Source organism: Cetorhinus maximus, chromosome 6, assembly GCF_964194155.1.
Source record: "Cetorhinus maximus chromosome 6, sCetMax3.hap1.1, whole genome shotgun sequence".
Lineage (NCBI taxonomy): Eukaryota > Metazoa > Chordata > Chondrichthyes > Lamniformes > Cetorhinidae > Cetorhinus > Cetorhinus maximus.
In genome coordinates, this window is record NC_135884.1 from 113,407,680 (window position 1) to 114,561,112 (window position 1,153,433).

At 43.6% G+C, this 1,153,433-nt stretch overlaps 3 protein-coding genes across 3 annotated transcripts; all 3 read left to right on the forward strand.

The window, feature by feature from the left end:
* The first annotated feature begins 137,808 nt into the window (after window positions 1-137,808).
* cbln1 (cerebellin 1 precursor) lies at window positions 137,809-281,427 on the forward strand. Its single transcript, XM_078544319.1, has 4 exons — window positions 137,809-137,815; window positions 277,037-277,540; window positions 278,247-278,366; window positions 280,329-281,427. Exons 2-4 carry the CDS (start codon window positions 277,289-277,291, stop codon window positions 280,524-280,526), a joined length of 570 nt encoding a protein of 189 aa, XP_078400445.1. The 5' UTR covers window positions 137,809-137,815; window positions 277,037-277,288; the 3' UTR covers window positions 280,527-281,427.
* Window positions 281,428-285,987: 4,560 nt separating this feature from the next.
* On the forward strand, window positions 285,988-906,832 carry LOC144682050 (uncharacterized). The gene is made up of 10 exons (XM_078544320.1): window positions 285,988-286,111; window positions 461,402-461,454; window positions 716,203-716,327; window positions 719,340-719,522; window positions 769,373-769,510; window positions 774,850-774,944; window positions 847,196-847,223; window positions 849,116-849,305; window positions 853,554-853,681; window positions 904,682-906,832. The coding sequence occupies exons 3-10, from the start codon at window positions 716,223-716,225 to the stop codon at window positions 904,712-904,714; spliced, it is 900 nt and encodes a 299-aa protein (XP_078400446.1). The 5' UTR covers window positions 285,988-286,111; window positions 461,402-461,454; window positions 716,203-716,222; the 3' UTR covers window positions 904,715-906,832.
* Window positions 906,833-1,077,976: 171,144 nt separating this feature from the next.
* n4bp1 (nedd4 binding protein 1) lies at window positions 1,077,977-1,106,784 on the forward strand. The gene is made up of 7 exons (XM_078544321.1): window positions 1,077,977-1,078,297; window positions 1,079,863-1,081,424; window positions 1,095,303-1,095,433; window positions 1,095,897-1,095,993; window positions 1,097,511-1,097,618; window positions 1,102,528-1,102,635; window positions 1,104,572-1,106,784. Exons 1-7 carry the CDS (start codon window positions 1,077,977-1,077,979, stop codon window positions 1,104,840-1,104,842), a joined length of 2,598 nt encoding a protein of 865 aa, XP_078400447.1. The 3' UTR covers window positions 1,104,843-1,106,784.
* The last annotated feature ends 46,649 nt before the right edge of the window (window positions 1,106,785-1,153,433 follow it).

Below are 1,153,433 nucleotides of genomic sequence, written 5' to 3' on the forward strand. Positions count from 1 at the left end.
AGCACCTCCTTTAGCCATATCACCACCATCAACACCCCTTCGATCTTTCATTTATGATATCTTTTGCAATCTCTCCTTTGCCTCCACCTATTACTGGCTTTTATCTAGCTTCACCTGTCCCACCCCTCTTAAACAGTATATATTTCACCACATTTCTACTCTTTAGTTTTGAAGAGTCAACTGGACTCGAAACGCCAGCTCTTTCTCTCCACAGATGCTGTCAGACCTGCTGAGATTTTCCAGCAATTTTCTTTTTGTTTCAGATTTCCAGCATCTGCAGTATTATGCTTTTTTCACTTTCACTAATGTCCTTTAGGGAAGGAAATCTGCTGTCTTTACCTGGTCTGGCCTACATGTGACTCCAACCCCACAGCAATCTGGTTGACTGTTTAATGACTTCTGAAATGTTCAGTTGCATAAAACCACTGTGAAATCTAAAAGGAATAAAACTGGACAGACTACCTGGCATTGATACAGGCACTGGAAACGGCAACTGCAAACCTAGCCCTGTTGACCCTACAAAGTCCTCCCTATGAATATCTGCCAAAATTGGGAGAGCTGTCCTACAAAATAGTTAAACAACAGCCTGACATAGTTATACTCACGGAATTATACCTTATAGGCGATGTCCGTACACCACCACCATCATCCCTGGGTATGTCCTGTCCCACTGGCAGACAGATCCACAGGAGGTGGCAGCATAGTGGTGTAAAGTTGGGAGGGAGTTGCCCTGGGCGTCCTCAAGATTGGCTTCGGATTCCATGAAGTCTCATGGCATCAGGTCAAACATAGGCAAGGAAACCACCTGCTGATTGCCACGTACAGCTCCCCACCCCCCCTCAGCTGATGAATCAGTACTCTTCCATGTTGAACACCAATTGGAAGAATCACTGAGGGTGATAAGGGCACAGAATGCATTCTGGGTGAGGGAATTCATTGCCCATCACCAAGAATGGCTTGGTAGTACCACTACAGACTGAGTTGGCCAAGTCCTAAAGGACATAGCTGCTGAACTGCATCTATGGCAAGTGGTGAGGGAACCAGCAAAAGGGAAAAACATACTTGACCTCATCCTCACCAACCTGCTTGCTGCAGATGCATCTGACCATGACAGTATCGGTAGGAGTGACCACTGCACATTCCTTGTGGAGACAAAGTCTTGTCTTCACATTGAGAATACCCTCCATCGTGTTGCGTGGTACTACCACTGTGCTAAATGGGCTAGATTTTGAACAGATCTAGAAACTCAAGACTGGGCAACCATGAGGTGCTGTGGGCCATCATGAGCAGCAAAATTGTACTTAACCACAATCTGTAACCTCATGGCCCGGCATATTCCCCCACTTTACTATTATCACCAAGCCAGGGGATCAACCCTACTTCAATGAAGAGTGCAGGAGGGCATGCCTGGAGCAGTACAAGGCAAATCTAATAATGAGGTATCAACCTAGTGAAGCTACAACACAGGACTACTTGCGTGCCAAACAGCATAAGCAGCAGGTGATAGAGCTAAGCAATTCCACAACCAATGGATCAGATCTAAGTTCTACAGTCCTGGCTCATTCAGTTGTGAATGGTGGTGGGCAATTAAACACCTCAATGGAGGAGGAGACTCCACAACTATCCCCATCCTCAATGATGGGGAAGCCCAGCACATCAGTGCAGAAGGCGCATTTGCAACAATCTTCAGCCAGAGGTACTGAGGGGATGATCCATCTTAGCTCCTCCTGATGTCACTAGCATCACAGATGTCAGTCTTCAGCCAATTCGATTCACTTCATGCGATATCAAGAAATGGTTGAAGGCACTGGATACTGCAAAGGCTATAGGCTCTGACAATATTCTGGCAATAGTACTGAAGACTTTTGCTTCAGAACTTGCCATGCTCCTAGCTAAGCTGTTGCAGTACAGCTACAACACTGGCATCTAACTGGCTATGTGGAAAATTGCCCAGGTATGTCCTGTACACAAAAAGCAGGACAAATCCAACCAGACCAATTACTGCCCCACCAGTCTACTCTCCATTATCAGTATAGTAATGGAACGGGTCATCAACAGTATGATCAAGTGGCACTTGCTTATCAATAACTTCACTGACATTCAGTTTGGATTCCACTGGGGCCACTCAGCTTTTGACCTCATTACAGCCTTGGTTCAAACCTGGATAAAAGAACTGAACTCCAGAGGTGAGGTGAGAGTGACTGCCCTTGACATCAAGTCAGGACTTGACCAAGTGTGGCATCAAGAAGCCCTAGCAAAATTGGGGTCAATGGGAATCGGGGGGAAGCTCTTTGCTGGTTGGAGTCATACCTAGTACAAAGGAAGATGGTTGTAGTTGTTGGAGGTCAATCATCTCAGCTCCAGGACATCACTGCAGGAGTTCCTCAGGGTAGTGTCCTAGACCCAACCATCTTCAAATGCTTCATTTGACCTTCCATCATAAGGTCAGAAGTGGGGATGTTTGCTGATGATTGCACAATGTTCAGCACCATTCGCAACTCCTCAGATACAGAAGCAGTCCATGTCCAAATGCAGCAAGACCTGTACAATATCCAGGCTTGGGCTGACAAGTGGCAAGTAATATTCACACCACGCAAGTGTCAGGCAATGACCATCTCCAACAAAAGAGAATCTAAACATTACCCCTTGACATTCAATGGCATTACCATCACTAAATCACTCACTATCAACATCCTCGGGGTTACCATTGACCGGAAACTGAACTGGGCTAGCCATATAAAAAAAATATGTGGCTACAAGAGCTGGTCAGAGGCTAGGAATCCTGCAGCAAGTAACTCACCTCCTGACTCCTCAAAGCCTGTCCACCATCTACAAAGCACAAGTCAGGGGTGCGATGAGTGCAGCTCCAACAACACTCAAGCAGCTCAACACCATCCAGGAAAAAGCAGCCCGCTTCATTGTGGATGGGGTGCCAAATATTCACTCTCTGCACCACAGATGCACAGTGGCAGCAATGTGTACCATCTACAAGATGCACTGCAGGACCTCACCGATGCTCCTTAGACAGCACCTTGCAAACCCATGACTGCTAGAAGGACAAGGGAAGCAGATAGATGGAAATACCACCAGCTACAAGTTCCCCTCGAAGCCTCTCACCATCCTGACTTGGAAATAAATTGCCATTCCTTCACCGTCGCTGGGTCAAAATCCTGGAACTCTCTCCCTAACAGCACTGTGGATGTACCTGTACCACATGGACTGCAGTGGTTCAAGAAGGTAGCTCACCCCACCTTCTCAAGGGCAATTAGGGATGGGCAAGAAATACTAACCTAGCAGTGAAGCCCACATCCCATGAATGAATAAAAAAAACCCAGAATTGATCAATGAAAAGCAATTTTGATAAATGGATGATACAACTGATTTTAAGAGTGCCTGATGATGTTAAACAATTTCAGAATATGCAACGTTTAATGGCTCCCGCCGAGCCCACCTGACGACTGGAAAATCCTGGCCCATATCTTATGAATTTGATGGAACTACCTTGTGCAGTAACTTAATTTTCCCTACTTGATTCATGAGGCAATGGGTTGCTGGTAGGAGACAGCCGAGACATTGAGCTGCATGGTGAATTGGATGACCTTGTTTAGTTCCCTTACTTGAAGGATTGGGGCAGGATTTTCCGGTCAGTGAGCGGGGGGTGGGGCCCGCTTGCTGACGTGTAAAATGATGCATTGAGGCCATTGAAAGAGTCATTTAAGTAATTAATGGACCTGCCCGTCCAACCTTAAGGTTGGCAGGCAGGACAGGAGCCCTGGCGGGCATTAGAAAAAGCATGAAACCTCATCCACGGGCGGGTTGAGGTTTCATGGAGGTTTTAAAAAATTTAATTAAAGTGTTTTTAAAAGTTATGGACATGTCCCACCTCATGTGACAGTGTCACATGAGGGGATATGTCAGGGAATTTTTTTTTCTATTTTTAATATTTTTTAATGTACAGCTGATCTCCCTGAGGTAGCACTTAGCCTCAGGGAGATGAGTGTGCTCTTTCGTGCGCATGCGCGAAAGAGTGCACTCTTGGCTGAGGGATTTCCCCGCCCACCCACACAGGGAGCGCATAGCACTTCCGTGTGAACGTCACGCTGGGTGAGCCTTAATTGGCTGGCCCACGTAAAATGACGGCGCACCCCCCGCTCTGGGGTGTCAATCAGAGGCACGCCTCCGCGCGCCCGCTCTTCAACTTCCCCCCTGATGGGGGGAAAGTTCTACCCTGTGTCTTCTCTCAAATTATCCTGGGAATTTGGAATTTCATTTGAGGGCAGGATATGCTTCTTGCAGTTATTTATCTAAATTGTCCCCTTTCTAGTTTGTACAGGATATAACGGTGGGGAATGGCTAAAAGATATGTAGTGATGCCAATTTGAGCCACTTTATTGCTCATGATTATTGTCCTTACACTGTGTTTTGTATGTTCCTTACATGCAGAGCAACATCTGAATGTTTGCATCTAACGTATTTTCAATGCTGAAAGGAGGAGCTTTGCCCGTTGGTGGGAAAGTTGTCAAGCAGTGACTTCAAAATCCAATTGGAAACAAAATGTATGAAAGCAAGGATAATTGTACAAACCTAAGTTTAGGTTTATGTTGGCCTGTGGTATTTTGCTGACACCTATTGCTGTAAGTGAATGAATGGGAGAAAGGTTTGCTTCAAACTTTGTTCACTGCAGTTCATAATTGCCTGTAAAATGTAGAATAAATGGATTTAATGCAAATTGCTTCACCACAATCTTTTGAACTAAACTTTTCCTCCACTAGCTGGTGCTAAAGCCATAGTAATGTGGTGAAACAAAAGTCCAGTATTTCTGAAACAATGCATTTGATGAAAGCAAAGTCTGATTATGCTCCTCTGAAGCACCTTGGGATATTTTACTGCTCTTAAAAACACTAGATAGTGCAAGTTGTCATTGACTTCATTGTTCTGTGCTGCAATTAAAAAATGTTTTAATTTGTTTCCCAGTCAGTCCTGTAAGAGAAAAGGAAAGACTTGCATTTAAATAGCACCTCTCATGACCACAGGGTATCACAAACCGCTTTATAGTCAAAGAAATACTTTTGAAGTGTAGACACTGTTGTAATGTAAGAAATGCGGCAGCCAATTTGCACACAGCAAGCACCCACAAACAGAAACATGGTAATGACCAGATAATCTTTTTTGTGATATTTATTGAGGGATAAATATTGACCAGGACACTGGGGATAACTCCCCAGCTCTTTTTCACAATAGTGCCAAAGAATCTTTTATGTTTACCTAAGAGGACAGGCAGGGTTCAGTTTATTGTCTTGTCTGAAAGACCGCACCTTCGAAGGTGTAGCACTCCCTCAGTACTGGAGTGTCAATCTTGATTTTTGTGCTCCAGTCCTGGAGTGGGACTCGAACCCACACCTTCTGACAGTTATGTCGAATGAAGGCATGTTCTATTCATAACTTCAAAGATGGATTGTATTCCTGTGGGAACCTCTGGAACTGTCTTTTAGTTTTTAAAATAGACACTCCCAAGGTGGCTAAAATGGCTGCCAAATGGTCAGGTGACCTTTGCATCTTCAGCAAAGGTGGGGGTGGGGGTGGGAGGCGTACCCTTGAATGGACATGCTTAGAAAGCATTCCTTTGTGGAATTCACACCTGCCATTGTTCGAAGTTTACTCCAAACAAAGATTCAATGGACTCCTGGGCTCTATGTCTCCAAGCTTTCAATTCCACAAAAGAGAGCTTACGAGAGCAGCTATCCACAGGTTACGTATGAAAGATCACTATCTATCTCCTTTGTGTAGTGATGTCTTTGGACTTCCAAACCATTCTGATTAGACCATTCCAGTATTGGTCATGTGACCAAACCTGGCTGGCGGTAATGAGTTTTGATCTAAAGATCCAGAAAAGAACTGGACAGTCTGCAGAAAACAACGAAAAAGACAGCATCTGCAGCAAATGACTGTGCCATCTTTGAGTTTTAAGAACCTGAAGGCTGTAAACTCTCAAAAAGCCTCCCATCCTGATTCCTAAATCCAAGTCCTCCTGAAAAGAAATTGAACCTCATGATACAAAAGCCACAAGTGCCTAACTTTATGACCTGCTACATTCATCTCTTCGAGGGAATCCTGCAATAATCATGAAATCCGACTCCAACTATCTGAACTCATCTAAAGTACAATTTGTGAGCAGAAAAGACTTCTGTTTTCACCACACCTACAAAGATTGTTTTCCTACAATGAGCTAGACACTTTGAACTCTGAACTGTTCTTTTGGTTACATTTGTATGGGTGCTTTATTCTCTTTAATTCGTGTGTGTACGTGAGTGATGAGTAATTGACGTAGCGTTTAGACTCGGGGTGAGTGTGAGTAAATAATTCTCTTTATTTTTAAACCCATGAAAGTCTGCTGCTGGTTCTTTAAATTGACCACATGCTAATGGAGACTTAGAAATGCACACACCTACCTTTCAAAAAAGCCACAGTGATTATAGGCGGTAAGGAAAGGATATTGGGAGTTTCAGTTTATCTCTCCTCCCCTGTCCGTAACAGGACCGAGGTGAAAAGGCATGGAATTGAAATGTTAATTCTGTTTATCTCACCACAGTTGCTACCTGACCTGCTAAGTGTTTCCAATATTTTGCTTTTATTTTGCTGTTGATATTTTGCATTGGTGGCAATAAAGCCATCATTTTAAATATTTAAACATTTTATTGGTAGCATTCTAATGCTAGAAGCGTCAGGCTGTTAGTAAGAAATGGGCAAAATCCTGCAAAAAATGCAGAAGACAATCTGGCCCAGTGGCATAGCATGATCTGTATGCAAAAAGGTTAATTTTTCTTTTCATCCTCCTCCAATTTGATGTGAACAGTTGGAGTCCTGTCCTCCAGGCAAACTGTGATATTCTGCATAATGGAGTGAAGCTCCTTTGTTGTTTTATTCTATGTCTAAGCAAAGTATACATAAAAGCAACCATGGCCATTAAAAAATACAGAAAGAAAACAAAATTATTGTTAGTGCAGTGATGAAAATTTATCTCCATTTTAAAATAGTTTCAAAAGTACAACTCTGCAATTTAACACCTCATGCCAAGTGAAATCACACATTTATTGTGTACATGATCACACCAGCCACAATCTTATTGAATGGTGGAGCAGGTTCAATGGGCTGAATGGCCTACTCCTCCTACTTTTTATCTTTTTATGTTTCAATGTGTCTTTAGCATCGTAAATCACCGCCACATTTTCCACATCCTCATTCTGTACTCCAAGACTGTTTTACTCTTAACTACTGTAAATACTGATACAAAATAAGCATTCCTGACAGTCCCTTATTCTCAAGCATAAATGATCCATTTCACCAAGTCGACCGAGTCTTTTTTAAATCTCTTTTTAACTTATTTTTGTCTTAAAGCACAACTAAGGTATCACAATTTAAGCTGAGGTTGGAAAGAATATCAATTCTAACAATGAAGCATACCTGAAATGTTAACCTCTCTCAAAATCTGATTAACATGCTGAGAATGTCTTGCATTTTCAATTTTTTAATATGGAGTCCGGGAGAGCTCCACATTCAGGTAAACATATTTCAAACATTTACCTTATTGGTGGTGGTTTGCAGCACTCCTTTTAAGGATTGCCTGTTGGGTCGCACGTAGACCTGGTTTTCTTGAATGCAGCAAGTCCCATATTGCAGAGGGTCCTCAAACAGGCACATGTAAAGGCACTAATGCCTGTGGCAAACATGGGCCCTGGATGCCTATTCTTTTTGCCTATGCTGACATGGCAGGTAGCAAGGTTATGGCTCACAATGAGTGTGGAATTCCTGGTTTAGGAGACCATTTAGTGCCCCAAAAAACAATACAGTGCAATTGAATTTCCAGGCCACCATCTATGAAGAGAACAAATGAGTTAACTTTTCAAGTTTTGATGAAGGGTCTAAAATGCTAACTCATCTGTTCATGCTGCTGAATTTGCAGGATTTTGTTTTGTTTCAGATCTCCAGCATCTGCTGTTATTTTACTTTTTGTTTATGAAGCCCATCAATCTCCTCAAATTGAGATTGGTGTAAAACAGGAGAATTCTGGTATGGAAGATAGCACGCTTTAAACACCAGCTGAGAATGCTAATTACTTGGACCTTTATTTTAATAGCGAGCCAGGTCCCCTCCCTTCCCTGTGTCAAATGTTAACACTAAATTGTCATCAGATCTTACCCCGTCACCACTATTGCAACTGCTCAGAAAAACGGTGCTTTTAAAATTGATAGTGTTTAGACATGGCTGTCGTTGTTTCCTATTTGCTTATTCTGGATTCCGCTACCTCCTGGGACACCCTACCCCATGTGCCCGAAGATCTGTGGGTTGAGAATCAGCCTGTTCAGTCACATGGAGACCCTTGGCAGAAACTCACAACCATGAGCAGATGTCACCCTCGAATCGAAGGACAGCTGACAACAATTTGCTTATGTCTTACAGCAGCATGAACTATTGTTAATATTAAAAAAAGACAATGATAACAAGTATATGCAATAAATAAATTTAATATTCCCAATTATCTTGGCTTTAAAAAATTGTTTAATAAATGGATTGAAATATTAATGAATCGTTAGCTGTCACATCTTAAATATTTACCCAATTATGGAGGCAAAAGTGCCTTATTATCTACTTTTGAATAGACAGTTGCTCAGTGTTTACAGCAAGAAACTGATTATCTAAAACCCAATTCTAGAAAATTTTATTTGAGACATAGCTACTCAGCAGAGCTTCTGCCATCACATGTGATTCTTACATGCAGGTTACACGGCAACTAAGGGATTGTATGAATATTAACTGAAGAAGAGCAATAAAATAGAAATTATCTCAAATTGGACAGTGACATCTCATCCCAGTTAATTCCTGTGGGCACTACATATGTAGATATGCCTCAAAATCATTAGGATGGAAGTTTGTGGTACTATTAAGTGAAAATAAGGGTGATTAAAAAGGTGACTCTTTTGCATTACAGTATATCAGAATTGTAGGAACGTGAAAATACCCCGTCGACATTGACTTCAGACTCTTGCATATGTGGATGGATATCGACTTGTAACCCAGATTCTTCACATTGTTTTAGCAAAGTTGAAATGTTGTTTTGAGACAGTCGCAAATATCTGGGGGAAGGAAATATGGTTAATAGAATGCAATGATAGCTTACAGCAGATAATCTGTTCTATAAATCAAACTCCTTGGGAGTGAATTTTCCAGGCCCCTGCTGTCGTATTTGAAGGCAGAGGGGAGGAGGCAGGTAAAATAAAGCAGGTGGCCGTGCCCACCGCCTTCCTGCCCATCCCTGACCTGTGCCCCATATTACAGATTGCAGTTTTCTTCCTATTTCCCTTAATCACCTGAAAGAGCCTCAATGACAACTCCCCGGTTATAAAATGTAAACAGCTCTTGCCTTGGTTTTTCTGTTTGCAATGGACACCAACACTTTTTATCAGAGCAAATATTTATTTGCCCATATTAAGGCATCAGGCAGCCCGCCTGCCCTTAGGCCTATCGATGCCCTTAAGTGGACAATTAAATGCCACATAAAGGCCTCGCTCTGTTGCTGCTGCAATTGTTTGGCCAGTGGAGGAAGGCAGCCACCCTGGCAGCTATGGCAGTGCAGGCTGCTTTCGGGGAGAAGGGAGGGGATGTGTCCTTTGGGAGCACCCCCCTTCAAGATGGTGGATGTGGCAGCAGGTGATTCGTTGTCCCAACATGCAAGTATATTTGTATTTTATATCTGTTTTTGGTTGAATAAAATATGACTTATTACCTGAACATTTGATAATTATCGTGCTGTGGTTGAGGTACTGGACTAATAAGTCAGAAGTTAATTCAAACCTCAACTTGGCAAGTTCTGAAACTTAATTTAATAAAATCTGGTCACTTGTGGCGAGCACCAGAGCAATGACACCTGGGCAATAACATCAAAAATATTTGCTCTGATAAAAAGTGTTGGTGTCCATTGCAAACATAAAAACCAAGGCAAAAGCTGTTTACATTTTATAACCTGGGACACCGGGGAGTTGTCATTGCGGCTTTTTCAGGTGATTAAGGGAATTAGGAAGAAAACTACGTTTTGCAAATATTTTTCAGGCACATGAAGAAAGTATGTTTGTGTGAAAATTGGAATAATTCTGACAATTCTGGCCTGTGGATGAAGCTGAGTGTCATGGGGTGAATCAGGATGTACTAAAATCATCAGATTTGTTTTAACTTTTATTTTGCTAACTATCATCAATTTTATTACCTGCATCTTAGAACCTCTTCGGGTTTGAGTGTTTCGTAACTTGTTGATTGACCTTTAATGTCCTCATTAGTGACCTTTGCAAGCATCTCATTTAGCTTTTTATCAAAGGAAAGAAATCCGTATACAGTTTCACGTGACACATTAAAAGGCTTGCTTCCAGGTGAAGAAAGAACCTTTGACAAAGAGGGCATCCTTGTGATTGTCCCGCGACTGCCAATACCGCTTGGGATCTGGCTAGAACGTGAATAGGAGGTGTTATATTTATTCAGTTTAGACAGATTGACACTTCCTGGCACACTGTTCATTTTCTTATTTGGGTTGTCCATATTCCTAGAGGCTGATGTGTTAATTGGCAAACTTAACCTACTAAATGGTACTGATGATTTTAAAGTTGACTGCCCTGTAAGAATAAAAATTTATAATATTAACTATTCTTTTAAATCGAACACTGCATCCCATAAGGAGCAATACTCTGTTGAAAACAGATGCTATAGCATTTTGCATTTTTTTTCAAAAAATGTGAACACACCATGAAATTACACTGGGCCCAAAATTCAACAAATACTTTCTCAAGAACATGAACCTTGGTCACCTCTAAAGTTTTATTGCAACTAAAAAGTAAACAGTATTTGTTTTTTTCTATTTCATTTCCTTGACCCTCTTTCTCCACTTAACTTGCCTCAGGTACAGTTTCACGTCTACCAGTGGTGCTCTTTGCACAGGTGAGCAATGGAAACTATTAGAATAAACATCGACACTAGCAGGCTGCAAATATAGACAATGAGTCTGATTTTAACCTCACCTGACATCATAAGAGCCTTCATGAATTCCTATAGTACATCTACAAGATGCACTGCAGGAGCTCACCAAGGCTCCTTCCAAACCCACAACCGCTACCATGTGGAAGAACAAGGGCAGCAGACACATGGGAACACCACCCCCTGGAAGTTCCCCTCCAAGCCACTCAACATCCTGACTTGGAGCTATATTGTCGTTCCTTCACTGTCGGTGGGTCAAAATCCTGGTACTCCCTGCCTAACAGCACAATGGATCAAGAAGGCAGCTCACCATGATATTCTCGGGGAAATTAGGGATGGACAATAAATGCTGGCCTAGCCCACAATGTCCAAATCCCATGAGTGAATAAAAAAAAACAAGGCAGACAATCTGTGTACACCAAGCTCCCCTAAATAACAACGCATTAAATAACCAAATAATTTGTATTTTCTTTGGTGATGTTAGTTGAGGGATATATATTGGCCGGGCACCAGCAGAACTCTCTTACACTTCTTCAAATACTACCACCAGCTCTTTTGCATCCACCTGAGAGAGTAGTGAGGGTCTTGTTTAAATCTCATCTGAAAAAGAGCGCCCCCGACAGTATAGACCCTCCTCACTACTGCACTGAAATGTCAGGCTAGATTACATGCTCAAGTCTTTGGAACGGGGCTTGAACCCATGATCCGCTGACTGCCACCAATAGTGCTAGCATTGAGCCAAGTTTGACACCGGTGTTAAATATTGACAATGGAAGGCTGCTAATCGGGCTGCAGCATTGTTGCTTTGATTCTGCACCTTGCACTCATGTCCAATGATCCGGAGTGGAAGCTTGTTATTTCTACCACTCCATAATTAGCAAAACTAAACCAATGAAAAGAAACTAACAAAGACACTCATAATAATGATGCAGTTCAATTTGTCTTCGAGATTCTGCACTAAAATTCCAAAAATCACAAATTTGGAATTCTGAATCTGATATTTTATATTGGTGGTCAGAGTGTGAATGTTCCTAGATTGCCAGGTTGATGGACCCTCTCCGTTCCCCCTCTTCCCCAACTATACAGCCAGAGAAAGTTGATGTACATTAATATGCACAATGTAAGTGATTACATTCAGATCCACTCATTCCTTTACTCAATAAACCTCTTAGCCTGGCGACAGTCCATCAGGCAAAATGAATTGGGAAAATTAAAAAATTGGTTGCCACTAACTAGGTCCTTGCCATGATTACAATTTTCTTTCTTACTAGACTAAGAAATAACATATAAAACATCCATCAGCTTTTGTTGCTAATGTTCCAGCTATAGACAGCAGATTCAGTCCCATCAACTGGATGAGCATGAAAACCAAATGTTGGAGTAGGCAGTAGAGAGAGACTGATAATGTTTTGCCTACATACGTATTTGTTGTCACTTTTCTTTTCAAGGTTAATCCAAACTGAAAATGTTACCCATTTGCACAAAATTTTTGTAGTTGCAAATTAACTGCAAACAATTCATGCAAATTTAGGTTTTGCATTTCAAGTTAAAAGGATGTTCAGAACGACAGAGAAACCGACAAAAAAGAGCATAGTCGCAGAGGCAGAATGTAACCGTGAAAATTTCTCCCAATAGTACCACAGCAGCAGGAAAATGTGGAAAATAGCAGAAGATGTAAATGAACTGGAAAGTGAGGATGAATTCAAAATAGTGAATATTCTGAATGATGACTTCCTTCAAAAATTCAGTAGGAAGGACGGAAAAATATGTTCTTCCCGAAAAAGAATGCCAAGGCATAATTCAGGACTTTGATATACATGGCACTAATGTCCTAGGCCAGCTGAAGGTACTTAACATAAATAATTCCCCAGGGGGATAAATGGTATTTATCCCAGAATGTTGAGAGATTCCACAAAGCCAATAGAATTTTGATGCAGGTCGAAGCAGTAAAATATAAATAAGAGGAGGTAACGATTAAACCTGAGAGTAAGATAAAAGCAGAAAATGCTGGAAATTTTTGCTATAGAACGATAGAGAGTTTTGGTCACACTATACCTTGAGTACATTGTCCATTTCTGGTTGCTGAGAAGGAAGGGAAACATTTGGGCACTGACATTAGGCTGATACTAATCTCAACTGTCTCAGTAATGAAGAGAGAATGGAGGGACTTGGGCTTCTCCACCTGAAAAGGAGGCATCTGAGAGGCAATATACAAGATAGTAAATGGTATGGAAAAGGTTAATGGAATACTTTAAATAGGACGAGTAAAACACGAGGACACAAGTTCAAATTCACAAAAAGTATCTTTGGGACTGATATCAAAGGTTCTTTATGCAGAAGGTGAACATCATGTGAAATGGACTTCTGGGTTCGAAAACCCAGAAATCATTTAAGAAACAATGAGAATGCAATAATTGGGTTGTTTTAGATGGATGAAGATGGATCAAATGCTCTTCCGATCTTAAAGTATTTTGAGTTATCCTGCAATTCAAAGATCATGCTAGCTGTAATACAACATTCAGAATAACAGGAAACCTTTGAGCAGCAAGATTTATGAATGATTATCCATTATTTTGTTGGCAATTTTTTTCTTTTCCTTTTATCCTTTCCCTTTATCCATTGTTCGCACCTTCTGTCTTCTTTCTTGAAGGCAGTAATCCTTGTGGCATATAATTCCATCAGCAACTCTCTCTTACCTCACCCAAATGGTGATTCATCCTGGGCAAGCCTAGGGAGTGAGAGTTGGCAGATTATTAGGGGCATGTCAATAGTCTAATCCTGTCCCCATGAGACAACCAAAGATGCAGTTTTAGTATGGGTCACCGGGTTATGATCAGTAATGTACATCCTTGTTTGATACTTCTTCTTCTTAGTCCAGGGACAATTAGGTCAAATTTATGACTACAGCCATTGCCCCAGTTGAGATCAGCTTGCTTAGTATGTGAACAAACCTACGACCCTCCTGGCCTACATGACTGAGCACAGTGCTGGTGTATTTACTCAAAGTGCCATCAGGATGCTTTTCAGCTATAATTGAAGAAGAGTTTAATTGCTTTAGAAACAGTAGAATTATCAACTAATATAAATATATGTACAACTACTATATTTATATGATGTAGCAATGCAAATCAAAAGATAATTTCTTTACATGATTCCTACCAATCTTTTTCGGGGAGCTCTGAAGATAGCTTGCAAATTTCGGTAGGTGATCTCCAAACTGACTTCTTAAGGTTTCTGAAGATGGTTTTACCGATACTTGCTGTTGATCTTCTGATGGGATTATCTTAGAAACTTTTTCTGGCAACTTTGAAAACAAAACGTTACTGTAATTTTACTAGATTTTATAATAACGTTAGCCTCTTTATGACCAAAATTCTGAGGGAGGTTGGGGTCAGTCAATTTTGTTGCATATATTTGGCCCAAAACAGGTGCAATAATAACAAATCTAGCAGTGGAAAGGCCTGTGCCCAATTTGAGTTGAGCACCTGGGCTACTGCCAAATTTAGTATAACTTTTTTTTTTGGTTACCACAGTGATAGCCTGAAATAGGCAGAGGCCTCACCTCAATATTAAAATGAGGCTCCTGGGCCCATTTCTCGATTAGTTCACAAAGCTTGTTTAAACTTTGCTGTGAAGGCTCTGAATATTTTTACAGGCTGCACAGCGGCCTAGCTAGCAGTCGTTAAAAGCCACGGAAGAACCCTGCAAGTAAGCTTCTCCTGTCTCCTCATTAAGTTTATAATCACGAAATTGGTCAGGCTTTGAGCGGGTAGCTGCACCATGTCATCTGATTGGCATCTGCAGCTCACAGTAATTATGATAAAGAGGCCTGAGGACCAAGTGAGAGGGGTCCTGGGTTTCTCCATTTTGGTGTGTGTTGAGTTTGCCCTGCACGAATTGTGCCCAGTTTCGGATTCTAGAGAATTCTGGAGCCAGAGTGTATCCTTATTGATTTTGTTACCTCAATTTCCAAAGAAAGGTAACACCAGATGAATATTGATGCCAGATAATTATCTCAGTTATGTTTTATTGACATTAAAGAACACTGCTAATTGTAAACACCTGTGAGATGGAGATTATATTTCTAATAGAAAGGCACTTAGGCAGTTCTGAATTGCTTAAAAAAAGATTAACTTTGAAAGCAAACAATGCCTCTTTGAGGAAAGCATTATAGGAAGGAAGAATGAGAGGGGAGAATAGAAACAGGTTGAGGGTAAAGGGACTTTTGCTCTCTTAGCATACCCTTGGGGAGTAAGCAGGAGTGAGAAGAGTGTAATGAGGATTAGGAGTGAGATATAGGATAATGGAGCAAGGGGGAGGAGTGGATATGCAGGCTGAGTTGGTAGTTCCAAGAGGAACAAGTAGTAGTATTAGAATTCAAATGGGCTGTAGAAATGGTCTTGGGACATAATGGGATTGAAGAGTTGCAGAGGAAGCCTGAGTGACTGGAGGGAGGAATGGGAAGAAAGGTGTTGAGATCCACATTGTTATGGCATGGCGGATGATAAATGCCGAGCTGCTCAAATCCCAGAGGGAAACTTGAAATAGCTGCCAAAACAGTTTTTACAATTTGTATAGCATGAGGAGCAGTTTTGAAATCAGGGAATGATGTCCCCAACTACTTGTGATGATTTTATAGTAAAGTAAATATTTATTAAAAGAATGAAGAAAAACAAATAAAACACAATTACACTTAAACACACAAATGGCTTCCCACAGTAAACAGTACTTTAAAACAGTTCCACAAATCTTAACTACCCTCAGAGCAAACCTTCCCCTTTTCTGTTCAGCAACTATACTTATAGATTTTAGAACCTAGTCCAGTAATTTTTACCACACAGTGCCTTTTCCTTGGGGTGTCCTCTGAGGCTGACAGCAACTACTTCTTTCAGTCTGGCCTTGTTCACACTGCCTTTGGGGATTTCTGACCTGCCACCCTGCTGTCTTGTGGGAGATCTAAGCAGCTACCTCCTCACATAAGCTTCAGTATTCCCTTAAATGCATTATTTTCCTTTGATCTCTCTGTTATCTCAACCAGTCTCTTTGGAAATGCTTTCTTCCCTGAATTGATTAAATTGTTCTTTACTTTAGCTCTTAGACTTGTAAAAACAAACTTACCCTATATTTGATTATTTCCTTACACATTTTTACAACCTGCATATTCCTCCTTTGAACTAAAACATCTCAATTCAAAACTATTCCTGTTATTGCTTTGTGTAAAACTCTGATTGAAGTTCCTCTTGGTTCATTAACATATCAAAACCACTGTTACTGTTGATTTTAGACCTTTGCCATCACTCTAACTCTTAATCCAATTACAGTCTGACATAAGAAAATATGCCAGAGTTATTACCAGAAGAAAGATATTACAATTCCTTGTTTTCTTGACAACATTTCCTCTACCAATCCCCACCACAAATACATCCTGTAGTCATTAATGACTTATTTTCCTGCCACATCACACCATCCTACCCATTTGGAAGAGGGGGGGTGAATTTCCTCACTGATTTAAGCACAGTAGCAGTGCTAAACAGTCAAACACATCTTCCCTTCACCCCCCCTGGCGGCATTCCGTAGGGATCGTTCCCTCTGGGACATCCTGGTCCACTCCTCCATCACCCCCTACTCCTCAACCCCCACCTATGGCACCTCCCCATGCCCACGCAGAAGATGCAACACCTGCCCCTTCACTTCCTCTCTCCTCACCGTCCAAGGGCCCAAACACTCCTTTCAAGTGAAGCAGCATTTCACTTGCATTTCCTCTAACTTAGTCTACTGCATTCGTTGCTCCCAATGCGGTCTCCTCTACATTGGAGAGACCAAACGCAAACTGGGCGACCGCTTTGCAGAACACCTGCGGTCTGTCCGCAAGAAAGACCCAAACCTCCCTGTCGCTTGCCATTTTAACACTCCACCCTGCTCTCTTGCCCACATGTCTGTCCTTGGCTTGCTGCATTGTTCCAGTGAAGCCCAACGCAAACTGGAGGAACAGCACCTCATCTTCCGACTAGGCACTTTACAGCCTTCCGGGCTGAATATTGAATTCAACAACTTTAGATCTTAAACTCCCTCCCCCATCCCCACCCCCTTCCCGTTTCTTCCCCCTCCCTTTTGTTTTTTCCAATAATTTATATAGATTTTTCTTTTCCCACCTATTTCCATTATTTTTAAATCTATAACTATAATACCCTGTCAGTCTTTCCACCCCACCCCAACTAGGGCTGTAGTTTGAGTGTCCTGCCATCCATTCTTAATTAGCACATTCTCTTAGATAATATCACCACCTTCAACATCTCCCTGTCCCTTTGTCTGTAACATCTTTTGATTACCTGCTCCTATCACTGCTTGCTTGTCCCTACAACCACGCCCCCCCCGCAACTTCTCTCCACCACCCCCCACCCCCCCCCCCCCACCCGACCTTAAACCAGCTTATATTTCACCCATCTCCTAATTTTACTCAGTTCTGCTGAAGGGTCATGAGGACTCGAAACGTCAACTCTTTTCTTCTCCGCTGATGCTGCCAGACCTGCTGAGTTTTTCCAGGTAATTCTGTTTTTGTTTAGGTATATAAGTACTGTGTTAAGTGATTGAAGGGTGTGCTGTTGCCCAGAGAGAACGGAAGAGAGGAAGAACATTGTGTATTAACTCGTGAGCCCTGCTCAGATTGTTTTAACTTCTGAAAGCACAGCTTTACAATCCTGGGAGGGTAGGAGATGGCGGGCAGTTCTAATGCCACCTCCCTGCCTCCAAGTAACACAGTGCTGGCAGGCTTGGCGGTCCATATACCTAGGAATCTGTGCCTCCTGACTTCAGTCCCCTACAATACAGCTTGGACATCAATATCGCTGAAGTTAGCATCATTGTGATTAGGATGTAGAACTCATGACCACAAGGTCCGGTTAGGGTGAAAAGCATAGATGTGTTTAAGGACAGCTAAATAAACACATTAGGGGGAAGAGAATAGGGTTTACCGATAGTGTTAGAAGAGAGTGCAAGAGGAGGGCCCAGAGCCAGAGCAGCACCTAGAGGAGAGTGCGAGAGGAGGACCCTGGGATAGACAGTCAGTAGCACCTAACATCATAGGGGAAACCTAAGTGCATTGGTTGGTGAAAAACTGCTGTTAGGGAGTGTCATCAAGTGGCTGAGAATTAGAAAAACACATTCTTTTTAAAAGGGCTATTTATATTTAAGTAAGAAACACAAGCAATAGGGAAACAATGTTAAGTCATGGCCAGGTAAAATAAAGTTGCATAACTAAACCAAAGTAAAATAAAGTTAACACAAGGGAAGTAAATTGAAGCCATGGCAGGACAGCTCGGCAATGTGGAATGTGTGTCCTGTAATATGTGGGAAGTTGTGGACACTATCAGTGTCCTAGATGACCACATATGCAGGAAGTGTCACCAGTTGCAGAACCTTGAGGTCTGGTTTCAGAGCTCGAGAGGCAGCTGGTGTCACTGTGGCGCATCCACGAGGCTGAGAGCTACATGGATAGCATGTTCAGAGAGGTGGTTACAGTGCAGCTTAGAAACCTGGAGGCAGAAAGGTGACCGCCAGGCAGTCCAAGAAAATTAGGCAGGTAGTGCAGGAGTCCCTTGGGGTCCTGCTCACCAGTTGGTTTTCCATTTTGGATACCGATGAGGGCGTTGGTTTCTTGGAGGAGTGCAGTCAGAGCCAAGTTTGTGGCACCACCGGCAGCTCTGGATTGGATTGGAGGATGAAGAGGGGAAGAGCAGTAGTAATAGAGGATTCATTATTTAAGGAAACGGACAGGTATTTTTGTGGCTGTAGATGTGACTCCAAGGTGGTATGTTGCCTCCCTGGCGCCAGGCTCAAGGATGTCATGGAATGGCTGCAGGAGGGTGATCAGCCAGAGGTCATGGTCCATGTTAGTACCAATGACTTAGGTAGGAAGGGGGTGAGGTCCTGAAAGCAGATTTTAGGGAGCTAGGAAAGCGATCGAAAAGCAGGACCCCTAAATCAGTAATCTCAGGATTATTCCCTGGCCCACGTGCAAGTGAGAATAGAAATAGGAGAATTGAGTGAATAAACACATGGCTGGAAAGCTGGTGTAGGAGAGAGGGCATCAGATTTCTGAGGCATTGGGACTGGTTCTGAGGAAGGTGGGACCTGTACAAGCTGGACGGTCTACACCTTAACAGGACTGGGACGAATATCCTCGCAGGTAGATTTGCTAGTGCTGTTGGGGGTGGAGGGGAGGTGGTGGGGATTGGGTTTAAACTAGATTGGCAGGGGAATGGGAACATGAGGACAAATTCAGAGCAAGGAACAGGAGATGGGGAATTAGTGAGTGAATCTGAAAGACAGAAGCAGCACAGGTTAAAAAGTGTACAGCACAGGAATTTGGCCGTGTCAAAAGGTATATATGTAAATGCAGGGAGCATAGTAAATAAAACCAACAAGCTGAGGGCACAGATAAACACATGGCAGTATGATATCACCACTATAATGTAATTTGGCTTAAGGAGGGGCAAAATGGCAGCTCAACATCCCTGGATATAGTTTTAAGGAAGGATAGAGAGAGGGATAAAGAAGATGGGTGTGTAGCATTATTGGTTAAAGAATCAATTGCAGCTGTGAGGAGGGATGATATTCTAAATGAATCATTGAATAAGGCCATATGGATTGAGTTCAGAAATAGAAAAGGGACAGAAACACTGCTAGGAGCATACCATAGACCCCCAAATAGTGGAAGGGAGTTAGAAGAGCAAATATGTAGACAGATTTCTGAGTACAAAACCAATAGGGCAGTAATCATTGGGGACTTCAACTCCCCTAATATTAATTGGGATACAAACAGTGTGAAGGGCACAGAGGATGCAAAATCCTTGAACTACTTTCAAGAGAACTTTCTTAGAAAGCACGTAACAAGCCTAATGAGAGAGGGCACAATTCTAGATTTAGTCGTAGGAAATGGAACTGGGCAAGTGGATGAAGTGGCAGTGGGAGATCATTTTGGAGACAGTGACCATAATATAGTTAGATTTAGCATCATTATGGAAAAGGATAAAGATAGAACAGGAGTGAAAGTTCTAAATTGGGGGAAGACAAATTTTACAAGGTTGAGAGGTGAGCTGGCAAGAGTGGACTGGATGCAGCAATTAGAAGGAAAAACTGTCAAATCAGTGGGAGGCATTCAAAGGTGAAATTCTACAGGCACAGTGTAGACATGTCCCCACAAAGAAAAAGGGTGCTACTGCCAAATCTAGAGCCCCCTGGTTATCCAGAAGCATACAAGCCAAGATAAAGCAGAAAAAGAAAGCTTATGTTAGTCACAAAAGACTTAATACCGTAGAAAGCCTAGAGGAGTACAGAAAGTACAGGGGTGAGGTAAAAATGGAAATTAGGAAAGCAAAGAGAAGATAAGAATAAATATTGGCAGGTAAAATCAAAGAAATTCCTAAGATGTTTTACCAGTATATTAAGAGCAAGAGAATAACTAAGGAAAAGGTAGGGCCTATCAGAGATGTACATGGTAACTTGTGGGTTAATGCAGAAGATGTGGGCAGGGTTCTCAATGAGTACTTTGTCTCTGTCTTCACTAAGGAGAGGGATGATGCAGACGTTCTAGTTAAAGAGGAGAAGTGTGAAATATTAGATACAATAAGCATAGTGAGAGAGGAAGGACTGGAGGGACTGGCATCCTTGAAGGTGGATAAATCACCAGGGCCAGATGGATTGTATCCCAGGCTGTTGAGGGAAGCCAGGGAGGAAATAGCAGATGCTCGGAGGGTCATTTTCCAATCCTCACTAGATACACGTGGGGTACCAGAGGATTGGAGGTCTACGAATGTTGTACCATTATTTAAAAAGGGCACGAGGGAAAGGCCAGAAAATTATGGGCTGGTTAATCTGACTTTGGTGGTGGGCAAATTATTGGAAACAATTCTGAGAGACAAGATAAATTTAGAAAGATGTGACTTAGGCTCGGATTGATCAGGGATAGTCAGCATGGTTTTGTTAGGGGATGATCGTGTTTTACAAACTTAATAGAATTTTTGAGGAAGTAACAAGAAGTGTTGATGAGGATAGTGCAGTGAGATGTTGTCTACGAGGATTTCAGTAAGGCATTTGACAAGGTCCCACATGGTAGAGTGGTCAGGAAAGTGAGATCTCATGGGATACAGGGGTAGGTGGCAGGTTGGATCCAAAATTCGTTCAGTGACAGGGAACAAAGGGTAATTGTCGATGGATGTATTTGTAAATGGAAAATGGTTTCTAGTGGTGTTCTACAGGAATCAGTATTGGGGCCCTTGTTGTTTGTTGTATATATTAATGATTTACACTTAAATGTGGGAGGCATGATTGGGAAATTTACAGATCACACAAAAATTGGCTGTGTAGTTGATAGTGAAGAGGATAGCTGCAAACTCCAGAGTGATATCAATGGTTTAGTTGAATTGGCAGAGAAGTGGCAAATGGAATTCAATCCGGAAAAGTGTAAGGTAATGCATTTGGGGAGGGCAAACAAAACAAGGGAATATTCAATAAATGGGAAGTCATTGTGAGGGGTTGAGGAAGTGAGAGACCTTGGAGTGCATGTCCACAGGTCCTTGAAGTTGGCAGGTCAGGTGGAGAAGATGGTCAAGAAAGCATGTCCTTTATTGGGCGAGGCGTTGAATACAAATGCAGGGATGTAATGATGGAACTGTATAAAACACTGGTAAGGCCCCAGCTGGAATTTTGTGTATATTTCTGGTCACCACATTACAGGAAATACATAATTGCTCTAGAGAGAGTGCAGAGGTTTAAAAGAATGTTGCCAGGGCTTGAAAATTGCAGCTATGAGGAGAGACTGGATAGACTAGGGTTGTTTTCCTTAGAATAGAGAAGGCTAAGGGGTGACCCAGTTGATGTGTACAAAATGATGAGGGGCCTAGATAGGATAGAGAGAAAAGGCTTGTTTCCCCTAGCTGAGGGGTCAATTATCAGGGGGCAGAGATTTAAGGTGATTGGTAGAAGGATTAGAAGGGACATGAGGAAAAGGTTTTTCACCTAGAAGGTGATGGGCGTCTGGAATTCACTGCCTAAGTTGGTGTTGAGACTGAAATGCTCAACTCATTTAAAAGGTACCTGGATCTGCATCTGAAGTGCTGTAACCTGCAAGGCTATGGACCAGGTGCTGGAAAATGGGATTAAAATGAGCGGCTAGTTTCTTTTTTCTCTTTTTGGCCGGTGCAGACATGATGGGCTGAATGGCCTCTTTCTACACAGTAACTTTTCTATGGTTCTATGCTTCTAGATGAGGAGTGGGAAGAGGCTGAAATGGAGTAGAAGCATGACATAGATAATTGGGGTAAATGACCTTTCCTATGCTGTACATTCTATGTAATTCAATGCAACTTCTATATTCTTCTGCTGGATGGAGTCCTACATTGCTGCCCCCTGGGTATCAATGGTATTTGTGTGATCAATATTTTGCCCAAATGTAATCAAAATGTTAATAGGAAGTGCAAAGAAATGATTTGAAAGATAAATGAAAGGAAGAAGCGTTGTTGCTATTTTAGCTGCTTGTCTGCCAGAGTGCAAGGTGGGCAGTGTTTTTTTAAGATGGTACAGAAGTGCCCTGGAGCCTCTGCTGCTTACTCCTATTTTACACCAATGAGCCTAGCCAGGAAACTTGCATTGAATTCCTCCTGGCCACCTGTGATTTTCTTAAAGGGGCAGCAATGAGGAAATCGAAGGGAGAGAGAAAATCAGAACAGCACAGATAGAGAAGTAAAAAGAGTTAAAGGGAGAGAAGTAGAAGAAAAAAGAGAGACAGAAGCAGAAGGGAGGCAGAGAGAAACGGCAACACAAAAACAATGAGACAGGCAAGAGTGTAACCATGTTCTCCCATTTCTTACGATGGGAGATTGACTCATGTAGCATAACTGACTGATAATATTTTCTCTGTTGATATTAAACATATAAGCGCATTTTGGTTGTTCAACCTAATATCTAATGATTTCCCCATAAACAATACAAATCCTATCCTATGTTTTGGTATAAACAACAACATTATGGGCGGAATTTTACACGGCAGGATTTTACGATCCTCCGAAGTCTTTTGAATGGCTCGCTGCATTTTTCGCACCCGCCCTCGCCACGACAGGGCTGTAAAATTCTGCCCTATAAAACTATGTACTTATTGCAAACTAGAATGATTATGCCCACCTTTCGCAGGTTAGTGATGAACTTCTGATTTGAAATGGTTTTTAATTTTTCCAAATTTTTTTCAATTTTTTCCTTCTCCATTCTCCTTGACTTTTCATTCAGGATATTCAAATGCTCTAAAGCTCGTGTTGTTTTCAATAGCTAAAGTGGGGATGAAGGGAAAGCAAGAAGTGCATTTATAATACATTATCCTCATTCGTGGATCTCCTGAGTTCATGGATAATGCCAAAAAGGGAGCTGTCACTCATGGATAAAAATATGATAAGGACAGAATAGTTGGCAAGCAATGCAGCATGTGTCCAGAGGTACAGGATTGGTTCTGTTTTGTTTTCTTAGCCTCTGTGATAGCTACTACTGTGCACAAGGCATTGACCACTCAAGACAGGATCAGTTGCACAATAATGTAGATTCTTTACTCAAGGATGGTTCTGCATGTGCACACAGGTCTTCACTGTACAGGTACCTTCTTCAGACTGCTAACATACAGAAGTCACATGGTATGTTACAGCACATTCCTTATATTGCTATACATGAGAAACTTAACCACACCTCTTAAAGGTGTGTAGTATAAGGATCTGGCACAAAAAAGGTCAATGTGGGACTGAGTACAGTACTACCCCACAGTGATGTAGGACAGCACATGAACCTCACCCAGGGTCAGTCTAGTGTTGGACAGAGCCGTGTGTACCGGCCAGCATGGAGACAGCTCCTAGCTTGTACCCTTTACTGTATATTTGTAAATAGTTCTAAGAGTCAATAAAGACTTACAGTTAATCTACATATCACTTTGAAGACTCCTTCAGACCGACTGAACTGTAACCAACACCCTACAGCATGGTGGCAGCTTGTGGACAAACCCAAAACCTCGCAGAAAATGCAGAGAAAAGTTAAAATGCTGGAAGACTGAGAAAAATTTCAGCAAAGCAGACTGAGCTGAAAAGAAGCTCCTGGAGTTGCAGAGGAAAAATTGCCAGAAAAAAACACCAAAGAAAGGCTTGAAAGCTGAGGGCAGAGATTTAAAATTCCTCACTGCAGCAGAAGACTCTGCTAAACCTCCTTTGTTAGTTCAACTTCTAATCCCAGAGTGCAGAGTCATCTTTTAAAACTCCAGGCTACAGCAAGTCTTGAGAAATCTTTAAATAATTCAGAGTCAGAACTGCAGTTTGAAAAAAATCCGTCTCTAAAACCCGATCCCTGAGTTTACTCTAAAACAGAAAAATAATTAATTAAATAACCGAGGAGAATCACGACTTCTAAACTCAGCTGAGACAAAGCAAAAGACAGGTTTTGACAAATTTGCAACTTTAAAATAAAATGTTGAGCAACAGGACACTGCGGGGAGTCGATCCAGGCAGCTATTGTTGAAAATTGTTTTTTTTCAAGCTGAGCATGATCGCCATTGTAGCAGAGGCCAGCAAAACCAGCAAGCACAAGTGAACGGCGACACCATCTTGAAATTCAAAAAGCTCTTAAAGCAGAACCTACAATTTTAAATTTTTAACCATGGATCAGAATTCCACTCATCCAGAACAATTTGGACTTATCCAAGGGCCAAACCTAATGGAAAATTGGACGACCTAGGGAAGACAATTTCTAAACTACCAGAGTACATCAGGTCTAAGTGGAAAATCAGAAGAGGTCCAGGTTAATACTTTTTTAATATAAAAGCAAAATACTGCAGATGCTGGAAACTTGAAACAAAAACAAAAATTGCTGGAAAAACTCAGCAGGTCTAACGGCATCTGTGGAGCAAAAGACAGAGTTAACGTTTCGAGTCCATATGACTCTTCTTCAGAACTGTTCTGAAGAAGAGTCATATGGACTCGAAACATTAACTGTCTTTCTCTCCGCAGACGCTGTCAGACCTGCTGAGTTTTTCCAGCAATTTTTGTTTTTGTTAATACTTTTTTATACTACTTTGGTGAACCTGCAGATGAAGTAATCCTAATGCAGTACACTGAAAAATCCTCAACCAGTTTTGATGAAACATTAAAAGCCTTTCATGTATACTTTAATCTTCAAATTGAGGAGAGCAAGCGCTTGAAAAGAGAGTAGAAAACCCCATAGTAAAGCTATGAAAGGGTGAAAGACATTACCTGAGCAAACCACACAAGGGCGCCAGAGAGGCAAAGAACTTCCACAAAGTCCAAAAATATATCTTTTTGGAAACTCCAATACATTACCCGAACTGCAATAGCAGGTGGCAGTGCATAGCGAGCAGCTGACTGTGAATGAAGGAAAGCTTTTTTTTTATTCATTACAGGGTGTGGGTGTTGCTGGCTAGGCCAGCATATATTGCCCATCCCTAATTGCCCTTGACAAGGTGGTGGTGGGCTGCCTTCTTGAACTGCTGCAGCCCCTGTGGTGTAGATACACCCACAGTGCTGTTAGGGAGGGAGTTCCAAGATTTTGACCCAGTGACAGTGAAGGAATGGCGATATGAGGATGGTGAGTGGCTTGGAGGGGAACTTTAAGGTGGTGGTGTTCCCATGTATCTGCTGCACTTGTCCTTCTAGATGGTAGTGATCGTGGGTTTGGAAGGTACTGCCTAAGGAGGCTTGGTGAGTTCCTGCAGTGCATCATGTAGATGGTACACACTGCTGCTACTGTTCGTCGTGTTGGGGGGTGAATGAATGTTTGTGAAAGGGGTGCCAATCAAGCGGGCTGCTTTGTCTTGGAATGTGTCAAGCCTCTTGAGTGTTGTGGGAGCTGCACTCATCCAGGCAAGTGGGGAATATTCCATCACACTCCTGACTTGTGTCTTGTAGATGGTGGACAGGCTTTGGGGAGTCAGGAGGTGAGTTACTTGCCACAGGATTCCTAGCCTCTTGTAGCCACAGTATTTATATGGTTAGTCCAGTTCAGTTTCTGGTCAATGGTAACCCTCAGGATGTTGATGAAACCCAAAATACACAAACCCTGCAAAAGAAAAATTAAATAAGCTTGGAAAATATTTGCATCAAAGCTGAATTGGAAGATTTGAAACAAAATTGAAGCTGAGCATATACCTTTGAAAATGCACAGTCGACTAAAGTTTTCAATGAACCAAACCGTTCGAGATTTGAACAAACAAATTTCTGAGGCGTCACAAAGGTATCAGGAGGAAATAACAACTCTGAGTTCCATCGTTGGCAAATCAAAGCAGAAGTTGAGAAAACTCAACTAGAAATTCACCCAGAAATACACAATAACGGGCAGAAAGTACCTTCAAAGAAGTTGCAGCCTTGAAAGAACTGAAGAACCAGTTTGCAGAGAAGACTCAGGAATGCACTATATTCCAGGAGGAAGCAAAGAGGTACAGGAAAGAGACTACAGAGCTGAAAAAAAATTGGTTGGACATTTGGAAGAAAACTTCGGAAAACATTACATTTCCAAAGTTATATATGAAGAGATGAAAATTAAGAACCTATAATGACAAGAGCAAGTAGAACTTCTCACAAAAGAGCGTGAAGAGTCTCAGAAACAATTGGCAGAAGTGCAATTACAGAATGTGAGCTTGAAGGATAGTGCAGAGGAATTTTGCTCTGCTAAAGAAAAACTGATCAGCGTGGAGAACCAACTTTCACATACGAAAGATGAGTTTGTAAAAGAAAAACAAGAACTGATGAGAAAACTGGAATGTCATTCATAGGAAGTAGAACACTTGAAAGAGGACTTGAAACACTTAAATGGCAAACTTGTAGAAGTACATTCAACAAAGATAGATCTTCAATTAAAACTTAATGAACTTCAAGCATCAGAAGTCTCTAGTAAGCATCATACAAGATGCATGGAACAGGAGAAAGAATTGCTGATGCATCAGAACAGTTGCTTGAAAGAAGAATTAGCAACCAAAACTGATGAACTTCTTGAACTTCGGTCCAATTTGAACAACATGAAGGTTGAGATACGCAATATGGAAGAGCAAATTCAGACTTTGAAAGCAGATAAGAGAAATGCTATGAAACAGATTGACGATCTAACGAGTGAATTGAAAGAGTCCAAGGAGCAGTCAGCGACCATGGAAGAAAGATTCCGAACAGAACTGAAAGCCCAGGTGAAGTTGTCAAACTTATATAAGAGTTCCACAGATAACTCTAAAACAAAGACAACTCAACTTATCTGAGCTGAATGAAAAGATTTATAAGCTCGAAAAACAAATCGAAACAAAGATAGTACTCAAATATTTAGGTAACATTGTGAAATGAGCGGGAACGAGGGTTCCATTTTTGAAACGTAAACTTCCACCTATGTCGTGGCAATTCACACGATGACGGAAGAAGTGAATAAAACAACAAGGAGACGAGCACAATGTTCGTCCATCCCGCAAGAAACAAGTTAGGGTAGCAATCATCGACCAGCACAATAGCCGAAACAACCAAGGGCAGTTCAGTACGAAAGAATGGAAGATAAGGATGAAAACATACCAGATGCCAGAACAACCTCCAAATCTACAGGAAGAACCAGCGGCGCCTACCGCTCCACTTGACAGTAGTGCGATCAAGATATAAAGGGTTATAAAGCCTCCAGACCACCTAAACCTTTGAATTCAAGGAGTTGAAGGGAGGAGATGGGGCAGTATAATGTAGCAATGACAATGTAAACGTATGCTAGTAATAACACCGTTAGACATAAGGTAAACTATAATCACTTAAAATACATTGGACAAAGACTTGGGTGAGGTTTGTATAAGGGTCTGGCACATATAGAGTTAATGTGGGACTGAGTAGAGTGCCACCAATACAGTGATGTAAGAGAACACATGACCCACATCCAGGGTCAGTGTAGTGTTGGACAGAGCTGTGTGTACCAGCAAGCCTAGAGACAGCTCCTAGCTTGCACCCTTTACTGTATATTTATAAATAGTTCTATAAGTCAATAAAGGCTTACAGTTAACCTACATATGCGTATGAAGACTTCTTCAGACGTACCAAACTGTAACCAACACCCTACAATGTGTTGCACTACATCCCCCTTTTTCCAAATAAAAACAATCTCCCACAAACAGAAAAAAGTTAACTATACACAATTCAATAACAGTCATAGGAGATAAATATACATGGTACAAAATAGAAACAGAAGCATGCAGACTCATCAGTCATGAAAACATAAGGGTGGCTTAATCCAATGGCCTGATCTGGAAACAGGATAACAGTTCTTGGAATCCAGAATAGATTTGCAAGGACTCTTCTCTGTGGCAGTAGAATGTGTAGACCCTACCCGAGATTTCATCTTTGATTTTGTCAAGTTTGCAATAGAGTCTTCCATCGAACTAGGATCATGGACTGTCCTGATCTGACATCAATTCCAATGCAATGTAGCAGCAGTAGAAGTAGTAAACTCGTACAAACGTGGTTCTAGTTGAATACTGGAGACCTGTGTAGTACTCCACGTACCAGTTACAGGATTCTGTATGTGGATCACCTTTTGCTGCCAGCAAATGCACTCTTGATCACCTATATCTTCCAGTTGTGAGAGTTGTATTTCCATAAAATTAACCTTTCTTTGAAACTTATCTACTGCAACATTGGTTTCATCACTTTTCTTCCTTAATTCTTCATAATCTTTTTCAGTCTCCTGTCTTAGTCGAATTTAATTTTCTAATCTCTTCTTGTACTTCTTCTTATCTGCCTTGAGGCAGTTGAGCTCCTGCTGCTCCTCCATCCTCGGCTCCCTCCCGTGTCAATGATCAACATCATGTATTGTTACCGGGTTCAAATCCCTGCAATGCCTGTAGTGCTGAAAAAGCTGGTCCAGCCATTTGAATGATGTAAAAGACTTGGGACTTCTATTATGATTGGTTGTATTTGCAAATAATCCTGATGGATCCTAAACATGGAATTGATGAACCATTATACGTGGTCAGTTGGGCGTTTGTCAGTGTTACCATGACTCGCCATTTACTTGGATACATATCCTTTAGTATGCGTAGTAGAAAAATGTTTTCACTGGCAGACATGTCGTCCACAGCACATGCATACCTTCCTTCTGCGGAAACAGAACACAAATAGACGGAAACGCTTCCAGTGGAGTAACCGAATCAATGTGTTCAGTGAAACTGACAACATGAAATGACTGTCCCACTTTCCTACTCGAACTTGGACTCTCACCATCATCATCACTGGGATTGGCTTCATTTGAAACCTCATGGATGTATCTGTTATGATGTGGAGCATGACTGCTAAGCTTGCCAGGGAGTGACTCCCTCTTACAGTCTGCCTGGCATTTGTCACGACTCTTATCAGTAGAATCTGGCTTGACTTTCTGCTATTGATGTTTCCAGTGACCCCTAACAACACATGCTCTTCAGATGTTGTTAAATCTTAAGCATCTGTAAAAGCCTGTGCCGTTTACACGGTTTCCTGGACCCAGAATCCCTACTCAATGCACCCATGGTATTTGCAGCACATAGGAATTGTAAACTCTGTTGGCCTGCAAGAATAGTCTCAAATTTCCAACTGTCTTTGAGCAAGGCATCCATGACATACACCTTGGGTTTCTCTAGTCTAACCCTTGTGTATGCCTCATTGTTGTGGATCCAATCACTAGCTCGATGATATGGTCTGCCAGTTCAGCCTCTGTGAAGTCACACTCATGACACTTTCCTCAACATTGACTGACAAACTGGTCAATAGAATCAGTCAGCTGCTGTCAAAAAGACAAAAATTCGAGCATATGGACACGAAAATTGAGCTTGACCTGAAGTTGATCCTCTAACGTGGACCAGATTTTTGCAGGATTCTCCTGCTCTTCTTCGATGAGATCAGAAATGTTAAGGCGACGTGAGCCTTCATTGCCAATGGCAATATATATCCTGTGTTATATATCCTTACCCTCTGCTTCTCCAGTCTTTGCTAGGTCTGCAAAAGAAAGCTGGAGTCCTTGCTTGAAAAGCTGAAATTCTGATAGCAGGTCCGCTGCTATCCAGCTGACAGTAGGAAACTCTCACTCTTGCAATGACTCACTGCCTTTAACTTTACTTGCTGTTAGAAGGAATCTCCTGCTGTCAGGTAAACAGAAATACTGCAGCAACAACTGCCAGCAGATCCACCTGTGACCACAGTATTGTGACTTTCACAGCCCTTTAGAGGGGTACTGACTGTTTGTTGCAGATCCAAGCAGGTGTAAGATGCTACAAGGTTAAACTAATCGTAAAAGAAAGAAGACAGTAATGGTACTTTTTTCTACACAGATCACCTTACCCTCTGTTCAACTTTCTGATTGCAGCACAACTAACACTATGGCTTGCCAGCTTTTTGCCAGCCGTTGATCTGGTAGCCCACTATCGTTATTTGACGCTGATTCTCTCAATGCATTTGAAAGATTCTGTTTAAAAATCACAGAATCGTTCTGCTCTTTGTCCTGCATGGTCAGATCTTCCCTAGTTGTTCCTGACGTGAGAAATCTGACTCTCAGAATCTCCATGGATATGGAGCCTAACTGGAGTCTGTAACTGCCCAAGCTTACCCAGCTGCCTACACTGCTGCTGTTGTGTGAAGCAATGGAAACATGATTCAGGGTCTTGAAGTTCCTGTAGAGTTGGCGATGGTGATGGAAGAGTACTTAATAAGAGTACTTAAAAAGGTGAGGCGTTGAAATTCCCACAAGCTGTCGCTATGGAGAAGGCACTGGGCACTCAAGACACGATCAACAACATGGATTCTTTCATCAATGATGGTTCTGCATGTACATACAAATCTTCACTGCTCAAGCACCTCCTTCAGACTGCTAACATACAGAGGTCACATGGCGTATTACAACAGCACATCCCTTATACTGCTGTACGAGAAACATAACCATGCTTCTTAAAGGTGTACCACAACAGGTTCTGTACCATGTATTTGCACTTTGATTATATTGTTAATTATTATATGTCCTTAATCAATTAATACATTACTTTTTTACCTGTGAAATCTTTTTACCCCCAAATCCATGACCTCTTCCAGTTAGAAGGATGAGAGCGACAGGTGGGTGGAAAAATCACCACCTGCAAATTCCCCCCCAAGTCACAAGCCTCCTGACTTGGAAATATATTAACTGTTCCTTCATCGTCACTTGGTCAAAATCCTGGAACTCTTTACTCAACCTACCTGTGGAATTACCACATGACTGTAGCAGTTCAAGGCAGCAGCTCATTATAACCTCTCAAGGGCAGTTAAAGATGGACGATAAACGCTGGCACTACCAGTGATGCCTATATTCCATGAATGAATTAAAATGGCAACATTTCCACGGGCAGAGAATGGAAACTACAGGGAGAGGGCTTTAAAAAGTCTAGAAAGGCTGATATTTCAACAATGAGATGGGGGCGGGGAAAGGTAGGTGGCTGCAACCAGTGAATATTTTGATAGACCAAGTTAACTGTCAGTATAAAGTATATGGCATTGATGTGAAAACTTGTGACACTTTTAAAGCATACCTTTCAGTGGAGAATCTGACTGAGACATCAATAGGAAGGGAGGTGGGCGTTGAAAGGACACGAGGTTGTAGTAAGTCTGACCTATAAATGCTCCTGGATGAGACACAGCAAAAAGACAAAAACTGCTGAGTTTCCATGGGAGGAGACAGCAAAACAATCTCTGCTATGCTGTACGAAGGGGGATGTAATTGGTGCTAAGTGCCCCCATTCTTACCCCCACAACTGCAAAAGTGCTGGGGAAAAAAATACTTGTGGAGGATAAATGCTGACAACACTTGTTCAGTTTGAATGTCCTATTTCTATGTTGTAACGTTTATGTATTTCAACGTATCAGAGTAGGCTGCTCTGTATTTTCTTCTTTGGGCACCATGGGCATCTGTGACCGTTCACCTTCTAAAATTAATAGCTGAATAAGTAACCCTTCATACTGCACTAAGGGGTTTGCTAACTTTGTATGTGACAATATATGCATCAAAATCTCCTCTAACAGTAATTATATGGGTGCAGAACTTTAATGCCCCTTTCTCCACTTTAACAGGATATTACCATCAGATCTATTACAGCAGCAGCCTGATGCCTTCTGGGAGACATCCCTCAGCCACTAACCTAATTTACTTAATCTAGTTACAGGGGAAATTGTACGCAGTGTTTGTGAAAACCAGAAAGTGTATCTCCAACATCAGAAAACTGAAACTTCTCTGAAGATCAAGCAACAGAGCCACCGGGCAGGTACCCTGTTCTAGCCGCAGGAGATGAAGAGATTGGTGGGACTGTGCAGGTGGCAGATTATTGGGTGCACCCTTTAAGTATCAGAGAGCCAGAAGCTTCCAATCCTTCTTTGTCTCCTTAATTCCAAGGGGTTTATGCCCACCCATTTTTACCTTCCTGCAGATCCATCCAGCAACGTGGACCAGAAGAGTGAGGAAGGCAGACCATCCTCCATGACACGTCTCCAGTGTCCATTTGTTCAATCAGTTTCACAACCACACCTCTGATGCCTTCATATCCAACAAACGTTCACTGTCTTCCAACCCAGTTATTCCCCCTCTCTGATCCTCATTTTCACCCATTAAGTCCAACTCAATATGGGTTAATCATCCATCACTAGATCTGGCTGGACAGCATTAAGATCTCCTCTGCCTAAGCCTCTGCCTCCTTAAGTTTGTTCTTCTGCTCCTATCACCTCTAAGATCAGTTACAAGAAGCTTATGAATTTCTTTGACTCCCAAGATAGAGTACATCTATGCAGATGCCTCTTGTTGCTTCCCATCTCCCGTCCCTTTCCCACAAAGTTGAACCTTCCCATTCCACCGAGCCATGAATCCTTTTTGCCCCATCTCCTCCCGTGCCCTCTCTGAGCTCATCTGATCAATGAGGTCCATCAACTCTTCCCTCAATGCCTTGCCACTAAACAGCTGACTACCCAAATTCCCTTCAGGGCTGCCTGGTAACACATACTGTAAGAGATAACCCCTCATTTTCAAAAGTGAAAACAACAGCACACCCTAAAAAAACCATTCAACTCCTGCAACCTAAAACTCCACATTCAATTTATCTTGCCTCTCCAAGCTCTCTGAATGAATTGTTGTCTCTCGATCCTTGCCCATCTCTCCTACACAGGCACAGGCAAAAATGACTGAGCAAGTGATCTTAGCCTCAGCTCTTCATGGTGTAGCTAGCACAACAATTAGACTTAGGGAAACAGGAGTGTAACATGGAACTCTTTGGCTTACATTTAAGTTTACATTTCTCTTTGGAACATCCCAAGTTTGCCACATTGCCTTGGAGATGGGCTGTGGGGATTAGGAATGTTCTGTTGGTTTAATTTATCTATGTGTGTGTATTCTTACAGAGGCAGGCAGTCAGCAGTTCAGTTTAGGAACAGACAGAGACAGTTGCAGCTTATTGAGTCATGGGAGCAAAAGAGATAAATGTTGGTGGGGCCTGCACCTTAAGCAGAGAAAATACAAACTTTATCGTTCATCACACAGAATGCAGGTGGGAGCTCGAGTTCAGTTTGGAGCCAGAACTTGTGGGGGAAAAGAGACTGGAAGATCTACCTACCTATGAGCTAGAGGAAGACATCTATAGTAACATTCATAATGAAAACAAGCATTTAGCTTGGAGAATGCAGTGAAGGCTAAACTTGAACTGAGAAGTCCACAATCATGAGGTTTAGGAGAAAAGTTGGAGGATCGCTTAGACAAAAGTGAACGGAAGGACCCCCATGAAATCTCATATCTTGAAGAATAGCTGGAATACTTAGAATAAATTAAAGTGAATTCTGCAGAGCTGTGGCATACTTTGTGAATTCCAAAAAGGGGAAGTGATTAGACTCGATGGCCGAGATTTTCTGGCCCAATCACGGGCAGGACCTGCCGTGGGTGAGGTGGTGCCCCAGCCAGAAGCCCATTGACTTGTGGCAGGACTGGAAGATCCCGGCAGTGGGTGGATGCAGAAAATCCCACCCTAAGTCTTAACAAACTATATTGTTAAGTTAGTAGTGCGTGCTTTGTTTAATTTTTGTTAGCTACAGTAAAGTTTGTTTTTATTTAAAAATATGAAATCATGTGGCGTTTTTTTTCAGTTAATCACTGGATGTTTGAATTTCTCTTTAAACATTAACGGAGATTGTAACAAGTGATAAAGAGATATATTTGTAAAATGAGGTTGTGTTTATCGTGAAAAACTAAATAATGTTGGCATAGTAAAAGTATATATAATTCTTCTTCTTCTTAGCCAGTCCCCTGGGGTCGAGGATGACTTGCTTCCACACTAAAAATGAGATCTCAGGTGACTGAAGAGTCCAACACGTGACCTACAGTCTCTGTCAAAGGTGGGGCAGATGGTGGTAGGGGGAAAGGGTGTGGGTGGGGTGCCTGGATTGCCATGCGTTCCTTTCGCTGTCAATGCTTGGCTTCAGCTAGTCCTTGGCGATGAGACTGGAGGTGTTCAGCTCCTTCCCAGATTCTTCCCCTCCACTTCAGGCGGCCTTGGGCCAAAGATTCTCAGATGTTGGCGAGGATGTTGCGCTTTTTCAAGGAGGCTTTGAGGGCATCCTTGAAAAGTTTCCTCTGCCCTCCTGGGGCTCGCTTGCTGTGTCGAAGCTCCGAGTAGAGCGTTTGTTTTGGGAGTCTCATGTCAGGCATACAGACGATGTGGCCCGCCCAGCGGAGCTGATGGAGCATGGTCAATGCTTCGATGCTGGGGATGTTGGCCTGAGTGAGAACACTGACATTGGTGCGCCTATCCTGCTGATGGATTTGCAGGATCTTGCAGAGGCAGCGCTGGTGGTACTTCTCCACAGTTTTGAGGTGCCTGCTGTACATAGTCCACATCTCTGAGCCATATAGGGGGGTGGGTATCACTACTGCTCTGTAGACCATGAGCTTGGTGCTGAGTTTGAGGTCCTGGTCTTCAGCATATGCAATTATGTCTGAAGTGGAAGCAGCGGCCAGCCCAACTGTATATGGGCAATTTCTAAATGTAGTGTTTCTCAAATAAAAATATATACCTAAAATGAAGCAGATGACAGTTAGGCATCTAGACGTCTGCCTGCATGATTGCCAATATTGCTGTAATTATTTGAAAGGTATTTTTATTATCACAGGTTAAATCTTTTTGAGTAAATTGGGAGGTTAGAGAAAAAAAGCATGTGAAAATGTAGATTGATTCACAGAAAGGTCAAGAACCAGAGGGAGCAAATGTAATGTGACTGGCAAAGGACCTGGGGTGACAGAAGAAACTTTGTTGAGCAGCAAATGGTTAGAACCTGGAATGCACTGCCTGAGAGCGTGGTGGAGGTAGATTCCTTTGTGGCTTTCAAAAGGGAATTGAATAAATATCTGAAGGGAAAAGATTTTGCAGGGCTAAGGAGAAAAGAGTGGGACTAGCGGAGTTGCTCTGGCAGAGAGCTAGCAGAGACATGACAGGCTGAATGGCCTCCTTCCACATTGTAACTATTGCATGATTCTATAATGGAAGAGGAATGTTTATTTGTTGCCACACTTACTGTGATGTAATAAAGGACATGCAACACAGACAGTTGGCAGTTCATCGTTCCTCAGCTGATTTTGTATATCCTGCCTGACACTGTTTAAAAATAAAATCAAAATACTGCAGATACTGGATATCTGAAATAAAAGCACAAAGTTCTGGAAATACTCAGCGGGTCTGACAACAACAGCGGACAGAGAAACAGAGTTAACATTTTGAGTCCAATATGTCTTTTTCAGAAGCAGTCATATTCGACCCGAGACGTCTTTGTCCACTGAAGCTGTCAGACCTGCTGAGTATTTCCAGCACCTACTATTTTCAAGTAGGTTCTTTAAACAGGGCCCTTGGTAATACACACATTGGGATTTTCCCCAGAAGGGTGTTCTCGCAGTTACCATTGTTAATAATAGCAGGGGGTGTAGGTCTATGTATGTGTTCACACACTGTGGACACATACATCACCAGTGTCACACATACCCGGCACTTTTCTCTCTCGTTGCTGACTTTAAGAACTCGTGCGTTCCTGCCGTCGATCCAGTCTGGATAAGAGCTTTCCATTTCCATAACACATTGGCCGCTGCCTTCTCTTCTGAAATGTTATAGCTTTCCTCTGGTCAGCCCATTGTGACGTCCCCCGCCTCTGTCACCAGCGGCTGCGATGTGGCCGAGGTAAAGCACTGTTCCGTTGCACATTTGGTGCCTTGTCATTGGTATCTACATAATGGAAGGTGCACAGACTCGTGCAATTCCAACTGCTAACTCGCAGTTCTAAAATATGATATCCATCTCCCCGTGATGCTAGCCAGTTGTGTTAGACCCTGATGCTGTGCCTGGGCTTAAATTTACCACCAAAAAAAGGAGCAGTCAAATACCAACTGCAAAATTACAAGAGTGGAAAAGCAAACATAGCAACTGGTAAGAAATGCAACATAACTTATACAAATTAACACAATCTGCAATGTGAGAAGGCAATAACATTTTAGGGTAAATTATATGAACTTTTTACTCTTTATTGGGACGTGGGTGTCACTGGCTAGGCTAGCATTTCTTATCCATTCCTAATTGCCCTTGAGAAGGTGGTGGTGAGCTGCCTTCTTGAACTGCTGCAGTCCATGTGGTGTACACTCACAGTGCTCTTAGGAAGGGAGTTCCAGGATTTTGACCCAGCAACAGTGAAGGAACAGCGATATGTTTACAATTCAGGATGGTGGGTGGCTTGGAGGGAAACTTGCCGGTGGTGGTGTCCCCATCTATCTGCTACCCTTCTTCTAGATGGCAGTGGTCGTGGGTTTGGAAGGTGCTGTTGAAGGAGCCTTGGTGAGTTGCTGCAGTGCATCTTGTATATGGTACACACTGCTGCCACTGTGCGTCGGTGGTGGAGGGAATGAATGTTTAAGGTGGTGGATGGGGTGTCAATCATGCAGGCTGCTTTGTTCTGGAGAGTGTCAAGTTTCTTGAATGTTGTTAGAGCTGCACTCATCCAGGCAAGTGGAGAGTATTCCATTGCACTCGTAGATGGACTGGGTTGGGGAGTCAGGAGGTAAGTTACCCTCCGTAGAATTCCCGGCCTCTGACCTGCTCTTGTAGCCGCAGTATTTATATGGCTGGTCCAGTTCAGTTTCTGGTCTATGGTAACTCTCAGGATGTTGATGGTGGGGGGATTCAGCCATGGTAAGGCCATTGAATGTTTAGGGCTGATGGTTAGATTATCATTGCCAAAACTTGTATGGCATGAATGTTATTTGCCACTTATCAGCCCAAGCCTGAACATTGTCCAGGCCTTGCTGTATAGGGACATGGACTGTTTCAGTATCTGAGGAGTTGTGAATGGCACTGAACACTGTGCAGTCATCAGCGAATATCCGCACATTGATGAAGCAGCTGAAGATACTTGTGCCTAGGACACTATTGTGAGGAACTTCTGCAGCAAAGTCCTAGGACTGAGATGATTGGCCTCCAAAAACCGCCACGGCCATCATCCTTTGTGCTCAATATGACTCCAATCAGTGGAGAATTTTCCCCCTGATTCCCATTGACTTCAGTTTTGCTAGGGCTACTTGATGCCACACTTGGTCAAATGCTGCCTTGATGCCAACCCATTTTCTTGAGTTTAGCTCTTTTGTCCATGTTTGAACCAAGGCTGAAATGAGATCAGGAACTAAGTGGCCCTGGCAAAACCCAGACTGAGAATCGGTGAGCAGTTTATTGCTGCTTGTTAGCACTGTCGATGACACATTCCATCACTTTGCTGATGACTGAGAGTAGACTGATGGGATGCTAATTGGCCGGGTTGGATTTGTCCTGCTTTTTGTGGGCAGGACATACCTGAGCAATTTTCCACATTGTCAGTGTTGTAGCTGTACTGGGACAGCTTGGCCAGGAGTGTGGCTAGTTCTGGAGCACAAGTGTTCAGTATTACTGCCAGGATGTTGTCAGGGCCCATAGCCTTTGCACTATCCAGTGCCTTCAGCCATTTCTTGATATCACATGGGGTGAATCTAATTGGCTGAAGACTGGTATCTGTGATGCTGGGGACCCCAGGAAGAGGCTGAGGTGGATCATCCAATTGACACTTCTGGCTGAAGATGGTTGCAAATGCTTCAGCCCTGTCTTTTGCTCTGATATGTTGGGCTCCCCCCATCATTGAGTATGGAGATATTTGTGGAGCCTCCTCCTCAGGTTAGTTGTTTAATTTTCTACCAACATTCATGACTGGATGTGACAGGACTGCAGGGCTTAGATCTGATCCTTTGGTTGTGGAATTGCTTAGCTCTGTTTATTGCATGCTGCTTCTGCTGTTTGGCATGCAAGTAGTTCTGTGTTGTAGCTCTACTACATTACTCATTGAACCACGGTTGGTCCTCTAGCTTTATAGTTAGGGTAGAGTGAGGGATCTGCCAGCAATATATTCATTCACAGTTAATATATTCATACAACAATGTAACATACTTGGTTGCATGACATTTTAGAGTACTTTGGCCTTATGTTTTCAAAAAAATGTAGGTCTTATATTGAAATTACAGACCAGAAACAAGCTGATCAGCCCCGCCAATTCTAGTTGGACTTTATTCTCCACATGAGCTGTTCTCCATCCCTTGACTCTGACATTCTACCTCTCATAAGCTTTCTCTTCTAGCAATCAGAATCATGGTGTGATTGCTGTTCGCTAATGAGATTGCTGCAAATAGATGCCCCAAAAATGATCAGATTAGCCAATGAGGTTGTTAACCCGCATTCTATTGGCTAATCAACTGACTTAAAAACAGCACCAATGTTTTCTTAAGATGAAGGGTGAGAGAATCTTGCTTATCAACAATCATATTTCAGCATATCTTGCCCAAAATTGACATTAATTGAAAGAATGAATTTGTTTAATATTCTTCTGTAGTGTACTTTTCTGTACAATTAGGAGGTGGGTTTATATAACAGGAAAATAGAAAGTTAAATGAAAAACAAAACTGGTAAAATTATTACCTACAGACTGTGTATGATGTTAACTTTCCCCTTCAGGCACTGTGCCAGTGGGACATGGGACCTGAGACTAGATTGCCCAGGAGTACCATCCAGGGGTGGAGCCAGCAGGTATACTTCCTTGTCAGGAGCAGGCTACCATGAGACAAGGGCTACTATAATCCAATGAGCACTTTGTGGTGCATGAGTAGTCAACCAGCTCCCACAAGCTTCACTCTGCACCTAGGTCAAGGATAAGGATATATTAAAAAAAAAGTAGGCATCTGGGGAAGCATGGGGTTAAGAAAGAGTAGGTTGGCATGTGGTCTCTTTGGTATTCACTGTAGTAAAATAGATTATGCACTAACATTTTTGCTTTATTCATGATGGGGGTTAGAGTCATTCAATTCAATTTCACTTTATTGTCCTGCGGAAATTCATTTCAGGTATATTGCTTGTCTGTTAAAAAATTACATATAAATGAATAATAACAATAAAAAGAAAGAAGATCACCCTATTATAGAGGTATAACTTTAATTAAAATATGTATTAAAAACTATTTTAATACATTAAAAATATTCTGTCAGTGAGCCCCACCATAAGTGCATATCGTCATCCATATATCAAACTTCTGGTATAAGTTTTTATAGAGAAGGGCAAAAACGAATTCAGGAACCGATTTGTCCTGCAATCTGAGGGATTGTAGCCTTTTCCCTGAACACAACCAACAGTAAAACTGAGACGAGGGGTGATTCTCATTGTTCATGACACTCCTAACTTATGCCAAAATTCTTTGAGAGCACGTTTCGTAAAGAAAGACCTGTTCTTCAAATACCATTCCTGCCTGGTTCATTAATCTCTGTATCCTTAAAGAGTCTACCTTCCTAAGGCAACTGTACCAGGAGAGATATGCAAAAAGGGTATCACTCTCAACTGCAGCCATATAGAAGAGTTTCATGATTGTGGATCTACTCAAAGGGATTTGAATTTTCTGAAGTAGTGTAATGGTGTACATCCCTTGGCCACCACATCTGTACACTGTTCCCTCCAATTCAACTTATCATTTACTTTGATACCTAGATACTTATGGTAACTATTTCAATATCCACATCATGAATCTTCAAGGGAACAATATCATTAACTGGCTTTTTCTTAGTCTATAACTAGTCCGTAACTACTTCTTTTGTCTTGTTTTGTCCTCTCGTAAGACTTCCCTCGGGTAATAATTATCGGCATGTCGGGGCAAAGAGGACTCGTGCTTACACAGGATTCATAATGGTTTGAAGAAATGCCCCTTGTTTGAAAGTGGGGAAATAAGGTATATATGACTAGCATGAATGTAATTGTTGGTTTCGATATCACAATCTGGTTCATAAGAAATTAAGTGTGCCTGACCGGAAACTTTTACCTCCCTTCCAAATAGGAATTATTCTCAACTCACTTGTGTGCAATGGACTACTCAGCTAGTAGCTCACACTTCTAACTGTAACTTCTTTATGCCATGTTAAGGGCATTCTGCTACAGTCCTTTGTCTCCGTTCATGAAGTCACAGAAGGTTGGGGTCCTATACAATGTCAAGTTCCAAGGCTGCCTTCCGACCAGTAGTTGTAAAGTACAGTGCAGGTCATAAGAGCTGACTAAGGTGTTTGTTCCACCACCCGTCTGAAACTATTTATCATCTGTGGCTCAGGAAGTAGCACTCTTGCATCTGAGTCAGAAGGTTCTGAATTCAAATCTCACTCCAGAACTGAGCACAAAAATCAAGGCTCACACTTCATAAGAATATAAGAACTAGGAGCAGGAGTAGGCAATTCAGCCCCTCGAGCCTGCCCCACCATTCAATACGATCATGGCTGACCTTATTTTGACCTCAACTCCAATTTCCTGCCCTCTCCCCATAACCTTTCAACCTGTTACTAATTAAAAATCTGTCTATCTCCTCCTTCAATTTATTCAGCGTCCCAGCATCCACTGCACTCTGAGGTAGTGAATTCCACAGATTCACGACCCTTTGAGAAAAGTAAGTCCTCCTCATCTCTGATTTAAATCTACCACCCCTTAGCCTAAAATTGTGGCCTCTCATTCTAGAATGCCCCACAAGGGGAAACATCTGCTCCACGTCTACTTTGTCTGTCCCCTTTAACATCTTATATGCCTCAATTAGATCTCCTCTCATCCTAAACTATAGTGAGTATAGGCCTAAACTGCTCAATCTCTCTTCATAAGACAAGCCCCGCATCTCTGGAATCAATCTAGTGAACCTCCTCTGAACTGCTTCCAATGCAACTACATCCTTCCTCAAGTAAGGGGACCAAAACTGTGCACGGTACTGCAGGTACGATCTTACCAGTGCCTTGTACAGTTGCAACAACAATTCCCTATTTTTATACTCTATTCCTTTAGCAATAAATGCAAAATTCCATTTGCCGTCCTTATTACCTGCTGTACCTGCATACTGGCTTTTAGCGATTCATGCGCGAGGACACCCAGATCCCTCTGCACTGAAGCATTCTGAAGTTTCTCTCCATTTAATAATAAGTCACCTTTTTATTCTTCCGACCAAAATGGATAACCTCACACTTATCCACGTTAAAATCCATCTGCCAAATTTTGGCCCATTGACCTAACCTGTCCATATCCATTTGTAAATTTCTTATTTCTTCGTTGCAACTTACTTTCCCACCTATTTTGGTGTCATCTTCAAATTTAGCTATAGTATCTTCTATCCCTGAATCCAAGTCATTAATATAGATTGTAAATAGTTGGGGCCCAAGGACCGAACCCTGTGGCACCCCACTAGTTAAGCTTGCCATCCAGAAAAATACCCATTTATCCTGACTCTCTGCTTTCTGTTGGTTAGCCAATTTTCTATCCAAGTTAATATATTACCCCTAACTCCATGTGATCTTATCTTGTGTATTAATGTTTTGTGCGGCACCTTATCAAAGGCCTTCTGGAAGTCTAGATATACTACATCTACAGGATCCCCATTATCCACTTTGCTTGTCACATCTTCAAAGAACTCTAGCAAATTAGCCAAACACGATTTACTCTTCATAAAACCATGCTGACACTAATGGATTGCATTTTGACTTTACAAATGCCCCATTACTACTTCCTTAATAATGGATTCCAGCAATTTCCCAATGACAGACGTTAAACTAACTGGTCTATAGTTTCCTACTTTCTGCCTCCCCACCATTTTTGAATAAGGGCATTGTATTAGCATTTTTCCAATCCACTCGAACTTTTCCAGAATCCAGGGAATTTTAGAATATTATAGCCAATGCATCCACTACCTCCGCTGCCACTTCCTTTAAGACCCTGGGATGTAGGCCGTCGGGTTGTGGGGACTTGTCACCCTTTAATCCCAATAGTTTGCTCAGTAATTTTTCTCTAGTGATGGTGATTGTAACACTGAGGGGTTTCCGTACTGTTACAAGTGCCATTTGTTGGATGAGACTTTAAAATGAGGCCCTGTCAGCCCTCTCAGGTGAATGTAATGATCCCATGATGAATCGAGGATGACTCGCTTCCACTTCGATTTGATGGGTTCTGAAATTGTTGTTAAGTCCGATACACAATCTGCACGTGCTAACACATACACGACAGGTGGTGCTTGAAGGATTGGGTAGATGGGTTGTTTGGAGATTTGTGCATTACCTCCGATGGCTCAACTTTGCCCCTGCACATTCCCGATGAAGTCTCTCAATGTGTTTACTGCCATCTTGAATGAGCCTTCTCCATTTTGGTCTGTCACAAACTAGGGTCTCCCATGAGTCAGTGTATATTTGACCTCTTCAGGGATGATTTGAGGACATCCCTAAAGCTTTTCCAATGTCTTCCAGGAGGTCTTCTTTTGCAGTTGAGTTCTGAATAGAACAGTTGCTTTGGGACTCTGGCATCAGGCATATGAACAACATGGCCCACCCAGCAGAGCTTGTTTCGAATGATTAGTACCTTGATGCTAGGCAAGTTGGCTTGGGACGGATGTTTCTGTTAGACTGCCTTTCTTGCCACCAGATTTGGATTTTTGTGAAGACACCACTTTTGGTGTTTCTCCAGTGCTTTGAGGTGCCTATTGTGGTTGTCCAAGTCTCCAAAGTACATAGGAGTCTAGGAATCACTGCTGCTCGGTAAATATGACCTTAGTCTCACGTTTGAGATCCTGGCCCTCAAATATTCTTTTATTCAGTTGGCTGAAGGCTGAGCTGGTACATTAGAGGAGATGATGAATTTCATCATCCATGCCTGCCTTTGTCAAGAGGAGGCTCCCAAAATATGGAAAATGGCACACAATTTCCAGGATCTCACCGTTGATCTTAATTGATGCAGGGAAGTGTTTTGCATTGGGAGCTTTTTTTTAATTAATTCATGGGGTGTGGCCAGTGCTGGCTGGGCCAGCATTTATTGCCCATCCCTAATTGCACTTGAGAAGGTGGTGGTGAGCTGCCTTCTTGAACCGCTGCAGTCCATGTGGTATAGGTACACCCACAGTGCTGTTAGGAAGGCAATTCCGGAATTTTGACCCAGCGACGGTGAAGGAACGGTGATATATTGTCGTGAAAAGCCGATTACCATCACAAATTACTTACTGGCATATTGAACTTATGAAGGAAGACTTGTGTGTTTTTAAAGAAATACAAGCAAGGATATTGAGCAAGAGATGGCTAAAAATGTAAAATGGCTACTTTCTGGAAAATTCTTATGTGGATTATACTGACAGACCTGAACTGACAGAATGTGGAATATCGCACCTGAAAAGGTTTCATGGCCTTCTTCAAGCAGAGACACTTGCAAGGGAGATAGGAAAGATGCAGAAGACTGAATTTTTAACTCCTGTGGTGGCAGAATCAAAAGACTGATTTGCAAGTCTCTGCAGTCACCTAAAAATCCATCTCCCATTGATTTATATCTTAGAATGTGTAAATAGTTCTTATGTGAATACAAGTCGACTATTTCCTCCCCTGTAGTACACAGGAAAAAAATGGGTTAAAAAGCTGTGCAGTGCAGTGCAGTGTGTGCTGGTTGCTATGTGTGTGACAGGAGGAAGATTGACTCATTACCCCTGCAGTTGCAGGTGAGCTCTCTCTCTCTCTCTTTTTGTTGCTGGAGGAAAGGATCAGCAGAAGTCACAATCAAAAAGGAAATAGGATAGCCTCTTCAGCTACCCTCAGAATCAAGTGTCTCCAAACCAGCTGTGAAACTGCCAAAGTCAGCTCTACCAGTACCACCCAAGTTAACGGCTGCAACATACCGTCATCTATATCTCACGGACAAGCCAAAGACTGATTCGTATTTAAAAATAACTTTTATTTGGACTCTTAACATCTCATTTCTGATCTGTGTGTTGTTTTTAAAAAATTTTTTCTTGGGTTTTAGTAACTAATAAACTTATTCTTTCTTTGACTCAAGGAGGCCTAATTAAATTGACCCCTTCTAAAAGTAAATACATTTGGACTGGGAAAAGGTATCCACAGAGGTGGGGGTGTGGGTGGGGGAGGGGGGGGGCGGATAGTGTGGTGGGGTGGGGAAGGGATCCCTTTTAAATTAACCTTGTTGCGACCAACCAAGGTGTTGAATAAAGAAGGGGAGCCAGCTCATTCCTCCTCACCCGGGAGCACAACAAAATTGGGGTACCTCGCCTGGGGACTGGTCATAACAATATTTCCAATTCAAGATGGTGAGTGGCTTGGAGGGGAACATGCAGGTGGTGGTGTTCGCATGTATCTGCTGCCCTTGTCCTTTTAGATGGTAGTGGTCATAGACTTGGAAGGTGCTGTCTAAGGAGGCTTGGTGAGTGCCTGCAGTGCACTCTGTAAAGGGTACACAATGCTGCTACTGTGTGTTGTTGGTGGAGGGAGTGAATGTTTGTGGAAGGGGTGCCAATCAAACGGGCTGCTTTGTCCTGGATGGTGTCAATCTTCTTGAGTGGTGTGCAGCTGCACTCATCCAGGCAAGTGGGAAATATTCCATCACACTCCTGACTTGTGTCTTGTAGAGGATGGACAGGTTTTGGGGAGTCAGGAGGTGAGTTACTCGCCGCAGGATTCCTAGACTCTGATCTGCTCTTGTAGCCACAGCATTTATATGGTTAGTCCAGTATCTGGTTAATGGTAACCCCCAGGGTGTTGATAGTGCCACAGGGAAGATCATTGCAAAGATCCATCTGGTTGAAAGAGGAAATCCAAAACAAAAACAGAATTACCTGGAAAAACTCAGCAGGTCTGGCAGCATCAGCGGAGAAGAAAAGAGTTGACGTTTCGAGTCCTCATGACCCTTCAGCAGAACTGAGTGAAGTTAGGAGAGGGGTGAAATATAAGCTGGTTTAAGGTGGGGGGGAGGGGGAGAGAAGTTGGAGGGGTGGTAGTTGTAGGGACAAGCAAGCAGTGATAGGAGCAGATAATCAAAAGATGTCACAGACAAAAGGAACAAAGAGGTGTTGAAGGTGGTGATATTATCTAAGAGAATGTGCTAATTAAGAATGGATGGCAGGACACTCAAGGTACAGCTCTAGTGGGGGTGGGGTGGAAAGACTGACAGGGTATTACAGTTATAGATTTAAAAATAATGGAAATAGGTGGGAAAAGAAAAATCTATATAAATTATTGGAAAAAACAAAAGGGAGGGGGAAGAAACGGAAATGGGGGTGGGGATGGGGGAGGGAGTTTAAGATCTAAAGTTGATGAATTCAGTATTCAGCCCGGAAGGCTGTAAAGTGCCTAGTCGGAAGATGAGGTGCTGTTCCTCCAGTTTGCGTTGGGCTTCACTGGAACAATGCAGCAAGCCAAGGACAGACATGTGGGCAAGAGAGCAGGGTGGAGTGTTAAAATGGCAAGCGACAGGGAGGTTTGAGTCTTTCTTGCGGACAGACCACAGGTGTTCTGCAAAGCGGTCACCCAGTTTACGTTTGGTCTCTCCAATGTAGAGGAGACCGCATTGGGAGCAACGAATGCAGTAGACTAAGTTAGGGGAAATGCAAGTGAAATGCTGCTTCACTTGAAAGGAGTGTTTGGGCCCTTGGACAGTGAGGAGAGAGGAAGTGAAGGGGCAGGTGTTGCATCTTCTGCGTAGGCATGGAGAGGTGCCATAGGTGGGCGTTGAGAAGTAGGGGGTGATGGAGGAGTGGACCAGGGTGTCCCGGAGGGAACGATCCCTACGGACACGCCTTCTCCTCCCTCCCAGAAACATGATAGGGTCCCCCTTGTCCTCACTTATCACCCCACCAGCCTCTGCATTCAAAGGATCATCCTCCACCATTTCCGCCAACTCCAGCATGATGCCACCACCAAACACATCTTCCCTTCACCCCCCCCGGCGGCATTCTGTAGGGATCGTTCCCTCCGGGGCACCCTGGTCCACTCCTCCATCACCCCCTACTCCTCAACTCCCACCTATGGCACCTCCCCATGCCCACGCAGAAGATGCAACACCTGCCCCTTCACTTCCTCTCTCCTCACCGTCCAAGGGCCCAAACACTCCTTTCAAGTGAAGCAGCATTCCACTTGCATTTCCCCTAACTTAATCTACTGCATTCGTTGCTCCCAATGCGGTCTCCTCTACATTGGAGAGACCAAACGCAAACTGGGTGACCGCTTTGCAGAACACCTGCGGTCTGTCCGCAAGAAAGACCCAAACCTCCCTGTCGCTTGCCATTTTAACACTCCACCCTGCTCTCTTGCCCACATGTCTGTCCATGGCTTGCTGCATTGTTCCAATGATGCCCAACGCAAACTGGAGGAACAGCACCTCATCTTCCGACTAGGCACTTTACAGCCTTCCGGGCTGAATATTGAATTCATCAACTTTAGATCTTGAATCCCTTCCCCATCCCCACCCCCATTTCCATTTCTTCCCCCTCCCTTTTGTTTTTTCCAATAATTTATATAGATTTTTCTTTTCCCACCTATTTCCATTATTTTTAAATCTATAACTGTAATACCCTGTCAGTCTTTCCACCCCACCCCCACTAGAGCTGTACCTTGAGTGTCCTGCCATCCATTCTTAATTAGCACTTTTCTTAGATAATATCACCACCTTCAACACCTCTTTGTTCCTTTTGTCTGTGACATCTTTTGATTATCTGCTCCTATCACTGCTTGCTTGTCCCTACAACCACCCCCCCCCCAACTTCTCTCCCCCTCCCCCCCACCTTAAACCAGCTTATATTTCACCCCTCTCCTAACTTCACTCAGTTCTGCTGAAGGGTCATGAGGACTTGAAACGTTAACTCTTTTCTTCTCTTGTACAAATGTTGATGCTGTTCCTTGCACTTTTCTTGACTTGCCACACAGTGAAAATCATGTCTGTGGTGCCTCTCGATGGGCAAAAACTGCACTGCGACTCTGGAAGGAGTTCCTCATCCACTGGGAGGAGGCAATTTAGGTGGATCCTTGCAATAATCTTCCCTGTGGCAGACAGCAGGGAGATTCCTCTGAAGTTATCACAATTGGAATTGTTTCCCTTCTTGAATTTAATCACAATATATACGTTTTTTTTAATGGAAGTTTGTTGTCTCAAGTGATCTGGATTCTCTATATCTTTAATACATATCCTCTTGCCTTGCCATAAGTTTCTGTGGGGTAACTTTGGTCTCTAATGAGCCAAGCTTAATTGAATTGTAACACTTTAATACAAGTGATATGAAGATCCTTGCATGGCATAATAGTCAAACTCTTGAAATGCGAATTACTATTCCTGATATATATTAATGGCCTAGAACTTGGTGTATAGGGCACAGCTACAAAATTTGTGGATGATGCAAAACTTGGAAGCAGTGTGAACAGTGCAGGTTAGTGTATAACTTGTAAACGACATAGGAAGTTGGTGTAATGTGCAGACAAGTGGCAGATGAAATTCAATGCAGAGAAGTGTGAAGTAATTCATTTGGAATGAAGAATAAGGAGAGACAATAGAAAATAAAGGGTACAATTCTAAAAGGGGTGAAGGGTGCTGGAGCAGAGGGACCTGGATGTATATGTGGCAATGAAGGTGGAAATACAGGTTGAGAGAGCGGTTAATAAAACATACAGCACACTAGACTTTATTAACAGGGGCATAGAGCACAAGAGCAACAAGGTTATCTTAAACTTGTATAAAACACTGGTTCAGCCTCAACTGGAGTATTGCCTCCAGTTCTGGGCACCATATTTTAGGAAAGATCTGAAGGCATTAGAGAGAGTGCAGGGAAGATTCACGAGAATGGTTCCAGGGATGAGGAACTTCAGTAATGAAGATAGATTGGAGAATTTGGGACTGTTTTCCTTGGAGAAGAGAAAGTTGTGAGGAGATTTGATAGAGGTGTTCAAAATCATGAGGGGTCTGGATAGAGTAGATAAGGAAAAATTGTTCCCATTGGTGGGACGATCGAGAATGAAAGGGCACAGATTTAAGGTAATTGGCAAATGAAGCAATGGAGATACGTGGAGGAACTTTTTCACGCAGTGAGTGATTAGGATTTGGAATGCAGTGCCTGAGAATATGATGGAGGCAGGTTCAATTGAGACATTCAAAAGAGAATTGGATTATTACCTGAAAAGGAAGAATGTGCAGGGTCACAGGGAGAAGGCAGGGGAATGGCACTAGGGAAGTGTGATGATGTGTATAAGTGTATATATTCTGTGTAGGTAAGGGTAAACTGTGTCTGTGTGTGTCGAGGGTTAATCAAAGATGAGGCTGTTAGAGTCAGATTGTCTGTAGAATCTAAGGGATGAAAGGCTAAAGGTATTATAGAGTCATAGAGTTTTACAGCACGGAAAGAGGCCTTTTGGTCCATCATGTCTGTGCCGGTCGTCAAGCCCCCATCTACTCTAACCCATTTTCCAGCATTATCCTTTTGCATTTTGTAATGAGGCCTTATGATGGATCTTAATTTACAAGGAAACAGAGCAGATCTGAAATTAGCATTTGGGGGATAAGTTTGAAATTGATTTGTAGCTGTTGCATTTCAAAGGAGTCTCAAAGGTAAAAAAAAGAACACTTGCATTTTACAGGAGATTTGTGAGTAAACAGGGGCAGGCGTTTTAAATTTTATTGATCCAAAATAGAGGTAAGATAGGAACATGAAAGAAAGGTTTGACTATTTGGGAACCTGAGTTTCATAGGGATATTTGAAGACAGTGGAGAACTAAGATGAAAGGGGTGAGAAGGTATTAATGAAAACTGGCTTTTAGCTGTAAGGAGTTGCTGTGAAAGTCCCACTGAATATTAATTCCTGTGTTTCGGAGTGTGCTGAAAAGCTGTAAAGGTTTTTTTAACTGAAGAAAGCAACTCAGTTTTGGGCTAGGAGAATGTTTGTCCTGAGAAACTGTTTGTTTTATATCTCCCTTTGGGAAAACCACACCAGGGTGGATTTGTTCTGGGAAGTTGTGTATTGTACTTCTGTTTAAAGTGAAAACAATTTCTTGGTTTGGGTACTATTTCCTGATATTTACAGTTAAGAATCTATAAGGGCTGTTGCCAACAAGATGGTTTTATTGTGTACCTTTGATAAAGCATTTTTTTTTCTAACGGTGTATCTTTTATCTTGTGTATTTAACTTTTATTCTTATTTTCCTTTCCTTCTCATAAACATTTTGAATTCTTCAAATTTTAAAAGTTATCACTGGAGTCATGCACTTTTGTGTTAAGTAGCTTTCCCCTCTTGTTTCTACAATACAGGAAAAAAATTATGATCAGCCAAGATGGATTTCAATCTGAGATCTGGCTTGCTCAGCATTAACATCAGCTGTGGTCATAACAGTAAGCTGCTCATTCAGAGAGTCGGCACAGACACAGCGGGCCAAATGGCCTCCTCTGTGCTGTAATTATCCTGTGATTCTATAAAGTGAGTAGGCACTCTAACAGATATTTCTCTGATTCTGACCCAGCTGCAATTATACCTGGTGTAGTGCCGCAGTATCATGAGACGAGTTACAAAATGTGGTCCTGTATCTGTTAATGTCCATGTGCCTGTGGTTTCCGAGGTACACTCAAGCTTTCACAACAATGGCATCAGAAACAGCTATGAATTGACAGGTGGTTAACAACAGGTGGCCTGAGAACTATTGCTCCTTTATAAGATTTAGAATTGTGGGGTAGTTTGACAACATTTACTTTTACATTAAGTAATCTTGATGAGTACAGGACAATTTTCTTGTCCCTTTATTGTCCTTAACTTTCACAGTACACTTGCTCAAAGGAAGAAAGTAATGAGAGGCAGGTTATGTCAATGAATAAGCATTGGGAAGGACAAAGGACCAGTTTATGAATCTAGCACTCTTTCAGTAGAATCTTCCTGGGGTCTCAGAGACAGGTTTGGAGGCAGGACCTGGGGCAAAATCTGAAGATAGCGCTGGGCTCCTCGATGTGTTCCTGCCACCAAGTTGAAGCCTGGCAGGTACCTGGAGGTAGCATCCTCGCAGCAGGCCCTCCCAGGCCATCGACAACTTCTTTAAACCCCCCATCCTGAAGCCATGGGAATCAGAGGGCCACAGTTGTGGCCATAAGTGATCCACTGTGGATGTTTCCCCTCCAGGGCTTCAGAGAGTGCCTCCATCTTGAACTCCTTTTGCTGATGCCTATATGCTTCAGCAGTGCCCACCTCTCCTGTTGGCGCTTCTGGCCATCCACATCTTGGGCCCTTTTATTGGATCTCACACCTTGGGGACCAGCCTGGTGTCCTTAATTGGATGGCAAAAGTGGAGGTGGTCTCTTAATGGGATGCCTCCGGTAAGATTGCAGAGGGGGTCAGAATGCAGCCACCACTGAGGTTGTGTCCCAGGAATTGTCCCAATGCCTGAAAATTTTCTAAGACCAGGACATTCTACCTGGTATTTCCCTCAGTGTAAGTGCCGCTGGACAATACATATAAAAAGTAGGCTTTCAAGGCCAAAGGCAAAATCTAGCATAAAAACAGATAAATGAGTCTTAAATGAAGGTTCTGTGCATCTGAGATTGATTGCCATCATATTTACTTGATGCACTATTAAGCAGCATTAGAAAAATGTGAATAAAAGGTCAGGTTTGAATATCAGAGAATTCTGACTCAGAAACTGTCGCAATTATTCTTTTAAACTATACACACTGGTACGACCAGGTGAGGAGGAGTGAACTGGCTCCCCTCTATTCGGCCTCCTTGGTTGGTCACACCAAAAATTTTTAAATTTCTTTTCCTCGTGGATGCCTTTTTCAAATCCAAATGTATTTTTTACTATCTGTACAGTGAACAATAAGAAGCCAATCATGAGCTTTTCTTGAACCATAGAAAGAGCAAGTTTATTAGCTACTAAACCTGAAGGAAAAAATAATAATAGATGCGACGTTACATACACACAGATATCAGAAGTAAAGAAAATTAGAGTCCAAATAAAAGTTAAAAGAATATACAATTAGAAGTTCTTTGCTTGTATTTGAGGTGTAGATTATTAGACATTGTAGCTGATTGAAGTTATCTGGCTCCTTGGCACAGGTAAATGTAGAAGATGCTGCAATTCTTATAAGATTGTTGGGAGGTCTTGGGTACGCTGATTTCTTGAACTGAGTGCTGTGCTTATTCCCAGGGAGAGAGAGAGAAAGAGAGAGAGAGAGAGATTCCTTACTGTTCCATTAGCAGCTTCTCCAGGGACAGAATATTACGCTCGGTGTGCAGGCACGCGCCCAACACACCCAAGCGTAAAATGATGTGCAATGATGTCAGGCATGCATCCCGATGTCATCGTGTAGTCTCGCGATATTTCGTTTGGTGGGAGCGTGCCGGAATCGGCTGCACACCCGCCAATAATTAAAAGGCCTATCAGGGCCATTAACAATCTAATTAAATTCAAATTTATGCTGCCCATCCAACCTAACGGTTGGCGGGCAAGCGAAAAAGCCAAGCGGCCTTTACATTTTTTAGGAAACCTCATCCATGAGCGGGATGAGATTTCCTAAAGCAAGTAAATATTAAATCAAAACTTTATTTTTGAATTAAAACCATGTTCCAGCTCATGTGACCGAGTCACATGAGGGGACATGTTTTATTAACTTTTTATTCTCTTTGTTTTTTTACACACTGCGCACCAGGCCCGGCTCTCCCTCCTCCCCCCGCCTGCACAGTTAGCGCTCAGCACTGCAGCTCAGGCTCTACGCAGGGTGGGCCTTGATTGGCCCACCAGCATGGAATCGCGGTGTGGAGCCGATCATGAGCAGCGGTCAGCTTCCTGACTGCCCATGCCTGCCCCCGCTGAGCCCACACGCCAAGAGCAAAATCCTGCCCCAGATTCCTCTGCCTCTGCTTGGCAAGCCCAGTTCTTAGAGTCCTGCTGGCTGTATATTCCAAAGAAATTCGATTACCAAGTCTGCTATAGTCATTGCTGTAGAACAAGTAAGCACATTTCGATGTTTCATCTCAGAAACTTTTGACACATTTTAAAATAGTAGAAACCATCAGTAGATAGGGTTCTTTCATCCTCCATAGATTAATTCCTTCTCTGTCTTAAATGCTTATTTTGAAACTGTGCCCCCTAATTCTAGAATCCTACAGAGGGATAAACCTGGCAACTCTAAGCCAGTCAGTCTTATGTGGGTGGTGGGGAAGCTTATGGAGACAATAATCCGAGACACAACTAACTGTTTTGCAAAAATAAGGGTCAATAGATGACAGCCAGCATGGAATTGGTAACGGCAAATCATGTTTGACTAATCTGATTGTGATCTTTGATGAAGTAATGAAGAAAGTGATAGAAGGCTGTGCAGTTATATTGTGTACATGAATCTTCATGAGGTGTTTGATGAAGTACTATATATTAGACTTGTCAGTAAAATTGAAACCTGTGGAATTAATGGGGGAGTGATGGCATGGATACAAAATTGGTTAAGAGATAGATAGCAGAGAGTAGCAGTGAATGTTGTTTTTTAGACTGAAGGGAAGAATATAGCCATGTACCTTTAGGGTCAATATTAGGACCACTGTTCTTTTTGAGACATCTTAATGACATGTACTTGGGTATATGGGGCATAATTTCAAAATTTGCAGATGACACAAAACTCAAAAATGTAGTAAACAGTGAGGAGGATAGCAACAGACTTCAGAAGGAAATAGGCAAATTGTTGAAATGGGTAAGCACATGACATGCAATTTTATGCAGAGAAATATAAAGTGATGCATTTTGAGGGGAAGAATTAGGAGAGGCAATACAAACTAAATGGTACAATTTTAAAGAAGTATGAAGCCCAAAAGCAAGGATGTTATGCTAAACATTTATAAATCACTGGCTAGGCCCCAGCTGGATCCAATTGTGTGTACCACCCTTTAGAAAGGATGTCAAGATGAGGGTGAGAGCGTGAAAAGAAGATTTACGAGAATGGTACCAGTAATGTGCAACTTTGGGTATGTTAAGAGATTAGAGAAGCTGATCTTGTTCTCTTTGGAGCAGAGAAGGTTAAGAGGGGATTCAATGGAGATGTACAAAGATCTTGATGATTTGTGATAAAGTAAATATGGAGAAAGTGTTCCCAGTGGCAGATAGGTTGGTAAACAGAGGACACAGATTTAAGATAATTGTCAAAAGAACCAGATTTTCTTTTTCTGTAGCGAGCTGTTATGATCTGGAATGCTCTGCCTGAAAGGGCAGTAGAAGTAGATTCAATAATAACTATCAAAAGGAGATTGGATAAAAACTTCAAGGGGAAATGTTGCAGGGCAATGGGAAAAGGGCAAGCAAATGGGATTAATTGGATAGCTGTTTCAAAGAGCTGAACCAGAAACAAAGATACAATGAACCAATGGCCTCCACCTGTGCTCTAATCATTCTATGATTCTATGAAAGGCACCTCAAGGACTGTTGGTACTCCCACTAGAACCCCAAGTGTTGAGAATATAGACTAAGGTAACTGTACCCATTTTTGGCATGTTTGCTTCTGTGCTGTGATCATCCTATGACTCAGCAGAGAAATAGTGAGAGAAACATGCCACAAGCTGCAGAATACTTTTAAGATGAACTCCGAGAATACACCAGTGCTACCTGTAGATGTGAAGGTGACAATGGTCACAGTTTTTATGCTGTAGGATTATTCCAGGCCACTGGGGTTCATCACATAAAGTAAGTGACAGATGCTACATTTCCAGGGACAGCACCTTTGCAATTTTCCAAGTGGAAAGGACCAATTGTTTAAGAGGATTTCAAACTTTTCCCAGCCAGTGGAGCTTCCACAAATGCATGGCATCATTGTTGGAAGCCATGTGACCATCAGAGTTCAATGAGGACCCTCATCTTTTCATGAACAGGATGGAGTTCCACTTCATAAATGTACAAGTGATTAGTGACCACTTAAAACTTAAGTCTGAATGCCATGACTTGTTTATTCTACAGCGCAGTCCACAATGTTGCAACAATTTGAAAGGTTGCACAGAATTAGGAGACTAGGGGCTACCATTCAAACGTGTGCTCAAGACATCTCTGTTCAGTCCAGATGAGATGAACAAGACCATTACTGTGTGCCACATGTTTCAGAAGTGGTGACCATAAGTTAGTAAAGGAGGACCAGAGGCTCTTAGAAAGAGAAGGTCTACTTCAAGGGAGGTGATGCGCTTGCTGACTGAGTAGTGAAACTCCTTAATTATCAACTTTTTTAGTAAGGGACATCAACGTGCAACTGTGGTTTATCTGTGAAAGCATACATATTGTAACCCACATGAAGGTGGCATGCATTCCATATTTGTAAGTATGTATGTTTTAATAAATTGTAATTTAGGCAGAACTTGTTATTTTGTAATCTGTTGCAATATCCTGTATAATTTTCAACAGGACCCACTCCCTCATGATATTCTAATAGATGATAAAGCGTTCTCTTTTATTAGAAAAAGCAATTGTGTGTTCAGAAGACTGAAAAAGTATGTCTGGCAGCAGCATGGGATCAAACTCACAACAAAGCTGACAGTGTATTGAGCTCCTTGATACACATGCAAGTCCTGGACCTGTTCCCACCATCACATTTGGCAGTTTGACAAGTTCTATCACTAACACCTGAGGCCCATTATGGACATCAGGTAATCATTTAGTTTAATCAATGCAGACTCAAATCCATCAAGATCAAAGCCAAAAGTACGCCAGTGAAGTTGCTAAACCAGAAACAACTGCAAGATCCTTGAACGTGCCAAGACCACTGTGGTGAGGTTATGCTGATCAGAGCACACCCACACTGGTACGTTGTCTCTATATGGAAGATCCCAAATGTTGAGAAGTATTCCGCACAGCCAGCTCTAACAAGGCAAGTGGAAGCAGATAGACAGCAATAGAAATTCAAGGATACATTTGAGTATAACCTCAAGCTATGTAATATCAAAGGTGACAGCAGGGAGTATCTCTTGGCTGATCACATAAGCTAGTGAACAGCTATCTATGGCGGTGTTCGGCTGCTTCGTGGAGCAGCACATGGATCTTTTGAAGGTGAAACAACAACCGCATAATGTAACCAGCAGCAGCCTGTCACCTCAGACTGACTGTCTGGGAAACATGCGGGAGAGATTGCTTCTCTTGTTTTGGTCTCAGTAGTCATCAGCATGCTCTTCAGGAATGATCTCTTTCCAACAGAGGTTGTCATCTGAAAGTTCAAAGGGCTTTTGCTACATATACCCTCTAGGCTTCATAAAACTGGGAGTTAAAAATTTTGAGCTACAGGGAAAGTCTATTTTGCAATTAACCTAATTTATGTTTGTAAATTAGGTCAAATTAGCATAACTCATCCAAGCTTCTTAAAAATAGGGCTTAATATTTTGTGAGTTCTAGGGGAAGGCATGTTGTCTAATTACCTAATTTGCATGTGTTTTACATAATGACATCTCTACCAATTATACCCTTCAAATTCTGGAAGGGAAGCATCATTTATTTGATTAAATAGAAAAGTACATATTGACCTAGTTCTTCCCTCACCTACTCATTGCACCAACAAAGGATATTAACTCTGCCTTCAGTCTCAGACCACATAGCAGAAAATGTTCAATACACAGAGGAAACAGGTTTATTACTCTTGTTAAGAGTGATTTTAAGCATCAAACTTTACTTAAAGACTTCTATTTGATGACTGATTGATCTAAGGTTTGATGGCTGTGTGTGACAAAACTGGACACCTTTTTGTTAATATCATCCCCTATAGTCCTGATAATTAATTAATCGTTGGTGCCATGAATAAATTCCCAAACCTCACAGAGAAAATGTGCTGTTACCTGTCAGCTGTTGGAGACAAAGAAGTGTTTTTCCTTTTTGTGTAAACAATTTCATGCCTCTTTATACCTTCTCCAATAACAGTGTGTGCTGCTGCCATTCTGTCTTCCTCAGTGGGATGGCCTGAACTTACAGGTTGCTTTGCCTCTGGTACTATTATCATCTGACAAAAAATCTGCTTCTATGAACAAGGGTGATCCTGCCAGTTTTTCTTCACTTTTCTACTGCTGTTTGGTGCCCCATGTGAGTGCTTGTGAAAGATGATAAAAAGAATCAAGTTTCCACGAACGATCAGGATGGAGTGTGAATATGCAGCCTGTGAGACCATTGGAACCAACAGGCAGTAGTCCTACGGTATTATTTTGAATTTTTTTTTTGCTGTATTTCTTTTTGTTGGTCCTGCTTATGTGTTATAAGTTTTGCCATGTTTTTGATTGCTGTAAAGAAGTTGCACAATATAGCTCACATCTATATTTTGGCAAGTATTGAAATATTAGCGTCATAGGGATAGATAGGATTTAATGATCAATTGCACCCAAGCTAGGCATGTGACCTGTTTGTGGAGAAGCAGAATTCTTTGTTGGTGTCAAGAAATGGAAGCCTGAACTCCTACCTGATGACTTGAATTGTTTTCTGCTTTTTGGCAATTTCACTGGTTTATTTTTGCCTTCAAATTTATTTTGACTTGGGTCAATGTTGATTTAAACTATGTTATTGGCTGCAAAATTTGGCTCTATAGTGCTGGAACTACTGGCCATACGGGTGCCAGATTAGGTGAAAAATGGCCTCAGAGCCACCACCTCTGGTATGGCCTGTGACATGTACCATGTTGTTGAGGGTGTTAATGCAGGTGCTACATACGTGTGCCGGTAGTACGCAGAGCTTGTGAAGCCATTCCACGTCTAACATTGATTTGATGACTGATCTGTCATTTTTGACCTCATTGCTCCAAGTTAGCGTCCTTTCTTAAACACGCACAGCTGAGCATGTGTTCAGCAGCACGAGTGCCTCCTCCCCTCCCCGACAATCAGCACTATTTAAAGACATGATCATCCATCTTGCAGGTTAGCTGCTTGTGATTTTCTATTGGCTTTGCTTTAATTTGTGGAAGTGCTGGATGTTTGGAGGAGAGAGCAGTGCAGCATGTTGGAAAGGAGTTGGTTGCTGAAGCAAGAGCACTGAGCACATTTCTTGCTGCCAGTTATGGGGGCTACAGTTGCAGATCCCCTTGGCCTGCTGCATTTGAGGCAGCAAAGAAGGCAAGCTGCTTGCAGAGAGGGCAGGAGGAGGATGCGGAGAAAGATTCTCAGCAGGCGGTCTTATTCACATGGAGTTTTCAGAGAGAACGACTCCTACTTAGTCCTAAGACAGGAGCAATGTGTTTGGCAGCTGCACTGCATGAAGGAGGGATCACAAAATTGTTTCATCTCCTGGAACCAGATCTGCAACCTCAGAGCAGGGTGCGGACAACAATGCCAGTGGCTGTTAATGTGACCATGACTGAATTTTTTTTGGGAGCAGATCCTTCTAGATGATGTCGCAAACATAGTGCAGTTCGCTGTCCATTATTGCATCCAGGAGATTACAGAGTCTCTGCATGTCAAGAGAAGAGACTTTATTGCCTTCTCCCTAAATAGAAAGGAGCAGGAGGAGCATGGATGTGGCTTTGCTAGAATAGCAATGTTCTTCATGGTGCGAGGTGTCATTAACTGCACACATGTGGCTTTGTGACTACTGCATCTCAATGATGAGATGTGTTGAAACTGTAAAGGCTTCTACTCCACGAAGGTGCAGTTAATGTGTGACCACATCTAGCTGGTGAGTGCCTGCTTTCCTGACAGCAGATATGATTCAAAATTAATAATACTTGAAATAAAAGTGGAAACTTTAATCACATGCAGCTTCCTTTAGCTCAGGTGATGCCTGGAGCCCGTGTCTGTCGGGGACCTGGGGCTGGGTTGAACTGGCCCAGCAGTGGGGAGGTGGTGGTATTGTGCTATTGTCACTGGGCTGGTAATCCAGGGACCCAGGGTAATGCTCTGGGACCTGGGTTTGAATCCCGCCACGGCAGATGGTGGAATTAAAAATCTGATGATGACCATGAAACCACTGCTGATTGTTGTAAAAACCTTAAGATAAAAGCAAAATACTGTGGATGCTGGAAACCTGAAACAAAAACAAAAAATGTTGGAAAAACTCAGCAGGTCTGATAGCTTCTGTGGAGAGAAAGACAGAGTTAACATTTCGAGCCCGTATGGCTCTTCTTCAGGGCTGTTCCACACCTAACCATTACCGCCATGATGGACCATCACAGTGCCCTCTTGACCACAAAATGAAACGAAAGCCAGCACAAAGCAACCATTCCATACCCACCTGCTCTGAAGAAGAGCCATACGGACTCGAAACGTTAACTCTCTCTTTCTCTCCACAGATGCTGTCAGACCTCCTGAGTTTTTCCAGCATTTTTTGCTTTTGTATTGTAAAAACCTATTTAGTTCACCAGTGTCCTTTAGGGAAGGAAATCTGCTGTCCTTACCTCGTCAGGCCTACATTGTGACTCCATGTTGTTGACTCTCAAATGCCCCCTGAACAAGGACAATTAGGGAAGGGTAATAAATGCTGGCCTAGCCAGTGACATCCACATTCCATGAACAAATAAAAAAAATCTTTTAGTCACCAGGTCAAGCCAGGAAGTTGCTGTTCAATGACCACTATACACCTGGCTGCTGATACCCCTCCGCAATCCAACCACATGTGGGATCACTAATATAACAAGAGCAATGTTACAAAGATCATAATCGAGCAGACAACTAGGGTGCTGAAGCAACAGTTCCAGTTCCTCGGCAGCTCTGGGCAGCTCTCCAGTACTTGGAGTGGGTATCCCCATTCATGGTGCTCTGTTGCATTCTGCACAACCTGGCCGGCATGAAGGGGCAGCATTGCCATCAAGGAATTGGCTACCACCTCAGGAGGAGAGGACTGAAGGGAGGAGGCAGTTGGCACATCCATGTCCTGGACAGGCTGTCTGTTAGTGAATCATTAAACTCCTGTTTCCCTGAATGAAACCCCAGATCCACATTGCTCAACTGTTCCACACCTGACCATCACCCCCCTGAAGGACCATCACAGTGTTCTCTTGACCACAAAGTGAAATAAAAGCCAGCACAAAGCAAACATTCCATACCCACCTTATCCAACACAACATCTAATACTCCATACAATCCTCAACTAATCAAACCTGTGTGTTCCATAAGTGTCTGTCTTGTAAGTAGGTTCCTTTGCTTGGCCTAGTGCTACCCCAGTGACTGCAGCATGGCTAGTGGAAGGCTGCAGACTGTAGATGGCCTTACAGGACACCCTTGAGATACTCAGGGCCTTGAAGGCTCACTTTCAGACTGCACCACCTCAGTATAGGTGGCAAACATTTGAACTGGCTTACAGAGAGGCAGCGGTAGGGTCATAGGTGGAGTGGCACTGGTGGGAGCAAAAATGCTATCAATTTTTATTTATTATTTTATGGGATGAGGGCAGCATTTGTTGCCCATTCCTAATTGCTCTTGAACTGAGTAGCTTGTTAGGCCATTTCAGAGGGCCACAAGAGTCAACCACATTGCTGTGGTCCTGGAGACAGGTAGGCCAATCTCAGAAGGATAGCAAATTTCCTTCCCTAAAGGTTATTAGTGAATCAGGGTTTTTACAACAATCAATGATAGTTTCATAGTCACCATTTCTAAGACTTTCAATTCCAGATTTATTAATTGAATTTAAATTCCCCCAGCTGTCCTGGTGGGATTTGAAACGGTGTCACCAGTGAATTAGCTTGGGTCTCTGGATTACTAGTCCACCACTATATTACCACCATGTCACCAAGATAGCAGGTTCATGGTGCCAACACAATACTCCTGGGGCAGTGCCTCAGCAGCCCTAGTATTCTGCTGGAGCATAGATTGCTGGCCTGCAGCGAGACACTGAAAGCTGCTCTGAGCACTGGTATCTGCAGCCATGATGGTAGGAGTGTGGGGCTGATCTTGGATGCCAACAAGCTGAGATTTCATAAGCTCAGTCTGAGCTTCCACTGCAGTACTCGGACACTGTGTGCCTTCTGTTTGTGCTGCAATGGAAACTGAGACATTGATCAGCAGATGCTGTGTGTTGGTTAGGTGTTCTCCTAGAGTTGGCCATCACATCCACTCTGGAAAGATTGAGCTCCAAGCTCTTTGAAAAGTCCTTTGCCAAGTTGGAGCTGGACTCGTATGCTCCTCGATAGTGACAACAGGCTCTCTGGTAGGCCTGTCAATGCAGCAAGAATTTATGTGTGCATGCTTATTACTTGTTCCTTATAAGTCACCCTATAAAAATCCTCATCTGAATCCTCTGTAGCAGAACTTGTCTCTGACCAGTATGGAGCTGGTGGCCGTGAGCGTCAGATTGAGTGATGGCATTTCTTTCTCCTCGGTCTTTTTTCTATCAAGGCCTTCAGCATTCCACACCACTGGCTGTAAAGGCATAAAGATAGGGTTGGGCTTTGGTAAGGGCAAGGGAAACAAGAGGTGCATGGTTACACCATCTGCAGCTTGTGGATCATGGCATTTTGCGGGATCGGGGCACAGTGGGATTTGAGAAGGTGCATTCAGCAGGGACATCTCGTCACCCTCTGGCTTCAGCGACTCTGCAGGCTAGGGCCTCAGTAACCATCACTCCAATTATTCCCAGTGCCATCTCTTCCGTAGGGGTCAGCACATGCAGGCATGCTTGTTGCCTGCTGGTTTGCTGCTGCTGCTGCCACCTATTATAGACCACCTTGTCCTGCAAGAGGAAGGGAAGTGTGTCAGTGAGTGCAGTGTATCTAGGAGATGTACCTGTCACACTTGAGTAGCTGGCAATGTGCAAGCTGAGATGTGAGCACATGTTTTGCCTGCATCATTTTAGTAGGGCATTGCATAATTCATATTTGATTGCAGTGCTTTATAATTTTTTCATAGCAAATGGGAGATATTCAATCCTTACCAACTTAGTAATTGAAAGGTACAATGGAATCTATTAAGAAGTAAACATCCAGGCTTATATCAGGATTGAGCTTTATTACTTCAGGATATGAAGGCACCAGGCTCATCTACAGCCTAAGAGAAGCTTTTACTTTTATTGAAATTAAAATGTCTCAGAGGGACTTGTAATTACTTCCACCACTGAAGGGAGCAGAGGCCATTTTTTTTGCTCCTGTTTGTCTGTAAACAATGGGCGGAATCTTCTACTCCCACCATTGGCGGGAATTGTGCTGGCTGGGGACGGAAGTTATGGTGGGAGTCCAAAATTCAACTTCCTGATGTTGGGAAATCAGGTTGGAATCACGTTCTCCTGGCTTTCATGGCGGGTTAATGGTGGGTCGACTTTCCCGCTGAAGATCGTCAGGAATCCATTCTTATTCTCATGAATGCTCATTACCAGAACAATAGACCAGAATCTTGTGGCTCTGTCAAATCTTGCACCCCGCTAGCAGGAATTTACGCTGTTCAGTTACTCAATAAACATGGCCTGCACCCGGCGAGGGAGACTAATTGGACTTAGCGGTCAGTCCTGGGGGTTGAAGGCTTGAAGGAAGTGGGAGGGGGGCGGTGTTGGTGTTGAAGGCTCAAAGAGAGGTGGGGGGGGTTGAAGGTTTGAAGTGGGGGGGGTGTTGAATGTTTGAAAAGAGGAGGGTTGAATGTTCGAAGAAAGTGGGGTTTGAAGACTGGAAGAGAGGGGTGGTTGTGAGCAGGAATTATGGGTGTGAGCAGGGAGGGGGAGAGTGTTTTATAGCTAGGGGTCAATGGAGTCAATAGCAGAGTCATGCGGGGAGAACTGAGAGTATTGATGGAATGAAGTGACGGTGACATTGAGAGGGGAAGTGAGATGCGGTAGCGTGGGAAGGTCAGGGTGTGAGTATCGCAGGTGTAGTTCTCATTGTGAGGGTCATTAAGGAGGGCAAAAATGCTGGCATGGATAAAGTGAGTGGGCAGGATCAGGGTGGGCATATGCACTGTGACTGGTGTGGGCTCATTGAGGAGGGAAGGCATATCTAGATTAATGGTTATAGGATCCATGTTGATTGGGGGAGGCTCAAGTGTTCCAGAGGGTAGCATGAAGGTCACATTGAGGGAGTCTATCATGATGGGGGGGGGAATTGGTGGGTGATAGGGGGAGAGTATAAGGTGGTGGAGAGAGTTTGAAACGTGACGCAAATCTTCACGACAGGAAGGTAGCTCAGCAGCAGGGCAACACCCTCGATGTCCAACTACAAAACATCAAAGTGGGAGGAGGGTCTTCTCGGGTGGGTGGAGCTGAAAGTCAGCACAACTGGCTAACTAAAGGGGAACCCTAATATTTATGTGGAGAATGTCTGAGAGCTTTGTTTTTTGGAAATCTACACTATGGTAAAGCCCACATGGCAGCAAGTCTGGCCCAGAGGGTTCTCATTGCAACAGGACCCCAGCAAAATGCCTCGGAGGGACTTGTAATCACTTCCACCACTGAAGAAGGAGGGCCGTTCACTCTGAGCCATTTGCCATTGGCTCCAGATAGTGTTAGGGTTGAAGGGTGGGAGGGAGATAGATGTCTACAAGGGGCATCCAGGTGAATAGCAGACAACCTGTGACTGCAAAGCACTATCCCCCCAGGGGAATGCACCTGCCTGACAACATAGCAACATAGAAACTCGGAGCAGGAGTAGGCCATTCGGCCCTTTGAGCCTGCTCCACCATTCATTATGATCATGGCTGATCACCCAACTCAATAGCCTGTTCCCGCTTTCTCCCCAATAGAAACACTATGTACAGCATCTGAGAGCTCTGACTCAACTTCCCGTGTCTCTCTTTCAATCTCCAGAATATTTTCTGTGGCCGTATCCAGAGGCTCGTTATCTGTCTCTGACTTAGCCGGGGCCTCTTCTCCAGCAGTCCTCCAAGTGCCAGCGACCTTGGTTGTCACTGCCCCCGCCTGCTGTGGCCCATGTGTGTGGAGTGAGCACCAGAATGTGGCCCGAGTCTAAACTAGATCTATGGCCCGCTGTGGTGTGTGGAGGGTGCAGGTGAACGCTTTGTTGGCTCAACAGGTGTGAAATTGTCATTATCTCCTTCCTCTGAGGTATCCTGGGGACTGGGGCTTTCTTCTGGCCGCTAGCCTCCTTCTCTTCCTGCTGGCACCTAGAATAGAGATAAGAGAGAATGAGTGACTGTCTAGGCTGGCTCAAACACTGCACTCGTCAATCACCTTGATTTTTTTATGTTCTTGAAATAATTCATATTTCCTCACTAGATTCTAAAGGGAGGCCGGCCCCGCACTCGGGACAGGCATGGTCTCTATCCTGGCCCGCCAGTTCAGCAGCCTGCTGCTCAAATGGAGTGAGTGGTTAGAGCACAGACATCCCACCTCTTGTCTTCTCTCTCCCCCTCCTGTTGTGGGCTGCCTACTCCTGCATAAAGATAGATAGATGGATTGTGAGCACGTTTGATGAAAGAGCAGGTCATAGGCTGCTTAATTCTCTGGCGAGTAACTGACTCCCTGACTCCCCAAAGCTGGACCAGCATGTGCAAGGCACAAGTCAGCAGTGTGATGGAATACTCTGCACTTGCCTGGATGAGTGCAGCTCCATAAACATTCAAGAAGCTTGAAACCATCCAGGACAAAGAGCTTGCTTGATTGGCACCCCATCCACTACCTTCAACATTCACTTCCTCTGCCACCGACGCACAGTGGCAGCAATGTGTACCTTGTACAAGATGCATTGCAGCAACTCACCAAGGTTCCTTTGATATCACCTTCCAAACACGTGAGCTCTGCCAGCTGGATGGGCAAGGGCAGCAGGCACATGGGATCAGTACCACCTGCAAGTTTCCCACTACCCCACACCTCATGGCTGTGCCTTTACTGCGATTGGGTCAGTATCCTGCAGTGGCTTCCCAGCAGCACATGGACTGCGGGGGTTCAAGTAGGTAGCACCCCACAACCTTCTCAAGGGCATTCAGGGATGGGCAACACAAATGCTGGCCTTGATAGTGACGCCCACGTCCCATGACAGAATCTCAAAATGAGTGGTGATGTGAGTTTGGAGTGAGTAGGAAGCTAACTTACCCTAGTGGAACGGATTAGATCATTGACCCGTTTCCTGCACTGCAGGGCGGTCCTCCTTTGGACCCCACGGGCACTGACCATCCCTGCGACCTCCTCCCAGTCTGCTGTGGTCAGGCGAAAAGGGCCTCCTGCTTCCATCCTTTGGAAAGAGGACATCTCTCACCTTTTCTTGATGGCCCTGGAAGAGATTCTTCAGAGAGGTATTGCTGGATCATGGGGATGAAGGTTTTTGCCTTCTGCTGTACATCTATCTGCAAAGGTTCTTGTGCCATTAATGAAGGGCTGTTGGGTACTTTTTAAATGTGGCACCTGGACATGATGACAGGTCAGCTGACTTCCTGCCCATCCCGCCATGAGACTTGACATAAAGCATACGTATACATAAAATACTGAGGTGGCAGCGCATGATTGCATATAATCACTCGCCCTGTTCACTAGTGGGAGTCACTCTGACCTGCTCCGGCCACGGAACTTAGGCCCGAAGCCGAAAATTCTGCCCAATATATCTCAAAAGCTAATTGATGGATTTCAATAACACTTGGTACACATATAGGGTATGGCTCAAGGAAGAATTGATTAGTTTTTGGCGAAGATGCGGATCCAGATCCTGGAATTTTTAAACGATCCTTTAACATTGGGTGATAAGGTGAATTGATTTTTTTTCAGAATGTTTTGGGTTGTTTTATTTGGAATGTTGTTGATTATTTTGGAATGTTGTGAATTGTCTCAGCTGCTGTGGCACAATTTGTCACAGCAGTCAAAATATGGACAGAGTTTTCAGAGCAGGTTGTTGGACGTTTATTGGCCTGAAGTCTCCTCAGTGAGATGGAAGCTGTTAATAAAAATATTTTTTTTCAGCTTTGTAGTTACAGAGCATCAACCAAGCAGAAAAAAGCCTCAAGGAAGTGCCACGTAATTGTAATAATGTTGAGTGGCAGAGGTATGTGCTGTACTGAGTTCCCTCTTCACTTGTTGTATATTATGCAATAATTTGCTTTTCATAGTTATTGTTTCTGATTTTTATTTTCTAATCATATATTACCATGATAACATGACTTGTGCATGTGGAATATTGATCTTTAATTTCATCAGCTGGCCAAATATATATTGAACTTTAAAAGGACTTTTAAAGCAGGCAAAGACACTGACTAAAGATGGGGGCCACAGGTCATCTGACATATCTGGTATTACAAGTTGGTCAGTTTCTGGAAGTTTCCAGTGTGGACTACAATGAGAACATGCCAAAGCAAACCTCCTATGCAATTTCACACCTGCTGATGCCAAGAATTACTTCAAAGATGAACTGAAACATAACTGGCTCTTATCATTTGCATTTCTATAAAGCAACCTTACAGGCAGAGACAGAAAGTCTACTGGGACAATGGCTATATAGAAGGTGTTGATATGTTCTTCCTAGCTCATCCCAGGGAAGAATGGTCTATTCAGAAGTGATGGCTGGGACATTAAAGAAATTAATTATTTAGGCCATAAAACAACAACCAAGATCTGCTTACACATGAACTAATCAATTACCCTCTGTGGAATACTCATCAATAAGGGAAAGGTCATATGACCAGAATCACCATTTTAAGTGCTTTATATTACAACACCCTGGTTGCTTTTGGGCTGTCTAGAAGAAAAGGTCTGCAAATAGAGCAGTAACACAATCTCTCGCTCCCTGCTGTTCTCAGGTTTGGAACCCTATCTCGGTTACATTTTGGAACACATCACGGAGTTAGAGAATTTCAATTGAAATGAACCTCAGATGCAATGACATCCATTTCTGGAAAAGACAGGTTACAGTTTGAAAGAGACTGTCTCCAGAAATTGCAGTTTACAATGGCTGGAACCCCACTGGAATTTCAAGACCACTGAGGAAAATATCTGCCTCAGCCACGAACAACAGTGAAGGACTCATAAACACTATTTTTTTTGCCTTTTATCACTTAATTCCAATTCAGCCAATCGTTAACCTCCTCTACTATATAACTTGTAATTGTGTGTGTGTGTGTGTGTGTGTGTGTGTGGTTGGGGGGTGGGGGGGGGGGCGGGGTGGGGGGAAGAGGCGGAACCTGTGTTTAACTTTTTAAATATCTTTATACCTTTACCTGGGTGGGTTTTAAGCACAATAAAAACTAACTCCTTTGTGTTTAAATGCAAGAAAGCCTGACAGACTGAGTCCTTTGCAATCAGCATGTAAATGGTTAAGTACAGACAATTAATACTTTCATCCTTGTAAATTAGAAAAACTCTGTTATGATCAAGTGAGGCATGGGAAAGAAAGGCTGAGTTCTGATGTGCTCTCACCGGTAACAATATCAAATAATTGTGTGTCATGATAGCTCCCCAGAAATAGCAACCAGTCAGTTTTGATCATCAGGAGGTTGGTAACTTGTCCCATTATCAACCCTATTTGGACTTGCACTATCAAACCTTTTATCATTTAATCTCTCCTGCCCTCTGCCCTATCACAGATCTTCCCTTTTGTTCGTCCCACCTAGCCCCCCACCCTTTCACTTGCTTAAAACCCTTGCAACTTTTCCCGGTTCTGATGGAAGGTCACAGACTTGAAACATCAACTGTTTCTCTCTCCACAGATGCTGCTAGACCTGCTGAGTTCTTTCAGTGTATTCGATTTATTTATCGCCTTGAACCCATGTTTTGTGATGTGTATAGTAAGTGATAATATAAATATGAGTAAAAGGGCACTGAAGGGCATTGCAGTTGGAGTCTGTGTTTTGCATCCTATGGTTAAATGAATTGACTGAATATTAAATATCTGTCTATCCTATACCTATGCTTTTATTCTCCTATGCCTCTTGCTACCCCATTTACCCCACCCATGTGGTTCACAACCATGCACTGTTTACTCTTCGTCCACCTGTGGCTATGGTTGAGCCCTGTTTAAATGTTGAGAAAGTTTACATAATATCAAGATATTATGAAATTTTGCCCCATGGGCCTTCTAACTCAGTATTATCCAGCACAAATTGCTGATTTGCTACAGATGTGGCTATGATGACACGTTTTAGCTATTTACATGAATTTTAGTAGAAAGCGCCTTAGATGCACTTTCCCAACGCCGACTAATATCTTACGCTTGGATGTACGGGGCGCGATTTCAAAATTTGCAAATGGCACAAAACCTAGAAGTATTGTGCAGTGTAAGGAAGATGGAGATAAACTTCAAGAAGACATGGGCTGGCTGGTGGAATGGGCAGACACTGGCAGATGGATTTTAATGCAGAGAAGTTTGAAGTGATGAATGTTGGTAGGAAGAACAAGAAGAGGTAATTAAAAAAACAAAGGATGCAATTCTGTAGGGTGCAGAGAAACAGAGATACTGGGGTGTATAAGTGCAGAAATTGTTGAAAGGGACAGGGCAAGTTGAGAAAGTGGTTAAGAACACACAGGGGATCCTGGGCTTTATAAATAGCACTAGAGAGTATAAAAGGAAGGGAGTTATGATGAACCTCCTCAAGAGCAATTAGGGATGGACAATAAATGCTGGCCTAGCCTGCAACACCCATATCCGGTGAAAGAATTAGCAAAAACCTTTATAAAACACTGGTTTCACCTCAACTGAAGTATTCTGTACAATTCTGGATTTTAGAGAGGGGGTAGAACAAACTGATGAGAATGGTTCCAGGGATGAGGGACTTCAGTTAATAGATTGGAGAAGTTGAGGTTGTTCTCCTTAGCGACAGAAGGTTGAGAGGAGATTTGATAGAAATGTTCAAAATCATGAAAAGTCTAGACAGAGTAGATAGAGAGAAACTATTCACATTGACGGAAGGGGCCAATAACCAATAACTGATTTAAGAGAATTGGCAAAAGAGCCAATGGTGAGACGACGAAAATCTTTTTATGCAATGGGTGATTATGATCTGGAATGCATTTCCTGAGTGTGCGGTGGAGGGAGATTCAGTTGTGGCTTTGAAAAGGGAATCAGATAAGCACCTGGAGGAGGGAAAAAAAGTCTTGCAGGGCTATGGAGAAAAGATGAAGAGTGGGACTAGCTGAGTTACTCTTGCAGAGTGCTAGCACAGACGTGAAGGGCCAAATGGCCTCCTTCTGTGCTGCAATCATTCTATGACTGTAATTTTCTTAGCAAACATCTGCCACTAGTTAGGAACCAAGAAGTAAAGTAGCCACAATGATCAGAAAGCACTCATACACTGCTTTTTGTCTTACCATTTGCCAACAAATGCACAAAAAGTTAAAGTACACATGCATACAACAAGGAATGAATATTGAGATTACATACCAATGATGATGTATATTACTTTATTTTTATTTGCTAAAAGGAAATGTAATTGCTCAAGTCAGGATTCCGAATTAGCCATAACTGACTAGAGTCTAATGTACTGACCAACACTATACCAACTGGTGTTGGTTAAAGGTAAATGATGTGCACATTGATGGATAGGCTTGTGAATAATGATTTGTCATTCTTCAGAATCTTATATTAATAAACAGCATTGTTAAGAACATAGTTGGATCCAGAGTAATCACACCAGAATAGTTTGTTTGTCCTTTTTTACTCAGGCATAGAATTGATAAGCAGATTATTTTTAGTAAAGTTTCAAAGGGAGGAAGCAAAAAGTCAAGAGTTAGTATTTTATTCAGTCAAGTTCTTGTGTTGCATTATATAATGAGTTAAACTGCCATGTGTATGGGGGCTGGGGTTGGGAGGGGCAGGGAGAAGATCATAGTTTGTGGCCAAGATTGCAGAAATACACTAACTAGCCTGCTGGTCAATAATAATTTATCATTACAGACTGCCTATAGGAGGGTCCAGTCTAATTTTGAAGACTGATGTGTACTAAAATGGATTTGATTACCATGGGATGTAGTTGATTTCTCTAAGGGTGTAACTCTTGGAGTCACTTCATCTCGTGTTGGATATCACTTCCTTTTCACTTCCAACTTATCAGATAGAGGAGACAAGATATTTGTGCTTTGTATTTCAAGAGGAGGTTGTAATTAAAGGAATGCTGAGTAATGGTTGCACTGTCAGACCCATACTTATAAGGAATGCACTTTAATTACATTGAAAGGATTCAAAGCACTAGTTACTGTTGATATAATTTGCATCATCTAATAAATATCAAACCAGTGTAATTGCAAATCAACCTTTTCTTACTGAATGTTTATAATAGGTTTGAATTTTATGTGCACCATTAAAAGGATAAACCCTTTTGATACTTCAGTTAAGGACTTTTGTTTACTAAAATTAGCCGCATCACAGTACTTCAATCTATGCTTTTCCCATTTGAAGAATCAAAACTGTTGTATTAGTTGTTAAAAGCCTGGTCTATCCTGCCACTTTATGAAAAAAGGGCTGGCAAGATCAAATGATCGAGTTAAGTGGATTTCACCAACACTTCAATCACAAGAGTCATCTTTATTTGACGAAACACAAAAGCATGCTCTACAGTGTAAACCCAGTCAAATTCACGATAAAAAATTAAGGAGAGACATAAATAAACATTCTACTTGATGGGTTTTACCTATATTTATAATTATCAGAATCTTTCAAAATCCTAAGCTTGCCAAGTCCAGATGTTTGTAACAGCAGGGGGATATTTGTGATGCTTTGTGAGTGTGCTTCCAAGCAGTTATACGTCAAAATGTTAGGAGGTTCTTCCAGCTGACATATAATTTTTAAAATAGTTTCTTTGCTTTGCTTAAAGAAAGGATATACAATCCAACAATCTCATAATATTTTCCTAAGTTTAGAGGATGAATGTGTGACCTACTGCCAGACTTGCAGCAAAATCAATCTGTCCTGATACCAACAGATGTGCAACATTGCTTGGAGATGGTTCTTTTCCTCCCTTCGTGGAGAGGAACCCAGCCTCCCTTTGCACCTTTCTATAATAGTGCAGATGTGAAAAGGGACAGCAGGATAGGGAATTGTAACCGCATTGTTACATTCAGTAAGCAACTCCATTAATATTTTCCATCGTTGAAAAATCAATTCGACGCCCTTCAACTTCAAGTAACCCCTTCCTTTACAATAACTGCAAATAGAAGTAAAGGGTAATATTTTGCACTTTGCTAAAGTTCAAAGATCTTAATTCTTTTCGGTATAGGATTTATCCCATTTGTAAGTAGCAGTAAGTCCAGCTTGATGGAGTAGTGTTAAACAGAGTACTTACTTAGCTTGGGGTATTCGGTGAGTAAGGTAATTCGGTGAAGGGAGGGATGCGGTGATATTCTGCTCTTTTACAGAACAAGAAGTGATCTGAGAGTGGGTGCAGGAGACAATGAGACCTGAGAGCTGCAGTCCAAAGGCATTAATTAGGTAAGCAGATAAGTGATTGGTTGGTGAGTTAAGGTTTTTTGTCTCTCTGAACTTGGGCTGTAGTTTAAACTAGGACCAGGAAAGTATATGCACTGTATTAAATTTATAGCTTAACTAGACAAACTACTTGATGTAACTACAAATAATCATTGAATAAAGATTTTAATTAATTAAATAAATAAAATAAGGCTTTTCTAAGATATGGCAGAGCAGGGTGTGTGTCTGAACTGCAGAATGTAGGAGTTTGTGGATGGAGAGACTGCCTAAGCAAACACATCAGTAGGGGATTTTGAATCTCTGCAGCTCAGAGTCATTGAGCTTGAGAGACTTGGACACATTAGGGAGGGGGAGGAGTTTCTGGGCCACTTTACCCAGAATATAGTCACACCCCAGAGGAAAACACAGGTTCAGGAAAGGGAGGTTGTGACTGAAGAGAGATAGGAAGCGAGGATTTACAAGAGATTGAGAAGGAGGCCCCGAAGATACTGGTCCTGTCCAGTGCATAGGATGTACTCACTACCTGTGTTGTCTGGGAGAAAGACTTTGGGGAGGACCGCCACAATGCAGACCAAGGCACTGCGGCTCAGAAGGCTGACAGGAGTTGGGGGAAGAGCAGAATAGAAATGTGGAAGTAATAGTGGGATAGATAGCACATCTGCAGCCAAGAACAAGAATCTAGAAGGATGTGTTGTCTACTTGGTGCCGGAGTAAAGGATATCTCATGACACCTGGAGAGAAACTTAGAAATATAAGGGGCAAATCCAGTTGTTATGGCCCATGTTAGAACACACAACATAGTTAGGAACAGGGAGGAGGTCCTGCTGAAAGAGGATCAGGAGTTAGGCTGTAAATTAGAAGGCAGGACCTCAAGAGTAATAATCTTTGGATTATTGTCCAAGCCACATACAAATTGGCATTGGAGCAGATAGATCAGGTGAATTAACACTTCACTAAAGGGCTGGTGTGGGCAAAAGGGGTTCCTTTTTATGGAATACTGGCACCAGTTCTGGGCTAGGAAGGAACTGTACCAATGGAATGGACTCCACCTGAACTGGGATGGGACCCATGTCCCAGCAGAAAGGGTAAATAGGGTGGTGGCAAAGGCTTTAGACTAGTAAGGGCAGGTGGCATGGTGGAGGGGTCTACAAGAAATGTAAGCAGCCTAAATGTAAACAAAATAGTGCAGGAGAGCCTAGGAAAGGATAAAGTAAAAGAGAACATGGATGGCAAAGGAATAAATAAAGTTAAAGAATGGGAGTCTATAAAGATGGTTAAACAGACTGAGAGGAAATCCTATTAAAAATTAGTTAAAATGTCTATACAGCAATGCACAGTCTTTGTACTAAAACAGGAGAACTGGAGGCAATCATGCATTGGGAGGAACCAGGCATAGTGGGGATTACTGACTCATGGCTACAGAAAAAACTGGACTGGGAATTAAACATTACTTGGTGTAGCATAATTAGAAAAATTAGAGAGGGAAAATGGGGAGGTGGAGTAGCTGTACTTATTCAGGATAACATAATGGCAGTATGTAAAAGGGGCACAGCTATCTTCAAGACAAAACTAGAATTCACGTGGTTTAAGATAAAAAATAGGAAAGGATCAATCACACTAATAGGTGAAGTCTGCAGAGCACCTAATAGTGGAAGGGAGGTGGAAGAAGAAATGTGCAGTTAAATTAGGGAATTGAGTAAAAAAAATATAGATTAATAATCATGGAGAATTTCAGTTACCCTGATATTAATTGTACAGAAATGGTAGGTAAAGGGGATAAGGGAATGGAAAACAAAAACAAAATTACCTGGAAAAACTCAGCAGGTCTGGCAGCATCGGCGGAGAAGAAAAGAGTTGACGTTTCGAGTCCTCATGACCCTTCAGCAGAACTAAGGGAATGGAGTTCTTACAATGTGTAGGGGACTCATTTCTAACCCAATATGTAAAAATCCCAACGAGGAAAGATTCGCTATTGGATCTAGTAATGGGGAATGAACCAGAGGAGGTAAGGGAAGTAAAAGTAGGGGAACATCCAGTCAATAGTGACCATGATATAATATGCTTTAAAATAATGATAGAGAAGGACCTAAGTAAGACGAAAACCATGCTAATAGATTGGAGTAAAACTGATTTTGAGGTGCTGAGATTAGAACTTGGGAAACTAAAATGGGCAACAATATTGGCAAACAACAGTGTAGAATAACAACGGGAAACATTTCAACAGAGTGCAGGAAAAACATATTCCATTAAAACAAAAGAACAAACTAGGCACTAGTGGGACTCCATTGATGAATAAAGGCATGAGGAAAACAAATGCAGCTTTGGGGCAAACGAGTGCAGCTTTTGAATTGAGTGCATACCTGGGAGTTTGGTGAGTGAGGGAGCTAGGTGAGGAGGTGTTCTTTTACTTTTACTTTATCTAACTTTTTTACCCTGCAGGAATTGATTCTTACTCTACTACAGGGTAAGAGTTTGCTGTTTGGTGAGTACCTGGTAAGTGGTTAAGGTCTATTCCAGTCCTAAAGTTTGAAATAGTATATGAACTGGTGATAAGGTTAATAAATTATATAGAAAAAGAAAATAAATAATTGAATAATATAATTAAGTAATTAATTAAAACACATTAAAGATGGCAGGACAGATGATCTGTCAAGATTGCAGCATGTGGGAGCTCCTGGATGCCAGTGTGATCCAGGGCAAATATGTCTGCAGCATTTGCAGCTTGAGGAGCTTTAGTTCAGTCATTACGCTGGAGGCTGAGCTGCAGACACTGCAACACAGCAAGGAGGGGAAAAGTTACCTGGACGCTTTATTCCAGGAGGCAGTCACACCACTTAGGATAGGGTCTTCTGATTTGGTCAGTGGTCTGGGACAGGATCGTGTGACTCTGACTGATGCAGGTAGGGGGACCCAGAAGGCAGGAGTGCAGGAACCTCAGCCTTTGCAATTGTCCAATCAGTTTGAGGTTCCCTCAGCTTGGTTGGATATGAGTGGGGGCTGCAGGGTGGATGAATAAACTGACCATGGCACTGTGAAGCCATTCAAGTGGAGGGATCAAAAAGGAATTCAATGATAGTAGAGGACAGTATACTCAGGGGGATTGACACTGTTCTCTGTAGCAAAGAGCGAGAGCCTAGAAGGCTTTGTTGCCTGCCCGGTACCAGGGTGCAGGACATCTGCTCAGGCTGGAGAGGAACTTGCAGTGGCAGGGGGAAGATCTAGTTTTTGTGTTCCGAGTAGATACCAATGACATAGGTAGAACTAGGAAAGAGGTTTGGCATAGACAGTATGGGGGACTAGGCATTAAATTAAAAAGCAGAACCTCAAAGGTAACAATCTCTGGATTATTAACTGAGCCACTTGCAAATTGGCATAGGGTACATACAATTAAAGAAATGAATTTCTATAATAGTGCAAAGACTAGAGTGGGAGACGTGGGTCGCAGTTTGTGGGGCATTAGCATCAGTACTGGGGAAAGCAGGGGCTGTACTGTTGGGACGGTCTACACCTGCACCATGTTGGGACTAGTGTTCTAGTGAGCTGCTTAACTAGGGAAATAGAGAGAGTCTTAAACTAGATAATGGGGGCAAGGGATCAAATTTAGTAAGATGTGGTAAATCAAAGAGTAGAAACAAGGCAAGAGAGAAAGATGTTAATGTGGGAAATGATAAACAGACCATGACAGGAAGGGACAGAGAGTGCAAGGAGTACAAAGCAAACAGTAAATCAGCAGATAAGGCTAGAGGTTACAAAAATAACTAAAGGATAAAACTAAAGGTTCTGTATCTAAATGCATTTGAAGTAAAACAGATCTACTGATAATGCAAATAGAAATAAATAAGTATGATTTTATAGCCATGGCTGCAGGATGACATAGGTTGGAACCCAAATATTGAAGGGCACATGACATTTAGGGAGGACAGGAAGCTAGGAAAAGGTGCAGGGATGGCACTGTTAATTAATGATGGTATTAGCACAATGGAGAGGATGACCTAAGTGCAGAGAACCAGGATGTAGAAGCGGTTTGGTTAGAGATGAGAAATGATAAAGGCAAGGAGTCTTGTGGGAGTGGTGTACAGGCCCCCTGACAGTAACTATATTGGGTAGGACTGGGTATAAAGGAATAAATAATGGGAGCTTGTCAGAAAGGTATGGCGATACTCATTGGGGATTTTGATATACATATAGACTGGAAAAATCAGATGGGCAAAGATAGCCTAGATGAGGAATTCCTAGAATGTTTTTGGGATAGTTTCTTAGCACCAACCTGAGAGCAGGGTTTACTAGACCTGGTATTGTGCAACGAGATAGGATTAATTAATAACCTCATGGTGAAGGCACTCCTAGGTAGCAGCGATCATAACATGATTGAATTTTACATTTAGTTTGTGGGAGAGAAGAATGGGTCTAAGACTAGTATTTTAAACTTAGATAAGGGCAATTATGAGGACATGAAAGTAGAGCTAGCTAAAGTGAACAGGCAAATTTGGTGAAGGGATAGGTCAGTAGAGATGCACTGACAGACATTTAAGGAGATATTTTAGAATACACAGAATAGATACATTCCAACAAGAAAGAAAAATTCCAAGGAGAGGCCCACCATCCATAGTTAACTAGAAAGGTTAAAGATAGTATCAAACTTACAGAAAAAGCATATAATTGCGCAAAAATGGTGGCAGTTCAGAAGATTGGACAAAATATGAAAAACAGCAAAGAATGACCACAAGATTGATGAGGAAGGAAAAATTAGAGTATGAGAGAAAGCTAGAAATATAAAGATAGTGAGAGTTTCTTTGGTTATTTAAAAAAGAATTAACAAAGTGAGTGTTGGTCCTATGGAAAGTGAGTCTGAGGAATTAATAATGGAAAATAAGGAGATGGCAGATGAATTGAGCAGGCATTTTCCATTGGTCTTCACTATAGAGGATACAAATAACATTCCAGAAATAGTTGTAAATCAGGAAATGGAAGGGAGGGAGGAAATCTGGAAAATTACAATTACCAGGGAAATGGTACTGAGCAAATTGTTGGAGCTGCGGGCAAATCACTGGGTCCTGATGGAATTAATCCTAGAGTCTTAAAAGAAGTGGCTAGTGAGATAGTTGATGTGTTGGTTTTAATTGTCCAAAATTCCCTAGATTTGGAGAAGGTGCCATTAGTTTGGAAAATACCAAATGTAACTCTTTTGTTCCAAAAGGGAGGGAAACAAAAAGCAGGAAACTACAGGCCCCTCACACATTCACAGAATGACACTCCGCAAGGATCTCACACACTGCCAGCTCAAGAGAAATAATTAGCTCACACACACCTTCAGATCTCCATCTGGGCTCGTATTCTGTGTACCTCATATCCTCATCCTGTGCACAGCTCCACTCAGCATTCACACAAGGCTGGAATGCTTATCATTTTACTTGGCATACGTCCTGATCACACGCTTTCCATTTGTCTTTATGCAGGACAAGCTTGCCCAAAATAGGAGGGAGAGGTCCCAGACCGGTGGTTGGATGCCTGGGTTAAAGGCGCTCATTCCCTATGAGGAGGGTGTTGAACTGGCCGGAAAGGACCGAGACTGTGCCTGTGGCGACGGTTAGGTCAGCAGTGCATACCCAAGTGAGAACCCTTAACCAGCTGATCCTTCAGACAATGATACTGTGAGCACATTGTCTTGTTTTCAAGTCAGCTGCCATGTACAAATTACCTTTACTCTCTTTCATAGGCACCACAGCCAAATGTCCCAGGAGCCAGCCCCTCCTCTCCAGCCCTTCAGCATCTAAGATGAGGAGCATGAGGACACCACCATTGAAGACCCATCACAGCGCTCACCCACACCCTCCACCAGCACAGAGACACACACCTCGATGGTACCTAGATTTAGAGCAGGCTCATGTTCACAATCTGGTGAGCACAGCACAGAACCTGGGTCCATGGCAGGCAGAGGCAGGGACTGCTGGAGGCCAGGATTCTGCTGAGTTCCAGTCAGATGATAAGCCTGCAGACTTGCTCAAATGTTGGAGCTGTAGCGACAGACACGGGAATATCAGGCAGGGTTGTCAGCTGCATTCTGCAGATTACAACACATGACAGAGGAGTCTGTCCATGTTCAGCCTGTGTAATAGCGCCGGCGCACTGAGTTCAACACTGGTAGGATGGCGGTCGCCATGGAGATCTTGGTCCAGGACATAGGTCCTCCACTGCTCCAGGAGTTGTACTCCATCGCTGTAGGCATTGGTGGCATCCAACAGTGGCTATGCGAGAAGGGGCTAGGGCACTTTGATCTCACTCCAGCTGCTCCTTCTCCTCAAGGAGTCAGCTAGGCGCCCTCAGGCATCCATAGGCAGGAGGACCAGCAGCTGAACATCCAGTGGTCATCCACCTGTGTGACTCCTGGAATGTCCAGCCAATCCCAATGCCTTCAGCTTGCGACCCTATCACTTCCGGCTCCACAGTTCGAGGAGGGTGCACCTGCCCCATGGCAGGAGACTCAAAGCAGGCAAGGGCCCTCCAGGTCTCGGCCCTCCAGAGCATGCCCGCCAAAGTCATGACAGACAACAGGGTGTAGCAGTCAGCAGGCTGCCTCCACCTCCACTGTGGATATTGGGGCTGTACCAAGATGTAGTGGCAGGGTTAGGAAGATCAAGAAATACTAGGAGCACAACGGTGGCATGGGTGTTCACCAATGTTATTAAAACTACACCTATTCCACATCTCTTGTGTGTGCCTCCTCTGTATGTTGAGTTGTGTTGTGCTCAATCAGATGTCACACCATGTTCCCTCCCCGCACTTATCACTGATTTTGCATCATGTGCCTCTGGTTGATGTTGTGTGCAGCATCTCATCACAGTGTGTGTCCCTTCGCAGTTCATCACCGAAATCAGTGACGTCTCACCCTCAATGTTAAAAGTGCTTGTGTAAGGCATCACTTCTACATGCTTTGCAGGTTCAAGTGATGTTTATTCTTGTCTGTGTAAGATGGAGGCTCATGAAGTCCTCCGAATCGTCTGCATTGTGGAAAGGTGAAGGTTTCATGTAGAAGGAGAGATGTGGTTGGAGAAGGAGAGATGTTCTATGGTTCTATTTTTAAGAATAAATTGGATAGATACATGGATGGGAGAGGTCTGGAGGGTTATTGGCTAGGTGCAGGTCAATGGGACTAGCGGAATAATATTTCAGCACAGACTAGAAGGGCCAAATGGCCTGTTTTCTGTGCTGTAGTGTTCTATGGTTCTATGGATGCGCATGGAGACAGGTCATCTTTCCTTGAACTTCATGTACTCTTTGTCATCCATGAGGATTTGCAATCTATAAGCCCAAACTCCTGCCAACCTTGCACATTGTCGATGCTCCAAGTGTACATCTGCTAGGCTGACCAATAAGGGTGCGCACCTTCCCACCTCAGTATGCCAGTGCTCTGTCCCTATTTTGTCCTGGTGCTCAAAGCTACAGCTTTAATCATTTTGCACCTTGGAATTGTCTGCACTATGCCCAGAAGGCAATCGTCAAAAAGAAGGGATGCAGCACTGGCCCATTCATTCTGCTTAGCCTCCCCTCCCCCAAACACTCACTGAGCTCAGCAATGCTACATCTATATGGAGACATGTTGTGTTTAATGGAACCATTGAGCATGGTCTCGATGTTCTTATGTTAGCCTGATGGGAAGACAATGCTCAGGACAGAAATGGGCTAGGAGATAGGAGGTAATGCAGCTGATGTGTGCTCTTTATTATCAACGAAGAGGAACCTCGAGGGCTCCATGGTGTGTCTGCATTTCTGGGGTTGCAAGGGCCAAGGCTGACTATTATGGGATACTGATGGTGTGGAAAAGTAGACTTTTTCATGTCTGTCAGGCAAATGTCTGAAAATGGTCATCGTCAGGTGTTCTATGTCCATAGGCAGGTCAGGCTAACTGCTGCCCCCATCCCTAATTGAGAGTGGAGGGTCTCAGTGTGATGGGGATTAAGGTAATGCTGAGGATGAGTGCTTTGAACAAGTGTTAACAACTGTTGAATGTCCTTGCCTGCCTTGGTCAAGACTCTCCGAGCGATATCTCCATCAAAGTGGCACATAAGGTGTTTTTCTGTTGCTGGAGATGGAGATGAGGCGCTTTGGAGACAGAAGGTACACTGTCCTGAGCCTACTGAGGACTGCAATGCTACTCCTGCCTCTTGTAGGTTGCCTTAGTGACTGGGATGCTCTACAGGAGCATTGAAAGAAAGACATGAGTGAGTATCAGCCTCCAAAGGTTCTCTTTCTATCACTGACAAGTGAGTGACTGTGGGTTCAAGGGCTTGGTTACAGTCTAGGCAATTATTAACCAATACAATCCTGGCCATCGAAATGACCGCTCTTAGTGTCACAGTATGCTTCCCCTCTCTCCCCAACCCCATTTCAGTACACCTACTGCTATGAGAGGGACTTGGCCAGGCACTTAGATGTCCTGCATTTATTCAAGGCAATAGATTACTCATTGAGTGGACTCTATGACTGCATCCCTTGGAATATTCATGAGGGCACACACTCGCTGAGGGGATGAGATTCTTTTAGGGGGTCCTGGGAGTTCCAGTGTCTGAACTTGGCAGCTGCAAGGTTCTGAGGTGGGGTTTCCAAGAAGCTTCTCCTGTCTGTCCAGGTGCCCACTTGTTTTTGGAGTTATTATTACACTGGGGAATTATCACAATTGGTACAATGGGTTATTGCAGGGAGATCGATGATTGGAATGCATCGGAATTAATTTTGCATGAATGTGCTATTTCATTGAAGGCTCCAGATTGCCTCTATAGCTATTGAGTTGCTCCTAACATCTCTCAGCTGTGAATTCCTTCTCATTTGGTAATACAGATCCCAGATGGGTGCGCCCCCAGTGCGGTGATCCACTCCTCCCAGAAGCTCTAAACATCCCTCCCCAGCAGCACATTTTCTTAATGTTACTTTCTTCTGTGCCATTGCTTGAAATTCCAAGATGGTGGTCCTCAGGTTTTATTACTAGACCAGCTTTGACCCTCCCTGTGTGACTGTCATGAGAGTATAATAATTCTCATAATATTTCCCTTGTGTATTATAAAGCAGGTTTATGGGGGTAAGTAGTTGGGTTTGTCTATGTGTGTGATTTAATTATATTTTGTAGGCAAGCAGACTGCAAGTTGAAGTTATCAAAAGAAGTAAGGTACAGAAGGGCCTTTAAAATGCTAAGTAGGTAAACATAGTTGGGGCCTTAGCATGTGAGGTGTGAAGGGAATTTGCATTTTTAGATAGATGAAGGGAGGTTTGAAGGTTTGGATTTCAAAGAGGTTAATGAGAATATTGGCAACATGAAAAGATTTATATTATGAGAAAGGTAACATTCCAAAGACTTAGACAAACAATGGAATTTACATATTAAAAAGAGAGAAACATATATAAAGGAGAATGAGGCTATGTGTCAGGAAAAGGCATTGTAAGGTCTAACAGAAGTGTGTGAAATAGCCTTAATGAAGCCTCCAGTATTTTTGCTTAAGCCTGCTGTCTGCAGAAATTGAAGCTGGAGAAAGCCATTTTGAATTCCACTGTCCAGAGTATTGGGTTAATTTGCTGGATCTATTTAAAATCTAAAATCTATTTTTGGATTGTTGCCTTAAAGGGGGTGTAACTGGGAGTCAGGTTAATTAGGGATTTTAGGAGTTGTTATAGTAGTAATTTGTAGACTCATAGGCCAGAATTTTCCTGTTGGTGTGTGGGGCCTGCCCCCGCACACCTGCGAGTAAAATGACACAGGGTGGCATCGGGCAAGCATCCCGACATCATGGCAATTGCTGTGTTCCCCCGCCTCCAGGGTGCAATAGACTGCACACATGTGGTCATCAAGGCACCAGCAGGTGAGCCCAGTGCCTTCGTCAACAGGTACGGCTTTCACTTCATGAACGTGCAGATAGTGTGTGATCACAGGATGTTGATTTTACAAGTCTGTGCAAGGTACCCAGACAGCTCCCACGACGCCTACGTCCTCAGACACTCCCAGGTTCCGAGGCTCTTCAGTGCTCCAGCCCGGCTGGATGGATGGCTGCTGGGTGACAAGGGCTATCCCCTCAGAAGGTGACTCATGACGCCTCTCCGCCACCCAAGAACAGAAGCTGAGCAGCGGTACAATAGGAGCTATGGCACCACAAAGGCCGTGGTGGAGAGAGCCATCGGTCTTCTCAAGATGCACTTCTGATGCCTGGATCGCTCAGGGGCCATACTCCAGTACCCCCCAGATTGTGTGTCGCTGATGGGTGGCTGCATGCTGCACTCTCCACAATCTGTCACTGGAAAGGGGTGACGCAGTGGACGAGGAAGACATGGACGCAGTTGCTCCGGATGCACACGATGAGTCCGGCAGTGAGTCCGAGGATGAGCACGCACAGGAGAACGCTGAGGGGGTAGACACTAACCTGGACAACTTCCAGGGAGGCAGGGACACCAGGAGGCTTTAATCCAAAGAACCTTCAGCTAGTCCACCACAGATGGACGTGCAGCACACGCCAGGGCTGCAGGCTCCACACTCGATACCTGAGTGCAAAATCTGCCTGGATAATAACTTTAACTAAGGCCTTTGTCAATAAAGCTCAATGTTAAACAGTTCATTCATAACATCATGGCTTCCCGTACACATGCAGAAGTAAGGAATCACCCTGAGACATGGCAACATGTCTAAATTTATTGAGTAAATATAAGTAAATTCATAAAGCAAAACAAAAACAGTGTTGGACATCACACCAATCCTTCGACTAAGTACTATGGGCCAACATAATAACACCAGTGAGAAACCCGTCGTGTGCCTAAGGTGCTTTAAATTTACACTTACAGGTGCTACGTCCAGGAGCTGTCCCCTCACTGGCACTGGCATCTGAGACAGCCTGCTGACTGCTGTCCTGTTGGTCTCAATGACCTTGACAGATGTCCTCTGGCCCGTGGAGCCTGTGCTGGCCCCGCCTGGGAGGGAGCAGCCAGTTCCACAGCTGGCATCATCCCAGTCGCCGTAACCTCTCGGATGCCACGGTCACTGCCAGAGGGGCGGAGGAGCTGCTACCCTCATCCGGAGCGCCCTGAGATGAGCTCGCAGAGATGACAGGCAGTTGCTGCGCTGACGTGAGGTCCCTTTGGACCTCCCTGCTCACTGTAGATGTATGGGCATCGAGCTGGGATACTTGGTGCCCAGAACATCTCCCACACTGACACTGACCAGCTATGGCCAATGCCGCTGTGAGGACTTGCATGTCCGAGCACAACCCCAGGAGGCCCTGATTGGTCTCCTGGAGGAACCTCTCCACGAGAGTCACCACTCCCTCCAAGGAGGAAGCATGGCGCTCAGCCATGAGGCTTATTGCATTTGTGATGCTCTGCGTGGACTCCTCCAACACGGGCACCGTGCCATGCATAGCCTCATGTATCTCCGCCAGATTACCCCACATTCCCTGCTGCACCTCCAGCGTTCGCTGCCTCACAGTCTACTCCAGAGGCACATCATCAGCCACTGACCGAGCATGTGCCTGGCTCCCAGCAGTCCTCCGGCTGCCGGTGCCCTGGGCACTCTCTGCCTCTGCCTGCACTTCAAGCAAGTGTGAAGTGCCCTCACCGCTGTGCCACGGGACATTAGCCGAAGATCTAATTCCCACTGAGGTGCTAGTATCTGCGCTGGTGCCTGCCTGGCTGAGATGGTTTGGCGCTGGTGAGTGCATTTGCTCGGGGGCTTCAGGGGTGAGAGGTGGGCCCTCTGTCTCCTCCTCCCGGCCCTGCTCCGGTGATGCTGAAAGGAAAATAAAGGACATTTGATTAGTTACAGTGCAGACAATGTCAACTTGCATGCTGCTCCCCTGGATCATTATGCGCTCATCCCTCCATAATCAAGGGTAAACCCATGTTGCTAACTTCAATCACGGAGCATTCAGCAGTGCCAAGGCTTCTGTGGCGCACATGGTGACCTCAGTGCTTGCCAAACATACCTCCCTGTGGCACCCCAGCCTCATCGCCACCAGTGGACCTGGGGCATGGCGCCTCTCCAGATCCATGGCCTGCTGCTCATAAGCCGTTAGGATGGCCAACTGGGCCTGCCATCCACGAGTCCGCATTCGTTCCGACACATTGTGCACAGTCTTTTCCTGAAAAGGAGAGAGGAGCATTGATTAGTCCAGCCTGCACCTGAATTCCCATCGCATCCCTGCCAACCCAGCCAGAGTGGGGCATTGCAGGACTCCAGTTTTTCATCACTCCGCAGCTGCCGTTCACTCACACAAACAAGCCAGGGCTGACTGCCCCACACCCCCCATTGCCCAAATGCTGCCTCCTTCACATGTGGCACCACAAGGTGTCTCTTTGCTAAGCAAGGAGGCACAAGCACACGGAGCGCAAACACCAGAAGATGGATTGGTGCCCCGTCAACTGGAAGCTCCCCTCCCAGCATGTTAGCACCCTGACTTTGACATGCTTCCCAGTTCCAGCACTCTGCCTAGGCGCAGATCCTTGACTTTCACCCCCATTCTATACTCTGGGTGTCAGTGTCACACATGCTGCAGATGCAGAACACATCCTAGCTCAACCCTCTCAGGGTGAACTGGGCATGGGCAATCTCTGCTGGCCCACCCAGCGAGGGATACATGCCATGAGGAATTCAATGGCGTTACTGTATTCAGAGCTGGCAGGGGTGTGAGGGGGGAGGGGGTTTGGGGGAAAGGGTGACGGCTGCATTAAGTAACATGAGGCAACATGGTACTCTCCCTTCCCAAGCGCAGGAGATCATTGAACCTTTGGAGCCATGTCTGCCACACCACATCATGGGAGCTAACATTCTTGGCCACCTCCTCCCATGCACGTTTGATCAGATGGGGGGCCTCCGCTTCCTGTCCCTTGGAAGAAGGACCTCCCGCCACGCTACCACTTCCTCCAGGAGGGCAATTAGGCACTCGTATGAAAAAAGAAAGGCACACTGCCCTGCTGCCCTACCCTCTGGCCTGGCCTGCCCCAATGGCCTACCTTCTGGACTTGCGCCACCAACATTGCCCCTCTGCAGAGCCCTTCTCCCAGCTATTGCGAGCAGCCTTTCTAAGGCTGCCAGGTCTTCCTTTATACAGGCCGCCGGGTCGCCAATGGACCCGGTGGGCTGAGTGCGCCCGCCCACTCCCGCTGTGCACGGGAGTCGTGAACTACGCTGGGTGGGCCTTAATTGGCCTGTCCGGGTAAAATGGCGGCGTGGACCTGATCGCGAGTGGCGATTGGGTCCGCGCTCGCCTGCATCTGCCCCGACCTGCCCGCTCGACATGGGAAAAATTCTCCCTATAGACGTTTACAGCACAGAAGGAAGCAGTTTGGCGCATCATGTCCGTGCCAGTTATCAAAGACCTGACTACACTAATCCCTTTTTCCAGTGCTTGACCCATAGCCCTGGAGGCTATGGCAACTCAAGTGAATATCTAAATACTTCTTAAATGTTATGAGAGTTTCTGACTCAACCACCCTTTCAGGCAGTGAGTTCCAGACTCCCACCACTCTCTGGGTGAAATAATTTCTCCTCAACTCTCCCCTCAGCCTTCTACCTCTTACCTTAAATCTATGCTCCTGGCTATTGACCCCTCTACTAATGGAAAAAGTTCCTTCTTGTCCATCCTATCTATGCCCCTCTTAATCTTATACACCTCCATCAGGCCCCCTCTCAACCTTCGCTGCTCCAAGGAAACAACCCCAGCCTATCCACTCTTTCCAAATAGCTCAGACCCTCCAGCCCAGACAGATCTCCTCTGCACCCTCTTCAATACAATCAAATCCTTCCTATAATGTGGTGACCAGAACTGCACGCAATACTCCAGTTGTGGCCTAACCAGCTTTTTACACAGTTCCAGCATGACCTCCCTGCTCTTGTATTCTATGCCTTGGCTAATAAAGGCAAGTATCCCATATGCCTTCTTAACCACCTTATCTACCTGCCCTGTTAGCCTCAGGGATCTGTAGATGTGCACACCAAAGTCCTTCTGATTTTCAGTACTTTCCAGGGTCCTGCCATTCATAGCGTAATCCCTTGCCTCGTTAACCCTCCCAAGTGCATTACCTCACACTTTTCTGGGTTGAATTCCATTTACCACTGCTCTGCCCACCTGACCAGTCCACTGATATCCTCCTGCAGTTTATGGCTATCCTCCTCACTGTTTACCACCCTGCCAATTTTACTACCCTACCATTTAAGTCCAAATCATTTATGTACACCACAAACAGCAAGGGTCCCAGCACCGAGCCCTGCGGAACCCCACAGGAAACAGACTTCCAGTCACAGAAACATCCCTCTACCATCACCTTCTGCATCCTGCCTCTCAGCCAATTTTGGATCCAACGTGCCACTTTGCTTTGGATCCCATGGACTCTTACTTTCTTGACCAGTCTGCCATGAGGGAGCTTATCAAAAGCCTTGCTAAAGTCCATGTAGACCACATCAAATGCATTACCTTCATCAACACTCCTGGTTACCTCCTCAAAAATTCTATCAAATTTGTCAAACTCTACCTTCCCTTAACAAATCCATGCTGACTATCCCTGATTAATCCGCTTCTCTCCAAGTGCAGGTATATTCTGTCCCTCAGAATTCTTTCTAGTAACTTCCCCACCACTGAGGTTTGACTGACTGGCCTGTAATTTCCTGGTCTATCCCTTCCTCCCTTTTTAAATAATGGGACAAATTAGCAGCCCTCCCGTCCTTTGGCGCCTCACCTGTGGCCAGAGAGGATTTGAAAATTACTGTCAGGGCCCCTGATATTTCTTCCCTTGCCTCCCTCAACAGCCTGGGATACATCTCATCCGGGCCTGAGGATTTATCCACTATAAGGGCCGCTAAACCCGCTAGCACCTCCTCTCTCTCTATGTTAATTTCCTCTAATAGTTCACAGTCTTCCACCCTGATGTCTATACCTGCATCGTCCTTTTCCATTGTGAAGACTGACACAAAGTATTCATTGAGGACTGTACCCACGTCTTCTGGGTCCACACACATATTACCTCTGTGGTCCCTAATTGGTCCTACTCTTTCCCTAGTTATTCTCTTGCTCTTTATATATTTAAAAAACTCCTTTGGGTTTCCCTTTATTCTACCCACCAATGCTTCCTCATGCACTCTCTTAGCTTTCCTAATTTCCTCTTTAAGATCCCCCTGCACTTTATATACCCCTCTAGGGACTCTGCCATATTGAACGCTCGGTATCTATCATAAGCTTCTCTTTTTCTCTTAATCCTAACTTTTATGCTCCTTGACATCCAGGGTTCTATGGATGTGGTCCCCCCCTTGTCTTTATGGGGACATATTTGCCCTGTACTCTCGCTATTTCCTCCTTGAATATCTCCCAGTGCTCCGACACAGTTTTATCTGCAAATAGCTGCTCCCAGTCCACTTGGGCCAAATCGTATCTCATCTTAGTAAAATTAGCCTTTCCCCAGTTTAGAACTTTTATTCCCGGCCCACCCTTATCCTTTTCCATAACTATCCTAAATGCAACTGAGTTATGGTCACTATCTCCAAAATGCTTCCCTACTGATACTGCTCCCACCTGCCTGGGCTCATTTCTGAATATTAGGTCCAGAACTACCCCCTCTCTTGTTGGGCTTTCTACATACTGGCTAAAAAAGCTCTCCTGAATGCAACTTAAGAATTTTGCTCCCTCCCTACCTTGCACACTAAAACTATCCCAGTTAATATTTGGGTAGTTAAAATCATCTACTATTACTGTCTTAGTATTCTTACACTTCTCTGAAATTTGTTTACATACTTGATCCTCTATCTTTCCCTAACTATTTGGTGCCGATAGTACACACCCAACAGCGTGCTTGCTCCTTTTGTGTTTTTACTTCTACCTGTATGGCCTCATTTGATGATCCTTCCAAGATATCATCCCTCCTCACTGCTATAATTGATTCCTTGATCAATATTGCGACCACCCACCCCCCACCCCCCCCACCCTCCTCTTCTGTCCCCTATCTCATCTGAAAACCCTATAACCAGGAACGTTGAGCTGCCAATCCTGCCCTTTTAGCCAAGTCTCGGTCATAGCTATGTTATCATACTCCCATGTGCCTGTTTGTGCGCTCAGCTCGTCTGTCTTATTCCTCAGGCTCCTTGCATTAAAATATATTCCATTTAGCCTTGTGAAACTCACTTCTTTCTTATCTAGCTTATGTTTCCCCTGTTCCAGTCTCATTTACTATCCTTTTAACTTCTAATTCCATCTCAGCTTCTCTCCCCCTTTTCAGGATCCCATCTCACTGCCAATTTAGTTTAAATCCGTCTCAAAAGCATTAGCAAACCTCCCTGTGAGGATGTTGGTCCCGTTCCTGTTCAGATGTAACCCTTCCAACTAGTACAGGTCCCACCTCCCCAAGAAATGATCCCAATGCCCCAGGAATCTAAATCCCTCCCTCCTGCACCATCTCTCCAGCTATGTATTAATCTGCACTATCCTTCTGTTCCTATTGTTACTACTCGGTGGCACCGGGAGTAATCCGGAGATTACTACCTTTGAAGTCCTGCTTCTCAATTTCCTATCTAACTCCCTAAAGCCTGCTTGCAGGACCTCATTTCTCTTTCGTCCCATGTTATTGGTCCCAACATGGACAATGACCTCTAGCTGTTCACCCTCCCCCTTCAGAAAGCCCTGCAGCTGTTCCATGACATCCTTGAGCCTGGCACCTAGGAGGCAACATACCATCCTGGAGTCACGTCTACGGCAGCAGAAGCGCCTGTCTACTCCCCTCATTAATGAATCCCCTACCACTATTGCTCTTCCACACTTCTTCCTCTCCCCCTGAGCAGCTGGACCACCCACAGTGCCTTGGCCTTGGCTCTGGTTGTCCTCCACAGAGGAAGCGTCACTTTCACCATTTTCCAAGGCCGACAAATGGTTTGCGAGCAAGTTGCACTCGGGTGATGCCCTCACTACCTGCCTGGTCACCCATTCCCTCTCTGTTTGCACTTCTTTAAGCTGCAGGGTGACCATGTCTTGAAACGTGCTATCCACGGACCCCTCAGCCTCGTGAGTGCACCGTAGTGCCCCCAGCTGCTGCTCAAGCTCCAAAGCAGACCGCCATGAGCATCTAGGATTTCCTACATAGCACAGGATGTGCAAATCATGGGACTGAGCTCCCCAGATATACCTTAGCTAAATAGAATATGGACCCTTGCTTTTATTTTACCCTTACTCCTACTAGAGTCTCGCTATTTTAACCTTTCTCTCGGGAATTCTCGCAGTTCTAACCTCTCTGACCCAAAGTCTCGCTGTTTTAACCTCTCTCCCAAAGTCTCGCTGTTTTAACCTCTCCCAAAGTCTCACTGTTTTAACCTCTCTCTCCCAAAGTCTCACTGTTCTAACCTCTCTGACCCAAAGTCTCACTGTTTTAACCTCTCTCTCTCAAAGTCTCACTGTTTTAACCCCTCTCTCCCAAAGTCTCACTGTTTTAACCTCTCTCTCCCAAAGTCTCACTGTTTTAACCTCTCTCTCTCAAAGTCTCACTGTTTTAACCCCTCTCTCCCAAAGTCTCACTGTTCTAACCTCTCTGACCCAAAGTCTCACTGTTTTAACCTCTCTGACCCAAAGTCTCACTGTTTTAACCTCTCTCTCTCAAAGTCTCACTGTTTTAACCTCTCTCTCTCAAAGTCTCACTGTTTTAACCCCTCTCTCCCAAAGTCTCACTGTTCTAACCTCTCTGACCCAAAGTCTCACTGTTCTAACCTCTCTGACCCAAAGTCTCACTGTTTTAACCTCTCTCTCTCAAAGTCTCACTGTTTTAACCTCTCTCTCTCAAAGTCTCACTGTTTTAACCTCTCTCTCTCAAAGTCTCACTGTTTTAACCCCTCTCTCTCAAAGTCTCACTGTTTTAACCTCTCTCTCTCAAAGTCTCACTGTTTTAACCCCTCTCTCCCAAAGTCTCACTGTTTTAACCTCTCTCTCTCAAAGTCTCACTGTTTTAACCTCTCTCTCTCAAAGTCTCACTGTTTTAACCCCTCTCTCCCAAAGTCTCACTGTTCTAACCTCTCTGACCCAAAGTCTCACTGTTTTAACCTCTCTGACCCAAAGTCTCACTGTTTTAACCTCTCTCTCTCAAAGTCTCACTGTTTTAACCTCTCTCTCTCAAAGTCTCACTGTTTTAACCTCTCTCTCCCAAAGTCTCACTGTTTTAACCTCTCTCTCAAAGTCTCACTGTTTTAACCTCTCTCTCAAAGTCTCACTGTTTTAACCTCTCTCTCAAAGTCTCACTGTTTTAACCTCTCTCTCTCAAAGTCTCACTGTTTTAACCTCTCTCTCTCAAAGTCTCACCGTTTTAACCCCTCTCTCCCAAAGTCTCACTGTTTTAACCTCTCTGACCCAAAGTCTCACTGTTTTAACCTCTCTGACCCAAAGTCTCACTGTTCTAACCTCTCTGACCCAAAGTCTCGCTGTTTTAACCTCTCTCTCTCAAAGTCTCACTGTTTTAACCTCTCTCTCTCAAAGTCTCGCTGTTTTAACCTCTCTCTCTCAAAGTCTCACTGTTTTAACCTCTCTCTCTCAAAGTCTCACTGTTTTAACCTCTCTCTCCTGAAGTCTCACTGTTTTAACCTCTCTCTCCTGAAGTCTCACTGTTTTAACCTCTCTCTCCTGAAGTCTCACTGTTTTAACCTCTCTCTCTCAAAGTCTCACTGTTTTAACCTCTCTCTCCCAAAGTCTCACTGTTTTAACCTCTCTCTCCCAAGATCTCACTGTTTTAACCTCTCTCTCCCAAAGTCTCACTGTTTTAACCTCTCTCTCCCAAAGTCTCGCTGTTTTAACCTCTCCCTCCCAAAGTCTCACTGTTTTAACCTCTCTCTCCTGAAGTCTCACTGTTTTAACCTCTCTCTCCCAAAGTCTCGCTGTTTTAACCTCTCTCAAAGTCTCACTGTTTTAACCTCTCTGTCCTGAAGTCTCACTGTTTTAACCTCTCTCTCTCAAAGTCTCACTGTTTTAACCTCTCTGTCCTGAAGTCTCACTGTTTTAACCTCTCCCTCCCAAAGTCTCGCTGTTTTAACCTCTCTCTCCTGAAGTCTCACTGTTTTAACCTCTCTCTCCCAAAGCCATGCTCTTGTAGTCCTATGTATGTGCTTGAAGTATTTTCTTTTGTTAATAAATATTTAAATTTAGCTTTTTAAAAAAATCTCTAAAGTCTTGGTGGACTTATTACTTCTGAATTAAAAATACAAATTGCAAAACCGTTGTGATAGTGCAATCAAGTTTCTCTTGTGGATTTGATCTGCCTGGCACACATCACCTGCTACATCATAACAGTGACTGTGGAAATCCCTCCCATCATCCCGGAGGAGCATAATGTTTAGGTTTCTCTCCCTCCCATATTCTCAGTCCTCCCTCTGTAATCCTTGATCCCATTGTAATTGTGGTTGATATCCCTGTGTTACTCCCTGAGTTGTTTGAGGTGAATATGCCTATGCCCCATGTAGACCTTACCTCTTTCCATCTTGAGGCCTGCTGTACTGTCACATATAGAGACCCCTCCCCATGAGACCATTGTGTGCCTGCCCCTACACTACCTATTCCCCATCTACAGGCTGAAGGTGCCTCTCCTGACTGTGACTGTGCCATCTGCAGCTGAGTACTATGCCAGGAGCCCCCCAGGACCACTGTGCATGAGTTGATGACCACGGCCTGCGTACACTGTGCATAACTGACACTGGACTGACATACCCCCCACCCTCCCTGGACTGAGACAAGGATTGCCTTTGAAAGTTCAGCAATGTGAGCTGAAGTGCTTCTTCACTCTGGCCCTGACCCACTTCTGTAAAAGACAGTCTCCAAATTCTGGCCCTGACTTGCTTATGTCCTTCTGTAAGAGAGTCTCTCCCATTTCTGGCCCAGAGGATGCTCCCCACCCCTCCCACCCCACCCCTTCCTGGTCATGTGTCTGAGTGCACCCTTCCCGAGCCTTACCTCTTCCCTTGCCTCTGTCTTGTCTTCACGCCAATCCCCCTCAGTCAAGCGTTTGCCCTCCAGCCCCTTTTCTTCTCTCTGTCTTGTCTTCCTTCCCCCTCCCCCCCACCCCAACAAAGCCCTTGCCCTGCAGCACGTTACAACCCACCCTTGCCTTACCGTTAGTCTGGTAGAGAGAGCCTTGCCTCTGTAACCCCTCCTTGACAGTGATGTGGTACTGCCAGAAAACCCAGCTCAGAGTTGGAGGTACTGCACGATGCAAGATAGGTGAACAAAGCTCGAAGTCATGAGTGACGTGCAGGTCGCCAAGTGCTCATCGCTTATATGCGGTTGCGAATTACGTCGGTCTAATTAGATGCCGGCCTGGCCTTTTGACCCAGTGTGGGGGTGTGATTCTGGCAAGCTGCTTTGATAGTGAGCATTCATGATATTCTAATGTATTCAAATGGTGCTCCCAACATGGCGCAGTGGGAAAAGTGCATCATCATTGATGGTGAGAGCATAAGATTGCAACCTGTTTTCACGCCAACGGGAAGCCGACTTTTTGGCTCCCATGATATTTTCCCTTCCCACCTGCCATTACACCCATTGCTTGTGGGACCGGAAAATCCCGCTCGTTATAGCAGAGCACTTGGAAAAATTCAAGGCGATCAGGCAGAGTCAACATGGTTTTGTGAAAGGGAAATCATGTTTAACCCATTTATTGGAGATCTTCGAAGAAGTAACATGTGCTGTGGATAAAGGGGAACTGGTGGATGTACTGTATTTAGGTTTCCAGAAGGCATTTGATAAGGTGCCACATCAAAGGTTATTGCGGAAAATAAAAACTCATGGTGTAGGGGGTTACATATTGGCATGCATAGAAGATTGGCTGGCTAACAGGAAACAGAGGGTAGGCATAAATGAGTCTTTTTCTCGTTGGCAATATGTAATGAATGGTGTGCCACAGGGATCAGTGCTGGGGCCCCAACCTTTTACAATTTATATAAATGACTTGGATGAAGGGACCAAAGGTATGGTTGCTAAATTTTCTGATGACACAAAGATAGGATAGTAAGATGTGAAGAGGACACAAGGAGTCTATAAAGGGATATAGATAAGTTAAGTGAGTGGGCAAAGACCTGGCAAATGGAGTATAATGTTGGAAAGTGTGAAATTGTCTATTTTCGCAGGAAGAATGAAAAGAAGTATATTATCTAAATGGTGAAAGATAACAGAGCTCCGAGATGCAGAGGGATCTAGGTGTTCTAGAGCATGAATTGCAAAAAGCTAGTATGCAGTTACAGCAAGTAATTAAGAAAGCTAATAGAATGTTATAATTTATTGCAAGGGGAATTGAATGCATGAGTAGGGATGCTTCAGTTGTATAGGGCATTGCTGAGACCACATCTGGAGTACTGTGTGCAGTATTGGTCTCCTTATTTAAAGGAGGATGTAAATGCATTGGAAGCAGTTTAGAGAAGATTTACTAAACTAATATCTGGAATGGGCGGGTTGTCTTATGAGGAAAGGTTGGACAGGCTAGGCTTGTATCCACTGGAGTTTAGAAGAGGGGCGGCTTGATTGAGACATATAAGATCATGAGGGGTCTTAACATGGTTGAAATGGAGGGATGTTTCCTCTTGTGGGAGAATCTAGTACTTGGGCCACTGTTGAAAAATAAGAGGTCGCTCATTTAAGACAGAGATGAGGAGAAATTTTTTTTAGTAACGTTGTGAGTCTTTGGAACTCTCTTCCTCAAAAAGCGGTGGAAGTAGAGTCTTTGAATATTTTTAAGGCAGAGGTAAATAGATCCTTGATGAGCAAGGGGGTAAAAAGTTATTAGGGGTAGGCAGGAATGTGGAGTTGAGGTTGAAATCAGATCAGCCATGATCTTACTGAATGGCAGAGCGTGCTCGAGGGGCCGAGTGGCCTACTCCTGCTCCTAATTCATATGTATGTTTGTATGTGCAAAATAATTAAGGGTTTGGAAAGAGGCAAATATTAAGTATATAGACAGCAGAGGAATGCAGGATATGAGAGAATAAGATTAGGAGAGAAGTAAAAAAAATAGAAAGGCAAAGCAGAACTATGACTAAAACAAAGTAAAACATTTTACAGGCACATCAATAAAGAAAGGAAGGTGTGATGAGAATAGGACATACATGTGAATACCACAGCTAACATTGGAGGGATGGCAGAAATATTAAAGAATTATTTTGTTTCAGTGTTTACCAAGGAAAGAGAACAGGTAGACGTGACATTGAATGCTGCAATGATTAATGAGATATAAGAGGGAATATATGGTTACGATGGTAGATTTAGATGAGGAAAAATGGGAGGAGGCTTGAGTGGAACATAAAAGCACCAGCATTGACTGGTTGGGCTGAATGACCTGCTTCTCTGCTGTATATCCTGTGTATCTTATGTAATCCAATTTCATCCTCTTTAGGTCAGATGTACTCTTTTTCCCTTCTCTTCCGACACTTCTATGTGGTGCTAATTAAAGTGAAGTTTCATCTCATCTTAATTCGTTCCAGCTATGTGAAAGCAGGGAAGTGACCACAGTTGATTCCCGAAGACAGCTGAAGAACAGGTGGCCTCACATCTGGTGCTTGCTGCCAAGGACAGAAGATATGACCTTTAGCAAATTATTTTAAATAAGTTTCAATGAATATGAACCTTTTTAACAAAACTAGGTTTTATGAATGCATTCATTTGGGGTTAACATTAAAGATTTGATTTGTTTTTAAACACTGCCTTTCACTCTACATCTTGCTTTCTCTAGTTACCAGGGAGTTACTTTGCATTAATATAAAGGAATTAGAAATTCAGACATAGAAACACAATAAAAAAATTATTTTACACAGAAAGACATGGCTAACAAACATTCAGTTTTACTACTGCACTGAATTCTTCAGGTGAAAAGGCTCTGGCCCATATCCCTGCTGACTCTGGGGTTGAAAGAGTTGATGTGCGGATTAAAAGCTGGTGGGAATGCTGAGCAGAAGCTTGGCAAAATAAGCAGCTGTGGGGCATCCCCACACTGAGTGGATGACCATTGTTTTTACATAATTACCTGCATATCCTTGGCAAGGTTTGATGAACTTCATTAATAGCAAGGAGAGAATCTGCGTGGACATGAAAAAAAATCATTCTCACCACCTGGACTCCATATGGTGCGAATCCCTAGTGCTTCCATGTCCCGATGGAATGTCTCCCGTGCTACATAATCTTTTCAGCATCTTGTTATCAATTGAAGCTCTTTGCTTCAGATGTTGACCTGCAGGATTAAGGTAAATGATCATCTTTCTTCCATCTCTTCTGCTTATGTGCCAGTGGTAGCATCTTATACATTGAGATACCCAAGCTTTTGTGCAACTCCACCATGCTGCTGCTCTTATTTGCACATTTAAGTTGTTCCAAGATTCGCAAATACATTAATAGAAGAGATCTACTGTTGTTTTCCTCAGGTAAGTGACTCTCCCCTTAAAGTTTTATTGTGCATTTTGTTTTACTTATACGTATTAGGCAAGGGCTTCCACTTTAAATAGAAAACCTTAGGCCAGGGGTTCTCAAACTTCTGGCGTCTGATATCCCCCCACCCCCCGCTCACCCTGTTATAAGAATTCCACAGACCACCTCCTGTCCCCCCGTAAAATGTCGCAAATATTTTTCTGTCTAAAATTAGTTATACAATTAAACAGATCTATTTATTATTTTTGTTTTACTTAATGTGAAACTTGTTTCTGGTGCTGGCACCAGATGGAGGTTCAGGTGAGGGGTGTTGTGACATGTTGCAGCTGGGACATGTGAGTGGCAAAGCTCAGTTACTGGCCATTGGCTGAATTGAATGGTTGTGCTACTCAGGCACGGATTTAAAAATTCTTTAGACAGAGAGAAAGAGGCATAGACAGATTGCCCGAAGGCCTGCATTTTACACATTCTCTGGTTAGTTATGACAGACTCTTTGAACCCTTCTCATGGACCATGTGGAGGGCTGCAGACCCCCGTTGAGAACCCCTGCCTTAGACAGAAGCCTGTATGGTAAACGTTAGAGCAATAGAAATTGAACAAGTTATTTTTAAAAAGATAATGTCTACTCATTCCTTTTTGCCTGTGAAATTGCTCTATAATATTAAGAGAGTGGTTGAGACTCACATTAGGTATATTTTTAAAATAAATCTTCTAAACTCAAACGAAACAGAAACTTCCAAGCTATCCAGAAAAGTAAGGGTTAAAAATTAACAATAACGCAGTTAGTACTGGGAGGCATTGTCCAATTTCACCCTCCCAAATCTTCCAATGCTTGCTCAAACCCCCATCCTGAAAAAATTATACAGATATCATTGACACAGACTGGGGAGGTGAGAGAAATGTCTCTGTCATGGGCCTCTCACTAATCTGATGGATTTATGAATATAAGTGTAAGACCCTGAAGTCATGTGAACATTAGGAGCAAGGGTAGGCCATTCAGCTTCGCGAGTCTGCTCCATCATTCAATAAGATCATGGCTGATCTGATTGTGGCCTCAACTCCACATTCTGCCTACTCCCGATAACCTGTGACTCCTGTGACTTGTTAGTCAAAAATTGATCGATCTCTGCCTTAAAAATATCCAATGACCCTGCCTCCAATGCTTTCTGAGGAAGAGAGTTCCAAAGATTCACAACTCTGAGAGAATTTCTTTTTTCTCGTTTCTGTCTTAAGGAGACCCCTTATTTTTAAACCGTGTTCCCTAGTTCTTGTCTCTCTCACAAGCGGAAACATTCTTTCAGCATCCACCCTATCAAGTCCCCTCAGGATCCTGTATGTTTCAATAAGATCACCACTCATTCTTATAAACGCCAATGGATACAGGCCCAGCCTGTCCAACCTTCCCTCATAAGATAATCGCCCCCATCCCAGGTATCAGTCGAGTGAACCTTCTCTGAACTGCTTCTAGTGCATTTATATCTTTTCTTAAATGACCATGACTTCAGTACTTCAGATGTGGTCTCACCAACACCCTGTACAACTGTAACAAAATAAATGAGTCATAATAAAATTCTGCAATCACTTTGAAACTTGAAAATACAACAATAAGTGTACTTAGTCAGTAGTAACTAAACCAAAAAAAGGATTCTTATTTCAGTATGGTCTTGCTTATAATTTATTTTACTTTCCTTTTTATTAGTCCAGATGTTGCTGCAGAAATACCGGCATGTGAAAGATGTATGCAATTAGTGTGCAAATTGGCTAGCAACTTATGCTGAGGAGTAGATACCCTGTGAATTGTAATTGACCACAAGCTGCTGGCCAATTTGCTCCACTCTACTGCTATCTTCATAAAAATGGCACTTAATCTTCCCATGATTTTCATGAATTTGCTGCATTTACAAATTAATTGGCCATTAAATTAGCCATAGAAAGTTAAATCTAGTAATTAATAGTATAAATATCTTTTCGATGACATGCCAATTAACCTCTCTTGACAAGAAAGCAGACAATTAAAAATATTGGTTCTCATTCCTTCGCTTTGTGAATTGTTGTTAGAAATATAAAATTTGCCAAACTTTATTTTCTTACACTTCCTATCTATCGCCATGTCATTTTTTTCTCTCTTAATCCAATCTTCTTTTCTCTCTTTTTTAATATCACTTGTTGTACCTGATCTGACATTAAGTTCATCAACTCTAATTCACCCTCCTTCTCAGTCTACTTCTATTGTTTCTCAATTCTTTTATTTCTGTCCCATTGTTCACCAAGACCTGGATGCCTGTTGCCTACAATGTGCTGTTATCAGCTCACAGTTCCTGCAGCCTTGTGGTCAGTAGGTTTTAAAATCCAAGTGTGCATTAACAAGTCCAACTAACAGTACATGCTGCAAACAGCCTCGCTCCAACAAAATAACCACTATTGTTGGTGATATGGTACTATGGGGTTGGGAGTTTCCACTGAGAGAATGTGAGAGGTTTGTTCAGAGATAGTGAACTAAATGTTCTTGGATTGATTTGTGGAAAATAAATTAATTATGCTCATTGCAGGTAGTTAAGTAAACAAATTAATTTGTTGTCCCTCCCTCCCACTTATAATGTAAAAACCTTTTAAATCACTTTTTTGGTTCTCAGTGGATATGAATTGACTCCTCATGGTTGTTTGGTTTAATCTAGTTTCCGTAGTTGGGTAGAGTACAGATGAGCTCTGATGCAGGCAGTGCACCGAGTGAATCTGTGGGTGTGGAGGCCTGGCCAACACCAATAACTTTCATGGGAGTCCCTTCCCAAACCCAACTGGTAGGCTTTGCCCTTCTCCAAGTGAGAATTAATTTTGCCCTTGACAATGGTCTCTAATAGTTTTTACATCACTGACATTAGTGTGGTCAGTAGTTACCAGGTTTATCCCTCTCCCCATTTTTGTACAGGGATATAAAATTTCCAATCCTTTCATCCTTTAGCAACACTCCATTGAGGAGGATTGAAAGATTGTGGTCAATCTCCATCCTAGCTTCCCTTAGCAACCTAATGCCTAGACTGATGCCTAGTTGATTATTTTTTTGCATGCTCACAAAAAAAATTGTTTTCCTTTTATGTTACCTGTTAATCTTTTCTCATTTATTTCTTTGCTTTTCTATCCGTTTCTAATTTCTCTCTGTACTCTCTATATTTTGTCTCCTTTTGATTACATTTTGAATCTGACATTTGCCGTTCAATTTATATGTTTTATTTTACCTTCTTTTTCCTTTGTCATCCAGCTTTGGATGCCCTATTTTCTCTCTTATAGAAATATGTTTGGTTTGTACATGAACTATCACCAACTTGAACACCTGCCATTCCTCATTTTCTGTTTTCCTGGTCAAATTTTTATTCCAGCTTCACATGTATTAGATTTCTTCTTAGATCACAGAAATTGACTCTTCTAGTTGGATATTTTCACCTTTGATTTTTCTTTGTCCCTTTCCATAATTACTTTAAAGCTAATTACATTGTGATCACTATTACCCAAATGCTGCCCAAATGAAACATACTCCACTTGCCCTACTCCAGAATGGGATTCAGCACTACTTGATTCTTTGTTCGGATAGAAACATACTACTTAAGAAAATTCTCTTCTACATATTTTAAGAATTCTTTACCCTTCTTGTCCTTTAATTTGTTTATTTCCCCAGTCTGTTAAAGGGAAATTGAAGTCCTCTTTTTTTTAATTCTTTCATGAGGTGTGGATGTTGCTGGCTAGGCCAGCACTTATTGCCTATCCCTAATTGTCCTTGAGATGGTGGTGAGCTGCCTTCTTGAACCGCTGCAGTCCATGTGATGTAGATACACCTACAGTGCTGTTAGGAAGGAAGTTCCAGGATTTTGACCCAGTGACAGTGAAGGAACAGCAATATATTTCAAAGTCAGGATGGTGTGTGGCTTGGAGGGGAACTTACAGGTGCTGGTGTTCCCATGAATTTGCTGCCTTTGTCCTTCTAGATGGTAGACGTCATGGGTTTGGAAGGTACTATCTAAGGAGCCATGGTGGGTTGCTGCAGTGCATCTTGTAGATGGATCACACTGCTGCTACTGTGCATTGGTGGTGGAAGGAGTGAATGTTGAAGGTGGTGGATGGGTGCCAGTCAAGCGGGCTGCTTTGTCCTGGATGGTGTCAAGCTTTTTGAATATTGTTAGACCTGCACTCATCCAGGCAAGTGGAGAGTATTTCATCACACTCGTGACTTGCGCTTTGTAGATTGTGGACAGGCTTTGGGGACTCAGGAGGTGAGTTACTTGCCGCAGAATTCCCAGCCTCTAACTGCTCTTGTATTCCCAGCCTCTAACTGCTCTTGTAGTCTCAGTATTTATATGGCTAGTCCAGTTCAGTTTCTGGTCAATGGTAACCCCCAGGATGTTGATATTGAAGGATTCAGTGATGGTAATGCCATTGAATGTCAAGGGGAGATGGTTAGATTCTCTCTTGGTGGAGATGGTTATTTGTGTGGTGTGAATGTTATTTGCCACTTATCACCCCAAGCCTGAATGTTGTCCAGTTCTGGCTGCATATGAACATAGACTGCTTCAGACACTGAGGAGTCACAAATGGTGTTGAACATGGTGCAATCATCAGTGAACATCCCCACTTCTGACCTTATGATGGAGGGAAGGTCATTGATGAAGCAGCTGAAAATGGCTGGGCCTAGGAGTTTGACCTGAGGAACTCCAGCAGTGATGTCCCTGGGCTGAGATACCTGACCTCCAACAACCACAACCATCTTCCTTTGTGCTAGGTATGACTCGAACTAGTGGAGAGCTTTTCCCTGATTCCCAATGATTCCAGTTTTGCTAGGGCTCCTTGATGCCACACTCGATCAAATGCGACCTTGATGTCAAGGGCAGTCACTCTCACCTCACTTCTTGAGCTCTTTTCTCCATGTTTGGACCAAGGCTGTAATGAAGTCAGGAGCTGAGTGGCCCTGACAGTACCCAAACTGGGCATCTCTGAGCAGGTTATTGCTGTGTAAGTGCCGCTTGATAGCACTGTCGACGGCTCCTTCCATCATTTGCTGATGATTGAGGGTAGACTGATGGGACGATAATTGGCTGGGTTGAATTTGTCATGCTTTGTGTGGACAAGACACATCTGGGAAGTTTTCCATATTGCAGTGTAGGTGCCAGTGTTATAGCTAGTTCTGGAGCACAAGTCTTCAGCACGATTGAAGACTATTACTGCTCTATTAGTTTTACAGTTTTCTGAAAATTTCCTGCAGATTTGCTTCTTAATCTCCATATGAATATTTGGGGATCTTATTAAGCACCCAACAATGCAACAGCTCCTTTACTGCTCCTTAACTCCAATAAGTTCCAATCTTTGAACTCTTATCCCTCTGTAGAACTTTAATACTATCCTTGATCAGCACTGCTGCGTCCCCTTAGTTATTTTTCCCCCTGCAGTTGGAGAAATGACTGCTTCATTTACTCATCATCTGACGCCCTTGGTATAAATTAGTTAGCACCCTCTTTCTCCCTCTGCACTGAATTGCCATTCTTTCAGTTTTAGGGTTAGAAAGTTAGGCTTAGATTGATATTGCATTTACATTTTAACCCCACTTTGTTACAGCGATTTTTGCACTTTGATACATTTCTTTCTACATTACTGAATTTTACATTCAATTTAGTCTTCATGGGCCTGAATTTTACGCTCCCTCACTGATGGGTTTCTAGGCGGGGCTGAGCATGAAAGCGAAGGAACGGGGTTCCCTCCAGGTTCCCACCCGCCCCGACCGCACAATGGTTTTACACTGGGCCGGGCAAGGCCTCAGCTGGGAAGCCTGCCCTTACCCCAGTTGAGGCCCTTAAGTGGCCAATTAATGGTCGCTTAAGGGCTGTTTCCCACCCAGCCTCAATTTTTGGGCTGGCGGGAAGATTGAATCTCCGTGGGGGAAGCCCAAAATACACCAAAGTTACATCCCGGGCGGGAAGTGGGGGGCTGGGGGTCCCTCCATCAGAAACCCTCTCCTGCCCGCTTAAGGCGTGTTGGCCTCTGGACTGCTCTCCCCCCAGCCTCTCCCCTGAGACCCCGATTGGCCCCCTCACAGCCCCCCAGATTTTCCCTACCCTCCACGCCCTGGGACCCCCTGAACTTACCTGGGCCTCTGGTTCCAGGGACTGAATTTTCCCCCCGTTGGGGGGAATGTTGATGGGTGGGCGCTTACGGGCGCGTTTCCGATCACCGCCCCCGATCGGAGGTGCGCCGCCATTTTACGTGGGCAGGCCAGTTAAGGCCCACCCAGCGTGACGTCCGCACAGAAGCGCTGTGCGCTCCCTGTGCGGACGGGCGGGGGGAGGGGAATCCCAAAATTGAGAGTGCGTTCTTTCGCGCATGCGCATGAAAGAGCGCACTCATCTCCCTGAGGCAAAGTGCTGCCTCAGGGAAATCGGCTCTACATGTAAAAAAGACAAAAATAGAAAAATAAAATTCCCCTTACATGTCCCCTCATGTGACAATGTCGCATGAGTTGGGACATGTCCATAATTTTTACAAAATCTCTATTACAATTTTTAAAAACCTACATGAAACCTCATCCTGCCCCTGGATGGGGTTTCATGTTTTTTCTAGTTCCCGCCGGGGCTCCTGGCCTGCCCGCCAACCTTAAGGTTGGACGGGCAGGTCCTTTAATTACTTAATTGACCCTGTCAATGGCCTAAATTGGCCATTGATAGGTCGGCGGGTGCACAGCTGATTTCGCTGCGCTCCCGCCTCCCTAAAAATTTAAATCGGGCCCCCGCTCGCCGACTCGTAAAATTCTGCCCCAGGACTTAACTATTGCAGTGCTGTCGCTGCAGGGACTGGAGAGCTGCTGGCCAATCAGATTGACCAGTAGCTCTCGAAGGCGGGTCTTCCTCTAAGTGAGGGGCCGGACTCCCGCCTGCAGCCAATTAACACTCGTTGGAGCATCGGCAGTGTTCCCCGCTGACTCTGTGGAAGCAAGACTCCGCGTCGAAAAATTGAGGCCCATATCTTTGCAACAGTTAAACAGCAATTACATAAACAGAATTTGATATGGACATTGGTAATGGCAATTCAAAGTTTTAGGTTTGGTAAAAATCTAATAATACTTCTGAGGAAAATTTACAATTTACCTGTAGCTAGCAGTAATTGAACTGTGTGAAGAGTACTCCTCAGTATTTATCTGTTTGTAGCCTTTCCCAGTGGGGCAAGCAGAAGTCTTGCTCTTCAGGAGGAAGCAGGTGGCTGGTATCCATGGCAGCGAGGATGTAGATTGCCCTAAATTGAAGATTCAAGTTCAGATTCCTCAGGGATAAAAATAGTTGACTATGAATCAACAGGAAACTAACAATATGGACAGCAGCAGGAGGCAAAGCTTTCTGAGCAAATTGTCACAAAACTCAGGGGATTATCTGAGAACTTCAGCAGATAGTGATTGAAATGGCCACATGATGAGTGTGTATCTGTGATTCCTTGTGCAGCATTCATTCAATTTGATTTCTAGGAATATAGTGTGAATATAGCATGAATCGTTGGGGAAAGCATTAATTTATCGCACAAACAGTTTGTTTTTTGCATTGCACTTCTGGTTGGTTTGGAAAGCTCAGTATTTGTAAAATGAATGTCTGATTTTGTTTTTGTTACATTTCCTATTAAATGATGATGTTTTCTTACCAGACAAATGGTGATTCTGACTCTTTGATGCAGCTCCTTCAAGTGTTAACACTATCTTTTTCAGTGCAAAATATTGTGAAACGTTTGTATTGCATTTTTTTCCTTCTTTCACCTCTGTGGATCTTTTCATGCCATTGACCAGATGCCTTATTGACAGGATGGTCAGTCCACTTGCTTCCAGGTCTCTGCCATTCTATCCCGATTGCATGAGGCATGTAACTGTGGCTTGAAGTAATTGTCCCCTTTCCTCATCCTTATCATTTTTATGTCCTCATGCTTTATTATCACCCTTATGGGGGATCTGCTTATTGCTACCTTTCGTGATTGTGTGGTTTGGGTCAGAGACACAATGTGGTGTTATAGTTAACTCTGCTTAGATTGGTGATGATGTTTATTGATAAATAGGTACACATTTCCTGCACTTCTGCTTTCACTGCTTCCCCCCCCTCTCAGAACCGCAGTGGTGTTCCCCTTGTCTTCACCTTCCATCCCGCCAGTCTCCATATTCAACAGATCAGTTTCTATCATTTCTGCCATCATTGGTGTGAAGCCACCACCAAACACATCTTCCCCTTCCCTCCTCTCCCTTTCAGCATTTTGAAGGCACTGTTCCCTCCATGATACCCTGGTCCACTCCTCAGTCACCTTCAACATCCCGCCCCCTTCCCACAACACCTTTCCATGCAAATGCAGGATATGTAACATCTGCCTTTTTACCTTCCTTCACCATCCAAGGCCTCAAAAAACTCCTTCCAGATAGAGCAGCGATTTATGTGTATTTTTTGCAATCTAGCCTACTGTAATTGTTGCTCTCAATGTGGCCTCCTGTACACTGGGGAGACCACACACAGATTGGGCGACCTCTTTGTGGAACACCTCCGTTCAGTCTGCAAGCTTGATCCTGAGCTTCCTGTGGCCTGTCATTTTAAATCTTCACCTTGTCCTCACACTGACATTTCTGTCCTTGGTCTGCTGCATTGTTCCAGTGAAGCTCAACAATGAGTTCAACACTTTCAGAGCATAATCTCTCCCCCATTTCCTTTTTCTTGCTTTTTTCTTTTTTCCCCTTATTTTTGCCTGCAGACAGCAGCAGCATGACTGCTCTAGGCACATCTTTTATTCCCTTGTTAATTTTCTTGCCCCATCTCCATTTCCTTTGACTCTGGAAGACTGACTCTTCTGCCATCCAATCTCTCCTGTCTTCCACCCTATCACAGACCTTCCTTTGTCCTTCTCCCACCCACCCCTTGCTCAAAACCTATTACCTATCTAACCTTTCCCAGTTCTGATGAAAGGTCGCAGACCTGAAATGTTAACTCTTAAATGTTAACTGAAAGGTTTCTCTTTCCGCAGGTGCTGCCTTACCTGCTGAGTATTTCCAGCATTTTCTGTTTTTATTTTTGATGGATCTTCACTCTGTGTTCTAACTGTGCTATACCTGGCCTGGGCATGTTGAATGTTGAGATTGGATACTTAAAATGGAAAGTGTTCCAGTTCTAGGACTCACGTTTCTTGCTTTGCAGAAAATTAAATGCTCAATAAGAAAAAAATGAGCCCATTTTCTATTTAGTAGACCTATATTTCTTTATCACTACATTTTAAAAAATATTCATTCCTGGGCTGCTGACATCACTGGCATGGCCAGCATTTGTTGCCCATTCCTAATTTTCCTTGAACTGAATGGCTTGCTAGGCTATTTCAGAGGGTATTTAAGAGTCAACCACATTGCTGTGGATCTGGAGTCACAGGAAGGCCAGGCCAGGCAAAGACAGCAGATTTCCTTCCCTAAAGGGCATTAGTGAAGCAGATGGGCTTTTACAACAAATAATGCTAGTCTCATGGGGCAGAATATTAGGCTCCGAGTCCTGGCATGTGCCCGACACGCCTGAGTGTAAAATGATGCGCAATGACAGGCATGCATGACTTCATCATGTAGTCTCGTGGTATTTCATTCGGCAGGCACGCACCGGAGTCGGCTGAGCGCCCACCGATAATTAAAAGGCTGTTAAGGCCACGAGCGGGATGAGGCTTCCTAAAGCAAATAAACATGAAATAAAAACTTTATTTTTGAGTTAAGAACATGTCCCAGCTCATGTGACAGAGTCACATGAGGGGACATGTTTTATTAAATTTTTATTCTCTTCATTATCTTTTTTACACAGTGCTTCAATCTCCCTGTGGCACTGAGCTGCCTCGGGGGGATTGAAGTGCTCTTCCTCACGCCAGGCCCATTTCTCCCTCCTCTCTGCCACCCACACAGGCAGTGCTCAGTGCTGCCGCTCACGATCCATGCAGGGAGGCCTTAAATTGGCCTGCCTGCGTCAAATCGCGGAGCGGAGCTGATCGTGGGCAGCGCCTCTGCTGAGCACCCCTGCCAAGGGCAAAGTCCTACCCATGGTCACTATTAATGACGCTAGCTTTTATTTCAGATTTATTAATTGAATTTAAATTCCACCAGCTGCCACGGTCAGATTTGAACCTGTGTCCCCAGATCATTAGCCTGGGGCCTCTAGATTATTAACTCAGTGACATTACCACTCCACCACCATCTCCCCCATAGTTCCAGGAATTTGATACAGTGACAGTGAAGGAATGATAATATAGTTCCAGTTCAAGCTGGTGTGTGGCTTAGGGGAGATTGCATCTGCTGTCCTTGTCCTTCCAGGTGTTAGTGGTCGCAGATTTCAAAATTGCTGTTGAAGGAGGCTTGACGAGTTGCTACAGTGTATCTTGTAGATGGTACACACTGCTGCCACTGTGCATCGGTTATGGAGGGAGTGAATGTTTAAGGTGGTGGATGGGGTGCCGATCTAGTGGGCTGCTTTGTCCTGGATGGTGTCAAGTTTCTTGAGCGTTGTTGGTACTACCTCCAGGCAAGTGGAGAGTATACCATCACACTCCTGACTTGTGACTAATAGATGGAGGTGAGTTAGTCATCACAGAATTCCCAGCCTCTGACCTGCTCTTGTAGCCAGAGTATTTATATGGCTACAATCGTGTCAGATCGTGTCAGCCTGTTCCTGCCCCACGGAACTCATTTCTCGTTATCTTGACTCCCTTCTCTCTCCCCTTGTCCAGTCCCTTCCCACCTACATCTGTGATTCCTCTGACACCTTACATCACATCAACAATTTCCAGTTCCCTGGCCCCAACCGCTTCCTCTTCACCATGGACGTCCAATCCCTCTACACCTCCATCCCCCACCAGGATGGTCTGAGGGCCCTTAGCTTCTTACTTGAACAGAGGCCCAAACAATCCCCATCCACCACTACTCTCCTCCGTCTGGCTGAACTTGTTCTCACACTGAACAATTTCTCCTTTAACTCCTCCCACTTCCTCCAAATAAAAGGTGTGGCTATGGGTACCCACATGGGCCCCAGCTATGCCTGTCTCTTTATGGGGTATGTGGAACATTCCTTGTTCCAGTCCTACTCCGGCCCCCTCCCACAACTCTTTCTCCGGTACATCGATGATTACTTCGGTGCTGCTTCATGCTCTCGTCGGGACCTGGAAAAATTTATTAATTTTGCTTCCAATCTCCACCCCTCTATCATTTTCACATGGTCCATCTCTGACACTTCCCTTCCCTTCCTTGACCTCTCTGTCTCAATTTCTGGTGATAGACTGTCCACCAATATCCATTACAAGCCTACTGACTCCCACAGCTACCTTGACTACAGCTCCTTACACCCCGCTTCCTGTAAGAACTCCATCCCATTCTCTCAGTTCCTTCACCTCCGTCGCATCTGTTCTGATGATGCTACCTTCAAAAACAGTTCCTCTGACATGTCCTCCTTCTTCCTTAACCGAGGTTTTCCACCCACGGTCGTTGACAGGGCCCTCAATCATGTCCGGCCCATCTCCCGCGCATCCGCCCTCACGCCTTCTCCTCCCTCCCAGAAACATGATAGGGTCCCCTTTGTCCTCACTTATCACCCCACCAGCCTCCGCATTCAAAGGATCATCCTCCGCCATTTCCGCCAACTCCAGCATGATGCCACCACCAAACACATCTTCCCCTTCCCTCCTCTCCCTTTCAGCATTTTGAAGGCACTGTTCCCTCCATGATACCCTGATCCACTCCTCCATCACCCCCTACTCCTCAACCCCCACTATGACACCTCCCCATGCCCACGCAAAAGATGCAACACCTGCCCCTTCACTTCCTCTCTCCTCACTGTCCAAGGGCCCAAACAATCCTTTCAAGTGAAGCAGCAATTCACTTGCATTTCCCCTAACTTGGTCTACTGCATTAATTGCTCCCAATGCGGTCTCCTCTACATTGGAGAGACCAAACGTAAACTGGGCGACTGCTTTGCAGAACACCTGCGGTCTGTCCGCAAGAAAGACCCAAACCTCCCTGTTGCTTGCCATTTTATCACTCCACCCTGCTCTCTTGCCCACATGTCTGTCCTTGGCTTGCTGCATTGTTCCAGTGAAGCCCAACACAAACTGGAGGAACAGCACCTCATCTTCCGACTAGGCACTTTACAGCCTTCCGGACTGAATATTAAATTCAACAACTTTAGATCTTGAACTCCGTCCTCCATCCCCACCCCCTTTCTGTTTCTTCCCCCTCCCTTTTGTTTTTTCGAATAATTTATATAGATTTTTCTTTTCCCACCTATTTCCATTATTTTTAAATCTATACCTTTAATGCTCTGTTAGTCTTTCCACCCCACCCCCACTAGAGCTGTACCTTGAGTGTCCTGCCTTCCATTCTTAATTAGCACATTCGTTTAGATAATATCACCACCTTCAACACCTCTTTGTTCCTTTGTCTGTGACATCTTTTGATTATCTGCTCCTATCACTGCTTGCTTGTCCCTATAACCACCCCCCCCACAATTTCTCTCCCCCCACCCCCCCACCTTAAACCAGCTTATATTTCACCCCTCTCCTAATATTACTCAGTTCTGTTGAAGGGTCATGAGGACTCGAAACGTCAACTCTTTTCTTCTCCGCCGATGCTGCCAGACCTGCTGAGTTTTTCCAGGTAATTCTGTTTTTGTTATTTATATGGCTAGTCCAGTTCACTTCCTGGTCAATGGTAACTCCCAGGATTTTGATAGTGGATGATTCAGCAATGGTAATTGTAGTGACTGTAGTTTTAAGACTTATTGCGTTGTATTGTATTAAGTGACAATATGAACGAATCAGCTCCAAGTACAGGGAACCTTAGACCAGGAGTTCTTCTCCTGGTTATGGAGCTTGATGGAAGCATGTAACTGCTGTTGCAGCCTGTAAGTAAAGTTCGATATTTCTAATGAGAAACCTGTCTGGAAAATCAAGTCCATAACAAACTGGCAACGAGGATAAATCGGGACCGGCATTGTTCCTCGCCCAGTGACTGAGTATCTTGTTTAAACAGAAGAAAAGGAAGATATACTCACCAGATATGTCACATTTTGGAAGGATTGACCCGTTCAAACCATCCACAGAGGATTACTGTCAATATATAGAATGTCTGGGGTTCTATTTCCAGGCAAACAAAATAACAGGGGGAGGAAAAGAGGAGAGCAATTCTCCTAAGTGTTTGCAGGAGTAAAATCTATAATTTAATCTGAAGTTTGACGGCCCCGAATGCCCCCGATTTGAAGACCTTCCGTGAATTGGTAGACGTTGTTAAAAGACACTGTCAACCCACACTCTCAGTCACCATGCAGAGGTTCAGATTTAATTCAAGGGTTAGTGCCCCGGGGGAGACCATTGATACATATGTGGAGAAATTGAAACAACTGGTTTAACACTGTGATTTCGGGGAGACCCTAAGTGATATGCTCAGGCATCATTAGGCCTGCGGTGTGCAAAATGATGCCATTCAATGATGATTATTAGCTGAAGTAAACCTTGATTTTAAAAAAGCATCGGAAATAGCGCTTGCGATGGAAAGTGCCAAACAGGATTTGCAGGCTATGCAAGGTGCACAAAATGGTGCCGTTTTCCAGTTGGGGCGGGAATGGACAGCGGGTGTGGTGTGAAAAGCCGTGACTCTGCCACGAAGCGGGAGACAGTCTCTGCTACCTGAAAATTTAAAATAAATACAGGATACAGCTCAGCAGGAAATCTGAAAATGAATTGTTACTGAGATGGAAGCAATCATACTCCTTAAACTTGCTGTTTTTAAAGGGGTGGAGTGCTATTTTTGCCATAAAAGAGGGCACATACTGAAGCATTGTAAAGCAAGTTGAGACAGACTCCCAGGCAGCAAACTCAGCTAATCGAAGTACATAATGTGGAATGAACCAGAAACCATCAATTCTGATATTTGCTCCCTATTTAATGTAAAAGTAGGGAAGACAGCGCCAATCACTTACTCTGCAGGTAAATGGGAAACCTTTAATGATGGAAGTGGACACTGGTTCTTCAACCACTGTAGCAAGAGAGCACACCTTCAAATATTTAAACAAGGGCACTCAATAATTGGATTTGGAGCAGACTTTAGCCAAATTGAAAACTTGTACTGATGAAGCATCCAAGTGAAGGATGTTACTACTATACCTGTTTATTATAAGCGCCAAACAGCACAACTCCCAGTGATGGTAATAGAAGGTGAAGGACTAAGCCTTCTAGGTTGTGATTGATTGAAAGAAATTAAACTAAATTGGCCTGAAATTTTCCAGCTGCGAGTAGGAGGACTGCTAAAGAAATATGACAAGGTTTTTCGAGACGAACTGTGGAGAATCAAAGGCCTACAGGTTAAGATCTACGTCGACTCGGAAGCAACTCCTCATTTCTTTAAAGCAAGGCCGGTGCCATATGCTCTGAGGGAGAACGTTGAGATGAAATTGGACTTTTTAGAGAGGCTGGGTGTCATACAGCCAGTTCAATTCTCAGATTGTGCAGCCCCTATAGTCCCTGTCTTAAAACCGGATCAGACTACCCGGATCTGTGGGGACTATAAGCTAACAGCAAACAAAGCTGCCAATTTGGACAAGTACCCTATCCCTAAGATTGAGGATCTCTCTGCTAAATTAGCAGGAGGAACAACTTATACTAAACTAGATATGAGTCATGCGTATCAGCAGCTGGAACTGGATGATACCTCCAGAGAGTTTGTGACCATAAACACCCACAAAGGGTTATATCGATACATGTGTCTGCCCTTTGATGTTTCTTCAGCCTGCACGATTTTCCAGAGGATGATGGAGAGCTTGCTACAAGGACTACCTCAAGTTGTGGTCTACCTGCACGACGTCCTAATAATGGGTTTCACAGAAGCTGAACACTTGGCTAATTTGAAGGAAGGCTTGAGACGAATTTTGGAAGCAGGGGTCTGCTTAAAAAAAGAAAAGTGTACCTTTAAGGCAAGCAAAGTCATTTATTTGGGCCACCGGGTGGATGCCCAAGGATTACACCCAGTAGAAAAAAAAGTTTAAACTATAAAGGAGGCACCTTCGCCTAAAAATGTCTCAGAACTCAAGTCTTTCTTAAGTATGGTTAATTATTATGGTCAACTCCTACTCAATTTATCAATGGTCCTAGCCCCTCTACAGTTGTTATTAAAGAAAAACCAGCGTTAGGTTTGGGAGTCACCCCACGAAGAAGCCTTCACAAAAGTTAAACAACCCTTACACTCTTCAAACTCATTAGTACACTCCAGGAACTGGCACTAATCTGCAACACATTCCCCCTGTGGTGTGGGAGTGGTACTATCGCACAAGGTGGCTGATGGTTCTGAAAGGTCAATAGGCTACATGTCCAGGACCCTTTCCACAGCTGAAAAAATGTATTCGCAAATCGAGAAAGAAGGATTATTGATTATTTTTGGAGTTAAAAAATTCCATCAAGTACATGGCCGATACTTTATGATCGTGTCTGACCACAAACTGCTCTTGGGTCTGTTCAGTGAAGAAAAAGCTATCCCTCCCATAATTTCTGCATGAATTCAAAGATGGGCTCTAATTTTATCCGGGTATGAGTACACATTTGTGCATACACCAGGGGTGCATATAGCCAATATTGATGCCCTAAGTTGCCTTCCCTTGCAGGAGAGCAATGAACCTGCCCCAATTCCCCAACAGATCGTATTAGCGATGAATTTCCTGGATTCCTCACCAGTCTGCACAAGGCAGATAAGAAACTGGACAAATCGGTATCCTGTCCTGTATAGAGTGAGAGACCAGGTGTTGAAAGGATTGTCCCAGGAACCAGCCCCTGACGAATTGAAGTCATTCTTCACTCAAAGGAATGACTTGAGCAGTCAAGATGGCATCATGTTATGGGGTGCGCGAGTAGTTGTTCCTTCACAAGGAAGGGAACTGCTCTTAGCAGAGTTGCACAGCGCATATCCGGGAAACTCAAGAATGAAGGTGATCGCGCAAAGTTACATTTGGTGGGCATAGATGGTGATATTGGGAAGGTGGTTAAACATTGTATACAATGCCAACAACTGCAGAAGTTACCTGTTACGGCCCCACTGCACCCGTGGGAATAGCCTGGTAGGCTCTGGGTGAAACTGCACCTAAATTATGTTGGTCCTTTTCTACGCACCATGTTCCTACTAATAATTGATGCACATTCCAAGTGGCTGGACGTGTACGAGGTTAGGTCGCCAATGTCAGGTGTGATTACAGAAAAGTTACACCAAAGCTTTTCTATACATGGATTGCCAGAAATAATTGTCTCAGACAATGATATTGCATTTACTAGTGCTGAATTTCAAAGATTTGTGAGCCTAAATGGTATCAAACACGTAAAGACAGCATCATATCATCCGTCGTCTAATGGATTAGCTGAGAGAGCAGTACAGACTTTTAAAGCTGGGATGAAAAAATTATCAGGAGGATCATTGGAGACTAAACTTTCACGTTTCCGGTTTAACAATAGAACGACCCTCCACACTACTACAGATTCAACACCTTCAGAGTTTGGAGGGGAAGGTGGAGAAAGATCAAGGGAATCAAAAAGTGGCTCATGATTTGCATAGTCGTGAGTGAGAATTTACTGTTGGCGAGGCAGTATATGTACGAAACTTCGGTAGTGGATTGAGTTGGTTACCTGGCATAATAGTTTCTGTGACTGAACCCTTATAGAAGTGGAGGGCTGGATCACCAGCAAACACATGGATCATTTGAGAAGAAGGGAGATACCCCAAGAAAATGATGTTCTACCTGTAAACATTGAAGAACCTGTGGTCCCTGTTGAAATTGTTCAACCAAGGACAGACATACTAGATGTCTCTGTCGGAATAGATAACACTGAACTGCCTGTGCCTAAAGAGGTACCTGATGTTGCTGTAGTTCCAGAAAATATGGATCCTGTAAAAGATTCAAAAGTCATGGAGTTACGGATATTCCACCCTGATCAGGAAACTACCTGAGAGACTGAACTTATAATCCCATGATCCTTGTATATATTTGGAATGTCATGAAGGTAGATGTTCTTGTAAATACAAACTGTACAAAAATAATTTAAAGGGGGAGGAATGAAGTGACAGTAGCTTTAAGACTTATTGTATTGCATAGTATTAAATGACAATGTGAACAAGTTAGCTCTATGTGCAGGGAGCTTTAGAGTGAGAGTTCTTTTAGTTGTGGAGCTTGATGGAAGCATGTAACTGCTGCTACAGCCTATAAATAAAGTTTGATGTTTCTGATGAGAAACCTGTCTGGAAAATCAAGTCCATAACAGTAATGACATTGAATCATTGAATGTTAAAGGGAAATGGTTAGATTCTCTCTTGTTGGAGATGATCATTGAGTGGTACTTGTTGGTGTGAAGGTTACTTGCCACTTATCAGCCCACGCCTGAATGTTGTCCAGGTCTTTTTGCATACGGACTGCTTCAGTATTTGAGGAGTCGCGAATGGTGCTGGACATCATGCAAACATCCTCACTTCCGACCTTATGATGGAGAGAAGGTCATTGATGAAGCAGCTGAAGAAGGCTGAGCCTAGGACACTACCCTGAGGAACTCCTGCAGTGATATCGTGGGAGTGAGATTATTGGCCTCAGACAACCACAACCATCTTCCTTTGTGCTAGGTATGGCTCCAACTAGTGGCAAGTTTTCCCCCCTGATTCCCATTGACTCCGGTTTTGCTCAGGCTCCTTGATGCCACACTCAGTCAAATGCTGCCTTGATGTCAAGGGCAGTCACTCTCACCTCACTTCTTGAGTTCAGCTCTTTTGTCCATGTTTGTTTTGAGGTCAGGAACCAAGTGGCCCTGGTGGAACCAAACTGAGCATCAGTGAGCAGGTCGTTGCTGTATAAGTGCCGCTTAATTGCACAGCTGACAACACTTTCCATCACTTTGCTGATGATTGAGAATAGACTGATAGGGCCTAATTGGACTTGTCCTGCCTGTTGTGGACTGGACTGTCATGAAAGTATAATAATTCTTATAATATTATTGTGGTTTATTGTAAAAGTAGATTAACAACAAGGTTTGGATTGCGTGTGCGTGTGTGTGTGTGTGTGTGCGCGCGTGTGTGATTTAATTGAATTGGAAACAGTTGGTCTGAAGGCTTTGATTCATCAAAAGGAAGCTAGGTTTGAAATGCTAAATAGGTAAACATGTCTGAAATTTTAGAATGTGAGGTGAGGAGAATTTGCATTTTTAGATAAACCAGCGTAGTTTGAATTTCAAAGAGATGGTAGATTACACCTAGCCAGAGAAGCTAGGCCAAGCAGAGTGTTTATTTTTCCCAAAGGTTACTGATAGTATTAGCGTCATGAAAAGGTTTGTATTATGAGAAAGGTAAAGTTCCAAAGACATATGGGAACAATGGAATTTGTATTAAAAAGGGAGAAACATGTATAAAGGAGAAGAAGCTATGTGTCAGAGGAGAAGAATTTGCAAGATCGACGAGAAGTGTGAAAAGCCTCCAGTATTTGTGCATTAAGCTGAAACCGAAGCTAGGAAAATCCACTTTGAATTCTACTGTCAGGGTATTGTGATTGACTTGCCTGGATCTGTTTAAATCTATTTTTTACCATTGCCTTAACAGGGGTGTAACTGGAAGCCAGATTAATTAGGGGTTTTAGGAGTTATTATAGTAGTAATTTGTAGACTTATGTACGTGCTTGAAATCTTTTCTTTTGTTAATAAATGTTTAAATTAGTTTTGTAAACAAATCTCTAGAGTCTTGGTGGACTTCATACTACTGAATTCAGTGTGCACGTCTCAAAATAAAATACAAATTGCAAAATCGTTATAACTACATGATCAAGTTTCCCTCAAATGTTTGAAATGCCTGGCACACATTATCAGCTGTGTCATAACATGGACATATCCGGCCAATTTTCCACATTGCCAGGTAGATGCCAGGTAGATGCCAGTGTTGTAGCTATGTTGGAACAGCTTGGCTAAGGGTGCAGCTAGTTCTGAGCACAAGTCTTCAGTGCTACTTCCGGCACCCACCACAAAACAAACATTCCAAAACAACTTCATAAATCAAATCATTCAATATTTCATATACCAGTCAACTAATCAACCTTATGCATTCCATTAAAGCCTGACTTCCATGTACTTTATCTGGCTTAGTGTTCCTTGGCAGCAGGATTTCTGGCAGGACTGCCAACGCACTGAGTATTTTTGTGTGCATACCCACCAGGTTTCTTCTATAGGGCACGCCATTGAAGTCTTCATCTGATTCCATTGCAGCAGAACTCCTATGTACCCTCCCACTCTGGCAAGCTGGCACCTGCACTATCCTCTCTCCTGCCCTGCCTGCAGGTCACTTGTTCCCAGTTTTTCACCATGTGCAGACCCTGTCTGTAAGCTAGCCTCTAAAGTATATGCAGTGTCAGTACTTGGTATGGTGGCTGCAAATATGAGAGTGATGGTGTTTCTTCATTGTCAGTGTCTTGTTGCCTTTACATCTCATGCATCATTGCATGCACAGGTTACAGTTCTTGGATATTTGAAAGGACGAAGGCACAAGGGTAATGTTGCAGTGAGGGGAGTGGGGGTGGCGGTGGTGATGGGGAGTAGGTAAGAGGTGCATCCTTAAACTTTCTGCAGCTGGTAATTCAGAAGAGATTGTGGGGTGAGGGGGAAGTGGGATGTGAGAATGAAGATGAGGTATGAGCTTTGGTTTCAGCCCTGCCACTTGCCTTGGCCCCAGTCCTGGATGCTGCTATGATGACGAACACTCTCTCCTCTATGGGTGTAAGGACATACAGCTCTGCATGTTCCTCTTGCTTATGTGCTGCTAATTGTGGCATCTTCCTGGAAGAGAAAGGGAAGTGTGTCAGTGAGTCTGGTGCAATGTGTTTGAGTGATGTGCCTGTCATGTTTGAATAGCTGACAGTGCGTGCATGCTTTGAAACGTGGGTGTGAGTCTTGCAGCAGTGCTAAGTGTGTGAGGGTGAGGTGAAGCAATGAATGTGAGGTGTGTGTTGTGATTGGTAGTAATTATTGGTTGGTGAATGAAGGGGAGTTGGTGAATTGTGCAGTGTGTGAGACTGGTGATTAAGTTATAAGGATATGACATTTGAAAATGAATTCACTGGCCTTTACCACTCATGTGAGGTCATTAGATTACTTGTGGCATGGCATCCTGGTTTTTGGGGCTGTAATGCTGGCACTGAGTGTGATGGCTATCTGCTCCCATGGTTTTCATAATGTCCATCTTGAAGGTCTCCTGGTCCCTTGCTGATAGAAGACCCCCCTCCTCGCGTCCACCTCCAACGCTGTGGGTCAGGCACTTGGAGCCCAGCCTCTGCCCTGTTGCGCCATTAGTCACCCTCCTTCCTGCTCAGAATGCCCTGCACTTCCAGCACCTGCTCCAGTCAGAGTGCACCTACCCTGTTTGAGGTGCAGGCCGGCTTTAAGTGGTGCTATAGCCTCGCATGATCTTGGGTTCCCAGCTCATGGTGCCGCTCAACAATGTGTTTACCATTGGCATGCACGCTACTATCATGTAAACAAGCAGGCAGCTCACAGCCTGCATGCTGCCTGCATCGGAAGGAATGGGCACAAGTTAATCGCACAAGTCAATCCCTGTGTCCTTTTTCAGGAACGATTCAATTTTGTCCTTTATAGTTTTTAATGTTGGACTGAGCTTGTATGCAGTATGTAAAGGATGGCCTTTGAAGCAAGAATGGTGCAAACTGTGCATGTACTTAGAGTCAGTGTAGAGCACTGGTGTTGTAATGTTTAAAGCGCAAACTTGTCGTTGAGAAAAATGTAAAAGACGTTTATGTGTTTGTGTGCGTGTTTGTTCTGCCTTCTCCATTGTTAGCAGCTTTTATTACTTGGCCTTCTGTATTTTCTTTGAACTTCTACCTTGTGTAGCTCCTTTTCAGTGCCACCTGGCTTGTTTTATCTTTGTCTCTGCCTGTCTCCTGCCTTTTCATTGCTCCCATCGCTTTTGTTATCACTGTCGATTCCTCCTGTATGAAAAGCAGGAGGGAGAAAAATGTAATGATGAAAGATGAAAGTTTCAAAGTAAGTAATCAAAGCATGAAAAATGTACAATATCTGAAAGACTATCAGCAAGAACGGAGCGTAGGAAGAATAAATGTAAGGGGTGCGGTGCATGGGGAGGGGAACCCATTAAAGATAAAAACCATCAACACAAACAGGATAAGAAAGGAGGAAAAAAACAAAAGATAAACAATAGAGCAGCAAATAATGAAAATTGAACAAAAATATTGAAAAAATCAAGAAGGAAAAGCCAAACGAATGAGTAAAAATAGTATAAGAAATGATACCACTAGTGTCGGCATCTGAAAAATCACAGTTTTGCTCAGTTATTCACATTCACTAGAATATCTTGTTTTTCCTGAAATTTAGACAAAGGCAGAAATACAATTAAAGGCTGAAAGCTTACGGGAAACATCCTCATACTCTTGACCGTAAACATGTGGCCCCAGTACAGTAGAAAACTTAAAAATTCCTGAGTGGGATGTTAAGTGCCAAAGGCATAAAATAAAGTGTCAATTTTAAATTTGCAAGCTCGATGGAAACCGTCTGTGGGACTCACCCACAATTGTTTCCCACCAATCTCATAGAACTGCCATTTTAACCTGTCAGAAACAGGCACCTTCTTTAAATCTACAGATCAGACACCAAAGACATCACTAGGGCCCAATGGCTGTTTTAATTGAGCTGGAAGTGGTTGTAGCTTTTAGGTTTGTCCAACAGGAAGAGGAACCAAGGCCAGAGGAGATGACTAAAGGTAAGTTTTTAACTTTTATTTTTTGACTTTTCTTGTTGGATCAAGAGTAGAAGAAATGGTCTCAAGACACGCATGCCCTTCCCCTGACGATACTCAATTCTATCTCACCATCGCCTCCCTTGATCCCTCCACTATACCTGACCTGTCAGATTGCTTGTCTGACAACCAATATTGGATGAGCAAAAATTTTCTCCGCTGAAGTATTGGGGAGACTGAAGTTATTGGCCTGAACCTACCAAGGAGTGGCAATCATCGTCAGATTGCCCCTCCACCCCCTACTTTCCTGCACCAGGCCAGAGTTCCACATTTCTGGCCAGGTCTTCCGATCCCAGCATCTTCAGAAATGCGGAGCATACCTTCATTCCAACTGCTTCCTCATCGCACTGGATTGTTAGCAGGAAGACAAGTCATGCCTGCTTTTCACAGCACTGGCTGCCATATTCTGGTAAATGTTCACTAACACACTGAAAAGCTGGGACATTTAAACAGCTTTTCGGTGTGTTAGTGTATGATGTCTGAGTGAATGGGTGAGTGAATGGCTGAATAGGTGCATGTGTAGCTGGGTAAGGGGGTATGGTGGATGAGGTAAGAGAGAAGGGCGGCAGGTGGGCGAGGTGGGTAGGTGGCAGATGGGTAGCATGGTAGGATGGTAGGTGGGTAGGGTAGCAGGTGGGCAGGGGGGCAGGGTGTTGGGGTGATAGGTGTCTGAGGTGGTAGGTGGGTACGGTGGTGAAGCCGGGTCGGGGGTCGGGAGTGGAGTCAAGTGGTTGAGGGGGCAGTTGAGGGGTCGGCAGGGGGGAGTCTGGTGGTCGAAGTGTGAGTTGGGCAGGGTTGGGGGGTGGTCAGTTGTACAGTTATCCCGGAGTTAAATTAAGATTTTCTGTCTAACATTTCCCTGGGAAGCAAGTTGGAACTATCTAAAGTCTCCGACTCTAATGCAGAGTTGGAGAGTTTTTTGGAGTGTCCAGGGAGCAGGGGAATTGCCTGTTGGAAGTTGAAACTCCGGGGGCAATTCCCACGAAGTCAGTGCGTTGAGACTTCCACAGGGTCCCAATGCACATCTTGGGTCTTGCATCCGATCTCCGATGATCCGGAAACCGGGAGATCTGGGCCAATGTCTTTGGTTCCAGCTGAAATCTCTTTTCCCTGATCACAGTTTCCAGCCCCAGCCACTCTTTGAAACCGAGTCAGACTGTTTGCAACCTCGGTGTTGTGTTTGACTCTGAGTTAAGCTTCCAGCCACATGTCCACTCCGTCACTAAAACCGCCAACTTCCAACTCCATCACATCGCCCGACTCTGACCCTGGCCCTGCCTCAGCTCACCTTTTGCTGAAACCCTCATTCGTGCCTTTTGTTACCTTTAGATTTAACTATTCCAATGGTCTCCTGACCAGCCTCCCATCTTCCACCTGACATAAACTTGTGCATATCAAAGAGACAGCTGCTCAATATCTTAGCTGCCACAAGATCTCTTTCACCCATCACCATTGTGCTCATTGACTAACTCCTGGTCTGACAAAGCCTCAAGTTTTAAATCCTCATCCCTTGTTTTCCAACCCCCCCATGACCTCACCCCTCCCTATCCCTGTAGCCACCTCCAGCTGCAAAAGGCTTTGAGATCTCTGTGCTCCTCCAATTCTGGCCTCTTGTGCATCCCCTATTTTAATCACTCCACCATCAACTGTTGAGGCACGGAGCTCTGGAATTGTCTCCCTATACCTCTTCGCCTCTTTCCCCCTCTCTCCTCCTTTAAGATGCTCCTTAAACCTACCTCCTTTGCCAAGCTTTTAAGCATCTGAAATCTACTGTGGCTTGATGTCAGAAATGTTTTTACTGATCAAGAATTTGTTAAATGCCTTGAACCATTTTGCTACATTACATGTGCTATAAAAATGCAGGTCGTTGTTGCATTGTAGAAAAGAGGGATATTTGCCAAGGGGAGGATTCCTTACACTGCTTCACATTGCAGGGTTTATCTGAAAAAGGCAGATGGAATCTTGGTTTCATATCTCATCCAAAGACCTCGTTGATGCAGGTTCAACTTCATTAATTTAGAGAGTATAAATATTTCTCACTTAAGGAAAGACAATGATTCATTAAATAAGGCGTGAAGAGAGAAAATACAGAATGTTCAACTGCAAATTGGAAGTATTAAACCAGCTAATCTGCTTCATAACAATAAATATTGCTTTTTACTGCCTGCAGCCACTTGCTATACCTGTCTACGATCACCAGATGGTGCTATTGGTATAGGAACTGTTGGATGATGCACAGTCCTCACAAATTCACAGCCCTGAAATTCCAATGGGTTGATAGTCGTAATGCTGGAATTGGGAAGGAGTTTGAGCAGGAGAGAGGATCTGCCGGGGTTATGTGCCATTTAAATTCTGCCCTAAATTCCTCTGGAAATAAGGCAAGATAATATGTTCCCAATGCTAGTGTTATGGACAGGGGAGAGAGGCCAACTGAACTCCTTGTCTGTCTGTAAGCAGAGATGTTTTAATTTTTGGAATAGGCTGTGGCATGTTTCACCAACCCTATGTTTGTGAAGTCAGTTTTAAAATGACTCGCAGCAAACTCTCTTTAGGGTTAAATCAGAAGTATTGTTTATTCATATATTCAAACCTGGGGGGTGGTCTTTGCAGCTATATAGACAACACACAAGCCCACAAGAAGGAAATAGGAAAGAAGAGTTTTACAACCAGGAATAACTTAGAACAAAAAAAAACAAGGATAGGAATATTAATTCACGCTAATGTCAGAGTTCAGTGAGGGTCCCTTCATGTAGGAGTTAAAGTTCAGGCAGGTTCAGCTAGCTGAAAGCAGGAGTTGTGGAATTCCTTCGAAGTTGGTGATGATGCAGCAAGGTGAGGTTGGTATACAGATATGGTCTGCTCGACAGACAATGGCAGCAATCTTCCAGAGAACCAGGCTTTGAAGAGGCTCAGACTTGAGTCAGGTTTAGACTTTGTTGTCAGCCGAGAGTTCTGCTTTGGGTGTTGACAGGTTGGGTGTTGACAGCAGACTGCCCTGGGAGTCCAGGAATGTAAGACTAAAACTTTCCAAAGGCCCAAGGAGCTTAGGTCATGTGGCGTTGCCCATTGATGAGCCAGTTTCAGGTTAACAATCAGTTTCCATGGGCGGAATCGTCCCAGAACTGCACTAAGTGCGGTAGTGGGTGTGAACAAAGACATCATCTCTGCTGGGCGCAATGGTAGGATTTTGCGCCATATCATCCCCTTCCCGGTGAGTCCTGCCTCATTATAATGCATTCACAGGAAACACTCCGGGTCGCTGGTGGGTGGGCTCAGATTTACCCACCACACCGTGACCTCAACGCTTCCTCGCTCTGGGCTCCATATTTAAAGTGCACCAAAAAGCAGCTTACTTCGTGCTTACAGAGAAGAGGAGGTGATGGTATTGCTGCTAGACTAGTAACCCAGCGACCCAGGGTAATACCCCGGGGACCCGGGTTTGAATCCTGCCATGGTCGGTGGTAGATGGTGGAATTTGAATTCAATAAATATCCATCCATTAAAAGCCTAATAATGACCATGAAACCATTGTTGTAAAAACCCAAATGGTTCACTAATGCCCTTTAGGGAAGGAAACCTGCCATCCTTATCTGGTCTGGCCTACATGTGACTCCAGACCCGCAGCAATGTGGTTGGCTCTGAAATGGCCAGTGATGCCCATATCCCATGAACGAATTAAAAAAAAAGATCAGGACTGCTCCAGGCCACGGATGGCCCTGAAAGCAAAGAAGACAGCAGCCCCCAAATTTAGTGACACCTCTCTGGGGTGCCTGCTGGACACAGTGGAAGGCCACTGTGATGTCCTCTACCCTGTTCTGGCTACAGGAGGTCCACCAGAGTCACCAATCCAGCCTGGGAGGTAGTGCCAGCAGTGATCAGTGCCAACGGAACACAGAGGAGGTCAGCCATCCAGTGAAGGAAGAAGATAAATATTCTTATCCATTCACCCACCTCATTACTCTCAACACATGCTCACAAACCCATCACACACCCACAGGGATGTCACACCTTAAGGGACAACACCACTAACTCTCACACGCACCCTCACATTTCCATCAGGCTCATATCCTCTGGAGCTCACGTCCTCATCCTGTCCATGGCGTCACTCACCACACAAACATTCCACACAGTGCCATGTGTCCCGCTCACACTCTCTCCATTTGTTTCCATGCAGGAGAAGCTGGCTCACAACAGGAGGGAGAGGCCCCAGACCGGGGGGGGGGGGGGGGGGGGGGGGGGGTGGAGTGACCCACATTAGGCCCATCACTCACTTTGAGGTGTGTGGCATCGCGCAGACTGGTGAGGATGTGGACTGTGCCTGCAGCAATGATGATGTCGGCGGTGAACACCCTCGTGAGGATCCTGCACCATACCATCCCTACCTCAATACAACTGTGAGTGCTCTCTCTCCTGCTTTTGACTCTGCTGCCATGCACTAATTATCTCTACTTTGGTTCACAGGGAGCTCTGCCAAGCGACTGACACCCTGAGCCAGCCAGTCCCTCAGCTCCATCCATGTCCTGACCTCCTCCATTGAAGAGCTGGAAATAAGCAGCCTGGAAGACCTGTCACAGTGCTTACCCACACCCTCCACCAGCGCAGAGACACACACCTCGCTGGGCCCTAGATCTAGAGCAGGCTCGGATTCACAACCTGGTGGTCACCGCACGGACACATATCCGTAGCAGGAGGAGGCAGTTTCAGGCGAGCTCCCCGGTGCTTGGAGGACTGCTGGGGAAGAGGCATCTGTGAGGTCCGAGTCAGATGAGGAACCTCTGGATTTGGCCTCCCAACTCATCCTGTCAGCAGAAGGCGGGGGAACATCACGCAGAGCTGTTGGAAGCCCTCAGCAGAGTGGTGAATGAGCCAGAGTGTGTCCGCCTGCTCTCTGATTAAGTGGTGCCCACATGTGCTCGTATTTTTAAAAATTAATTCATGAGATGTGGGCTTTACTGGCTGGGCCAGTATTTATTGCCCATCCCTAGTTGCCCTTGAGAAGGTGGTGGTGAGCTGCCTTCTCAGCTCCATCCCTGAAGGTCTCCATAGGGAAGATGGCGGATACCATGGAGACCCTGGTGCAGCAAAACACGGAGATGTGTGCAGACCCGCACTCCATTGTGGGAGCCATGGGTGAATTCCTGCAGTGGCAACGTGAGAGGGAAACGGGGCACCTCAACATCCCTCCAGGCACTCCTTCCCCTCAAGGAGTCAGGCTTGGGCTCCTGGGCACCCGAAGGGAGGAGGAGCAGCAGCTGGACACCCCTGGGTCATCCACACAGGGATCTCAGAGGTTGTCCTCTCCCTCCGAGTCCCCTTTGCCTGTGACCCCCTCAACCTCATCCTCTGTCACCACAGAGGGAGCAGCTGGCCCACAGGAGGACAGCCAGAGCAAGTTGGGTGCCCCATGGCCTCAGCTCTCTAGAGGACCCAGGCCAAAGGCAACAGGGCCAACCATTGCACAGGCTGTCTCTGCCCCTGCTGTGGATGTCAGGGCAGCACCTAGATGAAGTGGTAGGGCTAGAAATGTTACGAAATTCTGATCACAAGTGGTTGCAGGGGCGAACACATTTTGTCACTTTATAATCTGAAAATATATTCACTTTTACTGAATAATGTGTGATATTGTCTTTCAGCTTCATTTACAGGCTTCATGAGTCCTCCGCCTGAATCTCCCCCACCGCCCCCCGCCCCCCCCATAGCATTCCAGCTGCATGCAGCTGTACCACAAGTGATTCTGGAGGGAGAAGTGTGTGTGTGGCAGGGCCTTTCGGAGCCTCGTTCAAGCACTCTCCCACACACAGGGAGTCTTCCTCCATCACACCCATCTCAATGTCCCGAGCATTTTCAATGCTGCCTGCTGGGGTTCTCTTTAAGTTGTCCATCTGAGCTGACCTGCATCTCCGCCCACCCACTGACCACACTCCCATGCTGCACCTGTGCCTGTCCAACATGAGGCTCCATCCACTTTCGATTTAAAAAACATGGCCGTGGTCAAGTTTCTTGCAAGCTCCCCCATCCTTTCCCCTCCCCCAGTCACCCATGTCATTTCCCCCATCACTGTTGACCCCCCCCCTGGCATCACCTCCCACCTCCCCACTGTTACCCTACATCCTGAACCCTTGTCATTCCAGGATGTTCAGGTGAACGTGCATATTCCCTACCTTCCTGAGAATCCCACCCCCATCCACACTGACCTCCTCCTTCCCACCCCAGGGCCTGTGCCTGCCTTTGAGCCCCCACCAACCACCCTCTCTGTTCTTTCTACTGGTACCTATGCACCCTCACCCTCCCACTCTACCGGTTCACTCTGCCTCCTCTCACACTCACCATTCCCTCCTACTACGCCCACCTTGAGTTTGCTCCCCAGGACACAGTCATGGACTCCACAGACTCTTCCCTTGCACATTCATCTGGATATCACTCCACCCCCTTCCACCCTTGCTCCCTCCTCACCCCGGACATCTTCCCCCTCCCGAACCCCCTCCTCCCCGCGGACACCTTTCCCCCTCCGAACTCCCACCACCCCGGACACCTTCCCTCCTCTGAACTTCCTCCCTTATACCTTCCTCCTCCCTCTACACCTACCTCCCTACTTGCAGCATTTTCCTCATTACAACCCCCTCCCCCTGTACTCCCTCCTCCCCCTCCCAGCCTCACCACCCCGACACTTTGTCCCCCTCTTCCAACTTCACCCCCACCTCCCAACCTCAACCCCTCGGTACACCTTCCTCTCCCACTCACACGTAGACCATTCTTTCCACCCTCCCACTTCACCGATCATCCGAAGCAGCCCATGGCCAAGACCATGAAGCTCCGAAGCAGACCCAAAGCATCAACGATGACCTCCCACCGTTCAAGAGCTGCTTCGCGGTGGAGCCATGTGCATGTGGATCCACCCAGCATGCTATGCATGTGTTCCTGCAGAGTCCTGTATCTGTCGGCCTTAAGCATCTTCTTCCTCTCAGATGTCTACCATCTGAGCAAGGCCCTAATGGTAAGTCCCGACTTCTGCACATCACACTTGTCCAGATGTGCTCCGGGCCAGCGTGTTTTCCTGTCAGCATAACGGTAAAACAGGCGTGGGCGGAACGATTGTGGCTGGGCCTTACTTTGTATCCCATTACCAGATGCCAATAGGGTTCATGCCGGCCTCCAGCGGGATTCGCGTTCCACCATGGTGGACACCAACGGATGATCCTGCTGTGATTTCACGTCAGCGTGAAACCAATTTCTGCCCCCCCATGCCGAATTGCTCCCCCCACGCCAGCTATGACACCCGCCGCCAATGGGACCGGACGATTCCGCTTTATGTCTTAGGAGGTGGATGGTGGCTATTAGTGCTCTGCAGGTATAACGAGTTTTACAAGTTCTCTTTGTTATAAGTCCAGGCAGCGATCACAGATCATCTGCTGCTCCCTTGTTTCATTAATTGTAATGGGTCCACACAATGATAGGTGTGAAGTTCCACAAGAACGAGCTTTGTCCTGTAATTACTGTTGGAGCTTTCCAGAACTGCAGCCAATTTGCAAATCATGTGACCTATAGCAGCCAGGTTTTTGGTTCAGCAAAGTCCATTTTTAAATAAGCAGAAATTAAGGTTTGATTTACACAGTTTATGATCTCTTTCATATCTTATGCACATGACACTAGCAAGAATCCACCCTAAGTTCTACTATTTTCACTTTAACAACTGACCATCGAACTTTATTTACGATAAGAGAGGGTATCTTAGAACAGCACCTGTGGAATCTGAAAGATGAAATGCTCATGATGGAGACTCTGAAATTTATTTTGGATTGATACTTTGTCAAAATTATTTTACACTATTTTTCAGGCTTCTGGCTAGATTCAGAAGTCTCCCTTGAGACATTTTTGTTCGGGGCATTTTCTTGAAATGCACTGTTAAGCTGCAGTATGAGCTGCTGAATTGGACTCTCCTCTTTACGATGTGTATGTTTGGAGGAAGAGGAGGCAGAGCAGCCGAGAAGCTGGGTGGGTAAGCTTGCACAACAGCACCACAACAGCTGGGGACCCTCCCCAGACAGCCAGTCAGTTGGGAGTATAAATCTTTGACTATATTCCTGGAGTTATGCATACAGGCACTGCGACTCAGCCCAGAAGGAGCTTTGCTCCATCTGCAAACTTTATTGAGCTTTATGCTTTCATAACATCTTTCTTTTCATGGCAGAATTCCTGAGATCATAGTTGGAGTGCTCTTTAGTTCGGGACTGACGCTTCCTTAGCCTTCACTCAGAAGTGTCCGCCTCACTTTCAAAGGCCCTTTGTGAAGCTTCCTTGGGCCATGCAGCACCCCATGTTCAGCCGTCACCTGAACCTCAGTATATTCCTGAGTGATTCTAGTTTGAGAGTGTGAGTGTGAGGGTGAATGACAGTGGTGGGGATGGGGTGGTGGGATCGGAGAATTTCTGATGGTTGTTGCTGTCCAAGGTCCTGCCATTATTCACATGCCCTCTGCCTCTTCCTTCCTGCTGCTACTTGCTTTGGAGAAAACAACACAATTCAAACGAGATTCCCGCTAACCACTTCTTTCCCCGCCTATTCTTCCCATGTAAGAATCCCCTCAGAGTATGATTGTCTGTCTGAAAACTGAAGGGCCTTGAGGGCTGTGTTGGCAACAACAGTCACGATTCCAAAACCCCTGAGCCTAATTTTGATGAGGTGAATATTTATATCACTCTCTGAGAAGTTTGCTGCTTTCCTTTTGCTTGTTCCTACTGGAGCTATTTCTAGAGGAAGGATAAGAAAATGAAGAAACAAAACTGGAATATGTTCTTTGAAAAAACTGATTTACATATCAAAGATTTCAGCCTTTTGTGCCTTTTGACTTACCCATGCTAAATGTTACAGTATAAACTTATTTATGGCAATGCTTCCATCATGAATTGTGGCCTGCACGTCATATTGCCATAGAGACAAAGAAATTTACTGCATAACTACCGGCTTTTGACAATGGTTATATTTTGGAAAAATGACAGCTTCTGACAACTATGTTTGAGGTAAATATTGGTTTTCTTCTCTGTGATAATAAGTCCTTTAAATACTTTCCTGTTTATAGAGAGAATTAAGAAGTATATATGGTAGAACTGATTCAAGTAAGGGCAAAGGAGGGGGTAGAAGAGATGAGAACCAAGCTCACATATAGCCTTCCCCCTGTGATCTCTTGTGATATGAATGTTGAAATATTTTGTCACTTCATGAATTTAAGCCATTCTGTTTTGTGAATTTAAGTAGTTTGGTTGAGGTTGCTTAAATTCAGAGATGAACCAGTACTTATGAGCTAGATCCTAACCTAACTCACAGGAGTAAACAAGAAGAAAATAAGTGTGAATGAGAAAAGACCATCTAACTTGTTGTGAATTGTCTCTTCCCATCGACTTAAGAGTCCTCTAGACGCATTGACTCTCTGAGGAAGGAGAAAAATGGGTTACAATTTTAAGACGATGAAATTTTGGAAATTCTGCCTGATCTAGAAAGCAAGCTTTGTAAAAGAAACTCAGTGTCATCAAGACAACATTCAACCATAAAAGTTGCTATATACATATGCAGATGTTCACCCCATTTCCATTTTATCAGATTTAATTAATGTAAGTACTTTGCTGCACATCTAGAATGATGTTTGAGAAAAAATGTGAAGAAATGGCAGTTCCTAATTGAATTTTATGACTTAATTAAATCACAGATTTGAAGGGGGTCAATTTCTAAGAATGAAAAATCATTAAAGCATTCCAAACAACCCCTGAACTACCAACAAATGTGCATGTCTGGAAATTAGTTAATCCAACTGTAAAATGAACGATTGCTCAATGACAATCAAGGGAAGCCTTATTCATTGACTAGGTTTTAGAAGTAGTAAATTGGTATGAATCACTGTGAGTGGATATCTGATGGAGGAGGACAACCCTCAGCAAAATATTCAAAGGAGCTAACAGTGTGGGAGGCAGCAGAATAGCAGCAGACTCACAGTTGTCAGGAGATCTGTAAGTACACTTTTAAAATATTACTATAGGGAAGCAGTATTGAATGTATATAGACATGAAAGAAATTTACACTTAAATAAATAATGGTACATGCAGAGAAAATGTTAGCAAAAGATATAATTCATTAGGTGAAGAAAGAGCTGAAATTTATCTACCACCAGTCATGACTTTAGGATATCCGAAAGTATTTCACAGTCAATGATAAAAGCAAAGTACTGCAGATGCTGGAAATATGAAATAAAAACAGGAAATGCTGGAAAAGCTCAGCAGTCCTGACAGCATCTGTGGAGAGAGAAACAGAGTCAACGTTTTGAGTCCATATGACTCTTCTGAGGAGTCATGCAGACTTGAAATGTTAACTCTGTTTCTCTCTCCACAGATGCTGTCAGGCCTGCTGAGATTTTCCAGCATTTCCTGTTTTTTCACAGCCAATGAAATGCTTTTAAAGCACGGTCACCGTTGTAATGTAGGATAATGCGACAGCCAATTGGCACACAGTAAGTTCTTGCAAATGTACAGCAATGAGAGGCATGACTGGATAATCTATTTTTACTGATATGGGTTGAGGGATAGATGTTGTCCAGACTCGCTGAGTAATCCCATGCTATTGAGTGCCATGGTATCGTTCACATCCACTGGGAAGGAACGATGAGGCATTGGCTTTAAATGTTTCATTTACAAGGTGGCGTCTCCGAACGTGAATCAGCTATGGCTTGATTTGATGCTGTAGGTACACAATGCTGCATGAATTCCTGATTAATAACTTAACACAAATCAGCTTTCTCTGCATTTGTCATTAATGTTTATTATTCCATTTCTGATGGAGCAGGAATATGCAAAGCAGAGCTAAAATTGGCTGAATATTCCATTGTTTACTTTTCTAACTAATTGCTACCATTGCTTACAGGTTTCTTTTTCACTGAAACTGGCAAACAGAAGATGACATGGCCCCCGGTAATGAAAATTATCTAACAACTTATCTTGGTTGAATTGCTAATTTTGTACAGATGCTTGAAAGGCCATATACTATAACTCCGTCCCCATAATCACAGATAATTAGTCATATAAACATGCTTTATGAAAGATTGATGGACTCAATTTGGAAGGCCAAGGGCTGTGCTGCGGCTATGAGGAAGGTTCATTGTTATCCTTTTCTGGCCCATTTGTATGTCTCACCCTTGACTCAGCTTTATCACTGAATAAGGGTTCAAATTTAAGCTTCTCAGGACTGGAGAGGCCCAGAGATTGGGACCTTCTACATGTTTTTAAACAGACATTGGCAGGGTATGGGGTATGGGACAGGGGCAAGGGGCAGAATTATAACGTGTGAAATGAATGCTTACCTTCCTAACTTTTCTCTGGCATCCCCTTAGGCAGGAAGGCACGCCATGGTGCCAGGTATAGATGATGGTCCACTCATCAACTGGATCCTAAGAAGAACAAGGTAGGAGGCCAGGATGTCTACCCCAGCGGTGGCCCTGTGCCTATTACAAGAGAGCGCTAGAAAATCCCAGGGTATTGATCCATTCACGGGTGATTTTACAGGTCTCTCTACCCTGTGTTCTCCCCCATTGCCTGGGAATTGCTGATCGTCTAAAGAAAATCTATCCCCGAGTCTTCCTCATTGATAATGTCTGCGAGATCTTGGATAAGTCACACTTGCACACCATTTTGGTCGGCGGCCACACACGCGAAAGTTGGCAGCACACCCGCCAACGATTAAGAGGCCTATTAAGGCCATTAAAGTATTGATTAACAGGGATTTTTCGCTGCCCATCCAACCTTAAGGTGAATCGGCCAGGCAGCCTTTGCATTTTTCAGGGAACCTCATCCAAGGGTGGGATGAGGTTTCCATAATTAAATTAAAAAAAAATAAAAATCTATGCACAGGATTTTTATAACGTGGATGCTCAGGTCGCATTCTGATGCAGGGTCATTTTTTTCCGGATTTTAAAATCTGCTTTTATTGATTTTAAATTTGTCAGCTTCCTGAGGCAGCTCTCTCTGTCTTCAGGGAACTTTCCTTCCATGCCCCCCCTGTGCCTGCGCTGACTTCAGCGCCCACCCTCCTCCCTGCACCCCCCCCTCCCCCCCCCCACCCACCCACCGGCAGCGCTGCCTTTCACGCTGACAGGCCGTTAATTGGCCAGCCAGCGTGGGCCAGCCGATGGTGGCCAGTCGCCGACTTGAAAATTCTACCCGCGGCACTCTGCTGGAGCTGGTGATTTCAGTTCCAGAACCATAGTGTAGGCTGATTATAGAACAAAATCAACCGCAGCTATAGAGAACGGGCCTTTCTCCCACAAACTAGACTGTTCTAGCTCCCAACTTGAAGGAGGAGGCGAGTTAGAAATTGGCCAGAGTGGAAATCTAATGCAAAGTACACAAAAGAAGATATCTTAGTGGTTTAAGGGTTCAAGATTATGAACAAACCTTATTTAGACATCTCATCATCAAAAGTATGATTTAAACCATTCATTATACAAGAATAACCTGTTTCACACTGGGAACCGTGCAATGCAGTGCTTAGTGGTGTGGTGATAAAAGTTATACTGCTGACTGCGTTTTCCTGTGGATTGCTGTGAAGTCAGTGACAAAGGAGCTTTTGCATGTTTGCATGTTTCCCAGCCCATGGAACAACATTTCAAAAGATTCTATGTTCAATGGCCTGCTGCATATCTTTTAAAATGTGTTTTCTTAACACCAGATTAACATTATATACACCAGGGTTCAGTAAAACCTGCTAAGTCAGATTTATAAAATAACTTTTATTACACGGATCTAAATTGCTTTGCTGAATGGTTGACTTTGTAATTTGCTTCATTTTAGAAATTTCCCCCTCTCAGTGTTTTAAATCAGTTATTAGAAAATATTGGGATATACCCTTCAAGTTATGGATGAAACGTTTTCAGGAGAAAAAAATCCACTGGACATTGAAATCTCTGCTGGCTGTCTTCTACTTGATAACTGTGGTTTTAAAATGAAAGGTCAGGATTTCACAGTAATCGTTGACGATTAGCATCTTATAATTTTGTAAAATATAAAGTGAATTCATAGGCCCAAAAATCCAAAGCCTGCTACTACTACATGCCGTTAATGTGCTGAATCAGCATTACCAGAAAACTTTCCAAAATAGTTTGAAAGCAAAAGCACTGGGCTCGGAGGTTGCGAATCTTTGGAATTCTCTACCCCAGAAGGCTGTGCATGTTCAGTCATTGAGTATTTTCAAGTCAGAAGTTGATAGGATTTTGGATACTAAAGGAATTAAGGGATGGGTATATGGGGATAGAGCAGGAAGGTGGTGTTGAGGTAGAATTACATATAATTACACAGAATGTACAGCACAGAAACAGGCCACTTGGCCCAACCAGTCCATACTGGAGTTTATGCTGCATTTGAGTCTTCTTCTAGCTTTCATTCTCTAACTCTAACAGCATTACCCTCTCCCTTCTTCCCCATATGCTTATCTAGCCTCCCCTAAATACATCTATAGTATTCACCTCACCCACTCCCTGTGGTAGCGAGTTTTGTATTCGCACCATTGTCTGGGTAAGGAAGGCTCTGAATTCCCTATTTAATTCCTTGGCGACTATCTTATACTCACCACTGTTAGTCATGATCTTCCCCACAAGTGGAAACACTCTATGTCTACTCTATCAAAACCTTGCATAGTTTTATAAACCTCTATAAGGTCACCTCTTCATGAGAAAAGTGACTTAGCTTGTTCATCCTTTCCTGATACCTCACATTATGATATCATCCCTGTAAATCTATATGACTTATTATAATGTTGTAATAAGACTTGTACACTGTACTCCAAGGTTTGATTCAACTTTTAGCTAACTTCTCTACTTTTCAATTCTATTCCTCTAGAAATACAGTTGAGTGCCTGGATTATTTTTTTATGGCCTTATCGACCTGCGTTGCTACTTTCAATGATTTGGTGTATTTATACTCCAAAATTCTTTTATTCATCTGCCCATTTAGATTCTTTTTTTCCAAGTAATGTGCGACCTAAATTTTCTTATCAAAATGGAATAGCTCCACTTGTCTGTGTTGACTACCCAAATTTCCTTCCTGGTCTCTATGTCAGCTGCAGTTGTTAACAGTTCCGTCTGTTAAAGAACAGTCCCCCTCCCCTTCAAATTCGCTGTCAACACCCCTCTCTTCAAATAAACAACACTTGGCCCCCTCTGTACTTACAAACTATGACCCCACCTCCAACCTCCCTTTCCTGCCCAAAGTCTTTGAAATTGTTGTACCTGCCAAACCTGTGCCCAAATGTTCTGCAATTCCATCTTTGAATCCCTCCAAACATGTTTCCAGCCCTGCCACTATACTGAAAACTCCCTTATCAAAATCAGAAATGACAGTCTACATGATCTTAGTAAACTATCCTTCCTTATCCTTCTCGACCTATCTGCACCGTTCAACACAGTTGACCACACCATCCTCCTCCCTCACCTCTCCTCTTCCTCCCGCTGGCTGGAACTGCTCTTGCCTGCTTCTATTCTTATCTATCAAATTGCAGTTAGGTTATTGCCTGCAATGGCTTCACTTCCCACACTTGCACAGTTACTCCTGGAGTCCCCAGTGATCTATCCTCGGCCCTCTTCTATTTCTATCATCCACATGTTAACCCTTGGTGATGTCATCTGAAAACAACATTAGGTTCCACATGTACATTGCCAACACTCAGCTCTAGCTCACCACCACCACTCTTAGCCCCTCCACTGTCTCTGAATTGTCTCTTTGCTTGTCTGACCACAAGTATTGGATGAGCAGAAATTTTCTCCAATTAAATATGGGAAGACCCAAACTTTTGTCTTTGGCCCTTGCCATAAGCTTCCCTGATTCCTATTTCCAGCCCTCTCCTTGGCAGCTGTCTGAAGTTGAGCCAGACCATTTGGAACACTGGTCTTGTGTTTGATCTCAAGGTGAGCTCCAATCATATACTCGCTTTATTGCTAAGACTACTTACTTACCCTTCTGTGTCATTGCCTGATTCCAATCCTGCTATAGCTCCTCTGCTCCTGAAATCCTCATCCATGGCTTTGTTATCTCCAGGCTTGGCTATTCCACTGGTCTCCTGGCAAGCATCCCACCTTCCAACCTACATAAATGCGGGCTCATGTAAAACTCTGCTGCAAGTATCTTAACTCGCACCAAGTCCCATTCACCCATTGCCCTGTGTTTGCATAAGTATACTGACTCCAGTCCACCAACACCTCAATTTTAAAATCCTCTTCCTTGTTTGCAAATCCATCCAGCACCTCACTACCTATCACTGCAACTTTCTCCAGCCCTTCAAGTCTTTGAATATCCACACTTATCCAAGTCTGCCAACTTGTGCATCTCCAATGTTAATCATTCCACAATTGGCAGTGTGCCTTTAACTACTTTGGGTCAAAGTTCTGGTATTATAAATTTACCAAAAGAGAGCTGCAGAAACCAGTTACTCATAAGTAGGCATGAATGGCCACCATCTATCTTCCATTGTGCAGCAAGATCTTCTAGTGTCAATCATTCTGGGTGGACAATGGAAGTATTGATCATGTGGTTATAACTGTCTTCAGGTAAGAAATCTTATTATTCCAAGAACCAGGGAGAAACCAAATCAGTCTGGGAACAACAACTGCAGAGATAGCAGCAGATAAGGCAGCAGCATCTTTGCCTTTTAAAATCTGGAGAGTGCAATATCTTAAAATCTCCCAGCCTGTACCTTTTCAAATCCACCAACATAAAGACTTGACCTCCTGGTAAGAAGGCTACAAATAATTAACTTTGTGACCTGCTGAACAATGCTTGTCTTCGAGGAGATCCAGCAATAATCCTGATATATGATTCCGGCTATTTGAATCCACCTTGACTACCCTTCAGAAGTGAAAATGCCTTCTTCACCAGGGGCAGTATTTTCCCATTGGCGTGCGGGGGCAGGACCCGCACGCTGATGCACAAAATGACACGCGGTGACTTCGGGGGAGACATTTAAGGCCCTTGAGGTGCCAATCGATGGCGCTTTTTCAGCGCCGGTGCAATCTTCGGGTTGGCACACGGGCGCAACAGGCAGGCGGGTAGGACACATTTGTATAAACCTCATCCACAGGCGGGATATCAGGGCTCAGTGGGGTCGTGAGTGTGCTCTGTCAAATATTTAATTTTCAAAGTTACTGATACTTGCCTGTGTGATCTGCAATACTTCAAAACACATACCAGCTGCATGGTCTGGACTCATAACCTTCAGGTCAGCACTCTGCAGTGAGGAATCTTTTTTGGGCCTGCAGGTTTCAGGAAATCTTCCCTTAGCCTGGGAATGGGAGCTGAACTGTCCACTGGAGGCAGCTCCTCTGAGGAGGAAGGGAGAGCCAGAAGGGGGAGGAAGCCAGGAGTGCACATTCAGCCTCCAGGGGAGCCACCTTTAGGAGGACAGGCGCAGGCACAGGCACAAGGGGCACAGGGCCAAGAGGTAGTCCAAGGTGGAAGGGGCCATTGAAGACGCCACTATCCTGATGCCAGGGTATACAGGCAGCGAAGCAGCTACCTCAATATGTCTGAGGTGCAGTGCCGAAGGAGGCTCCGTCTCTCAAGGGAGACAGTCAACACTATCTGTCATCAAGTGATTGGGCCTGAGACCTCCGCTAACTGTGTGGGTGGACACCCCATGCCAGTGGCTCTAAAGGTCACAGCTGCCCTCAACCTCTATGCCTCTGGCTCCTTCCAAGGGCTGGTGGGTGATCTTTGCGGTGTCTCCCAATCAGCTGTCCACACTTGTGTCAAGCAGGTTACAGATGCTCTGTTCGGGCATGCATTGACTTTGGGACCAGGCAAGCCAGACACAGCGAACCAGAGGCTTCGTGGCCATTGCTGGCTTCCCCCGCATCCAGGGTGCTATAGGCTGCACACATGTGGCCATCAAGGCGCCAGCAGGTGAGCCCGGTGCCTTCGCCAACAGGAAGGGCTTCCACTCCAGGAACGTGCAGATAGTGTGTGATCACAGGATGCTGATTTTACAAATCTGTGCAAGGTACCCAGGCAGCTCCCATGACGCCTACATCCTCAGACACTCCCAGGTGCCGGAGCTCTGGAGTGCCCCAGCCCAGTTGGATAGTTGGCTGCTGGGTGACAAGGGTTATCCCCTCAGAAGGTGGCTCATGACGCCTCTCCACCATCCAAGAACAGAAGCTGAGCGGCGGTACAATAGGAGCCACGACACCACAAGGGCTGTGGTGGAGAGAACCATCGGTCTTCTGAAAATGTGCTTCCAATGCCTGGACCGCTCAGGGGCCGCACTCCAGTAGCCCCCAGATCATGTGTCACTGATAGTGGTCGCATGCTGCGCTCTACACAATCTTGCACTGGAAAGGGGGGACACTGCAGATGATGAAGACGTAGACGCAGTGGCTGCGGATGCACATGATGAGTCCAGCAGCGAGTCCAAGGATGAACACGCACGGGGAAATGCTGAGGGGGCAGACACTGACCCAGGCATACTCCAGGGAGGCAGGGACATCCGGGAGGCTTTAATCCAACGAACCTTCAGCTAGCCCACCACATATGGACCTTCAAGAGAAACCTAGGCTGCAGGCTCCATACTTGATACCTAAGTGCAAAATCTGCCCAGATAGGAACATTAACTAAGGGCCTTGTAAATAAAGCTGAATGTCCCACAAATCACTCATAACATTATTGGTAACCGTCAACCTGCAGAAGAAAAGCCATGGTGCCATATCTGAATTTAATATTACAACAAAAGGAACTTAAGAAAACAAAATGACAAAGGTGTTCAACATCACACCAACTCATAAAGAACTCATTGCAGGCCAACACAAAAGCACCAGTGATAAACCCATGGTGTGCCTAACGTGCCTTACATTTACGTTTTCGGGTGCTATGTCTTGGTGCTGCCCCCTCACTGGGAGTGGCACCTGAGACAGCCTGCTGACTCTGCTGTCCTGTTGACCTCGATGACCTTGGCGACCGTCCTCTGGCCCGTGGAGCCTGTGTTGGCCCCGCCTGGGAGGGAGCTGCCAGTTCCACAGCTGGCATCTCCCCAGTCGTTGCAGCCTCATCGGATGCTACGGTCACTGGGAGAGGGGCGGAGGAGCTGCCGCCCTCATTTGGAGTGCCCTGAGAGGTGCCCGCAGAGACGACAGGCAGCTGCTGCGCCGACGTGAGGTCGCTTCGGAGCTCCCTGTTCACCGTGGATGTATGGGCACCGAGCTGGGAAACTTAGTGCCCAGACCATCTCCCACACTGGCACTGACCAGCTGAGGTCAATGCCGATGTGAGGGCTTGCTGGTTAGAGCGCATCTCCTGATTGGATTGGTCTCCTGGAGGAGCCTCTCCACGAGAGTCGCCACTCTCTCCATGGAGGATGCATGGCGCTCGGCCACGAGGCTCATTGCATCAGCAATAGTCCATGTAGACTCCTCCACCATGGAGACCAAGCCAAGCATAGCCTCATGTTTCTCCCCCAAATGCTCCCGCACACCCAGCCGCATTTCCTGCCCCTGCGGCGTCGCGGACGCAGACACATCCAGAGGTACATCATCATGCACCGACTGAGCATGTGCCTGGTCCCCTGCAGTCCTCCGACTGCCGGCGCCATGGGTACTCTCTGTCTCTGCCAGCTCCTCCAGCGACTGTGAAGTGCCCTCACCGCTGTGCCCCGGGACACTAGCCAATGTTCTAATTCCCACCGAGGTGCTAGTACCTGCGCTGGTGCCTGCCTGGCAGAGATGGTGTGACACTGGTGAGCCCGAGACTTCTGTGCCCTCAGGTGTGAGAGGGGGCTTCTGCTGTTCCTCCTCCCGGCCCTGCTCCGCTGATGCTGAAAGGAAGAACAAGGACATTGGATCAGTTAACGTGGAGAAAAGGTCAATGTGCATCCCTGTCCCCCCAGGTCATTATGCGCTCATCCTTCCACAAGCAATGGTCAAGCCATGTTGCAAACTTCAATTAATGAACATTCAGCACTGCCATGGCTGCTGGGAGAACAATGGTGACCTCACTGCTGGGCAAACATACCTGCCCGTGGCACCCCAGCCTCACTGACACTGGTGGACCTGGGCGCATGGCGCCTCTCCAAATCTAGGGCCTCCTGCTCGAAGCGGCTGAGAATCGCTAACTGTGCCGGGCCGCCGCCAGTCCTCACCCACTCGGCGGCATTATGTGCATTCTTCTCCTGAAAAGGAGAGAAGAGCATTGATTAGTGCTAATTGTACCTGGACTCTCTTGGCGGACGGCCCACCCCAACCAGAGTGGGACATTGCAGGGCTCCAGTGCCTCCTCACCCCGCTGCTGCCAAACACTCACACAAAGATGCTAGGCCTGTCCCCACCACCCACCCCATTGGCCAAATGCTGCCTACATCATATTAGGCACCACACGGTCTAACCTTCCATAGCAAGGAGGCGCAAGCACGTGGAGCGCAGAGGACAGCAGATCGATCGGTGCCACGCCACCTTGAAGCTCCACTCCCAGCATGTCATCGCCCTGACTTTGACATGTCCTGGAGTTCCAGCTCTGCGCCTAGGCGCAGCTCCTCCAGGTTGCCCCCAAAACAGTCATGTGGATCTCAGTGTACCATATGCTGTGGGGGCATAACCCACCTCTTCACCATCCTCTCAGGCATGGGCAATATCTGATGGCCCACCCAGCAAAGGACACATGCTGTCAGTGATTCAATGCAATCGCTACACTTACATTTGGATGGGGGGGGGGAGTTGTGGGGGCAGGCATCAGGGGGGAAAGTCTACCTGCTGGGTTAAGTGACCCATGCCAACATGGTACTCAGCCTTCCCGAGCGCAAGAGGTTGTTGAAGCGCTTGTGACACTGGATCCAGGTGCGTCGCACCACGTCGCGGGAGCTCACCACCTCTGCCACCTCCTCCCAGGCACATTAGGTCATTTGAGGGGGGCCTCCTACTCCAGTCCTGGGGTACGAGGACCTCCCGCCATGCTGCCACCTCCTCGAGAAGGGCAGCAAGGTAATCGTCGGAAAAATGAGGGGCACATTGCCCCCCTGCCCTATCCTCCTGCCAGATCGATCGGTGCCATGCCAGCGCTCTGGGGAGCCCTTCCACTAGCCATGATTCACAGCCTTTGAAAGGCTGCGGCAGCTTTTTAAAACAGGCCGCCCGGATCGCCATTGGACCCGGCAGTCATTGCAGTCCCGCCACCGCCCGCCCACTCCTGCTGTCCTCGGGAGCCACGATTCATGCTGGGCCGGCCTTAATTGGCCCGCCCGCGTAAAATGGCAGCGTGGACCCGATCACGGGCAGCGATCCGTCCAGGTCCACGCCAGCCGGCGCCCGCTCCCGCACCGCCCGCCTGACAGGTAGAAAATTCTGCCCCAGTTCTGTACTGTATGCTTCTTTCCTAACACAATCCAAACTCGTGAACTACAAACTGTACCTTTTGTTGGTAAATAATTGGTAAAACTGCTGTAACTTTATTTTTTTTCTCAAGTGTATGTGTGTCTATGTGTGTGTGTGTGTGTGTGTGTGTGTATGTTTGTGTATCTGTGTATGAAGCAGTGTTAGGATTTTGGGATGAATATATGAATAAATAATCCTCTTTATTTAAACCCACAAAATCTTGCTGCTAGTTATTTCAATTGACCCCATGTTTCTGGGCTGAGAAACACACATCTCCCTTTTCAAAAAACACATTGATTACAGTCAGTAAGGAAAGGGAATTGCAATTTCAGTTCTCTCTCATCCCTGTCCATATCACTATGGTCAGAAATGTCATTGAAGCTGCACTTGTTCCACTTTGAGGAATTTCCCGGACTATGTGGGAAATTGACCCCAGAGTAAATGGTTGAACAATGACAGGTAATCTCTTGTGGAGCTCACAGACATATTTCCTTTTCCACTTTAGCACACAGATCCATAGTGTACAGCAGGCAGATGAATGTATTTGAAGACACTATGCAAGAGTCCAATCATCATGCAAAGGCAGGACATTGCATTGTAAAAGGTTTTGAAATCTCATTGGGCCTGGTTGCCACAGTGCATCATCTCTCTGGTCAACATGATGCTTAATCTTTAAGACTCTGTCAGTCATCATACTTAGTATGCCAGTTTGTCATCATTCAGACATCTATAGTCAGCTACAGAAAGTCAGAAAACCTACTGGCTCTATGCTGAACAGTGGTCCTGTGGAGGTTACTTCCACACTCAGTCCAGTCAAGGACTCTAGACAATGTAATGTGTAAACGCTGCTTACCATAGTGTCATCTTCCATTTATTAATTTTAAAGTTAATGTGAAACAATTACGTTTTCATGCTGGACCAATTTATATTGTACTTTTTGGCTACTTAAATTTGTGTTAGCTGCATTCTGGTATTTTTGTCACAGCTGTGTTTTAAAAATAATAAAACTTCACTGAGCTATCTTTAAGTATTCATTTCAGATACTGTTTTTTGTATCATCGACCTCTCAATGGTTTGGAATAAAAAGGTTTGGATTGATTTCTTTCTCATTCTTTCACTACTTTTCTTGGCTTTGGTTTTTCCTTGCCACTTAAGGGTACATTTTGTAAGGCTCAGGGCCACTGTCATATTTAAAAGTCACACAGCTTACCCTTTTCTACCAATTGCTGTCCTAAACAGTGATCTGGGACCTTACAAAATTTGTCTTGTTTGTAGAAGTATTACATGACCCTCAACTGAGCAGCATAACTTGATGGATTGAATTTTACAGGGGGCATATTGTTCACTCCCCCTCCCACTCCGCCATTAGAAAAGTGGTCACTCTTGAGAACTGATTAGTTGGCAGCTCTTGCTCCAGCAGCAGCAGAACTCAGCAGTAGGTGCTGCTAGCTTCTCCATGAAGAGGATTGATGGCGATTGGACTCAGGGAAGTCCCAGGCTTTGTGTACGGGGAAGGGTTTGGCACCCAGGGTGGGGGGAGTGAGGGGAGCTACAGGGGTGGGTTTTGGAGGCCAGGCATGGAGGCACAAAGCAGGGTACAATCTTAGGGGTGGCCCCCCAATGTGCACAGAGCACCCACTCCCCCACCAAAGGATGTAAACCCCCCTTCCTTCCCGCCTTTCACTTGATTTGGTGAAAAAAAGGCCTTCCCACTCTCTCTGGCCTCCACTGCCCAGCATATTAGTTGGGGGCAGACTGAGGGGCTTAAGTGGCCATTAATTGGCCACTTAACGGCTTCAATAGGCCTAAGGGTGGGCGGGCTTGTGGCACCTTACCCGTCCCCTGTAATATGGGGACCGAGTCGGGGGTGGACAGGAAGGTGGTGGGCTACCCACTCATCATATTTTATGTGCCCTCCCCTGAAAACATGCCAGGCAGGAGGGCCGTGAAATCCAGTGGGACATGTGATTGTTGTGATTCTGGAATCATACCTTCCACATTTCCTATCTTCATTTATATATATTAATGTATTAGAGTGCCAGAGCCATGGCTGAGTGTTTGCAAATGCTTTCAGACAAAAGTGTTGAGCGGATGATCCAACTTGGTCCTTGATGTCTCCACCCTTATTGGTACCAGTGTCCAGTCATTCGGCTTCACTCCATGTGACATTAATTGGGGGGCTGGTGAGGGGGATTTTAACATAAAGAAAGGGAAGGGTTTGGGTCAATTGAGGGGTAGTAGAGGAGGTGGTCGGTAAAATCTTTAAAATTAGATTCCCGACCCAAACCAGCCTCCAACCCACTCACTGTTGTCTTTAACTGAGGCCAAGAAGTGGGCGGCAGCTAACCCAAGGAGGCGGGTTGATACTCCAAATATGATAATGAGGCTGCAAGCCTCATAGTCACTCAGCTTTTCAACTTTAATTCTGGCCAGCCGAGTTTCCCCTCGATGAACCTGGCAGCTACATCCAGCCGAAAACATGACAGATCTAGGGTTGGGGTGCGTTTACACCTACTTCCTGGACCCAGGCGCCTACCTACGTGTGATCAGGGACTCTCCCTCGAACTTCCACATGGGGCCTCTAGTCCCATACGCTCACTTCCCAGGCCACTGGTCCATGCCCCTCAGACTCCCGAACTCCACATCCCCCAAGCCTGATTCATGCTGACTCACCCCAGTCTCTGACATCCACTCAAGGCCCTCGAACCCACTTCTAGCCCCTACCACCAGTCGCTAATCTCCTTGCCAGGTCTCTGACTCCTGCAACACTCCCCACCTTTCTAGTCTCCAACACCCACTCCAGGCCTCTGATTTCTTCCCTTCATGGCCATGGATCTTCCTCTCCATCTATGGCTTCGATTACCCCCCAGCCGCTGACCATTCCCTAGGCCCCTGATCTCTCTCCATGCCCTTGATTACCACCCAGGCCTCTGATCTCCCCACTGAAACCTCCGACCATCAAGGTCTCTGCCCACTGAGAGCTTCAATCTCCCCTCATCCTGGGAACAAAGCACCTGCAGTCCAATCATCCCACTCTCCCAACATCCTCCCAAAGGATCGATCTCCCTAACACACCCAACCTATGATTGGTCTCTCTCCCTATCCCCATTGAACCCCTCTGAGACCGCACACCCTGGTGAATTAGCTGATGGGCAGGGAACTAATCAGTGATGTCATATGCATTCTATGAGGGGATTTCTGGGCTCCCCAGGCCTTTCAAAATCCCCATCCCACCACCCGCAACTCCCAGTGGGTCAATATTCAGCTCTAAGAAGCAGCTCAGTGAACTACGCACAGTAAAGGTTATGGGACCTCTCAGCATCCTGGTTGCAGTGTTGAAGACCAGTGCAATTGGACTTAGCCGTACCCCATGCAAAGCTGTTCCAGGGCGTTGACATCAATCCACCAGCTTGGAAGCATTTGGAACAGGGAGGAAGTTGTCCAATGCATCATTTAAAATTTAACACAATTTGAAGATTTTTTTTCCCCACTCTGCTTTATAAACTTCCTTTAAATACATCCAATTTCTCTCTGTGACAGATGGTTAAAAACATTTTCTGCCCAAATAAACATGGATGAAAATTTGGCCAAAGTTTAATTTATGGCCCCTGCCTGTTTACAGAATGGATGGAGGTTTGCCCCCTGGTAGATTCTCCCCTCAGTATCTAAAATTAGTTAAGATGCCTGTTTAATTCAAAGTGTGACCATAGTTCTCATTGTGAACGCAGGATATCCATATATAGCGAATACCAGGTAGGTATTTATTTTAATATTTATAGGAGATGTTATTTACGTTTACAGTTCTTTGAACTGGATCATTTTGCTTCATCTAGTTTGAAACCTTACTTCATGAATTATGAAGTACAGAAGACCTAGAAACACCGGCAAAGATTTATTTCCACCAATAAGTTGACTGGCTTTGTAGTACAGAACAATAGAATTATTTTAAGCACATGAATATTTAAATAATATATGTAGGAGCAGCCAAGTTTATAAGCCAGCAAACAGCTCCCGCTTGACGAATAAATTGTGATGCCTTAGGCCGCACTGCTTTGTGTGAAACAAGGTTTTTCTACTCACGGCAGCCCGAATGTTTCTGTCTGTTTTTTTTTAAATTAACTAAATGATGAGGTTTGCTTTACTTGTTTGATGTTTGCAGTGTCGAGTGTGTGTAGCCATTCACTATGATCACTTGCAACTTGGGGCAGAATTTTACGTCCCGGGGGTGGGCGCGGGCCTGACCCGATCGGATGTAAAATTGTGCGCGATGACGTCGGGCGAGCGTCCCGATGTCATCGCGCATTCCCACGATATTTCGGTCAGCAGGCGCAAGCGGGTGCCGGAACCATGCCCGTCATTAATTAAGAGGCCACTTAAGGTCATTATAAAGCCAACTGATGGTGATTTTTCGTTGCCCGTGTGATTTTGCGCTTGTCACATGGGCAAAGTGGGCAGGCAGGCAGCCCACAATTTCAAAAACCACATCCAAGAGCGGGATAAAAAGGGTCAGCAGCATTGCCAGTGTAAGTAGTGAGGAGTTTTATCATTACTTTTATATTCTATACCTCTGCCAAGGAAGGAGAGCATTCCATATGCCTTCTTTACAACCTTGTCTACTTGAACTGCTGCCTTCAGGGACCTGTGTACTTGTACGCCAAGATCTCTCACTTCATCTACCCCTCTTAGTATATTCCCATTTATTTTGTAATCATTATAACTGTTTGATCTTCCTAAATGTATGACCTCACACTTCTCGATGTTAAAATCCATCTGCCACTTTACCGCGCACTCCACCAACCCATCTATATCGTTTTGGAGATTATGCCGAGGACACCCAGGTGCCCTTTCTAATCCCACCTTCCTGCATCCGGCCCATAGCCCTGCAGCTTACAGCATTTAAGGTGCAGATCCAGGTACTTTTTAAAAGAGTTTAGAGTTTCTACCTTCCCACCAACTTGGGCAGCGAATTCCAGACACCCACTATACTTTGCGTAAAAACGTTCTTCCTCATGTCCCCCCTACACCTTCTGCCACTTATCTTGAATCTATGTTCCCTGGTTCTAGAATTCTCCACCAAGGGAAACAATTTTCTCCTGTCCACTCTATCTATTCCCCTCATAATTTTGTACACCTCAATCAAGTCGCCTCTCAGCCTTCTTTGTTCTAAGGAAAATAACGGACAAGATAGGCCGAATGGCCTCCTTCTGTGCTGTAACTTTTCTCTGGATTCTAAGAATGAGTTTTGGAGATAGTTTGCTGCTGGTGACTTATTGTTATGTGGCAGCTTCTCTGCTCGGGGCTTCATTGTCAGCATTTCTATGCTTCATTTCAGAACTCATTGGCGTCTCCAAAGGCCCCAGAGGATTCAGACTGTGAGGACCCTTCCAGGTATAAGACAGCCTTCCATTACCCTGGTAATGGGGACTGTGGTCTCCGCAGGTTGCACCTCCTCTGAGGAGGAAGAGAGGGGCAAAAAGGAGATGAGATCAGTTGTCCCAATGCAGCTTCCAGGGGAGGGACCTGTGGGAGGAGAGGTGTAGGCATGAGGGGCGCAGGGCCTACAGGAAGTCGAAGGCGGAAGGGGCTGTAGAAGACGCCATTATCCTGTTGCCAAGGTTTACAGGCGGCGATGCAGCTACCTCAATATGCCTGAGGTACAATGTCAAAGGAGACTCCGCCTCTCAAGGAAGACAGTCACCTCCATCTGTCAGATGATTGGGCCTGAGATCAGCTCCAACTGTGTGGGTGGACACCCCATGCCAGTGGCTCTGAAGATCACAGTGGCCCTCAACTTCTATGCCTCTGGCTCTTTCCACGGGTCGGTGGGGGATCAGTGTGGAGTCTCCCAATCAGATGTCCATAGTTGCGACAAGCTGGTCACAGAAGCTCTGTTCAGGCGGGTTCAGACCTTTATTCTTTACTGTACAGACGAGGCCAGCGAGACTGAGCGAGCTAGAAGGTTTACAGCATTTGCCGGGTTCCCCCACGTCCAGGGTGCAATAGACTGTACACATGTGGCCATCAAGGCGCCAGTGGGTCAGCCCGGTGCCTTCATCAACAGGAAGGGCTTCCACTCCATGAACATGCAAATAGTGTGTGACCACAGGATGCTGATTCTACAAGTCTGTGCAAGGTACCCTGGCAGATCCCTTGACGCGTACATCCTGAGATGCTTCCAGGTGCCGAGGCTCTTCAGTGCTCCAGTCCAACTGGATGGATGGCTGCTGGGTGACAAGGGATATCTGTTGAAAAGGTGGCTTATGACGCCTCTCCGGAACCCAAGAACAGAAGCAGAGAGGCGCTACAATACGAGTCATGCCACCACAAGGGCAGTGGCAGAGAGGACCATAGGTCTTCTCAAGATGCACTTCCAATGCTTGGACCGTTCAGGGGGTGCACTACAATACCCCCGAAAGTGGGTGGCACTGATAACGGGTGCATGCTGCGCTCTCCACAATCTGGCACTGGCAAGGGGGGACCCACTTCAGGAAGAGGATCTTGATGCAACTCCACAGGCCACAGATGATGAGTCCAGTAGTGAGTCAGAAGAGGAGCAGAGTGAGGAGAATGCTGAGGGTGTGGAGCCAGACCTCAGTAACCTCCAGGGAGGCAGAGACACCAGGGATGACTTGATGCAATGCTTCTTCAGCTAGGCTGCCAAAGATCAGCTTCAACCTCATACCAGAGCTGCCACTTCCATCCCCGATGTCTGAAATGACTCTTTCATTTGTGCCCAAAGTCCACTCAGTGCCTGTATAACAAAGTTTCGAGCCTCCCACATCTAGCATTACATACTGGCGTACTCTGCACCACATGAAATAAAAAAGGTGAAGCATACTCAGGCCATTACGACAAAAGAAAATTTATCTCATGTTGACTGTAAAACAAATTAACAGAACCTTCTCTGGTCTTCAACACCAGACCAGTTGAGACAGAAGATCACCCGTGATCAGTCCCTCTCGTGATCATGGTGCCTTAAACTTACGTTTGCAAGTGCTACATCTTGGTGCTCCCCCCTCGCCTCTACTGGCATTGGCGACAACCCGCTGACTCTGGTGTCTTGTTGGCCTTGATGACCATGGCGGTCATCCTCTGGCCAATGGAGTCTGTGCTGATCCCGCCTGGAAGGGAGTGGCCGGTTCCATGGCTGGTATCTCCCCAGTTGCCGCAACCTCATCAGATGCCACGGTCACTGGCAGAGGGGCAGGGGAGCTGCTGCCGTCATCCAGAGCGCCCTGAGAGGAGCCCACAGAGACAACAAGCAACTCGTGCACCAGCATGAGGTTGCTCTGGACCTCCCTGCTCACCATTGATGGATGGGCAACTAGCTGGGATACTGGGTGCCTCATCCATCTCACACATTCACACTGATCACCTGAGGCCATTGCCTGAGTGCGGGCTTGCAGGTCCGAGCGCCACCCCAGGAACTCCTCGCTCTGTCACTGGAGCTGCCTCTCCATGAGAGTTTCCGCTCTCTCAATGAGGAGGCAGTGCACTCAGCCACGAGGGTCACCGCAGTGCTCACGCTCCGCATGGACTCCTCCATAACGGAGACCATGGCTCTTAGAACCTCATGGGTCTCCGTCAGTTCCTCCTGCACATCCCGTTGGACAGCCAGCATCTGCCGCCTAATGGACGACTCCAGAGGCTCATCATCTGTCTTCGACTCAGCATTGTCCTGGTCTCCAGCAGCCTGCCAACTGCCGGCACCCTGGGCACTCTCTGTCTCCGCCAGCAGCTCAAGTGAATGTGAAGCACTCTCACTGCTGTGCACTAACACTCTAGCTGAAGATCTAATGCCCACTGAGCTGCTGGTATCCTGGCTGGTGGCTGGTTCAGAGAGCGGGTGTGACGCAGGTCTTCTGGAGACTGGCAGGCCTCTGGCACACGGGGTGAGTCTTTGGGGCCCTGCGACTGGGGGAGGCGGTGGCGCAGTGGTATTGTCACTGGACTGGTAATCCAGAGACCCACGGCAGATGGTGAAATTTGAATTCAATAAAATATCTGGAATTAAAAGTCTAATGACCATGAAACCTGAGGACTCGAAACGTCAACTCTTTTCTTCTCCGCCGATGCTGCCAGACCTGCTGAGTTTTTCCAGGTAATTCTGTTTTTGTTATGAAACCACTGATGACTGTCGTAAACACAACGTTGACAACACAACGCAGCCTTCCAGGGCCTGACTGTGCCGGTTTTAAACCAGCCGCTGGGTCACCAATGGAACCGGCGGCCAACAGACCCCTGCCCCTGCCCGCTGCTTGCCGACAGTGAAGAGCCACATTTCACACTCCAGCCTACCCAGCGCGAAATCGTGGTAGGAGGGCCGATCGCGTGTGGTGGACTGTTTCCCAGCCACTCCTGGGTTCGTCCAACGCGCCCGCCCGACAACCTCAAAATTCTGTCCTTGGTGAAGAAGATTAGGGATGAGTGATAAATAAATTACTACAGATTATTAGGTTTCATTGTAATTGAAGACACTTTTATATTGGTGTCAGAACTCGGTAAGAGAGCAGTACTTCAACTGTGAGTCAAAACTTGGGGCATCACACTCTACTTTATACTGCAGCTGTAAGACATTGGCCTCTGTTTTGGAAGGTCCACAGAGAAGAAAATCAGGCTTGGTGCAAAACCGGTTAATGATTCGCCATCTCCTATTTAGTGCCCCGCAATAAACGTTAAAATTATGCCCAAAGTTTCTCTAATCTTTGCTTTAACCTCTCCTACTAATGCATGGAATCCCTGCCTTTGACACACCCCCATTATTTGTCATTCAAACATATTGAACTTTTATCTATTTTATAATTGTGTAGTTCCCAAACCTAATCTGCTGTTTGATCTGTCCAACCAAGTTACAGTGTCAAAGTAGATTTAGGAATTTTATTAAGTCTATTTAGATCATTTGATTTTTAATCAAAACATATAGTTAGCTATGAGTTTGTAAAAGCGACTGACCTTCATGCCTCTATGTTCAATAGATATTGAATGCAGACTTACAAGAATAGGATTCCTTACAGCATTTACATACCAAAGTCCAGATATTTAATTATACTGGCTAGGTCCCCTTTCATGCCACTGAAGTTAGATCATTTCCAATTCAACACCTATCACCAGGTCACTTACTTATTCCATTTCATTGCCCAGAAGTAGATCTGCATGATCTTCCTTGTTGGACATGCAAAGTACTGATTAAAGAAACTGTCTTGGAAGCATTTGAACACCCAAACTACATTCGGATAGTTGACATCACCCACAATACCAATGTCATTACCATTGTAAGTTGCCAGTGCAAATCTCTCTCAATGGCTTTCAAATCTCACCTTTGATTTCTTTCACGCTATTCTTCACTGTACCCCAATGTGGTAAGAGATCTTTAATTATTTCTTAACTCAAACCAGACAAACTCCATCGAGGTATGAAAATGTTCCTTTCTAATTGTGTTTTTAATTAACAAGGCCACTCCTCTTTCATTACTTCCCTATCTTGACTGAAATAACTTTTTAACCAGGAATATTTAATTTCCAGTCTCATCCTATCTAAAGCCAACTTCCAGTGAAGGCTCAAGCACTACTTTGTGGATTTTAATGCCAGTGGGTTTCTGACAAGAGAACACATCGGTCAGTTAAATTCCTTGCCTGCCCACACCTGTCAGAATGAGACATGGCCAATTCTAATCAGCAGACTTCATGTACATTTTCACAGCTAACTCCCACTCATTCCTGATGGGAAAGTGTAGAAAATTGCATGGTATGGAGATTGTCCACCAACAGCAAGTGCGTGATCGCCTACTGGGAGTCCCATGATCAGGAGGGATAGTTGCACGAGAAAAGAAATGAAAAGCTCACAGTCCTGGGTCTGATATGTAACTTGCCCACCAGGTAGGTAGAGTTAAATTCACCCACTTATGTCTTTCCATTTTAATTAGCTTCTATAGTTCCTCAATGTTATGTGGAATATTTTACATGTTTGCATATAAACTCTGCAATATTGATACATCCATTCTTCTTAGCAACCCTTTCTCCCTATTTGCTTCTCTCCTTTCTGCTCTAACGCAGGTGCCTCACTACACCCCATTCAGCTTACTATCTTAGATTGATTTGATATGTCCTTAGCCCCTCCCCATATGCTGTAAAATTTGCCCTCTCTTATTTTACAAACTTAAATCCTCCTTTACTGCTTTATTTACCCTCTCATTGAGAACATTAGTACTGGATCGGTTTAGGTGAATTTTATCCATAGAGCTTCTCCCTGCTCCAGAACTCATCCCAAATGCCTTATTAATCAGAAATTTTCCTTTTTGCATTATTTGTCAAACTATTTTTGATGTAATTGATTTGTATTTCCTTAACTGGTGAATGTGCCACTGGGAATAATCCTGACATTGCTTCCTCAGAGGTCTTGCTTTTTAATATTTATCTCCCTCAACTCCCTTTTCAAGACCTCGATCCAATACTTCCTCAGTTTGATGACAGGCAGCTCAACCAGCGCTTCCAGAGCCTTCTTCACCTGCTCTTTTAGGCCTTCTGTAAAGGCACCTGGGAGGTAGCAAAGCACTCAGCCACTGTCGAAGACATTACCTATTCCTTCAATTGTCTAATCCATGAATGGTTATCCAGTAACTTTACCTGCAATAGAGAAGGAACAGTGCTGATTCACTGGAATGCTACCTGGTATTAGTATTTACAAATACAAGGAAAAACATGAAAAATTGGCACTATTTTCATTGAACAGATGAGATTAATAACCAATTGATGGAAGACGTAGCATAGAATAGATAGAAATATACTTGTTGCAAAATATATGTGGTGCCCGTATTTCCAATGCCTCAAATGTCATTTCAGTTCCCTGTGCAGCGCATGCACACACTTCTGTTGCTGGCCGTAGTGGGCGCCATTTTGCTGAGTACATTAACATGGGCGCAGGATTTGTAAGCTGTAAGTGTGCAGAGTAGGCAGATCATGACATCATTCAGTGTGTAATGCATACTTCATGCCAATGTTTACATTTTCAAACTCAGAGCTCCAGCTAATGCCCTCTCTCAATCTTGTACGACTGAACAACACTTGGCAGCAGGAAGCCCTCCCCACCAGTGCTATTTAAAGGGGTCATCAGCCACTTTCACATCTGTTGTTGATTGATTTCCACTGGCTGCTCTGAATTTGTAGTGTATATTTGGTGGTTTGTGCTGCTACTTAAAGTTGCTGAAGTCTAGGGGAATGATGTGACATCTACGGAAGGACTTGGCCCTGAATTCAGACCCCTTGCTTCCACATTTGGATGCATTAGTTTGTAACACTTAGCACAGGGTTTGCATGTTGCCTGCACTGGAGGGATCAGCTGTGGGTTGATTGCTCATTGTGATCCATGCGCCCATTTTCATGGGCTTTCAAATTTTTCCTCCAATAACCCTGATGTTAATCTGAAGGCAATATTTGAGTTGCTTTCAGAGGCTGAAACCTGCAAGTCAACTCAGCAGGTTGGAGTCTGTCAACAGAATTGAAACAATAAATTTTGACTTCCAGGTTTTGCATCTCCAAACTGCACAGCAGGTGTGATGCATACCTGCATGACCGAATTTCAAATCTACTTAAAGAGAAAAAAAAGTATAAATGGAAATTGGAGGTGTTCATGATGGATGCTGCAAATAGAACAAGGGCAGTACCCAGATTCAATATTGCGTCACAGCACCACAGGACACCCCAAACTGCTTTTCAGCCAGTGAGGTATTTTTAAAGTTCAAAACAGAAAATGCTGGAAATACTCAGCAAGTCTGGCAGCATCTGTTGGGAGAGAAACAGCGTTAATCTTTCAGCCAATGACCTTTCATCAGAACTATGTAGTTAGATAGGTGGTTGAAGGAAAAGCATGTAAAGGGATATGGGAACAGGGAAGATAAATGGGATTAGGATTACTGTTCATGGGTTATTTTGATGATGGCTTTGATACTCATTTTTTTTTATGTAGAGCTAAGAAAATAAAGCAATATACAAGCAAAAACTTTGTAAAATGAAAACTTTGTGAGATGAAAGTCAAATGGTGTACAACTAATGCTGCACTTTACTCCAAATTCCAATGGAATATTTTCTGAATTAATATTACATGGGTTGGTTAATGTTGGGCAGCTTGACACAAAATAAATATAGATCATATATTAAACCCTTGACCGAGAAAGGTGAATTTTGGCAGTTTTGTGACATTAGTTGTGTGCACCAATAACACTGAGATTTTCCAATTAATTACCCAGACTTTAATGATGCTCAGACCCAAAATTTGGATTTTTATACTTAGCGGGGCATGGGTCTAAGACAAAGATTGATTATTCATACAGCAATTCTCTTTTTCCTTGAAGTAAGAACCTGTTTGAAAATGGAAATGTGTTATACAATAAATTGATCTAATACAATTCAAATGAACTAAATGGGCTGAGTTACAGTTCATTACAAATTGTTCACTTTTTAATCAGGAAGGATTCCAAATCCTAGTACTTCTAATTAGAACATGTTTCTTTCATCAACTCTTCAGTTACTCATAAGAGGAACACAGCCTCATGGAGGACTTATGTAGACTCAAAGGGCTGGATTTTCATGCCTCCATCTGTGTCAGGATTCCCACTCCCATTTATGTGGTGTGGGATTTTTGTGGCCATGGATTAAGGGTACGGGTAGCGAGCTTGCATGCAGAAATCCCACTCTTGTCTACTTCTTTGCAGTGGTGGACACCTTAGACCCCCTGCTACTTTCATGGAGTTGGGCCCTTTTTGTTAGCAGACATGGTTAATGGTACCTCAGAAGACTCATGAACCATGGGGGAAGCCTAGTCTGTCAGATAAACTCCAAAGGTGTTGACACCTTCACATGTAATAATCTAATGGTGTAGGGTAAGTTAAATATGTTTTTAATAAAGCTATTAATGATAGGGCTTTGTACTTCTAAGGTAAGTGATCATTAAATGGGCCAGCATTGTGAAAGTGTTCAGGTCCAGTGGACAAAGTGCCCTTTTGCATTCAACAGTTTTGAAATTCAGATTTTAATCTGTCAATTTCCCTCCTGTGATTTAATCTTTTCTTTGATTGACAGTCCAGTCATCTGTTTATCCTTTTGAAGCAGTGGTGGGTGAGGGGTGAGGGCTAGGATGCCTAACACTCATTTGCAGAACCGGGCTGATGCCCCAGTGGTCGGAGGTGGGCCTTCTAACCTGCCCCCCTCCGCATCTGCCCACCTCTGTTCCCACCTCGGGTCTTCCCCTGGAGGCGGCTGCCCCAACTCCAGTCCATCTCTGCCATGAAAATAGCTTGGACAGGCACTGCAAGGCAGGAGGAAGGATTGTCATTTTGGGAAATGATCTGACGCAATATTCCTGCCTTGAGGATGAAAATCCGGGCCAAAAAACCAGCCCTCTGCTTTTTATATATTTTGGCTGTTCAAAAATTGGGAATTAGCTTTGGCCTGTAGGAGACCAAGCCTAATGACTGGTTTAATGCCAGTACCTGTACAAATAGTGTTAGCGTAATCTATAGATGGACGAGCTGTTAAGTTGTGCTTGCCGAAATTACTGCTTTAGACTGTGTTGATGTTAAGAATACTGGACTACAATAATATCACTACACAGCATCCACAAAGTGACATACTGCTAGGCATCATTGGACCTTTTAAGACAGCGGCTGCATTTTGTGCAGCAGAATGTCTGTTTAAGAGTTTTGTCTTTGGAGATCTTTGTCAAATAGCTACTGCTCCATCACAACAGTTGGATTATGACTCATCATTATTTATCTGTTATTGTGTCCTTTATTAGTAATGGGTATGTATCATGATATATCTGTAGATGCAAAGGTAGGGCTCTCTGTTTTGCAGCAGAGTTCAGCTCAGCTTATGTACCTATCGTTTATTGAATCATAATTTGTTTCATGTGCTTTCTACAATGCAGTCAATAAATAAATCCCTATCTACTTGTGTTTTTAACTTAGTCCTTTCTTGGTGGCTTTTCTGGGAAATTCTAGGCAGACAAAACATTTCAGTGACTAAATAACATTCAAACCTGAGTAATAAAGCTTATAATATGCTACCTGTGTTTAATGTATGTAACATTACCATACACACCACTGTTACATTGTACATTCAGACCTGGTGCTTCGATAAGGCTTTTTTTAAAACTAAGTTAGCCTCAGATGTACATATAAACATTGCATCACCACCCCAGCCTCAATGCACATTAAGAAGCTGCTTACTTTGTATAGGCAGTATTGTGCTAATTTCCTTTTCTGTTCAATGCATTAGCCATCCGTCAGCACTAAGCAGAACTGTTTATTTAGGCTTGCAGCCACTATTGCTTACCATTCCTTACACGTATAGCAACATAAATAGAACTGGTGCTGTACTGGCAACAACAATACAGTAGCAATAAATACTGAGTTATTATATGTAATATTGATTCTTGCATTTGTGGCATTTTGTAATCCATGTTTTTACAATGCCTTGTGTGAGTAAAGTAGTAGCAGGATTTGAGGGATAAGTGAACATCAGAAAACAGTATGTAGAATTAAATGGATGTTTCTCTGTTTACTAAGAAAGAAATATTGGCATTTTTCAAAGATCTGTGTTGGGACTTCTCTTTTCCATACGCATGACTGATTTGAGGAAATCATATTAAAATTTGTCATCAATGCCTAATATGTGAACATGGCAAACAGTGATATGGAATGTGAAAGACAGCAGGAGGACATAGATAGGATAAGGAAGTGGACAGATATCTGATAAATGCAGATAAAAGTGAAGCCATATGTTAGAGAATTAAAATATACCCTTATTGGTAAAATTATTAATGAACAGAGAAATAGAGATCAAGGGATGTAGACACCCAGGCCAAAAGTTTACTTGAAGAAAATGGGCTCACGCCTGACCCGAACTCGCGTGAAAAGATGTCAGGCGAGCGTCCCGGCAGCATTGTGTACACGAGCAATATTACTGCCTGTGGACGTGTCAGAAACACGTTCGCCGACACTTAACGGGCCAATTAAGACCATTAATTTACCAATTTACAGGAATTTTACATCGCCCATGCAACCTTGCGGTTGTCGCACGGCCAAGACGGGCAGGCGACCAAAACTTTTCCTCAAGTTCTCATCCAGGGGCAGGATAAAAGGCTCACGGAGCAAAGGCTCTGTCTCTTTAGGTTAGAGTTTTTAGTTGTGAAATTTATCCGATTTGAGAGGTTTCACTGTCAGTTTTGGTGCATTCCATGCATGGATAGCTTTCTTTTGGAATGCTTTTTCTTGCCATCTTTGTATGAAGATTTCAGCAGAGTGCAGCCTTAGGTGCATGAGACAGTGCCTTGTGCATTTCTGATCCTGGGGATTGTATGCTCTGCTGCTGGGACCGCCTCTGAGGAGGAAGGGGGGTCCAGGAGGGAGAGGACGCCAGGTGACCACAGGCAGTGTCCAGGGAGTGACCTGTGGGAGGAGAGGCGCAGGCATAAGGGCGCAGGGCCAGCAGGGACTGCAAGGCGGAAGGATCAGTAGGAGATGCCACTGCCCTGCAGCCGGCGTGTACAGGCAGCGCTCCAGTTACCTCACATGTCTGAGGTCCAGTCCCGAAGGAGGCTTTGCATCTCTAGGGACACTGTGACCACCGTATACCAGATGCTTGGGCCAGAGATCGTCTCCGACTGCGTGGGTGGCTCTGAAGGTCACAGTGGCCCTCAACTTCTACGCCACCAGTTCTTTCCAGAGGTCAGTGGGAGATCTGGGTGATGTGCCCCAATCTGCTGCCCGCAGTTGCATCAGCTCTCTTCAGATGAGTGATGACATTCATCCATTATCGTATGGATGAGATCATCCAGGCTGTGCGAGCCAGATGCTTCACAGTGAGTGCAGGTTTCCCCCGCATCCAGGGTGCCATTGACTGCACTCATGTGGCCAGCAAGGTGACTGCAGGCGAGCTGGGAGTCTTTGTGAACTGGAAAGGGTTCTACTTAATGAAGGTTCAGATTGTCTGCGACCACAAGATGGAGATCTTGCAAGTCTGTGCTCATTGCCCTGGCAGCTCAAATGATACTTACACCCTGTGATGCTGACAGGTGCTGAGGCTGTTCATCACCCTTGCTCGCTTGGATGGTTGGCTCCTGGGTGACAAGTGCTATCCCTTGAAAAAGTGGCTCAAGAACAGAGGTGGAAGAGAGGGACAAAAGGAGTCATGCCTCCACAAGGGCAGTGGTTCAGAGGACCATTGGGCTGCTGAAGATGCGGTTCAGATGCCTGGACTGATCAGGGGAGCACTGCAGTATCCTCCAGAGCATGTATCGCTTATAGTGATTGCCTGCTGCGCTCTGCACAATCTGGCACTGGCAAGGGGGGATCGACTGGAGGCTGAGGATCGTGAGGCAACTCCAGATGCGACAGAGGATGAATCTACTGATCGGCCTGATGAGGAGCCTGGGGAGGCATAGGGTGAGGATGTGGAGGCAGACGTCAGGAACCTTCAGGGAGGCAGGGACACCAGAGAGGCCTTGATATTGTGCACCTTCAGCTAGGCTGCCATGGCATCGATTCCAGCTTATGCCAAGGGCGATGCCTCTGGACAAGACATTTGTAATGTGCAAACCCAAATTCCAACGGTAGCCTATGTAATAAAGTTCAAAACCCTTGCCACCCCCTGCACCGATAAGAACCATCACACATACCCAGGCCATTACAACAATATCAATGTTTATGTAACATCCAAAGAAACAAGCACAATATTTTCTGGTGTTAATGATCACACCATCAAGAGAGTTTTGAAATATGAGCAGAAATAATGTTACCCGTGAGAAGCGCCTGTTGTGCTCAAGGTGCCTTAAACGTACGTTTGTGGGTGCTGCGTCTTGGTGCCCTCCCTCACTCTGGCAGTGGCATTGTTGACAGCCTTCTGACTCTGCTGTTGTGTTGGCCCTGATGACCCTGGCGGTTGTCCTCTGGCCAGCGGAGCTGGTGAGGGCTCTGCCTGGGAGGGTGCGTCCTGTGCCATGGCTGAGCACTCCTCTGTCGTCACAGCCTCTTCAGATGCGATGGTCACTGGCAGAGGGGCAGAGGAGCTACTGCCCTCCTTCTCCTCCTGAGAATCAGGTTGTGGGGCGCATCGGAGTGGCACGCCTTACCCTTCAACGCACTCAGGCCAAGCGGTCAGATCTCCCAGCCTTGTTCGGCACAGGCTTCAGTGCAAGTTGGCACACACACTCTTACACCCCTGAGGGTGATGAGGGACGGCTACCCAAAAACACATCTCCACACATTTCTATGCCATCTCTGTACTTACCCTTGCCGAATGCTGAGGATTGTTCGTTTGAACCCCCCTGCTCACCATTGATGGATGGGCACCTAGCAGGGAGATTAGGTGCCTCATCCATCTCTCACACTGGCAGTGATCTCCTGAGATCATTGCCTGTGTGAGGGCTTGCAGGTCCAAGCACGACCCTAGAAACCCCTGATTCCTTCCTGGAGCTGCCTCTCCATGAGAGTCGCCACCCTCTCAATGGAGGAGGCTGTGCGTTGGTGCTCAGGGTCAACGCAGTGTTCAAGCTCTGCATGGACTCCTCCATGACAGAGATCATAGGCGGCAGACCCTCAGGGATTTCTGCTGGATCTCCTCGCATACCCCACCGGACATCCAGCATTTGCTGCCTCAGGCTCAGCATGTTCTTAGCCTTCAGCAGTTGTCCAACTGCTGGCACCCGGGGCACTCTGTACCTCCACCAGCTTCTCATGTGAGTGTGCAGTGTTCTCCCCACTGCCGACGAACTTAAGCCCACCAATGTGCTAGTCTCTGCACTGGTGCCTGGTTCAGAGAGAGGGTGTGATGTGGGTGCTGGTGTGAGTGTGTCCTCCTTGGGGTCCTGGGAGTGTCTTGTGGATGGAGCATTTGTGGGAGGAAGAGAACATGTCAGTACATTCAATCATCACATAGTCAATGTGCGTGTTAGGCGGGCTGATGAGACAGTGGAGAACTGGAGCATGGTGCCATCTTGATTGGAGGATCAATGGGCACTCGAGCTTTAACATCTCCATTTCAGCTGAGAAAACCCTACAATTTTTGCTCTCCCCACTACTCTTGCATCTGTGACCTGCACTCTTACCTTCCTCAGATACCCCTGCCTCACCATGTCTGGCAGAACGAGATCTGCGGTAGCATTCTAGTTCTAGGGCATCCGTCTCATAGCAAATGAGAACCAGGAGATTGTGCCTTGCCACATTATGACCTCTTTTCCCGAAAGGGAAGAACAGATTTTATCATTAGCGCTCCCTCTCCCTGCAGCACCATTCCAGCCTGGACCACCCCACCTGAAAACCAGGTTTGCTGGGCGTGCCGAAGTGGCACACCTTGCCCTTCAGTGCACTCAGGCCAAGCAGTCAGATCTCCCAGCCTTGTCCGGCGCAGGCTTCTATGAAAATTAGCACACACACTCTTACACCCTTGAGGGTAATGAGGGATGGTTACCCAACAACACATCTAAACACATTTCCATGCCATCTCTGTACTTACCTTTGCTTGAACGGTGAAGATCATTGAACCTTTTGTGACTCTGCATCCACGTTCGGCACACCATGTCATGCACACTGACCTGGAGCGGCCAGCTCTGCCCATGCCTTCTTTGTGACATGCAGCGGAATCCTCCTCCCTTCCCTGGGCATGAGGACATCACGCCTTGCACTGACCTCTGAGGATGGCCAGGCACTCGTCTGTGAAATGGGGGTCAGAGTGCCCACCGGACTTGCCCTCCCACCTTCCATGCCCGCCGGGTGCTGAGGCCATTAGCGTAGCAGATATTTCTTCTTTGATCCTGTGAAGAATGCTTCCGCAGTCTTCCCCACAACCTCTGGCAGCCTTCAGGGTGCTGCTTGTGAGTTTTTAAAGCTCCCGTTAGGTCCTCATTGGACCCGGCGCCCGACTCATTCCTGCCCCCGCCCACTCCTTCTGGCCTACCTGAGGATCTGTTGCACGCTGGGCGGGCCTTAATTGACCACCCAGTGTGAAATTGCATAGACAACATGATCTCGCCTAGGAGCGGATTCTACATCCACTCCCAAGCCCGCCAACTTCGCGCACCCAACAAGCGTGAAGTTCAGGCCCTAGGGTTAAATTTTACCTCCCCTCTGCCGAATAGCTAACTGCAATTTGAAGTAGCAGGTTGCAAGGTTGCCCTCCCAAAGGCAGTGAGGTCCTCTTTAAATATGCAGATCCGGTTCTGATGATGTCTCTGGGGGTCTGATCTTCCATTTTAACTGTTGCCTGAGTGGGTGCCAGTGGTAAGTTCCCTGCCTGGCAAAGTTTGCTGGGAATAATAGCCAGGAGCAGAAGAGGCCAGTGTGCTAAATCTTTTTTTAAAATAAGGTAGTTGACTTGAGGGCCAATTGAGGGAGTAGGACTGCTTAATCTCACAATAAAATCTTGGGCTTCTCCTTTCTAATACCCAGACTGGAATTCCCCTCTCGTGTTATTCAGTGAACCATACCCCTTGTTTGCCAGCGGCAGCCTCCTGCTGCCTGATTCCAATTACTGGGCAGCTACCTCCTAAAGACTTCCTGACTGTAATGATTGGGAAGGTTGCAGATAGCATGCTAATGAGTATTGGCCATTAAAATGAATGAGTTAGCCTCCTGCTGCTCCTGGACAGGTAGGCTGTTTGTTTTGTGCATTTAAACTGGGAGTTAAAATCAATCCCTGAGATTTTTTTAAGCAGAAAGAAACCATTAAGCAGGTAAACAATTTTGGGGCTGGATGTTACAGCCCCTCGCTGGGTAAGTTTTTGACAGGGGTGGGGGCATGTAAAATATGATGGGTGGGTAGCCCACTGCCTTCTGCCCACCCTGACCCAGTCCCCATAATAAGGGCGATGGGTAAGGCACTCAGTAGCCCATCCTCCCTTAGGCTGATTGAGGCCCTTAAGTGGCAAATTGATGGTCGTTTAAGGCCCTCAATCCACCTCCACTGCCATAATACGCTGGGAATGGAAGGTAGGCGAGAGTTGGAAGGCCGTTTTACACCTAAGTTGGTGAAAGGGCAGGAATGTAGGTGGGGGTACATCCTTTGGGGGCTGCCCTGTGCGCATGGGGGCATCCCCCTATGATCCTACCCCACTTTGTGCCCCCCTGCCTGGCCTCCAAAGCCTACACCCCTACCCACTCACCCTCCTCCCTGAGGTGTCTGATCACAAAATCACAGAATGTTATGGTGCAGAAGGAGGCCATTCGGCCCTTGATCCTTCGCTACCCAAAAAGCCTGGGGCTTACCTGGGTCCAGTCGCTATATATCTTCTTTGTGGGACTTCTTGCAGCCTCAGCAGTGCCCACGGCTGAGTTCTAATGCTGCTGGGACTGCAAGAGCTGCTGGCCAAATGGATTGGCCGACAGCTCCCGAGGGCAGGACTTCCTTCCACCGAGGGGTGGAAGTCCCACTCTCTGCTTGAGAAGGCCACACACAATGCAATATTGCTGTGGGGCAGCCTTTTTTAAAGTTGGTTAGCTTGTGACCAATTTTTCTATTGGGCAGGTGAGCAGTACGCCTCGCTCCCCATAAAATTCAGCCCCTTGGCTTTATGTCTGTGGTGACATTAAATACAAAATCAAATTGGCAGTCTTCTGTCTTATAAGATGATGGTTTGGGCCGTGGTGGTGAATTCTGTGTTAAGCATTGCCTGGTGTGACTCAGGAGCCCCACTCTGGCGTGCCAGCCTCTGCCACATTGCTTTATGGGCAGACAATGAGATGAGATGGTGCACAATTTGCTGGCCTCTATTTTCATAGAGTGGTGGTGGCAGGCTCGGAGGCAGCTGTGCCAGCTCCAACTTGAGGTGCCCTTTTTGTCACCCACCTGCTTCTACCCTCTTCTCGGCAGCTGAGCTTTTCATTTCTGCTCGTCTGTTCCAATGCTCCTCCAAATAGTCAGCCTCCAGAGGTCACAGCCCTCCAGCACTGGAAGATTGGCAGCCGCACCGTCAGAAGTGGGTGCTGCTGAAGTAGGTGGGTGACAACAGGGGCACCTCAAGTTGGATCTGCCCTCTGAAGGCTTTTCAGTTATAATTTTATTAAAAATAAAATGTTACAGCTGCCAGATCAGCATTGTGAAATGGCTGCAGGTGTGACCCTCTCGCAATTGTGGCTGCAGGGAGTGGGGTTGGGGAATTAAATGAGGATTCGGAGTCTGCCAGGCTTTGACCTCAACAGGGGATTGTATCCCATCTGCAAAATGTGTGCAAAGAATTTCCTCAATAGGTACTTTAATTGGGCTAATTTTCTACCCCCCTGAAGGCAGGTAGCTAGGCATCACCCCCTAGAAGCAGTCTCTCTTACATTGACCAGAGGCAGGAACATGCCAGCAGACTGGCACACTGTCTGGTCATTCGAGAATGCTAGCACGGCTGCCTCCAAGCCTGCCACCACCACTGTATGAAAATCCAGCCCATAGTTTCCTTGAGTTCATACTGTTACATTCTTCTTTGCTTCAACATAAATGTACAAATCATATACAAGGATTGGTGAAACAAAAATTTGGGTCCTTTAGTGGAAGATAAGACTACATATAGGTAATATTCACTGGGAGGCGAAGAATGATACATTTGATCTCTTGCTGCTTTCCAACTGTCTGCAAATTATGGGAATAATACACCATATCCTGTCAAGGTGTGTAACGATTTAAAGTAGTTTAAGATATGCACCCTTAAAGGTGCATGCACATCATATCACAACACATACGAGGGACAAGAAATGTAAAAATAGGCTTATGTTCCTTGGAGAAGAGAAGGTTGAGAGGTATCGGACTGTGGTGTTTAAGATTATGAAAAGATTTAACGGAGTAAATAGATTACTTCTGCTAGCTCATGAATCTGTAACTCAGGATTAGTATTAGAAACATAAAGGGTGAGGCTAGAAGGAATTATTTACACAGCTACACTTAGAACATTCACTCCTTTATCATAAGTAGCTCTTTAAACTGAGCCAATCATGACATTTAAGAAGGAATTGCACCTGAAGAAAAATATTTAAGGATATTGGGAAAGAGCAGAGAATTGAATTGGAGAAGATAGCTGTGATGAGAAGTCTCAGTGTCTCAATATAGGCATGATGATCAGTTTTTAACAACATTTCTCTTTGTTCCAATAGAATATTGTTTTACTCGGCTTTCATGTTTTCCTTGCTATTATGTGGTGGAAGGAATAAGAAATAGATTAAAAAGTAAACATTAAGCTAACCTTACTAATTTGCTGCTTCCATTATAAAACTGCAGTTTTTGCAATAACAGCAACAAATTGTATTTACAAAGCACCTTTTAAAGTAATGTCATGTCCTAAGGCACTTTGCGGGCATGTTATAAAGGAAAAGTGACATTGAACTACATAAGGAGATATTAGGGCAGATGACCCAAAGTTTGGAGTGCTGCTTTGGGCTGCTTTAGAGTGCTTCAGTTGGAGTTTGGTGAGAGAGAGACTTTTAAAGGTTTTAAGGGTTAATTTCTACCTAAAGCCTAATCTTTCTTTACTTTAGCAACTAAGTAAAAGTTGCTCTTTGGATTGTGAGAAGGTGAGTTTTAGTCCAGCTTAAAACAAGGGTTATACAGGCTCTTCTTGCAGCTGCAGCTAGTTATTTAGTTAACTGGCTTAAACAGGTTTTCAGAAGCTAGATTCAGAAAACATCAATGCAAGCCATCACAGTGTTGCTTCAGTCTGCACTGGAATGCTGCATTAGAGTGCTTCAGTTGGAGTTTGGTGAGAGAAGGAGTTCAGTGAAGAGGGAAGGAAGGACCCTTTCATTTTCTACCTTTCCTGAATAAACAGAGTGGTGGCCTTGGTAAGTAGGACCTGGTGAGTATTTCTTCTGCCCTTAATATTCGCGAAACTAGAGCATTTGCAATAAGGTAGACAAATTAACAGCGCAAATAGATGTAACTGGGTATGATATGATTGCAATTATGGAGATATGGCTGCAGGGTGACCAACTGGGAACTGACTTACAAGTGTACTTGATATTTAGGTTGGACGGGCAAAAGGAAAAGGAGGTGGCAAGGCATTGTTAGTTAAGGATGAAATCAGTGTGATAGTGAGAGAGGATATTGGCTCAGAAAATCTAGATATAGAATCAGCCTGGATGGAGCTAAGAAGCAACAAGGGACAGAAGACATTAGTGGGAGTTGTCTATAGGCCTTCAAACACTAGTGTTAAGGTAGAAGATGGCATTAAACAGGAAATTAGAGATGCATGTAACAAGGGTGCTTCAGTAATCATGGTGACTTTAATCTACAAATAAACTCGGCAAACCAAATTAGCAATAATACTGTGGTGGGTGAATTCCTGGAGAGTGTACAAGATGGTTTTTTAGAACAGTATGTCGAGGAACCAACTAGGGAACAGGTTATCCTGGATTTGGTATCCTACAATGAGAAGGGGTTAATGAATAATCTTGCTGTGCGGGGTCCTTTAGGGAACAGTGACCATAACATGGTGGAATTCTTCATTAGGATGGAAAATGAAGTAGTCCAACCTGAAACTAGGGTCCTAAATCTTAACAAAGGAAACTTTGAAGGTATGAGGCGCGAGTTGGCCAAGATAGATTGGGGAACTTCATTAAAAGTCATGATGGTGGATAAGCACTGGCTAATATTTAAGGAACCAAATATATACATTGCAACAGTTATAGATTCCTTTCTAGTGCAAAAACACAACAGGAAAACAGCCCAACCATGGCTAACAAAATAAAGATAATATTAGACCCAAAGAGAAGCCATATAAAGTTGCTAGAAAAAATAGCAAGCCTGAGGATTGGGAGCAGTTTAGGATTCAGCAAAGAGGATCAAGAAATTGATTAAGAGGGGAATAACAGATTGTAAGAGTAAAGTTGCAAAGAACATAAAAGTGGACTGTAAAAGTTTTTATATGTAAAAAGAAAAAGATTAGTGAAGATAAGGTGGGTCCCTTACAGTCTGAAATGGGCGAATTTATAATAGAGAACAAGAAAATGGCAGAGCAATTGAACAACTACTTTAGTTCTGTCTTCACAGAGGAAGACACAAATAACTTTCCAGAAATACTAGGAACCAAGGATCTAGTGAGAAGGAGGAATTGAAGGAAATTAATATTACTAAAACAATAGTGCTGGAGAAATTAATGGGACTGAAAGCTGATAAATCCCCAGGGCCGATAATCTACATCCCAGGATACTAAAGGAGGTTGCCATGGAAATAGTGTATGTGTTAGTTGTCATCTTCCTAAATTCTGTAGATTCTGGAACAGTCCCGGCAGATTGGAGGATGGCAAATGTAACCCCACTATTTAAGATAGGAGAGAGGGAGAAAACAGAGTGATATGCAGACCAATTAGCCTAACATCAGAAGTAAGGAAAATCCTAGAGACTATTATAAGGGATGTGATAACAGGACACTTAGAAAATATCAACAGGATTAGACAATGTTAACATGGATTTATGAAAGGGAAATCATGTTTGAAAAACCTACTGGCGTTTTTTGAGGATATAGCTAGCAGAATAGATAAGGAAAAACCAGCGGGTGTGATGTATTTGGATTTTAAGAAAGCTTTTAATAAAGTCCCACATAAGAGGTTAGTGTTTAAAATTAAAGTACATGGGATTGGGGGTAATATATTCTCATGGACTGAGAATTGGTTAACAGACAAGAAACAGAGTGTAAGAATAAATGGGACATTTTTGGAGTGGCAGGCGGGAACTAGTGGGGTACCACAGGGATCATTGCTTGGACCCTGGCTATTCACAATATATATCAATGATTTGGATGAGGGAACCAAATGTAATATTTCCAAGGTTGCTGACAACATGAAACTTGGTGGGAATGTGAGCGGTGAGGAGTATGTTAAGAGGCTTCAGGGTTTCAAAAGAGAGGTAGAGAGGTGGGACAAAGCTGTGGATGGATTTGAAAACAAGGAGAATCTTAATATTGAGGTGATATAACCAGTAGATCGGCAGACAGAGGTAGTGGGTTATCAGCACTCAGAGGGAGTTAGGACATGGGCAGCAGAGATTTGGATGAGCTCAATTTTATGGGGTTGGTGAGGTAGAAAGTGGGAGGCCAGCCATTGGAATAGCTGAGTGTATTGGAATAGCCGAGTGTAGAGGTAACAAGGCTTACAAGACAGTTTCAACAACAGATGAGCTGAAGTAGGAACAGAGTTGGGCAATATTACAGAGATAGGAGCTCTTAGTGATGAACTGGATATGCGATTGGAGCCTTATCTCAAGGTTAAATATGACAAGTTTGAACTTTAATAAATTACCTCCTGGACTCCAAATTCTATTTTCACATACAATCCTTTTATTCAAACTGCTGAATAGCCTGACTTTGTAGGGTTTTATTTGTATCACTCATTGATGGCTACAAATGTAAAGCTTCTTTACAATGTAGTTCTTCTTTCTTTACCTCTGTTTTTATTTATTTGTGTGGAAGTGATTTCATGAATTATGTTCTATCTGCAGGGATCTGCTATTGCTTGTGATTCCATGTATGTATCATGTGAATGACTGACAAATAAGGATACAAAATGTATACATTACTATGAAAATACATGATGCACCCTACATGAGTTACTGTTTGCTGTTCTGTAGTAATTGTGGGCAGAATTTTGCCCTTGATGGGCGGGCGGGCCCCACCAGCTCGGCGGCTGATTGCCGTGCTGAAACGGGCTCCACTGCCATTTTAAGTGGGCAGGCCAATTAAGGCCCTATGCACTTCCTGTGCGGAGGGGTCCCCAACTGTTAGAGTGCGCTCTTTGGCGCATGCGCGCGAAAGAGCGCACATCTCCCTGAGGCAAAGTGCTGCCTCAGGGAGATCGCTGAAAGGCTGGCAAATATAAAAAAATCGAACAATAAAAATTTCATTAACATGTTCCCCTCATGTGAAAATGTCACACGAGATGGGACGTGTTAATGAAATAAACAAAAACTTTATTAAACATTTTTAAAACCGCTATGAAACATCATCCCACCACTGGATGAGGTTTGTAAAAAAATCACCTACCCGCCTGCCCGTTGGCCCCTTGCGCCGAGCTGAAGTTCGCATGGGCCCCTCAAAATCGTTGATGATTGGCAAGTTAAGGGCCTTAATGAGGCCTTTAATTAATGGCGGGCGCGCGTCCCGTTGACCGAAATATCGTGATGCCGCGCGCTGACGTTAGGACACTCGCGTGACATCAACGCACGACATTTTAAGCACTGGCGTGCAGGCTCCGCCACCTGCACGCCAGCCAGAAGATTCTGCCCTATGGGTTTATTTAGTGTGCAATGTACCTTTAAGAATAATGCTTGTTAGGAAGATCACATGATCTGTAGTAGCCAATTGGAGAGTAGTGTGGGCTACCTCAGCAGTTAGTGTCGAGTTAGAGTTGGAGTTCAAAGCAGACGTGTAGTTGCGGCTGAATATAGACCATAAGACATAGGAGCAGAAATTAGGCCATTCGGCCCATCGAGTCTGCTCCGGCATTCAATCATGGCTGATAAGTTTCTCAACCCCATTCTCCCGCCTTCTCCGCAGAACCTTTGATCCCCTTACCAATCAAGAACCTATCTATCTCGGTCTTAAATACACTCAATGACCTGGCCTCCACAGCCTTCTGTGGCAATGAATTCCATAGATTTTCCACTGTCTGGCTAAAGAAGTTTCTCCTCATCTCTGTTATAAAAGGTCTTCCCTTTACTATGAGGATGTGTCCTCAGGTCCTAGTCTCTCCTACTAATGGAAACATTTTCCCCACGTCCACTCTATCCAGGCCTTTCAGTATTCTGTAAGTTTCAATCAGATCCCCCCATATCCTTCTAAACCCAGTATAGACCCAGAGTTCTCAAACGTTCCTCATATGTTAAGCCTTTCATTCCTGGGATCACTCTCGTGAACCTCCTCTGGACCCTCTCCAGGGCCAGCACATCCTTCCTGAGATACGGGGCCCAAAATTGCTCACAATATTCTAAATGTGGTCTGACCAGAGCCTTATAAAGCCTCAGCAGCACATCCCTGCTTTTATATTCTAGTCCTCTCGAAATAAATGCCAATATTGCATTTGCCTTCCTAACTACCGACTCTAGTTAACCTTAAGAGATTCCTGGACTAGGACTCCCAAGTCCCTTTGCACTCCAGATTTCTGAATTCTCTCCCTGTTTAGAAAATAGTCTATGCCTCTATTCTTCCTACCAAAGTGCATGACCTCACACTTGCCCACGTTGTATTCCATCTGCCACTTCTTTGCCCATTCTCCTAACCTGTCTAAATCCTTCTGCAGCCTCCCTGCCTCCTCAATACTACCTGTCCCTCCATCTATCTTTGTATCATATTGTAAATAAACTTAATGTTTCCACCCAAGAAGTGTCTGCAGATCAACTCAATCATTAATAGTGCAACTCGAGCACCCAACAACATGTTTAACATAAAAGTATAGCTTGCCTGCAGTGCTGAAAATAAAGCACAAAGCTTCATAATGATATTTATCTTTCAGTCAAAATAGAGCTAAAACTGAGCATGTTGCAAGGGCTGCAAAGTGTTGAGAGCTATGTTTTCTGAAACGTGTAAAATTGAATCCAGTGCTCTACGTCATATGAGCAGCATTGATAGCGTGGAACATAATGTGAGAGGTATTGCTACATATGGCAATATTTTTAACAAATGGATATTCTTATTTATTTAGTTAGTTTAAACACCTCCAGTTGTATTTTTTTCTGATCAGGCAAAAATGAGAAATGAATCTGTTTCTATTTCTGCTGATAACCTTCTGCAAGGAAGGGATGTTAAAACTTATTGATATACTAAAATGATGGGCCATGCAGTGCTAGAAAATTGACTTTCACCAGAGTTTCCTGGCTATTGCCTGAGTTTGAATTGCAGGGTAAGTCTGTCTGTTGATGCCTCATGTACCTTTCACCATTATTGGTGGGCATCTAGGTAATTTATTTTTTTGGCTTCTTTGGTTAGGAAATGGGCTGTGGCATCTGCATACCAAAATCACTTTGAAAATGGGGGCTGGGAGAAATACATTATTTCTGTATCATGAAAGGAAAAACATCAAGCATTTGTGTTTGTACGCATACTAAAAATAATTGAATCCTAATTTATATTCCGAAGTGTATCTGAGTTATTCATGGAAAATTTGTGATATTGCAATCTGAATGTTTGTTTTGCATGAATTTTATTTCCTAACCAGTACAATATTTGCTTGATGGTCTCTCATTTCCACTGTAAACAACTAGAAATGGTAATGGATTAAGTCATGAATTATTTCAATGTGGATATTTCAATAACTCTTAGCCACATTTTGCAATCAGATACTTCAGTTGAAGACTTACTTTGAACTGACTATACAATGCAAATCCATAATGAGGGGAATATTTCTCTGTACATCTATAAATAACTATATGATTTTATTATATATGGTGTGCAGAATATATCTTCACTCAGACTCACTGAATGGATGAAATGACTGACATTTCATCATTGCAAGTTAACATTTTCATCCGTATACCCTCACAAAAACACATAACTTTACTCAATGTGCTTTCTGGAAGCCAAGAAACATGTAGAATACTCTAAAAGTATTGTGCAACCTTGTGGTGAATCAGAAAGCACCTGCTAGTTGATAATTCAAGTATCCAAACAGACACTTAACTGACATAAATAATATATTGTGTGTCTAGCTAGCTGTGGTGTGTGTGTATAATTCATGGAAGGAAAGTAAAAGATTTACAAATGAAAATCTGTAGATTTTAGTAGACAGGATAAAGGCCAGCAAAGTTCTCTCTATGGATTGAAAGAGCGAGAAACTAAAGCCTGGAGGTGAAGCAGACATGAGGAACAATATTAGAGATGCCCTCCTCACAGCTCACAATAGTTCCACATTTTGTGTTACCTGTAAATTTTGAAATTGTGCCCTGTACACTCGGGTCTAGGTCGTTAACATAGGTCAAGAAAGCAGCGATCCTTGCACTGATCCATGTGGAGCAGCACCTTCCTCCATTCTGAAAAACAACTGTTCACCACTACTCTGTTTCCTGTCACTCAGCCAACTTCATATCCATGCAGCCACTGTTCCTGTTATTTCATGGGCTTCAGCAGCTTTGCTGGCAAGCCTTTTTATGTGGCACCTTATCAAATGTGTTTTGGAAGTCCAGGTACACCACATCAACTGCATTCCCCTCTTCAGAAGACTCAAGTAAGTAAAACACAATTTGCCTTTCACAAATTATGCTGGCTTTCCTTAATTAATCCACATGTGTCCAAGCAATTGTTAATTTCGTCACTAGTTTTGTTTCTAAAAGCTTTCCCACCACTGAGGTTAAATTCACTGGCCTCTACTTGCTGGGTTTATCTTTGCACTCTTTTTTTGAACAAGGCTGTAACATTTGCAATTTTCCTGTCCTCTGGCATCATTCCTGAAACTAAGGTGGATTGGAAGATTATGTCCAATGCCTCCGTAATTTCTACTCTTATTTCCCTAGGATGCATCCCATCCAGACCTGGTGAGTTATGAGCTTTCAGTAGAGCTGGCCTTTCTAAATGCTCCTTTTTATCTAGTTTTAGCTTATTCAGTGTCTGAACTATATAGAATGACTTTGGCAGCATCTTTTTCTTTGGTAATGATAGATGTGGTGTACTCATTTAGCAATTCAGCCATACCCTCTGACTCCATCTGTAGATTCCCTTTTTGGTCCCTAATTGGCTGCACCTCTCCTCTTATTACCCTTTCACTATTTATGCACCTGTAGAAGACTTGGATTCCTTTTTCTGTTAGCTGTCAGTCTCTTCTCACACTTTTACTTTGCCTCTCTTAATCCCTTTTTCAATTCCCCCCTGAACTTTCTACATTCAGCCTGGTTGTCACTTAAATTTCTGACCTGACAATTGGCAGACGCATTCTTTTTTTGCTTCATCTAATTCTCTGGCCAGGATTTTGCCCCCATCAGGGGCGAAGTTGAAGGGTGGGTGTGCTTCTGATCGGCGCGGGGGCGGCGCCATTTTATGTGGGTGGGCCAATAAAGGCCCGCCCAGCATGACGTCCGCACAGAAGCGTTATGCACTCCCTGTACGGGCGGGGAGGGAATCCCAAAATCGAGAGTGCGCTCTTTCATACACGGACATGAAAGAGCGCACTCATCTCCCTGAGGCTAAGTGCAGCTTCAGGGAAATCGGCTCTAAATGTAAAAAAGCTAAAAATAGAAAAATAAAATTTCCCTAACATGTCCCCTCATGTGACACATGAGTTGGGACATGTCCATAATTTTTACAAAAACTTTATTAAAATTTTTTAACACCTACATGAAACCTCAACCCACCCGTGGATGAGGTTTCATGCTTTTTCTAATTCACGCCGGGGCTTCTGGCCTGCCCACCAACCTTAAGGATGGGCAGGTCCACTAATTAGTTTAATTACTCTGTCAATGGCCTTAATTGGCCATTGACAGGTCCGCGGGCGCGCAGCTGATTTTGCTGTGCCCCCACCTACCGGAAAATTTAAATGGGGTGTGGCGATGTCAGGAGTTCTGCCCGACATCACTGTGCGTCATTTTACGCAACGGCGAGTGGGGCCTCGCCCCCCCCCCCCCCAACTCGCTGACGGGAAAATCCTGCCCTCTATCTTTTTTACCTCCAGGGTGCTCTAGCTTTAGTTGCTGTACCCTTGCTCATGGTGAGAATGTGCCTTGACTGTACCTGAACCACCTCCTCTTGAAAGGCAGCCCATTGTTCCTTTACAACTTTACCTGCCAATCTTTGATTCCAATTTACCTGGCATAGATCTGTTCTCATCCCATTGGAATTGGTTCTCATCCATTTAAATCTTTTTATTCTAGATTGCTTCTTGTTCTTTTCCATAACTAACCTAAACTTTATGATACTATGATCAATATTCCCCTACTGACACTCGATTCACTTGATCAACAACATCCTCCATAACCAGATCCAGCAATGTCTCCTTCCTTGTTTGGCTGTAAACATACTGATGAAGAAAATTCTCCTGAACGCACTTCAGAAACTCTCTGTTCTTTATACTACTACTATTCTAGTCAATATAAAATTCTCTAAATACTTCTATATGCAATATATTCTTACAAATGTTATAATTTTATACATATACTAAAAACCTAGTATACTTTACTATAAAATTTATGTATTTCACATTATTTTTTCTTATTTATTCTAACATTCTACATTTATATTAAAAATCTATTCATACTTTTATTCCAATTTTACTTTTTACATTACTTTTATTGTTTATTATGACTGTCAAATGACACAGTCACTATTACATCCAAGAATCCTCCTGTTCTTATCAAACAATATATTCTCTCATTCTCTCACACTCTCTATGTGATGCTATGGGAAATGTATCGTATATCAAAGATAGCTACTAATTCTTAATTTAAAATAACTTAGTCATGAAGATTTATTTTCACTTTGAAACGTTGCATGTAAATAATATTGCAGATCTTGTTAAAAATAATTGTTTAGTTCACACATAAATTTATTTATAAAAATAACCTAGCACCTGCAATTAATGCCATTGCCCATAAGATGCATTAATTACGATGTCACTGTATAAAACAAAAGTTACTTCAGTGTTGACAAATAAAATCAAACATCTGCTTTCTCTTTCATCTAGAAGGCAAAGCACTACTTTAGAAGACTCTGCAAAGTTTGCCATATGTGGCCAACAAGTATGATCCAGATCAGCAGTAGTTTTATAAACTTGTTTTCAGGATATGGGCAACTTTACCAAGGGCATATTTATTTCTCATCCTACTTGCCTGAGAAGGTCAATATAAATAAGTTTACGTGTGAACTAAACAATTATTTTTAACAAGATCTGCAATATTATTTACATGCAACATTTCAAAGTGAAAATAAATCTTCATGACTAAATTATTTTAAATTAAGAATTGGTAGCTATCTTTGATATATAATAAATTTCCCTTAGCATCACACAGAGAGTGTGAGAGAATGAGAGAATATATCGCTTGGTAAGAACAGGAGGATTCCTGGATGTAATAGTGACTGTGTCATTTGACAGTCATAATAAATAATAAAATTAATGTAAAAATTAAAATTGGAATAAAAGTATGAATAGATTTTTAATATAAATGTAGAATGTTGGAATAAATAAGAAAAAATATGTGAAATATATAAATGTTATGGTAAAATATACTAGGTTTTTAGTATGTGTATAAAATAATAACATTTGTAAGTATATATTGCATATAGAAGTATTTAGAGAATTTTATAGTGACTAGCATAGTAATAGTATCAAGAGCAGAAAGTTCCTGAAGTGCGTTCAGGAGAATTTTCTTCATTGGACTGCGGTAGACCTTGTGGTGATAGTGCTCACACATTAGAGAATTTGTACGGATATTCAGCCAGCAGCAGAGACACCAATCAATAAATCCTCTGCCCTGGATGTTGTTGAACTTCTTAAGTTGTTGTGGTTATACTCATGGAGGTGAGTGGTGAATATTCTGTCCTACCCTGAACTTTTAGATTGTAGAGGAGTTAAAAAGCTGTGCCACTTGCTGCGGAATATCCAACTCTGTTCTGCTCTTGTAGCCACAGTGGTGATATGGCTGGCCTAGTTAAGTTTCTGTCAATGGTGATTCCAAAGATGTTGATGTTGGGGGAATTGGCATTGGTGGTACTATTAAAGGCCAAGGAGAGATTGCAGGGATTCTTTGAAATAGCCATTACCTGGCATGTTGGTAGCACAATATATTATCTGCCACTGTCAGCACAGCCAGAATGTTATCCAGATCTTGCTATAGGCTGGAATGGGTCACGTCATTATAAAAGAGTTGTAAGTCGAGCTGAACACAGCAGCATCATCAGTAAACAGGCTCACTGTCGACCTTCCGGTGGAGAGAAGGGAGATAATTGGGCTGAGTACATATATCTCAGAGTTCTGCAGCAACATCATGGGGCTGCATTAACAGACCCTTGATGAACACAACCACATTCCTTTGACCCTTTTGTCCCAGCAATGTTACTTTCACCTTTCCTCTGGCTTTCAGCTCTAACATTCATGTTTTATTTAAGGCTGTCATGATATTTGCAGCTCAGTTGTTCTGGCAGAATCCAGTGAGCGGCTTAGTATTGGTTTTGCTTTGCTTGATGGCGTTATTAATAACTACTTGGGAACAGACGGATAGATCTGAGCTGCCCCTATTTTTTTAAGGGTAGGACATGCTATTTTGTCATGAATGCTGGTAGAACGCACTCATAGATCATTCTTTTCTATTGTCCTGTGCTCTTCCTCAGCTTCACCCTTTCCATATGCTCTTCCTCAGCCTCACTCATTCCCCGTGCTCTTTCTCAGCCTCGCTCTTTCCCTGTGCTCTTCCTCAGCCTCGCTCTTTCCCTGTGCTCTTTCTCAGCCTCGCTCTTTCCCTGTGCTCTTCCTCAGCCTCACTCTTTCCCTGTGATCTTCCTCAGCCTCGCTCTTTCCTTGTGATCTTCCTCAGCCTCGCTCTTTCCCTGTGATCTTCCTCAGCCTCGCTCTTTCCCTGTGATCTTCCTCAGCCTCGCTCTTTCCCTGTGATCTTCCTCAGCCTCGCTCTTTCCCTGTGATCTTCCTCAGCCTCACTCTTTCCCTGTGCTCTTCCTCAGCCTCGCTCTTTCCCTGTGCTCTTCCTCAGCCTCACTCTTTCCTTGTGGTCTTCCTCAGCCTCGCTCTTTCCTTGTGCTCTTCCTCAGCCTCACTCTTTCCTTGTGCTCTTCCTCAGCCTCACTCTTTCCTTGTGCTCTTCCTCAGCCTCACTCTTTCCTTGTGCTCTTCCTCAGCCTCACTCTTTCCCTGTGCTCTTCCAAAGCCTCACTCTTTCCCTGTGCTCTTCCTCAGCCTCATTCTTTCCCTGTGCCTCAGCCTCACTCTTTCCTTGTGCTCTTCCTCAGCCTCACTCTTTCCTTGTGCTCTTCCTCAGCCTCACTCTTTCCTTGTGCTCTTCCTCAGCCTCACTCTTTCCCTGTGCTCTTCCTCAGCCTCACTCTTTCTCTTTGCTCTTCCAAAGCCTCACTCTTTCCTTGTGCACTGCTGTTGGCCTCGCCCTTTTCTGCCACTTTATTGGCGCATGGTCAGATAATCTAGCAAATCTTATATTATGAGACTAGAAAAATATTAATTGGGTCATATTCTTTTAAAATAAGTGGCACTCCTGTAGTTAATGTTGTGCAATTGTCAGGGATGCACCTGGGAGTATAGAAAACAGCAACTGCAAGATAAACCCGATTTTGCAAAAATGACAATGGTATAGATCTTCCCCACAGTGCATGTGGTGCAGGGAAGTGAGCATTATTGGGAGTCAGAAAGCCAGCCTGCAGCATATTTAGCTGGGTGTAAAATCCAGTGAGGCTGGTGTTCTTCAAAGGTTGTAGCTTGTTATTAAAGACCGAGTGCTGGGAGGAAAGTAGATTAATATTTCAAATATGAGCAACTTAATTCCCTTAATGCTTAAGTTATTGGTAGTTTTGCTGCAGAAGATCAACCAACGAAAGGGTTCACATCCTGTAGATAAGGGTACAACATGGGGGCCAGCTGAACTAAACCAGGTCACTGACTAAGCCAATACATTCATTGAGGTTCCTCAAGAAGATGAGGGTTGCTAACATCAGGAGGAAGGTGAAAGTAAGTTTGCTGCTCACTGTTGAACAGATTTCTTGTGGAGTCCATCAAGCAAGACACAAAGCTAAATTGGAAACTCTTGTGCCATTTAGGAGGTATCAGTTCAAGCAAAATATTGGAAAGCCAAATTCTGAATATATCAAAATATTGTCAGCCATTTGCTTCATATTGTTTCAGATTCTATCAGCCCATTTAAATTGTTCACATTTTATTCAGTCAGTGTGAATTTTTGCTTGAGTCTCAATATAAACATTGAGATATTTGAAACTGATATGGTAGGATTTTTCCCGTTTACTCCCATTATTGTGTTGACATTTTCAGTAAAATAATTTGACATTGCTAACTTCTTTCAAATACGGCACCATATGTTCACATGAATGTGTTGCTGTTTCTCACCTGTTATGTTATTGAGTCTGTCAAAGCACAGTCAAAATCTATTTGCTGCTCTGTCTACGTCTGATTTTCAAGCAGTTGAGGGGGAAGAAGTCTTATTTAATAACATCACAAAGAACAATTTACAGATTATTCCTGCTGTTTTCCTTTTGTTTGTGCAGCATATAAATTCATGTGGATGAAGTCATTTGATCATATGTCCTCTTTCTGCATTAGGTTCTTGGATTTCCTTGTGCCATTCTCCTGCTGTGAGGGCAAGAGGGCAAACTGGTCACACCCCAGCCCTCTCGAAGTGATACACTATAACCCGTCAACAGAACATATCTAAGGTTAACCTAGTTTGAATCTCGGTTTTCTTCTTTCTGTGCATTGTTTTGCACATTTCATAGGATTATATAGGACTACATAGGAAAAATGATACAAAAACAGGCAATTCACCCAACCAGCCCATGCGTGTATATGCTCCACTTGAGCTTTCTCCCATCTTTCCTCATCTAAATGTGCCATCGTAACCATTTATTCCCTTCTCCCTCAAATGCTTGTCTTGCTTTCCCTTAAATGCTTCAATATATTCACTTCAATCACTCCATGTGATAGTGAGTTCCACATTCTCACCACACTATGGGTAAAGAAGTTTCTTCCAAATTCCCTGTTGGATTTCTTGGAGACTATCTTGTATTGATGGCCTCTATGCTCTTCCCCACAGAAGGAAACTTTCCCTTTCTCTGTATCCACTCTATCAAAACCTTTCATAATTTTAAAGACCTCTTTTAGGTCACTCTTCAGACTTTTTTCAAGAGAAAAGAGGCCTAGCCTTTCAATCCTTTCCTGATACATATATCATCCTTGTGAATCCTCTTTGCACCCACTCAGGTGTCTCTAAATGCTTTTTATAATATGGTGATCAGAACTGCACGCAGTGCCACAATTGTAATGGTAATGTTGAATGGTGCTTGCTACTTGTCAGCCCAAACCTGAATGTTGTCTAGCTCTTGCTTGTTATGGTGTTTGGCCAGACCTCCAAGTTGTTGGTGAGATTCGGTTAGGGGACAATAATGTTTTGTTTAAAGTAGGCAAAGTTTGAGATTTAAGACACTTGCTAAGACAATAAAGTCACATTATTCCATGGGTTTTGAACAAACAAAAATAAATTTACTATGCGGGTTCAGAAAGTTAAAACAATTTACAATATCTATCTTATACCCTAACAGTTAGGGTTAACATGAGGTACATGTGAATTATCAGGCAAACTGCGGTCGAGCACACTACACTGCACAATAAATGCCAAATGCAACCAAAACAAATTCCAGGGATTTCTCAATAATCCACCCAGACGTCAGTAACACTGTGAGTCAACCAATCTCACTGCAACTCTATCTCTCTCACAAGGGTTCCCAATCTTCACCTTTGAAGATCTTGCCTTGGAATTCTCTCCAAATGTTGCTCCAACTCAGAAGACTTCAACATCAGCCCACCTTGCAGGGTTTCAATCTAATCTCCTGAGATTCTGTTCCCCTGGATTTCCGAGTCTACCCTCAAACTCCGACTCACAAACACATCTTCAGTTGTTCGGCCATGCTGAGCAGAATGCTACCCCTCTAAAGGAGCACCTTTACCCCAATGGCCCACAACACGGAGTCACCAACATTCAACTGCCTTCTTGAAGCTTCAGGGCTTCTCTTAAGCCCTCTTCAATTACCAAACTCAGGCGGCATCAACAAGGCTCACCTCACAGGGTTTCAATCTCGTCTTCCGAGATTCCATTTCCCTGGAACATCAACCACCAAATTACAGGCATAACTTCAGATCGTTGGCCATGCTGAGTAGGACACTACTGCTCCAAAGAGGCACCTTTGCCCCAACAGCCCTCTTCAATTACCAGGGCTTCTCCTGAGCCCTCTTCACTTAAAGTTTGCTCCTGCAGCCCATTCCCTAACTTGGGGCCTTTATCTCTGCTCCTCTCTTTAAACTGAACTTAACTGGGACCTGTTTCTGTCCCATGTCTCTGTCCCATAGCTGGGACTTCCTTTTGGGACCTCTCCCTGTCCCCACTCCCTTTTTTTTTGGACCTCTCCCTGTGCCCTGCCAGGGACACTTGTTGGCTGTGAGGCTGCATGCCTGGTCACCTGACCTGGGTTTACGGGCTTGGCCCCAAAGAACAAAAAGTGCTGATCTACGCATGTGCAGCCCACTCCCAGTCTGCGCATACGCAGCCCACTCCCAGTCTGCGCATACGCATATGTTCCAAGGCCCTTTGGGAGTTGAAGTCCCTGACCTCTGAGTTCAACATCAAGGTAAGTCTGAGTTTCATTATATGCTGCCTATGGACACGGACTGCTTTAGTATCTGAGGACTTGCAAATGGTGATGAACATTGTGCAGTCGTCAGCAAACATCCCTCTGTTATGATGGGTTTGCCTCGGAAATTGTTAGCTTCTTATCCTAGAAGAGGTCTCACTGGAGCCAATGGTCTTTGTTCAAAAAAACATTTATTTAACTGCTAACTGTTTACAAAGGTTAAATAAGATTAACATATAGCTGGCGCTGCCCTCTGTGTTACTACTCAGACATCCTCTCTCAGTGAGAGACTTCACAGTGACATAGCTTCTTTTGCACATGCTCAGTATGCTCTTATTAGGGTTAACCCTTTACTCTACAATCCCCACTTCTGACCTTACGATGGAGGGAACGTCATTGATGAAACAGCTGAAGATGTTTTGGAGGATGAGGAGGATACTATTCTGAGGAACACCTGCAGCTAGATATGACTCCAACCAGTGGAGTCTAGTCAGTGGAGATTAGTTTTCTCCCCCCGATTCCCATTAACTTCAGTTTAGCTAGGGTTCCTTGATGCCACACTCAGTAAAATGCTGCCTTGGCATCAAAGGCAGTCACTCTTACCTCACCGGCTGAGTTCAACTCTTTTGTTCATGTTTGGACCAAGGCTGTGATGAGATCAGGTGCTGCATGGCACTTTCGCAACCCAAACTGAACATCAGTGAGCAGGTTATTGCTGAGTAAGTGCCACTTGATAACACTGCTGCTGATCCCTTCCATCACTGTACTGATGATGGAGAGTAGACTGATGGAACGGTAATTGGCCAGGTTGGATTTGTCCTGGTTTTAGGGTACAAGACATAACTGGGCAACTTTCCACATAGCCGGGTAGATGCCAGCGTTGTAGCTGTACTGGAACAGCTTGGTTAGGGGCACGGCAAGTTCTGGAGCACTAGTTTTCAGTACTATCGCCGGAACGTTGTCAGGGCCATAGTCTCCATCTTCTTACTACCAAAATGTATTACAGTAAGTTATCACTTAAAGTTCTGGTTGAATTCCTGAAAATGACAACTTTAAGTGAAATGACTTTAAGTGAATCATAGGCTCCAATAGGAGTCAATGTTAAAGTTAGTGTTAGGTTCCTTTGACATTTCTCACCTGGAAAAAATAATGTACAAGTCGAAATACTATACATGTGCATCACAGTGCATTGCTAGCTGAAATAATTTGCAAAGTAAAGTACATCACTAAATATAAAAGAGATATAATATAGTATCCAATAAAAAATACAGTCACCACACAGGTACCTGCACTGTACAGTACTTTTAGATTGACCAGACTTCTGGGACTTCAGCTGATAACTGCACCAATCAACTTCTTCACTAGATAGAGCCCGGGATTTCAGTGAGAGTTCAGCACCAGTGAAGCCAGGAGCAGAAGCAGAGGTGGAGCGAGCAGCCAGGAAAACAGCAGACCTTGGGTTGTAAGGAAAGAACAGAGGCCAGGAGGTAGGATGGGGGAGCAAGGGCAGGAGGCAGGTTGGGAGCCAAGGTGGGGGAGCAAGGGCGGGAGGCGAGGCTGGGGTCAAGGGCGGGAGGCGAGGCTGGGGGGCAAGGGCAGAAGGCAAGGCTGGGGAACATGGGTGAGTGGCAAGGCGGGGAGCAAGTGTGGGAGGCGAGGCCGGGGAGGCAGAAGTCTTACTCCCAACGAGGATAAGAGGATCGCTCGCCTCTTCTCCTCCCCTGCAATGTTGTTAGCTTGGAAAAAGAACGTGCGGCATTCAACATAATGATACCAATCGTCCATGGTTGGGTTGAAAGCATCAATTCATCCAAACTGCAGCATGCTTTGAGGGGACTGCTTTGACGATTAGGACCGAAATGATACTTACAACTACCATGCGAGGTATGGCCCAATTTCGGTTCACTTGATTTCCTTCCTTGCTTTTTCTTGCTTATTTTTTTGCCCTTCCTTGCTTTTTCTTGCTTTTCCCTCATCGCTAGTTTGTTGGATCCTGGTCCTTAGTTTAGAGGACTAATGGATCCGGGTTGCACACTTATTTCGGGATGGCCAAGTTAATACAATAGACAGAGTAGATCAGCAGACAGTTCTTATGTAGAATACATTCTATTCATTTACAAAGGACCTCAGCAGTTACATTTGTGTGCTTACAACTCAAACCCTGTCTTTACATTACAGACTCTAACTCTAGACTACTCACTACTGACTACTGAGGTAGCCCGTGCTACTCTGCTATTGGGTACTAAGATCATGTGACCTTTCATTATAATATTCTTCTTAACACATCAGATTATCACAGTTTATTAATGTCCTTCTGTAATTTGTTGCAGTCCTCCTCAGTATTAATTATCCCCACCCACCCCGAGCCCACAATTTGATGTCATCTGCAAATTTTCAACTTGTATTTTTGATTCCAAAGTCCAAATTGTTAATATAAGTTGTGGACAACAGTAGTCCCAGCACTGATCCTTATGGAACACCATTTCCCACCTTCTGCCATTCTGAATAATTACCCTTTATTCTCAGTCTCTGTTTTCTGTCTTGAAGCCAGCCAGAAATCCACTCTGCCACTTGCCACTGCCATTTCATACAGTTCTCTCTGAGATTGAATGATCTTGTCATTAGCTCACAACTGACTGAACGGTTCTGACGAAAGCCCACTGACCTGAAACGTTAACTCTGTATCGCTCTCCACAGATGCTGCCAGACCTTCTGAGTTTTTCCAGCATTTTCTGTGATTGTGCTGTACAGGGTTACTTCACTGGCATTAAGCTTTCATGGGTGTACAGTAAGCCACCCATACTTTAACTTCCAGTCATTCAATATGAAGAATTATATTTTAAATATTGTAATGCTTTATTTATGTTTTATAATCTCCAATATTGAAATGATGTTTTATTATGGTAATGATGTAATAGTTTTCCTGGACTAGCAGTTGTATTCTTCCAGCAAAAAATGTATGGTCTGAAGTTTCATACATTTAGAAGGATTTTCTAGAGTGAAGAGTAAGGAATGTAGAAATGCTATTTTTAAAGGTGACTGGAAATGCCAAGCGTTTTTACAAGGTGCAATAAGATTTTTCTCAGTGCAAATTGAATGTTAAAAATATAAATACTTGGATAAGGGAAGATGGGGTTATTAGAATTGCTAATATTTAATGTAAACGGTAATAAGAAAGTCCCATTTATATGACAACTCTTATGTCCTCAGGTTGTTCCAAAATGTTGCAAAACTGATGGATATCTTGTTAAATTTTAATCATTAATATTAAGGGGACAAATGTGGCAACAGCTACACACAGTAAATGAGATGAATGGCTAGAGACTCTGCCTTTGGTGGTGTTAGTTGAGTGAGGTTAAGGCCACTTGGTTCTTCCTTGAGTAGCTCTTTGGAATTATTCACCTTCCCATAAACAGGCAAAAAGGGCATCTCAGTTTAACATCTTCTTTGAAAAATGGCACCTTGAACATTTCTGGATAGATGCCAGTATCATAGCTGTACTAGAACAGCTTGGCTAGGGGTGTAGCTAATTCTGGAGCACAAGTCTTCGGTACTTTGCCAGAATGTAGTCAGGATTCATTGCCTTTGTGGTATCCAGTGCCTTTAGCTGTTTCTTAATATCACATGGAGTCAATTGAATTGGCTGAAGACTGGCATCTGTGATGCTGGGGTCCTGAGGAGGAGGCCAAGATGGATCATCCATTTGACACTTCTGGCTGATAGTGCATAATCAACAAGATTATGTCATTATCTTCTCCTACAGGATGAGTAGATATTTATGAGTAGCCTGGTCTCCCTCACCTATTCCAGCATGACATTGATATGAGATGTTGCGCTCCACAGTAATGCCTCCTCCTCAATTGTGCTCTGTAAGTGAGTATCACTGACACCTCAGTGACGCAACCGGCCTCTTGGTTTGTTAAGGCGAACTGTGGACACTCACACTGCTCAGCTCACGTGCAAGCTGCAATATACAGAGTTAGAGGCCTGTCACCCAGGTGTTACTTTCCATTCACCTTCCCATTAAAGTGTTTTCTGCACTCCACCCACATTCTCCAAATGACTTCCTGGCTGCTGACCTCTATGGCCACCTCTATCCATCCATACCCTCTTGGATCTGACTGGGAGGATTACATTTTCAAGAAGCAGGGAAGAAAACAGCTCTCCTTTACAAGACAAGTGTCCATCAGTGCCTTAAGGGAGGTATCAGAGAAATGTAAGGGAGCCTGTCGATGCCTGCCCAGGCCATTGAACATCTGCCTGCCCCATTCTTCCAGACAATGGCAAGCCAAGCCATGGCTGCTGTTTGACTTTTAAAATTGCTCTCTGTCGTGAGGTTCTGTCTTCAGGCCATTTCTGGCGTCCCTAATTAGGCTTTGAACTCATCTTGCGGCCAATTAGGGCCTGTACCTTTAAAGATCATTTCATGCGTCTGGCACTGCACGGAGTTGCAACCCAGAAATGATCCGGTTGTCAGGTTCCTAACACTGGATTGAAAACCCAGCCTACATGTCTCCAAGGTCTGGAGTACCACACAAACACTTCCAACTTCGAGGTGGACCTGCTACCAACTGAGCTTAACTTTCATATTTAATTACATTTGCAATGTAAATATTGTGAAAGCATGAACAGCTTTGATAGAGTAAATAAGGAGAAACTTTTCCAATGGCGGAAGTGTTGGTAGCCAGAGGACACAGTTTGAAGGTGATTGTAAAAGAACCAGAGGTGAAATGAGCAAAAAACTTGGCACAGCAAATTATATGCAGGTGGGTGATAGAAGCAGAATCAACAGTAACTTTGAAAGGCAAATTGAATAAATGAAGGGAAAAAAAATTACAGGGCTTTGGAGAAAGAGCAAGGGTGTGGGACTAATTGGATAGCTCGTTCCAAGACCTGGCACAGCCTGATGGACTGAATGGCTTTCTTCTGTGTTGCATCAATCCATGGCTCTATAAGGCATGTTTAAAAATAGAACCTGTCCAGTTCTTTTTTGTGATTCTGCCCATAATGCAGCTGTGGAATAGTACATTTTGAAAGTTTCTCACTTAATTGGCCAAAATCGATTCTTCATTTTCTATTGAAGCTAATGCCTTTCTGAATGTTGCAAAGGGCATTGCTTAGTTTAGATGGCTGCTTGCAACACATGACCAGTGAACAGTTGAAATAGAGGAAAACATGGGCAGCATTTTCCCGGGGGGGCGGCTCACTAACGTAAAATGATGCGCGGTGACATTGGGCATGCATCCCGACATCACCGTGCGTCATTTAGATTGTCAGTTCGGCGGGCGCGCAGCCGCCAAACTGTCAAAGGCCTATTAAGGCATGTTAAAAATTAATTAACTCAATTTAATGAGCTGCCCTTAAGGTTGGTGGGCAGGCAACGAGCCCAGGTAACCTTTGCATTTTTCATGGGGCAGAATTTCCCCCCATTGGGGGGGATGTTTAGGAGTGGGCTCCTGGAGGCACGCCTCCGATCGGCGCCCCCAATTGGGGGCGTGCTGCCATTTTACGTGGGCGGGCCAATTAAGGCTAAGTGCTGCCTCAGGGAGATCGGCTCCACAGTAAAAAAAACTTACAAATAGAAAAAAAAAATTCCCTGACATGTCCCATGGATGAGGTTTCATGCTTTTTCTAATGCCTGCCAGGGCTCCTGGCCTGCCTGCTAACCTTATGGTTGGAAGGGCAGGTCTGCTAATTACTTCAATGACTTTGTCAATGGCCTCAATTGGCCATTGACAGGTCGGTGGGTGCACAGCTGATTCTGCTGAGCCCTCGCCTAGCTGAAAATTGAAATGAGGTGCGGTGACATCGGGAGTTCCACCCGACGTCATCCCGCGTTAATTTACGTGTTGGCAAGTGGGCTCTGCCCCCCGCCCGCCGACCGGGAAATCCTGGCCATGAAACCTCAACCACGGGCAGAGCTGTTTTAAAATCTAATAAAAATTTATACATTTATTCTTTGACATGCCCCAGCTCGCGTGATAGTGTCACATGAGGGGCATGTTTTAAAAGTTAAAAAATCCTTTATTTTAAAGTTTAAGACTGAAACAAATCTCCCTGAGGCACCACCTCCATGCCTCAGGGAGATCTCTGTGCTCTTCCGCGAGCAGGCGCAAAAGAGTGCAGGGAACCACTCAGGGAGTTCCCTCCCTGCTTGCACAGGGAGCGCACAGTGCTTCCGGGCACACGCCACAATGGGCAGGCCTTAATTGACCTGCCCACGTAAAATGGCGGCACGGTCCTGATTGGGTTCGTGCCCGCCCCTGCCTGCCCCCGCACAACCCCGCCACAACGGGGGGAAACTTCTGGCCCATGATGCAGAACATGATGATGTAACTTAGAGTTTTAAAAACATTTTTTTGCACTGGAATTCCTGTTTCAGATTGCTATGACTCAACCTCTGCGCACTGGACAGTTTGAAGTGCATATGTAGAACGGAGTGGAGATGAGACACAAAACATGTTTTCCTTTTCTTTCTCAGTCTTATGTGCCAGAAATATGGGCACACTGAATTTAATATAGATGAAAATTGACCCATAAAGTTGTTTGGAATGTACTTTTATTATAAAACGTAGTGAAAGTCTGTCATCCTGTCTATGTCCTAATAATGAATTCAGAACAGTTGGAGGTATATTTATGAGTTAAATGAACCAACATATTCACAGCCAACTCTGGGATTACATTAGATGCTGCCCTAGAAAACAGCACGCTACAGGCACTTGAGCTCAACTTTCTCCTTCTGATTTCTTCTCACCTATGGCTATGATCTCACCTCAATTATACTGTTCCTAGCTGTATTAATCCGTAGGCCTCTTCATCCATGATCATCCACACATACCTCACAGTCCTAACTTTTCTTTATCAAGGTCTTGTGGACCAGTTAAATATATGTCTCTATTGTAAAATCTTGGTCCTGAAATTACTCAGAAAACATCACTGTTTAAGGTTAGCAAGGCATAAAAGGAGAACTTCCTATACTGAGTCTTCAGTTTGGAGCAATAAAGTGAAGCTAAGGGTAATCAGAATCCAGCTGGCATCAAAGAAGGCAATAGTTAACCTTTGTACAGAAATATTCTGAAAGAATTAATAGATTGCCAAAAAATTAAAATATTTAACTGTGGAATGAATATACGATGGAAGCAATAAGTGATTCTTTCATGTAAAATGGGTTATCTTACTTTTTCTCCATCTTAATCTCTAACAAAGTCCTTATTGATAGCTTATTGTTTCCTCTCAGCACGTTTTAACTTGATCTTCCTTTTTCTTTAATCAGTAAGATGCACTGGCAGTTACAATTGACCAATTAATATTTTGATACTCTTGTTACATCACCTTTAATGCAGACCACTGCCAACCTGCTGTAATAGCTTTTCAATATTTCATGATGTAAAATAGAGCGTATGCTTAATGAATATAAATGACAAGCTGATTAAATGCAGTGCAATGTGCACCACTGTGTATTCAAAAGAGTATAGAGCTTAGAAAATATGATAATTTTGTGGAATATTCAGGATCGCATTGTAAAATAAGAATTCAATGCAATGTCAATATAAGCTCATTACAAAGAGTTACTGGAACACTACAGCAATATCCTCTGCCTTGCTTTGTTGTTTTGTGCAAGAGACTCCAATTTGTGTGTCCCACAACATAACTTTAAAACAAAGAATGAAAACTGCTAGGAACAAAAACATTACAGAGCACCAGAGTAATGCTACCTTATCTTTGTGGAAGGAAAAAGTGAGTACATTGCTAAGAATTTACATAGCAGTGGTTCAGACAGATTATGTAATTACTTGTGCTACAAAATGCATTTCTGTATAGTTCACAAAAACTTTAAATCAGTTTCATGAAAGGAGTCAATTTGATTCACAAATGTCTATAATCTGAATGCTGAACTTTCTTTCACACTGTAAAAGCAATTACCAGTCAACAAAACTGGATTCCTTGCAGTTTATTTTCTTGCTATGTTTTGAGTAAGATAAACAAAGTATGAACTTTTCATCAGGAATATTTTATTGCCTTCCTCATTTTAGTTCAGTAGTGACCCATAGGCCTGGACTTGCGCTCCTGGGTTGGGAGCTCTGCAATTCCAACCCGGAAGAAGGTGGCCCGGAAGGTCATATTTTCATTCTGGGGTGGCAGGTTTCCCTGGGAGTCAGGTCAGGTCAGGTGACCTGACCTGAGAACGGAGGATGCTGGACTGGGTGGAAACCTGTGTCGGACCACTAAACCAAAAACATAAAACAGCCCTCCAGCAAATCTCAGCACACCCTCTCATACCTCCACGCACACTCCGCATGCCCCTTCCATGCCAACCCATGGCACTTCATGCTCTCCACCCACACCTCCATGGCCCCTCATACCCTCCATGCCAATCCATGCCTCCCGGCACCCCATGGCTCTGCATACCCTTCATGCCAACCTGTGCCCCTCTCCTCACCCCATAGCTCTTTATAGCCCATGCCAATTTAGTGCCAACTCATGCACTCCACCAACCACCCTTTTCCCTTATGCCTACCATGCCAACTCACCCAGTACCACCATGGGTACACCTCAGGACCCTTGATGAGATTAAATAAAGTTCCAAATGTCTATTGCAGACTTTAATTTAAAAAAACCTATTCACTACATGTGCATTCCTTGGACTATGTTATCCCTTATAACAGCAAACATTTAATTAAATTGCACAACACCTAATAGAAACAAACATTGGAATTAATAGTCCTACTTCAAAGAGTTCATAACCACTTGAAGCTGTCAAGGGCAGGCACCCTACTGTGATAATGGGCAGTTGTGAAATGAGTCATGCAGCACTAATTCAGTAATGGCAACCCTAAGGCTTATGTTGTTATAAAATCCATTCTTTCTGTGTCTCTCTTTGGTATGTAATCTTGCAGTCTGTGGTGATTGTAACATTTAAAGTACAGGACATTCCAATGCTTGTTGCATTTGTTTCTGCCTAGTAGCAAAGGTAAAACCCTCTTGGAGTTTTTTAGTAGGTCATCAGATCAGTTCAAGGGTCAGTGAACAGTCAATTTGAGTCAGTCAGACAGTTTTAATCAGAAAAGACATGTCCCAGAGAGAGAGGGAAAAGGAAGGGATGAAGACAGGGAACAGAAACAAGTCCCTGTTAAGTTAAGAGAAAGAAAGGAGCAGAAAAACAGGCTCTGATTAGGGAAAGGGCTGCAGGGAGCAGACTTTAAGTAAAGTGGGCTTGGAAGAAGCCCTGAAAGTCGAAGAGGGCTGATGAGAAGCCCTGAAGATCCAAGAAGGCAGCCGAAGGTTGGTGACTCCGTGCTGCAGGCCGTTGGCACAAAGGTACCTCTTTGGAGCAATGCTGTTTTGTTTGGTGCAGCCGAAGAGCTGAAATTGTGCTTGTAAGTTGATGCTTTAGTGTAGACTCATGAATCATGGGAACAGAACTTAGAAGGCGAGATTGAAACCCTGTGATGTTGGCCGTCATTGAAGTCGTCTGAGCTGGAGCAACTTTTGGAGAGAATTCCAAGGTGAGATCTCCAAAGGTGAAGATTGGAAATCTTAGTGAGAGAGAGACAAATTTTCAGTGAGATTGGTTGACTCACATTGGTATTGACATCTGGGTGGGTTATTGCAAAATCCATGGAACCAGGTTTGGTCACATTTGGCATTTATTGTGTAGTGTGGTGTGCTTGACCACAATTGGCTTGTTAATTCACATGTACCTCATGCTTACCTTGAATGTTAGTCTATTAGATAGGTACTGTAAATTGTTTTATCTTTCTAACCTTGTATAGTAAAGCTTATTTTTGTCTGTTCAAAACTCGTGGAATCTTGTGGCTTTCTTCACTTAGTCAGTGTCTTGGATCTGAAACTTTGTCTATTTCAAACAAAACATTATTAGTCCCTAACCGGATCTCACCAACAACTTGGGATCTGGCTAAAGATCATAGTAATGTCATCAGATATAATCATTTTTTTAACACTGCAGACAGTTTTTTCAAAGAGTTAAAGAGCAGGAGTTTTAAATGCCTTGACAGCTTGACAGCTCTCTTTGTTGACACTTTAGTTTTTTGGACAGCTCCCCTTGACAGTTCCTCTTGACACTTTTGATAGTTGTTTTAAACAGTTCCTATGAGCTTCACAGTTCATATAAGTTTATTCTCTTTTTAAGCATATCCATGTGTACTTTTAACAAACCAAAGGGCACCTGACCTCCGCCAAAGGTGTCCTGGGACCATATCCAAAGGGGTACCTTACCTGTCCAAAAGTGTACCCTGACTATCCAAACAAATGCACAAATTTCAGACCTGCTCCTAACAGGTCTGATTTGCACATGTTGGGTTTCAGACACCTCTCATGCCAAAATCACACATGAGTGGACCCAGCTGCTGATTTCTATGGGCAGCTGCCTCCAGAAAACACACATGCATGAAACCCGGCCTGACCAAATTCCTGTCCCCTCAAAAATGTAGGTGCCATGTTCAGTGGAGGGACTTCTGACTTTTGGTCACTTCTGCCATTTTTGCAGCGACAAAGAGGCAAAAATCGAGGCCATAATCTTCAAAGCTGAAACTTCAAAACTTGTAACAATGAGCAAATAATTTAAAAAGTGATAAACAACAACAGAGAAAAGTGAAGTTTCCTTTTGAAAAATGATTCCGCTTACCTTGTTAGATGACTTCATAAAGTTAAATAAGGTACAGATACACTTTAAGATGCTGTTTACGAATCCTCAGAAGGTCACTGAGGCCTTGTAAGCTGCCTGTACACGTCACAGTGGAGATCAAAACTGCAGAAAATAGCGTTTCACACATGTTGAGTTTCCTTGTAACTTAATAAGACTGGCAAATCCTTCCTTTAACTGAGATAAATTTGGAAGAGGTAGCTGCCTATTAGTCAACAAGGTATAGTGAGTAGAGAAAGTCTTTGGCATTGATGGATTTCCCATTGAATTTTGCTAGTAAAATATTCCTACTGGAGCTCTTTATCTTCGTTATAAATACATCTAACACAACATATACTTAAGACAGAAAGGACTTCATATGGTTCCAGCACCACGGTAAATTGCAATTTCAAAATATAAGCAAGGATGTGGTTCAATTATATTTAAACCCCACCAAACGACAATTAATAAACATAAATTTATGTAATAATCCACATGAGATTATCAACCAATAGTCTTTGCATTAATGAAGAAAAATACCTTGCTGCAAGATATTGAGATGTCCCTCATTATTTTTCTGCTTCCTTTAATTCACCCTGGTCTTCCTTGTCCGACGACAACTGCGACTGTACCTCCTCCAAATGTACTCCTTGCTGTAGGGTTAGGTTATGCAGTATGCAGCGACCACTCTGAGACTTTTTGTGGCGGATATTGTAGAGAGTGCCTGGACCTTTTGAGACACCATATAGGAAGGTCAGTGTCAGCTTGAGTAAAAATACGGACTTAAGGACAGAAAACAGAGCTTCATGTAAATGGTCAGTTTTCAGGTTGGAGGATGGTGGACATTAGTGCTCCCCAAGGTTCACTGCAAGGAAACTGCTTTTTTTGATCTATATAACTGACTTGGATATTGAAATATAGGGCAGGAATTTTTGGCTGGAGGGGTTTCCCGTCCCATCACCTGAACAGTCAGCATTAATTGGTCATTTAAGGCCTTAATAGACCCCAGGGCAGGTGGACTGCCGATGCACCATCACACCACCCCTCCGCCCTGTAAAATGAGAGACAGATTGGGCCGGGGGGTGTGGGTAGGTGGCGGGCAGGACACACACTACATTTTGTAAGCCCCACCCTGCCTTCAAACCCACTGGCGGGGATCATAAATTTCCTCCCATAGAGTAAATTGTCAACATTTGTCAATGATACCAAAGTTGGAGGTGTGACAGAAAATGAGGATGATACCAATCAACTGCAACTGGACATAGATAGGCTAGCAGAATGGGCGGATGAGTGGAAGATGGAATTTAATACAGAGAAGTGTGAGGTGATGCATTTTGGCAGAAAGGATGAGGAGAGGAAATGTAGGCTTAATGTCACAGTTCTAAAAAGTGTGCAGGGACAGAGGGAACAGGGGATTCATGTGCATAGATCTTTGAAGGTGGCAGGATATATTGAAAGAGTAGTTAGCAAATCATATGGGATCTTGGGCTTCATAAATAAAGGTATTGAGTACAAAAGCAGTAGGTTATACTGAACCTATATAACACTCTTATTAGGTCACAACTAGAGTATCGTGTCCAGTTCTGGTCACCACACCTTAGGAAGGATGTGAGGGTTCTTCAGAGGGTGCAGAGTAGATTTACCTGGGTGACCCCAGGGAGAAAGGATTTTTGCTATACGGTTAGGTTGGAGAAGCTGGGGATTTCCTCTTTGGAACGAAGGATGTTGAGGGGATATTTGATAGAGGTGTAAAGGTGTTGATCGGTTTAGATAAAGTAGACAAAGAAAAGCTGTTCTCATTAGCTTATGGTACAAAGACTAAGAGACACAGATTTAAGCTTTTGGGAAAGAAATGCAGGGGAGATGTGAGGTGGAACCTTTTTTTGCTCAGTGAATGGTAAAAACCTAAAATTTGCTGCCTAGATGGTGGTGGAAGCAGAGATGGTCAATGATTTCAAAAGGAAATTGGATAGATACTTGCAGGGCTATGGGGGTAGAGTGGGGGAATGGGAATGGCTGGATTGCTCTACTGAGAGAAGACATGAACTTGATGGGCTGAATAGCCTCCTTCTGTGCTGTTCTGGTTCTATGACTTTATGACTTGAACCTGCACTTCAGCACCCCGATGATGTACTCGATAATGATGTTGGCGGTCTACAGGCTTTAAATATGCCTGTGTTTCTCAGGCCTTTTGGAATGATATCATAGGCCACATCAGCAGGGGTACCCCCCACCCCCTCCCCCACCCCCTCCCCAAATAGTCACCCTGTGAGAGTTGAATATTGGGTGGACGGTGGACTGTCATAGGAAAAATGGATTGTGACAGCTGATTGAGTGCTATGCACAAACTTGTATGGTCCTGTTTCTGTGATTGAAGATGAACTGGATGACATTAGAATGGTTGCCCTTCCTATTCACAAAGGCTGCGGGCTAGTGTTCCGCTTTCCTGTTGGCAACCTGTCAGTAACTCCCTAGATGCAAGGGAAATTGGCCTCACACTGTCTCCTGTTGACTGGTGAAATCAATAGACAGTTGATGTGCTGGTCAGCCCTGACAAACGTAGACAACCTGCTTAATGCAGGTATGCAGTGCAGACTGGTAGATATGGGAGGTGTCTCCTGTAGCAGCCTGGAAGAAGTTAGTGGTAATTAAGGGCTGTGGCGACTTTAACAGCCGCTGGCAAAGCATGGTTCCATGGTCCAGCAGGGAGCAGATCTTGTTGCCTGAGGCAGCAGAAGTCTGTGGAAACCTGCCAAGAGAAGAGCATCCAAGTAAATTGCATCTTGCCTATACAACCCCTGTTTTGGATATGGCCTCTTATGAACAGCGGCTTATGCTGGTTGTTGAGGCTGCTAGTGTTGCTCCTCTCCCTCCAGTGTTCCTCCACTCAAATAAAGCCTACAGTAATAGCATCCATTATAAATAGGGATTACTGAGGCAAAATAAAATGAAGAAGTGATTTAGAAACTGCCCTAGCAATCCAAGTAGCATAAAGATCCTGTCATCTAATGAGATGCCCCTTTAAATGCCATTTCAGTTGTTGTGAGAGACAAATCCTTCCAGGTTTTGCAGCCTGGCACTGGGTGGGATTTTATGATTTGTTGTTAAATCGCATCGGGACCTATTTGTGTCAAAAGTGCTAATTTACATGCAGCCACCAAGTCCCTGCCTGCCTGTGGCTGACTCTGAAAGGTGCATGGTTAGAATGTGACAGTCGGGAATGTGTTGGGAACGCAGTGGTAAGTATTATCCCGCTAATTCAACCACTCTTCCACCCCATGGACAGGGTGAAAAGTGTGAGTCTATGTATGTGCACAGTTACGTGACAGTACATGTCTGGAGTTCAAATGCCAGCGCTGCCAACTCTCCCATGTGTGAACATGACAGATAAGAATAACCTCATCAGTATGAAGCTAACCCCATCAGTTCCAGTACTTTGAGTGCATTTTATACAATATTATTTAATATGCTACAATAATGATCCACCTCCAAAGTAAGCCAGGGACTGATTCATCAAAGGAATGTATAGATTTGCTGATGTGGTGACATTTTTAAATAATCCTAGTTATCACTGAAAGAGTTAACCAAAGATCAAATTGATTCTTTCTAAACCATCACATCACGCACCTTACAATACAAAAAACATAACCATGTCAAATAATTTCCTTCCCTCTTGGAATTTTCTAAATAAATAAAATACCCACAGAAAAATTAATCTCTACTCTGCGGAGTTAATTTGATTGTACAACACAGGATAATTCCTTCTCACAGTTCGTTGGAAGAAGACCTTTAGATGACACATCAGTGAGGCGTCTTGGGAACTGACACAAGAAAACACCATTCTATCTGCATTTGTAATAAGATGAAGGAATCACAAATTAAATTGCTATGTCATTATTACTCTGCACAACTCTTAGCAAGATGTTTCTCCAGTGGTCTCTACTGTGTATGTACCAATGTAGAACAGGCAGGGTTGCAAATTTACATATATTCTGGACCTTTCCCTAAGTTAGTTCCATTTGGGAACTTACTAGTTCAATTGATTGTTAAAAAAAAATTATTTTTAAGATGCCTAGTTAACAAGAAGTAAAATTTGTGTTTCCTCACACAAGGAGTCAAAGCTTTAAAGTCAACAACAGGTTAGATTTCTTTGTTGAAGGGTCACGAGGACTCAAAACGTCAACTGTGCTCCTCTCCGCCGATGCTGCCAGACCTGCTGCGTTTTTCCAGGTATTTCTGTTTCTGTTTTTGTTTTAGATTTCTACGGTGTTCTTAACGTACAAAGCAATATTTTTTGTGTTTTACAGAGCAGTGGATAACGAGTCGGCACTGATCAGGGGGAAGTGCAGTTAGAACAGAATGAAGACACAGTCAAAGGGAAGGGCATGAGCTGGCACAGCAGATGCCCTGAGCGAGGGAGTTCTCAAGGATAGAGGGAAGGAGCAGCTGCTAGTAGGTGCCATGGGCTTGCACCATCTTCCATGGTCTCCATTGATGCTTTGAACCTGCTTCAGGACTTCACGGACTTCACCATAGGCTAGTAGGGATAATTGGCGGGATGTGGTGGGGAGAGGAAGGTCTAGGTATGAGTGGGAGAGGAAGGTGTACCAGGTAGGTGAGGGTGGGAGGTGGGGTAAAAGTGTCATGGGATGAGGTGAGGGGGGGGCAAAGGCGTCAAGGTGACTGAGGTTGGGGGGGTGAAGGTGTCGGGCGGTGGGGTTGAGGGAGGGAAGGAGTGTGTCTAGGGGAGGAGGAGGGAGTCCAGAGGGGGGATGGTGAAATAGGGGAGAATGATGCAAGGTGGGAGGTAGGTGTAAGGGGGTAGGAAGGTGTAAGTGAGGGAGATTGGAGGGGATAAGATGTCTAGGGGAAGGAGGGAGTCTGGAGTGGGGAAGGTGTCTGGCGGGGGGGAGGGGGGAGTCCAGAGGGGGGAGTCCAGAGTGGGGAGGTTGTCTGGTGGGGTAGGAAGGAGTAAGGGTGGAAGAAGGAGCAAGGGTAGAGGAAGGAGTAAGCGTGGAGGGAGAAGTAAGGGAGGGTGGAATGTCCAGGTGAATATGCAGGGGAGGGGTCTGTGGAGTGTATGACTGCCTCCTGGGGAGCGAATTCAATGTGAGCATGGTTGGAGGGGATGGTTAGAGCAACAGGGGGCGGAGGGAGCCAGTAGGGTGGGAGGGCGAGGATTCAACGATATTGCTAGAAGGGGCGGCAAGGGTGGTTGATGGAGACACGGAGGTAAACATGGACACGGGGGTTGGGAAGGAGGAGATTGGGAAGGTCAATGTGCATGGGGGTGGGATTTTCAGGAAGGTAGGGAACTTGCACGTTCACCTGGACATCTTGGAATGACAAGGGTTCGGGCTGGAAGGTTACAGTGGGGAAGTTGAAGGTTTTACCAGGGGGAGTCTATGGTTATGGGGGGAAAGGACAGCGGAGTTGATGAGGCATTTGATCAGTACCATCTTTTCGAAATCGAAAGTGGGCAGAGCCTCATGTTGGACAGGCACAGGTACTGCATGGGAGTGTGGTCAGTGGGTGGGTGGAGATGCAGGTCAACTCAGATAGACAACTAAAAGAGAACCCCAGCAGGCAGCATTGATAAAGCTCGGGACAATGAGATGATTGTGATGAATGAAGGTGGGAGAGTACTTGCATGAGGCTCTGAAAGGCCCTGCCACATGCACTCTTCCTCCTCCAGAATCACTTGTGGTCCGGCTGCGTGCAGCTGAATTGCTAGTGGGGTTGAGGGCGGAGTGGGGGAGGATGAGGTGGGAGGACTTGTGAAGCCTATTAATGATGCTGAAAGACACCATTACACATTTAAGTGACAAAATGTGTTCAACCCTGCAACCACGTGATCAAAATTTCTTAACTTTTCTAGACCTACCACTTCGGCATGCATCTTCTGGAGAGCTGAGGCCTTGAGGGCCCAGGCTTGCTTTGGCTGTCCTCCTGTGGGCCAGCTGCTCCCTCTGCGGTGACAGAGGGTGAGGTTGAAGGGGGTCACAGGCAAAGATAACTCAGAGGGATCGGACAGCCTCTGAGATTCCTGAGTGGATGACGCAGGGGTGTCCAGTTGCCACTCCTCCTCACTTCAGATGCCTGAGGGCCCCATCCTGATTATTTGAGGAGATGGAGCACCTGGAGGGATGTTGAGGTGCCCCATTTCCCCCTCTCATTGCCACTGTAGCAACTCACCCATGGCTACTGCGATAGAGTGCAGGTTTGTGCGCATCTCCAAGTTCTGCTGGACCAGGGTCCCCATGGTGACTGCCATCCTTCCCATGGAGACCTCCATGCATGCACATGTGGGTATCTCTTCATGAGAGAGCAGGTAGACGCTCTCCTCTGACTCGCATGTCACTCTGTTGAGGGCTTCCAACAGCTCTGCGTGATGTTCCCCTGCCTTCTGCTGACTCTCCAGGATGAGTTGAAAGGCCAAATCCAGAGGCTCATCATCTGACTCCGACCTAACAAGTGCCTCTTCCCCAGCTGTCCTCCAACTGTAGGGGGGAGCTCGGCTGAACCTGCCTCCTCCAGCTGTGGACATGTGTCTGTGCGGTGACCACCAGATTGTGGATCCGAGCCTGCTCTAGATCTAGGTCTCACCGAGGTGTGTGTCTCTGCACTGGTGCAGGGTATGGGTAAGCACCGTGACAGGTCTTCTAGGCTGCTTATTTCCAGCTCTTCAATGGAGGAAGTGTCCTCTTGGCTGGAGGTGAGGGTGTGGATGGAGCTGAGGAATTGGCTGGTTGAGGATGTCAGTTGCTTGGCAGAGCTCCCTGTGAACCAAAGTAGAGATAATCAGTGCATGGCAGCAGAGTCAAAAGCAGGAGAGAGAGCACTCATATTTGCATTGAGGGAGGGATAATCTGGTGCAGGATCCTCACATGGGTGTTCACAGCCGACCTCACCATCGCCGCAGGCACAGTCCACATCCTCATTTGTCAGCATGATGGCACGCTCCTCAAAATGAGTGAGGGGCCTAATGTCAGTCGGGGACTTCTCCCCGCTGTTGTGAGCCAGCTTCTCCTGCATGAAAACAGTTGGAGAGAGCGTGAGCAGGACACATGGCACTGTATGGAATGTTTGTGTGGTGAGCGAAGCCATGGATGGGATGAGGATGTGAGCTCCAGAGGATATGAGCCTGATGGAGATGTGAAGGTGTGTGTGAGAGTTAGTGGTGTTGTCCCTTGAGGTGTGAGATCCCTGTGGATGTGTGATAGGTTTGGGAGTGTGTGTTGAGAGTGATGAGGTAGTTGACTTACCCTGGCAGAACAGATGAAAGCATTGAACCTCTTCCTGCACTGGATGGCTGACCTCCTCTGTGTTCCATTGGCACTGCCCCCACCTCCCAGGCTGGATCGGTGACTCTGGTGAATCTCCTGCGGCCAGAGCGGGGGGAAAAGGACATCGGGACGGCCTTCCACTGCATCCAGCAGATGCCCCAGAGCGGCATCACTAAATTTGGGGGCTGCCGTCACCTTTGCTTTTGGGGTCATCTGTCACCTGGAGCAGTCCTGGGCTGTGCCCTGGAGTGCTTTAAACATGGTGCCTGGAGTGAGGAAGCGCTGAGGTTACGGTGCAGCGGGCAAATCTGAGCCCGCCCACCAGCGATCCAGCTTGTTTCCCGTGAATGCATTATTAATGAGGTGGGACGTGCTGGGAAGCGGACATTATGGCATCAAAATCTGCTATTGTGGCCAGCAGGTTAAATATCGTTTTTCATACCCGTTACCGCACTTAGAGTAATGCTGGGACGATTCTGCCCTCAGTATCAGAAAACTGCACTGAAACAATTTTTTGCTGTTGGTGTTACCTGATTGGTGGAATATGGGAAAAGATAATTATTACCTGTTATTAAACTCAACAGATTTTTTTTTGCAATAATAGTTAGTATAAATCTATGCTTTTTCCCATTATCTCTTATCTCCTGTCTTCCATGTTTTGTTTGATTCCATAAAAAAGCTCCTTTGTCCTTCTTTTCCAGTTCGATGAAGGGTACAAACTCAAAATATAATTTCAGATTGTTACAAATATAAAGTTTGTAAGATTGTTATGCTTTGGGACTCTCTCTTTAATTTAGGGTAAAATGGATGAATGAAGGGGGTCTTGTGACCTGATCTGAATTCTTCTGACAACAAGCCTCAGCGGCTTGGTAGTTAAAGTTAAAGGTGGGGGGTGGGCGGTGTGGCCCAGGTTGTTTTACTGGGAAGACAGAGCAAGATATTCATACCTGATGGACTATGTACTGTTAGCCTCCAAGTCACAAGGAGGTGTTAGGAATGTCTGCTTTTGTAAACAGTTATATTTCAAACTGTCTATTTAATTCCAAGATAGAATATATTCCATGGGTCTAAAGGATAGCTAATTAACATTTCTACCTGGATACAAGTCCCATGTGATTCATATTGTCATGGAGATGGGCTTTGAGAGGGGAAGAGTCCATAGGAAGCCATTATAGGATCAGGTTTCAGATTTTCCTAAATATCACTGAACCTCACAGACATGGTCAGTCTTCAAGAATCTGAGAGAGAGAGAGAGAGAGAGAGAGTGCAAGCAAAGAGATACAAGCAACAAGTCTCTATGATTCACCACACAGAATGTGGGTGGGAGCTTGCATTCAGCTTGAAGAGGCCAAGTACATGAGAGTTTAAGTGAGGCTGGAAGATTTGCCTAGCTTGAGCTAGAGGGATGAATCTCTAACTCATCGCCATGAAATTAAATCAGGGATTAGAAGTTATCCAGCTGGAAAAGGAAAAGAAAGAAAGAAAGCAAGCCCTCAGGATCTAAGAAACATTTTGGACTGGCTCTAGGAGAACAGAATGTCTACTTAGAGACAGAGTAAAGTATAATCGTGGAGGGAGATTTTAGGTCATTTCAAATGTTAAATGAAGATCTTTTCTGTAGCTTAGAGGAAAGTTGCCTATTGAAATAGTGTTTAGTCAATGTTGCTTTCAGTTTGTTACAGTAGAAGTCTTAAAACTTGAAATCTTGTCATGTGATTCTTTTAGTCATTCCCTGGAAATTCAAATTTCTTCTTAAAAGTTATTGGTATTTACAGGAATTGTAACAAGGTCTTAATGCACCCAGAAGTTAATGTTTTAAGATGCTGGGTAGAATCATCTGCCCTGTCTAGTCGTGTGTTTAGAGACAGGCAGGGCATTTAATCATGCGGGAGGGTGGCAGGTGAGCACCCTGCCGCCTTCCCACCTCCACCCCGACAGGAATTGAGGTCCTTAAGTGGTCAAATAATGGCAACGTAAGGGCCTCTTCCTGCTACTGCAGGTATTAACCTCGTTGTGGGCAGGCCTATCGCATTACTTACCTATGGCCTGGGTCACTCTGCGATCCTGGGCCTTCAGTTACTGTTGTTCCGGAAGCAGCCACCACCTCCTCTATGGCGCCACTGACCAAAAGAGCTGCCGGCCTCTGGTTGGCTAGCAGCTCTCAGCAGGTGGGACCTCTGGCCCTGGGGTCCTGATTCTCGAGAAAGGCCCACCACTGGCCTCTCCACTGCCTTATTGGTGGGCCTTTCTCAAAGAAGGCAACACGGCTCTCTAGCCGGCAGGTGAGAACCCTATCATCTCCACAAGATTTCATCTGCTGTGTTTAAGTTTATTTCTAATTTTTAGCTTTCAGTTTTTCTTTGTATCTCTAAACAGACTTGGTTTAAAGACCAAGAAGCTTTAATTTTAGGAAACAAAATTGCTCACAGGTAATTAAATGTCTGCTCTAAAAAAAACCAGTATCACATGAGATGTTTGAATTAAATGAATGTTGGGCAGATGTGAAGCACAGTATGAAAGAAGAAATGTTCTGTGTGAAAGGAACAACATCAGGGACAAGTGAAGAAATGCCACCCACCAAGGCTGTTAGAATTCAAGGTGAAAGTCAAAAGCTCTAAAGTTGAGAGTGTTGTTACAGTGCTTCTTTTCCGGGTAACTTTTGAGGAACAAGTTAATGTTATTTTCTGTTTGCACACAGACAAAACTCAAAATACACCTAAGTAATCTTATAATTATACAACCCATACCAACTATGTCAAATGAAATGAGCAGTCTTCAGTATAAGTGCTATTGGCAGAGCATCACGTAGAATGGCTTCTCTTCACACTCTGCACCATTGCCTCTGGTGTCCCCCAAGGGTCTATCCTTGGCCCCTTCCTATTTGTCATCTACAAGTTGCCCCTCAGTGACATCATCTGAAAATGCAGTGTCAGTTTCCTTATATATGATGACGACACCCATCTCTACCACACCATGTCTCAACACCTCTACGATCTCTAATTGTTTGCTCGTCTGAAATCCAGTACTGGAAGAGCAGGAATTTCCTTCAACTAGATGCATGGAACACCGCAAACATTTGTGAGCTTGAGGCTTAGCTTCTCAAGTAGGTGTATGCCTCCACTGGATAACATTGTCATAGGAATTGCAAACACAGAAAATAGTCTTACATTTGTATGTTTCTCTTCCGCATCTCTGATTTTCATTGCTCCAAAATTGGCAGTTGTACCTGCAGCTGCCAAGGCCATAAGGTCTGCAATTTCCTCCCTAACCCTCTCCTCCTCTCGCTTTCTCCTTTAAAATACTCCTTAAAATCAATCTCTTTGATCAAGCTTTTGGTCACCTCTCCTAATATCTCCTTGTTGGCTCAGTGTCAAATTTTGTTTGATAATGTTATTGTGAAGCTCCTTGGGAAATTTCAGTATACTAAAAGCGCTATAAATATTTTGTTCATCATTTTCTTCTAAATTGTACATCTTCCTTTTTTGTTATGTTCAAACCTTCTTTCCAGTGCTCAATGTTCAAATTGGTGAAACTCTGAGGGTGGCCATGAGGACTTCCAAAAAATACTTATATCAGGTTGAATTGTTACCCATCTCTTTTTTTTTATTGGTGATTTTGCTGACTGCTCATGCTTGAGGTTTTGATTTTTTAATTTGTTCATGTGACATGAGTGCCCCTGACAATTGCCCATCCCGAACTGCCCTTGAGAAGTTGTGATGAACCGCCTTCTTGAACTGCTGCAGTCCATGTGGTGTAGGCACACCCATACTGTTGTTAGGAAGGGTGTTCTCTACAGTTCGGCTATGCAAAAACAGCTAATCATTTTCCTTGTTTCTTAGTCATTGCCTTTCCCACTCATTATCTCTTGCTGTTTTATGAATGTAAAATTTCAGCCTATCACTTCCAAAAAGATTATGGCACCAAATTGTTACGTGGCAATGTTTTTCTATTGAAGGATGATTTATTAGCTAAATGACAGATTCATGAAATTCAGATTTTCACCATTTTGCAAATAACTTCAGCATTCAGCTGTTCTGTGCATTATATATCTTCTTTGGGTCTCCATCACAAACTTTGTTCCCTAGCCAACGGCTCCAAGCCTCCCCAGGCCCTGGCAACCGTCTGAGGCTGAGCCAAACTGTTTACAATGTTGATGTTATAATTTACCCTGAGATGCCAACACTAAAACTGCCTAGTGTAACATCGTCTGACTCCAGCCTACCTTATCTCATATGCTATTAAAAGTCTCGACCATACCTTTATTACCTCTAGACTTGACAATTCAAATGCATTCCTTGTTGACCTCCCATCTTCCACCATTCATAAACTAGAAGCCATCCAAAACTCTGTTGCTCATGTGTTAACTTCACTAAGCCGTGTTCACCTGTCATCCAGTCAACTCCTGGTTAATTAATGCCATGATTTTAAAATTTTCATCCTTGTTTTTGAATCTCCCCATGCCCTCGCCTCTCCCTACCTTTGTAACCTCCTCCAACTCGAGATATTCGGCCTCTTGTGCATCTCGCTTTTAATCAGTTATATGGGTAAGGTATCCCTAAGGGCAAGTGTTGTTACTGGTATACTTTCTCATGGATGGACATACATTTTTAATCAATATTATGTGAAGTCTAAACACAAAACTCAGCCCTAAGACAATAGACCTGAGATCTCAGTGCTTCAGAGTGGACACACTGAGTAGAGTTTCCCTTTGGACTTATGCCAGCTTCGTAGTGCATCTCTAGCTAAATATAATGGAACCACTTCTGTAATTTTACTGCCTTCCCAAACATGGCTGGGTGTATTGTAACGGAACAGAAATTATGGAAATGCATCACTGTAGCATGTTGTGGAACATTACATGTCTTATTCCTAATATGCATTATAGATGATACAGTTCACTACCTAGTATGTAATTATGGATGGCTTGAAGAAAACCCTGGCTTGTGCAGATGTTTGTTGTGTTTCCTTGGGTGGGTGTTGCTGGGGGGAGAGAGAGGCAGAGGAGACAGTAATTGATGACTCCTGACCAGCAAACGGTTCATTGATTCACGTCTATGTAGTCCCAGGTTGACTGTTCTGCCTGGGTGTGTAAGTGCCTGTGGGTAATGGGCATACAAACACTTTAAAACACCAATGTCATCCACTTCCAGATTCATCTCGAACTTTCTATTGTTTTTTCATATGAAGGTAAATTGCAACCTTCGATGATTGCTTTTTCAATGATTTAGGCTTGGGGCCGGATTTTCGTCTCCCAATGGAAGTGCGAATCGGATCACGAAACACTGAACTTACTTTTTTTTTTGCTGGAGAAACAACTTTTCTCTGCTTTCCAGACCCATTTATTTGTGGCTTTTTGGTAGGTCAGGTGGCCTTGGGTGCAAAACACACACGTACTTCTTCCAAGGTCATGGTCCCCACTGTGAAGGCCACATGAAAATTGTATTTCCTCCCATACACTATTGTTGTGCGCTGGTGTGGGTTTTGTAAATCAAAAAAACTCACTGCCTTGGAGAGTTTGTGACCACTGGGAGAAGCATGCCGAGGAGTCAGAAACATTCTGAAAGGTCAGTGTAAAATGTTTTGACACCTTCAAATATCATTGTTTGATGCTGTATTGTAACATAGATGTGTTTTTAATGCAGTGATTCATCATAGGGATCTGTCTTGCAAAGGTATGTTGACCCTTACATTAAGCACCATCGTGTAAGCGTTGTCATGTATTCCTGTATTTTTTCAATTGGTAAAATTGCCATAATGCATTAAGAAATGCAAAAAAAATGTCCTATTAGCCTCTGCTGTCATGTTTTGTGCTGTGATTTAAATTGACTGACAGCTCTAGCTGTTTAAAAAAACAATGCTTTTAAAAGTTAGAAAATATCTGTGCACCTGTTTGCCTCCATTGATTGACAGGCACTTTGCTTTGAAATGGAAATGGAACACCATTCTGTTCTGTCAGTTTCAGGCAATGTAGCTGGTAGCTTTAGTTACGACAGTGGTGGACATTCTAAATGCTTGGATGGGTTTCAGAAGCTGATAATAGCTTTGGCTCAATAGGTGATCTATTAATCCAAGAAGGATTGAAATTGTTAAAAGGCTGTAATAACAGAATATGCCTTTGGTGTGGTTTCTTGTTTGTTTACAAACATACTAGACACTTAAAGGATTTTTGCACTTGAGTATTTTTTTTTCTCTTCCTGCATCAATGATAGTGAGTTTGAATTCAGGTTTTTATTAGATTGTTACAGGTGTAATACTTTCCTGAATGATTTAAAAATAATTCCCATTGCTATTGCATGGCTCCTGAGGACAGTACATGGTGCATACTGGGTGAGTGGCTATGGAGAATACATTGGGAGCATTGATGTAGGTGGGGAGGTGGCATGGGGTTAGATGGGGGTGAGGGTTCTTGGAGATGGGTGGGGGGGATGAGGGGGTGAGGTTTAGCTGGCCTTTAAACCATATGGACCTGGCCTGCTGTGCAGGAGAACTGAGGTGGGCCTTCTAACCAGCTTGCCTCTGTACCCACACTCCTCATAGCAGGTTTGAAGACCGGGAACATGCTAAATCCAGTGGATGGCCTGCCCGCTACTTACCCACCCACCCCTACCCACACTGCAATTATACCAGTGGCAGTGGTGGCATTAGACAGCCCACCTGCCAGTGGGCCAATTGAGGCCATTAAGTGGGCAATTACTTTCCACATAAGGACCTCATCCTGCTGCTGTCGGGATTTAACTGGTGGCAGGAGAAGCCCACACCAAGTGGGCAGCCTGGTAGGTTTCCCTGTGTGAGCTGATGGCGGGCAAGGAAGGGTCCATCCTTAACAGGCCCCTTGGGCCCTTTGGAGGGCCTCTCCAAGGTTTACCCTTTCCCCCTTGAAGTTGCCCTTCCCCCAGTGGCTTCTCTAACCCCACCCACCTTGCTGTAGCCGGCCAGCTTGGCTCCCATTGCTCTCCCCTAGCTGATACCCCCATAGACTTAGCCAAATCCTGATACATTGCCGCACACCTCTGTCCCAAAGTGCTGGAGAGCTGCTGGCCTCCGTTTGTCCAGCATCTCTCTGAGGCAGGGCATTCTTTTCCCGAGGGAAGAACATCCCACCTCTAGCCCACTAGATGATATTCCCCTCGGCAAACTCTGTTGGGGAATCCGGCACCTTGTAAAAAAATCTGCCCATAGATTCTGCCTCATGCAGGCTACTGATACAGGATAGAAAGGAGTGACTGGGAAATCATATTGGCAGGTGGCAGTGTAAAGATTTAAGAGGATCCTGCTATATGCGCACTCTGAACACGTGGAAAACATATTTTTGGAATTCTAAACATATATGACCACAAGAAGCAGGAAAGCAAACTAAATAATAATCAATTGTTGACCTCTTTTGGCCCAAGTATTATTTGAAAATGCTTTGCACAGTAGGATCTATTTTGCACTTGATTCAAACTGTTTGACTGAGGACTCCTGCATTTATTCAAGTCACACTCCTGTTGCAGCAGGTTGTATTTGAACATTCATTTTATCTGGTGCATGTACAAATAATTTTTTTTGACAGTAATCCTATTCACCAGGATCTCATTCTGAAAAATACTTTTTAAACTTAGGGCGGAATTTTCCACTCCGAGACTGAGGCCGGGATTTCCCAGACCCGCCGTGGGCGAGGCAGCGCCCCAGCCAGAAGCCCGTTGCCTTGCGGCGGGACCGGACGATCCCGGCGGCAGGCAGGTGTGGAAAATCCCGCTCTAAGGCCGGGGTTTTCTGGGTCAAGCATGGAGGGACCTGCCATGGGGGGGATGCGGCGGCCCAGTCAGAAGTCCATCGACTTTCGGCAGCACTAGGTGATCCCAGCAGCAGGCGGGGCTGGAAAATTCCATTCCTGTGGCAGTGGCGGGAACCGGAAGCGTTTCCCGATGTGGAGGGCAGCGGGAATTCATGCTGTATTGCGTGATGCCAGCCTCATTAATTATGCAGTCGGGCGTTTTGCGATGTTTTTCGCGGAAGTTCCATATTTAAAAGACACCTAGACATCAACTTACCCACGGTTGAAGGAGGATATGGCCCACCATCACAGGGACCTCTCCAGCCCTCAAATTCAGTGACGCTTCCTTGGAACTTCTTCTCAATGCCGTGGAGGTCAGGAGTGGCACCCTCTACCCAGGGGATGGAAGGAGGAGGTGAACTGTCACACCAACCCTGCATGTGAGGGAGTCTCCAGGGAGGTCAGTGCCCAGGGGTTCCTCCAGAGTACCGCCCTGCAATGCTGCAAACAGATGAATTACCTCATCCCACCAGCTGCTCACACTCACCTCGCTGAATGGTACAGGGGGCTTGGGCCTCAGTGGCAAGGGCACTATCTGGGCTGCCCATGCATAAAAGAGCTACTTAATGAAATAAGATGATGCCTCATAGCCCCACTGCAGTCCATCTATTCTGCAGGTGGATAGGCCACGGTGGGTCCCTGACCCTGCCACACAGAGAGCTCAGATGCTGACTGGGGTGTGTGTGGTGGGGTTTAGGTGTTGGGGGTGCCAGCAAATGCTGATAATGACATGCCCATGTGAGTCTCACCCTTCTATCTGCATGGACTCACTGCTCTAGAGGGTCCTGCCCCAGAACTCTTGTGGACAACCTACAGTGCATCAAGCAAAGGCACATAATCCAATAGGTTATTTGTAAGACTGGAAGCATGATAAAGATACATGAGACACAATTTCTCTGAACTCCATCTTCTCTCTTTGCGCATAAAAAGTTGAGGCACGAGTTATAATCTTCCAGTCTTCCTTAGACATAGGGGTGGTGCCAGAGGACTGGGGAATTGCAAATGTTGCACCCTTGTTTGAAAAGGGGTGCAAGGATAAAGCCAGCAGTTTGACTTCAATGGTAGGGAAACTTCTGGTGACTATAGTTCGGGACAAAACCCATCATCACTTTGACCAGTGCAGGATAATTAAGGAAAGCCAGCATGGATTCATTAAGGGAAAATCATGTTTAACTAACTTGCTGGAGTTTTTGAGGAGGTAACACGGGAGGTTGATAAGGGCAACACTGTTGATGTAGTGTATATGGATTTTCAAAAGGCATTTGATACAGTGCCATACATCAAACTTGTAAGCAAAATTCTAGCTCATGGAATCAAAGGGAAAATAGGCACTTGGTTAAGAAATTTGGCTGAGTGACAGGAAACAGAGAGTAATGAGAAATCATTTTTCAGATTAGAGGGAGATTTGTAGTGGAGTTCCCCAGGGGTCACTGTTGGAACCCTTGCTCTTCCTGATATATATTAATGACCTAGACAGTGGTGTTCAGGGCATGATTTCAAAATTTTCAGATGATACGAAGATTGGAAACATTGTCAACTGTCATGAGGTGTTATGACGTGGCAGATGATGTGTGCCGGGCAGACCAAATCCACAAGGGAAACTTAGTCGCGCTACCACAGTGATTTTCTAATTTGTATTTATTACGAGATGTGTACACTGAATTCAGAAGTAATAAGTCCACCAAGACCTTGAGATTTTTTAAAAAATTAAAATATTTATTAACAAAATAAAATATGCCGAGCACATACATAAGGCAACAATTATTACCATAATAACTCATTATATTCCTAATTAACCTGAACCCCCAGTTACACTCCCTTTAAGGCAATGGTCCACAATAGATTTTAGATTTAAAACAAACTCAGCAAGTTAACACAATACTCTGGACAGTGGAATTCCACATGGCTTTTCTCTAGCTTCAGTTTCATTAGATAGCAGACATATGGAGGCTTCATTAAGGCTATTTCACACACTCCTGTTAGATCTTACACGGCCTTCTGACACAACCTTTTATTCTCCTTTATATATGTTTCTCTCTTTTTAATATGTAAATTCTATTGTTCCATATGTCTTTGTAACTGCATCTTCCTCATAATATATTAACATTCATGTTGCCACTATATATTATTAGTAACCTTTAGGAAAACCACATTCCTTGGCCTTGCTTATCTGGCTAGTTGTAAATGGACTAAGATCCCTTTGAGATCCAAATATCCCTTCATTTATCTACAAATACAAATTCCCTTCACGCCTTACATGCTAAGCCAGCATTCATGTTTACCATTAGCATGTCAAGCACCTGGCTTCTTTTGATGATTTAAAGCTTGCAGTCTACTTGACTACAAAGTGTAATTAAATCACACACAGACCCAACTATACTTACCCCTCTAAACCTACTTCACAATAAACCAAAAATATATTTACGAAAAAATAAGTTAGTTTCATGACACCTCCATTCTTACGGAAAAATGAACCATCATAATTTTAAAAGACAACTTCATTTTCTTAACCCATCTTATGCTACCCACTATACTTATCTATATAACCAACCTATTACATTACCAGATGCATGCATTAACATAACAATATATATACAAATCCTTGGTGTCAACAGAGGTCATTTCAGTCCAGTGCTCAGGTTTTAAATGTCCAATTTCCCTTTGAGCTTTAAACTCTCGACAGTGCATCAGCAATTAGATTTTCTCATCCAGCCACATGTATAATTTGTAAATTAAATGGTTATAGTAATAAACTCCATCTGAACAGCCTTGCACATTAGTTTTGAAATCTATCCAGAAACTTTAAAGGATTGTGGGCTGTATAAACAATTGTTTCTGACAAATTGTTTGCAACATAAACCTCGAAATGCTGCAGTGCTAACACGAGATCCAGAGTCTCCTTTTCGATCGTTGAATATTTTCTCTGTTGTGCATTCAACTTTCATGAAAAATACCCTATTGGTTTCTCAATTCCAGTTTCATCTTGCAGCAGTACAGCCCCAAAGCCTCCATCATTTGCATCAACGGACAACTTAAATTGCTTGGCATAATTAGATACTGCCAAAACTGGTGTCGTTTTTAAACAGTCAAATGCCTCTGACACTCCTGTGTCCATTGAAACTTCTTGTTCCTTTTTAATAGTTCAGTCAATGGAGCAACCACACTGCTAAAAATTGGTACAAATTTCTGGTAAAACCCAGTCATGTCCAGAAACCTGAAAACTTCTCATTTTGTTGTAGGCACAGGGAAATCCATGATGGCTTTGACTTTCACATCTCTTGGAGTCGCCTTGCCATGGTATGGCCAAGATATGTAACTTGCGCTTTTGCAAACTCAGTCTTAGCCAAATTCATCACCAAATTAGCTTCTTGCAGTTGATTAAATAATTCTTACAGATTTGTAAATGCTCCTCCCACGTTTGACTGAAAACTATCAAGTCATTAATATAAACAGCACAATTACTCAGTCCTATAATTACTTTGTTTGCCAGTCTTTAAAATGTTGCTGGTGCATTTTTCATACCGAATGGCATGACTTTAAATGGAAATAGTCCATCTGGCATCACAAAAGCCGATATCTCCTTTGCTCTCTCTGATAACGGTACTTGCCAATATCCTCTCAGCAATTTTTGTGATAAACTTTGATTGTCCCACTTTCTCAATACAATCTTCCAACTGTGGTACAAGGTAGGAATCCGCTTTTGTCACTGCATTCACCTTTCAATAGTCCACACACAGTCTTTGTGTTCCATTCAGTTCTGGTACCATCACAATAGGCGAACTCCAGTTACTGCAGCTAAACTCACTGATATCATTTTGAAGCATGAATTCAATTTCTTTCTGTAATTGTGATAACTTTGCTGGACTTAATCTATAAGGATGTTGTCTTATTGAAGATGAATCCCCAATGCTCACATCATGTGTAGCTAAATTTGTCCTCCCCAGATTATTCCCACAGATAGCTCTGTGTGACTGCAATAGCTTCTCCAAATCACTTCGACACTTGTCTGGAGGGTAACTCAATACTACATTTAAATTTTAAGTACCCCTCATTATCCAATTTAATTAGAGGAAAATCAAATCCAGAATCCTTTATTTCTACCTCTTTCTCCATATCTACCACCACTAAATTTCCTTTTGGTCCTCTTCCTTGTCAAAATACTTTTAAAGCATATTTACATGACACAGTCTCTGCTTCTTTCTTCTATCTGGAGTATTTATTAAATAATTTACTTCACTCAGTTTCTTTTCAATCCTGTGAGGCCCATTAAACCTTGTCTTTAACAATTTACCCAGTACTGATAACAAAACAAACACTTTTCCCCCAGCAACAAAACTATGAGCTGTGGCTCTCCTATCTGCCTCCACTTTCAACACTTGCTGTGATATCTTTAAATGATCCCTAGCCAACTCACATGCTCTGTTCAATCTTTCCTGAAGTTTGATACATAATCCGGGAGAGTAGTTTCTGAATTTTGACCTGCCAATTTCTTACGAATCAACTTTAATTGTCCCCTTAACTCATGACAATAGACTGATTGAAATGGACTAAATCCAGTCAATGCATTAGGATCATCCCTAATAGCAAAGAGCAAGAATGGAATTCCCCTATCCCAATCCTGTGGGTAGTCTTGACAATAAGCTCTCATCATGATTTTTAAACTTTGATGCCATCTTTCCAAAGCCCCTTGTGATTCAGGATGGTAAGCTGTTGACTTAAACTATTTTATCCCCAAACTAACTGTTCATTAGTTCCTTAAACAGCTGTGACATGATTTTTGAACCATGATCTGATTGTATTTCTTTTGGTAAATCATATCTTGTAAAACATTTAGTCAACTCTTCCACAATTCTCTTTGCTGTAATATTTCTCAAAGGTATTGCTTCCAGAAACCTTGTAGAAACATTCATTATTGTCAGTAAGCACCGATTTCCATTTTTAGTCTTAGGGATGGGCCCTGCACAATCAACCATGACCACAATGAAATGTTTCTCAAATGCTTGAATTGGAATTAAAGGTGCCGGCTTAATCACTGCATGTGGTTTCCCTATCACCTGACATTTGTGACATGTTCTACAGACATGTACTACATCTCTGTGCAATCCAGGGCAATAAAAATGTTTTTGTATTTTTGCTTGTGTCTAATTCTTAAATGTTTCTCTATTGGAATTTCATGAGCTATTGACAGTATCTCATTTCTATATCCAGATGGTATAACAATCTGAGGCACTTCCATCAATTTTTCATCTGCTGAAACCTGATACAGTCACCGCTTCCTCATTAACATATTACCCTTAAGGTACTAACATTTTGGAATACATTCTGGCTCTGTTTCTGAGTAAGTTGTCTGATATAACTGTTTTATTCGTGGATCCCTTTGTTGTAGCTCTACCAACTGCCTTGAGTTAAACACTTCAGCTGCATTCTCTTCCATTCTCTCTTCCCGAACAATCTTATTGAAGATAGTATTAGCTATTTGAACTTCAATGCCTTTTCCCTGTCTTTTAATTTCCCCTTCTTCCTGTTTCAACCTGTGAGCTTGTGATCTTATTACTACACAATGTGGAAATAATCCAGGATGCTCTTTCTGCAACACTTCTGTTGAAAGCACCTCTTCAGGCTGCTCAACCACCATAGGCATCACCCACATCTGTGACCCAGCTATATCATTACCTGAAATAAATTGAACCCCTACAATGGGCAATTTTTCCACTCCTCCAACAATCACCTCACTTGTTTTCCACTTACTCTTTAAATTCACCTTCCAAAATGGAATAGGTTTAGCATCTCCATGAACCCCATTTATTAAAACCTGTTCCTGTGATACTCGTCCTGAACAACAAATATCACTATCCCATAAAAGATTGTCTAGCCCCGTGTCTCTTAAAATTTTAATATCTTTACCTGCTTCACCCTGTGCACATGGAAAGATTTCCCCTTCACATACAAATCTTAAAACATTTCTGCAACCTGCTCCTCAGAACTCCCTTGGTTAAATTGTGAACACATTCCCACTTCCTTACCTATCACTGATTCTTCCTGTTTTATCTGTACACAAACCACTGGTTTTTCCTGTGCCTGAACCTCAGAACCCACAGTATTTTACTTCTGGAACACTTTTGCATTCCAATTATTGCAACAAATTTTCCCTGTAACTTCCAACACATTGACTTTGTGTGCCCAATTTTATTACAATGAAAACACCTCAATTTTCGAGTGTCACTTCTACCCTCAGCACCTTCCTTTTTAGCCTGAGAAAAAAAACTTCCTGGGAAATTCCACCTACTCCTCTTCCCTGACTACCTACCTTCCTTTAAAGGGTGATGAAGATAAGGTTTAGACCTATGAACTAACTCATAATCATCAGCTATCTCTGCTGCTTGTCTTACTATTTTAGCTCCATGTTCCTCCACATGAGTTCTCACTACCAAAGGAATTGAATCTCTAAATTCTTCCAAAAGAATTACTTCTCTAAGAGCAGCATATGTTGTCTCTATCTTTAATACCCATATCCACCGGTCAAAATTACTTTGTTTTACTCCCTCAAACTCAATATAAGTTTGCCCAGGCTGTTTCCTTACATTCCTAAATTTCTGCTTGTACACCTCAGGAACCAACTCATAAGCACTCAAAATAGCCTTTTTTTATGACATCATAATCCATCGACACCTCTTCTGACAGTGAAGCGTAAACCTCATGAGCTCTACCCACTAACCTAGACTGTAAAAGCAATGTCCAGTTTTCTTGTGGCCATTTCATCTGTTTAGCTATCTTCTCAATTGAAATAAAGAACACCTCTATATCTCTTTCTTCAGAACTTCGGAAGAACTTGCACACATTTAAACATCTCCCCACTGGGTTTTGGGTTGAAGGAATTTTCATCATCAGAACCTTCCTCAGCATCTGAGGTCTCTTTTTTAAAGTCCAGTTTTTAAAGCTGGTATTCTCTTTCTCTTTCCTTCTCCCTCTCCTCCATTGCGAACTTTTCCCTCTGGAGGTCAAGTTTTCACATTTCCATTTCTCTTTGAAACACTCTCTTTTTCTCTTACATTTTCTGTCACCTCTAGTTCAAGGTTTTTCATTTTCATTGCTTGTTCAAATTCAAGCTTCTTTATTTGTAACTGAAGTCTCACTACCTCTGGCTGTGACTTACTAGTGTCAGGTATCACTTTCAATTTCAAATGCTGTGCTATCACTTCAGCTATGTCTGCTTTCTTTGCCCCTACAGGTAGCCTCAACTGAAACTTATTCACTAATTCTGTTAACTTCCCCTTGGGTACTTTTTGTAACCCAATCAGAGTTTTACCCTCTACTTCCAAAAAAAGTTTTAGCCATGGATACAGCCATTTTTGCAGTGTCACCACTTTCAAAACCCTTACACCAACTCCTGAATTCAATATGCTTCTCATACTTGTAACCTTAAGATTTACCAACTCCAAACCAATCAAGGAATTTCAAATATCGTGGATGTGCCCCTAATTTGTTACGACATGGCAGATGATGTGTGCCAGGTGGACCAAATCCATGAGGGAAACTTGGACATGCTATCATAACAGTTTTGCAATTTGTATTTATTATGAAATGTGTGCACTGAATTCTGAAGTAATAGGTTCACCAAGACCTTCAGAGATTTTTAAAAAATTAAATTGACATCTTTTATTTTGTTAATAAATATTTTAATCACACACGCAAGACTACAATTACTACTATAATAACTCATTAAATTCCTAATTAATTGGACCCCCAGTTACACTCCCTTTGAGGCATCAATCCACAATAGATTTTAGATTTAAAACAAACTCAGCAAGTTAACACAATACCCTGGACAGTGGAATTCCACATGGATTTTCTCCAGCTTCAGTTTTGTTAGATAGCAGACTTCTACACAAATGCTGGAGGCTTCATTAAGGCTATTTCACAAACTCCTGTTAGATCTTACATGGCCTCCTGACACAACCTTTCATTCTCCTTTATATATGTTTCTCTCTTTTTAATATGTATATTCTATTGTTCCATATGTCTTTGAAACTGTATATTCCTCATAATATAAAAACTTTCATGTTGCCACTATATATTAACAGTAAACTGTGGGGAAAAATAAACACATTCCTTAGCCTTGCTTATCTGGCTAGTTGTAAATGGACTAAGATCGTTTTGAGATCCAAATATCCCTTCATTTATCTACAAATGCAAATTCCCTTTACACCTTACATGCTAAGTCAGCATTCATGTTTACTCATTAGCATGTAAAGCACCTGGCTTCTTTTGATGATTTAAATCTTGCAGTCTGCTTGACTACAAAATGTAATTAAATCACACACAGACAGACCCAAGTATACTTACCCCATAAACCTACTTCACAATAAACCAGAAAAATATTATGAAAAAAATACATTAGTTTCATGGCAGAAGTAGTCTTGAACTTCTAAAGGACCTAGATATGTTGGTGGATTGGGCAGACAAATGGAAGATGAAGTTCAATGCAGAGAAGTGTGAGTTGATTCATTTTTGCAGGAATAATATGGAGAGACAGTAGAAAATAAAGGGACAAACTTCTAAGGAGTTGAAGGAACAGAGGGACCTCAGTGTATACGCACATAAGTCATTGAAGATGGCAAGGCATGTTGAGAGAACAGCTAATAAAGCATATAGTATCTTAGGCTTTATTAATAGGGGCATAGAGCACAAGAGTAAGCAGGTCATGTTGAATTTACATAAGACACTAGTTAGGCCTGATCTGGCGTACTGTGTCCAGTTCTGGGCGCTATACTCGTGGAAGGATGTGAAGGCACTGGGGAGAGTACAGAGGAGGTTCACAATATTGATTCCAGGGATAAGGAACTGTAGCTATGAGGAAAGATTGGAGAGGTTGGGACTATTTTCCTTGGAGAAAATAAGGCTGAGAGGAGATTTGATAGAGGTATTCAAGATCCTGAGAAGTATGGACAGGGTGAATAGTGAGAAACTGTTCCCACTCATGAGAACATCAAGAACTAGAGGGCATGTGAGGAAAAGTGATGTGAGGAAAGTTTTTTTCACCCAGAGGGTGGATGGAGTCTGGAATGAACTTCCTAAGAGGGTGGTGGAAGTAGGTTCAATTGAGGTATTCAAATGGGAATTGGATTGCTACCTGAAAAGAGAGAATGTGCAAGGTTACGGAGATAAGGCAGGGGCGTGGGACTAGGTAGAATGCTCTTTTAGAGAGCCAGTGCAGACTCAATGGGCCGAATGGCCTCCTTCTGCACTGTAAAGATTCTGTAATAGGAGAGAGAGGGAGAGAAGAATGAAGAGGGCCGGCCTGACCTCAAGAACCTCCCTGACTTTGAGGAGTGGGCAGCCCAGCTGGCTGGTGAGGAAACAAATAGAGCTTGCAGTGATGGAGACGTCATTGGGTGGCCTCCCTCCAGTGAGGATCCATGCTTGTCACATAGAAACCTAAGGGTCATGGCCTCTTCCATGTTGGCAGCAGCTATGCAGTAAATCATTCTCTCCTCTTTCACTTACAGGGGCCAGCAGGAAGAGGGCAAGGGAACAAGAGGAGACCCTGTCCAGTGGTTCACCCAGCCCACAGACAACTGAGGACATTGGGTAGGAAGAAAGTGCACCTGTTGAGACATCACAGCAGTCACCTGCACCCTCCACCAGTGCAGAGACAGACCTCGCTGGGTACTAAATGTAGCTCAGACAGGGTCTCACATTCTGGTGGTCACCACACAGACATGTGTCCGCAGCAGGAGGAGGCAGGGTTATCCAAGCTCACCAGCACTTGGAGCACTGCCGAGGAAGAGGCAGCTGTGACGTGCAAGCCGGGTGGTGAGTCTCTGCGATGGGCCATGCATGAGATGCCAGGGAAGCTGCAAGAGGTGAGGGATCATCAGGCAGAGGTGTCAGAGGCCCTCAACCAAGTGGCATGTGAGGCAGAGGAGTCTGTCCGCTTGCTCTCTGATGAAGTGGTACTGACATGTGCACTCATCGAGGTCTCCATGGGGAGGGTGGCTGACACCATTGAGAACCTGGTTCAGCAGAATGCCCAGTTTCTGCCAGAGATGTGCGCAGACCTGCACATCATTGCTGTAGCCATGGGTGAGTTTTTGCTGTGGCTACGCGAGAGGGGGGACAGGGTACCACGACCTCCCTTCAGGTGCCCCTTCCCCTCAAGAAGTCAGGCAGGGGCCCCCAGGCCAAAGGGAGGAAGAGCGGCTGTTGGACACCTCTGGGACCCCCACTCAGGACCTCTGAGGGTGTCCAGTCCTTCGAAACCCCCTTGCCTATGACCCCTTCAGCCTCATCCTCTGTGACTGCAGAGGGAGCAGCTGCCCCACAGCAGGACAGCCAAAGTAAGCTGAGGCCCTCCAGGCCTTGGATCTCCAAAGGAAGGCTGCCAAGGTCATCCAAGGCATCAGGGCAAACTGGTCAGCCAGCTGCCTCCACCCCTGCTGCAGATGTTGGGGGAGCACCCCTAGAAGAAGTGGGAGCCCAGAAGGAATAAACAGTTGGATCAGTACTCTTATTTCCCCTTATTACTGTTTTATTTTTCGTTCTGGGAACACAAGATTAAGAAATTTTGCTCACATGTGGCTGCACAGGTGCGCTCTGATCGTAAATCTAATGACACTTTAGTGATTTATCTGCAATTTAGTCCTTAAGCCTGTGTGCGCCCCACCAGCACCCCCCCCACCAACATCTTCCGAGGGAGACCCACAGCTGGGTCTATGTCCCCCAGAATCATACATGTGCAGAGAGGCAAGAATCTTTGTCAGGGCCCTTGCGAGTCATGTGCAAGAAGTCTCCCGCGCGCGCTGAGCCTTTGCCCTTCACACTCTTATCTGTCCCAGGGCCTTAGCATTGTAAACACTACATGTCGGGGTTCCCCTTCACTTGTCCAGCTGAGCTGACCTGCATCTCCAGCCACCCCTTATCACCCAATTCCCATGCAGCGTCTCGAGATCGACACCACGGGGCTCTGCAGGGTTGCTTGCAGCCGTGGGTGTTGTTACCTTCCAGGTGCAGTCGAATACGTTTACCCCTCCCCCTGTCACCTACACCCTCCCCTCATAACCGTTGACCCCTCCAGGTGCAACATTTGACAACCCCACGGTTACCCCTCAACCCTCCCCCATCACCCTCTATCCCATGCAAGTGAATGTCGATGTCCCCCAACTTCACAAAGAGCCCCATCCCATCAGACTAGATCTGCCCCCCTCATTCTGCTGACCCCCAGAATCTGTTTCTCCATCTGTATCCCCTCCAACAACCCTCAACATCCCTTCACCCACCATCACCCAACCCTCATGCTCAAATCTACTGGTTCCCCACTGCCCCCTTTAACCCTCACCATTCCTTCCTATCCCCCATTCTCTGAGTATGCCGCCCCCCCCCAGGACACATCAATTACAGTCCCCTCCCTCTGAACCCCTTTGTCCTCTCCCCTGCCTTGCCTTTTCACACCTGCACACCCTACATGTCCCCCTGCCACCTGCACTCCAGCATGGCCTGTCTCACCCTCCCACTCCATACCAGCTCACCAATTCAACAACCCCCGCAGCATCTCTCTCTACCATCCCCAACCTCCTGCTGCCCACCGCTAGGCCTCCACACCCACCCCACCTCTTCGTTCCTCTCCTCCTCATCTAATTCCCGCCCCCAATACAGAGCATCGCCGCCCAACAGTACCTGCTGCAGCCGTCCACCTGCAGCTTGAAGATCTACCTCCTGGAAGTTGTTGCAGTGTGAAGGTCCACACGGTTGATGCTCCGCCCGCCCACTGCTGCACGTGGTGTTCCACGGTCACGAGAGGCCTCCATCTTCCGATCTTCACAAGCTGCCTTCAGGTAAGTGCCGACATTTGCACTCCACGTTGGTGCAGAGCCTTCATCTGCATTCCATTAACGGGAAGCAAAATGGTTTCATGCCGGCCTCTGGTGGGAATGGCGACCCTGCCACGATAGACGGGAGCGTCCGTTCCAACCATCATTTTAAGGCGCTGGGAAACTGATTTTTCACTCCTGCCTCATTGTCCCTACTCCCCTGCCCGCCATTAAACCCACCATAGTGGGGACTGGAAAATTCTGCCCTTAGTGTTGATGTGACAGTTTTATAAAATCTAATAGAGCTGTGAACAATTTTTGATTAAATCCAGTTTATAGTTGGGTAATTAAAATATCACTAAAGCCATCATTACAAAACTACAAACATTTTAGGATTTTTGAACTATACAGATTTCTACAATTTAATTTAACCTTTCTTTCCTTTCCTGATTTAATTCAAGTTGCCATTATGTTCCCTTGACTGTCCTTTAAATAGTTTGTTCTACATTTTCCCAATATGTGAAGGTAGGATTAAGGTAGTGTCATGAGAAATTACAGAGATCAACTGTAATTTTGAATTCCTCACTTGCACTGTAGGGGACAAAGCTACCTTCATTAGGGGAGTAGAGGAGAGAAAAGAAGATAAAAACACAATAACTAATGTACTAGATGTGACTAAGACAAAGATGTCACTGCACATTGGTGCAAGTCTTTGGTTCAAAAATGGAGCCCCTATGCCTCCCAAATTGTAAGCAGCAAGCACATGCTCATAATGAGATAGTACTCTGCCTACCATTGTGGTGTCTATTTTTTGAAAAGTCTGTTATAAGGTACTTTATCAAATGCCTTTTGAAAATCCACATATACATCGACTACACTGCCTACATCAGCACTCTCTATTACTTCAGCAGGGAATTTAATTGGGTTAGTTAGACACAATTTCCCTTTAGGCTGTCCTTTATTAACCCACGATTCTATAAGTGGGCTGTTTAATTAATAGAGGAGTTGTGAACAGAACTGAACGTATAGGATCAATAGAAAGCAGCCCCACTTCTGATCTTATGGTAGAGGCAAGTTTAGTTATGAATCATTTTAGCTGGCTCAAGGGTGCTGATCTCCAGAACTCTTAGGAAACCTGATATATAACAGGAGGAGGGAGAGGCGGTTTATGAAGCCTTCAGGAGTGGGAAACGTGGTGTGCGGGGTGACTGAATTATGTGGAATGTGAAATTTCAATTTTCTAATGGTGGGTTGAGATTAAGTCATTGGTGTGTTTGTGGTGTGTAAGGCCTTACACCGGCCTGTGGCGGGTTCCCATTCGTTGGCATTCCATTAATACTCATTAGTGTAAAACATTTTTAAAAATAAATTCCTACTGTCAGCAGCACATGAAAATCTTGTGGCACCTGATTCTTGTTTGTCTAAAGGTGGCGTGCACCAGTCGACTTTGTGCAGTTGTGCCTGACATCAGTAGTTTTCCTTGTTGAACTCTACGGCACAAGGGAGGGGAGCAGGAGAATGGCAGCTTTGTCCAGGAGGCTCTTTATAGCCCACCCATACCTGCTGCATTGTCAACTAATGGTGGGTTTCGCTACTGAAAAGGATCCCCCACCATGTGATTGCATGTGGTTCCTGTGCACATCGTCAGCACTTTAAATTTTAGCTGTAATCGCGTGGGAAAAGGGAAAAAGCAAGAGAGCGGAAGTGACGCACATTTCCGGTTCTGCTTTCAGGAGTGGCGTGCAACTGATAAAATTCCGCCCAATGTTTGCAACACATGTTGGTCTAATGTGCCTCAAAGAACTAACTCCTACTATTTTGCCAGCAACAGAGATTAGATGTACCATGAGATAAGTTATCGAAGGAATTGCAATCCTCCTTCATGGAAGAGATGAGCCTAGGATTTCTGCAGGGGTTGTCGTGATCTTCTGCTGTAACTTCAATGGAAGATCGACAAATCTCCTGGAGAAGTGGCATAATGGCTAAATATGGAAGTTCATATTTCCAAGGGTTCACAGAAGTTAGTACAGGAAATCAGGATAACCCCATATCAATTCTACCCCATGATATTCTGATGCATGTGCGTAACTAAGCAGGTTGTAATATGAAGAAGAGTCATATGGACTCAAAACATTAACTCTGTTTTTCTCTCCACAGGTGCTGCTAGACCTGCTGAGTTTTTCCAGCATTTTCTGTTTTCATTTCAGATTTCCAGCATCCACAGCATTTTGCTTTTATCTTAGGTTGTAATATGTGCCTTTACAGAGTCTTTCACAGGCTAAAGGTAAATGGCCTTACACTTGGTGTGACCAGACTGCTGAATTGGATCATTTATCTTGATAGATACTCTTGGGCATTCCTACATAACCGCCATGCTATAGCTCAGTCCATTACAGGTGCAGCACCTGTAACATCTTTGTTCCATCATAAACCTGAGAATCACAGTGCCTCACACTGAGGTGAAGTAAGAACATGAAGGAAGATTAAAATGCTAAGGCAAAAATGAAAGAATATGCTGATTGAAAGTTGCATGCTAACTTGGAAACATCAAATTTAGTGAACATTTTCTGGATATTCCAATTCTTCATTTGGTAATAGCCAGTTTGAAAATGTGACTTTAATTTGTCTATATGGAGATGTGCAGCTCAAATTCAACTTTTTGGCTCAGGTTAAATTTGTATCTGGCTGAAATCCTTATCCTTATGTATTTTAAGGAGATTTACAATATAGACAGAAAGCAGAAATGAATGTCACTCATTTCTAATAAGAGGCAAATAACATAAACTAATGTGAAACATTTAACAAGACTTCTTCAGCTTTAATAGTACTTGTTAAATTGATTTTTGAAAATTAAATGAATACTAAAATAATAGAATATGCTAATAGAGGGAACGCACCATAATTCAAAATCCTACTTCATAAACTCCAGACATTTTCTGTTCAAAAAGGAAATATGGAAAATATCCATCACCACATCATATCCTATTTCTTCTGATGCGATTTAATATTCTTTGTGCATAATGTTTTCAGCTTTGTGCATATCTTAGCATTAATTTAAGCACAGGTTTTGAATGAGATCTGCAACCAAGCTAGTAGAATGGAATTTCCACCAGAGCCTAGATGCACAGGCAGAATTATGATTAAGATCTGGTTTATCTGTCACAACTCTGTTATATTGTGGAGGATGGTGAAATTTTCTTTAGTTTTTACAAAATATATCCCTGGACATGGTGGCGGAAATCCATTCAGATAGAAATGTAGTATGTTGGTTTCATTACAGTGAAGCACCAGGGAGCTCTTTGATTTCCATTATTATGTTTGCAGTGAGGAACTAATTTCAGAGGTATCAGTGGAGACTCATGATAGATTCCTTTTGCATGGTTTCTCTGGAAATGTCCAGCAAACTGATTACTGTCCTCTGTTACAATGTACAAATTTGGATTCTGGAGATAAAGATGAAATGTGTTGCCACTTCTGACAAGTTAGTTATTAAGAGCAAAAAAAGCCCCATAAATATTGACAGCTGTGACACTCGTAACTCAGTCCACTGCACTCTAGTCTGTGAGTCAGAAGGATGACATGACAGTGCATCAATATGGGAGTGCCACACTGTCAGAGGTCTTGGATGAGATGTGAAACCTTGGTCCCACCGTACTCTCAGTTGAACGTAAAAGATCCCATGGCATTATTCAAAGAAGAGCAGGTAGGATGTTTCAGTGTCCTGGCCAATATTTATTCCTCTATCATCACCAGCAAAACAGATCATTATTTCATTGCTGTTTGTGGGAATCTTGCCATGAGCAATTTTCCTGCAGTACAGCACTTCAAAAGTACTTTCTGACATCCTGAGGTATTGGAAGGCAGAGTATAAATGTATGTCTCTCTCTCTGACAGAATACATTTAAAAACTTTAGCACAGAAATCAAAATCACTGCTCAATGAAGGTCGGGTGAGCACTCGGCCCTCTGCTTTTCAGAATAGTGCCTCGCCATCCTGCTGGAGTAGGTGGCTGCCAGGGGGGGACACATTTGACCCCAGAGATGGGAGGAGGAGGCCACCGCACCTCACAAAGAGGGCATGGGAAGAGGTGGCAGCACTTGTGAGCAGCCATGACATGGTGTGGCACAGATGGGTGCAGAGGCGGAAGCGGTTCAATGACCTGCTGCACTCAGGAAGGGTGAGTACCATGTTGGCATGGGTCAGTGTGCAGAAGTGTTAAGGCTCGTCTGTCCCCCGTGGACCTCAGGGGTGCTAGAGTCTGAGTGCCAACTGTCAGTGACACCAGACCTGGTCAAGGGGGTGAGCCCTGGCTGCTTGGACTGAGTGCCTTGCAGCTCGAAGGCATGACTCAGATGTGCCCTGTTCCTCAACTGGGGTTGGCCAGGCTGCAGTAGCACTGCAGGTAGAGAGTGGACTAATCAATGCTCCTCTGTGCTTTCAGGAGAAGACGAACCATAACTAAGCAGAGAGGGCACGTACAGGCGGAGGCCCGGACAACCCGCTGCTGCTCAGCAGGTTCAAGCTGATTGCCCTCAAGCTGGAGAGAGGCACGATCCATGTGCAACCAGGCGTGGAGAAATGGGGGTGCCAGATGAAGGTAAGAGCACAGTGTACAGAGGTGAGAGTTTCGGATCGTGCAACCTTTCTAGCGCAGTCCCTTCATTGATGGGAGCCTCGAACCTGGAGTCCCCCTTGATCATTGAAAGACGAGGGCGCCATGATGCAGATCTCCATTGTCTCGCCAGGGTGCCTGGCATGCACAGTTACAGTGTGATAACTTTAACTAATGACATGTCCTTCTTCTCCCTTTTAGATTCACCAGCATGCACTTGCTCTGTGGACCCTGAAGGGTCACCCCTGACACCGATGGACCACCGGGCTTCACTTGCACCTGCATCACACCCGCTCTCTGAAGCAGGCACCAGCACAGATACCAGCGCTGGGCAGTAGATTGGTGGCTAGAATGTCGATGCGCATTGGTGAGGGCGCTTCACACTTGCTTGAGGAGCAGGCGGAGGCAGATGCTGAGTCTGCCTTTGAGTCTGGAGCCTTTGAGATGACTCTGCAGTCGTCCATTAGGCGGCAGATGCTGGATGTCCAGCGAGATGTGCAGGAACAACTGGCGGAGATCCATGAGGGTCTGCGTGCCATGGTCTCCGCTATGGAAGAGTCTGTGCGGAGCACAAGCACTGCTTGACTTCATGGGCGAGCGCACTGCCTCCTCCATTGAGAGAGTGGCAATTCTCATAGACAGGCAGCTCCAGGGACAGAACCTCGGACCTGCAAGCCCTCACTCAAGCACTGACCTCAGGTCCATGTGGGAGATGGATGAAGCACCCAGTATCCCAGCTAGGTGCCCGTCCATCGATAGTGAGCAGGGAGGTCCAGAGCAACCTCACGTTGGCGCACGAGCTGCTTGTCTTCTCTGCGGGCTCCTCTCAGGGCGCTCTCAACAGCTCCTCCGCCCCTCTGGCAGCAACCGTCATATCTGATGAGGCTGCAATGACTGGGGTGATGCCTGCCGTGGCACTGGCTGCTCCCTCCCAGGCGAGGCCAGCACAGGCTCCACTGGCCAGAGGACGACAGCCAAGGTCATCAAGGCCAACAAGACAGCAGAATCAGCAGGCTGTCGCCAACGCTGGTGCCAGCGAGGGAGGAGCACCAAGAGTGGCACTCGCAAACATGAGTTTAAGGCACCATGAGCACGAGAGGGACAGTTCACGGTGATTTTCTATTCATTTATGTTTGGTTTATGTTTACTGGTCTGGGAATGAAGACCAGAGAAGGTTATGTAAATTTTTTTGGATTGTCAAAATGAGATAAATTTTGTTTTTGTCGTAATGACCTGAATATGCTTCACCTTTTTTTTTGGTGCAGGGTACGCCAGTGTATAATGCTAGATGTGAGTGGCTCTAAACTTTATTGCACAGGCATGAGTGGACTTTGGGTTCAAAGGAAAGGGTCCTTTCAGACATCCGGGATGGAGGAGGCAGCCCTGGCATGCGGTTGAAGCTGATCTTTTGTAGCCTAGCTGAAGGAGCATTGTATCAAGGTGTCCCTGGTATCCCTGCCTCCCTGGAGGTTACAGAGGTCTGACTTCATGCCCTCAGCATTCTCCTTACCATGCTCCTCTCTGACACACGACTGGACTCATCATCTGTGGCCTGTGCAGCTGCGTCAAGATCCTCTTCCTCCAGTGGGTCCCGCCTTGCCAGTGCCAGATTGTGGAGGGCGCAGCATGGTACCACTATCAGTAGCACCCGCTCTAGGGGGTATTGTAGTGCACCCCCTGAACGATATAGGCATTGGAAGCACATTTTGAGAAGACCTATGGTCCTCTCTATCACCGACCTTGTGGAGGCATGATCACATTGTAACGCTTCTCTACCTCTGTTCTTGGCTGGCGGAGAGGTGTCTTCAACGGATAGCCCTTGTCACCCAGCAGCCAGCCATCCAGTCGGGCTGGAGCACTGAAGAACCTCGGCACCTGGGAGTGTCTCAGGATATAAGTGTCATGGGAGCTGCCTGGGTACCTTGCACAAACTTGTAGAATCAGTATCCTGTGGTCACACACTATCTGCACGTTCATGGAGTGGAAGCCCTTCCTGTTGACAAAGGCGCTGGGCTCACCTGCTGGCACCTTGGTGGCCACATGTGTGCAGTCTATAGCACCCTGGACACGGGGGAAGACAGCAATGGCTGCAAAGCCTCTGCCTCACTCAGCCTGGCTGGCCTCCTCCATACAATAAAGAATAAAGGTCAGTGCCTGCCTGAACAGATCTTCTGTCACCGGCTTGACACAGCTATTGACAGCTGATTGGGACACACCATACCGGTCCCCCACTGACCCCTGTAAGAGCTGGATGCACAGAAGTTGAGAGCCACTGTGACCTTCAGAGCCACTGTTATGGGGTGTCCACCCACACAGTCGGAGGTGATGTCAGGCCCAATCATATGACAATTGGAGGTCACTGTCTCCCTTGAGAGGCGGAGCTTTGGTATTGCACCTCAGACATATTGAGGTAGCTGCATCGCTGCCTGTAAACCTTGGCAGCAGGATAGTGGCATCTTCTGCAGCCCCTTCCGCCTTCGACTTCCTGTTGGCCCTGCGTCCCATGTGCCTGCACCTCTCCTCTCACAGGTCCCTCCCCTGGAATCTGCACTGGGACACCTGGCCTCCTCTCCCTTCTGCCCCTCTCTTCCTTCTCAGAGGCGATGCCTCCAGCAGAGACCACAATCCCTATTACCAGGGTAACAGAAGGCTGTTTGATACCTAGAAGGGTCCACATGGTCTGAATCCTCCGTGGGCCTGGGAGACACCAATGAGTTCTGAAATGAAGCCTGGAAATGCTAACATTGAAGCCCCTAACAGAGATGAAGCAATGTACCAATCTCCCCACTACTGACACTGGCAATGCTGCTCACCCCTTTTATCCCACCCGTGGATGAGGTTTTTGAAAAAGTCAGCTGGCCGCCTGCCTGTTTTTCCTGTGCGACGAGTGCGAAATCACACGGGCAACAAAAAATTGGCATCAATTGGCTTTTTAATGGCCTTAAGTGGCCTCTTAATTATGGCAGGTGTGGCTCCGCCATCCATTCGCGGCCGCCAACTGGAATATCGCACGAGTGCATGATGATGTCGGGACGCTCACCCAACATCATTGCGCGCTATTTTACACCCAATCAGGTCGGGCGTGCGCCTGCCCGCCCGTGGGACATAAAATTCTGCCCCAGGTCTGCAGAGGGCGGAATAGACAATTTCCACACTAGGGGCCGTAATATGGGGCTTTTCTGGTCCATAATCTCATTTATTCAAAATGAAATTCAAAACTCTTCATTTATATAATTAATTTTAAAGAATACACAATGCCAAAAGCCTACTTGTAACTGCCCAAAATATTACCAGCTTCTGATCTGTAGAATGATAGATGGCATCACTCCACTTTGTATATACAATCAAGTGTTACTTTACATGGTACAATTCTAAAATTGCAATGTGACATATGTACATACGAATTAGGAGCAGGGGTGGGCCACTCGGCCCTTTGAGCCTGTTCCGCCATTCAACAAGATCATGGCTGATCTAATTTTAACCTCAATTCCACATCCCTGCCTACCTTGATAACCTTTCACCCTACCCTTGCTAATTAAGAATCTATCTACCTCTGTCTTAAAGATATTCAAAGTCTCTGCCTCTAACGCCTTTTGAGGAAGAAAATTCCAAAGACCCACTACCCTCTGAGGGAAAACATTTTTCCTCATCTGTCTTAAATGGGTGACCCCTTATTTTTAAACAGTGACCCCTAGTTCTAGATCCTCACGCAAGAGGAAATATCCTCTCCACATTGACCCTGTCAAGACCCCTTAGGATCTTATATCTTTCAATCAAGTCACCTCTTACTCTTCTAATCTCCAGCGGAGACAAGCCTAGCCTCTCCAACCTTTCCTCATAAGACAACCTGCCCATTCCAGGTATTAGTCTAATAAACCTCTGAATTGCTTTCAATGTATTCCAAGTTAGTTATAGTTGATTGTTCTTGACAGAAAGGAGCGTGTTCCAATAATTCACTCTTTGGTTACCCTTTATTTACGCTGACCTGAAATTCATAATTCTGCTAATATTAGGCAGAATCATCTGTGCCCGCTGGTGTTGGGCGTGCTTAGTGGCATGAGCAGACAATATGGCAAGAAGGCCAAAAATTGGTTTCACAACGTCATGAAACCAGTTTGCGATCATCCACTCAGCCCATCGATGGCAGGCCCTGTTTCCTGCCATCGGACGTCAGGGAGCTCATTCTAAAATATCTGCATATCATTATAAGGCTAGCCTGCTGGACTCATCCCCCCATGCTGGATTGTCCGCCCGTCTATGTGTTTCACAACTGCACATAAATGACGTGCACCTGGCGAGCTGCACTTCACTTGGGACTTCGAGGTTTGTTTGCCTATCTTGCTTCAGACTGCACTCACAGCCATCGGCGCCAAGCTTCACAGACAGGCAGCACAGCACTTTTAGGGGGACTCAGGGGCAGGTCTCTACCTACCAGATAAGCCATAAGGCTTTGTACGGCTGCAGGGCTAGGGCTTACTTGGGGATGGGGGAGAATGGCCTCAGGCAAGGGAAGAGTATAGAGGGCTGTACTGAGCAAGTATCTGAGGGGGTAGCCCAGAGTTTATGTGGGGGCACAAGTTGATCTATAAGTGGCTTCAAGTGCAGGGCTGAGGAGGCAGTCTCCAGAGCAGATGAGGCCAGATGGAGATGTGAGGGTGTGTGTGAAAGAGTGAGTGGTGATGTGCCTTGAGCTGGCAGTGTGTGAGATGCCAGTAAATGTGTGATGGGCTTGAGTGTGTGAGTTTAGAGTGACGAGATGGTTGCCTTAGCGCCATGGATGAGATCATTCATCCTCTATCTGCTTTGGATATCCAACCTCTTCTGTGCAGCATTGGCATTGGAGTGGTAATGTTGCTGCACCTCCTGTGGCCGGAGCGGGGATAGAGGACATCATGGTAGGCCTCCACTGTGTCCAAAAGGCGCTTGAGGGATGCATCACTACACCTGGAGGCTGCAGTCTTCTTGCCTTTCAGAACCATGTCTTATTTGCAGCGGTCCTGGGCTGGAAACACTAAGAGGTGTGCACGCAGCTGTACTTTAAATGGGGCGTTAGGCGTGATGGAGCGGTGAGGTGATGGTGTGGCGGGTGAATCGGAGCCTGCCCGCTATGGAAATGGTGTGTTTCCTGGGAACGCATAACTAGTGCGGCGGGTTTGGAACAATATGGTGTGAGAAGCCGCCATTGCTCGTGCAAATCTGGGACAATTCCGTCCGTTCGTTCAAAATATTTTTATTATTTTAAACACTTATTATTAAATTATTTTTTTTTAAAAGTATTTTAATAGGATACATTATACTATGCCGGGTGATCAACCTGGTGAAGCTGTGACACAGGATTACTTGCATGCCAAACAGCATAAGCAGCATGCAATAGACAGAGCTAAGCAATCCCACAACTAATGGATCAGATCTAAGCTCAGCAGCCCTGCCTCATTCAGTCATGAATTGTGGTGGACAATTAAACAACTCACTGGAGGAGGAGGCTCCACAAATATCCCCATCCTTAATGATGGAGGAGCTCAGCACATCAGTGCAAAAGATAAGGTTGAAGCATTTGCTACAATCTTCAGCCAGAAGTGCCGAGTGGATGATCCATCTTGGCTTCTTCCTGAGGTCCCCAGCATCACAGATGCCAGTCTCCAGCCAATTCGATTCACTCCACGTGATATCAAGAAATGGCTGAAGGCACTGGATACTGCAAAGACTATGGGACCTCACAATATTCTGGCAATAATTCTGAAGACTTGTGCTCTAGAATTTGTTGTGCCACTAGCCAAGCTATTCCAGTACAGCTGCAATACTGGCATCGACCCAGCTATGTAGAAAATTGCCCAGGTATGTCCAGTACACAAAAAGCAGGACAAATTCAACCCGGCCAATTTCCGCCCCATCACTCTACTCTCCATCATCAGTAAAGCAATAGAAGGGGTCATCAACAGTGCGATCAAGTGGCACTTGCTTAGCAATAACCTGCTCTCTGACACCCAGTTTGGGTTCCACCAAGGCCACTCACGCCTGACCGCATTACAGCCTTGGTTCAAGCATGGACAAAAGAGCTGAACTCCCGAGGTGAGGTGAGAGTGACTGCCCTTGACATCAAGGCAGCATTTGACTGAGTGTGGCATCAAGGAGCCCAGCAAAACTGAAGTCAATAGGAATCAGGGGGAAAACTCTCCACTGGTTGAAGTCATACCTAGCACAAAGGAAGATGGTAGCAGTTGTTGGAGGTCAGTCATCTCAGCTCCAGGACATTACTGCAGGATTTCCTCAGGGTAGTGGCCCCAGCCCAACCATCTTCAGCTGCTTCATAAGGTCAGAAGTGGGGATGTTCACTGATGATTGCACAATGTTCAACGCCATTCGTGACTCCTTAGATACTGATGCTGTCCATATCCAAATGCAGCAAGACCTGGACAATGTCCACGTTTGGGCTGACTAGTGGCAAGTAACATTTGCGCCACACAAGCACCAGGCAATAACCATCTCCAGCAAGAGAGAATTTAACCATTGCCCCTTGATGTTCAATGGCATTACCATCACTAAATCCCACACTATCATCATCCTGGGGGTTATCATTGACCAGAAACTGGACTGGACTAGCCACACAAATACTGTGGTTACAAGAGCAGGTCAGAGGCTAGGAATCCTGCGACGAGTAACTCACCTCCTGACTCCCCAAAGCCTGTCCACCATCTACAAGGCACAAGTCAGGAGTGTGGTGGATGGAATACTCCCTACTTGCCTGGATGAGTGCAGCTCCCACAACACTCAAGAAGCTTGACACTGTCCAGGACAAAGCAGCCCACTTGATTGGAACCACATCCACGAACATTCACTCCCTCCACCACTGACGCACAGTAGCAGCAGTGTGTACCATCTACAAAATGCACTGCAGGAATTCACCAAGGCTCCTTAGACAGCACTTTCCAAACCTACGACCACAACCACCTAGAAGGACAAAGGCAGCAGATAGATGGGAATACCACCAACCACCTGGAAGTTCCCCTCCAAGTCACTCACCATCCTGACTTGGAGATATATCACCGTTCCTTCTCTGTTGCTGGGTCAAAATCCAGGAACTCCCTTCCTAACAGCATTTTGGGTGTAACTACACCACATGGACTGCAGCGCTTCAAGAAGGCAGCTCACCACCACCTTCTCAAGGGCAAGTAGGGATGGGCATTAAATGTTGACCCGGCCAGCAAAGCCCAAATCCCGTAAATGAATAATTTAAAAAATGGTACAAATTTAGATGGTTGAGGAAGAGGTTGAGGAACTTAAAACACTGGAGCGGGTGACTGAAGTGCAAGTCAGCCAAAGAAAATAGTTTATTGTATGATATTGAATGACTGAAATGAATTGGGAGATGTAAGGAAATCTACAACTGGGGAAGACTGGGGGTTGAATTTCTCATCCCCCCGGAAGGAAAGTTGGTGCCACACTGACCGACGCTCAACTAAGCCGCTCCGCAGCAATAACACACTGCGGGTGGCCTTAAGCAGGTGGGGATCGGACTTCTACCCCTTAGCAGGAGGAAGTCCAGCCCTTGAGAGCTGCTGGGCAATCTGATTAGCTGACAGCTCTAGCAGTCCCAGCACTGCCAGGGCTCAATAGTGGGCACTGCCAGGAATGCAAGGAGGCACTGGAGAAGATTGATGGATCCCTGATTAAGGTAAGTCCCAGGCTTTTAGGGTGGGAAGGGATCAGGGAGCCTGGGGTAGTGGAGGGGGAAGGGGTGGCTTTTGAAGGCAAGGCTAGGAGGAACAAAGGGGCATAACATCTTGGGAAAGGGTGCTCCCAATGAGCACAGAGCGCCTCCCCAAAAGGTGCACCCACCTTCCTTCCCGCCTTTTCCATAAAGTTATTTAAAAAACAGACTTCTGAATCTGCCCCACCTGCCCAATCTAACCATTTTATGGTATGGGCAGTGTATTATTCAGGCAATTGACTTATTAACAAGCTCAATTGCCTGTTACTTATTTATTTACAAATGTCAGGCGGGCTGCCGATTTTGGCGTCCGCCCACCTATATTATTATGGTGACCGGGTCAGGGGTGGGATACTCACTTGTCTTTTTATGTGCTCCCCTCCCCTGCCAAAAACACATCTGGAGGGGGGGTGGGGAGGCATAAAATCCAGCCCAACATGTTTGTTGTTGAATGAAAGAATATATTTGGGTACCAGTATTTAAACAGGTGAACACAGCAGTGCATTATTTGAATGACAATTAACCTTGAATTTAACCAGTGTTGCTGTCACTGTAAAATGTCATTAGAATTTGTAGAACCACTCAGTCCCCACCCTCCAAATCATGCACATCAGATTTGCGTTGATTCTAAGGTTGGAAATTTCCATTTTTCACTGCTGTAACTTCTCCAGAAGTGCTGTGGAAACCTGTTTGAGTTTTTCCAGCATTTTCTGTTTTTATTTCAGATTTCCAGCGTTCGTGGTATTTTGCTTTTATATCCAAAGAAGCCATATTGGACTTGAAACATTAACTCTGTTTTTCTTTCCACAGATGCTGCCAGACCTGCTGAGTTTTTCCAGCACTTTCTGTTTTTATTCTACAAGTAGATAGTTTGGAAAACAGAAAAATGCATTTGCAAACTTTATATGGAATGACTTATCAAACCATATTAACAACTCTAGCCAGCGCTCCAACATAGGACATCACAGTGAAACATGTTAGGAGGGGTGCTCTGAATTCTTACCTTTATTGGTAACAAAGCATATATCTAGGGATCTGCTTTCCGTTTCAGTCACTTTAAATACACATTCCGCACCATGTTCTATCTATATTAGTCAGAGATAAAGGGCTAAGTTTATATAGTGACGGAAAATCAAAGGAAATTAGATAGGGAGGCCTACTATCACTCCCCTGCCCCAGTAACAAGCCCTCAATCTTTGTCTCCATGCTCCAATAGGAAAGGAGGCCAACCACCTTTTCATAGAGTTGATTTTCCAGGCAACTTATCTTGGTGGACACATTTAACTTTATTTACAAGACAGCAGCAGCAACTACATGTGTGCATCAAACTCTATAACTAAAGAAGAACTCTCCCCTGGAGGTTCCTCACACTGCCAACTCATTGGTTTACACAAATCATGCAATCTTGCAACACAAATGTAGGACTGTAGCTTCTTAAAGCTACAGTCTTAAATTTATCAAAACTATAATTACTACATTCCTATCCCTTTAACTTTTCTGTACATTTTGTATTTATAAGGATATTTATCTCATGACATTACAATATTTACACAGGACATGAAATTACAAGTTCAGTCTCTCAGGTGGTTTCCTGATCCGTGTGGAATGTCGTAGCTCCATGAGTTCAAATTATTTTACAGGACCCACATTCTCTGGAACTGCATTAACATCAGGTACTTCATTGGGCACAGGCAGTTCAGTTTTGTCCATTTTGACAGAGGCATCAGGCATGACTGTCCTTGGTTGAGCAACTCCAACAGGAACCACAGCAATAGATACAGGTGGAACGTCATTTTGTTGGGATATCTCCCTTTTCCTTAAATAATCCATATGCTTATGGGGAATCCAGCCCTCTACTTCCATGTGCTATGACAATGGTCTGGCCACAGAGCTTACTTTACCGGGTAACAACTTCGGTCCTCCACAGAAATTCCTTACATATCTCCATCAGTAAATTGTTGCTCACAACTACGTAAATCATGGGTCGCTTTTTGTTTCTCTTAATCTTTCTCCACCTTCCCCTTCAAATTGTGAAGTATCAGTCTTAGTCTTGTTCGAAGATGGCAATTCATCAGTAATTCTGCAGGTGTTGCTCCGGTCGTAGTGTGTGTGTGTGTGGGGGGGCGTTGTTCTGTAGTAAAGTAGGAAACAAGCAAGTCTATTTTCCAATGATTCACCTGTTAACTTTTTCATTCCCGCCTTAAAAGTTTGTACTGCATTTTCCGCCAGTCCGTTAGATGATGGATGGTACAGTGCAATCTTCATGTGGTTGTTACCATTGAGGTTGACAAATTGTTGAAACTCAGCACTCGTAAATGCAGTACCATTATCTAAGATGACTACTTCTGGCAATTCATGGATGGCGAAGCTCTGGCGTATTATTTCTATAGTAGTGCCTGACATTGGCAACTTTACCTTGTAAACATCTGACCACTTGGAATGAGTATCTATAATCAGTAGAAACCTGGTTCCAAGGAAAGGACTGATGTAATCTATGTACAATCTCACCCAGGGTCTACCAGGCCACTCCCATGGGTGTAATGGGGCTGCCGCCGGCAACTTTTGTAGCTGTTGACATTGCCCAGTGTTTTACCATCTTTTCAATATCGCCGTCCATCCCCAGCCACCAAAGATAACTTTGCGCTGTTGTCTTCATTCGTGAAATTCCTGGATGGGCACTGTCTAGCTCTACTAAATGTGGTTCCCCTCCTTGTGAAGGAACTACTACTCATGCACTCCATAATAGAATACCATCTTGACTGCTCATCTCACGTCTTCGGTTGAAAAATGGCTTCAATTCATCAGAGACTTGTTCCTGGGACCATCCATGCAATACTTGGTCTCTCACGCGAGACAGAACAGTTTCTGATCTGCCTGGCACAGACTGATGAGGAATCCAGGAAATTCATCACTAATATGAGCTCTTGGGGAATTGAAACATGGTCATTGTTCTCTTACAAAGGAAGGCGACTTAGGGCATTGGCATTTGCTATATGAATCCCTGGTCTATGCACAAAGGTGTATTCATATGCCGCTAAGATTAGGGCCCATCTTTGTATTCGTGCAGAAGCTATGGGAGGAATAGCCTTTTCCTCGCTAAACAGACCCAAAAGTGGTTTGTGGTCTGATACTGTCATGAAATGTCGCCCATGCTCGTATTGGTGGAATTTGTTTGCACCAAAAATAATCGATAGACCTTCCTTTTCGATCTAAGAATATCCTTTTTCAGCTGTGGTAAGTGTCCTGGATACATAGCCTATCGGCCTCTTTGTACCGTCGTCCATCTTGTGAGATAGTACCGCTCCCACTCCATAGGGGACACATCACAGGTTAGCACCAATTCCTTTGTCGGGTCATAATGCACTGACAAATGTGAAGAGTGCAAGAGCTGTTTTACTTTCATGAAGACTTCTCCTTGGGGTCACTCCCAAACCCAAATCTGGTTTTTCTTTAGCAGTGAATGTAGAGGGGCTAGAACCGTTGATAAATTTGGTAGAAATTGACCATAATAATTTACTATCCCTAAAAATGATTTCAGTTCAGAGACGTTCTTAGTTGCAGGTGCCTCTCTGATTGCTTTAACTTTCTCTTCAACAGGGTGTAACTCTTGGGCATCTACCCAGTGGCCCAAATAAATGACTTCATTTGCCTGAAAGTGCATTTTTCCTTCTTTAAATGTACTCCTGCTTCTAAAAATCATTTCAGGACTTCCTCTACATTAGCCAAGTGTTCTTTTTCTGTAAATTCAGTTATCTGTACATCATCCAGGTAGACCACAACTTGAAGTAGTCCTTGTAGCAAGCTCTCCATCGTCCTCTGAAAAATGGCACAGGCCGAGGAAACCCTGAAGGACAGGCGTGTATATTGATATAACTCTTTGTGGGTGTTTATGGTCAGAAATTCTCAGGAGGTATCATCTAGCTCCAGTTGCTGATATGTGTGACTCATGTCAGGCTTTGTATACATTGTCCCTCCTACTAGTTTGGCATAGAGGTCTTCAATCTTGAGAATAGGGTACTTGTCTAGTTTGGCTGCTTTGTTGACAGTTACTTTATAGTCCCCACAGATCCAGACATGGTCTGGCCTGGTTTAAGGACAGGGACTATGGGTGCTGCCCACTCTGAGAACTGAACTGCTTTTATGACACCCAGCCTCTCTAGCTGGTTCAACTCAGCATCAACCTTCTCTCTCAGGGCACATGGCACTGGTCTTGCTTTCAAGAAGTGAGGGGTTGCTTCTGGGTCCATGTAAATCCTGGCCTGTGGGCCTTGGATTTTTCCCAGTTCATCTTTGAAGACGGTATCATTTTTTTTAACAGCTCTGGCAGTCCCCCTGCTCACAACTGGAAGATTTCAGATCAGTTTAATTTGATGTCTTTCAACCAATCACAACCTAGAAGGCTTGGTCCTTCATCTTCTACCACCATCACTGGTAGCTGCACTGATTGGTGTCTATAATGAACAGTTACTCTGGTAATACCTTTTACCTGGATTTCTTTGTCTGTGTACATTTTCAACTTGGCAGATGTTTGTTCCAAATTTAGTTGTTGAGAGCACCTTAATTTAAATATCTGAAAGTATGTTCTCTTATCAGTAATAGAAGCACCTGTGTCTACTTCCATTTTCAAGGGTTTACCATTCACTTGCACTGTAACAATAATTGGCTCTCTTCCCAACTTTCATGTTGAATAAGGAATAAATGTCAGAATTGGTTGTTTCTGGCTCTTCCACACTGTATACTTCATTGGACTTCGTTTGTTGTCTGGAAGCCTGTTTAAATCTAGCTTTGCAGTGTTTCAATGTGTATCCACTTCTGTGACAAAAATACCTTCTTAAATTGCCAATTGTTAGGAGTATGATTGTTTCCACATTGATAAAATTAGCTTTCGACTTTGCTGCTAAACTGTTTCCTCTGAGTTTTCGGTTAGCGGGGGCTGTTTCCCAGGCGGAGTCCCAGCTTTTCACACCACTTTTGGCTGACTGTTCCCATCCCATTAGGAGAACGGCGCCGTTTTGCTCCCCTTTAATCACTTGTGAATCCTTTACAGCGCTCTCTATTGCCAGCACTATTTCTAATGCTTTGTTAAAATCAAGATTTACTTCAGCCAGCAATCTTCGCTGAATAGTGTCTTCCTGCATGCCACATACCAAATGATCCCTGAGCATGTCACTCAGGGTTTCACCAAAATCACAATATTCCATTCATTGTTTTAATTTTGCCACGTAGGTAGCAATGATCTCTCCCAGGACCCTATTCCATAAATTGAACCTGAGCCTCTACATTGTGACTGAGGGGTTGGGTTGGAAATGTCCCTTCGTGAGGTCTACTAATTCACTGAAGGTCTTTGAATCTGCAGCACTGGGGGCCATCAAGCTTCAAATTAAACTGTAGGTCTTGCTTCCACAAATACTCAGGAGAAGTGCTCTCCTCTTTTCCTCCCTCGTGATTTTGTTGGCTTGAAAGTAGAATGCAAGATGTTCTATATATTGAGACCAGTCATCTGTGGCTGGTTCAAAGGGATCGATTCTGCCAAACTGTGGCATCTCGGATGGGTATATCTTCCTTTCTTTTTAATTATCTTAGATACTCACAATTGCTGGGCGAGGGACAGTACTGGATCTGATTTATCCTCATCACCAGTTTGTTATAGAGTTGATTTTCCAGGCAACTTCTCTTGGTGGACACATTTAACTTTATTTACAAGACAGCAGCAGTAACTGCATGTGTGCATCAAACTCTATAACTAAAGAAGAACTCTCCCCTAGAAGTTCCCCATGCTGCTAACTCATTGCTTTACACAGATCATGTGGTCTTAAAACACAGGGTTACTCTTAAAGCTACAGTCCTATATTTATCAAAACCATAATTACTACACATCTGTTTAGCATCCTGCCACATATAATTGTTGGCAGGTAGGCAAAGCCCAGAGTTCTCCTTGATTCCCCGGCTTTCCGTCACCACTGCTATCAGCCCAGGAATGGCCAGGAAAAGGTCGGGGATAGATCTTGGGGCAGAAGCAGAAATCCACTGAAGCCCCTCCCCTCCTCCACAGAGCCCCGAAAATTACCTTGTTCAGGCATTTGCCCAGCCTGAAGCCAAAATTAAATTTCACCTTTGGGGCTCTTCTGCCGCTTCAGCATCGACCGCCTCTTCTCCTAGTGCTGCAACGTGTCCAGCTGCAGTGTTGCTGTATCTTCTGCCATTGCACCATTGAGCTCTGTCAGTGGCGGAGATCCCATTGAGATCCCTCCCGACAAGCTTAAGGAGCACTGACCCAGGGAAATCAGTTGATGTTACACAGAGACCTGGATGGCTGGCTAAAGTCCTGTCCTGACCTCCTCCTGTTCCAAGACAGCCCCAGAGGAAAATCCAGGCCGAAGACAGAAATAAACCTTTTTTCTAGCTGAATGGCAAAGAATTTTGATCAGATGGCCTGTGGTCCAATCATTCAACCCGTGCATGAAGAAAATGTAATGCACCAAACAGCTAATGCAAAAGCAATTTGCAAAATGGTGAAGATGTGAATTTCATAAATCTGTCATTAAGCTATTGTATTCCACCATCCATCTAAAAACTCTGCCTCTGAAACTATGTGGTGTCATAAATTTCTTGCAGCAGATTTGCAATCATAACAACAGCTTGCATTTATAACAACGAGTTGTATTTATTTAATAAAACAACAAATCATAATTGGGGAACACAATGAATAAAACATGAGCAAAGTGAGTAGCTGGTTTTACGCTCAAGAACTACTGAAAACATATGAAAGCAATAAGTCAAGCAGCAGCAGTCAGCAAACTCACCCAATGCAAGAAAGGAAAGAGGGGCCAATTCAAACCGATTTAAATATTCTTTGAAAGTCCTCATGGCCAACATCTTGGTTTCATCACTAATTTGTGCATTTAGAACTGGAATTAAGGCTTGTAATGTAACAAAAACATAAAGATGTATAGTTCAGAAGAGAATGATCAACACAACGACTTGCATTTTTATATAGTATCTTTAACATAGTAAAACATCCCAAGGAGTTTTACAGAAAAAATTGACATCAAGTTAGATAAGGAGACATTAGGACAGATGGCCAAAAGCTTGATCAGACTGACAGGGCTTGATTAATGAAAGACTACTTGAGGAACAAAATAAGAACTACGAAATATACTACTGCTGGGGTCAGGATTGTGTGTTGGGTGGGTAGTGAGGTGGGGGGTGGTGGGGGTGAATGCTAAAAATAGAGCCGCTAGCCTGCTGGTGGTTCTCCGGCTGCATCCTACCCTCAGGCCATTTTTACAGAGATGGGATAGGGGCTGGGTGGGGGGTGGTGGCAGGAGGAGTTGGGGGGCAGAATCCCCCACCATCACATGCAGGCTAGCCAAACCAAATTGTTAACAGCCTATTAAAGGAAGCTGACTGGGATTTTCCAGTCAGCCTCCAGGTTGCTTGAGGTGGTGGGGGCCAGTTTAACTGCTCAGAGGTGGCAGGACAGGTGACCAGCACTCCTGGCAGTTTTGGAGACCCTCCCTGCCTGTCTGTGTGTAGGAGCAGATGCAGGCTACCCTGTGGATAGCTTCCTCCCACAGCTCGACAGTGGTGCCTTAGCTGCAAAAGCCATATTTAAATTTCAATTTTTATAAGTTGGACAGAGGGTGCCTCCATTTTGAAGGGTCCTCTCCCTTACTTACCTCTTATTACCCGCTCCTTCAGTCCAGCCTTTTCACTCCTGGTCTCTTAATCTGACGGGGGTGGCAGGTTAAAGTCCTGTCCTGGCCTCCCGGTGCCAACACTGCCCTAGGAACTTAAGAAAATATTAAATGAATATCAAATATCTCTGCGCTGTATTTATTATAACTAGAAGGTTTTATTAAACAAAAATTTACATTCAGGAATTTTATTCAGACCTTCTGTAAATGTCAAAAATGCTATAGTTATGATTAACTAATCAGAATTTGTTATGCTTTACAGAAATCCTTATTGATTGTTTTTGAGTATAAGTGTGAATAAAAGAAACTCAATTGATGTAAGCCTTTATATGTTACAAAATACAGAACCAGTCTCCAAATCACTCTCACCTTTCCAGATTTGCAAGTTCCCATGCCAGCTCTGACTGTGTTTGGCTCTGCCACTTTAACTGTAATTTTAATTACTGCTGTTACTGATGCTGCAGTTGCTCATCAATGACCAGCAGCTAGTCTTAATAAATATCCAATTCTCTACTGAACTCAGTGCTACAATTACTTATTGGGATTGATCATTTCTCCTTCTGCCTGTCATAATCAACCCAAAACATATTATACTTTGATAACCACCGTTATCCCTTTCCAATATACAGCTAAAATTGCAATGGTGCAAGTTATTACAATTTCTTCTCCAGTATTTACCTACATTACTTTACTAATCTGGGATTACCACAGTGAGTGCCTGAGCTCTGTGAAACAACAGCAGAAAATTCTTCTGTTTGCAGCCAGTAACATTCTCTGAACTCCTCCCACAAAGGAAATGCAACCAGTGCTCTGCAGCCAGTTCTCTACATCATGCATTGCAAACCATCATACTTTGAAACTTTTGGGCCTGAATTTCACACTTGGTGTGAGTGCCAAGTCGGCAGGCCTGGAAGCAGACGTATCATCCGCTCCTGAGTGGGATTGTGTTTCCAATGTGACTTCATGCTTGGGTGGCCAATTAAGGGACGGGCAAGGGCGGGAGCCTGTCAGGCCCGGATCCAATGGCCACCCAGTGAGGAATTTAAAATCAGCTGAGGCAGCTCCATGAAGGCTACCAGAGGACGCTTTGCAGCTTTGGAGTTGTTTGACGAAACATTTTTTTGAGCGGCAATGACATCTGCACCAGGCGGGAGGGCAAGTCATATGGGCACTTGGCCGCCCGGTTCTCAGATGAGTGCCTGGGAATCCTCGTGGAGAGGCTCCAGCCCAGGTCAGCAGACACGATGTTGTGCAGCGCATGTGGGTGCAGTGCCGCAAAAGGTTCAACGACCTGTTGTGCTCGGCAAGGGCGAGTACCGAGTTGGCATGGATCTGTGTGGAGAAGTGTTAATGGCTGACCGACCTCCCATGGTGCTTAGGGGTGTAAGAGTCTGAGTGCCAATGGCCAATGACATCGGCGCCTGCCAAGGTGTGAGCTCTGGATGCTTGGCCTGATTGCTTTGCGGTTTGAGGGCCACAACTCGGATGTGCCCTGCAAGGTGTTCCTCAGGTTGGGCTGGCCAGGCTGCAATGGTGCTGCAGGTAGAGAGTGGACTAATCAATGCTCCTGTGTCCTTTCAGAAGAAGAGAAGCCATAACAACATCGAGAGGTCAAGGACAGGCGGTGGCTCCCCAAAACTGATGATTCTGATGAGGTACGTGATGGATGCCCTGGAGATGGAGTGCTGATGCCCAGCTTGTTTCAATGGTTGTACAGAGGCAGGGGTCCCTGACGAAGGTAAGAATGCACTGCACAGATATGAGAGTGTCGAAGTGTGTAAACATTGTTGTGTTGTTTTTGGCTCATCTGTAATGGAAACCTCAAACCTGGAGTCGCCATTGATCATTGAAAGACAATGGCACCATGATGCAGATTTCCATTGTCTGCAGCATTGTCTTTGCGGATGACACAAAGATTGGATGGGTGGTTAACAGTGAGGTTGAGTGTCTTGGACTACAGGAAGATATAGATGGGATGGTCAAATGGGCAGATAAGTGACAGATGGAATTTAACCCTGAAAAGTGTGAGGTGACACACTTTGGAAGGAGTAATTTGACAAGGAAGTATTCAATGAACGGCATGACACTAGGAAGTTCTGAGGAACAAAGGGACCTTGGCGTGTGTGTCCATAGATCTCTGAAGGTGGAGGGGCATGTTAGTGGGGTGGTGAAAAAGGCATACGGGACACTTGCCTTTATCAATCGAGGCATAGATTACAAAAGTAGGGAGGTCATGTTGGAGTTGTATAGAACCTTGTTGAGGCCACAGCTGGAGTACTGTGTGCAGTTCTGGTCGCCACATTATAGGAAGGATGTGATTGCACTGGAGAGGGTGCAGAGGAGATTCACCAGGATGTTGCTTGGGATGAAACTTGGGATGAAGAGAGGTTGGATAGACTTGGATTGTTTTCGTTGGAGCAGAGAAGACTGAGGGGCGACCTGATTGAGGTGTACAAGATTATGAGGGGCATGGACAGGGTGGATAGGGAGCAGTTGTTCCCCTTACTTGAAGGGTCAGTCACAAGGGGGCATGAGTTCAAGGTGAGGGGCAGAAGGTGTAGGGGGCATGTGAGGAAAAACTTTTTTACCCAGAGGGTGGTGACGGTCTGGAATGCGCTGCCTGGGAGGGTGGTGGAGGTGGGTTGCCTTACATCCTTTAAAAAAGCACCTGGATAAGCATTTGGCATGCCATAACATTCAAGACTATGGGCCAAGTGCTGGTAAATGGGGTTAGGTAGGTAGGTCAGGTGTTTCTCACGTATCGGTGCAGACTCGATGGGCCGAAGGGCCTCTTCTGCACTGTGTGATTCTGTCATTCTGTGATAGCATGCACAGTGACAATGTGATGACTAATACTAATGACATGTTGCTTTTCTCCCATAGAATCGCCATCCAGCAAACGACTGCAGGACCCTGATTAGCCACCCTTGAAGCCGGAAGACCAGAGGTCTTCAGATGCACCTGCATCACACCCCCTCTCTGCACCAGGCACCAGCGCAAATACCAGCAGCTCAGTGGCCATTAGATCGTCAGCTACAATGTCAGTGCACAGCAGTGAGGGCACGGCATACTCGCATGAGGAGCAGGCAGAGGCAGAGAGTGCCCAGGGCGCCGGCAGTTTGAGGACAGCAGGGGACCAGGACCATGCTGAGTCCAAGGCAGATGATGAGCTTCTGGAGTCATCCATTAGGCAGCAGATGCTGGATGTCCAGTGGGATGCACAGGAGGATCTGGTGGAGATTCCTGAGGATTTGCGTGCCATGGTCTCTGTCATGTGGGAGTCCGTGCAGAGCATGAGCACTGTGTTGACCCTCAGCACCGAGTGCACTGCCTCCTCCATTGAGAGAGTGGTGACTCTCATGGAGAGGCAGCTCCAGGAACAGAATCAGGGGTTCCTGGGATTGCGCTCAGACCTCCAAGCCTTTATACAGCCAATGACCTCAGGAGGTCACTGCCAGTGTGAGAGATGGATGAGATACCTAATCCCACTGCAGGGTGCCTGTCCATCAATGGTGTGCAGGGAGGCCCAGAGCGACCACACGAGCTGCCTGTCATCTCTGCGGGCTCCGCTCAAGGTGCCCTGGATGACAGCAGGAGTTCCTCCGCCCCTCTGCCAGCGACTGTGGCATCATGATGACTGGGGAGTACCCAGCTGTGGCGCAGAACTCTGCCTCCTAGGTGGGGCCAGCACAGGCTCCACTGGCCAGAGGACAACCGCCAAGGTGATCAAGGCCAACAGGACAGCAGAGTCAGCAGGCTGTCTCCAATGCCGCTGCCCGTGAGTAGGGGGGTGGGGGGGGGGGTGGTGTCGCCAAGGCATAACACTTGTAAATGTAAGTTTAAGGCACCATGAGCACAATAGGGACTTTTCACAGGTGATATTCTGTTTTGCCATGTTTCGTTAATTTGCTTACTGTGTGACCATTAACACCCTATATTGTTATGTTCATTTTCTGTGAGTGCCAACATGATATAAATTTTGCTTTTGTCTTAATGGCCTGAGTATGTTTCACTTGTTTTGTAGGTACAGGGCACGCCAGGATCTCATGCTGTACGTAAACTTTATTGCACAGGCACTGGGTGGACTTTGGGTTCAATGGAATGGGTCATTTCAAACATCTGGTAAGAAGGCGGCCATGAGGTGGAAGCAGTGCCTTGGCAGCCTAGCTGAAGGAGCATTGAATCAAGGCCTCCCAGTGTCCCTGCCTCCCTGAAGGTTCCAGAGGTCTGCCTCCACGTCATCACCATATTCTTCCCCGGGTTCCTCTTTTGGTCCACCACCGGAGCCATCGTCTGTGGCCTGTGCAGCTGCCTCAAAATCCTCTTCCTCCATTGAGCCCCCCTTGCCAGACCCAGATTGTGGAGAGTGTAGCTTGCAACCACTATCAGAGACACCCGCTCTGGGCGGTATTGTAGTGCACCCCCTGAACGGTCCAGGCATCTGAATCTCATCTTCAGCAGACCCATGGTCTTCTCTATCACCGCCCATGTGGAGGCATGACTCCTATTATATTTCTGCTCTGCTTCTGTTCTTGGGTGTCGCAATGCAAAGACTGAAGATCAAAACTGAGATAAAGTTGTCTTGAGGCAGCTCCACAGGCCACAGACGATGGCTCCAGTGGTGGATCAGGAGAGAAGCCCGGGGAAGAACATGGTGATGACGTGGAGGCAGACCTTTGGAACCTTCAGGGAGGCAGGGACACCTGGGAGGCCTTGATTCAATGCTCCTTCAGCTAGGCTGCCAAGGCACTGCTTCCACCTCATGGCGGCTTCTTACCGGATGTTTGAAATGACCCATTCCATTGAACCCAAAGTTCACCCAGTGCCTGTGCAATAAAGTTTAGAGCCACTCACATCCAGCATGAGATGCTGGCATGCCCTGTACCTACAAAACAAGTGAAACGTACTCAGGCCATTAAGACAAAAGCAAAATTTATATCATGTTGGCACTCTCAGAAAATGAACATAACAATATAAGGTGTTAATGGTCACACAGTAAACAAATTAACAAAACATGGCAGAACAGAAGATCACCCGTGAAAAGTCCCTCTTGTGCTCATGGTGCCTTAAACTTATGTTTCCGAGTGCTGCGTCTTGGTGACACTCCCCCACCTTCGTGGGCAGCGGCATTGGAGACAGCCTGCTGACTCTGCTGTCCTGTTGGCCTTGATCACCTTGGCGGCGCCTTCGGTTGGCTACTCCTCAGTCATTGCAGTCTCACCAGATGCCACGGTCACTGGTAGAGGGGCGGTGGAGCCATCGTACAGAGTGTCCTAAGAGGAGCCCGCAGAGATGACAAGCAGCTCGTGTGCCAACGTGATGCTGGCCTGGACCTCCCTGCTCACCAATGATGGACGGGCACCTAGCTGAGATACTGGGTGCCTCATCCATCTCTCACACTGGCAGTGACCTCCTGAGGTCATTGCCTGTGTGAGGGCTTGCAGGTCTGATTGCAACCCCAGAGACCCCAACTCTGCTCCTGGAGCTGCCTCTCCACAACAGTTGCCACTCTCTCAACGGAGGAGGCAGTGCGCTCAGTGTTAAGGGTCAATGTAGTGCTCATGCTCCGCATGGACTCGTCCATGACAGAGACCATGGTACGCAAACCCTCAGGAATCTCCACCAGATCCTCCTGCACATTCCGCTGGACATCCAGCATCTGCTGCCTAATGGACAACTCCTGAGGCTCATTATCTGCCTCAGATTCGGCATGGTCCTGGTCTCCAGCAGTCCTCTGACTGCCAGCACCCTGGGCACTCTCTGTCTCCACCTGCTCCTCATGTGAGTGTGCCGTGCTCTCACTGCTGTACACCAACATTGTAGCCAATGATCTAATGGCCACCCAGGTGCTGGTATCTGTGCTGGTGCCTAGTGTAGAGAGGGGGTGTGATGCAGATGCATCTGATGGACATTGGTCCTCCGATATGAAGGGTGGCTCATCGGGGTCCTGCAATCGTTTGCTGGATGGCTATTCTAGGGGAGAAAAGCAACATGTCATTAGTATTAGTCATCACACTGTCACAGTCCATGCTAGGCAGGCTGGCGAGACAATGGAGATCTGCATTATGGTGCCATTGTCTTTCAATGAACAATGGGGACTCCAGGTTTGAGGTTTCCATTACAGGTAAGACAATACAACAACGTTTACACACTCCGACTCTCATATCCGTGCACTGCACTCTTACCTTCGTCAGAGACCCCTGCCTCTCCACGACCGGTGGAACAAGCTGGACATCGGCACCCCATAGCCACAGCATCCATCTCGTTCCTCATCAATATGAGCAGGTTTGGGGGTCCTCCGCCTGTCCTTGACCTCTTGATGTTGTTATGGCTCCTCTTCTCCAGAAAGAACAGAGGAGCATGGATTAGTCCACTCTCTACCTGCAGCGCCATTGCAGCCTGGCCAACCCTACCTGAGGAATACCTTGCAGGGCATATCCGAGTTGTGGCCCTCAAACTGCAAAGCAATCAGGCCAAGCAGCCAGAGCTCACCGCTAATGTCATTGACAATTCGTATTCAGGGTCTTACACCCCTGAGCAATGCGGTGGGGCGGCCAGCCGTTAACAGTTCTCCACACAGATCCACGCCAACTTGGTATTCACCCTCGCCGAGCACAGCAGACCGTTGAGTCTTTTGCGGCACTGCACCTACGTGTGCCACACAACGTCATGGCCGCTGACCTGGGCTGCTATCTCTGCCCATGCTTTCTTGGTCAGGTGCAGTGGCCTCCTCTTGCCACCTCTGGGGATGAGGATGTCCCGCCTGGCACTGACCTCCTCCACGAGGATGTCCAGGCACTCATCCGAGAACCGAGGGGGCCCACAGGACCTGCCCTCCAGCCTGGCGTGCCCAGCAGGTGCAGATGCCATTGTTGCTCAAAAAAAATGTTTAATCAAACAACTCCAAAGCTATAAAGTGTCCCCTGGCAGCCTTCAAGGAGCTGCTTCTGCTGCTTTTAAATCCCCCACTGGGTAGCCATTGGACCTGGTAACTGACAGGCTCCTGCCCCCACCCGGAGTTTCTGACCATTGAGAAGATGCGTTTCACACTGGGCGGCCCTTAACTGGCCACCCAGCGTGAAATCGCGCTGGGAATGTGATCCCGCCCGGGAGCAGATTATACGTCTGCTTCCAGGCCTGCCAACTTGGCGCACACATCAAGTGTGAAGTTCAGGCCCATGTTGACATTTCTCACTTTTCCATCAATTTCAACAAAGTATCTTTTGGTTCCACACACCTCTAACACATTCCTCACATTCTGCTTGTGTGACTTGCGAGAGGGGCCTCAGACCACAAGCACGCTCATTTTGCCTGAAACTGTGTTCTTTGTTTGTGTCTTACTGATGTTTTAGATTGAACTGCTTATGTTCAACTTTAACAGTCAAGTTTGGTCAGACCAGATTCAAACATGTCCTTAGCCATCTCTCAGCAGATGTATACGCTGTAGTGCAGGGTTGTTCTATACTTCATGGGAAATTAGCTAGCCGCTTTTCTATACTGACTTTTGAACACTCATGCAGCACTTGTTTCTTGAGTTCTTCTTTGATTATCTTAACTGATTGTTCAGCTGCTCCATTTGATATCAGGTGATAGGGTGGAGTGAGGAGATGTTTGATACTTGCTTCTTGAAATTTTGGAATGGAGCAAACGAAATTGAGAACTGTTATTTGACACATGCTCCTCCAATAAACCATGATGAGCAAAAATAGACTGTGTCTCATCTATTGTCTGTTCAATCTTGGTGCTTTGAGTGATGTGCTTTACTTCGATCCACTTCCAGTGACTACAGGTGAGTATCAAGAAATTAACAGCTTCCTTCTCATAAAAGCCTACATGAATTCTGTGAAATGGTTGGGTAGGCCATGACCGTGGCTGCAAAGGAGTATAGACCGCTTACTTCTACAATTTTGGTCAATAGTATATTTGCTAACCAATGATTCTAGATCACCGTCTGGACCAGGCCAATAAGCAAAACCTCTCGCTACGGATTTCATTTTGACCATTCCTGCATGTTCAGTATGGAGTTCTGCCAGAATCTGATCTCTTAAAGAAAACTGTGACCCCACTGTCCTGTTCACATGCCAGCTCATTACGACAATTGTGGAATGGTTTCAGTTTCTTGTCTGTACATTGTTCAAATTCAGTCCGTCCATCCAATGTCTGGTCATGAACTCTTTTCAACAATGAGGCTGGAATTTTCCCAACCCAGATTGGATGAGAATGAGGGTGGGATGGCAAGCAAAATGGCTGCTGAGTGGCACAGCCGGAAATCCCGCCTCCGTTTCCAACCTCCACTATATTCCCAAAGGCGCGGAGAAACCAGGCCCCAAACAGGCCCGTTTGCATTAAGGAGCCAACTTACATCATTGTAGGCTCATTAAGAGGTTGTCTCAGCTAAGCTTTTTAATTTGGAGTGAGGTGGCTCGAGTTCAGCAGCTGTCAGGTTTCAGACCAGCTGCTTGGATGCGAGAAACCTGCTTTGGAGGTAGCAAGAGTTTTTAAAGGTAAGTAAAATGGTTTTGCCTCTCAGAATTTAACAGGTTCAAATTCTAATTCTCCTTATATTGTACTTAACCTTTGATAACTGAGCATTTTTACATTTATGTTTCAAACATATCTAATAACCTACATTTTTAACCATAACGTTTAAAGGGACTAAATTTGATGTGATTATTTCTTCTTCTGTCTCCTAGCTCTGTTAAAATGATACACATATGAAGAGATCTAAACAGTTCATCTGTACCCATTTTCCTGAAAACAAATTTGCTGAGTACAACCACTGATCATTTGAAAAACAGCGCAACTCTATGATGGTATACGTAAAGTTTGTATCTTTTAAAATTGCCAAACATGGGATAATCTTGGATGCAATCTTCAATATAAAACAGGAGGGCCAGATTCTCCCGCGGAATGGTTGTGGGCCTTTTAACCTGCCCGCTCCGGAGTTGGTCTACCTCCTTTCCTGCCCCTGCCCTGCGTAATTGGATGGCAGGCCTATCTCCAGGCCAATTAAGGCGTCGAGCCCCCCGAAAACTCAGCTTCCCAGTGGCCGGATATGGAGGCGGATTAGTGACACGGAATCGAACCTGCCTCCCAGTTCCTGAGTTTCAGCTGCAATTTCAGTTGCGGTGATTGGAAAGTCATACTCTCTGAAGGTTACACCTTCACAGCCGATATCTGAGTCCTTGCACAGTAAACACTACACTGCGCCAGCCATAGCATTCTTTTTTAAACTGCGATATTAAATGAAGTAGTCGTACTGTGAGAGAAGTACAGCCTACCACTGCATCTTTGACACTGCCATTGTCTGTATTGCAGACTTTGGTTTAAGAATAGCTACTAGCGCTTTATGATCTATTACTAGAGTAAAATATCTACCCATCAAAAACTGGTGCATCTTTTTGATTCCAAAGATGATTCTAAGTGCTTCCTTTTCCATCTGCGCGTAGCTGTGTTCACTCTTGGTCTGTGTATGTGACACAAATGCTATGTCTATCATCCATGACATGACTGATCACTGTTCTAAATCCATAGTTTGAAGCTTCACGGGTGATTTGTGATGTCATGAACAAGTAGTGCATCACTGGTCAAGCTTCTCTTACATGCATCAAGCATCTTGTTGTGGTTTAGACCATTTCCATTTCACATCTTTCTTCAAAAACTCATGTAGTGGAGCAAATGCCATTGCAAGCTCAGGCAGAAACCATGAATAGTATAGGGCCATGCAAGAAAAGATCTAAGCTCAGATATATGTCCTGGCCTTGGAGTATTGACTATAGCCACACCTCTTTCACAGGTTGCAACCCCTTTTCATTGATTTTTCAGAACAAGGTACACTACCTGGGATTGCATGAAAGCACACTTACTTCTGTTCAACTTCATATTGTCATCATTGAGTTTCCTTAACACTTCATCCCACACTTGAAGAATTCTCTTCCTCTGCTCTGGTCACGATCAGCACATCATCCTAATTGCACAAGCAATGCGGTACTCCTCGCAAAATCTTATCCATTGTAGCTTGGAAGGTTTTTGTGGAAACCTTCACACCATAGAGCAGCTTCATGTAGGGGTATAACCGCATGTGTTTGGTTTTCATAAGATACTGCTGACTCTCTTGCTCCACATTGAGCTGTGCATAAGCATGGGGCAAACCCAACTTTGAGAATAATTAGGATCCTGCTAACTCTGCAAATAAACCTTGAGAGGTCGGTGGTGAATACTGTTCATCATTCACTGCCTAGTTGATTCTGACTTTGTAGTCCCCGCAGAGTCTTATGGTTTTGTCTGAATTGGGCACTGCAACAATTGGGGGTGCCAATCATTGTAATCAGTTTTCACTAATGCAACATTTCCTTCTTCAATCTGCGTTTTGAGAGCATAAAGAACTGGCCGAACCTTGCAATATACTGGTTTTGCATCAGGCCTAATTTGGATGTGTGCTTCCACACCAAATATACCTTCATAACTGTCCTCAAGAATGTTGCTATAACTAACCAATTGCCGATCAAGCTTCTTGGTCGTCTCAATTTGGAAAACATGTTTCCAGCCTTTGCCATCAACATTGGTTTGTTGACATATAGACATGTTTGTGCTGTGTAGTTGCCCTTACAGCGATAACTGAACTAAACTGCTAACCCCAGCACTGTTCTGATCAGCTTTCCCCACTTTAGGCATGGCAGAAGCCCTCTGACTGTGAACAGAAGCTGTACTAGTCACTTGTATAGGAGTAAATTCCTGAACATTCCTTGATGCCACCTCCATGCAGACAGCAATCTTAAAATCTATTTCAAATGTGAGATTTTGTGTATTCAGTAACTTCAATTGTCTACCAATCCACACACAAATCTGCCATGTAATGCATGGTCTAAAAATGTGCCAAAGTTGCAATGTAGTGATAATTTTTTCAGTTCCACACACTACTTACTGACTGTTTCACTACTTTTATGATTCATGGTTCCAAATCTGTGTCTTTCCGCTATCTCTAGTGACTTAGAGTTGAAAAGTTCCTCCAACTTGGTGATGACTATTTTGAATGGCACATCTTTTGCCTCATTGGGAATGAGATTTGTTAGGGCGCTAATTCCTGTTAGCAAAATTGATTTCTCGTGCTCAAGAACTGCCTTATTCTAAGTCTTGAGCTTTACACTTTCACCTTCAGGTTCCAAAATATTATTAGCTCTGAAAAACATATCCAATCTTACATTATACAACTGAATGGTTCTTCAGCTCTCTCATATATTCCTAGCTTTTCGATGTATCCCGTGGGCACACCCATATTGTCCCATTTACAAATTCGCAATGAACCTGTAAACACTTTACTGTGGCTGTCCGTAACAGTGATTTCAAAAACCAGCCTAGTTGGTGGTTGAAAATATTCTCTTATCCAGATGAACATTTTTAATCTGATGCACACTAGGACCCTGCAGCACCCTATTCACTAAAGAAATGGTTTGAAGCTCAGGCCTCGCAAAATCCAGCCAAAATCTTTGCCGTCCAAAGGTCACCAGGAACTAGCTGATCTTGTGCAGTGCAGTCTCTGCTGCTATTTGCTGCCTATATTAATGGACTTTGATCTCATCTTCATCACTATTTTCTGAATACTGTTTCTTCAAGGAAGGAACTGTTCATTATCTCATTACACCATCACGCCATCATGTCATCACGTCATCATGTCATTAGCATGATATATGAATACATTACGCCAAACATATTGGGTAAGATAAATAATAGATTCCTGTATGCATGCCTGAAGGAGGCATTAGTCTCTTTGCAAATGCAATGTCCATCAGCAAGACTGGCTCAGGAGTACCACTACTGACCGAGCTGGCCGAGTTCTAAAGGACATAGCTGCCAAACTGGGTCTGCAGCAGATGGTGAGGGAACCAACAAGAGGGAAAAACATACTTCACCTTGTCCTTACCAATCTACCTGTCGCAGATGCATCTGTCCCTGATAGCATTGGTAGGAGTAAGCACCACATATTCCTTGTGGAGACGAAGTCCTGCAAATACATTGAGTATACCCTCCATCATGTTGTGTGGCACTATGACCTTGCTAAATGAGATAGATTTTGAATAGATTTAGCAACTCAAAACTGGGCATGCATGAGGCACTGTGGGCCATCAGCAGTAGCAGAATTATATTCAACCACAATCTGTAATGAGTCTGGATGTCCTACAAATGGCTTAGGGGATGTGGTTCATTCACATCCTTCTGAAATGATTATCTTTGATGAGTTCCTGCATACAGGTTGGCTTTACTTAATGGCTTTGAAATTTGTCATGTATAGTAATGCAAATGTTCGGCCATCTTTGAAACTGCTGTTTCAAGTCACTGGAATATTGCCTCAGTCTTTTTAAAATTCAATCAGTGGTTTCCAGACAGTAAATACATCAAGTCATTTTCGATATAAAGCATGGCTTCACAACAGCCCCAAATTTCTATGCCTAGGCCTTCATTTCCTTTGTAAATTGGAAGTCCCCAGCATTGCTGAGGGCAGTAAGGGAAAGCAGAACACACAAATACTGTAAATCTACAAATCTATGAGCAGATTACAATATTGAAGATCTGGGCCTGAGCTTTCCTCAATTATCTGCTAGATATCTGTAATCCATAGCTTACTAGAGGATTTAGGATTTGTCAGCTAACCTACTAAATTATTGGCAGCCACATGCAGATGAAAATTTACAGAAAATTACAACATGGTAACAGTCTATTTGACCCAAGAGGACTGTTCCAATGATTATGCTGCACCCAAATCTCTCGTGGTAAGATCTCTGTTAAAAGGAACAATTGGGCAGCAGAAGTTTCTTGGTTGTGTTATTTCTGCCATTTACATCAAGAAGAGCACAATGCTGGATTCTTTAGATTTCATATTGCAGTTTTCACACTGAGGTCCAAATATGAAACTTTAATTTATTGTAAATTATGGTAATAACCATATCACAATGTTAACTGTTACCGAATGACAGAGTAGGACCAAATTTCTTTCTTCCCTCCAATCTTACCTGCATGTTAGTCTAGCAGCACAAACTCAATGAACATCCTGCCTACGCAGTATTGTCGCTGGACTAGTAATCCAGGGACCAAGGGGTAATGCTCTGGGGACCCGGGTTTGAATCTCACCATTGCAGATGGTAGAATTTGAATCCAATAAAAATCCGGACTTAAAAGTCTAATGATGACAATGAAACCATTGTCAATTGTTGTAAAAGCCAACCTGGTTCACTAATGCCTTTTAGGGAAGGAAATCTGCCATCCTTGCCTGATCTGGCCTACATGTGACTCCAGACTCACAGCAATGTGATTGACTCTTAAATGCCCTCTGAACAAGGGCAATTAGGGATGGGCAATAAATGCTGGCCCAGCCAGTGATGCCCACATCCCATGAACGAATAAAAAAAAAGATGATATGACCTCACCTGAATTTCCAAGTTCAGGTGACAATCCTGAACACTCATCCAGAACAGACTTGCCCCCTATCCCTCGAATCAAGGGTGGAAATCCAACTGCTGCAGCAGCCTAGGGAAGCTAGCAGCAACGATAATAGTTGGTGATGGTGGTGCCTTCCTCTGTACCAGAGAAATGAACATTCTCTGGATGCAAAGGTAAATCAGCTCTAATTTGTCTAAAGCAAATTCATACCTAAAACTGAAATGTATTTATTTCTATTATTAGCATTTATTGCTCTCACTTTGCTTTAAACCTTAACAGGCCAACATGGCAAATGGTGTGTTGGAAATGATTTCCCTGTTAAAAGGGCTTACTGGTATCAGAGGAGTTTTTAGTTTTTCTAGATGTAATATATATCTTGCAGGCTTGCACATTAGGAACTTGTTTGTTAACACGTGGCTAGGTGCTGATAACAGCTCTTATTTGTAGTGTTTAATTAGCAGGATAATAAAAGTGGAAGTATGAAGTTCAAGAAAACAGGTGAAAAATATCCCCAGTTTTGGGAAGCTAAATCATATTATGGAAATGAGAGCCATGCTTATTAACATTTACATATAGGGTCTAAAAAGGCAATAAAGTTGCACATCCTCAGAAAAGCGGACAGGACAACACATTGGACACCTCTGTCTCTTCTTCCCTACCAATCTTGAGCATCAGCTTAAAGGCGATACTGCAAAGGCTATGGGCCCTGATAATATTCCGGCAATAGTACTGAAGAATTGTGCTCCAGAACTTGCCGTGCTGCTAGCCAAGCTGTTCCAGTACAGCTACAATGCTGGCATCTACCCGGCTATGTGGAAAATTGCCCAGGTATGTCCGGTACACAAAAAGCAGGACAAATCCAACCCAGCCAATTACTGCCCCATCAGTCTACTCTCCATCATCAGTAAAGTAATGGAAGGGGTCATCAACAATGCTATTGAGCAGCACTTACTTAGCAATAACCTGCTCTCTGATGCCCAGTTTGGGTTCCGCTAGGGCCACTCAGCTCATGGCTTTATTATAGCTTTGGTTCAAACATGGACAAAAGAGCTGAACACCCAAGGTGAGTTGAGAGTCAAGGCTGCATTTGACAGAGTGTGGCATCAAGGAGCCCTAGCAAAACTGGAGTCAATGGGAATCAGGGGGAAAACTCTCTGTTGGTTGGAGTCATACCTAGCACAAATGAAGATGGTAGCGGTTGTTGGAGGCCAGTCATCTCAGCTCCAGGATATCACCACAGGAGTTCCTCAGGGTAGTGTCCCCGGCCCAACAATCTTCAGCTGCTTCATCAATGACCTTCCTTCCATAATAAGGTCAGAAGTGGGGATGTTCGCTGATCATTGCACAATGTTCAAAGCCATTCGTGACTCCTCAGATACTGAAGCAGTCCATGTTCAAATGCAGCAAGAAATGGACAATATCCAGGCTTGGGCTGACAAGTGGCAAGTAACATTCGCGCCACACAACTGTCAGGCAATGACCATCTCCAATGAGAGAATTTAACTATCACTGCTTGATGTTCAATGGCATTATCATCACTGAAGCCCCCACTATCAAAATCCTGGTGGTTACCATTGACCAGAAACTGAACTGGACTAGCCATATAAATACTGTGGCTACGAGAGCAGGTCAAGGGCTAGGAATCATGTAATGAGTAACCCACCTCCTGACTCCCCAAAGCCTGTCCACCATCTACAAGGCACAAGTCAGGAGATTGATGGAATACTCCCCACTTGCCTGGACGAGTACAGCTCCCTCAACACTCATGAAGCTTGACACTGTCCAGGGCAAAGAAGCCCACTTGATTGGCACCACTCCCCACCACTGACGCACAGTAGCAGCAGTGTGTACCATCCACAAGATGCACTGCAGGAATTCACCAAGGCTCCTTCGACAGCACCTTCCAAACCCCACAACTTCTACCATCTAGAAGGACAAGGTCAGCAGATAGATGGGAACACCAGAACCTGGAGGTTCCCTTCCAAGTAACCCACCATCCTGACTTGGAAATATATTGTCGTTCCTTTACTGTCACTGGGTCAAAATCCTGGAACTTCCTCCCTAACAGCACTGTGGGTGTATCTACACCACATGGACAGCAGCGGTTCAAGAAGTCAGCTCAGCACCACCTTCTCAAGGGCAACTAGTGATGGGCAATAAATGCTGGCCCAGCCAGTGAAGCCCAAATCCTATGAATGAATTATTAAAAAAAAAGCCAGCACACTCTTCACACTCTAAGGCCAGGATTTTACGAGGCCACAGGGCGCGTGCTGGGAGCCAGTGAGGGGGTGGGGTGTTTGGGGTGGCATGCCCCTCGCCTTCCCAGCATTGCTAGTGTTTTAGCTGCAGCAGGGAAGATGGCAGACGGCCAGCCCATCTTAGGACAACTGAGGCCCTTAAATGGGCAATTGAGGGCCACTTACGGGCCTCTTCCTGCTGCCGCTGGTATGTTACTGGTGGGCGTTTCCCCACATGGGGAAACCGTTAGCTATATCTTGGCAGCTTCCTTGGGGGCTCTGGGTCAGGGGTGTGGCCCCCATGATTGAGAATCCTATGGTCCACTGAGGTAACCCCCTGGCAGCAAGAACTCCCCCTGCTGAAAGACACCTCCCCATTCCTCATGAGCAACCACCCCTCCTCTTGTCTAGGTCTGCCTGCCTGGCCCTGATATGCCCCACAAACTCACCTCAGCCCTGGGGCTTCTTCCATGGATGCTGCTCTGGAATGACTGCAGTACCAGCAGTGGACATCGCTCTTGGTGGCAGTGCTGAAACTGAAGAGGTGCGAACATCTGATTGGCCAGCCACTCTTGGGGGCAGAAGCCCGTCTTTTAAAGGGGCACAAGCCCTGCCTATGGCCAATTAATCGCTGGAGGACTGTAAAATCCAGTCAGGGCTTCTATGACCAGCCAAGGCGGAGCTATCCCCAATTTTCCGGCCAGTGGACATGGCTATGCGCCAGCCAGTAAACCCTCGACCTTAAAGCATAGCGAGCCCTTCACACTGCTCTCTCATTAAGAGGGGCACTAACTTGAAACATAGGAACATCAGTAGACCATTTAAGTTGCTTGAGCCTGTTCTGCTATTCAATGCGACTCTGTGACCTAACTCCATATACTCACTTTTGCCCCATATCCCTTAATATTTTTGGGTAATAAGAGTCCATCAATCTCAGATTTAAAATTAAGAACTGAAATCACATTTTTTGTGAAAGGAAGTTCCAAGCGTACAACACCCTTTGTGTTGAAGAATTTCCTAATTTCACTCCTGAAAGGCAGGCTCTATTATTTTGGTTATGCCCCTACACTGCTACCCACAATCTTCCATCTGCTTTTCAGTCATCTTAATTCCACGGAGGCGAAGCTTGGCCCATTTTTAGCCCCTGTTTTCCTTCCTCACACAGTGGAAGGCAGCACATGAGGGGGAGGAGGATGATGATGATGATGATGGTGAATAGGTTGATAAGGACCAAGCTGCTCAGGAGTTGCAGCTGCATAATATTACAATTTCTCAGGGCAGCAGGACATACCCAGTCTCCAACCATATCCGGCATAACCATCTGAGGTTTCTGAACAGCATAAGCAGCAAACTACCTCAGGTAATAGCTGTACAAAGCACGAGAACAGGTGAAAAAAGGGCATGTTTAGGCACTAAGATAAGAGCAAAATACTGCGGATGCTGGAAATCTCAAACAGACTCTGAAGAAGAGTCATATGGACTTGAAACGTTAACTCTGTCTTTCTCTCCACAGATGCTGTCAGACCTGCTGAGTTTTTCCAGCATTTTCTGTTTTTATTGCATGTTTAGGCACCTGGGGAAGCAGTTAAGAAAGAGTAGGTTAATTGCATTCATTTTGGAATCCACTGTAGTAAAATGCAATGAAATGGTGATTTGTTATTGACGAAGGCCAGCAATCATACAGGAAAGGGTGCACTTATATAGACTATTGACACAGTTATGCAGGCACGAAGAGGACTGATGAAGTGTCATGTAGTAGAATAATGAGTGGTTTAAGCAAATGTCCCTTTATTTGGAAATAGTAGTGAAGGAGGTAAGGTTGTGGTGTCAAAAGTGTCCTTCCTTTCACAGTAAGAAGACTTAAGTGACAACATGCTGTAATGCCTGTTGCAGTAAATGCTGCCAGAGTCTCTTTTGATCCATCCTGTGGTGCTACTCCCCTGCCCTAATAATGACATAAAAGAAAATGGTCTTAGGGAATGCCACACCTTCTCCCGAGAAGGTCTAATTCTAAATAGGGATTGGGGTTCCAAAAATCTGCTGGTGATCAGACCCAATGTGAAGCAGTCAGAAGCAGTCTGATTCTGCATGCATCTGCCAATCTAGGAAGTTGCTGCATCTCATATAATTGACTCCAGCTTACACTGACTGGATATGAACATACATACGAACATACGAATTAGGAGCAGAAGTAGGCCATTAGACTTCTCGAGCCTGTTCCACCATTCAATAAGATCATGGCTGATCTGATTGTGGCCTCAATGCCACTTTCCTGCCTACCCATGATACCCTTTGGTTCCTTTGTTAGTTAAGAATCTGTCTAACTCTGCCTTAGAAAACATTCAATGCCCCTGAATCTACCACTCTCTGGGGAAGGGAGTTCCAGAGACTCACGACCTCTGAGAGAAAAAAATTCTCCTCATCTCCATCTTAAACAGGAGACCCCTTATTTTTAAACTGTGTCCCCTTATTCTGGTCGCTCCCACAAGGGAAAACATCCTTACAGCATCCACCCTGTCAAGCCCCTCAGGATCTTATGTGTTTTAGAAAGCTCGCCTCTCATTTTTCTAACCAAATCAATGGTGCAAACCAAGGAAGCTTAGGAGCTGCTATGCCACTAGCTCTCATTTTGACATATGCAAATGAAGCCCCTTGGCAACTCTGTGGGCAGAATTTTACATTCTGTGGACGGGCACGCGCCCAACCTGATCGGGTGTAAAATTGCGCGATAATTTGCTAGGCAGGCACTGGTGGCAGTCGGAAGTGTGCCCGCCGACAATTAAGCAGGCGTTAACAGCACAACTGAATGCGATTTTTCGTGGCCTGTCCACCCTTACGGTTGGCGGACGGGCCAATCGGCCAGGCGGCCTTTACATTTTTCAAGAAACCACATCCAAGGGCGGGATGAAATCTCCATTAGGAAATAAAATAAAAATAAATATCTGGGTACAGCATTTTTATGAGGTGTGCTTTCAGGTGCTAGATTGTGCTGCATTTTCTGCAGCTTTTTAGCGCTTTATTTTATTATTTGCAGGTCTGTAGCTCCCTGAGGCGGCTATCTCCCTTCAGGGAGTTCTCTTGAAGTGCTCACCCGTGCTCGCAGTGACATCGTCGCCCGCCCTCTTCCCGCCCCCAACCCCGGCAGCGCTGACCTTTTCAGCGCGTGTTTCGTGCTGGCTGGCCATTAATTGGCCAGCTAGCGTGAAATTGCAGTCGGGGGCCAATCGCAGTTGGGGGCCCATTTCCCAACTGCTCCCAGCCTGCCAATCACGCACGCCCAATGAGGGAAAATTTCAGGAGGGAAATGATCACACCTGAGGAAACTTGGGGAGAATATTTTAAAGGTACCCAAGTGGAAACAGCTTTCAGTTGAATATTCTCCCTAAAAAAATTCTGCACTATTCTTGCATTGGTAAGTATGCTGAAAACAGTGAAGGAGTCCACCCCAAAGATATCTGAGAAATATGACACAGAATCTTGAGACCAATTGGAAACCCAACAAAGTGATTAAATGAAATGGCAAATAAGCTTTTACTGTTAATACAGAGATGTAATGCAACTTATTTTTTCAAACATTCTATGAATTCCAAACATGTACATGCATCACATCTAATTCAGTCAGTATTGGAAGAATATCACTATGCATCAAGACATAATTAACTCTCAGCAACTCAGAAAAACAAGTATGTAAAATAACTCATTAATGCAGAATCAATATTGGGAAAATTCATCATCAAAAGAATACCAGGGGATGGAAGATTTGACTGAGGTTTGGTCTAATGAGAATAAATTTGTCTGATTGATTGATCTGAAGGAAAGTTTATATTTTTCAGACTGACAAGACTTCATACTGATGGCTTCCATTAACAACACTAGTTCTAGGCTAAAACAAAAATACCTGGAAAAACTCAGCAGATCTGACAGTATCTGTGGACTCACCTGGCAAATTCACTAATAAAGCAAACCTATGGTGCTACAGTTGATAACCAGCAGTATTTTGCAAATTAATATTTACGAATCCACCCAATTTTCAGAACAGTGCACGTGTGGAGCTTGACATTGCTGCTTTATTTGAAACTTTAACTTGTACCAAATGTAATTCAAACCTGAAAACCTTCATCTCTGTCTCTTTAAAGGTGGCCTTTATAGGGCAATGAAGGGCATTGGGCTGCATTTTATATGCCCCCAGCTGAGTGTGTTTTTGGCAGGGGTGGACGTAAAATAGGTCGGGTGCCCAGCCACCACCTTTCCACCCACCTCCAAGATCACCCCAAAATATGCGGGGTGAGTGGGTGCTGAAATTGGCCCCCCTGCACCCCATAATATGCTGCCCAGAAAAATCTACCCCTCTCTGAGGGGATGACGGGTATGGTGGGTGGCATAAATGCCATGGATGTGTACATGGAACTTCAGAAAGTCTTCGATAAGGTACCACCCAGAAGAAAATTTAAGAAGATTAAAGGGCATGGAATTAGGGGGTAAAATAGCAAATTAGACTATAAATTACTCACTTGGAAGGCAATAGAGAGTAGGAGTTAAGGGAAGCCTTGACCCACGCGGTTACGTTCTTGTACTACATCTGTTCACTGTGATTATCGATAATTTGGATATGAGTGAGAGGGACTCATGTCTAAATTTGCAGATAACGGTAAAATTGAAAGGATAGTTACAAAAAAAGTCTGAGGACTACAGGAAGCTTCAAGGGAACATTGACGAGCTGGTGGAACAGATAAACAAGTATCCAGGTAGCATGCAGGTTCAGTTATCTAGAATTCAGTTGCAAATGAAACTGGAATTGGAGTCAGAAAGGCAGAAACTTGAAGAAAGAGAAATGTGAAAACTTGAATTTGAGTTTCAAAGTGTAAGAGAAAGAAAAAAAGAAAAATTAGAAAGGAAAAGTTTTGAATTCCAGAGAGAAGAGGAAGCAAGGAAATTTGATTTTGCCAAAGTGAAGCTTAGATTACATGAACTGGGAATAGCAGGGAAACTTGACAATGAGTCAGGTTTAACTTCTGGCTTTGATTTGGCAAGGAATATTCACCTTGTATCAAAATTCTAGGAAGGAGTGGAAATGTATTTTGTGTTGTTTGAGGAAATTGCTACCAAGTTACGATGGTCGCAGAGATGGTATCAGTGAACTAGTAATCGAGAGGCTCTGGGGACATGGGTTCATATCCCACCATGGTAGAACTTAAGTTCAATTAATAATTCTGGAATATAAAGCTAGTCTAAGTAATGGCAACTTTGACAACTATCTTTGATTAGTATAAAAACCCATCTGGTTGACTAATGGCCTTTAGGGAAAAATCTGCCATCCTTACCTGGTCTAGCCTAATTTGACTCCAAACCCACAGCAATGTGGTTGACTCTTGATCACCCTCAGAAATGGCCTTGCAAGCCAGTCAGTTCAAGGGCAATTAGGGATTGGCAATAAATATTTGCCTTGTCAGCGATGCCCAAATCCTATGAAAGAATAAATTACAATCACATCGGCCATGACCTTATTGAATGGCGGAGCAGGCTCGAGGGGCTGCGTGGCCCACTCCTGCTCCTAATTCTTATGTTCGTAATAAAGAGTGTTCATGAGGAAGGCTTTAGAAGTGTACTTGTCGCTTTCAGACATACAATCTAGAGATGATGATACAGGGAAGAATGCCTGTCCTCAGTGTATATGAGATAGTGCCAGGAGTTTACAGGCAAAAGTTTGGAAGCTTAAGAAAAAACCAGAATCACAGAATTGTTACAGCATAGAAAGAGACCATTCTGCCCGTCATGTCTGTGCCAGCTCACTGAATGAACAATACACTTGCCATTCCCCCACCTGCTCACTGTAACCAAACTTCTGTGGAGTTTGCTAGGGAAAGGAAAAGATATTTGATAGATAGTACAGGACGATGAAGATTGCTTGAGATTTTGAAAACCTTACAGAGATGATGCTAATGGAAGGATTTCAAAATAGTGGCTCTTTAGGAATAAGGTCCCACCTAGAAGACCATAACATTTCTAAGATAAGAGTGGCTGCAATTACAGTTGATGATTATGAGTTGTCTGAGAAACGTGTGTAGCAGCAGACCATTGTTTGCAAAAGCCACACAGAAACTGGAGAGATAAGAGATCTGATAATGAATAGAATATTAATTACAGTGTGGAAGATAGCAGAAATGAAAAGACAGATGCTCTTCTGTAGTTAAAAAAGGTTTAGAGGATAAGTATGATTCAAGGGGACCAATGTGTAATTTTATCATGAGGAAGGGCATCTTAAAGCAGACTCTTTGAAATTAAAAGCCAAAACTGTAGCATTTGTGTGTCTGCATATCATGACTGCAGGAAATGCACCGGTAGGTGGCTGTGACAAATGAGTAGCTTTGAATGTATTTACCAGTGGAAAAGATCCATGCATAGAGGGTTATGAGGATTTTGTGTTCAAGGGGGAGATCTTTATATTTTGTCCTGTAAAGCAGACAAATTGAAATTCTTAGAGATATGAGGTCAATTCAATTGCTGATAGTGGTAGGTGAAGGGAAACTCCCTCTGAAAGGTACACTATTTTAAAAAAGTATTGATTAATGTATTAATGGGGCTGTTTGATCACTTTGGTACATAAAATCAATTTAAAATGTGGTTTTACCTCTGGTATCGTAATTGTGAGAATTGTGCCAAAGTTGCCTGTTTACAGTGTTGATTTCATGTTAGGAAATGACATCACTGGAGATAAAGTACTGCCATCTCCAGTGATGCCAGACAAGTCAACGGTTGAAACTGAAAATGTACAAGAACAATCAAATGATGTAAAGAAATCAGTGACTACCTGTAATCCTGCTGTGGCAGTCACTGCTTCAACTTAAAATGTGTCCAAAGAGTCAAAAGCTCAGACTTCTGAGGTTAAAGAGACACTGGAACATCAGGATGACAACAAAGAGTTAATAGCAGCTGGAAGCTAATTAAAGCTGTCTGGATTAGACCTGCAGGAAAAGAAGTATCAAAGTAGATAACAGCAGCATTCAAGGGCAGAATCATCCCAGATTTGCACTTAGCGCAGTAGCAGGTGGGAAAAAGAATGTTTTTCCCACGGCTGCAATGGTGGGTTTTGCACTGTATCACCTCAACCCTGCCAGATTAAATATGCATTCCCGGGAAACATGCCATTTTGATGGCGGGCGGGCTCTCATTTACCCGCCACGCCATCACCTCGCCACTTCATCACGCCAGGCACCATATTTAAAGTGCAGCCGCGTGCACACCTCTCAATGCTTCCAACCCAGGATTGCTGCACAGAAGACATGGCCCCAAAAGGCAAGGAGACTGCAACCCCCAGCTTAGTGATGCATCCCTCAAGCACCTTTTGGACACTGTGTAGGCTCGCCATGATGTCCTCATCCCATCCATGGCACCACTCACCACCCACACATGCCAGGCATACTTATCATATGGCCTGGGAGGCATCCTGCTTACACTCTCTCCATCTGTATTCATGCAGCACAAGCTGGCACACAACAACAGGGAGAGGTCGCAGACTAGTAGAGGAATGCCTGAAATCAAGGTTCTTATGGACTTTGAAAATAGAGTCATCCAGCTGGCTGGCGAGGATCCAGCAGTGCAAAATCCATCAGACAGCCATGCTGTGAGTCACTTCTCCTGCTCCGCAGTCTCCTGCCATGCACTAATTATCTCTTCTTGCTTTTGTAGGCTCAAATGGGAGACAGCCGACAGAGTCCGCAGCCCAGGGCCTCCTATCAATCCCCGAAGAAACCTTTGAAGAGGAATCTGAAGGCATACTCCTTGAAGACCTGTGACAGTGCTAATCCACACCCTCCACCAGCACAGAGACACACACCTCGGTGGGACCTAGCTTTAGAGTAGCCTCAGGATCTCAATCTGGTGAGCACATCACACTGTCTGATCCACAGCGGGCGGCAGCAGGAACTTCCCAGGTCTCCGCCACTCGGAGGACTGCTGGAGGCTGGAAATCTGCTGAGTCTGAGTCAGGTGAGGAGCCTCTGGACTCGGTCATACCTCAGTTGCTGAAGCTGCAAAGGCAAGCTCGGGGACATCAGGAAGGGATGTCCGCTGCACTCCTCAGATTGCAAGACACAATGAAGATGCTGTCCACTTTCAGTCTGAGGTGATAGTGCTGGCATGCCAACACACTGAGAGTATGGCAGCCGCCATGGAGACCTTGGCCCAGGACATCGCTCCTGCACTGCTACGCAGGATCAACTCCATCGCTGACGCCATAGTTGGCCTTCAACAGTGTCAACGCAAGAGGGGTGTGGGGCAGCTCAATCTCACTCCAGCTTCCTCTTCTCCTCAAGGAGTCAGCCAGAGGCCCTTGAGCACCCATAGGGAGGAGGACTAACAGCTTGACATCCCGGGGCCATCCACCCAGGTGACTCAGCCCATCCGAATCCCCTCTTCCTGTGACTCCAGCAGCTCCAGCTCCACAGGCCGAGGAGGGTGCCACTGCCACATAGCAGGACCCCAAAAGCAGGCTGGGGCCCTCCAGGTCTTGGCCGGCTAGAGGACGCCCGTCAAAGTCATCACAGACAGGGTGTTGCAGTCAGCAGGCTGCCTCTGCTGTGGATATCCGGGGAGCACCAAGATGTAACGACAGAGTTAGGAAGGTTAAAAAGATATAGTTGCACAGCCTGGGCATAGGTGTTAATCACTTGTACATATTGTTCACGATTGTAAATAAACTCCCAAGAATGTCTCCTGGCCTATGGCTCCTTGTTCTGAAGAATAGTATTCGTGTCACTCAGATGTGAACCTTTGGTTCCTGCACAATATAAAGGCAGGTGACTCAGTCCAGGGCCTCCTCCCTGTGCAGTGTGTAACCTCCAGACCAAAGTGATGGTCCGGCCTCATACTCACTGGACACATTAGTGATGCCTCCACCTCAATGGTGCTTGTCACTGCCGCCAGAATGTAGTGGGCAGGCGTCACAGAGTTCTCTCATTCTCTCTGTGTGCTCTCAGCAGCTCTGAGGTGGGGCTGGTGCTCATCTCGTCAGCATCTGTGACCAGTGTTGCCGTGTTCCTGAAGGGCTCAGGTGCTGAAGGCTGACAAAGGATCAGATGCTTTTAAAGTTTCATGGCTGCATCTCCATGATATGACTCTAATCAAAGAGCACAAGTGAGCTTCCCTCAGCCAGACTGGAGTCAAATGTACAAAGATGCAATGTGAGGACCTATGGAGTGTCCTCACTGCATGACGTCATCATCCTCCTGGAATCCAGAGACTATTAGGGCCTCCATTGCATGACAGGAGCCTTATCACAGAGGGTATGTGCGCTGCCGTCAGCCGGACTGGAGTCAAATGTTCAAAGATGCAATGTGAGGATATATGGTGTCTCCTCACTGCATGTCGTCATCATTCTCCACAAATCTAGCAGCTATGAGTTCCTCCTGCGCATGCCTGCCTGGTGGGGCCAGTGTGATGGCCTCATTGTCTCCATCCTCGCCTTCGAGGACCTCCTCACCCTCATCCCCATTGACGTCCTCCATGTCAGAAGAGATGTGCAGCTCCTCCAGCTCCTCAGCCAGCTCCTCCCCCCATTACAACACCAGATTGTAAATGGCGCAGCAGATGACAACGATGTGTGACACCCTCTGTGGACTATATTGCTCCACCAGTCCGGTCCAGGCACTGGAACCTCATTTGCAGCATCCTAATGGTCTGCTCCACCAAGTTGCAGCACGAGCATGTTATACCGTTGCTCTGCTGCAGTCTGAGGCTGCCGCACGGGTGTCATCGGCCACATCCTCTTGGGTAGCCCTTGTCCCTGAGGAGCAGTCAACCCTGCAGCCTCTGTGGACCCTGGAAGTTGTGAGGGATCTGAGATCTGCTAAGGATGTAGGAGTCGTGGACACTCCTCGGGAACCATGTGCAGATCTGCAGGATACGTTTATGATGGTCACCCACGAGCTGAACATTCAGCGAGTAGAAGCCCTTGCTTGTTGCCACGGAGATCTGAGCAGTGAGTGCAGTCGATGGTATCCTGCACCTGTGGAAAACCCGAGATATGGGCAAATTTCAGCGCTGTTGCATCCTGGCTGTCCTGGTCCTGGGTAAAATGCACAAAGTTGTGTGCGCTCGCAAAGATGGCATCCATGGCCTTATGGATGCATTCGTGGTTGGAGCCCTGTGATATCCCACAGAGGTCACCTGTGGAGCCCTGAAAAGAACTGCTGGCATAGAAATTGAGCGCCATGGTCACTTTCACAGCCACTGGCAGTGGATGCCCTCCATGTTCCCGTGGTGCCAAATCCTGCAGTAGCTGGCAGATGTAACTGACCAGTTCCCTAGACATGCACAGTTTTTGATGACACTGGTTCTCTGTGATCTGTAGGAATGAAAGGTGGTGTCTATAGACTCTGGATCCAGCTAGGTGCCCATCAGTGATGGCTCGCTGTGGCTCTTTGGCAGCATGCGCGGGAGCCCCAGCCGCTCCTTCTTCCAGGGGGTGCTGCTTCCCCCTCTGCCCAGCCAGGCCCCTCCATTGCTCTCTTCTCCTTCGTCTCTGCTCTCTGTAAGCCACGAGACAGACAGCTAGGTCACCAGGCTCCATGCTGCTGATGTACTCCTCCTGTAGGATGAAAGAGAGAGACGTGTGCATTAGCTTGGGTGCACTAAGAACCTCTCTTGGTTAAGCCTGAAATGCCCCTTCATGCATCCCGGAGAGTGCTGGACACCACTTGGAAGGCCAGAGTTTACTGTGCTGCATGGCTGCACGAAACCCCACCCACCTCCGCCCCACTCCACCTGACCGATTGGCAACAGCTTCGCCCACTGGACTGCATGCTGTGCTCTTAGCTCAGGTGCAGGCATTCCCCTAACCCACACTGCAAGGCTGCACTGTTAGCTTGAACCATGGGGGAGACTGGTCCAAATCAGGATGATGATGTTGCAAGGGGCTGTGAGCGTCTCCAGCAGTGACTGCTCCATGGCCAGCTTTAGCAAGGAGATTGTACAACATGTGCAGTCATCCAACTGTTTCAGTCCACTAAAATGCTCATTAGTTTGCAGTTTGTGCTCGAGGGGTGAAAAGCTCAGGAACATTTGGTGGCACTTTCATGCCTCTGCATTGCTTGAGTGGGCAGAAAAGCTATAAGCCCAACTCCAATCACATCAATGTGGCTGCTCCTGAACTGTCTCAGCTGCGGAGAATGGTCACTTTATACAAGATTTCCCAATTGCGTGTCCGCTTCCCTCCTCCCTCCCCACGCCAGACATGATCGTGCACCACCATCACCTGCAGTGCAGCTCTTGTCCCCCCCAAGTCAACTCCACCTTTAATTCCAACAGATGACCCTGGTGAGCACTGCGCAACCTTACTGTGCGCTCACCTCTGAGTTCCCCTCAAAGTGCGGCCCGCCAAGAGCACGCCTTATATATGCTGTTATGAAACTCGGATGTTCCAGCATCGGGGGATGATTCCGGTGGGCTGGGCTTATAATGAGATGCAGATGTGTTGCAGTGAGGTTCCCAACATCCGATGGTGGGAAATGCGGCCCGCCATTGACAGATGGAGTGGACGACTGCAAACTGGTTTGACGACATCGTGAAACCAATTTTTGTCCTTCTCGCTATATTGTCCGCTCACGCAGCCAAAAACGCCCGATGCCAGCGGGCACAGAAAATTCCGCCCCAAAGCTGAAGGTGGAACAAAGGAAGGCAGTGCTTTCAAACCAAATGACTGCTGTAACCAATACTGATACCATGGAGCTTGAGGAAGGATTTGTATTATTGAACAAAAATTAAAACATCAGAATGGTGAAGTTATTGCTCTTGTGATAGAAGAATTGGAGCAAGTTTGTACTGAGTGGGAAAACAAAAAACAAAAAGAATTTAAAAGATTTTGTGAACTGATTGAAAAAAAGAGTATCAGGATTTTTTGACTGATAATTGATGTGACCTTAACAAAGTTCTTGAATTATTAATGGAGGCAGTGTTAAAGCTACATCTCCTGGAGAAAAACACAAAGTTTAAATCATGGGAATGAACTTCTGAATGACCGATTTCTGTGTTGTAAGAGTATTACAGTCACTAAAACCTCACAGCTGAGAGCCTTTGGGAAGAAAGGACTTATGTATAGATCAAGAAACATGGCTATTTTTGGTGATGTGAAAAATATCTACTGTTTCTTTTGATTAGTCCATTTATTCAGAAAATATCCCCACTTGTGTGTTTAAATCTGTATTCTCTAAACAGCCAGCAGATGTCCTCTAAGCATCTGACTGCTAATTGTGCTCAGTTTAACTTTTCACATGGAGTCACAGATGGACAGTAAAAATAATATTCTGACCTATTAACTGTAATTGATGATCAATATACTTTGGGTCAGTCGACAAATAAATATTGTCTCTAGTCAAGTAAATCATATTATGATGTGAAACATTAAGTTTTATAAGCTGATTTAAGTCCATCCAAGCAATTAAGGCTGCAAAGATTCTGAGGAAGCATTTAACATTAACTCAGAGACAGGCTACTAAAATATAACCAACAGAAAAAGAACAAAAGATCTCAGATGATGAGACGTATTAACAATAGGTAACACAAAATACAGCTAAACATCCATGCCTTGATGAGAGTAAAGGTCAGTTCAAGGGTAACATAAAAGATCATGGAACAGCTACAGTTATAAAACAGGAGTATAAGAGGACTGTTAAAAATAAATGGAACAATTATCAAAGATGATTAAACTGTCTATACAGCAATGTACACATACACTATAAAATGGGGGAACTGGAGGCAATTATTTGTAGTGAGGAACCAAATGTTGCAGGAATAACTGAAACATGGCTACATAAAAACAGGACTGGCAACTCATGATTGCAGTACTGTATACAATGTAATCAGAAATGATAGGGAGGGAAGAAGAGGGTAGCTGTATTAATTAGAGATAAGAGTGGCAGTAGATAAAAGGAATATAACTAACAGAAGAATAGAAACAGAATCCATATGGATTGAAATAAAAGAGAAGGGATCAATCAGGTTAACAGGAAAGATGACAGACCAGCTAATAGCAAAAAAGAGATAGAGGAAGAAGTATGTAAGTAATTATGTGAAATGAGTGAAGGGCATAGAATAATAACAATTATGGGAGATTTTCATTATTAAATAAATTAGCAAGGAAAGGTAGTGATAGGGATACAGGAAATGGAGATTTTACAATGTATGCAGGACAACTTTCTTAGGCAGTCTGTAAAAAGCCTGACGAGAGAAAACATTACTACATGTAGTAATGGGAAATAAACCAGAACAGATAGTGTAAGTGTAGGGGAACATCGAGGCAATGATGACCATAACATAATAAGGTTTAAGATAAAGACTGAGGACAGAAGAAAGACAAAGACTGAAGGAATAAATTGGAAAATAAAGAATCTATTTAAGGGATGAGAATGGAACTAGGGAAGTTAAACTAGAAGAAAATTACTGGCAAGCAAAGAAAAAGAACAGCAGTGGAAATATTTTAAAATAGTTATCAGTAGCGTTCAAGAGAAATACATTCCACTAAACAGCAAGAATGACTAACCACTAATGACACATGAATAAAGAAATAAAAACAAAATTGAAACTAAAGAGAAAGGCATACATAAGTACATAGGCAACAAAGCAAAGGATGATAAAAGAAAATATAAAAAGGCTAGGAAAGAAGTATACAAAAAAATTAGGAAGGCAAGGAGAAACTACAGAATTAAATTGTCATGGAATATAAAAAGAAATGGTAAAGTGTTCTACAGTCACATAATAATGAATAAAAATCAGGCTAGAGGTAGGGCCAGGAAGGAATACGCATGATAAGTTCACAGCTATTGACAGTGAAACACATCCATACATATTAAAATAAGTTAGGGAAGAGATATAAAAGTCATTAGGAAAGGGAAAGTGCCAGAGGACTGGTAGGCAGTTAATAGGATTTCTATGTTTAAAAAGGGAGGTAGAATAAGTCCGGGGAATTGTAGGCCAATTAGCTTACTGTTGGTGGTAGGAAAAATAATGGAATCCTTATTCAAAGATATTATAGAAAAAAATCTATAAAGTGAAAATACAATAAAGATCAGTCATCATGAATTTCAAAAGGTAAGGCCTTGCTTCACCAATCTTATTGAATTATTTGAAAGTGTAATAGAAAATGTAGACAAAGGTAGACATAATACATTTGGATATCTAAAAGGCCTTTGTTAAAAAGACTCATGACTAAGGTCAGAACATACAGAGTTATAGGGCAAGTAGAATGGCTAACAAGCTGGCTGCAAATCAGTAAATTGAGTAAAGGTTAAGGATAGTTACTCAGACTGGCAAAAATGTAGAAAGTGTTGTTCCACAAGGATGCCACAGTGCTGTTCCACAGTTCCACAGTGCTGGGACCCCTGTTCTCCACCACTTACCGTATATACCCATGATTTTTGGCCTGAAAAGCTGCAGTTTTTCGTATACCTCATGCAAAAGCAGACCCTAGTTTTTCAGGGATCAAAGTCCAAATGATTCAGAATCAAAGTATAATCCTGGAAATGAAATCTATATTGTTTGTAATGTTTTAAAATTAATAAATGTTAGATTAATATGGGTGAAATGTCTACAGTTTCTAATGATATAAATGTTAGATAGTTCACATGAATTTTTAAATGTTATTGGTTTTTACTTTATTCCATTTCAAAGGTCTTTTCTGGATTTCATTTGGGCCCAAATCAAGCTCACATGTCAACCCCTCAAAAATATTACCTGTGTAAAAGTCGACCCCAGGACTTTAAGCCTGAAAGAAACTGACACTTACACACGTATATACGGTACTTCAATGATTTGGACTCAGGAATCAGAAGTAGGAAATCAAAATTTGCAGACTCCATCAAACTGGGGAGTGGGGTGGGGGCTGTGATTAATAGAGGAGGATTGTGACAAAATAGGAACATATTCATTCACACTGAAGTAGCAGGAAAATGGAGTTGAGGATTAGCCATAACCTTTTTGAATGTCAGGGCAGGCTCAAGGGGCCAAATAACCTACAGCTTGCTCTGAACTCTTAAGCTCTTATGTTCTAATGTTAATTGGCAAATGAACTTCAATATAGGTAAGTGTTAGTTGGTAAATTTTGGTAGGAAGAATAAAGAAGCCACATACACCTTGCAAAATAAGTGTCTAAATGGGGTAGAGGAGTAGAGAATCCTGGGGGTCCAAATACACAAATCACTAGACAGACAGAGCTAAGCGATCCCACCACCAACAGATCAGATCTAAGCTCTGCAGTCCTGCCACATCGAGTCATGAATGGTGAAGGACAAACAACTAACTGGAGGAGGAGGCTTCACAAATATCCCCGTCATCAATGCTGGGGAACCCAGCACATCAGTGCAAAAGACAAGGTTAAAGCATTTTCAGCCATTTTCAGCCAGTAATGCCAAATGCATGATCCACCTTGGCCTCCTCTGGAGGTCCCCAGCATCATAGATGCTAGTATTCAGCCAAATCGATTCACTCCATGTGATATCAAGAAACAGCTGAAGGCACTGTATACTGCACAGGCTATGAGCCCTGACATCATTCCGGAGATTTGTGCTCCAGAACTTGCTGCACCCCTAGCCAAGCTGTTCCAGTACAGCTACAACACTGACATCTACCCAGCAATGTGGAAAATGGCCCAGGTATGTCCTGTACACAAAAATCACAAATCGAACCTGGCCATTACCACCCCATCAGTCTACTCTCCATCATCAGCAAAGAGGTGGAAGGTGTCATCGGAAGTGTTATCAAATGGCACTTACACAGCAATAACCTGCTCACTGATGCTCATGTGGGTTATGCCAGGGCCAATCAGCATCTGACCTCATCACAGCCTGGGTCCAAACGTGGACAAAAAAGCTGACCTCAAGAGGGTGAGGTGAGAGTGACTGTCCTTGAGCCAAGGCAGCATTTGACCGAGTGTGGCATCAAGCAGCCCTAGCTAAACTGAAGTCAAGAGGAATCAGGGTCAAAACGCTCCACTGCTTGGAGTCATACCTAGCACAAAGGAAGACGGTTGTGGTTGTTGGCTGTCAATGATCTCAGTCCTGGGACATCATTGCTGGAGTTCCTCAAAGTATTGTCCAAGGCCCAACCATCTTCAGCTGTTACATCAATGACCTTCCCTGGATGTTCACGCATTATTGCACCATGTTCAGCACCATTCGCCACTCCTCAGATGCTGAAGCAGTCCATGTCCATATGCAGCAAGACCTGTTCAATATTCAGGGTTGGGCTGATAAGTGGCAAGTAACATTCGTGCCACAAAAGTGCCAAGCAATGATTATCTCCAACAAGAGAGAATCTAACCATTTCCCCATGACATTCAATGGCATTACTGTCACTGAATCCCCACTATCAACATCCTTGGAGTTACCATTGACCAGAAAGTAAACTGGACCAGCCGTATAAATACTGTGGCTACAAGAGCAGGACATAGGCTGGGAATTCTGCGAACAGTAACTCACTTCCTGACTCACCAAAGTCTGTCCACCAATTACAAGGCACAAGTCAGGAGTGTGATGGAATACTATCCACTTGTCTGGATGAGTGCAGCTCCAACAACACAAGAAGCTCAACACCATCCAGGACAAAGCAGCCTGCTTGACTGGCATCCCACCCACCGCAATGAACTTTCATTCCCTCCACCACTGACACACAGTGGCAGTAGTGTGTACCATCTACAGGATGCACTGCAGAAACTCACCAAAGCTCCTTCGATAACAGCTTCCAGCCCTGTGGCCTCTACCACCAAGAAGGACAAGAGTAGCAGATGCATGGGAACACCACCAGTTGAAAGTTTCCCTCCAAGCACAACTTCCTGACTTTGAACAATATCGCCGTTCCTTCACTGTCACTGGGTCAAAATCCTACAAATCCCTTCCTCACAGCACTGTGGGTATACCTACAACACATGGACTGCAACGGTTCAAGAAAGTGGCTCACCACCAGCTTCTTAAGGGCAATTAGGGGTGGATAATAAATGCTGGCCTAGCCAGGGACACCCACATCGCACGAACAGATTAAAAGAAAAACTAAAATCAGCAAAGCACATTAATTAGGCTATAAAAAACAAACAAAGCATTTGGGTTCATTTCTAGAATTGAAAGTCAGAGAATTTATGTTAAACTTATATGAAACCTTTATTAGGCCACATGGAGTACTGTGAACAGTTTTGGTTTTCATATTGTTAAAAGGATATAGAGGTGTTAGAGAAGGTGCAACAAAGATTTATTCGGAGGATAACAGAACTGAGAGGCTATACCTACCAGGAAAGCGTGAACAGGCTGGGTCTCTTTTCTCTGGAGGAGGGTGGGGGGCAAGGGGGGTGACCTGATCAAGGTATTTTAAGATTATGAATTTATTTGATAGGGTAGACATCGACAAGATGGCTCCACTGGTGAGGAAGATAAAAATTAGGGGCCAAAAATATAAGCCAGTCACTGATAAACATGATAGGGAATTCAAGAGAAACTTCTTTACCCAGACTGTGATTGGAATGTGAAACTCATTACCTCAAGGTGTAGTTGAGGCAAATAGCATACATGTATTTAAGGAGAAGCTAGATAAACATATGAGGGAGAAAGGAATGGCAGAATATGCTGATACCTCCTCCAGCCATACAACTTGCCAAGATACCAGTACCCCTCCAATTCTTGCACATCCCTGATTTTAACCACTTCACAATTAGTGCCTGTCCCTTCAGCTGCTAAGGTCCTAAGCTCTAAACTTCCACTCCCTAAACCTTTCCACCTTTCTTCCTCTCTTTCCTCCTTCAGTACACTCCTGAGAACCTATCTCTTTGATCAAGTTTTGCACCATCTCCTTATGTGGCTTGGTGTCAAATTTTGTTTGATAATGGCTCTGCAAAGTGCCCTGAGGTATTTTAGCACTTTAAAGGTGCTATGTAAATACAAGTTGCTGTTGCTGTTCAGGAATCTTGTGTGGAGCCTAAACACTGGTATGGATCTATTAGGCTGAATGGCCTCTTTCTGTGAGATAAATACTTTGTAACTCCTGACAAGGGTAAATTGGATCAGTAACTGCTATCCTCCTCATCAGGAAACAGCATTTGCATGAACGGTCAAATTTCTAAATAAAGAGGAATTGTTGCCACCTAAGATTAAGAAAACTGGCTTAAAATTCAGTCTTGAAGTGATCAGCAAGGAAGGACTTTGCCGATAACCTTAAATAAAAAGAAGAATAGTGCCCCTTGGCAAGAAGAGATCAAGTGGCAAGACTGAGTCGGGCAGAGTCCATAAAATGAATACCGTGAAAGAAAGAGTAAAAGGGTACAAATTACTCCTGATCTGAGTGGAAATCCTACAGGACAAAAGCAAAGGAGATTATTGTCACCTAGTTCCACAGGTGCAGACAGGAGGGAGAATATGTGATTGTCAGGTATTTAGAAAAATCGGAAAAGTCAGACTCTTGTACCAAAAGCCAAATGAAAATCTCTCAAACATAAGTGTGTTCCAACAACTCTCTTTGTATAAATGACAAGTGGCGTTTAGCTACATTTGAACTTCTGCACGATAAGTGAGTTACAAGCAATAAAACTTCCTCAGTAACATCCCACAGATAGGAGAAGTAATGTTTTGTGTGGATAACTGTTGAAAAAATGTATAAAATCTCAAATTTAGTTTTGATAGTACAAACAAAAAAGTTAAATGTTTCACAAATGTTCCAAAAAAATATTGCTTTACAATAATTTCTTCCTCATAAAGCTAATGACATTCACCTGATCCTCTGTCTCCTCCCTTTCATCTTCTGAAATGAGTGTAAATGGCATCGACTGTGCAAATATTTTAATCACAACTGTATTACAGTTTTAACTTTACTATAAAATACACATTAATTATATCATTCAGCTAATCTTATATATTTTTGGAGCATTTGACTTGGCAATGACGGAATTACACAATACATCTTGTGAAGAAGCAAAGCCAAATTGGAAAATAGCTAATTTATTATTTTTATTGTAAAGTGATTTTTAAATTAATACATAACTTATTTATAGTGAATGCATAATTTTTTATGTGTGATTGTAAGCATTAATTGGGTTATGGCATTGACACAATTGTCTTTTCCCTGTCTATTTGTCATCTTAGTTTATGAGCAATAGGAAACTTTATGATAGGAGAAATACGAATGATCAGACTCAATAGAATATATATTCCAGTCACTCACACTAACAAGAAGTTTACGGAAGGTAATATGTATAATAAACACTACATATTAGGCTAGGCCAATATCTACAAACCAACATTTTTAAAAAATTTTAATCAATGTTGCAGATTTCAATGATGTATTCATTTTATACTTGATAAGTGTGTGCACTTACTGTACTTAGATTATTTTATTATTGTACATTAATTTATAATATATAATTTCTAATTCTTTCTCATGTTAATATTTATTATTTTGAATATTAAATATCTAGCTTTTATTTATTAGACATTTAATTTTATATGATGTGATATAAAATATAATTTAAATTCATTTTATATTCCTTTGTAGTGTCTAATTAAAATATTGAATACCTCTGGTAAAAATTAACTTAAAACTGCCATTATCCTACATGAGATGCACAAAAACCCAATATTCTACTTAAAATTCATTGTGTACATTATTGATGAGAAGACAAGTAGAATGTAGGTGAGGGTTTTAACGAGCCTCCAGGTTGGCCAAGATGGGGTCTTAAGTTGAAATAATGGCTTAGCCCATGCTTAGTGCAGGGTGCTATCTTGGTAAAGTTGTTGAAGTCAGAGCTATGAACGGCTTCCCGGGGGCTTGTTATAAAACAGATTTTCACTTAAAATGCCTGCCTGAGTTCATTAAAAAGACTGCATATCACTTTGGTGGCAAGCACTTTAACTAAACCCCTCTCCTAACAGTGACTGTTGTTTGAGAATAAACAAGGCATTGACACCAATTTCATGTGCTACCTAAAGTGATACTCACCAGTTTATGTTCATTGCAACTGGAGTTGTTAAGAGAGCCCCTGAACAACATTGGAAGACTTTCTTCGACACTTTGACAAGACTTCACCAACACCCCGCTCACACTTATTCTGGAAATTCTCTGAGGAGTGTGTTTGGTCCTGGAGATCTTGCTAGGGGTTCCCTTGGTCTGGACAAGAAATGGGAGGAGGACATGAGATCAGATAGAGCAACACCAGTTACTGCAAGAAAGAGAGACAAAAAGGCGAGCTGTAGGATATCCCTCCTCCTCTGGCTTTTCTACACCAGAATCTCCATAGTTGCATTCAAGAGTATGTCCCTTCTGCTTTGGTCCCTGAGCCATTCTGCAACATACCACTGCGTGTCAGCCAGAGCACTCCATACCCTCAGTGAATGTGAGTGCAAGGAGTCCACATATAATACTTCATGAAACATACATCTAATGAACACTTGAGTGGTAAATCTGCAGATTTCCGGTTTAGCACCCCCAGGCAAGTTCAAATTACAATAATCAGCAGTTAGGACCACAATTATCTGCTACATCCAGGGACCTAAATACGATATGACCCCACCCGCCCCGCCCCAACCGAAATGGACATGGAGGTGACGATCCAGGATTAACGTCCACTGCTTCCCTGGCCAATGCAGGCAATATGCCAACTTCATGCTGTCTGCTAATTTCCATTTTTGCATGGTGCATCCAGCACTATACATGCTGATGACTGTATGCAAACCTCAGCTTCAAAGTTGTTAGAGGCTAGCACTAGTTAAAATCAGCCTGCACTACTTAAATCCAGCTTGCACCTCTTAAAGGGGAGGTGCATTGTGGCTGGAGCAGGTGTTGGCAGTCATTCTACAACTGATTTTGACCTGAGAAACACAAAAGAGTGGCACAGCATGGGAGAGAGTGGGTTCCAAGATTTTCTGACCCAGCACTGCAGGCCTTGGTTGAGGAGGTACAGAGGATGAGAGATGTGCTCTACCCTCAGTGAACTAGGAAGCCCTTCAAACAAATTCTCAGAAGGCAGAGACTGGACAGCTGTGGAGGTCAATGCCAGGAGTCAAACCTTGAGCATTGGGATGCAGTACCACAAAAAGTTCAATTACCTCGTATGATAATCAAGGTCAGTGAATATATCTATGATTGGAATATTCCACTAACTGCACCGTTAGTCTCAGTGTTCAATGCACCACCCCCCATCACTCACCTATCAACAATCTCTATTAATCAGGACTCATACATAACATACATCAACCTTTAGCACTGTTCAAGCCTTAAACTCACAACACTCAGATTGCAAACACTGGCAGCTATTCAGCCAAGACAGCCACATCCCCTAAATACATTGTACCACACTCACTGGAAATTCCCTCTCTCTCGCAGGGCATAAACACAAACAGCAGGCACTTACTAGGAGGGGACAGGCATGACTGCATGTCTCCATCCCATGGAGGAGACAGTACTCCCAATCATTGGAGTGGCTATTGCAGAGGCCATGTCCAACAATGGGGCTGTAACAATAAAAGACAACGATATTGTCATACCTTACCCTACTTCTTACATCCCAGTTCCTCCTCATCCCACTACCTCTTCTGATTTACACGCTGCAGATGTTGTAGTCATGCAAGTCTTACTTAAAACCTTACCCCTCACCACAACCCCACCACGGTACCTTTCTCCTTTCAGATACCCAAGAACTGCAACCTGGCCAGGCAATGGTGGAAGAACAACACGTGGAAAAGCAAGGAGACAGTGATAATGAAGAAATACCGTCACTTGATCTCACACTAACAGCCATCAGCTCAGATGTTGTCAGTACATTTTCTTTCAAAGATAGCTTAAAGCTGGTGAGAAACCAGGCACAAGTGACGGCAGCTAGGGCAGGGGGCAAGGGTAATGCAGGGCAACTTCCTGGAAGAAGAGCCAGGGAGTAAAATCATGAGCCCTGGTACTTCTCCTGTTTACAGGCCCCTTATTTCCACACCCTCCCCCCCCCCCACCCCCACCCCCTACCCTTTAACCCTTGATAGCTTCGGTCAAGTGCCTTTGAGAGGCACTTTGGGTCCTATAAAATAGAACAGTGCAGCACAGAAGGAGGCCATTCAGCCCATTGAGTCTGCACCAGTTCTTTCAAAGAGAAATTCAGTCAGTTCTACCACACCACCACCCTCCCTGCCTGTTCTTTCCCTATAATTTTTTTTTCTCCAAGTATTTATCCAATTTCCTTTGGAAGACTAATTTGAATCTGTATGCACCATAATATCAGGGAGGGAGTGCATTCTAAATGCTAAGCACTCTTTGTGTAAAGGTTTTTCCTTGTGTCACCTCTGATTCTTTTGCCAAACAACTTAAATGAAGTTAAATCTGGGCCATCTGATTAATGATCCTCCTGCCTTTGGAAGCAGTTTCTATTTATTCTATGTAACCCTTTATAATTTTATACACCTCCATCATATGCCCTTAGGCTTCTTAGCTCTAAGGAGAACAACCCCAGCTTCTCTGTAATTCCTCATCCCTGGTGCCATTCTAGTAAATCTCTACTAAATCCATTACAAAGCCTTCACATCCTTCAGGTGCCCAGAACCGGGAACCATAATCACAGCAGGGTTGAACTGTTTTATATAGGTTCAGCAAAACTTCCTGGCATTTGTACTCTATGCTTCTATTTATAAAGCCCATTGAAAGCACAGGTTTCAGTGTGATACACTTTACAACTACTGCCTTGTCAGACAATTACACACAACTTCTTTGATCACATTATGCAACCAGCTCTGCTTCTTTGAACCTGGCCCTATGCAATATCCAGACAGCAACATCCAAAAGACGTGAGCCTCACAAGCACTGCAAACAACAATCCCATCTACAAATGAGAATATTTTGAACCAACAGTGACATCTTCGATTGGCGCATGACTCCAGGTTTCACTTCCAAGTTTAACAATGGCAAAACCTTCCAGTAAATTAGCATCAACCAATTCACCTGCAATAATATGTTCTTTCTATCCATACAAGTGGGTCTTATTAACAGAAAAATTACACTTTGCCATTGAGTGATAAATATTTTCTCATTTAAATTGAAACTAACCACACTTACAAATGACTATGGGGCATGTAATATGAGAGCAAAGTACTGCAGATGCTGGAAATCTGAAATATAGACAAAAAATTCTGGAAATACTCAGCATGTCTGGCAACACCTTTGGAGAGAGGAACAGAGTCAAGCTTCACTGACCTCTGTTTCTCTCAGCACAGATGCTGCCAGACATGCTGAGTATTTCCAACACTTCCCATTTCAATTAGAGCAAAAATAACCCCTTTTGCCAGCCCTCCAAAAAGCAATTAGACTTCTTGTGAGCCTCTCATTCCCCTTCAGCAAGAAACCCAGCAGCAACCTGAGACCTGATTTGGCACAACATTAAACATGAATTTCTAAAATAAGTTAAGATATGAAGAAAACATAAACAACTTGCTCAGCAAAAAATCAATGGCAAAGCAATAAATTGATAATTAAAAAGAGGAATTAGTAAAAATTACCATTAAAAATGACAAACAGCAGAGCTAACTAATAAACCCTTTCTTTTCTTTTCACTTAAGAAGCAGAGCTAGAGAGAGACAGACTGGACCCCAAATCCTGGTCACCAAGGAAGGAGGAAGAAGACCAGGGCCAAGCTAAACAGTTGGGTTTAACACAAACCTTGTGTTCTTCTCCGGTGGTGCACACTCTGAGTTGGCCTCGGCAGAATTCATATGAAAGTACGGGTTGGAAGTAGGTTGCCTTTCAGCCTGGATTTTCCTCTTCTCCTTTGCTGAGAAAGTAATTGTGAGCCTGGACCATTTCTGTATCCTGACTCTGCTTAAGTCACTGGTGACTTGGAAACTATTTTACCTGAACTGCAACATTGAATTACAAGCTTTGAGTAGAATGTGGCTAATTTTCTACTCTCTCCTGCGGTTTGTACAGGAACATGCTTGCATTTCTTTTTTGTTTACCAGTCTCAAGACGTCTTCTTTCCTACTTTCTCCTACTTTTTAATACTACTTACACATATCAGCTTTAAGCATTTTAGACCATAAGACGTAGGAGCAGAAGTAGGCCATTCGGCCCATTGAGTCTGCTCTGCCATTCAATGAGATCATGGCTGATCTGATAATCCTCAACTCTGCTTTCCTGCTTTCCCCCATAACCCTTGATTCCCTTACTGATTAAAAATCTGTCTATCTCAGCCTTGAATATACTTAACGACTCAGCCTCTACAGCCCTCTGCGGTAAAGAATTACACAGATTAAGTACCCTCTGAGAGAAGAAATTCCTCCTCATCTCTGTTTTAAATAGGCGACCCCTTACTCTGAGATTATACCCTCTGGTCCTAGTCTCTCCCACAAGGGGAAACAACCTCTCGGCATCTACCCTGTCATGCCCCCTCAGAATCTAATATGTTTCAATGAGGTCGCTTCTCATTCTTCTAAACTCCAACGGGTACAGGCCCAACCTACTCAACCTCTTCTCATAAGAAAATCCCTCCATACCCAACATCAACCTAGTGAGCCTCCTCTGGACTGCCTCCAATGCCAATATATCTTTCCTTAGATAAAGGGACCAAAACTGTTCAAAGTATTCTAGATGTCTAACTAGTGCCTTGTATAATTTTGGCAAGACCTCCCTATTTTTATACTCCATTCCCTTTGAAATAAAGGCCAACATTCCATTTGCCTACAACTCATCGACTCCAACACCCATCGGGGACCCTCCACCCCTGCTTGTCCCTCCGTCCTCACCCCATCTTCCAATCCCAGCCCCAGCCGCGTATTCACTATACCCCCTGACCTTCCCCTCTCCGATGCTGAACGTTCAGTGCTCAGCAAAGGACTTAGTTTCATACCCTTACGCCCTCATCTCAATGAATTTCGGGCTCGGCATGATGCTGAACTCTTCTTCCGCCGTCTTCGTCTCCGTGCTCACTTCTTTGGGCAGGAGTCCTCTCCCCGTTCAACGGATCCTTTTACCCACCTCCAATATTCTCCCTCCACTTGGACCCCTCCCTCTGGATTCTTACCTTCTCTTGATCTTTTCATTGAGAACTGTCGGCGTGACATTAGCCATCTCAATTTCTCTGCTCCTCTCACCCATTCTAATCTTTCTCTCTCTGAACTTACTGCACTCCGTTCTCTCAGGTCCAACCCCAACATTGTCATCAAACCCGCTGACAAGGGTGGTACTGTTGTTGTCTGGCGCATTGACCTCTACCTCGCGGAGGCTGAGCGTCAACTCGCAGACGTTTCCTCCTACCTCTCCCTGGACCATGACCCCACCACAGAACATCAAGCCATTGTTTCCAGGACTGTCACTGACCTCATCTCCTCTGGAGATCTTCCTCCCACAGCTTCCAACTTGATAGTCGCCCAACCTCGGACGGCCCGCTTCTACCTCCTACCCAAAATCCACAAACAGAACTGTCCTGGCAGACCGATCGTGTCAGCCTGTTCCTGCCCCACGGAACTCATTTCTCGTTATCTTGACTCCCTTCTCTCTCCCCTTGTCCAGTCCCTTCCCACCTACATCCGTGATTCCTCTGACACCTTACGTCACATCAACAATTTCCAGTTCCCTGGCCCCAACCGCTTCCTCTTCACCATGGATGTCCAATCCCTCTACACCTCCATCCCCCACCAGGATGGTCTGAGGGCCCTTAGCTTCTTCCTTGAACAGAGGCCCCAACAATCCCCATCCACCACTACTCTCCTCCGTCTGGCTGAACTTGTTCTCACACTGAACAATTTCTCCTTTAACTCCTCTCACTTCCTCCAAATAAAAGGTGTGGCTATGGGTACCCGCATGGGCCCCAGCTATGCCTGTCTCTTTATGGGCTATGTGGAACATTCCTTGTTCCAGTCCTACTCCGGCCCCCTCCCACAACTCTTTCTCCGGTACATCGATGATTACTTCGGTGCTGCTTCATGCTCTCGTCGGGACCTGGAAAAATTTATTAATTTTGCTTCCAATCTCCACCCCTCCATCATCTTCACATGGTCCATCTCTGACACTTCTCTTCCCTTCCTTGACCTCTCTGTCTCAATTTCTGATGATAGACTGTCCACCAATATCCATTACAAGCCTACCGACTCCCACAGCTACCTCGACTACAGCTCCTCACACCCCGCTTCCTGTAAAGACTCCATCCCATTCTCTCAGTTCCTTCGCCTCCGTCGCATCTGTTCTGATGACGCTACCTTCAAAAACAGCTCCTCGGACATGTCCTCCTTCTTCCTTAACCGAGGTTTTCCATCCACGGTCGTTGACAGGGCCCTCAACCGTGTCCGGCCCATATCCCGCGCATCCTCCCTCACGCCTTCTCCTCCTTCCCAGAAACATGATAGGGTCCCCCTTGTCCTCACTTATCACCCCACCAGCCTCCGCATTCAAAGGATCATCCTCCGCCATTTCCGCCAACTCCAGCATGATGCCACCACCAAACACATCTTCCCTTCACCCCCCTTGACGGCATTCCGTAGGGATCGTTCCCTCCGGGACACCCTGGTCCACTCCTCCATCACCCCCTACTCCTCAACCCCCACTTATGGCACCTCCCCATGCCCACGCAGAAGATGCAACACCTGCCCCTTCACTTCCTCTCTCCTCACCGTCCAAGGGCCCAAACACTCCTTTCAAGTGAAGCAGCATTTCACTTGCATTTCCCCTAACTTAGTCTACTGCATTCGTTGCTCCCAATGCGGTCTCCTCTACATTGGAGAGACCAAACGCAAACTGGGCGACCGTTTTGCGGAACACCTGCGGTCTGTCCGCAAGAAAGACCCAAACCTCCCTGTCGCTTGCCATTTTAACACTCCACCCTGTTCTCTTGCCCACATGTCTGTCCTTGGCTTGCTGCATTGTTCCAGTGAAGCCCAACGCAAACTGGAGGAACAGCACCTCATCTTCCGACTAGGCACTTTACAGCCTTCTGGGCTGAATATTGAATTCAACAACTTTAGATCTTAAACTCCCCCTCCCCCCATCCCCACCCCGTTTCTTTCCCCCCCCACCCGCCTTTTTTTTCAATAATTTATATAGATTCTTCTTTCCCCACCTATTTCCATTATTTTTAAATCTAAAACTAAAACCTTTAGTCTTTCCACCCCACCCCCACTAGAGCTGTACTTTGAATATCCTGTCTTGCATTCTTAATTAGCACTTTTCTCAGACAAAGACCACCACCTTCAACACCTCTTTGACCCTTTTGTCTCTGACATCTTTTGATTATCTGCTCACACCACACCCTCAATGTGTCTCTTCCCCCCCACCCACCTTAAACCAATTTATATTTCTCCCTTGTTGAAACTATGCTTCAGTTCTGCTGAAGGGCCATGAGGGCTCGAAACGTTGACTGATTTCTTCTCCGCCGATGCTGCCAGACTTGCTGAGTTTTTCCAGGTAATTCTGTTTTTATTTTGTTTTGGAATTCCATTTGCCTTCCCTATTACCTGCTGAACTTGTATGTTAGCTTTTTGTGATTCATGCACAAGGACCCCCAAATCCCTCTGTGCTGCAGCTTTCTGCAGTTTTTCTCCATTTAAATAATAATTTACTGCCAAAGTGCATAACCTCACATTTTCCCACATTAAATTCCATCTGCCAAGTTTTTTCCCATTCACTTAACCTGTCTATATCCCTTTGCAGACTCCTTACCATTTGCCTTCCCAATTATTTTTTGTGTCATCCGCAAACTTGGCAATTGTACATTCACTTCCCTCATCCAAGTCATTAATATGTATTGTAAATAATTGTGGCCCCAGCACTGATCCCTGTGGTACTCCACTAGTTATAGGTTGCCATCCTGAAAATGCCCCCCTTTTCCAAACTCTCTGTCTTCTATTAGTTAGCCAATCCTCTATCCATGCTAATATACTACCCCCAACACCATGGGCTCTTATCTTATTAAGTAGCCTTATGTGCGGTACCTTATCGAACGCCTTTTGGAAATCCAAATATATTACATCTATGGGTTCCCCTTTATCTATCCTGCTTGTTACCTCCTCAAAGAATTCTAATAAATTTGTCTTACACCCTTGTAAAATATTAATATAATTTTAAAAAGCTTCCACTTTAAGAACTAAGCTAAATCTTTTAAATAACTTTTAAATGATGGAGCAATTCTTTCCTTTCAATTTCTCCCCATCATTGGAGCCTAATTAATCTACACTCGGAAATTCAAGCTAATTTTCCTCCCTTTCAGTGTTTTCAAACTGATCAATTCTTTTCAATTTTGTTCCAATATATTGGGTACTAATGTGCTTTTGTGGTTTTCTTGGCGGGGATGGGGTACGGTGCAGTGCTGAGGTCGCTATTCATGACTCACCTGCACCCATGCAGATTGAGGTAGAATCCATGCAATTTTCACTTGATCTGCATCATTGTAACATTGACCCAAGACAGTTCCAGTGCTGCATCCTCTTCATCTGAGCTGTTTGTGGGCTCTGCACACAGCTGGGGCAGTTGCGGGGGAGGGGGGGGTGGGGGGTGACGGTGGCGGTAGAAGGGGGAGAGGTGCTGGCCAAACCCCAGGAGAGGGAGGTCCACTGGTATTGGTATGCCTGTCTGGTAAATCTCCCTGCAGGCGACCAATTAGGATGTCATGTCCAGGAGCTCTGTCAAATTAGGAACAGTGGATGGGCTTCAGAATTGGGAGATATATTCAGTGTGGCCTTTGGATATGGCTGTCTGCCACCTCCGTAAAGTGGCAGTGCTGATGGTAAAGCAAAAGCTGTGAGTTGAGCCGGGGGCCCTGGATCCCCAGATGGCATGGAGCCCAGTGTTTTGCACCCTGTGTGCCCCCTCTCCCACGCCTTGCCCGGAAGGTGAGGTCGTGTATGTGTTCTGCTGCAGAAGACACAGGTTTCAATGAGGACATCCTTAATGAAGCACAGACATCTCACACACTGCTCTGCATGGAGGGTCAGGTAGGAGAATTGCTCCCTTAGCATTCCGGGTGAATGTGGTCTCCTGTTGAGAACCTTCTCACCCTCTTCCTGCTCCCAATCCCCTCATCATGGTGTGCTCAAAGGATAATGCTTGCTGCTCTACTCATGTCTGGGAGCAACTGGTTTGTGCAGAAGCTTTAAAGTCAGGACCAATTCCTTCAGCCATACCACTCCCTGCGGACTTTAGCAACTTTAAGGAACTCTAAGAAGCACCAAAGACTTGCCCAATCATAGCAACAGTCAGTGGAATCAATCAGCAACTAATCGGAAAGTAGTTGATCCTTTTAACTATTGATAGTGGGGAGTCCATGCTGCTTCTGACTTTAATGTGTGTGATTAAGGGACAGTATTAGCTGGAGTTGGTTCCTAAATAGCATCGATGATGTCAAATCAGTGTGATTGCTGATTCATGCCATGACCTGCCTAATCTGCCTATTCCGGCATATCCTCGCCGTGTGTGCTAGGGCCAAGATAGTGCCTGGCACCACTCGCAGCTGAAATGTGCACATGTTGCACCATTTTGGACATCTCAGGTCACTTGTAGTGCCCAAGAGGCACCTCACATCCGACTTTGGAACACATTAGCACTGCTCCAATTTTCACCTTTTGGTCAAAACTGCCACCCTGCCGTGTGATGAGTGTGTATGAAAGCTGCCTTATGCTTTTTTATTGGAGCATAAAAGGAAGACTAAAAAAGTATTAATAAAAATGTAAACCGTTTACATCCTAACAGGTTAAAGTTACCACTCGTTATCCTGGTGCTACCTTCTTTAGGCGATGCAGTCTTTATGCATGTTAAACCGTTCAACTATAGAGAGCTGAAAAGAAAGAAAACAATTGCCTTTCAATCATGAAAACATTTTCGTTTTACCTGCAAGAACATTTTAAACTGGAACTATACAGAATGCAAAACAATGCGCCCTTTGTTATATTGTTGCAGGTTTGCCTACTTCATATATAAAAGTGTGCGGACAGACACGAAGGATGGAGCTGCTGTGCTCAGGGCGAAATGAAGTCGTGCGATGGTCCAGACTAGTGAAACAATAAAAATTTGGCAAAAGGCTGCTGTTGTAGTTTATAAAAGGCTCTGGTTGAGTACATGCAGTGCACCGAGCTGCTGCCACCTTCCCGGGAGTCAGGCGGGCAGGAGAGCGTGCCGCTGATTGGTGGAGAGCGCGTTGATTGACAGGAGGGAGAGGCGCTGGAGCCAGTGAGGAGGGCGGCAGTGGCGGGGCGCGCTTCAGTTTCCTGTAATCTCTCTGCTATCAATAATTTACACAAGGACTAGGCGCAGCGCTATGTATTCATTTGTGCGTCGTCTTGTCAGGGGCCCTTCTTACACTTCAGGGGTCATTTAATTCTTGCTATAAACGAAGAAAGCGAGGGGGAGACGCCGGCACAAAGCAGGGAAGAAGGTGAGCTCTCAGAAAATAATAAAGCAACATTTTCAAAAGCAAAAAGAAAAACAAAGCAGGGGATCATTCCAAACTCCCAAGGAGAAAGAGGGAAAAACTGGATTCGATCGGGAGATAAGGAGCCAGCAGCACATAGACACCGTGCAAGTCGGCGGCCGCTCGTCATGTTAGAGTTGCTGTTCGGTATGATTTGGTTTGCGGGACTCGTGTGCGGTCAGAATGAGACAGAGCCCATCGTGCTGGAGGGCAAGTGCCTGGTGGTCTGTGACTCCAATCCCACCTCGGATCCTACGGGGACTGCGCTGGGGATTTCTGTGCGATCTGGCAGCGCCAAGGTGGCTTTCTCAGTGATCAGGAGCACCAACCACGAGCCCTCAGAGATGAGCAACAGGACCATGATCATATATTTTGACAATGTAAGTGGGGAATGGGACGGAAGCTGTCTTTTGAATGATCTTCTGTTTCGATTTCCGAAAAAAAAAAGAAAATAGCATGTTTAACAGTGTCCAGTGCGGACTGCAGTATCCCCGAGGTCGGTAAATTAGACCATTTAGATGTTTGTCCACGTCCAGTTTCGGAGCTCAGCTTCCTTTACACCAGGTGCAATATAGCGAGCGCCCAGGGAAGGGAAATCAAGTGGGAAATGAGAAAGCAGAGTTGGAGGAAAGTTACGGAAGACAGTTTCATTGGAAAAAAAAAACCCCGTGTTAAAAGGTAGGGGCAGCGGGGCAGGGGAACGCGAACGAAATGACTCGCCAGAAAAAAAAAAAGATAATTTCAGAAATGGCTTTGCAGAGCCGGCGAAATAGTGGAAGATGAAGCGGGTTAAGGGCCGGTGGCGAATCAATGCAGTGAATAAACAGCAGCGACAGAAGGGCAATGAAGGGAACGTGGGAAATAAGGAAAAAAGTAAGAATGGCGACGCAAATGTCCCTCTAAATAAAAAGTTGATCATGTAGATGGAATTAGATGATCTTAGAGAACCGAGGACGCTGTTCATTATGATTCTCACAAGTCAGATATCTGTGAAATGCCCGTGTTCCCGCGACTCTCGCCTTCGGTTTTTATAGCGTTTTATAGCGGGTGTCCAGTTTGGTGACATTGGGTTCTGTCTGATTTCAGATCCTAGTGAATGTCGGCTCTAATTTTGACTCGGAGAGAAGCACCTTCATAGCGCCAAGGAAAGGAATTTACAGTTTTAACTTTCACGTGGTAAAAGTGTATAACCGGCAAACGATCCAGGTTAGTAGATTTTCCGACGCTGTTTTAATCGAATACGTTAAACTCTTTGCGCTTTCAGCCTTTTGCTCTGAAGAATACGGGGGTGCGTTTAAAATTGTCCAGCGATTCCCTTCCCCAGCTCGTAAAATTCAGTCCTTCAGGCGCCCAATCCTTTTCCTTAACTGAAGCGACAACTGAACTCTCCAAAGTCATCAAATCAACTGACGCCTTATGATCCCCATAGGCTTGGGGAATGACGGATTTGAGGAATCTGCAGTTGCTATGTAGGAAATTCTAGCATTCAGTGTTTTCCAACATTGTGACCCTAGTGATAAACCGATTTTACATAGCTTGTAACGGACCTAAGAAAATGCTGGTAAGGGAAAGGTTGATTAAAGGTCATATGCAATTGTTAGCGATATAAACGGCGGGCATCAAATAATAGCTTATAGCCAGAGGTTGTCCAAGTGATAATTTATTGGTGTGTTTTTTTTTATTCTGAGGGTAGGGAAAACAAATATCCGTGAACATCCCCATGTCTATAACTCTGGATAATACTGGGCAGGTTTGGGGGTGGGAGGGGGTTACCCTACCCTACCCTCCACAACTCCATAAGACAGGGCTCCGCCTCCTATTCACTCTTCCTATTCCATATTTCATCAAGGATTTGCAGCATTACGCTGTATGAGCTATTGGCAAAACATTGTCACACTATCACAGCAAAACACAATCGGTGCTGTAATCATTAAAGTTTTAATAAGAAAATTGCACCTATAAATTCCATTAGATCCAAATGTTACTTGATGTCTAAATATTGGAATTGGGCGGTAAAGCCTTCTAGCTTTCTGCCACACGGCTCCATCGCTCACCACAGGATAGTGGTGGTTCAGTATCGGCCGTAGAATCACATCTTTACATGAAGTACTACTCACATGGTTAACAGAGATTGAAGTGTTGGGGCGGGGGGGGGGGGGTGGAGGGGTGTGGAGGATAGGATGAATGTTTTCTTTATCATTCAAAGACAATGCACAAATAAATCAATTGTGTGTGTAAAATATTCCAGTTATTTCACCAACAAACTAAGCCGAATCTCCTTTTGAATGATGTGCAATTGACACTAGTTTTCAGGTAAATAGGTATGGACCATCCCCAAGGTGGATACCTGGTGGATGTGCGCATCATACCGTATTTGATAAATAATACACAGAAAAATTAGAGATCTAGGAGAACGTATTTATTTGCTTAATATTAAGGTATGGTTGGATGTTCATTATTTGCCTTAAAATATGGAGTCATGTTAGTGAACTGTAACTCACTACATCCATGACTGTTGACTGAATGTTAAATGTTAGGGTAAAATAAAATATACTGCATGGAAACCAGTCCATGACAAGTAATGACTTCCATTTACCTAACGGTTCCTATTAAACAAATAGTATGGAATCCAGGAGGATGTCATTGGTGCCTTGAACGAGTCTCTTTCTTGAAAAAAAAGGAACATTGTAATTAAAATGCTCCGCTAGACTTTTATTCATAAAGCAAGTTGATTTTCAGTAACGATAAAGAGAAAAACTGCCAGAGCTGGCAAAGTGAAATAAAAACAGAAAATGGTGGCAGTGCGCAGGGGATCCGGCCACATCTTCGAGAGGTTAACATTTAGGTGTGGCCTTTCAGATCTGAGGAAAGGGAGCACCTGAATAGTTCAGCTATGATGCCGTTTCCGATAAAGGCGGACTTGCTTGTGGGGTTTCTCCATTTTCTGCTTCTATTTCCGATTTCCAGCACTGATCTTTCCATATTTTCCCCATTATTGGCCGTAAACTTCACCATCTAGCATGCTTTACTAATGAGAAACATGATTAATTTTCAGGTAACCTTTGCAGTAGTGCCTCTTTTAAAGCATAGTTTACTGATGCCATAAGCTATATAGATGTTGATGACAGAAAATGGTTGTACGACTTTAACATTATTATCTCTCTGTAGGTGAGCCTGATGCTGAATGGCTGGCCATTGATCTCAGCCTTCGCAGGAGATCAGGATGTGACAAGAGAGGCTGCCAGCAATGGAGTGTTGACTCAGATGGAAAAGGGGGACCGAGCCTACCTGAAACTGGAACGAGGGAACCTAATGGGAGGGTGGAAATACTCAACTTTCTCCGGATTCCTGGTGTTTCCGCTTTAAGTGAAAAACAACGTTGTTTATCCTGAACCCTATACTGTCACAAGAGGGTTGATAACTTTTTGTTTCCCTAACAGCGCAAGTGCGTCCCGGAGCTAGGCAGAAAACTTATAATAAAGGGACAGTATCCCATTTGGTAGCCTGCATTTATAAGCATTAATTAAGTGTAACTTCAATCTTGACACTCATTCATGATATATCATAGGTTTAGTAAAAGAACGAGATCGACCGCCACTTTTTTTTAAAATCAGTGTGTGAAAAATTACCACTGCAGCATAAAAAAGGTTAAATTGTGTTTTTTTTAAACGGAAGAAAAATACAATTCTGCAAATGTTAATTTTCACTGTTTTAGAATTACAGTTCGTACAGGCTGCCAAACCGGGAATACTGTCCGAAGGGTTTGTCGGGGACAGTTCTGTTAGGTCTGGTTGCCAAAACGATACTGCCCCTTCAAAAGCGTAAGAAGCAGAAGACATGCTTACCTATGCCTGTATATGTCTGCTATGCGGAATTTTAGAGATGGTTGCAGCCCCAAATGCAGCATATATTACGTTTCTTTATTCGCCTTTGTATTTCTATACCCTATAGATACAGTATTGTCAATTCCGTGACAGAAGGTTAACAATCTATATAACCAAGCATAAGCCTTCAAAAAAACGGAATTATGGTAATTTTGACCTAGCCAAACGAGGACAGTTAGTTGTGTTTCAGTATTTCAGTGTATTCTGGGTTTATTCTGTGGAGGCTGCTAAGCGTTCTGATGCATATCTGTCGTTTTTGTTCCAGTATAATGTGGCCATATTGAACGGCAGAAATATTATGAAAAGTTTATCACTGTAATATATGTGTGAATATTTATAAAATTGAATTTTGCTTTATTTCAATAAATTTTAAATGTAACTTTTATTTTTGTTAACCAGAAATCATGGTTGGTATGCATATTTTCTTATTCTTATATGATTGTCAGTTCACACTGAAATGAGGCACAAAAAGGATATGGGTCCGTACAGGTTGTTTCTAAAATATCAGGTCAATGGGTAGCCAGTGCAGAAATACGTTTAGAATAACGGTTTGACGGGTAGAGCAGAGCAGATATTTATTGAGTGAAATTGGCCTTACAAAAGCTGTAATTGATGTTTTGTAGCAAAGTTGCATCTATATCAATATTCGTGCTCCAGTATTCAGTAATTCGTATGTTTGTTGAGTGACTGCATAATTCAAGTCACAGGCACTGTGTATGCATAACGCAATGATTGGCGCATGACTGTTCCGTGTGTTCGGTAGTCACCAACACAATTCGGCTTGGTGTGATGATTGGAATATTTCAAAGCAGTAAGATTTTTTGTTTTTGAAAAAACTGGCCTGTTCTGGTGAATAGAAACGATACAAAATTCGTTGTTTAAATTTGCTATTTTGATTGAATCTCGTGGAATGCGCGCCTGTGTGCTTTAAACTGCCTTTTGATTTGGTTCGAATCCATGCTGTTCTTGCATACTTGAATCGTGAGATTTTTTCCTGGAGGAAACCTCACTCACTTCAGCTCATTTGTGCCTCTTTCGCGGACAGCACTCTAATTATTAACGTGTATTTTCCCCCAAGCACAATAAACTGCCCTGCACTCAACTGTGCAGAGGTATGTGAAACTGATTTCTATTAACAGAATATAGACCACCCTTTCCTCCCGAGATTATTTAATTCAAGCTTGATTTTATTCAAAAGGACAGAAATTTAAGCACGTGATTGGATTCAACAATAATTCAGATTCTGTTTATTTTCTGCAATGTTAAGATCCCACTGCATTTACACAGCTGGAATGTTGAAATCACAAACACGCGCTCTAAAATATCCTTGTGCAAAAATGATGGCAGAATATGTAAAATAGAACAATCTGACACAATGGAACATTGTCTCGCGACGCAGGTTGTGTTCATACATAAAAAAAAAAGCCTTGACTCGTTAAAGTACTTTAAAATGTCAAGTCTCAAAGTCACATTATAATACTCGAGGAAAACAGAGGACTGGGAGCACCAGGCCTGACTGCGGGTTCGTCTAAGTAACTCCCAACTCACTTCTGCAGCGAACAGCTTAATTAGCTCCTGGGGGAAAAATTAACACTTACATAATCAAAGATGCACTATTTGCAGCTGTATTAGTAGAAAATGGCCTGATCTCCGCATAATCACCCATTCTAAGCAGAGTTAATTTATTTTAGATTAACAGGATTGTGCTTTGATGGGTAATACAATTCGGGTTTTATTTTTGGGTGACCCTTTTTCCTATAAAGTTTTGAGGCACTGGATTTGAGAGATGTCTGTATTTGTCGACATTACAAACAGTCTAGTATCACAAGCAAAGCATTGTGTGGCCTCCACTTTGCACATTCCCTCTGTGCTGTCTTACCGTTTGTAAGGCTCTCCTCAGTCATTTAACAGGCCGGTGCCACGGTATCCGTGTCCATTTGAACCCAGTGGCATCCTCCAGAGGACAACACGCTGCGTTGACACCCGTCTCACGTCCCGATTCAAGCTTTAGCCAGACTACGGCAGCCGGTTTCCGTTTATCTTTTATATTGTTCGAGCCGGGTGTATTTAAGTACGCCGATCAGCACTACCGTCTGCAGAGATTTCACAACTAAAAAAAAACCCACCTGCTGCAGGTAAATACAATTCTATCAGTTCACCTTGCCCCGGAAGTTAGGATTTTGACACAGACCCTAATGTGAACTCTGCACTTGGTTCAATCCCCCCCCCCCCCCCCCCCCACGGCTTTCAATTCAGGAAATCCAGAGCAACCATGTGCTCTGGCTCCAGTGAACAAACAGTTGAGTGGAATTTTCGAATTTTTATACTGTAAGGCAACCATTTCTTTGTTTTAAAAAAAAAATCAAATTTAGCTATCTTCAGAAATACTGAAGCATTGATTCACCGTTTGAAAAGAGAGCCCCACATTTTAGTAACAGCAAGAGTGGTCGTGCCTCTTTCTGGACATTCAACTGTGAGGGCTGTATCCAGGTTCAGATGCTGCTTTTTATTTATTACTGCGCTATTTAACCAGGGCCGTTCGCCAATATAGATTTTATCACAGCTTTGTGCCGATTTCTGAGGAGTTAACAACTCCGGCAGAATTGTTTAGCTGTGGAGTTTTACCTGAAAAGGTAAACATTCATTTAGATCAAAGACTACAGCGTAAGTTATTGTCCTCAAACTGAGACTTTTCAAACTCACTTAACCCCCACGTCATTCACCATCTAAATACCGCGTTTACCAGAAATACGTGACGAAAACGCTTTTATCTTGTATTCGGAGAAAAAATAACATACAATTACATCATTACAGTACAAATTAGTCACTTATGACTGTAGCCGCTTCAACCAGGATTGCATAGCTTGGAAAATCTCCCTGATTTTAATTTAAAAAAACTATACTGGCTAATGTCAGTGTTTAGAGTTCCAAACTCGTATGCATTGTATCGAAGTTTTTGAAGACTATTGAGAATAAGTTTGAGGGACACGATGCAACTGATTTAATTTACTCTCTCTGTTTTAACGGATTTAATGACATTTCCAATGGAGACTAAGCGGATACTTGTTTACAAATGTCATTGCCTCCACAACCCATCAACCTACGGAGCATGGTGAGACGACACACATTAAAAGGTCAAACGTAATTATTCTGTATCATTAAATAAAGTAATCGAGAGTTTGGGACTATGTTCTTGGACAAATTATTTTGCAATGTTTATATATACCAAATAAAGCTATTATAATTAATTACTTTAACCTAATATAAACTACCTCCTGCTGTGTTCCCGTGATCTGGGCATTTAAACTACTTCAGTAATTATTGCTTTTTATTGGTTTTCCTGTACAGAAGTCATTCACTGAGACGTTAGAGACATTTTAGGAATCTAACAATTATTTCACTGAATCACGAGCAAATACACCTTTGGTTCCCAGATTGCCGATTTTTCAGCCTGAGTTTACTGCGTCGCGCAATGTATAGAAAGGTCTGTCTCCAATGTTGTTGCTTGTTCGTGTTCATAAATACAAACATTAAATGGACAGCATCTATTTACCAATACACATTTTTCACATTGTAGCAAGCATTGCTAGTTCTAAGGTTGCGTTTACATCAGCTCCGTCTAATTCACTCAGTTTGATAATATGGTGCTCTGCAGTGGGGTAGATAATCAGGTTGGTCCTGGATTACACAAGAACAATATAGATCTGGCAGAATGGGTCTTGGGTGAAGCGTGTGCGACAACTTCCAATTTAAAAATCAGAGAGCAGTGAGCAAGCCTTTCAGAAACTGCGGAGTGATAATCAAAAGCTTATCACTTTGTGAATGAAACTAAATGTGAGTTAACAGCTCCCCGAAATCCAGCTGTTCGTAGTTGTGAAATAATCGGTTCGTCATCAGTTACCAAACTCTCAATCCCCATATTCTTCAACACTTTATCTTGGAGCGGTGTGATTTCACTGCATCTCGCCTGGAATGGCCCCGGCCACATATTAAGGTCAGACCAGGTGCCAAGCCTTGTAGTGGCAACTGGAAACATTTTGACAACATATCTAAAACTTCAAAACCCACAAATACGCACGTCGACCTCGTTTTTATGGTACTTTGGAGGAACCCTGACCTCTAAATGCTGCTTCCAGCTACTGGGGGACTTGGGAGCACAGGGGAAACAGATTCGGGACTTCCAGACCCAGTGAGTGTGGCGGAAACATGCCAACCAAGATTTGATTGGTTTGGTCAATCCCATTAGCGTCAGCAAACAAGAATCAGCTCCGTTATAGCACACCGCGAATCTCAAAAGAATTGTGTCCAATCAAACCAAAAGCTCAACGTAAACAACAAAAAACCCCAACAAAAGTAAAAAATAACCTCCCCAGATAAATCGTAATGTTGTCCGGCAGTACCTCCCAGTCTAAATTAACTCCTGCAAGGGGACTGAGAAGGTAATGTGAGCGGGTACTCGCGCGGAGGGTAAACTACATGGACAGGATGGTCCAATGGTCTATTTCAGGATTATAACTTTTATGTATTTCTATGTAGCTTGCAGATAGATATATAGAGGGAACAGGTACGGCTTGGCCGGTGTCCTCATAACACACAATATATTAAGGGTTATTGAAAATACTTGGGTCATTCGGGCTGTGTGATTCTGAGGCAGATGATTGAGGTTCATTCTTAAATTTAACAAGGAGCTAAATATATATGAAAAACGCCAGCAGTAGCAGCAAACCAATCATTTTCTCACCACCCCAAAGAAATTGTAGTTTACCCTCATCTCGAATATACAAGGTTGATCTATGTAACAACACGAGGCTGACACTGAATTGAAATTGATCCCGGAGACAGACACCAAATCCATGGCGACCGCAGCGTCCCTGGCAACCAGCGGCGACACACGCAATCGCCAAGTGGGACGCAGCGAAAGTAAGTTTCCACCGCAGGCCCTCAGTTAGAAAATGATGGGCTTTGATTTAGGCTGAATTATTCTCGGGCGTGGAGAGGGGAGCGATTGCCCATCACATGGTCGGTGAAAAACAACAACAAAGTAGTAACAGGAGTGACATTCCTCTGGTAGGTGCAATTTTATGATTCTGCCTGCGCCCGGGAGTGCTGACTAAGTTTACCCTGTCGACACTACTGGGCTGTGTAATACGTTCTCCTGTCCTTGGCTTTCACTCCTGCTTATATCACGGACCCCGTTCCGATGAGTCTGTTTTGGAGTCAAATCTATCTTATCCCGATGAGAGTAACTCGACCCGCCCGGCTGCTGCCATCAATGTTTGAACCAGTTATTAACTGACTTTAATTCTGTCACTTATGCCACAACAACAAAAAAATGCGCTTGCTTCCGGCGCCTCGTTTGCTGTTTGCTTTTTTTTTGAGAGTGGTTTGGTCAAGGTTTGCAGCGCTCTCGGATCGTGTAGGCTGGTGAAGTTTTCAGAGTGTGCGTGCTGTGGGGCTCTCGGCTTGGAGTTCCTTTTATCAGTGTCTCTGTCTGTGTGTGAATGAAATACACATGGCTGAATCCACTATAATGTCCAGAACAGAAGATACACCTACAAATCTAAAAGCCTCCCAAATATATTTGATTTTCAGCGAATTCTGTGTATTTCACGGTAAACGCGAGTATAAATTAACTTTCAAGGGAAGATATTTTACTATTGAACAGCAATAAAATATATGCATAGGTAATTTTAATATTGAGTTGCAATTAAGGATTCAAAGTGGCTCTAAACGTTCACCAGAAACATGTATTGTTGATGGGATTCAAGGATAGACATCTGTACTCTGATCGTTCAACCTACAGATGGTTCATTAGATTTTTATCCTCTCAATTTCTGTAAAAAGTCTGGACTTTTTACCCTCAATAAATTCTACTTTTTGCAAACGGAATGTGGTGACGTGTATAGTAACACCGAACAGGTGTGTGGCGATTTCTCGTAGAATTTCGAAAGGAAAAAGGCAGTGCAATTTATCTCGCTATTTTCAATGCTGGTAACTAATTCTGATTTTAAAAAAAGTGGGGGGCGTAAATTTGCATCCTTATTGGTTAAAGGCGTAAATGAGCATGGAGAACTCAGCTAAATCGAGCTGTCATCAGCAGGCGTGAGCGTGCTTGGGCTTGGCAAGATGTGTTGATAATGGGTGAGGACACAAGTCATAAGTACAATAGTTACAGCACGGAAGGTGCCATTCGATCCGTCCTATCCGTGCCGGCTCGCTGTAAGGGCAATTTATCTAGTCCCACTCCCCTACCTTTATCCCCTAATTCTTGTAAGGTGTTGCATGTTATTCCGTAGGTCTTATTAAGGTATTCATAGTCTTAAGTAGTTCAACTTGTTAACTACTGGAAACAATATACATAGGTCCAAGCTGGGGGCAGCATCCATACTTGCTTCTACACACTTCTGTCTAATACTACCCTGACCCCTAGGTGCAGGTCATGTGTTCTCTTACATCACTGTGTTCTCTAACATGTACTGTGCTCAGTCCCTAGTTAACCCTTTATGTGCCACACCCTTCAATTACACTGGCACTGCATTTTTTCTCTTCAGATAATGACCCAGTTCTCTTTTGTAAACGACTGCCACTTCCACACTTTGGAGTAGTGTATTCCAGGTTCTAATTGCTCCCTGCAAAAAAATTTTTCTCATGTTGCCATTGCTTCTTTTGGCAATTACCTTAAATTTCTGGTTCTTGACCCTTCTGCCAGTGGGAACAGTTTCTCACCATCTTCTTTGTCCAGACCCCCCACAATGTTGAATACCTCTACCAAATCTCCTCTCAACCTTCTCCAAAGAGAACAGCTCTTTGTTCATCTTTCTACATAATGGAAGTTCCTCATCCCTGAAACCATTCTTATGAATCTGCACTCTCTCTAATGCCTTACATCCTTCCTAAAGTGTGGTGCCCAGAACTGGATGAAATACTGCAGTTGAGGTCAAACCAGTGTTTTATACAAGTTTATCATAATATTCTTGCTTTTGTACTCATGTACCCCTATTTATAAAGCCCAGGATCCTACATGCTTTTTAACTGCACTCTTAAGTTGCCCTGCCCCTTTGAATGATTTGTGCACATATACCCTCAGGTCCCTCTGCTCCTGCATCACCTTTAGAATTACACTCTTTATTTTGTGTCTCCCTGTTTTTCTACCACAATGAACCACTCCACATGTCTTTGAATTAAATTTCATCTGCCACTTGTCCACCCATTCCACCAACCTATATCCTTTACAAATTTAACACAATTTTCCTCACTGATCACAACACTTCCAAGTTTTGTGTCTGCAAATTTTGAAATTGTGTCTAGGTCACAAATGGAGAGAGGTCGCAGAACTTGGTGGTACACAGGGACGCGGGCAATCCTGGTACATGTATCACAAAAAAATAAGCTGCAGGAAGGCAAATGGAATGTTAGCATTTATTACAAGGGGAATTGAATATAAAAGTAGGGACGTTTTACTGTAGCTGTACAGGGCCTTGGTGAGACCACATCTGGAGTACTGTATATAGTTTTAGTCTCCTTATTTGAAAAAATATATAATTACGCGAGAAGCAGTTCAGAGAATGGACTCGACTCATTCCTAGGACGAAGGGCTTCTCTTATGAAGAAAAGTTGAACAGGTTGGGCTATACCCATCGGCGTTTGATAGAATGAGAGATGACCTTGTTGAAGCATATAAGATCCTGACGGGATTTGATCTGGTAGATACTGAGGATGTTTCCACTTGTAGGGTAGTCTAAAACAAGGGGACACAGTTTAAGAATAAGAGATCCACCCTATAAGATGGAGATGAGAGTTTTTTTCTCTCAAGGGGTCGTTAGTCTGTGGAATTCTCTTTCCCAGAAAGCAGTGGAGTATGGGTCATTGAATTTACTCGAGGCTGAATTAGACAGATTTTTGAGAGACAAGGGAGCTAGGGTTATGGGGGGGAAAAAGGCAAAGTGGAGTGGAGATCATAACCAGATAAGCCATGATCTTATTGAAGGGTGGAGCAGGTGCGGAGGGCTGAATGGCCTATTTCATAAAGAGAAGGGGTCCTAGCACTGACCTCTGGGGAACCCATTATAACATTCCTCCAGTCCGAAAACAATCATTCACCACTGCACATTGTTTCCAATGTTGGCCAATTTTATATCCATGTTGCTACTGTCCCTTTTATTCCCTGAACTCTAACTTTGCTCACAAGTCATTGTCAGACATTTTATCAAATACATTTTGGAAGTCCATGTACACCACATTAATTACTCTCATTTACCCTCTCTGTTACCTCATCAAAAAACTGAAGCAAGTTAGTTAAATGCAATTTTCCCTTAACAATTGGTTGCAATGTACTTCATGGTGTCTATAAACAAGATCCGTGAAACATTACCCCAGCACTAGTCAATGCTACAGGATAGGATGGGAAACAAACACAAATTAAAAGATATGCGGAAACTGAACAAATTGTTCAATCTGATATATGAAAAGGAGGGGTAAGGGAAGATCAACTGGTTCATTTGAATCTGGCATGGTATAATGCACATCCTCAGCATTTGGCAGAATCAGAACTGGGCATAACTCCAGATGTCACCTGATGAAGACTTTGTACAATAAAGGATAGTACTTCGTGTATTATATTTAATTGTCTTGGCAGTACATCCTAGTACCATATTTTTTTTCCCAATAGCCTCATGATGCTGGTCATTTCATTCATTCAGGTGTGCTCTGCCTGAAGGCTGATCCTTTGGCACATTGTCTGCTGATGCTTCATCCTGAACTGTTTAATTGGCAGTTTTTGCCAGTGATGGTTTGCTATTGCCTTCCACTCTCGAGGGCAGGGCAAGCAGGCAAGTCTCAAGTCTACCTCAGCCAGAATGGGAAACAACCCACACTGTTGGCATAATTCTAGTCATCTAGCCAACTAAGCTAACTGGCCCCCATGATGCTGGTAACAAACTTTTTAATAACTCATACACTACACTTTCCAGGTCCTTCTCTTATTCAGCAGCCTTGAGCATGCAATCTCGCATATTATGTACATGCTGGAAGTTGCCCCTACCTAAGTGCAGTATGGTACATGTATCTATATTCAAAAACATCTACCAAATGTGAACCCACGTCCCCCCCACCCTCTTCCAATTCCATTTGGATCCAACTGCAATATATTGTTTATCCAAGGTTTTTACATCACACATGTCATCATATAACACCTAAAGTAAGAGAATTTCTAAACAACATATTGACGATTAAATTTGACTAATCACTTAGCGATTATTATAAATCCACGCCTATTTAGACAATTTCATTGCAGAACTGAATGGCAATGTTAGCTATGGAGCTTATTGCATCAACAAAATTACTCAGCACCAGGTTACAATTACTCTTTGAGTAAAAATAGCACAGCTGGAGCTGATGAGCATCTAGGAATAACTGGAATGACAATAAATGTGTTTCAGGTTTCAGATGACTTGAGATTTTCAACTGATAGTTTGTGATATGGATTCCTCAGTTAGACATTTCTCTCTTGTAGTTATTCTCTTAACTGTTCTCTGTAATTCTTGTTTAGTTTATTTCCTCAGTCCAAAAACTAAATCATCCTCTTCAAAGATCAAAGAATTAATTTTTCTTTCTCTTTCCTTCTGGGACACCAGTGAACTATAAAGGTTGTAACTGGTCATATAACTCAGAGTCAGGTTAAATGGATGCATCCGCCAAACTCAACAATGAAATAATAATGCTTCCATCCTGTGTTGTTAAATATGCAGCATTTTTAATTAATTTATTTGTTCATGGATGTGGGCATCACTAATAAGGCCAGCATTTATTGCCCATCCCTATTTGTCCTTGAGGAGGTGGTGGTGAGTCAGCTTTTGTAACTGCTGCAGTCTGTTTGGTGAAGGTATTCCCACAGTACTGTTCAGGATATTTCAGGATGGTGCACGATTTGGAAGGGAACTTGGAGATGGTGGTGTTCCCATGCATCTGTTACCATTGTTTTAGGCAGTAGAGGTGCCAGATTTGGGAGGTGCTATTGAAGAAGCCTTTGCGAGTTGCTGCAGTCCATCTTGTAGATAGTACACATAAGTCAATACATTGGTTTAAGCTTTTTAATGGGATTTTGTTTTAAATTTTGTTAGGGATGTTTAAGGTAAAGTTTGGCCAGGGTGTTCTGAAAATCTATTAATGCTCTGTTGCTATTGATTTCTCTTTATATTATTGTAATATTAACCTTTAGCCTTTGCCTGTTTAAACAGGAAAGTACAAGTCAATTTCAAATAGTACTTTGGAGCAATAGTCAGTTTCAGAATGAAGTAACAAGACATGTCATTGCATGCTGACTTATAAGTTTCAGACGAGTTTAATCATTTGTTAACCATGTGGTCAGCTGTTGATTGGAATAGAAAACACCTGGCCATACATCATCCTTTTAAATTAGTGCAAATGATACAGAAACAAAGATAGACTTATAATTAAAGGTTTCACTTGCTAGCAAAGGAACAAGACTGAAAGTATTGATAAGTATAATTCAAGCCAACAGAAATAGAACTAACTGAGTTAGGGAAGCTGAAGTTATTGACAGAGGATGTCATTTAAATTTCCCTTTTATGGAGTTGTGTTAAGTTTTATATAATTATGTAATGCAGAATTGTGTAGCTTGTCACAGAGTAAGAGAAATGTAGAAAAACTGGTAGTTTGTAATGAGTATTTGGTATCAAAGGACTAGGATACTGAGCTCAGAACTGTAACATGGTTGAATTCATAACCAACCATAATTAGGTGTAGTTGTAAGTACTACTTTTTAAGTGTATGTTTAAGTACTGTAAGGTTAATGAGCTTTTAAGTCAAGTATCATAAGTTTCAGAGAATGTTTGAAAACTAGCACTAACAAATGTTTCATATGGAAGCATAGTGAAGGCTGAGTGATGCGCAGTGATTCTGTCATCACCTTTTACTCAACGCTCATTGCTATACTATCCATCTGCTTACCTAACTTCAATTTTGTATAAGTCAAAACCTCCTACAATTCAATTTGGCAAAATTGACACTAACCTGTTTGACCACTGACAGCTCTGATATACCTCTGTATCTGACTTACCAATGTAGCTGACTGTTCAGGCTGAATCATGTGGCATCCAACCTCAGTGTTCCAGTTGTCCCAGAACTGAGCTTTCAACCTTGCATTTGATCCATTATTGAGATTGCCTCTTCCAACCACTGCTCATGTGTAATTTTATCTCCCCACAGCTACTGCTGAAACTACCGGTATGTGCCGCCTTCACCAATTTTCCAATAGTCAATGTTCTTCTTGTCTGCTTTTTTGACTTCACTCTTAAAATTTCAGCAGATCCAAAACTGTGGCTGATGTCCATTTTCACACATGACCATTGTCGAAGGTGCCTATTACAAAGCAATAGTATCATCAAGTGTTTGTAAGATATCAGCTGCAAGTGTGATGCTGAAGCACTTATTTGCCATCTTTTAATATTGGTGTTGGATGGCTGAGAATTCGACTGACTTGTTACAAATACTGGTGGAGGGGTAAATTATGTGATACTGTGAATTTTGAGTGTATACCTTAAATTGAGGGACATTCATACATGGTTTTGTGGTGTCAATTCTTGTGCATTCCAATTACCAAGAAGTACGGTGGTATATAATGTACTGATTTATGACACTCAGTGCCAGTTTTATGAAATTTATTAATCACTGATTCCTGACATGAATTGTCCACTCACATTTAGAAAATAGCACCAAACTTTAGTTAAAGTTCAGCTCATTTTGTGCAAGCGTTTCTCTCTTTAGGTAAATTGATTGTGTTTGTAATGCTGCCCACTTTCATACTTGGGCTAATGAGAAAGATATATTGAGGAAGGTAGCCTGATTCATGGATGTAGGCAACATTGTGTAATACTGCCTCAAAGTTAGCACAGAGGATGTGATAAATCTGGATCATTTGCACAGATGGACATCAAATCCCTTCTTATTCTCACAACACGCTACTTGTCCAAGGGGAATTGTAACAGGGAAATTTTTCACATTTTTATATGAGTGATCAGGGTTTTGTAAGCCTGAAACAACAATAGCAAATGAATGTAATAAAGCAAGAAAAATCTAGCTGCGAGTTGGTACAGGCATCAAACTGATTAGTAAATAACAGTAGTATTACTGTAGAGTTAATCTGAACCTTGTTCTGTAAGCAGGAGTATTCAAGCCTTTATCTAGATACATAGCACAAAGCTGCAAGGATGCATAATAAATTTACTCCCATGTTCCTACCCTTTGTATACACCAAGAGCAGCTGTTGTCAAAAAGATCATGGAGTTCTGATTGAAGCTTTATTCACAAATGAGGCAACAGTGCTAAAAATGATCTATTCCAAATCTTCAGGGCTGCAATATAAGTACAAGTGTACATAGGATCATAGTGCTTGGGAGTCTAAGGTCGATTACCCTGTTATAGAGGAGCATTGCAAATGGTCACAAACTATAAAAAAAATGTCTGGTACTTTTTTTTGTGAGCAAATAATTGTGTTCTGTTATAATACCGGAAGAAAATTAATGAACTCAGTCTTTCTTTTCATTCTCTTATTTTAAAAGTTCTACTATCCTATTATGCCATGTCTATCTTTGCCTAAAAAGTTGTTCTCTCCTCTTTCCGTCACTTCTACTCTTGAACTAGCCACTCATAAGCATTGAAAAATGTTTCTATTGATAATTGAAACCAGGAAGTTGTCACAAAGAGAACTGTGAACAGAACCCATGTTCTCCCAGTATATTGTTTTGGAAGACAAAGTGCTGTGCCACCATATTACCTTTCTGGATTGTTAGTATATCAGGGAAGTAGTGTCCCAATTATTAAAGCATATCAGAAAAATATTTAAGAATTACATATCATCCAGGGTTTATGTCACACGTTGCTGAATAAAATGCACTTGGTAGAGTGACACTATCTTATTAGTGTTGGTACTAAGATAAATCTGCAATTAATAAAATCTTTATGAAACTTACAATGGATAGCATATTGAAATCTTCTATTAATTTGCATAATTTCTTGATTGCAAAAATATTTTTGGGGGAGCTAAGGCATGGTAGCTAAATTTGCAGATGACACAAAGGTAGGAAAGTATGTTGCAAAGAAGACGTAAGGAGTTTGCAGATGGATATAGATAAGTTGTGAGTGGGCAAAAATCTGGCAGATGGAGTATATTGTGGGAAAATGTGAAGTTGTTCACTTTGGCAGGAAGAATAAAAAAGCAGAGTATTACTTAAACAGAGAACGACTGCAGAATTCAGAGGTGTAGAGGGATCTAGGTGTTCTAGTGGATGAACCACAAAAAGTTATTACACAGGTACAATGAGTAATCAAGAAGGCTAATAGAATGTTATCCTTTATTACAAAAAGAATTGAACATAAAAATAAGGATGTTATGCTTCAGTTATACCGGGAATTGGTGAGACCGCACCACAAATACTATATGCAGTTTTGGTCTCCTTATTTAAGGAAGAATGTAAATGCATTGGAGGCGGTTCAGAGGAGGTTTACTAGATTGATGCCTGGAGTGAGTGGGCTATTCTACGAGGATAGGTTGGACAGGCTGGGCTTGTTTCCTTTGGAGTTTCGAAGAGTGAGGGGTGACTTGATTGAAGTATATAAGATCCTGAATGGTCTTGACAAAGTGGATGTGGAAAGGATGTTTCCTAGTCCAGAACTAGGGGGCACTGTTTTAAATTTAGGGGTCACCCATATAGGACAGCGGTGAGGAGAATTTTTTCTCTGAGGGTTGTGCGACTTTGGAACTCTGCCTCAGAAGGCAGTGGAGACGGGGTCACTGAATATTTTTAAGGTAGGTGTAGATAGATTCTTGTTAGGCAAGGGATCAAAGGTTATTAGTGGTAGATAGGAATGTAGAACTTGCAACACAAACAGATCAGCCATGATCTTATTGAATAGCGGAGCAGGCTCAAGGGGCCGAATTTTGCGCCTATTTCGTATGTTTGTACTACTGTGGCTTACAACCCAAATAAGTTAGCATCTTATCTTCATTTTACCAAAAAATCCCAACTCTGAAACAATGTTAAGAAAGATTGGCATAGAAACATAGAAACTGTCTGTTTCAACAAATAAATCATTCTTTTGAAGATTATACTTTTGAAACATGCAATTTAAAACAAACCAGGAGTGGATCTCTATCCACTGCTAAAGAACAGTAATATGTGTGAAACGCCTCAGACTAAAGTCAGCATTCAGGCCTGGGCTGACAAGTGGCAAATAACATTCATGCCACAGAAGTACCAGGCAATGATCATCTCCAGCAAGAAAGAATCTAACCATCTCCCCTTGACATTCAATGGCATTACCATCACTGAACCTCCCTCTATCAACATCCTGGGGGATACCACAGCTGAACTGGATCAGCTATATAAATGCTGTGGCTACAAGAGCAGGTCAGAGGCTGGGAATTTTATGGAGAGTAACTCACCTCCTCCTGACTCCCAAAGCCTGTCCACCATCTACAGGGCACAAGTCAGGAGTGTGATGGAATACTCTCCACTTGCCTGCATTAGTGCAGCTCCAACAACACTTGAGAAGCTCAACACCATCCAGGACAAAGGATCAGCACCCCACCCACCACTTTATACATTCAGTCCCTCCACTCCCAAAGCACAGTGACAACAGTGCATGCTATCTACAAGATGCACTGCAGCAGCTCACCAAGGTTCCTTTGACAGCACCTTCCAAACTTTCAACCTCTACCACCTAGAAGGATAAAGGCAGCAGATGCATGGGAACCCCACTACCTGCAATTTCCCCTCCAAGCCACACACCATCCTGACTTGGGAATATATCGCTGTTCCTTCACTGCCACTAGGTCAAAATCCTGGAACTCCTTCCCGATCAGCACTGTTGAGTGTACCTACAAATACATGGACTGCTGCGGTTCAAGAAGGCTGTTCACCATCCCCTCCTCCAGGGCAATTAGAGGCGGGCAATAAATGCTGGCCTAGCCAGCGACACCCACATCCCATGAATGAATAAATTAAGTATGCAGAGCAGTGCTTATCAGCTGCTATTACAGACTTTTCCATCAGCCTTCCTGGGTATGTCATACCTTGGTAAATTGATGCACGCGAGGGAATCTAGAGATGAGGGAAGCGATCTAAGTCAACCTACCAGTTGCAGGCCTCATTACTGGTCAGAATCAAATCCTTGTCCTCACAATGAGGACACCCTCTGTAGCCTTGTGGTCTGTAATGTTACTCACACTTTGATTACCATTAAATCAATTGGCCAACCCTGTTTCAATGTGGAATGTAGAAGAGTGTGCCAGGCACAACCCCAGGCATACCTTTAAAATGAGGCATCCATCTAGTGAAGTTATTACATAAGGCTACCTGTATGCTGAATATCAAAACAGCAAGCTATTTGCAGAGCTCGATGTTCACAGAACCAATGGATCATCTAGTTGAGAATTGTGATGGGACAACCAGGTTAAGGGCAGAAGAAGAATCCAGGCACAGGAAAAATGCTTAGGATGAAATGTTATATTTTAGAATTTGTTTGGCAAACAACCAATTAAAGGTTTTTTTATTAATGTTTCAATTTGGTTACAAATATTTCTCATGGAACAGAAGGGAAAGAGGCTGCATAGATACAAAGTTAGTTGAGTGACAAGAAAGAGAGGGTAGTGGTGAATGATTGTTTTTCAGACTGGAGGAAGGGATATGGTAGATTTCCCCCTGGAGTTGGTTCTAGGACCACCTCTTTATTTGATCTATTTTAATGACCCAGACTTGAGTATGCAAGGCACAATTTCAAAATTTGCAGGTGACCGAAAACTTGGAAAAATATTGTGAACTGTGTGGAAAATACTGATAAACTTCTAGAGGACATAGGCTGATGGAATGGGTGGACACATGACAGGTGAAAGTTAATACAGAGAAGTGTGCAGTATAAAAAAAAAGTACAATTCTAAAGGCAGGAGAGTTCAGGGACAGAGTTCTGAGGTGGTGGGACCAGCTGAGTTACTCTTGCAGGGAGCCAACATGGACATGATGAGCAAAATGACTTCTCTCAGAATCATAGCATGGTTACAACACTATACTCTGTCCAGTTTTCTGGGCCCATAAGCACACCTTTGGAAAAATCAACGCTCTCACAAAAAACCTCTCCCAAATTTGTTTGCAATTTTTAAAAATTCAATTCATGGGATCTTGCTAGGCCAACCTTTATTGCCATCCCTAATTGCTGTTGAGAAGGTGGTGGTGAGCTGCCTTCTTGAACTGCTGCAATCCATGTGGTGTGGGTACACCCACAGTGCTGTTTGGAAGGGAGTTCCAGGATTTTGACCCAGCGACAGTGAAGGAACGGTAATATATTTGCAAGTCAGGATGGTGAGTGGTTTGGAGAGGAACTTCCAGGTGGTGCTATTCCCATGTGTCTGCTGCCTTTGTCCTTCTAGATGGTAGCGGTTGTGGGTTTGGAAGGTGCTGTCTAAGGAGCCTCGGTGAGTTCCTGCCGTGCATCTTGTAGGTGGTACACATTGCTGCCACTGTGCATTGGTGGTGGAGGGAATGAATGTTTGTGGATGGGGTGCCAAACAAATAGGCTGCTTTGTCCTGGATGGTGTCAAGCTTCTGGAGTATTGTTGGAGCTGCACTCATCCAGGCAAGTGACTTGTGCCTTGTAGATGGTGGACAGGCTTTGGGGAGCCGGGAGGTGTGTTACTCTCTGCAGAATTCCCAGCCTCTGACCTGCTCTTGCCACAGTATTTATATGGCTAGTCCAGTACAGTTTCTGGTTAATGGTAACCTTCAGGATGTTGACAGTAATAATTATGTAAAATAATTATTATAATTATGTAGATTAAATTCAAAAATATTGCGGAGTCATTGTGACATGTGAAGCACAGCTGTTGTGATAGAATGAGAACCACATGATTCTTGTATGGATGTTTAGTAGGCCAAATTGATTTTTTTTTAAATGAAGGCCATGATTGGTACTGTATTGCTTAAGAATTGTTTTGTACTGGCATGAGGGATTGAGACTAATGTACTTCATGTCTGCATGGCTGGGGCGGACTTTGTCCTAAGAGAAGGTTCTCAATCCCCTGCCTGCTTAAAATTAGTTCAATTAATTCCTTGGTGTTACAAGCCTATCACTCCAGGAAAGACATTTAGCTGTTAGTTGCAATGGTTTCCTGGTAGAAGGTTTTTTGCCTATTGTGGCAAATTTACTTTGCCCTGAGGTGTTGGGAACCTGCTATTGGATTTGGGTATCAGATAGGCAGCCCCTGTATCTTTGGCATTGGACTTAATTGTGTTCTCATTCTTGCTTTCAACTTGCCTCACTCATTGGGTGCAGCTGCATGTTTTAAAGTCACTCTGGTGAGGTGGACTTCTCTGGAGTTCAAGGTGAACTACATAAAAATATCAAAGCACTTTAAGGATGTTGAAACTGTTAATTTGTCTCAAAACGGTTTTAAAGTATTAGTAAGAAATTAAGGGCAGAATTTTCCCGTTGGCATGCGGGGGCGGGCCCCACATATCCGCGCGTAAAATGAGGCGCAGTGACATCGGGCAAGAGTCTCAACGTCACTGTGTGCTATCGCGATATTTCACTGGGCAGGCATGCGATAATGTTCGACGTGCGCCTGTTAACACACTTGTTAATTAACAGGCCACTTAAGGCCCTTGACTCACCAATCGACGCCAATTTTTCAGCGCTCGTGCAATCTTCAGGTCGGCGCACAGGCGCAATGGGCAGGCGGGTATTTGTATAAACCTCATCCACGGGCGGGATAAGAGGGCTCACTGGGGTCATGAATATGCATTGTCAAGTATTGATTTTTGAAAGTTTTTGAAACTTGCCCATGTGATCTGCAATGCTTCAAAATGCATATCAGCTGCTTTTTCTAGACTCTTAACCTTCAGGTCAGCACTCTGCAGTGAGGAATCTTTTCTGGGTTGCAGGTTTCAGGAAGCTTTCCCTTAGCCTGGGAATGGGACCTGAATTCTCCACTGGAGGCAGCTCCTCTGAGGAGGAAGGGAGGGCTAGAAGAGGGAGGAAGCCACGAGTGCCAGGGGAGCCACCTTTGGGAGGGCAGGCACAAGGTGCGCAGGGCCAAGAGGTAGTCCAAGGCTGAAGGGACCGCAGAAGACGCCACTATCCTGCTGCCAGGGTTTACAGGCGACGAAGCAGCTACCTCAATATGTCTGAGGTGCAGTGCCGAAGGAGGCTCCGTCTCTCAAGGGAGACAGTCAACTATATCTGTCAGATGATTGGCCCTGAGATCTCCGCTAACTGTGTGGGTGGACACCCCATGCCAGTGGCTCTGAAGGTCACAGCTGCCCCCAACTTCTATTCCTCTGGCTCCTTCCAGGGCTCGGTGGGTGATCTTTGTGGTGTCTCCCAATCAGCTGTCCACACTTGTGTCAAGCAGGTTACAGGCGCTCTGTTCAGGCGTGCATTGACCTTCATCTACTACTGCTGGGATGAGGCCAGCCAGACAGCTGAACCAGAGGCATTGAGCCATTGCTGGCTTTCCCCGCGTCCAGGGTGCAATAGACTGCACACACGTGGCCATCAAGGCGCCAGCAGATGAGCCCAGTGCCTTCGTCAACAGGAAGGGCTTCCACTCCATGAATTGCAGATAGTGTGTGATCACAGGATGCTGATTCTACAAGTCTGTGAAAGGTACCCAGGCAGCTCCCAAGACGCCTACATCCTCAGACACTCCCAGTTGCCGGGGCTCTTCAATGCTCCAGCCCTGCTTGATGGATGGCTGCTGGGTGACAAGAGCTATCCCTTAAGAAGGTGGCTCATGACGCCTCTCCGTCATCCGAGAACAGAAGCTGAGCAGCGGTACAATAGGAGCCACGGCACCACAAGGGCTGTGGTGGAGAGGACCATCGGTCTTCTCAAGGTGCTCTTCGGATGCCTGGACCAGTCAGGGGGCGCACTCCAGTACCCCCCAGATCGTGTGTCAGTGATAGTGGTTGCATGCTGCGCTCACCACAATCTTGCGCCGGAAAGGGGGGACGCAGTGGATGATGAAGATGTTGACGCAGTGGCTGCAGCTGCACACGATGAGTCTAGCAGTGAGTCTGAGGATGAGCATGCACAGGGAAATGCTGAGGGGGTAGACACTGACCCGGGCATACTGCAGGGAGGCAGGGACACCTGGGAGGCTTTAATCGAATGAACCTTCAGCCAGCACACCACAGGTGGACCTCCAGGACAAGGCTGGGTTGTAGGCTCGATACTCGACACCTAAGTGCAAAATCTGCCAGGTTAGGGACGGTAACTAAGGGCCTTGTTAATAAAGCTATGTCCAACAAAGCACTCATTACAGTTTTGGAAACTATACACATGCAGAAAAAAAGAGGCAGCCTCAGCCATGGTGACATATCTGAATTTAATATGTCAAGTAAACCAACTTATTCCAAAAAAAAGACAATAGTGTTACAAATCAAGACAAATCATAAGGACCTCATCTCCGGCCAACACAAAAGCACCAGTGAAAAACCCGTGGTGTGCCTAAGGTGCCTTATATTTACGTTTTCGGCTGCTACGTCTTGGTGCTGCCCCATCGCACGGAGTGGCATCTGAGACAGCCTGCTGACTCTGCTGTCCTGTTGGCCTTGATGACCCTGGCGGTCATCCTCTGGCCCATGGAGCCAGTGCTGGCCCCGCCTGGGAGGGAGCTGCCCTGCCCTACAAGAAATGTGGAGCAGCGTCTAGGCACGGCAATTTGAGGATTGCCACTTCACAGAAGATCTGTGCCTGTGAGAGTGGAACAGATTAAGTACTTTGGCTGCTTGATGACCTGCAGAATGACCTTTCAGAATCTGGTTCTCAAACTGACTGATGACTGATGGACCTGTTGGGTCCTGGGGTAAAAAGAGTGCAGTTCTTGAAACCGGTTTCAATCACATGACTGCTGGGTTAACGCTTCTGAGGCCTATCCGGTCTAGTTTGAATGGGGAGGCCATCGTGATACAATGGGAAGTTAATAGTTACTATTGAGTTCCAATCTTCCGTTTTGTCCAGTATGAAACATGGAGATAGACAGTCTGGAAATTCCGCAGTCTTTAGGTGGTGGCCCATCCTGAAACAATAATATGTGTGAATTCCACAAATGACTGTGAGTACCCTCACCTATGTCCATATTTAGTTAGGTATCGACTGATACTGTCTGTAGTCCAAATGCCAAAAGTCCCATATTTGTGGCAGCCATCTTAACAGCTTGTTTGTATCCAAAAAGTTCATAATACAATGCCTGCAGTGTGTATGACATTGGGTTTTAAACTCTTGAGGTTCTGGAGCATGCTAATTCCATCTGCACATGTTCGTTACTAAGCTAATAATGTCTGTGATGGCTCGGCCACAGACACTGGGTTTACAAGCATCATCCATTCAAAGAGCTTCTGTACAATGAGCCTGCTGCTAGGTCACCGATCTGCTCGGCATCCATACCTCTGCTACAGGGATACCTGCATGGGAGATATGAAGGTGATGGACACCAACACAACCAACTGGGAGACAGCTGTTGACACCGGGACCTCTGGAGGCTGACTGTTCAGAGGAGCATTGCAAAAGCGAGGAGAAGCTGAAAGCTCAGATGGCCAAGGAGAGGACACAGGGAAAACAGAGGGCAGTAAATCGTGAATTTTCTCAGCCCACTACCTTCATCTGCAGCAAGTGCAGCAGAGACTGCCATGCCAGAGTGGGGCTGGTGAGCCACACCAGGCAATGTTTAACACGGAGTTGACCACCAAGGTGCAAACCATTTGCAGCATACAGAGATGGCTGCCAGGACTGTATAGTGTTAACTTGAACTAAAAGGTCTGAAGGTATAGCGCTATCAGGGAATGTTGGGGGACTGTGGCTTATTGGATATCTTTTTTCTTTCATGGGATGTGGGTGTCACTGCCAAAGCCAGCATTTGTTTCCCATCCCTAATCGCCCTTGAGCTGAGTCACTTCCTGGGGCAGCTAGGTGTCAACCACATTGCTGTGGATCTGGAGTTACATGTAGACCAGACCAGGTAAAGATGGCAGATTTCCTTCCCTGAAGGGTAGTGGTGAATCAGATGGTTTCCTTACTACAATCAATGATAATTGAATTTAAATTCCACCAGCTACCGCGGTGGGATTTGAATCTGTTTCCCCAGAGCAATAGGCTGGGCCTCTGGATTACTAGTCCAGTGATATTATCACTACGCCACTATCTCCCCACAAAGGACCTGGCACAGGTCTGAAGGGCTGAACCTCCTCCTTTTGTACTGTAAGATTCTAGAATTCTACAAGAATCTAGAATGATACAAGGTAAAATTGCTCACCCTGCGGCAGGCTGTCCCATATACTTCATGCATAAAGTTACCGTAAATTTTGGCGTATAAGTCAACCTTTTGAAGCCTCAAAATCCCTCCAAAAATGGGAATTGATGTATATGCCGTATAAAAGTGAAATACCAGTGTGGGTGTGAGTGGTCACCATTTTGAAATATCACCTGCCTCCGATTCAGAGTGGGCAGAGTCTTAAACTCCTGCGCACCTTCACTGCTCAACCTGCAACTCCTGCTTGATCCTTTTGTGTCCAGTTATAAGGTACTGGTCAGTAAAACATGCATGTGTGGGGTGAAAAATTGAGGCTGACTATTAATGTGAAGATAGCATGTCATGGCTGAAAAGAGGTTTGACTGCTAGTTCATAGGAATTGCAGGTTTGTGTACAGAAGCTGACTTTGGTGTTGAGTGAGAGTAAAGAGAATTAGCAAGAAGTCCAAATTGGAACAATCGTATTCACTTACAAATAGGATTTTTTTTGAAAATGACAATTTTAAGTTTAAGTGCTGCTTTACACAAGCTGTTTTTCTCTTGGGAGACAGTTTAAATTTGACATGCAACCTGCATAGATGTCAATGTGGTACCTTCTTATGAAGTCAATGTGATAGATTTCCAACCTGTTGCCTGGGTGCAAAATAAGGCAATGTGGATTACTCGGCCATTGTAGTTACTGTCCAATTAGTAATTCCATTGACTTTTTTTCAACGGATAAAATGGGGTAATTTCTATACAGCTGGCTGAACTGCAACACTAGTTTTACACCCAGGCAGCAAGTTGAAAATCTATCACATTATTATCTCTCCAAATGACTTCAGAAGCACATGGTGCAGTTCCTGACTGTAGAGTGTTATCACGTCAATAATTATTTTAGATTGTGACAAGTGTGGAATCTAAGTCCTGTGAACAGTTGTGTCCATAAAAAAAATAACAAAGTTACTGCTGTAAAGTCCTGACAACATTAGGTGCATTTCATGCACTAAAGCTAAAAATTGCTTTGGATGTGGTGGAAAACTTGTTAGTGGCCACTTCGACAGCCATGCCTGAATGAGCTAAAATAAAGTTTAATATGTTTGCAGCTTATATGGATGTTTGCATGGTGGATGTTCTGAAAGTGAAAAAGGGTGGATGTCTTTCTTTCAGTCATGGCTGATAGATGACTGTTCACAGAAGGTCTACTGACAGGTAGTAGGAGATATTTTGTAGCATCATACATTATTCATCATTCCTCCAGTTTTTGGTACTTTTTGTGCTTCAAGGAGTTATTTTTTAAACTAAAATGTCCTGATGATGCATCTTAGCAAAACGAGAAGAATGCTGAGATATATGAAAAGCACTTTCTACTGATTATTTTATGTAAAGGATCCATTCTATTTTTTCTTTAGCTGTTAGTCGCTGCCTTTACTGATCCTTTTAAAAAAATGTCTTGAATTAAATTCATGTTTTTCTAAGAGTCTGTATCAGCAAGGTTGGCCAAATGTGCTTGGGAATCTTTTTGTTTATTTTGAGTTAAATGATTTATATTAAAAAAAAATTATGTGAGTACTGGTGCAACTGTAGAATATCACAGATGGCACCATAACATTATTATTCCGCAGGGATTACTTTCCATCACACATAGTAATGCTTTAATTGTGCTGAGACTAGTAAGGCAGTTAATTCTATGTTTCAAGACATTTAATACCATTACAAATGGGTTGTTGCCCAAAAATAATTTTGCAACATGAAATTAATTACCTATATTTGAAAATCATAAGAACTACTTTTTGCATAAAGATGAAACATCTATCTTACAATAATTGAAAGCATTCAAGAAAGCCCAGCACTCTGGGCTAGTGATCTGAGTCTGAAGTGACTGATGGTCTTTGAAGGTGTTATAGTTTGAAAGTAGTTAGAAATTATGCACTATAACTTTATTAATAGTACAATAATTCCAAAATATATTAATGTAGGATCCAACATTATTTTTGAGTGCACAGATCTGCTGATTTAAATCTTTTTTTTTTTGAAAGCAAAAAAGCTTTATTCTAGTCTTTTAAAATATTTATCAATTTAAATTTCTTGGTCAGGGTTTTAGCTCCAGCACTTGCCAGCCCATGATTATCCTGCCCATTAAAATTAATGGGGGAGTTATAGGGTGGTGAATGCTCAAGAAGAAAAGTTTGTTCTGAGTGAGAATACTTTCACTTTTGGGACTTTGATTCTTATCCAGCACAAACTGATGGGAATAAAGTATCGTCTCGCTGTAATGGCTGTAATTTTGGGCAGTCTTTTGGTTCATTCATACACTGTCTTGATTAGAAATGCCAACTCTGAACAATTCCAGGAGGTATCACAAAATAATCTCCCAACTTCTTGAATATGTCTGCAGTGACTTACTTGGCAGCACTCTTATCTTGCGTTAGAAAATTGTGGGTTTGAGTTCCTGTCCAGGACTTGAGCATGTTGCAGAGATGATGGAGTGTTGCACTGCTGAAGGTGCTGTCTTTTAGAAGAGATATCAAACTGAGGTGCTGTCCGTGTTCTCAGGTGATTGTAAAATATCCCATGACGCTATTTTGAAGATGAGCGAGGGAGAGGTGCCTGGTGTGTTAATGCAATAATTATCTCTCAATTAATTAACTTCTGAGAAAGCAGTTTATCTGGTAATTATCACATTGCTGTTGGTGAGAGCTTGCTGTGTACAAACTAGTGGCCACATTTCCTACATTAGTAATTACTAATTACACTTCAAAAGAACTTCATTGGCTGCAAAGTACTTTGAGATGTCCTGTGGCCATGAAAGGCACTATATGAATGCAAGTCTTGTTGTCCAAATGCTTTGCCCTGTCAAACAACCTTTCCTTCCATCTTTAATAATTTTATAAATAACAAATGATGGAAGAGATTGCTGACAGTGCTATCAATCGGCACTTACTCAGCAATAACCTACCTCACTGACACTCAGATTGGGTTCTGCCAGGGCCACTCAGCTCCTGATCTCATTACAGCTTTGGTTCAAACATGGACAAAAGAGCTGAACTCCTGAGGTGAGGGTGGCTGCCCTTGACATCGAGGCAGCATTTGACCGAGTGTGGCATCAAGGAGCCCTAGCAAAATTGGGGTCAATGGGAATCAGGGGGAAAACCCTCCACTGGTTGGAGTCAAACCTAGCACAAAGGAAGATGATTGTGGTTGTTGGAGGTCAGTCATCTTAGTTCCAGGACATCACTGCAGGAGTTCTTCAGGGTAGTGTCCTAGGCCCAACCATTTTCAGCTGCTTCATCAATGACCTTCCTTCCATCATAAGGTTAGAAGTGGGAACGTTCGCTGATGATTGCACAATGTTCAGCACTATTCGCGACTCTTAGAGTCACAGAGGTCTACAACACAGAACAAGGCCCTTAGGCCCATCAAGTCTGCACTGGTCAAACAAGTAGCGAACTATTCTAATCCCATTTTCCAGCATTAGGCCCATAACCTTGTATGCCATGGCATCACAAGTGCACATCCAAATACTTCTTAAATGTTATGAGGGTTTCTGCCTCTACCACCCTTTCAGGCAGAGTTTCAGAGTCCCATCACCCTCTGGGTGAAGAAATTCTTCCTCACATCCCCTCTAAACCTCCTGCCCCTTACCTTAAATCTATGCCCCCTGGTTATTGATCCCTCCACCAAGGGGAACAGTTCCTTCCTGTCTACCTTATCTATGCCCCTCATAATTTTATACACCTCAATCAAGTGCCCCCTCAATCTCCTCTGCTCCAGGGAAAATAACCCCAGTCTATCCAATCTCTCCTCATAACTAAAACTCTCCAGCCCAGGCAACACCCTGGTAAATCTCCTCTGCACTCTTTCTAGTGCAATCACATCCTTCCTATAATGTGGATTCCAGAACTGCTCGCAATAGTCTAGCTGTGGCATAACCAGCATTTTATACAGTTCCGGTGTAACCTCTTATATTCTATGCCTCGGCTAATAAAGGCAAGTATGCCATATGCCCTCTTAACCACCTTATCTACCTGTCCTGCTACCTTCAGAGACTGGTGGACATGCACACCAAGGTCCCTCTGATCCTTGGTACTTCCCAGGGTCCTACCATTCATTTTGTATTCCCGTGCCTTGTTTGTCCTGCCCCAGTGCATCACCTCACACTTATCCGGATTAAATTCCATTTGCCACTAATTAGCCCATCTGACCAGCCCATCTATATCCTCCTGTAATCTAAGGCTATCCTCCTCACTATTTACCACCAATTTTTGTGTCATCTGCGAGCTAACTGATCAACCCTCCTACATTCAAGTCTAAATCATTTATATATGCCACAAACAGCAAAGGACCCAGCACTGAGCCCCGTGGAACCTCACTGGACACAGGTATCCAGTCACAAAAACACCTCTCAACCATCACCCTCTGCTTCCTGCCACTCAGCCAATTCTGGATCCAATTTGCCAAATTGCCTTGGATCCCATGGGCTCTTACCATCGTTATCAGTCTCCCATTCTCCCATGCGGGACGTTATCAAAAGCCTTGCTGAAGTCCAAGTAGACTACGTCAAATGCATTGTCCTCATCTACACACCTGGCCACCTCTTCGAAAAATTCAATCAAATTGGTCAGACATGACCTCCCCTTAACAAAACCATGCTGACTGTCCTTGATTAATCCCTGTCTCTCCAAGTGTAGATTAATTCTGTCCCTCAGAATTGTTTCCAATAGTTTCCCCAGATACTGAAGCAGTCCGTGTCCATATGCAGCAAGACCTAGACAACGTTCAGGTTACATTCACACCCTACAAGTGCCAGGAAATGGCCATCTCCAACAAGAGAGAATCCAACCATCTCCCCTTGACATTCATTGGAATTACCATCGCTGAATGCTCCACTATGAACATCCTGGGGCTTAGTATTGACCAGAAACTGAACTGGACCAACCATATAAATACTGTGGCTACAAGGACAGGTCAGAGGCTGGGAATTCTGCAGAGAGTAATTCACCTCCTGACTCCCCAAAGCCTGTCCACCATCTACCAGGCACATGTCAGGAGTGTGATGGAATACTCTCCACTTGCCTGGATGAGTGCAGCTCCAACACTCAAGAAGCTCAACACCATCCAGGACAAAGCCGCCCACTTGATTGGCACCCCATCCACCGCCTCCAGTATCAGCTCCCTCCACCACCGATGTACAGTCGCAGCAATTTGTATCATCTACAAGATACACTGCAGCAACTCACGGAGGCTCCTTCGACAGCACCTTCCAAACCCGCGACCTCCACCACCTAGAAGTACAAGGACAGCAAATGAATGGAAACACCACCGCCTGGAAGTTCCCCTCCAAACCACAAACCATCCTGACTTGGAACTATATTGCCGTTCTTTCATTGTCGCTGGATCAAAATCCTGGAACTTGCAGCACTGTGGGTGTACCTACACCACATGGACTTCAGTGTTTAAAGAAGGTGGCTCACCAATACTTTTTTGAGGGCAATTAAGGATGAACAATAAAAATGCTGGCCAAGCCAGTGATGGCCACGTTCCATGAAATAATAAAAAAACTAAATCTTTTTTTAAAGATGCCCCTATGAGTTTTCTGCCTGATTACTTGCAACAGTGTCCAGGAAACCCCAGGGCAATCCTGGAGAATTGACAGTGCTACTCCCACTTTACAGTGGTGCTGATGATAACATGCAAATATAATCAGTAGGGGTCAAATGGATCTCCAGACTGAACTGCCCAAACCTGACACCTGCTAGTTGCAGGCCCACATTACAGATCACAAAGAGTAGTGTAAACATTTTGCAGTTCAGGTCGCTAAAGGTTGGGGAAATCGAGAAGAAAAATCACTTTAAAAGTATTTTTTTCTGCTTTGGCTGCTGGCTTTGCTAACTGAAGTTCAGCATCCTTTGATCTGATCTTCTTTTGATTTGCACATTTTCAATCTTTTCAAACTTGGACTGAGTAATCACTTGATAAGACAAGGCCTGATGGAAAGTCAAGCAGGCCCTGGCGAAGCGAGGTATGATTCGTGAGAGTAGGACGTTGATGCAGTGGGTGGCTATTGCCTCTGGTGTCCGCTCTATGGACCTGATAGTGCCTGATTTAAGAGTCTGCCCTGAACCTGCAGGGAGGTTGCCAGGGTATATATGGCAGTCTGCCCATGTGGTGGAGGGCCCATCCACTGCTAGTAAAGTGTCGGCAGCAGTGTGAAGAGGCTCTTAATTGGCTACTTAAATGGCACTTGCCTCTAGGTGGGAGAGCTGTTCCCCACCTTCCCTGTCACTGACAGAACGCCATAGCAAGGGGGGGAAATGGACACTCTGCCCCACCCCCCTGCCTCCTACTCTACTCTTGTGCCCCATAAAATGCAGCCCAAAGTAATTTGTAGATGGTTTAGAGGGGAGTTGAATTTTATTTTCACTCCTCATAGGGCGATGGAGTCTTGAACTGCATGAAAGGATGGTAGAGACAGAAAACTTCTTTGCAAAATACTTAGAAATGAACTTGAAGTTCTGTAACCTACAAGGCTATGAACCAAGAGCTGGAAAGTGGGATTAGGCTGGATGGTTCTTTTTTGGTTGGAACAGACACAATGGCCTCCTTTTGTAAATTTCTATGATATACCGGTTTGGATATCTATTGAGTCTAAGGTTTCTAAGATGCCAGTTTAGCTAACAGCAAACAGTCTTCCATCACTTGAGCAGAGTAATTTAATTGTTAGACTCTTGAGCCAATCAGTGTAAAAATACAGTACAACCCAAATGAAATAAACTAATGTCATGTTGTCAGAATTATCAAAACCATCAACATTGTGACAATTACTAACTTCATCAACTTCCAAGTTAACAAAATTAAAATTCTCATAAGATAAACCTTTACTATTACGGCACTAAGTTCAGCCATTGCTTATACCCGCTAACTTTGCATAGCAGCTCAGCAAGGGCCATGAATCCAGCCTTGATTTCCTAAGAGGTATTTCTGTTGGCTGCATGACCAACTCCCAGCAATATGTGTATCATCTAAAAGCTTCTCAGGCTGTTTCTGGGATAGTTTAATGCCTTTTATTGTTTTGAGGATTTCTGATCTGTGGAGGTTTTGGGTCTTCCTATTTATTACTTATGGGGGCTGGTTTACCTAGAATTCTAAAGCTAACTCTTCATGTTTTCCTGGAATTCATTAATTTGGTTCAGAGAGCTTATTTTTCAATACAGTTCCCAGCATTCAGTAACATTGTTTGGAGAGCCTACTACTCTACAACACAGAACATGAAAGGTTACCTGTTAATCTTCTACCTCTAACTGACTGCAGCTGGATCAGGTCTGGATTGCAAAACTCCCCTCTCCCCCAAACACTAAACTTCCCTGCCTCTTTTCCTCTCTCTTGTCCTCAAAGATGCTCAGAATGCTCTTTAAAGCCCACCTCCTTGATGTGGCTAAGTGTTGAATTTTGTTTGATAGCCTTCCTGTGACGGGCCTTGGGACATATCACTACATTAAAGTTGATATATAAATGCAATTTGCTGTTGATCAGGTGAACGGCTTGACTGGTGGCAATTTTATGAGCATTGTTGACAAAGCTTCCACCACCCATGTAGTGTCTCTGGCCCTGGAACGTTCTCGCAAAGATAATCAATGAAATTACTTACTTCTCCAATGTCTTTTATCCAGCTATGAGCCAACCATGCTGATAGCAGTCTTGATCAAGATTGTGAGGTTACAGTTGGGGTGCAGATAGATTAGTAGGACTTCTCCTATCCATTTCTCATGTGTGTGTTTATTCCACCAGTACTGTCTGCTTCTAGCTTTACAATAAACAATGGATAGTAATTGGCATACAAGCCTGTATTAAAAACTATTGTATTAAAAGTCTAGAGTTGAGTATGATTGAAGCCATAATCAATTTCTGATCTGTTTCAATGCCAAATTACGAGATTGAGAATGAACAAATTTGATTTTATATAAAAAAAATCTGGCTAAAAGCAAAGAAATAGCATAGGAGTTGAGGGAGGTTTGAATGGTTGGAACTGGGTAGCGGGTGCTCCACAGTTTCTATTCTATGACTGTGTCTGTTCATTGTATCTAATAGTGCTAGAGGGCATGAAATCCAAATGTGTAGCTAATACTTAACTAGGCATATAATAAATAATCCTGTGCACTAAAGAAAGATGCAAGTGTATTGATTAGAGACGGTGGCATCTGGAATTCTGTGTCAGTGAAAATGATTGGATTTTACAAAAATGTGTGAATTATACTTTGGGGAAAGGCTAGGTGATGTGGAAGAGCAGAAGAATTTGGGGGTTCAGGCTCAATAAGCAGTAAAAATAGCACCAAATGAAAATGTTCATGAAAACAAAAAAAAATGAATGTAATATTGGGCGACATTTTCCCCCCCATGGGGGGGATGTGTGGGAGTGAGCGCGAGCGGACGGGTTCCCAATCGGTGCCCCCAGACGGGGGTGCGCTGCCATTTTATGTGGGCAGGCCAATTAAGGCCCACCCAGTGTGACGTCCGCCAGGAAGCGCTATGCGCTCCCTGTGAGGGCATGCACGCGAAAGAACGCACAGATCACCCTGAGGCAAAGTGCTGCCTCGGGGAGATCGGCTCAGGTTTGAAACATTAAATAAAGATGAGAAAAAAAAATACTGACATGTGCCTTCATGTGCCACTGTCACATGTCAATTTCTTTTATTTAGAGATTTGATACAAATTTTAATAACCTCATGAAACCTCATCCTGCCCGTAGATGAGATTTCATGTTTTTTCAGAAGCCTGCCTGGGCTCCTGGCCTGCCCGCCAACCTTAAGTTTGGACGGGCAGGTCCATTAATCACTTTAATTACTTTTTTAATGGCCTTAATAGGTCTATGACAGTTCGGCGGGTGCGCAGCTGATTTGGCTGCACGCCCGCTGAACTGAAAATGTAATCAGGACGCATGCTCGACGTCACCCCACGTCACTTTACGCGTTGGCGAGTGGGCCCCACCCCCCGCTCGCCGACCGGAAGTTACAGCCCATTGAGCATTTCACAGTTTAAAAAAAAGTTAAGAAATAATGGTAAATTCATAAACCTTAGTACTATTACTGGAACTGTGAACTTACTATGTTCAGTTTTGCTATAGGAAGGATATCGAAGAGGATAGAGGAAAGATTAAGAGCAGATTCATTAGGATGCTGCCTGGATAAAAAAAATACAAATATGAAGGCAGAAATAGAAAACTGAGGCTGTTTTTCTACGAACAAAGGATATAAAGCAGCGATTTGTTGAGAAATTTTTTAAACTATGAAGTGCTATAGCAGTGTATATAGAAATAGACTCTATTTTCATTGATTTTGAGGGGGTTAAAATGAAGGACATAGAAATAAGATTAAATTAAATAGATTTAGGACCAGGCAGGATAAATGTTTTTACATTTGAGGATTTGTGAAGCTATATAATGCACTAGTGGAGTTAATGATTGAAGCAGAGACCATATTGATGTTTAAGAATAGGTTAGATCAGTGGTTGATGAAAGTGGGTTTAAGGGATATGAGAAAAGGCAGTCGTAAAGGGAGTTAGGATGACTACTCGTGTGGAGTTAAACATCAATGTGGACAGGATGGGCTGAATGGCCTGTTTCCACTTGATAAAGCAGCAGCATTTGTGGAGTTTTTTAAATGCATAAATTTAGAGTTCATCATGTACTGGTAAGTGAAACATATGGAATTGTTTTAACTGCAGCAACTAAAAGTGGAGTCCATTCGCAGATGTCTTCAGTAACCATGTTGTTCGATATATGCTTTGTGTATTGCTGTGACACACAAAATCTGTCATCACTGCACAAACATACCACTATATTCATACAATACTGGGCATCTGTAATTTATGGGTAATAGACTTTAGTTTGTAATGCACAGCAATATATGCATATGCGTCTATATATAAATTACATTTATGCTGACTTTCATGTGTAATATGCACTTAAATGAGCATTTTCAATGTGCTGTTGGTACTGAAAACAAAATAAAACTTTTACTACCAGATAAACACTGTTGTTGACTGACTGAAGTATACACAAATATACAAACTGGTGTTTTGTGAGGATAAAAATTACAGCTAATAACTTTGTTACACCCTTTTGTAGAATATTCCCTTTTATGGAACAAATAATGTAATATTTTACAATTTACATTTTAACTTAATTATATTTGGATCATAGCCTATTGTACTTTCAGTGAAATCCCATAGTTGTCAAATAGTTTATTACATCAAATATAATCATTAGATTAGAGTGGTTAAAATGCTTTGACCCTTTTCACCTTGTTCAATAAAGATGTATCTGTTAATTTGAAGTCCTGTGCTTTTGACTGGAGTGAATCTCCTGATGAAAGGAATACAATTGCCTTGGGGAAAATGTCATCATAATTCAATAATTGTCCTTGTAATTTGAGTTAATCAATTCAAAAGCATTTAAGAGGCCAAATTAAATAATATTGTTAAAACAGAAACCATTAATCATTGTAGGGTGGAACATTAGATCTGCTTATTTTCACCAAATTAGTTCATTTAATAAGGTTCTGTTTATTGCACAGAAATCTTTGGTGCAGTGTACAGTTCTTTAATCGAGATGTAGGAGTACAAAAGTTAACAGCATTATCCTTGTACTTTCTCTACATTAATCATTAATGCAATTGTAACGTCAATATTCTAAAATACATGGGGCAAAGTTTTACTGCCACAGGGTATCTCATCGCATCTGCCATTTAGACAGACGTTTAGGTTTTTAAATTTTTTGCGTGACAAGTTACTGAAAGTGTGAGGTGATAACGTTGCAGCAAGGGAAACAGCAACTGGGACCTGAGTGAATCAGGGCAAGCAACTGTGTATCTCCTTAACCAATCGGATTGAAGGATTGTGAAATTTAGTGTGCGAGGATTGAAAAGGAAGTATCCATTAGAGTGGCTGAATTCAATGTTAAATCAAGCATGGAAAGCAAAATAGAGAGGGAAAGAAAGATTGGAGTAAGAAATCATAGGAACAGAAGATAAAAAAATGTAAACTATGAAATCTCCAACAATAATTAAAACATGAAAGAATGATACTCCACATGTATAGTGATTTTCAGTGCCAGAGAAGTTGTTTGGCAGTAATTTAAAATTATCATTTTATTAAAAAGAGAATTTAGGCTTCAAATTACTTGATTTAACTGTCTGTGGTAAGATTTAGCTTATACCTATGGCACCAATACAACAATTTCAGGCCATTCAATGCATTTTAATGGTTTGGCAGACAGTGAGATGCAATTTTTTGCCAAGCTAACAGCGGAGCAGTGTAACTTGTATAGCAACATTTGGATTTCTGTGCTTAACCATGTATCTGCCACTTGCCTGCAATTGCAGTATCATTTTTACTTAAATAACAGGAAGCACCATTAGTTTCACCCTTATTTTAATAGCAAGATCTGGTGCATCATCTTATTTTGTGATCTCCCAGCATTATATAGAGTAAAGTCTTGTTTATTGCACAATTTGACAGCTATCTAACATAGTTTAGGACATTTTGTTAAGGAAATAGCTTGTCTAGCAATCCAGTACATGTAAATGCTAAATGAGGACACAAACAAATAATGGAATAAGTTAACCTCAACTGATTCACACAATATTTTTTGGATAAGGAAGGTCATTGGATCAATGTATTTCAATAAATCCCTCAGCTTCAATCCATTTTAGTTACCATATTTTCCAATTATATTTTCTTCTCAGAATTCACCCCAGTAAGTTAATTGCCTTCATCCTATCTATTGCTACAGATCATTATAAGTCTTCTCAACATTATTATGTCAAATTATTTTTATTAAAGAACATCACTGCTGCATTAATAGTGCCAACAACAACTTGTTTTAATGTGGTGGCATTAATGTAGTAAAATGTTCCATGGGGCCTCACAGGAATGTCATCAACCAAAAATCTGATAGAGTTTCATAAGGAGATATTCGGGCAAGTGACCAAAAGTTTTGTTAAAGAGGTAGTTTTAAGGAACATCTTAAAGAAGATAAGCTATGTGGGTAAGTTTAGGGAGGGTATTTCTGGGCTTAAGGCCTTGGGAGCTCAAGGCACAGCCACCAATGGTGGAGCCATTTTAGAACTGGAAATGCTTGAGGCCTCGCATCCACCTCTAAGTGCCTTCGTACACTTTCAGCTGTTCGAGGTAATTTTTGACAACTTTTCCTATTGTAAAGTATCTGCAAGTATTCTGGAGCCTTGTAGATAGTGGGCAAGGTTTGGGGGATCAGGAGGTGAGTTACTGACTGCAGAATTCCCAGTCTTGCAGCCCCAGTATTTATATGGCTCGCCCAGTTAAATTTTTGGTCAATGGTAATCTCCAGGATGTTGATAGTGGGGGAATTCAGTGATGGTAACGCCACTGAACCTCAAGGGGAGATGGTTATATTCTCCCACTGGGGATGGTCATTGCCTGGCACATGTGGCAAAAACGTTATTTGACCAAAGTCTTGCTAACTTTTGAAATAAATGAAAAGCCCTTTATTTCTCTCAAAGAATATGCTAAAAAGAATAAAGATCCCTATTTTAAAATAAATGTGAATTAGTCCAGTTTCTTGCTTACTGAATTTGATAAACTGATAATTAGTCTTGCCTTTAACCCAAAAGCAAGTAGATTCTAGACAGTTAACCTTTTGGAACATTTAACAAGGGACCATATTATGTGAAGATTCATCATTTACTTGGAAAATACAGTTCTGCAAGGCTATTATTTGGGATGCACTCTGCAAGATAATAGAGAATCATATAAATAAAACGTGTTTAATATAATCTGTTTTTACCTATGATTGGTTTAGTTTACACCAATGAAAGTATCATCCAAAACCTTTTAAATAATCTACTCTTTCATCTGCAATCTTTTGCGCAATACTTCTTGTCAGAGTGTCATTATCCTGCCATATCTTTTATGACATTACACTGGCTGTAGAAACTCATTTATAGCTTCAAACACAAGAACGTAACTCATACTAAAAATTTATTTCCATTATGTAGGTTTGCTGTTTCCTGCTTACTGCACCCAGCTATTTTCTGTAGTATGGAATATGGAAAATCACTATGAACTGTAGAATAAATGGTGCTGTTAAGCATTTTAACAAATTTTGGAATGTACTGAAAAGTTCCAAATCATGAATAGTATGTGAAGAGGGAGAAATATTTTATAGATTCTATTTTCAGTTTATTCTACAGCATCAATTTGGATTTAATAAAACACATTGTTAACCATTAGTTCTGATAAACAGATCGACCTATTGTAATTGTTTATCCTGGTATTCTGAAATCCCTGATGTCTTGAGCAAGCTGTAATTGTATAATAAAACTCCACAGGGTGACTTATACTTTTAAATAAAATGCTCTTCAGTGGAGCATTCCATATCTCTGATCCTAGCTTGCAAATGATTTATTAATAAACTATTTGTTGCACACCAATCATTAAAATGTTCATTTGGTATAATGGAATGTTTTTCTTTACACAATAAATACGCCTGCAGTTTGAAACATACAATGTCTGTTGAAGACAGTCTTACAATGGCTAGAATTTCTGTATTGACTTTGGTGGAAGTGAATATTAAGTAGAGATTCCTCTGGTATAATTCAGTGACATACAATTAGATAGTCCTGCATATATACAGGCTTCATGAGGAAGGGACAACTTAGCCTTCATTTGTTATATAATCAGTGACCAATGTGATTGCTAGTAATTTGTTCAGTCAGACACACATTGACTCGATTCCTTTGAGCATTGAATCTATATGGCAGTTGTATGCTTTATGTTGAAAAACCAGTCTAATGAAATGCTTATAGAAGCAACTAAAAGATACCTAGGCCATTTTTCTTTCTATATTCTGTGGTTTAACTTCATAGTTAAAATGTTTAGTATCACAATGATTATGGTACTGACATATCAACCCAATTCTTTGGAAGTCCAAATCTCACCACAGCAAGTAGTGAAACTAAATCCAATAAAACTGCTAATGTCTGGGATAGCAACAGAAAATTTGACTATGAAAGCGGCTGTTCTGACATGAAAATCCAATTGGTTGACTATCGTCCGACAGCAAAGAGACTTTGTTCTCCCAGGTCAGTCTGATCCAACATGTGACTCTAGTAAACACCATAGGGGTGAATTTTAAATAGAAGCCTTGGCCCTGCCCCCAGCTTAAAAGCTGGGAGTGAGCCCACCTCCACTTGGCCAGCTTGTCCTGCAGTGATTTAAGACCATAAGACATAGGAGCATAAATTAGGCCATTCGGCCCATCGAGTCTGCTCCGTCATTCAATCATGGATGATAAGTTTCTCAACCCCATTCTCCCGCCTTCTCCCCGTAACCTTTGATTCCCTTACCAATCAAGAACCTATCTATCTCGGTCTTAAATACACTCAATGACCTGGCCTCCACAGCCTTCTGTGGCAATGAATTCCATAGATTCACCACTCTCTGGCTAAAGAAGTTTCTCCTCATCTCTGTTATAAAAGGTCTTCCCTTTACTCTGAGGCTATGCCCTCGGGTCCTAGTCTCTCCTACTAATGGAAACATCTTCCCCATGTCCACTCTATCCAGGCCTTTCAGTATTCTGTAAGTTTCAATCAGATCCCCCCTCATCCTTCTAAACTCCATCAAGTATAGACCCAGAGTCCTCAAACGTTCCTCATATGTTAAGCCTTTCATTCCTGGGATCACTCTCGTGAACCTCCTCTGGACCCTCTCCAGGGCCAGCACATCCTTCCTGAGATATGGGGCCCAAAATTGCTCATAATATTCTAAATGTGGTCTGACCAGAGCCTTATAAAGCCTCAGCAGCACATCCCTGCATTTATATTCAAGTCCTCTTGAAATAAATGCCAACATTGCATTTGCCTTCCTAACTACCGACTCAACCTGCAAGTTAACCTTAAGAGAATCCTGGACTCGGACTCCCAAGTCCCTTTGCACTTCAGAGTTCTGAATTCTCTCCCCATTTAGAAAATAGTCTATGCCTCTATTCTTCCTACCAAAGTGCATGACCTCACATTTCCTCACGTTGTATTCCATCTGCCACTTCTTTGCCCATTCTCCTAACCTGTCTAAATCCTTCTGCAGCCTCCCAGCCTCCTCAATACTACATGTCCCTCCACCTATCTTTGTATCATCTGCAAACTTAGCCAGAATGCCCTCAGTTCCTTCATCTAGATCATTAATGTATAAAGTGAAAAGTTGTGGTCCCAACACTGACCCTTGCGGAACTCCACTAGTCACCAGCTGCCATCCTGAGAAGGACCCCCTTAACCCCACTCTCTGCCTCCTGCCAGACAGCCAATCTTCTATCCATGCTAGTACCTTGCCTCTAACACCATGGGCTCTTATCTTACTGAGCAGCCTCCTGTGTGGCACCTCGTCTAAGGCCTTCTGGAAGTCCAAGTAGATAACATCCATTGGCTCTCCTTTGTCTAACCTGCTCGTTACCTCCTCAAAGAATTCTAACTGATTTGTCAGGCATGACCTCCCCTTGATGAAACCATGCTGACTTTGCCCTATTTTACCATGCACTTCCAAGTATTCTGAAATCTCATCCTTAATAATGAACTCTAAAATCTTACCAATGACTGAGGTCAGGCTCATCGGCCTGTAATCTCCCGTCTTTTGCCTTACTCCCTTCTTAAACAGGGGGGTTACATTAGCGATTTTCCAGTCCTCTGGGACCCTCCCTGACTCCAGTGATTCCTGAAAGATCACCACTAACGCTTCCACTATCTCTTCAGCTATCTCCTTCAGAACTCTGGGGTGTAATCCATCTGGTCCAGGTGATTTATCCACCTTCAGACCTTTCAGTTTTCCTAGCACCTTCTCCTTGGTAATGGCCACCGTACTCACCTCTGCCCCCCGACTCTCTTGAATTTTGGGGATGTTACTCGTGTCTTCCTCCGTGAAGACTCACGCAAAGTACCTATTCAGTTCCTCCGCCATTCCTTTGTTCCCCATTATTACTTCACCAGCGTCATTTTCCAGCGGCCCAATGTTCACTTTTGCCTCTCTTTTACCCTTTATATATCTAAAAAAAAACTCTTGCAATCTTCTTTTATATTACTGGCTAGTTTACCCTCATATTTAATCTCCTCCCTCCTTATTTCTTTTTTAGTTGTCCTCTGTTGGTCTTTGTAGGCTTCCCAATCCCTTGGCTTCCCACTGCTCTTGGACGCGTTGTATGCTTTCTCTTTAGCTTTTATGCTGTCACTGACTTCCCTTGTCAGCCATGATCGCCTCGTCCTCCCTTTGGTATGCTTCTTCTTCCTAGGGATGAATTTTTGCTGTGTCTCCCAAATTACTCCCAGAAACTCCTGCCATTGCTGTTCCACTGTCTTTCCTGCTAGGCTCATCTCCCAGTCAATTCTGGCCAGCTCCTCCCTCATGCCTCTGTAGTTACCTTTATTCAACTGTAATACTGTTACATCTGATTCCAGCTTTTTCCTCTCAAATTGCAGGGTAAATTCTATCATATTATGGTCACTTCCTCCTAAGGGTTCCTTCACCTTAAGCTCCCTTATCAAATCTGCCTCATTACACATCACTAAATCTAGAATTGCCTCTTCCCTAGTGGGCTCCACCACAAGCTGCTCCAAAAAGCCATCTCATAGACATTCCACAAATTCCTTTTCTTGGGATCCACTACCAACCTGATTTTCCCAGTCTACCTGCATATTGAAATCCCCCATGATCACTGTAACCTTGCCTTTCTTACACACCTTTTCTATCTCCTGGTGTATCTTGTGCCCCACATCCTGACTACTGTTCGGAGGCCTGTACATAACTTTCATTATGGTTTTTTTACCTTTGCGGTTCCTCAACTCTACCCACACAGATTCTACATCATCTGACCCTACGTCGTTTCTTGCTATCGATTTAATTTCATTTCTTACTAACAAAGCAACCCCACCCCCTCTGCCAACCAGCCTATCTTTTCGATAGGATGTATATCCTTGGATATTTAGCTCCCAGTCCTGATCCCCTTGCAGCCATGTCTCCGCGATGCCCACAACATCATACCTGCCAATTTCAATCTGCGCCACAAGCTCATTTACCTTATTTCGTATACTGCTTGCATTCAGATACAACACCTTCAGTCCTGTATTTCCCGTCCCCCTTCTCATTGTCGTCCCTTTATCTGATGTGCTTGAAGTTAGATTCCTAGCCCTTTCCAAACACTCTGTCCTATTTTGTGGTCTGGAGACTTTAATAGCCTCTCTTGGGCTCTCCTTTTTCAGTTTTTTCATAATTTTCCATGAAGTTGAATCCACCCCCCTACATGCTAACCTGCTGCTTTGTTTCCCATTAGTCATACTTCTTGGAGTTTTACCCTTCCCTTCCCCCCCACTTTCTAGTTTAAAGTCCTGTTGACCACCCTATTTACCCTTTTCGCTAGAACATTGGTCCCAGATCGGTTCAGGTGGAGACCGTCCCAATGGTACAGATTCCTCATGTTCCAATACTGATGCCAGTGCCCCAAGAAATGGAATCCCTCTTTCCCGCACCACTCCTTTAGCCACGTGTTTACTTCCCTTATTCTCGCATCCCTATGCCAATTTGCACGTGGCTCGGGTAGTAAACCGGAGATGATAACCTTTGAGGACCTGTTCTTTAATTTAGTTCCTAGTTCCTGATAATCCCCAAAAAGGTCCTCTTTCCTAGTCTTAGCTATGTTATTTGTCCCGACGTGGACCACAACAACTGGATCCTCCCCCTCCCTCTCCAATATCCTTTTAAGCCGGTCAGAGATGTCCCTCACCCTGGCACCGGGCAGGCAACATACCATGCGGGACTCTCGATCCTGCTTACAAAGGATGCTATCAATTCCCCTAATTATAGAATCCCCTACAACTACCACTTGTCTTTTTGCTCCCCCCTCTTGAATGGCCCCCTGTGCCACGGTGCCATGGTCAGCTGGCTCATCCTCCCTACAGCCCTGTTCCTCATCCACACAGGGAGCAAGTACCTCGTACCTGTTGGACAAGGTCAAGAGCTGAAGCTCCTCTGTTCCTGAACACAGGATCCCTCTACCTGCCTCACTTGTAGTCACACCCTGCTGACTCTGACCACTGACCAAACTTGAGGTACTTAATCTACCGGGTGTGACCGCCTCTTGAAACAAAGCTTCCAGGTAACTCTCCCCCTCCCGGATGTGCCGCAGCGTCCGGAGCTTGGACTCCAGCTCATCAATTCTGAGCTGGAGTTCCTCCAGCAACCAATACTTGCTGCAGATATGGTCACTGCAGCTCGCAATGGGATCTGCCAACTCCCGCATCATACAGCTACAGCACATCACCTGCCCATTCAGTGTTTTTTTTCAAATTTGGTGCAGATTTCATACTAATCAAGGGTCAGGTCACAGCTTTCCTGTGACGTCACTTTTTCAGTTTTATCCTGTGTCTCCGCCGCTCTCCTCGTGCTCTTTTATCCTGTGTCTCCGCCGCTCTCCTCGCGCTCTTTTATCCTATGTCTCCGCCACTCTCCTCGCGCTCTTTTATCCTGTGTCCCCGCCGCTCTCCTCATGCTCTTTTATCCTATGTCTCCGCCGCTCTCCTCGTGCTCTTTTATCCTGTGTCTCCGCCGCTCTCCTCGCGCTCTTTTATCCTGTATATCTGCCGCTCTCCTCATGCTCTTTTATCCTGTGTCTCCACCGCTCTCCTCGCGCTCTTTTATCCTACGTCTCCACCACTCTCCTCGTGCTCTTTTATCCTATGTCTCCGCCGCTCTCCTTGCGCTTTTTTATCCTATGTCTTTGCTGCTCTCCTCGCGCTCTTTTATCCTGTGTCTCCGCCGCTCTCCTTGCGCTTTTTTATCCTATGTCTTTGCTGCTCTCCTCGCGCTCTTTTATCCTGTGTCTCCGCCGCTCTCCTCGTGCTCTTTTATCCTGTGTCTCCGCCGCTCTTCTTGCGCTCTTTTATCCTGTATCTCTGCCGCTCTCCTCGCGCTCTTTTATCCTGGCTATTAGGCTCAGGGTGAGACTTCTGCCCCCATGTGGGAGGAAGTCCCACCTCTGCACCAGGCAAATGGCTGACAGCTCTCTTGTCCCACCAGGAAGCTGTCCCCAACACCAAGGACCCACGGAGCCAGCCAACTAGGTAAGTCCCGGGTTTTGCCAGGGTCAGTCTGGCAGGCCCTGGTGAGGGCCATGGGAGGGCTGGGTTCTGTAGGGCAGGGTGAACACTAGACTGTGGTGTACACAGGCTGCTCTAACATGAGACCGACCCCTGCAGCTGGCAACAAGTCCCCAGTGGTAGTGGGAGGAAGCACTTAAAGACCTCAACTGGTCCATGGGTAAATGGGCTGCTTGCGCATCCCCCACTACTGTTAGAATACCAGCAGAGGTGGGTAGATGATAGGCATGGAGCCGCTACCAGTGGGCCTGATTTTAGGCATCACTCCCGTCAGCGTATTCCCGCTGGTGGAGGGTGGGGAGAGGTGGGGTAATATTCCATCTATAATGTGGTTAACTTTTAAGTTGTTTGATATGGTTTAGCTAGCCATATGTTTGCTCAGTTGTCCAATCACTATGCAAGGAGGCGGCCCACCAATGCTTTCTTCGACAAGAAGAGACCCTGAAGTTTATGGTTTTGACCTATTATTTGGGACTTGGATGTTTCTTCTTTATCATAGTATGATGGAAATTAATATTGTGTTTGAGAGTAATTTAATTAAGTACAAAACTAGGATCTTAAATCTGAGCAAAGCAAACTATGTAGGCACGAGAGGCGAGTTAGCTAAGGTAGATTTGGAAACTAGAATAAAAGGGATGATGGTAGATGAGCAATGACAAACATTTAAAGAAATAATTCATAATTCACAATGAATATACATTTCTTTAAGGAATTAAAGCCCAATAGGAAATGTGCTCCAATCATTGCTGACAAGAGAAGTTAAAAATAATATTAGATTAATATATGATGTTGCTAAAAAGAGTAGTAAGCCAAATGATTGGGAGAATTCAATAAAGGATAGCCAAGAAATTGATAGAAAAGATAGGAGACTAAACTAGAAAGAGGCAGAAATGTAGATTGCCAAAACTTCTATAGGCACACAAAATGGAAGAGATTAGTGAAAGTAAATGTGGTTCTTTGCCAGCACAAATAGGAGAAATTATCATGGAGAGTAAGGAAATGGTAGAGATATTTTGCTGAATTTTCCCATCTTAGTTTTTGGTTTGGACATCAGGACAATTATCGGGTTAGGAACCTGATTGCCACAGTGGTGGGCCTCCTTGTTTCTCTATTCCGGAGCAAGCCAATTAAGGGCCCATCTCCAGTTTCCTTGATCAATTAGAGAGGATGGGATGACACAGACATTTTTTCAGTGGAAAAGTTTCTAATTAAAGGGACCATGGCGTATTTGAGTGAAGCTCGCTAGCATTTGGATATTCCATGCTGCAGCAACCACAGAAGTGGCCGAGGAAAGAAGCAACGGAAGTGTATCCCCTCTAAGATGGAAACTATTGATCATGAGGATCTAGGACCTGACATGACAGGTGAGTGGCACAAAACACTGTCAAGTGCCAAACTGCACACTTTGACTTGCCCAGAATTCTCCTGCTCAGCACGCCTCAGGGCTACACACATTGCAGCTTCACTCATTCCTGTTTCTTCAGGTACCTTGCATCCCTCATTCTGAGCAGCCAACACTCACATTTGCTCTCTTCCTCTGGCCCTCTGCACCGATGCCTCATGGTTGCCATGTACAATTGTCATCCTTCACACCTTGGAACACAAGCCATTCCTAACACTCCTGCCTCCCTGCTTGCCTTACAGCAGAAGAGACCACAAAACTCGATGTAAGTCAGGGACACGGGGTTTTGGGAGGAAGTGGGACAGTGGGACTCCAGTAACAGACACCTAGTCAGGCACCAGTAATGTGTGGCTACCTGCTCCATTGGCATCATGAAGGTACATATGTCAGTGAGCTGCTGTCAGAACATGAGCCTCCTGAGGCACAGATGCTGCTCGCTTATGTCAGGATAGATGGTCTATTTTCTGTAGACCCAATGTTGGGCACCTGATCATCTTATGCCTGCGTCTCAGTGGCCATTCCCTCTCTGCTATGCGGGGGCGGGGCTGGAGGGGGGAGATGTGGAAGTGTAGAAGGTAGCTGGTGCTGCTGGAGAATGTTGCAGTGGTAAGTCCCCCGCCCTTGACCCTTAGCACAGGAGGACAGTAGAGCTGCATAAATACAGCCGAGGGTGGGTGAAGTGCTGCTCAGGTGAAGTACCTTCCAAGTAGTTGCCCCTCAGCTATCAGGCAGCGAGAGAACTCTCTGGCAGGAGTGTTGTGCAAGGTAGCACCTCAGCCTGTCCACTCTGCAACCCTTCAGTGCAACTGATCAAAGTCTTTGCAGCTTGCCTGCTCCACCGAGGCCGCCCCTGTTCTTGTCTTCTCCAACCTACTGGTTTGGGGAAACAGCGTAAGCTCCCATCCTGGGAAAGAGGGATTCCACTGGGAAAATGCTTTTTTAAAATTTGACTCCTTAAGAGATTCAATTGGCTTCACACCGCTGCTGGGTGGATGGCAGCCTGTGCCCCTGGGAAAAGCAGGAGGAGGTGGGAACACTTTGGGATATTGGTCCAACAGCACTTTGTGAAATTTGCTCAATCCCTCTGCCTCTGCACCTGCTTCCAAGCCCTGGGAAACATCACCCACCCCCCCACTCCATTAAACAAATGTTTGCATCTATCTTCACTTTAGAAGGCACAAAATACATTCTGTAAATGGTGGGAAACCAAGAGTATAGCATGAATGAAGAACTGTTATTAAAGAAAAAGTACTGGAATAATGGGATTAAAAGCCAACATACCCCATGGATCTGATGGCCTCCATCCTAGGGTTTTGAAAGAAGTGGCTACAGGGATAGTTCATTCATTGGTTTTGTCCTTCAAGAATTCTCTGGACTATTTTTAGAATGGTCCTCATGGATTGGAAGATAGAAAATTTAACCCCGTTTTCAAGAAAGGAAGGAGAGAGAAAACTCTGTCCAATTAGCCTGACATAAATCATAGGGAAAATGCTAAAATCTATTATAAGGGATGTAGACTGGCATTTTCCTGCCCCAACACTGGCAGGCACTGTCCCACCCACGATGATGCCTGCTGGTGTTGGGGCTGGATAATCCCGCAATAACAGAGCACTAAGAGAATCACAATATGATTAGGCAAAGTCAACACGGATTTACAATAGGGAAATTGTGCTTGACTAGCAGGGTAGATAAAGCAGAACCAATGGATGTAGTGCATTTGGAATTTCAAAAAAGCTTTTGATGATGTGTGACATAAGAGGCTATAGCTCAAAACTGGGGCTACGAGGGATTGAGAATAGTAGCATGGACTGAGGACTGGCTCATGAAGAGAAAACAGAGCATAGGAATAAATGGGAAATTTTTGGCTTGGCAGCCTACAACTAGTGGAGTGCTAAAAGGATCAGTGTTTGGGCCTCAGCTATTTACAATCTATATGAGGCTTGTCCAACATATGGCCCACGGGCCAAATGCAGCCCGCGAAGCCCCTCCAAGCAGCCCCCAGAGCCAGCTTTTAAAAAGTCGGTCAAACAGGTAAGTTTCAATGGTAGATTCTGCATGGAGCTGCTCCTCCAATCACAGGCTGTTTCTCTCCCGCGTTTGCTGCTGATTAGGCAAGTGAGCCTAATCAGAAGCAAATGTGGAAGAGAAACAATCTGATCTTGACAGGGTATATGTTGGTAGCATGTTTCCCCTGGCTGAGGAGTCACAGTATCAGAATAAGGGGTCAAGACCATAAAAATAGGAGCACGAACAGGCCATTCAGCCCATTAAGCCTACGCAGCCATTCAATAAGATCATACCTGATCTGATTGTGGCCTTATCCATTTAGGACTTTGAAGAGTCAAGGGCCACTGATCACAAGACTAAGATCTGGCCTGCTTTTGGAGTAATCAGAGCTGAAGGAAATGAGTTGGGTGGGATGGGGAAAAAGGATTTCCAATCTCTAAATCCTTGTTTGGTCTCTGGCAAAATGTAATTTCAAAGAAGGGAGGGAGGGAATTATGCTTCTAGTGATTGAATGTCGCCATTAGAACTCCTGCAAATATTTATAATTAATTATTCACTTTTAGGAGTAAAGTAGTTATTTCATCTTAAAAACCCACGCTCACCTTCAACCCACCAAATCTCCTCTAGAAAGGAAAGAGGAAATAATTTGCCTCCTATCAGTCAGGTCAAGCTTGTTTTATCAACCTCCCTAAAGAACTGCCATTTAGGCTTCAAACTTATTCAGCTGACCTTGCGTTCATTAGTGAATCGCTATTCTTAGTATCTCTCTCGGACGTGAATGGCCAGAGGTGTCAGTGCCTTAAAAATCATTACTGCTTCTTACTCATCTGGTCCTGAATAATTAACTTGCCTCTCCATTGGCTTCCACAATGAAGATGCTGATTGATCATGACTGTATGAGCCAATTCACTGCATACATGCCAGTGTTTATACTCCACTCGAGCCTCCTCCTAACTTGTTCAGAATCTATCATCATAACTCTCTATTCTCCTTTGCCTCATATGCTTGTCTAACTTCCGCTTAAATGCATTTATATGCTTCAACCACTCTCTGTAGTAGCGGGTTTCGCATTCTCACCACGCTCTTTGGGTAAAGGAATTTATTCTGAATTCCCATTGGATTTATTGGTGACTATCTCTTATATTGATAATCTCTACTTATGCTTTTCCCTGCAAAAGGAAACATACTCTCTGTATCCACTCCATCAAAATCCTTCATAATTTTAAAGATCTCTATTAGGATACCTCTCAATCTACTTTTTCCAAGAGAAAATAGACTCAGCCTGTTCATCCTTTTCTGATATGTGTCATGAAGAGATAATGTCTATAATGTTATTGGAAATTATTTTAATAATGGAATTGTAGTGGGGTCTGTGTCTATGTGTGTGTTTGTGTGCATCTTCATTGGATTAAAGCCAGCTAGTCTGGGTGCTTTGATGTATAGTAGTTTTGAGATGTTAATTAGATAAACGTAAGGAGGATAGTAGGTAAAGTGTAAATTTGCATTTGTTGAATAAAGCATTCAAGAGTGGGAGTAAAATCTTGCACTTGGCCGGGAGATGTTAAGCAATGTGTTTATGTTACTAATAAAATTAGCGGGATGAAAATGTTATTGTTAGAAGATATGAAGAAAAGCCTAGTGATACCATGGACAATGTACATTCAAAGGGGAAGCTAGGTATAAAGAGGGAAAGGAGATTGTGTGTAGGGTAGAGGCATTTAAGATCTAACCAGCCTGTAACTGTGTCTGCAAAGGAACCAAATTGCAAGGAACCTCATTTTGAATTCGTAAGGTCAAATATGCTTTGCCTGATGTCTGTTAAAAGTCTATGGGTTACTATTGCCTTGGTGGCAATCTACCTGGGAGTGATTAATTTGGGGATTTGGTTAAAAGTTATTATGGTAGTATTTTGTAGACGTGTGTGTTTAATTAGTTGTTAAATTAATAAATGTTTAATTTAGTTTTATATAAAAAAACTCTTGAGGCTCAGTGGTCTTATTCCTGAATTCAGAGCTGCATCTCAAACATACCAATTGAAAATATAGGTTATGACAGTTGTTCAAGTTTCCTTCTGGAACTTAACCAACTCAGCCTTTACCAACTGCTTTGTCATAACATATGTATCCAGTTTACAACTGATCTAGCATCAATTTCTGTTTGCAGAAGAGAATTCCAAACTTTTTCTATTCCTTTGCAGGATGTGGACATCGCTGGCTATAGGCCAAAGTTTATTGCCCATCCCTAATTGCCCTTGAGAAGCTGGTTGTGTACCACTGCCTTGAACCACTGTGGTCCATGTGCTGTAGGTACACCCACAATGCCGGTGGGGAGCAAGTTTCAGATTTTAACCCAGCGACAGTGAAGGAATGGTGATATAGTTCCAAGTCAGGATAGTGTGTGGCTTGGAGGGGAACTTGCAGGTGGTGGTGTTCCCATGCATTTGCTGCCCTTGTCCTTCTAGGTGTTAGAGGTCACGGATTTGGAAGGAGCTGTCAAGGGAGACTTGGTGAGTTGCTGCAGTGCATCTTGTAGATGGTACAAGCTGCTGCCACTGTGCATTGGTGGTGGAGGGAGTGGATGTTGAAGGCGGTGAATGGGGTGCTGATTAAGTGGGGTGCTTTGTCCTGGATGGTGTCAAACTTCTTGAGTGTTTTTGGAGTAGCACTCATCTAGGCAAGTGATTCCATCACACTCCTGACTTGTGCCTTGCAGATGGTGGACAGGCTTTGGGGAGTCAGAAGGTGAGTTACACTCTGCATTATTCCCAGCTTCTGACCTGCTCTTGTAGCTACACTGCTGCCGCCCTTTGTGTGTATAAGTGTTTCCTAATTTCATTCCTGAAAATTCTGGCCCTGGGCAGAATTTTACAGCCCCATCGTGGTGAGGGCAGGGCACATAAAATGCAGCAAGCTGTTCAAAAGTCCATTGACTTCGGCGGGACCATAAAATTCCGCCGGGTAAAATTCCGCTCTTTATTTTCCACTTTTCTCCTTGGAACATGAATGGTGTTTATAGTACAGGGTATGCATACTTGGGAGTAATGATAATGTCCACTGTCAGAAAGGTAGGGATGGTGTTTTGTTTGTGATCAGAAAAATGTATAATCCGGTATTTCTTATACATTAAAAAAAATGTTAATCTTGTAGTACATGAGCACTTCCCTACCTCGCTGGAAATGTTTCATTGTATTTTAATATGATGGGTATTTTTTGCCACTTTAGGCCTAAGCTGATAATCTGGATGTAAATAAAAGAAAGGAATCCCAGTCTTTGTGGTTCACTAGAGTATTAATAAGGACACAGCATGCTGTTTGCTTGATGACCATGCTTTTTTGCCTTTATACTACCTATTTACTAAGCAGTCCAAATCCAAACAGCAGCTATCAGCATGTGGAATAAGACCCATTAATGAACAGAAGATTAATGAGATTTTGTTCGACGTACAGAAGCATAAAGCTCAGAGAGGTGCTTTGTGCTATCTTGCATTACTAATGTGATAATATATTGTACACCAGGGTATTCCTCCAGCCTTTTTCTTTCCCTTTACCACCCATTGTTACTAATTTTGTTTTTGTTGTTGAATTCCAGCTTCATGTATAACAACTGATGCAGCAGTTCCAGTTAAACAGCATGCACCTCTATTTCTTTGGTGCCAGTTCAGAATGTAGATCTTAAGATTTTGTTGTTGCTGTTTTGTTTCTTGTGACAAAGAATTCTCAACTTTAAAAAAAACGCTGAGAAAAAAAATATTGGGGACCTTATCTGATGAACATGCACTTACCGGCTACAGTGCCAACACATCAAAAAGAAGGATCTGATTTAAGACGGACGAACAAATGGTAGAATATTGGTGAATGGTAAAATATCTGAATGTGTTCAGGTAGCATAATCATACAAAAGGCAGCTAGTCATTTTGTAATTCTTTTCTTTGGTTCATTTTACATAATTATTGGCTCTTTTCTTCCTGTTCACCCCATTCCCCCACTTGCATTGTCTTCCTCGATTGCAGAAACCTCTGTAGTCCCCAAGAAATTGCAAGGCTTTCAGTTACATCATTTCAAAAAGACAAAACAGAAAAAGAGGAAGAGTAATGTAAAGGATGGTGTGAGAACAGTCATGAGAAAAGATCTTGATTTAGAAGATCAGGAATTAGAATCAATATAGGTGGAAATTAGGAATAACAAGAGTCAGAAAACACTGGTAGGAGTAGTCTATAGACCCTGTCACAGTAGTTTTACTGTTGGACAAAGCATTAAGCAAGAAATAATTGTCTTTGTCACAGCTTCAATGTAATAGTTATGAAGAACCTTAATCTCCATATAGATTGGACCAGTCAAATTGGCAAAGGTCATCTGGAAGATGAGTTTGTAGAATGTTTTCATGGTTGTTTTGCTCCAGCAAACTTTGTGGAACCAACTAGGATAAAGCTATTTTTAAATCTAATATTGTACAATGAGGCAGGGTTAATTAATAATCACATAGCAAAACATCAGCTGGGAATATGTGCTCATAATACGGGTTCCATATTTCATTTGAAAGTGATATTCTCCAGTCCCAGACAAGAAACTTAAACAAAGCCTTACATAGGTTATTACATAGGTTATTACATTGGTTATGAGGGGAGAGCTCGCTAAGGTTGATTGGGTAAATAGATTGAAAGGTATGCCAGTTAGTAAACAGTGGGAAACATTTAAAGAACCAGTTCAAACTGTTCAACAAAAACATATTCCATTAAAAATCAAAGACTCAGCAAGAATGATTCACCCCTAGCTAACTAGAGAGATTAAAGATGGTATTAGATGAAAAGAAGAGGCTTTTAATGTTGTAAAAAAAAATTAGTAAGCCTGAGGATTGGGAGAGTTTTAAAAACCAGCAATGTTGATTAAGAAGGGGAAAATAGGAAATGAGAGTAAACTAGCCAGGAATATAAGAAACAAATTGTAATAGGTTTTATAATTATATAAAAAAGGAGAGTAGCTAAAGTAACTGTTGGTCCCTTAGAGGCCGAGACAGGAGAAATTGTCATGGAGAACGAGGAAATGGCAGACACGTTAACAAATATATTTTGTGTCTATCTTCGCAATAGAAGGCACAAATTATGTACCAGAAATAAGGGATAGCTAAGGGGATAATAAGAGTGAGGGACCTGAGGAAAAAGTGTTGGAGAAACTCAAGGGATTAAAATATGACACATCCCCAAGGCCTGATGGCCTACATCCTGGGGTTCTAAAACAGATAGCTGCAAAAATAGTGGATGCGCTGGTTTTGATTTTCCAAAATTCCCTAGCTTCTAGAATGGCCTCAACGTATTGACAGTTATCAATTGTAGCTCCGCTATTCCGGAAAGGAGGGAGAGAGTAAACGTGGAACTACAGGCCAATTAACCCGACTTCAGTCGTTGGGGAAAATGCTGGAATCTGGGGACTGCGAGGAAAAGTGTAGCTGAGGCAGAAGATCTGCCATGATCACATTGATAGTGGAGCAGGCTTGAGGGGCTCTAAAGTCTACTCCTGCTCCCATTTCTTATATTCATATGTAAAGACAAAGTAAAATGTAACGAAAATATATGCAATACTGGTATGATCTATTTGCATGTGTTTAGTGCTGCTTTGAGGATTATTCCAGTCTAAGGCTGGATTAGGAGGAAATCAACTATGTCTATAAGAATAAAAAAAACACAGCTCTTTGGTCATTTAAGATTTTAACAAACGGAGAATGACTTTTGCAGAATTACAAAAGCAGGGGAATGGGGGTGGGGTGGGGAGGGGAAAATAAATAGTTAAAGCTGAATGAAGATAACATTTTGGTTTATCATGATCAAATGTTTTCTTGACCAGCTAGTAATCCATCACCCTGTGAAGAGTCTCCAAACCATCTAGTGAGAAATCTATATGTAAGAAGAATTTCCATTTGGCTGATTAAGAATGCACAAACACTCTCCATTGGAATACAACCCATTTATTGAAGTGCACTGACCTTGGCTGCAGGATGGTAAACTGTTCAAATAATGCAGAGAGAAGTGAACAATACAGAGGAACTTTCATCCCACAGCATGGATACAGAGGTCCTTGCCCGTTTCCGTTTCATGCAGGAGGAGGTGGTACCTAAGGAAAGCAGAGGGTACTGTAGCACATAACTCAACAGGTGGCAGATCAAACACAAATAAAGCCATTTATCTGAAGATGATAGAGAAATGGTGTATGAAGTTGTTCATGGTCAGTCAGGAGTCTCGCGCTTGAGGTGTGTAAACTGGTCCATTAAGACCTGTACAGACAGTCAATCATTTGCAATACACTATTACTCATCATGAAGGCCACCATTGGTCTCAACTATTATGTCACAAAATGCTCCTGGAGGGACATCTCGAGCCACCAGTTCTTTGTGCACGGCTCCATTGAACAAATAACTAAAGCCCTGTTTCAGCACATACCTACTTACCAGCTTTTCTGAAGTGCTAGTTTCTAAGATTTCACTAACTTTGGCACTTCAGCACTTCTGCGTGTAATCAATAATTTCTGGTATAGCCAAATAGGAAGGGCTGTTACTCCCTCCAGTATGGAGCTGATGCCCTTTGAGGCAATGACAGTCATCCAATATGGCTACATTTTCTGTCATGAGTGTCCCAAAAAGATGCAATGGTAGCTGCATTGGTTGCTGGTCATTGCCTCAAAGAATGTCACTTCTGCACTTTGAGGTCACATTCCTAATGGTAGCCATTAAAAATCAGTGGGACCATTAAAACCCAATCTTTTTCAAGCACCTGTGTCGTCATTGCTTTAATGGTACAATTTTAATGTGCAAATGACATCAATCTGCCAAAAAATAACCCAAATCAGCATACACTTCCCAGAATGATGCACGGTGCTTTCATTCTGAGGGATTGAATGCCACAGAGTTTTTTGAGAGAAAAGGAAGAATGGGTGCTTGCTTCTCCGAGAATTGGGCTGTGTACAATTATCTATCCCATTTAACCTGTAAGTATCTGGTTGACTGATGTAAACATTTACAGGGTTCTATCTCATTAAATCTCATTTGCTTTCAGCTGCCTGGAGTTACAAAGATATGCAGAGAGTTGTTACAGAATTGACAATTTGGCCTTAATGTGCTGAGCCTGTCAGCAGTAGAAGCAGTACCCTGTAATCAATATACAGTATTGGTGCAAAAATATCTTTCAAGAAAAGAATCAGTAGAAGAAATGGATACAGAATGAAGCAAAATGAAGCGTTCTGCCCCGCTTTCTAAGCCAAGAAGTATAAATCCTGTAATGAAATTGGCAAGATACTGGATGGAGGTCAGTAAGATGCAGAGGGATAATTATTTTAGTAGCACCACTGAACAGTAAACATATGGACGTTGGATAAGGATGTGTGTAGATTCACACTTTTATTTTGTAGATGTGAGCGTAATATTCATTTGTCTTACATATAGGTTTAGGAGTAGGGTGGAGGATAGTTACCTGGGTTGGACAAGACTTTTATTAAGTAACCTAAAACAGGCTTTAAAAATATCAGTAATAAAAACAAAAAATGCTGGAAAAGCTCAGCAGGTCTGACAGCATCTGTGGAGAGAGAAACAGAGTTAATGTTTCAAGTCCGTATGACTTCAGAGAAGAAGTTTCTCTCTCCACAGATGCTGTCAGAGCTGCTGAGTTTCTTCAACATTTTCTGTTTTAATTTCAGATTTCCAGCATCTGCAGTATTTTGCTTTTATTTTAAAAATACCAGGAATGCTGTTCCTCCCTGTCTGCACTTGTACAGAAACCCAGGAGGTGAAAATGGGAGAATTATATAAAAAACACAAAATAAAGTAGTAAGCAAGCACAGAGATGGAAAAGGAGGAGAAGCTGAGACAGTGAGATTGGCAAAAGTTGAGGAGATGGAAATTGTATGGTTTAGTGACCCCAGATAGATTGGGGAGTTTGACATTGGTGGGATATTTCCCAAGCTCTTGGGACAGGTTTGTGTGCATGCAGGGAGTTCAACCCCCTGAAATTGATGTTGGGTCAGGATCACGCCTACTTCTGGGCTTTGGTGCGGAAGATTGGATATGTTCGGAAAGGAAATAAGGCAGTTAAGCCAATTAAGACTTATTTTGATCCTGAATTCTGGATTTCACAGACAGGACACCTGTTTCCCAAGCTGTCAGCAACTCGCCAGGGTCACCGAGGCAAGTGCACACGGGGAAAGTATCTTCAGTGAAACTGACAAGCTGTTCAAAGCACTTTTTCTCTCGGAAGGTGCTGTCACTGCTTTACAGGTGATTGCCAACTTCTTGGAAGGCACTTCACCTGTTTAGCATTCACTCACCTTCAGCTGCACGTCCCTGCTGCCTGCTTTCACCACAGCATGAGAGCGGCTTATGTAGCTGCACCTTCCATCTCTGAGAAGAACATTAGAACATAAGAAATAGGAGCAGGAGTAAGCCATTCGGTCCCTCAAGCCTGCCCTGCCATTCAATAAGATCATGGCTGATCTGCCCCAGGCCTCAACTCCCCGATATTTCAAAAATCTATCTACCTTTTCTTTACATCCTCACAGTGATCTAGCCTCCACAACTCTCTGGGGTAGAGTTGCAGACATTCACTACCCTCTGAGAGAAGAAATTCCTTCGCATCTCAGTTTAAAATGAGTGTCCCCTTATTCTGTAACTATATCCCCTAGTTCGAGATTCCCCTACTAGTGGAAACATCTTCTCAACATCCACCATGTCAAGCCCCTTCAGAATGTTTCAATAAGGTCACCCCTCATTCTTCTGAACTCTGATGAATAAAGGCTTAACCTGTTCAGCTGTTCTTGATAAGTCAACCACTTCATCCCAGGAATCAGCCGAGTAAATCTCTTTTGAACTGCCTCCAATGCCACAATGTCCCTTCTTAAATACGGTGACCAAAACTGTACACAATACTCCAAGTGCAGCCTCACCAACACCCTGCACAGTTGTAACACGTCTTCCCTATTTTTAAACTCCAACCTCCCAGCAATACAGGCCAAAATTCCATTTGCCGTCTTAATTACTTGCTGCACCTTCATGCTAACTTTTTGTGTTTCATGCACAAGAACACCCAGATCCCTCTTGCTGCACTTTTTTGGAGCCTCCCTCCATTTAAATAATACTCTGCCTTTTGGTTCTTCCTATCAAAGTGCATGACCTTATACTTTCCTACGTTAAACTCCATCCGCCAAGTTTTTGCCCACTCACTTAACCTATTTCTAACCTCTGGCAGATTCCTTATGTCCTCATCACAACATGCCCTCCCACCTATTTTTGTATCATCAGCAAATTTGGATACATTACACTCTGCCCCCTCCTTCAAGTCATTAATATATATAGTAAATAATTGAGGCTCATCCTTGTGGCACTCCACTAGTTACATCTTTCCAATCTGAAAAAGACCCATTAATCCTGACTCTCTGTCTTCTGTGTGTTAACTAATCCTCAATCCATGCTAATATATTACCTCTAATATCATGAGCTCCTATTCTGGGTAATAACCTCTCATGAGGCACATTATTGAATGCCTTCTGGAAATCCAAATACACTACATCTACTGGTTCCCCTCTATCAACTCTGCTTGTTACATCCTCAAAGAACTCTAGTGGCAAATTTGTCAAACATGATATCCCTTTCACAAAACCATGTTGATTCTGTTTGATTGCGTTAAGCTTTTCTAAATATCCTGCTATTTCTTCCTTAACAATGGAATCTAGCATTTTCCCAATGACAGATGTTAGGCTGACTGGCCTATAGTTTCCTACTTTTTGTCTCTCTCCCTTCTTGAGCATGGAGGTCACATTAGCGGTTTTCCAATCCGTTGGGACTGTCCCGGAATCCAGTGAATTCTGGAACATTTCGACCAATGCCTCCACTATCCCTGCAGCCACTTCCTTTAAAACCCTTGGATGCAGGCCAACAGGTCCTAGTGCCCTGTCTGCCTTTAGTCCCATTAGTTTGTCAAATACTTTGTCCCTAGTGATAAAGACTGTTACAAGATCTTTCCTCCCATCAGCTCCTTGCTTATTTTTGGGGTGTTTATAGTGTCCTCCACCGTGAAGACCGATGCAAAATATTGGTTTAAATTATCTGTTATTTCCATGTTCCCCATTATCAATTCTCCAGTCGCATCCTCCAAGGGTCCCACGCTTACTTTAGCCACTCTCTTTCTTTTTATATACCTGTAGAAGCTCTTGCTATTTGTTTTTATATTTCTTGCCAATTTACTTTCATAATCAATTTTCTTCCTCTTTATTAGCTTTTTAGTCGTCTGCTGCCGGTTCCTAAAAAATTCCCAATTGGGCCTACCACTAGTTTTCATCACTTTGTATGCCTTAGTTTTTGATTGGATACTCTCCTTGACCACCTTTGTTAACCATGGGTGGCTCATCCTCCTCATCGAGTCCTTCTTTTTGACTGGGTTAAGTTTTTGCTGAGCGTTATGAAATATCTGCTTAAATGTCTGCCACTGCTCATTCACTGACTTTCCCCTTAGTCTATTTCCCCAGCCCACTTTAGACAACTCTTTCTTTCTACATACCTCTGTAATTCCCCTTATTTAAGCTGAGGGCAATGGTTTGAGACCAGAATTGCTCACCCTCAAACTGAATTTGAACTTCTACCATTTGTGATCGCTACCCCCTAGAAGATCCTTAACTACGATATCTCTTATTAATCCCACTCATTACACATTACTAGATCCAAAATAGCCTGTTCCCAGGTAGGTTCTACAACATAATGCTCTAAGAAACAATGCATGATGTAGTCTACAAATTTGTCTTCCATGTTACCCCTGCTTTTCCTTTTTGACTATTTTTTGGAACATTGAATACCGTTGAATATTGAGTTCCCAGTCTTGGTCACCCTGCAACTACGTCTCTGCAATAGCTATCATGTCATATTCATTTATTTCTATTTGTGTTGTCAACTCATCTATCTTGTTACAAGTGCTGCATGCATTCAAATAAAGAGCCTTAAGCTTTGACTTTTTACCATTATTACTCATTCGGGTTCTGATTTCAGCTGCATTTTCTGATTATATTTTCTGCCCCTTCCTGTTACACTTTGATTGTCGTTCGCCTCTTCACTACCCTGCACCTCTACTCTTTCGTTTCCTTTTGATTTTTTAAACTTCCCTTCAATTGAACCCTCCCCCCCGACTAATTAGTTTAAAGTCCTATCTACAACCCTAGTTATGTGATTCGCCAGAACACTGGTCCCAGCACGGTTCAAATGAAGCTCGTCCCAACAGAACAGCTCTCTCCTTCCCCAATACTGATGCCAGTGCCCCATGAATTGGAACCCATTTCTCCCACACCAATCTTTGAGCCGCACATTTACCTCTCTAATCTTATTTACCCTACGCCAATTTGCACTTGGTTCAGGGAATAATCCGCAGATTATTACCTTTGTGGTTCTGTTTCTTAATTTAGCCCTGAGCTGTTCATAATCCCTCAGCAGAACCGCTTTCCTAGTCCTACCTATGTTGTTGGTACCTACATGGACCACGACAACTGGATCCTTCCCCTCCCACTGATGGAGGACAAGAGCAGATGCAACTCCATCAGCAATAGTAGGGGCAACAACACCAGCTGCAATAGCTGCCTTTTCCTCAACCATATGCTGCTTTACTGGGCAGAGAGATCCAACTGGAAGGAGGTAAGACTCCCAACACAGGGTCTACAGGCAAAGGATTAGCTCTCTCATCATGACTGAACACCAATGCCTCAGGAGGCTCAGGCTCTCGCAACAGGTCACTGCTGATATCTGCAGCTTCCTGGAACAAGGAAGTGGAGCAGTGGAGCAGGTAGGCATGCATTGCCAGTAGCTGTCATGGCGCCTGTCACTGGAGGGCTACCCAGCAGACCCCCCAAACCGCGCCCCCGGCGGCTCTTGTCTCTTGGCAAGCCATGTGCTCTTTCCTGCAAAGAGAGAAAATAGAGAGACGTGTGCACTTGTAAAGGCTTGTGTGGTTAGGAGGGAAAGACAGCATTTGTGGAGGGTGACTGTGAGGCCTGGGTGCGAAAGGGCAATAGGATGTGGATAAGTATTGAGTGTTGGCTGTTCACATGTGAGGTACCTGCAGAGATGGGAATGATTGGAGCTCGTGCTGTCCAGGAGAATTCTGGGAACGAGTGTGGTGCTTGACAACTGACACTATTATGCCACTCAAATCTCCCTCCATCTTGAGGTCCTGGATCCTCTCAGTCACTGTCTCTAGGTTAGAGGAAGCACGCTTCTGCTGCTGAGTTCCTCGGCCACTTCCATCCATTTCTACGTGGTTGGAGAGACTGTTGTCTTCACCCTGTCTTTGAGCTGCAGTGAGGTGAGCTCTCCCTTCAGTCAGACCTCCATTTGAGAGTGAGGGACCTAGGGACCAGCCTTCTCAGATCTCCTCTCCATTCCAGTGATTGTTGCAGCCTCAAAAAATCCAAGTGCTGATGAGCTATTGTGATCCATGCCAGGGTCCCTTTAGTTCAAAATCCTTCCTTTGACAGAATGTACGCAGCATAACACTCACCCTCCTTGATTGGTCAGGAAACTCAGAGGTGGGGCGGTTATGCCATGGCTCTGGAAAAATACCTCGGTTAATCCACTTGGTTTTCTGCCCCGAAAATGCTCCCATTGTTCTGGCAGGTACTAAATACAGACGATTTGTCCATTGTGATTAATCAAAATTCTTCCTGATTCAAAAGTAATGAAACATATGTGTCTCACTCCCTAATGGTGACCCACAGATCCAGCTCATTGTTGAAATAGGTTGGATTCCAATGGAAGCCTCCCCTTCTCATGGTCTTAAATTTAGTTATTCTTCCTTCTTACAACTCCCAGATGTTCCTTGGGTTGTCTATTTGTTGTGGAATCTTTGACAAATGAACCACAGGTTACGATCGTTTATTCGAGCAATTGCAAGGAGAGAACCGCCTCAAAGCAGCTTGAGGTAGCACTCTACCAAATTACAAGTATACAGCTTACTTATACATCACTGATCACGTACAAGAACATTGTTCAGATTCCAATCTTGTCAGCATACAGGTTTACGTTAAACAGATATCTCTGGTTCTAGGTGCATATATGCCCCTTCACCCAGGCAGAGCCATCTCCCCCTATCTAAGCTGGGACCATTTGTCCTTTCCTCATCTGTTGAAGAGCACACTTAATCTATCCTGTTTTCATCCTCCATCTCCAGTCTGGTCCCTAAGGTCTTTCTGGTGATTGTAGGTTCTAAGGGTGTGCAAAGTTAATCTGGTAACCCTTAGCTGTTTTTGTACTTGATGGCACTGTCTGCCTGGAGATTCTAAGTAATTCCCTTTCAATAAATTCTTACTGTATTCCCCCTAACATTGATATTCCTCAAAGTTTGTGAGTGTGAAGGGTCTGTGCCCACAACAGCATATTTTGTCTTCTATGCACGAGTGTGAGCTGTCAACACCCTCCACATGTGCAACTTGAGGCCAAGCTTTCCAGCTGTGTTCAGGCCCTGCACGTGCAACTGAAGCCTTTTTTTGCACCCCTCTGGATCCACTTCTCCCAATGGGTGTAGACTAATGGCGTGACCATGGTAAGGGGGAGTGGCGAAGCAGTAGGCCTCAAGGTGGACAGGACAAAGTTTCCTGCTCTTGATCCACAGAGAAACAGTTTTTAAAAAAAACAAAATTGGTTTGCTTCTTGGGCCTCTTAGATGATATGCACCTTAATTTGATGTTGGCAGAATGAATTTAATTGGCATGCCGTAATTGTTCAACTGATATGCCTAATGTTTGAACTATACTTTGACAAACAGAAACACACCACTGCTGATTGGTAGCAATTTGTTTTACTGTGGCAACATTTATCTTTCTGCATGGTTAGAAAACCTGGAACAAAAAATACCCGGGTGCAAAACATGCAACATGTTGTAAATATCTGCACAATTACTGATGTATTTGGGGATAGAAAGGTGTTTTATATTCAAAGTGATGGAGCTAAAAATCTATACTAAATCTGGTTCTTGAGTGAGACATGAGGTTGGATTATAGTTAAATCCTTTGGTGATAAAAATCATTTGAACAATGTTGAACAACATTACAGTATTGGGTGTAATATTAAAATGTCAAGACTTTCTATGTATGAACAATTTTACATAGAAATATGCAAAGATATCCCATGAAATGTTCACTTTTTGCCTATAAGCATTAAGTCTATATGTTTTGAATTTAAGGAATTTATCTTAGATGGCATGATACTGAATCAGAACTGAGGGAAAAAAATCTTGGAAATTATAAAAAGCGCAAGGCAACTCGAATGACATTTTTGGAATAAAAATAATCTGGAAAATAAACAAAAATCATAGAAATTTAAATCAAACAAAAAATGGAAAATTAAGAAAAAACGCCATTTATATAAGGAAATAATTATCCAATCAGATGTAAACTGGCTTCATATCTACTCCACAAACATTTACCAAGTTTAAACCTGCAACGAATCTGGCATGAAACGTTTTCACCTCCATCACAGCACAACTTTTTAATAACTTTTTTGTCATCTTGTTTTTAATAGCTCATCTAATGTAGAGAAGGTGTTTAAGTGAGCCATATAGAGCAGAAGATCCAGTGTCCATCGTTCAATCCCCAATCTGAGGTGTATAGCTCAACTAACCTCACCCAAGATAGCCATAAGAGTGCTGCAATTAGCTTTGGAATTCTCGGCTAGAAAGGGGAAATAAGTCAAGGTACTTGCATCATATTCTTATCTATTAGGAGTCACCGGAAGCTCTATAGACACCAAGTGAGGATAGCATTCGGCTTAGTTGTCGGTTTTCCATAATTAAATTGCTTGTTAATAATGTCTAGGCTTAATACATATTTCTTGAGCTAGGTACTGGATGGCTGACCAGGATCAGTGACTGGAGGTATATCTCAGCAGAGAGACTTTGGGACAGGAGGAGTAAGAAAAGTTACAGATCCATAATTGCTAAGATGAGACCATTATAAAAGAGTTTAAACCTATTGGGAAGACTAGCGCTGCATTTATTAATACTGAGATGGGTGGAAATGGGTTAGTTTAGTTTTGTGAGCACCTACTGACCATTATTGAAAATAATGAAACATTACAAGTCTATGAGCTGACATTCATGTGCACTGCTGTGCTAACTCAGATCTTTAAGGGTAGTACCAGTGTGCCTAAATTATTGATGCAATTTTGACTGTCATTTTTGTAAAGATTATGGTTATAACCACAGTAGGGTCGATGTCAGTGTCATGTAGAGAATTTGTGATTCGTGTCAACAATGTTGACTACTCTTGCTTCAGATATGATGTGATTTGAATAATTTGCAGCTTTGGTTTTTTCTGGTTCACTTCAAGGGCAGCCAAAAAATTTGCTCCACCTTTATTGGTGAACAGCCATTTGGTCACTAAAATTGCATTTTTACTTATCCTAAATCACTTAATATCAAGAGCGAGCAGGAGCTTTGTTTTGAAGAAAAAGGTATGATTTTGTTGATGGGGTATTTAATTGTTGCTTTCTTTATTGCCTGCATTTTCCCAGCCTTTTAATTAATGTTAGAACCCATCACAATGAAGTATGCCACAGGCTTCTTATTACACTATGGTAAGAAAATAACAAGAGATTTTCTTGAGGGTTACTACTTTTGACATCCTTTATCAGGCTGCAGCTAATTGCTTTGGTGAGAGTAAGTGGCCCTGTGTGGGCTGAAGTAGTAAAACTCGTTGCTACAGTATTTCAAGGCAGAATATTTCCTGGTGAGACTGTTTAAAAATTAAATTCTCAGTGGCATCTATACAGTCTTTCCAGAGTCAGCTAATTTATGGTCACTGCCATAGTAACTTCTGCCGACAAGGACTGCAAAGGGTCATGGCATCAGGATGTAAAAGCCACATACTTCCTTTATGAATGCTTTGGGGAAAATAAATGATGCCAAAGGCTGTGGACAATAATTAATGAGCATAATTGCTGGTACAAACTGAGACGAGCATAGTTTTTAAGCAATGCAATGTACAGTAATCTCAACAATCTCAGGTTTCATTACAACCTAACTTATTTTTAAACAAAGCATTCATGGACTGTAAGAAAAAAATTTGCACTGAAATGAGGAATGACAGAAACCATGCATAAATAACTCATGGGGAGTCTCGCTTGTCTTATGTGCTTTGCTGTATTGTCAGTATAATGCATTAGCTTAGTTTGCTGAGTGCAGGGGTCGTTTGGCAAGCTGTATAGATGCAAGGCTACTGTCTATTGTATTATTGACAAAGTCAGCTTGTCAATGTGTTTCCACATCTGAATAGGGGTTCTGTATAACTGGCTTAGCCATTTGGAAAAAAATCTTGAGTTGCCTGGCAACTGATGCACCTTATGGTATGGTATGTGCATATATTTTAAAGGTTATTGGTATTTTTATTCCTTGAAATGTGATTTTTCTTCTCAGGATAATATCCACAGAGTTGAATATTACTGTATTATTCAGTCTCGCTTTTATTTTTTCCTTTTTTGTGCTTAGTGTTTTGGTAACAAAAAGTAAACTGTTCAAATCTTTTAAAGTGTACGTATATGTATGTGTATATGTGGAAATATTATGGATTTTGGAAATATGTTGTATACTAACGGATCTCAGCATCACTCATGGTATACTATTATGTTGTAAATATATATAAATTTTGTTGATATACAATGCATTATTCTGCTAAGCTGTAGTTATGTTTCATCAGATTTTAAGGTCATGGCCAAATTACTGCAAATAGGTGTATCACAAGGTTAATTGATATTCCTGAGGCAAGTTTGCAGCTTGACAGCTGCTGGAAGTTTCTCGCTTCAGGTATGAAGAAACCAGCAGGAAATAACTTCCTATACTTTACATTTTAAAATATTTTTGACACCTTGAAGCTTAATTTCTGAAGTGTGAGAGAAGAAAGTGTGTGTCTGTGTCTGTGTATGTACATAAGACCAAATGTAATCTTCAGGTGAAGGAGGGTTAGAGGACAACATTAAGTGAAATATGGTATACAGATATCGTTTAGTTTCCATTTTAAATTCATGCAGTTATTGTTAAGTTATACTTACATTTGATAGTTAGAGTTAAATGGAAAAACTGATGGCAGTTTGGAAAGCAGGAAAGTTGAACTGATTGGAGCACAATACTTCCTCTGCAGTACAGGCTGAGGAGTTGGGGCAGTGAAAAAAATAGATGCTATAGCACCACCAGAGGAGGGGAGGTGTAATTACAATTATCATGAAAAAAGTTGATGAACATGCAGATTTCTAATATTATAGTCTATAGCGGAATCTACTCAATGTTCAAGTAGACAATTCCTTAAATGTTAAAACTTTATATTCTATTAAAATCTATAATGTACACCTGTTTGCATGGCTATCAGTTGGTTATACTATTCAAACTGACATTTTTTATTTCTCAAGTTACCTTACAGTATGAAGAATCCTGCTTCAGACACCATAAAGTAGGCTTCGTAGTACAGAGTATATTAACAGCAACTCTTTATTAAAAATTCATAACTATATACATGTCTACAGTAGATAGTACAGGTGTGGAGCTGACTTCAGTCTAGGTCTTTATCTAACTGTCCATCTCTAGACTGGCCCTGGCTCTGGGTCATGTGTCTTCTTGCATCACTGTGTGGGTGGTACTAAGTCCCACATTAACCCTTTAAGTACCAGGCCCTACTACTACACTTCCCCCACCCCCACCCCCAAGTATTTTGTCCCATGAATATAGAGTGACTTTAGTTTACTTTCCAGTCTTGGATTGTTATAAATCTTGTGTGTTAACCTAAATGCTATTCTAACCTTTTTTGCTATTACAGTATTAACATTAACAACATTCTCACTACCCCATCTCCCCCGCTTCAATTCCTTGAAGTTAGAGGCTCAGGAACTCTGGAGGCCTTATAACCCTTCCACATCTCGTTCACTGTTCCATCAGGAGAGTGTATGCTCTGGTGTTCCTTGTTCTTGTCATTGGCTTGCAGGTTGGACTGGTGTTTGGGTATAGTTTCATCTGTTTCTTCCATTGCTTGACGTTGAGCCATGCCTGGTTGGCCTGGCTGGTTTGGCAGTGTATGGTTGTTGTTACTCTTGATTGTTTCTTGCAGGGTGGACGAAAATAGTATTCCTCGCCTTGGTGATGTTTTTTCTTTTTTTTCCATTGAGGCCGCTTGAAGAGCTTTCCTGTGGCAAGAAGATTGAGTAGCATGTGCACCTCTGCTTTTTGTTGTTGGCGCGCAACTGCTACCAGGTTCCAGCGTCCTTCGGGGTTTGGGCACACTGGTTGGAAGTTGCCATGTGTGCACAGGTGGTTGGTGTGTCTGCCAGCTGTACCATCTTAGTTGGAGGTAGGGGTTCCTCAGACTGTTAATCCTTCTCTGGTACCACTTCCTCTGGAGGTGCTATAGTAATCTAGTGTCTGGTAGGTTGGTCTGACCACTGGCAACTCTCCAGGACCTCGAATGATGATGGACAAAGCTGCTCCATAAAAAGAGAAGAGCGGTCACAGGTGAAATCAGAGTCTGAATACTCTTTAGTGTTTGAAGGTTCAGGGCTGTGCTGTTCCGGCCGGCCAACGACTGTGTTAGTTTTGACATCTTCTGTGCTGGAGAAGATCGAGGACAACACAGGCATCTCTGCTCAGAAGAGAGGCTGATTGCGGACAACATACGTCAGCTCAAAGATTTGTTTGTCGCCATACCTCAGTGGTTCAAGTATTATGCTGAGGACTGGGAGTTGGACTCTCCCTGCTCCATACAGTGGAGTGTCTGTCATTCGAATCTGCTGATCTTGGTGCCATGGTTCCTCGTCTCACAGGGCTGTCACACTGGAACCTGAATGTAATTTAAAATTTGTTAGATGACCATTCACCAGGATATCAGCATTCCAAAATAAAGAACCACATTTTCTGATGTTCCCCAAGAAGCATGGCTATGTGCCTTCTGGGTCTTTGGTTGCGACCTTGTGGATGACCTTTGGGATGTCTTTGTGATTCTGGGGTTTTGACTTGACAGATTACCAAAGTGTCCCTAACCGTTGGGGTGGAAGAACTGGGCTGTACTTGCAGGACGCTAATCTCTCCTGTGAGGGTGCTTCACACTGCAACGCTGGCAAGGTCGCTCTGCTGGGTGGTCCAGGGGTTGCTTTCCCTGACTTGGTGGTCCCTGTGTTTTTGTGATCTGATATGGTGGACTGAGGGTTGGTTTCTGCCCCATGAAGTGTTCTTTCCCCTTAGGATGGTCCAGTGTTGTTCATGTAGCTGAGACAGTCTAACTAGCTGGATAACCTTGTCAAGGATAAGATCATCTTCAGCTTGTAGGAGGCCAGAGAGTGAATCATCTGCAACACCCACCACGATTCTGTCTCAGATGAGCTTGGACTTTAAATCACCGCATTCACATCCCTCTGCTATCCTATAGAGATTGTTAATGAAGGAATTGGCAGGTTCCCCAGGGAGCTGGACTCTTACTAAATTTAGCTCTCTCCAGTGTTTTATTGGATCTCAAGTTGAAATAGATGTTGAAAGATTTCAAAACATCATCAAATTTGGCAGATGATTATCAATAGCTTAACGTGGAATGATGTCATCTGCTATTGGCCCAATCGAGTAAAGATGTGTACTAGCCCTGCAGCAATGCTGTACCTTAAAAATCTTCTCCTACAAAGACTCCTCCAATTGTGTGACTGGTGTGGGCCATGGGTGAATCCCAGTGAAGCTGGAAGTATGGAATTGCAATCCATTTTTGATGAGTTTAAAAGTCTGGGTACAGCTTTAAGAGATTACAGGCTTTCAAGATGGCATTTCCAGTTACTGCTGAACAAAGTATCTTCCCGCGCTTGCCAGTTTTTGGCAGGCTTTTCAAAATGGCGGTGATGCACTACTGCGTGAAGAAGAGGGGCTGCAATGGGCGGTGTAGGTTGACTGGCTGCTGACTAAATTCATTCAGCGGTATCGCGTTACGAGTCAGGACTCTTGGAAAAGAACCGCAGGTTTGATGTTTCTGAACTTGGACGTCGCGAGGTACCCGGAATGGACAAAATCAACTATTAATAATATTTTTTTGTTGCACTCAGGAGCTGCGTGTTGAGACTTGGAGTCTGGGATCGGGTTTAGTGACGGGTTGCTTTCAAACAGTGCTTCTGACTGAACGACTTAAAAGGGGATTCTCAGGACTAGCGGGCCTGGAAGTTAAAAGTTTATCCCATCCTTGCAGGCTGCAAACTCTGCTTGCTGAAACTGTATTTCAAAGGAGGATTTGGTAAAGTGGAGTGATGTGTAGTTTTAAGAGGATGTAGTTAATTGACCATGTGATTGTATTGACCTATCGCTGCACAGTGCGGGCTACCTGGGTAACAGGAAGTCTACAGCTGGAGGCGATTGAAGAAGCACACATTGTGTTAGTGCTCTGTTCTTAGTCCCAATAAACCACCAGTGTTTGTTCAGTTAATTAATCTCTCTCTGCCTATAATGTTTCAAGCACCAACTAATGTGTTAATGTCAAGGGTGCAGCTTGCTTTCGCCAGACAAAGCGAACCGATAGCCAAAAACATTAAACTGGTGATGAGAATAAACTGGATCAATTGACGGTAATCAAGAAAGCTGTGGTAAGCCAGCTATGTTATTTTGCCACTACCTTGAAAGCTGTTTGAAAGCACAGTCTCCTTAGTTGTCGAGTATACTACAATTTGGGTATCTTGAACCATTCAACCCCGTTTCCGATGACTGGTCTCATTATACCGAACACCTAGCATTCTTCTTTACCGCTAATGACATCACGGGGGAGGACAAAAAGAGGGCGATTCTCTTTCCCACATGTGGGAGCAAAACGTATGGGCTGATCCGCAGCCTCACGTCACCTAACATCCCAATACGAAGACTTTCGACGAGTTCGTAAACAATGTGAAAAAACACTTAAACCAAAGCCCTCGGTCACTATGCAAAGTTTTAAATTCAATTCGAGGAATAGGCTTCCAGGAGAGACAATCGCTGGCCATGTAGCTGCTTTAAAGGAATTAATGGAATTTCGTGAGTTTGGAACTTCAATTAATGACATGTTGAACCAAATAACCATAGATAAGTTACAGCACAGAAGGAGGCCATTCAGCCCATCTTTTCCATGCCAGTCCGAGGACACCCAGGTGCCCTTTCAAATCCCACCTTCCTGCACCCGGCCCAAGCCCTGCAGCTTACAGCATTTTAGGTGCAGATCCAGGTACTTTTTAAAAGAGTTTAGAGTTTCTGCCTCTACCACCAACTTGGGCAGCGAATTCCAGATACCCACCACCCTCTGCGTAAAAAAGTTCTTCCTCATGTCCCCCCTACACCTTCTGCCACTTACCTTGAATCTATGTCCCCTGGTTCTAGAATTCTCCATCAAGGGAAACAATTTTATCTTGTCCACTCTATCTATTCCCCTCATAATTTTGTACACCTCAATCAAGTCACCTCTCAGCCTCTTTTGTTCTAAGGAAAATTACCCCAACCTATCCAATCTCTCCTCGTACCTACACTTTTCTAACCCTGACAACATTCTTGTAAACCTCCTCTGCACTCTCTCCAGAGCTATTACATCCTTCCTGTAATGTGGTGACCAGAACTGCACACAATACTCCAGTTGTGGCCTCACCAGTGTTTTATACAATTCCAACATTATATCCTTACCTTTATATTCTACACCTCTGCCAATGAAGGAGTGCATTCCATAAGCCTTCTGTACAACCTTGTCTACTTGAACTACTGCCTTCAGGGACCTGTGTACTTGAGAGACCGATTGACATGCGGAATTGGGGACGATGCTATTCAAAAGCGATTGCTATCTGAAACTAATCTAGACGTCTGTAAGACATTAGAATTGGCAACAGCCATAGAAAGTACAGTTAGAGACTCGGAGGCAATAAAAGATACACAAAATGACGCCATCCATCTTGTAGGGCGGGAAGGGCCGGTAACAAAAGGCTCCGCAGAAAGATGGGAAACACCCATTAGGTACTGACCACTGAAGAACAACAGTACTACAGTGAAAACCCATGACATTAATGAGAGAAATGCAGCCTGCAGGCGATCGACAATTCAGAAACATCGAATGCTTTCTCTGCCACCGCAATGGTCACATAATGCAGCACTGTCAAGATAGGCTGAGACAGCATTTTAAAAACAAGGATAGAAATTGTGACATCTGTCTCATTGAAGAACAAGAGGAAGCAGAATCAGACATCTATTCATTACACAACCTGAAAGTGGGTCAAACTGAGCCAATCCAGGTAGTCATTAGAGTCAATGAACAATCAAGATGGAAGTCAATACTCCGGCATCAATGTCTGTCATAGGAGAACATACGTTCAGACACTTGAATAAAGGAGTCCATCCATTAAGTTTGGAAGAATCAGACACTAAATTAAAAACATATACGGGTGAAGAAATAAGAGTGAAAGGGCTATGTCAAGTCCTGGTGCAGTATGGGGATCAGTCTGCAAATTTACCCCTTGCAGTAGTAGTTGGGGTGCGCCCAGTTTAACTGGTTGCAACTGGCTCAAAAAGATTAAATTGCAATGGGCTGAGTTTTTAAAATCAGAACGAGAAATTTACAGAAAATGTTACAAAAGTATGCTTCCATTTTCAGTGACGAGCTAGGAAGGATTCGTGGGCTACAAGCCAAAATCCATGTAGGCCCTAAAGCAACCCCCATATTTATCAGACCTTATGCTCTATGGGGCAAGGTTGAGTCAGAGCTAAACAGTTGGGTATCTTACAACTGGTGCAATTTTCCGAGTGGGCGGCACCCATCGTACTCATACTGAAGCCAAAACAAAGTGTTCACTTGTGCGATGGCTATAAGTTAACTGTAAACAGAGTGGCCAAACTTGATAGACACCTGATACCGAAGGTTGACAAATTATATTCAAAATTGGCAAGTGGCACTACATATTCAAAACACGACATGAGCCATGCCTATCAGCAGGTAGAGTTGGAAGAAGGCGCTAGGGAATTCGTGACCATCAATACACACCGAGGATCGTATCAATATACTCGACCACCCTTTGGGGTCTCATTGGCATATGCTATCTTCCAGCATGCCATGGAAAATCTGCTTCAGGGACTGCCCCATGTCATTATTTATCTGGATGATGTCTTAGTCACTGGGTGAACTAACGAAGAACACTTAGCTAATTAGGAGGAGGTTCTGAAACATTTCCCACAAGTGGGGGTGTGCTTGAAGCGCAAGAAATGTCTTTTCCAAGCCAAAAAGGTAGTTTACTTGGGCCATAAGGTTGACACGCAGGGCCTGCATCCTGTGGAAGAAAAGGTCAAGGCTATTCACAAGGCACCTGCACCAAGAAACACTGCAGAACGAAAGGCCCCCTTAGGCATGATAAACTACTATGGATGATTTCTCCCAAATTTATCAACCATACTGGCTCCATTATATGCATTGCTTAAGAAAAACCATAAATGGATTTGGCAAGATCCGCATCAGCATGCGTTTCTGAAGGTTAAGCAAATGTTAAGATCATTGGCCCTACTGATCCACTTTGACCCTAAGAAAGAATTGATTTTAACTTGCGACGCATCCCCTTATGGAGTAGGGGCTGTACTTTCACATCGGATGGCGGATGTCTCTGAACGACCCATTGATTATACATCTCGCACGCTCAGTGCTGTAGAGTGACAATATTCTCAAATTGAGAAGGAGGGTTTGTGTGTTGTGTTTGGTGTTCAGAAATTCCATCAATACCTTCACGGTCACCATTTTCACATAATATCCAACCACAAGTCTCTGCTGGGGTTATTTGGAGAGAATAAGGTGATCTCCCATCGCATCTGCTCGCATCCAGAAGTGGCTGCTTACAAATACACTTCTATTCACTGATTGGGAAACCAAATCGCACATGCTGATATGCTGAGCCGACCCCCTGTCCCAGATAACAATGTGAAGATTCCAATTTCCCAGGAAATTGTCTTAGTATTACATTTTTTGGCAGTTTATAAGGATTTAAAAATCATGTGCTGGAGACAAAAGAGCTGTGTAGGTGAGCGATGTGGGTGGCAAAGATTTGAACAAGTTGGAGTTTGAAGAGGTTGGGAAACAAGCAAGCAGGATGTTGGAGAACTAGAGACCAGAAGTGATGAAGCATGGCAGGAGTAGCAGGTGAAGTAAGGGCTGAGGCAGGTTATGTTGTGAAAATGGATGTAACAATTTTTGATGATGGGTAGTCTATGGACTTTTAAACATCAGCTCATGGCAATCAAGATATTGGAAAGGTGAACATCAGAACTGAAAAAGGGGAAACTGATGTGATTAGATTGCCAGCCCATTTTGCACCCACTCATTTACTCTCCATTGAAGTCATCCAAGATTAAAGTTGGGCAGGGTATAAAACAGGCAGCTAGTCCAATCTATCAGTTTCCTGCTGGCCAGGTTAAGGTTCAAGTTACTCTCAGCATATCATCCATTTAAAAAGTAAAAATAGTATATGTGTGAAGAAGCAATTTCTATTGAAATTACTGCTATAAGCAACACTGGCTGCCCTTTGAGAAATAATTCTTAACTTCTGAAGTGTAGGAGGGCTAACGATTGGTCATGCTACTGATGTATATGATGGGAACAGCACTGATTATTTTGAAGAGGTATTTACGTTGCGAAGCTTACGTTTGGTGTTGTCTTCATGCGTGCAATGCTTTGCACGATTGACTAATCAGTTCAGGGTGTCAAAACTATTTTTTAAAATGAGAAACATAGTAAATTTTTTCCTGCTGGCTTCTTCATACTCGGAGTGAGAAATTTCCAGCAGATCTCAAACTACAAGCTTTCTTTTTGTATAGCATGTCATACTGAATGCTGAATTTGGTACCCCATGCAATTTTAACAGTGCTTGAATCATAATCAGCTTGTGAGAAGAACTTTATCTTTGTTGATGACAGTAATGACCGCTGTTGGGAGAAGATTTTTCGACTAGGTTGTAGTTTTCTTATAAAAGGCCCAAAGCTGGAAAGTGAGGACTTGGCAATTCAAATGGAAAGGTGGCAGGGTGTAGGGGTGCTACTGGTCCATTGAATCCTGAATCAACTGCCTTTTTCTGCCACTAATCTTGAGTTGCTTTGTGACACACTACAATTTTTATAGTGTTTTAAAAAAAATCTTGGGGCAGAATTTTCTCCCCGTTGAGGGGGAGGTTTAGGAGCAGGTGCACAGAGGCGCGCCTCTGATCGGGGGTGTCGATTGGAGGCGGGCTGCCATTTTACGTGGGCGGGCCAATTAAGGCCCGCCCTACGTGATGTCCGCCAGGAAGTGCTATGCGCTCCCTGTGCGGGCGTGGGGGGGGGATTCCCTGAGCCTAGAGTGCGCTCTTTCGCGCATGTCCACTCATCTCCCTGAGGCTAAGTGCTGCCTCAGGGAGATCGGCTCCACAATAAAATATCTTAAAAACAGAAAAAAAAAATTTCCCTGACGTCCCCTCATGTGACACTGTCACATGAGTTAGGACATGTCCATCACTTTTAAATACACTTTAATTACATTTTTAAAAACCTATATGAAACCTCATCCCGCCCATGGATGAGGTTTCATGCTTTTTCCGATGCCCGCCAGGGCTCCTGGCCTGCCTGCTAACCTTAAGGTTGGACGGGCAGGTCCATTAATTAGTTTAATGACTTTGTCAATGGCCTGAATTGGCCATTGACAGGTCGGCGGGCGCACAGCTGATTCTGCTGAGCCCCCACCTACCTGAAAATTGAAATGGGGCGGGGTGATGTCGGGAGTTCTGCCCGACATCATCCCGTGTTGGCAAGCGGGCCCCGCCCGCCGACCGGGAAATCCTGGCCTTGATCAATTTATACCAGTCTGCTTTAGGGTGCTGCATCACACAGTTTCTGGAAGAAGAGGCCACTTTTCGTATAGCTAAATCACAAATTACTGGAGGGCACTATTGATTACTGTGATACTGGTAATGACTTCACTCAATGTGGAAAAATCTTTGTATACCAGTAGATGAACAAAAGGAAAAACAGCCAATTTAATATGACTCATGCAGAATTGAAGACTTTGAAGAATTGAAGACCTTGCAGTCGAAAATCATGTATAACTGCTAAAGAATATCAGTTTGACGAGTTAACCTGCATTAAGCAAAATTTGCATTGTTTTCAACAAGGAATAATTTCTATGGCAGGATGAAGCCAAGAACCCTTCAGCTTATCAAAAAGCCTGCATGCTCATCGCATGTTTGGGCACTTTGTGGGGAAAGATGAATGCTGAATATAAGGCACATTTGATTATACAAACACATGTATTGTCTGAGGTAAGAAGACTTCAACTCTTTTCTCACAGACATCCTCTCAAGTCATTTGTAGAAGGGGATAGTAAATTATTAGAGCATCTGATAAGTTTGGAAGTGGAAAGAGAAACTATCATTTTCTTTTGTAGCTGCACTTCGTCATAGGGAAAGTCAATATAAGTACACATAAGCAAAAAGTATAAATACTTTAATGTTTACCAATCCGCCTCAATATAGAATAGAATTATGTGTATTCTGCCCATTCCTCCATAAAGATTTGTAATCTCTCAGCTACCTTTTTCATGATAATGAGAACTGGTCTACCCACTCATTTTTACCATGTAAATTACTTACAATTCCTCAACCTATTATCTAATTATTAGTAACAAGAAGTACAAAATTCAACTTTATTTTCCAGAAGGTTACATAACATAAGAAAGAGGAATAGGGGTAGGCATTCAGCCCTTGACCCTGATCTGCCAGTAGAGCTGAGATTGCTACGGCAAGTAACTCACCTCCCGACTCCCCAGAGTCTGCCCACTAACAAGGCAGAAGTTGGTGGGTGTGATAGAACACTCTCCACTTGCCTGGATGAGTGCAGCTCCATCAACACTCAAGAAGCTCAACATCATCCAGGACAAAGCAGCCCACTTGATTGGCACCCCATCCACCACCCTCAACATTCACTTCCTCCACCACTGAAGGACAATGGCAGCAGTGTGTACCATCTACAAGGTGCACTGCAGAAACTTACCAAGGCTTCTTCGACACCACCTTCCAAACCTGTGACCTTTGCCACCTAGAAGGACAAGGACAGCAGATGCGAGTTCCCCGCCAAGCCTGACACACCATCCTGCCTTGGAACTATATCACCGTTCCTTTCACTGTTATTGTTGCGTGTTCACAGACTACAATGTGTCTAGTGTGGTGTCTTTATTGAACTGAATGTATCATGGTTGCCCCCAAAAATTCCCCCATGGTAGAGGTCACATGAGTATGGAAAGCCAGGTGGGACACATGGTAATGATTGCATTTCAAAACCCGAATAATCACTGTGGCATACCTACACCACATGGACTGCAGCACAGCTCACCACCACCTTCTCAAGGGCAATTAGGGATGGGCAATAAATGCTGGCCTAGCCAGTGACATCCGTATTCTGTGATAGAATAAAAAAGAGTGATGGCTGATCTGATGTGGCCTTAACTCCACTTTCCTACCTGTCCCCCATAACCCTTAACTCCCTTCTCAATCACAAATCTGTCTAACACAGCCTCCACTGCTCACCGGGGGAGAGAATTCCAAACAATAATGACCCTCTGAGAGAAGCAATTCCTCCTCCTTTGGAATAACTCGACACTGTAAAGAGCAGTGAATGTCTTTAGTCTGAGTATGCAACTTAGCTATTTTACAGAGTGTAATGGGTGTGTCAAATTTTGGATGGCAAGGGGCTGAAAATATGGCAAAAAACATTCAAATGAAAAGCACTGAGGAATCAATTAATTAGTTGCTCTTTTAGAGGCTCACATAGTTGGATTTGAAATATCCCAAAGCTATTGAATTTATAGCATAAACAACCACCTCAAGGCTAGTGAATTTAAAGCATTGACTGCAACCTCTCCATAGCTCTCTCTCTCTCTCTCTCTCTCCCCCGCACCCCACCACCCTTGTCATTGTAAAATAACTTGCCTGTTAGAGATCTAACCTGAGACCAAACTTGAACCATAGTGTATGTTACATATTGAGTTATCTGAAGTACAGCACCGCTTCTAACATTAGCAGAGTCTCCAATTAGTGCTAGCTCCTGAGGATAAGCTTCTTTCAGGCCATTATTAAAGGTCAATTTTTTTATCACCCCTACATCTCAGTCATGTCAGTAGTGCCAGGAAATGTAGAAGTATGCAAACATTTTTTTTTAAAAAAGGTGAGGGTCATTTTTGCAAGGTATCTTTTGATCTAAATTTACTTGCTGACATGTATATCAATCATTTATCCACTGACTTCCCTAATTTATAAATATGGAGGAGTCTTGCCTTTTACTAATGAATGGCTTAATAATTCATACTGATAAAATATAACTTTATTAGCATGCTTGTTATTCACCATTTAATTAAATTAACTACTCTCAAAAAATGTGTTTTTAAATCTGAAACCTTGGAGAGCTGTATAGTGATAATGTTAAAAGTATTACAAATGACAGTAATATTAAATATGCATCAGCATAATTGCAACAAATCTGGAACAGGTCATTTTTCCACCTAAATATTGCATTATTTGCATATTCATGCATTCTGTGATCAATTAATAGTGCAGTATATGATTTAGTGGTGAATTTGCCTAAGTAAATATTAATGCCAAAATAACCACTCCACTATAAAGGCTACAATCTGTCCAGGCTGAAAGCGAAGACAAAAATACAGCATGTCTTGATCAGGAAACTCCCCTATGCTGATAAAGCCATGCTAGTCACTCTCAGAAACTCAGCTACAAAGACTCATGATTGTCTCTCCCAGGCCTATAACTTGTTCTCCCTGACTATAAGTGTCAAGAATACCATGGTCATGGAACAGGGTGTCACATCTCCACCCTTGATCACACTAAACAACACCCCACTGGAAGTGGTTAGTAAATTCTGCTACCTTGGGTCCACAGTGACAGACCATCAGTCTCTTGATGCAGAATTTGGTAGATGTGTAGGGAAAGCAGATACTACCTTTTGGCTAATTCTCAAAGCCTACATGGAAAAGCATCAAGCTTATGACAAAGATGCATCTTGTTTTATGGCTGTGAAGCATGGATGACTTACAGAAAGGAGTGTAAGAATTTATAATCTTTATTTGCAGTGTATTCTTGGGATTTCATGGAAGGATAAAGTAACAAGTGCGACAGTCCTGTTAAAGGCAAATCTCCAAGTATGTTAACACTCATCAAGCAGTTGTGGCTTCACTGACTTTGGTACATTCGCAGGATGGAAGATGGATGCATTGCCAAGGATTTTCTGTGTGACGAGATAATCAGAGCTAGAGACCAGTAGGATGCCCAAAGCTCCTCTTCAAGGACGCTTGCAAGCATGGCAAGAAGGCTGTAAATATTGGTTTCTGTATGTACGTGACACTAGTCAATGTCAGAGAGAAATGGCCCTTGGGCTGGCATGCACCAACATGACAATCAGTGGTTACAGCGGTTTGACAACAGGTGCCAATATCACAAACATCGACCCACAATGACGACTGACGGTTCTCATTTGCGGCACATAGCAGAATCTGTCTCTCATGGATTGGTCTCATCGGCCATCACCAAAAGTGCATCATATGAATGGACCCCATCCCCAATGGATTTGCTGCATGTCCATCATCTTATATAGATGGAAGGATGCTGATGATGACTGTAAAGGCTAAATATATATTAAAAGTCATTGCATTCCATGCAACCAAAATTCAAATAGGAAACAATTCCGCTTGTGTCAATTTGCCTCAGTGGTAACACTCCTGTTCTGAGCCACAAGGCCATATCCCACCCCAGGGCGTGAGAATATAATCTAGACTGACATTTCAGTGCAGTACTGAGAAAGTGCTGCATTGTCAGAATTGCTGTTTATTGGATGAGATTAACCCAAAACTGTTTCTGCTTTTGCAGGTGGACATAAAAGATCCCATGGTGCTCTTTAGAGAAAAGCTGGGTGTTTCTTGGTGTCTCAGCCAGCATTTATCCCTCAACCAACGTAACCAAAAAACAGATTAACTGGTTTGCATCTAATTTTTGTTTATGGAATCTTGTGTGAAAATTAGCTGACATGTGTGCCTATAAAACAGCAGGGACAATACTTCAAAAATACTTAATTGGTTGCTAAGCACTTTAGGATGTCTTGAGGATGTGAACTGTGATCGAAGTGAAAGTTCTTGTACGCATTTATCATGGTTACTGAAGAAAATTACTGTAACAACATCCCCTGATTGCACTTGAATAAAGCATCTGAAACAAAACCTTATATGCACTGACTGCTGACATCCAGATACACACGATTTTCAAAATACCATGACTTTAACACTGGTAGCAGTCAAAAACCATCACCATGTAAATCTTGAAATTTTGCAAGTTTAAGGCTTCTTAAACTGTATGTAATTTTTAAAAAGAAATTTAATGAGTTGAACTATATATGTAAGATGGCACAACAATGACAGATTAAATTTAATGCAGGCAAGTGTAAAATACCTCACATTGAATGACACTCCATGAAAGGTCATGGACAGTTAAGGATAACATTAAGAGACCTAGGGATCATAGTAGACTCAACGTTAAACATAGCAAAGCCAGGAAGATGAGCAATCAATGTATGGAGCCTACATAGAATAGTTCAAGTACAACTTTATATAGTGAGCAGCTGGGAGTTTGCAGAGTGAGGGAATCTTATTCTAATTTTGTTTGCATTTAGCATTTAACTAAAGATTACTGTTTAAGTTTAAATTTCTTCCAGGCTTAAGCAGGGATAAACAAGCTCTCTACTAGAGAGCAGCTATATTTAGTTTATTAGGCAACTAGCTTAATCTGGTTTCTAGCAGAGCTGACTCATCTGAGTCTCAGCTAATATAAATACACGTCTCTCATTGTGACTGGCACTGAGTGTGACTTTGCAGGGTGAATAGCTGGGAGTTTGGTGAGCGAGGGAGTTTGGTGAAGAGGGCAAGGAGGTGCTCTTTTCTTTTCCTACATTTTTCAGCCTCCAATACTTGGTTCTTTTTTCAGTACAGAGGAAGAAGCTGATTAGTTAGTAACTGGTAAGTTATTCTACTCATTCTACTTACAATAAATAGTTTGTAAGAGTTGAGGTGCGGCAGGGCAGCTCGGCTAAGTAGAATGCGCATCCTGTGGAATGTGGGAAGTTATGGACACACCATGTGTCCTAAGACAAACACATCTTCAGGAAGTGTCACTGGCTGCAGAGGCTTGAGCTCCAGGTTTCAGAACTCTTTGGTAGCTGAAATCACTGTGGCGCATCGTGAGGCAGAGAACTACACCGATAGCTTGTTTAGGGAGGTGGTCACAACATAAGTTCGGAGCATGCAGGCAGAGAGGGAATGGGTAACTGCCAGGCAGTCTAGGAGAACAGGCAGTTGACTCAGAACCTGAGTCAATCCTGCTCACGAGCTTGTTTTCCATTTTGGACACTAGTAAGAGCATTTGGTCCTCAGAAGAGTGCAGGAAGAGCCAAGTCTGTGGCACTCTGGGCAGCTCAGGTGCACAGGAGCTGAAAAAGAAGAGCGGAAGAGCAATAATGACAGGGGATTTGTTAGTTAGGGGAACAGACTGGTGTTTCTGCAGCCATAGACATGACTCCAGGATGATATATTGCTTCCCTGGTGCCACGGTCAAGGATGTCACAGAACAGCTGCAGGACACTCATCTGCAGGAAGGGGGAACAACCAGAGGTCATGTTCACATTGGTACAAATGACATAGGTAGAAAGAGGGGTGAAGCCCTGAAAGCAGGTTTTGGAGAGTTAGGAAATAAATTGAAAAGCAGGACCTAAAAAGCAGTAATCTCGGGGGTACTCCCAGTGCCATGTGCTAGTGAGTATAGGAATGGGAAGATTGAGTGACTGAATACGTGGTTGGAGAATTGGTATAGGAGGGAAGGTATCAGATTTCTGGGGCTTTGGGGCCAGTTCTAGGGCAGGTGGAACCTGTTACAAGATGGATGGGTTGCACCTTAGCAAGACTGGGACTAACATCCTCACAGGGAGGTTTGCTGGTGCTGTTGGGGAGGATTGAGACTAGATTTGCAGGGGGATGGGAACCTGAGAGGAGCTCAGATTGGAGGAAAGCAAAACTGGTATCAGGAAGTAGAAAAGTAGTAGGCAAAATAATAAGGTGGACGGAGTGAAGGCAAACATCAAATAGAATGCAAAATAATGTTAAAAAAGCAAAGTTAAGGGCTCGCTACCTGAATGATGCAGCATTCACAACAAGATAGATGATTTCAAGGTACACATAGAGGTAAATGCATATGGCTTAATTGCCATTATGGAGATGTGGTTTCAGGGTGACCAAGACTGGGAATATTCAAGGATATTCGTCAAGTGGAGAGTATTCCACATGGAGGCAGCGGTGTAGTGATATTGTCACTGGACTGGTAATCTGGAAACCCTGGGGTAATGCTCTGAGACCCGGGTTTGAATCCCACCATGGCAGATGGTGGAATTTGAATCCAATAAAAAAATCTGGAATTAAAAATCTAATGATAAGCATGAAACCATTGTTGATTGTGATAAAAAAAAAACATCTGGTTCACTAATGTCCATTAGGAAGGAAATCTGCTTTCCGTACCTGGTCTGGTCTACACGTGACCCCGGACTCTTAAATGCCCTCTGAGCAAGGGTAACTGGGGATGGGAAATAAATGCTGGTCGAGCCAGCAATGCTCACAGCCCATGAACGAATAAAAAAAAATTAGGCAAAAGAAAGAAAAAAAGGTGGGGTTGCACTGTTAATACAGGACAAGATCAGTACATTATTGAGAGAGTATCTTGGATCGAAGGACCAAAACGTAAGAAGAATCAGTTCGGGTGGGGCAAGAAACAACAAGCGGTAGCAAACATTGGTGGGAGTTGTTTATAGGCCACCAAACTTTAGTGATAACGTTGGGCACAGTATAAATCAGGAAATTGGAACTGCATGTAACATGGGGAATACAATAATAATGGGTGACTTCAATTGACATATAGACTGGGTAAATCTAATTAGTACTGATGCTGTGGAGGATGAATGTACGAGATGTGTCTCTGGAGTAGTACGTTGAAGAACTAACTACCAATAGGACTATTTTAGATTTAATACTATGTAATGAGAAAGGGATAATTAATAACCTTTTCTGTAAAGGAGCCTTTAGGAAATAGTGGCCATAATATGATAGAATTTTTCATTATGTTTGAAAGGGATATAGTTCATTATGAAACTAGGATCTTAAATCTGAACAAAGGAAACTATGACATTATGAGGGGCAAGCCGCCTATGGCGGATTGGGAAAGTACACTTAAAAATTTGATGGTATACAGGAAATGGCTAGTATTTAAAGAAGTATTACATGGTCTACAACAAATATGCATTCCTCTAAGACACAACCCAATAGGAAAGGTGAATCAATCATGGCTAACAAAAGAAGTTAAAGATTGCATTAAATCAGAGGAAGTGGCTTATAAGGTTGCCAGAAAAAGTGGTAAGTCTGAGGATTAGGAGAAATTTAAAATCCAACAAAGGATGACCAAGAAACTGATAAAGAAAGGGAAAAGAGAATGTGAATGCAAGCTAGTGAGAAACATAAAGGCAGATTGTAAAACTTCTTCAGGTATGTGAAAAGGAAAAGATTAGCAAGAACAAATGTGGGTCCATTACAAACAGGGACGGGAACATTTATAATGGAGAATAGGGAAATGGCGGAGAAACTGAACAATTGCTTTGGGTGGAATTTTATGGCCCTGTCATGGTAGGGTCAGGGCTTTAAAATGCGGTGAGCCATTCATAAGCCCATTGACTTTGGCGGGACTGGAAAATCCTGCCGGCGGGAGGGACCATAAAATTCAGCCCTTAGTGTCTGTATTCATGGAGGAAGATGCAGAAAATCTCCCAGAAATACTAGGGAACCAAGGGGCTTCTGAAAATAAGGAACTGAACGCAATTAGTATTAATACCGGTAGCGCTCAAAAAAATTAATTAGATTGAAAGTTGATAAATCCCCTGAACCTGATGAGCTATATCCTAGAGTGTTGATTGAATGAAACCCCACTATTTAAGAAGGGAGGGAGAAAGAATAACTGAGAACTACAGATCTATTAGTTTGATGGCAGTAGTATGGAAAATGGTAAAATCTATCATAAAGGATGTGATAACTAGACACTTGGACAATAATTAAATGATTGGGCAGAGCCAGCTTGGATTTATGAAAGGAAAATCATGTTTGACAAACCCGTTGGAGTTTTCTGAGAATGTTACTTGTAGCATAGATAATGGTTGTGGTGTATATGGATTTTCACACAGGGAGTTAATAAACAAAATTAAAGCACCTGAGATTGGGGTAATATACCGGTATGGATTGAGAATTGGTTAAGAGACACAAAACAGAGGGCAGAATTTTCCGGGTCCAGTGGCGACCCAGCAGTCTGTTTAAAGGAAGGCCTGGCAGCCTCCTGTAGGTTGCTCACAATGGTCACTTCCAGGTCACGCCGCAGGGGGTTGAATGAGCAGGGCAGGCTGGAGGGAAGGGCAGAAGAGCAGGGAAGGCTGCAGGGTCTGCCACAGGTGCTGAGCAGGCTGCAGGGTAGGCCAGTGGGGGCCAATGCGCCCCTCGCTTTTCTGATGACTACCTTGCTGCCCTCCTTGAGAAGGTGGCAGCATGCCAGGAGGTTTTGGTCCCCCAGGATGGGAGGAGGAGGTCCCCCCATATGACCAAACGTGCCTGGGAGGAGGTGGCGGAGGTGGTGAGCTCCCGTGATGTGGTGCGGTGCACCTGGATCCAATGCCGTAAGCGCTTCAACGATTTGTTGCGCTCTGGCAGGCTGAGTACCAAGTTGGCATTGGGCATTTAACCCAGCAGGTAGCCTTAGCCTTTGAGGCCCCCCCCAAGTCTTACTGTCGTGACTGCATTGAATCATGTTGGGCATTCTCGTACGCTGGATGGGCAAGCAGATAGTGCCCATGCCTACATCAGCCTGAGTGGTTCATGAAGAGATGAGTTTTCCCCCACACCATGTGTTGCTCTTTGTTGCACATGACTAGCCTGGGGGCAACCTGCAAGAGATGCAGCTAGGCGCATACTCAGAACTCCAACATATGTCCTATTCACGGTGATGAGATTATGGAAGGGGAGCCTCAAGGTCTCGTGGCCTAGATTCATCTGTTGCCCTCGACGCTGCACATGGTTGCGCCTCCTTGCCATGGGAGCAAAGACCGTGTGTTTCCCAAAGTGATGGATGCAGAATGTGCCCAAGGTGGCCATTGGGAGGGGTTGGGAGCAGGTGTACTATCTTTGTGTGACTGATCAGCAGTAGCGGGGAGAGGAGGCACTGGAGGCCTGATATGGGCCACTGTGGTTGGGGTGCAGCGTGCGCGTGCAGAGTCCATGTGCAAATTGCCTCAATGAATGGTCTTCTCTGTTTTTCAGGAGAAGAATGCTCATAATGCGTCTGAGCATTCGAGGACTGGAGGCGGCCAGGCTCACCTGATGATGTTAAGCTGCTTTGAACAGGAGGCCCTGGAGCTTGAGAGACACCATGCGCCCAGGTCAACTGGTGTTGGTGAGGCTGGGGTGGCACGGCCAGGTATTTGAATGCTATGTCCTCCCAACATCCATAGCATTGATGATTGTTAAATTTGTTATTGTTGCAACATTGCTCGGTCACAGAGTGATAGAGTCAGAGGTGTGGATCATAGAAAAAGGCCCTTCGGCCCTTCGAGGATGTGCATGTCAAACACCTTCCAAAGTCGCCTTATCCCATTTCCCAGCACTATGCCTTGTATGCCATAGCATCGCAACTGCACATCCAAAAACTTATTACATGTTAGGAGGGTTTCTGCACCCACCACCCTTTCAGGCAGTGCATCCCACATTCCCAACACACACTGTGTGCAAAAGTTGCTCACCACATCACCTGTCAACCTCAGGCCCTTACCTTAAGTCTATGTCACCTGGTTACTGATCCCTCCACCAAGGGGAAAATTTCCTTTCTGTCGACCCTATCTATGCCCCTCATAATGTTATAAACCACAATAATGTCACCCCTCAATCTCCTATGGTCCAGTGGAAATAACCCCAGTCTATACTATGTCTCCTTATAAGTCAAACTCTCTAGCCCTGTCAGCATGCTGGTCAGCGACCTCTGCACTCTCTCGACTCCAGTCACATCCCTCCCATGAAGCGCATTTCACAACTGCACGCAGAATTATAGCTGTGGCCTAGGCAGCGTTTTCTGCACTTGGAACATTACCTTCCTGTTCCTACATTCTATTCCTCGGCTAATAAAGGCAAGTATGGCATTTACCTTCTTAAACACCTTATGTACCTGTCCTACTACCTTAACAGGCCTGTTGACATGCACAGCAAGGTCCCTCTGATCCTCCTTACTTTTCACGGTCCTACCATTTATCATGTATTCCCGTGCCTTGTTTGTCCTGCCCAAGTGCATCACCTCACACTTAAACCACATAACATTCCATTTGGCATTCCTTAGGTCATCTGACCAACCTGTCTCCATCCGCCTATAATGTAAGGCTATCCTCCTCACTATTTGCCACTCCACCAATGTTCATGTCCATTGGTTCTGGAAGGTTGAACGCATAATGAGCCAGGGAGAAAAGGGTGAAGTTTGTCACTGTGTGCACACTAACTGATCCACTGTCCTTGTTGTTCATTTCAGCATCATCAGAGCATGGCCAGCAGGAGGAGCTGCAGATGCCCCCGCTCACACCTGAGGGCCCTCAAGTGTCACCTGCGTCACACCATTTCTGCAAGGCAGGCACCAGCGCAGATACTAGCACCTCGGTGGGCTTTGTAACATCGGCTAGTGTCCCGGGGCACAGTGGAGAGGGCACTTCTCAATCGCTGGAGGAGCTGGCAGAGACAGAGAGTGCCCATGGTGCCAGCAGTCGGAGGACTGCAGGGTACCAGGCACACGCTGAGTCAGGCCGTGATGATGTGCCTCTGGCGTCGTCGGCGACGCAGCAGCTGCAGGAAATGCGGCCATGTGTGCGGGAGCATCTGGGAGTGTTACATGAGGCTATGCTTCATTTGGTGTCCGTGGTGGAGGAGTCCACGCTGAGCATCACTGATGCAATGAGCCTCAGGAAAGAGCGTCACGCTTCCTCCATGGAAAGAGTGGCGACTCTTGTGGAGAGGCACCTCCAAGAGAACAAGCAGCTTCTCCTGGGGTTACGCTCGAATCTGCAAGCCCTCACAGCGGCATTGGCCACAGCTGGTCAGTGCCAATGTGGGAGATGGTGTGGTCTTCAAGCTTCCCAGCTCATTGCCCATCCATCCACGGTGAGCAGGGAGGTCTGGGGGGACCTCACGTTGGCGGAGCAGCTGCCTGTCATATCTGCGGGCTGCTCTCAAGGCGCTCCGGATGAGGGCACCAGCTGCTCTGCCCCTCTCCCAGTGACCGCTTCATCGGGTGAGGCTGCGACAATTGGGGTGATGCCAGCAGTGGAACTGGCAGATCCCGCCCCAGGCGGGCCCAGCACAGGCTCCACGGGCCAGAGGACGACCGCCAAAGGGGGTCACTGAGGTCAACAGGACAGCAGTCAGCAGGCTGTCTCACAAGCCACTCCGAGCAATGGGGCGGCACCAAGATGTAGCGCCCGAAAACATAAGTACAAGGCACCTTAGGCACACCACGAGTTTCTCACTGGTGCTTTTGTGTTGGCCTTAGACCAAGTCCTTATTATTTGTTTCTGCTTGATTAACATTTTGTTTTGAATTTGTGAGAACTTCTGATGGTGAAAATTAAAACCAGATGTGTTACCATGGCTGAGGGTGGCTCCTTTGTTCTGCATTTGTATGTTTTACATACATGTCATGAGTGTTTGAGTTGACATTGACGTTTATGCCCAAAGCCCTTAGTTGCAGCTGATGACCTGGCAGATTTAGCATTTAAATGCCGAGTATGGAAGCGCCAGGCAAGGCTGGTCCTGCTGATCCATGTGTGTGGAGCTAGCTGAAGGCTCATTGGATTAAAGTCTCCCGGGTGTCCCTGCCTCCTTGGTGTAGTCCCGGGTCAGCGTCTACCCCCTCAGCATTCCCCTGTGCTTCCTCATCCTCAGAATCAGTGCTAGAGTCATCGTGTGCAGCCGCATCCACTGTGTCAAGGTCTTCATCGTCCACTGCGTCTGCCATATCCAGCACAAGATTGTGGAGAGCGCAGCATGCAACCACTATCACCGACACACGATCTGGGGGGTACCGGAGGCATCAGAAGCGCATCTTGAGAAAACCAATGGCTCTCTCCACCACAGCCCCTGTGGAGGCGTGGCTACTATTGTGCTGCTGCTCAGCATTGGATGGCGGAGAGGCATCATGAGCCACCTTCACAGGGGATGGCCCTTGTCACCCAGCAGCCAACCATCCAGCCGGGCTGGAGCACTGAAGAGCCCCGGCACCTGGGAGTGTCTGAGGATGTAGGCGTTGTGGGAGCTGCCTGGGTACCTTGCACAGACTTGTAGAATCAGCATCCTGTGATCACACACTATCTGCACATTCATGGAGTGGAAGCCCTTCCTGTTGACGAAGGCACTGGGCTCACCTGCTGGCGCCTTGATGGCCACATGTGTGCAGTGTATAGCACCCTGGACACGGGGGAAGCCAGCAATGGCTGCGAAGCCTCTGGTTTGCTATGCCTGACTTGCCTGGTCGCAGCGGAAGTGGATGGAGGTCAATGCCCATCTGAACAGAGATTCTGTGACCTGCTTGACACAAGTGTGGACAGCTGACTGGGAGACTCTGCAAAGATCACCCACTGAGCCTTGGAAGGAGCCAGAGGCATAGAAGTTGGGGGCAACTGTGACCTTCAGAGCCGCTGGCATGGGGTGTCCACCCACACAAGTTAGCGGAGAGATCTCAGGGCCAATCATCTGACAGATGAAGAGTCACACGGACTCGAAATGTTAACTGTATTGCTCTCCGCAGATGCTGTCAGACCTGCTGAGTTTTTCCAGCCATTTTTGTTTTTGTTTTAGATTTCCAGCATCTGCAGTATTTTGCTTTTATCTGACGGAGGTAGTTGACTGTCTCCCTTGACAGTCGGAGCCTCCTTCGGCACTGCACCTCAATCATACTGAGGTAGCTGCTTCGCCACCTGTATACCCTGGCAGCAGGATAGTGGCGTCTTCTGTGGTCCCTTCCGCCTTGGACTACCTCTTGGCCCTGCACCCCTTGTGCCTGCGCCTGTACTCCCAAAGGTGGCTCCTCTGGAGGCTGATTGTGCACTCCTGGCCTCCTCCTTATTCTAGCCCTCCCTTCCCCCTCAGAAGAGCTGCCTCCAGTGGACATGTCAGAACCTATAACAAAAACAGAATTACCTGGAAAAACTCAGCAGGTCTGGCAGCATTGGCGGAGAAGAATAAAGTTGACGTTTTGAGTCCTCATGACCCTTCAACAGACCCTTCTGTTGAAGGGTCATGAGGACTCGAAACATCAACTTTATTCTTCTCCGCCGATGCTGCCAGACCTGCTGAGTTTTTCCAGGTAATTCTGTTTTTGTTTTGGATTTCCAGCATCTGCAGTTTTTTGTTTTTATGTCAGAACCCATACCCAGGCTAAAGGGAGGCCTCCGGAAAGCTGCAGGCCCGATAAAGATTACTGACTGCAGAGTGCTGACCTGAAGGTTCAAAATACACAGAAAGCTGCTTGAATTTGTTCTGAACTTCTACAGATCACAAAGGCAAGTTAAAAAAACTTTCTGCAATAAAGACTCACAGACCAGATTGACGACCCCACTGAGCCCTCTTATCCCGCCCATGGATGAGTTTTATTAATAAGTCGCTTACCCGCCTGCCCATTGCGCCCGTGCGCCGACCCGAAGATCGCACGGGCGCCTGAAATTTGCTATTGATTGCTGATTTAAGGGCCTTAACTAGCTCATTAATTAATGGCGAGTGCGCTTCGAACTTCATCCCGTGCCCACCCAGCGAAATATTGCGATGGCACCGATGATGTCGGGCGAGTGTCCTGACGTCACCGCACGTCATTTTATGCGCTGACGTGCGGGGCCTGTCCCCCGGCACATCAAGCAGAAAATTCTTCCCAGAGAGTAGGAATAAATGGGTCATTCTCAGGATGGCTGTTACTGGTGGGGTACCGCAAGGATCAGTGCTAGGGCCACAGCTGTTCACAGTATATGTAAATGATTTGGATGTGGGGACCAAATGCAATATTTCCAGATTTATTGATGACACAAAACTAGGTGGGAATGTAAGTTATGAGGAGGATGCAAGACGGCTTTAAGGGGATTCAGATGGTCTAAGTAAATGGGCAAAAACATGGCAGATGGAATATAATGTGATTAAGTGGGAAATTATCCACTTTGGTAGAAAAAGCAGAGAGGCGGAGTATTACTTAAATTGTGAGAAGTTATGAAGTGTTGATGTCCAAAATTAGGAAGCTTAATTGCAATAATTGTAAGTAAAATCTTTCATACTGTTATGGGGATCATGTGACTGTACAGATGAATCAGCCCTAAGTGTGGGTAATCTTAGGGTCAGAGTTTTCTAGCCTTGGTCTTGGTACAAGCATGTAGCTTCATCAGGAGCTCTGTAAATAAAGTTTACTGTTTCTAACAAGAAACCTGTCTGGTACCCCATGTTTATTACACTAATGGTATGTTGGCCTTTATCGCAAGGGGATTTGAGTACAGGAGTAAAGATGTCTTGCTGCAATTGTATAGAGCCTTGATGAGATTGCACCTGGAGGATTGTGTACAGTTCTGGTCTCCTTATCTAAGGAAGGATATACATGCCATAGAGGGAATGCAACAAAGGTTCACCAGACTAAGCCCTGGAATGGCAGGATTGTCTTGAGGAGAGATTGAGGAAAGTGGGCCTGTATTCCCTAGAGTTTCGAAGAATGAGGGGTGGTCGCATTGAAATTTACAAAATTCTTACAGGGTGTGACAGGGTAGATGTAAATAAGATATTTCCCCTGGCTGATGAGTCTAGAACCGGGTAGACAGTCTCAGAATAAGGGGCAGGCCATTTAAAACTGAGATGAGGAGGAATTTCTTCATACAGAGGGTGGTGAATCTTTGGAATTCTCTACTTCAGAGAATGTGGAAGCTCAATCATGGATCATGTTCAAAACAGAAATCAATAGATTTCTAGATACTAATGACATCAAGGGACATTGGATAGCACAAAAAAGCGGAGTTTGAGGTAGATGATCAGCCATAATCTAATTGAATGGTGGAGCAGGCTCGACGGGCTGAATGGCCTCCTCCTGCTCCTGTGTTTCTAATAGTAGACTATAAGTTAAGGAGAAATAATGATTAAACTTCACAATGCTGTACTCAGATCACACCTTGAATACTGCGCCCAGTTCCAGTCACCAAAAAAAAGAGAAACATTCAAATACCGAAGGCAATGGCAAGAAGAGCTGCAAGGTTAACCTGAGTGTTGGGCTGTGAGTTATGTGGAAAGACTGGAGAAACTAAGGAATTTCAACCTTTAAAGCTGACTGGAAAGTCGTCTTCACGATTAAAGGTCTAAAAATGCATTTTACAGCAATACTTTAAATTAAACTGCTGGAGTAGAACTAGTGGACATAAATTTTAACTAGAGAAGGATACATAACATGAATCTCTCTGCTGTTTGTGAGGCCTTGCTGTGTGCAAATTGGCTGCCATGTTCATCTACAAAACAGAGACTGCACCACGAAAGCATTTCTTTGGCTTTGGGATTTGCTGAAGTTATTGAAACTAATGGAGTGGAGGGAGGAGAGAGAGGAGGGGAGGGGGGAGAGGAGGGAAGAGGCAGAGGAGGGAGAAGAGGAAGAAGATGGAGATGAGGGAGAAGAGGGAGAGACATTCTTTGTGCGCACTGTAATAATTTTCCAGGGTTCCAGTTGATCACTTTCATTTGACAAGTTTGAAGCTCCCGATGTCCACATGTTATTGTTATCAAGATGGATAAACTAGCTCATAAACCCATAAAACATCTGTATCTATTCCAAAGTTAAATAATTTATATTTACAAGTGCAGCTGATGGTGGGAAAACAGTCTTTTTGCTGTCACCTGTAGTCTTGAATTGTGCACAGTCTTGTGGGGCATTTTCCGGACACGCATTTTATGAAATATGCAGTTTGATTTTCATTGCTTGCCTTATATTTTCCCTCGCTTTTGCTTTTCACCGCGTAGCATTTGACAACAAATGCGAAAGAACAGCTCTATATATTGGCAATTGGAGATGAGTCTGGGAATTAAGCCCAGTGTCAGCAATAATATTGTTAGGGAACCACTAACATTGGAAGTGCTGGTGAGCATGCACTAGAAACCCATTCTTACACCATAGGAAATTTCTAATGACTAATTTCATTCTGAGCTACAGTGCATTGAACATCTATAGAAGTAATTAGCGATCTTCTGACAAAAATAATCATATTAACTTGAGACATATATTCCAATAAAGGTAACCTATCATGAGACATTGCTAGCCCTTGCACAACTTGTGTTTCTGCAGGCTGTGACCTGGAGCCTCTCCAATAACGATGAACGGCTGTATAATTTAATGGAAACTTCCGATAATTACACACTATAGGGATGGCTATCAATGCTCCAATAAGCCTAAATTTGACAAGAGGACCAGCAAGAGCAAAAAGGCTTGCAAGGTGCACTGTCAAGCTCCCCTTCCCTGCTACACAGGCTCTGAAATTCCTTTGAACACAATCCAGCTGATTATACAACGGTTATATCTAATGGTGCTTTCCAACATTAACGCTTTTGGAGTTACAGGAGAATACTTACTTAGCAGGCAGGCAGCAACAAGCACTGTTACAATTGCATCTCTGCTGCCTGTATCCCCATGCACCGGGAAGCTCTGGTTTACACTTGTCATAGGGAGAGGGCAGTGATACAGATGGTTCCCACCCATGTCCATGGCTGCTTAGCCCGCTAAGTTAGGAATCAGATTATATTTAAAAAAGCCCCTTTTTTTGGAGATCAAGTACAGTTCACTAGTCTGGACCATACCGGCAGAACTAATCTAGAGGCTCTTTCATTCAACTCATGCAACATCCTCCCTCTTTCATTCAACTCCCTCGACATCGATGTCTCTGCTTGGCCATTGTTGTTTTGTCATGTGTTCAGGTTCTAGGTGGGGTTCTTTGGGGCTTGTCTGTTCTCCCAAAGTAAGCTGCTCAAGACTGTAGTTTGTTAAAACCATTACTCTTTATTTGCAGCTACAATATACATATTGGGACCTCTGCACTAGGTTGCAATTTTTCCTCCCTCCAGGTCTCTGTTATTCAATCATGTGATGATATATCATCATTACATCAGCATCATGTGCTTCTGATGTTAACCCTTTACTCTACATTTGTTGCAGCAAGTACTGTTGTTGAGAATCTTAGGGCCCAGATGGCCTATTTCCTGTGAGGAAATTTCTGCCCCTTGGAAGGCAAAACAGGAACCCCCAAAAGTAGCAGAGACCCAATGCAATCAGGTCTCTAATTGTTTTCTGATGAGTCAACTAGAATTACAAAGGAAGACTAACAGAAACTCAAGAAATTTTAACTCTTGGGGTGCCTTCCATACCAAGGAGAGATACCTGATGATAATGCGGAATACTTCAAGGAGTCCTGGATTTTGCAAAGAGGCAGTACTGCACTGCTGAGCCTCATCTCTCTGCTACACAGGAGCTCTAAAGTTCCTTAGACAAGAACTAGGAGGTTTGTAAGGTTCTTGTTCACTAGTGCCTTCCAGTACACTCCCTGCTGGAGTTTGTGGGATCCTTAGGGTGGCAATTAATTTGCATGGGACCCTTAATAGGCATTGGTTTCCTTATAGGCTGGTACTGTTTATATTACTATTTAAAGTCGGTGAAGTCAACAGGTAGTGGTGTGGCGTGTGACAAAGGCTTTGGTTCTGATTTTAGGGGTTCTGCTCAGGCCCCTTGTTCCAAGGCATGGGTACTGTAGATTCTAACTCCCTTGGCCTGCAACACATCAGGGAGAATGTAGAGAGGAAGATGAGCTGTTTAAAGAGGGACAAGGAGAAGGAGGGAAGAAGAGCGCTCAGCTGAAGGCCATGTTCACCCAGAGTGTTCAGGGATCATTTCCCCTACCTGAACTTCAGTGAGGAATAGTGTGTGAGACATCCCTGCTTCACCAAGGAGGTGTTCACTGAAATATGCCACCTGCTGCTGGATAACTGCAGTCTCAGTGCAGGGTAATGGCATTGCCATTAGCTGTCTTGTGGTCTGAAATATTTTGCATGTGTCTCCTTCCAGGTTGGAGCAGGCAACATTTCCAACAACACCCAATTTACCATCTACTGTTAGGCGAGGGAGGTTGCTGAAGCATTGTATGCAAAGAAGGCTGAGAGAGAGAAGCAGGCAGAGGGAGCTTGAGACTTTGCCAGGATAGCAGGCTTCCTCATGGTGCAGGGTGCCATTGACTGCACAGGTATCACTTTGCAGGCACCACATTTACTTGCAGGGCTGAACCACAATGGAAAGGAATTCCATTCCCTCAGTGTTCAGCCACTGTGCGACCTTAGTGTATTATGCAGGTCAATGCTGGCTTCCTGGTAGTAGTCAGGTGCCTTTATTCTGCGGCAGTTCACACAAACCAGGGTGTGACTACTGGGCGACAAGGGTTATCTGCTGACCTGCTGGCTAATGTATCTGATGCACAGCTCATGCGCACGTAGATTGCATGCATAAAATGAAAGTCGTGCTGCCATACAAAATGATATTGAGCAGATCATTGGGGTGCTTAAGCAACACTTCCGCTGTCTCAATTGCTCTGGAAGAGCCAAGCAGTGCACACCAGAGTGTGTGTCATTTGGTTGTGGTCTGCAGCAACCTGTACAATTTCACCCTCATAAGGATACAGCCCTTGTCATCGGGTATAGGGCAAACAGCTGAGGAAGAGGAGGAAGACTGTCTGTGATTGGCTCATCAATCTGTGAAACCAGTGAACACAACCCCAATCCTCATTTACTAACAGCCTCCTACGTTGGGCCGAATTTTTGCTCCTGAGTCAGGTTTGTAGAGTCGGGAGAAACTTCCCCAAATGTTCGGGGTTTTGCTCTAGGGTGGGCAGGGACTAACTGGAGTCAGTCCTGTAGCCCCTGAAAACAATGTGGAGGCATCCACAGGGGCTACTGAGAGCTGATGCTGGCTGTTTAAAAGGCCCACCTCAGTGCTATGGGATTCATCTCAGTTATAATAAAAACAGTAAGACCCTCTAGCCCTCACCCCCATGCCCCATTCATGCCAATTTATGCACCATTTTTTAATTCGTTCATGGTATGTGGGCATTAGTGGCAAGGCCAGCATTTATTGCCCATCCCTGGTGGTGAGCTGCCTTCTTGAACCGCTGCAGTCCATGTGGTGTAGGTGCACCCACAGTGCTGTAGGAGAATGAGATCCAGGATTTTGACCCAGCGACAGTAAAGGATGGTAATGTATTTCCAAGTCAGGATGGTGAGCAGCTTGGAGGGGAACGTCCAGGTGGTGATGTTCCCACCTGTCTGCTGCCCTCGTCCTTCTTCCTAGACGGTGGCAATCATGGGTTTTGAAGATGCTGTCTAAGGAGGCTTGGTGAGTCACTGCTGTGCATCTTGTAGATGGTAACTCTGCTGCTACTGTACGTCAGTGGTGGAGGGAGTGAATGTTTGTGGATGTGGTGCCAATCAAGCGGGCTGCTTTGTCCTAGATGATGTTAAGCTTCTTGAGTGCTGTTGGAGCTGCACTCAACCAGGCAAGTGGGGAATATTCCATCAAAGTCCTGAATTGTGCCTTGTAGATGGTGGACGGGCTTTGGAGAGTCAGGAGGTGAGTTACTCACTGCAGAATTCCCAGCCTCTGACCTGCTCTTGTAGCCACAATATTTATATGGCTAGTCCAGTTCAGTTCCTGGTCAATGGCAACCCCGAGGATGTTGATAGTGGGGGATTCAACAATGGTAATGCTATTGAATGTCAAGGGCGATGGTTAGATTCCCTCTGGTTTGAGATGGTCATTGCCTGGCATTTGTTTGGCATGAATGTTACTCGCATGCAACCTTGCCCTCTGGGAAGCTGGCACCTATGCTATCCTCCCCCTGGCCTGGCTGCAGACAATTGTTGCCCAGTGTCTCACCACTAGTAGATCCCACCTCTAAGCTCCAGTGTCAACATATGAACTGATGGCTGCCAGGTGAGATCAAGTGATGGTGTTTCTTAATCATTGGTTTCTAGTGACTACTGTTGGTATCTGAAAGGAAAAAGACACAAGGGTAGGGTTATGATGAGAGGGTGGGGAGGGGGTGTGGTGCATGGTAAGTGAAAGCTAGAGGTGCATGTTTATATCACCCGCAGCCTGTAAATCAGAAAATGTTGTGGGATAAGTGGACAATGGGATATGAGAAGAAGGATTACTGTCATCTTCAATAGTTTCACCCCTGTCATTGGCCATGGCTTCAGTCATGGCTGCTCCAATGATGGCAAACACTGTGTCCTCCATCAAGGTAAGGAGTTGCAGCAATGTTTTCCCTCTTCACTTAGGTGCTGCCACTTAGTTGTGTACCACCTTGTCCTGCAAGGTAGATGGAAGTTTGTCAGTGAGTGCTGTGCAATGTGTTTGGGTAATGTAGCTGTCATGGTTGAACAGCTGATAATATGTACAAGCTGTGAGATGTGAGTATGAGGCTTGCAGCAATGCTAGTGTGTGAGGGTAAGGTGAAGCTATGAATGTGAGATATGAGTCATGGTTGATGGAGATTGTTGGTAGCTGAGTGAGGGAAGGGTAGTGAATTGATCAGTGTTTGCAGCTAGTGGTTCATTTGTAAGGCTTTGGCAATTGACCATTGTACTTCTTGTGACACTGCATCCAGGTCCAAGGGACTATATTGCTTGCTTTGACCGTGATGACTATCTGCTCCCACTGCCTTCAGTGTCTGTCTGGAGGGCCTCCTGGCCCCATGTGGATAGAGGATATCCATCTGCCTGTCCACCACCTGCACCAAGGCCTTCTGTGCTGCACACACTCTGCCCAGTTACACAATAATCAGTGTTCTTACTGCTTTGACACTCTTTCAGCACCTGTAGCAGCCAGAATATACCTTCCATTTAAAAGGTGCTGACTGGCTTTAAGTAATGCAGATTAGCTTTAAGTGGCGTGAGCCTCGCCAAATGCGTGACCCATGTTGAGACACAAAGTTTGTGTACTGCCTGCATCTGAAGGAATGGGTGCAGATTAATTGTGCATTGTGAGGCCCACAAGCAGATTTGGGGATTATCAATTTTACCCCCAGTCTGTTTATGATCAAACAAGTGAAAACATCCTGTATAATGCAATGGGAGAATAGCTTGGTGCCTCAGACATGTGATATAAACCTTAACTTCTTGTAGGAGTTTCCTTTGTAAAAGGAACATGTATACTGGCAGGTTGCAGGCTGATGTTATGTTGAAATTCTTGTTATCATGGACCTTCTTGGGCTGTACTTTACTGAGGTCTTTTCTATGAATCAAAAGTGTGGGACTGTACTGTAATGGCTGAGTAGTGCTGTCTGTGTGAAATACAATTGTCCAATTTTGAGTTTAATGCTGATGATGTGAAATTGACCTGGGATCTTCATTTAGTTACTTTTGAGGGTCAGAGAAATTTCCCAGGATTCTATCTTGTAAATTTTTAGTCCTGGCTATTCCATCCCTTCAGGAGTTTTAATGGATTAAGGAGACATGGTGATGGTGCATTAACTGTTGGAAGAAGCAGTCACAGTGAGCCAAATTACTTTTCTTTGTTTTAACTTTTAGACGATTTTCTCAAACTGGTGTCTGGATGTAAATCTCACAGCAGGACACCATACCAACCTCTTCTCTTCCCCCATCTATTTTGGCTTTGGTAAAGATGGCCGGTTCTATGTCTTGCAATTGAGCGATTTTAAAATATTTAATGCAATATATGCTTCTTAGTGGTCACATTGTCATTATGCATTACCCCAGGGCCAGAAACCCCAGTGGTGACTAGTGACTGTATAAATAGCAAACTTTCTTATGATGACTTGGGACCTATTGCACATTTCTTTTTTCCCTCCTTTCTCAAACTACAATGTACAGAGAGATACCTGTTTCATAGAATTGATGAGCTGAACACAAATTACCCTTGGGCTTAGGCAGTGAACTTTGGGCATCATGGTCATCTCTTCAAACTTCAGTATACGGAAAATCTCACCCAAGAAGATGAGCAGTAAACTTTGTCAAGGAGCTTGCCTTTTTCAATTCCACGCACATTTGGTGGCTGCAGATTTGCGATTCACATGTCCTGAGTTCCGTAGCATTCTTTTTATAAAAATTGATTTTTCCCAAACTGCTTTTCTCCCTTTCCTCCTCTCTTTTGAAGATGTTGACACCTTGCAGGGATACAATTTCACAGGGATGGTCACCCTCCAGAACTTAGTGAGCACAGGACATGTCAATTGCTTATCATAGCTAAGTCAAATTTGGTTATCCACACAGGTGTACATGCATCACAAGATAGCAATGGGATTGGTAGCAGTGACCACTTTTCCTCTCTCTTAACCCAGGATTAATTAACTAGGGTCAATTGAAGACCCCTTACGATCATCCTGGTTGAGATCACTTACTTACTGCCTTAACCAGCTGAACCAAGTATATTTTCTTTATAGTACAGTTTGCCAAAGAGGATTGCATGTTTTGACACTATTTTAAAATAACATGCAATAAAGTCAATTGTGGACATGTGTTAGATTTAACATTCAAAACTTGTAAATTTCTGGCATTTCCCTTACGTTAATATTTCTTGAAAGCAAAATTGTAAATGCTAATTGCAACCTATGATGATATAAGCTCACCCTGAGGCTGGTGTGAGACATGACCACTTTAAATTCCAGGCCTCACTAAAATAGATCAGGCCAAACACCTGCCTGAAGCCAGCATCAATGAAGCAAGGCCGGCGGATGGGACTCAGGCGGGAGTGGCAGCAGACTGTGGCCAATGATCCACTTTATAGCTTCCATTGGTGCAGCGGGAGCGTGCACCTGGGTTAGAACTGAATTGCAGTGTGAAGGGCATCATCAGGCAATGATTTTTTTTTACCTTTGTAATGATACTTTCACCTGCCTGGGATGAGGGCTTTGCATACTGGCCAAAACACATCTGATAAAATGGCACAGAGGGCAAGTATGCTGTGGACAATATATATACCACACTGCCCTGATTTGAACCCCTTGCCCATACTGTTCTCACAGGCATGAGAGCGTGGGGTAAAATTATGGCTAGTTTCTCCTTGACTTGATTGCTTGTTTCAGAATTTTGGTTCTGAGTTTCCAGGTATTAATGTGCACCCTATTAACATACAGAAACTATGAATACCAGAAAGTGCAAATGAAAAAGCAGATGCTGTTTGGAAAAAGTTTTTGACGGATTCTGGTTATGAAGTTTACATATCTTTAAACAGAGATTATGGCAATGTTTTTGCACACTTCAGTTGTTCCAGTGTAACAGCCTCACAAGCTGCTTTTCAAATAAGTTTTTCTTTAAAGTCAGTATTATTTTACCCCAATATGTTTTGCTGAAAGAATTTGACAAAACAATTCTGTATTGAGGTATTTCTATGTTTTCTGGCACTATTGAAGAGAAATACTTAAGAGCAAAACATTTCTGATATCTCGTCCTTCAATTGTATGTTGATAGTTGCAACTACTGTTTTATTTTTTGCCTTGGCAAGCACCTATTTTATATGTATAAAAACATCCATTGCAATGTACAATTAAATCAGAATACCCAGAAAGTGATTAAAGTGATAAATAATTTAAGTCAAGTTCTGTTGTGAAAGCAGCCAATGTAACCTTTCTGAAACACATTTAGTGATCACTTCCAATGATGTTATACCTCAATCATTCTGCTCACTTAGAGGATAGAGAAATGTGTGCATCTTTAGGGACCAGGCAGCAGATAAGGCACAGTTTATTGTAGGAAGCTACAAGGATTTGTATCATGAAGCTGTAAGTAAATGAAGAGCTATTGCCTCAGTCCTATAAAACAGTGTGATTTTTCTTTTTAGGCATTAGCTTTTTGGTAAATCTTCATCTTACTTCCTTTTTGAAAAGGAACCATGTATTTGATGTGAAAATTATTTGACAAATGGATATTTATAAATTTGCAGTTTGTGCTTATATTAAAGTTAAATCTCAAATGTTGGAACGCACAGCACATTTTTATTCATGGTGCCTGACTTAACTGGAAATGTCAGCCTTGTCACAATTAATGATTTGAAAACTAAACGTAGATTTTGGCCGCCTTGGGTGTTTAAAGCATTGTATTCCATGAATATTGGGAAATAATAGATAAATTGAATAAGGATAAATAAAAACAATTAATACAAATACATGAACATTTAGTAGTGATCCTGGTCTGATCTGCATAACCTTTGAACTGAAACAAGTAACCAGCATATAGTTCAAAATGCTAGTCTGAATTTAATATTAAACTTGCATACTTTGTCATGGATGCTAAACCATACAAATATTTTTCATGCATTTAACTGAAAAATAGCAAAACCACAACTCTTCAGGTATCTGCTTGTTTAATGTTAATTATATTCTTCTGGCATTTTAGGAACATTTCTTCCATGTATCCAAAAGAAGTCTTTCTTCACCATGTTACTGCGTATATAAAATTACAATGGTCAATTCTGGAATCTTCTTTCTGCAGATGTTACTCTCCTTTATTTTCAACACAATTACTCCCTATCAACTGAAATATCAATAAATTTTCAAAGATGGCAGATACTTTTAATATTTTATATTGGAATATAAGATAATGCATGAGAATGAAAGGGGATCGGCATGTGTCACAACCATTTTTGAGTCTTTCCATTGATATACTTTAAATGATAGTTTTAGCATGACCATTAGGATATGATAGACTTAGCAACTGCAGTGATATATGTCATTATAATAGCCTTGTTTGACAGCAAGGAACAATTTCTTTGTGAAATAATGTTGGAGCAATAGATATTTATTATAAATGACATTGCAGGAAAGTTGGGTATTAAAGCTATGCTTCTTCTTAAGCAATTCAACCTTTTGCCCTGCTCCTGATGTGTCCAGGATAATAAAGAGCCATGCACTATTAATGTTGTTCAGCCAAGCTGCTACTGTGTGTTACTGAGCTTCAAGGTCTTCTGAAAATGTTTCTTTATAATGCTTTACTTTAAGGCGGTTTAGAAGTGTAAAAAACACATTTCAAGGTCCTGAATGATGTCTTTGTGCAGCTCCCATGAATAAAATCTTGAAAGGTTAATGCTAATCCAAGGTTGAACTGAATTTCCATTGTTGCAAATGATGTCTATTGCTCAACAATTTTCCAAAGGAAGGAAAAATCCCATTATGACAATGTTATCAGAATAAGGTAATTATAAACACTAAATTCCTGTAAGAATAAAAACAAAACAGCTTGGATTCTTATGTGAGAGATCACGTTAGTATTCCGTGTAAAGCTACATTTTATTTGAGCTGCGAATCAAAGGTTATGCAACTATACGGGAGATTTTCCTACATAACTCTTATGGTGCATAGCGTAGCAGCTTTTAGAACCTATACATTTAATTTAATGATGGAAAATCATGGGCTTGAATTGCACAATTTTTCTATATGAGCTTCTGCGAACTTTGAAGTGGCAAATTTCTCCTTTCTGATATGCTGAATGAGAAAGAGGCTAACTTTGAGTTTAGGCAGACATTGGGCCCCAAACAAATTGGTGGCGATGGAATGAGGTGATAAGATCAGTCCTTGAACTTTTGGAGCACTTCCGCCTTAATCTCACTGGGAGGAACCCATATGCATCATGACCACTATTTGTTCTATAGTCGTTTGGTAATACAGAACTTGAATAATGCTGAAAAAAAAAACACTTTGTCAAAGCTTTTTGTCTTGCACTCATCAGGACAATCACAAGAATACCAATGTCAGGGGAAGCAACAACTTTATATTGTATGAGAAGAAAATGTTGATTGGTTAGCAAATGTACTTTGATTAGTCGAGGCATTGCCATGGAGAATGTGCCAGTTAATGGTGACTGACAGTTAACTCTAAGCATTGTTTGAAATTTAGACCAGGCAGCTTGACTCTGATTGGTCAAGGCATTGCCCTAAGGATTGAATCAGTGAATGGCTGTCACTTATTTTGTTTAGCTGAAACAAGCGCAATGTGTGTACATGTTCTTTCTGTCCGCAAAGGACAGGGCCTTGTGTATTAATATATGTAGCTTCCAGTACACACAAATGTATCACATTGCGAGCCCGACTGACAGTCTTAAATTGGTTGTCAGCGTAATTTTTAGCACACTGAGGGTTATTTTAGCAAATATTGTCCGATTGTGGAATCACATCTAATGTTGGACACTGTGTTTTAACTTTCGCAAGCACAAACTGGTTGGATACAGTCTGTACTTTGCCCGCTGCGAACAGCAGAAGGGACATGCTGTTTGATACAATCCACCAGTCTTATGGATGTATGGCCTACATACCTAGCATCACACTGGCACTGAAATTCATATACCACATTACTCATTTGTGTGATAGGCAGAACGTTTTTTTGGCTTGATGACAGCATCCTGTTAGTGGGGAATACCACTCCTGTTGCTATGAAACAGCTAGCTTAACTTGTGCTCAAATTTTTGAGTTACATTGCCTTTCCATGGTAATCTGAGGTAGGCTGGGCAGTTTTCAGGGCCAAAAGTGAGCCTTAGGCCTGTTCATGAGTTTGCATGATATACAGCACAAAATGATCTGATCAGGGTAGCCATTGTCCCACAGGATGCCTTTTTTGCACCCTATTTGTTCTATCTAGCTTGGCCAATTGTTATTTAAAGGGTATATAAGTGCTGATGTCATGATTGGGTCGTGGCTTGCAAGAACTGAGAGGAAATTTGATTGACAGACACTTAATGCAAACTCGGCCCTTTATTCAGCCTGTCTCAGGAACTCATTCAAGCCAAAGTTGCGATTGTACTCAACTTTTCAGTACATCATCTACATAGCAATGAATGTGTGAAAAAAAAAACCTTCATAACTATTTATTTTCTGAAAGGGCTGGGAATAGTGCAGCTTCCCTCTAAATGATCAGCTATATTCACTTCTACTACATCAAAGGCTTATAAATTGTTCTTAAGCATGTTTATTCTACTTATTTTCAGTAGCTATTTAAGAAGGTAGTGGTACATGAACAAATGGTTCTGTGGCAAAAATAAGGTAATATAGTTTGAGGTATTATAATAACATTTTTCTCAATGAGCAATAAAATTATGAATAACACTGAAAATGTTTGTAAATGCAATAAGTTAACTTGTTTATCATTCAGTTTTTTTTTAAATTAGAGAACTGATTTGGATATTTTTGTTTGTCAATAGTCAAGGCACTTGTGCTACTTCTAAGGCCCTATGCTCTGAAATTCCTCACTGCATCTCTGCATCTTTTAAGTTGTTGCTTAAAAACTGTCCCTTTGGCCAGGCTTTGAGCACCTCTTCAAAAAGTTTTCCTTATGTAGTTTGATGTCAAATTTGATCTGATAATGCCCCTGTGAAGTGCTTTGGGATGTTTTATTGCATTAAATGTGTTATATAAATGCAATAATTGTTGTTCTCACCTGTCTCTTGATCCAACTGGTCACCATCTTGAAAATCTGTCCAAGTATCATTAGTTTGTCAGTTTGGAACCATCACTTACTCCACTCTACTGTCAGCACCTCTTTCATATCCCACATATAGTTCTGATCCTCTGTACAGCATAGATCATCTTTGTTCTCACCTTGGCCACAAATAATGAAAATAAACTGGTTATGAGCAACAACATTTTAACTTAGTTTTCTGTTGGCTTGATACACGTTACTAAGAGTTTTAATAACTGTATCTCTACAGTGGTTAATCTAACTTCGTCAAGTTACGCGCAAGTTTCTTGAATGAAAATATAAAATTAAATTTGATATTTTTCTTTTAAATAGGTACTTGTTGTTAAAGGTTTCTTGTTAACCCTTCCTTGTTTTACTTGCCCTTGTATGAGTGTAGACCTTGTGTGAACCTGCTTGATTTCTTTTCCATTATTCCACTCATGGGATCAGATGTAAAACTTACTGAGATATCAGGTCATCTTACTTAGTGAATAAAATCATTAATATCTTTCTACACCATCTAATGATAGCGGAGTCAAAGCAATAAAAACAATGTAAACTTTAGCATTGGGAACTTTTACTTTCTGTTTTATCACTGTTGGAGCACTGGTGAAATTATGTTTATAATTTGTTGATTACAATAAAGTGGCAAACTACTTTTTGTCCCAGTGCACTTTTTGTATAACTTCCACTAAATGTATAAAATATATACATGGTATTGGGGAGAAATAAATGAAGGAAGGTTACTTTCACATGATAAGATCAGCATGTTCACTGATACTCTAAATATTTTTGTGTGCTAATCTTTGGGAAATGTGCTGTTAAATTAAACTTTTATGCCTATTTGGCTAATGTTTCTAGAATTTTGGTAAAATGCAAAATAAAATTTCAATCAGGGGCCTTTTAGTAGGACTGAAGTAATAGGTAAATTGATGTTTATGCAACAAGTTGTTTTGGGATAAAGTTATTTATCAATGGAAAGTCACATCAAACACTTGAAGGGGAGAAAGTTGTAGGGCTGCAGGTGGGGTAAGAGCAGGGGAATGGGGCTGGTTGGAAAGTTCTTTCATAACTGGCAGAGGCTTGATGGGCTGAATGACCAGCTTCTGTGCTGTAAGATTCTATGAAATCATTAAAAGGACATTGTTGTCTAGAAAGTGTATTGTAAGATACATTCACTGGATTTCAATACATGCTCCTGTGTGTAATCATGCCATCCACGGTGTGATGCTATCATCACATCAATGATATTCTGTCCTTCTAGAAATGCTTAAACTTTAATGCCAACACTAACACATGACAAAAGTTCACACTGCAGTAAAGCAAACCAAGTGTTCTAATCTCCAACATGTCAGAAGTTGAGCAAATTTTTCAGAGGGTCATGCCAGAGAGTTAGCCTGCTTTACTATTTCTTCAGCTGTAAAACATGTTATTTTACTCGTCAATAATGTTGGAGGAAGGGAAGGTAAAACTTTGGGGTGCAATTTGCCAAAGGTGGGGTAAGAAGTATATAATGGTCTGCATGACATTTCCTCTTCCTTGATATACAAATATATTTCCCTTTTTAAAAAAAAATAGACTTCCTTGTTTAACCACTAGAGCAAACATTTAATACTCTTTGCTTACCATCCTTGACACAATCCTTGTCTTTAATTAGAACCACCATCGTCAGGACTGGGAGACCTGTCAACATCTCTCAATTTTATGATTTGAAATGTTTATACTCAGAACAGTTGGGAAAACCCTGAGCATCGTCCAGTATAAACCAACTTGCCAGCTTTACTTCAGCTTCTTTAAATAGAGCTCCCCTAGCTCTACTTAAAGAATGCTACTCAACTGTATTTATAGGCCTCATCTTTTCCATATGACTCCTCACTGCCTCTTTGTGTGGTGGCTCCAGGAGCAGTGAAAAATCAGGTGTGTGAAAGAAAATAAGAGGGGAAAAACAAAGGAGGTGGAATTGAGGGAGGAGAAAAAGGCCAAGAGTTGAATGAAAAGGAAGGAAGAGGTGGAAGATTGCGATAGAAAGATGAAATCAAGGGAAGGCTAAGGCTAAAACAGGGGAGGAAAGATCTAATTGAGGGAAATAAGAAACAGAAATAGAACAGAGACAAAAGCAGAAGAACTAAAACAGAAGTTTGGAAAAAGCAGTGAAAGTGAAGGAGAGTGCATGCAAATGGAGAAGAGCGGAGAAAAACACTGCAAGAAGATACAGGAGGAGAGAAGAAAGTAAAATCAGGAAGAGAGAGAGAAAAGTGGCAAACAGAGAACCAAACAGTAGGAAATCAAAGTATGAAGGAAGAAACAGAAATAGTAGAAATAGAGAAGAATTAAAGAAAATGAAAAACAAGATTGAAGGGGCATAGAAAGCAAAACAGTGATGGAAGCAAGTGAAAGAGAAACCAAGGTGAAGGAAAACAATGAAAAACAGGAATGGAGGGAGAGACTTCCCACCAGCAGTATTCTTAGCTAGTGAGAAACTGAGTGTTTAGTTTAAATCTATTGTTAGTTAGCATACCTCCGATATCCCTCCCTACATTTTGTTGGTGATCACATCAGTGTATATTTAATATTAAGTTGAGTGACTAGTTACTCTATTTGCTGTAATAGATATTGAGCTGAATGCCCATGTCAGCAAATGATATTCATAATCTTTCATTCTTGTTTGAGAGGGAGGTATATTTAAGGTGCAAATGCATTTTGATTATGTAACAAATGCAAACCATTTAAGCATTTGCTTGCTCTGTCCTGACAACAATCAATTTAAGGGAAAAAGTTCAATGATGCATACAAATAGGTTTAATTTTAGCATCTGAGTGGAGTTCAGGAAACCGTCAATGTTTTGCTGAACATTGTTCAACCTTTTCATTTCCTGCATCATGTTTTCAATATAGAGCATGAGGGATATTGGATAGTAATAAAATACAACAGAACCTGAAAGAAGCACAACTTCAGAAATATTATTAGTTTCATGAATGAAATCTGAAGCAAGTATAGAATTGGAGAAGCAGCAAAGGGAAATGCGAAGAGCAGCAAAGGCAGGACAATATACAAACATACTCATTGTTAGCAACACTTTAATGGAGGTTGTAAAGGAGAATCACAAACTGAGGCAAAGAATCCGCACCAATTCAAGGCAGAGGAAGAGGATGAAGAGTGAGTGGATGTAGAAACTCTACACAAATGTAAGGGATAGAGAAAGGCTGAGCAATGACTGCTTGAAGTTGTGCTGGCTGCTCAGTTTGCAACTATTGTAGACCAGGTGAGTAAAAGCAGAGTCAATTGAGTTCATGATCTGATACAGCAATGACTCAGTAAATCTAATCAGATTCTGAAATTTAACAGTGGAGATGGCTTTGATGGGATTTTATAGGTATTCGAATTGCCAGCAGGGATGTGTAAATGGAACCCTAGCACATAGAAAGACACTTGTGCCTACGCTCAGTGGAAAAGCTTCAACTACATTCTCTCACGCAGAGCATGAATTCTCAATGAATGATCATATTTTCTGCTATCCAAAGAGTAAAGGGTTGATCCTGTGCATCCATTGGGAGCTGTGCTCACAGGGAAAACATAGGCTGCCTGCTTGTAATTTCTCTCTACGATTTGCTGCCCTTTGACTTTAATGGGCAGAAAATCAAGGACTGTGAGTGTTCTTTCATAGGGGAGTGTGGGGGCACAAAACCAGATCTTAAGAAACCATGAGATCAGGCTCATGACAGATCTGTGAGCTCATTACAATAACCCTCAGACCATCCGATTTTGTATGAATAAATTTCCACTGCAGTTTGAAGAGGGTGATGACACACTTACAGGAGCTATCTTTGACATGAAGCGTGAGGGGAATGTCTAAGAAGCCCAAAGGTGGTAACAGTTACTGTAGGTCTGTGCAGCCTGCATAGTTTTAGATCCTATCTTGAGGATAACGGCCATCTCTCTGTGAAATGCAAAATACTGATCTATTATGGTGTTCAGATGTAACCAAGGATTTACAGGAGAGAATGTAAACATTGAGTGACCTGAACCCCAACATGAAATCAACTTCACTTGGAATTTTTTCATTCTGCCACAGCTTCACAAATAGCGCATGTATTTGAGAGTTCAGTACATCTCCTCCACAGGGATATTGGGCTGGATTTTTGTAGAGTCAGAGAGACTCCATGAACCTTTCAAAATGGTGGCCAGGCCCCGATTCCCAAATTCCTGGTGCCCCCCCCCCTCCAATTTTTGTCAGCACTGGATAAGGGTGCGGGTCACAAGCCTATATCCTGCACTCTTGACCTGGCCGACCCTATTGCAAGGGTAGGCATCTCCTGACCCTCCCGAATTTTTGTGGAGTCAGGCTAGCTTCTCAATAAGCTGTGATTCACAGCCCCTCAGAGATGTCATGAACCATAGTCTGGATGAGGCAACCTTTTGAAAGGTAAGTTCAAAAGATCTTTCCCATGTCCCCATGCCACCCTACACCCTTCCACATAACTCCTTGGCCCCTCATACTCTCCATTCCAATCTATGTCCTTACACCCACCCACAATGGCCATTCATACCCTCCATGCCAACCAAAGGCACTTCAGTGCGCATTTACCCAATATACACTCTGTATAGAACAAATAAATCCTATAGTAACAATGTTTTTTTGAAACTATTTCACCCATAACAGTCATTCATTCATAACTTTGTACAAACATCTCCTTTTGCTAAAGCACGATTAAAAATGTCAATTAACTAATCCTTTAAAGCATCAGTAGCAGAAACTGCAATTAATGCCTTTAGGGGGAGGTGTTGGTGTAGTGGTAATGTTGCTGGATGAGTAAGCCAGAGACCTAGGCTAATGCTGTAGGGACATGGGTTGAAATCTCACCAGGGTAGCTGGTGGAATTTGAATTCAGTTAATAAATCTGGAAGTAAAAGCTAACCTCAGTAATGGTGACCATGAAGCTATCAGCAATTGTCATCAAAACCCATCTGTTTCACTAATGCCCTTTAGGGAAGGAAATCTGCCATTCTTCCTTGGTCTGGCCTACATGTGACTCCAGACCAACAGCAATGTGGTTGACTCGTAACTGCCCTCTCAAAAAGCCTCATAAAGCCACTCAGTTCAAGGACAATTAGGGATGGGTAACAAATGCTGGCTTTGCTAGTGACACCCACATCCCATAAAAGAAGAAAGAAAAAAACCTTGTATAAATAAACATTGAGCGATTGAGGAATGTATTTGAGAGAGAAAGCTGTCAATCGGACAATGTTTTCCCTTGAGTGCAGCTCTTTCAACAGACTAAATGATGCCTGGGCTCTCAGCCAGGAATGCATAATGAGGCTTGGCTGACAGCTGGTTGACAGCAGTTGTCATTTTGTCGAGCGTGGATCATCATCTAGTTCACTTCTGATTGTATGTTGTAGGAGGTTCTCCAACAGGTGCATGTCCACCTTGGAGTTCTAGTTCTACAAAGTGCTCTTTCCAACAGGTGTTGATACTGTTTGTACCTTTGAGGAGATTGTTTTTAGATATTACAGATATTGGTCCATGTGTTGAGTGTCCATAGATCCCTGGTTGCCTTGAAAAAGGCATGTGTGTCATGCATTGCAATCACCGAGAAGTATGATCTTTGACTGTGGTGGTATGCTGCTGGAGTTGTGACTAGATTGGAATAGAAGGTTTCTTTCACTTTAACTTCTGACTTCAAGGTAGGTGCATAAGCGCTGATGAGGGTGACAGATTGATTGCCTTTGAGTTTAGGATTGAGTGTCAATAGATGTTCATTGATTCCAACAGGGGATTCATGAAGTGTCTCCATGAGTTTTTTTTGTTAGCAAAGCTGACCCTGTGAACTCTGCATTCTTCTCGCAATTTCTTTTCTGGATGTAAGTATTGACACCTCCATGTTCTTTGATTTATCCCTCCCTCGCCTGCTGCAAGGGTCTTGCTAGGGCCGACTATGTCAATGTCTAGGCATCAGAGCTCATGGGCTACTATTGCTGTTTGTCTCTCAGATCATTGAGTTATCCATTAACGAGCTGATATTTCAAGATCATATCGTTTTTGTTTTTTGTGTGCTTGACTGCTCATGGATGCTGTTTTCCAGTGGGTTTGGAGTGAGGTTAGCTATTTTTTGTGTTACCTTTTCTAACCTCTTCCCCTAGTGGGGTGAGCAAAGCTAATCCTGAAGAGTAATGCTTCCACACAGCTACAAACACCAAACCATCCTTCTGCCTTGATTAAGAGTGGGACAGTTAATTGGTAACTGCCGCCTTTGTGCCAGGTTGTGACTAGAAGCTCCCAAATATTATGATCTTGCCCTCATCGCCACTAGCTGATTGCCATCTGTAGAAAGGTCTGTGTGTGGTGCATTTTGAAGTTGGAGGCCTGTTGCACAGTAGGCTTCACACAGTCTTGGTGGGGTATTGCCTAGTTACAATAATCACGTAAGCCTATATAATTGAGGATGAGGGGGCCCTGCTGCAACCTTTCATCCACTTTTACAGCCATCAGCTGATTCAGTGTTGAAAGATTTTGTTGTGGCAGGATTCATTGAATGCGATCCTTGCTTGCCATGTTGCACAGTGCTGTAAAGGAGATTCATGGGGGTTTTCAATAATGTGGAGTCACCACCCACTACTTCACCCACCTTAAACACCTTGCTGCTGTGGCCCATGGCTTCTTATTTGTCAGGAGAGGTCCCGCTCGATTTGGAACTAGCCTCCATACCTGGAGGCTGTTCCAGCTATCTGCTAGCTGCTGACACAATTGGTAGTTGCATTCCTGGCAAAAGTTGTGGCTCAGGCAGCACCCCTGCCCCTGAATCAGAAGGTTGTTAGTTCAAGCCACATGCCAGGACTTGAGCACAAAAATCTAGGAGGGAATGCCGCACTGTCAGGGGTGCTGTCTTTCCACTGAGATGTCAAATCGAGGGGCCCTGCTGCCCCCTCAGGTGTTTGTAAAGGAACTCCTGGCCACTATTTTGAAGAGCAGGAAAGATATCCATGGTGTACTGGGCAATATTTAACATCAGTGAAACAGATTATCTGGTCTTTATAACAGGAATGCTCGAGTTCTGCAGGAAATTAGTAAAAGAGTTCTGTTACTTATTGGAAAAGGATCTGAGGCTTGGGCTGATATGTGGCAAATACCATTCCTGCCACACAAGCGCCAGGCAATGATCATCTCCAACCAGAGAGAATCTAACCATCACCCGTTGAAGTTCAGTGGTGTTACCTTCACCGAATCCCCCTCTATCAACATCATGAGGGTTACATTGACCAGAAACTGAACTGGACTAGCCATATTAAAAATTCTGTGGCTACAAGAGCAGGTCAGACACTAGGACTCCTGTGGCAAGTAATTCACCTCCTGACTCCCCAAAGCGTGTCCACCATCTACAAGGCACAAGTCAGGACTGTGATGGAATACTCTCCACTTGCCTGGATGAGTGCAGCTCCAACAACACTCAAGAAGCTTGACATTGTCCAGGACAAGGCAGCCCGCTTGATTGGCACTCCTTCCACAAACATTCACTCCCTCCACCACCGACGCACAGTGGCAGCAATGTGTATCATCTATACTGCAGCAACTAACCAAGGCTCCTTAGACAGCACCTTCAAAACCCATGACCGTAACCATCTAGAAGGACGAGGGTAACAGATGCATGGGAACACCATCACCTGAAAGTTCCACTCCAAGCCACACGTCATCCTGACTTGGATGTATATCACCATACCTTCACTGGCGCTGAGTCAAAACCCTGGAACTCCCTCCCTAACAGCACTATAGGTGTACCTACACCACATGGACTGCAGTGGTTCAAGAAGGCAGCTCATCACCACCTTCTCAAGGGCAATTGGGGATGGGCAAAAAATCCTGGCCTAGCCAACGATGCCCACATCCTGTGAATGAATGAAAAAAAAATTGGCTTATACCCTTGTAGATGTTAAAAGGTGATTATGACTTCTGACTACTGAGTCAATCCATATTGTGCATAGACTGCACTGCCCTTGCAGGATGCAATTTTAACAAGTTTATTACATTAAATGATTGGAAATATTAAATAGTTGAGGAATGGCTCAAAAATATTCTTAAATCTATGTAAAGGTGATACTTTTCCCCTTCCTGATGAAGTCAGTAAACCTCTTGTAGCTTTGTCCCCATAGTACAGAGCTGTTACTATTAATGGCCTCAATCACCACCTTCATGACCTTCCTTCCTAGGTAGGCAATTATATCATTCCTCATCTGGTCTAATTCCTGCAATAGCTTCTCAAATGTTATTAACATAGTGTGTCCCTGTGTGACCTTTCCAACTGGCACGCTGATTACAAACAATTCCTTTTACCACTGTCACAACATTTTGCTCCTTTGTACTACAAATTCAACAATTATGACCAAGCTAAAATCACTTCTCAGAAGTACTCCAGGGTATTTTTCTCCAAGGAGTAGGCTTCTACATTGCTCACCTAAGCTAAATTCTTCCATGTTCCCTCCACAGTTTTTCCAAAGGCTCCAGAATGCTCCCTCTAGAGCAACTGCATATCATTTTCTTGTGCCTTCATGACTGTGCCCGGTAGGATGCCTTGGCTCATGCCCATATAATGGCCATGGTATGAAACAGCCATGAAATGGATCTGGAACACTGATAAGTGACATGAGATGGTGTACTATTTTAGTGCACTGGGACCACATATATATAGTGCACATTTCTGTGGGTCCCAGGATAATCAGCACTAATAAATCCATTTTTTTCCCCTTGATACATAGTATTTTTACAAATGTTTAATTTCTTTAACTTTTTTGCAGCCCTGATGGCAGAGATGGCGGGGGGTGGAGATATGGGTGGTGGATACAGCATGGTTTGGAGGATCAGGTGTCGATTGGTGTAAGTCAGAAGAGAGATTAGGGGTATAGGTGGGATAATAGGGTTGTGATTGGAAGAAGGGTGTAGAGATGGGGGTTCAGGTCCATGGATGGGTGAGTTCTGGACATCCTCTCGATGGCATTTGTGTCTACCTGCTAGTTAGATGCCCTCCATTCAAAAGCTGTAGGATGAAATGTTGGAGGGCACCAGCAGGCACAATGCTGGTGTATCTGCTGGGATGACATCCCAAGGAATCATAGATCCCTATTCAGTGTTATCAGTGGAAGGATGTAAGTTGTAATCTCATGTTTGTAAAATGAATTGGAAAAAATTCACTACTTTAATAAATTTCACTCTTTTAATTGCTTCCCTAACTGGATGCCAGCCTGATTGATAGGTTTTGCTCCCCATCAGCTAGGGAACATTGTAGAAGAGGTTACAACTCACGAGCATTTTGGGCTGCTTGGAGCAGAGCTTGCGAGGGTGGGTGAATATAGTGTGGATTGGAGGGTCAGGGGTTGATCACAGGGGTGCAGAAGATTGATCAGTAGCATAGATGGAGTGGTTGGGGAGGGGTTGGAGGAAATGTATGGACAAAGAGAGATTGGGGGTGGTTGGAGAAGGATTGGAGGGAGAGATGCGAGTTGAGGAGATTTGGTGACTGCAGGGTGTTTAAGAAACCCTGTTAAAATGGAGGCATAGACCCTCCTTAAAAGATTTCAACAAGCGTTGTGCCTCCTGGGAGTGGGTTGGTCACCTACCCCTTTGCTGGACAGGTTTAAAGTGGGTTGGATTCCTGTTTCAGATTTCTAATTCTTTAACTTTCCACCTGACCCAAACACACCAGTTTTCCTGGGTTAAAATTACATCCCATGTCTCTGTTTATAAAGCCAAAGATCCTGTATTGATTTTTAACAGTTTTCTCATTTTTCCTGCCGCCTTCAAAAATTTATGTACATGGATTGAGCTGTACAACCAAAGTAAAATTATTCAGAGCCATGACTAAATCCATTGCAATATACCTGAGTAGATATCTGAGCCTGGCATCATTGTCATATTTCTAGATTTAATTTTTAGTCATGATATAGTCTAAAATAAAACATAAACACACTCTACAGTCCATTAGATTCACAAAGAAGGATTTTCTTCAGCATGGCATTTTTCTTTCCTTTCTAAGAGCCGAAATCCTTGTGTTTCATTAGCCAGGATTTTCTGCTCCCATTTGCGATGGGCATCATAGCGGGCAGGAGTGGAAAATATCGGGAGATCACAAAAATCGGTTTCACGCTCATGTCGATGTGTTTCACAACTGTACATAAGCGACATGCACCTGGCAACATGCACTTTGCTTGGGACTTCAAGCTTTGTTTGCCCATCTTGCTTTGGGCAGCACTCATGGTCATCACTGCCAGGCTTTGCAGGCAGCACCACCTCACTTTTAGGAGGGATCACAGGCAAGTTTCTACCTACCACACCAGCAGTAAGGTGGAGGTGGCTTTTCAACAGGGCTAGGGATGCTTGGGGAAGGGGGAGAAGTGGCCTTAGGCAAGGGAAGTGGCTGCAGGGCGAGGGCTGTACTGGGGAAGGAGGTTATCCCAGGGTGTGTGTGAGGACATGTTGATCTGTGCAAGTGGTCTCAAGGTGGTGAGGGCTGAGGAGGCAGTCTCCAGAGGAGATGAGGCCAGATGGAGTTGTGAGGGTATGTGTGTGAGAATGGGTGATATGTCCCTTGAGCTGGCAATGAGTGAGATTCCAGTGAATGCGTGATGGGCTTGAGTGTTTAGAGTGATGAGATGGTTGACTTACCTTGGTGGCACAGATGAGATCATTCATCCTCTTTCTGCACTGGATGGCAAAACTCTTCTGTGCAGCTTTGGCACTGATCACCGCTGCCATCGCCTACCAAGCCAGAGTGGTGAGATTGCTGGACCTCCTGTGGCCAGAGTGGGGATGGGGGACGTCACAGCGGGCCTCCAAAAAACATTCCAGTGATGGGTCACTGAACTCTTCTTGGCTTTCAGGGCCATGTCTTCAATGGAGCAGTCCTGAGCTGCAAACATTGAGAACCGTGTGCACGGTTGCAGTTTAGATAAGGCACCCGGACGGAGGGAACGGTGAGGTTACGCCATGGTGGGCAATTCCGAGGCCCCCCCGCCAGCGAGATGGCATGTTTCCTGTGGCTGCATAGTTAATGAGGCAGGAAGCGGACGATACAGTGCTTGTGGCTGGCGGGAAATACGTCTCTTTTTGTCTTTGGTGCAATTCAGGGAAAATTCTGGTCATTATCTCTTTGACAACAGTCATTCTGATCTTATTTTATTTAACGCCCGAAACTCCAAAGCAATTTGTTGAAAACATTGAAATACAATAATCATGAATACACATTTCAACCTCAAGAAACAGCTGTTCCAATGATATCTGATTTTATTTTGAAGCAACTATTTTACTCTGGTTGCATCAGTTTAATTGCTTCTACCTTGTCCAGAAAGTTGCTTTGCGATTGTATCATTCAGCTGCTGTAAAAACCATGCACACAATATTTTCCCAGGCCTCCTGGGCCAGTTGTTGGCAGGATACCATCCAGCAATATTGAAATATAGCTGAGGCCAGGCTTTAGGGCCAGTTTTGGGCCAATTGTGTGGGTGAAAGCCTTGAGCTACTGCACTTAATAGTAGAATAGTGGTAAATCGGGAGTTACAGAATTTCTAGGACCCAAGCTTTTAGTCTCTGTAACACAGCTTTTGATGTAAATTTGATCTTCCTTAGAAGCTACTCTCTCCTGTTCTAAACAGAACTGATCATTCACCAATTACGATGATCTTCGGCAGAATTTTATGTTCCTGTTGGCGGGTTTGCAAACAGGAAGCAGAAGGGGGGCCTGTAAAATTCCTTGGATAGCCTTCCCACAGCCCACCCAGACCTCTCCACAATTTTACAGTGAGATGGGTGAGGCCAAGGCTGGTCAGCCCCGATTGAAGCCCTTAAGTGGCCAATTAATCACTTAGGAGCTGTTTCCCACCTAGCCTCAATAGTCAGGCTGGTGAGAGGAGTTCAGCTGCAGGGGGTGAAGTCGAGTAAATGACCCTGCTCAGGCCTTGGGCCAGATGGGAGTTGGGTGCCTCCATCAACAGCCTCCTTTGAACATCGGGTGCCCTCCCCCAACAAGGTCTGCCCCTGTGGGTGCTCCCTCTCCCCCTGGCCTCTCCACTAACAGCCCCACCCTCACCTTGCTCTGCCCAACCTCCTGGGCCTCACCTCCCCTTGTCGCCCTGAGATTCCCCCACACTCATCTGGTCCTGGACTTTTGGGACCCTGGGGACTAGTCCTGTTCACTTCAACTTCTGGTGCTTTTAGGACTAGGAAGCTGCCAACTTATCAGGTTGACTGACAGCTCTCTGAGGCGGGACTTCCTCCTGAGTGAAGGAAGAACTCCAGCCAGTTAAATGGCTGTGGGGCAGCCAATATCGGAGGCGATGCATTCTCCACCAACTCTGGCAATAATGGCTGGAAAGCCCCACTATCTGATAAATCCGGGCCCTTATTACTGAATTACGATACTCTTTTTACATAAGAAAAGTGAATTAAGGAGTTTAAATTAAGGAAAATTAAATGCGTGTTTCCTGGCTGGACAACAGCGAGTTACAAGTTGAATCTCTGAAGAATTGACATTGTTAAATCAAATTCCTGCCTTGGATATATTCAACCAATATATCAGTTTTAAAGAGGGCACACCATCGTTGAGTATAAGACTTACAGAATAAGTCGATAACTGTATTTGAGCATTGTTATTACTGTTAAGATGGCAAGTCATGCCCAGCTTATCTAAACCATCACGGCAGCTGCCGGAAACTTTTTGCTTAGGTTGACTAGTTATTTGGGAGTGTAGCGTGCAGTTCAGAGAGCAGCCTAGAGTGTGCCAGAGGCAGATAACATTTCATCTCAGAGCGCCTGCTGCCAACTGAGCCTTACATTTCACCCAAGGTTTGTTCATCTCGTGTAACTTCCTTCAGGAAATAAAAACTTACCTTGTTTAAAAATACACCATCAAAATTTACAGTTTCTTGCACAAGACCACAAATTCTTAGACATATTAATTCAAACTTTTTTTATTGTAAGTAATTACTTGATTGGAATTGTAGCCTCCTCAATGCGCTGAAGATTCCCTAGCCTATGATCTTGTGAGGCAAACGTTTTGTCTTCCTTGTGTAAGTGTAGGCCTTGCTCTATATTTGATTCTAAATGGGCAAGAAATGAAGTTGATAGGTGAACTTATTAAGATACCCCTCCCAGTCAAACAGTCCTTCTTCTTTGTCTTCCCCATCGTCTTCTTTGTCATCCTTGTCCTCCTCCCATTTCTTTGCAGCTGCCAGAATGCTGGATGCCTTCTCCATCTGCCTGTCATCCGTTCCTCTTCCAATCCCGTTACCTTTAAGCCTCTTGACACCACATTTTTCCATCTCAAACCAATCAAAAAATGCTAACATAATTTTTGGTATACTTGTTATAAACTGAGTGCTGGAAGTTTGGTCTTTAATAAATACACTATCAATAAATTATCTTAAATTCAATTGTTGCCCCTCAGCACTCAGTGACTCAGTGCTTCGGTGTAGAACTCCTTAATGAATTTCGTATCTGTTCCCAAGGTTTAAAACAGTTGTCCTTTATCCACAGGACTGTAAAAATAAGGATTTATTCAAGTTGGAATGTGTTTTGTTCTGAAAATTGAAATACATCCCCTTTTGATGCGATGAAGTTTCACTTCTCAGCAAATCAGTAAATATGTTTGTAACAACAATATATGTTTATATAGCGTTTCAATATATTAGGACGTATTGGAAGGGATTTTCTGGTCCCGACTGTGTCGGGTGTAATGACGGGCAGGAGGGGATAATATCACGGGAGCCAAAAAGTCAGTCCCCGTTGGCGTGATAACAGGTGGTGCGCTTTTCCCGCCGCACCATGCCAGAAATGCTATTTGAATACATTAGAATATCATGAATGCTCATTATCAAGGCATCTGACTGGAAAAACAGCCCCCCCTCCCCCCATGCTGGATCAAAAGGGCAGGCCAGCATCTAATTAGACCAGCGTGATTCAGAACTGCATAAGCGACAAGCACCCGGTGACCTGCACTTCACTCATGACCTTGAAGTCTGCTTGCCTACCTTGCATTACGCATCACTCACAGCACCTTCGACCCCTCAACGGCTTTGAGGGCAGCACCACATCGCTGTCGGGGGAGTGGGGGGCTTACAGAGACCAGCGGTAAGGCAAGGGTGGGTGTAATGTGCTGCAGAGCAAGGGGTCAGCTGTGGGGAGGCTGGGGGAGTGAGGGGGAGAAAGACGACAGGGGCAAGGGAAGGTGCTAGAGGGCAAAGACTTGACTGGAGGAAGGGAGAAAACTGGGGAAGGTTGCACTCAGACACATGACTGGGAGGGGGGTGGTGGGTGGGAAGCATCCTCTGGGACAGAGTTGGGAGAGAATCTCTTGCAGACAGACATAGCAGGCCGGGGTTGAATTGGGACTTACAGAAGGACATAAGCGAGGTTGGGGCCAGGATGGGAGGAGTGCAGAGTGAAGAAGCATTTCAGTTCACATTGCTGAGCTTCCAAAGACAGTCCTTGTCTCAGTCCAGTCCATGGAGGGGGAGGGCATGTCATTCCAGTGTTAGTTGTGCCCAGTGTAGTGTGCACAGGACGTGGTCATCACCTCATGCCTGGCAGTCCAGCGGGGGGACAGTTTTAGCAGAGTACTTGGCTGCAGATGGCACAGTCACAGTCAGGGGAGGCATCTGCAGCCTGTAGATTGGGAACAGGGAGTGTAGGGGTGGGCACTTGATGGTCCCATGGTGGGGAGAGGTCTCTTTATCCAATGGTACACTTGGCGTCAAGTTGGGGAGGAGTAAAGTCTATATGGGGCATAGCCACATTCACCTCAAACAACTCGGGGTAACACAGGGATATCAGCCACAATTACAATGGGATCAATGATTACAGAGGGAGGACTGAGAGTAATAGGAGGGAGGGAAATGTACACTATGCTTCTCCAGGACGATGGGGGGGATTTCCACGGTCTCACAGGGAGGATCAAAGTTGGTGTGGTAATAAAACCTGAGGATCACCATCTTGGAACCTCAAGCGATAGTGCAGTAGAAAATGAAACTAAGAAATAAGAGCTTCTGGGGAGGAGTGGATCACCGTACTGGGGGGCGCACCCATCTGGAACCCTGTTACCAAATGAGGAGGAATACATAGCCGAGAGATGTTTGGAGCATCTCAACAACTATAGAGGCAATCTGGAGCCTTCAATATAATGGCGCATTCATGCAAAATTAATTCTGATGCATTCCAATCAGCGATCTCCCTGCAATAACCCATTGTACCAATTGTGATAATTCCCCAGTGTAATAAAATAACAACTCCAAAAACAAGTGGGCACCTGGACAAACAGGAGAAGCTTCTTGGAAACCCCATCTCAGCTGCCAGGTTCGGAGACTGGAACTCCCAGGCCCCCCTAAAAGAGTCGCATCCCCTCAGAGAGTATGTGCCCTTGTGTATTCCAAGGGATGTAGTCATAGAGTCCACTCAATGACTAAGCTATCACTTCGAATAAATGCAGGACCTCCAAGTGCCTGGCCAAATCCCTCTCATAGCAGTAGGTGTACTGAAATGGGGTTGGGGAGAGAGGGGAAGCATACTGTGACACTAAGAGCGGTCATTGCGATGGCCAGGATTGTACTGGTTAATAATTGCCTAGACTGTAACCAAGCCCTTGAACCCACAGTCACTCACAGTCAGCGATAGAAAGAGAACTTTTGGAGGTTGATACTCACTCATGTCTTTCTTCCAATGCACCTGTAGAGCATCCCAGTTGCTAAGGCAACCTACAAGAGGCAGGAGTAGCATTGCAGTCCTCAGTGGACTCATGGCAGTGTGCATTCAGTCTGACAAAGTGCTTCAAGGAGATCGTCTCGAGCAATGGAATAACACCTTGGCCAGGATTTTCCGGTCATCTGGTGGGTGGGGGTGAGCAGGAGCGGCTTCAAATCGGATTGCCGCCCGCGATCGGGCCATGACTGTCATTTCACGCTGGCTGGCCAATTGGCTGCCTGTGTTGGGGGGGGGGGGGGGGAGCGGTGGAGGGAGGAGGGCGAATGTGGAACTTCGCGCATGCGGGCGGGTAGACGCAGTAAAAGCCCCCTGAGGCACAGAGCTGAAGCTTTTTGAAAATAAAAAATAAAGAATTTAAAAATGTTAATAACATGTCCCCTCATATGATTCTGTCACATGAGCAAGGACATGTTACAAATTAGTTTGAAAATGTATTTTTTTTTTAAGTCACCCATGGATGAGGTTTCGCAAAAAATTCAAAGGCCGCTTGGCCTTTTCGCCTGCCCGCCAACTGTAAGGTTCGACGGGCAGCAAAAAATTTCATTTAATTAAATCTTTAATAGCCTTAATAGGCCTGTTAATTGTCGGCGGGGGCGCTGCCAACTCCTGCGCGTGCCCACCGGCCAAAATATCGTGCAAGTGTGCGATGGTGTCGGGACGCTCAGGACGTCATCGCGCGTCATTTTACACTCGTTCGGGTTGGGCGCACGCCCGAGTGCAATATTCTGCCCCTTATATGTAACTTTGATGGTGATATCGCTCAGTGAGACTTGGACCAAGGCAGGCGAGGATGTTCAACAGGTGCTAACGCTGATCTTTCAATGGACATAGAACACCTCACGATGACCATCTTCACACATTTGCCTGGTGGACAGAAAAAAGCCTCCTTTTCCAAACCATTAGTTTCCTGTAATGATCAGTCCCGGCCCTTGTGAACCCAAAAATGCAGACACTTCATGGAGCCCTCAAGGTTCCGCTTCGTTGATAATAAAGAGCACACATCAGCTGCATTACATTCTTACTCCTAGCCCATTTCTGTCCTGAGTATTGTCTTCCCACCAAGCCAATATAAGAGCATTGAGATCATGCTCAATGGTTCCATTAAACACACATCTCCCTATGGACGTAGCATCGCTGAGCTTGATGAGTGTATAGGGGAGGGGAGGCTAAGCAGAATGAATGGGCCAGCGCTGCATCCCTTGTGGGCACTATGCAGACAATTCCAAGATGGTTAAAGCTGTAGCTTTGAGCGCCAGGACAAAATTGTGCCCGCAAGGAACAGAGCACTGGCACACTGAGGTGGGAAGGTGCGCACACTTATTGATCAGTTTAGCAGATGTACATGGAGAGGTGTTGACCACATGCAAGGCTGGCAGGAGTGTACATGGCCTCTGAGTTTGGACTTATAGATTGCAAACTTTCACTGGTGACAGTACGTGGAGTTCAAGGAAAGATGACCCTTCTCCATGCGCATCTACATCTCTCCTTCTACATGACACCTTCACCTTTCCACAATGCAGACAAGTTGGGGGATTACATGAGCCTCCATCTTACACAGACAAGAATGAACGTCACATGAACCTGCAATGATCGAGTACAACATAACTCAACATACAGTGGAGGCGTACACAAGAAGAGATGTGGAATGGATGTAGTTTTAATACTATTGGTGCAAAGTATATACATGGGGTTAACACCCTTGCCACTGTTGTGCTCCTAGTATTTCTTGATGATCTTAACCCTACCGCTACATCTTGGTGCATCTTGGAAATGTGGGAGCTTCATCATCATATGCTGTCAGTCTTAAGACTCCAATGCCAGTTTTGGAGTAAAATGTGAAGTTCCCTGCTAAGTAAGTCCTGCCCATTGATCTGAAGTGGTAAATGGCTAAAGCAACCATGGATAGACCATCAAATTCCCTCCAACCATCAAATCCCCCCCACCAAGTTGCCTACCAGTGCTCATTTGGTGCTGGCAGTTTGCCACTTTCACTTAGACATGAGTATGTTCTGATTTACATTAAGCTGGTGTTGGGATTGCTTCACCCATTGCTCACCAAGAAAATGCATCTTGCCAAAACTGCTTTTTAATTTAAATTGTTTCTTAATTGTTGAAGAAACGGCTCTAATGCAAACCAATACTCAATAGATGCACGGATGGAATGACCGAAAGCTGAGAAACATTAATACCCTACAGTGAGTCAAGGCATGGATTGTATAGAAATTTGTGCTTTTTAAAATCTAGAAATGTATTGAAAAGCTTCTCAGACCACTTGAAAGATAGTGATATGTTAATATTCTACTGAAATGGGTGGTCTTTAGTAATGATCTCACAGTGGATTTTTGCAACTTATGTGAATGTTGTTTAGCATGGGTTTCAATCAGAGACAAAATTTTAAAGGGTGTAACCTAGCATTAGTGTATGGATGACTTTGTATTTCATTTTTTGTTGCATTCTGAATTCACTCAGTTATTTATCACTTGATGTAATGTTGTGCTTGTGTGCTCACTCTCTTAGCCATTTATCTTTATTGACTGTAGACGTCGAGTGTGATGACACCATCTCTGTTTTCCTTTTTGATATCGTGTAGCCAAGCATAAAATTACAGCCCTGGAGAGTCTGCAGTTGCCTTGGCATTGTGGGTCCACAACTGTGCCTTCTAACAGAAGCTCAGGAATATGACCCAGCCATTATCAGTGTTACTTTTGAGCTGTTGACAAGACATTCCTGTAGCGTAAGCCTTGTGTCTGTACTGGCAAAAGGCACATGCTTATCCCAGGAGATGTTTGGCAGCTTCCAGTATAAGTTGTGCCAAAGAGTTTTGAATCATTTTCAATCAGTGTTGAAGAGTAGCCCATTATTACATGCAGGAGTGAAACTGAGGATACAAGTATTTTAGTAGCACATTGGTATCTGGAGTTTTCCAGCATTGTTTAGGGCCTACACAGTTGTTGCTATAATTTGAAAGTTTTGGTTGTCCGCAGTAATAATGAAACACAGGTATTTAAAATGTTCTTTGTCTTAGGAATGAGGGAATGGTGACATATTTCCAAGCCAGGATGGTGTGTGACTTACGGGGAACTTGCAGGTGTCAGTGTTTCCATGCGTCTGAAGTCCCTTAACCCTTTCCCATAGATGCCATGGGTTTGGAAGGTGTTGTCGGAGCCAGTTTGTTAAATTATTTCAGCAGAACTTTGTTTCTGATTGCTGGAATATCTTGTTTGTCATATGACTGTGCACTTTCACTTCATGGCTTATAGTCCTACTACTGAGATCACACATAAATTGTGTTAAGTGGAATTTAGTTTAGTCATTTGTATGATCTTATTTCCAAACAGGACATAATTAAAGATGTTAGTCTTTGCTTAATTAGTTAATAATGACAGAGACAATTGAGACTGAATGGAATGCTGACATTAAAGATACAATATATACTAGACCCTTGGGGGCTGAATTTTGTCAACGGATGCAAGTCAGGACTAATTTAATTAGCAATGCTTTAACATTCACCTAAATCTTGATGTTGATGATTGCACAGTATTCAGTTCCATTTACAACTCCTTACATAATGAAGTAGCCCAGCAAAACCTGGATAACATTGAGCTGAGATGTAATAAGTAGCATTCACGCTATGCCAGTGTATGGCAATGATCAACAAGAGAGAGGCCAACCTCATCCCGATGGCATCCAATAGCATCACCTTTGTCAAATATTCCACCATCAACATCCTGGGTGTTGCCATTGACTTGAACAGCTACATAAATGCTGTGGTCGCAAGGGTGGCTCAGAGGATGAGTATTTTACAACAAGTGACTCACCATCTGATTCCCCAAAGATTTTCCACTTCCACAAGGCACAAGTCAGGAGCGTGATGGAATAACCTTCATTTGCCTAGATAGGTGCAGCTGCAACAACACTCCAGAAGCTCAAAACCATCCAGCAAAAAGGAACCTGCTTGATCAGCAGCCAATCCATCTTCTCAAACACCCTTTCCCTCCACTCCTGCCTCTTCATAGCTGCAGTTTGTATTATCTCTAAGCTGCACTGCAGCAACTTACCAAGGCTTCCAAAGGGGAATCTGGAAGTGATGGTGTTCCCCTGCACCTGCTGCCCTTGTACTTCTAGGTGGTGAATATCACAGGCTTGTGCGATGCTGTCAAAGAACCCAGTACCTTACAAACCTGTGATACCTGCTACCTAAAAATACAAGGGCAACAGATGCATGGGAGTACCTGCACACCCAGATTCTCCTCTGAGTCATGCACCATTCAGACTTGAACATATATCACCTTTCCTTCATTGTTGCTTTCTCCCTAACATGACTCCAGCTCCACACCAATGTGGTTCATTCTTAACTGCCCTCTGAAGGCATCGATCAAATGCAACTAGGGATGGGCAAAAAATGTTGGATTTTGCACGCATCACCCACGTCCTGAGAATGAATTAAAATTACTCTTTGAAGTCTGCATGTGACTGACAATCCTCTTCAGTCTCAATGGGCAGAATTTTCTGCCTGTTGGGCGGGCGGGGAGTTGATCCCCGCCAGAGAAGCGGGCCGCGCAGCCATCACATCTCCCCGAGGCTAAGTGCAGCCTCAGGGAGATTGCTTACACTTTTAAAAAGATTAAAAATAGAAAAAAAAAAATTCCCTAACATGTCCCCCTCATGTGACAATGTCACATGAAATGGGACATGTTCATAAATTACAGTAAAACTTTATTAATCTTTTTAGAACCCTGCATGAAACCTCATCCCGCCGATGGATGAGGTTTCATGTTTTTTCTAGTTGTCGCCGAGGCTCCTGGTCTGCTTGCCAACCTTAAGGTTGGACGGGCAGGCCCTTTAATTGCTTAAATTATCCTGTCAATGGCCTCAATTGGTCATTGACAGGTCGGCGGGCCCGCAGCTGATTTTGCTGCGCCCCCACCTTCCTGAAAATTTAAATGGGGCGGGATGACGTCAGGGGTTCCCCCCCGACATCATCCCGCGTCATTTTATGCATCGGCGCGTGGGCCTTGCCCCTTGCTTGCTGACGGCAAAATTCTGCCCAATATATTTGCATAATTAATCCCCTCTAGGTTCAGCTTCAGAAGTATCTAGTGATGACAGTATTGGCAGGGGAGGATTGCCTGTATGATCGACCTATAACTCTCTATAACCTGCCCTAGCCCTGATCTCGCATCTTTATTTAGTTTCTGTCCTAATTCCCATCATACCCTTTCCAGGCTAATCTTATCCTTGAGAATTTCTTCCTGTTCCATTAACCCTACTCCCACTAAGCTACTGGCTGCCCTGCTTTCCCATAACTTTCTCTGCTCTAAAGGGAATTGTAGAATAAGGGTCTGGCACATATAGGATTAATGTGGGACTGAGTACAGTACCACCCGCACACTGATGTAAGAGAACACATAACCCACACCAGTCAAATGTTGGACATACCTATGTGCACAAGCAAGCATGGAGATAGCTCTTAGATTGAACCCTTTACTGTATATATGTACATTGTCCTTGTAGTTAATAAATCATATAGTTAACCTACTTAAGATTATGAATACTTCATTAAGAGCTACTGAATTATAACCAACACCCTACAATATGGTGGCAGTGAACAAAAAAACCCAAAACCTTGCAAAAAATGCAGAGAGAATCTAAAATCCTGCAAGATTAAAGAAAAATTCAAAGAAGCTTTCTGACCTGAAAAAAAGCTTGAGAAATAGACACACAAGAGGTAAATCGCCAGGGAAAAGCTCCAAAGAAAGCCTTGGAAGCTGAAGGCAGAAATTTAAAATCTCTCACTGCAACAGAAGACTCTTTGAGATCTCTTGGAAGTCCAGCTTCAATTCCCAGAGTGTTGAGTCAACAGATCTAGTAGCAAGTTTTGATAAACTTTTAAATAGCTCAGTGGTCAAAAATTGCCATTTAAAAATGCCATCAGAAAAACCAGAGCTGTCTGAGCATGTGGCATCCGAGCTCACTCTGAAAAGAGGGAAAAAAGTTAATTTGGAAGAATTGCAACCAAAGAATCAGCATGAAAGACCAGCAAAGGCCAGGATTCAATACTTTTGTGATCCTAAAGCATAGTGCTGAAATGGAGAAGTCTGCAGCTAGTCAATCCAAACAGTCATTGTTTAAAATTTTTTCAAGGCTGAGCGCGGATACTATTGCAGTGGGATCCTGCCAAAACAAGCGAGCATGGGAAAACCCTTTGTCTTCAAGTGAATGGCGGCACCATCTTGAATTTCAGCAAATTCTTAAAGCTGAACCTATGCTTTAAAAATGTTTTAACCATGGATCAGAAATCACTCTTCCAGATTAATTTGGACCTTATCCAAGACCCAAATCAATCGCATAATTGGGGAATTCAGAGAAAAAGATTCCTTTGCTACAGGATTGCTTCAGGCTTGGATAAAACGACAGAAGCTGAACAAGTTAACAAACTGCTTTAATCCGTAGACCTGATAGCGGATGACATTGCTAGACAAGGAATCAACGAATCATCTGCTAAATTTGAAGAAGTACTAAAATCATTCAATGTTTATTTTAACCTAAGAAGTAACAAAATCCTCAAAAGGGCTATATTTAATAAGTGAGTAGAGCAGCCAGGAGAAACTGTTGACTCATTAATGATCCGTATAGGATGGCTGAAGGCTGTGAATATGGAGACCGAAAATCTGAACTTATCAGGGATAGAATAGTTAGAAACATAGAAACTGGGAGCAGGAGTAGGCCATTCAGCCCTTTGAGCCTGCTCCGCCATTCATTATGATCATGGCTGATCATCCAACTCAATAGCCTGCTCCCGCTTTCTCCCCATACCCTTTGATCCCTTTCACCCCAAGAGCTATATCTAACTCCTTCTTGAAAGCATACAATGTTTTGATCTCAACTACTTTCTGTGGTAACAAATTCCACAGGCTCACCACTCTCTGGGTGAAGAAATTTCTCCTCATCTCAGTCCTAAATGGTCTAACCCATATCCTCAGACTGTGGCCCCTGGTTCTGGACTTCCCCACCATCGGGAACATCCTTCCTGCATTTACCCTGTTTAGTCCTGTTAGAATTTTATAGGTTTCTATGAGATCCCCCCCTCATTCTTCTGAACTCCAGCGAATATAATCCTAACTGACTCAATCTCTCCTCATACATCAGTCCCGCCATCCCAGGAATCAGTCGGGTAAACCTTCGCTGCACTCCCTCTATAGCAAGTACATCCTTCCCCAGATAAGGAGACCAGAACTACACACAATATTCCAGGTGTGGTCTCACCAAGGCCCTGTACAATTGCAGCAAGACACCCCTGTTCCTGTACTCGAATCCTCTGGCTATGAAAGCCAACATACCATTTGCCTTCTTTACCGCCTGCTGCACCTGCATGCTTACCTTCAGCGACTGGTGTACAAGGACACCCAAGTCTCGTTGCACATTCCCCTCTCTCAATTTATAGCCATTCAGATAATAATGTGCCTTCCTGTTTTTGCTACCAAAATGGATAACCTCACATTTATCCACATTATACTGCATCTGCCATGCATTTGCCCACTCACTCAGCTTTTCCAAATCACACTGAAGTATCTCTGCATCCTCCTCACACCTCACCGTCTCACCCAGCTTTGTGTCATCTGCAAATTTGGAGATATTACAATTAATTCCCTCATCTAAATCATTAATATATATTGTGAATAACTGGGGTCCCAGCACCGATCCCTGCGTTACCCCACTAGTCACTGCTTACCATTTGGAAAAAGACCCGTTTATTCCTACTCTTTGTTTCCTGTCTGCCAACCAGTTTTCTATCCATCTCAATACACTACCCCCAATCCCATGTGCTTTAATTTTACACACCAACCTCTTATATGGGACTTTGTCGAAAGTCTTCTGAAAGTCCAAATGAACCACATCCCCCTCATCAACTCTACTAGTTACATCCTCGAAAAATTCCAGTAGATTTGTCAAACATGATTTCCCTTTCATAAATCCATGCTGACTCTGTCCAATTCTGCCACTGTTTTCCAAGTGCTCAGCTATAAAATCTTTTATAATGGACTCTAGAATTTTCCCCACTACCGACGTCAGGCTGACTGGTCTATAATTCCCTGTTTTCTCTCTGCCTCCCTTTTTAAATAGTGGGGTTACATTAGCTATTGGAACAGTTCCAGAGTCTATAGAATCTCGGAAGATGACCACCAATGCATCCACTATTTCTAGGGCCACTTCTTTAAATACACTGGGATGTAGATTATCAGGCCCCGGGGATTTATCGGCCTTCAATCCCATCAATTTCTCCAACACCATTCCCTACCAAAACTGATTTCTTTCAGTTTCTCCCTCTCACTAAACCCTGTGTTCCCCAACATTTCTGGTATGTTATTAGTGTCCTCCTTTGTGAAGACAGAACCAAAGTATGTATTTAGTTGGTCAGTCATTTCTTTGTTCCCCATTATAATTTCCCCTGTTTCTGACTGTAAGGGACCTACATTTGTCTTCACCAATCTTTTTCTCTTCACATACCTATAGAAACTTTTACAGTCAATTTTTATGTTCCCTGCAGGCTTACTCTCGTACTCTATTTTCCCCTTCTTAATCAATCCCTTGGTCCTCATTTGCTGAATTCTAAGCTGCTTCCAATCCTCAGGTCTATTGTTTTTTCTGGCCAATTTGTATGCCTCTTCCTTGCATCTAATACTATCTCCAATTTCCTTTGTAAGCCATGGTTTGGCCACCTTTCCTGTTTTACTTTTGCGCCAGACAGGAATAAAAAATTGTTGCAGTTCACCCATGCGCTCTTTGAATATTTGCCATTGCCTATCCACTGTCATCCCTTTAAGTAATGTTTCCCAAGCCATCATAGCCAACTTGCACCTCATACCATCATAGTTTCCTTTATTAAGATTCAGGACCCAAGTCTGACAATCAACTACGTCACTCTCCATCTTGATGAAGAATTCCATCATATTATGGTTGCTCATCCCCAAGGGGCCTCACACAACTAGATTGCCAGTTATTCCTTTCTCATTACACAATACCCAGTCGAGGATGGCCTTCTCTCTTGTTGGTTCCTCAATGTATTGATCCAGAAACACATCCCGTATACACTCCAGGAATTCCTCCTCTACGGTATTGTTACTAATTTTATTTGCCCAATCTATATGCATATTAAAGTCACCCACAATTACAGATGTTCCTTTAGTACATGAGTCTCTAATTTCCTGTTTAATGCCATTCCCAACATCACCACGACAGTTTGGGGGTCTATATACAACCCCCACTAATGTTTTTTGCCCCTTAGTGTTTCTCAGCTCTACCCATCAGATTCCACATCATTGGAGCTAATATCTTTCCTCACTATTGCGTTAATTTCCTCTTTAACCAGCAATGCAACTCCACCGCCTTTTCCTTTTTGTCTGCAGGAGTAGCGGACGACACATTCTCAGACATGCTGCAAGCGAAGGAAGATCTAACTCTTGAGAAAGCTATCCAGATTGTTAGGCAGTTTGAACTCCGTGTGCAGCACTGGTCCATTTTAAGAGCAGAAAGTAAATAGTGGTACAAAGGAAATCCCACAATCCAGTTAGTTAAACAGCACACAAACATGGACACTCCAGGTTAAGGGAAGCAATACCCTAACCAACCAGTAGAGTGATTATGCCAGCGCTGTGGAGCAAAGCATGCCTACAGGCGAGATCAATGTCCTGCAATTTCAGTCCAATGCTTTCAGTGTAATAGAAATGGACACTTCAGCAAACTGTACAAGGCCAAAACATCTAAATGCCCAGGAGACCCAAAGACGATTCATGCACACCAAGGGGAAACACAGCCATGCTCCTTGGGCGAGGTCAAAGATCCTGGATTTTGGAATTGGAATGTGGACATTTCGGTTAACGGCCATCTCACAAACTTTAAATTGGACATGGGGCCAGTATTAGTGTCCTATTGGACAAAGAACTGTGCATGAGAGACCTCTGGCTTTGAACAACAGACTCACCACTCTATGAGCCCGGAGGAATCCGGCTTCCAGTCATAAGTATGATTCTGGAATCACTAAGGTATGGCGGCAAACAAATCTTCGAGCTCACCCGTAACCAATCATTTTCTCTCGAGCAGTGATGCCTGTGTAGCTCTGAATCTCTTCAAAACGGCAGGAGATGTCAAGACAACCACTGTCATAAATTATATAGAACTGTTAAGTTCCCGAGAGCTCATACAAGAAAGAGTATCCTATCTGGGACTTAAGCTCTGAACTGCCTTCTCTCTTTGCCGAATAGGTTTGTCCATTTTTGTTACAGGTGCTGGAAAGCCCTGATTGGTCAGATTAGCCAACCACTCAGATGGTTACCACGACTCTCCAGTGGAGGATGGACAAGAGAGCAACCAACAACCAGAAGAGCCTCAGCCTCCGGTTCTGTAGAATGTTTTTGAGGTCAACACTGTGACCACAGAGCAAATGCTGCAACTCCCAGCAACATGACAGTCCACAGGTGATGCTGGAACCAAGTAGCAGCTGCCCATTGAACCAAGCTGACAGCACACCACACAAAATGCAAAACTTACTAAAAAACCACATCCTCATAACCAGAATGATGTCACAGAGGACATCACGATGAAGGAAGAAGAGGGAAAAAACAACATGGAGATGAGCACAATGTTTGTCCACTCCGCAAGAAACGGGATGGAACAACAATCAACTGTCACCACAACTGCCCAATCAACAAAGAGCAGTTCAATAACAAGGAACGGAAAAAGAGGATAAAAAGATACCCAGATACCAGAGCAACCTCCAAATCAACAGAGTTTACCTGAAATGTCAGAGCCTATCACTCCTCACACAGTGGTGTGAACAAAATATGGAAGGGTTATAAGGCTTCCATTCTGCCTGAACCTATGAACTCAGAGTCTTGAAGTGGGGAGATTGGGTAGTAATAATGTTGTAAATACAAGGGGTAAACTAGAATAACTTGAAATACATTGGATAAAAGCTTGGGGGAGGTGTAGTCTAAGGGTCTGGCACATATAGGGGTGATGTGGGACTGAGTACAGTCCCGCCTACGCGGTGATGTAAGAGAACACATGACCCACACCTAGGGGTCAGTCTAGTGTTGGACAGAGCTGTGTGCACAAGCAAGCATAGAGACAGCTCCTAGTTTGAACCCTTTACTGTGTATATGTACAAATAGTTCTTGTTAATAAATGCATACAGTTCAACTACTTAAGACTACGAAGGCTTCGTTAAGACCTACTGAACGATAACCAACACCCTACAACAGGAACAATCCCAGTTTCTCAATGTCTGATATGTCGCTCATCCCTGGTATCATTCTGATAAATTTCCTTTGCACTCTCTCTCCAAGGCTTTGACACCCTTCTTAAAATGTTGTGGCCTGAATTGGACCCAAACCTCCAGTTGAGGTCTAACCAGTGATTTATAAATGTTTAGTGTGATTTCTTTGTTTTTATATTTTATGCCTCTATTTGTAAAACCCTGGAGCGGTATGCTATTTTAACAGACTTATCATGTTGTCCTGTCACTTTAACATAAACTATAATCTCTGCAAGAGGTGCTTCCAAGGAACAACTTGAACTTTGTTTTCATTGTTGTGAGAGGAAATGTTCCTGTCCCTAAGGCTGTGGTGCAAGAGTAAAACAGATGCCACAGGACTGAAAAACCTAGCTCAAATTCATATAGCTATATCCAGTGGTAGCGTAACTATGGGGGAGTTTTCTTTATGAAGCAAAGGTACCGAAGAAAGGGATGGCTTTAGAAATGCTAGGTTAAAAAACTAGGTACAAAGGTACGCAATTCATGAAATTTATCATCCCCTCAGGAACTGCTCTTCCATCCCAAAACCATAACCAAAGGAATTTTCATCCTGGCTACTTTTCGGTTGGGGTGAGCAAAATGGCAGCTGGAAGCTATGAGACCAAAATCTTCTAATGCAAAAGATCATGTCTAAGCAGTAAAAAAAAATGCATTCACTAATAATAATGCAGATAATATAAAGAAGCGAAAGTAAGACTTGATCATTCATGCTCCATATCAACAAGGCTCATGTCAGCAATGGAAACTCAGAGAATGATAACATATTGATTTCACAACACCGGAGGAGATTTGACAGATAGCATGGTTATACAGCAGGAAAGGTTTCTTGAAGTAGCTAAGCAGAAGGCTATCAGAAAACACTTTGATCAATGTAGATGGTTTTGTAATTAAAACTTATTAGCATATTAAATTCTTCTAGACTCCTTCTGATTCAGTTGATCATTCACTGAACAAAACAAACAGACATGGTTGCAATTAATACATTAACACCAAGAGCATTTCATCTCATCACAGCTAGTTTGAATTCCTGGATGATTGATATTCAGCCAGACTTGCAATTTAAATAAGACCAAGTGACCAACCATACATTATGGACATTTTAAAAATGAAACAAAGGTAATGAAACCCATTGTTCATCATGGAAGGTTCACATTTTCCAGCCATGCAGCTAACCTATACCCCACCCAGTTTGTCAGAAAGTGAGCATGAATCATGCATGAAATTTATATTGGAAAGATTATATTTGTCAAGTCTATTGAAGATGTGAATGTATTAAGACATTTGTAAGTTGCATATATGTTGAAGTATGAGAAATGAATGAATTGTGTGATTATGTAGACATTAGGCAGCAGTACTAGTGCCAAGCAACATTTTGTGGCATGTATAATTGGTTCATCTACCTAAAAAATGGTGCTTTGAGGTAGCTTATCTTGAAAGCTTCCTGCTTCATTTTCAGTTGTTCTCCGATCACTCATATACCCACTGCGTTGACTACGACCACCGCCTTCTGCCAGGAATGTTGCACTGCTGTCCTTTGAAGAAGGCGCCTTGACATGCAAATCAGGGAAACCCTTTTTTGCATTCACAAAGATATTTTATTAAGCTAGACTCAAACCCTGAAGATATACCATGGAATCCAAATACTAATACAACAGAATTTAGGTAGGCTTTCTGTAGAAACTCGTCTTTAGCTATCTGAGAATTCTAAGAGCTTAATTATTGTTTTTAATTGACCTTGTGGAAAGGTGAAATTTCTTGTAATAGTTGTAAAACTAATTAACTATGGTAAAAGCAATTAATTGTTTGGAGCACCAGCTTTATGGCCAGGGTGGGATTTTATTGTAGTTCATGTTACACTTCTATGAAAGATACATTTAGCTGTTATAAATAGTTATCTATATCTAGTGCTCTCTAACTTTCTCCCTCTTCTTTCCTCAACCTTTCTGTCTATATATACTCTCTCCCTCTGTTCCTCTATGTCCATGTCTCTCTCTAACATATATAACCTTTGAAATGTAGGCAAACACAAAGGTAAGACAAACAGCAAACAAGATAACTGACAGCTTCTGAGGAAGCTTTTAAATGTAAGGAATGAATAGCTAAGACAGAGGATTTAAGCACAGGGCTCAACCAATGGAGCAGCTGTGGAGGGCAATAGCTGATACCCATGTATCTTCTTTGTATATGTTTTTAGGATGTGAAAACTTTGCAATTCCATTCTAATCTCCAGAGAAATTTAATATTTTCTCTTTGAATATTCGCTTTTATTCCATATTCTTTGGTCTTTTTTTCAGAACACTTTACAGTTCTTCTCTCATCTAAAATAAAATGGTCAATTTAAATCCATTCCAACTCAAATTGACACAGGCCCTGGCTTTGCAGTTCTAATTATGGTGAAACTGTCAGTACTCACTGTCATTAAACTCTGTGCAACTGACAGCAGCCTCTGGCATCTGCACATGCGCAGTTAAATGCAGAAATCTAGAAGTCACCGGGCAGAATCATCCCAGATTTGCACTAAGTGCAGTAGCCAGTGGGACAAAGAACGTTTTACCCGCTGGCCGCAATGGCGGCTTTTCATGCCATATCATCCCAATCCTGCCTCATTAATCATGCATTTCCTGGAAATGTGCCATTTCGCCCAACACACCGCCACCTCGCTGCTTCCTCATGCTGGGCGCCATATTTAAAGTGGAGCCACGTGGACACCTCAATGCTTCCAGCCCAGGAGTGCTGCACAGAAGGCATGGCCCTGAAAGGCATGAAGACTGCAGAACCCCTTCCCTGGAATGCCTTTTGGACAAAGTGGAGGCCCGCCATGATGTCCTCTATCCCCTCAGGAGGGCCAGCAACATCACCAATCTGGCTTTGAAGACGGTGGCACCGGTGGTCAGTGCCAACGCCTTGTAAAAGAGGACAGCCGCCCAATGCTGAAAGAGGATGAATGGCCTCCTCCATTCTGCCAGGGTAAGTCACTTTTCTCATCGCTCAGCTCATACACTCGCAAACTCATCACACATCCACAAGGCCCTCACTCACTGCCAGTTCAAGGGACATCACCATTCACTCTCTCACACACCTTCATTGTACTCATCCTGTCCATGGGACCACTCACCACCCACACATGCCAGGCATACTTATCGTCTGGCCTGGCAGGCAACCTGCTTACATACTCTCCATCTGTCTTCATGCAGGACAAGCTGGTTCACAGCAAGAGGGAGATCACAGACTGGTGGAGGAATGCCTGAAATCACAGACTTTGAAAATAGAGCCATCCAGCTGGCCGGAGAGGATCTGGGCCATTCCTGTGCTGACAGTGAGGTTGGCGGTCCTCTACCAAGTAAGGATCCAGTAGTGCAACATCCATCAGACAACCATGCTGTGAGTGATGTGTCCTGTTTCACAGACCACTGCCATGCACTAATTATCCCCCCTTGCTTTTGCAGGCACATCTGGGAAACAGCCGATGGAGTCCACAACCCAGGGCCTTAACTCAAGCCCTGAAGACACCTCAGAAGAAGAATCTTCTGAAACCCTCATTGAAGACCCATCACAGCGCTCATCCACACCCTCCACCAGCGCAGAGACACACACCTTGGTGGGACCTAGCTTTAGGGTAGCCTCAGGATCACAATCTGGTGAGCACTTCAAACTTCTTGATCCACAGCAGGTGGTGGCATGGACTGCCCAGGTCCCAGGCACTCTGAGGACTGTTGGAGGCCAGAAATCTGCCGAGTCCAAGTCAGATGGCGAGCCTCTGGACTCAGTCATGCCTCAGTTGCTGGAGCTACAAGGGCAAGCTCAGGAACATCAGGAGGGGATGTTAGCTGCACTCCTCAGATTGCGAGGCACGATGAAGGATCCACCTTCAGACCGAGGTTATAGTGCTGGCATGTCAATGCACCGAGCTCAACACTGGGAGGATGACGGCTGCCATGGAGACCTTGGTCCAGCACATCAGTCCTGCACTTCTGTGTGGGCTAAGCTTCATTGCTGATGTCATAGATAGCCTCCAACAGTGTGTATGTGAAAGGGATGCTGGGCAGCTTGATCTCACTCCATCTTCCCCTTCTCTTCAGGGAGTCAGCCAGGGTCCTTCAGGCACCCATAGGGAGGAGGATCAGCAGGTGCACACCCCGGGGGCCATCCACCCAGGTGGCATCAGGAGTGTGCAGACCATCCGAATCCCCTCATCTTGTGACCCCAGCAAACCCAGCTCCACAGGCTGGGGAGGGTGCTACTACCATGCAGCAGGACTCCAAAAGCAGGCTGGGCTAACCAGGTCTTGGGCCTCGAGAGGACATCTGCCAAGGTCATCACAGACAATAGGGCGTAGCAGTCAGCAGGCTGCCTCCACCTCTGCTGTGGATGTCAGGGGAGCACCAAGACTTAATGACAGGGTTAGGAAGGTTAAGAAGATGTAGTTGCACAGCCTTGGCATGGGTGTTAATCACTTGTACATAATGTTCACTTTGTTAATAAACTCCCAAGAATGTCTCCTTGCCTATGGCTCCTTGTTCTGATGAGCAGTGTTTGTGTTACTCAGATGTGAAACCTTGGACCCTGCACAAAATAAGGACAGGTGTCTCAATCCAGGACCTCCTTCCTGTGCTTTGTGCAACCTTCCCAGCACACTGATGGTGCGCCTTCACTGTCACTGGCCACATCAGTCATATCTGCACCTTGATGGGGTTATCATTGCTGCCAGAATGTCCTGGGCCGGGGCACAGAGTTCCGTCATTCTCTCTGTGTGCTCCCAGCACCTTTTGAGGCAGCTGGCTCCTCTATCTCATCAGCATCTGTGTCCGGTGACAGTGTGGTCCTGAAGGGTTCAGCTCACGAACGATGCCATAGTATCAGGGGAAGTTAAAATTTCCCTGCTGCATCTCCATGATATGACCCTGTTCACAGAGCGCAAGAGAAGTGTCAGCAGCCAGACAGGAGTCAGACATTCACATGTGAGGATCTATGGAGTGTTCCCACTGCATGTCATCATCATCCTCTTGGAATGTAGGGACTATGGGCTTCCACTGCGTCTCCATGACAGGAGCCTTATCACAGAGGGTATGTGCGCTGTCGTCAGCTAAACTGGAGTCAAACGTTCACAGATGCAATGTGAGGACCTATGGTGTCTCCTCACTGCATGTCGTCATCATCTTCCACAAATCTAGTAGCTATGAGGGCCTCCTGAGTGCACCTGCCTCATCTGGTCAGTGCGATGGCCTCATCACTGTCATCCTCGCCTTTGAAGATCTCCTCATCCTCATCCCCGTCGACGTCCTCCTCATTGGAGGAGACGTGAAGCTCCTCCATCTCCTCCTCAGCCAGCTCCTCCCCACCGTTGCAGCGCAAGGTTGTGAAGGGCACAGCAGTTGACGATGATGCGTGATACCCTCTGTGGACTATATTGCAGGGCTCCACCAGACCGGCCCAGGCACCGGAGCCTCATTTTTAACATTCCAATGGTTTGCTTCGCCAAGGTGTGAGATGCAGCATGAACCTTGTTATACCTTCGTCCTGCCGCTTGCTGAGGCTGCTGCACGGGTGTCATCAACCATGTTCTCTGCATCAGGCCCTTTTCCCCGAGGAGCCAACCCTGCAGCCTCTCTGGCTCCTGGCAGACATGAGTGATCTGAGACCTACTGAGAATGTAGGAGTCGTGGTTATCATTGTGGGCGTGCGCAGACCAGCAGGATGCGTTTGCAGTGGTCGCACACCAGCTGAACATTCAGCGAGTGGAAGCCCTTGCGGATGACATTGTTGACCAATTGTTGCCATGGAGAACTGAGTGCAGTTAATGGCACCCGTGGAAAACCTCAAACCTGGGCAAATCCCAATGCTCTTGCTTCCTGGCTTTCCTAATCTCAGGCGAAATGCACAAAGCTATGAGCCTCCGTGAATATGGCATCCGTAATCTCCTGGATGCATTTGTGGGTGGAGGCTTGCGAGATCCCACAAAGGTCACCTGTGGAGCCCTGAATGGAGCCACTGGCATAGAAATTGAGCACCACAGTCACTTTCATGGCCACTGGCAGTGGATACCCTCCATGTCCCCGTGGTGCCAAATCCTGCAGCAGGTGGCAGATATGAGCAACTAGCTCCTTGGACATGTGCAGTCTTCGGTGACATTTGTTCTTGGTCATCTGTAGGAATTACAACACTGCCTATAGACCCATGGCCAGCTTTCGCAAGGATATTGTACAACTTGCCCAGTCGTCCAACTGTCCTGCAGTCCACTGAAACTCTCATTACTTTGCAGTCTGAGCCCGAGGGGTGAAAAGCTCAGGAGCACTTGATGGCACTTTCAGGCCTCTGCGTTGCTTGAGTGGGCCGATAAGCTAGAGGCCCGACTCCAAGCATGTCAATGTGGCTGCGCCTCAACTGTCTCAAATGTGGAGGAATGGTCACTTTATAAAAGGTTTCCCTAATGTATGGTCACTTCCCACCCCCAACCCCCGCACGTGCTCGTGCACTGTCATCAATCGCAGTGCAGCCCTTTTCTCTTCACAACTTGCCTCAACCGCAGTTTAGCCCTTGCCCCCTACAACTCATCTCAACCGCAGTGCAGCCCTTTCCCCTCACAACTTGCCTCAACCGCAGTGCAGCCCTTGCCCCCCCCCCGCCCCCAACTCATTTCGACTGCAGTGCAGCCCTTTCCCCCCACAACTTGCCTCAACCGCAGTGCAGCCCTTACCCCAGCACCACAGCCCTTACCCCAGCACCGCACTGTCAGCCACCCAGGAAAACGCAACTTGCGTGTCCCCTCACCTGATTGCGCAGTTCCAACAAGTGACCTCATGAGTGCTGCACAATGTTACTGTGTACTCACCTCCAAGTTTCCCTCTAAGTGCAGCTCGCCAGGTGCACGCCTTAAATGCTGTTGTGAAACACGTCTGCGTGCAATCACGCCGACGTGCCCGAGTGATCCATTGTTGGGGGGATGATTGCAGAGAGCAGGGCTTAAAATGAGATGCAGATGTATTAAATTGAAGTTCCCGATGTGTGGCGGCGGGGAACATAGTCTGCCATTGACGGGCAGAGCGGACGCTTGCAAACTGGTTCCACGATGTCATGAAACCGACCTTTGGCCTTCCCGCCATATTGTCTGTTCATGCCAGCTGATGGGCATGGAAAATTCCACCCACTGTCAGTGATTCCCTGCCCCTCTGTAGGTGCACTATTGAACTCCGGCTCAGGTGGAAATAAATTAAAACTTACTGAATTGATGCAACTTTGTTTTTTTCATTCTGTTCCAGCCTTAGTTAAGCCTTAACAAAAACAGAATTACCTGGAAAAACTCAGCAGGTCTGGCAGCATCGGTGGAGAAGAAATCAGTTAACGTTTCGGGTCTTACGTTAACTGATTTCTTCTCCACCGATGCTGCCAGACCTGCTGAGTTTTTCCAAGTAATTCTGTTTTTGTTTTGGATTTCCAGCATCCGCAGTAGCTTTTAGCTTTTAGTTAAGCCTTGTTGAATGAGCTGTGACTGGGTTTTTATTGCCATACTAAGTGTAATTATTGATGAACAGCCTCTCTAGCCCTGAGAATTTCAAATTTCTCCATTCCATGATAAATGTCCATAGATTTCTAGAATAATTATTTTTTCTAAAGTTTGTTTACAACATTTCAGATTCTACCTGTAATCCCATGTACATTTCACAATGTTTATTTTGCTTTCTGCAAAATTATAAAAAGTGAACGATAAAGCCTGCTTGTTGCTTCCTAGTCTGCTGTCTGTGAGAATTCTTCAGTGTGATTGGCTGCTTCACCTGCTTCATTCCATCACTGCTGGATGCCAGGGATCCCTGATAGTCAGCACCAGAATTAAATTAACATTTGGGAAGGTGAAATTCAGAGATTGCTAGATCTTGTGTGTAGCTTTCTTTGAGGTCAGTGGCAAGCACTGTCACTTTGTCACTGACCACAAAATCCAGGGCAACATTATTTAACTCTATATGGAAAATAAAGATTAAATTACTTCTGGTGTTCATTGACTAATGCTTTCACATAACATTCCTTTGGGCGCTTTTGTAACACAGTGGTTAACGCGTTTAACATTAAATAAAATAGATTACAATTAAATAGGTCACAAAAGAATTTTATGCAAACATACTAAAGCACTTGATAATTTAGAGGTGAGCTTTGACCATTCAAATCTGTGATCTGTTGGAGAAATTGAGCTTGATGGACTGAGCAGCCTTTTCTCATTCAGTGTTCCTATTTTGTGAATTGTATTTGTAATTTTAAGCATGTTAGGCGTCTCTTTCTACTTAGGATACTTTTGTCTAGATCATTGCTACTGGTTTGGGGAAGGATTGTCTTTTGTTTAATGTATGTGCATGCATGTCAATTCACACCACTTGTTATCAAAAGTATAATGCCATATGTGCTTTTATCATTTCAGGAAGTATTTTTCATATTTCAATGATAATATTGCTGCATATTTGAATTAGTGGAATGTTGTTTTTCTTTGAAAATTCATTTGAAAATAATGTTCAAATTTATACATGTTTGAAATGCACACTGCACAACAATAGTCTAATTAGTACTCCTATTGCCTCCAACTGCAAAGGAGCCAAATCACAAAGGAATTCAGTGCACCATTAAAAGCATCTCTCTTTTTCTTCTTCACTTAATTAAGTTTTAATATGTGGCATGAATGCAATACATTAGAAAGATTCATGAGATATCATTGATATCCCACAAGTGGCACTGACCATTACTCATGCAAGACTTTACATAAATTGGACCCAAAGACACTACAGAGTATCCTTCATACATACATATATCTTTACTTTTGTGTAATGTTTCATACGTTTGGATGTTAGATCCTATTTTCTCCTGTTTCCCTTGTACCCAGTTTCTACATAACCCAAATGACAGATTCTTCAGGTAATTCTGATGAGCTTCCTGCATATCCACCACCCCAGACCCCACAATGTCTGTAGACATACTTCAGCTTTGAACCAGATGTGATAACAAGTAACTGAGTTACCTATTAGTACTTTATGAGTAATTATTTGATTGTGTGACTTGCTAATGCCTATTGCTGCACAATACCAAAGTTTAAACCTTACAAAATGAAGTGTAAAATTAGTTTTTTGGGTATCACTGTACAGCTCTTGGTGAATATTTATCATCATAACCATAAGATATTTATAAAACTGTATGAATTTAACTAATATTGGATTTATTTTAGAGTTAAGTGTGTCCAAATTTCCATATGTCTTACTGCCATCCTTTGGAGTTAGTACCAGATGTTTTTGAATATTAAAATTGGACATGCATTAACAAGTAGGAACAATTTAAATCCCCTATAATGGCAATAACATTAGTCTTAAGACAGGATTATAATAATTTACATAATTTATGGAAATACATACAAAATTCTTAGCCATTTTTAAATATTTACTTAACAAGTACAGCTGACTCTAATGGAGAATTGTTTTCAGCTTTGTGATTGCCCCACTCCCCACCACACCAACCATGGTTAAGAAGTGAATTTGGCATTTCTCACTAGAAGTTGATGGTTTTCTAATTTTGTGACATGAAGTAATTGGCAACTGATAAACTCATGTCATTAAGTTTTTGGATATTTGAAGTTTGGGAGGCTGAGCTTTCTTTACATTTTGGAGTTGGAGTTGGGGCTGTATCCTTGGCCACCTGTGCGCCCAATGGGATATATCCTCATTAACTGTCGCAGAGCTGCACTGGGATAATGATGGGAGGCATCTGGAATTAGGTAGGAAAGCACATTGATTTTTATCATATTTGTTTTCCCTAAGTAATGAGAGCAACCAGCTGACCAGGTCTTTGTAAATGCGAAAGAAGAAGGGCTTTTTAAAATCGAGGAGTCACTGACATGCATTCATCCAACTGCATTACAGGCTCTTTTCTCATTTCTTAAAAGTAAAATTGTGCGTGAGCAGATATACTTTGCTATTTGTTTAAGCACTGATTTGGTTTTGCACAGCTGTTCAATTTTAGCTACCTTTGTGCCCAAGAAATTCATTAATTAGGGGTATAGCCAGAAAATTGCATGCCGTGTGGAATTTACCTACCCTAAATTCCATTTAAATGAACCAGACCTTTGTAGGAATAATAGGTAAACCAAGATCCCTCCAACACAATAAAAAAAAGACTGCAGTAATTATCTGTTTTAGAAGTGATTGAGAGTCAGGACTCAAAAAGACAATGAGCGAATATAAGCAAACCTGCTGTGTGAATGCACTGGCTCCAATTATTCATTCTTGGTCTGACAAATAGGCAATATGTTCAGAGGTTTGGATCGTCAAAGCGAACTGTTTATGACCTCAAGTCAGAAGCTGCGAACTGACTTAAAAATTAGATTGCGTCATTAGCAGAGTCCAGCTGGTTACCCTGTGACAGTTGTTCTCACCTTCTATCTTTCTGATACAGGGGCCTGAGATGCAAGTGTTGGTGTTGTTCTTAGCCAGTCCACAGTATTGCATTGTGTAAGCTAGGTCACAATTGTTTTGCTTTCAATGACAGATTGCCTTTTATGTTTTCCCAATACAAAGGACCAGCAATAGAAAGCACAGATGGATGGATTTTCAGATTACAACTGGCTTCTCCAGGGGTCTTGGAGGAAGAGATTGCATGCATATTGAAATATGTGCAACAACAAAGTCTGAAACCGTAATGTTGGCCCTGATATTTGCAGAGTTGTGGAGACGTCATGGAGATGCCACAGAGACTCCAAAATGGCGGACAGATCCTGGATCCAGAATCTACTTCCAACAGATCCCATTTTTTTACCTTCGGGGAAAGGCAGTGTGGCATGATTCAGATGTGAGGGAAACTCAAACACAACAGGGCCAATTGAACTCAGTGCTAAGTTCAAACAGATCCCATTTTCCCTGTAACAAGGACCTTAACCCACAATATGGGAGTTACATGTTTTTAGAGTAGTCATAAATGCTCTTGAAGGGAGGATAATGTCTGTAGAACTGTCAAGCTGTGATGTTATTTAAATCTCCAGCCTTTAAAAAAAATTCTGCCTATGTCAGTGAGAGTTGAAAAAAAATTGGCCTAGCAGTTACAATAGCTATTTGTTGACATTACCCTACATGCTATCATTATATCATTATTAATGACTGGCTGCTTTCCACACCCTATTGTTATCTTAGTAAGAGGTTATAAGTTTTTGGTTTGATTGAGAGCTCCAAGAGGTTATTAAAGGATTACCTCTCTTTGGTGTGGGGTTATGAATACATTTTTTTGCTTTATAAGGCTTTGAGTACTTGAGGGGATTTAAACATTTTGAATGGGCTTTCATGAATGGGAGTTGTGTTTTTACTATAGCAAAGGCTATAATAGATATTTAGAATATTATTTCATTTCATCTCAATATGGCTCCTCCGGTCTGTCCATGGTTGATACTGGGTGAGTTGGCATGGAGGATGTAAGGGAAAAGGATGGGTGGGGTGGCAGGGCATGAGTCGGCATTAAGTTGACATGCAGGTTATGAGAGGCCATTGGGGGTGCATGAGTTGATATGAGTGGGCATAAGGGGTCATGGGGTCGATGGGGGTATTAGTTGGCATTGATGGGCATGGGAAGTGGGTGGGGTGGTGGCAGCGGTGAGGGCTAGAGGCTTAGTTTTTTCTTTAAATTGGGAAAAAGTCCCAGAGAACAAGAGTCGAGCCTTTCAAACAGCCTGCATCGGCAGTTGGCAGCCCCTGTGACTGCCTCTGATCTGTGTATGGGGCGACAGCTCCAGCTCCAGCTCCATCCCACACCTGCACACTCCCCACCACCCCCATTGACCCTCCACTCACACCCCCGGAACCATGATCACACCATCCAGGGGAGTTTCTCCTGAGGTGGGTGCAGCGAGCTGGGAAATTTTGCGACTCGAGCTACCTGACTTGGGAGAAAAATTCTGGGTTGTTCCGTAAATGTAAATATTACAATAATGTACTATCACCCGTTGAGCTCCCAGGGCAATTTTCAGAGAGTAGTGAATGTTTGGAACGAACAGCCCCAGGGGGACTCATTTTAAGTAGGAGTTGGACAGATATTTGATGAGGAAATTACTTCTGGGATATTGATAATGAACCATGCATGCTAAAATCTAGGGCAAAGCGAAGTTCATGGCTTTGCCAAGGCCATTAATCTTCAAGGCATCATGCTCCAAGGAACCCCTTTTCCTGCCCTTCCTCAATATCCCTTGCATTATGTCCTCTTTGTTGTACAGAGAGGGAGGGCAAGAGTGAGTGAATGGCTGTTGAAAACTAAGTGGAGGAACTAACGAGAACTTGTGCATATAGTGCAAAGTTATAGTGAGAAATTATACGGATAAAGTGGCTGGGCTGCCTGTTTCTCAACATGATCGGGTAGGCAGCCATCAATTTTGAAGTGAGGCCTGGATTTAATATCTGCCTGGCCTCATACTGCCCTCTTTTTACCCTTGCCCACACCATCCACCTGATTCATATGCTGAGCTTGGATGTCGCCATGGCCTCTGTGAATGATGTGACAAACTAGATGGCACTTGCTGCATTAAACCTATTTCCACCAAAAGCCAAGTTGAAACTGCCCAAAGTCATCTCACTAAACACATATAGGAGAGAGACCTGCCTTCTATCAATCTTACCCAGATTTAAACTCTAGTTGTAATGATGACAATACTGTAATGCATTAAAACACAGAATACAAACTTCACGTTTTTACGTTCTACAATTTCCCAAATTTTTATAACCTTAGAATGGTTACAGCAAAGAAGAAGGTCATTCAGCCTGTCTTGTCTGTGCTGGCTCTCTGCAAGAACAACTCAGCTAGTCGCACTCTCCTGCCTTTTCCCTGTAATCCTGCAAATATTTTCTTCTCAGATAAATATCCAATTCTGCTTTGAAGGCCTTGATTGAATCAGCCTCCACCACACTCTCAGCCAGTGCATTCCAGATCGTAACCACTTGGTGCGTTATCCAGTTTTTCCTTAACCAGTTTTTCCTTATGTCACCATTGCTTCTTTTGCCACTCACCTTAATCCCTGCCCTCTGGTTCTCGATCCTTCTGGCAACAGAAACAGTTTCTCGCTGTAACCCCACATGATTTTGAACACACTATCAGATTCCCTCTTAATCTTTTCTTCAAGGAGAATAGCCCCAGCTTTTCCAACCTATTCATAGAGCTGAAGTTCCTCATCCCTGGAAACATTCTCGTGAATCTTTTCTCTATCCTCTCAAATGCCTTCACATTGTTCCTAAAACGCGATGCTCAGAACCGGGCACAATACTCCATCTGAGATTGAATTAGTGTTTTATGCAAGTTTAACATAACTTCATTGCTCATGTACTTTATGCTCCTATTTATAAACCCTTTGTTTTAAAGTTACATTAAGAACCAGCTTAAGGCCTAATAGTTCTATCCTCAGCTTTTTAAATTACTCTTAAATTATTCTCCCATCTGCCACCTTCTATGATTTATATACATATACCCCAGGTTCCTCTGCTCCTGCACTACCTTTAGAATTGTATCCTTTAGTTTATATTGCTTCTCCTTGTTCTTCCTACCAAAATAAATCATTTCACACTTCTCGCTATTAAATTTTAGTTGTCACTTGTCTACCAATTCCACCAGCCTGTCTATGTCCTCTTGAAGTTTATCATTCCTCACAATACTCCCAAGTTTTATGTCAACCACAAATTTTGATATTGTGCCCTGCACACCCAAATCGAGGTCATTAATATAGATCAATAAAAGCAGTGGTCCTAATACTGATCCCTGGGGAACCCTTCATTCAGTCCAAAAAACAAACTGTTTACGACTTTGTTTTTTGTCACTCAGCTGCTTTTGTATTCATGCTGCTACGGTCCCTCTTATTCCATGGATTCTAACTTTGCTGACAAGCCTGTTATTGTGACACTTTATCAAATGCCTTTGCAAGTCCATGTACACCGTATCAACCACATTACTCACATCAACCCTTTCTGCTTCCTCATCAAGCAAGTTAGTTGAACATGATATACCCTTAACAAATTGGTGCTGGATTTCCTTCATTAGTCCACATTTATCCAAGTGACTGTTAATTTGCTCTGAATTATCATTTGTAAAAGTTTTCTCACCACCGAGGTTAAACTGACTGACCTATAATTGCTGGTTTATTCTTACAGCCCTTTTTGAACAATAGTGCAACATTTGCAAATCTCCAGTATCTGGCCCCACCCATGTATCTAAAATGATTAGGAGATTACGGTCAATGCCCTTGCAAATTCCACCTGTTCCTCAATATCCTTGAAAGCATCTCATCCAGTCCTGGTTGCAATATTATTATATTTGCAGAGACTGGCATTTTATCCCATGCATCAGTGCATTCAAGTTTCACAAGAAAAATCTGTTATTTTTTCCTGTTGGATTGGAAATTGTCCTTCTCAATCAATTAGTCTGTTGGAGCTTGAAGTGAGTGCTGGAGCCTCCTCGATTGGAGGGCAAGGCTGTGCATGCTAGTACCATTCAGTTAGTTACTTCCTCTTGTTATTGGTTGTGGATGAATTTTGGGCGATAAATTGTAGAATGTGCTGAAGATTTCTGAGGTTCACAGTTACAGGTGCATAGTGTTTCTCCACAATAAATAGGTACCAAAATGAAACTACTCTCAAAAGAACATTTGTGTGTTAGGTGAAAATTAATTTTCTCCATCTTTTAAAGTGGTAAAATTGTTCCTAGGTGTGAGTTCATTAAGCCTTTCTTCCAGCATCCCTGTCACTACCTTTGCTGCATTGCCAAGATTTGAAAATGAAACAGGAAAGTAGGTTTGGAATGGTGCTGAGTTTTCCCTAAAAACAAATCACTCTGAGATTCTCCGAATTATGATTTTGCTGCAACGTACTAATGATGTGTGATTCAGATGTTTGGCTTGTTGTGGGTAAGTTATAGTAATTAATATTTTGTAACTTAGAAGGCTTTCTTCAATTTGTTTGTGCTTGTAGTGAAGGCCCTTTTGTTTCCTTGCAGTAATTGGGGGCAGAATCTGTTTTGAGCTCAAAGACTGCAGTGTTTCTTAGTGTAAAGTCTTGATTGAACTAATTGTAAGATGGCTGCTAGAAAGAGAGGGTCCCTCATGGCAGAGGTCACATGACTACAGCAAGCCAGATAGGATATGTAGTAATGTTGCATTACAAAACTAATCTTTCCCTTTTCATAACGAACAAAAGGTACAAACCTCCCCTTTTTCCTAACAAACAAAAGATCCAAACAAGCCCCTTTTGCTAACAAACAGAAGACACGTTTGCATTCATGATCATGCTTAACTGTGAGCTACCCAAGTTACCCACTATACACCCACTGTTCTCATGCATTAACAACTGTTTTTTCATCTAGTCAGTCTCTGCACCTGCATTGCATACATAGTCTTTAAATCATGCAGGTCTTTTAAGGCATGTGTGTATGTTGTCATTGGCTGTTTATCTGGGTGATGTTCCCTCTCTGGGGAGTATTGTTCCTGTGGCACTTGTTGCCGTGGTAACTGTTATTGTTTCATTGCCATTGTTGGGGACACAAGGAATTCTGGGGTTCATGGTAGTTCTTTACTCAGTACAGCTGGTGAGATCCCATCTTCCTGATCAGCTGCCTGCAGTGAAGGAACAGTTTTTCTAGTTGTTCGTACATGCCTGCGGTTGTGGCGATATATTTGGTTGTTCACTTCCATCACATGCGATTGAGGTGACAACTTCTCTATGCATGTCCGAAGTTGCCATGTGGGCTGACTCCTGTTGAGAGCATTGAGGTTTGAACCTTGACTGGCTCTCCAATGCCCACCTCTGGTAATGGTTTGGTAGCCTTGTCAAAATTAAATTTGGCTATCTGCTGTTTCACCTTGATTTTTTTCACTCACACCTGTTACTACTTCTGGTTTCAGCAGGTTTTTTAATATAGGAAGAGTAGTTTGTGTGCAGTATGACATCAGTCTTTGGATTGGATTATTTTCTATGCCTTCATTCGGTGTTTCTCCAATCGAGGATCGTCTTGCATACATCTGTCCTAGATTTGCTCAATTTCTTGATGAGCCCTGCGGCGATTTTCAGTGCCGCCTCAGCCTTTCCATTTGACTGAGAATAGTGTGGAAATGATGTGTAGTGTTGTATTTCCTAATCCTTTGTGAAGTGGCTGAATTCTTCACTTATGGACTGTCACTCATCGCAATGTCTGGAATGCCGTAATAACTGAAGTGTGCTGTCAGGTATTCCACTATTTCTCCTTTCATTGTTGAAGTCAACTGGTCTAACTCCCAGTAATCAGAATAGCAGTCTACAGTGACAAGATAATCAGTTCCTGCTATAGTGAAGAGGTCTACTCCCAGATTCATCCATGGTCTGTCTGGAATGTCATTTGCCGTCAATGGCTCTCTAGCTTGTTTAGCCTGGTACTCTTTGCAAGCATAACACTGGCTGATGTGGTCTTCACTTTTGTTGCTCATGTTTGGCCAGTAGAGCAATTCTCTTGCCTTTCTCAGACTCAATTCAATTCCTTGATGGCTTGCATGGATGCACTTCAGCATCTCTCCACTTGAACATATGAAATAGGAGCAGAAGTAGGCCAGAAGGCCCCTCAAACCTGCTCCACCATTCAATAAGATCATGGCTGATCTGTTTGTGTTTTGAATTCCACATCCCCATCTACCCCCGATAAGCTTTGATTCCCTTGCCCAACAAGAATCTATCTACCTCTGCCTTTAAGTTATTCATTCACTCCACCTTCACTGCCTTCTGAGGCAGAGAGCTGTAAAGTTGCATGGACACTCAGAGAAAAGTTCTCCCCATCTCTGTTCTAAAAGGGGGCCGCCTAAATTAAAAAAGTGCCCCCTAGTTCTGGACCACAAGAGAAAACATCCTCTACATCCACCTTGTCAAGACTGCTCAGGATCTTGTATACTTCAATCAAGTCACTCTCACTCTTCTAAACTCCAGTCTATCCAACCTTTCCTCATAAGACAACCCACTCATCCTAGATATCAATTTATTAAACCTCCTCTGAACCTCGTCCAACGCATTTACATCCTTCCTTAAATAAGGAGACCAAAACTGCTCACAGTATTCGAGATGTGGTCTCACCAATGCTCTATATAACTGAAGCATACTTTCTTACTTTTATAAAAGCAAAATACTGCGGATGCTGGAAATCTGAAACAAAAACGAAAATTGCTGGAAAAACTCAGCAGGCCTGACAGCATCTGTGGAGAGAAGGGCAGAGTTAATGATTCGAGTCCAGATAACTCTTCTTCAGAACTAAGGAGAAGTAGAAATGTGGTGAAATATATACTGTTTAAGGGGGGTGGGACAGGTGAAGTTGGATAGAAGGCCAGTGATAGGTGGAGGCAAAGGAGAGATTGCAAAAGCTGTCATAAACAAAAGGTCAAAGGGGTGTTGATGGTGGTGATACTGGCTAAAGGAGGCACTAATGGTGACATTAAGAGTAGAAAGCAGGATGAGCAAGTGACAGATGGCCCTAGTGGGGGTGGGGGGGAGAGCAGATGGTGTGGGAGAAAAGATAAAAATAGGATAAAAGATGGGCATAAAACAATGAACGGAAATAAATTTAAAAAATAATAATAGAAATGGGTTGGGGAAAAAAGTATATATAAAAATTAAAATTAAAAAATAAACATTGGAAAAAGGGGATCAAAAAGGGGGTGAGGATGGAGGAGAGAGTTCATGATCTGAAGTTGCTGAACTCAATGTTAAGTCCGGAAGGCTTCAAAGTACCTAATCGGAAGATGAGGTGCTTTTCCTCCAGTTTGCATTGAGCTTCACTGGAACATTGCAGCAGGTCAAGGACGGACATGTGGGCATAAGAGCAGGGTGGTGTGTTGAAATGGCAAGCGACAGGACAGTGTCATGCTTGCGGACAGACCGAAGGTGTTCTGCAAAGCTGTCATCCAATCTGCGTTTGGTCTCTCCAATGTAGAGGAAACGGCATTGGGAGCAGCGAATGCAGTAGACTAAATTGAGGGAAGGGCAAGTGAAGCGCTGCTTTGCTTGAAAGGAGCATTTGGGCCCTTGGACGGTGAGGAGGGGGGAAGTAAATGGGCAGGTGTTGCACCTTCTGCGGTTGCATGGGAAGGTGCAGTGAGAGGGGGTTGAGGTATAGGGGGTGATGGAGGAGTGGACCAGGAGGGAACGGTCCCTACGGAAAACCGAAGGGGGGGTGAAGGGAAGGTGTAGTGGCATCATGCTGGAGTTGGTGGAAATGGCAGAGGATGATCCTTTGAATGCGGAGGCTGGTGGGGTGATAAGTGAGGACAAGGGGGGCCTATCATGGTTCTGGGAGGGAAAGGAAGGTGTGAGGGCCGATGCGTGGGAGATGGGTCAGACATGGTTGAGGGCCCTGTCAACCACCGTGAGTGGAAAACCTTGGTTAAGGAAGAAGGAAGCCATGCCAGAAGCACTGTTTTGGAAAGTGACATCATCAGAACAGATTTGACGGAGGCGAAGGAACTGAGAGAATGGGATGGAGTCCTTACAGGAAGCAGGGTGTGAGGATTGTATTCGAGGTAGCTGTGGGAGTTGGTGGGCTTGTATTGAATATTGGCAGACAGTTTATCACCAGAAATTGAGAGAGAGGTCAGGGAAGGGAAGTGTCAGTGATGGACCATGCGAAAGTGACTAAAAGTGAAAGTGAAAGTACTTTACTTACCCCCTCCTCACTGTCCAAGGGCCCAAACGCTCCTTTGAAGTGAAGCAGCGCTTCACTTGCACTTCCCTCAATTTGGTCTACTGCATTCGTTGCTCATGATGCGGTCTCCTCTATATTGGAGAGACCAAATGCAGGCTAGGTGACTGCTTTGTGGAATACATTCGGTCTGTCCTCAAGCATGACCCAGACCTTCCTGTCGCTTGCCATTTTAACACCACCCTGCTCTCATGCCCACATGTCTGTCCTTGGCCTGCTGCATTGTTCCAGTGAAGCTCAACGCAAACTGGAGGAACAGCACCTCATCTTCCGAATAGGCACTTTACAGCCTTCCGGACTTAACATTGAGTTCAACAACTTCAGGCCATAAACTCTGTCCTCCATCCTCACGCCTTTTTGACCCCCTTTTTCCAATATTTATTTTTTAGTTTTAATTTTTATATGTATATTTTTTGCCACCCATTTCTATTATTATTTTAAAAATTTATTTCCATTTATTTTTTATCCCCACCTTTTAGCCTATTTTGATCTTTTCCCCCCACACCATCCGCTCCCCCCACCACCACTCCCCCCCACCCCCACCCCTACCCCCACCAGCCCCACTAGGGCCATCTGTCACTTGCTCATCCTGCTTTCTACTCTTAATATCACTATTTGCACCTCCTTTAGCCAGTATCACCACCATCAACACCCCTTCAACCTTTTGTTTATGACATCTTTTGCACTCTCTCCTTTGCCCCCACCTATCACTGGCCTTCTATCCAGCTTTATCTGTCCCACCCCCCTTAAACAGTATATATTTCACCACATTTCTACTTCTCTTTAGTTCTGAAGAAGAGTCATCTGGACTCAAAATGTTAACTCTGTCCTTCTCTCGTATTCCATTAGCCTTCTTAATTACTTGCTGTACCTGCATACTAACATTTTGTGACCCATGCACTAGAACACCCAGATTCCTCTGCACCTCAGAATTCTGCAGTCATTTTCTATTTAATTAATACTCTGCTTTTTCATTCTTCCTGCCAAAGTGAACAACTTTATATTTTGCCACATTATACTCCATCTGCCAGATTTTTGCCCACTCACTCAACCTATCTATATCCGCCTGCAACCTCCTTTTGTCCTCTTCACAACAAACTTTCCTACCTATCATTGTGTCATCTGGAAATTTAGCTACCATGCCTTCACTCCCCTCATCTAATTCATTGATGTAAATTGTAATAAGTCGAGGCTCCAGCACAGACCCCTGCGGGACTCCACTTGTCACATCCTGCCAATCAGAAAAAGACCTATTTTTGCATACTCTCTGTTTTCTGCCAATTTCTGCCAATCTTCTATCCACACTAATATGTTACTCCCTTTGATGCGGTGCCTTATTAAATGCCCTTTGTAAATCCAAGTACAGTACATCTACAGGCTCCCCTTTATCCACAGTGCAAAGCATTTTCACCTTACGAATTCAAAATGAGGTTCCTTCACTTTGGTTCCTTGCAGACACAGTGGTAGGCTTACAGGCTTTGACCTTATATTGCTCTGCACACCCGAAAACTGCTGAAGTTATACCTACTACCACTGATTGATTGAATTCAAATTCTCATTGTCTCACCAGCCTCTTTGAACTTCACCTTTTAACAATGAAACTCCTTTCATAGTACCAATTATATTAGTAATATATTCATATTGCTTAGTAGCTGCTAGAAAGATGTCAGTTTCCACTTCTTGAATGTTCTATTAAAAAAAAATGCAAATGCACTCTACCTCTCTGTTTACATCTCAAACTAGTACCATATCAAAGCACCCAGACTAGCTGATTTTAATCTAATTAAGACACACCCGCAGACTAAACCTCTATTTTAAAAGAGAAATATTTTCCAAAATATTATATACATCAATAGCTTCATGACAGTAATATTCAATCATATTGTAGTTGCTGATACCCAGTAGTGCCTTTACTCTGAGGTCATTAACTAATCCTGTCACATTACACAATACCAAGTCTAATATAACCTGCTCCCTGGTTGGTTCCAAAACATGTTGCTCTCAGAAACTATCTCAAAAGCATTCTATGAACTCCTCATCCAGGCTACTGGAGCCAATCTGATTTTTCCAGTTTATACCTGGATTAAAATCACCCATGATTATTGCTGTCCCTTTATCAAAGCACTCAATGTTTCCTTCTGTATAATTTGCATACTTTGTCCTACATTGTTGTTACTGCTGGGGGTGGGGGGGGCATAGGCCACTCCCACTAATGGCTTTTTCCCCTATTATTCCACATCTCCACCCAAACCATTTCTATATCCTGATCGCCTGAACCATGGTCATCTCTAACTATTGCACCAATGCCATTGTTGATTAACAGTGCTACCCCTCCACCTTTACCTAGCTGCTTCTTTTTGAATGTCATGTACCCCTCAATATTCAGGACCCAATCGCCTGCAGCCATGTCTCTGTAATGGTTATTAGATCATATTTATTTACTTTAATGTGCACTATCAATTCATTTACTTTGTTATGAATGCAATGCACATTCAGATACAAAGCCTTTAGTTTTTTCTTTTTGTTACCCTTGTCTTGACTGTTGGTGCATTCTTAGGTTTTTTTCTCTCTGTCCCTTCCTGCCATTCTTTGACCCTCATTTCCCATATTACTATTTTGTTCTCCTGCCTTGTCTCTAGCCCTTGATTTGCTACATCTGTCTAAAGTTGATCTCTCACTCCCACCTCCCACCCCCCCCCCCGCCCCCCCGCCCCCCCCCCCCCCCTTGTTTAGTTCAAAGCCCTCTCTACTTCCCTAGTAATGCAGCTTCCTTAACACTGGTCCCAGTACAGTTCAGGTATAGACCGTCCTAACAGTATAGCCCTCACTTTCCCCAGTACTGATGCCAGTGCCCCATGAACCAGAACGCAACTTCTCCAACACCAGTCTTTGATTCATGCATTCACCTCTCTAATTTTATCTGCCCTATGCCAATTTGCAGGTGGCTCAGGTAATAATCCAGAGATTATTACCTTTGAGGTTCTGCTTCTTAATTTGGTACCTAACTCCTCATACTGACTATACAGAACCTATTTCTTTGTCCTCCTTATGCCATTGGACATGGACCATAGATCCTTCCCCTCCCACTACAAGTTCCTCTCCAACTCTGAGCAGATGCCTCAAGCCCTGGCACTGGGCAGGCATCACAGCCATCTGGGCTCTCGCTCTTTGCTGCAGAGAACAGTGCCAATCCCCCTCACTATACTGTTGCCTAAAGCACTATATTCCTGTTTGCTGCCCCTGCTTGAAAGCCTTCCAGTACCATGGTGCCATGGCCAACCTGCTCATCTACCTTGGAGACCTTGCTTTTGTCCACACAGGTCGTGAGCACCTCAAACCTGTTTGACAATTGTAAAGTCTGAGGCTCCTCCACTACTGTCTACTTGGTCCCATAATCTGCTTCACTCATGGTCACATCCTTCTGCCCCTCACCATGGACCAAAACTACTGACCCTATTCTAAGGGGTGTGACCTTGTTCTGGAACAAAGTTGTCAGGTATTTCCCCCCCTCTCTTATGCTGTGCAGTCTGCAGTTTGGCTTTCAGATCCATTAATCCTGATCTGGAATTCCTCTGGCTGCTTACACTTTCTGCAAATGTGTTTGTCATGGATTGCCTTGGCATCCAAAAGCATGCTGCAACATAACACCTGTTCTGCTATTGTTTGGTGTCATTTAGTTAATTTAATTTAATTACCTTCTGAATTAACTTAGAATAATTCCTATGTATCCTACACATCCTTCCTCCATGCAACGTATTCCCATGTGAACCTAATTCGCTACTCACTTGATCTCTGTCTCACTCAGGCGTAGTCTCCTCGTGCGCTCCTTACTGAACATGTGGTTTTTAAAGCCTGGCTCTTATATAGACCCTCTAGATTATCTGCCTGTTACTGTAATTAACACCAATTCAACCGACTACTTTCAGCTGATTGACAGGTAACTTCTACTATCTATCAGTTCTCTGTTTAACAAACTAGGCTAACTTACTTGAAGGCTGTTAGTTCTATGTCAGAGATTTATTCTTAATCTATATTTAAACCTGAAAAAATCTACTTCATCTCCTTAGGGATAATGACTATATTTCCTTTGTACAAGATGCCATATTGGGCTATCAATTCAGTTCGGTATGCCCAATATACTCTTGTGACCACTGGTGTGTCCTTGATGTTCTCAGGCCATCCTATTATCACTACTTCTTGTAGCACTTTCAGAGTTGCATCTTGTTGGGTAGTTCACTTTATTTGAAGTGTGGCTACTTGCATTGGCCTAGGCTTGTTAATTTACATCTGTTGCAATCTCATAGTTTTGACGTTGCAAATGGAAAAAACTGCCAGTTCTGCCACAAATCGCCTTTCATTTCTACTGGAGCAAGGAGGGGAAAGTTTACAGTCATTTTAACTCACCCAGTATTTTCTTACAGCCTTCCATTTTGTTTGCTTTTCCTTGGGAAGGATTTTCCCCCAGTCGGGGGGTTGGAGGGAGGGCGGGGGGGGGTGGCAGTGTTGTGGGGGGTTGGTGGTGGGGGGAGTGCAGGAGCAGGCACGTGCAGATGCACCTCCAATCAGCGCCCCCAGTCGGGAACCTTTTTACGTGGGCGGGCCAATTAAGGCCCACCCAGCGTGACATCTGCCAAGAAGCGCTATGTGCTCCCTGTGCGGGCGGCGGGGGGGGGATTCCCTAAGCCGGGAGTGCACTCTTTCGCGCATGCACATGAAAGAGTACACTTATCTCCCTGAGGCTAAATGCTGCCTCAGGGAGATTGGCGCCAAATTCAAAAATGGCCAATGCACAAACAAAATTTCCCTGACATGGTCCCTCATGTAACACTGTCACATGAGTTGGGACATGTCCGTCACTTTTATTCAAACTTTTATTAAATTTTTAAAAACCTTCACGAAACCTCATCTGCTTGTGGATGAAGTTTCATGCTTTTTCTGAAGCCCGCTGATTTGGCTGTGCCCCGGCCGACCGGAAAATTGAAGTGACGCGGGGTGACATCGGGAGATCTGCCCGACGTCAGTCCATGTCATTTTACGTGTCGGCAAGCGAGCTCACCCCACCTCCTCGCCCCCCCCCCACCCCCCCGCCCTCCCCCCCCGCTTGCCGACCTCAATATCCTGGCCCTTGACTTTTTTTTCAGCATCTTTTAGCAGATTTTGAACATTTGTGTTCCTTTTTAGTAGCTGTGGTTTCTCTGCAGCTTTGCCAGGTTTTGAAAACTCTATTTTAGCTCTACCTATCCTCAGACACTATATTTTGAGCACAAAGACTGCAGTGTTTCTTAATCTAGAACCTTTATTGAATTTACTGTAAGATGGCTGCTGGTAGAGAGAGTCCCTCATGGCAGAGGTCACATGACTAAAGTAAGCCAGCTAGGATATGTAGTATTGTTGCATTTCAAAACCCAAACAGAATCCACACCATCTGTATTGGGGCATATGTAAGTAGTGATTATTAATAACAATAAGAGTATCATAAATGGAAAACTCAAGACTGGAGGCACAGACACTCCACTCAAGAACTTACAATCCAGCTGCTTCTGTTTGTTACTGCAGATCACATTTTCTGTACACTTCAGTTTTAGTTTGTTAGCTTGTAAGGACTTCTACTCCCATTAAAACATTTTTATATGGTCAAAAGAACAGGGTAAGTTCGAGATTGCTGTAGTTAACAATAACAGATGAAAGTTTAATGAATTTCTGACATTTCTCTGTGGCTGTTAGGAGTCTTTCTATTGTTTACTTTGAATGGTCTAAGAGCTCCAATAAAATAGCAGACAGAAACATGTCCTAAAATATGTTAAGCCGTTGTTCATTATTAGTGATATCAGTTTCTGGTTTGTATTTATGTTTCAAAATATAACATGAACTGCTGGCAAGTTGATTAGAATAGGAAAATGGATAAAAGTCTAGAAATTCCATTTGTGGTCTCTTATGAGTGTCTGTGGGAAGGGGAGGAGCTGCTGTTTGACCCATGTCTGCTCCCTTGACAATGTCTGAAATCACAAGGTCAGAACAAGTAGCATAATAGCTCTAGTCATTTTTGCCAGTAATGGAAAGCCTAGCTTGTGGTGGTGGAATGATGTGGGGGATGTGAGATGTAGTGGAATACAAGAATTTCGATGTCTTTCCATATTGCATGGGGGCCAAAGATCTTCTAAAAATAGCATCTGGAGGAATTTCAGATCAGGATCCTTGATCTGGAAGTCAAAATGCAGACACTGCACAATGTAAGGGAGGTTAAGAAATACCTGGACACTTTGTTCCAGAAGACAGTCATACTTCTTAGAATAGGGTTGTCTGTTTAGGTCAGCAGCAAGGGGCAGGAGGATGTGACTGTGAGTGAGGCAGGTAAAGGGACTGAGCAGGCAGTAGTGGAGGAGCCTCAGACTTTGCAATTGTCAGACAGGTTTGAAGTGCTCACAACCTGTGTGGACGAAAGTGAGGTCTACAAGGTGGATGAACAGACAGGCCATTGCACCACGGTACAGGAAGCTGTTCAAATCAGGGGAGCAAACAGGAATGTAGAGGTTGTAGGGGACAGTACAGTGAGGAGGATTGACACTGTTCTCCGCAGCAATGAGCAAGAGTCCAGAAGGCTGTATTGCCTGCCCTGTGCCAGGGTTTGGGATATCTGCTCAGAGCTGGAGAGGGACTTGCAGTGGGAGGGGGAGGATCCAGTCATCTTGGCCATTGTAGGTACCAACAACATAGGCAGGACAAGGAAAGAGGTTCTGCGTAGTCAGTATGAGGAGCTATGTACCAAATTAAGAAGCAGAACTTCAAAGGTAATAATCTCCAGATTATCACCTCAGCCACATGCAAATTGGTATAGGGCAAATATGGTTAGAGAGGTGAATGCATGGATCAAAGACTGGTATGGGAGAAGTGGGTTCTGGTTCATGGGGCACTGGCACCAGTACGGGGGAAAGTGGGGCTGTACCATTGGGATAGTCTACATCTGAACCATGCTGGGACGAATGTTCTTGTGAATTGCATAACTAGGGGGGAAATAGAAAGGGTTTTAAACTAAATTGTGAGGGCAAAAGATCAAATGTGGGAAGATGTGGTAAATTAATGAGTAGAAACAAGGTAAGAGAGGAAGGTATTCATTTGGGAAATGATAAACAGAACATGTCAGGAAGGGACATAGAATATAAGTCTAAGAGTAAGTCAATAGATAAAGTTAGAGATTATAGAAATAATAAATGGAGAAAACTTAAGGCTCTGTATCTGAACGCACATAGCATTTGAAGCAATACAGATGAACTAATAATGCAAATAGAGATAAATATGTATGATCTAATAGCCATTACAGAGACATGGCTACAGGATGGGATACATTGGGACCTGAACATTGAAGGGCATGTGAGTTTTAGGAAAGATAGAAAGTTAAGAAAAGGTGGAGGGCGGACCTGTTAATTAAAGATTATGTTAACACAACAGAGCGGGATGGCCTAAGTGAAGGAAACCAGGATATAGAAGCGGTTTGGGTAGAGATGAGGAATGATAAAGGCAAGTAGTTGCTTCTGGGAGTGGTGTACAGGCCCCCTAACAGAAATCACATGGTAGAATGGGGTATCAAAGAAGAAATAGTAGGAGCTTGCCAGAAAGGTACAGTGATTATCATGGGGGATTTTAATCTACATATAGACTGGAACAACCAGATGGGCAAAGGTAGCATAGATGACGAAGTCATGGAATGTTTTCAGGATAATTTATTGGATCAGCATATTCTGGAGCCAACCAGGGAGCAGGCTACATTGGACCTGGTTTTGTGCAATGAGATAGGATTAATTAATGACCTCATAGTGAAGGTGCCATGAGGTAGCAGTGATCATAATATGATTGAATTTTACATTCAGTTTCAGAGAAAGAAGAGTGTGTCTAACACTAGCATTATAAATTTAAATAAGGGCAATTAGAAGGTCATGAAAGCAGAGCTAGTTTAAGTGAACTGGCAATTTAGGTTAAAGGTTAGGTCAATAGAGATCCAGTGGCAGAGATTTAAGGAGATATTTCAGAATACACAGAATAGATACATTCCAACAGGAAAGAAAAATCCCAAGGGGAGGGTCCGCCATCCGTGGTTAACTAAAAAAATTAAAGGTAGTATCAAACTTAAAGATAAAGCATATAATTGTGCAAAGATGGATGGCAAGTCAGAAGATTGGACAGAATATGAAAAAAACAGCAAACAATGACTAAAAGATTAATAAGGAGGGAAAATTAGAGTACAAGAGAAAGCTAGCTAAAAATATAAAGGCAGACAGTAAGAGTTTCTATGGATATTTAAAAAGAAAAGAGTTAACAAAGTGAGCATTGGTCCTATAGGAAGTAAGTCTAGGGAATTAATAGGTATTTTGCATCAGTCTTCACTATAGAGGATACAAATAATGTCCCAGTAATAGCTGTAAATCAGGAATTGGAAGGGAGGGAGGAACTCAAGAAAATTACAATCACCACGGAAGTAGTACTTAGCAAATTGTTGGAACTGCAGGTTGACAAGTGCCTGGGTCTTGATGGATATCACCCTCGGGCCTTAAAAGAAGTGCTAGTGAGACAGTTAATGTGTTGGTTTTAATTTTCCAAAATTCACTAGATTTGCGGAATGTTCCATTCGATTGGAAAATAGCTAATGTAACTCCTTTATTCAAAAAGGGAGGGAACCAGAAAGCAGGAAACTACAGGCCAGTTACCTTAACATCTGTCAGGGAAGATGTTAGAAGCTATTATTCCAGATGTTAATACAGGGCACTTAGATAAATTCAGGGTAATCGGGCAGAGTCAACATGGCTTTGTGAAAGGAAAATTGTGTTTAACCAATTTATTGGAGTTCTTTGAAGAAGTAACAGGTGCTTAGGATAAAGGGGAACTGGTGGATGAAATGTACTTTGATTTTCAGAAGGCATTTGATAAGGTGCCTCACCAAAGATTATTGCGGAAAATTAAAGCTTATGGTGTAGGGGGTATCATATTGGCATGGATAGAAGATTGACTAGCTAACAGGAAACAGAAAGTAGACATAAATGGCTCATTTTCTGGTTGACATGATGTGACAAGTGGTGGAACCTCAACTCTTTACAATTTATATAAATGATTTGGATGAAGGGACCGATGGTATGGTTGCTAAATTTGAAATTAAGTTGTGAAGAGTATGTAAGGAAGCTACATTAGGATGTAGATAGGTTAGGTGAGTGGGCAATGATTTGGCAACTGGAGTACCATATTGGAAAATATGAGGTTGTTCATTTTGCTAGGACAAATAAAAAAGAGGCATATTATCTAAACGGTAAGAGATTGCAGAGCTCTGAGATGCAAAGGGATCTGGGTGCCCTAGTGCATGAATCTCAAAAGGTGAGTATGCAGGTGCAGCAGGTAATTAGCAAAGCTAATAGAATGTTAGTGTTTATTGCAAGAGGAATTGAATACAAGAGTAGGGAGGTTATGCTTCAGTTATACAGGGCATTGGTGAGGCCACATCTGAAGTACTGTGTACAGTATAGGTCTCCTTATTTAAGGAAAGATGTAAATGCATTGGAAGCAGTTTAGTGAAGGTTTGCTAGATTAATACCTGGAATGAACGGGTTATCTTATGAGGTACGGCTGGACAGACTAGGCTTGTATCCGCTGGAGTTTAGAAGAGTAAGAGGCGACTTGATTGAAACATGTAAGATCCTGAGGGGGCTTGACAGGGTGGATGTGGAAAGGATATCTCTTCTTCTGGAAGAATCTAGAACTCAGGGTCACTGTTTCAAAATAAAGGGTCACCTATTTAGGACATTTTTTTCTCTGAGGATTATGAGACTTTGGAATTCTCTCCCTCAAAAGATGTTGAGGCAGAGTCCTTGGGAAGAATTTTCTGCCTGTCAGGCGGGTGGGCCCGACCCAATCTCCAGCGGGCGGGGAGCTGATCTCCGCTGGAGAAGCAGGCCACACCACCATTTTACGTGGGCGGGCCAATTAAGGCCCGCCCAGCATGACATCCGGCTATGCGCTTCCTATGCGGGCAGGGGGATTACCCAAAATCGAGAGTGCACTCTTTCTGAGTCTGAGGCAAAGTGCAGCCTCAGGGAGATTGCTTCCACTTTGAAAAAGATTAAAAATAGAAAAAAAAAATTCCCTAACATGTCCCCCTCATGGGACAATGTCACATGAGATGGGACATGTTCATAATTTACACTGTAACTTTATTAAACTTTTAAAAACTCTGCATGAAACCTCAATCCCGCCGGAGGATAAGGTTTCATATTTTTTCTATTTGCTGCCGGGGCTCCTGGCCTGCCCACCAACCTCAGGATCAGCTTAGGGAATCCTCTCCACCCCGCCCGCACAGGGAGCGCATAGTGCTTCCTGGCGGATATCACGCTGGACGGGCCTTAATTGGCCCGCCCACGTAAAATGGTGGCACGCCCCTGATTGGGAGTGCCGATCGGAGGTGCACCCGCATGCGCCCGCTCCCACTCCTGAACTTCTCCCCATGATGGGGGGAAAATTCTGCCCATGAAAGAAAACAGACTGAAGTTGTCACTGAGGGCAAAAAAAACACTGCTTTGATTGGTGGGCGTAGGTTCGAAATAATAAATAACCTGCATATCTTTGTGCAGTTTCAGTAGAGTTCTTTGTTGATATTTCACCAAGTGCTATCAATATGTCAGTATGAATGGTTGGCTGAGTTTCAAAAGATACAATTATCTCAGGAGAGGGCTCTGAGTTCACAGTTTGATGTGGTTAGTGAAACAGATGTTTGTTTTTATAAGAAATTAAGCAAGTAGAATTTAAAATTTTGAATGGGATTTATGAATTGGAGTTTTTTCACTATCAAGTGTAAGAATGAGAGCTGCATTAGATTGTTAGAAGATTTGTTTTTACCTCGACATGGCTCCTGACATCTGCCTATTTTGGATTCTGGATGAGAGGCTAAGGAGGTGGCATACAGGGTATGAGGGACCACGGGGGTGGGTGGGGGGCATGAGTTGGCATGAGTGGTATGAGAGTCTGTGGAGAGTGGGTGAGGGGGGGTGCGAGGGGTGAGAGCTATAGATCTTAACAACTTCTAAAGCAACTGGGATGAAGTCCTAGAAAACCGAGGCAGGCCCTCTAGCCAGCCTGCCTTGGCTCACACTCACCCCTGTGGCAGCCTATGCTCTGCTTTCAGGGTCAGTGGGCCTGACTTGATTTGTAACCCCCAGAGCAAAAATTGGTTGTATCAGGGTGCTTTTTACTGAGTTTGACCCAATGAGTAGTGAAGTTTCCCAACTTGAGCCAACCACCTCAGTAGCCAAAACCTGGCCCAAAGAGTCATTATGACATAAAAGAAGACCTTTAGCCCATCAAATCTATGCTAGTTCTCTGTAGACCAATCCAGTCAGTCTCATTCCCTTGCTCTATCCCTGTGGGCCTGTAACTTTATTTTCCATAAGTTCCCAACCAATTTCCTTTTCAAACCATTGATTGTCTCATCTTCCACCACCCTCATAGGCAGCAAGTTCCAGGTCATTATCACTTTCTCTATTTATATTACGAAATGTTTTTCTTCACATCCTCCCCACAGAACCTTAAATCTGTGACCAGTGGTCCTTGTACCATCAGTTAATGAGAACAGATTTTTATTTTCTACCTTATCTAAACCTGCCATAATTCTTCAGTCTCCTATCAGATCTCCCCTCAACCTCCTTCGCTCCAGGGAGAACAACCCCAGCTCCTCTAACCTAACCTTGTGGCTGAATTCGCTCATCCCTGAAACCAAACCTGAAACCATATAGAGTTCTCTCTATGCCCTCTGAAGAGCCTACATGCAAATTGCAGTGACCAAAATTGGCCACAATACTCTAGTTGTGGCCTAACCAGAGTTTTGCCGTTCATAATAACTCTGGAATCGATCGTTTCAAAGAAGGCAGCCTTTTAAATTATTTTCTCCCTCCACCAGGATCCATCTGCAGGCATAAATGACATTGGAAGCAGCAGAGACAGGATTGGTGGGATTATGGACAGGAAACATTGCCCCACCTCTTTCACTTAAATCCACAGAATGTGGCAAAGGATGACAAAAGCGGTGGATCCCAGCATAACTGCCACACTTCAGCTCCCTCCCTATGTGCTCAGATTGTGCAAATCATCTACCTGCAAATGGTGAGGAGTTTCAGGACCAGGCTTGTGTTTCAATAGGACTCTCATCAGACTGTGATTTTGTACATTGATATTGATTTGGCCCTATCACTCCTTTAAAAAAAAACTCAAAATATATATTTATTTAAAAACATTAAATCAGTAATAAATTAAATCAATTAATAAATTACCTTCAAAACAAGACAGCACTGTCAAACTGTACTAGAGGAGAAGGATTGTGTGTGTGTGTATAAGGCACCGGCATTAGAGAAAAATAGAGCAGATCTATTAAAGAATTTGAACTGTGCTCAAGGGCAACAAAGAAAGAAAGCATTGTGCCCTGCTTTCCTGCTGTCTCTAGGCTACTGGAGACCAGGGACTAGAACAGGTGCAATGTGAGCAATTTTATCATGTGAATGTAGAATGTGCTGCTGATTAGGATTCAACCCTGAGTTGAGCTCCTGACCACATATCCTGTCCATTACCAGGACCTTCCTGCCTCTGCCTTGGCCCATATCTGTTGAAACCTGATCCAACCTCAGTTATGGCGAGACTCAACTATATCAATGCTCTCCTGTGCAACCTCCCACATTCCGCCTTCCATAAGCAAGCTCATCCAAAACTCTGAAGTGGCATTAAATATCTCAAATAATTTTCTACGAAAAGAATCTTCTGGCCTTTGATGATAACCATCTCACAGTCTGACATTGTCTAGTACAGCCTGGTATGTTAGAATAATGCAGATAGCATTTTGCGATTCTTCCTGTAATATCATTGACAGTATTAAAAAACTTTGCATGTTTAAACGCTTAATGCAATGACCAGATTTGTTCTTTTGTTACACAGAATGGTTTCTATTATGTGACAAACTTTAAAATAGTACTTTGTAAAATGATCATGACAGGCATTATAAAAAAAAAGTCGGGAAAATATAAAAACACATAAATCTTTTGTTGATTATTGTCTTTTTGTGAACAAGATGCAGAAATGCCTCAGTAATCTTTAGATTGTTAATCTGATGCTTTGCATGCCCAATACTTTGATAACCCAATTACAGCATCATGAAAGTGAGAGATTTATTGCAGAATTTAACGGCTAGGTATACAGTTGGAGGGAAAATTGTTTTTTCTGTTAAATGACTTTTCAAAAATGCTCCAGAATCTGCAAAGCAAGAAGTTTTTTATTTTGACAACAGTGAAATTTAAGGACAAATTGTGCCTCTGTAGAGTTTGATTTATCCCACAATGCTTTATTTGTTGCCCTTTAACCCACTTCAAATTCATTCATGGATCTGCTCTATTTTCCTCTCATGTCAGTGCCTTATATACACACACACACACAATCCTTCTCCTCTGGCACAGTGTGAGAGTCCAGGGTGCAGTCTTGCCTGCGGTTATCACCAAAGATGTTCTGTGGCCAGCTGCTGGGAAGTAGGATCTGAATGTGCGAGTTCACTTGAGCCAATTCTTTGCTGCTCTGGAAACTGAGCTCCATTTTTTAGAAATGGAACTATTTAGCCATCTTCAAGTCTCAGGAACTTTCCTGGACAAAATGCAATGATAATTTAAGAGAGCAGTTTAGCTGCAAATAGCACTTTGCCAAAAAAAGAAGTGAGGACAACTGTTTTGCCAAATGTATGAAGGCTAGATTTTTCATAAACAAAACTACACTTAATGATATATGCCAAATCAGCTAAATTTTACATAGGGCAGAATTTTCCCCCCATCATGGTGGGGGGGGGAGGGGGGAGGGGGAGTTCAGGAGCGGGCGCGCCTCCGATTGGTGCCCCAATCGGGGCCGCGCCACCATTTTACATGGGCGGGCTAATTAAGGCCCACCCAGCGTGACGTCCACAAGGAAGTGCTATGCGCTCCCTGTGCGGGCATGGGGGTGAAGATTCCCTGAGCCGAGAGTGCGCTCTTTCGCGCATGTGCACTCATCTCCCTGAGGCTAAGTGCTGCCTCAGGGAGGTCGGCTCCACAATAAAATATCTTAAAAACAGAAAAAAAAAATTCCCTGATATGTCCCCTCATGTGACACTGTCACATGAGTTGGGACATGTCCATCACTTTTAAATACACTATTATTAAATTTTAAAAAACCCACATGAAACCTCATCCTGCCCGTGGATGAGGATTCATGCTTTTTCCAATGCCCGCCAGGGCTCCCAGCCTGCCCTCCAACCTTACAGTTGGACAGTCAGGTCCATTAATTACTTTAATTAATTTGTCAATGGCCTCAGTTAGCCATTGACAGGTTGGCGGGTGCACAGCTGATTGAGCTGAACCCCCGCCCACCTGAAAATTGAAATGAGGCAGGGTGACGTCGGGAGTTCTTCCTGACGTCATCCCACCATTTTATGTGTCGGCGAGCGGGACCTGCCCCCTGCTCTCTGACCGGGAAATCCTGGCCATAGAATTACAGCACAGAAAGAAGAAAGAGGCCATTCAGCCCAACTAACCTGTGCTGGTGCTTATTCTCCACATGAATTTCCTCTCATTTTATCTATGTCATCTTAGCTTTTAAGCATCTCTTTGTATCCCCTTTCTCTCATGGACCTTTTGAAAGTGTCTAAACTGTTTGCCTCAACCACTTCCAGTGGTAATATTTTCCGCATTCTGATCACTCTCTGAGTAAAGAATTTTCTCTTTAATTCTCTATTGCACTTATTGTTTGCATTCTCCTACAAGTGGAAACATTCTCTCCACCCCTACCCTGTCCAACCTATTCAAAATTTTGAAAGCCTTGTGATCAGGTCACATTCAAATCTTCTCTTTTCTCACACAAAAAAAGCCTCAGCCTGTTCAACCTTTCCTGTTAGTTATGGTTGCATTTATTTTGACACAGCACTCTTTGTGATTGTGCACCTACTTTCCTAAAATCAGACATTTAAAGAGACATATACAGTTAGAGGCAAAATATCTAATCAAACAGAACAATTAAAGGGAGATATTTGTTTAATTTCTGAGAGCTGATTTGCAAACACCAGTTTGCAGTGCAGGACCTCTTATCACTAACAAATGCTTTACCAGCAACTGAAAGAGAGTTAGGGATAAAGAAAAAAGTAATTGGGATGCACATAAACATCTGAGAACCTATAACCAAATGGGAAATAATTAAAATAAACAAAATGTCCAACGATTGATCCCTGTGTTATCTCAATACCAATCTCTCTAAGGTCTGACTGAGTTCCCAGCCATTTAAGCATGATATGCGTTACTATACTACTACATTATTAAAATTATCATTTCTAAGGACAATTACGGAAACTTGTAAAAAATCACTGTCAAATATTTTGCTTTCAGATTGTGAAGAATCCTCTAGTAAAGATTTATCTCTGTCAAGGGATTGAAATATTGAATCTAACTTCTATTAATGGAAAGGTTAGAGAATGGCATGATATAAAGTTAATTGTCTGCATTTAGATTCTTGTCATAAAGCATTACTTCCAGGACTTTCAAAAATATTGCTAAATCTAAAATTGAAATAGATCCTTCTAAATCAGACATAGAAAAAAGTGGATACTTCACTGGTGTTCAGTGGTGTGGATTTACAATTGGCATATTTGTTGTGGAAATAGAGGTGGTGGGTCAGCCTGGTTTGATAGCAATCATGAGACTGAAAATGAAGGTCATCTTTATTAACAGTGATCAGTTTTCATAATCATGCAGTATGGATAAACAAAGTTCTAGGAATTAAAATGTTTTAAATGTAATGGAATAAGTGTTAATGGTGTTAGTAGGCTCAATCCATGGAAAGTTATATTTCCAAGAGAACAGAATGTTTTTAAACACCTGCTATTATCTACATATTTCTTCAATACTTCTCTGGCACATGCACCATCAGGTAGATCTTGACTTTGTGCAATGGTAGATAACAGGCAATAGTGAGCAGGAGCCTGTTTTACATCTCTCTGACATTTTTATTTCTATTTGAAGTCAATGAAAATAAAAATTGGGCGAGATGTAAAGCAGGCTGCTGATGTACTATCACCAGTTTTGCACAATCCCATGAATTCAAGGTCCATCCCATTGAATTGCAGCTTGATATAGACTTTTAAGAATGGAGGGCCTGATGACTCTCATTAGAATGAGGCAATGCATGTGTGACCAATAGCACTGCTTCAACTTCTGTACTAGAGTAACAAAGAGGCTGCATTACATTGCATCAATACATTATTTTCAATATTTTAATCATCTCACTGTTTGGCAAGGTTATAAGGGAGATTAATCCAATGAACGGACAGTTAACGCCACTGATCTGATTTGGGTAATGACTTTAGTCATTGTTTTTTCTCTCCCTCATTTTCTGCAACTTTTCCTGAAGTAAAGGACATTTTGTTCTGTCACTTTCCTCCCTCGCACTCCATCTCTATAAAGTTTAAATTTCCTGCAGGAATATCAAGGTAAATATTCCCTAATAAAAGAGTCCTTGTATGGATGTTAGGTAAAGACAAAATTGGACTCAGCTATAATGTATCCCTTGTGGTTGAATCAGTTTCTGGTCATCACTGTGTTGGCTCACACACGTGTAATTCCCTTTTATGGTTCCATTGACACAGGTCACCTGCCACTTTCTCACCCCAGCAGCCATTCCTTAATTCACCTTTTTCCACATCATTGTCTAGGGCCCACGTACGCTCCTTTCAACACTAACCCAAACAGGCTAACTAGTCATTCATTTCAAGGCAATTTGTGGAATTCTGCTTTACAAAATCTCCTACTGTTATGCCTACAAAACAATGTGACACTTCATAAGAACATAAGAAATAGAAGCAGGTATGGACCATGCAGCCCCTTAAGCCTGCTTTACCGTTCAACATGATCATGCCTGATCATTGGCCTTAACTCCATGTTCCCATCCACACTCCATTACCATGATTCCCTGTGAGATCAAAAATCTGTCTTTCTCCGTGTTAAATATATTCAACGATGGAGCATCAACAACTCTCTGGCGTAGAGAATCCAAAAGATTCATAACATTTTGAGTAAGAAAGTCCTTCTCATCTTCAGTTCTAAATGATCGGCCCTTTATCTTGAGACTATGCCTACCTGTTTTAGATTCCCCAGCCAGAGGAACCAACCTCTCAGTATCTACCCTGTCAAGCCTCTTGAAAATCTTGTATGTTTCAGTGAGATCACCTCTCATTCTTCTAAACTCCAGAGAGTAATGGCCTAATTTACTGAGCCTCTTTTGACAGGACAACATTCTCACCCCAGGTGCCAATCTAGTGAACCTTTGCTGAACCACGTCCAATGTGACTATATCCTTCCTTAGGTATGGAGACCAAAACTGCACACACTACTCCAGGTGACGTCTCACCCAACCCTTGTACAATTGTAGCAAGACTTCCTTATTCTTGTACTCCAATTCCCTTCCAATAAAGGCCAATGTGCCAATTACATTCTTAATTGCTTGCTGTACCTGCATGGTAGTTTTCTTTATTCCTTGTATGAGTACACCCAAGTCCCTTTGAACATCAACATTTACAAGTCTCAGACTTTTTCAAAAAAAAAAAATTCTGCTTTTCTATTCTTTCCACCAAAGTGAACAACCTCACATTTCCCCACATTATACTTGCTGCCCACTCAAGTAACCTGTCCATATTTCTTTGCAGCCTCTTTGTGTCCTCCTCACAGCTTACATTCCCACCTTTTTTGTATTGCTAGCAAACTCCGATACTTTACTCTTTGTCTCTTTGTCTAAATCATTAATATAGATTCTAAATAACTGAGGCCCCAGCACTCAACATTGTGGCACTCCACTGTCACAGCCTGCCAACATTCTTAATTGCCTTTATCCCTACACTTTGCTTCATATCCATTAACCAATCCTCTATCCATGCTAATATATTATCTTCAAATCCATGAACCCTTATTGTAGCAATTGTAAGTTAAACCTTTCATACTGTTATGGGGGTCATGTGGCTGTACAGACGAATCAGCCCTAAGTGCGAGTAATCTTAAGGGCGGAGATTTCTAGCTGTGGTCTCGGAACAAGCATGTAGCTTCATCAGGAGCTCTGTAAATAAAGTTTACTGTTTCTTAAAAGAAACCTGCCCTGCACTCCAAGTTTATTACACTTACCTCGTGTATTAACCTTTTATGTGGCACTTTATTGAATGCCTTTTGGAAATCCAAGTGTTACTATATATCCTAGTTCCCCTTTATCTGCTAGTTAACCTTAAGGGAAGGAAATCTGCCATCCTTATCCGATCTGAAATACATGTGACTCCACACCCACAGCAATGTGGTTGACTCTTACCTACGCTCTGAAATGTCTTAACAAGCCACTCAATTCAAGGGCAATTAGGAATGGGCAACAAATGCTGGCCTTGCCAGCAATTCTCATATCCCTTGAAAGAATAAAGAAGTTACCAAAAAAATCTAATGAATTTGTCAAACATGATTTTCCTATTGTAAAACTATGGTGACATTGTCTGAATTGTGCATTGTTAAGACCTCCTTAAGAGATTCCAGCATTTGCCCTATGACTAATGTAAGGCTAACTGGCCTTTAATTCCCTGTTTTCTCTCTCCCTCCCTTCTTGAATATTGAAGATCTATTGGCTAACTTCCAATCTGCTGGGACCATTCTAGAGCCAAGGGAACTTTGGAAAATCATAGTCAGCATATCCACTATCTCCACAGTTGCCTCTTTTAAAGCCATATGATTTAGGCCATCAGGTCCTGGGGCATCACTAGCTGTGAAACCTGAGAACATGAAAGATGCTATATAAATGTAAATGTTTTCTTTCCATTTGAAACAGCAACTCACATGTACTTCTAGTATATTTTATCCATGGCTCAATACCTTCTATACTGGGGAGACCAAACACAATTTGGGTGATTACTTTGTTGAGCGTTTCCATTCTGTCCACAAGTGTGATCTTGACTTCTTTTGGGTAAGTATTTCAACTAACCCTCCAATTTCCACTCTGACCTTTTTGGCATTGGTTGACCTTCTAAACTTTTCCGACCAAAGTTAGTGCATACAGTATCTTGTCTGACTCTTGAGCCATTCAGCACACTCTGGTCTGAACGCTGACTTGAGCAATTTACTTAAGTCATCAGTTATCTCTGTGCCTGTTCTCCCACTTCATTCTACTTCATGGGCAGAATCTTTGGCTTGGCAAGCGGTGGGGGTGGTGGGGGGGCACTTGCCGAGGCGTAAAATGATGCATGGTGACGTCGGGCACGCACCGTGACATCACTGTGCGTCATTTAGATTTTCAGTTTGGCTGGCGTGCAGCTGAGTCGGCTGTGCACCCACTGAACTGTCAAAGGCCTACTAAGGCCATTTAAATTTCAATTAAACTAATAAACTGAGCTGCCCACCCAACCTTAAGGTTGGCGGGCAGGCGAAGAGCCTAGGCGGCCTTTGCATTTGTCATGGAACCTCATCCATGGGCGGGATGAGGGTTCATGAACGTTTTTAAAATGTTTTAAAAGTTTGCAATAAAATTAATGGACATGTCCCAGATCATGTGACAGTTTCACGCCCGCCCCTGCACAACCCTCCCCCCCGACGGGGGGAAAAGTCTACCCCATACTGCACGGTGGTTTGTGTAAATATCTTTCCTCTGTTTTTTTGCTGCCGTTGTTAAGAATTTTCATGGCATTTTGTTCTTTTCATTGCCTTATGGAGAAAATCTTTATCATAAACAATTTTCATCTTTATCATAAACATTTCTGCATTTTTGAAAAAAAAGCCTATAGGCCTCTAAACCCTTTAACCGCCACATGAGGCAGGAATCCTTACTCTCTGACTTCTGCCTGTTGAACTCTTTCCCCTCCTTTGTAATTGTTCAGTCATAAACAGGGACTTGCTGGCACTTCCATTCCCAGTTCTACAAAGAGACTACACCCGAAACATTAACCCATCTTAGCTGATTCTAATGGTCCTGCTGTACATTCGCATCATTTTCCGTTGTTATAGATTTCCAACAGTAATGGGTTTATTACAACCTTTAATGCAAACTGATTTCTTTTGGCAGGATTCAGCCTCAGGGTTAAATTATCTGGAATATTCAGTTCATATGTAGCTTATTTTAAGATTTACAAATAAAGGATGAACTAAGGACAAAATGGGCCATATGCATTTTTTCTCCTTTGTGAATCTCCTTAGAATATTTACTATGTTAAAGGCACTATATAAATGCAAGTAGTTATTGTGGGAGAGTCCATAAAAATATAATTTCTTTTAATGGAGTCACTATGACTGCATAAAACATTTCATGAGATACTACGCTCCATACAAAGTTTGCATTATATTCAGTGAGGAGGAAATCAGCTAATCTAAGGTATAATTTAAATTATTTGGAAACATAGTTTTCATACCGCCAGGAAAATATACAGTTGTTTAAAAAAAACCAAAGATGCCTGAGATTAGGGAATAACAGAACAATTGCGTGTAATTTTCATTCTGGTGATCTCATTGTGACATGACTGGCATATTTCAATGCCATTGTCACGCACTGTGATGTAAAATCACAAACGGGAAAAAGCTTGCCAAGCATTTTTAATAAAGCTAGTGCTTCTCTAAAAGAATGAATTAATAAGCTTCATGTGTTGTGCACAAAATATATTTATATTTTGAATTACATAAGCTGGATGCACAATTTACTCCAAACTTGGTCAGTTTAAACATGGTTTTAGTGCCTTGCTGGCAGTATTCTGTTTCTCTTCAAATCTTTCTTCTGCTCAGCTCATTCTCTCCCGACCCCCTCCTCCTACCCCCACAAACCCACCCCATAGTCCTTAACAACAGCTTTAGTCTAGCTCTGAGCTACTGCCATATTTTTAATATCAATCAGAATTCTTCTTTGTTAAAAAAAAAGTAGTCTGGAATTCCTTGGGCTACAAGCCCAGCAGTGCTGACACCACCGGACTTTGTGAGGGTAAGTGGGAAGGAATCTCACTTATTTGGGACAGAGCACCAACATAAACTCGATGGGCAGTAAGTGTAGTGTATTTTGATTTTCATAAGTTATTCGATAAGGTGCTGACAAAAGATAAGAGCTCATGGCGTTGTGGGTGATATATTAGCATGGATAGGGGATTGGCTAATTTAACAGGAAATGGAGAGTTGGGATAAATGGCAAACTGTAACTAGCTGCTTGCCACAGGGATCAGTGCTGGGCCCTCAACTATTTACAATTAGTAACTTGGATGAAAGGACTGACTGCGATCGTCAGCAAATTTGGCTACAATACAAAGATAATTAGGGAAGTAAGTTGTGAGGAGGTTACAGAGTCTGAAAAGACATAGATTAAATGGGCAGAATATTACGGGAGGGGGGCCAGACAGATCGCTCCCCCAACCGCTGAAACAAAGTCGGCGTGGAGCTGACCTGCTCCACGCCACAGCCTGCCCCACAGCCATAACATCCTGTGGGTGGGCTAAATTGGTGCAGTGTGGGACTTTCTCTCCTCACTGGAGGAAGACCAGCCCTCAGGAGCTGCCAGCCAATCAGATTTACATGTGAAGGTAGGCAAAATGTAACCCAATGAGTGGGCAAAAATTTGGTTGATGAGAGTATAATGTGGGAAACTGTGAGGTTAACCACTTTGGCAGGAGGAATAGAAAAGCAGAATATTATTTAAGTGGGGAGTAGTGTGATACAATGGTATCTGGGTGTTCTCATGCATGAACCACAAGAAGTTAGCATGCAGAGACTGAAAACAATTAGGATGGCAAAATGGAATGTTGGCCTTGATTGCAAGAAGGATGGAGTATAAAAGTAGGAAGTCTTGCTACAATTGTACATCACATTGGTGAAACCACACGTGGAGGGCTGTGCACAGTTTTGGGCTCCTTACTTAAGGAGTGTTACTGCTAGGTGGGGAGGGATAGACTGTTTTCCCTCTTTTCCCACTGCCCGCTTGGTTATAGCAGAGGATTTGAATTTTGAAAAATGCTGTATTGTTAATTCAGTATGTGTTGACTGTGTGCAGTCTTGTAAGAATTAAGCCAGTTATTCTCGAGTTAAATACATAAGGGGTTAGTTTTATTGTATTAAAATCCATCCAGGAAAAAATATTAAAAATGTTATAACTGTACAAATATGCCCTACTTCCCTTTAATGTGCGCGAACGCACACTCAAACCCCAAGTATGGAGAAAAGAATATAGCTTTACAGAGTATCAGATTAAACTTGGCCAAGTTAAAGTGCAGATAAAAAGGTAAAGTCAATAAAGATTCACCGATTGTGTTGGGAGGTGTAGGCTCTTCAGCTGAGGCTGTTGGTTTAAAGTTATGGCTGGTAGAATCCCTTTTCTACTGGAATCGCTGTTGTAGAAAATCCAACGGCTTTTTGGCGGATTCTCTGTTGAAGGGATGTAGACACGTTCTCAGCAAAACAGGGTCCAGACTTCGATGAAATGTTGTCCAGAGAGAGGGTAACTTCCTTTCATTGTTATTATTCATTTGTGTGTTTTTTTTAACAAACGAATAATGTGCCTGAAATGAATTTCCATATGAACTGCGTATGATTAATAGAGTGAATTTGAAATTGAATTGATTGAATGAGATGAGTCCCCTGCTCGCTGTGGCTGCCTGTGTGTTCCCTACATAGATCCACACAAAGGTCACGTGACCTCTCTCCATGTTGCTTGTCTATTCCAAAGAATATAGAGGACCAGCTCATGTCTCGCATAGCTTCCCTTTAGCCATTGTTTCATAGCTGAGGTGATTAATTAGTTTAATGTCCCATCCATCAACTCCTTGATGATCCATTTCCCAAAACGAAAACAGAAATACCTGGAAAAACTCAGCAGATCTGGCAGCATTGGCGGAGAAGAGCAAAGTTGACGTTTCGAGTCCTCATGACCCTTCAACAGAACTAAGTAGAAATAGGAAAGGGGTGAAATATAAGCTGGTTTGGGGGGGGGGGGGGGGGGGGGGGGGGAAGAAGGGGGGTGGGGTTGTTTGGACAAGCAAGCAGTGATAGGAGGAGATAACCAAAAGATGTCACAGACAAAAGAACAAAGAGGTGTTGAAGGTGGTGATATTATCTAAAAGAATGTGCTAATTAAGAGTGGAGAGCAGGACAAGCAAGGTAGCTCTAGTGGGGGTGGGGTGAAATAAGCGATGGGTGGAATACATTTAAAAATAATGGAAATAGGTGGGAAAAGAAAAATCTATATAAATTATTGGAAAAAACAAAAGGGAGGGGGAAGAAACGGAAAAGGGGTGGGGATTGAGGAGGGAGTTCAAGATCTAAAGTTGTTGAACTCAATATTCAGTCCGGAAGGCTGTAAAGAGGAACAGCACCTCATCGTCCGACTAGGCACTTTACAGCCTTCTGGACTGAATATTGAGTTCAACAACTTTAGATCTTGGACTCCCTCCTCAATCCCCATCCCTTTTCCATTTCTTCCCCCTCCCTTTTGTTTTTTCTAATAATTTATATAGATTTTTCTTTTCCCACCTATTTCCATTATTTTTAAATGTATTCCACCCATCGCTTATTTCACCCCACCCCCACTAGAGCTACCTTGCTTGTCCTGCTCTCCACTCTTAATTAGCACATTCTTTTAGATAATATCACCACCTTCAACACCTCTTTGTTCTTTTGTCTGTGACATCTTTTGGTTATCTCCTCCTATCACTGCTTGCTTGTCCCAACAAACCCCCTCCCTTCTCTCCCCCCCCCACCCCTTAAACCAGCTTATATTTCACCCCTTTCCTATTTCTACTTAGTTCTGTTGAAGGGTCATGAGGACTCGAAACGTCAACTTTGCTCTTCTCCGCCAATGCTGCCAGACCTGCTGAGTTTTTCCAGGTATTTTTGTTTTTGTTTTGGATTTCCAGCATCTGCAGTTTTTTGTTTTTATCTCTGTGTTTTGATCCATTTTCCATCCTGTCTCACAAAGAAGGAACTGTTCACACCTCCAGGTGTGCCATTATCTCTGTTGGTGCCTCTATAGACTGTGTGCTCCCATGGAATGGGATGTGATTTAACAAGTGTAAACTAGCAGCTACTTCAAGTCAATGTCTTTTTCTTAAAAAGCCTCTGTATATAAGTTCAGAGAAGTTAAACTAAGCTGATTCCTGGGACGAAGGGGTTGCCTGACAAGGCAATGTTGATTAGGTTGACTCTATACATGTTGGAATTTAGAAGACCAAGAGATCTTTCTTTCTTATCATGTCCACGGACAGTCTATACATGGCCCAGCCAGAAATAGACACATTTTTGCGCCTTGTTGTTGAATTCGGCAAGATCTGCAACAGTGCAGGGTTCCTCTAGCGATAGGCATTGCAGGAAACGTTGCATAGTCTGTGGCTCAGTTCCACATTCACAAGTTGTCGGGCTGGTTGTATATCCCCATCTGCTTAGTGATACCTTTGAACGACCTACACCAGTCCTAAGTCTGTTAAGGCACTTCCAGGTTGCCCAGTTGCAATTAGCTCCTGGGGGAAGGCTTTCATCCGATAGAATTTCCATCGCTGGGGGTTGTTCGAGACTGGCGAGCTGGTCTTTCCACAAGGCGATGCGGGCTTCAGATGGAGTTGATTGTAATGGAATGTTCATGAAGCTCTTCCTTGACTTTAGGTGGCTGGATGTAGGTGTATGACCATGTAGAGGGTGCCTTTCCTGATGTTTGATGGAGTCGCTCTTTCTTGCTGGCTACCGTTCCTCTTGTATCAGGGGGAGCGATACCCGCCAGGATATATAGGCTGTTGGTGTTTGTTGGTTTTAAACAACCTGTGATAAGTCAGCAGCTTGCATTCAGAACGGCATCCATCTTCTTAGCATGAGTAGATCTTTCCCATGCAGGGCAGGCATATTCAGCAGTGTAATAGCAAAGAGCAAGTGCACTGGTTCGCAATGTTTTTGAGCTTGCTCCCCATTTTGTGTTAGTGAGCTTATTCAGGATGTTGTTTCATGTGCTCACTTTTGCCTTTGTCTTTTCGATGTGGTTCTTGAAGGTGAGGCATCTGTCAAGGGTGACTCCTAAGTAGATAGGGTGCTCGCAATGCGTCAGTGTTGCTCCACACCAGGTTACTTTAAGCTGGCGTTTGGCTTCAGGGTTTCTGAGGTGGAATGCACAAACTTGCATCTTTAATGGGTTTGCGCAAAGGTGGTTTTCTTCATAGTAGGATGTTAGTCCCTCCAAGGCCTCAGAAAGCGTTTTCTCCACGGTGTTAAAATCAGTGCTTTGGTCAGTGACACATAAGTCATCAGCATATATAAAACGGCGTGTGACACTGTCTATAGGTTGGTGAAATGATCTTACTGAAATAAATATGATTCTGAGTGTGCTGAACACGGTAGATGTTGAGAGAATGTTTCTCCTCATGGGAGAATCTAAAACTGGAGGGTGCAGCTAAAAATAAGGAGTCTTCTATTTAAGATAGAGGGCGGAATTTTGTGTGCCCACTGGTGTCGGGCGTGCTCGGTGGCGTCAGTGGACAATATGGCCAGAAATCGGATTCACGATGTCGTGAAACCAGTTTGCAATCATCCGCTCAACCCGTCAATGTCGGGCCAGGTTCCCCGCCATCGGACCTCGGGAACCTCATTGTTATACATCTGCAAATCATTATAGGGCCAGCCGACAGAATCATCCCCCACTGCTGGATCGTCCGCCAATCACGCCGACGTATTTCACAACAGCATATATAAGGCATGCGCTTGGAAGGCTGCATTTGAGGGGAAATTGGTGTGAGTAGACAGTAATGTTGTGCACCGCTTGTCCAGATCACCTGTTGGACTTCAAAGTTGAGGTGCGTTGGAGGCTTGAAGGCAAGGGCTGTCCTGTGGTTGAGGCGACTTGGGGGTGGGGGCAAGGGCTGCCTTGAGGCTGAGGTGACTTGGGGCTTGGGGTGGGGGCAAGGGTTGCCCTGCAATTGAGGTGACTTGGGGGTGGGGACAAGGACTGCCCTGCGGTTGAAGGTAGTGCACAAGCACATGCGGGGTTGGTGGCGGGCGGAGAGAAGCAGCCATATATTAGGAAAACCTTTTCTAAAGTGACCATTCCTCTGCAGCTGGGACAGTTCAGACGCAGCCACATTGATATGTGTGGAGTCGGGCCTCTAGCTTATCTGCCCTATCAAGCAACGCAGAGGCACAAAAGTGCCACCAAGTGCTCCTGAGCTTTTCACCTCTTGGGCACAGACTGCAAACTAATGAGCATTTTAGTGGACTGCAGAACAGTTGGACAACTGGACACGTTCTACAATCTCCTTCCTAAAAGTGGCTGTGGAGCAGTCACTTCTGGAGGTGCTCACAGCCTCTTGCAAAGTCATCATTCCGGTTTGGACCAGTCTTCCCCATGGTTCAAGTTAACAGCGCAGCCTTGCAGTGCTGGTTAGGAGAATGTCTACACCTGAACTGAGAGCACAGCATGCAGTCCAATGGGTGAAGCTGCTGCCAATTGGTCAGGTGGAGTGGGGCAGAGGTGGGTGGGGTTTCAGGACATGCAGCGCACTAAACTCTGGCCATCCAAGTGGTGGCCAGCACTCCCTGGGATGCGTTAAGGGACCTTCAGACTTAACCAAGAGAGGCTCTTAGTATACCCATGTTAACCCATGGGTCTCTCTCTTTCATCCTGCAGCAGGAGTACATCAGGAGCATGGAACATCATGAACGAGCTTTATGCCTCGTGGTATACAGAGAGTGAGGATGACGGAGAGGATGATGGAGATGCCTGGCTGTGCAGAGGGAGGAGCAGCACCCTCAGGAAGAAGGGGCAGCTGGGGATCACGCACACGCTGCTGAGGAGCCATAGAGAGCCGTCGTTGGTCAACGCCTAGCAACACCCAAGGTCTACAGATGCTGCCTTTCATTCCCTGCGGATGACTGACAACCAGTTTCGCCGAAGACATGTCCAGGGAACCGGTCAGTCACATCTGCCAGCTACTGCAGGATATGGTGCCACGGGGGCATAGAGGTCACTCACTGCCAGTGGCTGTGAAAGTGACCGCGGCACTCAATTTTTATGCCAGTGGCTCCTACCAGGGTCCCACAGGTGACCTCTGTGGGATATCACAAGCCTCCACCCAAAAATGCATCCATGAGGTTATGGCTGCTATCCTCGCAAGGGCACACAACTTTGTGCATTTCGCCTGGGACCAAGAGAGCCAGGAAGCAAGAGCAATTGGATTTGCTCAGATATCGTGTTTCCCACGGGTACAGGTTGTGACTGACTGCACTCAGGTGGTGCTCAGATCTACATCGCAACAAGCGGTCAACCACGTTAACCGCAAGGGCTTCCATTTGCTGAATGTGCAGCTGGCGTGTGAACACCATAAATGCAACCTGCAGGTCAGCGCATGGCTTCCAGGGAGTGTTCATGACTCCTATATTCTCAGTCGGTCACAGGTCCCTGGTGTCTTCCAGGGTCCACAAAGGCTGCAGGGTTAGGTCCTCGGGGACAATGGCTACCCACAGAGGGCGTGGCTGATGATACTGATGCAGCAGCCTCAGGCTACAGCAGAGCGACGGTATAACGAGGCTCATGTTGTAACTCGCAACCTGGCGGAGCAAATCATCAGGATGCTGAAAATGAGGTTCCTTTGCCTGGACCAGTCTGGTGGAGCCCTGCAATATAGTTCACAGAGGGTGTCATGCATCGTCGTCGCCTGCTGCACCCTTTACAACCTGGCTCTGCAATGGGGAGAGGAGCTGAGGAGGAGATAAGACCATAAGATCATAAAATATAGGAGCAGAAGTAGGTCATTCAGCCCATTGAGTCTGATCCACCATTCAGTGAGGTCATGGCTGATCTGATAATCCTCAAGTCCATTCCCTGCCTTTTCCCCATAACCCTTGATCCCCTTACTGATTAAAAATCTGTCTATCTCAGCCTTGAATGACCCAGCCTCTACAGCCTTTGTAGTAAAGAATTCCACAGACTCACTACCCTCTGAAAGAAGAAATTCCTCCTTACCTCTGTCTTAAATGGGTGACCCCTTACTCTGAGATTATGCCCTCTGGTCCTAGACTCTCCCACAAGGGGAAACAACCTCTCAGCATCTACCCTGTCAAGCCCCCTAATAATCTTATATGTTTCAATAAGGTCGCCTCTCATTCTTCTAAACTCCAATGAGTACAGGTCCAACCTAATCAATCTCTTCTCATAAGAAAATCCCTCCATACCCGGGATCAACCTAATGAACCTTCTCTGGACTGCCTCCAATGCCAGCACACCTCCCCTTAGATAAGGGGACCAAAACTGTTCACGGTATTTTAGGTGTGGTCTAACTAGTGCCTTGTATAGTTTTAGCAAGACTTCCCTATTTTATACTCCATTCCCTTTGAAATAAAGGCCAACATTCCATTTGTCTTCCCCATTACCAGCTGAACTTATGTGCTAGCTTTTTGTGATTCATGCAAGAGGACCCCCAAATCCCTCTGTGCTGCAGATTTTTGCAATCTTTCTCCATTTAAATAATATTCAGCTTCTCTATTCCTCCTGCCAAAGTGCATAACCTCACATTTTCCCACATTATATCTATCTGCCAAGTTTTTGCCCACTCAATTAACCTGTCTTTATCCCTCTGCAGACTCTTTGTATCATCCTCACCACTTGCCTTCCCACCTATTTCAATGTCATCTGCAAACTTGGTGATAGTACGATCACTTCCCTCATCCAAGTCATTATTATCTATTGTAAATAATTGTGACTCTACTGCTGATCCCTGTGGCACTCCACTAGTTACAGGTTGCCATCTTAAAAATGCCCCCCTTATCGCAACACTCTGTCTTCTATTGGTTAGCCAATCCTCTATCCATGCTAATATACTAACCCCAGCACCATGAGCTCTTATCTTATTAAGTAGCCTGATGTGCAGTATCTTATCGAACGCCTTTTGGAAATCCAAATATATTACAATTACTGGTTCCCCTTTATCTATCCTGCTTGTTACCCCCTCAAAAAATTCTAATAAATTTGTCAGGCATGATTTCCCCTTCATGAAGCCATGTTGAGTCTGTTTGATTATATTATGTATTTCTAAATGCTCTGCTATTACATTCTTTATAATAGACTCTAATATTTTCCCAATGACAGATGTTAAGCTAGCTGGCCTATAGTTACCTGTTTTTTGTCTCCCTCGCTTTTTGAATAAGGGTGTTACATTGGCAGTTTTCCAATCCTCTGGGACTTTTCCAGAATCGAAGGACTCTTGGAAGATTACTACCAGTGCATCCACTACCTCTGTAGCTATTTCTTTTAATATCCTAGGATGCAACCCATCAGGTCCTGGGGAGTTATTGGCCTTTAGCCCCATTAGTTTCCCTAGTACTTTTTCTCTAGTAATAGTTATTGTATTTATTTCCTCCCCCTCTTTTGCCTCTTGGTTATTTAGTATTTTTGGAATGCTATTAGTGTCTTCTACCATGAAGACTGATGCTAAGTATTTATTCAACTCCTCTGCCATCTCCTTGTTCCCTATTATTATTTCCCCAGCATAATTCTCTAAGGGGTCTATGTTCATTTTGGCCTCTCTCTTCCTTTTTATATATTTAAAGAAGCTCTTACTGTCCATTTTTATATTACTTGTTAGTTTACTCTCAACGTTTATTTTCTCCCTCTTCATTATTTCTTCGGTCAACTTTTGTTGGTTTTTAAAACTTTCCCAATTCTCTGGCTTACCACTAATCTTTGCCACATTGTATATATTTTTTCAATTTGATACTACCCTTAACTTTCTTGGTTAACCATGGTTGGTTTATCCCCTTCCTAAAATGCTCCTCCGTCACTGGGATATATTTTTGTTGTGAGTCATGAACTATTTTCTTGAACATCTGCCATTGTTAATCAGCCATATTTTCTGCTAAACTCCTTTCCCAGTCCACTCCAGCCAACTCTGTCCTCATTAATTTATGATTACCCTTATTTAAATTTAGCACAGTTGTTTCTGACCCAAGTTTCTCACTCTCAAACTGAATGCTAAATTCTACCATGTTATGGTCACTGTTTCCTAGGGGATCTTTTATTCTGAGATCATTTATTAAACCTACCTCATTACACATTACCCGATCCAAAATAGCCTGATCACTGCTTGGATCCACAACATATTGTTCTAGGAAACTTTCCTGAATACACTCTATGAATTCTTGCTCATCGCTATCCCTGCCAATTTGATTTTTCCACTCTATATGAAGATTAAAGTCACCCATGATTAATGGACTGCCTTTTTACATGCCCTCATTATCTCCTGATTTATTCTCTGTCCGAAAGTAGAGCTACTTTTAGGGGGCCTATCGACTACTCCCACCAGTGCCTTCTTCCTCTTGTTATTTCTTTCCTCCACCCATATGGACTATACACCTTCCAATCCAAGATCATTTTTTGCTATTGCAGTTATTTCATCTCATACTAACAAAGCTTCTCCACCACCCTTTCCTCCCTGCCTGTCCTTTTGAAGAGTCACATACCCCTGAATATTTAGTTCCCAGTTTTGATCTCCTCGTAACCATGTCTCCATAATGGCTATAAGATCATACCCATTAACCTCTATTTGTGCTGTTAATTTATTTATTTTGCTCTGGATACTATGTGCACTTAAGTAAAGAGCCATTAATTTTGCCTTTTCACCATTTTTTGCCCTTTGACCCTATTTGCTGCTTTTTTTTTATGTGTGTACGCTCTGCCCCTTCCAGTCACAGTCTGGGTATTATTACCTAATAGCTGCCCTGCAATGCTGCCATATCCTTTTGTTTTGTAAGCATACATTTCCCCTTTCCAGAACCCTCACCCCCCTCTATTTAGTTTAAAGCCCTCCCTACAGCCCTAGTTATTCGGTTCGCCAGGACACTGGTCCCAGCACGATTCAAGTGAAGCCCATCCCACCGGAACAGTTCTCTTCTACCCCAGTACTGGTGCCAGTGCCCCATGAACTGAAACCCATTCCTCCCACACCAATCTTTGAGCCACGCATTTAACTCCTTGACTGTATTTACCCAATGCCAATTTGCTCGTGGCTCTGGTAGTAATCCTAAAATTATTACCTTGGAGGTTCTGCTCTTTAATTTAGCTCCTAACTGTTCAAATTCTTTCAACAGAACCTTCTTTCTAGTCCTATCAATGTTGTTGGTGCCAATGTCGACGACGACAACTGGATCCCACCCCTCCCACTCCAAGTTCTTCTCTAGCCCTGAGGAGATGTCCTTAACCCTGGCCCCGGACAGGCAACACAGCCTTCAGGACTCACGCTCATGGCTGCAGAGAACAGTATCTATCCCCCTAATTATACCATCCCCTACCACTACTATGTTCCTATTTTCTCCCCCATTTGAATGGGTCCCTGTACCATGGTGCCATGGTCAGTTCGCTCGTCCTCCCTGCAGTCCCTGCTCTCATCCACACAGCTTGCAAGAACCATGTAACTGTTGAAAAATTGCAGGGGCTGAGGCTTCTCAAACGCTTCCCCCAGGGTCCCTATACCTGTCTCACCTGCAGTCACACCCTCCTGTCCCTGATCACAGACTGAATTTGAATTACCTAATCTGTGGGGTGTGACCGCCTCCTGGAGCAAAGTGTCGAGGTAATTTTCCCCCTCCCTGATGTGGCGCAATGTCTGCAGCTCAGACTCCAGCTCCCCAACTTGGATCCGAAGTCCCTTGAGCTGCAAACGCTTAATACAGATGGGTTCGCTGTGGATCACCTTGGTATCCAGCCACCCCCACATGCTGCAGCATCAACACATCACCTGCCCTGCCATCACTATCGTATTTTATTTATTTAATTAATTGATTACTCTAGCATCCCTGCTCTTTACACTTTATTGTAATTAATTTTTTTTGCACCAGCATGGATTTATACTTAACAAGCTATTTTTAAGAAAAACAGAGAAAAAAAACGACTAGAGACCTAAACACATGATGATGCTGTCATTGGGATGCAGTGGAGGACCTAATAGTCACTCGATTCCAGGAGGATGATGATGACATGGTGCAGACACCCTGTAGATCTTCACATAGCCCCTGAGAATGCCTGAATCCTGCCTGGCCGAGGGTAGCTCGCTTGCGCTCTGTGATCAGGGTCATATCATGGAGATGCAGCCTTGAAACTTTAAAAGCATCTGATACTTTGTCTGACTTCAGCACATGACTCCTTCAGGAACACAGCATCACTGGCCACAGATGCTTAAGAGATGGGGACCAGCCACACTTTACAGGTGCTGAGAGCACACATAAGAGAATGACGGAACTCTGTGACACCTGCCCACGATATTCTGGCAGCAATGATGAGCATTGTCGATGTGCAGACATCAGTAATGTATCCAGGAAGTGTGAGGCCGAACCATCACTTTGGTCTGAAGGCTGCACAGAGCACAGGGAAGAGGCCCTTGACTGAGACACCTGCCTTTATCTTGTGCAGAAAGGTTTCACATCTGAGTGACATGAACACTGCTCATCAGAACAAGGAGCCATAGGCAGGGAGACATTCTTGGGAGTTTATTTACAATAATGAACATTATGTACAAGTGATTAACACCCGTGTCCAGACTGTGCAGTTACATCTTCTTAACTTCCCCAATCCTGCTGCTATATCTTGGTTCTTCCCAGACATCCACAGCGGAGGTAGAGGCAGCCTGCTGACTGCTAAGCCCGTGATGACCTTGGCGGATGTCCTCTGGAGGACCCCAGACTGCTTCTGTGGTCGTGCTGTGTGGCAGTGGCACCTTCTCAGCCTGTGGAGCTGGAGCTGCTGAGGTCACAGGAAGAGGGGATTTGGATAGGCCGGACGCTCATGGAGTCAACTGGATGGATGGCCCGGGGTGGGGGGTACACCTGCTGATCCACCTCCCTATGGGTGCCTGAGGGCCTCTGGCTGACTCCTTGAGGAGAAGGCATAGTTAGATTGAGATTGGGCTGTCCTGCACCCCTCCACTGTACACACTGTTGGAGGCCAACTATGGCGTCGATGATGGAGTTCAGCCCACGCTGCAGAATAGGGGCAATATCCTGCACCAAGGTCTCCATGGTGGCCACCATCCTACCAGTATTGGCCCCGGTGCATTGGCATGACGGCACTACCACCTCAGCCTGAAGGCGGACGGGCTCCTCCATTGTGCCTTGCAATCTGAGGAGTGCAGCGGACATCCCTTCCTGATGTTCCCAAGCTTGCCTTTACAGCTCCAACAACTGTGACATGACCGAGACCAGATGTTTGTCATCTGACTCGGACTCAGCAGATTTCTGGCCTCCAGCAGTCCTCTGAGTGCCGGGGACCTGGGAAGTCCCTGCTGCTGCCTGCTGTGGATCAGAAAGTGTGATGTGCTCACCAGATTGTGATCCCAAGGCTACTCTAAAGCTAGGTCCCACCAAGGTGTGTGTCTCTGGTGGAGGGTGTGGGTGAGACTGTGACTGGTCTTCAGGGAGGGTTACAGCGGATTCCTCTTCTGAGCTTCCCTCGGGGCTTGATTGGAGACCCTGGGTCATGGACTCTCTTGGCTGTTTCCCAGATGCGCCTGTGAAAGCAAGGAGAGATAATTAGTGCATGGCAGTGGCCTGTGAAACAGGACACATCACTCACAGCATGGTTGTCTGATGGATGTTGCACTGCTGGATCCTCACTTGGTAGAGCAGCACCGACCTCACCATCAGCACAGGAACGGTCCAGATCCTCGCCGGTCAGCTGGATGGCTCTGTTTTCAAAGTCCATAAGGACCTTGATTTTCAGGCATTCCTCCACCGGCCTGTGACCTCTCCCTCCTGTTGTGTGCCAGCTTGTCCTGCATGAATAGCGATGGAGAGCATGTAAGTAAGATGCCTGGCAGGCAGATGATAAGTATTCGTGGCATGTGTGAGTGGTGAGTGGTTCCATGGACGGGATGAGGACAATGAATGTGCGTGTGAGACAGTGAATGGTGATGTCCCTTGAACTGGCAGTGAGTGAGATCCCTGTGGATGTGTGATGGGTTTGTGAGTGTGAGAGTTGAGAGGGGTGAGAAGAGTGACTTATCCTGGCGGAATGGAGGAGATCATTCATCCTCTTGCGGCGCTGGGTGGCTGTCCTCTTTTGCAGGGTATTGGCGCTGATCACCACTGCCACCACCTCCACTGCTGGTTTGGTGATGTTGCTGCCCATCTTGTGGCCAGAGCGGAGTTAGGGGACATCACGGTGGGCCCCCACTGTGTCCAAAAGGCGCTTGAGGGATGCATCATTGAACCTGGGGGCTGCAGTCTTCTTGCCTATCAGGACCATGTCTTCCATGCAAAAGTCCTGCGCTGAAAGCATTGAGAGGTGTGCATGTTTTAAATATGGTGCTGGCGTGATGAAGCAACGAGGCGATGGCATGGCGGGCAAATGAGAGCCCAGCCATTTTCCAGGAATGCATAGTTAATGCGAAGGGCTTGGGATGATATGGCATGAGAAGCTGCCATTGCGGCCGGTGGGTAAAATGTCATTTTACCCACCTGCTGCCACATTTAGTGCAAATCTGGGGTGATTCTGCCCAGAGTTGAAGATGTTCCTTTCTCTCAGAGGTTCATTAGGGTTTTGAATTCTTTTCCACAGGGAGCAGTGGAGGCTGGGTCATTGCACTTACTCAAGGTTGAGTTAGACAGGTTTTTGATCTGCAGTGAAGCCGAGGGTTACAGGGGCAGGAAAGTGGAGTTAATGCCACAATCAGATCAGCCTTGATCCTATTGGATGGCGGAGCAGGCTCGAATGGCCTATTCCTGCTTCAATTTCTTATGATCTTGTGGTATTATGTATTGTTTCATGCTTTTCAAAATGTCTGTGTGGTGTTTCAATGATAGATTGAACCTGAAATTTTTACTGTGCTATAGGATGGGCCTGCGCTGTTAGCATTCAAAAGCCTATAGCTAATCTGACTGCTTTGCCTGAAGCAACAGTGTAATAAGGTTTGAGAAGCCTTATTTTGTGATATGAATCATTGACCCATAAACTTGCCCTTATACCAACGGGTAACCTTACCCCCTAGGCTGTCTTCCTTTAGGTCCACAAATGTCTCCCATTGTAATGTATCAAGGGACACTCGACACGGAGATGTTAAAAGTCCAAATAAGACAAAGACTTTATTCTACCAGTATGAATGCGGGGATATAGCTCAAGAGAGACTGTTCAATGAACAAAGTTTGCTGTACATATTCATATACTTTACAATGTGCTTGTTGCTCAGGTAGCCAGTTCGTTACATGATCACAAACAGTACTGGACAACTACAGTATCAATGCCTTGTTAGAAAACTAGACCAGTCTCCGGTTGAAATAAACGCTTCCTTTGTAAAGCTATTCACACCTATATTACAGTGACCATATATCTGTAAATGCAAATCAAGTTCCCATTCACAGCAATTATCTTTCTGTAACTCTAAATGTGTTTCTACTTTGCATACATTATCGTGGTTATGTCTCTTTGTGTAGCTAAACTACTCTGGGTCTGAGCAGAGTTTCCACTTGAATTAAATATGTTTCTAGCCCTTTGAACGCCTCGGCCTTGTGTCACCCTTAAACTATGCTCCCAGCCTGCTGTGTACCTATATACCCTTCCACATATCTGCCTAGTTATCTAATTACTTTCTGTACTTGTGTACCCCTGCACTCCCTAATTCGGCATTATCACCTTTGGATAATGGAGATTGCACCTACATGTTAGGTAACTGTGGCTGTCTTCCTTTAGGTCCACAAATGTCTCTTCCTAAAATCCCATCAAATAATCATACCATAAGATATTTCAAAGAAAGTGTCAGATACCCTATCCTGAAACTGCAAGCTCTTGGCAACTAACGATTACATACTGCAACAAATAGCACATTAGGAGCAAGAAAATTAGTTTGGGTTGGGCATTCACTACTTTAGAGGGTATTCCTGACCATCTGCATTTATCATAGAAAATCTACCACATTACCTCTTTAAAGAAACCAAGCTTAAATCCAGCCATAACACCGGCAGGGTGAGTTTCTACTTTTGGACGCAGTTGCAAAATTGGCTGATGTAAAATCTTCAATGAACCAGCACAATTGGACATCATAGTAGATTGTATTCATTCTTTGTAGCAAGGAATACTACTAGATGTAAAATTGGTAACCTGGTGTAGTTTTCTTAATACACCAAAATAAGCATTTTTAATGAGGATGTCCAGTCTTCCACCTGTGAGTGAACTGACTTAAAATCGCTGAAAATGATATAAGAAACTATACTGAACCATTTAATAGTTTCATTGGTATATACTGATTAGTTTCTTACTAATTTTAATATGAAAAATCTTTCAAACGGTGCTGACTAGAATCTGTGCACCCAAGAAAATTAGTGCTATTTGAGGAGCCGGGAGATTCTAGCAATTTTGAGTCATGTTTTGTGGGTGAGGCCTGATTCTTGAATCTTGAAAATGCCAGTACAAGTGATTCTGGCTCTAACTCACTCAGTTTAAAATTCCCTGATCTTTTGCACTAGTTCAGCTGATTCTGCCCAATTTTGCTGATATAACCAGTGAAAAACCATTGTCATATAAATGTATACTTTAGTGAAGCTCTTCAGAAATGCAGCTTATAAACCTATAAACCCAAAACAAATCATTACAGGTTTCATATAATCTTTAGGCTTACATCAGGCTCTCTAAGTTTTTGTATTTCAGCACTTGTAATCTCCTACATATGATTTAGAATCAGTAATGGATTCTTTAATTAATTACGAATGCTATGCAAATTTAATGTTCATTGATACAGTTCTGAATGATGAGTCTGCACTTGTATCTAAAATGTTCTCTTGTTCACCTGCGTTTTCTCTTCTCAGCTGCTGACTCACTAGCTGTATATTCATAGTGCTTTGTTTCAAAAAAAGTTCAAAATTGCAATATTTGCTGTTTTTTTCCTTTATATTGTAATCAGTTTTACATAGAAATTAGTCGGTTGAAACCTGCATCACACAAGATTTCCCAATAAACCTCTCCCAGGGTAAACCCGTCAAGTTATAGATCACTCCTGATCAGGCAATTGGGTATAAATAATTTAACTAGTAGCAGCTGCTTCGGTGTTTGGTATTTTAGAATTTCGTCTGATTCAAACTCTTCTAAATGTGCTTTGTTTTTAGAAATTCAAGCCAAAAAAGTTTTTTAATTGGACGATTGACGAGGTCATCCAGTGGTAAGCAAATAACATTAATGAAATATTGTTGCTGTGCTATTATGAAGCTTGTGGTTCGAAATTTTTTTTTGTATTGGAAACTCTGACAACCTAGCTGTGAGTTAAAATTCTTCCAAATTACTTGCTAAACCACCCTGATGTCTATCCTGATTCATGATTTGCCTTGTGCCATGTACCTCTTAACGTTTCTATAATAACAAAAAAAAATTCTGCAGGTGCTGCAGTACAAAAACAAAAATGCACTTAACACTGAACAGGTAGGACAGCATCTTTGGAGTGATAAAGAGAATTCATATTTTGGACTGATGATCCTTCACCAGAAATGAGGAATGTTAGGAATGAACAGGTTTAAAAAAAATTTATTTTCCTGCAATCACCATCCCACTCATGCCCACCCCCCCCAACCCCCACTTTTCCCTCTAGCTCTGTATTTGCTCACAAGCTGTTCATCTCTAAATATTTCCCAGATTTGATGAAAGGTCATTGACTTGAAATGTTAACTTTGCTCTCTCCGCAGATGCTGTCTGACCTGTTAAGTCTTTCCAGCATTTTTCTGTTTTTATTTCTACACATTTCATTAAGGGTTTTGCAAGGTTGGATGCTCTACCTTTTAGGAACTATAGCAATAGAATCTATTGGCTAATAAAGTAATTTATTTTAATCAATAAAACTTTAAATTATCAGCAAAGAGATAGGACACTCAATCCCTAATACAGGCCTGATGAAAGGAGCAGATGGGATACAGAGTTTTACATGTCTGCCTGTCACTCTGATAACCAAACACAGAAGTGAGAAGATTAAGGTTCATACAGTACCTGGGTTATTCTGGATATCATGCGATTGAAACAAACCTGATGTGAAATGAAGAAGAAATTCAGCACAGAGTAAATGAAAAGTCTTTGTTCTTGCAGCTCTGCACTGTTTTGTATATAGTACAAAAAAAAAATGACTGGTGAAGATGTATCCCAGTAAGACAGAGTGCAGATAATGTGTCTTCTGAAAACTTGTATTTCTCTGTTTTCCGCATGATCTGTAGAAAAGGCAAGAAAATTTTCTAACAGCATTGCTATATTCTCCCTTAAATATTTCTTTAACCTTAACATACCTTTCAACAGATGTTTTTTTTTTAAAACAAGGCTGCCTCTTTATTTGAAACAGAAAATGTTCTGAAAATATTATATCACAGCTCAGTTGAGTGTGTACTCACCTAAAGGTCAAGCAGAAAAGTGTTTAATTTCGGATTGAACCACAAACTACAAGATAAAACCCAATGGTATAAACATACATTGTATGAATCCCTTCCACGCAGCCCAGCGTACAACGTAGGCAAAAAAGAGCTTTGCACTTTCCCAGATTGGCGGAGTTATCAAAATTTAAAGTTTTGTGATGCTAGGAGTGGACTTAGTTCACCCAACTGTTTTTTCCCTTTTTAACTTCCCCGCCTAGAGGCAGGTCCTTGGTAATTATTCACTGAACCACGCCAAGTGCTGTGATTTTTTTACTACGGGTAGGGCAAAGAAAAGTGGTCAGATGTGTGAGGTATTGTAAGGCTTCTTGTATTGTAGCCCAGCACTACCACTCACAATGGCCAACTTGTTGGCAACTATATCAGCACCACAGTGGAAGGCAAAAGAGAACAACCACTGAAAATAGCCATGAAAATGGCTCAGGATGTCATCAACACAATTAAACACCAACAGCATTGATGGAAGCTCCTGTCAAAGGACTGGTGATGTTGCACTCGGCAAGGGAAGGGGTCAAGCCTCCCAGGTCGAATCCAGCGATTGCAGTATCAAAAGAATAGGAATGGCGGAATGTACAGACAATGAGCAGAAAGGAAATCTAGAGAACCTAAAGCGAGAAATAGAGAAATTAAACATCCTAAGATTAGTTGAAGTACGGTGGATAGGAGGAAGTGACTTCATGAGTGAAGAAGTGAGAATGATACAGTCGGGAGGAAATGATGAGGAATGGGGAGTAGCAGTAATGCTAGAAGCTGCCAAATGTGAGACAGAAGGGAAATGCGCATCAGATAGATTGATGCTACTGAAACTAAAGGGGCAAATCAGTGGATGTTACCATCATTCAGGTATATATGACCACAGGTGGACATGCAGATGAGGAAGTTGACGAAATGTATGATAGAATAGAAAAACTAATTGAACAGGGGAGTGGAAAGAGCAATGTGATTATTACAGGAGATTGGAGCAGTTTTGTTAGGGAAGGAAGAGATGACAAAGAAATATGGTCTTGGAAAAAGAAATGGGCAAGGCCATAAACTGGTAAATTTTTTGCAGGAGAACTCAACTCATGATAACAAACACATATAGTTCAGGCATCAGAAAAGAAGATGTGCATGGGAAATGTTTGGAGATAGAGAAAGATTTCAATTGCACTACATAATGGTGAGCAAAGATACAGGAATAGTGTTAAGAACTCAGAAGCTCAGCTGGAAGCTGACGCAGAATCAGATCATAGTCTTGTGAAAATGAAAACAGTATTCAGGCTGAAGAATATCCAAGGTGGAATATGCAGAAAACAATGGAACCTAGAGAAGCTGAAAGAAGTAAATGAAGAACTTGTAAATGAAGTAAATGAAGCACTAGCTAGAAAAGATAAGGATACCACCAACACGAGTGAGCAATGAAAACAGATTAAAGAATCTGTCAAAGAAGGAGGGGCAAAAACAAATGGTTTTTAAGAGGAAAAAGGATTAAGAAACCCTGGGTTATGATTGCGCTGTTGCAAAAGATGGGAGAAAGGAGAAATGGAAGAATATCAATACTGAAGAAGTTAAGTTGAAGTACAGATCCTTGAATAATGAGTTAAAAGAAACAGAAAAGGCATGAGAACAATGGTTAAAAGAGCAGTATGATATACTCAGAATTGGATTGACTAGGAAGGATATACCTTATGACCTGATGTTGAATTACTTGTTTGTTCATTCAAAATCTTGTGCTGAAACAATTTGTTTCCAGACATAGGTGGACTAGTAGATCATCCTCTTGAAACTGTTCATGATGAGAGTATGAAGAGAGGTCACACAGCACAGGGCAAGTTGCTGGAAGAGGGAGGAGGACTCACTTAATGGGAGACCATATCTATTGAACTTCAATGATGACAAATACTTGAGACGTTTTTGCTTCACTAAAGGGATTGTGAATGAAAACTACAACTGCTGCAACCACAACTACAACCTTAAAGTAGGACAAAGAGGGTATTGCCTGTAGCTGTCAAGGTAATCATGCAGCATTTGCTGCATAAAAGGTAACCTTGTTATCTACAGCACCACAATAGTGTGCTCTATAAAGTTAATTGTAGCAGATTGCCTTGCTTTTTATATCTGTGTACATGTGTGTTCATGAAAATTGCCAAATTCAGATGAGGTGCCACAAGGAAATGTGTGTGCATTCAGTGGCATCCTGCACCATGGAGAAACTTGCAATCTGTCCAAACCATCATGTTCACTCTCCCAACTTGTCTATATGGTTAGAAGAAATAAGATGAAGTTGTCTCACTGTGTACACAGTGGGAAGCATTTTCCGTGCCTGCTGGTGTTGGGTGTGTTCAGCAGCATGAGCGGACAATATGGTGAGAAGACCAAAAATCAGTTTAATGATGTCATGATACCAATTTGCAATCATCCACTCAGCCTGTTGATGGTGGGCTGCGTTTCCTGCCATTGGACATCAGGAACCTCATTGTAATACATCTGCATATCAATATAAGGCCAACCCATTGGAATCATCCCCCCACGCTGGATCATCTGCCCATGTCAGCAGGAAAACACACCGGCTTGTTTCACAACAGCATAAATAAGGTGTGCACTTGGCAGGCTGCACCTCGCTTGGGACTTCAGGGTTTGTTTGCCTATCTTGCTTTGGGCAGCACCTGCGGTCCTCAGTGCCAGACTTCACAGACAGCACCACATCACTTTTAGTGGGGCTCAGGGAAAGGTATCTACCTACCAGACCAACACAAGGGTGGGTGGCTTTCAATGGCTGCAGGGCTAGGGCTGTACTGGGGAAGCAGGGCATCCCAGGGCGTGTGGGGTTGGGGGTGGGGGGGGGGGGGGGGCGGTGGGGGCGGGGGGGGGGGGCACATGTTGATCTGCACAAGTGGCCTCAAGATGGTGATGGCTGAGAAGGCAGCCTCCAGTGGAATGAGGCCAGACGGAGATGTGAGGGTGTGTGTGTGAGTAAGTGAGTAGTGATGTCCCTTGAGCTGGCAGTGAGTGAGATGCCAGTGACTGTGTGATGGGCTTGAGTGTGTGAGTTTAGAGTGATGAGATGGTTGCCTTACCCTGGTGGCACGGATGAGATCATTCATCCTCTATCTGCATTGGATGGCCAACCTCTTCTGTGCAGCATTGGCACTGATCACCACTGCCATCGCCTAGCAAGCCAGAATGATAATGTTCCTGTCCCTCTTGCGGCCAAAGCAGGGATAGAGGACATCACAGCGGGCCTCTACGGCACCCAAAAGGCACTCGAGGGATGCATCACTAAACCTGCGGGCTGAAGTCTTCTTGCCTTTTGGGGCCATGTCTTCTTTGCGGGGTCCTGGGCTAGAAGCACTGATGTGTGTGTGCGCGGCTGTACTTCAAGTGTGGCACCTGGAGTGATGAAGCAACTAGGTGATGGCATGGTGGGCAAATGAGACCCTGACCACCATCGAAAGGGCGTGTTTCCTGGAATGCATAATTAATGTGGTGGGTTTGGGATGATACAGCGTGAGAAGCCATCATTGCGGCCAGCGGGTAAAACATCAATTTACCCACCCGTTACCGCACTTAGTGCAAATCTGGGACGCTTCCGCCCAATGTCTCAGCGACACTCCTTATGCATCAGTGTACTGCAAATTGCAAGATGTTGCTTATATCCCCAGCAGCAGCATAGAAGGAATCTGCTGGGAGTCAAGCAGAAACTGATAGGACACAGCGGAAGAAGTGCAGTAGGAGGTGGAGGAACAGGAAGGGAGCACTCCATGTTTTTATTTTATTCTCTTACAGGGTGTGGGCAATGCTTGCTAGGCTAGCATTAGTTTCTTATCCTTAATTGCCCTTGAGAAGGTGATAGCGAGCTGCTGCCTTGAACCGCTTCAGACCACAACATGATGAAATAATGAATGAGCGATACCGGAAACCACAACCACAGCTCCCCATTCAGCAACAGCATCATGTTCCTTACTTTTCCTCTAACACCGACTATCGCAACATCCTCTTTTCAACAACACAAAAGTAAAAACCATTAGAAAATGCTGATCTGTTAGAGCACAGATTGATAGACTGCTGTGAGGCTGGGAGGAATCCCCTTTGAACAGGTGTAACAGCAGTCTAAGCTTACAAGGCAGAATTCAGGTCTTTGATGGAAACTGTTAGTCCTGTAATGAAAATTGTGCTATTGGCCATCAGATCATGGTGAGTTCCATAGGTGTGCTAGTGAGATGATCACCTGTTCCATGTTGGAAAGGATGGAATCCAAGTTCTGCACAAAGCCCTGTGCCAAGGTGGTGCTGGATTCCTTCATGCTTCCTTGATATATAAATGCAGGCTTTCCATCAAGGTACACAGCCAAATGCCTGGTGCACCCATCAGCCTCCTTCTGTAGCCTGGCTCATCAAAGTCCTTATCTGAGTCATCTGCAGCAGAACTTATGTGTGATCTCACTCTCTGGCAGGCTAATACTTTGCTGTCCTTTCTTCCCCTGGCCTCGCTCCTGGGCACTTGTGCCTGCTGTCTCACCATATGCAGACTCCTCCTTTATCCTATCCTCTAAATTGTCAATAGTGTCGATGTCTGAGCTGGTGGCTGTGACTGTGAGATTGAGTGATGGTGTCTGTTCACCTTCACTTTCTTTGTCTTCCTCCGCTTACAGGGCAATTCAAATTCAGGAGGGGAGAGAAGAAAGTAAGAGGTGAGTGTGGACATAATCTGCAGCTTCTCAGTGAAAAGCGATTGAGGGATGAGGGAGAATTGGGATGAAAGAAGGAGGATTGGAAATGCAGGCATGCTCATCATCACTTGCTTCATGATGCTGGTAACCACTGCATGGGTGAGACCCCTTCCCATGATGATCAGCATTGTCTCCTCCACAGGGGTTAAGACATGCAGGTGTGCTTGCCCACGTCCAATTCTTTCTTGCTACCTGCTGTTATGTGCCAATTTTTCTGCAAGAAAGAAGGAAGTATATTGGTGAGTATCCAACAATATGCTTGGATGGTGTGACTGCCATGGTTGAATAGCTGAGTGCGTGCATGCAGTGAATTGTGAGTACAAGGTTTGCAACAGTAGTAAGTATGTGAGTGTGAGGTAAAGCATGTGAATTGAAGAGTTGAATTGATAGAGATTGTTGGTAGGTGGTTTATGGGAGTGTAGTGAATTGAACACTGGGTGCGACTAGTGGTGTGGTTGGTAGGATATGATATTCGAGGATGAACTTGTGTAATATTGAAATTCTTCCTGCACTGCATCCAGATTCTAGGAGCTACACTCCTGGCATTGACCTTTGCTGCTACTTGTTCCCACTGCCTCCTGAGCATGAGACTGAAAGACACCTCTTTCAGATTTTTACCTCTTCCACTAAGTGCACTGTAGGAAAACTTTGGTGCGTGTTCTCTCATGTTCAGCCATTCTCCAAACTTTCGCAACACTGGTTCAGTTCACAAAGAATTCCCACCACTTCTTGCCACCACAATACAACCCCTCTTTAAGACACAATGAATGGGTGTGGTTAGTTGTATATAGTGACCTCAAGCCTTTTTTCTCACCACTTCCCATATCCCCTGATCCCCTGAAACACCAAAAACCTGTCTATCCCAGCCTTAAATATAGTCAACACTGAAGCATCCACAACCGTCTGGGTTAGAGAATTCCAATTTCCACCCTATAAAATTATTCAAATGAATGATTCAGCGCTATTATAAAACAGGCGCTGGAAGCTGCTGACTCCATGACTTAAAGCTAGGTTGCCATTCTTGTGAGAGTTACTTTTAGACTTGACATACGGAACTTGGTCCATTGGCACAACTGCATTTATTCCTTCAACCTTGTTCTGGAATTCAGCATTCCTTTGCACTTGCAGCATTCTGCCATCAGTTGCTTCACATAACTGCAAGCACACTGTAACAAATAGGTTACTGGAGTCTTTGTTTGCCAAACAAATTGCTTTCCCTGTGGAAAGGAGAGAAAAACCTGAGAAGGCACAGTGTTTCTATTTTTTTCAGGCTCCTTCTTGCTGAGAGTGAGATGTAATGTTGCTCCAGTTGCTTCTACTGTAAACTGTCCTTACAGCTTCCTGATAGCTCATGTTTCCCCTTGGTCTTCCTTGGCTCCTCTTAATGTCGATGTGGCCTTCAAGCAGGTTCTGTGTATATTGTTGCACCTTATCAGATGGCCAAATAACTCCTTTGGGGCTTCTTGATGATGTCTATCAGGCCTCTTCTGGATTTTGTTCCCCCTAGGATATTCTCATTATTTACTCTCTCTTTCCAAGATATTCTAAGCATTCTTCTGTATGCCCACATTTCAAAGGTTTTGAGCCTTTTGGTCATTTGATTGCCAACAATCAAGATTTCACAGCCATAGGGAAGTATTGACCAGGCATAACATTTGAGTACTTTTGCTAGATAGCTGTATTCCTAAAAATACAAGGCCTCACTGTACAGTCAGCATGATACCTAATAACAGCCCAATGCCATATGTTCATTGTTAAAGATTCCATTTAATCAATATTTAAGTAATTTTGTATAATCACAATGGAGTAATATAGATGACAGCAAGATACTGTAAAGGAAATTTAATTTTTTTTCCCTAATATTACTGTGGGATACTGAAGCAGGCTTGTGGAGTCTGTGTGTGTGTATGTTGTGTCTGTGTGACTAATTTAATTAAACTGAAGACAGTCAGACTGCAAGGTTTAACTCATGAAAGGGATTGGGGTAAAAGCAGGCATTTGGAAATGGAAATGGATGAGCTAACATTTGCATTTATAGATAAGTTAAGAAGCTGTTTGAATTTCAAAGGGTAATTAGAAGGTGTAAGATAAATGTTTGCATCTTACAGGAGTTCATAGGTAAACAATCAGTGGGGATATCATGTTTTATTGACCCAAAGCAAAAACTAGATGGAAACATGAAAAATCTTATATTTGGAAGAATTTGAGTTTCAAAGAAAGTTTAAAACAATGGATTTAAAGAATAAAAAAGGAGGGAATATATTTAAGCAAAGATTGAAAGCTGTATGATGGGGAGCCATATGATATTATGAAGAGCATACTGTGAAATATCAGCTTCTAGCCACCCCAGAGAAGCGCTTGCTTATTCCAGAAAGAAAAGTTTTGTTAAAAACCTTGGAGTGAGATGAAGAGAGAAGCTGTGAAATATCTCCCTTATAGCAACAGTAGATACCTTGTAATATTACTAGATGTTTTATGGATTAAGAATCTATTTGGACTGTTGCCTAAAAAGTTGTTTATTTTGTGAACATAGCTAAGTAGAAATCCTTTGGGAAATGTTGTAGGATCACATTTACTCCTGTGTAACTGTAATTTTGTGTGTTTAACTTTTCTTTCCTTTTGTTAATAAATGTTTTAATTTCATATTTAGAATCTTCAAAAGTGGTAGTGGACTCTTTACTTCTGACTTCAGTGCATATACCTTAATGTAATAAAAATACAAATTGCAAATTGTTGTGATAGCTTGGCCAAGTTTCCCTTTGGGATTTAGTCAGCCCAGCAATTACCACCTGCCATATCATAAGAAAATTTGGGGGCTTGTCCAGGATTTAGAAAAAACAAATTCTTTGATTGGCTTGGAGTAGGTGAACCTTAAGGCTACGAGTGTGAGAAGAACATTGAACTCAAGAGTTGGTGTTGAGGGATTTTAAAGTAGTTAGACGGCAAAAATGGCTTTAGCAATTGCTAAGACTTCTTTGGGTGTTGAAGATGTAAACCTGATTGGTGTACAAAAAGTAACTAAGGCTCAGTTAACAGAATTTGCGGTAAGTTTCAGTTAGGGTTAACCGCAGGAGCAAGGAAATCAGACATAATTGAAGTAATAGCGCGGCATTTGAAATTGGCAAGAATACTGGAGGGACCATGTTCTCCAAAGGGTGAGTCACTTGAATTGGTTAAAATTCAGTTGTAAATAAAAATACTTGAATTAGAGGCAAAAGAAAAAGAAAGAGAACGAGCATTTCAAAGGGAGCAAGCAGAAACACAGGAGAGAGAAAGAAGAGAGGAAAGGGAATTGGAAATGGAGAAGTTAGCAATGGAGGAAAGAGAAAAGGAGATAGAAAGAGAATACCAGTTTAAAAAACTGGTCTTTAAAAAAGGAGACCTCAGATGCTGAGGAACGTTCTGATGGCGAAACAGCCACCTTCAACCCAGAACCCAATGGGGAGATGTTTAAATTTGTACAGGCCCTTCCAAACTTTTAGGAAAGGGATGTAGAAACATTCTTTATTTCATTTAAGAAGATAGCTAAGCAAATGAAATGGCCATAAGAAATCTAGACATTGCTTTTACAGACCAGGTTTTGTGGGTAGACCTCATGATATATGCATCAGTGTCAAGGATGCAGTAAAAAAGGTTATTTTGAGTGCAAATGAATTGGCTTCTGAGGCATACAAGCAGAAATTTAGGAATGTAAGGAAACATGTGAGATTCTGAAGAGCATGTACAGACTTATATTGAGTTTGAGAGGGTGGAATAAAATAATTTTGACCGTTGGATATGGGCATTAAAGGTAGAGACAATATATGCAGCTCTTAGAAATAATTATTTTGGAAGAATTTAAAGATTCACTTCCCTCAGTAGTTTGAACTCATGTGGAAGAACAGAGTGTTAAAATGGCTAGGTAGGTAGCAGAGATAGCTGATGATTATGAGCTAGTCCATGGATCAAAACCTTTTTTCTGTCACCCTTTTAAATCCAAAAAGGATAGGAAGTGGGAAGGAATGCAGGTAGTCAGGGAAGAGAAGGGGCAGTTGGGAATTCTCAGGAAACTTCTCCTCAGACCAGAAAGGAAGTCCTAAGGGTAGAAGTGACACTCGAAGACTTAAATATTTCCATTGTAATAAGGTTGGGCACACAAAGCCAATGTGCTGGAGGTTACAGGGAAAACCTATTGCAATAATTGGAACTCAGAAATGTTCTGGAAATAAGAGTGCTGTGGTCTCTGAGATCCAGAGGCAAGAAAATACAGTGGTTTCTGTACAGGTGGGGCAGGAAGAATCAGTGGTAGCTAAAGAAGTTGGAATGTATTCACAATTTACCCAATGGAGTTCTGAAGGGCAGGTTGCGGAAATGTTTAAGATTTTATACAAGAAGGGAAAATCTCTCCATGTGTACATGGAGCTCGCAACTATCAACATTTTAAGGGACCTGGGGGCTAGTCAGTCCTTAATGTTATAGGATAGTGCTATTTGTTCTCCAGAGTGGGTATTGCAGGAAAGAATATTAATAAGTGGAATTCATGGAGATAGTAAGCATATTCCATTGTGTAAGGTAAATTTAAAAAGTAGGTTGAAAACAGGCAGGTGATTGTTGAGGCATGGAAAAATTGCCCAATGCAGGGGTTCAATTTATCCTAGGCAATGATATAGCTGGGTCACAAATGTTGGTGATGCCTACTGTAGTTGAGAAGCCTGTGCAGACACAATCAACAGAGCTGTTGCAGAAAGACCATTGTTTCTAGATTGTGTAGTAACAAGATCACAAACTCACAGGTTGAAACAGGATGAGGAAGAATCTAAAAGACAGGGGAAGGATGCTGACACCCAGTTAGCTGGACCTGAATTTGAAAAGATTGTTCGGGAAGAGAAGGTTGGAGAGACTGAGGCTGAAGTGCTTAGCTCAATGAAATTAGTCGAGTTGTAGCAGAAAGATCCATCAATAAAGCAGTTATGCCAGACAGCTTATTCAGAAACAGAGGCAGAATGTATTCCAGAGTGTTATTACTTTAAAAATAATTTGTTAATGAGGAAATGGAGACTCTCTCATATTCTGGCAGATGAAAAGTGGGTGGTAGTACATCAAATCATAATGCCATCTGGATGCAAAAATGAAATATTATGAGTGGCTCATGAAATTCCAATAGCTGGACATTTAGGATTAGCAAAACTCAGACTAAAATACAAAAACATTTCAATTGGCCTAGACTGCATAAAGATGAAGTCAAATTCTGTCAAACAAGTCACACATGTCAGGCGATAGGAAAACCTCAAGCAGTGATAAAACCTGCACCTTTAATTCCGATTCCAGCATTTGAGGAACCTTTTACCCAGGTCCTGATTGATTGTGTAGGGCCCCTTCTTAATACCAGAAGTGGAAATCAGTACTTGCTGACAATCATGGATGTGTCCACAAGATTTCCAGAAGCAATACCTTTACAAAGTATTACAGCAAGGAGGAGTGTAGAGGAGTTGACCAAATTCTTTAAAGATATGGGTTATTAAAAGAAATATAGTCGGATCAAGGTTCAAATTTCATGTCACAGTTGTTTAAGGAGTAATGAACAGCATAGGAATAAAACAGTTTATGTCATCAGCTTATCACCCTGAATCACAAGGTGCTTTAGAGAAATGGTATCAAACTTTAAAAAACTAAAATGAGGGCATATAGTCAAGACTACCCACAGGATTGGGATCGAGGGATTCCATTCTTGTTATTTGCTATTAGGAATGCCCCTACCAAATCAACAGGGCTTAGTCCTTTTGAATTAGCCTATGGTCATGAAGTAAGGGGACCACTTAAGTTGATTCAGGAGAAATTCGTGGGTCAAAGTTCAGAAACTACTCTCCTGGATTATGTGACAAAATTCAGAGAAAGATTGAACAGAGCATGTGAGTTAGCTAAGGAACATTTAAAGATATCACAGCAAGTTGATGAAAACAAGTGCAGATAAGAGGGCAAAAGCCCATAGTTCTGTTGCTAGAGAAAAGGTATTAGTCTTGTTGCCAGTGTCAGGCGAACCATTAAAGACAAGGTTCAGTGGGCCTTACTGGATTGTAAAAAGACTGAGTGAATTCAATTATTTAATAAATACCCCGGATGGAAGAAAGAACCAGAGGGTGTGCCATGTAAATACTCTTAAAATGTACTTTGACAGGGAAGATAACCAGAAGGAGGTATTAGTAGTGGTAGCTAAGGAAAATGAGGTAGAAATGGAGGATTCTGAAATTGATTTTCCTCTAATTAAATTAGATAATGAAGAAGTGCTTGGAAATTTAAATGTGATACTGAGTTACCTTCCAGACAAGTGTCAAAGTGCTTTGGAAAAGCGATTACAGTCACACAAAGCTATTTGTGGGGATAAGTTGGGGAAAACAAATTTAGCTATATATGATGTGGATGTGGGAGGTTCAGTTTCAGTAAAGTAACATCCTTATAGATTGAATCCAGTAAAATTAGCTCAAGTGCAAAAATAAATTGAATTCATCATTCAGAATGACATCATAGAGTCTAGTTGCAATAACTGGAGTTCACCCATTGTGATAGTGCCAAAACTAGATGGAAGTCAAAGACTGTTTGTGGATTATCGAAAAGTGAATTCAGTGACAAAAGCAGATTCATATCCTTTTCCATGGTTGGAAGATTGTAGTGACAAAGTAGGACAATCAGAGTTTATCACAAAGATTGACTTGCTGCAAGGATATTGGCAAGTACCCTTATCGGAAAGAGTGGAGGCGATACCAGCTTTTGTAACACCAGATGGGCTATATCAGTTCAGAGTTAAGCCATTTGGTATGAAGAATGCACCAGCAACATTTCAAAGACTGACAAATAAAGTAATCGCAGGGCTGGGCAATTGTGCTGTTTATGTTGACGACTTGGTAGTTTTCAGTCAAATATGGGAGAAGCATTTACAACATCTAAAAGAACTGTTTGATCGACTGCAAGAAACTAATTTGGTAGTGAACTTGGCTAAGAGTGAATTTGCAAGGGCGCAAGTTACATATTTAGGTCACACTGTTGGACATGATCAGGTGGCCCCACGAGATGTGAAAGTAAGAGCCATCATGAATTTCCCAGTGCCTACAACAAAATGGGAAGTTTTGAGATTTTTAGGCATGAGTGGATTTATCGAAAGTTTGTACCAAATTTTAACAGTGTGGTTGCTCCATTGACTGAGCTACTAAAAAAGAACAAGAAATTTCAATGGACTCAGGAGTGTCAGAATGCATTTGACAATTTCAAAACTGTATTGACTAAGACACCAGTTTTGGCAGCACATAACTATGCCAAGCAGTTTAAGTTGGCAATTGTTGTAAGTGATCTGGGTATTGGTGCTGTTCTGTTACAAGAAGATGAAACAGGAATTGAAAAGCCAATAGGATATTTTTCACGTAAGCTGAATGTACATCAGACAAGATGCTCAGCCCTCAAAAAAAAAACTCTAGGTCTGGTGTTAGCGTTGTAGCATTTTGAGGTTTATGTTGCAAGCAATTCTTCAGAAACAATTGTTTATACAGACCACAACCCTTTAAAATTTCTGGAAGAAATTTGAAACTGGAGTGCCAGACTGTTCGGGTGGAATTTATTGCTGCAACCGTTTAATTTAGAGATTATACATGTGGCTGGATAAGAAAATTTAATTGCAGATGTGTTGTCAAGAATTTAAAGTTCAAAGGAAATTGGACATTTGAAACATAAACAATGGGCTGAAATGACCTCTGTTGATACAAGGGTTTTGTCTATATTATCATGTTAATGTACGTACCTGGTATTGTAATAGTTTTCTGTATAGAGATAAGTATAGTAAGTAATGCAAAATGGGTAGAGAAAATGAAACCATCTTTTAGAAATATGATGGTTCATTTTTCCATAAGGATGGAGGTGTAAAGGAAATTTCATTTTTTTCCGAACATTACTGTGGGATACTGAAGCAAGCTAATTGTGTGTGTGTGTGTGTGTGTGTGTGTCTGTGTGTGTGTGTGGCTAATGTAATTAAACTGAAGGCAGTCAGACTGCAAGGTTTAAACCATGAAAGGGGTTAGGGTAAAACAGGCTTATGGAAATGGAAATAGATGAGCTAACATTTGCATTTGTAGATAAGTTGAGAAGCTGTTTGAATTTCAAAGGGCAATTAGAAGGTGCCAAGGAAAATGATTGCATCTTACAGGAGTTCATAGGTAAACAAGCAGTGGGGATATCAAGTTTTATTGATCCAAAGCAAAAACAAGGTGGAGACATGAAAGATCTTATATTTGGAAGAGTTTGAATTTCAAAGAAAGTTTGAAACAATGGATTTAAAGAATAAAAGGGGAGAAAATATATTTAAGCAAAGATTGAAAGCTGTATGAGGGGCAGCCATGTGAGATCCTGAAGAGCGTACTGTGAAATATTAGCTTCTAGCCACCACAGAAGAGTGCTTGCTTGTTCCTGAAAGCAAGGTTTTGTTAAAAGCCTTGGGGTCCCATTATTGTGAGACATGAAGAGAGGAGCTGTGAAGTACCTTCCTTATAGCAACAGTGGATGCCTTTTGGTAATATTACTAGATGTTTTATGGATTAAGAATCTATTTGGACTGTTGCCTGAAAAGGGTATTTATTTTAGGAGTATAGTTAAGTAGAAATCTCTTGGGAAATGCTGTAAGACCATATTTACCCCTGTGTAACTGTAATCATGTGTGTTTAAGTTGTCTTTTCTTTTGTTAATAAATGTTTTAATTTAGTATTTAAAGTCTCCAAAAGTGGTAGTGGGCTCTTTACTTCTGACTTCAGTACACATAACTTCTCGTAATAAAAATACAAATTGCAAATCATTGTGACAGCTTGGCCAAGTTTCCGTTTGGGATTTGGTCAGTCCGGTAATTACCACCTGCTATATCATAACAAAACCATGATGGTTGCCTTGATGCTTTCATCCTATGACAGTCCGAGGCTTGAAGAAACAGGCATGCTGAATATTGCTAATTACACATGATTTTGTGTTAAAAGCTGTTAATTGTGTACATCATTCAGTCACAGAACACTTTTCTTTTTGTTTCCACATTTGGTTAAAGCAAAAGAAAATCTATGCAGTTAAGATTCATCATCAAGACATTCCTGGAAGCTAAACTTATTCCGACACAAGTCAATGAGAAGCTTGTTAGCATTTGGAGCTGTCTCTGGGTGCCAAATAAAAAATCCAGTATTGTTTTCCATAAAAATACCCAAAATGATTATACCTATGCAGTGCTACCAGTTACTTTTTACTATGATTCTCTTAAATAAAGTAATCTTGTTTACATAATCATTAATATTGGTGTTTAATTTGATAATTCCACTCATTTGGAGCTGTTATTGCTTGTGGATATTAATATTCGTGCTGGCAATAACACTTTAAAGCATGCACATGTCAAATGTTATGGATCTAAACATGAACTCACTTAACCTGTCTTCATTTAAGGTCTTCTGAAAATCCCTATCTAATGTCAGTTTTATCCAGCAATATGTTAAGGAGCTTTCCAGTCAGAATTGTTCAATTTTCCCATTCAGTGTTCTGCTTACAAAGTAAGTGTCTCTGTATTTTAATATTTATTTATAAAGATTTTCATTTTCTTTTCTGATTTCCACTGCAATGATTTCCTGTGGTGAGTGAAGTGGTACCAATGGGATTCGTGATATGTTCACAATCTAATAAATCAGTGCTTTCACTGAGCATCTGGCCTTTTGGAGAGAAAACTGAAACAAAAGTGTTTTCTTTCTCTCTGTATGGATTGGGCTAAGCTACTACCCTGCATGGAATTAAATGACAGTGGAACTGGGCTGCCTGTATTGGACCGAGAAGAAACTGGTGTGGGAATAGAAAGACAATGGTTGCTGATGCAATTTATCTACCTTTCAAGAAGACAGACTGCAGTCTAGAGAGAAACTTGCAGGATCACACAATATTGTCAGAAGTATATCTCTCTCCTGAACAGGGACTGGGAATGTACTCTTAATGTGAGGAAATAAGAATGAATCATTACTGGGGTGACTGGGAAAAGCCATGCCTTGAGGAAGGAATACAACCTGGCAGGGACCAGAAAATAATTTATATTTTCTATACACACAGTCTGACTATGTTTGGAAAAGGACTAACATATCTTATATTGTTTGGTTTTAGGATCTTGTTTGACTGCAAAATTAATTAGAGTTGTAACAATTTTTAAATATTTGTTCATGGGTGTGGGCATTTCTGGCAAAGCCAGCATTTATTGCCCATCCCAAATTGCCCTTGAGAAGTTGGTAGTGAGCTGTCTTCATGAACCATGTGGTGTAGGTGCAGCCACAGTGCTGTTAGGGAGGGAGTTCCCGGACTTCAATTCAGCAACAGTGAATGAATGGTGATATAGTTCCAAGTCAGAATGATGTGTGGCTTGGAGGAGAACTTGCAGATGGTAGCGTTCTCAGGTGTCTACTGCCTCTATTTTAGGCGGTAGAGGTTTTAGGTTTGGATGATGCTTTCAAAGGAGCTTTGGCAATATATCTTGTAGATGGTACACATTGCTGCTACTGTGCATTGGTGGTGGAGGAAGTGAATGTTTATGATGGTGGATGGGGTGCCAGTCAAGTGGGCTGCTTTGTCCTGAATGGTGCTGAGCTTCTTGAGTGTTGCTGGAGCTGGACTCATCCAGGCAAGTGGAGAGTATTCCATCACACTGCTGACTTGTGTCTTGTTGATGATGAAAAGGCTTTGGGAGTCAGTAGGTGAGTTACTCATCGCAGAATATCAAGCCTCTGACCTGCTCTAGTAACCACCGTATTTATGTGGTTAGTGCAGTTAAGTTACTGGTCAATGGTGACTCCCATGATGGAGCATTCAATGATGGTAATGCCATTGATTATCAAGGAGAGGTATTTAGACTCTCTCTTGCTGAAGATGGCCATTGTCTGACACTTTGAAAACCATTAAGCATGATAAAACAAATTGAACTCTCAGAACCTTGCCTACCCAACTGCCATGCCCAGTTCAGGCAGGCATGAAGGTATCACACATTTTTAAAGCTATATATTTTTTTAATGAACACAACAATTTTTTTTAAGATGGCTGACAATAGCTCATGTGACTTTGGCATTATCGACTGCAGACAGAACTGAAACTCGAGCAAACACCTCATTAAAATATGAACAACCACAGCCACTTGTGAAATTCAAGTCCTTTTGTTAAGGATGAACTGTAACAGAGCACGACTATCAATTTTTAGCTGATTCGTTGTTCTGGGCCACAGAGCCATCGAGACTCATTGTCCATTTCATGAAAGGCATTCAAAGGGTAATTTGAATTAAATAGGTCACTCAATTAAGATGACCTTGGTGTTGTAATATGCCTTTAAGGGATAGCAGCATGCCATCACATGAAGGGAAGCATGTCATGTGATCCAGCCTGTTTCACTTCAGCCTGGATCACATGACATGCTTCCTTAAAGCAATGGCATACTGCTATCCCTTAAAGGCATATTACAACAGTGCCCAGATGTTGTAATGCCTGGAGGTGTCTTTAAATACTCAGTGATTTGTGGGATTGTCATTCTTGGGTGTTGTCCCTGGTTGTGTTTGGGATATAGTCCTCGATGCAATAGGACTGCATGGTGATTGGGGAGCTGGAATGGATAGGATTTGACCTCGGTTATGCGTTACTGTTGCGCCTTTGGGTGTAATGACTTCATATGACCTTGGTATTAGCACAATAGAGAGGGATGACCTATGTTCAGGAAACCAGACGTAGAAGTGGTTTGGGTTGAGATGAGAAATGATAAAGGCAAGAAGTCACCTGTGGGAGTGGTGTACGGGCCCCTTAACATTATCCACATGGTAGGATGGAGCATAAAGGAAGAAATAATGAGATAAAAACAAAAATAAAAACAAAAAACTGCGGATGCTGGAAATCCAAAACAAAAACAGAATTACCTGGAAAAACTCAGCGGGTCTGGCAGCATTGGTGGAGAAGAAAAGAGTTGACGTTTCGAGTCCTCATGACCCTTCAACAGGACTGAGTAATACTAGGAGAGGGGTGAAATATAAGCTGGTTTAAGGTGAGGGGGAGGGGGGGGTGGGGGGAGAGAAGTTGGGGGGGTGTTTGTTGTAGGGACAAGCAAGCAGTGATAGGAGCAGATAATCAAAAGATGTCACAGACAAAGGAACAAAGAGGTGTTGAAGGTGGTGATATTATCTAAACGAATGTGCTAATTAAGAATGGATGGCAGGACACTCAAGGTACAGCTCTAGTGGGGAAGGGGTGGAAAGACTAAACAGGGCATTAAAGGTATAAATTTAAAAATAATGGAAATAGGTGGGAAAAGAAAAATCTATATAAATTATTGGAAAAAACAAAAGGGAGGGGGAAGAAACGGAAAGGGGGTGGGGATGGAGGAGGGAGTTCAAGATCTAAAGTTGTTGAATTCAATATTCAGTCCGGAAGGCTGTAAAGTGCCTAGTCGGAAGATGAGGTGCTGTTCCTCCAGTTTGCGTTGGGCTTCACTGGAACAATGCAGCAAGCCAAGGACAGACATGTGGGCAAGAGAGCAGTGTGGAGTGTTAAAATGGCAAGCGACAGGGAGGTTTGGGTCTTTCTTGCGGACAGACCGCAGGTGTTCTGCAAAACGGTCGCCCAGTTTACGTTTGGTCTCTCCAATGTAGATTGTTTCATTCCATTGTTTCCAGGACTGTCACTGACCTCATCTCCTCTGGAGATCTTCCTCCCACAGGTTCCAACCTGATAGTCGCCCAACCTCGGACGGCCCGCTTCTACCTCCTACCCAAAATCCACAAACAGAACTGTCCCGGCAGACCGATCGTGTCAGCCTGTTCCTGCCCCATGGAACTCATTTCTCATTATCTTGACTCCCTTCTCTCCCTCCTTGTCCAGTCCCTTCCCACCTACATCCGTGATTCCTCTGACACCTTACGTCACATCAACAATTTCCAGTTCCCTGGCCCCAACCGCTTCCTCTTCACCATGGACGTCCAATCCCTCTACACCTCCATCCCCCACCAGGATGGTCTGAGGGCCCTTAGCTTCTTACTTGAACAGAGGCCCGAACAATCCCCATCCACCACTACTCTCCTCCGTCTGGCTGAACTTGTTCTCACACTGAACAATTTCTCCTTTAACTCCTCTCACTTCCTCCAAATAAAAGGTGTGGCTATGGGTTCCCTCATGGGCCCCAGCTATGCCTATCTCTTTATGGGGTATGTGGGACATTCCTTGTTCCAGTCCTACTCCGGCCCCCTCCCACAACTCTTTCTCCGGTACATCGATGATTACTTCGGTGCTGTTTCATGCTCTCGTCGGGACCTGGAAAAATTTATTAATTTTGCTTCCAATCTCCACCCCTCCATCATTTTCACATGGTCCATCTCTGACACTTCCCTTCCCTTCCTTGACATCTCTGTCTCAATTTCTGGTGATAGACTGTCCACCAATATCCATTACAAGCCTACCGACTCCCACAGCTACCTCGACTACAGCTCCTCACACCCCGCTTCCTGTAAGGACTCCATCCCATTCTCTCAGTTCCTTCACCTCCGTCGCATCTGTTCTGATGATGCTACCTTCAAAAACAGTTCCTCTGACATGTCCTCCTTCTTCCTTAGCTGAGGTTTTCCACCCACGGTCGTTGACAGGGCTCTCAACCGTGTCCGGCCCATCTCCCGCGCATCCACCCTCACGCCTTCTCCTCCCTCCCAGAAACATGATAGGGTCCCCCTTGTCCTCACTTATCACCCCACCAGCCTCCGCATTCAAAGGATCATCCTCCGCCATTTCCGCCAACTCCAGCATGATGCCACCACCAAACACATCTTCCCTTCACCCCCCAGATGGCATTCCGCAGGGATCGATCCCTCCGGGACACCCTGTCCACTCCTCCATCACCCTTTACACCTCTATCCCCTCCCACGGCACCTTCCCGTGCAACCGTAGAAGGTGCAACACCTGCCCCTTTACTTCCCCCCTCCTTCCCATCCAAGGGCCCAAACACTCCTTTCAAGTGAAGCAGCATTTCACTTGCATTTCCCCTAACTTAGTCTACTGCATTCGTTGCTCCCAATGCGGTTTCCTCTACATTGGAGAGGCCAAACGTAAGCTGGGCGACCGCTGTGCAGAACACCTGCGGTCTGTCCGCAAGAAAAACCCAAACCTCCCTGTCGCTTGTCATTTTAACACTTCACCCTGCTCTCTTGCCCACATGTCTGTCCTTAGCTTGCTGCATTGTTCCAGTGAAGCTCAACGCAAACTGGAGGAACAGCACCTCATCTTCCGATTAGGCACTTTACAGCCTTCCGGACTGAATATTGAATTCAACAACTTTAGATCTTGAACTCCCCCCCACCCACTTTCCGTTTCTTCCCCCTCCCTTTTGTTTTTTCCAATAATTTATATAGATTTTTCTTTTCCCACCTATTTCCATTATTTTTAAATCTATACCTTTAATGCCCTGTTTAGTCTTTCCACCCCACCCCCACTAGAGCTGTACCTTGAGTGTCCTGCCATCAATTCTTAATTAGCACATTCTCTTAGATAATATCACCACCTTCAACACCTCTTTGTTCCTTTGTCTGTGACATCTTTTGATTATCTGCTCCTATCACTGCTTGCTTGTCCCTACAACCAACCACCACCCCCCCCAACTTCTCTCCCCCCACGCCCCCACCTTAAACCAGCTTATATTTCACCCCTCTCCTAATGTTACTCAGTTCTGTTGAAGGGTCATGAGGACTCGAAACGTCAACTCTTTTCTTCTCCGCCGATGCTGCCAGACCTGCTGAGTTTTTCCAGGTAATTCTATTTTTGTTTAAGAAATAATGAGAGCTTGTCAGAAAGGTACGGAAATAATCATGGGGGATTTTAATCTACATATAGACTGGAAAAATCAGATGGACAAAGGTAGCTTAGGTGAGCAGTTCATAAAATGTTTTGGGGATAGTTTGTTAGAACAGCATGTTCTATAGCCAATCAGAGTGCAAGCTATACTAGACCTGGTATTGTGCAATGAGATAGGATTAATTAATGACCTCATAGAGATGGCATGCCCGGGTATCAGCGATCATAATAATATAATAAATTTTACATTCAGTTTCAGGGAAAGAAGAATGGCTCTAAGACTAGTATTTTAAACTTAAATAAGGGCAATATGAGGGCATGAAAGCAGAGCTAGCTAAAGTGAACTGGCAAATTAGGTTAAGGGATAGGTCAATAGAGAAGCAGAGGCAGAATATACAGAATAGATAAATTCCAACAAGAAAGAAAAGTTCCAAGGGGAGCGCCCATAATCTGTGGTTAACTAAAAAAGTTAAAGATCGTATTAAACTTAAAGAAAAAACATGTAATTATGCATGGATAGGTGGCAGGTCAGAAGATTGGACAGAATATAAAAAACTGCAAAGAATGACTAAAAGATTTATAAAGAGAAAAATTAGACCACGAGAGAAAGCTAGCTAGAAATATAAAGACATAATAAGAATTCCTGTAGATATTTTAAAAGGAAAAGTTAACAAAGTGAGTGTTGATCCTATAAAAAGTGAGCCTGGGACATTAATAATGGAAAATAAGGAGATGGCAGATAAAATTGAGCAGGTATTTTGCATCGATCTTCACTATAGATGAAGTAACATCCCAGAAATAGCTGTGAATCAGGAAATGGAAGGGAGGAAGGAACTCAAGAAAATTACAATCACCAGGGAAGTGGTACTGAGCAAATTGTTGGAGCTGTGGGCTGACAAGTCTCTGGGTCCTGATGGACTTCATCCTAGGGTATTAAAAGAAGTGGCTAGCAAGATAGTTGATGCATTGGTTTTAATTTTCTAAAGTTCCCTAGGTTCGGGGAACGTTCCACTAGATTGGAAAATAGTGAATGTAACTCCTTTATTCCCTCACCACCTGCCACAGACCCAATCTAGCAGCTATAGCCTTTAGGACTCGATCATTAGTGGTGCTACTGAGCCACTCTTGGTAATGGACATTGAAGTCCCCCAGTCAGAGTACATTTTGTGCCCTTGCCAACCTCAGTGCTTCCTCCAAGTAGTGTTCAACATGGGGGAGCACTAATTCATCAGCTGAGGTGGGGGGGGCGGGGTGGTATGTGGTAATCAGCAGGAGGTTTTCTTGCCCATGTTTGACCTGATGCCATGAGACTTCATGGGTCGGAGTCAATGTTGAGGACTCCAAGGGCAACTCCCTCCTGACTATACCACTTGCTGCCACCTCTGCTGGGTCTGTCCTGCCGGTGGGACAGAACATACCCAGGGATGGTGATGGTGGTGTCTGGGACCATTATCTGTAAGATATGATTCCATGAGGATGACTATGTCAGGCTGTTGCTTGACTAATCTGAGAGACAGCTCTCCCAATTTTGGCACTAGCCCCCAGATATTGGTAAGGAGGACTTTGCAAGGTCGACAGGGCTGACCTTGCCATTGTCATTTCCAGTGCCTAGGTCGATGCCGGGTGGTGTGTCCAGTTTCATTCCTTTTTTGAGCCTCTGTAGCAGTTTGATACAACTGAGTGGCTTGTTAGGCCATTTCAGAGGTCATTTAAGAGTCAGCCACAATGTTGTGGGTCTGGAGTCACATGTAGGCCAGACCAGGTAAGAATGGCAGATTTCCTTCCCTAAAGGACATTAGTGAACCAGGTGGGATTTTATGACAATCAACAATGGTTACATGGTCATCATTAGACCTTTAATTCCAGATTTTTATTGAATTCAAATTCCACCATCTGCTAGGGCGGTATTCTGGGTCTCTGGATTACTTGTCCAGCAACAATACCATAACGCCATCGCCTCCCCCTATTACTAAGGGGCTAAAGGTTATCGGGGTTAGATGGGAATGAGGAGTTGAGGTTACACTCAGGTGAGCCATGATCTTATTGAATGGCGAAGCAGGCTCAACAGGTGGAATGGCCTACTCCCCTATTCCTAATTTGTATGTTCCTATGTTCGTAACCACCGCTGCACACCATGTCATGTGTGTTATAATGATATAAAAACACCATTTGCTCATAAGGGATTGTGCAAACACATTTAGCAATTCTAGGTATGTGTGAACACATATACGGGGCAGCAAGTTTGAAGACATCAGGAGCAAGGCTGTCCTGCTATGTTCTGCTCCAGTCCCAAATTAAGCTGCTGTGGGATCACATGACACACTTCCCTTAAAGTGGTGGAATGTTGCCAACCCTTAAAGGTATATTGCAACACTTTACTGTCTCAAAAGCTCTCAATGTGTGAAAGGCTAAAACATGGAATGTGCTGAAAAACAACTCACTACCCTTTTTTGGAAGAAGGACTTTGGACTCGCATGTCAACCTAACAGGACTGCTTGGGAATAAGCCAAAGTCAATGGCCTGTGTCTGAAATGCAATAATGAATAGAGATGAAGATGAAAAGAACATTATTAATCGTGTTTATTATTACTGATAACACAGCTCCTTTGCTTGAAGGATCATTGGTCACATGATTTAGGGCAGCCATGTTTGTTACCTGTTACTTTTAAAAAATTAACCACAGAAGCAGTTCTGATCAGAAACATCACCGGAAAAGCAATCAAACCAGCTGTAAGACAATGTAGCCAAGGTGCAACAGCTATACCTTGAAAGAGGTAGAATCTCCTCCTCCCCCTACCTGTTCTGGCTTCAAGTTCGCCTGAGAATCAGCCTCCTGGAAATTCAACTACAAGGAACATCACAGCTTACTGAAGCTTCTGCTTTTCAAGACCTTCACTCCAACTAGAACATCAATTAACTGAGAAACTAAAGGCCTGCTACGAAAGAGACTGAAATCATTACAACTTGTAATTGTATTGTTTTCTTCTTTAACTGTACCTCTTCTTTTTGTGTGTGTGGTAGTGTGTGTGAGTTGTCGTGTTAAAACCTCCAGGGCAAGTTTGTGACAAATAATCATCTTTATTTGCTGCTGGAAATTATTTAAATTGGGGCAACCACTCTGAGGGGTTGGAAATATACACGAACCTCACACATTAAAACGCTTTGAACACATATGATAATAAAACATATCAATGCTGTGCGTGACGACCAAAGTAAAATAAATTTCAATGTTGTTAGTTGAAAATGTTGACATTTCAGTTGTCTGACTAGAGACATAAAAAATTATTGATGCTCTTGAAGCAAGGTCACAGCATAGAATTAAAATGTATTGTTATTGTCTTTATTCCATTGATGTCAACCAAACATCTTAACTGTGTGCTGTATAGACTGTGAATTCTGAATAGAGCTCTTGGGTGTTTATTCCAAAATATCCTTGCTCTGAGTTAGTGCCACTTTATACTATATTATGGGGTAAGACAGCTCCATGAATTTAATTCTTAATGCACTCCATAGCAATTTTCATAGTGGTATAGTCACTCACTTTTGGAGAGTGGGAAAAGCCAAAGTAAATGAAAGCTAGTCGACCTGTAAGCAGAGAGAAAGCAAACTTCTTCATTCACCATGTGGGATGCAGGTAGGGCTTAATTTCAATTTGGATTTCATGAGGGAAAAGAAGCTAGGAGATTGCCTAGTTTGAAGCTAACAGAAAAATCTGCAGTGGCCTTCTCAGATTCTTGTGGCAAAAGAAAGCAATCAGCAGAATTAACTTGGAGGTATTGAAAAGGCAATCAGGACAAGGGACTGAGATGTCCACAGACAAGAGTTATGATGTTGCAGATGATGTGTGCTAATGGACCAAGTCCACACAAGGGAAACTTGGTCGCACTATCACAATGGTTTTTGCAATTTGTATTTATTACGAGATGTGTGCACTGAATTCAAAAGTAATAAGTCCATCAAGACCTTTATAGATTTTAAAATTAAATTAAAATATCTATTAACAAAATAAAAGATTTCAAGCGCATACGTAAGACTACAATTACCACTATAATAACTCCTAAAATTCTTAATTAACCTGACTTCCAGTTATGCCCTTTTAAAGCAACAGTCCAAAATAGATTTTAGATTTAAAACAGAACCAGCAAGTTAACACAATATCCATTTGACAGTGGAACTCCAAATGGCTTTTCCCTAATTTGTGTTTCGTTGCATAGCAGATTTATGCACAAATGGCTGGAGGCTTCTTTAAGGCTATATTCACACACTCCTGTTAGATCTAACATGGCTTCCTTCCACATAGCCTTTCATTCTCCTTTATATATGTTTCTCTCTTTTTAATATGTAAATTCTATTGCTCCATATGTCTTTGCAACCATATCTTCCTCATAATATTAAAAACTTTCATGTTGCCAATATTGTCAGTAACTTTTGGGGAAAAATAAATACACTCCTTAGCCTTGCTTAGCGGACTAGTTGTAAACAGACTAGCATCTCTTTGAAATCCAAATCTCTTCATTTATCTAAAAATGCAAATCCCCTTCACACCTTATATGCTAAGCCAGCATCCATGTTTACTCATTAGCATGTCAAGCACTTAACTTCTTCTACGATTTAAAGTTTGCAGTCTACTTGAATCCAACTGTAATTAATTCACACAGACAGACCCAACTATACTTACCCCTATAAACCTACTTCACAATAAACCAGAAAAATATTATGAAAATTATTATACTTTCATCCCAGTAGTAAATTAAAGTCTTACCTGTGAGAACAGCTGGAACTGAAGAGAATTAAAGTGATTTCCAGAGGAATGTGGTATACTTTTGGGTGATCCCAACAGAATAAATAAATCTTATGATATGATAAAGTATAAGAATTCTTGGGAGAAGTAAGAAATAAAACTTAGTGCATAACATACATGGTTATAAACCGTATTGTTAGTGCTTGTGTTATTTAAGTCTCTTATACACAATAAAGCATGTTTTTGTTTAAAATCTTGTGGCGTAGTTTGTTTAAAATCTTGTGGCTATTGGTTGAAATGAGGGGTGGAATCATCCCAGGTTTGCACAAAGTGCATTCGCTGGTGGGCAAAAGGATGTTTTTCCCGCTGGCTGCAATGACGGCTTTTCACACTATATCATCCCATTCCCAGCACATCCAGTCTCATTATTAATGCATTCCCGGGAAACACGCTGGGTCACTGTTGGGGCAGCCTCTGATTCAACCACCCTACCGTCACCTTAGGCCTTCAATAATTCGGGCGCCATATTTAAAGGGTGTCCCTGCACAGAGCTAGCTCTCTCTAAGGCATCGAAAGCTGCTGGAAAGCCAAGCTGCCAAATGAAAGAAACATGCTGCCCCCAAATTTAGCAACACCTCCCTTAGGTGCCTACTGGACACAGTGGAGGCCTGCTGTGAAGTCCCCTACCTCTGCTCTGGATGAAGACCAGTAAGCAAGGTCATAATCCAACATGGGAGGCGGTGGTCAGCGCCAATGCCCTGCAAACAAGGACAGCCACCCAGTGTCAAAAGCGGATGAATGATCTACGCCACTCCGCCAGGGTAAGTCACTGTTCTCATCACGCTCAACTCAGACACTCTCAAACCCATCTCACATCCACAGGTCCCTCACTCACGGCCAGTTAAAATGACATTACCATTCACTCTCTCATATACACCTTCATCTGGCCTGTGGATCATGACCTCATCCCGTCCCTGGCACCAGTCATTACCCACACACGCTAGGCATCTTTATCATCTGGCCTGGCAGGTGTCCTGCTTACACTCTGTCCATCTGTATTCTTGCAGGACAAGCTGGCACACAACAAGAGGGAGACTGGTGGAGGAATGCTTAAAATCAAGGTCCTCACAGACTTTGAAAATTAAGTCATCCAGCTGGCCGGTGATGACCTGGACCTTTCCTGTGCTGATGGTGAGGTCAGTGGTGGTCGACAAAGTGAGGATCCAGCAATGCAATATCCATCAGGCAAACATGCTGTGAGTCAGTTCCCTTGTTCCACAGTCCACTGCCATGCACTAATTATCTCTCCTTGCTTTCACAGGCACATCTGGGAAACAACCAAGAGAGTCCATGACCCAGGTCCTCGACTCAAGCACCGAAGACACCTCGGAAGAAAAATCTAATGACACCCTAATTAAATACCTGTCACTGTGCTCACCCACACCCTCCACCAGCGCAGAGAAACACACCTCAGCGGGACCTAGTTCTAGAGTGGCCTCGGTCACAATCTGGTGAGCACATCACATTCTCTGATCCACAACAAGCAGCGGCAGGGACTTCCCGAGCTTCAGGCACTCGAGGACTGCTGGAGACCAGAAATCTGCTGAGTCCGAGTCAGATGACGAGCCTCTGGACTCAGTCATACCTCAGTTGCTGGAACTGCAAAGGCAAGCAAGGGATGTCTGCTGCACTCCACAGATTGCAAGGCACGATGGAATAATCCGTCCGTCTTCACTCTGAGATGATAGTGCCAGCATGCCAACGCACCGAGGTCAACTCTAGTAGGATGATGGATACCATGGAGACTTTGGTTCAGGACATTAGACTTCAGACCTGACAGCAATGCAGGACCATCGCTGATGCCATAGTCGGCCTCCAACAGGGCCAGCGTCAGAGGGGTATGGGGCAGCTTGATCTCACTCCAGTTTCCCCTTCTCCTCAAAGAGTCAGCCAGGGGTCTTTGGGCACCCATAGGGAGGAAGATCAGCAGGCGCACTCCCTGGGACCATCCACCCAGGTGACTCTGGGTGAGCCCAGCCCATCTGAATCCCCTCTTCCGGTGACCCCAGCAAATCCAGTTCCACAGGCCGAGGAGGGTGCCATTGCCATACAGCAGGTCCCCGAAAGCAGACTGGGGCCCTCCAGGTCTCGGCCCTCCAGAGGACGCCTGCCAAGGTCATCACAGGTCATCGCAGTCAGCAGGCTGCCACCGCCTCCGCTGTGGATGTCCGGGGAGCACCAAGAAGTAGCGGCAGGGTTAGGAAGGTTAAGAAGATTTAGTTGCACATCCTGGGCACGGGTGTTAATCACTTTTACTTAATGTTCACTCTTGTAAATAAACTCCCAAGAATGTCTCCTTGCCTATGTCTTCTTGTTCTGATGAGCAGCTTTCATGTCACCCAGATGTGAAACCTTGGTTCCTGCACAAGATAAAGACAGGCGTCTCAGTCCAGGGCCTCTTCCGTGTGCAGGGTGTAACCTTCAGACCAAAGTGATGGTCCGGCCTCACACTCACTGGACACATTAGTGGTGCTTGCATCTCGATGGTGCTTGTCATTGTTGCCAGAATGTAGTGGGCAGATGCCATTCTCTGTGTGCTCTCAGCACTTTTGAGGCTGGCCCCCTTTTTCTTCAGCATCTGTGACTGGTGGTGCTGTTGTCCTGAAGGGGTCATGTGCTGAAGGCTGACAAAGTATCAGATGCTTTTAAAGTTTCACATCTGCGTCTCCATGATATGACCCTGATCACAGAGCGCAAGCGAACTGTCCCCAGCCAGACAGGAGTCAGGCATTCACAGAGACAATGTGAAGATCTATGGAGAGCCCTCACTGCATGTCGTCATCATCCTCCTGGAATCTAGCGACCATTAGGACCTCTGCTGCATCTCCGTGACATGAGCCTGATCACTGAGGGCATGTGCACTGTCATCAGCCACACAGTAGCCAAATATTCACAGATGCAAGGTGAGGATGTCAGGACTGTCCTCACTGCATCTTGTCATCATCCCCCACAAATCTTGCAGCTATGAGGCCCTCCTGAGCACACCTGCCTTGTGTAGCCAGTGCGAGGGCCTCATTGCCGGCATTCTCGCCTTCGAGGACCTCATCGTTGTCATCCCCTTCAACACCCTGCACATCGGAGGACACATGTAGCTCCCCCATCTCCTCCTCAGCCATGTCCACCCCACTTTGCAGCGCCAGGTTGTGGAGCCCCTAGGGGACTGTATTTCAATGCTCCACCAGAGCCCCCGAGGCACATGAACCTCAGTTTCAAGATGCCTATAGCTTGCTCCACCAAAGACCGGGTAGTGGCCTGAGCCTCATTATACCATCGCTCTGCTGCAGTCTGAGGCCGCTACACAGACGTCTTCAGCCACGTCCTCTGTGTGTAGCCCTTGTCCCCGAGGAGCCAACCCTGCAGCCTCCCTGGACCCTGGAAGATGTCAGGGATCTGAGACCTGCTAAGGATGTAGGAGTCATGGACGCTCCCTGGGAATCATGTGCAGACCTGCAGGATGTGTTTGTGGTGGTTGCACACCAGCTGAACATTCAGCAAGTGGAAGCCTTTGGTTGACGTAGTTGACTGCTTGTTGCCACGGAGATCTAAGCACCATGTGAGCACAGTCGATGGCACCCTGCACCTGTGGAAAACCTGAGATCTGCGCAAATCCCAGCGCTCTTGTTTCCTGGCTCTCCTGATCCCGGGCGAAATGTGCCTTCGTGAAGATGGTGTCCGTGATCTCATGGATACATTTGTGCGTGGAGGATTGTGAGATCCCGCACAGGTCACCTGGAAGGAACCACTAGCGTAAAAATTGAGCCCTGTGGTCACTTTCACGGCCAATGGCAGTGGATGCCCTCCATGTCCCCATGGTGCCAAATCCTGCATCAGGTGACATATGTGACAAACCAGTTCCCTTGACGTGCGCAGTCTTCAGTGACACTAGTTCTCAGTCATCTGCAGGAATGATAGGTGCCGTCTATAGACCCCGGTCTAGTGGGATCCCTTCGAGCTGTGGCTTGCTATGAATCTTCAACTGCGTGCGCAGCAGGCCCTGCTGACTCTTCATCTTGAGGAAGACACTCCTTCCCTTGCTAAGCCAGGTGCCTCGCCGCACTCCTCTCTTCTTCCCTGCTCCCTGTCAGCCTTGAGGCACATCGCTAAATCACCAGGCTCCATGATCCTGATGTTCTCCTCCTGCAGGATCAAAGAGAGAGAGATGCGTGGGTTAGCATGTGTATCCTAAGAACCTCTCTTGGTTAAGTCTGAAGGCCCCTTCACTCATGCAGGAGAGTGTTGGCCACCACTTGGATGGCCAGTGTGTAGTGCGCTCATTGGCTGTCTGAAACCCCACTCACCTCCATCCCACTCCACGTGACTGATTGGAAGCAGCTCTCATGTCAGGTGCAAGCATTCTCCTAACACGCACTGCAAGGCTGCAAGGTTAGCTTGAACCATGATAGATACTGGTCCAAATCTTAAGAACGACATTGCAAGGGGCTTTGGGCACCTCCATTAGTGACTGCCCCATCGCCACCTTTTGCAAGGGGATTCTACAACTTGCCCAGTCGGGCAATTGTTATGCTGCCCCCTAAAATGCACATTAATTTACAGTCTGCGTTTGGGGAGGCGGAAGATTCCGGAGCATCTGGTGGCACTTAGATGCTTCTGTGTTGTTTGACTGGGCAGAAAAGCCACAGAGGCCCAACTCCAAACATGTCGATGGAGCTGCAGCTCAATGGTCTCAGCTGTGGAAGCATGCTCACTTTTGATAAGTTTTTCCAAGTGTGCGGCTGCTTTCCTCATCCCAGCACTCACCGTCCCCCCCAGCATGTTCTCGAGTCTTCCCTTCAGTCTGCCTGTGCTGCCTTGCAACCGCACCCACCCCACGGTCCGACCCACACTGGAGCCCTTGCCCTGGCACCACACTGAAAGCCAGCTGGGAAAAAAGTGACTTACCTGTGCCCCCTGCCAATGCGCAGCGCCTCGCCCTTGATGTCCTACGGGCGATGCTCGGGGAGTGCTACACAAAGTTGTGTGTGCTCACCTCCGAGTTCCCCTCGATGTTCGGGTCACCAGGTGCACACCTTTTAAAGGCATTCGTGAAGCACGCTGTTCTGAAGTCATGACAACATGGGCGGTATATTTGACTTGAGGGGCTGATTCCGGCAAGCAGGGCTTATGATTAGATGCAAATGTATTAAAATGACGTCCCCGATGTCCGGCGGTGGGTAATACAGCCTGCCATTGATGGGTGGAACGGTTTCAAGGCAGCATAAAACCAATTTATGGCCTTCTCACCATATTGTTCCTCCCCTAGCCCACCATGATGCCCAGTGCCCGCAGGGCCAGAAAATTCCAGCCGAGATGTTCCGATTTCTCTTTGAATGTTAGTGGCCCCTAACTGGATTGTAGTACTTACTGAGGAAAAATAAAACCCAGTAAGGCATAGGCCAGTCAGACTAACCTCTGTAATGAATGCACTTCTAGAGTTGTAACATAGCATGAAATTAATACTCACTTTAATAAAGTATATGGACTAATTAAAAAAAAAGTGTGTGCTTGTAAAAGGCAAGTCATGGCTAACAAATCAAGTTAGTAGGAGACAATAATCTGAACGTACAGAACTACTTCAAGTGTGCAGTAGCATAAAGACATTAAAGACGTATAACATGCTCAATTTACTTATGAGGCCGTCTCATTATTCTATAAATCTCATTGTTAATCTGCTAATTCAAACTGTTACAGATATTTGGTTTAAATTTGCCACCCAGCATTACACTGTGAGAATTATTGCTCTTTAGTGGGGCTTGCTAGAGTAGATAAAATGAAAAACAGCAAATGTGCACTTTAGGATGTAAGCACATTAACAGGCAGATACCCTGCAGCAGGACCTCAGGCTATGTAACATAGCCTCCGCTGGAATTTTCCATTTTCAAATAGGAACACCATCTCCATTCTACTGTGGTCTAATTTTACCAACTTGCTTTGAGCAATACGAAAAATTTTTGCAAAGCAGCCAATGATGCAAATTTTTGCTTGCTTAGATAAGTTATGCCCCTTGCTTATACTTATAGGTTCAGATTTACAGACTAGAAAAAAAACATTTCCCAAAACATGAATTTCTGAATTCAGAGATACGCTAGGCTTGGTCAAGTAACATAATCACAAGGATGAAACACGTTGCTAACTTCAAGTTGCAATAAATATAGGTCAAAGCAGTGAAAAGGCAGTGACTAGCTGGTGTACACAGGGCGAAGAGATTAAGATGAATTTCTAAGGAAGACAGCTGGAACATAGAAGTTCATTACTGATTCCCTTGTTTACAGCCATAATAATTGGAATGCAGAATGTATCATTTGAAGACCCTTTTAGGGATTGAATGTAGTGCAGTGCTGTATCTAAAAGGCTCCCTTTAATCTGATGTACATTTTGATTCGGCAGGTGATGAAAAGGAAAATGTGTAATAGGTTACTTGCCTGTTTTTTTCAAGATTCAAACGGGTGTCAGTTTCATTATTTAGTAATATTTGAGAAGAAAGAAGTATCTTCATGGGCTGAATGATATACAAAGCATCACCTTTTACCCTTCTCAAATGTGGTCCAAAATTAGGGTAAACAGTAATTTAAAACAAATTAACAGATCAAGACATTACCTGCAGGCTTTCATTGCTGGCTTGATCATCATAATCCTGACCAGGAATGTTGATGAAATTTGTTTTCAGTTCTTCTATACACTGGAGCTCTAATTAGTCGCCCATTAGCAAAGCTGTAGATGTGCTTTGGTTTGCTGAATAAGTAGAAAGATATAAGTGAAAGCTGTGATATCCTCGACTTGTTAAATCAATGCTGTGTCAAAACAACTCCGGTGCTGTTTGTGTGCAAGTGAAATAATTGCTCCCTATGTACTTGTCCTTTTTGGAAATGTATAGTAGGTACATATCCGAGCATGACAAGAGAGAATACATTACAGGATATTCTAAAAGCACCTGTGGGAGCCACAGAGTTCTCTGATGTTCTGAATTCAAAAGACTAATGGCATCTGCATTATGCAGATAGCATCGGTTTTGCATAAGCTGTCAGGCCTGCGTTCTTCGTATTTTTATCCTAATGCAGAAAATTGCCATAATTCAAATAAAAAAAAATTGTTTACTATGGTTCTTAATAACTAGAAACACATAAATTGATTCAAGAAGGTCTCATTTTATGATTTCTTCAGTCTTCAATGTGTTTATTATAAAGGATAAAAACAAGACATTTAACAACCATTGATAAATTGCATCTTTCCTGTTTCTTGATCTTTCATTTTGATTTTGAACACTTAGTGTGTTGTCATGGGGCTATGAAAGTTGATTGCGATTTAGAATTGGAGGTGTTAATTAACACAGTGTGGTCTATAATTGAGTAACTAGGTCAAAGTTCTGTTTTCCACATTCTTCTAGACTCATAGACGTTTACAGCACAGAAGGAGGCCATTCAGCCCATCATGTTTGCGCCAGTCAACAAACATCTGACTACACTAATCCCATTTTCCAGCGCTTGGCCCATAGCCCTGGAGGCTATGGCAATGCAAGCCTCCTCTCCACGTGCAATCTGCATTTGGGAATGGTGTATAAGTCATAGGCACACCTCCCACTTCACCATTTCAATCTTCCCGCTTTGACCAGCAGTAGGTACCATGGTAAAATGTCTTCACATACATTCCTTCTTATGTTTCCTCCTTTGGCCCAGCAAATATGCTACTGCTTTGGGTTATACTAACAATTCAGATGAAATATCAGCTTGTTATCCCGTGATGGCCAGTTGTAAATCTACGTGAAGCTCCATTAAGGGTTTTTTGAATCTGATCTGTGTCCTCCAGGTATTAATTCTCCACTGTTGGACACAAGAGTCGAGGGGGCATTTTGAATTTTGCCATTTGGGCACCATCCAGTGAAATGGATTGGCTGCCCTTTATAAAACCTGTACCATTTTAGTTTTGTTGCTTTCAAAGTGCAGTTATGTTGAATACAATGGTTATGATGATGATTATAATTTCTTGAAAATTAAAGTTTCATAAGGAGATTGAGTAGAGAATTCTAGAGGGCAGGAGCTTGGTGGTCAAATGACCAGTCACCAATGGTGGAATGCACCTTTCCAGTTACAAATACACAGTATTCCTTTGTGAATAACTTCAGTGTGATCTGCCCAAAATGCAGGTGGCGGTATAACGTCTGTCGATTTTGTGATTGCATTCCATCACTGTCCATCGAACTGCAATTTTATAACCGACTAAATCCCAATCCGCTTAAAGTGTTTTTTTTTTATTTCCGTGGACAAAACGAAAGCATTTTATGCAAGGGTGTTGAATGATGCTAGATATTAGATGAATTTTCATTTAGATTTAACACTATTCAAATTTTGTGAAAGAAGTTTTTCATCCATCTTGGGTGCTGACCATGAGTAAGAGGTTTGAGATGAAGTGTGACTGAGGCAAAAGATGCTGAAAGAAGGTGTGCTTCAAAAGAAAAAGTCTGCTCTGACAAAGTTTTGCAATAAATGAATTTAAAAAGGTATAGGGTCACGTCAACCTAACAGGACTGTTTGGAGATAGGCCATTTGACTTTGGCTTGTTTCTGAAATGTAATAATAGAGATCAAGATGAAAAGATGTCATTACTAATAACACAACCCCTTTGCTTGAAGGGCCATTTAGATTTTTATGCTGTTGTTATATTACACTTCTGGTGGTAAATGCAGAGTGACAAGTGTACTCGCAAGATCTGTGCTATATAGTGAGGACTGTTATTTGCATAAGATAAAAGCAAAATACTGCAGATGCTGGGAAACCCAAAGTAAAAACTGTGATTTGCAAAGTGGTTTATCGGGAGACTGTTCTGCTCCTGCATACTCTATTCCCCCCTAGTATAATTTCAATATTTTGAGATTTTGGGAGCAAGCTTCTATTTCCCAAGAAATTTTTTTAAGGAAGACTCAGGGCGGATTTGTCCCAGGATTGCACTGTTTGGTAGCAGGTGTGAAAAATGATGTTTTACCCACCGTCCCTAAAGACGGGTTTTCGCACCATATCATCCGCTTCCCAATGGGCCCTGCCTCATCAACAATGCGTTCAGGGGGAACACTCTGGATCGTTGGCAGATGGGCTCAGATTTGCCAGCCACACCATGACCTCAGCGCTTCCTTGCTCCGGGCATCATATTTAAAGTGCACCAGAGCGCAGCCTACTTCATGTCTAGAGACCAGGACTGCTCCAGGTGACAAATGACCCTGAAAGCAAAGGTGGCGGCAGCCCTCAAATTTAGTGACGCCTCTTTGGGGCGCCTGCTGAATGCATTGGAAAGCCGCTGCACACTCCTCTATATAATAATAAAAACAAAAACAGAAACAGAAATACCTGGAAAAACTCAGCAGGTCTGGCAGCATCGGCGGAGAAGAGCACAGTTGACGTTTCGAGTCCTCATGACCCTTCAACAGAACTAAGTAAAAATAGGAAAGGGGTGAAATATAAGCTGGTTTAAGGGGGGTGGGGGAAGGGGGGGTGTTCGTTGGGACAAGCAGCCAGTGATAGGAGGAGATAACCAAAATATGTCACAGACAAAAGAACAAAGAGGTGTTGAAGGTGGTGATATTATCTAAAGGAATATGCTCTATCCTAGCTCTGGTTGCAGCAGGTCCACCAGAGTCTCCAATCTCACCTGGGAAGTGGTGGTGGCGGCAGTCAGTGCCAATGGAGCACAAAGGAGATCAGCCATCCAGTGCAGGAAGACGGTGAATGCTCTCATTCGTTGCCCCAGGGTAACTAAACCATCTCATCACTCTCAACACCCACTCCCAAACCCATCACACATCCACAGGGACCTCACACCTCAAGGGACAACACCACTAACTCTCATACACACCCTCACATCTCCATCAGGCTCATATCCTCTGGAGCTCACATTCTCATCCCATCCATGGCTCCCACACAAACATTCCACGCATCCTGATCATCTGCTGTGGCACGCGTCCTGCTCACACACTCTCCATCTATTTTCATTCAGGGGAAGCTGGCTCACAACAGGAGGGAGAGGTCCCAGACCAGAGTGGAGTGACCAACATTAGGCCACACACTCACTTTGAGGAGCGTGCCATTGTGCTGACTGGTGAGGACGTGGACCATGCCTGTGACGATGATGAGGTTGGCGGTGACGTGAGGATCCTGCACCAGTTCATCCCTTTTTCAATGTAACTGTGAGTGCTCTCTCTCCTGTTTTTGACTTTGCTGCTATGCACTAATTATCTCTACCTTGGTTCACCGGGAGCTCGGCCAAGTGACTGACTCCCTCAGCCAGCTGGTCTTTCAGCTCCATCCAGGTCCTCACCTGCAGCGAAGAGGACACCTCCTCCATTGAAGAGCTGGAAATAAGCAGCCTGGAAGATGCTGGGTCTTTTTCTGATTGGCAGGATGTGACGAGTGGAGTCCTGCAGGTGTCTGCACTGGGGCCTCAACTTTTTACAATTTATATCAATGACTTAGGTGAGGGGAGTGAACGCATGGAAGCTAAATTTGCAGATGACACAGAGATAGGTAGGAAAATATGTTGTGAGGAGGACATAAGGAGGTTGCAGGCAGATATTGATAGGTTGATTGAGTGGACAAAAATATGGCAGATGGAGTATAATGTGGGAAAATGTGAAGTTGTTCACTTTGTCAGGGAGAATAAAAAAGCAGAGTATTACTTAAATGGAGAATGGCTGCAGAATTTCAAGGCACAGAGAGATCTAGGTGTTCTAGTGCAGGAGTCACAAAATGTTAGTATGCAGGTATAGCAAATAATTAAGAAGACTAATGGAATGCTATGCTTTATTACAAGAGGAATTGAACATAAAAGTAAGGATGTTATACTTCAGTTATACAGGGCATTGGTGAGACCACATCTTGAATACTGTGTGCAGTTTTGGTCTGCTTATTTAAGGAAGGATATCAGAGGAGGTTTACTAGATTGATACCTGGAATGAGCAGGTTGTCTTATGAGGAAAGGTTGGACAGTCTGGGCTTGTTTCCATTGGAGTTTAGAAGAGTGAGAGGTGACTTGATTGAATATAAGATCCTGAACAGTATTGACAAGGTGGACATGGAAATGATGTTTCCTCTGGTGGGTGAGTGCAGAGCTAGGGGGCATTGTTTTAAAATTAGGGGTTGCCCTTTTTGGACAGAAATGAGTGGAATTTTTTTTCTCTGAGGGTTGTGTGACTTTGGAACTTTCTGCTTCCGAAGGTGGTGGAAGTGGGGCCATTGAATACTTTTAAGGCAGGGGTAGATAGATTCTTGTCAGGCAAAGGAATCAAAGATTATTTAGGGTAGATAGAAATGTGGAATTCAAAGCACAATCAGATCAGCCATGATCTTATTGAATGGCGGAGCATGCTCGAGGGGCGGAGCGGCCTACTTCTCCTATTTCATATGTTTGTATGTACCTGTCACAGCACTTACCCACACCCTCCACCAGCACAGAGACACGCAGCTCGGTGGGACCTAGATCTAGAGCAGGCTCGGGTTCAAAATTTGATGCTCACCGCATGGACATGTGTCCGTAGCAGGAGGAGGCAAGGTCAGCCAAGCTCTCTGGCACCCGGAGGACTGCTGGGGAAGAGGCATCTGTTCGGCCCAAGTCTGATGAAAAGCCTCTGGATATGGCCTTCCAACTCATTGTCGAGAGTTAGCAGAAGGCAGGGATCATCACGCAGAGCTGTTGGAAGCTCTCAACAAAGTGGCACAAGAATCAGAGGAGTGCGCCCACCTGCTCTCTGATGAAGTGGTGCCCACATGTGTGCGCATAGAGTTCTCCATGGGAAGGATGCTGGACGCCATGGAGACCCTGGTCCAGCGGAACATGGAGATGTGTGCAGACCTGCACTCCATTGTGGTAGCCATGAGTGAGTTCCTACAATGGTAATGCGATGCGAAAATGGGGCACTTCGACATACTTGCAGGTGCTCCTTCCCCTCAAGGTGTCAGGCCACAGCCCTCGGGCACCTGAAGGGAAGAGAAGTGACAGCTGGACACCCCTGGGTCATCCACTCAGGATTCTCAGAGGCTGTCTGCTCCCTCCGAGTCCCCTTTGCTTGTGACCTCCTCATCCTCATCCTCTGTCACCGCAGAGGGAGCAGCTGGCTCACAGGAGGACAGCCAAAGCAAGCTGGGCCTTCAAGGCCTCAGCTCTCCAGAGGACACATGCCGAACTCATCAGAGGCAACAAGGGCAACCTTTGCTTAGGCTGTGTCCACCCCTGCTGCGGATGTCAGGGCAGCACCTAGATGAAGTGGTAGGCCTAGAAAAGTTGAAGAATTCTGATCACAAGTGGTTGCATGGGTGAACACATTTTGTCACTTCGTAATCTGAAAATATATTTGCTTTCTCTGAGTAATGTGTAATGTCTTTCAGCTTCATTTACAGGCTTCGCGAGTTCTTCCCCTGCATCTACTACCGCCACCCACACCCCAACCCTCTGCCCACAAGCAGTTCAGCTGCACACAGCTGGACCAGAAGTGAATCTGGAGTGAGAAGTGTGTGTGGCAGTGCAAGCAGCGCCCATGCATGTGGAGTCCTCCTCCATCACACTCATCTCAATGTCTTGAGCATTTTCAATGCTGCCTGCTGGGGTTCCCTTTCAGTTGTCCAGCTGAGCTGACCTGCATCTCTGCCCGTCCACTCACTCCCACGGTGCACATCTGGCTGTCCAACACGAGGCTCCGCTCACTTCAGATTTGTGCAAAATGGTTGTTGCAAAGTTTCTGATAAACTCCCGCCCATTCCCCTCCCCCAGTCACCCAATTCCTTTCCCCCATCAAGTCCACCCCGTTTCCCTGTCATCACCTTCGACCTCCCCACCGTTACCCTGCAGCCCGAACCCTTCTCCTTCACAAATGTCCAGGTGAACGTGCACATTCTGTACCTTCCTGAAAATCCCATCCACATCCACATTGACCTCCCTGGCCTCCTCCTTCCCACCCCCACTCTTCATGTTTGCCTCTGTGTCCCCAGCAACCGCCCTCGCTGCCCCTTTCTACTGGTACTGACGCACCCTCACGCTCGCACCGTATTGGCTCCCTCTACCCCCCTCACACCCGTCATTCCATCCTACCTCACCCACTCTGAATTTGCTCCCCAAGAGGCAGTCATTGACTCCACAGACCCCTGTTTTGTACGCATTCACCTGGACATTCCACACCCCCTACTCCTTTCTCTGCCCTCCTTCACCCTTACTCCTTCCTCCCCCTCGTACTCCCTCCCCCCCATACACCCTCCTCCCCACCAGACACCTTCTCCCCTACTCGCCCTCCCCCAACACCTTCCCCCTCCTCCGAACTCCTTCCTCCCCCCGGACACCATTCCTGCTCCGAACCCCTTCCTCCTGCTGGACACCTTCCCTCCTCCGAACTCCCTCCCTTACACCTTCCAACCCCTTACGCTTACCCCTCCACCTGCTGCATTCTCCCCCATTACACCCTCCTCCCCCTGTATTCCCTCCTTCCCCCTCCCAAACTCACTCCCCTGACACGTCAACCCCCAACCTCACCCCCTCGACACCATCACCCCCCCCCCATCTCTAGCCTCAATGCCCCCCCACCCCAGACACCATCCCACCCCCCCTTCCAACCTCAAGCCCTCCCTGGTACACCTCCCTCTCTCACTCACACCTGGACCTTCCTTTTCCCCCCTGCCTCCCCTGCTTCGCTAACCATCCATACCAGCCCATGGCTAAGTCTGTGAAGTTCTGAAGCAGACCTGAAGCATCAATGGAGACCAAGGAAGATGGTGTGAACCCATGGCGAAGTCCGTGAAGGTCCAAACCTCAGTAAAGTCAAAGCTGCTGCATGGAGACCTGCATTGCGGCAGAGCCCTGCGCATGAGGGTCCACCCAGCATGTGATGCATGTGTTCCTCCAGGTTCCAGTAGCTGTAGTCCTCCAGCATCTTCTGCTCAGGTGCCTGCCATCTGACCAAGGGTAAGTCACGACTTCTCCACGCCACACTTGTCCAGATATGTTCTGGGCTGGCATGTTTTCCCATCCCATTGGCGGGATGCAAATTGTGTTAGCGCAAGTCTCCAGCGGGATTTATGACCTGCCATAGCGGACACCGTCAGATGATTTCACGCTGGTGTGAAACCGATTTCAGCCCCTCCTGCCGAATTCTGACCCCTCCCCTTCCACGATGACGCCCTCCGCCAACGGGAGCAGAAAATTCCGGCGTCAGTAAGCTTATGAAGTGCCCAGGAGGATCACCTGAACAGCTCATGAACCTGACTGTACTGAAATAATCGTCAACTGTGATACCCAAGAGGTGTGAAATGGTCTCTGTCTGTTTCAGACTCTGAGAGCCCAATCTTGAATTCAATACGGTGTTTGCATTTATCTGCATCCAAAATCATTCAACATAGATGCAAAAATGGCTGCATGGCTGCAGGCTTAAGTGTTAATATCCTTGTTCCACTGATCCTGATAAATATATATGTGGAATTTCTTAACCACTTTTCTTCAGAGTGCATTTGGGATGAGCTATTTTTAAGTGATGTGTTTTTAACTAATATGAAATACAAAGTGAATTTGCACAGATTTCAGCAAGTCACCAGCTGCAGCACTGAAACAGAGTAGAGCTTAAAAGCCAGGCATTGAAGACTCCACAATGACCAGAGACATTCAGGGATTAATTTGTGATGAGGATTATTCTGTTCCTGTAGGTGCGGCATGAGGTGCCTGCTGAGGATAAACTCTTGGGGGAGGAGGCAGGCGGTTTTGTTCACAGGCCTGAAGATTTCAGAGACTTTGTCTTTGTGTTTCTTAGGGAAGAATGTTGCAGGGGCTGGGGGAGTAATAAGGTTTTAAAAGGAAGGGTTGCATCTTGGCAGGAAGCTTTGCAGTTGGAAATTGTCTATAAAGTTAATGCCAACAAGTAAGTGAGCTTTTGAATTGGAGAGGACATATGGCATATTTTTTTCCCCATTTTTATAGGGGAGAAGTGAAATTCAATGAAGTGAATGGAATCCACTTCAACTGTTGCACTGTGTTCATCCATTGTCTATAAACGAAACAGTTTAATAATTGTTTTCTGATTTTATCGGGTATTCTTGAATCCACCTTCAAACTTGTAGCTGTAGAAATAGTAGAATTGATAGTTATATTTAACACAATTAGTTATTGAATACAAACAGATAAATATTTAGCAATAAAATATAGTGTAGAATTTGTTCAGTAATAGGATATTAATATCAAAGTCCAAATATTTTGCATGCTGATGTATTACTATAAAACATTTCTTGGATAGGATAATAATGTGCACACATTGAAAGTTGTTGTCCATTGCGCAAAGCAGCATTACAAAGTTATAGATTGATTATAGCAGCTAGCATCACACAAAGAAACCTATGAATGTATTAGTGTGGTGTTCTTGGTGACAAGCTTGGAGTGTAGCAATATTAAGGGGCAGGTTGTCTGTTGCCAACAGCTGACAGAGAGTTGCTAGTCATCCTTGAAGCTCTCTTGCTACTGAAGGTGCAAGGACAACCATTAGAAATGTTCCATTTAATGAAAAGCCTTTGGAAGTGTAACTGCAGCAAATTATGCCAGGAAAGGTAGTCCTTTTGATAGCAGCTTCTGATGAAAACCAAGACCAGAGTAGCTTAGATGGAGGAATTGGATATAATGAATTCTGTTTGACATGGAACAGCTACGGGAGCACTAAATTTCTCATGTCAGTAAGACTGTTAAGGCAGATGTTACCAACACTTTGCTTCTTTTTAGTGTTGCTTCATGATGCATGTTGATAGCACTATTAGCTTGGTGAACCATCACAGAGCAATAACTGCGCTCTAGCAAGTGTTCATATACTCTCCAGGTACACAGCCATGTCCATGTTTTACCAGGGTACTCTGCATTTAGGTCATAGCAAAATGTTTGTCCTATATAGCCTATTAACTGTGACAAGCAACAAGCAGTCAGCATGTGCTTACAAGGCATGGTACCTGGTATGGAACATATCAAATGACTCACATTAGATGCTGACCTGGGCACTTAGGTGACTCATATATTGTTTATTGCAATGTTTGTCCCTTTTCTATCTGTTTGTAGGAAAAGGTCAACATAGAACAGACTCCAGCACTTGGAGAATTTATAGCCCATGACTCGTCACGGGGAAGATAGCTGTTTTTTGGAATAACAAAGGGACATTTTTGGGGAGGTAGCTTCAATCTCTGCAAGGTCATTTTGGGCAAATGTCTTGAAGAGAAATACTATAATTGTTTACAATTGCCATGACAACAGGAGGACAGACCAAAAGACCTGCAATTTTTGTTTTTGTAGCACAACTGACCATTGATTACCTATTTGAATATGGTGGGTGGGCTGCCGATTTTGGCACCTGCCCACCCCCTGTATTATGGGAGTGTGCTCAGGGGTGGCTGAGAAGGTGGTGGGGTTGGCACCAATCCTGTTTTATGTGCCCCCCACCGAAAACATGCACAGCAGGGCACTTAAAATGCAGCCTCTTATGATGACTGAGCTCCTGCCACCGCCTCCAGCCCCAATGTCCTCTTTCTCCTGCTGCTGCTGAAGTCCAATTGCTCTCTGACTCCACTTCTTCATTACATTTTATTACATAAGTCCTGATATTAGTGGGGAGAGTGTGGGGAAGGCTGACAATAGCTGTAGAATCTGTTGTGGCTGGAAGATTCCTTCTTACAGTCCCGGTAGTGGCCACTAATGTGTCCTAGGCACTGCCGGACTAATGGATCTGCCTGCCAATCCGATTGGCCGGCAGCAGCAGAAGGCAGAGCTTCCTTCCCAGTGAGGAGCGGAAGTCCCACATGGCCCTTGCTAAGGCTGCCTGCAATGCGGTAAGGCTGCGGGGCAGCTAGTGTGGAGCGGATTGGCTCCAAGCTGACTTTACATCTAGGGGAGGGGTGGGGATCTGCTCCCCCCCCCCTCCCCACCCCCACAACCCTGGTATTATTCGGCCCAAGATGAGAGGAGGCTGTCTGGGGAAGATCGGTGATTGGGAGTGGGGAAAGACAGTGAAGGAGGCCAAAGATTTCCTTGAGGGCGCAGTGGGGGAGGGGTAGGATCATTCCTTCTCCAGCTCCACAAGGAAAAGGCACTCAAATTCTAGAGCTGACAGCTCTCATCTTCTTTTCACTGCCAGGATCCTGATCCCTGAGAAACCTATGCAGCACCGGTGAAATTTAACTTGGAGTCTCAATTGCACTGCATGATTTACATATGTTAATGAAATATCTAGCCTCTCCGCAATGGAACTTTCAGAGACCACAACATCCATCCCTGTAAGAAAGGATGATGGGCCCACACGTGTGACATGGTGGGGGTCCGTTACCCACATTTGAGACTTTAACACCCATTCCTGATCCCCTCCGGCCCCGCTATGGGAGTAAACATCAAGGTCATTGTCTTATACGGCCCTGAGGTTTTCTACATCCCTACGACTTCAGTAACGTTTTTGTGGGACCTTGGAGAGCCTGGAGTATAACAGGTTAGTAGGGTCACCATGCCACAGTTACTTCATGGTTGTTTTATGAAGTGCAATGTGCCACAGGCCTCAGTGATAATAATGAGGACAGGAACTTGATGCACTTGCGATGCTACATAAACCAATCTTGTATTATTGATCAGTACATAAACAGGGTAGAAATTTAAGAATTTTGTGAGAGTGGGAACACAGTTCAGAGGGGGAAGGGGGAGCTTTTTTTTGCCTTTAAAATATCTAGATTTGCGTAAGTTTGAGGCAGTAAATATTTAAGATTTTTTTGTACTTTCATGCTTAGAGCAAGAAAGTGCATTTTTTCAAAAAACCTCCAATCAAACTAAGCGGTAGCTGCTTACAAATAATTACAAACTATGGTAAGGTAAGAATAGAAGAAAAGGAGCTCGAACAATTAAACTGGGTTTAAAGAGTATCAGATTTTCTAGTCGTGTCCATTTGGTACAATAAACAACTCCTTGACCGGATGCTGTTACATGAGAGCAGGTTGTGATTGCTTGGTGAATAATATGATTTCTTTTGGCTCTCTGAGATAGGGGAGTGATGTATCACAGAATCACCAGAATGGTTACAGCACAGAAGGAGGCCATTCGACTCATCATATCTGTGCTGGCCTCCAAAGGACCAATTTACCCAGTGCCACTACCCAGCCTTCTCCCCCTAACCCTGCACATTTTTCCTTTTCAGATAATAATTCTATCCTCATGAATGCATCGATCCACTACACTCCCAGGCAGTGCATTCCAGGTCCTAACCACGCGCTGCATGAAAAAGGTTTCCCCCATGTTGCTATTGCTTCTTTTGCCAATTACCTTCAACCTGTGTCCTCTTCTTCTATATCCTTCCAACAGTTTTTCCGCATCTACTCTGTCTAGACCCCTCATGATTTTGAATACATCTATTAAATTTCTAAACCACAAACCAGAAATTTGGAACCTATGGCAAATACTTCGTAAAATGAATAATTTAAACTAGTTCAATTAGGTTTTTTAAAAGCAACTAAAAAATAAAGCAAGTGGATTAATTATATAGAACTCCAATTAATTAACTATTTAAGACAAGATTCGATAGAGATGGCAGTGCAGGAGGTGTGTTGCATCTGTAGCATGTGAAAGTTTATGGAGAGCAACGTGATCTCAAGCAAACAAACCTATGTCAAATGTCTGCAACTTGAACAGAGGTCTTCAAAAGGGCAAAACCAATGGTCCCCACTCAACATCTCCCACCCAACAATCCTTCAATCCCCAGCTCAACAACTCATCGCTCCCACTTGACACCCCTCCCCCATCAATAAATCGACCCCGCCTCAACAACTATTTCCCCTGCCTTCCCTGCGCTCTCTCTCTCTAGCATCGCACCAATTTTCATGTGTTAAAATTGGCTGACAGTGGGGAAGAAGTTTGGGAAGCACTGCCTCAGAGGCAAACACAAGAAAAATTATAATGGGGAATAAGGTAATGGCAGAGATTTTGAACAGACATTTCGTATCCATCTTCAGAGTAGAAGACACAAAGGATATACCAATAATTGAGGGGTACCAAAGATCCAAAGGGATCGAGGAACATAAAGTAATATTAGTAAAGAAAAGGTACTGAAGTAATTTATGGGACTGAAAACCAACAAATTCACTGAACCTGATGGCATCCATCCTAGGGTTTTAAAAGAAGTGGCCACAAAGATAATGGATGCATTGATTTTGATCTTCCAAAATTCCATACATTTAAGAATGATCCCTGTGGATTGGAAGGTAGGAGTACTGTGTACAGATTTACTTTCCTACTGAGTATCCAATAAAAGTTCACTAGATTGATTGATTCCTGGGATGAGAGGTTGGTCCTGTGATGAGAGTGTAATCCTATGAGGATAAATTGAATAGAATGGACCTGTGTTCTGTAAGGAAGTGGTTAACAGAATGGCTATGAGTTCAGAGCAGCGTTTGTTATGTGGAAACCTGATGGGTGCAGCATTTGCTAATTATATCGATTCTTGTTAATTTCAGCTAATCTGCTGAATTGAATAGAATAATTTGAATGAAATTGAACTGTTAATCGCAGCAATGGTTGAAATCAGCGAAGACTGATTGAAGCAAGATAGGTAATCACAGTGGGGCAGGAAGAAGTCCTTATATGGGTAAGCCCACAGAAGACAACTTGGGGTTACATGACCCAATCATGATCATGCACCCAACTAACCAATCTGCATCTTGAAGAGGATTGTGCATGAGCTCTTTCAAAAATGTATTCTTCAGGTAAACCCCTGAAAAAATTCACACACAGCAGCGCTCAAGAGAAAAGGAACAAGATACGTATCAACAGGAGGTGCTTGAAGAAAGAAGACAAAAGATACTTATCGAGGGGAAGAGTCTCGGTCAACCAAGCAGGATGACCTCAGTTAAAGATCACTCCTAAGTGATGGGAAGAGTGTCCTGAAGTCAGTTCTTGTTGAAAAAACAAGAGTGACATCACAAGACAGCGCAAGAGAGCGGCGGAGAGATCAGAACCAGCGCGAGTGTGGGGAAACTTCAAAATGTGACGTCAGCACAAAGGTGAGGGCTGATTGGTGAGTAGTAGGTAAGTATTTTTCTCCAGTTTTTTTTCCAGTTCAAAATAGATTAAGCTAAGGAAAGGTAAGAGTTCTAGTTTTTATTTAAAGTACATAAATAATTTAATGATTTTTTACTGTATTTAACTTAAAGTGTTTTTTTTCAACTAGAGGCATGGCATGACAGCTCAGTCCCGTGTTATGTACCACTTGCAACATGTGGGAAGTCCTAGTCGCTCCTTGAGCTCTGACCGACCACATGTGCAGGGAGTCCCACCAGCTGCAGCTACTTGAGCTCCGGGTTTCGGAGCTTGAGCGGTAGCTGGAGGCACTGAGGTGCATCCACGAGGCTGAGAGGTTTGTGGATAGCACGTTTTTAGATATGGTCACCCCACAGCTTACGGAAGTGCAGACAGAGATGGAATGGGTGACCATCAGTCAGAAGAAAGGTGTCAGGCAGGTAGTCAGGAAATCCCCAGGGTGCACCTCGCTCAAGAACCATTTTTCTATGTTGGAAAATGGTGAGGGTGATGGTTCCTCTGGGGAGTGCAGCCACGCTCATGGCACTGTGAATGGTTCAGCTGCACAGCGGGGAGGAAAAAGAGGGGAAGAGCAACAATGGTAGGAGACTCGATAGTAAGGGGAACAGACAGGTGCTTCTGCGGCTGTAGACGTGGCTCCAGAATGGTATGTTGCCTCTCTGGTGCCAGGGTCAAGGATGTCACTGAACGGTTGCAGGGCATTCTAAAGGGGAAGGCCAACAGACAGAGATCATGGTACATATTGGTACCAATGACACAGGTAGAAAGAGGGATGAGGTCCTGCAAGCAGAACTTAGGGAGCTAGGAAGCAGATTAAAAAACAGGACCTCAAAGGTAGTAATCTCTGGATTACTTCCGGTGCCACACGCCAGTGAGTATAGAAATAGGAGGTTAGTCCAGATGAATGCGTGGCAGGAGGGAGGGCTTCAGATTTCTGGGACATTGGGACCATTTCTGGGGGCGGTGGGACCTGTACAAGGCAGACGGGCTGCACCTGAACCGGAATGGGACCAGCATCCTTGCAGGGAGGTTTGCTAGTGCTGTTGGGGAGGGTTTAAACTAACTTGGCAGGGAGATGGGATCTTGAGAGGAGGTTCAGCAGGGGGAGATGCACAGCCAAAATTAGAAGAGAGAGCAAGTGAGTCTGGAAGACATAGAAATTATAGACCAGTTAAAGCACAATGGAGTTTGGCAAGGCTGGATGGTATTTATTTTAATGCAAGGAGTCTGACGAATAAGGCAGATGATTTGAGGGCACAAATTAACACATGGAAGTATGATGTCATTGCTGTCACAGGGACATGGTTGAGAGAGGGGCAAGGTTGGCAGCTCAATATTCCAGGATATGGGGTCTTCAGGGAAGGAGGTAAAAGAGGAGGGGATATCGCAATATTGATCAAGGAATCAATTACAGCAGTAAGGAGGGATGACATCTTAGAAAGCTCCTCAAATGAAACCATATGGGTAGAACTGAAAAACAAGAAAGGAGCAATCACATTGCTGGGAGTGTACCATAGGGCCCCAAACAGTCAGAGAGAAATAGAAGAGCAGATATGTAGGCAAATTTCAGAGAAGTGTAAAAATAATAGGGTAGTAATAGTGGGGGATTTCAACTTCCCCAACATTAACTGGGTTAGTCATAGTGTGATAGGTTTAGAGGGAGCGGAATTCTTAAAATACATCCAGGAGAGCTTTTTAAGCCAGTATGTAGAAGGTCCTACAAGAGAGGGGGCAGTCTTGGTCGTAATTTTAGGGAATGAAGCCGGGCAAGTGGTAGAGGTATCAGTGCAGCGATATTTTGCAGATAGTGATCATAACTCCGTTAGATTCAAGGTTGTTATGGAAAAGGACAAGGATGGGCCAGAAATCAGAGTTCTAAATTGGGGGAAGGCCGATTTTAATAAGATCAGACATGATTTGGCCAGAGTGGATTGGGAGCAGCTACTTTTAGGTAAATCTGCGTCAGAGCAGTGGGACTCATTCAAGAAGGAAATAGGGAGAGTACAGGGCCTACATATTCCAGTAAAGATAAAGGGTGGGACCAACAAATCCAGGGAACCCTGGATCTCGAGGGATATACTGGATTGGATAAAGAAAAAAGGGAGGCTTATGACAGATACTGAGGGCTCAAAACAGCGGAAGCCCTAGAGGAGTATAGAATGTGTAGGGGGGAACTAAAAAGGGAATTAGGAGAGCAAAAAGGGAGCATGAAAAAACTTTGGCAGGTAAAATAAAGGAAAATCCAAAGTTATTTTACAAGTACATTAAGAGTAAGAGGATAACTAGGGAAAGAGTAGGGCCCATTAAGGACCATAGTGGTAATTTGTGTGTGGAGCCAGAAGACGTAGGTAGGGTTCTAAATGAATACTTTGTGTCGGTGTTCACAAGTGAGAGGGACGACATGGGTATGGAAATCAGGCAGAAGAACTGTGATATAATTAAAGAAATTAGCTTATAAAGGAAGAAGGTTCTAAGTGGTCTGGCAGGCTTAAAAGTAGATAAATCTCCAGGCCCGGATAAAATGTATCCCAGGCTGTTGAGTGAGGCAAGGGAGGGGATAGCAGGGGCACTGGCAGTAATTTTCAATACCTCTCTGGCCACAGGAGAGGTGCCAGAGGACTGGAGGACAGCCAATGTGGTACCGTTATTCAAAAAGGGAGGAAGGGATAAACCTGGGAACTACAGGCCAGTCAATCTAACCTCAGCGGTAGAGAAACTATTGGAAGAAATTCTGAGGGACAGAATTAACCTACACTTGGAGAGGCAGGGATTAATCATGGACAGTCAGCATGGTTTTGTTAAGGAGAGGTCATACCTGACCAATTTGGTTGAAGTTTTTGAAGAGGTGACCAGGTGTGTAGATGAGGGCAATGCATTTGACGTAGTCTACTTGGACTTCAGCAAGGCTTTTGATAAGGTCCCACATGGGAGACTGATAACGAAGGTAAGAGCCCATCGGATCCAAGGCAATTTGGCAAATTGGATCCAGAATTGGCTGAGTGGCAGGAAGCAGAGGATGATGGTCAAGGGACTGGATGCCTGTGTCCAGCGGGTTCCACAAGGATTGGGTCCCTTGCTGTTTGTGGTACATGTAAACGATTTAGACTTGAATGTAGAAGGGCTGATCAGTAAGTTTTCAGATGACATGAAAATTGGTGGGGTGATAAGTAGCGAGGAGGATAGCCTTAGATTACAGGAGGATATAGACTGGCTGATCGGATGGGCTGATCAGTGGCAAATGGAATTTAATCTGGATAAGTGTGAGGTCATGCACTTGGGCAGGACAAACAAGGCATGGGAATACACGATGAATGGTAGGACCCTGGGAAGTACTGAGGATCAGAGGGACCTTGGTGTGCGTGTCCACCGGTCCCTTAAGTTAGCGGGACAGGTAGGTAAAGTGGTTAAGAAGGCATTTGGGACACTTACCTTTATTAGCCGAGGCATAGAATATAAGAGCAGGGAGGTTATGCTGGAACTGTATAAAATGCTGGTTAGGCCACAGCTAGAGTATTGCGTGCAGTTCTGGAATCCGCATTATAGGAAGGATGTGATTGCACTAGAGAGAGTGCAGAGGAGATTTACCAGGATGCTGCCTGGGCTGGAAAGTTTTAGTTATGAGGAGAGATTGGATAGACTGGGGTTATTTTCCTTGGAGCAGAGGAGATTGAGGGGGGACATGACTGAGGTGTATAAAATTATGAGGGGCATAGATAGGGTAGACAGGAAATAACTCTTCCCCTTGGTGGAGGGATCAATAACCATGGAAAATAGATTTAAGGTAAGGGGCTGGAGGTTTAGAGGGGATGTGAGGAAGAATCTTCTCACCCAGAGGGCGGTGGGGATCTGGAACTCACTGCCTGAAAGTGTGGTAGAGCAGAAACCCTCATAACATTTGAGAAGTATTTGGATGTGCACTTGCGATGCAATGGCATACAAGGCTATGGGCCTAGTTCTGGAAAATTGGATTAGAATAGTTAGGTACGTGTTTGACTGGCACAGACTCGATGAGCTGAAGGACGTTTTTCTGTGCTGTAGACCTCTATGACTCTATGACTCTATAGTTATCTCAGATTGTCCACTTGAGGGGTAACTGCATGATTGTTTTGTTTAAAACTCTCAAATGCATTGGATTTAGTCTGAATTGGTGTCAATCATAATTCTCTGTCTCTGAACTTAAAGTTAAAATCGCTTTCAGTTCTCTGGCAGTTAGAGGAATGAAAGGTAATATCACTGAAACATACAGCATTTTTAGAGCGCTTGACAGGGTAGATGATGAGAAACTGTTTCCTCTGACTGGAGAGTAAAGAACTCGTGGCCATTGCTTCATGTTAAGGGGTCCACCATTTTGGACTATGAGAAGGAACTTCTTCACTCAAAAGGTTGTGAATCTTTGGAATCCTTTACCACTGAGGGCTGTGAATGCTCGGTCGTTAAGTATATTCAGGACTGAGATCAATAAATTTTTGAACAGTAAGGGAGTCAAGGGTTAGGGAGTAGGACAGGAAAGTCAAGCTTATCCATGATCTTATTGAATGATGGAGTAGGCTTGGTGGGCTATATGGCTTTCTATCTGATGTGTTTTATGCCTCAGAAATATGCAGAGATGATACACTCCAGGTTCTGTGTCTTTAACAGGAGTTTTATTCAATGTTTTCAGCAGCTTGCCCACAATTTACGCTGGGGGCAGGATTTACGCTGGGGGCAGGATTTACGCTGGGGACAGGACCTGTCGCGGGCGGGACAGAAAATTCGGAGAGGCAGCTAAACATCCATAGACTTTGGGTGGGAATCTCTCACAGCGGGACCAGGAAATCCCAGCCTCACTTTCTCTTTTTCAGCAACCAAATCCTGGATTAACCAAATACACATACGGAACAGATGCCAGACATACACAATCAATCACTAAACAATTGAACACTCCACTACTGCTCCTTTTTCTTCTGTTCTTATTGTATAGCTTAAATGCCTGAGCTACTATTTTGTGCCATAATAGAAATGTTAGCTGCATTCACAAAAGAGAAAAATATAAAATAGAGCAGAACTGACAGGAAGAGATTTGACATTGCTCCGATAATTAAAAATGGAACTGGTAAAATCGGTGTTATTATATCAGCACAGGTATAGTAACTGAACTATAATTGTGGCTACTGAGCCGCGGATTAATCCTTTTGCAACTGGAGTAATAATTCTTCATGTAAATTGATGCTGAGATTACTTTTTGTTCACTTAAGGAATATGATGCATTCTAAATATCCAACACCACAAATTCATACATTTCCTTTTAAACATAGATTTTGTGACAGAAACCTATAACCACACAAAGCACTGCACATTCAAATGGTTACTATGGGCACAATTCAACTGCGGTGTTTTGTGTTGAATGCTTCATATCTTCATAGGTTTCTCATGTAACTATGCTATGTTAGAGTATGATATCTTTCTGAGGATATATTTGAGCACAGCATTGCATGAGAAAAGTATTTACAAAATAGCAAAAAAAATGTTTAAAATCTGATGTTGTTGTGACACAATGTGAAATTAAGTGGTCAAGGCCAGATTTTACCCTATTACTCCCAACATAATGAATTCCTGATTTTTATCTCTGCTGTTTGGGGAAGCCATCATCTGGAGATAGAATAAAAGCAAAAAACTGCGGAGGCTGGAAATCCAAAACAAAAACAAAAATACCTGGAAAAACTCAGCAGGTCTGACAGCATCTGTGGAGAGGAACAGTTAATGTTTCGAGTCCGTATGACTCTTCATCAGAACTAAGGAAAAATAGAAAAGAGGTGAAATATAAGCTGGTTTAAGTAGGGGGGGGGTGGGACAGGTAGAGCTGGATAGAGGGCCAGTGATAGTTGGAGATAACCAAAAGATGTCATAGATAAAAGGACAAAGAGGTGTTGACGGTGGTGATATTAGCTAAGAAATGTGCTAATGGTGACATTAAGGGTAGAAAGCAGGACGAGCAAGGTACAGATAGCCCTAGTGGGGTTGGGGTTGGGGGAAGGGATCGAAATAGGCTAAAAGGTAGAGATAAAACAATGGATGGAAATACATTTAAAAATAATGGAAATAGGTGGGAAAAGAAAAATATATATAAATTATTGGAAAAAGGGGGATCGGAAAGAAAGTGGGGATGGAGGAGAGAGTTCATGATCTAAAGTTGTTTAGAACCCACCCAGGATTACAGGTACCTCCGGGACACACAGTGCTCCTCGGACTGCTGTTCTCGTCGCATCCTGAGATCCACATTCAGTACCATGCGCCGCCATATGAACACACTCGACCTCTCCCTCCAGCAGCACTGATGCACCCTATTTCTAAGCTGCCCTTGACCCCAGTTTCATTTTATTCTTCGTCTCATCCGGCGCTTCAACAAGAAACTTTGTCTCTTTCTTTCAGGTGTGAAGGAGCACAAGCTCCAACATCTCATCGACACCAACACCCATCCAGGACCCTCCACCCCTGCCCGTCCCTCTGTCCCCACCCCATCTTCCAATCTCAGCCCTGGCTGTGTATTCACCATATCCCCTGACCTTCCCCTCTCTGATGCTGAACATTCAGTGCTCAAGAAAGGACTCAGTTTCATACCCTTACGTCCTCATCTCAATGAATTTCGGGCTCGGCATGATGCTGAACTCTTCTTCCGCCGCCTTCGTCTCCGTGCTCACTTCTTTGGGCAGGAGTCCTCTCCCCATTCAATGGATCCTTTTACCCGCCTCCAATATTCTCCCTGCACCTGGACCCCTCCCTCTGGATTCTTACCTGCTCCTGATCTTTTCATGGAGAACTGTCGGAGTGACATCAGTCGTCTCAATTTCTCTGCTCCTCTCACACACTCTAACCTGTCTCTCTGAACTTGCTGCATTCCGTTCTCTCAGATCCAACCCTGACATTGTCATCAAACCTGCTGACAAGGGTGGTGCTGTTGTTGTCTGGTGCACTGACCTCTACCTCGCGGAGGCTGAGCGTCAACTCGCAGTCACTTCCTCCTACATCCCCCTGGACCATGACCCCACCACTGAACATCAAGCCATTGTTTCTAGGACTGTCACTGACCTCATCTCCTCTGGAGATCTTCACTCCACAGCTTCCAACCTCATAGTCTCCCAACCTCGGACGGCCCGCTTCTACCTCCTACCCAAAATCCACAAACAGGACTGTCCCGGCAGACCGATCGTGTCAGCCTGTTCCTGCCCCATGATACTCATTTCTCTTTATCTTAACTCCATTCTCTCTCACCTTGTCCAGTCTCTTCCTACCTACATCCGCGATTCCTCAGACACCATACATCATATCAACAATTTCCAGTTCCCTGGCCCCAACCGCCTCATCTTCACCATGGACGTCCAATCCCCCTACACCTCCATCCCCCACTGGGATGGTCTGAGGGCTCTCCGCTTCTTCCTCGAACAGAGGCCCGAACAATCCCCATCCACCACTACTCTCCACCGTCTGGCTGAACTTGTTCTCTCACTGAACAATTTCTCCTTAAACTCCTCTCACTTCCTCCAAGTAAAAGGTGTGGCTATGGATACCCGCATGGGCCCCAGTTATGCCTGCCTCTTTCTGGGGTATGTGGAACATTCCTTGTTCCAGTCCTACTCCGGCCCCCTCCCACAACTCTTTCTCCGGTACATCGATGACTGCTTCGGTGCTGCTTCTTGCTCTCATCCGGACCTGGAAAAATTAATTAATTTTGCTTCCAATTTCCACCCCTCCATCATTTTCACATGGTCCATCTCTGACACGTCCCTTCCCTTCCTTGACCTCTCAATTTCTGGTGATAGACTGTCCACAAATATTCATTACAAGCCTACCAACTCCCACAGCTACCTTGACTACAGCTCCTCACATCCCACTTCCTGTAAGGACTCCATCCCATTCTCTCAGTTCCTTCACCTCCGTTGCATCTGTTCTGATGATGCCACTTTCAAAAACAGTTCCTCTGACATGTCTTCCTTCTTCCTTAACCAAGGTTTTCCACCCATGGTGGTTGACAGGGCCCTCAACCGTGTCCGGCCCATCTCCCGCACATCCGCCCTCACACCTTCCTCTCCCTCCCAGAACCATGATAGGGTCCGCCTTGTCCTCACTTATCACCCCACCAGCCTCCGCATTCAAAGGATCATCCTCCGCCATTTCCGCCAACTCCAGCATGATGCCACCACCAAACACATCTTCCCTTCAACCCCCAGATAGCATTCTGCAGGGATTGGTCCCTCCGGGACATCCTGTCCACTCCTCCATCACCCTTTACACCTCTACCTCCTCCCACGGCACCTTCCCATGCAACCACAGAAGGTGCAACACCTGCTTCTTTACTTCCCCCCTCCTTCCCATCCAAGGGCCCAAACACTTCTTTCAGGTGAAGCAGCATTTCACTTGCACTACCCTCAATTTAGTCTACTGCATTCGCTGCTCCCAATGTGGTTTCCTCTACATTGGAGAGACCAAACACAGACTGGGTGACCGCTTTGTGGAACACCTTCGGTCTGTCCGCAAGCATGACCCAGACCTCCCTGTCGCTTGCCATTTCAACACACCACCCTGCTCTCAGCCCACATGTCTGTCCTTGGCCTGCTGCAATGTTCCAGTGAAGCTGAATGCAAACTGGAGGAATAGCACCTCATCTTCCGACTAGGCACTTTACAGCCTTCCGGGCTGAATATTGAGTTCAACAACTTTAGATCATGAACTCTCTCCTCCATCTCCATCCCCTTTCCGATCCTCCTTTTTCCAATAATTTATATATATTTTTCTTTTCCCACCTATTTCCATTATTTTTAAATGTATTTCCATCCATTGTTTTATCTCTACCTTTTAGCCTATTTCGATCCCTTCCCCCAACCCCACCCCCACTAGGGCTATCTGTACCTTACTTATCCTGCTTTCTACCCTTAATGTCATCATTAGCACATTTCTTAGCTAATATCACCACTGTCAACACCTCTTTGCCCTTTTGTCTATGACATCTTTTGGCAATCTCCACCTATCACTGGCCCTCTATCCAGCTCTACCTGTCCCACCCCCCCTTAAACCAGCTTATATTTCACCTCTTTTCTATTTTTCCTTAGTTCTGATGAAGAGTCATTTGGACTCGAAACGTTAACTGTGTTCCTCTCCGCAGATGCTGTCAGACCTGCTGAGTTTTTCCAGGTATTTTTGTTTTTGTTCTGGAGATAGAATGCTTCCTTGCAGGGAGGGTTGGAAAATTTGCTGACAGGAAACACGGAGGTGGTAGGTAGCAGAGGGAGACCTAAATAGGGAATAATGTCTGTAGACACTATTGTAGTCTATGCCTACACCTTTCTCAGTTTATTTCAGAAAACTCTTTAGCTTTAAGGGGAAAAAAAAATTCTCATAGATGTCTGACATCTGTCAAACTGAGTTCATCTATCCCTTCTGCTTGGTGCAGATTAGAAGTCAATGAAGCTGCATGCTGTAAATTAGATCTGGTTCAAAGCAAGTAGGTTGGGTGTAAAATCCAGGCACGTACACCTTGTTTTGCAAGTTTGTATTAGTGGGTTCCTGGAGATTTTCCCTTTTCGCAGAATCTGGGGAATACATGTGTCTGCAGGCACCCACACCATGATTTTACACCAGATTGGTTTTGCTCGGTTTCAGGTTGCTTGCATCCTGATAAAAAAAAATCAACGGAGATAGAGATTTGAACCCTTTAGGCATCTGTAGTGCACTGGATGTCAGTTTGATTTGCTTTGACCAGGGAGCCACTCATCCCTAATGCAGGCACTATTGAACAGAGTGCAATTGACTTGGCAATTATAGATACCAGTGAAGAAGTGTGATTGGATGTTGAACCAAATAGGACACTGTCACAAAGAAATTAAACATTCAGTTAATGGTCGATGAAGACTATTGATACCATGTTATTGAAAAAACAAAGGGATCCAAAGAAGTGTGATTTTGTGATAACTGTTAAGTGTCTGAATAAATAAATTGTGGTATTTCTCCTGCAGTTAGCTAGATTGAAGAACATGTGTTGCATCAGTAAACGTACTGCACGCTATTTGTTTTTTACACCTTACTGCCTCTTTCCAAATAAACCCAATTCTATCTGATGATCTGAGGTAATTTGCTGATAAATGGCAATGCAATCTTTGTATTCCATTGGTCACAACATGTGTGACTGGTTAATTAGTTAATATTAACTAATTAGATTTGCTTCAATGACTGTCTGATTTAACATCTTAAAAACAGCATTAATACCTGTCTTTTTCTATCTATTAACGAGCATAAATGTGTCATATGCATAGTTTGTCATATAATTGGTATTTATATTGTTAGTGAATAATAGCCAGATTGTGTATTTAGAACTCAGCCTTGCTATTAAATCTGTCAGCAAAAAGAGCTTAGCAATTAGCAGAGCAACCATCCACTAACTCGTCAGATTTTCACTTTTCCATGCCTATGTTAGTTGTTTACAATATGTGCCTGTTTCATAGTTTAAATATCCTCTAGATCAAAAGTTTTTGAGATGTAGCAAATTCTAGTTATGATACAATGGGAAGTTGAATCATAGCACTCACTATTCATAAAAGTTTAATAAGGAACTAAAACCCAGCCTTTTCATTCTTTTAACCTTGTCAAATATTGTATTTTCCTGTTTTTCTGTTATACCATTTGTGATGTGTGCATTTCATTTGCAAGTGTTCTAAAAAATAGCACAGTTGAGACCATTTTAGTCACTGTGCTGGTGTGAGGAACAGTCACTTTGAAACTTTAAAGACAGGGACTGAAATATCTGTGTGCACGTTGATTTTTATTTTGATAGCACAACATGCTACCCCTTGATGATAAGAATTCAATTATGTTAAATCATACACTTTAAATATAATATAGAGTTTTGCAGCGACCACACCTTGGTAACGTCATAGGTTCGGGTGGAAATGTTGATGGAATATACATCCAAACAGGTGACAATCTCTTCAGCCCGAGATGACTGAAATCCTCATCTAAGGTGTCAGAGATGATGATGTGGGAATTGCTGTTTGCTGATGACTGTGCTCACGTGTCACACTCTGTGCATGGCTTTCAACAGATCATAGATTGTTTTCACAAGAGGCCAACATCCATAGGCTAACCATCAGCTCAAGGACAACAGAGTTACCCCACCAACCACCGCCAAACTCTGACGATACCCCACCTACTATAACTATAAATGACGTGACCTTGAAGGCTGTAGATAACTCTACTTATCTCAGAAGCACAATCTCCAGAAATGTCTGCATTGACAGTGAGGTGGCAAATAGAACTACCAGAGCAAGCTCAGCATTTGCCCATTTAGAGACTGTGGGGGAAAGGAGGTATAAAACTTGCAACAAAACTTGCCATGTACAAACCTGTGGTAATACCTGCCCTATATTTCTGTGCGACATGGACTAACTACTCTAGACATATTAAGCATTTGGACAGGTTTCACATGGGATGCATTTGGAACATCATGGGCATCAAATGGAAGGGCAAAGTGGTACTTCAAAGAGCAGGAATGTCTGGAATTGAAGCACTCATCAGCAGAGCCAGCTCTGATGAAGTGGACATGTTGTACGTATGAATGACGATAAAACCCCCAAGGCAGTCCTACATTCACAACCCAGATACCGGCTGTGAGGCAGGCTGAGGTTAAGGTTCAAGGACTCCTCGAAGGTGAACCTCAGGAAATGTGGCATGTCCACCACAGACTGGGAGAAAAATGCACAGGAAAGAATCACCTGGGGTGCAATCTCAAGTAGTGTTGTTTCCTTTGAATAGCAAAGAATAGGCAGCAAAAGGACAAAAGGCAAGCTAGAAAGGCCAGGCAGTCCCAACAAACATCAGACAATTCATCCTTGTCCGCACTGTGGTAAGCCATGCAAGTCTGCAATCGGCCTGTACAGCCATGTTAGAATGCTTAACAAATTATTCTACGCATGCAAGAAATGGCCATCTTTGACTATAAAGGGAAACCAACACATTAGTGCTTACTTTGCAGGTTCAGTGAGCCAGCTTCTAAATCTACTAGTTGCTCAACTGAAAATATTAGTGCAGCTGTAGTGCTGAAGAGTTACAATTATGTGTCAAGCTTATGAAGGGAAAAGCTCCCAAGTATCTATTGCTCGATTGTCTGTTGTTTCAATGAAGTGCTTAAAATTGTGTTTAGTACATGGAGTGCTTTTATATCGGTTGTTTCTTTTTTGATTTTATAAGTGAGGCTCATTGTCATAATATGCAGGGTACTCTTTCCTGATAGTGAGAAAGGACTAAGGGAATAGTTAAAATATAGAGCCTCCACTTCCTGCTCCATTTTTGCTGAACTGTGATTTTGCCACTGGTTTTGGCGGCAGCTGAAGCTCCCTCTGGACTGCAGCAGCAACCCTATTAAATCCAAATCAAGGTCCCATGACGTACATGGGAGCCTGATGGAAATTTAGCAGGATGCTCGCCACAGCCACCCACCCCATGAACTTGTTGGGAAGACAATGAGGCTGTTCCAGATAAATTCCTTTAAGATGTTTCCCTTAGTGGGATCCAGAGGAGGAGATGTACTGGAAGTGAGAATAGTTGTACCAGTCTCCTGAAGGATATACGTGTCCCCTACTGTGAAGGTCCAGGCTGAGATTGTGGTCTGGACCCTCAAAAATGGTAAGAACTAAGTTAATATTAGCTGCATTTCCTGTGTTTGATCATCAGGGGGGATATTTGCTCTTTTATCTAGAGAGGGGGCCCTGAAAATGCCTTCAGATCTGGCAGAGAGATTGGAATTTGCAACAGCTTCAAACAGCAAGCGTCCTAGTGGCACAGGGACCTACTGGCCACTTGCAAATGAGGTATTCTCCCCTCACCTTGTACAGTCTGGAGTTAGTGCTGGAGGGCACTAGTCTATGGATCCTGGCAGAGATATTTGGGATTGTGGCTTATGGATATAGAGTTCCATGAGTTTTTTTTGTTTGAAGTTCTGCTGCTTATAATTGTTATGACTGATCCCTGGGTGTGGTTCCCTCAATTTTTATGCTCCAGGGTAAAGAGGAATGAAGTGGCTCCCCTTCTTTATTCAACCCCCTTGGTTGGTTGCAACAAGGTTAATTTAAAAAGGATCCCGTCTCTCGTAGATACCTTTTCCCAGTCCAGATGTATTTATGTTTTAAAAGGAACACATTTAACAAGGCTTTCTTGAGTCAAAGAAAGATTGAGTTTATTAGTTACTAAACATGAGAAAAAATAATAAAAACACAACACACATACACACAGATAAGAAATGAGAAGTAAGTCCAGAAATAAAGGTTAAAAAGATATATGACTCAGTCTTTGGCCTGTCCGGGAGGAGTAGATGGTGAAATGTTGTGGCCGTTAAGTTGGGTGATTCTGGTAGAGCTGACTTTGCAGTTGAGCAGTTGGTTTGGAGACACTTAGTTCTGCAGGATAGCTGAAAGGAGTTGTCCTGTTTCCTTCTTGACTGTGGCTTTGCTGACTTGTGACTTGCCTCCAGCAACAGTGAGACTTTTTTTTAACCAGCAAGCTGCAGGGATGTCTAGTTGATGTTCTTCAGCTGTGACCTTCATAGCACACCAGAACTAGAACACTAGAACTAGCGTGCACACACCAGGTTTGCAGCTGGCTTTTTAACTCCTTTTCTTGTTTATTCCTGGAAGGGAAAAAACAAACACATCTTATGCCCAGAATCTGCTTTCCTTCAGCTTGGACTGTTTCCATATTGAGATATAACTCAACAGGAGATCGTTTCTGTTGAGATCATAGAATCGCAGAATTGATACGGTGTTGAAGGAGGCTATTCGGCCCATCGTGTCTGAGCATTTTAACTTAGTACAAATCTCCTGCCTTTTTCCTATAGCCCTGCACATTGCTTCTATTTAGATAATCATCCAATTCCCTCTTGAATGCCTCAATTGAACCTACCTCCACTACACTTCCAGGTAGTGCATTCCAAACCCTAACTATTCGCTGTGTGAAAAAGTTTTTTCTCACCTTGTATTTGCTTCTTTCGAAAAACACTTTAAACGTGCCCTCTGGTTCTTGATCCATTCACGAGCGGGAACAGTTTCTCCCTATCTACTCTGTCCAGGCCCCTCATTATTTTGAAAGCTTCTATCAATTCTCCTCTTAACCTTCGCCTCTCCAAGGAAAACAGGCCCAACTTCTGCAACCTTTCCTCATAACTGAAGTGTCTCTACCCTGGAACCATTCTCTTAAACCTCTTCTGCACTCTCTCCAATGTGTTCTCATCCTTCCTATAGTGTGGCACCCAGAACTGTACACAATACTCCAGCTGAGGTCTAACCTATGTTTTATATAAGTTCATCATAACCTCCCTGCTCTTGTACTCTATGCCTCTATTAATGAAGCCTAGAATACTGTATGCTTTAGAAACAGCTCTCTCTACCTGCCCTGTCACCTGTAATGACTTATGTACATATACACCAAGGTGTCTCTGCTCCTGCACACCCTTTAGAATAGTATCCTTTATTTTATACTGTCTCTCCATGTTCTTTGTACCAAAGTGTATCACCTCACACTTCTCCACATTGAACTTCATCTGTCACCTATCTGCCCACTCCACCAATGTGTCAATGTCCTTTAGAAGCTCTAAGCTGTGCTCCTCACAGTTTACAATTCTCCTAAGTTTTGTGTCATCCGCAAACTTTGAAATTGTCCCCTGGTAGTCAGTCTCCACAGTCTCCACAACCACAGCAGATTGGAGTTCAGCCTTTTGCATTGCATCTCATCCTTTCAAGTGTATCTGTCTGAAGTAGGCCTTGACATCTTTTAGGCGTGGCATTCCATTCTCTTTGGACTAGTTGGTCAAGTGTAATCCACATAGGAATTTTCCTGCAAATGGTTACTTTACATTCCCAGCCAGCTTTTGCTTGTAGGTCTTTCTGAAAAACACATGTCTTCCTTAAAAATGTTCAATATGTCCGTAAGTAATTTGGCCTGTGATCTGCTATCATGATGTAATGAGCCTAAATCCAAAGCCATGCAATATGGAGTAGTTCCCTGTCCCAAGGGATTAATCACTCATATAAAATGGCACATTATTTGGGAATTCTGACAATGTTCCTAGATGTCAAGGAGGAAGATGAGTTCCTAAGAGAACAAGACAGATAGGTAAGGCAACACACCAGGTGTTATTGCACCCATTGTTAGCTTGGGATCAGATTTACAGATCTTTCTGGGTATTCAGTCATTGGGCACATCGTGGGAGTCATCCCTGGGTTTATCATAGGAGAGCTGGTGCTTCTGTTTCGCAAGGCTATCACAGAGCCACGTCATCCCTTGGATGCCAACCCACATACAACTCCTTTTGTGGGTACTGCTCCTCCCATTGGTGGGAGGACACTAATGGAATGCAATAAACATGGTGCTACTGGATCCTTCCTAGCCATCACTAGTATTGCACATGGGAAACACAGTATTAACTATTCCTGCTAGCTCGACAGGACACAGAAAAAATTACTGAGAGGCACCAACTCCACTAATTAAAAGGGCTTTCACTCTATCACTGTTCAGCTAGTTTTAGACCACAGAAACTTCTCCAAGTTAAGCAATGCTAGGCATCCTGCAAGAGGTTGTGATGCCTTCATTCTGAGATGGTCTGTTGTGTCAGGTTGTAAAGTTCTTGAAGCATGCATAATGTGGTGCAAAACTAATTTCCAAAATAGGGCTGGTCTTGGCACTTGGCCAGAAAATGGCTTTGCACATTTTCTCCCATGCCCTACATACATAGAAAATTAGTGTGATGATTGTTGCATTAAGGCCAGCCTTACTGAGTAAGGGTCACGTGGTCAGAACAGCCAATCAACACTGAGCACAGGAAAGTTTATAAGGAGCAGAGTTTTCCTAGTCTAGAGAGTGTATTATAGCCTTTCTAGAGGTCTGCAGCTAATCCAGCAGCTCTGTAAATAAAGTTCATTGTTCAACTAAAAATGCCTCTCGTTAGGACATCTCTACAACTAGGTTCACACTTTCTTTCCACCTTTATTCAGGCAATGTGTACATGTACATTCTCCCTGATAGGAGGGTGCCCTTCTGTTTCAAATGCCTACAGCCTCCTTTACTGCACCTCCTGTAGCAGAACCTCCAAGGAATCAAGGAATCATTATTGAAAGTCACTGCTATGCTTTGAATTTCTCTCTGAAAGCTGATCTTTCATGGCCAGCAACAGCTTCACTGAACTACCTGCCCCATGCTAATCAGTGTGCTTCCTGCATGCTAGGAAATGACAGAGAAAATGTGTTAAAGTTAGCATGATGAGCTGGTATCACATTATCAAGAGAGGCCAGCAGTCCCACTATAGGTACATGTATCCAATGGCATTTCCATCATGAATGTGAAATCAGCCATATCAACATACTATTTGTCTAATAGGCTGATATTCATTCATTGAATCAGGCAGCAGAAGACATTCTGTGAATCACAACTGTTTTATTGTTAAACTATAGTTCAGTACAAATGCCAGTTTCCACTCTTCCCTTCTGGATCCTCTCCCTGTCCAGAAGCCAACTCCCCTACTGGGGAAAAATCCAGCTCTTAAGTATAGGCTTCAAGGAGCATTGCTTGCTTTCAATTCACTCTGAAGCTTGTCCTGGATCTGGATTTCTAATATTGCCACCATTGACGAGAAATTGAACTGGACTAGCCAAATAAATACTGTGGCTACAAGAGCAGGTCAGAGGTTGGGAATTCTGCAGAAAGTAACTCACCTCCTGACTCCCCAAAGCCTGTCCATCATCTACAAGGCACAAGTCAGGAGTGTGGTGGAATATTCTCCACTTGCCTGGATAAGTGCAGCTCCCACAACACTCAATAAGCTTGACACCATCTAGGACAAATCAGCTTGCTTAATTGGCACCATATCCACTCCCTCCACCACCGACGCACAGCAGCAGCAGAGTGTACCATTGACAAGATGCACTGCAACAACTGACCAAGGCACCTTCGACAGCGCCTTCCAAACCCATGACCTCTACCACATAGAAGGACAAAGGCAGCAGATGCATAGGAGAACCACAACTTTCAAGTTCCCTTCCAAGCCACACACTATCTTGACTTGGAAATATATCACTTCATTGTCGCTGAATCAAAATCCTGGAACTCCCTTCCTAACAGTACTGTGGTTGTACCTACACCACATGGACTGCAACGATTCAAGAAGGCAGCTCATTACCACCTTCTCAAGGGCGATTAAAGATGGAGTAAATTCTAGCACAGCCAGTAATGCTTACATTCCATGAATGAATAAAAGAAAAACTCTTTATTGTCATAATATCAAACTTTTGCTGAATAAACAGCTGACCATACTACATTGGAAACCTTTTTTAATTCTTATAACTAATTTTATTCTTTGAAATACATCTTCAGTCACTTTCTCTTATTAAAGACTTTGTATTGGATGGATATACATGAACTGCAAACTGAAATCCAGTTCCACCTGCTAAAGAACATCCCCCCCTCTAAACATGAAAGCAAACTGGAGGCTTGTGAGGGCTAAAGAGAGTGTTCCTGAAGCTGAAATAAGGAGACGTAGCATGAAGGGCCAAGGGATGAATCACCTTGCCTGGGAACCAACACACAACAGATGAGAATTAAGGTTCTCAACCCATCCATTTTGGTCAGATGTCCACCAAAATGGACAACTAGTCTGCAGAGCACTCCTAAGCCACTCAGGAGAAACTCGCCCTCACTTTGCGGTTTGTACACGTGTTGTACCCCAGCTGCTGTGGCTTGGAACCAAACCAGTTTGCTTGAGCCCTGCTGGTCTCCTCGATATTCAAAGCTCACCACATGTGACAATGACTGTTTTGGGGTTAATGAAAACACCCGGAAACTGTGAGAGCCCCACGAGAGTAGCTGGGGATAGGAGAGGCGGGGGGGAGAGAGAAAGAGGGCAACACAGAGGCTGGGATAAAGGGAGAGGTCATGTCAGCCTTTGATGTGTGATGTCGTATCATGCGTTTCATTACAGGGGTCAGACAGTTTTGGTGATCCTGAGCCTCACCTCTCTGAAGCCGGACTTCAGTGGTGGATTGTCAGAGTCAGTGGATTGAATTAGGTTTGGTTTTGGTTTTATTTATTATTTTTATAACTAGCTGTGTATTGTAAAAAAATCATAAAACTGTACAAAATCTTTAGTAGTGATATGCATCAATGATATTGTTGAATCAGTGGAATTTGTTTGGGGTTGAAATTATCGGGGCTACGGTGAAACTGTCGGGGCTACGGTGAAACTGTCGGGCCTACGGTGAAACTGTCGGGGCTACGGTGAAACTGTCAGGGCTACAGTGAAACTGTCGGGGCTACGGTGAAACTGTCGGGGCTACGGTAAAACTGTCGGGGCTACGGTGGCTTCGATGGGGTTGGGGGTGGGGGGTGTTGGAAAGCTGGAGGCAGCCGTTCTGTGGCCACTCAGTAAACCCTGACAGGTTCTGTGGCAATCAGGCAGCTACTGGGCTGCCGCCAGAGATCCTGCCCCTTTAATGGACGAGACCCGACCTCCCAAGAGCTGCCGGCCAATCATGAGCAGCGGCCACTGCTGGGACTGCACCCAGTCTGGGCAAGCAACATAGACACTGCCCTCAGAATGAGGAAAGTAGAGTTGGGGGTCGCTGGGGCCAGTCAGGCAGGCTCTTGAGATGGGGGTTGAGGGGTGGTGGTTGTGGTTGCTGGTGAGGGATGAGGGGTTTCCGCTGGGGGGGGCGGTGGGGGGGGGGGAGCCCTCGCTGCCAGGGTAGGGGGGGTGCCCTCTGTGGGCCACAGAGTGGCCAATTAGGAGGGCCCCCCATCCAAGCCCGCAGGGAGGCTGCCAAGTTTTACTGGATGGTCTCCCCACATGACAGAGGGCCCACGCACCACTGGTAAAATGGCAATGGAAAGAGGCCCCTGAGTGGTCATTAATCAGCCACTGAAGAGCCTCAACTAATTTCTGGGTGGGAAGGCTGTCCTCCACCTTTACCGTCAATTATAGAATTCCATAACATCAGGAAGGCCACTCCCACCTTTCCTTGTCATTTTATTGTCTCCCCCTCCCCCCATCTCCCTTAACCCACTCCCGAGAGCCACATTAAATTCCACCCTTGGTATTTCTCATTGCAGCTGATACTGTAGAAACAACATTGAAGTATTTTATTTAAATTTTTGTATTTTTTGGTGTTCTTTGATTATAAATTCTGTTATTCATCTCATTATAAAACAAAATGTCAAATATCTTATTCGGGGCTTGGTAATAAAGAGACACTTGACCAAGGTAAGCGATTACATTTGCAAAGGGTAAACAAATCTCATGTGATCAAATGTCATGTGATTAAGCAGCGCGAGTGGTGTCATATGATTGAATGTGATGTGATCCAATTTCAATGAATTTGCTTAATCATAGTTGGTAACCCTAATGGGAAAGGATGGTAACAGATGGACAGGAAAAATTCCAGCAAGTGTTTAAACCAGTGAATAATGGGACAGGTGTTTTAAGCAATTCTACTCTCTCACTTCCAGAAGTATATTGTTTACCCTGTATTTTAACAGGCAACAGCAGAGAAGACACTTGCAATATTGCTGAAGAATGACTTAGTGAACCACCAATGCGACACTTGAGTAGTGTATATGGTTATAAATACCCCATGACTGTTGTGGGAGCCTTTAAACAAAATTTCAGACAACTTTTAAAATAATACGTAAAATATAATGGCTTGCATTTACACAGCACTTTATCACATCTCTCAGTAACACCTCAAAAAGTTTAATATAAAATAAACTAGTAAGTGATTTCATCTCATGGAACATTAGCTATAGCTCCAGGAAGTTCCTGTTACTGCAAGTCAAGTAAGTGATCGTAACTGTGCAGTGCTCATAATAAACTTCAGTCCGCTATAATGATGTGTTCCTTTGAAAAACATTTATGATAAATCGTAAAAATGAATTTGTTGCTGTTTGCAGAGATTATGGCAAAATTGGCCATTTATTGGAGAAAGTTCTGAATGTTTGAGCAGCTTGATAAGGAAAAGACGATGATGTCTACAGATGAATGAGGAGCTTTGTAAAATGAAATAAGAATTTATAGTCAACCTGTAAAATTAGCAAATGCTGACTAATGGGTTGGAGTATTAAGCTGATGGCTTCAGTAATAGCATGAGTATAGGTCTATGGGTGAGTGTAAAAGGTTCATCATAATATAAACTGTTGGCATACACAATATTTCATCACTTGTAGCAATAGCAAAAATTGCGAAGATTGTCCCTCATTCCTGGCAGGGAAATTGCAGCTGTAATAAATATTTAATAGTACTCATTGCTAAATCTGATAAATTGTTTTCCAATTGTTTAGCTAGTTGTCATAATGATATAGGCACTCTTCTGTCCACTTCCTCTTGTTCAGAGTGTCACTCCTCACTTTCGAACTGATGTTGATATTTTTCTTTCTCTCCCCCTCATTCACACAAGGGCTCTTCTTCACCTCTCCTACTGTTCGTGCTGTTTGAACCTTTTCCCTCTTCTCCCCTCAATTCAAGCTGGTACTCTGCCCGCTCTTCCCTCAATTCAAACTGATGCTATTCTCCCATTCCCTTGGCACTCGTTCCCCTCTTTCCACCTTTCCAACCTTCCATCCCCCTAACACTGCTAACATTCTTCTCCTCCCTCCTGCAGAAGAAGCTCTTCTTCACCACCCCCGCCTCCTCCCTCACCAAGTTCAATTTTCAGTTCTCTTTCCAGTTTATCTCCAGTTCGTACCAGCACATTGCTCATACAAATACAGTCACTGTTCCCTCTACTCAACTTGCACCTGGAAGACACTCCCAGTTTTTAACCACCACAATAATAAGCTCCTATTATTATATGCTGTAGACAGCAATCTCTAGTCATGTGGCATTCCCACTTACACAGTGCATCACTGGCTCCATTATGAAGCTAAGAGAGGCCCAGTTATTGTTTATTGTATTCACGCCTCTAACTCAAACCCCTTTAAGTAAACATGGACCATCCTTTGAGTTGGAATTATCTCAGGGGTGTTTACCAGTTTCTCAGACCCAGGTTTCTTTTTCCATTTATATTACGTTTATAAATTCAATTCCCAAAACTATAAGTTATACTCCTAACACATATGAATCATAAAATTAGAGAGTAGTAACACTATTTTCGAATCCTGGTAATTTTGTAAGCATGGTGACTAGAATACTAAAAAATAGCTAATGCATTTATGCAAACAAATATCTTTATCTTGAGAAAATAGCTATAACTTGACTTAAAGAAAATAAAATTTTGCATAACACAACAGCCAGATATATTTCAGAAACTTTCAATTGAAAAAATTAAAAGCTGTATTTTAGAAAGTTATTTAAGAATAGACAAAAATAAGCAAACCTTCAGTTACACCTCAACAAAACCAATTATTTCAATTCTTTGTGCCTCTGATTCCTATGCAGTCAAGAGGAGAAGAAAGTAAGGTCTGACTGGTTCTGACAGCTGGCAGTGCCATCATTCAGCCAATCTAATAGTTCAAATGCTCTTCCATTAGGCCCTCCAAACAATTTGATTCTGATAGCATCCAGTCAGCTTTCAAGCTGAGCTTGTTGGCTAAATACTGACAGCCTGCAATCCAGGTGAAGCACGGACAAGCAGGCACATGGGTTGAAATGCTGCACATCATCTTCACATGTCGGTGGTTGGCGTATATGTTATATGATTAGTGGATTACTAAAATGGGACATCTGCAGCTTGTAGTCATATCAGTGTTTTGAAAAAAAGAACTGATCACTTCAGCAAAGTTACATCCTGTTATCAGCCTTTCAACACTGCTTGCTACCTGGAAGGTCCAAGTCTTAAAATAAGTAAAAATTCCTTTCCCAATAATGGTGGTTTTGGAGTAATGAAGTCCTCTCTGCATGAGTTTATCAGAACTTTGTCATGAACAGTGCCCTGTCTGCTATATCTCAAATAGCTTTGCATTTGTCTATTGCTTGTCATATTTTGCTCCAAAGGTTTGACTGACAAGTTCTGTGTTAGGTCCAGTAAGACCGAGACTGTGATGCTGGGCTATACATGCTTTGTTAGCAAACACACCCAGCAAATTGAGAGAGGTGAAGAAAGTGACATTGGATCTCTTTTCATTCACCATCACTTCTCACTGTGGTGCCTGTTCCAATTGTGATGGATCATGTATGGTATCAGTTCAATACTACCAGCTTTTAAAAGCCAGTCTTTAATCCATTTCATCTGGTACTATGATGAATTCTGTCCTGTTATCATTTTGTCTATACCTGACATCTTTTTATGTCCCTTTCTTTGAGGGAACAAATAGTGTCCTGAAAAGGAAATAAGTCATTCAACAAATAAAATTGAGAATGCATCAAAAGAACTCACTTAGAGACCCACGTTATATACAGCAATATCCTTGGGACATGCTGTTGCATTATATTTTTCTGAAACTGTTGGGTTTCATTGATCTATATTATAGTGGAGGTTTTACTGCTGATTATAATGAAAAAGTTGCAATTTTCCATCTTTTAAAACAGTTTTTTTTAAAAAGCAATTCCATTACTTTATTCAATATCAAAGTTGGACTAGAATACTGAAATGAGCACTTACATTGGTTACCACTGTAAAAACAACTCTTTTTATACAGAAAAGCACAAAAAAGAGCATTAACAATTTGTATAAAGTTGTGATTTGCCAGGACCTGCTGGGAAAACGTTTTACCCAAACATAAATTCTCATTAGTGTAGTCTGCCGCTGACCCAGAGTACGAGGAAATAAAGCATTAAGATGGTGAATTCTAGGTTAATAAGTTGTGCTGGCACAAGTTCTGGGAGTCATGAATAATTTAAGCAGCAGCTAAATGAACTTCATTTGGGTTTTGCTTTGTTTAGGGCATGTGCAGTTTTGAAAAGGTTATGAATAATTAAAGTTTTGAATTCAGGGAGAAAGCTGTAAAAGTTAAATGCACCTTTAGATCCTCCTAATTGATAATGCAGTTTAAATATTGCTACACTAAACAGTATCGCCCCCCCTTGCTTCAGAGATGGAAAACAACACCACTTCCGAAAGCATTTTAGAACTGTTGTTCTCAGAGAAAGCAGAATTTCTGTGTGCGTAAAATAATTCTTATTTGATCAGGAAAATGGCAGGTTAGGATATTTTTACTGCTTCTGCATCGTTGGTGTTTTTTTTAATGAATGGACTTCTAGTAGTTCTGGCATAATCCTGGTTTATTAGTTAATTACTTTCTATATAATGAATATGGAATTTTAACATGAAATAGCATTAGACATTAGGTCAGAATACAATAAACTTCCCTCCACGTGAATCAATGAAAATGCTGATCACTTTGGTGCAGCATGTTGCATTAAATTATGGACAAAGTAATTTTTGCAGCCACTTGACGGATTAGTTATGAATCAGGCACTCTGTCTTGTGACAAATAGAGCATGGTGTTAACTGGCGGTTCCTAGCATAGGCATGAAAACATTCCCATTCACAGAGGCGTGTCCTGGTTCACATGAAATTCAGGCATCCTAAATGCTTCTCGGAGATTTCTTTCAAGGAAACAGGGAAGTTTGTTTTGTATCCAGGTGCACAAAACTCCTCGGTAATGGAGTCTGTTGACTTATGAGGTATTTGTCATGTTCTCGTTATACAATATTCATGCTGTCCATCAGTATGTTAAGCTGACATTCAGCATTTCCACATTTCCTAAAATACATAAATGGTTCACAGCAAGTTTCATTTATTTCCACAAGCACGAGATCTTCGGAAGATCGTTACAGTGAACCTTTTCTTTGGAATAAATGCAATCCCAGAACCTTGATTATGCACTATCACCGCTTTACTGATCAAAATGGCATTGTCTATGCCTGATCTACCACCCTTTGAAGTGCATTCAGAGCTATCGTTTATATCCCCATGTTGGCAAAAGTCGCTGCTACATTTAAAAAATGCAATGGCAGGTTTTGCAATTACAGTTGACAAAAAAGGGCTTTAGTTCTCCACCATGGATGTGAGGAATTGGAAGATATATTTGAAACACTTCTGCCTGCACAAGACAAAAATGACTACAACTTAGCAAAAAATTCACTAACAATCTATTCAACACCTCAAAAAAAAGCAATATATGAAACAATTGTTTTCCAATGCACTAAGCAAGAAGCAAACGAGACATTTGGTCAATATTGCTCGTGCTTGAGACAACTAGCAACCAAATGTAACTTCGGTGATGTTGAACATGTTTAATGGGAAATCAAAACACAAATAATCCAAGGCTGTCTCTCTCCCTAGTCAACTACGCTGAGAAGCACTTAAGAAAGACAGAAAGCTGTCAGAGCTGCTGGAGTTAGCAAGATCACTATCACTTTCAGAGTCCAGAGCCATTAAAGTTGAGGCTGCCAACAGTAACTATCACATACCAAGTTCAACTCCTGTGAACACAGTTCGTGTCAAGCAGCCACCTGCAAAGCAATGACATCAATCTCAAAAACACAGTTGCAAATAGCCCAAATGATGTTTCCATTGTGGCAGTGCTTATGCACACCGGACAGAATGTCCTGCTACTGGCAAGCAGAATAAAACCTGTAGAAAACTCAACCACTTTGCGCATGTTTGTCGCTCATCAGCAAAATCAACTACTAGGTTGCCATGTGTGCATATCACAACAAAAAGGGGAGAGAATGTAGCCGATGTAGAGGCAGATGACCCTGAATATATGTTTGTGGTCTCTTTTGGATACAGCAACCAGCCACATGTGACGGTGATCATGGCTGCTCAGATGGAAATTCTCTCATTGATAGGAGCATCTGTTGATATCATGGAAGACAAAATATTAAACAAACTTCAGGATTGCCCCATTCTCTGAAAACCAGGGAATACGAACGTTTTCCCTTACAACAGTGGCAAGCCACTAACTTCTGAAATGTCAGTCTCATTCAAAGACAACGGAATAAATGTTGTGTTCTGTGTCATATCTGGAGAATGTGACACACTTGTCAGTTTCCACACAGCAACAGGTCTGCATGTGATTGCAGTCACAAATGCGATTCCTACACATATCAATTCCATTCTTGAATTGCATGCTAAATGCTTGACAAGTATCGACAAACTGAAAGGTGTTACATGCAAGTTGCATGAAGGTCCTAAAGGCCCGAGACTTGAGCGTGTGCTAAGCTTTGGGACCCTGTGGAAGTCCTGGCACACACATGTGCTCTGTAATTACCTGGGAGGTTTAAACTTCCGATGGCTGATTTGTGTTGCTTGGAGTGGGAGACTTGCGCCAGATAGGTGGGACTCACCTGAATACCTACCCTGGAAATGTTGTGCAATTTAGCCTTTGCTGTAACTCTGAGATTAACCAGTGTAACTGAACTGAGCAACACAACCAATGCCCACCAACCCAACTGCCCCCTCCAACCTGCCATCATAAAAAGGGGGCGTGTCCTCTCTTCATCCATCATCATCTACACTCGCTTGCCTTGCCCTGGAGAGTCTGCACTGGCCCATTTCTATTTAAGCTAAGATAAAAATGCTCAATATAGTCAAGGTGCAGAAAACTTCATGGGCAGTGGAAATGGCACAGCATTGCCGCTGACTGGATGACCTGGGCCAATGTGCCCCAAGTCGCGCATCAATGTGAAAAATATCATTTCATATTGGAAAGCAGACAGAAAAAGAACTTTAGCGCCTACTTGACCTTGACATTATTGGGAAAGTTGGGGATGAGCCTATGCCTTGGGTTTCACCCATACGAGCAGTCAAGAAAACCAAGGGCGAGAACCAGATTAGAATCTATGTCTTGATATGCGGTCACCAAACTAAGCTATACAACAAGAAAGGCACTTGATACCGGCAATCAATGATACCATAGAGAAAGTGAATGGTGCTAAACGCTTTTTTTAGTCTAACCTTAACACAGGCTGTTATCACGTTGAACTTGCAGAAAAATCAAGGTATCTTACAGTATCCTCCACTCATATCAGACTTTTTTTGATACAAGAGGCTCAACTTTGAAGTCAGCTCAGCTCCTGAGGTATTTCAAGCACATGATTCAGTCTGCAGTTCAAGGGCTTGCAGCCAAGCTGAACATCAGTGATGACATTTTCATCTACGGTCACACTGAAAGTGAACTCAAAGCACACCTTACATGCAAGCATACAACATCTTAGAGAACATAATCCCACCTTGAATAAAGACATGTGCTTGTTCAGTGAAAGGAGAATTGAATTCTCCAGTCATGTGTTCAGCCGTGAAAGAGAATCATCTGATCCATGGAAAGCTGAAGCCATTGCAAATGCTGCAGATCCTACAAATGTTCAGGAAGTCTGGAGTCTGCTGGAATTATCATGTACTATCGTCGCTTCATTCCTGACCTCGCTATGTTATCTGCCCCCCCACCTCCGTGATCTGACAAAAGAGACTACCAAGTGGACTATGTCACACAAATGGGCTGTACATCAGAGCAAACAACGGCTGTCAGCTTATTTCAACCATCAGAAAACCACCCAGCTAGTTGTGGATGCAAGCCTGTTCTAATGCAAAAAACAAGTATCCCATCAATCATTGCGATGGCAAGCAGATCGCTAATGCCCGTAGAGCAACATTATTCGCAGAGAGAGCAGTGCTCTCAATCACATGGGGTTTCTTACACTTTCATCTGTACTTGTATGGAAGTGAATTTGAAGTAACAACTAATCATAGACCACTAGTAAGTTTATTCAACAACCCACATAGAAAACCATCTACTCGAATTGAGTGTTGGATACTCAAACTACAAGAGTGTGAGTCCCATTTTGAGTACCAGCCAGGCAAACTCAATCCAGCAGAGCATCTTTCATGACATCCTTTGTTGACGGGGCCAGATAAAATCTAGCTGACATCAAAGTAGCAACAAAACAAGATGAGGCGTTGTAACTATGTATGTTCGTTATGGGATTACAAAACTGGAAAGATGTGAATGTGAGAGCATCTATAAACAAATTCACTCACACGCTACAAGGTCATCACAATGTTCAAAATGAGCCACCATTACAATCACATCTGATCTCGTGTTACACAGTAACTGTATTGTCATTCCACAATCCTTGAGTTTTGTTAATATAGCACATGAAGATTACTAGGGAATTGTCAAACCAAACAACCCCCTTCAAGAAAAGGTGTGGTTACCAAGAATTGACCGCTTGGTAGAGCATAAAATTAATCAGAATTTGTCATGTCAAGCAACCACGATGTCAAATCTTTGTCATCCTCTCAAGATGTCTGAACTATCTCCAGGTCTATGGATAGAAGTTAGTTATTTCACACTGGCCAACATCTGCTTGTTGTCACTGGCAACTACAGCAGATTCCCAGTCATGGATATAGTTACATGAACCTCAGGGAAAGCAGTCATCCCAAAGTTTGACTAGATCTTTGCTTTGTTTGGAGCCCCTCAAACAGTGAGTAGTGACCATTCGACAGTGATGAGTTCAGTAAATTTGTGAACTTTCTGGGCTTCACTCATTGAAAAATCACACCCTATAGACCAAGAACTGATAGAGAATGTGAGAGATTTATGTGGACTTTGAAAAAAGTGACGTGTACAGCTATAGCTGAGAGCAAGTCGTGAATACAATAGTTATATCTCTTTCTTCACAATTAGAGAGCGACTTCTCACTCAACTACTGGAAAGCCTCCAGCTACACTCATCTTTGCAAATACTATGAGTGCACGTCTTCCTGAGTTAACCTGTGAAGCTAATGATCCACATGAACACGAATACGATCATGAACAGAAGGATTGAATAAAAGCAAATGCAGAGCAAAACGTTAAATTTAGAGCTACACTGCTAAAGCCAGGGGATAAAAAGCTTGTGAAACATGATGGTCATGACCATCCCCCCATGACCAACACAAAGGGATCAATGAACACTGCTAAGTGCCGTTCGCAAATCATCACACAAAACACATCATCCTTCAACTCACTGAAAACACCATTTGTAATCACTGAATCCGATTCCAACATCAACATCTCAGATCAAGAACATGAGTAAAACGAGACCACAGCTGATGTCAGACGATATCCTGCTCCTGAGAGAGAAATGTCCACCGCACTTAAGTGATTGTTACGAAGCGAATCATTTTCAGTTGGTGAACAAATCATTCAGCTCATTGTATATGACTGAGTGCCTTGCGAAATTAATACAAAAGATAGAATATATCGCATACTGGCATGATATTTTGGTTGGCAGGTGCAAGCTAGACTTAAGCACGCCCACCGACAATTAATCAGCCACTTAAGGCAATTAAAAGCTCAATTGAATTATTTCAATTTTTACATTGCCTGTGCAATTGTGCACTCGTTTCACGGACAACACAGGCAGGCGGCCAACACGTTTTTTCACTTTTCTCAGCTAAGGGCAGAATAAAAGGGGAGCTGAACATTGTCTATGTGAGTTGTTAGGAGTTCAGGCGAGTGTTTGCTGCAGCTTGTTTGCTGAGATTTCAAACCTTTTCCTGTGGTTTCTTCTTTTTTGCTTTGTGAGCTTTGTTTTGGGGACAATTCTGCTTTGTCAACTCTCCTGGAGCATTTCTGCTGAGTGCAGCCTTCAGTCCATGGGACAATGCTATCTGCATTTCAACAGATGTGGATGGTTTACTCCACTGGGCGGACTTCCTCCTCTGAGGAAGAGAGGGGCAGAAGGGAGAGGAGGACAGGTGGCCGCAGGCAGTGTCGCAAGGACAGATGTTTTGGAGGAGAGGTGCTGGCACAGGGGTTGCAGGGCCAGCAGGGAGAGCAAGTTGGAAGGTACCGAAGAAGATGTCACTATCTTGCTGCCAGAGTGTACAGGCAGCTCCTCCTGAGGTCACTGCCAGCACGTGGGAGTGCAGGCCTGATCGTGAACCCTGCAACACCTGATTCTCTTTCTGGAGCTACCTCTCCATGAGAGTGACCACTCTCTCAATGGAGGAGGCTGTGCGCACGCTGCTCAGGGTCAACGCAGTTCTCAAGCTGCTCAAGTACTCCTCCATGACAGAGACCATGGCACACAAACCCTCAGGAATCTCCACCAGATCCTTCCGCACATCCCGCTGGACATCTAGCATCTGCCGCCTAACGGACGACTCCAGAGGCTCATCATCTGCCTCGGATTCAGCAGCGTCCTGGTCTCCAGCAGCCCTCTGACAGCTGCTGCTCTGGGCACTCTCTGCCTCTGCAAGCTCCTCATGCAAGTATGCCATGAACTCCCAACAGCGCACAACCATTTGAGCCAACGAAATACAGCCCACTGACGTGCTTGTATCTGAGCTGGTGCCTGGTAGTGAGAGAGGGTGTGACGCGGGTGGATCTGTGTGTGGCTCCTCCTCCGGTGTCAATTGAGGGTCCTCGGGTCCCAGGAGGATGCCGCATCTGAAGGAGGAAGACAATATGTCAATGGTATCAATCATCACATATTGAATGTGCATGCCAGGCAGCCTGGTGAGATTATGAACAGCAGCATCATGGTGGCATCATCATTGCTGGATCAGTGGGGACACTTGATTAGAAGTTATCTTTTAGGTGAGAGGATCCTACATTGTTTGCAGTCTCCACCTGTACCGCATCTGTCCACTGGACTCCTCTGAGACACCTGCCTCTCCATGACTTGATGACCTTGGTGTGTTCTCGCACTCGAGCTCTAGGGCGTCCACCTCACATTTGTTCAAGATGAGCAGGTTGGCCACCCTACCACCCGCCCTTGTGCACTAAGTGACATTCTGGCTTCTCTTCTCTTGTACGGACAAAGGTCCAATCATTCGTCCACCCTCTACCTGCAACACTGTAGGCTCGCACCCCACATGGAAGCAGGTTGAAGCGCCCATCACTTTTGCACGACTGATCCTTATTTGCACCTAGGATTACCGGTCTGATGTCCCAGCCTTAGCAGGCACAGGTGTATACATGCAGGTCTAGTAGCATCTGTGGAGAGCAAAAAAACAGAGTAAATGTTTCGCGTCCTTACGACTCTTCTTCAGAGCTCTGAAGAAGAGTCATAAGGACTCGAAACGTTAACTCTTTTTTTCTCTCTCCACAGATGCTTCCAGACCTGCTGAGTTTTTCCAGCATTTTCTGTTTTTGTTTCAGATTTCCAGCATCCGCAGTATTTTGCTTTTATACAGGTATATGTGCCTTCTGTTACTCTGGTGCTCAAGGGTGTAAAACTCTCAAAGGAGGGCCACCCTTCAAGGCTTCTTTGCATAGTACCATGCCAAATTGGTACTCATCGTTCACCCACCCCGAACGAAGAAGATCATTAAGCCTTTTTTTGGCACAGAATCCAGCTGCAGTGCATCATGTCATGCCCCCTGACCTGGGCTGCCACCTCTGCCCAGGCCTTCTTCGTTTGGTGGGGTGGCCTCCTCTTGGCATCAGGTTGTCCCGCCTGGCACTCACTGCCTCCACGAAAGTACGCAAGCACTCGTCCGAGAAGCAGGGGCAGAGTGCCCACCTGCATTACCCTCCCACCTGGTGTGTTGAGCGAATGCTGATGCCATACCTTCAGCTTAGATTTGGACAGCTCCCTGTGCTTCCTCTGAAACTCCTGGCTGCCTTCAGGGTGCTGCCTCAGCTGATTAAAAACACCCCGCCGGGTCCCCATTGGACCTGGCGCCCACCATGCTCCTGCCCCTGCCTCCAGCCCTTCCCCAACGTGGGGCATGGTTCACGCTGGCCAGCTGTTAATTGGCCAGCCAGTGTGAAATCACGTTCTTCTGATGATCGTGGGCGGAAGCGGCAATCGCAGCCATTTCCGGGCCAACAGAGAGCGCAGGCATGACGTGCGCAAAATTCAGGCCTATGTTTTAACAGTACCAGTACCTGCAGTGGTTCTGCTTCTTACTGAATCTTACTGTTTCTTCGCAAGAACTTCACAGAGGTACCACTTTGAGTCTAATTTGGTTCTCACCCAACATCCATGTATGTAGTTGCTTTCAGGAGCCACACCCTCTCCCTTCTTACCCAAGAATGTCGAGGCCAAATAGAAATAGCACAGCTGCTGACTTGGCTCAGGCCAGCTAGCTTAGTGCAAACGAAGGTTAAAAGCTGGGATCCTTGTGGTCTGTAGGCTTGGTGCTACGTTAGGCAGGGCAGTTACCAATTCTACCACTGGGAATGTTGACTTGCCTTACTTATAAACTTCTGAAATTTCACCATTTCAGGTGATACCTCTTTAGAACAGCTACTACACTGTTAAACATTTTTTTTACTTTATCTACAATTAGTCTGGAGCCATTTTGATTATACTTTGAGAAGATCCAGAAAAACATGAGCATTAATAAATGATCTTTTGAGATCAGTTCCATCAAAAGCAAAAAGAATCAGCCTCAGGTATGTTCTAATGCTAGGCTCAAGAAGTTAATGATGTTGAGGATCACAACATTGGAAAAAAAGCTATGGTTCCTTTACTTTTGCAACCATCCGAGCAGCTGTTAATCAAATTGTCTTGTCCCAACAACATATCTGTCAAATTTTGATGCCCTAATGGAGCATGTTTCCTATGCTCCAGTAATAATGGCCAACGCATAATGATGTCATGAGAGTTTTTTTAGTTGCTCCCTTATATCAGTTTGTGTACACAATTTGGAGGCTTTTTTTGGTTTAGTATTTGTCATTTGTACTACTGGATCGAGACTGCACAAGCCAGGAGTCCCGCAAAATGGAATTTGTAAGTGGGGGTTGATGAACCCTGAAACAAGAAATCGATATGAGGTCAGAAGTGGCTGGATGAAACGTGAGAGACAAATGAACAGGCATCAATCAGACTTCAGGCAAAGGGAGAAAGATGAGGGTTAGGATGTTAACGTGATGGCAGATAATTTTACATGCAATTCCAAACTATGTCTGTATGTTCTCTAGCTGGTATGTGACAATATGTGAGGGAACAGAGATTGAAAAAAGCAGACAGAAGCCTCATCTAGTACCAGATCTACAGATTACCTACCTTTTCCATGTCTCTGCCCAAAATGCCGAGACAACCCTCTTCATAGAGTTGAGAATCTGGAGGTTGGGTGAGGCGGGGGGGCGCTGCTTCTCCTTTTCTCCCCTTTTATCAACCTTAGCAGATATCTCCTGAAAGAAGAGTAGAAAGTTGTAAATGATTATCATGAAAAAAGGCCTGCCAACTTCAGCATGTTTTAGCCTGCTGTCCATAGGATGTATTAGGAAAGCAATCCATATGATATTGTTGCAATAGATGGATCGAGTTTTCACTGGAAGTAGCTTTTCAGAGAGACAGACAGAGAGGAAATGCAGCAAAGTTTTTCCTCTGTTTATTGAACAACAATGGAAAGCTGCCAGGGGATTGACAGATGGGGATAGGTGAGCATATGGGCCATGAACGGGATTTCCTACCTTAGCACACTTGATGAGGTCACTGCATTTAATTCTGCTCTGCAACCAGCTGCTTTGGTATATGCTGTTGGCATTGATTTGTTTGGCTACCAACCAAGGCTCCTTAGGCAGCACCTTTCAAACCCATGACCACTACCATCTAGAAGGACAAGGGCAGCAGATACATGGGAATACCACCACCACCTGGAAGTTCCCCTCCAAGCCACTCACCATTCTGATTTGGAAATATATCATCATTCCTTCACTGTTGCTGGGTCAAAATCCAGGAACCTCCTCCATAACAGTGCCATGACTGTACTTACACCACAGGGACTGCAGAGGTTCAAGAAGGCAACTCACCGCCACCTTCTCGAGGGCAATTGGGGATGGGCAATAAATGCTGGCCTAGCCAGTGATGCCCAAATCCCATCTCTCTCTCTCTCTAATGGGAGAGCTGCCTTTTCTGGATATTTTTTATAATTGTAGCTTCTTACAATACACTAATCAGTCTGACCTGAAAATTCAGCCAGTTCAGCGCCTGTGCAGGTGGGTGATTGCTAATCCTGCTCTGCCTATGTCTAGTGGGTTTTAGATTATATAACAAAAATTATCCCCATTCTTCTACGTTAAAGTTCTTATGATTTTTCTCTCATAGCTTGCACTTTGTGAACTATTTCAAATTGCAGAACATAGTAGTTATTTTTTGCCAGATCGCATGATTTCCCATAGGCTTGGCAACTTTTGGGTCAATGCTGTGCTTTGTTTCTTCAGTAGCTTCGATGGAGCTTGTATCAGATTTTTCTTTAGTTTCTTTTCTACTTTCTTATATCAGTACCACCTGAAAGGTCCAGTTTCCCTCACTACACAACTCTTGGACCTTTATTGTTATAGTTGCCCTATAAATTGACATTAAAATATCTAATATCAGACCCTGTTCCCTCAGAAGCCTTCCTCAGAGAATGAAGTGGTACTCCAGAAATTTATTCTGTTATTGTTTGAGTTTCTTACATTAATGTGATACAGAAGATTCATAATTCCATTATATACTGATCAATTCTTTCTCACATATTTTGCAGGAGAAATCTGAGCCTTTCATATGCCATATTTCACTGAGAGTTGCATGATCTGAGTTATTCATTATTACACCCAATACAGATTCTTAGCTTCCTCAACCTTGAAATTGCTATAAACATTTAGGGCTTCTTCTTCAATAACATGTAAAGAAATGGATACCTTCGCCTTCTCTACATTTACCCCTGCTGTTTGCTAGATATGCCTCCAACCTTCGTTATTAAACCATTGTCCAATTTTCCTGTGAGATTTTCAGTCATTAGGAAGCTAGATGAAGCTATTGCTGAATTTTGCTTGTGCACGTTGTAAGGTGTTGGGCATAGTTCGGTAGGTCTTATCAATATATTTATAGTCTTAGCTAGTTCAACAATCAATATTTATCAACTACTAGAAACTATATACATAGGCACAATACAAGTCCCAAGCTGGATGCTGTCTCCATGCTTGCTTCTACACATGGCTCTGTCCAACACTAGACTGAGGCCTAGGTGCAGGTCATGTGTTCTGTTACAGCACTGTGTGGACAGCACTGTACTCAGTCCAACGTTAACCCTTTATATGCCAGATCCTTAAACTATAACTACCCCCAAGTCTTAATCCAATGTATTCACAAGTTATCCCAGTTTACCCCATGTACTTACATCATTGTTACTACCCCATCACACCTCCTCAAGTCTCTGAGTTCATAGGTTCAGGCAGTCTGTTCTCACTAGTGTTGGCGGAGTGTTGGCTCTATTGCTGCAGGTAAACTTTGTTGATTTGGAGGTTGTTCTGACATCTGAGTGTCTTTTCATCCTGTTTTTCCATTCTTTGGCATTGAATTGCTCTTTGCCGATCCTCAATTGTAGCGACAGATGGTGGTCGGTTTATCCTGCACTTAATGGGTTGACTAATTCTGGGCTCATCTCTATAGCGTTTTTTGCCCCTTCTTCCTTCATGCGGCTCACCATGACACAAGCTAGGATGGAAGATGGTTCTTTCTGTTGTGAGGGTGTGACTTGGTAATAAGCTTACCTTTGTGTTTGATTGTATGGTGTGCTGCTGTCAGTGGATGGCTGCTACTCAGTTCCAGCATCGGTTGTGGCACTGTCATGCTGGCTGGGGATTGCTGCGTCTACTCTGTGGTCTCGGGGTTTATCTCTCCAATTGGCATGGTGCCGAAGTTTGAAGCTCCTCTCACTGCTGGTTCCTCTCTTGACTGTCATCTATTCCAGGTGTCATGGTAACCATCTGAATGGTTGGTTGGCGTGACCAATGAGGGGCTTCTGGCACCTGTAACAAAAGTGGGCAAACCTGCTCTGCAAATAGAGAAGACAATTCAGAGCTGAACTTTCAGTCGAGAGAATCTTTCTTGTTGAAGGTCTCAGGAGCTTGCAGTTCTATATAATTTACGAAAGTGGTTGCCTTGACATGTTCTGCCATTTTGAGGGGATTCAGGGCTACACTGGTGTCTCTGCTCGAGAGAAAAAGACTGGTTACAGATGACCTACATCAGCTCGGAGATTTGTTTGTTGCCATACCTTAGTTTTGCCAGAATCATCCCTAGGACCAGAAGCCAGATTCCTCTGGGCCCATAAAGCGCTGTTGTTCGAAGCCAGAGGGGTCTCAGCCATGGATCATTGTCCGAAAGGACTTTACCACTGGCTCCCATGTCCAATTTAAAGTTTGTGAGGTGGCTGTTAACCGTGACACCCACATTCCAAAATGAAAATCCAGGATCTTTGTCCTCAGCCACGAAACATGGCTGTGTCCTTTTTAAAAAATTCTTGCATGGGATGTGGGCATCGCTGGCTAGGCAAGCCTTTTTGTTGCCCATCCCTATTTTCCCTTGAGAAGGTGGTGGTGAGCTGCCCTCTTGAACCGCTGCAGTCCACATGGTGTAGGTACACCCACAATGCTGTTAGGGAGGGAGTTCCAGAATTTTGACCCAGCGACAGTGAAGGAACGGCAATATATTTCCAAGCCAGGATGGTGAGCGGCTTGGAGGGGAACTTGCAGGCTGTGGTGTTCCCATGCATCTGCTGCCCTTGCCCTTCTATATGGAAGAAGTCACTGGTTTGGACGATGCTGTCGAAGGAGCCTTGGTGAGTTTCTGAACTGCATCTTGTAAATGGTCAATGGTGGAGAGAATGGATTTTGGAGGTGGTGGACGGGCTGCCAATCAAGCGAGCTGCTTTGTCCTGGACGGTGTCGAGCTTCTTGAGTGTTGTTGGAGCTGTACTCATCCAAGCAAGTGGAGAGTATTCCATCACACTCCTGACTTGTGCCTTGTAGATGGTGGACAGGCTTTGGGGAGTCAGGAGGTGAGTTACTCGATGCAGAATTCCCAGCCTCTGATGTGCTCTTGTAGCCACAGTATTTATAAGGCTAGTCCCATTCAGTTTCTGGTCAATGGTAACCTCCAGGATATTGATATTGGGGATTCAGTGATTGTAATGCCATTGAATGTCAAGAGGAGATGGTTAGATTCTCTCTTGTTGGAGATGGTCATTGCCTGGCACTTGTGTGGCGCAAATGTTACTTGCCACTTATCAGCCTAAGTCTGAATATTTTCCAGATCTTGCTGCATATTGGCATGGACTGTTTCAGTATTTCAGAAGTCACGAATGGTGCTGAACAATGTGCAATCATCGTCAAACATCCACACTTCTGACCTTATGATGGAAGCAAGGTCATTGATGAAGCAGCTGAAGATGGCTGGGCCAAGGACACTACCCTGAAGAACTCCTGTGATGATGCCCTGGAGCTGAGATGACTGACCTCCAACAAACACAACCATCTTCCTTTGTGCTAGGTATGACTCCAACCATTGGAGAGTTTTCTCCCTGATTCCATTGACTCCAGTTTTGCTAGGGCTCCTTGATGCCACACTTGGTCAAATGCAGCCTTGATGTCAAGGGCAGTCACCTCACCTCACCACACTTCTTGAGTTCAGCTATTTTGTCCATGTTTGAACCAAGGCTATAATGAGGTCAGGAGCTGAGTGGTGCAACCCAGAGTGAGCATCTGTGAGCAGGTTGTTTTTGAGTAAGTGCTGCTTGATAGCACTGTTGATGACATCTTCCATCACTTTGCTGATGATCAAGGGTAGACTGATGGGGCAGTAATTGGCTGGGTTGGAATTGTCCTGCTTTTTGTGGACAGGACATAACTGGGCAATTTTCCACATTGCCGGATAGATGCCAGTGTGGTAGCTGTACCAGGGCAGCTTGGTTTGGGGCATGGCTAGCTCTGAAGCACAGGTCTTCAGTACTATTGCTGGAATGTTGTCAGGGCCCATAGGCTTTGCAGTATCCAGGGCCTTCAGCTGATTTTTGATATCACGTGGAATGAATCGAATTGGCTGAAGACTGGCATCTGTGATGTCTGGTACCTCCAGAGGATGCTGAGATGGATCATCCACTCAGCACTTCTAGCTGAAGATTGCTGAAAATGCTTCAGCCATGTCATTTGCACTGATGTGCTGCGCTCCCCCAACATTGAGGATGGTGATACTTGTGGAGCTTCCTCCTCCATTTAGTTGTGCAATTGTCCACCACCATTCACGACTGGATGTGGCAGGACTGTAGAGCTTAGATCTGATCCGTAAGTTGTGGGATCACTTAGTTCTGTCTGTCGCTTGCAGCTTATGCTGTATGGCACGCAAGTAGTCCTGTGTTGTAGCTTCACCAAGTTGACACCTCACTTTTAGGTACGCCTGGTGCTGCTCCTGGAGTGCACTCCTGCACTCTTCATTGAACCAGGGTTGGTAGTAATGGTAGAATGGGGGTTATGCTGGGCCATGAGGCTACAGATTGTGGTTGTATACAATTCTGCTGCTGCTGATGGCCCAAAGCACTTCATGGGTGACCAGTTTTGAGGTGATAGATCTGTTCAAAATCTGTCCCATTTAGCATGGTGGTGGTGCCACACAACATGATGAAGGGTATCCTGTTTGTGAATATCGGACTTTGTCTCCACAAGGACTGTGCAGTGGTCACTCCTATCAATACTGTCATTGACAGATGCATCTGTGACAGGCAGAGTGGTGAGGATGAGGTCAAGTCGATTCTTCCCTTGTTAGCTCCCTCACCACCTGCTGCAGACCCAGTCAAGCAGCTACGTCTTTTAGGACTTGGCCAGCTCGATCAGTAGTGGTGCTACCGAACCACTCTTGGTAAGGAAATTGAAGTCCCCCGCCCAGAGCATATTCTACGCCCTTGCCACCCTCAGTGCTTCCTCCAAGTGGTGTTCAACATCGAGGAGCACTGATTCATCACCTGAGGGGGGCAGTAGGTGGTAATCAGCAAGTTATTTCCTTGTCCATGTTTGATCTGATGCCGTGAGACTTCATGGGGTCCAGAGTTGATGTTGAGAACTCCCAGGGCAACCCCTTCTCCAACTGTATACCACAGTGCCGGTGGGACAGGAGCTACCCAGGGATGGTGATGGTGGTTGTCTGCGACATTATCTGTAAGGTATGATTTCGTGAGGATGACTATATTAGGCTTGTGCTTGACTAGACTGTGAGACAGCTCTCTCAATTTTGACACAAGCCCCCAGATTTTAGTAAGGAGGGCTTTGCAGAGCCAACAGGGCTGGGTTTATCTTTTGTCAATTCCGGCGCCTAGGTCGATGCCGGGTGTTCTGTCTGGCTTCATTCCCTTTTGTAGGCTTTGTTACAGTTTTGATACAATTGAGTGGTTAGCTAGGCTATTTCAGAGGGTGGTTGAGAGTCATCCTCGTTGCTGTGGGTCTGGAGTCACATGTCGGCCAGACCAGGTAAGGATGGCAGATTGCCTTTCCTAAAGGACATTAATGAACCAGATGGTTTATGACAATCAACAATGGTTTTATTGTCACAATTACCGAGACTAGTTTCAATTCCAGATTTACTAACTGAATTTAAATCCCACAACTGCCATGTTGGGTCTTGAACCCGTGTCTGCAGAGCATTAGCCCGGGTCTCTGGATTACTAGTCTGGTAACATTACCACCTCCCCTTGGTGTGCTGTCTTGATCTCGTGAATCTTCTTGGGAACTTCTGTGCGTTTTGGTGTTTTGACTTGGCACTGCTTCCCCAAGTGTCCTATTTGGTTACATTGAAAACATTGGGCTGAAATTGCCAAACATTGATTACGGCTTTGGGGGCACTTTGCTCCACAGTGCTGGCATGGTCACTCTACTGATCGGTTAGGGTATTGCTCCTTTTGACCTGGAGTGTCCCCGTTTCTGTCCTATTTCACTAACTGGACAATGGGATTTACTTTGTACCACGGTTTACTTTCTTGCCTTAATATGGATCTGTGCTGCAAACAGATTTCATATTGTCTGACAATCTGGATGGCTTTCTCAAGGCTTAGATCTTCATTCACTTGAGAGTGCGTAATTCGCCACTCCTACAGTGTGTTTACTTGTTCAGCTTCTGTCTTTTTATCCAGCAATCCTGAAGCAATCATGAATCTCTTCCTTCAAAGTCCCCCAATTTTGAGATTGATCTGGGCCGTGGATAAATCCAAATCCAAGAGTGGATTTCTGATCAATGGTTAAAATTTTTAAATTGCAGGTTCAGCTTTCAGAGGTTTCCGAAAATCCAAGATTGCGTTGCCATACACTTGTTCTCAAAGAGTTTTCCCACACTTTCCATTTATGGCAGGTTCCAACAGTAATTTGGGACTTTAAACTTTTTCAACAATGGCTGCCTGGATCAATGGTTAAAGTCTTCCCCGCTTTAACGCATTGTCCTTGGGTCTTGGAAGTGTTGCATCCCAGGTTTTTATAGCTGCCTACTCTGTCGCGATTAATTTTTAATTTTTTTTTTTGTTCAGAGCGAGCTCAGCCATTATTTTTTCACGACCTGGGAATTGGGTTCCTTGGACTGCGTTTTAAATGGCCATTTCTGACCACTGCAGTATTTAACTTTTGTCAGGACTTGTGTTGTCCAGGAATTTTAAATTTTTAGCTCGTCCCAGCTAGGTCTGCTGACTCTGCAGTCTCCACAAATATCCCCCTCCTCAATGATGGAGAAGTCCAGCACATCAGTGCAAAAGATAAGGCTGAAGCCTTCACAACAATCTTCAGCCAGAAGTGCCAAGTGGATGATCTATCTTGGCCTCCTCCAGAGGTCCCCAGCATCACAGGTGCCAGTCTTCAGCCAATTTGAATCACTCTGCATGATATCAAGAAATGGCTGAAGCCGCTAGATAGTGCAAAGGCTATGAGCCCTGACAATAGTTCGGCAATAATACTGAAGATTTGTGCTCCAGAACTTGCTGCGCTCCTAGCTAAGCTATTCCAGTATAGCTTACAATATAGGCATTTGCCCAGCAATGTGGAAAATTGCCCAGGTACATCCTGTACACAAAAAGGCAGGACAAATCCAACCCATCAGTCTACTCTCAATCATCAGTAAAATGAAGGAAGGGGTCATCAACAGTGCTATCAAGCGGTACTTGCTCAGCAATAACCTGCTCACTGATGCTCAGTTTGGGTTCCGCTAGGGTCACTCAGCTTCTGACCTAATTACAGCCTTGGTTCAAACATGAACAAAAGAGCTGAACTCAAGAAGTGAGGTAAGAGTGACTGCCCTTGACAGAATGTGGCACCAGGGAACCCTAGCAAAACTGGAGTTCATGGGAATCGGGGAAAACTCTCCACTGGTTGGAGTCATACCTAGCACAAGGGAAGATGGTTGTGGCTTTGGAGGTCAGCCATCTCAGCTCCGGGACATCAATGCAGGAGTTCCTCAGGGTAGTGTCCTAGGCCCAACCATCTTCAGCTGCTCCATCAATGGCCTTCCTTCCATCATAAGGTCTACAGTGGGGATGTTCATTGATGGCACAATGTTCAGCACCATTCGCAACTCCTCAGATACTGAGACAATCCCTGTCCATATGCAGCAACAATATCCAGGTTTGGGCTGACAAGTGGCAAATAACATTTGTGCCACACAAGTGCCAGACAATGACCGTCTCCAACATGAGAACCTAATCATTGCCCCTTGACATTCAATGGCATTGCCATCGTTGAATCCCCCACTCTCAACAGCCTGGGGATTACCATTGACCAGAAACTGTATGGGACTAGCCATATAAATACTGTGGCTACAAGAGCAGGTCAGAGGCTAGGAATCCTGTGATGAATAACTCACCTCCTGACTCCCCAAAGCCTGTCCACCATCTACAAGGCACAAGTCAGGAGTGTGATGGAATACTCTCCACTTGCAGCTCCACCAACACTCAAGAAGCTTGGCACCATCCAGGTCAAAGCAGCCCACTTGATTGACACCCCATCCACAAACATTGACTCCCACCACCACTGATGCACAGTAGCAGCATTGTGTACTATCTACAAGATGCACTTCAGGAACTCATTAAGGCTCCTTAAAAAGCACCTTCTAAACTGACGACCACTACTATCTAGAAGAGCAAGGACAGCAGACACATGGGAGTACCACCACCTGGAAGTTCCCCTCCAAGTCACTCACCATCCTGAATTGGAAACATATCACCGTTCCTTCACTGCCGCAAGGTCCAAATCCTGGAACTCCTTCCCCAACAGCACTGTGGGTGTACCTACACCACATGAACTGCAGTGGATCATGAAGGCAGATCACTACCACCTTCTCAAGGGCAATTAGGGATGGGCAATAAATGCTGGCCTAGCCAGCGATACCCTCGTCCCATGAATGAATAAAATTAAAATTGGTGTTTATTATTGTTAACTCTCTTGCCTCTGCAGTTCATTAAAACGGAAGCAGCTTCTGCCTGTAGTGAGGAACCACATCAGACTTGGTTGCAATCAAATAAAGTTAGTAACAATACTGCTCTATTCTGAATACATTCCAGAATAAATTGTTTTTGGCTTCAAGAACTGAAGCTCAGTACACTCCAAGATGATAGAAACTGCACAAAAGTAGCATCAGAAATCGAAGTTTAATGGAACAGCGTATCCCCTTATGCCTAAAAAAATGAATTAACCTTTCAGCTTAAATCCTCCAATGCCCAACAGAAATGTTTGCTCTACCATGGCAGAAATGCTCTTTTGTGTACTCTCTTCCTTGCATTGCAAGTGGTAGATATATTGGATTTACCTGCAGATTAAGCCCTCGACACATTGCATAGACAAGGTCTTCAATGTTTCTGCTTACACAGGAAAACGGACCAAATAGTGGAATACGATCCTAACACAACCATGAAAATCCTGAAATCCCATGTAATAAAACTTATTCATAAAGCACTATCCCTGAACATAAGCCTCTACTCAGTACTGTTTTTGATTTGGTAGTTGTTATTTGAGTTGTTTAGCAATTTTTGAAGCTGTTCATCAGATTTTGTGAGGGTTCTTGGTTTCTATGTGTGGGAGGACTTTTGGTGCCAGGGAACAAGCGATTCATCAGCTGAAGTCATTAATCAGGCTTTGTCAGACTGCTGATTTGTTGGCAACTTTTGCTTCCCAGGACCCTCATCAGCATCTTCGAAGCTGTTTACATCTTTTCCCTTATGATTCTCATGGCCCTTCTCGATGGCAATTCCGTGTGTAATCCTCATTGTACAGCAAGGTTGCTTAGCTAACCACACATAGCTATTGTCTGACTTGCACTGCAGAAAGCCCTTGTATCTGTGGAGGCACTGGAATTGTTACAGAAGAATGGATTCCATTGTACTTCTATTAAACAGGTGTACACGGATATAACAAAGGAACAATAAGCCAGGTCTTCAATAGGTAGCTTTGGTTTCCAAAAACCCAACTTTATACCTGTGCAGGGTCAAACTATATTAGGGAATGTTTAACTGATGTTAGATGAAGTGATTTAACACTCATTGGGAGCATGGAAACTTACTAATTAGGTGCCAGTAGCCACTGACCAGCTGTATTTTGATAGAATGGAATATGCTGCAATTTCTAAATATAAGAAATAGAAGCAGGAATAGGCCTCTTGGCCCCTCGTGCATTGTGAGCTGGGTCAGCCCTGTAAGTGCAGTCAATTGCGCTCTGCAGTTTGGAGAATCCTGCAACCTTTACAGAACACAGAGCCCACTCCTGTAACCAGATGGTTCATAAAAAGACAAGTAGGGCTTAGTTTTCCAAACAAGGTTTTGGCCATCAGTTTGTTACTTGTATAGACTACATAATGACTAATGTTACTGATTAGCCCCTGTGCCAAAGCGCTGGGTTCAGGGCTGTAGTGACCTTTATAGTGCTGTGTTTGCTTAGGAAGTTGGCAACCTTCTGACTCTCTGGAGGAGTGTAACCTCTTAATGTGTTGCCCTGGAGTTAAGTGCAGGAATATTTGACATAGTCAGTATTGAAAGGGCAAGAATCAGTCTGAGTATTCTTCCTACCGTGTCCAGTCCCTTGAGCAGCCTCCCTTTAAGCCCTGTCCTCATCCTCCTCCTTTTTCAACAAGGAAGCCAAATGTATTGGATTGCCATGGTGTAAAGGGATAGGCTGTTTGCAAAATGGAGCTCACTAAAATTCCTCAAGCAAATCTCCGTCATATACAGAGTTCCTCTAATTATTACCAGATCATTCGCTTCGGCCAAATAAAACAATTTGAAGACAATGCCAGACCTCAACTACTGCTCATAGTTTGTGGGTGAGAATATGAGCATGGTCGATGCAAAATTGCTTTGATATTCTTTTGGTGATTTTGGCTGCATTTGGAGCAAACCTCTCCTTCTGGCCCCAGAACCTGTCAGAATGGTATGTGGCACAAACTAGTTTTCCTTTACAAGGGAGATCTGTTTTGTAATCCATCACAGCTGACATGAATTTAGTTGTTCAAGTATCGAGTTCATTTTTTTAAAAATCAGTTTTCTTAAACACAGATAAGTATAACTTACACTGCATAAGAATGTAGCATCTATTATTTAGTCAAGAAGCAGCATTTAATGTGGTCTTGGAGAAAGCCCTTGCAATCAGCCCACCTCACCACCAACAGAAGGCAGCTCAAGCTGGCAGTGCAAAAACAATATAGGCCTGATGGAGAAAAATTGTAAATCAATCCCCTTCCCCACATTTGTGTTGATTATCCTGCTGATAATTATGTGCACTTGCTCTCAACCCCTCAGACTGTCATACTTTTTTTCACTTATAGATGAACAGAAACATTGTGGGATTTAATTCAGGTCTTACTAAGAAAGATGAAAAGGCTAAGGGTGAGCCCCACACATGCATTTGAAATTCCTTCCGTGATAAATGCTGTTTTACATTCGGATAGTTCAACCTGATGGTATCAAACTCACCGGCAGTTGCTATGGTTGCACTTGGGGTATCTGCTTTTATAAAGTAGGTCCTTTAATGTTAAGGGTTGTATTTTTGTTTGAAGACCTTAATTATACTCTATTCAGCTTCCTAAGTAAAAGGATGCCTATCATTGTTCAGTTATTATGCTTTCCTAATATGTGAAGCCAGGTTTACTGCAGGCATCAACCCACATTTGTAAGAAAATTACAGACTGCAAGTGTGAGGTCCTGGTTACCTCAATATAATTATATTTTATTGCTTTCAGGAACTCTTATGAAACACTTGCTCCTATTTTACACACAGTATTTTTATGTTCTACTCCCAATCATTCATTAACCTAGTTTGCATAATACAGAAATATCACAAATCATTACTCATTAAAGGTCAAAAAATTACTTATAATAGCCATAGTTCACAATATTTTAAATAGATTATAATAAATTCAATAACTGCACTGGCTCATTATTGTACCTAAATAACTGGTCACATTTTTGAGAAAATTGAAATTTTCCATTTTCCTTTTGAATTTGAAATGTTTGCATTGATATGTTAGTCAGAAATTATGCCTACATTAGAGTTTTCCCACAGGGTTTATGTTTATTGAACAAATAACGTTAACTAATAATCCAACTGGAGTCTGTAGGAAATAGAAAAAGAATGTAGTTGTAAGGATAGATAATTAACCAGCAATGTTAACTTTGGACAGGATTTTTACCTCATCGGGCTGGCGGGCGGGCCCGAGACCGGCTGTGAAACCAACCGCCGCCTGCGATTGGGCCCCGACCACAATTTCTCACCGGCTGGCTAATTAATGGCGCACTCAGAGCCTCAGCACTGCTGGGGTGGGGACAGGAGGAGCGCATGCGCTGAAGTTTGCTCATGTGTGGCGGTGCGCTCAGTGAAAGCTCCCTGAAGGCACAGAGCTGCCTCAAGGAGCTGAAGATTTCTAACATTACAGATAAAGAGTTGAAAAGTAAGGAAAACACGTGCCCTCGTGTGACATGTTAAAAATGAGTTTTAAAAGTTTTTATTCTGGTCGAAACCTTATCCCGTCTATGGATGAGGTTTCGCAAAAAAATGCAAAGACCGCTTGGCTTATTTGCCTGCCTGCCAACTGTAAGGTTGGATGGGCAGGGAAAAAGTTAGTTTAATTAATTAATAGCCTTAACAGCCTTCCTAATTGTCGGCGGGCATGCTGCCGACTCCCACGCGCTCCCACCGATCGAAATATCACACGAGTGTACAATGACGTCGGGATGTTAGCCCAATGTCATCACGTGCTATTTCACACTTATACGTGTCGGGCGCGTACCTGCATGCCGAGCTGAAAATCCTGGCCTTTGTCTCTGTCTCCACGAATGCTGTCTGATCTGTTGGGTATTTCCAGCATTTTCTGCTTTTTTTTTCAGATTTCCAGCATCCACTCAATTTTGCTCCAGTGGGAAATGTTACTTCCAGGTCATCAGTTGCAAATGTTGATTAAGTGTTATGGAGTAAGAATAAAGCTGAAAGACTAATTGGATAGCTGGCATAGGTACGATGGGCTGAATTTTGCCCTCTCGTTCTGAGCCTTGCTTTGAATCTTGTCCAGAATGATAGTCTCTCCTCGTCACCACAATAAGGTTTTTATGAGGTGAGATTGTGTAGTCTCAGACCAGTTTCTGGTGAATGGAACTCACAAAGCAATATTGTCTGTTTACTGGGCTCTGCCATCATTGAGGATGGTGAGGTTCACAAAGCTGCCTTCTCCCATTAGTTGCTTAATTGTCCACCAACTTTCAAGGTTGGATGTAGCAGAGATGCAGAACTTGAACCTAACCAACTGTTTGTAGGATGCTTAGCTCTGTCTTTGGCCTGCTGTCTTACACAAAGGTCTATTATTTATGCACAGTACATGGCCATAGAATTGACACTGGTGAAATTTCATTCTCTGTTATCATGGAAGGGTTAATCACATTCTCTTACACCTCTTCATCCACACTGTTCTGTTTTATAATGTCTCTACAAGGTCACACAGCTAACCGTTTAAGCTTTCAGATATTAGGGAATTTTAAAGATATTTTCAATGTCTTCATTGTATGTGTTAGTTGAATTCTAGATTAAAATACCTCACAAAATGAGAGAAGCATTGTAAAACATCAATGTATGATGAATGTAATAAATCAAATGTGAAACTTGGAGCTATTCAGAAAAGATAGAGGGTATTATACCCGTAATACCAGTGATAATAATAGATTTACATCCTAAAATGTTAACCCATCTTTTTGCTTTGCAAATCATTGATCTGTTGTATATTTCCTGTTTTTCTTTTCAATTTTAGCATTTGTCATCTTTTTTAACTCACTAGAATTCCTGCTGATTATCACCTACTACCTTCCCTCAGCTGATGAAACAGTACTCCTCCATATTTAACACCACTTGGAAGAAGCAATGAGGGTAGCAAGAGAATGTAGTGGACTCTGGGTGGGGGAATTCAGGGTCCGTCGCCAAGAGTCCTTTGGTAGCAACATTGCTAACCAAATTGAGCGAGTCCTGAGGGTATAGCTGTTAGATGGGGCCGGTGGTAGGTGGTGAGAGAACCAACTTGGAAGAAAAATTGACTCAACCTTGCCCTTATCAACTTACCTGTTGCCAATGCATCTATCAATATTAGCAGGCGTGATCAGCGCATAGTCCTTGTGGAGACAAATCCTGTCTTCCTCATGAAGGACACCCTCCAACATTTTGGGTGGCATGGCGAAGAACACAATATACTCCAGGTACATTTTTTCTATTTTTTGCTTGAGGATGGGAGTGTTGTGATGCCGTGCTTTATATCAAAAATGATTTTTTGAATTTGCTGGCTGGAAACCCCAAATCAATTATTTTAATGATTAAAACCACATTCCAGTGACTTTGGATCACAGTCAAAGATGGTTGCACATTTTCATCAAAGTACCTTTGGTATTCCAAAACTATTGAAATGGAGACAACCTGTCTGCAAAGCCATATCAGGAACAATGGACATGAAAGAGGATGGATTGGGGCCATCAGCTGTCCCATTAATAGTGTCCAGACAACCAGCTGGGTGGAGACAAACCATTGGACATAATCACTTGGGCAATGGGACCCTAGCTGAGAGAGAAATCCCAGACATGATCTAATCAAGGAATTCAGAAGACACGAGCTGTAACCATATTTGGGTCAATGGCCAGTTGGAGAGGTAAGATCATGTGACAAGCCAACCCTATGTGTGTTTTAAGCACCTGCTTTCTCTGCAGAAGACTCTCTCTCTCTCTCTCTCTCTCTCTCTCTCTCTCTCACCCGCTCTCTCACCCTCACTCTCACTCTCTTGCTCTCTCTCTGGTGGAACTTGAATGACTAAAATAATCTGGAATTAAGGGCAGGATTTTCCCCCCGATCGGGGGCGCGGCGCCATTTTACGTGGGCGGGCCAATTAAGGCCCACCCAATGTGATATCTGCACAGAAGCGCTGTGCACTCCCTGTGCGGGCAGGGGGGAATCCCAAAATCGAGAGTGCGCTCTTTCGTGCATGCGCACAAAAGAGCGCACTCATCTCCCTGAGGCTAAGTGCAGCCTCAGGGAGATCGGCTCTAAACGTCAAAAAGCCAAAAATAGAATAATAAAATTTCCCTAACATGTGCCCTTATGTGACACTGTCACATGAGTTGGGACATGTCCATAATTTTTACAAAAACTTTATTAAAATTTTAAAAAAACCTACATGAAACCTCATCCTGCCCGTGGATGAGGTTTCATGCTTTTTCTAATTCCCGCCGGGGCTCCTGACCTGCCCGCCAACCTTAAGGTTGGACGGACATGTCTGCTAATTAGTTTAATTACTCTGTCAATGGCCTCAATTGGCCATTGACAGGTCAGTGGGTGCGCAGCTGATTTTGCTGTGCCCCCACCTACCGGAAAATTTAAACGGGGCGTGGTGACATCGGGAGTTCCGCCCGACATCACCACACATCATTTTACATGTCGGTGAGCAGGCCCCCCCCCCGCTCACCGATGGGAAAATCCTGCCCTAAAAGTCTGATGATGACCAGGAAACCATTGCTGGTTGTCATAAAAACACTTCTGGCTTACTAATGGTCTTTAGGTAAGGAAATCTGCTGTCCTTACCTAGTCTGGCCTACATGTGACTCCAGACCCACAGCAGTGTGGTTGACTCTTAAATGCCCTCTGAACAAGGGCAATTAGGGATGGACAATAAATGCTGGCATAGCCAGCGAAGCCCACATCCCATGAACGAATAAAAAAATAAATTACGTGCTGTGACCATAAAATATACATGATCAAGCAGGTTTTTGTTCAGTTTTTAAAAATAGAATAGGATAGTTTTTTTGTACTTAACCCAGTCTAAGAAAAATAATTAAAATGACTCCGGCTTTCACACACTCAATGTTCACACACACTCACAAACAGATCACAGAGTGGGGAAGATAGAGCAAGTAATTTAGAGTCCAGTAAAATTAAAGGGGTATATGGCTCTTGATGATTAGTGACTCAGCTGACTTTCTGCTGTATTCCTGCTGTTTTCATTCAGTGATCCTTCTGCTTTTGATATCGAGGCAATTTAAAGATGTAGATGGGCAAGTTATCTGTTCTTCTGGAGATACCAGAGTTCTTCTTAAAATCTCTGTTTGCAGCACCTGGATAATTAAAATCAGCATATAGGACTCAAAACTTGTAAGTTGGGTGTGGAAAGAAGGAGAGAGAGAGGGAGAGAGAGAGAGAGGGCGGGGGGAAGGAGCCCATTCAGTGTCTCAGTTCCTTCTGCAGATAAAGGAGGTTCTTAAAACATACAAAGGGTTGGCTTGTCACATGACCTCTCACCAACTGGCCAATGACCAAAATATGGTCATAGCCAGTGCATTCCAATTTCTTTGATTAGATCATGATTGGGAATTCCTTTCTCAGCCAGGGTCCCATTGCCTAAGTGATAATGTCCAATGGTTTGTCTATACCCAGTTGATTGTCTGGATGCTTTGTGAATGGGATGGGTGATGACGCACCCCCTCCCCCCCCCCCCCCCACCCCCACCACCCCCAGAGTCATTCTATTTCATGGCTATTATTCATGATGTGGCTTTGTAGGCAGGTTGTCTCCATTTCAATAGTTTTGGAATGCCAAAGGTACAGTGATGTAAATGTGCAGCCATCCTTAACAATGATCCCAAGTCACTGGAATGTGGCTTTAGATTTTCAAAAAAATTGATATGGGGTTTCCAGCCAGTAAATTCAAAATCATTTTTGATATAAAGCATGATTTTGCAACACTCCCATCCCCAACCAAAAATAGGAGTGATGTACCTGGAACATATTGTGTTCTTCATTGCTCTAATGTCTGATGTTGATGAGCAGTGAGTGGGACTGTGGTATGTTACTCCACATTTTCCTGCTGCAAGAGTGTGACAAAGTTGCAGAGCAGGAGCAACACTTGCAGCTGAGCCATCCTGGAATCCCATAATCACTCGAAGGAATCATAAAACTCAAATTTTATGCCTGAGTAACGTTACTTATTTGTTCAGAGTTATAACTATCATGGACCAAATGGCAGCCAGGCCCTCATCTACTCTCACCTGGCACCATCTTTCAAATGGGGGTTGGGGGGGGTGGGATATTGCAGTCGATTTTCATTGCCATTGTGCTGGGATGTGGGTGCCAAATTTGGTACTGACTTAGCAGCCCATAAATAGGAAGGGGAGCTTTCTGCTTTGGGTGTCTCAGTGAAACCATGGCAGTGCATTTGCAGCCTGGAAACAGTTTGGTACATCTCATGCATCTACATGGAGTTTTTCAGAGCTTTCAGAACAAAGGCAGCAAGAATTGCAGCATAAACGATGAAACAGAAAACAAATTCTTGTTCAGTTCACCATAAGTTAAAGAATTTCAACATAATAAATATGAATCTCAGCTGAGAGTCAACGCCTGGACACACGTCCAACCTTGCAGCCCGAACTTCAGCATTTTAAATGAGTTACAGGTGCAGGTAAGCACCTGATTCCCCAAACACCCAACTCAGACCCCTCAATGCCTCCCAATACCACTCACTCCCCCTCTATTTCAGATTCTCTTGGTTAATGTTTTAAACTTTGCCCCTCTCTGACTTGCCTTATGCAGGATTGTATCCCTGCCTGTTTACCTCGGACTCGGACTCTCAGTCCCAGCATTTCCCCAGTGGTGACAGCCCAAGCCAAGGCCAAGGCCAATCAGCTGTCCCCCTCACCACTCCCCCGCCCCGGAAACTAACGACACAACCTGTCCAACTGTGGCAGACCAGATCTCAACAGGTTCTGCCCACCCGGTGTCATAGCAATGGTCCAGGGGCAGATGGGACCAGGGGCAGTTGTCCAATCAGATGGAGTCACTGAAATATACAACAGAATTGTACAGTACAGAAAATATTTGCTTGAGCCTAGACTTAGCTAGGGCATGGGCGCCAGTGTTTTGCGCCTTGTGCACCCCACTCTCCTGGGCCCTGGGAACGACCACTTTACTAAATGGGATAGATTTAGTACAGGTCTCGCAGCTCAAAACTGGGCATCCATGAAATGCTGTGGGCTGTTGGCAGCAACAGCATTTCATTCCAGCACAATTTGTAACCCCATGGCCTGAAATATCCCTTACTCTAAAGCACTGAATAAGAATTCCAATATCCTCACATCATTTCTATGAGCATTGCTTTACAAATTTTACATTTACAGTAGATCAAACTTAAGCATGCTAACTCAACGCATCTTTCTTTTTCATAAGCATTTAGATGTATTTTGAAAGCTGCGTCATTCATCCAGCCAGCCCACCCCTACTTGGAAAAGACAGAATTTGGAAGTTAGGGCTGCAGTCTCTGCATGTGACTGCAGTGCAATGGATTCAGCCATCTGCTTTCCTTCAATTTCAAATAAGAATAGAAGTATCTATCTTACTTTAACAAAATATTGCAATGCACTTTCAGCCTTTTGTTTTGCTTGCAGTGTCATCGATCTATAGACCAAATGCCAGAGTTCCATCAAAGCAACAAATTTTGATTGCACAAGCTGTCTCAGCCCATTGGAGTTAATCTGTTATATCACAGGCTTCTAGAAATGTCACAACAGAAAAAAAGTACAAACCAGCATATGTCAGCCTTCCTGTCAGATGAACAGTGGCTCTGATTCAGGGTCACACTGGCACTCTTCATCCATCATGCTTGACTGGTACACAAGGCCTGTTTGAGGGCAAAAATAGGATGAAAGCCCCTTTAAGCCATTGCTAACAACGGCATCAGCTGGTGGCATTATTGAATGGATTAATATGGTCCAGTTGATGTGCACTGCTCTTTAGGATGCCTTTGGAACCTATTTGCTACACTGATAGGACAGCAGTCCAAAATTAGATACACAAAAAGGCAGCTTTGCCAGATACAGTAATCACATTCCCTCTTCTTTCATAAATAAACGCTAATTAAAGCCTGAGTATTTTGAGGAAGAAACAATATATTCTACTGAAAAGTCCTGGCACATTCATCATCTCCATAATATTGAAGGGGAAGAAATAGTTTGATCCCAATAATAAACTGCTGCAGAAAACAATCAATTTACCACTACTTAGATTCTGTAACATGTAGGATAGAGGTAGCTGGAAGTCATAAGGTTGTAATCTAATCAAGGCATTCAGATAATGCATAAATTGTGGAGCTGAAGCACAAGCAGTTTATAAATGTCATCTGACATGTTTAGATTAAAGCCTTGAACAGACTCCCTGCTGGTTTGTTGTTTTTAGCAATACTTTTTCATCTGGATTTTTAAAAACTACTTTAGAGTTGTCTTTTACTGATACCTGATAGTGATGATCACTAAAATATAGTCTTCTGTCAAAAACAATAGGGTGTTAGTGGTATTTAATTGATTGTTAATAAGCCAACTTTATGATAATCAGTATGCATCATATTCAAGCAAATTAATTGGGGGAAAATACGTTTATTGCATAACTTCATTAAGGGTGCTGCAGTATCTTCTCAAGCAATGTTTTATAAACACTGCCAATAATCATTGCTGCAAATAATTAAGTTGCAAACTGATTATTATTTTTACTATTGTTCAAAACTGGTTAGCCTCTTCAATTACAATACAGGCAAAAGCATTAAGCTTAATGGCAGAATCTTCCGTTCTCGGCGGGTGTCTCATTTGCTGTCTGAATAAGTGGCGAGACACCCACGCTGACTCTGAGGAGGAAGGCTTTCCGTATCTTCTGTCCATCAGGCAGTTAAGTGTACAGTGGCGGGCCTTCCTCCAGACAGAGACCCCGAAGGCGATTTTCCACTAGCCAACAGCTACTGGCCAACCAGAGAAGCCGGCAGCTCTTGCACTCAGCAGTGCCACAGAGGACGCTGTGGCTGCTGCTGGGACAACACCCCCTAGAGTCCCAGAATTGCCGAGCGGCCCAGGAGAAAGATAAATGCTGTTGCTTGGGGGTGGGGTGGGGGGGGAAGAGTGGGGCTGGGAACAGGGAAGAGGGAGGAGGTGGGGCAGGAGACGGACTGGGGGGGGCAGAGTCTCGTGGGGTGGCGGCTGCTGGGAAAGGGGGCCATGGGGGTCAGTAGCAAGGACAGCAGCCACTACCCTGCCCCATGTCCATGCTCTCGATCATGCACAGGTTAGTGGACAACCCCCCCCCAACCCCACCAATCCTTAGCATGTCAGCAGGCCCACCTGGAGCTGGGAAGATTGCAGCAGAGACAGGAAGAGGCCCTTAAGTGGTCAGTAATTGGTCACTTAAGGGACTCAAGTGGAGGTGGGGTGGGAATCATAGGCCTTCCCTACCAGAACATACTTCCAGTGGATGCGGGAAGGCTTTGGGTATCTGTCCCATTGCCAGCCAGGCAAATTCTCAGGCCCACCCACCTCCTTCTTCACCTTTTGCAGCGGCAGAAGATTCCGGCCATAATCTTATAAGGTCAACATGGTTAATACTTCTGTGTTTCCTATCACTGTACTGTATCCAAACTCATCCCATCCATGAAACCTACGCCACCCACCCTCATCTGCATTAATACTAACCCATGTTGGCCCCATATTAGCCAATACTGGAAATGTTTCCTGCTCCTTGGGTACTGACTACCGCCTCCCACCCACATAACCAACACTGTCCCCCCCACCACCCCCAAACACCCATCTTGGCTTCATTGTCTTTGTTAACTGCAATGCCTTCTCCAATTTCAATTTTTTTTTTTCTTCAAGTTCCCCAAGAGGTTGTCACATTTAAAGACTCCCTTCCTATTTGACTTCTGTTCTTTTAATAGCAACAAAATGGCTACCACCAAGTCATGAACTATATTCTCCCTCCCAGCTGCTTTGCAGCCCTCAGTATAGCCAACCAGACCACCCTGCTCCAACTCATTGCCCTAGCTCCATGGGACTGCCCCCCAAGCTGTTCCATTTTTATGTATTCAATCTTGGCTAAAGCTGCTCTAGAATTGTCCACTCTTCCTACCCCACATCCTGACCACCTGAATCCCTCACCACCCTTAGCCCCATTCTCTTCTTTATTTATGTGTCATCCAGAGATGAAATCATCCACAAGCATGATTTCAGCTGCGAGATGTATATGCTATCTTTCCACCATCTTACTCGATTTCTTCACTCCCACTCTGTTGCCAGTTTGATTGTGATATGACTTCCTCCAGCTAAACATGGGAAGGCCAAAGTCATTGACTTCCGTTCCTGTCACAAGCTCCCTAGCTTTGCCATTAACTCTATCCCCTCCACAGCCACTGTCACGGGCTGAAACATATTGCTCACAACCTCAATGGTCTAGTCAACCTTGAGTTGACTTTCCATATGCTCCCATAAAATATTGTCTACTTCTATCTCTGTTAAGATCATACAACCTACTTCAAACTGACATAAGAAATATAAGACCATAAGAAATAGGAATAGGAGAAGACTACCCAGCCCATCGAGCCTGCTCCACCATTCAATATGATCATGGCAACTCCTGCACTGTCCTGTCCCTCCCTAAATCCCGGGAGAGGCAGGTTGGGGAGCGCAAGGGCACCTCCATGTTGAGGCATGGATCAAATTCCAATTCAAATTCAAATTCAAAAATTGAGCCTCAAAGGCAGTCAGCCCCTTGGGACGGAGATAAAACTCTTCTGGAGGAATTATTTAGGCCAGAGATGCAGCCTTTCCTGCCTGTGGCCTGTCTTTGGAGCATGGAGTCTCTGGCTCAGCAGGCTCCCATCCCCCAGCCTGCCCCAGAGAGACCACCTACCTTGAGCTAGTGACCTCCACTCGTGGTGGGAGAGCCGCACCAAAGGTGGCAAAATGCTGCAAGACTCTCTGAGAGGCCCTGCAGCATCAGGAACTCGCCTGCCATCCTTAATAGGAAGGGGAGCACAGAGGTGGTTAATTAGGAATAATTCTGAGCAGGTCTCGCTACCGCCAGGGTTTGGAACCTCCATTTGGTCCTGCGGTCAGGATCCTGAAGCCCACAAGAATACCCTGCCCATAGAAACATAGAAAAAAATTGAGGCACAGAAGGAGGCCATTTGGCCCATCGTATCCATGCAGGATATCCACTGGCAACAGCCAGTCCATAAAATGGAACTTGTATGCTGGCAGTGAGTTGCTGAATAATGTTCTGTGTAAGTCTATTTTCACTCAGAGTAAATCTAGTTATTTTTCCTCCTCAATTTAATAGTGATTGTTCAGAGCCCTAGCAAGAATATATTGAACTAGTAGCACAAATACTAACACTGACATAGAACAACAGCTATGAATCTCTATGCAAATCAGTGAAACATTGACTATACCTGCTGCACTCTGAAGAGTAAACATTAATGTGGTGACTTTCTGGATGGGAAAAGTTATAGAATGGGGCTGCATTGGAACAAGGTGTGTAATTGGAAGAGCAGAGATAAAGTACAACAATTTATTTAATTACTCACTTGGATTCAAGCCTTTTCCATTGCTAATGGCATATACGCAACTCAAATACTTTGATACAATCTTAGCTTTTCACTAATCCAACACTACATTTACATCAAACACTAATCCAACTATCCCTTGTCGAGGTCTGATTTTAAGGTTTCCCTTCATCTACCGCAAGCTTATCAGTGACATAGCAAGGGTTAATTATTAGATTATAGAATCTTTCTTGATTTCCTGTTCAGCTTCTCCCAGCATCAATTTTGAGCCAAAGCCAGCTTCCTGTGGCCTTGGCAGAATGGTTTTTAAAGCAGACTACACCACATACAATTGATTCACAATAGGAGCGTTGTTTTTTTTCAGTAATGACCTTCTTAACACCTGCTCTGCCTTGGCTGATGAGGAAGGAAGCCAAATCTGGTGGAATATATCTTGTCTCTCACTGTAAATAAACCCATGGGTGGGTCCAATGAAGAAGCATAAATCAAGGGCCACATCAATACCATAATATTGGAATGTGCTGGGATGTGGCAAATAAAAATGCATTTATCTATCTAAATTGGGATCTGTGGTGCTTTCTACCATTAGAGTGGGAGCAATACTTGTTTGCATAAAACAACACGAGTTAAATTATACTCTTAGATAAAATTGTTTGGGCCTGAACTCTACAGTTTCTAAATTTACCTTTCTGGGTAAACCTGATGTATTTATGTAGTAGAAGTCTGCCTAAGGGCAGGTCCTCTGTTCATTTCTGTACACCTTGCGGTCTTGCTCTTTGCCCTTCAGTTGCTCGTAAGAGCCTTCCCTTCTCAACTTCAACAAGCAACATGACTTGTGAATAGAATACATGAGCTGATTTCCTTGTGTGCTTAAAGGAAACACGTGCTGAACTGGAAGGATCCTCCGCCTGTAATCTTTCATGGTCCCTCGAGGTTCTAGCCCTTCCGCCATCACCACCTAAAATTCTCTGGCCGCGCCGTTGCCATAGCTGCATGCATAGCCTGAGCATAGGGCCCTTACCTGGGCCTGTGGTGACTCCCAAAAGGGCAGGGATGACCAACCACTAAGCTCTCAAATGACTCTGCTGCCCTCTCAATTTATGTACTGTAAACTAAATTTTGGATTGTTCACACTTATTTCCACTTTGCAGATTTAGGCTTGCCACTTATAAATAAGTGCATGTGTGAAAGATTTCTCTATGGGTTGGCACTGAGGGCCTAATACTCGTAGCAAAGTTGAATTTTGGTGAGAATTTTCTATTACCGTTTAAAACTTTTACAACTCCTCCTGGTAATATTTTATTATTACTTATCAGAAACGTGAATGCAACTGCTGAAAGAAAAGGGTGGGAAGTCTGGTCCAGCAGCAAAATACAAGCCTGGTGTTGGGAAAATAAATTAAACTAAATTCTTTCATTCCCCCTATTTCAACTCCATTTCCTTAATGGATAGTATAGACGTGATGAAACTTACTTAAACGAAACAGGAATCCCTGGGCAATAAAATGACAAATACTTGCTTAGGAGCCCAGCATTCAACACTTAAGCTGCAAGGCCAACATATCAATAACAATTTAGTCGAACGATTTAGTTCCTCAAAATTTCACACTATATGCCTTAATTTGCAATGATAGGTTATGGGTTAGTAATGTTAATAGATCTACATGGACTTGGGGCATAGGGCAGGTTGTTGAAGAACCTTGAACTGTGACTAGTCAATGACCAGTTTAATGAGGCAGACTTCATACAGAGGTCTGGGACTATGACAAGATTAATAATATGCATTCACTAATGAAGAATGTCCCTAATTAAAACACTCAATTTTATGAATTTGCACTCCCACATGGGAATTTAGACATTCAGTTTTCTGTGGTCTGTTCAGTTTACTATAAATTCTTCATCTGCATACCAGATAATAAAATTATTGCACCTGCAGAAAACAGGCAGTTTTAATCTACAATCAGTAGCTTGTTGAAATTTTAACCTGAGAATAGCTTCTCTTTGTCTTATCAAATTACAATTTTTAATATTAGTAGAATAACAAATGTAAGTACCAAGGTACTGATTTTTTAGAAGTGTTTTTCTTGTGTGATCATCCAAAATTGTTCTTTTTAATACATTTACCATAGTTTGGAGATAAGTAGAGGTGTGCATTGCATTAACATTTCATTGGTTTTACTGTACATCGATATAGCAGGGCTTCACTTAGGTCATTACCATTAGCTAGAGTAAAAAAGGACATAAGAACATAGGGCTTGGGAGCAGGAGTAGGCCATTTGACCCTCAGGCCTACTCTACCATTCAATAAGATCATGGCTAATCTGACTGTGGCACCAACCCCACTATCCTGCCTGCCCCCTGATACCCCTCGGCTCCTTTGTAGATCAAAAATCTGTCCAACTCAATCTTGAACAATGACCCAGCCTCCACCGCCCTCGCGGGTAGAGAATTACAAAGATTAACGACCCTTTGAGAGAAGGAATTCTTCTTCATCTCTGTCTCAGCAGAATTTTACTGGCCCCTGCTGGCAGATTTTCAGGTGTGGGGTGACCCACCTTGGTCCTCGGGTGGGGGATGGTGGGGGGGTGGGGTTGGTGGCCGACTCCATTGCTGGTCTTACTGGACCATTTTTGAGATAGGGCACCCACACCTCCCCTACAAAGTTTGGGGTTCCTAGGTGCTTCCTCCCTGCCTGGCATTCAGAAAAGAAGTGAATTAAATTGGTGGGAAAACTCAGCAGGCCAGGCAGCATCTGTGGAGAGAAGCAAAAGTTAACCTTTCTGCTTGAGTGACCTTTCATTAGGACACTCGACCTGAAATGTTAACTCTTTTTCTCTCCACAAATGCTGCCAGACCGATTGACTTTTTCCAGCATTTTTTTGTTTCTTTATTTCAGATTTCCGATTTCAAATTTCCAGCATCCACAGCATTTTGCTTTCTCTTATTCATTCATGTGATGTGGGCGTCACTGGCTGGACCAGCATTTAATGCTCACCCATAGTTGCCTTTGAGAAGATGGTGGTGAGCTGCCTTCTTGAACTGCTGCAGCCAAGTGCTGTAGATACACCCACAGTGCTGTAGGGGAGGGAGTTCCAGGATTTTGACCCAGCGACAGTGAAGGAATGGTGAAAAAATTTCCAAGTCAGGACGATGAATAGCTTGGAGGGAAACTCCCAGGCAGTGGTGTTCCCATGTATCTGTTGCCCTTGTACTTCTAGGTGGTAGTGGTCATGTGTTTGGAAGGTGCTGTCAAAGGAGCCTTGTTGAGTTCCTGCAATGCATCTTGTAGATGGTATACATTGCTGCTGCTGTGTGCTGGTGGTGGAGGGAGTTAATGTTTGTGGATAGGGTGCCAATCAAGCAGGCTGTTTTGTCCTGGGTGGTGTGACGTTTCTTGAGTGTTGTGGGAGCTGCACTCATCCAGGCAAGTGGAGAGTATTCCATCACACTCCTGACTTGTGCTTGTAGATAGTGGTCAGCTTTGGGGAGTCAAGAGGTGAGTTACTTGTGGCAGGAATCTGAGTCTCTGACCTGCTTTTGTAGCCACAGTATTTATATGACTAGTCCAGTTCAGTTTCTGGTCAATGGTAACCCCCAAGATATTGATAGTGGGGGATTCAGTGATGGCAATCCAATTGAATGTCAAGGGGTGATGGTTAGATTTTCTCTTGTTTGAGATGGTCATTGCCTGACACTTGTGTGGTGCAAATGTTACTTGTCACTTATCAGCCCAAACCTGGATATTGTCCAAGTCCTGCTGCATTTGGACATGGACTGCTTCAGTATCTGAGGAGTCGCGAATAGTGCTGAACATTGTGCAATCATTAGTGAACATCCCCACTTCTGACCCTGCGATGGAAGGAAGGTCATTGATGAAGCAGCTGAAGATGGCTGGGCCTAGGGCACTGCCCTAAGGAACTCCTGAGGTGATGTCCTGGAACTGAGGTGATTGACCTCCAACAACCACAACCATCTTCCTTTGTGCTAAGTATGACTCCAACCAGCAGAAAGATTTCCCTTGACCCCAGTTTTGCATCGGCTCATTGATGCCACACTCGATCAAATGCTGCCTCGATGTCAAGGCAATCACTCTCACCTCACCTCTAGGGCAGGATTTTCTGCCTTCCGGGCGGGCGGGCCCAACCCAATCTCCGGTGGGTGGGAAGTCGATCCCTGTTGGAGTAGCGGGCCCCGCCGCCATTTTAAGTGGGTGGGCCAATTAAGGCCCACCCAGTGTGACGCCCTGCGGGAAGCACTATGCGCTTCCTGTGCGGGCGGGGGGTATTCCCCAAATGCGAGAGTGTGCTCTTTCGCACATGCACATAAAAGAGCGCACATCTCCATGAGGCTAAGTGCTGCCTCAGGGAGATCGCCTGCACTTGTTCAAACATTAAAAATAGAAAAATAAAAAAATCCTTAGCATGTCACAATGTCACACAAGATGGGACATGTTAATAAATTTCACTAAAACCTTATTAAAGTTTTTTAAACCCTACATGAAACCTCACTCCACTGGTGGGTGAGTTTTCATGTTTTTTCAGAAGCCCGCCGGGGCTCCTGGCCTGCCCGCCAACCTTAAGGTTGGACCGGCAGGTCCTTTAATTGTTTTAATTATCCTGTCAATGACCTCAGTTGGCCATTGACAGGTCGGCGGGCGGACAGCTGATTTCACTGTGCCCCCGCCTTCCTGAAAATTTAAATGGGGCGGGATGACGTCAGGAGTTCCCCCCGACATCATCCCGCGTCATTTTGTGCGTCGGCGCGCGGGCCCCACCCCCTGCTCGCCAATGGCAAAATCCAGCCCCTAGAGTTTGTATCACTGTCCTTCAAATCACTACCCCCATTCCCCTAGGCCTCTCCTCCTCTCCTCGCCATGAGACCCCAAACATCCCTGTATCCTGGGGCTCTAGCACTTTGACTCTGGGGACTGATTGTATTTCCAGCAGTGGCCAACAGTCCCGATGGTACTGCTGGGACTACAGAACTTCTGGCCAAACAGATTGGCTAGCAGCTCTCTGAGGGGTACATCCACCTAAGGGAGGGGCAGAAGGCCCATCTCCAGCTAGTTAATGCTCCTCGGAGAATTAAATAGCTGCAGAGCAGCCGATATCAGCGGGGATGCATTCCCCCAACTTCCCTGGTGGTAGGACAGGAAACCCCACCATCAGAAAAATTCTGCCCCTTATTCTGAAAATGTTCCTCTTAGTTTGAAATTTCCCCATAGGGGGAAACACACTAACAGCATCTACCTTGTTGAATCAGAATCTTATGTTTCCAATAAGAGCACCTCTCATTTTTCCAAACTCCAATGAGTATTGACCCAACCTGCTCAATCTTTCTTCATAAGACAAACCCCTCATCCCAGGCATTAGCCTAGCGAACCTTCTCTGAACTGCTTCCAGTGAAATTATATCCTTCCTTAAGGTGACCAAAACCGTACATAGTACTCTCGATGCGGTCTCACCAATGCCCTTTACGGTTGTAAAAACGTTTTCCTACTTTTATACTTCATCTCGCTTGCAATAAAAGCCAACTTGTCTTTTATTTTAATTTGTGCCTTTAATTACCCAGTTCCCTCTGTATTGCAGTATTCTGTAGTCTCTCTCTCGTTAAAAGAATAGTTTATTTCTCTATTATTCTTACCAAAGTGGATAATTGTACATTTTTCCACCTTATATTTCATCTGTCAAACATTTGCCCATTCTCTTATCTATATTGTCATGAGGCTCTGCCCCTTTATTATTGAAAATACGAATTTTCAACTTTCAACTGACTTGAAATTTTGTAATTTGAAATGAGACAGAACAAACTACTTAAAAATTTAAGACCACCTTCCAGAAAAAGATGAAAAACAAAGAAAAGCACCCTTGGGAGTGTGGAGAGAGAGACATTTTTTGAGGGAGAGAAGAGTGGGTCCAAGACTAGAATTTTAAACTTAAATAAGGACAATTTTGAGTGCTTGAATGCAGAGCTAGCTAGGGTGAACTGGCAATTGAGGTTAAGGGATTGGTCCATAGAAATGCAGTTGCAGACTTTTAAAGGGATATTTCAGTGTGCACAAAATAGATATATTCCAATGAGAAAGAAAACTTCTAAGGGGATAACTCACCATCCATGGTTAACTAAAAAAGTTAAAGACAGTACCAACCTTGAAGAAAATGCATATAATTGTGCAAAAATGGGTTGTAGGTCAGAAGATTGGATAGAATATAAAGAACAGCAAAGAATTATAAAAAAATTAATAAGGAGGGAAAAATTAGAGTATGAGAGAAAGCTAGCTGGAAATCTAAAGACAGATAGTAAGAGTTTCTATAGATATTTAAATAAGAAAAGAGTTAACAAAGTGAGCGTTAGCCCTTTGGAAAGTGAGTCTGGGGAATTGTTAGTGGAAAGTAAGGAGATGGCAGATGAATTGAACAGGCTTTTTGCATCGGTTTTCACTACAGAGGATACAAGAAATAGCTGTAAATCAGGAAATGGAAGGGAGGGCGGAACTCATTAAAATTACAATCACCAGAGAAGTGGTATTGAGCAAATTGTTCGAGCGGCAGGTTGACAAATTCCCGGGTCCTGAAGGACTTCATCCTAGGATCTTGAAAGAAATGGCTGGTGAAACAGTTGATGCGATGGTTTTAACTTTCCAAAATTCCCTTGATTCAGGGAAGGTTCCATTAGATTGGAAAATAGCAAATATAACTCCTTTATTCAAAAATGGAGGGAAACAGAAAGCAGGAAACTATAGGCCAGTTAACTTAACATCTGTCATAGGGAAAATGTTAGAAGTTATTGTTAAAAATGTTATAGCAGGGCACTTAGAAAAGTTTAAGGCAATCAGGCAGAGTCAACATAGTTTTGTGAAAGGGAAATCATGTTTAACCAATTTATTGGAGTTCTTTGAAAGAGCCACATGTGTTGTGGATAAAGGGGAACCAGTGGATATACTGTACTTAGATTTCCAGAAGGCATTGATAAGGTGCCACATCAAAAGTAATTACAGAAAATAAAAGCTCATGGTGTAGGGGGTGACGTATTGGCATGGATAGAAGATTGTCTAGCTAACAGGAAACAGAGAATAGGCATAAATGGGTCTTTTTCTGGTTGGTGGGATGTAATGAGTGGTGTGCTACAGGGATAAGTACTGGGGCCTCAACTTTTTACAAATTATGCAAATGACTTGGATGAAGGGACAGATGGCCTGGTTGCTAAATTTGCTAATGACACAAAGATAGCTAGAAAGGTAAGTTGTTTAGGGGACGTAAGGGGGCTACAAAGTGACGTAGGTTAAGTGAGTGGGCAAAAACCTGGCAAATGGAGTATAATGTGGGAAAATGTGAAATTGCCCATTTTGATAGGAAGAGTAAAAAATAAACATATCTAAACGGTGAGAGATTGCAGAGCTCTGAGATTCAGAGGGATCTGGGTATCCTGGTGCATGAATCACAAAAGGCTAGTAAACAGATACAGCAAGCAATTAGGAAAGCTAATAGAATGTTATTGTTTATTGTGAGGGGAATTGATTACAAAAGTAGGGAGGTTATGCTTCAGTTGTACAGGGCACTGGTGCGACCACATCTGGAGTACTGTGAGAATTCTGGTCTCCTTATTTAAGGAAAGATGTAAATGTGTTAGAAGCAGTTCAGAGAAGGATTACTAGACCAATACCAGGAATGGATGGGTTGTCTTATGAGGAAATGTTGGACAGGTTAGGCTTGTATCCACTGGAATTTAGAAGAGTAATCTAATGATCGAAACCTTTAAGATCCTGAGGGGTCCTGACAGAGAGGATGTGGAGAAGATGTTTCCACTTGTGGAAGAATCTAGAACTAGGGGTCATGGATTAAAAATAAGGGGTCACTCAGTTAAGACAGAGATGAGGAGAATTTTTTTTCTCTCAGTGGGCCCTGAGTCTTTTGGAACTCTCTTCCTCAAAAGATGGTGGAAGCAGAGTCTTTGAATATTTTTAAGGTAGAGCTAGATAGATTCTTGATTGACAAGGGGGTGAAAGGTTATCGGGTGTAGGCAGGAGGTTACAATCAGATCAGCCATAACCTTATTTAATGGCGGAGCAGTCTTGAAGGGTCGAGTGGCCTACTCCTGCTCCTAGTTCATGTAAGCAGTTCAGAGAAGGTTCACTCAACTAATTCCTGAGATGAAGGGCTTCTCTTATGAATAAAGATTGAACAGATTGGGCCAATACCCATTGAAGTTTTGAAGAGTGAGAGGTGATCCTATTCAAACACACAAGATCCTTAGGAGGCTTGATAGGGTGGATACCGGAAGGGTGTTTCCTCTTGTGGGACAGACTTTAACTAGAGGACATCATTTAAGAATAAGAGGTCTCCCTTTTAAGACAGAGATGAAGACTTTTTTTCTCTAAGGGTCATTAGTCTGTGGTGTTCTCTTCCCCACAAAGCAGAGGAGGCTATTGGGTCATTGAATATATTTAAGGCTGAGTTAGATAGATTTTTGATAGACAAGGGAGTCGAGGGTTGTGAAGGGCAGAGAGGAAAGTGGAATTGAGACCACAACCAGATCAGTCATGACCTTATTGAGTGGTGGAGCAAGCTCAAAGGGCTGAATGGCTTGCCCCTGTTCCTAAGTCCTATGTTCCTATAATTCAGAGACCCATCAAAACTTGTCACTGTCTAGGGGAGAGATATTAAAATGTAAAGTCCTGGATATTGAAACAATGGCTGCCACAGGCAGACCCAACCAAAACCCTTTGGAAATACACAATTTCTTGAAGTGTTTCATGCCAGAATGCAGCCACTGCAGAGAGATTAAAATAAAGTTTTTATCAGGGGAAACAGGCTGAAAGCTGGCCTCTCTCTTTCTCTCCTTGGAATAAGAATATTATCCAGTTTGGAAGACAACACTACATCTATTTGGCAAAAGATTTGTGGAAGTGACTGACCACAAGCCACTGGAGCTGATTTGGCAAAAATCATTGACCAGTGCACCACCAAGCTTGCAACATCTCTTGATATAGATTCAAGGTTCCGACTGTGAGATTAGACACAAACCAGGTAACTTGATGATCACATCAGATACACTTAGCAGATTACTTAACCCAGCGAAAACAGAAAATATATTCTTAGATCTACAAGTTGACTTCATTGATATTGAACTTGAAGTTGTCCTCCAAATTGATCTGGTATATTTTGCACAATGCAAATACCAACAGCAATACTAACAAGAAGAAATGGCTGAAGATTCTACACTACAGAAACTGGAAAATCATCATTGAAGGATTGCCTGATTTGATTCAGCATACCCACGAACACATGAGACTATTTGGCCTTATTGGAATGAGCTAAGCATCTCCCAGGAAGTCAGTTTTAAAGGCAGGCAGGTTTTCATACCGGAATCTTTGCAAACTTATATTCTTCAACAGTTTCAACTCTCAAACATGGGCATAGATTGAATGAGAAGACTCGCAAGAGAGACAGTCTATTGGCCGGGTATGAACAATAACATTGAAGACGTTGTCAAGAAATGCAAGGCATGTCAACAGCAATATGCCAAGTCAGCACAAAGCACCATTGATTCCACATGAAGTTTCTACTCATCATTGGTCCAAAGCCACATCCGACCTCTTTCATGTCCATGACACTGACTTCATCAGCATCGTTGACTACTTTACTAAGTATCCCATCATTCAACAATTGTACATTACATCAAACACAGCTGTTGCGCACACTCTAAGTGCAATTTTCAGTAGAGTTGGTATGTCTAGAGAGATCATTATGGATAACAGTTCGCTATTTATTGGGAAACCATTTTAGGATATGTCTGAGAAGTAGAATATTGATCCCATTATTTATTCTCGTCATTACCCTAGGTCTAACAGCCTAGCTGAATGAATGATTTTCACTGTGAAATCCCTAACGCGCAAATGTCGATAGACCAATCAAGACCTACACATTGCAGTGTTACACGTGAGAGTGACAACTTTAAGTGCAACTATTCCATCACCGACGGAGCTCATGGTTGGCAGACCAGTGCGTACCAATTTAATTACTCTTACCTATTCTACTCTTAGAAACTAGAGAACAACTTTTAAAACTGCAGTGGAAGATGGCCAATGCATACGATAAAAATGCAGGTACAGAATTGCCAAGTTTACGGTTGGGACAACAAGCTCACATCCAGGATCCTACAGAAGGTGCATGGCAACCAGCCGAGGTGACAAGGATTTGTTCAGAACCAAGGTCCTGTGAAGTCACTATGCACAGCAGCTGGAATTTTCCAGCCTCTCACACCATCAGGATCTTCTGGTCCTGCCTATGGGAATGGAGATTTCAATGGCTCACCAGCCCTGCCGCGGGGAACCCACTGTGGGGGGGGTGTTGTTGGAAAATTCCAGCCAACAGCGCAACAATGAGGCATAGCCGAAGAAAAATCAAATCTGTTCCAGCTCCTCAACCAGTGTGCAGTCCTATCGCATCTAGGACAAGGTTCCAAATGCAACCAGGAACAACATCTAAGAATGACAACCCCACAGATCACTGTGAGCAGTTAAAGAAACCTCCAGACAAGGTTACCATCACAAGATCTGGGCGTACCAGTAGATCACCTTTACGCTTTAGAGACTCATAGATTCATCAGTTCTGTGCACTCATGTCATGGTGACTAAACATGAATATGTATCATAAATAGTTATACTTCTTTGGAAGGGGGTAAGTACCTTTAAAAATAAAGGGGATGTTGTAATATGTTTTTAAGGGATATTGGCATGACATCACTAGAAGGGAAATGTGTCATGTGATCCAGTCTTAGTTTCATTTTTGCTTTGAGCAAAGCACACACACCCAGCTCCCAATGTATAATTATTCTCATGAGCCTAGGTTTAATAAATGGACTAACAACATGTTTACCCAATCCCTTATGACTGATTCATGCTTTTTACCTTGTACAGTAAATAAGCCCAAGGTATTGTATCGTTATAATACCACGACAACCCTCAGGTGATCGAAACCAGTCCAGGAGATCACATGGACTAATTGTTATGATGCGATCCCTGCCTCAGCCAGGGGCCAGGCCAGCTCCGTCTTGATGGCATGCAGAGATTCAGCACTCACCACAGCAGTTGACAGTGTAGCCTGGAGGCTCACTACTCTCTGAGAGAACAGGAACCACCTAATATTATTTACCTACATAGTTTAACCATTCAGTTAATCATTGGATGAAAATGATCTGATGTGAATTGGTGGCCTGTTTTACATCTTGTCTGATTTTCCTTCCATTGTCAGCCATAAAAGTTAAAATCACCACCCCCTTCATCCCACCGTTGTCCTTTTTTCAGCTGAACAAGGGAAACCTGAACAAGAAGAACAACCCAGTTTCTTAGTTACTTTGACACAAGAATCTGTCTTTCCAGCAACTTCTCTGTTTTGTTTTAAATTTACATCTGCCTCAGTCTCACAACGAATAATTAATGCAGACTCATAATTGCTTCTGTCATTTACTGTACTAAAAAAAGTTTGAAAAAGTGCTGCTTTGTCTAGAACCCTGTTCAAACACTGGAAATAAAGTTCAGAAAAAAGTGTATCAAATGGATGATACCTTAGACAATGAAATGTTGCATAATGCAATATGGTGTTAAGTTTTCATGTTAGAAAAAAATGCCATGTGAAAGATGCTCAAATGGTACATTTTTTCTGAAATGATTAATGAAAGCTGACCTTTGAATAATTGGTGATTTGTGTCAGGATAAGCAGGGAAATTCTTATTATGAGGTAATAACAAAACTCATGCAATAAAGCTGTCAGTGACTCCCTCTGCCAAGAAACCATCTCTCAAAATAATAGCCCAAAATTTACCAGACTCCATCTGGAGATGTGGACAATTTTTTTTACTGTTAACGGCTCCCCAATCGTCTGTTCTTCTATCCTTCTTAGGACACTAGGTGCAGGGTTCCAAGGTGTATAAAACAAAATAATGGTAGGTACCCAGAGAACTTAATTTATCTACTGTGGCAGCAATAAGATAATCTTCATGTGGGCAAATCTCTGCTAAGTTGGAAGAAGCAGAAACTTTCATCCCATTTGGGGGAGATGGTGATGTCGTGGTAACATCACTGTGCCAGTAATCCAGAGGCTCAGACTAATGTTCTGGGGACATGGGCTCAAATCCCAGAGCACTTGGTGGAATTTAAATTCAGTTAATAATTCTGGAATTGAAAACTAGTTTCAGTAATAGCAATGACAGAACTATCATTGATTGTCATTATAACCCATCTGGTTCACTATTCCCCTTTTGCTAAAGAAGTCTGCCACCTATTTTGGATGGGTCTTTTGGTGATAAAGCCAGTAAAATGGGAGAGGTACAGCACACCACTACAATTCGGCCTCCAAAATATTGCACCACGGTCCTCCTGATTACTCAACCAGACCCACTTGCCCAGATCCAGTTAGCTGCATGTAAATGTATATGAGCTCAGAACTGTAGCATGGTAACAACTGCACATAGCCAACATTTTCACAACATTTGCCCAATTTCTTCCCAAACCTGAATCCGAACCCTGACAATACCAGCACTACAGAGATTACAACATTAGAAGCAATGCATTTATATTGTTGAGGAGGACAATGTATGGAAAGGGAAATGTCTTGAGTCCTACTAATGTTATACTACTATTTATTTCCCTTTACATTGTAATAATGTTAACCTTTAACCTTTGCCTGTTAAGTGGGGAAATTAAGTCAATTTAAAGTACCAATGGGATATTGGGCCAGGACTAACTCTAACACTGATGAGTTTCAGGATGACATAATTCGAAGTTTAAGTGAAGAAGTGTTATTGCACACTGAATCATTTGCTTATGGTGCAGGGAAAAGTTAGCTCTGCAAAGGAGAACATCTGGGCATACATCAGCTTTTTTAATTGGTATGAGTAAAGCAGCAACAAAACCAGACTTATAATTAAAGTTTTCACTTGGTACAATAGCAATTTTGTAGCACAAGAGTGAAGCAATCAATAAGATGGCAGGAAGTTATACTTGTTAGTTCAATTGAGAAAGAGCTTCTTATGTAAGGAAAATTGAAGCCATTGTAAGAAATAAACTAATTAATTTCTCCTTATATAGGATTGTATTTTAATTTTTATATAATTATGCAATCCCTACTTTCACGACCAAGTTTTAGTCACCTGTCCTTAATTTCACTTTAGATGGTTCTTTGTCAGGTTTTGTCTGATAATGCTCCTGTAAAACACCTTGATGTTTTACTTCATTATATAAATGTAAATAGTTGTTGAAATGCAGAACTGTGTAGATTGTCACATAAACACAGTAAATAAAATGTATAAAATCTGGCAGTTTGCAATGAGTATTTGGATTCGTATAGGCCTAAGATACTGAGCCCAGAACTGTAACAAGTTTGAATCCACAACCATCATTAAGTAACTACTGCCTTTTAAGAGTATGTTTAAGTATGTCCTGTATGCTTAATAAACATATGACATTCAAATGTTTAAGAGCCTTATTGATTTGAAGGGTGGATTATAGTTAAAACACCTCTAAAATTATCATATCAAAATGGCCACTGGATTTCCGAACTGAAGCTTGCTGAAAGTTTGTCTAAAGAGTAATTTTTGGTTGGTTCTTGCTCTGGCATTTCTCCTGACAGGTTTTATGATTGTTGGAAAAAGTAGTTTTCTAGAATAGGAAAGCTCTATTATTCCTGTGGTATGAAGAGAGGTGAGGATACGGATGTAGAAATAGCAAAACTGGAGGCTCTTTGAGGCATCATCTAAGAAATTCCTTCCCTCCATTGGGTCCCCAGAACTAGAAGACCTTCCTAGATTTCTGTTTGTCGATCGTCCAGTTGCAATTCTTTGGTGCTTGTTAAGCGCTACCTTTTCCTTGCAGTGTGAGAATGCGGAGTTAAATAAATGGTTATCACATAACTTATATGTCTGCAAGTATGTAAGTATACCAGACTTGCAGACACAAGCTCAATTTAAATATCTCTCATCCAAGACTGGGGTCAAACCCACTATGGCAGGCAGTACAAGCTCTTACAGTGGTTTCTGGTAATATGGTGCATTATTGCTTCTAGAAGGTCCCAGCCCAGAGGTCAGTTTTCCTTTCACCCAAATAATGAGACAACGGGGACACAAAAGGTAATGTGTGTTATGCTTGTATCTTTTCTACAAGGATGTGCATGGGAAATGGTATCATCACTTATTTTAGCCAACCTCGTAAAGTCATTAAGCAACTTGCTTCATTTATCATTTCGTGTGTTGACAGGGGCTGCACTCATTGCCTCTGCCACCTCCTTCCATAAAGTCTGGACACCCCTCTCTTGGAGCATCAAGCTCTTAATCTCCAGGAGGCATCCTTAAGTCTGCTGAAGGACATCTGGTGAAGCATTAGTAAATGTGGGAACCTTTCCTGCTGATGACACCCTGATGTTCTGATGCTTCTACTTTCTCATTGATTGCTGCAATGTTCTGTTTCTCCTGGTCAAAACACATTTGACCCTTTAATGACCTTCAGCATTACTGAATTTTCCTCCCTCTCTGCAGCAATAAAATAGGCAGTGGTTTTGCTACTGCCATGCTGTACCAAATATATAATAAGGCCCAGTCAAGGAAACTTGAGTTGGTCAGCCACTTGAACCCATGTGCAGGAAGAAATTCTGTTTCATCACTAGTCCACCCAAAGGAGGAGAATCCAGCCCTAGGTCTCTCCTTTGTTTAAACATGATTTATACAATGTACATATGTAAATTGTAAGTAAGATGAGATCCTATAAAAGAGAACACTTTCCTAGCAGTTGTTCCTGATTTAAATTCAATTTAAAGGTCTGATCTGAGCTTAGTTCAGCAATTCAGGCTTGGTATTGGTGCAACTGTTGTGTTGCCTAACTCTGGGTAGGGTAGCCAGAATTCCCACTGCTGTCTAGTGACTTAGAGTCACAGAGTCATTATGGCAGAGAAGATGGCCATTTGGCCCATCAAATCCATGCTGACTTCTTTTGGAAAATCTGCATGTCTGCATGCATTGTTGTCAAGTGGGAAAAACTTCAAGCTCCATCATGAGGAGTTTGGTTTAGTTTATCATGCTGCCAAAATCACAAGGCTGACAAATTGAGGATAGCTACCTGGGATTATACGGGAAAGCATGAGACACTGTTTACAGCAGATAAAGAAAGAAAATTGGTGAGAATTACATCAGGAAGGCCTGTGAGGTCTCCCCTGCTGTGGTACCCTAACCTCGGCATCAGTTAGCATAAGCCCTGTTTATCCAAGGGTAAAAAGGGCTTCTAATGAGTTTTTTTTCATGGGATGTGGATGTTGCTGACAAGGCCAGTATTTGTTGCCTATTCTTAATTGTCCTTAAACTGAGTGGCTCACTAGTCAATTTCAGAGGGCAGTTAAGAGTCAACTACCAATCTGGAGCCCAATGTTGGCCAGACCAAGTAAGGATGGCAGATTCCCTTCCTAAATGACATTAGTAAATCAGATGGGTTTTTATGATAATCAATGATTGTTTTATGATTACCTTACTTGCTAGCTTTCAATTCCAGATTTTATTAATTGAATTTAAATTCCACCAGTTGTTGGGGTGAGATTTGAAACCCTGTCCCCAGAGCATTAGCTTTGGGATTGTTAGTCCAGTGACATACCACTATGCCACCATCTCCCCTAAAGTTACTGTGGCAGAGGTCCTGAAGAAATTCATGCTCATTCTGTTTAGATAGATGACAATCATTCATAACTGAGGCAGAGTTGGCTACTGCTGCTGAATGAACCATCAAAGATGTTGACATCTCTGATGCACAAACCTTTTGGTGCTGGCTGTTCCATGAAATTAATCATTCCAGAATGTTTGAAAATCTATGTTGATGCCCTTTAAAGAGCTGATCATGGCTTGATATTTTCCATCACAGCACATAGAGCTTATATTGTGCTTGGGAATGTTGGTCTTAAGCAGGATTTAATTGTACAGATTTGAGTTGTCACAGTAAAGATATTATCCATGGTCACACAGCATATTTTGGATAAGTAGTTTAAGATCATCAATCCATTTAAGATCCAACTAATATAGATGCCTACCATGTAGACTTGCTGTGCCTGTGAAAGCATGTATTCTGCTTAATAACTGAGACACATTATGAAGAAAATAGCTGGTAGCTAAGAAATGTTCTTAATACACAATGTGCATCTAGTTTGATGTTTGATTCTTACTTTCTTTCATTTTAAATGAACGCCTTTGCATTTCTTCAGGCTCTTCATAGCCAATGAAAAGCAAAACCTTAATATCCACTATAAAGTCTACAAAAAAGCAACCACAGCAAGCTTATTAATGTATGATGTGGTTTTGTTTTCCTGAAAATCTGGCTAAATGATGTAAGTAATTTTTCTGTCTGTTTGAAGGCTGTAATTGAATTTACAAGAGCTCAACAAAATATTGAATTCCCTGTTATGAAAGACTTCAAGCTGTGTTGAGTTTCGAAGGAACGGATTTTGGTTAGCCTGAGATATAGATCTGCTCTGGATTTCATTTATCCTAGAAAGAAAAAAAAAACAGAAAATGTTAAGGATGGCTGCTAATTAAATGTAGTTCACTATTTATACTTAATGTTGCAGTGATTATATTGGTTCATATTTAATGTACACAATATACACAAAACAAGATCTTGATATTTTCTCTGAAATATTTGTGGTTATTTAAAATTTGTACATTGCCAAGAGTGAGGATCTGGCTGGACTCTGAAAGTTCCATTATACAAATTGTTATATTCATCAAGTATTACATAACATCATGAAAAATATAATACCATCTAGTTCCATGCTCTCTCAAAATTTCCTGTTTTAATTCCTATAATCTGATTTCTGTGCTGGCCAGAAAGGGAGCAGTGTTTACCTTGTGCAATCATTCAGTTTGGGGTGCCAACATTTTACATCCCGTGCAATCATTCAGTCTGGGGTGCCAACATTTTACTAGGCAATGGCACTAAATTTTAACAATTTAATCTGGTGTCAAACCTGCTCATGTGTGATTGTGAAAGCGGTCAACAAAATCATCGGAGAGCAGCTATTTCTATTGATTGGCCGGTGCAATTTCATGGATTGCAAAATTCTAGCACTGCTCTTGGGCCACACACTAAGACTCCCTTAGTCAATGTCATTGATTACATCCTCTGTTATTGTGGCCATTGTCTCTCTTAGGCCTCTGCTGTTCTTGACATAGTGGACCACTCTGTCTACCTTCATCAGCTGCCTTCTGCAATCCATTACAGGGTGCCTGGCTTCACTCCTACTTGTCCCAATGAAACCATCACATTTGCAACAATGATTTTTCCTCTATCCCCTGCATTGTTACCTCTTGCATAACTTAAGATTCAACTCTTTGCATCCATATCTTAACAGGTTTCATTCTTCTATGTCTATTGACATGGAATCAGTTTTCACATGAATGCTAATAACACCCACTCTACCTCGTCACCACAACTCACGATTCCATGACCACCTATTTCCTCAGGCAGCTTGCTTGAAATTAAGTTATGCATGAAACAGGATTTTCTCCATTGAACATCAAAGACTAAAGCATCTTATTGACCTCCCACTGAAAACTCCATTTCCTTGCCCTGACCCCATCCTTTGTCCATTCATGTTCAATGATGCAGAATCTTGGTGTCTGAGCTTTAAACCCTATTCATTTGTTATTACTTCACCCCTTATCCACCACTGAAGCACTTATACATGTTTTGTTACCTTATACTTGACTTCTCAAACGCCCTCCGCACACGTTTTAGAGGCTTCTCCCAACACAAACTTTGAGGCCTGCATCAAACCCTGAAGCAAATCTCTCTGGTAATCACCCCACTTTTTGCTGACTTCTGCTCGGTACCAAAAGAGCAATTGTTGCTCTCAAAAAGGCATGGCCTTGTCTTCTTTTAATCCATCCTTGTGGTTCTTCTCATTGCCACCTGAGTGTCAGGAGCGTGGGTGATGGTTGGCTCCCCATGCTGTACAGAAGGGCCATGGAACTACTCCCAAGTTAGCTTCAGACAACTCTAAATAGGGCGCTGAAGAGAATTTCATCTCTGGAACTTCCTTCTGGGCATCTTAATGTTGCCACCCACGATGGACCACACTGGTTGCATGTTGCATGTTGCCTTGCGAAAGAGGGCCAAAGACCTAGCACATACTGCTGTCCTAAGTGAAGACAGTATTGGGCAAGTGAACTCTAGCCTTCACCAGTCTAATGGGCCCTAGATCCCGATGAGCAAGATGGCCGGTTTAATCACAGCTACCTGAAAATCCAGAATCACAACAGTCACCAGCATGGTCTAGAAGCTACTATGTAGGTGTATGGTATATTCCACCCACTTGCCAGGAGTATTTTTATTTTTTATCCACTTATTTTTATTTTTATTTATTTTCATTTTTATTCATTGTTTTATCCCCACCTTGTATCCTATTTTTGATCTTTATTCCCACCACCATACCCTCCCCCCACCCCACCCCCCACTACCGTACCCTCCCCTCATCCCATCCCCACAAGGGTCATCTGTTACTTGTTCATGTTGTTCTTTCCAGGGTACTTAACCTCATCCTGCTATTATCACATTCTGCTTTCTTGCCTTAATGCCACCATCAGCACCTTCTTTAGCCAGTACCACTGCCATTAACACCCCTTTGCCCTTTTGTTCATGATATCTTTGTCAATCTCTCCTTTGCCCCCACCTATCGCTGACCTTCTATCCAGCTTCACCTGTTCCACCCCTTTAAACAGGATAAATTTCATCACATTTTTACTTCTCTTTAGCTCTGAAGAAGAGTCATACGGATTCAAAATGTTAATTATGTTTTTCTCTTCACAGATGCTGTTAGACCTGCTGAGTTTTTCCAGCATTTTTTTGTTTTTGTTTCAGATTCCCGGCAAACGCAGTATTTTGCTTTTATCTTAGTGCCGTTGCAGGTTGGGTTGAATGGCCCTTTTCTGGGTTGTAACTTCAATATATTTCCATATACATCCTTCTGTTCACCTTCATTACTATTAAATATTATAATGCCCTCAGAATATTCCTCACCCTATTATTATTTGATGGGTGTTTCACTAAACCTTTTCTAAAATAATTAATATTGTGTGCTTGAAGACCAAGAATTCCAAAATGTGAAAAACTGCATTATTTTGCCTTCGTGCATCAAATAATTTGTTTTAACCTAGAGAGAAGCAGTAAGCTCTCAAAATCTGGCGATCTCGTTTGATGACTAAGCATCCCTTTTTGTTTATGTTTGCCAGCTTTTTTGTTATAAATTAGTTTAATTTACAGTACACAGTGGTGCACTTCCTGTCTCCTGACCCCTCAGCAATCATTCATGTTTCCCCTTGATAGTAAGCCTTTTTCCTGAAGCCGCCTTTGCAGGCAGTAATTTATACAACTAATTTTTGCTCTATTCTTTATTCTCCTTTTATGCTGACATTCAGAACACATCTTATGTATTTATATTTTATATTATATTGTTATTTAGCTGTTTGGCAGTGAAGGTGACTCCATAGTATTGGATTATAGCTGGTGGTAGGGGAATGTGAAACAAACAGCTCATGTTAGTTTATCTTATTGATTTGATGGTAGATTTCTAGTAATCTTCTAATAATTATTTCACAAAGAAAAACTGTTTTCTGATTTGTGACTTGTAATTGTTTTTAAAAATAGTATATAGTACAATGTCTTGCAAAATAAATGCTTGCCTTTTAGAGAGGGACAACTTACTTTTCCATGTCACAATGTAGCTGAGGCTGGCAGAAATACAGTGCCCATATTTGTTTCCAATGATTGATGAAGTCATAAGTTTGTGGCCACAATGGAGCTAACAATTTATAAATCTATAGCCACCTCAATAACCTAAGAATATGTGCCCGTTAAAATTCAGGGTCTTACACACTGCTGTGACTGCCCTGTTTCACATCGGTATATCTGTAATCAATCTCGGGCAAAAAAAAAGTAACATTATATTAGGTAACAGAAGTATTTTCAGGAAATGAATGTCGCTGATCAAATGCATCAGCCATGAATAGTGCAAGGATGTAACTTTAAACACTATTATATGTACTGTATTGTGCATCCAGCTATGAAGATATAAAACGTAACTGATTTTTTAATATATATTCTTTGATGGGATGTGGGCATAACTGGCAAGGCCAGCATTTGTTGCCCATCCCTACTTGCCCTTGAATTGAGTGGATTACTAGGCCATTTCAGAGGGCAAGCACATTGCTGTGGGTCTGGAGTCACATGTAGGCCGACCAGGTAACGGTGGCATATTGCTTTCCCTAAGGACCATAGTGAACTAAATGGGTTTTTGCAACAATTGAAGGTAGTTTTATGGTCACCATTACTGAGACAAACTTTCAATTCCAGATTTTTTAAATTAATGAATTGCATTTAAATTCCATCAGCTGCCATTATTGGATTTGGACCCATGTCCCTGACCATTAGTCCAGGTCTCTGGATTACTAGTCCAGTGACATTACCATTACACCGCCATCTCCCCCTATGGTGTGTATATTTTAATGGTTGTCTCCATTTGGACATTTGGGTTCTTCATTTGTTAATCACTATGTGAAGAACCTGCCCAGTGTCCATTTCAAATGGAGGTGTGAGGGTACATGCATCCCAGTTTACAGCTGATGATACCCCACGGCCTATTCCCCACCCACCACCCAACACCCCTGCTCCCAAACTGGGTGCACAACGGGCAGCCAACATCCCATTGCAACTTGTGAGAAGTACACCCAGGGAATCAGGAAATGTAGCAAATTGGTTGATGTTGCTTTTTCTGGTAAGGTCTGCATATGTGCACAACAAGATGGAGTGCCTGTAGATTGTGCCACCACCAAGTGTCAGCTTGGCTCAGGTTTATTGCACTCTCACTGCTAATGTTAAAGATTGTGGTTTCAAATCCCAATTCAGAACCTGAGCACATAATATGGACTGATGTTCCAATGCAATGCAGCATTGGCAGAAGCACCAGTCTTCATATGACTCATTGAACCAAAGAACCATGTCCCCATTCTAATGATTTGGATGCAAATTTACAATTCAAAGAAGGACAATTATCCTGACTAACAATCCATTCTCGACCACTGCTACCAAATCAGGATGGTCATATACCTCATTGCTACTTAAAGGACTTTGCTGTCTGCAACATTGTTGCTGTATTTAATATAAAAAATTGCACTTCAGATAGATTCATTTAATATCGAGCACTTTGAGAACTTTCTGACAATTGTACTTATGGGCAACAAAATACATTACTTATTTTCAATATATGACCCATGCATCACAACTGTTCCCAATCAGTTTACCCTTTAAAGGGATTATCATCTGAGCAGTAAGGGAAGGGAGAAAGCAGAAAACAAAGACCCACCAGTTTAATATCAGTTATGGGGAAATTACTGAAATCGATCAGCAGTGGTTGAATAATTGAATACTTGGACAAGTGTGAACTGAAAAAAGGGAGTTGAGCATGGATCTGGGAAGGGCAGGTCATATCTAATAATTTCTTGAGGACACTTAACATGGTGTCCATAGATGTTGTCCATGTGGATTTCAGAAGGCATTTGATGAGGTTCTGCACAAGACATTAGCAAAAATAAAAGTGCATGGATTTGAAGGTAATCCTGTGACATGGTTTGCTAATTGGTTGGGAGTAGGAGACATAGTTTACAGATAAAGAAAATGAACTCAGATTGGCATGATGTGACAAGCAGTCATATCCCAGCCCTGTACAGGGTCTGCACCATTGCATCATATGCATCAATGATTTAGATTAACGAATAGAGTTGTGTGTTCAAGTTTTAAGTTGGCGCTAAGTTAGGAGGGTGCAGTAAGTTCTGAATATGGGAGCAGGAAGTTGCAAAGAGACATAAACAGATTAAATCATTAGATAAAACTGTGGCAGACAGCGATCTCCCATCTCTCACTTTGCTGGAGCCTCGTTCCTTGGGTCCCCAAAAGAGGCCTGGTATTTCCCATTCCTCCCACCTTTGGCTCAGGGACTGCTTGAAAAAATTAATGAGGCAATTGGGAGTTAAAATGGCAGAACCATTCAACCATTTGGCTTCACAAATGCACCCGTTGGCCATGCCACAGTCACACTTCAAGTTAAGATCAAGGATGGGTTCAGAACTTTTAGTGTGAAGTCTGCGGATCTCAGTCTTTATACCTTCATCTCTGTCAGTTGAAATGAAAATATGCACCTCCCCTTTTACTTGTTGTGTAAGAAGCAGCTACATAAAAAGCAGTGTTAACAATGAATCTCTATGGTTGTGTGCTATGCAATTTTAGCTTTGGGAATCACTTTTGAAGTATGTGTGGATGTTAATGTACTTTACGACAAATGCAAAATTTATTTCTCCTTAACATCCACTTATCACATTCTCTGCTTCAAACTTGCAAAATAAATTAAATTCCTTAATGCTTTCATGTCAGGCAATAGTTCCTTTTTGCTAATATTAGGTATTATCTATTATCTAGGTATTACCTGTTATTAGGTATCCCTGTCCTATCTGTTATGGTGATCTATGCAGAATGGGTCTAGTTGCAGCTGACCTGCATCACAAAAATAAACCTGTAATTGCAGCTTTAGTGAGAGCAGTACTGTTTAATGGGAAAGTAATAATTTACACTTAACTTGCTAAATAAGAGTTATATAAAATTTAATTCAGATTTGTCATTATTGATGTATCCTGAGCAAGCAGCAAAATATGATACCAGCCCATGTTTGCTTTTGTTGTCTTTTTTTAATTTGGTCAGTATTGTACGCCCTTTTGAAGTAAAAAAGCCTATTGGTATTGCCTGCAGCCAAGTCGACCAGTGGGCATCATTCTGCAGTGATTGCTGTTTGCTTAAAAGAAATCTCCCTGACCCACTGTTCTGACCCAGTATTCCGCTTTCTGTAATGTCTAAAGCATCGCTGACAGAAATTATTTTTTTTTTATTTTGTTTTGGTTTCATTCATCTCATTTGATCAGCTCTGAGCAAAACTGACATCTCATCAAACTGAAAGGCATGTTTCTGCACCAGATTCATCAGCTTGTGGCATTTAAAAGGCCAGAGTTTCTGTAATACAAACATATTCACCCACCCCTACCCGTAGATATAGTTGTGACCTTTATTCCCTTGAATTGGCAATGTTGTGTCAATTTTATATCATATTTCATCAGTCAGAGCAGAAAACTTGCAGGTCCTAGTGATTCCAAGGTGCTATTGTTGTAATGATTTGCAATATAATTTGTATTCCTAAAAGAAGAAAGATAGGACCTTTATACCAGCTTTTACTGTTAGATTTTTAGCATTAATTTGTATTTATTTTTGTGGATATTTGTTTCTTCAGTTTGAGGCTAGCAGTTATGAGGAAAGGGAACATTGTCCCTCTTCGCATCTCATACACCATTAAGTACTCGCATATCAGCTTAGCAAAGCAAGATGCAATTCAGGGTTTCTCCAACCTGGCTTTAAAAAGGAATCATGCTCATCACCTGTGACATTTCCATTTTCTGCACTTTCTCATCTTATCTTCAGTCTTTCTTACTGAGGTGGTCTAATTTGACAATTACTGTCACATTACGGGTAAACTTGGGTTGCATACTGTTCTTCAGTGGGAGCTGTCTTGAGAATCATTCCACCCAGAACCTTTATCAGCCTTGAAGAGACAACATATTCCTCCTTAGTCTCCGGGCTGAGATGAAAGAACTTCTAGTTTGTCACCCAGTGTTCAATGAACCAAAAGTGTATTTGCATAGTGTGCATATGAAGCTTAAATGAGGCTGGCCGGGATTTTCCACGCCCGTTGGCGTCGGGTGTGCTCGGTGGCATTAGTGGACAATAAGGCAATAAGGCCAAAAATCGGTTTCACAACATCATGAAACTGGTTTGCGATCGTCCGCTGCACCCGCCGATGGCAGGCCGCCTTCCTCACAATCGGATGTCAGGAAAATGATTGTCATACATTAGCAATCATTATAAGGCCAGCCCCCGTTCCCATAACTCACATCCACCCCTCCCCCCCACCACCCACCCCAGGCCCGCTGGATCATCCTACCACATCGGCAGGAAAACACGCCAACGTGCTTTACAACAGGATACATAAGGTGTGCACTTGGTGGGCTGCACTTCGCTCAGGATCTCAAGGTTTCAAGGTTTGTTTGCCTACCTTGCTTTGGTCAGCACTCGCAGTCATCAGTGTCAGGCTTCACAGACAGCACCACAGCACTTTTTGCGGGGCTCACGGGTAGGTCAATGGCTTTTCAATGGCTGCAGGGCAAGGTCTTGCTTGGGAAATGGGGAGAAGCGGCCTCAGGCAAGGGAAGAAGCTGCAGGTTGAGAGCTGTTCTGGGAAAGAAGGGTATCCCAGTGTGTGTGTGGGGGCACATGTTCATCTGTGCGAGTGGCCTCAGGTGGTGAGGGCTGAGGAGGCAGTCTCCAGATGAGATGAGGCCAGATGGATATGTAAAGGTATATGTGTGAAAATGGGTGGTGATGTCCCTTGAGCTGGCAGTGAGTGAGATGCCAGTGAATGTGTGATGGGCTTGAGTGTGTGAGTTTAGAGTGATGAGATGTTTGCCTTACCCTGGCTGCACAGATGAGATCATTCATCTTCTATCTGCATTGGATGGCCAACCACTTCTGTGCAACATTGGCACTGACCACCACTGCCATCGTCTACCAAGCCAGGGTGGTAATGTAGCTGCTCCTCCTGCAGCCAGTGCGGGGGTAGAGGACATCGCAGCAGACCTCCACGGCATCTAAAAGATGGTTGAGGGCTGCACCCTTCTTGCCTTTCAGGGCCATGTCTTCTTTGCAGCCCCTTCCTGGGTTAGCAGCACTGAGTGTGGCTGTATTTTAAATGTAGCGCCTGGCATGATGAAGCGGCGAGGTGATGGCATGGCAGGCGAATCAGGTCCTGCCCGCCATAGAAACGGTGTATACCTCAGGAATGCATAATTAATGCGGTGGGTTTGGGATGATACGGCGTGAAAACCCACCATCGCGGCCGGCAGGTAAAATGTTGTTTTACTCACCCGCTATAGCACTCGGGGACGATTCCACCCTGTGTGTTTTTTGAGCGAAGTCTATCGATTTTAATCTTACGCCTTCAGTTAACAGTGAGCAAATCTAAGCAATTGACCATGTAATGTAGTTTGTGTTTACATCTTGAATTTAAATACCATGTCCCTGAAATTGCATTATTGGCACCGGTTTTAATGTCATGTGTCCTTTTTCTCATTTGTATTATTGAATTATTGAAATGTAATTCATAACCACCATGTGAAGCACAGGACAGCCTAACCAGCTGGAGTAAAATTGGATAGAAATCGATGTTAAGAGATTATACTAGCAAATTAATGATGACTTGTCTTTAATAGACAGGTATGCAGGCTTCAACTATTAGCATAGTTATGCATAAAAGACCTACAAATGAAGTATTTCCATGCTTGGCTAAACAGAAAAACAAATGTCTTTTAAAAACTAATGTTGCCTTCAAACTAAATAACACTAAATAATATTCCACTAATTGTTTTAGTCATAATCATAACTGTAACATTATCAATGAAAAGTTTAACAAACAAGTGCATGCAAATGAGACATCCTGTGCCTTGTGGGTACGATAATGTTATTGTAATATTGCAAATTACTTGAATACCAATAACAGTTTTCGTGTTCCTGTGACACCTGTTGTTCGTCTCTTTGCTGTTACCTTTCAGGTATTCAGGCATTTACGTGTGGACACCTCCAATAGAAGAGTGCAGATTGGGTGTTCTGCACAACTGTGTGAAACCATTGTTTGCTGACTGGAGTTTTCAAAAGCCTTAAAAGTTATGTAAAATTGCTAATAGTGTATGCTTCACAATAAATAGGTGTCCTTTAACTCAGTGAAACATTCTAAAATAACATCTATGAACATATTAGATTACCTGTACAGTAAATTTAGAGGAAAGAATGCATCACTGAAAACGTTACCAACAAATATAACAGGGCTGCTGACAGTGACTATAAAATTCTGTGTGGTGTTCATGTGCAGCAATTTGGATGTGCAGCACAAGCAAAATTTACTCTCTGTACGGCTTTCTGCGAATGTGAAGTTGCCTAAGAGTTTTTACGACGTTACTGCTCTGTACCTATGCTGCAGCTATTGTCCCTAGTGTAAAAGGATAAAAATCTGCTTCTATATTTCTGCAAGTGGATTCTCAGTTTAAACTTTATTTATTGTTGTTAACTAATAAGCAGATAGAATAATCTGCCTTGTGCAATATGTTGTTGGAAAGCATTTAGCGTTGAGTTGCAACAACAGAAGTATTTATTGTCTGCAATTTTTTTTGGCTTTGCAGGATTAAATATTGATTTTTCTTTATAGTTATTACCTTTTGCTGACACAGATCTATTGTTAATGAGAGCCAGGAACTTGTGTTAATGTTTCTATGACAAATCAATTGTTACACAAAATAATTTAGTTAAACTAATACTACTGGCCAGGGCCAGTGGGAAAAATATATGACTGAGCTTTCTACTGGAGAATTTTTCATTTAGTCCATTGATTTCTAGCACAGCTACACCACCTGTAATCTTTAATTTATGTGAGAAATGTCACAAATACATGCTTCCACTTGTATTTCTCCCTTTGATTGTAATGATAAGTGACCACTGGGAACACTAATGTGTGCTTCGTTGTTGAATTTATATTCGAATGAGACATTAAACCAAGGCTGTATCATTGACGTGAGACCAAATAATTGCATGACCAGCCCTGCTCATCACTGACAAATTTTCAACAGGGATCATTCAACAGGTGTATAGGCCACTAATTAACATATTCAAACAGCTTAAATCCTGCTTCAGCAATGGGCCCTCGTGATTTTAGCAGATTCAGGGTAGACTATCCTACTGCTAAATTGATATACAATCAACAAATGAGTGTAATGCACACTAATTTCTGCCCTGAGCAGCGCAACTATCAATAGTTACAAACCCTAAAGTAATGCAGGAACATGTGAAGATATGTAATTCATGCTAAATGGAGAGAGATTGAAGAAACCTGTGGTAGAGAGACCTAGGTGTCCTGGTACATGAATCACACAAAGCTAGCAAGTAGGTAGAGCGAGTTATTGGGAAGGCGAATGGAATAGTGGTCTTTATTGCAAGAGGGATGGGGTATATAAGTATAGGGAAGTGTTGCTACAGCTGTAAATGGCCTTAATGAGACCACATTTGTAGTACTGTGTACCGTTTTGGTTTCCTTACTTAGCGAAGGATATAATTGCATTGGAAGTAGTTCAGGGAAGGTTCACTCAGTTGATTCCTGGGATAAAGGATTTATCTTATGAGCAAAGGTTGAACAGGTTAGGCCCCTACTCATTGGAGTTTAGAAGAATAGGAGGTGAACTTATTGAAGTACATGAGGGTCTGAGGGGACTTGACAGGGTGGATGTTAGGAGGATGTTTCCCCTTGTGGGTGAATCCAGAAATAGGGGGCACAGTTTTAAAATAAGGGGTCTCCCATTTATGATGGAGATGAGAAGGAATTTCTTCTTCCAGAGGGTTGTTAGGCTTTGGAATTCTCTTCCCTAGAAAGCAGTGGAGGCTGAGTCATTGAACATATTCAAGGCTGACTTAGGCAGATTTTTGATCAACAAGGAAGTCGAGTGCTATGGGGACCAGGCAGGAAAGTTAAGACCACATTTAGATCATCCATGATCTTACTGAATAATAGATCAGGCTTGAAGGGCTGAATGGCCTACTCCTGCTCCTATTTTTTATGTTCGTATGATATCAGATATTGCCTTAACCACATAAAACTTCAAGATTAAAGAATACAGTTCATTTCGGCACTTGGACTGCCTTTTGAAGAGAATCTATTTACAATTTTACTCAATCCCCAGCTTCTACTCAATACCTTATTGTTGGACTCACTGCATTATCAGGAACCTGTGCTTTTCTGTTTTAAAAGCTAGCATGCAGTTAGCATTGATATCTCTAGCTCTTTTCCAGTGAGAACAATTTTAGCTTTTCAGTTTCTTCATAATTCAGAAACCCACCACCTGAAACCATTCCCCCAATTTATAGTCTGCTTACAAGCACACCAAACAAAATCAAATGCTGTACTGTTTATTATCTGGCTAGCATGCTCTGGGGATTATCAGTGTCAGTTCCTTGATCTTAGGCTCTATGAATCTATTTATATACCCCAAAATTTCATTTAATCTTGAAACTGTGGTCATATACTGTGAAGATGCACTCAGTGCTTGGTAACTAACTATTCCCAGATCTTTTTCCCACTCTCAATTGAGAACTGCTGTGTATTATTATATCCTTTTACCACAAGTATTATTATCTCACTATTAAATAACATCCACCATATAATTGTTAAATACTTGTTGATCTCTGAAATTTACCCCCCTTTAAGTGTATCCTATTCTTTGATCAGAATTGAACATCCTGTTTTCCTGCATGATAATCACGTCCTTGGCCAATTGATTATAACTTCCAGGACTGTTTATCGGGTATTCTACGAATTACCATTGCCCAATTTTATAACTGTTAGCATTGCTATTTCTTATTTACTGGACAAATCGCTAACTGATTTACAGCATCTTTGTTTTTACGATGACCATTGTTTTAGTCATAAGTTGCTTTGGGGAACCTTATCAGCAGTACGTTCTGAAAACTGAGTAGTCCTGCAGCTATCAGTCAGAAATTAATTTCTGTTGGATGTGAATGCCAGTCACCAGATTTGAGTTATAGGGCAAAACCTTCTAACACCTTATGCAGCAGGAAGTTTATTGAAAGCATTGAGCCCTTTGCTCAATTTTCCATTTATTAATGTCAAGAGATGGAAAATTGCAGGCGGTGCACCTAGATGTTTTGGTTATCTGCTCGCTACCTGCGAGGCCCCACCAGTGACACAGTTCCCAAGATTAAAGGAGGAGTAGGCACAGTTAGATGTGAGCCCGGAAACAGGCTGTGAAGCTAAGGAGTCCAGGAATGTGGAGGCCCAGCCAATCTTAACAGCCAGGTCTCATTACATAATAAAACAAAAACATTTTCAGTGATCCGCCTTAACCAAAACCTCATTGGCAGGCAGGAATTTGGCAGCAGGAGGCTATAATTGGTTTGAACGTGGGGTTGGCAGTCATTTAAGTGGGGGCTCTGGACACAATGAGGGGAGATGGGAAGCCAGGTGCAAAGGAGACCCAAGGCTCCTGGTCCACAAGGAAACCTCAAGTAAAATATTAAGACTTAGCTCATTGGGCCTCTTCTGGTCCATGATCCACCTCTCGGGGGGGCCTGGCCTAAAAGGGGAAACCATGACTAGTCCCCTGCTTGGACTTTTAACCAAAATTACAGATTGGGTCAAAATGACATCATCTTACCTAGTCTGCATATTTAATAAAGGACTCCATTGCCTTTTGAAAACATCCCGCTCACCTGCTCAAAAGAACAAGTTAACATTGGGACATAACGGGAAGATGACAAGATCAGAATTGGGTAAGTGACTGCCCTTATTGCAACTGCTTGTATTACCCCCTCCCCCCACCTTACCATAGTTTCTACCAGAGCCTGGGAGTATATCGCCCGTAAAGTGAATGGCACCTTGCATTGAAATCAACAACAAAAATACTTTGCTGCCCTGGTGATTTCTTTTAATCTTATGAAATTCAAGGTGAGAATGACTGCCATTTTTCTAATGTTAAAATCATTGATTGATAAATTTATGAAGTTTTCTCAGGAGGCCTTAACATGAAGGCAAAAACAATGGAGCCTTAGATACCTGGGTATTTTTCTCTGGGGACCTCACAGTAATGCAACTTTGGCAGGGTCAAGTGCAGCAGAGAGTCATTGCTGACATGTTGGGTAGTCTCAGAAAAGGATTCAACAATTTAAAAGATTCAAATTTGTCATCTTGCCTTGTGAGATCAATTGTATTGTAATCAATCACTCTAAGCAAGGCAACCCTCTAAATACCAACCTCCTGCACCTTGGCAAGTGTGGATGTGAGATGGAGGTTGTGGCATAGTGGTATTGTCACTGAGTTGATAATCCAGAGACCCAGGGAGATGCACTGGGGACCTGGGTTCAAATCCCATCATAGCAGATGGTGGAATTTGAATTCAATAAAAATCTGGAATTAGAAGTTTGATGATGACCATGAAATCATTGCTTGTCCTAAAAACCCATCTGATTCATCCTTTAGGGAAAGAAGTCTGTAGCCCATACCTGGTCTGCAATGTGGTTGACTCTTAAATGCCCTCTGAACAGGGCAATTAGTGGTGGGCAATAAATGTTGGCCTAGCTAGCAACATTCCATCAATGAGTAAATAAAAAAAACACAGCCTGGTCTTGGTAGTATGTAAACCAGAAATGTTGCTCATACTCATCTTTAAGCACCCTTGGATGTATTCCATCTAGAACTTATCACATATGTACCACAATACAATTAATTGATACAATTACTTGTGGTACATAAGTTCTATATGGAATACTCTCATGTCCACCCCCTTTGAACTGAGCTCCTGGAATCAAAATATTGCCGTTTTAATGAATTGAAAACTATTATTAAAAAAAACAATTACTGCTTTTAATGCATGCCTTCGCTTTCTTATTCATTACTTTGTGTTTTAAGAACTTGCTGAAGGACCTCATTTTTTCCTCAATCATGTTCTTTGCATTTTTTTTGAGTAATGTTTTCTCAGATAATCTTTTAACCATTGTCGTCTTATATTTTCCAGCCTTCTTGCATGTATGTTTCTTTAAAACTTAAAAAGAGTTTTCTTTTCCTTGGTATTATTTTTAATCTCGCTATCTAACTATTTAAACTTAGGTTTCCTATTGTGTGGCGTTTATTTAATTTGTCTGCTCTCTTAGACATCTTTAAAGACATTTCACACTAGATTAATACCTCTGCTCCAGTAATATTTTGCAATATATCATCTTCAACCATCAAGGTCTTAAAATCACTTCTGTTAAAATCTTTTATTATTATTTGCTTGTGCTGTTGACACAATGTCCAATCTGATGATAACAGTCCAATTTTTCATCATATCCAGTTCAATCTTTACTTTAAATATATTCTAAATTACACTTAAATGGATATTTCTCCCAAGTTACATTCTCTTATCTCCTTAGATAATTCCACAATTCCCTCTTCTTTTCCAAGGTCATGAACAAGTTCTAGGAATTAATTTAGTTCCCTTGGTGTCACAGATTTCCTTGGGTCACTGAATAGTTAGGTGTAGTTGATCAGCATTTACAAGGTTCATTCCTCCTTTACAACCACTTAAGTTTGGAACAATCTCCATTTCTTCTTCTTCATGTCATCAGTGTGGGGGTGAGGTGGGTGGTCATTTCCAAGTAAATGCTGAAAAGAGAGCTTTGGAAATTCATGACTGAAAGTAGGCCAGATATCTGCATTTTTTCACACCTATTTACAGCCTGATAGTCATACCACTATATTCCTTTCTTAGAACCATACTAACACAGGACTGTTACCATGTCCCATCAATATCATTGTCTCGCCTGTGGCATCATTCGTTTTGTAATCTGGTTAACAAGAAGCCTTCCTTCAGGAATAATCTAATGAGAATATTCAATGCTAGAGCAGGGAGCAACTCCAGCAGCTTGCAGCTCACCGTGCACTTTGTATGTTGGAGGTGACTGGTGCACAATAGGCAAAGTGAAGGGACTACCTTGCTTTCTGTTTTCCCAGAGAGAAGCAGGAGGAGCCAGCATGTGGTGTCACCAGGATAATAGCTTTTTCATGGTGTAAGGTGCTATTGACTGCACATATGTTGCTTTGTGGATGTCTCATGTAAATTCTGAGATGTACCACAACTGCAAAAGGTTCCCCTCCCTAAATATCCAGCTAGTGTCCATACTGAGTGTATCATGCAGATCAATGCCCAGTATCTTGGCACCAGTCGTGGTGTCTTTATTGCATGCCAGTCTGATGTGCCATCAATTTTTGAGCCACCACACCAAATCAGAAGATAGCTACTGGGTGATGAGGGCTATCTGCTGACCACCTGGGCAGTGACTCTGATGCACAAACCACACACGCATGGGCAGTGTGCATATAACGAGAGCCAAACAAAATGGTGTTGAGCAGGCTACTGGGGTGCTTAAGGAACACTTTCACTTCCTGGACCACGCTGAAGGAGCCCTGCAGTACTTTCCAGAGCATGTCTCAAGGTTTTCCATGGTCTGTTGCATCTTGAACGCTTTGTAATCATGAGGGCAGAGCCCGCCATCAGGTATATGTCAAGCAGAGGAGGAGGAGGCAACAGTATACTCCCTTCTGGCCTGGCTGTCCATGATTGGCTTATCCCACTGTGGTACAAGTGAAGGCAACTCAAATTCTTCATTCAGCAATTGCCCCACATCTTGCCATCCCTCTGTTACTGCCCATTACAACATCCTTCTGACCATAATGTTGAAATAAAAACCAACAGGCATTCAAAACTAACTTTATTGAACAAACCACCCAACATTCCATACAAAAGTTAATTCATCAACCTTGCCTGACTTTCTCGTGTCTTTGCCTGGTTTAGTGCTCCAAAGCAGTGCTCCACCCCCCAGTAGCTGCAGCATGGCTGGTGGAAAGCTGTAGACTTACTGTGGAGGACACTGCAGATGGCCTTTCAGGACAACCTTTTCCAATCGGGGCCCTAGAATGCCTGACTGTGCGAACTGCACCACCTCGCAGGGGTGACAACAGTCTGGGTTGGCCAACTGACAGGCAACAACAGGGATACCAGCAGAGTGGATACATGCTGTCACCCTGAGAGAGGACAGGAGGTTTGTGCCATGTGGAGCCACTGCCACCCACCCTCCCACCCCCACCCAGGGCAGCACCTCAGCAATCCTAGCAGTCTGCAGGAGGACAGTTTGTTGGACGGTTGCTCACCACTTGATCACTGCTATCTGCAGCTACAATCACAGCAGTCTGAGCACATGTGCCAAGCGCTTAAACAATGGGTGGCTTCTGCTGGTACTGCAATGAAAGCTGAGACATTAGCCATCAGATACTGCATCATGGTTAGTCCTACAAGTGTTCTTGTAGAGTTGGCCACCATTTAATACTGGAAAGGATGAACGCCTGTGCAAGGTTGGTGCCAGATTCCTCCAAGCACCTTGACAGTCATTGCATGCTTTCTGGCAGGCCTATCAATGCATCACTCAGAATGAAAAGAAAAAGTAAAAACTGGGAAATAAATATACTGGTCCTGTATATCTTAAAATGGAACACCAAAAAACTGGGAAAAAAGAGTACTAGTCCAAATTGTTTTTCCCTTTTGGGCAAGCCTTTCTGTGTACATATGTATCAGCCTTTTCCTGCACACCACCCATCGGAATTCTCATTTGAGCCCTCTACAGGAGAAGTTGGGTGCAGCTTTGCCTTCCTGCGAGCTGGCACCTATGCTATGCATTCCCCCTGCCCTGTTGCAGGACATTGATGCTTTGTGTCTCACCCCACGCGGATCCCACCCGCTAAGCTACTCTCTAAGGTACCTGTGTTTATGTTGGTGACCGGGTGTGTCAGAGTGAGTGACTGTATTTCCTCATCAGTCTCTTCTTCCTTTTCCACTTCTTGCTCCTGCATCACTACCTAGCTAGGTTGTAGTTCTTGGGTGCCAGAAAAAAGAAAGGTAAAGGTTAAAGTTTCAGTGGGGAGTGGGGGGGGAAGAGAGCAAAAGTTGCACACGCAGATCATCTGCAGTTTGTAAAACAGGAGTGATTGTGGGATGAGGAGGAAATGGGATGTAAGTAGGAAGATCAGGTATTAGGATACCGTCATTTTCAATGGTTTCAGCTTCGCCGCTGGCAATGGCTTCAGTCATGGCTGCTCCAATGATGGTGAGCACTTTCTCCTCCATCGGAGCGAGGACATGCAGCCGTGCCTGTCCCCCGCCAGTTAGCTCCTGCTTCCTCCCGTTATACACCACCTTGTCCTGCAGTAGAGAAGAAAGTGTGTCAATGTGATTGGGTGATGTGGTTGCCATGTTGGTGCAGCTGAGAAGATGTGTAAGCGGTGGGAGGTGAGGTTTGCAGCAATGCTAAGTGTGTGAGGATGAGGTGAAGCTGTAAGTGTGAGGTATTAGTATTGGTTGATAGACATTGTTGGTGGGTGAGTAAAGTGGGAGTGGTGACTTGAGCAGTGCAATGATATAACATTTGAAGATCAATTCACTGACCTTGACCACTCATGTGAGTTCAGTTAAACTTCCTCCTGCACTGCACCCAGGTCCTCAGGGTAACATCACTTGCATTGTCAGTGATAGCTATCTAGTCCCACTGCTTTCTGTAAAGTTTTTTTTTAGGAGGCCTCCTGGTCCCCTGTAGGTAGAGGACCTCCCTCCTCTTGCACCAGGGCTTCCAGTGCTACATCAGGGAACCTTGAAGCATGCCTCTGTCATATTGCCTCATATTCACTCTTCTTCTAACTCTTCCCCAGCCACTACCAGCACCTACTGCACCAAGAAGCACACCTCCCACTCCCCCTTGCCCCACCCCACTTTATGTGGTCAGGCTGACTTTTAGCAGCGCAGGTTAACTTTCAGTGTTGCCGGCCTTGCACAATGGTGGGCACCCTGCTAAGGCATGCAATCACTCAACTGTGCATTTACCACTGGGTTGCACACTACTGTCATTTTGTTATCGGGCAGCATGAAGTTTATATGCTGCCAGCATCTGAAGGAACAGGAGCGGGTTAATCCTGCATCACGATCCCTGTTCCTGTTTTCAGGGGGTGTTGAAATTTGCACTCTCAACCTATTTGACGCTTCTCTTGCCCTAAACAATTCTATATCATCTCTTATTCCATTTCTTTGATTATTGTAGCTTCTCTATTAACAATCTTCCAAAACTCTTTGCCCACTCTGTGATTAGTGATTCCTCAACCATATTTCATAAACTTCAACTATCACATCTCGAAATGTTTTTATCTTCTTTTATATTTTGTAGCGAGTTTCACTGTATCTTATGTTCTTTACCAACAGTATAAATGCTTTTAATGCATATAAAAAAGACAATTTCACCTTTGAATTATTCCTTTTAAATGCACATGTGTGCATTTTTATAGCAATTTTAGCACTTGATACTATTTCTACATTAAAAATTGTACTTACAGCCTTGGGTGGACTAATGCGAGAATAACAATTTCCAGAGAGAGGCAAAACCAGATATGAGCCAAGTTATGCTAATTTCAAGAAGTAACACAAATCATTTATTTTTTTCCCAAAGGCAAGCTCCAGGACATTGCCTTTTGCCAATATTCACTGAGTTTTCTTACATCTGAATATTTCAGTTAATTCTTCACATGTTAAGCTGGCCAGCCTATTGAACTCTAACCCCATTTGTTAAATTACGAAAATATTACATTGAAACATTGCAATATTACATTTCTCTTTTTGTACAAATTCCACAGTACATTTATTATATTAGAATATAATTGATGCATTTATCAAGCTCTTTTGGTATCTACATGGAAAAATTGACACTTGAGTTTTTTTAGTGAGTTTATTTTCTCTTGATCACCTATCAGTGTTGAGTAATGAAACAACTTCCAATTTTGGTAATTACCACCAGCATCAAGAAATTCCACATTCCGTGGGTCAAAAGACAGTCGGTCCAACGTTTAATCATTTTAGAAAAAAAATCTCTGAGGAAAAAATTGAGTGATGAAATGTCCAAATGCACCAATGGATGAATTGTCAAGTTGAACACAACTTTGAAACAGGTTAGTGAGAAGGGAAAGGAAATGCCAATTTATCTTGTTAACACTTGCTGATGATTAAGTTGTACAGCATTTTGCAGCTGGAGCATTGTATCAAAAATTAAGGAGCCATTTTACTTCAACTCAGCTATCATGTTGGCTTAATGAAGGGAAAGATAATGAAGTACTGTCTCAGTAACAGTGATTGTACAGAGGAGCCATTAAGGATTATATCATAGTGAAGCAGGGATGGAAGATGACAGGGGCCAGGCAGGTTGACCAAATGTCCTGTATTTTATGGGATTGTTCCATATCTTTACTGTTTGCCCTGGGCAACCTCTCCCTGGGATACCTTTTGTCCCCTATTCCCAGGGCAGCGATATGGGAGAATTCTGTGGGGTGGAGTGGGGAGGGGGTCACCTCTTGCTGCTATCTTTGCCTCTTTGGTTTTCTTTGAACATGTGCATTGGGCTGCCATTGTTGGACACCAGGGTGAGAAGTGGAGTGGGACTGTAAGCAATAGCAGATAAGTGGCACTGAAACTTATGGGGGAGTCCCTTCCTTGGAGATGCCATGCAATGACATGACTACCTAAGGTGTCCCCCATTGCTCCCACATCTCCCTCTGCCCCCCACACCCACAACTGCCCTTCCCCATTCCTGCGTACCCACTGCCTCTGCTCCCACATCTCCCCTTCCCTGCTCCCATATCCTTCCCACTCCAATATTCCGCCCATGCTCTTGCATCACCCCCTGCTCCCATACCTCCTCTCTCACTGCTCCCATATCTTTGCCCCCGCTCCTATAATCTCCCCTGCTCCTATAGACCCCTGCTTCCACAACCCCCCTGCTCCCACATGTCTCCTCCCCAATTTCCCCTCCTCCCCCCTTATCCCCTCCTCGCTCCATATCCCCATCTCGCTCCATATCCCCTCCTCGCTCCATATCTCCTCCCTGTTCCCACATCCCCACCCACTGCCCCCTACGCAGCTCCAACCCACCCCCCACCCTCCAGTCCCACATCTCCCCTGCCCTCCCCGCTCTAATGCATGGTCGAAGTGTCCCTTATTTTCTCTCTCAACTGTAGGTCACCATGGACCCAAGTGTACAGAAAACATATGAATAGCTTTTCCTCTAATTCCCTCTTGCTGTGCGTGGACCATTTCTTGTGCTGCATGGTTTAAGATTGTTGGGTGGCCATGCATGCTTATGCATGGCTGGTTTGTCCCCTGCACAGCACATTTGTCATTGCTGTGCAGTCGTGTAGCCAAACAGCTTTGAGAGAACCTTGCATATTAAGTGTAGAAGTAGAATTACCAGTCCAGACAATGGGTCTACTGCAACAAGTGTTGCCCCACTGGGCACGGAGGAGGAGCTGTGCTTGAGAAAGTTCAGGGTCCTTGGGACTGAGGTGTTCAATTTAATCCAGAGCCACTGAAACAGGCATCATCTGCACTGTACTACCAGGGGCCTTATCTGTCAGTTGAGTGCTTTCAAAAGCAATGCGTCCTGTCAATTGATGATTGCTGCTGATGTGATTGTCAACCAATTTGTCCTCTGCACTTATCTTCATGATGCCCATTGATTTGAGGGAGCACAGGACAATGGAGTTTTTGAAATTTTGCATGAATGCTTCATGATTGTACTTCACATGAGAGATGACCCTTCCGCCTATACATTTCATTAGTGTGATCAATGCTGCCAATAACATTGGTCTGCCACCTGCTCAATGATTAACTGTAGTGCAGGGAATACTACATTGCAATGGAGTTAAAAAATATGGACCTGTGCCTTGGCAACTTATAATAGAAATTAGGTCCACTAAGGTATACAGCTCAGTTGGAGCATTGAAGTTCCTGTGTATGCCTTCACCCAATGACAATCACTGGCCACCACCATCATCTTTCTAGTGCTCAGTGCCTCACCCTATGTTTCCTCAACATCATTAATGTCTACTTTATCCATTGTATGTGTGTCTGTGCCTGTGTCTGCTTCAAGTAGTGGCAATGATGATTCTGTGGGGCTTTTGGATACAGCTAGTGGCCTATATCTGATTGTTCTGTAAAGAGAGCATTTATCAGTACGTAAGTGTACTTAGTCATTTGGTTAAAGTGTCATTGCCTCAGATTTTGTGGTCAGCAATGAACGAAAGATGTTTGCCGTTCGTTATGCTTACAGCTGCTCACAGACTTTACATGGACTTTTGCACAGCAACTAATGGTCTTCAGAAGTCTGATACAGCATGGTACCCTTTACAGCCCATCTGGGATCCCTGTTGACAGGGCAAACAACGGCATATCTCCTCAACCAATCATTCAAGGATCCTTATTGAGTCTCAAAAACCTTTATATTAGCCTAGAGATGAGTTCTGTGGGGGTGGGGGTGGGGTGTGGGGCTGTTGTGAGGTTGGGAAAACCAGAAGAACAGGTTTCCTGGATGTCCTGCGGAGTTTAATTGAAGGGCTTCTTCTTAAGTGGATTTCCATCTGACAGCCAGCCAGTGTTAAGTCTGGGGACTTTTTGATGGGAAGAAAGCCTGATTCAGGAAGCTGAAGCCTGTGAAAGCAGTGGTATTGAGAGTGATTGTGGGTTAGAATGAGGATTGGGGCAGGGGTTTCAGTATCTTGTTGGGGTGGGCTGGTTATGATCACGGGGCCAGGTGGGTCTGAATCACTGAGGGGGCGGGGGGAGTGATTTGGATCATTGAGGGGATGTACCCGGTTGTGGGGTGTTTGTGCTGGTGGTCAGGGGGAGCGGGTAATTATTCTGTGGGGGAGTGGCAGTAGCGGGGGTAAGTGTGTGATGTTTGCCAGGATGGAGCAGATCGTAGTCAGTGGGGAGTCGGGGTGGGTGGAGAAGGGTTTACTGAGTAGCTTGTGCCTGGAGGAAATGTTCTTGCTCTCCTCTAGGCCACAAGCACTGCCGCAAGGGTACTTAACTCATAGATTCAACACTCCTTGTCTCCTTGCCTCATTTCAGCTGCTGAGGCCTGGGAAACCCAGCCGCCTGTGATTAATAATAAAATGACTGTTAAAATGAGGGCAGGCAGCCTCATTATAATATTTAAATGATCAACCCACCTCCCATCAAGCCAGTTGGTCACCCACCCCTCATCCTACCTCGGTTGAAATCAGAGGTGGGTGGGCATTAGGCAGGTTCAGTTCTGGTTCCAGTTTTTTTGTATTTTAATCTTTTACGTAATCTCAACCCATCTGCTTTTGGGAGCAAATATTCAGCCAGCAGAATCCAAAACAACAAGTGTAAATTAAAACATTCAATGGAAAATTACATATCAAAACCAAAATAGAGAGAAAGAAAGATGAGATGAAGAGGAAAATGTAAAGGAAAGAGAAAGTAAAAACAACCTCCAACAATAATTAAAATCGGAAGGAATGAGATTTCAGAATTGTAAAGGTTAATTTTCAGTGCCCATAGGGTTGTTTGGCAGTAATTATGACTTATTACACCAGTAAAAATTAATTTACATTTGAATGGGCAAGACCTAGCTATTTTTCTGGTGTGTTTAGTGGGTATCTACTGGGTACATACCTCAACTTCATGCATTTGAATGCAGAGTATCTCGGCAAGGTACCTGTGTAGTGAAGCTTGTAGAGGAGCAGGATAACATGGATTGCAACCTCCTGATTTCTGCATTTAACTGTGTATGTGTGGACTCTGGAATTTGCTGTCTGATTTACTCTTTAATAATGATGAGTGTTAATAGCCACACCATTATTCCTACTGCAAAACCTGGGCCAATATTTCTACTATTAGGCCTTTATGCATAATTAGTGTGAATGTCCATGCTGATGTAACATATTGGCAATTCCATGGAATATGTAAATAATATGATGTCTACCACTAATTCTGCTCTGGATAGGCAATGGCTAATATTTAAAGAATGAATGTATGCATTGCAACAGTTATACATTCCTTTCTGGTGCAAAAACACAACAGGAAAAGTGGCCCAACCACGAGTAACAAAAGAAATTAAGGATAGTATTAGATCTAAAGAGGATTCATAAAAAGTTGCTAGAAAAAGTAGCAAGTCTGAGGATTAGGAGCAGTTTAGAATTCAGCAAAGGAGGACCAAGAGATTGATTAATAGGAGAAAAATAGAACATGAGAATAAACTTGCAAGGAACATAAAAGCAGACTGTAAAAGCTTCCACAAGTATGTAAAAAGAATAAGATTAGTGAAGACAAATGTAGGTCCCTTACAGTCCAAAATGGGTGAATTTATATTAGATAATAAGGAAGTGACAGAGCATTTAAACAACTACTTTCATTCAATCTTCATGGAGAAAGACACAAATAACTTCCCAGAAATACTAGGGAACCAAGTGTTAGTGAAAAGGAGGAATTAAAGGGAATTAGTATTACTAAAACAATAAGAGAAATTAATGGAACTGAAAGCCAAAAAATATCCAGGGCCCAATAATCTACATCCCAGGGTACTAAAGGAGGGAGCCATGGAAATAACGGATGCTTTGGTTGTCATCTTCCAAAATTCTGTAGATTCTGGAACAGTTCTGGCAGATTGGAGGGTGGCAAATATAACCCCGCTATTTAAAAAGGAGGGAGAGAGAAAACAGTGAATTAACATCAGTGGTAGGGAAAATGTTCAAGTCTATTATAAAGGTTGTGATAAGAATGCATTTAGGAAATATCATTGGGATTAGACAAAGTCAGCATGGATTTTTAAAGGGAAATCATGTTTGAAAAACTGACTGGAGGTTTTGAGGATGTAACTAACAGAATAGGTAAGGGAGAACAAGTGGATGTAGTGTATTTGGATTTTGAGAAAGCTTTGATGAAGTTCCCCCATAAGAGGTTAGTATGCAAAATTAAAGCACATGGGACTGGGGGTAATATATTGGCATGGATTGAGAATTGCTTAGCAGACAGGAAACAGAGGGTAGGAATAAACAGGTCTTTCTCGGAGTGGCAAGTGGTGATCAGTGGGGCACCGCAGGGAGCAGTGCTTGGGCCCCAGCTATTCACAATATGTACCAATGATTTGGATGAAGGAACCAAATGTAATATTTCCAAGTTTGCTGATGACATGAAACTAGGTGGCAATGTGAGCGATGAGGAAGGTGTTAAGAGGCTTCAAGGTGATTTAGACAGGTTGAGTGAGTGAACAAACACATGGCAGATGCAGTATAACATGGATAAATGTGAAGTTATCCACTTCGGTTGGCAAAACAGAATGGCAGAGAATTGTCTAAATGGTGATAGATTGGGAAATGTTGATGTACAAAGGGACCTGGGTACATCAATCACTGAAAGCAAGCATGCAAGTGCAGCAAGCAGTTAAGGGAAATGGTATGTTGGCCTTCATTGCGAGAGGTCTTGAGTACAGGAGAAAAGATGTCTTACTGCAGCTGTACATGGCCTTGGTGAGACCATGCCTGGAGTATTGTGTGTAGCTTTGGTCTCTTTACCGAGGAAGGGATATACTTGCCATGGAGGGAATGCAGTGAAGGTTCACCAGACTGATTCCTAGGATGGCAGAATTGTTGAATGAGGAAAGATTGGGCTTACTAGGCCTGTATTCTCTGGAGTTTAGAAGAATGAGAAGGGATCTCATTGAAACGTATACACCTGAATTTTCCTGTCGGCGATTTGGGGGCGGGGCCTGCTCGCCAACGGGAAAATGTTGCAGGATGACGTCGGGAGGAACCCCCGACATCGTCCCGGTCCCTTTAAATTTTTAGGAAGGCGGGCAGACAGCGAAATCAGCTGTCCGCCTGCCGACCTGTCAATGGCCAACTGATGCCATTGACAGAGTAATTAAGATAATTAAAGACCTGCCCATCCAACCTTAAGGCTGGCGGGCAGGCCAGGAGCCCCAGCGGACTTCTGATAATACGTGAAACGTCATCCACTGGTGGGATGAGGTTTCATGTCCGTTTTTAAAAACTTTAATACATTTTATGTGATATTTATTAGTATGTCCCATCTCGTGTGACATTGTCACATGAGGGGGACATGTTAATAATTTTTTAATATTTCTATTTTTAAAGTTTTCTGGATTGTCATTAATCTTCCTGAGGCAGCACTTAGTCTCAGGGAGCAGTGCACTCTTTCGCGCGCATGCGCAAAAGAGCGCACTTTGACAGCTGGGGATTCCCTCCTCCCCCACCTCCCCCCCGCCCCCCCAGCACAGGAAGCGCATAGCGCTTCCCGTCGGCCAGCCCGCTGGGTGGGCCTTAATTGACCTGCCCACTCAAAATGGCAGCGGGCCCCGTTTCGGTGGCAGGGATCAGCTGTCCGCCCGCTGCCGAGCCGGTGGGGCCCACACGCCCACCAAGGGAAAAATTCTGCCCATAAAATTCTGACAGGGATGAACAGATTGGATGTAGGGATGATGTTTCCTCTGGCTGGGTGTCTAGAACAAGGGTTCACAGTCTCAGGATACAGGGCAGGCGATTTAGGACTGAGATGAGGAGAAACCTCTTCACTCAGAGGGTGGTGAACCTGTGGAATTCTCTACCACAGGAGGTTGTGGAGGCCAAGTCACTGAATATATTTAAGAAGGAAATTGATTTCTGTACTCTAAAAGGCATCAAGGGGTATGGGGAGAGCACAGGAGTACGGCGTTCAGATGGAGGATCAGCCATGATCATATTGAATGGTGGAGCAGGCACGAAGGGCTGAATTACCTACTCCTATTTTCTGTTTCTGTGTTTTCCAATTTCTCCACTAACAATGGCTTCTTAAGTCTTCTCTCTCAAACAAATAAATAATAAATTCCTTATCTCGAATGGATACCTTAATGTCTGATGTTCCACCATCTGTTACATGCTGTGCCCTCCACTAACTGGCGTTATACATAACAATCTATATGAAGAAAGGTCATATGGACTCGAAATGTTAACTTTATTTATCTCGCTCTACAGATGCTGTCAGACTGCTGAGCTTTTCCAGCATTTTCAGTTTTTATTTTAGATTTCCAGCATCCTTAGTATTTTGCTTTTATACATAACAATAATGGGGAATGAGTTCAAATGATTTGGACTACTTTATTTCTGCAACACATTTCCTCTCTGCAATTTGCACAATGTTGCTATTTTCACTTTTATCTTGCTCCCTGTATCCTTGCTAAAATTTCTTTGTGTCAGTCTGGGTTTTTTCCGCATCCAAGGAGAATAATGTAATCTTTATTAGTGCCCCACTGTCTGGAATGCTAAGGCCTACATAGCGCCCAGTACCCCAAATGCAAGCATGAAGTGCCTATGCTATTGAAAACTTCGGTGTGCTGCATCCCCCATTTTTATTTTAATTTGTGGGTGTGCTCATAGTGCATTTGTCGTGACTGAACAGCCCTCGACATTTACCAGCTATATTAAACAGGTGCTGCATGCTATCTTCTTATATGTTGAATTCTTTATCATAAAACAAGCTGACTTTCTGTCAATAATTACAATGTATTTTTCCATATATTTCCGGGCTTCCTTGTTCTTGAGCAGCTAAGAAACTTATGCTTATAGCACTTTTTCTAACTTAAGAAATGGATTTACTACACAATTATTAATTTAGACCACAACTATTATTGGTGCCAGTTTCTCCAGGGATATGTAATAATGCATTTTTGATAAAGTTGCTAAAGGTATCTCTAGGTCAATCATTTTTTATTGTAAAGTTATTATAAAAGATAAGGAAGAGAATCAAAAGAGATCTGACCAACTGTTGCAGCAACATGAGAAATCGTGTAGGATCCACCCTTTGCTATCTTCCATATTTTTGAGCTGTGCAATCCTCTGACCATTTCCAAATAAGCCTATATGTGGCAACTAAAAATACCCAAGCAGACAGCTACAGGACAGTATATACTCCTTTGTGCACTCAGACCTCAACCAGTTGTAGGCTAGGGCAACTGGGTCAAGGTAAACAGCTTTGAATTTTTATGCTGTTGTGTATTTCTAAGTGACAGCAGGAGCTACCTGCCACATTTCCCAAGCTGCAGGTCAGAGCTGTCTTGTTTGTCCAGGTCAATCAATTTGTCTATTTCCCCTGAAAATATGTAGCAACTGAGCTTTATCTAGCGAAGGGGCCTTACCAGGAGTAGCAGAAAAAAAAAACTGGCAGCAATAGCTAGTGACAGAAGGTGACCCCAGTAAAGAGCCAGAAGACACATCTACATAAATAACCAACCAGTCGCTCAGCAAGAGTCCTGCTCGAATAGAAGGTTCATTCATTTAAGTACCTGAAGAACCAATGCAAAACAGTGATACGTACATGCCTGTATTGTAACCAAAGAAAATATTATGGTCCTAAGCCAGTTGTAGATCTAAAGAGAAGTGATGGATTTTATAATGTTTAAGAGGGGTTGGAGCACATGAAGCAAGATAGAAGGTCAGGGATAGGTGGGAGCTAAGGGGAGATTGACAAAGATGTCATGGACACTAGACAAAGGGAGTGTTAATGGCAATGATAAGGACTAAAGGTGTTGATCGTGCCAGAATGTGTAAATAGCAAAACAAGGATGAGCGCTCTGTGAAAGGTGGCCCTGTTGGGGAGCAGGGTTGGTGGTTGGGGAAAAAGGATTTTAAAAATTATATGAATAAATAAATAAAAATAAATTTTAAAAATGAAAATAAATTAGAATAATTTTTTTTTTAAATGGATTAAAAAAGGAGTAGAGATGGAGGAGAGAGTTCATGGTCTGAAGTTGTTGAACACAATATTAAGTTTGGAAGGCTGTAAAGTGCCTAATCAGAAGATGAGGTACTGTTCCTTCAGTTTGCGTTGAGCTGCATTGTAGAATGCCAATGCAACTTTGCAGTACTAGGCACCGCTTAGAAAACACATTCGGAAAGACTGTGACACTAATTTCTGTGTGATCTGGGTGAAGGCTGAGGGGTCCATAAAATATTTCTGGCTTGGTACTGGCCCAGTTATGCTCTTCTCTCCACCCTACCTCCTCCAACCCCAATTTCAGTTGGAATTCTGGCTTAGCACAGTTTAGGAGCTGCCAGAGTTCCAGCACTCTGCCTACCGGTGTGACAGGCGGCCAATCCAATACCGCCTGAATTGCACCATCACCTGAGACAATGGGCAGAATCATCCCAGATTTGCAGAAAGTGTGGTAGCGGGCGGGAAAAAGTTGTTTTACCCACTGGCCGCAATGGCAGGTTTTCGTGCCATATCATCCCATTCCTGCCTCATTAATTATGCAGCCACAGGAAACACACTGTCTCGCTGGCAGTGGCCTCCGCTTTGCCCACCATGCCATTACCTCGCCACTTCCTCATGCAGGGCGTCATATTTAAACTGCAGCCGTGTGCACACTTCTTAATGCTTGCAGCCCTGCACTGCTCCGGTGAAGACATGGCCCCAAAAACCATGAGGAGTGCAGCCCCTCGATTCAGTGATGCATCCCTGGGACCCCTTCTGGACACTGTGGAGGCCCACTGCCATGTCCTCTACCCCTGCTCTTGCCACAGGACGTCCATCAGTCTCACCAGTCCGGCTTGGGAGGTGGTGGCAGAGATGGTCAGTGCTAATGCTGCACAGAAGACGTCAGCCATCCAGTGCAGAAAAAGGCTGAATGATCTCATCTGTGCCAGGGTAAGGCGACCATCTTATCACTCCAAACCCACACTCACACAGGGCCATCACACATTAACTAGCATCTCATTGCCAGCTCAAGGAACATCACCCCTCACTCTCTCGCACACACCCTCAGATCTCCATCTGACCTCATCTCCTCTGGAGACTGCCTCCTCAGCCCTCTCTATCTTGAGGCCACTTGCACAGATCAACGTTTGTCTCCACATACACCCTCGGATACCCTCCTTCCTCAGTACAGCCCTCATCCTGCAGCCTCTTCCCTTGCCTAAGGCCACTTCTCCCCCTTCCCCAAGCAAGCCCTAGCCCTGCAGCCATTGAAAAGCCACCTGCACCTTATGGCTGGTCTGGTCGGCAGAGACCTGCCCGTGAGACTCCCTAAAAGTGATGTGGCACTACCTGCAAAGCCTGGCGCTGATGACCATGAGTGCTGCCTGAAGCAAGGTAGGCAAACAAACCTCAAAGTCCCGAGTGAAGTGCGGCTCACCAGGTGCACGCTGACATGCCTGGATGATCCAGCGTGAGGGGATACTTCTGGTGAGCAGAGCTGATAATGGGATGATAAAGTATTGAAATTAGGCTCCGTACATGCGGCAGTGGGAAACGTGGCCTGCCATTGATGGGTAAAGCGGACAATCGCAAACTGGTTTCACGATGGCGTGAAATGGATTTTTGGCCGCCTTGTCATATTGTCCCCCCACTGCCCACTATGACACCAGACGCCAACGGAGCTGGAAAATTCCAGCCTAATTTTGTACCTTTTTCTGATTTTGAGCATCTCTATTACATCCGCTTTTAACCTTTAATGTTTTAATGAAAATGGAGAGTTCCAGTTTCTCTAGTCTCTTACACTGGACCCTTTCTACCTGGAAGTGTCCAATGTGAATCTTTGTTGCATTTCTCCATGATAGTAAAAACTTTCCTATAAGCAGGATACCCAAAACTGGACACTTTTGAATAAAAAAGTTGCTTTTGCATTTTCAGCATACACACATGCATCGAATCATGAAATCATGTCCTTTTAGCTTGTGATTTTATCATCCATTAAAACTAATGGACCAAAAACCATAATAAGACAGGAATAGGCCACTTAGCCCCTCGAGCTTGTTCCATCTTCACTCATCTATGACTCAACTCTATGTATCTGCCTTTGCCCCTTACCTTTTAATAGCTTTGGCAGTTGGAAAAAAACAGTAACAACTGGGAAATAAGAATACTGGTCCCAACTGGCATTCCATTTTACTGTATACAAGACCAGCTCGGACCAGTACCCGTATTTCCCAGTTTTTACTGTTTTTTTCCTTCTGGGAATGTAAAGCTATCTATCTCAGTTTTGACATTAACAATTGAACTAACATCAAGTGCTGTTGGGGAAGAATGTTCCAAACTTCTACCACCTTTTGTGTGTAACATTGTTTCCTAATTTCACTCATGAACGATTTGGCTCTAATGTTTAGACAGTCGTTCCTAGTTCTTGACTACTCAAACTGGCGGAAATAGTCTCCATCTGTTCTATCTGTTCCTCTTAATACCTTGAAAACTTTGATCAAATCGCCCCTTAAACTTCTAAATTCCCACCCCGGAACATTCTAAATTCCAGGGAATACAACCCTAATTAATGTAATCTTTCCTTATAATTGAATACTTGTAGTCCATGTGTCATTCTGGTAAATCAATCTGCACTCCCTCAAAGGCCAGTATATCTTTCCTAAGTTGTGATGCTCAGAACTGCTCATAGTACTCCAGTTATGATCCAACCAGGACTTTGTTGAAGAATGACTTTTATTCCCTTGTGTTCTAGTCCTCTAGATATAAAGACCAGCATTTAATTAGCCTTTTTGTTATTTTCTGCACCTCTTCATGATATTTTAATAATCCGTGTACCTGGAGCCCCAAGTCTTTTTGACCTTGCACTGTTTTCTAGATTTTCACCATTTCGAGAATGTTCTGTTCCATCCTTTTTAGGTTCAAAGTGGATGACCTCACATTTGTTTATACTGAAATCCATTTGCCATAGTTTTACCCATTCACTTAATTTATCAATATCTCTCTGTAATTTTATGTACTACTTACAAGGCTATCTATCTTAATTTCATCACCAAATCTGGATATGTAATGTTCTATTCGATCATCTATGTTGTAATAAACCTGATGAATAGTTGAAATCCCAACACAGATTCTTGGGATGTGCCATCAGTTGCATTCTGCCATTCGGAATACCTGCCCTAAAATTGTGGGCTTTTAATGTGGGGTTTTGTAATATGCATCACAAGCACGCATCAGGAGTGTAGGTGCAGAATTTTAACCATGATCTTTCAATTAAGGCCTGTTGTGGACAGAAGAGAGATGGTAAGGTGCTTCCCCCCTTTTCTACCTCTTGACTAACCGCAACAAGATGTGTTTTTAAAGAAGTGTTTTAACCCCTTGAGTGCTGTGATTTTCAAGAACAGGCACAAGATAGGTATTCTTCTAGGTGTAAATTAAAAGAAAGAATAAATGTTTATTTTCTTAATATCCAAAATGTAATCACAATAACACCCAGTTCCTCATTCACACAAGACACAGACACATGGGAAAAGATGTAGCATGCACTTAAGATTTCTTAAAGAGTCCAAAAAGCCAATTTTGCAATTAGTTCCTGAGATGGTAAATGGAAATGTTGAAAGCCTGAGGATCCTGTCTTGGTTCACTGAAGACAATAGAGGTTGAAAGCTTCTGGCGATGGACTTGCAGTGGCTTACTACTTACAACAGTCTGTTCCTGGCTTTGCTACAGCTGAAGTTTTTGTTGAGCTTTTGTAGTGAAGATATAATTTTCAGGTAAAAGAAAAGCACCACTTCTCTGACAATGGTGGATTTCTAGTCAGGGTTCTTTATTTCTGGGTGAGGTGTCTTCCCTCTGTGGTCTTTGTCCCCCGGATAGGCTGCCCTGGTCTGTCCTTGTCAATTGTTAAGGTGTTTCCTATGACAAGCCAGTTTCTGTCATGTGACCATAGTATTGGTGTTCCTATTGTCCACACAAATGGTTTGATGTCACATAAGCAATTGTCACACAATGGGGAACAAATGTCAGCCATTTGCACCTTTTTGTGATAAAGTGGTTTTCTTCACACACATCTTTGTGGACTTTCAAATTTGCAGACACCAAGAGTGGAATTTTCCATGCAGGCTGGCAGCGGGCATGATAGCTGGCATGAGTGGACAATATGGCACGATCGGATTCACAATGGCGGGAAGGCAGGTCGCGATTGTCCACTCATCCCGCAGACAGCGGGCCACATTTCCCGCCATTGGTCATCGGGAACCTCATTGTAATACATCAGCATATCATTATTAGGCCATCCCGCCAGGCTCTTGCACCCCTGCTGGATCGTCCATCCAGGTCAGCGGGAAAGCACGCTGATATGTTTCACAACAGCTCAGAGGTGACATGCACTTGGTGGCCTGCACTTTGGGTGAACTGGAGGTGAGTGCACAGCAACGTTCTGCAGAGCTCGCCAGGGTCACCCGTTGCTTTGCAGGCTTCGGGGTGCTGGGGGGTCAGGTTTAAGTGCTGCCCTGCTCTACTGGAGGTGGTGAGGGGATCAAGTGCAGCTCTGCCTCTGAGGCAACTTTTGAGGGTGAGAGAGAGTGCTGTGATGGGACTTCAAGGAGGTGCCTCCAGATTCCTCTTCAGTGGTTTCTTTGGAGCTTGACTGGAGGCCTTGAGTTTTGAACTCTGTCGGCTGTTTGGCAGATATGCCTGTGAATGCAAGGAGTGATAATTGGTGCACAGCAGTAGCCTGTGAAACTGGACACATCTCTCACGGCATAGTTGTCTGATGGATGTCGCACTGCTGGATCCTCACTTGGTAGAGCAGCACCGACCTCACCGTCAGCACAGGACTGCTCCCGGTCATTGCTGGCCAGATGGATGGCTCTGTTTCCAAAGACTGTGAGGACCTTGATTTCGGGCGTTCTGCCACCGGTCTGTGATCACTCTCTCTTGTTGTGTGCCAGCTTGTCCTGCATGAATAGAGATGGAGACCGTGTAAGCAGGACGCCTGTCAAGCCAGATGACAAGTATACCTGGCCTGTGTGGGTGGTGAGTGGTCCCATGGATGGGATGAGGACAATGACGGTGAGTGTGAGAGAGTGAATGATGATGTCCCTTGAACCAGTAGTGAGTGCAGGTGCTTTGGATGTGTGCGAGTTTGTGAAATGATTGATGTGCCCTGGAGGAACGGAGATCATTCATCCTCTTGCGGTGTTAGGTGGCTGTCCTCTTTAGCAAGGCATTGGTACAGACCACCACTGCCACCGCCTCCCAAGCCAGGTAGTGCTGCTGCTGCCCATCCTGCGGCCAGAGTGGGGGTAGAGGACATCCCAGCGGGCCTCCATGGCATCCAAAAGTCACTTGAGAGACGTGGGGGCTGCAGTCCTCTTCAGCTTCAGGGCCATGTCTTCCATGCAGCAGTGGTAGTCTAGAAGCACTGAGATGTGTGCTTGCGGCTGCACTTTAAACATGGCACCCGGCGTGATGCAGTAGTTGGGTGATGGCAGGTGGGCGAATTAGAGGCTGCTTGCCATGGAAACGGCATGTTTCCTGGGAGTGCATAAATAATGAGGCAGGTTCAGGATGATACGGCAAGAAAACCTGCAATTGCAGCTGGCAGGTAAAACGTCATTTTATCCTCCTGCTACCGCACTTAGTGCAAATTTGGGAAAATTCCACCCCAAGCCTGGGCGACGATTGTATTTCCATTTCTGTAGACACTTTAGTCCGGGGTTGTCTGGCCCCGTCATGGCGGGACCCGCCGTGGGGGATGCTGCGTCCCAGCCAAAAGTCCATTGACAATCCCGGCTGTGGGTGGGGCTGGAAAATCCTGCCCATAGATAGTAATAACTGTTAACTCCATAAGTGATCTGTTGCATTCTGATGTCTCTTCAATGGAATGTTCCCTAAAAGGTTGTTTACATTTTAACGACTTCCCAGAGACATGGCCATAAGTCATTCCCTGTCCTAAGAACATAAGAACATAAGAAATAGGAGCCGGAGTAAGCCAGTCAGCCCCCCAAGCCTGCCTCGCCATTCAATAAGATCATGGCTGATCTGCCCAAGGCCCAAACTCCTCTTTTGTGCCAGTTCCTCATAGCCCTCAACTCCCTGATATTTTAAAAATCTGTTTATCTCCTCTTTAAATACTTTCAGTGATCTAGCCTCCACAACTCTCTGAGGTAGAGAATTCCAGACATTCACTACCCTCTGAGAGAGGAAATTCCTTTGCATCTCATTTTTAAATGAGTGTCCCCTTATTCTGTAACTATGTCCCCTGGTTCGTAATTCCCCCACGAATGGAACATCTTCTCAACATCTACCCTGTCAAGCCCCCTCAGAATCTTGTATGTCTCAATAAGATCACCCCTCATTCTTCTAAACTCTAATGAATAAAGGCCTAACCTGTTTAGCCATTCTTGATATGTCAACCCCTTCAACTCAGGAATCAGCTTAGTGAATCTCTTTTGAACTGCCTCCAATGCCAGTATACCCTTTCTTAATACGGGGACCAAAACTGTACACAATACTCCAGGTGTGGCCTCATCAACACCCTGTACAGTTGTAACAAGACTTCCCTATTTTTAAACTCCAACCCTCTAGCAATACAGGCCAAAATTTCATTTGCCTTCTTAATTACTTGCTGCACCTGTATGCTAACCTTTTGTGTTTCATGCACAAGAACACCCAGATCCCTCTGTGCTGCACTTTTTTGGAGTCTCTCTCCATTTAAATAATAGTCTGCCTTTTGACTTTTCCTACCAAAGTGCATGATCTTACACTTTCCTACATTAAACTCCATCTGCCAAGTTTTTGCCCACTCAACCTGTCTATGTCCCCTTGCAGATTCCTTATGTGCTCATCACAACATGCCCTCCCACCTATTTTTGTATCATCAGCAAATTTGGATACATTATACTCTGCCCCCTCCTCCAAGTCATTCATATCGATAGTAAATACTTGAGGCCCTAGGACTGATCCTTATGGCACTCCACTAGTTATCTCTTTCCAACCTGAAAAAGACTCATTAATCCCGACTCTCTGTCTTCAGTGTGTTAATCAATCATCAATCCATTTTAATACATTACCCCCAATACTGTCACCTCCTATCTTGTACAATAACCTTTTATGTGGCACCTTATCGAATGCCTGCTGGAAATCCAAACATACTACATCTACCGGTTCCCCTTTATCAGCTCTGCTTGTTATATCCTCAAAGAACTCTAGCAAATTTGTCAAACATGATATCCCTTTCACAAAGTCATGTTGACTCTGTTGGATTGCGTTAAGCTTTTCTAAATGTCCTGCTATTTCTTCATTAATAATGGAATCTAGCATTTTCCAAATGACAGACGTTAGGCTGACTGGCCTATAGTTTCCTGCTTTTTGTCTTCCTCCCTTCTTGAACAGGGGCATCACATTAGTGGTTTTCCAATCCATTGTGACCCTCCTGGAATCCAGTGAGTTCTGGAATATTTCGACCAATGCCTCCACTATATCTGTAGCGCTTCCTTTAAAACCCTTGGATGCAGGACATCAGGTCCTTGCGGCTTGTCTGCTTTTAGTCCCATTAGTTTCTCAAATACTTTGTCTCCCGTGATAGAGACTGTTACAAGGTCTTTCCTCCCATTAACTCCTTTCTTATCTGATATCTTTGGAATGTTTATAGTGTCCTCCACTGTGAAGACCGATGCAAAGTATTGGTTTAAATTATCTGCCATTTCCCTGTTCCCCGTTATCAATTCTCCAGTTGCATCCTCCAAGGACCCCGCGCTCACTTTTGCTACTCTCTTTTTATATACCTGTAGAAGCTCTTCCTGCTTGTTTTGATATTTCTTGACAATTTACTTTCATAATCAATTTTCTCCCTCTTTATTAGCTTTTTAGTCATCTGCTGCTAAAAAAATTCCCAATCCTCTGGCCTACCACTAGTTTTTGCTACTTTGTATGCCTTAGTTTTTAATTGGATACTCTCCTTGACCGCCTTTGTTAACCATGTTAATCCTCCTCATCGAGTGCTTCTTTTTGACCGGGATAAATTTTTGCTAAGCTTTATGAAATATCTGCTTAAATGTCTGCCACTGTCCATCCATTGACCTTCCACTTAGTCTATTTTCCCAGTCCGCTTTAGGCAACTCTTCCTTCATACGTCTGTAATTGCCCTTATTTAAGTTGTGGACACTGGTTTGAGATCTGAGTTGGTTGCCCTCAAACTGAATTTGAAATTCTACCATGTTGTCATCGCCACCCCCTAGAGGTTCCTTAACTAATCCTATTTCATTACACATTACTAGATCTAAAATAGTCTGTTCCCGAGTAGGTTCTGCAGAATATTGCTCTAAGAAACAATCCCTGATGCACTCTACAAATTTGTCTTCCATGTTACCCCTGCCAATCTGATTTGTCCAGCCAATATGCAGATTAAAATCACCCAGGACAATTGTAGCGTCCTTCTTACACGCCGCTATTATTTCCCGATTTATACTTTGTCCGACAGTGAAGCAACTCTTCGGGGGCCTATAGAGGACTCCCACCTGTGACTTCTTCCCCTTGCTATTCCTTATTTCCACCAAAACTAATTCCATATCACGATTTATTGCACCAATATCACTACTCACCATCGCACTGATACCTTCCTTTATTAACAAAGCTACACCTTTTCCTTTTTGCCAATTTTTCCAGAACGTTGAAAACCCTTGAATATTGAGTTTTGGTGACCCTAGAACCATGTCTGTGTAATAGCTATCAAGTCAAATCCATTTATTTCTATTTGTACCATCAACTCATCTATCTTGTTACAAATGCTGCGTGCATTCAGATAAAGAGCCTTAAACCTTGACTTTTTACCATTATTACTCATTCTGGTTCTAATTTCTGCTGCACTCTTCTGCTTAAATTTTCTGCCCCTTCCTGTCACACTTTGATTATTGTTCACCTTTTCACTATCCTGCATTTCTGCTCTCTCATTTATTTTTGATTTTCTAAACTTCCCTTCAATTGAACCTGCCTGTACAGAAAACACAAAAGAAGGTCACCTGACCCCCAGAGTCCATCTTGTCCAGGTAAATTGTCCATATTCTATGCTGCTTTTTAAAAGCAAAATGTCCATCTTCTTGATAAGTTCATGGGCATACGACACGAGCGTTACAGGCCTAGCAGTAATCTATATTATTATTTCCTGCACCCCTTTCTTTTGGGGATATGTTTGTACCCTAATCTTCTACTGTTTGAATGATTTCCATTGTTAGTCCACTGTCTGACCTACCAATATTTATTTCCCATTTATTTGGCCAGTCTTCTTTAACTTGAATTGTCTTTATCTTGAATTGTTTCCTCTCCTGTTCAAGGTTTAGATGGAGATTAATTATGATGTAGTCAGTATTTCTTAGGTATTTACTTATCCTTGGAATAAACCAATGTGGTATATATTTTCTTTGCCCATTATAAACTTCTAGGCTTGTATTTTATGGGGATTTTTGAAGGCAAGCAGTCAGCCACAGGCTGTACTGTCAACCCAACACTGGTTGAACAACTGATAGGGCCCTAAAAAAATAATTATACATTTGTGAAGTATTATTAACTATCTCCATTATGATTAATTACAAGATTTAAAAAACTTTTTAAAAGAAGATTTTCATGTATTTCAGTTTCTACCTTCACCTCATGTGTATGTCTCAATATTTATTTTGTTCTAAGTAAACTATTTAAAAAGCGGTTTGATTTTAGATTTTTCTCATTTCCTGGTACGCTGCTTATGAGAATTCTTTAATGTGATTGGCTGCATGGACAGCTTGATGACATCACTCTATCTCTATGCTGGGAATCCCCATTAAATAGTGATACAATCAATTTCATAATGAGAGAGTTAAAGTTCTCGCTATGGAGATATCTAGATCTCTCAGCGAGGCTTTCTTCAAGGTCTTTTGCAAGTACCCTTGACCTTGCCTTGCCACTGACTGCAAATTCTAGGCCATGAAGAATGCTGTTCTTTAAATCCAAATGTTAACTGTTGAAGTCTTGTATTTTGGTGGAGAGAGGGAAAATCTGGCTAAAGGAGTAGGGCAGGTGGGACTGAGAGGGGCACTGAAAAGATCAAAAACACAGTAGGTAAAGACTGAGAAAAATATTTTGGGAAAATCTATTCCTGGGTTGTGAAAGCTCCCTACCAGAACTAAGAGAAACGCTATGAATCACCCACCTAGGTCGCACAGGTGGGAGATCGCATCGCTATATAGGAAGGTGATTTCTTGCATGACACTGGCAAAATGAAGCACAATTGGTAAACTTGGGTAGATAATCTGTCAGCCATTTTAGTAAAAATCAATTCAGATGAAGAGGGCATAATGGTGCTGCACGCTAAAGGCCATGATATATAAGTTGCAGACCTTACAAATTGCAGCTGCAATAGATGTAACTAAATAGGTGGGGGACTTTGTAATTTACTGTTAGTTATTAGTAGGTCCTGCATAATTAAATATAAAAATACATGTTGGAGTCTACGGTTAATGATTAATAACTCTTGAATGCATTCCAGAATTTATTTCGACTCTAGGATACCATAATATATTTCCTTGGGATTGTCTTGAGGATGCATAATGAGAAACTGTGTGGGCTGCGATTTGTAACTGATAAGCAATCTAATCTGATAATTGTGAATGAGTTATGATTAGCAATGCAAAGGGAATATAGATCACATTCATTGCCACCTCCTGGGGTATTCTGTTTATAACCACTCACTTTTATGTAATTAAAAAGTTAAATGGAAAATATTAATTCTAAATGGAAACTACAATGCCATCTGGATTGTAAACTAAATCTCTCCACCTGCAATATGTTAAACTTAAGAAAAAATTGGAGTGGGTGCTTGGATACGTGAGAATGTGGTTTTCTACAGAACAGGAAATCAACTGATATTGCTTCTTCGTGGCGCAAGCACAACAATAGGAGCGTAAGAAAGAGGAGCAGGAGTAGACTATATGGCCTATCGAGCCTGATCCTTCATACGATATGGTCATGACAGATTTTCTGCCTCAATTCTACTTTCCCGCCCACTCCCCATATTCTCTTGATTCCCTGAGAAACCAAAAATCTGCCTGCCTCAGCCTTAAATATATTCAACCATGGAGCATCCGCTGCCCTTGAGTAGAGAATTCCAGTGATTCACAACCCTTTGAGATGAGGAGAAACTTCTTCACTCAAAGGGTTGTGAATCTTTGAAATTCTCTCCCCCAGAGGGCTGTGGATGCTCCATCATTGAATATATTTAAGGTTGAGACAGATTTTTGGTCACTCAGGGAATCAATGGATATGAGGATCTGGTGGGAAAGTGGAGTTGAAGGCCATTATAACATTGAATGGTGGAACAGGCTCAATGAGCCGTATGGTCTTCGATTCCTATTTCCTATGCTCTTATGAGTGAAGTAATTTCTCCTCATCTCAGTCCTAAATGATCGATCCTTCATCCAGAGATTGTGCTCCCCACATTCCAGATTTCCCAGCCAGGGAAAACAACCTTTCAGGGCTGGATTTTCCTGTTTCCATTTGGGACTAAACAGAGGCGGGACTGGGACAAAAGGCCACTGAGCAGCACGTCAAGAGGTCCCACCTCCATTTCTGCCCTCAACCATTTTCATGAGGGCAGGGGAGGGAGCAAGCCCTGGAACCTGCCCGCTTTTATTAAGGAGGAAATTGACAGAGTTGCAGGCTTATTGAGAGCCTGTCTCTGGTAAGTTTTTAAAACATTTTCATGGAGGCAGCCAGACTTTAGCAGCTGCTGGGTTTTACACCAGATGAATAAAGGTGGAGGTGGCAAGAGTTTAAAAGGTAAGTAAAATGGCTTTGTCTTCTTTACAGTTCACCATGAAATGTTGTAGCCTGAGTTATATCTGTGTTCATTAAGGCGATTCATGACAGTACTGTGATTGGAAGATGTAGCTACCCAATAAAAATGTATTTGCCAGGTTGTTACTTTTTCCAACTGGCATGATATTAAGTAAAAGCTGAACATTGTAAATGTGAAAAAGCCTTCAAATGAGTTAAAAAGAAGTTTATCCAATAGATAAAAAGGTATTGTACATTTCATAATATTGAAAAGATAGCCCAGCATTATAACAATGTGTAAATATTTAATCTTTTCTCATTGCATTTAGCTATTAGTTGAGATGGCAGTTCGGAAGTCTATTTGTTTACTTGGGGAATTTTATGGGCTCTTGGCTGCAACCAACTGCCTAATTGTTTTCCAAGAGCTTGACCTTATTTACACAGCTGCTCTGAAGAATCTGTTTGTTTACTTGTGGAGTTTTATGGGCAATTTAACAGCTTCAAACTGTTATAATTGGACCTGTGAGTTCTGTTCACAAAGTGGAGGATGGGTGAGGGGCTACGGTAATGAGGGCTTTGAAGTGGTCAGAAGGTTCAAGTGTATATAGATGAGCTGACGATTGCATCAGAAGCACTGGGCCAAAGCTTTTTTGGGAATGGAAGTGGCCTTTTAACCTGTCCACTCTGGTCTCAGCCGAACTGCATTTCCACATAGGACCTGCTATTGGAGGCATCAGGCCCCATTCCAGGTCACTTTGGGGTGGACCCCTAGAAAATCCTGCCTCCTGGCAGTCTCGAGACAGAGACAGGAATGGAACGCGGGATTTGTTTCATCTCCCAATTCCCACATCTGGGGCAGAATTGTCTGGGTGACGTAGCACATAAAATAACGCACGGTGATGTCGGGCGAGCATCCCGACATCATTGCGCGCCATCGTGATATTTTATTGGGTGGGTGCGTGAGGAAGTTCGACGCACACCCGCCATTAATTAAAGGGCTAATTAAGGCCCTTAACTTGGCAATTGATGCCAATTTTCAGGCGCCCGTGCGATCTCTGGCTCAGCGCACGGGCGCAACGGGCAGGCGGGTAAATGACTTTTTTAATAAAACTCATCCACGGGCGGGATATGAGGGCTCAGTGGGGTTGTCAATCTTGTCTATGAAGTATTTATTGCAGAAAGTGTTTTAAAGTTGCCTGTGTGATCTGTAGCAGTTCAGATCAAATTACAGCAGCTTTCTGTGTACTTTGAACCTTCAGCTCAACACTCTGCAGTCAGTAATCTTTATCGGGCCTGCAGCTTTCCGGAGGCCTCCCTTTAGCCTGGGTATGGGTTCTGACATGTCCACTGGAGACAACTCCTCTGAGGAAGAAGAGAGGGCTAGAATAAAGAGGAGGCCAGGATTGAACAATCAGCCTCCAGGGAAGACTTTGGGAGTACAGGTGCAGGTACAAGGGGCGCTGGGCCAAGAGGTAGTCCAAGGCGGAAGGGCCCACAGAAGACGCCACTATCCTGCTGCCTGGGTATACAGGCAGAGAAGCACCTACCTCAATATGACTGAGGTGCAGTTCTGAAGGAGGCTCTGACTGTCAAAGGAGACAGTCAACTATATCTGTCAGATGATTGGCCCTGAGATCTCCCCTAACTGTGTGAACGGACACCCCATGCCAGTGGCTCTGAAGGTCACAGTTGCCCTCCACTTCTATGCCTCTGGCTCCTTCTAGGGCTCAATGGGTGATCTTTGCGGTGTCTCCCAATCAGCTGTCCACACTTGTGTCAAGCAGGTTACAGACGCTCTGTTCAGACGGGTATTGACCTTCATCCACTTCCGCTGCGACCAGGCAAGCCAGGCACAGCGAGCCAGAGGCTTCGCGGCCATTGCTGGCTTCCTCCGTGTCCAGGGTGCTATAGACTGCACACATGTGGCCATCAAGGCGCCAGCAGGTGAGCCCAATGTCTTCATCAACAGGAAGGGCTTCCACTCCATGAACGTGCAGATAGTGTGTGATCACAGGATGCAGATTCTACAAGTCTGTATGAGGCACCCTGGCAGCTCCCATGACGCCTACATCCTCAGACACTCCCAGGTGCTGGGGCTCTTCAGTGCTCCAGCTCGGCTGGATGGTTGGCTGCTGGGTGACAAGGGCTGTCCCCTCAGAAGGTGGCTCATGATGCCTCTCCACCATCCAAGAACAGAAGCTGAGCAGCGGTACAATAGGAGCCACGGCTCCACAAGGGCTGTGGTGGAGAGAGCCATTGGTCTTCTCAAGATGCGCTTTCGATGCCTGGACTGGTCAGGGGGCGCACTCCAGTACCCTCAGATCGTGTGTCGGTGATAGTGGTAGCATGCTGCGCTCTACACAATCTTGTGCTGGAAAGGGGGGATGCAGTGGACGATGAAGACCTTGATGCAGTGGATGCGGCTGCACACGATGAATCCAGCAGTGGGTCGGGAGGATGAGGAAGCACAGGGCGATGATGAGGGGCAGCACGGCGAACTGCTACTACACCAAGGAGACAGAGACATCCGGGTGACTTTAATCCAACAAACCTTCAGCTAACCCCACACAAATGAATCTGGAGGACCAGCCTTGCCTGGCTCATTCATACATTGCACTTAAGTGCTACATCTGCCACTTCATCAGCTGCAACTAAGAGCTTTGCACATAAACCTCAATGTCCACTCAAACACTCATGACATGTCTGTGAAACATACAAATGCAGCACAAAGGAGCCACCCTCAGCCATGGTAACACATGTGGATTTTATTTTGATCCATCATATGGTCCAACAAAATGAATCCCAAACGTTGTTGCAACTTCAAAAAATAATAATTCCCTAATCTCGGGCCAACACAAAAGCACCAGTGAGAAACCCATGGTGTGCCTAAGGTGCCTTATGCTTACGTTTCTGGGTGCTACGTCTTGGTGCTGCCCCATCGCTCGGAGTGACTTGTGAGCCAGCCTGCTGACTCTCCTGTCCTGTTGGCCTTGATGACCTTGGCGGACATCCTTTGGCCCTTGGAGCCTGTGCTGGCCCCGCCTGGGAGGGAGTGGCCAGTTCCACAGCTGGCATCTCCCCAGTCGTCGTAGCCTCAACGGATGCAATGGTCACTGGCTGAGGGGAGGAGGAGCTGCTACCCTCATCCGGAGCGCCCTGAGAGGAGCCCGCAGATACAACAGGCAGCTGCTGCGCCGACATGAGGTCGCTTCAGACCTCCCTGCTCACCGTAGATGGATGGGCACCGAGCTGGGACACTTGGTGCCCAGACCATCTCCCACATTTCTAATGACTAGCTGTGGCCACTGGCGCTGTGAGGGTTTGCAGATCCAAGCGTATCCCCAGGAAAAGCTGGTTGTTCTGCTGGAAGCCTCCTTCCAGGAGAGTTGCCAATGTCTCAATGGAGGAAGCATGATGCTCTGACATGAGGCTCATGACAACACTCACACTCCGCGTGGATTCCTTCACCACGAGGACCAAGTGAAGCACACTCTCATGCAACACTCCCAGATGCTCCCGCACACCCTGCTGCTTGTCCTGCAGCTGCTGCATGGCTGACATCTCCAGAGGCACATCATCACGGCCCGACTCAGCATGTGCCTGATCCCCTGCAGTCCTCCGGCTGCTGGTGCCATCGGCACTCTCTGCCTCTGCCATCTCCTCCAGCGATTGTGAAGTGCCCTCTCTACTGTGCCCCGGGACACTAGCCGATGTAACAATTCCCACCCATGTGCTAGTCTCTGCGCTGGTGCCTGCCTCACTGAAATGGTGTGACACAGGTGACCGTTCAGGCCCCTCAGGTGTGAGAGGGGGCATCTGCAATTCCTCCTTGCAGCCAGGCTCTGATGATGCTGAAATGAACAACAAGGACAGTGGATCAGTTGGCGTCCACACAGTGACATACTTCATCCCTTTCCCCCTGGCTCATATTGCGCTCAACCTTCCAGAACCTAAGAAGACGAATATTGGTGGAGTGGCAAATAGTCAGGAGGAGGCCCAAACATTACAGGCAGATACAGACGGGCTTGTCAGATGGCCTAAGGAATGCCAAATGGAATGTTATGTGGATAAGTGTGATGTGATGGACTTGGGCAGGACAAACAAGGTACGGGAATACACGAGGAATGGTAGGACCGTGGAAAATAAGGACGATTAGAGGGACTTTGCTGGGCATGTCGACAGGCCCTTTAAGGTAGCGGGACAGGTACATAAGGCATTTAAGAAGATAAATTCCATATTTGCCTTTATTAACTGAGGAAGAGAAAGTAGGAACAGGGAGGTCATATTGCAAGTGCAGAAAACGCTGTCGAGGCAACAGCTATACTTCTGCGTTCAGTTGTGATCAATGCTTCATGGGAGGGATGTGATTGGAGTGGAGAGAATGCAGAGGTCGCTGACCAGAATCATGCTGGCCTGGAGAGTTGGAGTTATGAGGACACATAGCGTACACTGGTGATATTTGCCGCGGAGCACAGGAGATTGAGCTTCATAACATTATGAGGGGCATAGATTGGGTGGACACAAAGCAACATTACCCCCTTGGTGGAGGGATGAGTAACCTGGTGGCATTTATTTAAGGTAAGGGGCATGAGGTTGACAGGTGACATGATGAGGAACTTTTGCACAGAGTAATGTGGGACGCACTGGCTGAAAGGGTGGTGGAGGCAGAAACCCTCCTAAGATGTAATAAGTATTTGGATGTGCAGCAGTGATGCCGTGGCATACAAGGCCACAGGGATAGTGTCAGAAATGGGATAAGGCGACTTTGGAAGGTGCTAGAGACGCGCATCTTCGAAGGGCCGAGGGATCTTTGTCTATGACCCACACCTCTGATTATCAGTCTGTGAATGAGCAGTGTTGCTACATTAATGATTCCAACAATCATCAGTGTTTTGGATGGTGGGAAGACAGAGTGGATGGGACTGTGGGCCTCAAATACCTGGCTGCTCCATCCCAGCCTGAACGACACCTGTAGACCTGGGCACATAGCGCCTTTCAAGCTCCAGGGCCTCCTGTTCAAAACGGCTCAATAATACCAGCTGGGCCTGGCCGCCTCCAGTGCACAAACGCTCATACGCATTATGCGCAGTTTTCTCCTGCAAAACAGAGAAGACCATTTATTGGGGCTGATCGCTCATGTACTCTGCACGCGCACGCCGCACGCCAACCACAGTGGCCCATCTGAGGCCTTCAGTGCCTCCTGCCCATGCTACTGCTGATCAGACACAAAAATATAGTACAGCTGCTCCCAACCCCCTCCCCCAATGGCCACCTTGGACACATTCTGCCTCCATCACTTTCAGAAACACAAGGGCGTTAGCGCCCATGGTAAGGAGGCACAACTAGGTGCGGTGCCGAGGGCACCAGATGGGTCTTGGCCACGAGACCTTGAGGCTCCCCTTCCACCATCTTATCACCGTGAATAGGACATGTGTTGGAGTTATGAGTATGCGCTTAGCTGCATCTCCTGCAGGTTGCCCCCAGACTACTCGACTAAGCCCAACACATGGTGCAGGGAGACCCCATCTTCTCATGAACCACTAAGGCTGATGTAAGCATGGTGACTATCTGCTTGACCACCCAGCATGTAACAAATGCCCAACATGAGTCAATGTAGTCACGACAGTAAGACTTGGGCGGGGGGTGGCCCTCAAAGGCTAAGGCTACCTGCTGGGTTAAATGCCCAACGCCAACATGGTACTCACCCTGCCAGAGCACAACAAATTGTTGAAGCGCTTACGGCACTGGATTCAGGTGCGCTGCACCACATCGGAAGAGCTCACCACCTCCGCTACCTCCTCCCAGGCACGTTTGGTCATGTGGGGGGCCCCCCTCCTCCCATCCTGGGGAAACAGCACCTCCCATCATGCTGCCACCTCCTTCACAAGGACAGCAAGGCAGTCATCGGAAAAGCGAGGGGCACTTGCCCGCCCCCCCCCCAACAGCTGGACTACCCTGCAGCCTGTCCTGCTCCTCTGGCCTTCCCTTTATATTGACCTGCTGTGCAGACCCCCTGTGGTGCCACCTGCAGTTGGCCATAGTGAACAGCCTGCAGGAGGCTGCCTGGCCTTTCTTTATCTAGACTGCCAAGTCGCCATTGGACCCAGCGGCCTGTACACACCCGCTGCAAACTTAAGACTCCCGCTCTCCACAGGAATCAGAAATGCACTGGGCGGACCTTAATTGGCCCGCCCACGCAAAATGGCGGTGCAGCCCCGATCGCCGGCAGTGATTGGGTCCACGGCCGCCCACGTCAGCATCAGCTTCGCCCGCCTAATGGAAAATTTAGGCCCCAGAAATCCAGCCCTCAGTGTCTTCCCCATATAGCCCCTTCAGAATCTTCTTTATTTCAGTGAGATCACCTCTCACTCTTCTTGACTCCAGAGAGTATAGGCCCAATTTACTCAGCCACTTAGCACAGGACAACCCTCTCATCCCAGGAACCAATCTAGTGAACCATCGCTGTGTTGCCTCCAAGGTAAATATGTCCTTCCTTAGTTATAGATTTCATGTTGCCTGGCTGTAATGATCATAACCATACAGGTGCCTCACATTGTTTTGTTCCTTCACTGCCTTCTATTACAAATGTGACATTTACATCCTTGAGGCACAAAAAATATTCACATACATACCATTAAATTATGTTGAAAAACTGTATAAGATTGTGTATTTGCTATATTGTGCACTCTTTTTGAACACAAATTTTTAAATATCTAATCCCTAATAAACACAGCATAGATTAAATGAGTTTTGTATAGTAATGTTATGAATAGAGAGACCTTGAATTTGTAATGCGCAAATAAGACAATTATTCACAGGCTGCCCCACACAGGTTATAGATGAAGAATGAGACTTATAGAACTATAGGTGAATCTCTGAGCTGACCTGTAAATAGTAGTACTTCTCTCAGCTGCTGTTGACCACAAATTATCCCATCTTTCACTTTATTAGAAAGTAGCTGCCCTGTGCTTGAAGAGAAATAATGACTCGCTTTGTCTGGGAATAGTGTTGGCTAATTTCTATTAAGATAAGCCAGATCAGCAAATTGTTCCTTTAAAAATTGCAACCAAAAAGTACTAAATCTCTTTGTGGACTTCCAAAGTATGCAATCTTTAAAAAAATCTATGTCTAAATTTAAATTGCTAATTTAAGATAAGCTCAAAATTTAAATGTTCATTGCATTTACCCCAGAAACTATTCTGTTTTTGTGCAATTTGTTTCAATTATTTTTTCTAAATAGCCTCTGGTGTTAGACCTTGTGAACAGCAAGTACAGATTGCAGAAATTGCAGCAGCAGACTCCGATGTAACTTATTGCTAGTATTTCACTAATTCTCCATTATGGCAAACACTTTTAAAAGCACCTCTGAAGTGCAGGGGAGGGGAGGAAGATGGAAGAAATAAGGTAAGTAAATAGTTTTGCACTCGGTGTGATGGGTTGGGTGGAGTGCAGGGAGCAGTTGAGAGAGGGTCATGCCAAAATCCGACCAGATTGGTCATTTCAAAATTCCATCAGATTGGTCAGCTGAGGTCCTCAAACATGTGAATGTGACACCTCTAACTTATATGGAGGAGGATGGCTACAAGACAGAAAACTTTGGCCTGGATTTTGCTGTTGCAATCATGACAGAACTGTCAGCATTCACTGCCATTAAAACTGTGAAACTGACATGAATTTCTGGTGTCCGCACATCAAAAGTTAAGTACAGAGAACACTGTCAGTGATTCCCCCGTCCCTCCACAGGGCGCACTGTCGAGGTCCACCCAGATGGAAATCTTTAGGAATCATTTGAATTGACATGACCTTTCACTTTTATTCTATTAGCCTTGCTGTTAAAAACCCTTGAAAAAGTTATATCTTGTTGAATGAGGTGTAAACTGAAATTTTTTATTTGTGTACTAAATTCATAATTCTATTTAACAACCTTTGAGACCTTGAAAAAATGTTAACATGTTTATATACATTTATAGAACGTCATATTTCTCAATTATGATAGACATAGATTTTTAAAATAACTATTTTTTAAAAAGTTTTTTTGTATATTTCAGGTTCTACCTTGAACCCATGTGTATGCTCCAATCTATATTTAGCTGCAGATTACAAAATGCAGGTCATAAAATTGGGGTTAAAGGTAATTAATCAGACTGGCAAATAATGAGGAATGGTTTCCTGCAAGGATTGGTGCTGGAATCACTGTTGTTCATCATTTTCACAAGCAATTGGACTCAGAAATCAACAATACAGTTTCAAAGTTTGTAGATGGTACCAAAACTGGAGAGTATAGTTAAGACAGGGGGATCTACAACAAAAAAAATACTTGCAGAATGGGCATGTAATTTGCAAATGCACTTCAATGTAGCTATGTATGAAGTAGTGGATTTAGGTTAGAAGAGTATTCCTTGAAAAACAAGTGCCTGGATGGGGTATACTTGGGGTGTGGAAACTTGGTTAGACCAGATTCAGAGGTCAGTGAACAGCTGTAGTCTCCAGATTATAAAAAGGATATAGAGACAATGGAGATGATACAAAGAAGATTTACTAGGATGTTACCTGAATTGAGAGGCTATACCCATCCGAAAATATCGAACAACAGCTCTTTTCTCTAGAAAAGAGACAACTGCAGTGTGACCCAACAGCAACCTTTAAGATTATGAAAATGTTTGATGTGGTGGATATAGAGATTTTTTTTTAATTCATTCATGGGATGTGGGCGTCACTGGCTGGGCCAGCATTTATTGCCCATCCCTAGTTGCCCTTGAGAAGGTGGTGGTGAGCTGCCTTCTTGAACCGCTGCAGTCCATGTGGTGTAGGTACACCCACAGTGCTGTTTGAAAGGGAATTCCAGGATTTCGACCCAGCGATAGTGAAGGAATGGTGATATATTTCCAAGTCAGGATGGTGAGTGACTTGGAGAGGAGCCTCCAGGTTGTTGTGTTCCCATCTATCTGCTGCCCTTGTCCTTCTAGATGGTAGTGGCCGTGGGTTTGGAAGGTGCTGTCTAAGGAGCCTTGGTGAGTTTCTGCAATGCATCTTTTAGATGGTACACACTGCTGCTGCTTGATTGGCACCACATCCACAAACATTCACTCCCTCCACCACCGACGCACAGTAGCAGCAGTGTGTATCATCTACAAGATGCATTGCAGAAACTCACCAAGGCTCCTTAGACAGCACCTTCCAAACCCATGGCCACTACCACCTAGAAGGACAAGGGCAGCAGATAGATGGGAACAACATCACCTGGAGGTTCCCTTCCAAGTAACCCACCATCCTGACTTGGAAATATATCATCGTTCCTCCACACCCACACCCTCCACCAGCGCAGAGACACACACTTCGGTCGGACCTCGCTTTAGAGTAGTCTCGGGGTCACAATCTGGTGAACATGTCACACTTTCTGATCCAGAGCAGGCGGCGGAAGGGACTTCCCAGGTGTCCGGCACTCAGAGGACTGCTGGAGACAAGGAATCTGCAGAGTCCGAGTCAGATGACAAGCCTCTGGACTCAGTCATACCTCAGTTGCTGAAACTGCGAAGGCAAGTTTGGGAACATCAGGATGTCCGCTGCATTCCTCAGATTGCAAGACACGATGAAGGAGTCCATCGCCTTCAGGCTGAGGTAATAGCGCTGGCATGCCAACGCACTGAGGTCAACATTGGTGGGATGGCGACTGTCATGGAGACCTTGGTCCAGGACATCGCTCCTGCACTATTGTCCAGGCTGAACTCCATCACTGATGACATAGTTGGCATCAACAGTCTGTACGCAAGCGGATGTAGGGCAACTCAATCTCGCTCCAGCTTCCCCTACTCCTCAAGGAGTCAGCCAGGGGCCCACGGACACCCATAGGAAGGAGGATCAGCAGATGCACACACCGGGGCCATCCACCCAGGTGAATCTGAGAGTGTCCAGCCCATCAGAATCCCCTCTTTCATTGACCACAGCCGCTCCTTTCCACAGGTCGACGAGGGTATCACTGCCACACAGCAAGACCCCGATAGCAGGCTAGGGTCTTTCAGGCCTTGGCCCTCCAGAGGCTGCCCACCAAGGTCATCACAGACAGGGTGTCACAGTCAGCAGGCTGCCTCCACCTCTGCTGTGGATGTTGGGGGAGCACCAAGACATAGCGGCAGGGTTAGGAAGGTTACGAAGTTGTAATTCTTTCAGAGTCAAACAATTAAACTAAATTAACAAAATAAGGGATAAAATAAACACAGCCCCTAAGTCAGGTCAGCTGTAAAACCAAGGACAAAGTTTAAAGGAAACTTAGAAACATCAAGTCAAAATGTGATTAAAGGGGTCGATAAAGCACCCCAGTCCCCGCGGTGCCCACCGGGCATAGAAGGCCTCAAGGGTGCCGGCAGACACCGCATGCTCCCTCTCCAGGGACACCCGGCCGTGAACGTAGCCGCGGAAGAGGGACAAACAGTCGGGCGGGATGACCCCCTCAATCGCTCGCTGCCTGGACCTGTTAATGGCCAACTTGGCCAGGCCCAGGAGCAGGTGCACGAGGAGGTCCTCCTCCTTCCCAGCCCCCCCTCCGCACCGGGTGTCCATAGATCAGGAGCATGGGGCTGAAGTGCAAACAAAACAGTAATAAAAGGTTTTTTAACTAACTGAAAAGGGAGTGCAGCCTACCACACACTATATAAGCATGATCCACGGACTCCACAAGACCACAGAAAGGGCAGGTGTCCTGGGAGTCCGTGAACCTACACATTCTCCGGTTGTAGGGTGCAACACCCTTCACCCTAGGTCCCCGATGGAAAGCGGGAGGACACCTCCGTAGAGGGCCTCCTAATGGGGACCTCTGCCGCCGGACATGTGTCCGGGCGGTGGGCGAGGGTGAGAAAATGTAAGGTGTGCAGAAAGCTCCTCCGTGCCGTGCCAAATGACACGGAGGGCATGTCCCCGAGGCGGCTCATATTGCGGGGCACCGGCACCCGAGGGAGGGCTCGGGGCTTGGGTCCAATGTGGAATTCCATCCGAACAGGGGAACGTTCAGGCGGAAGACCACCGCGCTCCTGGGCCACCTCAAGACCTAAAATTACATCAGGTCCGAGCACGACCATCCTTAGGTCTCGGTTGGCATCGGCCACGAGCCGGGCACTCTCAGACACACGACGCGCTAACTCCTTGTGGGAGCATCCAGCCCACTCCTCCGCCACCCAGCACATACCCGATCCTGCTCACCCCGGCAGCCACAGCCCTCCTCTCTGCCAGCCACTGACAAGGATGGAGGGGCGGATTCCTGAGCAGCGGCTCTTTGACGATAGCCGCTACTCCTGACGGGGGAGAGCTGCATCGCAAGGCGACCATGTTCCAGACTTTGATCAGGTCCTGGTAAAAGATGGGCAACGCCTGCAAGGAGCCACCGAGGCCCCTCTGCTCTATGAATAGGAGCTGCATGTCATAATTCAGGCCGTGCACCTGGCGGAAGAAATACGTCGCCAGGGCACACCATCTCGGAGGGGGCTTGACGTAAAGGTATCGTTGCAGGGCCTGAAGGCGGAAAGTCGCCACCTGTGTGCGAAGGCACACCAGCGCCTGACCGCCCTCCCTAAGCAGGAGACTCAGAACCTCCGCAGCGACCCAGTGCAATCTTTTGTCCCAGAAGAAGTCGACGAGCATTCTCTGGATTTTTGTGACAAAGTCCGGGGGAGGGATCAAAGTGACCAGCCGATACCACAACATGGCGGCGATCAGCTGGTTTATGACCAGAACTCGACCCCGGTAAGACAGCACTCGGAGCAGTCCTGTCCAACGCCGCAGGCGATGAAGTTGTAACTCTTGTAGAGTTAAAACAATTAACTAAATTAACAAAAACAAAGGATAAATCAGGCACAGCCCCTAATTCAGGTCAGCTGTAAAACCAAGGACAAAGTTTAAAGGAACCTTACAAACATTAAACCAAAATGTGATTAAAGGGGTCAACAAAACACCCCAGTCCCCGCGGTGCCCACCAGGCACGGAAGGCCTCGATGGTGCCAGCAGACACCGCGTGCTCCCTCTCCAGGGACACCCGGCTGCGAACGTAGCCGCGGAAGAGGGACAAACAATCGGGCGGGACTCCCCCCTCGATCGCCTGCTGCCTGGACCTGTTGATGGCCAACTTGGCCAGGCCCAGGAGCAGGTTCATGAGGAGATCCTCCTCCTTCCTGACCCCCTTCCGCACCAGGTGTCCATAGATCAGGAGCGTGGGACTGAAGTGCAAACAAAATAGTAACAAAAGGTTCTTCAAATAACTGAAAAGGGAGTGCAGCCTATGACACCCTATATAAGCATGGTCCACAGACTCCACAAGAGCACAAAAAGGGCAGGTGTCTTGGGAGTCCGTGAACCTACACATTCTACGATTATAAGGGACTGCTGCATGCAACACCCTCCAACCCAGGTCCCCGATAGAAAGTGGGAGGACACCTCCGTAGAGGGCCTCCCATCGGACGGCAACAAGGCACGCCAGGGCGTGTCCGGGCGGCGGACGAGGGCGAGAAAATGAAAGGTGTGCAGCAGCAGTCCATACAGAAAACTCCTCCGTGCCATGCCAAATGGCACGGAAGGCATGTCCCCGAAGAGGCTCATATTATTGCAGGGCACCGGCACCCGAGGGAGGGTTCGGGGCATGGGGCCAATGTGGAATTCCGTCCGAACAGGGGAACGTTCAACCGGAAGACCACCGCGCACCTGGGCCACCTCGAGACCTAAAATGACATCGGGTCCGAGCACGACCGTCTTTAGGTCTTGGATGGCATCGGCTGCGATCTGGACACTCACTGACGCGCGACGCGCCAACTCCTGCGGGAGCATCCAGCCTAGTCCTCCGCCACCCAGCATGTCCCCGATCCTGGTCACCCCAGCAGCCACAGCCCTCCTCTCCGCCAGCCACTGAAAGGGACGGAGGGGCGGATTCCTGAGCAGCGGCTCTCTGACGATAGCCGCTACTCCTGACGGGTGAGAGCTGCGTCGCGAGGCGACCATGTTCCAGACTTTGATCAGGTCCTGGTAAAAGACAGGCAACGCCTGCAAGGAGCCACCGAGGCCCCTCTGCTCTATGAATAGGAGCTGCACGTCATAATTCAGGCCGTGCACCTGGCGGAAGAAATACGTCGCCAGGGCACACCATCTCGGAGGAGGCTCGACGTAAAGGTATCGCTGCAGGGTCTGAAGACGGAAAGTCGCCACCTGTGTGCGAAGGCACACTAGCGCCTGACCGCCCTCCCTAAGTGGGAGACTCAGAACCTCAGCAGCGACCCAGTGCAATCTTTTGTCCCAGAAGAAGTCGACGAGCATTCTCTGGATTTTTGTGACAAAGTCCGGGGGAGGGGTCAAAGTGACCAGCCGATACCACAACATGGCGGTGATCAGCTGGTTTATGACCAGAACTCGACCCCGGTAAGACAGCACTCGGAGCAGTCCTGTCCAATGTCGCAGGCGATGAAGTTGTAACTCTTGTAGAGTTAAAACAATTAACTAAATTAACAAAAGTGATGAAGTTGTAACTCTTGTAGAGTTAAAACAATTAACTAAATTGCGATGAAGTTGTAACTCTTTCGAGTACATTCACAGTTCTTGGTTTTTTTTTCCGGGAGTGGGACATGAACCCACAACCTTCTGACTCAAAGGTGAGGATGCTATGAACTGAGCCACAGCTGACACCTCGCGATGAAGTTGTAACTCTTTCGAGTTATCAACAGATCTCATGTAACTCTTTCGAGTACATTCACAGTTCTTGGTTTCTGGGAGTGGGACATGAACCCACAACCTTCTGACTCAAAGGCGAGGGTGCTATGAACTGAGCCACAGCTGACACCTCTGCGATGAAGTTGTAACTCTTTTGAGTTATCAACAGTCACAGATTGTAACTCTTTCGAGTACATTCACAGTTCTTGGTTTCCGGGAGTGGGATATGAACCCACAACCTTCTGATTCAAAGGCGAGGGTGAAAACAAGGGTAACTCTTTCGAGTTATCAACAGTCACAGATTGTAACTCTTTTGAGTACATTCACAGTTCTTGGTTTCCGGGAGTGGGACATGAACCCACAACCTTCTGACTCAAAGGCGAGGGTGCTATGAACTGAGCCACAGCTGACACCTCTGCGATGAAGTTGTAACTCTTTCGAGTTATCAACAGATCGCCTGTAACTCTTTCGAGTACATTCACAGTTCTTGGTTTCCGGGAGTGGGACATGAACCCACAACCTTCTGATTCAAAGGCGAGGGTGCTATGAACTGAGCCACAGCTGACACCTCTGCGATGAAGTTGTAACTCTTTCGAGTTATCAGCAGTCACAGATTGCAACCCTTTCAAGTACAATCACAGTTCTTGGTTTCCAGGAGTGGGACATGAATCCACAACCTTCTGATTCAAAGGCGAGGGTGCTATGAACTGAGCCACAGCTGACACCTCTGCGATGAAGTTGTAGTTGTACAGCCTGAACACGGGTGTTAATCACTTGTACATAATGTTCACTATTGTAAATAAACTCTCAACAATGTCTCCAAGTGCATTGTCGGGTAAAACGCCTAATTGTAAACACACAAGCAGGTGTTTAGTACAATTTGAATGTGTTGATTGGCAATGTTGACCTGAGTAATATTAAATCGAAGAGAGAGAATTACATGTGAACATTAAAAAGCCGTGCAAGAATGTTGGATACATCTGTGTTATAAATGTTGTTGTAAATAAATGTTATATTATTTGAAGAGTTAGGAGCTATATTGTCATGTGTATGTACACATAAGTATCCAAGATGCCACATCACTCACTACTGCACTGCAGTCTATGTACCAAACAAACAATGTATCATTCTGCAGCAAATGGTGAGATCTGAGAAATACATTCTATGTCAGCTCCAATATTTGTGTTTTAAAGTGTAATTATTTCAGACTTCTGGGAACTACAAGACATAACAGTTCAGTTTTTTTTCCAAATGGTACTAAACACCTGCTTGTTTGTTTAAAATTAGGCATTTTCCCCGACAAGGCATCTACAGTGAAATAACCTGGAGCTCTAGTATTTCCAATTTACTGTAACAGAAGTTACATATTATGCGATTGTTATTTGTGCATTATGTACCAAAAAATGACACATTTTCAGCAATTATTATTCATGGTTTGCTGCAGAGATGTTTCTAAAGCCTAAAGCCTCTTCTTTAAGCCTATAGTCATCTTGAAAAGCTTTTGATGGCATTCTATTCAACACCTTACCACTAACAACTCCCGTGATTATTGTTCATGGTTTGCAGCAGAGGTTTTTACTCAGAGAAAATTATCCCCCTTGTCAAAACACCATGACCAACCTTGCTGTTTTTTTTATCATTCCCACATAGCTGTAAATATATTGGCTCATCACAAGGCCAACAAATTCATTCAGTTAGTTTTTTAAAAATAGAAACATTCCATCTTTCACATTATCCTTTATTGCTCGTTTCTATTTTTAAGTAAAGTTGAAAGTTTGAGAAAGCTCATAGGAACTTAGGAAATAGGATCAGGAGTAAGCCATTCAGTCCCTTGAGCCTGCTGTCACTCAACTAGATCATGGCTGATCTTCTATCTCAAAGCCATTTTTCCACATTATCCCCAGATCCTTTGATGTATTAAATCTAAGTGCGATTCAGGGAAAATTCCACCAAGTGCGGTGGTGGGCGTGAAAAAAGACATATTTCCCGCTGGCCGCAAAGGTGGACTTTTGTGCTGTATCATCTGTTTCCTGCTTCATTAATTATGCAGCCCCAGGAAACACGCCATTTCACTAGTAAGTGGCCTCAGAATCGCCCGCCACGCTGTTATCTCACCAATTCCTCACTCCGGGTGCCATATCTAAACTGCAGCCGTGCACACAGTTCTTAATGTTTGCAGCCCAGGACCGCTCCAGTGACAACATGGCCCTGAAAGCCAAGAAGAGTTCAGTGACCCGTCACTGGAATGCGTTTTGGAGGCCCGCTGTGATGTCCTCCATTCCCAGTCTGCCCACAGGAGGTCCAGCAATCTCACCACTCTGACTTGGGAGGTGGTGGTGGTCAATGTCAACGCTGCACAGAAGAGGTTGGCTAAAGAGCTCTGAAGAAGAATCATATGGACTCAAAATGTTAACTCCATTTCTCACTCCACAGGTGCTGCCAGACCTGCTGGACCTTTCCAGCAATTTTTATTTCTACCCCTCACACCTCCACCTGGCCTCATCTCCTCTGGAGACTGCCTGCACAGACTCACCATCTTGAGGCCACTTGCACAGATCAACATGTGCCCCCACACACACCCTGGGTTACACCCCTTCCCCAAGCAAGCCTTAGCCCTTCAGTCTTACTGCTGGTCTGGTAGGTAGCGACTTGCCCATGAGCCTCACTAAAAGTGATGTGGTGCTGCCTGTGAAGCCTGGCACTGAGGACCGCGAGGGCTACCCGAAGTAAGGTAGGCAAATGAATCTTGAAGTCCCGAGCAAAGTGCAGGTCACCAGGTGCACATTGCTTATGTACAGTTGTAAAACACGTCAGTATGATCTACCATGGGGATATGATTCTGGCAAGCAGACTGGCCTGGTCTTAAGTTTGTGGGGATTTGAAATTAATAAGCAAATGTTTCAGCGTCATAGCCCAAAGAATATGAGCTGCTGGTGCCAGTCAGGATGGTGATTGCTTTCACCCTGCCTGCTGACGCTGAATTCAGCTGAGGGTAGCCTGGTCAGATAGCCAGCAATCTCCATGATCATTTGTCAAGTTGCCACTGCTTTGGTCATAGTGACACCACAAACACAACACACCAACATGCTTGCTGGAATACCAGACATGCCTGGTAACATGCTTTGTAACATGAATGCAGAAATACCTAACAATCTCTTAGCCAGTGTTGTCTTAGCCAGTGCATTGTCGAGTTTTGATTGTATCTACATGCCCAGTTATACACCTGCTGAAAATGGATAATTAAATTTTAATTTTCCATTCTCTTAATAGAATACGATGTTAGGAATATTATCAAATATTCATAGACCAATTTTTCAGCAGCTATTGCCAGTTGAGAACTATTGAAGAGATGGTAGCTTTCCCGTGAATAATGTTGTTCTTTATTTACTTATATCATTCTTTCTGCCTCTGAAGTCAGGGTCCACAGTCTAATAGTTCTTGACTCTTGTATATTCTTCAAAAAACACAGGCAGATTTTATTTCTTTAAATCTGATTGACTTTGTTTCCTACTTGGTGCCCAACTGATTCACTACTCCCCAATCTAATGATTCTACCCGCTTCTTCACTACGGAGGGGAGTAAGCATGAGAGGTGGTTGGCTGTTTTTTCAAAATTTCTTAAGACGATGGTGACCTTCAATCTCTCGCGAATGGGAACCCACAATGGCTTTATTAGTGGCAGTCTTAACACTATTTCCTATCCTGTTCAAGGAAGAAAATGTAGTAAAGTGCAGGGCCTGTGTTGGTAAAAGCTGCTATGAAGGCATTATAGGCTTTGGAAACATGGGTTCCTGGAGTTTCCAATTGCTCCTTTGTGGACCATGGAGCTTCTGTCACAAGCACTGAAACCCCTGGAGTTATGTGGATTTGTACATTCCTCCATACTGTCAGCCTTGTGCTAGAAGCGACTCCACAGTAACTGTAGCAATATTTCCTGATTAGAAAGACTCTTCTTTTAAAAACAGGGACCCTGAGGTCTGCACCAATCTAAGCAGAAAATGGATCTGTGCTCAGTTTCTGGGCAGTTGGCTCATTTTCCTGTTGTGCCACGGCTACCCGCCCCATGCATCACCCTATACACTCACCACAAAATCACGGACAAATATCAGGCAGCTTAGATGCTCCAAAGCTGATTCTTTATGTATTTTGAATAAGTGGTAGTATCTGCTAAGGTACAATATTTCCCTAGCCCCCAATTCCGTTTTGTGTGACATATGTGGAGAAAGATTAAAGTTACAAGCGTTTTGATGCTGCTTGAATAATAACCTGGGTCACATGTTCCTTGCTGCGTGATCCACGACAAAGAACTCCTGTGTCTGTTTTGGTTCCACTGGGTGCATTAATGGATCGATAAGAAATAAAGAAAGAAAGAGTGCAAAAATTTGGATGCAATCTCTGAACGAGGACCAGGCCACCTGCTACCCTCTTTCCCCTGCTTTCTCAATATTCACCTTGCCCATTCATCAGTTGTTGCCTGTTGTGGATCCGATTGCCTGGGTACAGGAGACACAATCTCAAAATTTGCTGACAACAAGTAGGCGATTTGGCAAAGAGCGAGTAACTGTCTGCTCCCTGCCCATATGTTCTGCTGGTGTTTTTTCAGATTTTTTTGGCTTCCTGTCCTGAATGACAGACTGGTCACAATGCCCACAGCAAGAATCATAGCATACTGTAAACACCCCCTCCGGCTCTGGCACAAACTTCAGTTCCCTTCAGCATCACGATAAAAACTGATATCAAACAATACCGTTAATGTAAGTGCTTATTTAATGGTTAAGTGCTATCTAAAAAACTGAACGGGTTGGTTTCCTTGCATCCAATGTGCCTCAGCGTTACTTAGCTGCTACAGGTCTTCTCGCACTTCATGTGGCCAGACTGGGACCCATCTGAATTTCCAGGCACAGATCATTTAGAAACACCAGATATTCCCATTGCACAGACTATTTTTCTGGGAGGACCTAAAGTTTACAGAAATGGCTACTGTGGTCAGGGCCTTTATGCTGCTGTGCAAAGATGACAGCCAGAAGGCCCCCTGGTGCCAATCTCCAATCCTGTGACCATGTTAATAAAATAAAATTACTCTTTGTGTGTTTGCATCCTCTGATCTGATCAGACGATCAGAGATGGTCTGGATACAGGGCTTAAGGCCAAGTTCTTTTGGATTCTATTAATGTAGGCACCCCACCAGTTATACAGAGAAATATGAAGGGTGTGGGCCCATCAAAATCACTGCCTTGTAACTGTGACCTTTTACACTGCTTTGAGAGTAATAGAAAACTTTGGTTCAAACAATTCAGACTCTCTAGGACAAGGCATTGTGCACAGTACAACAAAAGAAATTATTATTTTTGAAGATTGAATAAACTGGGCTTGATAATCATAATATAACTTTTGCCCATTTTAACATAATATGTGGGGTAAAATTAGTCTACAGGAGTAACGCCTAATGGACTCATGGTGAATCAACAACCGATTGTTCAGTTTTTCCATTGACTTGAAAAATGTTTCAAAGATTGTTAATTTCAAACCAAGTAAAAGCAAAACTGAAACTAGGAAACATGTCTCCAGAGTTTGGACGATCATTCTGTGGACATAAATGGAAAGAATGGCTAGTGCTGCCAATTCACTTTTGAGCAGCTGGCTTAGACCATTTTCATCCCCATGATGTATGAACATAAACTTCTGGAAATATGAATCATAATCGGAATGTTTTCGGATTTCCAGCATCCGGATTCTTTTTGATTTTTGTTTGCAATGGAAGTTCTGGGATTGACATTAAAAAAAACTAATTATGTCCCTGAACCAAAACTAGAAGTCTATAAACATACAAAGGAGTTCGACAGTTAAGCACAAAAGAACGAAAAGGCGAAACTAGATAGAACACCTAGAGAGTGTAAGAGAGAAGAGTCCTTACATAATCCCAGTTTATTCTTTTCTCTAGAATTCAATTTGCCACATATTTTAACTTGTGTAATAATATGGATTGGTTATATTTAAGATATTTTGTTTCAATGAGTAGCTTAAACATCAGGAATATATCTGAGTTCTGAGGGAAAGGGAAGTTGCAGTCGGACCAGCAGTAAAAAATCCTGCACTTACACTAAAGGAAACCTAAAACAAACAGAATTAAACTGAACTTAAACTCAAATGACTGGAAAATGTGTATTTTATCCAAATATAGTGCTGGTCAGAGAAGCCAAACAGAAAATACTTTCTTATGCTATTTCAGACTGTGCACATCATCAAACAGCTAAGGAGTTTCCCAAGTCACCTTTTAGTTCCTGTAGAGGTTTAGTTTCAGTACTATCATTCTCAGCAATATGACAGTAGATAGCATAACATACATTGATGTGTACACACAGCCCCTGGTCTCAACGGCTTACTATCACTAATGGTGAAAGCTTTAGTAAAGGCAACTAAAGCTAAGGTATCTTTTATTAAGAAATGACTCCAGGATTCTAATAATTCTTCACATTTCTTATGATAATTGAACTAAATATTTAGATATTGTGTCCTTTGGCACTACCACAGGTGAAAGGTATTTTCACCATCTACTCCCAAAGCCTCGCCACAATTCGCAAGTCAAGAATGTGATGGATTATACTCCACTTCTCTGGATGGTTGCAGCTGGAGCAACACTCAAAGCTCAGCAGCATCCAGGATAAGGCACTTGAGCTGCATCCAACTCATTCAAACATCCATTACCTCCAGCACCTTTGTACCTTGTCTGAAATATGTAGTGTCTATAGGATGCTCTGTGGCAGGTTGTTAAGGTTTCTTTGGCAGTAACTCCCTAACCTGCAGCCTCCACCACCTAGAAGGATGAGGGGAAGCAAGTGTATTGGAACACTGGCACTACCTCGCAGGCGATGCCTGCATCTCAAGAATGACTTCTTATAAGATGTCAAAATGTCACAGATTCAAGTGCATTCAAGAATTGAGCAAGTCATCTATGGTGATTGACACTTTAATGCATTATTTGGGGATGCTGCATTGTGAGAGGCGCTCTCTTTTAGATAAGATGTTAAACCTGTCTACCCGCTCAGATGGATATGAACTAGCATTCCACTAATTGAAGAAGAGTAGGGAAATTTCCCCAGTATACGGGCCAATGTTTATACCTCAGCTACATCATTAAAGCAACTTATTTGGCCATTTATCTCAATGTTGTTTGTTGGACCTTGCAGTGTACATGTTGGCCGTTACAGTTCTCTACACTTCAAAAGTAGTTGTTTTTTTGCAAGCAGTTTGAGATGTCCTGTGGGTTTGATAGTTGCTAAAGGAGTGCATGTTCTTTCAACTGTGGGCAAATCTATTTGCAATGCTTTTTATAAATTGAGATAATTGTACATTCTCCTGATGGTTTAACAATTATTTGCATCGATTCTTATCCCAAATATTGCTGTATTTATACCATACATCCATTCCAAAATAAATAATTGTGTATTGCAAATACAGCCTGCAAGACCAAAGTTAGTCTGTGGCCAGGGCATGCCCTTTGCCCACAGAGCTACCCCTCACCATCAACGCATGAAGAACACAGACAATAATAACTGCTTCCTAATAACATGAAAATGCAGCAATACAAATCTTATGAAGTGTCCAGTAGATTGCCAGAGATTCATGTAGAGTTGGGGATAGCAGTCTTAGATTTAGAGGTTTTTCCATGACTAGTGACTCAAGAGGCAGACAAACACTTCCATAGCCAGGTTTTTGCTCGAACACCACAGCTTGAGGGGCGACACTCACACCAAGCAAGGCTGACCAGAAGATTCTCCCACTCTCACCGTCTGCCGTAGGCATATCAGAAGAATTTACAGTTTGATAATCAACCTGACTGGCTGTGTTATGAGTATACATTCTGAAGCCATGTCCTGAAGAACACCTGAAACCCAGAGCTGCTTCCTCAGAGGCAGGGATGCTAGCACTGCACCACAAGATCTCCCAGGGTAGCAGTAGAGCACCAGTAAAAAGTTTCCACGTTTGAGCCTTGATGGCTTTAAAATAATCATAACTATTTGTCTGAGAACCTTTTTAATAATACATCCAGGTTCTTGGGACTGCCATTTGTTTGCTGGCACCATGGCAATGATTTCTATTTATAGGAAATGAGCATGAAGATTTTCTGTCTAATGCAGCAACATCACATTGGCAATCAGCTGTTGAGGCATGAAGATGGGAAGCTTTGCAATCACTGTGTTAGGCGTCATCACCATTATGTCACCCAATTAATTAGAGGTGCCGGGGTCTCTGTTAATAACATTTTTCAAGTTCATTTTTAGAAGCTTGCCTGGGACTTTTTAGTAAAGATGCTAAGATAGCAAAAAAGGCTGGTTGTGTGGGAAAGTTCTTTCCAGCTCTTCCCTTCTCATGTAATATTTTGTGCCTGCTGCATTTATTGTTGATAGCAAACATGCCTGTTACAAAATCTGAAAAGGATCCAATATGTCTGGAGCAAGGCATGGTGAAGCGTAGTGATTATGAGCACTGACTTATACAATATAATCAAAAATATTTTGGTCCATATGGTCCCAATTTCAAATTCAGAATTTCCTGTACCAATAACAGGAAGCTGTGAAAATAATATTAGGAGATGTCACTGGTTAATCTCTCCTAGTATTGCACTTTGGGAATCAAGGTCACAAATTTACTTCATGGAGTCACCAAGTGGCCACAGCTTGTAATTACAATGTGACAGAGCAGAGTTGACAAGAAAATTGAATAAGTCAAATTAATTTTTAATAAATGTAATTCAGGGATTTTTATTAGTGCTTTGGGACTTGACTTCCACAACATCCATTGCTCTGCGAAAACCATTCAGATCAAAAGTACACTTCCCAACAAAAAGGCAGTAAAAATTTGTAACTCTTTTTCCCCAAAAGGCCATGAGTGTTAGAATAGAACAAACGCTGATGCTCTTTCAGGATTGTTGTCCTTATTCAAGTGATTTCTTCAGAGTTTGAGTTATAGTCCTGGACAAATTGGAGAGATGTGATCAGCTTGGCATGGAAAGATGTGATAGTAGCAGATAATTGGCAGTGCTATGTACAGATGCTTGTCATGCTGCTTTAGGCAAGGAAAGAGAAAATGGCAAGTTTATATCCACAGTTTCCAGCTTCCCCGGTGTCCTCCTTAACCTTTTGGCCCCAATTATCACTCAGGCTGCTTCTTCATGTGGTTGAAGACCAAGACTCACCTGGTTTGGTTCCTCTCTGGGTTACTGGGAGCCAACTTAGCCCATCAGGGGAGTGGTAGTGAGTAAATGTGTGTTTCTTGTTAAACGTTGTGCGTTTGTGTGAGGCACTCAATATAATTTTTTTTTACCTGAAAAGGACTTGAAATTTATCCTCTAGCTTTTCTTTTTGTAATGTTGAAAACCTTTAAATAGAAAATTAAAGAAGCTAAAAAGGGATATTCCAGTAAGACAGCTGACTGAGAAAGGCAAGGGAGGAGATCGCAGGGGCTCTGACCCAAATTTTTAATTCCTCTTTGTTCACGGGGGAGGTGCCAGAGGTCTGGAGAACAGCTAATGTGGTTCTGCTACTTAAAAAGGGTTGTACAGATAAGCTAGGGAACTACAGACCAGTGAGTCTCACATCAGTGGTAGGGAAACTATTGGAGAAAATTCTGAAAGAGAGGACCTATCTCCAATTGGAGAGGCAAGGTTTGATCAGGGATAGTCAGCATGGCTTTGTCAGAAGGAGGTCATGCCTAATAATTTTGATTGAATTTTTTGAGGAGGTGACCAGGTGTGTAGGTGAGGGTAGTGCAGTTGATGTAGTTTATATGGATTTCAGCAAAGCTTTTGACAAGGTCCCACATGGGAGACTTATAAAGAAGGCAAATGCACATGGGATACAGGGTAATTTGATAAGGTGGATTCAAAATTGGCTTAGTTGTAGGAGACAGAGGGTGATGACAGAAGGCTTCTTTAGTGACTGGAAGCCAGTGTCCAGTGGCGTACCACAGGGATTTGTGTTGGGTCCCCTATTATTCATCATTTATATAAACGACATAGATGGCTATGTGAGGGGTAGGATTAGTAAGTTTACGGATGACACAAAGATTGGCCGGATGGTTAACAGTGAGGTTGAGTATCTTGGGCTACAGGAAGATATGGACGGGATGGTCAAATGGGCAAATAAGTGGCAGATGGAATTTAACCCTGAAAAGTATGAGGTGATACACTTTGGAAGGAGTAATTTGACAAGTAAGTATTCAATGAACGGCATGACACTAGAAAGTTCTGAGGAACAAAGGGACATTGTCGTGTGTGTCCATAGATCTCTGAGGGCAGAGGGGCATGTTAGTGGGGTGGTGAAAAAGGCATATGGGACACTTGCCTTTATCATTCGAGGCATAGATTACAAAAGTAGGGAGGTCATGTTGGAGAACCTTGGTGAGGCCACAGCTGGAGTACTGTGTGCAGTTCCGTTTGCCACATTATAGGAAGGATGTGATTGCACTGGAGGGGGTGCAGAGGCGATTCACCAGGATGTTGCCTGGGATGAAACATTTAAGTTATGAAGAGAGGTTGGATAGACTTGGGTTGTTTTCTTTGGAGTAGAGAAGACTGAGGTGCGACCTGATTGAGGTGTACAAGATTATGAAGGGCATGGACAGGGTGGATAGAAAGCAGCTGTTCTCCTTAGTTGAAGGGTTAGTCACGAGGAGACACAAGTTCAAAGTGAGGGGCAGGGGGTTTAGTGGAGATGTGAGGAGAAACTTTTTTACCCAGAGGGTGGTGACGGTCTGGAATGCACTGCCTGGGAGGGTGGTGGAGGCGGGTTGCCTCACATCCTTTAAAAAGTACCGGGATGAGCACTTGGCACGTCATAACATTCAAGGCTATGGGCCAAGTGCTGGTAAATGGGATTAGGTAGGTAGGTCAGGTGTTTATCATGTGTCGGTACAGACTTGATGGGCCAAAGGGCCTCTTCTGCACTGTGTGATTCTGTGACTGTACAATACTGTTGCATCTTGGATAATTAGTTACACACTTACCCTGCACAATTCAACTCAGAGTCACAGATATGGCTGAAAATATCAGGCACAAGCCTAAACTTTTGGAAAGGTTGAGACCTTGAAGTAGAACTGTATTAAGGATATTAAAAGACACACAGATAAATTGGTGTATAAATTTAAGCATGAACTATGTTTAATTTTATTTAAATTATTTTAGACATTGGAAATTTCAATTTTTGAAAAGAAAGATGAATGAAAATATTTCCCCAAAGTATTTTGAGTGACTTGTAGGAGCTTGGTGGTCATATTGTGCATGAATTACATAGGTAAAAACCATTATTGATATTGTTATAGAAATTTATAATGAAAACCGTTGACCCAAAATGTGTGAAGAAACTGATAAGTCAGATTGCACAATGGAAAGTGCACACGGCTGTAGAATTTTTATTAAGATCATTTTATTATGCAGATTTGTAAGTAAATAACAAAATGTATCAAATTTGGGCACAAAGAATGGTTGGAGCATAGGTGATGGATTTGTACATAACTGGGAGGCACTGCAAACCGAGGTACTGCAGTGCTCCTGTTGGCGAAAGGGTGGATTTACACTGTGGCATATTCATATGCACAGTTTCCATTATAAACAGGCTCACCTTTTCTCCTGTTTCATGTTAAGTTTAAAGCAAGAACTAGCACCTTTCATGTTCTCAAGATGTCCCAAGGCACTTCACAGTCAATGCCAGTGTAACGGTCAGTGTAGTTAGTGCAGTGACATGGAAAAGCAGAGCAACTAATTTACATGCAGCAAAGCTCCACAATTAACAATGAGATAAAATGCGAGACAATTTAGTTTTAGATCTATTGATAGCGGGAAACATGTTGCCCGGGGCATGCTGAGGTGGAGGGGGGTGCAGATTGAATAGCCCCTAAAACAGGCATGGGGATTACGGTGTGCAATTAACCTGTTCCTGTTAATGACAAATCAGGCAGTGTGTTTACGTCATGTTACTTGTTCATTTAAAGTCATGGTTAAAGAGAATCTGGCCTGGGAAGGAGTGAGGAGTGGCAGAACAGGGGAGCCCAGACACGAAGGGAAAGTATCCTCCCCCTTTGCTTGCCATACACCTGATTGCAGGCTGTGCCCTCATGATGAGGCGGTCACGATGCAGCAGAGCATGGCAAAGCTTGAGACATGCTCTGGAAAGTATTGAAGGGTGGTCCAGGAAGAAAAAAGCGTTACTTAAGCACCCTGATGGTCTGTTCGGTGCCATTTTGTGAGGCTCTCATATTCATACTGCCAGGCATGTGTGATTTGTGCACCAGAGTCATGAGCCAAGTGGTCAGCAGATAGCCCTCCTCACCCAGTAGCCACCTTCAGAGTTACTGTGGTGGCTCAAATGCTGATGGTATAGCAGACTGGCACAGAATAAAGACATCATGACTGCTGCCAAGTTACTGGGCATTGACCTGCATGATTTGCTGCCTATGATCACATGTCAGTTGGGTGTTGAGAGAGTGGATTCCCTTTTGATTCCAGAGTTGGCATGCAGTACTTGCAAAGTGGTATGCATGTAGTCAGTGGCACCCTGCACCATGAGGAAGCCTGCTGTCCTAGTGAAGCCATGTGTTCACTTTGCCTGCTTGTCTCTGGCAAGAGAGAATGGAATATAGTTATCTCGCTCCCTTACACAACAGTAGAAAGCAATATCTCCTGCTGCAGCCTTGAAGGAGTCAGAACACATATTCATTGCCACAGTCACTTTCAACAGGCACTGACAATGCTGTCCTTGTCCTGCCCTGAGGTTGAGTTGTGGCTGTAGCAGGTGGCAGATTTCAGTGGGTCCTTAGTGATGTTGGAAAATTGCTTCCTGAATACCTTGGGCAGATGGGCCCTTCTGCAGACTCTCTTCCCGCTCTTCCCCTCTCTTATAGTGGCTCATCCTCCTCTGCATGCCCTCTCCTTATTTTCCAAGTGAAGCCCTATTCTAAGGGGAATTCCATGACTGAGCGCAACTGGTTTATGCAAAAAGTTCATCAGCACTTGCCGCATCATTCCCTGGAGACTTCTGCAGCTTAGAACAACAAAGATAGAAAATAGGAGCAGGAGTTTATCATTCGGCCCTTCGCGCCTGCTCTGCCATTCAATATAATCATGACAGATCCTCTATCTCAACACCATATTCCCGCTCTCTCCACATGCCTCTTGGCACCTTTAGAGTCCAGAAATCTATCTATTTCCTTCTTAACTATATTCAGTGGCTTGGCCTCCACAGCCTTCTGTGGTAGAGATTCCCATAGGTTCATCGCCCTCTGAGTGAAGAAGTTCCTCCTCATCTCAGTCCTAAATGGTCTACCCCATATCCTGAGACTGTGACCAATTGTTCTAGACCCCCCAGCCAGAGGAAACTTCATCCCTGCGTTCAGCCTGTCCAGCCCCATCAGAATTTTATATGTTTCAATGAGATCCGGTCTCATTTTTCTAAACTCCAGTGAATACAGGCCTACTTGGTTCAAGCTCTCCTCATACGACAATCCTACCATCCCAGGAATCAGACTGGTAAACCTTTGCTGCACTCCCTCTATGGCAAGTATATCCTTCCTTAGGTAAGGAGACCAAAACTGCACACACTACTCTGGTTTGGTCTCACCAAGGCCCTGTACAGCTGCAGTAAGACATCCTTGCTCCTGTACTCAAGTCCTACTGCAATGAAGGCCAACATACCATTTGCCTTCTTAACTGCTTGCTGCACCTGCATGCTTGCTTTCAGTGATTGGTGCACAAGGACACCCAGGTCCCTTTGTACATCAACATTTCCCAATCTATCACCATTTAAATAATACTCTACTATTCTGTTTTTCCTACCAAAGTGGATAACGTCACACTTATCCACATTATACTGCATCTGTAATGTATTTGCCCACTCACTCAACCTGTCTAAATTGCCTTAAAGTCTCTTAACACCCTCCTCACCGCTCACATTCCCACCAAGTTTCTTGTTGTCAGCAACCTTAGAAATATATTTGCTTCCCTCATCCAAATCATTGATATATATTGTAAATAGCTGGGGCCCAAGCACTGACCCCTGCGTACCTCACTAGTCACTGCCTGCCACTCTTATGTGGCACTTTATCAAAAGCTTTCTGAAAATCCAAATACACCACATTCACTGGTTCTCCCTTATCTATTCTACTAGATACATCCTCAAAAATCTCCAGTAGGTTTGTTAAACATGATTTCCCTTTCATTAACCCATGTTGACTTTGTCTAATCCTGTTGATAATTTCTAAGTGTCCTATAGCGATCACTTGTAAAATCATAGCAACAGCCAGAAGAATTCACTTCTAAGTAGTTTATAACCTCTTTAAATAGCGCTGGTCAAGTTCCCTGCAGCTGAAGTTATGTGAGGATTAAGAGCCGGGGTTGGCTGGAGCATTGAGATCCAAAATGCTATTGTTGGCTTCAAATCAACATTGCACACTGATTGACATCTTGATCTTCCAGTTCTGTAAACTTCTGACAGATATTCAGTGCAAATGTGCTAGCACATGCAGCAATATAGCATCTGACAGGAATCGCCCCATAAGTGTAACATGCTACGGAAACAATTTTCAAGCTTTTAGGGCACTCTCAGCAGCTAAAAATGGCATTAATGAGCACAATTTCTTGCCCAGGATCTTTTATGTTCAACTGAGAGGGCTTTGTTTTAACATCCAATCCAAAAGATGATGTACTACAACCTTAGTGCTGCACTGAATTTCAGGATTGAGATTTTAACCTCCTGTCATCTTATTCACAAGTGGGAGTGCACTGAGCCATGATTGATACCTAAGTGTCGCCTTTGGATGAAGGACAGTTATAGTTTGGAATAATTCAAACTCATACTTTCTGCCTATAATCTTTTCCAATAGTCATTCAATTTTGTTATTTTACCTTAATCTTCTTTAGTGTTGCACATAGAGGGGTGGATCTTGACTTTGTGCTATTGTGTGAAATGGTTGAAAGTGAGTCAACAGCTCCTTTTACATCCCTCCTGATTTTTATTCCCATTGAACAGGCTGTCATTTCACTATCAACCATTTGACATTATTACACAGTCAAAATTACCCCAGGGAGTTGAGCCCAATTGCATTCTTCGGTTTATGTGCATGTAATTCTGTCCACCATTTAAAGACATACATTCTTTCCTAGTTTGTAACATCTTAATTATAAGTTCTTACGTCCACTTTTATAAGGGAACCTGCCTGTAGAAATCTCTTTCTGTAATTATACCCTCTTGCTTGTGATCTGGTTCAGTGGCAATGTAGTACCTCCAGTAGAGGAAAAGTGTAATAAAAGTGTGGCAAGTTTGCATTATAAATGTGGACATTAGAACTTCTAATGTAAAAGGTTGACAGGAACATTTCTTTACATATGTAGATTTATATCTAATAATGTGTGTAAAATTTGTGTCCTACTATATATCAGGTTAGCAGCACAGATGAAGCTTTCTAATGGCTAAAAAAGTAGTGAAATTAGGCTGTTATTAATTGGTTACAATATATTACAAATATATTTTCCCTTTCTTGGTTATTTTTTGTTTTTCTTTGGTTATTGTTCTCCTGCTTCCTCTGTTCTTGCCCCCATTTGATAGCATACACCATTGCTTAAAAGGATAGACAGTTATTCTGTTCCTCGGATTCTTGCCAATGCCACTCTGAACTATCCAACAGGGGCTGCTTAAGAGCAGGCCATTCTTAAGATCCCTCCAGTTTTTCTTTCATCTTTGAATGGTCTGGATGATCCTGGCACTCACTAAATTAAGGAACTTTAGAACGTAAAGGTCTGTGGTCCACTTGGCCAGTCCCGACATTTAGGAGTTATCATATACCAACAGTATGTTTCATCTGTCAATATGAAACTTTTCATCAGGGATTTATCCAACTCTGTCTTGAATTTGCTCACTCTCTTAGCAGTCCATTCCATATCTTCGTCACTCTCGATATATAAAGTATTTAAATCTAAATTATTTAAATCTAGGAACTAGCTGAAGGTGCTGGGAATCATTCAAATACTGTATCTATCAATGAAAGAAAATCATTTGTTGCCAAATACAGGTTTACAGCTGCACTGTTTCACCTTGCAGTACAGTCAGTTGGTGCACCACTGTAGAATGTCAAAGAATTCCCTCCATAAATCCATTCAGACACTGAGCTGATAAAATGTCGTCTTGTTAGATTTTTGTGCACTTCATCGAACTTTTTTTAAATGTAAAGGACTCTAATGTATAAGCACAAATTTAGCTTTTAAAAATAAATAATCAAAAATAAAGACAGTTAATTATTTCTGTTCTGCCTAACACACAGCAATAGAAAAAGATTACAGTTCAAATGAAAGGGCACTGAAACTTAATGAAAAGGTTCGATATTAAAGTATTGATTGAGATGTCAAACATTGTTATCTAGGTTCACTTTTCCATGTGTATGCATGTCAAAAATCATCATATCTTTCATAATAGCAGTAAATGCATTTTGACATTGTTGTTATTGATTGAAGATTTTTAGTAGCAATAGTCCTGTCAATCAGCTTGGAAAAAAACATGGGTGGCATCTAAGCATACCATGTTTCATATAGATTCTGTTTTTGCTACCCGTTGTATTCTGTCTTGGTTGCTGATGGTGCATATGATGGCCCATAAGTCCAAATGTGGTGATAGTTGTTACCCCAGTATCGACATATCCGTGCAACCATTCTTTGAAACTTTGAACCATCTTTGCCTCTGGTAGGTAGCATATAAGTGAAAAATGTAAAGTTCCCATTATTTCTTGCATCCTTGCTAGGTCAAGATCCTCCCTTCCCCCTTCTCATCCTTAACTACAAAGAGTGCTTTGACCAACCAAAGCAATCTGGATATCTGAAAACTGCTCCTACTCAGGAATGATTTGGACCAGCAGCACATTGTACAGAGAATGAAAGTCAGCCAGGGATAGTAAATGGCATTTGTAAGCCATGTACTTGGTGTTTAGGGAGTTGGACAACAAAACAACCTAAAAGTAAGCTATTGGGAAAGCAGAATGATAAAAGTAACAAATTGTGCTTTTCAAAGGTTAAAATGAATAACAAGGAAGATTAGAACTCGCACTTGCAACTCTGCTTAGATCTGGATGATATTAGCTCAGGATACAACTACCCTGATTTGGCCTTATTTGAGTGTGTTGACACAAATATCTGTAGTTATAGTGTGGTTATTTGAATGGGAAAAGGAGCATAGCAATCTCCACACACAATACAGCAAGAGATGTCTGGGAGTGAGGTAGAAATTAAAGGTTGTATAGGAACCAACCGCCAATGAAGAGAAGGATGAGGTAGAAGACATTACAGCGAGGCCTGACAAGAACTGGTTGTTGAAATAAACCTCTTTAAAATAATTGGGTTTACTGCTCTGCAAAGATAGAATAGGGAGGAATTCAGGTGAATACATTAAATGTTCGGACCTATTATCCCATATCATCATCTCAATGTCATTTCCTGCTCTTTCATGACAAGGTAACCTGTGTAGTGATGTGAAAGCGCAAGTATAGTATTGTCAAATTGTTGTTTCCTCAAAGCATAAATTGTTTGTCTGACCTTCAGCATGACATTAGGAAAATAATTAAATTTCTAAATCTAATTTTCTTGGGGGAGGGGAAGCTGAAGAAATGTAGGAATAAATACGTTATAATTGTGTTTTAAAATTACAAACTGTGATATTTAATCTTATAATACATTTGAACTCTCTGCTCAGCACTTGTCACTCAGCATGTTTGTCGAACAATTATTTTCTACTGCTATGTTTAATAAAATGTATCTTGACATGTTGCTGATTGGCATTTGAGACTATCTAATGTTTAGAAATCAATCTGAATCCATGGGAGACCAAAGAATTTTTAACATTTAAGAGTGAACATGGTTCCTATTACTTTGTTGCACAATAATCAAGAGATAATGAATATTAGGCAAATGTTCTTTGTGATCTGGGTGAAAATTCCCCTCAAAATGATGCTAGTTTTGAGAAGTGTTTTTTTTTGCTCCAGTTTCCACTCAGACTCATTTGAATAATACCGAATGTAAAATTTTCCATGAACCAGCGTAATAGGCCAGCATTTTAGACATAATTATCAAAATATTTAAATAAATTTTTTTAAAAAAAAACTTACATGATATAGCTAAGAATTGCTATCTGGTGTAGTTTTATTAATATAATTAAAAATAGGTTTGTCACACAAAAAAATAAGTATTTGGAATTAGTATCTAGACCACTATGTGTGAGTAAACTGATTTTGATTAATTTAAAATGACTTAAAAAAAACTATAAAGAACTATTAAGATAAAAGCAAAGTACTGCGGATGCTGGAAACCTGAAACAAAAACAAAAATTGCTGGAAAAACTCAGCAGGTCTGACAGCATCTGTGGACATGAAGACAGAGTTAACGTTTCGAGTCCATATGACTCTTCATCAGAGTTCTGCTGAGTTTTTCCAGCAATTTTTGTTTTTGTTTGATAAAGAACCATTTATTGTTTCGTAAGTACAGTAGCCAGTTTTAGAGTAAATTTTATTTAAAAAAAGCTTTTAAAAGGTACCTACCAGTACCATTGCACCAAAGGAAACCTCCTCAAAGCCCCACAAACAGGCAAAATTAGTGGAAAGATTTGTGGGTGGGAGCGACTTCCAGCACAATGTTTTTTAAATTAGAACAAAAGATCAGTGAAAGTCGATTTGCACTGAACATAATTTGTGTTTGAAATTCCTCGATCTTTTGCACTGGTATGGCCAAATTATGCTGAAAGTAGAGGACAACCTGATGGAAACTCCAGGCCATTATCTCAACATGAGAACAATAATTTGTAACATAGGGAGCATCAATGTATACCATTTTGAGCATCGTACAAATTCCAAATGTGGTTTATTACTAAAAGTAGAAAGTAGGAAAAAAACCTGCACTTTTGTTCATTTGCCCATGGTAGATGTCACCGGCAAGGCCAGCATATATTGTCCACCTTCTAATCGCTCTTGAGATGGTGAGCCACCCTCTTGAAACATTGCAGCCCATGTGGCGCCGGTATACCCACAGCACTCTTAGGGAGAGTGTTTCAGGATTTCTATTCACTGGCACTGAAGGAATGGCAATATATTTCCAAGCCAGGATGGCGTGTGACTTACAGAGGAAATTGCAGGTGCTGTTGCTCCTGAGTATCTGCTGCTTTTGTTCTTCTAGATGGCAGGGGTCATGGGTTTAGGAGGTGCTGTCAAACCTTCTACATCCTCAGGATGTCTCAAAGTCCTTTACAGCCAATGAATCACACTTGAAGCTTAGTTACTTGCTTTTCAGGGAAATGTCACAACCATTGCATGCACAGCAAGATCCCACAAACAGTAATAAAATGAAGCACTTGTTAATCTATTTTTGATGGTACTGATTGATAAGTGTTGGCCAAGTTAGCTAAGACTGATGTGTTCTTCCAACCTGTTAATACAGAACTCGGGTGTTGCTGAAAAAAGAGACATTTTTTATGGAGGCTTTTCAACTTGCACTCATCAGGACAGTTCACAAGAAAATACCAATATCAGGGGAAACAGCATATTTATACTGTATGGGAAGAGTGTGCTGATTGATTGTTAAGTGGACTGATTGGTAGAGGATTGCTATGAGAATGCATCAGTTGAAGGTGACTGACAGTTAACTGCCAAACATTGTTTGAAATTTAAACCAGGCAGCTTGACTCTGATTGGTCAAGACATTGCCCTGGGGAGTGAACCAGCGAATGGCTGTCACTTATTTTGTTTAGCTGAAACAGTTGCAATGTGTGTACATGTTCTTTCTGTCTGCAAGGAACTGGGCCCTGTGTATTAATATATGTAGCTTCCAGTACACGTAAAAGAACCACACTGCGAGCCCAACTGACAATCTTAAATTTGTTGTCAGCGTAATTCTTAGCACATTTAGCAAATGTTGTCCAATCACAGAATCACATCTAATGTTGGACACTGTTTTTTGAGTTTTGTGAGCACGGACTGGTGGAGTACAGTCCACACCTTGCCCATTGCAAACAGCGGAATGGACGTGCTGTTTGATATGATCTGTCAGTCTTTGGGACATATGGCCTACATACCTGGCATCACACTGGCACTGAAATTCACACACCACATTACTCATTTGTGTGATGGGCAGAACGTCTTTTTGGCGTGATGGCAGCATCCTGTTAGTGGCAAACACTTCTTGTTGCTACTGCATAGTTATTTTTTTGAAAAAACTTTGAGCAACAGGTGAAGCTCGCTACTTCACACTGTTACTGTGCAGTAGCAACACAAGTGGTATTCAGCATTAATAGGATGCTGCCGTCAAGCCAAAAAGGCATTCTGTTTATCACACAAATGAGTAATGTAGTATATGAATTTCAGTGCCAGTGTGATGCTAGGTATGTAGGCCGTACATCCCAAAGACTGGCGGATCGTATCAAACAGCATGTCCCTGCTGCTGTTCATAATGGGCAAGGTACAGATCATACCGAACCAGCCCATACTTGCAAAAGTCATAATAATGTCCAACATTAGCTGTGATTCTGCGATTGGACAACATTTGCTAAATAATCCTCAGTGTGCTAAGAATTATGCTGAAAATCAATTTAAGATTGTCAGTCGAGCTTGCAGTGTGGCACATGGAAACTGCATATACTAATACACAGGACCCTGTTTTTGCAGACAGAAAAAAAACATGCACACACACTGCACCTGTTTCAGCTAGGCAAAATAAGTGACAGCCATTCAGTGGTTCATTCCCCAGGGCAATGCCTTGACAAATCAGAATCAAGCTGCCTGATTTAAATTTCAAATAATGCTTGGCAGTTAACCATAAGTCAACATCAGCTGGTGCATTCTCTATGGAAATGTCTCTACCAATCAGAGTCCACTTCCCAACCAATCAACACTTTCTTCTCATGCAGTATAAATATGTTATTTCCCCTGATATTGATATTTTGTTGCCAATTGTGCTGATGAGTGCAAATCGAAAAGCTTTGCCAAAAAAGTCTCTTTTTCAGCAATACTCAATGCTTTGATGGATATTGTGATGTCCCATATGCTTTTGGAGAAAAACAAACCTGTATTTTACGTTGGTGTGATGATCCCTTTATGAACTAAGTTTCTCTGGAGGATGATTTCTGGTAAAAAGCAACTTGCTTCCAGTAATTGATCATTTGACAAAGCTGCCTGCAAGATAACCAATAGAAAGAAGGACCAACAAGCAGGAAATTATAAGAGGGAGTGGATTGTGTCGGGTTCTGTTTCAAGCTATTTGGGTTTAATTCCAGTTTTGAATAAACTGGCTGCAGGAAATATTTCTTTCAGACAGAATTCAGTTGAAGTTTTGTAATGGATGAAAGAGTTTAAAACTCTTGATAATTGAAGGACTCTACTAACAGTGAGTTGGACTTCTTGGATAGCCAAATTGAGAAGAAAGAGAGAGTTCTTAGATGCGATGCTCCAGAGTTATAGAATATTAGAACCAGGAGAGTTCTGATCTGAGGTGGCTACAGTTAACACGTTAGTGACTCCTGTGTTGGACTGGCAGTCTACAACCGTGGAATGGTTGAAAGAGATTTAAAGGGACAATGTTGCCAAAAGTAAGAGGAAGGCTCAAGAAATCTCAATCCTTATACAAATTTTTGAAACAGGACTCAGAGCAAGTGGTTAATCTTCCAATTTCTGACAAGTTTTTGACTTGAGTTTTTTGGGGGTGTAGTAAGTCAAATAGGTGTGGAAAGAAATTTGAATTAAGTTTAGTTTAGAGTATCTGTAACTGTGTTCATTGTACCTTTAATATCTTTAACGTAATTATTTAGGGTAGTGTAATTATTAGTACTCATGTTATTTGACTTTAATGCAGTAAATTTATTTTGTTTTAAGCCATACACTTTGTGGCTTCATTCTTTCAGTGAATATCTGGGTTTTCAGATTTCCAAAAAAAAGTTATCTGTCTCTACCAATATTATAACAGTATCAGGATTTGGTCTTAAAGTATCTCCTAAATGGGATTAATTCATACTTCGAGTTTTATCATACTTTCACTTGAGTTTGAAAGACAAGAAGCCATTGTCCATGTTCTCAATTTGCAAGGAGCTTTTCAGTGAAAATCTGTGCATGTAACTGTACTTTATATCTCTGGAGCAGTGACTAATGTGAGGCTATCTAATCTCTGATGCAAGGTACCTTGGAAACTCAAGATTTTACATTGTTCAGATTAAATGTTAACCTAAGGCCCTGTCTGCATCCTTAGATTGACATAGAAGATCCCAGGGTATGGTTTTGAAGAAGAGTAGAGTAGTTTTCTCCAGTGTCCTGATCATCATTTATTTCTCAACAACCATCACTAAAACAGATTATACAGTCATTATCACATTTCCGAATTTGGGACCTTGCTATGTGCAATTAGATGCTGTAATTCTTTGCATTAAAACTTTATCTTCACTTTAAAATTATTTCATTGGCTTTAAAGCACTTTGGTATTTCCTGAGGTTGTGAAAGGTGCTATATAAAAGCAACTCCTTTCCTTTCTTTATGATGTCACATTAAAATTGTGAGGATGTGAGCTTCTTTGCCTCTGTGGGAAAACTTGTTGGAAGATAAAAGGAATATTTAAACTATTATTGAGTTTAATGTTGGAGTTTAAGAGATCAAAGCCAGTGAGACTCAGATAGAAGCTCAGAATAAAATGTGTAACTTTGCAGAAGGAAAGTCAGTTATTGAGACTTTTTTTTCTGATAAGTATCATGGACAGTGAGAATTATCAGCCAGATGGCAGTTATAAGTGGTATCACATCTATAGTTAGATCTTCTCAATTTGGGGAAATGATTATACTCAATATAATCACTTAGTATTATACTTTTGAATTAAATAAAAGTGCCATGTGGTTAACATAAAATTGTGATCAGTCTTGCAAGGGTGAAGTAACTCTTTCATTTGTGTGGAATAAAGAAAAAGATTGGCACACTGGTAGTTTCTCTGCATTACCAGATCATACCTGTTCATGAATATTTAAATAAATTCTACATGAAACAAGTGTGATGGAATAGTTTTTTTAAAGCAAAATTATAACATCAGTTAATCAAACACAATTGTAGGCTGTGATTCTGAAAAAAAACATCTGCAATTGTTACTTCACTATAATTAATCCATTCAACTCATTAACATGGATCATTATTGCTTCATAGTTATTCTGAATGATGTTCTTTCCATTGCAATGTGACTTTTATCCTCTTGTAGTTAGGTGGTATCATTATTATTAATGAATAAGGATGAGGCCATCAAGTTGCCATTATGTTGCTCATAGACGAGGAAGAATTGAGCAATCAGAACTTCATGAAATATGATCACAAAATCAGAGCCCATTAAATTTGTGAGTAATTTATTTACCTTTCACCACCAAAAACTTTTGAAAATATTTCATTCTGAAGAGTAATTCAAGGAAAAGGAAAATCATGAAAGAAACTCCCAAGGTGAGTTTGACACAGACCTGGGTACAACCTCTGTAAGTCAGTTTTGTTAACCTCTATCTTCCATTCATTCCTATTTCTGACTCTCTTTCATTAAATCTCATAATGTTATTTTCTTAAATTTGGGAATAGAGGCTGCACCACCAAGTTCATGTTGCATGTTTTAAAATGTTTCTAATCTTCATTAGTATGCATACCTATTATACCGATTTCACAATGTGCCTTCATATCTAAAAACCTCCTCCTTACAACTGAATCTTAAGTGATGCAACTTTCCTAATCAAGTACTGTAGAAAAGGAATTTCACCAGTTTCATTCCCTTTACTTCTATTTATTAAATCAGCCATTTGTTTGTCATCTGGCTGGCTAACCGTTCATTCAGCACCATTTACACACAATCTGATAGATGGGCAGTCTTGTAGTATACCTTTAAGGATGTGCGTATGCCTCTGTATACATCACTGGAAGGGAAATAATGTACATACTATGTGTTCCAGTTTTAGTTTCACTTTTGCTTTATGCAGCAAAACAGGCAACAGCTCCCAATGTCTCCAAAGTTTACAACAATATAAGATTGTTCTCATGCGCCTAGTCTTAATAAAAGAACCCACAATATGTTTACCTAATTCCTTATCAGTGATTGGTGCCTTGTGTTTTATATAGCTAATAAGCTCAAGGATTTATATCATTTTAAGAACACGACAGTCTAGGATTACCAAAAAGTCATTTTAGACCTAATAGAAACAAAAAGCACAATCCAAATGGAAGGAACAAACCACTGTAAAGGTCACCTGTGCATACTGGGCCAAATGTTTAAGGACAATATGAATAATGTGTATACTTAAGATAGAGGAAAACATAATATACTTCTGCAAAAACAAGTCCCCACAGAACAAACCCATTATATTATCTTCATTTTGGAAAATAATTTCAGTGACTCAGTGAGCAGCTGAACTGTACAGTCAAGGCAAGTACCAGGTTTGATCCCATCATGTGCTTAATTAGCTGATATCAACTGAGATGTAAGTTTTTGTACCTGATTTCAAATAATTTTTAAGTCAGGATACTTAGCCCTTGCCAATGAAACCCATCACAAAATATGAAAGATATTAGTAAATATTTATAGGAAGCTTTCTTGAGCTGTTTATTAAGTCAATTGAACTTAAGTTTTTTTGAAAGTTTCTAGACAACCTCAAACAACTAGAAATAGGTTAAAGTCTAAGATTTTCCTCTTTTGATTATGAATGGTGGGAAGTTTCTACTTAATATGGAGTGGACAATAAATTAAGGTGATTCTAGGTACACTTTTAAGAAGAACATGATCCTGTAATGACAGATTGCAAAATGTTTTGCCGTTAGAAATATGAAGAAAATACAATAATAATGGGTAAATCACATCTTTAGGTTGACTTCTTACTAGTTATAATGTTACATTCAATTAATAATTCTAATTATTAAAGCATGATTCTCAAACTTTTGCAACCATTAACAAAATTACAGAATGTCACAGGACAGCAGTGGTTTTGCAGAGTGGTCGGCACACTCTCTTTACTACCAGCTTTCTAATTCAGTGCAGCATTTTTAGGTAATATTATTGGTTGGTTGAAAACTTATTTAAAGCCATTTCATTTACACCACATGTGGAACTTCTATGCCAAGATGAAAATATTCATCAAAGCTGTTTTCAAAATAAGAGTAAAAGAAAAATTCCTCTTAGGCAATACTGATAATATAGGAAATATTCTTATAAAATAAATCTCAAAAAATTTTGTTACGTCTTCAGAATGATTTGAAATGGCACTCATCTATCAGAAGTGCAGAGAGAGTTCCGCACATTAGGGAAAAGTATTGTGTATCCTCGTGTTATAGGCCTTTTTTCCAAACTGTTTCACTGTATCTGCCAAAACCAAAAGCTAAGATGGTTATATGTCACCTCTTATTTGAATATAAAGATTAATTTTTGCGTTGTAAAACAATTCAAACAATGATGCTATTTGGCACAGTTTTTTTTGCAATTTTAAAAAGCAGGACACATACTGCATTTTTATTGTTGCATTTTAATCAAAACATGGAAGAAACATAACATGTAAAATCAAACAGCTGTGTTTTTAAAACCAAAAATTCCAACATAGATCTTTAATTAACTTTTGCGGGAGTGGGGGAGGGGGAGAGACATCTGGGTTTGAAGTCAGCTCAGACTGATAGATGAATCCCTTCACTCTTAACAGCTGCATATGGTCCCATATGAAATCATTTTACACCATCTCAGCTCACTTCCTACGCGATACAAGTCTACAGCATAAAAACAGTACATAATTCAGCACTAATTGGCAAGGGAAGGATTGCAGACATTTACAGGATCCCTCATTGGCTTGGTCTTGTAATTTGTCCCTGGAGTCATTTGGATTATTGGAAGCATACTATATTCACTCTTGCACAGTGAGTGTATTACCGATTCATATTAACAGCACCCAGCTAGAGAGAGGGTACCAATTTATAGTGACAAAGTGTTGCTACTGGATTGAATATCACTAGTTTACTTGCAGTACATTGTTTCAGAAACAGGCACTTTAATTGCTCTAATTGGGTGAAGCAAAATGTGATGTATATCTATGTATACCGAGTGACCGCAGTCATCCAAACCATTCTCCTTCATTCTGGTATTTTCTGTCAGTTAGTGTTATTTAATACCAACCAATATGTCAATTTCTCACAGATTACTGTTCTTAAAACATTTATTTCAAAAATAATCTTTAATTATTTTTAACTCCCCATAATTTCAGTTTAACCTTCACACTGAACTAACCAGCTGACCTGTGACCACATTACATGACAAGAGCTCTATATCACAAAGGATGCAGCACTGCTGCCTAGCTAAATGCTCACAGAACAAGCAGCATCATGCTGGGAAAATAATGGTGAGCTTAATGTGTACACTGTTATTCGTGCATCAATAACCCAGCAATTTGGGGTGAGGGGGAGATACACCGTGAGTTGCAAATCACCTCAAATTGTTGAACGATTTGCGTGGTTCTGCTATTAACCTTAAAGAACCTGGAGCTTGCTGTCAACTGCCCTATTAATATCAAGAAATTGCTACACTTGTGCTGGAACTACAAATTAAGCTTGCCATAGTAAGATAGGACTGGTATTTAACAACATAAGAACCCTTTTAATAATGAGAATTAATGGCCTGGAATTTGTGGGGTTTTTTGACGACGAGCTGTCATTTGTTGCGGTCATTACTGTCAGGCTTGAGGGGCCGAATGGCCTACCTGCTCCTAATTCGTATGTTCATGTGTACCCCTCTGAATCTGACTGCAGCTTCAGGATTTAGTGCAAGTGCTGATTGATATGGAAACCCTGAAGTTGTAATCTGTCATTCAATGCTTCACCACAGGCTGCGCTGTGGACTCCCCACCATCAACATCCTTTGGGTTACCATTGGCCAGAAAGTAACTGGACCAGCTATATAAATACTGTGGCTACAAGAGCAGGTCAGAGGCTGGGAATTCTGCAGTGGGTAGCTCTCTTCCTGACTACCAAAATCCTGCCACCATCTGCAAGGCACAAGCGATCTCAGACAGCTCATTAGGCCAAACTCCCACCTGGGATTTAAAATAAATCACTGTCTTGGGTCACATATAGAGAATCATAGAGTGGTTACGTCACAGAAAGATGGCATTCAGCCTGTAATGCCTGTGCCAGCTCTCTGGAAGAAGGGGGCTTGGGGGAGATGGTGGCATAGTGGCTAACGCTCTGGAGGCATAGGTTCAAATTCCAACATGGCAGCTGGCAGAATTTCAATTCAGTTAATTTTAAAAATTCTGGGATATTCTTGTCTCAGTAATGGTGACCATGGCAGCTATCATTGATTGTAAAAACCCATCTGGTTCACTAATGCCCTTTAGGGAAGGAAATCTGCTGTCCTTACCTGGTCTGGCCTACATGTGACTCCAGCCCCACAGCAATGTGGTTGACTTTTAACTGCCCTCTGAAATGGCCTGGCAAGCCATTCAGTTTCAAGGGCAATTCGGGATGGGCAACAAATGCTGGCCTCGCCAGTGATGCCCACAGCCCATGAAAGAATAAAGAAATAAAAAGAACAGCTCACATTATGCCACTCCCCTGCCTTTTCTCTGGAGCCCTGCAATTTCTTTCATTTCAGATAATTATCCAGTTCTATTTTGAAGGCCTTGATTGAATCTGCCTCCACCACACTCTTGGGCAGTGCATTCCAGATCCTAACCATGCACTGCATTAAAAAAAAATGTTTTTCTCTTGTCATCAGTACTTCTTTTGGCAATTACCTTAAATCTGAGAGCCCTGGTTCTTACCCCCTTATGTCAACAAGAACAGTTTCTCCCTATCTAATCTGTCTAGACCCCTCATGATTGTGAATACCTCTATCAAACCTCCTCTTAATCAATCTCCTCTTCACCAAGGAGGCCAGCTTCACCAACCTATCCACGTAGCTGAAGTTCCTCACTGCTGAAACCATTCTCAAGAAACTTTTCTGCACCCTCTCTAATGCCTTCAAATCCTTCTGAAAGGGTAGTGTACTCCAGTTGGGGCCAAACCAGTGTTTATCACTGTGTCCCTATATATAAAGCCCAGGATGTTTTTAATTATCTGGTTCCTCAATCTGCCCTGCTACCTTCAATGATTTGTGCATGCATGTATAATCCCCAGGTCCCTCTGCTCCTGCACTCCCTTTACAATTGTATCCTCTATTTTGCCTCTTGTCATTGTTCCTACAAAAATGAATCACTTCACACTCTGTGCATTAAAATTAATCTGCCACTTATTTGTTCATTTCTCTAGCCTAAGTCCTTTTGAAGTTTATCACCTATCTTCCTCATGGTTCTCAACACTTCCAAGTTTTGTGTCATTTGTAAATTTTGAAATTATGCCCTGTACACCAAGATCTAGGTCTTTCATATTTATATCAAAAAAAGCAATGGTACTAACACTGACCCCTGGGGAACCCCATTATATCAGTCCAGTCTGAAAAAAACAGTTTACTACTATGCTCTGTTTCCTGCCACTCAGTCAACTTTGTACCCATGCTGTCACCGTCCCTTTCATTGCATGGGCTTCAGCTTTGCTGACACTTGCTGTTATGTGGCACTTTATCAAATGCCTTTTGGAAGTCTGCATGCATCACATCAACCCCCTCTGTTAGCTCATCAAAAACTTAAGTTAGTTAAACACAATTTGCCCTAAATATATCCGTTCTGGCTTTCCTTAACTAATCCACTCTTGTTCGAAGTGACTGTCAATTTCGTCCTGGATTATCATTTCTAAAAGCTTTCCCATCACTGAGATTGAGCCTCCAACTGGCTGGGACAAGGGTGAACAAGGGTGTAGCATTTGAAATTTTCCAGTCCTCTGGCACGACATCTGTATCAAAAAGATGATTGTAAGATTAGGCCAGTGCTTCTGAATTTCCACCCTTATTTGTATCCTTGGATGAATCTCATCTGGCCCTGATGACTTATCAACATTGAATGCAACCAGCCTATTTAACACCTCTTCTTTTTTAGCTCATGCAGTGTTTCAGATACCCCTCTTTCACAATGACTTGGGCAGTATCTTCTTCACTGGTAAAGACAGATGCAAAGTACTCAATTGGTATCTCATTCATGACTGCTGCCTCCATGCATAAATTCCCATTTTGGCCCCTAATTGGCCAGCATTCCTCCTGTTACCACCTTTTTACCATTTATATGTCTAGAGAAGACTTTGGATTTCCTTTTATGTTAGCTGTCAATCCTTTGTCATATTCCCTCTTGGCTTCTCTTATTTCATTTTTCACTTTCCCTCTGAACGTTGTGTATTCAGCCTGGCTCCCAATTGTATTATGCACCTGACATCTGTTGTATGCACCCTTTTTCTGTTTATCTTACTCTCTATCGCTGTTGTCATCCAGGGAGCTCTGGATTTGTTTGTCCTTCCCTTTCCCCCTGTGGAAAACCCTTCCACCGTACCTGAACGGTCTCCTCTTTGAAGGCAGCCCATTTATCCGGTACAGTTTTGCCAGAGGAATACCGTTTGGGTGAAATCCTTGGGAGGACTCCCTTACCCCCAACATAAGTGGAAAATTGACAGACAGAAAGCTTCAGAAAGCCCTTCAAACTGTAGTAGAAGCTAAAGGTGATTTGTGGTTCAGGGAAAATAAATTACCAGTGAATCAGATTTGCATAACTCACTCTTTGGTCTCAGGAATTATGTGTCTGATGTCACTTTGTGATTTAATTTCTTTTGTATAATTTTTTGAGCCCTGCTGCGTATTCCATACATAATGTATTAGCATGAAGAGAGCAATATGAACCACTTCAAAATTGTTGAATAAAGAGTGTAAATTTAAAAAAAAGAGGCAGTTAAGTGTTTTCAAGCTTACTCTGCTCTGGTACGCTGACAGCTCAAAGCTGACTGACTCTGATATGCCACAGTGCAGCTGCTGTTTATTTTCACACCCCACAGGAAGCTGAACCGGTCCCAAGTATACAGCAATGACATTGTGCACCCGGAATGCAAGTCCAGAGACCGACAACTCAACTCGAACATGCCCACCCCATCCTTCAACACTGTGCGATGCAACTCAATGAAATCCAGCTGCTAAAAGAATTAAGAATTGTTAATATTTATGCTACCAGAGTCTCCTCAGTACCTTCAGGAATGAAATGTTGTGGTTCTGAGCCAGTTAATTCTAAATCAATTTGCCAGCAATTTAATGGTACTACCATGCCCTTATTCTTTGCAGTTCCCTAGTGAGAAGATGCTAGTACTGCTGCTTATTGTTATTACAGGTGTTACATTTCAAATGGATTTAATAGATCACTTGGCACCTGTAGCTTGGTGAGAAAATGTTAATTAGGTCCGACTCAGAGAATGGTTTCTGCTGCCTGGTGGTTGCTTTTGATGGGCACTTTGGCCGTAGAGCCAATATCGGCCCATTTGATGTTCAGCCCGTATGATTCTCCCTTTCTCCCTAGTAACAGGTAAAATTCAACATGGATAGAGTTGCAAAACTGCCAGTGGTAGACTGGTTGCCCATTGTACACCCGTCCCAATTTTCCATTTTAATGCAAGCATAGATAATGGACGATCGTTTTGCAACTGCCTGTTTTATGCTGCTGCTAAAGTTGAATTTCGTCCCAGTAGTGTTCTACGGATTGTATTACTTAACGAAATACTGGCAAAAAATATAGCAATTTGTGCCAAAACAAATGTTGAGTGTTCTGATTACTCCTGCATAATATCTTCTCAGAAGCTGCTTTGTAAACTTTCACCCTTTCTGAAGAAAAATCAGAAAACGCTGGAAATGCATTACAGGTTAATCAGCATCTGTAGAAAAAGTACCTTCACATCTTGGGTGTGAACCTTTCAAGATTAGAGTTTTAATGAAGAGTTATACCAGAAATGTTTGTTTATTTTTCTGCTTCAGATGCTTCAAATCCATCTGTTCCCCATTTCCATCGTTTTTTGGTCTTATTTCATTCCCAGCTTTCTTTTTACTTCAGTTCTTTCTGATGTTACTGTTGAGATTTTCTCTCACTACCTCCTGAATGTTACCAGCTGCTTTTGTGATCATTCAGGGATGTGGTTTTGTGTGTGATTAAATTTCTCTTGAGTAAGAAATTGTCCTTATGAAAAATGTTACAATGGCTGGGAAATAAAGATCATTTATTGTTCCAAAGAAAATCCAGAAAATCCCTTTCTTTACAAACACAATGTAAACATATTCTAGTGTCCTTTCTTTTCTACCTTTTGGATTTGACATTTCTCTTTCCTAAGCTTCAAATTATTTATCATTGTACTGTGTACCTTGTGATACTAAGTGTTGTATCTCTAAACCATGCAATTTTGCAGTAAAATATTCGATACAATAACTGTATGTACAGTCAGGTGTTATGCAGAATGCAGGCAATGTCAGTTCATGTTAGTCTACATATTAATCTGGCAACTCAGTAAGTCACTTGAAAAATGACAAGCATTCAGCAGGAGGCTGAAACATATGTTTTCACAGAAAACAACTCTGCTGAGCTACAACTGAGAGAGTGGGCACAAAAACAGACAATTCCATGTTTTCCATTTTACATTAACGGAATCCACTACAGGTATCTTTGGTTTGGCCCCAATAACTTGGGAAACGCTGATGATGTACGCGCAGATTTGACTGAAGTCGGTGTATTGTACACTACTATACTGTAAGCAACATGGTAAATGATAAACCAGCTAATACCTCAGGAATTATTGCAGCTACTACAAAGAAATGTTGATATACTTTTAACATTAGCCTTGTCATTACAGATAATGAGATGGCATCATTATTTTGTGTATGTCTCTCACTTTCCCTTAAACTATTGTTGTAAATTCCTTACTCCCTCATCTGCTGTTGCCTTTCATATTTCCTGTCACTGTTCTCAGTCTTTTATCTGTGCCTCTTTTTGTGTTTCTCCAAAAACCATTGGAACGCCAGTGACATTCTTTTTAGCAGGGTTATACATTGTTATTCAAGGACAGAAGTGTTGCACCTGGGAAGCCGGTTGCACCATGGTATTGTCACTAGACCAGTAATCTAGGGTAATGCTCGGGGGACCTGGGTTTGAATCTGACTGTGGCAGAAGGTGGAATTTGAATTCAATAAATAAAAATTAAATTTCTCATGAAACCATTGTCAACGGTCATAAAAACCTATCTGGTTCACTAATGTCCTTTAGAGAAGGAAATCTGCCATCCTTACTTGGTCTGGCCTACATGTGACTCCAGATCCACAGCAATTCTTAACACTCTTAACTGCCCTCTGAAATGGCCCAGCAAGCCACTCAGTTGTATCAAACCGCTAAAAAGCTTAAAGGAAATGAAATCGGACAGACATTCCAGCACCAGAAAAGACAATGGCAAAATCAACCCTGTCAACCCGCAAAGTCCGCCTTACTAACATCTGGGGGCTTGTGCCAAAATTGGGAGAGCTGTCCCAACAGCCTGATGTAGTCATACTCAGGGTAATGTCCTAGGCTCAACCATCTTCAGCATCTTCCATCATAAGGTCAGAAGTGGGGATGTTCACTGATGATTGTACAATGTTCAGCACCATTTGCGACTCCCCAGCTACTGAAGCAGCCCATGGCCAAATGCAGCAAGACCTGGAAAAATATCCAGGTTCAGGCTGACAAGTGACAAGTAACATTTGCACCACACAAGTGCCAGACAATGACCATCTCCAATAAGAGAGAATCTAACCATCGCCCCTTGAAAGATGTTACCATTGCTCAGTCCCCCATTTTCAACATCCTGGGGGTTACTATTGAAGAGAAACTGAACTGGACTAGCAATATAAATAATGTGGCTACAAGAGCATGTCAGAGGCTCAGAATCCTGCGGTGAGTAACTCACCTCCTGACTCTCCATGGCCTGTTCACCATCTACCAGGCATATGTCAGAGTGTGATGGAATACTCTCCACTTGCCTGGATGAGTGCAGCTCCAACAACATTCAAGAAGCTTGACACCATCCAGGACAAAGCAGCCCACTTAATTGGCACCACATCCACAAACATTCACTCCCTCCACCACCGACACACAGTAGTAGCAGTATGTACCATCTACAAGATGCACTATAGGAACTCACCAAGGCTCCTTCGACAGCACCTTCCAAACCCATGATCTCTACCACCTGGAAGGACAAGGCAGCAGACACATGGGAACACCACCACTTGGAAGGTCCCCTCTAAGTCACTCATCATCCTGAATTGGAAATATATCGCCATTCCTTCACTGTCACTGGGTCAAAATCCTGGAACTCCCTCCCTAACAGCATTGTGGGTTTATCTACACTACATGGACTGCAGCAGTTCAAGAAAGCAGCTCATCACCACCTTCTCAAGGGCAATTAGGGATGGGCAATAAATGCTGGTCCAGCCAGTGACACCCAGATCTCATGAATGAATAAAGGAAAACTCACGGAATCATACCTTACAGATAATGTCCCAGCCACCACCATCACTCTGGTGGGGGAATTCAATGTCCATCACCAAGAGTGGCTTGGTAGCACCACTACAGACCAAGCTGGCCGAGTCCAAAAGGACACAGCTGCTAGACTGGGTCTGCGGCAGGTAGTGAGGGAACCAAAAAGAGGGAAAAAACATACTTGACCTCATCCTCGCCGTCCTGCCTGCCGCAGATGCATCTGTCCATGACAGTATCGGTAGAGTTGTCCACTGCGCAGTCCTTGTGGAGACTACATCCCGTCTTCACATTGAGGATACCCTCCATTGAGTTGTGTGGCACTACCACCGTGCTAAATGGGATAGATTTAAAACAGATCTAGCAACTCAAGACTGGGCATCCATGAGGCACTGTGGGCCATCAGCAGCAGCAGAATTATACTCAACAACAATCTGTAACCTTATGGTCCAGCATAACCCCCATTTTACCATTACTACCAAGTCGCTTAATTGGCACCCCATTTACAAACATTCATTCCCTCCACCATGGACGCACAGTGGCAGCAGTGTGTACCATCTAGAAGGAACTCACCAAGCCTCTTTAGCTCTTTAGCACCTTCCAAGCCCATGACCATTACCATCTAGAAGGATAAGCCAACAGGCACATGGGAACACCGCCACCTGGAAGTTCTCCTGCAAGACACTCGCCATCCTGACTTGGAAATATATCGCCATTCCTTCACTATCGCTGGGTCAAAATCTTGGAACTCCCTTCCTAACAGAACTGTGGGTGTACCTACACCACATGGACTGCAGACGTTCTTGAAGGCCGTTCACCACCATCTTCTCAGGGGCAGTTAGGTTTGGGCAATAAATGCAGGCCTAGCCAGCAACGGCCACATCCCATGAAGGAATAATAAAAAAAATGGATGATTCACAACATATTGTTCTTCCACTAAAATGGAGTTGTACCCTTTTTCAGCCACACCATCTTGTTGCTAAGTAAGCACGGGTTAAGATCAATCAGAGTGTATTTGTTGTCTGATAAGGTGATTTTGTAGGTTCAAAAACTGATTGAAAGTTTCAGACGCTGTCAATATATGGCTTTGTTTATCTTTTATGGATTGTTAAGTGTAACTCTGGTATTTGATGAAGTTCGACAGGGTACAGCAGGTGGAACTTGTAAGGACTCGCAGCAATGGCAGGGTCTAATATTCGGCAATATTAGTTTCTGGTATTCACCAATGTCAGTTCCTGGTATTCAGCAATGTCAGGGTCTGGTATTAGGCAATATCAGGGTCTGGTATTCGGCATTGGCAAGTTCTTGTATTCGGCAATGTCAGGGTCTGGTATTCGGCAATATCAGGGTCTGATATTCAGCACTGTTAAGGGTCTGGTATTCAGCAATGTCAGGGTCTGGTATTCGGCATTGGCAAGTTCTTGTATTCGGCAATGTCAGGGTCTGGTATTCGGCAATGTCAGGGTCTGGTATTCGGCAATGTCAGGGTCTGGTATTCGGCAATGTCAGGGTCTGGTATTCGGCAATATCAGGGTCTGATATTCAGCAATGTCAGGGTCTGGTATTCAGCAATGTCAGGGTCTGGTATTCAGCAATGTCAGGGTCTGGTATTTAGCACTGTCAAGGGTCTGGTATTCAGCAATGTCAGGGTCTGGTATTCAGCAATGTCAGGGTCTGGTATTCGGCACTGTCAAGGGTCTGGTATTCAGCACTGTCAAGGGTCTGGTATTCAGCAATGTCAGGGTCTGGTATTCAGCAATGTCAGGGTCTGGTATTCAGCCATGTCAGGGTCTGGTATTCAGCAATGTCAAGGGTCTGGTATTCGGCACTGTCAAGGGTCTGGTATTCAGCACTGTCAAGGGTCTGGTATTCAGCAATGTCAGGGTCTGGTATTCAGCAATGTCAGGGTCTGGTATTCAGTAATATCAGGGTCTGGTATTCAGTAATATCAGGGTCTGGTATTCAGCAATGTCAGGGTCTGGTATTCGGCAATGTCAGGGTCTGGTATTCAGCACTGTCAAGGGTCTGGTATTCGGCAATGTCAGGGTCTGGTATTCAGCAATGTCAAGGGTCTGGTATTCAGCAATGTCAAGGGTCTGGTATTCAGCAATGTCAGGGTCTGGTATTCAGCAATGTCAGGGTCTGGTATTCAGCAATGTCAGGGTCTGGTATTCAGCAATGTCAGGGTCTGGTATTTAGCACTGTCAAGGGTCTGGTATTCAGCAATGTCAGGGTCTGGTATTCAGTAATGTCAGGGTCTGGTATTCAGCAATGTCAAGGGTCTGGTATTCAGCAATGTCAGGGCCTGGTATTCAGTAATATCAGGGTCTGGTATTCGGCAATATCAGGGTCTGGTATTGAGTAATATCAGGGTCTGGTATTCGGCAATATCAGGGTCTGGTATTCAGTAATATCAGGGTCTGGTATTCAGCAATGTCAGGGTCTGGTATTCAGTAATGTCAGGGTCTGGTATTCAGCAATGTTAGGGTCTGGTATTCAGTAATGTCAGGGTCTGGTATTCAGCAATGTCAGGGTCTGGTATTCAGCACTGTCAGGGTCTGGTATTCAGCAATGTCAGGGTCTGGTATTCAGCACTGTCAAGGGTCTGGTATTCAGCAATGTCAGGGTCTGGTATTCAGCAATGTCAGGGTCTGGCATTCAGTAATATCAGGGTCTGGTATTCAGCAATGTCAGGGTCTGGTATTCAGTAATATCAGGGTCTGGTATTCAGCAATGTCAGGGTCTGGTATTCAGCAATGTCAGGGTCTGGTATTCAGCAATGTCAGGGTCTGGTATTCAGCAATGTCAGGGTCTGGTATTCGGCAATGTCAGGGTCTGGTATTCGGCAATGTCAGGGTCTGGTATTCGGCAATGTCAGGGTCTGGTATTCAGCAATGTCAGGGTCTGGTATTCAGCACTGTCAGGGTCTGGTATTCAGCAATGTCAGGGTCTGGTATTCAGTAATATCAGGGTCTGGTATTTGGCAATGTCAGAGTCTGGTATTCAGTAATATCAGGGTCTGGTATTCAGTAACATCAGGGTCTGGTATTCAGCTATGGCAGGGTCTGGTATTCAGTATTATCAGGGTCTGGTATTCAGCACTGTCAAGGGTCTGGTATTCAGCAATGGCAGGGTCTGGAATTCAGCAATGTCAGGGTTTGGATTTGGCAATGGAAATGTCTTGTATCCGGCAATGGCAAGGTCTGGTATTTGGCAATGGCAAGGTCTGGTATTCGGCACTGTCAGGGTCTGGTATTCGGCACTGTCAGGGTCTGGTATTCAGCACTGTCAGGGCCTGGTATTTGGCAATGGCAATGTCTGATATTCGGCACTGTCAGGGTCTGGTATTCGGCACTGTCAGGGTCTGGTATTCGGCACTGTCAGGGCCTGGTATTTGGCAATGGCAATGTCTGATATTCGGCACTGTCAGGGTCTGGTATTCGGCACTGTCAGGGCCTGGTATTCAGCAATGGCAGGGTCGAATATTCAGCAAGCAATTTAGCCTGTTTAATAACTGTGGTGGGTGGAAAAACAAATGCAATGTACCCAGTTTTCTGATGAGTCAATTTGGGCAGGATTTTTAGGTTGGCGTGTATGCGTGATCGGTGGGCCCAGGAGCGGCCAGTGAATGGACCCCCCGACTGTGATTTCACGCTGGCTGGCCAAATAACAGCCAACCAGTGTGAAGCGCGTGCTGAAATGCTCAGCGCTGCCAGGTGGGGGCGGGAGGAGGGCGGGTGCTGACGTAAGCGCGGGCGAGCGCTGAATGAAAGCTCCCTGAAGGCAGAGAGCTGCCTCCGGGAGCTGAAGGCTTTAAAACCAATAAATAAAGTTTTTAAAACCTGGAAAAGAATGTCCATGCATCACAATCTGTCACCTGAATGTATACATGATAAAAATCCTGTCCATATATTTTTTCTTATTTAATAACCGAAACCTCATCCCTCCCTTGGATGAGGTTTCATGAAAAATGCAAAGGCCACCTGGCTGATTCGCCTGTCCACCAACCGCAAGGTTGGACGGACCACGAAAAATCAGAGACAATTACGACTTTAATTCCCTTAATTGGCCTCTTAATTGTCAGCGGGCACGAGGGCGGGAAGACTTCAGGATGTTCGTCGCGATTTCGCTGCTGATCAGGGCGATGCCACCTACATTCCAATGTAAAATTTCTGCCCTGCCTATGTCTAATACAGTGAAGCCGTGATGAGTCAAACTCGGACGACACGAAATTCAGGTTACGTCGAAGTCGTCAACCATTCCCGCCAGCAGAATAGCAAATCCCCCCACTTGCACGTACGCAGCTCTGTGCCCGCTGGCCCACGTTACTGGAATAAAGATCGGTTTAATTTTTCTTAAAAAATAAATAAATAAACTGACATTCTGCACTGGTAATTCCAGGTTAGCCAAGTTTGTTTTAGTTTATCATATGACCGTGCTTACCAATCAGCGCGGAATTAGACCACACAAGAGCATAAAATCATGGAGTCCAAGGAGGCCGATGACCCTGAAGAGTCCGAAGAATGCCCTCCTGCTCGCCCACCCATGTCCCTAGTTGATGCCACAAAGGCTGTAGCGATGCTCTAGGATTTCGCACTGTAGCACAAAAACACCAAAAACATGTTTGACTGCACTGACGACATGGAGGACTGTATTACGCACATCCGGAGACAACATGCTAAGCGGGAAAAGACTATGGCGTTTTCCAGAGCTAACTTCTGACATTTTTCGATGCCAAGTTCTGGCCTTTTACAAGGTCAGGCCATTGAACAAATTGAATAAAGGCTTTTTCACACACATACTGCTTTACTGTGCTTCGTTTGGCATTTGAATCTGTTTATTTTGACATAGGCCGAATTTGTAGGCATATTGGGTTACATAGAGATACATTGATGTGGGAATTGGGCCTCCTCAGCTATCACGGAGCTCCGCTTAACACAAATTTGTGGGTGGATCCCCTGAGATTCAGCAATGTAAAGGATAATGCATCTTCCTATTTCTTAAAGCATAGCTGTTGACCTAGTTACACCTACATGGGGAAGGATTTTCGGGTCGGCGACTGGGGGTGGGGCCCGCTCGCCGACGCGTAAAATGACGCGCGGTGACGTCGGGCGTGCATCCCGACTCGGCTGTATGCCCACCGAACTGTCAAAGGCCTATTAAGGCCGTTAAGAAAGTAATTAAAGTTGTTAAGAATGCTGCCTGTCCAACCTTAAGGTGGAATGAGGTTTCATGAAGGGTTTATTAATTAAATAACATTTTTTGAAAAAATTAATGGACTTGCCCCAGCTCATGTGACAGTTTCACATGAGGGGACATGTCCTTAATTTTTTTTTTAACCTTTCTTCAATGTTTCATGCCTCTGTGCCTCAGGGAGATTTCTGCGCTCTTTCACGCGCATGCGCGAAAGAGCGCAGGCCCAGACTCAGGGAATCCATCCCCCGCCCACACAGGGAGTGCACAATGCTGGGGCCTTAATTGGCCCGCCCATATAAAATGGCGGCGCGGCCCCGATTGGGGGCACCAATCGGGTTCGCGCCCGCCCCTGCACAACCCCCCCAGCAGGGGGAAATTTCTGCCCCTGGTGTAATTGATCCATATTACTGAAACAAATATTAAGCAGTAGATTACACCCATGGTTTTGTTCATGTGGAAGTTAATTTAGAAGCTAAAGATAACCTGGCTCTGGTATTAGGTGTGATCCAGAAATTTGTATTCGACAATATTGACACACTCCAGAATCTACTTAATGCAAGTTATATGTATTTACTTTTGTCGGTCCCTGTAAAAATGCTCAGTATCTATTAGTGCTCATGACTAAGTGTGGCAAAATTATTTGTCCTGTCTATACTATATTTCCTTCATCCTGAAATCATAACAGGAGAGACAGCTGCAGATGTTAGCATTCTAGTTTACAGTGAGTTTTGAAGTCGTGTATGGTTAACATAAGACACCAAATATTTGGCAGCATAATCCAGTCACGATTTACAGTCCTACAAATGCACAAACATTGCTTAAAATGAAATTCATTCTAGTTTTGCAGACTCCCTATATTTATTACTCTTTTTTTTCGCATGTTGTTGAAAGATGGCAGTCATGTCGTAGGATCATTTATTCTACTGGAATAAATCAATTTAGCTTCATAATGAGAACAATTCAGTAGAACCTGGAAGAACTAGTGTTTCATTTTCTTCATTCTTAAAGGTATGTCAACCAGAGATTGATTAGTCATGTCTGAATTGACGTCATTTTAGTTTGTGGAGTCCATCGGGTCGCCTTACTGAACAGATGGTGAAAAGCTATTGGTGTTAATATGCACATGGTTCAGTAGCTAATGTTTAAGTTTTCCTTCCCTGCCTGGGGAGTGGAGAGAGCTACCCACCTGCATCATCTGCTGCTCCTGGTGCTTTTCATTTCCTCCACTGTTTGTGCTTTTTCACATGGTCTAGTGGTCAGATTGTCTGCGTCCTTGCTTCAATCAGGGCAAGGCTAGAATATGCCATACTTAATAAACATTTCCTCCTTTATCTATGCTGAATGCAGTAACAGAAAATAATAAAAATTACCTTGATCCTGGATTTGTTTTTAATTTCTTTGCCAATTTTTGATGGCGTTCACTGTCTGACAATTGATTGATTACAAATTTGAAACCAATGAGAATTTAAATAATTAATAAGCTGGCCATTGAGTCAGCAAGTGCTGGTAAAACATCTGAACATCCAATCCATTCACAGAAGGTTGATGACATTCTCTGATAACAAAGCCAAAACTGAAATGTAGCTTGCTCTTTAATTTGTTAACTGAGGAATTGACATATGTACCATCTGAAAAATAGCTTATGAACAAGTTAGGTTTAATTCTGTGTGATGCTTATGCATTGTTGTGTCAGTTACTGAATGCATACATAACTAGGAATCTTTATAGAATTTTTATAATGGCTGGATACGTCATTTTGTTACCGTATGTAGGCCTTGAAATTTGATTATACTGTAGCCGTTTTACAGGCATATATAGTGAGCTCTGTGGAAGTGCTTGGTTCATGCCGGCAATTTACTGCCTGCCATATTGTATTAGCTTCTCCATAGGTGTCCAGAGTGCATGCGGAATTATTAAAAATGCTCCTTATGAATTGAAAACAAGGGTTCTTGTTTTAGGACCTTTTGTGGAAATGGTCTGCTCTAGCATCTGACTTGCCACATGATAAATGTGTTTAGCAACTTGTGGCACTAACAGGCAGGAAAAACCCTTTGACAAGGCGATTTAAATGACTCATTCGCTCCGTGCAGGTTAAATGCTGGTTTGCCATTTTAGGCTGTTAGTTAACTTAGACATTTCCTGCCTATTTTTTGCCCTTGCAATTGATTTGGAACTTCTGGCTACTTCTTGCTGGTGGTAAAGTTCTGCCTTCAAAACTATCATGGGTGGTCTGGTAGGCCTCCCTTTGAGGCTGAAGGATCAAGCAGAGCAACCAAGAAGATAGGGGCAGCTGGGAGAAGGGAGAGGAAGACAGTAGTGTGAATTAGACCATACCCATACTGGTCCTTCAGGCACCTTTACTTCATCAAGGAGGCTATCACCAAGGTACATCATCTGTTGCAACCACAACTTGGAATCAGGGCATGGACAACATTGCCTGTGATTGTCGAGGTCACTGTGGCCTTTATCCTTTCTGCTTTGGTTTCTTCCAGGCAGGAGTAGATTACACCTGTGACATGTATCAGTTTACCGTTCACTTTTATGTCAGTAAGGTGACAGACTCCCTGTGCCACGAGGAAGACATTCATTACTTTCATCATGCACAGAGCTAAACAGGACGAGAGAGCATTAGACTTTGTCCACATTACAGGCCTCCCCAGGGCACAAGGCGCCAAAGACTGCACTAACATTTCCATGGCCAGAATTTTCGGCTCGGCAAGCGGGGGTGGGGCCCACTTGCCGAGGTGTAAACTGACGCGGGGTGACGTCAGGCGTGCATCCAGTTGTCACTGTGCGTCATTTAGATTTTTAGTTTAGTTGCCTGCCGAACTGTCAAAGGTCTATTAAGGCCATTTAAAAATGAATTAAACTAATAAACAGAGCTGCCCGTCCAACTTTAAGGTTGGCGGGCAGGCGAAGATCCCAGCCGGCCTTTGCGTTTTTCATGGAACCTCATCCACGGGTGGGATGAGGTTTCATGAAGGATTTATAAATTAGATAAAGTTTTTCATTAAAGTTCATTGACATGTCCCAGCTCATGTGAGACTGTCACATGAGGGGACATGTCTTAAAATGTTCTCTTTTCTTTATTTAAATTTTTAAAACTTAAACTAATCTCCCTGAGGCACCTCTGTGCCTTGGGAGATTTTTGTGCTCTTTCGCACACATGGGTGAAAGAGCGTAGGTCCCGACTCGGGGAATCTGCCCCCCACCCCACCCAAACCGGGAGCGCTCAGTGCTTCCGGGCACACGTCACGCTGGGCGAGCCCTAATTGGCTCACCCGCATAAAATGGCGGTCTGGATCCGATCGGGGGCGACCCTGAACGCCCCCGCACAAATCCCCCGAACGGGGGAAAATTCTCCCCCATGTGTTCCTCACCACCATCCCACTGTTTTGCTTAATAAAATGTGATTCCACTCCCTCAACATCCAACTTGCTTGTAAGTGTAGGCAGCGCATAATGCAGGTCTGTTCCCATCCCAGCTACAGTTATGAGTCATTCCTCCTGCACCAGTTCTCCTTGCTCCCTCTATTTCAATCAGGTCATGAGGTAATTATTCTGGTTACTGTGTGACTAAGGGTACCTCCTTTAGACATGGCTCAGGAATGCTGTCAGGAACACAGGCACAGCCACAGAGCTGGCATGCGAGAGCCATTGCCACCACCAGAAACATCACTGAGAAGGCAGTCAGAGTGCTCAACCAATAGTTTCACTGTCTCGACTGCTCAGGAGGAGTTTTGCCATGCAGCTGCATTAGCACTCGCCCCCGGAGCCAAGATGACAGATCTTTGATATTCCATGACAGCCATGGAAACTATCAGAGCTGTCAACAGAGGCTGCATCGTGCTGGACCTGTTATTGAGTTCATGGAGCTTGCTACGTGCTCAGTGTTGGACACAAGGATCTCCTTGCCCTGCATGAAACTATGATACAAGTTGGAACTGGACTTCTCCGTGCTCTCAACCAATGCACTCGGGCTCTCTGGCAGGTTTCCCAGCGTACGTTGTATTTTTTGGCATATGCCCATCAGTCTTCTTCGGTAGTCTGGACCCTTGAAGTGTGTTTCTGAGTTCTTGGCAGTAGAACTAGTATAGTTCTGTTGAAGGATCATTCGGACTCGAAACGTTAACTGTGCTCCTCTCCGCAGATGCTGCCAGACCTGCTGAGTTTTTTCAGGTATTTTTGTTTTTGTTTTGGATTTCCAGCATCTGCAGTTTTTTGCTTTTATCTTAGTATGCGAGCTTGTCCTCCACTGAGCTGGTGCTTATGATCTCCTAAGCCCTGCCCTAGCTCCTGCCAGTGATTCGCCTAGTAAAGGCCTCTTCTTCTAGGTTACACTTTAAGGTGTACACGATGCCTGTTTCTGAGCCGGTCTTTGGTATGATTGACTGATGCTGCATGATCAGTTTGGCTTGTCTCCATGGGCATGAATATTCTCAGCATTTGAAATGAAAGAGAGGGACAAGGAGTGAAAAGGATAGGGTGTGCAAGCAGGCATGACTTCCTCCAGTCCTGGCCTTCAGCTCATGTTGCACATAACTTACTCTTAAAAGAAAGGAGTATGTTCGTAACATCATTTTGAGAATGTGCCTCTCATGGCAGAACCATTTGTATGTTGTGTGTAACATGTGAGTTGTATGGAAATGTGGGTTGCCATAGTGGTAAGAATAGGAAGTGTAGAATGTGAGCGTAGGGGGAGGTGGAGTGAAGTGTGATACATTGATTGTAAATGAGTGAAGGGAAGCAGGGAGGAGATTATTGTGAGCGGTGAAGCGAAAGGTGGTGGATTTGTAAACAGAGTAAGGGAACTAAATGTTAGGATTCTTAACTTGCCAACTCTGGTAAGGTTATTGAACTTTTTCTTGCATTATAGCCTTTTCTGTATTGCAGCTATGTCCTGGGAGATAACCCTATCTGCAACCTCTTTCCGCTGGCAGCAAAGGTGAAGCCTGTAGGGCTTTCTCCAGGGGCAACAAGATTTCCCCCCTCCTGTATTCCATTTGGATCAGGTCTCTAAATCAACATCAATCTTCAGGTCTTGCAGTCATTTCTTTCATTAAATGTGTTCCTTGCTGTTTACAATCAGAGTGCCTGTGCCCTTTTTGCAGGTGCTGCCTATATGAAGTGAAGCCTGATTTCCCTGCAGTCCACTCCATTCCCCAAACAGGTATGCAGCCAATGTATAGTGCGGGTAGTGCTGGCTGCACACCTGATTCATTATAATGACCTGGTGACAGCAAAAGCTCTTGTGTCCCTGGGTTTCTGACGCAATTGAATTTCTAGGTTGTAATATCCAAACACCAGAATCAGCCAATGCAGCCTGAATTAATGTTTCTGTCACATGAGAAGCCCGGTGTGCTAAGTAATGTTGTTCTTTCCACTTGCATATCCCAGTTCTATCAAAAGGCCCACAAGCAATGTCTGCATCCTGAAACAGTCAGCAGAGATCCCTCCACGATAAATTTTAAACACTAGAAGAAGTAGCTGAGAGAAAGGATTTTTTTTGTGTCAAACTGCAAAGAAAAATGTTGCTTTCTCCACTGCTGGAGTGTGTGTTATCCATTGAATGTGGTTTGCTATACACAACAGTAGATCCCAACATGGATTTCCATTTGTCAGGGAGAAGTTGAACTACCCACAACTTTCCCAGGTGGTTCGATTATTTTTAAATGCCACCTGAATATTCTTTTATGCACAACAACTAAACAGCCTGGAAGGGGAGGAGGGTGTCTGCGAAATCTATGGTTTAGTGGAATAGTCTTTACCTATCTTGCTCATCCCGAGGGACAAAATCTGTTTGATTGGTGTCTATGCTACTCCTGCCTGTTTTTGGGTGTGTTTGTGAACGTAATTTGGATTTTGGCTTAAAGGGGTCATGTTCCTACTGGTATACATCGAGATTCATCCTCCAAATCTGGTTCTTAGTTAGATTCAAGTTCTTGCTGAACATTCACATACCTCAACATATTTATTTCGGTATAACTTGGCTGATAATAATGACATCTTCACTTGGCTGCTGTTAACTGTTTTGATAGCTTTGATGGCCTTGCTTTCTTTACTCTTGCAACCCTAAAAAAATCATTACATATAAAGGAACAAACTGCCAAAGCAGAGCTGAGTAATACATTAATATCACAATGAATTAAACTCAGATTGTTCATCTGACACTTTTCAGCAGATATATGTCAATTGCTTTGCTGTTAAACTAAAGATCAAGCTGCCTTTCAGTTTTTGCTTTGTTGTCAGGTCAGTGTCATCAGTCTTCTGTGAATGGTTTGAATGTTCAAATATTTCAACAGCACTTACTGACTCAGTGGCGAGCTGATTAACTATTCAACTTTATGTTGGTTTCAAATTGTAATCAATTAATTGGCACTGAGCTTAAAATGATTAGCCAAAGTTGGGCAGAGAAATTAAAATTAAATCTCACGTTAATGGTTCTCATTATTCTTGGTTATTGGGTTTTCGATAAAGGTCAGTAGGCTGGAGATGAATAGTGGAGTTTTATACATGGGGGTGGATAAATATTTTAAAGTTTGGCTTGATTGCCTTTGGGGATTAGGGAGTATTAATTTTGCCTTACAAGACTAAATGCACTGGGGAAAGTCTATGAAAGACTGAATTGCACATGTGGACAAAATGGTCTTAATGGACAAAGTAACCTGTTGTCTTTGGTTACTGAGGGGGTGGGGGAACATTTTAGCTCCGCAGCATCTTCACTGCACACATGTCTTCTTTTTTAATTGTGCAGAGGAGGAAGAGCCAGCAGGAAATGAGCACTTGCGATCCTGGGTATGTGCACACCATGATTCTCAGTGCCTTCCTATGCTACAGGAGATAGGCTGAGTTTACCAGCTAATTGTAGAATTGAATGGCCATCACAGTGATGGCTGCCTTCAATTGTAGGATGGGGTAGCATTTAGACTGATGCCCCACTAATATTTCTCTTCTACAACCCACTACGCACTCAAGTGAGGCTTCCAGCTTGAATGATACCGAACTGAACAAATTCTGAAAAGACAAAATCCATAACATTTAATATCCCTAAGTTACAAACATATGGATGAACATACAAACTAGGAGCAGGAATAAGCCATACGGCCCTTTGAGCCAGCTCCGCCATTTGATAAGTTCATGGCTGAGCTGAATGTGGCCTCAACTCTACTTTTCTGTCTACCCACTATATCCTTTGACTCCTTTGTCAATCAAGAATATATCAAACTCAGCATTAAAAATATTCAATGACCCAGCCTCCACTTTTCTCTGGCGATGAGAATTCCACAGATTAATGACCCTCTGAGAGAAAAAAATTCTCCATGTCTCCATCTTAAATGGGAGACCCCTTATTTTTAAACTGTGTCCCCTGGTTCTAGACTCTCCCACACATCTTCACAGCATCCACCCTGTCAAGTCTCTTCAAGGTCTTATATGTTTCAATAAGATCACCTCTCATTCTTCTGAGCTCCAATGGATATATGCCCAACATATCCAATCTTTCCTCATAAGATAACCATTCATCCCAGGAATCAGTCAAATGAGCCTACTTTGCACTGCTTTTATGCAATTATGTCCTTTCTTAAATAAGGAGGCCAAAATTGTATACACTACTCCAGATATGATCTCATCAACGCCCGATATAACCGTAGCAAAACTTTCCTACTTTTTTATTCCATTCCTCTTGCAATAAAGAACAGCATTCCATTTGCCTCCTAATCACTTGCAGTACCTGCACACTAACATTTTGCGATTCACGCACCAGGACACCCAGTAACCTCTGCACAGCAGAATTCTGCAATCACTCTCCATTTAAATAATATGCTGCTTTTCTGTCCTTCATGCCAAAGTGGATAAGTTCACATTTTCCCAAATTATACTCCATCTGCCAAATTTTTGCCCACTCGCTCAATCTATCTAAATCCCTTTGTAACTCCTTATGTCATCTTCACAGCTTACTCTGGTACCTATCTTTGAGTCAGCCAGAAATTTAGCAACTCTACATTCGGCCTCTTCATCTAAGTCATTGATATAGATTGTAAATAGTTAAGGCCCCAATACTGATCCCTGTGGCACTCGACTCGTTACATCTTGTCAAACCGAAAATTACCCATCTATGCTTACTCTCTGTTTCCTGTTAGCTAACCAATACTCTATCCATGCTAATATGTCACCCCCTACACCACGAGCTCTTATTTTGTGTAAATAGTCAAACAAGATTTCTCTTTCCCAAAACCATGCTGACTCTGATTGCATTAAGATTTTCTACGTGCCCTGCTATAACCTCCTTAATAATAGCTTCCAGCATTTTCCCTATGAGGGATGTTAGTGGTCTGTACTTTCCTGGTTTCTGTCTCCCTCCTTTCCTGAATAGAGTAAGTTTTCAATCTTGGTTCAAATATGGACAAAAGAGCTGAACTCACAAGGTGAGGTGAAAGTGACTGCCCTTGACATCAAGGCCGCATTTGATCAAGTGTGGCATCAAGGAGCCCTAGCAAAACTGGAGCCAATGGGAATCAGGGGGAAGTCTCTCTGCTGGTTGGAGTCACACCTAGCACAAAGGAAGATGGTTGTTGGAGGTCAGTCACCTTAGCTCCAGGATATAACTGCATGAGTTCCTCAAGGTTATGTCCTCGGCCCAAACATCTTCAGCTGCTTCATCAATGACCTTCGTTCCATCATAAGGTCAGAAGTGGGGATGTTTGTTGACGATTGCACAATGTTCAGCACCATTTATGACTCCTCAGATACTGAAGCAGTCCATGTCCAAATGCAGCAAGACCTGGGCAATATCTAGGCTTGGGCTGACAAGCAGCTAGTAACATGCACGCCACACAAGTGCCAGGTAACGATCATCTCCAGGAAGAGGAAATCCAACCATTGTACCTTGATGTTCAGTGGCATTACCACCACTGAATCCCCCACTATCAACATCCTGGGGATTACCATTGGCCAGAAACTGAACTGGACTAGCAATATAAATACTGTAATGTATACCATCTACAAGATGCACTGCAAGAATTCACCAAGGCTCTTTCAACAGCACCTTCCAAACCCAAGACCACTACTATCTTGAAGGACAAGGTCAGCACATAGATGGAAATACCACCACCTGAATGCTCTCTTCCAAGTCACTCACCATCCTGATTTGGAAATATATCACTGTTCCTTCAATGTTGCTGCGTGAAAATCCTGGAACTCCCTTCCTAACAGCACTGTGGGTGCACCTACACCACATGGACTGCAGCGGTTCAAGAAGGCAGCTCACCACCACCTTCTCAAGGACAACTATGGATGGGCAATAAATGCTGGCCCAGCCAGCGAAGCCCACATTCCCTGAATGAATTTTTAAAAAAATGTAATGGGACCCTTCCAAAATCAAGGGAATTTTAGAAAATTAAAACCAATGTATCTACTATCTCAGCAGCTATTTCTTTTAAGACCCTAGGATGAAGTCTGTCAGGACCTGGGGACTTGTCACCATTTAAGATTTTCATCTAGAAGCAGAGAATGAAAATCTACCAACCAAAGCTGTTCTTGCATAAATTCAGCTTCATATGATTTTTCAAAGCATTGCATTGCTTTAAACTCAACTGCTATTTCATTAAGGGCAATTGTTGCTGTGTGCACTGCCAAACAAGCTCTTCACATCACTGGGGAGGAAGAGGCCAGCCAATCCAATAACCACCAGATCCAAAGTCCTTCTACCAACTTTGTCAATGTATTACACCCATTCCAGCACCAGCCCAAATATACTACTCTGGAATAAATAGTTGGTAATTCTGGAAGATTTTAACTGGGTGAAGCATGGAGCAATCTTGAGCATGAGAACATGGAACTGGAAGGGGAAAAAGTGCTCTTTCTCTATGAAAAGTGGAGAAACTAAATCTGTCTCTGCTGAGGAGGCTAGAGAACCCGATTTCAAGGGGCCAATTTTCAAAAGAATATTTGATTCAGGAGCATCCATCTCATGTAAAGACAGTGGTGATGGTTTCCATGTATATGGCTGAGATAATGAAGAAATGGGAGAAGTCCACTACTAAGATCTCCAACCAGTTGCAGGAAGTTTCTCATGACCTGCAGAACATCCTGGAGAGGATGACAGTCCGGGCAACTGCTGCAGGTCCAAGACACCAAGAGAAGGTAGCAAGGGCAGAGAATGGTGGCTCCTGCAGTGGCGGCTAACAATATTTCCAAAGTACCTAGAGAGTGAGACTGAATGCCACACTTGCACAAGGCTTCAGAGGGCTGATCATCACTATTCAATCTGTAATGACATCAACCAGCAGCACCAGTTTGAAACTGTGTCCTGCACCAGTTGAAGAAGGTATCCTCTCCAATCCAGCAACTACCACCTAGGCCAATTGAAGAGAAGAAGTTACAATCCCCGATCACACAGCGACCACAGAGACTCAGGCTTCCTTTAACCGGTTTTTTCAAGTATATGCAAGGGAGCCGCAATCATTCCTAAGAATGAAGACCCAGCTCCCAGATTGATTACATTTCATTACTTTTTCTTATCATAATATATTTGAGTACATTTGAATACATCCAATCGGTGACCGACGCACAGGTCCCATGTTAACACTATCCTATTGAGTACATAAACATATGATTTTGCTAACCAATTATTCTAAAGGATGTATACATAATTCTATTATCCAATCAAAATTAAAACACATATGCAAAGACCTTGGTTCTCACAACTCAAGGCTGTTTGTGTTTCATCAAAGCCCCCTCTTTGTCCATTGTATGTCTTCCCATATCTAAGCTAAAACCATCTGCCCCTTCCCTATGTGAGAGGGGAGTGCACTTAATCTATTTTATGTCCTGCTTGTGTTTTCAGCCTGACTCTCAAGGCTGTGCAATGTTCACCTGGTAATCGTCAACTCTTAATATGCTTAGCAGCCATGTCTGCCTGGAGATTTTAAGTGTTCTTCAGTAAATTCTTACAATGTTCTCTTTTAGCATTTTTAATTTTCCCCTAACACAGTGGACTGCAAAGTGTGGTCATAAATGCTGCTGGCTTTCTAAGGAATGTTAATGAGTTTGCTTCCTTACAATTCCCATTTAATACACGCACAGGACAGTCATGGGCCTGGCACTGTTCAACACGACTGGAGAAATGCTGGTTTATGTGCGACAGCTGTCTGACTCTCAGGCAACTCGGGCATCTAAGGTCCTGAGGAACTATTTTAACTACCAATCACTTGACTAACTCAGGATACATCTCATTGGTGTCACAAACTAGAATCTACAGCAAATACATTAGCTGGGACAAGAGCAGACATGTGGCTGGGTTTTGGCTACACAGGTGGGTGTCTCAAATCGGGAAATTTCCCAACTTGCTGGACCCACGTGATTATACAATGCACACAATTTTTGCTTCTGGCGGGGGTGGGAGGTTAGGGGCGGGTGCAGGATTGAGTCAGGCTTATGGAGCCAGAAGCAGAATGTCGGTGACCACGGAGGGCAGACAAATGCTGATGTGGGCTGGTTAGAAGGCCTGCCTCAATTCTCTGGGATTTCATCCCAATTGTTTTAGGAGATTTTAAGCCCTCTAGTCCTCGCTCCTTCCACCCCTCAACAACAACCCCCCACCCAACTCCCATGGACCCTTATGGTTTCTATGCCAATTCATGTCTGCAGCCACTCCCCATGGCCTCTCATGCTTCCTGTGCCAATTCAATTCCAACTTATACCCTTTCCATGCCCACTCACCCATAATGCATTATGTACATAACCACTGAGCTTTATATTAACAATTGAAAGTGGAACTGCTGAGAGCACAAAGAAAATATCCATTGACAAATATTCTTTTGAAAAAATCTGCTGTTCCTACAACCCCTATAAATGTGTCAATCAGGCAAGCCATTAAAGTATCAGTAACAGAGGCTTCAAGCAATTCATAACTTTAAATCTTGTCCAAATAAACATTGAGGCATTGACAAAAGAGATCACAGAAAAAATAACTTATTATAACCAACTAAAGATGTCACTCAAGCAAAGTTAACAATTCATTTCATTTGTCAAAACAGAAACCCCTGCTCAACTAATGCTTTCATTGGTCTGTGCTCACAGCCAAGCCCATTATGCACTTAAGGGACCTATGAATGCCCCTTTCCCACTTCGAGTGGAATTTTCCAGTTGGTAGGAGGGGACCCTGCAGTGGCCAGAACCTGGCCAGTGAAAAGAAGCTGCTTTCCAATGGCACAGCAAAGGGCCAGTGCTCTGAATGGACTTTAACCCCCGCCCCCCCGTCAACAAACCACTGCTGATGCAGAAGCATGGTCACAGCTGCAACCACAGGACATCATTGCGAGGTGGGGGTGAGTCCACTTCGCAAAAACGATTTGGAAGCTGTGGACTTTTTATTTTCAAAATGTTCAGAAGTGCTGAGAGGGCACCTCCATTTTGAAGTGCCCTCTCTTTCCTTTACCTTCATCGGCAGGCAGCTCTTACAGTGCTGGAGGGCCTCCTTTTGACTCTTCAGCATCAGGAGTCCACCTGCCATCCCTAATTGTATGATGAGTGCACACAATGGCCATTTATTGGCCAATCCTTTCAAAGTTGCCGTGTGCAGTGTTGGGACAAGGAAATGGTTCCATCCTGAGCCCAGAAAAAATTCCTGCCCCTAGTGTCTCTCCTCCTTTCATCACTAAGGCCTCCAGCAACACATCCGAAAACCTGGGAGCGCTCTCTCTGGCCTGTTTCCCAATTTGTTGTCCTTTAACCTCCAGCCAAGGCTTCTGTTTGTGAAATTCATGTTTCATGAATGCAGATCCCCTTTAAGAGGGACATGCTGCCTTCAGAAGTTCCAATGCTAATCCTGTGCATGTTGCTCCAGCCACGCACATAACTGGACAACCTGTTGAGCATGCAGCTAGTCAGCAGCGCACAGCAGCACACTTGTGCTGGGCTACATGCTACAACCATTGAAATGAGCAGGCAACACAGAGTTTCTGTGCTGCCTACCTCAACAGGACTGCTATCAGGTAATCTCACATCTCGATCTCTGCCCTGAAAATGGACCTATTGAATTCACACCCCACCCCCTCCCACCTTACTCTCACTAACTCTCATCATTTCTCTGGTATTTCTCTCTGTCTTTGCTCACTTAAGTTCAAGGGATGCAGATTTGAACACCTACGACAGAAAACTGGTTTAACCATCCATCGCCAGATGTGGTTGGATCATATGAAGCAATAGCGGTTTCTAATTTACAACGCTAAAACTGTTCATTATACAGAGACCATTCCGGGATGCAAATAAAACCCCTGATCTCTCTTAAACTATCTTCCTGTGCCTCCTTCAATAACAAGTGCAAGGAGCTCATAAATTTTATGATCACAAAGATCAAGATCATCTGTTCAGCTGCCTCTCTCCTTGCCTCCCTCCCCTCAGCGCACTGGGTCAAGCTTCCTCGAATGGTCCCCGCTCCCCTAGCCCTGAACTCTCATCTTTCTCTAGATGCAATCCCATCTCCAGCTGTGTCCTTCCTGAGCTCATATTGTCCATGAGATCCATGTCCTGCTCCCTTGGTCCTATTCCCATCAAACTGTTAACCATCCAACTTCCCTTCCTGGGACCCCATGTCAGCTAATGTTGATAAAAGTTTCCTCTTTTCAGGTACTGGGTCCCTCGCCTTCAAATCTACCGTCACCACACTGCCCCCCCCCCACCCACCCACCCACTCCCCCACCCCTTCAAAAACCCACCTTTGACCCCCCTGTCCTTAGAAACTCCTGTCCCCATCTCAAACCTCCCTTTTCTCTCCAAAGACAAACAGCTTTAGCACCATGTCTTTCTTTTCATCCATATAAAAGTCTTAGTCTTCTCTACACATCATGGTCTCGGAATGATGTGCTTCCTCTCAGATGATTAAGGGGGAATGTCCTGATGTCCTCTCTTGAGGCCCAAAACCACATTTAAAAAATGATAATGCACTTGTTAAGTGCCTTGGTACATTAAAGGCACTATTTAAACGCAACTTTTTGATATTGTTTCTTACACCTATGGGAATCTTGTCAGTTTGTGGAATGAATCACTTGCTCTTTTGAGACCTTGAATGCATCATCACCTTCCAAATTTTTACCCATTTTTTCATGTTTAAAATCCTCCCGATCAGGTTTTTGCCCCCTCCACAATAATAAAACAGGCCTTATCAAAGTCACAAGTCACAAATAGAATCCTATGTGACTATGACCATGGTAAAATATCCCTCTTTATCTTCCCAATCTACCTGCAGTCTTCAACGCAGTTGACTACACCATACCATCCAATATTTCTCCTCTATCAGCTGACTGGGTGGAAATGCCCTTATCTCATTCCATTCTTATCTATCGAATCATAGCCAGAGAATCATCTGCAATGGCTTTTCTTTCAACTCCCAGGTCATTATTTCTGGAGCCCCCAGGATCTTTGGCCCCCTTCTATTTTCCGACTACGTGCTGCCCCTCAGTGGCATCATCTGAAAACACACCAGGTTCCATATGTACACCAGTGGCATTCAGCTCTATTTCACCAAAACCTTTTGCCCACCTCACTCTATCTGATTTATCACATTGCTTGTCCGAAATACAGTATCGGATGAGCAGAACTTTTCTCTAATTATTTTGGTCTCCGCCATAAACTCTGTTCCCTCCCCACCATTTTCATCTCTGGCAACTTTCTGAAGCTGAACCAAGACCATCCACAACCTTGCTTTTGTGTTTGTCCCCAAGATGAGATTCCAGCCGCATATCTGCCCATCACCGAGACTGCCTACTTGCACCTTGTAAACATGACTAGACTCCACTCCTGGCTCAGCGTATCTGCTGCTGAGACCAACACCCATGCCTTTGGTATCTTGACTATCCCAATGTTCTCCAGGCCAGGCTCTCATCTTCGACCCTACATAAAGTTGAGATGACCCAAAACTCTGCTGCCTGTATCTTACCTCATACCAAGGCTTTTTCACCCATCATCCCTGTACATGCTGACCCACACTGGCTTCTGTTACAACAACACCTTAACTTTAAAATCATCATCCTTGCTTTCAAATCCCTCCATATCTTTGCCTCTCCCTATCTCTGTGTCCCTCTCCAGCCCTATAAGTCTTCAAGAACTCTGAACTCCTCCAAGTCTGGCATCTTGCGCATTTCTGATTTTAAATCCCTGCAACATTGGTGGCCGTGCTTCCAACTGCCTTGGCCCTAAGTTCTGGAATTTTCTCACTAAACCTCTCCAACTCTAACCCTCTCTCTCCTCCTTTAAGATGCTCCTTTAAATTTTCTTGTTTCACCAAGCTTTTGGTCATCTGTCCTGATGTCCCCTCTCGAGGCCCAATGCCAATTTTTTTTATTGATAATTCACTCGTTAAGTGCCTTGGTACATCAAAGGCACTATTTAAATGCAACTTATTGATGTTGTTTCTTACACCTGTGGGAATCTTGTCAGTTTGTGGATTGAATAACTTGCTCTTTTTATTTCTCTCGTTCCATTGTGAAGGTAATGATCTACATGGCGTGTCTGAAGAGAACAATCACCACTTTTATACAATGGTGAACTGCCACCTGACTAACGTGGCAATGGTCAAGTTGCAAATGGATTCTTCAGAGTTGCACATTTGGCTGGTACATACAATGCCAATCTCCTGCTGAGAGTGGATAGTAGATCTTCCGCCAATCTTTGGCACACCTCCATAATCACCTGAGAGGAAGCACAGTGTTCTGAGGCCATGATGTGTCGAGAAGTCTAAGACTTTTACATGGCTGAAAAAGAAAGGCCCTGCCACACACACACTTCTCCCTCAAGAATCACTCATGGGCCGGCTGCATGCAGCTGAACTGCTATTGGGGCAGGGGGGTGGTGGGGGGGGGGGGGGGGGGGGGGGGGGGGTGGCGGGGAGGGGGTGCAGGGGGGTGCGCAGGTGTGGGGATGGTGGGGGTGTGCAGTGGGAGGACTCATGAAGCCTGTCAATGAAGCTGAAAGACACCATTACACATTATTCAGTGAAAGTGAATATATTTTCACATTGTAAAGTGACAAAATGTGTTTACCTGTACAAACAACTGTGATCAGAATTTCTTAACTTTTGAATGACTTAGACTTCTAGGTGCTGCCCTGACATCTGCAGCAGGGGTGGAGACAGCCTGTGCAATGGTTGACCCTGTTGCCTCTGATGCCTTTGGCGTGGGTCCTCTGGAGAGTCGAGGCCTTAGGGGCCCCAGCTTAATTTGACTGTCCTCCTGTGGGTCAGCTGTTCCCTCTGTGGTGACAGAGGACGAGTTTGAGGGAGTCACAGGCTAAAGGGACTCGGCAAAAGAGGACAACCTCTGAGATTCCTAAGTGGAGGAGACAGGGGTGTCCAGCTGCCACTCCTCCTCCCTTCGGGTGCCTGAGGGCCTCGGCCAGACTACTTGAGGGGAAGGAGCACATGAAGGGATGTCGAGATGCCCCATTTCCCTCTCGCGTTGCCACTGCATGAACTCACTCATGGCTACTGCGACAGAGTGCAGGTCTGTGGGTATGTGCTGGACAGAGTCTCCATGTCCACCATCCTCCCCATGGAGAACTCGATACACGCACATTTGGGCACCACTTCATCAGAGAGCAGGCAGACGCACTCCTCTGACTCGCGTGTCACTCTGTTGAGGGCTTCTAACATCTCAGCATGATGTTCCCCTGCCTTCTGCTGACTCTCCAGGATGAGTTGGAAGGCCGAATACAGAGGCTCATCATCTGACTCGGACCTCACAGATGCATCTTCCTCAACAGTCCTCTGAGTGCCGGGGAATTCGGCTGAACCTGCCTCCTCTTGTTACGGACATGTGTCCATGCGGTGACCACCAAATTGTGAAACCGAGCCTGCTCTAGATGTAGGTCCCATCGAGGTGTGTGTCTCTGTGCTGGTGGAGGGTGTGGGTAAGTGCTGTGACAGGTCTTCCAGGCTGCTTATTTCCAGCTCTTCAATGGAGGGGGAATTCTCTTGGCTGGAGGTGAGGACGTGGTTGGAGCTGAGGGACTGGCTAGGTTGACTGTCGCTTGGCAGAACTCCCTGTGAACAAAAGTAAAAATAATTAGAGCATGGCAACAGAGTCAAAAGCAGGAGAGAGAGCACTCACATTTGCGTTGAGAGAGGGATGTTGTGGTGCAAGATCCTCATGAAGGTGGTCACCACCTACCTCACCAACATCACAGGCACAGTCCGCATCCTCACCAGTCAGCATGATGGCATGCTCCTCAAAGTGAGTGAGGTTCCTAATGTGGGCCACTCCACCCCCTGGTCTGGGGCCTCTCCCTGCTGTTGTGAGCCAGCTTCTCCTGCATGAAAACAGATGGAGAGAGTGTGAGCAGGACAAATAGCACTGCATGGAATGTTTGTGTGGTGAGTGGAGCCATTGATAGGATGAGGACACGCGTTAGAATGGATATGAGCCTGATGGAGATGCAAGGGTGTGAACGTTGGTGGTGTCGTCCCTTGAGGTGTGAGATCCATGTGGATGTGTGATGGGTTTGTGAGTGTGTGAGTTGAGAGTGATGAGAAGATTGACTTGCCCATTAATCCTGTTGCAGCAATGGGTGGCTGTCCTCTTTTACAGGGCACTGATGCTGACCACCGCTGCCACCGCCTCCCATGCTGGATTGGTGAGGTTACTGTCCATCCTGCGGCCAGAGCTGGGGTAGAGGACATAATGGTGGGCCCCCACTGTGTCCAAAAGCTGCTCAAGGGACTCGTCATTGAACCTGGGGTCTGCGGTCTATTTGCCTTTTGGGGCCATGTCTTCTTTGCAGCATTCGTGGGTTAGAAGCGCTGAGAGGTGTGCACGCGGCTGCACTTTAAATATGGTGCCTGGTGTGAAGTGGTGAGCGAATGAGAGTCTGCCCGCCATCAAAATAGTGTGTTTCCCAGGAATGCATAATTAATAAGGCAGCATTGGGATGATACAGTGTGAAAAGCCGCCATTGCGGCCAGCGGGTAAAACATCCTTTTTCCCACCTGTTCCCGCACTTAGTGCAAACCTGGGACAACTCGCCCAAAGAGTGGGTATGTCATAAACTCCGCACTTATTTACAACACAGGCCATATCGCCTGCTTGATCTCTTGCGGCCATTTATAAGGAACGGCTAAGTAAATCATGCATTTTGTGGGGTGAAAAATTGAAGCTGACTACTAATTCGAGTATAGCATGTTGTGGCTGGAAAGGGGGGATTGACTTATCTGCTGAGTATATGCAAAAAACCTGGTTTTTAGGGCTGGGGAAATGGGGGTGTCTTCTACACCAGGTCATCTTATATGCCAGGATTTATGGTATTTTTGGTGCTAATTGCCAGCAATTACCCAAGGTACTCAGAGCTATACATGTTGCAGCCCATGATCTTCTGATTTTATCTTGGCGAATGTGACGTTAAAGGAAAATTCAGTGCAGTAAAATCAGCTAAAATGTCACACAAATAAGGTATCAATCCAAACAGCCTTTTGCACTGATGTACCGTTCCAGGGTTTTAGCTTCCTGAGAAGTGCTATATGCAGAGTTAACCTGTGCTCTGTTATATTGACAGCTACACGATTATTCAATACATTTTGGCTGCTTGGACTTGCAGCAGCAATGCGATGGGCCTTTGCTATAATGGTGCTTTTTCCCACCTTTACCTCTTGCTTTCCTGGAGTTGTTCTTAGGATCAAGCACATAAAAAATTTCCAGGGTGGGGAAATTCATTGTTGTTTGTAAGAAACACTTATGCTGCAGAAAGATGAATGTTCACTGTTGTAGCTATTGATGTTTGATAATTGAGTGACGAGATAAATATTATTTTGTCCATTTATCTTCTCAAAACATGACTGAAAAAAGGAAAGAACTTGTGTAAATAGCATCTTTCACAATCACAGAACATCCCAAAGTACTCCATAGCCCATAAAATGCTGCAGAAGTGTAATCATTGTTGTAATGTCCCACAAGCAGCACTGGCATTAAAAACAAATAGTTTGTTTTAGTGATTTTTGATTGAGGAATAAAGGTTGACCAGGACACCAGGGAGAGCTTCTCTGCTCTTTAGAAATGTTTTTATGCTCGTGTAAAAGGGCAGACACTCGGAGCGGAATTTTGGGAACCGTGCCGGGCAGGGGCACAAAATTTGGCTTGGTGGAAAAAGTCTGTTTCCCACCGACGGGAAATTAGTTTGGAAAGTTGTTCTCCCAGCTTTGATGGCAGGTTAAATACGGCTCAAGTTTCCCGCTGATCTCTGTTGGGAACCACATTTGCAAGTCATGAATGCCCATTAAAAGGCCAACTTGCCAGAAATACATTCCCCCTGAAAATTAAGTGCCCCGTCAGTGGATTATTAGAACGAGCTGTTTCCCTACTGTATATAAGTGGCGTACACCTAGCAATCTTCACTTTATCTCAAGGTATGTAGACTCTGCTTTTGCCTAGCTTTAAGAGCGGTGCTGCGAGATTTTGTGTGCTTGTATCATAAGCTGCACCAAGGCTGGACAGGGGAGGCGGGCTTACGGGGGAGGGTGTCCAGGGAAGAAATGTGAGAATGTCTGGGGAAGTGGGGGGTGTCCAGGGAAGAGGAGTGGGGAGTGTATTAAAGGATGGGTCGGTGGTGTCGATGTGGGGCGGGGTGGGGGGGATGGAGAGAACTCAAGGTACTTGTGGTAGGGAGGGGAGAACTCAGGGTACTGGGGGCAGGAGGGAACAGTCACAGTCAGAGGGGTAGTGGGATGCAGTAGGGTGGAGGTCCAGGGTGAGAGTCTGGTAGGTGACAATCGCATCGGGTGGCTCACGAAAGATGACAAAACAGGCGGCTCAGATAACAGGCGGAGTCAGGGTCAAGGGTGAGCATGAAGATGGTAACGGGTGTCAGCTCTGAGGGGAGGAAAGGCATGTGGAGGTAGAGCGTTATCGGGTCCAGGGCAACGGGGGGAGGTTCAAGGTGACAGAAGGGAGAGATTTGGTGATATTCGGCACCGCTATGGTGATGGGTGGAAGCTGGTGGGTGATGGGGGAGGGTAGTAGGTGGTGGAGTGTGTCTGAAAAATTGCGCACACCATTTTCTCGAGGCAGCTCTTGACAACACAGTTGCTCTGTCTGTGTGAACCCTTGAAGTGGGGGGAGGGTCTTTTTGGGTGGGTGAAGTTCAAGGTCAGCACAAGAGGCTGACTAAAGGGACACCCTAATAATTATGAGGGAACTGGATGTCAAAGATTCTCAGTTGCGTTTTCTTTGTGGTGAAGTTCGCATCGCAGTGGGTTTGTTCCCAACTTATGGGTCTCATAACATTGAGATCCCAGCAAGGTGTGGAGCTGCTGTTCATTCCATGCTATTTGCCATTGGCTGCAGTTGGAGGCAGGGATGAGGGAAGGGAGGGAGGTGGATGCCTCCAAGGGGCATGACTGGTGGAGGGCAGCCAGCTTGCGACTCCAAACCTCTATCCTCCCGGATGAATGGTCATGGCTGACAAGGGATCATGTGGTTAGTCTTTCCATGCTGCCAAGGCAATGGTTTCTCTATAGAGCTTCAAGGGTAGTGGAGACAAGTAGAGAAGTGTCCTCGTGAGGTTTATTGCACATGGCTTTCATCACCCTGGTCAAAGAGCAATGTCTCCGTAAGCATTCATGTATGAACAGAGGAACACTCATCTCTGGTTGTCCAGGATGTCCTTTACCTGGAAGGGATGGGGTGAGGATGCCACATCTGGACAGACACCAGGTGAAGGGCTTAGCATTTGCCTGCTGGCTGTTAGATGGAGGGAAACCTGTAAAGAACATGCTCACTTGATGTATCACTTCAGTTCGTCTAATAATGCAGACAGGTTTATTAATTATGGTTTCATTTAGTGTGCAATGTATCTTTAAGAATAATACTTGTTAGGAAAGATCACATGATCTGTTGTAACCAATAGGAGAGTTGTGTGGGCTACCTCAGCAGTTAGTGCAGTGATAGAGTTCAAAGTTCAAAGCACACGTGTAGTTACTGCTGAGCATATTGTAAATAAACTTAATGTTTCCACTTAAGAGATGTCTGCAGATCAGCTCTATTACTAATAGCACAACTCGGCCACCCTTACAACAGAAGGCAACCCTGCCTTAGTAATGGCTCTCATCCAGATGAGGAGATGGAGGCCTGTCACTGGTTGGCACTGGGCCAGAAGGAGCAAGGGTCTGAGCAGTAAGAGACAGCAGGGCCTCAGGGCCTCTGAAAGGTCAAGAGGCTGGCGAGCATGGACCCCACTACATCAGCAAGCATTGGCCCGAGCATGGGTATATTGCCAGTGGTGCTCTTATCTAGAGCTGAGCGAGAAGCAATGCTGGAGGCAGCTTCGTGTGCCCCGGGATGTGGTTGCTCACATCTGCCAGCTTCTCCAGTACAAGCTGCGGCTGCAAGGACTTTGGAGGAGTAATGCGGGACTCCTGGCCTGCAATAAGTGTATGTTTGTCTGGGTGCCGTTTAAATATGGCACCAGGGCCTTTGATCCCATGAGGCAAAGGCAGGGCAGGCAACTTCCTGCCCACACGGCCACAAAATTTGCCAAGTTCCTTGCTGATGCGTAATTAGTGAGCTGAAAAGCGGATGATTGTACGTGCTCACCCATCCTGACGTCCAGCGGGAATCACACCAAATTTCCCGCCCGCCATCGCACTTAGTTTCCAGAATGAAAAATTCTGCTCTTGATTTAATGCTTCATCCAAAAGACTGCACCTCTGTCATTGCAGCAGTTTCTCAATACTGTCCTGAAGTACAAATGCAAGATACTGTAGATGCTGGAAATCAGAAATAAAAACAGAAAATGCTGGAAATACTCAGCAAGTCTGGCAACATCTCTGGAGAGAGAAACAGCGCTAATGTTTCAGGCCAGTGACTTTCCATCTGATGAGTGAATTGCATTTAGGGGGAGAGTAGCAGAGTCCATGGTCAATGGAGTAAATGGGCTGAACAGAGCGAGTGGGGAACAAAGACAACTCCATTTTGGAAAAATGAAAGCTGTCTTCATGTAATGAAGAAGACTGAGGTATAGTGGGCAAGGTCTTGGAAGAATTTGAAGAAATGGATGAAGATTTTGAACTCATTTCTCAAGGGAACATAGAGCTCGTAGAGGGTGACAACTTATGCTAATGGTCATGTTGGACTTTTTATCTGTGGATACGCTACTCTGAATAATTTTTAATTTCTGAAGGTGGGGAACCTGGCTATAATAGGAGATGTGTCTCTTCTCACTATTAGGAGTGGAAGTTAAAAAATAGTCCCAAATTCCAGCACAGTTTCCAATAAATACAATAGTAAAGGGCTGACCAGGTCTTGGCAGAATATAACTTTTGTGGCCATTCAGTTCTTATCATTTAGTCGTAAAGCCAGAACTGTCAGTGCTTATCTTGGGACTGACTGCATCATACATATACTTCCTATGTCTAGTATTATGCATGAGCAGTGGAATGTAACGGAACACACAGATCTGGAAATGTAGTACAAGCACATACCTTCTACTATTCCAACCAAAAAGTAGGATTTTTTTTTTTAAGAAGACACATGTAAATATGCTGCAATTCACTTCATTTGTTTAGAAGGACATGTTGAATTTTCTGAGCTCATTTAAAGTGATGTCTGTGGGAGTAAGTTTAGTGATAACACATTGCCTGTATAATGTACATGAACCCCACATACATACACACAATACTGACAATCTTTGCTTTCTGTAGTATAAATCATTTTAATGTGAACGTCTCAGTTGGTAGCACTCTCGCCTTTGGACAATAAGGTTGTGAGTTCAAGCCTCACTCCAGAGACTTTATATTATCCTATACCGAATTAGGCTAACAATAAGTTCATTAACAAGGTCAATTGGCCAACTATCTAATTCGGACAAGTTGCCAGGTCTCACCTTCTCCCACTCCTGAACAAAATCGCCTCTGTACTTTTCCCCATTTGGAGGTGAAAATCCTGCCCCAGGATAATATACAAGTGTATCAAGTCAAGGCATCATCTTCTGCCTCTCCTCTTGATTTTGTACCTCATGGGCAGAATCTTCTGCCTGTTGGGTGAGCCAGTCGGGAGTGGGCGCGGGCAGGTGCAGAACCGATCGCCGCCCGCAATCGGCTGTGCACCGCCATTTTACGTGGGCGGGTCAATTAAGGCCAGCATGACACGTGCCCAGTAGCACTACCTGTGCAGGCGGGGGGAGGAGGGAGAATCAGGGCGAAAGAGCACAGAAATCTCCCTGAGGCATGGAGCTGCCTCAGGGAGATTAATTTCATATTGAGAATTTTTAATAAAGAAGGTAAAAAATCATTTACACATGTCCCCTCAAGTGACAGTGTCACATGAGCTGGGGCATGTTTATGAAAATGCAAAATTTATTTATTAGTTTAGTAAAACCTTCATGAAACCTCACCCTGCCCGTGGATGAGGCTTCCTGAAAAATGGACGGGCAGCATTGAGAATAAGTTTAATTGGTGTATTAATGGCCTTAACAGGCCTTTGACAGTTTGGTGGGCCTGCATCCGCTGAACGGAAGATTTGACGCACACATGACGTCACCGCGTGTCATTTTACACTTCGACATGTGGGGTTCGCCCCCGAACGCTGAAGAGAAAATCCTGCCCCATGTTACATGATCAAGAAATCAGTGTGCAAGGATTTTCCTTCTTTTATTCTTCCATGGGAAGTGGGTGTTGCTGACAAAGCCAGCATTTAGTGCACATCTCTAATTGCCCTTGAAAAAATTCTGGTGAGCCACCTTCTTGAACTGTAGTTGTAGGTACACCCACAGTGCTGCTGGGAAGCATGTTCCAGGATTTTGATCCTGCAACAGTGAAGGAACAGCGATATGTCTCCAAATCAGGATCTGTGTGGCTTGGAGGGGAACTTGCAGGTGGTGGTGTTCCCATATGTCTGCTGCCCTTGTCCTTCTAGGTGATAGCACCCACAAGGTTTAGAAGGTGCTGCTGAAGGAGCCTTGATGAGTTGCTGAACTGATGTGAATCTGAGACCTATCTCTCTGTTTTTATGATAAAGGGCATTTGTTGAAACTGATTTAATCCATTGGTTGTTGAAAGGGATCAGAACATGTTAGATTGAACATGTGGCTTCTTTTGTGATGTCTACACATTTCAAAAATGCATTTCCAGTAAGACCAATTTCATCAGATTGAACTAGTAGAATGGAATATTGACTTTAAGAGGTGGAATTTTGTTAAATCTTTCTATAATGATCCTTTAAATTATTATAGAGTGAGAAGTGGTGTAAAGGGAGATTCCAAATGGATTGTCAATTAGTAATAAAACTAAAAACCATCTGTGTTGTACCTTTCTCCATATAATGTTAGGAGTGTTGCAAAAATATTGTTCACAGTTCATATATTTTAGAATATAACTTTTTGTTTTTGGACTTAAAGTTTTAACTGTCGATAAATGGGAGCATCTGATTGAGAAACTGATAAACAATCCTGAGCTAAATGCAATTCAAACAAGCCTAAGTATACTATACTTAAAAGGTAGCTTTTGTTTATCTTACAAGGTTAGAGCTGATGCTGAAAAAACCTTGAACAAGTTTGGAATGGGGCCAGAAGAGAGGGTCTAAACTCCATTAGCAATATAAATTATTCATATGGGTTGCAGAATCAAAGAGTGATGTAGAAGGTAAAATAATTCATTTGCATTTCTGTCTGAACCATCCCCAAAGCATGCTACATTGCCATAGACATAGTGATTCAGGCTGAAGCCTTGTACAGAAAGTTATTTTGTTTAATCTGGCTGTGTGTGTTTGCTGACAGAAGCAGACAGTTCAATTTGGGTTTCATGAGGAAAAGCAGCTGAAAGATTTGCTCTAGTTTGCAGCTGGTGGAAGAAATCTACAGTGGTCCTCACAGAAAGCAGCCAGCAGAGTTAGCTTAGAAAACTGTGGGAAGGCAGTTGGGTATCTGCCAGCAACCAGAACAAGGAGCCGAGGCATCTACAGTTGTGGGGTCTGTAAAGAAAGGTGCTGGGTTGCATTGCCAAAAAGCCAATGGAAAGACCCCCATAGAATCTTACCTCTGAGAATAGCTGGAGCACAGAAGGGAAATGAAGTGAATTCCGGAGGTCTGGGGCATATCTTTGGGTTGGTCCCTAAAGAAGTAAACGAACCTTCAAGATTGTTGTAATGTTTAAGGGAATTCTTGGAGGTGGGGGGGGTGGGGGAGTCAAAGCTAAAATTAAGTTCATAATATATGTAATTATAATCTGTAGTGTTATGTTAATAGTGCTTTCTTGGTTTAATTCTTTTTGATATACAATAACATTTTTATTTAAAATCATCAAATTTTGTGGCATAGTTCTGTCAGTTAATTGCCAAGTGTTTGGATTTCTTCTTTAAATGTTAACAGTCCCTAACAGGATCAAAACAGGTGTCCTGTGAAATATTATTGCTGAGTAAAATAATAAGAGGGTATGGTATTTTTCTTTGCTTGGAATGGACCGGATGGTTTCCAATAGTTTTTTCATGTTCTGTAGTTCCTATTGACAGATTGACTGGCAAAATTAGATCCAAGCCCTGGAGTGTAAGAATGTAATTTACCTAAAATACAAGATGTCATGCATTCTCTCAAAGAATTGACAGTACAACCATTTTGTAAGATTGGAATGTGCTATCTGTGACTTTATGTTGGAATGAAAAATTTTACATCACTCAAAGTGTGAAGTGACAGTCAATAGCATCCATAGTTTAATTAGCTCAAGGTTCCCTGTTCCAACATCAACATTTATGTTGGCTGTTTCCTTTGTACACTGCAACCATTAATTGAAAAAGCTAAGAAGTACGGCTGAGAATTTCACCTCCTGCTTCAGTGGCACAGAGGCCCTCTGAATGAGCCACAAGCCACTTTCAGCCACTTCTGCACGTTGCAAAGATCATTCATGCCATGTGTGCACCGGAACATCCCAGCTGATCAGATCTTAACATAAAATAGCCGTTCTGGCTAATTTGATGCATGATTTATGAATTTGGAGCATGCAGGTCCACTCCATATATTTACTAGTCACTCACCAAAGAACATTTGTACAGTTGCAACAGAGACCCACCACTAGTGTTACTTAAAGGGCCAGGAACACGCCTTGGAGGTAAGGTAATTTAGAATAACTTCTGCTGCTGCAAAGTCTCTGCAAGCACAGCGAAATATGGCAAAGGATTTGGTGACCTGTCCTCTCAAAGGCTGCTACAGGTGGGGTTGGTGTGGCTGGCGTTGGGGGGGTGGTTGGGGGCTGTAATTGCAGTGCCTCTGGATCAGCAACGTGACAAGGAGATGGAGAAGTGGCTGTGGAGCAGGAAGATCTGTGCGATCCCCTCTGACAATTTGAGCTGGACTCCTCCATGTTCCTTGACAGCGACAGGAGCTGTTTAGCAGGCTAGCCAATGCACAAGCCTGTGTGCATGCCCATCAGCATTCCCCGTATGCCGCACCATCGAGGTTCTCACCTGACCTCTCTAACAGAACTCGTCTGTGACCTTGCCCTCTGTTGATCTGGCACACAAACTGCCCATTCCCCCAGCCTGGCTACAGCCCACTGATGCTTGGTGACATGCAGATCCAAACTCAATATTAGCTTCTAAGCAACGTTTAGCATTAGTATCTGAGCTGGTGGTTGCAAGTGTCAGATTAAGTGATGAGCCCTCTTCACCAGTGCTGCATTGTTACTCTCTCCTTGGCTTCTGAGGCTGCTGTGGCTGAAAGCAAAAAAATAAGAAAGGGGAAGGTTACTGTGAGAGATGGGGGGGTAAGGTGGGTGGGGTGGAAAGCAAGAGGTCCATGGTCATACCATTGGCAACTTGCTCATCATGCAATATAGCAGGATGAGGGTGAGCTGGGAGTTGAGAAGGGGTATAAGACAGGAAATTACCATCATTGTCAATGTTCTCAGCAATGCCAGATGCCAAAGCTCTGTTGCAGTCATCCCCATGATGTTGAGAACCATCTCCTCTTTAGGGCTTAGCAGATGTAGATGATCCTTGGTCCCTACTGCTTCTGCTTCACTCTTGTTAGTTACGGGCGACCTTGCCCTGTAAGAGAAGGGCAGAATGTCAGTTGGTGATGTGCCTGCCACAGTTTAATAGCTGGAGATAAGTGGAATCCCCAGAAGCTGGGTGTGAGGTGGAATATCTGAATGTTAGACATGAGTCCTAAGTGGGAGGGATTGTTGATAAGCAACTGGTCCATTGAGCAGCATCGGAGACTGGTGGTGCCATAGGTAGTGGATGTCATGGGTAGATGCATTTATTGATCTTAACCAATTGGATGAGTTAATTAAACTTCTTATGACATTGCAGATAGGTCCATGGGGCCAGACTCCTTGCATTAACTTCATGTTGGAGTATGGTCCTTGAGGGCCTTCTGACATTCTCTGTAAATAAGAACTCTCCCCTCCTGTCCACTTCCATGACTAAGACCTGGAGTGCCACATCTGTAAGCCTAGGAGTCCTCACTCTCCCCTCCATTTGCTCAATTTGTGCAACTCCTACACCCAGCCAGTATCAGCAGCAGCTCCTTTCCATTGAGTGCAACTTCCCTTAAAGAGGGGAAGACTGTCTTTAAGGGGAGGAGGCTGGATGAGGTCAGTGCATGCTGCTTAGCCCCCTGCTGAATGCTCAGGCATCCAGCAGTGCAGGCCCCACGATCAGGTAAATGAGAAGGCAGAACCAAGTTTTTATGTGCCGCTTGCCTCAATGGTAATGGTAACTGAGGTTTCCCTTCTTCCTTAACCGAGGTTTCCCACCCACTGTGGTTGACAGGGCCCTCGATGGTGTCCGACCCATCTCCCGCACATCCGCCCTCGCACCTTCCTCTCCTTTCCAGAACCAAGATAGTCCTCCTTGTCCTCACTTATCACCCCACCAGCCTCCACATTCAAAGGATCATCCTCCGCCATTTCCGCCAACTCCAGCATGATGCCACCACCAAACACATCTTCCCCTCATACCATTGAAGTATATGAGGTTTAAAACCAGTCCAGTTTGGTTTGTTTTCATTTAGCACAAAGTATACATTTAATTATCTAAAGGATGTATCTTGCATTTAGACAGTGAAATCCTTCACTTCTGATTACATGCAAGGAGTTAAAAATAATGCCTCAAAGTTTACCCTGACAATGCAAAATCATTGTTACAAGAAATGAAAAATTCATTAACTAAGTGGTGGACAGCACCATGTATGTTATTTTCAGCATGTGCTAAGGCACACTTGATTATTTGAGTAAATGTATGGTTACATTTATATCCCTGATGGGGGACTTATGAGCTGGAAAATTAAATCACATGATGTACTTTTAAAAATTTTACTTCTATTTTGTGGCATCAGTGAAAACAGAATTGAGAAGCTTTATTGTAATAAAGAAATATTTATTTAACTGAAAGAAGCCACCTACCCTGCTTTTACAAATAAATCTGTTATCTCAATAGAGGATAATTAATTACGTAGATAACATATACTTCTGCATAAACCTTCCTTTCTTCTGCACACTTGAACATTTTAAAACTTATTAAATTGTTCCTTCATTCACTTTGTCTTTTTCCTTTTAACCTGTCTGGCAAGGTGGAGCATATACATGTTTCTCAATGATATTAACAGAATGTTTATCCTGCACTCTGTAATTTGTATTTTTCATTGGGCAAGAATTTTGCCCTTGGTGGGCCCCACCGGCTCAGCGGCGGGCAGACAGCTGACCCCCGCCACCGAAACGGGGCCCGCCACCATTTTGAGTGGGCGGGCCAATTAAGGCCCCCCCAGCGGCCTGCCCATCAGGAAACGCTATGCGCTTCCTGTGCGGGGGAGGGGGAGGGGTGGAGGGATTCCCCATCTGTCAAAGTGCGCTCTTTTGCACATGCGCACGAAAGAGCACACATCTCCCTGAGACTAAGTGCTGTCTCAGGGAGATTACTGACACTTAAAAAAACACCAAAAATAGAAAAATATTCAACTTATTAACAAGTCCCCCTCATGTGACAATGTCACACGAGATGGGGCATGTTAATAAGAAACATGTTAACTTTATTAAACTTTTTAAAAATGGACATGAAACCTCATCCCGCCAGTGGATGAGGTTTCATATATTATCTGGAGCCCGCTGGGGCTCTTGGCCTGCCCGTCAGCCTTAAGGTTGGATGGGCAGGTCTTTAACAATCTTAATTAGCTGTCAAGGCCTTAATTGGCCATTGACAGATTGGCGGGCGGACAGCTGATTTTGCTGTCCGTCCACCTTCCTGAAAATTTAAAGGGACCAGGATGACGTCGGGGGTTCCTCCCGACATCATCCTATGTCATTTTTCCGTCGGCAAGCAGGCCCTGCCCCCAAATCGCCGACGGGAAAATCCTGGCCATTGTCAGTACCAATGTTTTATTGTAGCTCAATAACTGCTCTGTATTTCAACTCTTGCTCATGATGGATGTTATATGATGTGGCAGGTGATGTGTGCCAGGTAGACCAAATCCACAAAGGAAACTTGGCCACGCCATCACAACGGTTTTGCAATTTGTATTTATTATGAGAAGATTAGTGCACTGAATTTAGAAGTAATGAGCCCACTAACACCTTTAGAGATTTTAATAAGTAAATTAAAACATTTATTAGCAAAAGAATAGATTTCAAGCACATACATAAGATTATAGTTACTTAATACTATAACAAATCCCCAAATTCCTAATTAACCTGACTCCTAACCTGTCACCCTCTTTAAGGCAACAATCCAAAATAGATTTTAAATTTAGATAGGAAATCCAGCAAGTTTACCACAGCACCCACTCAATAGTGGAATTCCAAAGGTGTTTCTCCAACTTTGGTTACTGGACACAGCAGACTTCTGCAAACGTGGCTGGAGGCTTTTTCCCCATGGCTTTTTAAATCTTACATGGCCCCCCCAACATAGCCTTCCATCCTTGTTTATATATATTTCTCTCTCTTTAATCTGTAAATTCCATTGTTCTGTATGCCTTTGGAAATTTATTTTTCCCATAATATAAAAACCTTTCATGTTACCAATACGGTCAGTGTCTTTGGGAAAAATAAACATACTGCTTGGCCTTGCTTATCTTGTTAGTTTTAAACATCCTATCATCCCTTTGAAATCTAAACAACCCCTTCACTTATTTAAAAATGCAAATTTCCTTCACACCCTACATGCTGCCCTCATCTATGTTTACTTATAAGCGTTTCAAATGCCTTTTACCCCTAACTTCTTTTGATAATTTCAACCTTGCAGTCTATCTGACTCCAGTTCAATTAAATCACACAGGCAGAACCATCCACACTCACACTCATAAACCTACTTTACAATAAATCGCAATAATATTGAGAAATATGATAGTTTCATGATATAGAAAGCATATTGACTGCTCAAAAACATAAATAGAAAACAGTTAGATGAACATTGACAACAGTTGAATTCAGCGACTATAAACTACTGACTTTAAGGCTGCAGAAATGCTTAAGAGTGGGTTGCAACATAGACTACAACAAAATGTATCATTTTTACTATAAAGCTTATAATAAACTCTGATGGCTATAAAGAGCTGCCATATGTAAGGAAAGCAGTTTTACATTTTGTTCATTTGATGTCAGTGTGCAATAATGGGCAGAATTTTCCCGTTGTTGTGTGGGGGACAGGCCCCGCATGTCCATGTGTAAAATGACGTGTGGTGACGTCGGGCGAGCGTCCCGATGTCACCACGCGCCATCGCGATATTTGGCTGGGTGGGCGCAATGATGCCTGACGCGCACCCTCCATTAATTAACAGGCCACGTAAGGCCCTTAAGTGTTCAATCGTCACTGATTTTTCTGCGCCCGTGCAATCTTCAGCACATGGACACAACGGGCAGGCTGCTAGGACACATTTGTATTAACCTCATCCACGGGCAGGATAAGAGAGCTCACTGGGGTCATGAATGTGCATAGTCAAGTATTTATTTTTGAAAGTTTTACAAACTTGCCTACGTGATCTGCAATGCTTTAAAACGCATATCAGCTGCTTTTTCTGGACTCTTAACCTTCTGGTCAACACTCTGCAGTAGGAACCTTTTCTGGGCCTGCAGGTTTCAGGAAGCCTTTCCATAGCCTGGGAATGGGAACTGAACTCTCCACTGGAGGCAGCTCCTCTGAGGAGGAAGGGAGGGCTAGAAGGGGGAGGAGGCCAGGAGTGCACATTCAGCCTCCAGGGGAGTCACCTTTGGGAGGACAGGCGCAGACACAAGGGGTGCAGGGCCAAGAGGTTGTCCAAGGCGGAAGGGGCCGCTGAAGACGCCATTATCCTGCTGCCAGGGTATACAGGTGGCGAAGCAGCTACCTCAATATGTCTGAGGTGCAGTGCCAAGGAGGTTCCGTCTCTCAAAAGGAGACAGTCAACTATATCTGTCAGATGATTGGGCCTGAGATCTCCCCTAACTGTGTGGGTGGACACCCCATGCCAGCGGCTCTGAAAGTCACAGTTGCCCTCCACTTCTATGCCTCTGGCTCCTTCCAGGGGTCAGCGGGTGATCTCTGCGGTGTCTCCCAATCAGCTGTCCACACTTGTGTCAAGCAGGTTACAGACGCTCTGTTCAGACCTGCATTGACCTTCATCCACTTCTGCTGCGACCAGGCAAGCCAGACACAGCGAGCCAGAGGCTTCGCAGCCATTGCTGGCTTCCTCCGCGTCCAGGGTGCTATAGGCTGCACACATGTGGCCATCAAGGCACCAGCAGGTGAGCCCGGTGCCTTCGTCAACAGGAAGGGCTTCCACTCCATGAACGTGCAGATAGTGTGTGATCACAGGATGCAGATTCTACAAGTCCGTGCAAGGTACCCAGGCAGCTCCCAAGACGCCTACATCCTCAGACACTCCCAGGTGCCGGGGCTCTTCAGTGCTCCAGTCCGCATTGATGGATGGCTGCTGGGTGACAAGGACTATCCCCTCAGAAGGTGGCTCATGACGCCTCTCCGCCATACAAGAACTGAAGCTGAGCAGCGGTACAATAGGAGCCACGGCACCACAAGGGCTGTGGTGGAGAGAGCCATTGGTCTTCTCAAGATGAGCTTCCGATGCCTGGACCGCTCAGGGGGCGCACTCCAGTACCCCCCAGATCGTGTGTCGGTGATAGTGGTTGCATGCTGCACTCTCCATAGTCCTGCACTGGAAAGGGGGGATGCAGTGGACGATGAAGATGTCGACGCAGTGGCTGTGTCTGCACACGATGAGTCCAGCAGTGAGTCCCAGGATGAGCACGCACAGGCAAATGCTGAGAGGGTAGACGCTGACCCAGGCATACTCCAGGGAGGCACGGATACCCGGGAGGCTTTAATCCAACGAACACTCAGCTAGCCCACCACAGATGGACCACCAGGACAAGCCTGGGCTGTCGGCTCGACACTCGACACCGAAATGCAAAATCTGCCAGGTTAGCAACAGTTACTAAAGGCCTTGTTCTTAAAAGCTGAAAGTGCAAAAAACACTCATTACAGTTTTGGAAACCATCCACATGCAGAAGGAAAGAAGTACCTTCAACCATGGTGACATATCTGAATTTAATGTGTGAAACAAAGCAGCTTATTACGAAAAAAAGACAAGAGTGTTACAAATCAAATAAAATCATAAGGGCCTCATCTCGGACCAACAAAAAACCACCAGTGAAAAACCCGTGTTGTGCCTAAGGTGCCTTATGTTTTCGTTTCCGGGTGCTACGTCTTGGTGCTGCCCCATCGCTGGGAGTGGCATCTGAGACAGCCTGCTGACTCTGCTGTCCTGTTGGCCTTGATGACCTTTGGCGGTCGTCCTCTGGCCCGTGGAGTCTGTGCTAGCCCCATGTGGGAGGGAGCTGCCAGTTCCACAGCTGGCGTCTCCCCAGTCGTCACAGCCTCACCGGATGCAACGGTCGCTGGCAGAAGGGCAGAGAAGCTGCCGTCCTCATCCAGAACGCCCAGAGAGGAGCCCGCAGAGACGCCAGGCAGCTACTGCACCAATTTGAGGTCGCTTTGGACCTCTCTGCTCACCGTGGATGGATGGGCATCGAGCTGGGAAACTTGATGCCCACACCATCTCCCACACTGGCACTGATCGTCTGAGGTCAATGCCAATGCGAGGGCTTGCTGGTCAGAGTGCACCCAGGAAGCCCTGATAGGTCTCCTGGAGGAGCTTCTCCACAACAGTCGCCACTCTATCCATGGAGGACGCATGGCGCTCAGATATGTGGCTCATTGCTTCGGTGAGCATCCGCGTAGGCTCCTCCACCACGGAGACCAAGCCAAGCATAGCCTCATGTATCTCCCCCAGATGCTCCCGCACACCGGGCCGCATTTCCTGCAGCTGCTGCGTCGCAGACAACTGCAGAGACACATCATCAGGCACCGACTGAGCATGTGCCTGGTCCCCTGCAGTCCTCCGACTGCTGGCGCCATGGGCACTCTCTGTCTCTGCCAGTTCCTCCGGCGACTGTGAAGTGCTCTCACCACTGTGCCCCCGGGACACTAGCCGATGTTCTAATTCCCACTGAGGTGCTAGTATCTGCGCTGGTGCCTGCCTGGCAGAGATGGTGTGACGCTGGTGAGACTTCAGGCCCCTTAGGTGTGACAGGGGGACTCTGCTGCTCCTCCTCCCGGCCCTGCTACAATGATGCTGAAAGGAAGAACAAGGACAGTGGATCACTTAGTGTGAAGTCAATGACAAAGCCCATCCCTGTCCCCTGGATCATTATGCCCTCATTCTTCCATAACCAATGGTCAAGTCATGCTGCAAAATTAAATCAATTAACATTCAGCACTGCTATGGCTGTTGGAAAGACAATGCTGACCTCACTGTTGGGCATAAATACCTGGCCGTGGCACCCCAGCCTCGCCGACACCAGCGGACCTGGGCGCATGGCGCCTCTCCAGATCCAGGGCCTCCTGCTTGAAACGGCTTAGAATGGTAATCTGTGCCTGGCCGCCGCCAGTCCTCACACACTCTGCCGTGTTATGAGCATTCTTCTCCTGGGCCAGGATATTGAGGTCAGCGAGTCGGTGGGGGGCCCGTTCGCTGACACTTAAAATGACGCGGATTGACGTCGGGCAGAACTCCCAACATCACCCTGTGTCATTTCAATTTTCAGGTCGGTGGGGGCGCAGCCGAATCAGCTGAGGCCATTTAAAAAGTAATTGAACTAGTTAATGGACCTGCCCGTCCAACCTTAAGGTTGGCGGGCAGGCCGGGAGCCCTGGCGGGAATTAGATAAAGCATGAAACCTCATCCATGGGCGGGATGAGGTTTCATGAGGGTTTTTTAAATTTTAATAAAAGTTTGAATGAAAGTGATGGACATGTCCCAAATCAGTGTCACATGAGGGGGCATGTCAGGGAAATTTTAATTTTGTGCATTGACCATTTTTGAATTTGGCGCCGATCTCCCTGAGGCAGCACTTAGCCTCAGGGAAGTGAGTGCATTTGTTCGGGCGCATACTCGAAATAGCGCACTCCCGGCTGAGGGAATCTCCCCCACCCCAACCTCCCCCGCCGCCCCCCCCCCCCCCCCCCCCCCCACCCCTCCCACTGCCCGCACAGGGAATGCATAGCACTTCCTGGCAGACGTCACGCTGGGCAGGCCTTAATTGGCCCGCCACGTAAAATGGCAGTGTGCCCCTGATCGGGGGCGCCGATCGGGAGCGCGCCTGCATGTGCCCGTTCCTGCATGTCCCCCCCGATGGGGGAGAAAATTCTTTCCCTGAAAATGAAAGAAGAGCATTGATTAGTGCAAATTGCACATGGACTCTCTTCACGCACAGCCCGGCCAACCAGAGTGGAACATGTCAGGGCTCCAGTGCCTCCTCACCCCACTGCTGCCAAACAGTCACACAAAGATGCTAGGCCAGTTCCCCACCCCCCGCCCCCCACCTTGGGCACATGCTGCCTACATCACATTAGGCACCACAAGGTATATCCTTCCATAGCAAGGAGGTACAAGCACATGGAGCGCAGAGCGCAGCAGATGGTTTGTTGCCACACCACCTTGAAGCTCCCCTCCCAGCATATCATCACCACGACTTGGACATGCCCTGGAGTTCTAATACAGCGTCTAGGTGCAGCTCCTCCAGGTTGCCCCCACACCAGTCATGTGGGACTCAGTGTACCAAATGCTGCTGGGGAAAAACACGTCTCTTCATCACCCTCTCAGGCTGACCTCAGTATGGACAGTATCTGCTGGCCCACCCAGCAAAGGACAAATGCCGTCAATGATTCAATGCAGTCACGATACTCAGACTTGGGGGGCAGGGGGGCTGCAGGGGTAAGCCGACCTGCTGGGTTAAATGCCCATGGCCAACATGGTACCCCCCCTGCCAGAGCGCAACAAGTCATTGAAGCGCTTGCCACACTGGAACCAGGTGCGCCACACCACATCACAGGAGCTCAATACCTCCGCCACCTCCTCCCAGGCACATTCCGTCATGTGGGGGGGCCTCCTCCTCCCATCCAGGGGGACCAGTACCTCCCACTGTGCTACCACGTCCTCGAGGAGGGCAGCAAGGCATTCATCCGAAAAGCGAGGGGCACACTGGCCCTCTGGCCTGGCCTGTCCTGCTGTCCTACCCTCCGGACTGGCCTGCTCACCAGAAGCCCTCTGCTGTGCCCTTGCATTTGCCATTGTGAGCAGCCTAGCAAAGGCTGCCAGGCCTTCTTCTTTACAGGCTGCTGGGTCACCATTGGACCCAGCGGTCTGTCCACGCCTGCTGCCACCCGCCCACTCCCGCTATCCTTGGAAGTCAAGATATACGCTGGTCGGGCCTTGATTGGCCTGCCTGCGTAAAATGGCGCAGACCCGATAGCGGGTGGCGATCAGGTCCGCACCCGCTCCGCCAACCAGAAAATTCAGGCCAATGTTTAATTACGTGATACCAGTGGGATCAATGGGATAGAAACTGCTAGCTACTTTTAGAACAAATCGTGGACTACAATTGATGAGAAATTTGGTTGAAAGATTTCCTCATGTATGCTATTGTGAAGCAATGAATATTGGCCTCTATGGAATGGGAGTAGCGTAGTTTAATTTTGCAATGCATCCCTACCATTGATTATTGAGAAGCTGGGATGTGCAGACCCTGCACTCTTTAAAGTTTCAGCTCTTTGCTGAAAATTTAAAGTTTAATTTTAAGTTTCAGGGTGTGATAAGATAAAGAAGTATTGGAAGTTAGGAGCTCTAAGACAAATCATCATTCCCTCCAAATTGGAAGGGTGCACAAGACACTTAGTGGACATGCCAACTCTTGGGATTTGATTGCAAGATTAGTGATTCTCAGTCACACTCAGCCTTACTCGTGATCTCACAAGAGGACAGTGAAAACTCAGGATTTTTAACAGTTGTTCTGCATACGCGATCCAGTCGGTCATGACCTCACATGCGCAGAGCTGACTGCAGTGGAAATCAGAAGTGGAGCCTGCTAAAGCATATTGTTTTGTTGAACCTGGAATCTGAGTAAAGCTGCTTCTCGCGCAAATTTCCATCTTGTGCTGATACTCATTGTGCCTAGGCACACAAATTCTTACTGAGGCCAGACAGGTTAATGGTGTTATGATCCGGTTAGGGACAGTTAACATTTAAAAAGAAATCCGAATGCCTCGTGCTATGACCAGTTGAGGAGGGGTCAAATGGCTCCTCTCTTTTCTCACCCTTCATTTGATCGTTAACAGGGTTTTTAAATTTAAATGGATGTATTTGCTAATTCTGTAAGTATTCAACTGTTCACGTACTGTGATCATAAAAGAACCAATCGGACAGGTTTTCTTGAGTTTAACAAAGGAAGAAGTTAGTTTTATTATACTTTTCAGTATTTTTTCTTGGGATGTGGGCGTCACTGGCAAAGCCAACATTTGTTGCCCATCCCTAATTGCCCTTGAACTGAGTGTCTTGCTAGGCCATTGCAGAGGGCCGTTAAGCATCAATCACATGTTTTTTGGTCTGGAGTCTCATATAAGCCAGACCAGGTAAGGATGGCAGATTTCCTTCCCTAAAGGACATTGGTGAAGCAGATGGGTTTTTGCAACAATCATTGATAGTTTCATGGTCACCATTACTGAGACTAGTTTTATATCCCAGACTTGTTAACTGAATTCAAATTTCACCAGCTGCTGTGTCCCCAGAGCATTAGCTGGGTCTCTGGATTACTAGTCCAGCACCTTACACTAATCTGGATAAAATAATAAAATATGCACCAACTTTTACATATATACACACACTCATAGTGCCCACACACACACAAATACAGATTACAGAGTGATGAAGGATAGGTTGATCAAATTATAGTCTGTAAGTGAAAGGAATATACGGTCAGTAGCTCGGTGACTCTGCTGGTCAGATGCTCCTTCAGTGGTCCTGATTTCTCAATTTAAAGTTGCTGCTGGTTAATTTAGTTATTCCTCTGGAGACTGTGGTATTGAGTAGAATTTCTGTTTTAAAGTCTCTATTCGCAGTAGGCATGCCTCTGGTTGGTCTCAATCAAGCACGGCTCACAGACTGCTAGGGAGGGTGGAGAGAGAGCAAGGCTCAACAGCATCAGCTACTGACCCTCAGTTCATTAACATTTCAGCCTCAACTCTCTGCAAAATATGTCTTTTAACATATAAAATGAGTTTGTTGGTCATGTGACTTTCCCTCTCCACTGTCACAAGGCAGAATCTATGATAAGGCTGTTGTTAATATATTCTAAAAGGTAGATTGATTAGCTCAGGTCTGAAAAGTTACCTTAGCCATTGCCTCATGACCCAAGTGATTAGATTTAATGTTCTGTCTCCAACAGTTGAGCCTCAGGTACTTGTCTTAATGCCTTGCTGATGGCACAGGAGATAAGGTCTTTCACATTCCTCAGGGGTTTATTGTCCTTGATGGGGTCTTCACAGACCTGGCATCTCCATCTCAATGAAGTGGAATGTGGAATGCACAGAGACGCAAATTGGGGCAGCCATTTTTGGCCATAATTTCCAGTCATTCTTTTTAGCTTGTTGTTTTAAAAAGCCTGTTTTTAAAAGTTTAAGTCCAAGTTTCCAGTCAGTGGATAAAAAAGCACTATTTAAAATAAGCACATCTTCCTGACACCCATTTTAACCAAGAGAACTATGCCACAAGATTTCCCTTTTTTAACAAGCAACTACATTGTATATAAAAGCCTTAAACAAAACAAGCGCTTTTAACTTAGCAATATGGTTTATAATTGGATTTGTTATGCACTTAGGCTTACTTCCTACCTCCCCCAAGAATTCTCCTATAAGACATATCAATCTTAAAGTTTTTCACTTCTTTAGGAAGCACCCATAAATATGCCACGGTCCTGTGGAAAATTTTCCTTAGCTCCAGCTATTCTCAGGTATTGAAACCAGAAAGCCTCCTGGGCTCCAACCATCTGCATCATGATGTAGCCTGCTCTGGGCTGTCCTCAAACCCACCTTTAAATTAATTGTCCCTTGTTTACAATTTCTTTTTTTGATCTGTTGATGTAAATTTTTTTATATCCTTTTAGGAATCACTGAATGCTTTTAAACAAATTTAGCTCTAACTTCCAAAACGAAAACATCTCTCTGTACTGTCATATTGCAAGGAGTGCAGACATCCTGTCTCCAGCCCCCAGCTAAGTGAGCCCATCTACTGTTTTATAGTTCTATCTCTTCTATCCTGTCTTTATTAAACAAACACGGGGAACCTTCTGAACTGCCATTTCTTTAGGTGCCCTTGAAATCACTAAAGCCCATCATTTTAATTACTTTATCTTCACCACAATAATCTTTCCAGAACTAAACATTACCTCTAAAATATTAACATGAACCATGAACAAGGTTCAATCTGGGAGATTGGTTAGTACGTAGATGCTGACACTTTGAGAATTGAGACTTCTCTTCCTCTGTTCAGCTCTCAGGATGCTAGGTGTTAGTTTTGACTTCAGCAGCACAAAGCAACAACATTCTATGACCATCAAACTAATGGCTCTTCTCCCCTCCCCCACTTTCTCCTTCCTCCGACACTATTTTAAATTTACTTTAAGGCTTTGGATATTTAAATATTCAAACTCACCAACACCAGAATTCTACATCTTCGTGTATCCCATCTAGGCTCCGACTTTGTCCCACCCCAGTTCTGCATGCACTGTAGACATTGTTACTTTTCCAAGGTGCCTCAATGTTGTGTGTAAAGTAATCTCTCACTCTCTGCATCAACATTGATGGGGAGAAAGAGGAGTTAGTTCCTATATAATTTATATGCTTGAGAAAGAGAAAGTTGCTGGGCTATGGGAAAAGTTCAGGGAAGTGAAACAAATGGGATAGCCATGATCGTACTTGGATAACAGGTAGAATTTTCAAAGGATTTCTGTAAAATATTTTCAGACGCAGTAATATAACTTTTGAAAAGAGCTCCGACTTGATAGAGCTTAAATAAGCCACTAATGATGTTTATAAATCAACCATCAATCTATACGGGATTATGTTTGCAAAAAATAGCAACTCATGATTTTTATACCAAAGCTCTTGATTTTTAAAAGTTTATCTCTTGATTTATGAGATGATGGCGTTGACATGTCTGATTTAGTCGCATTTCATAAGACATAATGATGTCAGAAATGCATCAGTCATGAGTAGAAAAATAGATCTTGCTGTAATTAGGTTTGATCATACATTAGAGTAAATAGCTTCAATGGAGTAGCTAGCATCAGCACACATATGACCAATATCTTAAGACCTGTAATTTCTGATTCTTCTTTTATATTGCTGAAAAGAGAGAAACGTTGCTAAAGCTTTTTGTCTTGCACTCATCAGGACAAATGCAAGAATACCAAATTTCAAGTTTGAAATTTGGCATTCTTGCATTTGTCCCAATGAGCGCAAGATGAAAATCTTTGATAACATGTCTCTCTTTTCAGCAATAGTCAAGTTCTGTAATCTGAAGCAACTGATTCTTCTTTTAGTTGTTCTTTTCTTGTCTTGCACTTCCTCATCCTCTGTCTTTCTGCTTTCCTTCAACTGTTTACCGAGGCCGATATTTCCTCTCTTTTTCTCACTCTTATACCTCTTGCACATGTTCGCTCCTTGATGTCTTGATGTATTTGTATTTGTACCCAACTTTTTTCCTGACTCTTTCCCCTTCCTCTATCTCAGGCTGCTTTTCTGTGTTGCTGAAGATGTGTTTCACCAATAGGAAACTGTGGTACAGACTGTAAGGAAAGAGTTAATCAGACTGACTTGAAGTGTGCTAATCTAATTGCTGCTATTGAATTTTCCCTTGTATTGTATTAATGCTAGCCTTTAACCTTTGTTATTTATGGAAATATGATTCAATTTTAAAGTAGTGCCCACTCAACATTTGAACTAAGACTGACCCTAAAAAACCACATGGTTTTAGTATGTAGTAACTACCTGCTTGATGAGGGAATTTAATTGGAAAGGTACCATTATATACTGGTAGATTATAATCACTAGTAATAATAGTCAGCCCTGCAAAAGGAAAAGATCTGGGGAAATGTAATTTTTCAATTAAGTTTTCTAGAGAATATGGATTGGGAGGGGATCAAGGTGGTGCTGAATTGTACAGAGACAAAGAGAGATTCATATTTGCTACTCCACCAAGTGTCATGAAGATATAATACTTTTCATAATGTTATTGGAATTTATTGTAGAGTAATAGTGGGATCTGTGTCTAGGGTTTGTGTGTATGTCTGTTTGTGTGTGTGACTTAATTGAATTAAAGACAGCTGGTCTGAAGGCTTTGATGTAAGAAGAGAAGCTTCTCTCTTTTTAAATGCCAAATAGGTAAACATGGGTGAAGCTTTAGAATGTGAGGTGTAAAGGGAACATTTGCATTTTTTAATAAACCAGACTAGCTTGAATTCAAAAGAGGGAGTGAAATGTTACACCTGACCAGAAGAAGTTAAGAAACAATGTGTTTATTTTTCCCAAAGATTACTGGTAAAATTAGTACTATAATAGATTTTTATTATTAGAGAGGTAATGTCCAAAGACATAGTGAAACAATGGAAATTTGCATTCAAAGAGGAAAATATGTATGAAGGAGAGAAGGCTGTGTGTAAGGGCAGGCATTTTAAGATCTAACACAAGTGTGAAAAGCCTCCAGCATCTAAGCCTCAAGCTGCTGTCTACAAAGAACTGAAGTTGAGAAAACTGACTTTAAATTCAACTGTTCATGGTATCATGTTAGTTTGCCTGAGTCTGTTGAAATCTAGGGCCAGGATTTTACATTCGTCGGATGGGCTCGGTGGGAGCGAGCGGGGGTGGCTGGGGAGCTGCCCGTAATCAGCTCCGCATCGTGATTTCACACGGGCGGGCCAATTAAGGCCCGCCCTGCGTGGATTGAAAGCGGTAGCGCTGAGTGCTACCTGTGCAGGCTGGGGGAGGATGGAGAGCCGGGTCTCATGAGCAGTTCGCGCATGCGCGTGAAAGAGCGCTTCAATCTCCCTGAGGCACGGAGCTGTCTCAGGGAGATTGAAGCACTTTAAAAAAAAATTAATAAATACGTTAAAAATTCAATGAAACATGTCCCCTCATGTGACTTTGTGTTACACTTAGTGTTACACTTGTCTACTATTGTATAATGTATTGTTTACCATAAAGACAAGCCTACATCAGGATTTTTAAGATGTGATGCTCTGAAGATGCAGTCTAGACTCAAGACTTTTACTGATACGAATGACTTTGTCACATGAGATGGGACATGTTTTTAATTTCAAAGGAAAATTTTTATTTAACCTGTAATAGCTTTAGGAAACCTCATCCCACTTGTGGATGAGGTTTCCTAAAAAATGTAAAGGCCGCTTGGCCTTACCGAGTTAATGGCCTTAATAGGCCCTTCAATTATCAGCAGCCAACTCAGGCACACGTGCGCCGAACAAAATATTGCACGACTTCGTGATGACGTCGGGACGCACACCCGATGTCATTGCGCCTCATTTTATGTTCCAGCGGGTTGGGCATGCACCCGCACGCCGAATGTAAAAATCTTCCCTATGTTGTTTTACTGTTGCCTTAATGGAGGTGTAGCTGGGAGTTAGATTACTTAGGGGAGCCAGGAGTTATCATAGTAGTAATTTGTAGACCTATGTATGTGCTTAAAATTATTTCTTTTATTAATAAATGTTTAACTTGGTTTTGTTAAAACCCTCTAAGACTCGGTGGACTTATTACTACTGAATTCAAGGCAGGCATCTTGAAATAAATATACAAATTTCAAAACAGCTGTGGCAGTTGTTTCAAGTTTCCCTTTGGGATTTGAGCAGCTCAGCATTTACCATCGGCCATGCCATAACACAAGTGATACTACTAATTATATGTAATAAGAGAGAAATTTGCATGATAACATCAAGGCAGTTAAAATGATCTAGGTAGCCAAACTGACAAAGAGCTTGTTCGTGAGGAAAGCAGTTTATTAGTTGAAGACATAAGGTGTCAGTCAAATTAGATTTTCCATATATGGACTTGTACTCCTGAGAAGATGGAAAGGAAGATATTTGCATCTTCACTCATGCCGCCAGAGAGAAGTATTGTAAATTTACCCATTAGTTGCCCCTCTGTAGTTTAAAGATGTATTAAATGCTATACATGAGAACACATCACAATCAGATCTGTGTGGCATGCCAGAAATGGACATTTTATTAAGGAACTCACAGTTCAGAAATGTGTAGAAAAAAATGGCAGGTTGTAATGAGATTTGGTTTCACAGAGTTTGATCAACCTGAATACTGAGCTGAGAACTATGGCATGTTTGAATCCCAGCCTATCGGCCATTATTTCAATCCTATCTTTTGAGCGTATGCCTAAGTATATTACATACGGTGAATGCTTCATAAAACAATGAATGCTTAATGAAAACAAAAATACCTGGAAAAACTCAGCAGGTCTGACAGCATCTACGGAGAGGAACACAGTTAACGTTTTGAGTCCGAATGACTCTTCATTAGAACCAAGTAAAAATAGAAAAGAGGTGAAATATAAGCTGGTTTAAGGGGGGGTGGGACAGGTAGAGCTGGATAGAGGGCCAGTGATAGGTGGAGATTGCCAAAAGGTTTTGGATTTCCAGCATCTGCAGTTTTTTGCTTTTATATGAATGCTTAACCTTGTGTTTGGAAAACCCTGATTGATTTTGAAAAATAGTTGGAATATCTTGCATCAATAAATACCATCCTTCAACACAATGAATGGAAATGACTTTAAAAAAGAAATCTTAGTGTTACACTTGTCTGCTATTGTATAATGTATTGTTTACCTTAAAGACAAGCCTATATCAGGATTTTTAAGATGTGATGCTCTGAAGATGCAGGCCAGACTCAAGACTTTTACTGATACGAATGTTTACTTATCCTTAAATCGTTGATTTACTTGATGACAATGCAGCAAATGATTATATGAATGCTTTTGAAATTGTAGAATAATTATGCAGTCTACCAAAAAGACACTGATCTTGGTTTTACATCAGTATAAAAATGGGTGCATTTTTACCCTGATAAAACCCTTCAGTGAGAATTCAGCATTGTCATTAGCTTTGAGCAGTGTGCATACCGGTATAATGCATGTAAAAACAAAATGTATAAGTTCAGCTAGATCATATTAATTCATCTCTTAAAGGGAGGATTGTGTCGTGTTCCTGGTATCTGTAAGAGCTATTTCCCTGAATGTCACTGTTCTAAGCTTTATAGATTGCTTTTGGCCTCTCTTCCTTCAAGGACACACATTCGTCCTGAAAAATGCCTTTCTTCTCCAAATCTGGTCTGTGGCATAATAGACTGAATACATCTTCAACTCTTGAAATGTATTTTCTACAATATAACATTTCTGATTCCTGCCTGGTGCAAATTGGAACACCTTCCTAATTCATTGCAGAGTAAGTTTCTAATACCGACATGGTGAAAAAAAATGTGTTCCCCACAGATGCTGGCACAAATCTATTTTACACTTTGACCCAGGTGCAAAGCGATCTAACTTCAGCCTTTGAGTACGAATATTAGGGCCATTATCTTTTCATAGTTCATACTTATCTACTAGCATACATCAGTTAACAACATTTTTATGTGGTTACACAGAATGATTATTAGCTGAAAGCAGGAATATTAGTTGTTTTGACTGAAATTATCCAATGTGAGTTAAAAAACAATATCTGCATTTCTACTGTGATGGAAAATTTGCTTAGATCACTTAATATGTAATCAGGTGAATTATAAATTGAGTTTCAGCCAATGGGTGTGGTGGTGTTGCAGGTACATGTGCTGTTTCAAATCAACAAGAAGCCTACGAATGTCTCTGTTTCATTCCCATCAGTTTTGATTATTCTGCATTATGTATAAAATTAAAATGCCCATAAGCCATTCTACTTTCTATTAACATTTCTTCAGTGTCTCAAAAAAGTGGCAGCACTTGGGGAGGGTGGCGCTTGGGTTTTCTTTCCTACCCTGGCTGGTTGGAAGACAGGGAAAGTAAATGTAAGAAAGAAAATGAGGTTCGTGGGTGGGAGTTGGGGTGAGGAATGAACAGCAGAAAATTTTACAGCCCGACTTCCTTCCTTTCTTCAGAGGCAAAGAAATAAATTGTGCTGGTTTATTTATTTCAGAAGGGGGAAATGAAATATTGGTGTTTCCTAACTTTCATAGACTGCAACCTCAGGACAAGAACTTAAAGGGGAGGGTTTTCCCCTCACTGGGCGGATGTGGCAGGCGGGCGTGGGATTGGCCACGAAACTGACCGTCGCCCATGATCAGGCCCCAACTGCGATTTCACGCTGGAGCGTGGAATGCACGCTGAAACGCTCAGCACTGCCTGGGTTTGAGGGGGGAGTGGGGTGGACAAATAAAGATTTTAAAATTAAGGAAAACATGTCCCCTAATGTGAGTCTGTCACATGAGCAGGGAAATGTTAAAAATGAGTTTTAAAAGTTTTTATTTTTTTTTAACCAATGTCCAAAACCTCATCCCGCCCATGGATGAGGCTTCGCAAAAAATGTAAAGGCAGCTTGGCCTTTTTGCCTGCCAGCCAACCATAAGGTTGGAGGGGCAGTAAAAAATTCAATTCAATTAATTGATTAAGGGCCTTAATAGGCCTCTTAATTGTCAGCGGGCATGTTGCCGTCGACCAAACTATCACACGAGTGCGCAGTGACATCAGGACTCTCGCCCGACACTATTGTGCACTATTTTTCTCCTGTTCGGGTTGGGCACATGCCTGCCCGACAAGGGAAAAATTCTGCCCAAAGTTTTACATAGGTAAACTTGCATAACATCAGATGGAAAGCCCAGGAAATGTTGTAAGCCCCAATGAAGCAGAACCCGAGTCCCGGCCCCAAAGAAAGACTCAGTTTTTGTGGAGAAAACTTGTAGTTATTTCTAAAAGAAAATAGTTATGTTTATGGACAATTTTAGTGATATTTTTAAGAAGTGTTCAAATGTTTTTAATATGGCATAGATTTAATCTTTAGGCATATGTTCATCAGTAACTTGAAAACCAATATGGCCTCCCAAGAATGTTGGCAAAACATTTTGAACAATTTGTATGGTTGTAAAAAAGCAACTGTTCTCTAAACAATGCAAATTACTGCAAATATAAATAAATAACTAGAAAACTACCAATGAAAAATAAACAAAAAACATTAACACTCAACAACTAACAAATGTGAAAATGCTAGCAATGAGAAATTACCACAAAACCAACCAAGCAAATTATTCAAAATGTTTTGTCAACATTCTTGGGAAAGCTAAGAACAAAGCAAGGTATCACTGGCTGGTTTTGCTCCTGAACTTCAGATAACCTGGACATTCCACGAAGAGGGGCCAAGCAACAGTTAAAGATCCAAGTGAGCTTATATTTGACTTCAGGATGTGACTATTTAAACCATTTGGAATACTTGAACATTGGGTTTATGAAGACAGACCAAAATAGCACCAATAAACATCATGACAGTTCTCTAGAACTTGGGCAACACCATAGAAGATGAGCTAATGTTATATTTTAAAAATGGATAGTTATGGGGAAATAAAGGTATTAGAAACGAATGAAGTCTCCCCTTTATTTTTCTTTTCAAGTCTGAACTAATATCAGGAAATATAATTGATTGACTCTCCCCTTTGACCATCTATCATTTTATATTTAATGACTGTTCTTTCTTTTATTATTTTAGCTGGAACATTTGTTCAAAGGATGGACCCACCAACAGCTTGTGTGCCTTGGCATAGCCCACCTCACATACAAAGCCGACAAAATATGCCTAGTTGCATCGATCTGGAGCAAAATGTCACCTCCTCGGTGAGTGCAATTAGTTTTTCAGTTGTAGTCCCTGGAAGATTGACAGTGCCACTGACAAGGTGGCTGAGTCTGTGCAGATCAGCATACAATAGCTGACAGATCTACCCGTGAAACCTTCTCCCACATCTCTTCAGCAGGTAAATCCCTATAATCCACTGACTGGCTGACGGCTATTTTCATGAGTTGACGCTGGTGAAAAGTTCCATAGTATGCAGCTATGAAATCTCATTAAGCAAGCCTTTCACACTCTGTTATCCCTGCATTACATATTATAATGAGTCATTGTGATGAAGTACAAAAACACTTCTTAATCAGCAGGATAAATTTTATGTTACAGTGGGCTTTGATTAATGAACCAAAGTCATTGATGAAGTCATACACCAAGCATGATCTGTGATCTTTCAATACAAAATACATTTTGGATGAAAACAACAATGGATCAAATAACCTTCTTCACAGAGTTGCCAATGTGTAATTGAGACTTAAGTCAGCATTCTAATAAGTATGCTTATAACTGGTGAGTTTTATAAATCAGGCTCTACAGAATAATTAAAAGCACAGCAATAGCGCTATGGGTAACAGTTTGAAATGATTACTTGATTAAGGCAATGCAAAACAAACAGACCTAAGTTACATTACCATCTCTACATTGTACTCTGGTCATAAAAATCAAAGCCAGTTAATTTTTTCATGATAGCAAAGAGCCTATAGAATTATTTAATTGATAGCCAGGGAATATTTTAAACTTCCCATTGCACAAATTGCAGTTATACTTCAGCCAGTGGGAAGAGGAATTGATATGAGAATACATCTGTAAAGCAGGCTACAGTTCTTGTTTGAACATAATCCAGTTGACGCCACTTGAGCAATGCTGCACAATTAGCACTGATGGTCAAGATATTTTTGTTGCACTACCTTTTTTTGACAAAATGGATTTGATAATTTATCATATTATAATGCTTGAGACAACTACACTAAACATAAGCATTAGTATCATTGGGCAAGAGGCTTTAATAGGCTAGGTTAAGAGATGGTTAACCATTGATATTCTCCGTGAATCCCACAAAAGCACAATGTTCCCTAAAACACAAATAGAAATTCCAATTAAAGTAATAATCAAAGATAAAATCAACTTATTACTAACATAATTTATTAGTTGAAAAGTTAATTGGTTACAAGAATATACAAAACAATACTCCAGGGTGGGATTTTCCAGCCACTCCCACCGGCGGAATCTTCCGGTCCTGCTGAAGTCAACGGAGGTTTGAATGTCTCACTGGATCCACCACGGGGGAACCCGCTGCAATGGGGCCGGAAAATCCCAGCATAGTTTTGAACTTTGGAGATGGCAACACAGATTTGGTCAGCATTGTGAATATTAGGACAATAGTTTGCTAGTATGGTCCTGAGTTGTATCCGGTCCTTTACTTGACAGGTTGTTATATGTAATGCATCTCATTAATGGCATCTTGGCTCTGCTATTTCCCTTATAGTTTAACATATACATCTATAAGATCACCTTTTCAAATGCCTCCTTTCAAGACTGAAAAGCCCAAAGGCAGAATTATCCCTGATTTGCACTAAGCGTGGTAGTGCTGGCCGCAATGGCAGGTTTTCACACCATATAGTCCCAAACCTGCCGCATTACTTACGTATTCCCGGAAAACACACTGTTTCCATGGCAGGCAGGCTGCCATTCATTCACCATGCCATCACCTCACCGCTTTATCACTCCAGGCACTACATTTAAAGTACAGCTGCTTCCAGTCCAGGACTGTAGCAAAGAAGACATGGGCCCAAAAGGCAAGAAGACTGCAGCCCTCGAGTGCCTTTTGGACACCGTGAAGGCTCGCTGTGATGTCCTCTATCCCCGCACTGGCTGCAGGAGGGGCAGCTACGTTACCACTACGGCTTGGTAGGCGATGGCAGTGGTGGTCAGTGCCAATGTTGCACAGAAGAGGTTGGCCATTCAATGCAGATAGAGGATAAATGATCTCATCCGTGCAGCCGGGGTATGGCAACCATCTCATCACTCTAAACTCACACGCTGAAGCCCATCACACAATCAACATCACCAACCATTCTCACACACATATCCTCACATGTCCACTTGGCCATATCTTCTCTGGAGACTGCCTCCTCAAGCATCACCAACTTGGCACCACTTGCACAGATCAACATGTGCACCCACACGCACCCTGGGACACCCTCCTTCCCCAGTACAGATCTTGTCCTGCAGCGTCTTCCCTTGCCTGAGGCCACTTCTCCCCCTTCCCCATGCAAGACCTTGCCCTGCAGCCATTGAAAAGCCACACAGAAACGGCTCATCTGGTAGGTAGAGACCTACCTGTGAGCCCCCTTAAAAGTGACGTGGTTCTGTCTGTGAAGCCTAGCACCGATGACTGTGAGTGCTGGCCAAAGCAAGGTAGGCAAACAAACCTTGAAGTCCTGAGTGAAGTGCAGCCCACCAGGTGCACGGCGCTTATGTGCTGTTGTGAAACACTTCGGCGTGTTTTCCTGCAGACGCGGGTGGATGATCCAGTGGAGGGGGTTGGGCGGAGGGGGGGTGGTGGATGAGTCCAGCGGGCTGGCCTTATAATGATATGCTGATGTATTACAATGAGGTTCCCGACGTCCGATGGCAGGAAACACGGCCTGACGCCAGCGGGCACAGAAAATCCCTGCCCGAGTTTCACCAGAATCTCATCATAACATAGACCTGTTTAATGCCCAGAATAATACCTGACATATAATGGCAGCTTATTCATGAATTCTTTTAGGATTCAACTGAAGTAAACATTTTGGTAATGCTGAATTCTGGCTCAACCAAACATTTTTCCCACATCACTGCATGTGACCAAAAAACAATAAATAGAAAAATAACATGGTGTTGTTTTTTCCAATAATGCTAAATTCCTTTAAAAGAATATCATATTCTAATTACAAAAAATACTTTTTATGAGGTTATTATAGTTTCTGTACTATTGAACTTAAATTATTCATATTTTAAAGGATCTCTATACACTGGACGAACTTAATATCAGCAAGTCAGTAAAAGGAAATGCATTTGGAACACGCATCCAGATAAAAGAAGTGCCAATACCACAAGTGTACCAGAGAGCACTACACAATGTTCCAAGCAGCCCAGTTGCCAAGGGAGTGAGGACTGTGGTGATTTCCTCTGCTAGATGGGATGTGAGTACAGTAACAGTTTCACTTTCTATGTGATATGTAATATCTGAAGATCAGCTGTTGGAACCAAGTAGGTATCTTGCAGAAAGTTAGAGAATTTGCAAATCTAAAATGCAAATTTGTGCTATTTCTGGAATTGCTTCACAGGCATTGCGATTTGAATGAGAGAGAAGGCCGTGGAGAGAAATGATCAGATGTATAAGTGAGAGGTACTTGAAAATGGGAAAAGCAAGCTCAGACTCACAGAGAAAAGCTTAAGCATATGAGGAGGACCTTGTAGAAGGTCCTACAAGAAATGGGGCGGTCCTGGACTTAGTTTTAGGGAATGAAGCCGGGCAAGTGGTATCAGTGGGGGAAGATTTTGCAGATAGTGATGATAACTCCGTTAGATTCAAGGTTGTTATGGAAAAGGACAGGGATAGGCCAGGAATCAGAGCTCTAAATTGAAGGAAGGCTGATTTTAATAAGATCACATATGATTTGGCCAGAGTGGACTGGGAGCAGCTGCTTTTAGGTGAATCTGCGTCAGAGCAGTGGGACTCATTCAAGAAGGGAATAGAGAAAGTACAGGGCTAACATATTCCAGTAAGATAAAGGGTGGGACCAACAAATCCAGGGAACCCTGGATGTCGAGGGATATACAGGATTGAATAAAGAGAAAAAGAGAGGCTTATGGCAGATACCAAGGGCTCAAAACAGCGGAAGCCCTAGAGGAGTATTGAATGTGTAGGGGGCAACTTAAAAAGGAAATTAGGAGACCAAAAAGGAGTATGAAAAAACATTGGCAGGTAAAATAAAGGAAAATCCAAAGTTATTTTACAAATACATTAAGAATAAGAGGATAACGAGGGAAAGAGTAGGGCCCATTAAGGACCATAGTGGTAATTTGTGTGTGAAGCCAGAAAACATAGGTAGGGTTCTAAATGAATACTTTGTGTCAGTGTTCAGAAGTGAGAGGGAAGACGTGGGTATGGAAATCAGGCAGAAGGACTGTGATATAATTAAAGAAATTAGCATAGAAAGGAAGGAGGTACTATGTGGTCTGGCAGGCTTAAACGTAGATAAATCTCCAGGCCCAGATGAAATGTATCCAAGGCTGTTGAATGAGGCAAGGGAGGAGGTAGCAGGGGCATTGGCAATAATTTTCAATACCTCTCTGGCCACAGGAGAGGTGCCAGAGGACTGGAGGACAGCCAATGTGGTACCGTTATTCAAGAAGGGAGGAAGGGATAAAACAGGCCAGTCAGTCCAACCTCAATGGTGGGAAAACTATTGGAAGCAATTCTGAGGGACAGAATTAATCTATACTTGTAGAGGCAAGGATTAATCAAGGACAGTCAGCATGGTTTTGTTATGGGGAGGTCATGTCTGACCAATTTGATTGAATTTTTTGAAGAGGTGATCAGGTGTGTAGATGAGGACAATGCATTTGACATAGTCTACTTGGACTTCAGCAAGGCTTTTGATATGGTCCCACATGGGAGACTGATAACGAAAGTAAGAGCCCATGGGATCCAAGGCAATTTGGTAAATTGGATCCAGAATTGGCTGAATGGCAAGAAGCAGAGGGTGATGATCGAGGGATGTTTTTGTGACTGGATGCCTGTGTCCAGTGGGGTTCCACAGGGATCGGTGTTGAGTCCCTAGCTGTTTGTGGTATAAATAAACGATTTAGACTTGAATGTAGGAGGGTTGACCAGTAAGTTTGCGGATGACACGAAAATTGGTGGGGTGGTAAATAGTGAGGAGGATAGCCTTAGATTACAGGAGGATATAGGCGGATTGGGCAGATGGGCTGATCAGAGGCAAATGGAATTTAATCTGGATAAGTGTGAGGTGATGCACTTGGGCAGGACAAACAAGGCACGGGAATACACGATGAATGGTAAGACCTTGGGAAGTACCAAGGATCAGAAGGAGCTTGGTGTGCATGTCCACCAGTCCCTTAAGTTAGTGGGACAGGTAGATAAGTTGGTTAAGAAGGCATATGGGATACTTGCCTTTATTAGCTGAGGCGTAGAATATAAGAGCAGGGAGGTTATGCTGGAACTGTATAAAATGTTGGTTAGGCCACAACTAGAGTATGGCGTGCAGTTCTCGAATCCGCATTATAGGAAGGATGTGATTGCACTAGAGAGAGCGCAGAGGAGATTTACCAGGATGTTGCCTGGGCTGGAGAGTTTTATTTATGAGAAGAGATTGGATAGACTGGCGTTATTTTCCTTGGAGCAGAGGAGATTGAGGGGGGGACATGATTGAGGTGTATAAAATTATGAGGGGCATAGAAAGGGTAGACAGGAAGGAATTTTTCCCCTTGGTGGAGGGATAAATAGCCAGGGGGCATAGATTTAAGGTAAGGGGCAGGAGATTTAGAGGGGATGTGAGGAAGAATTTCTTCACCCAGAGGGTGGTGGGAACCTGGAACTCACTGCTTGAAAGGGTGGTAGAGGCAGAAACCCGCATAGCATTTAAGAAGTATTTGGATGTGCACTTGCGATGCCATGACATACAAGGTTATGGGCCTAGTGCTGGAAAATGGGATTAGAATAGTTAGGTACTTGTTTGACTGGCGCAGACTCAATGGGCTGAAGGGCCTTTTTCTGTGCTGTAGACCTCTATGACTCTGTGAGATAAAGAATTTCAGGCATGAGAAAAGAAGTATAGACATACAGTAATGGAGAACTGCAGAAATGCACAGCAGTCATAAGAGAACCGCTGTTACACATAAATGGATAGAGAAAAGAATCATCAACACAAAAAGGAACAGGGATTGGTTTAGATAATTTAGAGCCACTGATGTACTTGTCATGCACAACCATCCATTAGAGTGCACTTACAAAATATTGAAATATATTTTGTTCAAGAGCTTCAGGATTTTGCTCTAACAAAATTAGATATGCCCACCTCCTTTGGAATCTTAGTAAGGGCAATGATTGCACAATTTCATTACAAAAGGCTCAGTGAGTACTACAATTGAATGATGTGATCAGCACATACATTGGGAGCATAAAGGTTCTTCACTCAATCAGTTGTGATAGTTTTGCCCCTTTGCACAATTTCTGCAATAATACAATTGGGAAGTGCTCAGTTACATTGTCCACACATGATGCAGAGTAACAAAGCTCCATACATCTATACTCAAATGTGCGCACAAGGATTATAATCAATTGGTCACCTGTACTATTGTTGTATTTTCCACCAATTGAAAAGAGCGGAAGCGATTCACAGATCTTTTCAGTTGGAAGAAACTCTCATTTAAAAAAATAAGGTAAATATAGATATTGGACATTATCATCCATTGGGCAGAATTTTCCGTGCCCTCTGGTGTCGGGCATACTCGACGGTGAGCGGACAATATGGCGAGAAGGCCAAAAATCGGTTTCACAATGTTGTGAAACCAGTTTGCGATTGTCCATTCAACCCGTCGATGGGGGGCCGCGTTTCCCGCCATCAGATGTCGGGAACCTCATTGTAATACATCTGCATATCATTATAAGGCAACCTCACCACCACCCCCCGCCTCCCGCTGGTTCATCTGCCCACGTTGGCAGGAAACATGCCGGTGTAGAACACACCTTGAGAAGTGTGACGTGCAGAAGTTGGGATTTACTGCCAGGGCCTTGCTCACGTTGTAGACATCGGAGGAGCAGAAGATGCTGGAGACTGACAGCAACGGGACCCTGGAGGTACATCCATGGCATGCTGGGTGGATTCTCATGGACATGGCTCTTCAATGAAGCAGCTCATGAAGGTGGAAAGTCACCATTGAGGGTCTGCTCACAACGGATGATGGTCGAGGGGATCGAGAGGAAAGTCCAGCTGTGTTTGGGAGACTAAGATGTACTGGGGGGTGGAAGAGGAAGGTCTAGGATCGACAGGGAGAGGAAGAGGTGTTAGGGGTTGGTGGTGAGGTTGGGAGTAGGGGGAAACAAAGCTGTTGGGGGGGAGCAAAGCTGTCAGTGTGCGGAGGTTAGGAGAGTTAGAATGGAGGCGTCGGGAGTTGAGGTTGGGGGGAACAAAGCTGTCAGTGGGGGGAGATTGGGAGGGGTGGAAGGACTACGGAGGGAGGAGGGGGTAATGGGGAGAAGATGGCAACTGGGGAGGTAGGTGTACAGGGTGGGTGGAACCTGTAAGGGAAGGGGTTTGGAGGGGGGAAGAAGTGCAGAGAGGAGAAGGAGGGGAGGAAGGAGTTCAGAGAAGTGGGGGACTAACTGTGGAGGAAGAAGTAAGGGTGAAGGAAGGAGTCAGGAAAGGGGAAGGGCCAAGGGGACGGCAGTCCAGGGTGGGGGGAGGAGTTCCAGGGGGGAGGGGTCCGTAGCAGGGGAGGTCCATGTGAACATACAAGGGAGAGAACATAAGAACATAAGAACTAAGAGCAGGACTAGGCAATTCAGCCCCTCGAGCCTGCCCCGCCATTCATTATGATCATGGCTGATCTCATTTCGGCCTCAACTCCAATTTCCCACCCTCTTCCCATAACCTTTCAACCCGCTACTAATTAAAGATCTGTCTATCTCCTCCTTAAATTTATTCAGTGTCCCGGCATCCACTGCACTCTGAGGTAGTGAATTCCACAGACCTACGACCCATTGAGAAAAGTAATTCCTCCTCATCTCTGATTTAAATCTTCCGCCCCTTAGGCTAAAACTATGGCCTCTCATTCTAGAATGCCCCAGAAGGGAAAACATCATTTGTCTATCCCCTTTAGCATCTTATATACCTCAATTAGATCTCCTGTCATCCTTCTAAACTCTAGCGAGTATAGGCCTAAACTGCTCAATCTTTCCTCATAAGACAAGCCCCGCATCTCTGGAATCAATCTAGTGAGCTTCCTCTGAATCACCTCCAGTGCAACTACATCTTTCCGCAAGTAAGGGGACCAAAACTGTGCACGGTACACCAGGTGCAGTCTCACCAATGCCTTGTACAGTTGCAACAACACTGCCCTACTTTTATACTCTATTCCTTTAGCAATAAATGCCAAAATTCCATTTGCCTTCCTTATTACCTGCTGTACCTGCATACTAGCTTTCAGCGATTCATGCACGAGGACAGCCAAATCCCTCTGCACTGAAGCATTCTGAAGTTTCTCTCCATTTAAATAATAAGTCGCCTTTTTATTCTTCCGACCAAAAGGAATAATCTCACACTTATCCACGTTAAACTCCATCTGCCAAATTTTGGCCCATTCACCTAACCTGTCCATATCCATTTGTAAATTTCTTATTTCTTCATTGCAACTTACTTTCCCACCTATTTTGGTGTCATCTGCAAATTTAGCTATAGTACCTTCTATCCCTGATTCCAAGTCATTAATATAGATTGTAAATAGGTCTGATGGGTTCTTGACTGCCTCCTGGAGAGTGAACTGAGGGTGGGCATGGTATGAAGGAATAGTGGGAATGACTGAGGGCAGAGTGAAGCTGAAGGGTGGGAGGGTGAGGTTTCGAAAGTATCGGTAGAAGGGTCAGCGAGGGAGTTTGGTGGGGACTCGGAGGCAGTCATGCACCCTGGGGGTGGGAAGGAGGAGGTCGGGGGGGTTTAATATGGATGGGATGGGATTTTTGGGGAAGGAAGGGAACGTGCATGTTCAGCTGGACATCCCTGAAAGAAACGGGTTGTAGCTGATAGGTCACAGAAGTGGAAGGTGATGCCGGGCAGTTAACAGTGACAGGGGAGAGAAAATGGGTGACTGGGGGGTGAGGGTGGGGAAAGGACGGGGGAGTGAAAGAAAAATTGTATTACCACCATGCTGGCTAAATCGAAAGTGAAACGAGAGTTGTGGTGGGCGAGATCAGGTGCTGCATGGGAGTGTGGTCAGTGGGTGGGCGGAGATGCAGATCAGCTCAGATAGTCAACTGAAAGAGAACCCCAGCAGGCAGCATTGAAAATGCTCCGGAAATTGAGATGAGTGTGATACGGGAAGAATCTGCATGCGTGGGAGAGTGCTTGAACAAGGCTCCGAAAGGCCCTGCCGCGTACACACGCACACGCACACGTACACACACACACCTCTCTCTCCAGAATCACTCGTGGGCCATCTGCGTGCAGCAGAATTGCTAGTGGGGGTGGGGGGGGGTGCAATGGGAGGACTCACAAAGCCTGTCAATGAAGCTGAAAGACACCATTACACATTATTCGATGAAAATGCATATTTTTCCAGATTGTAAAGTGACAAAATGTGTTCACCTGCGCAACCAACTGTGGGGATTCCTTAACTTTTGAATGCCTTAGACATCTAGTTGCTGCTCTGGCATTCGCAGCAGGGGTGGGGACAGCCTGTGCAATGGTTGGCCCTGTTGCCTCTGTTGCCTTTGGTATGGGTTCTCTGGAGAGCCGTGGCCTTGCTTTGGCTCTCCTCCTGTGGGCCGGCTGCTCCCTCTGTGATGGTAGAGGACAAGGTTGAGGAGGTCACAGGCAAAGGGGACTCAGAGGGAGAGGACAACCTCTGAGATTCCGAAGTGGATGACCCAGGGCTGTCCAGCTGCTGCTCCTCCTCCCCTCAGGTGCCCGGGTGCCCTGGCCTGACTCCTTGAGGGGAAGGAGCATCTGGAGGAACATCGAGGTGCCCCGTTTCCCCCTTGCATTGCCACTGCAGGAACTCACCCATGGCTCCCCACAATGGCTGCATTGACTGGTTGCCTTGCGGCTCGAGGTCCATGACCTCGATGTGCCCTGCCAGGTGCTCCTCCACTGGGGTTGGCCAGCCTGCAATGGCGCTGCAGGCACAGAGTGGACTAATCAATGCTCCTCTGTTGTTTCAGGAGAAGACAGCCCATAACAATATAGAAAAGCCGCGGACCTGCGGAGACCCCGCTAGCCTCCTAATCCTCTCCAGATATGAGCAAGACACCCTGGAGCTCAAGAGCCAGCATGCTCCACATGCAACCAGGCATGGAGAGGCAGGGGTGACAGATGAAGGTAAGAGAGCAGTGCACAGAGGTGAGAATTTTGGCATGTGCAACCTTTCTAGTGTAGTCTCTTCATTGATGTGAGCCTCAAACCTGATCCCCATTGATCATTGGAAGGTGAGGGCACTGTGATGCAGATCTCCATTGTCGCACCAGGGTGCCTGGTATGGACAGTGACAGTGTGATGACTTTAACAAATGACGTGTCCTTGTCCCCCCTTTTAGGTTCGCCGGCTGGTGCTCGCTCTCAGACCCTGCGGGAGGATCTGGCGGACATCTGTGAGGGCCTGTGTGCCATGGTCTCCGTTATGGAGGAGTCCATGTGGAGCATGAACACTGTACTGACAGTCTTGGGCAAGTGCACTGCCTCCTCCATTGAGGGAGTGGCAGCTCTCATGAATAGGCAGTTCCAGGGACAAGATGTGGGGTTCCTGGGGTTGTGCTCAGACCTGCAAGCCCTCACACAGGCACCGACCTCAGGTGGCCAGTGACAGTACGAAAGATGGATGAGGCACCCAGTATCCCAGCTAGGTGCCTGTCCATCAATGGTGAGAAGGGAGGTCCAGAGCAACCTCATGTTGGCGCACGAGCTGCCTGTTGTCTCTGCGTGCTCCTTTGAAGGCGCTCTGGTTGATAACAGCAGCTCCACCCCTCCCCGGCAGTGACCTTGGCATCTGATGAAGCTATGGCGACTGGAGAGATGCCAGCCGTGGCACTGGCCGCTTCCTCCCAGGCGTGGCCAGCACAGGCTCCACGGACGAGAGGACGACCGCCAAGGTCATCAAGGCCGGCAAGACAGCAAAGTCAGCAGGCTGTCTGCAATGCTGGTGCCAGGAAGGGGGAGCACCTAGACATAGCATTTGCCAACCTAAGTTAAAGGCACCATGAGCACAAGAGGGATAGTGCACAGGTGATTTTATGTTCATTTTTGTTTATCTTATGTATCCAGGACTGATGTTGAAGACCAAAAACGTTTCTGTTAAGATTATTGACCTGTCAGAATGACATAAATTGTGTTTTTGTTGTCATGGCTTGAGTATGCTTCACCTTTTTATTCATTGGTGTGGGGAACGCCAGTATGTAATGCTGGACGTAAGTGTCTCTGAACTTTATTGCACAGGCACTGAGTGTTCTTTGTGTTCAAATGAAAAGGTCCTTTCAGACATCCAGGATGAAAGTGGCAGCCCTGGCATGTGTTTGAAACTGATCTTTGGTAGCTTAGCTGAAGGAGCGTTGGATCAAGGAGTCCCTGTGTCCCTGCCTCCCTGCAGGTTACTGAGGTCTGGCTCCATGCCCTCAGCATTCTCCTCACCATGCTCCTCTTTGGATTCACTACTGGACTCATCATCTGTGGCCTGTGCAGCTGCATCACGATCCTCTTCGTCCAGTGGGTCCCCCCTTGCCAGTGCCAGATTGTGGAGAGTGCAGGATGCAACCACAATCAGTAGCACCCGCTCTGTGGAGTATTGTAGCGCTCCCCCTGAATGGTCCAGACATCGGCTGTGCATCTTGAGAAGACCTATGGTCCTCTCTATCACCGCCCTTGTGGAGGCATGACTCGTATTGTAATGCTTCTCTGCTTCTGCTCTTGGATGGTAGAGAGGCGTCATGAGCCACCTCATCAACAGATAGCCCTTGTCACCCAGCAGCCATCCATCCAGACGGGCTGGAGCACTGAAGATCCTCGGCACCTGTGAGTGTCTGAGGATGTCAGCATCATGGGAGCTGCCAGAGTACCTTGCACACACTTGCAGAATCTGCATCCTATGGTCACACACTATCTGCACGCTCATGGAGTGAATCCTTTCCTGTTGATGAAGGCACCCGGCTGACCCGCTGGTGCCTTGATGGCCACATGTGTGCAGTCGATGGCAACCTGGACGCGGTGAAACCCAGCAATCGCTGCAAAGCCTCTGGCTCGCTCAGCCTGTCTGGCCTCGTCCGTACAGTAACGAATAAAGGTCAGTACCCGCCTGAACAGAGCTTCTGTCACCAGCTTGATGCAACAATGGACAGCTGATTGGGAGGCTCCACACAGATCCCCCACTGACTCCTGGAAAGGGCCGGAGGCATTGAATTTGAGGGCCACTGTGACCTTCAGAGCTGCTGGCATGGGGTGTCCACCCACAGTCAGAGCTGATGTCAGGCCCACTCATCTGACAAATGGAGGTCACACTTTCCCTTTAGAGATAGAGACTCATTCAGCATTGCACCTCAAACACCTTAGGGTAGCTGCATCGCTGCCTGCAAGCCCTGGCAGCAGGATAGTGATCTGTGGTCCCTTCCATCTTGGATTACCTGCTGGCTCTGTGTCCCTTGTGCCTGTGCCTCTCCTCCCACAAGTCCCTTCCCTGGAAGCTGCATTGGGACACCTGGCCTCCTCTTCCTTCTGCCCCTCTCTCCCTCCTCAGAGGAGGTGCCTCCAGCGGAGATCACAATCCTCACTACCAGGGTAACAGAAGGCTGTCTGATACCTGGAGGGGCCCACATGGTCTAAGTTTTCCGGGGGCCTGGCAGACAGCAACGAGCCCTGAAACAAAGCCTGGAAATGCTAAGAATGAAGCCTAAACAGAGATGAAGCTGCCAAGTACCAATAAGCCACCAGCTGCAAACTATCTCCAAAACTCCTCAATACTCACACCGGCAGTGCTGCTGACCCTTCTTATCTCTCCCTTGGATGGGGCTTGTGAAAATGTCGGCTGGCCGCCTGCCCGTTTTGTCCGTGCGACGAGCAGAAAATCGCACGGGTAAGGAAAAATCACAGCCAATTGGATTGTTAATGGCTTAAAGTGGTCGCTTAATTAATGGCAGGCGTCGCTCCGGCATCCACACGCTGAGCGAAATATCGCGCGCAATTTTAAGCCTAATCAGGTCGGGCGCATGCCCTAAAATTCTGTCCATTGTTTCCCTGCTACCTCTCAATTTTAGACTTCTCCAATTCAAAAACGTATACTCATCACAGCCAATTCAGAGATTTGAGTTCTGGTGAATCTGGAATGGGGATAGAGGGAGATTAGGCCAGAAAACCTTATGTCTAGTTATGTTCTCACAGTTATGAAACTAGTGAGAATTGAAAGGTTAAAATACTAAGTTTCCTATGTGGAGTTATGATTCAATTAAGAGACCAGGGAAACCAGCACAAATATTGCACTAGAGGAAGCTAGTTTCAAACAGTTTATTCCAGTGACGAATGAATAATTGAGAAAGTGTTGCATTGCATCTTTAGACACAATCGAGCACACCATCTCAACATTGTGAACTAAGCTAGGAGGTTATACATATGCAGGTCTCAGATAAATGACAGTTTTGGTCATTGGAGTCATTGCATTTGTTGGCTGCTCACAAAATCTTCTTCTTTATTTCACTAAATATATATACATTCTCGCCTCTTTTTATGATGTGACATGGATGCCAGCAGCAATCGAGAGTGACAATTTCCACTGAGCTACTGCCACTGCAATGGGATAGAAACCCCAGTAATGCAGAGCAGGGCAAATGAAATTCTTCACACAACAGTATTTGTTGTCAGGGAAAGTTTAAACTAGGTAACTGTCCGGAAAAACAAACTAATGCATGGAGAAAAATGCAACACAAGATTATTAAGTGCTCAAAAATAAACTTTATCCAGGCTAGAAAGCTCTTTCTGCCTCTAAGAGGCCTACTGGAGTGAGATTTCCTTACCTCTGCCTTTTATGGACAAGTAAAACACAGTGGGTGGATCCTCGCCCAAAACAGAAAAATTATTTTCAGTAAGACTGACATGTTAAATAGAGACTGCACATGTCGGTTACATCACTCCTATTGTTTACTCCCAATTCACTCAATATGTGCCTGATTTTCTGAGTTCCACCACCCTCTGTCAGGCTTTGTACTGCCTCTGGGCCTCATGAGATCCAAGTTATACTGTGCCAACAATTATAGCATTAAAAAGTTATACTCTGAGACAAATTGTGACATCCTTGTTCTCGTGACTGTATTTTGCTAGTACAATTATTTGGCAATATTTTACCATTTGAAATAAATTTCAAGCCTTCTTTTAACTTATTACCCTTTATATGGACCAGTAGAAGAGTATAAATTACAACGTGTAAATGGTGCACTAAGTGTTGTAGGAACTAAGTTGATGGTACGAGGTAAGGACTTTTTCTGGGTTCATGTTTACACGTTTGAGTATTGGACTTTAGGGTTGCTCTTAAGAGGTTTGAAGGAGAGTTTGTGTTAAACATGGTTTTGGATCTCAAGGCAGGGATGGTGCACAAAATGTTTCTTCCATTTAAAGTATCTACCGATACTGACACATTCAGCAGGTCCCAGGCAAGGAAAAAAGTCTGTCAGTCAGCTAATTGGCAGCTTTATATATTTGCAGTCCATTATTCTAATCTGGTGGGTGAATGGATAAAAAGAGGCAGAAAAAAATTAAGTTCTTAATATTTTTCATAACCAAATGTGTATGCAATTGGCATGGATTTTAATTCTCTTGTTTGAATTTGGGGTCAGACGTTGTAGAGTGAAGGCTAGGAAGGAACAAGTCACTGCAGTGAAATTTTGGTTTTAATTTCTGTTATGAGTTATCACATCACTAAGTAATGAAATGATCCCCAATTCCCACGGCATAATAATAAGGTAATCAGTCTAAGCTATCTCCTGTGGAGATTATTTTAATATTTCAAATAATGTACATTTCCAGTCATATCTGAGGATAGATACTGCTGTAATTTCACAGCTTCTTGAAGTGTATTTGTTGTTACTGGCCTGACATTGTGATGTTATATCATTTGCAACGTGCTGGTAGTGGCAGGTAATACAATTGATTCCTATTAATGACTTCGATTATTAAAGTGGGATATTCTAACAAGCATTAGTAAATTCCCAGCGGATTTAAATCACAATCCATGGAATTTGTTTAATGTTTTCATGACTTCAGTAAAAGAAAATTGAAACAATTACCATTTTATTTTGGTTCAGTCCCAATACCCTCAGAGTTAACTGATGGCCTGTACATTCCTCTAGTTCTACTTTATAACATTGGCACCATTTTATTTTTGCAGAGTTTATGCAACAGACAAAATGTTTGTTCAGAAAACTGAAAAGGCCTTTGAGTTCTCAAGAGGAGTTAACGAGGAAAATCAGAATCTACTTTTCATCTGCGATCCCCCAATTATCATATTTTAACTGCTAGTAGTGGAGTTTAAACTAAAGTAGTATCAATTATTTGCAGTTAATGATTGAGAGCATTAACATTTAATAATTATCAAACTAATTGGATCTAGCTTGTAAAAGGGGAGGTTGGGGTGGAAAAGTGGAGGGATTTGGGCAAAGAATTCCAGTGCATGTGGTCTTTGTGACTGATGGCATGGCCACCAAGGGTGGCTCCTAGGAGGTGGGAAATGTACAAAAATCTAGAGTTGGAGCAACAGAGAGTTCAGGGTAATTGTGAGGCTAGAGGAACTTAGGATAGGAAGGGAATTAAACACAAGGGCCAGGATTTTACGGCCCCTCCTGCACGGCGGGATATTAAGGTCCTGCTGAACTAAATGGAGGTTTAAATGGCTCATCCCATCCGCTAAGGGGAGACACGCCGTGACATGGCCGTAAAATCCTGGCCAAGGATGAGAATTTTAAATTGGAGTCATTGAGGGGCCTGCAGATAATGTTGGACAGCAAGGACAGAGGCAATGGGCGAATGAGACTTGGTGCATGATAGGAGACAGGCGGAAGGGTTTTGGCTGACCGGAAATTCATGGAGGGTAAGAGGGTGGGAGGCTGACAGCAAGAGGAAATGATCAGGAAGTTTTCACCTGAAACTCACAGATGAATTTTGATGGGACCTAACCCACATTACCATTTCATTGTTCAAAGAATCTGCTTAGCAGGGTTGTTTACCCTGGAAAAACATCCAACCAAGCTGCATCTTTGAGACTGCAGAGTTGCCCCTTCAGATCTTTTGATCTGTAAAGGGTGTGCCAACAAGTCTATGTACCTTAGGCAAATAAATTTGCTAAATTTCCAGTGGACCAGGAGTGGAAGCAACCTGGCTAGTATTCCTGACAGCAGCTACAAGGCCAAGAAACTGCAGGAAACTTAAATCACATTGTCATGGGCCATCAAGACTGACAATAACACATAAGTCTCCCCTCCAAATTGGCGTGAAAAATAAATAAATAAAATAAATAAATAACGTGCGTTCAAGTCATTTAAAGGGGATGGACCAGGAAAGGGCTCTGCTTAGACCAAGTTGGGCACTTGTGAAAATGACACTGACTTCTCTGGGACAAGGGGAAAGAGGGAAATTGGGACACAAGTTTCTCCTGAACATTTCCTGCCCAAAGCGTAAATGGTCTTCATATGAGATCTAGATTAGGGAGAGGTGGATGATTATAATATTGAAAATTCATTCAAAAAGGCTCAAATATAGAGGGAAACGAAGCGTGTAGAGTGATTTTATTCATTATGCCTCAGTTCCCTCCGAGTGGCAATCAGAGTCGGGTTGCCACTCTGCTTGTAGTTTTTTACCTGAATTTTTTTTCCATCCTGTCTCGCCCGACCTTCCACATCAGGTGAGATTCGAGTAGTGCAATGCCTTCCCAGAGCCGAGCGTCGAAGGGCAGCTCAGTCAAAGGGAAGGAGGTTACGCCCCCTTTATTACGGCACTAGTTTAAAGGTCCAGCCGAGTTTAAATGTCCTTCACAGGCTCACAGGTCAGGGAGAAGGACATTTAAGGTAAGTGGGGACTTTGGTGGTGGTGGTGGTGTCGGGTCTTGGTAGGTGGGTGAGGTGGGGATGGGGAATAGAACGGGTCGGGTCAGGCCTGGGGTTAGTGCCAGGTTGGGCCTTGTTGGAGTTGGGTCGGTTGGGGGAGGGGGGTTTGCCCAGTCAGGGTAGGTTGGGTCAGGCTTCGGGGTGGGGGGGTGGGGGTATTGGGTTGGGTCGGGTCGGGCCTGGGGGTAGGGCCTGGTGGGGGGGGGGAGGGGGTAGGGTTGGGTCTGGGGGTGGGTGGCAGGGGGAGCGTGAAAGAGTCCCCCCTGTTTGGGGAGTTCCTGTTGGGGGCTGTGGTCCCTTGGGTGTGGGGGTGTCCTCTGAGGGGGGGTAGTCGGGAAGGGTGGAGGAGACCCCCTCAGGGGCCAGGGCTTGAGGGAGTCCGATTGGGGGAGTTGTTGGGGGACAGAGGAGTCCATTGGCAGCTCGGGGATGTGGTGGGAGTCCTGTGGGGGGGGAGGGGGTTTGGTCTGGGTCTGTACAATTCTTCTAACTCTTTCTGGGTAACTATTGATGTAGCCCAGTCAGAACCATTCAATGTTTACGATTTAAATTGCATTTTCAGATGGTTTCCAGTCCAGGGCAATTGCCCAGGGGATGTTTGCATTTCTGGGCACGCAGTGCAAGCCTTACCTGGGGAACTTCTGAAGGGCATTCCCCAGCGCATCTTTGGGGTAGCCCCCAATACGACACCCTGGAGCTCAGAAGTTACAGCCCATTGATTTTCCATCTGCAAAGTTTCGACAGTGGTGAAGGCTTGAACTCACGTGCGACTCGAGGATATTTCTGGATTATATTTTTAGATTGACGCGCTAAATGGGATTTAAAAATTGGCTTCAGCTAAGGGTGTCTCTGGGTGAAGCTCAGTGGTTCTGTAACAAGGATGGTAAATATGCAACAGTAATATTTGATTGTGGCAATGGGAAATGCCTGTCCTGGATGAATTTTCATTTGTTTGTGTCAAAATTTATGTTCAAAGATTAAGTCAAAAGTTGCTTTATGGCTAGCACAGGCTGTTTGATGCATTAAACTATGTGGATGAACAGACTGAGAACAGATGCGCTCAGTTACAAAGATTACTTTAATAAAGCAATATCCCTTTGGGATATTCGAACACAATCGGTCTGTCCGCAAGCATTACCCAGACCTCCCTGTCGCTTGCCATTTTAACACTCCACCCTGCTCTCTTGCCCACATGTCTGTCCTTGGCTTGCTGCATTGTTCCAGTGAAGCTCAATGCAAACTGGAGGAACACCACCTCATCTTCCGACAAGGCACTTTACAGCCTTCCGGACTGAATATTGAGTTCAACAACTTTAGATCTTGAACTCCCTCCTCCATCCCCACCCCCTTTCCGTTTCTTCCCCCTCCCTTTTGTTTTTTCCAATAATTTATATAGATTTTTCTTTTCCCACCTATTTCCATTACTTTTAAATGTATTCCACCCATCGTTTATTTCACCCCACCCCCACTAGAGCTACCTTGCTTGTCCTGCTCTCCACTCTTAATTAGCACATTCTTTTAGATAATATCACCACCTTCAACACCTCTTTGTTCTTTTGTCTGTGACATCTTTTGGTTATCTCCTCCTATCACTGCTTGCTTGTCCCAACAACCCCCCCCAACTTCTTCCGCCCCCCCCCCCCCCCCCCAACCCCCTTAAACCAGCTTATATTTCACCCCTTTCCTATTTCTACTTAGTTCTGTTGAAGGGTCATGAGGACTCGAAACGTCAACTTTGCTCTTCTCTGCCGATGCTGCCAGACCTGCTGAGTTTTTCCAGGTATTTCTGTTTTTGTTTTGGATATCCCAAATGTGCAATGACATGGCTGCAACAAGTCCATTTGAGGCTGGATTTTCCAAATAAGTGGGGTTCCTACCAGAAATACATCAAGGTCGCACATTGATCTGCTTCTGCTAAATTTTGCGATGTCAAACTTGCGTTTATAATGGCGGTGGGCTTCTAATACTTTATATGGAGATCTTACCTTGACAGGGAGGAAAGTGTGAATCACTGCAGCTGATTATTGAGCCTGGCCATTGTCACAAGGCCCTTTTAATTTTGAAAATATGATTTTATGATTTTTCATCTTTCAACTGACTGGAAATTTTGCAATTTGAGATGAGACAAGAACAAACTACTTAAAAATGCAAGGGCCACCTTCCAAGATGAAGGTGGAATAATAAACAAACCAGAGACCATTGAAACTCATCACTGTCTAAGGAAGGGGCATTAAAATGCAAAGTGCTGGATATTGAAACAATGACTGCCACAGACAGACCCACTCAAAATCCCTTGGAAATACACAATGGGTGAAGTGTGACAGGCCAGGCTGCAGTCACTGCAGAGAGAGGTAGTTTCAAGAAAGTTCTTCAGCAGAGGGAACAGGCTGAAGAGCTGCACTCTCTTCCTATCTCTCTTTTGGAAAACGTGTGTGTCACCTGGATCGAAAGGTCAACTATCAGAAACCTACCAGCAAATCGAGATCTTGTAACAATTGCAACATCTTCTACACATGACCACATCCATGAAAGCAGCTACTCTAAATTGGCCACAATGTTTAAAATCTACGCCTAAAAGGACAATCAAGGGACACTTAACTGTATATCCTTTTAACTTTTTTATTGGACTCTAACTTCCTTTATCTCTGATAACTGTGTGTGTGCGTGCGTGTGCATGTGCGTGTGTGTGTTATGTTGTGTTTTTATTATTGTGCGCTGCTTTGGTGGTTAATAAATTTCCTCTTTCTTTCATGTAAGCGAACCTTGTTCGATTGGCTCCTTATTGCTCACTGCATAAATAGTTAAATACATTTGGATTTGGAAAAGGCATATCCTCATGAAAAATAAACTTAAACCTTTGTTGTGACCAACTGAGGAGGTTGAATAAAGGGAGCCAGTTCACTCCTTCTCACATGGTCATAACACTGTTACAATCCTCAGCTGAGGTTACCACTGGACAAGCCTGATCCCAGGGTAGAACACAGTTTGATAGATCGTAACTTTTATTTGTTTGTTTAGATACGTGGAGAGGGGCTACTGAACAGAGGCACCAGAATCAGCTAATGAACTTTTAACAAAAGAGTAAAACATTTATTAAACAAGAAAAAAATGAACCATATTACAATACAACTTCACCTACAACTATACCTTCACAGATATATACAGATTTGTAAGGATAACACAAGTAACAAAAGCTATCTTATACTCTAATGTTCACATTAAGTACACAATCCATGTAAACCAATAGGCACCCTGTGGTCAGACACACCACACTCTGAAACCAAGTGATATATGCCACCTCAATCGGATGCTATGCATCTCTCATTAACTCCCCCAGATGCTTGTCCCACCATGAGCCAACCGGTCTCACTGAACTTCGTCTTTTACATGAGGATCTCCAATCTCCACTCTCCAAGAACTTGCTTTGGAGTCTTCTCCCAAATTGATGTTTCCTCTCAGAAGCCTTCCGCAAGGGTTCACCGCCAAGGTTTTGAGCTCTCCTTCCAATGTTCCTCTTCCCTGGGCCACCACATGCATTCAAGCTGCCTTCCACACATCCTATCTCACCGACCTAGCCATCAACAGTACACCACTGCTTCACATGCCCATAGCAAAGAGTTACAGGCCTTCAGTTGTCTCTTTGCCTCTTGCAAGCTATCCTCGTTTTAAATCTGCTTTCTGCAACTTTTGTCTCTTTAAATCTGAAGCTTGGAGCCTTTCTCTCTGTCCCTCACTCTTAACTTCACTTTACAGGACCTTTTTCCACATTCCAGTCCTTATTTTGACTAGAAGGTCTGTTTGAGACTTTCCCCTATTTCACTCCCCTGGATTTTGGGGTCTTTTCTTTAGCTTGGGACTTGCTACCTGTCCCTTTTGCTCCTGTCTCTCTCTGGCAGTTACTTTCAACCAATGTTAGCTTGGAACTAGCTATCTGCCCCTTCTAGGTGGCTTCTGTTTGGCAGCTGTCTTCAAACTGAACTCAAAACTGCTGTTTCTTTAATTTTTCTGTGTGATTCTGTGGAAGGGACCTGCCTCTCTGGGCCCCTGTTTCTAGGCAACAGCCCTTTTTTTTTTACTCTTGTTTGTTTAACTTAGCTGCAACAGTCATAACACTCTCATTAGAAATGCAGGCACCTTTTAAGTGAAACTAAAACTCGATTTGACCTTTCTTTAACACACAGATACGGAAATACAAATCAAACTTAAACATTAAAGCTAAAACTCATTGCTAACACCCAGAAATACCAATATTACTTTCTTAAACTATCTCTATTTCCTAACAACACCATCAATCTGGAAATGTTTTCTGTATGGCAAAAGTATTTCCGAGGATGCTCAGTGTAACACAGAGCCATGGCATTCATAGCCTCCGTGGTAGAGCTTGTACTTCCCTTAATAAACAGGAAGAGAGAGAAAATATTTGGGACTGAGTAGGAAGACAATAAAAAGAATGGCCCAGACACAGTGAAAGGAGATGGTCTTGGTGGCTGGTGCCCCATCAATCAACCTTCAAACCACAACTCAGTGCTTCATGAACTTCCGTGGCATCATCAGAACAGCCATGATAAAATGGAGGTAGTCAGCCCAGTGTGCCAATACTCTGTAATATGCATATTTTAATTGATGTCATAATGTTCAACACCAGTTACAAATTACCTTCAATACTTTCTTCCTTCCTTTGCAAGTGTCCTTTCACTGATAGCCTAAGATGAAGAGATTTAGTATGAGCTTTAGATGGTATGCATTTGCTTGTTTCCTGCACCTATTATTACTCTGATTAAGGAATGTTTATTAATATTTGGGTTGGAAACCATGTAATAACAAATTACGACCCTCATACTGACTATTTACTTTTTAAAGGGAAAGTTGCCTATAAACAACAGCAGAAAATAGCCATGGGTGGTGGATTATCCAATTATCTCAATTCCATTCTCTCACCCAACATAATGAGGAAGCCCAAAAGACAGGGTGAGGGAAGGGCATTAGGAGAGATTAGTCATAGAATTTCAAATTCTTTCAAATTCACCAAGGTTCCTTCGACAGCACCTTCCAAACCCACAACTACTACCACCTAGAAGGACAAGGGCAGCAAATAGATGGGAACACCACCACCTGGAAGTTCCCCTGTCATTCACTATCCTGACTTAGAAATATATTGCCGTTCCTTCACTGTCGCTAGGTCAAAATCCTGGAACTCTCTTCCCGGCAGCACTGTGGGTGTACTTATACCACATGGACTGCAGCGGTTCAAGGAGGCAGCTCACCATCACCTTCAAGGGCAACTAGGGATGGGCAATAAATGCTGGTCCAGCCAGTGAAGCCTGCATCCCGTGAATGAATAAAAAAAAAAATTCCTTCAGCTCCTGTAAGACACATCATCGATTATCATGAAACATGGTATGATGTAATAATTACATTACTGGAGAAGTAATTCAGACGCTTGGGGATTTTAAAGCCCTCTTGGAGGTAGGTTCAGAGGATTGGGGGGGGCCATGAGATTGGTTGGGAAGAAATGAGCTGCCTCTCTGCCTCCGTCTGATAGGCCTGGGGTGGGATGGCTCAAGGACGACCTTATTATCCGGGAGCCAATTGAGGCCCTTAAGGGTCACTTAAGGACCTTATCCCACTGATCCTGACATTTTACCAAGCCGCAGGCGGGGCCACGCCATACAGGTGAAATTTGGGAATAATCTTGTGGGTAGGCTGGGGCCTGGAAGGAGTGGGAGGGTGGGTCCACTTTGCCGGGCACTCCATGCTAGATGGAGGGACCCACTGATAGGATCAGAGGGACCTGGATTAGGACCACCACACCTTGCCAGGGCCTCTGTAAGGTGTAATTAACCATCCTCTGCCTTGGCCATGCTGCAGTACTGGCAGTGACCTCAACTCTCAGTGGTGCTGCCGGTACTGGAGAGCTGCAGGCCTCTGATTGGCCGGCAGTTCTCGGAGGTGGGACACCGGCTTCGCACCAGGATGCCTGAGGGGAGGTTTCCCTCACAGGAGCCTGGAAGCTCGATGGCAGGCATGTAAGTGCCCAATTGGGACTTAATCTTATCGGACCTCCCAAAAATGGCTGCAGCACGGTTGCCACCAGTTTTTCCAGGCAATGGACAGGCCCCCTGCCATGACTATTACATTCTGCCCCAGTCCAATAATCCAGTTAAACATGAGTTCAAATCCCAAAGCAATTCACAGGATGTAATTAAAAAAAAGATAGTCAAGCCTGTGGATGAGATATTAAGAGGGGAGAATTTTGAATGACAGGGTTTGGAGGTAGAGTTTGGGGTGTGGCTGCTGATTGTAGGATTGAGATTATTACAGAGATGGTGAGTGGCCACATACGATTTAAATATGAGACAGAGAATTTTGACTTTAATGTGTCAGAGAACCGAGGGCTAATGTAAAACAAAAACAGAATTACCTGGAAAAACTCAGCAGGTCTGGCAGCATCGGCGGAGAAGGAAAGAGTTGACGTTTCGAGTCCTCATGACCCTTCAACAGAACTCAATTCTGTTTTTGTTTTGGATTTCCAGCATCCGCAGTAGTTTTTTGTTTTTATCTCGAGGGCTAATGTAGGTCAGTGAGATCATGGGTGATGGGCAAGCAGAACTTGGTGTGGGGATAGTATATGGATGGAAAGCTTTCGATGAGTTGAAGTTTGTAATAAGTGGAGTGTGGGATGCTGAACAGACAAATATTGAAATAGTCAAGTCTGGAAATTACAAAAACATGGAAAATGTTTTTATAGCTAATGGACTAAAGAACCAGCAAATATAGATGATGATGGAAGTAGGTTATTTTTGTGATTGTCATGTCCCTAAGATGTGAAAGAGATCATAAATTTTAAATCAAACTTTACCTTTTGCTTATTTAAAAAGTGGACATTGCTGAACCAAAGGATGGCTGCTATGGGTCACATGATTCACAAGTTGGCTACAGTTTGTGGAAATCACCAACAGCAGTTACATGACAAAAGCTTAACCCTCATCCTTGTGGAATCTCACACCTCTCCATTGTGAGGACACATTACAACCAACGAAATCAGTGACCTGCAGACAACTCTTCTCCCCAGCTTGGACTATAACAGAGAGAGAGCTACTGAAACTCATTTTACCTGCAGAGATGCTAAATGCCAGCATTTATCTCTGAAGGTGAACAATGAATTATGACCAGAGGCATAGAAGCTGATTGTTAGCCTGTAACTGACTCATTAATGGGCAACTTCACTTCGCCCAAGCTTCTGGCCTTTGGAAAATTTTAATATAACATTCCCAGGCTTGCAACTCAGTCTGTTATTTAAACTCCAGCCTGCAAACACCAGAGCGGGGTGCCAAGCTGTCCAACAGTCTGCATTAAGTCTGAGCCTCCTTGAAGCCTGTTTCTCTGGAAGATTCCTGCCATCACTTGCTAAGCAGACCAAGTCCCTGTAGACCAACCTCATCTCGCTGCGTCACCATCAACTTTAAAGGAATTCTGCAAAATCCTGCTTCAGCTAGCTGAACTGTACCTCCTCCATGATGGAGCCCTCACTGGACTCTGACTTTCTGGACTCCGGTAATCATGTGAACTGATGTCCATATCTGTGGTACTTTCTCTTTTAGGTTATTCATAGTTGTAAAAACTTCTCTTTCCTATCTTCTTATTGCGGGCTTGTGTGTATGCCTGAATTTACAACCATCCCCTGGGTTTGAATGAGTGAATAAGCTTTACTTCTGATTTAACCCGAAAGGGAGTTTGCTGTGAGTCACTGTAAAAATTGACCTCACAGAGGGCTTGGGAAAATACTCCACAGCCTATTTCAAAAATTAAAACACCTCTACTTATGGTCAAAATAAAAAGTTCAGTTTTGCCTCCCTCCCCTGTCCATAACAGTGATGGAGAAGGTACAGGATCGGAGGCTCAGCCTGGGGTTGAATATAAAGCAGGAAAGTTAGAGCAAATCAAAGATATACACATCATTGGATACTGGTGTTCTCAATGTTGTATAGACCAGAGACATGACAGTTATAAAGTTGTCTGGCAATTTAAATAAAATTTTAATGTGATTTCCCACATTTGATGTTCCTAGCCATCACCATTATTCTGATGTAAAATAATACCAGTTCTTTCTACGATATTATGCACCCCTTCTCCATCTTGCATGATTTATTTTTATTCATTCACAGAATGCGGGTTTCGCTGGCTTGGGCCAGCATTTATTGCCCATCCCTAGTTGCCCTTGAGAAGGTGGTGGTGAGCTGCCTTCTTGAACTACTGCAGTCCGTGTGGTGTCGGTACACCCACAGTGCTGTTAGGAAGTGAGCTCCAGGATTTTGACCCAGCAACAATGAAGGAGCGGCGATATATTCCCAAATGAGGATGGTGAGTGACTTGGGATTTGTTACCCTTGTCCTTCTAGATGGTAGTAGTTCAGAGGTTTGGAAGGTGCTGTCTAAGGAGCTTTGGTGAATTCATGCAGTGCATCTTACAGATGATACACACTGCTGCTACTGCGCATCGGTGCTGGAGGGAGTGAATGTGGTGCCTATTAAGCGAGCTGCTTTGACCTGGCTGGTGTCAAGCTTCATGAGTGCTGTGGGAGCTGCACTCATCTAGGCAAGTAGGGAGTATTCCATCACACTCCTGATGTTTTTTTTAATTCATGGGATGTGGCATCACTGGCTAGGCTAGCATTTATTAATTGCCCTTGTTCAGAGGGCATTTAAGAGCCAACAACATTGCCGTGAGTCTGGAGTCACATGTAGGCCAGACCAGGTAAGGGAATTAGTGAACCAGATGGGTTTTTACAACAATTAACAATGGTTTCATTGTCATGAATTCCAGATTTTTATTAAATTCAAATTCCACCATCTGCCATGTTGGGATTTGTACCCAGATCCCCAGAGCATTACCCCAGGTCTCTAGATTACTAGCCCAGTGACAATACCACTACACCATCACCTCCCCTTATTGACTTGTGCCTTGTAGATGGTGCTCAGGCTTTGGGTAATCAGGAGGTGAGTTACTCGCCACAGGATTCCTAGCCTCTGACTTGCTCTTGTAGCCACAGTATTTATATGGCTAGTCCAGTTCAGTTTCTGGCCTATGGTAACCCCCAGGATGTTGATAGTGGGGGATTCGGTGGTGGTAACGCCATTGAACATCAAGGGGCGATGGTTAGATTCTCTTGATAAGGTCATTGCCTGGCACTTGTGTGATGCGAATGTTACTTGCCACTTCTCAGTCCAAGCCTGGATATTGTCAGGTCTTGCTGCCTTTGGGCATGGACTGCTTCAGTATCTGAGGAGTCATGAATGGTGCTGAACATTATGCGATCATCAGTGAACATCCCACTCCTAACCTTATGATGGAAGGAAGGTCATTGATGAAGCATCTGAAGATGGTTGGGCCGAGGACACTACCCTGAGGGACCCCTGCAGTGATGTTCTGGTGTTGAGATGACTGACCTCCAACAATCACTACCATCTTCCTTGTGTCAAAGTCAGTCATTCTCACTTCACCTCGGGCATTCAGCTCTTTCTGTCCATGTTTGAACCAAGGCTGTAATGAGGTCAGAAGCTGAGTGACCCTGGCGGAACCCAAACTGGGTGTCAGTGAGCAGGTTATTGCTAAGCAAGTGTCGCTTGATAGCACTGTTAATGATCTCTTCCATTACTTTACCGATGAACGAGAGTAGACTGATGGGAAGGTATTTGGCCAGGTTGGATTTGTCCTGCTTTTTGTGCACAGGACGTACCTGGACAAGTTTCCACATAGCCGGGTAGATGCTAGTGTTGTAGCTGTACTGAAACAACTTGGCTAGGGGCACGGCAAGTTCTGGAGCACAAGTCTTCAATACTATTGCTGGAATATTGTCAGGGCCCATAGCCTTTGCAGTCCCCAGTGCCTTCAGCCATTTCTTGCTCTCACGTGGAGTGAATCAAATTGGCTGAAGACTGGCATCTGTGATGCTGGGGACCTCCAGAGGAGGCTGAGATGGATCATCCATTCAGCAGTTCTGGCTGAAGATTGTAGCGAATGCTTCAGCCTTATCTTTTGCACTGATATGCTGCCCCCCCCTCCCCCATTATTGAGGATGGGGATATTTGTGGAGTCTCCTCCTCCAGTGAGTTGTTTAACTGTCCACCACCATTCATAACTTGATGTGACAGGACTGCAGGAGCATAATTTTACATCCCGTGGCAGGCAGCGCCTGACCGCGTAAAACTGCACGAGAGGATGTCAGGCGTGAGTCCCAATGTCATCGCGCACTCACACGATATTTCGTTCGGTGGACACATGCAAAAGTCGGAAGCACACCTGCTGACAACTAAGAGGGCAATTAAGCCCATTAACGGCACAATTGTCTCCAATTTTCGTGGCCCATCCAACCTTACGGTTGGCGGACGGGCAAATCGGCCAGGCGGACTTTGCATTTCTCATCAAACCTCATCCAATGGCAGGATGAAATTTCCGTTATGAAATAAAATAAAAATAAATATCTGTGGGTAGCATTTTTATCAGCTACATTTTCAGGTGATTGATTGTGATGCATGGACATTTTATTCCCAGCTTTTAAAACCTTTATTTTAGCTTTATCAGGTCTGCAGCTCCCTGAGGCAGCTGTCTGCCTTCAGGGAGCTTTCTCACAGCGCTCGCCCGCGTCCACGGAAACATCATCGCCCTCTTCCCGCCCCCAACCCGGCAGCCCTGAGCTTTTCACTGTGCGTTTCACGCTGGCTAGCCGTTAATTAGCCGTTAATTAAGGTTGGGGGCCAATCGTGGTCGGGGGGCCTGTTTCCCGACTGCTCCCAGGCCTACGGATTGGGCGCATCCACCAAAGGTAAAATTCAGGCCCAGAGCTTAGATCTGATCTGTTGGTTATGGGATCGCTTAGCTTTGTCTATCACTTTCTGCTTATGCTGTTTGGCATGCAAGTAGTCCTCTGTTACAGCTTCACCAGGTTGACACCTCATATTTAGGTATGCCTGGTGCTGCTCCTGGCATTCCCTCCTGCACTCTTCATTGAACTTCCCCAGATTGGTCCAAAAATTAGGTGGAAACATATCAAGAAATCCATATCTTGGCCTTCATTGAGGAACATTGTTTTTCCGCACAATTCTAATAGAACTTGAAATGACTATAGTTTGTCAGGACTCTAACATCAACTTGATTCTGAGAATGTCACTGTTACTATTCATTGTGGAGCAGCAACAAAGCAGATGACATGTTACTGGATCAATGTTGCAACTGTAACATCACTAAATACATATTGTGCATTAACTCTCCCTATTCTCATTTTGTATAAAAGTTTAATGTGGCTCATCGCGAATTCATACTGAACAATTATTCCCAGAACCAAGAATTGGATTTTTTTCATTGCTTATTTTACTATTGTGTTCAGTATTCCAGAAGAACATTGGATTTACATGCTAATGTACAGATTCTAATGTCTTTTCAGAATAATAAACGAGTTGAACTTTTTTGGTTACCCAAAGCTCACAATGATTTTTCTGATAAACAAAACAAATTCTTGCTTTGGAATTCACACATTGAAAAACGAATACCTGGATTTCAACACTGAGAAAACAATGACTGGCATCTCTGTCCTACTTCTTTCTTTTTCTGTGGTTAGTTCATACTTCCTGAATTTGCTTTAAAACACATGCAACCAGAACAAACAAAATTTTGAAACAAAAGCACAACTAAGAGCAGAGAATGAATGGAGGATGCAATGTGACACTGACATACATTGGACGCAGCTCCCCATATTATGAGATGCTGAAATTTGAGGATTGTACATTGCATCCTGTGTGTAACACTCTGTAAAGTTCCTTGAAGCATCAGTGGTGCTCAGAGCCAACACACCTACGATCCACAAATTTAATCTAATTGGGAGTTTTTCCCCTTAGTGTGGCAGTAACACCCCAGCAGTAGTGCAGAAGCTCAGTTAGATCGTAAAAGGAGAGCTTGTCAATTAAAAATTTTGTTTTACCTTGTTGACTAGTCCAATCATTTATATAATCTTTGTTTCCATTTTTCATTCCCATCCCCTTCCCTTTCCAATCCCACTCTATCCCCTTCAATTAAACTGAGTCATTTCAGCCTATGCCATTTTCTGGCAATTGTTTATGGATGGCAGGGGATGGTGAAGGAGGAAACAGTTGTTGGCTCACAAAATGTTGCAGAAAGCACAAATATTCTCCCCTTTCAAAAAAAGCTCAATTATTCCTAAAGCTGAAAATGATGCCAAGATAATTTTGGAATGTTTTTAATTCTTCTAACTTTCAAATAGTTTGAATGCATTTTAATCCAATTGTTTTGCAATCTATGAGTTCTCTCAAGTGTGCTTGATCCTTCATCAGACTAAAGCAAAGTTCCCTACTGGGCACTTCAGCACTTACCAATATCACTCAGTACTAATTCATCCAGTGGAATTGATTTTCGCTGGTTGTGGATGAGTGCTTTTGAGGTGTGATGCACCTCATCTTTTGGATTTCCATGCAGATTTTTTTATGCATGCTAACTGCAATAATCAATTTCCACAAACAAACTTTATCCCCTTCTGATCTGAAAAGTGAAATTATAACACATTATCTAAGACACACTATGTCCTGGGCAAACAATGAACAATTTTTACCATTAATATGTACACTGGAACCAGTATGGATTGTCTCCTGACCTCTCTGAAATCAGTGGAAACTAAGCATTTGAATGGACCAGGCCAGTCAGGTGAAAAACTGTTTATTAGTTTCTATTAATAGGCCAAAATAGCACAGAAGAAAAATGGATTAATTTGCAAAAAGACTATTGTAACAGGATACTTGGGCCAGAATTTTTCGTTCGGAGTGCGGGCGCAAGCCCGACACACTCAAGTGTAAAATAGCGTATGATTATGCTGGGTGAGCATCCTGATGTCATTGCGCACTCACGCGATTTTTCACTCGGCAGGCGCGAGCAGGAGTCAGAGCCACAGCCACCATCAATTATGAGGCCAGTTAAGGCCATTAAAAAGCCAATTAAGCTGTATTTTACATTGCCCGTGCAATTTCGCGCTGGTTGCACAGGCAGGCAGCCGACAATTTCAAAAACCTCATCCAAGGGCGGGATAAAAAGGGTCAGCAGCATTGCCAGTGTGAGAAGTGAGGAGTTTTGGAGATTGTTTGCTGCTGGTTGCTTATTAGTACTTGACAGCTTCTTCTCTGTCCGGGGCTTCATTCTTAGCATTTCCAGGCTTTATTTCAGGACTGCAAGGCCCCCAGAGGACTCAGGCCATGTGGACCCTTCCAGGTATCAGACAGCCTTTTGTAACTGTGGTAATGGGGATTGTGATCCCCGCTGGTAATCTCCTCTGAGGATGGAGAGAGGGGCAGAAGGGAGAGGAGGCCAGGTGTCCCAATGCAGACTCCAGGGGAGGGACCTGTGGGAGGAGAGGCGCAGGCACAAGGGGTGCAGGGCCAGCAGGAATTCCAAGGCGGAAGGTACTGCAGAAGATGCCACTATCCTGCTGTCAGGGTATACAGGCAGTGATGCAGCTACCTCAATATGTCTGAGGTGCAATGCCAAAGGAGGCTCTGCCTCTCAAGGAAGACAGTCACCTCCGTCTGTCAGATGATTTGGCCTGACATCAGCTCCGACTAAGTGGGTGGACACCCCATGCCAGTGGCTCTGAAGGTCACAGTGGCCCTCAACTTCTATGCCTCTGGCTCTTTCCAGGGGGTCAGTGGGGGGGTCTGTACGAAGCCTCCCAATCAGCTGTCCACAGTTGCGTCAAGCTGGTGACAGAAGCTCTGTTCAGGTGGGTACAGACATTTATTCTTTACCGTACAGAGGAGGCCAGCGAGATTGAGTGAGCCAGAGGCTCTGCAGCGATTGTTGGTTTCCCCCGCATCCAGGATGCAATCGCATGCGCACATGTGGCCATCAAGATGCCAGCAGGTCAGCCGGGTGCCTTTGTCAACAGGAAGGGGTTTCACTCCATGAATGTACAGATAGTGTGTGACCACAGGATGCATATTCTGCAAGTCTGTGCAAGGTACCCTAGCAGCTCCCATGACGCGTATGTCCTGAGACACTCCCAGGCGCTGAGGCTTTTCAGTGCTCCAGCCCAATGGGATGGATGGCTGCTGGGTGACAAGGGCTATCCGTTGAAGAGGTGGCCAAGAACAGGTTCAGAGCAGCATTACAATACGAGTCATGTCTCCACAAGGTCGGTGGTAGAGAGAACCGCAGGTCTTCTCAAGATACGCTTCCGATGCCTGGACCGTTCAGGGGGAGCACTACAATATGCACCAGAGCGGGTGTCACTGATAGCGGTTGCATGCAGCACTCTCCACAATCTGTCACTGGCAAGAGGGGACCCACTGGAAGAAAAGGATCTTGACGCAGCTGCAGAGGCCACAGATAATGAATCCAGTAGTGAGTCAGAAGATGAGCACAATGAGGAGAACACTGAGGGTGTGGAGGCAGATCTCGGTAACCTCCAGGGAGGCAGAGACAACAGGGACGCCTTGATCCAACGCTCCTTCAGCTCAGCTACCAAAGATCTGCTTCCACCTCATGCCAGGGCTGCCTCCTCCATCCCGGATGTCTGAAATGACCCTTTTCTTTGCACCCAAAGTCCACTCAATGCCTGTGCAATAAACTATCCTGCCGCTCGCATCCAGCATTACATCTTGGCGTCCCCAGCGCCAGAAAGAAAAATGGTGAAGCATACTCAGGCCATCAGAACCAAAGCAAATTTAATGTTATTGTCACATTGAATGCGTAATGACATTACCATTACTGGTGTTGATGTCCACGCCAGCTGTTATATAAACCAAACATAAATTAACAGAAAATCACCGATGAACTGTCCCTCTTGTGCCTTTAACTTACGTTTCAGAGTGCTACATCTTGGTGCCACCGCACCCCCCCACTTTCGCTGGTACTGGCGACAGCCTGCTGCCCCTGCTGTCTTGTTGGTCAGTGGAGGCTGTGCTGGCTCCACCTGGGAAGGAACAGCCAGTGCCACACCTGGCATCTCCCCAGTCAACGCAGCCTCATCAGATGTCACAGTTTCTGGTGGAGGGGCGGAGGAGCTGCTACTGTCATCCAGAGCACACTGAGAGGAGCCCACAGAGGCGACAAGCAGCTCATGCGCCAACATGAGTTCGCTCTGGACCTCCCTGCTCACCATTGATGGACGGGCACCTAGCTGGGATACTGGGTGCCTTTTCCATCTCCCACACTTGCACTGCCAACCTGACGTCATTACCTGTGTGAGGGCTTGCAGGCCCAACATGAGGAACCCCTCATTCTGCCCCTGGAGGAGGCAGTGCGCTCAGCCACAAGGGTCAACGCAGTGCTCATGCTCCGCATGGACTCCTCCACAGCGGAGACCATGGCACGCAGACCCTCATGGATCTCCGTCAGTTCCTCCCACACATCGTGCTGGAGTTCCAGCATCTGCCGACTAATGGACGACTCCAGAGGCTCATCATCAACCTTCAACTGAGCATCGTCCTGGTCTCCAGAAGTCCTCCAACTGCTGGTGCCCTGGGCGCTCTCTACCTCCGCCTGCACCTCAAATGAGTATGGAGTGCCCTCACCAGTGTGCACCGACATTAAAGCCATCGATCTAATGCCCACCGAAGCGTTGGTATCTGCGCTGGTGCCTGGTTCAGAGAGCGGGTGTAACGCAGGTGCAAATGAAGCCTGGTGGTCCTCCGACGTCAGGGGCGGCCCTTCGAGGTCCAGAGAGCGAGTGCGTGCTGGCGAATCTAAAAGGGAAGATAAGGACATGTCATTAATTAAAGTCATCATGCTGTCACTGTGCATGCCAGGTACCCGGTTGAGACAATGGAGATCTGCATCATGGTGCCATCGTCTTTCAGTGATCAATGGGGAAATCCAGGTTTGAGGCTCCCATCATTGAAGAGACTACAATAGAATGGTTGCACAATCCGAAACTCTCACCTCTGTACACTGTGCTCTTACCTACGTCTGGCACCTTTGTCTCTCCTCGCCCGGTTGCACATGGATTGTGCCACTCTCCATCTCAAGGGCAACCTGCTCGAACCTGGTGAGCAGCAGCAGGTTGGGTGGGCCTCTGCCTGTACATGACCTCTCCAATTGATTATGGCTTGCCTTCTCCTGAAAGAGCAGAGGAGCATTGATTAGTCCCCTCTCTACCTGCAGCCCCATTGCAGCCTGACCAAACCCCAGCTGAGGAACATCTGACAGTTGGCACTCAGATTCTAGGCCCCTGAGGTCCACATGGGGATGGCCACACCTTAACAATTCTGCACACTAATCGATGCCAACATGGCATTCACCCTTCCTGAGTGCAGCAGGTCATTGAACCTCTTCCAGCAGTGCACCCATAACATCATGGCTGCTAACCAGTGCTGCAACTACCTCCTATGCCATCTTTGTGAGGTGTGGTGGTGTCCTCCTCCTATCTCAAGGGACAACGATGTCCCTCCTGGCAGCCACCTCCTCCAGGAGGACAGTGAGGCACTCATCCGAAAGCAGGGGGCCGAGTGCCCACCCGACTTGCCCTTCCACCTGACGTGTCAGGCTGCACTCGACTCCATAACTTGAATGTTGAAGACGCAGAGGAGACGATCCTCCAGGAGCTGCCTGGGCTATTTCTAAACCAGCCACCGGGTCACCATTGGACCTGGCGGCCAACAGGCACCTGCTCCCGCCTGCCCCTTCCCGCCAGTGAGGAGCGGCGATTTCACGCTGGGCGGGCTCGCCCTCAAAATTCTGGCCTTGGGGATTGAATTCATATGTGGGTTACAGTTTAACCATTTCTCTGGGGTTGCTGCTGAAGTTATGACTAGAGATTGTAAGAATCCTGTAGAAACTCCCAGCTTTGATTTATTGCCAAAACAATTTCAAAACAATAAAGGTTTTCAAAATATTTTAGCCAAGCTCTTTAGCGTACATGATTAAAAAGCTTCACATGAGAAAAGTGCTGCAGCCTTTTTAGCAAAGGGGGAACTGGCAATTTCGAGATGGAGTTATATATCTCACTCCCCTTTGATCCAGGCTGGAACAGGAGATGAGAAAATGTACCTCCAGAATTAATTAAAGCTATCCATCAAAATAGAATTCAAGACACAAAGGTTTCCTGTGTGGTTTCCTAATTCAATCTTCATATATTTAGAAAAGGCAACACTCCTCCAGTGGGTGAATCTTCCCCAGGTAGTTGGCAATACAAATAATGGCTTATTTGCAATTAGATAGCAGCTAATAGGTAGCCCAATCAGACCGCCCCCTCAAGCATGGTAATTCCCTACCACTAGAACAGGGTTGAATACATATTGGCGGTGATTTTGGCAGATGCTGTATTTTGTTGAAAAAGTTAAGTTATAATTCAATTGCTACTGACTGGGTTTGCAGCACAGATGTTACTGACCATCAGATAGTTGTCTCAAGCATCATGTAACTGTTTTTGGTCAAGAGGCCAGATGACTAATCTGCTTTGAAGTATCTGTCTATGATACTAACTTGCCAATAGGGATTTTGCAAACAATTTTCTCTTCTGTTGGCTTTCACTCTTTGCCTCTCCTGACAGTCTAAACAGGGTAATAAATTCCTCTGCATGGAGGTTTGCCAGTGCAAAACTCTGATTGAAGACTGAGTGCTAAAATGTATTTATACATCAGGCTGCAAAAAAAACCTGCCTGCCACCCCCAACCCTCAGTCGTGTTGTTAAGACAGAACCTAAAAATGATGATTGAACAAAATACAGCTTCCAGCGCTGTCACATAGTCCGTCTTTTAGTCATGGAAAAGAACCTCAAAGTACACTCTTGCCTGTCGTCTGTAGCATGACGCCTGATATTTTACCTTACTCTGAACACACTTAATAATTACTTTCACAATTTGCAGGTACAATTGTTGATACTCAGGCAATCTATCAGGCGTTATTAACTAATTCCAGGTGATTATATACGGTTTGCATTTTATTGGGTAATTATCAAGAAACTGGTCTTGAAAGTGCCTGTTACTATAAAAGCTGATATTCTATATTTTTGAAGCTGTCATAGATCATCATGGTACAGGACTGTTTGTACAGAGGATTATAATTGATTTTAGAATTGATTTTAATTATGATGGCTTTTTAACGTGATGTATTTCAATGCTGTAATTATATGTCGACCTTCAGGTTACAGTAAAAATCATCGTAATGGTTTACAATTAGGATTTGTTAGGTGAATGAACAAACTGGACATTTTCTCCATCTAACCCTAATATCCTAGCATTTTAATGGAAGGCTGGTAAACTGATGAGTTACTTTTTACAGCTAGGAAGTTAAGTGATAGCAAGGGAGTCCAAATTAAGAGGAAATCCTATAGGGTAATGTTTGAAGTACATTTCAAGTCCAATTGCATCAAATGTTTAAAAAATCCTTTATAGATGAAGACATACCTGAATACAGTCATGATCAAAGCATATTTAGTTGTACTTTCAGCCATTAAAAGTACCTTAAACTGGCATAGCTATCGTTTGAAAATGATCGGTCACAGCATGAATAGTTACCAAAGAAAAAGCCTTTCCGCTAAATAAAACAGGACACTCCTATTTCCACATGTTCAAAGTTCTTTTTCAAACAACTTAAGAAACAATAATTAAGAATGTGTTTCATTTCCAGAATTCGGAGTTCAAAATATGTACAGGTTCCCAAAAGACACATTACTCTGGACAGAACATGCCTGCAACACCTGTTGTTACTATTGATTGTTGTAGAAACAAACACGTGTAAAGTTAGGCTGAACATACAGGAAGGCTCACACATGCTATCACTTGAGTTGAGAAGTCAATTAAATCAATATCAATTATCCTGGCGCTCAACCTTCAGCATGCTGAAACAATGATAGCTCTGGCGTATCCTATTGTCTCCAAAATTAAAGTAATGCGCTGTATACCATCTAAGGGGGCATCCAAAGGTGCAAGAGATGGGTTAGAGATGACACCAAAACTAAGGAGTTGCTAACTGCATTGGGAGACAAATCCAACATAATTTGCAGGAGAACCAATTCAGTTAAACTATGAAGTACACCCCACCCCACCCTCCCCCATTGGCCCACCGCTGATCTCTCACCACCCACACCAACTCTCCACAGTACAAACATTCCTGTATAATGTTCTCAATGAACTGATACATCATAACTATTGCCACCATGACTGACCCTTATCTCGCACACCATCAGCAGCCATTCATCTCCTGCAAGTAGAATCTGCTGGCCTGTGGATATATTTTTGCCTATTGCTACACAGGTATCCTGTCCACCCTGTATCTAATTCATGATCCAATCTGTGCTGGAGGCATCACAAATTAGTTAATTGAGGGGGGAATACTGAAAGCTCCCCTTTACGCTTGAGCCACAAGGTGAATTACCCCATTCCAGGTGAGGCCCAATAACAGTCCTAGTATATTGATACATTGTTGCATTTTCCTCAACCATATATCTTTACTGTTTTTAACTACCTTGTTACATTGATAGGGTAATATATATCCAGTGGTGACAGTGCTCTGCATGCAGCATTGAATCACTATGGTCAATACAACCAGTCCTGTAAAGGCACTTTGACTTCAACATAAAGTTGATTTATCCATTTATACCTAAAGGTGGTAAAGCTAATGTACTATCTTCTTTGAGTTCTAATAACATATCTTTAGTTGTAAGGACATCCGCAAACTAAGCTCAATATGATTCAACTTGGCTGAATGGAACAAGTTTGGATGCATTTCACTTTCTGGCCTATCTCGAGCTTGTCCCTGGACCTTGAGCTACTTGCCACTTAAATTTAGAAGTCTCATTTGTCATGCCTTTCTTCCCCTGCTACAACGGTACTTTCCATTGGATGATCACAGAAGGAATTAATGAGTTTTTTGTGGATTGTTCACCCTTTGTGGCATCCTTAGTCCCAGGTTTATAGCTAAAGCAGGATGTATAGAAACACTGAGTGTTGTGGGAGAATAATTAGGGAAGTAATTTCTCAAAGGTTAGAATAATTGGTTAAATGTTACAATAAAAATACAGAAACATTAGACTGGGTGCTCTATTTTTTTAAAAACAGGTCTGAAAAGACTGAATGTACGATGTGCAAATTAGAAAAGGATCAGTTAATTATCTGGGTCAGGCCACATGTAGTGTGCTAAGAGCTGAACACAGTAAATGTGAAAATAATTGATCTTTAACTGAAGATTTACTGCAAGCATACATTCAATATGCTCTGCTTTATAAAATTTGTCCAGAGGGTGAGGTGGAATAGTTACAGAAAAATTACAACTGCAGGCCTGCTGAAAATTACACCGCCCACTACATTTACAAATGCAAAATGTAACCAATGTCCTTGTAAACTTTAGTCTTTAACCAATTATTTTTGTAAGTTTCTTTGATCAATTCAATAGCGGCCACTTTAACTGAAGGAAAATATGATGACTATAATTATTAACAAGTGCCTTGCTGGGATGCTTAACCTAACCTATTATTTTTCTATTGTGTGTTGAACTCAAGTAAAATATTTCAAAGTGCTGATTTACAGGCAAGTGTCATGTTGTAAACAATTTCCTAACTGGTTCTCGTACATTAAGACCTCAATACCCACATATGCAGTGCAATAATACAAGGTTTATTTTATAACTAAATGCAAAAATCAAAACTTTTCCCAACACAAGTAGTTGCATTAGTCGGCGACAGGAAAGGAATTTCTTGACAAGCCCCTATTTTTGCAGGTATGTGTATCAGAAAAAACACTTTTTGAGGCTGTGAATGGCGAGGAATTCATGGAATCTTGTTTTCCAGGTCATTAGCTGTTAATAATCCTCATTTTTCAAGGGTACACTGATCATGGTAAATTTCATGATTAAACGCTAAGTCAAGTATTTCTACAAGACTTTCCTGCTAACCAAAATTAGTGCTAATCTCATCTAAACAAGCACAAATTCCACTTTTGTGATTCAAACCACTTTAGCTGACCGATTAGGTATTTTTTTCTCCTGCTAATTTCCATCCCCATACACCTCCTCCATTTCGTTAAATGCATTGATTTCTTGCTACAGAACAAATCGTTATGCAGAGAACCTCACTGTGTCAGTCAATAGTTATTGGAGACCATATAGGTCAGCACTACACAATGTCTCCTTGCTCTATAGGTCTTATTAGCTTGTTGTCATTTACCAAATGTTGGCCATAATGTAGACAGCAGTTGACTATTACTTTCATTACTACTTGTACAATTTTTTTTACTAGCATTAGGTATTGCTTTGTTTCTGGATATTTCTAATTGCAAGTAGATTTTTCCTTATGAATCAGTAATAAGCTGCCCTCCCTTTTGTTTATTTGTCATTTCATCTGGAAGAAAGGAAAGATGACAATTCTTTGGGAACAATTGAATTCATCAGCATCCTCTCGACTAATGAAGCTACTGACAAGTACAAGTTAACAAAAATACAATCCAAATAATTCTTTGCCTCAATCACTCAAGCAGCAGCTGCGATTTTTCTCATTACAAGCAGAGGATAGTGCAAGGATCTGGGTGAGATATTGAGAAGTCTAGGTGCAGCTTAAATCTAACAGATAATGTTGCATCATTTGAATTAGTATGTATCAGTAACTTTGTTAGTTAAGAATTCGAACTGAAATATCAAAAGTGTAAGACCATAAGACGTAGGGGCAGAAGTAGGCCATTTGGCCCATCGAGTCTGCTCCGCCATTCACTGAGATCATGGCTGATCTGATAATCCTCAACTCCACTTTCCTGCCTTTTTCCCATAAACCTTGATTCCCTTATGATTAAACATCTGTCTATCTCAGCCTTGAATATGCTTAATGACCCAGCTCTACAGTCCTCTAAAAAATTCCACAGATTCACTACCCTCTGAGAGAAGAAATTCCTCCTCTCTGTTTTAAATGGACGACCCCTTACTCTGAGATTATGCCCTCTGGTCCTAGACTCTCCCACAAGGGGAAACAACCTCTCAGCATCTACCCTGTTAAGCTCCCTAAAAATCTTATATGTTTCAATAAGGTCACCTCTCATTCTTCTAAACTCTGATGAAAACAGGCCCAACCTACTCAACCTCTCCTCATAAGAAAATCCTTCCAGGACACTCAAGGTACAGCTCTTGTGGGAGTCCCCACCCCCTTTCCGTTTCTTCCCCCTCCCTTTTGTTTTTTCCAATAATTTATAAAGATTTTTCTTTTCCCACCTATTTCCATTATTTTTGAATCTATACCTGTAATGCCCTGTCAGTCTTTCCACCCCACCCCCACTAGAGCTGTACCTTGAGTGTCCTGCCATCCATTCTTAATTAGCACATTCTGTTAGATAATATCACCACCTTTAACACCTCTTTGTTCCTTTGTCTGTGACATCTTTTGATTGTCTGCTCCTATCACTGCTTGCTTGTCCCTACAACCAACACCCCCCCCCCCCGACCCCCCAACAACTTCTCTCCCTCCCCCCCCCCAGACCTTAAACCAGCTTATATTTCACCCCTCTCCTAACTTTACTCAGTTCTGTTGAAGGGTCATGAGGACTTGAAACGTCAACTCTTTTCATCTCTGCCGATGCTGCCAGTCCTGCTGAGTTTTTCCAGGTAATTCTGTTTTTGTTTTGGCCTATAGTTACCTGTTTTTTGTCTCTCTACCTTTTTGAATACAGGTGTTATATTGGCAGTTTTCTAATCCTCTGGGCTTTTCAAGCATCTAAGGATTTTTGGAAGATTACTGCCAGTACATCCACTATTCATGTAGCTACTTCCTTTAATATCCTAGGATGCAACCCATCAGGTCCAGGGTGCAAGGTGTTCCTGGGAAGCTGTTGCCCAAACACACAACAAATAATCCAAATATGCCCCCTATCTTCCAATCAGCCTTCTCCCTCTATCCTCTTCTTTATTCCTTCCTTTAGGTCCCTTTCCTCCTCACCACTTCTTATGCTCGTCTTTCTCTATTCCCCTCCCCATTCTTCTCTCACCTTCCTTCTCAACCTCCCCTCTTCATACTCTCCTGTCTCTCTACCACCTCCCATCTCACATCAGCCTTAGCCCACTCTTAAGTCTGAAGCCTGTTGGTTTATCCCATACTACAGGGACAAGATCCTTCTCTAAGTTGCCTGAGAGTGGAATGGACTGCCAGAGGTGCCATACTTCAGGTGAGCTGTTAAGCACAGGCCCCATGGCTGATCTTTTAGGTGGAGATAAAATATTTGACGAAGAGCAAGGGAGTTCTCCATGTATCTGAGCCAGCATTTATTCCTCAATGAACATTACTAAAAATAATGAAGTTTCTGGTTATTTACCTCATTGCTATTTATGGAACCTCACTGCTCACAAATTGACAGCAGCTTCTGCTTATATTTTGATAATGACAACATTTCAGAAGTCTTTGGTTAACTGCAAAGTGCCTCAAGATAGCCTGAGGGCATGAAAGCTTCCATATAAACACAAATGTTTTCTTTTTCTATTTTCTTCTTTTTCTTTCCCTTTTTCTTTCCCTCCTTTCTGCTCGTAACTGTGATGGTAAATATAGCTTATCAGAAAATACTTCAAGAACATTAATATCTATTGTATATAAATCCCTCACAGGAGATCTGCTTGATGTTATAAATTGTAATTCATTAATGTGTAGGTGGTTCTCTTCCGCCCATTAACAATCACAGCATTTGGACTGCTGCTGCTTGGTATTTTTTTTTTACAGCTTACTGAAGAGAGAGATTTTCTAGTTGTAAAATGTTTTGCTGTAAAATATAAACATTGGAGGGGAGAGAGCATTGAAAAAGTGGTAAAAAAAAAAGGAGCTTTTGTGATTTACTACTGTGTAAAATGGGAATAGCAGATAGAAAGATAAAGTACCAGAGACAGACAAACAGATTCTCCCTTCCTGAGGAATCACGTTGGTCATAATATCGTTAGCTACTTGTTTCTGAATGCGTCAGTAAAAGAGATTAAATACTATATGAAATTAGAAACATCCATGTCTCATAATGAATTATTTAATAAACTTAACACTTGAGGTATGAGGCACAGCACAGCAATACCTTAGCACACAGCTCCCCTTCTCCCTGAATTCGCACCTGAAAAATGGTGCATGACGCACAAGAGAATAGGCGTTAGAAGAACAGCGTGTGGGGACAGTAATTTTAATGCGCCATATTTGGCATGTAAATGTAATGAGATACACTCAAAATAAATTATAGTTAGAGAAGGGGTGAAACATACAATACAAAACATTTCCATCTATGGCATGAACTTCCATTGCAAAGCTGCTCCGATTTTCTGAAGCAAAGGAAAACATTGGGCTGTAACTTCTGAGCTCCAGGGCAGAGTACCTGGGGGGTATCCCGAAGATGCGCTGGTGAACCCCCCACCAACCCAGAGGTTCCCAAGGGAGGTTTGCACGGCAATTGGCTGGGAAGCGTAAACTTCCCCTGGGCAATTGCCCTGGACTGAGAACCATCCAAAAATGCAACTTAAATCACTAATTTTGGATGATTCCGACTGTGTTTCAATAGTTACCCAGAAAAAGTCAGGAGAATATAAAGCACTTCCAACTTCTGGGTAACTACTGTACAGACCCACATCGATCCCCACAGGACTCCCCAACACTCCAGAAACCCCAGGGGACTCCATCCATCCCCGACTACTCACCCCACGGGGATTCCCCAACCCCATGGGATTCCCCCCACGGAACTCCCCCCCCCCAACCCCTCACTAGCCCCCCATGGGACTTTATCCCCTCCACCATGGAAACTCTCCACCACGCCCCCTCTAATGGACTCTTCCGCCCTCCCCCACCCCACCATGGGGACTCTCCCCCATGGGGAAAGCCCCCATCAGGACTACCTGACGTATCAAGGCTTGACTCCCCACCCCCCAACCAGACCCAGCTTCTCCCAATCTCTGCCAGCCCCGACTCCCGACTCTCACCCCACCCCTCATGCCAAGGCCCAATTGGACCCAACACACCCCCGCCGCCCATTTCCCCGGCAAGGTTCGACCCGACTTCCCCCAGCAAGGCCCGACCCAAATCGAATCCCCCCAAAAATCCTACCCACTTACCTTATACACTTACCTTCTCCCTGATTTGTACCAAGACCTTAAAACATGGCCAGACCTTTGAACTTACCTGCTTTTACGGCAGCTAGTGCCTTAAAAAGGGGAGGCATGGCCTCCTTCCCTCCGATTCAGCAGCACTCGATTGAAGACCTCAGGAATGTGCTGCCCTGCACAGTTCTTACCTGGCCTGTGTCGGAAGGTCAGGTGAGACAGAATTGAAAAGATTTAAAGGTAAGAAAGTAGGAGCAGAGTGGCAATCCAACTCTCATTGCCAGTCGATGGAAGTTCAGGCCCTTTCCTTTCAATTATCATATTGATTTAATGTTCTCAGGTTGCCTTTAAACCTGAAGCATTGTATTTCTTTTATGTTGTGATTATGGGCCTGTAGTATAAACATGCTGAAATTTAAGTCCGAAGATTCAGTTGATGGTGGAATTTTCATTGCACTATGTATTCGGCTGTGTTTATTACAGATTTGCACCAAATGTTAAATGCCCTGTTTTTTAATAGGAATCAGCATGCACAGCATCACCAAGATCATGCACAAGACAGTGTGATGCTCCAGTGGAAAGCACTATATTGCTGACTGAAATAAATAGTCACTATCCAGGAAGATAGGAATGACACAGTTAATTTTACTGCTTATTTTAAATAAGGCCAGAAAATGTTGGAAATACACAACAGGTCAGTCAACATCTGTAAAAAGAAAAGGCAGGTTATACTGCTTCAAGTGTTGTACCCATTATCAGTAACTTGCATTAAGCAGCAAGTTTAATGTGTCTATTCCCTGTACAGATGCTGACTGACAGGCATATCTTGCAGCATTTTCTCTTTTTATTTCTGATATCCAGCATTTGAAGTTTTTCCTTTTTATTGAAATTCTTGCCTCTATCTGGCTCTTCATGCTCCTAAAATTTTACATGCTTTTAAAATACTAGCAAAACCACTGATTTTATGTCATTTTCTCCCCTATTCAACACGGAATACAGACTTTGACGACTTACCAACATTTCTCATTTGAAAGAAAGCATTCAATTTAATGAGTTAACCTACTCCATTAAGAAAATAGCATATTTCATGAGTTGGCTTATGGGCATTGTAGGCCGAATAATGCGCTTTGGCACGGTGGGCAGGACCTGCACCCAGAGTGGGCGGCCTTCCGACTTCATGGGCCCAGAGCCAGGGGGACTGGGAGCCTGGTCACTGAACCAGTTCTTGGGATGTCATGGGAAGGCAGGGAGGACCAAATGAACCTAGTGGCAGAGGATGACAGCTTGACAGCCACAGGCATTGGGTGGCTCCCAATGATGAGATCTCCCCTGCCAGCATGTCACAAAGTGATGTGACTCTGGCTCTTGAGAGCCTGAACCTCCTCTTGCATTGTGTCACCAACATCTGCAGATAACTCAGTCTCTGCCTATATACTCGAGGGGCTGCATATGTCCTCTGCACCTCATGTCCTTCTGGGTCTGGCGCAGCTCTGGCATCCTCATGAACCACCAGTGCATCCTGGACCGCTCGATGTGCCCTTCTTCCTCTCGCTCTCCTCCTCCTCCTCCGTTCCTCCTCACTGGAGGTTCTGTCCCACACAGTCTCCATGTTTGGCCTAGTTTGAAGGCTAAAGTGATGGTCAAGGTCTAAATGGACCTTTCTGCAGGAGGAATAAAGCCTCTACACAAGGTCAGTTAGAAATGCAAACTCTGCTTCTTGTATGAAGCACCCCAGCAGTCACAGAACTCAACTCTGAACTGCGAAGCTGATACTCAGGGCTCAGCTGAACCCTTTAAACCCGCCCCAACAAGCTGCCATTTAAAAAAAGGGAAACCCACCTGGTGTGAAGTTCACTCTGCAAGCGTTTTATCACTCACATGACATGTTATTAAGTCAATTGCCTGATTAATGAGCTTAAATACCCAATTTAATGACATTTGAATAAAGCAGGCGGGCTCCCGATGTTTAGCCCCGTCCACCAGCCATGTCATCACACTAATTCTGGATAATGTCGGGAACGGGACCCGATGTCATTGCGCCCGATAATATGTCAGCGCATGCGCATAACAACTGCTGTTTTCAGAGCATTTGATTCAACCCTATGTTATAGAAATATCTCATTGTACTATTGTGCCTGGATGGCTCTCCTTGCTGTGGAAATGGTGTAAGGTTGCAGGTTGATTACATCTACAGTATGGAATAATTTTCCACAATATTTTAGCTTATAAAGAAAACCACTTTGTTTTCTAAGTAAAGCAAATTATTACAAGTAGTAGCTTTTTAATAAGGTTCCAAATGCACATTGAACTTTATATATGTTAGATGCGTTTGTTCTTCTAAATTTCACTCTTAAATATCATATACAACATCTATTTTTTTTAAAGCCGTTTTGGTCATATTTTACTTTTTAGTCACTGTGCTCATTCTATGTATACTGCTGTAATTTCGTTAACCTTTATCTAACAACCTAGTTAATACTTGGGCATCATTTGGCAAAGTGGGAAGGGATGAAGTAGGGAGCTTTCTCTCTTTGGTGCTGTACTGCATGCCATGAGATAGGTCTGAGAGTTAAACAATAGTCAAAGCATTTAGACATCCAATAATGTTCTTTTTGGCATCCAATAGTATTCTTTTTATGAGGTAAGGAATACAAAAATTGTTGCTGCTCATTTGATCAACATCTCTCATTTAAACTTATGCAAAATATGGATGCATACCCATAATACTATAGGAGTTCAAATATCTTGACACAGGCGCTGAAAGACACGCTGAATTTCAGATCCTGTTCAATATGTAAAGTACCATTTGTACCAACAGGTAAATACTACCAGTTTACATTAATATTCTAGATAGATGTGAAGGACACACAGACATGCAGTGCAATGGAACAAACATTGAGGCAGTTTTTTTTTATCAGTAGCATACTGAGTGATAACCCTGATGTTTTAAAAATTAATATTTTCTGATTAACATTTATACAACCAATGTTCCATGGAGAATTATGCAGTTTGATTGTTACTACAGATGTAAAATGATCTATTTTGTGTTACCTGGATACCTTATTGGTGTACATTCTGTTCCATCCATTGTAATGCACTATGCAAGAAGTACATGACAAGTGTGGAAAGGCTCCTATTATTTGCTTCACATAATTTTGTCTACAGATATTGTGAAATGCAGTACAAATATATTCCCATAATACAAGAAAAATTAGGCTTTACTGAATTCTTGCTGAACTCCAATTATAAAAACTCCAGAATAGTGTCCTGTTTACATAATATCCATTGAGTTACTTTAAGTAAATTTTGAATAGTCAAGCATGCATTGGGGAAAAAAATAATAGAGAATATTGGAAAAACTGAAAATTTGAAATAAAAATAGCTTCTTCTGGAAATGCCCAGCACTTGTAAAGAGAAAAGACAAGATGTTTCAGGCCTGTGCTTTTCATCAACTTTGCCAGCGATGATGCCAGTCAGAATGAGCGGGTGCTTGGCTTTGTAGCTCTGGATGGCTTCCCACAGGTGCAGGGTGCCAAAGACTGCACACACTTGGCAAACTGCGCACCTCCAGAACAACCAGGTGGATTTGTGATACCCTCCATCAGTATGCCACAAAAAAGATGTTCATGTAGGTGTGCATCAGATTCCCGGAAAGCTGCCAGAATGCTTTCATCCTGCGGCTGTCTAAGCTCCCTAATCTTTTTGGACTTGGAAACAGGCTTTGAGGGTGGCTACCAAGTGACGAGGGATACCCATTGCAAACTTGGTCCATGACACATATCAGAAACCCATTGTTACGGACAGGAAGGTGTTTAATTTAAACAATCCTGATTTCTCCCTCACCACTCATCTGTAAATAGAAAGGTGTTTTGATTTTTGATTTGCAACTTCATTAGCTGTGGTGTATTTCCTAACCCGTCAGTTTTGGTCTGATCCAATATTTATTAATAACCCCACAGCAAACTTGAGATAGAGTAAAATCAGAGGGTTAGTTTATTTTACACACACTCAAAACGCAGGAAGAGGGTTCGTAATGTCCCCCCTTTTTGAATTCATATAGTAAAAGAGGGATACAAAAAAAAGAGTTAAAGGGCAAAGACCACAAAGAAAATAAGAATTATTGTTTCACGTGAGTCCAGAGTCCTGAATCAAAATTCCAATGGTCTATTCCATCATAGGAGTCAGCAGGGTGAAACTGATGCTGGATAATCCGCTTTTCCAGTAGAGATGACTTCCATGATGAGATGGGCATGCAGATGTGAATTAGTCTTGTAGGCGGTGGCACAGAAGTTCAGAAGTTCCAGTAGAAACAGCATAGATGGGGCCAGACATTCAAACCTGGACAGAGCCCTTTTTCTGAGCTGCTGCTTCATTGATGGAAGATGGCAGGCTCAGTGACAGTACAGCAAGGCAGGGTAACTGGTTCTCCCAGCTAGCGGAGGGCAGGGGGGTCGGGCAGATTCCTTATGACATGACTCCCACTTCTCCACTTTGGTTGAGAGACCGATTGTATAACATGGACGCCATTTCAAGGACTCCATTATATTTCCTTTTTCCTTGAACCATTGATTTTTAACCTTGGCATTATCTGGGACTTCATTCCAACTGTTTCATTATACATTAGGTCCTCTAGCCCTCATCGTCACACCCCCTCAACCCCACCCACTCCCCATATCCAGACATACCAACCCATGCCACCTGCCCCCAATAGCCCTTCTTACCCTCCATGCCAACCCATGCCCCCACCCACCCCAGTGCCCTCTCATGCCTTCCATGCCAACCCATGCCCTCCACCTACCCCCAATGACATCTCATATCCTCCTTGCCAATCCATGCTGCCACCCACTCCTGTGTGGGCCCTATGCCAACTTATTGCCAACTCATGACACCCAGCCACCACATTTTGCCTTTACACTCTCCATACCAACTCACCCAGCATACAAAATAGGCAGACCTCAGGAGCCATGTTCAGATGAAATAAAGTTCTGAATCTCTATTACAGACTTCACTATATAAAAAGTCATATCCACGCAAGCCTTCCACAACATTAAATTCTCTCAAATACTTAATCCCTTCTAAAAGCAAATATTTGTATTCATAACTGCACATCAAGATGGCTAATTCTTTAATCGCCTCTTTGAACTGTCAATCAAACTGAGAACTTACAACACCCCCACTATGATAACAATAGGTCTTTTAAACAGCCTACCTCAGCACTTGACAGCCCCAGTAGCCACTGATCTGTGTCAAGGGGTGGTGGGCCTGACCCCATACCGCACCTGCATCCCCCCTCCCTCCCCCAAAATGAAGATCCCACCACTCGGGGCACTTTTTCCCAAGATGTGTGCAGTGAGCCAAGAGATTTCCCAACTCTGTGTACCCACCTCAGGAGTGAGAATCCAGGTCCAAGCATATGGCACCACAGTCCTCCTGCTGCCAACTCCCTCCTCAACCTCTCCAACTCCTTCTTTCTCCCAGCAGCAGGCTTCTTTCTGAGTATGTCTCTCCCAATCCTCACAGCCCCCAGAAGCATATCCAGGAAGGTATTGATGAAACAGAATGCAGTCTTTTCCACCCAGACTCTATTCTGGCAGGCCCAGTTCCCTGACAGCCAACTCCTTCAAATTGTACATTTGGATTTCCCCTTTAAATACTGGAGTTGAGATTGTGTCATTTGGGTCCACATCGTGCCCCTTGCTGCTAATTGGATAAGAAACCTAGAAGTCAAATTAGGTGCTGTGTAAAAAAATCCACTGACGGACACGTTGCATTTAGTTTTGAGTTTCTTGCATGCAATTGGGACACCACTCCATCCCACTGGCTTGCGGCATGTTGCAACTGGGGCCTCAGTATCTGGTTTAGCGCTGGAATTCAGTTGAACTCCATAATAAGAATACATCCATCATTTATAACTGTCTAATTGTTGCAATGTACTCCACTCTGACTATTGTGAAGATGTCCTGAAAATTGACAAGAGTATCAATGGATACCAATAACACACTGATAGTTTATTTGAACCATATGACAAAAATGCTTTTGTTGACAGTAGTGATAAATGTTCTTTTGTCAGCGTGGTCTCAAATGTGCCGTATGGCTCAATGTGTGACTTGATTCAAGAACATTCAGACCATCAACCTTTTTTGGCATTATTGCTTCTAAAGATCTGTTGGAATACAAAAAAGCCAAATATTAAATCAACAAAACCACATGAGAATTGAATCAGCTGGACTAATATTTGACCAGGGGAATCGGAAACTTAGTTTTATATAATTTTGGTTTTGATTTTTAGTTTCTGTAAAAGGCAAGTTTTTACATATTGCATAGAAACTGGTAGGTTTCTTGAGGTATTGTTCACAGATTGTCCAGGCCCTGGGATATAACTTCTGATGTTACATGGAGCTGTAGTAGCCTAAACACAACCAAACCTCACTCATTGCTACAATACAGTTAATTTACAGAAGTATTCATTAAGGCTTAATTCAAAAATATCACACAATGACAAACATAGGAAGTGTAGTAGGCCATTCACCCTCTTCAGCCTGTACAAACCATTCAGTTAGATCATGGCTGATCTGCATTTTAATTCTATTTGCCTGTCAAGGTTCCACAAACTTAATATATTTATCTAACAATAGCCTACCAATCTCAGTTTTGAAATTTTCAATTGACGTTACTAATACTGAAAGATACTGAACACAAAGTTACTGTTCACAATGCTTATGTCAAGGCCATGTCCATGGATGTGCTCATCCCCTGCTGGAATTTGCAGGGTAAGTGGGTGGGCACCAGGATTGGTTGGGAAAGATGGGCGCGAGCGCTGCTTGTGTCACTTTTTGGAACCCATTTGCCTTATGGCCTGGAAACTGAGATGGCTCCCTTAGACAGATTTTTGATCTAGGGATTCAAAGGTTTTGGGGGGCAGGCAGGAAAGTGGAATTAAGGCCGCAGTCAGATCGTACATTATCTTATTAAATACCAGAGCAGGTTTGAGGAGCCAAATGACCTTTCCCTGCTCCTATTTCTTGTGCTCTTATGGTAGTAAAAGTTCCATCTGCCCCAAGCCTGCCACCACAGGGGCCAATCCAGAAAATAACTTGTTCCCACAGTGGATTTCATGTCATTTGGCAGGCTGGGACACCACCAGTGGCATCCACATTCACCCTTGTGGAGGCTGGTCCTCTTCACTTTTCTTGGGGTACTGGTTGTAACTTCTACAGCAGGTTCCCATACACACACAAACATTCACCCACACACTTCCCTTTGGTTTCCCAGTGGCAAGCCCTGGATAAGATGGGAATGCCAATATTGTTGGCAACAAGAGATTGTTTCATCATTCCCCACCAGACCTGGAGCACTACCATATCCTACACCTGTTGGGCGGGAGGCCTCAATTCACTCCCAAGGTTTTTAATTTTATCATGTAATATATATTGCATTTTCTGTAATCAGTGTGTGGTTTTAGCCTCTTCCTTTCTGAAGAGAAAACAAAAGAATTTGGGGTTGAGGGAGATTAAAGCATCAAGTCTCTTATGACTGATTCTGCACTCTTCTTCAGTAACAGAATCAAAAGCCAGTAAATGCTTGTAAATCACACATTGTGTGATCCCTCAGGTGAGTACAAGGAAAGGTTAATTTAGAAAAATAGTTACTTGTCTAGCTTTATGCGCATATCAGCAGAAATGAATTGGAAATTAAATTACTAGGTGTACCAGTGTAGCAAAACATGCTGTCTGCCAAAATTTTAATTGAATTTTATGATGCTATTTTCCTATGACACTTGCAGAAATGGAATCACAATGGAGACATAGTTTGGTGCAGGGATTTAAAACTAATGCTCCCAAATTACAGCTACCCAGTTGAAAGATTTTCTTTTAGTTTTCCTTTGTTATATAAGTAGTTTAAAAACATTAGGTTAAAAATGAAACTTATCTCTAATTGATAAGCCAAACATGCACTATGAAGTGGTCTACTGTATGGAAGGCTTAATGAATTGTTTCCATTATTATCATGTACTAATTTATGGAAGCTCAGACAAATAAAACTGCATTTAGGACTTTATTCTAGAAAGGTTTATCTGCACTCATGACAGTTGTCCAAGTGTTGTCCGTAGCTTTAAAAATGCCAAAGTTGGCAAGTAACAAACTGCTGATTTAAAAATAATTACAAATTGAATTGTAGAAAATTCAGGAAAAAAAAATGGCCACTCACTCCATCATATCTGTGCCAGCATAAACTTCATATAGGAGTTATCTACACTGATTGCGTTTTCCGACTCTTTCTTCATGCCTTTAGTATGATCAGTAAAGTAATGGAAGAGGTCATCAACAGTGCTATCAAGCAGCACTTGCTTAGCAATAACCTGCTCACTGACGCCCATTTTGGTTTCCACCAGGGCCACTCAGCTCCTGACCTCATTACAGCCTTGGTTCAAACATGGACAAAAGAGCTGAACCCCCGAGATGAAGTGAGAGTGACTGCCCTTGACATCAGTGCTGCAGTTGACCAAGTGTGGCATCAAGGAGCCCTAGCAAAACTGGAGCCAATGAGGGCCAGGGGGAAAACTCTCTGCTGGTTGGAGTCATACCTAGCACAAAGGAAGATGATTGTGGTTGTTGGAGGTCAGTCATCTCAGCTCCAGGACATCACTGCAGGAGTTCCTTAGGGCAGTGTCCTCGGCCCAACCATCTTCAGCTGCTTCGTCAATGACCTTCCTTCCAACATAAGGTCAGAGGTGGGGACATTCGCTATTGATTTGTTCAGCATCATTCGCCACTCCTCAGATACTGAAGCAGTCCATATCCAAATGCAGCAAGATCTGGACAACATCCAGGCTTGGGCTGGCAAAGGGCAAATAACATTTGTGCCGCACATGTGTCAGGCAATGACCATCTCCAGCAAGAGAGAATCTAACCATCGTCCCTTGACATTAAATGGCAATACCATCACTGAATACCCACTATCAACATCCTGGGGGTCACCATTGACCAGAAGCTGAACTGTACTAGCCATATAAATACTGTGGCTACAAGAGCAGGTCAGAGGCTAGGAATCCTGTGATGAGTAACTCACCTCTTGACTCCCCAAAGCCTGTCCACCATCTACAAGGCACAAGTCAGGACTTGCCTTGATGGGTGCAGCTTCCACAACACTGAAAAAGCTTGACACCATCCAGGATAAAGCAGTCCACTTGATTGGCACCCATCCACAAACATTCACTCCGTCCACCACCAACACACAGTAGCAGCAGTGTGTACCATCTACAAGCTGCACTGCAGGAATTCACTGCTACCATTTAGAAGTACAAGGGCAGCAGATAGATAGGAACAACACCACCTGGAAGTTCTCCTCCAAGTCACTCATCTTCCTGACTTGGAAATATAGTGGGGGAATCAGTGATGGTAATGCCATTGAATGTTAAGGGGCGATGGCTGGATTCTCTTTTGTTGGAGATGGTCATTGCCTGGCACTTGTATGGTGTGATTGTTACTTGCAACTTGTCAGCCCAATCCTGGATATTGAACACCTTCGGTCTGTCTGCAAGCATTACCCAGATCTCCCTGTCGCTTGCCATTTCAACACTCCACCCTGTTCTCGTGCCCACATGTCCGTCCTTGGCATGCTGCATTGTTCCAGTGAAGCTCAACGCAAACTGGAGGAACAGCACCTCATCTTCCGACTAGGCACTTTCTAGCTTTCCAGACTGAATATTGAGTTCAACAATTTTAGATCATGAACTCTCTCCTCCATCCCCACCCCTTTCCGATTTTCCCCCTCCTTTTTGTTTTTTCCAATAATTTATATAGATTTTTCTTTTCCCACCTACTTCCATTATTTTTAAGTGTATTTCCATCCATTGTTTTATCTCTACCTTTTAGCCTATTTCGATCCCTTCCCCACACCCCACCCCCACTAGGGGCTATCTGTACCTTGCTCGTCCTGCTTTCTACCCTTAATTAGCACATTCCTTTAGATAATATCACCACCTTCAACACCTCTTTGACCTTTTGTCTGTGACATCTTTTGGCAATCTCCAACTATCACTGGCCCTCTATCCAGCTCTTCTTGTCCCCTCCCCCCCCCCCACCTTAAACCAACTTATATTTCACTTCTTTTCTACTTTTACTTAGTTCTGTTGAAGGATCATTCGGACTCAGAATGTTAACTGTGCTCCTCTCCACAGATGCTGCCAGACCTGCTGAGTTTTTCCAGGTATTTTTGTTTTTGTTATTGTCCAGGTCTTGCTGTATTTGGACAAGCGGGCTGCTTTGTCCTGGATGGTGTCAAGCTGCCTCAGTATCTGAGGAGTTGTGAATGTTGCTGAACATTGTGCAATCATCAGCACACATCCCCAGCTCTGACCCTATGATGGAAGGGAAGTTATTGAAGCAACTGAAGATGGTTGGGCTGAGGAACTGTTATAAGTCAATGAACAATGCCACATGGGATCTGCTACTCTATAGTAAGAATAGGATTGTTCTTGTTTTGGTGTGTTCAATTTATTTTACGCTATTGCATCTGGAAACAAAAAGTAACAAAGGAACAGAAATAGGCCATTTCACCCTTCGAGCTTATACAGCCGGCATTCAATGAGAACATGACTGATCTCTAATCTAACTCCATATACCTGCCTTTGCCCCATATCTCTTTGTATCTTTGGTTAGCAAAATTCTCTCAATCTTAGAGTTAAAATTAACAATTAATCTAGCATCAATTGCCATTTGTGGAAGAGGGTTCTAAACTACCCTTTTGTATGGATATTTGGAATTTCTCTTCCTGATATTTGCTGGAAGATTGATAATATGTGAATCTTTGGCTGTGTTGTTAAGGCTGTTATGCATCACTTTGCACATTGTTTTCAATGTAATTATTTGTCCTACCCAATGGCACCATCCTCTCACTCAGCTGGGGCATTCCTACATACTTGCCATATATTATTTTTTTCTTTATTCTTTCATAGGATGTGAGCATTGCTAGCAAGGCCAGGATTGGTTGCCCATCCCTAATTTCCCTTGAACTGACGGGCAGGCTTTCTAGGCCATTTCAGAGGGCAGTTTAGAGCCAACCACATTGTGGTTATATATATCGCTCAGCACTATTTAGAACTTTAAATCAAATGGAGCAGTTGTGCATTTTCATTGAGCTCTAATCTTTTGCAGGCCACCAATCACATTCCTAGGAAGCAAAGGAGTGGGGTTGCATTAGACCAGCAACCTGCTTGCAGTCGGCAAGTAAATCGTTTACAAGAAAACCAGAGGGACATTGAACAATGCAAGGCATTGAAACAAATAGCTCAGGTAAATAAAAAGCTCCATTTCCCTCAACACATCACAGTGGTATTCAACTTAAATGCATTTATTCATCAAAATCTCAAAGAACTGCCCTTTCAAGGTTTTTGAAAAAATGTTAGTACATTTAGCACTGAGAACATGACAGCTAACTTTTTGCAAAAATCACCTCCAATTTCTGATGATATTTCTTTGTTTTAAAACCTTGTAGAGTGTATTGTTAAGTCAACATTTCTTTATCTCTACAATGTTCACACGCACAAAAGCATTCTGCTAATTTCAAGCAAACTAGAGGTCTGGCAATATTGTAGTCTTGTACTTTCCTGTTTTTTATGGAGATAATAAGCTTTCTAGTTTCACTCTGCTGATAGGGTGGAATGAAGTAAGCTGAGAGAAGGCTTGGGTGAAGCATACACACGGCAAAAACAAAAAACTACTGCGGATGCTGGAAATCCAAAACAAAAACAGGATTACCTGGAAAAACTCAGCAGGTCTGGCAACATCGGCGGAGAAGAAAAGAGTTGACGTTTCGAGTCCTTATGACCCTTCAACAGAACTGAGTAACATTAGGAGAGGGGTGTAATATAAGCTGGTTTAAGGTGGGGGGGGGCGGGGGGAAGAGAAGTTGAGGGGAGTTGGTTGTAGGGACAAGCAAGCAGTGATAAGAGCAGATAATCAAAAGATGTCACAGACAAAGGAACAAAGAGGTGTTGAAGGTGGTGATATTATCTAAGAGAATGTGCTAATTAATAATGGATGGCAGGACACTCAAGGTACAGCTCTAGTGGGGGTGGGGTGGAAAGACTGACAGGGCATTACAGGTATAGATTTAAAAATAATGGAAATAGATGGGAAAAGAAAAATCTATATAAATTATTGGAAAAAACAAAAGGGAGGGGGAAGAAACGAAAAGGGGGTGGGGATGGAGGAGGAAGTTCAAGATCTAAAGTTGTTGAATTCAATATTCAGTCCAGAAGGCTGTAAAGTGCCTAGTCGGAAGATGAGGTGCTGTTCCTCCAGTTTGCGTTGGGCTTCACTGGAACAATGCAGCAAGTCAAGGACAGACATGTGGGCAAGGGAGCAGGGTGGAGTGTTAAAATGGCAAGCGACAGGGAGGTTTGGGTCTTTCTTGCGGACAGACCGCAGGTGTTCTGCAAAACGGTCGCCCAGTTTACGTTTGGTCTCTCCAATGTAGAGGAGACCGCATTGGGAGCAACGAATGCAGTAGACTAAGTTAGGGGAAATGCAAGTGAAATGCTGCTTCACTTGAAAGGAGTGTTTGGGCCCTTGGACGGTGAGGAGAGAGGAAGTGAAGGGGCAGGTGTTGCATCTTCTGCGTGGGCATGGGGAGGTGCCATAGGTGGGGGTTGAGGAGTAGGGGGTGATGGAGGAGTGGACCAGGGTGTCCCAGAGGGAACGATCCCTATGCTGGAGTTGGCAGAAATGGCGGAGGATGATCCTTTGAATGCGGAGGCTGGTGGGGTGATAAGTGAGGACAAGGGGCACCCTATCATGTTTCTGGGAGGGAGGAGAAGGCGTGAGGGTGGATGCGCGGGAGATGGGTCGGACACGGTTGAGGGCCCTGTCAACGACCCTGGGTGGAAAGCCTCGGTTAAGGAAGAAGGAGGACATGTCAGAGGAACTGTTTTTGAAGGTAGCATCATCAGAACAGATGCGATGGAGGCGAAGGAACTGAGAGAATGGGATGGAGTCCTTACAGGAAGCGGGGTGTGAGGAGCTGTAGTCGAGGTAGCTTGTCAGTAGGCTTGTAATGGATATTGGTGGACAGTCTATCACCAGAGATTGAGACAGAGAGGTCAAGGAAGGGAAGGGAAGTGTCAGAGATGGACCATGTGAAAATGATGGAGGGGTGGAAATTGGAAGCAAAATTAATAAATTTTTCCAGGTCCCGACGAGAGCACGAAGCAGCACCGAAGTAATCATCGATGTACTGGAGAAAGAGTTTTGGGAAGGGGCCGGAGTAGGACTGGAACAAGGAATGTTCCACGTACCCCATAAAGAGACAGGCATAGCTGGGGCCCATGTGGGTACCCATTGCCACACCTTTTATTTGGAGGAAGTGAGAGGAGTTAAAGGAGAAATTGTTCAGTGTGAGAACAAGTTCAGCCAGACGGAGGAGAGTAGTGGTGGATGGGGATTGTTGGGGCCTCTGTTCAAGGAAGAAGCTAAGGGCCCTCAGACCATCCTGGTGGGGGATGGAGGTGTAGAGGGATTGGACGTCCATGGTGAAAAGGAAGCGGTTGGGGCCAGGGAACTGGAAATTGTTGATGTGACGTAAGGTGTCAGAGGAATCACGGATGTAGGTGGGAAGGGACTGGACAAGGGGAGAGAGAAGGGAGTCAAGATAATGAGAAATGAGTTCCGTGGGGCCTCTGGAGATCTTCCTCCCACAGCTTCCAACCTGATAATCGCCCAACCTCGGACGGCCCGCTTCTACCTCCTACCCAAAATCCACAAACAGAACTGTCCCGGCAGACCGATCGTGTCAGCCTGTTCCTGCCCCACGGAACTCATTTCTCATTATCTTGACTCCCTTCTCTCTCCCCTTGCCCAGTCCCTTCCCACCTACGTCCATGATTCCTCTGACACCTTACGTCACATCAACAATTTCCAGTTCCCTGGCCCCAACCGCTTCCTTTTCACCATGGACGTCCAATCCCTCTACACCTCCATCCCCCACCAGGATGGTCTGAGGGCCCTTAGCTTCTTCCTTGAACAGAGGCCCGAACAATCCCCATCCACCACTACTCTCCTCCGGCTGGCATCACACTGGCATTGCTGAGAAACCCGAGCAGTGCTGCTGCAGTTAGGCTTTGAATGTTGCACTCACCTCGAAGTCCCGAGCGAAGTGAGGGTGGACAGCTGCCACCACTTATATCCGGTCGTGGTTAGACAGGTCTAATTTCCTGTTGGCATGGTACATAATTGGGAGGGGGAATGTCCTTCTGGCAAGTCGCTTTTTTAAGGAATATTTATGATATGGTAATGCATGCAAATTGTGTTCCCAACATGGATCAACAGGAAACCCAACCCGCTATCAGCCCGCCATGAAAATGATGAGGGGAAAATTTGGAATCAATTTCCCGCCAGAGGGATCCTGACTTTTGGCCTCTCTCCGAATTTTCTGCTCCTGCTCACCACGAAACCCGCGGCTGCAGGGATGGGAAAATTCCGCCCAAAGTTTTTATATAAAATTGTTAATCTAATTTACATAAATTCAGTGGATGGTATTGGGAAGGGGGGCCCCACAGGAAGCCACCCGCCTGCCCTGGCTTCCAAACCCCCTCCCCCAACGACCTCTTCCCTGCAACCCCCATCTTGCATGGTCATCTCTATCTGGGGATCCAGCAACGGTCCTCGTGGCACTGTAGTGGCACTCTGTGGTTCTACCGGTACTGGAGAGCCGCCAGCCTCTGATTGACTGGCATCTCTCAGGGGCAGGATTTCCTCCCTACTAGGAGCTTAATCTGATGGGAGGCCCGCGCTGCCCCACTAAGTGCCTGACTACCTCAGAAAACCACCAGGCCTTGATGGGAAAAGTGATGCAGTACTCCAACTTGTAGGCAAGACCCCCGTCATCCACAGTAAATTCCGGCCAATATGATAAACACCAGTGAAATTTACGCTTGCAGCCAAAAGGTTATTAAATACAAAATATACCATGACTGTGCAAATTATTCCTATAGACCTTAAAAAATCTATTTTGTGTAACTGCTCAAAGTCATTCGCAATAAATGTCTAAGTGGATTATGCATTTAAACTCAAGAAGGTACACTGAAACAAAACAAAATTGAGCTGTGCAACCTTCAGTGTAATACATCATGTTGAGGTGATGAGGAAACTTAGATATGCACGCTGGGAATTTCCTGAGAACTGCTTCTGTTCCATTGCTATAACTTCACTGGTAACATGGAGACTTCATTTGCGTATGTAATTATATTAGGAGTGTATTGAATGTATGATCCATAAATATAATTATAAAATAATAAAAAGATTAAAATATCATTAAAGCTGTGGCAATCATTAGATTAAGAAGCCCTTCAAATTGATCTTAAGAAATGAGAAATACTAAATACATTAGCAAACGTGACTAGGGAATGAACACTTCCTGGCTGCTTTATCTGGTAGCCACTGGAGATTCCAGTGGAAACACAAGTTCCTCAGCAAAATAGGCAAATTGATAAGTTTAACTGATTCTGCTGCTAATATTGTCTTTTGCATGCATTAGAAAGTCAGACTTTCCAGTGCATTTGATATTGCCTCTGTTGTTGCAGAAGTTGTAAACACCTTCGGTCTGTCCACAAGCATGACCCAGACCTCCCTGTCGCTTGCCATTTCAACACTCCACCCTGCCCTTATGCCCACATGTCTGTCCTTGGCCTGCTACAATGTTCCAGTGAAGCTCAACGCAAACTGGAGGAACAGCACCTCATCTTCCAATTAGGCACTTTGCAGCCTTTCGGACTTAACATTGAGTTCAACAATTTCAGATCATGAACTCTCTCCTCCATCCCCACCCCCTTTCCGATTCCCCCTTTTCCAATAATTTATATATTTTATATATATATATATATATATATTCTTTTAATATATATTTTTTTCCCACCTAATTCTATTATTTTTAAATGTATTTCCATTCATTGTTTTATCTCCACCTTTTAGCCCATTTCGATCCCTTCCCCCACCCCACCCCCACTAGGGCTATCTGTCACTTGCTCGTCCTGCTTTCTACCCTTAATGTCACCATTAGCACATTCCATAGCTAATATCACCACCGTCAACATCCCTTTATCCTTTTGTCTATGACATCTTTGGCAATCTCTTCTTTGCTTCCACCTATCACTGGCCCTCTATCCAGCTCTACCTGTCCCACCCCCTTCAACCAGCTTATATTTCATCTCATTTCTATTTTTCCTTAGTTCTGATGAAGAGTCATACGGACTCGAAACATTAACTGTATCCCTCTCCGCAGATGCTGTCAGACCTGCTGAGTTTTTCCAGCTATTTTTGTTTTTGTTGCAAAGACTCAGTTGACTTTCTATTAGAGAACTATTAACGGAACTTTTAATCTACCTGTTCAAATGCAATGGAAACGGAGGGAATTGTGCAGTGTGATGTAATGAGAATCAAAGAAATGACAAGTTAGTTACTCACTAGTAACGGTCAGAATAGTTCTGGCTGAGTAATTTTTAAGCACTTGACGAAATCTCTCTTCTTGATGTGAATAAAATTGTGGCAGATCTATATTTACTCAGATTCTGCTATGAATTAGTACAGGGGAGAGTAATTGTTGTGGGGGAATTACTAATTGTCTAATTCTTTGAAAGATGGTGCCGCATAGAGTGGATCGACTGTACTACATCTGTGGGAGCCACATACCAATTCGACCCAAGTATGAAGTGGACATGGCTGCATTGAAAAGGTATCAAGGCTTTGTAAAAGGCTTGAGGAAAGAGGTTTAAAAGCAAGGGATAATCTACTGACTATGATACAATTAAATAATAAGTAGTAAAAATGTTATTATATACACTTTTTGATGTTGTATAAAAGAAAGAACAACTGCACATGCTGCAAGTCAAAACCAAGACCATAAAATACTGGAAATGTACAGCAGGTCAGCCATCATTGTAAAATAAAGTATAGGATATGATGCTTCAGCTGTGTATTGTTGATCAGTCCAGTTTCAGTTTTTATTTCTTGCAGAGACAGTTTTGTCAAAATGGATTGTTTAAAAGAAAACTAATGATAGGTAATGCAGCAGTCATTACCATCTCACAATTTCACTTCAGTAGCTGCCAGAGGATGGGCGAGGCCAGGGCAATGGAGACCCAAGCTTTCCTTACAGAACCCAGAGGACAGTCCTGTTCCTCTTGGCGCATAAGGAAACTTTAAAAAAATAAACGCACCTCCCTGGGCCTGGCTGCTATTCCCAGTAATTTTGCCTCGCTACCCTCCTCAGGCCTCAGGTGAAAATTAAAGGCCCCAATCATCAGATCCTGACTTGTGTATTTAACCTAGATCCTGCTGGCTTGGGGCAGGTGCCCTTGCCACATACAACTTAAAATTTTTTTTGTAAGTTGGCCAAAGCAGGATGCAAACGAATGGGTGAGACCCCATTTCATTTCAACTGCACCTCATGCCCCTGGCCTGGATTCTGCTAGACAGTAAGAGTTGAAATCTTCAATGTGAGCGGGGTCATCACAGGTAAGAATGATCCATTCCAGGCATAAACACCACCAGTGGGGTCATCACATGTAAGGATGATCCATTCCAGACATAAACATTTCCAGCAGGAGTTACAGACAGATAGTAGCAAGAAACCAGGTGATTTGCTCTTTGGTCCTTCTTCATATATGTGGTTCAGCCACTCTTTAGATAAAATTGCTGACATGTTAGGTGTGGTAAAGTGAGGTACCCTGTCCCTTTAAGACAATGCAAGTGTACTGATCATGTGACAGTACTGACAAATTTCTGCACAGCATGGCAATTGGGAACTGTAAGTCTAGTTCTGCAGGTTTCTGAGTGAGCACGTATGATCTGGTGCTCTGCCCTATGTCTCAATAAACTATCACTGTTTATTCTTACATCAGTCTCTCCCCGTTATTGATTGTAAGCAACAACTGAAGAGAATATAGGAAGGTGTGCAGTTAGAGTTTGGTTGGCCAATGAGTTCATATACCCAAGACATAAAAGTGGTGACGAGGATAAAAAAAACATTGCAAGGCCCCTGAGTGTGAGTCCACAAGATGGGTGAGCAAAGCATTGGAAAGAGAATCTGTAATTTACTTGTAAAATAGATGACAGCCGGCAATCAGAGCAGAAAGCAGCGCTGCAGTTTAAAATTAAAAAAGAACTCTGCAGAATCATGATGGTGGGGATCCTGCCAAAACTCAAAAAGAGCGGGAAACCCAGCAGAGAGTAGCCGACAGCTGCAGAGACAGAGTTTAAAAAACGGTGACTGCTCTTAAAGCGGCAATACATTTAAATTGGTAAATACGTGAAAAATGGCTATGGGCAGAAAATTATAAGAGACCCCAGAGAGACCGCAACTCTGCGATAAGCCAAACACCTAAATTCGTCATTACCTGAAAAGCCTATCGGAAGTGCAGTCCCCTTGCAATCGTTCACGATGCCGCAGTTTGGGCATGTCGATCCATTCAACCCCATTTCAGATGGCTGGTCTTAGTATGTCGAATGTCGAGTGTTCTTTGTTACCACTAATGACAGCGGGGGGAGGAGAACAAGGCGATTCTTTTGTCCTCATGCGGGAGCAAAACTTACAGGCTGATCCGCAGCTTTACGTCACCTAGCTCCCCAGACTCGAAGACTTTCAACAAGTTAATAAAAATTGTACAGAGCCACCTGAGACCAAAGCCCTCAGTTACGATGCAGCGTTTCAAGTTCAATTCAGGGAACAGGCTTCCAGAGGAGAAAATAACTGACTATGTGGCTGTTTTAAAGACATTAACTGAGTATTGCGAATTTGGAACGTCCATTAGTGATATGTTGAGAGGCTGACTGATATACAGGATTGGAGATGATATTATCCAAAGGTATTTGCTTGCCACACTTAGTCTAGGCCTCAATAAGGCATTAGAATTAGCTACCACAATGAAGAGTGCTGTTAGAAGTTTTTAGTTATAAAAGATACACAAAATAGCGCCATCCATCTGGTCAAGCGGGACAATCCGGCACCAAAAGACACAAAAACTATGGACTCCACGGAAAAACAGGAAATACTCTCTAGCTCCAGACCATTGAAATACCGCGGTACTGCAGTGAAAACCCACAAAACGAATGAGAGAAATACATCCAGGCCTCCAGTGAGTGAACGACAACTCAAACAAGTCGAGTGCTTTTTCTGTCACTGCTATGACCACATAAGGCTGCACCGCAGAGGAAGGCTAAAACAACACTATAAAGGCAGAAGGAAAAATCGTGAACTATACCTCATGGAAGAGCCAGAAGAAATAAAATCAGTCACCCATTCATTATATAACCTCAAAGTGGGTAGAACCGAGCCAATCCAAGCAGCCATTACAGTTAACAGACAACCCATTAAGATGGAAGCTGATACGGGAGCGTCAATGTCCATCATCACAGAGCATACATTTAGATACCTGAGTAAAGGAACCCATCCTTTGAAGTTAGAGGTTCTGGATACAAAGCTGAGGACATACACGGGTGAAGAAATACATGTGAAATGGCTATGTTAAGTCATGGTGCACTATGAGGAACAGGCTGCAAAATTACCCCTATTTGTAATGTCAGGCAGGGGACCGAGTCCCCTTGGAAGGAACTGGCTGGGAGAGATAAATTTTGAGGGCCCGCTAAGTTCCCAATTCGAAACCAGAAATGTTGCTGCAAGAAAAATGAGCACACAAAGACCCAATGGGAGACACCCGTAGAAGTGTTACACCGAGATATCGTTCAAGCTGAAGTCAGCATCCGTCAAAAGGAAATGGAAAATCTATTAAAGGACTTTTGTGCACCACAAAATTCAATCAGCTCCCAATTTGTGCCACGAGAAAGATATAAAGAAGAAATGAAAGAGTTAAGTCTGTCTCTAGCCGAGTTAAGGAATGAATTAGCTGTGATGGGGCAATGGTATGCGATTCTCCAGGAAATAATTAATGAGAATAGGAAAGAATTGGAAGAGTTGAAGCAGCAGCAGCATAAAAGCCTTGAAGTTTTAAAGCTAGAAGGCCCTGAATTCTCAAAAGAGCTGTCAAAAAAGCCAACTACTGAGCTCATTCATGTTCAGCTTGCGCCTGAGTCTAGTCCAGCCAACAGCGAAATTAAAGAGAAGACAGAGATATGGATCAGTGCTACCAAGAAAAGGACATGCAGGAAGAAAAAATTGACAGCACTCAGAAAGAAAAACATAAAGAATTGTTTTTCCCTTTTCTCCTCTCTCTTCACACATCATGTAGCTCATCGCTGTATTGCTTTGTGCTTGTTGCCCTTTATCTGTTTCAGCTTGGAGGGGAGGGGCAGCAGGAGTGAATGTGACTGCACCCGGAATTTGGCGGAATCCCTGAAAAGGAGGTCTTGGAAACACCAGCTGAGGTTGTTGGGCTACGATGGTCAACCTATCAAAGAAGGGCCTCCTGAGAGACTTGACCTGGAAATAGTTATTTTGTAAATAGTTAATGCGTTTTAAGCATCTTAGCTGTACTTTTAATTAAAGGGGGAGGCTTGTGGTAAAGTTAGGTACCCTGTCCCTTTAAGAGAATGCGAGTGTACTGATTGTATGACTGCACTGACGAATTACTGCACAGTGCGGGCAACTGGGGACTGTAAGTCTAGGTCTGGAGGTTTTGGAGTAAGCAAGTATGATCTGGTGCACTGCCCCATGTCTCAATAAACCATCGCTGTTTATTCCTACGTCAGTCTCTCCCCGTTATTGATGGCAAGCAGCGACTGAAGAGAATATAGGAAGCCGTGCAGTTAGAGCTCATTTAGCCAATGAACTCATTTACCCAAGACATAGGGGAGAATTTTCACATCAGCGAGCGGGGGCGGGTCCCGAATGTCGACCCGTAAAATGACGCGCGGTGACGTCGGGCATGCATCCCGATGTCACCGTGTGTCATTCAGATCTTCCGTTCGCCTGGCGCGTGCTGGAGGCGGCTGTGCGCCCGCTGAACTGTCAAAGGCCTGTTAAGACCATCAGTAAACCAATTAAACTAATTCTCAACGCTGCCCGTCCAACCTTAAGGTTGGCGGGGGGCAGGCAAAGGGCTCAAGCAGCTTTCACCTTTTTCATGTAACCTTATCCACAGGCGAGATGAGGTTTCATGAAGGTTTTATTAAATTAATAAATAAATTTTGCTCATTTCATAAATGTGTCCCAGCTCATGTGACACTGTCACATGAGGGGACATGTGTAAATGATTTTTTACTTTCTTTATTAAAAATTCTCAATATGAACTTAATCTCCCTGGGGCAGTTCTGCGCCTCAGGGAGATTTCTGCGCTCTTTCACACGCATGCACAAAAAAGCGCAAGCCCCGACTCTCCCTCCTTCACCCACCTGCACAGGTAGCGCAGCGCTACCGGGCACGCATCACGCTAGGCGGGCCTTAATTGGCCCACCCACGTAAAATGGCGGTGATCGGCTCCGCCCCCACCCCTGCTCCCAACCAGCCCGCCCAACAGGCAGAAGATTCTGCCCATAAAATTAAGGGATATGATTGAAAAAATATATTTCAAATTGATTGTTGTTATAGTACACAAAGCCTTTAACTTCATCAAGAATTATTTTTTAAATGGTAAATGGCTGACATTTGTACATTATTGAAGAATATAGTGCCCACTATTTACAGTGGATAAATGCTACCTAATAGATTAATCAAATTTAGGAGGTAGAGGGAAACATTTTGTTTCCCTCATTAAAAAATAAATATCGAGCGCTTTAGCCCAGTGTGACAAAGGTCTTTAGTGTTTCATATGTCCAAAAGTAAATGCAGTATGTGTTATTAAATGAATTCGTACACCAGGCCTAACCTTGCTTAATTAATACACTGCATTATTTAATTTTCTTCAATTACAATTTCCTGTCAGGGTTACTGTACCCTGCACTTAGAGATGCCAAGCCCTCATTTACTTGTTTATACTTCTGGGAGTTGAAAGTGAAGTGAAGTTGAGTAGTCTGTTGTTTGGAACTTGATAACTGGATAACTTCCGATGTAATTATATTGATTTGCGCACTTTATTTATAGACAACTACATCTGATTAAAAAAAATACAGCTTGATGGACAACTTTGTCAGACATTTGCTGGAGTAAACAGAATGATTAATCTAATTATATGCTAAAACACAATTATTATGAGCTTAGTAGGCTGAGCCTTTGCTTCCCAGTGCATATTTCAGTACAAGTATCATCCGCTGTGAATATCATTTGATGCTCAAAAGACACATGTAATGGCAGCACATGTAGTTTGCAATATATTATCATTTTGTTTTTGAAATGTGAATATTTAATCGCCTTTACAGAACTTAATACATGCTTCTATGAAGGAACTGTATTATACATAAGGGAGAATTTTCTCACCGTCGGGTAGGCTGGGCGGGAGCCGCCGCGGGTGGGCGTGCAGCCAATCGCCAGCCCCAATCGGCTGCACGCCGCCAATTTATGCGGACGGGCCAATTAAGGCCCACCCAGAGTGACACACACCTGGAAGCGCTCAGCACTACTTGTGCGGGCGGGGGGAGGAGGGAGAGTCGGGACCTTCGCTCTTTCGCACGTGCGCGCAGAACAGCGCAGAAATCTCCCTGAGGCACGGAGCTGCCACAGGGAGATTACTTTGATTATGAAAACTTGAAATGAAGAATAAAAAAAATTATTCAGACATGTCCCCTCATGTGACAGTGTCACATGAGCTGGGACATGTCAATGAATTTTAATAAAATTTTTTTAAAACTTTTAAACCCTTCATGAAACCTCATCCCGCCCGTGGATGAGGTTCAGTGAAAAATGCGAAGGCCGCCTGGGCTCTTCACCTGCCCGCCATCCTTAAGGTTGGACAGGCAGCCCTGACAATGACTTTAATGAGATGATTAATGGCCTTAACAGGCCTTTGACAGTTTGGCGGGCACGCAGCCGACTCCGGTGCTTGCTCGACGAACTGAAGATTGGAATGATGCGTGTGACGTCGGGACACACACCCGACATCACTGAACAGCATTTTACGTGTTGGTGTATGGGGTCTGCCCCCGCACGCCGACCAGAAGATTCTGCCCATAATTTATTTGGGTATCATGGGCCTCTGCATCTTATGGTCATTATCACTCATAGCACAACACAAAGAAAACGTCTGCTTTCAAATTTGACCATTGATCAACTTATTAACTGAGGAACATAGTTCTCATGTGCAGTTTTCAGTATATAGAACAATGCACAGTTATGAAGTATGGGCATGTAATGGCATGTTCGTACTCATTACAGTATAACAAATAACTCACTGGGTGGTAAGTCAGTTAAGGTGTTTTTTTAATGTGGATTTGATTTTATTTGCTATATAATTACAAGCTGACGTTTTTCCATGAATAAGTCATTGTTATTTGTTGTGACAGGCAGTCAGATTGTGAACTCATATAAACTGAGGTAATCCAGATTCAGCCATGGGGATCTTTACCCCAGGCACCAACATTACATGCAGACTCGAAACGATCTAAACTGAGGCCATGGTGTTTAGGGTAAAGAGGTGACATGCACAATTAAAGGAAACTAAACTGATGTTAGAGTGGAGAAGAGGATAGTGGACAATTACAGGAGGAATGGTGAAAGCCTTTTGGTCTACCACAGAAACCGAAGCAAAATACAGCAGACGTTGGACATCTAAAATAAAAACCAGAAAACGCAGGAAAATACTAAGCAAGTCAAGCAGCATCTATGGAGAGAGAAACAAGAGTTGTTGGTTCAGGTTGATAACCTTCTATCAGAACTGGGAGATATTCAAGATGAACAAATCCTTTCCTTGGCTCTGTACTTGTTCAAGAGTTGTTCTTCTCTAGCACTGCTCTTTCATCATGTTCGTTACCTGCTTCCACTACCAAAATAATTTGAACCCTTGTGGGCGGTTACTACGTAAAATAGGCTGCAGTATAAAGCTCCACCTTCCATTGTCATCTTACATAAGGCAGGAATGCAAGCAGGGACAGAACAAAATTTGTGCAGTGATTGTATGGGGTGGGAATTCAGCAAAGCGGCTGCACCTCCCACCCCAAAAACAGGCAGAATTTAGAGGAAAATTCCAAGTCTTCATGTTTTGAACAAATGACTGAACTAGCCATTCTTAATTTTGTTTGCCAATCTCATGACCTTTACAATTTTTAACTGACTCTCTGGGGAGGCCATTTCCTGATAATCCCGTTTCCCCTCTAGAAGTGAGCAGAATCTTGTTGTTATGGTTCTGCACACTTGTATTGTTTTCCTCACTGCTGTGTCTAGTAGGTACATAGCATGCACATGGTAATTGGATAGGAATACATGTGCCTGTGCCTGCACTCTGAGTTTTATTACTGGAGAAGGAATGCATAGGGTTTGGATTTCTGTTAATTTATATTTCATTGAAGGTAACATTCCCTTTTTAAGAATTCAGACTAGTAATCCTACCCCTATATAATCTTGTTGAGATGGGTTAAGTCAGTGGAAAGAAACTGATTCCGAAGCCTTAACTGTTTTATCATTTTGTTGAGTCAATTTGTAAGAGCCTTTCTTAAATGGATAAATCAATTTTTAGTTAAATCAAATTGCCAGACATAAACTATGTGGCTGACATTTTTAGATAAACTCTCCTCACCTCTTGATACTACATGATTATCATCAATGGATTAATTTATTTGATATTACAATCCAAATTTCATATGAGAATTTCCAGATTTTCTGCTCTATGTTTTTTACTTAAAATTTATGAGGCATGTTTGCATCATTGTTTTTAAAATGTATTAAATTGTTTCTTTCCTCTGCGTATTCCACACTAAGCACTATGCCTCAACTGCTGGGGTGATGAAGCAGTGTGTCCTTGTGCACCTATTAATGCAGCTGTGTAACCCACAAGACAGCCAGCGTAACACTTTCTCCAATTTTTCACCCTCTCTTTAAAGAAGAGCGTGAACTTTGCTTGCCTATTTCCTCAATGGCACAGCCGAGATTAGGAATCAACTGTGTGGGGAATCACATCAATGCACTCGTGTTCCTCTACAGTGCATCTTGGATTGATAGGGTTTTTAAGTAATTCACTAGTGCACTGGCTTTTGGCCACATACTTTTTTAATTGGGCAAATCTACCAACTTTTCAAATGACTTGCAATCGTAGAATCTTGCAGACTGATTGCAGCACAGAAGAAGACCATTCTGCCTGTCAAATCCACATAAACAATTTAGCTAATCCCACTCCCCCGCCCTTTCCTCTTAGCTCTGCATTTTTTTTCTCTTCAGATAATGATCCAATTCCCTTTTGAAAGACATGATTGAATCTGCCCCCACCACAGTTTCGGGTAGTGGATGCCAGAAGCTAACCACACACTGCGTATAAAAGTTTTTCTTCATGTCACCTTGTTTCCTTTGCCAATCACCTTAAATTAGTGTCCTCTGGTTTGTGACCCTTGCAACAATGGGAACAATTTCTCCCTATCTGCTCTGTCCAGATCACTCGTGATTTTATACACCTCAATCAAATCTTCACTCAACCTTCTCCTTAAGGAGAACAGCCCCAATTCATCCATGTAACTGAAGTCCTTTATCCTTGGACCAGTCTCGTAAATCTTTTCTGCACCCTCTCTAAAGTTTTCACATCCTTTCTAATGTGCGGTGCCCAGAATTGGATACGATACTCCAGTTGAGTCCTAACCAGCATTTTATAAAGGTTCATCATAACCTTCTTGTTTTGCTACAGTACTCTATGCCTCGATTTATAAAACCCATGATCCCGTATGCCTTTTTAACCACTTTCTCAACTTGTCTGCCACCTTCACAATGATTTGTGCACATATACACCCGAGTTTCTCTTCCTTTGCCACCTTTAGAATTGTATGCTTTAGTTTATATTGCCTCTCATTCTTCCTAGCAAAATGTATCACTTCACATTTTGCTGCACTAAATTTCATTTTTCTTGTGTCCACCCACTCCACCAACCTGTCTACACTCTCTTGAAGTTTATCGCTATCTTCCTCGCAGCTCACCCTATTGCCAAGTTTTGTCTCATCTGCAAATTTTGAAATTGTGCCCTGTATACCCAAGTCAAAGTTATTAACATACATCAAAAAAAGTAGTGATCCTAGTGCCAAGTCCACTGTATACATGCTTCCAGTCTGAAAAACAACCATTCACCACTTCTCTCTGTTTCCTATCACTCAGCCAACTTCATATCCATGCTACCACAGTCCCTTTCATTCCATGGGTCCTACAATAATGACATAAACACAATTAATCACATTACTTCAGCCCATTCACCTTGACAGTACTACCAGATGTATAAATTCAAGAGATCATTTCTGGCAACGTATGATGGCAGAGAATCAATGAATTGAATTCAGAAAGGATTGTGGTGCTAGAACCTGGATAGCCAGGTGGGGAAGGATAGAACACTGGAGCCTAGTCGTTATATATTTACAAACTTTTAATTACAAAGATACACATTGCATAGTCTGTACCTCCAGCCAACTACCCTTGTTTCAGTATGCTCTTATAAATATGAGCATAGGTGAATCCCCACTTAATACCTAACAGCTGAATACTAGTAACACCTAACTGATATACAATTAATGTGGATATGTGGATGGAAACTCTGACCAATTTATGGCATTTCATCATCTTTTATATTCCATGGCAGTTCAAATATTCTCAATCATTTTGGGAAAGAATGTAGATTTGCCATTAATTTTTGATGTAAATTTGTTAAAAAGCTGAATGTGCTGCTGGAGCCAGAGGCCAGGAGATCCAATAGTATATTATGCTGCTTATTGAGTACATATATCAAAAGCTGTATTTGCATTATGGCAAACTAATTTTCCTGAAATGAAAAAATTATTGCATTGGTTCCCCCTTCCAAACTTTGTTCATCAATGTGTTGCAGTTCCCTTGATTTGTTTGAATAAACTACAAATGTCTCATTTCCTAAGAGCCATTTTTCCATTAAGACCATTTGCCTATCCCATGGGTACCACACTCATTCCATTCATTCCATAGTATGACATTGCTCCAGTTGTGCTATTCAATAAAAAATACAGTGTTTTGTACAGCAACAAGAAAAGCAGGCCTGTCCTTTAGCAAAGTTGTTATCCACAATTAGCTGTTATCCACATGCCTCTGATTCAGAACGCTGTGTGTTCAGGTCCCACTCACTACTTGAGCACAAAGTTTTGGGTGCAGAGCTGTGGGAGTGCTGTATTGTGGGAGGTGCCATCTTTTGGATGAGGCGTTAAGTCCAGGCCCCACTTGCTTTCTCAGGTGGACATAAATGATCCCACGGCACTATTTCAAACAAGAGCAGGGGAGTTTTCCCTGTTCTCCTGGCTAATGTTTATCACTGAGCTAGTGTCATTAACAAATGGATTACCTGGTAATTTTCTAATTGCTGTTTGTAGGGCCTTACTGTGCCTAAATTGGCGGTTATGCTTCCTACATTACAACAACATCTTCTATTTATATAATGCCTTAAAGGTAATAAAAGATCCCGAGGCACTCCACATGGATTTAATAAAACAAAATGAACCACTAAGCCACATAAGGAAATATTAGGGCAGATGACCAAAGGCTTGGTTTTAAGCAGTGTTTTAAGGTGGAAAGCGAGGCAAAGAGGCTGAGGGAGGGAATTCCATGGTTTCAGGCTCACGCAGCTCAAGCATGACCACTCACAGTGGCGCAATTTAAATCAGGGATGCTGAAAAGGCCAGAATTAGAAGGGAATAGATATCTTGGAAAGTTTTGGGGCTGGAGGAAATTACAGAGATAAGGAGGGGGAAGGCACTGGAATGATATGAAAACGAGGATGAGAATTTTAAAATTGAGGCATTACTTGTAACTGGGAGCCAGTGTAGGTCAGTGAGCACAGGGGTGATGGGTAAATAGGGCTTGGTGTGATTTAGTACACAGGCAGCAGTGTATGGAGAGTAGAACATGGGAATCTGACCACGTGTGTTAAAATTGTCAAATCTAGAGTGACTACAAGTGACCACACTTCAAAAGTACTTAATTAGATGTGAAACACTTCGGGATGTCCTGAAGTCATGCAATGTGCTATATAAATGCAAGTTTTTCTTTCTATCATGAATTGCTTCAATTATCCCATTATGAAATGTTGAAGTTTAAAATCATGAGGGGTCTGGACTGAGTACGCAGGGAAAAGCTGTTCCCATTGATGGAAAGATTAAGAACAAGAGAGCACAGATTTAAGGTAATTAAATAAAATAATTTAATAAAAGAGCAATGGAGACATGAGGAAAAACTTTTTCACAGAGCAATTGGTTAGGATCTAGAATGCACTGCCTGAGACTGTGTGGAGGCAGGTTCACTCGAGGCATTCAAGAGAGAATACGATTGTTATCTGAAAACGAAGAATGTGCAGCGCTACGGGGAGAAGATTGGGAAGTGATGCTAGGAAAATCGCGAGTGCAGACACGATGGGCTGAATGTGCTCCTTCTGTGCTGCAGCCATTCTGTGATTTTGTGAAGTTTCTCCATTCAATGGCAAAATTAATTCCAATAAAGCAGCAAAGTACACACATTGAGACATAGAATTTAAATGTCATAGTTAATAGGATTCAGATGACACTATACATAGTGCAATGCTCACTATGCCTTAACAAATACCCTCCTTTGTTCTTGCAAATTAAACAAAACACCTACAACAAAACAAAATCAAGAAGGTCTGAATGCAATCATCTTAGATGACAGCTGCAAATTTGTTATATTACAAACTTGAATCATATTGTAATTATTTACAGTGTTAACTAGGGATAATTGATTACCAAAAAATTAAAATCTAATGCTAAATTGCATTGTTAATAGTCTTAATTCAAACTATCTGCTAACTTGAATGATTTTTAAAATTTATTCATGAGATGTGGGCGTCACTGGTGAGGCCAACATTTATTACCCATCCCTAACTGCCCTTGAGAAGGTGGTGAGCTGCCTTCTTGAACCGCTGCAGTCCATGTGGTGTAGGTGACACAGTGCTGCTCGGGAGGGAGTTCAAGGATTTTGACCCAGCAACAGTGAAGGAACGGCAAAATATTTCCAAGTCAGGATGGTGAGAGGCTTGGAGGGGAACTTCCAGGTGGTGGTGTTCCCATGTGTCTGCTGCGCTTGTCCTTCTAGATGGTAGTGGTTGTGGATTTGGAAGGTGCTGTCTAAGGAGCCTTGGTGAGTTCCTGCAGTGCATCTTGTAGATGGCACACACTCCTGCCACCATGTGTTGGTGGTGGAGGAGTGAATGTTTGTGGATGGGTGCCAATCAAGTGGGCTGCTTTGTGCTGGATGGTGCCAAGCTTCTTGAGTGTTGTTGGAGCTGCACTCATCCAGGCAAGTAGGGAGTATTACATCACACTCCTGACTTGTGCCTTGTAGACGGTGGGCAGGCTTTGGGAAGTCAGGAGGTGAGTTACTCGCCACAGGGTTCCTAGCCTCTAGCCTGCTCTTGTAGCCACAGTATTTATATGGCTAGTCCAGTTCACTTCCTGGTCAATGGTGACCCCCAGGATATTGATAGTGGGGGATTCAGTGATGGTAATGCCATTGAATGTCAAGGGGCGATGGTTAGATCCTCTCTCTTGTTGGAGATGCTCATTGCCTGACACTTGTGTGGTGTGAATGTCACTTGCCACTTGTCAGCCCAAGCCTTCATATTGTCCAGGTCCTGCTGCATTTGGACATAGACTGCTTCAGTATCTGAGGAGTTGCGAATGGTGTTCAGCATTGTGCAATCATCAGCGAACATCCCCACTTCTGACCTTGTGATGGAAGGAAAGTCATTGAAGAAGCAGCTGACGATATTTGGGCCTAGGACACAACCCTGAGGAACTCCTGCAGTGATGTCCTGGAAATGAGATCATTGACCTCCAACAGCCACAACCGTCTTCCTTCATGATGGTCCACAGCACATCATGGATGCCCAGTCTTGAGTTGCAAGCTCTGAAGAAGTGTCATATGGACTCGAAAAATCAACTCCGTTTCTCTCTTCACAAATGCTGCCAGACCTGCTGAGTTTTTCCAGCATTTTCTGTTTTCATTCCTTTGTGCTAGGTATGGCTCCAACCAACGGAGAGATTTCCCTCTGATTCTCATCGACTCCAGTTTTGTTAGGGCTCCTTGATGCCACAGTCGTTCAAATGCTGCCTTACTGTCAAGGGCAGTCACTCTCACCTCACCTTGGGAGTTCAGCACTTTTGTCCATGTTTGAACCAAGGATCCTCAATGTGAAGACGGGACTTCAAGGACTGTGCAGTGGTCACTGCTACCGATGCTGTCATAAACAAATGCATCTGTGGAAGGCAGATTGGAGAGGATGAGGTCAAGCATATTTTTCCTTCTTGTTGGTCCCTCACCACCTGCCACAGACCCAGTCTAACAGCTATGTCCTTTAAGACTCGGCCAGCTCAGTCTGTAGTGGTGCTACAGAGTCACTCTTGGTGATGGACATTGAAGTCCCTCACCCAGAGTACATTCTGTGCCCTTGCCACCCTCAGTGCTTGTGCTTCCTCCAATTGGTGTTCGACATGGAGGAGTACGGATTCATCAGCAGTGGGTGGGGGGGGGGCGGTGGGGGGGGGAGAGATGGGTGGGGAGTGCGGTACGTGGTAATCAGCAGGAGGTTTCTTTGCCCATGTTTGACCTGATGCTATGAGACTTCATGGGGTCCAGAGTTTCTGTTCAGGTCTCACAGGGCAACTCCCCCCTGACTATATACCACTATGCTGCCACCTCTGCTGGGTCTGTCCTGCTTATGGGACAGGGCATACCCTGGGACAGTGATGGTGGTATCTGGGACATTATCTGTAAGATATGATTCCGTGAGTATGACTATGTCAGGCTGTTGCTTGACTAGTCTGTGGGACAGCTCCCCCAATTTCGCACAAGCCCCCCAGCTGTTAGTAAGGAAGACGTTGCAGGGTTGACAGGGCTGAATTTGCTGTTGTCGTTTCTGGTGCCTAAGTCAATGCTGAATGATCCATCTGGTTTAATTGCTTGCTGGGCCATCTCAGAGGGCAGTTAAGACCTTCTGTGGGTCTGGAGTCACATATCGGCCAGACCACGTAAGGACAGCAGATTTCTTTCTCTAAAGGACATTCATGAACCAGATGGGTTTTTGCGACAATCGCCAATGGTTTCAAGGTCATCATTAGACTTTTAATTCCATATTTTTATTGGATTCAAATTCCACCATCTGCCAAGGTAGGATTTGAACTTGGGTCCCCAGAGCATTACCTTGGGTCTCTGGATTGCTAGTCACTGCCTCCCCATAGATATACTTCACATTTAGTATTTGCACTTTGCTGTTATTCACATTTCTATATTGCACTTAATCATTTGAATTAAGCAACTAATCTTAAATTATCAGAAGTATTTCTGAAGCACATTGTGGGAAATAATGGTCCAGATCGTCCACGAAGCGGCAACCAACATCGGATTGCAGCTCCAACCGTATTTTCTGTGCCTCGATGCAGCTCCGCATTTCTGGCTAGGACTTCCGAGTCCAGCTACTCCAGAAATGCAGAACGTACAGTCCATTGGAGAACTTCATCATGGTGCTTTAGCATTGGGGGGAAGACTGGGAACATCACTTTTTACCACACAAGCTTCCGTAAGGTAAGTTTAAACGTCCAGTGTGAATGTTAGCGAATGGATGAATGAATGAATGGGCAGAGTGGTAGGCGGGTAGGCAGGTGAGGTAAGTGCATAGGGTGGATGAGGTAAATGGGTAGGGTGGCAGGTGAATGAGGTGGTAGATGGGTGAGGAGGCAGGTGGTTAGTGTCGTAGGTGGTTAGGGTGTCAGATGGGTGAGGTGGGTGGGTAGGTTAGGTGGGGCAGGGGTTAGTCAGGTCAGGATGGGAGTGCAGTCAGGTCTGGTCAGGGGTTAGTTGGGTCGTGGAGGATAGTTGGGTCTGGTCAGTGGGTAGCTGGGTCGGGAGCAGTAGTTGGGTGGATGGGGCTTAAGTGTGTTCGGGAAGGGTAGGCAGGTTGGGTCGGGGGTTGGTTGAGGGGTCAGGGCAGTAGTCATGGGGTAGTTGGGGTTGTCAGGGGGAAGTCAGAGGACTAAGGGGGGCAATCAGGGGATCAGTGAGAATGATTGGGAGGGCAGTTCTGTAGCTACCCAGGAGTTAGACTAGGATTTTTCTGTCTAACATTTCCTGGGTAACTATCCAGGTAAATATGACAGAACTGTCTGAAGTCTCCGAATCTAACTCAGGTCCTGGAGAGCAGGGGAATTTCCAATCAGAAGTTCAAACTTTCCTGGTAATTCACACGGAGGTCTGAGTGTCAGGACTCCTGCTGGGTCCCGACCCACATCTTGGGTTGAACGTCCAGACTCTGAGTCCAGACTCCAGATTCGGAGACCAGAAGATATGACCCAATATATTTATGTTGGAACACTACTATTACCCAATAACCAAGTTGTATAATATACAATGTCATTTGCAAATTGACGGTGAAGACACAACTTCATACATTGGACTTTACAGAATGCAGCATACATTATTCTGTGTGTGGATGAAGTTGAAGTTTACTATTTAGATTTTTTTTGCAGGAGGATGGTTATTCACTTCACAGTATGATTCTTGGACAATATTTATCCTTCAATCAACATCAATAAAACAGATAATCTGCTCATTATCATATTGATGTTTGTGGGAGCCTGTTGCATGAACTTTGGGCATTGCCTTTCTTACATTCCAACAGTGATGACACTTCAAAAGTACTACTTCAGTCGTAAAGTTTCGTGTTATTATAATGATTTAATACCTTGGGCTTATTTACTGTACAAGACACAAGGCACCAATCACTCATAAGGTATTGTGGGTTCATTTTTTAAGACAAGGCACACAAGAACAGTTATACATAGGTATAAAGCTTGAAGGCATCAGAGTTGTGTGTGCGTGCTCTGCTCAAAGCAAAAGTGAAACTAAGATTGTGTCACATGACACATTTCCCTTCCAGTGATCTTTTGCTAATTCCCCTTATAGGCATATTACAACATAAAGTACTTTGGGGTGACCTGCGGTCTTGAAAGGCCTTGTACAAATGCAAGTCTTTCTTATCGTAGCATCCTACATTGGGAAATAAAGGCATGGAAGTTAAAAGTAAAAGTTTAAAAAAAGATTAAAAAAATAGTTTAATGAAGTAATAAGCTAAGGTATTTACCCTACAGGCATATGGGCTGAATGAGATAGGAGTTAAAGCTGAAAATCAGAGCAGAAAATGTTTTTATGAAGTAATTTATTTGAAGCATTTCTTATATCCAACAGAATTCATTCAATAATTCACTTAATTAGCATTTTTCACACAATTATTTTAATTAACAATTTTAATCCCACAAATCTGAAACACAAATACCTGAATTCACACAAAATTATTATATTCAAAACATTATTTGACAAAAATATTCCTTTTCACAAATTTACTTTCATTTGCTTTACTTTACTTTACTTGGCTTGGCTGTAGTTTAATTAGATTTACAATTTCTACTAATCATTCTATGTCCCCAGTGTCACTCTCAAAATCCTCAGGATCAAAATCTACATCGACACCTGTTTTCTCCATGTTTGTTAATACTCTGAATATTTCATCATCAGTGTTAAAGGCCACATCTGTAGAATCACTCTCTACATTTTCAGTGTCGCCGTCCACACTTTCATGGTTTGTTGATTCAATATTTCATGATAGACCAAATTGTAAGTTCTTCCTTCTTGATCCAAAATAAAGAGATTCCTTGGTGATTCTACTCAGCTGTTTATATTTTCTGATGTTTTTCACAAAGTATTTTAATTTTGTTGTTGCTCTCATAAGAATATTCAGTGGGTCAGGTGGCTCACTTAAGAGTGGCAATCATACTTTGCTATTTGGACAACACATTGAAGGTGGCTCTTTTTTCTGCTTTGTTGCCCCACAATAAGAACTTAGGCCATACGGACCCATGAGCCTTCTCCACCATTCAGTAAGATCATATCTGATCCGATTGCTGCCTTTACTCTACTTTCCTGCCTGTGCTTTCTCCATAACCCTTGACACCCATGCAGATTAAAAATCTGCCTAACTCAGCTTTGAATATATTCAATAACACAGCCTGCACTGTTCACTGGGGAAGAAATTTCCAAAGACAAATGACACTCTGAAAGTCGATATTCATCCTCAACTCCGTCTTAAATGGGATATCCCTTATTTTCAAACTGTGCCCCCTAGTTCTAGATTCCCCCACAAGCGGAAACATCCTCTCAGCATCCTGTTAAGCTCCTTCATATCCTTATAGGTTTTGTTACGACCAGTGAGGACACATGTCAGGACTTGCCCTTTCTTTCCCACTCCTCAATTAATTGTAACAGGCTTTTTTGTAATTTATAAGGATGAAGGTATTAATCCAATGTCCATACTTAAACATTTATGTGCTGATTGCAAAATAAAAGAACAGTCTGACAGGCTTTCTTGAGATTAAACAAAAGAGGTTAGTTTTTATTGGGCTAAAAACCCATCCATGTAAAGATATAAAGATATATAAAAAGGTAAACCCACGTCCTGACCTTTGCAACACGCACTTGCACACGCACTCACATGCACATGCATGTAAAATTACAAGCTCTACAGTAGCAGGTTACTGTTTTGCCAAATTAAAATTCACTGATAAAAGGCAAAAAATAGAGAGTTCACTGTTTATGAGTCCATTGCTGATATCCATGGCCGATGCAGAGTTTTTCAACAGTAGTTTTGAAATAGAGTTGAGGATGATGTAGACTGCAATTTCTGGAGACAGTCTCTTTTAAACCATAATCCATCCTTTCCAAAAGTCAATGCAATTGTACCTGAGGTTCTTGTTGATAGAATATCTTTATCTCTGTGGTGGCTTCCAAACATTTATCAGAGAAAGCATCTTGAACTTGAGAGAGAGGGGAGAACGATGGTGTTATAGCTCCATAGGCAGGTTTCTTCTAGACTCCTTTTAGCAGCTTGGGTGTTATGCCAAGATACATTTCAAAATAAAAACAAAAAGCTAAAAGCTACTGCGGATGCTGGAAATCCAAAACAAAAACAGAATTACCTGGAAAAACTCAGCAGGTCTGGCAGCATCGGCGGAGAAGAAATCAGTTAACGTTTCGAGCCTTCATGGCCCTTCGGCAGAACAGAATTGTTCTGCCGAAGGGCCATGAAGGCTCGAAACGTTAACTGATTTCTTCTCCGCCGATGCTGCCAGACCTGCTGAGTTTTTCCAGGTAATTCTGTTTTTGTTTTACATTTCAAAATAGTTATTCTGGTCACATGACCTCTCTCCACATGGTGATTTCAAAGGTAATTGATTAGCTCATGTCTGGATAGATCTTGGTTATATTTATGGCCTAGGTGGTTAGTTTCTTTAATGTCCCAGCCATTAACTCCTCCATCTTGATGAGATGGGAAGAACACCTATATAGCCATTGTCCCAGTAGATTTTCTGTCTCTGCTTGAAAGCTAGCTTTATAGAAATGCAAATAATAAATGCAAATAATAGTTTTAGTAAATCTTTGAAATAATTCTTGGCCTCAGCAGGTGTGAAATTCCATAGGAGGATATCTGGGGACATGTCTTAATTGTAATCCACATTGGAACCTTCCAGAAACTGGCCAACTTGCAAGCCAGCCATCAGGTGACCTGTGCCATTCATCTTAAGTCAGTGCCTTTGCTTACTTTTTTAAAAAGTCATTTTAAAGCAGTTCAATATACAGTTGATCAGCTCATGAAATTACAGATTAGTATCACCAGTGCACATGTCACATTATAGTGACAGTGTCAATAAGATCACCTCTCATTCTTCTAAACTTCAATGAGTGTAGGCCCAATCTACTCAAACTTTCCTCATTAGACAAAGCCCTCATCCCAGGAATCAGCCTAATGAACCATCTCTGAACTATTTCCCATGCATGCCCTTCCCTAAGTAAAGTGACCAAAACTGTACACACTGCTCTAGGCATGGTCTCACCAAGGCCCTGTACAGTTGTACCAAAATTCCCCTACTTTTATACTCCATCTCCCCTGCAATAAAGGACACCATTCTGTTTGCTGTCCTAACTACTTGCTTTATCTGCATACTAACGTTTTGTGATTCATGTACAAGAAAACGCAGGTCCCTATGTACCACAACATTCTACAGTCTCCCTATGTGTAAAAATATTCTTCTTTTCTATTTTTCCTGCCAAAGTGGGCAACTGCACATTTTCCCACATTATACTCCATCTGCCAAATTTTTCACACGTTCAACTAATCTATCTATATCTCTTCACAGATTCTTTGTGTCCTCCTCGCAAGATGCTTTCCTACATATCTTTGCATTGTCAGCAAATTTGGCCACAATACAGTTGGTCTCTTCATCCAAGTCATTAATATAGATTGTAAATCATTGAGGCCGCAGCACTGATCCCTGCGGCATTCCATTGGTTACAGTTTCCCATCCTGAAATTGACACATTTATCCCAACTCTTTGTTTCCTGTTAGTTAGCCAGCTCTCAGTCCATGCGAAAGTATCACCACCAAAACCAGAAGTGTTATTTTGTATAGTAATCTTTCATGTGGCACCTTAGCAAATGCCTTTTGAAAATCCAAATACTCTACACCTACTGGTTACCCTTTACTGCTTGTCACGTCCTCAAAGAACTCTAATAAATTCGTCAAACATAAGTTCCCTTTCACTAAACCATGTTGACTCTGTTTGATTGTATGATGATTTTCTAAATGTCCAGCAACTACCTCTTTAATAATGGATTCTTGCATTTTCCTAATGACAGACATTAGGCTAATCGGCCCATAGTTTCCTGCTTTCTGTCTCCCTCCTTTCTTGAACAATGGTGTTACCTTTGCGGTTTTCCAATCTGCTGGGAACTTTCCAGAATCTAGGGAATTTTGGAAGATTATAACTAATGCACCCACTGTCTCTTCAGCCACTTATTTAATATTCACATACCTCTGATCCACTGCCAAAATCATATTCTGGGTTGGACCCATAATTATGATAAGAATCATGGATGAATGTTTCCTTAAAGAGATTTGGTCTCTTGTAGCACTGGTTCTTCTTGCATTCTGTGATCTCTGTCAACTTCCTGCATTAATCTCTTCATCTTTCCTTTCTCTATTTGCTCCTTGTTTACTTTCTGTCAACTTCTTGCTGTTTTGCTCTAGCCTCTTCATCTTCCTCAGTTCCGCGTGCTGCCTGTCACTTTCCTTATCAAGTAATAACATATCGCGTCTCAGAACATAACTTTTGTGAAACAAAACATGAGGAGAAAAACAAATGAAATATGAAAGAAAGTCTGGGATTTATGACATAAATTCATTGCATTCTTTCTTGGAATATATGATTAGGATTGGTTAAAGCATGTCTGAGTTATGCTGTCAGTGGGGACACATTGTAGGTGGGGCCACGGGATCCTCTGCTAAAGGCCAAAGCAGCCCCTCCCACCACCCCGACGGGGTACTTAGATGTCACATTCCCTACAACATACCCCTTGATCCAAGGTTTCATGCCACCAAGTTTGGTTGAGATTAGCCAGGGATCTCGGAGGAGTTTGCCGACAAACAGATAAACATTTTGCTTTTATATAGGCTAAAAGCTGTTTGATATTTTGATATATGTGATATAATGCATATTAGGAAAATTAAAGTCATAGAGCCCTTGAAATGCCACCAGCTGGTTTGCTCATTCATAGTGGTAAACATATGCAAAAGCATTCACAGTTTCCTTTCTTTAACTTTTGGATCATTTATTTATGTTGTGTTGGGGATCAGAAAAGGAACAAAGGCTGGCGATATTATTCTGGCAAAGCTTTTTTTACATCTATGTTGCATTGACTTGTTGCATAAACTTTGCTGCACAATTTCCACTCTGCTTGATTGGAACCCCATCCACAGGTGAAACATTTACTCCCTCCACCAACACACTATGGCTGCATTGTGTACTATCTACGAGATGCACTGCAGCAACACACCGAGGCTTCTTCAACAGCGCCTTCCAAACTCACATGCAGAACAAAGGCACCATGGAACATCCCACCTGCATTTTGCTTTCCAAGTCATACACCCTCTCGACCTCGACATGTATCACCCTTTCTTCATTGTCCCTGAGTCAAAATCCTGTAACTCCCTCCCTAACAGCACCCTGGGTGTATCTACACCAAATGGACTGCAGTGGTTCAGAAGACGGCTCACCACCATCTTCTCAAGTGCCATTGCAGATGTCACGTTCTCTTTGACGTAACCATACCAATCAAACACAGGTATTGGTGAAACAATAATGTGGGTTCTTTATTTGAAGATAAGACTATATACAGATAGAGGGCAGAATCATCCTAGATTTACACTAAGTGCGGCAGCAGGTGAGTAAAATGACGTTTTACCCACCAGTTGCAATGGGGGCTTTTCACACCGTATCATCATGGGACTGATACATCATAGCCTGTCGAATTGGCAGTGAGTGACAGTAGTTTATGATATGCCACTTTAAGGGTACATACACCTCATATAAAACATCCCCCTTTTTCCTAAACTGAAGATTTACCCTTAAAGAATCAAACTATTTACACGAAAGCAAAAGAAAATAACATTGTGCCAGAAGATACCATTACACAAAGTAATAAATTTGCAGTCTCTGAAATGTATTGGCGGTTTGCTTATCCATCCAGACTAGGTTGTGGTGATCTTTGCTGGAGGCAGCTGTACATTTTCAGAATATTAGTTAGCTATGTCTTGTTTGTGTTCAGCCTTTAGCCGGAATTTTCCAGCCCTTCATGCAGGCGGGATCTTCAGGTCACTCTGATGTGAACGGAGATTTCAATGGCTCGCCAGCCCCAATCAACGGCTTGACTTAGATTGTGTTCTGTTTGCAATACGACTGCTCAGCGTTTCTGGTTGTAATATTGTTTTTATTTAGCACCTGTTTTATCCACTATCATATCATCTGATGTTTATACTTGGTACGACCTTGGTTCTGGGTACATGCTGATGATTTCTGTTGGATTGTACCAGTTTGGTGCTGTATTCAAACTTTCTGTCCAATGTTTGGGTTGGGTAATTCATTACCCACATGTGGGTCATGGACAACTTTCATCTTCCCCTGCTTTTCGATTAGTTCATCTCGTACACCTGGCAGCATTGATGAGTAATGATTGGGGAGGGTTGTTTTCACTTGTCTGCCACATACTTGTTCAGTGTTGGTTCCACAGTATGATGAAGTGTCCACATTTGCAATGGGTATACATGTTGGTTCAAATTGTGCCACACAGCCTGTTGTCTGATGATCTGCCTTTCAGATATAGGTGGTCTTCTAGGTGGTCTTCTCCCAGTTTAAGCACCGGGTTTCCAATGGCGCTTCTTGTAGTCTGTGGCCTTCGCCATTGTCTTGATACCATGGATGGTGACCAAGGACAGGTGCTTGCACGCCGGTAGGCCTGAGATTACTGGATCCATGTTGTCCACAACATAAAATTTTCTGGGGTGACCAGGGTGAATTTTTGTAGCAATACAGCAATTCCAGGGATGGAATCTCCAAGCTATTGTACGTGGTGAGTTTGGCGTTGGTTGGTTGAATCATCGCTTGTCACTTCTGTGGGTACATACATTTCAATGTGTGAAGTGGAAGGATGTTTGCACCTGCACCAGTATCCAGTTTTGCATATAGGTTATGTTGTCCCTTCATCTGTGGGCATATAATCTGGATGGCGGTAAAGGCTTCTGTTGGCACCACTGTGCCAATACATTTTTTGATGTCCACCATACTGAATGTTGGCTCACCATGTGTGCTGATAGTCTGATCATTCTCACATTTGACCATATAACTTGGGAGACATTTCCGTGGATCTTGTCTTAACAGTACTTGGTATGAGCTCTTGTTGGTTTGGAATGATGTACCTCTTTGGCCTCTGGTTGTGCCTTCCCATGGCATCAAACCACTTGTTTAGACCTTTGCTTTCTGCATTGGCATTTCCAGTGTCTTCTACTGCTACATGGCTTGCACACAGCATTAAAAGTGGCCATTTTTTGAATGCTGTATGAGACCACACCGCTTGCATTGTTTACTAGGCTTGCCTGTATTGGCTATCGTGCTGCTGGTGGACAAAATATGCATAGCTTATAGACTCTGACTACCTAGTAGTATGGCTTTGTACTTGCATCTGCTTTTTAATAGTGCTTCCATGGCCTAACCTTTGGGTTGGCCCAAGAGGTCTTTTTGGAATGCTTCTATTGAGGTAGGTGCTATTGTTGTAGAAAAAGAAACCCTTCGAGTCTGTAAACTGTGAGTAATCTAGGACTTTTATTTCCAAGCATATGCTGGGAGGACACAACCTGGTTCTACAGGGTGTCTCCCTGATACAAAGGCTGCATAACATATTTACACCTTTTAGTTATCACATTTCACTATACTGCCTAGTACAACCTCCAGTTACATACCTAATGAGCAGAATTATTCAGGCTGTAGATGTCTCTGTTATCTCCCTGAGAGGCTGGGAAATGCCTCGGTTCTAAAGCCTCCTAGTCTGTGCTCTTTTCAGCCTAACATTTGTGTACCCTCTCTATGAAGGTCATTAAGTTTTATGACGTGTGATTGTTAGTTGGGTTCCCACAGTGCCATACCCATCATTCCTATGTGTTGACTATATTTCCATCATGCTTAGAAAGAACTGTCATAGCTACATTTGCCTATTCTAAAGCTATTAATGCATGTCCATCCTAATCAGTTACCCTACTTCAATCCCTCCTTTTGGATCTCTGGTCAGACACTGCCTGGCCCAGGCGGGACATTCCCAAGACCCTCTGCCCACCACCAGTAGCTTTAAGGATCCTACTAGAGCCTAGTGGGCTTCAGCTCTGCTACCATACTGTTCTCTTATAGCTTTGCCTAAGCCCTAATGACCTAAGCTAGGCCTGGAACCATTGTTTCATTAAATTGCAAAATCTTCATGAACGTTCCCGATTTTTGTATTCCCTGGGAGGAGAGTTTCAGTCACAGTGGATACGGAGGTATTCCCATTATTGGCCAGCATTACCATCCATACTGCTTGGGATACCATCAATCTCTGATAACAATAAATACAGAGAATAATTATTAAGACCGCAACAGATGCAACGGCCACTCTCAGTCTCCCTACTTCCCACCAGTTATGCAACGTTCTTTCCATCTTGGCCCAGTTACTAACTGAGTCCTCCAAATTCCTAGCCTCTCCTGTGGCTAGATTCACCTGCACCCTTCCTCTCGTGATTGCTTGACTGCTTTGTTCCATAAACTTCCTGGTAGTGGTCAGGACCCTTTCCATTGCTACCTGAGGCATTCGACCTGGGTGTCGTCGACGTTAAACGTACCATCCCACCATGGACTGAATACATTACCAGTAAGGGCCTCATGCGCAAGGTGAAAGCCCCCCACAGTAAAGGAGTCAGTGATCTGTAAGCAGAAAGTGTGGTTATTGTCACACGCTAATCCTCTGTATAAGAATCTCATCATGTCCATCAGAAAGCACCACTGAGTAGGGAAGGTTTGGACTGCCTGAAGGCCCTTTTAAGAGGGTTAACTGACACCACGATGGCAGAATCGCTACTGGTGGGTTTTAGGGTATTGCAGGAGCAGATAATGTAATGCTGCAATTCAGTACAACATTCTCGTGTTGTCATTGGAAGGATGCTATTCCACTCTGGGACTGTATACCCACGGGATCCTACCTGGTAAACCTACCCATCCTTTACCACTCCCAGAGATTTGCATTTATACCCCCCTGATATATTCCGTTAGGGTGTTCCTGTGGTATACGTGTCAGAAATTTTATTGTGTCCCTCTTGCCTCCTGTCACAGGCTGTGTAACTATTAATTCCTGCCGTTCTTCCTGTACATTGATAAGGTCTAATTTCTCCACAGTCTGATATACATGTCGAGACGCAAACGCGTCTTATATCCTTTAACCTTATATCTTCAATATCTGATCTAATAGATCTATCAAGTCCCGAGCTAACATGTCACACGCCCTCCCCTTAGACTGTAAGTCAGCCGTATTAATGGTTTCTAACCTCTTTAGTTTACCTTCCCCCTGAACTTGAATACCTGCAGTTTTATTCAGTTCCCTGCGCTGCGAATCACAGTCCTCCTGTGCTCTCATGCCCACATGTCCATCGTTGGCCTGCTGAATGTTCCAGTGAAGCTCAACGCAAACTGGAGGAACAGTACCTCATCTTCCAATTAGGCACTTTAAAGCCTTCCGGGCGTAACATTGAGTTCAACAACTTCAGACCATGAACTCTCTCCTCCATCCTCACCCCTTTTTGATCCCCATTTATTTTTTAATTTTTATATCTGCATTTTTTCCCCACCTATTTCTATTATTTTTTAACATTTATTTCCATTCATTGTTTTATCCCCACCTTTTAGCCTACTTTGATATTTTCTCCCACACCATCCACTCCCCCCACTCCACCCCCACTAGGGCCATCTGTCACTTGCTCATCCCGTTTTCTACTCTTAATGTCACTATTAGCACCTCCTTTAGCCAGTATCACCACCATCAACACCCCTGCGACCTTTTGTTTATGACATCTTTCGCAATCTCTCCTTTGCCTCCACCTATCACTGGCCTTCTATCCAGCTTCATCTGTCCCATCCCCCTTAAACAGTAAATATTTCACCACATTTCTACTTCTCTTTAGTTCTGAAGAAGAGCCATATGGACTCGAAACATTAACTCTGTCCTTCTCTCCACAGATGCTGTCAGACCTTCTGAGTTTATCCAGCAATTTTTGTTTTTGTTTCAGATTTCCAGCATCTGCAGTATTTTGCCTTTACCTCCTGTGATCTCTTTTGCTACCTAGGAGGCATAAGTGCTGTAACTTTTGTTTTGCCCAATCAGCCAATAAGACCAGGATGAGATTGGTCAAATTGTAGGTCACCTCCAGCGTACCCATTGTAACACCGTGTAGTATCACTTTGGGTTTCCCACTTCTAATTATCCCATCCGGGGCGGTGACAGGTGGCTGGGCACTTAGTGGGTGTCTGATACCTGCTGGTTGACAAATCAAAGCATCTCGTATCACTACAACCAAACCGATCAACAACATTTATACATTTCTCTTGACAATATTGTCCCTCTAATTCGGACTCCCAAACAATTGGGGCAGATTAGTCCATCCCACCGTAATGTTCAGTCCCTGTGACACAGATGCCATGCCCGAGCTGGTGTTGTACACTCCCTTTATGTCCACATTTCCAGCCGTGTCATTAGTGTAAAAGTCGGTGCAATGTCACCTGAGTCAGACTGTCCCCTATTTGATTAAATTTTTTTTTTGAAAAAATATACTTTATTCATAAAATATCTTCAACCACATTCCAAACCATTTCAAAAACCATTACAAAGGTACAATCAGGTTCAACTTTTACAACATGTATCACCAGGTGCATCAGTACAAACCATATTACAATCATTTGCAGACATTCATTTTGAGCTGTACAGCCCGAGGGGATTTAAACAGTTCCCAGCCCCTCAGTGCACTGTGGCAGAAAGGTCTTAGACAGCGACCCTTCCCCATTGCGCCTTTGCGGCAGCTGCCCCAAGCTTTAGTGCGTCCCTCAGCACATAGTCATGGACTTTGGAATGTGCCAGTCTGTAACACTCAGTCAGGGACAACTCTTTGTGCTGGAAGATTTGATTAAATAACCTGGATAACGCAATGACTACTGGTAGTGACTCTATCAGAAATCCAAATGCTCGGTTTCCTTATCCACTCTCCGCTCCCTCCTTTAGGTTGCTGCACCTGTCCTGGATGCAGACAAATGGTTTTACTGATGTTCACGGTGGGCGCCTCCCATGCTGCTGTTATTGTTACTGCTGCTGTTGACCTCCAGATTGCCACTGCTCTGAGGATTTGTCTGAAACAAAATAGTTAAATGAGCTGTTGGTTGCTTCCCTGCTGACAGAAATAGACTGCGAGATACAAGGTTTCACCTGTGACCAATGCTTCCAAACATACACGTGTCACTTGTCATCATTATCCAGTAAGGTCCTTGCCACCGCAGGGTAGATCCCAGTTGTTCCATTGCCCTTTTAACCATCATCTTATCCCTCACTTCAGGCATGTTCTGGGGGCCTGCTCTCCCTCACTTCTTTTCCCAGTCCGCTAATTCCTGCTGCTGTCTCACCTCAGATCTCAAATCCTTAAATCGTCCACACAACTCTACAATGTGCCTTCTTATCCTATCTTTCAATAGCCCGAAACAGCTGTGGCTCAGTTCATAGCACCCTCGCCTTTGAATCAGAGGGTTGTGGGTTCGTGTCCCACTCCCGGAAACCAAGAACTGTGATTGTACTCGATAGAGTTGCAATCTGTGACTGTTGATAACTTGAAAGAATCTTCACTTCCAGTGGCGGGTTCTCTCTGGGAGCCGGATAACTCTGCCTGTCATCAGGGTGTTAATCCCATGGTCCTACTTGTTGTAGCTCGCAGGCATGTTTATACGGTCAGTAATATATCCATCCAATAATAAACCCATCATTTTTCCAGCTCTCCCTTTACCTGTATCCATCTTGTGGTAATTGCTGTTAAATATTATTTCTCCTTACTTTTAGTCTCAACCAAAGATTCATCATAGCTTTACTTCAATGTTTTTTTACTCTCTCTGACCATAATCATCTTAAGATTCTCTTACAGTCAGGTCGGTATTGCCTTGTTCATTTAAAAATACTTGCTTACTCTTTAGGACATATTAACCATTTCATGTAAAAGGTGGGGTCTCCATCTCAAGATCTTTGCTTATCTCCCCTTGTATAGTCCCAATGTCTCAGGTGATGGCCAGGTTATCGAATAAGTTGTTCATATATTGTGTCCTCTTACTGTGTCTTAATTCTATCTCCTACCCTTAATTATTTCCTCATATCATTTTACACATCCAATAGTTATCATCTTGTTCAGGTTGTCTGGAAAGCCTTGACAGTCCAATAAAAAGTATTCTCATAATATTTAAAAAAAAGAAATCAAACATTATGATTTGATTCCAGGCATTAACATGTTTTGCTTCTTTGCACTAAGTGCGATAGCGGGTGGGCAAAATGACATTTCACCCGCCGGCCGCAATGGCAGCTTCTCATGCCGTATTATTGCAAACCCGCTGCATTATTTATGCATTCCTGGGAAACACGTCATTTCCATGGCAGGCGATCTCTCATTCACCCACCACGTCATCAGCTCACCGCTTCATCAGGCCAGGCACCACATTTGAAGTGCAGCCGTGCACATCTCTCAGTGCTTCCAGCCCAGGACTGCCGCACGGAAGACAGGATGGCCCCAAAAGGCAAAAAGGCTGCAGCCCCCTGCTTCGGTGATGCATCACTTGAGCACCTTTTGAATGGTGTGGAGGCCCGCCGTGATGTCCTCTATCCCCGCTCTGGCCGCAGGATGGCCAGCTGCATCACCAATCCAGGCAGTGGTGGTTAGCACCAATGCCCTGCAAAAAAAGACAGCCATCCAGTGCCACTACAGAATGAATGGCCTCACCCGTTCTGCCAGGATAACTCACTCTTCTCATCATTCTCAACTCACACACTCACAAACCCATCACACATCCACAGGGATCTCACACCTCAAGGGACATCATCACTAACTCTCACACGCACCCTCACATCTCCTTCAGGCTCATGTCCTCTCGAGCTCGTGTCCTTATCCTGTCCATGGCTCCGCTCACCACACAAACATTCCACATAGTGCCATGTGCCCTGCTCACACTCTCTCCATCTGTTTCCATGCAGGAGAAGCTGGCTCATAACAGCAGGGAGAGGCCCCAGACCTGGGGTGGAGTGGCCCACAATAGGCTCCTCATCCATCATGCTGATTGGTGAGGACATGCACTGTGCCTGCAGTGACGGTGAGGTCGGCAGCGAACACCCTTGTGAGGATCCTGCACTACACCATCCCTCTCTCAACACAACTGTGAGTGTTCTCTCTCCTGCTATTGACTCCGCTGACATGCACTAATTATCTCTACTTTGATTCACACGGAGCTCTGCCAAGCGACTGACACCCTCAGCCAGCCAGCCCCCCGGGTCGATCCAGATCCTCACCTCCAGCCAAGAGTGCAACTCCTCCATTGAAGAGCTGGAAATAAGCAGCCTGGAAGATCCATCACAGCGCTTACGCACACCCTCCACCAGCACAGAGATACACACGTCAGTGGGACCTAGATCTAGAGTAAGCTTGGGTTCACAATTTGGTGGTCACCACACGGACACATATCTGTAGGAGGAGGAGCAGGTTCAGCCGAGCTCCCCAGCACTCGGAGGACTACTGGGGGAGAGGCATCTGTGAGGTCTGAGTCAGATGATAAGCCTCTGGATTTGGCCTTCCAACTCATCCTGGAGAGTCAACAGCACGCGTAGGAACATCACGCAGAGCTGCTGAAAGCCCTCAACAGAGTGGCATGTGAGTCATAAGACCATAGACCATAAGACATAGGAGCAGAAATTAGGCCATTCGGCCCATCGAGTCTGCTCCACCATTCAATCATGGCTGATAAGTTTCTCAACCCCATTCTCCCGCCTTCTCCCCGTAACCTTTGATCCCCTTACCAATCAAGAACCTATATATCTTGGTCCCAAATACACTCAATGACCTGGCCTCCACAGCCTTCTGTGGCAATGAATTCCATAGATTCACCACTCTCTGGCTAAAGAAGTTTCTCCTCATCTCTGTTCTAAAAGGTCTTCCTTTTACTCTGAGGCTGTGCCCTCGGGTCCTAGTCTCTCCTACTAATGGAAACATCTTCCCCACGTCCACTCTATCCAGGCCTTTCAGTATTCTGTAAGTTTCAATCATATCCCTCCTCATCCTTCTAAACTCCATCGAGTATAGACCCAGAGTCCTCAAACGTTCCTCATATGTTAAGCCTTTCATTCCTGGGATCGTTCTCGTGAACCTCCTCTGGACCCTCTCCAGGGCCAGCACATCCTTCCTGAGATTCGGGGCCCAAAATTGCTCACAATATTCTAAATGTGGTCTGACCAGAGCCTTATAAAGCCTCAGCAGCACATCCCTGCTTTTATATTCTAGTCCTCTCGAAATAAATGCCAACATTGCATTTGCCTTCTTAACTACCGACTCAACCTGCAAGTTAACCTTAAGAGAATCCTGGACTAGGACTCCCAAGTCCCTTTGCACTCCAGATTTCTGAATTTTCTCCCCATTTAGAAAATAGTCTATGCCTCTATTCTTCCTACCAAAGTGCATGACCTCACACTTCCCCACATTATATTCCATCTACCACTTCTTTGCCCATTCTCCTAACCTGTCCAAATCCTCCCCGCCTCCCCAATACTACCTGTCCCTCCACCTATCTTTGTATCACCTGCAAACTTAGCCAGAATTCCCTCAGTTCCTTCATCTAGATCATTAATATATAAAGTGAAAAGTTGTGGTCCCAACACTGACCCCTGCGGAACTCCACTAGTCACCGGCCGCCATCCTGAGAAGGACCCCCTTTTCCCCCACTCTCTGCCTCCTGCCAGACAGCCAATCTTCTATCCATGCTAGTACCTTGCCTCTAACACCATGGGCTCTTATCTTACTGAGCAGCCTCCTGTGTGGCACCTTGTCAAAGGCCTTCTGGAAGTCCAAGTAGATAACATTCATTGGCTCTCCTTTGTCTAACCTACTTGTTACCTCCTCAAAGAATTCTAACAGACTTGTCAGGCATGACCTCCCCTTGATGAAACCATGCTGACTTTGCCCTATTTTACCATGCACTTCCAAGTATTTTGAAATCTCATCCTTAATAATGAACTCTAAAATCTTACCAACAACCGAGGTCAGGCTAATCGGCCTGTAATTTCCCGTCTTTTGCCTCACTCCCTTCTTAAACAGGGGGGTTACATTAGCGAGTTGGAGTGCATCCGCCTGCTTTCTGCTGAAGTGGTGCACACATATGCACATGTGGAGATCTCCATGGGGAATATGGCGAATGCCATGGAGACCATGGTCCAGCAGGTCACAGAGATTTGTGCTGCCCTGCACTCCATTGGGGGAGCCATGGGTGAGTTCCCACAGTGGCAACGCGAGGGGGGAACGGGGCACCTCGACATCACTTCAGGTGCCCCTTCCCCTCAAGGAGTCAGGCTGGGGCACCTGAAGGGAGGAGGAGCAGCAGCTGGATCCCCCCACCCCCACCCAGGTCATCCACTCAGGAATCTCAGAGGCTGTCCTCTCCCTCCGAGTCCCCTTTGCCTGTGAGCCCCTCAACCTCGTTCTCTGTCACCGCAGAGGGAGCGGCTGGCCGATGAGTGATTCTGGAGAGAGACGTGTGTGTGTGTGACAGGGCCTTTCAGAGCCTTGTGCAAGCACTCTCCCACACACATAGATCCTTCACGTGTCACACTCACACCAATGTCCTGAGCATTTTCAATGCTGCCTGCTGGGGTTCACTTTCAGTTTTCCCCTGAGCTGACCTGCATCTCCGCCCACCCACTGATCACGCTCCCATGCAGCACCTGATCTCGCCCACCATGACTGTTATTTCACTTTCAATTTGGACAGCATAGTCTGGATTCGGTTTCAAATGCGCTCCCCTTGTCTCTTCCCCTCCCCCAGTCACCCATTCCCTTTCCCCCGTAACTGTGGGCCCCCCCTTGCATCACCTTCCACCTCCTCTCCGTGACCTACCAACCACAATACTTTTCTTTCGGGGATGTCCAGGTGAACGTGCACGTTCCCTTCCTTCCACAAAATCCCACCCCCATCCACTTTCACCTCCCCAACCTCCTCCTTCCTGTGTCCGTATCTGCCTCTGAGCCCCTGCCAACCACCCTCACCATTGCTCCTACCCCACTGTTGAACCCTCACCCTCCCACCCTATTGCCTCACTCTGCCCTCAATCGTTCTCATCATTGTCTTGTTCCATGCCCACCCTCAGTTCGCTCCCCAGGAGGCAGTCATGGACTCATCAGAGCCCCCCTTGCACATTCACCTGGACAGCCCCCCTCCATACCCCTTCTCCCCTTGGAACCCCTTCCCCCCTTGAAAACCCTTCACTCCCCTGACTCCTTCCTCCACCCTTACTTCTTCGTCCACCCTTTGTCCTTTCCTCTTCCTGACTCCTTCCTCCTCCCTCCCAGGCTCCCTCCCCTCTCTGCACTCCTTCCTCCCTCCCAGGCTCCCTCCCCTCTCTGCACTCCTTCCTCCCCACTAGGCTTTTTCCCCTCTCTGCACTCCTTCCTCCCCACTAGGCTTTTTCCCCTCTCTGCACTCCTTCCTCCCCACTAGGCTTTTTCCCCCTCTCTGCACTCCTTCCTCCCCACTAGGCTTTCTCCCCTCTCCGCACTCCTTCCTACCCCCGGACTCCATCCCCTCTCCATACTCCTTCCTCCCCTCTCCACACTCCTTCCTCCCCCAGGACTCCCTCCCCTCTCCACACTCCTTCCCCTCTCTTAACTGCTTCCCTTACACCTTCCACCCTCTTACATCTTCCTCCCAAGTTGCCGTCTTCTCCCCTGTTACTCCCTCCTCCCCCCATACTTCCTCCACTCCTCCCAACCTCCCCTCCTCACACCTACATTACTCCCTTCCAACCTCACTACATCCTTACACCTTCATTCCCCACTCCCAACCTCACCCCATCCTGACACCTCGTCCTCTCCCAGTTGATCCTGGACCTTCCTGTCCCACCCCTCAGTGCATCTTCCTCTCCCAAACACAGCTGGACCTTCCGCTCCACCCCATCGACCATCATCCATTGTGAGCAGACCCTCAACGGTGACTTTCCAACTTCTGTGGGTTGCTTTGCAGCAGAGCCATATCCATGAGAATCCACCCAGCATCATGGACATTCCTCCAGTGTCCCGTCGCTGTCGTGCTCCAGCATCTTCCGCTCCTCTGATGTCCGCAATGTGAGCAAGGCCCTGGCAGTAAGTCTCAACTTCTGCATGCCACACTTGTCAAGTCGTGTTCTGCACTGACGTGCAATCATGTCAACATGGGCAGACGATCCAGCACGGGGGGGGTGATTCCGGCGGACTGGCCTTATACCGATATGCAGAAGTATCACAATGAGGTTCATGACGCCCAATGGTGGGGAACACAGCCAGCCTTCAACAGGCTGAGTGGACAATCGCAAACTGGTTTCACAATGTTGTGAAACCGATTTCTGATCTTCTCGCCATATTGTCCGCTCACACCACCACACCACGCCCGATGCCAGCGGACACAGAAAATTCCACCCTTTGTCTTCTTCCCCTTAAACAACATTTTATTTTCTCAATAGTGCCCACTAGATTGTGTCTGACTTGTTTTTCATTTTAAAGTTATCCCAGATTCAAATAGCAGTATTGTTGAACTGCCTTCTTGAACTCTGCCAAAAATTGGATTTCCGCCAAATCTCTTCAAGGTTTTGTGCTTATCTTTATATTTTGGGAGCAGACTTACAAGTACATTTTAAACTCCTTTTTTTCCGGCACAGAAGCTTGCAGCATTTGAATTAGTGTTAATTGTCAAACCTTTTATAATAGCAATTCCCATTCCTTTTTCAGAACTTTATCGGGAACCAAACCTCAAATCTTTAAACTTTGTAAGAATTGTGATTTATGCTATCAAAATTAAAACTGCCTCTCTCATGTGTATGAATTTGTATCCAGGTTAGAAGCCCCACATGTTTATCAACACATATTCTTTATCTTAGATGGCATCATAGTTTTTCAAAAGTAACTTGCTAAATGGTCTGGTACTCATTGGTCAGTGTGTTTGTATCAGATCTCCTGGCCTGAAAGGTAAAGTAAAGCCTCTAAAACATGACAATGCTGTGGCATTGAAAATCTACATATAAATTCTTTGATTCTTAAAACTGCTAGAAATCTTGTTACATTTGCATTTATCTCTAAATAAAAATACAAGGGTCCATTCTGCTCAAGGCGGAATGGATTCATTCAGCAGCCTGAAACTGACGCTGCTGGTGGAAATATATAACTCCCTGCTAATCTGCATGAAGCTGGTGCAAAGGCTGGTTTATTTCAAACAAAGGAAAATCCTGTTTTACCTTTAGAGTGCCTTCGAATTCTGATTTTTGGCCAGAAATCTCAACTTGAACCTTACAACTTAAAACATTGGTTTGTTTGAGTATGATTTCCTTTAATCTAACTCATGATCCGGGGCTTTTAACTCAAAGTGCTGAACTCCACACACGAATGACAATTTAGAGAAGGAGACACATTAAAGCTCACACACAAATTCTTCATTGCACACAAACACACACATATATAAATATATGTATGTATTTTTCCATTCTCATAACATTTATCTTAACAACTTAAAACTTTCATACTCTGAATGCAACTTCAGGTAGCAGTGGGCGGAAAAGTGATCTTTGAGATTTCCACCTGCAGGGACAATCAAATCGACCAAAGATCACATTTCCTCGGCCTCTGTCTGTCACTGCTAATTAACTCCCCTAAGGATACCTTCTCTTTTCTCTCTCCATCTCTCCATCTCCCTCTCTTTCTCTCCCCAGAACAAAAACTTTAGTGACTTTCGTGAATTTACATTTTTTCCCACCTTTTAAGTTATTTGCCAAAAATTCAGTTGGAGACCCTTCAGGTCCCTACTCTAAATTTTTGTCTGCCATGGCTGATGTTACATTCATTGTCTGACCACTATTATTGCTTTCTTACTAGGGGATGGATCCCTCCACGTTCCATGGTTCTCTCATTACACTGGGCTCTAGGAAATGGTCAATACCATTTTACCACACCTGTTTTCTCACTATACCAGACACGAGGGCCAGAAATTTACATCCTGCGGGTGGGTGCGCACCCGACCCGAACAGGCATAAAATCAGGCAAGATGACATCAGGCGAGCGTCCCAACATCATCGTGCACTCGCGCGATGTTTCATTCGGCAGGCATGTGTAAAAGTCAGAAGAGTGCTCACCGACAATTAAGTAGGCAATTAAGAACATAAGAACTAAGAACATAAGAACTAGTAGGCAATTCAGCCCCTCGAGCCTGCCCCGCCATTCAATACGATCATGGCTGAACTCATTTCGGCCCCAATTCCAATTTCCTGCCCTCTCCCCATAACCTTTCAACCCATTACTAATTAAAAATCTGTCTATCTCCTCCTTAAATTTATTCAGCATCCCGGCATCCACTGAACTCTGAGGTAGTGAATTCCACAGATTCACGAGTCTTTGAGAAAAGTAATTCCTCCTCACCTCTGATTTAAATCTACCACCCCTTAGCCTAAAACTATGGCCTCTCATTCTAGAATGCCCCAGAAGGGGAAACATCTGCTCCATGTCTACTTTGTCTATCCCCTTTAGCATCTTATATACCTCCATTAGATCTCCTCTCATCCTTCTAAACTCCAGTGAGTATAGGCCTAAACTGTTCAATCTCTCCTCATAAGACAAGCCCCGCATCTCTGGAATCAATCTAGTGAACCTCCTCTGAACCACCTCCAGTGCAACTTAAGCTCATTAACAGCCTAATTGTAAGTGATTTTTCATGGCCCGTCCAACCTTATGGAAGCGGTCGATACTGTTTAACCGCACCGGCTTTCTCAGATTTCTCTAGGAAACAGGCTGTATTACTGTTTTTACCACACGGCCATTGGTTAAGTGGTGCCACACTGTCCTTAGTTACTCCACTCACAGACCCGTGTTCTGGTTTGGATCATCAAACCAGTCCACCAGCTTCCCATCTTGAATACTGACCGCCCTATATAATGGGTGGTAAATGAATGTACTCACCCATTCTTGGCTGTCAATGTTCTATCTGGTGCCAGTGACCGATGTTATGAGGATCCTACTGACTACACCAATTGTTGTTGAAACCACTCGAGTCTGTAAGCTGCGAGTAACCTCGGACTTTTATTGACAAGCATATGATGGGAGGACACAGCCTAGTTTAACAGGCTGCCTCCATGATACAAGGGCTGCGTAACATACTTATATCTTTTAGTTATCACATTTCAGCATACTGCCTAAGACAGCCTCCGGTCACATACTTAATGAGAAGAATTATTCAGGCTGCAGATGTTTCTGTTATTCAATGGGAGGCTGGGGAATGCCTCAGTTCTAAGGCCTCCCAGTCTGTGCTCTTATCACCTTAACATTTGTTTACCCTTCCTGTGAAGGTCATTAAGTTTTATGACTTGTGATAGTTAGTTGGGTTCTCACAGTACTATATCCATCATGCCTATGTGTTGACTATATTTCCCATCATGCTTAGAAAGAGCTCTCATAACTACATTTGTCTATTCTAAAGCTTTAATATGTGTCCATCCTAATCAGTTACCCGACTTCACTATCACAAGGTTGTTTGTTCTGTCAGCTAGTGCTGCCGCTGTAAAGCCGTAGTCACATCTCTTGTCTTTGCATCTACTTATGAATTGATTGATGGTCTCCATTGGTTGTTGTCTAAAGGACATGAATTCCAGATGATGTGTTCAGAAGTTGAGCTTCATTTGTACTTGATCTTCGAGTGCTGACCATATTTAATTCCGATTTTTAAGATGGCCGTTGGTCAGACCTGACATGCTCAGTCTGTGGAGGCCTTCAACATCTATAGCAATTTTAATTTTTATGGCTTGTTTATTTGGTTTGGAATATCAAGGTCCAGAAAATACAGCTTCACCCCTTGTCGGAACAAAGTAAACTCACATAAGAGGCCCATTGCCGGAGCAGTGCCCACCATTAATTAACAGGTCACATAAGGCCTTTAACAGTCCAATTGATTGTGATTTTATCTTGCCTGGCGATTTTCAGCTGGCCCCATGGGCAAAACAGGCAGGTGTCCAGCTGACATTTTCACAAACCTCATCCACAGTGAGTTAAAAATGGTCAGCAGCATTGCTGGTGTGACTAGTGAGGAGTTTTGGAGATGGTTTGCTGCTGGCTGTTTACTGGTACTTGGCAGCTTCATCTCGGTTCCAGGTTTCATTCTTGGCATTTCCAGGCTTCATTTGTTGTCTGCCAGGCCCCCTGAGGATTCAGACCATGTGGCCCCTTCCAGGTATCAGACAGTCTTCCTTAGCCTGGTAATGGGGATTGTGGTCTCTGTTAGAGGCACCTCCTCTGCGGAGGAAGAGAGGGGCAGAAGGGAGAGGAGGCCAGGTTTCCCAATGCAGCTTCCAGGGAAGGGACCTGTGGGAGGAGAGGCAAAGGCACAGGACCAGGACCAGCAGGACCAGCAGGAAGTCCAAGGCGGAAGGAGCCACAGAAGATGCCACAATCCCGCTGCCAGGGTTTACAGGCGATGATGCAGCTACCTCAATATGTCCGAGGTACAATGCCGAAGGAGGCTCTGCCTCTCAAGGGAGACCATGACCTCCATTTGCCAGATGGTTGGGCCTGAGATCAACTCCGACTGTGTGGGTGGACACCCCACACCAGTAGCACTGAAGATCACGGTGGTCCTCAACTTTTATGCCTCCTGCTCTTTCCAGGGGTCAGTGGGGGATCTGTGTGGAGTCTCCCAATCAGCTGTCCACAGTTGCGTCAAACTGGTGACAGAAGCTCTGTTCAGGCAGGTACTGACCTTTATTCTTTACCCTATGGACGAGGCCAGCCAGGCTGAGTTTGCCAGAAGCTTTGCAACGATTGCTGGGTTCCCCTGTGTCTAGGATGCCATCGGCCGCACACACATGGCCATCAAGGAACCAGTGGGTGAACCGGGAGCCTTTGTCAACAGGAAGGGATTCCACTCCATGAACATGCAGATAGTGTGTGACCACAGGATACTGATTCTGCAAATCTGTGCAAGGTACCCAGGCAGCTCCCATGACACGTACATCCTGAGATACTCCCAGGTGCCAAGGCTCTTCAGTGCTCCAGCCCAACTGGATGGATGGTTTCTGGGTGACAAGGGCTATCCATTGAAGAGGTGGCTCATGACGCCTCTCCACCACCCAAAAACAGAGGAGGACTAGCGGTGCAACAGGAGTCAAGCCTCCACAAGGGAAGTGATAGAGAGGACCACTGGTCTTCTCAAGATGCACTTCTGATGCCTAAGCCATTCAGGGGGAGACTACAATACCCCCAGAGCGGGTGTCACTGATAGTGCTTGCATGCTGCACTCTCCACAATCTGGCCCTGGCAATGGGGGACCCACTGGAGGAAGAGGATTTTGATGCAGCTGCACAGGCCACAGATGATGAGTCCAGTAGTGAATCCAAAGAGGAGCAGAGTGAGGAGAATGCTGAGGGCATGGAGGCAGACTTCGGTAACCTGCAAGGAGGCAGGGACACCAGGGACGCCTTGATCCAACGCTCCTTCAGCTAGGCTACCAAAGATCAGCTTCAAACACATGCCAAGGCTGCCTCCTCCATCCCTAATGTCTGAAAGGACCCTTTCATTCGAACACAAAGAACACTCAGTGCCTGTGCAATAAAGTTCAGAGTCACTTACGTCCAGCATTACATACTGGCGTTCCCCACACCAATAAAATTAAAAAGTGAAGCATACTCAGGCCATGACAACAAAAACAAAATTTATCTCCTTGTGACACTTCAAAACTATTTACATAATATGGTCTTCAATCCCAGACCAGTATAGATAAAGTAAACAGAAACGAACATAAAATCACCCGTGACCTGGCCCTCTTGAACTCATGGTGCCTTTAACTTAACGTTGGCAACTGCTACGTCTAGGTGCTCCCCCATTGCTGGCACCAGCATTGGAGATAGCCTGCTGACTCTGCTGTCATGATGGCCTTGATGACCTTGGTGGCCGTCCCCTGGCCAGTGGAGCCTGTGCTGGCCTCGCCTGGGAGGGAGCAGCCAATGCCATGGCTGGTATCTACCCAGTCACCGCAGCCTCTTCAGATGCCACAGTCAACTGACGGAGGGGTGGAGGGGCAGAGGAGCTGCTGCCCTCATCCAGAGCATCCTGAGAGGAGCCTGCAGAGATAATAAGCAGCTCGTGCGCTAACGTGAGGTCGCTCTGGACCTCCCTGCACAGCATTGATGGACGGTATACCTATATGGTATACTGGGTGCCTCATCCATCCCCCACACTGACACTTACCACCTGAGGTCAGTGCCTGTATGAGGGCTTGCAGGTCCAAGCGAAACCACAGGAACCCTTCAATCTGTCCGTGGAACTGCCTCTCCAAGAGAGTCGCTCGCCCAAGACGGTCAATGCAGTGCTCACGCTCCACATTGACTCCTCCATCATGGATACCATGGCACACAGACCCTTATGGATTTCCACCAGATCCTCCCACAACATCTCGCTGGACATCCAGCGTCTGCCACCTAATGGATGACTCCAGAGGCTCATCAGCAGGCTTCGACTGAGCATCGTCCTGACCCCCAGTAGTCCTCTGACTACTGTCGCCTTGCACACTCTCTGCCTCAGCCTGCATCTCTTGTGACTGTGAAGTACCCTCACCAATGTGCACCGAGATACTAGCGGCTCCACCTGCCCCCCCCACCCACCCCCCCGGCCCCCCAATTTGGCCCTTCCCAGTCAGTGCTGAGCTGCGGTTCAAGCTGGGCGGGCCAGCGTGAAATCGTGGTCGGGGTCTGATCGTAAGCGGCAGTCAGTTTTTCAGCCTCTCCCGGACTTGCCCGACAAGCGGAAAATCTTGCCCGGGTTTACTGAAGCTCCATCAACAAAACTGTGAATTAACCGTGAATAGGAACTCCAAACTTCAAAAGTAAAATTAAACAGTGAAAAGAGCTCTTTTTTTTTCACAGGCTTCCTCTGGCTTTTTAAGAGATATTACTGGATGGACCTTTTTTTGCAGCCCGGTTCACAGTATTTTAACATCCCGACCTCCTCTAGGGGCAGTAAACAATAGTAACTGAGTCACTCCTGTCTGTCAGTTCTGTTTAAAGTTAAACTTCTAGAGTCAGCTTTTTAATTTCTGTTCCTGTTTAAACCTCACAGCAGGTAGACTTATACTGATTAAGCTCTCCCAAATTCTAACAATCTTATTAGGACCTGCTGCCTGCTGGCTGCAAGGTGCAATCCCAGAACAAAGGTACAGTGTGTAGAATTCCTCCAGACCTACAGAATCACCTACACATGAGTTTCGATAGTTGTTTCACATTCATACCATTCTTTTATTCTGTTTGTGAAGGGTTGAGTCTTGTATAGTTACCAGTCAAATCATCAAAGACCATGCTGCCACCATGTTATATTCTTCTCTTTGATGGAAACATACCAGTCATATACAAGGATTGATGAAACAATAATGTGGGTTCTTTATTTGAAGATAAGATTATATACAGATAGAGTTAACTGTATATACTAAGTATATGCATCTGACTCCCTACTGTTTGTAGACCTGAAGCAAGTCATGGGACTGTTGAGGTGGCAGTGAGCGACAGCAGCTTAAGATATGCCATTTAAAGTTAAGAATACCTCACATCATAACATTGGATGGGCAATGAATGCTGGCCTTACCAGCGATGCCTACATCGAATGAATATTTTAAAAATATATGGTGTGAGTTCAATGACTATCTTGAGCCCCAATTACTTACACTAACTTTTATATTTGGGTGTATTCTAACGATTTTTGCAGGAAATTTGAGCGTAACATGATATTAGAAGACAGATGGTTGGGATGAGGGGGGCATTTTCAGGATGGCAACCTATGCCTGGTGGAGTGCCACAGGGATCAGTGCTAGGGCCACAATTATTTACAATATATATTAATGACTTAGATGAGGGAAGTGAATGTACTATCGCCAAGTTTGCGGATGACACAAAAATAGGTGGGAAGGCAAGTGGTAAGGATGACACAAAGAGTCTACAGAGGGATATAGACAGGTTAAGTGAGTGGGCAAAAACTTGGCAGATGGAATATAATGTGGGAAAATGTGAGGTTATGGATTTTGGAAGGAAGAATAGAGGAGCTGAATATCATTTAAATGGAGAAATACTGCAGAAAGCTACAGCACAGAGGGATTTGGGGGTCCTCGTACATGAATCCAAAAAAGTTAATATACAAGTTCAGCAGGTAATAGGGAAGGCAAATAGAATGTTGGCCTTTATTTCAAAGGGAATGGAGTATAAAAATAGGGAAGTTTTGCTAAAACTATACAAGGCACTAGTTAGACCACACCTAGAATATTGTGAACAATTTTGGCCCCTTTATCTAAGAAAAGATATACTGGCATTGGAGGCAGTACAGAGAAGGTTCACTAGGTTGATCCCGGCTATGGAGGGATTTTCTTATGAGGAGAGGTTGAGTAGGTTGGGCCTGTACTCATTGGAGTTTAGAAGAATGAGAGGTGACCTTATTGAAACATATAAGATTCTTAGGGGGCTTGAGAGGGTAGATGCTGAGAGGTTGTTTCTCCTTTTGGGAGGGTCTAGGACCAGAGGGCATAATCTTAGAGTAAGGGATCGTCCATTTAAAACAAAGATGCAGAGGAATTTCTTCTCTCAGGGGGTAGTGAATCTGTGTAATTCTTTAGCGTAGATGGCTGTAGAGACTGAGTCATTCAAGACTGAGATAGACAGATTTTTAATCAGTAAGGGAATCAAAGGTTATAGGGAAAAGGCCGGAAAATGGAGTTGAGGATTATCAGATCAGCCATGACCTCACTGAATAGCGGAGCAGACTCAATAGGCTGAATGGCCTACTTCTGCTCCTAGGTCTTGTGGTCTTATTAGCAGAATGGACATAGGAATGGTTGCAATTTTATGTCTAGCTTCTGGGTTGCACCTGAATTCTAGTCCCTAAGATTTATTTCAGAAAGTGTTTGCTTTGTTCATCAACGATTGTAGTTCTTTTTGACATGAAATATATTAGCTGCTGTACTTTGAACACTGATCCTACTCTCTGTACTAACAAAGAAATTCCAATCACACAAAATTTGATGGTGAAAGGTGCATTTAAATGCAAAGCACTTAAACACAGGGATTTCTGATGGAAATTATTAGCCTGTGAATCTTCTGCATCATTCCATAAGAGTGCCAAGGGATTTAAATTCATCGTAAAACATCGCTACTAACTAGTAACAGTTGATTGAAATCAATAACTGCGAACTAAACTCTCTAAAGGGATGTATCACTTGAGAAGTGAGCACTGCTCCAAAAAACAGCACACATGAGGTATGCAACTTTCAGCTACCATATACCCCTTTAAACACAAATGAGTACAAACCTTTCAAAAATAACACATCTGTATTACTAATGTTAACTGCCTGTACAAAACATTTAGGAATTTCTTTAATGTAGTTTATAGAAGTGCATGGAGACCTATGACTTCAGTTCCCTGATGCAGAACAACAAGGTAAACAGCATTGAGCGAGGCCTGTAATTCCAGCTTAGTGTCTCCCTTTTAGAAAAATAAAAATAACATTCACGTTTTGCTTCCTTCTCTCATTAATAAATGTTTAAGAATAGATTTGACGGTTTGGAGATAAAAGATAAATACAGATAATCAAATAGCAAAAACATGATCATTCTTGGGTTAATGAAACCATAAACATGATTAAAACTCTGCTTAGTAATCCATTATAAAAGGCTAAAGTAAGGACAAAAATAGTTTGCTTCAGTTTGTAATCAAAGCTGCTCAAGATGCAACACAGGATTTAATTAGCCTTATTGGCAAAAGCCTCAAATTGACTGATCATTTCCAGTAAATGGTTGATAAATCACATCCAATTCTTTTTTTTCCAACCATTGTCAGTAGACACTGTATAGTGTTCATTTGCATTATCATTGCTTAACCAATATGTGTGGCCTTATTTTCTTGACACTGTCCTTTGTTAGTCCATTTATTTAATTTGTCCAGGACCTTTCAAATGTGCCTTTCCAATTCTGGTCACAGCCACACAGCTTAGAATCTTTGGCAAAATGTGACTAGTGTAAACCTTAAATTATCCAGCCTACACTCATGGAGTGTTCCATTAGTTACTGCTACCAGAAAAAAAATTATGGCCATTTACCATCATCTACTATATTTTGCCTGGTCATTTTTCAATCCAACTACAGTAGAAATTTTATCATGTATAACCTGAATTTTCTTTTGCAAACAACATGTCTCTAATTTCTGAACAAAAATTGTGGGGCAGCAACTCTCCTCCGAAATCCCAGGACTGGATTGGAAGGAAGAGTGCATGGCTTGAACCCTAGGTGAATTGCCATACTCTGCAACTTAGCAGCCCTGAGAAGCAGTGATAACTATGTCAAAAGTGACAGCAGGTCATTTCACTGAGAATACTCAGTTCAATTTCTCCACCACCCATCTTGAGCCCTCACTGTCTCCGTGTTGTCAAACTATCTTTGCCTTGTCACCAGTTTCATCTTTCTCACCAGCTGATTTCTAATAGTTGAGCCAGGCTGTTTGCAATCTTAGCATCCTGCTCAACCTCTGATCCTATATTGTCTTCATCACAAAGAACACTTGCGTCCCCTCCATTAAATCACTCACCCCCGATCCTTTCTCTGCCATCTATAAATATCTTCCATGACTTTGTCACCTGCACATTTGCCTATTCCAGTGCTCTCCTCTCACTAAGTCCTCACTCGATCATCAACCAAATGAGAGAAAACAAAGCTCGGCAAATGTTAATTAGTCAAGCATCACTGAACTTTAGAGCAAAAGACATTATTTTATCTTTTTCAATATAAATACAAGAAGCAGATCAAAAATATGTAGCAGTACTGCACAGGGTAACACTGTTCCTGGCCTATTCTTCCAGTGCAGCAAAAAAACCCTGGGAATTAGGTTTTAAACCCTACTCTATCCTGTGTTCAGACAGGGTAGTGGGGATAGGGAGCTGCTGCAATTGGCTGTCGCATCCCAGGGTTTCACTAACCAAGTCTATTTGCATTCAATGTTTGACATAACTAATTACTAACACTTTGATCAATTTATGGTGCAGGAGGTTAAGGCCCTTTCACCCTTTTCATTCCTTATAGTTATAATCTACATTATTCTAATTTGCAGCAAGTACTCATGCTAAATCAATGATTCATACAATCAATTCATCTTTTAAAGAAAGATTAAGTTATTTGAGTAGAAATATATTTAAGTCAATTTTGCTAGCCCACAAAGGTCACTTATACACTGTCGGTAAAATATTGCTCAAATTTTATTTTACCAGTAAGATGTAAGATAATTGAGAGATTGTTAATCTCAAATCTAAAATGATTTGATTTGATTTTGATGAACTGTACACAAATTATTAGGAATAAATTAATGTTCACAATCTAATTTGAATACATTTATAGCTCATCAGAAATCTAAGTTTCTAGTGCAAACTAAGCAATACCTCCTCCAGCATTATGGGAACACAGAGAAAAAAGGACCTTAATGAAATACTGCTAACTCCTTGAAAAATCCGTTGCACAATGAGTTGTCAATTTACTTAAATTTGAATAATTCATTAATTATAACTGTATAACATTACGCTGCTACTTCCAATGTGGTGGTAATAATTACTGAAATTAGGTTAACACAATAACTCAAACCCAGAGTGGCTTGAAATGAAATTTTGAGATTTTGCGATGTTCGGACAATTTGGGTTAGACTTGACATGAAATACAATTAAAATGGCAGTGAATATTCTATTGAAATCAAACTTCTTATCTACCCAAATTTTAAAGCGTTGTAGTCAAATGTGAACCTGAAATTCACCAAAACCAAATCCTTATCAATGGTGCCAGACTTTTATTACCATCAAAATTGCTCTGTGACTGAGATGTGTTATTTTATGTAGTCTGTATACTGTAGTTTTCTTGACAGTACTAACGATATTCAAGCAGTGATGGAAGTAGGGAATTATCTTTACACTAGCTGAAGACCATCAACTGACGTGAGGGACCGTAGAATTTTATGTCACCAAGGAGAAAGCATCAGGTTTCCCAAGAACCAGAAGACTTTTTCCAAATCTTAAACTAAAGTATTGTTATTGGCAGATGCTGAGTCAAGACTGATACAACATAGGGCTGAAAATGAGTAGGAGAAAATATAAATACAGCTTCAGTCATTAAACTCTCAGGGTGCAATTAGCCCAGATTTGCACAAAGTGCAGTAGTGGATGAGTAAAAAGTAGTTTTACCCACCGGCCATAATGGCGGCTTTTCACGCCATATAGTCATGGGAAACACACTGGATTGCTGGCAGGTGGCCTCTGATTGGCCCGCTACGCCGTTACCTCACACCAGGTGCATATTTAAAGTGCAGTTTTCAATGCTTGCAGCCTAGGACTGCTCCAGTCAAGACATGGCCCCAAAAGATTGCAGTCCCACGGTTCATTGATGCATTCCTGGGACACCTTCTGGACACTATGGGGACCTGCCACAAAGTTCTCTATCTCTGCTCTGGCTGCAGGAGGTCCATCAGTCTCACCACTCCGGCCTGGGAGGCGGTGACAGAGGTGGTCAATGCCAACGCTGCACACAAGAGGTCAGCCATCCAGTGCAGGAAGAGGATGAATGATCTCATCCATTCTGCCAGAGTAAGTCAACCATCTCATCACTCTCAACGCACACTCCCAAACCCATCACATATCCACAGGGATCTCACACCTCAAGCAGTTTCAACATTCGAGGGGTGCTGGGCAGCTCGATCTCACTCCAACTTCCCCTTCTCCTCAAGGAGTCAGCCAGGAACCAATAAGCACCCAGGAGGACCAGCAGCTCGACACCCCGGGGCCATCCACCCAGGTGACTCTGGGAATGTCCAGCCCATCCAAATCCCCTCTTCCTGTGCACCTACAGCTTCAGCTTGACAGGCCGAGGATGGAGCAGCTGGCCCACAGCAGGATACCCAAAGCAGGACGGGGCCCTCTAGGTCTCGGCCCTCCAGTGGACACCAGCCAAGGTCATCACAGACAGGGTGTAGCAGTCAGCAGGCTGCCTCCACCTCCACTATGGATGTCAGGGGAGCACCAAGACGTAGCGGCAGGGTTAGGAAGGTTGAGAAGATGTAATTGCACAGCCTGGGCATGGGTGTTAATCACTTGTACATAATGTTCACTATTGTAAATAAACTCCCAAGAATGTCTCCTCGCCTATGGCTCCTTGTTATGATGAGCACATGATGAAGGCAGGTATCTCAGTCCAGGGCCTCTTCCCTGTGCAATGTGTAACCTTCAGACCAAAGTGATGGACCGGCCTCACACCCACTGGGCAGGTTAGTGATGCCTGCACCTCGATGGCGCTTGTCATTGCTGCCAGAATATAATGGGCAGGCAGAAAGAGTTCCATCATTTTTTGTGCGCTCTCAGTACCTTTGAGGTGGGGCTGGCCCTCCCATCTCTTCAGCATCTGGATCTAATGATGCTGTGCTCCTGAAGGCTGACAAAGGATCAGATGCTTTTAAAGTTTCATGGTTGCATCTCCAAGATATGACCCTGTTCACAGAGCACAAGCAAGCTGCCCTCAGCCAGACAGGAGTCAGGTGTTCACAGTGGCTATGTGAAGATCTGTGGAGTGTCCTCACTGCATGTCGTCATCGTCCTCCTGGAATCTTGCGAATATTGGGATCTCCTCTGCATCCCCATGACATAAGCCTGATCACTGAGGGTATGTGTGCTGCCATCAGCCACACAGGAGTTAAACGTTCATAGATACTAGGTGAGGATATCATGAGTGTCCTCACTGCATCTCGTCATCATCCTCCATGAATCTTGCAGCTATGGGGGCCTCCCGAGCACGTCCGTCTCGTCTGGCCAGTGTGATGGCCTCATCACTGGCATCCTCGCCTTTGAGGACCTCATCGTCCTCATCCCCTTCAACGTCCTCCTCATCGGAGGAGAAGTATCGCTCTTCCATCTCCTCCTCAGCCAGGTCCTCCCCCTGTTGCAGTGCCAGGTCCTGTAGTGCGCAGAAAGCAACGATGATGCGCGACACCCTCTGGAGACTGTATTACAGTGCTCCACCAGACCTGTCGAGGCACCGAAACCTCATTTTCAAAATGCCTATCATTTGGTCCCCCAAAGTCCAGGTCGCAGCATGAGCCTCATTATACCGTCGCTCTGCTGCAGTCTGAGGCCGCCGCACAGACATCATCAGCCACGTCCTCTGTAGATAGCCCTTGTCCCTGATGAGCCAACCTTGGAGCCTCTGCAGACTCTGGACGATGTCAGGGACCTGAGGCCTGCTAAGGATGTAGGAGTTGTGAATGGTCCCTGGGAATCATGCACAGACCTGTAGGATGTGTTTGTGGTGGTCGCACACCAGCTGAACATTGAGCGAGTGGAAGCCCTTGCGGTTGCCGTACTTGACTGCTTGTTGCCACGGAGATCTAAGTGCTACATGACTGCAGGCGACGGCACCCTGTACCTGTGCAAAACCTGAGATCTGTGCAAATCCCAGCACTCTTGCTTCCTGGCTTCCTGATCCCGGGCAAAATGCACAAAGTTCCATGCTTTTGTGAAGATGGCATCCAGGATCTCCTGGATACACTTGTGGGTGGAGGCTTGCGAGATCCTGCACAGGTTACCTGTGGAGCCCTGGAAGGAGCCACTGATGTAAAAATTGAGCCCCACTGGCAGTAGATACCCTCCATGGCCTATGGCATCAAATCCTACAGCAAGTGGCATATGTGACCAACCAGTTCCCTGGACATGTGCAGTCTTTGGCTACACTAGTTCTCAGTCATCTGCAGGAATGACAGGTGCCGCCTATAGACTCTGGGTCCAGTGAGATGCCTACAAGGGACCACTGTCTGTGGATCTTCAGCTGCGTGCACAGCAGGCCCTGTCACCCCTTCATCTTGAGGGAGATGCTCCTCCTTGTGCTGAGCCAGGCGCCTCGGCCGCTCTCTTCTTCTTCTTCTCTGGTCTCTAAACCATGAGGCATACTGCCAAATCACCAGGCTCCATGATCCTGATGTTCTCCTCCTGCAGGATCAAAGAGAGAGACATGTGGATTAGCATAGGTGCCCTAAGAACCTCTCTTAGTTAAGTCTGAAGACCCCTTCACACATGCAGGAGAGTGCTGGCCACTACTTGGATGACCAGTGTGTAGTGCGCTCATAATCTGTCCAAAACCCCACCCACCTCCACCCCACTCCACTTGACCGATTGGCAGCAGCCTTGCCCACTGGACTGCATGCTGTGCTCCCAGCTCAGACGCAGGCATTCTCCTAACCTGCACTGCAAGGCTGCACAGTTAGCTTGAGCCATGATGGACACTGGTCCAAACCTTAATAAAGACATTGCAAGGGGCTGTGAGCGCCTTGAACAATGACTGCGCCACAGCTACCTTTCACAAGGGGATTGTATAACTTGCCCAGTCAGCCAATTGTTCTGCTGCCCCCTGAAGCATGCATTAATTTGCAGTCTGCGCCCGAGGGGTGCGCAGCGCCTCTTCCTCGGTGTCCTAAGGGCGATACTCGCCAGCACTGTGCAAGGTTCTGTGCACTCTCCTCCGAGTTCCCCTCGAAGTTCAGGCCTCCAGGTGCACGCCTTTTAAAGGCATTCGGGAAGTATGCTGTTCTGAAGACACAATAACGTGGGTGGTAAATCTGCCATGGGGGGATGATTCCGGCCAGAAGTGTTTATAATGAGATGCTATTGTATTGAAATTAGGTTCCTGATGTGCGGCGATGGGAAACGTGGCCTGCCCTTAACGGGCAGAGCAGACGATCGCAAACTGGTTTCACGAGGGCATAAGTCTGATTTTTGGCCATCTTGCCATATTGTCCACTCACACCTGCCATGACGCCTGCCGCCAACAGGACCGGACAATTCCTCCTTTCATTTCTCTTAAATTTTCAATGCTAAAGTTGCATCTATTTTTGGTGTATTTTAGTTTGTTGTTGCAGGCTGTGCATTAGCATCATGGGTTTCCTGAATTTTCCATTCTTCTAACTGCCTGTCACCAACTTGGCTCAATTCTCCAGCAGCAGCCGGACCCCCCAGAAGGCCAGCAGCCTTGCCTGCAGCCGTGCATCACTTCCTACCCCTGTTTACCAGCACAAGACCTAAGCTGCAAGAGGCCTGGTCAAAGATATTATTGGGTCATAATGACCCAAAATCAATCACAATGTGTCCAGAGGAGGAATACTGTGCTTGTCTAGCATCCAGGCACAGCTCGCGGGTATGGTGTGCAGGAGGGATATAATAAACATAGAGAGTGCAGTTACTTGTTCGAAGCAGTGAACTTTATTTACAGACTCCAGAGGAGGCTACATGTTTGTTCCAAGACCAAGGCTAAAAAAACTCCGCCCCTAAGATTCCCCGTGCTTAGGGTTGATTCACCTATAACATGATCCCCATAACAGTAAGGAATAGTTCAACTTACAATCATTACATTCCTCCCCCTTTAATTTTGTTTTACCCTCTTATTTACAAAAACATCTTAACCCTTGTTATACACAATTATATACAGCTCATGCCATTATAAATGTAGTTTTTGAGGAGGTTTTCAGATTCAGGTAGAGTGACACAACTCTATAACTGGAGGTTCTTCCATTGGATCGACTTGCACAGGGACTACAGCATCAGGGACATCCCTAGTCAATGGCAGTTCAGAATTATTTATTTCGGCAGAGGCATCTGGTAAATCTATTCTTTGTCGATCTGGCACCTCAGGGGTCTAAATTTCCATTTCGATTTCAGGTGGATTAACTGGTTGTTGGAGGTTTCTCGACTTCTGAGATGATCCACGTGTTTCCTAACAATCCTGTTTTCCACTTCGACCTGATAAGATAAAGGTCCTGTTTCAGAGACGATTGTACCAGGGACCCATCTTGCTCCAGTTGCAAAATTTCATACAAAAACTCTTTCTCCCACAGCAAACTTTCGACCTTTGCTGTGAATGTCATGATTCACTTTCTGACTACCCTGGTTTCTCTCCACCTTCCCCTCTAAATTAGGGAATATTAGCCTCAATTTCATACAAAGTAGGCGCTTCATCAACAATTCTGGAGGTGTTAAACCAGTGGTCGCCTGAGGAGTTGTGCGATAGCTGAACAGAAATATTGAAATTCTTGTTTTCCACATTCCCTCTGATAGTTTCTCCATGCCTGTTTTAAAGGTTTGTACTGCTTTTTCTGCTAACCCATTGGATGAGGGATGATACGGTGCTGTTCTGACGTGTTTAATCCCATTTAGGTTCACTAATCTTTGGAATTCAGGTGCTAGTGAAAGTACACCATTATCTGACACAATAACTTCAGGTAAACCATGAACACAAACTCTGGCGCAGTTTTTTAATGGTTGCAGATGAAGTGTGTGATCTCCTTTCAAACACGTCTATTCACTTTGGAATGTGTAACAAAAACAGAAAATGCTGGAAAAATGCAGCAGGTCTAACAGCATCTGTGGAGAGAAAAACAGAGTTAACGTTTCAGAGTCCTGAAGAAGAGTCATACAGACTCGAAATGTTAACTCTGTTTTTCTCTCCACAGATGCTGTTAGATCTGTTGCATTTTTCCAGCACTTTCTGTTTTTGTTTCAGATTCCCAGCATTCGCAGTATTTTGCTTTTATCATTTGGAATGTGCATTGATAATCACCAGAAACATGGTACCTAGAAATGGACCTATGTAATCTATATGTAGTCTAATCCAGGGTTGACCAGGCCACTCCCACAGATGCAGTGGAGCTGAAATGGGCAACTTCTGCTGTTGCTGACACTACAGACAGTGGGCAGAATTTTGCCCTTGGTGGGCATGCGGGCCCCACCAGCTCGGCGGCAGGCGGACAGCCAAACCCCGCCGCCAAAACAGGGCCCGTCGCCATTTTGAGTGGGTGGGCCAATTAAGGCCCACCCAGCGGCCTGCCCGACAGAAAGCGCTATGGGCGCAAAAGAGCACACTGCTCCCTGAGACAAAGTGCTGTCTCAGGGAGATTAGTGACAGTCCAGGAAACTATAAAAATAATAAAATTTAAAAATTATTAACATGTCACACGAGATGGGACATATTAATAAATATATAAAATGTATTAAAGTTTTTAAAAAAGGACATGAAACCTCATCCCGCCAGCGGTTGAGGTTTCATGGATTATCAGAAGCCAACCTTAAGGTTGGACGGGCAGTCCTTTAATTATCTTAATTACTCTGTCAATGGCCTCAATTGGCCATTGACAGGTCAGCGGGCAGACAGCTGATTTCGCTGTCCGCCCGCCTTCCTAAAAATTTTAAGGGACCGGGATGACGTTGGGAGTTCCTCCCAATGTCATACCGCGTCATTTTCCTGTCGACAAGCAGGCCCCGCCCCCAAATCGCCAACAGGAAAATTCAGTTGATTGTTTCACCATTTTTTCTATATCACTGTCTATACCTGGCCACCAGATATAACTTCATGCGAGCATCTTCTTTTTCGAAATACCAGGATGCGCTTTATGAGGTTCTTCTAATAATGGTTCTCTTCCTTGCACAGGGATAATGACTCTTGCTTCCCATAACAGGATACCATCTTGACAACTCAGTTTGGATCTACGTACAAAGAATGGTTTTAATTCTTCAGGGACTTGTGCATTTGATCATCCTTGTAATACTTATTCACAGACTCTTGCTAAAATTGGATCCTGATTTGTCCAATTCTTTATCTGCCTCATGCAGATTGGTGAGGAGTCTAGGCAAGTCAACACAAATACTACCTGGAATATGTATAATACTATTGGGCAAAGGGAGATGACTGAGAGGCTTGAAAAGTGCACTTTCTTTTTTTAAATGAACACCAACCTCCAAAAATCTCTTCCAAGTTTGCCACATGTTCTGCTTCTGTAAATCCTGTCATTAGGATATTGTCCAGGTATACACTATAAATTGAGGAAGTCCTTGTAGTAAGCTTTCCATGGTTCTAAGAAAAATCACACAGGCATGTATATTGGTACAGGCTCTTGTTCATGTTTATGGTAACATAACTTCTTCATGTGTTGTCCAGCTCAAGCTGTTGATCTGCATGACTCATGTCCAGTTTTTTTTTATTCGTTCATGGGATGTGGGCATCACTGGCCCATCCATTCCTAATTGCCCTTGTTCAGAGGGCACTTTAAAAGTCAACCATATTGCTTTGGATCTGGAGTCACATGTAGGCCAGACCAGGTAAGGATGGCAGATTTCCTTCCCTAGAGGACATTAGTAAACCAGATGGGTTTTTACAACAATCGTTTCATGTACATCGTCAGAGTTTTAATTCCAGATTTTCTATTGAATTCAAATTTCAACATTTGCCATGGTGGGATTTGAACCCAGGTCCCAACAGCATTACCCTGGGTCTCCAGAAAATCAGTCCACTGACAATACCACTATGCCACCACAGTAATTCTGGAATTCCTCCTGTCCTGACCTGAAATATTTCTGACCAATTTAGTTTGATTTCTTTCAGCCAATCACGGCCCAGAAAGCTAGGTCCTTCTCCTGTTACAATTATTGGTTGCTGAGCTGTCTGTTGCCTGTATGATACAGGTACAGAGGTGATGCCTTTCACCTGTATTGCTTTTATCCTGTATATGTTTTTAACTGAGCAACGGTTTTCTCCAAACTCAATGGCTGGGTACCTTCTCTGAGGTTTTCCCATCACTGTGGTTGATGCTCCTGGGTCCAGCTCCATGAGCAGAGGCTTTCCATTTGCTTGAAGTGTAACAGTGATTGGTTCAGTTTTCCTGGCCTTCAGATTATGTAGGGAATAAACGTCAGCCTCAGTAACTTCTGACTCATCTATATTGTGCATTTCATTTAATTTGACTTGATGTCTGTCTAGCTGCCTTGATCGAGTTCTGCACTGTTTAACCACATGCCCTTTTTGTGGCAGTAGTGGCATTCTGCCTCTTTAAATCTACAGGCTTTGGGTGCATGATTTCCCCCACAACAGTAACACTTTAACTTCTAGATTACTGGTGAGCTGCTTCCAGTATTTCTTTTTATTTTTCTAGCGGGTAGGGACCGTGTCCCGCTTTGCGGCAGCCTCCCTGGTCTTCGTGCCACGCCCAGCGGCAGGTTCTCGCCCTAGCTGCAGAACGGCGCCATGTTGCACACTCTGCAGAGCCTGTGAGTCCCTCTCAGCACTCTCCATTGCTAGCACTATCTCCATGGCATGCATCAGGTCTATCTCAACTTCTGCAAGTGAACAGCGCTGAATGGCATCGTTGTTTATGCCGCAAACCAAACAATCTCGCAGCATGTCATTGCTTTTGCAGCCAGCCAGCCTAAACTTCGACACTGAAACATTGCTGTGTGAAATCGGGCCTCCTAGGTGCAGAGCTACTTGAGGTCACCCTCCAAGGCCATCTCCAGTCTCCTCAATTGGAGGTCAGCAGCTTTCCACCACCCATGTTGCAGCTAACGGGGAAGAACCTTGTAGGGGCACCAGAAGAGGCAGAGGTACATGGGAAAACAGGCCCTAAAGGAATGGACAAGGGATAATTAGTTCACTTTCGTAGGCTATATTTCATGATTTAATTTGGATTGTAATGTGCAATTTCTGTGATGATCAGTGATAGAGGAAAGATATGGAGTGACAGTAAGGTTTGGTGGGAAGAATGTAAAGAGACAGTACATAATAAAGGGTACAAAGTGGATGCAGGAGCAGAGGGAACTGGGTGTAGGAACATAGGACTTAGGAGCAGGAGTAAGTCATTTTACCCTTTGAGTCTGCTCCACCATCCGATAAGATCATGGCTGATCTGATTGTGGTCTCAACTCCACTTTCCTGTCTACCCCCCCATAACCCTTGACTTCCTTGTCTCTCAAAAATGTATTTGTTTCAGTCTTGAATGAATTGTATATACGCATAAATCATTGAAGGTGGCAGGACAGGCTGAGTGGTTCATAACATGCATTTGAAATCCTGGCGTCTATCAATAGGGACATCGAGGACAAAAGCAAGGAAGTTATGTTAAACCCGTATAAAACACTGCTTCGGCCTCAGCTGGAGTATCACATCCAGTTCTGGGTACCACACAATAGAAAGGATGTGAAGGCATTAGAGGAGGTGCAGAAAAAATTCACGAGAATGGTTTCACGGACGAGGAGCTTCATTTACATAGAAAGATTGGAGAAATCGGGACTATTCTCCTTGGAGAAGAGAAGGTTAAGAGGAAATTTAATGGAGGTATTTAAAATCATGAGAGGTCTGGACAGAGTAGATAGGGAGAAACTTTTTCCATTCCTCCCATTGGAGGGATCGAGAACCAGGGAGCAGAGATTTAAGGTAATTGCAAAAGAAGCAATGGCAACATTCGGAAAAACTTTTACACACAGTGAGTGGTCAGGATCTGGAATGCCTGTCCTGAGAGTGTTGTGGAGGCAGGGGCAATCAAGGCATTCACGAGGGAAATAAGCTGGGTAAATTGAGTTGAAGTACATCAGACATGATCAAGTTTAATGGGAGAGCAGGCCTAAGGGCCTGTTCCCGGCAATTGATAGATGCATACAGATATCTTCTTTAACGAGAAGGCATCCAATGCATTTCTTGTTGGATCTATGTGCGGGTATCTCAGATACCATTTCCCACCATTAGAAGGCCATGTAGCTCAAAAAAATGGGCCCTGCAGAGTCCAATTTCTCCCTGCAATATCATAACTGGGTTAAAACTAATGCTACATTTCCGGACAGCGTTTGGTGTGTAACACACCTGTGTACGAGATGTTAGAAATCATGCTGAGACTTTCTCCAACTCTCTTGCTGAGATGGGTCCACTGCACTAAGCTATAAACCTCAATGGCATTCCTCCAAGCAGAAATATGCCTGTGGACATTCTTTTCAAACTGTTTCATTCCATAAATTCCATAGAAATGACTGTGAAGCATCATTTCTGATGATCCTTCTTAAAAGCCAACCTACTTTTGGTTCTAGTAAATCTGAGCTTTACTTATTGACTTCAACTTGCAAGCTTGATGCACTATCACAAATGAAGATCTATTTATAATTCCTAAAGTATTTAAAGAATGAGCTATATTCAGTGAAAGAAATTTTCACCCAGTTTAAGCTAAACAAACTTTTCAGCTGAAAGTGCACAAGTTGTACTTCAGTAAAATAGCAAAGGGCATTTATGTTTTATTGAACATCAGTTTCTTTATGGTTAATGCTTGTACATACTGCTGACACTGAGGAAATTATTTTTTCCATAATTTGGTTTTGCTTTGAGCTTTGGAAAGTCAATCACTCAGCATGTTGAACTATAAGCTCTGTTCTTTTGTTCAATTTGGTTTACTGCCATTGTTCACTTAATTTGACAGCTTTAGATTCCCTGTTCATACGGCAAAGACATGTTCTTTCTTTCACCCTGAAAGTGTTGCCATATTTTTCCAGTTTTATTTCTAGCTGAGTGTTTTAAACATAGGGTAAAAAAACTAACATTCAATATTAGTGATGGAGTTTCAATGCACTCTGTTTTCAATTCACTCTCAATGGCCTGCAGCTTGCATTGCTGGTCTTTGTTGGAACACTGCTCATTTTCCTGTTGTGAATGGTGCTCCGGTATTGCTGAAGGGAGCCAGCAGAAAATGAGGATGCATCAATTGTGTCTATAAATGTGAAAACATGAGTTTTCTTTGTTCACGTGTTAAAAAGATTTGATGGCGTAAATATATAAAAAAAAATTCATTCAATTCTATTAAAACTCCATGTCTAAATCCCTCCAATCAGGTTTCAGCCCTGCTACATTACTGAAACAGCTCTTATCAAACTCACAAATGACATCTAAGTGACTTTGACAAAGGTAAACTACCCCTCCTTGACCTGTCTGCCATCTTTGACATGGTTCCTCCTCCAGTGCCTGTCTCAGTTCACCTGCTGCTGAAGCCTTGATCCGTTGCCTGTTACCTCTAGACTTGACTATTCCAATGGATTCCTGGTTGGCCTCCCAACTTCCACCCTCTGTGAACTTGACGGCATCCAAACCTCCACAGTCGGTGTCATAGTTTGCAGCACATCCAGTTTACCTGTTGCCCCTATGCTCACTGGCTTGCATTGGCTCCCAGTTAAGCAGAGCCTCAATTTTAAAATTCTCATCCTCCTTTTCAAAGTCCTCAATGTCCACACCCCTCCTAAGTCTCCTTAATCTCCTCCAGCCCTACAACCCACTGAGATATTTGTACTCCCCTAATTCTGAATTATTGCGCAGCCCCGATTTTAATCGCTCCATCATTGGTGGCCATGCCTTTAGCTGTAGCGTTCCTAAGCTCTACAATTCCTTCCTTAAATCTCTCCCCCTCTCTACCTCTCTTTCATCTTTTAAGACACTCCTTAAAATGTGCCTATTTGACTAAGTGACTTGGTATCAAATTTTCTTTGACAATGCTCCTGTGAAGCACCTTGGGATATTTTCCTAAGTTAAAAGTGCTGTTGTTATTCTTGTTATTGTTGGCAGGGGAATCAGGAATGAGGGGACATGATGGTCCAAATTTTGCGGTTGGAATGATGCTGAAACTGTCAGCGTTCACTGTCATCACAACTGTGAAACTGACAGCAACTTTTGGCATCCGCACATGTGCAGTAAAATGTGGAGACCCCATAGTTACTGTTAGAGATTCCCTGCTCCTCCAGAGGGTGTGCTCTTAAAGTCACCATAATGGAAATAAATTAGAAATCGCTGAAGAGACGAGAATGCCCCCTTTTACTCTATAATGTCATTGTTAAATAAGTTGGAAAAAGTTACACCTTGTTAATACAATGTAACCAGATGTTCAGTGACATACTAAGTCACAACTACTGCTGAAGAACTTCTCTGGCCCTAGGAAACTAATGTTATATTGCATTATGTCCATTTTTCCCAAACCTGCCACATTAATTATGCATTCCCGGAAGACATGCCGCTTCCAGGGCAAGCGAACTCTCATTCACCTGACATGCCATCACCTTGCCGCTTCATCACACTGGGTATCATACTTAAAGAGCAGCCACGTGTACACCTCTCAGAACTTCCAGCCCAGGACCGCTGCACAGAAGACAGGATAGCCCCAAAAGGCAAAAAGACTGCAGACCCCGCTTCAGTGACGCGTCCCTCGAGTGTCTTTTGGATACCGTGGAGGCCCACCATGATGTACCCTACCCCCTCTCTGGCCACAGGACGGGCAGCAACATCACCAATTCAGCGTGGGAGGAAACAGCAGGGGTGGTCAATGCCAATGCCCTGCAAAAGAGGAGAGCCATCCAGTGCCGCTACAGGATTAATGGCCTCATCCGTTCCACCAGGTTAAGTCACTCTTCTCATCACTCTCAACTCACATACTCACAAACCCATCACACATCCACAGGGATCTCACACCTCAAGAGACAACACCGCTAACTCTCACACACACCCTCATATCTCCATTAGGATCATACCCTCTCGAGCTCACGTCCTCATCCTGTCCATGGCTCCGCTCACCACACAAACATTCCACACAGTGCCATGTGTCCTGCTCACACTCTCTCCATCTGTTTTCATGCAGGAGAAGCCTGCTCAGATCAGCAGGGAGACGTCCCAGACCAGGGGTGGAGTGGCCCACATTATGCCCCTCACTCACCTTGAGGAGTGTACCATTGCGCTGCCTGGTGAATCCGACTGAGGTCGGCGGTGAACACCCTCGTAAGGATCCAGCACAACTGTGAGTGCTCTCTCTCCTGCTTTTGACTCTGCTGCCATGCACTACTTATCTCTACTTTGGTTCACAAGGAGCCCTGCCAAGCGACTCACACCCACAGCCAGTCAGTCCCTCAGCTCCATGCACGACCACGCCTCCAGCCAAGAGGACACCTCCTCCGTTGAAGAGCTGGAAATAAGCAGCTTGGAAGACCCATCACACGGCTTACCCACACCCTCCACCAGCACAGGGACACACACCTCGATGGGACCTAGATCTAGCGCAGACTCGGGTTCACAATCTGGTGGTCACTCCACGAACACATGTCCGCAGATGGAGGAGGCAGGTTCAGCTGACTGCTGGGGATCAGGCATCTGTGAGGTCCGAGTCAGATGACGAGCCTCTGGATTAGGTCTTCCAACTCATCCTGGAGAGTCAGCAGAAGGTGGGGGATCATCATGCTGAGCTGTTGGAAACCCTCAACAGAGTGGCAATGAATCGGAGGAGTGCCTGCTCATTGATGAAGTGGTGCCCACATGTGTACATATGGTGGTCTCCATGGGGAGGATGACGGACGTCATGGAGACCCTGGTCCAGCAGAATGTGGAGATGTGTGCAGACCTGCACTCCATTGCGGGAACCATGGGTGAGTTCCTGCAGTGGCAATGCGAGAGGGAAATGGGGCACCTCAAAGTCCCTCCAGGTGCTCCTTCCCCTCAAGGAGTCAGGCCAGGGCCCCTGGCACCCGAAGGGAGGGGGAGCGGCAGCTGGACACCCCTGGGTCACCCACTCAGGAATCTCAGAGGCTGTCCTCTCCCTCCAAGTCCCCTTTGCCTGTGAGCCCTTCAACCTCATCCCCTGTCACTGCAGAGGAAGCAGCTGGCCAACGAATAATTCTCTAGGGAGAAGTGTGTGTGTGCAGCAGGGTCTTTCAGATTCTCGTGCAAGCACTCTCCCACACACACAGATCCTTCCCGTATCACACTCATCACACTGAGCATTTTCAATGCTGCTTGCTGGGGTTTGCTTTCAGTTGTCCATCTGAGCTGACCTGCATCTCCACCCACCCACTGATCCCACTCCCATGTAGCACGTGATCTCGTCCACCACAATTCTCATTTCACTTTTGATTTAGACAGCATGGTGGTGTTTCAATTTTTCATGCGCTCCCTCATCTTTCCCCCGCCTCCCCCAGTCACCCATTTCCTTTCCCCCAGCACAGTTGACCCCCCAGCATCACCTTCCACGTCCTCTCTGTGACATACCAGCCACAACCCTTTTCCTTAAGGGATGTCCAGGTGAACGTGCACGTTCCCTCCCTTCCTGAAAATCCCACCCCCATCCACATTAACTCCCTGAACTCCTCTTTCCCACTTCCAAGGTTAGTGTCTGCCTCCGAGTCCCCACCAACAACCCTCGCCATCCCTTCTACCGATACCATTGCATCCTCACCCTCCCACCCTACCGTCTCACTCTGTCCTGGGCCATTCTCACCATTCCCTCATTCCACGTCCACCCATATTCCTCCCTGCCCCCTAGACACAACCCCACCCCTGCATAGTCCTTCCTCTTTCCTATCACCTTCAACCATACTTCTTTCACCACCGTTGGTCCTTCCCCCTTCACGACTCTTTCTTCTAGCCTTACTTCTTCCTCCAGCCTTACATCTTCCTCCAACATTACTCCATCCCCCTTCCTGACTCCTTCAGACACCTTTACTTCTTCCTCCAGCCTTACTCGATTCCCTTTACGCACTGCTTCCTCCACCCGGACTCCCTCCCCTCTCCGCACTCCTTCCCCACTCCAAGCTCCTTCCCTTACACCTTCCGCCCCCCCTTACCATCTTCTCCCCATTACCCGCTCCATCCATGTACTCCCTCCCCCTTCAACCTACCATCCCCCCCCGACACCTTCATTCCCCCACTCTGTAACTCACCCCATCCTGACACCTCTTCCTCTCCCAGTCAATCTTAGACCTTCCTCTCCCACCCCCCCCAGTACATCTTCCTCTCCCAATCACAGCTGGATCTTCCACTCCACCCCTTCGACCATTATCTGTTGTGAGTAGACCTTCAACGGTGACTTTCCAACTTCCGTGGACTGATTCACAGCAGAGCCATGTCCATGAAAATCCACCCAGCATGCCCTGGATGTTCCCTCCAGTGTGCCATTACCTTTGAGCTCCAGCATTTTCTGCTTCTCGGATGTCCGTAATGTGAGCAAAGTCCTGGCGGTAAGTCTTGGCTTCTGCACGTCACACTTGTCAGGGCGTGTTCTGCACCGGCGTGTTTTCCCACCGACGTGGCTGGATGATTCAGCGGGCGGGGGGGAGGATGATATGCAGACGTATTACAATGAGGTTCCCGACACCCCATGGTGGGCCCACCATCGTCCGGCTGGCAGACGATCGCAAGCTGGTTTCACAACAGCGTGAAACCGATTTGTGGCCTTCTTGCCATATAGTCTGCTCATGGTGCCAAGCACCCCTGATGCCAGCGGGCACAGAAAACTCTGCCCTAGATTATTATGGGCAGCTTTCTTCAAGGTCAACAGAGAATGCCGTCACTTCGCCACTGACTGCAAAATCCAGGCCATACTTAAAATTAGATCTGGGCCATTTCAGAGGGAAACCACCTGAATGGTAATGAAAATCTGAAATTCTCTTCGCAAATGGCTGTGCATGCTGGACCAATTGCAGCTTTCCAGTCTGAGAGTAATAGGTTTTTATTCAGTAAGAGTATCAAAGGATATGGAGCTATGCTGGGTAAATTGAGTTGAAGTACAGATCAGCTGTGATATAATTGAATGGGAGAGCAGGCTCAAGGGGCTGAATAGCCTAGTCTTGTTCCCATGTTCCTAAACCTTCCAACTTAGATAAAGTGAATAAAAATTAATATTTTAATTTTTAAATGCAGTTCTTGTACTAGACCCTCATGATAATACTCATAACCTAAGAAACCTGATATAAATGTAGTATCATTTTGCAGTATTGTGTATTAATACCATTTGACCTGACTGCATTAAAGCATCATCACCCGAATTTCATCTCGCGACACAGAGGGGTTACCAGCTCAGATAAATAAAATTCAACCATGACGGCAATAATGAAATTCTACGTTCAACCTCCCATCTTCCAAATCAAGAGAAGAACATGGAGAACATATTGCTTATATTTATTCAAATGCTGTACAGGAAATTCTGTGAAAGGAAATAAGCCAATCACTGACAGAGCATCCATCAAATAAATCAGTGACACCTGACCCTATCTCACCCTGGTTTTATGACTTTCATATCTTTGAAGGTATAAAGGGAAGATAAGATATGACAGGTGCTGTGTTTTGAAAAATCTCTCACTTTAATTTTGGTCTCCTGTGTGACACATCTCAAAGAATTTTAGTCAAATTTCATAAAATAATCGGATGTACAGTTTAGAACTTGTACTTCATGATTATTTGTTAAAACGAATCGGACAAACAGAATACCACCCAATTATTAGCTTCTGGAAAATGTGTTTTTTCTCAATTCTTCAAAGTCCATCAAGTAAAAGTAAATTTGAATTTTTACCTTCCGCAAGAATTTAAAAAAGCTCAGCTTGAATGAAATTTCTGAACAATTAATATTTTTACGCTGGAGCAGGAAACAGAATAAAAAAATAAAGATTTTCAACTGAAGTGTTTAATCACAGCAAGGGCGACTGCCACCCACTCATACTGAAACATTTTTTTTCACAATTTTAATAAACAGCTGACCCAAATTCAAAGTTGACTTAATAAATCACTCATTATTCAGTGTCGGTGACTTCAGTGTTTCTGTATGTTATAGCTGAGAGCATGCCTGTCTCTGTGACAATGGTTTTGGACTTGAATGCTTGAGGTTTTATGAAAGGTTTATTGGATTTTGCAGTCCCTAAAGGGGCAACCCTTAAAATGTCTCTGCAATTATAAGTCTAATAACACTTTCAGCTCTTGGACAAAGCCTTGACTTGACAAAGATAAGGAACTGGAAGTTGCACAGTCAATACAAAGCTATTAATCTTTGTCACCTGGCTGTCACTGTGGCTCAGCAAAACAATGTAGTTTCTTGACCTACGTGCAGACATGTAGCGATTTTATTCAGTATGTCAGCATTCATCAGTGCAAATTTTGTCACCTTGCAGCTCACTTGAAGAACTCTCAAATTCTTTATCTTGCCTCCAGTGACACTCATCGGTTTGCAGTAGTTTGTTTTATTTCACTCCATCAAATAGTGCTCAATAATATATAGAAGCACTTTAAAAGTTGTTTTTGTCATAAAGAATTGGGACACTGTTACAATTAACATTTTTTAAAAAGCTAAAGCCAATGTTGTCTATCCAGTGTGGTGGAATGAAGTTTCTGTGCCCCACTTTATGCCAAGGACTTACAAGCTTCTCCATATCGGCTATATCAACATCGGGTGGGAGGGTGACGGGGGTGGGGTGGGGGAGGGGGGGGGGATGGGGGGATGGGGGCAGAGGGCACAGGGAATCAAACAGACGAGATCATTGCCTGCCCTTCATGCACCCTATCTAATTTTCCTTATTTGACCATTTTGCCCTCCCCCAGAAGTTGAAAGTTTCTGGTGTAAATGCCTTAATTATAAGCTTTAATGATATCTCAATTCATATACATGCCAGGTCTTTTGGAGAAGGAAATAAAATTAGTTACTCCAATTTGGGCTTAATTGTTGTGTTCTGTATGATATAATTCTTTTGGAAGTCAAATTTGAAAGCTTTATAATTTTTAGTTATGTCTATCCGTCTAATCTACTTTACATTTTCTTGCATATGAAATGTATGCATTATTTAAGCTGTGTATAATCAACGTTTGTCAAGTTGCACAACTGATGTATACATTTGTGAATTCACTTTTAAACCATGGGCAGGATTTTCCCTTCGTCGGGTGAGCCTGGGAACGCCTGCGAGATGGACCGCCGCCCGCGATTGGGCTCTGACCGTGATTTCACGCTGCCTGGCCAATTACCGGTCAGCCAGCATGAAACGCGTGCTGAGAGCCTCAGCACTGTCGGGGTGGGGGTGGTAGGAGCGCGAGCACTGAAGTCTGCGCAGGCGCGGGGGAGCGCGCGCTGAAAGCTCCCTGAAGGCACAGAGCTGCCTCAGGGAGCTGAAGAATTTTAATATGAAAAATAAAGATTTTAAAAGTAAGGGAAACATGTCCTCCCATGTGACTCAGTCACATGAACAGGGACATATTAAAAATGATGTTTCAAAATTTTAATCTTTCTTTTAATTACTATTGGAAACCTCAAACCGCCCATGGATGAGGTTTCCTCAAAAATGCAATGGTCGCCCGGCCTATTTGCCCGCCCGCCTGCAGGCAATAGGATTAAATTATTTAATTAAGGGCCTTAATAGACCGCTTAATTGTCAGCGGGCGTACTGTCGACTCTCGCGTGTGCCCACCGACCGAAATATTGCGTGATGACATCGGGGCGCTTGCCCAGCGTCATTGCGCACTATTTCACTCACGATTGGGTCTGGCGCGTGCCAGCCAGCGAGACATAAAATTCTGCCTCATGTCTTCTAATTGCACAGTCTGTGAATATAACATGGGCCCAATGGCCGTTACTTTGTTCATAAACTTGACTTATATTTCTACATTAGTGTGAAGACATACATGGGTCTGATAACATTTTAAGCTGATCTACATAGCCTTATTATGTTTTAAGATATCTATGAAGAAACCAGCTATATCCATATGCATTATCTGGAACAAATAGACAAACCTCTGTGCAATAGTGTGTTTCAAACACTGTTTGGAAAAAAAAATCATTACTGAAATAGTTTTGAGTGAAAGGCTGACAGCACCGAATACCTAACTGAATGTGAAGATAATTTAAAGGATCAGCATTAATGTTCTGAGAAAAATGCCACAGTGGAAAGTAGTGCGGAATCAGAACCTTAGATTGCTCATGCATGATGGTGAAGTGTTAGTTTGTTGCAAAAATTGTACATTTCCCAATCTTGGCTGAACAATTATAAAGGGGACCATACAGTAGAGGCAATACGATCAGTGGGAATTGAAGAAAATAAAAAGTTAATGCACCGTAAGCTCCTCTGCTAAACCCAGTCCCCAGTTTAAGAGCTACCAATGGAAGGGATCTGGGAACAATTTACCAAACTGGTCAATCAGGAAGAGGGACTCAAAAAGGGAGATAACAAATTAAAGATTGCAAGTATTTTAATCAGAGTTATTGCACATCAAGTAGCTTTTCCAGTGATGTCTTTTCCATGAGTGTGCCTACTGGTTGATTTGAAGCTATTATTATTTGTGTTACTTAAACAGGTAGGAAAACATCGAACCCTTTATTTTAATTAAAGAATTTGGCATTTGTTGTGTTCAATAAATGCAGGTGAATTGTCTTCTGTCCTCTTCATGGCAGCTATTTTGAATAAATGCTTTGATTTTTATGGAACTTGTAAAATAACTGGCAAAGATAATGGATTTGTTTTTCATGTGTAACCAGCTGGGGAAAATGGTGCTGTTACCGGGTGAAAGCTGGATGTGTTAGGAGACTCAAGCTCATTGGCCATTTCAAGTTCTTTTTTCTCCAGTCAATCTTGAATCTGATCATTTCTTACTTCAAGTCATTTTTAAGACATTTTGCCTTTTGATTTATTCACCCAAACCATCTAAGCAGTGGCAAAGATGAAAGAATTGTCACTGCACTCAAATTCCCCCAGCTCAAACCTGCTGTGTATTTATTCCAGGATCTTCAATCCCATCTTTCACAGAAATGCACTGCACAGTATCCCTTGGGGAACTCCATCAGAGTGAAGTAAAGTCAGGGGAAGACATGAGACACCTGCTTTTTCCAGCACCTAGCTGCCATATAGTAAGTTTAAAGGTTCAGCCTTTGAATGTTAGTGAATGAATAAGTGAGTGGGTGAGTGGATGAATGAGTGAATAGGTAGGTGGGTGAGTTGGATAGGTAGGAAAGGGGGTTGCTGGGTGAGTTGGGTAGGTGGGTGAGGTGGTTAAGATGGATAGCTAAGTGAAGTGGGAAAGGTTGGGAGGATGGGCTGGTGGGTGAGGTGGTAGGTGGGTAGTTGGGAAAGTTGAGAGGGTGGTAGGTGGGTAAATGGGTAGGTGGGGGTAGTTGGGTCAGGGGGTTAGTTCGGATAGGTTAAGGAGGATGATCGGGTGCGATGGTCAGGTCAAGTCAGGGGGAGGTAGTCAAGCCTGGTTCCGGGGGTAGTCAGGTGGCCTGGAGTGTAGTCAGGATGGGGGGATAGTCAGATGGTCGGGTGGGAAGCGGGGGTGATGGGGTGGATAGTCAAGTCTGGTTGGGAAACGTAGTCAGATCGGGTCTTGGGGGTAGCTGAGTCAGTGGGGTAGCCAGGTGATCGGGGGGTAGTTGGGTCAGTGAGGGGAATTTAGTTGGGTGGTTGAGGGTAGTCAGGTCAGGTGATGGGGGTGGCCAGTGGGATGAATGGAGTCAGGGAGGTAATTGCAGGTAAGTTGAGGAGTTGCCCAGGAGCTAGACTAGGTTTTAATCTGTCTAACATCTCCTGGGTTACTATTCAGGTAAGTCCCACAGAATGACCCAAGTCTCTGACTCTAGTTTGGAGTCAGAGACATTTGTGGATGATCCTGGGGGAGAATTGTCCATTAGATGCTTAAACTTCCTGGGCAATTCCCATGTAGGTCCATGCATCAGCACTTCGCAGGATCCTAATGTGCAACTTTTTTGTCTGCTCTTCGACAATCTGGAGACTGGAAGATTTGGCCTTTTAAGAATAAGTATGCTTCATATTCATTTCATTTCCATGGGCAGAATCTTGCTCTTGTCGGGCGGGCTCGGCGGGCGTGGACAAGGGCGGTCGGGAAGTCGACTGCCGCCCCTGATCGGGACCAGAAGGTGATTTAATGCTGTCAGGCCAATTATGGACCACCCAGTGTGAAACGCAAGCGCCAACGTCAGCGCTGCCTGTGCGGGCGGGAGGAGGAGGGCAAGCAGGACGAGCACAAACTTCGCACATGCGCACGAGTGCGTGCTTGATAATCTCTCTGAGGCACAGAGCTGCCTTAGGGACATGAAGAGTTATAAAAACAAAATTAAAAAATTAAACATATAATAAAACATGTCCCTGTTCATGTGACTGTCACATGAGCAGGGACATGTTATTAATTAAGTTTTAAAATTTTTATTTTATTTTCATTTGCTTTAGGAAACATCATCCCACCCATAGATGAGATTTCCTAAAAAGTGCAAAGGCCCCTTGGCCTCTTCGCCTGCCCGCCAACCAATAAGGTTGGATGGGCAGCGAAAAATTTAACTTAATTGATAATTTAATGGCCTTAACAGGCCTTTTAGTTGTCGGTGGGTGCGCTGCCAATTCCCGCATGTGCCCACCGACCAAACTATCGCGCAACTACGCCTTGACGTCGGGACACTCGCCTGACGTCAACGTGTGTCATTTCACGCTCAAGTGGGTTGAGCGCATGCCCACCCGCCAAGGTGAAAATTTTGCCCCATGTGAACATGTAAAATGAAACACTGAGGGTTGGTTTATACTCTTTTAAAAACAGATTTATGTTTTCTCTTCTGCAAATTTCTGACAAAATGACTGTTGGCATTAGAAGGATCCTTGTCATCTACTTGCCACTGCCTTTCACCTTTTACTTATAGATATGTCAAAGTTAATTTCAGCATTATGTATTCATGGGGTTAAATGCTATTTGTTGTTGCACTAAACAAGTGTAAGTCCTTGCAGTGGTCAAATATAATACTGGTTGACCAGCAGCTTGTTGAGTTTCTAGTCTTCCGGTTAATATCTTACCTACATGTGAAACCTTACCAATCACAGTAGAATGATGTTGCGATAATTGATCATTGTTCAGAGAGATGCAAGAGTGAATAAAGGCAAACTCTGGAAATCATTCATATTATTCACGGTAAGTCAGATGATATACAGTTTTGTAAGTACAGAAGTGTAGTGCTATGTCATGCAATACGGCATCTAAACTGAACAATCTTGCTTTGATCGGCGAGCTGCCTCCGGGGCTGCAAATGAAGCCCACAGCTCACCAGTAATATCCTTATCACCGGGCCCGGATTCTGGAACCAGCCAATTTCTAGGCCATTGTGTCTAATCACAGTTAGTAAACGACTGAGTGAGGAAGAGTCATAAAATGATACAGTGCAGCAAGTGGCCATTCACCCCATAATACCTCTTTGGTAATGTTATCTAATTAATCCCCATTCCCTGGGTTTAATCAAATAAATAGATAGAGTCGACGGGATAAAATTGTTTCCCTTGGTGGAGAATTCTAGAACCAGGGGACATAGATTCAAGATAAGTGGCAGAAGGTGTAGGGGGAAGTGGCAGAAGGTACAGGGGGGACATAAGGAAGAACTTTTTTACGCAGAAGGTAGTGGGTGTCTGGAATTCGCTGCCCAAGTTGGTGGTAGAGGCAGAAACTCTAAACTCTTTTAAAAAGTACCTGGATCTACACCTTAAGTGCTGTAAGCTGCAGGGCTATGGGCCGGGTGCAGGAAGGTGGGATTAGAAATGGCACCTGGGTGTCCTCGGGCTGGAATGGACAAGATGGGCTGAATGGCCTCCTTCTGTGCTGTAACTTTTCTATGGTTCTATAAGCTGCAAGAGAAAGCGAGAGATTTGAGGACCTGAGTGGGGCTAAAAAATGGTGAGAGTAAGTGAGAATTTCGAGGAACTGAGCGCGGTATTTCTATGACACAGTCTGTGGGTTCAGAGCCATGTTCAGAAGCAAAAATCGAGATGTGACATCACAGGAAAGTCATAAGTTGATAGGCAGGTGGGTATTGCTGCTTAGGACTGACTGGCAGATTAAAAACAATAAAAATATTAAGTATTAAGGGTAAGTAGCAAGAATAACTGGTGAGTCATCTTTTTTTAATTAAGGTTAATTACTACTAATAAGGTGTGTTAAGTATTAGTAGGATTTATCAGTATTAGTATGGTTTATTAATAGTTGTAAGGTTTATTACTATTGATAAGGTTTATTATTTTTGTAGGGTTTATTAGCAGTAACAATGTCCTCTAGCATGCACATCCTGTGCTATGTGGGAACTCCAGGATGCATCTCGTGTCCTGGATAACCACTTGTGCAGAGAGTGTCGTCAGTTTCAGCAGCTTGTGCTCTGGGCTTCGGAATTTGAGCAACAGCTGGCATCATTGCAGCTATCCGTCAGGTTGAGGGCTTTGTGGATAGCATATTTATAGATGTGCCCACCCCACAGCTTAATAGTATACACGGATAGGGGGGATAGGTGACCACCAAGCAGTCAAAGAGAAACAGACAGGTGGTAAAAGAGTGCCCTGAGTGCATCCCACTCTCTAACCAGTATTTAGTTCTGAATACTGATAAAAATGATGATTCATCTGGGGAGTGCGGTGAGAGCCAAGTTCATGGCATCATGGGTGGTTGAGCAGAACAGAGGAGTACAAGGAAGACTGGAGGAACAATCATAATAGGTGATTCGATAGGGGAATAGGTAAGTGTTTCTGCAGCTGCAGACGTGAATCCAGGATAGTGTGTTGCCTCCTTGGTGCCAGGGTCAAGAATCACTGGGAGGCTGCAGAGCCCCCTGAGGAGTGCATTGGTACGAAGGACAGGCAGAAAGAGGGATGTGTCCTGCAGTCAGAATTTAGGGAGCCAGGTAGGAAATTAGCAAGCAGGATCTCAAAAATAGTAAGCACTGGATTACTCCCAGTACCACGTTCAAGTGAAGAGATAGAAGGATAAAGCAGATGAATACATGGCTGGAGAGATGGTGCAGGAGGGAGGATGTTAGATTCTTGGGACATTGGGACCGGCTCTGGGGGGATGGGACCTGCACAGGCCAGACGGGTTGCACCTAAATGGAGCTGGGACTGAGTTCCTTGTGCGGCATTTTGCTAGTGCTATTGGGGATGGTTTAAACTAGCTTAGCAGGGGTTTGGGAACCAGGAGATATTATATTCTAGTGTTATCTATCACTCCCAGTATTCTGTGTATACCAAGGTACACAGAATACTGGGAGTGATAGATAGCACTAGAATAAGGAATAATAAGTTAATAAGTGGGGTTAAAGTAAGGAAGAAAGTAATAAAGTTTAAAACAGGGTTACTGTGCAAGTATGTGAATGCACGGAGTGTGGTAAATAAGACTGATGAGTTGTAGGTGCAGATCGCCATATGGAAATATGATGTTGTGGATATAACAGAGACCTGGCTCAAAGATGGGTGTTAAATATTCCTGGTACAGAGTGTTCAGGAAAGATAGGAAAGGTAAAAAAGGGGCACCGGTGGCAGTATTGATTAAGGAGAGCATTGCAGTGGTGGAGAAGAAGGGTATCGCAGAATGGTCAAGGACGGAATCTATTTGGCTAGAGCTAAGAACAAAAGAGATGCAATCGCATTGCTCAGTGTAGTCTATAGGCCATCAAGTAGTGAAAGGATGTAGAGGAACAAATTAGCAAGGAAATTATAGAGAGGTGCAAAAATTATAGAACAGTTAAAATGGGCCTTTAATTATCTGAATATAGACTGGGATAGTAGTAGTGTAAAGGACCAGAGTTCCTAGAGTGTGTTCAGGAAAACTTTCTACACCATTATGTTTCCAGTCCAACAGGAAGGGAAGCACTACTAGACCTGGTTCTTGGGTATGAGGTGGACCAAATGGATCAAGTGTCAGTAAGAGAACATTTAGGTGTCAGTAATCATTGTATCAAGGTTTAGGTTGGCTATGGAAAAGTATCCAGAGTAAGAATCATTAACTGGGGGAAGTCAACTTCAATGGGATAAGAATGAATCTGGGCTGAATAAATTGGAGTCAAAGGTTGGCAGGAAGAATGGTAGCTGAACAATGAGCTACCTTCAAAGGAGAGATAGTTTGGGCACAGTCAAGACATATTCTCTTGAAAGGGAAAGGTAGGAAAAACAACTCCAAAGCTCCCCAAATGACAAACGAGTTAGAAGTTAAGATAAAGAAGAATAAGTGTGCTTATGACAGATGTCAGATAGAAAATATAATTGAGAACCAGGCTGAATATAGAAGGTTCGGAGGGGAGGTGAAAAAGCAAATAAGAGGAGCAAAGAGGAGTGTGAGAAGAGGCTGGCAGCTAACATAAAGGAAGTCCCAAAGTCTTCTATAGGCATATAAATAGTAAAAGCGTGCTAAAAGGAGGATTAAGGATGATGAGCAACCAAAAATGGAAATGATGCATGGAGACAGAAGGCATAGCTGAGGTATTAAATGAATACTTTCCATCTGTCTTGCCCAAGGAAGATGTTATCCAGGCCATGGTGAAAGAGGAGGTAATTCAGACACTAGAAGAGTTTAAAATTGATGAGGAAGTATTGAATAGGCTGTCTGTACTTAAAGTTGATAAGGCACCAGGACTGGATGAGATGCATTCAAGAATACTGAGGGAAGTAAGAGTGGAAATTGTGGAGGCACTGGCCATAATTTTTCAGTTTTCCTTAGGCACAGGGGTGGTGGCAGAGGACTGGAGAATTGGAAATGTTACACCCTTGTTTGAAAAAGGGTGTAAAAGATAAGCCCAGCAACTACAGGTCAGTCAGTTTAACTTCAGTGGGAAGGAAACTTCCAGAAACAATAATTCAGGACAAAATATTCACATGGCCAAATGCAGACTAATTAAGTAAAGCCAGTATGGATTTCTTAAGGGAAAATCTTGTTCGACTAACTTGCTGGAATTTTTTGAAGAGGTTACAGAGAGGGCTGGTGAGGGCAATGCTGTTGATGTGGTGTACATGGACTTCCAAAAAGCCTTTGATACAGTGCCACACAACAGACTTATGAGCAAAGCTATTGCTCTTGGAATAAAGGGACAGTTAGTAACATGGATGTGAAATTGGCTGAGTGACAGGAAACAGAGAGCAGTGGTTAATGGATGTTTTTCAGGCTGGTGGAAGGTTTGTAGTGGAGCTCCCCAGGGATCATTGTTGTGATCCTTGCTTTTCTTGATTTATATTAATGACCTAGATATTGGTGTACAGGGCAAAATGAAACAAACCTTGTACGCATTGGGAACTGTGAGGAGCATAGTTTAGAACTTCAAAAGGACATAAACAAGTTGGTGGAATGCACAAACAGGTGATAGATGAAGTTCAGTGTGGAGACATGAGAAGTGATTCATTTTGGTAGGAAGAACATGGAGAGAAAATATAAAATAAAGGGCACAATTCTAAAGGGGGTGCAGGAGCAGAGGGACCTAGGTATATATGTGCATAAGTCATTGAAGGTGGGACAGGTTGAGAGAGTGGTTAATACATCATACAAAATCCTAGTTTTTATTAATACGGGCATAGAGTACAAGAGCAAGGAAGTTATGTTGAACTTGTATAAGACATTAGTTCAGCCTCAGGTGGAGTATTGCATCCAGTTCTGGGTGCTACACTTTAGAAAGGATGTGAAGGCATTGGAGAGGATGCAGAAAAGATTCACAAGAATGGTTCCAGGGATTAGGAATTCAGTTATGAAGATAGATTGGAGAAGTTGGGGCTGTTTTCCTTGGTGAAAAGGCTGAGAGGAGATTTGATAGAAGCATTCAAAATCATGAGCGGTCTGACAGAGTAGATAGGGAGAAACTGTTCCCACACATGAAAGGATCAAGACTGAGGGGGGACAGATTTAAAGTAATTGGTAAAAGAAGTAAAAGCTATATGAGACAAAAAGTTTTCACGTAGCAAGTGGTTAAGCTCTGGAATACATTGCCTGAAAGTGTGGTGGTGGCAGGTTCAAGTGAAGCATTCAAAAGGAAATTGGACAGATATCTGAAAAGGAAGAATGTGCTTGGTTATGGGGAGAAGGTGGGAAAATGGCACCAAGTGAACTGCTCATTCAGGCACTTGGGCCAACTGGCTTCTTTCTGCGTTGTAACAATTCTGTGTTTCTATGAGGTCAGAGGACCAGCCTTTATTTGTCTTTTTCAAATGCATTTTGTAAAGTTAGTTAAGAACCTGTTCAGTCTGGCTCCACCATTTTCAGTTCCTGGAGTTCATCTGTACATTCAAATGTACAAACCAAAGAGTTGTTTTTATTTCTTCATGCTTTTTTATTCCACCCATCTTTAATAGGTAAAGGACAGAGAACCTAACTCATTCTCTGTCTCACACTCGCCCATTTCCTCTGTGCAATGGAAAACATTTTGAGTCAGGTTAATATAAAGATGTTGGGGATTCACAGCAATTGGAGCAATATAAAATCAGCAATTTTGCATTCATATATTCACAATATTCGTAACAAAAGAACTTGTTGACAGCTAATCCATTAGCCCTGATGCCCGAGGACAAGGCAGCCTTGTTGTTTAGAATTCCAGTTCCTTGCAAAACAAAATAGTGAACTGTAAGGATACTTCTATTATCATAAATATTAAAACAGTTAACTTATAATCCTAGGTAATATTTTGTACTAAATGTTAACTGTCGAGTTCAGTAGCACTTCAGTAAATGAAACTCTCTTTGTTTGCTTCACTCTGTTGTTACCTAGAATTTTTTTCCCTAAAATTCTGTTTTTTCCCTGTTGTAGGCTGCAGATGAAGAGATCCAGCCAGGAGGTATGACAGACTCATCTCTATCTGTCTTTATTTTCTCTCACCTAATCCTACCCTCTGACATCTCTGTCAGGGTTCTTCAAAATTGGATTTGAGTTTAAATTACATATTTGCTGGGTTTTCAGTTTTGCTATCCCCTGAACAAACAGGAAATCAATATGTTCAAGCATCTGTGCATGTGAGGAGGAAGAGATCGGATGTTTCATCTTCCTTATTAAATTCATTTTTCAGATTTATCATGCTAATGCTGCAGTAATGGAAATTTGATTTCAATTGCTGAAATTTTGAATTGTGTCTCCAAGAGTAAAAATTGAAACCTCATCTTCTGTTTGTTCATAATGTCTAGTATTTACATAGAATTATGTAAAATATAAAGCACAGAAACAGGCCATTCAGCCCAACCAGTCCATGCTTGTTTTTATGCTCCACTTGAACCTCTTCCTTTCTTCTTCATCAATGTTAGTCTCTCGGTTCCCATCTCATTCATGTATTTATCTAGCTTCCTCTTAAATGCATCCATACTATTTGCCTCAGCAATTCCCTATGGCAGTGAGTTCCACATTCTTAGCACTTTATTTAACTCATTATAGGTGCTACATAAGTTTCAATTCCAGATGCATTGTGAAATTAGAATCAAATGAACACATATTTGTGTTCAAATTTGCCCACAGCTGAGACACAACAATGGGAAAAAGCCTTCCTTTGCATGTCACCAAAGATTACATGCACATTGGCAACACATGCAAAAAACAGTTAGGGGAAACCCAGGTATAATGACTCAGATTTTGCAGTCAGTGGTGATGGAGCAGTGCTTGCCAATTATTACGCTTAGAGCTACCCACAAACTTATGTGGGCTTTTGAGCAGCAACTTACATTTATTAGAGATACTTTTCATTAAGTGCCCTCTACAGGGGATCTGTGGCATATGTGAGCAGGGCAAGTCACAGTGTGTCTCTTCAACCAAACAGATTGAAGAATCCTTACTGAGGCACACAAAATATAAAGCAGGAAGTATAAATTAGAATCATTAATGTAAAATAGTGTACAGAAAGAGAAACACAATGAGGGAAGGAAAGATGGGTTTAAGAGAGAGGCTTAAAAGAGACAGTAAGAAAAGGTAAAAACATTTTTTTTAAAAAAGTTTCCAGCAATAATTATGATCTGAAGGAATGGACTCAACACTCATAAAATTGAATTTTCAGCACCAGAGAGATTGTGTGACTGTATTTATGACTTATCACACTGTTAAAAATTCACTTGTACCTGAAAGCATAAGCCCCAGCTCGTTGGTCATGTTTAGTGGGTAAGTAACGCAACTTCACCCCCTGCCTGTATTTTAATGCCGAGTGTCTTGGCAAGTTTCTAGTGTAGTGAAGCATATGAGGAGCAGGGCAAATCAAACTCAACTTGCTGATTTCGACATTTGACCGTGCATGTATGGGCACCGGAAGTTGCTGACAGATTTACTTCTTGATAATAATGGTGTGCATTGATAGCTTTGTTATTATTACTGTAAATATATGTAACATTATGTACAAATGAATGCTTGCAACTTACACAAGTAAGCAGGGCAGAAAAATGGTATTGAATCTGAGTAAATGGTAATCTCATGAAAAATGAGCCACTAATTGTTTTGTTTCTAATTGGATGTCAAACTATAAAAGGAAATCTTATGGAATTGTAACAGTTTAGAGGGAAGAATTGCTTTCGTTGCTATGTGTAGTCTTGAGAAATGCATTTACAATACTATTGGATATAACAACCAAATAATTTCTTTTCACAATTGGCATGAATGTATTTGTCAATTTAATGATCAGTTCTGTAACTTTTTTATCTTTGGAATGGTTGTATTTTTCTGACTGATTAGTAATTGTGCCCAATCTTTCTCATTAAGGCTACCACAGCTCAAAAAGACCACAAAGGGTTAGTGTGCAAGGAGAGTGACAAAAATGAGCTCTCCAGCAGCTTTGAGGCCCAACCTGTAGTTCCTGACAATCAAGACAACCTGAACAAGAAATGTTGTCCCCGTGTTCCCTCAGTTTTTATGACTGAAAATATGGAAGAAAGTCAAGAGGATGTAGAAGGTCAGCTCAAAGCAGTGTTTAAACAAAAATAATTGTTAGAGCTTGGGCAGCACCAGTTCAAATTGAAGGTTTCTGGAAAAGTTTCAGACCAAAGGTGAAATGCCTCCACCTTACAATATAGATTTTCTATTTTTCTATCCCTGAGTTCACACATTTGAATATGCATATGACTAAAATAAAATGTTACTTCAACCTACACTGACAACAAATTCAAACCTTCAGCAGGTACACAAGCTGAACAAAATCTTGTTTACAATATTGCCCTCTTGAGCACTGAAATTCATTTGCAGGTTTCAAACTGCAAAGTCATTCCTACTGTTATCGAGGGGGGAAAAATCAGAGGAGAGTCATTAGAAATTGCAGTATTTTTTCCCACTAGATCTGTGTGAAGAGCAAAGATTATAATCAACCACTTTGAGATTTGCTTTATGTGCTGCATTATTGTGGATAGTAGAGGTTGTAATGTCACTCCTGTGTTGCTTAGTCCTGCACCTTTCAGTTCAGTAGCGTTGTAATCTCACAAAAGTATTCACTGCCAGAGTAAGACCTGCGTTGGTGGGGCTGAAGTGAGTTCAATCACTGTCCTTATATTACTGGCGCCTGAATTTGAATCCTACTTGGGCAAATGGGATAAAAATTTCCTTTAGTCCTCAGTGAAACATGTTTGGATAGTCTTAACTCAGACCTTCTAAGTCTGCAGCATAGAACTGAAATTGATTTGATACTAGAAGATTTCAATCAAATGTTTATCAGATGTGGGAAATTAAATTATAAATTGGCGCAGTTTGGGGGGGTTATTCTGAGTTTAGAGTTGCAGCATTGTATTAATCTAGTCCAGATGGATCTGTGAACAGCAATAACTCACATTCTTATTTTGTTTTTGTATTCTTCACCTGGTAAATGGGCACAACGAAGTCCAATTTCACCCCCTTACATGTTCACCCAAAATCTGCACCATCAATACATTATAGCACTTGGTGTTGTATTGTTTTTTCCCCCCAATGACATGACCGATGCAGCACCCGAATCATGCTCACATGACTATCATATCATAGTATTGTGCCTGTTTCTAATATTCTGATACATTTCAGGTGATGCACTCACGTGAAGCTGAATGTTTTACTTCTGAGCTGAGTGAAATAGGTTTCTCTGAATGCAGCCACTAGGGAAATGACCCACCAGATACAGATGGATCAGTGGGCACTTTTCTTTCTGCCAGTCACATAATCCATGTGTAGTGGCACAGCTCCACCTTGTTCCATTCTTTTCAAACCTTTATTAAATCCATATTCTCCCTTATCATCCATTCCTCACACCTTAGGTGCAGGATCCCTTAGCCCTGACATTTTAATTTTGATCCACGAATTGCTATTTCATTTCTATAAATATCAATCTCATACTCCCAAATGCATGTCATTTCATTTCGTTTCCTTTGCCTTCATTGAAGATAATTGTCAAATTTCCACAGAGGGTTTTCCCAACTACTTGCTGTAACGTCCACAGGAGATTGATAGAAGCCCCGTTTCCACTGATCTTGCGTTGAAATCATGGCAGTCAAATGGGAGCACCTGCAGGAAATTCTCAGCGGAGCTGACTTGCTATTAAAAGTCATGGCTCTTTTCCCTTTGGTTAATTGTTTAATTTGCTTAACCCATATGATTACATATCATGTTTTTTCTGGTTTACCCTTTTTGTTAAAATAAAATGTAAACCAAAATTTATACTTATGTTGAGTAAGTCCACAGGATTTACACCATCCAGTTTAGCACGGGCAGCTGCCTATATCAAGCTGCTATTTCGTTAACCATTGGAGCCAATTATATAGGTGCCGCTTATAACATATTAAATGTACCGACTATTTCGCGAAGGGCAAAACATACTTACTCCATAATTAGCCGCTTAAAAGGCTGCACTGATACCAGTTAAAGTCAGCTCTTCAGGCAGTTTCAATCAGCTATTCGCACCTTGTTGAAGTGCAGTTATCTTAGAGATGAAATTATGTATCCAACTGTTAACAAGTTAGGAGAAGCAATTGCTCAGTCAGATTTCCTGTTTTTTTTTTATAAATATGGTTATTTGCTGTTTTGATTTTACCATGTACCGTGGCTAACAGACAAATAGTACGACACCAAAGCACCCGCTATAAGTGGTGGGGGTCGTAATTCCAGATTTTAATCCTTATTTACAAGCGAAGTAGCCCCGGTTGACACAAACAAAACAATTGTTTCCCTTTCATGTTTATGAATTGAGTGAAATAGGATGCTTGCACCGATAGAAATCTTTATCACATTGAAATTCTCAGAGTGCTACACGCAATTAATTACTTTTTATCAAAGTGGTAGCTGTTGAAATATGGCAGCCATTCTGCAACATTAAGATACCAAACAAAAACAATGCAATAAGTGAATTTAAAGGGATTGACTAAGAGATGAGGTTAGGTCAGTGCAGCAATAAAACTATCTGTTCTTTTTCAAATGGTGCCATTGGCCCTTTACCATCCACCTGAAACATTGATACAGGCAGCAGGACCTCAGTTTAACATGTCGTCAAAAATAGGGGTCCTTGAAAATTGCAGCCCTCCCTCTTCTGACAAAAGTAATAAGATGTTGTCCCAAGGCAAATGCCAGAACTGTTACTCCTGTCTTTAAAAAAAAAATAGAATGTTATGAGTTAGTTTAACACTTACCATATTCGGCTTCAATGATTATTTTCCAACTGACAGTATCCGAATTCCCTGTGGAGTACAACATTTCTTTATGATCCAGATGAAGGTGTTTTGTGACAGATCATTACTGCATGTGGTTTACTACTGGTACATTTATTTGCTCAGTGTTTTGATGCATCAGTTCTGAAATCGTATTAATGATAAGGCAAAAACTGAATGCCGTGAAAAAATCATAAATTCAGAAAACCAGATAATGATGTTCTAAACAAAAAAATCAATATTTTTTAATATTACTATGAGTTTAAACTGGTTAGTCAAATTTTAAACTGAGCAGTTTTTCACATCTACGATCAACTTCTTAATGTTAAATTATTTTTTTGTAATATTACCCTTTTATTTTGAATCCTGTCGCCTATACAGATTGATGGTAATTCCAGGGCTGTATTGGTGCGAACCTTAGCAATGCCTTATGATACTATGTTTGGCAAGCATATAATTTTTTACTGTTTGTATTAAATAAAGCACAACGTGTAATGCATAGCTGACCAAGGGTGTTAGATAATATTATCTGTAGTACAAACAATGCAAGAGTAATTTATTAATTGCTGTGAACATAAAGGTTAGATTACAGATTTGAAATCACTTCCTTGTATGTGCTGTCATTGGAATATATGCTGTATCAGTTTTATATGTAAAGTCATTCATTTAGTTTTTTATACTCAGAATGTCTAGCATTAGAAATGCTGTCAATTTGTTCATCACCCTAGAGGCAAGGTAACGATCATGTAAGGTGCATAATATGTATGACATGGTTACAATTTTTGAGAAATAATCTGCGTGTAATAATTAAATTTATCCCAGTACTTATTCAGGACAATAACCCAATGTATTTTTATTATCATTGACAGAGCCTGTCAGCCATTTTGTAAGGTGAGGTGTTTATAAAGTGGTGATAGATGCAAGTCAAAATCCTGGAACTCCCTTCCTAACAGCGCTGTGGGTGTACCTACACCACATGGACTGCAGCGGCTCAAGAAGGCAGCCCACCACCACCTTCTCAAGGGCAACTACGGTTGGGCAATAAATATTGGCCCAGCCAGTGAAGCCCACATCCTGTGAATGAATAAAAAAAAAGTTTGACTGGGAAGAGCAGATAAAAACTACTCTCAGTTTAAAATTTGATTAACCAGTTTAAGCTCATAATAGTATTAAAAAATATTGATTTTTTTTTGTTTAGAAAAATCTGGTTTCCTGAATGTATGACAATCTATAATTTTTTTCACTGCATTCAGTTTGTGCCTGATCATTAATACGATTCATGCTTGTCTAGAATATGTCAAGAAACACAACATTGGTATCATGCAGATCAATTCCAATCAATGTTTCAAAAGGTCCAGAGTATAATTATTCTCAAAGAATTTTACAGGCCAGAGAGTCATGAGATTCTGGACTGATGGTCAGTTGTTTGTTTTATGACTGATTTTCCTGCAAAACCATGGTCTTAAAAGAGATTTGACCTTGCGGTGTGAGCAATCAGTCTTCATGAAAATTGATTGTCATATGCACACATCTCAATTTTGCAGGAAAAATCCAACAATCTGATGGAGGGAGTCTCAAGAGTGTTCAGGAAGATGAGGAGACTGTAGAGCATCTGTCATCTGTGGGAGAAGAGTCACCAGCAGCTGCAATGAGCCCAGAATGCCTGAATCAGGTATCCTTTCATTAGATGGTAAACATCACATCCAAAACAGAGGAAATTCTCTTGATTTATAGTGACACATAACCAATAAACAAAAATTTCCCCTGTGAGTATTACAGTACAAAATAAAACAATATTTTTGTTACATGGCTTGAAGGCATTGCCAATCTTAAAAAAAAGAATGATCAAGCGTTTCCCCCCTTGGCTGCATCCAGTAATGATAAGTTATTGCACAATACATGTATTGCAAGGACAGATGACACACACAACGTAAGTGAGATGTTTCCACTGGGTAACCAAAGTCAGGTTTATACTGTACATTAGCCTTGTTATTAGAAACTTTATTACACTTTTTGTGTTTCAATTGCAAAATAGACAAGAGTTATTATAATATTAACTCATACTTTTTGATAGTTACTTAAAAATGTATCAGATTCACTTTGCTCCTTTTTGTGCTGACATTGCATTTATGTTTTGTGAGTGGAATTTTAAGTCATAAGCGTATGGACTTGGCAGTTGATGGTTATTGCTGCTCAGTATTATATCATAATAAATGAAAAAAGTGGGGCAGGAATCGGTTTGTCAGTATGATTGTACTATGTGACAGTGGTAATGTTTTGTTGTTAGGCACCAATTATTCCATCAAGTATAACATAGTGGTGTTGGCACAATAATGGAGCCATCTCATTTAAAATTGTTGTTGTTTGAGATGATAGAAAGAAAAGCATGACTGTAGTACAGTTCAGAATGTCATTAGCATTTTACGAGTCCTGTAAGCCTGCATGTTTAATTGTAAGATTATTTCAAATGATCTCTTTCAAGAATTTATATCATTTCAACCTTCTGCTGGAATTTTTAGGACAACAAACTTATTGACTGTATTTTTCAAACAAGACTAACTTCAGCTGTGAAGATAAGTGTTATAAAATAATGTCACTTAAACTTAATCTTGCCAAGTTTTCTTACAAGGCAACCTCTCCACAGGGAGGGTAAATTAGATAGCTTGTGTCCCTGATCTGCTTTCTGCTACTCCTCATGGCTGTGCCAAGAGTGACATTGGTAGGATCTAGAAGCAGCTAACGAGTAATTTGTGATATAGAAAAAAAATTTCAAAGCAGAAAAAAAGTAATGCTCTTTGTCACCTATAATTTATCTGTATATTGTAGCAGTGCGTCATTGTTCCCGATGTTTCTATTCACCACTTTGTGAATAGTGTCTGACATTAGCTTCAGCATGATCACAATAAGTAATAGTGGCTATGTCAACCGGCAAACATCCACAAATTCAATAGATTTTTTCACTAGTAACACTATAGTTAACAAGATTAACAACATCAGATAAAAGCAAAATACTGTGGATGCTGGAAATCTGAAACAAAAACAGAAAATGCTGGAAAAACTCAGCAGGTATAGCAGCATCTGTGGAGAGAGAAACAGAGTTAACGTTTTGAGTCCGTATGACCCTTCTTCAGAGATTAGCAACATACTCTGTTGTTTTGCAATTGATGATTTCAAAAGTATATCTGTACAAATACATTTTAATTGCAAAACATGGAAAAATCACTTATTTATTTGATCGCTGTTTGTGGGACCTTGGTGTATGCAAATTGGCTATCGTGGTCCCCTGAGTTATAATTGTGACTATTTCCGAAATACTTCATTGGTTGTGAAGCACTTAGGGATGTCCTAAAATCATGAAAGGAGCTATGTAAAATTATAAAAGGTTAAAGTGCCCACTCACATATCGTAAAGTATGAAAAGGCTGTGATTTTAATCATGACTGAACTTCTAATTACAATGGGCCACAATTTGTTGTCAAAATAATGATGAGTCATGACGAGTGCTTGCTGTTATTTATGGATAAATGGTATAACAACTTCAGAAAATACATTGTCCCATACCAAAAATAGACAATAACCTAGGGTCTAATAAGAGTGAGGAGATTAGGGAAATTAATATAATCAGAGGTAAAGTACTGGAGAAACTTAAGGGATAAAATCCGACAAATCCCCAGGACCTGATGGCATTCGCCCTAGGGTTCTAAAAGAGATAGCTGCAGAGATAGTGGATGTCCTAGCTATGATTTTCCAAAATTCCTTAGGTTTAGGATGGCCCCACTAGATTGAAAGTTGGCAAATGTTACACCACTTTTCAAGAAAGGGGGAAGAGAGGTAACAGTGAACTACAGGCCAGTTAGCCTAACATCAACTGTTGGAAAAATGTTGGAATCTATTATTAAGGAAGTGTTAACAATGCACTTAGAAAAGCATAGCATGATTATAACAAGTCAACATGGTTTTACTAAAGGGAAAACCTGTTTGATAAATTTATTTGAACTTTTTGAGGATGTAAATAGCAGGGTAGATAAAGGGGAACTAGTAGATGTAATATACCTGGATTTCCAAAAGGCATTTGATATAGTGCAGCACAAAAGATGATTAAGGAAAATAAGGGCTCATGGAGTTGGGGGAAATATATTAACATGGATAGAGGATTGGTTAGTGAATGGAAAGCAAAGAGTGGGCATAAATGCAGCTTTTTCAAGTTGGCAGGCAGTGAATAGTTGAGTGTTGCAAAGATCAGTGCTGGGGCCTCAGCTATTTACAATCTATGTTAATGACTTAGATGAAGAGACAGAGAGTAATGTATCTAAGTTTGCTGATGATACCAAACCAGGTGAAAAAGTAAGCTGTGGAGAGGACACAGAGAGGCTGCAAAGAGATATAGACAGGTTATGTGACTGCGCAACAAGATGACAGATGGAGTATAATGCAGGGAAATGTGAAGTTATTCACTTTGGTTGTATGAATGAAAAAACAATATTTTTTAAAAGGTGAGAAATTTGTAAGTGTTGATGCTCAAAGAGACTTGGGTGTGCTTGTACAAGGAATGCAGGAAGTTAGCATGCTGTTGCAGCAAGCAATTAGGAAGGCAAATGACATGTTGGCCTTTATTGCAAGGGAATTGGAGTACAAGAATAAAGAAGTCTTGCTATAGTTGCTAGGGTTTTGGTGAGACCGCATCTGGAGTACTGTGTGCAGTTTTGGTTTCCACATTTAAGAAAGGATTTAGGGATTTTACTGTGCAAATCATTCACTCAGCTAGGCCATTAGATCTAGAGTAATGAGGAGAAGAAGTAGTGTGATTGATATTCCACTTCTCACACATATCCTGAAATGGCTTACCAATAAACTGTGGATTGTTATCTGTAATGATCTCTCTAGATACATCAAATAAACTGAAAATAAAACTTAGATAATGAGCGACAGGTGTACTTGACATATTTTGCAATTTTCAAATAATGGGGTATTTGGTAAAGTAGTCAACAATGATGATGAAGTTAGTGCCAAGGACATGAAAGAGGTTAGATTCAATTTTGGACCAAGAATGGGTAGGAACTTCATGTAGAGTCAATGGTGTTTTGTCCTGACTTGGTATGTGCTCTTGACAAACCTTGCACTTCTTGCTGATGATTTCAATGTCATTGTTCATACCCGGCAATTGACTATCTCTCTCGCGAGTCTTCTCATCTGATTTATGCCCATAACTGTGTGCCGAAGTTGGTGAAGAATATCAGGTTGCAAAGATTCTGGTATGATGACTTGCCTGCCTTTAAAAATGACCTCCCAAGGAGACATCTGGCTCATCTTGTAAAGGCCAAAATTGGCTCATGTGTTCGTGGACATGCTGAATTGAATCAGGCCATCCATCAGTGATGGTTTTCTACAGTTTCTGTAGAGTGGAATCTTTCTTCATTTCTTCTTGTAGCTGCTGGCATTTGCATTACGCAAAATGTACCAGATCAATTTGGAGAACATCTTCAAGTTGAAAGTCAATTAAATCATATTGTGAAGCCAAGGATATGTCTTCTGTTTTCGGTGGGTTAGACAATCTGCTAACTGTATCTGATGTGACCATCAAGTTATCTGGCTTGTACCTAATCTCTCGCAGTTGTAACCTTGAATCTTTATCAAGGCACATTGCAATTTTGGCGGTGCACTAACTTTCACCAAGTCATCTCCAACAGCTTGTGGTTGGTCACTACCATAAATCTTTTGCCAAATAGATATGTATGAAAATACATAGGGCAGAATTTTACGTCCTGTGGGCAGGTGCACGCTTGACCTGATCAGGCGCAAAATAGCGTGCGATATTTCGGTCAGCAGGTGCACACGAGAGTTGGCAGCACGCCTGCCGACAATTAAGAGGCCTATTAAGGCTATTAATCAATTAATTAACCACTATTTTACGCTGCCCATCCAACCTTATGGTTGGAGGGCAAGCGAATCAGCCAGGTGGCTTTTTTGAGGAAACCTCTTCCGAGGGCGTGATGATTTCCAATATTAATTTTTTAAAAATGTTTGGGCAGAATTGTTATCATCAACATGTTTAGGTAAATGATTCTTACGTGTGGGAATTTTTTCCGGGATTTTAAAGTCTTTAAGGGTTTAGAATTCTTCAGCTCCCTGAGGCAGCTCTTCATCTTCAGGGAGCTTTCATTGCGCACTCCCCCGCACCGGCGCAGACTTCAGCGCTCACTCTGCTCCCGCCCCCGCCCCGGTAGCGCTGAGCCTTTTGGCTTGCATTTCATGCTGACCGGCCATTAACTGGCCAGCCAGCATGAAATCGCAGCCAGGGGCCGATCGTGGGCGACAGGCCATTTCCTGGTCGCTCCCAGGCCTGCCCATCATGCCCGCCCAACGACCTCAAAATCCTGCCCATAATTCAAAATATTAAAGCTAATGTTTACTGCTTGATGTTGGAGCAGTTGGGTTGTGTTACAGACAGAGATTTTGAAGCAAATGCAATCGGTTTGCCTTTTTGTAGTATGCATGCTACCAGACCTTTCTGTGAGGCATTTATCTCCAAGACAGTTATCTCCCTAGGATCGTAAAATTGCAATGTCAATGTTTCAGTACTTCGGAGAGGTATTGGTGGCCTTTGTGCCACATGAAAGACGCATCCTTTCTTAACAATTCCCTTTGTGAGGATGATTTTTGGGCAAAATTGGGAATGTATGGAGGCAGGAAATTAAAGAGACCAAGACATCTTCAAAGATCGTCCTTATCTTAAGGAGTTGACATGGCTTTAATATCCTGTATTTTACTTGGATCGGGATATATGCCTGCACTGTAATAAATAGAACCGAAGAAATTGATCTGCTGCACATTGATGGCACATTTCAGACTTTTGAACTCCAATCCTTCATTATATGCTGCTTGCATCAATGTGTGCAAGTTATGGTCATGTTCTTGCTTTGTTCTTCCCATGATGGCAATGTCATCGACAATACAGATGCATCCTGGCATAGTACATGTAATGCAGTCCATGTGAGCTTGAAAGAAATCCTGGCTAAAGCTTGAAAGGAAGTTGAGAACAGTATTGTACAAATGGGGTACGAAATGTCATGGATCGAGGCATACTCTCAATGATTCACCTTTCATTATGACACATGTAATTGAGCTGCAGCAGTCTGTATGCTGTTGTACTCTTCTGATGATTCATTTTGTCTAGTTTGGCCTTCAATTATTTGTCTTGTAAGTGGTTGCTGCACTTATGGAGTGGATCAATGGATGGATTAGCACCCTCCTGCAAGTGAAGTGTTGCAGTTCCCTTGAAACTGCCAATTTTGTTGAAACATTCTGGATATTTCAATATTAGGTCATGAACTGTGGTGATAGAAGTAGTTTCTAAAGTTGATGTGCTTTGTAAGGCCTGACTAATTCCTTGGATTGTCATTAGTGTGAGGTTGCAGCAGGCCAGTAGACCTGCAATTGCTAGGCCTTTAGTGTCCATGACGTAGAACATTTGTGGCACCCAGGAGGATTGATTGTATTTGTACTCCTGGACTATGGAAGCTGCACATGGAATTAGTGAACCATTGCATGCTGAGAGTTTCATAGCAGTAGGTTTCACCATGGCCTTCCATGTCTGTGGATGCATGTCTTTTAGAATCCGTGGGGTAATATGTTGGCACTTGCCCCTGTGTCAATCTTGGCCAATCCACTCTTCTTCTCATTGTACACATCATCATTATTTTCTAGTTTGTCAATCACCTCGTGTGCATGTTTCTGACGGGATATTGGATGGTTATTCTTATTGCTTGAAGGTACCCATTGTGTACCGTTTGTTTGGATCAGCGCATGCTCTTTGTAATTGCATCAGCCTTTGCTCTCGTGCACCACCACTGTCAATGGCCCTTTCTGCAACATGCCTTGCAGAATTGCTGGAAAGCTGGGCATTTCCTTGGTGCAGGCAGAAGGCCACCCCTTCCACATGGCTTGCTAGGCTTAGGTGTTGTAGTAAGCATGTCAACAATTGGGGTTGTGTGTAGGATCTGTAAGCTCCATTGACCTGGGAGGATCGCTTCGTACTTAGGTCCATCCTTGAGTAGTTCGTCGATGCTATACGTTTTGGACTTGTCTAGCAGATCTCTCTGGAATGCTTCCATGGGAGTGGATGTAATCACCAACTCAACAACTCTGTCTGATAGTTCTGCATTTGAAAAAAAATCACAGTACATACCCTTTTCTCAGCATGTACTGATGAAGTGGTCTATGGTGTGGTGATTGTTGCTTTTAAGGCCAGCTTCACTGAGTAAGGTCACGTGGTCAGAACAGAATCAACACCGAGCATGGGGAAGCTTATACAGAGCGGAGTTTTCCTAATCTAGAGTGTGTAATGTAGCCTTGCTAGAGGCCTGCAGCTAATCCAGCAGCTCTGTAAATAAAGTTCGTTGTTCAACTAAAGATCTCTAGAGAGGTCTCGGTAGTACATCTCTACGTATGGATTCTGTAGGCTGTTGTCAAAATGACATGGACTCTAGTCAATCAATGCAGAAATTTAACCTGATTCTGAATCGGTCTTCCAATGTAGTCCATATCTTTTGGGGGTCCTTCAGCTCTTCTTCTTATCATCCTAACATATTCAGCCTGTGTAGACCTTCATTCTCAATTGTCAGGTGAATTTTTATGTCTTGCTTTTCTGGTTCAGACGCACCTGATTAAAGAAACCATAGCTCCATGCGCTGTTTGATCATTTTGAATTCAGATGGTAGGTCAGCTGCATCCCAATTTAAACTGGGGAATTTAGCGGAAATTTTGACAATATCCCTTTGACCTTCCTTCTCCTCTTGTACCTGGGATGAGTGTTGCTGTTGCACTTTCGTGTGCTTTTCCGAAGCTCCAACTGTTATAAGCACAACCTTCTCTGGCCCGATTTTTATGACTGTTGTTTTTTAGTTTGTCGCTCCCTCGCTCACCATCGATCCAACCCACACCCTGGTCACTTTATTGACTGAGCTGAGCCGGGCTGGCTCTCTCGACATGTTCTACTCACCATAAGGGATCCATCTGCCTACCAGCTTTTCACTTGAGCACTATCCCAGCACTATGTCTTCAAAGCCTTTCTGTGCAGTCACCACGCTGTGGTTTCAATAATCCCTGATACTGCGGCTTTGTTGTGGTCTGACCAAAATGTCATGGGTCATCTCATGCCATGTAGCATAATCTAAGACTGCTCACCATGTCATGCCTGTACTGAATCTTACTGACTGGCTGAGTACTATGTCGTTTAGAAGAAACCACTGCTGCGCACCATGTCATGTGTGATGTAAAGGCATCAATCACACCTAAGGGATTATGCAAACATGGTGTGGGTTCATTTATTAATTCCAAGCACATGTGAACAGATATACATGGATAGAAAGCTTGAGAACATCAGCTGCAGGGCTGTGTGTCTGTGTTCTGCTCCAGGCCCAAGTGAAACTGAGGCTGCATCATATAACACACTTCCCTTTAAGTGATGGCAAGCTGCTATCTCTTAAAGGCATATTATAACATGTGCATAAAACATGTGCTAAGCCAGTGGTGGCTCTGTTTTACTTGTCCAAACCCTGGGCGGCCCAAACAATTTTCAGAGAATTAGTTTTTAAGGAAACCAATTACTTGAATACAACTGCTTCATTTTAAGCTGTAAATCCCTTGACTGCAGTTATAGTTAATGTTTCCATTAGTTATAAAATCACTTTACAAATGGCATTTTTAAAAACACATAGTAGTTTAAATTCATGTAAACTGGTAATAATGAAAAACTTTCAATGACATTTTACAAGGACCTACTCTGAAGCGATAGATGTCTGATTCCTCGCTGTTCTGTGTGGCTTTTCAGACTGATAGGTAAATGTGAGACTATGCATCTAGCGTAGGATCTACCTGAATAGAAGGGCAGGTCGTAGAATGGGTCCAATGGTGTTGTAACCTATCTGTGGCCAGTGCTGTGGTCTACTTAGGCCCCCTAACAGCAGCCCTGCCTTATGGAATTTCCCCTCCAATAATTAAAGTTGTATTTTAACTTCAAGAGGTGTATTATGAAGTAGAATTAGAGAAATGTGAAAAACTGTGGTACTCAAATTTGTTCCTTTGGGGTAAAAAATTGCTTTTGTAACTTTTCATTTTTGTGCAAAATTATTATTGCAGTCAAAAAGTTGAAATGTGAAGCTTTCAGTGATGAAAATCATTCATTTTTCATGTGGGGGTATCTTTGCAAAAACATGCTGCTTAATTTGTTCTCAAGTTACATATATTTTATTTACTTGCCTGTACAGTGCTAACAGCTATTATTTGTGTAAAATTCTGTCATGACTTTTTCAGTTATCCTCAATAATAGAACGAGATTGTTTCTCAGCGTTAAAAGAAAGATTTGAGTTCTAAGATGGCCAGGCCTTTGGCGGGCATTTAGATGGCTTTGTAACCCAAATCTAGAGAGAGAAATTTTATCACAAAAATATTTGTCATAGCCAAGGTCAGATTTATGCACAAAGTGATTTTTGGTGCTATGTTCCTGTGCAGTAGAAAATCTGTAACCTAGAAATTAGTGAGTAAGAAAGAAAAAGACCCCATATTTATTTCACGTATCACAGGGAATCTGAAAGTACAGCTGCTTATAACGGCTATCACTATTTCTATGTAGCAAAATGTGGCAGCTATTTCGCATTTAGCAAATTTTCGCAAACTATTGTAAAATGAATTGCCAGTTAATTTAGTTTTGGTGATGAGAGCAACTAGAGAACTTCTTACCCTTCTTCACATCGTGCCATAGCTTCGTTAATGCCTGCTTAAAAGACAGGGGCAGAATCGTCCCAGATTTGCAAAAAGTGCAGTAGTGGGTGAGAAGAAGGACATTTTACCCGCCGGCCGCAATGGTGGGTTTTTGCACCGTTTCATCCCATTCCCAACGTGTCCCTTCTCAATAATAATGAATTCTGGGAAACACACTGGATCGCTGGCGGTGTGGCGTCTGATTCACCCACCCAGCCATCACCTCACACCTTCAATAATCTGGGTGCCATATTCAAAGGGTGCCCCTGCACAGAGTGAGCACTCTTTAAGGGATCGGAAGCTGCTGCAAAGTCATGGCTGCCAAATGGAAACACGCTGCCCCCAAATTTAGCAACACCTCCCTTGAGCGCCTACAGGATGCAGTGGAGACCCGCTGTGAAGTCCCCTACCCCCGCTCTGGATGAAGACCAGCAAGTAAGGTGACCAATCCAGCATGGGACGCAGTGGCAGTGGTGGTCAGCGCCAACGTCCTGCAAAAGAGGACAACCACCCAGTACCAAAAGACCCATCTGGTTCACTAATGTCCTTTAGGGAAGGAAATCTGCTATCCTTACCTGGTCTGGCCTACATGTGTCTCCAGACCCACAGCAATGTTGTTAAATCTTAAATGCCCTCAACAATGGCAATTAGGGATAGGTAATAAATGCTGGCCTAGCCAGCAATGCCCAAGTCCCATGGACAAATAAGAAAAAATCTCCTCCACTCCATCAGGGTAAGTCATTCTTCTCATCACTCTCAACTCACACACTAACAAACCCATCACACATCCACAGGGCCCTCATTCACTGCCAGTTCAAGGGACATCACCATTCACTCTCTCACACACACCCTCATCTGCCCTGTAATTTGTGTCCTCATCCCGTCCATGGCAACACCCGCACATGCCAGGCATCCTTCCCATCTGGCCTGCTTACACTCTCTCCACCTGTATTCATGCAGGACAAGCTAGCACACAACAAGAGGGAGAGGCTGCTGTCTGGTCGAGGAATGCCTGACATTAAGGTGCTTACAGATTTTGAAAATACAGTCATCCGGCTGGTTGTCGACGATATGGACAGTTCCTGTGCTGATGGTGAAGTTGGCGGTGCTCAACCAAGTGAGGATCCTGCAGTGCAACATCCATCAGACAACTATGCTGTGAGTCAGTTCCCCTGTTCCGCAATCCCGTCATGCAATAGTTTTCTCTCCTTGCTTTCTCAGGCATACCTGGGAAGCAGCCAAGGGGGTCCACGACCCAGGTTCTCGAATCAAGTCCCGAAGAAACCTCAGAAGAAGAATCTGATGACACCCTCATTGAAGAGCCTCACAGCGCTCACCCACACCCTCCACCAGCGCAGAGACACACACCTCGGTGAGACCTAGTTCTAGAGTAGTCTTGGGATCACAATCTGGTGAGCACATCGCACTCTGATCCACAGCAAGCGGCAGCAGGGACTTCCCAGGTTTCTGGCACTCGGAGGACTGTTCGAGGATGAAATCTGCTGAGTCTGAGTCAGATGAGGAGCCTCTGGACTTGGGCATACCTCAGTTGTTGGAGCTGCAAAGGCAAGCTCAGGGACATCAGGAAGGGATGACTCCTCGGATTGCAAGCCACAATGGAGGAGGCTGTCTGCCTTCACTCTGAGGTGATAGTACCAGCATGCCAACGTGCAGAGATCAACACTGATAGGATGGCGCCTGCCATGGAGACCTTGGTCCAAAACATTGGTCCTGCACTGCTGTGTGGGCTGAACTCCATCGCTGATGCCATAGTTGGCCTCCAACGGTGTCAAAGAGAGAGGGGTGTGGGGCAGCTCGATCTCACTCCAGCTACCCCTTCTCAAGGAGTCAACCAGTGGCCTTCGGACACCCATAAGGAGGAGGATCAGCAGGTGCACAGCCAGGGGCCATCCACCCAGGTGACTCCAGGAGTGCCCGGCCCATCCGAATCCCCTCTTCCTGTGACCCCAGCAGTTCCAGCTCCACAGGTTGAGGTAGCTGCCACTGCCACACACAGCAGGACTCCGAAAGCAGGCCGGGGACCTCCAGGTCTTGGGCCTCCAGAGGACGTCCGCCAAGGTCATTACAGACAGGATGTAGTGGTCAGCAGGCTGCCTCTGTGGATGTCGGGGAAGCACTAAGACGTAGCATCAGGGTTAGGAAGGTTAAGAAGATGTAATTGCACAGCCTGGGCACCGGTTTTAATCACTAGTACTTAATGTTCACTATTACAAGTAAATTTCCATGAATGTCTCATTGCCTATGGCTCCTTTTTATAATGAGCAATGTTTTTGTCGCTCAGATGTGAAACCTTGGTTCCTGCATAAGGTAAAGGCAGTTGTCTCAGTCCAGGGCCTCTTCCCTGTGCAGTGTTTAACCTACAGACCAAAGTGATGGTCCTGCCTCACACTCACTGGACACATTAGTGATGCCTGCACCTCGATGGCGCTTGTCATTGCTGCCGGAATGTCGCGGGCAGGCAGCACAGAATTCTGTCATTCTCCCTGTGAGCTCTCAGCACCCTTGAGATGGGTTTGGCTCCCCCCATCTCTTCAGCATCTGTGACCAGTGACTCTGTGCTGAAGGGGTCAGATGCTGAAGGCTGACAAAGGATCAGGTGCATTTAAAGTTTCACAGCTACATCTCTATGATATGACCCTAATACAGAGTGCAAGTGAGCTGCCCTCAGCCAGACAGGAGTCAGAGGCAATGTGAAGATCTGTGGAGTGTCCTCACTGCATGTCGTCCTCATCCTCCTGCAATCTTGCGACTATTGGGATCTCCACTGTCTCCATGACATGAGCCTGAGCACTGAGAGTATGTGCACTACCATCAACCACATAGGAGCCAAAAATTCACAGATGCAAGGTGAGGATGTCAGGCATCTCACTGCATCTTGTCATCATTCTCCACGAACCTGGCAGCTATGAAGGCCTACCGAGCACACCTGCTTCATCTAGCAGTGCAATGGCCTCATTGCCGGCATCCTCGCCTTCTAAGACCTCATCACCCATTGGAGGATACGTGCAGCTCCCCCATCTCCTCCTTAGCCAGGTCTTCCCCCCTCCATTGCAGCAGCAGGTTGGGGACAGCGCAGCAAGCCACGGTGATACGCGACACCCTCTGGAGACTGTATTGCAGTGCTCCACCAGACCTGTCGAGGCACCAGAACCTCATTTTCAATATGCCTGTCATTTGCTCCACCAAAGTCCAGGTTGCGGCATGAGCCTCGTTAAATCATCGCTCTGCTGCAGTCTGAGGCCGCCGCACAGGCATCATCAGCCATGTCCTCTGTGGGTAGCCCTTGTCCCTGAGGAGCCAACCCTGCAGCTTCTCTGGACCCTGGAAGATGTCAGAGATCTAAGACCTGCTAAGGATGTAGGAGTTGTGGACGGTCCCTGGGAATCATGCGCAGACCTATAGCATGTGTTTGTGGTGATTGCACACCAGCTGAACATTCAGCAAGTGGAAGCCTTGCGGTTGACATAGTTGACTGATTGTTACCATGAAGATCTAAGCGCCACGTGAGTGCAGTCGATGGCACCCTGCACCTGTGGGAAACCTGAGATCTGCGCAAATCCCAGCGCTCTTGCTTCCTGGTTTTCCTGATCTTGGGCGAAAAACACAAAGTTCTGTGCCTTCGTGAAAATGGGATCCGTGACCTCCTGCACATGTGTGTGGAGTCTTGCGAGATCCTTAACAGGTCACCTGTGGAGCCCTGGAAGGACCCACTGATGTAAAAATTGAGCGCCGTGGTCACTTTCATGGCCACTGGCAGTGGATGCCCTCCATGGCCCTGTGGCAACAAATCCTGCAGCAGGTGGCATGTGAGACCGACCAGTTCCCTAGGCATGTGCAGTCTTCGGAGATACTGGTTCTCAGTCATCTGCAGGAATGACAGGTGCCACCTATAGACCCTGGGTCTAGCAAGGCATCTACGAGCAATGGCTCGCTGTGGATCTTCAGCTGCATGTGTGGCAGAACCTGCCACCTCTTCATCTTGAGGGAGGTGCTCCTCCTCTTGCTGAGCCTGGTGCCTCGCCGCACTCTTCTCTGCTCTCTGTAAGCTATGAGGCATACCACTAAATCACCAGGATCCATGATCCTGATGTTCTCCTTCTGCAGAATCAAAGAGAGAGACATGTGGGTTAGCATATGTGTCCTAAGAACCTCTCTTGGTTAAGTCTGAAGGCCCCTTCACAGGTGCAGGAGAGTGTTGGCCACCACTTGGATGGCCAGTGTGTAGTGCACTCATTGACTGTCTGAAACCCCACTCACCTCCGCCCCTCTCCACTTGACCAATTGGTGGCAGGTTCAGCCACTGGACTGCATGCTGTGCTCTCAGCTCAGGCGCAGGCATTCCCCTAACCCGCTCTGCAAGGATGCACTGTTAGCTTGAACCATAATGGATACTGGTTCACACCTTAATAAAGACATTGCAAGGGGCTGTGAGTGCCTCCACCAGTGACTGTGCCATGGCCACCTTTTGCAAGGCGATTATACAACTTGCCCAGTCAGCCAATTGCTCTGCCCCCACCAGAAAGCACATTAATTTGCAGTCTGTGCCCAAGGGGTGAAAAGTTCTGGAGCACGTGGTGGCACTTTCATGCCTTTGTGTTGCTTGAGTGGGCAGAAAAGCTTCAGGGGCCCGACTCCATGCATGTCAATGGAGCTGCTGCTGAACGGTCTCAGCTGTGGAAGAAGGCTCACTTTTGACAAGCTTCTCCAAGTGCATGGCTGCTTCCCTCACCCCCGCCCCTCAGGCCACCCTGCCCCCAGCATGTGCTTAAGTAATTCCTTCAGTCTGTGTTGCCTTGCTCCCCATCCCCTGGCATGTGCTTCAGTATTTCCTTCAGTCTGTCTGTGCTGCCTTGCCCCCCTCCCACGCCCCCCAGTTTGACCCACACTGAAGATCTTGCCCCAGCACTGCATTGAAAGCCAGCTGGGAAAAAGTGACTTTCCTGTGCCCCCATGAATGCGCAAGCGCCACATCCTTGATGTCCTGTGGGCGATGCTCGCAAGCGCTGCACAAGATTGTGTGTGCTCACCTCCGAGTTCCCCTCGAAGTTTAGGTCGCCAGGTTCATGCCTTTTAAAGGCAGTTGCAAAGCACACTGTTCTGATGTCACACCGACACGGGAGGTAAATTTGACATGGGGATTCTGGCAAGCAGGGCTTATAATTTGATGCAAATGTATTAAAAAGACGTTCCTGATGTGTGGTGTCAGGAAATGCGGCCTGCCATTGACAGATGGAACGAATGATCACAAACTGGTTTCAAACGGCTTAAAACTGATTTTTGGCCTTCTCGCCATATTGTTGCCCCCACTGCCTGCCATGATACCCAACTGTAAAATTCCAGCCAGGGTTTTGTTGTAACATTTGGTCCAAAGGGTGGTTAAAATAAATTGGCAAAGCTTCTATCAAAATAGCAGGCAGAGGGATATTATGCAAATGCTTTAAGTGTTTGTTGGCTAATTTCATAAACAGTAATTTCCAGCTTAGATGCTTCAGATTGACTATGAGACTCAATGTGGCAAGTTAATACATTTAATTGTACAAAATAGTGAACATTAATTTACAATACTGAGAGCAGAGTGCTGAATGACTATGGATTCCACTCAGTTTATTAGCATTCATTCCTGGACACGTTTGTGAACTTGATCCCTGTTGACTCATTAAATCACATGACCAAAGTCACTGCTGTACAAATCATGTCAGTTGCACGACAACATGAAGGCACAGGCCAAACTATTATCTGGTGTGAAATTTTATAGCAAGCATGGAAGATTGCTGCCAACCCAATCTGAATCATAAACAGAAGCTGGTTTACAAAGTGGAAAGAATTTTAAGGTGTTATCTATTGAGTATGAAAGTGCAAGTCTACTTCAAGAAGTGAGAAACGTATTACCATGGATTTACCGAACAATGGGCCAACAGAGAAGTTAGGACCTGTGATTTTGAATGTTGGGGAGAGGAGGAGGGCGACCGTACAGATCCCTAATCATTTTGGGGAAAGTGAATGGATAAATGAAATGAATATCAGTATTGTTCCTATGAAATGAATGTTGTGCAATGAAAAGTGTGCTGGTTCAGCTGATCTGCTCTTTGCTGTTCTATTTACATTTGATTGGATACACTGTTCTTGTAAGAATGTACATGTATCTATTTAAATAAAATATTTTCCTTCTGAAAAATCTTAGATATATCTTTATTCTGTAAAATGGAAAAGTGACTAGTTTGTATTCGTACTGCCTGAAGTTATCAGCTACAACATATTTCTGTTTTTCACTTTGAATATTCTTTAGATGGCATGCATAGAAATAACTTATCATTTACAAAGTTGACGCCTGCAGCACATGGCGTCTCACGCCGAATCCCTATAAAACCATATCCAGTGTATTCCACCTCCAGAATGCCAGTGCTAAAAAATAATTGCATATCTGCATGGATGGTCAGTGACTAAAGCATGATGCCAGCCCAACATAACTGGGAGTGACTCTAGATAGGACCCTGTCCTTCCAGGAACATCTGATGAAACAGCAGCAAAGGTCAAAACCAGAAACAATCTACTAACAAAACTTGCTGTATCTACGTGGGGCACTTCTGCCACAATCCTCTGGGCCTCAGCACTTGCCCTTTCATACTCTGCAGTACAGCACTGAGCACCTGTCTGGCAAAGGTCATCACACATGCACCTTAGTGGACACTCAACTGAACACAACAATATGCATCATAACTGGAACCGTCTGTTCAACATCCCTCCTCTGGCTTCCTGTCCTCACAAGTAGCACCCCACGCCACATCTGCTGACTGGTGAAAACCCACAAGCTGGTAGAAACCATCAGTGCTGCACCTCACTTGCCACTCCATGATGACCTATTCAATCCACTGCCTGCCTTCCACCTCAGCACCCATATGGAGCACCCTTCCTGAGCAAGGCCTAAAGAGCAGAAATCCTTTGGATCAAGGAATGGGAAACATGGGAAGTCACTAACAAGTTCCTTGTGAAAAACCTCATCTGTCGAATGGCAGGCTTTGAACCACCACGGTGAGGATGGTCCTTGCTAAACAGGTTCAGCACAGGCCAAGACCCCTGTGCAGCGAACCTCCACAGTTGGGACCTTAGCACAAACCCCTTTTGCACTTATGGAAAGAAACAACCAATACTACACATTACCGAGGAGTGTTCCCTTTACAGACTATGTGGCGGACTAATCATCTTAAACTTAGCAAATGAGGAGGCTGTCACTTGGCTTCAGGGATTTGCATTTGCTAAATAAATAAATTTATTTGTTTGGAAGATTAATTCCTTCCATTGCATTGTGGCTTCTCTATGAAAAGTCTCCTCAAGAGTGATACACAGATCTACCATTTGCTTTCTTGTATTTTCAATTCAGCATCTCTTTTCCTCTTTCCTAGATGTAGTTTTGCAAATTAAATTACATCTATTAATAGTGCAGAGAAAAACTACCTCAGCTTTAACCTGTCAGTCAAATGGTTGAGTGACGTCATGGATGGCTTGTTGATTGTGAGGAAACATTGCAAACAAGTTTCCTAAAATTCTCTGAAGATACCCCTGATCAAAGCTGTCCAGCAATGCATGGTCATTAGTCTTCAGCAGAACATTGACCACCATGCTGTAATACATCAAAGTGATTAAGCATCACACTTTGCTGGCTTGTTCCACCATACACAAATTCAGTCTTGAAAAGCTTTATAGTTTGTCCAATCCTTTGAAACACCTTCCAAGTCAATACCCTGTTTGCTAGTTGTCGCGTCCTCTATAGAGGGATCAATATAATTGCTCAGCATGACAGTATCATTGGCAAACTGTATGCATAGAAGATATCTGCAATTAATCCTAACCTGGTAGCTTTCAGGTGTCAATGTATCATCATAACACTGCAGGAAAGAGGAGAAAGAGCCCAGTTCTGCAGTACCCCACTAATAATTGAAAATTATAAACTCAGTTCACTATCTGCCAACATGCTTTGTCCATGACTAAAGATTTTAGATTGATGCACATGAAAAACTCAGGAGAACTGCTAGGTTAGTATCTTTAGACATTCCCCACTGGGAAAAAATATCCAATGCATTCCCAAAATTCGACCAAGTTCTTCACTGTTGGTTGACTAAACTCCAAAAGAATTGTTGTCAAATGTTGCAAAGTAAACATGTAAATAATGCAGGATCTATCTGATGCACTGAGCAATATCTTTCCAGTTACAGCCAGATGATTAATGCCTAAAGGCTTAAAGGTGGAGTTTTCCTACTCAAAGTTAACTTCACATTTCTTCTGTAATCATCTACTCCGTGGTTTCACTGTTTTAGTCTAGCTTGCATACTTTGGCCAGTTTTATAGTCATAGTACTTTCTTATCCATCAGTGCAATTTTGATATAGTTTTATGGAATTAAAAGTTTAAAGCTAAGCTCGCAGAAAATGCATGGTATTCGTAACTGAAGCCATGGGCTTGAATTTTTCCCTTGTCGGGCGCGCGCGATTGGTCTCTGACTGTGATTTCACACTGGCTGGCCAATTAACAGCCAGCCAGCACGAAACATGCACCGAAAAGCTGTGCTGCCGGGGTGGGTGCGGGAAGAGGGCGGACAACGACATCACTGCGGGCATGGGTGAGCACTGCGAGAGAGCTCCCTGAAGGCAGACAGCTGCCTCAGGGAGCTGCAGACACGCAAATAATAAAATGAAGCACTAAACTGCTGCAAAAAAATGTCCATGCACCACAATCAAGCACCTGAAAGTATACCTCATAAAAATGCTGTCCCCAGGTATTTCTTTTTATTTTATTCCCTAACGGAGATTCTATCCCGCCTTTGGATGCGGTTTCATGAAAAATGTGAAGGTCGTCTGGCTGATTCGCCCGTCTGCCAACCGTAAGGTTGGACAGGCCATGAAAAATCGCAGACAATTGTGCCGTTAATGGGCTTAATTGGCGGCGGGTGCACTTCCGGCTTCTGCGCGTGCCCGCCGAGCGAAATATTGCGTGAGTACACAATGACGTCGGGATGCTCGCCCGACATCATCTCGCATGATCTTGCGCCCCAATCGGGTTGGGCGCGCACCTGCCCACGGAATGTAAAATTCTGCCACATGGAGTCAGAGTAAATTCTTGTAATTTAAAAAAAAAATCATATTTTACTTTAATATACCAGATGGGGAGCTGAATAGACCTGTCAAAGGGCTTTGAGATGCTGGTAGTTTTGCCCCTCTATAAGCAGAACCCTGAGTAGTGGCCTCATCCCATGCACTTTCTGGCACGTGTGTAATTATTTGATGGAAGGATGCAGATATGTTGTCACCCAGAGACAGTGATATCATCCATGCCCATCCCTTGCCTACCCTTTCAACAAGGCTCAGTCTTAACATATTCACTAATCTAAGTGCGGACAGACTCTATGCGATTATTAACATAATCGAAACCTCTCTCAATGGCTGTCTCAAAAATCCTTCTCATTCAATGCATGCTGAAAATTGCTATGACTAGCATGGTGGTTAGGGTTCCATTGAACTTCAGCATAGAGAATTACTTGAGCATAGTCCATGAAGAAAAATTGGGAGCACAGGATCACATGTCAGTAAAGTCTCTCAATATCTTCCTGCATTATATACCTCCGTGTGCTGTGCCTAATGACTTTAATAATCACAACGCAATAACATGAAAACCTGAAATAAACAGAGAACATACTGGTAATATTCAGCAGGTCAGGCAGCATCTGTGGAGGGAGAAACAGGGTTAACATTCCAGGTCGATGTCCTTTCATCAGAACTGGGAAATGTTAGAAATATCATAGGTTTTAAGCAAATGAAAGGGAGGATGGGTAAAAGAACAAAAAGGAAGGTCCATGATAGGGTGAAGGGAAGAGAAATTAAATGACAGAAGGGCTAGTGATATAAGGTCAAAGGGGGTGGTAATGGGACGAGTAAAAAAACAGAAGATGTCTCGAGAGGAGATGTGAATGGCAGAATGATGAACAACTGCTGTCGCCAAGACAAATAAGAGTTACATGAGTTAAAATCAAAAGCTGCAAAGTGGCAGGGAACAAAATGGGGGCAGAGGTTACGGTCTGAAATTGTTGAACTCAATCTTGAGTCTGGAAGGCTGAAAAATGCCTACTTGAAAAATGAGGTGCTGTTCCTTGAGCTTACATTGAGCTCCAATGGAAGACTGCAGGAGGCAGAGGACAGAGAGGTCAGCGTGAGAGCAAGGTTGACAATTAAAACGACAGGTCACCAGAAGCTCAGGGTCACTCTTATGGATTGGATGAAGATGTCCTGCAAAGGAGTCACCCAATTTGTGTTTGGTGTAGAGCAGACTGCACTGTGATCAGAGAATACATAACACTAAATTGAAAGAAATGCACCTAAATTTCTGCTTCATCTGGAAGGGGTGTTTGGAACCTTGGAAAGTGAGGAGAGAGGAGGTTAAAGGGCGAGTCTGGAGAAGAGTCATATCGGACTCGAAATATAAACTGTTTCTCTCTCCACAGATGCTGCCATACCTACTGAGTTTTCCCAGCACTTTCTGTTCTTATTATAAAAAGGCTGGGGTTGCATTTCCTGTACTTGCATGGAAAGATGTCGTGGGAAGTGAAGGGGGTGTTGGGGCTGATTGACAAGTTGACTAGGGTGCCGCGGAGGGAATAGTCCCTTTGGAATGCTGAGAGAGGAGGGGAAGATGTTTTTGGCCGTGGCTTCACACAGTGGTGGAAATGATGGAGGATGATCCAATGAACACGGAGGCTGGTGGGTTGGAAGATGAGGTCAAGGGGAGCCCTCTCATTGTTCTGGGAGGAAGGAAAAGGGGTGAGATCAGAAGCACAGGAAATGGTGCGCACCTGGTCATCAACCATTTTGAGCGGAATTCTCGGTTGAGGAAGAAGGAAGACATATCAGAAGCGCTTCACTTCACTTCGTTCTTCACTTCGTTCTTCACCTTTAAAATAACTTTTTTAAATGAATCTTTTCAGCAGGCTTTTGCTTACTTCTCCTAAATCTCCCTGCAAGGCTCAGCAATGATCCTTTTTATTTCTCCTGCTGAAAAGCACCTTGGGATGTCAGAATATAAATGTAAATATAAATGCAATATAAATGTAACTTTTTTGTTTGCTGAAGCTTGAGTGGCCTTTTCGCATTCCATACTAGCCTACATTTTTATTTTCCATGATAATAGCACAACAGGTACTATAAAGACATTTAGGACAATGGGTTTATGTGCTTAATAAGCACATAGTTTATATAAAATGTCACGTTGAATAGTAAAATGCTGTACTGTGGTTTTGGTTCCATGCAGTTTCTATCACTGTTTACAATACATCACAGAATTAAACCAAAATAAATTATTCAAAAGAATAAATAAAATAGTAGACAGCTAATGTCTAAGAACACGTAAGGACATTTGTATTTCCCTTTCACTCAAATGCTTTCAGCAAGTATTACACTCAATGCCACAGTAGGTTGCATAGAGCAACCTTATCTGAAGCTTAATGTTAATTGTGGAATAAGCTGGATTTTCTGGAGCATCTCATTAAAGTTAATGCAGTATATATCAGCTACTCTCAGTGAATCTGTAATGTTAGTCCATGCAGCACCAAGCCCAAATCATTTGGTGGCAGTGACTGCATAATAGCACACCTCCTGCATCTTCATTAAGGTCAGACCCATGCATTGTTATTTAATGGAAGCAATAGATCATCTTAAACATTGCTCATTTCTCTCAGTGCAATTTTTGCAGCAATGCCTCAATGGTCACATAATTAGACTATGAATATTGGTGTACAAACACTTAATAGCAGTCATCGAAAATTCCTTTGTCCACTAGTTTAATACATGTATTTGAAAATGTTTACTGCTTCCATTAAAATAGTTGGCCAATGAATTTTATATGAGCGCATTTAGCATTTATTTAATAATATTTGAAGAGCTTAATTTCAAGGTGCGTCATGTTGACCACATTTTCTACCGCAAAATAGTCTGGTCACTGGGGCAACAACATACCTTCCTCGGGCTACAAAGAGCCTTTCTCTAAGTACTCTAACAGTGCCATGAATCAGAGGGCCCCAGGAGGAGTAACTGAAACTGAACTTCTAAAAATAATCAATGTATTTCTAAATCCTGTTTAAAGGCACTGAAAAAGCAGTATGAGAAATAAAATGTGGGATAATATTTACACAAGGACCAGATATATTGCAGTTTCACTGCCAATATGCACTGTGCTCAGGTCTCAAAGTTGTATTTAATATTCAGCCTCGGGGTATTCTAAGTACACATTTACTGAAAAAATAGGTTCCGCAAGTCTGGACTCTGGAAATACCTTGCCTCAGACAAGGGGACTGACAGCACCATTTGCTGGTCCTATATGATAGCCAAATGTCAGTTGGAATGGAAAACCTTGGCGATCCATAGAAACTATCCCTTGGCATTGGCACCCATGAAGGGAACGCTTCCACATTTCTAAATGGTCTATGCTTATGCAACTGCGGGATCACGGCAAGAAATGTAATTCGATGTCACGCACACTCACAACACATTGGCACAGATCAACATGCACACCTGGCTCTTATGTGAATTGGTTCCGTCTCAGCAGAAACATTTTACTAATTCAAGGATTAAATTATGAGAAAAGACTGAGAAAACAGGGGGCAGGATTTTCCCTCCATTGGGCGGGTGCGGCAGGCGGGCCCGAGAGTGGCCGCAAAACAGACTGCCACCCGCAATTGGGCCCCAACCGCAATTCCGTGCCGGCTGACCAGTTAACGGCAGCCAGCGTGAAAGGCACGGTAAACGGCTCAGCGCTGCCGGAGTGGGGGTGGGAGGAGGGCAAGCGCAGAAGCCTGCGCCTACACGGGGGAGTGCGCTCTGACAGCTCCCTGAGGGCACAGAGCTGCCTGAGGGAGCTGAAGATTTAGACAAAGGAAAATAGAGCTTTAATTAATGATATAAACATGTCCCCACATGTGACTCAGTCACATGAGGAGGGACATGTTTAAAATGAAGTGGAAAATTTTTTTTGAGTTTTTTTTACTTCCCATTGGAAACCTCATTCCGCCCATGGATGAGGTTTTGTAAAAAAATGGAAAGGCCGCCTGGCCTATTCGCCCGCCTTCCAACCGAACGATCGAGTGGGCAGTGAAAAATACAACTTAATTAATACTTTAAGGGCCTTAATAGGCTTCTTAATTGTCAGCAGGCGTAGTGCCAACTCTAGCACTGCCCGCTGACCAAAAGATTGCGAGAGGTTTTACGCCCGCCTGACAGACGTAAAATCCTGCCCAGGGAGTTTTCTATTTTCAAACATTACCCAAGTTTATAAGATGTTGAATGGTATAGAAACTGTAAATTATGACAGTAGAACAAGTGGGCACAGGTTCATATTAGTGGAAGTCAAATTTGGGACTAGACTCAGGAAATTCTTCTTTACACAAAGACTGATCAACAAATGGAATGGACTAAAGTGAAGTGAAGATGAAAACCCTGGAATCATTGAAGAAATAATTAGATGCTATGCTGGGGGCACTGCTGGGCATGTTTAAATGAAGAAGTTAAGATGAGTCAAAACTTTATTCATCCTTACCTATCTTGTGGCCTTGTACCAAAAGTGATAATGAAAGAAGTTTCTGTACTTTACAACTCTGAGAATTCCTAATTGAAATTATCCCTTAGATGTAAGGGATATCTTATAGGTTAGCTGGAATGTATGTTCTCAGCAATAAGCAACAAGATGAACCAGCTAAACCTACAATCTTTCACATTGTCACATTCACATCCTTGATGTTGTATGACATAAGCAATATGAACAACCTCATAACTTTCTCGCTGTTATGCATCAACTTATACCAGATGGACATACATCAGGAGATACTAGATAGTTAACTTTATAACTGACCAAAATTCATACTAAAGAAGACATTAACAGCTAAAAATTCAATAGGGCCCCATTACAAGCTCGGGGTTTGTAATGCACGATTAACAAACACCCGTTGAAAGTAAAGCTGTCTGCTCATTTCTATGGTGGCGACATGCAGCCCAGTACAAAATGTGATGCTGAATAACTGCATGCTTAGCAGGGGTCCTGAGTTTGTGTGGACTTGCACTATTTGAAGCTAACCTGCATTTCTTAAAGTGGAGGTGCATTCTGGCTGCCACAGCTCATTCAACACTCATAAACTAATTAGGAGTGGGAAGAAATCTGAGTAATGATGCAACAGGCCAGAGAGAGGACTGCTAGGCTCTTGGATGCAGCAGGTTGAAAGGAACAGTGACCTAGGCCAGGATTTTACAGCCCTGCCATGGCGTGTCCCCCCCCGGTGGATGCGGTGAGCCATATAAATCTCCTTTCAGTTCAGCAGGACCATAATATCCGGCCGGGCAGGAGGGGGCCATACAATCCTGGCCATGATCTGTCTGCAGGGGATCAGGAGGCCATCCAGACAGACACAGTAAAGGCAGTGAGACCAGCTAGCCATGGTGGTCAATGCCAGTCGTCTAGCTCCAGGCACTAGGATACAGCATTGAAAGAAGTTCAACAACCTTACATGAGTGATCAAGGTAAGTGACCACATATTCAAAAGCCATATCCCATTAATTGTACTATTAGCCTTGCACTCTGCTCAAGGCAGCATGCCTTCATCATTCACCTATCAAAAACCTCTAGCAATCAGGACTTATGTCTAAAGTACATATACTCCACCTCAACCTCACACACTTATCACTGCTGTAACCATCACATCCATACCTCCCAACTTCTACATGCTAACAGGACTTCCAGCTAGGATGGGTACATCATCCAAACACTTCCCTGTCTTTTGTTAGACAAAGCAATCCATAGTAGGCAGCAGCAGCAAACCAGCAGGGGGTAGGCACAGCTGTATATACTGCCCCTCATGGAGGAGACAGTTCTGAGGATAGCCATGGAATGGCCATCACTAAGGTTATTGCAAGTGGTGTTGTTGAAACCATCAAGGATGGTGGGATGTTCCTGCCTAATGCACTTTTTGAAACCCCACTCCACCCCCATCCAGCAATCTGGTGTGATACCCAAGCTGAAGAAGGTGTGACCATGCACCTCTTTTCCCACCATCCCATTCCCTCAACTCAATTCTTCCTTTGTGGGCTTATGCTTTCAGATACCCAAGAATTACTACTTGACCAGTGAGTACTGCCAAAGGATGAGGCTCTGAGGAAGAAACATTATGGGCGTAATCGTCCCAGATTTGCACTAAGTGCAATGGCGGGCAGGAAAAAGAACGTTTTACCTGTCGGCCACAATGGCGGCTTTTCAAACTGTATCGCCCCAATCCCGACTCATTAGTCATGCATTCCCAGGAAACATGCTGTTTCAATGGCGAGCGGGCTCTCATTCACCCACCACACCATTATGTTGCTGCTTCCTCATAGCGGGCGCCATGTTGAAAGTTCAGCCGCGTGTACACCTCTCAGTGCTTTCAGCCCAGGGCTTCTGCCCCGAAGGCATGGCCCCAAAAGGCAAGAAGACTGCAGCCCCCTGGTTTAATGATACATCCCTCGAGCACCTTTTGGATACCGTGGAGGTCCGCCATGATGTCCTCTACCCCCACTCTGGGCGAAGACCAGCAATCAAGGTCACCAATCCAGCATGGGAGGTGGTGGTCAGCGCCAATGCCCTGCAAAAGAGAGCAGCCACCCAGTGCCGCTACAGGATGAATGGTCTCATCCATTCCGCCAGGGTAAGTCACTCTTCTCATCACTCTCAACTCACACTCACAAACCCATAACACATCCATAGGTATCTCACACCTCAAGGGACAACACCACTAATGCTCAAACACACCCTCACATCTCCATCAGGCTCATACCCTCTGGAACTCACATCCTCATCATGTCCACGGCTCCGCTCACCTCACAAACATTCCATGCAGTGCCGTGTGTCCTGCTCACACTCTCTCCATCTGTTTTCATGTAGGAGAAGCTGGCTCAAAGCAGCAGGGAGAGGTCGCAGACTGGGGGCAGGGCAGCACCTAGAAGTCTAAGGTGTAGAAAAGTCAAGAAATTCTGATAACAGTTGGTTGCACAGGTGAACGCATTTTGTCATGTTACAATCTGAAAATCTATTCACTTTCACTGGATAATGTATAATGGTGTGTTTCAGCTTCATTTACAGACGTTGCGTGTCAGCCCCCTGCATCCCCCTGCACCCCACACGCTCCCCTTCCCACCCCACTAGCAGTTCAGCTGCACGCAGCCAGCCCACGAGTGATTCTGGAGGGAGAAGTTGTGTGTGGCAGGTGCAGGTCAGGTCTCCCACACTCGTGGATCCTTCCCCCATCACACTCACCTCAATGCCCTGAGCATTTTGAATGCTGCCTGTTGCAGTTCGCTTCCAGTTGTCCATCTGAGCTGACCTGCATCTCTGCCCACCCAATGATCATGCTCCAATGCAGCACCTGATCTCGCCCATTATGACCCTCGTTTCACTTTCGATTTAGCCAGCATGGTAGTGGTAAAGTTTTTCTTGAGTTACCCTGTCCTTTCCACTCCCCAGTCACCCATTTCATTTCCCCTATCACTGTCGAACCCCTGGCATAACCTTCCACCTCCCTACCGTCAACTACCAGCCACAACCCCTTTCTTTCTGGGGTGTCCAGGTGAACGTGCATGTTCACCTATCTTCCTGAAAATCAAACCCCCATCCACATTAACCTCCCTGACCTCCTCCTTCCCACCCCCAAGGACCGTTCGTCTTTAAGTCCCCACCAAATACCCTTGCCATCCCTCCTACCAATACCGTTGCACCCTCACCCTCTCACCCTACTGCCTTACCCTGCCCTTGGTCATTCTTACCATCCCTTCTACCATCTCCATCCTCACTTTGCTCCCCAGGAGGCAGTCATCTACTCCATAGACCCCTCCCTTTCTTGTTCACCTGGGCATACCACCTTCCCCCCCCCCGCCCACCAAAGACTCCTTCCCCACTTGGAACTCCTTCATTCCCTTGGAACCCCCCTCCCCTGCACCCCCAGACTCCTCCCACCCCCTCGCTAGACTCCTTCCCCCCCTGTCACACTCCTTTGCCCCCTCCCCCCCTTATCCTTACCCCTCTCCAGACTCCTTCCTCCACCCTTACTTCTTCCTCCACTCTTACTTCTTCCTCCACTCTTACTCCTTCCCCCGGACTCCTTCCTCCTCCCCCCAGACTCCTGCCTCCCCCTCTCCAGACGTCTTCCCCTCTCTAGACTCTTTCCCCCCTCCAAAATCCTTCCCTTACACCTTCGTCCCCCCTTACACGCAACTCCCCAGTCGTCATATTCTCCCCGTCACTCCCTCCTCCCCGTACTCCTTCCCCCTCCCAACATTATCACCTTCCTCTCCCAGTTGATCCCAGACCTTCTTCTCCCACCCCTGGGACATCTTCCTCTCTACCCCCTTGATGATCGTCCGTTGCAGACCATGGCCAAGACACTGAGCAGACCATCAACAGTGACTTTCCACCTTCTGTGAGCTGCTTCACAGTGGAGCCATGTCCATCAGAATTTACTGAGCATGTGATGGATGTTCCTCAAGGGTTCCATTGCTGTTGGGCTCCTGCATCTTCTGCTCCTTGGGTGTCCGCAATGTGAGCAAGACCCTGATCCCAACTTCTGCATGCCACACTTGTCAAGACATGTTCTGGGCCGGCGTGTTTTCCCACCAATATGCTCGAATGATCCAGCATGGGGGGATGATTCCGGTGAGCTGTGCTTACTATGATAGCAGGTTTATTACAATGAAGTTCCCAATGTCTGACATGGCCCGCCATGGCCCGGGCTGAGCGACAATTGCAAACTGGTTCACAATGTCGTGAAATCAATTTTTGGCCTCCTCGCCATATTTTCTGCTTACCCCACCAAACATACCCGTTGCCAGCAGGCAGGGAAAATTCCACCCTATGGACCTGATTTTACCAGTCCTCTGGAGATGATCTGGGAGGCAAGAAATGTTCTAAAATGGCATAAGGGAGGAGCCCAGTGTCTTCCTGCTGCCACAAGATATTACCAGCAGTAGGAATCTGAGGGGCATGGCTAACCACCTATCAAAGGTGGGCAACCAATTAAACCAATTTGAAGGCCAAATCTTGGCTACTTCCCGCCCCTACTGGAATTTTAATGTTGTCAAGAGGGGTCATCGCCACAGGAAAACCAACGCGGCCTCCCAGCTGGCTTCAGGGGGCGCTCTCATTTATGGTCACTCCATGAAGGGGGACCCCCGGCAGCAATGGCTAACCCTGTGACTAAGGCTCACCTCTGGAATGTGCAACCCACCCCCGCCACTCCCAAGCTCCCTCATGGTAGCCAGGTTTTAGATGATATAGCAGATCACCATGAATCAGGAGAATTACGTTGGGTACTGGAGAAATTCACTCCCCATGCCCCAAGTGGTCCAGGCAGTGGATCCATTGGTTCCTCATGGCACCATGGCTTTTACTTGTAGGAGCCCTTGCCACATGTGGCGGGTTTGGGGAGAGGATTCATTAGCCACGTGGTAATGGACAGCCCTTGTTATCAGCAGCTGCCCTCTAGTTTGTTGTGGTGGCTTGAAGATGGCTGGAACTGGGAACTTGGTACAGAATGAATGCATCATGACTCTTCCCAGGATAGCGGGCGTTCACTGACATTATAGTCTGTGCATACTTGTACATTAAGTGAGTAGTACTACTTTAAGTTTTGGTACATCTCCGCATTGACATGCGACGCCTCCAAGGTGATGCACATGCAGTTGATGTCTCTCTGCACCATGGAGATGCTCGGTCTCATGACAAACCTACATGCCCACTCCTCCTGCTTCTCTAGTGATGGGGAAGTCCCCTCTTCTGGTATACAAAGCCTCTGTGACCTCCCAGATGCGATGAATGGCAAACTATGGTTTGTTGGCAATGTTAGCTGCTCCAGCCTGGAAGGATCTATTGGGAAGAATTGAGGACCACATTCACCTTGATGGCTACTGCAGTGCTGTCCTTGCCCTGTTCTTTGGGTGCAGGTCCAATCACACAGTTCTATGACCAATTCCTTGGTGAAGCACTGGCTTAGGTGTAAGTAAGAGAAATGTTCTCTGGAGACCTCTGTTGGGTAAGATCACCTGCTGAGAGCCCTTCATTTGCCTCTGCAAGGAGCTTGTCTTGTCTGCTGCCTTTGTTCAGTCTCTCTCTGATGCTGCAGACAAAGAGGAATTGCAACTGTAGACCCCTTGAGCAGTAGCAAGCTGTGTATGCAGAGGACTTTCAGAAGAACACAATTCTTTCCTAATGCCTAGCACAACTCCCGAATGACTTAAACAGCTGCTCACAACTTACCCAACAGCCCAGTACATCCATTCACTCTGCAGCAACAAAGTAGAGTGTCAAAAGTACCTCACATGCAAGTTGGATGGTGATGTCATTGAATGACACTATTGAGGGGGTCTATCTTGCAGCTCTGCATGTTTAGGAGAGGACATTAACAGGACCGGTGAGGTACAAAATGGCACGTCAGGTACCAGATGCTGACTGACTGGTCTGCATATTCCAGGAGATTCAGCCTTGTCCATAATATCTCGATCGCAACTTGGAGATTGATGCGGGGCTGTGCCAGAAGTGGATGGGAGTGCACCCCTGACATTATTTTAATTTCAGCTGGCTCCTCAAGTGCCAAAATCACTGGTGCTACGGACCTGAAATTTGCCACCTAAGCTCACGATTAATGCTTCATACTTAAAAAGGAAGCCCTTTTGGGGAACAAAGTTTAACCAGTGGCCTTGTTCTTTATATGTTTGCTACTTACCTGGAAATTAACTTTGGATATTACTTTATTGACACCTTATGGTAACAAAGGCAATTTTCAAGATTAAACTATGCATTATAAAATAGCATGACCTAAAGGCCTAGTTCATCAATGTACGTTTGCAAATGTCAACTAAACGCTTTAATTTAACATTATCTATGGTGTTGCATCTCAAGATTAGATTACTTAGTAGATGTTCTGTGTGGACATTCGTTTCTACAGCAGCTCAATAAACCCGTTTTAAGATTAAGAGCTAAATCCTAAAGTTGACAGATAAACAAGTTCTTAATGAGTCTTTATGGAATAGCTGCTAATGAAACCAAAACTGGCTGTGAGCATTTTTTCAAGCTCCTTTCACCATGACTAATGAAGCTCTTACCCCATAACTCTATTGTGCTTCAATTGTCTTCAGTTAAACATGGTGTATCACTGGTCTATTTCCAGGTTCATAGCTTTGTGCTGTTCCATAAGTTTTTTTTTTGTGATTTCCTCAATAAATTCTCAACGAATCTACTTAGCCCTCATTGTTTTTTTTAACTTTTTATGTATCACAACAAACTTGAAATATATAGACAGTGACAAAGGCGTGTCTTGTAATTAGCCAATCCCTCCTGATTCACTTTATTCACCAGGATGTTTTTAATGTGGTAAATTTGCTATATCATGAAGTTTTAACCTGCCACTAACCGCTTATTTGTCTGTAGTACATCTTGCTGATTGCTGGCGTCACATTGCTTGTTCATCTAGGCTTGTAATCAGATCTACTTCAGGATAATCCTCTTTATTGCAAAGAATGAAAAGCAATCTTGACCTAGAGCTTGAAAGCAAAAGATTGTAAACACTTTGCCAGCTAAATCTAAACAATTCACCTTAAAGAGAGAATTGACAGGAGCTAACTCATGAAACTAGGGTTTGATATTAGTGGCCCCAGATGAGTATGCCGGTTTTGTAGCTATTTGGGGTGCTTAAAGCAATTGTTCAAAAACCTGTGTAATTTGTTTTTCTTTCTCCTCCACGTTCCATCCACAATCCTTTCCTGTCAACTCCGTGAAAGAAAGAATTTGCATTTATTAGCACCTTCCACAATCTTTGGGACAACCTGAGGTCATGAAAGGCACTATATAAATGCAAATTTTTCTCTCATTGCAATAGCCATGGAAAGGACAAAAATCTGGTTTTGAATCTGCCACTGTCGGGGGGGGGTGGAGGGTGCAGTCGTTGTGGGAGGGGATTTCTTGGATATGCTTTACTGGAATCAGGCTATCGTGGCTTGTAAAGCTGCACAATAAGCTCAAAATGCTTAACTGTGCAATGTTATATCCTGGTGAGCACAGATCAAATGACACTGAAAGACGTAGAGTGACATGTTCGTGTCATTTTTGCCTAATTTGATTATGCTCACCCATCGTAGGGAAGACCCTTCTTAAGTTTACCATTATGTTGGGTGCTGATGGAACATCTCACCAGCTAATGAACTAACCCTGTCCACTAGAATTAGATCAGAGAGCCTAGGATAATCCCAGCAGAAAACTCAGTTCAAAGGTTTTCTGTTCAATTCCATTGCTTCGCTACAAGTGACTTAAATATTGGACAGATAAAAGACCATAGGGAGAGAGGACTCACCTGCAAAAGCACTCAGAGATGCTGAACACAATATCTCGAGTTAAAAACCTACAAACTTAAGTTACAACACTTCTCCCTGCTGCTGGATGATCAGTAAGAATGAATACTGATCTGCAAGGGATCTTATTGAAAGGTGTGCAAGGTCTGAGAGCAGGCTCTATGGCCAACATGATTCTGCCTATCCTCTGGCACTATGGCTTACCCCTCCTTACCCGTGCACAATGATGCATTTGGTGCTACCTCCTAATGTTTGCTATATATATCCTTTGTTGATGTAACTGCACTGGTACTTACAACAGTTGGTGTGAATGACGTAGGCTGGTGGCATGCTTCAGCTCACTTGCTGTGCTGGCAGGCTGTTCTTCAAAGCCTATAAAAGCAGAACAGGAATTATGTGCTATAATAACATTAGTGTGGCTGCTTCAGAAGAAGTTGAAGCTTCTGGGCTCTCCTTCAGTTTGGTTTACTCCTTTCCATTTCCTTGTCCTACAAATAAAAAGGAATTTTTGAAATATTGCAAGTTTAAACAGTGTAACATTTGGTGCTCAAGTGCTCAGACTGCTCACCATGTGTGACAGTAAATTAACATGTCACATAGCTGAATTGAGTTCGAAAGATACAGTCCCACTATTCACACCCTTATCATGGGCAACGACCTATATCAGACAAACAACACAATTTGCCATTTCCACTGAAGTCAATCATCAAGCTGCTGTTAGTTACACACAAATCACACCAGCCAATTAGGTGATTCAGACTTGTCTCGTACATGATTTACCAAGCAACAAACTTGACTATGAGTCTCAAAATAGTCATTCCATAAAAGGATTTTGATGACAGCCTACTGTTTATGATAATACTTGATTCCTTTGGTGGATTAAAATCTTGCAGTCCTCAGGCTTGTCGAAGTGGAAATTTATCTTGGACAGTAGCAATAAGCAGGCAGTATTGCATTGCCTGTCTGTTATGTGGCCCACCTAAAGTTCACTTGCAGTAATCCCAAATGAATTGAATATTTGGTAGGGCATATTTCAGACAGCCAATGCAATACCACCCTATGTGCACTACCAACCAAGGTGAATTTCTCTCCTTTGCCTCACAGGAACTATCAGCAGACCATTCTTGAAAAAGATGCAATAGGATGCACAATTTAACTCTCTTGCAGGCATCACTTTGCATCTAAGAATCATAAGACCATAAGAAATAGGATCAGGAGTAGGTCATTTGGCCCAGCGAATCTGCTCCACCATTCGGTAAGATCATGGCTGATGTGATTGTGGCCCTAACTCCACTTTCCTGCTTGCTCCCATAACCCTTGACTGCCTTGCAGGTAAAAGATCTGTCTAGCACAGTCATGAATATATTCAATGAGCTAGACACCATTGCTCTCAGTGGAAGAGAACTACAAAAACTAACGACCTACTGAGAAAAGAAATTACTCTAATCTCCGTCTTAAATGGGAGACCCTTATCCTGAAACTGTGTCCCCTGGTTCTAGATTCCCCCATGTAGTAAAACATGCTTTCAGCATTTACCCTGTCAAGCCCACTCAGAATCTTATATGTTTCAATAAAATCACCTCCTTGTTCTAATCTCCAATGAGTATGGGCCCAACAAGCTCAACCTTCCCTTATAAGGCAACTCCTTAATCCCAGGAATCAGCCTAGTGAAGCTTCTCTGAACTGCTTCCAATGAACAGATCAAAACTATACACAATACTTGTAGGTGTGGCCTCACCAATCCTCTTTAAAGTTTTAGCAAGACTTCCCTACTTTTATACTCCATCCCCCCTGCAATAATGGCTAACTTTCTGTTTGCCCTCCTAACTACTCGCTGTACCTGTGTGTTAACTTTTGATTCATGTTCCTCTGTCCTGCAAAATTCTGCAGTCTCTCTATTTAAGTAATATTCTGCTTTTTTATTCTTCCTACCCAAGTGGACAACCTCATATTTTCCCACATTATATTTCCTCTGTTAAATTTTTGCCCACTGACTTAACCTATTTACATTCCTTTGCAGATTTTTTGTATACCCTTTTCAACTTGCTTTCCTACCTATCGTTGTATCATCAACAAATTTGGCTACAATACAGGTGGTTCCTTCACCCAGGTCATTTATATAAATTATAACTAGTTGAGGCTTCAACACTAATCCTTGTGGCACGCCACTCATTACAGTTCACCAACCTGAAGATGATCCATTCATTCTGACTCTCTGTTCCCTGTTAGCGAACCAATCGTCTATCCATGCTAATAGACCATCCACAATACCATGAATTCTTATCCTGTTCAGTAACTTTTAATTGGCATCCTATCAAATGCCTTTTGGAAATCCAAATATACTATATCTACAGAGTCCCCTTTATCCACCTGCATGTTACATCCTGAATGAACTCAAATAACTTTTTCAAACATGATTTCCCTTTTACAAAACCATGTTGACTCTGCCTGATTGTACTATGATTTTCTAAATGTCCTGCTCCTACCTCCTTAATAATAGATTCTAGCATTTTCTCAATGACAGAGGATAGAGTAATTGAATAAAGTGGTTACATTTGCGGTTTTTCAGTCTGCTGGGACCTTTCCAGAATCTAGGAAATTTTGGAAGATTACAACCAATGAATCCATTATCTCTGCAGCCATTTTGTTTAAGACCCTGGGATGCAAGCCATCAGGTCCAGGGAACTTGTCAGCCTTTAGTCACGTTAGTTTTCCTAGTAAATGTCCCTAATAATCATGACTGTTTTAAGTTCCTCCCTCCCTTTTGCGCCTTGCTTTTTGTGTCTTCTACTGTGAAGACAGATCTAAAATACTTGTTCAAAGTCTCTGCCATTTCCTTGTTTCCCATTATTAATTCCTTGGTCTCATTCTCTAAGAGACCAACACTCACTTTAGCTACTCTAATCCCTTTTATATACTTGTAGAAGCTTTTACTATCTGTTTTTATATTTCTTGCTAGTTTTCTCTCATATTCCAATTTATCCCTCTTCATTAGTTATAGTCATCCTTTTTCTGGTTTCTAAAACTTTCCTAATCTTTTGGCCTACCAATAATCTTTGCAGCACTGTATAATCTCTTTTTTCAATTTGGTGTATCCTCCTCATAAAGTCTTTCTTAATAGAATATAGCTTTGTTGAGAGATATGAAATATTTCCTTAAATATCTGCCACTGCTTCTCTACCGACTTACCTTTTAACCTATTTCCCAATTCCACTTTAGCCAACTCTGTCTTCTTACCCTTGTAATTCTCTTTATTTGAGATAAAGACTAGTTTCCATTGCACATTTCTCACCCTCAAACTGAATGTGAAATTCTGTCACGTTATGATCACTCTTACCAAGAGGATCCTGTATTATGAGGTCATTAATTAGTCCTGTGCTGGGGCCTCAATTATTTACAATCTAGATTAATGATGTGGATGAGGGGTCCAACTGTATTTAGCCACATTTGCCAATAATACAAAGTTAGGTAGGAAATCAAGTTATGAGGAGGATACAAAGTATTTGCAAAGGGATATAGATGGGTTAAGTGAGTATGCACAAATTTGGCAGTTGTGGGAAACTGTGAGGTTGTCCACTTTAGCAGGAAGAATAGAAAAGCAGAATAGTATTTAAATGGAGAGACTGCAGAGTGCTGCTGTACAATGGTACCTTGTGCCTTTGTACATGAATCACAAGAATTGAGCATGCAGGTACAGTAAGTAATTAAGAAGGCAAATGGAATGTTGGCCATTATTGCAAGAGAGATGAAGTATAAAAGTAGGGAAGTCTTGCTGCAACTGTACAGGACATTGGTGAGATCGCACGTGGAGTACTGTGGGCAGTTTTGGTGACCTTTCTTGCAGAGGGACATATTTGCATTGGAGGCAGTTCAGAGAAGATTCATTAGAGTGGTTCCTGGGATGAAGGGGTTTAGTTATGAGGGAAAGTTGAGCAGGTTGGGACTATGGACTATACTCATTGGAGTTTTGAAGAATGAGAGATGATCTTATTGAAACATCTAGGGTAGAATCTTACCTATGGCGGGAAGGTTGGGTGGGAGCGGGCGGGGGCACCCACGATCGGCTGAGCACCACCATTTTACGCAGGCGGGCCAATTAAGGCCCGCCCAGCGTAACGCGCAGCCAGTAGCTCTCAGCGCTACCTGTGCAGGTGGGGGGAGGAGAGAAAGTTGGGGCCTGCGCTCTTTCGTGCATGTGCGCAAAAGAGCGTAGCAATCTCCCTGAGGCACAAAGCTGCCTCAGGGAGATTAAGTAGATAATAAAAATTTTTTTAAAATAAAGTAAAAAATTACTTAAGCATGTCCCCTCATGTGATAGTCTCACATGAGCTGACACATGTTTGTGAAGTTTACAAAATTTATTTATTAAATTTATATAACCTTCAGGAAACCTCATCCTGCCCATGGATAAGGTTTCCTGAAAAATGCGAAGGCCACTTGGGCTCTTCGCTTGCCCGCCAACCTTAAGGTTGGACAGGCAGCATTGTTAATCAGGTAAATTACTTTCTTAATGGCCTTAATAGGTCATTGACAGTTTGGCGGGCACACAGCCACCTCTGGCGTGCACCTGCCGAATGAAATATCAAAATGACGCGCGATGATGTCGGGACGCACGCCCAATGTCATCTTGCGTCATTTTACACGTCAGCGAGTCAGGCCCACCCCCGCATACCAACAACAAAATTCTGCCCATAAGGTTCTGAAGTGGCTTGACAGGGTAGGTGCTGTGAGGATGTTTCCCTTCATTGGGAAGTCTAGAACTGAGGGACAGCTTTACAGATAAGGGTCTCCTATTTAACATGAAAATGAGGAGGAATTTCTTCTCTCAGAGGGTTGTTAATGTTGGGAATTCTCTTCCACAGCGAGCTGTGGAGACTGGGTCATTGAATATATTCAGGGCTGAGTTAGACAGGAAAGTGAATTTAAGACCACAGTCAGATCAGCCATGATCATATTGACTGGCAGAGCAGACTTGGGGGCTGGGTGGCCTGCTCCCATTCCTATTTCTTATGTTCTTATGTTTCGGTCTCATTTCACATTACCAGGTCTAAGGTAACCAGTTCCCTGGTTGGTTCTAGAACATATTTTTCTCAGAAACTGCATTGAAAACACTCTCTGAATTCACCCTCGATGCAACCTTCATCAATTTGATCTATTCAATCTATATGAAGATTAAAATCTCCTATGATTATTGCAGCACCTTTCTTACAAGCTCCCGTTCTTCTTCATTTTACACTCTGTCCTACAGATAAGCTACTGTCAGGGGGCCAATAAATTACTCCCACCGGTGATTTCTTCCCTTTGCTATTTCTTATCTCTACCCAAACTGATTCTACATCTTGATCCTCCAAACCAAGATCATTTCTCACCACCGTACTGATCTCATCCTTTATTAACAGAACTGCTCCATCTCCTTTTCCTTTCTTCCTGCCCTTCCGAAATGTCAAATTGCCTTGAATATTCAGGTCCCAGCTGTGGTTACTTTGCTACCATGGCTCTGTAATGGCTATTATATCATATTCATTTATTTCCATTTGTGCTAACAATTCATCCATCTTATTCTGAATGCCTCATGTATTCAGATAAAGGGTCTTTAATTTTGTCTTTTTATCCTTTTTCCCTCCTCTGACTTTATTTGCTGGTGCACTCTTATGTTTGCACGCTCTGTCCCTTTCTGTTATGCTCTGGTTATCATTACATGTATTGCAACCCTGCACTATTATCTTGTCACTATTCGTTAACATTCCAAATCTGCTCCCACATATACCCTGCCACCACCACTCCCTGTCCCCCCCACCACCCACTATTTAGTTTAAAGCCCGCTCTACAGCCCGAGTTATACAATATACCAGGCGGTTCAGGTGAAGGAAGTCCCAGTGGTATAGCTCTCTATTTCCTCAGTACTGATGCCATCCATTTTGAAGCACAATTATTCTATCCAGGTGAAATGGTAAAAAAAAATGATTGTTTAAGGAGCTATATAGATGAGTGTTCTCTCTTTTGAGTAGATGCTTGGAGGTTACTTTTAAAACTGATGAAAGTAAATAGATGGTAACTAAGAGGGGAATTTTATGGAGGCGATTGGGGTCTCAGCCACTGGCTGGAGAGCCTGTGAGAGACATGCATTGCCTCCTTTGGGAAAATCCTGCCATATTACGAGCCAATGAGGCAATTAACAGGCTAACGCAGACCTCCCACAGGATCAGGACGCCGGGGGATGGGTGAGTGAAGTCCTACTTTCCAAGAGCTGCCAGCCAATCAGAGGCCAATTGCTTTTTTGCTCAGCAGCTCCACTGGAAAGGAAGTGGCTGCTGTTGGAACAACACCCACCCAAGGCCCAGGATCGCAGAGCAACCTAGGTCAGAAGTAAGTGATGATGGGAGGGGTTTTACGGGGGTGGGGTCATGGGCTAGCAGTTGTAGGGGGGTTTAGTATTAAGGACAGGGGGTGGCTTTCAGCAGCCCCCCCCCCTCCACCAAGATCCCTCAAACAGGTCCCTTTGAACAAGGGAACCCCTGGGAGACTACAAGCAATCCACACTGGTTTGCAGGTCATGTTCCCTGTGTGGCAACAGGCTTTAACATCAGCAGCAGTGGGAAGAGGCCCTTAATTGGGCATTAATTGCCCCTAAGGGCCTCAATTGGTGCTGGGGTGGGATAAACTGCCTGCTAATTAAAAATTATGTTAAAACAGTGCAAGAATAAAAGGAAATTTAACTGAATGATTATGAATTAACATTCCATCCAGAGCAGCTAATTTTATTTAGGGCGTGCATTTTATTTTAGCAAAGACCTAGATGTGAACATACATCATTTAAAAGAGCAGCACTATTTAAATAGACCTTTACCTTTATGCAATTCTGACTAGTCTATAATGAGTTGGATTGGATACTGAAAAGTACAGAACTGAATTCAAGTGCTTAGCAATGCTTTGTTCATCCTTCCTGTGCAAATGGTATCACAATTACTGACATCAAGTTACAACCATATTTCAAACAGCGATTTGCAAGTTGAAAAAACAATTTCAATTACTTTTCAGCTTTAATTTTAGTAAGATAATTAAGTTCATCAACACAGGATTGATTTCCACAGCCTCCAGTGGGCCAGAATAGGGCAGTCATGCTCTGAAAATTACAGGGCTGAGTTTACTCTTCTGTTCACCCTCCCAACATTGCCATTGCTATTTTTGTTGGGCCCTTCATATTGGTGGCTCAGGTATCTGCCTATTTTCAGAAGGGAGCCTGTTTGTAGCATGAAAATTGAGGTCCAATGACATACACAAGACCACAATGCGATGTTGAAGTGCCAAAGGGCAGAACATGGACATTGAACACTTCACTCACTGGCACTAGATGTTGACGGTCTAACAGCTGCCTTTAAAGGCATCACTACAAGTGGCATCAAAACCAAATAATAGATTTTTGTAGGGCCAAGAGGAGCATGGAAAACTTTCTGGCCTGCTGGCAGCTTGTGAGCATGCTCCTCTAGCTTCACATTGGACCCCTCAGCTGCATCCAGTGAGCTGTCTGTGAGCATTTGTTTGGTGCTCACACACATTATACAAATAATGCTCAACCATCAAATTGACTCAGACCCCTTACTGAGGACATCAGGAGAATGTCATCTGCCCAACAACTGTCCAAGGTCAAACTCACCCTCTCTCTTTCTGCAAATGGACAGTGTTTGATACTATTTAACTAGGCTGGTAGAAGGGAGGGTGAATAACAATTTATTAAAATTAGAAATTAAAACATGACATTACTTAAAATTATTAAAGTAAAATTTCATGAATTGTTTAAAGAGTTGTTTGAATTGTTTTGTTCAGGGAATTTAGTTTAAGCTAAGAGGAGAAATTAGTGCTGTTTAAATTACAGCCCCCCACTGCCATTGTAGACTCTGCTGATGAAGCTCCACTTTCTGCTATCATTATTAATTCTTCCCCATTTGAATGTTGTGCTATGATTGTGGCCATTTAACTGCTGCAGCTTTTAAACCACTGCAGCTTGTCCCAACCTCCCTCATTCCTAATAATAACAGACCCAGTCAGCTGTGGGCTGCTGTAATATGAACCCATTAGATGTCTCACTTATGAGGTCTCAAGGCTTGTATATTTAAACATGAACACTTTATTGTTAGTCTTTAACTATTTACAAATCCCAGGTTATTGTCTTGCATGGTGATGTTACCTCAATGCAGGTTGATTCAGTTCCAGGGAGCAGAGTCGAAGGGCAGACCTCGGGTTCCAAAAAAAAATTAAAAGTGGCGTCACGGTAAACCTGTGACCTGATTGGCTGGTAGGGAATCTACACTGAATTTGAAACTAAATTTGTAAGGTGCATCCAGGAGGGTTTCCTGAGACAATATGTAGATAGTCCAACTAGGGAAGGGGCAATACTGGACCTGGTATTAGGGAATGAACCCGGCCAGGTGGTCAAAGTTTCAGTAGGGGAGCATTTCGGGAAAAGTGACCATAATTCAGTAAGCTTCAAGGTACTGGTGGATAAGGATAACAGGAGTCCTCGGGTTAAGGTGCTTAATTGGGGGAAGGCTAATTATAACAATATTAGACAGGAACTGAGGAATCTAGACTGGAGGCGGATGTTTGAGGGCAAATCAACAACTGACATGTGGGGGGCTTTCAAGCGTCAGGTGATAAGAATTCAGGACCAGCATGTTCCTGCTAGGATGAAGGATAAGTATGGCAAGTTTCAAGAACCTTGTATAATGAAGGATATTGTGAGATTAGTCAAAAAGAAAAGGGAAGCATTTGTAAGGGCTAGAAGGCTGGGAACAGATGAAGCCCGTGGAGAATATAAAGAAAGTAGGAATAAACTTAAGCAAGGAGTCAGGAGGGCTAAAAGGAGTCATGAAAAGTCATTGGCAACCAGGATTAAGGAAAATCCCACGGCCTTTTATACATATGTAAAAAGCAAGAGGGTAGCCAGGGAAAGGGTAGGCTCACTCAGGGACGGAGGTGGGAATCTGTGTGTGGAGCCAGAAGAAATGGGAGAGGTACTAAATGAGTACTTCTCATCAGTATTCACCAAAGAGAAGGACTTAGCGGTCGATTTGTCTAGGGAAGAGTATGTAGATAGCTTGGATCATGTTGAGCTCAAAAAAGAGGAGGTGTTAGGCGTCTTGAAGGATATTAAGGTGGATAAGTCCCCAGGGCCAGATGGGATCTACCCCAGAGTACTGAGGGAGGCAAGGAAGGAGATTGCTGGGGCCTTGACAGAAATCTTTGTATCCTCACTGGCTACGGGTGAGGTCCCAGAGGACTGGAGAATGGCCAATGTTGTTCCATTGTTTAAGAAGGGTAGCAGGGATAATCCAGGAAATTACAGGCTGGTGAGCCTTACATCAGTGGTAGGGAAATTATTGGAGAAGATTCTTCGTGACAGGATTTACTACCATTTGGAAGTAAATGGGCGTATTAGTGAGAGGCAGCATGGTTTTGTGAAGGGGAGGTCGTGTCTCACTAACTTGATCGAGTTTTTTGAGGAAGTGACAAAGATGATCGATGATGGAAGGGCAGTGGATGTTATCTACATGGATTTCAGTAAGGCCTTTGCCAAGGTCCCTCATGGCAGACTGGTACAGAAGGTAAAGTCGCACGGGATCAGAGGTGAGCTGGCAAGATGGATACAGAATTGGCTTGGTCATAGAAGACAGGGGGTAGCAGTGGAAGGGTGCTTTTCTGAATGGAGAGCTGTGACTAGTAGTGTTCCACAGGGATCAGTGCTGGGACCTTTGCTGTTTGTAGTATACATAAATGATTTGGAGGAAAATGTAACTGGGCTAATTAGTAAGTTTGCAGATGACACTAAGGTTGGAGGAGTTGCAGATAGTGAAGAGGATTGTCAAAGGGTACAACGGGATGTAGATCGGTTGGAGACTTGGGCGGAGAAATGTTTAATCCGGACAAATGCGAGGTAGTGCATTTTGGAAGGTTTAATACAGGTAGGAATTGTACGGTAAATGGCAGAACCCTTAAGTGCATCGATGGGCAGAGGGATCTGGGTGTACAGGTCCACAGGTCCCTGAAAGTGGCAACGCAGGTGGATAAGGTAGTCAGGAAGGCATATGGCATGCGTGCCTTCATCGGCAGGGGTATTCAGTATAAAAGCTGGGAAGTCATGCTGCAGCTGTATAGAACCTTGGTTAGGCCACACTTGGAATATTGCGTGCAATTCTGGTCGCCACATTACCAGAAGGATATGGAGGCATTGGAGAGGGTGCAGAGGAGGTTTACCAGGATGCTGCCTGGTCTGGAGGTTATTAGCTATGAGGAGAGGTTGGAGAAACTCGGATTGTTCTCACTAGAGCGACGGAGATTGAGGGGCAACTTGATAGAAGTTTACAAAATTATGAGTGGCATGGACAGAGTAGATAGTCAGAAGCTTTTTCCCGAGGTGGAAGAGTCAATTACTAGGGGATATAGATTTAAGGTGAGAGGAGAAAACTTTAGAGGAGATGTGCGGGGCAAGTTTTTTATGCAGAGCGTAGTGAGTGTCTGGAATTCGCTGCCAATGGAGGTGGTGGAAGCAGGTACGATAGTGGTGCTTAAGAGGCAGCTTGACAAATACATGAATAGGATAGGAATAGAGGGATACGGACCCCGGAAGTGCAAAATGTTTTAGTTTGACAGGCAATATGATCAGCGCAGGCTTGGAGGGCTGAAGGGCCTGTTCCTGTGCTATACTTTTCTTTGTTCTTTGTTGTTCTTTGTTTCCGGAGTGTTCTCTCTAGACTATTCTCTCTGCCTAATACCATGAAGAGAAAGCTCCTCAAAGGAGCATAAAAAGCAAATCAAATGGAGATAGCCAAGCACCAGAAACACAGAGTACTACTACCATTCCTCCAAATGTGACAGACCGAAATGTGGAAGAACTGTCAAGCCTCAAGACTGTCTGAATTTATAAATTCAGAGACTTGAGATGGGGGAAAATGGATAGCAAGTAAAGATTGTATAAGAAATAGTTATACCTGTTGGAAGGGAAACATTTTTTGATGAAGAAAGGGGCATGTTGTATGATGCATACCGTGCATATCTATACACCATACCATGGATGATGCTATTCTCCAGTCCCACATCAATCCTTGCTCTGCTGAGCACCTTTACATTGCAGTGGTATGCAGGCACGTACAACATCATACAACATGCCCCTTTCTTCATCAAAGAAAATGTTTCCCTTCCAACAGGTATAACTATTTGTTATACGATCTTTACTTGCTATCCATTTTCCCCCATCTCAAGTCTCTGAATTTATAAATTCAGACAGTCTTGAGACTTGACAGTTCTTCCACATTTCGGTCTGTCACATTTGGAGGAATGGTAGTAGTACTCTGTGTTTCTGGTGCTTGGCTATCTCCATTTGATTTGCTTTTTATGCTACTTTGAGTTGCATTTCTCTTTATTAACAGCCTGCCTGCTTTTTTCAGGCATTGTGGATTCATCCCGTTCCTTCTGAAGGAAAAGTGCACTCCGTTCATTCCTAGAGTGGACTTGAATTTTCTTTTTCCATGATGTCCGCCATGTTGGACGTTTTGCAAATGGAATCTTCAATTCCACTTGTTTCACAATTTCAGCCAAACATTTGTTGCTGTTTTATTTTCAAATCCTTTTGAATCCTATGAATCTTTTAATTCAGCTTAGCTTTGTCTTCTTCTATTTCCTTGCACTTCAGTGTTGGATTTGCATTTTTTGATCTCACTTTTGTCATCTCTTTTTCTGTCTGCAACAGAACTTTGTCCTTGTCCTTCATTTTGGATTCACTGTTGGTCAGGTCTGAATCCGGTGAAGTCTTAACTTGTTTCAGTTCTGTAATTGTGCTTCATTACTCACTCACAGTTTGGAAAGCTCTACACCTTTTCTTTTCAATATCTCCTTTTTTTCATTCAACTGCTTCTTCAGCTCTTCAATCTGTTTCTTGTAGCTTTCAGCCTCCTCTTGGAATATTAAACACTGCTGAGTCTTCTCTACCAACTGGTTCTTCAGTTTGTTTAGAGGGATGTTAAATTAATTTTCTTTCTCTTGGTAATTTTCCAGAAGAATAAACTTTGACTTAAGGGTTCTTGTGCCACGTGAAGGTGTTCAATCAGGTTTTCCTTTTCGTTGTGAAGCTCACTTGTTTCACCTTGAGTTTTTCTGTAATTCAACAGAGTCACCTCGAGTTACTTCTGCTGTGCTTCCATTCTGCTCTTTAAGACAATCGTCATTTCTTCATGTTGCTGAATGTTTACGCATTCCTTTTTCATTTGATCTTGAAGGACAATCAGCTGTTCTTTCAACTGTTTATTTTCTTTTTGACCTCTTGCCAACTCACTCTGGGCTTCAGTGCATCATTTCATTGTTACTGATAATTCCAATGCAGCTTTTTCTGAAAGAATTCAACATCCTTGTTAACTTCTCATGTTTTTCCATGGCAACATATTGATTCTTCAAGGAGTCTTTTAGGGTCACAATTTCTTTGTGTGCCTTTTCTGCCTGCTGTTTTGCCTGGCTATACATCTGGTTGAGTTTTCCCAACTCCTGCTTTTATTTACCAACAGTGGAATTGAGGGTCATTTTTTCCTCCTGATACCTTTGTATTATCTTTGAAAGTTGTTTGTTCAGATCTCAAACAGTTTGGTTCATTGAAGACTTCAGTTTATCGTGCATTTTCAGAGGCATATACTCAGCTTGAACTTTGCACTTTAAATCTTCTCATTCAGCTCTGATGCAAACATTTTCCTCCACAACAGCTTCATTTACTTTTTGCACTTTAGATTTACCTCACGCTGCGGGGTCTTCTGATGCCTTCCCTCTGAGGTCTTTTGTTGCTCTTGGCGGAGTTGCTCTCTCTGCTAGGTCTCTTGTTCCCCTTGCCCTCTCTCAGGTCTCTTGTTGCCCTTGGCAGAGTTGCCCTTTCTCTGGGGTCTCTTGTTGTCTTCAATGGAGTTGCCCTCTCTCTAGGGTCTCTTCCAAATTTCTGTCCATGGCTGTTTTATTTTATTGTAGTTACAGCTTTAAATTGCATTGCCTGTTTAAAACTGTCAGGGCAATAGCTGTTTTTTTCACTTAGGCTGTCTGCAGTTGTCAGCTTTGTGTGCTGTGAGTTTCCTATGCTTTGTCAGGTTTTGGTGAGCTCCCTGGTGATTGTGAACCTTCTCTTTTATATCTTTTTTTAATAGAAAATACTGCAGCAATTCTTTTCTGGGTGATTCTGTCTTATTTTCTTTTTTTTAAACTCTGCAGGTCCTGTGAACTTTGTGCTTTGATGGTTTGATGGGCGCACATTTTTTGAACTTATACTACAGTGCTTCTTTCTGTTTGGTCTGTTTGTTTTTTTTAAATCTTCAGAACATCAGCAATTCTCTATTTTTTTCAAACTCTGCAGGGATTTTTTTTACTGCGCTCTACAGTTTTTCTTCTTTACTCTGCCAGCCTTTGGGACCACCACCTATTCCAAAATGTAAGCACAGTTACTTTTGTTTGTATGTTTGCTCACCATCTCATGAACTGTGTCACTCAGGTTCTTGCAATTTTCTGTAATGGACTTCCTCTCACTCTGGTGGATTCCTCACTTCCAAATCTGTAGTGAAGCTTCTTCAACTTTTTATTCAAGTTTTCTTCTTCATTGTGTTCTCTCTAGTTAGGCTTCAGTTGCTTTTAGTGTTTCATACTTAGGGATGCTGTTCTGGATCCATGCATTTAGCTGCCACTTTTCATATCACCGTGATCACCATGTCAGATTATGGTACTATCTCTGATCTGATATCTTGTAGAAGCAACCAACACTGCCAACTGTGTTGTACTTTGCTGATAGCCCATCACTGCCAATGATATTGTAATATGGTGCATGGTGGTGTCTAAACGAAGAGATCTTGAGACTTATATACTTAAACATGAACCTATAACTCTTTGCAGACCCCAGATACTGTCATGCATGGTGTTGTTACTTCCATGCAGGCTGGTTCCAGAGTCTTCTCTCTAGACTGTTTTCTCAGTCGATTACCATGTGACTCTATACATCATACCATTGGCAGTGTTATTCTCCAGCCCCATGTTAACCCTTGCTCTGCATTAATTACATTACAGTGGCATGCAGGCACAGACAACTTCATACAACATTGGCTTCTTGAGAAAATCTCACCCTCCATATTCAATTAAAAATGCACTCAGGATCACAAGATTGTTGGGAGTCAAACTTTACAGGAAAATACAGTCCATAATCTCAGTTCCTTTAGAGATTCTTCAGATAGGACCATATAAATATATTCTGGTCTGGTAATCCAGAAAGGATTAAGGATTGCATTTTCATTTATTTTTTGGTCAGTGTTGTATATGCCTTTAAGTGATAAGCATGCCTTTGTAGTGTCAAGGGTTAATGTGGAACTGGAGAACAGTACCTCCCACAGTTTGATGTGGAGAGTTACATGATAGAAGACTGTGGAGTACAGTCTGAAAGGAGCCAGCATGGAGGCAGCACCCATGCATGTCAATACCTAGGATATGTACATAGTTATGGGTTCACAATAAATGGTTTATGTTTAAACATACAAGTCTCCAGACCTCATGGTGAGACACCAAACAAACCTTTACAACAGTCAGGAAGGAGTCCAATTTAATAAAGGACCACTGGTTTGATTAAAGTGTATTTTCCTTTATATAATGCTTAGCATTGAATAGGTGGTAGAAATTAATCGACCTTATGTTGCATAATACTTACTGAGTGTATTTTAAAAGCTGCAAAAGGCATCTGTGACTTGGGATTAAATTTCAATGCTATGTGTTTTAGTGTCAGACTTGACTTTCCAATGTGGTGCAGAATGCTGAAATCAAGAATCTTCTGAAAATGTGTTTACGGTGCAACAGCAATAGAAACAAAACAATTCATGGCAGCTTTCTCTTTGTGAAACATTGTGGAGTGAGCTGACCACAGTCAAAGCAATCCAGAAATTGAAGGAACACGCTGACTGCAATAGGTAATGGCTATTTATTTTGCACTCAAGGCCATCTGTTTTATTTACACTTACCTGCACATTGTTACATCAATATATGTTTTAGAAATAGGTTTTGGAGGTGTGAGATTTCAAGTGATTCACGCAAAGCATTTCAAGGCAATCCCTCACAAGCAATTCAGGCAAAGAAGAAGAAGCAATCATTTTAAAATAAATCCATCATTTGCTCGGTCTTATAAACTATATAGGGCAAGAATTTCTTTGGAGCTGATCCATTCACACACGTAAACAGGTTTTGTGTCGCACTTCAGATGAGGTTACAATGGAGGATTGGGTGCAGCTCTGAGGAAATCTCTGGACTTTTGTATCATAGGTTTCAGAATATACTGTACAGGGCTAAATTTTCATCTTTACCGCCTGAATATTGAGCATAGTCTGGGAAGAGAGCAGAAAGAAAATCAGACAGGGAGGATTGCATACCCCTTGCAGAACCTTGCATTAACTTCAATGGAAGGAAAAGCAGGCAAGTTCTATGACTAGCCTTTGATCCTCTCCTCCAGATATTCCTTCTTACCCTCAGTCCAGGCAATGCTTAAAGTTCAGGCGTCAAGATGGCAACCTACTTCAGAGATCCTTCAAGATTCTGTGTGCTGCTTTTGTGAAGACACAGGAAAACAATTACAGAAATTGCTTTGAAATACATTGTTAACAGAATGAGAGTAATACGAACCTCACAATGGTCTTTGTACTGTTAGATTTCCACACTGGTGAGATTTGGAGCCAGCAAAATGGGAGTATGCTGGCCAGCTTACTTGGTCTTCCTTAAGTATTCTCGCACAATATATAAAACATAAATTCCTTCCAAATGTATGGCAATTATCTGAAGGGGAATTGTAGGCGGGATTCAACCTCCTTCTCCGAGACCCCAGGTTGATCTGGCTTTCGTGTGGGGCAACTGCCCTCTTAACTACGGCTCAGACCGGGACTCCTGTCAGGACAAACAACTCAGGATGTCCGTTGTTTGGATTCTCAAACACGACGGTTTATTCACGTTTGTTACCGGCATATGCAGGGAGAGCCCTCTGAGTCCGTCCAGAGGTACTCTGCCATAATTACAAAGTCTCGTAACTTATATACTTTTTCTTATCACAATACATTTGAGTACATTTGAATATATCCACTCGGTAACCGACAACAGGTATCATGTTAAAACTATCCTATTGAGTACATAAACATGCGATCCTGCTAACCAATTATTCTAAAGGGTGTATACATAATTATATTATCCAATCAAAATTAAAACACGTACACAAAGACCTTGGTTCTCACAACTCAAAACTGCTTGGGTTTCATCAAAGACCCCTCTGTCCATTGTATGTCCTCCCATGTCTAAGCTAAACCATCTGCCCCATCCCTATCTGAGAGAGGAGTACACCTAAACTAATTTGTGTCTTCCAGTCTGACTCTCAAGGCTGTGCAATGTTCATCTGGTAATCTTCAACTCTTAATATGTTTAGCAGCCATGTCTGCCTGGAGATTTTAGGGTGTTTCAGTAAATTCTTAGTGTTCTCTTTTAGCATTTTTAATTTTCCCCCAACAGGAATGTTCTCACTATCCTCATCAGGAATGTGTTGTGTGCTCACTTCACTCATAGGAAATGTGCAATAAAAGACAAGCACATTCTGGCCTTTTAAAATGTGTACTTAAAGCTGCATTACTGGATTTTTTTATTGTTGTAAAGTAAGTTCAAAGTACAAATACTGGATTATGCCTCTCATTTTTCCTTACTTTGGAGATGGGAGAGGAGAATGAAAGGATGGATGTGAGGCGAGTTCACTTACATTAGAAATGGACTCTCCTTCCCTGACCATCACCTCACTGCAGTTGTATAGAATTCAAGTGCATCTACCTGGGAACTGCTAAGGGCAATTGTCTATGCAGGCTCCATTTCACCATGGAGGCAGTAACTTACTTTTGCCATTTGCAGGAACCAGACCTGCAGACAGTTTGAAGAGTGGGACGTTACAATGTCTATGGAGTTGACTGTTATGTCTCAAGCTTCTTCCAAGCTACTTCATTTTACAATGAATCAATCCCTAGGACACTGATGTGTCAAACAAGTTGCTGAAGCATTGTTCACCTTAGTCCTTTATCATGTCCCCCATAGAAAATTGGCAGTTGAGTCAGAGCATTGCAATTCTTTCTAAACACCAGGACATTATTGATGGTATGCATGTGGCCGTCAGTGCTTTTACACATGACACCACTGCAATCAATGTCCCCAGCACTATTGATCACAAACATAAAAATTTGTAGGTGAATACCCACTTCCTGGACAGCAATTATAATACCATTATTCTTAAGCAATCCCCAGTGTTTGCATTATTTGAAGGAAGTGCCAGCTTAGAAAGAAAAGAGCGGTTTTCACACCTGTAGATGTCTCAAAGCATTTACAGCCAATGAAGTACTCCTGAAGTATAGTCACTGTGGTAGTGTAGGAAACATGGCAGCCAATTTGCACAGAGTAAATTCCCATGGACAGCAAGGTGATGATGACTCATGTCTTGAGCCAAAGACATGAAGGAAAAAATATATATATATTTATTATTTTTATATATATATATATATATATATATACACACAGACATCACACTGGCTACTTTGTAAAATTGTTATCTTTCTTTTAAAATGGACAAATGGCCGGACTGATAAAATGGCCACTTCTGACCGCATAATGGTAGCTCTGGAAGTTTCTGAGCAGTTTAAAAGTAGACAAAGCACTAACACATCAAACCCCTGGAATGTAACACTCCTGGCATTGTATAGAATTCCAGACAAGCAAACACAAAGGATAGTACACGAGATGTTGGCACCAGCCAGCTATGGACAAAGGCAGAGCTATCCATGATCCTCATCTCCAACGTTGTGCTAATGGTTCTACAGTTACCTGCTCAAAACACAATGGGTTTTAACAAGAGGCCTCGTTAGCTGAAAATCTCAACTCGAAACCACCCAGCCAATGATCAAGACTTTAGCTACCTGAATTGCTTTAATTATACAGCTTTCAAATTCCAACTTCAGTCTACTGTTTAACATCTGACTGGCAGACCATGCAGAAGCAAGCTCTGGCCAGGTTGGACAACTGTCCCCCATCTAACCTCACTCTGCTGGGAAGATTTTGTACTATCGCCTCCAGAACTGATTCAACCTTGGCGTGCCTACTTTATCTTGGGACATCAACATCACCAGAAAAATGAATCTTACACCACTGGTCTTCAGGCAGCCGACCTCTGCGAAAGAATTCCACATTGACTTTGATTCTGGACTCACGTGAAACCATACTTCTTATTTTTATCGTAGTCTCTGCCCTGAATCCCCCTTTTTTTTCCTTACCCCTCTTTTATTGTATGAATGCTGAAAGGGTGGACATTGCGAAACCACTTTCCCATGTTTTGTGTGTGTGTAAAATAAACCAACCCTTTTATTTTAAATTATCTCAAGTTTTCTGTGGGGTTATTTATAGAGGATTGGATCACTCCAAACTGAAGAGCTGGGTAACCTACTTATTAAAAGAGGGAAATCAAAAATCAAAAACACCTTTCTGTTTGTGGATGGGTCGTGAGTGGAGAAATCAGGGCTGTTCTAAATTAAACCCCCTCCTGTCCGTAACAGAAATTGGGAGCCCACATCTTGGATTGATCCAATTTGAATTTGACTAGAGAATTAGAGATCACTCCAAACTGAAGAATTGGGGAACATACACCACAACTTATAAAATTGGAAATCAGAAAGGCCTTTCTGCTTATGGATGGGTAATGAGAGCAGAAATCAGGGCTGTTCTAAATTAAACCCCCTCCTGTCCGTAACACTAGGTAATCTGTTTTTTTCCTGATGTTGACTGAGGGATAACTATCGGCCAAAGCACCAGGGATAACTCACCTGCTCTTCTTTGAAATACTGCTGCAGGATCTTTTAAATCCACTTGTGAGAGCAGACAGAGCCTTGGTTTACCATGTCATCTGAAGTGTCAGCCTTGATGTTTGTGTCCAAATCCTGGATTGGGATTTGAACCCAGAAACTTCTGACTCTGTAATTGGGCAGGAGCATTATAACAAAATGAAATAAGAAAAATATATCATAGGATGTATCTTCCCAATTTACAGCTTTAGCAACAGGGATGACTGTGGGCCCCTGGTATTTAGTATTCCTAAGGTCATGAGACGGAGTTCAGAAGTTCAAAGGCTGGTTTCAGAAATTCAGAGGCTGGCACAAGAACCAAAGAGGCCATGTCAAATGTGTTAGCATTGATACTGGGTTCCTGTGGGTTTGCTTACACTGTAAGGTTCCTTATCCACCTTGCCACCTCTTCTGTTTCCTGACGACACATCTTTTTGGTTAGGCATTTTGCTATTTCTCCTAAAATGGCTCAAAATCCACTTTTTTGATTACGCCTCTATTAAGTTACTTTGTAACTTTTTCTACATTAAAGCTGCTACGTAAATGCAAATTATTTTGTCAAAACAAGGTAAAAGAGGATGGACGGCAGGAGAGGTAAGGCTAGAAGTTCTGAAACGGGGGTGGGGAAATGGAAGTAGAAGCAGAGAGCAGGCAATGGAGCAAGGAGAGATGGGAGAGGGAAGGGGAGCTGAGAGGAGGGAAGAGGAAGATGGAAGAGGGGAAGAGAGGGACACAGATGATGAGTTAGGGAAAGTGAAAGGAGGAGAAGGGGAGGGACGAGGTGGATGGGGAAAGGTAGGGGCACAAATGATGTCTAGGGGAAAGGGGAAGGAGAAGAGAGGAGGAAGTGATGGGGTGAAAAGATGGAGGGGCGAATGAAAAGGAAGGGGCAAGAGAGAAATTCAAACCTGGAGAAGAGAAACATTAAAAAATTAAAAATAAAGCAAAATATGAATTTTGAAAATTTCAAAATCAACAGCAATTGTAGGTAAAAGGAAAATTTGGATGGCAGTTGGGGTGGGGGAAATTAAAATAGCAGCCATGCTGTCAAAGACCAATCAGCAAGTCACTGCAGAACCTAGGCATTTTAAATGTAGATATTGGGATCAATAATGGTAAAATATTGACACAAAACTCGTGATGGAAGCATAGCAACAGTGAAGCCATGCATCAGGAGTGCATGCTGACATTTTTTAAAATCTATATGGGTAAGATTCTAGTTTATTATGAAAGTTGTTTATTTTAAAGTAGAATATGTGTTGTTTCATCCAAGATTTCAAAGAGGGAACAGTACTGATGTACAAGATGTTCTCTTCTTTTTTTCACATTGGTATAAGCCAAGGAGAAGTGTAAACACAATGGATTTTCTAACAATTCCTTTATAATACCATCACCTTTTTTGTAAAGGAAGATTTGAATGGTAGGTGCTGCCATTCAAGTATATGATTAAAGAAGCAGTGACATGACCTTGGGATTATTTAATTACATTTTTCATGCTGAAAAGGAGATGTATGCCATAATAGGTTGTTAATTAAAACACAGTTTTCATGTGGCAATGGGAGCACTTACTCTTTTTTTTTCCCTTCCTTCTCTATTTGATGATGTAGGGTCTGAGAAATGGAAAAAGAAGAAAAAACTGAAGACATTCCTGCAGAGACACAGCTGTTCCATCCACCAGTCTTCTGATTTGTGGCCTTCTCATTAGGCTACAAAAGTACAGCCACATTCACAATGCCAGCAGACCCTCTCTAATTGCTCATTCTATCTGTCCCTGTTTAGTTCTTTCGCCCTGCAGAGAAAAAGACATTTAAAGATTACTGAGGCAAGATTGTAATGAAGTGGATACCTCTTTGTCTGTCCTTTAGCCAACAGCAACAGAAGGGATACTAATTAGAGGATGAATTATTGGCTTCCCATGGTGCACTACAGGGGTATTAAAATGAGAGTAGTTTCTCATTTGCCTCTTAGCTGGCCACTAAGCAGTAGACAAATATATTTTTTATTATGGTTTATTACTAAAATCAACACTTTTACTCAATTACAATAATCGTCGCTTTCTAGTTTTAATGGTATTGTACTAGCAATTATATTAATTTTCCTATAAAATGCTAACTCTTTATCTTTGGTTTAATTTACCCCAGAGTTACGAGGTCATGGTTTTAATTTGATCTCTTTTATTTTTTAGTGTAATAGAAGATGGGAATTCAGGGGGGAAAAAAATCCTTGTGATTCTAGCTGAGCTTTTTAGCAAAAATGTCCAAATCCATTACTAGTCCAACTCTACAGATCACTTTGAAAACTAGCATTCCTTGAGCAATTGAGATAGCTCACTTTATGATTCCCATATATGGATATGTATAAATAAGCTTCTCTTCATTATTTGCATTCTGGAATCAAGCATTTAATTTTATTATTCTACCTTAATAGGGCTGTTAAATTTGATAGAGGACCAATTTTATATTCCTACAAATTTTAGTACAACCCTAGAAACACCAAAAGAAAATGATTTTCACAAATCACAGTGCAGTATTTAAGATAAAATTCTTCTTTGCTGACTGTTTCTTTGTTGCTATGCTAAATTTGACGTGATCAGTAATCCTGTTTATTTTGCCTGAGTAACACAATAATATTTTGCAGAATAACATTAAAACTGAAGTTGTTAAATAGATGATTTATTCATCTTAGAGTTTAAATAATTCTGCACTTCTCTGTGTCTCTTATGTCTAACATGAGAGCAATGCTTAAGTGATATTGAAGAATGATTGCAAATGCTGAAAATTTTAAATGAAACAGAAGATGCTATTAATGTACAGCAGGTCCAGCAACATCTGAGGGTGGGGTGAGTGGAACAAAAACCCACAGCTTTTCTGGCACTTGTTTGGCAGGAGTGTGTTGGAATAATCAGGAATTAGTCTTGGATATGGTTACGCTACTACCTGCTCTCTCCACCAATTTCCATGTGGCCTTATTAGGAAGTGTATCCCAAACTGGTAAAACATTTCCAGATGAGTAACCCGAGTGACAGTAGGCAGAACATCCTGCTGTCTTCGAGTGTGCCTCACCTGGGGGTCCAGATCTGGAGCATGGCTTGGACCCTCCCCAAAGATTTTTTGACATTTTAGAGACAATGGTACAATGCTGGAATCATTTCAGGGTTAGCTGTAGCACCACGGGTGGGAAGCTGAATGCACCCCTAGTGATGGAAACTTTGGAGTTCAGCACTTCAGCTCATCGGCAAGTAGATCCCCATTAACCAGGATTAATGGCCTGTGGACTTTAGGTTAAGATTTCAGGTGGGAGACCTTTTGTCAGAATTGAGACTTTTCACACTGAGTCTACATTAAGATGTTGCCTGCTTTACTTTCCCTTTACAGATATTGGTGGACCTGCTATTGTTCACTATCTTCAGGCATTGACTAATGTTGATTCAGCTCAAAGGGCAAATTTTACAGACTGTACATGTTTGGGCACTTCATATTCCAAAACATGGTACAATAATGTACCTTCGCAGGCCTGTATACGCTGGTGTGACCGCACAGGATTAAGGAATTAAATGGAAACACTTCAAACAAAAATCATGCTTGCTGTGAATAATATATTCACCATTATGGCATATGGCCAGCTGTGCATACATCATATCTGGAAATTGAACTTGATATGAGCTGTAAAATTGTTTTGCTGCAGTTTACTTGAACAAATGTATGATGTAGCTGCCTACAGTTTTAAAAAAAATATTAATAAAAGCAATACTTCTTTCCAAATGGGAATTCTCGTCTACTATGAGATTGGCAACAAATAGGATGCAGAAAGGGATTCCGAAACTCATCTGGTTTGAGTTTGTTCATACACCTGTCAAATTATTTAAAATGACACATCATGGAGAAAAAATAGCAGCAATCATGAATTCAAAAGCAGAGCTTGTAGAAAGTGATATAAGTAGAAACACCAAAGTAGCAGCATTATCAGGCAAGAACATTTCACAGTTAGAGTTGTAAAAAGAAACAAGATCAAGAAGGTGTATATATCATAAAAATGTTTTCACTTATGATCATAATACAACAAAATGTTAGCACATAAAGAAGATTTAAGATCCGAACTTGAAGTATTTTATATCGTCATATAAATCTTGAAAATATGAGCATCTACTCAATAATCTTTGCTGTTATTTGAGGGAAAGTCTTGTCAAGTATTCTCGTCACAAGTCATTCTTTAGTCATACGTTACATGCTTATATATTCAATGCAATTTCTCACCCAGGAACTATGTAGTGAATACAACACACTCACATCTTATTGCGACCCTATCAATTACATCATCACAGTCATAAACTTTTTCATATATAGCAAAATTGCCTGAAGCTGTCAGCTGATCATCATCCAGTATCAGACAGATTACTATAGAGGCACCATATTAACCAAAGAGGTTTATAATACATCTGCAATGGGAATACAACCATGCTTTAGGAGCTTTGGGCAATGCGCATGTTAAGTAACGCACATTGGAATGGGAGTGAAATAGATCATTCATTTTAATTACTCTTCCTGAAATTGCTATTGTGCTTCTTGAAGTTAGAACTTTTTGAATGGGAATGGCGTTTTAACCAAGTGATCATTGAACGTGTTTAGAGTTGTCCAGGCATGTAGTAATAATGCTAATTTTAAAAATATTTTTGTCAATTATTCGGTTTTATTTCTCCATCATCAAGGAAATGAAGAAATAACAATAGTTATCAAAGGTTTTATTTCAAACTTACATTTCATTCTTTGAGTGGAAGTAAATTTCACTGAGCACAAAGCTAATTGGTAGACCTTTTGGATCCGGTAAAGAGGACAAATGCCGAATCCCTGCCTCTTCAAGTTATCTGAGCAATTTTCCACCATCTCTGCAGACCTTCAGCAGGAAGGATCACCCCCGGAAATGAGGTATTGCAGTCTGCTTATGGTAGGTCAGAGGAGATCCACCGTTAAAAGCCATAGGGGATCTTTGGAACCAGCAGAGTCTGTCTTAGGTCTCCTCCATTTCTTTGCTTCCGAGAGAAAGAGGAGAAGGAGGAGCAGGAGGGACAGCACAGAGATGCTGGGCTGCAGCTAGCCTTGTAGGTGGCCTCCCTTTGCACAAACTGGCACTCAGAGCTCCCTGTCTGTCAATCCAGTTGCACCTATTTCACTGTGACCCCTCAGCAATGCTTCAGAAGGGTGCATCTCCCTCATGAAGCAGTAACTGTTACCTGTCAGGCAGCTACAGGGATACCTCATAAAGAAGACCTTCAACTAAGTAAAGTCCAAGCCCACTGCTAATTGAGCCCTTCTTTTATAGCTTATGGAGGTGTATCTAATTTCCAGGGAAACCTGGGAATACTCACAAAGACATCCCTAAACTTAATTCAAGATGGTGAGTGACTGTCAAAACAAACACCTCCTCCCCATTATAATTTGTTGATGCAGCATCAAATAGGGCAGAACTCAATGGCAAGAGTTTTCACTGTAATTTCTGTTGCCTCTGCCATCTCTATATTTGAATTCTTTCCCTAGAAGGAACATCATTTCTGGGCTGTTAAGTACTGAGTTCAGAGGGATAGCCACCAAGTGGAAACTAGACAAATAAAAATACACTTTTGTCAAACTTGAATTGGAAAAGAGTTAAAAGTGCTGCACCTCAGGACTCAGGCCTGAATTTTCACGCAGACAGAGGGGCTCTCCCATGTACCGAAAATTGCACCAGAGGCTGGAATCCATAAGTTCCAACCCCAAAACCTGCCCCCACCATTTTCGCAGGGGGTGGAATGGGGGCGAGTTGTGCTTTGCATATCAATGATTCACAGCATCAAATGCACATCCTAAAGTATGGCTAAATTCAGCCAGATCCAATTTTGGCTAGGGGCTGTCCGAAACACGATTTGTGCATTTCAGACCTATCAGGAGAAAATCTAAAGTTAGCTGAGTTCTTTGGAGAGGTAGGGTCCCCCTTTGATTAAGTCCAGCGAAACCTTTGGGAGAGATAAGTTGCCCTTTGGGGTTATTAAAATTAGACATGAATGTGTGTAAAAATGGATAAACTAGGTGGAACTGTCAAGTTCTTTGGAACTATCAAGGTAGCTGTCAAGTTGTCAAGGCAACAGTCAAGGGAAACAATCAAGGGAACTGTTAAGGGAGCTGTCAAGCTGTCAACAGAACTATCAAAGCTCACTGGAACTATCAAGCTGTCAAGGGATTTAAATTCCTAGCCTTTAATTTTTTTTTAAAAAGCAGTCTGTGGGTTCAAAAACTCAGTGCTTGCTATTTCACTCTGTTGACTTCAGCCTTAGTATTATCATTATAGGATTTGTGCTTCATGACTGATTTCACAACTTATCATTATCACAGTGGGTGCTGCTGTAGGGTGTTGTTTACATCTCAGTAGGTTTGATGAAGGCTTCATAGTCTTTAGCAGGTTAAGTGTAAGTCTTTATTGACTCTCAGGCCAGAATTTTCCAGTCATCGGGTGGGCTCAGCAGGAGTGGTCGGGGAGCCGACTGCTGCCCGTGAGCGGCTCCGCACCACGATTTCACGTGGGCAGGCCATTTAAGGCCCGCCATGCGTGGATCGCAAGTGGTAGCGCGCTACCTGTGCAGGCGGGGGGAGGAGGGAGCCTGGCGTGCAGCTGCCTCAGGGACATTGAAGCGCTTTTTGAAATAATTAATAAATACAATAAAAATTCAGTGAAACATTGACCCTCATGTGTCTGTGTCACATGAGGTGAGACATGTTTTTAATTTCAAATGAAAGTTTTTATTTAATTTGTAATAGTTTTAGGAAACCTCATCCCGCTCGTGGATGAGGTTCCCTGAAAAATGTAAAGACCACTTGGCCTTATTGCCTGCCCGCCAACCATAAGGTTGGATGGCCAGCGTAAAACTCAGGTTAATTAGGCCCTTAATGGCCTTAATAGGCCTTTGAATTGTCGACAGACACGCAGCCGACTCTGGCGCGCGCCCGCCGAACAAAATATCGTGCGAGTCCACGATAGCGTTGGGACACACGCCCGACGTCGTCGCGCAGCATTTTACATTCTGGCATGTCAGGCACATGCCCGCACACCAAATGTAAAATTCTGCCCTTAGAACTATTTACAAATACACAGTAAAGGGTACTAGCTAAGAGCTGTCTCCATGCTTAGATCTGCACAAAGCTCTGTCCAACACCACACTGACCCCAAGGTGTAACTCATGTGTTCTCTTACATCACTGTGTAGGCAGTACTATACTCAATCCCATATAACCCTATAATTGCCAGACCCTTATACTACAGGTGCCTGTCAGTTCGCAGTTTTATTGACAGCACTAAGTGCTTATAAAGTCTTTGATACGGGGCTGTGAATACAAATGCTTGCTGACATCAGGAATTTAGCAGTTGAAGGAACTTAAGGATGGAATTTTACAGCCCTGTTGCAGCGGGGGTGGGTGCCTAAAATGCAGCGAGCCGTTCAAATATCCATTGACTTTGGCAGGACCAGAAAATCCTGCCAGTGGGAGGAGTCACAAAATTCCACCATAAATATAGTGAATGGATTTTTTCAGTGAGTATTTTTTTTCATAATAATGAATTGATCAACAAATGCTTAGAACTTTATTTCCTCTCAGCATGGCTCCTGAGGTCTGCCCATGGTGGATACTGGGTAAGTTGGTGTGGAAGGTGTAAGGGCAAAGATAAGTGGGTTGGGGGGGCATGGGTTGGCATGAGTTGGCACTAATTTAACATAGGGGCTATAAAGGACTGTGGTGGGGTGTTGGTGATGGGCGGAGGCATAAGTTGACATGGAGGGTATGAAGATTCATGGTGGGGTGGGTGAGGGGCAAGAGATAGCATGAGTTTGACAGGGCTTGGGAAGTATGTGGGGGATGAGGGGGTGAGGGCTAGAGAGCTGTTTTTGTTTCATGGTTTTTTTTTGGTTGCTGGGAAAAACTGCCGGATCAACATGGCCAACCTATCACCCAGCTGGCTTCCACACCCGGCAGCTCCCGTGCTGCCTCTGAACTGTTTCCAGGGTAGCAGGCGTGGCTCTCATTATGCCATGGAAAATAAAATCAGAAACTTTAGCGGCAGTTTTTCAGGATTTGGGCTTGCGGAGTCAGGACTCTTCATCACTCTGTGTTCCTGACCTGAGAGCAGAAATTCAGGTCTCAATGATATGTCTACTTTTCACAAAGCTTAACTTAATTTAAAAGGAATCTAGATAAACACATGAGGGAGAAAGGAATAGATGGATATGTTGATGGAATTAGCTGAAGAAGGGTGGGAGGAGGCTTGTGTAGAGCATAAATAGTGGAACAGAACTATTGGACTGAATGGCCTGTATCTATGCTGTAAATACTATGTATTAAAGAAACTTACTACTCAAGTATTCTTCAAGAGATGGATGTATTTATCTTAGAGCAGCATAGGCTTAGAGACAGCCGATAGAGGAATGCAAAGTAATATAAAGACTGGACATCATGCCTATTGATTGATTATCTCGGGCAGAATTGGCAGATTGGAGAGAACCAGGGGACGTGAATTTAAAACACACAAGAGTCAAAATAAACTGCATGCTAGGTAGTTCTTCTTTCCCCAGAGAGTAGTGAGCCTCTGCAATGCATTGCTGGCTTGTGCAGGTATATTGACTCTCTGCATGCATTCAGCAGAAGCTAGACTGGTTCTTAGCTGGGGCAGAGATGACATCATATATTATAAAAGATATGTGGATTTACAGTTTCCATCTGCATAATAAATATTGGCTGTAGGTTTATTTTTTCTGTTATTTTTCCTCCTACCAGGAGATTGCAAGACTGCCGTGTGTTAAGAAGTATCTTGCCAAGAAGCTCCAGATGTTGTGGGCTGGATTTTCTGTCTGAGATTGGGAACCCATCACCCAGATCATTTTTGAGTCCTGATCCTTTGTCATGTCAGCATCAGTGATGCAACACGATTTTTAAATGCAGAGAGTTTAATTGACCCAGGGGGCGAGTTCGGCATCCAATTAGCGGCACCAGGAGTGGCCTAGAGGCAGGACCCAGTAACCAAGAGCCCGTTGAAAAGGCAAACAGCAGCCATGACTGGGCTTGCTGTTTCCTGATGTAAGGGAGCGGCAGGGGCCTCAGGGGGCAAGCTAGCTTTGGAACATGCCCATAGGCAGCACCAAGGTTCTCGGTTGTCTCCCTGGAGACTTAAGTGGCAGATGGGAGAGATCTCTTGTTCCCAGGGCTAGGAAGATGAGGTATGTCTGGAGCCACAAAGAGGGCCTGGATGGAGCGGTGATGGGGGTCAGCAGCAGAGGAAAGATCAGAAGGACGTGAAAGAGATTCAAGTGACACCTGGGTGACGGGTCTCTAACTTCACCTACAGCAGCATGCACAAGAGCTGAGAAAACCGAGTGCCCATAGGTCTCCCCAGCATGTCAGATCAATTGGCCAGTTGCATCACTGAGGTGTCAGTGACTCTAGCATACAAGTCACGATTGAGCAGTGGGCATCAATGAGGATCTCATATGGATGCCGTGCTGGAATTGATGAGTGAGGGCAGACAACTCATAAATCTTTCCTCATTTTGCAGGACAAGAGAGTGCATAACTCATGGGAAACATCTCAGATGGGTGGTGGTATGCCGGACCTCTGCACTCTGACCCCAATGGAGGAGGTAGTGCTAGAAATCGTGGGGTGCTGCCGCGGCAGCTTGTAGGCGATGGCAAAGTAGGAGGCTGCAAAGAGCCGGATCATTTGACAGCTCTATCTTTAGGTGAACGGCATGGAGGAAGCTCTTGCCCATTGCCTGCTGTTTCTATTCACCCGCTGTCATCTAGGGATTGGTTGTGCTGAGGCACTTGCTGAGTAGCCCAAGTTCTCACCACCATCTTCTTGTGTTTCCCACAGGGGCTGGTTGTGGAGGGTGAGCAGAATATAACATCCCAGTTTTTTCCAGCCTCCTCAGCAGGGAGATATGTCCCTGAGGCTGCACCATCACATCAATCCGTCCACCGTCCATCAGCACAGAAGCATTCAACTCGTTGGGCCTCAATCAAAATTAAAACACGGAGCGCTGGGCAGCATCACATCACAAGGGAGCAGGGAGAGGAGAGTGAGGCAGAGTCAGCTGCAGGCAGTCCCCCTCGGAGGATGGAGGATAGACACAGCCATGCTTTGCTGGGCAAGGATGCTGGGACTCGCTGTTACAAACAAGGAGGGTCTTTCTGGGCGCATCATAGACAGATGAGTTCCCGATTGTCAGAGATCCCTGAGGCACTGGAGAGCCATGACCAGACAATGGAGGAGTCCAGGCAGGGTATGTGCTCTGTGATGACTCATGGTTGAGTGCATGAGCTCCTCCATTGAGTTAGCCGCTGTCTTGGCGAGCTATATGCAGCACCACTCTGAGTGGATGCAGGAGCAAAGTGCTGATTTGCACAGAAAGAGTGAGAGTCTCTAGCTTAGACAGCTTATTGTCACTGATGGCACAAAGATGCATGGAGTGGGTACCAGCTGTCGGCCAGGCGATGGCCTCATCCATTATGCAAGGGCATGATGAAAGGGCTGAGGCCATCGAAAAGGTTGATGAGGGGGGAACCCCTCAGGCGGCACTGGTGTCATTCCTTGCCTCCTCTGCCAACCTCTTCTTCCCAAGTGATGCTAGCAGCCTCACATCCCTCTCAGGAGTCCCACTCACTGCTCACTAATGCAAGCTGCTAAGCACCAGTGAAGGCAAATCTATGCTGATGGTTGATGCCCAGGTGTTTGTGGATTCAGGCTGAGTTGGGAGGCCTGTATAAACGGCAGGTGTGTCCCCATTCTACGATTCCCATTTCCATTCCTGTTACCAGCAATTTTCTTGGCGTGGGATAAGGGTGAGGGTAGCCAACCCACATGCAGCACACCTGCCCTTGCCAGCTCCATTGCAGGCATTTCAAACCCCCCTGCAATTTTGTTGGAGCCAGGCCTATTCTGTTAGGAGATGTAGTTCACAGCTTCTCAGAGGAGTTGTAAATCAAAGGCAAAGGTCTTGTATCGGGAACCAAACAAAAAAGCCATTTAAAATTTCCCTTGAAATACATTGCCTCTCTTCCCTGCCTATAAAGCTATCAGTCAATCTCAGCCATTCATAATATCAATGACAAAATGTTATTATTGGCATTATACCTCTTAATCTTGTGTAAGTAAATACACTGGCTTTGAAAAAACTTCAAAGAAGAATCAGGTTATTACAAAGTAATAAATATGTTAATCAAACAAAGCTTGCACTCTCTTCTGCAGCTGGCATTTCCTGCTGAGAGCTAAGTGCATTATCCGTCCTTCGAGCTCAGCCAAGCATTCATAATGAGGCCATCTGGCAACTGTATCAGCAGAAGCATTTAAAACAGATAGCCAGACTTGGGCTTTTCCCAAACTTGAGCTTGAACTTGGACTTGAACCCATAACATTCAGGCTCAAAGGCTGAGTCATGGCTGACACTGTAAAGTATGGGGAGAGAGCATAGCAGTGGCATTAATTTTGAATTTCTCTAGCCAAGATCCAACACAGACACAATGAGTCACTTGGTTTTCTTGTTACAGGCTCCTAAAATCCTAATTAGGCTTGAAGGTCACTTCTCAATATCAGCACAGCTGCTAGATGCATAGAATGAGCGTGAAGGCAGAATTGCTGATTTCAGGAGCAAGATAAAGGTAATTTTCCTCATGATTTTTATTCAGATTTCTTGTGGGGTGCATCAATTGTGGCACAAACCTAAATTAGGAACTGCCTAAACCCTGCGATGTACCATTTAAAGCAGTGTACACAACCATTACTCTTTTGCACAGAATCTCTCAATGTTTTGGTGAATCTGGTAACTGAAGAACTGCAAACTGAGGCTTAGATATCCAGGCTGAAGTGAACCTCCAATATTAAGTGTTTCCTACGTTCTCTTAAGAGTCATTTACCAAGCATTTCTTCTCTTTCTACCATAAGCTATTGTACTTCTTGCAGAACAATCACAGATAGCATATAGATAACATATCTGCCATCATTACCTCCTGAACATTGATGGAGTGCTGACCAGTTTTGTTCCTTTGGACTATCGAGTGAGTTTAAAGAGTTTCAATGCCCATGTGGGTGCCACCTGCAATGGTTTAAATTCAGGGGAATTCTTAGCCAGTGAAAGCTCTGCAACCTCTCCAGTTCATGCACTCTTTCCACTGTAAAAATTATGACTATTTTGTCCGGTTCAAACATATGTTCATCATTTGATTGATACGTGTACACAACAAGGCTGCTGCTGTGCCAGAGGTTCCTTGTGATGAATTGGAGAGGTCTGGTAACACGAAGCTTCATCTTCTAATAACCTTCCCTTCTATGGGAAGAGCCTTCCTGTTTCTGATGTTGTAATTCTTTGCCAGCCATTCTTGCAAAGCAGCCACAGCAAAGATGTATCTCCTCTACCATGTCCAGCTGGTGGGTTCTGTAACTTAGAATCCCAGGGTAGGGTGTGTGGACAAAACCTCAGATGTTGTTCACTCCCATTTGTTGCCACTTTATTGACTCATCTTCCTTACCTGAATCCTACGGTGGTATTATAACACTCAAATGAATTCCCATCTTCACTTTATACGGTGCTATATAAATAGCAACAGCAATTAGGTATTAATGAAAGAAAGCAGGATCCAGAAAAGAAACAAAAGAATAAGAATAAAACAGATAATGGATTACCCAGGCAAACTAATTAATGCATGGATAAATTTTACAGAAGAGCCAAAAAAGGTCTCTTCATAGTAACTCTATAACATAACCCACCTTTAAGCAACCTACATGAGGAAGCCAAACTACCAGTTTCTCAAATGTGTATATTTTATATGGTAATGTGTATAATATTATATGGTAATGTGGTACAGTCACTCACCCACCATCAGGAAATTCAGCTGAGACCCAATTTGAAATACACAAAGCAAATATTTATTCAGGGGCCAGTTCACAGAAGAGGCACTACTGATTTTCAACATCAGAATGCTAAGTTACTAGAAAAGGTTGGAGAAATCAAGACTTTTCAGTCTCGAAAGCAAGTGACTTAAAATGTGATATCATTGAGCAATATAGAAAAGGTTAATCAAAGAATCAACTTTAAATTCTGGACTTAGGGAAAGGGAACACATTTTAAAATGAATGCCGACAATGCATTTATATAACCCTACCTCATGTAGGTTGCTTAAACATAAAACAGTCTCCCCATGTGGTGGAGGGCCTACCCACTGCTGGTAGAATGCCACTTAAGGGCATCAATTGGCTTCTGTGCGGGGAGGCCGTCCTTGTCTTTCCCTGGGGCTGAAAGAATTGTATGGCATTGGGAAGGTGACCAGCTGTCCAACTCCTGCCTTCCCTTCTGATTCTTAAGCATCTCCCCCAACTTCCCACTGCACTCTTACCCTATGTTTTCAGATGATGTTGCAAGGAACTGTCTGCATGGTGATTCAGCCCATCACATGTCCTACTCTAATTTATTCTTTCCCAAGATCTTAATTTCTTATCTCCATCAGCCTTTCCTTGTTCCGCAGAGGGAAAAAAACAGTCAAAACTGGGAAATAAGAATACTGGTCTGAACTGGTCTTGTTTACCTTAAAATGGAACACCAGTAAAAACTGGGAAATAAGAGTGCTGGTCTGAATTGTATTTTCTTTATGTAAGGTTTTGATTACTAAATTTGGTATCTCATAGTCACTATTTTTCGATTTAGTTCACCTTTTATTTTTTTCCGTCTTGGTAGTGTCCTGGGCTTTCGGCCTTGACCTTGGTTTCTGAATTAAAGCACAAATCATTAAGATTGTAAAGCAGTCAGGCCCAATTTACTGAAGTAAATGTAGCAAAAGATCATCAGGATGTTTTTTTTTCTGTTGACCAAAGCAACATGAGTAATTGGAGAAACTAGGGATAGCAAAATTAGGCCTTTTAAATAAAGCTTGCAAAACCACTACCCCTTCTTCAAAGGTAATTTGACTAAGGACAGTTAGGTTTTGACCTAAACATTGCCTGCGATGTTTAAGAAGCCTCAGTGCAAATATTCGGTCCAGCATCTTATAATTGAACATCAGAAAAAAAAAATCAAAGAAGTATTATGACAAGAATCTCTCATCCTAAGCTTGCTTCATAATTTCAAGAAATATGGGCCTGGTGTTTACAGCTCTGTCCCTTGGGCTGCGATGACACCGCCAGCATCACTCATCAGGACACAAATGAAAATGAACCATAATGATTCCTAGCCCTTCAGCTCAGACACCATTATAACTTAAGTTTTTTCTGCCCTTTAGAACCTAATGAAAACAAATTACTCCATCTGCTATGAACTTTATTCACTCTATATATAAGCTGTTGAAGTGTGGCTGCGGTAAACTGGTAGCTTTCTATTTCAAATCAATATAAATGTCTTCAGTTGGTTTCTTTCACATTAAAAAGATTTACAGTTAGATAGTGATTTAACCTTTCTGGAACTGACATTTCAAGAATGCTATTGAAAACATTGAAAATTTAGAAAGGGCCAAGATAGAAAGGGTTAATTTTAATTTGTCAAAACTCTTCTTTTCAAATCAGGTTTTAAAAATTTGATGCTATTATTTGCTTGATTCTAGCTGATTTTCAGAAATCAGTTAAGTATCAGGTCGATAAACACAGCTTGACCCATTTATCAATCCAATTAAATGTTGAAGATCATCCTGAGGAAAGCGCGGGAATATGTGACTTCATGTTTGTTTATTTAATCAGATGCTCTTGATATGGAAGTTAAGACTCATCACTTACTCTAATTCAACATTAGGAAGATTGAAGGCAAGATCTTCAGCACACCAACTCTGCTCCCTTGCCATTGATTCATCTGCCCAGGCTAAGATAGATAATTACAGCATCAGCATCAGCATTCTGCAACACACTAAGCTAAGTGGTTTTTTATTTATCATGTTCATGACGTGGACATTACTGGCAAGGCCAGCATTTATTGCCAATTCCTAAGCGCATGGTGAAGGTATTGCCATAGTGCTGTTAGATAGAGGCCCAGGAGAAGGAGTCCCAGAGTTGGTACTTTTGTTCCGGGGTGGCAGTGTTCTCTGGGAGTCAGGTTGGGCAACCCTGGAACGAGTACGGAGGCTACGGGTGTGGAGGCGTATTGGGCGGAAGGCCTGCCTCGGTGCTCTGACACTGTGTTGACATTTTTGAAAAGAACAAAAAACATAAAACAACCATACAGCCCTCACTCCTCACACCCTCTCATCCCCCCCATACTCCCCATATTCCCTCCATGCCAACCCATGACCCCACCCACCCCTATGGTCCCCCCTCACACTTCATGCCACCTCATGCCCCTCTGCCAACCCCCTCATACCCTCCATGGCAACCTATGCATCTCTGTCCATCCCCCATTGCCAATCATACCCTCCATGCCACCTCAAGCCTCTCTTCCCACTCCCACAGTTTTTATAGCCCGTATGCCAACTCAGTGCTAACTCATGCCAACTCATTCCAACCCATGCTCCCATCCACCACCCTTTGCCCTTACACCTACCATGCCAACTCATCCAGTATCCACCATGGGCAGACCTCAGGAGCCATGCTGAGATGAAATTATATAAAGTTCTAAGTGTCTATTGCAGATCTTAATTTGAAAAAAAATACACTCATTCATAAAAAATCATTCCATTTATATTCCTCCAATTAGAAACATTTCATTCAAATGCATAATCCCTTATAAAAACAAGCATTGGAATTCATCATCAGATTTCAAAGAGCCTTTAACCACTTCAAGCTGTCTACCAAACTGTGAAATGCCAGGCACTCTACTGTGATAACGGAATGTCATGAAATCATTCATGCAGCCCCAATCCCATAGTGGTAGCCTCAATCTTATGTTAACAGAAAGAGAGAAATAGCAAGTCGTGATTTTTTCTAAAACAGATTTTTTTTTTTTCAATTGTTTAAAGGGCTGGAGTTTTAAATTCCTTGACAGCTTGACAGTTGTCTCAGACAGTTTATTTAGACACTTTTGACAGTTGCTTCTGACAGTTGCCTTTGAAATTTGCTTTTGACAGTATATATTCACACTTTTGACAGTTGCTTCTGACAGTTCATTTTGACACTTTTAACAGTGCCAATGTGCTTGACAGTTATTGAGTTTATGCAATTTTTATACACATACATGCCTAATTTTAACAATCCCAAGGAGCACCTTACCTCTCTGAAGGGACATCTAACTTTCCCCCAAATGACCTCCCCAAATGATGTCCCAGGACCATATCCAAAGGCATACCCTACATCTCCAGAACAGTACCCCACTTCTCCAAAGGGACCACAACATTCAAACCTGCTTCTACCAGATCTAACTTAGACATGTTGTGATTCACACACCTGGGTCACCAAAACTGGACATGAGTGGAGGCAGGTGCTGAGTTATTTGGGCAGCTGCCTCCGCAAAACATTTACGCGTGAAATATGACCCACCTCCATTCTTGCTCCCGCAAAAATGGTAGTTGCTATTTGTCTGTAACTGGAAGGGGAACTTGCAGGTAGTGGTTTTCCCATGCACTGGCTACCCTTAACCTTCTAAGCAGTCGAGTTTGTGGCAAATGCTTTTGAAGAGGTTTAGTTAAGTTGCTGCAGTACATCCTTTAGATGAAACACACTGCAGCCCATTGCACGAGTAGTGGAGAGAGCAAAGGTGGTGGGTGGGTGCCAATAAAGTGGAAAGTATTCCATCACACTCCTGTGCCTTGCAGATGGTGGAAGGCCATGAGGATGAGGGCATTGAGTAACTTTCTGCAGAAACTCTGACCTTGTCTTTAGGCACAGTGTTTATATGGCTGGTCCAGTTAAAATCCTGATCAATGGTGAACCCCAACTGGAGGAATTTGACAATGGTAGTGCTGTTGAACATCAAGAGGGTGATGTAGACTCTTTCTTGCTTGAGATGCTTATTGCCTGCCATTTGTGTGGTGCAAATGCTACTTGCCACTTATCAGCCCAAGCCTGTAAGTTGTACAGGTCTTGCTGGATGTGGGCACAGATTGCTTCAGTATCTGAGAAGTAGCAAAAGGAGCTGAACACTGTGCAATCATCAGCAAACCTCCCCACTTCTGACCTTATTTTGAAGGTAAGTTGAAGATGGTTTACCCTAATGTATTGTTGTGAGAAACTGCTGCAGCGATGGCCTGCGGCTGACTTGATTGGCCTCCGACAAACACTACAATCTTTCTTTGTGCTAGGTAGTACTCCAGCCACTAGAGCTTTCCTCTGATTCACATTGGGCGGGATCTATAGATTGGTGTGTAGGGGGGCGGGGCCCGCTCCCCGACACGTAAAATGAAGCAGGATGACGTCGGGCGGAACTCCCGATGTCACCCCGTGTCATCTCCATTTTCAGGTCGGCGGGGGCACAGCCAAATCAGCTGTGCGCCCGCCAATCTGTCAATGGCCTATTGAGGCCATTTAAAAAAAGTCATTAACCTAATTAGTGGACCTGCCCGTCCAACGTTAGCATTGGCAGGCAGGCCTGGCGGGCTTCAGAAAAAGCATGAAACCTCATCCATGGGCGGGATGAGGTTTCATGAGGGTTTTTAAATTTTTAATAAAGGTTTGAGTTTCCGTGATGAACATGTCCCAACTCATGTGACAGTGCCACATGAGGGGACATGTCAGGGAAATTTTTCAAACATTTACGTTAAAAGTTTTAATTCTGAGCCGATCTCCCTGAGGCAGCACTTAGCCTCAGGGAGATGAGTGCACTCTTTCTTGCGCATGCACGAAAAAGCGCACTGCCGGCTGAGGTTGGTTGTCACGCTGGGCGGGCCTTAATTGCCCTGCCCATGTAAAATGGCGGCACGCTCACAATCGGGGGCGCCGATCGGAGGTGCGCCCGCCCGTGCCCACTCCTGCACAGGGGGAAATTTCTTCCCAATGACTTCAATTTTACTTGGGCTCCTTGGTGCCACACTTGGTCAAATGCTGCCTTGAGGTCAAAGGCAGTCCACTCACCTTACTCCTGGAATTCAGCTCCAGGTTTGTAAGGCTGCAATGAGGTCTGGAGCTGAGTCATCCTGAGCATCTCTGAGCAGATTATTGGTGAGTAAGTGCTGCTTGTTGACATTGTCGACAACACCTTCTATCCCTTGCAGACAATTGAGAGTAGACCGATGGGGCAGTAATAGGCCAAATTGGATTTGTTCTCTTTTTGTGAACCTGGGAAATTTTCCACATTGTTATGTAGATGACAATGTTGCAGCTGTACTGGGACAGCTTGGGTAAGGGTATGGTAGTTCTGAAGCACAAGTTTTTAGCACAATAACCGATATGTTGTTGAGGCCCATAGCCTTTGCTTTATCCAGTGCCTTCATTTGATATCATGTGGACTGAATCAAAATACCTGAAGACTGTTGCAAATCCTTCAGCCTTGCCTTTCTCATGGACATGTTAGGTCTTTGAGGATGAGTGCATTCATGGAGCCACCTCCTCAGTCTCCTTCTTCTTGTTTAATTGAACCACCATTTTTCACAGCAGAACTTAGATCTGACTCATTGGTTGTGGAATCATTTAGCTCTGTCCACCTCATGCTACACTCCTGTTTAAAATAAGTGTTGTCCTGTGTTGTAACTTCACTAGATTGGCACCTCATTTTCAGGTATGCCTCGTGCTACTCCTGGCATGCTCTTTTACATTCCTTATTGAACCATTGTTGGTCCCCTGGCTTGATGTTAAGGATAGAGTGAGGGATATGCCAGGCCATGAGGTTAGAGATTATGGTGAAATACAATTCTGCTGCTATTGATACCCCAGAGCACCTCATGCTTACACTATTTTGAGCTGCTAGATCTGGTCCAAATCTATCCCATTTAGCACTGTGGTAGTGCCACACAACACGATGGATAGTATTCTCAATGTGAAGATGAGACTTCATCTCCATAGGACTGTATGGTAGTCATTCCTATCAATACTGTCTAGGGAAAATGCACCTGTGACAAGTAGATTGATGAGGATAAGTAGGTTTTTCCCTCTTCTTGGTTCCCTCAGACCCCACTCTATTATTCTTTGCAAAAGCCAAGGTTGGGATTTTCCAAACCCCCTGTGGGAGATTTGACAGTCCAGCCAAAAATCCATTGACTTTCAGCAGGGCCAGCTGATACCGGCGGCAGGCTGAGCTGGAGAACACCACCCCAAATTTCCCAACTCTCCACCTACATCAGGACCTCTGCTTATACAAGCCTTTCTCACCTCCAGACTCAAATATATTAAACTCTTTTTGCAGATTTCCCACTTCCATACGTTCTGATTTATTCAAAACATAGCTCCACATGTGTTGTGCAGCATTACATTTACCCATCGCTCAGTCCTTGGTGATGGGCTGGGTTTTATCAGCCCTCTAAGGAGTGTCTGGGAGGCAAGCAGCCATAAAACTGCGAGGGAAATGGCGGAGGGAGTGCCCATCGTCTTCCACTGCCATGTCATTTTACCAGCAGTGGGCAAGATGGAGGATGGTCTTCCTTCTCAAAAGGCCAATTCAGCCACTGAAGTAGCCAATTAAGTGGGTCTTCCCATCACTGTCGGCATTTTCTGTTGTGAATAGACTTCCAGATAAACTCTGGCAGCCTCCCTGCAGGCTTGCGGGGATGGGTGCTCTCCTATTTGGGCACTCTGTGGCCCACAGATGATGCCCCCTGTGGCAATAGCTGCCCTCATGACAACCCGACCCTACGCTCATCAATCCCTTCCTACACCCCATGAGAGCCTGCCACACTGACCCTAATGCCTCCAGACCCTGCTTACCTTGTTGGGAGGGCAGCTTGCTTCCATGGCATCCTCATCTTTGAGGTGCAGTCCCAGCAGTGGCCAAAACACACTGCTGAGACTGCTAAGCTGCTGGCCATCCGATTGGCCAGCAACTCCTGAGATGGGCAACTGTCCTTAATAGTTACGCAGCCCTGACAGCAACTAATTTGTTGCCTGACCCTCGACAAATGCAGCCAGGGGTCCTGCAAATGGCCGAATCAGGATTTTTCCTGGTTTCCCGCCCCCTACTTTCAGGACCTCTGCCGCGATGACTTGCTGTCCTATGGCTCAAGTTTAATCTTTATCCTCAATTAACTCCACTTTCTTGTACTCAGTGTTGACACTCATCTGTTTCAGTCAGAAGGTTACGGGTTTAAGCCGACTCCATAAATTTGTGCTGTAATCTAGGTTGGAATTTCAGTGCAGTGCCGAGGGAGTGCTGCATTATTGGAGGTGCGGTCTTTTGGATGAGATGTTAAATTGAATCTCTGTTTGCCTGCTCAGGTGGATGTAAAAACTTCCATAATGCAATTTGAATAACAAGCAGTTCTTTCAGCAACATGTACCCCTCAATCTATATCACGGACATAAATTTTATGAAATTGGTTACTGCATCTGCTCACATTAACAATACTTCAAATGTAATTCCTTGGCTGTGGAGCAGTTTGATGTCCTGGAGACATGAAGGGAACATTGTAAATGCAATTATTTTAAAATTTTAAGATCTTCCTTAAAGCCTATCTCTTCAATAAAGCTTTTTGGCCATCTTGCCAAAAGTCTTTCCATGAAGTATATTAGGATACTTTTCTGTTAAATAAATGCAAGTTGTGGCTAATTTGGCACTTAATATATAGAAGCCTAACATCTGGTTACCTGCAGTATTATATAAGCCAGAATAGAGATTCTGTGGCTAGCCAAAGCTGCTTAACTGATTTAGCTGCAAGTACTTGATTTTTATGATAGTTAATGGCAAGTCGTATTCATTCATGACATTGAATAGGGTTAATCGAGTAGCACCCAACAGAAGAATATGATATTTAATTAAATGTGCTTTTGGTCAGTTCAAGATTGTTTAAAGAGACCAATATCCACTTCTAATTTTAGTAACTTTAATAACGTGTGAGATTCGAATAATATAACCTATAACAGATCTGCATAATTTAGTTTGTCTATCCTTATTGTCTTCAGCTTTGGAGAAAGCCATAGCTTATTATCCAATTACTGCTGTGCCTGTAGCTTTTGATGTTCCCTGATAAAGCATATCGCCATTTCTCACCCTGCACCACATTTTTTGAAGCAAAAATAGTGTCACCTGTAGCGGCGATTTAAACTAGGATTATTCTCTGAGCAGTGGTGATTCGGAGAGGTGAGACTGTCACCTGTCCCTCTGACACTGCAGATACCCTGACCAATTTGTGTGTCAGGGTTTTGTCCCTTTTGTGCCAGTCTTCTGACAGAATTCCTGCCACCGAGAGAGAGCCCACATTGTTGAAGTACAGAAGCAGATTGGATACGTTCCTGGTAATCCAGAGGCCTGGACTAACAGTCTGGAGACATGGATTCAAATCCCAATATGGCAGTAGGGGAGTTTAAACTCAATGAATTAAATAAAGCTGGAATAAAAATCTTGTATTAGTAATGAAGCTACTGGATTGTCATAAAGACCCCTCCTGATTCACTAATGCCCTTTAGGAAAGGAAATCTGCCATTCCTATCCAGTCAACCCTATTTGTGACTCCAGACCTACTGTAATGTGGTTGACTCTTAGTTGTCCTCTGAAATGGCCTAGCAAAGTCACTCATTTGTATTCAAGAAGGTGACTAACCACCACATTCTGAAGAGCATTTAGGGATGGGCAATAAATGCTGGCTTTGCCAGTGATGCCCACATCCTGTGAACAAAGAAGGTAAAGTCATGAAGTGTTGTAGTGGGATGACTGCTGCAGTACCACAAGAGACAGCTGGATGATTAAAGGAATAGTAATGACCTGAAAAGGAAAAGATCAACATTTTGTAGGCAAAAGTAGCGACTGAGGCATACAAAGCAAGGTAGGGTGTCATCAAAATGGAGACGTCTATAAGACTCTCTCTATCACTGGGAGAACCTAGCGCTTTCCCAGACCTAAAGCCACCTTCCCCATGGCAGCCCCAAGTAGTGGTGGTACGTGCCGAGGATAGTGGGAAATTTGCTGGGTACGCACGCCCCCTTGTGGACCATCTTTTGCATGCCATGGGCAGGTGAAGGGAAATCCAAGCTGGAGCAGTCAGGCAGCAATTGGACATATTCACCCAGAGTTCCTGTCTTTTTTCACCACTATCTCATTTGATTTTGGCAGCACCAAAGAGAAAATCCAGGCCTTAGAATCTAATTAGCTGACTCCTTGTATTCAATGTAGTGCCATGATTCTGGAAATAGTAAATTAACCAGACTAACAAAGACCAGTGAATGAAAGGCAATACACATAAATAACAGCTCTGAAGAAGAGTCACATTAGACAGGAAACGCTAACAGTGTTTCTCCCTCCATAGATGCTGCCAGATCTGCTGTGTTTTCCCAGCACTTTGTTTTTATCTCAGATCGTCAACATACAAAATATTTTGCTTTTATTCACATAAATACCTGCTTGAAGTTGGACTTATCGTAAAATCTGTACATTCCTAGAAATTACAAGAAAAATTTGGCCAAATCTGTTTAGCTCAGTCCATCCCACAACATGCCTGGCCTTTAGTGCACTAACCCATAGGTTCTCAACCATGGGTCCACGGCCTCCTTGCGATCTGAGAGAAGATATCAAGAGATTCACTATAAATAATCTCCAGGATTTAAAAAAAAGACAGGTTTAAAAAGAAAAATACACTATTGCCTAAAGGTGGGATCAAACTGAGCGAACTGGTGCCTCTGGCTCCATATTGGACCTCTGGTTTTCCCCTTCCGAATGTCTTTCTGATGACAGTGGTAGCTGTTTGCTGAGCCCAGGACACCGCTTGCTAAGAAGAGAGAGAGGTGGTGGCTGCTGGTCGCTGAGTGGAAATCCCCCAGTTCGTACTCTCCGTCCTCTCACCACTTCCCGCTGTATCTTTTGTGCCCCGAAATTTGTCCTAATGCCACACTTTGTGGGTTGTTGTTCCCCCCTCCATCAGACTAACTGGGGCTGTTGCTTCTACTTTCACCACCCCCCTGTTCCCTGGATCCTCTCACTGCCATCCATCACCAGTAGCAACCGTAATCCATTCAGCTCAAGTATCCCAAGGCCTGAATTTTACCTTTGGCGGGCGCGCAAGATCGGCAGGCCCAGGAGCAGCCGGGAAACGAGCCCCCGACCACTATCGGCCCCTGACCGCAATTTCACACTGGCTGGCCAATTAACAGCCAGCTAGCGTGAAACGCGTGCTGAAAAGGTCAACGCTGCCAGGGTGGGGGCGGGAAGAGGGAGGACGATGATGTTTCCGTGGGCGTGGGTGAGCACCTTGAGAAAGCTCCCTGAAGGCAGACTGCCTCAGGGAGCTGCAGACCTGAAAAAGCTAAAATAAAGGTTTAAAAAGCTGCAAAAAAAAAGTCCATGCATCACAATCAATCACCTGAAAATATAATCGATAAAAATTTTATTTTATTTCATAACGGAAATTTCATCCCGCCCTTGAATGAGGTTTGATGAAAAATGCAAAGGCCACCTTGCAAATCGCCCATCTGCCAACCGTAAGATTGGACGGGCAACGAAAAATCGGAGACAATTGCACCATTCGTGTCTATCGAAATCGGAAAGTTGTGGCTCCACATGTCTGTACTACGGTTCTGTTTAGAATTTTGTTAGCCACGTAGCCATGATTGTCAATCAGGTGAAGAAGAGGCAAGGAAATAATTCACAGCCGCAAGGTGGAAAGGAGATGCTGGGGTCAAACAGTGAGTCACTGTCGTCATGGAGGGGGAAGGGCGGAATATGTCAACATTAGAAAACTGTCAAGATTGACACCATCAGCTAAGCTCAAATGGTTTGAAAACTTATTCCGTACAGCCAAATTATTTCTTTCCTGCTGTCTTCAAAGTGTTGAGTCAGGCTGTAGCAAAGTTACAAGGGTGCTGGTTACTCTTTGGTGCCTAGCTTCATTCATTCTTCACCCGTGAACCTGTGCCTTGAATGTTAACAGTCTTGCTGTTCTCAGGTGGGGTGGCAGGGGTGGGGGGGCGGGGGAGGGTGATTTGTTGGTACTAGTAGACTTGATTGGTCTCCAGCTAGGATTTCAGCTTCCCGGGTTTGTCCTGGGGCTGTCAGGAATAAAACTTCAATCTAGACACTGCTGTAAGCAATTTGGGAGCAAAGAAAATCATATGGTATCTACAAAAAAAGTGTTTTTTTTCCATTTTCATTCTACACTTTTGTTTATTTATTTTAAAAATATTGGAGAAAGGGAAAAAGTCTGACTGAAATTCAAGAAGAGAACCGGGAGCTGGTGATGGGTTATGAACAGTCGGTGAGGGAATTCAAGGCTTCAGGGGCAAGGAGGAGACTGGGAGTCAGCTGCATGGGGTTCATGAAGTGGAATTGGCTTGGGGTCCCCTATTTTTTTTTTGCAGTGCCAGGATAGTGCCAGCAATGTGGTGATTGGGGACACTACTGAGAGAATTTTTATGCAGAAAAATTACGTGCTGTGTTTCAGGGGTTCTCTGGAATATTTATAACGAGGGAGGGGGCTTCTGAAACAATGGGCTGCATTTTACAAGATGATGGGGGGCGGTGCAGACTGCTTGCCCACCACCACCAACTCCATCCTCAGGGAGAAAAGCTGTCCGGCAATCAGCACACTGTAAAGAAGCCTGCCTTGCAGCCATAACACGCTGGGAATGGGCTAAACTAGCTGAGAGTGGACTTCTGTCCTTTAGTGGGAGGAAGTCCCACCCTTGAGAGCTGTGAGATAATCCGATTGGCTGGCAGCTCTAGCAGTCCCAGCAGCGCCAGAACTCAGTAGTGGGCACTGCCAGGACTGCAGGAAGGAGCACAAGGAAGAGCGATGGCTACCACAGACAGGCACATCCCGGCTTTCTTTTAGGGCTGGCAGGGATCCTAGGGCCCAGGGAGGGGTAAGGGGGTTGGCGGGCCAGGTTTTGGAGAACAACTGGTGAGGAAGAAAGGTGGATTGACATCTTGGGATTGACAGAGCACCCCCCACCCTGAATAAGGTGCCCCCCCACCCATCTTCCTATCCACCATTTTCCATCTAGGCCACAAAAAGCAGCCTGCCCACTCTCACCCACCTGCCCACACCAACCATATTATGGCATGGGCAGCATACTATCCCAATCAATAGGTTTGCTAACAAGCCTAATTGACCTTAAATTCTTCATTCTAAATTTTGGCATCCGTCTACCTAGCATTTTATGGGAGTCAGCTCAGAGGTGGGCAGGAGAGGGTGGGCTAGCCACCTGACTTATTTTGCTCACCCCCTCCCCTGCCAACCAAAAACATACCTGGCTGTGGGCGGTAAAATCCAGCACAAAAAGGTTGAGAGCCTGTGCGTGAATATACATGTAGCTCTGGGGTCAGCTGTGTAGGGGTGAACTCTGTTATAGAAAATTGTAAAGATGGAGAAATTGGGGCTGCTTCGATTTAAAGGGGCAGGGGTGATGATTTCAGATTTGCAAGGTGACAAACTTAATGATCAACATAATGAATGCAGGAAGCAGACCCAAAGGCCATTAAAAATGTCCCAAAGGATGTAAGCCTTTGTTGGCACACTCAGATCAAGAAGAGCAACCAAGAAAACATGGGAACAGGTGGCGAGTAGTGCGACTCACTTTCACCATACAGTGCATTTGGAAACAATGCTAGAAGAAGTTTAATACCTTACTAGGTTGTTGTCACAAAATCAAATGAACATACGAATTAGGAGCAGGAGTAGGCCACTCGGCCCCTCGAGCCTGCTCCGCCATTCAATAAGATTATGGCTGATCTGAATGTAGCCTCAATCCCCTGATAACCTTTCACCCCCTTGTTAAGCAAGAATCTATCTAGCTGTATCGAAGTACAGTACATCCACCGGTTCCCCTTTATCCACAGCACATGTGACTCCTTCAAAAAACTCCAATAAATTGGTTAAACATGATTTCCCTTTTACAAAACCATGTTGACTCTGTCTGATTGCCTTGAATTTTTCTAAGTGCCCTGCTATAACATCTTTAATAATAGCTTCTAACATTTTCCCTGTGACATGTTACACTAACTGGCCTATAGTTTCCTGCTTTCTGTCTCCCTCCCTTTTTGAATAAAGGAGTTATATTTGCTATTTTCCAATCTAGTGGGACTTTCCCTGAATCTGGGGAATTTTGGAAAATTAAAACCAATGTATCAACTATCTCACTAGCTCTTTCTTTCAAGACCTCAAGTTGAAGTCCATCCAGACTTGGGGATTTGTCAGCCCGCAGCCTCAACAATTTGCTCAATACCACTTCCCTGGTGATTGGAATTTTTCCGAGTTCCTTCCTCCTTTCCATCTCTTGATTTACAAGTACTTCCGGGATGTTACTTGTGTCCTTTATAGTGAAGACCGAAACAAAATGCCTGTATAATTCTTCCACCATCTCCCTACTTTTCTTTATCAATCCCCCAGGCGCACTCTCTATAGGACCAACGCTCACATTGTTAACTCTTCTCTTATTTAATTATCTATAGAAACTCTTACTATCGGTCTTCATATTACTAGCTAGCTTTCTCTCATACTCTAATTTTTCCCTCCTTATTAATCTTTTTGACATTCTTTGCTGTTCTTTATATTCTTTCCAATCATCTGACCTGCCACCTGTCTTTGTGTAATCATATGCTTTTTATTTAAGTTTGATCCTATCTTTAACATTTTTAGCTAACCACAGATGGTGGGCCCTCCCCTTGGAATTCTTCTTTCTCATTGGAGTGTATATATTCTGTGTATTCTGAAATATCCCTTTGAATGTCTGCCACTAATCTTCTATTGACATATCCCTTGACCTCATTTGCCAGTTCACTTTAGCTAGCTTTGCTTTCATGCCCTCATAATTGCCCTTATTTAAATTTAAAATATTAGTCTTGGATGCATTTGTTTCTCCCTCAAAATGAATGTAAAATTCAATCACATTATGATCGCTGCTACCAAGGGGTGACTTCACTTGGAGGTTATGAATTAATCCTACCTTGTTGCTCAATACCAGATCTAGTATAGCCTGTTCTCTGGTTAACTCCAGAATGTGCTGTTTTAAGAAACTATCTAGGAAACTTTCTATGAACTCTTCATCTATGCTACCTTTGCCCATCTGATTTTTCCAGTCTATATGTAGATTAAAACCCCCATGGCTATTGCTGTACCTTTCTGTAAAACTCCCATTATCCCTTCTTTTATGCTCTGTCCTACTGTGTAGGTACAATTAGAAGGCCTGTACACCACTCCCACAAGTGACTTCCCACCTTTATCATTCCTCAACTCAACCCAAACCGCTTCTACATCCTGGTTTCCTGAACTTAGTTCATCCCTCTCTAATGTGCTAATACCATCATTAGTTAACAGAACCACCCCTCCACTTTTTCCTAACTTCCTGTCCTTCCTAAATGTCACGTACCCTTCAATATTCAGGTCCCAATCTATATCATCCTGTAGCCATGTCTCTGTAATGGCTATCAGATCGTACTTCTTTATTTCTATTCGTGCTCAGTTAAACTGTTTTGTTTAGAATTACGTGCGTTTAGATACAGAGCCTTCAGTTTTGTCCTTTTACTATTTTTGTAGTGTCTAGCCTTATCTGCTGATTTACTCTTCAGAATTGTACTCCCTGTCCCTTCCTGTCACAGTCTGTTTATCATTTCCCATATTAGTACCTTTCTCTCTTGCCTTGTCTCTACTCATTGGTTTCCCACAACTTCCCAGATTTGATCCCTTACCCACACTATTCAGTTTAAAACCCTCTCTACTTCCCTAGTTATGTGGCTCACCAGGATTCCAGCCCCAGCACGGTTCAGGTGTAGACCGTCCCAATGGTACAGATCCCGCTTTCCCCAGTATTGGCGCCAGTGCCCCACAAACCAGAACCCACTTCTCCCGCACCAGTCTTTGAGCCACGCATTCATTTCTCTAATCTTATTTGTCCTATGCCAATTTGCACATGGCTCAGGTAATATTCCAGAAAGTGTTACCTTTGAGGTTCTGCTTCTTAATTTGGTGCCTAGCTCATCATACTGACTATGCAGAGCTTCCTTCCTCATCCTGCCTGTGTCATTGGTACCTACATGGACCACAACCACTGGATCCTCCCACCCCACCCCCCCACTGCAAGTTCCTCTCCAGCCCTGAACAGATGTCCCGAACCCTGGCATGGGACAGGCAACGAAGCAACCTGGATTCTCATTCTTTGCTACAGAGAACAGTGTCAATCCCCTTTACTATACTGTCCCCCACTACCACTACATTCCTTTTTGCTCCTCCTGTACCACGGGGTCATGGTCAGTTTGCTCATCCACCCTGCAGCTCCCACTCTCATCCAAACAAGCCGAAAGAACCTCAAACCTGTTGGACAATTGCAGAGGCTGATACTCCTGCCCTCTGGGTCCCTTTACCTGCCTCACTCGCAGTCACACCCTCCTGTCCTTGGCCATTGACCAAATCAGAAGACCCTATCCTAAGTGATGTGACAGCCTCCTGGTATAAAGCATCCAGGTAACTTTCCCCCTCCCTGATGCAACTCAGCTTCCAGCTCCATGACTCTGAGCCGAAGTTCCTCAAGCTGCAAACACTTGCTCCAGACGTGTTTGCCCTGGATCACAATGTTATCCAGGAGCTCCCATGTGCTGCAGCCTTGACACATCATCTGTCCTGCCAACCTTAATGTGTTTTAAATAATTACTTAATTATATTAATCGCTTATTTAATGTTGCTTTCTTATACATTTGATTAACTTTACCACCAAATTGTGTACTATTTTAAACCTTAGGGATAGAATAGAACTTACCCACTTACCAGATACTCACCTAACAGCGAGCTCCTTTCCCTGTAGTATAGCAAGAACCAATTTCTATGAGGTGAGGAATATAGAAAGAGGAAACAAACAACTCTTCCCCTCCCTCTTCACCAAACTCCAAGCCTTTACTCAGTTAGTCAGCTGTACTCCCTTTGCCAAGGCTGCACTAAAAAGCCCTGAATTTACGGTAAACTTAACTGGGGCTACAGTAACCAGATTCAACCAGTTAGCTAATTAACTACTCAGCTCCGACAGTTGAGAGTGAGTTTACCCTGTCTAAACTGCAAGAAAGAAAGAACTTAGCCTGCTTACACAGTACTTTCCAGTTACTGCTAATTACAGACTCGATTAGATGTTAAAAGCAAAATTTAAGAATAAAATTAACACTTAAAAGTCCCCTCTCACCAAATCCAAGTCTTCACTCAGATTGTCTGCTGCATTCTGTTTGCACTCAGTTTACATGGTCTTCACGCTATCTTAAGGTTCCTTCAAACCCCTCAATGAATGTCCATTATGCAGCAGGTTACAATTTGTAACCTACATTCCATCCTACACCTGGAAATGCTCCTTGTCTCACATCCTTACATTTGTTCAGCCCAGAAGAATTCTCCTATCTAATGTTGCATCTACATCTCTTGATCTGAACTATGGATTGTATGTTGACACTTGGATATTTATAAATGTCACCTTGACAACTGGAATTCTACTCTAAATTGTCAAACCATTGGATATTCATGGCATTGCCAATGGTTATTAATGTAATTCCAGCCCTGGACTTCTATGTCTCAGGCTTGTTTCAGACAGTCACAGGAAATATAAGCAACATCAGTCAACCTTGAGTACATAGACATATTGGGCGGAATCTTTCAGTCCGCCAGCAGTGGGAAGCTTGGTGGGCGTGGGAACTTAATTTGGCCTGATGGCTGAATGAACTTTAAAGGCAGGTTAAAGGTGTGTAAAGCTTCCCACTGAATAATGTCGAGAGGCCCTTTTGCATGTACTAGCATGTCATGCATACTCATTAAAAGGCCAGCTCACCGGAATTAAGTTCCCCTTTCAAATTAAGTTCCCTGCCAGCTAAAAATTCGAACATTCACACTCATGACTGCACATAAGTAGCATGCACCCGCAAGGTAGACTTCTTCATGATTAATGGTGAGTTGATGCTGCATTACCTCATTGGGGAACATCTATAATTGCCAACCTATGCTTGAGGCTGGGTGATGGCAGTGTAAGATGCATGGAGGACGACTGAGGAAGGGTTAGCGACGAAGGGTGGAGCAGTGGCCAGGCAAAGGTGGAATGGATAGTGCAGGCTGCCTGGGTGCCCTTTAAATATGGTGCCCGGACCTTCGACCACATAGGGTGATGGTGGGGATGACACCTTCCTGCCTGCCCTGCCACGAGGATCAGCAAGCTCCTCGCGGATGCATATGTAATGAGCTGAACAGTGCACAATTGTGCATGGTCAGCCAATCCTGCCCCCCAGCGGAAATCACTCTCGCTTTCACACCAGCCACTGAACTTAGACTCCAGAACAGACGATTCTGACCATTAAGTGGGCAGCTAGCTGCTTCATGGTCACCTAGTAACAATGTTGCAAGGCAATACAATTTTCTGATTGTAAGATTTTCCAAGTCCAGGGTCACATTAGTGCACCCCTGTAGCCTCAGTGCTGCTGAAGACAATGAGATAGATTTTCCACTCGTCCGGGTCAAAATCCTGGAACACCCTCACTAACAGCACCATGGGTGTTCCTACACCACATGGACTGCAGCGATTCAAGAAGGAAGCTCACTACCACCTTCTCAAGGGCAAATAGGGATGGACAATAAATGCTGGCCCAGCCAGCGATGCTCAAATCAAGATTGTCTACCATAACATTGTTGGGAGATTGGAAGAATCCCAATGGAACTTCTAGATGAATAACTGTGCATTCATGAACCTAAAGGACTATCAATCCATTAGGTGAAGCTGCACTGTGAACATCTAAAATGGTAATGCAGCTGAATAACTTACCAGGCAGCAGACATTGTGGTAGAATTTTAACATGGTTCCTACAGAACTCTAGCTATAACTACAGCTAAAGATTGGGAGAAACTATGGGAAAATTACACCAACCATTTACGATATTTCTCTAGGATTTCCATCAAGTTACCATGGGAGATCAGGAGAAACCCTATGTAAATTCTACCCAAATGTCTGTTTTAAGGCAATCAGCTATGCCTCCCAGAAAGGAAAGGACAGTGTTGATTCCTAGGAGACCAAGGGATCTATCTCCAATCCTGGCTCATCATACTGTATACACCTATTAATGTATTATCATGTACATGCATCGACTAGAATCATCATCAGATATATCAGAGGTCTGTTAAAGCAGTGATTCAGACAGAGGCAGATCCTGGGGCCTGCTGCAGTATAACTGAATGAAAGCCTCCTACAGCATTGGAGCAGGAGTAAAACAATGAACAGCAGCAAAGATATGACATAGAGAGATAAAGAGGCTGAAGCTTCAGCTGTTGAATTACACTTGACAGCCATTACAGCTGCTGAACAGGCTCATTTCATGCAACCTACTAATTATTTCCTCTACTAATTGCATGAGAAGTCCCTGTACATCTTCAACATGTCCTCAGCTAATACAGCTTCACCTACATTGATTTCACATTATATTGAATAGACAAATATACCCATCACCAAGAATCCACAAAGCACAGGACCCAAACAAGATATTTTTGTAGCTCTACCTAATTATTTTTGAAACTAGAAAGATGGTTGAGAGGAATCATTCATTAGAGTGCCGTCTTTTTACCTTTATAATCTGGATTTGACTTTGGTCCTGAAACATTGGTTAAAGTGTAGGCTTCTGTCAATGGAAAAGCTTTAATGAAAGGTGTTTGAGCAGTCATAACCTAATTTCTATTGGTCAATGATCCATGTCAAAAAAAAAAGAGCTTTAACTTTGCATTATCACTTAGGGAGGCCACAAGGATCAATGGTGTCAGGGGTAAAACTGTTACACCGCTCTCACACTAATGATGTGTGTGGAGGATTTTTTTCTTAGACTGGAGTTGAGATACATTGTTGGGCTGCGTGAAGTGAAATCTACCCTCTATTTTGCCTGCACTGAAGGCAAGAAAATATTGCATTTCTGGCAGTGACCTTCTTCAGAAAACTGACTACAACCAAAAAATGAAAAAAAAAGGCAATTTGCTGAAGAATTCCTCAGAGAACAAGTTTAATCATCTCAATTTGAAATCCAGGCTTTTGGCCATTACTACTAAAGCTATAAATTCATGGCCATCTCTAGTGTGAATTGAATAGAATCCTCTGTTTGTAGATGTTCCTTGTAACCGTCATGAATAGGTTGGAAGTTTCAAAAAATCAGAAAATGAAAGGAGGATGAGCAAGAATTTTCTGAAAGGTCTAATGACGTGTGCTTCTAGCCGTGAAAAGAATTTCAAACCTGTCAAAGAACTGCCTGCGTGCAATGAAACTGAGACAAAGGCCTGGATTCTCACTCCCGAGTTGGGTAGCGGGATGCGGAAAATCTGCTGGCTCCCCCTCACCCTCTTCGGGCAAAAGTGCCCAGAACAGCAGGATCTGGGGTGGGTGGCACTTCAGGTGCAGGATGGAGACAGGACAGCTGCCTCCAGACACGGATTGGAGGCAGCCAGAATCAGCTGCCTCGTGCCAAGACAGCTGTTTAAAAGGCCTGCCTCAGTTCTCTGGGACTTCAACCCTGTTGTTTTCATAAATATTTGGCCCTCTAGCCCTCACCCTTCACAACCATTCACTCCCCCACTCACTCTCCATACATGCCACCATGACACCCACCAACCCCGAATGGCCTCTCATACCACCCATGCCAACCCATGACCCATACCCACCCCATGTCCCCTTATAGCCTCTATGCCAACTTAGTGCCAACTCATGACCCCCAACCTCCACCCTTTGTCCTTTCACTCCAGGGGTCAAAATATTTTTTGGGGTGCTCCTCTTGAGATTTTTTGATTTTTGGGGGCTACTTTTTGGTTTCCACAGGCTCTTTTTTCATTCTCACTAACTGGGATCTTAGTATATGCAAAATGGTTGCATGTTTGTCTCTAGTACAGTCACTATACCTCAGATAATTCACAATATGTGAAATGCTTTGAGATGTAATAACACAAAGATAAATCCTTCTTATGAAATAAAACAATTCAGTCTTAAATTATCTAAATAACACAGTGCTTACCACAACAGCACCCCCTGCATTTTCTCCATACAGTAACTCCTGAACTTATGCAGCCTTAAGCTAGAGACTCCACATTCATTTGCAAGGAATAGATTATCTCAGTGACTTCAAGTTTTCCTGGTTCCCAGTTAACTAAGTATTCCTTTGCTGACAGGTTTAAAACTGTTCTGTCTTACCCTCCACTTTGCAATCTCTCTCCCCTACAGCCTCCCCGCCCCGACCCCCCACTGAAGCCTCTTTCCCCCATTTTGCAGCCTTTCTCCCCTCGTTTGCACCTTCTCTCCCCCAACCCCTTTCCACAGCCTCTCCTCTCTCTCTCTCTTTTGAGCCTAAGATGCAGAAGCCAGAAGAAGTGGTCACAGATTGGCAGGCCCCTGAGCCTTGGTCATCTGTGTCTGGTGCCTCATAGGTGGGTGGAAGGGAGGTTCACTCTGCACATTCGCCTATCCTGATGAACAGACAATGTTGTTCTGGCTGCTCAGTCAGCCTGGAGCAAGTGAGTAAGATGTCAGCCTCTTCTTCAAAGGCTGTCCCCCAGCAGCCTTCCCCCACCCTCAAACAACTCCAAACTCCACACAGGTTCTCCAACCCCATCCCCCAACCACTGTACTGCTCCCACCCTTAGCCTCTCTCTCACCCGCAACCTCTCTCCCACCCCCACCCCCAGCCACTCTCCCCAACTCCCATTGCCTCTCTCTCCTCTACACAGCATAGCCCACTCCCCCTCCCCCCGCAGCGTCTCTCCCCATAGCAGCCCCTCACCCACCACCACCCCCCTGGAGCCTCTCTCCACCCCCGAAGCATTTCTCCCCCCAACAGCTCTCTCCCCCCTGCAGCCGCTCCCCCATCACAGCCGCTCTCTCTCGCAGCATCTCCCCCATCACAGCCGTTCCCCCCATGCCCCGCAGCCCTCCCCCCACCCCGGATCTGGTGCTCAGGCTGGTACGCCGTCAATCGCCCTCCCACTGCTCACTGCTCCGCCAATCACAGGCTGGTTCTCTCCTGTGTTTTAGCTGATAGTCTCACTCAGCAGCAAGAACAGGAGCTAAACAGCCTGTGATTGGAGAAGCAACTCCTTACCGATCCTGTCACTTCTGAGTATGGGGTGACTTTCCTCTCATTGGTTGCACCAGTGATTGAATTTTCCCAAACATTATGGGGGATTTTGAGAGCAAATGTGCACAGCAACTCTGTGTATTTTGCATCCTGTTTTACCCTTCATGCCAATTCATCCAGCATCCAACGTAGGCTGACCTCAGGAGCCATGCTGAGATGAAATAAAATAAAGTTCTAAATATCTATTACAGATTTAACTATTTTTTTAAAAAAGTCCCATTCATGAAAGCCCATTCAGCACATTGAAATCTCCTCAAATACTCAATCCCTTATAAAAACAAACATTTGCATTCATATCCCCACATCAAAGACAGCTAATCCTTTAATAACTTCCTTGAGCTGTCAACTAAACTAGGAATTTACAACCCTACCCCACCACCGAGATAATGATAGGTTGTAGGAGGTAGCCAACCAATGCTATAATGAAGCACTTAGGGTTATGTCAACAAACAGCTTTTGAATCTTTTAGAACAGACTTTTTTCAACTCTTACGACACAGGCAGGCATTTCTTTTTTCAATTTTAAAGCACTGGCCATTTAGATAACTTGATAGCTTTACTTTTTTCAACTCTCACAGACACAGACAGGCAATTTTTCAATGTTGAAAAGGCTGGCCATTTGAATAACTTGACAGCTTGACAGTTCTACAGACCTTATCCACCATTCAGAGCATTTCTTCACCAAATATTTGTAACTCCCACACTACTGGCAAGACCATTGCACCAGCAAAAATTAGGTCAGTTTTAACTCAGCACTGTGAAGTTTGGGTTTCCCACATGAAGGAGTCATGTTCTGCCCCCGTTCCCTCCTCCCCCACCCCAACCCCCAGTGAAAATGGTTTCTGCCAGATATGGGGGTGCGACTTACAGATCTGGGTCCCACCTGCCATTTTGGAAGGTCTCCGGAGTCTCCACGGCTCCACGAAAACCCAAGCCAAAGAGAAAGGAGAATAACCAGAAGGACTTGTTAAAAACTTAAAACAAACCATGGATAAGAATAATTTCAGTAAAAGTGATGAGATAATGGGGATTTAAAATAGGTGGGAGCGCTTCAGGAGTTATCACACATATTCTAACTGATTTAAACACTCATTATTTGAGGCAGTGGTGAACCATCTTGTTTCAGCATGAAGCATGAGAATCTCTCCCTCCATCTTGATGTGTTGTTGTACCAGTAGAGGCAGTTCTTATACGCCTTTTGAGACCAGTCCATCATATCCAATAGACCATTGATTCAACCATAATTCAGTCTGTATTTATGTCACAGGACCCCAATTTCTCCATTAGAAGGGACTTATGACCTGGAACAGGTAGGCTCTTTGGATACCTCCTTTCAAATGGAGCCAGTTGCATCTCCTGTGTTAATGGAGCAGGAAGCCAATAACCCCATTTTGAGGCAGTTATCACTCATTAAAAAATGTGTGCATAGGTCGTCTCCCATTGGGAGATACAAGGAAATGGGAGAAGTCAGATTGAAGGACACGCTAACAAAAACAGGATAGAGAAAGAATAAGATTCACAGACAAACAGGAGCTATAGAAGTGTGACAGAGAGGGAAAGTATGGAAGACATATAAAAAGACTTAAGAGAACGAGACAGAAAGAATTAGAGTAAAAGACAAAAAGACGACAGTTATAGAAAGAGAGAGATCAAAGTTCTGTTTCTCTTATTTGTGCAAAGTGGCTGCAAATCAAATAGTTTAAAGAAATATTTTATAACTAATTTTTAGTTTTATCATTATTATTATTCAACTATGGTCATAAATGTTCAGTTATGGCAGTGGTTATGATATCATGTTTATCTGAGTTTTAATTATTGCTGAATTACTTTGCTGCCAGCAGGTGACCTGAGCAGCAGACCACCATCTGTATACTGGATTGACATCCAGGTCCATTGGGAAAGGATGGGAGTGGTGACCACCAACTCCCCTCCCAGAATCACAAAATTGTTATGGCACAGAAGGAGGCCATTCAGCTCATTGTGTCTGCACTGGCTCTCCAAATGGGCATTATGACTTAGTGCCATTCTCCTGCTTTTTCCCCATACCCTTGCACATTGTTCATATTCAAAAAATCATATAATGCCTCTTTAAACCCTCAGTTGAACATGCCTCCACCATAGTTCCAGGCAGTGCATTCAGACTTATACCACTTGCTGTGAGAAAAAGTTTTTTCTCACATCACATTTGCTTCCGTTGCAAATCACTTTAAATCTGCACCCTCTCGTTCTTGATCCTTTCACGAGTAGCAACAGTTCCTCCCTATCTACTCTGTTCAGCCCCCTCATGATTTTGAACACCTCTATCAAATCTCCTCTTAGCCTTCTCCTCTCCAAGGAGAACGATCCCAACCTCTCCAGTCTATCATCATAACTCAAGTTTCTCATCCCTGGAACCATTCTTGGAAACCTCTTCTGCACTCTCTCTAATGTGTTCACATCCTTCTTATAGTGCGGCGCCCAGAACTGTAAACAATACTCCAGCTGAAGTCTAAGTGGTGTCTTATATAAACTCAGCATAACCTCCCTGCTCTTGTACTCTTTGCCCCTATTAATAAAGCCCAGGATACTATATGCTTTATTAACTGCTCTTTCCACCTGTCCTGCCATCTTCAATGGTCTATGCACATATACACCCAGGTCCCTCTGCTCCTGCACACCCTTAAGAATTGTATTCCTTATTCTATATTGTCTCGCCATGTTCTTCCTATCAAAATGAATCATCTTACACTTCTCTGCATTGGTCTTCATCTGCCACCTATCTGCCCACTCCACCAACTTGTCTATGTAGTTTTGAAGTTCTACACTGTCCTCCTCACAGCTCACAGTGCTTCCAATTGTGTATCATCTGCAAACTTTGAAATTGTCCCCTGCACATCTAGGTATCAATCAGGAAAAGCAAGAGTCCCAATACTGACGCCTGGGGAGCTCCACTACAAACCTTCCTCCAGCCCAAAAAATATCCATTGACCATTACCCTCTGTTTCCTATTACTCTGCCAATTTTGTAACCACATTGCTACTGTCCCTTTTATTCCATGTTCAAGAATTAGGTCCATTTGGAAGGGGGGAGGTGGTGACCACCAACTCCCCTTCCACTCCACCCTTTTATCTATCTTATCTTCCCAATAGGGAGTTGTGAATCAGGTTAACCCATTGTCCATATGATAAAGGCCGTTGTTAAGGAAGACCCAGGTAATGGACTGCTGGTGGAAAAAATGGGTTTCCTTGTTATGAAGAGACAGAGCATTGATAATTCTGTTGGTCAGAGTGGGATTCACTGCTTGCTCGAATGGGGGGTCAATAATGAGCACGCACTCAGGAAATTTAGGCTATGGTCTCAAATCCAGCATTTTACAATGGTGACAGCAGTGGAGTTATGAAAATATTTTCCATTTGGCACTACATCACTGGTGAACCCAGCAGTGAATTCTACATGAAAAACAAATCAACAGGAATAACAGTGGCCTGAATTTCATGCTCCCCCACCAGTGGGTTTTTAGGCAGGAGGGGGGAGAACATGAAATTGAAGAAACAGGATTCCCTCTGGGTTCCCACCCGGGTTCCCACCCACCCCAACCTCGCTGTGGTTTTATGCTGGGGCAGGCAAGGCGTTGGATGGGATCTCCGCCCCTGCCCCAGTTGAGGCCCTTAAGTGGCCAGGATTTACCAGCCTTGGGGGAAGCCCAAAAGGAAGCTCCCTTCTGATTTTGGGTATCTCCCCTTAAAGTCCAGTGGATGCTGGATCTCCCTCACCCTTCAGCCTCTCCCCTGACACCCTGATTGCCCCCTTTGTGCCCCCATCTCACCAGGCCTTCCCTATCCTCCCCGCCCTGTGACCCTTTAAACTTACCTTGTTCTCCAGTCCCGGGACTTAGGCTCAGGCATCTTCCTGAAGTTCCTCTTCAGTCCGCTGCAGCTCTTGTCACTGCAGGGAGTGCAGAGCCTCTGGCCAATCAGGTTTGCCAGCAGCTCTCTAAAGTGGGACTTCCTCCCAAGTGAGGGGTGGAAGTCACGCCTGCAGCCAACTGATGCTTATTCGAGCATGAAATGGCTGCGGGATCCTTGGAGTCAGCAGTGATGTGTTCCTTGCCAACTCTTCAGATGGCGGGAAGGGAAACTCCCCCACCATCCAAAAAATTCAGGCCATCGAGAAGTTGCTGATTGTGGAAAATTTGTGCAGCTGTAATCCTGTCCTGGTATGGACATGACTTCAGCTGGTTTCATGGGCATGGTTATTAAGAAAATTATTGGACAATACAATGTTAATGAGCTTTTCTTTGGTCCTTATCAGTGGATAATGGAAAAATTGAAGCATTGAGAGAGGCCATCCCCAGTTAACATATGGTGGAAATTCAGTAATCCAGAAAATTCCTGGTAGGCAAAAAACCAGCAAGAATTAGACTGTCAGCAATTTTTCAAACTATGGGTGGATTTCACTATGGCGGTGGATGAGTGGGGGATGGGGGGTAGGGGGCAGCTACTGCTCCCCTCCCTCCAGAGGGTTGGTTGGTTCCAAATCGATCAATTTTAAATAAGACCTCCCCACAGCAATAACATGCTGCAGGCAGAGGGTCAGACATCTGCCCCGCAGTAGGAGGAAGTACCGACCTCGGGAGCTGTCAGCCAACCTGATTGGCCAGCAGCACAAGCAGTCCCAGCAATGCCAGAACTCAGGACTCGGCGCTGCTTGGACTACAATCAGGCTCCAGAATGAAAAGGACATGGCCACTGGTAAGAAGTAAGTCTAGGGTTTTGGACAGGGGGTCGAGGGAGGGAGTGCAAGTTAGATGGAGGGGTGGAATTTGGAGGCCAGGCAAGGAGGGAACAAAGTGGGTTAACATCTTAAGGGAAATGCATCCGGTGCGCACAGAGCACCTCTGAATGAGATGCCCCACCTTTTCAACAAAAAAACAACTTTCCCACTCTCAACCGCCTGCCACTGCCCAGTGTTTTATCGAAGTGAGGTGGACTGAGGGCCTTGAGTGGGCAATAATTGGCCACTCAAGGCTCTCAATAGGCCTAAGGGCAGGCAGGCTTGTGAGTGCCTTACCCACCACCCGTATTATGGGGAAAGGGTCAGGGGTGTGTGGAAAGGCTAACCACCCAACATTTTTTATGTGGCACCCCCATTGAAAATACACCTGCCAGGTGCCATAGAATCCAGCTCTGTAATGCATTTTTAAAACAGAAAAATTTGGAACCAAATTGAGTAATTTAAATAGACCAGCCATAGGCTAAGAACACACTGGATCTAGCTTTACCATCAATTGCCATTATCTGCTGGGCAAATCCTCCCTGTTATAATAAATAATTAAGACATTACAATAATATAATACGTAAATCAGTCTAAACCATTACTGTGGAATCCAGGTAAATGCATTGGAAAATTGTGTCTGACTGATACACCCAAATATCCTGTGTGCAAAGTCTTTTGTTGAGCTGGATGCTTGTGAATCTAAACTTTGATTCTCACAAGTGCTAATCTCTATTCCACATTTGAAGGAAAAAGCCATAAACAATTACTAAATTGAGAAACACCATTTAAAATAAAAATCAATATTTACTTTCGTAAGAACCAAGAATGCAAAATTGAATCTATTTATTTAAAATAGTATGACAACCTTTCAATTACACTTTCCATTTTGGGGCTATATTGCTGAATTATCAGTGTGCTTGATGTAGCTATTGGTAGTTATTCCATGACTTTTGAGTTAGCTTGACAGAATATTGGGATAAACCTGAAAATGCTCTTCCAGATATGCTGCGTTAACTGTGCAGAATTGTAGACTAATTCGCAAATGGTATACCTACAAACACAGGAGGCACTAAAGTCTAGATTGTGCCAGAAGAAACAAGTCAGACGGGAAGTATTTCAGTTTGCTTGACTTATTCTTTATGGGTGGAATTTTCCGGCCCCTCCTGCCAGCAGGATTTTCTGGCCTCACCAAAGTCAATGGACGTTTGAATGGCTCGCCGCATTTTATGGCCCCGCACCCTCCACGATGGGCCATAAAATTCCACCTTATGGATCAGAAAATCTGACTAAACAATACGTCAGCTGGTTGAATTTTGTAAATTCCTATTTTTAACTCTGTGCAGTTTATTTGGAAGATTCAATTGCAACATAGGCGTAAAGCTAATTTTGGACCAGGCAAAATATAACATTATATCTGCTATAACTATAGGTAAATTTTTCCTATAGTTCCAAAACACTTCCAGACTGCATTGAAGGTATTTATGATTCCAAGACAAGAAAAGTATCTTAAAAAATCCAAAATTTTGTTTTGTTTTGTTTCAACTAGAATGAGGGTTATTTTCAAACAAAACAGTTATTTTGGATTGTCTTACCTTCAAAATTAATGCATGAGCAATTGTTTCTGCAGTTTTTGCTACTATTCAACTTTTCTAAGTCAAATAAGCTGCTAGGTTAACTTTACATCTAATATCAAATACCAGAAAACACCTTAAGGCAGAGTCAAAGGATCAGGAGGAATGTCATCATTTTCAAAATTCTTGCTATCCTCACGAATTTTATTATTTATTTGTGTCTCAGGTCAGCTCAAAGTTTCAATAGATGGTACTTAAAAGGTGATCAATTGCGATATTATCAGACTGAAGAACATCAGCAAGGATTAGTCCTACTTGCTGAAGCAGCTGCCAAAGGCTCTACAGCTCAGGGTTGGTTCAATTTCTTCAAGCTCCATCAAATGCGTTTCTTCTTTATGAGCCATGTCCGTGTGACAAAAGAAGTTTGCAACGTTGTAGCTTGTTGTCGCAAGATTCCAATTTCTAGGAACAAAATTCATGACATCCAAAAAACTGAAAGATATTTTGTTTTGACTTCATAAGCTGAACTCACCAGTCGCCACTTGAAACTTTATGATATAGTGGGAAAAACAGGGACCAGGGGCAGGCAGGGGTTCCCTTCCCACCAACCGAGGAGTCAGCAGCGAACACATTGCCGCTGATACTGGCTACCCCGCGGCCATTTAATGCTCCAACCAGCATTAATTAACTGGGGATGAGACTTCTGCCCCTTACCTGGGAGGAAGTCCTGCCTCAGAGAGCTGCCAACCAATCTGATTGGCTGACTGCTCTCTAGTCCCAGCAGCAATGCCCACATCCCACGGAACAAATAACAAAATTTACAGCACAAAAGGAAGCCATTCAGCCAGTTGTATCTATGCTGACTCTTTGAAAGATCAGTTGTGTTAAGTTCCACGTCCCTGCTTTTTTTCTGTAACCATGTAAGTTCCTCATCTTCCAATACCTGTCCAACTCCCTTTTAAAATTATATGTACATTGTAGTTCCCCAGGGATCAGTGTTAGGATGACTTTTTTTATATATATATTTATCAATGACCTAGACTTGGATAAACAGAATATAGTTTTCAAAGTTTGCAGATGATATAAACTTGGAAATATAGTAAACAATGATGTAGGTAGATGTAACTGATTTCAGGAGAATGTAGACAGTCTGGTGAAATGGGCAGGCACATGCTAAAGAAATATAATGCAGAGACTTGCAAAGTGATACATTTTGGTAAGAAGACGGATAGGCAATATGAACAAAATGGTGCAATTTTAAAGTGGTTGCAGGAACAAGGAGACCTGTGGCAGAACAAGTTGAGAAGACTGTTAAAAAAGCATTTAGGATTCCTGACTTTATTAATAGAGGAACAGTGTACAAAAGTAAGGAAGTTGTGCTAAACCTTTATGAAACACGAGTTCGGGCTCAGCTGGGGTATTGTTTTTAATTATGGGTACCGCATTTTAGGAAAAATGTCAAGGGCCGGAATTTTCCGTGCCCATTGGCGTCGGGCATGTTCGGTGGCGTGAGCGGACAATATGGTGCGATCGGTTTCACAATGGTGTGAAACCAGTTTGCGATCGTCTGTTGGCGGGCTGCATTTCCCGCCATCGGACATCAGGAACCTCATTGTAATACATCAGCATATCATTATGAGGCCAGCCCGCCAGACTCACCCCACCCCACCCCACTGCTGGATCGTCCACTCATGTCGGTGGGAAAACAAGCTGACGTGTTTCACAACAGCACATAAGCGACGTGCACCTGGCGGGCCACACTTCACTCGGGACTTCAAGGTTTGTTTGCCTATCTTGCTTTGGTCAGCACTCGCAGTCATCAGTGCCAGGCTTCACAGAGAGCACCACATCACTTTTAGAGGGACTCACGGGTAGGTCTCTACCTACCAGATCAGCCATATGTGGGTGGCTTTTCAATGGCTGCAGGGCAAGGTCTTGCTTGGGGAAGGGGGGGGAAGTGGCCTCAGGCAAGGGAAGAGACTGCAGGGTGAGGGCTGTACTGGGGAAGGAGGGTATCCCAGGGTGTGTGTGGAGCACGTGTTGATCTGTGCAAGTGGCCTCAAGATGGTGAGGGCTGAGGAGGCAGTCTTCAAAGGAGATGAGGTTAGATCGACATGTGGGGGTATGTGTTTGAGAATGAGTGGGGTGATGTCTCTTAAGCTGGCAGTGAGTGAGATGCCAGTGAATGTGTGATGGGCTTGAGTGTGAGAGTTTAGAGTGATGAGATGGTTGCCTTACCCTGGTAGCATGGATGAGATCACTCATCCTCTATCTGCATTGGATGGCCAACCTCTTCTGTGCAGCATTGGCACTGACCACCACTGCCGTTGCCTACCAAGCTGGATTGGTGATGCTGCTGCCCATCCTGCAGCCAGAACTGGGGTAGAGAACATCACGGCGGGCCTCCACAGCATCCAAATGGCATTCCAGTGACACGTCATTAAACCCGGGCGCTGCAGTCTTTTTGCCTTTCATGGGCATCTTCCCTGGGGTAGTCATGGGCTGGAAGCACAGATGTGTGCACACAGCTGGACTTTAAATATGGCGCCCAGCGTGATGAAGCAGCGAGGCGATGGCGTGGTGGGTGAATGAGAGCTCATCTGCCATAGAAATGGCATATTTCCCCGGGAATGCATTAGTAATGTGGTGGGTTTGAGACAATACGGCATGAAAACCTGCTACATCGTTTTACCCGCCTGCTACTGCAACAGTGTGAACCTGGAACGATTCTGCCCAAGATCTTGGACAGAGAGGAGAAGAGATTTACTAGAATTATACCAGAGATGAGAAACCATGCAGTGTGGGGAGACTGTATAAGCTGGACACGTTGTCCTTAAAACAAAGAAAGTTAAGAGGAGATTTGGCAGAAGTGTTCACAATCATGAATAGTTTTGTTAGTGTTTCTGTAGCGTTCAATTATTCAGTGTTTGATTATGTGCATCTGGTACCTGTTCTCTCTGTGCAATTAGTTAAGCCTGGGTGTGGTTACTGAGAAAGGGAAACCAAACTGAGACAGGCAGCTGGCAGCATGAGAGCAGACATCTTAAAGCACTGGATAAAATTCCTGCTTGGACTTGTAACCTGGACTGTCACATCTCTCAGGCATAAAACACAACAGTTACTGTGGAGAAACTGCATCCAGTGGCAGAAGACGGCATAGATTTAAGGTAATTGGCAAAAGAACCAGAGGTGACGTGAGAAACAGTTTTCACACAGCAAGTTGTTGTGGTCTGTGATGCACTGCCTGAAAGGGCAATGCAAACAGATTCAAAAATAACATTCAAGAGAATTGAATAAATAAAAAGAATTGCAATTAAAAAGTGCCTTTCACAACATCAGGAAGTTCCAAAGTGCCTTGCAGCCATTGAAATGCTTTTGATTTGTATTCACTGTTGTAATGTACCATTATTCAATCTTTTGTTTAATGGGTTTTCAAATTTGAATGACATTTGATGAATAATAACATTATCTGGCTGTAACACAAAAATGCTTTCCACATTCTTTTACAACTTTGCTACCTAGTTTTACTGTGTCTTTCCTGACAATTCTGTTCTAAAGTTTATACAATCTATACTGATTTTGGTGCATTCTATTGTGTGTTTATAGTTTTCTCCTCATTTCACATGTTATAATCAGTAATTGCACTTTTTACTGTAAAACTAAAATTACTATTAATTCCATGCTTGTGATAACTTTCATTCCCACCCTTCCCAAAGAAAAACTAACCTCCATTCTAAAATTTCCTGGTATATGCTTTATTGAATGTTATAAGGCACCTTCATTAAAACAGCCTCTTCTCTGATTGATATGAGTAAAGCCTTAAAAGGTGAGCAGCTAAAATCTACAGCTATGCTTCAGCTGTGAACTACTTATGAGCAACACTATGGAGATCAGCTAATAGTATTAAGTAAAAATACAGCCATATTTGGCCTAATAACCTGATTCATGACAAATCTACAATGAACAACCTCTCCAACTTTGTCATTAAGCTTTTAAGTTTGTTTGTAAACGTTTCCTGAATTTTATTCTCAGCCAATCAGCTAGCTGAGGCACTTCACTGACATTACTTTTAGGTGAAAAAAAATGGCATGTCCATTGCTAGCTGTCTACAGAATAACCTTCGCGGTAAAAGCTGACTATTTTAGACATCTAAAGTTGTAGAATGCCAATTAGGGAGAATTAGAGTTTGTCTGCTGTATTATTAGCAGACCACCTTACAATTTTTCATTTTCTTTCGACTTTATAATGAATTTAAGAATTACATAGAAAGGAGAAAGGGCAGCATTTTAAGCAAAAATAAAAATTTCACTGTCTATTTTTCCTGTGCGAAAGTGAAAATGTCATGGTTTTTTTAATGCTTAATGAGCCTATCAAGCCTAGAGTGCACTGACTGTAACATTTCAGTTAATTGGATGCAATATTATCTGCCTTCAAAGGTTTTCTGAGGAAATACAGGAGCATGAAGACATTCAGCAGTTACCTTGGAATATATCACTTCCCTTCAACAGTCCAGGGCATTTTATACAGTATTTCAAAAGAAGTCAGTTAAGACGGTATGTCAGAACTCATCTGTTTCATCCTGTGGAAGCTGACATTTCTTTTGACAGCTAACAATAGAGTGAGAGCAAGCGGTGGTCAACTGATAATCAGTTCAGACTTTTTTTTATATTCCACCTTAGCCTTTGGCTGAATATCAGCTCAGATCTTTTTATGTATGCATTTAAAAATGTACCTTTATCCTAACAAAAAAGGTTAAAACAGTAAACAATTTACAAATAAATCATAATTTTAACAGTTTCTTTGATCTTACCAAATCCTAAAGTGGTTTTAATAAAATGAATAGCATATCATGCTCCTCTCATATCTTTTCTTAAGCCTTGTTAATTAATGCTAGATATATATATATAACATTCAGAATCAAAGCAAGCCAAATCTTCATCACACTTTGGCTTTCTTGTATTTCTTTTTGGAGTTTCATAAAATATATAGAATCTAGTGATCTCCTGAAGCTATCAAGTCGCTGCTAATCTGGAATAATTTTAATCTACAAAACAAGCCATTGACATCAGACTGCGCCGATTTAGATCAATTTTCTACAGCGAGCAATAGTCGAATATCCAAACCCCAGAACCATGCTCCAAATAGAAATCTTACACTATCCATTGATAACAGGGGGTCAGTCAGTGTTTTAGAATTGTTTAGTATCTTTTACATTATCATTAAAATTATTATAACCACTTTTCTATTATTTCCATAAATGAGTACATACTGACCAATCAATATGTACACAACATAACAGAATCTTTCGTACTCTCCTGGGATTTAAATGGCCCAAATATTCCAATCAGCTTTAGAAGCGCTTTGTCTGATGCTTATTTGGCAGAAAATTACCCACTTACCTGGGTGTGATTTTCTGGCTGAATTTCTGATCCATGATGCAGAAGAACTCCCTCAGCGCTGGAATCAACGGAGAGAGCAGCGAAGAGAATCAGCGGAGAAGCCATGCCCTCTTTTAACGCCACTAGCTGTCTTATTCTGGTAAGTGTAAAAAGGTCCTAAAAGCTTTTCAGTGTGATAGTAATTATGTGAGTGAATGGGTGAGTGGGTAGGTGGGTGAGGTGGAAGGGTGGTAGGTGGGTGAGATGATAGTGTAGCAGGTGGGTGAGGTGATAGTGTAGCAGGTGGGTGAGGTGGTAGGTGGGTGAGGTGGTAGGGTAGCAGGTGGGTGAGGTGGTAGGGTAGCAGGTGGGTGAGGTGGTAGGGTAGCAGGTGGGTGAGGTGGTAGGGTAGCAGGTGGGTGAAGTGGTAGGGTGGCAGATGAGTAGGGTGGTAGGATGACAGGTTGGTGAGTGAATGGGCAACTGGGTGAGTGTGTGGAGGATTGTGGGGGTAAGCAGTTTGGGCGGGTTGAGTCGGGGATGGTCCGGGGATAGTCCAGGGGAGGAGGTTCACCGGGGTAGTCGGGGGACAGAGGGGTAAATGGAAGCCTGAAGGGATGTCGGGAGGTTCAGTGTGAGTGACTAGGGGACCAATTATGTAGTTATCCAGGAGTTTCGACTAGGATTTTTCGATCTAACATTTCCTGAGTAACTACCCAGGTAAGTAAATCAGAACTGTCTGAAGTCCCTGACTCTAACTCAGAGCAAGAAACTTTTTCAGAGAGTCCCAGAGAGCAGCAGAATTGCCCATTGAAAATTCAAACTTCCCGGGAAATTCCCATGGAGTCAGTGTGTCAGCACTTACGTGGGGCCCCAAAACACATATTGGGTCATAGGTCCAGTCTCCGATAACCTGGAGACCAGAAGATCTGGGCCATTAAAAACCGTATTTTGGTTTATTGAAAAAATAACAGGGAACAACTTACACACAATAAGCTTCAATTCCCACATTTAATTTGGAAATTTGTAGTTGACGACGAATCAGAATTTTTGCTTAATATTTTATTTTGTTAGCCATGTCAAATTAAAGGAAATAAAAATTAATTTGACCCAGGCTAAAGATTCAAATTCAGAACAGTAACTTGAACAAAGTCTGATATATTAACTAGCTAGAAGAAGCAAGGACACTTCAGCTTTTAAAAGAAAGCTGTGTGATTGATGCATGTTTCTGTGGTAACGCGATGACAACAACATCATCTTTTCTTATCCCACATCCATCTCGCCTATTTATATCCACATCACTGCTCTCAATAAACCTTATACAACATAGCCTTAGGAAATATCTCGGACTATTTCCAATGAAGAATATATTACTATTCAATGCGTGTGTATAATTTTATCAGCAGGAAGGTGCAGATTATTGCAGTTGAATCTTTCTTCTTGGAGGGAGTTCAGGGTGCAGAGTTTGACAAAATCATTTGGTCTTGAATTATCAGCCTGCCATAATGTCCTCTGGATGCTTTGCTCAGTGGAGGATATTGATTGCTTCATTGCCACTGCTGTTAAGTCTCACTGGAGAGGACAGTGTCAGTAAAAACAAGAGAGAACAAAACTGTGAAAAATATGCAATTGATTGAGTGAAAGAGGCCTATGGTTTGTGCCAGATATTGATTTTCACACTTTATTTTTCATTTGATTGATGAGAAAGGGTGTTTCATGTCTGCTTGAGCCACCCTGTAGTTTATGACCCTGTTTGTGATTACTGAGCTAAATGAAGAGAATTAGAAGAAATGTCTCCCAGTCACACATGTTTGATTTTTTGGATCAGATTTGCTTGTTCCGCTGTGCTCTGACTATGGTCACCTTTAATTAAAGCGCAGTCAGAATCTGAAGCTTAAAATCTGTGAAGCTAATAGCACAACATGTTCAACAAGTTGTATAATATTGAAAACTTGTAAAACAACCAATAGATCTGCTAGTGGCTGGAAAATGATGTCAAAGGACAGAAACAAACTAACAAGTAGCTATTCTTCAGGCTGCAGTAAAGAAAGATGCTGCAAACCGAATTATATTTTCTGTTTTCCATTGCTTATTCACTTTACGTTCTGCATAAATGGAGATGACTACATTTTTCTGCATCGGCAATGCATTTATGAATGACAATGACTGACCAGCCAGTCTTAAGACGTATTCACAGAGCTTTTGCCGATCAGCAAAACGTGCTTTTCCACGATTGTTACACTGAAAAAAATACATTTTGTGGAATATTTGCAGCACATCACATTGTCAACATCTTAGCAAACACGAGTCTTAGCCCATAGTTACTCATCTCGAAGGACTGTACTTTAGCTGATAAATTGAAGAGATAGTGCTGCAGACAGCAATTTTACTGCACTTGAGAGTTTCTTGTATTTTTCCCCAAAGTTACCATTAATCACCAATTGAGTTTATAGATTAAATACAGTGGATGAGATTTTAACTCATTCAGAATCCATTCATTTACACAGTTATAATCGGGCCAAGTGTAACAATATTGAAAGTTGTTTATTCTTCCACTAGTGTATGGAAAACAAAGTTGTCCTATTGGCTGCATCATTGGGTATACTAGCACAGTTCCATGGTGCAGACATGGTGCCATTAGCTGTTCAGAACACAATGAGAATGTTGACGAGCTATCCAAATGTTTGATTGTCTACTTTCCAGCTATCATTATTCATTGTTGTTGGTTTCACACTAATCTACAAAACTTGTTGCATAAAAAGCAGTATATATTTGAACACCTACGTAAGACACAATGGCAGTGCTTTGCATGCCTCAACATCCGTGCTGATGAGCTCCTCATCTGACATGTCTCGGGATGCTACAGAGAAGAGGCAAGGATGTCCTCTCATAGGAGCCATCAGAAGCAGTGTTATTCCCATCCATAGTTATGTGCCAAGCTAGTGTACCATTGGTGGCAGCATGGAAGTGAGTGATATGCCAACTCTTTTAGTTGGCCTGTAGCCTGGGAAGGTTGGGTAGTTTGAGGAGAAAGTAGTATGATTCTTAACTTGGTTTTCAATAAAACAACATGAATTTCACTGAGTCACAGCAGCATGTTCTGTCACCTTAAATACATAAATTTCGAACAGTATGACTGAGGCTCCCTCCATTGCTTGGTAGATTTATACGGTGAGTAACTTGTGTCAGTTAGAGGCAAGGAAAACCCTAGGTTTGATCCCTGACCTGTGCTGCCGTCAGACTTAGCAACCCTACGTTTAAGAGGGGAAAGTTGGTTAGGTATCTTGCTCATAATCACTATGCAGTGATCCCTCCTGAAAGTGCAAATGCACGGAGATTGGGTGAGGACATAGCTTGGCATGGTAAAATAGTGCACTGACGCTCATTTTCCCGATTCATGTATAAAGAATAGCAGCTTGGTCAAGTTACTGGAAGATATCCAATACATATGAGACTGGTCTCAAAGAAGGAAATGTTATAAGGAAAAGAAGAAGGGAAAACTAGCAGAAAATTATTTTCAAAAAAAGCACAAGTTGAGCTAAAAGCAAAATACTGCAGATGCTGGAAATCTGAAATAAAAACAGAAAATGCTGGGAAAAATTCAACAGGTCTGGCAGTATCTGTGGAGAGAAAAACAGAGTTAACATTTTGAGTCTGTATGACACTTCTTCAGATGGACTCAAAATGTTAACTCTGTTTCTCTCTCCACAAGTTGAAGTTACTTTGACTTAAAAATAATAATATGACTCTTTAAGGTGATGAGGAGGATTTAATTCCTGAAGTGAGAACATATGTGGCCAGGATTTCCCGGTCGGCGAGCAGGGGGCAGTGCCCGCTCGCCAATGCGTAAAATGATGCAGGATGACGTCAGGCAGAACTCCCGATGTCACCCCGCTTCATTTCAATTTTCAGGTGGGCGGGGGCTCAGCAGAATCAGCTGTACGCCTGTCAACCTGTCAATGGCCAACTGAGGCCATTGACAAAGTAATTAAGGTACTTAATGGACCTGCCCATTCAACCTTAAGGTTGGCGGGCAGGCCAGGAGCCCTGGTGGGCATTGGAAAAAGCATGGAACCTCATCCACGGGCGGGATGAGGTTTCATATAGGTTTTTAAATTTTTAAAAGAAGTGTCAATGAAAGTGATGGACATGTCCCAACTCATGTGACTGTGTCACATGTCCCCTCATGTTAGGGGAATTTTTTTTTTCTGTTATTACCATTTTAAAATTTGGCACCGATCTCCCAGAAGCAGCACTTAGCCTCAGAGGGATGAGTACACTCTTTCGCGCACATGCGTGAAAGAGCGCACTCTCGGTTTAGGGAACCGCCCACACAGGGAGTGCATAGCACTTCCTTGCAGACGTCACGCTGGGCAGGCCTTAATTGGCCCGCCCACGTAAATTGGGGGCACCGATCAGAGGCGCGCCTCCACGCACCCGCTCCTAAACCTCCGCCCCGACGAGGGGAAAATTCTGCCCATATATGTGTATGTCTATCAAATACAGGGAATTAATACATACTAAGTGAAGCATTTGATATACAATACAATTACAAAATTAAGTTCTTGAATATACGCTTATGGTATATTTTCCAGTTATTATTCCAGTGATAGTTTAATTTTCAAAATCCAAATAATGGTCAATTTGTGATTATAATATCCCAAATCTTCCGAGGAGTGGTAATCGCCGCCAGAGTGCCACTCCACTGCTAATTTCCTGAACTCTATCGAAACTCTATTTCTGGTCGGGACTTCCAATCCAGGCTTCTCCAAATATGCGGAGCGTACCTGAAATGGAACTGCTTCTTTGTAGCACTGGGCCATCAGGAGAAGACAAGCCACACCTTTTTATGGCACTAGCTGCCGTATTCTGGTAAGTAAAGAGTTTAAATGTCCCAAAACTTCTTTGAAAAGTTATGGAGAGAAGTTAAGTGGGTAAGGGGGTAGGGTGGGTAAGGGAATAGGATGGGTAAGGTAAGTGGATAAGGGGATAGGGTGGGTGAAGTAAATGAGTAAGGGGTTAGGGCGGATGAAGTAGTGGGGTGGGGTAGGTGAGGTAAGTAGGTAAGGGAATAGGATGGGTAAGGTAAGTGGATAAGGGGATAGGGTGGGTGAAGTAAATGAGTAAGGGGTTAGGGCGGATGAAGTAATGGGGTGGGGTAGGTGAGGTAAGTAGGTAAGGGGATAGGGTGGGTAAGGGGATTGGGTAGATGAGGGTGTCGAGTGACTGCTGGGTAGGGCAGTGAAGTTAAGTCAGGTGGGAATTGGAGCACTAGAGGGAGGGTTGGAGCATCAGGGGTGGAGTTGGGTGGTGGGTATTGTCAAACCAGGTTGGCGGAGGGGGGGGTGGAACGAAGAGTGTCAGGCGGAAATCGGGTGGTCAGATCGGGTCGGGGGATCGGGTGGGGGTGGAGGGGGTAGTCAATTGTGTAGTTACCCAGGAGTTAGACTAGGATTTTTCTGTCTAAAATTTCCTGGGTAACTATCCAGGTAAAGTAAGTTGGAACTGTGCAAAGCCCCTGACTCTACCTCAGAGTTGGAGACTTTTCCGGAGGGTTCTAGGAAGCAGGGGAATTGCCCATCAGTAGTTCAATTCCCATCAAGTCATTACATTGGGACTACTGAGGGGCCCCGATTCAAATCTTCCGGGGTATGTTCGGTCTTCGGCTATGTGGAAACTGGAAGATCTGGGCCAATATATTAACTCATTACTCAGGTTGTCAGACTGAGGCAGCAACTTTTATCTCCTGTCATGCAACCTGATCTCTATATGACCAGATCAAAAGCTGCAGCTGGTTACCGAATACAGTGCACGTGCAATTAGAGCCTTCATTCTATAACAACAACTTGTGCCATCATCTGGCCAGAGAGAAGAACTACACAAAGGGTCAGTGACCATGAGGCAGATATTCAGAGAATCAGAAGTAAGGGCGCTTTGGTTTTGTGACATGAAGTTGATACATTTACCAGGCAGCCATTAACAGCAAATAGACCAACCTACTACAACCTAACCTATTGCTGTTAAGTTCATGGAGGGAATGAGACCCTTGACCTATTTAAACCAGCAATTGGTACAATAGCTCCAAGAGGAGCTGATCTGGAAATACAATGCAGAAAACCAATATATTCTGTGCAAAAGATAGGAGAGAATGCAAAGTATTTCCATAATTTTCAGAATGCAAATGAATTTCTGGATCACATGAAGCAAGAAGGAGATTACTTCTTTTACATTGCTCCTAAAGCTTTATCTGAGGTCAGAACAAGATTAGGAATGTTAAGAAAAGCACTAAAGAGATGATAAATCCCCCATCAAACCAGGTATCAAACGAAGAACAACCTCATGAACTGAAGCACATGGAAGTCGATTGTAGATTGCTTCATCTCTCAATTTTGAATATTTGAAAATGATCTCTAAAACTGAACTAAAAGCTTGCACTTCCCTACTAAGAATTTTCCTGACATAAATATCATTGTTCAATATGTCACAAAATCATATTGTTGGGATTTATCACTATGACTGGAAAACATTACAAATTATCTATTATCCTAATTTGATACAATGGGGATGATTTTCAATTGCCACCTATCCCATTTTCTAATGTAAATGGAGTGGCAAGCAATTAAAAATTTGGGGGAGGAAAAAGATCCCCCACCCATTGTCTACCCAGGGCTCACCCAATTCATTTTTCAGGTGGTCCTCAAAATGGACAGTCAAAGCGCTGGCCAGAAACAAGCAAGAACCTCACTGGCTGAGCAAATCGGAATTCAGCATGGTTGTAGGATCCCTTTACAATTTTCAGTAATAATGGATGGAGATGTGGTACAGCGCACATTCCACCCACTGTGGTACCAAGCATTGATAGCCTAGCCAGTAGTCCTTCCTTAATGACACCACTGCTGGCTGCTCGGGCGGGGTGTAGTGTTGGCTGGGTGGGCAGCACATTGTAAAACTAATGCTCCTCATAACCCCACAAATTTTCAACTCATTCTTCCAAGGGACAAAACCTCATAGAAAATGTAGCGCAACCTTGGCTACAAAAAGCTAAAGATCATATTACATCAAGAGAAGAGGCTTATAATTTGCCAAAAAAAAAGAGTAGTAACCCTGAGGATAGGGAGGATTGCAGAATTCAGCAAAGGAGGGCTAAGAGGCTGATGTGGAAAAAGAATAATGAGAGTGGTGTAGCAAAAGACCACTGTAGTTCATCAGCTGTCGCTTGATTCGAGGATGACATAAGCTCAGGGTTCCGAGATTCTGCCATGGGTCTTCATGCGACTAAACAGGCCAATTCTCGACCCACAGATCTTTGGGCACATGAGGCAAGTTGTCCCACATGTTATGGGATCCAGAGTGCAGGATTTGCTTCATTTTCTTTCCTTCTTTGCTGCTACTTGTAATATGTCTTTAATGGATTGCAGCATGACATCACTAAAAGGAAGTGTGTCAGGTGATCCAGTTTTAGTTTCATTTTTTTTTAAGCAGAGTACAATCAACTCCCTCCGTTCGCAACCCCCTTCTATCACAAATTTGTTTACCTGCCCAATCACTGTTTGCAGCCCCAAATCTTCAGCCATCCGTAATTTAACATTGAAAACTTCTCATCTAAACATATGTTGGTCCTGAAATAAATAAAAGTCTGAATTTAGAGGCCATAGGAAAACAATGTTTCCATGTTGTCTTTCCCATGTAGAATGTGCCGTCTCTAACTGCACGTGGTTTGCTGTGATTTACAGGATACAGTAATACCAGACCAGTATTTTACAGTACAGGTACAGTGCAGCACTTTACTAAAAATGAGTGAGTCAGAGCCACGCAGAAATCATCTCAGGAAAGTGATGACACTTGAACAAAAAGTCACAATCTTAGATAGGCTAAAAAATGGTGCAAGTGCTAGCATGTTGGTTAGGGATTATAGTGTCAATGAATCTACAATCAGGTATATTAGGTAGCCTGAAGAAAAAAAGGACCAGTGTTAGTATTTCTGGTAGCTGTACTGCCAGGTTAACTTTTGTGAGCAGGAGAGATCTACATTTAGCGGAAATGGATGTTATAGAGTTGATTTTCCAGGCAACTTTTTTTGGTGGAAACATGGAACTTTATTTACAAGACAGCAGCAGCAGCTACAGGTGTGCATCTAACTCTATCACTAAAGAACAACTCCCTCCTAGGAGGTTCCCCATGCTGCCAACTCATTTGATCTTACAACACAGGATTATTCTTAAAGCTACAGTCCTATATTTATCAAAACTATAATTACTACATTCCTCCCCCTTTAACTTTTCTGTACATTTTGTATTTACAAGGATATTTATCTCAAGACATTACAATATTTACACAGGTCATGAAATTACAAGTTCAGTCTTTCAGGTGGTTTCCTGATCCATGTGGAATGTCGTAGCTCCACGACTTTAATTTTTTTTGCAGGAGCCACATTCTCTGGAACCGCATTAACATTAGGCACAGGCAGTTAAGTGACTGCCACTCCGACAGACACTGGGCATGTCTGCCCTTGGTTAAGCAACTTCAACAGGAACCACAGGTTCAGTCATGGTTACAGGTGGAACATCATTTTGTTGGGGGTATCTACCTTCTTATTAAATGATCTATATGCTTACGGATGATCCAGCCCACCACTCCCACATGGTACAACAATGGTCCGGTCACAGAGCTTACTTTACCAGGTAACCATTTCGGGTCCTCCACCAAAATTCCTTACATATATTGCTTCTCCAACAGTAAATTGTTGCATTTGACTATGCAAATCATGAGTCGCTTTTTGGTTCCCTTGACTTTTCTCCACCTTCCCCTCCAATTTGGGAAGTAGCAGATTTAATCTTGTTTGAAGACAGTGCTTCATCAGTAAGTCTGCAGGTGTTGCCCCTGTTGTGGTGGGGGTTGTTCTATAGTGAACTAGGAAACAAGCAAGTTTAGTTTCCAATGATTCACCTGTTGACTTTTTCATTCCCGCCTTAAAGTTTGTTAGATAATGGATGGTACGGTGCAGTCTTCACATGGTTGATACCATTCAGGCTGACAAATCTTTGAAATTCAGTGCTAGTAAATGCAGTACCATTATCTGAGATGATTACCTCTGGCAATCCATGGATGGTGAAGCTTTAGCATAGTTTTTCTATAGTAGCGCCTGACATTGCTGACTTAACCTCAAATGTCCAACCACTTGGAACGAGCATCTATAATCAGTAGAAACATGATTCCAAGAAAAGGACCGATGTAAACTAAGTGCAATCTCACCTAGGGTCTACCAGGCCACTCTCAGGTGTAATAGGGCTGCCACCGGCAACTTTTGCAGCTGTTGGCATTGCCGAGTGTTTTACCATCTTTTCAATAGCACCGTCCCAGCCACCAAAGACAACTTTGCACTACTGTCTTCATTGAGATTCTCTGATGGGCACTGTGTAACTACTAAATGTGGTTCCCTTCCTTGTGAAGGAACTACTACTCATGCACCCCATAATAGAATACCATCTTGACTGCTCATTTCGTGTCTTTGAAAAATGGCTTCAATTCTTTAGACTGGATCCTGGGACCATCCATGCAATACTTGGTGTCTCACTTGAGATAGGACTGGATCACAATTCATCCAGTTTCTTATCTGCTTGGCACAGACTGAAGAGGAATCCAGGAAATTCATCACTAATACGAGCTCTCGGGGAATTGGAACATGGTCATTGTTCTGTGTCAAAGGAAGGCAACTTAGGGCATTGGCATTTGCTATATGAATCCCTGGACTATGCACAAAGGTGTATTCATATGCCGCCAAGATTAGGGCCCATCTTTGAATTTGTGCAGAAGCTATGGGAGGGATAGCCTTTTCCTTGCTAAATGGACCCAAAAATGGTTTGTGGTCTGATACTGTCGTGAAATGTCACCCATGCACGTATTGGTGGAAGTTTGTTTTTATATAAACACAAAAAATAAATCGACAGACCTTCCTTTTTGATCTGAGAATATTCTTTTTCAGCTGTGATAAGTGTCCTGGATACATAGCCTGTTGGCCTCACTGTACCATTGTCCAACGTGAGATAGTACTGCTCCCACTCCATAGGGGGACGCATCGCAGGTTAGCACCAATTCCTTTGCTGGGTAAAATTGCACTAACAAATTTGAAGAGTGCAAGAGCTGTTTTACTTTCATAAAGGCTTCTTCTTGGGGTGACTTCCAAACCCAACTCTGGTTTTTGTTTAGCAGTGAATGCAGATGGGCTAGAATGGTTGATAAATTTAGTAGAAATAAGCCATAATAATTTACCATCCCTAAAAACGATTTAAGTTCAGAGACATTCTTAGGTGCAGGTGCCTCTGATTGCTTTAACCTCCCTCTTGGGCATCTATCGGGTGGCCCAAATAAATGACTTAAGAACATAAGAAATAGAAGCAGGAGTAGGCCATTCGGCCCCTCGAGCCTGCTCCACCATTCAATAAGATCATGGCTGATCTTATTGCGTTTTGATTTCCACATTGCCATCTAACCCCAATAAACTTTGATTCCCTTGCCTAACAAGAATCTACCTACCTCTGCTTTAAGAACAATCAATGACCTGACTTCCACCACCATGGCTGATCTTATTGCGTTTTGATTTCCACATTGCCATCTAACCCCAATAAACTTTGATTCCCTTGCCTAACAAGAATCTACCTACCTCTGCTTTAAGAACAATCAATGACCTGACTTCCACCACCTTCTGAGGCAGAGAATTCCAAAGTCGCACAACCCTCAGAAAAAAGTTCTCATCTCTCACCTATAAGAGAGACCTTTAACTTTAAAACAGTGCCCCCTAGCTCTGGACTCACCCACAAGAGGATACATCCTTTCGACGTTTAGCTTGTCAAGGCCGCTCAGGATCTTGTGTACTTCAATCAAATCACCCCTCACTCTTCTAAATTCCAGTGGAAACAAGCCCAGTCATTTGCCTGGAAATTGCATTTTTCCTCCTTTAGGTGCATCCTGCTTCTAAAAATCATTTCAGGTCTTCATCTGCATTAGCCAAGTGTTCCTTTTCTGTGAATTAGTACACTTTTCCATTACTAGTACATCGTCCTAGTAGACCACAACTTGAGGTAGTCCTTGTAGCAAGCTCTCCAGCGTCCTCTGAAAAATGGCACAGGCCGAAGAAACGCTGAAGGTGAGGTGTGTATTGATAACCCTTTGTGGATGTTTATGGTCACAAATTCTCAGGAGGCATTATCCAGTTCCTGATATGCATGACTCATGTCAAGCTTTGTATATGTTGTCCCTCCTGCTAGTTTAGCATAGAGGTTTTCAGTCTTGGGAATAGGATACCTGTCCAGTTTGGCTGCTTTGTTGACCATTAGCTTATAGTCCCCACAGATCCGGAAGGTCTGATCCGGATTTAGGACAGGGATTTATGGGTGCTACCAAATCAGAACTGAACCGATTTTATGACACCCAGACTCTCTAGCCAGTTCAGCTCAATGTCAACCTTCTCTCTCAGGGCGTATGGCACCGGTCTTGCTTTCAAAAAGCGAGGAGTTGCTTCTGGGTCCACATAAATCTTAGCCTGTAGGCCTTGGATTTTTCCCAGTTCATCCTTGAAGATGGTGTCACACTTTTTAGCAGCTCTGGCAGACCTCCTGCTCACAACTGGAAGATCTCAGACCAGTTTAATCTCCTTTAACTAATCATGACCTAGAAGGCTCAATCCTTCTACCACCATCACCGGTAGTTGTGCTGTTTGGTGTCCATAATAAACAGATACACTGGTGATACCTTTCACTTGGATTTCTTCACCTGTGTATGTTTTCAACTTGGCAGAGGTTTGTTCCAAATTTAACTGCTGAGCACCTCTATTTAAATATCTGAAAGTGTGTTCTCCTACTACAGTAGTAGAAGCACCAGTGTCTACTTCCATTTTTAAGGGTTTACCATTCACTTGCAATGTGACAGTAATTGGATCTGTGTTCCCAACTTTCATATTGAATAGGGAGTAATTGTTAGAATTGGTTGTTTCTGGGCTCTTCCACAATATATACTTCATTTGTTGCCTGGAAGCCTGTTTTAATCTCACTTTGCAATGTTTCAATATGTGCTCACTTGTGACAAAAATGACACTCCACCTTTTTAAGTTGCCAATCATTAGGAGTATGATTGTTTCCATGTTGATTAAAAATTAGTTTGAATTTGCTGCCAAGCTGTTTCCCCTAAATTTTCAGTTAGCAGGGGCTGTTTCCCAGTTTGCAGCAGAGTCCTGGCTTTCCACGCCACTTTTGGCTGACCATTCCCAACCAACTATGAAAACAGCACCATTTTGCACATCTTGAATTGCTTGCGAATCCCTTACAGCGCTTTCCATTGCAAGCACTATTTCTAACACTAAAATCAAGATCCAATTCAGCCAGCAAGTGGATGATCCATCTTGGCCTCCTCCGGAGGTTCCCAGCATCACAGATGCCAGTCTTCAGCCAATTCGATTCACTCCATGTGATATCAAGAAATAGCTGAAGGCACTGGATACTGCTAAGGCTATGGGCCCTGACACTATTCCAGTAATAGTACTGAAGACTGCTCCCACAACATTCAAGAAGCTTGACACCGTCCAGCACAAAGCAGCCCGCTTGATTGGCAACACATCCACAAACATTCACTCCTTCCACCACCGATGCACAATAGCAGCAGTGTGTACCATCTACAAGATGCACTGCAGGAATTCACCAAGGCTCCTTAGACAGCACCTTCCAAACCCTCAACCACTGCCATCTAGAAGAACAAGGGCAGCAGATAGATGGGAACACCACCACCTTGAAGTTCCCCTCCAAGTCACTCACCATCCTGGCTTGGAAGTATATCGCAGTTCCTTCACTGTTACTGGGTCAAAATTCTGGAACTCCTTTCCTAACAGCACTGTGAGTGCACCTACAGCACATGGGCTGCAGCCGTTCAAGAAGGCAGCTCACCATCACCTTCTCAAGGGCAATTAGGGATGGGCAATAAATGCTGGCCCAGCCAGTGAAGCCCAAATCCCGTGAATAAATTTTTTAAAATGGAGAAGTCACTCAATATTTTGATCGAGCAGCAGCATCAAAGGTTAATAGTCCAATCATCTGTAACAAAACACTTGAATTGTACCAGCACATGAAGACTAGTAAAGAGGGTCGTGCTGGTGTCACCGGTGATGATGAAGGTGATGCAGAAGGTGCCTCTCCTTTCACTTCCAAAGGGTTCTCAGCCAGCACAGGATGGTTCAATCACTTTAAAAAGTGTTTCTGGCTGCATAATGTGAAGTTGTTTGGGAGGCTGCTCCAGCTGGCCATGCAGCTGCAGGAGAGTTTCCCAAGGGGCTGCAGAAATACATAGAAGAGGGAGACCACCAGGCAGAGCAGGTCTTCAACACAGACAAAACTGGCCTGTTCTGGAAGGAGATGCCAAATAGGGCCTACATTTCGAAAGAAGAAAAGACAGCTCCTGGTTGTAAAGCAGCAAAGGGCAGGCTGACCCTTCTGCTATGTGCCAATATGGCTGGTTTTAAATGTAAACCAATGCTGGTTTATAGGTAGGAAAACCCTCGAGCTTTCAAATGGAAAAACAAATCTCATTTGCCAGTCTTTTGGAAGGCTAACAGCAACGCCTGGTTTACAGCAATTGTATCTGAAGGCTGGTTTGCCAATTGCTTTCTGCCAGAGATCAGGACTTATCTGAGGGAAAAGAAGCTGTTTTTCAAGGTCCTATTTATCCTCAATAATGCACCAGGGCATTCCACAGAGAGACACCCAGATGTTGACATTTTGTTTTTACCCCCAAATATGACCTCACTTATCCAGCCTATGGATCATGGGGTCATTGCCTCATTCAAGGCTTACTACACCCAACTTAATCTTCTGGAAGCAGACCCTTCAACCACAGTCTGTGATAGCTGGAAGGAATTCAACATCCTCATATTAATGGGCATGATTAAGGACTCATGGGATGAAGTTAGAGCTTCAATAATATATGCCTCCTGGAAAACAGTTTGGCCTGAGGCTGTGAATGATTTTACAGGGATCCCCAATGTGGAAGCTGAAGTTGCCAGGATTGTTGAGTTGGCAAAACAAGTTGGAGGGGAGGGACCTGAAGACCTGACCACAGATGAAGTGGATGAGTTGCTTCAATCTCATCAACAGGAGTTCTCTGCAGAAGAATTGGTTGAACTGATGAGATTAAATGAAACTAAACAGAAGCAGGCGCAGGAAGAAGAGCCTAAGGAGGCTCAATTCACAACCAAGATGATGGCAGATCTCATAAGATTAGCTGAAGATTTGAAAAAATAGGCGACAGACCATGGTATAAGCAAGGAAAGAAACATTGCCTTTTGTAGAGTGATTGGCATAGCTATTGCTCCTTACAGGGAACTTTACAAAACTGAGAAACAAAATGCAAAGCAGTCAAGAATAATATCGTTCTTTTCATCCAATCAACATCTGCATCAACCACTTCACCCACTCTCAAGTAAAGTGCAGTGCCTGTACTGTACAGTAATGTACTGTAATTTGTAATTTGCTCGATACTGTAATTGATAAGTTTTACATTGTTCTTGTATCTTGCATTTGTCAATTTCTGCAGTAAAATTGCCTTCAATTTACTCAAATCATAGGGCAGAATCATCCCAGATTTGCACAAAGTGCCACAGGCGGGAAAAAAGTTGTTTTACCCGCCGGCCGCAATGGCGGGATTTCACGCCATATCGTCCCATTCCCGCCTCGTTAATTATGCAGCCACAGGAAACATGCCATCTTGCTGGCGGGTGGCCTCCGATTTTCCCACCACGCCATTACCTCGCCACTTCCTCTCACAGGGTGCCGTGTTTAAACTGCAGCCACGCACACACTTCTCAATGCTTCCAGCCCAGGAGAGCATCAGTGAAGGCATGGCCCCAAAAGCCAAGGAGAGTGCAGCCCCCGTATTCAGTGACACGTCACTGGGATGCCTTCAGGACACGATGGAGACCTGCCACGATGTCCTCTACCTCCCCCACTGGCTGCCCAACAGTCTCACTGCTCCAACTTGGAGGAGAGGCAGTCAGTGCCAATGCTGCTTATTAGGGGTCAGCCACCCAGTACAGAAAACGAATGAATGATCTCATCTGTGCCGCCAGGGTAAGGCAACCCTCTTATCACTCTAAGCTCTCACACTCACAAGGCCATCACACATTCATTGGCATCTCACTCACTGCTAGCTCAAGAGACATCACCACTCACTCTCTCACGCACACCCTCACATCTCCATCTGACCTCACCACCTCTGCCACCTCAGTCCTCACCATCTTGAGGCCACTTGCACAGATCAACATATGTCTCCACACACATCTGGGATACCCCCCTTCCCCAGTACAGCCCTCACCCTGCAGCCTCTTCCCTTGCCTGAGGTCATTTTTTCCCCTTCCCCAAGCCAGCCCTAGCCCTGCAGCCATTGAAAAACCACCCCCGCCTTACAGCTTGTCTGGTAGGTTGGGACCTGTGTGTGAGTTCCCCTAAAAGTGATGTGGCACTGCCTGCAAAGCCTGGTGCTGATGACCGCGAGTGCTGCCTGAAGCAAGGTAGGCAAACAAACCTCCAAGTCCCGAGTGAAGTGCAGCTCGCCAGGTGCATGTCGCTTACATGCAGTTGTGAAACACATTGGCATGGTGCCCGATTGATCCAGCGTGGGGGAATGATTCCGGCGAGCAAGGCTTATAATGAGATGCTAAAGTATTGAAATTAGGTTCCTGACGTGCGGCAGGGGGAAACCAGCCCGCCATTGATGGATGGAGCAGACAATCACAAGCTGGTTTCTCGCCATATTGTACCCCATCCCCACCTCTATCGTGATGCCTGACACCAACGGAGCTGGAAAATTCCAGCCGTAGTTTTAACTGCCTCTTCTCCTTTAAAAATGTAAAATTTTGGGATGCCTGGAACCTGTCTAATTCACTCGCATTATAAAGTATGTTCGCCTCATGATGTGGTCTCCTCTATATTGGAGAGGCCAAACGCAGATTGACTGAATATTTTGAGGAACGGAAAGCGTGATCCTGAGCCTCCATTTGCCTGTCATTTTAATTCTCCACCTGGCTCCCAACCTGACCTCTCTGTCTTTAACCTCCCTCAGTGTTCCAATGAAACTCAACATAAGCTTAAGGGTCAGCACCTCATCATTTGATTACAGCTTTCTGGACCCAACATTAAGTTCAACCATTTCAGATCATATTCTCTGCCCTATTTTGTTGTGCAGCAACTATTGATAATGATTCTACTGTTGCCATTTACACCTCCTCTAGACCCATCATTTTTTTCTTTACTTGTCTCATTATAATCCCTGTTTGTCTTGCACCATCATCTCCTTTGTCATTTCATCTCTCCTACCTTCCACCTTTACCCTTTTGTTCTTGCCTCCCCTTCTACCTATCATTACCTTTCTACTTGCTAAAAACCTATTACATCTGTAACTTGTTCCAGTTCTGATGATAGGTCATTGACCTGAAATGTTATCTTTTTTTCTCTCTCCACTAATGAGGCCTGACCTGCAGAGTGTCCAGTATGTTCTGTTTTCAATTCAGATTTCAAGCATCTGCAGTATTTTGCTTTCACAGAAAGGTTTGCAAATGTCCTTGTGGATAGCAACGTGAGCTAATTTACTTTTTGACATTGATTCCTCGTGTTATTTACAAATTGTCTTTCTACTTCAAATTTGATTATTATTCCAAATATATAAACAGTATCATCCATTTTTGGATAAGGTCAAGAAAATACTGCAGTAAATTATCTTTGCAACATTATCGTACGACACTTATTTATCTGCAATGCATTTTAACTTCTCGGCTCCTCATCCCCTATGAACACCATGCAGGTTTTACAAGTGCACTCCTTGTAATGTTGTGTGTACCATATTCAAGTGATATTCTTAGATTTTTGTACTACTTCATATTCTGAGGCCAGTGATACCAGTATGTTAAAGGCTGTGCCGACTTTTATGTTCCACAGCCCATTTTAAAAGAAATTGTCACCAGGGCCAGCATCCCAAAAATGCACTTGAGCAGCTGTCTGTTTTTTAGAATGTTACTTATTCACGAGAGAAGTTCCTTTTATTGTTGGCACCATATAAGGCTATTTTTTGACCTAAACCCACACAATAAGCGCAGTGGCAGTATGGAAACATACCAGAAGAACTTTTAAATAGGATTTAAACATTCATTCTGTATCACGTGACTATTTGTCCCACTGTGGAATGAAACAGAGTTAGCACCAATGCTGAAAGCTATAATAGAATAAAATCTTGCTCACTGTCTTTAATTGTTATTCTTTGTGTTTTAAATTAATGCATTTTCCAAGCTACCTTCCAGTATCGTTTCCAATGTGGTTGTGACTCCCATGGTTTAACACAAAGATGTGTTAAACACGCCGTAACTTCTGAGCTCCATGGCGGTGTAACTGGGAGTTACCCCAAAGATGCACTGGGGAACCCCCCCTACCCACCCCAAAGATGCACTGGGGAACCCCCCCTACCCCCTACCCCCAGACATTCCCTGGTAGGGTTTGCATGGTAATTGCCTTGGAAGTGCAGACTTCCCTTGGGCAATGCCCTGCACTGGGAACCATCCGAAAATGCAATTTAAACTTTGGATGGTTCAGACTGTGTTCCATCAATAATTACCCAGAAAAAGCTAAAGGGTTAAAACCACTTCTAACTTCTGGATAACTATTGTACAACCGCCGATGCGTAAAATGACGCGTGATGACATTGGGCCTGCGTCCCGATGTCACCATGCACCATCGCGATATTTCAGAGGGAGGGCACACGATGACTTCCGAGGCCATTAATTAACGGGCCAGTTAAGGCCCTTGAGGCAGCAATTGACAGTGATTTTTTTACAGCCTGTGCGATCTTCACGGGCGCAACGGGCAGGCAGGTAGGCCACATTTTTAAAAACTCATCCACGGGTGGGATAAGAGGGGTGAGTGGGTTCGCTAATGCGAGTTGTTAGTATTTTAGTTTTTAAACTTACTGCTACTTGCTTGTGTGAACAGGACAAATTCAACTCTCTTCAGAGCTGCTCTGACAGAAAGAATAGGCTTCAGTTCAGGACTCTGGAGAAATCATAACACTTGGGGCCTTGCAGCTTTCAGGAAGCCTCCCCTTACCCTGGGAATGGGGATTGTGCTCTCCACTGGAGGCACCTCCTCCTCTGAGGAAGAGAGGACCAGAAGGGGGAGGAGGCCAGGAGTCCATATTCAGCCTCCAGGGGAGCCACCATTGGGAGGATATATGCAGGCCACAGGGGGCGCAGGGGCAAGAGGAAGTGCAAGGCGAAAGGAGCCGCAGAAGACACCACTATCCTGCTGTCAGGGTATACAGCTATGCATACAGTATACAGCGATGCAGCTACTTCAATCTGTCTGAGGTGCAGTGCTGAAGGAGGCTCCGTCTCTCAGGGGAGACAGTGACTTCCATCTGCCAGATGATAGGCCCTGAGATCAACTCCAACTGTGTGGGTGGATACCCCATACCAATGGCTCTGAAGGTCACAGCTGCCCTCAACTTCTTTGTCTCCGGCTCTTTCCAGGGGTCGGTAGGTGATCTTTGTGGAGTCTCCCAGTCAGCTGTCCACAATTGTGTCAAGCTGGTGACAGACGCTCTGTTCAGGCATGCATTGACTTTAATTCACTACCACTCGGACTAGGCCAGTCAGGCACGGTGAGCCAGAGGCTTCACGGCCATTGCTGGCTTACCCCACATCCAGGGTGCAATAGACTGCACACATGTGGCCATCAAGGCGCCAGCAGGTGAGCCCGGTGCCTTTGTCAACAGGAAGGGATTCCACTCCATGAACGTGCAGATAGTGTGTGACCACAGGATGCAGATTCTACAAGTCCGTGTAAGGTACCCAGGCAGCTCCCACGACGCCTACATCCTGAGACACTCCCAGGTGCCGAGGCTCCTCAGTGCTCCAGCCTGACTGGATGGTTGGCTGCTGGGTGACAAGGGCTATCCCCTCAAAAGGTGGCTCATGACGCCCCTCTACCATCCAAGAACAGAAGCTGAGCAGCGGTACAATAGGAGCCATGCCTCCACAAGGGCTGTGGTGGAGAGAACCATCGGTCTTCTCAAGAAGCGCTTCTGATGCCTGGACCGTTTAGGGAGCGCACTCCAATACCGCCCAGATCGTGTGTCATATTAGTGGCTGCATGCTGCACTCTCCACAATTTAGCACTGGAAAGGGGGGACGCAGCGGAGGAAAAAGTTGTAGATGCAGATGCTCAGGCAGCAGACGATGAATCCAGTAGTGAGTCCAAGGACGAGCATGGTCAAGAGAATGCTGAGGGGATAGATACCAACCCAGGCAACCACCAGGGAGACAGGGACACCGGGAGGCTTTGATCCAATGCCCCTTCAGCTAGCCTACCAAAGATGAACCTCCAACACATGCCAGGGCTGCAGGCTCCATACTCAGTACCTGACAGCAACATTTGCCTGGTCAGGAACATTAACTATGTGCCTTGTCAATAAAGCTCAATGACAAGCAAGTCACTCATAATGTCGTGGGTTCTCCCTCACCTGCAGAACTAATGAAGCACCCAGAGGCTTGTTGAGAACCAAAACATTTAATGATTGTCAACTTGCATACAAAAATGAAAGTCCATTAAAAGGTGTTGAGCAGCGCATCTACTAAAGAACAACTGAAACAGGGATCAAAAGATAAGCCCGTGGTTTGCCTAGGTTAATTTACATTTACGTTTGTGGGTGCTACATCAAGGTGCTCCCTGGGCAGCAGATGGATGGCTACACTGCCACCTGAAGTTCCCCTCCAAGTCACTCAGCATCCTGACTTTGAAATGTTTTGGCGCTCCATCACTGTGGCTAGGTCAAAATCCTAGAGCTTACCCCCAAGCACTACTGTGGGAGTACCTGCATCACATGCAGCGGATACAGAAGGCAGCTCACCACCACCCTCTCAGGGGCAACTATGGATGGGCAATAAATGCTGGCCCACCCAGTGAAGGCCACATCCCGTGAATGAATGAACACAAAAACAAAATTCTGAGTTGAGGGGTGGGGCCGGGGGTGGGGCCTACCTATCCGCTGTGCTAAGTGACCCATGCCAACACGGTACTCACCCTCCCTGATCGCAAGAGGTCATTAAGCCACTTGCAGAACTGCACCCAGGTGCGTCTCACCACATCGTGGGTGTTGACCCTGACAGCCTCCTCCTCCTAGGCATGTTTTGTCACATGGAGGGGGGGGGGGGTCTCCTCCTCCCGTCCCTTGGCACAAGGATGTCGCGGCGTGTTGCCACCTCCTCGAGGAGGGCAGCAGGGCACTCATCCAAAAATCTCGGAGCACACTGCCCCGCCGACCTGCCCTCCTGCCTGGCCTGCTCTCCGAAAGCGCTGTCGGACACCCTCCTCTGTGACATTGGTGGCTGCCTTTGGAAGGCTGCCTGTGTCATTAATGAATAGGCTGCTGGGTCGCTGTTGGACCCGGTGGTTATTGGAATGCTGCAGCCGCCCGTCCCCCTCCCGCTGTTCTTGGGAGCCGCGATTCACGCTGGGTGGGCCTTAATTGGCCCACCCATGTAAAATGGCAGTGCAGAGCCGATCGCAGGCGGTGATTGGCTCCGCACCCGCCCGCTCCCAACCTGCCATAAGTAAAATCATGGCCTTAGAATGATTGCAGCTCAGAAGGAGACCATTTGGCCCATCGTGCCAGTGCTGGCTTTCTACAAGAGCAATTCACCTCGTGCCCCTATCCCTTTTCCCATAGCACTGCAAATATTTCCTCTTCAGATAACGATCCAATTCCCTTTTGAAAGCCCAATTGCCACACTGGTAGGCAGATCCTAACCACTCACTGCATAAAACTTTCTTTCCTCCTGTTGTGCCACTTCTCTGCTGTCTTAACAGCAGAGGCTGTGTCAGCAAAGACCATAGCAGATAAAATGTTTTCTCCATCATTTTTCCTGTAAACAGTGGCTTTCATCCACTTTATATTGTATTGTGTTTTGCTTGTGTGTGGCAGCACATTTATGTCAGTATGTTCATAAACAGGGAAGTTAGTGATGTCTCTGAGTGCTCAAAATTCATCTGCAAATCACTGAATGTTATAGTGCAGAAATAAGTCATCCATCAGCTGAAGGCATTTTTCTCCACATGAACCCAATCTAATTTCAATCTCTTACTTACTTGTGAAGCCCTTTAATCGTCCTCTTTTTCAGGCACCCATCTAACAATATTTGAAAAGCTTCCACTTCAACAATAACATGTGACAGAATTCCATATCTTAACTGTCCTCTAAGAATAGATCTTTTCAAATGCCCCCATTAATTGTTTTTGAGATTATCTTCAATCTGTGCCCCCTTGTTACCATGTTATCAATCAGCAGAAATAATCTAGAAGGGATACTTGTACAAACCACATGGACTGAAACATGTAACAGGTTTTGTAGCATAACTGCACTCTTAGTTTTTCCACTAATGCTTGGCTTCGGGTAATTTTTGATTCTAAATGTTCCCAAAAAGTAAGCTGCAGTGTGGGATGGTTTGTTCTCTGATCGTTCCTTCTTTGTTATTCTCATAAAGGGAGGAATTTTCTGTACCCGTTGGCGTCGGGCGTGTTCAGTGGCGTGAGTGGACAATATGGCGAGAAGGCCAAAAATCGGTTTCATGACGTCGTGAAACCAATTTGCAGTCGTTCCACTCTGCCCATCAATGATGGGCCGCATTTCCCGCTGTCGGACGTTGGGAACTACATTGTGATACATCAGCATATCATTATAAGGCCAGCCCACCAGAATCATCCCCCCACGCTGGATCGTCCGCCTACGTCAGCGTGATGGCATGCCAGCATGTTTCACAACAGCATATATAAGGTGTGCAATTCACAGGCTGCACTTTAAAGGGAACTCAGAGGTGAGTGTACAGTAACATTGCGCCTGTTGGACTTCAAGGTTGAGGTGAGTTGTGGGGGGCGGGGCAAGGGCTGCCCAGCGGTTGAAGGTGGTGCACAAGGTGCCGGAGGGAAGTGGCCACGCATTAGGGAAACCTTGTACAAAGTGACCATTCCTCCGCAGCTGACACAGTTCAGGCGCAGCCACATTGACATGCGTGGGGTCGGGCCTCAAGCAAGGCAGAGGCATGAAATTGCCACCAAGTTCTCCAGAGCTTTTCACCCCTCGGGCACAGACTGCAAACTAATGAGTGTTTTAATGGACTGCAGAACAATTGGATGACTGGACACGTTGTATAATCTCCTTGCTAAAGCTGGCCATGGGGTGGTAACTGGTGGAGGTGTCCACAGCCCCTTGCAATGTCATCATCCCAGTTTGGACCTGTCTCCTCCATGGTACAAACTAACAGTGTAGCCTTGCAGTGTGGGTTAGGAGAATGCCTGCGCCTGAGCTGAGAGCACAGTATGCAGTCCAATGGGCAAAGCTGTTGCCAATCGGTCAGATGGGGTGGGGCAGAGGAGGGACGATTCCACCTGAAGTGTTTTTATGGAATAATTTGAATCACAGAAAATTTATGAGACTCTGAAGGGCTACAAACCAGGACCAACCAGCATCTTAGCCATGGTATTCCAGTTATGGCACAGGCATTTATCCAATAACATGGAAAATTGCCCAATGATGTCCTATCTACAAAAAGCAAGATAAATCTACCCTAGTCAACTATTGACACATCAGCCTATTTTCAATCATCAGCAGAGTAATGGAAGGAGTCATCAAGAGTGTTACAAGTGGTGTCCACTTGCCAATAAGCTACTTGTATATAGACATTTTGGATTCCACCAGAACCATTCAATTCCAAACCTTGTAATTCTTGCTGTTTCTTTTCTTTCGCATCACACTTACTCTTCTAATGAGGAGAGGGCAGGAGAGGGTGGGCCGTGAACATTGATATTATTTCAATTTATTGACACAAGGTTAGAAATAGACCTGCAACAAGTCACTTCACCACCCTTAGTGCAAAATACAGGTGGTTTCTTATAAAGAAAGTGACTCACAATTGGCTTGCTTTCTGAAACATAATCATGCCAAAGAAAATCAAAGATACATCTAAATAAGGCACATACTGAGTATATGAAAACTGTATATTCTTCACTGTAAAATAACAGCAATTTTACTCAAGCCGGAATACATTAAACAATAAAGATACGGCATGTCTATCCAGTGGGCATTTATTGTACTGTATAGCCTTTGAAACATTGACTTGAAAATTGTGGTAAATCTTTAGTTTCTGTGTATTAGTTAATGGCCCAGATTTTGCACTGAACGGCAAGTGACGGTGTGCATCACTAATCTCAAAGAAAGCTGCCCACAAAGATTTAGTGATCTCTATGGTGTGGATTTCCCTTTTCCTATATTACTTTAATTCCAGCATCAGTTCAAGGGCATGTCTGGTGTCCAGCAACAATGATGTCAACAAGTAGGCCAAGCAACAATCAGATTGAAGTAAAAAATACAGATAATCCCACCCTTTATAACCATATTTCAGACAGTAAAGGTTGGGACATCTACATGGAATTAAAGTAGAAGCAGAAATATCATAAATAAACATTTTTTTAAACTTAATAATTGTTATTATTTTAAAAATCTATGCAAATTTTTAAATGAAAAAAGCTGACATTCCGCGAACATACAATTAATTTTTCAGTGCCAGAGAGGTTGTTCTGCCATAATTATGAACTTACTGCACCATTAAAAAACACAGTTGCACCTCATTCAACAAAGCATTAAATTTTCAAGGCTTTTTACAGCGAGACTAATGGCATAAAAATTTTAAGTTTACGCCAAATCAAGTGATTTCTAAGATTTCCATCTGTGGGAACTTTGACAGTGCACTCTGTTAAAGAACAGGCAATTACTGATAAAAAACTTCTAGATTTCCACATTTGACTGCGCATGTGCAGACAGCAAAAGTTGCTTACAGATTTATATTCCTAATGAACTGTTTTGCCTTCATTCTAACTGCAAAATCCAGGCCTATATACTTCTCATGCATTTGCACGATGCCACCTTGTTACACTTTTCCGCACAGTTTGAATGGATTTTATTTTGCCTCATTGTGTAAGAACATAAATATTATTCTTGAATGGAATGGGTGTTTAAATAGTGAATCAAATCTTTGTAGGACAGTAAAACGACAACAAGTCCCCATAAAATACTCAACAGAAATTCAAAAAGGCTGCAGGCAATGTAAAATTATATCAATTCTTCTTTGATTTTTGTTTTTCCTAATTTTTACCAATGCTCTTTAATATGGAACATTGAAATTCAAGGCTATAGGTTACTAAACCAATGCCACCAATGTCACTATACTTGAGAAGAACTCTGCTGGCAGCAGGACAGGATAGCAATGCATTTTCCTTCTTTCTGTCTCCATTCCCTCCAAAGGAGGCCAGTTTCTGTTAAATGGAGGCACTGCAGTGCATAGCCCCAGTCAAAAACCATTGGAAGTCGATATGCTGTTGCAGCCTTCAGTCTTGACATCCAAGCTTGGCATCTGCTCTGAAAAACAATTGTCACACTCTTGGGCATATAACATAACCCATTTGCCAAGGAAGTTAAACAACAAGTCAATCTGGAGCGGATTTATTCTCATATCTTTAAAATTTGGTACACTTACCTCATCTCACATTGGAGGACTGGTTTAAATTCACTGACTACACTGAATTTGAAAGTGATGTTTCAGGGATTTTGAACAGATCTTTTGTCTGAAAAGCACAAACATTTTTTTCCATTCCACAGCTTTTCCCATAACTCACCTGTATTCACTTTTGATATCAGCCAGTACTCCATCTTTACAGCCATGCATTATTTTTTTCATTTCGAAACAGCAGGACTGTAGAGTTTAAAATACATCTTCCCCTCCCCTCCCTGCCATTCTCTGTTTCATAAAGGAATTATTCCCACTACAACATGCTACTTTCAGCTGCCCTTCCTACGCAAGTGCAGGAGATGACAGACCTGTTCATTCATCTCGTCCATTACTACTGTCCATGGCCCCAAACACTCCTTTTGCATGAGACAACATTTTATGAGTGGAATTTAATCTAATTAATGTAAGAGGGGTCTTGCCCACCAGCTGGAGAACTGGAAGGAGACCTGCATCACCTCCATGGGTGGATGCCCGCTGGTATTAAATGCCTATTAGGCACTTAGGTAGCCATTGTCAGGCCTGTGCCTGGATTTTTTTTTTATTCATTCATAGGATGTGGGCTTTGCTGACTGGGACAGCATTCATTGCCCATCCCTAGTTGCCCTTGAGAAGGCGGTGGTGAGCTGCCTTCTTGAACCACTGCAGTCCATGTGGTGTAGGTACACCCACAGTGCTGTTAGGAAGGGAGTTCCAGGACTTTGACCCTGGAAGGAGCCTGGAGGTGAAAATCCCATCTCCTCAAGAGCTGTCGGCCAATTAGAGGCTGGCAGCTCTCCATTGCCCACCAGCGCTATAGGGAGCAGTGGTGGCTACCAGTAATGCACCCAAAAGAGACCCATGATCAGTGAGGGATTCAGGTGAGTGAAGGTAGGATGATCACAGGGTGGGAGTTGCAGGAGGGAAATGGGGAGGGAGGGGTCAGACACAAGGGCAGGGGTTGGCTCTCAGCGGGCCCCTCCCTCCCTTCCCAAGGCGGGGTCCCTCGATCAGGCACTGAGTGCCTTTGAACATGGGAATTCCTCCTGGATGCCCACAAGCAAACTCAACATGGGCTTGCTTTTTGGGCTTATGCGTGGAGACTCCCCTGCCCACCCCCTGTTGAATACCTGCAGCAATTGCCCACTTAAAGGCCTCATAAGTGTCCGGGCAGAAAGGCCCGGAGCCTTCCATGAGCCTTCCCACTCTGTACTTAATTGGGCAGCGGTGGCCAGGAAGGCTGCAGGGTCCCCAGTCCTCACCCTCCTGCCTGATTAAATGATCCCCGCCTGCAAACTCACCGCTGGGTGTGCATTAAATTCTGCCCTATGTCTGCTTCCTCCAAATCAATGCACTGCAATTGCTGCTTTAGGTACAGTCTGGGGAGACCAAATGCCAATTCGGTGACCTCTTTTCCAACCACCTCCATTCTGGTCATATGTATGGCCCTGAGCTCCATGTGGTTCACCATTTTAATTCCCTGTCCCAGTCTCATTCTGACCTCTCTTCTTTTGCTCTTTATACTGTTGCAATAAAGCTCTCAATGCCAGCTCCAGAAACAGCAACTAATTTTCTCCTGGACACTCTGCAGCTTGAAAATTGTTTTCTATAATTTCAGTTCTTAATTATAGATTCCGTATTCTCCAGGTGGGGTGGTGGGGGAGGTGATGGGGGAGGTGGTGAGAAGCTGCTGGCACTGGGAGTTGGTTAATGCCCAAGTGAGGAATCTGATGTTGGCCTGCTATTTTTTTCTCTCTGGATTGACAGTCCTCACCATGCTTTGATGGCATTTCTTGATCAGACCTCATCAATAGCTTTTCAGTGCCTTCCCTTTTTCTCATCTATTTCTTATTGAGCTCCTTGCGGTCTTGATTATTTGCATTTTTTTTGCTTCTTCAAAATGTTTAAAAATTTTTAATACTTCTCTCCATTGCCTGGTGAAAACAACGAGTTATGTCCTGTTATTCTTTTAGGCAGCTTGCAGTTCATTCTATCCATATTCCTCCTCTCATCTCTAATGATGCCTGAATGTTGCACTGGAACTTTGAAAACAATCAAATTATTTCTGACTGTAATGGACATATAAATATACCCAAATGTTCAGCCCTACATGAAATAACAGAGAAACCTATAGAATGTCTTTGCTAGGCTACTTGGGAGAATGGGAGAAGAAAGGGGAGAGCATCTAAAAGTGTTTTAAAGAATTTTAAAAATAGTTTGAGCTTGCTTACAGAATTATGAATTTGAAAGTTAACCATTGTCATTGTCTTTGAACATTTATAACTAACCTTGACATATTTTGTTTGAAACTACAAAGATCACAAAAGCAAGGGTGATGAGTCCCTCTAGAGGTTCTATTGAGTACAGATAATTTAAATGCTTTTCTGAATATGTCAAACTGTTCACGTGTTCCGAACTGAATTTTTGATGTAGCCGTCGACTACACACTGCAGTGCAGTCAGAAGTGCTCAATTATCTGGAATTTGAAATGTTAAAAAAAAAACTGTGGTGGTTTATTATGTTTGAGGTCTTGCCATTCTTAAACTATAATTCATGAATTAATCATTAAAGACTTAGCTCAAAACAAGTCACACTAGTTGTGATATGTCTCCCATAAATACAGTGAAAATGTTGCACCAATTAATGCTGCTTCAAACATCTCAGCTGCGAAGAACCATCTACTGGTAATTAGGCAAGTGAAGTGTCTGACAAGTAATTGCTGTGATCAGGTATGAACTGGAGCAAATGAGAAGCCAGGCAGTAACAGTGTGTCATTGCCAATTAGCAAGTATTAATCCTTATTTTAATGAAAAAAAAATCTTGATTAAAGGTAGACAGAAATGAATAAGTGTTGGCGAACTGCTCATGGAATGTATCTTTTAAATTATTAGAGGTCATTAGGAAAAAAATCAACAAGGCTGACAAAGCATATCAGCTTGATAGTATGAAAAATATCTGCACATAAAGGGCACGATTCATTTTCTAAATAACCAATTAGAATTAAGGATCGTTCAGCATTGCAAGCTATGTGTAAATGTGGTACAGCTTTATTACAATGGCTCACTAATTAATATGTAAAGGTTGCTGATCACTGCTTAATTACAAAATGTGGTGCCTATCTCCAGCTGTCTATTACCATGTTCCCAGGACTAACATCATTAATTTCTTAGTTTGCAAATAAAGGAGTCTAGAGAGCATAAACCTGCATACTGTCAGAATATACTGCAAATTTCAATAATTGCAGAAACAATATTCTCCAAAGAAGCTGTCGTGAAATAATAACAAACATTATTTATAACATTTTCTTCCTTCATTGAATCTTGCCTCATTAATTAGTCTGAGAAGAAACTAGAAGAGAATAACAAAACTAATTAGCTTTTAACTTTTGTGAGCTTGGAGAAAGCTAGAATGTTTCCACTATCATAAATTATATTTAAATACCAAATTTTCCATAATAAAAGAACAATTACTTTATGTTCATCTCAATATGTTTTTAAAATGAGGTATTGAATTGAACAATTCTTCAACCAAATGATCCAACTGACATGCTATCTATGCCTTAACCTAGTTGTTACATATTTGGAATATCTTTAATAAAACATCAACTAATGTGTTCTATTAATTCCACAAATGCAAATAGAATATGCTTTAGAGGATGAGCTATTTTAGTTTGTCAGTTGTGGATTGGTGGATGACGACAGCTCTCTTAGTCATAAATTCATGGTTTTCAAAATATTCAACTTTAACTTTATTTAAAGACATATTGATAATCTTAATTCTCAGTCATTTTCTTTTTAATCTTTTTCTGTCGTTTCATCTCTTCTTTCTTCTTTGCTCAAGATGGTGATTCTTTGCTGGGCTATGATTCCGCAGGAGGCCTCTGGTCCCTCACCCAAATGCCATTCTTCGTGGCTAAGCCTATCCGGTGAGGATGTGAAATTGGCCTTGACCAGTAGCACAAAGCAGACTCACAGTGAATCAACAGCCGATTTACACAGAAAAGAAAACAATGGGCAGTATAAAACAGGCTGCTGATTTGCCGTCTCAATTTCTCTGCTCCTCTCACCCATTCTAATCTGTCTCTCTCTGAACTCACTGCACTCCGTTCTCTCAGGTCCAACCCCAACATTGTCATCAAACCCGCTGACAAGGGTGGTACTGTTGTTGTCTGGCGCATTGACCTCTACCTCGCGGAGGCTGAGCGTCAACTCGCAGACGTTTCCTCCTACCTCTCCCTGGACCATGACCCCACCACAGAACATCAAGCCATTGTTTCCAGGACTGTCACTGACCTCATCTCCTCTGGAGATCTTCCTCCCACAGCTTCCAACTTGATAGTCGCCCAACCTCGGACGGCCCGCTTCTACCTCCTACCCAAAATCCACAAACAGAACTGTCCTGGCAGACCGATCGTGTCAGCCTGTTCCTGCCCCACGGAACTCATTTCTCGTTATCTTGACTCCCTTCTCTCTCCCCTTGTCCAGTCCCTTCCCACCTACATCCGTGATTCCTCTGACACCTTACGTCACATCAACAATTTCCAGTTCCCTGGCCCCAACCGCTTCCTCTTCACCATGGATGTCCAATCCCTCTACACCTCCATCCCCCACCAGGATGGTCTGAGGGCCCTTAGCTTCTTCCTTGAACAGAGGCCCCAACAATCCCCATCCACCACTACTCTCCTCCGTCTGGCTGAACTTGTTCTCACACTGAACAATTTCTCCTTTAACTCCTCTCACTTCCTCCAAATAAAAGGTGTGGCTATGGGTACCCGCATGGGCCCCAGCTATGCCTATCTCTTTATGGGGTATGTGGAACATTCCTTGTTCCAGTCCTACTCCGGCCCCCTCCCACAACTCTTTCTCCGGTACATCAATGATTACTTCGGTGCTGCTTCATGCTCTCGTCGGGACCTGGAAAAATTTATTAATTTTGCTTCCAATCTCCACCCCTCCATCATCTTCACATGGTCCATCTCTGACACTTCTCTTCCCTTCCTTGACCTCTCTGTCTCAATTTCTGATGATAGACTGTCCACCAATATCCATTACAAGCCTACCGACTCCCACAGCTACCTCGACTACAGTTCCTCACACCCCGCTTCCTGTAAAGACTTCATCCCATTCTCTCAGTTCCTTCGCCTCCGTCGCATCTATTCTGATGATGCTACCTTCAAAAACAATTCCTCTGACATGTCCTCCTTCTTCCTTAACCGAGGTTTTCCATCCACGGTCGTTGACAGGGCCCTCAACCGTGTCCGGCCCATATCCCGCGCATCCTCCCTCACGGCTTCTCCTCCTTCCCAGAAACGTGATAGGGTCCCCCTTGTCCTCACTTATCACCCCACCAGCCTCCGCATTCAAAGGATCATCCTCCGCCATTTCCGCCAACTCCAGCATGATGCCACCGCCAAACACATCTTCCCTTCACCCCCCCTGACGGCATTCCGTAGGGATCGTTCCCTCCGGGACACCCTGGTCCACTCCTCCATCACCCCCTACTCCTCAACCCCCACTTATGGCACCTCCCCATGCCCACGCAGAAGATGCAACACCTGCCCCTTCACTTCCTCTCTCCTCACCGTCCAAGGGCCCAAACACTCCTTTCAAGTGAAGCAGCATTTCACTTGCATTTCCCCTAACTTAGTCTACTGTATTCGTTGCTCCCAATGCGGTCTCCTCTACATTGGAGAGACCAAACGCAAACTGGGCGACCGTTTTGCGGAACACCTGCGGTCTGTCCGCAAGAAAGACCCAAACCTCCCTGTCGCTTGCCATTTTAACACTCCACCCTGTTCTCTTGCCAACATGTCTGTCCTTGGCTTGCTGCATTGTTCCAGTGAAGCCCAACGCAAACTGGAGGAACAGCACCTCATCTTCCGACTAGGCACTTTACAGCCCTCCGGGCTGAATAATTGAATTCAACAACTTTAGATCTTAAACTCCCCCTCCCCCCATCCCCACCCCGTTTCTTTCCCCCCCCCCCTCCGCTTTTTTTTCAATAATTTATATAGATTCTTCTTTCCCCACCTATTTCCATTATTTTTAAATCTAAAACTAAAACCTTTAGTCTTTCCACCCCACCCCCACTAGAGCTGTACTTTGAATATCCTGTCTTCCATTCTTAATTAGCACTTTTCTCAGACAAATACCACCACCTTCAACACCTCTTTGACCCTTTTGTCTGTGACATCTTTTGATTATCTGCTCATCTCCACAATCACACCACGCCCTCAATGTGTCTCTTCCCCCCCCCACCACCACCACCCCACCCCCCCACCACCTTAAACCAGTTTATATTTCTCCCTTCTTCTAACTATGCTCCAGTTCTGCCGAAGGGCCATGAAGGCTCGAAACGTTAACTGATTTCTTCTCCGCCGATGCTGCCAGACCTGCTGAGTTTTTCCAGGTAATTCTGTTTTTGTTTTGCTGCTGATTTGATATGAGCCTGACTGCGCTATCGACAAAGTTCAGTTTCACCCTGTCAAAAAACTATTCCACTCTGGAGATTGACACGTCTGATTCTGTCTTTACCCCAGTGTCCATGTACATGCAGTCCCAGATATTCCGGTCTCTGGATCGTCAGAACCCAGACATTTGACCCAAGATGCGTATCGGGACCCCAAGGAAGTTCCGACACACTGACATCCGTGGGAATTGCCTAGAAAGTTTCAACTTCCGATGGCCAATTTTTCTGCTCCTCAGGACCTTCCACAAAGGTCACCGACTCTTTGCAGAGTTTAGTGGGACTTGCCTGGATAGTTACCCAGGAAATGTTAGACAGAAAAATCCTGGTCTAGCTCCTGGGAAGCACAGAACTGACACCCCAATCAAACACTGACCTCTCTCTGACTCCCCATTCAACCTGCCAACTAACCCCCCTTGACTGTCCTCACCCTGGTTATCCCCCAACCCACCCACCCCCCACCCCCCGACTATCCCCCAGTAGGATCCAACCAGACCTACACCCCCGACTAGATCTGACTACCCTTCACCACCCAACTACCCTCTAACCTGACCTGACTAGCCCCCAACCTGACTACCTCCCCTGACCTGACCCTACTACCACCCTACCCACTTGCTACACTACCCACCAGCCACCTTACCCACATACCACCTCACCCACCTGCCACTACACCTGCCTGCCACCCTGCCCACCTCTCACCTCAGCCATATGCCACCTCACCCACCTGATACCCTGTCCACCTCCCACCCAACCTTCCTGCTACTTCACCCACCTGCCACCCAACCCACCTGCTACCTCACCCACCTTCCACCCTACCCACCTACCACCTCAACCATCTGCCACCTCACCCATCTCTACTTTACCCACCTTCCACCTCACCCCACCTGCCACCCTACTCTCTAATCACTTACCCCACCACCCTGCTTACTTACTTCACCCACCTGTCCACCCTACCATTCACTCATTCATCCACTCACCCATTCACAAGCATTCATGTATTCACACATGCACAAATATTCACCCTGGAACTTTAAACTTACCACACAGCAGCTAGTGTCATAAAAAAGGGGATGACCTGTTTCCCACCACCCCTACCCCCTGCTGATGCTACAACACTGCGATGGAACTCTCCGATGGATGCTGTGCTCCGCATTTCTGGAGAAGCCAGGTTCGGAAGACCCCGGCAAGAAATGTGGAGCAGTATCTAGGCATGGAAAAAAAAATTAGGCAGAGTGACAATCCAATGATGATTGCTGTTTTGCAGTTGAAACGGGCCGTAGATTCAACAGAGAACACTGGATAACAAAGGACTCTGTCTAATTTTGTGTTCTCTAACCTAAACTACTGAAGTCAGTTGTAGCACCCCCAAAGTGAACAAATTCAATGCTCAATAATTTTGGGCATAAGGCAAATACCATAAGACCTGAAACTGTGAGCCTATAGAGGCTTACAGCACAAGAGGAGGCCACTCAGTTCGTTATCTCTGTGCTGGCTCTTTGCTAAAGGAATTGAAATCTAACCTATGGTGCTGCATAATCATGGATCAATCCAATGGAACGCCATTGTTCCTCTTAGGGTATGGTACCTGAAGGAGTGTTTCCAGTAGAGAGAGATGTTAGCATGCTGGACATCATAAGGAAACTAATATTGAATCAGGGCAGGTCACACCAAAATTAACATGAACAAAATAGCAGTAAAGAAGGAAATAATGGCACTGAAGAATGATAAGTCCCCAGGATCAGATGGTTTTGTCCCAGGCTTTTCAAGGAAGTAGGTGAGAACATTGCACATTCCCTAACAATAATCTACCAAAGTACTTGTGAATTAGGAACTGTTATTTTAGATTGTATAAGTATTCTTATTAGTCCAATATTTAAAAAAGATGAGAGGGCGAAACCAGTAATTATAGACCGGTTAGCCTAAACATCTATTGCTGGGAAATTATTTAGAATCTAAAATTAAAGATAGAGTGACTAAATACCTCGAAAATTTTCACCTGGTCAGAATGAGCCAGTATAGATTTGTAAAGAATAGCTCATGAATGATGAACCTGATTGATTTTTTTAAAGAAGTGCCGAAAGTAGTGGACAGGGGAATGTCTATGGATATTATTTACATTGACTTCCATAAAGCATTTGATAAAGTTCCTTATGAGAGGATGTTAGTTAAGATGAATCTTGTGAAATTAAAGGTAAACTATTGACCTAGTTAGGAAATTGTTTGAATAAAAGGAGACAGAGAGAAGGGATAATGGGGAAGTATTCTAATTGACAGGATGTGACTAGTGACGATCTATATTGGAGCCTCCATAATTCATCATATTTATGAGACTTAGATGATGGGATAGAAAGCCACACATCCAAGTTTATCAATGACAGAAAGATAGGCAGCATTGTGAACAACATATGGAAGCATAAAATTACAAAATAATGTTAATAAATTAATTGAATGAGAAAAACGTATCAAATGTATTTCAATGTAGGCAAATGTGAGGACATCCACTTTGGAACTAAAAAAGATAGAACAGGGTACTTTTCAAATGGTGAGAAACTAGAAATAGCAGAAGTCCAAAGAGACTCGAGGGCCCATGCAACTAGATCATTAAAATGTAATGAACAGGCACAGAGAACAATCAAAAAAGTTAATGGAATGCTGGCCTTTATCTCTAAAGGACTAGAATACAAGGGGTAGAAATTATGCTACAACTATGCAAAGCCCTTCTTAGACCATAGGTTCATCAGTAATGAGCTACATGACAAATCCATGCTGGCTCTCTCTGACCAGCTGAAAATTTTCGAGGTATTGAATCGCTCTATCCTTATTTATAGACTCTAATAATTTCTCAGCAACAGATGGCTAACTGGTCTAGAATTACTGGTTTCCCCCTCTCCTCTTTCTTAAATAGCAGACAATAAGAAAACTTTTTCAAGCACTGCAAGCACTTTTGGGCACCAGATCTTCAGAAAGATCCATTGACCTTGGAGGGAATGCACTGTAGCTTTATCAGAATAATAGCTGGACTCCAAAGATTAAATTACAAGGAGAGATTACCCAAACTAGGGTTGTATTCCCTGGAATTTAGAAAATAGAATGTAAAGGGCTAATTTGATCAAAGTTTTCAAGCTATTATGATGGGCAGGCGAGAAAGAAACTGAACTTCTTTATCCTCTCCTAGCCTGACTGTAAGCAGAGGTATTTTTGAATTATTTTTGAAGTAGGCTGTGAAGTGTTTACCCAGCCCCTCAGTTTGTGTGATACAATTTAATAATAGCTCACAGCAAACTCATGTTATGATTAACTCATAAGGTTAGTTTATTCACATTCAAACCCGGGATTGGGTGGAGATAGTATTTGCAACCACACACACACACACACATACACATACACAAGACAAAGGGGGATAGAAGAAAGGAAAATTTACAACTATGGGCAAAATATTAAAAGGCCCACAAAAATGAATATCAATTCACATGATTTCCAAAATCCAGAGAGTGTTTCCTTTGTGGCAGTGTTCAGTCCAGATGAGTTCCTCTTTGGATTCAGCAACACGAAACTCCTTGAAACAAATGATGCTGTAGCATGATGGGCTTTCTGTGCTTAGACCAATGAAAGAGGCAATGATCAGAGACGTATAATCAAGGCTTCAAGGAGTTGAGAGATGGTGGCTGTCTGTTTGGTCATCTGGGAGCTGCTGGAGTTCTTTCTGGTTGGGGTTAAAGCAGCAGTCCAAGCTGTGAAGCTCAAAATGTAACATTAAAACAATCCAAAAGGCTAGAAGCATGGGCTCATGTGACATGGCCCATTAATGAGTTAATTGCAGCCTCACAAGCAATTTCTGTGCTTCTGGCCAAAATCCAATGTTTCCCTTCGGAGCAGGGAAGGTGGCTGTTAACACTTCTTCAGGTATTACGAGTTTCAATGTCTCTGCCTTTGTTAGTGTCCCAGCTGGGGGAGTAAGTTCATCTATTAGTCATCTAGTTTCATGATTATAATGTGGCCTTACAATGCATTGTGAGATTCCAAAAGGACAGGAGTGGAACTCTTTTGTTCTTGTAGACTCTGTTGGAACTTTCCAGAACAGATGGTCGATCTTGTGAGTCATATGACCTGTAGCAGTTATTTTGTGGTTCAGCAGAAGTCCATTTTAAAATAGCAAAGAAGAATAAAGTTTTGATACATACAGCTTTGGATTTCTTTTCATCTCTTATTGACATAACACTATCAAAGGGAACAGCTCGGGTATTTAGAGAGGACATAGTCTAAACATCATTGCCAGCCCTTTCAGGAGTGAAATTAGGAACCACTTCTCCACAAAGGGTGGTAGATGTTTCGAGCTTTCTTCCGTATAGGGCAATTGATGTTAGATCAATTATGCATTTTAAATCTCAGGCTGATAGATTTTTTATTAATCAAAAATGGTGAGGCATATGGTGAGAAGATAGGTACACGGAGTTAGATTTCAGATCAGCCATGATTTCATTAAATGGTGAAACAGGCTTGAGGGGCTAAAATGGCCTATGTTCCTATGGGTAGAATCTTATGGGCTGGGCGGGAGCGGGCGGCAGCAGGAGCGGGCGGGGGCGGGTGCAGAGCTGCGCGCTGCTATTTTACACAGGCAGGCCAACTAAGACCCGCCCATCGTAACGCGCAGCCAGTAGTGCTCAGCGGTACCTGTGTGGGCGGGGGGAGGAGGGAGAGTCGGGGCCTGCAGTCCTGAGGGGCCTGTGGGGCCTGCGCTCTTTCACGCACATGCGAGTGAAAGATAGCAGTAATCTCCCTGAAGCACGGAGCTGCCTCAGGGAGATTAAGTGGATGATAAAAGTTTTTGAAAAATAAAGTAAAAAAATTACTTAAACATAAAATTACTGTTTGTGAAGTGTACAAATTTTATTTAATAATTTTATAAAACCTTCAGGAAACCTTATCCCGCCAATGGATAAGGTTTCCTGGAAAAAGCGAAGGCCACTTGGGCTCTTCGCCTGCCCGCCGACCTTAAGGTTGGACGGGCAGCATTGTTGATAAGGTCAATTGCTTTCCTAATGGCCTTAATGGGCCGTTGACAGTTCGGCGGGCGTGCAGCTGCCTTCAGCACGCACCTGCCGAACGCAATATCGAAATGACGAGTGACGATGTCGGGACGCATGCCCAACATCATCTCGCGTCATTTTATGCGTCGGCATGTCGGGCCCACTCCTGCATGCCGACGGCAATATTCTGCCCTATGTTTCTATCATTGGGTGGATATGTAATGTTTTTAACATAGAAACAACATTGTGACATATCATACATGTGATAATGGTCACAAGGTGAATTCAGAAATACCCTGTGTCAACGCTAGTCCTTTGAGTTAGAGACTCAGATGTATTAATGACTCTTCTTGATTTTTCTTCCCTCAATGGGAAGACACAAAGAAACTCATGATTTAATTACACTACAAAACCCTGACCGAACTGTTAATTGCCACATCAGAATTAGAACTGATGTAGGAGAGTCCAAAACAGAAAGTCATAAATATAAGACAGTCACTATTAACTCCAATAAGAAATTTAGGAGAAATGTAGGCCAGAATTTTCCAGCTGAAGTGCGGGTGGCGGAGCCCGCACGTCAGCGCTTAAAATGTCGCGTGAGCGTCCTGATGTCGGCGCGCGGCATTGCGATATTTCAGTCGGCTGGCGCACTTAGCAGTGGGGCGTTCGCCCACCATTAATTGAAGGCCTCGTTAAGGCTCTTAAGTTGTCAATTGATCCCGGATTTTGAGGGGCCCGTGTGAACTTTGGGTCAGAGCACAGACCCAACGGGAAGGCGGGTAGGAGATTTTTTAAGAAAACTCATGCAATGTTGGGATATGTGGACTCAGATGGGTTGTTCATGTTTTCCATGAAGTCTTAATTGCTGAAAGTGTATAAAAGTTGCCTGTGTGATTGTTAGCAGTTCTCAATGATTTCCAAGAGTTTCTTGTGTACTTTGAAACCAGTCTGCAGACAGTAATCTTTCTCGGGCCTGCAGCTTTCCAGAGGCCTCCATTTAACCTGGGGGTATGGGTTCTGACATCTCCACTGGAGGCAGCTCCCCTGAGGAGGAAGGGAGGGGTAGAATAAGGAGGAGGCCAGGACTGGACAATCAGCCTCCAGGGGAGCCACCTTTGGGAGGCCAGGCGCAGGCACAAGGGGCGCAGGGCCAAGAGGTTGTCCAAGGTGCAAGGAGCCGCAGAAGACGCCACTATCCTGCTGCCAGGGTATACAGGCAGCGAAGCAGCTACCTCAATATGACTGAGGTGCAGTGCCGAAGGAGGCTCCGACTCTCAATGGAGACAGTCAACTATATCTGTCAGATGATTGGCCCTGAGATCTCCGCTAACTGTGTGGGTGGACACCCCATGCCAGTGGCTCTAAAGGTCACAGCTGCCCCCAACTTCTATGCCTCTGGCTCCTTCCAGGGCTTGGTGGGTGATCTTTGCGGTGTCTCCCAATCAGCTGTCCACACTTGTATCAAGCAGGTTACAGATGCTCTGTTCAGATGGGTATCCACCTTCATCCACTTCCACTGGGACCAGGCAAGTCAGGCACAGTGAGCCAGAGGCTTCGCGGCCATTGCTGGCTTTCCCCATGTCCAGGGTGCTATAGACTGTACACATGTGGCCATCAAGGCGCCAGCAGGTGAGCCCGGTGCCTTCGACAACAGGAAGGGCTTCCACTCCATGAACGTGCAGATAGTGTGTGATCACAGGATGCTGATTCTACAAGTCTGTGCAAGGTACCCAGGCAGCTCCCACAATGCCTACATCCTCAGACACTCCCAGGTGCTGGGGCTCTTCAGTGCTCCGGCTCGGCTTGATGGACGGCTGCTGGGTGACAAGGGCCATCCCCTGCGAAGGTGGCTCATGACCCCTCTCCGCCATCCAAGAACAGAAGCTGAGCAGCGGTACAGTAGGAGCCACGGCACCATAAGGGCTGTGGTGGAGAGAACCATCGGTCTTCTCAAGATGCGCTTCCATTGCCTGGACCGCTCGGGGCGCACTCCAGTACCCCCCAGATCGCGTCTTTCTGATAGTGGTAGCATGCTGCGCTCTGCACAATCTTGCGCTGGAAAGGGGGGATGCAGTTGACGATGAAGACCTTGACGCCCTGGATGAGGCTGCACATGATGAATCCAGCAGTGCCTCAGAGGATGAGGAAGCACAGGGCGATGATGAGGGGCAGCACGACGACCCGCTATTACACCAAGGAGGCAGGGACACCCAGGACAATTTAATCCAAAGAACCTTCAGCTTGCTCCACACACATGGATCAGCAGGACCAGCATTGCCTGGGACTTCCACACGTGGCACTTAGGTGCCACGTCTTCCACCTGTTCAGCTGCAAATAAGGGCTTAGTACAGAAACAGCAATGTCCACTCAAACACTCATGATAAATATGTGAAAAAGAAAAATGCACCACAAACAAAAGACCCTTAGCCATGGTAACAAAGGTGGACTTTATTCTGTCCAAAAGAAAAGCACACAGCACTCCATTGCGATAAGAAAAATTTGGGTCAACACAAAATCACCAGTGACATACCCGTGGAGTGCCTAAGGTGCCTTATGCTTACGTTTTCGGGAGCTACGTCTAGGTGCCACCCCATCGCTCGGAGTGGCTTGTGAGACAGCCTGCTGACTCTGCTGTCCTATTGGGCTCGATGACCTTGGTGGGCGTCCTCTGGCCCGTGGAGCCTGTGCTGGCCCCGCCTGGGAGGGAGTGGCCAGTTTCAGAACTGGCGCCTCCCCAGTTGTCGCAGCCTCAACGGAAGAAACGTTGACTGGCAGAGGGGCGGAGGAGCTGCTGCCCTCATCCGGAGCACCATGAGAAGAGCTCGCAGTGACGACAGGCAGCTGCTGCGCCGACATGAGGTCCCTTTCGACCTCTCTGCTCACCGCAGATGCATGGGCACCGAGTGCCAACGCTTGGTGTCCACACATCTCCCACAATGGGAATGACCACCCGTGGCCAGTATCGCTGTGAGGGCTTGCAGGTCAGAGGGTATCCCAATCATGAAATATTCCATTCGATTGAAGCCCCCTCTCTATGAGAGTCGCCAATCTCTCATTGGAGGAAGCCTGAAGCTCTGCTCTGAGGGCCAAACCTTCACGTGCACTCTGCCTGGACTCCTCTGTCGCAGAGAGCAACTGAAGCATTCCCTCAGGTAACCCTGCCAGATACAAACGCGCTTCCTGCTGCCTGTCCTGCAGTTACTGCATTGGGGACAACTCCAGAGGCACGTCATCAGTGCCAGACTCAGCATGTGCCTTGTCCCCTACAACCTTTCGGCTGCTGACGCCATCGGCACTCTCTGCCCCTACCATCTCCTCCAGCGATTGTGATGTGCCCTTTACACTGTGACCCAGGACACTAGCCGACAGTAAAGTCCCCACCGAGGTGTGTGTGTCTGCGCTGTTGCCTGGCTGGCTGAAATGATGTGCTGCAAGTTGCACGTTTTGGGTCTCAGGTGTGGAGGGAGGGCTGCGGGGTCGAGGTGCAGGTCGCACTGGTGGTGATGCTGAAATTAACAACAAGGACAGTGCATCAGTTAGCGTACAGTCACTTCAACCTTTCATGCCTTTCCCCCCCAGCCTCATAAGTCGCTCATCCTTCAAGACCCTAAGGAGATGAATATTGGTGAGGTGGAAAAGAGTCAAAAGGAGCCCCAACCATTAAACGCACACGCAGACAGGCTGGTCAGATATCCTCAGGAATGCCACATGGCATGTTATGTACCATAGGAGTGGGGAGAGTGCAGAGGTACCTGACCTGGATGCATTGTGGCCTGGATAGTTGCGGGGCTGAGGAAACATCACAAACACTTGCGACATTTGCCGTGGATCACAGGAGATTGACAGGTCACATTATTGACCTTCATACCGTTAGGAGGGGCATAGGCCGGGTGGACAGAAGGCAACATTTCCCCTTGGCCCAGGGATGAGTAACGTAGTGGCATTTATTTACGTTGAGTGCCATGAGGTTGACAGGTGAGGTGCTGAGGACCTTTTGGACAAAGTAATGTGGGGCGCACTGGCTGAAAGTGTGCTGGAGGTCCCAAACATCCTCAGATGAAATAAGTCTTTGGGTGTGCAGCAGCGATCCAATGGCATGTTAGACCATGGTGATAGTGGTCACAAATAGGATAAGGTGACTTTGGAAGGTGGTAGAGATTCGATTCCTCAAGGGGACGAGGGTCCCTTCTGTATGACCCGCACGTCAGACTGTCTCAGTCTGTGAATGAACAGTGTTTCAGCATTAACGATTGCAGCAACCATCAGTGGCTTGGATGGTAGGCAGACAGAGTGGATGGGACTGTGGGCCTCAAATACCTGCCCACTGGACCCCAGCCTCGCCGCCCCCGGCCACCCTGACCTCCTGACTGCTGCCCAGCTCCATGGCCTGTTCTTCAAAGAGTGTGAGGCGCTGGAGGAGGGCGCGCCCACCTCCAGTCCTCTGGCGCTCCCGGGCATTGTGGTGACTTTTTGCCTGCAAAACAGAGAAGAGGATTTATTGGGGCTGTTCGCTCATGTACTCTGCATGCGCACGCCACAACCCAACCACAGTGGCCCATCTGAGGCCTCCAGCGGCTCCTGTTCACACTACTGGTGATCAGTCCCCAGAAGATAGTACAGCTGGTCCCAACCCCCTCCCCCAACGATCATCTTGGACACATTCGGCGTCCATCACTTTGAATCACTGCTCTTAGCGCCCATGGCAAGGAGGCGCAACTAGGTGTGGCACTGAGGCCAGCAGATGGCACTTGGCCAAAACGCCTTGAGGCTCCCCTTCCACCATCTCATCACCATCAATATGACATGTGTTGGAGTTCTGAGTATGTGTCTAGCGACCTCCCCTGCAGGTTGCCCCCAGACTACTCAAATGCCACAAACGCCAACATATGCTGCGGGTAGAACCTTTCTTCACCTCAACCACTAAGGCTGATGTAAGCATGGTCAGTACCCATTTGCCCACCCAACGTGCGCCAGATGCCCTATGCAGTAACGACAGCAAGACATGGTGGGGGGGCTCAAATGCTAAGACTGCCTTCTGGGTCAAATGACCAAGACAGACAAGGTAATCACCCATCCAGAGCGCAGAAAATCATTGAATCTTTTTCAGCACTGGGTGCCAGTGTGCCGTACATCATCACGGGCACTAACAGCGTCACCCACCTCCTCCCATGCCTGGCTGGTGACATGGGGGGCCCTCCTCTCCCATCATCCGGATACAGCACGTGCCGACGGATAGACACCTCTTGGAGGAGGACAGCAAGGCATGCATCAGAAAATCGGGGGGCACAGTGGCCCCCTGCTGGCCTCTCCTGCAGCCTGCCCCCTTCCTCCTGCTCATGCTGCTGTCCATTCGGTCCTCCCTCCCTCTCTCCACGAGTGGCCATGGTGCACTGCCTCAAGCAGACTGCCTGGCCACTCTTTATACAGGCTGCCGGCTCCCCATTGGAACCCGCAGTCTGAGGCCGCCCGCCCCGGCGACTATTTTCCCGTTCTCCACGGGAGTTACTTACCCGCTGGGCAGGCCTTAATTGGCCCGCCCGCGGAAAATGGCAGTGTGGCCCATTTCTTCAGCGGTAATCGGCCGCCCGCCCGCCACCGAGAAACGGAAAATTCTGCCCATAGTTACCTAGAAAGAACATAAGTGTTATCACATCAACTGGTTGAAGTGAATGGCATAGATACATTTAATGGGAATCTAGAGAAGTACATGTAAGAGCAAGGTTTAGAGGGATATGCTGAGAGGGTGAAATTAAATAGAGTGGGAAGAGGCTCAAGTGAACCAACATAAACCAGTTGGGCAATATGGCCTGTTTCTGTGCTGTAGATTCTACTTTAAAGACTATAAGACCATAAGACATAGGAGCAGAAATTAGGCCATTTGGCCCATTGAGTCTGCTCCGCCATTCAATCATGGCTGATAAGTTTCCCAACCCCATTCTCCCGCCTTCTCCCCGTAACTTAATGATAACCGGATGTTGAGCTTGAAACTTTATGATCTGTATCGCTCAGCTATTCAAAGTCTTTAATGGTTGAGCCATTGTAGCCTCAAATATAAAATATATAAAATATTTTACATTAAATTTTATATTTTTGAGTGTCTTTCTTTAATAATCTACCTGTCTCTCTCTTTCATTTTATTGGAATACTCCAATAGCAAAGATCCCTTGATGGGTAGGGATTTCTATGGAGCCTCCATCCTCCTTCACCTGCATAAAACTTCCCCTCTCCACAGCCTTTGCTCCATCTCCCTATTGTGTTGCAGAACCAGTGGCACTGAAGCTACAGCCCCCACATCTGTTGCAGCCTTTCTGTGGACAGATCTTAAAACTCCTCTGCCCTCCCTGCCAGGATGCAGAGATAGGAAGAGGCAAGGCCATGGAAGGATTTGGAAACAGGATGACAATTTTAAAATTGAAGCATTGCCAGAGCAGCAGACAATGTGGGTCGGCAAGTATAGGGGTATTAGGTGAATGGGGCTTGATACAAGCTAAGACATGAGCGGCAGTGTTCTGGATAAACTCAAGTTAGTGAGAGTGTAAAATGGGAGACTGGTCAGAGGAGCACTGGAATAACTGGGTCTGGAGGTGACAAGGGCTCATCTGCAGAGCATGTGTCTTGGTGCTTTCTTATGTTCTGTGAACTGCTTTGTTTTTAATTAGTTGTGTCTAGCATTTTTAATTGAACCAAGCAAAAGAGTTTACTTGGGTTACCAAACACACTGGTGGCCAAATGGCTTGCTACCATATTACACTTAGTACGTAACATTTAGAGTTCGCTTTACTGGAATGTTGAGTTGCATGGTGAGGTATAACTAGAAGCTAAAAGATACTAAATAAATGTAAGAAATAAATATAAAAAACTGGAATATGACTAGAAGAAACCCTTCTGAAGAAACTCTTTAGAACCAGTATTCAAAAAAAAAGAGCTATCCTCCAGTTGAGAGAACTCCATTTGTCTGTGAATAATTCTAGCCTCAGCACTTTTAACTGGGAGGCTAAGAGCTTTTCAGATGTGTTCAGAGTGTTATATGACAAGTGCAATGCATCAACCTTATTTTTTTTGGCTTTGTTGATACCAGGGGTACTATTTTCCTTTTGGTGATAGCATCTGTACAGTATTGCCACTTGTTTATCATTTCTTCTCATTTCTGAGTCTGGCATTATTGAACTTATTGAAAGAGGCAGGCTAGTCATTAAAGTGGCTTGTCAACAAAACTGTCACCATCACTCCACACATACAGTTCCCAATTTAGTTTTAGGTAATTGCCAGCATTGAAAAAAAAATGGTTAGAATTTGGAGCGATCTCCAGTGCCATCCACAAATTCTGCTTTCTGACTTTTTCTGAATCTTATTACGGTCTTGAACCATTTATAGCTACATAAAGATAAAATCAGAGTAAAGATTGGGAGGAGTATAAGCTTTTCTTGATTTGAACATACATAAGCATTACTGAGCCAGCTGCATTAGAATAGTGCCTACACTTCGAAAATACTTCCTTGACTGTGAAGTGCCTTGGGACTTCCTGAAGGCATTAAAGGCACTACACAAGTGCAGCTCTTTCAAGTCTTTCTTTTATTGACCTATTGCAACTGTACTGGCATGTGCTCCCCCAGTGATTTTCATTGATTTTTGAGTAAGCATTGTCTTCTTGTCATATTAAAATGCTGTTTAACAAACTGTAATGTGGGGTTAAGCGAAATCACATGAAGTCAGTACATAGTATATTCAGTGTATATATTTATATATATATATATATTTAATATACCAAATATTTTTCTACTTTAACACTGAATTTAATTATGATAAAAAGGGAAACTTAGCTCTAGATAGAAAAACTGTACAGAGAGATAACAGAGCGGGGTGGGCTGGCAGTGATATTTTCCCAGAAATGTCTGTTTAGCAACTTGTTATTTCTTTGATATTTTAGCAGAGACATACCTCCAAAGATGTACTATGGGACCCCTCAGAAATCCCAATGTAAGGACTCTGTGGCAATTGCACTAGAAATTTGAACTTCCGATGGACAATTCCCCTGCTCCCCAGGACCCTCCAAAAAACTTTCCAATGCTGAGTTAGAGTTGGAGAGTTCAAACGGTTCTATGTATTTACCTAGATAGTTACTCAGGAAATGTTAGACAAAAAAGAAACATAGGGCAAGATATTGAGGTCAGCAAGTGGGGGGCAGGGCCCGCTCACCAACTCGTAAAATGACGCGGGATGACGTCAGATGGAACTCCCGACGTCACCCCGCGTCATTTCAATTTTCAGGTCAGCGGAGGCACAGCCGAATCAGCTGTGCGCCCGCCAACCTATCAATGGCCAATTGAGGCCATTTAAAAACTAATTGAACTAGTTAAAGGACCTGCCCGTCTAACCACAAAGTTGGCAGGCAGGCCGGGAGCCCTGGCGGGCTTCAGAAAAAGCATGAAACCTCATCCACGGGCGGGATGAGGTTTCGTGTAGGTTTTGAAAAATTTAATAAAAGTTTAATTAGAAGTGATGGACATGTCCCAACTCATGTCGCATGAGGGGACATGTCAAGGAAATTTTATTTTTCTATATTTAACATTTTTGAATTTGGCGCTGATCTCCCTGAGGCAGCACTTAGCCTAAGGGAAATGAGTGCACATGCTCAAAAGAGCGCACTCTTGGCTTAGGGAATCCCCCCCACCCCGGCCGCACAGGGAGCGCTTAGCACTTCCTGGTGGACGTCAAGCTGGGCGGGCCTTAATTAGCCCACCCATGTAAAATGGCGGTGCGCCACCAATTGGGGGCACCGATCGGAGGCGCGCTCACACATGCCCGCTCCTGAACTTCAGCCCCCAACGGGGGCAAAATTCTGTCCATAGTGTATCTCATGGGTAACGATACAATTGACACTCCCAATCACTCAGACTGAGCCCCCCACCCTGACTCCCCTACTCTACCCCCTCAATCCCTCACACTGACCCCCAATCATTCACACTGACTCCCCAACTCCCCCACTTGAACCCCCTGACTACACCCACTGATCCCTCTACTCCCTCCGACCTCCCACAGCCACCCAATTCACCCTGACTCATACCTGACCCCTGACTCCCCCCGACCTGACCTGAATAGCCCTGACCCGAACTGACTAGTGCCTGAGCCCCCAATTGCCCCCGACAAGACCTGATGTGTGCCCTGACCTGAACCCACTACCCAACTCCACGCCTGAACCCCCAAACTATCCCCTGACCTCCCAACTAGCTATGGCCCAACCCGACCTGACTAGCCCCCAACCTGGCACTCCTTCCTACCCGACCTGACTAACTCCTTACCGACCCTCCTGAGCCTCACCCACCGTCCACCTTTCCACCCTACCCACCTGCCATCCTACCCCTTTCTCCACTTATCTCACTCACTCCAAGCCACCGTACCCCCTTATCCACTTATTTTACTCACCCTAATCTATTGGCCATTTTACCCCCTTAGAAAGATACCTTCTCTCTGTAGCCCTTCAAAATGGTTTTGGGACATATAAACTCTTTACTTATCGGAATACAGCAGCTAGTACTGTTCCAGACCGGCTACAACACTGGCATCTACCCGGCAATGTAGAAAATGGCCCAGATATTTCCTGTAACACAAAAAGCAGGACAAATCCAACCTGGCTAATTACCACCCCATTAGTCTAGTCTCGATCATCAGTTAAGTAATGGAAGGAGTCATCAGCAGTGCTATCAAGCAGCACTTGCTTAGCAATAACCTGCTCACTGACCCTCAGTTTGGGTTCTGCCCAGGCCACTCAGCTCCTGACATCATTACAGCCATGGTTCAAACATGGACGAAAGAGCTGAACTCCCGAAGTGAGGTGAGAGTGACTGCCCTTGACATCAAGGCAACACTTGCCCGAGTGTGGCACCAAGAAGCCCTAGCAAAACTGGAGTCAATAGGAATCAGGGGGAAAATTCTGCACTGTCATACCTAGTACAAAGAAAGATGGTTGTGGTTGTTGGAGGTCAACCATCTCAGCTCCAGGACACCAGTGCAGGAATTCTTCACTGTAGTATCCTAGGCCCAACCATCTTCAGCGGCTTCACCAATAACCTTCCTTCCATCATAAAGCCAGAAGTGGGGATGTTCGCTGATGCTTGTGCAATGTTCAGCACCATTTGCAACTCCTCAGATACTGAAGTAGTCCATGTCCAAATGCAGCAAGATCTGGATAATATCCAGGCTAGTGCTGACAAGTGGCAAATAATATTCGTGCCACACAAGTGCCAAGCAATGACCAACTCCAATAACAGAGAATCTAACCATCGCCCCTTAATATTCAATGGCATTACCATCGCTGAATTCCCCACTATCAACATCCTGGGAGTTACCATTGACCAGAAAATGAGCTGAACTAGCCATATAAATATTATGGTTACAAGAGCAGGTCAAAGGCTAGGAATCCTGCAAAGAGTAGCTCAACACCTGACTCCCCAAAGCCTATCCACCATCCACAAGGCACAAATCAGGAATGTGATGGAATACACCCCACTTGCCCGGATGAGTGCAGCTCCTACTGAAGAAGCTTGACACTATCCAGGACAAAGCAGCCCACTTGATTGTCACCACATCCACAAACATTCACTCTCTCCACCACTGACGCACAGTGGCAGCAGTGTGCACCATCTACAAGATGTACTGCAGAAACTCACCAAGCCTCCTTAGACAGCACCTTACAAACCCATGGCGACTACCATCTAGAAGGACAAGGGCAGCAGATAGATGGGAACACCACCGCCTGGAAATTCCCCTCCACGCCACTCGCCATCCTGACTTGGAAATATATTGCCGTCCCTTCACTGTCACTGGGTCAAAATCCTGGAACTCCCTCCCTAACAGCACTGTGGATGTACCTACACCACATGGACTGCAATGGTTCCACAAGGCAGCTCACCACTGCCTTCTCAAGTGCAATTAGGGATGGACAATAAATGCTGGCTTAGCCAGCGATGCCCACATCCCATGAACAATTCAAAAAAAGGTGCATCTCTTCTGCGCAGATTGTTTCCGCTGCTCCCCGTGAGGTTTGCTGCACTGATTCAGTTCAGCAGGATCCTCCATCGGAAGATTGGCCAGAAAGATCGGAAGAAGTTATGTGTGTATTTTTCTGTCTGACTAGTGTTGGAAATAGGGTTTCCGATCCTGATCAGAAGATCTGGGCCATTAACTCATTTCCAAAGCAATTTAATAACTACATTAAAATAGCGACTAGAGGGATGGCGTACATCACATTGACAGCAGATATATTCTTTTTGCTGCTGTCCAATTATTGGGAATTATTGGGAATTTCACATGTGGTTCATTTAGAATAAATATAGAAATGATATACTCCGTTTCTTCTGTAAAAACTAATGCTGTGAAGTGTATTGACTCAAACTGAAGTTGCATTCAATTTAACTTTTGGTGATTCAGCAATAGGTTATCTCACTGAGCTGCTTGAATTCACTTCCGATTCAGAAAAGCAACAAACCGAAAGTTTCCCCTTTTGAAAATAAGAAATTATGAAAACAAAAAATCTAACTTGAAAATTTAAAAGGACATCAAGGCAGAAACTTAAGAAATATGTTGCTAAATGTTTTTCAAATTGACTGAATTTTCAAGCTTTCGAAATTGGTGTTTGACATTCATAGAATGGCAATACAATTCATATGGGTTTTCCCGTTGGTCTGTCTGCTATCCTTCCATCTGTTGTCTAGATTTTGAAGTAAGCTTTCTTATAATTAACATTGTTAAAATGACAAATAATTTTAAGACATTTTGTTTACATTATTCATGTAGCTAAGACATAAGCCTGTTACTTACACATGTTGCTGTGCTTCATTATTAATTTACAACTCATAATTGTTAAGTGGTTCATGGCATCTAACTAAAATGTCCTACCTTGGGGAGGTATAGCAGTCTAATAAAGTGACCTAGAAACTATCATGTAGATATTAGAGATGAATGTTTTGTGCAAGTTTCTATATTCTTTCATCGGATATTGGTGTCCCTGCCATGACCAGCATTTATTGTCCAACCATATTACCTAACTCTAAGGGAAGAATTTTCCCCCCATCGGGGGGGGAAGTGCAGAAGCGGGTGCGTGCAGGAGCGCCTCCGATCAGCGCCCCCAATTGGGGGCGCGCTGCCATTTTACGTGGGCGGGCCAATTAAGATCTGCCCAGCGTGATATCTGCCAGGAAAGGGGGGGGGGCAGAATTCCCTAAGCTGGGAGTGTGCTCTTTTGCGAATGCGCACGAAAGAGCGCACTCATCTCCCTGAGGCTAAGTGCTGCCTCAGGGAGATCGGCACCAAATTCAAAAATGGTCAATGCACAAAAATAAAATTTCCCTGACGTATCCCCTCATGTGACACTGTCACCAGAGTTGGGATATGTCCATCACTTTTATTCAAACTTTTATTAAATTTTTAAAAACCTACATGAAACCTCATCCCGCCCGTGGATGAGGTTTCATGCTTTCTCTGAAGCCCGCCAGGGCTCCCGGCCTGCCCACCAATCTTAAGGTTGGACAGACAGGTCCAGTAACTAGCTGAATTAGATTTTAAATGGCCTCAATTGGCCGTTGACAGGTCAGCGGGTGCGCAGCTGATTTGGCTGCGCCCCCACCGACCTGAAAATTGAAATGATGCGGGGTGATGTCAGGGGTTCCACCCGATGTCATCCTGCATCATGTTATGCGTCGGCGAGCGGGCCCCGCCCCCCCGCCTGCCAACCTCAATATCCTGGCTCAAGGAATTTTACACATCCCTGGGCGCAGGCTGGCAGGCAGAAGGAGCTATAATCAAGTGTGTTTCCTACACATTTCCTCTAGAATTTAACCAGTGGCCAAGCAAGTCTCAGGTGGCCCATCCACTCTTGAACTAATTGAGACCCTTAAGTAGCCAACTAATTAAATGCCACTTAGGGGCCTCCTTCTGCCACCACTGGTATTTTACCAGCAGTGGGGGTGCCCCACCTCACATATACTTTGGCGGCCTGGCTGTGAGCTCAGGGGGTGCTCCTCCTGTTCAGGCATTTTGGAGAGTACCAGTCCCACAGAATGGGCCATTCATGTTTGCTTACCCTGCCCTTGGCCTTCCGACCACTAACCACTAACCACAACCCCCCCCATCCACCTCCCACCCTCACTGGGGTCTGCCTTACGGGCCCTAGTGAGGCTGCCCCATTTACTTTACAGTCCAGACACCATGCCTGTTCCTAGTCCCAGCAACGAGCACCATTCCCAGTGGCACTACTTGGACAGAACAGCTGCTGGACAACCAGATTGACCAGCAACTCTGGGAAGCATGACATCCTCCTTCATGGGAGTGGAAGCCTTGACCTCAGGCAACTAATTGCCTAACAACCATAACATCTGGTCAAGGCTTCCAGGGCGGCTGGGATGGGCTCGCTCCTGGCTTTCCAGCTGATGAACGGGGTCACTGCCTCCACAATGTATCCCAACCTTAGCATCGGTGAGTAGGTTGTTGCTGAGTAAGTGCCACTTGATAGCACTGCCAACAGCACCTTCAGCACCTTGCTGATGATCAAGAGTAGATTGACTGGGTGGTAAATGGCCAGATTAGATTTGTCTTGCATTTTGTGGACCATATATGCCTAGGCAATTTTCCACAGTGTCAGATAGATGCTTGTGTTGTACTAGAACAGCTCGGCTAAGGGCGCGCCTAGTTCTGGAGCACAAGTCTTCAGGGCTACAGCTGGGATGTTGTCAGGGTGTACAACCTTTGCTGTATCCAGTGCCTTCAGCCATTTCCTGTTGTTATGTGGAGTGAATCAAATTGTCTAAAGACAGACATCTAAGATGGTAGGGACTTCAGGAGAAGGCCGAGATGGATCATCCACTCTGCACTTCTGGCTGAAGATAGTTGCAAGTGTTTCAGCCCCATCTTTTCAATGATGTTGGAGGTGTTTTTGGATCCTCCTCCTTTGGTTAGTTGTTTAATTGTCCAACATCATTCATGACTGGAGACTGCAGAGCTTTGATCTGATCCTTTGGTTCAGGGATCATTTAGCTCTGTCAAAGCATGCTGCTTAGCATAAAAGTACTCCTGTGTTGTAGCTTCACCAGGTTGGCATCTCATTTTTATGTATACCTGGTGCTGCTTCTGGCTTGCTCTCCTACACCCCTCATTGAACTAATATTGGTCCCCTGGCCTAATGGTGATTGTAGAGTGAGGGATGTGCCAGGCCAAGAGGTTACAGATTGTGGTTGAATACAATTCTACTGCTGATGATGGCTTGCATTTCCTCATGGATGCCCATTTTTGAGCTGAAAGATCTGTTCCGTGTCTAACCCATTCAGCATGGTGGGAGTGCACAATGGAGGCTGTCCTCAGTGTAGAACTTTGTCTTCACAAGGATTGCTTGTGGTTACTCTTATCAATACCGTCACAGACCAATGATCTGCAAAAGGTAGATTGGTGAAGATGAGTTCAAGAAGTTTTTACCTCTTGTTGATTCTCTCACTACCTGCTACAGGCCCAGCCTGGTAGATTTGACCTTCAAGAGTCAGCCAGCTCTATCAGTAATGTTCCTACTGAACCATTCTTGGAGATGGATACTGAAGTCCCCCACCCAGAGTACATTCTGTGTCTTTTCTACTATCAGTGCTTCTTCCAAATGGTGTTCAATACGGAGGAGTACTGAGTCATCAGCTGAGGGAAGGCGGTAGGTGGCAATTATCAAGAGATTTCCTTGCTCATGTTTGAGCTGATGCCATGAGACCTGATGTGACCCAAAGACAATGTTAAGAACTCCCAGGGACACACTCTCCTGACTGTATAGCACTATACTGCCATCTCTGTCCCAACAACGGACAGACCCAAGGGTGTTGATGGAGCACTCTGGGCAGTAAGGTATGGTTCTGTGAGTATAACTATATGAGGCTGATGCTTGACTAGTCTGTGGACAACTATCCCAATGTTGGTACAAGTCCCCAAATGTTAGTGAGGAGGGCTTTTAGGGTCAGCTGGGCAGGATGTACCTTTGTTGATTCTGGTGCCCATGCCAACGCTCATTGGCCTATCCAATTTTATTCTTATTTGATTTTTCAGTAGCAGTTTGATACAACTTGCTAGACCATTTCAGAGGGCATTTAAAAGTCAAACATATTGCTGTGGATCTGGAGTCACATGTTGTCGGACAGGGTAATGACAACAGATTTCCTCCCCTGAAGGGCATTGAATGGGTTTTTACAACAATCAGGCAGTTTCATGATCATTATTAATGAGACTAGCATTTCAATATGCATGTTTCATAGTGCATACATTGTGCTGAGAGCCTTGGATTATGAGAGTGGGAGGTTGTTTACACAGCTGGACAGAACTAGTGGTTTTGCTTGATTGACACGTTTATGTGGTTATAATAAGTTGTTCTTCCTACGATCTCTTTTGTCAAAGTTTGATGTTTAGCTGCACAAGATTAAGAGATGTGAAGTACTTAAATCTTTTGTTATTGACACTTTAGCAGTCTATTTGATTGACACTTTTATAGGCTTGTAGGAAAAACAATTTTTTTTCAAGGAACTAGGAACATGTGGCTTTTTTTGAAGCAGTTTCACACATGCCATTGTTACTTTAGGATTCATTGGTTCTGTATATAGTGTATACTGGATGAATGGGCATAGAAGTGCCATGAGTTGACATGGAGGGTATAAGGGGTCTTTGGAGGTGTGGGGGTGTATGGATTGGCCGTGACTTGGCATGGGGCTATAAAAAACCATGGGGGTGGGTGAGGGTATGAGTTGGCATTGAATTGGTATGGAGGGGGCACGGGGACATGAGTAAGACCTTCTTGAACTTGCCTTTCAAAAGACTCATGAATCTAGAGTATGGGGTGAATTTTACTGTCCCCTGCTGATGGTGGTGAGGCTCGTAAAATAAAATGGGTGGCCTGCCGACCCCTTCCCCCCACCCCCGAGTTGTCTCCCATATTACAATGGGCAGGTAAGGCATCAGGAAGCCCACCTGCCCTGGGCTTCGTGAAGCTCCTAAGTGACCAACTAATAGTCACTTAAGGGTCTCATTCTGCCTCTGCCACTATAATATGTGCGGCAGGGGATGAAGGAAGCAAGCCCAGCAGTTTTCACTGCTAGTGGGCAGGAAAAGGGCGGGGGGGGTAACTCCTTTTGTGAGGTCCCTGATGCCTATTGGAAGCACCCCTGTCCGCACTCCACAAGATCATAGCCCCCCTTTAAGCCTCCCCTGCCCTAGGCTCTAAACACAGCCCGCCAACCCCTGTCCTTCCTCACTGGGGTCTGCCACACAGGCCCTCCAAAATACCCAGAATCATGTGAACTCCAGCATCCACGACTCTTCTTCTCCAGGGACTGGCTATAGTCCCAGCAGTGGCCACTACTCGATCCTGGCACTGCTGGGACTACAGAGCTATCAGTCAGTCACGTTGGCCGGCAGCTCTCTACGGCGTGACTTCCTCCCAGATAAGGGCGGAAGTCCCGCTCTAAATTAATTAAGACTGCCCCCAACATATTATCACTGCAGGGCAGCCGAGTTTCTGGTTGGCGCGGTGCTGACAGAATTTTTGGTTGTGGGGGTTGGGTAATCCATGCCCCCCGTAAAATCCACCCCCATCGTTCATGACTTCTGAGATCTGTGAACCATGAAGCATAGAGAAGCTGGCCTGACTCCATGAAAATTGCAGAGCTAGGAGATACCTACCCCGCAATGGAGCTGCCCGGATCAGGGGTTCGGAGTGTGGGCTTGCTACCCATACCAATGAAAATTGGGGCGGTGGGAATGTGGGTGAGAATCCCGAATTGGGTCCCACCTGCCATTTTTAAATGGCTCCAGAGTTCTTCTGGCTCTGCAAAATCCTAAGTACTGACTTGGCTCAGTACTATGTACCATCCTACGTGGTGAGCATAACATTGAATTTAGTAAGATTTTTCTAAAATGAAAGAAATAATTTGTGTACACTGAAAGCAAGTGTCCTAGAGTCAAGCCACTGAATGACTAAAGGCATTAATATATTGTCCCAGACCATTAGCACATTTGTTGAAACCTGCAACTAATCTCAAACTGGGGTTTGACCAAGGAAGCTAGTAAAGGAATTCTGGTGATTATGATCTAACACATCATTACCAAGAGCTGCAGCTGTATTAACCAGGGAGATGCATATGGAGACTCGCTCATTTAACAGCATTATTTATCCTGACTTTCAATATTTCCTTTTATCATCTGCTTTCGCTTTGTTTCCATATAATTAAGACACCTTCTATTGCAAAACTATTTCTGTATATGTCCAATTTATTCGCCAATCTTTTGAATCTTTAACTATGTAGAAGCTCCCTCCTTTATCTGCTATAAAATAACTTAAAATGCTTTATTTCAGAAAATAGTAGCACAGTTACACCAAAATATGGAAATATGGAAATAATGATTCCCAAATATCCTTTGCACTTAAAAACTAATGCAATTTGTGCAGAGAGGGATATGGACAGGCCAGGAACCTGTTATGCTGGATCCCCACCCTTTTTTGCACCTGTCACAAATTATGCTTTATCTAATTGTGTTAATTTAATTATCTGTGTTTAGCTCTGTTTTAAGAACTCACTGTAATTTTAATGGCATCACCCATTAAGGGGAGTACTTGAAACATCCCAGTGAGGTTCAGCATAACCCAGTTTCACAATTCTCACTGACCTATTGATTTGTTGGATGCCTTGCAGGAAGAATGGGCTCCACAAAGAATTTTTGTTTTGATTTCACCCAATTTGGTTTCTTCAATTTAATTTTGCTATTTTAATTACTTTTATTTTGGTAAAGTTCAGTATGAACCTGAACATTTTAATGGTGTCTCCTTTAGGGAGGTATTTGCATGAATCTTAGTAGGGGTAGACCTATCTGCCTGAGAGCTCTGGGGACCAACCTAAAATAGAGCCATAATGTGCAACCCTAATGAGAATGATACATATCAACCTGAAGTTTTAGCATGAAGGGAAGCACTTTATGTGCCACAATATTGTTTGCCTTTGCCCAATTCCACAGCCCCTCTGGCCTATCCAGGCCAAAACCCATGACATGCAAACTTAAGTGGTGACTCCTCTTAAAGAGGAGAACTTAATGTGCCTGGTGCCATTAAGCTCCATCCAACAACTTAAAGTAGGAGCCTTTCCTGTTGCTTACTACTTACCATTTTAATCTTGTTATTCTATTTATTTTTATTGGTTTCTTTTATTTTAACATTTGGGCAGGCCTATAACTCTCCTTGAATGCTTTGGTTTTAAGGGGAACAGCCTAAAATATGCTCACATAGTTTAGCTTTACCAAATCACATCATTTCATTGACCTACTGCAAAACAGAACTCACAAGGCGCAAATTTCTGAAGTGTTCCATAATTTTGTAGAAAAACTAATACCTTTTTTTTATATCCGTAGTTCATGTGCTGCAGTGCATTATCTTAGATTAACAAATACCAGTTAAAGACTCTAAAACCACTTCAGTTACAATGAAACAATTTATTCAGCAGGCAATACTAATTGCTTTCACTTGAGAATTGAGATTAATTAATATATTTAAAAACCCCTCAGTCCTCCCTTGATTACAGGTTCAAATCACTGAGTTAGAAGAACCCTGAAGCACTTAAGAAATAGTCATTATCACAGCCTAACCCAACTAAGTAACTTCCTGATGATTGCCTCCAGAGCCTGAAAATTGCTGTTAGCATAAAGCATTATGCTGGTGATTGACGCATTGCATATTTCCTAACACAAACTACAGTTCTAGAGACCAAAATGATGTATGAGTAATGAAGCACTCAACACATGCAATCCAATGATTAAAGCACATTTCATGCTATTTCTTTTCCTGTTTGTCTGTGATTATGTTTTTGCTTGGTTAACCACCATTCCCAGTTTCTGTTCCTTGTTAAATTCTATTTATCTGCGACATCTTTCAGTGTTTAGTAAGGGTCTATGCCGAAAATGTCTCGTCTATTCTCTCTGCAGATGTTGAGTGCTGACAATGTTTTCTGCTTTTGATTCAGATTCCCAGCATCTGCAGTATTTTTGCTTTTCGTTCACAGTACTTAAAGGCCCAGATTGTGAATTTAAGGGAGACACAGAATACTAGTGCAATGTGTCAATCTTGTCCACAAGGAAGACATATTAAGATACAGCCTTAATGCTAAAATGAACCTGAATAGTTAAATGCATGTTTAAGACAGAGTACAATGAAAATGTACTGTTCACAACCGATTTTCCAAGGTCAGCTCATTCGAGTAGCACCTGTACAGATTTGAATGAATGCACTATTGGTTGGAGCAGAATATTGCACAAAGTTTAAAGGCATTGTAATAATTAAAGGGAAATAACAGAATGAAGTTATAGCATTTTTGAATGTTTACAAAAGGCTCAGAAGAGGTCTGAAGTTATGAGCATTCTTTGCCAAGATTCAAAGGGGAGAGGACTAAGAAGTAACAAACAAAAATGAACAAAGGAAACCCAAGGTGAAACATGAGCCTGCAGGCCAACGATGATGCAGCCCAGTAGCTGATCACCTCATGTCTGCAAAGGTTGAGCTGATGCTGCATGAGATGGTTGTGAGGTGGGTGACCACCTTTGTCAATCAATGGCACTAACCTTATACACCAGTTGATTTAGACTGTCGTTGACTGTGCCTGTTAAATTATGGTAGCTGAAGATATCCTTGCAACAGATGGCACAACTCTGGGTGCTCTAATAGCTAGAGGCACTGAGGGTTCATGTTGTTCCTGCACTTCCTGCTTTTAGTGCTCCTATTCCTACTCCTGTTCTTCCTATACATCTGGCTGCCCAAGTGGTAGTAAAGGCCAGGCCCTCAATAATTGCAGCTATGCAGCAAGCAGCACACAACCACAAACCTGGAAACATAGTCATGGATGTACTGCAGAGCACTTCCCGAATGGACCAGACAGCAAAAGCATTGCTTGAGCACGCTGATGTCTGCTCAGTAATATGTATGGTGCTGGCATGCTGGAGCTCTCAAAGTAGGATGGGTTCCTTACACAAGCCCAGGCGGGATATCCTTTGTCACCAAGTGACAAAGCCTGTGACCTGGCAGCCTCATTTGAATCAAGGCAGTACAGAGGACTAGCACAAGATGAATGAATTGCAGCTTTGTTTGGAAACCTGGCACAGGCTTAAGTGATGCACGGCTTACAGTCACAAAGAAGCTGCACATTTAGGGAGTAAATTCCCTTTCTATTGAGAGAGATGCCAGGCTGGTGATGGGGAGTACTTAAGGCAATATGGGTGCAATTTATGGCAATTTAGACAAAAGGGAAACTTGCAATGCAGACATGGTCTCGTGCTCTCTCATCCTGCTGTATTCCTCAGGAGTAGAGTCTTGGACATTCCCTCAATACAGTGATGCACAGTCAGCTGAGAGAGGCCATTGAGGTCACCTGCTGCAGCTTGGAATAACCCTGTGGTGAAAAGGTTAAGGCCCACAGTGAACAGTACAATCATGGGCAGTGCTGTCTCTGTGCTAGTTTGGGGCTTGTGTTATGGCTGCAGCAGGAGAAATAGCTCAGTGGTACCCTCTTTTGTGAAGTGCAGGTACCTCACACATTGCTCTTCAGTGAAACTGAGCTACATGAGGTTCTCCCTGAAAACCCGCTGTGGGTATGGGTCCCTGCAATGCCCTCCCAGCTGCTCCTGCTGTCTGTTGTCTTCTGCACTACTCCACCCTCCTCTTTCAGCTCCAAAGACAAATCTACCAGACCATGACTGGAATAATTTGTTTCCAAAAGAGACAGAAACATTCCAGACCAGCGCATAGATGTTCCCAAATGTCAGAATCACTTGAAATGAAGAGAATAGCCACAATTAGGTTCTTATGTTAATTGAAAATGACAAAACAGCAACTAGCCTGTATGGAGTGGATGATCTCCTTAAAAATTAGTGTTACAGGATTCTTGTGAACTGTTAATGCATGTCTTGCTGGATGAATTTATTCTGTGATGAGTCATATCAGACCAATTTCCCAAAAACATTCTAAAGCAAGCATTAGACGCTTATTTTAAGTTTGTATTGAAGCTTTTCAATACATCTAATCTGCTCTGGATGTCTATAGAACAGTCCAATGCAATATGGCGGGCATCGCACCCTCAGTGCAGGATGGGCGGGCATGTATGCACTACCTGACAGACTGGATGCTCACACTCCCATTTTATGCCTGTAAAACAGGTGCAGTGTAATCAAAATTATAGGCCACACTACCTGGTAAAGTCAACAGCTTTGCAAAAAAAGTCTTGCTGTGTTTGGTCATGTGACTCTTAGACTTGGCTAAGTGGTAACACTCTCACCTCTGAGTCAGAATGTTGCAGGTGCAAGCCTCATTCCAGAGACTTCTGCACATAATTTAGACTGGCACTTCAATGCAGTACTGAGGGAATGCTGCACTGTTGGAGGTGCTGTCTCATGTGTGCGTTATTAAATCCATACCCTGCCTGTTCTCCCAACTGAGTGTAAAAGATCCTGGGATACTAGTTGAAGAAGAGCAACGGAGTTTTCTGGGTATCCTGACCAACAGTTTTCCCTCAAAACCAACAGTTCAAACAAATGATCTGATCAATTTGATTGCTATTTGTGGAACCTTTCTGTGCACCATCTAGCCGTTTGCTTCCTATATTACAACAGTGACTACACCTCAAAACTCTTCATTGGCTGTAAGGGGCTTTGGGACATCCTGAAGTCATGAATGGCGTTACATAAATGCAAGATCTTTCTTTTAATGCTTCTCTTAGGACAAATGGATATAGATATGGCTTGCTTGATTGCCCAACTGAGAATTAATCTGACAAACTCAATTACACACGGTGGATTGGCTATTGCCTAGCACATCACCAACAGGGGATTGGAAAGAATCAACACTGAAGTTCAGGCCAGCCAGTGGCAAGGGTGTACTCATGTGTGAATCACTCTCTAAATCTGCCTGAAGTTTAGCACATACATCTACAAGAGGATTATTAAGGCAAAAGTACTTCTGGCATTGGCGATTGCAAAAGATTTTGAAGATGAAAAATACAGTAAAGATGTATACTCCTGGGTCTTCTGTCTACTTCCACCAGTATGACTACAAATCCCTCATCCATGCTGTTTTTATATTGCCCTCGACTGCCTTTCTTCAAAACTGTTTTTTCTGAGTCGCACTAGATTGAAATTGGCAAAAATTGTACCAGATAATTACTTCTAATTAATGTGCAAAGCTCCCTGCTGCACTCAAATGCACTCTTCCTAACACTTTCAGAGGTGAAAAGTAACTGGGGAGCAAAACTTTAAAACAAATTCAAAATTGCAAATGCAGTGCCAAACAAACCTCCTGACATATGCAGGTCACACCTACTAACTGACTATGAAATCCCACAGTTGCATTTTACCAAGGTAAAGCTTTCCATCTGTGAGTGCATTTTCTCCTCTGTTTCTCCAATTTTCTCTCCTGCTGAAGGTACCAACTCATGTGGTGGGACATGGCTGCTCTCTGGTACCTTGTTTGAGTAGCAGTTATTCATGTGTAGACCTTGAAAGCCAAGTGTATCTAAGCTTATTTGATCATGATCACACCTGACCCTGTCCAAATCCAACATTCACGTGTTCCCATATTCTAGCAGGGATCACTGGAAAGTGATTAAGTGTGGGAATCCTGCTCAATTCTTTTCTCCCTATCCCTGGGGGACTGTAGCCAACTCTAGCTGCCCTATTGCAATGCTGTCTGGGATCAGATAACTGACCATATATAGGGGAGTAAATCTGGAACCTGTCTTGCCTGTATGGCTTAGTTGCACACAAAGTACTTACTATTTGAGTTTGCATCATAATCTTGTAATGCAGAAGTGGGGATGTTCATTGATGACTGCACAGTGCTCAGTACCACTCACAGCTCTTCAGATGCTGAAGCAGTCCATGTCCATATGCAGTAAGACCTGGGGCAACATTCAGGCTTGATAAATGGCAATTAACATTTGGGCCATACAAAAGTGAGACAATTTCTCCAACAAGGGAGAACCTAATCATCTCTCCTTGACAGTCAACAGCATTACCATCACTGAATCCCCCATCATCAACTATTTAAGGGTTGACCAAAAAGTGAACTGGACCAGCCATATAAATACTGTAGACACAAGAGCCAGTCAGAAGCTGAGAATTCTGCAGCAAGTAACTCACTTCGTGTCACCCAAAGCCTGTCCACCATCTACAAGGCTTAAGTCAAGAGACCTATGATGAAATACTTTTCACTTACCTGGATGAGTGCAGATCCAACAACATTCAAGAACCGTGGCACCATCCAGTACAAAGCAACCCAATTGATTATGCACCCTTAACAGTTACTCCCTTCACTGGTACACAGTGCCAGCAGTCTGTACCATCTACAAGAAGACTGCAGCAACTCACCAAGCCTCCTTTGACAGGCCCTTCCAAATCCATCCCCTTTACCACCTAGAAGGACAAGGGCAGCAGAAGCATGGAACGCCACCACCTGCAAGTTCCCCTCCCAGTCACATGCCATCCTGACTTGGAACCATATCACCATTCCTTCATTGTCACCGTGTCAAAATCTCAAAACTCCCTTCCTAACCACATTGCGGGTGTACCTGCACCAGATGGACTGCAGGGGTTCACGAAGGCAGCTCACCAGCACCTTCTCCAGGGCAATTCGGGATGGGCAACAGAAGCTAGCCTTGTCAGCAGTGCACACACCCCAAGAATAAATTTTTTAAAAGATGCTTAATTTGATTGTTTTGAACATTGCAACGAGACTGAGCATGCAAAACATTTTGAACAGTTTCATGTTGGGTAGAATTGAAAGCACTGAGTAATTGTTACAGATTCAAAAATAAAAATCCAGTCAATTTCAACAATTCTGAAATACTTTATTTTACAAGGCTGAAAACCGTGATGCTCTGATGTTGGGTAGTTCTAAAATTCATGGGGGCTTTCATCTCAATATCAAAGGGCAGGAAAACATCTAATTAGTAAAACTATTTTGTTTAACATTCCTACTTCCCTGACCCTCTGAAAACAAAGTTCTAGATATAGATAATTGAATATGAATATTCAAAAAAAATGAGGACAAACATTGCTGCTTTTCTAGGGTGAAAATTAAGTCTAACTCAGTAAATTCCCTGACTCCGCTGTCCTTTCCATCTTGTTGGCAATACTGATTAGAACCAGCTCAGATGTTAGACATAAAATTCCAATGTCCAGTACATACTATTCATTACAAATTGCAGTCTCAATACAGGCTGCATTGTGATGTCTTATTTTTGGCACAAGCCACTTTTTCAGTTGCAATTGAGACTTCATATGAGAGACAGATCTCTCTGTTTGGTCCTGATTGCTGAATACTTTGCATTGTGGAGTCAAGAGGAACAGACAGACAATTTTGTCAGTTGCAGATGGAACAAATTGTTGGGCAAAATCCGTAAATTCAAAATATTTTTATAGAAAAAAATTTTAAAATATATTATTATTTACTAACTACTCCACACTTTTGTTCCGCACATTTTTCTTCTTCCTTGTTGTCTTTATTGATTGTTCTTGATTTCTTGATTCTTTCTTAATTTCTATTAGCCATTTTTATTCATTCCCCATGCCATTTCTCCAAGTTCTCATTAGCTTATCTTCTTCCTCCCAGTATATTTATCTTTCTTCCTTGGCCTCTCTTTGCTTACTGAGACCCCTGAATTCTCTCACTTCCATCTGGTTGTGCCCACTTCTGAATTTACTCCCATTTGAGATTTTTACCATTGGAAAGTGCTACCATTGGAAAGTTGATGTTGTGGCATTTGAGGGGTGAGCGCACAGTGTCTCTCTCTGTCTTCAGTCTCTCACTTGCCTTGCTGCTCCTTGGTCATTTCTTACCAGAGTGTTTCTCTTTTCTACGTGGTGCTTACTGAATCTCTAGTATTTATTGCCGATCGACCTATCAACCTCGCTCTGGTTTTGGAATCTTCCAGGAAAAGTGTGTCTGACATTAGGGTTGGAGTGGAGAAATCTTTTGTCAGAACACTTTTGCCCTGATTTCTGCATGACTAGCCATGAGCCCTCCATCCCTAAGGCAGGGCACATGGTCTTCTTCTCCTCAAGATTTCCTTCTTCTTGGATCCAGTGCCCTTGATTTGTTGGAGCTAAAGGATCCAGGTTGCACGCTTAGTTCAGGTTGACTAAAATCATCCAAATTATGTCATCTCTTAGTGAATTAATTTGACACTCAGTGGTAAATATTGTTTAACTCACAACTACCGTGCAAGGTATGGCCTGATTTCAGTTCTTCTGGTTTCCTATGTTTTTCTCTCTTTTTACCTCATTTTTTTCTGTGATTTTTTTCGTGCTTTTACTCTCATTGCCAGTTTGTTGGATCCAGTTCCCTTGGTTTGTTGGGGCTAAAGGATCTGGGTTGCATGCTTTGTTCAGGGTGACCAAGTTGGTACAGAGACAGAGAACGTCAGGAGGTTGATGTTTGAATAAACACATACTGTTTATTCACAAACTAAACTCTACAACTATACTTGTGTGCTCACAACATAAAATTCTGTCTTCACTCATCAGTGACTAACTCAAGGCTCTCTCACATAGAGGTAGCCCGCGCTACTCTGCTATTGGACAATAAGATCATGTGACCTTATATTACAATACTTGTCTTAAAGGTATATTACATCTCAGATTACTACATCCCTCCCTTTTATTGATAAATACATTTTACAATTTTTTAATACATCAAGTTATTTACACAGTTCAATTATTTACAAAGTCAGTCTCCAGGGGCCCTGCCTTAGTGTAGAACGACACAGCTCTACAGCTTCTGAACTTTGCTTTGGAATCTATCTTATTGAAGTCATCTGAGCTTCGGTTTCTACAACAGGTACCTGTAAATTTATTTCTTCGACTCTTTCAGGTACAGTCGGCCCTTCAAATACATTTGCACTTAGTTGAGTATTTTCAACAGGAAATGTTGATGCAGTCTCGAGCACTGGTGGAATCACTTCTAGATATTTGGCTTCTCCACTGCGTATGTGATCTACATGTCTTCTTAGTATTCGATCTTCGACTTTCACCTGGTAGGTAAGAGGTCCCATTACAGCACTTATTTTACCGAACAACCATGCTGATCCTTCTCTAAAGTTTTTCACAAATATCTTCTCTCCTACATTAAATGTTCTGTCCTGACTGTGACAATCATGTCCCATTTTCTGATTTCCCTGCCTTCTTTTTACCTTCCCCCCAAGTTTGGCATAATTAGGCTCAGTCCCGATCGGAGACGATGCTTCATCAACAGTTCAGTAGATGTGACACCTGCTGTTGAATGAGGGGTGGTTCGATAGTGGAATAGAAATTGTGCTAATTTAGTTGCTATTAAATTTCCAGACAATTTCTTTATACCAGATTTGAACATCTGAACCGTTCTCTCGGCGAGTCCGTTTGAAGAAAGATGTTATGGAAATGTTTTCACATGAACAATACCAGTGAGGCTTTTAAATCAGTTAAATTCAGCACTTGCGAATACTGTTCCATTATCTGATACTAGCGCTTCAGGTAATCTATTTATTGCAAAGCTTTGTCGTAGCTTGTCTATTGTCGCTGAAGATGTGGCTGACCTTACTTGGTGTATATCCATCCATTTTGAATGCGCGTCTATGATAAGGAGAAACGTTGTTCCCAGAAAAGGCCCCACATAATCGATGTGTACATGCACCCATGGTCTTTCTGGCCATTCCCAGGGGTGTAATGAGGCTGTTGCAGGTAATTTGTGTACTTGTTGACACTGCAAACAATTTCTTACTAGGTTTTCTATTTCTCCATCCATTCCCAGCCACCAAATATAGCTACGTTCTATTGCCTTCATTTTTAAAATTCCGGGATGTACACTGTGAAATTCAGATAATAATGGCTTCCGTCCTTTCGGAGGAACAATTACATGAGCTCCCCTCAATAAAATACCTCCTTGGCTGGTTATCTCATATATTCTCTGGAAATACGGTTTCATTTCATCGGATTCTTGTGTTTTTGACCAACCAGAAAGAACTTGAATTCTCACTTTGGATAAGACTAGGTCTCAGTTTGTCCAATTTGTTTGACACATATCAGTGATGAGTCCAGGAATTTCAATAACAAGAAGTGTTCCTGAGGAATTAGAACATCCTCATCTTTTACATGCGAGGGTAAATGACTGTGTGCATCTGCATTTGCAATTTGACTTCCGGGTCTGTGAATAAAAGTATACTCATATGCTGCCAAGATCAACGCCCATCTTTGTACTCTTGCCGAGGCCATAGTGGGTTTGGCCTTGTCTTCACCAAATAGTCCTAATAATGGCTTGTGGTCTGTTATGATAGTAAAGTGATAACCTTGCACATATTGATGAAAATTTTTAACACTGAAAATGATCGCCAGGCCACCTTTTCCAATTTGTGAGTACTTTTTCTCTGCAGTACTAAGTGTTCTCAACACATAACCTATAAGTTATTCAGATCCATCATGCGTTCGATGAGAAAGCACCGCTCCAACCCCATAAGCTGATGCATGATACATTAATATCCATTCTTTCTTTGGATCAAAATGTACAAGAAGCATAGATGACCATAGCAACTTTTTCACTTTTGTGAAAGTTTCTTCTTGCAGTGTTTGCCATGACCATCTCTGATTTTTCTTGAGCAAACAATATAATGGTGCCAGTTCTGTCGATAAGTTAGGCAAGAAGTGTCCATAGTAGTTAATCATCCCCCAAAATGATTTCAATTCGGATGCATTCTTTGGCTCTGGGGCTTCTTTAATTCCTTTCATTTTTTCTTCAGTTGTATGTAGGCCTTGTGAATCGACATTGTGACATAGGTAGGTTACCTCTTTTGCCTGGAATGTGCACTTTTCCTTTCTCAATCTCACTCCAGCCTGCGAAAAACATTTCAGAACTTCTTCCAGGTTCATCAAATGTTCTTTATCTGTGAGTCCAGTCATGAGAATGTCATCCAAATAAACTACAACATGGGGCAACCCATGTAACAAATTTTCCATGGTTCTTTGGAATATGGCGCAAGCAGAAGATATGCCAAATGGTAAATGGGTGTATGAAACAATCCCTTATGTGTATTTATGGTGACAAACTGTCGGGATGTCTGCTCTAATCCCAATTGCTGGTAGGCATGACTCAAATCTAACTTCGTGTAAGCCTTTCCACCTGCCAATTTAGCGCATAAATCTTCAATTTTAGGTCGGGGGTGTCTATCCAATTTTATAACTTGATTGACTGTTAATTTATAGTCCCCGCATATTCTAATGCTTTGGTCAAGTCTGAGAACCGGTACAATTCGAGCTGCCCACTTTGAAAATTGTACTGGTTGTATCATGCCCAGCTTTTCTAATCTGTCCAGTTCGATGTCTACCTTATCCCACATTGCATAAGGTACAGGTCTTGCCTTCATGAATCTTGGTATTGCCTCTGGATCTACAGGAATTTTTGCTTGTAGCCCTTCAATTTTTCCAAGTTGTTCCTAGAAAACTGAGGCATATTTCTGTAGTAGCTGTGAAAGTCCACTAGTTCTTAGTTGGAAGATTCCATTCCATTCCAATTTAATTTCTTTCAGCCAGTTTCATCCGAGAAGACTAGGTCCCTCGCCTGCTACCACTGCCAAGGATAATCTCTCTGCTTGACCTTCATAGTTTACTGTGACTTTACATACGCCCTTGACTTGTATGTCTTCTCCTGTGTAAGTCTTTAATTTTTCAACAGTTTCTTCTAAATTAAGCTTATGTTCGCCATGATTCAGCTATTTAAAAGTATACTCACCAATCAAAACCTTTGGAGTCTGGGGCACTGGGCGGCAACAGATTTTGAATTAAGCCATATGTCTCACTCCAACACGTGGACAGATGATCGCGCGCCTCTTCTCCTCCCCCGCAATGTCATTCCCCTGGAAGAAGAACGTGAGGCGTTCAACATAGTGAGACCAGTCATCCAAGGTTGGATCGAATGGCTCTACTCTTCCAAATTGCGGCATCTCTTAGGAAATTAATTTGATGCTCAGAAGGAAATTTTCTTTAACTTACCATGCGAGGTACAGCTCGATTTTGGTTCTTCTGGTTTCCTTCGTTTTTCTCACTTTTTAACCTAATTTTTTCTGTGATTTTCCGTGCTTTTTCTCGGTCACAAGTTTGTTGGCTTTTCATGCTTTTATCTCGTCACCAGTTTGTTGGACCCAGTTCCCTTGGTTTGTTGGGGCTGAAGGATCCGGGTTACACACTTTGTTCGGGGTGACCAAGTCGGTACAGAGACTAAGAACATCAGGAGGTCATTGTTTGAATAAACACATGCTGTTTATTTACAAACTAAACTATACAACTATACTTGTGTGCTCACAACATAAAATTCTGCCTTCATTCATCAGTGACTAACTCAAGAATCTCTCACATAGAGGTAGCCCGCGCTACTCTGCTATTGGACAATAAGATCATGTGATCTTACATTACAATACTCGTCTTAAAGGTATACTACATCTCAGATTACTGCACTTTTGTTTCCATCAAATTGTCTCCACTGAAACATTGTCACTATAAAGGAGTTGGTATTAGGACTAATATGATGTCCCACAGATAGGAAAGCTTATTAATGGCAATTCCCAGTACAAGCGATTCTATGGGACAAGCCTGGTAGTGACTGTTGTATCTAGGAAGGGGATAAACCAATCATGGTTAACCAAGGAAGTTAAGTATAGTATCAAATTGAAAGAAAAAACATACAATGTGGCAAAAATTAGTGGTAAGCCAGAGGATTGGAAAAGGTTTAAAAACCAACAAAAGGCAGCCAAAAAAAATAATAAGGAGGGAGAAAATAAACTTTGAGGGTAAACTAGCAAGTAATATAAAAACGGACAGTTAGAGCTTCTTTAGATATACAAAACGGAAGACAGAGGCCAAAGTGAGTATAGGCCCCATGGAGAATGAGGCTGGGGAAATAATAATGGGAAACAAGGAAATGGCAGACGAGTTGAATAAATACTTAGCATCAGTCTTCATGGTAGAAGACACTAATAGCATTCAAAAAATACTAAATAATCAAGAGGCAAAAGTGGGGGAGGAAATAAATACAATAATTATCACTAGAGAAAAAGTACCAGGGAAACTAATGGGGCTAAAGGCTGATAAGTCCCCTGAACCTGATGGGTTGCATCCTAGGATATAAAAGGAAGTAACTACAGAGATAGCGGATGCACTGGTAGTAATCTTCCAAGAATCCTTAGATTGTGGAAAACTCCCAGAGGATTGGAAAACTACCAATGTAACACCCTTATTCAAAAAGGGAGGGAGACAATAATCAAGTAACTATAGGCCAGTTAGCTTAACATTCATCATTGGGAAAATGCTGGAGTCTATTATAAAGGATTTAATAGCAGTACATTTAGAAATGTATAATATAATCAAGCAGAGTCAGCATTGCTTCATGAAGGGGAAATCATGCCTGACAAATTTATTAGAATTCTTTGAGGAGGTAACAAGAAGGATAGATAAATAGGCGTAATATATTTGGATTCCTAAAAGGCATTCGATAAGATACCGCACATAAGCCAACTTAATAAGATAAGAGCGCATGGTGTTGGCGGTAGTATATTAGCATGAATAGAGGATTGGCTAATTAATAGAAGATAGAGAGTTGGGATAAGGGAGGAATTTTCAGGATGACAACCTGTAACTAGTGGAGTGCCACAGGGATCAGTGCTGGGGCCACAATTATTTACAATATATACTAATGACTTAGATGAGGGAAGTGAGTGTACTATCACCACATTTGCAGATCACATATACATAGGTGGGAAGGCAAGTGGTGAGGATGATACAAAGAGTCTACAGAGGGATAAAGACAGGTTAAGTGAGTGGGCAAAAGCTTGGCAGGTGAAATATAATGTGGAAAATGTGTGGTTATGCATTTTGGCAGGAAGAATAGAGGAGCTGAATATTATTTAAATGGAGAAAGACTGCAGAAAGCTGCAGCATAGGCATTTGGGGGTCCTCGTGCATGGATCGTAAAAAGCTAGCATACAAGTTAAGCAGGTAATAGGGAAGGCAAATGGAATGTTGACATTTATTTCAAAGGGAATGGAGTATAGAAATAGGGAACTCTTGCTAAAACTAAATAAGCACTGGTCAGACCACATCTAGAATACTGTGAACAGTTTTGGTCCCCTTATCTAAGGATTACTGGCAATGGAGGCAGTCCAGAGAAGGTTCACTAGGTTGATCCCGGGTATGGAGGGATTTTCTTATGAGGAGAGGTTGAATGGGTTGGCCTTGTACTCATTGGAGTTTAGAAGACTGAGAGGCGACCTTATTGAAACATATAAGATTCTTAGGGGACTTGACAGGGTAGAGGCTGAGATAATTTCCTCTTGTGGGAGAGTCTAAGACCAGAGGGCATAATCTCACAATAAGGGGTTTAAGACAGAGATGAGAAAGAATTTATTCTCTCAGAGGGTGGTGAATCAGTGGAATCTTTACCGCAGAGGGCTGTAGAGGCTGGGTCGTTAAATATATTTAAGGCTGAGATAGATGGATTTTTAATCAGGAAGGGAATCAAGGGTTATGGGGAAAAGGCAGAAGAGTGGAGTTGAGGATTATCAGATCAGCCATGATCTCATTGAATGGCGGAGCAAACTTGATGGGCCGAATGGCCTACTTCTGCTCCTCCGTCATATGGTATCTGATCCTCTTCAAAAAATGACATTAAATGTAATGGCTACATTTCACAGAATTTTGAAAATAAGGTTAGTTTCGGGGAAGCAATGAATTTTCCTTTTGGAATTCTGTTGTTCCAGTGCTTTGAGGAAACAGATAAAACATGGAGGCAGAAGAGGCAGCAACACATATACAGGCAACACCCAACCCATAGGTACCCACACCAGAAGGTCTACAAAGCAAGCAGGTCATAGCTGAGTATTTTTCTACACGTATTACAAGGCTATGAGCCGGGATTTTCCAGCCCTGTCACGGGCGGAACCTGTCATGGGAGATGCGGCGCCCCAGCCAGAAGTCCATTGACTTGCGGTGGGACCGGAAGATCCCAGTGGTGGGTGTGTGCGGAAAATCCCACCCATGGTTTCCTTCAGGTGTGGTTAAGTGCCAACAGTTCACACCAGACCTGTGACCTCTTTCTACTGGGGCGGTCTTGTTAATGATTGTAAAGGTAATAATAACTTAAAATGTTTATGCTGCCAGATGCTTGCAGCTACCTCAAATGGCATAAGTGTCATGAAACTGTCATATTTTTCGTAATATTATTGTGGTTTATTGTAAAGCAGGTTTATGAGTGTGAGTGTGTACAGTTCTGTCTGTGTGATTTAATTGAATTGGAGTCAGGTAGGCTGCATAGTTGAAATTATCAAAAGAGGTTATGTGTAAAAAGGCATTTGAAATGCTAATAAGTAAACATGGATGAGGGCAGCATGTTGGGTGTGAAGGAAATTTGCATTTTTAGATAAGTGAAGGGGTTGTTTCTGTTTCAAAGGGATGATAGGATGTTTACAACTAACAAGATAAGCAAGACCAAGCAGTATGTTTATTTTTCCCAAAGGTACTGACCATATTGGTAACATGAAAGATTTTAATATTATGGTAAAGGTAAATTTCCAAAGACATATAGAACAATGGAATTTACAGATTAAAGAGAGAGAAGCATATATAAAGAAGGATGAAACGCTATGTTCGGGGGCTGTGTAAGATCTAAAAGGACAGTATAAAACAGCCTTGGGGAAAAAGCCTACAGCCATTTTTGCAGAAGTCTGCTGTATCCAGTAAGCGAAGTTGGAGAAAAGCCTTTGGAATTCCACTGTTGTGTAGCAGCTCTGGTAAACTTGCTGGATTGCATATATAAATTTAAAATCTATTTTGGTCTGTTGCCTTAAAGAGGGTGTGTAGCTGGGAGTCAGGTTAATTAGGAATTTTGGGATTTGTTATAATATTAAGTACTGTAAACTCATGTATGTGCTTGAAATCTTTTCTTTTGTTTATAAATGTTCTAATTTAATTTTTAAAATCTCTAAAGATATTAGTGGGCTCATTACTTCTGAATTCAGTGCATAAATGTTCTCGTAATAAATACAAATTGCAAAACCGTTGTGACAGCGGGCCAAGTTTCCCTTGTGGATTTGATCCACCTGGCACACATCACCTGCCGCGTCATAACAAAAGTCACATAAGTTGATCTGCAGTGCATCACTGCATTAAACCTGATGGGTCATATTTGGCCATAGAACCATCAAAACAGAGACACCGAGCCCTCAGATTATGTGGGTGGTGGGATTCCCCCGAAGCCAGGTTGTCATTGATATCACTCTTGTGGTATTAAATGCCCCTTCTGAATGGTGGGAAGGTGGAAGGTGATGCCAGAGGGGTTAGCATGGGGGAAAGGACATGGGTGACTGGGGAGGGGAAAGGGCTGTGGAGCTGAGAAGAAACCTTATTACAACCATGTTTTTGAAATCAAAAGTGAGTGGCGCCTCATTTTGGGTGGGAACAGGTGTTGCATGGGAGTGCGATCAGTGGTTGGGTGCAGATGCAAGTCAGCTCAGATGGACAACTGAAAGAAAACCCCAGCAGGCAGCATTGAAAATACTCGGGACATTGAGATGAGTGTGGTGCAGGAAAGATCTGCGTTTGTGAGAGAGTGCTTGCATGAGGCTCAGAAGGACCCTGTCACACACACACTTCTCCCTCAAGAATCACTCATGGTTGGGCTACGTGCAACCGAACTGCTAGTGGGGGGGCGGTTGCAGGGGGAGGGCTCACGTAGCCTGTAAATGAAGCTGAAAGGTACAATTATACATTACTCAGTGAAAGTGAATATATTTTCAAATTATAGTGACAAAATGTGTTCACCCGTGCAACCACTTTTGATCAGAAATTCTTAATTTTTCAAGGCCTACCACTTCTTCTAGGTGCTGCCTTGACATCCGCAGGAGGGGTGGAGACAACCTGTGCAATGGTTGGCCCTGTTGCTTCTGATGACTTCGGCATGTGTCCTCTGGAGAGCCGAGGCCTTAAGGCCCCAGCTTTCTCTGGCTGTCCTCCTGTGGGCCAGCTGCTCCCACTGCAGTGACAGAGGACAAGGTTGAAGAGGTCACAGGCCAAGAGGACTAGGAGGGAGAGGACAGCCTCTGAGATTCCTGAGTGAATGACCCTGAGGTAAGCAGCTGCCTCTCCTCCTCTCTTCAGGTGCCTGAGGGCCCCGGCCTGACTCCTTGAGGGGAAGAAGCAGCTGGATGGACGTTGAGGTGCCCTGTTTCCCTCTCGCGTTGCCACTGCAGGAACTCACCCATGACTACCATGATGGGGTGCAGGTCTGCAAGTATCACCACGTTCTGCTGGACCAGGGTTTCCATGACGTCCGCCATCCTCCCCATGGAGACCTCCATATGCGCACATGTGGGCACCACTTCATCAGAGAGCAGGTGGACTCACTCCTCCGACCCGCGTGCCACTCTGTTGAGGGCTTCCAACAGTTCTGCGTGATGTTCCCCCGCCTTCTGCTGACTCTCCATGATGAGTTAGAAGGCCAAACCCAGAGGCTCGTCATTTGACTCAGACCTCACAGATGACTCTTCCCCAGCAGTCCTCCAAGTGCCAGGGAGCTTGGCTGAACCTGCCTCCTCCTGCTGTGGCGATGTGTCCGTGCGGTGACCACTAGATTGTGAATCTGAGACTGCTCTAGATCTAGGTCCCACCGAGGTGTGTGTCTCTGCACTGGTGGAAGGTGTGGGTAAGCGCTGTGATGGGTGTTCCAGGCTGCTTATTTCCAACTCTTCAATGGAGGAGGAGTCCTCTTGGCTGGAGCTGAGGACCTGGATGTTGCTGAGGGACTGGCTGGCTGAGGGTGTCAGTCGCTTGGCAGAGCTCCCTGTGAACCAAAGTAGAGATAATTAGTGCATGGCAGCAGAGTCAAAAGCAGGAGAGAGAGCACTCAGAGTTGCATTGAGGGAGGGATGATGTGGTGCAGGATCCTCACATGGGTGTTTGCTGCTGACCTCACTGTCACCGCAGGCACAGTCCACGTCCTCACCAGTCAGCGTGATGGCATGCTCCTCAAAGTGAGTGAGGAGTCTAGTGTGGGTCACTCCAAACCCAGTATAGGACCTCTCCCTGCTGTTGTGACCCAGCTTCTCCTGCATGAAAACAGATGAAGAGGGTGTGAGCAGGACACATGGCACTGCATGGTATTTCTGTGTGGTGACCAGAACCATGGACAGGATGAGGACACGAGCTCCAGAGGATATGAGCCTGTTGGAGATGTGAGGGTGTATGTGAGTGTTAGTGGTGTTGTCCCTGGAGGTGTGAGATCCCTGTTGATGTGTGATGGGTTTGTGAGTGTGTGAGTTGAGAGTGATGAGAAGAGTTACTTACCCTGATGGAACAGATGACAGCATTCATCCTCTTCCTGCACTGGATGGCTGTCCTCTTTTGCAAGGCATTGGCGCCCACCATCACTGCCACTGCCGCCCATGCTGGATTGGTGACCCTGCTCCCTGTTCTTCACCCAGAGTGGGGGTAGAGGTCTTTGCGGCAGGCCTCCACTGTGTCCAGTAGGCTCTCGAGGGAAGTGTCACTAAATTTGGGGGCAGCAGGTTTCCTCTCTTTGGCAGCCACCAGTTCCCAGCAGCTTCCTTTCCCTGAAAGAATCTTAGCACTTGCAGGGACAGGCTTTAAATATGACGCTGAGTTTACTGAAGGCCTGAGGTGATGGCAGGGCGGACGAATCAGAGGCTGCCCTGCCAGCGACCCAGCGTATTTCCCGGGAATGCATTATTAATGAGGCTCAGGGAATAGGACGAGATGACACGAAAAGCCACCATTGCGGCCGGCAGGTAAAACACCCTTTTTCCTGCCTGCTACCACACTTAGGGCAAATCTGGATCAATTCTGTCCTTAGAATGTTACAAAGCATTGGGAGAGTTTTAGAAACCACCAGAGAGCAACCAAAAAGTTGATAAAAAGAGGGGAAAAAAAGAATATGAGAGTAAACTAACCAGGAATACAGTAATAGATGGTAAGAGCTCTAACAAAAAAGGAGGAAAGTAGCTAAAGTAAATGTAGGTTGCATAGAGGCAGAGACAGGAGAAATTATCATTGAGAATGAGGAACTGGCAGTCACTGAACTAATATTTTGTGTTTGTCTTCACAGTAGAAGACACAAGTTACATACCAGAAATAAAAGGTAACCAAGAACTAATTAGAGTGAGGAACTTAAAAGTAATTAATATCAGCAGTGAGAAAGTATTAGAGAAACTTAAGAGACTTAAAAGCCAACAAACCACCAGAACCTGATGGCCTACATCTTAAGATTCTAAAACCGGTAACAACGGGGATTGTGGACGTACTGGTTATGATTTTCCAAAATTCCCTAAATTCTAGAATGATCCCAGCAGATTGAAAGTTAACAAATATAATACTACTACTCAAGAAAGAAGGAAGAGAGAAAACAGGGAGCTACAAGCCAGTTAGCCTGACATTGGTCGTCGGGTAAGTGCTGGAATCTACTATTAAAGAAGACTTAACAATGTACTTAGAAAATTAAAATATGATCTGACAAAGTTAACATGGGGTTGAACTTTATTTCCCAGGGGCATAAAATCATGTGAGAAGACACTAGGCGAGCATCCCGATGTCATCGCACATTCGCGTGATATTTCGCTCAGTGGGCGCACACAAATATCGGAAGCACGCCCGCCGACAAATAGGACGGTAATTAAGCTCATTAACAGCACAATTGTCTCTGATTTTTCATGGCCCACCCAACCTTATGGTTGGCGGATGGGCGAATCAGCCAGGCAGCCTTTACATTTTTCAGCAAACCTCATCAAAGGCCGGGATGAAATTTCCATTATGAAATAAAATAAAAATGAATATCTGTGGACAGCAATTTTATCAGTTATGTTTTCTGGTGATTGCTTGTGATGCATGGACATTTTTTTTGCAGCATTTTAAACCTTTATTTTAGCTTTTTCAGGTCTGCAGCTCCCTGAGGCAGTCTGCCTTCGCAGCGCTCACCCGTGCCCACGGAAATGTCATCGCCCGCCTTCTTCCAGCCCCCACCCCAGCAGCGCTGAGCTTTTCAGCGCGTGTTTCACGCTGGCTGGCCGTTAATCACGGTCAGGGCCGATCGCAGTCAGGGGCTTGTTTCCCGACCACTCCTGGGCTCGCTGATCACGCACGTCCGCCAAAGGTAAAATTCAGGCCATGGTTTTGTAAAGGGAAATTATGTTTAGCAAACTTATTCAAATTTTTTGAGAATTTAACTAGTACGGTAGATAAAGGGTGTCCTTGGAATTCACAAAGACATCTGAAAAAGGGACCACTCAAGAGGTTATTACGCAAGATAAACCTTTATGTAGGTGGGGTTAATATATTGGCATGGAAGCTCACTGCACTCTTTCAATCTATGTGGGAGCCAGGAACCATTCTGCAAGAATACAAAGATTCCTTGATCCATTGTCCACCTATACAAGTGGAAAGGAATTCGCCAATCTTGCAACAATCATAGAAGAGGTGTGAGGTTATTCCTTTGGTAGTAAGAATAGAAAGGCATTATATTTTTTAAAAGGCATGGACTTCTAAATGTTGATGGTCAGGGAGATCTGGGTGTACTTGTACAAGGAACAGCGAAAGTTGGCGTGCAGGCACAGCAAGCAATCAGGAAGGCACATCGCATGTTGGCCTTCATTACAAGGGATCGGTGTACAGTATAAGAATAAGGAAGTATTTCTACAATATACAGGGCTTTGCTGAGAATATACCTGGGCTTGAATTTTTCGCTCGTCAGGACAGGAAACGGGCTCCCGATGGCAATCGGCCTCCGACCGCAATTTCACGCTGGCCGTCAATTGGCCAGACAGTGGAAACACGCACTGAGAAAGGCTCAGCACTGTCAGTGGGGTGGGAAGAGGGTGGGCACCGACGTCACTGCAGGTGCTGGTGGGCGCTTCCAGTGAGCTCCCTGAAGGCAGACAGCTTCCTCAGGGAGCTGCAGACCTCCACAGAATAAACAAAACAACAAAAATGCTGCAAAATATATCCATGCAGCACAATCAAGCACCTGAAAGCATACCCCATAAACGAAAATGTCCCCAGATATCTCCTTTTACTTTATTTCCTGATGGAGATTTCATCCCGCCCTGGATCGATGTTTGTGCAAAAATGTAAGGGCCATCTGACCGATTGGCCTGTCTGCCAACTGTAAAAGTGAACAGGCCACGAAAAATTGCTTTTTAATTGCCTCCTTAATGGGCTTAATTGCCCGCTTAATTGTCGGCGGGCATGCTTCCACTGCCGCGTACACCCACCGAGCGAGATATCGCACAAGTGCGGACACTCGCCCAACATCATCTCGTGCTTTTCATGGCCGGTTGGGTTGGGCACAGGCCCGCCTGCAGGATGTAAAATTCTGGCCCTGGAATACTGTACGCAGCTTCAGTCTCCATATCTAAGGAAGTACGTACTTGCTTTGGAGGTTGTAATGTGAAGGTTAACTAGATTGGTCCCTGGGATGAGAGGGCAAATATAACCCCTTTATTCAAGAAGGGAGTGAGGCAGAAAACAGGAAACTATAGGCCAGTTAGCTTGACGTCTGTCGCGGGGAAGGTGTTAGAGTCGATCATTAAAGAGATTATAGTTGGGCACTTGGAAAAACTCAAGGTAATCGGGAAGAATCAGCATGGTTTTATGAAAGGAAAATTATGTTTGACCAATTTATTAGAGTTCTTTGAAGGGCTGACATGTGCGGTGGATAGAGAGGAGCCCATAGACGTACTGTACTTGGCTTTCCAGAAAGTATTCGATAAAGCGCCACATCAAAGGTTATTGCAGAAAATATAAGCTCATGGGCGGGATTTTACACCCCGTTAAAGCTCAAGGGGGAAATGAGGATTCCAGCAGTAATTTTTAAAAATAGAAATTTTTACAAATCATTTTTAATTTGTCCCTCGTCATGTGACTGAGTCACATGTGGGGACATGTTTCTCTCATTTTTAAAATCTTTATTTTTGTATCCACAATTCTTCAGCTCCCTGAGGCAGCTCTGTGCCCTCAGGGAGCTTTCAGTGCACACACCCCCATGCACGTGCAGACTTCAGCACCTGCCCTCCTCCTGCCCCCACCCAGGCAGTGCTGAGTTCCTCAGTGCGCCTTTCACGTGGGCTGGCCATTAATTGGCCAGCCAGCGTGAAATCACGGTCAGGGGCCGATCGCGGGTGGTGGACCGTTTCCCGGCTGCTCCCGGGCCCGCCAGCCAGAAAATCCTGCCCCATGGTGTAAGGGGTAACAAATTAGCCTGGATAGAAGATTGGCTGGCTGGCAGAAAACAGAGTATGCATAAATGGGTCTTTGTCTGATTGGCAGGATGTGTGAAGAGTGGAGTCACACAGGGTTCTGTGCTGGGCCTCAAAATTTTACAATTTACATCAATGGCTTAGATAAGTCGAGTGAAGGCATGGTAGCTAAATTTGCAGATGACACAAAGATAGGTAGGAATGTATGTTGTGAAGAAGACATAAGGAGTTTGTAGACAGATGTAGACAAGTTGAACGAGCGGGCAAAAATCTGGCAGATGGATTATAATGTGGGCAAATGTGAAGTTGTTCACTTTGGCAGGAAGAATAAAAAAAGAACAGTATTACTTAAATGGAGAATTCCAAGCTACAGAGGGATCTAGGTGTTCTCATGCATGAGTCATAAAAAATTAGTGTGCAGGTGCAGCATGTAATCAAGAAGGTTAATGGAATGCTATCCTTTATTGTGAGAGGAATTGAACATAAAAGGAGGTTATGCTTCAGTTGTACAGGGCATTGGTGAGACCGCATCTCAAATACTGCGTGCAGTTTTGTTCTTATTTAAGGAAGGATGTAAAGGCAACGGAGGCAGTTCAGAGGAGATTTACTAGATTGATACCTGGAATGAGTGGGTTGTCTTATGAGGATAGGTTGGACAGGCTGGACTTGGTTCCACTGGAATTTAGAAGAATGAGGGGTGACTTGTTTGAAGTATTTAAGATTCTGAATGGCCTTGACAAGGTAGACATGGAATGGATGTTTCCTCTTATGGGTGAGTTCAGAACAAGGGCACACTGTTTTACAATTAGGGGTCACCTTTTTAGGACAGAGATGAGGAGAAATTTTTTTCTCTCAGAGGGTTGTGCGACTTTGGAACTCTGCCTCAGAAGGTGATGGAAGCAGGGCCACTGAATATTTTTAAGGCAGAGGTAGATAAATTCTTGTTAGGCAAAGAAATCAAGGGTTATCGGGGATAGATGGGAATGTGGAACTTGAAACACAAACAGATCAGCCATGATCTTATTGAATGGTGGAGCAGGCTTGAGGGGCCGAATAGCCTACTTCTGCTCCTATTTTGTACATTCATATGTTTGTATCCTATGACGAGAAACTGAATAAATTGGACCTATAATCTCTAGTGCTTAGCAGACTGAGATTGAAACAATTCTGAAGGGACTTAGCAGGTAGACACCACGAAGTTGTTTCCCCTGGCTGGAGAATCAAGAACATAGGGGTATAGCATCAGGATAAGTGTTGATCATTTAGGACTAAGAGGAGGAAAAATTTCTCCACTCAAATGTTATGAATATTTTGTATTCTCCTCCAATTGATTGTGGGTGCTCAGTCATTAAGAATATTCAAGACTGGCATAGGTAGATTTTTGGTCTCTTGGGGAACTGCTGGGAAATGGAGTTGGGTAAGGAAGTGGAGTTGAGGCAAAAGATCAGCCATGATCTTATTGAATGGCAGAGCAGGCTCGGGGAGCTGTATGGCCTACTGCTCCTAGTCCTTATATTCTTATGGCTGAAGACACCATTCTTTCATCTGAGGACAATGAGTATCAATTGGCTCTACATATGACCGGTTCATTACTAAATCTATCATCAGTATTATAACATTCTGTTTCGCTTGCCTAGCTTAGGTCAACTGGGGAGCTTCACAGTATCAAACATATAAAGGTATCAAGAATTATAGGCCTGTAACTTTTGATCTCCAGAGGGTCGTGCCCGGGAGGTACCCCAGGAGACGCACTGGGTGCCCTCCGGAAGTGCCCATGCAAGAACTGCGTGGGAATTGCCCCGAAAGTTCAAACTTCCAACTGGCAATTCCCCTGCACTGGGAACCATTCGATACTCTGATTGAAATCGGAGACTTCAGATGGTTCCAACTGTCTTAGCAGAGTAGTAACCCAAGAAAAGTTAGAAGAATTAAAACCACTTCTAAAACCTGGGTAACTATAGTACCAACCCCACAGGATCCCCCGATTACCCCCCTGACCCCCAACTACCCCCCACTCCCTGACTGTCACCACCTCGTGACTACCCTCCCTACCTCCCAACTACAACCCCCTACTACTCCCCCAGCACCTCCGACTGCCCCCAACTCCCGACTACCCTCCCAACCTCCCAGCTGACCACCCCACCCCACTTGCCCATACTATTCTTCACACTGACCACCTGGCCCCTCCAGACCACCTGACCCACCCTCCTGACCCACCCCACTGACCACTTGACCCCCTGCCACTGACCCAGCCAAACTCCCACCTTTCCTAATCCCCCACACTGGCCATCCAGCCCCCCACCCTCTACCATCCTACCTTACACACTTACCTTCTCCCTGGCTTCTCAAAGTGGCTGGACCATTAAACTCACTGGCTTTATGGCAGCTAGTGCCATAAAAAATGGGTGTGGCTTCCTTTCGTCTGACTCTGCTACACTCAGCTGAAGGCCTTGTGGACCCGCTGTACTGCATTATTCTCACACAATCCAAGTCAGAAGGTCGGACAAATGAGGTGCTGCTGCATTTTAGTATAAGTTAAAAGGAGCAGAGAGGCAATCTAACTGTGATTGCCACTCCTCGGTAGTTCTGGCCCATGGTGACATGTTGTATGCTGCATAATTCTGTAGTGAAGAAGAGATTGGAACATCTGTACATTGAAGAAAAAAATGTGTAGGCCATCATTTCCCTGAACAGCTTGAAGGCACCCAGTGGAGGGAGGAGGTGGCATTGGACAATCTCAGGAGACTCTATGCTTGATCCAGGCCCTGGGGCTCCTCAGCTGAGAGCAGTTGTTTCTGCCCCCCTCCAAAGACAGGCAGCTGGTTCCTCATTACCCTCTCTGGCTCCTCCTGTTCAGTATTGTTCAATGCTTCAGCCTGCGATATACCCTCTCAGAATATTTACATCCTCCTGAGCGGGTGTATCTGGGCTGATACTTGACTTAGTAAAGTACCATGATAGCCGAGCCGGTAAGTCAGCTGCCAGGCTGCTTCTCAGTTCCTTTTGTCCCTAAATCTCTAACACATGTGAGGGCCACAAAGGTCATTTATTTTAGGTGGGTGTACACTCAATTTAATTACCTACTCGATAGATGCTGCTCACCTTCAATTCCACCCTGGTACCCGGAAGAGGGTGGGAAGATGTTGGGATCCGGACTCGACGTCAGTTCAGTCAATTTAACACGCCACATGTACACAAACCCACTTCCAGTCGGCTAGGAAGCATCTCCCTACAATATAGCAATGATTTCTGGTATAGGCTTTGCAGCAATCGCTTAACTTTTCATTCAAAAACTAATGGATTTCATTTAAGGAAGTTGGATAAGGAATTGCGGAATGGTGGGATGGGAAAGTGTGTTGGAGAGGAGGTTTTTAAGGTATCTGGTGTATGCTAACTATTCATTCATCTCTTCATTTACATCCTGCGGACATGTGGTGAGTCTTGTTTCCACCATTATTTCAGGATATGCGATGGTACTCATACCATCACATATCTTAGCCGACTTCCTGAGGTTAGTAAAGTGGTTCTGATGCTAAATTGCATTTCTGGAGTGGTGTAAGTACAAGTGGGCTGTCTGAGCCACCTCCCTCCATACTGCCTCCACCATTCTTTTCTGGGGTTTCCTTTCTTGGGTACTAAATGTGGTATCTCTTTTTACCTGTATTACTGCCAACATTATCTCCAGAAGCTTCTTACAATCTTGAGGCTCTAGTTGCAGTAGACACCTCCTTCCACCAAAAAGAGTCTTTTCTTGTGTTCTGACTCATACAATTTTCTCTGCTTTATTACATGTAATCTGCCTTTGAATATCTGCAGCTAAAATGTATCTCTCCCTTCCATTGACAGATCTCCAGCCCTGAGTGGAAATCCTCCTTTAAATCTCCCCTGCATCTAAAATGAGGATCCCATTTCCAGAGTGTAAATGGTTAACTCCAAAAACAGCTACTGAGCATGTGCGTAAGATGCTATGTCACAGCGATATCACTCACTGAGAGACAATGACTGAGAAGCATCTTAGAGAGTAGCTCCAGCTATGCCTTGGTCTTGTTTAACCTTCTTAAATGGTGAGAATGTAAATAAATGTTATTTCAATAAAAGGCCATTGCCTCCAGAAAGATCACTTGCACAGTAGGAAGCTAAAAAATCCCAAGATAAAACCACAATAACAAATGCATGCAGCAGCAACTACACCCGCAGAGGAACAGTAGAAAATGGCAGGAAAAGCCTCAAGTGAAACCTAGCAACAGTGCAGCTCAGTGGGTGAAGGACTTCGAGGCCAACCCAGCAACTGGCAAGACAGGCAGCATGGGAGAAGGCAACTCGAATCAGGGTGAGAAACGGCTATTATATTGCTTTGCCCCTACCAGAATCATTTCAAAATATAGAGGGCCCTTGACAAGCTGAGCAGTGGAAAAATTGGCAAACCGTTTTACCTAGTACTGCTATGCCTCAGATCTTGCGAGTAAAGAGAACAAAGATCAAGTTAGCACTTTGTTATATGCTATTGGGATCATAGCAAATGACGTTCTGGCCAGACATGAGGTAAACGAAGATTGGAGCCTGTAACTCATACTTCAGTCTTCATAAAAATATTGTCATTGAGGCAGCAAATTTAATCAGCACAGTCAAAAACAGGGTGAAGGGGTTGACTCATTCATCAATAAATTATACCGCCTAGACAAAAATTGAGAGTATGGAACACGAAAAGACGACCTGATCAGAGATAGAATAGTTGTTGGCGTTTTACATGAGAATCTCCTTGACTTCTTACAATCTCGGGAAGATGTAAATTTTAGCAAAGCTGTGCACCTGGCCAGACAGGCCAAAGAGCGGAGGCAGAATAAGGCTTTTTTCAGAGATCTGAGGGAAATTTCTCAAGAACAGCCCAATTAAGTTGTTTAATTTGTGGGTTTCAAAACCAAAAATATAGCAAGGCAGCAACCAGGGAAACACCCTGAAAAGACATCAACAGCCATTTTCCAATGTCCCTACTGTGGCAGGAAGTAGGTCCACAGGCGGGAAGAATGCCCTGCCCGAATTGCGTAGTGCCATGGCTGTGGCAAGTTATGCCATTTTAAAGTGGTCTGCCATTCAAGGAAATCTGTGTTTATAAAACAGAAGGATAAATCTGCTATAAGAACTTCCATTCAAGAAATTCAAGACTTTGGCAACTATTTTTCCAAGGAAAAATAAAGGAAAATAAAAAACCAGCGTTGGAGTGCTATCATTGATGTGAATGGGCATCTGATCGAATTCAAGCTAGACACAGGAGCTGGTGTCTCAGTGTTATCTGACAGAGTTTCATGCCTGAATAAAGTGACACTGCAACCGTCCACTATTCAACTCCAAGGACCATAGAAGGATATTACAGATCTTTCACGTCTCTTTGGGGAACAGGCTAGAAAAAGTAGGGACAGGATACACCAAGAATGACAGTGACCACCCGCAAGATGATATTCTGGACCTTAGTTTGCTTTTCAGGAAAGAGTGCAAGAGAATGAAGCTGCCACAGAGGATGATCTGTTGGAGGAAGACGTCCTGGACCTTACTACACTCTTTGACTCCACAGCCAATGATCGTGAAGTCTTTGTTGTCTCTTTTGAGGAGAATTACCTTTTTGTTGAAGAAGGTAATGAATAGGCGAATTTGTCTGCTTATTCCACGATGACATGCAACAACAATTGCGCGCAGCCAGCAAAAAGCTATCCAGGGAGAATGAGATGCTTAACTCCAATTTGGGTCAAACAAATAGTGAAAGTTCAAAGGTTATTAGTCCATACAAATATAGGCTATGGCCAGCACTTGGATCTCACCAGCAAGCCATGGAAGCATCCAAGCTTTCTTTCAGTAAAGCAGAGGCCCAGACTACAAAGCTTCTACAGCTGAAGAGTACCTTAGAAAAACTTAAAGTCGAGCATCATATGGAGCTTGAAAATATTAACATTAAACATGATTTAGAGAAGTCTAGCTACCTAAAAAAGAAGGCTGAGCTACAAACCCAGGTATTAGCAGTCACACAGCACTACCAAGCCGCAGGGAGAGATTTATACATTAGAAGTTGTGCAACAAAAGAAATTGGACATATTGCAGTATAGGAGTGTATAAATGCTGTACCACATCTAAAGAAATTGCCACAGCATCAGACAAAATATTTGGCTACAAAACAACTATCTGAAGAGGTAGTGACTCCAGCTGTCTTCCCTATTACTACTGAGGCTCTTGGGGCAGAATTTTTCCCTCATCGGGCAGGCACCGACCCGACCCGAGCGATAGTGAAATAGTGCGTGATGACATTGGGCGAGCATCCTGATGTCATCGCGTACTCTCACAATATTTCACTTGATGGGCGCTCAAGAGGCAGCAGCCGAGAGGCAGAGGCACCCGCCGACAATCAAGAGGCCTATTAAGGCCCTTAATCAATTAATTCAGATTTTTTGCTGCCTGTCCAACTGTTCAGCTGGCAAGCAGGCAAAAAGGCCAAACGGCCTTTGGATTTTTGAGGAAACCTCACCCATGGGCGGGATGAGGTTTCCAATATTAATTAAAAATGAAATAAAAATGTTAAAATCTCATTTATAGCATGTCCCTGCTCATGTCACAGAGTCTCATGAGGGGACATGTTTACCTTATTTTTTAAATCTTTATTTGTAATGTTATAAACCTTCAGCTCCCTGAGGCAGCTCTGTGCCTTCAGGGAGCTTTCAGTGCATGCACCTGCGCGCATGTGCAAACTTCAGCGCTCGCCCTCCTCCCGCCCCCACCCCTGCAGCGCTCAGCATTGTAGCGCGTGATTCACACTGGTTGGCCGTTAATTGGCCAGCCAGCGTGAAATTGCATTCGGGGCCCGATCGCGGGCGGCGGTCAGTTTCGTGGCCGCTCCCGGGCCCGTCTGCCATGCCTGCCCGATGAGGGCAAAATTCAGATGTTGTAGTACAAATACCTAATGTTGATATTGAACTTTCAAGCAAGTCTGCACACCTGAGCACTACGCAGGAACTTCCTATAGATCTCAGTCCTGAAGTTTATTCCATTGTTGATGATGATGTAATTCTACTTTCTGCAGTTGACCCCAGGATCTCATTGTCTGCAGCAGAGCAGCCTCAAGCTAAAGCAAGTGTGGAAGTGATACCACTGCCTATGGAAAGAGAAACTCCTATCCTAAGAGTCATACAGAAGTCCTCCTTTTCTCATCTCTGGCATGTCTTCAGGATGTCCTTCATTCTTCTTTTCCTCTACCAGATTCATTCTTCACTCAGGTATTGACTGTTTCTGTTGTCGTCACAGCAGTGGTGAATGATACAGCTGCAAAGTTCTTTATAGGAGCCAAAAGTGCTTCATTTTGTCAAGCTGTTGTTTTCACCTTTCCCCACTGTGCAACGCAGAAGAAGGTGAGAGGGAGAATTTCAGTTCATTGTTTTCCTTTTCGAGGGCTTATGATCATTCAAGTCCTGGAGGGGTCTCACTTAAATCAGTTTTCCTTTGATTGACTTTCACTGCCTTTACATTCAGGTCATCATAAGTGTCACAGCCGGGGAGCCAGCTGTCGTGAGAAGTTGCTATCCCACTCCACCAATCTGTTTACCTTCCAAGGGCACACATACATCCTGCATGTCCTCCAAGAGAGCTGAGAACACTGTTGGGGATTGACGCCTTTGGCAAAAGTGATTTGTGGCGGGTGGGGGGGCGGGGGGTAGCAGCAGGGGGAGATAGAAGAATTGGATGGAAATTGTAAATAGTACATGAAGTTAACAGTTTGTGGGAAGAATGAACTTTAGGGGAAATGTAGAATAAATGGTTAATTCTAATAATAGCAACTGAGACAGCAAAGAAGGTGTCAGGAGGCCCACTTGCCTGTAGGCCAATTGAGGCCCTTAAGCAGCCAATTAATGATCACTTAAGAGCCTTCTCAACTGCTGCTGAGCTTTTATTTGTGGTGGGAGAGGCCAGAGGCAAATGAGCCACCCACCCAGTGAAACCTGGCAGACTGGTGGCCAGGCCAGGCACCCTGCGCCAATTGTCATTCTCCCACACATTTCCCCCCCCGCCCCCCAGTGCCCTGTCCACCCTGATTTCCCCACTGCTTGCACCGGGCCCTGCCAACCTAGCCTCCTTTTCCCTCTGGGGCCGCCTGTAGTCCCAGCAGTAGCCATCATTCACAGTGGCGCTGCTGGGACAAGAGAGCTGCACATAGGGGTGGAAGTAACACCTCAAGCCAATTAACGTCATGACGGCCATAAGTAACCATGGGGTGAGGCAGCCAAGCAGAGGCGGGCTCAGCTCCGACTTTTGTGCTGGCAGGTGGGGATCCTTACCCCAGCAGAAAATTCAGCCCATGTTTCTGGATGGACTCAGGAAAATCCAGACTTGATTTCTCTCTGTCTCCTCATAATAAGAAAAAATGCCTGTCAAATGGGGGCCAGAATATTAAACAAATTGAAATATTGAGATCTTGGATGCTTCCCATATTTGAAGTAGATCTTGACAATATTCTCTGATGTGAATTGGACTTGGAGGTTCTAAACTGAGGAGCACTGAACCCAATCAAACAAGTTATCCAAAACACCAGTGCAACAACTGTTCTACTTCTGCATAGCTTCGCTCAGGCATTTCTTACTAATATTTTTATGTTGTTTATGTTAAAAACGTGCGGCCAAAATAGCATAGAAGATGGGCTTAATAATTTACCAGCAAAATTTTAAACACATATTGTAATGGCCGGTGTTGCTGCCTTAGAATTTGAACTTATGAATTCCGTGAGCGACTGTCACATTATGGATAATTTCATGTAAATATGGAATGCTACATTAACTATTTCCAGAATGTCCTTTGTATAGATGCTTGGCGGATAATATAAGTCAGGTATGAAGCATGCCAAAAGGAATTCAGTAAAGTGCTCAATTTGTTCTTGGTAAGCAACTTATCTGCTGCAAAATTGTAAGAAATGACTAATGAAAGAAACATAAGGTCACTGATCCGTTGAATCAGCCATGCACAAAGAACATAGGCCTTGAAGAAATCGTATAGCAGGGTGACTGGAAGGGTTTCTGACCATCATTAAAAGCATTTGAAGAACATTTGACAGATACTGCCTTAATAAATATATGCTATAGCACACTGGGGAGTTAATTACTGTAACCACAAGTGAAAATGGCTACACAGCCCATTGCTTTCTAGATAACAGTCACTGACATTAGGAAATTGCCATCTTGTCTTGCCCTAATCAGCATGAAGAATTCTGTTTATTTAACATATGTCACATATATTATAAAATATTCATTCATTAGAAGGACAATGAAAAGTAATACACCAGAGCAGGTACAAAAAAAAATGTTTACGTATTACATGTAGTTTGATATCATTTCTGGATTAGTCCAGTGACATGCGAAGAGGGTTTGAATCTCAAATAACTTATCATGAGCAAATTGCACTTGACATGGTGAAACAGTCTTTTTTGTTGTATGAATGAACAGATTTACAATAGCTTGCTCTTGCTCATGCTCAGGGCAGTGATCTGTCCAAACTGTGATTGCATATATCAGACTAGTAAAGTTGCGATTGAACATCTTCATGTTGTTCAAATTTTGGTTAACTTACATCCTCCCAGAATCTGTCCTCCTCCCCACAACCAACCCTCTCACTTTGACCCATGACATCACTGCCCATCCCACACTGCCCAACACCAACAGTGATCTCCAATCTGCTGACAGGAACATACATTGCAGCATCAAGTAGTCAATGCAATGTTTCCCTCCCCATAAAATGGCAGCTGTGACGAGGGTTCCAAATTTCTTTTCCTGTCCAACCATCTGATGAAACAACGGAAGGTGTTTGTTGCTCGTAATATTTTCTTTAAAGATCTTTGGGGAAATTTTTAGAATATATTTTCTTGCAACCTTTCTGAATAGTTCTTTGCCACAAAAAAAATCTGTTAGAAACCACCAAAGATATGCAAAGTGTAAGCTCAAAGTGTTATGACACAAGGTAAACTATCAATGGGATCAGTTTAAAGTGTGTAGGGAAATTGTAGAATTATACAAAACTGTGAGAAACCAGAAATCATAAAATGTCACGGTAGATGATGATTTATGAAAAAGTAGGTGCATAAGTTAGCAAGTCAGTAGGTAGATTATTTTAAAAGATATCTTCTGTAAGATGGATTAAAGCCTTTCTATAATTTATATAACTGTCTGTGAAGCGTGTAAGGCCTAACAGCCTCATCAGGAGCCATTGAAACTATCATAAGCTGGCATACTTCAAGTATCACAGACAGCAAAAGCTAGTAATTATTTGTTATGTGCCACTTGATGTGGAATATTCTATAGCTAGTAGGTGTCCCATTAAATCTATAGCTAAAGAAACTGACGGAACCTATTGTAACAGAGGCCAGCAGACTTGATTGCTGAACAGATCCAGGATGTGATTTGTGTTAACTGGGTTGTTAAATAATACATTCTTATGATTGTGATTTCCAATACCTTTTGTGCAAAAAACTATGCTTCTTGATTTCTGAAATGACTAAACTCTAATCTTAGGATGACGCCCCCTTGTTTTGATTTCCCTCTCCAAAGGAAATCATTTCTCTGCATCAAACTTTTCTAGTCCTGTAATCTTTTCAAAGACCTCAATTAGATGACCCCTCAATCTTCTAAACTCAAGGGGATACAAACAAAGTTTATGCAAATTTCCCTGATAACTTAACCCTTTAAACCCTGATATTATTCTGGTGAATCTGCACAGTAATGTCTCCAACATCAATGTATTCTGAGGTATAGTGGCCAAAACTGAACACCACTGCAGATGGGATCTACCAAGGTTCTGTACAACTGAAGCATAAGTTCCTTGCTTTAGTATGCCAACCCACTCAAGATAAAGACCAGCATTCCTTTAGTCTTTGTGATTACTTTTTGTATCTGTGCACTAGTTTTTAATGACTTTTCCACCTATACATCTATTATGACACAGCTGATGGTAAAGGCTGAGTTGTTCAAATCCCAGAGAGAAACTTGAAACAACTGTCATAACCCATTTTTGAAATTTGTATGTTTCGAGATGCAGGCTTTGAATGCAGTAATAAAAAGACCACCAAGTCTCAAGAGGTTTTTGTAAAACTAAATTAAACATTTATTAATACAAGAAAGATTGTAAACATATACATATGTCTACAAAATTACTACTATAATAACTACAAAAATCCCCTAATTAATCTGACTCTCAGTTACACCCCTTTTAAGGCAACAGTAAATCACATTGATTCAAACAGACACCTGGCAAAACACACCCTGGACAGTCACTTTCAAAATTAGTTTCTTTCAGCTCTGGGTCCTTGCAGACAGACTCATTTTTGGAGGCTGGAGGCTTCTCACACTTGTTGGATCTTAAAATGACTCTACCTTACACACAATCTCTTTTCCTTTATACACATCTTCCTCTTTAAATGTAAATTTTCCATTGTATCACTAGGCTTTTAACTTTACCTCTTCTAACAATAACATCCTTTCATTCCACAAATTTTATTAGTAAGCTGAAAAAAATAAACACATTGCTTGGCATCTTCTAGCGAGGTGTAAAATTTCACCCGCAGTTTTGAATAGTTTCTTTTTACAAATGCAAATTTATACTTTACTTTCTACCCCCCCTTACATTTATCTAATTAACATCTCAAAATTACTATACATCAAAACACCCAGACTAGCTGGCTTTAATCTAATTAAGACACACATACACACAAATGGGCACAGATCCCACTAGAACTCCTTTTTAAAAAATAATTTCCAATAACATTATTGACATTAATGTCTCTTCTTGACAACATCTAAATCCTTTTGGTCCTTCACAGCTCCTAACCCCTCTCCATTAAAAAAAATCCACTATGTCTCTTCTGAATCCAAGGTGGATGACCTCATATTCTCCGCATTGAACTCCATATCCCACAGTTTGACCCACTCACTTAGTCTGTCTTCCTCTTTATAATTTCCTGCTCCCAGCTACACAATTTACTTTGCCTCCTAACTCAATATCATCTACAAATTTGAATATACAACTCAATTCCTTCATCCAAGTCATTAATATAAATGGTGAAAAGCTGAGGCCCCAGTACAGATTCCTTGGAACTCAAATTGTCATATCCTGCTAATCAGAGAACATTCCCTTTATCCTTACTATCTGTCTCCTACATCTCAACCAATCACTAACCCATGTCACAAGGTTACCTCCAATTCCTTGCGCTTTCATTTTTTGTTTACCACAAATGCTGCACAATTCCCAAATTCACTAGATGCAGTTGTATCCAAGTACAATCAGGAATATAATTATTCCATACTTTGACCTTTTACAAGAGTCCATGGAATTTTGGATCCACTGTGACCCACATTTGTGTAATATGTTTTCCATTATACCATTGTTGTCCTGCCTCAGATACAGACTATAAAAGGCATTTATACTACTCATGTTTTAATTCTGTGATTGGTTCCAACTTAAGGACAGTTATCCCAGGAGGAAGAATAAGTTAAAACCAGTTTACAATTCTAACCGGAATAACCAGCATGTGCTTGGATCAACTGGAAACAACCAGAAACCAACCAGAAATCATTTCACCCCTGATTTTGTCAGCCAACTTTAGGCTATATCCAGTTGTGATTTACTGGTAGCAGTTAACTTGAACTGGGGATTGGCTGAAGGCCAGCATGCCCCTTGCCCCAGTTCACTAGGACCACACTGGCACTGCAGTGTGTCCCTACATCTGATTTAAATGTGGCTTTTGGGCAGTGAACAATTGTCAGTCTCACATCTATGGGAATAAAACTAGTGTTTAATCTGCAATATGTGTGTTCATTGTTCCATTTCTGATTGTTTATTTTGCACACAATAAAATTACACAGGCGATATAACAATATATGGAGAATGTCCACTTGTTGAACTATACACAAAGACACCAGAAATAGGGAGGGATATAGCTCAGATCACGTCCGCCTGGATCCACTATAATTGGTGTACATATGGTGCAAAGAAGCCTGCGCATCCAATCCTGATGTTGCTGTAGCCTTTTCCCTTCCAGCCCTGTTGGCCTGTCTTCTTGTGCACTGACATGCTTCATAAAGAAAGGCATCGGCATTGGGAAAGCAGCCAGCCAGCAATCAACACTGCTGCCAGATATTACTGAAAGTTGGTCAATATGGAGATTCTGGACAAGATCAATGCAGAGGAAGAGGAGGAGGTGGAGTGCGAGAGCCAAATGGAGGAGCCCCCAGCACTAGGAGAAATGTCGTCTTGATGAGCCTCCTGCACCTGGGCACGCTCACCCAGTCACTCTCCTTCACAAACTCACTTGCATTCATCCTCACTCACTACTCACCCTCATCCTCGCACTCGCCCTCATCCTCACACTCACTCTCACTCACACTCACTCAACCACACTCACTCACTCCACCTAAGCTGTGTACCCACAGCAATTATGAAATACACTGAATGCCCAACCTCAATTCACTTAAGGGGCTCCAAACCAGCAGAAGAAGGAATCATTTATCATCTAGGAATTTGAACCTATATTCTAGACATTGGAGCTCATTTTGCTGCCAAGGACTGTATCCTTACTTAATATCTGCACTTGGAAATTTAGAATTAAAGTTGTAAAGTGTGTAGATGGGAACCAGACAACATCTCTGAAGAAGAAGCATACAGATTCGAAACATTAACTCTCGCTGGAATTTTCCGGCCCCATTGGTGTCGGCTGTCATGGCTGCCGGGTGGGAGGGGGGGAACAATATGGCGAGAAAGCCAAAAATCATTTTTACGCCATCATGAAATGAGTTTGCGATCGTCTGCTCCACCTGTCAATGGCGGGCCACATTTCCTGCCACTGCACATCGGGATCGTTATTTTAATACATTTGCATCTAATTATAAGCCCTGCTTGTTGGAATCGTCCCCCCCACGTCAAATTTACTGCCCACCTCGGCTTGACTTCAGAATGGCGTGCTTCACAGCTGTCTTTAAAAGGCGTGCACCTGGCCACCTGAACTTTAAGGGGAACTCGGAGGTGAGTGCACACAACCTTGCGCTGTGCTCGTGAGCATCGCCCATAGGACATCAAGGAAGAGGCGCTGAGCCAAGCCACTTTTTCCCAGCTGTCTTTTAGCGCGGTGCTGGGGCAAGGACTTCAGTGCAGGTCAGACCTGGGGGATGGTGAGGGTTGGGGGACAAGGCAGCACAGGCAGACTCAAGAAAATACTCAAGCAAATGCCAAGGGACTAGGGGGAGAGGGGGGTGGGTGAGGGAAGCGGCCACACACTTGGAGAAGCTTGTCAAAAGTGAGCATTCTTCCGCAGCTGAGACCGTTCAGCAGCAGCTCCATTGACATGCTTGGAGTCGAGCCCCTGAAGCTTTTCTGCCCACTCAAGCTACACAAAAGCATGAAAGTGCCAGCACATGCTCCAGGACATTTCACCCCTTGGGTGCAGACTTAAAATTAATGTGCATTTTAGAGGGCAGCAGAACAATTGGATGACTGGACAAGTTATAGAATCGCCTTGTGAGAGGTGGCCATGGTGCAGTCACTGGTGGAGGCACTCACAGCCCCTTGCAATGTCTTTATTAAAGTGTGGACCAGTATCCATTATGGTTCAAGCTAACAGTGCATCCTTGCAGTGCAGCTTAGGAGAATGCCTGCGCCTGAGCTGAGAGCACAGCATGCAGTCCAGTGGCTGAAGCTGACACTAATCAGTCAGGTGGAGTGGGGTGGAAGTGGGTGGGGTTTCGGGCAGCCATTGAGTGCACTACACACTGGCCATCCAAGTGGTGGCCAGCACTCTCCTGAATGCGTGAAGGGGCCTTCAGACTTAACCAAGAGAAGTTCTTAGTGCACCCATCCTAACCCACATCCTAACCACATCTTTGATCCTGCTGGAGGAGAACATCAGGATCATGGAGCCTGGTGATTTAGCGGCATGCCTCATGGCTTACAGAGACCAGAGAAAAAGAGGAAGAGAGCGGCGGAGGTGCCTAGCTCGGCAAAGGGAGGAGCATCTCCCTCAAGATGAAGGGGCAGCAGGACCTGCTGTGCACATAGCTGTAGATCCACAGAGAGCATCGCTCATGGGTGCCTCGAGAGACTCTGGAGGTGGTGCCTGTCAATCCTGCAGATGACTGAGAATCAGTGTCGCCGATGACTGCACATGTCTGGGGAACTGGATGGTCAGTGCCTCGACAGGTCTGGTGGAGCACTGCAGTTCAGAGCTCAGAGGGTGTCGCACATCATCATCATTTGCTGCATCGTCCACAACCTGGCGCTGCAAAGGGGGTAGGACCTAGCTGAGGAGGAGATGGTGGAGCTGCATGTATCCACCAGATTGTGACCCTGAGGGAACTTTTGAGCTAGGTCCCACCGGGGTGTGTGTCTCTGCACTGGTGGAAGGTGTGGGTGAGCGCTGTGATGGGTCTTTAATTGGGATGTCATCAGATTCATCTTCTGAGGTGTCTTCGGGGTTTGAGTCAAGGACCAGGGTCTTGGGTCATGGACCCCCTCAGCTGCTTCCCAGATGTGCCTGCGAAAGCAAGGAGAGATAATTAGTGCATGGCAGGGGACTGTGGAACAGGGGAACTGACTCACAGCATGGTTGTTTGATGGATGTTGCACTGCTGGATCCTCACTTGGTTGAGCACCTCCGACCTCACCATCAGCAGAGGAACAGTCCAGATTGTCGACAACCAGCTGGATGACTCTATTTTCAAAGTCTGTGAGGACCTTGATGTTAGGCATTCCTCCACCAGTCTGTGACCTTTCCCTTTTGTTGTGTGCCAGGTTGTCCTGCATGAATACAGATGGAGAGAGTCTAAGCAAGATGCCTGCCAGACCAGATGATAAGGATGTCGCATGTGTGGGTGGTGAGCGGTGCCATGGATTGGATGAGGACACCATCCGCAGGGCTGATGAAGATGTGTGTGAGAGAGTGAATGGTAATGTCCCTTGAACGGAAAGTGAATGAGATCCCAGTGGATGTGTGATGGGTTTGTGAGCGTGTGAGTTGAGGGTGATGAGAAGAGTGACTTACCCTGGTGGAACAGAGTTAATTCATCCTCTTTTGGCAGTGGGTGGCTGCCCCCTTTTGCAGGGCATTGGCATTGGTGCTGTCAGGATTACTGGAATCTTCCACACACAGGAGAGAGCCCGGTCGATGTTGGAGTAGTTGGATTGTGTTACAGACAGAGATTTTGAAGCAAATGCAACTGGTTTGCCTTTTTGTAGTATGCATGCTCCCAGACCTTTCTGTGAGGCATCTATAACTAGAGTAGTTGTCTCGCTAGAATCGTAAAATTGAAATGTCGATGCTTCTGATAGTGACTGGTTCAGTGCTTCAAAGAGGTATTGGTGGTCTTCATGCCACAGGAAAGGTTTTAGGTATTTTCCCTTTCAGGCTAGAAGTTGTTCAGCTGCACTGCTCTTCACACAAACCTTGGTCACCTGGTCACGAGCCAATTAAAACTTTGTTGCCAGGCAGCTCCCTTAGTCCAGGACTCCTTTCTGGCACCATCTTGTCTTTCATGGTACGCTCTGTTCCAGGACTGCAACATTGTATATATCTCTCATCCTGTTCCAGTGGACGTCTTTCAACATGCAGCCATTGTAATTTTAAAATCCACATTCCAGCAGAAAATAAAAAGATACGTTCTTTACAGCTGAAATAAAAAGATACATTGCTTACACTACCAAAAATCTTATGCCAAATAGGTAGGTATGAAAATGCACGATTCCAAACACTAAATGCTAATGTTGCCCGTTCAATTTTGGAGCAGTTGGATTGTGTTACAGGCAGAGATTTTGAAGCAAATGCAACCGGTTTGCCTTTTTGTAGTATGCATGCTCCCAGACCTTTCTGTGAGGCATCTATATCTAGAGTAGTTGTCTCGTTAGGATCGTAAAATTGAAATGTCGATGTTTCTGATAATGACTGGTTCAGTGCTTCAAAGAGATATTGGTGGTCTTCATGCCACAGGAAAGGCACATCCTTTCTCAACCTTAGTGATGAAAATTTGTGTGAAATTGGGAATGTGTGGGGACTAGAAATTAAAGAGACCCAGACATCTCCAAAGATCATCTTTATTTTGAGGAGTTGGCCTGGCTTTAATATCCTCTATTTCACTTGGATTGGGACATATGCCAGCACTGGAATAAATAGAACTGAAGAAATTGATCTGCAGCGTATTGATGTCGCATTTCAGACTGTTGACCATCTTCATTATATGCCATTTACATCAATAAATGCAGATTATGGTCATGTTCTTGCTTTGTTCTTCCCACAACAGCTATATCATCTGTGATACAAATGCATCCTGGTATAGTGCATGTAATGTGATCCATGTGAGCTTGAAGAGATCCTGACTAACAGATATCCCGAAGGGAAGTCATTGAAAACAGTATTGTCTGAATGGGGAACGAAATATAAGCTTATGGGACTTCTCCACGAGATGTAGTGACCAGTAACCATGCTTTGCATCAAGCTCTGAGAAGAATTTTGCACCTGCAAATCTCAGATTTAATTCTTCTAATGTGGGTATTTTGTAAGGGCCACATTTCAAAGCTGTCTTTAAACGCCATGGATCGAGGCATTCTCGCAATGATTGATCCTTCTCTGTGACACGTGATTGAGCTGCAACAACCTGTGTGTTCTTGTACACTTGTAATGATGCCGTCTTTTTCCATTTTGTCTAGTTCGAACTTCAATTTGTCTTGCATGTGGATGCTGCACTTATGCGGTGGATCAATTGACAGACTTACATTCTCTTGCAAGTACTGCCAGTTTTGTTGAAACATTCAGGATATCTCAGCGTTAGGTCATGAACTGAAGTGTAAGGAATAGTTTCTGAAGTTGATCTGCCTTGTGATGTCTGACTGATCCCATGGGTTGTTACTAGTGTGAGGTCACGACATGCCAGTAGACCTATAATTGCTGGGCCTTTAGTTTCCATGATGTGGAACATCTATGACACACAAGAGGATTGATTTACTTGCACTCCAGGACTATGGGTCCTACACATGGAATTAGTGAACCGTTATACACTGAACGTTTTGCAGAAGTAGGTTTTGCCATGGCCTTCCACATCTGTGAAAATATGTCTTTTAGAATTCTCAGAGGTAATATGTTGGCACTTGCCCCTGTGTCAATCTTAACAAATAACGAATAGTTAGGAACTTTCTTGGGGCAGATAATTCAAATTTTGGCAAACACTTTGGACGGTGTGATGGCATTTATGTTTTCCACGAGATTGACAGTGTGAAATGTGATCACAGCTCTTCGTCTCATCGTACACATCAACATTATTTTCTGATTTGTCAATCACCTCATATATATGTTTCTGATGGGATACCGGATGGTTATTCTTATTGCTTATAGTTACCCGTTGAAAGAGCCATGCACTGATCCAAACAAACGGTACGCCTTGTGTATGGTCTGCTTGGATCAGTGCACGGCTCTCTGTAGCTGCATCAGCCTTTGCTCTAGTGCACTGCCATTGCCAACTGCCCTTTCTGCCACAGGCCTTGCAGAATTGATGAAAAGCTGGTTTCCTTGGTGCATGAAAAAGACTACACCTTCCATATGTCTTGCTAGGTTTGGGTGCTCTAGTGACTGAGTCAACAATTGATATTGTACTTAGAATCTGTAAGCTTTGTTGGCCTGTGAGGATCTCTTCGTACTTACGTCCATCCTTGAGTAGCTCTTCAAGGCTATACATTTTGGACCTGTCTGGCAGGTCTCTCTGGAATTCTTCCATAGGAGTGGCTGCTATCACTAAGTCAGTTCTGCCTGCTAGCTCTGCATTTGAAAAATCACAGTATGTAACCTTTTCTCTGCATCTGCTGATGAAGTGGTCTATGGATTCTGTGGGCTGTTGTTGAAATGACATGAACTCTAGTTGATGAATCCAGAAGTTTAACCTGAATCAAGAAACCATAGCTCTGGACGCTGTTTAAACATTTTGAATTTGGACAATCGGTCAACTACAGCCCAATTCAAACTGGGGAACTTTGTGGACATTCTGACAACACCCCTTTGACCTTTCTTCTTCTGTAGTAGCTGGAATGAAGGTCGCTGTAGCTGCTTTTGCACTGTTTTCTGAATCTCCACCTACAAAGAAGTGTTGTGGTAAGAATGCACCATGGAGTAATGGCATCTTTGCTTTTTATTCAATTTATTGTTCAGCAACTCCTGAAGCCTCCTGTTATAATCACAACCTCTTCGGCCCAATTTTTATGACATAGGAACATATGAACATACAAATTAGGAGCAGAAATAGGCCACTCAGCCCCTCGAGCCTGCTCTGCTATTCAATAAAATCACGGCTGATCTGATTGTAACCTCCCGCCTGCACCCGAAAAGCTTTCACACCCTTGTTCATCAAGAACTATCTACCTCTGCCTTAAAAATATTCAAAGACTCTGCTTCCACCACCTTTTGGGCAAGGGAGTTCCCCTCTGAGAGAAAAAATTTCTCCTAATTTCTGTCTTAAATGGGTGACCCCATATTTTTAAACAGCAACCCCTAGTTCTAGATTCTCCCACAAGAGGAAGCATCCTCTCCAAATTCACCCTGCCAATACCCCTCAGGGTCTTAAAGGTTTCAATCAAGTCGCCTCTTACTTTTCTAAACTCCAGTAGGCACAAGCCTACTCTGTGGAACCTTTCCTCAAGAGACGACCTGTCCATTCCTGATATTAGCCTAGTAAACCTTTTCTGAACTGCTTCTAACACATTTACAGCCTTCCTTAAATAAGGAGACCAATACTGTACACAGTGCTCCAGATGTGGTCTCACTAGTGTCCTGTACAACTGAAGTATAACATCCCTACATTTATAAAATAAAAACAGAAAATGCTGAAAAAACTCAGCAGGTCTGGCAACATCTGCGGAGAGAGAAACAGAGTTGATGTTTTGAGTCCATATGATTCTTCTTCAGCTCTGAAGAAGAGTCATACGGACTCGAAACGTTAACTCTGTTTCTCTCTCCACAGATGCCGCCAGACCTGCTGAGTTTTTACAGCATTTTCTGTTTTTATTTCAGAATTCCACCATCCGCAATATTTTGCTTTTAGCTTTTCCCTACCTTTATATTCAACTCCCCTCACAACAAACAATAACATTCTATTAGCTTTCATAATAACTTCTTGTACCTGCATACTAGCATTTTGTCACTCATGCACTAGGACACCTAGATCCTGCTGCATCTCAGAGCTCTGCAATCTCTCACCATTTAGATGATATGCTTTTTTTTTATTCTTCCTGCCAAAATGGACAATTCCACACTTGCCCACATTATACTCCATTTCTCAGAACTTTGCCCACTCACTTAACCTGCCTATATCCCTCTGTAGCTTCCTTACATCCGCTTCACAACTTACTTTCCTGTCTACTTCTGTGTCATCAGCAAATTTAGCAACCATACCTTTGGTCCCTTCATCCAAGTCATGTATGTAAATTGTAAAAAGTTGAGGCCCCAGCACTGATCCCTGTGGCACACCACTTGTTACATCCTGCCAACCAGAAAAAGGCCCATTTATCCCTACCTTCAGTTTCCTGTTAGCTAGCCAACCTTCTATCCATGCCAATATATTACCCCTTACACCATGAGTTTTTATTTTCTGCCATAACCTTTGATGTGGCACCTTTTCAAATGCCTCCTGGAAATCTAAGAACAGTATATCCACTGTTCCCCTTTATCCACAGCACATGTGACTCCTTCAAGGAAGTCCAATAAATTGATTAAACATGATTTCCCTTTCACAAAACCATGTTGCCTCTGCCTGATTGCCTTGAATTTCTCTAGGGTGATAGGAAGGAGTAACAAACCCATGGATGACCAGAGATATTCAGGATACGATGAGAATGAAAAGAGAGGCTTTTAGCAGGTACAAGAAAAGCAAATCAGCAGAGGCATTAGTGGAGTACAGAAAGTACAGGGTGGAGCTTAAGGAAGCAATTAGGAGAGCAAAGAGGGGATATGAGAAAGCTCTGGCTGGTAAAAGTAGGGAAAATCCCAAGATATTCTATAAGTATATGGGAAGAGGATAACCAGGGAAAGAGTAGGGCCCATAAGGGACCAAGGGGGCAATCTATGGGTGGAGCCAGATGACATCGCCAGAGTGTTGAACGAATACTTCACATCCATCTTCACCCAAGAGAATGAGAATGAAGGTATCGAACTTGGGGAGAGAGACTGCGAGGTTCTTAAGCAAATTGATATAGGGAGGGACAAGGTATTGGAGGTGTTGGCAGGCTTAAAAGTGGACAAATCTCCAGGTCCGGATGATTTGTGTCCCAGACTGCTGAGGGAGGCAAGGGAGGAGATCGCAGGGGCTCTGGCCCAAATTTTCAATTCCTCTCTGGCCACGGGGGAGGTGCCAGAGGACTGAAGAACAGCTAATGTGGTTCCGCTATTTAAGAAAGGTTGTAGAGAGAAGCCAGGGAATAAAGGCCAGTGAATCTCACGTCAGTGGTAGGGAAACTATTGAAGAAAATTCTGAAGGAGAGAATCTAACTCCACTTGGAGAGGCAAGGTTTGATCAGGGATAGTCAGCATGGCTTTGTCAGAGGGAGGTCATGCCTAACAAATTTGACTGAATTTTTTGAGGAGGTGACCAGATGTGTAGATAAGGGGTAGTGCAGTTGATGTAGTTTATATGGATTTCAGCAAAGCCTTTGACAAGATCCCACATGGGAGACTTAAAAAGAAGGCAAATGTACATGGGATACAGGGTAAGTTGATAAGGTGGATTCAAAATTGGCTTAGTTGTAGGAGACAGAGGGTGATGACAAAAGGATGCTTTAGTGACTGGAAGCCAGTGTCCAGTGGCATACCACAGGGATCTGTGCTGGGTCCCCTATTATTTGTCATTTATATAAACAACATAGATAACAATGTGGGGGGTAGGATTAGGAAGTTTGAGGATGACACAAAAATTGGCCGGGTGGTTAACAGTGAGGTTGAGTGTCTTGGGCTACAGGAAGATATAGACTGGATGGTCAAATGGGCAGATAAATGGCAGATGGAATTTAACCCTGAAAAGTGTGAGGTGATACACTTTGGAAGGAATAATTTGACAAGGAAGTACTCAATGAACGGCATGACACTAGGAAGTTCTGAGGAACAAAGGGACCTTGGCATGTGTGTCCATAGATCTCTGAAGGCAGAGGGGCAAGTTCGTGGGGTGGTGAAAAAGGCATATGGGACACTTGCCTTTATCAATCGAGGCATAGATTACAAAAGTAGGGAGGTCATGTTGGAGTTGTATAGAACCTTGGTGAGGCCACAACTGGAGTACTGTGTGCAGTTCTGGTCACCACATTATAGGAAGGATGTGATTGCACTGGAGGGGGTGCAGAGGAGATTCACCAGGATGTTGACTGGGATGAAACATTTAAGTTATGAAGAGAGGTTGGATAGAATTGGGTTGTTTTCGTTGGAGCAGAGAAGACTGAGGGGGCGACCTGATCGAGGTGTACAAGATTATGAGGGGCATGGACAGGGTGGATAGGGAGCAGCTGTTCCCTTTAGTTGAAAGGTCAGTCACAAGGGGACATAAGTTCAAGGTGAGGGGCAGGAGGTTTAGGGGGAATGTGAGGAAAAACCCTTTTACCCAGAGGGTGGTGACGGTCTGGAATGCACTGCCTGGGAGGGTGTTGGAGGCAGGTTGCCTCACATCCTTTAAAAAGTACCTGGATGAGCACTTGGCACATCATAATATTCAAGGCTAAGGGACAAGTGCTGGTAAATGGGATTAGGTAGGTAGGTCAGGTGTTTCTTGATGGGCTGAAGGGCCTCTTTTGCACTGTGTGATTCTGTGATTCAGTAAGTGCTGTGCCATAACACCTTTAATAATAGCTCCTAACATTTTTCCCTATTACAAATGTTAAGCTAACTGGTCTGTAGTTTACTGCTTTCTGCCTCCCTCCCTTTTTTAATAAATGAAATACATTTGCTATTTTTCAATCTAATGGAATCTTCCCCGAATGTAAGGAGTTTTGGAAAATTAAAACCAACGCATCAACTACCTTACTAACCACTTCTTTTAAGACCCTAGGATGAAGTCCATCAGGACCCAGGATTTGTCAGCCTGCAGCTCCAGCAATTTGCTAAGTACCACTTCCCTGGTGATTTTAATTTTCCAGAGTTCCTCCCTCCCTTCGAATTCCTGATTTACAGCTATTTCTGGGATGTTACTTATATCCTCTGCAGTGAAGACTGATGCAAAATACCTGTTCATTTTAGTGCAACTTAGTGTTGATTGCTGGCAATTTGGGTGAGTAAGGGAGTGTTAATCTCTTTGTAAAAATCTAATTTTGTTTGTATTTAGCATTTACTGAAGTTTACTGTTTAAATTCTAAATTTCCCAGCCTGAAGCAGGGTTTCAGGGCTCTATTGGAAAAGCAGCTGAAGTTAGCTAATTAAGGAAAGCAGCTTAAACAGTTTTTCTGTAACTGGGGCCAGCTCACTCCTTAGTTTGAGAAGAATATATGACGGTTTCTTTGCTTGTTTTTGACTCTCCCTCGTTCGCTATTAATCCAGCCCACATCCTGGTCACTTGCCTTCCCTGACTGAGCTAGCACGGTGCTGGGCCTCTCGATGTGCTGTCCCACTCACGGAACTGCCAGTCTATACGCTGCAATCTCACCACAGGGGATCCATCTGCTTATCAGCTCTTCATTTGAGCACCAGTTAGTAAGCTTTCATTCGCAGTCAGTAAGCTGCATTTTCAACACTCTCCAATGCTGCAATTTCTTTGCAGCCTGACCAAAACATTGAGGGTTTTCTCATGCCATGTAGCACAATCCAAGGCTGTTCACCACGCTGTACCTGCACTTAATCTTGCTGCCAGCTGTCATCCCACCACTGCCATCAAGTCGTGTTATTGTAATGATATAATACCTTGGGCTTATTTACTGTACAAGACACAAGGCACCAGCCTCTTATAAGGTATTGGGCAAACACATTGTGGGTTCATTTATTAAGTCTAGGCACATGAGAACAGTTACACATAGGTCTAAAGCTTGAAGGCATCAGAGCTGTGAATGTACTCTGCTCAGTGCAAAAGAAAAACTAAGACTGGATCACATGACATATTTCCTTTCTGGTGATGTCATGCTGATATCCCTTGAGGCATATTGCAACAGGGAGTAAAGTTTAAAAATAAGGGTCTCCCATTTAGGACTGAGTCGAAGAGGAGTTTCTTCTTTCAAAGGGTAGTTAGGCTTTGGAATTCTCTTCCACAGACAGCAGTGAAGGTTGAGTCATTGAATATGTTCAAGGCTAAGGTAGACAGATGTTTCATCTACAGGGGAGTCAAGGATTATGGGGAGTCGGCAAGAAAGCAGAGTTAAGGCCACAATCAGATCAGCCATGATCGTATTGAATTGTAGGGTAGGCTCATTGGGCTGAATGGCCTACGCATCCTTCTATTTCTTATGATCTTATTCTGCAGATTTAAGAAGGGAAAATTGGAAGCTGAGTCAATCTACAGAGCTCCATCTTTGGAGCAGTTCTATCAAAAAGAGGCACAGATGGTCCTTGGGAAATGCTGCAGATCATCAGGAAGCAGAAGACAGACAAGGTCAAAATGACCAAAGAAAGAGATCAAAACAAAAATGACATACTCTAAGTGAAACTGATATCTTTTAATATTTTCAATATATTATTGACAATTTGCTTGCTTTTAAATGCTGAAACGCCCTCTGTATCTATATTGTTTGGCTTGTTTTTAAGTCTAATTGTGTAAAACTACCACCAAAAACATGGCAAATTTTTAGTCATTTCTCTCTTTCCAGATGTACCATTGCCCTCTGCTGGTCAGTGCTTGTTGTACAACTACATTTGAAATCAAGTCTGAAAAATTAAGGTGCATTTAAAAAACAATTTGAGATAATAGGAATTAGTTCACATCATAAATTACTAGCGATTGTTCACAATCATTTAAAATCTCAATAATGATTTCCAAAGTGTGCTGAACTATACAATTTCCCAGAAATTCACAATATTGCAAATAGATGAGTTAGTGTTCCAACCATCGAGTCACAATGATAACTTACTTGTGATTACTAACAAAGTATAATAAAGAAGGGTTCAGGAGGTATTTTCTCTTGTTTTAATTCTATTATGGCATGTGAGCATTGCTGGCAAGGCCAACATTTGTTGCTCATCCCTAATTGCCCTTGACAACATGGCGGTGAGCTGTAGTCCATTTGGTGTAAGTACACCCAAAGTGCTGTTAGGAAGGGAGTTCCAGGATTTTGATCCAATGACAGTGAAGGAATGGTGATATAGCTCCAAGTCAGGATGGCTTGTGGCTTTATCTATCCCGATAAAACCTTACACTTATCTATATGCCAACATTCATTTTGAGCACTGTGGCATTGAGCCAGATAATAAGTTAGCGGATATAATTTCTTGCTATTAATTTTAAGAATACAAATGATGACCGTTGATACCAGTGTAAATTTTACTAAATTGTTTCATTTCAAGACTTAGTACTTGAGTATTGATTTACAATAATGGATATTAGTGCTGTTGAATGGTCCCTAGGTCACCTTTAATTTTACATGCGGAACCTCTGCAAGTTAGAAAACATTTCAGCTTTACAAATGGAATATAGCTGTTTCACTATTTCATGCTCTATATATTAGAATATTTCTTTGTGCTCTATTTTGGTGAAGTATGAGTAATGGAAGCTTAAAAATGTTTTTCTTTTTATATAAATAATGGAATACTCACTCTCTGGCCATGTAAGATAAGTTTCCTCCTATACTCCACCAATGGTTTGGTTCAAATTCACATAAAGATATAATATGTGTATTATATATATATATATATATATATATATAAATTGATCGGCCCAAGGGCAGACTCTCTGCTCATTTCTCCACACCTCACAGTCGTGTGCTTTCCTTTTCATTTACTCATTGGAGCCTTCCACTTCCAATTTCAAGTCGCCCATCTCTTTCCCCTTCTTGGTCTGCATCCCTCTAATCCTCCTTCAGTTGCCTCCTTCAGCAAGTTATGGCCAATCTAACCTTGTTGCCTTATTTTCTTAGTGATATTCACTAACGATCTCTCCTCTTCCATTGTGAGAACTTCTTCATTGTTTTTGTATTCTCTCCAACTGATCCACTCCATCTCCAGAACTACATTTCACAACTTTCTAGTGTTTTGATGTCTATTTCTTCTTAGAGTCCACGTTTTAGCCCTGCACAACAAGACACTCCACATCACATACTATATCACATATGGAGGTCTCGTGGCAAAGTGTGCAGTGTCCCTCCCTCTAAGACAGAAGCCCCAGGCTTGAGACCCACCTCAGGACTTGATGGATAAGGAAAGTTGATAATGTGCTCATAATGTGGCCAAATAGGTTGAGCATCAACCTGAAAATCCCTCCAAAATACACCAATGGCAGGTGGTAATATTAGGAGAGATTCCTGGTCAGCCAAGTGATGGAAAGAACATTGGAGCCTCTCCCATCACTACCATAGCCCACCACATCATATTTCCAGTTTTCTCACTGTGTAATTGTTTCGACCATAGGACTTAGGAGCAGGAGTAGGCCATTCAATCTTTCGAGCCTGCTCTGCCATTCAGTAAGATCATGGCTGATCTGGTTGCAGTCTCAACTCCACTTTGCCAACTGCCCTCCATAACCCTCAACTCCATTGTCTACCAAAAACCTGTTTAACTCTGCCCTGAATAAATTCAATGATCCAGCCTCCACTGCTTTCTGGGGAAGAGAATTCCACATACTAACAGCCCTTTGAGAGTAAACAATTCTCCTCATCTCCGTCTTTTATCCACTATGAATTATACGAAAATTTAATTCATTTTATTTGGGCATCTTAACTGTTAAAATGCAAAGGAAGGAGTTGCCTCAAGCAGTTTTGAAATACCAAAAATCACAGTTCTTCCAGTGGGGAAATACACAAACAAAACAGTGAACCACATAGGCCAGGATTTCTAACCCATTTCCTCCATGTTACCCCCACCAACCTCCAAGAATTCTCAGCAAATATGGGACAAGTGGAGGCAGAAAGCAACTCAGGAACATGGTTTACTGTATTTGTAACTTTACTCAAGCTAATCTCTTTAGGGCTAACTGCTCCTGCCCATATATGGGCAGATTAATGGTACAGATAAATTAATGAAGGTAGCCTGGTGATCATCCAACTTCCTGGCACTTATATTCTTGAAATATTGGATGCAGGGGCCACCTGTTAGGCACAAGTGTTCAATAGTCAAGGTTAAGCAAACTTGCAGGTTAGGGCACTGTTCGGTGGCCTGACACATTCCTACTTACAGACAATCTGCATTTTGCCCCAAATTGCAGCGCTTACCCACTCCCTTTTGGGACTGTGCTGCAATTCCATTTCCACACACAAATCCAACACCTGAAACACCACTACACCCAAACCCCCCACCCCACCCCTCCCCCCCCTCCCCCCGCCTTTGTAACCTATAAACATTGACCTTAACCAATAAAGCAATTTTGGAAAGAATGAATAAAATACTTCAAATAAACAATTAATAATATATTGCACAAAATAAGGAGGGGGCATTTTAACCTAATGCACCTTAACTTCAATGAAGAGTAAAATCAGGTCAAGTGTAAAACAGGCAGCCCATCACAGCCAATCTGTTTCTTGCAAGGTAGGTAAAGTTCAAAATCTGGGAAGAATATCCTGCAGTCAGCATCGCAGTGAAGCAGTCCGGGAAGAGTGTCCCGCAGTCAGCATCGCGGTGAAGCAATCCGGGAAGAGTGTCCCGCAGTCAGCATCACGGTGAAGCAGTCCGGGAAGAGTGTCCCGCAGTCAGCATCGCGGTGAAGCAGTCTAGGAAGAGTGTCCTGCAGTCAGTTCTTGTTGAAAATAACAAGAGTGACATCACAAGACAAAGCGAGAGAGCAGCAGAGAGATCAAAACCAGCGTGAGTGTGGGGAAGCTTCGAAAAGTGACGTCAGCACAAAGGCGAGAGCTGGTTGGTGAGTAGTGAGTAAGTGTTTTTCTCCAGTTTTTCTCCTGTTTAAAATAGATTAAGCTAAGGAAAGGTAAGAGTTCTAGTTATTATTTAAAGTACATAAATAGTTTAATTTTTTTTACAGTATTTAATTTAAAGTAAAGGTTTTTTTCAACTAGAGGCATGGCAGGGCAGCTCAGTCCCGTGCTATGTACCACCTGCAACATGTGGTAAGTCCTAGACGTTCCTTGCGCTCTGACCGACCATGTTTGCAGCAAGTGCCACCAGCTGCAGCTACTTGAGCTCCGAGTTTCGGTGCTTGAGCGGCAGCTGGAGGCACTGAGGTGCATCCGCGAGGCTGAGAGTTTTGTGGATAGCACGTTTTTAGTTGTGGTCACCCCACAGCTTACGGAAGTGCAGACAGAGAGGGAGTGGGTGACCATCAGTCAGAAGAAAGGTGTCAAGCAGGTAGTCAGGAAATCCCCAGGGTGCATCTCGTTCGAGAACCATTTTTCTGTGTTGGAAAACGGTGAGAGTGATGGTTCCTCTGGGGAGTGCAGCCACACTCATGGCACTGTGAGTGGCTCAGTTGCATGGGGGGAAGGATAAAAAGGGGAAGAGCAAAAGTGGTAGGAGACTTGATAGTAAGGGGAACAGACAGGCGTTTCTGCAGCTGTAGACATGACTCCAGGATGGTATGTTGCCTCCCTGGTTCCAGGGTCAAGGATGTCACTGAACGGCTGCAGAGCATTCTAAAGGGGGAGGGCAAACAGGCAGAGATCGTGGTACATATTGGTACCAAAGACATAAATAGAAAGAGGGATGAGGTCCTGCAAGCAGAACTTAGGGAGCTAGGAAGCAGATTAAAAAACAGGAGCTCAAAGGTAGTAATCTCTGGATTACTTCCGGTGCCACACATTAGTGAGTATAGAAATAGGAGGTTAATCCAGGTGAATGCATGGCTGGAGAGATGGTACAGGAGGGAGGGCTTTCAATTTCTGGGACATTGGGACCATTTCTGGGGGTGGTGGGACCTGTACAAGGCGGACAGGTTGCACCTGAACCGGAATGGGACCATCATCCTTGCGGGGAGGTTTGCTAGTGCTGTTGTGGGGGTTTTAAAATAACTTGGCAGGGAGATGGGATCCTGAGAGGAGGTTCAGCAGGGGGAGATGCACAGCCAGAATTAGAAGAGAGAGCAAGTGAGTCTGGAAGGCATAGAAATTATAGGCCAGTTAAGGCACAAGGGAGTTTGGCAAGATTGGATGGTATTTATTTTAATGCAAGGAGTCTGATGAATAAGGCAGATGAGTTGAGGGCACAAATTAACGCATGGAAGTATGATGTCATTGTTGTCACAGAGATATGATTGAGAGAGGGGCAGGATTGGCAGCTCAATATTCCAGGATATAGGGTCTTCAGGCGAGAGAGGGAAGGAGGTAAAAGAGGAGGGGATATCATAATATTGATCAAGGAATCAATTACAGTAGTAAGGAGGGATGACATCTTAGAAGGCTCCTCAAATGAAACCATTTGGGTAGAATTGAAAAACAAAAAAGGAGCAATCAAATTGCTAGGAGTGCACTATAGACCCCAGTCAGAGACAAAAAGAAGAGCAGATATGTAGGCAAATTTCAGAGAAATGTGAAAATAATAGGCTAGTAATAGTGGCGGATTTCAATTTCCCCAACATTAACTGGGTTAGTCATAGTGTAATAGGTTTAGAGGGAGCAGAATTCTTAAAATGCATCCAGGAGAGCTTTTTAAGCCAGTACGTAGAAGGTCCTACAAGAGAGGGGGTGGTCCTGGACTTAATTTTAGGGAATGAAGCTGGGCAAGTGGTAGAGGTATCATTGGGGAGCATTTTGCAGATAGTTATCATAACTCCGTTAGATTCAAGGTTGGTATGTAAAAGGACAAGGATGGGCCAGAAATCAGAGTTCTAAATTGCGGGAAGGCTGATTTTAATAAGAGCAGATATGATTTGGCCAGAGAGGACTGGGAGCAGCTACTTTTAGGTAAATCTGCGTCAGGGCAGCAGGACTCATTCAAGAAGGGAATAGGGAGAGTACAGGGCCAACATATTCCAGTAAAGATAAAGGCTGAGACCAACAAATCCAGGGAACCCTGGATGTTGAGGGATATACAGGATTGGATAAAGAGAAAAAGGGAGGCTAATGGCAGATACCAAGAGCCCAAAACAGCGGAAGTCCTAGAGGAGTATAGAATTTATAGGGGGGGACTTAAAAAGGAAATTAGGAGAGCAAAAAGGGGCATGAAAAATCATTGGCAGGCAAAATAAAGGAAAATCCAAAGTCATGTTACAAGTACATTAAGAATAAGAGGATAACTAGGGAAAGAGTTGGGCCCATTAAGGACCATAGTGGTAATTTGCGTGTGGAGCCGGAAGACGTAGATAGGGTTCTAAATGAATACTTTGTGTCGGTGTTCGCAAGTGAGAGGGATGACGTGGGTATGGAAATCAGGCAGAAGGACTGTGATATAATTAAAGAAATTAGCATAGAAAGGGAGGAGGTTCTAAGTGGTCTGGCAGGCTTAAAAGTAGATAAATCTCAAGGCCTGGATGAAATGTATCCCAGGCTGTTGAGTGAGGCAAGGGAGGAGATAGCCGGGGCACTGTCAATAACTTTCAATACCTCTCTGGCCACAGGAGAGGTACCAGAGGACTGGAGGACAGCCAATGTGGTACTGTTATTCAAGAAGGGAGGAAGGGATAAACCAGGGAACTACAGGCCAGTCAGTCTAACTTCAGTGCTGGGGAAACTATTGGAAGCAATTCTGAGGGACAGAATTAATCTACACTTGGAGAGGCAGGGATTAATCAAGGACAGTCAGCATGGTTTTGTTAAGGGGAAGTCATGTCTGACCAATTTGATTGAATTTTTCGAAGAAGTGACCAGGTGTGTAGATGAGGGCAATGCATTTGACATAGTCTACTTGGACTTCAGCAAGGCTTTTGATAAGGTCCCGCATGGGAGACTGATAACGAAGGTAAGAGCCCATGGGATCCAAGGCAATTTGGCAAATTGGATCCAGAATTGGCTGAGTGGCAGGAAGCAGAGGGTGATGGCCAAGGGGTGTTTTTGTGACTGGATGCCTGTGCCTAGTGGGGTTCCACAAGGATCGGTGTTGGGTCCCTTGCTGTTTGTGGTATATATAAATGATTTAGATTTGAATGTAGAAAGGTTGATCAGTAAGTTCGCGGATGACACAGAAATTGGTGGGGTGGTACATAGTGAGGAGGATAGCCTTAGATTACAGGAGGATATAGACGGGCTAGTCAGATGGGCTGATCAGTGGCAAATGGAATTTAATCCTGGTAAGTGTGAGGTGATACACTTGGGCAGGACAAACAAGGCACGGGAATACACGATGAATGGTAGGACCCTGGGAAGTACCGAGGATCAGAGGGACCTTGGTGTGCGGGACAGGTAGATAAGGTGGTTAAGAAGGCATATGGGATACTTGTCTTTATTAGCCAAGGCATAGAATATAAGAGCAGGGAGGTAATGCTGGAACTGTATAAATCGCTGGTAAGGCCACAGCTAGAGTATTGCGTGCAGTTCTGAAATCCGCATTATAGGAAGGATGTTATTGCACTAGAGAGAGTGCAGAGATTTACCAGGATGTTGCCTGAGTTGGAGAGTTTTAGTTATGAAGAGAGAATGGATTGACTGGGGTTATTTTCCCTGGAGCAGAGGAGATTGAGGGGGAACATGACTGAAGTGTATAAAATTATGAGGGGGATAGCTAGGGTAGACAGGAAGGAACTTTTCCCCTTGGTGGAGGGATCAATAACCAGAGGGCATAGATTTAAGGTAAGGGGCAGGAGGTTTAGAGGGGATGTGAGGTAGAATTTTTTAACCCAGACAGTGGTGGGAATCTGGAACTCTCTGCTTGAAAGGGCGGTAGGGGCAGAAACCCTCATAACATTTAAGAAGTATTTGGATGTGAACTTGCGATGCCATGGCCTACAAGGCTGTGGGCCTAGTGCTGGAGTATGGGATTAGAATAGTTAGGTACTTGTTTGACCGGCGCAGACCCGATGGGCCGAAGGGCCTTTTTCTGTGCTGTAGATCTCTATGACTCTATGACTCTAAAATGCCTCCATCAAGTTTAGAAAAACTATCCTGTATTGCACGTAGAATATGTAGCACGGAAAGAAGCTATTTGGCCCAACGAATCTATGCTGGTGTTTATACTCCACACCAGCCATCTCCCATTCCATCTACCTAATATTCTTAAATGTGAAAGGGGTATCATGCATCAGACAGAAAAACCAAAATGATTCTGTTTGACCCAGAGACAATAAAGAAACTGTTTCCAAGAATAATTTCACATTTGTTCCCCAACACACTGAGTTCCCTGTGTAATGGGTTAAATAAAAGTCTCAGTGAATTTCCCAGAAACCGTTCCTACCATGCTTGCCTGCTGAGAACAATCTCTCTACAACCACAGCATTGATGACACTGAATATTTCATCCTCTTTATAATTAGCATCCAACTGGAACACAATTGCGAAAGAAGAAATGGAAAATGGATTTCCCACTTCACTAGGGTCTGAGAACATTCCTCCCACCCTGGCTCTGTGGTTAATGTCCCAAAACAATAAGCACAACTTGATTTGATGTATCCTTAGTGCTTCCTCACCCATGGAACATTGTTCAGACATCTGTATGCGATATAGGTGATTGAAAGTGTGATCTTTGTTGATGCTGTCTGTGACGAGGGAGAGAAAATGAAGTTCTCCCTGCATAAAATGGGTAAAACGACAATGTGCGTCACAATGAAACACCAATTCTTGTTCAGAATTCACATTCATTGGCTAGTTATTGGGTTTGATCACAGTTAATTCTAAAATCAGATGTGCATTCAGTCACAAGAGCCTGCTTGTCACACATAGCAATGTTCTTCAAAAAGTATTTTAATGCTGTCCTATGAGATTACATAGGCTGCTAATTATTCCTTGGTGCTGTCTTTCCCAAATGTGGAAGTTTACACATTTATCAACTGACATTCTTACCTATATCCCAATCTTCTTTTCTGTTCCTTTGCACAAACACTGTGGGGCAAATTTTAACCTGTGTGAGTGGGTGGGATTGTGTGGGGTTAAGGGGTTAAATGGCAAAATCTCCGCATGCATCAAGAAACTGATCCAACCCGCCAACTTCAAGTTTTTTAATGAGGCAGGAAAAGGAATGAGCAACCAATCTGCTCCAAACAGCTAGTTGGTATTTTAAATCTGAGGCTTCAACCCTTGGATTAACCTGCTGGCTAGCTGAGTTTCTCAGGCCTAAGGAAACCCACAGCTGCAGCAAGGCGAAGACAGTGTCACACTCATGCAATATGGACTTATAGAGTATATGTTCAAAATGGGCACGTTACTTTAAACAAAATGGAGTTCAGAGGTCGGGTGACCTTTTCTTTCCTGCCAATACACATGGAACTGCAAAACCCATAAGTTAATGTTCATGTCTGGACAAGTCATTAAAATGCATTTCTAGACACACGTTTGAAAAGTCATTAAAATGCCAAACACCTTTCCTGTGGTTAATGGTTGATCTTCTCCAAATAATAAAAGAAATTGTGTTTTCAATACAGTTTACAGATGTTTTGACTTCAGAGTTGAAGTCCAGGGAATGGGTGTGAAAAAATCCTATTCTATCACAATGGTATGTGAATGGGTGAAAACTTGGACTCCATTGTTTGACAATGGCCTAGCAACTAGAAACCATTTGTGAGAACAATGGAAAGAAGTACTCTCATCACGTGACAGAAACTAGGGGTGGCATTTTCCCAGAATTGCACTAAGTGCAGTAGCAGGCGGGTGAAATGGGGTCCTACCCGCCGATGAAAATGGTGAGTTTTCAGACTGTATCATTCCGAGACCACCTCATTAGTTATTCACTCCTGCAAAATGTGCCATTTCCATGGCGGGCGGGCTCTCATTCGCCCACCCGCCATCACTCTCCTGTTGTATCATGCCCACTGCCATTTCTAAAAGGCAGCCGCCACCAAAGCGTTCATCACCACCAGCTCACCAACGCTTCCTGGGACACATGGCCAGCAAAGGGAAAAAGACTGCAATCCCCCGATTCAATGACGGGTCCCTCGAGCGACTGCTGGATGCCGTGGAGGCCCGCCGGGAAGTGCTCTATCCCCGCTCTGGCTGCAGGATAGGCAGCAAAGTCACCAACTCGGCTTGGGAGGCGGTGGTAGTGGTGGTCAGTGCAAACGCCCTGCAGAGGAGGACAGCCACCCAGTGCTGCAAAAGGATGAATGATCTCTTCCGTTCTGCCAGGCTAAGTCACTCTTTTCATCACTTTCAACTCACAAACCCATCACACACCCACAGGGCCCTCACTCACTGCCAGTGCAAGGGACATCACCATTCACTCTTTCACACACACCGTCATTGTCCTCATCCCATCCATGGGACCGCTCACCACCCACACAGGCCAGGCATACTTATCATCTGGCCCGGCAGGCATTCTGATACACTCTCCCCACATCTCCCCATGCAGGACAAATTGGCTCACAACCGGAGGGAAAGGTCGCAGACAGGTGGAAGGATGCCGGAGATCAAAGTTATGACAGAATTCGAAAATAGAGCCATCAGCTGGCTGACGAATGACCAGGACTGTCCCTGTGCTGACAGTAAGGTCGGCGTTGCTCTAACAAGTGAGGATCCAGCAGTGCAACATCCATCAGACAACCATGCTGTGAGTGATGTGTCCTCTTTCACAGGCCACTGCCATGCACTAATTATCTCTCCTTGCTTCCGCAGGCACATCTGGGAAACAGCCGACAGAGTCTATGACCCAGGGCCTCCAATCAAGTCCCGAAGAAACTTATGAAGAGGAATGTAGAGGCAACCTCCCTGAAATCTCGTCACAGCGCTCACCCACGCCCTCCACCAGTGCAGAGACACACACTTCGGTGAGACTTAGCTTTAGAGTAGCCTTGGGATCACAACCTGGTGAGCATATCGCACTTTCTGATCCACAGCAGGCAGAGGCAGGGACTTCCCAGGTCCCCGGCACTCGGAGGACTGTTGGAGGCCTGAACATTGCTGAGTCCGAGTCAGGTGATGAGCCTCTGAACTCGGTCATGTCACAGTTGCTGGAGCTGCAAAGGCAAGCTCGGGAACATCAGGAAGGGATGTCCGCTGCACTCCTCAGATTGCAAGGCGCAATGGAGGAGTCCATCCATCTTCAGGCTGAGGTGATAGCGCCAGCATTGCAAAGCACCGAGGTCAACACTGGCAGGATGGCGGCTGCAATGGAGACCTTGGTCCAGGACGTCACTCCTGCACTGCTGCGCGGGCTTAATTCCATTGCTGATGCCATACTTGGCCTCCAACAGTGTGTACGCGAGAGGGTTGCTGGGCAGTTTGACCTCACTCCAGCTACCCCTTCCGCTCACGGAGTCAGCCAGGGGTCCTCGGGCACCCAGAGGGAGGAGGACCAGCAGGTGTACGCTCCGGGGCCATCCACGCTGTTGACTCTGGGAGTGACCAGCCCATCTGACTCCCCTCTTCCTGTGACTTCCACAGCTCCAGCTTCACAGGCCATGGAGGGTGCCACTGCCACACAGCAGGACCCCGAAAGCAGGCCGGGGTCCACCAAGTCTCGGCCTTCCAGAGGACGCTTGCCAAAGTCATCACAGACAGGGTGTCACAGTCAGCAGGCTGCCTCCACTTCTGCTGTGGATGTCCGGGGAGCACCAAGATGTAGCAGTAGGGTTAGGAAAATTAGGTAAAAGCAGTTGCACAGCCTGGGCACAGATGTTGATCACTTGTACATAATGTTCACAATTGTCAATGAAGTCCTAAGAATGTCTCCCTGCCTATGGCCCCTTGTTCTGATGAGCAGTGTTCTTGTCATTCAGATGTGAAACATTTCAGCACAAGATAAAAGGCAGGTGTCTAAGTCCAGGGCCTCTTCCCTGTGCTCTGTGCGGCCTTCAGACCACAGTGATGTTCCAGCCTTATACTCCCTGGAAACATTACTGATGCCTGCACCTCAGTGGTGCTGGTCATTGCTGCCAGAATGTAGTGAGCAGGCACCACAGTGTCCTCTCATTCTCTCCGTGTGCTCTCAGCACCTTTAAGGTTGGCATGGCCCCCATCACACCAGCATCTGCGACTTGTGATGCTGTGCACCAGCTCTTGAAGGGCTGAAGTGCTGAAGGCCTCCACTGCATATCTATGACAGGAGCATTCTCACAGAGGGTATTGGCGCTGCCATAAGCCAGACTGGAGACAAACTGCAATGTGAGGATCTATGGGGACACCTCACTCCATGTCGTCATCATCCTCCACAAATCTGGCAGCTACGAGAGCCTCCCGAGCATGCTTGCCTTGTATTGCCAGTGCAAGAGCCTCATCCCCGTCATCGTCACCACCGAGGACCCCCTTACCCTCATCCCTGTCGGCATCCTCCTCATCTGAGGAGACCTCCAGCTCCTCTATCTCCTCCTCAGCCAGCTCGTCTCCCCGTTGGAGTGCCAGGTTGTAAAGGGTGCAGCAAATGACGACGATGTGTGACACCCTATGCGGACTGTATTGCAGGGCTCCACCAGACCGGTCCAAGCACGGGAACCGCATCTTCAGCATCCTGATGGTCTGCTCCACTAAGTTGCGAGCTGCTGCATGAGTCTCATTATAGTGTCTGCTGCAGTCTGAGTCCATCGCACGGGTGTCATCAGCCACGGCCTCTGCGGGTAGCCCTTGTCCCCAAGAAGCCAACCCTGCAGTCTCTGTGGACCCTGGAAGACTGCAAGGATCTGCAAGCGACTCGGATGTAGGCATCGTGCACACTCCCTGGAAACTGTGCGCACACCTGCAGGATGCATTTCTGGTGGTCTCATACCAGCTGCACGTTCAGTGAGTGGAAGCCCTTGTGGTTGATGAAGTCCACTGAGTGTAGCGATGGAGACCTGAGCGCCACATGAGTGCAGTTAATCGCACCCTGCACCTGTGGGAATCCTGAGATCAGGGCGAATCCAATGGCCCTTGCATCCTGACTGTCCCGGTCCCAGGCAAAATGCACAAAGTTGTGTGCCATGGAGAAGATGGCATCCGTGTCCTCATGGATCCATTTGTGGGTGGCAGATTGTGATATCCCACAGAGGTCACCTCTGGAGCCCTGAAAGGAGCCACTGGCATAGAAATTGAACACCGCGGTCACTTTCATAGCCACTGGCAGTAGATGCCCTCCATGTCCCCTTGGTGCCAAGTCCTGCAGTAGGTGGCAGATGTGAGCCACCAGGTCCCTAGACATGCGCAGTCATCAGCAACACTGGTTCTCAGTCATCTGCAGGAATGGCAGGCAGCATCTATAGACCCCGAGTGTCACTAGGAGCCAACCAACCACAGCTCGCTGTCGCTTATGGGCAGTGTGTGCGGGAGTCCCTGCTGCCCTTTCTTCATGAGATTGCTGCTCCTGCCTTTACGTGGCCAGGCACCTCAGTTGCTCTATCCTCCATCTTCTATGGTCTATGTAGGCCATCAGGCATACAGCTAGGTCACCAGGATTCATGATCCTGACATGGTCCTCCTGCAGCATGAAAGAGAGAGAGAAACGTGGTTATCATGGCTGTACTTCGCACCTTTCCTGGCCCTGTGTGACTGCCCTTTAACGTTTCCCGGAGAGTGCTGGTCACCTCTCGGATGGTCAGAGATGAGTGCGCTGCATGGCTGCCCTGTCAACTTGCGACATGGGGGACACTGGTCCAAACCAGGATGCTGAGATTGCAAGGGGCTGTGAGCACCTCCAGCAGTGACTGCTACATGGCGAGCATTGGCGAAAAGATTGTGTAACGTGTGCAGTACAACTGCTACTCGGTCCAATAAAGTGGTGGTGGACTCAAATTCTATGCTGGGGGTTGGGGGGGCGCGCGCGCGGTGGGGGCGTTGTTAAATTATGGAGTGCTTGATGGCCCTTTGATGCCACCATGTTGTTTGCATGAGCGGGCAGACTAGGAGCCCGACCCCAATTATAACTCTGTGGCTGCACCTGATCTGTCTCAGTTGCAGAGGCATGGTCAGTTTATACAGGTGCCCCTAATGTGTGGCCACTTCTCATGCTTACCCGGACCCCCACCTCAATTGCCTGTACGCGGGATTCAGTGCCAGGGCAGCACTTGACCCTCCCCCACACCGACAATGTTCGCATCCGAGGCTGGCCAGCACTTTCCCCCAGACAGCACCTCCCCCTCAGCAGTCACCTCCGAGGCTGGCCAGCACTTGCCCCGCCCCCCTAAGGCCTGTAAACAATAGGCGAGCTGTGGAGAACGCTGCTGCTCACTCACCTCAGTTCCCCCAAAGTGAAGGCCCCCATGTGCACGTCGCCTGCGTGCTGTTGTGAAACACGTCGACATGCTTTCCTGCCAACATGGACAGACAATATGATGGGATTCCAAGAGCCTGGCAGGATGGTCTTTTAATTATAAGCTGATGTATTACAATTAGCTCCCCGCCGAGTGATGGCGGGAAATGCGGCCCACCATTGGCGGGCTGAATGGACGATCGCGGCCTGCCTTTACGCCGTCGTGATGCAGGTCACGCCATATTTTCTGTGCACGCCACCTATCACGCCTGCCAGTGGGCTCCTAAAATTCCGCCCTAGGTTTCTGATAAGGAGATTTAATATTTTTGGAATAGAAAGGGGAGAAACATCCACGCCAGCGAAGGAGCAAGACACGCCTAAGACAAACCAGTAGGCAGAGAATTCAGACTGGCCTTTGACCTCTCTACTTAAGGAACCAGACCAGGGTTTTGCCACAGGGCTTCAATTACACCTCGACTGGAGTGGAACAAGTAAGCTGCTACTGCAAGCAATAAACATCAGCAAACCCTTCTTCCTAAAACTTCTAAACTCTTTTCTTCAATGGACCAAAAAAGGATTACAGGCCTGCATCATTTTCAAGTCTTCAACCTGTGGAAAAGCAAGTGTGATAAAGAACTCTTGAAATTTTAAGACCTAAATTGCATGCTACCTTTTGTAATCATAATCTGCTCCAAGGAGCCTGATTGGTATTTTGAGTCTGAGGCCAGAACCCTCAGTGTATATGAACGTGTGTATGTCTATATGAGTGTACGAGTGATTGTAGTTGCGTGGCTATTTGGGTGTTGAATAATAAACATTTATTTTTCTTTTTAAAAACTTAGGACACAATCTGTCATGTGTCTGTTCTGACAGTTATAGCACTCAAGGGGTCAAAATACTTTTTTTTCTGTCTTTGGTCATTTGAGAGGTGAAAAGGGGGGAACCATCCTTATCATCTCTCCCCTGCCTGTGACAACAGCCTTGGTTAGAAGACAAGTGCCTTCCCAGCACTGCTCATGGCCCTGGAGGAGCAGGCGTGCTTTCTCCCATTCTCACCAAGCTCCCCTGCCATCGGATGAACACTCCCGACAAAAACACCACCCCATCCCACCATATCAGGGATCAGACACCCCCAGAATTGGATCCTAATCCCTCACACTGGGATGTGCAATGGATAGCCCCTCCTTTTGATCAGGAATTGGGCCCTACTGCAGAATCAGACACCTTTGGGTCGCAGGTTGTACGCCTTCAGGATCAAATCCTTCCAGAATCACGGATCAGACCCATCCCTCTCCCACCCTTTCAGGATTGAATCCTCCCTGGGGCCAGAAATCACCACCCTCCCCACTGCATCCCCTCCCCCCCACCCCCCACCCCCCGCCACCCCCACCAACATTCAGATCTGTTAGAATCATATCTCTCAAGACTGATTTTTTTCGTTTACAAATGGAAGGGCATGGTATGATCTGGACTTTTGGATGTTAACCTGGATTTTTAAAAAAAGGTCATAAGTTAACCTTGGAACTGTCAGCAAGCAGGCCTCTTCCAATAAATCACCTGAGCTTTATGGTACTTGAGGAAGATTTGATTGTTTGTTTTGAGCTGCAATCATTTTAATTAATGGAGAATAAAAATGAAAAGGAAGTTTGGTAACTTGCTGGAAATCACATAGGTAAGAGGAACATTAACTTAAGTTGTGAACCTGCTTGTTTTGAAGGCAGTCTTGTTAGGGAACAAGCTGAGGAAGGAAAGCTACCTTAAATGGCTCCCTCTCTCCATGTTGCCTAAAATTATGCGTGGCTATCAACCTGTAGCCAGAGAACCCTCATCTGAGTGTAACTAGTCTGCATTTGGGCCTGCAAGGCCGAGACCAGTTGGTGAGAACTTCCAGACATCCACCAGGACCAGCGGCCTGTTTTCACACAAGGGAACTCCAGGTATACAGTGTCAAGACCCTGCGGGCTTTATTCTTTCTATTATAATGCCCATCCTCTAAGCCCATCTCTGCAGAGAAACTTTATCTGGTTGTCCTTTGTTTGTCTGTATGAGTGTCTGTGTGTGTGCTGGGAGAATTCTTTAGGAAGAGATAAATAGTTATACTTCACGATTGCAATTGTGTGTTAACTAGTTCTTGAAACTTGTTTAAAAGGAGTTTTGCTTTATAATAAATTAATTATTCTGAGTATTTTGAAAGAAGCCTGGTCAGAGTCTCTTTTCTTCTGGGTACTAGAAGTATAGGTAAACAATTGGCCATGTCGGTGAGAAAATTAAACATTTAAATTAATGGTACGGCCTGCGGAGTAGTGGGGCTTGATAATTCACGCGACCCCTCACATCCTGGTCATAACAGGTCGGATTGCTGCCAGAGGGGTCAGGAATTAAACTCCTTCAGGGCCAGATTAGAACCCCTCCCTGGGGTCAGATATCGGATTCCCCTTCCTGATTGGAATTCCTTCCAGGGTGGGGATAAGACCCCTCTTTGGTATTGGACCATCTCACCACCATCCTGCCCCGAATTGGGGATCAGACTACCATGTCCTGCAGCCTCCTCTGGACTACTCCCACCAGCTTCCAGTCCAGGAACGTGTCAGAGCCAAACATTGTATGTTTTGGCGTTAAAACTCCACAGCTTGTGGGGGAACCCAAAATTCCAGATTCCCAAGCTCTACAAGACTCCGCCCTCCCACTCCCTGCTCCCAGAATGTCAGCAAGTACAAATTCCGGCATTGTGTCCCTGTTTACATTGCTCAATCAGAAATCTCCCATGTAGCTCTGTAAGGGAACACCTAATACTCCCATGGCCTCCTGGGATCATTCAGGGCTCAATCCACAAACTGAGACTTCTGAATGAGCATATTACTCATATTGTCATAAGTGAATATGCAACAGTAATTTTGAAGAACCCAAACATCTTCATGCAGTGAGTTTAATTTGGGCCAATTATGTAAGATAGCATTATGTATGTAAATATTCTTTTTAATGTTAATGTAGCAGATGAGAGGCAGCCATGTGATTAATTTTCAGCCACATCAGCCTCCTGGCCTAGCAGTAGAAATATAGATTAGTTTAATTGATGTAATAAATAATTTTTCTAACTGAATGTTTTAAATGTTTTATCATTTATTTTGTTTTTAGCAAAATTAACTGATTTCATCATCATTAATTGTATTAACATTGATGGTAATTTTCTGAATTGGGGACATTAAGTATCTTTGACAGTTATTTGGCAGTAAATTCATTCACTTATCATCCACAGTAGAATGCTGAAAACTCTGAAAATCAGCTGCTGAAATTCCAACTGAACAAAGTTAAGAGAACCAGTGAAATCTTGGTTGTAATAATTCAAATTGATGGCCTACCATATGCTAATGTATGCCAACGATTGCTTGAATGTGACACTTATGGTAGTAGTGGTATCAGTAAAGGAACAAAATGGTGTCCAGAAAGAAATTGCAATGAACATATTTCTCAGAATCTCAATTGTTTGTTTCAATCAAACGTTTGAAAGAATATTCAAATGTCTTCGAAATTCAATCAATGCCTTCTATTCCATAAGATTATCACCTTCACCTTCTCAAGAGCAATTCAGGATAGGAAATAGCTGTTGGCCTTGCCAGTGACATTCACATCCCTTGAAAGAATAAATAAAATTATCCACAGGTTATGACTTTTTTTAAAGTCAGTAAAATGTTTCTAATTTGATGAGCAGGCTTTCATAATTAGGATCAAGTCAGTAAAGAATACAAGTCCTTACTTAAAAATGAGTCTTTCCATTCAAAGTCCAGTTTACAACCAACCAGTAAACTTGCCTCTTTCATGAAACTGACCAAGAAATCCCAATGCTAAAAGTCATCTTATTTCAGATTTACATTGAAATCTTAACGAATTACGATTGTTTCCATATTGAATTGGCCAACTTGGAGTGGCAAAAGTAGTTACTTGTTTCAGGAGGTGCTAGTTTCTCCAGAATGCAGTACAATGATGTGAAACTCTATCCATAATAGCAGAGAGCACCACTGTCCCAGCCATCTGCCATATATCATAGAAGAGACTATCCAGAAGCTCCGTGTGTGTTTGATGCTCTGCTAAGTAGTTTTCATTTCATGCCAGGATCTCAATGATCACCATCTACATGCTCTGTAGCCAGGGGCAGAAATTTCTTAAGCCTCAGCTGCTTAGCAAATCATTTCCACATCTGTGTCCCTTGGCTTTTTTGATCTCTGCGTCTCTACACAATTCAAATTCTCATCTATATCCTCTGTACACCTGAGTCTAGCAAGTTAAATTAAAAAGGCTGGAGTCAATTAAAGGGAATGGTTAGATTAGGGGAACAAAAATCTGAAAACTTTTAGATAGCCTCAGAAGACTTCATGGCCAAAGGGTCAAGGGGTTGAAAAGTGGCAAACTAAAATCAAGATGGAAATCCTATGTGTAGGCATGAATCTTCAAACATTTCACACAGCAGCTGAGCACCAGGCCCACAGTTTGATAGCTGCTCAAATAAAGGCGGTTCTATACTAAAGGCTTTAAAGACTAAAAATTTGATAGTAGTGGTTTTCAGATGAGAGGATCATACTTTGTGATCACCATATGCCCATGCAGCCAAGGCAATGCAACCTAATAGAAAGTTTCACAAGACTGATGTCAGATTAGGGCCACTACTTTTCTTGATTTATATTAATGATTTAGACTTGGGTGTACAGGACACAATTTCAAAATTTGTAGATGACACAAAAGTATAGTGAACTGTGAGGAGGATAGTAACAGACTTCAAGAGGACATAGACAGGATGGTGCATTAGTAAGCCTGCCACAGAGCCTGATGTCATTTCTAGGAACATGGAGGAGTTGGTTTGAACTCAGAGCACAGGGCTTTACATAGAGCTTGGAGCCCATCGTTTCCAGCATGAAAATGCTGGCCAGCTCCATGAGAACACTTGCAGACCCACCCGTGATGCAGCAGCTGATGGTAAATGTCTCAGCTTCGATTGCAGCACAGGCAGAAGCCACCAACCATCTGAATGCTGCAGCGGAAGTTTAGACTGAGGCATGAGATCCATACTTGTTTCCATGCAGGCCCAGCTTGGTGTGATGCAGGCTCAGAATGCCTACAGTTACCAGTGTTCAAAGGGGTGCAGGCTCTTGCTGCAGTCCAGCAATCTATGCTCCAGCAGATTAGTAGGATTGCTAAAGCAACATGCAGGAGTATGGCAGTGGTTCCATGATTTGCAAACATGCTGACCTCTCTCAGGTGGAAAGCGTTCATGCTCCGACCACTGCCACTCCGTCAGTGCCATTACTGTTGCCAGCCCAAACTGGTGGCATCCATCGGGAGGTGGTGCAGCCCAAGGCTGAGCCCTCAAGGTCTAGTTGCTTGAGGGCATCCTGCAGTCTCCCTCGCTGAAAGTCAGTTGCCTTTCACTAGCCATGCTGCAGCCACTGTGCTAGCACTGCATAGGAGCACAAAGTCAGGCAAAGGGAGCCACGAGACAGGCACTAAGGGAATGCTCATGGGTGATTAGTTCAGTTTTGTACATATTATTGAAAGTGTTGTTGGAAGAAGTTGTTCTGGAATGGGGTTTTTTTTGGGCATCTTTTATTTCAGGGTTTTAGCTAAGAGGACACTGTGTTGGTCCATAACTGAAGGATGAATAAGTGGGGAATTGTGGAACAGCGGTAATATGGGGATGATTTTAGGAGAATAGGTTAATGGTGGCTGCTGCTGAGAAAATGGGCATTCACCAACGTGATGCTCCCTCATGATGCTCTGTGCATAGTTATACACCAATTGCATATTGAATGGTACCCCTTGTGATTCCTGTACATCTCCCTGTTGATATGTGGCACCTGCATAGACACATGCGTGCAGGCAATGGCTCCGTACACCATTATGAATCCTGCTAGCTTGGTAAATATATGTACTCACTCCTTCTGCTTCTCACTAGCTAAAGATGTTATGAAATCTCCACTCCTTGCGTACAGGGCCGGTGTTCCCATCCAGATGCAGCAATGCATAGTGAACTGAGAGGTTTTAGCAATATCACTGGCCTGGAAGAAAGCACTGGTATACAAATTAAGGTCCATGGTGATCATCACAGCCAACGGCAGCACCATCCTTGTCCTGCAGCTGTCAATTCAGTTGAAGGAGGTGGCACAGTTCAGTCACCAACTCCTTGATGAAGCGTAGCCACCTCAAACACTGCTCATGGTTGTGATGGATGTAGGAGAAGTGCCTCCTGAAGACCCTAGGAGGGTACAGACTTATACTGGGAACCCTCCTACACCTCTCTTCGAGCACAGTTTCCCCTCTCTGCTGCATGTGCTTTATGTCCCTATCATATTGCAGCCCAAGAGGAACTGCAACTAGAGCCCCCACGGGTGATAGTAGGCTTTCTACTGACAGGCCTTCAAACTCTATTGAACTCCTTGGAAAAGTCCAGCACCGACCCTTCACAACTCTTCAGAACTCCTTCAACAACACAGTACTTTCACTGACTCTACATCAGCAAAAGAAGATCAAAAGCACCTCACCTGATCATCCAATGCTAATTTCTTTTAAATAGCACTGGTGGAGGCAGGGGGTCCTCATGCAGCTGAATCAGAGATGGCATTAACATCTCTGCAAGGCCCAGACTGGCAAGTCCAGTGCCAAATCAGCATTAGATTCTGTGTGGTGTCACAATCTGCCCTCTCTGCATGTTTCCAGCGTGAGCCCACTAATGCGAAGCATGACGTACACAATCCAAATTATTCATTGAGTCAATCCTCATGGGAAGTACTGGACAATACTGAGTGAAATTATTTCACTTCTTCTCGTCAGAGTCAAAGGTGAAGTCTAGGATAGAGATGCATTAAGTTTTCCAACTTTATTTCATAAACAGCTATGCTATTACACTTAATACCAATATTGAGTTAAATATTGAGAATTAAGTAAGTACTTAGGTATACTTTATAGACACAAGTCTATATGACATAATGTCATATGACACAAACATAATGTATTTGCTTTCTTACGGCCTGTAATCAGTATGTTTTATATGGAAAGAGGTGTATCTTTTCTTCCCCTTGGAATGTGTATTCCAATTAAATAATTCAGCAGCAGGCTTTTTGTGAGTTTAAACTAAAGGTTATTTATAATCACACACCTACGCTGACTTAACGCAATATCATACACACAGTCTCTCTCTCTCTCTCACACACACACATAAAGTTCTGATCCAGGTAAAGATAGTGTACTTTTTTTATAGATTACAGTTAATTCAGTCTCTTATTTATGATTGCCAGTCTCCCATGTGGCAGGCCTGTGGTTTCTTGAATAGATTCAATGATTTAAAGTTGAAGTGAGGGTCTTGTAATGCGAAGGGTTCACAGCAGGTTCTGAGATTTCTTGTAGTTAAATATCTAAGAGGTTAGTTCTCAGGTGAGCTTTGAAACTGGAACAGGTTAAATCCTTTGGCTGCTTGATGACTTGCAGCTAGTTTCAGTGTCTGGTTCTCAGACTAGCTAATGACTGATGGTTCTGATGGATCTACTGGGTCCTAGGGTAAAAAGGGTGCAGTGCCTGAAACCAGCTGCAATCATGAGTGCTAAGTTAATACTTCTGAGGCCCACCTAGTGTAATTCGGATAGGGAGGCCATCAGGACACAAAGGGAAGTTGATAGTGGCCATTGAATTTCAATCTTCCCTTTTGCCTAATATGAAACTTGGAGACAGGCAGCCTGGAAACTCCATAGTCTATCCATAAACAATGAAATGTGTTATTTCCACAAATGGCTATGAGGTACTCTCACCTATGCCCATATTTAATTAGGTGTTTGCTGGAGACTTGATACTCTCTGTAGTTCAAATGCTAAAAATCACATGACTTGTGACAGCTATCTTAACAGCTTGTTTGTGACCAATTTTTTAAAGTATTGACTGAAGGTTTATAATATGATATTCCTTTACTGGCATAACAAGAATCTAAGGCAATAAAGACAAAAATGTAATTTAAGCATAGCACAGTAACTCAACAGTAACCAGGTTTTCTTGATCACAATAGAAAGGCGTCAGATTGCAACATAAGGTTAGAAAAGGAAATTTTTATTCAAAGTATCACTGATTTTAATAGATATGAGTACAGGTACAATATTCTCCTTCTAATTTTTTTTGTAATATAGACTGTTTGACTTCCTCTGTGTTGTCCATCTTTACCTCTCTGGTGAGTCGCTGTCCATGGAAATTATCTTTTCTCAGCCATCTTATTGTCCTTATATATACATGTTTCACTGTATTATTATAATGCCAATTTTATCTTGAATTGTGGTTACAGATATCAAAAGTTGTGACACACTTTATAGACCAGAACTAGGGTGCTTCCTGAATTGCATCTGGATCTGTGAATAATTACGCAATGAGCAAGCACAGGAAATGTGAATTTTTTTAGCACTTTACCATACTCGTAAGATTAACATTAATATATTACTATTTAGACCAAAGTAAATGAAAATTAGCCCCACAGACTGTATAAAGAAACTGGTGGGTAGTCATGAACACCAAAGCCTGTGTTGGGGAAAATGCTTAACCCCATAATCAGAGCAAATTTTCCTCACCACTTTATGTCTCAGAGCTGGACTGGGGCAGCGTGTCCAAAATTTTGTGTCTTCCCCAGCTGAATTGCATCTTAATTTGGTAACCCAGGCTATTACTGGGGAAGTAAAAGCAGCACAACTTCAGGAAATTCTCAGACGACATCAGGGGATGTAAAGGTCTCCACCCCCATTTTCCTAACCTTCATATCCAGGAGGTGGATGTTCCTTGGAGGAGAAGGTCAGGAAAACTTGCACTAATAACGACTGCCAATTTTGAACAGCTATTGAAATATCTATAGGCTTGGGGTACAATGAAAAACCTATAATCGGCAATGTTTTAATTATTCAGGAGCTGATGCAGGAGCATCTCTGAATCTCTCTCAGCAGCCGAGATATACTCCATTTCCTTTACTAGACGGCAAGGCTTGCTGGGAGAAACAGGAAGAATATAACAATGTTACGTTTCAGTCCTCAGACAAAAATATGTTGAACATTTTAATTGGGAAGCACAACATTGACAGATTACAACAAAAACAGAAAATGCTGGAAAAACTCAGCAGGTCTGGCAGCATCTGTGGAGAGAGAAACAGAGATGACGTTTCGAGATGTGCTGTCATCACATTTCCACTTCTCTGCAGCTCTGAAGAAGGGTCATACGGACTCGAAACATTAACTCTGTTTCTCTCTCCCCAGATGCTGCCAGGCCTGCTGAGTTTTTTCAGCATTTTCTGTTTTTGTTTCAGATTTCCAACATCCGCAGTATTTTGCTTTTATATTGAAAGATTGCAGTTCAATTTCTGTTACTTACTTTGTTAAAAAAAAAACTGTGAGCAGTTCTTGAAAAAATATTTGGGGGAAAGGCTGGTGTAGAGTTGCATCCTGTGACGTTCCTCAACAACTTTGAAATTTTACCAATAATCCTTGCTAGCATTTGCAGTGCTATGGAATGCCTGCTGGTGACGCTGCTGAGTATCTCTATTTACTGTGCTTAACTGCACCATCAATAGGAAACTAGTAGTACTGCAGGCTTCAGTTCATGACAATTGTCAATTTTGCACACCCATAATTGTGTTAATGTTCAAAAATGCAAAAGTAGGCAAAAGTGTGGAAAAAAAATGATGGAGTCTGCAAGATCTGTATTTAACCCTCGACTTGTTAGAAACATGAAAATAATAATTTATTTCTGCTTTCTGACTTATATCTCTCTCTCTCTCTCCCTTCTGGCCTGAACTTTTTTTCATTGACAATCTAAAGTGAAGAGCCAAGGACTAAGATTTTCAAAAGCAAAATAAAGTGAATACTAGAAAACCAAAATAAAAACTGAAAATGCTGGAAGTACTGAGGTCAGGTAGCGCCTGTGGAGAGATAAACAAAGTTCTGACAAAAGGCCATCGATCTGAAATGTTAATTGTTTCCCTCCACACAACTACTTTGTTGGCTGTAAAGTGCTTTGGGACATCCAGTAGCCATGAAAGGTGCTATATAAAGGCAAGTTTATCTTTATGATTCACTGATCAGTGAAAATAGTTTTCCCCTATTTGCCTTATCAAAATCCATCGGAATTTTGAAAGTCTATTAAAGCTCCTCCTAGATTTATAAAAAAAGAAACCCAGTTTCTCAAGTCTCTCCAATTTAACATTTCCCAAATCCCAGATTCACAGTGGGCAAAATCCTGGGATCTCAGAATATATAAATAAATGTAAAAGCACATATTTTATTGATAACATTATTGAACCTTCAAGCAATTTGTTCTGACAGATTAAACTAATTTTTTTGTACTAATTTGGCAGTATTTAATTTTATATTTCCTTTCCTGTCACAAGGAACATTCTACCTCTTCCAAACATACAAGATGTTTTGTGGAACATTTTGATAGGCTGTTATGATTTCCATCAACTCGCTTGACAACAGTACCCAGGTTATTGAGGCTACTGAAATTTTAGAAATGTAAATAACTTCCAGAACTGAATGTAGTGGCAAATTAAGTGTATTACCGATGTATACAATGAAGGCTATTTACTAATATACAAAAGGTAAAAATGCAAGTTCTTCCTGTTTTGGCAAGAGTCCCATCAAATTGCAATCTAAAGATCACAAAAGATCACTCATCTATGTTTTGAGGGTCTGAGACATGTTTTTGGTTGCTGTTAATAGTCATAAAGAGATTGAAGAGCTTAAGTAGACAATATAACCATGGTAACAGAATTATTGTAAGAGATTGAGATGAACATGAGTGTGTCTTCTTTGGTCCTTGTTATCTGAAGTCTGCATTATATGTCTTTTAATGTATTGTAATTTAGTGTTAGTATGCATGGAATGTAGGGATCAAAGTAGAATTGGTATAAATGTTTCAAGTAAACCACTGTTTACTGTAGCCAGGCTGAAATTATGAGCATTGTATCTTAATTATTCTTTCACAGAATGTGGGTGTCTCTGACTAGGTCAGCATTTATTGCCACCTTCGTGAACTGTAACAGTCCACATGGCGTAGGTACACTCACAGTGCTGTTAGGAAGGGAGTTCCAGGATTTTGACCCAGCGACAGTGAAGGAACAGTGATATAGTTAAAAATCAGGATGCTGTGTGGGTTTTTTTAAAAATTCATTCACGGGATGTGGGCTTCACTGGCTGGGCCAGCATTTATTGCCCATCCCTAGTTGCCCTTGAGAAGGTGGTGGTGAGCTGCCTTCTGAACCGCTGTAGTCCATGTGTTGTAGGTACACCCACAATGCTGTTAGGGAAGGAGCTCCAGGATTTTGACCCAGTGACAGTGAAGGAATGGTGATATTTCCAAGTCAGGATGGTGAATGACTTGGAGGGGAACTTCCAGGTGGTGGTGTTCCCATCTATCTGCTGCCCTTGTCCTTCTAGGTGGTATTGGTCGTGGGTTTGGAAGGTGCTGTCTAAGAAGCCTTGGTGAATTCCTGCAGTGCATCCTGTAGATGGTACACACTGCTGCTACTGTGCGTTGGTGGTGGAGGGAGTGAATGTTTGTAGATGTGGTGCCTATCAAGCAGACTGCTTTGTCCTGGACGGTGTCCAGCTTCTTCAGTGTTGTGGGAGCTGCACTCATCCAGGCAAGTGGGGAGTATTCCATCACACTCCTGACTTGTGCTTTGTAGATGGTGGACAGGCTTTGGGAGTAAGGGGGTGAGTTACTTGTCACACAATTCCTAGCCTCTGACCTGCTCTTGTAGCCAACAGTATTTATATGGCTAGTCCAGTTCAGTTTCTGGTCAATGGTAGCCCCTAGGATGTTGATAGTGAGGGATTCAGTGATGGTAATGCCATTGAATATCAAAGGGAGATGGTTAAATTCTCTGTTGTTGGAGATGGTCATTGCTTGGCACTTGTGTGGTGCGAATGTTACTGGCTAGTTATTAGCCCAAGCCTGAATGTTGTCCAGGTCTTGCTGCATATGGACAGTATCTGAGGAGTCGCAAATTTGCTAAGCATTATGCCATCATCAGCGAACATCCCCACTTCTGACCTTATGATGGAGGGAAGGTCATTGATGAAGCAGCTGAAGATGGTTGGGCCTAGGACACTAGCCTGAGGAACTCCTTCAGTAATGTCCTAGAACTGAGATGACTGACCTCCAACAACCACAACAATCTTCCTTTGTGGTAGGTATGACTCCAACCAGTGGAGAGTTTTCCCTGATTCCCATTGACTCCAGTTTTGCTAGGGCTCCTTGATGCCATACTCGGTCAAATGCTGCCTTGATATCAAGGGCAGTCACTCTCACCTCACCTCTGGAGTGCAGCTCTTTTGTCAATGTTTGAACCTAGGCTGTAATGAGGTCAGGAGCTGAGTGGCCCTGGCAGAACCCAAACTGAGTGTCAGCGAGCAGGTTATTGCTAAGCACTGTTGATGTCAAGGCTACCGCTTCACTGGTGCATGCTGTGTTCCTGCCAATCCTGCCCTCTACTATGGCAACATGGTATCAAGAAGGAACAGCAGATTCACAGCCCAGTTCAAACTTAAAGTCATTGAGATGCAGAGCAAACAAATAATTGTGCTGCAGCTAGAGAATTCAAGATATCAGAGAATGTTAGAGATTGGAAGTAGCTCTCTACACAGCTTAAACAGGTGCCTAAGAGTAAATGTGCAAACAAAGGAAAGCCTAGTTGGGAAATGAAGTTGCAAAATACGTCAATGAAAAACGCCAGAATGCATTCTCAGTTGCTCGCAGACCTATCCAAATCTTCACCCTGAAACAGGCAAGAAAATCATGCATTGCAGATTTCAAAGCCAGGCCTGGAAGGTGCACTAGGTTTACGGTGAGAAACAATTTTGTCCTGCTACAGAAAACCAAGATTTCACAGCATCACCCAGCAGAACCTGATGACAGGCTTATCACTTTTCAGCAGTTTATAATCAAATGTCAAGAAAAGAATAGATACAGATTGGCCTATATTGGGAACTGAATGAGACTCCCATGAGTTTTGACATCCCAGCCAGTCAGTGAGCAAAGTTGGAGAGAAAACAGTGTTAGTGAAGAAAACTAGCTATGAAAAAATGAAATTGTAAAAATTTGTGTATATAGTTTTTGTTTTTGATAAATTTAGACTGTTAGTTGAAGAGGAAGAATGTGCAGGGTTGTGGAGAGAAGATGGGAGAATAGCACTGAGTGAATTGCTCTTTCAGAGAGCCGGTACAGACACGATGGGCTGAATAGCCTCCTTCTGCACTGTAACAATTCTGTGATTCTGAATTTAGTATACACAAATTAATGTCTGTCTCCATGGAGGTTATCATTTACTTATCTATTTATAATTTAATATTCAATAATAAAGGTACTTTATGCTCATTTTGTGTTACTTTTGGCAATGAGGTTGGTGGGAACAGTCCCAACCTGGCAACTCTGCAATAGTGAGACAATGGGGATTTCAACCCCTTGAAAATATTACTCATGTAAAAGTCCACCCCTACTTTTTGGCTAAAAATTGAGTCTTAGAAACTTGACTTTTACACAAGTATATACAGTACCAGTAGTCACTGAACAACTCTTTTGTTGCCTATTTTCTAGCCTTTGTTTTATTTCACCTGCATATTCACTTACCAATTTCCTGCCTTCCATTTCCGGCCTTGTTTCTCTCCCTTCTGAATCTATGCTCAGCTTTCCAACCTTCTGTCAAGCTAGGTTTCACCAGACCTAGTAGCACCTGCAAACCTCCCTGCAACGACATTGGTCTTGGTTTTGTTGAGGTGCAATCTGTCCTGCCTGTACAGGATCCATCTTCCCCAGAACCTGTCCCATTGACCCTGGAATCTAAAGCTCTCCCTTCTGCGACATCTCCCGAGCCACACATTTATCTGCACCATTGGGCAATAGTGAGTCAGGGAGAAGGGGAGTTTGGGTGTTCAGGGGAAGAGAATGTGATTGGTGAAGAGAGAGGGAGACTGGAGAATAGGTTCGACATGGGGACCAATATTCTCTGCAGAGGCAAGAGCAGCAGTAACCTGGTGAATGGGAGCAGCACCATGAGAGGAGAAACCAGGAAAAAGGTGTGTAACTTGGTATCTTATCTTATTATTGTTGGTTATGAGGAAAATTTGAGTTTTACCAGTATGACTAGCAGTAGGTTATTATTAATTATTGGTGGAATAAAAAGTCCTTTACACCTCTGGTTTCCCCTGTGTATCACTCCCCTGCTTTTGTTTTCCCTTCTTCACCTGCTTGTGGGTGGTGTCCAGGTTCTTGAATCTTCTCACACAACAGCTGCTTCTACAAAACAATGAGCAGATACTCAATTACAGGGAACCCAACACAATAAATATAGCAACAGTTGCTGATGTGGTGAGAATATTTAGAGGGGATGGTAGGATAGTGGTATTATTACTGGACCAGTGATCCAAAGACCCAGACTGATGCTCTGGAGATGTGAGTTCAAATCCCACTGTGGCAGTTGGAGAATTTATGTTCAATTAATTAATAAATCTGAAATAAAATGCTAGCTTCAATATGATCATTTAGCTAATGCTCTTCCTTACCCAGTCAGGCCTATTTGTGACACCAGACCCACAATTATTTGGTTGTTTTTAAATGCCCTCTGAAATGGCCAAGCAAGCACTCAGTTGTAGGCAGTTCACCACGAAGGTGCTCAAGGTGGATGCAAATAATGTTGGCCTTGCCAGTGACACACACATCCCAAGAGCGAACATTAAAAAAAAATCAAACCTCAAGGAATGCCTGCACCAGAGTTGGCCAACCTAATGAGTTCCCCATTTGATTTGACAGCATTCATGATGCTCATTGCAACAAAAACACCATTTTTCATGATTGTCCCTTTAATAGTAACCACGCTCGGAATTATTTTTTTTCCCCTCGTGACATACCCTGTCATTTGTAGTTTGCATGTATAATACATTAAAAAAAAAGCCCCTGCCATGTCACTGTCATCCATGCAGTGAGTAAGTGGAAAGTCCCAGTGCTGCTCGTGCTCTTCCCCTGGGGGCGCTCGCGTTGACTCAGGCGGGCGCGCGCGCTCGCGCTAGCGCTACTGCCCAATGATTCTACGGCGCGGGGACGCTCGCAACGTGAGGACGTTCATAGCGTGACGACGGCCGCAGCGTGAGGACGCCGGCGGCACGGTGACATCACGGTTCGGGGGATTTCTCGCTCCCCTTCCCAGAGCAGTGATGTCGGAGTTTAGAGACGTCGCCTGTTTTGGATTTGACGGCTCGGGGAACAGAGCAGCGCTTCACGGTTTTACCACCATCAGCCGTCGCCGCGTGTACTTGTAGTCTCGCCCAGCCCACTGATCGGTCCAGTTATGGCCGGTGTGGCGACTTCGAGCGGTCACCGACCTAAAGCACAGCCCCATAGGCCTCTCGCTGCTCCCGAGGCCGCCGCCGCCGCACCCCCTCCTCCCAGGCGGCAGGCGCAGGCTGGCGACATCAGCGACGAGTTCGCGGTTTGCAGCGACAAGCAGGATCATCTGGAGAGCAAGAAGGCCGACATCGAGGAGCTTTTCAAAGTGGTCCTGGCCATCTCGCTGCCTCTGTCGATGGCTCATTACCCGTCTGAGCCCCCTGGCTCCCAACAAATCTGGGTGCAGCTGAAGGGGAGACGCGAGCAAGTCAGGAAAGCCAAGGTACGTTTGGGGACCGGGTCGGTCCTGTCCCTGGGACTAGAGGAGTCTCCATTCGCTCGGTCTGTACCGAGGGGGTGGGGAGGGGAGCAGAGCCGGAAATGTACAAGCTTTAGTCACTCTTGAAATGTGATGGGTAGTTTTGAAAGTAAACAGTGCCAAGAATGCACTTTGCTGTAGTATAGTAATTGTTTTTTTTGAGCAGAAAACTTGACCTGGTGTTTCCCGAGAGTTTGGGATGCTGTTTATTGGGGACTTTTTGTGTAAGAAGTTAATTTTGGGGGTGGGAGACATTAATGACAGAATCAGAATGGAATGATTCTCATTATTTTACAGTACACTAACCGTGTCCTATCAGCGGGAGGCTATGTTGCTGAAACAGATTTGCTCCAGAACTTTTAGTCAATACATGTCAGGAATCTTGTATTTTTGGTAATAGTACTTTTTGTGGATGTCAACAGCTGAACTTGGTCTTTTTAGCAACAAGTTGTCTCTTTAAAGTTGCCTTTTTCTCAATCTATGATGTTTTTATTCCAATGCAGATTTATTTAATCGATTATAAAAACAGAACATTTCTAACCAATATAATTTTTATTGTGGGGTAAATTTGATTGTAACATCATAATTGCTGATTGGAACTAAACTCAACCCTGAAAGAAACTAGAAGTCCCAAATCTAGTAAGATGACATGAAGTGTTGTTGAATGTTTTTTCAAGTCTACATCGAATGTGTTACTATGGAATTCTCATTGAATTACTTGATAGTGACAGAAAAATTCCACGGTTGCAACATTTGGAAGCCAAGATCATATACCCTTATTTGGCTGCTAAGCAATGGTTCTATAAAAGGAAATAAGATGCAAATGAATGTGGGAAGTCATAATTTTGCTTAGCCAACCAATTGCTGTAAATTTATATTTGTTTGGGCTAGGTAGCTTCAGTTGCAAAACAAGCAATTTTGCTAAGTTCCCATTGACTATGCTATAATGTGCACTTCTTCTATTGACATATATTTTACAGTGTATTGAACATTACCTCAACAATAAATATTTTAAAACTTGTGTGTCCCTAAGCATAGAACGTGTGTTCACTTTGGTGTGAAATAGCTTTTGAAATTGTGTTAAACTTATAGATGCAATCTCAACAGCAATAAGCAATTGGTTTATTATTACTGTATTTAATTTGTCATTAAGACAAGTGAGGGAGTGAATGTCACTGTTTCAATAAGTGAAATCAGTGTTTGAATCGGAACTTTTATCATTGCAAACTATAATTACATATTTACAGAGTACAAGTGGCTTAGAATATTCCACCTGATTCAATATCCTTGTCCACAGGTCCAAAAACAGCAAGTCATTCTGAGCAAGCCAGTTGGATCAGCAATGACCATCCTACCTATCCTCATATAGTTAGTTTACAAGAAGTTTTTTTCAACACTTGCTTGATTTTCTTCCCCCCCCCTCCCCCTGCAATGAGTAAGGAAACTGAAGTTTTCCAAACAAAATTTAAAGTGTGATTAATTATGTGTTGTTGATCAACAGTTCTAATAGTCTCTTTTACATTTTATAGGAATATATCAAGGGTGTTTGTAATCCAGAATTTCGCCAAATTGAGTGTTATCCAAAGGATATGAATTGTATTTTTGAAGGAGCCGAAGGCTTGTTTCTCAAGTGTCTGATACAGGATACCTGTGCTGATATCTCCATGGCAAGTGCTGGAGTGATTGCCATTACAGGAGGTACAGAGGCGGTGATCATGGCAAAAACTCGAATACAGCAGTTTGTGCAACTCTTCAAAGATAACCAAAGCTTACCAAACAAAAGGGAATCCTCGATTAAGAGGGACTTCAAACGTTTTATAGAATTACATGCTGATAAATATACAATGGATTTGCTGCTCTTGCCCAGTTCTGTAAAGGAGGAACTTATGAATCTTGCTGAAGATGTACTTCATCATGAAGAACTTATAGATCTTACTTTGGAAGCTGATGATCATTCACAAATTGTTAATCATGAAGCATTTAACTCCTCCCAAAACACTGAGAATTCTGAGGCAAAATCTAAAGACCTGCTCTCCCTTGAAGAGGCTAGAAAACAGGCTGGCACACCTGTATCTGAACTTGCTCAGCAAATGGACACAATGCTTAAACAAGTAACTCAAAAATCATTTGGTCCGGAAACCGAGCAAATATCTTGTGAGGCAACTTCAGTGGGAAAGGAGAGACTGTCATGCAAAAGAAGATCATCTTCTAGCGAGGACAGGCATACAAAGCGTCAGTTTTCAGGAGATATTGATGAATTTGCAGCAGTTGCCACAACAACTAAAGTGCCTTGTAATAACTTGGTCACTGATGATCTCGATGTCTGTAATGCTGTCTTAATTGAACAGCAAGATAATCAAATTGAAGAAGATTCAACAGATACTACTCCAGAAATGGAATTCAACATGCTTGTAGAATTTTTTAGAACAATGGGTTATCCCAGTGATATTATAACAAGAGTCATTATTGGAATGGGACAGAATGAAGAACCAATGTTACTGCTTAAAAGAATTGTTGAAGAAAGTAAACATTTGGAAGAAGAGGAAACTGCTGGTGTACATCAGGCAGCTGTTCCAAGTAGCTCAAGTGCAAATTCAATGAATGAACCAAAGAAAAATCCACAAAGAGAGAGACTGGGAACTTGTACTTTCAGAACTGCAAAAGTTGAAGAAAGTAACACACAATCTAAACCAGTAGCCAATTATTTACAAGACCAACGGAACAATGAGACACTACATCCTGTAAATGTAGAATTGTTCAGTAATGCCCAGGGCAACAAAGATGAAGTCTTAAAAATGCCTCCTACATTCAGGTTAATTAATGACACTGAGAATTTTCACCCAGTCAAGCATTGTAACAATGACTTAGTTACTGAGAGAAGATTGCTAAATGAAAGTGATATTGTAGCAAGAGGCAGTTCCGAACAGCCACTGTTGCCTGTGTCTTCCAATCGACAAGTGGGTCCTTCAGTGACTGGAGTTCAGCGGTTCCATGATTTACTGAAAAGCCCTTACAAATTAACCCTAACAGGCGATCCAGGGAAACCAAATTTAAAATATATTATAATTGATGGAAGTAACATTGCTATGGCGTGAGTATTGTTAAATTACTTTCAGATTTGTGCATTACACAGGATGTGGCAAAATTTTGGACAAGTGTTAGTTTTGACTCCGTTGTGGTGCCCTTCTTTGAATAAGCTTGAATTATACTCCAACATATAGTCACTCAATCTTTACTCCACTATTTAGTTATTCCAGTGCAGTACTTATTGAATATTACCTTGCTAGAGGAAATGTTTTCTGGAGCAGACTGAGTTCCATGGCAATACTAAACATCCCATGGAACTATTCAAAGAAGAGGAAAGAGCTCCTCTGGCCAACATGATTCCCTTAACCAAGTCTCACAAAGAGTTGACTGATCATTCTTTTCTGTTGCTTGTGAGACCTTGTGTGCAAAATGACTGAAACAAAGTGTCTAAATGCATGTTACTCAAATTTATTCATTGCATTTCAAGTGCTTTGAGTTGTTTGAAAAATATAATGTGTTAGATAAATGTAGAAGTGTTTTGAAGGCTCTACCACTGTATACTAGGTCTATGCTGATTTGAAATGGTTAAAAAATTGAATACATTTCTCTAATGAGCCAGTTGGCATTGGCATAATTGAAATAACCAACCAGGTTTGCAAAATAAATACAATTGACAAGTTTATTAGTTGAGGTTAAGTTTACTGTTTTAGCAATCTTTTATTTCATTATACTTAATGTTACAGTCTTCACTCATTGCTGATGGAACACATTTCCAAAGAACTAAGTTTCAATTATTCAATTTGATTTTGAAAAACTGGACAAAAACCAGATCCAGCTAGTCCAGGTGTAGAATTTATAATCTCTGTGGCAGACATGTTTGTATTGTGAACAAAACAAATAGCTATCTTCAACTTGATTAAAGGTGATGAATGCTTGAATCTCAAAGAACTGAATGATTAAATTGATAATTGCAAAGGCTGTAAACTCAAGCACTATGATAATCCCAACAGGCCCTTTAGACAAACACCTTTGGGAAAATGTACAAGGTTACTTCAAATGATTTTAAGTTCTCATCAAAGAACATAGAGGCTATAAATAGGGTTTTTTCAGAGAGAGAAGTAGATTCCGGAATAAAGCTGTAATCGATTAATGAGTTTTCAGAAACAAAAACAAAAAACGCTGGAAAAACTCAGCAGATCTGACAGCATCCGTGGAGAGAAAGACAGAGTTAACGTTTCGAGTCCATATGACTCTTCAGAAGAAGTCTGAAGAAGAGTCATACGGACTCGAAACGTCAACTCTTTCTCTCCACAGTGCTGTCAGGCCTGCTAAGTTTTTCCAGCATTTTTTGTTTTTGTTTCCAATTTCCAGCATCTGCAGTATTTTGCCTTTATATTATAATTTTTCAGAGGTGGTTTCAGGCTAAGCAATTAAAATTAACAATGTATATGGCAATTTCTGCAGTTTAAAGTAGATGATGATAATTGTGTTACTAGGTGCTGGAAACCATCATGAAGTGAAGAAGCACAGGTTTAATCTTCCCACTCTGATTGCTTTGGGGGAAGTGAAAAGTGAAAGAGAAAATGCCACGGCCTTGGGAGCAATCAATAATTATCTACTGATTAAATTATCAACCTCTGGGTCTGTAGCCAGGTGATCAGTGGAAAGATGATGGGTAAGGGATAGCAAATAGATTTTAAGGTGGAAAAATATATGGAAATGCATGATAGTGTAGGAAATGTTTGTTCAGTGTATGACCCAGATTTCACAATTGGCAACAAAGTGCCGCACTCACTGCTGACCTCAAAGAAAGCTTCTCATAGTCAAGGATGTCTTTTTGCCAGCCTGCACTAGCTTTCTTTAGGAGATTGTTAGACAGTCATGAAAATTGTGCATTGTTATTTCAATTATGATCTTTTCTTGCTTTTCATTCTTAATTATTTAAGGGTATATTTACATAGCAAGTTTAGAGTTCTTCTCTCCTGTATTAGTATTGGAGTACAGACATGCTTTGTCCTGGGATACCCTCATCGGAACTGTGAAGTATTGATCATCATAGCTGCACCCGCCCCTCACTGTTCAAGTTAATAGTGCTTGTTTATTTCCATGGGAACAGGAATAAGGCCATGTTTCTCTGCGAGCCTGTCAAGCCATTCAGTTAGATCATGGTTGATCTGTGTCTTAACTTAATCTTCCCTGCCTTGCTTCTGTAACCTTTATTATCCTTGTCTATCAAAAACCTTCAATCTCAGTTTTGATATTTACAATTGGCAGCTTTTTTGGGCAGGAGAGGGGAGAAGGAATTTCTCAATTCCACTGTTTTTGTGAAGAAGTGCTTCCTCACATCACCCTTAACAACCTAGGTCTAATTTTAAGATTATGACCCTGGTGGACTTTCCATCCAGAAGAAATAGTCTCTTTACCCCTCTCTCTCTATTTCTCTCTCTCTGTATTCACACCCATTCTGCATTCATTTGCCCTTCAGAGAAAAAAAGAACAATATGAGTGAGTGGCACAGAAATTGATTTGTGAAATGAGAGATCTACTTATTAGGGTGATAGCTTGCTTATGTGTTCTGACACTGGGGAACTTTGAAGGCATTTCTAGTATGCCCTTGATGAGGAACTGCTTCGTAATTCAATAACAGGAACAGTAATAGCTTGTCTCCCTGGCCAACACAGATTCAATGAGTTTTGCGTGTCATCCTTGCACAGAGGCCAATGAGTTGGTAGTTTATTTGCTGCTGGTGCTGACTTGAATAAACAAACACCTGGCCTAAAAGCACCCTCTACATTCCCACATGAGGCAACCCAACAAGGCACCTGTCACAAAAGGGATTTCCTTCAGCTTCTAAACGATTAAACAAACATGAAACAAAAGCAGAATGTACTCTAAACACTTGGGAGCTCAAGAATTGAAATAGGCCATTCAGGCCCTAGAGCTTGCCCCACCATTTAATTAGATGATGACTGATGTGTAGCTCAACTCCCCCTCAACACTGTTGGTCCATATTCTCTGATACCCTTGCCTTATAAAAATCCTCGATCTCGGTTTTGACCCAGCATTCACATGCTTTGGGGTGGAAGAGTTCCACATTTCAACCACTTATCTTTTCTATCAGGTCCTTTTCCCGATTTAAACACCTTGATTAGGACACCCCTTAACCTTTTTAAATTCTAGCTTATATATATACCCTGCCTTTATAATTTGATCCTTTAAGCCCTGGAATCATTCTGGCGAATTTACAAGAACAGACAGTAAGGTAAATCTGCAGTTTTTTTTAAGAGACTGAGTTTGTTACCTTGTCTGCCCTGGTTAGTTTGTTGTATTTTTCCCAACACTGGTCACTAAACCCACCCCCAGAAATCCCCAGTAGCCACTCACGATGCCTTTCTGTTAATTACAACTGTTAGAGCAGCTTGTAGCTATTGTCTCTGTTTCAGGAATTAGGGTTCAAAATACAGTTTTAGTTTTACAGAATTTATTATAGAAATTGACACTCGGGGGTGCCACACATGACAGTGCGAAGGCTGCAGGAGACCTCTGGTTTCAGGTGCTGAGTTTGGTCACAAGATGATTTAGCTCTCCAATTCTTCCATACCTTTAGGAAGGCTTTGTTTTAATAATAGCTGAACTGCCTCATGTACTTCACTTTCACATTTGCAGCTAACTTACATCAACTTCATTCCAGAGAGTGGGTGTCATAACAAATTCTGTCCTTACAAGTACAGAAAAGATAAACAGATTGTTGTCAAACAGATGGGTATATCTATTAGACTTGGTTAGCTCTTATCTTCTATCAAGATGTCAATCAGTACAACGTCAGAGATTTGAGCTATTTGTTATTCTACAGATATTGCTTGTTTAAAAGCTTTTGAAAATCCAATTTTTATCTTGAAATGGAACTCTTTAATAAAACCTTTCCTGCTTCTTAATACTTACCAGCAACTGAAGGAATGGGTCCCTATTAACAAAACTTGACAGCTCTTATTTTGACTTTGTCTTGCAACTTCTGTAAAAATGAGCGTTCAGTCTCTGAAAATTACATTTTTGCAGTGTTTTCTAACAATTTTGAACTAATATTTAGAGTAATTTTAAACAAGAGAGATACAACATGATAACACTTGCCTTGATTTCCAAGCCTCAGGAATGGCGTATGGTGTTTGTCCTGAGCTTTTTATGGTGGCATATGATTGGCTTAAAGTGTAAACAATTGTCTGCAGTGGTTCTGGGGCCTCTGATTTGTTATTATGCCTGCTACAGTGTATTCAAATTATTTGAGGAAGTTTTGATATAAGTTTGCAATGCAGAGATTAGAATAGATTACAGCTAAACTGTAATTCCTGACGTACATCATGGCTCATATTTCACAACATTATTGCCTGTTAAGTTAGATAAGCAAACTGGCCCAATTGCACTTGGTCCAGGAAAAAAAAATCAGCTATTAAGAGCTTTAAAGTCCAATTTCAGATCTTTGACTCTAGTGTAAACATACCTTCAGCATTTTAAATTTCAAACTTTTCTTTGTGAACAGGTTTATAACATCCCAACAATGGCATCATGAGGTTTTAGAAAGAGAAAGTGGACATGAACTTTGAATAGCCAGTGTGCATTTATTTTCCAAATTCATAGTAAACTTTGGAACAATGTTCTGTTCACTTTTTAAAAAAAAGAACTGGCGCTAGCTTTTCATAAGAACATAAGAAATAGGAACAGTAGTAGACCATTCAACCCCTCGAGCCTGCTCTGCCATTCAATAAGATCATGGCTGATCTTCTTGTGTTTCGACTTCCAGATTCCCATCTAACCCCAATAACCATTGATCCCCTTGCCCAACAAGAATCTATCTACCTCGGCCTTAAAAATATTCAATGACCCCGCCTCCACCACCCTCTGAGGCAGAGAGTTCCAAAGTCTCACAGCCCTCAGAGAGAAAAAATTTCTCCTCATCTCTGTCCTAAAGCAGTGCCCCCTAGTTCTGGACTCACTCACAAGAGGAAACATCCTTTCCACGTCCATCTTGTCAAGGCCATTCAGGATCTTGTATACTTCGATCAAACCACCCCTCACTCTTCTAAACTCCAGTGGAAACAAGTCCAGTCTGTCCAACCTTTCCTCATAAGACAACCCACTCATTTCAGGTATCAATCTAGTAAACCTCCTTTGAACTGCCTCCAATGCATTTACATCCTTCCTTAAATAAGGAAACTGCACACAGTATTTGAGGTGTGATCTCACCACTGCCCTGTGTGGCTGAAGCATAACATCCTTACTTTTATGTTCAATCCCTCTCATAATAAATAAAGGATAGCATTCCATTAGCCTTCTTAACTACTTGCTATACCTGCATATTAACTTTTTGTGACTCGTGTACTAGAACACCTAGATCCCTCTGCATCTCAGAATTATGCAGCCGTTCTCCATTTAAGTCCTGCTGATCAGAAAAAGACCCATTTATGCATAATCTCTGCTTTCTGCCAGCCAGCCAGTCTTCTATCCATGCTAATATGTTGCCCACTACACCATGCACTTTTATTTTCCGTAATAATCTTTGATGTGGTACCTTATCAATTGCCTTCTGGAAATCCAAGTACAATACATCTACAGCCTCCATTTCATCCACTGCGCATGTTACTCCTTCAAAAAGCTCCAACAAATTGGTTAAACATGATTTTCCTTTCACAAAACCATGCTGACTCTTCCCTATTTCCTTGAGCTCTTCTAAATGCCCAGCTATAACCTCCTTAATGATCGATTCTAATAACTTCCCCACGACTGACGTCAAATTAACTGGCCTATAGCTTCCTGATTCCTGCCTCCCTCCCTTCTTGAATAGATGGGTTATATTTGCTACTTTCCAATCTGATGGAACCTATGAAACTAGCAAATTTTGGAAAATTAACACCAGCGCATTGCCTACCTCATTATCCAGTTCTTTTAAGACCCTAGGATGTAGTCCATTGGGACCCGGAGATTTGCCAGCTTGCAGCTCCATCAATTTGCTCAGTACTGTTTCTCTAGTGATTTCAATTTCACCAAGTTCCTTTCTCCCGTTCACCACCTGATTTGCAGCTATTACTAGAATGTTTTTTGTATCCTCTATAGAGAACACGGAAGCAAAATATTTGTTCATTTCTTCCGCCGTTTCCTTATTATCTACTATTAACTCATCATTGTCACTTTCTAGAGGACCAACGCTCACTTTACTTACTCTTTTCCTTTTTAAGTACCTGCAGAAACTCTTACTATCCATTTTTACATTTCTAGCTAGCTTCCTCTCATACTCTAATTTCTTTCCCCTGATTAACCTTCAGCCCCACTCATCAGGGAATCCCAATTCCTATGACATTCCTAGCAGCATCTAATCACGTCTCTTTCATTCACTCCACTTATGGTGGCTTAATTTATACTTGAACATATCTTTTTGATCTGAGTATTAAAGTTTCTTACATCTATGATAATCTAAACCATTTAACTATAAATTGCATAGCCAGCTAAAGTCGAGTCGAAAAAATAGCTGACTACTTGTAATGGGATTGATTCTGTTAGGAAATAGCTGAAATATTTAAAAGTCAATATAACATCTGTAAGCAAAAAGACATTGTGATGAAACTAATGATCTTTGCAAAGCAAATAAGGATTAATAAGTAGGTAGAAAGTTTGAAAGCTGGCTTTTGCTACATAAATGGGAATAAGTAGTGCTGTTTTTGTTTTAGGTTTGTTAAATATCTCCTCTCTTTCAACTTCTTCAGCTTTAAGATGTAATAATTTATTTTCCTTTTATATTCTTCTATGCCGCATTAAGTTTCCTGGTAAGCTGATTAATTCAGCCTTTTAAGAACATTAATGTTTGTGAAAAAAAAGTCAGCTTTGAGATTAGCAGGAATCTGTAATATCCTGCTGTTACGTCTTATTTTCCACACATTACAAAAACAAATTGGCATTTCATTTTTTGAATTGTTTCACACACGATCAAAATCTGTGCACTTATTCACAATCTGCATCTTATTAGTTAATTACAGGAACTCAAAACTCAAAATTCCTTTCTATAATTTTGCAAATCATAGAGTATCCCAGTGCAGCTGTCTATGCTTTTTCTAAGAGTTAGATTTACAATTTTCATTTTTGTCCCAAACCAAAGGGATTCTCAATTACCCAATTAAAAACCATACATGAAGCTAGTGTGAGATATGAGACTACCCTTTAAACAGATTCTATCAAATGTTTCAGTGACCAAAGTATGACTAACATTTTTTCCCTTCCACTCTGCATACTTGTGAAGAAGTGGCGGAGGCGTGTCACTCCAGAGTATAAATTCATACGTAGATGTACTATTCACGGTAATAAAAGCAAATAGTCATGTCAATCTGAATCATATCTAGATTCTTTGTGTCACATGTAATTGTGTAGTGAAGTTGCAAAGTATATGCTATTCGGTATTCTGTGGAATGAGTCACTTAATCACCATTTGTGTTCTAATTGGGGGATTCCCATATTACCACATTACCATAAACATCACTGCTTTGCAGTAACCTTCGGTATTCTGTACTTTCCTCCCGACAACTATGTGAACAAACTTTTGACAACTGCTTTTATAGGTTGTTGTTTCTTGAGAAATGTTTCCAAATCCTTAATTAAGTTGCACAAGTCTTCCTCCTACTAAAGCATATAGAAATCCTAGCATGGAACTCCTGGGAAGTTATTTTTGTTTTTTTATTAGTGACAGAGGGTTCTGATTTGGAATGCTGGGCACTATGTTGCAAAATGTTTTTTTCATCAGACGTGTGTGTTTCTTCCATAAAAGCTATGTTTTTCAAAACTATTGGGAATGAAGAGAATTATGTTAGTTTTTAAATAAAGGAAATGTAATCAGTCCACGCTGAAAAATTATAACCTTAAAAGTGGTGATTGTTATCTCCTATGGGAATTTCCACAAATTTGTGTTTTTTGGCCCTTCCGTTTTTCTATAAGAAAATATGAGAATGAGCCTCAGAACTCATAAGTGTACAATATAGCCTTGCATATGCAAGCATTCCTTGTTCACAAGCATTACTTGTATCTGGAAAAATACATCAATGTATGTTCATTTTATGGGCATGGTTTACCAATAACTCTAAAGTCGATAGGTGCTTTTTGGGAAAAAGGATTCACAGCATTTTTGAATTAATTGAAATTTTTGATATCCAAAATAAATTTTCAACAAAAAAATCTAATTTACTTATTTCATGGTAAATTTATTAATTGAATTGTTTTTGCCTTTAAAATTCTCATTAATTTCTTAATTTTAAGATACCAGGCTTTCTTGAAAGCATATACATTTTGTTCCAAGTGCTGAATGTTTTAATTTAAGGCAGATCCTGCAATCTGAGCATATAGAATGGACACAATTTCCTAAGATATCACAATACCACTTAAATAATGTTTCTGTCTGTCCCCAATAGAATCTTTGTTTTTCAAAATTGTTTGATGTAAATCTAGAGGGCAAATATCACAAGCTTCATTCAGGTAAAACTTGTATTAAGTTTCTTTTTTTAAAATATTGTTTGTTTGTTGTGACACAGGTACACAGAGGCAATGTCTTTCCTCATCCTAAGTAAAGTCCTGTTCGCCTACAAAAAAAAGTTCAAATTTGAAAGCAAACAAAGTTTCAAGATTCACAATTGTACATCATATTTAAAGTTTAGAGTTATCTTTGCTATAAAACCAGTGCTGCCAGTTGTGTAACACCCTCGTTTCCTCACCTCCCTAACAGTGCTGTTTGATCCATGCTTTCCACCTCTGCTTACTCCTGACGGGTGCCAAGGCTCCAACTGTGAGTCATATCCAACATTTCTATCCTTATGCTGCTCCACTCCAGAAGCCCCAATACAAGTGTTGCTGAATTTAATGACTCCCCACCATAGTGTTATCCAAGACTACCCTGCAGAATTACCCAAGTCCTTGATTGCCAATAGTACAACTAAAGCCTAAAGCCCATTCCCCTTGCATGCTACAACAAAATAACGGACCTATAGCTCCAACTAGGATACTTTGCATACTAGTTTGCTGTGTTTTCTTAACATTGACACTGATAAGGCGTAAAGAATGATAACCTAAATAAAAGAATACACATTAGCCAATCTGCCATTGTGTTATATATAGTAGTTAAGACCAAATGCAGTATTCAAGACCAGTAGGGTTAGAAGGCGAAGGAAAATGGAAGGTTAATTGAATTGGGCAATGAATGGGGAGTGAGGAGGAAGCAGTTCAGATGGTGGAGAAAAGGCAGAGACGAGGGAGAAAGGTGAGTAAGGAATAAGGAGAGGAAGAAGAGAAAGGAGAGGCAGAGGTTGGTATAAGAGGATGGAAGGAGGGGTTGAAGCTGACCTGTTAAGTGATGAGCTACATTACATAATGCTTGGCTGATCAAGGAGAAAGGGAAAGATGATATTGCCTTTGAGTTCAGGGACTGTTATGCTGCATATTGCTTCAGTGAGTCTCAGGGCTGAGAGGGAGGGTTAGTCTACTTCGTTCAGATGGGTGGGACTAGTTGCTAGGAGGAGGGGTTTGTTGTATTAAGATGCTGAATTGTTGAAAGTTGTAGGGTTCAAACTTACAAAGGATTGATGGTTGGGAGCAACATTTTTTTATTTGTTCATGTGATGTGGGCATCATTGGCATTGAAAGTGATGGTGAGCCACAAAATGTCAAATTGTGGCGGGGTGGGGAGCCAACTTGATTGCTGTGGGGGAGAAGGTTGCTGTGTGTTATTGGAAAGATACTCAATTTGTGGGAGTTGTGGAATTGTTAATTTATGTGGACATGCCTGAATTTGGCAAAAAAATGAGTAAAGCAGCAGGTCTGGCAGCATCTGCAGAGAGGAACACAGTTAACGTTTCGAGTCTGTATGACTCTTCAACAGAAGTAGTTGCAATCCTTATCCTGTGGAATTAGCTCCTTGTAATTACAATTTCCCATCCCTGGCAGATGCTGCCAGACCTGCTGAGTTTTTCCAGGTATTTTTTTTTTTGTTTTGGATTTCCAGCATCCGCAGTTTTTTGCTTTTAATGAGTCAAGCAGTATGTTTATACTCTCATCAGCAATGTTAACTATTAATTGTCAGAAATATTGACTAAATTAATGTTTGTTTGAAAGTAGATATCTGCTTCGTTGAAGACCATGCAGTTAGGGAGAATGACTGTGGACTGAGAAAACATGGTCCTATCACTAAACAGCTTCCTGATGCGGACTTCTATGAGAAACCCAGATTACTTCTTGGTGAATATTGGACTGCAGCAGTTCAAGAAGGTGGCTTATTGCCATTTTCTCCAGGGCAATTAGGGATGAAAAGTAAATGCAGGCCTTGTCAACCACACTCTCATCCCAAGAACAAATTTAAAAATTACAATTTATTAACAGTGGTAATAACATGCATGCTCTCCAGACCGGTTTCTATTCTTTGTGTATATTTACTTGCTTGTCTTTTCTTTTAAAAGAATGGAAGTTTGAGGAACAAGCAATAAATGGTTTTTGAAACCTAATCTTTTAAAAGCAAAATAAGGATTGCAATGTTCAAGTATATTCAGAGGAACGTTTCATGGACCATATAGAAAGTTGAAATTGCATACACTTAGCTCATTTTTACAGCAAAGAAGAGAGGCTTTTCCAATGTTCAGCTTATAGGGAATTGCAAGATAAAGAACCTCTCCAGAAAATGGGAGGGTGAAGAATACAGTCATGCTGAGGTTGGAAGGACCAGTTCTGCTAAAGGGTCACCAATCCAAAATCTTAACTCTGTTTCTCCCTCCACAGATACTGCCAACCTGCTGAGTATTTCCAGCATTCCTTGCTTTATATCTATTCCTGTGGAATTAGCTCCTTGTAATTACGATTTCCCATCCCTGGCATCACCTTAGTGAAGCTACACTGTTTTAATGCCCCTTCTGTAATTGGACCTCCAAAACTTCACGAGTACGCTCTGAAGTAATCAATGTTTATATAAATTCATTATTACTACTTTACTCTTTTACTGTTGGCTATTTTACTATTTGTAAAATCTAAAATTCTATTGATGGTTTTATTTACCCAAAGTTGTCTGCCCATTCAGTCTCCAGTGTCTCTTCATTAATGGAATAGTCGTATTCCTTGTTTTATCTCCCAAAATGAGTTACCTCTTACTTAGCCACATTAGTTTGGCTTACCATTCTACTAGCTTTGTCTGTTTTTTTCTGAAGTCTTTTGCTGCCCTCCTCACTTTTGACAAACCTCCAACTTTAGTTTTGTCACCTGATTTCAAGATTGTGTTCTTTATTCCCAAGCCAATACCAAAAATAAAAGTGGGCCCAGCAATAGACCCCTTGAGTACAGCACTTTCACTCTTCCTTTCCAAGTAATGCCCATTTACTGCAAGATTTTACTGTGCATCAACTAACTTTCTATCCATGCAGTTCCATGCTTGAAACAAGAGAAATGTGGCAGTGTGAGTAGATAGTCGGTTGATGGACAGTGAACAAACTTTTTGTAAGATGCCTTATGGTTTTCAAAGGCATTCCATATACACTGCATTTATTGCAGTACCTATAATTGGTCACTATTGCACAAGAAAACTTGATCAAGAACAGCTTGCTTTCAACAAATCTATACCAGCTGTTTTTATTGAAACATATAAGATCCTGAGGGGACTTGACCAGGTGGATGCTGAAAGGATGCTTCCCCTTTGTGGATGAGACTAGAACTAGGGGACACAGTTTAAAAATAAGGGGCCTCCCATTTAAGTCAGAGGTGAGAAGAATTTTTTTTCTCTGGAGGTCGTGAATCTTTGGAACTCTCTTTCCTAGAGAGCAATGGAGGCAGGGTCAATGAATATTTTTAAAGCAGAGGTAGATCAATTCTTGACCAGCAAGGGAGTCGAAGGTTATCAGAGGTAGGCGAACTGTGAAGTTGAGGCCACAATCAGGTCATCCATGATCTTATTGAATGGCGTAGCAGACGGGAAAAGCCGAATGGCCCACTCCTCCTAATTCGTATATATGTTCATACATAACCAGTACATTTCAAACTGTTTGTGAATTTTACCTCAAATTATTGATTCTGAATTTGTGTAAACTTGATAATTTAGGTCAATAGTTAGCAGATTTGTTGCCCTTCCATCCAACCGCATAATTTAGAAAATTGATGAGGCTAAAACAATTTTGTCTAGTGCCTTGGTTATCTCCCTTCTGTCTTCTTCAGCCAAGAATGCATGCCATCAGGACCTGTGACTTGTTTTTTTTTTCAAGAACAACCTGGAAGTAATTCCTTTTCTGTAGTTCTGTTACTCGTTCCATATCCCTAGTGCACTGCTTTCTCACTTCCACCATCATTTGTAAAAGCTCATGGAAAATATTTATTCAATATCTGTGCTATACTTTCATTCTTCACTCTTAAACTCCCTCCTTCATCTAAACGTCCTTACTATTTCCTTTTAATGTCTGCTAACTTCTTAATCTTTTTTAGGCCTTCTAACCTTTTTTTCACCTCCCTCCTACACTTCCTTTCATGTTTGTTTTGGTTTTAATCTGTCTCTTTATTCACAGACCTCTAGACTTTGCATCACCTTTTCATTATATAGAAATTTTTTTTACGCTCCACGTTTTTGCTGATTTTTTTTCTGCCCACTTAATTTATGACAGCTCCCTTTTTATCTCGAAGTTTGCTTCATCCAGTTCAGCACCCTTTTGACTGTTAATTTTTCTGTTTTTACATGGAGCCTGTGTCATAGTCACTATTTCTTAATTGTTTTCCTAATCTCATCAATTATTTGTCCAATTTTATTTTCCAGATTGAAATGCACTGTGTGCATTTTTAATTTTATATAACAAAACTATTTTTTTTAAAATGGCCATTAAATAAAAACAAAGCACAGAGATTCATTTCTAGGGCAATAGAATTGCCCTAGAATTGAAAAGAGGAAGTGTTATGTTAAACTTTATATATAAACTTGGCTAGACTGCATTTTGAGTGCACAATTCTGGTGTCCATATTACTAAAAGAGTATCGAGGCACTGGAGAAGGTGCAAAAAGGATTTACTAGGAGCAGGATACCAGGATACTGGAAATTATCAGGAAAGACCAGAGGCTAGGGCTCTCTCATCTAGGGGAAAAAAAAGAGTGCTGAAGGTCAACCTAACTGATGTCTTTAAAATTATGAAAGTTTAATAGAGTAGATACACAGAAGATGTTTTCCACTTGTGGGGAGTCCAACACTAGGGATCATTGATAGTCACCAATAAATCCAACAAGGAATTCAGGAGAAATTTCTTAACTCAGAGCGGTTAGAATATGGAACTGCCTAGCATATGGGGTAATTGATGCAGATAACAAAAATGCATTTAAGGGGAAGCTGGATAAGTACATGAGGGAGAAAGGAATGTTAGGATGCACAGATATGTTTGATTAAAATAGAGTGGAAGGAGACATAGACCAGTTGGGTCGAATGACCTGTTTTTATGCTGTAAATTTACGTAATTAATGGAGTTCAGATTATGTCCTAAAACCTCTTTGTAAAGGTTTCATTATGCCAAATATTGTGTTGCTGTCTTGAATTATACATTAAAAAAACAATTAAATTAAATTTGCTTGCAAATGACTATTTGAGACAGACTTCAAGTAATTTTTCTATGTAAGTGATTTTCTAATTCAAGTTATGCTCTCATTTGAAATCCACTCTTACTTTTGAAATTGCTTAACTGTACCTATTCTGCTTATTGAATGGCTGGGTAATTCTGATATTATAAGGGAAGAAATTACTTTTAAATACGTAAACTGTATGTGAATACTGACATTTGTCATTCAGAGAATCTCCAGGTTCTTATTCTAAGCAGCAATCAGGTTGATTGAATTCATATTGCAAGAATTTGTGACACAAATAAACCTTTGTGTCAATAGTTTTATAGTTTATCATGTTCTGTTTTTATCCTCATAGCCATGGAATGAAAAAAATATTTTCCTGTCGTGGTATTGCTATTGCAGTGGAATATTTTTGGAATCGCGGTCACCGAAAAATAACTGTGTTTGTTCCTCAGTGGAGAACCAAACGTGATGCCAAAATAACAGGTATGTTCGAAAAATAAAATCTGCATTAAATATTTAAAATATTGGGATCTCTGTGCTTGAGTGTCACTATATTTTGTATTTACTGAATTTATAAACATGCTGACATTCTTGAGGCCAAAAGTTATTGACTGTTTGGCATTGCTGATAACCATAGAGCCGTAGAAAAGTTACAGCGCAGAGAGAGGCCATTCAGCCCATCGTGTCTGTGCCAGCAATTCTAAGTCCTCACGACTTTCTTAGTTCTATTTGGGTTTACAAAAACTGTGTCTTTCTTATTCATTTCCAATCTGTGGCTTTTTGGAGCTGCATATCTGTAAGTATGAGTCTGTATAAATTTAGTGAATAAAATTTGGACTGTGAAAGTCATAGGTTTTTCAGTACAATCATTTTTGCTCATCATTTTAAGTTCTAGTCTGAAAATTATAAGATGAATGTGATAAAACCATCTTTGTTTTTCAAACAGAGCAGCATTTCTTAACTGAACTTGAAGATTTGGGTGTGCTTTCTTTCACACCAGCTAGAACTGTGTGTGGAGTAAGAATTGCATCTCATGATGACAGGTAAAATTACATGAACTGCACACCTTCACTGTATTCTTACTCCAAACCAATGCTGATGAACTTTGAGTTATTTGAACTCAAGTTATTTCCTGATGTGTACTTTTTCTTTAATTGCAATTTTTTTTAATTCTGTAATTTAGAATGAAGCCTAAATCAATTGAAGTACTGCATATTTATTACTAATTAATTTAAAGTTACTTCTGCTATAAAATTTACAACAAGCTGTTTACTATGTTAGCACAGTACCAGCAATTACACTTCAGATGCCAAACTTGCAGTTGCCTTAAAATAGGTCAAATGCAACAAACCACTCGAATTACTTCTTTATTCGGGTTCCCATTAAAAAGAAGTGTTTTCTTCCCCCATTGAGTGAAGTGTTCTATAATATTGTGAACTCTGTTGCCCACGATGTTGGGAAATTAACTTGAGTGTTTACTTATAGTGTCAACATAACAATAGAGTTTGCCATGTGGTCCATTTTCTTCTGTATGTGGGTAGTCTTGAGAAGGATCAAGTAAGAAATCCAGGGTGTTGTAAATTAAATGATCCATGTAAGACAAACTAGTGGAAAATGATGAGAAACCATAAAGCAAATGGACTGAAACTACAAACAATTTGAGCCAAATTAAAAACTACAAAGGAAGGCAGGAAGGAAATTTAAATAAAGAAGCATGAAGCTTAGCACAGTTGTTACTTTCCAAAGATGGATATGGGTTATTCAAAAAGTAATATTAGTCACCCAACGCTACTGTATTTATTGATTTGAAAAGAACAGATGCGACTACTGGCTCTTCAATCAGTTGACGTCTGAATGATGAAACAAGAACCTATATTGGATGTCTTTAAGTGTAAATAATTATAATAAAAGGCAATTGTTGTAATGAATGGCATTATAGCCAGCAGAAGGAAAAAATATTCCACGACCAGCTTGGAAGCCATTTGCCTGGCAACAATTTACTTTCCTATCGGTACTAGCATGAGGAAAGTTGTGATGGAATACAAAGAAGTATCGCGGTGGCATAAGGTGCAATATATTGCTTAACCCACCTCTAATTTGTGAAAGGATTCTATTGGTATAGAAGTAATGTGATCTAATCTTTGCTCAAATTTTCATACTATTTCTAATCCCAGTTTATCATATACATTCCATATGAATGTAATGATTTGAATTCTTATAGCACCTGTAACGTAGCAAAATGTCACAAGAAAATCTGGCACCAAGCCAAGGGATGAGAGATGACCAGAAGCTTGTAATTTAAGGGTGGGGAAAAGAGCTTAGTATGAGATCCAATATCAGCGGCAGAGTTAGGATGGGCCTGTTAATTTGGAATTCAAGCCTGAGATGGTGACAAAAAGTAGGAAATCAGAGGGATTGTGATGGGTTAAGTGTGGATTGGCAAAGTGAAAAATCTGAAAGATATACTGAAGTGCTTCCCACTTCCAGTGCTTCAGAACTGTAGTTTACGGTCTATTCTAATATTTCCAAACTATTTTTATGTACACTTCCCGTTTTACAGGTTCCTGTTGCACCTCGCTGAGAAAACTGGTGGGATTATTGTGACTAATGACAACCTGAAAGAATTTGTGTATGAATCTCCAGCCTGGAAAACAATAATTCAAGACAGGTAACCGTATGGCAGTTTTGTTCCTTCGACAGCATTATACCAGGTATGCTGTGAAATAAAGGCTGTTTGTGTATGGTTTACGTCAGGGCGTGTTCCAGCATCAGGAGTCAAAGAGGAATTTTGGGATCAGGGAGTATTAGCAAGTCAGTCTTGAGGTCTGAGAGCATTAAGGGCAGCTGTGAGTTTTTGGAACACTGGGAATGCAGTCCAGGGGCAGAATATTTCCTTTGGCGTGCAGGGGCGGGCCCGACATGCCGACGCGAGATGACGCCAGGTGTGTGTCCCGAAGTCATCATGCGCCATTTCGATATTTTGTTCGGCGGGCGCTCACTGGAGGTGGCTGTGTGTCCACCGAACTGTCAACGGCCTATTAAGGCCATTAAAAAAGCAATTAAAGTTGTTAACCACGCTGCCCGTCCAACCTTAAGGTTGGCGGGCAGGCGAAGAGCCCAAGCGGCCTTCATTTTTTTCAGGAAACCTCATCCACGGGCTGAAGCTTGTATAAAATAATTAATTAAATTTTGCTAAATTCACAAACGTCCCAGCTCGTGTGACACTCTCATATGACGGGACATGTTTAAATAATTTTTTATTTCCTTTATTAAAAAGTTTTGTCATCAACTTAACCTCCCTGAGGCTGCTCTGTGCCTCAGGGAGATTGCTGCACGCATGCAGGCCCCAACTCTCCCTCCTACCCCTGCCCGCAAAGGTAGGGCTGAGTGCTACGGAACGCATATTACACTGTGCAGGCTTTAATTACTCTGGGCAGGCTCCCGCCCAGTAAGTGGTCCTCAAGTCCAGCAGGACTGTGAAGTAATTTTGGAACATGAGAATGGCTAAATGCCTCATGGCACTGATTGGGGTTGCAGGAGTCTTGACAGTGCTGAATGGAGCAAGGTCTAACTGCCCTGTGGATGGGAGGCGACAGAAGCATGGAACCCAAATTACCATTGTTCACTTTGTAACCATCAGACCCCCCCAACGCGCTCTCCCTATGTTCTCATTATTGTTTTCCTTCATCTAACCCATCCATTATTTTCTTAGTGCCCTCAGGTGTCCTGTCCATCACTTTCCTATTATCAGTTCCTGTCTTCGTTAATCCTGCTTTACAACACATAAGCAGAACTTTTCTGTTTAAAATAACTGGATGGGTTATATAATTTCCTGATGTGCACTCAAAATATGTGCCAGCAGTTCAGAAATAAACAATTTAGTGCACCCTTGTGAGGTGACTGACTTTCGCAGTCATTATTAGACAAATTTCCATAAATAGAAGTTAATTCAAAAGTTCATCATTTATATAATTTCCATATTTTAGTATTTGAAAAAGATCCTTATGCTTTAACACTGGTTTAGAAGAGATTTAACTAAAGTGAATAAAAATTTTACATTCGCAATTGGCAGTCTATTTACAATTGCTGTCTGTGTGGTAATTTCTTTATCTAAAAATTTAATGCATTTAAATAAATGCCAGACACTCTTGAATTAAAGCTTTTGAAAATCTTGTCCCCTGCTCCTTTCAAAGTCTTAGAAAAGGCAAATAAAGTTTCCGATCCTCATTGACTGAGAAGTGCCTTACTACCTTTCAACTAAATTCTGCAAACTGAATAAGCTCAGAGTGCACAGACAATAGCCACTTTTTAAGCCAGTTTTGACCCTGCAAACCTTGAAAATGAAGAAAACATCTTTCCATCATGAGTATTGTTTTTGATATTAAATGTTGTGAATAATAAAAATTAAGACTCAAAATTAACACATTAAGATTTGTGGAGAGGCATTCTGTGTGAAATGCAAAAATTTTAATATAATTTTCCGCATTTCATTCCTTCTAAGGGTAGTGACACATAATATAGTTCCACAGGCACTAGTAGTCCTTAGAGATCTTACTAAAATGGCCAAACCTCATGGCCAATCTTCATAAAAGCAAAAAACTGCGGATGCTGGAAATCCAAAACAAAAATAAAAATACCTGGAAAAACTCAGCAGGTCTGGCAGCATCTGCGGAGAGCAACACAGTTAATGTTCCGAGTCCGTATGACTCTTCAACAGAACTAAGTAAAAATAGAAAAGAGGTGAAATATAAGCTGGTTTAAGGGAGAGGGGTGGGACAGGTAGAGCTGGATAGAGGGCCAGTGATAGGTGGACATAGCCAAAAGGACAAAGAGGTGTTGAAGGTGGTGATTATTATCTAAGGTATGTGTTAATTAAGGGTAGAAAGCAGGACAAGCAAGGTACAGATAGCCCTAATGGGGGTGGGGTGGGGTGAAGGGAAGGGATCGAAATAGGCTAAAAGGTAGAGATAAAACAATGGATGTAAATATATTTAAAAATAATGGAAAAAGGTGGAAAAAGAAAAATCTATATAAATTATTGGAAAAAAAAAGGGGGGGGATCGGAAAGGGGGTGGGGATGGAGGACTGGGTGACTGCTTTGCAGAACACCTTCGGTCTGTCCGCAAGCATGACCCAGACCTCCCTGTCGCTTGCCATTTCAACACTCCACCCTGCTCTCATGCCCACATGTCCGTCCTTGGCCTGCTGCATTGTTCCAGTGAAGCTCAACGCAAACTGGAGGAACAGCACCTCATCTTCCGACTAGGCACTTTACAGCCTTCTGGACTGAATATTGAGTTCAACAATTTTAGATCATGAACTCTCTCCTCCACCCCCACCCCTTTTCCAATCCCCTTTTTTTTCCAATAATTTATATAGGTTTTTCTTTTCCCACCTATTTCCATTATTTTAAAATGTATTTCCATCTATTGTTTTATCTCTACCTTTTAGCCTATTTCGATCCCTTCCCTTCACCCCACCCCACCCCACCCCCACTAGGGCTATCTGTACCTTGCTTGTCCTGGTGTTCTGCTTTCTACCCTTAATTAACACATTCATTAGATAATATCATCACCTTCAACTCGTTTTGTCTATGACATCTTTTGGCTATCTCCACCTATCACTGGCTCTCTATCCAGCTCTACCTGTCCCACCCCCCCTTAAACCAGCTTGTATTTCACCTCTTTTCTATTTTTACTTAGTTCTGATGAAGAGTCATATGGACTCGAAATGTTAACTGTGTTGCTCTCCGCAGATGCTGCCAGACCTGCTGAGTTTTTCCAGGTATTTTTATTTTTGTTTTGGCCAATCTTCATGTTGAGTTTCGCTGATATTTGTTGGCTTTATCCATGAACTACAGCACCACCTTGTGACCGGACCATGCAAATGGACCTTCCAGCAAGAGCGACTGGATAATAATTGGGAGTAGAAAAACTGCCTGAACAACTTATTTTTTTTCCCTTACTCGCCCAAGGCCACAGGTTCCAATTGTAGTGCAGCGATCATTGCTTGGCTGACGTTAAATAATTTGTGTAGACCATCATAATTGTGTATCTCAGTACAACAACAGCATCTTGCATTGATATAGTTGTATAGTGCCATAATTGATGCATTTACCTATTTAAGCAATTGGGAGTATTATTTTTGTCTCTTGTAATTGGGATCAATAGAAGCATATGTCTGAGTGAAACCCGGTAAAATGCTATAATGTTGGAAGATTAGCTTCATATTGAATTTGAGGCTATAATATCTGGTACAAAATCTGATGATACAGATCTGTGCTGTTAAATGCTTGAAAGACTATATACATTGTTCAGCACAATTCAAGATTCCCCAGATACAGAAGCAGTCCATGTCCAAATGCAGCAAAACCTTGACAATATCAAGGTTTGGGCTGACAAGTGGCAAGTAACATTCGCACCTTCCAAGTGCCAGGCAATGACCATTTCCAACAAGAGATAATCTATCGTCCCTTGACATTCAATGGCATTACCATCGCTGAATCTCCCGCTATCAACATTCTGGGGGCTACCATTGACAAGAAACTGAACTGGACGCATATAACTACTGTGGCTACAAGAGCAGGAGAGAGGCTAGGAATCCTGTGGCGAGTAACTCGCCTCCTGACTCCCCAAAGCCTGTCCACCATCTACAAGGCACAAGTCAGGAGTGTGTTGGAATACTCTTCACTTGCCTGGATGAGTGCAGCTCTAGCAACACTCAAGAAGCTTGACACCATCCAGGAGAAAGCAGCCTGCTTGATTGACACTCCACAAGCATTCACTCCCCCTACTACCAACGCACAGTAGCATCAGTGTGTACCATCTACAAGATGCACTGCAGGAACTCACCAAGGCTCTTTAGGCAGCACCTTCCAAACCCATGACCGCTACCATTTAGAAGGGCAAAAGCAGCACCACCACCTGGAAGCTCTCCAAGCCACTCACCATCCTGACTTGGAAATATATCACCGTTCCTTCACTGTCGCTGGGCCAAAATCCTGGAACTCCCTTCCTAATAGCACTGTGGGTGTACCTACACCACATGGACTGCAGCGGTTCAAGAAGGCATCTCGCCAGCACCCTCTGAAGGGCAATTAGGGATGGGTAATAAATGCTGGTCTAGCCAGCAACACCCACATCCCATAAATGAATTTTTTTTAAAAATTGTTCATCCAGTTTGTACTTTATATTTAATGGTACATCTTTAATTACAGTTCTAAAGTTTAATAGTATTTGTTTTCAAAACTGCATTATATACATATTTATTCACATTGATGAAGTGGCATCCAGATTCCTCAATTTAACAAACTATCTGATTAGATGGAAATTAGTGCTAGAGTTCACAGGCCCTATAATTTGCCACAAAGTGAAGTTTTAATCTGATTTGATTTCCAATTTAAGCAAATAACTGATATATGATTAATTTGTGTGATTTTTAATGACAAAACACCTCCATTTTTGGAGGGAGCAATTAGCAGTTATTTTCCAGAAATTCAGCTGGAAATATTCTCGCGGTGATTTTTTAAAAGTACACATTTGTTTTGATAAGCTATAAACTATTTATTTATAAACTAGGTTACTACAGTATACATTTGTTGGAGATATATTCATGATACCAGATGATCCCCTTGGGAGGCATGGACCTGGATTGGAAGCTTTCCTGCATCAAGCAGATGCTTGCAGGTACTTGTTACAAAAGCACCATATCTCATATGTTCATACTGCGGAAAATGGACACATTATTTATGACTTCTTCCACAATTCAATTTTTTTTAAATCAGGAACACCAAGTCTTTTTATATTTTTTAATTTTTTTACTGAAAGTACTGACTCCTTGTCGGCATCTAGTTTCATGAGCACTACGAATCTACAGTATCTTGCTGAAGTAGCTCTTTATGCTTGAATATAGGTATTGTCAGTAGTGTCAACAGTGGGAGCTGCGGTTATGTGTTCACCTGACATCTGTTATGTTCTTTAGCCTGGGAGCACTGAGTAGATTTTTTTTGTCTTCCTGGGGTACTTATTCCATCTATGACACTTCTATTGTCAACAATACTGAACCAGCAGTGTCCAGGGATAGAATATAGAACCTTCCTGCTAAATATTTCAACCAGCTGAGCCAATATAGAATCACCGTCTGTTTTCGTCATTTTTGCTGGAAAAAAGATTTTTTTTGTTGAAGCTTTTTGTCTTGCACTCATCAGGACAATTTGCAAGAAAATGCCAATGCCTGGGGAAACAGCAATTTATGCTGCATGAGAAAAAGAGTGCTGATTTGTTGGCAAGTGGACTTTGGTCGAGGCATTGCCATGGAGAATGCATGGAGATGGTGACTGACAGTTAACTGCCAAGCGTTGTTTGAAATTTAAACCAGGCAGCTTGACTCTGCCCTGGGGAATGAACCAGCGAATGGCTGTCACTTGTTTAATTGAAATAGACGTAATGTATGTACATGTTCTTTCTGTCTGCAAAGAACAGGACCCTATGCATTAATGTATGTAGCTTCCAGTACACGCAAATGTGCCACACTGCAAGCCTGACTGACATTGATTGTCAGCATAATTCTTAGTACACTGAAGATTAGCACTATAAGATTGGCCTTATCGGCAACCTCTTAAATAGGACCTGAACCATTTGCTCACCATGTAAGCTTGATGCTGAAACATGATGCATCAAAGCCATCCTGCGGGATAATGGCTGCTCTGATCAGATCATTTCACGCAGTATATCGCACAAACTCACGAATGGGCCCAAGGCTGTCACTTTCAGCCCTGAAAAGGGCCCAGTCTACTTCAGATTACCCTGGAAGGGCAAGGTATCTCAAAAATCTGAGCAACAGGTGAAGCTAGCTGTTTCATGCTGCTAATATACAGTAGCAACATGAGTGGTATTCGCCACTAACAGGATTCTGCCGTCAAGCCAAGAAACGTTCTGCCTATCATACAAATGAGTATTGTATATGAATTTAAGTGCCAGTGTTATGCTAGGTATGTAGGCCGTACATCCCGTAGACTGGCAGATCGTATCAAATGGCATATCCCTTCTGCTGTTCACAACGTTCAAGGTACAGACCGTACCCTAATAGTCTGTGCTTGCAAAACTCAAAACAGTGTCCAACATTAGACACTGTGGTTCTGCGAATGGGCAACATTTGCTAAATAATCCTCAGTGAAATGGCTCCGACATTCCCTGCAGGAGCCATTGAGCCTAATCCCACTCCAGGAAGAGGAAGGTGCTGTCATGTGGTGAAGTATTCAACAGATATGTTGCTAAACCTGTAGGATTACCTTTCAGCTGGAAGTTTTCACTTCACCAATCATATCAATGTTCACTATATCGGACAGCCCTGGCAGAATTTCATGCAAGTCTATTTAACAGGATATTGATGGACTTTGCATTCAGAAATATGAAAGGAGTTCATAGTAGATGGCAGGTCTGTGATTACAAATCCACTTGAAAAGGAGTCTTTCAACCAAAAGAATTTGAGAACCATTGGCTTAAAATCATGTTCGTGTAGAAATAGCTGAATATGTGGCGATATAATCCATTATATAGCAAATTGCACTTCTAGCAATTCTTTGAATTGAAATTAATGCCCTTTTTACACTTTTCTTTTTAGGGCTTTACCAGAGAGGGCAAATGTAATGCTTGGTCAAAATATACCCTTTACAGCAACATCTGCCATTTTTCCATTCATCTTGAGACAACCTGAGATCCCCCCTTTACGATCGAAGGAGGAAACTGAACAGCTAAAACAAGAGTTGTTGAAGATATTTCCTGAATTCAGACAAAGGCAGAAAATTGATCAAATTTTAGCAGCACACCCACACATGAGGGACCCTAATGCCCTGTCTGCAATGGTGCTGGATCAAGAAGAAATTGCCATGTAATGGACCTTGAAATGTTCGTAATGTTAGAATATTATTGGTCATTTTTTGGGTACCAAGTCTAACTTCACAGTTGACCAGTTGTAGAGGGGTAAGGCTCTTCTTCAAAGCACCATGGTTGCTTGTCTCAGAGTTGGGGCAGAAGATGGCCTTTTATCCAAAAACATTGAGGCTTTTGCCTAGTCAGTGACTGGAGTATTTCTACTGGACAATGAAACTACACTTGTGGCAGTTTCTATGAAAATACTTCCAGCTTACATATCCTCCTCCTATGACAACTGGAATAATGTTGAGTCAAACATGTTTTTATTTTATTTACCTCTTTTCAGTCAAGTATCTGTGATGATGGAGATAGCTTGAAGAACAGGGTGAGGAAAATGTGGTGATGTTCTTCAATTTCAACCCTTCAACATTACTTTACATAAAGTGTAAGATCAGAAGGAATGTTTAAAAAATAGGTTTTTAGCAATAGATTTGCAAATACTGAACATCCACTGCAAGTTCATTTATAGACAAGTCAGTGTGCAAACTGGGGTGACATCTTATTTAATTACTGGCTATAAGAACATGTAAATAATACAAAAAATATATATTTTTGTTCATATACCCAAGTGTAAATTTCAAAACCAAATTCTTAAATTGGTTAGCAACATGTTTTGAGAATGTATTTTGTTAAACAAAAATTAGCTAGTAAAACAGTTGTAAACATTGAACAAAGTGCTGAGGATACTTCAAATTGATCACTACTGAAATGGCTAAAATCAAATTAAATTTACTTTAATATTTTGTTTTTCTAGTATACTACTTCTTATTTCTAACCTACTTTCTAAAATGTTGTATTCTTCTTGTCAGTAGACAGTAGGAAAGCTGGCAATCGAGTTAAGGGATTCCCTGATCATTCTGCACATTTATCCAGTGGCCAGAACTGTATAGACTAAGATAATCTAGAAGTTTGATCCCTGACCGCTGCTGCATGAACTGATGACATCTGTGGGCTCGTGTGAATAATGGCCACCTTTATGTGGTAATGGAGAGTGGGTAATTCTGTGAAATTGTAGCCTGGGAAGGAGTTAATGACTTCTAGAAATGTGGGGGAGAAAAGAGAAAACTGGCAACATCTTGTAAGCTCTTGGAAAATTACAATTACAGCTAAGTGTACTTTTCTTTTAAGAAAATGAGTAATATGTACTGGATTATCATTTTATTTTTCTGCAGCAGACTGGATTATTGGGATATTATGTGGATTTAATATCATTTGCATCTAATAGGATGCTGGTCTAAATGGTTTATTTATCCAACGTTTTGTATAATGTTACTGCCTTTCATCAGTTGTAAAATTTGTTTCTTAGTTTGTAAATAATGTTTAAGCGCTGCTTTTGCCATTAGCTAAAGCAAGTGCTGAAATTAGAAACATTTTTAAAGCCTTTTTTCAGTAACTTGTATGAAAACAATTCATAGGATAACTGAGGGTTTGGCTGTTTATTCAATTTTTATGTATTTGATCTGAAACTTGAAGCACTCAGTAATATTTTTATCTTTAATTTTGCAATCTTGTACAAATGCCATACTTTACAATTCAGCAAGTTTAACTTGTATCCTCCATGGGTAAAGTAAACTTAACCTATTTCAGTAAGATCCACTGCATCCTTCTCTGTATTTTAGCTGAGCTGCTCCTTTGGAGGGCAGTTGTCTCTCAAAATTTTTACTTTTTATCAGGACTTTACTGAATTCAACCAAACAAAATTCCAGGTACTTTTTGTCGTCTCAATGTTTGTATGGCGAATTTTTTGGGTGTTCATTCATGTTTACCAACCCAAATCTTCTAATATGTATATGGAATGCCTGACCTTGTGCTCTATGTAGCTAAGAAATGTACTTTGCTACTTATGAGATTTTTCTATCGTTGCTGCTCTCATCGACAAATAATAATTGAGAGAAGTTGCCACAGCCAGGACGTAATGAGTTGTATTTTGTAAACCCAATGGATAGACTTCAAGAATTTGGCAGTATACTATTTCATACACTGCTTATTACTGTTTTTTAAAATATTACAAACCCAAAGACAATTGACAATCAATATTACAAAAACAATGATTACACATGGAACTGGTTAAATATAATAAGACTCAATTTGAGGTGGTGGCACAGTGGTGTTGTCACTGGACTAGTAATCGAAAGACGCGCGGTAATGCTGTGGGGACTGGGGTTCAATTCCCACCATGGCAAATGGTGGAATTTGAATTCAATAAAAAATATGAAATTCAAACTCTAATAATGACCATGAAGCCATTGTCGATTGTCATAAAAACCCATTTCATTCACTAATGTTGTTTAGGGTAGGAAATCTGCTGTCCTTACCTGGTCTGGCCTACATAAGTCTCCAGACCCACAGCAATGTGGTTGACTCTTAAATGCCCTCTGAAATGGCCCTAGCAAGCCACTCAATTGTATCCAACCACTAAAAAGTCAATAACAAGAAATAATACCGGATAGACCACCCAGCATCGACCTAGGCACCCGAAACAACAAACCCAGCCCTGTTGACCCTGTAAAGTACATCTTACTAATATCTGGGGGCTTGTGCCAAAATGGGAGAACTGTCTCACAGACTAGTCAAGCAACATCCTAACGTAGCCATACTCACGGAATCATACCTTACAGATGATGTCCCAGACACCACTATCACCATCCCTAGGAATGTCCTGTCCCACCGGCAGGACAGACCCAGCAGAGGTGGCGGCACAGTGATATACAGTCGGGAGGGCGTTCCTCCAAGAGTCCTCAACATCGCCACTGGACCCCATGTAGTCCCATGGCACCAGGTCAAACATGACAAGAAAACCCCTGCTGATTACCACGTACCGCTCCCCACCCCCACCCCCACCCCCCAACAACCCCAGCTGCTGAGTCAGTACTCCATGTTGAACACCACTTGGAGGAAGCACTGAGGTTGGCAAGGGCACAGAATGTACTCTGGGTGGGGGACTTCAATGTCCATCACCAAGAGTGGCTCGGTAGCACGACCACAGACTGAAGTGGCCGAGTCCTGAAGGACATAGCTGCTAGACTGGGTCTGCGGCAAGTGGTGAGGGAACCAAGTGGGAAAAACATACTTGACCTCATCCTCACCAACCCGCCTGCTGCAAATGCATCTGACCATAACAATATCGGTCGGGACAATCACCGCTCAGTCCTTGTGGACATGAAGTCCCATCTTCACATTGAGAATACCCGCCATTGTATTGCGTGGCACTGCCACCGTACTAAATGGGATAGATTTTGAACAGATCAAGCAACTTAAAACTGGGCAACCATGAGGTGTTGTGAGACCTCAGCAGCAGAATTGTACGTGACTACAATCTGTCACCTCATGGCCTGGCCTTTTCCCCATTCTACCATTATCACCAAGTCAGGGGATCAACCCTGGCTCAATGAAGAGCACAGGGGGGCATGCTAGGAGCAGCACCAGGCATACCTAAAAATGAAGTGTGAAGTTACAACACAGGACTATTTAAGTGCCAAACAGCATATGCAGCAGATGATAGATGGAGCTAAGTGAACCTACAACCAACGGATCAGATCTAAGCTCTAGAATTCTGCCACATCCAGCCGTGAATAGTTGTGGGTGATTAAACAATTCACTGGAGGAGGAGGCTTCACAAATATCCCCATCCTCAATGATGGAGAAGCCCAGCATATCAGTGCAAAGGGCAAGGCTGAAGCATTTGCAACAACCTTCAGCCAGAAATGTTGAGTGGATGATCCATCTCAGCGTCCTCTGGAGCTGCCCAGCATCACAGATGCCAGTCTTTGGCCAATTCAATTTACTCCACATGAGATTGAGAAACGCCTGAAGGTAGTAAATTCTGCAAAGGCTATGGGCCCTGACAATATTCCAGCAATTGTACTGAAGACTTGTGCTCCAGAACTTGCCGTGCCCCTAGCCAAGCTGTTCCAGTATACCTATAACACTGGTATCTACCTGGCAATGTAGAAAGTTCCCAGGTATGCCCTGTACGCAAAAAGCAGGGCAAATCCAACCCAGCCAATTATCGCCTCAACAGTCTATTCTCGATCACGAGTAAAGTGATGGAAGGGTTCAATAGCAGTGCAATCAAGTGACACTCAGCAGTAACCTGCTCACTGACGCTCAGTTTGGGGTCCGCCAGGACCATTCAGCTCCTGACCTCATTACAGCCTTTGTTCAAACATGGACAAAAGAGCCGAACTCCAGGCATGAGGTGAGAGTCACCGCGTTTGACATCAAGACAGCATTTGACCAAGTGACATCAAGGAGGCCTAGCAAAACTGGAGTCGATGGGAATTGGGGGAAAATCGCTGCTGGTTGGAGTCATACCTAGCACAAAGGAAGATGGTTGTGGTTTTGGAGGTCAATCATCTCAGTTCCAGGATATCACTGCAGGGGTTCCCCCAGTTAGTGTCCTAGGCCCAACCATCCTCAGCTACTTCATCAATGACCTTCCTTCCATCATAAGTTCAGAAGTGGGGATGTTTGCTGATGATTGTGCAATATTCTGCATCATTCACAACTCCTCAGATATTGAAGCAGTCCATGTCCAAATGCAGCAAGACCTGGACAATACCCAGGCTTGGGCTGACAAGCAGTAAGTAACATTCACGCTACACAATTGCCAGGCAATAACCATCTCCAACAGGAGAGAATCTAACCATCGCCCCTTAACATTCAATGGCTCAGGGGTGTGATGGAATACTCTCCAATTGCCTGGATGAGTGCAGCTCCAACAACACTCAAGAAGCTCAACACCATCCAAGGCAGGGCAGTCTGCTTGATTGGCACCTCTTCCACAAACATTCACTCCCTCCACCACCCACTGACACAGTGGCAGCAGTGTGTATCATCTACAAGGAGCACTGCGGGAACTCACCAAGGTTTTTTTAGACAGCACCTTCCAAACCCTCGACCGCAACCATCTAGAAAGACAAGGGCAGCAGACACTTGGGAACGCCACCACCTGGAAGTTCCCCTCAAAGCCACTCACCAACCTGACTTGGAAATATATTCCTTCACTGTTGCTGGGTCAAAATCCTGGAACTCCATCCCTAACAGCACTGTGGATGTACCCACGACACCGGGACTGCAGAAGTTCAAGACGGTAGCTCAGCACCACCTTTTGACTGGCAATTAGGGATGGGCAAAAAAATGCTAGCCTAGCCACAATGCCCACATCCCATAAATGAATTTAAAAATGTGCTATAATCACTTTGTACTTGTTTACAAGTTGCAATGCAATTTGTTGTAACTATGCATTTCACCATTGATGTTATAACTTGGATAGCCCACTTCTATGCTCAAACTCCAATCATATTTTGATTAACTGGTGCATAGAAAAAGGTTAGGATATGGAACATGTCCCTGGTTCACTTGCAATCTATTAATTAGGAGGTTCTTGTCTTTTTCTTTTCTAAGTTGCTAAGTTTATGCAAGCCCATTTGATTTTCACTATTACAGATGTTTCTAACTTGTATGTCACTACTTTCTCTTATTCTTAAATGATTTATCACAACTAAAGCATTAGCGAGTGCTTGAAATTAATTGGTCTTCAAGATTAGAGTTCCAATCAAACTACACAAACATTAGCTGTCCAACCAAGTACCCCTACAGCACTGACTCCATCTGCATTTAATTAAAAACTAGAATTTTCAATCTCTTCTTCATTTCAAAAGAAAGGCTAAGTAAGCTAGATAAACTTCAAATCATTATTCTCCTGTTAATTGTTTTTCACAAACTTCAAGAAAAATCCAAATTATATAGTTCTTCAACAAGCCAAGGTAATAATTGGGTTCAGGCTGTGAAGATAATCATAGATAAAATGGATGTTCTTTTACTTATTTGGGAAGGTACTTATCGAGAGTGTTTTTACAGGACCATAAATGATTTTCTACCATAGGAAGCTTCGGCTTTTAGCAAGGTAAATAAGTATTTCATGTGGAGGCACTGAAAGAAGTCCCTTAAGGTCACCAATTGCTCAATCTGGATTTGACACTTGGAAAACTGGAGATTGTGTCATGATTTCTTCCAGATAGCAAGGCTTTGTACCGGAAGTGCACATTTGAAAAAGTCATCCGATACTATAGTGAAATAAACCCTGGTATTGCTAATTTAAACTGGATAGCTTTGTCACTTCATGCTGAATCAAAATATCTATGCCCTGAGGTCCACAATTTGCATGAGCAACTGACGCTCTTCAACAGTAGTTAAATCCCTCTAGTAGAGAAATGTAGCAGCTCTTTTATACACAACATAGATTATCAGACTACCTGTTATTTTTGTTATTTCCATGTAACATAACAATGCAGAGTAGAGTGCATTTTAAGGCAATAACCTGACTGATTTAGGACTGGTGTAGGTCATTCAAAGGTGTCACTAAGCAAATACAACCTGCCCGACAACTTGTGAATGTGGAACTGAGCCACAGACTATGCAACATCTCCTGCAATATCTATCGCTAGAGAAACCCTGCACTGTTGCAAATCTTGCTGAATTCAACAACAAGGTGCAAAAATGTGTCCAGTTCTGGCTGGGCCATGTATAGTCTGTCCGTGGACACGATAAGAAGAAGACCTGACTGACTAATCTGCAATAAAAATAAGTGTTGAAACTACACAGCATATCAGTTAGTATATGTAAAGAGATCTGAGCATGTGATCTATATTGATATTTCCGTGCACTACTGTGGGAGCACTGCACAATCAGAGGTGTCATCCCTTCAGTTGAATCATAGATCGAAGGCCCTGCCTGCCCCTTACAAGTTAATGTAAAGACCGAATGGCACAATTATGAGTTGGAAAAATCAACATTTATTTCTTCACCAACATTACTTTTAAAAAGAAACAGATTGCTTTGTCATTTATCTTGAGTGTAAAATGGCTGTTGCATTTCTCTACAACAATGATTGCATTTCATAGCCAAGGGATGTCAAGAAAAGTGCTATATAACCATAAGTTCATTCTTATCGATCTTGTGAATTAATGGAGAAAGGGTGAAAGAAGGTAGAGTTAAATAATGGGCCATAATTTGCTGTGATGAGAGCATCTAACAGTGTTTGCCATTAACAACAGCAAGATACTACAGATGCTGAAAATCTGAAGTAAAAACAGGAAATGCTGGAAATCGTCAGCAAGTCAGTCAGCATCTGTGGAGAGTGGGACAGATTTTCAGTTTGATGGCCTTTTGTCAGAACTGGCAAAAGTCGATGTAACTGGTTCTGAGCAAGTAGAGAGGAAGTAAGAGGCAGTGAAGTGAGGGGAGACTTTGGCCTGAGTGAGACAGGAACCGAGTGAGTATATTTGGGAATCTGGTTCAAAGTGGGAATTCGGTGCACAGGGAAAAGAGGTAAGGTTTACTGCAAGAAGTAAAATGTGCTGAGTGGAGAGTTCAGTGAAGGGTGGGGAGGAGATGCTTTTCTTCTACTCTTTTATCAGCCTCCAGTATTTGATTTCCACGTTGGTGCAGCAGAAGGAGCAGGTAAACTAGTAATTGGAATTATTAGTTTTATCAGTATTGTATGTACTGCATTGTTTTATCAGTATTGTAATGTTTACTGGCAGTGCCAAAACCTATTGGGTGGTGTAGGCTTTATTAATTATAATTAATTAATTAACAATTATTAATTAGTTAACACATATTGGAGATGGCAAGGCAGATGATGTGCTATGATTGCAGGATGTGGGAGCTTCTGGATACCAGTGTGATCCAGGGCAAACACATCTGCAGTAAGTGTTTGAGGCTGCAGGAACTTCGGCTCTGAGTTATTGGGCTGGAGGCCAAGCTGCAGACACTGCAGCACATCGGGGAGGGGGAAAGTTACCTGGACACTTTATTCTAGGAGGCGATCACACCCCTTAGGGTAGGGCCTTCTGATTTGGTCAGTGGTCAGGGACAGGAGGGTGTGACTGCAAATGAGGCAGGTAAGGGGACCCAGAGGGTAGGGGGGACAGGAACCTCGGCCCTTGGAATTGTCCATCAGGTTTGAGGATTTTTCAGCTTGTTTGGATGAGAGTGGGGGCTGCAGGGTGGATGTGTGGACTGGCCATGACTGTAGCACAGGAAGCCATTCAAGCGGGGAGAGTTATAAGGAATGTAATGGTAGTAGGGAACAGAATAGTCAGAGGGATTGACACTGTTCTCTGAAGCAAAGAACGTGAGTCCAGACAGCTGTGTTGCCTGCCCAGTGCCAGGGTTCAGGACATCTGTTCGGGGCTGGAGAGGAGCTTGCAATGGGACAGGGATGACCCAGTTGTTGTGGTCCATGTTGGTACCAATGATATAGGCAGGACAAAGAAGGAGGTTCTGCATAGTCAGTATGAGGAGCTTGGCACCAAATTAAGAAGCAGAACCTCAAAGGTCATGATCTCTGGATTATCTAAGCCACATGCAAATTGGCATAGGACAAATCAGATTAGGGAGATGAATGCGTGACTCAAAGATTGGTGTGGGAGAAGTGGGTTCTGGTTTGGGGGCTACTGGCATCAGTACTGGGGAAAGTGGGATCTGTACCATTGGGACGGTCTACACCTGAACACACCTGTGCTGGGACCATTGTTCTTGCGAACCACATAACTAGGGAAGTAGAGAGGGTTTTAAATAAGTAGTGGAGGCAAGGGATCAAATTTGGGAAGATGTGGTAAATCACAGAATAGAGACAAGGCAAAAGATTACGGGAATTATTACAGGAAATGAAAAACAGACTGTGATAGGAAGGGATAGAGAGTACAAATCTAACAGTAAATTGACAGATGACACTCGAGGTTATAAAAAGAATAAAAGGATAAAATTATAGGCTCTGTATCTTAATGCATGAAGCATTTGAAACAAAACAGATGAACTCAGAGCACACGTAGAAATAAATAAGTATGATTTGATAAAAAGACATGGCAGGAGAACATAGATTGGGACCTGAATGTTAAAGGGTATAGGACATTTAGAAAGGACAGGAAGCAAGGAAAAGGTGAAGGGGTGGCCCTGTAAGATAATGATGGTATTAGCACAATAGAGAGGAATGACCTAAGTTCAGGAAACCAGGATGTGGAAACGGTTTGGGTCGAGATGAGAAATGATAAAGACAAGATGTCACTTGTGGGAATCATATACTTGCCCCCTAATAGTAACCACATGGTAGGTTGGGGCATAAAGGAAGAAATAATTGGTGCTTGTCAGAAAGGCACGGCGATAATCATGGGAGATTTTAATCTACATAAAGACTAGAAAAGTAAGATGGGCAAAGGTAGCCTAGATGAGGAGTTCATAGAATGTTTCCGGGATAGTTTCTTGGTACAGCATGTTCTGGAGCCAACCAGAGATCAAGACATATTGGACCTGGTATGGTGCAATGAGATGGGATTAATTAATGATCTCATAGTGAAGGCGCCCCTAGGTAGCAGCAACCATAATATGATTGAATTTTACATTCAGTTTGAGGGAGAGAGGAGTGGGTCCAAAACTATGTTTTTAAACTTGAATAAGGACGTTTATGAGGGCATGAAAGCAGAGTTGGCTAAAGTGAATTAGCAAATTAGGTTAAGGGAAAGGTCAACAGAGATGCAGTGGCAAACATTTAAGGACATATTTCAGAATACACTGAGTAGATACATTCCAATGAGGAAGAAAAGGTCCAAGTGATGGACAGACCATCCGTGGTTAACTAGAAAGGTTAAAGATAGTACCAAACTTAAAGAAAAAGCATATAATTGTGCAAAGTTAGGTGGAAGGTCAGAAGATTGGACAGAATATAAGGAACAGCAAAGGATGACTAAAAGATTAATAAGGAGGGAAAAATTAGAGTACAAGAGAAAGCTAGCTAGAAATATAAAAACAGGTAGTAACAGTTTCAATAAATATTTTGAAAAGAAACTAGTTAACAAAGTGAGCATTGGTCTTATAGAAAGTGAGCCTGGAGAATTGATGATGGAAAACAAGGAAATGGCGGATGAATTGAACAGGTATTTTGCATCAGTCTTCACTAAAGAGGTTACAAGTAGCATCCCAGAAGCAGCTATAAATCAGGAAAAGGAAGGGTGGGAGAAACTTAGGAAAATCACAATCACCAGAGAAATGGTACTGAGTAAATTGTTGGAGCTGCGGGCTGACAAGTACCCAGATCCTGATGGACTTCACCCTAGGATCTTAAATGAAATGGCTCATAAGATAGTTGATGCATTGGTTTTAATTTTCCGAAAGTCCCTAGATTCGGGGAAGGTCCCATTACATCAGAAGATAGCAAATGTAACTCCATTATTCAAAAAGAGTGGGGGAGACAGAAAGCAGGAAACTACAGGCCAGTTAACCTAACATCTGTCATGAGGAAAATGTTAGAAGCTATTATTAAAGAAGCTATAGCAGGGCACTTAGATAAATTCAAAGTAATCAGGCAGAGTCAACATGGTTTTGTGAAAGGGAAATCATGTTTAACCAACTTATTGGAGTTCTTTGAGGAGGAAGTAAAGTGCTGTGGATATAGGGGAACCTGTGGATGTACTGTACTTAGATTTCCAGAAGGCATTTGATAGAGTGCCACATCAAAGGTTATTGCAGAAGATAAAAGCTCATGATATAGGGAGTAACATATTGGCATCTATAGAAGATTTGCTGGCTAACAGGAAGCAGAGAGTAGGCATGTATGGGTCTTTTTCATGTTGGCAAGATGTAATGAATGGTGTGCCACAGGGATCAGTGCTGGGACCTCAACTGTTTACAATTTATATAAACAAATTGGATGAAGGGATGGATGGGATGGTTGCCAGATTTGCTGATGACACAAAGGTAGGTAGGAAAGTAAGCTGTGAAGAGGAAAAAAGGAGGCTACAAAAAGATATAGATAGATTAAGTGACTGGGCAAATATATGGCAAATGGAGTATAATGTGGGAAAATGTGAAATTGTCCATTTTGGCAGGAAGAATAAAAAAGTAGCATATTATCTAAATGGTGAGAGATTGCAGAGCTCTGAGATGCAGAGGGATCTGGGTGTCTTAATGCATGAATCACAAAAGGCTAGTGTGCAAGGACAGCAAGTAATTAGGAAAACTAATAGAATGTTATCATTTATTGCAAAGGGAATTGAATACAAAAGTAGGAAGACTATGCTTCAGATATGCAGAGCATTAGTGAGACCACATCTGGAATACTGTGGTCACCTTATTTAAGGAAGAATGTAAATGCATTGGAAGCAGTTCAGAGAAGGTTTACTGGACTAATACCAGGAATGAGCAGGTTGTCTTATGAGGAAAGGTTGGACAGGCTAGGCTTGTATCCCCTGGAATTTAGAAGAGTAAGAGGTGACTTGATTGAAACATATAAGATCCTGAGGGATCTTGACAAGGTGGCTGTGGAGAGGATGTTTCCTCTTGTAGGGGAATCTAGAACTTAGGTGTCACTGTTTAAAAATAAGGGATCGCCCATTTGAAATGGTGATGAGGAGAAATTTTTTCTGAGGGTCGTGAGTCTTTGGAACTCTCTTCCCAAAAAGGCGGTGAAGCAGTCTTTGAATAAGGCAGAGGTGGATAGATTCTTGGTAAGCAAGGGGGTGATAAGTTATTGGGGGTAGGCGGGATGCAGATTTGAGTTTACTATCAGATCAGCCATGATCTCATTAAATGACAGAGCAGGATCGAGGGGTTGAATGCCCTACTCCTGCTCCCTGTTTGTATGTTCATAGGGGAAGGAGGTGAGGAGGAAAGAACAAAAGAGAAGATCTGTGATAGGTTGCAGGCAGGAGAGATTAATTGACAAAAGGAAAGTTATTTGGAATTGCCTTTGCATATTTAGGTTTTTACATTTTTTGTGGTGCAAGTCACAAAGTGCAAACTGATAACATCACCGAGAGGGAAAAGGCATCTGGGACCTGAGTAAATGAGGCATACAACTGTGTATCTTTTTAACCAATCAGATTGAAGGATTGTGAGATTAACAGTGCAAGGACTGAGAAGAAAATGCAAATTAGAGTGGCTGAATTTAATGTCGAATCCAGTGCAGAAAGAAATAAAGGGAGAGGAAGAAAAATTGGGTTGAGAGAAAAAAAGTCAGTAAAAATTGAAAAAAAATTACATTTTTTAAATCAACAACTAAAACCTGAAAGAATGAGACTGCGCATTTGTAATAGTTAATTTTCAGTGCCAGAGAGGTTGATTGGTAGTAATTAATTTTCCATGTCTTTCAAAGGGTACTGAATCTGAAATGGACAAGACTTGAATTTTTGTAATTGAAAATGGAAAATACTGAAAATACTCAGCAGGCCCGGTCATATCTGTAGAGAAAAAAAAGTTAATGCTTCAAGTCAATGACCTCTCATCAGAAGTGAAAAAGTTAGAGATGTAACAGATATTAAGTAAATAAAGAGCCAGGGAAAAGAGGGAGGCAAGGAAAGGGGAAAAGAGAAGGTCCGTGATAGTTTACATTAACTTTCTGTGGTGAGCTTAGTGCCTATCTACCATGCAGAAACTGCAAATTCATGTCATTCAATGGTGAGGCAGATAAGGTATTGGTCATCTGATGCAACATGTGAGAGAGGTTAGTACTCTGCTGTCTTTAAGACCCTGGTGCAGGTAATGAACAGGAGATGGTTTATGCTCTTACATCCACATCCCTCACCGCCCCAGCCTCCACTCTTCCAGGTGACAGGAAGCCCTTTGGTCATCTAGAATCATTAGGGTACAAAAGGCTGACATTTGGCCCATCAAGTCTATGCTGGTGCTCTGTAAACCAATCCAATCAGTTTCATTTCCCCTGTTCTATTCCTGAAGCCCCTGGAAGTTTATTTCAATCAAGTACCCATCCAATTTCCCTTTTAAGTCATTCATCATCACTTCCTCCACCCTCATAGTCAGAGAGTTCCAGGCCATTAAAATGAAAGTTCTTCCACCTGACATCTCTTAGTTGCCTCTGATTCTCACTTGAAGAATTCACCTGAACTGCATCATACGGATTTCTTTTTGTTTCATCATATTTTATATCACCCTCATCATCCAAGGAGCCCTTTGCTCCTTTACCTTTCACCCTTGTTCCCTTGTCTTTCACCCTTGCTAGAATGTACCTAACCTATGCCTGAAACATCACTTCCTTAAAGACCATCTGCTATTTTATTACAGTGTTTTCTGTCAAACTTTGGTTCTATTTTACCTTGGCTTGGTCCCCTCTCATCCCATTGGAGTTAACTTCTTCCAATTTAGACAGTCTACTTCATCAGTGGGAAGAAATAAAGCATGTGAATGTCATGGACTCAGGACACACTGCAATGCCAGAAAGAGATTTATGGTAATAGTATTACTCCCTCTCTCTGTTTGGAGCTGCACTAATTATAACACTTATAAGATTCCCTCCCTGGTTCCTTTCACTCCTAGAATCACTGTATCACCTCTTACTTATGCTCTCACAATCACCATTATTACAACACTCAGCTTATGGTTGCATTCTCCAAACACCTCACAATAACACTCTTCTTGCAGAAAAAGCTTGCACACAACTCCAGACAGTAGGCTGTTACCAGAGAAGAAAAAGCCCTAAACCCTCATTTTCACCCTAGTATTTGTCAGACTAGGTTATAGGATGTATATATGGTAATTTACTTGGCGCAAGTGTTGTTGGAGCTTGGGCAGAGGGCTATGATACCACTGATGCCAGCTCTGTGTAGGACTGTGTCACAAGCTGGTTCTACTACAGAGGACTCATGCTAATGTTGCATGAGTCCTCTGCAACTTGCCTTGTGCAAAGCCTTGTGTCAAAGCTTTTCACTTGGAGATCATTCTCTCCAACATAGACTGAGCTGTTAGCCCCATTAACAACACAGTGGCGCTTCTGCTGTCATGGAAGCTTAGACGGCTGCCATTTTGGCCCTGGAAGCCAAAGTTAACCGGGACCTCCCAAAGCACCTCATTAGTCCTACACTCTGTTCTTTTGCATAACCATAAGACCACTAAGGCTCTATCCCACACTTTGTTCTTGGCACCATGGAAAAGGCACCTGCCAACCTCTCAGGACAAATAATCCCTCCAGCCTCTCTGCCTGTGCCTTGCTAATGCCACACAGCCAGACTGCTCCAGGCCACACTGAGATATTGCAATTTGCAGCCAGGCTCTCAAGGCTCACAGCTGCACAAGGTTCCCACTATTGCCAGTTGACATCTCCTCAATAGAAGTTCAGCAGCCTTCTACCTCCCAAGCTGCAATGACTGGGATAACCCTCTTTGGAGCACTAGAATGGGGAAAGAAACATGTCAGAGAGGCACTGAGGACTTAAACAAGGGTGATTCTTAATTATTTCTGTGGACTATCACATAATGAGGTAACTGAGTTAATTTTTTTTTTATTCTGGAGTTCTGGTGTTTATTTTTGTAGTGAAGTGGGAGCAAGATCCTGTCGTCTCGACAGAAGGAAGACACTCATAGTAGATGTAAGAAAAGTGGTAAGGTTTTAGGATGGTTGGTGTATTTGGAACAAGAGAATGGATTTAAATGAAGAGCTCCTTGATGAGCTGGTCTCGGGGCTCTGTAAGATGGAGCACTGGTCATCACAGGTTGAAAGAGTCAAGAGTGCTGCTGGAATAGCAGGCATGTGATGTGCTACCAGTTCCAAGCCAGCAGTATGCTGTGGGAATGAAGTTCCTTTTGATTTATAAGTATATCAGGCTAGTGATACTGGGCACTGAAGGCAATGTTTGTGCTGCCTTTGGCATCTTGTACCCTAGGGAAGCCTGCCATGCTGGCAAAACAAAATGCTTTGTTGTGAAATGTGGCTGTTGTCATCTGTTGTAGCCTGAAGGGAGCCTGTGGCCTAAAAGCTGAGGGGTATGGTGACTGGAACAGGTAGAACTCTCCGTGCCCTGGCTCAAAGGTCAAATTGTGACTGCAGCGTGTGACACAGCTTGGTGATAGCCTCCTTTGTGAAGCAAAGTTGCCTCCCATGTTGTTCCTCAGTAAAGTTAATATAGGAGAAGTGCTCCCTGAATACCTGCAATGAATATGGCCTTCCTTGCAGTGCCCACTTCCTTCCTCTTCCGGTTCTGCTCTTGCTCTATGCTGCTCCCCCTCATCATCTAGCTCTAAAGGTAGCCCTGTGAAACCATCTATGACTGTGGCCAAACTATTTCTGAGACACTCAACAACTGTAATGCATAACAACATAAGAAATAGGAGCAAAAGTAAGCCATTTGGTCTTTGAGCCTGCTCCAATGGCTGATCTTCTACCTCAACTTCACCATCTCCAAATGCCTTAATTCCTTTAGTACCAAAAAATCTATCAACCTCTGTCTTGAAAATACTCAAAGATGGAGTATCCACAGTGGAATAAAGATGTCCAAAGATTCATAATTCTTTCAATGAAGAAATTTCTCCTCACCTCAGTCCAAAATGGCCAACCCCTTATCTAGATTCTCCAGGCAGGAGAAACATTTTCTCAGCATCCACCCTACCAAAGTGGATAAGTTCTCACCACTACAAACTGTTTGTTTAAAACAAAGTGAACTTTGAAGAGTGATGAAACACAGCAAAAAACATTCAGAGCTAAACAGCTGGCTGAACTGAGAAACAGCAATAAGCACTGTATAGTTCCTTTAAACACCACTGGTGAGAAGACCATCTTGCCTGTTAATGCCATGTTGTGCTTTGCAGGTACAACATGTTCAAAAACGAAAGAAGTGCTGGGGCATTTGAAAATGGAAAATGGGTTCTACAAGTAGCGCAGAATTTAATTTGAATAACTTAGTCCCAGCACTACCATCTTAATCAATATGGTACCTTTCCTACTGGCCATATTGGGACCGCAGCTCGTTAGTACCTGAAAAACAAGTGCTGCACCATTGAATGTCTAAGTCATTGTCCCAAATGCTTTTTTCATGGCTAACAGTAGATTCTAAGGAGATGAAAGGGTTGGTATCGAAGGGCAGGATCGGCGGGCCAGGGAACGGACTGCCGCCCACGATCATCCCCCAACCGCAATTTCACACTGGGTGGCCAATTAACAGCCAGCCAGCGTGAAGCGTGTGGCAAAATGCTCAGCATTGCCAGGATGGGGGCAGGAGGGGGGCAGGTAACCTAAGCGCAGGCATAGGCAAGTAATGAATGAAAGCTCTCTGAAGGCAGAGAGCTGCTTCAGGGAGCTGAAGACTTCAAAACAATTAAATAAAGATTTTAAAATCTGGGAAAAAATGCCCACGCATCACAATCAATCACCTGAACATATACATGATGAACATCCTGTCCATACATTTTTAAAATTTAATAACGGAAACCTCATCTTGCACTTGGATGAGGTTTCATCAAAAATGCAAAGTCCACCTGGCAGATTCACCCGTCCAGATATAAAAACAAAAAGCTAAAAGCTACTGCAGATGCTGGAAATCCAAAACAAAAACAGAATTACCTGGAAAAACTCAGCAGGTCTGGAAGCATCGGTGGAGAAGAAATCAGTTAACGTTTCGAGTCTTCATGACCCTTCGGCAGAACTGAGTATAGTTAGGAGAGAGGTGAAATATAAGCTGGTCTAAGGTGGGGGGCGGGGGGAGAGAGAAGTAGAGGGTGGGATGATTGTGGAGATAAGCAAGCAGTGATAGGAGCAGATAATCAAAAGATGTCACAGACAAAAGGATCAAAGAGGTGTTGAAGGTGGTGATATTATCTAAGAAAAGTGCTAATTAAGAATGGAAGGCAGGATACTCAAGGTACAGCTCTACTGGGGGTGGGGTGGAAAGACTAACAAAGTTTTAGTTTTAGATTTAAAAATAATGGAAATAGGTGGGAAAAGAAGAATCTATATAAATTATTGAAAAAAAAGGGAGGGGGGAGAAACGGGGTGGGGATGGGGGGAGGGGGAGTTTAAGATCTAAAGTTGTTGAATTCAATATTCAGCCCGGAAGGCTGTAAAGTGCCTAGTCGGAAGATGAGGTGCTGTTCCTCCAGTTTGCGTTGGTCTTCACTGGAACAAAGCAGCAAGCCAAGGACAGACATGTGGGCAAGAGAACAGGGTGGAGTGTTAAAATGGCAAGCGACAGGGAGGTTTGGGTCTTGCTTGCGGACAGACCGCAGGTGTTCTGCAAAGCGGTCGCCCAGTTTACGTTTGGTCTCTCCAATGTAGAGGAGACCACATTGGGAGCAACGAATGCAGTAGACTAAGTTAGGGGAAATGCAAGTGAAATGCCCCTGAAACCCCACCACAGAACATCAAGCCATTGTTTCCAGGACTGTCACTGACCTCATCTCCTCTGGAGATCTTCCTCCCACAGCTTCCAACTTGATAGTCGCCCAACCTTGGACGGCCCGCTTCTACCTCCTACCCAAAATCCACAAACAGAACTGTCCTGGCAGACCGATCGTGTCAGCCTGTTCCTGCCCCACGGAACTCATTTCTCGTTATCTTGACTCCCTTCTCTCTCCCCTTGTCCAGTCCCTTCCCACCTACATCCGTGATTCCTCTGACACCTTACGTCACATCAACAATTTCCAGTTCCCTGGCCCCAACCGCTTCCTCTTCACCATGGATGTCCAATCCCGCTACACCTCCATCCCCCACCAGGATGATCTGAGGGCCCTTAGCTTCTTCCTTGAACAGAGGCCCCAACAATCCCCATCCACCACTACTCTCCTCCGTCTGGCTGAACTTGTTCTCACACTGAACAATTTCTCCTTTAACTCCTCTCACTTCCTCCAAATAAAAGGTGTGGCTATGGGTACCCGCATGGGCCCCAGCTATGCCTGTCTCTTTATGGGGTATGTGGAACATTCCTTGTTCCAGTCCTACTCCGGCCCCCTCCCACAACTCTTTCTCCGGTACATCGATGATTACTTCGGTGCTGCTTCATGCTCTCGTCGGGACCTGGAAAAATTTATTAATTTTGCTTCCAATCTCCACCCCTCCATCATTTTCACATGGTCCATCTCTGACACTTCTCTTCCCTTCCTTGACCTCTCTGTCTCAATTTCTGATGATAGACTGTCCACCAATATCCATTACAAGCCTACCGACTCCCACAGCTACCTCGACTACAGCTCCTCACACCCCGCTTCCTGTAAGGACTCCATCCCATTCTCTCAGTTCCTTCGCCTCCGTCGCATCTGTTCTGATGACGCTACCTTCAAAAACAGCTCCTCTGACATGTCCTCCTTCTTCCTTAACCGAGGTTTTCCACCCACGGTCGTTGACAGGGCCCTCAACCGTGTCCGGCCCATCTCCCACGCATCCGCCCTCACGCCTTCTCTTCCTTCCCAGAAACGTGATAGGGTCCCCCTTGTCCTCACTTATCACCCCACCAGCCTCCGCATTCAAAGGATCATCCTCCGCCATTTCCGCCAACTCCAGCATGATGCCACCACCAAACACATCTTCCCTTCACCCCCCCTGGCGGCATTCCGTAGGGATCGTTCCCTCCGGGACACCCTGGTCCACTCCTCCATCACCCCCTACTCCTCAACCCCCACCTATGGCACCTCCCCATGCCCACGCAGAAGATGCAACACCTGCCCCTTCACTTCCTCTCTCCTCACCGTCCAAGGGCCCAAACACTCCTTTCAAGTGAAGCAGCATTTCACTTGCATTTCCCCTAACTTAGTCTACTGCATTCCTTGCTCCCAATGCGGTCTCCTCTACACTGGAGAGACCAAACGTAAACTGGGCGACCGCTTTGCAGAACACCTGCGGTCTGTCCGCAAGCAAGACCCAAACCTCCCTGTCGCTTGCCATTTTAACACTCCACCCTGTTCTCTTGCCCACATGTCTGTCCTTGGCTTGCTGCTTTGTTCCAGTGAAGACCAACGCAAACTGGAGGAACAGCACCTCATCTTCCGACTAGGCACTTTACAGCCTTCCGGGCTGAATATTGAATTCAACAACTTTAGATCTTAAACTCCCCCTCCCCCCATCCCCACCCCGTTTCTCCCCCCTCCCTTTTTTTTCAATAATTTATATAGATTCTTCTTTTCCCACCTATTTCCATTATTTTTAAATCTAAAACTAAAACTTTGTTAGTCTTTCCACCCCACCCCCAGTAGAGCTGTACCTTGAGTATCCTGCCTTCCATTCTTAATTAGCACTTTTCTTAGATAATATCACCACCTTCAACACCTCTTTGATCCTTTTGTCTGTGACATCTTTTGATTATCTGCTCCTATCACTGCTTGCTTATCTCCACAATCATCCCACCCTCTACTTCTCTCTCCCCCCGCCCCCCACCTTAGACCAGCTTATATTTCACCTCTCTCCTAACTATACTCAGTTCTGCCGAAGGGTCATGAAGACTCGAAATGTTAACTGATTTCTTCTCCACCGATGCTGCCAGACCTGCTGAGTTTTTCCAGGTAATTCTGTTTTTGTTTTAGATTCACCCATCCGCCAACCGTAAGGTTGGACAGACCACGAAATATCGGGGACAATTGGAACTTTAACAACTTTAATTGTCTTCTTAATTGTCGGTGAGCGCGCTTCCGACACTAGTGCGCGCCACCAACTGAAATATCGCGAGAGCGTGGGATGACATCGGGACACTCGCCCAAAGTCATCTTGCGTGATTTTGCATATGATCAGGTCGGGCACGCACCCACACGCCAACCTAAAAATTCTGCCCTATGTGTTTCCTGACTGTATGTTTTACTGTGATCTATTTGAGATTGTCTAGATTATTCTGTTCCTTTTGTAACTATTTAATAGTTAAAACATCAAGAGGGCTATTATGTCAGTTCTGGAGGCTGGGTAAGAGGGAACTCACTTCAGTATACATTCTGGGTATTTACTTGTTTGGAGGAGGTGATCCTCCTCACTGCTCGCACTCCTTTTGAACTGGTACTGTCTGGGTTGTTGTGGGATGGAACAGTGTCCAGTGGCAGGATTGTGCGCTGGATGTTAAGACTGCAAGATGCAACCTGATAATCAAACGTACTGCCACCCCCTTGTATTTAGCAGCTGGTCTTCTGAAAACCAGCAAGCACACTTTGGTGAAACCAGAAGCGGGTAAAGGGCTGCTTGGCACCCACCTTATACCTGACTCGCTTGCATGTCTTTGTGGGTTTGTCTAGCATACTTGAGAGGGACCTGTGCCAGGATTTGGAGCTTATGCAACTAAGGAGGGCGTAGAAACATGAGTTAAATTGTTGGGAGGGTGACCAACACAGCAAGCGGAACTAGCCACTGTGGCCTATGTCCCCCAAATGCCAGTAGGGGAAAAGCCTTTAACTATTTTCTCTGACAGTCACTTTACCTGCCTTTACCACTTTACCAGGAGAGCAAGCGTCAATTCCCGGAGACTCCCAGACAATCCGGAGGGTTTCACAGCCCTTTTTCACTTGACATGCAATTTAAAGCGGGGTTCATCATTACAATTAATTGAGGGAAGGAAACCCTGATGGATTATTTCCTCACCATTCCTCCAATCTAGGGACACAAAAGGGAATTGTAGCCACTCACTGTCTCATGTCTTGAGTGAAATCAGCAAACTTGTTGCACACTGAGAACCAAACCCCGGATCTTCCTCAGCCGTATGGTTTAGAACCACACCATACATTTACTCACAGCCATTTTTTTATCATAAATGAAATAACTCAGGGCTTGTCAGTGCTCACTTATGTAGTCAGTTTCATGGGTGGAACATAATTGGTATTTGTAATAATGCATCAGTTTGAATATATAAATTTGGAGATAGTCCTTTAACACCACTCAGTACTTTCTGACTCTTTTAATTAGGTACCTTATTAAATTCAGACTGAAATTTGTCAGTAAGACATTAGCAGAAACTGTTGAATGATGCTGTATTTGAAGTTCTCTGAACCAAATAATAAGACTAGTTACTTTCGCTTCATCATTCAATGCTGGATAATTAGGAACCCAAATGATGATACAAGAAGATCAGCACAGAAATCTTTCTGTACAGTACAGGATTTTACTGCAACCTCATCTCGTCTTTTCTCATGATGTTTTCATTATGAGTATATTTATGTAGTAAAAGGTGTTATCATATTGCAACTGTTGCTGACTTCAGAGACTTAATGGCACTTTTGATTTAGATGTTTATATACAGGTCAAGCCATCCAGCCTATTTGAAAGTACTGAATGCATTATTTCAGGTTTCTCTACCTTGTTCCTTCTTATTATGCACTTCAACCACTTGCTCACCAGCACAGTCAACTTACTCTGATTCACAACAAATCTATTAGAACTAACATGTGGATGTATATATCATACAAAAAGGCTGGATGGTTTAGCTTCAAAAGTTGCTTTGTGCCCACTTTATGTACTGCAAGTAGGCCTGGGTAATAGATTTTTAGTATAACTTGACTATTGATAGACCATTTTCACGTTATAATCACTGTAGTAAGCTAACAAGGTCAAGACACCAGTTTGTACCAATGCTGATGGGCCAAAGGAGCCATTTTGTATTCTGTACTTTATAATCACTCACATGTATTAATTAAGAATTGCTGCATAATCAGCAACCAGTGATGGAGTAGTGTATCTCAATTAAGTTATAATTGAAGAATTAGTAATTCATCAAGTAGTTATATTATTAAGATTGGGGTAATTTAAAAATCTGTAAGTTTTAAAAGTATTAACATGCTGCTGTAAGGCTCTGCCTGTGGGCACAGCATGCGATCAGATTCTGTGCTAGCTTAGCATCTCTCTGGCCTTGACCATAATGCAACAGTGAAATTGACCAATTACTAAATTAATACCTGATTCAAGATGAGGTAATGGCAATTTAGGGGTTAAAAGAAGAGGTTCCAAGTGAGTCGGTCCAGGGTTCGCACATATGCAGTTCACAGAGGAAATTGGCCATTTAAATCACCAGCTGCCTGCACTGAAGTGGGATTTTGGTCGGCCAGGACTGTGAAACCCAGAGTGTGCAGATTAGAACAGAAAGCAAGAGGTCTAAACTTGGTGGATTCCTTTGGCTAGCCAAGGTACCCCTTTGGATAGGGTCCAGGGGCAACTTTAGGAGAGGTAAGGCACCCTTTGGGATTGTTAAAAGTGAACATGATTATGCACTTACTACTCAAAAACTCATTGGAACTGCCCAGCTGTCAAAAACTGCCCAGCTATCAAGGAACTATCAAAGCTGACAACGAACTGTCAAAGAACTGTAAAAGCTGTCAAAGCAGTCCAGGAAGGGTCAAAGCTGTCAAAGAACTGTTAAGGGACACTAGGCAGGTTGGAATAGAGGGGGTTAGGGCAAAGAGTAGAGAGTGATAATCATGGGTTGGCATGAGTTGGCAATAAGTTGGCTCAGGGGGTATGAGGGGCCATGAGGGAGGGTGGGGGAATGGGTTGGTATAGGTTGGCATGGATGGGACATAAAGACTATGTAGGGGGGTGGTGAGAGCTGTTTTTTTGTTTTATTCTTTTTTGTTTGTTTATTTCAACTCGGTGCCAGAGCACAGATGCAGGCCTTCCACCCAGCCCGCTCCGCACCTAGCAGCCTCCATACTCATTACAGAGGCGGCAGGCCCAACCTCCAATCGAACTCTTCCCCCTTGAAATGGAAATCCGACCTAGGGGTGGCCATTTTGAAAGGTCAGGTTGGCAGAGCTGGGAATTCCCCTGTCTCTGCTCACCTGACCAGGGGGTGAAAATCTGGGCCAGTGACTTGGGATCTTTTACATCTGTCTTAGAAGGAAAACAGGGCCTCAGTTTAACATCTCATCCAAAAGACAGCACTTCCTCAGTACTACGTTAGGGTGCCAACCTAGATTTTTGTGCTCAAGTCCTGGAAATGGAATTTGAATCCATAACCTTCTGACTCAGAGGCAAGTGTGCTTCCAACTGAACCATGGTTAATACCTAGGTTCTCGTGCTGTTGTTGTAGTAACTGTTATAATTTGCCTCAGTGGCTTTGCTGTCTTCAAGGTCTGTCTTGCCTCTCATTACCCCAGTTTCAGTGAGTTCTTTCTCTCTGCTTGATTTAGTTTCCTCTATTTCACTTTTTAAATATGTTTGCCAATGCATTTTGGGTTACAATTGTTTAGTCTAAGTTTGCTGAACTTGGTATGTGCATGCCCAGCATTATTTTTTCAAAATGATCATTTGTCTTTTGCTTGTGCTTAGCCTATGGTGAGGCTGTGCCTCGATTGCTTCAATAATAACATTACAAGATGCATCTGCCCTCTAGCCTTGCAGCTATAGGACCTTTGTAATGGTACAGACGGTGAAAGTAACAGGTCAAACGTCATCAGTTGATCACATTTTGAACTGCTGCTCCCCAGATATCATTCCTTAAATATATTTCAGGATTGAAGTCATAGTTCACCACTGAAACCAAAATTAAACATTAAGTCTTTTGTTACATTACAAACACTACTAAAAACTAAATATATTTTTAGTTCTGTGCATTTTTTGCTTTATGTTATTATTCACCATTAAAATTAGTAATTATTTTGGCATGTCATGACATGCCTGTTCTGTGGTTTAAGTTTTGTAAATGGCCAGAAAATATTTTTGTGACATTGATTGAAGGATAAATATTGACCAGGACACCAGCGATAACTACCCTGTTCTTCTTGAACGTAGTGTCATGGGATCTTTTACTTCCATCCGAGCAGTAAAACAGGGTCTCTGTTTAACATCTCATCCGAAAGACAGCACCTCCAACAGTGCAGTACTTCATTCCAGTCCATTACCCTGTCTCACCCTTCACAATAGCTGACATGTTGAATAAAGAGTCTGCTGAAATTATTTCCTTGGGAATTTCTTTATTAAACGTTTTAAAAATGATAAAGTTGCTACTTTAAAGCAATTAACTTGAAGGTTGAAAGACATTTTATGAATATCTAGACTAGACTAGACTCAACATTCTCCAACCTTGCAGTAAATAGTTGCTCAGGAACAGCCCGAATATTTACTCTTTCGTTCCTGTAGAAGCAAACTAACTATTATTCGATCTGCAGCAGTGATGACAGGATTTTTAAGTTTTGTTTTTTAAGATTTTCTGGATGTTTCTGTTAGTTTCTATTACTTCAATGACACTGAATGTTACTTACAATCATGCATACTTTGTTGAGTTTACTGCACTCCTACAAACTATCAGGTGTGATCATCACTCATTGATCAATAATGCCACTGACCAATTGTTCAGGCATCATAGAATGGCAGTGTTCAGATATCTAGGGGCAGAATTTCCCCTACTGTTAGGGTCAAATGGGGGTCAGAAGCTGCACTATGTAGGGAATAGTCACCTAGCTGTGACTTTCCCTGAATTGCCAATCACTGGGCAGAGGGCGGGCTCGCCATACAATTAAGAAAGGCAGGCATGCTTTTGAAGCTGGAGGGTCAATAGGAAGCCTTCCAGCTCCGAGGGAGTGTGGGCTGCCTTTTCAGTTAAGAGACGGGGGAGGCGGAGGGGTCCCAAAACGGAGGCAGCCTCTCTCTAACTTTATTAACTTTAACATAAAAAAATGTTTTCAGCAGCCAGGCCACCATGGGGAGGGTGGCCGTGGCTCCACCTGGTGTCAGACAGTTGGGCTGGCCTCAAAGCCAGTCTGGGATGCTGCCCACTGCTCCACCCCCCCACCCCACCCCAACGCCCAGTCTTCTACCAGGACGCCACTTCAGGCAGCTGGCCTAGCCCCTGACCCCTCCAGAGTCTTGGAGGCCAGTTGGAAAATTCCAATCAGCCTTTGACAATAGGTTCTATTAAACCTTTAACAAGCTTGATTGGCACCCCATTCATCACCTTCAACATTCACCCCCTCCAACACTAATGCACAGTAGCAGCAGTGTGAACCATCTATAAAATGCACTGCAGCAATTCACCAAGGCTCCGTCCTTTAACTGCACCTTCGAAACATGAAACTGTCTCCTAGGAGGACAAGGGCAGCAGATGCATGAGAACACCACCACCTACATGCCACACACCATCCTATATCGCCATTCCTTCACTGTCGCTGGGTCAAAATCCTGGAACTCCCTCCCTAACAGCACTGTGGATCTACCGACATCACATGGACTATAGCAGTTCAATAAGGTGGCTCACCATCACCTTCCCGAGGGCAATTAGGGGTGGGCAATAAATGCTGGCCTAACCAGTGACACCCACATGTCGTGAAAAAATAAAAAAACTCACCCCAGCCCCATCCTGTCTCTGGCAAAAATGGCCCAAGGGTTAAAATAAAATGCTGATGTTTAATGGCTTTGTTCCTTCACTGTTGAGATTAGGCTTCAGGGAGAAAAAACAATTTGAGTAACCAAACATTGTTAGTCATTCAGCAAAAGCTGATCAGACCATTGGGAATCCCTCTGCCTGATGGTGACATGCATTACTTCTCAAAGATCAATAGAGGGCAATGTTTCATTAAAAGTTGCAATACTGGACATTCCAAACACACTGGTAACCTTGGTAGCATGGGATGTTTGGGCAAGTAAACAAAATCAGTGCTCCAGAATTCAGGCTATGTCCCTTATAGTCTATGCAACCCGTAATTCACTAACAGTTGTTACTGCATACATATTACTAGTAATCCAAACTTCTCAAAACATTCTTAGTGCTAAGAACTGTATAAATTATAAACGTGTTGAGTTGCCTACATTTAATTTAAATATCTTTAATCTGGCAGCTGAGAATATTTTGATTTAAAGTCTGAACTATTTATAGGACAAGAGGGTCATTTGAAAGTATGCCACAACCCTTGACTTCAGTAAACACTTTGCACATGGGAAATTGGAATGCACTTTTGGACAGTTTAATCAGGCTGGATCCTTGTCCCTGCCCATCTCCACATACTGAAAGGCAGCAGAATAGTAGCAGAAAATTAAATTAAAATGCCAGAAACACTTGGCGGGTCAGGCAACATCTGTATACAAAGGGTTAACATTTCTTGACTCTACAACCGTGCAACATTTAGTTGTGGGTGTACCAAAACATCTCTAGCTTAACATTGTCATGACCAACACTATTGACTGCTTTTCCTCCAGAAACGTAAGCTTCACTTCAAATTACTTGCTTTTGGGAGGAGATGGACGTTCTGGACATCTGTGTCCATTCACTGGTTCTTGATGCTTAGTTTGCATCTACAACAAATTCAAGCTGATCCCATTGAACTTGCTCAATGCCGAAAGGTCTTTGGTATTCTTTTTAAATAATGTTTAAATGTTCTTTCTTAAGCCTCAACTTTAGCTGAACATATTTTTCACCATGTACAGAAATTGAACTGGAAATATTATGCCTAGATGAGATAACTTCCTTGTTGTAAAGAAACCAGCAAAGAAAATGTAATTTATTCTCAATTTAATGTGACTTACTCGGCAGAGCTTCAACTCCATTTAGCTGAATAGGAAGTTCCGTTTTGGTTCACATTGTTTTCAATTAGGAAGTTAATGGGTGTGTAACAAAAAGGAACATGTCAGATGGTTATGATATAATGGCATTTCACAAGGGTTCTGAGTAATAATGTTAAGGATAAAACCAAAATGATTGGGAGATTATTTGAGACCAGCGCAACTCTTTAACTCTTGGGATCACATTCCTGCAGAGAAACATGAGCTGCTAATGTCTGACTTCTCTACCTCCTTTGTGCTCTTTACTCTGATCCCCACTACCAGTGATATACTGAGCATTGCTACTAAAAATGTAAGTGATATATAAAACTTGATGAATTTAGAATATTTTCAGCTGTTAAAATGCATAGTCATCCAATTTGCAAAACAGACTAGAACATTTTGTACAAGTAGTTGAAGAGCAAATAGAAATTAAATTGTAAATAATAATCTATTGCAACTTTACCATAGAAAATCTCAGAGGAATTGTAAAGGCCCTTCCATTTTGTACTGGATTTAGCCATCAGGTAATGCGCTGATTGACTAACAGGAATGTGCAGCTGTCGAAGAATTAATAGTACAATTCCTACACAAACCATCACTGAGAAACGGAATGTATCATGTCCAGATGGATACATTCTGAAGACTGTTTGTAAGTTACAAATTCATCTCTGGCACAGTTTGGAACAACATACAGAAGCTGGTACCATAATTGCTGTCAGCTAAAACAGGTACAGTTTTAGCTGTTTAATTTGTAATCAGATGTCACCTGCCAGGGACCAGCTTCTGTGCTGAAGTGTTTGGGATACCAACATTAACCATAATAGACAACGTCTTAGAATTGAACGTCACAGTTCCATTACACTTGCAACAGCATTAAAAAGACTTATTGTTACAATTACAGCACAAAAAGAAACATTCTTTATATCCCTTCCTCCCCACTCCACTCCGGATTTGTAGCAACACTGATCCCTGCTTCATTGTTCAGAATATGGAATCATACACCATCATACATTAATGTTGTGATTTACCAACATTGTTTGCAATCAATGCTTCAGACGCCATGGGCTGAATTTTCCGGCCCTGCGGAGGTGGGTTAAGAGGAGGAACCAAGAGAAAAAACGGAAAAAAGCATGTCGGGTCAGACACTCAATGTGTTCCCACCCCCAGCGATCTTACTGGGAGAGGGGTGAGCGTGGTTGACGCTACCTGCCCCTCAGCGGTGGGTAGTTATTTAGACCCAGTATTTGGCCAACTGAGGGAGAGATGCCACTGGGATCTAACTAACTGGCTGGGCCCCCTGACAGAGCTGGAACCCACAAATGAACTGGAAGTATCCTCCCAGCAGCAGAGTGTATGCTGAAGGTGGTAGACGAGCTGTTAATCAAACAGACTATTTTTACCTGGATGGTGTTGAGCCTCTTGAATGTTTATGAGCTGCACTCAGCCAGCTTTGGGGAGTATTTCATCACACTCCTGGCTTGTGCCTTGAAAAGGGTGGAAAGGCTTGGGGAGTCAGGAGGTTAGTTACTTGGCATAGAATTCATAACCTTCGATCTCTTACAGCTATGTGGCTTTTGCAGTTAAGTTTCTGGTCAATAGTGATCCCCAAGATGTTGATAGTGAGGGTTTCAACAACGGTAATGCCATTGAATGTCAAGAGGAGATGGTTAGATTCTCCCTAGTCATTAACTAGCAATTGCGTGGTGCGAATGTTACTTGCCATTTGTCAGCCCAAGCTTGGATATTGTCCAGGTCTTACCGCCATGCAAGCATAGTTTGCCTTATCTGATAAGTTGGGAATGGAGCTGAACACTGTACAATCATTGGCGAACATCCCCACATTTGACCTTCTGATGCAGGGAAGGCCATTGATGAAAGAGTTGAAGATGGTTGGGCCTGGACACTACCCTGAGGAGCTCCTATTGCAATGTCTTGGGGCTAAGATGATTGACCTCCAACAACACCAACCACTTTCTTTTCTGCTAGGTCTGACTCCAGCCAGTGGAGCATTTTCCCTTCATTGCCATTGATTTCGATTTTGCTAAATTTCCCTGATGCTACACTCGGACAAATGTTGCCTTGATGTAAGTGCGATCACTCTCACCTCAACTCTGGAATTCAGTTCTTTTGTCCATGTTTGGACCAAGGTCTGGAGCCAAATGGCCCTGATGGGACCCAAAGGTGAACAGATTATTGTTGAGTAGGTGCCGCTTGATAGCACTGTTGACAACATCTTCCATCACTTTGCTGATGATTGAAAATGGACTGATGGGGTGGTACTTGGCCATATTAGATTTATTCTTTTTTTTGGTCAGGTGAATGCCAGTGTTATAGCTGTACTGAAGCAGCTTGACTAGAGGCCCAGCTTGTTCTGGAACACAAGTCATCAGCTCTACAGCTGGGATGCTGTCAGGCCCATAGCCTTTGCTGTGTCCAGTGCACTCAGTCATTCCTTGGTAAGATGTGGAGTGAATCAAATTGCCCAAACAATGGCATCTATGAAGGTGTGGAAGCTGAGATGAATTATCCACTCAGCACTTCTGGCTGAACACGGTTGCAAATGCTACAGGTTTGTCTTTTGCGAACATGCGATGGACTCCCCTGTCTTTGAGGATGGTGATGTTCACAGAGCCCTCTTCTCTCATTAGTTTTTTAATTGTCCACCACCATTCACAACTGGAAGTGGCAGAACTACAGAACTCATATCTGATCTGTTGATTGTGGGATCACATTGCTCTGTCTATAGCATGCTGCTTTCACTGTTTAGCATGCATTGTAGTTCTGTGTTATAGCTTCACCAAGTTGGCACCTTGGTTTTATGTATGCCTGGTGCTGCTTGTGGCATGCCCTTCTACACTCTTCAATTAACCAAGGTTGATCTCCTTGCTTGATGGTAATGGACCAATGAGGAATATTTCAGGCGATGAGTTTACATATTATGGTTGAATACAATTCTGATGCGGCTGATGGCCCACAGTTGCTTCCTGCCCAGCTTTGAACTGCCAGATCTGTTCAGAATCTATCCCATTTAGCACGTGGGTCATGCTGCCAAACAACTCCTGGTGATGGGCATTGAAGTATCTCATCAGAGTACGTTGTGTGTTGTTGCTACCCTCAGTGCTGCTTCCAAGTAGTATTCAACATAGAAGAGTGCTATTTCATCAGCTGAGGGAGGGTGGTAGGTGGTAATCAGCAGGAGGTTTCCTTGCCCGCATTTGACCTGATGCTATAAAACTTCATGGGATCCAGAGTCAATATTGAGGACCCCAGGCCACTCCCCCCACCCCCCCACCCCCCCACCTCACCCTTATACCAGTGTGCTACCACCTCTGGGAAGTCATATGCTGAGATGATAATGGGGAAGTCTAGGACATTGGCTGAAAGGTATGAATTGGTGACTAGTCTGTGGGACAGATCTCTCAATTTTGGCACCAGTCCCCTGATTTAGTGAGGAGGACCTTGTGGGGCCATCTGGACTGAGTTGTGCCTTTGTTGTGTCCTTTGCTGGATGGTCTTTCCGGTTTCAACCTTATTAGAGCTTTTCATAGAGGTTTAATATAACTGAATGCCTTGCTAGGACATTTCAGAAGGCAATTAAGAGCCAACCATAGTGCTGTGGACTGGAGTGATATATAGGCCAGACTGGATAAGGATGGCAGATTTCCTTCCCTAGGGGACATCTGTGAACAAGATGGGTTTTAATGGCAATCTGTTTTTTTTCATGGTCACTATTACTGAAGTTAGCTTTTTATTCTAGATTTATTTTATTAACTGAATTTAAATTCCCCAGCTATCATTGTGGGATTTGAATTCATATCTCCAGGCCTCTGGGTTACTCGCTCAGTAACAAAACCACTCTGCTCTCGCGGTGTTGACTATCTCTCCCAGTTTTGTGTCATATATAAACTTCGAAATCGTTCACAAACACAGGTGAAATGACTTCACTTTGAGCAAATATAGTGCTGGTGAATGAAAGCTGCTCATCCTAATCTTGGAAAGGCGGCTATCATGGTAAAAATTGTTGTCCTCTTGTTGTAGTAGCCACCTTTCATTGATCACCATCTCTTTTAATTTCACTCACATGCAATTTGCTTCTCGCAGCAATTGTGTGCTTCTTGGACAAAAACAGAATTACCTGGAAAAACTCAGCAGGTCTGGCAGGATCGGTGGAGAAGAAATCAGTTAACGTTTCGAGTCTTCATGACCCTTCGGCAGTGTGCTTCTTGGGCCCATCTGCACCTGGTGCTGTGTACAATGCAAATGAGTTACATTGGTGAATTGAGTGGTAGAAGCACTTGAACTTTTAGATAGGATTTACATCAGTTCTTAAACCTTTAGGTGGTGAATTTTCACAAGGTCCTCTTGGGATCTGCTGTAACTTCTTTGGAAAAGCAACTGAAACCACAGGCTGGATTTTGTGGGCAAGATGGCGGGCGGGCATGGAGAATTGCTCGGGAGACTATGTGTCAGATTCCTGGCAGTGGCAAAACTGTAAGTGATTAAGTCAGTGGCAGGAAGGTAACTGTGCAGGAAACTCGCTCACTAGCAGTGGAAAGCTCATTGAAAGCTGCCCAATTGCTTATAATTTAATTCAATTCAATGTGATTTAATCCTTCCTCTCAGATTCAATGAAATGCACACATATCTCTCATGCCCTGACCCACCCAATGAAAACTGGAGACTGACATGTGGCCTCCTTGACTCAGTTTGTGAGTCCTTTGGCGTTCCAGGAGACTGAGTCACAGGGCACAGGATTGATTTGGAGAACAAAAACAGAAATACCTGGAAAAACTCAGCAGGTCTGGCAGCATCGGCGGAGAAGAACAAAGTTGACGTTTCGAGTCCTCATGACCTTTCAACAGAACTAAGTAAAAATAGGAGAGGGGTGAAATATAAGCTGTTTAAGGTGGTGGGGGGGTGGGGGGGGGGGCGTTGGGGAGAGGTTGTAGGGACAAGCAAGCAGTGATAGGAGCAGATAACCAAAACAAGGCAAGAGAGAGATTTGAAAATCCTGACGGAAAGTAGAACAGAACTTCTTCAAGGTAGGCATTTCTTGAAGAGAAGTGACAGTCAATTAAACACAGAGATAAAAACAAAAAACTGCGGATGCTGGAAATCCAAAACAAAAACAGAAATACCTGGAAAAACTCAGCAGGTCTGGCAGCATCCCAACACCCCCCACCACCTTAAACAGCTTATATTTCACCCCTCTCCTATTTTTACTTAGTTCTGTTGAAGGGTCATGAGGACTCGAAACGTCAACTTTGTTCTTCTCTGCCGATGCTGCCAGACCTGCTGAGTTTTTTCAGGTATTTCTGTTTCTGTTTTTGTTTTGGATTTCCAGCATCCGCAGTTTTTTTGTTTTTATCATTGATTTGGAGAAGTTTTCTCTGTGTAAAAACTTGCTGAGCTGACACTCTGAGGGGCGGAGCCTCAGGCATGAAATTCAGAACCCAGAAGTACTGGGTCCAAATTTTAAAGGGGCAGCACACAAATGAGGCACAGAGGGACCCTCCCATAAAGTGGCATTACAGATCTGAATCCCTAAGGGTAAAACACTGAGGAGGCTGCCTGCAAGGAAAGGGAGATGTAGTGGCAACATGGGGCAGAATTTTATGGATGATGTGCGGGTGACGGAGCCCGCACGTCAGCGCTTAAAATGGTGCGCGCTGACATCGGGCGAGCGTCCTGACGTCAGCGCGTGCCTTCGCGATATTTAGCTGGGTGGGCACGTGATGAAGCATCGACGCGCGCCTGCCATCAATTAAAGGCCTTGTTAAGGCCCTTAACTCGGCAACTGACGCCGATTTTGAGGCGCCTGTGCGATCTTCGGCTCGGCGCACGGGCGCAATGGGCAGACGGGTAAGTGACTTTTTAACAAAACTCATCCACAGGCAGGATATGTGGGCTCAGACGGATTGTCAATGTTTTATGTGAAGTATTTATTGCAGAAAGTGTTTTAAACTTGCCTGTGTGATTGTTAGCAGTTCAGATCGATTTCCAACAGCTTTCCCTGTACTTTGAAGTTTCAGCTCACCAGTCTGCAGACAGTAATCTTTATCGGGCCTGCAGCTTTCCGGAGGCCTCCATTTAGCCTGGGGGTATGAGTTCTGACATCTCCACTGGAGGCAGCTCCTCTGAGGAGGAAGGGAGGGGTAGAATAAGGAGGAGGCCACGAGTGCACAATCAGCTTCCAGGGGAGCCACCTGTGGGAGGCCAGGCGCAGGCACAAGGGGCGCAGGGCCAAGAGGTTGTCCAAAGTGGAAGGGGCCGCAGAAGATGCCACTATCCTGCTGCCAGGGTATACGGGCGGCGAAGCAGATACCTCAATATGACTGAGGTGCAGTGCCGAAGGAGGCTCTGACTGTCAAGGGAAACAGTCAACTACATCTGTCAGATGATTGGCCCTAAGATATCTCCTGTGTGGGCAGACACCCCATGCCAGCAGCTCTGAAGGTTACAGTTGCCCTCCACTTCTATGCATCTGGCTCCTTCCAGGGCTCAGTGGGTGATCTTTGCGGTGTCTCCCAATCAGCTGTCCACACTTGTGTCAAGCAGGTTACAGACACTCTGTTCAGACGTGCATTGACCTTCATCCCCTTCCGCTGTGACCAGGCAAGTCAGGCACAGCGATCCAAAGACTTCGCAGCCATTGCTGGCTTCCCCCGTGTCCAGGGTGCAACAGACTGCACACATGTGGCCATAAAGGCGCCAGCAGGTGAGCCCAGTGCCTTCGTCAACAGGAAGGGCTTCCACTCCATGAACGTGCAGATAGTGTGTGATCACAGGATGCAGATTCTGCAAGTCTGTGCAAGGTTCCCAGGCAGCTCCCACGACGCCTACATCCTCAGACACTCCCAGGTGCCGGGGCTCTTCAGTGCTCTAGCTCGACTGGATAGATGGCTGCTGGGTGACAAGGGTTATCCCCTCAGAAGGTGGCTCATAACACCTCTCTGCCATCCAAGAACAGAAGCTGAGGAGCGCTACAATAGGAGCCACGGCTCCACAAGGGCTTTGGTGAAGAAAGCCATCGGTCTTCTCAAGATGTGCTTCCGATGCCTGGACCACTCAGGGGGCACACTCCAGTAACCCCCAGATCGCGTCTCTGTGATACTGGTAGCATGCTGCACTCTGCACAATCTTGCGCTGGAAAGGGGGGACGATGAAGCTCTTGATGCAGTGGAAGCGGCTGCACATGATGAATCCAGCAGTGGCTCAGAGGATGAGGAAGCACAGGGCAATGATAAGGGGCAGCACGGCGACCCGCTACTACACCAAGGAGACAGAGACATTCGGGAGACTGTAATCCAATGAAGCTTCTGCTAGCTCCATACAAATGGATCTGCAGGACCAGCATAGCCTGGCACATCCATATGCGGCATTTAAGTGCTACATCTTCCACCTCATCAGCTGCAACTAAGGGCTTAGTACATAAACATCAATGTCCACTCAAACACTCATATGTCTGTGAAACAGACAAATGCAGCACAAAGGAAACACCCTCAGCCATGGTCACAAATGTGGACTTTATTGCCAACAAAAACATGAAAAAACATAGCTCTGATGTTCACAAACAAAAATTTCCTAATCTAGGGCCAACAGAAGAGCATCAGTGACAAACCCGTGGAATGCCTAACATGCCTTATGCTTACGTTTGCGGGTCTTGGTGCTGCCCCATCGCTCAGAGTGGCTTGTGAGACAGCCTGCTGACTCTGCTGTCCTGTTGGCCTCGATGACCTTGGCGGCCGTCCTCTGGCCCGTGGAGCCTGTGCTGGCCCCGCCTGGGAGGGAGTGGCCAGTTCCAGAACTGGCACCTCCCCAGTTGTCGCAGCTTCAACGGATGCAACGGTCACTGGCAGAGTGGCGGAGGAGCTGCTGCCCTCATCTGGAGTGCCCTGAGAGGAGCTCGCAGCAACGACAGGCAGCTGCTGCGCTGACGTGAGGTCACATTGGACCTCCCTGCTCACCACAGATGGATGGGCATCGAGCTGGGACACTTGGTGCCCAGAACATCTCCCATATTGTGAATGACCACCCGTGGCCATTAGCGCTGTGGGGGCTTGCAGGTCTGAGTGTAACCCAATCAGATGATGATCAATCTGTTGGAAGCCCCTCTCCATGAGAGTTGCCAATCTCTCAATGGAGGAAGCCTGAAACTCTGTCCTGAGGTTCATACCATCACTGACACTCAGCCTGGATTCCTCCACCACAGAGACCAAGTGAAGCACACCCTTGTGCAACCCTGCCAGATGCTCCGGCGCACCCTGCTGCTTATCCTGCAGCTGCTGCATGGCGGACATCCCCAGAGGCACATCATCACTGCCGGACTCAGCATGTGCCTGGTCCCCTGCAGTCCTCCATCTGCTGGCGCCATCGGCACTCTCTGTCCGTGCCATCTCTTCCAGCAATTGTGAAGTGCCCTCTCCACTGTGCCCCGGGACACTAGCCAACATTATAATCCCCACCGATGTGGTAGTCGCTGCACTGGTGCCTGGCTCGCTGAAATGATGTGACACAAGTGCCAAGTGACGCCCCTTAGGTGTGGAAGGGGGGCTCTGGACGTTGTCCTGGCAGCCATGCAGTGGTGATGCTGAAATTAACAACAAGGGCAGTGGATCAGTTAGCGTTCAGTCAATAACACAATTAATCCCTTTCCCCCCTCAGGCTCATAATGCGCTCAACCTTCAAGAACCTAAGGAGACGAACAATGGTGGGGTGGTAAATAGTCAAGAGGAGACCCAAACATTACACACGCATACAGACAGGCTGATCAGATGGCCTAAGGAATGCCACATGGAATGTTATGTGGATAAGTGTTCGGTTAAGCACTTGGGCAAGACAAACAAGGTATGGAAATACATGAGAAATGGTAGGACCGTGGAAAGGATGATTACAGGGACCTTGCTGGGCAGACCCATTAAGGTAGCAGAACAGGAACATAAGGCGTTTAACAAGGTAAAAGCCAGACTTGCCTTTATTAGCCGAGGAATAGAATGTAGGAAAAGGGAGGTCATGTTGCAAGTGCAGAAAACGCTGTCGAGGCCACAGCTGCACTTCTGTGTTCAGTTGTGACCTACGCTTCATGGGAGGGATGGCATTGGAGTGGGGAAAGTGCAAAGGTTCCTGACGAGGATGCATGCTGGCCTGGAGAGTTGGAGTTATGAGGAAACATTGCAAACACTTGCGACATTTGCCGTGGAGCACAGGAGATTGACAGGTCACATTATTGACCTTCATACCGTTATGAGAGGCATAGAACGTGTGGACAGAAGGCAACATTTCCCCTTGGCGCAGCGATGACTAACGTGATGGCATTTATTTAAGTTGAGTGCCATGAGGTTGACAGGTGAGGTGCTGAGGACCTTTTGGACAGAGTAATGTGGGATGCACTGGCTGAAAGGGTGGTGGAGGTACAAACCCTCCTAAGATGCAATAAGCATTTGGATGTGCAGCAGCAATGCCGTGGCCATGGGGATAGTGGTCAGAAATGGGATACGGTGACTTTGGAAGGTGCTAGAGATGCGAATCCTCAAGGGGCCGAGGGACCTTTGTGTATGACCCACACATCTGACTGTATCAGTCTGTGAATGAGCAGTGTTGTTGCATTAACAATTGCAGAATCATCAGTGCTTTGGATGGTGGGAAGACAGAGTGGATGGGACTGTGGGCCTCAAATACCTGGCCGCTGCACCCCAGCCTCACCAACACCTGCCGACCTGGCTGCTTGCCTCCTCCCCAACTTCCATGGCCTGTTCCTCAAAGTGGGTGGCATGGTGCAGCAGGGCCTGGCCACCAACAGTGCGCAAACGCTCCTGGTTGTTGTGTTCAGTTTTTGCCTACAGAACAGAGAAGACCATTTATTGGGGCTAATTGCTCATGTACTCTACACGTTCACGCCACACCTCAACCACAGTGGCCCATCTGAGGCCTCCAGTGGCTCCTGTCCACACTACTGGTGATCAGTCCCCAGAAGATAGCATGGCTGGTCCCAACCCCCTCCCCAAATGGCCACCTTGGATACATTCGGCATCCATCACTTTCAATAACACACCCATGGCAAGGAGGCGCAACTAGGTGCGGCGCCGAGGCCAACAGATGGCTCTTGGCCATGGCACCTTGAGGCTCCCCTTCCACCATCTCATCACCATCAATAAGACATGTGTTGGAGTTCTGAGTATGTGTCTAGCCGCCTCCCCTGCAGGTTGCCCCCAGACTACTCAAATGCGACAAACACCAACATATGCTGCAGGGAGAACCCATCTTCTCATCAACCACTAAGGCTGATGTAAGCATGGTCGCTATCTGTTTGCCCACCCAGCGTGTGCCAAATGCCCAATGCAGTAACGACAGTAAGACATGGGGGGGCGGGGGGGTGGTGAGGGGGGCGGGTGGGGGAGCTCAAAGGCTAAGGCTACCTGCTGGGTTAAATGGCCAAGGCCGACATGGTACTCACCCTTCCAGAGCGCAACAAATTATTGAAGCGCTTGCGGCACTGGGTCCCTGTGTGCCAGACAGCATCTTGGGAGCTGACGACCTCCGCCATCTCCTGCCAGGCCCGCTTTGTTACGTGGGGGGCCCTCCTCCTCCCATCCTCGGGAAACAAGACCTCCCAACGTTCTGCCACCTCTTCGAGGAGGGCAGCAAGGCAGGCATCAGAGAAGCGAGGGGCACATTGGTCCCCCGCTGGCCTACCCTGCAGCCTGCCCACCTCCTCTGCCCTGCCCTCCTCCGGAGCCCGCTATGCAGACACCCTGCACCGGTCGCTGGCCATGGTGAATAGCCTAAAGGAGGCTGCTTGGCCTTTCTTTATACAGACTGCCGGTTCCCCATTGGAACCGGCAGTCTATGCACGCCCGCCACAAATTTGAAAATGCTGCTGTCTGGAGTCTGCAATGTGCTGGGCAGGCCTTAATTGGCCTGCCCGCGCAAAATGGCGGTGCGGCCCGTTTCGCCAGCGGAGATCGGCTCCGCGCCCACCATCAATTGGGTCGGGCCCGCCTGCCCGATAATCATAAAATTCTGCCCATGGGAATCATCCACCCTGTTCTTCTTCATCCTTGAGCACTGGGGGGGATGTGCCGGTTAGACCGGGACATCTCAGACCTCAGTTGAACCCAATGATGTCACCAAATGATCTTGTGCAACAGTGGAAGATTCTTCTTCCTGACCTTCGGAACATCTTTTTGTGCTGGAGGAACAGAAATTCAGGTTCTGGGGATTTAAACTCTGGAGCTGTCCTAAAAAAAACCTGCAAGACAATTTGCAACTCTAACACAGGGCTGGCTGCCCTTTAAATATGGCCATCAAGTGATGCGGGCTTCCGGACATCAGAGCCATCCCCTGACACATCATGCGGCAGCAATCCTGCATCACCCACAATCATAAGCTTGCCGCGATGTAATCAGGTTCAGCCAACCGCCACGAACGTGCGCAAAACTCCTGATACTTCCGGACACATTGATGGGTTCTGTGATTAAAGTAGGACTAAATCCATCCCCACTGGTGTTGTTTAACTGAGGCTTCTGTGGCTCCTCTGCCATAGTTATGCTGTGGCTAGAAATTTTCACAGTAGCTTTACTAGATCAGAATTCTCGCCCACGGCAGTGCTTTGTCCCCTGCTGCAGCAGCCTCATTAGAGAGGAGCCGGGAACACCAGTGATTTCATGCAGGGTGGGTTCCTGCTAGCAATCCGCAGGAATTACTAAGTATAGGCAGGAGATTTCCCTATAGAAATGGGTCTATTAATGGAGAGGAGTGGGGGTGGTGGGGAGGAAAAATCAGCAAACAAAGCCATTTGCCATTCTTTTGCACAAAGCAGTTGAGAGGGGGGAAGGGTGTTTGCATAAACTGAGTGAGGAAGAGGAGGAGATCCCAGCATTAACTGAGGTGAACTCAGTGCCACTATGATGTAAGGAAGCAAGACACCAGTATGAACTGAGGAGAGGGGGAGCAGATAGTCAGCCTAAACCGAAGTGTGTCGGAAGGAAAGAAGAGTAGAAAAAAATACCATTGTGCTTCTGTGAAAGCTTAAATTAAAAGGGCACAGTCATAAGAGTGCTAGCATGAACTAGAGAGAGGGCAAATTGCTATCACAGCACTGTGACAACCATCTGAACAATTGGATACGACAGAAAGTATCCTCACACTATACTCACCCATTAGTGTTATGATGCAGCTGATAATGTGTGCCAGGCGGATCAAATCCAGGAGGGAAACTTGATCGCGTGGTCACAACAATTTTGCAATTTGTATTTTATTTCGAAATGCGTGCCCTGAATTCAGTAGTAATAAGTCCATCAAAACTCCAGAGATTTTTTACAAAACTAAATTAAACATTTATTAACAAAAGAAAAGATTTCAAGCACATACATGAGTCTACAAATTACTACTGTAATAGCTCCTAAAACCCCTAATTAATCTGGCTTCCCCCATTTTACCCCCATTAAGGCAACTGTAAAAAAATAGATTTAAACAGATCCAGGCAAGTCAATAAAATACTTTGGACATTAGAATTCAAAGTGGCTTTTCCCAGCTTTGGTTTCTGTAGGCAGCAGCTTAATGCACAAATACTAGAGGCTTTTCACACTTCTGGTAGATCTTACAATGCCTTTCCTGACACACAGCCTCTTCTCCTTTATACATGTTTCTCCCTTTTAATACAAATTGCATTGTTTCCAAACGTCTTTGGTACTTTACCTTTCTCATAATACAAATCTTTTCATGGTGCTAATACTATCAGTAACCTTTGGGAAAAATAAACACTCTGCTTGGGCTAGCTTCTCAGGCTAGGTGTAACATCCTACCATCTCTTTGAAATTCAAACTACCCTGATTTATCTAAAAATGCAAATTCTCCTCACCTCACAATCTAAAACTTCAGCCTTGTTTATGTATTTGGAATTTCAAACCTAGCTTCTTTTGATGAATCAAAGCCTGCAGACCAGCTGTCTCCAATTCAATTAAATCCCAGACACACACACAGAGAAACTATCCAAACCACACTGTTAACCTATTTTTACAATAAATCACAATAATATTGCGGGAATTAGTATACTTTCATGACATTATACACTATATAGAACAAATCAACCCTAAAGTGACAGTAGAATGTGTAAAAAACAGCTTTAAAAAACAGTGATTCATTGATAGCTTTCCACTTTAAAGAAAATCCTTTTTACTACAAGCCAATAAAAGTGTCACTCATCTTTACCCTTTAAAGTATCAATAGCAGAAACTACAAGCACTTGAATCCTCTTTATCTTGCTAAATAAACATTGTGCAGTTGACAGAAGAGATCAAAGAGCCAAATATGTCAATCAAGCAATGTTTTCCCCAAGGGTCAGGTGTTTCAAAGGGCTAATGGATTTCTAAGCTCTCAGCCAAGCCTCATTATGTATTCTTGGCTGAGATCCCAGGCATTGATGAGAATACTAAAACACCCACTGTCACTAGAGGGTTTGTTGGTTTTATACAGCGTAGAGTGGATGAACAGGCATGGAAGTTCCACAGCTCGGCATGGAGCTTGAGGCACCATAGGGGGTGGGTGAGAGGCATAAGCTTGCATGGATGGGGCATGGGGAGAATGTGAGGGTGTGAGATGTGAGGCTAGAGGGCCTTACTTTTATCATTACAACTGGATGAAGTCCCACAGCACCTAGCCAGACCTTTTAAACAGGCCGCCTTTGTACCCAGCAGCCCCTATGACTGTCTCCAAACTCTTTCCTGGGTTGGCTGGCCCAACTGCAGCCTGCACCTGCCCCCCAACAATGAAAATTCCGTCTCTGCGGGCACCTTCTGCTGAGGCAGCTGGGCTCAGCCGGGAAATTTCCCAACTCCTGCTACCTGCATTGAGGATGAAAATCCAGACCATTGTAGCATGTTCACGTATCACTACACTTGTGGTACAACTACTTCCTCCTGAGCCTGTCCTCAAGGACTGCAGCTCTATTTCATTCCACCTCTCCCTGCCTGCTCTAAGTACTCCAGCTTTAAGCCTTCCCTCCATTGAAACTTATCTCAATGTTTCAGTTCCAGACTGGGGTCATAAGTTTTCATGGGTTACAAGGTTTGGTCAACTTCAAATCCAGCAGCTGGACTGATTTGCTGAATACTCTCAAAGTGGAAAAGCTGCAGGATCAGTGCTTTGGAAATCTGCTGGTTCAGATAGCAAAGCTTACACTACAGATCCATAGCTACATTGTCAACTGGAATGCCACTTGGATCCTCAACTGCAAATAGAATAATGTCACAGCAGCTGTCCCTTCATCACCATCCTTTAATATCGAGCCTTAATCTGCTTCCTTATTACTTCAGCATTCTACCTAGAACCTTGTTGTATACTCTCTCCATTCCAGCTTTGGACCCTTCTCTTTCTGCCAGCATTGAGCCTTAAGCCCTGCTCTGCTTCCAGCTGCTGATTTCAAGCTCTAGACCTAACCTGCTCCCTGTAGCCCTTGGACTCTTTCCCTCCCTGTATGAATGACACTTAACCTCCTACCCCTTGCATATTTCCAATATGTAGATAATATGTTTGTTATATTTGAATCTGCAGCTACATGTAAGAATTTCCTTACATACCTTAATGGGCTCCATCGTGCACTCGAATTCACCTTTGAAATGGAGAAGTCAAATGAGCTCCTTTCCTCAATGTGCTAGTTGAGAAATCTGCCAGTGGGTTCTCTACTAACATCTACCACAAACCTACCTTCACTGGTCAATTTAGGCGTTGGGATTTCTACAGTTCCACATGTTATAAGATTGGCCTTATCAGCAATCTCATAAATAAGGCTATTTGCATACTGTGCAAGCTTGATGTTGAAATAGGGCACATCAAAGCCATCCTGCGAGATAGTGGCTTTCCTGATCAGATCATTGCTTACTGTATATTGCACAAACTCATGAATGGGCCTAAGGCCACCACTTTCGGTCCTGAAAAATGCCCAGTCCACCTCAGATTACCCTGGAAGGGTAAGGTGTCTCAAAAATTTGAGCAACAGGTGAAGCTAGCTGTTTCATGCTGCTACTATGCAGTAGCAACATGAGTGGTATTCACCACTAACAGGTTGCTGCCGTCAAGCCAAAAAGACGTTCTGCCTATCACACAAATGAACAATGTGACATATGAATTTCAGTGTCATTTGATGCCAGGTATATAGGCCATACATCCTAAAAACTGGTGAAACGTATCAAACAGCACGTCCCTAAGGCTGTTCACAACAGGCAAAGCACTGACTGAACACGTGCTTGCAAAACTCAAAACACAGGGCAGAATTTTACACCAGCGAGATTTTACAGTCCCGCCAAAGTCAATGGAGTTTAGAATGGCTTGCCGCATTTTACAGCCCTTTACCCATCACAATGGGGCCATAAAATTCCGGCCACAGTGTCCAACATTAGATGTGATTCTGCCATTGAGCAGCACTTGCTAAACAATCCTGCTTGTACTAAGAACTACACAGACAACCAATTTAAGATTATCAGTCAAGCTGTCAGTGTGGCTCACTTACGTATGCTAGAAGCTACATCCATTCACACACAGGGCCCTGTCCTTTGCAGCCAGAAGAAGCATCTCCATGTATTGCATGTTTTTCAACTAAACAAAAGCTTGAGGGATAGCCATTCCCCATGGCAATGCCTTGGGCAATCAGATTCGAACTGCCTGGTTTGAATTTAAACAAAAACTTGGCAGTTAGCTGTTCCCTGGTGCATTTGCCATGACAATACCTCTACCAATAAGTTGACTTGCCAGCCAATCAGCACTCTCTTTTCATGCAGTATAAATTGTTTTTCTCTTTCCGATTGATATTCTTACGAATCTGTCCTGATGCATGCAAGACAAAATCTTCAACTGAATGTCTCTTTTTTCAGCAATACTCAAGTTCTGTATTGCCAAATGGCTATTTATAAATATTATATGAATGCAAGTTGCTGGTGTTGTTGAGTGCATGTGGATGCAGGCAACATCACATTTATGATGTTCCTTCATCATCCAGTAGCCTGTGAAAACTTGAGCGTGAAGAACAATCATTTAAGAAAGATACTGGAAAGCTGTTGGCACCTATAGAACTTCATATTGATCACAAATTGAGGAGAATTAGGACATAAAACAGAAACTGGGGAAAAATTGAAGATAGCAAAAATAATCATCTAAAGTCTAGCAGAACATTATGTTCGTTTCTTTAAAAATGGCACTAAAACACAGCCTTGAGAACAGTTTGAGTGAGAATTAAGTCTGGAATTTACCTTCTTTAGTGAATAGAACCTAATTGTAAATAATAGTGTAAAAAATTCCGTTATTGGCAGGTTCCCTGCTGGCATTATTTTTATTCCGAACAATAAATTAACATAGTACAGAGTGTGATAACCTTTTGTTAAGTTGTTGAAATAAGTGGGTAATTCTGTTCTGTACCACATCATCTTTATTTTAACAACTGAGAAAGCCAGCATCTGCTGATATCTCTGGTGACAGTAGGAAATGCTGATTTGCTTGTTCAATGAAAGTAAATTCTATATACAAACTGCACCTCAGAGAATTTCCATGGTTTGTGAACCATGCCACTTTGGTTATAAAGAACCATGAATGATTACAGCACCACTGACTTCAATGGGAATAAAAATTGTGAAAAACATAAAATGGACTATTGCTTCAAGATCACTCAGCGTATTGCACAAAATCAAAATTATCCCCAGATACTCTAATGCTCATTCGCTGGACTCCATCTTCCATAAATTGTAACTTGTCCAAAACTCTGCCACATATATCCTGTCCTATTTATCCATTACCTAAACCTCACTGAGCCGCACTTACTGCCCATCTTCCATATTTAAAATCTTCATTTTGTCGATTAAATCTCTACATGTTTTTTTCCCCCACACTGACTCTGAAATTTCATCCAGCTCAGTCCACTTGGTCTCGTCCTCTTATTCTGGCCTTCTGTGCAAATGGCATTCCCCCATCCCCTCCCACTCACTATGCCCCACCATTAATGGCACAGGCTTCAATTCCACTTTTTGGAGCTACCTCCCTAAACCTCTTCATCTTTAAAAATCTTCCCAAAACTCATCTCTTCAACCTAGCTTTCAATCACCTCTCCTAATTGCTCTCTTTCTGTCTCAGCACCTATTTCTTTGGGCATTTCTTTATCTCAGCAATGATCCATAAATACAATGTTTTGTTGTCACGATGTTCAGGAATCACAGGGAAGCTTTGCAAGTGTTTTGGACTGAAGTTACTGTGGATTTTGAAAGTTACCAATTCAATACATAAAGCGCACACCATGGTTTTCGATAAAGGCTTTGTTAAGTTAGGCTTGGTGCCTTTGTTTATGTACGTGAATAGAAGTAAATGATTGTACAACCCCACTGCATTCTAATGAATGCATGTCTAATTCTGGCAGAAATACATTAATTAATACAGCGGAGTTTATTTTGCCTGTTAAATATACTATGCAAGGCATTGCAATAAGAAAATCTTTTGTTTTATCTATCTTTCAATTGCTTAGAGATTTACAAAGATCACTAACCAAAAAGCAAATCATAAATGCCGCAGGAGAGTGAGCTGGCAATCTGCCTCACCAGCAAGATTCTAATCCTGCCAATAAAAATACATTAAATATTTGGCTCGGACCAATCAACAGAAAATAACTCAGGGAAAACATATCCTATGAAAAGCCAGGCATGGCTAAGGCCCATGACAGTTTCCATAGCAACATGTTTTTTACCTGAAGGAAGTGGGTAGAGCTAACAGCAAAGTTAAGAGCAAATGTGAGAACAAATTCAGCCAGGCAGAAGATGACAATGATAGAGATGCCTTTTCCTCATCTTTCACCCCTTCAGCCTCCTTCCATTTGATGTATCATCTTCCACCATTTCTGCCACCACCTTCCCTTCCCTTCCCCTCCGTTTTCTGGTTTCCAAAGTGAATGTTCCTTCCCTCCAGTACACCTTGGTCCACTCCTTCACACCCTTAATACCTGCTCTCCTTTCGCCAATACCTTCCCTTACAGGCACAGAATATATAACAACTTCCCTTTCTTTATCCATCATCCAAGGTCCCAAACACTATATCAGGGTTAGACAGTGATTTGCCTGTATTTGTACCAAACTATGTGGTTTCCTCTGCATTGAGGAGACCAAATGCAGATTGGCTGATGGCTTTGCAAACAGTTCCATTTCAAGCTATGTTCCTGAACATTCAATCATTTGCCATTTTGAATTCTCCATTGCACTCCCAACCTGACCTCTCTGACTGAGGCCTCCTCTACTGTTCCAATGAAGCTCAATGCAAGCTTGAGGAACAATACCTAGGGCAGGATTTTCCTGTGGGCTTTGGGACTACACTGTCAGACTCATTGCGGGTCAGAAGCCCATACTGGGGGGAGTTTTATGGAGTCAACAGGGGCCTCGCCCACTGGCTGGAAAGCTGGCAAAAGACCCAGGTTGCCTCCTTTGGGGAAGGCCTGCCGAATCATGAGCCAATCAGGCACACAACAAGCTGCAAGTGAGCCTTCCACAGGATCAAGAAGTCCCAACCAGCGAGAGCTGCTGGCCAATCAGAGGCCGGCAGCTCTTTTGGTCAGCACTACCCCCAGGGAGACAGTGGCTGCTAATGGAGCAATGCCCATCAGAGGCCCAGCATTGTGGAGTGACCCAGGCCAGTGGAAAGTGATGGCAGGAAGGGTTTCGCGGAATGGGGGTAATGGGGGAGGGGATTGTATGGGGGTTGGCAGCAAGGGCAGGTGAGTGGCTCCCAGTGGGCCCCCCACGCCCAATGCCAGGTCCCTCAAGCGGTCACTGAGCGCCTTTGAACACAGGAGCCCCTCCCACCCCCAGGATACCACAAGCTAGCAGCACAGGATTGCTTGTCATCCGCCCTGTGTGGCAACAGGCCTGCCTGCCGCTGGGTTAATCCCAGCAGTGATGGGATGAGTCCCTTAAGTGGGCATTAACTGTGTTCTGCCTGCTTCTCTGCATCCAGAGATAATGCAATATAGTCCTCTCTCCTGGCATAAAGAGTGTCATTGACCTCCCTTATAGAGCAGTGGTTAGCAAACTGGGAGATGTTAGAGATGGTGAGTGCTCCTATCTGGAAGCATCCTGACACAAGGAAGGTCACAGCCATGGTGACCATACTGTCCTTGCCTTTTTCTGAGTTTGCCTGCAAGAAGTAGCAGAGTTCAGTAAGGACCTCCTTCATAAAATGGAGATTTCACACATGTTCACATATGTTCTTTGTTGAGGTTGAGGTAAGGGAATTGCTCCCTGAAAACTCTGTGTGGGTAAGGCATTCTGCTGAGAGCCTTGCTTCCCAATCTCTGTGAGTGACTTGCCTTGTGTGTTGTCCTTGCCCCTGCTGTAGGTCAAGGGGGATGGTAGCTACAGCACCCACGACTAGGGTGAATAGTCTGAGGAGAACGCTTAGGGCAGAATTTTATGACCCATGGGCGGGCACATGCCTGACCTGATCGGGCGTAAAATAGTGCACGATATTTCACTCGGCGGGCACGAGTAGGTGCTGGATCCATGCCCACCATTAATTAAGAGGCCACTTAAAGCCATTAACAATCCAATTGACAGTGATTTTTCGTTGCCCGAGCAATTTCGCGCTCGTCGCATGGGCAAAACAGGCAGGCGGCCAGGCGACATTTTCAAAAGCCTCATCCAAGGTGGGGATAAAAGGGGTGAGCAACATTGCCTGTGTCAGTAGTGGGGAGTTTGGTGCATAGTTTGTTGCTGGTGACTTATTGATACGTGGCAGCTTCATCACTGTTCGGGGTTTCATTCTTAGCATTTCCAGGCTTCATTTCAGGGCTGCATGGTGTCTCCAAGGACCCCGGAAGATTAAGACCATGAGGATACTTCCAGGTATCAGACAACCTCCATCACCCTGATAATGCAGATTGTGATCTCTCCTGGTGGCACCTCCTCTGAGGAGGAAGAGAGGGGCAGAAAGGAGAGGAGGCCAGGTGTCCCAATGCAGCTTTCAGGAGAGGGACCTGTGGGAGGAAAGGCAAAGGCACAGGGGGCACAGAGCCAGCAGGAAGTCCAAGGCAGAAGGGGCCGCAGAAGACGCCACTATCCTGCTGCCAAGGTTTACAGGTGGCGATGTAGCTACCTCAATATGTCTGAGGTGCAATGCCAAAGGAGGCTCCACCTCACAAGGGAGACCGTCACCTCAATTTGTCAGATGATTGGGCCTGACATCAGCTCCGACTAAGTGGGTGGACACCCCATGCCAGTGGCTCTGAAGGTTACAGTGGCCCTCAACTTCTGGCTCTTTCCACGGCTCAGTGAGGGATCTGTTTGGAGTCTCCCAATCAGCTGTCCACAGCTGCGTCAAGCTGGTGACACTCTATTCAAGTGGGTACTGACATTTATTCTTTACCGTACGGACAAGGCCAGCCAACCTGAGCAAGCCAGGAGCTTTGTAGTGATTGCTGGGTTCCACCACATTCAGGGTGCAATCGACTGCATACATGTGGCCATCAAGGCACCAGCGGGTCAGACAGGTGCCTTCATCTGACAGCTGCCCCTGGCAGCTCTCATGACACTTACACCCTGAGACACTCCCAGGAGCGGGGGCTCTTCAGTGCTCCAGCCCGACTGAATGAATGGCTGCTGGGTGACATGGGTTATCAGTTGAAGAGGTGGCTCATGACGCCTTTCCGCCAGCCAAGAGCATAAACTGAGAAGCTTTACAATGCGAGTCATGCCTCCACAAGGGTGGTGGTAGAGAGGACCACAGGTCTTCTCAAGATGCACTTCCAATGCCTGGACCATTCAGGGGAGCACTACAAAGCCCCCAGAGTGGGTATCGCTGATCATCTTTGCATGCTGCACTCTCCACAATCTGGCACTGGCAAGGGGGGACCCACTGGAGGAAGAGGACCTTGACGCAACTCCACAGGCCACAGATGATGAGTCCAGTAGTGAGTCAGAAGAGGAGCTCGGTAACCTCCAGGGAGGCAGGGACACCAGGGACGTGTTGATACAATGCTCCTTCAGCTAGGCTACCAAAGATCAGCTTCAACTGCATGCCAGGGCTGCCGCCTCCATCCTGGATGTCTGAAAGGACACTTTCATTTGAACACAGAGAACATTTAGTGCCTGCGCAATAAAATTCAGAGTCACTTATGTCCAGCATTACATATTGGCATTCCCCGCACCAATAAAATAAAAAGGTGAAGCATACTCAGGCCGTGACAACAAAAACAAAATTTATCTCATTTTGACAATTCCAAACAATTTACATAACCTTCTCTGTCTTCATTCCCAGGCCAATATAGATAAAGTAAACATAAATGAACATAAAATCACCCGTGAACTTTCCCTGTAGTGTTCATGGTGCCTTTAACTTATGTTTGTGAGTTCTACATCTTGGTGCCCTGCCCTTGCTGGCACCAGCATTGGAGACAGCCTGCTGACTTTGCTGTCTTGTTGGCCTTGATGACCTTGGTGGTCATCCTCTAGCCAGTGGAGCCTGTGCTGGCCCCACCTGGGAGGGAGTGGCCAGTTCCACAGCTGGCATCTCCCCAGTCATTGCAGCCTCATCAGATGCGACGGTCACTGGCAGAGGGGCAGGAGAGCTGCTGCCATCATCCAGAGCGCCCTGAGAGGAGCACGCAGAAATGACAAGCAGCTCATGCGTCAATGTGAGGTCGCTCTGGACCTCCCTGCTCACCATTGATGGACGGGCAACTAGCTGGGATACTGGGTGCCTCATCCATCTTCCACACTGGCATTTACCGCCTGAGGTTAGTGCCTGTGTGAGGGCTTGCAGGTCTGAGCGCAACCTCAGGAACCCTTGATTCTGCTCCTGGAGCTGCATCTCCCTGAGAGTCACTGTTCTCTCAATGGAAGAGACAGTGTGCTTGGCCATGACAGTCAACACAGTGCTCATGCTCCGCATGGACTCCTCCAAAACAGAGACCATGGCCCGCAAACCCCCATGGATCTCCACCTGATCCTCCCGCACATCTTGCTGGACATCCAGCATCTGCCGCCTAATGGACGACTCCAGAGGTTTGTCATCAACCTTCAACTGAGCATTATCCTGGTCTCCAGCAGTCCTCCGACTGCTGGCGACCTGACCACCAGCACCTCAAGCGAGTGTAAGTGCCCTCACCAATGTGCACCGAGATACTAGCCGCCAATCTAATGCCCACTGAGGTGTTAGTATCTGCACTGGTGCCTGCTTCAGAGAGCGAGTGTGACGCAGGTGCAACAGAAGCTTGGTGGTCCTCTGGCGTCAGGAGTCACCCTTCAGGGTTCACAGAGCAAACGCCTGCTGGTGAACCTAACAGGGAGAACAAGGACATGTCATTAGTTAAAGTCATCACA

What these genes read in the sequence shown, in the direction of transcription:
- cbln1 (XM_078544319.1), top strand. Translation starts at nt 277,289, where the DNA reads ATGTTAGAGTTGCTGTTCGGTATGATTTGGTTTGCGGGACTCGTGTGC. An exon ending in TGATCATATATTTTGACAAT is followed by an intron (nt 277,541 to 278,246) that starts GTAAGTGGGGAA and finishes GTCTGATTTCAG; the next exon opens with ATCCTAGTGAATGTCGGCTC. An exon ending in ATAACCGGCAAACGATCCAG is followed by an intron (nt 278,367 to 280,328) that starts GTTAGTAGATTT and finishes ATCTCTCTGTAG; the next exon opens with GTGAGCCTGATGCTGAATGG.
- n4bp1 (XM_078544321.1), top strand. Translation starts at nt 1,077,977, where the DNA reads ATGGCCGGTGTGGCGACTTCGAGCGGTCACCGACCTAAAGCACAGCCC. An exon ending in AAAACAATAATTCAAGACAG is followed by an intron (nt 1,097,619 to 1,102,527) that starts GTAACCGTATGG and finishes TTTATAAACTAG; the next exon opens with GTTACTACAGTATACATTTG. An exon ending in CATCAAGCAGATGCTTGCAG is followed by an intron (nt 1,102,636 to 1,104,571) that starts GTACTTGTTACA and finishes TTTTCTTTTTAG; the next exon opens with GGCTTTACCAGAGAGGGCAA.
- LOC144682050 (XM_078544320.1), top strand. Translation starts at nt 716,223, where the DNA reads ATGGACCCACCAACAGCTTGTGTGCCTTGGCATAGCCCACCTCACATA. An exon ending in AGCAAAATGTCACCTCCTCG is followed by an intron (nt 716,328 to 719,339) that starts GTGAGTGCAATT and finishes CATATTTTAAAG; the next exon opens with GATCTCTATACACTGGACGA. An exon ending in TGAAGAGATCCAGCCAGGAG is followed by an intron (nt 847,224 to 849,115) that starts GTATGACAGACT and finishes TTTCTCATTAAG; the next exon opens with GCTACCACAGCTCAAAAAGA.